This window comes from Microcebus murinus, chromosome 8 (genome assembly GCF_040939455.1).
Source record: "Microcebus murinus isolate Inina chromosome 8, M.murinus_Inina_mat1.0, whole genome shotgun sequence".
Classification (NCBI taxonomy): Eukaryota; Metazoa; Chordata; class Mammalia; order Primates; family Cheirogaleidae; genus Microcebus; species Microcebus murinus.
In genome coordinates, this window is record NC_134111.1 from 71,198,014 (window position 1) to 72,351,446 (window position 1,153,433).

At 37.1% G+C, this 1,153,433-nt stretch overlaps 8 protein-coding genes, 2 non-coding genes and 2 pseudogenes across 25 annotated transcripts; 7 read left to right on the top strand and 5 right to left on the bottom strand.

Annotated features, from left to right (window-relative positions):
* Positions 1 to 11,704: 11,704 nt before the first annotated feature.
* Positions 11,705 to 52,537, bottom strand: SF3B1 (splicing factor 3b subunit 1). Of its 4 annotated transcripts, XM_012776978.2 has the most exons (25): positions 52,416 to 52,537; positions 39,110 to 39,276; positions 37,120 to 37,224; positions 36,595 to 36,709; positions 34,679 to 34,758; positions 33,459 to 33,629; positions 27,128 to 27,365; positions 25,896 to 26,108; positions 25,528 to 25,649; positions 24,252 to 24,449; positions 24,052 to 24,153; positions 22,969 to 23,148; positions 22,254 to 22,340; positions 21,857 to 22,127; positions 21,280 to 21,425; positions 21,017 to 21,163; positions 20,665 to 20,790; positions 19,744 to 19,965; positions 19,252 to 19,434; positions 19,054 to 19,165; positions 17,455 to 17,575; positions 17,012 to 17,143; positions 14,465 to 14,737; positions 12,467 to 12,683; positions 11,705 to 12,192 (listed from the first exon to the last, which is right to left on the bottom strand). In XM_012776978.2, the coding sequence occupies exons 1-25, from the start codon at positions 52,441 to 52,443 to the stop codon at positions 12,034 to 12,036; spliced, it is 3,915 nt and encodes a 1,304-aa protein (XP_012632432.1). In that variant the 5' UTR covers positions 52,444 to 52,537; the 3' UTR covers positions 11,705 to 12,033. The 4 variants fall into 4 exon arrangements, 2 of the variants coding, with proteins under 2 accessions (XP_012632432.1, XP_012632434.1); XR_001157139.2 differs by lacking the exons at positions 11,705 to 12,192; positions 12,467 to 12,683; positions 14,465 to 14,737 and adding an exon at positions 17,963 to 18,032 and having other exon boundaries at positions 17,116 to 17,143; XR_012920595.1 differs by lacking the exons at positions 11,705 to 12,192; positions 12,467 to 12,683; positions 14,465 to 14,737; ... (14 more) ...; positions 25,896 to 26,108; positions 27,128 to 27,365 and adding an exon at positions 35,064 to 35,119 and having other exon boundaries at positions 33,534 to 33,629.
* Positions 52,538 to 52,682: 145 nt separating this feature from the next.
* On the top strand, positions 52,683 to 81,438 carry COQ10B (coenzyme Q10B). 4 transcript variants are annotated; one of them, XM_012776984.2, is made up of 5 exons: positions 52,683 to 52,702; positions 72,833 to 72,982; positions 77,737 to 77,929; positions 79,329 to 79,430; positions 80,350 to 81,438. In XM_012776984.2, exons 2-5 carry the CDS (start codon positions 72,858 to 72,860, stop codon positions 80,515 to 80,517), a joined length of 588 nt encoding a protein of 195 aa, XP_012632438.1. In that variant the 5' UTR covers positions 52,683 to 52,702; positions 72,833 to 72,857; the 3' UTR covers positions 80,518 to 81,438. The 4 variants fall into 4 exon arrangements, with proteins under 4 accessions (XP_012632438.1, XP_075861888.1, XP_012632437.1 ...); XM_012776983.3 differs by lacking the exon at positions 52,683 to 52,702 and adding an exon at positions 67,397 to 67,643; XM_012776985.3 differs by lacking the exon at positions 52,683 to 52,702 and adding an exon at positions 67,652 to 68,021.
* A 4,030-nt stretch (positions 81,439 to 85,468) lies between these two features.
* HSPD1 (heat shock protein family D (Hsp60) member 1) lies at positions 85,469 to 97,393 on the bottom strand. Of its 3 annotated transcripts, none has more exons than XM_012776990.2 (12): positions 97,305 to 97,393; positions 95,819 to 95,994; positions 94,280 to 94,532; positions 92,939 to 93,021; positions 92,417 to 92,512; positions 91,952 to 92,045; positions 91,217 to 91,385; positions 88,447 to 88,546; positions 87,142 to 87,387; positions 86,392 to 86,566; positions 85,991 to 86,169; positions 85,469 to 85,872 (listed from the first exon to the last, which is right to left on the bottom strand). In XM_012776990.2, the coding sequence occupies exons 2-12, from the start codon at positions 95,990 to 95,992 to the stop codon at positions 85,720 to 85,722; spliced, it is 1,722 nt and encodes a 573-aa protein (XP_012632444.1). In that variant the 5' UTR covers positions 95,993 to 95,994; positions 97,305 to 97,393; the 3' UTR covers positions 85,469 to 85,719. The 3 variants fall into 3 exon arrangements, with proteins under 3 accessions (XP_012632444.1, XP_012632443.1, XP_012632442.1); XM_012776989.3 differs by lacking the exon at positions 97,305 to 97,393 and adding an exon at positions 97,185 to 97,275; XM_012776988.2 differs by lacking the exon at positions 97,305 to 97,393 and adding an exon at positions 96,927 to 97,081.
* Positions 97,394 to 97,435: 42 nt separating this feature from the next.
* On the top strand, positions 97,436 to 142,472 carry HSPE1 (heat shock protein family E (Hsp10) member 1). 4 transcript variants are annotated; one of them, XM_012776993.3, is made up of 9 exons: positions 97,438 to 97,582; positions 98,264 to 98,428; positions 120,438 to 120,500; positions 127,798 to 127,898; positions 132,016 to 132,058; positions 132,256 to 132,342; positions 138,622 to 138,701; positions 140,190 to 140,301; positions 140,425 to 142,472. In XM_012776993.3, the coding sequence occupies exons 1-9, from the start codon at positions 97,580 to 97,582 to the stop codon at positions 140,554 to 140,556; spliced, it is 786 nt and encodes a 261-aa protein (XP_012632447.1). In that variant the 5' UTR covers positions 97,438 to 97,579; the 3' UTR covers positions 140,557 to 142,472. The 4 variants fall into 4 exon arrangements, with proteins under 4 accessions (XP_012632446.1, XP_012632447.1, XP_075861889.1 ...); XM_076005774.1 differs by lacking the exons at positions 97,438 to 97,582; positions 98,264 to 98,428 and adding an exon at positions 115,440 to 115,561; XM_012776994.3 differs by lacking the exons at positions 97,438 to 97,582; positions 98,264 to 98,428; positions 120,438 to 120,500 and adding an exon at positions 115,440 to 115,561.
* LOC142872796 (uncharacterized) lies at positions 108,831 to 108,913 on the bottom strand (annotated as a pseudogene).
* Positions 120,434 to 126,644, top strand: LOC142872372 (large ribosomal subunit protein eL39-like; annotated as a pseudogene).
* An 18,512-nt stretch (positions 142,473 to 160,984) lies between the features above and the next one.
* Positions 160,985 to 221,189, bottom strand: RFTN2 (raftlin family member 2). Its single transcript, XM_012777007.2, has 9 exons — positions 220,443 to 221,189; positions 202,438 to 202,621; positions 199,859 to 199,973; positions 194,356 to 194,635; positions 191,586 to 191,789; positions 182,161 to 182,282; positions 180,867 to 180,970; positions 170,417 to 170,495; positions 160,985 to 162,438 (listed from the first exon to the last, which is right to left on the bottom strand). Exons 1-9 carry the CDS (start codon positions 220,579 to 220,581, stop codon positions 162,166 to 162,168), a joined length of 1,500 nt encoding a protein of 499 aa, XP_012632461.1. The 5' UTR covers positions 220,582 to 221,189; the 3' UTR covers positions 160,985 to 162,165.
* Positions 221,190 to 232,834: 11,645 nt separating this feature from the next.
* On the top strand, positions 232,835 to 235,880 carry MARS2 (methionyl-tRNA synthetase 2, mitochondrial). The gene has a single exon (XM_012777004.3). It carries the CDS (start codon positions 232,874 to 232,876, stop codon positions 234,653 to 234,655), a length of 1,782 nt encoding a protein of 593 aa, XP_012632458.2. The 5' UTR covers positions 232,835 to 232,873; the 3' UTR covers positions 234,656 to 235,880.
* Positions 233,710 to 625,085, top strand: PLCL1 (phospholipase C like 1 (inactive)). Of its 2 annotated transcripts, XM_076005775.1 has the most exons (7): positions 233,710 to 233,798; positions 235,890 to 236,016; positions 569,836 to 572,310; positions 573,315 to 573,518; positions 585,064 to 585,139; positions 587,322 to 587,431; positions 623,572 to 625,085. In XM_076005775.1, the coding sequence occupies exons 2-7, from the start codon at positions 235,909 to 235,911 to the stop codon at positions 623,752 to 623,754; spliced, it is 3,156 nt and encodes a 1,051-aa protein (XP_075861890.1). In that variant the 5' UTR covers positions 233,710 to 233,798; positions 235,890 to 235,908; the 3' UTR covers positions 623,755 to 625,085. The 2 variants fall into 2 exon arrangements, with proteins under 2 accessions (XP_075861890.1, XP_012632453.1); XM_012776999.2 differs by lacking the exons at positions 233,710 to 233,798; positions 235,890 to 236,016 and adding an exon at positions 328,378 to 329,685.
* On the bottom strand, positions 245,486 to 309,248 carry BOLL (boule RNA binding protein). 4 transcript variants are annotated; one of them, XR_012920596.1, is made up of 12 exons: positions 308,864 to 308,952; positions 304,647 to 304,790; positions 302,025 to 302,116; positions 299,424 to 299,478; positions 298,054 to 298,129; positions 295,644 to 295,771; positions 289,124 to 289,195; positions 284,617 to 284,664; positions 283,680 to 283,808; positions 277,499 to 277,597; positions 256,003 to 256,138; positions 245,486 to 245,571 (listed from the first exon to the last, which is right to left on the bottom strand). XR_012920596.1 is itself a non-coding variant. In XM_012777009.3 (11 exons), the coding sequence occupies exons 1-11, from the start codon at positions 308,882 to 308,884 to the stop codon at positions 256,115 to 256,117; spliced, it is 888 nt and encodes a 295-aa protein (XP_012632463.1). In that variant the 5' UTR covers positions 308,885 to 309,248; the 3' UTR covers positions 254,483 to 256,114. The 4 variants fall into 4 exon arrangements, 3 of the variants coding, with proteins under 3 accessions (XP_012632463.1, XP_075861891.1, XP_075861892.1); XM_012777009.3 differs by lacking the exon at positions 245,486 to 245,571 and having other exon boundaries at positions 254,483 to 256,138; positions 308,864 to 309,248; XM_076005776.1 differs by lacking the exons at positions 245,486 to 245,571; positions 256,003 to 256,138 and adding an exon at positions 273,910 to 273,993.
* Positions 253,480 to 253,541, top strand: LOC142872409 (U7 small nuclear RNA). The gene has a single exon (XR_012920671.1). It is a non-coding gene; the product is annotated as a U7 small nuclear RNA (small nuclear RNA).
* Positions 625,086 to 933,776: 308,691 nt separating the features above from the next.
* On the top strand, positions 933,777 to 933,903 carry LOC142872452 (U6atac minor spliceosomal RNA). The gene has a single exon (XR_012920710.1). It is a non-coding gene; the product is annotated as a U6atac minor spliceosomal RNA (small nuclear RNA).
* The last annotated feature ends 219,530 nt before the right edge of the window (positions 933,904 to 1,153,433 follow it).

Below are 1,153,433 nucleotides of genomic sequence, written 5' to 3' on the forward strand. Positions count from 1 at the left end.
TTCCCTCAGGGCATGGCAGAGGAGAGGGAGGATTCCAAACAGGCTGTCTGACTCCCTCAGGGCAGCTCATACCAGCATCAAGAGTGAGCTTCTATCTCTTCCTGTCCAAGGTTCTCCAACGACCAATGTCAAGCAGGAAGCAGCAGAAGCAATGTGGATATACACCTACAAGGTTTATTAACTACATTAAGCTGTTTTATTTGAAAAAGCCGTTGCTTTTATTTTTAAAAAAAAAAGTTTCCTTGTTCCCTCCTTTTTTATTTCATCCAGGTTTCATTAAAGTACTTTCCTAGAGGTGTTCTGAGCACCACTTAGCTGTCTGTGTATACAAGCCTACTTGCTTCCACACCCAAAGGAGCATGTCTGTCCCTTTTATTACTATACCATCACTGCACTGGGAACGGAGTGGTGTCCTAGACTAGTGCTTCTCAAACTTTAATGTACATTGAGTCCCCTGGGGATCTTATTAAAATGCAGCTTTTCATTCAGAAGATCTGGTTTGGAGCCTAAGAGTGTGTGTTTCTAAAAAAAAAACAAAAACTCTTTGTGACATTGATGTTGATCTCCAGACCACACTTAGCAAGGACCTAGACATATGACGTGTGAACACTTCTTCCTTGGTGATCAACTTGGTGCTAAGTAATTTTCTTCCCAAATATATAAACTGTATTCTGCTTTGTAATCAAAACTATACAGAACATCCACTTACATATTACATATTATATGTTTCACATACTATAGACACCAGCATTAAACTTTACCAAGATTTGTTCTTTTAGTTTGAATTTTTTGCACAAGTCTGATTTTTGTTTATGTCTACTTGTTTCTAAAGTACCAATAAAACTATTTTTATATTTTGATTCTCTGACATGCCATGATGAACTTTTCATACCTACCTCCCACCATATCTTTTTCCTTATGGACTCAGGGAAAGATGTTGCTCATCCTGACCAAAGAAATTTTTTCCTCTGTGCCTGACTTCCATCTTCTCTCCACCTCATCAGACACTCACTCAAGCAGTCACCTGCTTTTTTAGTTCATCAGCCTCTGGTTCTATTTTCTCTAGTCCTATACTGATTAAAAATCCTCATGAATTTATACGATTTAAAAACATGTAAAAGCAAATGTAGCAAATTTTTAATTATTGAATTCAGGTTAAAGACATACAGGTCCTCATTGTACTATTCTCAACTTTTCTCAGTATTTGAAAATTTTTTTAGAGTTTGGGGCAAGTTTTTTTCCTAGCATAGATATTTCAGGATAACACTTCTGATTGAATCCCCCCAACCCTCTCAGCTTACTATTATAACTTGTTAAAAATTTCCTTCCAAAAACTCTTAGTATTTATCAGGCTGTAAAAAAAACAAAGTATCCAGGGACGGGCAAAATGACAGATGAGAAAAACCTCCAGCCAGAGTGTCTCTGCAAGAAAGATAGATTTTAGAAGAAAGTGAAGAAAAAAAAATAAACAGGCAGACAAACACAGATCACATGAGGGTTGGAAGGAAGGGTGCCTGAAACTACAGGAGACTCCACAGGAAGAAGTTGTGGAGAACTTGAAGGAGAAAGGCCCCCAAGAGGTTTGGAGACCAACGACAAGGATAGGTGGAGCAGTTAAATTTCCCCTCTCTTGCATTTCCAACAGCTGGTGGGCTCCTGAGCAACTAGAGAGACCTGGCAAAACCAGCCCAGAGACAGCCACCATAGTGAGCCTCTTGTGGACAGGCCACCACAGCTACCTCAGGGCACCTCCTGGCCCTCAGATCCCAGCTGATTAGCTGGCGCCATATTGCTTCATTCTCCCCTTCCCTACCCGTAGCTGCTGAGAGAGACAATTTAGCCACCACCAGGAGGCATCTTCAGGGAGTGGAACCTGTCCTTTTGGGGCTCTACAGAAAACTGAGGAATACTCAGACTGTGAGCTCTCTACCTGCCAGCCCTCCCAGGTGTTGCTTGCCTGGTGACTCCAAGAGAGTGGGGCAAATCCCAAGGCAGAGAGACATTGATCCAGCTTGGTCACCCCATGGGTGACTTGAGACCAGCACTCTTCTCCCTGTCAGGGTCAGAGATTGATCTCCAGAGCCCCTGGGACAGGGCTGCAGACCAGATTCCGTACACCCAGGTCTCAATCACATTGCCTAGGGGCACAGGACGAACATTTGTGAACCAGCCTACTGAGGTGTGTGTGCCCTCAGGGGCAGATCAGCATGCTTGAGGGGCAACCCTCCTCCCTTGGGCAGGGAACCTCCTGGCCAGGGGAGATCCACTGGCTTGAGGTCTTGCCTGCTGGCAGAGGCGAGGGAAAAACCGTGGAGAAACTGCAGAATAGGGGAGGGTGGAAAGGAGCAAGGCCTGCTCCAGACCGCAAGTCTCAGACAGCAGAGACCACACTGTGTGTGGGGTGCCACAAGCAGACTTTTTGGCTGAGTGGGGCCATTTCAGCCCCTCCCTGGCAGCTTTGCCCAGAAGTAGAGAATAGACCTTGATCCTTGCTAACAGCATTTGTGGAGCTTGAGGGCAGGCTCACCGAACCCAGCTCTGCTCAGTCTCACTCCCCCACCTGCCCCCACTGAGGTGGAGAATAAGGACACATCTGGAAATCTCAGAGCCCCACCCACCACCCAAGGCACTAAAGTGCCTCTCCAGAGGACTAAGAGCTGATTACAGCACCCAAACACAACACTGCAGCTTGCCCCTTCCAGCAAGCCCCACCTACTGACAGGGAGGTCAATTTGATCACCCTTTTACTGCATCTACTGACTCATCATACAGGGTGTGGTCAAATCTCACCCACAAACACCTACTGGCTCAGAGACTAAATAGGGTGTATTATTTCCTAAACAAAAATCTAAAGGTAAGAAGCAATAGCTGATCCAGATGGGAAGGAATCAGCAAAAGAACTCTGGAAGTATGAAGAATCAAACAGAAAGCACACTCCCAAAGGGGGACACCAGCTCTCTAGCAATGGATATCAACCAAATTCAGAACACTAAAATGACAGAAAAAGAATTTCAAATATGGATTGTAAGAAAACTCAATGATATGCAAGAGAAAATGGATAACCAACACAAACCACAAAAAAAAATCCAGGACTTGGAAGAACAATTCACTAAAGAAATTAAAATATTAAAGAAAAATCAAATAGAACTTCCGGAAATGAAGAATTTATTCAAGGAATTACAAAACACAGTGGAAAGCCTCAAGAATAGGGTAGATCAAACAGAAGAAAGAACTTCAGGGATTGAAGATAACACCTTTCAATTAAAGAAGTCAGTCACAGAGATACAGCAGAGAAATAAAAGAGCAAAGTCTATAAGAAATGTGGGATTATGTGAAGATGCGTAATGTGAGAATCATAGGCATCGCTGAGGGTGAAGAAGAAAATACACAAGGATTGGATAAGCTATTTGAGGATATAACAGAGGAAAATTTCCCAGACCTTGCTAAAAATCTAGATATCCAGGTACAAGAAGCTCAAAAGACTCCTGGAAGATTCATTGCAAACAGGAAGACAGCACGACACATGATCATGAGACTGATCCTGATCAAAATAACCACCAAAGAGCCCCTCCTACAAGCTGTAAGGCAAAAGAGGCAGGTAACCTATAAAGGAAAGCCCATAAGAATAATGTCAGACTTCTCAACTGAGACCTTACAAGCAAGAAGAGACTGGGGCCCGATTCTCACTCTTCTCAAACAGAATAATGCCCAGCCTAGAATCTTGTACCCTGCACAACTAAGTTTCATATACAAAGGATAAATAAAGACCTGCTCAGACAAGAAAAGACTGAGGGAATTCGTCAAGACAAGACCTGCCCTCCAGGAAGTATTCAAAACAGTGTTACACACAAATAAGCACAATAATTACTCATCATCCAAAAGCTACCGGTCAAAGGCCAGACACCACAATCGCTCAAGAGAGAAGATAATGCAACAAAGTTCAACTCAACAGGATGAACAAAAATCTGCCCCACTTACCAATTCTCTCAATGAATGGCTTGAACTGCCCACTAAAGAGACATATGCTAGCCAAATGAATAAATATACATAAGCCATGTATCTGCTGTCTTCAGGAAACACATCTAACGCACAAGGATACATTTGGACTCAAGGTGAAGGAGTGGAAAACAATATTTCAAGCAAATGGAAGCCAAAAGAAAGCTGGCTTGGCAGTTCTGATTTCAGATAACTTAGTCTTCAAATGAACAAAAGTAATGAAAGACAAAGATGGCCACTATATAATGGTGATGGGGACAATTCAATAAGAAGACATAAAAATTCTAAATATTTACACACTTAAATCAGCTGCACTCAGATTCATAAAGCAAATCCTATTTGATCTAAACAAAAGATAAACAGCAACACTGTAATGGCCGGAGACTTCAACACCCCTTTGACAGAACAGGACAGATCCTCCAAACAGAAAATAAACAAAGAAACAATAGACTTAAACAGAACTTTAGAACAAATGGGCCTGATTATCATTTACAGGACATTCTACCCCAAAACCACACATTTTTCTAATGGGACTTTTTCTCATGGGACTTTCTCTAAGATTGACCATATCCTTGGCCACAAGGCACATCTCAAAAAATTTTAAAAATAATAAAAATTATAACATGTATCTTCTCAGACTAAAGTGGAATAAAATTAGAAATCAACTCCAACAGAAACACTCATCTCAACACAGTCTTAGAAACTAAACCACCTTCTGCTGAATGATTATTGCATTGAGGAGGAAATCAAGATGGAAATCAAACGATTCTTTGAACTAAATGATAAAGGAGACACAAGTTATCAAAATCTGTGGGACACAACTAAGTAGTCCTGAGAGGAAAATTTATATCCACAAATGCCCATATCCAAAAGACAGAAAGAGCACAAATAAACAATGAAATGAATCGTCTCAAAGAACTGAAAAAGGATGAGCAGACTGACCCCAAACCCAGCAGAAGAAAATAACAAATATCAGAGCAGAACTAAATGAAATTGATGATGACAAAAAAAACAAACAAAAAACAAAAAAACAACCTCTACAGGCTGAGCGTGGTAGCTCACATCTGTAATCCTAGCACTCTGGGAGGCCAAGGCAGGCGGATCGGTTGAGATCAGGAGTTCAAAACCAGCTTAAGCAAGAGCAAGACCCCTTCTCTACTAAAAATAGAAAAAAATTAACTGGACAACTAAAAATATATATAGAAAAAATTAGCCTAGCATGGTGGCACATACCTGTAGTCCCAGCTACTTGGGAGGCTGAGACAGAAGGATTGCTTGAGCCCAGGAGTTTGAGACTGCTGTGAGCTAGGCTGACACCACAGCACTCTAGCCTGGGAAACACAGTGAGACTGTCTCAAAAAACAAACAAACAAAAAAAACACCTCTACAGAAGATTAATAAAAAAAAGTTCGTTCTTTTAAAAAATAAACAAAATTGACATGCCTCTTGCTAGAATAATGAGAAGCAGAAAAGAAAGGACTCTAAAAAGCTCCATCAGGGATGAAAAAGGAGAAATTACAACTGATGTCATGGAAATACAAAATATCATCTATGACTACTATAAATACCTCTATGCAGATAAACTTGAAAATGTGGAGAAAAAGGACAAATTCTTAGAAACACACAGCCTCCCTAGGCTCAATCAGGAAGAAATAGAATTCCTGAGCAGACCAATATCAAGTACCAAAATTGAAGTAACAACAAAAAATCTTCCTAAAAAGTCTCAGCCCAGATGGTTTCACACCTAAATTTTACCAGACCTACAAAGAACTGGTGCCTATCCTGCAGAAATTATTCCACAACATCGAAAAGGAAGGAATCCTCCCCAACACGTTTATTGATGCCAACATCACCCTGATACCAAAACTAGGAAAGGATGCAACAAAAAAAGAAAACTACAGACCAATATCCCTTATGAATATAGATGCAAAAAAATCTCAACAAAATCCTAGCAAACCGAATTCAGGTGCAACAATAATCCATCACGACCAAGTGGGCTTCATCCCAGGGATGCAGGGATGGTTCAACATATGCAAATCTATAAATGTAATTTACCACATAAATAGAAGCAAAAACAAAGATCATATAATCCTCTCAATAGATGCAGAAAAAGCATTCAACAAACTTCAACACCATTTTATGATAAGAACACTTAACAAAATAGGCATAGATAGGACTTATCTAAAAATGATAAAAGCCATATATGACAAACCCACAGCTAACATCATACTGAATGGGGAAAAATTGAAAGCATTCCCACTTAGAACTGGAACCAGACAAGGTTGCTCTCTGTCACCACTTCTATTCAACATAGTGCTGGAAGTCCTAGTCAGAGCAATCAGACAAGAGAAGCAAATCAAGGGCATCTAAATAGGGGCAGAGGAGGTCAAACTACCACTCTTTATTGACAATATGATCTTATATCTAGAAAACCTCTAAGATTCTCATGTGAGACTACTGGAATTGATAAATTCAACAAAGTCTCAGGTTAGAAAATCAATGTACAGAAATCAGTAGCATTCCTATATGCCAACAACAGTCAAACTGAGAATCAAATCAAAGACCCAATATCCTTCACAATAGAAACAAAGAAAATAAATACCCAGGGATATATTTAATTAACGAGGTAAAAGACCTCTACAAGGAGAACTATGAAACACTGAGGAAGGAAATAGCAGAGCATATAAACAGGTGGAAAACCATACCATGCTCATGGGTTGGCAGAATCAACATTGTTAAAATGTCTGTACTGCCAAAATGATCTACAAATTCAATGCAATCCCTATTAAAGTATCAACATCACTTTTTGCAGATCCAGAAAAAATAATTCTACATTTCATATAGAACCAGAGAAGACTCTGTATAGCAAAAGTAATGTTAAGCAAAAAGAACAAATTGGGAAGCATTAATTTACCAATTTATCAATTTACCAGAAAAGCTATACTTCAAGGATATAGTAACTAAAATAGCATGATACTGGTACAAGAACAGAGACATAGACAAATGGAACAGAACTGAAAACACAGATATAAAACCAGCCTCATATAGTCATCTAATCTTTGACAAAGCAGACAAAAACATACACTGGGGAAAAGAATCCTTATTCAATAAATGGTGCTGAGAACATTGAATAGCCACATGTAGAAGACTAAAACAGGATCTACACCACTCATCTCTCACAAAAATCAACTCACAGTGGATAACCGACTTAAACCTAAGGCATGAAATTGTAAGAATTCTAGAAAAAAATGTTGGAAAAACTCTTATAGACATTAGATGAGGCAAAGAATATATGAAGACGACCCCAAAGGCAATCACAGCAATAACAAAAACAAATAAATAGGACATGATCAAATTAAAAAGCTTCTGCACAGCCAGGGAAACCATCACAAGAGCAAACAGACAACCTACAGAATGGGAGAAAATATTTGCATGTTACACATCCAATAAAGGGCTGATAACTAGAATCTATATAGAACTCAGGAAAATCAGCAAGAAAAAATCAAACAACCCTATCAAAAAGTGGGCAAAGGACATGAACAGAAACTTTTCAAAAGATAGACTAATAGCTAACAAACATGAAAAAATGCTCAACACCTCTAATCATCAGGGAAATGCAAATCAAAACTACAATGACATATCACTTATCTCCAGTGAAAATGGCCTTTATCAAAAAGTCCCAAAACAATAAATGTTGGCATGGATGCAGAGAGATAGGAACACTCCTACATTGCTGGTGGAACTGCAAACTAGTACCTCTGTGAAAAGTAATATAGAGATACCTCAAAGAGTTACAAGGAGAACTACCATTTGATCCAGCAATCCCATTACTGGGCATCTACCCAAAAGAACAAAAGATATTCCTATAAAAAAGACATCTGCACTAGAATGTTTGTAGCAGCACAATTCACAATTGCAAAGATGTGGAAACAACCTAAGTGTTCATCAATACATGAGTGGATTAAGAAAATGTGGTATATGTATACCATGGGATTCTACTCAGCCACAAAAAACAATGGTGATCTAGCACCTCTTATATTACCCTGGATAGAAATGGAACCCATTTTACTAAGGGAAGTATCACAAGAATGGAAAAACAAGCACCACATGTACTCACCACCAAATTGGTTTTAACTGATCAACACTTAAGTGCACATATAGTAAGAACATTCACTGGGTGTCGGGCAGATGGGAGTGGGGAAGAGGGGACGGGTATATACACACCTAATAGGTGTGGTGCACACCATCTGGGGGATGGATACGGTTGAAGCTCTGACTTGGGTCAAAGACAACATACATAACCTAAATATTTGTACCCCCATAATTTGCTGGGGAAAAAAAAAAAAAAAAGCAGAAAGAGGACATTATTGAAAGCAGGTGAAACCCCCAAAAATCTGGGGTTTAGCTAATAGAAATGTATTAATGTTGGCTTCTTAGTTTTGACAAATGTACCATGGTGATATGTTAACAATAGGAGAATCTGGGTAAGAGGTATATAGAAACACTTGTTATTATCTTTGTAACTTTTCTGTAAATTTAAAATTATTCCAAAATTTTAAAACAAAAAGTAAAAAATTCTGTAACTCTGAAGAGAATCTTTATACTAGTTGAACATCAAAAATGTAATTAATCTTTTTTGTTTCTAAGCCAGTCAAATTTAGCAGTGGGGGAATGAATACCAACTTTAGTGACACTAATGTTAATAAGTTCTGATAAACCACTACCATCAGATCAGCCAAAAATGTAGTTCTTTATATGCAAAATAAACAAAGTATCCAACCTGATGTCCAAGTATGTCCTTGTTTTACAAAGATCTTTTTAGAATCTACAAAATGCATTAAGAATGAATTTTAAAAATTAGTTCTTGCATAAACCCTAGAGATGTCACTGACTACACTCTCTAGTTTACTCACTTTCCTGCCTACAACTCTTGACTGCCTTGCTAACCTAAATTGTCTACAAAGTCACCTTAAACTCTTATGGTTTCCTCTCCAAATTTCTTAGATGAGGAGAAAAGGGTCTCTGCCCTGTGGGGCCTCCTCTTCCAGCTGTATCTTACAGCCCACCTATATTGCCAGCTCACAGTTCATTCCAAGGGCAGCACCAACTGAGCCACCTTTAGTGCTCCTCAAGCTGTGCACCTGGCCACAAGATGCTCGAGAACCAGTGAGGAGTCCACATCTTACACATTTTCACAGCTTGCTTTCCCCAGGAAAAGGTGGAGCTTTACACAAGGTAGATCTTTAAATATTTGCTAAATAGTATTTCTAGTTACTTCCTAGGCAATTGCTGCCTAAAATTAAAGTTTTTACATCATACTTTATTAGACATGTGAGTCTTGCTTAAACAAGCCTGAGGCTATCTCAGTGGTTCTCAAGGTTTTGCCCTTCAAGGGGCATGAGACAATATCTGGAGGCCTTTTGTTGTTTCCACAGCTGGGTTGGGAGTATGCTACTGGTATCTAGCAAACAGATGTCAAGGATGCAGCTGAACATCGTGCAATGCAAAGAACCACCCACCTGCCCCTAAAATACTTATCTGGCCTGAAATATCAACAATGTTGAGGTTGAGAAACCCTGAGGTAGCTGTAGTTTTTGCTTTAACATTATGGTTAAGAATCACTAGAAACCAAAAAACTAAACAACTGAACCCATGACTGCAATTGTCTTTTTCAGTTTCTTATTCAACAAAGTTTGCTGGTTTTTCAACATTCAGTTCTCGTTTGGAAAACAACCCAAAGAGCTTGATGTTATTAAAATGGCACAACCACAACAGAGTGTAGTGTGATAACAATACAGAGCCAACTAGGATTAAAAATTGGTCTACTAAGACTTTAGATATAATATGTTTTATTCATCTGGTGGTACTTGATGCTCACAGGGCACCGTACAACAAATTTTAAAAATACAATATGAAAAAAATCAAACAGCCAAAGAGATCAATTCCATTAGGGGGCAATGGCCCACAGAGAAACCAATGAAAGCCCACAGAAAAACTCACCCTTTGTCCCCTTAAGAACATTAATTTCTTCTTAAGTTTGGCTCTAAGAAATACCAAAAGAAAAGGTCTTTGATAAAACTTCACATAGCGTCTTTCACGTAAATATATCACAAAATGCTTTCCTTATTTAATAATAAGCACATAAAATAATCCAAACATCTGTGAGTCTCTATTTGGTCCCATTTTTTTTAGATCGCAGCCTGCAGTACACCTCTCTCCTATCTTCACATCATTTGCATCAGGAAAGTCACTTAAGGTGTAGTAGTCTCCTTTGCTCTATACTGCCACTAAAAAGCACATTTTCCATAAATAGCCAGGAGCTAAGCAAACTGAAGCTATGTAAGTACTTGAATTGAAAATATAATTAAATTTCCGCTTTGAAATCTAATTGTATTTAATTCTTATTAGTAATTACTGAAGGTCATTTGATATCAATTACAGAGAACAGCAAGATTTAATGCTGCATATGAGGTACTGCTAGAAAACTTTAAGAAAGGTGGGTTTGGAATTTGTGTTTTTTACCACAGTGACATGTTTTTAGAAAGTTACGTCATGCAAATAATGACTTACAAATTCTACTTGGAAAATCAGTTAATGCACAATATCAATTTGTTAAAAGTCATACAATTACAAGCACTTTCTCATCTAAGATTCCAAAGTAGGAGCCCCCTCAATGTTAACAGAAGGCACAAACCTAATTCCCAAATAACAGTTTTACAGTAAGAGTCACCATATGCTAATACTGCTTGCAGAACTTTCGTTTCCCTTTACAGTGAGTGCACTGAAGTACTAACACAGGGAGACAAAACAGTAAAAATACTATGGGAAATTTGGGCTATAAAATTTTATAGGGCTGAAAATATTCTTAAAACATTTGCCAAAAAATAGTACAGTGTTGCTTTAATGCTTAGTTCCTCTAGAAGTAAATGGCATTTCAGTTTATGCTGGACACTTAGATCTCCTTATCTAATTACTAAAAACAAAGCTATCCAAGCCTGGACATTTCAGCTACTGCCACTATGTATTATCACGGCATATAAGGAATCCATAACGAGACATGTCTCCCCCTTCTCTGTTATACTGCATATTAGGGTAATGGGCAGGTCATATGCACCTTTGTATTCCCTGCATCTCAGCAGCGAATAGCACAGTGGCCAGCATACAGTAGGTGCTCATCACATATTTACTGAATACATTGCTGAGCAGTGGTTTATGACATGGGAAAAACTCCCAAGATTGTCTTTTTCTATTACTATTACTTAGGCAGCCTCACTCCCAACAGGCAGAAAGCAGTACTGAAGTTATCTTCTCCACTTTCTAAACACAGCAGACCTTTCAAGAGTTGGACCTGACTTAAATCACTTCCTTGAAACATGTTCATAAAGCATTTTGAGAAATCAAGAGATGAAAGGCGCTATGTAAGTACAAAATAATATTATTCAAGACAGTTCAGCAAAAGTGCTATTTTTCTATGGTGAAGGAATGGTTGTGCTAGTTTGAGGGGAACACCCCCAAAGCTATTCTTCTCACCGTCATCAACAGAACAATGGAATTTTTGACAAAGATGCCATCACTTTATATAGTTTGTATTCTGCTACTTTCTATAAACCAGGTGACAGAAAATGAAATTAAGCCACTTATTCCACACAAACCAATACTTTATCAAAGTTCCGCATTTTACAAGTCATGTTCAAAAAACACACACAAATTATCATTTTGTACACAAATGTTTATTTCTCAATTAAACATTCCCTTTAAACACAAGGAATGATTTCTAAATCTTCATAAAGATGAATTAAAAATGAAATCCCTCCAGTATAGTGTGTGTAATCACTGTGTTCTTGGTCACTACTGGCATTTACTGTTTAACATCAAAAACAAAGACAGGTTATTTAAAAATCATGCTACTGGATTTCTAGCTCTTCCTCTATGACCAGTTCTATACTGATCTGCAATGTTTAAAAGTTTACATCACCAAATCGAAGCAAGTTTAAGGTGTGAAATAGCTGTGCATTAAACACAAAATAAACAATAAAATTATAAGATATAGTCAAGTTCATAACGAATATAGGTGTTCTTATCATCATTGTAGATTCTTGGGTAATGTGCTATGAGAGCGTCCTGGGAACCAATGTAGATGGAGTTGTAAATTTTCCAGTACACATCTCTGACTTTCCGGGCTGGGTGAAACAAACCCTAGAATAATCGAAAGGTTACATTATTTCAATTGTTAAGAACATAAACTAACCATAACATAAAAGTTCAAAACATTTCCCTTGGGGGCAAGGGGGAACTTGGCAATTGCACAAAACTGTAATGAGCACAGACAAAATCTAATTTCCCCCTCACCACACAACTCTTCTCCTATATGGCACAATATACTATTGATAATTAGGAAAAGGTGACTTATATTAATTCAATAAACTAAATGACTTCTCTTACTGAGTAATCATAAAAATCTTTAACCTACCTGTAAACAATACTGCAACATTCTACATGGTCCAATAGCAACTCTCAGGCCCTCCAGGGCTCCCATAACTGCCTGAATTACATGAGGCGATGTCTCAAACACATTGGGCCACACATAGTTCAACAAGTGATTCAGTGAATCTTCACAACCAAATCCATAAACCCCAAGTGACATGTGCTGTACCACCGCACTAGCTGTCTGTCTGTGTACAAGGTCCCTGGAATGGAGGAGAAAAGAATGCTTTATTAAGATACAGCCTTAATGTTACAGGAAATATTCACTTGACCACTGGAAGCTAAATTACTATTCAGTGCACTGAGTGGATGCACAGTCATCCTAACACTTAATGAATCCACCATAGATCTTTTAATACAACTAATGATTCCAGTTGAGAATTTTTGATGACTTAATGACACAAAGACTATGACATAATGACACTCACTATGACTCAAAAATTAAGCCATATTTTCTAATCAACTTTTACAAGGAATATGAGCAAGAGAGTTCTATGCAACCTCGGTTTTAGTATTCTACTAAAAAGGAGACAGACATGTGATTCATACGAATGATTAACAGTAATATTTCATTTGAAACTCTATACACTTAAAATCTTTGACAGTAATTCAGATACATATATATAATAGATAACTAAACTAAAATTAGATTGCTTCTCATGTAAATTTTAAGTTTTATTCAAGAACTCTATTTAGGGAGAGGAACAGATCAGCAATTTTTTCAAACCTACAGAAATAACTATCATCTCCCACGTTAACTGAAGTTATGTTTATGACAAATCGGTGAGTTACTCATTCCACAATTATTCAACTGAGCATGAGCAGTGAGTTCCCACGCTTCACCCCAAAGATGGTCTGAACATCTCAAAAATATAAGAAAAAAAGACTGGTACTTACTAACATCTTTATTTTTCTTATTTACTGTAATAATGTCTAATTTATTTAGCATAACAGTGAGCAGTATTCTCCATTAATAAATTTTCCAATTAAAGCATTGGTTCATTTAGTAATTTTCGATGGAGTTACTACCTCAACATGGGACATAATTTTTAACTGCAGGTCACATACATTATTGACTATACTATGATGCTCAGGTACTTCTCACTGAGGACTATGGAGCGAAGGTGATTTACCCTACTCTGCTGGGCCCCAGGTGGCCAAGCTGTTACAGAGTACAATTCTTATTGTGTCTTCAAGTCTTGCTTATACACCTTCTGGTGGTAATGTTGAATCCGGTAAGTCTCCCTTTTAGAAGGTCATAAATGAGTAACTTTAATCTGTACATAAAAGTAATTGAATGGACTCTAACTTGAGTAATTTATCTCTCCTGAAAAATAAAAATCCAGTAAAAATAGTTCTTTCCCTTACTACTTGGACCTTGCACTTTCCTTTCCATTTGTTGTTAATTTTGTGTGTAAGGCTATCTATCAGTCTAGATGGTAAAAAGTATCAGGAATATGTGAAATGACTGGAGCAGTACTGTATTGGTGGCCACCACCTGAACCACTGGGAACCTGCAATGGGAATAGTATAGCCCTGGCAGGCTGTGTTCAGTAATTTAATGGAGAAACCTATGCTTCACCTTTAATAAAAAGCTAAAAAGATCAGGTCTTTCGCCATGCTAATTAGCTCAAGTTCATCATTTCCTCTAATCACATTAATTTTTAAAACAAAAGCTGATCCTGCCAACTATGCCAAAAGAAAAAAATTAATAAATACAAGTTGATCAATCACTGCTTTTCTTATTATTTAGTCTAATAGATACGAAAGATGATTGGGAGGGTACTTGAAAGAAAACTTTGGGAACCATTATAGCATTCAGACTATTTTAAGATACCATATTTTACAGTGTCCTAAGTTTCCAGGCAAGTATTTCATCTTTAACTACATCACAACAAACAGGTCATCTATTAATTATTCCAGTAAGTTCTAAAATGAAGGAAGAATTATAATTATTTTCTTGTATTTAGTTTAAGTCACTTACCTATCCATCAAAGCATCTTCAAGTAAAGGTGTTACAGCATAAATGTAGTCCTTTCCCATTTCACCAATATATTCAAACAAGAATGAAAGTGATTTCAACACTCCATTTTGAACATTCAGTTCAGGAACTCTGTATTCATTCATTAAGGCAGGGAGTACTGTGAAAGGTGAACATGTTTCTGCAACAATAGCTATTGCTACAGTGGTACAAACTCTGTTCTGCCTTTCCTGAACTTTGAGGTTGTTTAAAAGTGTAGCCAATACATCATGAGGGCTGGAAAAAAAAAATCACATATGTCAACAAACTGTTAAATAACAAATCAAAATGTTTTTGGAGGTACAGAAAAAATGTAGAAGAATGGAATTTTATAAGGGACGTTAGTAATTTTATGATAAAATATAATACTTTCAAGTCACTGACACTGTTGTTTCCACTTAAGAATTTCATATAAATTATAAAAAGTCAATTTTTTAAAAAGCTAATCTGAATAAATTCATTTTGAAATGTAATTTTCAGTCTCTTCAATAAAATGTTAGTACTTCTTTGAGATATCAAAATGGGCACTAGAACTAGGCAACCTTACAGTGAGAGGAGTATCCAAACTGTGGTCTCCTATGCTGAAACATACAAAAGCTATTTTCCTTTTCTTATCTTCACTCCTACACACTTTTACTACATCTACTTGTCCATTCCTTAAGCACTTATCTTTGCTATAAGCTTAGAGGAACATGGGGCTAAAAAGTTTGCTCAACATCTATTCATTGCAAATTTCTTCACTCCATCACCACTGAAATAAATATTATTGCTACCAAAGAAAGAGAAGAATGATGTGTTGGGGGGGGGGAGGTCTGATTAATTCTACCTTATATGTCTCTTGAAAATATTTTCTTAATAAGCCACTGTGGGCTGGGCGCTGTGGCTCACGCCTGTAATCCTAGCTCTTGGGAGGCCGAGGCGGGCGGATTGCTCAAGGTCAGGAGTTCAAAACCAGCCTGAGCAAGAGCGAGACCCCGTCTCTACTATAAATAGAAAGAAATTAATTGGCCAACTGATATATATATATATAAAAAAAAAAATTAGCCGGGCATGGTGGCGCATGCCTGTAGTCCCAGCTACTCGGGAGGCTGAGGCAGAAGGATCACTGGAGCCCAGGAGTTTGAGGTTGCTGTGAGCTAGGCTGACGCCCCGGCACTCACTCTAGCCTGGACAACAAAGCGAGACTCTGTCTCAAAAAAAAAAAAAAAAAAAAAGCCACTTGTGCATGCAATGTCTCATTTCCTGTTACTGTTTTTCCTAGTTTAGTTCTGACAGAATGAAGGCAAATAACTATAAATTATCTCATAAAGCAGCTATCATTATGGTTAAGTCTGTGGATTAACAGAGTACCTTTTTTTTTTTTTTTTTTTTTTGTGAGACAGGGTCTTACTCTGTCACCCAGGCTGATGTGCAGTGGCATGATCATAGCCTTCTACTCACTGCAGCCTTGTCCTGGGCTCAAGGGATGCTCTCATCTCAGCCTCCCCAGTAGCTAGACTACACTACAGGCATGTGCCACCACGCCTAGCTAATTTAAAAAAATATACATATTTATAGGACAGGGTCTTGCTATGTTCCCCAGGCTAGTCTCCCAATTCCTCAGCCTCCCAAAGTGCTGGGATCACAGGCATGAGCCCCTGCACTCAGCTAGAATAACATCTGAAAAACATAAAGCATTAACATGAGACTTGAATGATATGAGATTAACAACTTGCCTTAACATTTTAAGCAATACCTGAAAAAAGACCAACAAAAATCTGAAATTAGCTGGGCGCAGTAGCTCACACCTGCAATCCTAGCACTCTGGGAGGCCGAAGCTGGAGGATGGCTTGAGCTCAGAAGTTTAAGGTTACTGTGAGCTAGGCTGATGCCATGGCACTCTACCCCAGGAAACAGAGCAAGATTCTGCTCACCTCCTACCCTCCCCCCAAAATCAGAAATTGTTCTGAAAATGATATTGTGTCCTTCCCTGAAAATATCTAAATTCTTAAAGGAAAATTCAAACCCATCAATTTTAATTCATTTAAAAATTTAAGAAAATTGTAATCCTAGCACTTTGGGAGGCCGAGGCGGGCGGATTGCTCGAGGTCAGGAGTTCGAAACCAGCCTGAGCAAGAGCAAGACCCCGTCTCTACTATAAATAGAAAGAAATTAATTGGCCAACTAATATATATATATAAAAATTAGCCGGGCATGGTGGCACATGCCTGTAGTCCCAGCTACTCGGGAGGCTGAGGCAGCAGGATTGCTTGAGCCCAGGAGTTGGAGGTTGCTGTGAGCGAGGCTGACGCCACGGCACTCACTCTAGCCTGGGCAGGAAAGCGAGACTCTGTCTCAAAAAAAAAAAAAAAAAAAAAATTTAAGAAAATGTTCCCAAAATCAGAAAGTCAGTGGTCAAATGGAGTGCTTTCTCAACTACATTACCCATACTATGCCACGAGATTTTGAAGCATTTTTCAACACGAGTTTCTTATCAAGTAATTTTTTAAAATGGAAATAAAGAATACTCACCCAATGGCCTTTGCAATATAACCAAATGTGTTGACTGTAGCTCTACGAATAGCTTTTTTGTGAGCTTTTAAGAGCTCTAAAAGCTCAAAGCAAATCCTCATCCATTCTCTTGCAGATACATATTCAGCTCCCCTAATTTAAAACAATTTAACTTTTGTGACATTAAGTTTAAAAAGTAAATTTATAAATTCAATTCTCAAAATACAATTAACTCATCCTGAGCATTAAAAAAGTTAATACTCTTCAGAAAAGTTGGTTTAATGTTAAAACTAAACTGCCACGCCTCCCATTACTACCCAAACAGAAACCTAACAGAGTTTTAATACTGGATAGCCTGACCACAAACACATTAGTAACATTAAGCAAATTTTGCTAACATAATCCAAAGTGGCTAAATTTGAAAACTGATACTGCTTATAAAAATGTTTAGGTAATCTGCTTACCTGTCAGCGATACGTCCAACAAGATCAATACAATTCTCTTGTACTTTTTCATGCCTATTCTTTAAGATGGGGGTGAGTCTAGGCAGCAGATCTTTAATTGGTGGGGTCATCTTATGCATACCTATTTAATAGAATTCAACAAACTGTCAATGTTTGAACTGTGACCTTTGTTTGTTTTCCTTTTACACAGCAATGTCATATACATGACTACACATAAATATAAACTTACAGCTGCCTATGGAAAAAGAAAGCCCCAGATTCTGACTAGACTCAGAATTGTTTTTAATTTTTTAACAATTTCTAATTATGCACAGAAATGAAAGAAATCAGTGAAGTGATTTAAATGATGGATATTCAGTAACAGAAAAAAGTTTCATTTGGTTCTGAAATGTATTTGTGCACTGACATTTAAATATGGGGACAGCTTATGTTCCGGCCATACACAACAATATAAGCCAGAGGTAAACATGTAAATTAAAGCAAAATTTTCCAGAAAGGGCCCCCTTACCCTTTAACTGCAAAACAAACAGATCTCCAGTCTCCCTGCAATGCAGGGCATACTTGGATGGTATTTACACCTATGAAGAGAGAAAAAAGGAGGCAGCTGGCAGGGGCTCTTGCTCTAACTAGAACTGCTTGCTCTGATTCTCTCTCCATTGCTTTTCCCATGTTTCCTTGACAAACAATATGGTTTACACTCCCTGCAAACCAAAGCCCTACAAGTGGCCAAGTAACTATTTTTGCAAAGTAGCTATCTTCAAGCATAGAGGACTGGGCTGAACTGGAGATTATATGTAAATACAATAGTTCAAAGATCTATAATGCATAAAAAACCCTTTATTAAAATGAGAAAAACAGTGGCTATCACAGCTAGCTATTTTGACTTCCTGCTAGGTTATTTCAGACCCTCTGAACCCTGGAAAGAGTTATTTTTGGCAAAAGTTCAATTACAATGAAGGATACAAGAAACCATTTGTTTGCTGTATCCTACTGCCCTAAAAGAATAAAAGCTTTGCTCTACATACCCAAGATAATTTGTAAAACGTAACTATGTTTTCATTTTGGGTTAAGAAAACTGAATGGACAGTTTTTAAAGACTTGGGTATATAAATAAAAACAAGATAGTAACGATCAATTCACTTTTCTCTCTGGCTATATACTTTGACAGCAAGCAAAAAACTTGTCATAATCACTTATTAATTCAAGGTTGAATATGCATATTTTTTGTTCTACAACTGAATTAAAACATCAGGGCTGTCTTTTTACCCCCTGCAGAAGATGGCAGAATGTATCTCAGCTGACACTATTTCTACTAAGGTACTTATTCTGTGACTAAAAAGCTTTTTGAATTGTGACAACGCCCATCTTTCTTGTATGTCCCAAACTTGCCTTTTTCTCTTTGAAGTAAAATACAAATGAGTTTTGGGAATCAAGACTATTGTGACACCCCTTGACTTAACTACGATCTTGCAATGCTTAAAAAAGAATAACAAAAAGCTCCCAACTCCTAAATATTATTCTACATTTTACTTTCAAAAAAACCAAAGTAAGTTAAACACAATAAAACAAAAAATCTTATATGACCAGCAAATTCCATACCTATTACATTTACAATGGCCTTCAGTGCTCCAAGAATGCTGCCCAATACTTCAGGATACTCTTCACCCAAATACTCATACAATACAACACCCAAGTGCCCCATCAATTTTTCCTATAATAAAAAAAGATGATGTTAAAATGTTACTATTTACATTAAACTATTTGCTGAAGAAATAAGAATCTGGAGAAAATGTTTACCTCTTGACAAGTCTTCATGACAACAGCAGTTCGAGAAATCAAATCAGCTGCCTGCTGCCTAACTTTCGCTGATTTGTTATTTAAACGCCACAAAACTGTACCACAGATCTGAGGCAAATATGGTTTGACTCGTTTGCCAAGAGCATTAACCACTGTGCCAAAGCCATTCAACATAACTGAGTCCTAAAAAAGAAAAGCTAAGTTAAATAAAAAACCACATTCATTTAGCTTCTTTGTAACTGAACAGCTGAAATATACTAATATTCGGCCCTTTCAAAACACTCAAACATCTAGGTCTTTGTTTTTTTGTTTTTTATATCAAATCTAAAAACCTGGGATAAAAGAATATTTCTTGGTAACCAACTAAGAACACAAGCCTTTTAAAAATTACTTCAAATTCAATTATTTAGGAAAATTTGCTTGAAAAATAATATGTTTTTCTATAGATATGAAAGTCAGTAGCAACTGTACCTAATAATTAGTTATCATTACCTCTGTAGTCTGTTCTTGGAAAGCATAAAGAATACCATCAATCAGTTGTTCTTCAAGTTTATGGTCAATATCTGCTGCTCCCAAGTTGCCCATAATTTTCTCAATTGTCTCCATCACCATTTTCCTGTACTGTTCAGCTTCATCTTTCAGATCATCCACAATTCTGGATATAATTTCTGCTGCACCTACTTTGTTTGCCAACTCCACAGTAGTATCAACTAACTAAAAAGAAGAGGAAAAAAGCCTATGTAGTCTATTGTTTGTCCAAGGAAATAAAGCAACATCATGAAAACCAAATATTCTAAATATACTATTTATTTAGCTAATAAGCATGGAAGAACGGTTAACTCCTATTTATTAAACACTGAAAAAGGTGACCAAAAAATTGAAATGAGTCTAAATGAAGGTGATTCAAAGTAACATTGTATCCACGTTTTACGCAGCCAGATTAATAATTGAATTTACTCAGCAAAAACATCAATTCAGTTAAGTATTTAAGCTTGAATGAAAAAAAACAAAATGGAAGGCCGGGTGTGGTGGCTCATGCCTGTAATCCCAGAATTTGGGGAGGCTAGGGCAGGATTACTTGAGACCAGAAGTTCAATACTACTCTAGGCAACATAGTGAGACCTCATCTCTACAAAAAAAATTTTTTATTTTTCCCCAGCTACTCATGAGGCAGAGTAAGCTATGATCATGCCACTGCACTTTAGGCAAGAGCCTATCTCTTTAATTAAAAAAAAAAAAAGTTAGTTGGCTGACTAAAACAGATCTTTTATAATCCTTTCACAATCAAGCACATATGAACTGTTAGATAAAAAAGGCAAAAAATATGTAAAATAATATGTAACATGTATTCAAATTGGCTACACAATGAGTCAAAAGTATTTCTGAAAATAGTCTTTTATAATAAAAGCTTACCTGTCGGTAATTTCTTCTATCCAAAGCCATTCTGTGCTGCCAGAAGTGTTTAAAAAAAGGAGGAAGAATCTCTGTTTTAATATAGTTTGCTTCTACACCATCTGTCCCACAACATTGTTTTACCACCTGAAAAGTTAAAAAATGATAACAATAAATCAACTGACCTAAATCAAGAGAATACCCATTGATAATCACTTCATTTAAAAAAACAATAAAATCTAAAAATAAATCAAGTATTTTTGATTCTACTATATTTCACTGGTATAACATAAAGTTTTTAAAAAAAATACTTTAAAATTCTCCTAAACCATGAAACAAATCCAATTTAAATTAACAAATCTAGACCAATTACCTTCAGCACAATTTTCTTCATTTCTTCATCAGGAGATTGGAATTCTCGAATAAGGATTAACATCACTTCTCTCGTATAGTAGTTGGCATATTCTGCATCCATGAGAGGAATAAGATATCCAATAGCCTTTAAGAAAGCAGCCAAACCCTATTTTGAAATAAAAAAATATATGTACTTTTAGTCATTTAGATTTGCATTATTGCCTTAACTTTATTTGATGAGTAGAAATAAAAAGAAAAACAAAATGTAATTGGTAGACTTACCTTTCCTCTGTGTTGACGGATACCCTTCCACAGAGGCTTTAACACAGAATCAAAAGATTCAATACCATAAGGAGTTGCTGCTTCAGCTAAGGCAGCAATGGCCAAAGCACTAATGGTCCGAACTTTCTGCTGCTCATCTACAAGACCTACAAAACCAAACAGGTTTTAACTATGCACCAACATCACCTAATTTCCACAATATCATCCAAATTCTACTAATGTATCTAACGATTTAACCAAACTGTTCACATCACAAAAAATCAGGCAAAAGTCAATATGAAACAAAGACTGTCAACAGATAATATCACAAAACCCATCATAAGACATAGTGTTTATACAGTTCATCCATTTATCTCTTCAAATCAGTAGCCCCATTTCAGGACAGCTGTCCTACTAAATATAAACAGGCCAGGTCTGGTGACATGGTTGTATTTCCAGCTACTAAAGAGGATCATTTGAGGCCAGGAGTTCCAGTCCAGCCTGGGCAACACTGCAAGACCTTGTCTCTTTAAAAACAAACAAACAAAAAGTTGATGTGTATATGTATGTATACATATAAAGTTATATTACAACTTACCATGTTCAATAATTTCAACTAAACTTCTCAGATGTGGCAAGATGGCACAGCCCATAAGAATAGCTATCTGCTGTACAATCTTAATACCAGTGTGTCTCGCTTGCCAGGACTTCTTGCTTTTGCACACAGCTTTTAGGAAGGGCAATAAAGAAGGAATGCCCAAGGCAGAGGCTACAACAGCAAAAGCTCTAGCTGTTGTGTTACGGACATATTCATCCATGTTATCTATATCAGGTCTCATGGTAGAGATCATAGTAGCCAGACCAGCAGCCTAAAAAGAAAAGAAAAAAGAACAGTCATGGAGTTGGTAACATTAATCCTCAACCATTTCCTTCTACAATCAAATAATTCCTTCAACAGATATAAACTTTCTTCTCTAGAAATTTAATGTAAATACCTTTGCCAAATTAGAAATAATCTCTCGGCCTTCCACTCTAGCATAGTAATCTTCATCAATCAACAGCGGTTCAATTACCACAAGGATCTGAAAAAAAAAAAAAAAAAGAGAAAGGCTATATTTTCTCAACAATTTCTGACACAAAATTCATGGAACAGAATTAAACACATATAGGAAATTTCTAATTATCAGGATTTTGTTAATCAAGGGACAAACTGTTTAAAAATTTTAATTACACAATTTCAAACCCCAGATGTAGATGTAAATTTAAGAGAACTGTTAGCAACGTAGACTAACAAATATTCAATTTTTTATTGACATTTTGCACAATTACCATCAGAGCAAAGATGGTTCTTAACACTAAGTGGCATGACATAGAATCATACATGTTCTCTTCCTAATCTAGTATCAGTAAAAGTAAATGAAAAAATATGAATATAAACTCATATGGTAAAGATGACAAAGTTACACACATATACCTATATTTGCATATGTGTAACATACGCTTGTGCAAAGAAAAAGGTCTTTGAGTATACGTAAATTTAACATTGATTAACTGTGAGTGTCTTGCAAGGGAATAAACATTCCCTATCTACTGTGAATGAACAGCATTAACTACTACTTTTTTAGAATTTTTAAATTTCATAAATACACAGGCTTAAGCTGTCTTAAAAAAAAACCATGAATTCCTTTATATATTAAAAAATTAGAATACCTTGTGCACATACGGTCGAACTAAGTCATCAAGTTTGTACAGTATTCTATCAATCACTTTCACAAGTAAATGACGTTCTTGATCCTCAAGTGTAGGAGACATCAGTAGAGGAAGAATCTGATTAAACAAAGGACCAGCTCCAAATTCACGAGCTTTATCAGTAATCTGACGCAATGCAGCCTGGAGGAAAAAAAGCAGAGTAAAAGGTGTGTCTTATTTACAACTAAGCATTTGGAATAAGAAAATTACTCCAGGAAGATTTTCTGTAATATTTTAGTGCACACTTTTACAGACATTTGACCTAAACAGCATGCATTCGTTTCCATCAAAATTACTCTGAAATTTGAACTCCTATGAAAAAAAAATTCAATGTCTTCTGTTAAAAGGGCAATTTGTAGACAATGGATCCATTCAGGTATATAAAATGGTTTAATTCCCCCTAAAGTATGTTTCACCTTCAAACCAAATAGTGTTAACACAATTCTGTACATAATTCCACTAACTACCCTTCAAGCCTTAAGCGTGTTTTAAGGGCCATGTAGATACAAAAAGGAGAATTTCATCTGTCAACATCCTTATTAGTATAAAATTCTTTGATTAAAAAAGCTAAATCCTTTACACTCCATATATTTCTTTCTCTCATGCTATGCCCTTGGATGAAGATGAAGAGAATAATTATAAATCCTTTTTTTTTTTTTGGAGACAGAGTCTCGCTTTATTGCCTAGGCTAGAGTGAATGCTTGTGGCGTCAGCCTAGCTCACAGCAACCTCAAACTCCTGGGCTCAAGCAATCCTCCTGCCACAGCCTCCCGAGTAACTGGGACTACAGGCATGTGCCACCATGCCCAGCTAATTTTTTCTATATATTTTTAGTTGGCCAATTAATTTCTTTCTATTTATAGTAGAGATGGTGTCTCGCTCTTGCTCGGGCTGGTTTTGAACTCCTGACCTCGAGCGATCCTCCCGCCTCGGCCTCCCAGAGTGCTAGGATTACAGGCGTGAGCCACTGCGCCCAGCCGAAAATAATCATAAATTCTTAAACATAAAAGTACAATGAATATAATTTAACGAACTGGCACTTACCTTTCTCATTGGTGGTGTTCCATTCTTAATTTTTAAAAGCAACTTCATTATTTTTCTCTCTTTCTGTTCTTCTGGGCTAAGTGTTGATTCATCAACATCAACCTATAGTAAAAAGAAAAAAATTTAAAGGTAGGCTGAAATGTTATGATTTATAACTCACAAACAAAATATAATAATTTATTTCCGCTAGTATCACTTACCAATAGTTTATCAAAGTACTGAATATCATCAGGTTTTAAAAATGGAAGATTTCCGGATGGCTGGTCATTAATGCTTTTCATAGTTCTATCTTCAGTTTGCATGTGGAAACCAGTCATACCACCCAAAGGCGTTGGAGTAGCTGTCAGTTTTCGAGCTGGAGTTCGAATAGGAACATAACCAGCTGGAGGAGGAAGGACCTAATAGAGTTATAAGACAGTTTAGGATTTTCTTGACTTTATGATAACATATACACAAAGTATTTTACAGTTTATTAGCTAAGGAAGCTTTTTATTTGCTTAGTGACAAGAATTAACACCTGTCCTGATTTTCTATCTTAATTAGAACTTGAAAATACATATTTCTCACCTGCTAATTAAGTATATCAAGAGAGTGATGAAATACATGAGGTAGGATTATGAAATTCTGATCATTTTCAAACATTTATTTATATAAACATGTTGGTGAGTCAACATGTCAAATTATTAAGAACCTGAAAATTATAAAATCTGAGCCAGCAATTCCAAAAAAAGTTATATTAGAACACATAATATCTCGTGTTAAGTATTTATATGAGAAATAAGCTTGGGCCAAGTATGGGTGGCTCATGCCTATAATCCTAGCACTTTGGGAGGTCAAAGAGGGAGGATTGCTTGAAATGGCAATGAACTATGATGATGAGACCACTGCACTCCAGCCTGGGTGACAAAGCAAAACCCTACATCAAAAAATAAGTAATAGGCCGGGCAAGGTGGCTCACGCCTGTAATCCTAGCACTCTGGGAGGCCGAGGCGGGCGGATTGCTCGAGGTCAGGAGTTCGAAACCAGCCTGAGCAAGAGATCCCATCTCTATTATAAATAGAAAGAAATTAATTGGCCAACTAATATATATGGAAAAAATTAGCTGGGCATGGTGGCGCATGCCTGTAGTCCCAGCTACTCGGGAGGCTGAGGCAGGAGGATCGCTTGAGCCCAGGAGTTTGAGGTTGCTGTGAGCGAGGCTGACGCCGTGGCACTCACTCTAGCCTGGGCAACAAAGTGAGACTATGTCTCAAAAAAATAAAAATAAAAAAAATAAGTAATAGACGCTCCCATCAATCATTTCTTTTCATCTCTATTACTTTTTGGAATTGAAACATACTTGGAAAAAGTTAAAAGAATGGACTGGTAATAGTAAATTTGGGCAAGGCCAATGCAAACTTGATTGCTTTTTTAATGAGTATTTAAAATACAATTCATGTCCTAAATACCACTTCATTCATATTCACACTGCACTACCTTATATCCTTCTGGGAACATAGCATCCAATTCTTCATCAGAAAGTGGGCGATTTCTCTCATCAATTTCTCTTTCCCAACGCCAAGCCTGAAGTTGTTCAGGAGTCATGCTCATTATGTGACCTACCAAAAAAAGCAAATTTTTATAATCACTTACAGTGTAAAACTGTGTATCATTACACAGGTCCTTAAGATATAAAACAGTTAAGATCAACCCTGATATTTAACTGCTCTTATATTATAAATGCAAACCAAGACATTCCCTTATTCTTGCTAAAAGTTGACACTAATAGCACACAGAATACCACAAAGAAAAAATTAAAATATTTCCAGGAGAAAAGCAATTATTTCCAATGAGAGAGTTTCTACCTGGAGTGGGGGTAGCCATGTTCATGGCTGGTGTGCCAATTGGTGTTTTTCCAGGGGTCAGAACAGGAGTGCTTCCACCCATCTGACTAGCTGGTGTTTCATCCCAACGTGACTTTCTTTTACTGGCTCCAGGAGTCGGTGTTTCACCAATTGAATCTCCACCTCTATCTGTTCGAGGAGTCTCAGCCCATCCACTTCCATGTCCAGGAGTATCTTTAAAGAGAAAGAGTTAAATAGGACCACAATTTTAACCATTGTTAAAATACTGTTTATCCTTAAATAGCTGACATATTAAAATGATCTAGTTCTGACATAGGACATTTTTAAAATGAAGACCCATCAAAGATTTTAAAGCTCCATTTCACATTTTAAAGCTCCATTTCACATTTATCTATTCCTTTCATTATTTTGTTTCTCTTCCACTGGTTATAAAATATATATTAACTATTGAGGAGCAGGGAAACTGAGCAAAGTAATTTTTTACCATCCATAACATCACTATGCAGACACATTCACATGTTTATCTCAAGCCATTTCCTTCATTTCTCCATGCAGTTCAGATTATTCTGCATGTACAATTCTATGCCACTTCTTTCACATGTAACATGTTAAGTACTCTACACATCATTAAAAATTCTTTACAAAATTATTTGAATACAGTAGATGTACTACTGCATCTTAATTTGTCACAGCTAGTCTCATAAACAGTTAATTAAATACAGCTTTAGATTATCTACACATACACACAAAAAGAGGTTTAGGTAAATTCACAGGATAGCAGAAGAGAGGTTACAGAGGATAGGAGGAGGAGGGAAATGGGGAGTTACTGTTTAATGAGGCCAGAGTTTTTGTCTGTGATGATGAAAAAATCCTAGAAATGAGTAGTAGTGATGACTGCACAACCCTGCAAATATACTTAATGCCACTGAATTATACACTTAAAGATGGTTAAAATAGTAAACCTGATGTTAAGTGTATTTTGCCATAATAAAAAACAAAGAGTTATGGCCTACAAACTTTACTTTCTCTTCTTTAAATAAATCTTAAACTTCTTCAAGAAGGGAAAAGAATGAGGCATACAATCTGCTCAGTTCTTTTATCTATCCTCAAAGCAGCTGTTTCTTTATATGTGTTCACCCAGGACTAAAAAGAACAGTTCTCAGTCTGTAAACATACCACTCATCAAAGTAGACATTTCACCCAAACACACACCCATATTCCACTAGAAGTACCTCTCTCTGTTTTCGGGGTCTCATCCCATCTGTTTTTACGAGCACTGGAAGTTGCACCTCCATGGCCTGGTGTCGCATGACCTGGTGTATCGCCTCGTCCAGGAGTAGCAGCTCCCGCTGGTGTGTGGCTAGGTGTAGGGTCCCATATTTTTGAGCCTGGAGTTGCTCCAGGAGTCTCACTTCCCTTTGCACGACCCGGTGTCTCATCCCATCTTAAGGAAGGGGTATGCCCAGGAGTCTTCAAAAAGCAAAAAGATTTTATTTCACATATCTACACATCCACATAGAAATAACTAGAAAATTTCTATTAAAAAGTTGACTATCCTTGTGCTTAAAGGAAAAGATACATACACATCCTAGCAAATGTTTACGACCAAAAACAATTTAAATTTTTATTTGAAGTACTGAAAAAAGTCCTAGCTTAAAAAACACAATACTTTGGGTATGAATCTTAGACATGCTACTAATAGCTCTGTGACTCTGGGAAAGAAAATGACTAAGGTTTCTCTGTCTAGATCAGCAACCAAAGACTTTTGGCTCTAATTATATCAGTACTCAAAGTGGGGCTTAGAGATGCATAAATTCTTTTCTTAGGAATCTGTAAGTTCTGAGAAATACTGTTGTTGTGCTTTTTTTCAATTATATATGTGTGTTTAATTAATATAAGCATATTTTGAATTACCTAGGTAATTATCTTATAACCAGATACTGCCACATGACTTCAATCCTTGAGATGAGTTTACAATTACAAACATATTTATATCAAATATTATCCTAACTTATGCTGGCAACATTAGTGAAAAAGACTGGATTTAAAGAATATCACAGGCCGGGCGCTGTGGCTCACGCCTGTAATCCTAGCTCTTGGGAGGCTGAGGCGGGCGGATTGCTCAAGGTCAGGAGTTCAAAACCAGCCTGAGCAAGAGCGAGACCCCGTCTCTACTATAAATAGAAAGAAATTAATTGGCCAACTGATATATATATATAAAAAATTAGCCGGGCATGGTGGCGCATGCCTGTAGTCCCAGCTACTCGGGAGGCTGAGGCAGGAGGATCGCTTGAGCCCAGGAGTTTGAGGTTGCTGTGAGCTAGGCTGACGCCACGGCACTCACTCTGGCCTGGACAACAAAGCGAGACTCTGTCTCAAAAAAAAAAAAAAAAAAAAAAAAAAAGAATATCACAACTCTACAGTAGTTCAAATAAAGACTAGCAGTAGGTGATAAAGGACAATTAGATAGCATATATCAAAAGAACTACTGATAAAGATAGTATCATATCAAAGCAGCAGGTGATTTGGTAGAAGCAAAACAAAATTTTTACTTAAATACTACCTTGTAAGTATTCAAAAGGATTTCTAATATACTTTATAAAGTTGAAAGCTCTTGCAAACACAACTCCATCTAGCTTTATGTTTGCCAATTTGCAAAAGACCATTAAAAAATTTTAAGATTCAGTATTTTTTCCTTTAAAAAGATGCTATAGCCGGGCGTGGTGGCTCACGCCTGTAATCCTAGCACTTTGGGAGGCCGAGGAGGGCGGATTGCTCAAGGTCAGGAGTTCGAAACCAGCCTGAGCGAGACCCCGTCTCTACCAAAAATAGAAATAAATTAATTGACCAACTAAAAATATATATACAAAAAATTAGCCGGGCATGGTGGCGCATGCCTGTAGTCCCAGCTACTCGGGAGGCTGAGGCAGTAGGATCGCTGAGCCCCGGAGATTGAGGTTGCTGTGAGCCAGGCTGACGCCACGGCACTCACTCTAGCCTGGGCAACAAAATGAGACTCTGTCTCAAAAAAAAAAAAAAAAAAAAGATTCTATATATTACTCAGAGTTGAAAAATTCTGGATTAGGTAAAGAAAGCACATAAACTGTTCAAAATCTCAATTTTGGTGGCCGGGCGCGGTGGCTCACGCCTGTAATCCTAGCTCTCTGGGAGGCCGAGGCGGGCGGATTGCTCGAGGTCAGGAGTTCGAAACCAGCCTGAGCAAGAGCGAGACCCCGTCTCTACTATAAATAGAAAGAAATTAATTGGCCAACTAATATATATACAAAAAATTAGCCGGGCATGGTGGCGAATGCCTGTAGTCCCAGCTACTTGGGAGGCTGAGGCAGGAGGATTGCTTGAGCCCAGGAGTTTGAGGTTGCTGTGAGCTAGGCTGACGCCATGGCACTCACTCTAGCCTGGGCAACAAAGCGAGACTCTGTCTCAAAAAAAAAAAATCTCAATTTTGGCATCTGCCCCTCCTGCTAAATTACAAGAAAATGTAGGAAATAAATTCTTCCTATCATTTATTGCAATTCCCACAGTCATGATTCCGGTAAAGATGTGTTAGGTGCACACAGTTACCAGTGGGACAAGTTTCTCTTTCTCTGTTTTTAAAATGCTGGCACTGAATGCCAACACAGAATTAAAATGAGCGATTACGTATATTCAGCAGAATAAAATCCTCTCATATACCAGTAAGCAAACTGTAGTCCTCAGGATCTATCTTAAACTGAATTGTTAAGCTATTGTTAATTGTTAACAATAACTGTTATCGTTAATTAATAATTGTTATTGTTAATTGTTAATTATATACTAGGTTTAGTATATCCCAATTTTGGATTTAGGAAAATACTGCAGGTTTTTTTCCTGAGATGTAGGTAAATCTATAGTAGTCTAGGCTGGAGCTAATAGCGACTAGACAAGGGTAGTAAAAACAAGTCATGAAAAATGGCTAAATCCGAAAGACATTTTAAAAGTGGAGCCAACAAAATTTGTTTACAGATAAGATATGGGGTAAGAGAGTAAGAAAAGAATATAAGGTGACTTGTTAGTGTTTAGACTGAGCCAGAAAGACCAGGAAAGCAGGCTGGAGGGAGGAAGTAAAGAAAATCAATGATTTTATTTTAGAAATACTGATTCTGAAATGTCTATTGCACTATCCAAGTAAATACATCAGGTTGGATAAATATATAAGTGTGAGGAGAGCAACGGATAGATTTATACATTTGGGAGCTGTCTTACACAGATGGTATTTAAAGATTTTAAAGACAGGAATGAGATCCTAGGGATTGATAGTAAATGGAGAATTCAAAAGACTGAGCAATAGAGCACCTCAAAGTTCTGCAGTAAGGATGATGAGGAGAATCCAGCAAACAAGACTGAGTTTTCCTTCGCTGTTTACTTTCAAAAAAAAAAGACTGAGGAGTAGCAGCCAACGAGGAGAACCAAGAGACTAAAGCCCAGAGACTAAGAAAGAAAAGGGTATCAAGGGATATTAAACGTTATTGATGTGCCAAGTAACGCGGAATGAGAAGACTTTGGATTTAGCAACAAGGAGGTCAGATGGCCTTCACAAGAGATGGGTAGGCAGAGTGGTGCAGACAAAAGACTAGGACTAAACAAGTAGGGACAGCAAATAGAAGACAACTCATCCAAAGCATTCTGCTGTAAGAAGAGACAGAAATAGGATGGTAGCTGGAAGAGGATGTGAGTGAGGGTCAAAGGGATGGTTTTCTGCAGGTTTGTGGTGTTGTTACTACTGTTGTTACAACAAAGAATGGTAAGGCAGGTTTGCTGCTAATGATAACCTAGTACTGAGGGGGAAAAAAGTTACATGAGAGTCCCCAAGAGAGGACAGGAAATGGTTCATAAGCAGAAGGTTTGGCTTTATATATATATTTTTTTAGCACTAATTAAATACTTTATTGAATAAACACAGTATCAAATAAAATACATTCAAATGCTTCCTAAAAAATCAATTTTCAAGGCCAATGATAACTCAACAAAGGCAGACAGACTAGTTTAACATAATTGGCCAATTTTATACAGCATATGTATCTTTTATTCTATAAGTATTTTATTAAATGATAGAAAACACATTTAATAATAATACAACCATTTCTACAGAACCAGGAAATTTCTAAGAAAGATCTTACACACTCCAATCTTTTTTTTTTTTTTTTTGAGACAGAGTCTCACTTTGTTGCCCAGGCTAGAGTGAGTGCCGTGGCGTCAGCCTAGCTCACAGCAACCTCACTCTCCGGGACTCAGCGATCCTACTGCCTCAGCCTCCAGAGTAGCTGGGACTACAGGCATGCGCCACCATGCCCGGCTAATTTTTTGTATATATATTTTTAGTTGGTCAATTAATTTTTATTTCTATTTTTTGGTAGAGACGGGGTCTCGCTCAGGCTGGTTTCGAACTCCTGACCTTGAGCAATCCGCCCGCCTCGGCCTCCCAAAGTGCTAGGATTACAGGCATGAGCCACCACACCCGGCCTCCAATCTTTTATATACCCACCCAAAAGTCTAAAAAAGATAAAGCCAATGACTTTCCTTATCTGCTGTCAAAAGTTGTATTTCTCATCTGTTATGAGCACTGAGACAAGAGTCAAATATTCTCAAAGAAAGTAGTACCATGCACGTTGTGATCTATTCAGCAACAGCAAGCACTGCATTCAAAACTATTTCATGTCGGGAATTAAATAAGGCCAGCCACATTCATGGCATTTCCTCCATGGTAGTATTATTAAAAGTCTCATTATCACAAAGAATCTTCTTGTCTTTTTCAGTAACAAAGTTTATAGCCACATCTTTCCTACTGGAACAACCAGAACAACGCCCTGGTGCCAATTCTGTGAATATAGTTTTTATGATAGGTAGGTACATCATACTTTATAATCAAAGACACCTGTTGCACAAGTCAGTGGTGATCAGAACATAATTGACCCTGATGAGAATTCCCTCATATTATCTCTTTCCTTCTGGTCTGTGTCAACACGCTGCCAATTAACAAATCTTAATTCAAGAATCACCAATCAGGTCAACATTTAACTTTATCTGGATGTATAAGTCCAAGCATCCCTGGCTGGTACAAGAGTATAATGGATAGGTATAATTAAGAAACAACTTTATTGTAAGCAGCAGAAATGTCATTTATATAGCATCTGACAGGTATATTCTAATCTGAATCTTGCTTTCAGAGGGGTTAGCTTTAGAAGGTCAACTTGCATAAATAGTTCATATAAACAGGAGGGAAAGCAGAGTACTAGAGAAAAGATACAGGCATACTGGTAGATACCATGTTGGGAACACATACAAGTTTTGCTTCTATTTTGGGAGAAAAATAGGAAACAAAGTGGTCTAACTAAAAATGAAGATGCTAAGGAGTTATTGTAGGTTTGACATAGTGTGTAAAGAAGTCCTCTAGAGGGAGAGGAGAACAGAAAGTTATTACTTAATGATTACAGAGTTTCTGTTTGGGGCGATGAAAAAATTTTGGGAAATAGTAGTGATGGTTTATACAACACTGAGAGTGTAATTAATGCCACTGAATTTTACTCTTAAAAATGGTTAAAATGGGCCGGGCGCGGTGGCTCACGCCTGTAATCCTAGCTCTTGGGAGGCCAAGGCGGGCGGATTGCTCAAGGTCAGGAGTTCAAAACCAGCCTGAGCAAGAGCGAGACCCCGTCTCTACTATAAATAGAAAGAAATTAATTGGCCAACTGATATATATATATAAAAAATTAGCCAGGCATGGTGGCGCATGCCTGTAGTCCCAGCTACTCGGGAGGGTGAGGCAGAAGGATCGCTCGAGCCCAGGAGATGGAGGTTGCTGTGAGCTAGGCTGATGCCATGGCACTCACTCTAGCCTGGACAACAAAGCGAGAGTCTGTCTCAAAAAAAAAAAAAAAAAAAAAAAAAAAAAGGTTAAAATGGCAAATTTTATGCTATGTATTTTACCACAATAGAAAAATTTTCTAAAAAGAAAGTCCTCTAGAGATTAAGCTGCCTGTAGTCAGAGGCTTAAATTAGCCATTTAGAAAATAAGACCACTGTATTGTACTCACTCAATCGCCATAATGAAACATACCTATATGTCTATATTTAATATGTCAAAAGGGAACATTCCTTTACTCCATGATATGGACTGAATTGGATCCTGCCCTCCACTCCCTTCCTATGTTAAAGGACAATGTTACTGTATTTGGAGACTGGGTCTTTAGGGAGATAATTAAGATCAAATTAGGTCATAAGGGTAGGGTCCTAATCTGATAAGACTGGTGTCTTTATAGGAAGAGAAGAGACAACACAGCTCGCTGACACAGAGAAAAGGCCATGTGAAGACAGATTGAGAAAGGAGTATCTACAAGCCAAGAAGAGCCCTCAGGAAACACCAACCCTGCCTCTGATCTTAGATTTCAAACCGCCAGAACTGTTAGAAAACACCTGTTTGACATTTAAGCTGTCCATTCTGTGGTATGGACATTGTCATCTCAGTCGAAGTAGACTAATACACTCTTAACAAGAGAAAAAATGTTAAATATAATAAAAAGAAATTACCTCTGCTTGATCCCAACTTGACAGCTTTTTGGGAGTGGCACCAGGAGTCTGATCAGCTGTTTGATCCCAACGCCGTTTTCTTTTTGACGGAGGCTGGGATGCTGCTGCTCCATTGACGACTTTTAGTTCTCCAGCTTTAGCTTTCTCTGCTAGCTGCTGCCTAATTTCTCGCTGAAAAATATTTGAAAAAGCATTTAGTATTTAGCTTGAAAATGTTTTCAAAATATTTTTGTTATGTGCACAGTCATTTGTATTTAATATCCTATTTTATACTTTGCTCAGTCTCCTTTCAATGCTACTGGTAGTCATATTCCTTATTCTCCCTCGTTTTTATGTTTCCAGTTTTACATGTCTTTCTTTCCAAAGAAGAGACAAGGCAAGTACAGAATTTATAACACAACACACTCTACTTTACACGTAGTAGGTGAAGTAAAATCTTCAGTCAATGGTACAAGGCAGGTCTGATGGTCATGGATTATCAGAATTTAACATTAGCATCACTAAAGTTGGTACACAACCCCCCACTGCTAAATTTGACTGACTTTTCAAAAAGTATAGAACCAAAATGCTTCCACTGAAAAATAGTTTCTTTTAATAGTCATAAAAATAGCAACTATATAACATAACAAGATACAAAAATGGCAAAAAAAATAAAATTGTTTTGTATTTAAAACTATATAAATTATGATTTAGTGATAACAAATACACATTTAATTTACTGATTTTTAAGTGAGATTCCATTACCCCATTTAATTCATGCAACTAATAAATCTATTATTCATCATAAAGTTATGATGGAGGCTAACTATTAAAACAAAATGGCATAGTCTCTGAAGGCAAAAGGAATTATTCTCCATCCATACTGAAGCGGAATCTTACAGAATTTCAAGGAATTATTGAACTATCTGACTTTTCCCTGACACACTGGCTTCAGACACATCCCATCAACCCTCTCCCCACAGATATATCTACTATAAGATATATACATGCAATATGGCCAAGGAGCCAGGGACTAGAAAAGGATATGGAAATGAAGTCATATCTGGGAGGTGGTATAATTTGGGGGTAACATTCTTTTGCAACTCAATTTTTATTAATACCATTAAAATATTACTTATGCAGCAAATAGCACAAAAAATAAAAAAACAAAAATAGTCTCTCAATTTCAACTCTCTCTACATTCTTTCACAACCATTAAAATAAGCAGCAGGTTCACATACTTCTTCTTTAGTCAAATGCTGTTCTCGCATTACATCCATGTAAGTCCTAGCATTCATTTTAGGATCAGGGGTCTTCCCTCCTGCAGAAAAGAACAGCAACAGGACAAGAGTACAATAAATAAATGATAATTAAGTTCAACTGATTTATCTGCCCTGCTCTAACATTATGTTATTCCATAATCATTTAATTTATTTTTTGATGGAAAACTTTAATAATTATACATCTTACTTTTTATTGAGTTTGCTGATCAATTTAACCTGTTTGAACACAAACATATCTACAGCAGTTTAAAACAAATATTTTAATGCATATAAAAACAAAATGACAGCACAGTTTAGTCTTCAGAAGTGATGGGTTCCTGGGTTGCTAATCCGGAATACGTACACTTTCGTGCCTTTGTCTCCATCAGCAGTTCTGACTTCAAGCAGCAGAATAGAAGCCTAGAAAATTATCTCTTTACCATTAGTAACACTTTGGAAAGATATTTATATTCAAAACATTACCTGTCGCAAGCTGTTAAAATCTTGACTACAGATAACTATTACTAGATAAGTTCTTCATACAGTGTTCTAAAACAGTTGTAGTTTAGACAATTTGATTTTTAAAAATATACCTATACTCTTATTCTGATGTCACGTTACTAAAAAGGGCTTCATGCTTTTTGTTTAAAAGTTTTGTTGACCCAGAAAACATAATTTCTTAGAAAGTATAAATTACAACTCAAAACATATTACTTGAAATATATTACTTCTACTAATTATGATGAACACAGAAGAAAAGTGGTGTACAAAGAGATGTGTTAGTCTCTTGATTAAAGTTTCAGCGTTTGCTTTTCAAACTTCAAATTATCTTAAAGAAGCCCAAACAGTATATAATAAGATTCACAGAGGCACACTATGCTTTAGAAATGTGATAATTAGCTATACAAGCGGTATAGCATCACAATTTAGAAAAAATAATAAAATTCTAAGACATTCCTATGCTGAAGATCATGCCCAATTGATAGTGTCATTCTTTCTGACACTAGCTCTGATAAGACTTCCTTTGGAATACTTTTTCACCATAATCTAGAGAGGATGTGTTGAACTGCACCCTTAAGAATGCAGACAGGACTGGCATATAGCAGTACTGCTGTAGGAAAGAAATTAAGGACAGTTAGTATGGGCCTGTGAATTCTGACATACATGTTTAAATCAATTACAATTATGCAAGTAAAAAAAGAATATCCCTACTAATTCATGCAGGCTGAAAGTCTAGTATGTAAAAACCTGCAGCAGAATCTAATTTTAAGAAACAGGCACCTAATTTTGATTGTGAAACTCACTCACCTGAGGAAAGCTTCCATCAGGCTCACTATGCCCCTTGTGCTGACTTGCACACTAAAATTAGCAAAACAGACTCCAACTATTAAAAATATCAAAGTCTTTGTATACATACTTTTGTTTTAACTTTAAGTATGCTTAGAGCAAAGTAGGTGCATTTACTAAGCTATATTTAGAGCAATATGGGGGGAGCTCTAGTGTGAGAAACAGTTTCTCAAAAGTAACAATCCTAAAAATCTAAGATTTGGAATGAAAACTTTCAATAATTTGAAAGTATTTGGAGCAGAAAAACACATTTGTTCAAAGTATAGAAAGCGTACCCAAAACAAAAGTAAAAGAAAAACCTTTAACCCTTTGCGTTTCTATGGCATTGGCTCATTATTTTCTTGTCCTTCTACCTGGAAAGAAAACTTGCATTATAAAGATGAAGAATATGGCATCTGTGACTTCAACCAAATCTATACAAATCTATATAAGGGGGATTTTAAAAAAGAAAAGCAAATTCATAAGCATGCCAAAAAAAATCAAAGGGCTAAAGACAACTTAATACAAATAAATTTTTGAATACTTATAGAAAAGTGGGAAAGAATTACCATCTGCAAAAGGATCAAGACGCTCTGGGGAAATTATCATGGTCCGCCTATGCTTTTTGTACTCATCTTCCCGGTCTGCAATCTTTGGAGGTCGGTGCTCAGCAAATGGATCATACTAAAAAGAGATATGTCTCACTTAATATCCACTTTATTAAATAACCATGGAGAATATAAAAAAATCAGATTATAAAACACATACAAATGTTTAACACAGGCCTACTAATAAAATATTTTGTATTATTTTGTGGATGTTAAAATGAAAAAAATAAAGCATATTAAAATGAGGCAATATACAAGTCAACATTTCCACAGTTTAATGCTTCATGACATGATGGCTTTTCCAAATTAAACTAAGTATTATTCCTAATATCCCAAATCAACTCTATTCAAAACATTCTAAGAAATTACTTTTAAAATTTATGGGCTTCAACAGAAAGAAACTCAGACATTTACCTTTTTTTTCAGCTGAATTAACTATGGTTTAAAATAACTTCACTTATGTGTATATAAAAGAAAAAAAGTCACCTGTTCTGTTGACTGTGGTATATCATTAAGCAATGCCACAGGGGCATGATATCCTGGCTTCTTCTGACCAAGCAAACTTGTAGATGATGAGTAGTCATCGTCATCCTGCAATGATACCCCCCAAAAGGCATAAAATGTCAAAACTTAAAATCAGAAAGAATACACAAAGACTCAACATGAAATCAAAAGATTTATCGGCAGTGTGATGTCTAAGCCCTAGTTCACAGAACTTGTAAACACTATTAGGTTTTTGTTCACTTCAAAAAGCTATTAAAGCAGCCAGGCATGGTGGTGTGTGCCAGCTACTCCGGGGGCTAAGGCAGGAGGATTGGTGTAGTCCCAGCTACTCCGGGGGCTAAGGAAGGAGGATTGCTTGAGCCCAGGAGTTCCAAGATACAGTGAGCTACAATCAGGCCACTGTGCTGTAGCCTGGGCAACAGAGAGAGACCTCCATCTCTTGAAAGAAAGAAAAAAAACCTATTAAAAATTTAAATTTAGCTCTCTTTACTCTTAAAATTACTAAACAAGGAAAGCTTTCTGCAGAAGTCAATTGAAATAAAATAGGTATGGATTAAAAAAACCTGACCATTGTTCTTACAGAAGATGTGATGAAATGATTTGCAAATTTGGCAACTATAAACAGCTTTTTTTAGAACTTTCAAATTTCCGTTTTCCCACTCATGCTTTTTTAACATGACGTAACAGTCACAGAAACAAGTAAAAAGGAATTAATGTAAATGTATTTGTTCCTACTAATATGTTTAAACAAAACAATGTTACACTGTTACTTTTCCAGTATAAAAAGTACACCATTGGGTAAACCTCAAGATCTTAATACCTCATATATTTTATTTAAAAACAAAATGACAATTTCACCTCCAAGCTTCTGGAATATACAGCCATTGCTGTCTTTTACCATTACGGTATGAGAACCCAAAATACAGAACATTAACTAGTCCATGACTGGTTTGTAGAAAGTTCACCTTAGGGCTTTTAAATTTTTCTCTAAAGAAAAATTTAAAAAGTGCCAACTATAACATATGATTTGAACTTCATAAAAATAACCAGTTTGATTATATATGTAAAATAAAGTTTATATGTAACTGAATCAAACAAAAACAAATATTTCAAGAAATTTAGATGTTTGGGACAGTCTGATAAAACATAAGCATTTGGGCCGAGGCGGGCGGATGGCTCAAGGTCAGGAGTTCAAAACCAGCCTGAGCAAGAGCGAGACCCCATCTCTACTAAGAATAGAAAGAAATTAATTGGCCAACTAAGAACATATGGAAAAAATTAGCTGGGCATGGTGGCGCATGCCTATAAGCCCAGCTACTCAGGAGGCTAAGGCAGAAGGATTGCGTGAGCCCAGGAGTTTGAGGTTGCTGTGAGCTGGGCTGATGCCATGGCACTCTAGCCAGAGCAACAGAGTGAGATTCTGTCTCAAAAAATATATATATATATATACATATAATATATATGTGCATTTGGAATACATGAAAAATACTGAGAAATTTGGCACATAAAAAACACTGAGAAATTTCAGTCACCTTCCATAGTAAGTAAAATAAACATGAAAAGCTCATAAATATCAGCAACAATAAAAATTCGATTCATATTAAGATGCCAAGGGGAGAAAAACAAATAGTATCAAGTACAAATCAGAAATCAAGTCACAAGGACAGATGACTATTTACAATCAAGTCACTTCTCGCATGAGCTAGTCTAGATACAGCCAGTAGGGATTAACTTTACAACTGTTTGCTTTACAGCAGTTAATAATTTGCAGGTGCTATGCTGGATAAACAAACTAGTCTTTAAAGATTTCTGAACCTTGGAGAGGAAAAACAGCTTCACAGTTTTATCCTCTAAAAGATCCCCAAAATGTCTCTCCTGATTATAAAGTAGATGACTCAAACAAAAGAGTCCTTTACATTTCTCACTCTCTTTCAAAAAAATGCTTGCCTCTTATATGCAATTTGTAACTTACATCTTCAAGTTCAGTTGCAGCAATTGATGTCACATATCCAGCAAATCTGCTGTCACTTCCACCATAAATTTCCTGGTCATAATAACCTGTAGAATCAAGGCCCACTCCTTGAGCTTCATCAAGAGCTGCCTTCTTGCCTTGAATTTCTCGAATCTGTGCTTCAATATCTGTTAAAAAAGAAAAAGAAAAAGACAATACAGACTTTCTTAATTTCATTTTCCAATGAGCTCTCAACACAATGTCTTTCTCTACTAGGCATTATCAAAACACTTTTTAAATACAGAAAATTTGTGGGAAAATAAACTGAATGGCAAAAAAAAAATTTTCTTAAAAATACAGAAAATTGGCCAGGCATGTGGCTCACGCCTGTAATCCCAGCCTTCTGGGAGGCTGAGTTGGGAGTTCGAGACCAACCTGAGCAAGAGTGAGACCCTGTTTCTACTAAAAATAGAAAGAAATTAGCTGGACAACTAAAAATATATAGAAAAAATTAGCCGGGCATGGTGGCCCATGCCTGTAGTCCCAGCTATTCGGGAGGCTGAGGCAGAAGGATTGCTTGAGCCCAGGAGTGTGAGGTTGCTGTGAGCTAGGCTGATGCCATGGCACTCCAGCCCGGCCAAGAATGAGACTCAGTCTCAGAAAAAATAAATAAATAAAAATACATGCCAGCGGGGTGGCTCCCACCCACTCTGGGAGACAGAGGCAGGAGGATGGCTCAACGTCAGGAGTTAGAGACAAACCTGAGCAAGAGTGAGATCTCATCTCTATTAAAAATAGAAAGAAATTAATTGGCCAACTAAAAATATATAGAAAAAATTAGCCTGGCATGGTGGTGCATGCATGTAGTCCCAGATACTTGGGAGGCTAAAGCAGAAGGATTGCTTGAGCCCAGGAGTTTGAGGTTGCTGTGAGCTAGGCTGACTCCACAGCATTCTAGCCCGGGGCAATAGAGTGAGATGCTGTCTCAAAAAAACAAACAAAAAAACCCCAGAAAATTTGAAATAATTATGGCCTAACAGGCCAGGCACAATGGCTCACGCCTGTAATCCTAGCACTCTGGGAGGCCGAGGCAGGCGGATTGCTCGAGGTCAGGAGTTTGAGACCAGCCTGAGCAAGAGCGAGACCCAGTCTCTACTATAAATAGAAAGAAATTAATTGGCCAACTAATATATAGAGAAAAAATTGGCTGGGCATGGCGGCACATGCCTGTAGTCCCAGCTACTCGGGAGGCTGAGGCAGTAGGATTGCTTGAGCCCAGGAGTCTGAGGTTGCTGTGAGCTAGGCTGAAGCCATGGCACTCACTCTAGCCTGGGCAACAAAGCGAGACTCTGTCTAAAAAAAAAATTATGGCCTAACAAATAGCTGTTTTAATTCTTGCCAGTTCATAGCCTTTGTGCAACTGAAGTAAGCCCTTTGACACCAAGCACTTATTTAGTAGCTGCATGGATCAAAAGATAAGTATTCAAATAGCATCATGCAATTGCCCAACCTTCCTCCCAACTCCCCAGCTAAGGGAGGAAAAAAAACCCTCTGTAGTTACTCAAGATGGAAGTGGTTTAAAGCAGAAAACATAAAGTCCTCATCTAGTCTAAGGCACAGCTGGGCCACATTTTCCTATAAGAAAGGAAAAGAGCAGGAGCAGGTCTAAAGAACTCAAAATGATAGAATGGATTTAAGGCTGAACCTAGCAACCTCAGTTTGCTAATTTTTGTTTTCTTTCTTTCTTTTTTTTCCCTTGAGTCTCACTCTGTTTGCTGGGCTAGAGTGCAGTGGTGTCACCATAGCTAACTGCAACCTCAAACTCCTGGGCTCAAGCCATCCTCCTGCCTCAGCCTTCCAAGTGGGACTACAGGTGCGCACCACCAGCATGTCAGGCTAATCTTTTTCTATTTTATAGTAGATGGGATCTTGCTCTTGCTCAGGTTGGTCTTGATCCTCCCACCTCAGCCTCCCAAAGTGCTAAGATTATAGGCAAGAGCCACTGCGCCCAGGCTCATTATCTGCCAATTCGTACAGTGTATCATCACAGCACCAACATCTCCAGATACTACTTTTTCCCCTCACTCTTCTCTCAAAACCATTACAGTAGCCCAGGCAGCCAGAATTATCCTCACTCGTGGTACTTTTTACTATTATCTCTACAGTTTTGGTTTAAATCCACATTCCCCCATCCTCACCCCTTTTCAGGTACTTTCTCATTCTTGAGGCAATACAGAAGAAAACTCTCAGTAGTTAGAAAAGCTGACTAAAAGGTGAGTGGAGATTTACTCTTCCTTTTTTCCTTTCTGAAATGTTTGAAGCTTTAAAAACAAACGCTCAGATGCAAAACTAGGTGTTGTTTTTTTTTTAATTAAAGAACTACAGCCTGTAATCCTAGCTCTCTGGGAGGCCGAGGCGGGCGGATCGCTCGAGGTCAGGAGTTCAAAACCAGCCTGAGCAAGAGCGAGACCCTGTCTCTACTATAAATAGAAAGAAATTAATTGGCCAACTAATATATATAGAAAAAATTAGCCAGGCATGGTGGCGCATGCCTGTAGTCCCAGCTACTTGGGAGGCTGAGGCAGAAGGATTGCTTGAGCCCAGGAGTTTGAGGTTGCTGTGAGCTAGGCTGACGCCATGGCACTCACTCTAGCCTGGGCAACAAAGCGAGACTGTCTCAAAAAAAAAAAAAAAAAGAACTACAAATGCTACTTCCATCAGGATTTAGGCAAGAAACAAATGAGTGAATCAAGGCCAGCCAAATAGTCTACAATCTCTTCTTTACACCAGTGTGATCTGATGACCACTTACATAGCAATCATCTGGTGTACCAGTTATAACAGTGGAATCCTAGGCCTCAGAGACACTAACTCAGAAAGAACCTCCAATTTAAAAAGCCCAAGATTCCACATTATTATAAAATGCCCCAGGAAACTATTTCACATGGCCTTCATCGCTTTGCATCCAATCCCACCCCACCCCTACCAAATTTTTCCATTTAGAACATCACTTTATACTTTACCTCACACAACTAAAAAATAGGAAGGGAATATTGTTTTACAAACTCTGCATCATTCTACACATAATGTGCAACATGCTTTTTCTCCCCCTCACTAGATACAGACAGCATTCTTATTTTCCTACTGAAGTTTTCCATTCTAAGTTTTCAGCAACTAGTCCCTCATTTGAATAACATGACTTATTCAGGAACTACTTTCATGTACTGAATTTTACTTACGGATTTTATGTACTTGCTGATTAGCAACAGAGTTTTCTAATTACAAAGATTCATAAATACTGAATTAGTTTGTATAAAATCTCTGTAAATCATGACTGGATTACTATTAAATCAAAATGTAATAACAAAATTACCCAGCCTAAGGGCTTCTGAGGCTAGGCAGCTGTTTATAGTTAATTAATTCTGAGGGGAGTTCATTACTAAATTTCTACAAGCTGTACAGTTAAATATTGATATGCAAATCAGGCATTGTTTTCTGTCTCTGCTTGAAGCTACAGATAAAAAGTCCAAAAAGCTAATAGGTTTTATTAATACATTTTAAACTGTACTACTTTTACATAAATATTATGTTATCCACAAATAAGATACCAAATTCCATACAACTCAGCAGCTTGTGTGAGTTATGAAACTCACACAATTAAAAACTAGATTACTCAATTATTTCTTAACACATTAACTGCCATGAGTTGTATTTAACCCAGCTAGTCTTGGGGCGGGGGATCCCCGTGAAGCACATGTAACTGACATATGCTTCACATATGCTTCACGAGGGTTTCTTTACCTATATGTCTCTTTACCTTGAGGACCAGCGTGAACTATTTTTCAAGTTGCATATAACTCACACATAGAGAACAATAAAAAATAACAAATATTTCATTAAATTATAAAGGATTGTTTTGTTTTCAAAGTTTTTATTCTGTTTTCATAATAAAATATCGTGGCCCCAAGAAAAAATTTTTTTCCTAGTGTGGCAGTCAATGTGTTAATAAACTATTTGCCAAACATAATACCCTCAATATTTATGAGCAAATATTTTTATCATTACATTCATAAACAAAGTAATTTTGTGTCTGAGGTTTCATTTCTATTTTTTTTGAGACAGAGTCTCACTATGTCACCCAGGCTAGAGTGCCATGGCATCAGCCTAACTCACAGTAACCTCAAACTCCTGGGCTCAGAATCAGGCGATCCTCCTGCCTCAGCCTCCCAAATAGCTGGGACTACAGGCATGCGCCACCATGCCCAGCTAATTTTTTTCTATATATTTTAGTTGCCCAATTAATTTCTTTCTATTTTTAGTACAGATGGGGTCTCACTCTTGCTCAGGCTGGTTTCGAACTCCTGATGTTGAGATTCTCCCGCCTCAGCCTCCCAGAGTGCTAGGATTACAGGCGTGAGCCACCGTGCCCGGCCTCATTTCTAAAATTACAAAAATGAGCAGAGCAAATACAACAGAATATTAAGAACTGATAAAGCTGAGCAATGTTCATTATATTTTGTCCTATACTTTTCTGGATGCTAAAATATTTCATAATAAAAAGGTAATCTGTAGAAATTATTAAAAGTAATTTTCCAAATTTTTCTCTCCCCCATCAATGCCAGCAAAGGTTTGTAAAATTCCACTTCAAATTTTATAAATATTTTAGATCTCTGGGAAAGAAAAAAGTTGTCTCCAGCTCCATATTTTCAAAGATAACACCAAATTATAGCTACTGGTGTATAGGTATTCCTATAGTTTCTTAGATATAAACTGACTAAAAATGTGCAAATACATCATTTCTGACAATAAATGAACAATGCATAAAATTGGTTGCCAAGTAGGAAAAAGAAATGAGGGAAGATACCAAGATAAATAATCAGAAGTCTAAAATATTAAAGACTTGACGAGGCAGAAAAAGAAATGTTTATGCTAATCTCTCCCAACTTCAATTATTACCAACATGAACAAATCCTCTATTTCAGCCTAATCCCTTCCCAATTTGGCTCCCTATATCAAGACATTCAGATGTGAGGACAAAGAAAAATAGAACTGTGCTAGTGACTGGGCAAAAAGAGACTAGGACCTCTTAGTGGCCACACACACACAACTGCCAATAGCTGGCACTCTTTAACCCACTGGAACCCATAAATATTCCAAGATCCACATCATTGTGTATATTAATAGTTTGTGTCTTTTTATCAATAGGTAGCATTACCTTTTACTACAATTTTTTCTCTAGTTGAGGTGCATCAGAGTTGTTTGCAGTTTGTAGTGATTACAAATAATGATGCTGTAAACATTTGTGTACAGGTTTTTGTGTGAACATAGGTTTTAATATCACTTGGGTAAATACCTGTACCTAGAAATGGGATTGCTGGGTCTTCTTTTTTTCTTTTATTTAGTTTATTTTTGGAGACACAGTCTCACTCTGTCACCCAGGCTAGAGTGCCATGGCATTAGCCTAACTCACAGCAACTTCAAACTCCTGGGCTCAAGTGATCCTCTTGCCTCAGCCCCTATAGTAGCTGGACTATAGGTGTGCACCACCACACCTGGCTAATTTTTACAATTTTTAGTAAAGATGGGATTTCACTCTTGCTTAGGTTGGTCTCGAACTCCTGAGCTCAAGTGATCCTCCCACTTTGGCCTCCCAGAGTGCTAGGAGTACATGCATGAGCCTGTACTCATGTATTCCACCGTGCCCAGCCAGACTGATGGGTCTTTAAGTAAAGGTTTAACTTTATAAGAAACTCAGAAAGCCCTTTTGATGGGTTTACTTACGCAAGTTTAAGAGCAGAGAGCAGAAGGACTCTGTTTACTAGAGGAAAAAGAATTTTGAGAGATGAAATGGAGGTGAGAAATTAAATGAACAAGATAAAAAGAAGCTAGAACAAGTGAGATTATTAAAATTCTAGTTATATGGTGTTAGAAAAAGGGGTATCAGGAGTAGAAATATCTAATGTGGACTATTAAACCACATGATTTTCATGATTTTAATGAAAACCTCATTTCTGTTCCCTGCCCAACCATGCCCCGCCCCCATCTTCAGCAAAACTTACTAATGGGGGTAGGTATGAATATATGGTAGGACTCATAAACTACTGATTATGAAATCTTAAGGAAACAGAGTCTTGACAGATTTAGAATCCTAAAAGTTATGGGTGGTCCTTCAAATTCTGAGTTGCCATAGTCTAAGTGTGATTTAAAAAAAAAGAAAAAAGTCTTAGGGCAGGGTACAGTAGCTCAAACCTGTAATCCAAGCACGTCAGGAGGATGAGGTGGGAGGACTGGCTTGAGCTCGGGATTTTTGAAACCAGCCTAAGCAAGACCAAAACCCTGTCTCTATTTAAAAAATAAATAAATAAATAGAAAAATTGGCCAGGTGTGGTGGTGCACACTTGTAGTCCCAGCTACTCAGGAGGCTGAGGCAGGAGGATGGCTTAAGCCCAGGAGTTTGAGGTTGCACTGAGCTAGGATGATGCCATTGCACTCTAGCCAGGGTACAGAGCAAGACTCTGTCTTTTAAAAAAAAAAAAAAGTCTTAAGACAACAGATCAAAGTACTAGTTAACTGTATTTGACTTGTATTTAGCAGTTAAGGTTGTTATTTATTGCCACTAAAATTGTGGTGGGATGGGAACTAGAACGCACAAACCCTTTTGTTAGATGTTATTCAAGAGAACTTGAAATATGGTTTCAGAACTGTGCACATTCATAGAGTAAAAAATGTTCTTTTTGCTTCCCTTGCTTGTGGGCCTCCTAACATCTTGACTGCAGCAGTAGTGACGGGAATCTAACAGAAAATCATGGGTGTTTTTAATGCCATCATACCTGTTTCCTCCAGACCAGGAAACTACAGGACAAGGTGCTGTGACAAATGAATTGTAAAGAAAAAGAGAAATGGAGGAGGAACCTATGAACTGAGAAAGATCTAAGAGATAATCAATCACAATGTATGGGGTTTATTTGGAGCCCGATTAAAACTGGAAAAACAAAAATGTTGGAAGCACAATAGGCAAAACTGAACATTGACTATATAGTTTAATTTTAGGTGTTATAATGATATTACTTTTTAAAGTCCTTACATTTTAGAAATGCACTGAAATATTTATGGATAAAATGGTATGTCAAGGATTTGTTTCAAAATAATGGGAAGGCCAGTAGGGATCAGTGTGCAAATTAAACAAAATTGGCCTAAGTTTATAACTGCTGAAGCTAGGTGATAAGACATGGGGATTCATTCACTATTCTACTTTTTTAATATGTTTGCAGTTTTCAAGAACATAGTTTTCTTTTAGGTTCCACCTTTCTCTTATTCTTGGTTCTTCCTTCTTCTAGTTCCTCGAAACTAAAGCACCTGGCCCCATGCAACAAAAAGTAAAAGTTCAATGGGCATGGTAGGACACGCCTGTAGTCCCACTTACTAGGGAAACTGAAGGAGGATCACTTGAACCTAGGAGTTGGAGACTGTCATCATGCACCATAATCATGCCTGTGAATAGCCACTGCACTCCAGCCTGGGCAGTGTAGCAGAGACATAAACCTGTCTCTTAAAAAAAAACCCCCCCACACACCCAAAATAGAGTCCTCCATTAAACACTAATAGAATATTTTTAGCTCTTTTACTTATTATCTTACACCTCAAATGTTCCAAATCTTTTTTCTTTTCTGGCTTTATTGGTCTTGCTAATTAATGGTAACATAAAAATCTTCTAAATGTTAAGACATGATTTAAAAACTAAATTTGCTCCAATGATCTAAAGAAAAAGAAATATCATTATTCTAATGAAATCCCCACAAAATGATTTTTCTTTCTGGAGGGGGATTCTGATCCCTGCCACACTTTCAACTATCAGAGAACAAATCTTTCCCTAAAAGGTACAGTAGATAGATGTTAATTAATAGTGTTAAATAGGCCGGGCGCAGTGGCTCACGCCTGTAATCCTAGCACTCTGGGAGGCCGAGGCGGGCGGATTGCTCGAGGTCAGGAGTTCGAAACCAGCCTGAGCAAGAGTGAGACCTCGTCTCTACTATAAATAAAAAAGGAAATTAATTGGCCAACTAATATACATAGAAAAAATTAGCCGGGCATGGTGGCACATGCCTGTAGTCCCAGCTACTCGGGAGGCTGAGGCAGGAGGATCACTTGAGCCCAGGAGTTTGAGGTTGCTGTGAGCTATGCTGACGCCATGGCACTCACTCTAGCCTGGGGAACAGAGAGAGACCCTGGCTGAAAAAAAAAGCTACAAACTTATTTTGTGACATAAACACATTAAATATTTTATATGGAAATTGAGTTTGACTTTTAAAAGGTAGTACTGCAAAACTGAGTATTTTAAAAGATGAGGAACACCAAACTTATTGTTTGTACTATAATCTAAGACTTAAATATCAAACTTTTGAGATAAATTACACATACTACTGATAACAAAATGTCGCATCTGCTACAGCTATTTAACTGTTCCCCACCAATTCTGTCCCTCTCCTGGTTTCCCCTCCCGTATCTTTTCTTCTTTCTTTGCCTCACGTATTGCTAAGCCTGGCTTTGCAGCACTTCTTCCTCCTTGAAGTCCTTGAAGCTTCTTTTTTCTTCATTTTTCAATGTTGTAATCAGTTTATTACATGTTACAGAGATAACACCCTCAGATGTTAATCTCTCACTGACACCTTTTAGTCTGGTCCATAGGTGACATCTATTCTCCTCCAGCCAGAAATAACTGGTGATAAAGTATTTCTCAAATATGAGACTTCTATAAGACAGCCAAAAAAAACAAGAAGTATATTTTGCATCCCAACTCTCAACCTTTTCATTAAGTTTTCCCCAACAGGAAAACTAACTTTGGTGTAAATTATTTGACTGAACACTACGGAGAATACTGATAAATCAATTCCTAAATAAGTAATTCTAAGTTAAAAAAAAACAAAAAACTTCCAATATCTTTCAGAAGGTTTAACTTTTTTCCCTTTTATTTTTACTAGTCAGCCTTCACACCAGAAGTCTGTCAAACCAAAACAGTAACTATTCTAAACACAAGAAAACAAAAACCTCAGCCGATACAAAATAACAAAACTATACCTATTCCAGCCATATTTCAAATTAGGAAAAACAACTTTTCCAGCTTTGAAATGTCCAAACAATATCTGATTCACGAGAAAAGTGGCAAAACAAGCCAATGTACGGCATTTCTGGCTAGTCCACTTTCCCCCTTCCAAAACAGAAAAGTGCATGTGTGTTCCCTCCTTATTCACCAAAGTCAAGTAGTATCTGAAGAACTGGATGGTAAGATTATGTTTATTCATTAACTATATACACCTGACACAACAAGCAGAAAGATCCAAAAGATTGTATTTGATTTGAATTCCAGATCTTTTTATATTTCAGTCCTGGGAAGCATAAGCCACACTGACCAGGGTAAATATAATCTGGTAAACTGAAGAGGATGTGAGGGCTGATCCTAATAGAATATTTAGGCTGGGCGTTATGGCTCACGCCTGTAATCCTAGCACTCTGGGAGGCCAAGGCGGGCAGATTGCTTGAGGTCAGGAGTTCAAAACCAGCTTGAGCAAGAGCGAGAACCTTTCTCTACTATAAATAGAAAGAAATTAATTGGCCAGCTAATATATAGAGAAAAAATTAGCCGGGCATAATGGTGCATGCCTGTAGTCTCAACTACTTGGGAGGCTGAGGCAGGAGGATTGCTTGAGCCCAGGAGTTTGAGGTTGCTGTGAGCTAGGCTGATGCCAGGGCACTCACTCTAGCCTGGGCAACAAAGCAAGACACTGTCTCAAAAAAGAAAAAAAGTTGTCAGTTTGGCTCAATGATAGGAAGTAACAGCCTATGAAAAGAACCATGTAAGAAGGTACAACAATAAACTACCTCACTCTGAATCAATATTACTTACCTCTCAAGACTTAATTACGAATTACTGATGCAGTCATTACTTTAAAAATAAACTATAAATATCTTTACCAGCAACATTATTCAGGAAAATTTAATTCTTAAAAAAGTGACATGATGATCATGGACAACTATCAAATAAAAACTAAACAAGTATGACACATGTTTAAAAGTTGCTCCAGTGAGATTCCAAATCCAAGTCTTTCTCTAAACTACTTCTATAGCCTAATAATGGTTACTCAGACTTCCTCTAAATCATCCTTCACAATGCAACTAGTGACTTTGCTAAAACACAGAACTTGTCACCTGGTGGAAGGAAGACACTTTGTTCTGTAGTCATTGGGAAGCCAAACTCAAACCTTTTACAGCGTTCAAAGCCTTACATAATGTGATACTAACCTAACATTTCTTCTTAGTTCAGGAGTTTCCCAAATATTACATGAATAGTCCTGCTTCCCACCTAAATCAGCTAAATAGATGTATCCAAGCCTATCCAATCCTCTAAAGGTCAACTGAAGTGTCCTCTACCTGTGAAGCTTTTTTTTAATACTTCCAGTATAGGACCAGGTGTGGTAGCTCATGCCTATAATCCTAGCACTTTGGGAGGCCAAGGATTACGAGCCCAGGCGTTTAAGACCAGCATGAGCAACAGAGCAAGACACTGTCTCTACAAAGAATAGAAAAATTAGCTGGGGGCAGTGGCGTGCACCTGTAGTCCTAGCTACTTGAAAGGCTGAGGCAAGAGGATTGTTTCAGGCCAGAAGATCATGGCTGCAGTAAGCTATGATCATGCCACTACACTCCAGCCTGGGCAACAGTGTTAGACCCTATCTCAAAAAAATAAAACTTTCAGTATATATTAATCTCTTAATAAATGTTGGTTAAATCTGAACATCCATCACGTACCAGGTGTTGGGCAAACCAAAGTATAATTCCTGTATACAACAATCTCAGAGTTAAGGAGAGAAAAATCTTAACACAATGGAGTATTCTAAGCAATAGAATAAAGATTTATACTGAGTGCTACAGTAGCATCCCTCCCCCCCACAAAAAGCAAGCAAGTAATTATGCTCCAAGTTATCAAAAACGGCTTAACAAGTGAAAACAGAGATGGACCATGAAGAACTAGAGTTCTTCAGCAAAAAGTCATGAGGAAGAGTGTGAGAAGCTATATAAATACTATGCATACTTCTAAACATGTATCACTCTCTAATATCGCATAATGATGGACACAAATAGTACTCAGACATTAAAATGAATGTTCCAGTATTTTCTTTATGGCACCACTAATTCACACTGACAGAATAATCTCAAATAAGAATTGTGGCCAATGAGTTGCAACCAACCAAAGCTTTTAGCTAAACTTCTAAAAATGCAGACCAAATCCTTGATTTTCCTGTCCAAGAGCTTATATCAAAGATACCAATACAACCATGCGCAGCAGCTCATGCCTGTAATCCCAACACTTTGGGAGGTGAGGAAGGATCGTTTGTGGCCAGGAGTTCAAGAGAAGCCGGGGCAACATATCGAGACCCGTCTATACAAAAAATAGAAAAATTAGCCAGGCATGGTGGTACCCGCCTGTAGACCCAGCTGCTTGGGAGGCTGTGGCAGGAGGATTGCTTAAGCCCAGGTGTTCAAGGCTGCAGAGAGCTATGACTGTGCCACTGTACTCCAGCCTGGGCAACAGAGCAAGACGCTGTCTCAAAAAACGTATAAATAAATAAAATAAGCAAATATAAAAGCCACACACTGCCCTCAAATGAATAATCTACCCCTGAATGAAAAAGAATAGCAACAATCTTTGTATTTTCTAATTATTTTGCAAAAGGTACCTCTGAGATAGTCTAATGACAAAAGAATAAAGGCCTAAGAACATTTCTGCATTTAAAAAGCATTTAAATACTAAATATCTAAAAGAATACTAATATTAAAGTCATTGCCAATTCATTAGCATGTTTTATAAGTTGTAAAAAACTGGACTTTTGGGATAGTGGCCCAACTATTCAAAGCTATCCACACTCTGGTCATTACCAACCCTTCCAAATTCATCTATTTATTTCTCTCTTTGTACTCTCTTTTCCTGCCATAGCAGACTATTCAAATACAACTTTCACGATTCACTGCCTAGTTACAAGATGTTCTCTCAGGCTCAGATGTCCTCCTCTAATTTAAAACAGATTGGCTCCTTCAGACCAAGGACATGTCACTTCCTCAAGTGAAATAACCCTAAGCATAAATTAACCATTCCAATACCCAGGTGCCCAGAATATGTTGCTTATACTTCTACTTAAACATTCACTTATCCCCACGAGAGAATGAAGATAATATTCATATCAGTTTTTCCCATCAGACTAAAATTTTTGATGGCTTTAATCTGCTACCTCTCACAGACAGATACAGAGTCACACACCTAGAAAGGACGTGTGAAATAAATATGACACTCTCGGAAGCTTCGTGTCCAACGAAAATTTCAGATTCCAAGTCGGAAATCAAGGAGTGCAGTTCCAACTTCCCATGCCTCATCTTTTCTGAAAAGTGAACCCATTTCCTGTAATTTCTGGATACTCCCTAATGAACTCTAGTCTACTCTCAACATTTTTCCTAATGTTGTATTCACTCTGTATTCCACAAAACCATCAATTATCTTGAAACCTTAGGCTATTAATGAAAGTAACGTGTCTTTCCCTCTTCCAAATGCACCTCCAATAATCTCCAAAGAAAAAGATTAACAGTACACTAACAGTGATTAAGGGAAGAAAAAAACTGTTAAAGAACCCCTTACAAGAGAGGGTTTATGTTGTCTGTCGCACAGAAAGTCAATTATTATTGTCTCAATAACTTTCTGCGCGACAAACAGCACTAACCCACCCTTGTGAGTTCATTAACAAAATTACTAGATTTTATCCCCAAATCATTTCGTGCAACAAAAATAAACAACAGACGTCTGAAGACACACCTATTACCCAAAGTTAGGAGTAACAGACCTCGGTTTAAGCAAACTCGATTTAGTACTGCCGGAAAAGCGGCTGCCGTATTTCACTGCTTTTCTGTCTCTTATGTACAAACTGTGCGGACGACAGTGCTGAGAGGCGAGTAAGACTTTCTTCCCACGCCTGTTTCCCCGACCCCTTATCCTGAAATTCCACCTAGCAAGCCGCTTAAACAAGGCCCTCTGGTCAGAAAAGAGAAGCAACTCTGAAGTAGCAGCACCCAAACACTGAACAAAGCGCCTGTCGGGGGTGTACGAGTAGGACGCCATTACGCGGGGCAGTGGCCTGCGCTGTTGCCGCCGAGGAGACGACCTAGGCCTGAAGCGTGGGCGCGGCCCCCTACAAAAAGAAACCACAGGGAGCGGCAGAAACCTAGAAAGACAAAGTCTCAGCAGCCTAGCAGCGGAGAAGGCAGGACAGCAGGGAAAGACCGCTTACCTTCGTGAGTCTTGGCGATCTTCGCCATTTTGTCCACTCGAACACACAGACGGAACTGGCGCTTCCAAGAACTTCCGCTCGTCGCCGCCGCCACGGAGAAAAATAGCTAGAGCTGCTCTCTACGCATGCGCAAAGCGGGTGCGCGCGCCTTCGGGTGACACGTGATAGAGCCGCCACCTAGGTGGAACTGCGAGGTGCATTGTGGGCGTGGGAGGAGCCAGGGCGGGTCCCTGAGCCGGCTTTCGTGGGGCCAGTGGGAAGCACCGGGTGAGCCGTAACGTCGTTAAGTGAGTAACTTTGCCCCGGAAGAAAGTGTTTTCCACAAGGGCAGTTAAGAACAGACCTTATACGAAGCGCTACCATTTCAGGTCTGGAGAGACCTCAGACCTATCCCATTTCTCCAAATTAACCGGAAGGCGGCTTGGAGCTCAAGAAAAGCTCTCCTTAGCATCTGTCTCAGCTGTTGCAGTGCTTAGTTACAGAGACAGTCAACAGTCTCACCCTTTGCCCTATAGCTCAAGGTCATTTTTCTTTGTTTGTATTTAATAATTGCCCTATCATTTGGGTGGGAGTTTGTTTTACATCGTACGCTCTCAGACACTGTTGAACTTCACAAATAATCCAGTAAGTTAGGCAAGTTGTTGCCAAGCCCGTGTAAGAAATGTGAAGAAAAACTAGGGCAGAAGGATATCTAAATTGTACAAGATCACACAGTTACTACGTTGCACTGTGAGAATTTAAAGCCTTTTAATTTTATAGGCTCTTAGAACACCATTGATCATCAATTGATCATCATTGTTAACATTGATGAAATACCGCTCTTAAATCCTAAACGGTACTCCTAAATCAGGAATTTTAATAGATCAGGATACGGCAGTCTTTTTTTTCGTAGGCATCAATTATACTATCATAGCCTAGTACTTGCACGCTAGTCTCGGACTCCAAGGGTGTGAAAGAACAGAAAAACTCAAAAGGAAAGTTGGGTTCAGGAAGCAACCTAGAAAAAACGGTAGTGATCAAGATTAGAGCCATCATAAAGGAAACAGTTCACCTCTTATATGTTAAAGTCATAACCAAAATATTTAGTAGAAACTTTAGTAATAAAAAGCAAATTTTTTTGTGTTTGTTGAGACAGTCTTACTCTGTTGCCTGGGCTAGAGTGCAATGGCCTCATCGTAGCTCACTGCAACCTTAAACTCCTGCTCTAAAGCCATCCTCCTGGGCCTCAGTCTCCCCAATAGCTGGGACAGCAGGTATGAATCACTACACTTGGTGGTTCTAATTTTTTTAATTTTTTGTAGAGATGGAGTCTTGAACTCCCGGCCTCAAGCAATCATCCTGCCTCAGCCTCCCAAAGTGAATAGTACAATTTTTATTAGCATCAGTGAAAGAATCAATTTGATAAAAATTTAGGCTGGACATGGTGGCTCACGCCTGTAATCCTAGCACTCTGGGAGGCGAAGGGGGGAGGATCATTTGAGTTCAGGAGTTTGAGACCAGCCTGAGAAAGAGCGAGACCCTGTCTCTATAAAAATAGAAAGAAATTAGTCGGACAGCTAAAAAGATATAGAAAAAGGTAGCTGAGCATGGTGGCACATGCCTGTAGTCCCAGCTACTCAGGAGGCTGAGGCAGAAGGATTGCTTGAGCCCAGGAGTTTGAGGTTGCTGTGAGCTAGGCTGATGCCACAGCACTCTAGCCTGGGCAACATAGACTCTGTCTCAAAAAAAAATTTTTTTTGATAAAAATTTAAATTCTTTAATTTGGGTTTCTTTGATTTTTAGGTTAAATGGTAGTTGGGGGAGGAGGGACATGACATAAGAGAAAAACAGGAGATTATTATGTGAATTACTGATAAATTCTAGTTCTTGGGTTCACAGAAGGGCCCGTGTATGTTCACTATATGTTTTATAATCTATGCATAGGATATATATATTTTTTTTTTTTTTTTTTGAAACAGAATCTCACTCTGTTGCCCAAGCTAGAGTGCCGTGGTGTCAGCCTAGCTCATAGCAACTGCAAACTCCTGGACTCAAGCAGTCCTTCTGCCTCAGCCTCCCTAGTAGCTGGGACTACTGGCATGCGCCACCATGCCCCGCTAATTTTTTCTATATATTTTTAGCTGTCCAGCTAATTTATTTCTATTTTTAGTAGAGACAGGGTCTCGTTCTTGCTCAGGCTGGTCTCAAACTACTGAACTCAAATGATCCTCCTGCCTCAGCCTCCCAGAGTGTGAGGATTAAAAGTGTGAGCTGCTACACCTGGCCTATAGTCTTTTATGTATACAAAACAGCACATTTTAAAATAATAAAAGGGGAAAAAAGCAAGAAATAAGGAATTAGAGAAATGTTATTACTAATCATCAAACTGAAAGGAATCATGTTGACAAGAAGAATCACAAGGACATTGCATTTCTTGGCTCATATTTTTAAAAAAGACAAATCCTTAGAGACCCCGTCTCTACTAAAAATAGAAAAATTACCCAGGCATGGTGGCATGCACCTGTAGTCACAGCTACTTGGGAGGCTGAGGCAGGAGGATCGCTTGAGCCCAGGAGTTTGTGGTTGCTGTGAGCTAGGCTGACACCACAGCACTCTAGCCCAGGCAACAGAGTAAGACTCTGTCTCAAAAAGACAAGTTCTTTATATAATGTGAGATTCTCATATATAAAGTGTGATAATTAATTTTAGTTGTTTACTTGACTGGATTAAGGAATACCTAGAAACCTGGTAAACCATTATTTTGGGGTGTGGCTGTGAGTGTGTTTGCAGAAGAGATTAGCATGTGAGTCTGGGTGTACTGAGGGAGGATCCACCCTCAGTGTGGGCTGATACCATCCAATCTTCTGGGGATGCAGAGAGAACAAAAACAGAGAAAAGGCCAATATGTTGCACTATTTGTTGAAGCTTGGATACCTTCTTCATCTCCTGTCCTTTGGAAAACTCCAAACTCCCAGGTCTTTGGACTCTAGGACTTACACCAGCAGCTCCCCAGTTTCTCAGACCTTTGGCCCTGGACTTAGAGTTACACCACTGGCTTCCCTGGTTCTGAACCTTCAGATTTGGACTGAGCCACTCTACAGCATCCCAGGGTCCCCAGCTTGCAGATTGCCTGTTATGGGCCTTCTCAGCCTCCTTAATGACATCAGCCAATGACCCTAATAAATCTCCTCTCATATACAGATACACACACACACACACACACACATATATATACACACACACACACACACACACACACACACATTGTATTATTCTGTCTCTCTGGAGAACCTTGACTAATATACACCCACTATATTTGTTATTTCACAGGACAAAAAATCAATACAGGAGTTTGGCTAACTTCTAAGTACATACATTTTGAGTACACACATTTGAGGACTTGGAAAGAATATGTGGTGGTTCCCTGGTACTATGAGCCAGACCTGGGCCATAACTTTATGGCCTGGCCCCTGTATATGCCCATTGTAACAGAATATTATGACACTTGGGGTATTGGTATCAATTTGGACCCTGTCCAACTGTCCTCAATATATTTAGTTTTTCCCCTTTTCCTGGTGTATAGTTACCAGAGCAAATAATAGATCCCTTTGGAGAAATACTAAGGGAGTCATTAAACATATTTACTGAGGTGGTACATAGCCCTTTTTCCTGGGGACCTAGCTTCTCTTTCAGTCACCATAGTCTGAAGTCTAATGATTCTAGATCTGAAAACTACATTAAGTCTGGAAACTAGCTAAAGGATCACTATCTTTTTTTTTTTTATCAAGGTAGGTGCCATCAGCCTCCTCATCATTCATCTTTGGTTTCTCTTAGGTATATAGAGTGAGCAATACCCTGTAGGCTGCCCATCAATCTTGCCTCAAAGGATACCCTATTGCATTAATTGTCTCCATATATTTCTGTAGGTCAGAACCCCCTGGCAGCCATTCTGACCTTCTACTGGTTATGATCATTGTGCCCACCTTGCTTTTGACAGTTAAGCATCACTACTTGTCCTCTATCATTTTAGGATTCCATCATCCCCATTGCTGTCATGGAACTCATCTCTAACTGCATCTGCTGCTTTTGCCTAAGGGCTGTAAAGGACAGTCACCATCAATCAGTAACAGTGCAAAGTTGAGCCATATCAGAGAAGTCGGAGGCAAAAGGAAAAATCAATAATATTGATTCTGTCTGTATTTAAATTTTTGTTTTATCTTGTACATCATGAAATTTATTTTGATTATTTTAAATGTCACATTAAAATATTTATCTAGGTTACTAAGCTTCTGGGCACTCCCTTCAATTTTGTGCCTGGGGCATGTACCTCATTCACTTCACCCTAGTCTCAGCCCTGTTCAGTGATGCTGGTGTGTCTTTCACATTCCTTATTGCTTGGGGCAGTGGAGTGTTCTATGTGTTTTCCTATGGAACAAATCATCTGGTAAGTTCTCTGGCCCTAGCATGCCCACTTCTCTGAGCCTTCTGATTTCTTCCACCATCTTCCATGGTAGTTACGCCATTTCTATCCCACTTAATGTGGGCCAATGCTTTCTCTTGAGTTTCTAAGAGCAATCCTAGTAGAGTGTTAGCAATTTCTCCCTGGGTCCTTGTCAGGATATTCTATATCATGGGATAGTGTTCTCGTATCAATAAACCCTCTCTATCCAACGTTATGTTCTGTTACCTAGCCCTGCCAGGTAGGTAACAGATCCAGGATCCTTGGAATTTAGTTCTTTATATTCTCTTCCAAGTCTTGATAGTACATGTTAGCTAGATCCTTCAGCTTCTTTGAGTTGTCCCTTACCTCCCTCAGCAGTCCAAGGACTTCTTGGCTAGGTAATGACTAAACTGAAGTTCCCAAGTTAGGTACATGCTGTTTGTTTTTTGAGACAGAGTCTCGCTTTGTTGCCCAGGCTAGAGGGAGTGCCATGGCGTCAGCCTAGCTCACAGCAACCTCAAACTCCTGCCTCAGGCTCCCGAGTAGCTGAGACTACAGGCATGCGCCACCATGCCCGGCTAATTTTATATATATATATATATATATATATATATATATATATATATATATATATATATATGTTGGCCAATTAATTTTTTTCTATTTATAGTAGAGACGGGGTCTCGCTCTTGCTCAGGCTGGTTTCGAACTCCTGACCTCGAGCCTCCCAGAGGGCTAGGATTACAGGCATAAACCACCGCGCCCGGCCAGGTACATGTTGTCTTAAAAGGCAAGGTCTCTGCATCTTCTTCAAGCAAAGGAGGAATGCTAGCATTTTTTTTTTTTTAGATGAGATCTCACTGTCACCCAGACTGGAGTGCAGCAGCACTATCATAGCTTACTGCAGCCTCAGACTGCTTAGTAGCTGGAACTGCAGGCATGTACCACTATGCCCAGCTATTTTTTTTTTCATTATTTTGGAGATGGAATATCTCATTATATTGCTGAGGCTGGTCTCAAACTCCTAGCCTCAAGTGATCCTCCTACCTCAGCCTCATGAGTTGCTGGGATTACAAGCGTGAGCCACCACACTCAGCCTAAAAACTCCATTTTAGAATTTGCTTTCTTGGATAACTCTTGGATCCTAACTGTCACAGGTTGGGTTCCCTGTGATATAGACTCTGAGATGGAGTTTTCAGTGCATCCCCAGAGCTCCTAACAACTCTGGTCATGAGGGAGGAGGGGAAGGAATCTGGGCAGCTCACCATAGCATCTACTACAGGTATCCCAAAGTGTCTTCCAGCCAGGCACGGTGGCTCACGCCTATAATCCTAGCACTCTGGGAGGCCGAGGTGGGCGGATTGCTCGAGGTCAGGAGTTTGAAACCAGCCTGAGCAAGAGTGAGACCCCGTCTCTACTATAAATAGAAAGAAATTAATTGGCCAACTAATATATATAGAAAAAATTAGCTGGGCATTGTGGGGCATGCCTGTAATCTCAGCTGCTCGGGAGGCTGAGGCAGGAGGATTGCTTGAGCCCAGGAGTTTGAGGTTGCTGTGAACTAGGCTGACGCCACAGCACTCACTCTAGCCTGAGCAAAAAAGTGAAACTCTGTCTCAAAAAAAAAAAAAACAGTGTCTTCCATGAGATGACAGTGATACAGCCAAATAAAGTAGAGGGTGACACTATACCTTAAGGATATGAACCTCAAAGAAGTTTGGGTTTTCACAAAAAAGATCAGTATATAATGGTCTGAAAGCAGTAATGAAGAGTAAGCGAGGGAAGACATCAGTCTTGTTCTCTTGGCCTTGAAGTACCTGGGTAGCAAGGGTTGTCAAAAATGTTCCTTCCCCAAATTCTCAAAAAACCATTGTCTTTCTTGGAATGGTGATTAATTGAAAATAATTTTTAGTGTCTCTTTTCCTTCATGGCAACTTATCAATGGGTGCCTCTATAGGAGTCTCAGTGTGTGAAAGTGGGGTTGGGGATGTGTGTGAGTGTGTGTGTATTTCTGAAACCTTCTTTCCCTCCCACTAGTGCAGTGATTCTCAGATTCAAAGGGCACCCCTGAAGAGCTTCTTAAAATTGTAGGTTGTGGGCCCAGACTTCAGAGATTGCTTCTGTAGGTTTGAGATGGAGCCCAACAGCCAATAATTCTTTACAGGTGGCCATGCTTTGAGAAACATAGCATATCAAGTCCTCTTTCCTCATCTATATCTGAATTCTGGGAAAAGACAGTTCTCCACTATTCCATGGTCAGAAGAAATAAACATACCCAAGTGTTCAACAGTATACATGATCTGTCATCCTCCCCATCACTCACCCCCACTGTTAGAAAAAATGTTTCCGTGGTTGAGAAATAATTAACATCCTCCATATCAGAGAGGAAGCACAGGGGAGCTTCACAGGGTACCAAGATTCAGCCAAGACAATTGTTCTCAACTCTCTAAGACACATAATTCCCTTTACTCCCCCAAAATAAAATTCATAGAAAATATAATCTGATCACACAGATAATATTTAAAAGTAATGGCCCACCTGAAATATAAAAGAAGAAATCAAAGAAAAAATGCTTATAACAAATTGAAGAGTTGAGAAGTTTATGAATCATGCAGGGATGGGGAACCTGTGGCCTTGGCACCACATGTAGTCTTCAGGATCCTTGACTTCAGCCTTTTCACTGAATCTAAATTTTATGGAACAAATCCTTTTATTAAAAGGGGAGAAAAATGAAGCTTTTCTTAACCTCCTTTGGTGCTGAGAAAAAGAAAAATCTTGAAATCAAAAGGCCTGCAGATTACCCACCCCTGGCAGGGTTCCAGAAGTCACAAAGAAAACGTTCGAGAGAGAAAATCAGTGGAGAGGAAGCAATGAGCTCCATAGTAATGGGAATATAGTAGATTAATTATTGGAGGGGCTTTTAGACAGTGAACAAGAATAACAAGTTGGAGGTATCTGGCTATTAGATTATCAATACAAATGGTCTCAGGAATCCTCAGTGGAGAAAGCAGGATGAGTACTCAAGCCATAATCTTGTATGGTAGGACAGCAATCCCAAACCCAAGGGCTATATCTGGCCACCACCCCCTCTTTTTTGTGTGTGGTAAATATATACAATGTAAAATATGCCATTTTAAGCATTATAAGTGTGCAATTTGGTGGCATTAATTACATTCAAACTTTTGTGCATCTATCACCACTACCTATATCCAGACTTTTTTATCATGTCAAGTTCAAACCATGACCATTAAGTAGTAACCCCATATCCTCCTTTGCTCAACTCCTGGTAACCGCTAATCTACTGCTAGAGTGAGATTTCCTGGGCAGGGTAACACCAGTTTTATAGATTGAGAATGAGTTAGCCAGGTACAAGTGATGGAGGAGATGGGGATGCAATAGGAAGCAGCACTCTCTGAGAAAAGAGACAACGTAGGCAATAAACACCATAGTACTTATAAGGGATCTAGAAGCAGTTCTGTGTGCCTAGATGCCATAGTATGTGGCAGAAGATAGCAAAAGGGGAATTCTAGGATTGAAAAGGAAGCTGGTTATATAACCAGGTAGAACTATTTCCTTGATCTACTCTGAGTTGCCTGAAATAAGAATTTCTAGACCTGAAAAACTAGGAACAACCCCTAAGCTATGTTGTCATCCTTTGTGGCCCTGCCTGGGTAGTTCATTATCTTGCTCAATTTCTAGTTTTGACTTACTTGAATTGTTTTTTAAAAAATAGTTCCAGGCCGGGCGCTGTGGCTCACGCCTGTAATCCTAGCTCTTGGGAGGCCGAGGCGGGCGGATTGCTCAAGATCAGGAGTTCAAAACCAGCCTGAGCAAGAGTGAGACCCCGTCTCTACTATAAACAGAAAGAAATTAATTGGCCAACTGATATATATATAAAAAAAAAAATTAGCCGGGCATGGTGGCACATGCCTGTAGTCCCAGCTACTCGGGAGGCTGAGGCAGAAGGATCGCTTGAGCCCAGGAGTTTGAGGTTGCTGTGAGCTAGGCTGACGCCAGGGCACTCACTCTAGCCTGGACAACAAAAGTGAGACTCTGTCTCAAAAAAAAAAAAAAAAAAATAGTTCCAATATGGTAGTATTACAAGGTTGCTGCTACATTTTTCAAGAAGTCATATAAAATAAGTTATAAAAGACCATTCTGAGTCAGAAGACATGGATTTTCTTGCTGGCGCTGCACTTTCTAGTTTGTTGTGCAAGTTACTTTACAATACTAAGCCTTAGTAAATGTGTACTGAAGTATTGAATCAAAAAGCTCTCCTACTTTGTCAGATGCACCAGTATCAGCCAGCACTTCCTCCTCAGAGATCTGAGTACCAGCTCTGTGGTATTTGGTGATAGGGGGTGTGTCTCTTCTGTGCTTTCTAGGCACTAACACCAGCTAAGTAATGATCTCCCCTCAGAGATCTGGGTTCCAGCATTGTGAGAACCCTCCACCAAGTTTCTAATAGTAACTCCAAAGTCTTCATTTTGTTCCCCTAGCTCTAGAGGTGTGTGCAGAAAAGAGTTAGGTCTGACTGCTGTCATTTGAAAGACCTGCTTTCAAGGTGTGCCCTTGGCTGGCACCTGGTACCTTGGTTTTCAGAGGGGTTCTTATCATTCCCAGAACTGATGTGATGTGAGTGTCTCACTGTGTCTAAACTATGTAAACAATATGGTTTATGCTGAGCATCAACTTTCCTTATGGAGTCTGGAATTTGGGTATGTATGAGGCACAGGGTGCCTATGTGGTCAGCCTCCACCCGCCATAAAAACCTTAAGTACTAAATCTCTCAAGAGCTGCTGTGGTTGGCATCATTTTATATGTGTTGTCACAACTTGTTGCTGGAAGAATTAAGCATTTCCTTTATGTCTCCACGACTTCACTGGGAGAAGACCCTTGAAAGTTTGCACCTGGCCCGCTCCATACTCTCTCCCCATAGGCTTTTTCCTTTTGCTGGTTTTGCTTTGTATTATTTTCCTATAATAAATCATAGATGTGAGTACAACACTGTGCTGAGTCCTGTGAGTCCTTTTAGCCAATTATTGTACCTGGCAATGTCTTGGGGACACAGGGTGATACTTGCTTCTTGCAGTTACTGTTTTCTTATCTCAGTATACCATTGTCACCTTAGTTCTCCAAACCCTTTAAACAATGTCCCTATGTTAAATTTTTTTGTTTAAAATAACTCATGTAATTTCTGTTTTACTGACTGATCCTTAACTGACATAGCCAGTAAGGAAGGGCAAACTGTCCACTTAATCTCCTTTGCTATTCATCTTTTTATCAGAAACTAACATTTGCAATGGTGCTAATCTCTTTTAACTCAGTTCCATGAGAAGTTGTTCAAGGGAGTTGTTCTTTAACAAAGCGTTCGTTAAACCAAACATTTCCCAAAGATAATCTGTATAAGATCATTGAGCATGTTGGGAAGATTTTTCTATTGATCAAAAAAGTGCCAGTAATGAGATTATGTTAACCTTAAAAGCTTGCTTTATTTCAGGAAAAAAGTATGTGATATTTAGGTAAGGGTCTTATTCTGTGGCTAAAATTCATCCTATATCTGTTTGGACTGGAAGGTTGATGAAAAACAGTATTACTGGCCAGGTGCAGTGGCTCATGCCTATAATTCCCAGCAGTCTGGGAGGCTGAGTCAGGAGGGTCACTTTGGGACAGGAGTTCAAGACCAGCCTAGGCAACATAGCAAGAGCCCATCTATTAAAAAAAAAAAAAAAGAAGAAGAAGAAGAAGAAAAATCAGAAAGGCATGGTGGTACCTACCTGTAGTCCCAGCTACTTGAAAGGCTGAGGCAGGAAGATGGCTTGCAACCAGGAGTTTGAGGCTGTCGTAGGCTATGATTAGGCCAATGCACTCCACCCTGGGTGACAGAGTGAGCCCCTGTCTCAAAAAAAACCCCAAAAGTATTACTACTAAAAGCCATTGCCATCTCCATTTACTTGAAGACTTTCTGGTTCTCTTCAATATGTATTTAGGATTCTGAAGAGTCAACAAAAGGTAAAACAAGGTGTGATTCTCAGTGGATGTTAATCAGGAGGATTTCATTTGGAAGGATCACATGAAGTCAGAAATAAAAAGATATATAGATATAGATAAAATGTTTTATGGAAGACTTCAAACACCCATAAATATTAGAGAACACTATGAAGAACCCCTGATATACCCATCATCCAGTTCATTATTAGGGCATTAAATATGAAATGTCCAATTTCAAATCAAAGGTTTAGTTTCTTATATCTCAAACAAGCAGAACAATTAATCAAATTATGTGACAAAATTATTGACACAGTTTTGTCACCTTAACAGTAGCTTGTTTATGCCAGCAGCAAAGCCTGGAGAGGGAGTGGCAATGAAATCGAGAAAGACATTTTTCACAGTTTGTAAGAATTGAATATTTTTTCTTGTAAGTGGTCCAAAGTCTAGAAGAAGTGGTAGTCAGTTTGTGTAAGGTCTGGTGAATACAATGGATGACAAGAATTTCTAAGTCCAGTCTCTATATAGTTTGAGCAGCTTTGTGCCACGTGATCAAGCATTTCTTATAAAAGGATTGGCCTGTCTCTATTGACCAATCTCGGCTGTTTAATTGCAAGTGTCCTCATCCTTTCATCCAGTTGGTTGCAGTAGTAATCGATTGACTATAATCGATTGACTAAGTTTTATGAAGCTGTAGTGGATAATACCAGTGCTGGATCACCAAACAGACACCATTAGCTTTTTTTGATGGATATTTGGGTTTGGACTGTGTTCAAGCACTTTATCTTTATCCAGTCATTATGCTGAACACTTGTGATGGTCAAAAAGAATCTATTTTTTTAATCACATGTAACAGTACAGTGTAGAAATGGTTTGTCTTTATGTCGTGACAGCAGAGAAAGGCAAGCTTTTTTTTTTCATGATTTATTTCTCAAATCACAGAAAGGCAAGCTTCGAGACTTTTCTTTAGACGTTTGTTTCTGTAGTAGCCATCTGTCCAGCTTCTTTACCTTGTCAATTTGTTTTAAATGGTCTAATATTGTTGGAATAGTAACAACAAACCTTGTTGTGAATTTAGGCGAAGGTTGAGATGAATTCACTTCCACTAGTTTTTAGTTTATCATTAAGGACGTCCTTGGTCTTAGGACATCCATGTGGCTCATTTTTAAGATTAAAATACCAGAACTTTTTTTTTTTTTTGTAACAACTTGGATGGAACTTACCAGAACTTTTTAAACCATTGACATACTGTGTGTTCATTAGCCTTTCCAAACACTTTATTGATATTTTGAGCTGTCTGTGTTGTATTTGTTTTATGACAGAACTCATATTTGAAAATAATATGAATTTTGGCCTATCTATGGTTGTACAAAAATTGTTCTAAAAAATTTAAAAGATAATCACAAGTCAAAATGTGCATTTGAAAGAATAAGGCTGTACCTTTATACAATAAAAATAAAATAAGTAGCAAAGTGAAATGTCACAGATAGTAACTGTCAAGGAAATCGGACATTTCATACTGAATAACCTAATATCAACACATGACTGGTTTTCTTTCATCAACTCTATCCCCCAACTCCACTGGATTACTTTAAGGGAAATCACAGACATCATATTTCATCTATAAATACTTCCATATGAATCTCTGAGGTAAAGACTCATTTAAATAAGTATACCTAAAATTTTAATAATTTCTTAAAATCATCTAATATCCACTCATTTTTCAAATTTCCCAGTCTAAAATATATATTTGTCATGTTATATTTAGTTTGTTCAAAACAAAATCCAAATAATTTTACATCTTTTAAATCTATAGTCCTCCTTGCCCTACCTCCTTTTTTTACTTGATATTTACTTGTTGAAGAAACTGGGTCATTTATCCATAGCATTTTCCATATTCTGGGTTTGACAGACAGTATCTCTTGTATATGTCTTTTAACACATTCTTCTATCTCCCGTGTAAACTGGCAAATCTAGAAGCTTGACCAGATTCAGAGTTAATTATTTTGGCAAGAGTATTTCATACATATCAATATCATGTCAAATATATATATTTTTAATTTTTAATTTTTTTTTGAGACAGAGTATCACTTTGTTGCCCAGGCTAGAGTGAGTGCTGTGGAGTCAGCCTAGCTCACAGCAATCCTACTGCCTCAGCCTCCCGAGTAGCTGGGACTACAGGCATGCACCACCATGCCCGGCTAATTTTTTCTATATATATTAGTTGGCCAATTAATTTCTTTCTATTTATAGTAGAGACGGGGTCTTGCTCTTGCTCAGGCTGGTTTCGAACTGACCTCGAGCAATATGCCCGCGTCGGCCTCCTAGAGTGCTAGCGTACAGGTGTGAGCTACCGAGTCGGGCCTCAAATATATTTTTAACAGCCTAATGAGTTTGGAAACTATGACACTGCTTCCCACAAGTCTCCGTTGAGTTTTAATTTATAACCAGTATTGTAATATTGTAGAGACAACCCTTATAACCTACAATTTATGGAAGTACTACCATCTACTGAACCTGGAGCAGAGTATACTATCTTTATGATTTCACGTTAATTTCCTTTGCTGAGAAGTCAAAGTATTGTGCTGAAAACTGTTTGACAGACTTTCTAGTTAAGGTTACCATTTGTTGAAATATGGAGTAGCAATGTAGTAGCCTATATTTTTAGGCAACTGGTAACCACTGGTGTTTGAGCAGGGAACTAATATGATGAAAATGTGCTTTAAAGGAAGACATTACTATAAATACTTAAGATTTAAAGAAGGGCAGGGATTGTGTGTTTGAAAGTGATCTTATATAGAATTATTTGCAGCGACAGAACCACCCCAATTGACAAGTACTTCATGTGTTGTACTGCAGAGTGCTTGGCAAGGTTTGTAGATGGTGATTTTAATTGACTCCACAAAGTATCTAGAAAGAGGTGACTGCAATGAACTAAGAAAGAGCATAAAATAATAATCATATTATTATTTCAGCAGCTTAAATGATTATTTAAATGTAAATCAGATCAAGTCAGTATTCCACCCTCAATTTCCAATGGCTTCTTTTCACACTTAGAATGACATCCAAAATTGGTACTATGGCTGCCCCAGCACTATGATAAAGCCCTCTCTAGCCCTCTAATCTTATTTCCTACCACTTTCCTCCTCTCACTGTGCTCCAAACTCCTTGCTATTCCTAAAACATGGCAAGGCTGTGCCTGTCTGGGGCCTTTGCACTTGCTCTTCTCTACACCTGAAGATAATTTCTCCCCAAGTAGTCATAGTTCTCTTCTGTACTTCATTTTTAGGCCTTTGTTCAGTGTCACCTTCTCAGAGGCCCACCTGATTACTCTATATACAATAACACCCCATCTTTCTCTTCCCTCTCCATCTCCCTCCCCTGCTTTATTTTTTATTCTACAGGACATACAATTAATTATCCGATTGTTTTTCTCCCACTAGACTGTAAGCTCTATGACAGTAAAGACATTTGTTCACTTCTCCAGCATCTAGTACATGTCCCCAAAATATCTGACTACATTCAATCAAGGTCATTTACTCCTGAAAGTTGTATTAGGCCAGCAGGTGGCTCACACCTGTAATCTCCTTAAGGCCAGGAGTTAGAGACAGCCTGGGCAACTGTGAGACCCCTTCTCTACAAAAAAAAGAGAAAAATTAGCCGGTATGGTATGTGCCTGTAGCCCCAGGTACTTGGAGGCTGAGGCAGGAGGATCACTTGAGCCCAAGAGGTTGAGGTTGCAGTGAGCTATGACAACGCCACTGCACTGTAGCCTGGGCGGTAGAGCAAAGACACTGGCTCTAAAAAGCAAAACAAACAAAACTCCTCTATTAACCTCTATTAAATAGGTAGTATTGCTATTCTCACTTCAGTTTACAGGAAACTATGGCGTACAAAGGTTAAACAAGGACGTGGGAACAAACGGAGGGAACACGAAGTCCGGACGTGAGGAATGATTCCCGAAATTCTTGACTCAAAGCAGTTGTCTGCTTTGTATGAAATGGGAAACCCAAACCATACGCGAACACCAATTAAAATGTTGGCCACGCAGGAAAAAGGCAGATAGAACCGGTGGCAGATAACTGAGTCACTCCCCTAATGTCATGACCTTATGTTACCCTCATTAACGACCCTATGGGATAGGCACCGCAGGTGCGAGCAGGACTCTGACAGCCAAGCTTCGTAGCCAGGAGCCATGGCGTGTCCGGCTCAGCACTCACAGGTTCGGACAGTTACATAATCAACACCCAGACCCCAGGGCTTCCTCCCGCCCAGGACGGGGCTCACGTGCCTGGCCTCGCGACCGGAAGCAGCCCCAGAGAACCGCAGCGGTTGGCGAATCCAGGGAAGACTTCCAGCGCGGGAGGTGGGGTGAGCGGTCACCGTGAGTATTACGTAACGTGTGCGAGCGCACGGTGGGAGCGATAGGCCCGTCAGAGCAAAGGGGTGTGTCCTGGCGGCCCGGCATCCCCTCTGATTGGCCGGCGGGATGACGTACCCGTTTACAGTGGGCCCTACGGCAGTGGGACCGTGCGTCACCTCTGCGCAATTTGGGAGGGAAGAAGGGGCGTGTCTGGCTGCTCAGGGGGCCAGCCCATTGGCTGGAAGGCGCCGAAGCCGGGCTGCCCGGCCCGGCGCGGCCTCAGGAAGGCGGCGCCGCAGAACTGGTCCCGGGGGTAGCGACCGGCTTCTCTGAGACGGATCATGGCAGCTCGGACTGGTCAGAAGGCTCTGGGAAGGGTAGCCTCAGGATTCTTTCCGAAGTCGGCGACAGCGGCCAGAGCCCGAGCTCCGGCGCAGGAGTCTGCGCGGAAAGTCAGGTAATTAACAAAGGGTGCGCCCAGAGGAGAGTAGTTTTCCACCCGGGCCTGCTGAGTTGGGGGACAGGAAGGATTTGGGGTGAGGCGAGTTCGGACTCGGTGCGTTTCCGCGTATCTGGAGAAGGGTTTTGTGCGTTCGATATTTGAAGAACTAAGATGCCTCGCGCATTACCCTGGGCCCAAAGCTGTGTTCACGACTCGCTGACCTCGAGAAAGGCAGTGAATCATCGGCGAAGTGACTTTGGAAGCAACTCGGCCCCTGGTGCCTCTGGGCTCTTCCGGTCTCCTCCCCTACGGCCTGTTGCTGCTGTTGGAATGTTTTAACTTTGCGCGGAAGGGTTGCCGGCTGCTGGGAGTACGGGAGTTTGTGGCCTGGCGGTGAGCCCCCCTTGTCTGTTCCTCCTGCGTGCCAGATGGTCAGATGCGCTTTCCTAACTTCCGATAAAGAGTTTTTTGCCCCCGCCATTTGGTGCTTGCAAAACTGTACCCAACGTAGGAGACCTGGATTTCTCTTTCTTTTTGCTTTCTTTTCTCTTTCTCTTTCTTTCCTTCCTCTTCCTTCCTTCCTTTCCTTTCTTTCTTTTACTTCATTGTATTTAGAGGTTCTGTAACCTTGAACCAGTGGCTGCCTTCTATTTTCCGGATTGGCTCCTTTTTTGTAGGTGGGGGTGGACATGGAGGTGGAAATATGAAAGTAACAACCCTGCCAATTCCAGATCCTTTTAGACAAACATTGGGTGAAACTGCAAAAAAGTCATGTATCGTTTACTCCTGCTTTAGCAAATAACCTCAAAAAGTAGTTTAAAGCAGAACATAGCCTCATCTAACTTTGCATCTGCTTTATATTACTTTTATAAAACGTTAGCTTGCAACAAAACTGTTAACAAACTTATAACAAAACTGTTACTTTTGAGAAAAATACACTTTAGTGATCAAATTAAGGCTTAAATTCCAAGAAAATATCTACTGTTTATGATAATGAAGGAGTTTATGAGTTCACAGCATTAACATAGATTCTGGCCTTTATTGAGTATATGAGAGAATAGTATTGAAAGATTAGTGATAAAAAAACTCTCCTCCATGTGGTCCAGTATTCGTTCCATGGTTTAATGTTCATGTATATGAGCATTATGGCTCCTCATATTGCAGTTGAAGACAGTATTTTTATTTTTTTATTTTTTATTTTTTTGAGACAGTCTTGCTCTGTCACCGGGGCTTGAGTGCTGTGGTGTCAGCATAGCTCACAGCAATCTTAAATTCCTGGGCTTAAGAGATCCTCCTGCCATTTTTAGTAGAAACAGACAGGGTCTCACTTTTGCTTAGGCTGGTCTTGAATTTGTGACCTCAAGCAGTCCCCCTGCCTGGGCCTCTCAGAGTGCTGGGATTACAGGCATAAGCCACCATACTCCACCAAAGACAGTATTCTTGATAGTGTGTGAAAATAGATGTGCTGTCCAGGCTCTGTAACCATAGCATGCAAATTGATCAGGAAATCTATTAGTTTGCTTTAAACACAGATGTTTCCCTTAGGATTGTAGTAATTAAATTGTGTAAGGCTATCTTTTGGAGATTGGGCAACAATGTGAACCCAGTACAAAACCATATACAGGGAAAAGTCAACAGATCCTGAATTCATCTCTTCAGAACCAAGGGTCTTATATTTTTTAAAGATTGCCCTCAGAGAAGCTGCCTTTTCTGATACTGAGTTATCACAAAATTATAGATAATGACACATAGTATCTACCACATAGATGGCTTCCAATAATTGATAATGTATCTATGGAATACAAAAGTGGAAAAAATAAAACTGTTATAATAAAGATATCTAAAGAATGTTTTAGAAGGGAAATACATGATTAGGCATTTTGTACACCATATTTAGTTTTTGTAATCAATCTAGCTAACAGAGATCCTAAATTATTTCTTCGTGGCTTTTTTTTTAAAGGGGGAAGCTAAATTAACTGAGTATTTTATTTCCACCGTTTGGCTTAATTTAGCAGAGACACTGAGGTTCACTTTTTTTTTTTTTTTTTTTTTTTTTGAGACAGAGTCTCGCTTTGTTGCCCAGGCTAGAGTGAGTGCCGTGGCATCAGCCTAGCTCACAGCAACCTCAAACTCCTGGGCTCGAGTGATCCTTCTGCCTCAGCCTCCCGGGTAACTGGGACTACAGGCATGCGCCACCATGCCCGGCTAATTTTTTATATATATATCAGTTGGCCAATTAATTTCTTTCTATTTATAGTAGAGACGGGGTCTCGCTCTTGCTCAGGCTGGTTTTGAACTCCTGACCTTGAGCAATCCGCCCGCCTCGGCCTCCCAAGAGCTAGGATTACAGGCGTGAGCCACAGCGCCCGGCCTGAGGTTCACTTTTGTTGGTATAATCCTACTTTTCAGCAAATTCTATAGGTATACTCTTTTTTTTTTTTTTTTTCAGAGGACTATAGGTATACTCTTAAAAAAATTACATAGGCTTCTTTCACATAACAGAAATCATATTTTTTTTTTTTTGTTTTTTTAACAGACTGATACAAGCTTGAAGAAATCATATTTTTGAAGATTATCAAGAACACATTTCCTTCTCCCTAGGAAATGATTCAATCTAAAATCTCTTTTGACTGAAAAGAATATGTTCTTATCAACATGTTAAAATCAACTTGTGTCCTAGAAAATTTAAAATTCACAAAGCCATCTTGCTTTTCCATATTTTCATTCTTTTTTTTTTTTTTTTTTTTGAGACAGAGTCTTGCTTTGTTGCCCAGGCTAGAGTGAGTGCCAGGGCGTCAGCCTAGCTCACAGCAACCTCAAACTCCTGGGCTCAAGCAATCCTTCTGCCTCAGCCTCCCGAGTAGCTGGGACTACAGGCATGTGCCACCATGCCCGGCTGATTTTTCCTATATATATATTAGTTGGCCAATTAATCAATTAATTTCTTTTTATTTATAGTAGAGATGGGGTCTTCCTCTTGCTCAGAGCTTGTTTCGAACTCCTGACCTTGAGCAATCCGCCCGCCTCAGCCTCCCAGAGTGCTAGGATTACAGGCGAGAGCCACCGCGCCTGGCCCATATTTTCATTCTTGAAGTGTTATTTATAACTGAATATATAAGAATCCTATAGTCTTAAAAGCCAATTAATTCATCCATACAGGGTTTTTTTTGTTTGTATTTCTGGGGTTCAGATAGAAGGAGCATATCCATATAGTTTATATGTTTCTTTTCCATTATATGTTAACAAATAGTCATGTGGTATTTGTATGTAGCTTAACCATTTTCACTGACCTCTATTTTACTGCCTCGGGAATAAACCCATTCAATTTTTATAAACAGCTCTAAAGTTCTTGCCCAAATTTGTCTACCTCTAATTGAGCCTTTTTTTTTTTTTTTGAGACAGAGTCTTGCTTTGTTGCCCAGGTTAGAGTGAGTGCCGGGGCGTCAGCCTAGCTCACAGCAACCTCAAACTCCTGGGCTCAAGCAATCCTGCAGCCTCAGCCTCCCGAGTAGCTGGGACTACAGGCATGTGCCACCATGACCGGCTAATTTTTTCTATATATATTAGTGGGCCAATTAATTTCTTCCTATTTATAGTAGAGATGGGGTCTCGCTTTGCTCAGGCTGGTTTCGAACTCTTGACCTCAAACAATCCTCCCTCCTCGGCCTCCCAGAGTGCTAGGATTATAGGCGTGAGCCACTGTGCCTGGCCTAATTGAGTCTTTATTTACATGTTGGAGCCATATTCTCAAATATTATTCTTTATCTCTGACTAAATATTCCCAATTTCTTCAACCATTCTTTCTTTCTTTCTTTTTTTTTTTTTTTTTGAGACAGAGTCTCGCTTGTTGCCCAGGCTAGGGTGAGTGCTGTAACGACAGCCTAACTCACAGCAACCTCAAACTCCTGGGCTCAAGCAATCCTCCTGCCTCAGGCTCCCAAGTGGCTGGGACTACAGGCATGTACCACCATGCCCGGCTAATTTTTTTTATATATATTAGCTGGCCAATTAATTTCTTTCTCTTTATAGTAGAGACGGGATCTCGCTCTTGCTTGGGCTGGTTTCGAACTCCTGACCTCGAGCAATCCACCCATCTCGGCCTCCCAGAGAGCTAGGATTATAGACATGGGCCACCGCGCCTGGCCCATTTTTTTTTTTTTGAATCTTCAACTGGAATATAATCTTCATAAGGCTCATGTTCTATTTACCATTATGTGCTTACTGCCTAGCACAGTCCAACACAGAATAGGAGCTCAGTAACTATGTGAACTAATGAATGAGTAGTAGTGTAAAATAGCTAGCTATGTAACTAGGGAAAAGTTAAAAATATTTAGGTGAACAAGAGCATATCAGGCATCTGTACATAGAGGTACCTCAAACAGTAATATTCTAATTAAGTAGGCATATTTTTATATATATGCTTTGAAATGGAGACTGAAAGGTAAAGAACAGAGCAACAGTTCGGACAATGCCACCACATCTCCTACCTGAGAGTGATACCCAGTTTCAAGTCTCATTAGAGTGTTTCAAGAATTAAGGAACCCTTATGGATCCAGCTGGGAAAACAACCTGGGTAGATAACATGATTTGAAAAATGGACAATGGGCCAGTGCAGTGGCTCACGCTTGTAATCCTAATACTGTGGGAGGCCGAGGCAGGAGGATCGCTTGAGCACAGGAATTCAAGACCAGCCTGAGCAAGAGTGATACCCCATCTCTACTAAAAAATAGAAGAAAAAAAATTAGCTAGGCGTGGTAGCACACACCTGTTGTAGTCCCAGCTACTTGGAAGGCTGGGAACATCGCTTGAGCCCAGGAGTTCAAGGTTGCTGTGAGGTAAGCTGATCATATGGAATTCTAGCTTGGGCAACAGAGCGAGACTGTGTCTCAAAAACAACAGCAAAAATAAATGTTGAATGTTCTGGCAAGCTTATGACAAAAGTAGGTTGTAACACGTGACTACAGACTGAAAGCCAACTTTTTGGGAGAGATGCCTTTTGTGCCAGAAGCTTTTAACCCAAGTATAAACTGTTATTTATGGTGCTTAGGAAGCTTTATTTTTTCTCTGTATGTGTGTGTATTTTTTCAGGAATATTCTCAAGTTGCAGAACCTTCTAAATGTGATAATTACTTTATAATCTCTGTAATTTGTGCCCCGTCTAATTTTCACTGTCACTCTAAATCAGGTAATTTTTGTCTTTTTAGATATTTAGCTTCCTGTGGTATACTGATGAGCAGAACTCTTCCGATACATACCTCAATTTTGCCTAAGGAGATATATGCAAGAAGTTTGTTCAAAATCGCTGCACCATTAATAAACAAAAGGAAAGAATATTCAGAAAGGAGAATTTTAGGGTTTGTATCTAATATGAATTCTACTAAAAGAACACGTTCACAATTTCCTATTGAGTATCATGCCTCTTTCTGGATTATCTTCTTACAGACTAAACTCTGGTTTTTCTAGATTGACCGTTTCATAGCCATTCTTGTTTTATAAATATTTGTTGGATGAATATAATCATATGGTAACTTTATAGTATAGATTTAAACTTTGATACAGAAGGGAAATAATAATAATTATTATTTTATTTATTTGAGACAGAGTGTCACTGTGTTTCCTGGGCTAGAGTGCCATGGCATCAGCATAGCTAGCTCATAGCGACCTCAAACTCCTGGGCTCAAGCGATCCTTCTGTCTCAGCCTCCCAAGTAGCTGGGACTATAGGCATGTGCCACCATTCCCAGCTAATTTTTTCTGTATATATTTTTAGTTGGCCAATTAATTTCTTTCTCTTTATAGTAGAGACGGGGTCTCACTCTTGCTCAGGCTAGTTTTGAACTCTTGACTTTGAGCGATCCTCAACCTCCCAGAGTGCTAGGATTACAGGCGTGAGCCACCACGTCCGGCCTAGGAAATTATTTATGACCTGTATTTTTGTATACTGTTCTTTTCTATCGTGGCAAGATTACTGATATATTAGGCCATAGTTTACATAGCTCCCCCACATACACACACACATAAATAAGTACGTACAGACATACTAAGATTCTTAATCTCCAACCAGGGGTTGGTAAATTTTTTCTGTAAAGGGCCAGATAGTAAATATGTTAGGCTTTGTGGATCATAAGGACTACTCAGCTCTGTCATTGTAGCCCAAAGACAGACAGAAATAACGTGTAAATAAATGAGCATGGCTATGTTCCAATAAAACTTTATTTATCAAATTTGGCCCCTGATCTGAGGTATGTACAACAAAGGATAAAAACACTGTAGTTCTGCTAAACTAGAAATACACCATCCCACAATATGGGAGTTTCTACGAGGGGGTCTTAATTCCCAGCAGGCCATTAAACATTATATAAAATTTTGTAAAAGTACATTTCATTTATTTTATTCATTTGCTTTTATTCTTCTTATTTTTCTGTAGTAAAAGACTTACAGCTTTGGTCACTATGTTTACCTTTATTACTGGCTAGTCACTATATTAATTAAGGTAATGCTAATAGCTCTACAGATAATACCTGAAAGTTTATTTCTTTCTTGTGTAAAGTACAAATTGGTATTCCCTCTCAGTGGGCATTTCTCTTATAAATAGTGATTCAGGAACCCAGGCTCCATCCAACTTTTAACTTTTGCAATTTCTTAGTCTTCAGAGTGTTAAAATATGGTACACCTTGTTAATCATATTGGTCTGGAAGTGAAACACAATGCATCCTCCCAGATATTACTGATAAGAACTAGTCATGTGACCCCGTCTAAATGCAAGGAGGCAAGGACTGGGATTGTAGCCCCTGGTAGCCAGGTGCTTCCTAGCAGCAACACTCTGTAAAGCAAATCCACATCTTTGGATAGGTAGACATCTTTGCTATAGCTGGTATCTATAACAGATACCCGAGAGATGGCAACTAAAGAGCTAAATAGTAAATTAGTCTGCTTTACTTAGAATCACTAATAATATATAACTTTTACTATGTACCTGCCATTTGACAGGTACTCCTGGGTGATTTATATTTAGTATTTCATTTTATCTTCACAATAACTATGTGAAATAAGTATTAGTCTCATTTTAGAGATAAGGGAACTGAAGCTCAGTGAGATAATGTGCATTGTTATGATTCCAATCCTTATTTTTTTCTCCACCATATTTGCTTTGCTTACTACTACTTTCTTATGCCCAAATTCTCTTTTTATTACAAATTGGTCTTATTCCATGATCTTCATCTTATCTTCCCTACCCATATTTGGCATAAACACATAATAATAGTTACCATTTATCAAGTGCTTATTAAGCATTGTGCCCTTTGCTGAAACTATATCTTTTAACTCTCAAAAGAACTTGTAGAAGTATTTTTCAATTATGGATCAAGAAAATGAAGTCGAGAGTTTCATTAACCTGCCTAGGATCACATGGCTTACTATCTTTAGAGCTTACTGTATTTGAACACCAAACTTGCTGACTACAAAGTCCATCCCCTTTACCATTATGGTATACTACTTTGTTAGTCTTTGTAGACTACTTTTACAGCAATTAACTTTCAGGCTACTATAAGGTTTTATACTTCTTTATGGGATTTGCCATTTATTTCAAAGGACCTGAAAACCTGAGGAAGGTAGGTTTCTTCCCTCTCCCTCTGCTGTGTACCTCGTTTCATGTTTATAGATTAGATTAGTTTAAACATCCATAAAGACTCAAATTCTGTCATAATCCAAAAATAATTATTGTGATTTAGGTTGTGATTGTTTAAATTACTTTATCATTTTAAGGTAAATTATATTTTAACTGTATTGAGTCTTTATAACCAAGAATAATATATTCTGGCTCTCATTATTCAGGTTGTTTTTGACATATCCATAGAGTTGTTGTCATTGCTTGTTTTTCATTTAATCCTTCAAGTTTTTTTTTTTTTTTGAGACAGAGTCTCGCTTTGTTGCCCAGGCTAGAGTGAGTGCCGTGGCGTCAGCCTAGCTCACAGCAACCTCAAACTCCTGGGCTCGAGTGATCCTTCTGCCTCAGCCTCCCGGGTAGCTGGGACTACAGGCATGCGCCACCATGCCCGGCTAATTTTTTTTATATATATATCAGTTGGCCAATTAATTTCTTTCTATTTATAGTAGAGACGGGGTCTCACTCTTGCTCAGGCTGGTTTTGAACTCCTGACCTTGAGCGATCTGCCTGCCTCGGCCTTCCAGAGTGCTGGGATTACAGGCATGAGCCACTGTGCCTGGCCTATTTTTGTTTTTTTTTTTTTTTAAATTTATTTACCGAACTATATTATCTACAGGAAATGATTTTTATATATTTCATAATCTACCTTACTGAATTATGAATCAATTCTTCTGAGTTGATAGTCATATCACCTGCCAATTGATAATTTTGCCCAATTCTTTATAACACATGTGTCTCATATTTCATGGTCTGAATTAATTACTTAGGCTAATACTTTCAGAAGAGTGTTACATAACAATGCACTTGTGTGTGTGTATATATAACAGGGCCACATCTTTGTGTTATTTCTTATTCTAATGGGAATGCTTTTATATTTTACCATCTTTAGAGGTAATTATGTAGTTTTTCCTTTTTTAGCCGATTAACATGGTTAAAGTAATAGAATTCAAGCCTGGCACTACAGTGACATGCAACTGTAGTCCCAGGTACTTGAGAGGCTGAGACAGGAGGATCTCTTGATCCCAGGAGTTTGAGGCTACAGAGTGCTGTGATCACACCTGTGAATAGCCACTGCACACCAGACTGGGCAACATAGGGAGACCTGGTCTCTTTTGAAAAAAAAAAAAAATGAATTATTAGTATTAAACTATCCATATATCCCTAAATGAATTGCATTTGCTTGTTATATATATGTTTTTTAATGTATTACTGGATTCTATTTGGTGATATTTTACTTAGAATTTGTGCCTTAGTACTTACAAATGATTTGGGTATACAGCTTTGTTTTTTATGTTCGTTATCAAGTTTTGGTTGTTAGGATTTTATGCTGGCTCATAAAAAGAATGGGAGGTTTCATTTGTTTTCTGTGTTTTAGAATAATTTATTTTCCCCTTGTTTAGGCTAATTTAAAAAGTTTTTTAGAGATAGGATCTCACTGTGTTGCCCAGGCTGGTCTTGAACTCCTGGCCTCAGCATTCCTTCTACCTCAGCCTACCAAGTAGCTAGAATTATAGGCACCAGCCACCAAACCCAGCTATTTTATTTAATTATCATAGCACTACATGCTATATAAAAATCTTAGCAGTATGGAAGCATATTAACTAAATAGTCTATCTTTACCCTTACTTTTCCCTAAATTAACAACTGTTAATTGTTTAATCCATATCCTTTCAGGATTTTTCAAATGTGTTTTCTTTTTCTTTTCTTTTTTCAAGACAAAGTCTCATTCCGTCACCCAGGCTGGAGTGCAGTGGCATAATCATAGCTCACTGCAGCCTTGAACTCCTGGGCTCAAGCGATCCTCCCACCTCGGCCTTCCAAAGTGCTGGGATTCCAGGCATGAGCCACTAAGCCTGTCCTATTTTTTAAATAGAATCGTACACATCCTGCTTTGTAGTGTGCTTTTTTCATTAACAATATGCTATAAACTTGTCTGCCTTAAAGTATATTTGGCCTAATTCTTTTAAATAATTGATATAGAGTTTCACAGTATGGGTGTACCATAATTTATTAATCCTTTATTATGATGTATTAAACATTTATTAATGTCACCTACTGATAGACATTTAGGTTGCTTCCCCTTTTTTGTCTCACAATTAATATTGAAGTAAACATAATTTTTAAGTGCTGGCAACTAATTAAAAATTTAAAAACCACATCTACAAAAAAAAACCAACAACAACAAAACCAAAAACCACATCTATAGGCCAGATTCAACCTGTGGGTTGCTAAATTATGATCTCTGCTATATATATCTATTTAGAGTTTTTTTTTTATCTATGTTGCTTTGAAGTGATTGTAGAGTGTGGTTCTTTGTGTTGTAGAATGTGTGCTAACTACCTTATTGCCTCATACACAATAAGTTTTATTCATATTTAATTTAAAGTATGCGTATACCATATAACTAGATGCAGTTAATACCAATTGTCTTTTTTTTTTAAAGATATTCAATGCAGGAAATGTATGCTGTAGTATCAGGAATGGAGGAGTATAAGCATTTTGTTCCTTGGTGCAAAAAATCAGAAATAATATCAAAGAGATCTGGATATTGTAAAACACGATTAGAAATTGGGTTTCCACCTGTGTTGGAGCGATATACATCAGTAGTAACCTTGGTGAAACCACATTTAGTACAGGTAATAATTTTGGTTTTTGATGTTTTTAAATATTCCTTAAATATTAATTATATCAAATGGGTTAAAGTATAATAGCTTTAAAAGATTTCTTTAAATAATAGGAAGAGGGAAAAAAATAAACCATTGGTTGTATATTCTGATTGTATTATTCCATACACTATTAGCATTATTGTTTCCAAATAGAAGTTTTAGTAGAATATGGAAATGGAAAACTTTTTTTTTCCCTTTTGTTGAGACTTTGACCCACAGGAAAGATCACTTGGGCCACCCAAATTAGAGATGTTTTAATTAAATCTTTGTACTATTTTTTTAATTTTTAATGATTGTGGTACATAATAGTTGTAAATATTTATAATAGAGTTTGTTTTTTTTTTTAATAGATATGGGGGTCTCACTCTTGCTCAGGCTGTTCTCGAACTCCTGAGCTCAAGTAATCCTCCTGCCTCGGCCTCATAGAGTGCTAGGATTACAGGCATGAGTCATCATGCCCAGGCTGTTTATAGGGTTCTTTGCACTGTTATTTAAAAATATAGTAAATGCTTTATCACTGGAGGAAGCATAAATTTGTTCACTAAATATAGTTTTTAAAAGTTAGAAAGTGGTGAGTAGGGCCAGGTGCTGTGGCTCATGCCTGTAATCCTAACACTCTGGGAGGTCGAGGCGGCCAGATCGTTTTAGCTCAGGAAGTTTGAGACCAGCCTGAGCAAGAGCAGGACCCATCTCTACCAAAAATAGAAAAAATTAGCCGGGCATGGTGATGCCAGCCTGTAGTCCCAGCTACTCAGGAGGCTGAGGCAGGAGGATCTCTTTACCCCAGGAGTTTGAGGTTGCTATGAGCTAGGCTGACTACATGGCACTCATTCTAGTCTGGGCAACAAAGTGAGACTCTGTCTCAAAACAAAAACAAAAACAAAACAAGAGAAATAACTTTGGGTAGGAGAGAATTATAGAATTGTGCCAGAGATCTGTGCCAGGTACCTTATAAACATTTCAGCCATCTCATTATGGTATAAAGTAGGTGTTATTTTACAGATTAAGGAAATACGGCATAGGGATTTAACTTGTTCAGGATCCCTTGTAAGTGGCAGAGCTGGAAATAAGCTTCTAAAAAAATCACTCCCTGTGGTGCTGCTGGAAGGAGAGAAATCTAAGTAGCACAATGGGTGATAGAAATGGAAGGAAAAACAACTGGCAGTCTTGGGGAATCCCAAAATAAAACAGCTAATATTGGCAAGAGGTTGTTACCTCCTAGTACCAAACTAAAAATTAGATTTCTTCATCTGCTGTGGTCTGACCTATAAAAGTATTTACTTTTCAAAGAAATTAGTCTCAGTCATGGTACATTCTAACCAATATCGAAGGTATTTAATTGTGGTTTTATATTTTCATTTTGTTCTAGGCATCCTGTACTGATGGGAAACTTTTCAACCATTTGGAGACTAGTTGGCGTTTTAGCCCAGGTCTTCCTGGCTACCCAAGAACTTGTACCCTAGATTTTTCAGTAAGTCTCTCATGAAGCCCTTGATTTGTTCCATATATGAGGTGAACTTGGTAAAGAAGTAGTAATCCATTTTTTAGAACCCAAATGCCATAATTATTTTATACGCATTAAGATTATAAAATCTTTTTTAAAAGATTTTTTAAACACTTTAAATTTGAATATTGATACCTTTTCTGTAGCAGTGCTAGTGAACATTTTATTTTCTATTCTGTTTCTTGCAACCTTGAATATTCATTCCTTCTCTATTAGATTATGAGACATGATTTTATTACTAACTTAATAATGGTTTTAAACTTAATAACAGTTTAAAATTAACACCAAATTAAACTACCGATTGTGTATAAGGTACAGAAATAAAGTGCAAAGGGGAAACATACATTTTTAGAATCACTTATAACTTTCTTGTTCACATCACCTTAGCCACTCGTGGCCTTTTCTTTGCCAACAGGTAATATATGAATTGTTCTCTCAAACTTTTTTGTTTTTGTTTTTATTTTTTGAGACAGAGTCTCACTCTGTTGCCCAGGCTAGAGTGCCGTGGCATCAGCCTAGTTCACAGCAACCTCAAACTCCTGGGCTCAAGCAATCCTCCCACCTTGGCCTCTGAAAGTGCTAGGATTATAGGTGTGAGCCACCAAGCCCAGCCCTCACCAGAGTTTTTTTCCAGCCTTCTCTAACTTATTAAGAGGCAGACTCTCCCTTGAAATGAGATTCACTGGGCTTGTTGACTTAAGCTTATTGTGCCAGTAGTTATGCTTACTGCAGTAAAGATTGTTTTCAAAGGGGTGCTAAAAATCTCACCAAGGTATACCCACACAGCTCTACCTTAAATACTTAGTTCATAGTGTGAACACTACTGTTTTAAGTGGAAATTTCATTTTAAAAAATCTTTCTAAAAATTATAACATTTTTCCTACAGATTTCTTTTGAATTTCGCTCACTTCTGCACTCTCAGCTTGCCACATTGTTTTTTGATGAAGTTGTAAAGCAGATGGTGGCTGCCTTTGAAAGAAGAGCACGTAAGCTGTATGGTCCAGAAACAAATATACCTCGGGAGTTAATGCTTCATGAAGTTCATCACACGTAAAGGCAAGAAAGAACTGGTGTCATCTACTTGTAACTTTAGTTTATTCACTTTTAATATGTGTTTTCATGATTTCTTTTCAGAAGTCAAAAAGCATTTGTTAAACCCAGCTCTGATTATAAACTTGTACCACTGAAAATTTGCACATAGAGCATGGACCCACCTGTACATAGAATTACGTCTTCAATCAAGTGTAATTCAGAGTAGTATCTTCATTATCATGTTCTGCATTACAGTAATGGGATGTCATCACCATTGCTAGAATACTGACATCACTCCCCTGAGCAGAAATTGAAACTGTAGATTTAAACCTTTTAATTATCACCTCACCTGAAAGAGGCTAGTTGAGATACTCACACAGCATGTATTATATTAACCATATCACGCTTAAGTTATTAAATTCAGACTATTTGTAACTTATTGTTATAGGGCCTGCCGTGTGGCCTAGGATATTTTGAATAATCACCATATATTTAAAGTAAAAACTTTGATTTAAAAATACTGTTAATGAAGGTTCCCTGGCACTTGTAGGTATTTTTAAATTGTTCTTGTAGGAGTAGATAATTCAGTGCCATCATGAGGTTAGCTCCCAGATAAACAGTGAATTTTATTTTTTTTTTCATTTTTGGTAAGTAGTCCAGAGATTTAAGCTACTGATTTCCAATAGTTTGCAGCCTTCTCCCAGGTACTTTGGCTGTTCTTTCAATAATGCTAATTTCATTTCAAATTTTGTCTACACCAGTAGGCAACAGATGAAAATAAGTTGGTTTGTATATCTCCAGTACTATGCACCCCTATTTTCTATTTATTGTGTGTACTCATTTTCAATAATGTATTTCAAACTGCTATTTTTTTAAACGAATCAATGTAAAGACCCAAGCAGTAATTTAATAAAGTTAATTTGTTTAATTTTTTGTACTGTTACTTTGGTTATTGAAATCTATTGTTTTAATGTGTGTTTACATAGACATAGTAAAATGTTATTATAGCATTTCATGTCTTAAAAATACTTTCATAAAAACAGACTGAAAAATCTGGGCAAAATTCAGTCTTTAATCAATATTGATCCTCACTCCAACAACCTCTGGCATTAAACTTCCAATGATAGTGCTATTAATTTAATTTCCTCAGATCAGCAAGGGATATTAGCAAGGGATATCAGTAATTAATTGTCTATATAAATGTGCATGTATATGAATTTGTTCAGTAAATCTTTTTCAGTACCTGGTTTCTCAGACACTGGGTATACAGTGGTGAAGAACTCACATGGAGCTTGGTTGTGCTTTCACAAAAATGAAGTACTGTTTTTCCACTACAGATGATTTATCTGCCCAGAGCATAAGTAGTTTGAATATAATTATCTGCCATTAAATAACAAAGCACAGATATGTCTTCCGAAATGGGATAAAAAGAAAAAGAAAAATTAAAATAATATTAAAAAATAAAAAAAAAATAAAGCACTTTAAAAATCAGTCATTTAAATTCTTCTCAAAATAAGACTAAGATTTTATATTCTTTCCCTGTACTGGATTACTTCTCTTTTGAGGGATGTGAACCCATACTTTTCATAAATGGCTTAGGCAAACTTTTATTAATAGGTTCAGAATTTAAGTTAGTCACTGGGATGTAACCGAGCTGGTATTGTAAGAATATGAAGTTAGCATTTTGGTCAGGGAGCTCAGGAATCCACAAACATTGCTTTGATCTGGCCATCCCTTAGACTTGTGAGATTCCCCAAGCACAGTAAGGATAGGCAAAGAAAAAGAGAAAAAAAAAGATTGGTTTTAGCTTTGCCAGGGTACTTAATAGTTAATGCTGAATTTTATTCCGTATTTTATTTTTTACACCAAATATGAAAGCCAAATGTTTATGTTAAATTCTAAGGAACTTCTAAAGTTGGGACTGTACTGAGTTGCTTAATCTAGTATATCAAGTTTTTGAAATTAGTTCTAGTAGTTATATTAACTCCAATGCTCCCTTTATACAGCAACTACAATGGCTGTTTATTTATTTTTGGAGACATAGTCTCACTCTGTTGCCCAGGCTAAGGTGAGTGCATGGCATCAGCCTAGCTCACAGCAACCTCAAACTCCTGGGCTCAAGTGATCCTCCTGCCTCAGCCTCCCAAGTAGCTGGGACTATAGGCATGCACCACCATGCCCGGCTGATTTTTTTCTATATATATTAGTTGGCCAATTTCTTATTATTTATAGTAAGAGACGGGGTCTCACTCTTGCTCAGGCTGGTTTCGAACTCCTGACCTTGAGCAATCTGCCTGCCTCGGCCTCCCAGATTACAGGCGTGAGCCATTGTGCCCGGCCTTACAATGGCTGTTTAAATGGGATGTAACAGAGGGATCCTGGGACTTTGTAGCTTCTTAAGCATTTTGCAGGGGTCCTCAAACTTTTTAAACAGGGGGCTGGTTCACTGTCCCTCAGACCTTTGGGAGGGCCGTTGGAGAGGAGAATGTGGCGCACATTCCACACATGCATACTGTGGGCCCAGGACAAATCAGCTGCTAAGTAGGGCAGGCCGCATGTGGCCCTGGGGCCCGCAGTTTGAGGACCCCTGATTTAGAGTATCAGAGTTTATATATCTTCCTGGATTTCATGATTCTATATAGCATTTTATGGTCATTCCCTGAGGAGCCAGACTTAGCCAGGTGTTTTTCTGAGGATAATTTTATAATACTCTCCTTTTATTTCTCTTCCCTTGTCTGAGTTCATAAGACCATAATTATATAGATCTCTGGGATTTCATGGGGCTGACCACGTAAATTTAAAGCTCAAGTTGTTAGGCATTTAAAAATTTTGTTTTGCATGCTTATACAGAACTATGTGCCAGGCACTGTTTTAAGTGCCTTGTAAACATTTAATCCTAACAACTTTTTCCACTTTACATACGAAGATAAAGAGAGGTTAAGTAACTTTACCAAGGTCACAGTAAATGATAGAACCTGGATAAAAACCCACATATTCTGACTCCAATATCCATGCTGTTATATTTGCTTTATCTAGTCCAACAGTCTTGAGGCCATGACCTGAGGACTTAAAATTTGGATTCTATGCTTTCTGTATGGTAAAGGGGGAAACCGCTGACCAACTTTACCCTCATTTTCAGTCCCACACTTGGCCCTACCTGATCTCCTACTCAGAAAGTTCTGTGGGATAATTAGCTTGCTTCTTGTATGCTTTCCTCCAGGCTCTTAGGGTGTAACCTTCCCTATTAAGTTAGTTACCACTTTTCTACTTTCTAACAACTTAAAGACTCATTGATATCCTTCTTTAGCAGTTGTCTCCTCTCCTTTTCTTTGTAATTTATTTCATTACTGTCCATTAGGTGGGATTTTGAGAGTAACAGGTAATAAGGATAGTGAATACACTATTTTTTATAGCATTCCCATTCACTTTTTTTGAGTCTCACTGTGTCACCCAGGCTGGAGTGTAGTGCAATCATACCTCACTACCTGAAACTCCTAGGCTCAGGTGATCCTCCCACCTCAGCCTCCCAAAGTACTGGGATCATACGCATGAGCCACATTTCCCAGCCTGCTATTTAAGATCTTGTGCCTTCAATTTATAACCTAGTAAAATCTAGAAAGCAACACATTTACATCTTACAAATCAACATATGCTCCCAACATGCACACAGATCACTATTTTAAAAGTAATCTAAGTCAGACACAATGGCTCAGGACCATCCTGAGAAAGAGAGGCTCTACCAAAAAAAAAAAAAACTAGCTGGGCATAATGGCACACACCTGTAGTCCCAGCTACTCAGGAAGCTAAGCCCAGAACATGGCCTGAGCCTAAGGGTTTGAGGTTGCAGTGAGCTATGATGGATGACACACTGTACTCTAGTCTGGGCAACAGCAAGACCATCTCAAGAACAAAAAGTATATTGTGTTATTTAATAAAGATCAAGTGCATTGAGCCAGAAACCTATTTTCGTTTAAGTTATTGAAAGTAATGGTGACCTATCCAGTCATGGATGTCCTTCACCATCCATTATGCTTTAATGGTACACCTCTCTTTCTTCCACTGAATCACACTCATTCTACAAGATCTGCTTTCCACATTTGCAGGCACATATCAGCAACCCATAGTTTGTGTGTAGAATGAGGGTTTAGAGCAATGCCCATGGCTCCCATAATAAATGACAGGTGCCTTTTCTATATGACCAGGCCTCATCATACCCAAATTATTTACACAGGCTTCACCAGGATGATGCCGACTTTAAAAATTTCATCCAGGCCGGGCATGGTGGCTCACACCTATAATCCTAGCACTCTGGGAGGCCTAGGTAGGCGGATCGCTCAAGGTCAGGAGTTTGAAACTAGCCCTGAGCAAGAATAAGACCCTGTTAAAAAAAATAAATAAAAATTAAAAAAAAGACCTTGTTAAATTGGCCAACTAAAAATATATATAGAAAAAATTAGCCAGGCACGATGGCGCATGCCTGCAGTCCCAGCTACTTGGGAGGCTGAGGCAAGAGGATCACCTGAGCCCAAGAGATTGAGGTTACTGTGAGCTAGGCTGCCGCCACAGCACTCTAGCCAGAGCAATATCATCCAGTTACCAATGTAATAATGTAATTCAGTCTGCAACAAAGAGGAATATGAAAATACTATATAGGTAGAATAATGTTTTACACACAAGTCAGCCCCTGCCCCCCCTCTTAAATTGGCTTTCATTTGTCATATCTTCTGGATCATGGAAATGCTAACACAATTATTAACTTTAAACAAATTTTTATTACACAAAGGTTGTCACATAATTGGATAGTTCTCTACTTTGTACACAATTATTCTTACTCTCCACAGAAAGGCTGCTTCTTAACTTCTCATCTGGTGATGGCAAGCACTAAAATCCTGATTTGAACAGAATAGTAGTAAAAATGCCTCAGTGATTTAAGTTGAAAGCAGTACACTGGTACATGGCTCTTGCACCCAATATCAGGAATGTACAAATGTCTTTTTATTCAAAAATACAAAATAAATTATCTGTAGGCATGGACAATGACAGCAGTAAACCATTATATACTGTCAACTGAAACCAGTAATTGATGGTTATAGTGATATTCTTAAACATTAGCCAGCCTTTTCTTCATTTTCTCCAACTGACTTCTCTGAAGTTATTGGTGAGGAACACTGCCTTCAGCTTCCTGTCACAGTTCATTAATAATAGTGAAGCACTATTCTAGGAATTAGAACATGCCACCTCCCATACCACCTCCCATGCCACCCATTGCACCCATTCCAGGGTCCTTCTCTTCTTTAGGAATTTCTGTGACTACAACTTCTGCTGTAGTTAACAGAGAAGCCACCCCAGCAGCATCCAGTAAAGCAGTTCTTACAACCTAGAAAAAAATTTAATGAAATATTACTTTTCCCTTAGTAAATATGAACACTTATTGCAAATTTCATTACTTAGAGAAAGTTGTTGAAAGAAGATTTAGAAAGTGTCCAACTATTTACCTTTGTTGGATCAATGATTCCTTTTTCCACCATATTCACAAAATCTCCAATCATAGCATCATAACCAACTTCTGAGGAACTTTGCATAATTTTCTCAACTATCAAAGATCCTTCAACACCTGCATTCTTAGCAATGGTCATTGCAGGAATTTTGAGTGTTCTTTTAATAATTTCTATACCTACAAAAGAAAATAAATTTCAGCAAATTTTAGTACTCTCATTTGTAAATATTACAATAACACCTGAAAGATGTGATGCATTATTGGCTCTGACATCAGCACTATTGTACTTTTCTTATTCAGGAGATTGTGATTTGTTCCATTGAGGAAGCAGCAATATTATTCTAAGTGAAAGATTAAAATCAGGCCACAAATAAAATCATTTTAAAGGTAACTGTTTACCAATTTTTTGATCTTCATTAGCTGGAGTTAATGAGTCCAAGGCTGGAATGCACCGAAGCAGGGCACAACCCCCTCCCAGAACAATGCCTTCTTCAACAGCAGCTCTTGTAGCATTAAGGGCATCTGTAACTCTATCTTTCTTTTCATTTACTTCAACGTCGCTTGTCCCACCAACCTAAAGATTAAAACAACTCCAGTTAATATGGCCCTCTCATTCAAGATACTGATTGCCAAAAGTTATTTTAAAGTTGTCTACTTTACTGAAAAAGCAATCCTGTAAAAAAAAAAAGGTTGCTTTTCCCAACACAAAGATAAATATTTGAGGTGACAGATATCCCAATTACCCTGATTTGATTACACATTGTATACAGGCATCAAAATCACATATACCCCCAAAATATGTACAATTATTAAAAGCCTTATAAAAAAGGTTGCTTATTTGTACTGATTCCATGATTAAACAACTGAGAGGGTGAGTGCAGTGCCCTACATAAGGGAGGCTCCACACTGTCCAGACTGACCGACCTTCTTTCTAGTCCCATTAACAAAACATTGCTTTTTCCACAGCACTCTCCTTTAGTACAAGTTCAACTCTGATTAAGGACTGTTTTAGCAAAAAATTTATATAATAAAATATTTCCACAATGAAGTTTAACTCCTCAAATATTTGTTTAGTTCCATGGTACTACAGAAGCAAAATTGTTCTTGGGCTCAGAACCCAAGAAGCTTATTCACAATAATGAATTTTACCTTCAGCACAGCTACTCCATCTGAAAGTTTTGCCAGACGTTCATTTAGTTTTTCCTTTTCATATTCACTAGTTGTAACATCTAACTGCTCAATGATTTCTTGAATACGTTTTTCAATTTGAGCCTTGTCACCTTTTCCTTTCAAGAGCATGGCATCATCTTTGGTCACAATGACCTCTCCAACTTTTCCTAAGTCATGCGGCTGAACATCTTCAATGTTTAGGGTCAACCCCTCTTCTCCAAACACCTACAAAAACATTTAAAAGTGAACTAGTTGTGGGTTACAGTTTCTTTCATTATGCCAAGTTTATTAATATATCATGCAGGTGTTTTGACAAGAGAAACATCATGAAGTACTACATTTCTTTAAAATGAGTGATTTTAGACCACTATTAGTCTAGACCAGTCTTTCATTGCATCTCCAACTTCTCATCAATCCTAACAACTCCAGTAATGAGTATTAACCTTACTTAAGAAAACAACTAGAGTCACACTTATAGGTAGAATCAGGACTAGACCAAAGGCCTAAACCAGGCATCCTCAAACTATGGCCCGCGCGCCGGCCACATTTTTGCCCATTTGTTTTTTTACATCAAAATAAGATATGTGGAGTGTGCACAGGAATTGTTCATAGTTTTTAAACTACAGTCCGGCCCTCCAATGGTCTGAGGGACAGTGAACTGGCCCCCTGTTTAAAAAGTTTGAGGACCTCTGGCCTAAACTTTTAAGTCCTAACTTCTTTCTTGTATATTCTTTCAAAATTGAAAATAGATTTAATCAGTAAATGTATTCCTAGACCAGACTCATGGCAAGTTAGACATGAGAAGGACCTTAATCTAACCATTTCCCAAATATCCAACAGAAACACATAGCAGTAGTATCTAATTGTAAAAAATGTAAATTCTAGCCGGGCGGTGGCTCACGCCTGTAATCCTAGCACTCTGGGAGGCTGAGGCGGGCGGATAGCTCGAGGTCAGGAGTTCGAAACCAGCCTAAGCAAGAGCAAGACCCCGTCTCTACTATAAATAGAAAGAAATTAATTGGCCAACTAATATATATATAAAATTAGCCGGGCATGGTGGCGCATGCCTGTAGTCCCAGCTACTCGGGAGGCTGAGGCAGAAGGACTGCTTGAGCCCAGGAGTTTGAGGTTGCTGTGAGCTAGGCTGACGCCACGGCACTCACTCTAGCCCGGTCAACAAGCGAGACTCTGTCTCAAAAAAAAAGTAAATTCTACCTATAAATTTCAGACCTGGAAGTATAAATAACATTCAGTAAGCCAATATCACACATTTATTTTACTTACTGCACCACCAGTAGCAATAGCCATGTCTTTAAGCTGGTTCTTTCTATTATCACCAAAACCTGGAGCTTTGACTGCTACGACTTGAAGACCAACTTTTAACCTGTTAAGAACATTGATAAGATTTACATTGAATAAAAATGTCTTAGTTCCGGTACATTAAGATTACTTAGGACCCCTCCCTTTTTCTCTTTTGCTTCCTAGCAACTTTTGATCAAATTTTGACAGAAAAGATCTATTAGGCTATTTTCTATACTTCATCTATACTTGTCCATATCAGATTACATTCTTAATAAACTTTTGGCCTCATATTCCATTTCAACAGCCAGACCGGGGAGCAAAAAAAATCACATCACTAAGTTAACCACTTCGGAATGGTGCTCATCGGCCGTGAAACCTTGCCCACAGTCAGCTCTCATAGTCCACACGATAGTTTGTGCTGTGCATTGACAACGAATCTGTTTTTGCTCTTGTATGATGAGGAAAGCTTTAAAGCATTGAAAGCTTGTTTTACTTTACAGGCAGCTTTATTTGTAATGTAAATCAAAATAGGTAACATATACATGTATGTTTTCATTACATTATTTTTAAATGTTCACAATTTTATTTTGATAAATGAAAAATTAGAAAAGTCACATCATGGCTGTCAGCCAAAGTCATTGCTTGGCTGTGAACCTTCATCGGCTAAAGTTGCTATGCGCATTCATCTATGGCTATCGACTATAGTCAACGCTGGTACCGAAGTGGTTAAAGGACACAGCAATAACTATTATGAATGGTAGAAAAGTAATTACTAAACATTCATTGGAGGTCATCTGATAACATTTACCCCATAGGTTCCACTTAATATTGTTACCAAAGCAATGTTCTGAATTCAGTTCCTTTATAAATGTTATACAAAGTTGACAATAATATTAAGTTCACCTGAAATTTCATCAGATAAGCTCATACTTGAAATATACAACTAAATGTCAATTTGAGAGCAGACTGTGAAGAAGGAATACTTAAACTTCAAGATAGAGCTGGTCTATATTATTAAGGAGCCAAACAAAAAACAGGAGTTAGCTATGACAATATGCCAAGTAAATCAGACACGTAACTTTACAGCTACCAGTAAAATGTTTCAAAAATTCTGTAGGCCAATAGTTTTTTGGCTGGGATTTTTTGTTTTTGGCTTCAAATCTTCAAGACTTTTCTTAACTCCCTCCAAAAAGCATATCCAAGGTAAGAAAAATATTTTAAGGTAAGCAAATTCATTTAGAGCTTTTGGGTCAAGGTATGCAGTGTCTAAAAACAGATTATATAAAATACCTGATTGCTAAATACACTTAGATCTGAGATTTTTATTTATTTATTTTTATTTGATACACAGTCTTTGTCACTCCAGCAGAGTGCAGCTATGTGATCCTAGCTCACTGTAACCTCAAACTCCTGGGCTCATGCCATCCTCCTGCCTCAGCCTCCAGAGTAGTTGGGACTACAGGCACACATCAATGCACCCAGTTAATTTATCTTTTTTTTTTTTTTTTGCAGAGACTGGGTCTTGCTCTTGCTCAGGCTGGTCTTGAACTCCTGAGTTCAATCCTTTCTCCTCGGCCTCTCAGAGTGCTACAATTACAGGTGTGAACCCTCACCGCCTGGCCAGATCTTTAAGATTTTTAGAATGACAGTTGCTTATTCATCTGTTCCATGCAAAATTACATTCTGAAATTTTTTTTACCAGAAACATCTTTAAAAAAAAAAAAAAAACCAAACCATCAAGACCATAATTAAGTCACGTACCCTTAAAACACTACAAGCACTTAAAAAAAATAAAGGTACCCACATATTACTAATAAATAGCCTATCTGGCCGGGCGCTGTGGCTCACGCCTGTAATCCTAGCTCTTGGGAGGCCGAGGCGGGCGGATTGCTCAAGGTCAGGAGTTCAAAACCAGCCTGAGCAAGAGCGAGACCCTGTCTCTACTATAAATAGAAAGAAATTAATTGGCCAACTGATATATATATAAAAAATTAGCCGGGCATGGTGGCGCATGCCTGTAGTCCCAGCTACTTGGGAGGCTGAGGCAGAAGGATCACTCAAGCCCAGGAGTTTGAGGTTGCTGTGAGCTAGGCTGACGCCACGGCACTCACTCTAGCCTGGACAACAAAGCGAGACTCTGTCTCAAAAAAAAAAAATAAATAAATAAATAAATAAATAAATAGCCTATCTATGAGAAAGATGCACAAAACAGGACTCTGGGGTTCCTTTCAAAAAGCCCGAGAACCAGCTGGGCGAGGTGGCTCACGCCTGTAAACCTAGCACTCTGGGAGGCCGAGGTGGGCGGATTGCTCGAGGTCAGGAGTTCGAAACCAGACTGAGCAAGAGTGAGACCCCATCTCTACTATAAATAGAAAGAAATTAATTGGCCAACTAATATATATATAGGAAAAATTAGCCGGGTATGGTGGCGCATGCCTGTAGTCCCAGCTACTCGGAAGGCTGAGGCAGAAGGATTGCTTGAGCCCAGGAGTTTGAGGTTGCTGTGAGCTAGGCTGACGCCATGGCACTCACTCTAGCCTGGGCAACAAAGCGAGACTCTGCCTCAAAAAAAAAAAAAAAGCCTGAGAACCACGAGGATGTGAGGAGCACACCTGTATTATGAAATTCTAGATACAGCACAATACAACGTAAGTGGATCAAATGTGAAGGTACATAATGTAGACTGAAAATAGCAATACAAATTATCTTTTTCACTCAGAAATATAAACCATCAAATACCACCGCCCATTACCTATTCAAAACAAGTGTACTTAGCGCTTCTCCATCAACATCTTCAGCAATTATGACCAAGGGCTTACGGTGAGCATTGGCAATTTCAAGAGCAGGTACAATTGACTGGACACTAGAAATTTTCTTTTCACTCAATAGAACATAGGCATCCTGGAATTCACATTTCTGACCTGCAAAAACAATGACGATTTCAAACCAAACTTTAATAAGAAAATGACCGTAATTTACTTACATACTGACTTTTGAAAAGTATAAATTTATTTTTTAGAAGACACCAACTAATGCCTATAGAGACTGATACATACTAGCAAAGTACATTTTTTTTTTTTTTTTTGAGACAGAGTCTCGCTTTCTTGCCTAGGCTAGAGTGAGTGCCGTGGCGTCAGCCTAGCTCACAGCAACCTCAGACTCCTGGGCTCAAGCAATCCTCCTGCCTCAGCCTCCCGAGTAGCTGGGACTACAGGCACGAGCCACCATGCCCGGCTGATTTTTTTTTATATTATATATATTAGTTGGCCAATTAAATTCTTTCTATTTTTATGGTAGAGACGGGGTCTCGCTCAGGCTGGTTTTGAACTCCTGACCTTGAGCAATCCGCCCGCCTCGGCCTCCCAGAGTGCTAGGATTACAGGCGTGAGCCACCGCGCCCGGCCAGCAAAGTACATTTTTAAAATTTCAGTTAATCATACTTCTCAGACAAAAAAAAAAAAAATTTCAGTTACTGATTTCCTCTTACCTTTTGACGTGTTAATAAAGTATGGAGAAATATAACCTCGATCAAATTTCATGCCTTCAATAATTTCTAATTCATCATTCAGTGTTTTTCCATCCTATGAAAAATCAAAGAATTAGGTGTATGAATTTCAATGAAGAAACACAAAACTCAGAATTGCAGGCCAGATTTATAAAATCCTGTCCATAAAAGATTTAGTTAGACCAGAGTATGCAAGCTCAACTCCTACAAAAATCCCAAAAATGGCCATCTGGATAACCTTAAGGCTAGATGACAATATCATTTAAAATGGATACATTCCAGGAAGCAAAGGCTACTTAATTCACACAAAATACAGTAAGCACTCCACTCTAAGATTACAGAAAGTAATGAAATAGTGTATTGTATTTGAAACACATATAGATTGGATTTTTCTATTTAGAAAATTCAGTTTTGATATTCAGATATGTCATTCAAGCTAACACTTGCCTTTACTGTGATGACGCCCTTTCTTCCAACCTTTTTCATTGCATCAGAAATGATGTTGCCAATTTCTTTGTCTCCATTTGCAGAAATCGTAGCAACCTAAAAAAAATCAAGTTACTCTTTAAAATTAAAAGGTAAAGCTATTGCCCTCAACCAATTCCCTTCCTTTCTCCTAGTAACTTTCAAACTGATACTTCCATCCAGGGGAGGAAGGAATTAATCGTATAAAAGTTCTAATGAAGTAATGGTTCTTTATTCAATTCTTCTTCAATTTATTATTGGCTACATTATTTTAAAGAATATGAAATAATACAATTATGCTTTTAAACAAAACAGTAAAAGAACGCTGACCCCACTGTATTTTCCCTTAGTAAATGTGGTGACACTACAGATTGACAAAAAAAAAAAAAAAAAGTTTCTAATGTTGGTGATTGGGTAGTATTATTTTTCTGATATTGGTATGATTATGGGGGGGGATCATGTTAGTTATTTTTAAAATACAACAATATTATGAGAAGTCCTTACCTGAGCAATTTCTTCAGGGGTTGTCACAGGTTTAGACTGCTTCTTTAGTTCAGCAATTACGGCATCAACAGCTAACATCACACCTAGTTCAAGAATATATGTTATTATAATGCTTATGCTCTGATAGCTTTCATGTTGAGCAGAAATTGGTATTTATTATAAATATTTTAATGCCTTAATAGTAAATCTATACACAGTTTTTGTGCCAGTGTGCCATTCCTAATCACATGGAATTGGATGGCATACAGTGAAACAATTAACTTTAAATTTACACAGTAAATAAAGTCCTGCAACACCAAAATTATTTTGAAAATCAGACCAAGAAAAGGCAGATGTGTATAGTTTTAAGGATCCCACCATTGAACTCATCCTATAGAAGTTATTCTTAATCTTAATCATGTTGCCTATTTCCAAAAGGGTCACCCAACACTCCATTAAATGATGCAAAAAAGGACTAAAATGGGTAACACTTCCTTATTTTCAACACTTAATTTTTTTTTTTTTTTTATAGTCTCACTCTGTGGCCCAGGCTAGAGTGTCATGGCATTAGCCCGGCTCACAGCAACCTCAAACTCCTGGGCTCAAGTGATCCTTCTGCCTCAGCCTCCTGAGTAGCTGGGACTACAGGCATGCACCACCATGCCCAGCTAATTTTTTTTCCATATATTTCTAGTTGTCCAGCTAATTTTTCTTTCTTTTTTTCTTAGTAGAGACAGGGCTCATTCTTGCTCAGGCTGGTCTGGAACTCCTGAGCTCAAACGATCTGCCCACCTCGGCCTCCCTGAGTACTAGGATTACAGGAGTGAGCCACTGCGCCTGGCCTATGTATAATTCTTAGTGATAGGAATTTCATGTGCCTAGGCCCTTGCAGGTGTTAATTATCTGAAATTCCCTTAATTTACTATATAGTTATTAACTTAAACACTGAAATAGATGGAGTGATGATATATCAGTACGCCGGGGACACCAAAATTATTAATAGTACCCTCTCATTACTCTCAAGTATCCTAGTTTGGACAATATCCTGCCCTATAGATATATAGCAATTCTACTGATAAGAAAATCAAGTCTTATCTATTTCTTCTAATAAATTGCTGGCTTCTTGAGCCAGGAATGTTTCAGTCATATTCTTCTCCTTTTAACAGGCAGTACCCACCCCAGTTAGGCATTCAATCACTATTTGCTGAAGGAAAAACCCAGTTTAAGATATTTTTAGGAGGAATGAGAAAAAACAACTTCGTAAAATAATAGACACTTTCCTTAGGTGCAAGGAGTCAATGCCTTGTTATGGAACATTGAAGATTATAGTACACTGTAATGACAACAAAGGCACATTCCTACCTCTCCTGATTTCCACTGGATTAGCACCTTTGCTAATCTTCTCAAAGCCTTCCTTGGCAATAGACCGTGCCAGTACAGTAGCAGTGGTGGTACCATCCCCAGCCTCTTCATTTGTGTTATTGGCAACATCTTGAACAAGTTTAGCTCCAATATTTTTATATTTATCCTTCAAGTCAATTGACTTTGCAACAGTCACACCATCTTTTGTTACTTTGGGACTTCCCCAACTCTGTTCAATAATCACTGTTCTTCCCTATAATTGCAGAGGAAGAAAAATGACAGGATCACACAGCCTAAAGATTATTTACATTTTTAAAAATCTTCACAATATGGTAACTACTTAAAAGCATCAACAAATTGTTATCATTTTTATCACTCTTGCAGCATGAATCTCAAGGGCAAGTTCATCAACATTCTTAGTCTACAGACAAAACAACCTCTCTACATCTCTGTAAAGACTTTAATTTTGAATGAGTTAATATGGGAGGTGAAAATCCCAGGGACTAAAATTTGTCGTCTCATATAAAATGGACAAGAACATAAGACAAACCATGAAATTTCAGAACATTCTTCAGATTACTTAAATTCTGGTTAGTGCCTGTCATCTTTAAAAAGTAAGATGACTTGCTTTAAAATTCACTTACTAAAATACTAACTAGCAAGGCAAGTGGTTGTGCTTTTCCAGGTTCACTCAACATATTATAAAACCTTAAACATGGCATAAATAGTACTGGCAGCTTTTGGATTTGAACCAAAGCTGCTACTTTCTATTCTTGAGGTGTGTAAATATCATATTTTATGCAGTTTGGATCACTTTGGCAAACTGTCTTCAATTTTAAGTGAACCCTCACTGGACTATGCAACACCTTCAAAAACTTCCTCAAAATATTATCCCTCATTACTAAATGAGACTTACAATAAAAGTAGCATGGGGCAGGGGAGGGGATGGGAAACTATTGTTTAATGGGTACAGAGCTAAAATTTTCCAAGATGAAAAAAGTTCTGGAGATGGATGGTGGTGATAGTAGAACAACAATGCAATTGTATATTTAATGCTCCTGAACTGTACACTTCAAAGTAGTAAATTCTACATTATGCATATTTTACTACAATCAAAGCACACACACAAAAATAGCACCTACCAGCACAGACTTGACGTATTATAAGAGGTAAGTTATACTCTTCCCTCTGGCACTACTACTGGGGAAAGGATCCAAAATTTAAGCTAAGCAGGCAAGCAAGATTAATTCTACCTCCAGCTCAAGAGTCCACCTTGAGCTATGAATTACTAACTGATTACATCATACATTGTACAAAATAACGTTACAAAAATCAGGCTGAAGCAGTTTTTAAGTTTTAAGGACATTATGTCTAAGCGCAAAGAAAGTTAACCAACAATGTGGAACTCTTAAATGTAAATTGTGTTCCCTTGTAAATGGATACAAAAGTATTGTCCAACTAGAGTTCAGTGGGTCTATGGGCATAAGTAAAATATTATTCCTTAATACTGTAATTACGATAAAACAAAAATACTGGTACCTTTGGCCCCATTGTAACAGCTACAGCATCGGCTAAAAGGTCTACACCTTGAAGCATTAAGGCTCGGGCATCTGCACCAAATTTTACATCTTTGGCATAAGCCCGAGTGAGATGAGGAGCCAGTGCCCTGGACACAGGTCTTATCTGGCGAAGCACTGTGGGTAATCGAAGCATTTCTAGGGGAGAAAACAAGTAGATGATCAGTTCTAGCACTAGCCCTGGTGCGCTGCAGCACAAATAATATGTCCACCTGTGCAACAAATAAAGCAATGTTAGACCTGAGCCTGGCTCACCTCAAACAATCACTACGCCCGGGCGACCGAACGCAGACACAGCTTCAGAACACGCGCTTCTAGCGCAAGCTTAAAGGAAAAGGCCGCCCTCGCGCCTGACTTACTGGCACTAACAACAATCGCACCAACTCATTCCCCATGATCACCTACCCCTGCCGCCAAAAACGAGTTAATCTTTCACCGCTAAAATGGCCTTCAGAGCAGACCCATTCCAAATGTGCCCCCTTAGAAACCCAGCAAACGGGAGGGAGGCACGTTACAAATCCGAGTGATCAGGGAAGTAAAAGTATTCCTGACGGTGCAAAAAGCCGTACAGTAAAGTGTCTCCATGTATCCACCCGTGGCTACTGTATCAGAGCAGCCAGCAAGGCCGCGATGCTGGGGGCGACGGCCCGGCCCACTCCGCGCGACCCCACGTGTCTTTCCTTCAGGGCGCCCCCAACAAGGTCAAGAAAGGAGGCGCAGTATCCCGCTGTCTGCGGGGCAAAAAACGCGGTTCCCTAGCGGATTCGACCACCCTCTCCGGTGCCCTGAAGTCAGCCAGGAGCGGGTTGCAGCGAAGGGCCTACGAGGTACGGCTCCCCAGATTCCATCTCGCGGGCAAGCCCTCACTCCCGCGCCAGGCCCCCGATCCGCGCCGCACGTGATGGGAACCGCATGGCCCCGCGAGGCCTGGGCCAGCGGGCCTGGGCCTGCAGCGCCGTGCAAAAGCCCCGGCTCTCGCCCGCCGGCCCGCTCTGACCCGACCGCAGCAGAGGAAAGCTCGCCCCGGGGTCGCAGGCGCCAGGCTGAGGCGGCGCGGGGCGGCCGCGTACCTGCGGGGCGGCGACAGGGCGTGCGCGCGGCGCGGCAGGTCGTCGGCGGCGAGTGAGGGACAGAGTGCAGGGCGCACACGGCAATGAACCCCTGTCCCCTCCCTCCGCTTCCTCCCCCGCCCCGCCGCACCGCGTGTGCGGGCGGCTCCCACCCCCTTCCCGTCGGCCCGGGCCCCGCAATCAGCACGCGCCGCGCACCGGCCCCGCCCTCCCCACCCGCGCTGGGCTGAGCCCACTGGCCCAGCCCGCTCTGGCCACCTTAGGCTAGTTCCCGGGCCGCGCACACTTCCAGAACTTTCCGGACTGCGCCGCGCTCTCCGCGAGTCAAGGGTCAAATCGCGTCATTTCCGGGAGGGGACGAACAGAGAGTAATTTCACCTCTGCCAGCCGCCTAGAAAAGCCTAGAAGGAGCTCCTTTTTTCTCCCGCCTCCCGGCTCCCGCGTCAGGGGCTTGCGCAGAACTCTCGGGCGAATCGCGGCGCGCGCTGGTGTAGCCGCCCTCCCTCGCGGGGTGGGGCCGGGGCCGAGGCGCGGGGGCGGCAGCGAGCGCGCCTGCGCGGCCCCTGGGTTTTTCACGTGGCCCGAGGGCCGGACTTGCGGGTCTCCTTGCAGCGGTGCACGAGAGCAGAGTACTTGCTGCGGCGGCGGGAGTCATGGTGAGTGTGAGTCCAGGGTGGGCCCGAGGCATGCGGGCCCCGGTCGGTCTGAGGCGCACAGGGACCCCAGACCTCCCTTTAATGGGTCTGGAGGCATGGGTTAGGGGGTCAGTCGGCGACCAGCGCCCGTCCGTACACTTGGAGAGGCAAGGCCCGTCCGTCCGACCCTTTCCTCCGCCGAGGGCTCTTTGCGCGCGTGTGCGCGGCAGGCGTGTGGGGCAGGGGGCGGGAACCCGGACGCACGCGGGGTGTCCCTCCTGCTTCTGCAGGGCCTGAATGGGTGATATCTTGGAGAGAAAGCATGGCCCCAGGCTGAGAGAGTGACCCCAACGTTTCCTGAAAATTTCTAGAAAAAAATCGAGGAAGGAAAATATTTGACCTTGTAATAAACTAAGGTTGCCCTTAAAGCTGGTTCGTGGGTTATTTTGAAATATAATCGAAAAAAGAAAATTGGTCTGGTAGCTAACCAGAGAAGCAACAACGACCCCTAACAGACATAGGGAATGGGACAATTAAAACTTGAATATAAGGTGGAACGTTCAAATACGTTTCCTGAAAGAATAAGCTACGGTTTGGTGTTTTCAAAGCCCAAACGTGTTTGCAATATACCACTTACTATCTCATAAGAATATAATCGCATATTGTTTTTGTTTTTGCTATTAACATTTCTCTTTTCTGCAGGCAGGACAAGCATTTAGAAAGTTTCTTCCGCTTTTTGACCGGGTATTGGTTGAAAGGAGTGCAGCCGAAACTGTAACCAAAGGAGGCATTATGCTTCCAGAAAAATCTCAAGGAAAAGTGTTGCAAGCAACAGTAGTGGCTGTTGGATCGGGCTCTAAAGGAAAGGTGAATGGGGGCTACAGTGGAACTATTTTTATTGTGTGAAGTGGAAGAAGAATAATAAGAAACCCTGAGTTACTGAAAGTAGCCTGTCATCTTCAGGTGCATTCCTTAGTTCACCTGTAATCTCCCTTTTAGGAAAATGATTGTAAAACAGAATTGCTTATTTTATATGATCAATGCAATATGCTTATTTTATGTGATGGTTTCAGAGTATTAAAATTGCCCTCAATGGACATTTGGTAGCCTAGTATGACTAGCGTTTTCTTTAAATTCTAAACTTGTGATAAAGACAAAACACTATACTTTAAGATAAACTTTGGGGGCTTTTAAGAATTGAGGAACTTGGACTGTGGGTTTAACCTCTAACACACTGAAATTGCCTTAATCTTATAACCATTTGGGGCCTTAGTTTGCATACCTAAGAGAAACAGGTTGGACTATTCTTCCAGGTGTCCTCCAGTAAACTGGTTAGACCTCAGGTCTCTAGAAGTGTCAATGAAAATACACAATAAATTTCTTTGGGATGAAATATGTTAACTCCATTGCTCCATTTGCCTCAAAAAAGACAGTTCTAAGGAACTCTTCCTGGAGTTAGGTATAGGAAGGCTTTGGGGAATGGGCACAGTCCCACTCACCAAATCTGTACTTTGTAGGAAAGAAAATTGAATCACAAAAGAAGTGTTTGCTCTAATTACAGAAAAATCTCAAATTTTTGTATGTTGGAAGAAGCAAAATAAATGGCCATTTGTATGTGGTTTAAAAACTGGTTTACTTCCTATAGTTGATAGGTTGTTAGGTTAATAAGTTGATAGGTTGTTAATATTTAACAATTACAAAGTTAGCTTTAAACTTAGCTTTTCCAGTATAACTCCCTTGAACCTTTACACTGAAATCAGGTTTTCGTTTAAACCACTGTGTGTTCATTATTTCAAAGTGTAATTCTACAGTGATGTGTTTGAGTGAAGAACTGCAATTCTAAAATAAACTGTATCACGTTGCCACCAACTGCATTTTAAACATGTTGGATTTGAGTGAGCACATTTTATTAATTGTAATAATGTGAAAGTTGACTTATATATTTGGTGAACTAGATGTCTTTGTTAATAAATATCCTTATTTTCTTAAGGGTGGAGAGATTCAACCAGTTAGTGTGAAAGTTGGAGACAAAGTCCTTCTCCCAGAATATGGAGGCACCAAAGTAGTTCTAGATGACAAGGTGTGTAAAACTAATAATTCTAAAAAGAAGTAAATATTTGTGATTAGCTGTCTTAACTGTGGTTTCTTTGTTTGCAGGATTATTTCTTATTTAGAGATGGTGACATTCTTGGAAAGTATGTGGACTGAAATAAATCACTATTGAAATGGCATTGACATGAAGCTCATTCCACTGAAGTTCTGAAATCTTTCATCATGTAAATAATTTCCATGTCTCTCTTTTATAATAAACTAATGATCACTAAACTGCTGACATCCCGTGTCTAAAATCTAGTTTCACTGTAGTGATACAAACATTTCTAAATAAAAATATGTAAATGAGTGGTTAATCTTTATTTAGTGACGTAAAGTGGTTTTAGGGTTCTCTAGTTTATACTTTTCAAGTAATCGGCAGCAAATTCTGGGTGACAAAGTTTTCTAGGTAGATGCATTTTCACACTGAATTTAGTTTTATTAAATGATTGATACTGAAGCAAAGCCATGTATTTACATTTAAAGAAAACTAGCAATATTATGACTTCAAATTTAAACTTCTATGTGTCTTTATTTTTTTGAGATAGAGTTTTGCTCTGTCGCCCAGGCTAAACTGCAGTGGCATCATCATAGCTCACTGCAACCTCAAACTCCTGGGCTCAAATGATCCTCCATTCCCAGCCTCCTGTGTAGCTGGGACTACAGGTATGCACCACCATGCTCAGCTAACTTTTTCTGTTTTTAGTAGAGAGGGAGGTCTCACTCTTGCTCAGGCTGGTCTTGAACACATGACTTCAAGTGATGATTCTGCCTTGGCCTCCCAGAGTGTTAGGTTTACCGGCATGATCCACTGCACCTGGCCTGTGTCTTGTTTCTTAAGGCTTGTATTTAGGAAAATTTACTTCCTGAATGAACATTTCCAGCTTTTAAAACTTAACACTACTACATAATTTACTTGGTAAAAAGTCTAAGGTAAGATATAATAGCTAACACTGTTTTCCAGGGTAGGCACTCTGATGGTAATAGCTAACACTTCAGGAGCATTTTCCAGGTGCTGGCTACCATTGTAGATGCTTTACATATATTGATTGTTTTAATCTTTTTATTTTGAGACAGACTCTCTGTTGCCCAGGCTAGAGTGCCATGGCATCAGCCTAGCTCACAGCAACCTCAAACTGTTGGGCTCAAGCAATCCTACTGCCTCAGCCTCCTGTGTAGCTAGTCCTACAGGCATGCGCCACCATGCCTGCCTAATATTTTTATCTATATTAGTTGGCCAATTAATTTATATTTATAGTAGAGACGGGGTCTCACTCTTGTTCAGGCTGGTTTCAGACCCCCTGACCTCGAGCAATCTGCCCACCTCAGCCTCCCAGAGTGCTGGGATTACAGTTGTGAGCCACCATGCCCAGCCTGTTTTAATCTTTTAACCCTATGAAATGGGTACTGTTATCATCTTATAGCTGAGAAAACAGATACAAAAGGGTTGAGTAATAACCAAGGTCACTCAGAAGCAGCAAAGCCAAGATTTGGACATAGTTCATCTGCAGATGGTGCTGTCTAAAACGTGATCTTTATGTCCTCTGCAACCTTGTTAGGTACTTCTAAGCGCTTAAAACACACCTCAGTTGATCCTGGTGATACCACTATGGTCAGGGGAGTGGGTACAACCAGTGTATGGCACTTAAGTGCCTAGTATACTGTTATTTTTAATAAATAAGGAAAGTGAGAAGGGGAAAAATAGATCTAGCTGTAGCAGCTAAGGAAAAAAGAATTAACATTTGGACCCAAGTAATCCTGTATCCAACCCCTAAACTAAATTATCAATTACTAGCTATTTGTCTTAATAGTCAAACTTATTTTCTAGTTGTAGTTGCTATAAGCTAGACTGATGATGGTCTTTTAAAGGTTGTGTGTCCTATATTTTGAGTTGGAGTCTAAATGAAGTTCTAAATGGTATGGAATAATGGTCTCAACTTTTTTTTTTTTTTTTTTTTTTTTGAGACAGAGTCTCACTTTGTTGCCCAGGCTAGAGTGAGTGCCGTGGCGTCAGCCTAGCTCACAGCAACCTCAAACTCCTGGGCTCGAGTGATCCTTCTGCCTCAGCCTCCCGGGTAGCTGGGACTACAGGCATGCGCCACCATGCCCGGCTAATTTTTTTTTTATATATATATCAGTTGGCCAATTAATTTCTTTCTATTTATAGTAGAGACGGGGTCTCGCTCTTGCTCAGGCTGGTTTCGAACTCCTGACCTTGAGCAATCCGCCCGCCTCGGCCTCCCAAGAGCTAGGATTACAGGCGTGAGCCACAGCGCCCGGCCTGGTCTCAACTTTTGATCATGTTCTTCATCAGTAAAATATGCTTCCCATATGTGTATTTGCATTTATACATGTGTTAGTACATTTGTTATACTAAGGCTTAATTTTTGTTGAATTTAGATACTAGAATTATGCCTCGAAGGTCTTTCTTACGTTATCTAAGTGGGTGATGAGTTTCATACTCTGCCTCATGAACAGCTAGATAATAGGCTTTGCACATTGTAACCTTGTGAGCATAGATTTTTCTGTTTTACCAATGAGAAACCTTGACTCAAGACGTGAGGAAACCATTCTGAGGCCATGTGTACTTTTAGAATTAGGAATTTGTCCAAAAGCTATGGCTTTCCCATTATTCGCCAGTGCTGTTTTCCAGAGACCCAAGCAAATTACTTTTGAAATCTAAAACCATAGTTCCCAAACCTTGGTTCATCCTTGGAATTACCTGGTATAGTTAAAATCTCAGGGCCTCATCCAAAGCTAAATCAGAACAATGAGAATTTTTGTACCACAGCAGTAGACCTACTGTGATGCTTGCCTAGCACAATTGGTAAACAAGTAATTATAGATTGTGAGGTTGTATTAAAGTAGAAAAAATAAGCCGGGCGCGGTGGATTACAGGATTACAGCCTCCTGTAATCCTAGCACTCTGGGAGGCTGAGGCAGGCGGATTGCGAAGGTCAGGAGTTCGAAACCAGCCTGAGCAAGAGCGAGACCCCGTCTCTACTATAAATAGAAAGAAATTAATTGGCCAACTAATATATATATATAAAATTAGCTGGGCATGGTGGCGCATGCCTGTAGTCCCAGCTACTCGGGAGGCTGAGGCAGAAGGATTGCTTGAGCCCAGGAGTTTGAGGTTGCTGTGAGCTAGGCTAACGCCATGGCACTCACTCTAGCCTGGGCAACAAGTGAGACTCTGTCTCAAAAAAAAAAAAAAAAAAAAAGTAGAAAAAATAATTTTGCCTTAAGAAATTTAGGTTCACTGGGAGTGTGAAACCATGTGTTTAAGATTAGTATGTGTTCCATAGAGGTGGTACGAGTTAAAAAAAAAAAAAAAAAAAAAAAGAAGATTAGTATGTGGCCTTTTACCTTTTATTCATCAGAATAATTGTGGACAAAGGTAAACAAAATAGGAAAAAATTTAAGTGAAATTTCTGTGATAATTATTTTTAAGCATTTGCCAGCCACTGTTCTAGGGACTTTATATGTAATCTTGTGTACTTGCATGTAGTCATAATAGCCTTGCAGTGTTCATGTTTCACAGGTGAAAGAAGGTGCACAAGGCCAGGCGCGGTGGCTCACGCCTGTAATCCTAGCACTCTGGGAGCCCCAGGCAGGTGGATTGCTCGAGGTCAGGAGTTCGAAACCAGCCTGAGCAACAGCGAGACCCCGTCTCTACTATAAATAAAAATAAATTAATTGGCCAACTAATATATATAAAAAAATTGGCCGGGCATGGTGGCACATGCCTGTAGTCCCAGCTACTCAAGAGGCTGAGGCAGGAAGATCTCTTGAGCCCAGGAGTTAGGTTGCTGTGAGCTAGGCTGACACCACGGCACTCACTCTAGGCTGGGCAACAAAGTGAGACTCTGTCTCAAAAAAAAAAGAAAAAAAAGAAGAAGATGCACAGTAACCTGCTCAAAGTGACACAAATTGTTACTAATAAGAGTTCAGTTGAATTCAGTTTGTCTGACTTCCAAGTCTGCTTTCCATTACTACACACAAAAGATTTTGGAAATTGAGAAGAACAAAATTAAAGTTACCAGGGAGCTATTCTGTTGTACAGGTATTACCATTATTAATATTATGGGTTTTTCTTTTTATTGTTTCAGAAAGTATGTATGCTTTCCAAAAAGCTCTTTTAAAGTTGGGACCATAAAGTTATTTGGTTTTTGGTTTTTGTTTTTTTGAAAAAGGGTTTCACTCTTTCACCCTAGGCTAAAGTGCAGTGGCACAATCATAGCTCACCATAGCTTCAAAGTCCTGGGCTCAAGTGATCCTCCATCCTCAATCTCCACGAGTAGCTAGGACTACAGGCACAAACTACCATGCCTGGCTAATTTTCTAAAGAGATGGGATCTCACTGTGTTGCTCAGGCTGGTCTCGAACTTCTAGCCTCAAGCCATCCTCCCACCCAGGCCTCCAAAACTGTTGAGATTATAGGCATGAGCCACAACCCCCAGCCTATATACAGTTATTAGAGGTACTAATTTGTTACATTTGTTTCCTAATTTGATGTGGTTCTTTATAGCTAGTCAAATATCACAGTACTTTTTTCTTCTGAACATATAATTGTTTTTTGTTTGTTTGTTTGTTTGTTTGTTTTTGAGACAGAGTCTCACTTTGTTGCCCAGGCTAGAGTGAGTGCTGTGGCATCAGCCTAGCTCACAGCAACCTCAATCTCCTGGGCTCAGCGATCCTACTGCCTCAGCCTCCCAAGTAGCTGGGACTACAGGCATGCACCACCATGCCCGGCTAATTTTTTGTATATATATTTTTAGTTGGTCAATTAATTTCTTTCTATTTTTAGTAGAGACAAGGGTCTCACTCTTGCTCAGGCTGGTTTCGAACTCCTGACCTCGAGCAATCTGCCCACCTTGGCCTCCCAGAGTGTTAGGATTACAGGCGTGAGCCACCGGCCTTGAACATATAATTGTTTCATAATTTATTTTAGTGAATGGTATATGTGCCTGACTTAGCATTTTTTAGAGATGAGGTCTTGTTATGCTGTCCGGATTGGCCTTGAACTCCTGGTCTCAAGCAATCCTCCTGCCTCAGCCTCCCAAGTAGCTGGGACTACAGGTGCATCACTGTGCCTGGCTAACTTTATCATTTTTTAAGCAATGAGTGGGCCAGGTGTGGTGGCTCATGCCTGTAATCCTAGCACTCTAGGAGGCCTAGGTGGGTGGATCACTCAAGGTCAGGAGTTCAAAACTAGCCTGAGCAAGAGTGAGACCCCGTCTCTATTAAAAATAGAAAGAAATTAATTGACTAAGTAAAAATATATAGAAAAAATTAGCTGGGCATGGTGGCACGTGCCTGTAATCCCAGCTACTCTGGAGGCTGAGGCAGTAGGACCTCCTGAGTCCAGGAGTTTGAGGTTGCTGTGAGCTAGGTTGATGCCACGGCACTCTAGCCCGGGCAACAGAGTAAGACTCAGTCTCAAAAAAAAAAGGAAGTAAGCAATGAGTGACTTGTCCCAGATTTATTTATTGGATTATTCATTCTTTCCCACCCCACCCCTTTCTTCCCCCTCTCTATATCTTGAAATGTGACCTTGAGATGTGACCTTTATTGTAAATTACATTTTTAAATATGTCTATTCCTGGGTTTTATAGTCTCTTGACCTCCCCATTCCACCACATTACTTTCAATATAAACAGTTTTATATTTAAGTTTAATATCTGTTAAGGCAAGCTCTCCCTGTATGCACTTACCTGGCTGAGAGCATTTTTTAGGTTCTCAGTAAGAATAGCCAGATTATTTTCCAGAGTGATACCAAGTCATGCTTCCTCCAGCAAGTTAATTACTGTTTTCACTGCACCTACACCAAAATGGAGTTTTGAACTTTTGATTTATTTGTGTGAAGAACATTTAAATTTGTTTTCCTTTATTCTTAGGCAACCTGAATAAGAGCCCAGTCAACTCTAGTCTCTGGTCCTGCATTTCCATTTTTTTTTTTTTTTTTTTTTTTTTTTGAGACAGAGTCTCACTATGTTGTCCTAGATAGAGTGCCATGGCGTCAGCCTTGCTCACAGCAACCTCAAACTCCTGGGCCCAAGTGATCCTCCTGCCTCAGCCTCCTGAGCAGCTGGGACTATAGGCATGTGCCACCATGCCCGGCTAATTTTTTCTATATATTTTTAGTTGGCCAATTAATTTCTTTCTTTTTTTTTTTTTGAGATAGAATCTCACTTTGTTGCCCAGGCTAGAGTAAGTGCTGTGGCATCAGCTTTGCTCACAGCAACCTAAAACTCCTGGGCCCAAGGGATCCTCCTGCCTCAGCCTCCCGAGTAGCTGGAACTATAGGCATGTGCCACCATGCCTGGCTAATTTTTTCTATATATATTTTTAGTTGGCCAATTAATTTCTTTCTATTTTTAGTAGAGACTAGGTCTGGCTCTTGCTCAGGCTGGTCTCGAACTCCTGACCTTGAGCGATCCACACACCTCAGCCTCCCAGAGTGCTAGGATTAAGGGCATGAGCCACCATGCCCAGCCAAGGTCATGCATTTCTTATATACTAGTTTTATTACATGTCACAAATTACCTAACCCTTTAGCTTAAGAATAAACTGTAAAAGGAGGGCATTAGATTTGTCCCTTAATGTTTGAGTCAAGCTTGTTTTTCCCTTAAACTTTATTTATTTTAGACTACTCAAGTGCAGTAGTTAATTTTATTTATTTTAAAATAGGTGGCCAGGCATAACGGTTCATACCTGTAATCCTAGCATTTTAGGAGGACAGGGTGGTAGGATGGCTTGAGGCCAGGAGTTCGAGACTAGCCTGGGCAACCTGGAGAGATCCTGTCTCTATAAAAAATAGAAAAATCAGCCATTGTGATGGCATGCATCTGTAGTCCCAGCTACTCGGGAGGCTGAGGCAGGAGGATTGCTTGAGCCCAGGAGTTCGAGGCTGCAATGATCTGTGATGAGGCCACTGCGCTCCTGGGCAACAGAGCAAGACTGCTTCAAAAAAATCTGTATAATGTTCCATTATATGGATGAACCATAATTTATTTTAGCATTCCCCAATGATGAATATTTAAATTGTTCTAATGTTTTGCAATTAGAAACACTTCTGCAATGAATAAATGTATGCATAATTTTTCACATGTGAACAAGTATATCTGACAAATAAATTCTTAGATATCTAATTTCTATGTCAAAGCGTATATGGATTTCAATAATACATGTATGCATATACATGCATATATCTCCCAGTTGTCCCTCATAAAAGTTCTATCAGTTAACAGTTCTACTAGCAATGTATAAGGCTGTTTATTTCTTCTTACTCTTAATAATACAGGATGTTATAAAGTTTTATTTTGCCAATCTGATAATTTTACTTTTCATTTATGATAAGAATGAGGGTAAGGATTCATGTGTTTAAGAGTCATTTCTGTTTTCTTTACTGTTAACTGTTCCTATTGACCTAATTAATATCTTCTGCCCATTTTTCTGAGTGCTTGATCTTTTATGATTTTTGTGAGATCTTTATTAGGGAAATTGGTTCTCTGTGATAAATGTTTTCCTCCACTTTGTCATTTTGGCTTTGATTTTATTTATGGTTTGCACTTGTAGGAAGCCACTTAAGTGTATTTAAATTAGTAAATGTTTTCGTTTATGGCTTCTGGGTATCATATCAACCTCTGAAAAACATTCTCCGATATTTAGATGTTCTTTCGTGGTTTCTTTAGGTAGTTTTATAGTTTGCATTTTTTAAAAGATATTTTGATCTTGGCTGTATATGAAGATTTTGCTGTTGAAAGATATAAGGAATGGATCCAATCCTCCTACCTTCTTACAAATTAAGTCTCTCTTTTTTTTGTTTTGTTTTTTTTTTTTTGAGACAGAGTCTCACTTTGTTGCCCAGGCTAGAGTGAGTGCCGTGGCGTCAGCCTAGCTCACAGCAACCTCAAACTCCTGGGCTCAAGCAATCCTTCTGCCTCAGCCTTCCGAGTAGCTGGGACTACAGGCATGTGCCACCATGTCCGGCTAATTTTTTCTATATATATCAGTTGGCCAATTAATTTCTTTCTATTTATAGTAGAGATGGGGTCTCACTCTTGCTCAGTCTGGTTTAGAACTCCTGACCTTGAGCAATCCACCCGCCTCGGCCTCCCAGAGTGCTAGGATTATAGGTGTGAGCCACCGTACTGGGCCAAGTCTCTAGTTCTTTAAGACATTGAAAACTTAGCCTCAAGACTTGCAAAATGCTCTTTCAGTCTCATTTAGCCTGAAAACATGACATAGAAAAACATCAATGGTTATTTACTTATCTGGCATGAATGTCATTTCAGAAAGGCCAGTTTATTATAGTATTTTTTTTTTTTTTTTTGAGACAGAGTCTCACTTTGTTGCCCAGGCTAGAGTGCCATGATGTCAGCCTAGCTCACAGCAACCTCAAACTCCCGGGCTCAAGCAATCCTGCTGCCTCAGCCTCCCGAGTAGCTGGGACCACAGGCATGTACCACCATGCCCAGCTAATTTTTTCTGTATATATTAGTTGGCCAATTAATTTCTTTCTATTTATAGTAGAGACCGGGTCTCACTCTTGCTCAGGCTGGTTTTGAACTCCTGATCTCGAGCAATCCACCTGCCTCGGCCTCCCAGAGAGCTAGGATTACAGGCGTGAGCCACCGCGCCCGGCCTATTATAGTATTTTTAAGTTCATTCATTTTTTGAACATGTGCCAGACACTGTTCTAGGCACTGGAGATACAGGGATGAATAAGATAAGGGAGGCACACAGTAAACAACTAAGTTAATAGCATAATTTTAGATAGAGATTAGTCATCAAGAAAATATAGAAAAGCTGCTAACTTCATGAGCAACATTAGGTACCCTATTGAAAAGAGGAAACAGACCTGGTTCAGTGGCTCACTCCTGTAATCTCAGCATTTTGGGAGGTCATGACAGGAGGATTGCTTGGGGCCAGGAGTTTGAGACCAGCCCAAGCCACAGCAAGACCTCTATCTCTACAAAAAATAGAAAAATTAGCTGGGCTTGCTGAGGCATGCTTGAGCCCAGGAGTCTGAGGTTGCATTGAGCTATGATGATGCTGCTGCACTTTAGCCCAGGCAGCAGAACGTCTCAAAAAAAGAAAACAGGAAATGGTTATATTCTGTTGTGACTTGTCTCTTCTGATCACATTCTCCCTCCGTGAAAGTTCATGAACTATTTTTTAAAAATGTATTTCAATTAGCAATAATCTCGCCTCAGATAAACCTCATTGGCTGTGATACTGCCACTTCGAAAAGCTCATGAACTATTATATTAGTTATTTATTGTTGCATAACAAGTTACCCCAAACTTAGTGGCTAGAACAACAATAAACATCTCACATAGTATCTTAAGTAGGAAACTGGGAGCAGCTTAGGTACTGTGTTTCCCTGAAAATAAGACAGGGTCTTATATTTGTTTTTCCTTAAGAAGATACCCTAGGGCTTATTTTCAGGGGATGTGTTTTTTTTTTTTTTAAGTATGGTACAACAATCTACATTTATTCAAATATAGTTAAGTTGTCTTCTTCTGGAGCATCATCATAACTCTCCAAACCCCAAATCCATCCTGAATTTCTTTCGACTCTATTTCCTTTAGAACCATTGGCCCCAATCTCTCATGTCGAGCAATAGAGCTCTCAGGGGCAGATGAGAAGGGCTGCTTGTCTTCTTTACTACTTCACGACGAAATGCATGGGCTGTGCAGATATGCTGCATAGCCACGCCCATCACTAGGTCTTATTTTCAGGGTAGGGCTTATATTGTGCAAATGCTTAGAAATCCTGCTAGGCCTTATTTTATGGGTAGGTCTTATTTTTGGGGAAACACGATAGGTGATCCTAGTTTGGGAGTCTCTCATGAGGCTGCTATCATTCAATGGGCTGGAGGATACACTTCCAGGATGGTTCACTCTTACGCTGGCAAGTTGATGCTTACCTTTGACAGAAGCCCTCAGTTCCTCATCACATGGACCCCCTCATAAGGCTGCTTGCTTGTCCTCACATATGGCAGCTTTTTGTCCCAGAGCAAGTGATCTAAGAGAACAAGTCAGAAGCCACACTGTTTTTTATAACCTACATCAGAAGTTGCACACTAACATTGCTACAGTATCCTATTGGTTACACAGGTCAGCCCTATTCAATGGGAAAGGGAACCACACAGGGTGTAAATACCAGGAGAGGATAATCCCTGGGGCCAACTTGGTGGATGACTACCACAACCACTAATTTGATCAAATATTGTAGAATGTTGCTAAGTGTCATAAAAGAGAAAAATGAAGTGCCATGGGAGTTCAGTATCTCATTGATAGTCATAGTTGTCTAAGTTTGAACTCTATAAATCAAAAATATTATGTCTATAATAACTTTCATAAAGAGAAAATAATGTTCAAATAATACGTTGGAGATGTATAAAACCATATATATGCACTAATGTGTTCAACTATGAACATACATTCCCATGCTTCCCTGCTGCTTCAACTTTTCTTGGCCTGCAATGAAATTTCCTGCATCTCTGTATATAAATGCTATCCATACTTTAAGGCACATTTCAACTACATCCATCGTTCACAGTGTGTCAACTTTGCTTTTAGGCTGGCTCCCTGCAAGCCAAGATGACTGCTGCAGTTCCAGATGTGGCCATGTCCAGTGGCTGAAAAAAAGGGACCACCTCTTTTACTGTCTTCTTAAGAGCAAATAAACTGTTTCCCAAAGTGCTTTATCAGATACTTTTACATTCTTCTAGGCTAAACTGGAGTCAGAGGTCTACCCCATAATCAAACATTGGCTTAGGCCAATAGGGATTTATCCCTCAGCTGAAGATGGGTTTTTTCCCGGATCATAGAGAGATGGACACTGAACAAGATCAGAATCTGTTTGCATAGAGCATGTGAAAGGTAACAGTGAATAGGCAACCAACATGGGCTGCTTCAACACTTAAGGCATCTAGTTTTATAATATAGTTCTCTAGGCTGGGCATGGTGGCTCACGCTTGTAATCCTAGCACTCTGGGAGGCCGAGGCTGGTGGATCGCTCAAGGTCAGGAGTTCGAAACCAGCCTAAGCAAGAGCAAGACCCTGTCTCTACTAAAAATAGAAAGAAATTAATTGGCCAACTAAAAATATATAGAAAAAATTAGCCGAGCATGGTGTTGCATGCCTGTAGTCTCAGCTGCTTGGGAGGCTGAGGTAGGAGGATAGCTTGAGCCCAGGAGTTTGAGGTTGCTGTGAGCTAGGCTGACGCCATGGCACTCTAGCCCAGGCAACAAAGTGAGACTGTCTCTAAAAGAAAAAAAAAAAAAAAATATATATATATATATATATATATATAGTTCTTTATATACTGCCCTTTCCCATTTATTTCTAAGCTCTTTAAGAAAAGCTTATACATCCTATACATCTTCCTATTTCTCAGCACTTACCCCAGTGCCTTCCATATAATGTGACTTCATTTTTTACTTAGATTTTTAAATTTCCCAAAGTGAATTTCATATTGAATAGGTGTTTTTTTGTTTTGTTTTGTTTTTGTTTTTAGATAGAGTCTCACTCTTTTGCCCTGGCTAAAGTGCCATGGAGTCACAGCAACCTCAAACTCTTGGGCTTAAGAGATCCTTCTGCCTCAGCCTCCTGAGCAGCTGTGACTACAGGCATGCGCTACCATGCCCACCTAATTTTTTCTCTATATATTTGTAGTTGGCCAATTAATTTCTTTCTATTTATAGTAGAGACGGGGTCTCGCTCTTGCTCAGGCTGGTTTTGAACTCCTGACTTTGATCAATCTGCCCGCCTCGGCCTCTCAGAGTGCTAGGATTACAGGCGTGAGCCACTGCACCCAGCCTGGATAGGTATTTTTGAAAGTACTTATGATACTTTGGATTTATAAAATATTTTCTTTATGGCCAGGTACAGTTGCTCAGCCTGTAATTCTAGCACTCTGGGAGGCTGAGGTGGGAGGATTGTTTGAGGTCAGGGGATTGGGACCAGCCTGAGCAAGAGCAAGACCCTGTCTCTACCAAAAATAGAAAAATTAGCTGGGTGTTGTTACACATGCCTGTACTCCCAGCTACTTGGGAAGCTGAGGCAGGAGGATCACTTGAGCCCAGGAGTGTGAGATTGCAGTGAACTAGGATGATGCCATGGCACTCTAGCCTGGGCAACAGAAAGACTCTGTCTCAAAAATAAAGAAAATAAAATAAATTAAAATAAAATAAAATATTTTCTTCTAAAACTTGATGAGATTTTCATAAATATTTAATTTCATGCTTATTTTCACACTCTAGAGGGAATGTATACAATCTTCACTACAAATGAAGAAACGTATTCAATGGTTTGTTCCAAGTCTTATAGTCAACAGGCGCAAGAAAATCTAGATTTTCTGAATCCCAGCCCAGAGCTATTTTCACATGTCCACATTGCCTTTAAATAGACCCCTCCTCTCCTTTACCTGGAATATTTAGCCCATCACTACATTTTTATTACTGATCATACTTTTTTTCCTTTTCTCCCCCTCTCTCCCACCAAATTAACCTTGATTATAAAACTGTTCGTGTTTGGAGGTCATAATCTGCAGGCTGACGTAGGAATGAAAATGTGAAGGTTTTAAGTTCGAAACATTCCAGTCCTAAAGAACAAGGTTATTCCTGTGAACAAGGACAGGGTTGACATCACAATGCAATTTTACTGGCCTTTTCAAAGAAAATTGATGGGTATTTTGTTCCTGAATTTAACACCTACTCACCCGCTTTTTCTCTTGTTTTTTTCAGATGAATTGAAACAGTATGATAAATCTGGAATTAAAAGAACATGAAAATGATCCCCTTCGGCCGGGCGTGGTGGCTCACGCCTGTAATCCTAGCACTTTGGGAGGCTGAGGCGGGCGGATTGCTCAAGGTCAGGAGTTCGAAACCAGCCTGAGCGAGACCCCGTCTCTACCAAAAATAGAAATAAATTAATTGACCAACTAAAAATATATATACAAAAAAAATTAGCCGGGCATGGTGGCGCATGCCTGTAGTCCCAGCTCCTCGGGAGGCTGAGGCAGTAGAATCGCTGAGCCCCGGAGATTGAGGTTGCTGTGAGCCAGGCTGACGCCACGGCACTCACTCTAGCCTGGGCAACAAAGTGAGACTCTGTCTCAAAAAAAAAAAAAAAAAAAAAAAAAAAAAAAAAAAAAGATTCCCTTCAACTACAGGTAAGTGTTATTTACAGCTCAGGGAAACTACCATACAAACTGGGAAATTTAAACTTAGTCCTTGCAGTAAGTCAGGTGTGGTTGTCTATTCACTGAGAGGCCCACCTAGGACCCTGCTATCTCACAGACTCAACCTGTCTGTTGTGTTTTTTTTTTTTTTTTCCTGAGACAGTCTCACTCTCTCACTCTGTTACCCTGAGTGCAGTGGCATCATTGTAGCTCACAGCAGCCTCCTGGGCTCAAGTGATTCTCTTGCCTCAGCCTCTCAAGTAGCTGGGACTACAGGCACACAGCACCACGCCCAACTAATTTTTCTATATTTAGTAGAGATAGGGTCTCACTCTTGCTCAGGCTAGTCTCAAACTCCTGAGCTCAAGCAATCCTCCCACCTCAGCCTCCCAGCATGTGAGGAGTGAGCCACTGTGCCTGGCCCCAACCTTTCTTGGGGAGGTATCATTTGTCTTAGGGACTCACAGTATGTAGTACAGCTTGAGTATCCACACTCTGAAAATCCAGAATCTGAAATGCTCCAAAATACAAAACTTTTTGAGCACTCAGATCATGCCACAGTGGAAAATTCTACACCTGAACTCATGTGATGGGTCACAGTCAAAACTGTTTCATGCACAAAATTATTAAAAATATTGAATAAAATTAATTTCAGACTGTGTGTATAAGGTATATATGAAACATAAATTAATTTCATGTTTAATCTTGGGTCCCATACCCAAGATATCTCATTATGTATATGCAAATATTCTAATATTAAAAAAAAAATTTAAATCTGAAACACTTCTGGTCCCAAGAATTTCAGATAAGGGATTTGCAACCTGTGTAAGAATTGGTGATCTACACATCTGTCTCCATTGCTAGACTTTAAGCAACTTATGGTGAAGGACTGGGCCTTGTCATAGTTGTATGTCAGTGCCTACCATATAGTGGGGCTTTATGAGTATTTGTTGAATGAATAAATCTTTTGATTTATAGGAGCTAGTGCTGGGAGGATAGAATTAAGTCCTTACTCTTGAAGAGTTACCAATCTATACATCTTCCAGAAAGGATTCTTACTTAAATGCAAACCAACTCCCTGTTGTCAAATCCCTGTATGCCTAGTTCTATGTCACTGAATTATTCAACTACAGAGCCACTCAACCAATCTCCTCTCTGTTCTCAGCATCCATCTTTGGAGGCTGTATGTGACATAGCCCTTCTCTCAGCATTCTCAATACACCTTTATCTAGAGACATCTGATGTCTTCTTTTGGATCATGCTACTGTACGAAATCTTTACTCTCTGAACTGTCTTCCCATTTGGTATCCCAAGACCTCCCTCATTCCAGATCAAAGATTTAAGGTTTCTAAGTAGGAAACAAAGTTTGCCAAAATTGCTGTGATTTCTTGACTTAAGAGAACACTTAAAACTTGCAACAAAGGAAATTTGGAATACTAGGAAACGTAAAACTCCCACCATCTATGGAGAACTATTAATTTCCCCCTCCTGCTTCTGACTTGCAAAAATATGAGCTACTTCAGTTTGCCTAAGGTCCACTCTCTGTCTTAGATGATTAACATCTGCACCTTTCATCTATGCATACTTGTCTTTGAAAAGGTCCTTGGCTTTGAAGTCCTGGATGGCTTAAATAACATTTGACACTCAAACTCCCAGTCTGACTTCAGATTACGTCTATTTCATGCAGGTTCTGTGGACTGCCTCATCATGCCCCCCTCTCTTCTAGGGGACATTCTTTGCAACCCACTAACAGGCCTAAGGGTATGCAAGACAAACCTGCAAGTCCTTAATTTACACAACAAATATATGTGTGGTGGCTTATCTCAGATAAAGTGCTCCTTATGTTAGAACATTCCAAGCCTTTAGACAAAGCTTCATGTCTTCAACCAATTACAAGCCAAAGAATCTTTAAACTCACCTATAACCTGTAAGCCCCGGCTTCTGGATGGCCCACCTTTTCGGGCCAAACCAATGTATGCCTCCCACGTATTGATTTATGACTTTACCTATAACCCATGTCTTCCTGAAATGTATAAAACCAAACTGTAACCCAGCCTTAGCGAGTCCACTTGCTCAGGTCTTCTTGAGCGTGGCTCCAGGTCATTGTCCTCAAATTTGGCTCAAAATAAATCTTTTTAAAATTATTTTACAGAGTTTAACTTTTTTTCCCCATTGACAGCTTCTCCAGGAGGATTTTGGGACAGAATTAGGGATTTGCTTGCACATAGGTTTACTGAAAAGGTTGCACAGACTGTCCTTCCACTGTTAACCAAGGAGAGACCAAGGAAGGGCACCAACGTGTTAGCAGGCCATGCACAATGCCGCAGCAGTCACACCCAATCACAACCTTCCGCACCGGCCTGCAGACTTCCTGAAGACGCTCGTGCCTTCCCGTGCCTCCTTCCCTCCAAGTCGCCGCCAGAGCCTACTCGGATGCAGCCCAACAGCCCCTTTCCCTCCGCCTAGCCGAGCCTTCCCTGGACTGCTTGCTGCCTGTCCTCCCATCCTGCCCCGCGCGGGCTGCGGCAGTTCCGCCGGCGGCCGCCCCTCCCCGACGCCCAGACCCACAGCGCCGCTCCGCCCCGCCCCCTGCGCAGGCAGCCGTCCCCCTTACATCCGGGTATCGACTCCAGCCGCCCAGACGCTGGCACTATGGTCATGGCGGAGGGGACGGCAGTGCTGAGGCGGAACAGGCCGGGCACCAAGGCACAGGTACCATCTCCCCACCTTTTCTGCCGGACAACTCTCATTGCCGAGCCGTGCTGCGCCGGGAAGCTGGCCGCCACTGAGTGGCGGTCGGGCCGGGGCTGCAGGCGGGCGGGGGCACTGGTGCCCGGCCTGCTCTTCCGGAGCCGCAGCCCCTCAGTTTGGTTGAGGCGGCCGCCGCCGCGAGGCCTGCGGAGCTCTGACCTGAGGATGGGCGAGAGGGGCGGGTGGTGGCTGCGGGAAATCTCCGCTGAGGCCCAGGGCTGGGAGCCTGTCAGCAGCGACTGCTTGTTCTCGCCCTGCCCCAGAGCCCCAGCTGACCAGCTTTAGAGGGGCGCGGCCAGCCAGGTGGAGACCCCTGGGGTTTCCTGAGGGTCGGGGCCGCCGGGGTGGGAGGGGGTGTAAACACTGCCTACCTTGTCCCGGCTTCCAGTTCCTACCTGGCCTGTGAAGTACTGCCCGGGTCCTGCCAACTAGCTTGTCTAGCCGGATCCGGGTGGGGATAATTTACTTTATCCTCCACCTCCTGTTTGCTTTTGACCACCTCTCCCTGCTGTGTCCCTGCAGCTGTTCTCTGGTCCAGCAAGTTTTCATCACCAGGTTGCGACTTGTTAGATGTCATTCCTTGCGAATTTCCTTGTTATTATGTGTGAAACATAGGGAATGAACAGATTATAATTTTGTAAACTTTATGTAGGGCAGTATTTCGGATACGTTGGTGGTGGTTTAGGTATGTGTTGTTAGAATTTGAAAAAGATGGGATGCCTCACATTTAAAAAAATCAACTTGGCATTCAGATTTGAACTGAGTTATCTGCCAGCTGAAGTGGCTTGCTATGGAGTAGATGCTCTAAAATCAGAAGAGATGTAAAATGTAATTTTAAAGGAAAGTGATATAAGTGAAAAAGGACACAAAACAACCATGGAGCTAAGATCGTATGTCTGAGAATAAATTTTACGTTCTTGTACAGAACTATGGAAAGGAGACCTTTCAAAGGGAGCTTGTAGGTCTAGACAGTTTCCCAGATCCATGTTACAAATAAAGAAACAAGCTCAGAGAATGGACTGGATTTGCTCAAGGTTACATAGTCTTTTGATTCTTAGTTTACTGGCGACCTTTTTCTCTTTAACAAGTTGCTTCTAGTACTGAATTGTAGAGAAATTATTTTGAAAGTTTCATTATAGAGTCACATTAAGATGACTTTTGTCTTCATACTACTGGAAATGTATGTAGTATATATCCTTTCTTTTTACCTTTTCCAAACTTCTGAATGCTTGTTTTTCTCAGATACCTTCTTATTCTGCAGAAACATTGTTTCTGAATATGTTTTTATATACAAAAGTCTATTTTGACTTTTGTATTCACATTGAGAGAGTCATCTCATTTTTTTTCTTTTTTCTTCTCACCTCCTCATTTTTTATTTATTCAAAAGTTCTTAATTTTGAAAGGTCAGAAAATAATATATTTTAAACTAATATTGTAACATATCTGTTTGCTATGTTATGAGTAAGTCACATATGTTAGTCACCCATAAAGCTTCTTTGCTTTTTTTTCTACATTGTTATGGATCAGGGTTGTTAGATAAAATATAACAAAAGGTTAGGAATTAAAAAAAAAAAAACCTGCTTAAGCAGCAGTCTGTGCTATCTCTTGCTTATCACCTGAATTTCCTTCAGTGAAATCTGTCTATTCTAAAATGATATATTTCGAACTATAACAGAGTGAGGAGAATACCTTGCTACTTTTTAAAGTTGGTTAGACTGGAATATAAGCACATAGTTGGTTTTCAATAAATATTTGTTGACTGAAATTAGATGAGAATGTTTATTAAGCTGGATTTTTGGCTTGTCTCATAGGTGTTGCTGTTATGATAAGACAGAACATTTCATTCCCAGTTAACTTTTCTACATCTTTTCTATATACAGTTGTCCCTTGGTATCCTTTGAGGAATGGTTCCAGGACACCTCTGCACCCCCCACCCCACTCCCTGCAATACCAAAATTCGAGCATGCTCAAGTCTCTTATGTACAATGGGGTAGTATTTGCATATAACCTATGCACATCTGCCTGTATACTTTAAATCATCTCTAGATTACTTATAATGCCTAATACAATATAAATGATATATAAATAATTATTATACTATATTTATTGTTTAGGGAATAATGACAAGAAAAAAGTCTGTACATTTTTGGTACAGATGCAACTATGGTCAGCCTAACTATATACAATAGTACATGTCAGCAACAATGTAACATTTTCTGGATTTCCCCTTCCATCAATATTTTCAATTTGAGGTTGGTTGATTCCAGATGTGGAACCTGTGGATGTGGAAGTTCAACTGCATTACTATGTGTGTTTTCTAATATTTTTAAAACAAAATATTCTACAGACTTTCTTAATTTTTTTAAAGGAAAGAATAGGCAAAGTGTATTGATAGAAATATTTTTAGTGTAAATCATATAGAATATAGAAAGAATTTTTTATTTTAGATGCAGGTCTCACTCTTTCGCCCAGGCTAGAGAGTATAGTGGCTAGTCACATATTCCACCATAGAGCACTACAGCCTTGAACTTCTGCACTCCGGTGATTTTCCCACCTCAGCCTCTCTAGTAGCTGGGACTACGGGTGTGTGCCACCATGCCTGGCTTATATAGGAAAACTATTAAAACTGTTCTTTAATATTTCCTAGATAATGTCTAAGAAAAGGCATTCTGGAACAATTTCCGGAAGATTGTTTTATTTCTTGACATTTTCCCTTAATAAAGTTAGTGCATTTTCATTTAGATAGGGCAACTATGAAAAAAAAGACATGAAATGTTTAAGACATTTAAAAAGGTATAACCGGCTCACGCTTATAATCCTAGCACTTTAGGAGGCCAGGAGTTCAAGACCAACCTGGGTAATACCAAGACCCAATTTCTACAAAAAATAAAAAAGCCAGGTGTGGTGGCGTGCACCTGTAATCCTAACACTCTGGGAGGCTGAGGCAGGAGGATTGCTTGAGCTCAGGAGTTCTAGACCCACTTGAGCAAGAATGAGACCCCATCTCTACTAAAAAAGTAGAAAAATTAGCCAGGTGTGGTGGTGCCATGTCTGTAGTCCAGTTACTTGGGAAGCTGAGGCAGGAGGATTACTTGAGCTAGGAGTTGGAGGCACCAGTGAGCTATGTTGGTGCCACTGCACTCTATCCTGGGCAACAGACAATAACTACAGAAAAAAAGATATACCTATTAGGTAACTACCCTCAGAACTAAGACATTGCTTATGTAGTTGACTCTTTCTGGATCACATTCTCCTGTCTTCTAGCCACCTATCCCTTCCCCGCCCCCAAACCAATAATGGTGATTATCTTTCCTTTCTTTTTTCTTTTCTGGTTTTCTAGAGATAAGGTCTTGCTCTATCACCCAGGCTGGAGTGCAGTGGCACGATCATAGCTCACTGCAGCCTCAAACTTCTGGGTTCAAGGAATCCTTCTGCCTCACCCTACCCAGTAGCTGGGACTGTAGGTTTGCACCACCATGTTCAGCTAATTTTCTTTTTTTCAGTAGAAATGGAGTGTTGCTGTGTTGCTAAGGCTGGTCTTGAACTCCTGGCCTCAAGTGATCCTTTCACCTGGACCTCCCAAAATGCTTGGATTATAGGCATGAACCACTGCATACAGCCCTTTTTCTTTTCTTTATACTTTTACTGTATATGTATTATATCCATAAGTATGCTTTATATTTTCTTAAACTTTTATTCATGTGCTATCATATACTGGGTTTCCTTCCTGTTTGCTTATGGTTTTGAAGACTTATCTGTGTTGATTGATACAGGTTTATAGATTATTAATTTACTATTCCCCCCACTCCAAGTTTTACCCCAGAGACAACTGAGCACCAGCTGTGTTTCAGGCATTGTGCTACCTACTAAGGACACATAGGTAAACCTTGCCGAAAAATCTGTCAAATGGAAAGGTTCTTAATCACTTAGGGAAATGTTCTGTGAACTGTACTGTCTATACAAAGATTCAGAACCAGTATAAGTTGCTCCATAAAAATATCCCCTACTGTGCCCGGCCTGGATGATAGCTTTTTGATGGAGCTCTTACTTTTGTTTAGATTTAAAATACTATTTGGTAATCCTAGCACTCTGGGAGGCTGAGGCGGGCGGATTGCTCGAGGTCAGGAGTTCGAAACCAGCCTGAGCAAGAGCAAGATCCCGTCTCTACTATAAATAGAAAGAAATTAATTGGCCAACTAATATATATAGAAAATTAGCTGGGCATGGTGGCGCATGCCTGTAGTCCCAGTTACTCGGGAGGCTGAGGCAGAAGGATTGCTTGAGCCCAGGAGTTTGAGGTTGCTGTGAGCTAGGCTGACGCCACGGCACTCACTCTAGCCTGGTCAACAAGCGAGACTCTGTCTCAAAAAAATAAAATAAAATAAAATAAAAATAAAATACTATTTGGAATTAGAATAATAATTTATAATGTCTAAAATAATACTGGGCATAAATTAGCTACTAATACTAGCTGTTCTCTTTAGGTAAAAAAATAATTCACTTTTTGGTATCTGGAGGGTTTTTTTCAATATAAATTTTTGAGAGATATTTAACCATTGTAAACAAAAAGTGATAGACTTATCTCTCTCAGTAACACATTGAAGTTTTATGGGAGCCATATATGAGGGATTTGTAGTTGAAAAAAATCATTTGTAGTTCAATTAAATAAAATTTTGTTGTTCATTTAAAAACATTGAGTAAGATTCCTTTAATTTATTTCACTTATAATCACATTGTAAAGGCTTTTGCCTTCTAGTGTGAGTGGTGGGTCTTTATTAAGAATTGAAATTAATTATAATATTTTATATGTGCTTTAACCATGAATTTATTTTTACAGGATTTCTATAATTGGCCTGATGAATCCTTTGATGAAATGGACAGTACACTAGCTGTTCAGCAGGTAATAAAAATAGTTTCTCTTACAACTCCAATAACCTAAGCATTTTAGCTCTTTGGCATAGTTAAGTATCTTTTAGTACAAAGTAAGTTCCACTGAATTAATGAAATGCCTGTTTAAAACGTTAATCAACCCTCATTTTGTTTTAAGATAGCATATTAAACTATAATAAAACCTAAATACATTTTATTATCTATTATATGTACTAAATTAGGATACCAAATTTGATTTTACAGTGAATTTAATTCAAAATTAATTGAGTGATAAAGTAGAATAACAGATAAATAGAAATAGCAAACTTATTTGATAACTAAGCCTTGATAACATGTTTCTAAGCTTTACATTTTCATTTAATTATCATTAGTTCTTAACTTTTGTCTACCTCCAACATAGTTGAGGGCTGAGATTCTTCCCTTTAGCTTGTTGCCACTATCAGGTAGCTCACTAAGGCAATGATTCTCAAAGAGGTGGGCTTCTGTAGCATGTTTGGTTTGGAAAGCCCCTCAGGATATCCTTTTTTTTTTTTGGAGACAGAGTCTCCATCTGCTGCCTGGGCTAGAGTGCCGTGGTGTCAGCCTAGCTCACAGCGACTTCATACTCCTGGGCTCTAGCGATCCTCCTGCCTCAGCCTCCCGAGTAGCTGGAACTACAGGCATGCACCACCAGGCCCGGCTAATTTTTTCTATATATTTTTAGTTGGCCAATTAATTTCTTTCTATTTTTAGTAGAGACACGGGGTCTTGCTCTTGATTAGGCTGGTTTCAAGCTCCTGACCTTGAGCGATCCACCCGCCTTAGCCTCCCAGAGTGCTAGGATTATAGGCGTGAGCCACGATGACGCCCAGCCTGGGTGTGGATTTCCTTAGTTTATCCTGTTTGGTGTTCACTCAGCTTTTATTGTGGTAAAATATAGATAACATAAAATTTACTATTTTAAGTATTTTTAAGTGTACAAGTCTGTGGCATTAAGTACATTCACATTGTTGTGCAACCATCACCAATCTCCATCTCCAGAACTTTTTTATCTTCCCCAACTGAAATTCTATACTCATTAAACAATAATTCCCTATTACCACTTCTTCCAAGTTTACTCAGCTTCTTGAAGTTGTAAGTTTACGTCTTTTCACAAACTTGGAGACTGTTCAGCCATTATTTCTTCAAATATTTTAATTAATTAATTATTTAATTAGAGACAGAGTCTTGCCCTGTTGCCCAGGCTGGACTTGAATTCCTGGGCTTAAGCAATCCTTCCACCTCAGCTTCCTGAGTAGCTGGGACTACAGGAACATGCCACCATGCTTGACTTCAAATATATTTTTTAATACCACATTATTTTCTTCTTTCTCTGGGACTCTGGTGATACAACTTTTAAACCTTTTGTTGTCCCACAAGTTCCTGAGGCTCTATTGTTATAATGTTTTTTATTTCTTTTGTTCAGATTGAATAATTCCTGTTTTTCTTTGAGTTTATTGATTCTTTGCTTTGTCCTCTCTATTCTACAATTGAGTGTCTAGTGAGTATATTTTATTTTGGGATTGTGTTTTTCAGTTCTAAAATATCCATTTGATTCCTCTTTATATCTGTTTTTGTGCTCATACTTTCTATTTTAATTTTTGTTTCAAGAGTGTGATTTCTCAAGTATTTTTATAATATCTGTTTTAAAGTCTTTGTCAGATAATTTCAACATCTGTATCATCTTGTCATTGGTACCTGTTGATTGTTTTTTTCATTGCAAATTGAGATTTTTATCTATTCTTTGAATGTTATGTAATTTTGGATTGTATCCTGGACATTTTGAATATTCTGTTGAGATTCTGGTCTAATTAAATCCTGTGGATAATGTTGATATTTTTGTTTTAGCAGGCATTTGACCAAGTTAAATATAGGTTGCAAGTTCCATCTCACCTGTGGTTCCAATGTCAGTTTTCAAAGCCTTTGCATTGCTACTGGAATCTGTCCTGTGTATGCGCCAGCCAGTGGTTAGTCTGAGTAGAAGACTGTCTGTTAGCTCAGTTCTCAGTCTATCATATGCTGTTTAGGACCAGATCCATCATGGGTGAGCCCAAGAGTTCATAAACAGCTTTATGGGATCACTTGTCTCAGCTCTTTCCTCTTCACTATCTCTCTGATACTTTCTGGTTCCCTCCAGCCCACCTCTTTGGTCCTCTGGCCAGAAACCACTTACTGGCATCATGTTGCAATTGTGAGAAGACAGAAAGAGAGAAAAAAACAGTTTGGTCCTGCTCTTTTGGGGCCACAGCATCACCAAATGGAGAGGAAAAGGCTCATTTCCTCAGAGTTTTGTCTCCTACATTTTTCTTCTGTCAGCTGTTCCTGTTGCCATTGTGGAATTGTCTCTGGCCTAGGCTATGAAAGAATGGAGAATAAAGAGGAGGGAAAAACCTCCTGAGGGATTTCTTTCACTTTCTTTGAGCTTCAAGAGTGCTTTTTTGGCCGGGCGCGCGCGGTGGCTCACGCCTGTAATCCTAGCTCTTGGGAGGCCGAGGCGGGCGGATTGCTCAAGGTCAGGAGTTCAAAACCAGCCTGAGCAAGAGCGAGACCCCGTCTCTACTATAAATAGAAAGAAATTAATTGGCCAACTGATATATATATAAAAAAAAAAAATTAGCCGGGCATGGTGGCACATGCCTGTAGTCCCAGCTACTCGGGAGGCTGAGGCAGAAGGATCGCTGGAGCCCAGGAGTTTGAGGTTGCTGTGAGCTAGGCTGACGCCATGGCACTCACTCTAGCCTGGACAACAAAGCGAGACTCTGTCTCAAAAAAAAAAAAAAAAAAGAGTGCTTTTTTTCTACTCTGAGAGCTAGAACTAGAGGGTTTCTCTTTGATCTCTTTCTTTTATAACCATAGTCCTGATTTCTGGATTTCATCCTGCATTGAGTTTAGGCCAGCAGATACTAGAGGGGAAAAGAAACTTGGCAAACTAACTGCCAGTTCAGTGGTACCTACTTTGAATTCTGGTGTTCTTTCCTGCTTCTATTGTTATTTACTTTTCAGAGACCTCAAATAGCTGAACCATCCTTTCTGTCCAGATTTTATAGTTTCATTTAGTGAGAGAGAAAGGTTGGTATGTGTTTATTATATCTTACCCCAAACTAGAAACAATAAAATGCTTTTGCATAGTGTTTTATTGCCGTGTACTTTACTTGCCCCAAATGATCTCTAGAAACTGCTTTAGGAAAAGTATTCTATAAAATATACTCAGTGTTAGGTCATTATGTTAATAATTATAGACCGCAGAATTAAATCGCCTTTTCATAATAGAAGAAAGATTTCCTGCCTTCATTTTGACTTAATGTAAAATTGGGTATATTGTTAATATATTGCTACTGAGGAGACTCGAAAGACCTGGGAAGTGAATATATACTGATATTGACTCTGAAGTGTTCATAGAGCTTGATCTGGTAAGGTGGTATTGACTTTTCGAAGCTTACTGGAAAAAACTTTTCAAGAAATGGTATAATAGTAAGTTAGGATTTTATAGTACTTGAAAGCGTAAAAGACCATTATTCTTATGAAGTTGTCTTCTGGATTTTTTTGTAAAATCTCTTAAAGATTTCAAAACCAGTTCCTTAAATAATAGTTATTCAGTTTACTCAGTTTCAAACTCTTAGCATTAAAACTCATCAGCAAAAGTTGTATTTAATTAATTAATTTATTTTTAGAGACAAAGTCTTGCACTGTTGCCTAGGAGTGCAGTGGTACAATCATAGCTCGCTGTAACATCAGCCTCATGGCCTTGAGCAATCTTCCTGCCTCAGCCTTCAAAGTAGCTAGGACTATAGGCAGGTGCCACCACGCCTGACTAATTTTTCTTATTTTTTGTAGAGACGGAGGTCTTGCTATGTTGTCCAGGTTGGTTTTGAACTCCTGGCCTCAGGCAGTCCTCCTGCTTCTCAGAGTGCTGGGATTACAGGCATGAGCCACTGTAGCCACTGGCTAAAGTTTTAAGAGGTTATGGTACTACTTTCTATTTAACTGAATTACTAAATAAGCATTATATTAAAGATAATGTTGAAGAGGTACTTAAGAATATTCCACATTTTCACTGTAGAGCTAATTCTTGTTTTTTTTCTTATTTCATATTTGTCTATATTCTGCTGAACATGAAAACATTAATCCTAGTTTACAATTATATCACATTATGATGTGCGACATGATAGATAGACATCTTTCAGTTTGTAAACCTTTAGTTATCAGATGTTTGTGAGGATGATTAAAATATCAGAAAGATGTTATTGATAACTCAGAAACAATGTAACTTTTTACATTGTTTCATATGGCAAAAGATATTCAGTAAGCATTGGGAAATTTATTTTTCTTAGCTCATTTTATAAAAATGATAGTTGCCTCTTTGTATAAAAGTGTGGAGGATTCAGTTCAGAAAACAAAATGACATTTTATGTTTCTAAGTTAAGGATTTCTGTTTTTTGTTTTACATAAATTGGCATTAATAAAAGGATTCTAGATTTGTTAAAGATTGACAACTTGTAATTCCACTTAATAACAAAATTTAGTAATTATAAGTAAATTCAATTGCTAAATATGTGGTTAAAGAATTAACATTGATTTTGAGCAAACCATTTTGCAGAGAATATACTTTTGTGTGCCTGACAAACTCATTTTGGGATCACCAAAGAATGCGAAAGAATTAGGATTTACATTCCAGTTTTGGTAACTTTTGTCATCCCTACCCTTCAGTGACTTTGACATTTCAGGCCATTGTTCATGTTTATCCTTGATTTCAAGTCAATAAACATTTATTGAAAACCTCTTATGTTCCAGGTGCTAATAACGAAAATTCAAAACAAAACTAAATCTTTGTGTTCAAAGACTCTCTATATGAGGGAAACATGAAAATAAGTGCTATTAAATGTGAAATAAATGTTAAGAATTCTATAGGAGGTATAGTGGGAGAAGGAAAAATAAGAATGACTAGACAAATTGCTAATTTAGATTATGCAAAGGACAAATGTGGTAGGAAATCAGATGGAGTTCTGTGTAGACTGGAATAATCACGAATGACTTGAGTGTATTGGGGGAAGGGAGATTTGGAAAGAATTGTTATGTGGAATTTGAGGTGGCCTAAGGAAAAGGTATAGAATTTAGTTGTATCTGCTCAAGGAGAGAGAGAACAAAATTTTGGAACATTAGGATGGAATAAAAAAATCAGGGAGAGTGGTTTAAATAGGAATTAGGGAGTCATTAAAAATGTTTGAGCCCTTTCTCTGCCACTGCGGTGTGCTCAGTAGACTCCATTCTTCACCATGTCTTCTCATAAGACTTTAAGGATTGGGCTATTCCTGGTCAAGAAATAAAAGCAAATGCATCACATTCCCCAGTGGATTTAGTGGATTCAAGTGAAAAGTAGTGTTAAAATCAGGTACAACTCCAAGAGGAGACATTGGAGAAGAACCAAGCTGAGTCTGTGAGGAATTGCACATGAGATGGCACACATATTTATGCTGTATCAAGGTCACTTTCATTTTATCATATCAAGCTGAATATGTCACCACTATCTGGATAGTTGAACATGTTTTATTGGAAAAATGTTTTTTTCTTTTTGTTTCTATGTTCTACACTAGTAGACTGATTCAGTAATAATTATGTGTGACCTTTTGTTTAAAAAAAAGTTTTTGTTTTTTTTTGACTAGTCAAGTGCAGTAGTGAGGAGGGGGGAAAGTAGTAGAACAAGGAGTTCAATCTGTAACTGACTGTGAACAATCACGTGAGATAACTCACTACCTTCGGACCAGCCTAAAAAAAAGTTTTTGAGTAAGCTAGTGATACTTGGGAAAGATTGTCTGAAATGGCCAAAATCGATTAAGAAGGTCTCGTCCTTAGTAAGTTTTTGTAACTTGGCATTTTAATCTACTCTAACCTGTTCAGATTTCACAGTATGAAAATCATAGATTGAATGAAGCATTAAAGAGATCTGAAGTTTAAAGTTTTATGTTGGCCAGGTGCGTTGGCTCACGCCTGTAATCCTAGCACTCTGGGAGGCCGAGGCGGGAGGATTGCTCGAGGTCAGGAGTTCGAAACCAGCCTGAGCAAGAGTGAGACCCCGTCTCTACTATATATAGAAAGAAATTAATTGGCCAACTAATATATAGAGAAAAAATTAGGTGGGCATGGTGGCACATGCCTGTAGTCCCAGCTACTTCGGGAGGCTGAGGCAGCAGGATTGCTTGAGGCCAGGAGTTTGAGGTTGCTGTGAGCTAGGCTGACACCACAGCACTCACTCTAGCCTGGGCAACAAAGCGAGACTCTATTTTAAATAAATAAATAAAGTTTTGTGTTATTTAATATTTTTAAAATTGAAAGTGATCCTCCTTGCCTTCTTTTTTTTAACTTTGTTTTTCTGCTTGTCATTTAAAACAACTTTTTATTGGATATAATTAACATATCATGCAAATCACAGCTTTAAAATGTACAATTCAGTAATTATATTCACAAGTTTGCATAACTGTCACCGCTACATTAATTTTTTTTTTTTTTTTTTTTTTTGAGACAGTCTTGCTTTGTTGCCCTGGCTAGAGTGAGTGCCGTGGCATCAGCCTAGCTCACAGCAACCTCAATCTCCTGGGCTCAAGCAATCCTGCTGCCTCAGCCTCCCAAGTAGCTGGGACTACAGGCATGTGCCACCATGCCCGGCTAATTTTTTGTATATATATTTTTAGTTGATCAATTAATTTATTTCTATTTTTGGTAGAGACGGGGTCTCGCTCAGGCTGGTTTCGAACTCCTGACCTTGAGCAATCCGCCCGCCTCGGCCTCCCATACATTAATGTTTTAAAACATTTTCATCTGTCTTTAAACAAAACCGTATCCCCCTTAGTAGTATATTCATTTTCCTCTGTCTTCATCTCTACTCCTAGGCTCTTAAGCAACTGATAGTCTATTATGTCTCTGTAGATTTGCTTATTCTACATAAATGGAATCATATACTATGTACCACAGTTATATTTACATTGTATTTTATGTTCATATGAAAATTATGGTTTGCAATTTTGATCCCAGATCAAATCCTGATAAATACAGTATCTTCATTTATGTAGTAGATCCTGTCCCAGTGAAGTTGAATTGGAGAACAGGTAAAATAAGGGTTATCTGCTTTCTTCTGAGTTACAGATTATGATTTTATACTTGATTTTCTATTTAGTGTATAGCTCAAAAGTTGAACCACAAGAGCAGTTATATATTCAAAAATTGCATGTATTTAACATAAGATTTAACATGTAGTATAATATTTTAATTAACCATAAGAACTTCTTTTTTTTTAGTATATTCAACAGAACATAAGAGCAGATTGCTCCAATATTGACAAAATTCTTGAACCACCTGAAGGCCAAGATGAAGGCGTATGGAAGTATGAACATTTAAGGTAAGTCCCTATGGTATATCAAAATAGTAATACGGTTGTGCATGGTGGCTCATGCTTGTAATCTTAGCACTTTGTGAGGCCAAGGCAGGAGGATTGCTTGAGGTCAGGAGTTGTAGACCAACCTGAGCAACATAGTAAAATGTTGGTACAAAAAAATGGAAAAAATAGCTGGGTATGGTGGCATGCCTTTAGTCCCAGCTTCTGGGGAGGCTGAAGTGGAAGGATCACCTAAGCCCAGGAGTTTGAGGTTGCAGTGAGCTATGATGACACCACTGCATTCTAGCCTGGGCAACAGAGCAAGACTCTGTCTAAAAAAAAAATAGTAATAATACTTCTATTAATACTAGAAAAAATTACCTTTAGTATTAACGATAATTATGACACCAGATTCTAAAGTTTTGTCTTTTCAGTGTTAAGGTTCTCAGCTTTGTTCACTGATTGTTACCAGATCAAATTATGCTGCAAGGCACTTGTTTTGATACCTGCATGTGCACCTTTCTACATTTATGGATTTGGACCCTGTTATCTTTTTACATGGTTTTCCTTAATTGTATCTCTTAACTACTGATACATTATTTCCATGTCTCTACTCATGGGATACTTTATATGTCTTTATAGAGTATTACCTCTAGGTCCTAGTCTAGGCTTGGTATCTGATGAGTTACCTATGAACTATTGAGAATGTCCACGTCTTCCTTTTGTAAATAGAGATTAATTGTAATCATGAAGTAAAGAGTTTTGGTGCATTTTATAATATTCTTTGAAATAGAAAAAAATAGCCAGGCCTGGTGTTATGCACCTATATCCCCAGCTATTTTGGAGGCTGAGCCAGGAGGATTGCTTGAGCCCAGGAGTTTGAGGATGCTGTGAACTAGGCTGACTCCATGGCACTTTAATCCCGTGACAAAGCAGGACTCTGTCTCAAAAAAAAAAAAGATCCTTTTGATAAAATTGATAACTTGTGAGTAAGTAGAGTTAACTTTAGAAGTAGCTATAACCTGAAGTTATTAGGTGTTTCTTGATGTTATAAACTTTCTAGTATATACTGGAGCTGATTTGGCAGATTAAATATAGAGAATGCAATATGGATATGATTTCATTGAGGTTTATTACTTTTGAGTTGATTTTTTAGGTAATAAGTAGAGTAGAAATATAACTTCCTCAGTAAGACCACATTTCGTGTGATGAGTGCTTCAACTTGTAGACAAGGAATTTTTTTTTATATAACTACTTGATGATGCATGATTGTTTAGATATTGCTAATACGTAATGTCTTGTCATAACAGTTAAGCATTTTCAGTATACTAAGACTTCTTTGTACCCTTTGTCAGTTTCTTGGACAAATCACTTGACTATTTGATCTAATTGTTTTATACAATCTGAATGCATGATAATTGAAAATTTGAGTATAGTTATTTTCCCTTTTTTTTTGAGACAGAGTCTCACTCTGTTGCCTGGGCTAGAGTGCTGTGGTATTATCAGTCTAGCTCACAGCAACCACAAACTCCTGGACTCAAGCAGTCCTTCTGCCTCAGCCTCCCGAGTAGCTGGGACCATAGGCATGCACCACCATGCTTGGCTAATTTTTTCTATATATTTTTTTATTTTTTCATTTCATTTTTTTGAGACAGAGTCTCACTGTGTTGCTAGAGTGCCATGGCATCAGCCTAGCCCACAGCAACCTCAAATTCCTGGGTTCAGGTAATCCTCCTGCCTCCGCCTCCCGAGTAGCTGGGACTATAGGCATGTTCCACCATGCTCAGCTAATTTTTTTTTATATATGTATTTTTAGTTGGCCAATTAATTTCTTTCTATTTTTAGTAGAGATGGGGTCTCACTCTTGTCCAGGCTGGTCTCGAACTCCTCCTGAGCTCAAATGATCCACCCACCTCAGCCTTCGAGAGTGCTAGGATTACAGGCGTGAGCCACCGCCCCCAGCCTTATGTACCTCAGCCTCCCAGAGTGCTAGAATTACAGGCATGAGCCACCACCCCCAGCCTTGTATATTTTCTTAGTTGTCCAGCTAATTTGTTTCTATTTTTAATACAGACAGGGTCTCACTCTTGCTCAGGCTGGCTTCGAACTCCTGAGCTCAAAGGATCCTCCCGCTTCGGCTTCCCAGAGTGCTAGGATTACAGGCATGAGCCACCACACCCGGCCCTATTTTCCCATTCTTATAACTCAAGATAGAGAACACTTTAGTATATGTAATATATTGTTTTCCTTATTTTAGTCAGCCTTGAAAATAACTACTTTTCTTTTGGCAGTAATTATGAAAATAAGTGAGCATTTTTTTTACTATAAGCATAATTCCTAACAAGGCTAATTTAGTGTACAAGGTTTTTATTTCAGGTCTAAGAAAACATTTTTCTTACTATTTAACTTGTTCTATGAAGTATGCAGTATACAAGGAATACAAAAACTTTATATAGAATTTTATATAAAATCTTTCTCATGCATATTGCATTTGTCCTGGTGCTATTTATTGTTTTTTTCTGTTGGCCACTTTTTTTGTGGGGTTGTATTGATGTATTATAATCTTACATATGTATTCTTTTTTATCATATTTACATTGTTACAGTTGATCAAGAAGAGTTATTTTGCATACATCAGTTACTGCTTTGCAGCTGTATACTTTTTGTTTTTGCTTAAGGAAGTTGATTATATTATGATGTTAATTTGAATTGGGTCTTGACTTTAGTCAAATCTGCCATTAGCTCCTACTGAGTCTTTGTGATTAGGAAAAGATACCTCTTCTTTATGTCAGGATGTATGCATGGTGACTGGAATGTAGGCCGGATTTCAGCTCTGGCTTTTCTCTTTGGCTACACAACTGTATGTGGTAGCCTTGTATTAGATTAACTTGAAACTGTAAATTTGCATTATTAGCTAAAGATTATACCCACAACATGGCTAAATCAGTTAGCTTAATTTTGCTGTTGGCCATAAGAAAGATGGACTAAGTAGGAAACTTGCTTCTCACCACCAGTCTGTATTACCACTGAGTGGAAAACAACTCAAAAACACATAACATATAGCCTACTGGATATGGGACAGTAGAAGGTGATGTGGTGGTTCAGAAATAGGGTTATTTTTATAATCTAAGAACAGCATTATTATTAGTTACCTGGAAAGGAAATATGGTTATAGACAACTGAAAATTTGACCTTATCTTTTTATTTGTTTTATTCAATCAGTCAGTCAATAAAGTTTTTCCTACCAAATTTATTTCATATATGTCCCCTTTTCCTTTTTCTTTTGGTACTCTCTTTTGTCTGTTAAATACATAGGTTTTAGTTTTGCATTTTGGGGACCAAAGTGTTTTCATTTGTTTGATGGGGAAACACAGTATTGAATTATCTAACCTGATACATTGAAGTAAATATTACTAGTTAGGGTTTTTAGAGGGAACACACATTCAGTATCTTGACTGCTATAAAACGAAATATTGTAACTTAGTTGTATTGTTTTATTTTGTTTTGTTTTTGTTTTTGAGACAGGGTTTTACCATGTGGCCTTGGATAGAGTATAGTGGCATCATGGTAGCTCACTGCAACCTCAAACTCCTGGGCACTTACATTATTTTTTATATAACTGGAGTCTTATTTTTACATAACTTAATCTATATGCATATATAGACATCCTTTGTATGTTTATGTGTACCAACATTTTACTACCCTCCAATTGCAAATCATTTAGGATATCTCAACAATTTTCTCACATGTATATATAGTTTCTGTGAACATCTTTGTACATATAACTGCATGCAATTCTGATTATTTCATTACAATAGATTCTTTAGTCAAAAGTATACACTTCCTAAAGATCTTGATAAATATTTCCAAATTCTCAGAAAAATTGTACTGATTTTCCACATACAAGAGAGTGATCAGCTCATTGAACTAATAATGGTATTGACCATTATTAGAGTCCTTGGTTTTTGATTTTTTAATCTATAAGTCTTTGGAAGAAATGTGCCATTGTCATTTCAGGTGGTTTTAATAATGATGATGAAGGTGGAAGGATGATACTGATGGGATTGTCTTTTTATAATTAATATTCTAAAAATAACCCTGGAGAATGATGTGACTTTTCATTTATATATTTGCATTTTCAGGCAATTCTGCCTTGAGCTAAATGGACTTGCTGTCAAACTTCAGGTAATATTTTAAGTTAAAATTATAATTGAAAGTTTTGATATTTTTCTCTGTTTTTGTAACTAAATTATGTTTACAAAAACTTATCCAAAATTTCTAATTTATTTTTTTATAGAATTTTACATGGAAATGTGGTAGCACAAGTGATAAGGTTTTTCATTATTATTTTATATATTAAGAAATTTAATTATTTTTAACAGAGTGAATGCCATCCAGATACTTGCACTCAAATGACAGCAACTGAACAATGGATTTTTCTTTGTGCAGCTCATAAAACTCCAAAAGAGGTGAGGATTTATGAAATAGAGTGACTAATGAAATCATATCCTAGATCTAAGACAATGGTAGACAGGTTTTTAAAGATTTTAGTTTACTTTGCCATTTAGTTTTGAGTTCCTTGCTGCAAGGTTGTCACCACAGTGCTATTTTAGGATTTCTTATGATTAGCATCATTTTTTTTTTCTATTCACTTTTCTTTTTATTTTATTTATTTATTTTTTTGAGACAGAGTCTCACTTTGTTGCCCAGGCTAGAGTGCGTGCCGTGGCATCAGCCTAGCACACAGCAACCTCAAATTCCTGGGTTCAGGCAATCCTGCCTCAGCCTCCTGAGTAGCTGGGACTACAGGCATGCGCCACCATGCTCAGCTAATTTTTTCCATATATATTAGTTGGCCAATTAGTTTCTTTCTATTTATAGTAGAGATGGGGTCTCACTCTTGCTCAGGCTGGTTTCGAACTCCTGAGCTCAAGCAGTCTGCCCACCTCGGCCTCCCAGAGTGCTAGGATTACAGGTGTGAATCACCGCGCCTGGCCTGTAAGTCTTAAATATATTGTTATTCTTACATCCACTTTTTTTCTTGATATGTATTAAATATTAGATGGGATAATCATGAATATTTGGACCTGTAAATGCAACATGGCTTGCTGAAGTCCAGCTCTATTGAATTGGCCATATATCAAAGGAGGATGATAGGTTTTTCTAAATGGTGGTTACATGGAATAGGGTTACTATAAATGTACAAACAAAAGAAAAACTCGAAAGGATACTTTCTGAAGTCTTTTGGAATAACTGTGCCTTGTTAGGAAATCATAGGAATGGACAGACTAGGAGCTAAAACAGATTGTTCACATTGATTAAAAGCATTGAGCAGAATCTGAAGTGGAAGAGGCAGGATACTTAGCACTAGTGATAATTTATTCAGTGTTCTTGAAAATTAAAGAGAGGCTTTGCAGCAAGTACAGTTAATTATACAAATAGTAATTATAGGTGACAAAAGATTATAACTTGTTATTATCTACAAGCCCATCTAGTCACATGCAGATTGTGATCCACTTGCAGTAGCATTATGATTATATATTTGGCAAAATGAAATTTATAAAAGTTTGTGGACACATTACATACTACTTTGTAACGTGGTATATTTTGCCAACTTTTTACTGTTGTAACTGGTGCAAAGTAGGAATAGTTACCTGATAATTAACTTGTGAAAGGAGAAGGAAAGGGAGCTGAAACAAGGCAAAACTTCACCCACCTCCCTAAAAAAGAAAAAGCCAAAAAAGCCAATTAAAGGTCTGAAGCAACGCTGTCTGATATGGTAACCATGAGCCACATGTGGCTGTGGTGCATTTGAAATATGCTGTAAGTGCAACAACCTACTGGATATCAAAGACTTACTACAAGAAGACACTATGAAATATCTCACTGAGGGACAACTGGATATCTACATACAAAAGAATGAAGTTGGACCTCTACCTCACACAGTGTACAAAAATGCACTCAAAATAAATCAAAGACTTAATGTAAGAGCTAAAATTTTAAAATTTTTGGAAAAAGCATAGCTGTAAATCTTCATGACCTGGGAATAGGCAATAATTTGTTAGGTATGACAGCAAAAGCTCAAACAGTGGAAGAAAATACAGGTAAATTGGATTTCATCAAATGTAAAAATTTTTGTGCTTCAAAGAACACTGTTAAGAAAGTAAAGTGCGGCCCAGCGTGGTGACTCACACCTGTAATCCTAGCACTCTGGGAGGCTGAGGTGTGAGGATCACTCAAGGTCAGGAGTTCAAGACCAGCCCGAGGAAGAGACCCCATCTCTACTAAAAATGGAAAGAAATTAATTAGCCAACTAAAAATATATAGAAAAAATTAGCTGGGCATGGTGGCACATGCCTGTAGTCCCAGCTATTTGGGATGCTGAGGCAGAAGGATTCCTTGAGCCCAGGTGTTTGAGGTTGCTGTGAGCTAGGCTGATGCCATGGCACTCTAGCCCAGGCAACAGAGTGAGACTCTGACTCAGAAAAAAAAAAAGAAAGTAAAGTGCATTTCTATCTGAAATCATTAAAAAAGAAAGTAAAGTGCAAAGATAACCTACAGAATGGGAGACAATATTTTTGAAAGTCCTATTTCTGATAAGGGCCTGGTATCCAGAATATATAAACAATTATCACAACTCAACAATTGAAAGACAAATAACTCAATTTAGAAATGAGCAAAGGATTTGAATAGACATTTTGCCAAAGATGACACAGAAATGACCAATAAACACATGAAAAGATGCTGTATTATTAGGTAAATGCAGATCAAGATCACAATGAAAATTAGTCCAGGGTTGTTGGTTATCGTTAAGCTGATTAACATTGTCTCCCCCACAACTGCTTGATTAGAAAAAGAAAAAAGAAGAAAAAAACACAATGAGAATGGATAAACAAAAGGTGGTATAGACATACAATGAAATATTACATAGCCATGAAAGGAAATGAAGTTCTGATACATGCTACAATGTAGATGAACCTTTGAAATCTAGCATGTATTATGCTGAGTGAAATAAGCCAGACACAAAAGATACTGTATGATTCCACTTATATGAAATATCTAGTGTGAGTAAATTCATAGAGACAGTAAGTAGAGGTTGCTCAGGGGTTAGGGGTGTAGGGAATTAGTGCTTAATGGTTATGTAGCTTCTGTTTGGGAATTGGAAACAGTGGTGATGGTTGCACAATAGTGTGATTAATTAATTAATGCCACTGATTAAGTAATTAATGCCACTGAACTCTACATTTAAAAAATGGCAAATTTTATATTATATATATATTTACCACAGTTTTAAAAAATGTGTAAAACATTAATTGCCTTGTGAGTTGTAGTTAACTCATACTAGTTTTGAGCCCAGGGCCTTGTGAAGCAAAACCTAGACAAAACCCTGCAGTTGGTTTGTGAAAATCTTACTTGTTGATGTTCTTATTGTTATAATTTATATTCAAAATTTAATTCTAAAAACGTGGATTAAATGAATAGAGGTCAGTAACAAATTTTCATTAAATTAGAGTGGATCATTTGATTTTCAAAGTTTTTATTCTATTTTTGTAATAAAACACCATGGCCCTAAGGAAAAAAATTCTTTTTTCTAGCAAGGCAATGTATTAAATAAAACCTCCAAACCCCACAATGGCATATATACTTCACACTCACTATAATGGCTAAAATATAAAAGAGAGACCAATAACAGGTATTGGCCAGGATGTGGAAAATTAGAACCCTCTTACAATGCTGATGGGATTGTAAATTGCTGTGGCTACTTGGGAATAGTTTTGAAGTTCCTTAAAATGATAAACAAAGAGTTACCATATGACCTAGCAATTCCACTCTTTGATATATACCCCAAAATGAAAACACGTCTACACAAAGACTTGTACATGAATATTCACAGTCACATTATTTATGATAGTCAAAAAATGGAAACAATTAAATGTCCATTAACTGAAAATGGATAAACAAAATGTGTTACAATCATCCTTCAGTATCCTCAGGATACTGGTTCCAGGACCCCCATAAATACAGAGGTCCACGGATGCTAAAGTCCCTTATATAAAATGGTGTTACATATAACCTATGCATATCTTCCTATATACTTTATCTTTTTTTTTTTTTTATTTAAAATGTTTTTTTTTTGTAGAGATGAGGTCTCACCATGTTGCCTGGGTTGGCCTTGAACTCCTGGCCTCAAGCATCCCTCCTTCCTCAGCCTCCCAGAGTTCTGGGATTACAGGAGTGCCTGGCCACTCCTGTATACTTTAAATCATCTCTAGATTACTTATAATACTTAGTAAAATGTAAATGCTTCATAAATAGTTGGAATACTGTATTTTAAAATTTGTATGTTTTTAATTATAGTTACTGTTATGTTTTTTTTTTAAATATTTGTGATCTGTGATTGGTTGAATCTGTAGATGTAGAGGGTTCACTGTATATGCATAGTATAGGCTATTATTCAGCTATGAAAAGGAATGAAATATGTAAAGGGAGAGACATATATAGCATTTTGTAGATATTGAAAACATTAAAAAGTTTTTGAGGCCAGGCGTGGTGGCTCACGCCTGTAATCCTAGCTCTCTGGGAGGCTGAGGCGGGCAGATCGTTTGAGTTCAGGAGTTCGAAACCAACCTGAGCAAGAGCGAGACCCTGTCTCTACTATAAATAGAAAGAAATGAAAAGACTCTGTCTCAAAATAAATAGATAGAATAGATAGTTTTTGAGTTAAGAAAAGGTATGGACTGGGCGTGGTGGCTCACGCCTGTAATCCTAGCACTCTGGGAGGCCTAGGCGGGCAGATTGCTCGAGGTCAGGAGTTCGAACCAGCCTGAGCAAGAGCAAGACCTTGTCTCTACTATAAATAGAAAGAAATTAATTGGCCAACTAATATATATAGAAAAAATTAGCCGGGCATGGTGGCACACGCCTGTAGTCCCAGCTACTCAGGAGACTGAGGCAGTAGGATTGCTTGAGCCACGGAGTTCGAGGTTGCTGTGAGCTAGGCTGACGCCATGGCACTCACTCTAGCCTGGGCAACAAAGCGAGACTCTGTCTCAAAAAAAAAAAAAAGAAAAGGTATGAAGTACTGATTCATGCTACTCCATGGATGAGCTTTGATAACATAAATGACACAAAGCAGACATAAAATGCCACATATTATCTTATTCCATTTTAATGAAATATCCAGAATAGGCAAATCCTGTGAGGCAGAAAGTAGATTGATTTGTTGTTGCTTAGGGCTAGGGGTAAGAAAGAATGGAAAGTGACTGCTAATTGGTTCAGGGTTTCTTTTTGAGGTGATGAAAGTGTTCTGGAATTGGTGATGATTGCATAATTTTGTGAATGTACTAAAAACTACTGAATTTAATAAAAGATTAATTTTATGGCATATGAATTATATCTTAATTTAAAAAGACAAAAAAAAATAGCCCACTAATAATTTTGTGTGAATTACTGGTTTAAATAGTAATATTTTTTATATAGTGGGATATATAAATTATTAAAATTAATTTCACCTGTTTATTTTTACTTTTTAAATGTATCTGCTAGAATTAAGTGTGTGGCTTACATTATATAGTTGATCCTTGAACAATGTGGGGTGGGGAGGTTAGGGGTGCCAGCCTTCCTCACAGTCAAAACTTTGCATTTAACTTTGACTCCCTCAGAACTTAACTACTAAAAACCTACTGTTGATAAGAAGTCCTGCTAGTGACATAATAGTCGATAAACACGTACTTTGTATGTTACATGTATTATATCAATGAAGGAAGCTAAGGAAAAAAATGTTATTAAGAAAATTATAAGGGGCCAGGTGTGGTGGCTCACACCTGTAATCCTAGCACTCTGGGAGGCTGAGGTAGAAGGATTGTTTGAGCTCAGGAGTTCAGGACCATCCTGATCAAGAGCAAGACCCTATCTCTACTAAAAATAGAAAAATTAACCAGGCACAGTGACATGCACCTGTGGACCCAGCTACTCGGGAGGCTGAGGTGGGAGGATCGCAGAGCCCATGAGTTTGAGGTTGCAGTGAGCTATTATAATGCCACTGCATTCTAGTCAGGGAGACAGAGCAAGACTGTTTACTGGTTTTGCAATGATACAATAAGTTTCATTATTTCTGATAAATGGAATAGGATAAGACAGATTTATTAAAATATAAAAAAACTCTGAAAATTCATGTTAAAATTCAAAGTTGATTGAGGAGAAAGTTCTTTAGAAAGCTGCTAGATTGGTAATAGAGTGCCAGGAACATAATGAGGGATATTTTCTAGGATGGAAGAAGGTACTAATCCCTAGAGATATTTGTGAAGGGAAGGAGGCTTTTGAACTGCTTGGTAAAGTATAAATCATTAGATAGGAATCAGTATATCTGTGTTACTATTTTTGAATCCTTCTTCTTACCTGTGTGATCTTGCATAAGTCATTGACCATTCAAAGCCTCAGTTTCCTCATTTGTAAAGTCAGACAGGTTCTTTCCATCTCTAAGCAGTGTTTTTTCTAGGTACAATTTTGGGAATAAAAATGGGAGACTGATTCATGTATCATCTAGAATCTTGATATTATAGGTCATGGGGATAATAAGGCCTTATTTATTGATCTAACATTGTATTTTACAGTTATTCGGAAGTTTTGAGGGACTTTTTCCTTAGCAGATGCTCGTGTCTTTGGAATAAAGCACCCATATAATAAATATACATAATCTAAGAGGTAGAGCATTTTGTTGCTACCTTTTCATATTCTTTCTTTTGCAGTGTCCTGCTATAGACTATACAAGACACACACTTGATGGTGCTGCATGTCTTCTGAATAGCAATAAATATTTTCCCAGCAGGTAAACAAAACTTTTAAACATGGTATTAAATTTTTTAGATGTAATTTAAAAGATTGTTTTTGTTTGTTTGAACAAACAGCTCAGATTGTAAAAAGATTGATGTTTTAAAACTAAAATTAAGTTGGCTGGTTAATGTATTCTTTAATTTTTTTCTTTTCAGCTGATGTATATTTGGCTTGTTCATATTATTAGGGTTGTGATTAAACAATATGACTTTGATCCCAGAACTCACAGGCCAGTTCAATTTAAGGCTAGTCCCTGCTGCTATGTGTCACTCTGCAGGGCTTTCCCTCTCCTGTTTAGAGTTTGAATATTTACATGATTGCTCACTTGAATCTCGTGATAGTCAGATTCAGTCTCCCTATATATAGCATGTGTAAAGAGCAGACTTGCCTAAGTTAGACTACTTGTTTTTGAAGAATTCTTTATCCTTGCCTATAGAATTTAAAGACCTGGAAAGAAACTGTGCATGTAATGTATTATTGGTGAAGTTTGTGACTGACTTGTATTCTATATTTGTTGCCAGGTAGACGGATTTGGAAATGTTTTCTTCAAATATGATTAGCTCCAAAGAGCTCATATAAAATATGTTTTTAAAAATTGGTTTTTGCCTCAATGTTCTATATTTACATATTTAAAAAATCACAAATATGCAATTTGATTTCTAAAAGTAAAAATCTAGTTCTGTAGAATAAAACATTCTTTTCAGTAGTTTTAATCACCTCTAGTAGACAGAGTATTAATGTTATAAACATATGTTTTAGTAAGTTTTGATTGTTAGGGATTCCTTTTAACTGCATTAAATAAGCTAAGTGCAGCAGTTCAACCTGTAATTCCAGCTACTCAGCAGGCTATGGCAAGAGACTTGCTTGATGTGCCACTGTACTCCAGCCTTGGTGACAGAGGAATACCCCATCTCTTAAAAAAGAAAAAAAAAACTTTAACAAAGTTTCAAAACTGTAATGTTCAGCTGGTCATGGTAGCCCATGCCTGTAATCCCAGTACTTTGGGAGGCCAAGAAAGGAAGATTGCTTGATGCCAGGAGTTCAAGATCAGCCTAGGCAACAGAGACCCTGAATCTACAAAAAATAAAAAATATAAAAAGTTAGACATGGTGGCCCACCTGTAGTCCTAGCTACTCAGGAAGCTGAGGCAGGAGTATCCCTTGAGCCCAGGAGTTTGAGGTTGCTGTGAGCTATGATCATGCCACAGTACTCCAGCCTAAGTGACAGTCAACAGACCCTTTCTCAAAAAAAAAAAAAAAAAAAATCTGTAATGTCAAATTTTATGTAGTCACTGTGGTTAGGTAAAAAGAACACTGGCACAGGAATGTGAAGCAGGAGTTCCAGGCACTTACTGTGAACTTAGACTAGTCACTTATTTTCCCTAGGTGTCAATTACCACACTTGTGAATTGAGAAGATTGGACTATATTGTGCCTAAGAGTCTATCCAGTTCCTTGAATCTATGGTTTCTTTTCTAATTTTAGGGTTAGCATAAAGGAATCATCTGTAGCAAAACTAGGATCAGTATGCCGTAGGATTTACAGAATATTTTCACATGCTTATTTTCATCACCGGCAGATATTTGATGAATATGAAGTAAGTATATATCACTAATTGTCTTCATGTATTCTTATCAGAATGACAATAATATATGTTGATATTATTTTTAGTTTTTAAATTTGGATAGTAAAATAACATATTTTTTCTTCCTTTCTGCAGAATGAAACATTTTTGTGTCATCGGTTTACTAAGTTTGTGATGAAATATAATTTGATGTCCAAGGATAACCTGATTGTACCAATTTTAGAAGAGGAAGTTCAGAATTCAGTTTCTGGGGAAAGTGAAGCATGAAGGGAATCATATAGAAAAATGTACTGATCACATAATTAACATTAATTATGTACTGTATATATATCATTTTAGACACATCAATCATGTATCCATATTATAGCTTCTTCGTTTAGTATAGGATTTTGTATGCTGTGTTTGCCTTTTAAAATGGGAAATACTTTTTAAGTTATTCATAAGCTGTATATTCACTGGTGTGGCACTCATGGTTTTTAAATAAGATTAGTATTATCTGTTTATAATGCCTGTTAATAAAAGAATTTACAGTTTGGTAAAATTGCTGCTAAACAATCATTGGATCACAATCCTCATCAAATAAACCCATCTATAAAAAGATGAGTGAGCTTGAGGTTTCACACAAGCCATTTACTAAAGAGATAGTAATGTTTTCCTTTGATTTTACCCCTGAGTTTAGATATTCTAGAAAATTCTGTAGTACATACTTCCATCTTAACTATTAACTTTCCCAAAATGAGGTAAAAGTGTTTTAAAAATCTGTTTATAGTTTTTGGTATGCATATATGATTATGTGTATATCCGAATATAAAATGCAAATGAAGCATTAGTAATACTTAATCTTACTATGCTACAATAAAGTATATTCCAGGCCAGCATACTTGGAAAGGATTTACCTTTCTGCAACAGTGAACTTTTACATACAAGATGATGATAAGGCACGTAAATAATGTTCCCACTGGAAACCTGCTCTGTCTTCCCTTTCCCATTTCCCTTAACCTTTTCAAACTATGTTAGCTGAGAAGCTTTTCACCAGACTGTGATTTAGTGGTGGCTTATACCTATTTATATTTGTATTAATTGCTTACAGATTATACCTCATATTAGCAATTATATTACACTACAGGAAAAATGTATTGGCATAGGCTCTTGCTTATCTTTGTTTTCAAAATTGTTCTAACTACTTAGAAAACAGTCCTTAAGATAGTTTGACTCTTCCTGTTAGTAATATTAATCTTTTCATCTAACCATCTAGGCAGCATTAGAATTGAAGAAATATTGTAGTATTTATTTTATACCCCCTCCCCACCAAGTTTGTTTGAATTATATGCACATGTGAGATTATTTGCAGTAATACACAGGTTCCCAAGGGTATTGATTAATGTTCATATATTTTTTGGACTTTGTTATAATTCTATGTTTTAAGAAGGATTCAAGTGCAGATTTAACAATCTTATCATCTATTGAAGGCAGTTTTTGATAAAGCACTGGAAGTCTTATTGCCAAACTGTAATGAGGCACTAAGATGGGGTGAAAAAATTGTACATGTCATGAAGAAAATATTTAAGCCATCTCTTGACTAGATCTAATAAATATGAGGAACTTTTTTTTTCATTTATAAGGTGTTATTTTGAAGATGAAAATGAATTCATCTTATTTTTCAAATTTGAGGGAATAATTTATACCATATTATGAGACAAGTATGTACAGCAAAAATGTGGGAAATAGTAGCATAATGAGAGTGTGTATATATAGTTTATGCCTTTCCAAACTTGCCAGTCTTTTGGGCTTTGAAAAATGGTATCGCAGCAGTCATAGTCATTACTGTACCCCAACCCACAACTATCTTTTAAGAGGTTTTATGTTCACAGTGAAAGGAATGTTGGCTTTGAAATTATGCATTCATATTAATGTTACTATAAACCAATGGGAATGGTAATTTTTAAATGAACTTGCTAAATATTGGGAGACTAAACTACTAAGTTAATAAATTATATTTAGCAATGTAGCTATCTTTCTAGACAGTGTCTCATAATGGATTTCTGTTGCTTGACTATATTAGTGAACATTTGAACTAAGGTAGTGACTGGCATTGGTGAACTGGCTGATTATTTTGAAACACAGTTTGAATAATATGGTTTAGTGTTAATGGGGAAATAAAATATGACTTTTTTCCTTACTCATTCCATCTTCCCTGTACTGTGTGTTTGGAATTGATCATAAAAATATTTCCGAAAGAAAACATCAGTTTGTATTCTTGCATTTGTATTCATATTGACATCTCACTAATATTCATTGCACTATGAAGTTGATTCACTGTGTTAAGACCTAAATGAAACAGTTCCTGTTTTTCCTAATACTGTTTATAGAGTTTTTAAAATGTACATGTATATACATAAGTGGTATTTAAAAAATTAATGAGCTTGGCAAACTATTGCTTTATAAAAGTTAAGTATTCTAAGAAGAGGAAATGGAAAATTATCAGTTCTGTGTGAGAGGCAAGTTAGGTTCTTTTTGTTTATTATCCTATATAGATCCAAAAATTAAAATTAGACTTTTCTTTCTGCAAGAAAATATAGTTAACTCTTTTTCTCCTATCATTTCTGGGAAAATAGTTAGCTTTAATCATTTATGTTAACATAGTTCTTTTGTGTGTATACATTTTCTTTTCTCTGACTTGAGTGTTAAATTTGCATTCCTTCCTTCCTTCCTTCCCTTCCTTCCCTTCCTTCCCTTCCTTCTCTTTCTTTCTTCTTCTTTTTTTTTTCTTCTTTTTTTTTTGGAGACAGAGTCTCACTTTGTTGCCCAGGGTAGAGTGAGTGTGGTGGCATCAGCCCTAGCTCACAGCAACCTCAAACTCCTGGGCTCAAGCGATCCTTCTGCCTCAGCCTCCTGAGTAGCTGGGACTACAGGCATGTGCCAGTATGTCCGGCTAATTTTTATATATATATTAGTTGGCCAATTAATTTCTTTCTATTTATAGTAGAGATGGGGGTCTCACTCTTGCTCAGGCTGGTTTGGAACTCTGATATTTAAGCAATCCGCCCGCCTTGGTCTCCCAGAGTGTTAGGATTACAGGTGTGAGCCACCACACCCAGCCTTAAATTTGCATTTCTAAAACAGTTTCTCAGTTCAATTCTTTTTTTTTCTTTTTTATTTTGAGACAGAGTCTCACTCTTTTGTCCAGGCTAGAGTACCTTGGCATCAGCTCAAGGGATCCTTCTGTGTCAGCCTCCAGAGTAGCTGGGACTACAAGGCATGTGCCACCATGCCCAGCTAATTTTTTTCTATATATTTTTAGTTGTCCAGCTAATTTCTTTCTATTTATAGTAGAGACAGGGTCTTGCTCTTGCTCAGGCTGGTTTCCAACTCCTGAGATCAAACGATCCTCCCGCCTTGGCCTCCCAGAGTGCTAGGAGTACAGGTGTGAGCCACCACGCCTGGCCTCAGTTAAATTCTTGATTACTTAACACCTTTTAATAACAGTGAAGTTAGAAATCTTTGATTACATTTTTATAAAGGCAGTGTTACGGTTATAAACACAGTTACTGATTGATGTCACATTCATGCCCTACTTCCTATATGATATCTTTTTGCTTCAAGGGTTCCTGTAATTTTATTTGAGCATTTAAATTCTAAATTTTGTAGACTTTATTTTGTGAATACTTCTTGAACATGCTGAAGGTTTATAAAAAAAACTTTGTACCGTTTTTCCCACGAAAATAAGACCCACCCATAAGGTAAGCCCTAGCAGGATTTCTAAGCATTTGCACAATATAAGCCCTACCCTGAAAATAAGACCTAGTGATGGGCGTGGCTACCCACGGTATCTGCACAACCCATGCATTTTGTTGTGGAGTGATAAAGAAGATGAGCAGCCCTTCTCATCTGCCCCATGAGAGCTCTATTGCTCGGCATGAGAGATTGGGGCCAATGGTTCTAAAGGAAATGGAGTTGCAAGAAATTCAGGATGGAATTTGGGGTTTGGAGAGTATGTTCCAGAAGAAGACAACTATATTTGAATAAATGTACATTGTTGTACCGTATTAAAAAAACACATCCCCTGAAAATAAGCCCTAAGGTGTCTTCTTGAGGAAAAATAAATATAAGACCCTGTCTTATTTTGGGGGAAACATGGTAGTTGTAAAGCACTGTGAAGTTCTTCCATGCTATGCCAATGTTTTATTAAAAGTAGTTGATTTTCATTTCTTGAAGCAGCTAATTGTTAATTGAGACAATACAGATATATTTGTGCAATAGATTTAGGAGTTTGAGATGATCAAAACATTCAAATCTGTTTCCTGAAAAAATATGCATGTGTGCAGTACATTACAAAACTGGAAAACTACCAAGTGAATCCCCTAGAGAGTTTGATTACTTATCTAACAGGTTTAATAAGGAGCCTCACTCTTCCTTTGTGTGATTTTTCTAGTATTTACATTTCTTTTTATAGAACACAAAGCTTCATGTCAAGTACAAGAACCTAGTGTAATTAAATAGAATACTAAATTTTCATATTAACTTAAATTTCCAAAAGATAAATACCTTGACATCCTGAACTTAATTAACATCTGCAAAGGTAGTATGTCAATTAAGTGATAATGATTCTAGGATTAATTATGACACCAATATTGAAAACTAGTAAGCTATTCATTTTCTAATGATTTCTCCTATAAACTTTGTTAAAAGCAGCTTATAATTCCATAAATAGTGTATTTATCACTATTTTGTATGGACCTCATGAGAGCCACCTGTATTTTGTGTAACAATTATAGTTTAACATTTTATAAAACAAATGCAGATCTAGGATCCTCCCCCCCTCCCCCACCGCCACCCGTGGGACAGGGCTTCATTCTGTCACCCAGGCTGGAGAGCGGCAGCATAATCACAGCTCACTGCAGCCTTGATGTCCTGGGCTCAAGTGATCCTCTTGCCTCAGCCTCCCAAGTAGCTAGGACTACAGGTGTACACCACTGTACCTGGTCCAGATTTTGGATTCTGATTGTTGAGTTACAATGTTAGTGATTATAATAGTTTCCTATGGCTGCTATAGTAAACTACCACAAATTTAGTGGATTAAAGCAATATATTCTCTCACAGTTCTCAAAGTCAGAAGCCCCAAATCAGTTTTACTGGCTAGAATCAGGTTCCTAGTTCCTTCTAGAACTCCAGGGAAGAATTCTTTCATTGTCTCTTCCATCTTCTGGTGGTTACCAGCATTAAAGAATGCTTGTGGCTGCTTCATTCCAGTCCTTCTGTTATCAGGTTGTTTTTCTTCTGTAGTATCTACCCCCTGATTCCTTCTCATAATGACACTTCCGATTACATCACTGGGCCCACCTGGATAATCCAGGATACTCTCCCAATCTCAAAATCCTTAATCACATTTGTAAAGTCCCTTTTGCCATAAGAAGTAACACATAGGTTCAGGGATTAGGTTCCAGGGATCAGGCTGTGGACATTTTCGGGGCCTTTATTCGCCTACCACAGTAATCCTCTCAAATTCACATTGTTAATCTCAAAAAGTTCATGCTATGGATTTAATATTCACTCTGATAGTGGTGCTTTTTATTTCCTTCCTGTTACCCACTTCTTCATATCTCCCAATCACACATGCTTCATTTAAGTCTCTGATTCAAAACGTTGAACTTGAGATCATTTTCTACAGATTACCATTTACTACATCCTCCTTGTATTGATCCATTTATAACAAGTTCTTAGTATGATAAATAATTTTAAATTTTATTGTTGTAAGAACCCTTAACATGAGATCTACTCTCAACAAATGTTTAAGTGTACAATACATTATTGTTGACTATAGATAGTGTTGTGCAGCAGATCTCTAGAGTTTATTCATCTTGCTTGATTGAAACATTGTGCCTGTTGATTAGTAATTTCTGATTCTACGAACATGTGTGAAATCATGTGGTATGTGCCTTTCTGTGACTGGATTGTTTCACTTAGCATAATGTTTTCAAGGTTCATCTATGTTGTAGCATATTGAAGAATTTCCTTTTCTAAGGCTGAATAATATTCCATCATATATATATATATATATATATATATATATAATCACATTTTCTTTATTCATCTGCCAATAGACATTTAGGTTGTTTCTATACCTTGGCTATTGTGAATACTGTTGTAATAAACACAGGAATGCTAATATCTCTTCAAGATCCTGACTTCTTTTGTACAAATGCCTGGAAGTGAGATGGTTGGATCATATGATAGTTCTATATTTAATTTTTTTTTCTTTTTTTTTTTTGAGACAGAGTCTCACTCTGTTCCCTGGGCTAAAGTGCCATGGCATCAACCTCTCTCACAGCAACCTCAAACTCCTGGGCTTCAAGTGATTCTTCTGCCTCAGCCTCCCGAGTAGCTGGGACTACAGATGTGTACCACCATGCCCAGCTAATTTTTTCTATATATTTTTAGTTGGCCAATTAATTTCTTTCCATTTTTAGTAGAGATAGGGTCTCACTCTTGCTCAGGCTGGTCTCGAACTCCTGAGCGCAAAGGATCCACCTGCCTTGGCCTTCCAGAGTGCTAGGATTATAGGCGTGAGCCACTGCGCCTGGCCTAATTTTTTGAGGAACCTCTATACTGTTTTCCATAGTGGCTGGACCATTTTGCATTCCCACCAACAGTGTGTAAGGGTTCCAATTTGTCCACATCCTCACCAACACTTGTCTTTGGATTTTTGATGTCTGTTATAAAAAATAATAGTCATGTGAGGTGATACTTTTTTTGTGGTTTTTTTTTTTTTTTTTTTTTTTTTTTTTTTTTTGAGACAGAGTCTCGCTTTGTTGTCCAGGCTAGAGTGAGTGCCGTGGCGTCAGCCTAGCTCACAGCAACCTCAAACTCCTGGGCTTGAGTGATCCTTCTGCCTCAGCCTCCCGAGTAGCTGGGACTACAGGCATGCGCCACCATGCCCGGCTAATTTTTTATATATATATCAGTTGGCCAATTAATTTCTTTCTATTTATAGTAGAGACGGGGTCTCGCTCTTGCTCAGGCTGGTTTTGAACTCCTGACCTCGAGCGATCCGCCCGCCTCGGCCTCCCAAGAGCTAGGATTACAGGCGTGAGCCACAGCGCCCGGCCTTTTTTGTGGTTTTGATTTACATTTCCCTGATGACTAAACATTGAACATTTTTCATATACTTTTTGGCTATTTGTATATCTTCTTTGGATAAATGTTTATTCAAGTCCTTAGCCCAGGTTTTAATTGGGCTATTAGTTATTTTATAATACTATTGAGTTGTAGAAATTCCTTACATATATATATTTTTTTTTTTTTCTCCCTCCCTCCCTCCCTCCCTCCCTCCCTCACTTCCTTCCTTCCTTCCTTCCTTTTTTGAGACAGAGTCTTGCTCTGTCATCCTGGCTAGAGTGCAGTGGTGTCATCATAGCTCACTGAAGCCTCAAACTCCTGGGCTCAAGCAATCCTCCTACTTCAGTCCCCCAAGTAGCTGGGACTACAGGCACGTGCCACCACACCCGGCTAATGTTTCTATTTTTTATAGAGACTGGGATCTCGCTCTTGCTCAGGCTAGTCTCAAACCCTTGGCCTCAAGCCGTCCTCCTGCCTCAGCTTCTCAGAGGTTTAGGATTACAGGTATGAGGCACCAAGCCTGAAGATTTATGTATTTTAGAGATTAACTCCTTATCAAGTATAGGTTTGCAAATATTTTCTCCCATTCCTAGGTTGTTTTTTCACTGTTGATTGTCTCCTTCACTGTGCAGAGCTTTTTAGTTTGATATTTTTAGGGTTTTATTTTTTTGAGATAGGGTCTCACTATATTTCCCAAGCTGGTCTTGAACTCCAGGTTCAAATGATCTTCCTGCCTCAGGCTCGTGAATATCTGGAATTACAGGCTTGAGCCACTGTACCCTGCAGTGTCTTTTAAGTCTTTAATCCATTTTGAGTTGATTTTTGTGTATGGTGTAAGATAGGGGTTCAATTTCATGCGGCTGCATATGGATACCCAGTTTTCCCAGCACTTTGTATTCATGAGACTATCCTTTCCCCATTGTGTATTCTTGGCACTCTTGTCAAAGATCAGTTAACTGTATACGCATGGATTTATTTCTGGACGATATGATCATTTAGTTGATGCATAAAACTTATTTAAGTGACATTGCTTACCAGTTTGTGAAAGAGAGAGTAGGAGAGATGGAAGAAAAGGGGGTGGAAGAATGTTTTCTAAGCCTCTTTTTATATCAGAAAACAAAGGGAGAGTTGAAAACTATAGATTTCTGGGCTCCATCCTTGGAAACTGATTGAAGCATGGGAGGGTCTGAATCTGGGTTTTATTATAAAAACTTCCCAGGTGACTCTGATATGTTCTAGAAATCACTGGGAAATTTAGAATATAAGATAAAAGGTACACTTTCTTCAAACCAGGAAAAAATAATTATAGCCAGTGTTTTCCCTGGGGGAGATAAATCTAGCAGTAGTAAAAAATTCACCATGAAGGAAGGTTCCTAAGGGAAGGAATGCGTTTGTCATCATCTCCCTCTCCCACTGTTGCAGGGGTTGCTGGAGGAAACAGAACAAAATGGAGAGAGTAGCTTTTCAGCTGACCTGCTGCCCCTAACCAGAGTTGTTGCCAGAATTGGAAGAAATTATCTTATTTTGTTTTTTGAATGTGGGAGCTTTTTGAGACATGTCGAACACCACTTGATGGAATCAAAAGCCGTGTTTTACAATGAGACTAATACTGTTTGTGAGGACCTTTAACCAAAGCATTAACATTGAAGGTAACCCTTTTGTGTTTTGGTTTGATTCAATTGAGGGAAATCAGGTAAGTGCTAATAGGTCTGTAATGTTTTAACAGCTTACAAAGTGAGGAGGCTGCCATGTCAGAATTCCAAACACATCTCCAGTGGATATGGGTGGGTAGAGAGGAGATTGGTTTTTCTTTTCTCAAGAAGTAAGTCCCATACTAGCTGGTCTGGGGGCTTTAGGGCAGCGGTCCCCAACCTTTATGGCACCAGGGATCAGTTTCATGGAAGACAATTTTTCCACAGACCGAGAGTGGGGGAGCGGGCTGCTGTGTGTGTGTGGGGGGTTGGGCACTCAGGTGATGATAAGCGGCCATTTCCTAACAGGCCTCTCAGAATGGTGGCCTGGGGGGTTGGGGACCCAAGCTTTAGGGCACTGAAGGATAGTAATTTTTTTGCCATCAGGTTTGTACAGTCTTGTTTAGCATATTCTAGACTGAAGAGGATATTTATCTGTTTGGGGCAGTCTAGGGTTTGTTTTATTTTGGGACTGAATCTAAAATAAGTGTTGGCAACTTCTTCTTAGCACAACTATTATAAAAGGGCTTAAGCCGGGCGCGGTGGCTCACGCCTGTAATCCTAGCACTCTGGGAGGCTGAGGCGGGCGGATTGCTCGAGGTCAGGAGTTCAAAACCAGCCTGAGCAAGAGCGAGACCCCGTCTCTACTATAAAATAGAAAGAAATTAATTGGCCAACTAATATATATAGAAAAAATCAGCCGGGCATGGTGGCGCATGCCTGTAGTCCCAGCTACTTGGGAGGCTGAGGCAGGAGGATTGCTTGAGCCCAGGAGTGTGAGGTTGCTGTGAGCTATGCTGACGCCACGGCACTCACTTTAGCCTGGGCAACAAAGCGAGACTCTGTCTCAAAAAAAAAAAAAAAAGGGCTTAGTTGTGCTGCTATTATTTAGCAAATCTAAAGGAGAGAATAAGAAAACATGTTTAGGAGCTAGAAAAGAAACTTTAAAGATTATTGAGTCTCCCTCTTCTTGTCTTCTTGTTTGGCAGATTTAAAAATAAAACAAAAACACCAGCAAACAAAGGCCACGGGAATTAATGACTCTTCAGAATTCCCACAGTTAGATAGCTGTAGAGTTGGGGCCTCAACTCCCCGAAAAGCATGGAAGTTAATGTAGAGGAGATACAGCCAGGAGAAAAGATCATCTGATGGTCCTGAGAAACCAGCATCCCCTCCCTGTGACTTCTCAGTATACCAGCATTATAAACATGCACCATCAGGTAATCTCAATTTTTAAAACACCCAAGTTGCATTTTAGCCAGATCCTGTGATCTCAACAGTAAAAGATGAGATTATTTAGTTGGACCCAGAAGTATTTCTTGGGGCCAGAGCTTAACATTGTAGTCATTGTCTGAGTCTCTGGGAGCAAGTTAGAATTTGAGAGTTGTGTAGAATCATTTCCTCTATTAGAGTATTTGGTACAGCAGCATGTAGTACACTAACTACTCGGGATGTCTGGGGACTTCCACAACCCTTGATTTATTCCCAGGGCATATCTTAATGACTATTGTGATTTTGGCTGATTATAAAAGAGCCCCTTTTCCTGCTTACAATTCTAAATTAAAAATAGGCCAGCCGTCAACTGGCTAAAATCCCATCTGCCTTTAGCTTTCACTAGCTAATTCACAAGTATGCCAGAAGCTTCACAATGTACCCATTATTCCCCAAGGACTTCCTATACAGTCTAGCACTAACCTGATGACGTCTTAAGTTGGACCCAGGTGTGCTTGGTTGAGTCAGAATTCCACATTGCAGTTGTTACTACTTGGCCTTTGCCTTCTCTTTTTTTGCATCAAGTGATTTGATATGAAATATGAAATTTCAAATCATTACTCTACAAAAATTTATCTTTGATAATCTAGATCCAGCTGAGTGAATAAAGCAAGAAATTATAAACAACTCAGATGACATATTGCATGAATGTTTTCTTACAAGGAACTTTTTGGCCAGGTATGGTGGCTCACACCTGCAATCCCAACACTTTGGGAGGCTAAGGTGGGAGGATCGAGAGTTGAGGCCAGGAGTTCAAGACCAACCTGAGCAACATAGCAAGACCCCCCATCTCTACAAAAAACAGAAAAATTAGCCAGGCATGGTGATGTGTACCTGTAGTCCCAGCTACTCATGAGGCTAAAGCAGGATTACTTGAGCACAGGAGTTTGAGGTTGCTGTGAGCTATGATGTCACTGTTCTCTAGCTCAGGCAACAGAGGGACACCCTGTCTCAAAAAAAAAAAAAAGAAAAAAAAGCAGCTTTTCCCTTAATAGAAATATATATATTTAGGAATATATTTATATCTGTCTACATGGGTAAGTAAATGAACCATTTTAAACACTGTATTTATGATCTTGGGAGCAAATTATAATAGAAAATAAATTTTAGATAATAGCTATGTAAACAGCACAGCTTTTTGAAAGCTAGAACTGAGACTACTGGAGAAGAAATAAAATGTGATATATGTGACTTCAAAAAGAAAATAAGTTATGAATGTGCATCCTTATATGTTTTTAATTTTTGTCTGTAAATTTAGAATATCTTAAAATTTATAGTTTTCAATTCTTCATTTTAAAGTTGCTTTATGAAAATTCTATTCCTATAAAGTTATAAAATTTCACTGAATAACACACAAGGTATATTTTATGATATAATAATGGCTTATATTAATATCATGACTAGTTAGAGATAAAGAGGCTATGAGTCTTGGCAACAACTTCTATTAAAACATCCCTTTTACTTATTTATGTTAACAAGAAGTTTTTTTCTAAGCTGTATTCACAACCTTTCCATTTAGCAATCAATGAAGATTTTCTTTTTAGTGCTGTATTTGTGTACAGTTGTCCCTTAGTAACTGTGGGAGATTGGTTCCAGGACCCTCTAAGGATACCAGCGTCCACGGATGCTCAAGTTGTTATATTAACATAAAATGGTGTAATATTTGCATATAACCTATGCACATCCTCCTATATACTTTAAGTCATCTCTAGATTGCTTATAACACCTAATACAATGTAAATACTATGAAAATGTTACCAAAAGTTCAGCACTTGTCCCTGAGGCCACATCAAAAGAATGAGGACAAGTTGCTTGAGGAGAAGGAAAGGGAAGTTTATTAATTTGCCAGCAAATGAGGAAGATGGCAGACTCTCATCTTAAAGTACCACATCCTCCCTATAAGCAGAAATACAGAGCTTTTAAAGGAAGTTTTCAGCTTGGGGATTATTGCTGTTTAACCCCATTGACTCCATCTCCAGTGAAAAAAACTGTGTGACCTCTGCAGGGACAATTCCACTGAGCTATCTCCTGTGGTACAAAAGATACTCCCCCGACCCTCTGAATGACTGGCCTTGGGCAGTGTTTAATTCCCAGAGAGTTGGGGGGCGTTAAAGAGACAACTTGTAAAACATTTTTACCCTATTTCAGGCCATTCACTCTGTCACATAAATAGTTGTTGTACTGTTTTGTGTAGGGAATAATGAAAAGGAAAAAAGTCTGTACATGTTCTGTACAGATGGAACCATCCATTTTTTTCCTGAATGTTTTTGATCCACACCTGGTTGAATTCATGGATGCAGCACCCATGGATACAGAGGGCCAACTGTTATTTTGAACATCTGAACATAGTTAAATGTGTTAATGCAACAGGATTTAAAATAACTAATGATAATTTGGGGGAATTGGGAGGAGAGAGATTTTTCAAGCATTTCTTTGGGCAGGGGGAATGTAGTATGGTGCATGGCAAAATGAGCTTGTTGGTTGTGTAGGAATTATGGATGGAATGAAAGGGATTTTCTATTCCTGAATATACTGTCAGCGGCATGATCACAGCTCACTCACTGCAGCCTTGAACTCCTTCCTGGGCTCACGTGATCCTCCTGCCTCAGCCTCCTGAGTTGCTGGGACCACAGGTGCATGACACCATGCCTGGCTAATTTTACAATTTTTTGTAGAGATGAGGTCTCAAGGTCTGGCTATGTTGTCCAGGCTAGTCTGTTTTTATCACCAGATAATACGGCTGTATTTGTACTAGGAAAGGAGGGTCTAGAGAGACTATAGGAATTCAATCAACTTGAGCAATCAACCTGTTCTGCAGCCTTTGTTCTACGAGGAGACCCTGTAGCTAAAACTAGCCCCTGACACACCCTTGGCAGCCTCTACCCTGGGAGGAGATATAGCTTCATTACCATAGCATGCTTCCTGTGTACTAGCATGTGGAACTAACCACACATGCATAAGGGAAACTACACCCCCCTACAGGTGATGACATAGCCTGTTCTTTCTCTACTACCCCATAGAAACCCCAGGTCACTTTCCATCAGGGAGACATGCTTTGGAAAATATTCCCAGTGCTCTCCTCACTTGCTGCAAGTGATTAAAACTCCTACTCATCAAGGCCTGCATTCTTGTTCTCATTCTCGTGGGATGTTGTTTGTTACTCACTACGTGAATGAACCTCCATCTTTTGAGTAACAGATCTACTGTTAACCCCAGTTTTGCACAACCCACCTCTATCAGACCCTTAGGAATTTTAAGTATAAGGTTTTTTTTTTGTTTGTTTTGTTTTTGAGACAGAGTCTCACTCTGTTGCCCAGGCTAGAATGAGTGCCATGGCGTCAGCCTAGCTCACAGCAACCTCAATCTCCTGGCTCAAGCAATCCTTCTGCCTCAGCCTCCCAAGTAGCTGGGACTACAGGCATGCGCCACCATGCCCAGCTAATTTTATATATATATATATATATATATATATATATTAGTTAGCCAATTAATTTCTTTCTATTTATAGTAGAGACGGGGTCTCGCTCTTGCTCAGGCTGGTTTCGAACTCCTGACCTCGAGTAATCTGCCCGCCTCGGCCTCCCAGAGAGCTAGGATTACAGGCGTGAGCCACCACGCCCAGCCTAAGTATAAGGTTTTTAGAATGTGCCTTTTTGGCCCACCAAATCCAAGGCACCATTTCTTCTGCCAATCCTCAGATTTCACTGATTTGCAAGTAAAGATTCAAGGGCTCCCCAGTACCCTAGAGCTCATTATATATAATACTCATGTTGAAATAAAAATCATTCCTCAGGTAGAATCAGAATGGAGCATGAAAAAGAGTGATGGTGAAAGGCAGAGCTTCAGAGGCAAGATCTCTCTGAACTTCTGCCCCCCTTCTTTCTCCCCTGAGGTGAGACATGTCCTAGAAACCAGAACTCCTTTCCCTCAAAGCAACCCATAAAAACGGTAGAAAAGTCGCACTCTAACCTATCTCCCCTGAAGGAAGATCATAAGACCCTCATTCCAGAGGGGTTCTGCTCCATACTAAGGTGAATGAATGATACACAGGGAGGCCCAGAATAATCTGAACAGGCAATTCTTGCTAAATTCCTCTCAGTTTATTACTATCGGATCATATCCTTTTGTCCAATCATGTTGCTGCACAACTATGCACTTTCATCAGACTTAGCATAAAATTATAATACAATTTTCCCTGGGTCTTTGGTTCTTTATTTCTGAAGCTCCTGTGTCATTGAAACCAAGCAGGGACTCCTCTGAGGGACCTACTGCCCTCCCCGCCCCCAAGCATGGAAATAAAGGAAAACCTTGAGTCCCTTCAGGGGATGTTGTGACACCTGGCTAGCCTTGACAAGTGAATGGGCAACCTGGTGGGTACAGTGGCCCTCCAAGCAAGCCAGAGTCATGAGGTATTTGGGTTTCCTCTGGAAACTAAAAGGTGATATCCTAGTATATGCTCTTGAGTTGTTTTACAGAAACCCAACAAGATGGAAAATGCAGATAAGGGGGAACTGAGGAACTGAACTCTGACCTGCTATTCTTTGTTCCAATTTCTCCCAAGGGGCCTGTCACACCCATCTTAACCTTCCTTTCTTCTCTGAATCCATCTATGCCCCTCCCCACTTCAGGATATTCCCACCTTTTTGGGCCAGGCCTGCCTGAAATTATCCCTGCCTTTAAGATCCCCTGACTTCTAAGACACCCAGGAGTGAGAGATCTGGGGCCCTGGGAGTAAAGCCCCTTTCTGCTTCCGCAACTCTGGGCTTCAGTGTTTGGCTTGGCTGTACCGGGCAAGTGGACCCCAGTTTGGTTTGGTAACATCATGTAAAACTTTGTTAAATAAATCCGTGAAGCTTTTTTCTTGCTAATCTGCTTGTTGCAGAGGTGTCAGCCTTGACACTTGCGCTGGGTGAAGAAAAGGTACTGTCTTTTCTCCCCAACACCACAAACACATGCTATTATCAGAAGCTGTATTTTATCAGATATCATTTGCTCAGGGAAGTCTTCTTTGACCTTGAGTATCTTAGGTTCTTCTGTTATACGCTCTCCTAGAAAATTTTCCTTCACTGTAAGAGTATTTCCATCAATTGCAATGTCAAACTTATTTGTATAATTACTCACTCACTATTTTTCTCCTCTGCTGGCCTGTTGATTCCATAAGAGCAAGACTGTGTCTGGCAGAGTCAGTAACTATTTGTTCAATAAGTGAATGGATGAGAGAGTGAACTGCATCCTGTCACAGGGATTCCGTTTCCGGGTGAGGCCTTTATCCCTGACAAGAGCCTGAGCATTAAAAACTAAAAAGCATTCTTTTTTATTTTTTTTCCTGTTGCCTGGGCTAGAGTACCGTGGCATCAGCCTAGCTCACAGCAACCTCAGACTTCTGGGCTCAAGCAATCCTCCTGCCTCAGCCTCCTGAGTAGCTGGGACTACAGCATGTGGCACCATGCCCGGCTAATGTTTTCTATATATTTTTAGTTGTCCAGCTAATTCCTTTCTATTTTTTTAGTAGAGACAAGGTCTTGCTCTTGCTCAGGCTGGTTTTGAACTCCTGACCTTGAGTGATCTGCCTGCCTAGGCCTCCCAGAGTGCTAGGATTACAGGTGTGAGCCACCGAGCCTGGCCCTAAAAAGTGTTCTTAAAACAGTATCTTCCCTCCTCTATCTTTTGTTAAGAATCTCTGCCATCAGTGGATCTCTGCGTGACAGCAGCAGGACCTTTTCCAGACACTTTCCCAGCTTGATTTGTTGTCGGCTGCTTGGCACCCAGTCTCTCATCTCTGCAGATCCTGCGAGCTACCTAATATACTCAGCAAAATGTCATCCAAATCACAAGGGGGTTTTGTTACTTTGAAGTAAACCTCATAGAAGGCCACTATTTGCCGTAAACCTGTGTCTTGTCTTCTGGCTGACTACCATCTTTTAAATGTGTGTGCTGTGATTGGGGAATCATGAGCCTGGTGTGCTCTGCCTGCCCAGAACCCAGAGTACTCATATTCTGCATATTCTGCAGAACCAGGATACTCCCAAGCTAGAGCACAGGCTCAACTGTGCAAGGTTTGGATTCACAAGTAAGTCATAAGTAGAAGAAAGCTGCACAAAAGACAACCATTTTCCTGGCAAGGGTGTCAGCAGAAACATTTGGGTTTTGGGTGGTGGGGGGTGCAGGGTCCTGCAAAAAATTGCAGTCGTAGACTAGAAAGTTGGACTCCTGGCAGCAATGGTTGGTGCAGCCAATAGGCTTCTTGTCTTGTGTAGGTTTGCACATTGTTCCTAGAAGCTTGGCATTGAGTTTGGTCATCTAGCCCTGCCAATAATTCTGTGAATTCCCTAATATATATTTTAAAATTAAGATACCCTTTACAATGTAGTAATATGTACCTATCTTGATGTATAGTTCAGTAAGTTTTAACAATTGTATATACCCGTGTTACTTTCAACCAGATAAAGAAAACATTTCTATCATCCCAGAAAGTTCCCTTGTCTGCCTTTACAATCAACCAACCTCCCACAGGCAATCACTATTCTGATTCCCATCACTTTAGATGAGTTTTACCTCTCAAATGTCATTGGTTCTTTGAATACTTTTTCAGCCCCATTCTCTTTCTCTAATTCTTCCACCATAGCTCTAATGACATGAATATTAGATCTTTTTTTTATCTTGTTATCTTGTCCAAGGTCCTGAAGGTCTAGGGTGTGTGTGTGTGTGTGTGTGTGTGTGTGTGTGTATTTTCTCTTTGTTGTTCAGATTGGGTAATTTCTATATTGTTTTCTTTCAGTTCATGGTTTCTTTTGTTCCCTCCATTCTGCTGTTGAGTTTATCCATGGAGCTTTTTATTTTGGTTATTGTATTTCTTAGTTCTAAAAGTTCTATTTATCTCCAAGAAATCCTGAACTTGTCTCTAAAAAAACCCAAAAAACAAAAAAAATATATAAAAGTTCTATTCTATTTGGTTCTTCTTTAAATCTTTTATTTCTTTGCTGAGTTTTTCTATTTTTTCATTAGTTTCATAATTGCTTGTTTAAGTGTTTTTTATCATGAGTGCTATAAAATCTTTTAAAGATAATTCTAACGTCCCTGTCATCTCAGTGTTGGCACACTTTATTGTTTTTATTCATTTAGTTTGGCATCTTTCTGGTTCTTGGTATGATGAATAATTTTCTATTGAAACCTGGGCATTTTCATATCATGAGACTCTGGATCTTACTTATACCTTCTGTGTTAGTTGGTTTTTTGTGACACCACTCCAGCTGGGATATGGGATGTACATCTAGTTATTGCCACGTGGAGGTAGAAGACCAGGCTTCTCGTTCAGCGACCTCTGTTGACAGCAAAGGGGGTGGCTCCTTACTGCTGCTGGGCGCAGGCGGGAATGCTAGCTGTCTGTGTGGGCTCCATTGGCGCCGCTGTGGCAGTGGCAGTAGTAAAGTCCTGACTCTCCACTAAGCTTCCTCTGACATCACCCGAGTTGGGAGAGGAGAGATGGCTCATTCCTGCTGGTGGAGGAGGAGGTGCAAGCGCCCTATGTGGTCTCCTTCCAACACAGCAGAGTGAGAGTCGGAGGACTTGGTACTGTCCAGCAGGAATGAAAGTCCCAGCTCCTTACTCATTTCTCTCTGTCACCACCCTGGCTAGGGTGTTGGGGCCCCTTGTTACAGCCTCTTGAAGGTGGAAATCTAGGCTACCCACTTGGCTTTTGCTGGTGTAGGTGGGGATGGGGCCACAGGTTTTTCTGTGGTGTTCATGGCTGGAGTAGAGGGATTATTGTCTATTTGTTGTCTTATCAGGCTTTTGTTAGAGCTTTATTTTGTCCACAACACTGGCATTTCTGGGTTGCTGGCTTTTTCAGGTCCAAGTCTGAGATATATGACGCCAAAATAAAACCAAGGAACTCACCACTGGGGGTCTTCTAAACAGAAGGGTTTTTAGTTATACGTTATGGGAGGAATATACTCCATCTTTCTTTGTGAAGTATCTGTCCAAGCCTTTTGCCCATTTATAATAAGGTGCTATGTCTTTTTATTATTAATTTATAGGGGTCATTTATATCTTCATAATATGAATACTTTGTCAGATATGTTTTGCAAATACATTCTCCCAGTCTGTGGCCTACGTTTTCATTTCTTAAAGTGTGAGTATTGACCAACAGAAATTTTAAACTTTGATGAAGTCCAATTCTGGAATATCTTTTGAAATAAACTTCTTTACTGCCAAATGAGTCAGCTCTCTTGCTTACAGGTAAGAATACTGGCATATATAAGCCTTCCAGGAATCACCTCCACACTCACACCTTTATCTTATACATACACCAATTTTACTTACTTGATACAATGATTTCAATGCTTGAAACATTTTTGAAACTCATTTTTGCAATGGTCTCCGCAAAAACTTTACAAGCCTTGCCAGAAATGAGGCTCATTATATTTTATAATTTTGCCTAATTTTCCACCTCAGATACCATCTTAGAACTTAATTAACTGTCAGACCTGGTTCTACAAACTTTGTGCTATTGCACAAATAAAATTCATTCCTGAGGACTGATAAATTGCCAACAAATGTTATTTAAATGGATGTGCTACAAGTTCTGATGGTTAGCATTTAGCCAGTTTTTCTACGTATCCACCAGTAAATTTTTATTTAACATGCTTAGTTATAGACTCTCCCCATTGTTAGCAACTACTTCATCTCAGTTCTCACTCAGCATTTAGTCTTTCCATACAGGGTACTCTGGGGCCCTGAGGAACGAAGAGAAGGAAATCCTCTTCAGCCTTACGGCGAGGGCAATAGCCCCAGTCCCCCAGCCCAGAAGGAATGGTAGTGAGGAATCAATAATAGGAAAGGCTAGGAAAATAAGACTGCTGCTCGGCTATTCAGGAATGAAAGAAATGAAAATGCATCTGGTACATTTATATTCAATTATCGAAACACCTGCTCCTGATAAAAGAAATGATTTGGAGATAGCTGTGATCTGGATTGACTGTAGCTCTGTCTCCTGCTTCTATGGGTGACTGAAGATGCCTAAAAGCCCTAGAATCTATCCTAGAGGGTGACCCTCCATTAATCTTTCACTGAAGGGAATTGTGACATCGACAGAGCTCTCCTCAGCCCTGCAACGATTTCCCTGGTGATAAGGTGTTAAATGTCCATGAAAGATCCTAGGGTGATATTCCATCCAAAGGGGATGGGATTAACAAGTGGTTCTTGAAAACTAGGATGAAAGTGCCATAGATACTATACTAAAGGCAATGGCTGAACTTCACACCCATGTCTGACCTTGATACTTTTTCATCATAACTTACAGGTATTAAAAATTCACATGCTCGGGCCCCTAAGGAATTACATGGTGTTATGAAAAGAACTTAATATACAAGTGGCAGATAATGATCAGATTAGTCACATTTAACTCCTTAAGCATATAGAGTGCAAGTTTTGTACTTTTTTTTTTTTTAACAAGAGCTACTTATGTATATTTAAAATGCTGTAGAACCACCTGGTCATAAATTTTTTACTATTATAAAAATTTATTACATAACAAAGTTAATTGTTGGAGTAAATGCTTATAAAATAAGTTTTGAGGATATGACAGACTCCTAAGTTTTTTTAGTAAAAGGCTTTTTAATAAGAAGAAATAATCCATGGATTAAAAATAGAGAAAGGACTGGGTACAATGCCTCACACCTGTAATCCTAGCACTCTGGGAGGATCCCTTGCGGTCAGGAGTTCCAGACCAGCCTGAGCAAGAGACTCTATCTCTACTAAAAATAGAAAAAAAAAGTGACTGATATCTTCCTGAATTTTTCCTTAGTCAAATGCCAATTTCTATCTCTAATACTTTAAATCTCCTATATATATACTTACTGATGATGAAAGAGTCTTTTTTTTTTTTTTTTTTTTTGAGACAGAGTCTCACTTTGTTGCCCAGGCTAGAGTGAGTGCTGTGGCGTCAGCCTGGCTCACAGCAACCTCAATGTCCGGGGCTCAGCGATCCTACTGCCTCAGCCTCCCGAGTAGCTGGGACTACAGGCATGCACCACCATGCCCGGCTAATTTTTTGTATATATATTTTTAGTTGGTCAATTAATTTATTTCTATTTTTGGTAGAGACGGGGTCTAGCTCAGGCTGGTTTCGAACTCCTGACCTTGAGCAATCCGCCCGCCTCGGCCTCCCAAAGTGCTAGGATTACAGGCGTGAGCCACCACGCCCGGCTTTACCTCTTGTAGATCCTGGCATTGGGAAAAACTGTCTGACCTGAGTACAATTCGTGTGTTTCATAACTTCATAACATTTTGTGGACTCCAGAAGTAAAGATTGCTTCTACCAAAAATCCACCAACTCTTGAATACACAACTCAGGTTCATCTAAAAGTCAAAACAAAAAACATTTCTGCAAATATTGTTGATAGCTATTTCCACAGAATAAGGCTGAGCACAATAATCTTTAATTCCATAAGTAATGCTTCTGGATGATAGAATTGGAATAATTCCTGTTAATCTGATCAACAATTGATGGAGATTGGCTTACTTTAGTTATACTATATATTTGATAATATGTAATACACATGTTATATGTATAAAACATATTAAAAGGGTATTTGTGTTCAATAAAACAATAGCCCAATGACAAATGACACTTTATTATTAAAATGACCTTACAATGTCAACATCAATGTTAATAAAAATATGTAATAGACTGAATTTATCAACAGCAAAGTTGGTTGTAATTCACTTGAAGGTGCCCACTTTTCAAAGTAAGCCTTTCCTAGATAAGTGAAAATCCTCTATTTTGTAGAATTTTAATCTTTACCTGTTCAAGACTGGGCCAAGGCAAAGGCATCCCAATCAGCAGGAGTAAGAGGAGCAGAGATGGGACAAATACATCAGCATACACATCTCAGGTGCTGTGAGCACTTTCTACTCCTTCAGGACTGAAAATTCTGGGTTTCAACCTTCTTCAGGATTTAGCAAGTCAAAATAAAAACATAATTCAAATCTAAACACAGATTTAAAAACTTCAGTTTCCATCTGAAGTTGATGTTTTCCCTCCTCATAGTATTTGCAATTTAAGGGAAAGAATATTAAATCTTTCTATTAAAATTTTTACATGTTGAGATTTTGGGTTCTTTTCATATTGAATTTTAAGAGATGCTGCTTTGTTTTCTGTATTTCTAGGCTATTAGGAGCAAGAATGTTCAAGCTCCATGAAAAGCAAAGACATACAATAAAGATTTTTTTCAAAGAACATTTTAACATATATGGTAGTTTGCTTTGCATATGCTATAGTTAAAGACAAAATATGGATTAATTCTTATATTCAGAAAAATAGATATTTACTTTCACTAATCAGCTGTGTGTGTATGTGTGTGTGTGTGTGTGTGTGTGTGTGAAAGATAGAGAGAGAAAGATTATTTTTCAGTTTAAGTAATACTAACTTCCTGAGAACTCTCTAATTGGGTGAAATACTGGCATGCAGTCTTCTTACCAGGAATTGTAAGAAAAGCATACTTTGTACATTCATGAGAAACTGAAGTAGATTATTGCTTAATAACCCAATGGAACATCTGCTTAAACGGATGTTTTAGTTGAGAGAAGTGTAAACATGATTCTAAACGTATAAATATATTGGTTATTCTTCCTTGTCTGGGAGGTTGCACCAAAGTTTTTATATAGATTAGAGGAAAAGCTGCATCTAGAAAAATTAAAACATATTACATAAATGCAGATAAAGTAATACAATAAAGTCAGTTGGCAATTATTTTAATAATTATTTATAGGGCCTTCCATTGTGTCGCCTTGTGACTCACATGCAAGTGACCTGAGTCACTCCATCTTCCTGATCAAACTGTCCATCGTCTAATTCCCGGAGGACACTGTCGCTGCTGCTGAACCCAGAGAAGCTGCTGTGCTGTGCTGGCCTCTCCTCCTTTGTCCAGCATTCTCTGGAAGGAGAGAGGAGGCACTCCTCAGGCGGGTGTCTGCTTTCTGCAGGTTGTGACGCTGCCGTGTCTAATCCGATGCTCCTGCTGGTGACTTTGTTCCTGTCTTCACCTTTTACATGCTGGCTGGCTTTCCTCTGAAACACAAGACATTGGCAACCAGGATTTTAAAAGATAGGTGTTTCCTGTCCCTCCGTTCTAGCACATGCTGCTTCTCTACCTCCTGGACTGTTCTTTCCACACTCTTCAAAATCCTGCTTATCTTCAAGGGCCGGTTGGGAGCCCCTCCACATCTCCCTCTCCCCCTAAGTACAAACGAGCTCCCCTCTCCTCCTGGCACATGGTTCTCATTGGCAGGTAGGCTGTGTACACATCTGGGCCCTCAATGACATCTCTGAGCAGAGAAACGTGTTGAAATCATACTTTGGGGGAACAAAACAAGGTAGAATTACAAATGCAGTTTTCTTCTTGGTGTTAATTGGGATCTAAAGGCAGAAAAAGTGCTTCAGTAGCCACCTTAGATCCATTTCACTTAGGCACAGGCTGCACAGGACAGGTCATGTGTAATTTACACAGAGTTTATTTTGAACGAGTGCCTGGAATGCCTTCCTGGGTCAAGCGGATACTTCCTTTGTTGTGCTGCAAACTGCTTCTGCCTGACACTGTTAATGCTCAGCAATCTGGTGCAGCTCATTCAGACTATCTGATAAACTGTGGATGTTTTCGCTAATAAATATTTACTGAGGGCAGAGAATGTCCTTGGTGCCGTTCAGAAAAGAGGACATGATGTCTGCCAAGGAAATTTAAGTCGAATTAAGATATCTAGCCAGGCACAGTGGCTCATGCCTGTAATATCAGCTACTTAGTTGGGAGGCTGAGGGGGAGGATCGCCTGAGCACAGGAGTTTGAGGCCAGCCTGGGCAACATAGTGAGACTTGTCTCTTGAAAAACAAATCTAAGAAAAAATAAGATAAGCTAAGTCAATGAAGGGAAAGTTCAACAGGGAGAATTAGCAGCTGAACATGTGGATGTTCAGACTCCTGATGAGATTTCATTGTAAGGGCTTATTTAATACTGATAACACGATAGATTATATTCATATGTTCTTAGGCATGTAGAACTGAACATGGATTTTTTTTGTTTGTTTTTCTTCAACAATTTCAAAAGTCCATGAATGAGCATAGATTTAAAGACAAATTTAAAAATCATAGTAATTTCCTAGTTTACAAAAAGTTTATTCACTGAAAATTCATTTATATATTAGTTGGGAACTAAGATTAGATTTTCCTAAAAATATAATCAAAATATAAAAATAGAATCTATAATATAATTTTAGTAAGAGCAAAAAGTATCGCAAAAATCATAAAACTCTTAGAAAAAACATAGAGGTCAGATACCCAGGCTGGTCTCGCTAAAGTTTGTGAATCCAAATGTTTGTTGAACTATAGTATATAAAATGCAAAAGTATCTTCTACTGGTTTTTATGGCAAATACACAAAGCAAACAAACAGCTTTATTAAATTGGATTTCGTGGGCTACCGTGGAACGTGCTCTTTATGATACCATAAAGGAGGGAGGATCGCTTGAGCCCAGGGATCTGTATAGGATTATACAGTCCTGCAGTGTTGCACAGGAAGCAGTATGCTGACTGCTCTTGGCCAAGTTACTGGAGTCCTTGTACAAGTTTAAGGGAGAAAGTCTACAGTGGGTCCTTCCTCAACAAAAGCCCAAGTGGTCGGTCCCAAGTCAGACACAGTTTGGTGGTGGTGATGTTTTCCCTTGGTTCCCTCTTATTCATCAAACACAGATATCAGATCTTTAATCCTTTTCCTGTTTATTCAGTCACTAAACTTATTGAAGTTAGCATAGCAGTGGAAGCTGACAGGTTTACTCTCAGATAAGGTACAGGATTTGAGGATGGCACCTTCTTCCTTGCAGTGGGACGCTGGCCAGTGAGGACCAGTCTTTTGGCTTCAGATGGGGCTGGTAAGCGCAGCCAGACCGAGCTCCTTCCTCAAGCCTGGCCAGCGGCTTCCTTTCCCACACGCGTAAGGAACATGTTCCCTCCTGAATGGCACTCTCAGTGCTCTCAACACGGACTGAGTCAAAATGGGAAGGCAACGGAGCCTGGGTGCACTTGGCTGCTTGGATCTTTCCTCACCAGCACTAGGGCCAAAGGTAAATTTTGCAAAAAATTCCTTACTGTATACTACCTAACAGACAACAGCTCTCACATACTCAATGAGGATTTTCTTACTAAAATTGGATACTATTCAGAATAATAAGATATAGTAATTCAGTTTTACATAAACATTAATAAGTAAACAGCCACCAAATATAAATCTCACATGTTAGAAGATGACAAATCCTTAACTCTATACCTCTAAGATTTCAGAACACACACTTGTTTCTGTTTTACCATATGACTGTTCAGTTTAATAAATATAATTTCAGCAATGACATCATCTCTCCTACCACACGCTCACCTCACATGAAATAATAAACTTTTCTAACAAACCAAATGGAAATGTTCTTATAACTTAGAGTGTAGGAGTGTAGAGTCTAACTAGTCCTTAGACATCATCTATTTCAATCCCCTGTTCTACAAAGGTGAGACTCAGTCCTAGCAAGAAGCTAGGATTTGTCCAAGGTCATGGAAAAGTACCCCGAGTCTCTTACCTTATTCTTTTCACATTATATTACTCACACTTGCAAAAATATAAGTAGATTTGTGGTAAAAAGATTTGTGTGTTTTCTAAATAACATTTTCCTTCAATTATAAAAATAATACACATTCAGTGTAAAACAGTGGTCTCCAACATTTTTGGCACCAGGGACTGGTTTCATGGAAGACAATTTTTCCATGGACTAGTGGGGAGGATGGTTTGGGGATCATTCAAGTGCATTACATTTATTGTGTACTTTATTTCTATTATTATTACATTGTAACATATAATGAAATAATTATACAACTCACTATAATACAGAATCAGTGGAGCCCTGAGCTTGTCTTCCTGCAACTAGATGGTCCTATCTGGGGGTGATGGGAGACAGTGATACCCAAAGTGTGTTGCTTATGTCCTGTCTACTCATTTTGGTTACTGTCACTGCAGAAACCCTGCTTCACAAAGACAGGATGTTGAAAATGGAAGTAGGCTTTTCAGTGCTTTTGTGGCAATCTCAGGATATTCCACTTTGATTTCAATCCAGAACGTATGGAGATTTGAAATTGTCTCAAACATACTTTTAAGGCCACCGTCATTTGCCATCTCAAGCATCTGATCCTCTTCTAGCATGGACAAAGCTGATTCACCTGGCTTATTCACAAATGGGTCACGGATCCATTCCTTCCCAGTTTGAGGGGCTTTCATGGCTGGGAAGTAATGCTCAAACTCTTTTGCAAGCTGAGATAGATGATCATGCACCAGCTGGGAGAAAAAAGGCCCTGGCTCAGTCTCTTTCAAAATCTCTGCTAATGTTTGACATATCAAAAATCCCAGCATTCATTCTTCACCCCCATAATTCTAGATTGTCTTTGAATGCAGCCATTTTATCTGCTGTTTTGAACACAGTTCTCATTCTCCCCTGAAGTGACAGATTGAGTTCATTGAGCAGGGTGAGTATGTTACACAAATAAGCAAGTTTTGTGACTCATTCTGTGTCACTGAAATGTGCTGCCAATGGTGACTGTTTTTCTAAAAGAAATTTCTGGAGCTGCTCTCAGAACTACCTTTAGAAAGCCATCTCACTTCTGTGTATAAAAGAAGACATGTGTGCTCTGTGTTCATCTCCTCACAGAGCTGCGTAAACAGATGTGAGTTAAGGGCATGGACTTTAATGTGGTTGATAATTTTAATCACATCCTACAAAACATTGTTTCACTGAGGTGACATTTTTTTGGCTAGCCAGCAATTCTCTATGGATGACACAGTCCATAGACTCACATTCAGAAGTGACCTTTTTGACCCAAGTAGTGAAACCAGAAAGCCTTCCAGTCATGGCAGCCTCTCCCTCCGCCCGTGCATATGCCAACACAAAATGACCTATTCAGTTTTCCTGATATGTAATCTTTCAAAGACTTGGATAGTTTTGTAGCTGTGGTGTTGGTTGGCAACAAAAGTGCACATAACATATCCTCATGTACATCCTCTTGAAAAATAAATCCCACAAAAATAACCACTGTTGCCTTGTTCACATCAGTAGATTTGTCAACCTAGACTGCATACCATGGTGACTCATTAATCCTAACAATTGTGCCTCAATATCTTGTGCTATTTCATCAATGTGTCTAGCTACGGTGCTAGCTGAAAGAGGAACATGTGCCACGTTTCGAACTGCAGCCTCTTCTAACAGTTCGTAGCAAATGTCCTTAGCAACAGGCAGGATCAACTCTTTACCAATGGTAAAGGGCCTCTTAGCTTTAGCAATGCGGTTAGCCACTAAGAATGATGCTCTCAGTGCAGACACATTTGATGAAGTGGAGGCCTTTAATAATTGCATCTGTTCTTCATGTTTTTTTCTTTTGAAAACTCCAAAGGCTTGTCTTTTAATGCAGGGTGCTTGGTCTCCATGTGGTGAAGCAGTTTTGAAGGTTTCATGGCTTCGTTGGCTAGCTGGTTGCCACATATTACACAAAGTGGGCTTGGAGAATCTGAATCACCTGTTGCAATGAACCTGTAATTTAAGTAGGATTCTTGGTATTTTCTTTTAAATGCAGCTTTCATTTTGTTGGCAGTCTCAGAGTCTTCTGCTGTCTCATCATTGGGTCTTTCCCCCTTTTCAAAGAATCTCTCCAGCGACATCTGTTTTTTACTCATTTTCGCTGGGGTTAGCTTGTGGATTTAACCAACACTGACTGAGACAAGTGTGCAGTACAGAAAAGAGGTGCAGATGGAAGTGGTAAATAAAATAATGGGTGGGCCACGTCAGGACTAAAATGAAAATTATTTCCTCAAGAGAAAAATTAAAGAATTTGCAAATAGGTTTTCTGTTATAGCTGTTAGATACTTCAGCTCCAGACTTACTCATGTACATATTTTACCCTGAAATAATCTCAAAATTTGAGATTTGCTGCTAGAAAAATTAAACATTTGTCAAATGAAAAAACAGTAAATCCATTTAGAAGCAGAATTCTAAACCATTAAACACATTATTCCTGGGTTTGTCATTGATACAAGCCAACTATATATATATATATTTTTTTCTTCCCTTTATATAAATGAACCAGCAATTTTATATTATAATGAATGTAAGTATAAAGATTATACAAAGAAAAGCTACCACTAGAGACTACTGGATAATATTTAAAGTTAAACAAAAGGTACCTAAATATTTTCAGGGAATGAAAAAGATATATAATATCTAATATTAAGTAAAAAAGACTGTAAAGTAGCTAAATTTGGGTCTTATATCTTCACAAACACAACTTCATGGCCCTCAGTTCATCAAAATTCCATGAGGCTGTCAATTCTGGTGATCTTTCCTAAAAATAATGGCCATTTGTAGAATATTAAAACATTTAAAAAAAGAAAAGGTTGTGACATGGTGAGAAATTTGCTTTGGGGAAGAAAAAAGAAGAATGAAAGCTTTTTCTGGCCATTCTCTACATATACCCACCCTTGCTTCTTCTTAACAGAGTATTTCTTAATGAACGGATGAACTTGAGTCGTACTCACTGGGGCGGAGGGGTGCATGCTCACCTGTGGGCTCTAATGTAGTCTTTCTAATGTCTATGTACTTGATCCGTCTGTTCTCCTGCCTCCCCACCTTCCTATCCACCTTTCTCCCTCTCTACCTGTTTATCTACTAAGCTGGCCAGCCTCTTTTCAAAATTAATGTGAGACAATTTAGCATGGCTGTATTATATACATTGTCAGTCTAGATTTGCTAGTTTAGACAACTTCAAAGTTTTATTCTTTTTCTTTTTTCAGAGACAGGGTCTTGCTGTGTCACCCAGGTTGGAGTGCAGTGGTGTGATCATAGCTCATTGTAACCTTGAACTCCTGGACCCAATCAATCCTCCTGCCTTAACCTTCTGAGTACCTGGGACTATAGGTTTGTGCCACCATACCCAGGTAATTTTAAAGAAATTTTTGTAGAGATAGTGGTCTCACTATGTTGCCTAAGTTGGTCTCAAACTCCTGGCCTCAAATGATCCTCCTGCCTTGGCCTCCAAAACGCTGAGATTACAGGCATAAATCACTATACCCAGCTGTGGCATAATGTTTTCTTTCTTTCTTTTTCTTTTTTTTTTTTGAGACAGAGTCTCCCTTTGTTGCCCAGGCTAGGGTGACAGCCTAGCTCACAGCAACCTCAAACTCCTGGGCTCAAGCAATCCTACTGCCTCAGCCTCCCGAGTACCTGGGACTACAGGTATGTACCACCATGCCCGGCTAATTTTTTCTATATATATTAGTTGGCCAATTAATTTCTTTCTATTTATAGTAGAGACGGGGTCTCACTCTTGCTTAGGCTAGTTTCGAACTCCTGACGTCGAGCAATCCACCTGCCTCGGCCTCCCAGAGTGCTAGGATTACAGGCATGAGCCACCACACCTGGCCCTTTCTTTCTTTTTTTAATCTCTGTAGCTGTGTCAGGAATAAAAAAATGTTTTCTTGATACAGATACAGAAAAGAATCACTAAACAATTTCTGATTCATTTGAAAATTTCTTGTTTTAAAAGTCATGCTTTATTGATGCACAGATTGCCTTATTCAATGATACTATTCTAGTTGTGCATCCAGTAAGAAAAGGGTGACTTGATGGTTAGCATAGCCCTTCATCAGAGAGCTGAAGAAATATGAACTTGAGAAGACAATATAAAAGAAAAATGTTGTCAAAGGTCAAGATAGCCAAGATTGCACAGAGGTATTGCAAGATCAGGCATATTCACTCATGGGCTTAGAAATCTGGGGAAGGAAAAGACTTTGCCTCTATCCTCCTAGATTCAGTAGCTGAGGCCTACTAATTAAACTGAAAAAAGACAGGTTAACAAGAAAAAAGGTTTATTTTGTATGCAGGCAGGCTCTTCCCAGAAAAGCAGTGAAAACCCAGACAGGTGGTTTTGTATAGAAGAACTGGGAGCTTATATATCATTTTAACAAAGGGTGACAAACTGTGACTAGACAAGGGAAAGGGAGTTTGGAATTCTGGGGAAGTAAATTGTGGGAAGGTAAATATATGAGGTAAATTAATGGAAGATCAGGGTTATTTATTTTAGTAAGGTCTGTTTTTGCAGACTCAAGTCAGTGCGAATTGTCTCTGGTGACTGAGAATCTTCTCTTCTTTGTGGTATGGGAGAGGGAGACCCCCTTACAAATAGAAATTTATGTTACTGTTATAAAGTGAAATTTATGCCCTGTTTGTTGGCAAAAAAGTAGAAGGCAGAGAGTTCTTCCTGTGTCTGCTATTTCTCTCTTCCTTCCTTCCTTCCTTCCTTCCTTCCTTCCTTCCTTCCTTCCTTCCTTCCTTCCTTCCTTCCTTCCTTCCTTCCTTCCTTCCTTCCTTCCTCCCTCCCTCCCTCCCTCCCTCCCTCCCTCCCTCCCTCCCTCCTTTTCTTTTCTTCCTTCCTTACTTCTGAGTCTCACTCTGTTGCCCTGGCTAGAGTGAGTGCCATGGCGTCAGCCTAGCTCACAGCAACCTCACACTCCTGGGCTCAAGCGATCCTTCTGCCTCAGCCTCCCAAGTAGCTGGTACTACAGGCACGCGCTACCAAGCCTGGCTAATTTTTCTATTTTTTATAGAGACAGGGTCTTACTCTTGCTCAGGCTGGTCTTGAAATCCTGACCTCAAGCGATCCTCCTGCCTCCCCTTCCCAGAGTGCCAGGGTTAACAGGCATGAGCCACTGCACCTAGACTTGCTGTTTCTTAATTGCCTTCAGCTCAAAATAATCCTCATGCCAAAATGGCAAATTTGGGGGTGGCATAATCTAATCCCCTCCTCTCATGTTGCCTGATTACTAGTACATTTCCTTCATTACATGTTGGTTCAGAAAACTATTTCCACATCAAGTCCACCTTTCCTCATCTGTATTCACCATTTGGAATTACGACAAATGTTTAAGGATTAAATGCTTCAGCATAACATTCAGTTCAGAAAGCATGGATTTTACTCACATCTGGTGTCTGAGCAGCTGAATTCCACATAACCGGCCTCTGAAGGAACACGACCTGCTTGGTAGCCAAGTTCCCTTCACTGCAAATTAAAACAATATCGTTTAGTATTTGTGAATTAGTAATTCTCTGTATTTCACACTTGGCTAGAATGCTCCACATGTATCCTTTGTAAAATAATCTGAACAAAAATCACTTATAGAATATAATTTTATATAAGTAACGGCTGGAAAAACAAGAAAAAGCCCTTAAAAATTGAATATGGTCATTACAAAAGAAAACAATTTTAATGTTTAAAATGCTTGTAATTCCACCGAGCTACCCATTTTCATCTCTTTGCTTCCCTTCCTGGTCTTGACCAAGTTGTGTATTTTTGCATATTTATATTTCTGTGTCTGTGCTTTTTACTCAACATCCTTTTCTTTGTATTTACATTGTAATCATATTTTTAATGACTGCATAATGGCTCAAAGAATTAAGATACCAAATGTACTAAGCCTTTCCTTTATTATTGGAAAACTAGGTTGTTTCCAGTTTCTTGCTAATTATAAATGATGCTATTAATAAAAATACGTGTAGTCTTCCTTTTATGAATTATTTTTTTGACAGAAATTCTCAGGAGTGGGATTATTAAGTCAAGGGAATATGATTTAAGCTTCTTAGTATGCATGGTAAAATTTCCCTTATAAAAAGAAGAGACCAATTTGAACTGTCACATGTGACAAATGTTACATACATTTTCAATTGAGGGACTTCAACCACAGCTAGTTTTATTTTCAGATGCTTCTTTGTAGTCAGCTACTCAGTATTCTCCTTATTTAACCATCATCATGGCAAATTACCCCTTGCCAAAGACTACTTGGGGTTTGTATTTCTCTGAAATGCTTTTCACAGAGTCTCCATGGATTTATGGGGAGGAGTGTCTGTAGCTAATGTTGCTGAGTTACGACTTTTATTATGCAAAAAACCCCAACAAAACCTTACTATTAGCTGCATTTTATGCTGAGCTCTTTTTCTGGAAAATGAATGCAACACTGCAACTCTGGCTGTAGAGGTATATGTCAACTGCACACCACTGAAAATCTCAAACTTACTGATAGCACTGAATTTTGAGAAATATCAAATCTTTCCCAAAGTGGTAATAGGAGACTGCTTCTTTTTTTATTTGAAAAGGCTATTTCTAGTCTAATCTCATTTTAGTTTGGCCTTGTCTTTGATTAGACCAAAAGACTTGGTATGAAATATGTAGTAACAACTTAATTCATCATGAGACATCAGTTGGTACAGGATGGGGTTAGCATGCATACAGAACAGGCTGGTCATATGTTTGGGAGGCATGGAGTACAGTGGAAAAAGCAGTGGCCTTGGAACCAAAAAGTGCAAATATGAACTCTATCATAATACCTAACAGCTGATGACTTTAGTCAAAGTCCTTAAATTCTCAGACTCAGTTTCCTATCAGGGACCTTGTGAAGGATAAATAAGTCAATGTGCAGGAAGAGCCTCCCACTGTGTCTGCCTCTAGAAGGGGCACAACAAATGCAATCCCACTTTCTCCACGAGTTTAATGACATGTGGGGTAGAATTAAGGGGAAGAGAAATGTCTCAGAATCAAAAATATCTTCCAAAGAGCAAATTCAAGAAAATGGGTATATGAGAATAGAGATTTCTGGGTAATGTTCAAGGCATGTGATCCAGGTCTAGAACTATCCAAAGATGAGAAGTAGGGATCAGGGTACAGTTATTCTCTTGAATAGAAAGCAGGAGCATGTCAGGGTAGGGCTTGTGGGTGACCCTGTAGGGAGTTCTTTCCCTGATTATTAGGACGGGGCAAGTCTGAATGCACTAGGATGCAAGGTTTGGCCTAGAGTGGGCCTCTGGAACTTTAGTGTGCCTCCCAAACACTGAGGTGCTTGTTGGTTCCAGGGTCCACTCCAGATCTGTGGAGTCTCCATTTCACCATGCTCCCCAGGTGGCCCTGATGCACAGTAAATTTGGGAACCACTGCTGGAAGAGACGGACTTTGAAGTGTAGAATTCTTGGGCCCTGAGGATTACTTGGTGATGCTTCCTATTATCAGAAGGCATTCAGTGTTGATGTTCCTTGAATAATAAAAGCCATCAATGCTTCCTCTTCATATGGAATGCAAAAATAAAAAGGACTCATTCTCTGGAGCATCCTTGATGTCCATTTTTTATTTTTATTTTTTTTACCATATTCTTCTAATGTGACATGTGTTCTTAAATGTTTTGGATGATTTTAGCCAGACAGGCTACCTACAGCCATGCTGAGGACACATATATTTTGCTAGCTTTAGTTTTTTAATTCATTCTGAAGTACAGTACCCAGTTCTGGGTTGAGAACCATTGCCTGCAGGTTTGAAATAGGATTGTCTCTACCAACATTCTGTTTGGGATTTAACACAACAGGCAGAGGTGCAATACACCTGCCAGGCAAAGGGGAGGGCAAACCACTTCAGTGGAACTGTGGCACAGACAAACCTATCACTCCTGTGGTGTGAAAGGGATTCACCTCTGTAAGGACAGATGCAAGCTCATCTGCCTGCTTGCCTTATTTATTTATTTTTAGAGACAGGGTCTTGCTCTGTCACCCAGGCTACAGTGTGGTGGCCAATCATAGCTCACTGCAGCCTCAAATTCCTGAGCTCAGCCATCCTTCTGCCTCAGCCTCCCAAGTAGCTGGGACTATACGCACGTGCCACCACACCTGGCTAATTTTTCTATTTTTTTGTAGATAGGTCTCAAACTCCTGACCTCAAGCAATCGTCCTATCTTGGCCTCCCAGAGTGCTAGGATTATGGGTGTGAGCTACCATGCCCGGCCTAAAAATACTCTTATAGAAACCTTTTGTTTACAGTTCCAAAATTCATTATAGTAAATAGAATTATTAGATTAATTTGTATTTTCTGATTAATTTTGCTTCATCTTATACATTTATTTATTGCCATGGTTTAACATTTGCAACTAAAAACTAAATGAGTAAAAACAAACAAAAGTAAATGAGTGAACTCTTGCTTTTAGAAACTGAAATAAAATTGTGTTTTTTAAAGGCAAAATCATAAAATTAAATTTTAGCTTGCAATTTTGTAGCTATGTTTTTAGCCACAAAGTTCCTTTGCCTTATGACCCTGATTTGTTTCCCAGGTATTAGTATGTGTCTATTAAAAACAAAAAACAAAGAGCATTACCACAATTTAACTCTCTCAACCTTCCCCACCACACAAAATGTCAAAAATTTGAGTTCAGATGAAGAAGACTAATGATAATTGGAAGTATATATAATAGACAAATGGACTATTTTTTTTTTTATTTTTTTCTCAGCTCTGTACACATCAGTAAATGGACTATTTTAACAATGTGGCCTTATCGAAATCCTGCTCACAGTCACAGCAAGATTACTGTGAGCTTAACTCATGATGGAATTACATGACATTGTTTCTACAGAATTTAAATCAGAAATAGAAGAGAACCGCATTAAAATGGATCAAATCCTAACTTATCCCTTGATTGTATATAAATATGCAACCCCTGCTTTGTCTGCCACATGAGGATTTAGAGGAAATTATTGGGATACTTAAGAGTCTTAAACAACTCTAGAGACTTCTAATGTTTCTGAGCTGTGTAGCCCACAAGGTTGCTGGGATTTTCTGTTGTGGCTGCAGAAAATGGAAGAAGTGGGCAGGGCTTGGACATCACAGGGAGAAGACAATTTTCTCTTGTTATTCACATCTTGTCCTTCGGGATCAGGCTTTTTAATATTCTCTGTACAGTATAACTTGATTCAATTGTATTAAAAAAAACCCCTTGTTTAAATTCTGTCTTCTGAGATATAAATGAGGATGTACACTTTCCTTCTATCCTGTGTGCTAAAATTCTCTCCCTTTCCCTCCTTCTCCCCTTTCTTCTCCCTCCATCTCTCCCTCCTACTTTCTTCCTATTTCTATTTCTTTCTCTCTGTCTACCTTTCTCTTTATCTCTCTATCTCTCTCCCTTTCTCTGTCTTTCTCTCTCCCAGTGTAAGGTTATAATTCAGTGTTTCTGAAAGTGCATCAGAATCACCTTGGGATTCCTGTTACAATGTATGTTGCTGCCCCCACCCCCAAGATGACTATGGATCAGAAGTGGGGGAGAGGAGAGCAACCCTGCTGTCTTGAGGTAGCCAAATAGAAGGAACTTGGTCTTTTCATTCCCTTTTATTCTGGTAATTTTGTGTGTGTGTGAGACAGGGTCTCACTCTATCATCTGGGCTAGAAAGCAGTGGCACCATCATAGCTCACTGCAACCTCAAACTCCTGGGCTCAAGCGATTCTCTTGGCTCAGCCTCCCAAGTGGCAGGGACTACAGGTGTGCACCACCATGCCCGGCTTGTCCTTCTATTTCTGTAGAGATGGGGTCTTGCTCTTGCTCAGGCTAGTCTTGAACTCCTGACCTCAAGCAATCCTCCCACCTTACCCTCCCAGAGTGTTAGGATTACAGACATGAGCCATCATGCTTGGCTTGATTTTTTAAGTTCAACAATATTAGCTCAATATTGTTAACAATAAATTAGCTCAGCTAATTTTGTTCTCCACCAAATTTGCCCTGAAGAGTTGAACATCGATATTCACCTTGAATTTTTTTTCCTACTTCTTGAAATTAGGTGAAATCTTTTTTTTTTCTTTCTTTGAGGTCATCATAAAACAGCATCACCTTAAATTCTTTAAGAGAAAAAGGACTGGGCCCATTGGTATTATTATATAGCAATAATGATTAAGAAGGGATTCTGGCACGTTTTAGGGCTGACAACAATAACCCTGGAATAATGCAGTAATATCAGATTACAACATTATGATGTTTCCATGGTAATGTGGCTTTAAATCTGGGTGTGTGGCCGGGCGGGGTGGCTCACGCCTGTAATCCTAGCACTCTGGGAGGCAGAGGCAGGCGGATTGCTCAAGGTCAGGAGTTCGAAACCAGCCTGAGCAAGAGCGAGACCCCGTCTCTACTATAAATAGAAAGAAATTAATTGGCTAACTAATATATATAGAAAAAATTAGCCGGGCATGGTGGCGCATGCCTGTAGTCCCAGCTACTCGGGAGGCTGAGGCAGGAGGATTGCTTGAGCCCAGGAGTTTGAGGTTGCTGTGAGCGAGCCTGATGCCATGGCACTCACTCTAGCCTGGGCAACAAAGCGAGACTCTGTCTCAAAAAAAAAAAAAAAAATCTAGGTGTGTGATATTGCCTAGGATAATGAAGCAACAACTTCAGCCGAGGGACACACTGGAAAAATATCTTTATGTAATCCAATAACAGGATATATCTGAGTGATGAAGGAAATGAGGGGAAAATACTTTATGTATATAGGACATTCAAGTGTGGCTTAGGTGATAGAAGGGTAGGAAAAAATTGAAATTGCCTAAGACACTATTGTTGTATTTAATACAAACACATTTAAGGAAGAAAGTTTTCACTGGCAGTAGTTCTGTTTTCAGACATGTGGGCCCCAAAATAAAGATCATGATAGGAATTTGTTTTTCTGGGTGTGAGCATAAGTGTAAGAATACATCTTTATAATATTGTTATTTATTTCTGTTGTTTTTATTGTCTTGAAACCTTCAGGGCTGAATTTGTATATAGCAAACTACAGTATTTACATTTTCTGATCCTGATTTAGGAAAGGCTAAGCTATTATGCTTGAACAATTGGTTTCATCTTATTAGGGATTTCGGTTCTACCAAGGACTAGGTCTCAAGGTAATAGCTCTAATTTATTAGCCCTGAATAGGTGCTTTGAATATATTATCTTTCTTAATTATTACGACAATCTACTAAAGTTGATGTTATTGTACCATTTTCCAGATAAGGAAACTGATACTTAAAGAGGTTAGGTGACTTGCCTGAAGTCATATAGCTAGTCAATGGTGAAGCCATAATTGAAATGAGATCTGGGCTGGATGGAGTGGTTCATGTCTGTAATCACAGTGCTTTGGAAAGCTGAGGCAAGAGGATCAGTTGAGGCCAGGAGTTTGAGACCAGTCTGGGCAACATAGTGAGACATAGTACACACACACACACACACACACACACACACACACACAAATTAGCCAGGGGTGGTGTTGTGGGCCTGTAGTCCCAGCTACTAGTTGAGACAAGAGGATTGCTTGAGCCCAAGAGTTGGAGGTTACAGTAAGCTATGATTGCAACACTGCACTTCAGCTTGGGTGACAGAATGAGACTCTGTCTCAAAAAAAAAACAAAAAAAAAAAAAAAAAGAGAGAGAGAGAGAGAGAGAAAGACTGTTTAGCTCCAAAGCCTGGGTTCTTTACCTGTTGGGAATTAGCTATTCTCCCAACAAGGAGGGTACCAGGCAGGATCATTGTATGAGATCTGGAAATAATAGAGACAGAGATAAAGTGTGGTTTAAAGTGATGGGGAAGTCAGGAGTCCTCCAGCATTCTTGTGAGCCAGGAGGCACTGAGTGAAATCCTGCATCAGTGCATCAGTATTTATTTATTTATTACAGCAATCAGTTGTTAGTGGTTATACATTTATGTGTACAGATCATTTGTTTAGGTTTTAAGGCTCCCCAAAGGTTTCAAGAGATCCCTTAATTAATTCTATCTATGTGAGCAAACAGTTATAACATTTTTCAAAGATAAACCTTTTAAGTTCTAAGTAAGGAGTAGACCTAGTTCAGTATATAAGTTAAAAATAGAATTGTCAATTAGTAGTGAAGTTAAAACAGAAACATAGAGACCATATATTTTTTTTACCTAGTTTCTCATAGCTGAGACATGTGGTCAGGAGTGAAGCAGGAACAGTCTTGAGGCTAATTGGTTTTAGCTGTAGATGTCTGTTGGGCTGACATCCTTTGATCAGTCCCCAGGCCGAGCTCCGCCTTGTACAAGCTCTGGGCGCTGGCCTGCAGGCCTTGAGATAGGCATTGCCTTACAGTTGCCCATGATCAGTGGAATGCCCCCCTTGTTGGTAAGTAGCTTCTGGTCTGTGAACTAACACACCCACAGGTTCCTTCAAGGCAAAGCCCTGCAAAACTCCTGAAACTTTCCATGCCTCTTAGCCCGATTTCCCAACATTAACCATTCCTCTACTTCGGAGACTAAAAAGCCTCAGGCTCTACCCTCTACCTTGACCAAGATCAACTGTCCATGACAATTTTCTTTATATTTAAAGATAACATGGTTGATAGTGATTACTATCTCTGTGTGTACTAAAGCAGCTACAACCAACATGTGACTGTCATAGGACAGTATATTTGGACAAGAATAAAAGGCAGAGGATTAATGGGTTTTACCAATAATCTCTGTTACCAGAAAACAATGAACCTTTGTATTCATCCTATATTTTCTCTGTTGCAGGCACTTGGAAAGACCCAAGTTACAAAATGTAACAAAATAAAGAACAATATTGCACAAGGCTCCTTGGCATACAAAAGAAGGGTAGACATTGTGTGTTGTAATGTGCCTTGTTGCATAAAGACAACTACTGTTAAAATATATTTTTCTACTATTTTCTATCCAGGGTCAGTAGCAGACTCCTAAATGGGGATCTGCTAAATGGCTTTTAAACACATTAATATTCGAAGATCCCATCTAACTTTGACAGTCTAAAATCTCTTCCTTTTTAATACTTCTACAGAGCCTATAGACTAAAGTACTTCATCTAGCCCTTGATTAGTTACTGTGTATTACACAACACACAAGCTTGATCTGCCCCAACAAGAATGCAAGCCCCTGGTTATGTTCTGTACCAATTGTACCCCGCCCACGGCTCCTCCAGGGCCAGACACTATGCACAGCTTCCACATGCTTTTGCTGATTAACTTTTTGCTTTTTAAATTTGCTTTTTAAAAAATTATGGAATAATTATTCCATATTTACATCCAATAAATATATGGAATAAAATGAATCTTTCTTATAAAAATCAAATAATACAAAATATATAAAGACAAAATAGAAGTCCCCACTCTCTTATTCCCCACCCATAATTCCAAGAGCTAACCACTCACTAGAATTTGTTATGTAGCCTTTCAGAGTTTTGTTAGATATATTAAAAATGTATTAACTTTAAAAATTGGGATTGTACTCTAATAATGTCTTGGTTTGTAAAATAAAACCTCAATAATTATCACAGAAAAAAAACCTATGATAATACACATGTGAATCTATTTATTCTTTTTTGATCAGCTTCATATTTATCATATAAATAGTCCATAACTTATTTAAGCAGTTCATAATGATAGACATTGTCTCCAATTTTTCACCATTATGAACAATAGTTTAATGATCATCCAAGCAACTAGCCCCTTTGCTATTTTAATTACACATAAAGATAAGCCTTCAGCCAAGCCTGGTGGCTCATGACTGTAGTCCCAGCTACTTGGGAGGCTGAGGTTGGAGGATTACTTGAGCCCAGGAATTCAGGACCAGCATGGACAACAAAGCTAGATCCCATCTCAAAAAATAAAAAAAGATAAGCCTTCACAAGGAGGGCATGAAAGGACCACTTCTGTGACCCCACAATGCCTTGGTGGATACTAGGGGTGCAGGGGAAGTTTGAATGATGGTGAGGTACTGGTGCCTCCCTCCCTACTTCTGCTCCAGAAATAATATACAGCCACTCCTCAGCCCAGTGGGTCTCCCAATCACTTGGTACAGGTTGTGACCTTCTGGGGTTTGGCATGCAGGACAAGGTGGTCAAGTCAAGTATGGCTCCAGACTCTACCACCCTCCCCTTTCATAGTATACTTGGGGCCTCTTTAGTCCCACCTCTGAGCTCAGTCACATCCTCATTCCCAAACCAACCCCAACTGATGCAGGAGAAGCTGAAGGAGCTCCAGCCCCGGGTTCTATGGCTCAGCACCCAGCCCGGTGGGCTTGCTGTCTCATCTAGTGCCCAGTTGTTCACATCACTTTATGAGATATTTAGACTCCTGACAGCAGAAGCCCTGGGTGAATGGGAGGGAATGATAAATGAATTTTTCATTGGGGAAAAAGGAACAGGAAATGCTCAGAACTCATACTTTTTTGGGAAGGTCTCCTTGTAATGGGCTAAGTGACACCTTAAAACAGGCACCCAAGAGAAAAACAAAAAAGAGAAGGGTCCCAATACACAAGTTGTTCCGAGGAGGGTGGGGTGTAGGATATATGAATGGCTTGGTGGAGCCATGGCGAGGGGTAGGAAGGCAGGGAAGAGGAGTTCCTTTCTCTTTCACTATTCCCTACAAAGTTTCTCAAATGTTAGTATGTTTTTGGTGCTTCTGAAAATGCAGATTCATGGGTCCCACACTCAAAGCTTTTGACTCTGTCCAACTGAGGGGCAGCCTCTAGCACCTGTATTTTCATAGGCTTTCCAGGTGACTCATATTGCCTGGACTAAGACTGAATCTTGAGAATGACTACTGTACTGTTATTTGACAAGTATGTCACAGATTAGAAAAAGTTAGGAAATAGTGCTTCAGGGGGTTGCCCCTCAATTTGAGAACAGTTACTACAGATCTCTGAGAAGAAAAGTAGATGAATTGCTTTGCTTACTTCTAACACCTCTTTTTTGTTTTTTAAGCTTGAGTATCTTCACTTTATATTCACCTTAACTCCTTTCTCTACCTGGAGAAGGTGTGGCTTTATTATAAAGCCATGTCAATGAATTGGTTTTAAGTTTTGTGGGGGACCCTGGGATACTGGACAGGGCTAAGTTGCTAAACTGGGAAGACCAGAGAAGGGCAGAGAGGGTAGGGCTAAGGAAGGAGGATCTACCTTCTCAGCCACACCTGGCAACCACTCAGAATGTGGAACCTATGGTTGACTCTGCTGAAATGGAAGGCCCAGGGGGTACTGTGCTGTCCTCTGTAGGTAGTCACCAGCCGGGGAAGGACAGCCGTGGCAGTCAATCACTTTCTGGATGCCAGAAAGGGCAGAGGAAACATCTCCAGCCCATTTTACACAGAAGACTTAATTGGTTTCTTTCTCTTGCAATAAAAATAGGACTCAATTTTTCCTTCCCAGGAAAGTTAGTAAAAGGAGAAAAGGAAAAGGAAAGGTTAGTACTTGAGAAACGTTGGCATTTGGTTCTAAAGTAGGTATTTATTTTAATGAAACAGCTAGCAAGTCCATGCTCCAGGGCAAAACTAACCCACGACACTGGAGGGGAGGAGGCAGAAGCGATCCTGTATCCTGGCTCACCTGAGCCCCTGCTACAGTCCTGAACCTGGCTATGTGCTGGACAGTTTTGTGTGTGTGGTGCAGAGACCTAACAGCTTGAACATCTATAACATGAGGAGATTGGATTTGCTAATCTCCAAGGTCCATGAAATCAAATTAGAAGTTCTGTAAACATTTTCTGTAGGCATTAGATAACCATTTGTTAAACTGAATTATCTAAAAAATGAAGCTATATTTTAGAATTAAATGAGAGTATGTAAGGATACTTTTGCATTACCTGTCATGTCTTAATATAGGTGTAGGCAACACGCTTGTCAGGAGCCATCCAAATTCAGCTAGAGTGTGTAGCAGAGGGCCATAGTCCGTTTTGATTTCACAGCCCTGCATGAATAAGCATAAGAGCTCATAGTCTAATTGCAAAGACAACCAGCTACACAATTACAATAAAGGGAGATGGGTGTTATGACAAGGGGAATTCACTTTCCATTAAGTACAATTTCCATTGGTACTGCAACTTTGTAGCCATCGAGCCAACTTAGAAACACTGGAAGTAAAGAGAGGTTTATGTCTGGTTCTCCAAAGTCTGGGCCTTCCTTTGATCTCGTTAGAGCAGTGGTTCTCAAACGTTACTGTTACTGTTTGGGTGGCTGGGAATCTGCATTTTAAAAAGAGCTCCCTAGGAGATTTGGATCCAAGTAGTTTACAGAGCACACTTTCAGAAACACTGGTCTAGGGATTGAGAAGTGAGGACAAGAGTGGGAAGTGAGGAGGGGGTTGTGAAGGGGAGAGAAGGAGCTTGGATATTGGAGTCTTTTCACTGCTTTTTATTCATTTGGAATTAATTCTTACTTGGAGCTTTACCTCTTCCCCCAAATCCTTTTTCCCCCTCAATGGGACTTCTAGTTTCTTTGAAAATGGGCTGTGTCTCTCTAACCTTTATAAGGCCAGAAAGGCAAAAGTGTTCCTAAGAGAGGCTGTCAGTGAGGGCCTCATACACACAACAGGATATACCTGAATTCAGTGTGTACACTTCAAGGGCAGCCCATTCGGTGCCATCTGAATTCAGAGTGCACAATGTCAGCAGCAGTGCCACCTCTGATTATGAAGGACAATGCTGTGTGTACGTACTTGGCCTGGTGAAAGAGAGAACACTTTTTGGATATTTTTGCTTTCTAAGGTCAATTCATAAGGTTAAAGTCAGTCACACTGGTTGCTTGGAGATAGAACACTAGTTGAGTGACTGAATTTTTTTTCACTTTCAACCAGTTGTCATGGAGTTGTGTGAAGAGGATCTCGGTGCCAGGGGACTTGGTTTAGGGTTAGAATGTCAAATATTTGGGAACCTACTGCTACTTATGTATAGATAATTATTTTGCTACCTTATACAAAAGTTTAATATTGGGTAAAGCAAATTTACTTTTCACAAATTTGGAAGAAGTTTGTTCCTGCCTTTGGGATGAAATTGCAAACAACGAACAAATATATATTTAAGGGCACTGCAGGTACCAGGCAATATCTTTAACATATAAAACGAAATACAAAAATAAAGTTGTCAGAAAACTGCAACTCACCTCAATAACGGTCCATTGTTCCACTACAATGGCATCATTTCCTTTCCTACTAGAACCTGGAACTCCAGAACCTTCTTCCTCATAGATAAAAAATCCTTCCAAAGATTTAGGCAAATGGTCACCTGTGAGGAAAAGGATACAATTAAGAAGAGTTGTAAATACTAAGTGTCTCTTAAGATTATCTAAATCCTTACATAACCCTCGTAGGAAGCTGAAAGAAAAACATATCAATAAAAAAATTTGTTTTGGCTCAATCGATAACATCCTCCTCCTCTTTGAAAGTTTTGTTTTCTCTCCAAAGATCAAGACAGTTTTATACTTTACTGAATTAAAATCAAACCATACATGCAAAAACGACAATAGCAAAAACAAGACACAATAATGTGATACAGTGAGAAGTGAGTAAAAAAATCAACCTGAAAACATCTGGAAATGATCTTCACCTTGAAATCAAATTTGGTTTCTGATCTATATGTTGTATGTATATCAATTCTACCAGTAAGAGAAATAAAATAAAAAATGTTAATCCTTGAAATTAAAGATGTGATATTAAAATTAACGTGAGGTAGGAGTACTTCAAAAAATCTAAACACAGAACAATTCTTTACCTCAATTATGCATTAACCCCCCCCCACACACACACAGAGTGACAGGAAGACCCCAAACAGAAATCATTGTCAAAAGAATTCCTGCTGGGAAGGAAGTTTTAAGGGAGGGCCTCTTTGACTTTTTCTTGAGTAGTTGACAATAACCAGCTGGCCTAAACTAAACTGATTTTATGGGAGTTCTTTTGTCTCCCATTCTGCAATAGGAGACATTTTTCCCATGGTTATGTGCTGATTTAACATTTTGTTTTTTATGCAGCACAATGTCACATCAAAGTTTCCCTGGTTGACAGTTCACTAAATAATATAGGCCTACAAAGTTTTCAAATGCTCTTTTAAGCTTCAAGATAAAAAAAGACAAAAGTAATTTCAAAGTAATTTTCAGTTTTAATTTTATCAACAGGCTATAAACTTTAAGAGAAAATCATTATTATCATTATTTTTTTGACATCATTCATAGTTAGGGCAGAACATCATGAAGAATTTACATTATTCAGAGTGGTTTCCAAGTACCTGCCTTTGTGAAGTTTAATTTATTAATTGTTAAGTTAATTTTAATTTAAGTAAAGTTTAATTAATTAATTGGAATTGGTTTTCTATTACAGTATATATTTCACTTCCTTTAAATATCTTATCCACTGTCACACCGAAGTGATCAGTGGAATCAAATCTGTTTCTGATTGAAAGTTTAGGGAATCATTAGACCATCAAATTATATCCCAAGTCTTTTTTTAGAATGGGGGTACGAGTTTTAAAAATAATTTTATACTGTGATAATTACACAGTCAATTATAATCTGCCTCTTATTTACTTTGGGATTATATAATGTGAAAACCATGGGCTTTGTGGCTTTGTTTTCTTGCTCTCAATATTAGGCTATACTAGTACAATCATATTCATTTTACTGTGCTTTGCTTTATTGTGCTTCAGAGATATTGCATTTTTTTTTTTTTTTTTTTTTACAAATGGAAGGTTTGTGGCAATGCTGAGTTGAGCAAGTCTATCAGTGTCATTTTGCCAACAGCATGTATTCACTTGGTGGCTCTGTGTCACATTTTGGTAATTCTCACAATATTTTAAACTTTTTCATTATTATTTTGTCTGATATGGTGATCTGAGGTCAGTGATTTTTAATGATACTACTGTAATTGTTTTGGGGTGCCATGAACCATGCCAATATAAAATGGTGAATTTAATTGATAAATGTGGATGTTCTGACAGCTCCACTGGCCAGCCCTTCCCCTGTCTCTCTCCTCTCCTCAGGCTTCCCTATTCCCTGAGACATAACAATATTGAAATTAGGCCAATTAATAACCTTACAATGCCCTCTAAGTGTTCAAGTGAAAGGAAGAGTCACACTTCTCTCACTTTATTTTTTATTTTTTTATTTTTTTTTTTTTGAGACAGAGTCTCACTTTGTTGCCCAGGCTAGAGTGAGTGCCGTGGCATCAGCCTAGCTCACAGCAACCTCAATCTCCTGGGCTCAGCGATCCTACTGCCTCAGCCTCCCGAGTAGCTGAGACTACAGGCATGCACCACCATGCCCGGCTAATTTTTTGTATATATATTTTTAGTTGGTCAATTAATTTATTTCTATTTTTGGTAGAGACGGGGTCTCGCTCAGGCTGGTTTCGAACTCCTGACCTTGAGCGATCCGCCCGCCTCGGCCTCCCAAAGTGCTAGGATTACAGGCGTGAGCCACCGCGCCCGGCCTCTTCTCTCACTTTAAATAAAAAACTAGAAAAGATTATTAAGCTTAGTAGAGAAGGCATGTTGAAAACTGACATAGGCTAAAAGTGAGGCCTCTTGTGCCAAAGAGTTAGCCAAGCTGTGAATGCAAAGGAAAAGTTCTTGAAGGAAATTAAAAGTGCTACTCCAGTGAACCTAAGAATGGTAAAAAAAATGAAACTGCCTTATTGCTGATATAGAGAAAGTGTAGTGGTCTGGAGAGAAGATCAAACCAACTATAACATTTCTTTAAACCAAAGGCTAATCCAGAGCAAGGCCCTAACTTTCTTCAATTCTATACAGGCTGAAAGAGGTAAGGAAGCTGCAGAAGAAAAGTTTGAAGCTAGCAGAGGTTGATTCATGAGGTTTAAAGGAAAGAAACCGGCTGGGCGCAGTGGCTCACGCCTCTAATCCTAGCACTCTGGGAGGCCAGGGTGGGCGGATTGCTCAAGGTCAGGAGTTCGAAACCAGCCTGAGCAAGAGCAGGACCCCGTCTCTACTATAAATAGAAAGAAATTAATTGGCCAACTAATATATATAGAGGAAAAAAATTAGCCGGGCATGGTGGCACATGCCTGTAGTCCCAGCTACTCGGGAGGCTGAGGCAATAAGACTGCTTGAGCCTAGGAGTTTGAGGTTGCTGTGAGCTAGGCTGACGCCATGGCACTCACTCTAGCCTGGGCAACAAAGTGAGACTCTGTCTCAAAAAAATAAATAAATAAAAGATAAAGGAAAGAAACTATCTCCATAACATAAAAATGCAAAGTGATGCAGCAAGTACTGATGGAGAAGCAGCAGCAAGTTATCCAGAAGATCTAGCTAAGATCATTAATGGTGGCTAAAATAAATAACAGATTTTTAATGTAGACAAAACAGCTTTTTATTAGAAGAAGATGCCATCTAGGACTTCCGTAGCTAGAGAGGAGAAGTCAATGCTTAGCTTCAAAGGACAGGCTGACTCTCTTGCCAGGGGCTAATGCAGCTGGTGACTTTACGTTGAAGCCAATGCTCATTTACCATTCCCAAAATCCTAGGGCCCTTAAGATTTATGCTAAATCTACTCTGCCTGTGCTCTAGAAATGAAACAACAATGTGCTGATGACAGCACACCTGTTTATAGCATGGTTTACTTAATGTTTTAAGCCCACTGTTGAGACTTACTGCTCAGAAAAAAGATTCCTTTCAAAATATTTCTGCTCACTGACAATGCACCTGGTCATTCAAGAACTCTGATGAAGATACAGAAGGAGATTAAGGTTGTTTTCATGCCTGATAGCACAACATCCACATGGATCAAGGAGTGATTTAGACTTTTAAGTCTTATTATTTAAAAAAAATGCACATTGTAAGGCTATAGATACTATAGATAGTGATTCCTCTGGTGGATCTGGGCAAAGTAAATTGAAAACTTTCTGGAAAGGATTCACCATTCTAGATGCCATTAAGAACATTCATGATTCTTTTTTTTTGTTTGCTTGTTTTTTGAGACAGAGTCTCACTTTGTTGCCCAGGCTAGAGTGAGTGCCATGGCGGCAGCCTAGCTCACGGCAACCTCAGACTCCTGGGCTCAAGCGATCCTCCTGCCTCAGCCTCCCGAGTAGCTGGGACTACAGGCATGCGCCACCATACCCGGCTAATTTTTTCTGTATGTATCAGTTGGCCAATTAATTTTCTTTCTATTTATAGTAGAGACGGGGGTCTCGCTCTTGCTCAGGCTGGTTTCGAACTCCTGACCTCAAGCAATCCACCCGCCTCGGCCTCCCAGAGTGCTAGGATTACAGGCGTGAGCCACCGCGCCCAGCCATTCATGATTCTTGGGAGGAGGTCAACATATCAACAAGAACAAGAGTTTGAAAGAAGTTGAGTCCAACCTTCATGGATGGCTTTTAGGGGTTCAAGACTTTGGTGGAGGAAGTCACTGCGCATGTAGTAGAAACAGAACTAGAATTAGAAGTGGAGCCTGACGATGTGGCTGAATTGCTGCCATCTCACGATAAAACGTAAAAGGATGAGGAGTAGCTTCTTACGGATGAGCAAAGAAAGTGGTGTCTTGCGATGGAAATTATTTCTGGTGAAGATGCTTTGAACATTGTTGAAATGATAACAAAGGATTTAGACTATACATTAACTTACTTGAGAAAGCAGTGGCAGGGTTTGAGAGGATTGACTCCAATTTTGAAAGAAGTTCTACTGTGGGTAAAAACCTATCAAACAGCATCACTTGCTACAGAGAAATCTTTTGTGAAAGGAATAGTCAATTGATGTGGCAAGCTTCGTTGTTGCCTTATTTTAAGAAATTTCCACAGTCACCGCAGCCTTCAGCAACTACCACCCTTATGAGTCAGCAGCCACCAACATTGAGACAAGACCCACCACCAGCAAAAAGATTACAACTCACTGAAGGCTCAGGTGACTTTTAGCATTTTTTAGCAATAAAGTATTTTAAAATTAATGCATGTACATTTTTTAGACATAATGCTATTACACACCACTAGACCAGTGGTCCCCAACCTTTTTGGCACCAGGGACCAGTTTCATGGAAGAGAATTTTTCCATGGACAGGGGTGAGGGGGTGGGGGGGATGGGGGCAATGGTTTGGGGATGATTCAAGCTCATTACATTTATTATGCAGTTGACCTTTCTGCTAATGATAATCTGTATTTGTAGTCGCTCCCTAGTGCTAGCATCACCGCCTCAGCTCCACCTCAGACCATCAGGCATTAGAGTTTCATAAGGAGTGAGCAACCTGGATCCCTTGCACGAGCAGTTTACAGTAGGGTTCATGCTCCTATGAGAATCTAATGCTGCTGCTGATCTGACAGGAGGAGGAACTTATGCGGTGATATGAGTGATGGGGAGCGGCTGTAAATACAGATGTAGCTTTGCTCACTTGCCCACTGCTCACCGCCTGCTGTGTGGTCTGGTTCCTAACAGGCCATCAACTGGTACCACTCTTCAGCCCAGGAACTGGGGACTGCAGATTTAACCTATGTGAAGTTCAAGAATAGGCAAAACTAATCTATTGTGATGGAAGTCATAATAATGTTTATCTTAGGGTTGGAGGATATTGATTGGGACAGGTCATGGGGAGGCCTTTTGGGATGCTAGAAATGTTCTATATTTGAACATTTATGTTCCTTTCAGCTGTACACATAAGATTAACTTTACTATATGTATGTTATATTTTAGTTAAAAACAGAAGTCTTTTTTTCTCATTTTAGAGCTCCCTACGGTCCCTGGTTGGCTTTCTTAGGGCCCACAGAGCCAATGAAGTCTGACACTTCCACAGGAGGGAGTTCTTACATCTCTTGAGACATTTCTCCCTAACAGAAGAGGCAGCAAGGGAGGGTGGCAGGGAAGGCCTCTTTGGGAATTGATCATTTGATTGTTCAGTTTGTTAAATCTTCCAGGTAATGGGGTGAGGTGATAATTATGAATAATTACTTAATAACTGCCTCCCATCTGAGTCACCTCTTAACATTACATAACCCAGAGTTTCCCAACCAATGTGCCTTGGCCCACTGGTGTGCTAACAGGTCACAGGTGTGCCAAGGCACAGGTTGCCTCGTCCTGGCCAGAGCAGCTTTATCCACTTATACCCGTGTGCCCAACAATAGTATCATTTTCTACGGGTGGGTGATATGAAAAAGTTAGAAAGCACTGGCCTGACCCACTCCTTCTCAAAATATTTTCTTAGCCAAATACCACCAACAGCAAAGGAAAGTGCACTTGTAGCCTTGAAGTATACAAACTGTCTCCAGGTAGAGTTTGAAATGATTTATGGCAAGCATACATTTCTTTAAACTCTAATGTTCTATTTTAAAAACCCATGCAAACTTTGCATTCTTTTTTTTTTTTTTTTTTTTTTTGAGACAGAGTCTCGCTTTGTTATCCAGGCTAGAGTGAGTGCCGTGGCGTCAGCCTGGCTCACAGCAACCTCACACTCCTGGGCTCAAGCAATCCTCCTGCCTCAGCCTCCCACGTAGCTGGGACTACAGGCATGTGCCACCATGCCCGGCTAATTTTTTATATATATATCAGTTGGCCAATTAATTTCTTTCTATTTATAGTAGAGACGGGGTCTCGCTCTTGCTCAGGCTGGTTTTGAACTCCTGACCTTGAGCAATCCGCCCGCCTCGGCCTCCCAAGAGCTAGGATTACAGGCGTGAGCCACAGCGCCCGGCCAAAACTTTGCATTCTTTTCAAAGATATTCATTCATCTTATGTAAAAAAGCAATGTTCTCTTCCATCTTCCAGCCACTCAATCTTAAAGTAATACTGACATTTTGGTAAGAGTTTCGTTTTGCACCTTTGTGAACTTGTGTACTCCCTGGCACAAGGCTGCATACCCCAAAGATACTTGAACCTGGTTTGGAAGCACATGTTTGAAGCATTCCCAGGGAATGGTTTACTTGTCCAGACATGTGATCTTTTTTTTTTTTTTTTGAGATAGAGTCTCACTTTGTTGCCCAGGCTAGAGTGAGTGCCGTGGTGTCAGCCTACCTCACAGCAACCTCAAACTCCTGGGCTCAAGCAATCCTCCTGCCTCAGCCTCCCGAGTAGCTGGGACTACAGGCATGTGCCACCATGCCCGGCTAATTTTTTCTATATATGTATTAGTTGGCCAATTAATTTCTTTCTATTTACAGTAGAGACAGTGGTCTTGCTCTTGCTCAGGCTGGTTTCGAACTCCTGACCTTGAGCAATCCACCCGCCTCGGCCTCCCAGAGTGCTAGGATTACAGACATGAGCCACCTCGCCCGGCCAGACATGTGATCTTATACATTCATTTTTAACTGGATATAACATTGATATTCCTGTAAATTTAAGGAGAGGTAATATTCCACTTTAGCATTTTTGGTTCACATGTCATTTGTGGCATTAAACTGCCCAGAGGTGGGCCCAGGACCATCTCTGAAATAGAAGGCAGGCAGGTATGGTAACTAATTCTGTGTCTCCATCACACACATTCTATCTCTGAAGCAAATCTCAGCCTGTCTACTTGTCTCCATCTCCACTGTCATCTCTGTAGGCACCACTGCAACAGCCTCTCAGCAGCCTCCCTTCTTCCACACTAGCCCTCTATGATCCATTTCCCAAAATGATGCCAAAGAGGTTGTTTTAAAAATGTAAAAATCAGATCATGACTCCCTCTTTACATGTTCAATGAATCAACTGGAATAAATACCCTGGCAAGAGTGTGTATGGAAGGCCACTGAAGAGGAATTTCACAGATCCCTCCCAACCCCGTTTCTGGAAGAAGGTATTTTATTCAATGTGATTTTGAGGTAATATATTTAAATTTCTGAGTACTGTTTGGTTTTGTGCATCCATTCCCTGTGGTGGGCTGACTTTTGACAATATTTTAGAAGACGCCAAAAGCAAGACAAAGATAAAAATATGCATTGTCTCCCCACCCCCCCACATGCTTTAGATGTCAGGCATTAAGCATCCCATAACAAAGTGACCAATTCAGCCTTGCTTCCTGAGTTGTTTCTCACAGTGACACAGACATTCGTCACAATTTCTCTTCTGCAGCTACCCTGTGTACTCCCAAGAAAGCCCCAAACGACACACCCGATTGCTAGACCCCACACACTGACGCAGCTTGTTAGGGGCTTGGCATAGCCTGAAATGTAAAATGTATAATGAGACATTCCAGAGTGGCTGAAAGGGAGAGATTCCCCACTACCACCCAGGAGCTGCAGGGAGGGGCAGAGTCTCCCTAGGGCTTTCTAAATGGCTTCTGAGGCATTAAGAACAAAAGCCCCACAGTCTCCAGCTGGCAACTGCCATGGCTAATTTTATTTTTATCAGCGAAGCCCAAGGCAAGGATGCCTGAGAGAGACTGTGTAAAGAATATTTTTCATTTTTTCCTCTGGCAGTTAGTCACAAACCAGAATTTGAAATGGCTCCAACTCACACACTTTGAAAGGAAGAGAAAGGAGGGAGGGAGGGAGGGAGAGAGAGAGAGAGAGAGAGAGAGAGAGAGATAGAGAGAGAGAGAGAGAGAAGCATAAACTAACATAACAAGTGGCAGGAAAGAAAAGTCACAGCAGTACTGTGGGCTAGATAGTGCAGGAGTCGTTTTACAATGTTCTATCTTATTAAATTCTCACAACAATAAAGTAGAAGTATTTTTATGTCCTTTTTTTAGGAGCTCCACTAACTTCTCACAATCACACAGCTAATAAGTAGAAGACAGGATTTAAACCCTGATCTATCTGATTCTAAAGCCTATGCTCTTCCTATTAAACGTTGCTGTTAACCATAAAAGACCAAGTTGGAAGAAGTTTCTAATAACTGAAAAATACTAAGAAATATTTACTGAGCACCTGCCATGTACCAAGCACTATGCAAGGTGCTGTATTTCTGGGTGCTCCAATGGGCCTGATCCCTAATATTGTTGCTAGTTATAAGGACCTACTAGAACATGACTCCTGATCATTTTAAGTATTCATCCTGTCTTCAATTGCATTAGTTAAGGTATTACAAGGCTGATTTAACAATAGCAAGGTGTATTGAAAACTTATCTCATTTGCTCTTTCATTCTTTCTTCTAATCTCATTGAGTTAGGGTCTCTAATTATACTGGCTTTCATAACCTCCTTACTACCCTTTTTCCTTTTCTTTTAAAACAAAAAAACCTCCCTAGAAAGCCATTTTTGAGAAATATTTTGGTGTTTGTTTTTTGTTTTTGTGATAGACACAAATGATTCAATACTCCATTGTAACTAAATGAGCAAGGCTAGAGAGAGATGAAAGACAAAGAGAAGACAGAAATAGGAATAGGGTCAACATAATTTTCTGAACCAAAGATTACTTTTGTATACAAATTATAGAAAGAGTCAAGTATAGACTGACTATATAATCACGTTACAATTCTACCACATACACTGGGTGTCCATTTGCTCTCAACTGTGGTTAAACTTTTAAATTAAAGCTACGTAGCTGTGTAATGATTGGAATCTATTTCTTCAAAAATAATATCTATCCTTTCAGGCATAGAACTTGAGAGGTAAAAACATTTTCACCAACTTTGACATAAATTCAAATTCCTTAGATATAAATATATCATTAATATAAAACTTACCTTTAGATGTTTCCCAGCATACAAAAGAATCAATCAAAGACAAGCCTTGCTTATAATAAAATGTAGTTAATTCGAGCCAATCAGCATCAAGTGTGCTAATGATGGATCCTTTTCTTGTTACTTTCATTGACAGGATGCCTTCCTGATAGGTCCAGCAGGTTGAATCATCATCAAAAGCATTGAAGACTATATACAATTTGTTATCTGAGGATAGGCATTCAGAAAAAGAAAAAAGGGGAAAATTATAATTCTATTGATCAAAGATTCTTAAAATCTTTTTTCTTATTAATCAAGATACTTCAGGCTTACAAATGAGTACAGACAATTAATAAAAGTACCCACCACTCAGCTTAACCAAATGTCAGCATTATGCCATGTTTGCTTCAGACTATTTTTTCAAAGAAATGAGAAATGAATATAATTGAGGCTACTCTGTAGCACTCCCTATTTCCATTTTCCATAAATAACTACTACAATGAATTTGGTGTTTGTCATTCTCATGCAAGCTTTTATTCTTTTAATATACATTTATATACCCATAAATTATATGCAACCATTTTACACATCATTTATGTAATAGTTTAATTACTTTATTTAAATGGTATCATACTGTATATATCGATATATAAATTGATTTTTTTTTTTTTTTTGAGACAGAGTCTCACTTTGTTGCCCAGGCTAGAGTGAGTGCCGTGGCGTCAGCCTGGCTCACAGCAACCTCAATCTCCGGGGCTCAGCGATCCTACTGCCTCAGCCTCCCGAGTAGCTGGGACTACAAGCATGCGCCACCATGCCCGGCTAATTTTTTGTATATATATTTTTAGTTGGTCAATTAATTTATTTCTATTTTTGGTAGAGACGGGGTCTCGCTCAGGCTGGTTTCGAACTCCTGACCTTGAGCAATCCACCCGCCTCGGCCTCCCAAAGTGCTAGGATTACAGGTGTGAGCCACCGCGCCCGGCCTTATAAATTGATTTTTATTCAACATTGTGCCTTTAAAATGTAAATAACCATTCAGATCTTATTCACTTATTTTAACTGCTACATAGTATTCAAGTTTACTATTCTCCTTTTGATGGACATATATGTTATTTCCAATTTTTTGTTATTAGAAACATTTTTCATGTCTCCCTAGACACATGTGAGTGAGTCTAGAATACATACTTAGACATGGAAATGCTGGGCCATAGCTTCTGCTTTACCAGAAACTGGCAAATTCTTAATCTGGGGTCTATGGACCCACACCCAGCGTTGTATTTTAGGAAGTTTAACATCACCTGCGTTACAGACAAAAGTATTTGGATTCTATGGATTTCACCAGATACTCCAAGAGCCTTTTTGTGCACTACCACTAGCCCACTACCACCTCTTCCAATTAAGAACCACTGCCATAGAAAAGTTATTGAGAAGTATATAATTTAAAAATATTTAGAGAGCAGAATTTAAAGATTGATAGATAATTCAATTGAGTAGCACATTGGATTTTGAATGTAAGGACTAGAAATAGACTCCTGATTTGATCAAAGTTAGGGTGGGAACCAGCATAGAGTTTAAAGGTAGCAGTGGGTGGGAGATAGTGAATAGCCTCTCACTGTAGCTCCAACAACTCTTGTTCATGCTTACAGTCCTATAATTTTTATGCTGCAGGAAAATCAGGGTGGTTATTAGCTTAGAGAACTGGTGAGAAAAGGGGAGGGAGGGAGATGGTGTTGGGGGGATTGGTGAGATGATACATTGGGGAAATGCTTCCAGTTCTTTCTTCAGGAGATGGTGCTCATGTGGTCAAATGGTCAAATCTCTCATGTGGTCAAATCTCTGCCATGCACAGGATGCTGAGCATATCTCATCATAACGCAGAGAGCCTATGACATCAATGTGCACTCCTCTAGTGCCAACACTGATCAAAAGATCAATTAACATGGGCTAACTTAAAATAGAGTCTATTCTGTGCTAGGCATTAGGCTAAGCACTTTGTAGACATTTCCTGTTTACTTCTCCAAACAACCCAAAGAGTGAGTCCCTACTATCAACCCCTTTTTATAAAGAAATTGAGGCATGTGACTCCAGAGACTGCTGTTAACTCTAGGATATAATATATGTAGTCTTTGATTTTTCTCTGATAGAAAAAAATCATGCATTTTTAAATGCATGCCCATAAAGGTATCAGAAAATTTTGAACAGTCCAACATATATGCATTGAATACTCACAATTTCTTGGGAAGATCTGCTAGTTGGCACACAAGAATAAAACTATTGTTCAAAGTTATTTTAGGTTGCAGGCACTATTGTTATATCACAATGTGCCATTTTCATATTCTAGTAGATGATCGAAGAAAGCCAATTAATTTCAAAAGTGAAAACCATTCATGAAATAGGAAAGTCCAAACCTAAAATTCTCACACATTGTTTATAAAGACAAATTTTAAGTCAGAACAGCTTTCTTTAGAGACTGGATTTTTTGGTACACATGTACAGCCTCCATTTTACAATGGAGTTTTGAATGATTAAATGGGAACCTAATCTTCAACAAAAAGTTTCATCATGTGGATGGCATTGTATGACCTGCCAGGGACACCTGTCTGGAAAACCTGCCCTGTCTTACTTCTGGTTGTAATAATTAAAAAAAATCATGACAAATTTATATTAGATCACTTAGTCTTTATAATCTTTAGAAATTTACATTGCCAAATATTTCTACAAAAAGCTTTAAAACTTGTTGGGCTACATTTAAACTCGTAATATATTCTCTTTCTACTCATCTTGTCAATACCTTCTCCCTTTCTTGATTTAGGGGAACTGGGGCTGCCATTTTGTTCCATTTGATACTGTCCGCTTTCATGATGAAGTTCTTCCTCAATTCCACTTTCAGATGATTGCCCACTTAATGTTCCTTCATTCCAACTTTTACAGTTTTCATCTGAACTGTGTCTCATATGTAGCATTGATTCTATATCTCCATCATGGTTGGTTCCATTGCAGAATTTAGATGGTGAATAATGCTGTGATATGAATCCAACAAATTTCATTCCTCTTTTAGCAGCGACATTAATCTGAGATGTAAAAAGAGATGGCAGAACAAAATATAAACTCCATTTACATGCATTACCTTATCAATTAACCTTCAGGCTCATTGAGGAGATCCACTAGAAGACAGAATAAACTGCCTGGTAACTAAAGACTCATTCATAAACTAACCTCTAAAATAGCACTGCTCCTAAAATTATATTACACTATCATCGTGATCTTCAAACAGAACTAATACACTTTGGATATTATGAAAATAGGAATCATATTTTTATGACAGTAAAGTATATATTTTATATATTTTTTATGATAGCCTTTTTTCTGAAAGGATACGATTTGGGAAGAACTAATAATTCTAAAGAATGATTTTTGCAGACCATATAACAATGGTCTCTCCACTTGGAGTAAAATTAAAAACTACCCCAAGAAATCCCTAAATATAATTACTAAATACATCTTCATTAATAAAGAAGATATTTATTAATTTAAGCAAAAAACACCCAGCGTTGTTTGTTTGATGTTAATAAAAGACTAGTTCTTGACAAACGTGTACATATAAAGCATACCACAACTCTTATGAAGCTTTCTGATTGGCTTATATCTTCACGCTATTGTCTCCTATCTGGAGCAAATACACGAGTAGATTCAATCCTATCAGTTAAAAAACAGGATTCTGAAGCATAAGACATAATACCAGTGAAATAATTTGAGACCTTAAGAGTAGTTATTTTCATATTCAGCACCTTTCCCCTTGACACATCTTTAAGATTTAGCTTTTACTTAAATGCATACAGCAAAACAAAACAAAATAAAACAAACAAACAAAAAAAACCCAAAACCTAAGGCATTTTCCTCTCTGCTTTTGCTTCATTTCTTTGTTCTCTTTCTGCTGTGTTGAACTGGCAATTCCTTTGAGGGCAGGGACTGTGTCTTGTTCATCTTTGTATCGCACGCAGTGTTTTATACTTACAGATGCTCCATACGTACTCATTAAATTAGTTAAAATGAAATAGCAATGTCTTTTATATGGTCACTGTTGTAAACATTTAAATTGAATGCCTTAAATTTTACTTGGGAGGAAAAGAAAGAGTTATGATGGAGGTGCAAGTGCAAACATCCACAGTTAGAATGAAATGGAATGGAAAAAGGCCACAAAGAACTGGGGCAAAATCAGAGAGCAATGCCCAAAGCGGGCAACTGTAACTCAGCTGCAGCCTATGGTGGGGAGAATTCTAAGAAAGGGAGAGGCTGTGGGTGTGTGGAGCTAGGACAAAGGACTATGGCTGATGCAGTATCATTCCCGCCTACAAATTAACATATTGAGATTATAACAATGTATGAGGACTTAAAAATAGCTACAGATTTTCCTTTATATCAGGTATCGTAGGAGATAAAAGGGAGGGGTAAGGAGGCATGCATGGCATTCTGTAGGGAGAAATGGGTGAATTTATTGTCAGTGCTTTCTCTAGGTCTTATTAATTGATCTGAGTGAAAAAATGCAGAAAGGTTTTTCTATTACTAGAAAATTTTATCTGGAGAGGTCTGGTAACAGATATAGTATTAATGTCCTTTCCATTTTTTAAGTTGGAAGACTGGCACTTTTTAAATGTTATTTTCATTTTGAAATCCCGAGAAACATTTGTAAACCTAATTTTAAAATTAGAGTGAACATTAATTAGCATAATGTTAAAACTTGCTTTAAGGCGGTGGCTCCCGCCTGTAATCCTAGCACTCTGGGAGGCCGAGGCACGTGGATCACTGAAGGTCAGGAGTTCGAAACCAGCCTGAGCAAGAGCCAGACCCCATCTCTACTGACAATAGAAAGAAATTAATTGGCCAACTAAAAATATATAGAAAAAATTAGCTGGGCATGGTGGTGCATGCCTGTAGTTCCAGCTACTCAGGAGGCTGAGGCAGAAGGATTGCTTGAGCTCAGGAGTTGAGGTTGCTGTGAGCTAGGCTGACACCATGGCACTCTGGCCCGGGGAACAGAGTGAGACTCTGTCTCAAAAAAAAACAACAAAAAACAAACTTGCTTTAAGGGCTGAGTGCTGGGGCTGTCGATTGTAATTCCAGCACTTTGGGCTCTGGCAGCTGAGGCTATAAGTTTGAGACCGGCCTGGACAATATACTGAGACACTGTCTTGAAAAAAAAAATGTTTAAAAAAAAATTAGTTGTGGTGTTACACACCTGTCCCAGTTATTTGGGAGGCTTAGGTAGGAGGACTGCTTGAGCCCAGGTATTCAAGGTTACAGTGAGCTATGATCGTGCCACTGCAATCCAGCCTGGGTGACAGAGCAAGCCTCTGTTTCTAAAAAAATAAAAAAATAAAGTTGCGATTTGAAATTTAGCTGTTCAACAACCAACTCTTTATACAAGGCAGCTGTTCAAAAATAATATTTGGCAGTCATCTATTGCTCTTGTTCATACTCAGAGCAGTGTTCAAATATTTCATGTTATGTTTCCTGAAGCTTTTCTCTTCATGAAATAACCCCATTATTCTAATTACTGAAATAACAGTACTTTCCTGTTTAAATAGATCTTTAACTGTGTCCAGGAAGTCAAATGCAAAACAAGGGCTCTGATGGTGATCTACTAAGATTAAATTAGTAGCTACATTTTTGTTTTCAAAAGACACTTTCTGGAGTGGATTTAGTCTCAGAAAAAAAAAATTAAATTTCCCAGAATGGCAGTAGTAAACAGTATGTGTACTTTGTTTATAAAAATCTAATCTCAAAGACTGCTCCTAAAAGCCTTTACTGAATGGTGACTTTATAGTGAAATGGGAAATATCATTAGCAGCTATAACTAACTACATAAACCACAGATAATCTTATACATGGTTATTTAAAGCTTGGAAACAACCATAGAAAGAAGTGAACAAGTTTCACAGTTTCTTACCGAAAAGGAAACACCTTAGATATTGTCTGTATGCATTTAAATAAAAGCTTAAACATTATAAATATGTCAATGCAATAATAACAAAACCTTTTCACCACAGGATCTCATCAATTTAGAATATTTATGAATGTACAATTTTTTTCTTCGTTTTAATCAATATACATACAGTGTTCAACCTTTATGTTTCAATCAAGTTATATCATGTAGACTCTTTTTTTTTTTTTGAGACAGAGTCTCACTCTGTTGTCTGGGCTAGAGTGCCGTGGCATCAGCCTAGCTCATAGCAACCTCAAACTCCTGGGCTCAAGCAATCCTCCTGCCTCAGCTTCCCGAGTAGTTGGGACTACAGGCATGTGCTATCATGCCTGGCTAATATATATATATATATATATATATATATATATATAATTTTTTTTTTTAGTTGTCCAGCTAATTTCTCTCTATTTTTTTAGTAGAGATGGGGTCTGGCTCTTGCTCAGGCTAGTCTTGAACTCCTGAGCTCAAATGATCCTCCCACCTGGACCTTCCAGAGTGCTAGGATTACAGGTGTGAGCCACCATGCCTGGCCTTTCTTTTGTTTTTTGAGACAGAGTCTTGCTTTGTTGCCACAGCTAGAGTGCAATGGCATGACTATAGCTCACAGCAATTTCAAACTCCTGGGATCAAGCAATCCTCCTGCCTCGGCCTCCCAGAGTTCTAGGATTACAAGAGTGACCCACTGCATCCAGCCTGAGTTTTCTATCTTGACAATCAATATAGTTGTCATGTTTAAAGCTCACAAAATATTCTATTGTATTGATACATCATTGTCTACTTTGAAACCTTTCAGTTACTGATAATTTGGCCACTTATTCACTGTTGATTAAATATCTTTGTATAAAAATGATTTGCCCCTTTTAAATTATTTTCTTTAAAATTTTTTTTAAAAAACTAAGGTAAGGCCGGGCACTCTGGGAGGCCAAGGCGGGCAGATTGCTTGAGGTCAGGAGTTCGAAACCAGCCTGAGCAAGAGCGAGACCCCATCCCCACTATAAATAGAAAGAAATTAATTGGCCAACTAATATATATAGAAAAAACTAGGCGTGCATGGTGGTGCATGCCTGTAGTCCTAGCTACTCAGGAGGCTGAGGCAGAAGGATTGCTTGAGCCCAGGAGTTTGAGGTTGCTGTGAGCTAGGCTGACACCATGGCACTCACTCTAGCCTGGGCAACAGAGTGAGACTCTGTCTCAAAAAAAAAAAACTAAGGTAAAATATACGTATATAATTTATCATATTTATCATTTTTTAGCATACAGGTCAATGGTAATAAATACATTTACTTCTTTCTTTTCTTTTCTTTTCTTTTCTTTCCTTTCTTCTTTCTTTCTTTCTTTCCCCATCCTCTCCCTCTCCTCTCTCCCCTTTCAATTATTTTCTTGGAATAGATTCCTAAAGAGGAGATTACTAGGTAATAAAATAAAACAGGATTTACAATTCTTCTTACCAAATAGATATTCAGGAACACTGTACTAATTTATTTATATTGCCAGTTGCAATATAAATGTTAACTTTTCTTAAAGTTTTGCCAATACTGGATTTAATGATTTTGATTTAGTTTCTCAGTTTAATTATGGTGAAGTATTAATTCTTGGTTTTTATTTACATTATGTAGCCTCTTCAGCCAAAAAACCCCCAAAACCAATTATTAGGTTAAAGCTGTTGCTAACTGTCCCCTGTTAATAATTATTTATATTTCCTTTTGTATTTGCTGTCCATGGACTCTGTCCATGTAAGAATGGCCATCACTTTAATGTATTTGTAGTCATTTCCTATACTGTATATTCTGAAAATGAATCTCCTATAGGCCACACTGGTTGCAGATTTCCCCTTGATGTTTTTTTAAGCTCAGTTTTCCTAGTACATGTTATATTTATATATTCAAACTCCTCAATCTATTCATAATTGAATATGTTTACTCTTCTGTTTTCATTTGTATTTTTTATATTTAAAAAATTACCTCTTTTTCTCACCTGAAATGTGTGGAATCTATTTTCTACAGAACAACTGCCCACTTTCCCAACAGCATTCATTAAGTAATGGTTATTCCTCCATTTTATTTCATCAGGTTTGTTACTAAACTTCTTAGATATGTTTAAATTTACTTCTGGGCATCTTCATTCTGTTTCATTGCCCTGTATTTCTATTTTTAACCTTGAATAATTTGGTACCAGTGCTATAATATGTTTTAAATTCTGGCAGAAAAAGTCACCTATCATTTCCCTGTTCTTTTTAAAGTAAAAAAGGAAATTGATGAAGAAATACCAAATGTTTCTCAACATCCTATGAAAAAATGCATACATTTAGTACCTTTTCTATCAGCTCTTTTGCTATGTCATTTGTTTGTGTCTCATAAATTAGAGGACATTCCTCAATCAGAAGCCTTGGGCGTCTTTGTCCACTGGGTACTGCTGAATGTTTCGGGCTGTAACAGAGAGAATATGTTCATGGTTGAGGCCAATTGCTGATTTTCACCCAATCTGCTCATGTGAAAATGAGTGAGCAACTTACAAATAAGGTCAAGGCAATCATTTTTTGTTATTTCAAGCCTGACGGCTATCTTTTTATATAAAAATATATGAAACACACATTAACTTCTATTAACTTAAATTTCCTAAATTTAAACTTTTATTAACTTAATTTCTAATTTAAAAAGAAAGAACAGCTTCATGTCTGTTTTAATGAAAATTATGAGAAATAGTTTTAGATCCTTGTTATCGCAATAAACACAAGTAAAAATCCTATTTAAATGCAGATAAATATTCTCCTTTTTCCTTTTTCTTCTTTTCTGATCTTTTTTCCTTGCTTATTCTTAGCCTTGTCAAGGCACTGCTAAGTCTATTTGAAGTAATTCTCAAAGCAGAAAAGATAATTTACACATGGTTGATAAGATTTGTATTAATAATTAGGACATAAGCATTGCTACTGTGCAAAAATGTCATATTTGTTTAGTAATGCTTGAACTAGTAAGTATCTGATGAAGCTTCCTAGTCTAGTGAAAGCTGAAGCCTGTATACACCCTGCCACAAATGTAGCAGACAGTGTCCTTTTAAAACCACACCTGGAATTGTTTAATGCCCTTTTCTTTTTCAATTTTCCTATTTTCTCAGTTTTCCTCTTATTTCATTTTTCCTTCTCTGCTTAGCTCTTTCAGTTAAAGTGATTATTGTTGTAACCAAAATGTCAAAAAAAAAAAATCAAAACAAAACTTTTTATCGGGTGGTGGGCAGGCGGGAGGGGGGAGGAGGAAAGGGGTGTATGCTTCCATAACGTGTGTGATGCACACCACCGGGGGATTGGACACGTGCGGGGAGGGAGGAGGGGCAGGGGCAATATTTGTAACCCTAAAAATATTTGTACCTCCATAATATGATGAAATAAAAAAAAGATATAAATATGATTCAAATAAAACCTCTAAGAGTAAAAAAAAATTTAAAAAAATACAGTGATTATTGTTGATCTATCACTATAAAGAGAAAACATAATTTTTACCTTGGTCTTTGAGATAGTTTTGATATACAGTCATGCGCTGCATAATAATGTTTTCATCAAAGATGGACCACATATATGATGGTGGTCCCATAAGATTATAATACTGTAATTTTACTGCACCTTTTCTATGTTTAGGTATGTTTTAATGAATGAATACTTACCATTGTGTTACTATTGCCTACAGTATTCAGTACAGGTTTGTAGCCTAGGAGCACTAGTAGTAGTCTACAGTATCTAGATTTGTGTAAATAGGCTCTATGTGTTCAGACAATGATAAAATCTCCTAAGGATGCATTTCTCTGACCGTATCCTCATCATTAAGTAATGTATTTTTATAGTTGAAGAGTTGTATAAAAAAATTTAACGTGTTAAGGCCGGACTTGGTGGTTCACTCCTGTAATCCTAGCACTTTAGGAAGCCAAGATGGGAGAACTGCTTGAGGGTGGGAGTTTGAGACCAGCCTGAGTAAGAGCAAGACCTTGTCTCTATAAAAAATAGAAAAATTAGGGGGGCATAGTGGCATGTGCCTGTAGTCCTAGCTACATGGGAGCTGAGGCAGGAGGATCACTCAAGTCCAGGAGTTTGAGGTTGCAGTGAGCTATGATGATACCACTGCACTCTAGCCCAGACAACAGAGCAAGACCTTGTCTCAAAAAACAACAACAACAACAAAAACAACCCCAAAAACCCACACACAAATTTAATGTGTTAATATAAGACATTGGTCTAGTTATTTTCATCCTTCCCTTGGAAAACAGCAACAGTATTTTACCATGAAACCTATAAATTTACAATCTAGGTTGGCAAAAATGGCTGTAGTACTGTTTGGAAAAGTAGCTATTAAAATGAAAAAAACCCACAATAGTTGGCTTTTAAATCCTATTTGGGGGAAAAAGCTGACAAGAGATCTATCCATTTGGAGAACTTGGTGTAGTAGGTGTTTCTGCTGTCAAAAGTTTTAGAATGTAGAGATAATTTCTGTTGCCACTATTAATAAAACAATATAGGACAGTGAGAGTGGACCTCATGGGTCTGGTCAGCACTTTCAGCCCAGTGACAGTACCTGTAGGTAACTGCTACTCTTTCATCTGCTAAAGCTGCTATAGGAGCTTCCAGGTGCCTCTTGAGTCTATTTTGCTTTCCCTTTGTTACTGACATCCTCACCTCGTACCTATTTGTCTGCAAGAAGCTAAAATCAATTAGCAGTTTTAAGGAAGGGGGTGTAAATTTTTGTACGTCAATCCAGGTTAAACTGCTGGAAAATTGCCTTAAACTAAAACCCTCAATTATTCTTTATTCTCCATCCTTTTGTTGAAATTTTCTTTTCTTTCAGACAAAGAAAACTGTCATTCACAACTCCCTTTTAGTATGACTGTTCTCTTGAGCACCATGCTTACCTTAATTTCACACGTGACAGCACCACCCTATATAGGTAACTTGCAGGGAGGTGTTTTCGCTGCACCACAGGTTGTATAACAGGATGAATAGCTCCAACGATATATCCTTTCAGATAATAATCCTCCACTTTTGTTACTATATCCAGAATTGAGTTTATCTTGATGACTTCTGGGTTTGATGAAGCTGAATTATCAAAAGTAAAGAGACATTTGCACATTCATAAGATTGAATTACACATTATTTCTATGTGTGATCATACTAATAGAAAAAATTCTCCATGAGTTAATCTCTAATAAAGTTATATTAACATGCATTACATATATTTTTAAACTCATTTCAGAGAAAAGGAAAAATGATCTTATAAACTGGTAGGTATATAACATTACCAATATGTCTTAAAGCAGAAATACAATGTCTTATACGTTTTTCTCAATTGTCAGGTTTATTTTTTAGGATTTGATTTGAGTGACTATTATTTCCATTAATAGATATTGAAGGCATATATAAGAGAAGCAATAATTTGAAGAGCCAATCATTTTTTTTATGACTGAACAAGATGAGGTGAATAATTTATTTTCTTTCTTTTTTTTTTTTTTTTTGAAACAAGAGTCTCACTTTGTTGCCCAGGCTAGAGTGAGTGCCATGGCGTCAGCCTAGCTCACAGCAACTTCAAACTCCCGGGCTCAAGCAATCCTCCAGCCTCAGCCTCCTGAGTAGCTGGGACTACAGGCATGCGCCACCATGCCAGGCTAATTTTTTTTTTATATATATATATTAGTTGGCCAATGAATTTCTTTCTATTTATAGTAGAGACAGGGTCTCACTCTTGCTCAGGTTGGTTTCAAACTCCTGACCCTCCCAGAGAGCTAGGATTACAGGCGTGAGCCACAGTGCCCAGCCGAATAATTTCTTAAAAATAAAATTCATACCAACCTAAAAATTAAATATGGGAGAATTGGCATTTGTTAAGCAGGAATTATCACGTGCTTTCTTATTTCCAACTACTTTTTTAGGAGCACTGTGTTTTAAGTTTATCTGGGAAGCTAAAAATACAATTTCTTATGGCACTGATATAAACACTTGAGTGAAGGTAATTGAAAAAGTGAAAGTATACAGAAGTTCTTTTTACTAAGTAAAAATTCTAAACGTAGATGAATTTTAAATCCAAAATTGACATTCAACTGAACCATCCCTCGAAAGAGGGCTAATCTGTAGAAACTATAGAATAGCACTATTTGTACAGACTTAAAATAGTAAAAGAGTATGTTATTTGGAAAAATATTCTTAATGTTCTAAGGGTATTGATTTAAATATCAACTTTGTTTTCTGTAATAATATTCTCATTTTATGGAAAACAATCAAGAATTGATATCTAAATACTAGACCTGCAATTTGATTACCTCTTAAGTAACAAAACATATGAAATTAATTCCAGGTTGGGGCATAGTTGACTGTTGGCCTTTTATGAGTGTGGTGAGTGGTGTCCAGCAAAGAACTGCTGTTGATTGTCTGAACAGGAAGGAGGTTAAGAAGCAGACGAGGAAGACGGGTCAGAGGATATCCCCTCCTCCCCTTACATTGACACCCACGTGATGGAACAGAAATCCACCATCAGTGGCTATTCACATCAACTTCTCAAACTAAAATAAAGCACTCAACAGAAAAGCTATATAAGCCAGGATGAATCCATTTCCTCCAATTTTCAACCTATTTTGGATTTAAACTAATATTTTACTTACAATATATTTTCTTCATCATTATGAATAGGAATGGAAACAAAGAGAATGATCCTGGACTTGGAAGAAACAGCTGGGCTTCCTTGTAAACAGCCCTGCTTGGTTGTGTGATTCATTTGGTTTTACTCTTCAGTATTTTGACTACCAACTCCGATTTCTAAGCAAACAAACTGAAAAGCTACGAAATAAAATGGAACAAACTCTTAAGACTAAGGAATTAAACATAATCTAAACCTATTGTTAGAACTATAATATAATCCTACAAAATTTTAAAGAAAATTGCAGTCTTTTAATGGATCTTGCATTGCTTACTGCAGAAAGTGGAAATGCTTTAGCATGATACAAAAGAATCATCATACTTTGGACCCTGCCTGTTGATTCAGCCTACAGTCTTGTCAGCTTTTAACTGGTATGTCATGCTTTAGCAAACTTGCAGTTTCTGAACCTGTCAGTCTTGTTTCATGTCACCAGGCTTTTATTTCCTTTCCTGTTCCCCCAGCCTGAGTGCTGAGTCCTTCTTCTGTGCTGCACACACTTCTACTAGTGCCCTTATCAGATATTATGGTCATCTGTTTATATGTCTGTCTTGGCTGTTAGACTGAGAATTCCTGAAGGGTGAGGAACCTCCCTCATTCATGTCTATGCCTAGCATGTTCCTTGGGTCACTTACGTTAAACTGGAAATACTGATCATAAGGGAATTAAGGGTGAAATTACTGCATAAAAGAGAGCAAGCAATCAAGGCTAGCTAGTAGAAATAAAGCAAGTTAGGTTCGTAAGTTCAGGAACAACTGTGTGGGTTATCCAGGCCTTGTACAAGAGAGATAAAACAAGGAAAAAACACAGGCAGTGATGTGGAACTAATTTTTAATTTTTTTGATCATAACAGTGAGGGTGGTCAAGAACATAGTGAGAATCTAAGCAAGTAGAGTTAAAGGTCATATTCACTTCAGAAGCCTCTACCATAAGGCTCCACCTTATGTTCCTTATGCCTTAAGTCTTGTCATGGAGTCATGGTGACACCACTGCTCTTTAGCCTGGGCAACAGAATGAGACCCTGTCTCAAAAAACAAAAGACAACAACGATGAAATCCAAAAACACAAAGTGTGAGAGAAGTATGATTTAATATATGTTCATTTATGGAGGAGAGGGAAGCCCGGGGGACTTTAGCTGACCACAAACTAACATAAGCTAATAGTTAATCTAATGTAATCACTGGCCACCTGAAAGAAAACTGCCTCCACAAGAAGGAGGCTCACTGAATTCTGTGCTGAGCAGACCATTATTGGTATATTCCTTGCTTTAGTATCCATCACTAGATAAATAATAATAATTAGAATATACTAGTATATTCATTTAAATATCTTGCTTAATATATGCCTCCCCCACCAGAATGAAAGCTCTATGAAGGAAGGGGGATATTCACTGCCATATCCCTATACCTTAGAACACTGCCTAGCACATAGATGTTCAATTACTGTCTGTTGAATGAGTAAGTGAATTGTGCTCAATTTAGTGGCCAAATTAGACACAGACAATAACAAACTGGAGTACATTCAAAAGAAAGTGCTCAGGATAGTGAGGGGTCTGGAAATCCTGCCAGATGTCTTCAACTCTCTGCAAAATAATACACGAGGAACAGGACACTATCTGGATATATCTGAGGGCTGTCACACGGAAGAGGCTGGCAGGTGTGACACTGACTAAGCAATGGAAGAGTCAGTTATACAGAGGAATATTCACCCAAACTGCAGGTTGGCAGGACAGAGTTGGGCTCTGACATGATCATTTAAAAAATATCTATTTGTATGGTAAACAAAAATGGCAAAAAAAAAAAAAAGAGGGGAAAGAAATTTTTGTTCTACTTAACTAGAAGGCAGACTGCCAGCAACCTCAAAAATCTAGTACAAATAACCCCTCACCTTACAAAAAAGAAGTTCTTTTTCCATCCACTTTTTCCTTAAGAAAGGCATGGAGTCACCTACCCTCACCCCTCTTAACGAAGTGCTTGTTGAACTGGGGTCGTGTTTTCCAAACTTCAGTCATTTGAGTACATTTTCACACTTTCGGTTTTATCTAAATACCACCTGTACTTCCATATCCTTACATTTTTCTTTTAATTTCTTTTTAGGCAAAATAAATTTATTTCTAAAAGAATTTATTAAAGCCAGAATCCTTTACCATAAATAAAAAGCTGTCATATAAATAAATACAATGAAAAGAAAATTTATTGAATTGCCAAAAACTCGGAGCCACAAGTCTACTCTTTTTTGTTTGTTTATTTTTGAGACAGAGTCTCGCTTTGTTGCCCAGGCTAGAGTGAGTGCCATGGCGTCAGCCTAGCTCACAGCAACCTCAAACTCCTGGGCTCAAGCAATCCTGCTGTCTCAGCCTCCCGAGTAGCTGGGACTACAGGCATGCGCCACCATGCTCGGCTAATTTTTTCTATATATTTTTAGTTGTCCAGCTAATTTCTTTCTATTTTTAGTAGAGATGGGGTCTTGCTCTTGCTCAGGCTGGTTTCAAACTTCTGACCTAAATCAATCTGCCCGCCTCGGCCTCCCAGAGTGCTAGGATTACAGGCGTGAGCTACTGGTGCACGGCCTACTCTTTTTTTGTTGAAAAGGAAAATTAGACATTAGAAAGGAGTTGAAGCCATATTGACTCCAAACTGATTGGAAGGCTTAAAAGGAATTGAAAGGAGTATACCACTTTCTGTCTATAAGATCCAATATTATTTAATTCTGTGTCTGTGTATACAACCTAAGAGCATCACATATCTGATGCCAAGTCATTTGGTAGAAGCTTCGAGACCCACTGGATTCAAAGTAGCAAGTACACAATGATAATAGCAAAAGAGACAGATGACATTAGAAGGAATAAATGAATTACAAAACTAGATAAAAGAACTATAAAAACATTACAGTCTGGCCGGGCGTGGTGGCTCACGCCTGTAATCCTAGCACTCTGGGAGGCCTAGGTGGGTGGATCGCTCAAGGTCAAGAGTTCGAAACCAGCCTGAGCGAGACCCCGTCTCTACCAAAAATAGAAAGAAATCAATTGACTAACTAAAAATATATATACAAAAAATTAGCCGGGTATGGTGGCACATGCCTGTAGTCCCAGCTGAGCAACAAAGTGGGCAAAAAAGTGAGACTCTGTCTCAAAAATAAATAAATAAATAATAAAACAAAACAAACATTACAGTCTGAGGCCACTTAAAGGGCTTTACATATGTCATTAGTCCAAATTGATAATGATAATGAATTCCCACTTCATTCTATGATTTCAGAACATGGTTTTCTAAGGAAGAGTTATGTAACATGTTAAATAATCACCATGAAGATAGCTATAATAGAATGAAATTGATGCTTAAGGAGGTTTCCATTCAGGTAGAGAATGTATTTCTAAGGAACCCCTCGTCTCTGGTGATGTCAGAGAAATTTTGTGTCAATGGACTTAATATTGCTTTTCTGGTCTAATTCACATTCTTTTGCACTCTCAATAAAGTAAGGGTATTGTCTTACAGCTCTACTAAAAAGAAATTTTGTTTTGTTTTGTTTTGTTTTGTCTTGTTTTTTTGAGACAGAGTCTCGCTGTGTTGCCTGGGCTAGAGTGCCGTGGCGTAGGCCTAGCTCACAGCAACCTCAAACTCCTGGGCTCAAGCAATCCTCCTGCTTCAGCCTCCTGAGTAGCTGGGACTATAGGCATGTGCCACCATGCCCGGCTAATTTTTTCTATATATTTTTAGTTAGCCAATTAATTTCTTTCTATTTTTAGTAGAGACGGGGTCTCACTCTTGCTCAGGCTGGTTTCGAACTCCTGACATTGAGTGATCCACCTGCCTCAGCCTCCCAGAGTGCTAGGATTATGAGAGTGCTAGTATTACAGGCGTGAGCCACCGCACCCGGCCTCTAAAGAAATGTTAATGCAAGAAACATACACACATATATAGACACACACAGTAGTTTCAGAAGAAATTATGAACTGAGAAATCCAGAAAAGTTATAAAGGAAGAAAAATATACTGTACATCAGTACCAATACACATATTTTAACATAAACTTATATAAAGATCATATTTGTTTTGAGCCTACTGCTTTACATTAATTATTCAAGTGTTTCAAGTGTGCATGCTCTACTATCTGGAGATCTGTGTCTTTTGATAAATACTTAGCACCCAGTATAGAGATGACAGTTATTATGGTAAATACAAGTACTTTTAAAAGACCAACTGAATGAAAATTTGGATGTAACATTAACACATTCAATTAACAGAGCTCCAGGGTGCTCATGGAGCACTGCTTTAGGAAATAGATTCTAGGACCAGACTGTCTGGATCCCAATTCCAGCTATGCTATTTACTAGCCTGGGAAGATAATTCATTCCATATCCCTTGGTTTCCTCATCTGCAAAATGAGAATAATAATAAAATCTACCTTATATGGTTAGGATGATTAAATAAATTAATATTTGTTCCTAGAAATTATCTGGCATCTAGTAAGCGCTGTAACAACTGTTGGTTACTTTGTTAAGTAAGGTCCTTCTCTGTGGAAAGAGAGGGAGCACTCTATTCTAAGAGCATGAGGCTCTGGAAGCAAATTGCCTGGGTTCAAATCCTGGTTATGGTGTTTACTAGGTATGTGATCTGGAACAAGTTACTTTACCTCTCTGAAACAGGGATAAATAATAGTACTACTATTAACTTCACAGAGTTGCTGTGATAGCAACTGTAAAACATAAGCCCAGGACCTGGCACAAAGTAAACACTCAAATAAACATCAGCGATTTGTCCATTTGTTGCTGGTCCAGCTCTGAGGGGATCATTTCAAATGAAGTTGTCCTTAGAGATAAGTCATTGTTGGTTTAAATAATCTACAGGAAGAAGATCATTGTAGGGATATGGATATATTCTAAAAACAAGGGCTGGCTTCCAAACTGCAGAAGTCTATATTAGAGGCCCTTAACTCACCCTGTAGATCATGAGTCCCTTGTTCACACTCCAGAGCAGGGATCTCTAACTCACATTGACTTATTACACTGAGTCCCTGACTCAAATGCCTATAGGTACCAGGCTGATAAAGCAAAAAAGGGAAACTGCAGGACCTGGAGAACACGCAAAGGCTCATCCAAAGAGTGCAGCAGCCTCAGGCCCAGTGCTGCCATGTGGAGATGTGGGCCCAGGTCATTGGATCTTCTAATTTTTAAGAAACTCCTCCAGAACTATATTCTTATGTAATATCTCCCAGGTTTAAAAAGCAACATTCAAGTAAAACCTATCTGAAGGCTGAATATGGCCCATGTCTCACTGGTTTGTAACTTCTGCTCTAGGTCACCCCAGAGAGTCTGTAGACCAGAGACTGCCCAGGTCTGGGTCAGGCCACCTAGATCATCTTAGACCATGTTCAGCATCTTAGGATGCAGAAAAAGTGATCCAATTCTTCCTTATTACTAGGGATGGGAGAATGAGGATGATAGAAGTTGTCCTGCTTATTGAGACACTTCTGTGAATAATAGACACTGGGACTTGCTCTAAGCATGCCATCATTCAAGAAAGGTAAACCCAGGAGCAAAAAGAGGAACAACAAATGTGGGAATTTTGTTGAGAACTTCCTTTCAAGTAATTCCCCCAACTCTTAACAATGTTAAATTTAAACTGTGCTGAAATGAGACTGGAAGGCTGTTAGGAACTTGTTATGTATTCAAACCTGATACACAGAGATGTGAGGGGGAGAGCTGGGCATATAGAGTGAAGAATTTTCATCAGTGCTCACAGAGTGAATACTTATTTCTCCATGATAGGCTCAGTGTTTCAGGCTAAGTTTTTGATTTGATATTCTTATACTGGGGCAGTAATATCAGAGGCTCTATTACTTTTTTTTTTTTTTTTTTTTTTTTTTTGAGACAGAGTCTCGCTTTGTTATCCAGGCTAGAGTGAGTGCCGTGGCGTCAGCCTGGCTCACAGCAACCTCAAACTCCTGGGCTCAAGCAATCCTCCTGCCTCAGCCTCCCACGTAGCTGGGACTACAGGCATGTGCCACCATGCCCGGCTAATTTTTTATATATATATCAGTTGGCCAATTAATTTCTTTCTATTTATAGTAGAGACGGGGTCTCGCTCTTGCTCAGGCTGGTTTTGAACTCCTGACCTTGAGCAATCCGCCCGCCTCGGCCTCCCAAGAGCTAGGATTACAGGCGTGAGCCACAGCACCCGGCCTCTATTACTTTTTAAACACAGGAAATTAATGGGGAGGTGGTGGTTGTTTTGGCTAGAATTTGAGCAGCACAGGCGGATAGCGGCAGCTGCAAGCCGCCTTAGCTCCCCGACCACCAGCAGTTCTTTCTCAGTTCTTTGGGGGAAGGAACAAATGGTGTTGTTTACAGCTTTAATGGGTGTGGTTGGTTACTGTTAAATTGATACTACATAATTTGTAAAAAGCTTTATTATACCTTAGAAGGCTATTGTGAGAAATTCATGAAAGAAAGCATTTTGCAATTACTTTGAAAACTGTGCAAAGTGGATCTTATTATTAAAATTAATGGACAGCTTATTTTGAATAAAGACCTGATCAAAGAGGCAGTGAGAAACACGAAAAAAAAATTAAATTAAATTAAAACATGCTGAAGGTTAAGCAACCTTCTTTTATTTATTCTTATAGTTTCTAAAATAAAATATCACAGACTTTTTAATGCCCTTTTGCTTAAAAGCTTCATAGACAAAAATTTTAAAAATGGAAAAAGTCACATATCAGTATAAAGCTAAGAATTTGTTCAATGTTAAAAATTTTCCTCTGATGATGTAACTCTATGAAAATAGTTCAAGATGTACATATGTTTTTCCACCAATTTACCTCTGAAGATTGGTATATATTTTTGAAATGTTTATGAAACAGTGTTTCCTCAGATAAAAATACAACCTTCAAACATTAGCAATTAATTTTACCACATTTTCAAAGGGGAATAGACTGTCAATCTTCATATTATATCTGGCAATTATAGTAAAAAGTAATAATATATACCAAGCATGTACTTTATGCCAGGCACTATGCGAAGTGCTTTACATGCCAATTTGTAATTAATCCTTATGAAAATCCTATAAGGTAGATATTAACATTATTCTCAGATGAAGAAACTCAGAAAGAGAGTATTAGGTAACTTGCCCAAATTGCTAGTAAGTGTTGAGGCTGTGATTGAACCCTGAAAGAATGACTCCAGAGCCAGTACACTCTAGTACCTATAGGAAAGTAAAACTTCATTGATTTGGATCAAATCAATTCAGAATTTGTGAAAAATTCAGACATGAGCTTGATTAAAGCTTTTAGACTATGATAAATTATTAAGCAATTTAATGTATGGATATTAAAAGGAGTACATGATTTACTTATCAAAATGTTTTCAATAACTTTGAAATATAAACTACTATATAAATAATATCTGAATTGTGTTATCTTTTGTGTTCAATGAAAGCTGCCATCTTCGTGGTCACTCAATATATTTAATTGAAGTAATACGGCTGCAGTTTTTAAATACAGTAAAACTCTACTGAGCTATATAGTTCATTATTACCAGTAGAAAGATCAAATTATGACCATTTCAAACTCCTGCAGTCTTACGTTTCACTGCTGTCTCCTTCATATGCTACACTCCTGCTATTCTATTTTATTCATAGTTTCCAGACAGATCATAGAATTTTTTCTCACTTCTGAGTATTTGTATATTTTGTCTTTCAGCCTGGTTTGCCTTATCCTTACTCACTTTCTACTGGGTCTGCTTTCTTAAAAAATCTTTTTTCGGGGTGTGGGGATGGGGATAGAAAGGTAACATACAAAAGAAAAAAAGCACAAAACATACTTAAAGCTACCAACACTAGGGTGACCACCTTCACTCAAAAACTAGAAAATGCCCAGTCTGGTAGAAGTCATAACTTCTCCTTCCCCTTTGTACTACCTTGACTTTTGTGATAATCACTTTCTTGCTCTTATTTGCAGTTTACTACCCAAGAATGCAGCCCTAAAACACTATAGTTCAGTTTGCTTTTTCGAGCTATATAAAGGGTATCTATCATATGGCATATACTTTTGTGTGTGTCTTCCCTGAACATTAAGCTATAAGATTCATCTTGAGCAGCTCCTCCACTTTCACTGCAGTGTAGTAGGGATTGGCAAACTATGGCTTGGGGCCTGTTTTGTCACATGGATTTTAACATGCATATTTCTGATTACTAATGAGGTTTCATGCAGTTTCATACATCTATTGGCCATTTGGATTTTCCATTTTGTGAACAGCCTGTCCAAGTTCCTTGTCCATTTTTCTGTTGGGTTGTCTTTTCCTTATTGATTTGTAGTTGTATTTTATATATTCTGGATTCAAGCCTTTGCGTAGGCCCCATTATTTTTTTCTTTTGAGATAGTGTCTTCCTCTGTTGCCCTGGCTAGGGTGCAGTGGTGTCATCACAGCTCACTGCAACTTCAAACTCCAGGGCTCACGTGATCCTCCTGCGTCAGCCTCCTGAGTAGCTGGGACTACAGGCACGTGCCACCATGCCTGGCTAATTTTTCCTTTTTTTAGAGACAGGGTCTCATTCTTGCTCAGGCTGGTCTCCAACTCCTGAGCTCAAGCAATCCTCCCCTCTCAGCTTCCCAGAGTGCTAGGATTACAAGAGTGAGCCACCGTGCCAGCCCCATTCATTCTTTAGATCTCAGATGAGGAGGCACTTCTTCTAAGGTGCCTTTCTGGATCCCATCAGGGTGAGAGGCTTTTCTTTCTGTTTCTATAACTCCTATACAACCATCACAGTGTGTAGTGAACAAATTGTAACTACATGTTTACTTATCAGTTTCCCTCACTAGGATGCTCAGTAGAATCCTCCCAGAGTGCTAGGATTATAGCCATGAGCCACCATGCTTAGCCTGATTTTTTAATGCATTCTTTGCAGTGCTGCATCCTCATTCTTCTTGAAAATTCTCATTTAAAATTATTCACTTCTTGGCTTGGCAAGGTGACTCATGCTTATAATCATAGCACTCTGGAAGACCAACGCGGGAAGACCACTTGAGGTCTGGAGTTGGAGACCATCCTGAGCAAGAGTGAGACCCTGTCTCTACAAAAAATAGAAAAAAATCAGCTGGGTGTGGTGCGTGCCTGTAGTCCCAGCTACTTGGAAGGCTGAGGCAGGAGGATCACTTGAGCCCAGGAGTTTGAGGTTGCAATTAGCTATGATGACACCACTGCACTCTAGCTGGGAGACAGAGCAAGACCCTGTCTCAAAATATAAAATAAAATAAAATAAAATAATTCACTTTTTGCTTTTTGAAACCCTCCCCTTCCTTGTGTTCTCTCTACTACACAGTCCTGATTGCTTTCGGTCTCTGTCATTTTTATTGAGTTGTCCTTATTATGGTTATACCCAAGAACTCAGCACAGGATACTTGTGCTCTGCCTCTATTCCCTTTCTTAAAGACTCTATCTCTTTCAATTCCTCCTTGAAATCACTAGAACTATGCATCTATAACTGCCTCTACTAGGATATGCCACTGCCACTTTAAATGCAACAGGCCTGTAATGGGATTGCTTTTTAACCACACACCGACTCCCTTTGGGATGCCCCTGCATCTGTAAAAGGCATCATTATTTCCATAGTCACTCAGGCTCAGAACTGGGAAGTCATCCTGGATTCCTCATTCTTTCTGTGCCTTCATATTCAGCCAGTCACAGCTAATAAGTTCCTCTGTTGTAACATCTGTTATATCTACCCCTTGCATCCCATTCTTGCTGCCTGTCACCTGTAGGTCCTTGTCATCATTAGCCTTGACCATTACAAGCAGTCTTCCAACTTTGCTCCTTGCCTCCATCTCTCCTCACTGCAATCCCACATTACTCTTCTTAAAACACTTCTTTGCACCTATCAACTATTCATTCAAAAGCTTTTGTTTTTTTAGAGAAAAGGTGAATTATGGTATATTCATATCATAAATGTAAGGAGCAGTTAGAAGAACAAGGCACATTTGTAAGAACTGATATAAAAGGATTTTGCAAAGTATGTATAAAAAATCCCATTGCTGGGCATCTACCCAAATGATCCAGTGACACTCTACAAAAAAGACACCTGCACTCGAATGTTTATAGCAGCACAATTCATAATTGCAAGGCTGTGGAAACAGCCCAAGTGCCCATCAATCCAAGAATGGATTAATAAAATGTGGTATATGTATACCATGGAGTACTATTCAGCTCTAAGAAACAATGGTGATATAGCACATCTTATATTTTCCTGGTTAGAGCTGGAACCCATACTACTAAGTGAAGTATCCCAAGAATGGAAAAACAAGCACCAGATATATTCTCCAGAAAACTGGTATTAACTGAGTAGCACCTAAGCGGACACATAGGTACTACAGTAATAGGGTATTGGGCAGGTGGGAGGGGGGAGGGGGGCGGGTATATACATACATAATGAGTGAGATGTGCACCATCTGGGGGATGGTCATGAAGGAGACTCAGACTTTTGGGGGGAGGGGGGGAAATGGGCATTTATTGAAACCTTAAAATCTGTACCCCCATAATATGCCAAAATAAAAAAAAAAAAAAAAAGGTACAGAGCAATATTTGTACTATTATCCCATTTGTGGGCACATTAGGGAGGAAGCAGACGCATACGTATAAAACAGAATTGTCAAATTCAAACACCTTTGGAAGTAAACTAGAAGCTTCAGGACAGGTAAAAGAGCCTGAGAAGGATGACATGGCCTCACTTTAAAGTATTAAATTGCAGAAAATTTTAAGAGGAATCTAATGTTAAATCTCTATGGGTGTGGAGGGGTAAGGAATATGGGAATCTGCAAGGCCAAAGGCCTTTAAATCTATCAATCCTACATAGAATTGAGCATTAACTCTCTAAGTAAGCCAGGACCTTCCTGTACTCCATTTATTCCCAGCCTTATTTTCTGCTTCTCCCCTACAAAACCTTCTTTAGCTCACTGCTCTGTGCATTAGCCTCTGCAGATGCCTCAACCTCGTAATCTTTTTCTGTTTATCTAAGTCCTACTTTTTCTTCAAGGGTTAATTAAAGTCCTAACTCAAGTTCCAACTGATCCTACTCAAAATTGATTTCTCCTTTTTCTGATACTTCTTGTAGCACACCATTTCCTTGTATTGTAATTTTTCATTCACTCATTCAACAAAATATATTGACCATGGCTCATATGCCAAATACTGTGCTAGGCACAGGGCATACAAAGATGTATTAGATATAGTTCCTGACCTTGAAAAGTTTAATGATCTTGTGAAGTTTGACCAAGTAGTATATAAGATATTTGAGGGCAGAAACTGTCTTATTCCTCTTTATATTTCTAGTACTAATCAGCATCTTCTACTGAATGCACATATATTCTATATCTATTGCTATTAATAGTGATGATCAAAGACAAAAAGAGTTTGTTCTTCTAACAACAGTGAAGCAATCTAGAGGCTAGCAAAATTTTACTCAATATGTAATTCTACTAGGAATTCAAATAAGGAAGCTATCATCTATCCTTTTTTTTTTTTTTTTTTTTTTTTTTTGAGACAGAGTCTCGCTTTGTTGCCTAGGCTAGAGTGAGTGCCATGGCGTCAACCTAGCTCACAGCAACCTCAAACTCCTGGGCTCAAGCAATCCTTCTGTCTCAGCCTCCCAAGTAGCTGGGACTACAGGCATGAGCCACCATGCCCAGCTAATTTTTTTTTTATATATATTAGTTGGCCAATTAGTTTCTTTCTATTTATAGTAGAGACGGGGTCTCGCTCTTGCTCAGGCTGGTTTCAAACTCCCGACCTCGAGCAATCCACCCGCCTCAGCCTCCCAGAGAGCTAGGATTACAGGCGTGAGCCACCGCGCCCGGCTATCATCTATCCTTTTGGTGGGTTTTTAGTCTTTTTACTCATAAAGTCTTTTTACTCATAAAGCTATAAATGCTCTAAAAATCCCTAAGGCTATTATTATTCAGATTGTTTTCTGGGATTGAACAAGGAGGTAAACTAACCCTTTTGCATCATTTGCAGAGTTAATTTAACTTTTCCTTAAGAAATTCTATAATAACCACTCATACATATGCCATATACTCTCATAAACATGCATATACATAGACAGTCTATAAGAAATCTCTAGACAATTTCAGATTTTCACTGATAAGCAAGAGTCAAAAGCTGCAATTTGGACTCTTGTGTTAGAAAAAAGCTGTTAATGAGTTGTCACTTTATCATAATATGGCTATATAGAAATCATTGCTATATAATAACCCAGAAAAACATATCACAAAAATTGTACTGAAACCTCACTAGCGCAGTTGATAGACTTGTAACAAGGCTCCAGAAAAATTCAACTTACATGGATGAGACTTTAAGTTTCTTGAAAGAAAGAGTTATATTTTTTATTTCTTTTACAGTCCCTAAGATACCCAGCATAGCAGTGTACACAGGAACTACTACAAAAACATATGTCAAGTTATAGTTGAACTCTTGAAGTGAACATATAAATAACCAATAATTAATTACTATCTACTAGAGGGGAAAAGAAGGAATTATTTTAATGACCTCAACAGGTTTGGTCAAAAGTTTCCTGCAAAAGCTGGGTTTAAAGGAGGAAAGATGGCCGGGCATAGTGGCTCACGCCTGTAATCCTAGCACTCTGGGAGGCTGAGGCGGGCAGACTGCTCGAGGTCAGGAGTTTGAAACCAGCCTGAGCAAGAGTGAGACCCCGTTTCTATTATAAATAGAAAGAAATTAATTGGCCAACTAATATATATATAGAAAAAATCAGCTGGGCATGGTGGCGCATGGCTGTAGTCCCAGGTACTCGGGAAGCTGAGGCAGCAGGATTGCTTGAGCCCAGGAGTTTGAGGTTGCTGTGAGCTAGGGTGATGCCACTGCACTCACTCTAGCCAGGGCAACAAAGCTAGACTCTGTCTCAAAAGATAAAAAAATAAAAAATAAATAAAGGAGGAAAGATACTCAGTCTGACCCCAGCTGTGGAGACAGATGATGTTCTTACAGGAGGGATAATAACAGTTAACTTTTATCAAGTATATCAAGTGCTTACTAAGTGCTTTTTTGTTTTTTGTAAGAGACAAGGTCTCACTCTGTCACTGAGGTTGGAGTGCAGTGGCATGATGATAGCTCACTGTAACCTTGAACTCTGAGGTTCAAGCATTCTTTCTGCCTCAGCTTCTCAAGTAGTTGGGACTACAGGCATGTGCCACCATGCCCAGCTAATTTTTTTTTTTTACTTTTTGTAGTAGATGGTGTCTCACTGTGTTGCCCAGGCTGGTCTTGAATTGATGCTCCTGCCTTGGTTTCCCAAAGCGTTGGGATTACAGGCATGAGCCACTGTACCTAGCCCCAAGTAGGTCACCTTGTATTATCTCCTTTGATCCTTAAAACAACTCTATGATGTAAGCACTATTAGAATTCCCATTTTACAGGTGAGGAAACTGAAATATAGCAATGTTTACAAATTTGCCACAGTTAGTGAAAGAGCCTAGATTCAGGACCCAGGAACTATGACTCCGGAGACTTGAATGCTTAAAGGCTATGCTATCATTTCTCCTATGTAGATATAAATAATGACTCACAGGTCAAAAAGAAAAAAAAAGTGTGGGGAACATGGTGGGGGGAGAAGGAGAAAGTGGAGAAGGGAGGTATAAGTTGTTTTGTGTTTTGGGCGGAGCTTTGAGAGTGAAGGCAGAGAGTAGAAGGTGACAAGTGAGTTCACTCATAATAAAGGGGATAACTTTGAGACATTCTACATTGAGATAAAAATAACATTTCATTTTCCTCAAGTAAGTACCATGGCAACTTTGGGTGACCTTATTTGAAATGTACTTGTAAGACTGTACAACTGGGGGTAGGGAGAGACAGAGAGAGATGGAATTGAATGGAAAATAAATAAGTTGTTCAAGATCATTATAACCACCACAACACAGGGCAGGGCAGTTGGAATTTTCAAAGGGTCTCCTGCTCCTGCCCCCAATGGAACTTTACTCTTTGTCTCATGACCTCTATTTGGAAAAACTGAGGAAAATGATGTAAGAGACAGACTCATGATGAGCCATGAGCACACACAGCTGTCACTGGGCCATTTTGTTTCCGCAAAGGCTGCTCATTCCATGGTGACCCCTGGCAGGAGGCAGGAGGTGTGACTCTTCGATACTCCTTTCAGCAATCCCAGGACAGAATTTCTAGTGCCAAACAGAAGGCTGGCATGTTTTAAACTACCCTTGATTCACCCCTATGTACACTGGAGCGGCTGGTGGAGATCAGAGACAACAGAAGAAGAGCACGGAATCTACATCTGGAAAGTGGTTTGTGGAGCTGGGCTGATGTTGAGAGTCCTGGCTTCTGAAGCAAAGGCAAAGGCAAAGACAAAGACAAACAAAGAAGAAACCAAAACAAAAGCATGTGGAAGAACTGGAGTGCAAATGGGGCACCAGGAGACTAGGTGCCTGTACCAAATAGGAACTAGGTGCAACTTTAAAAGATGTACCTGTTTTATGTGCTAACATTTGCACACTATGCCCATACTTACACTCTATTACCTCCTCCAAACACCTGGAGTGGAAGGTAGAAATTATACCACTTTTACAGAAAGAAGGATGTCTGATAATAACAAAACCAAAATGACTTTTGAATAAAGCTGTAGATCTTTCTGACTCAAGGATGATTACATTTATACAAATTTGTTTGAGACATTAACATTGTTGGAAGGAAACAAATCAGAACAATTTTTCAAGTTACTTTAAGCCCTATGATCCTACGGCGGATTGTTCAGTAAATATTAAAGTATAGATCAACATGGCTGTGATCTAAATTTTATGACTAGACATGGTTTCATGGTTAAGGAGTGTATGTGTGTGTGTCCTGTGGATTTAAAGAAACTAGTCCTAAAAAATAATTGACAAGGAAAATCAATGGAGTGAATACAGTATCACACCACAAATATTTTCTTAAATGATTTTTGAAATAGTATAGAAAAAATTCACATGATTGCTTACTTCTCTGATTGTCATCATTACCTTAACCCATTTTTAACTTTCATAATTAAAAAGAAGATTAAGAATACTAATTCTTTTTGCCTTAGCCTTAGATGAAAATAGGAATGTGAACATGTTAAAAGTACATGTACAGATTTTGAGTATGTCCCTGGAATAATTTGTTTGCTGGCCAGCTTAATTTTTGACAAAGAAAAATGGGCTGTTCTTGCTTCTTGCACAAAGATGCACTGTTTCCAGAGCAAAACCAAAAAAAAAAAAAATAAAATAAAAAAATAAAGGAGAATTGGTGTTAACAAAAAAGTTGAAGAAAAATTAAGATAATATCAAACACATGATAATTTAGTTAAACTTTCTATGAACTGATAAAATATGTGGCTTACTAGAATTGAAAAATATAACTTTGTAGTAAAAAGAACTTAAAATACTAATATCTGGATAACTTTAACAGCAAGCAAGGCACTCTAAATTTCATTTTTAGTACTCCATAATTAAAGATGTCATTCTTTTTAAAGGCTGTTTTGTCTATGCAGTTGTACAGTACTCTAAAGTTTCTAAAAGAAATGAGGCAAAGTGTTTGTGAAGTCAGGCCGCCTCCATTCCTTCCACAGAGCTGCCATCTGGGCTTGTTTATTTGTGTTTCCAACTTTCTGGAACAGAGAGTTTCGCTGTTAGGGACAGAGCACGGAGCAAAGGAAGTGTCTTACAGAAGGCTACCGTTTTTTTTTTCTATTTTTTTTTTTAATTTTCAAACTTCTAGCTTAGTTTGGTCAAAAACATCAAATGACTAACACAATTACAAAATTTAACACAGTTGGAAACCTCAGAATTGTCTTAGCAAACAATCTTCCACAATATGATGCAAGTAATATTTCCTACCTATTACCTTCTTATGCTTTTCAAATCTTTCTCAAAACACAAATTGTCATTAAGGCTATAGCTCTTTGTCCTGGAAATCAAACATTTTTCATAAATCCTTCTACATAAATATTTGATTTAAAAATGAAAGGAGTATTTCCCAGCAGTTTCCCTAATTTTAGAAAGTACCTATGAGCCATGTTACCAACAAAATGAAGCAAACAAAACAAAAATCTTTTAAAATGCAATTAAGAAACAAAGCATTACTGTCAGATTGATTATATAATCTAATTATGAAGAACAGTTTCAAAATTCACAAGCCAACACTTTGAAAAATTAATAGTCTCTTATCTTTGAAACATTTAACAAATAAAATAGAAGCAAAAAGTACCTTGTAGTGTAAAATCCAGCAATACATATTCGTAAGCAAATTCTGTCTTTGTTTCCACTTGCGGTCTCTTCAGGGTAGAAAATATTTTTCCCGGGCTGCTATCATCAGGGTCTTCTAGCTTTCTAAGTCCGCACCCCATGGCAAAATCTGTAAGGAATTAAATTGCAGGAAAGAGGAGGGAGAGCAGCAAATTCTGTTGTTTAAGCTGCAAAAAGAAAGTTGCAGACTTAACTGCTTTGATTTTGTTTTCAGCTAAATCATAGATACCCAAAAAGAAAACATTTGGGTCCAAAGAAAGGAGGAGAAGACTTTTTCTATCCATTTTTCTGTAAAGTCATTGAACCCATGATTAAGCTTCAGCTCCAGGAGGCTGAGCTTGATCTTAGAGAAACACGCAAGCTGCTACAACTTAGCGGAGAATTTCCATGCCACGTCAATTTACAGCCAGCCCCCTACCAGAGTTCTGTCGCTCAGGGCACCAACAGTGCTTTGTCTACCCAGTTGGCTGGATGATAAAAGAGGTGTCCAAAAACGGAAATAAAAAGGCAAAAGTGCAACTTGGATGTAATTATCGGCAAGTAGAAGACAGATTCAGACACAGTGGCATACAATTCTTTTTCTGTTTTCTCCCTTCTCTCTGTCCTATGCCCACTCTCCTTCCTCCCAGCTACTACCAAGAAAGCAAAAGGAGAGAGGGGTGGGGAGAGAGAGGAGGAGGAGGAGGAGGAGGAGGAGGAGGAGGAGAGAGAGAGAGAGAGAAGAGGAATGGAAAAAAATGAATTTTCAACATGGTTGGAAACAAAAATCATTCCCGGAAAGGAAGTCAGCTTTATAAGGAAATTGTTTCTGGAGTCCAAAAGGGAAAAAGAAAAGTTAAAAAAAAAAAGCCCTTTGAGGATTTCTTTCCACATGAAGTGTCGTTTTGCTGGAAAAATTATACACTAACTAAAACTGCCAAATATAAAAAATTTATATTAAAATATTTTCATAAAAAGACTTTACTTAATCGTAAAGGAGAGACAGTTATGTGGATAATTAGTTTCCCCAACTTCTTTAAATAGTTTGAAAAACTGCTACTACTAAAAAGCTTATGACAGTTAACTAACATAATACTTCTATAGGCTTCAATGTGTCCTTAACTAAAAAAAAACAAGCGACAAAACACTGACAACTTGATTCAGTCTTATAAATTGCCATTTACCTAAGGTCAAGAATAATTTATAATGGACCAATTGTAATGAATGTTTATTTACTGTATTTTACTATTTATAGGTCAGGTAGTATGGTGCACTCATCAAAACTGCAAGCCCTGGAAGCAGATTGCCTGGGTTCAAATCTGACTTCTAAGGCCTACTAGAGATGTGAACTTGGACAAGTTACTTGACCTCTTCAAGTCTCAATTTCCTCCCCTATAAAATGGAGTTAATATTAGTACTTACTTCATAGGCTTGTTATGAAGTCTGAATGAGATAATCTTATCTCCTATCTTAACACTATGCCTGGCACAAAATACATTTGTTGATGTGTATGACTTATAAAATAGGGTGGGAGTAGGAATCGGAAGGAAGTGATTCTGCCACCACTCCCATTATTTACAAAATAAATTCTGATCACATTTGAGATTCTAAAGAACACAAACTTGAAAAAGTTTTAAATCACATTGAAGAATTCTCATGAAAACTCAAAAGGGGGATAGATTATTTAGTTTGTAGATGACTATTACCATTTATCTTTTCCTACTGCCTACGTGTCTTCAAGTGTTTTGCTTCTCAAGAAGTGTTTTTTTTTTTTATTTTATTTTCTTTTTTTGAGACAGAATCTCACTCTGTTGCCGAGGCTAGAGTGAGTGCCGTGGTGTCAGCCTACCTCACAGCAACCTCAAATTCCTGGGCTCAACCAATCCTGCTGCTTCAGCCTCCCAAGTAGCTGGGACTACAGGCATGCACCACCATGCCCGGCTAATTTTTTCTATATATATTAGTTGGCCAATTAATTTCTTTCTATTTATAGTAGAGACGGGTCTCGCTCTTGCTCAGGCTGGTTTCGAACTCCTAACCTCGAGCAATCCGCCAGCCTGGGCCTCCCAGAGTGCTAGGATTACAGACATGAGCCACCGTGCCCGGCCTTCAAGAAGTGTTTTTAACAGAGGAAGATTCCATAGTCCTTCATGCTCAAGGATGAGCATGGTTGGTGGTAAGCAATTTGGGGTAAATCTGGCTAAAAAAGACAGCAGACTCTGACCCAGTATGACTTATTTGACTTTTTTTTTTTCTTTTTGAGACAAGGTCTCATTCTGTCACCAGGGATAGAGTGCAGTGGCATCATCATTGCTCACAGCAACTTCAAACTCCTGGGCTCAAGTGATCCTCCTGCCCCAGCCTGCTGAGTAGCTGGGATTACCGGTGCACGCCACCATACCCGGCTAACTTTTCTTATTTTTTGTAGAGACAGGTCTCACTCTTGCTCAGACTGGTCTTGAACTCCCAGCCTCAAATAATTCTCCTCCTAGGTCTCCCAAAGTGCAAGGATTACAGGTGTGTGCCACCATGCCTCACCTCATTTGACTGTTGACAATGCTCTTATATCTGTCATTTTTCATGTCCTCTTTTGTATGATGGTCTATGAGGTCCCGTATGGCAGAAATAGAATCTTTGAAGGTCATCAGTATCTACTGCAGTGACTGGAAGATTATTTATTGAGTACCCATTATATTTATTGAATGCCTGCTATATTCCAGGCACTGAACTAGATGCTGGTACACAAGATGATTAAACATGGCCTCTGCCCTAAAGAAATTTATGGTTTAAAAGGGAAGACAGACTTACAAACAATTTCAATATAATTGTGTAGCTGCTGAGATACAAGTATGCATAGGATGCCACAGAAGCCCAAGAAAGGGCTTCTAACTCAACCTGGAGGATATCTGAGCTGTCTACAAGGATGAATATGTTGTAAGATAGATAAAGAAAGGTGGGGAGCAAATGCCAGGAGGAGGGAAAAGCATGAACAAAGTCATGGAATCATGAAGTAGTATGGCATTTCAAAGGAACATGAAGCAGTTGACAATTACTAGAACATAAAATGTGAAAAAAGACTAAGCTGTGAGGGAGGGAAGGGCTAAGCTGTAATGGGCTTTGTATGCCATACAAAGAGAATTTGGACTTTATTTTGTAGGCAACAAAGGGCAAATAATCAAATGGAATAATCAAGTGAGGAGTCTGAAGCAGGCAAGCAAGATCAGTTTGCATTTTAGATTGGTCACTGTGGCTGCTTTGAGGAAGATGGTTTTAATTGGAGCAAGAATGGAAGAAGACCAGTCAGGAAGGTAATGCAATAGTCCAGTTGAGAGCTGATGACTGACCGAATGAATGAATGTGGTACATCAGTAGGGTCTTAAAGAATTTCTTTTACTTTTAGTAAAAGAAACTGCTAGTTCCTTAAATTCACAACAGAGTAATCATTTAGGTAATTTTTTCTCCAAAATTCTAACAAAATAAACTTTTATTTGACCTTTAATGATATTTCAAAAACATTTTCATGTATCAGTAGGGCACACATTCCTGATATTTTAACAGTTATACGGGATTTCATAGTACTTAATACAGTGCTTAAGAAGTAACATTTTAGTTATTTTCAAATTTTTACTGTGAAGATTTTTATAAAGATTACTTTTTTCCCCACTTTGGATTATTTCCTAAATACTCTGATTGTATTTCATAAATGGTCAAATAGTTTACATACACAGAAATTGGAAAGTAATAAGCAGAGAAAATGCATTCTAAGGACTAAATAATTCATTTATATTACTTACATAAATATGTGGCTGGTCATAAAACTGTTTAAGATATTAACCTTATATATTTTAAGCTTTTGTCAGCAATCATATATTTTGCCCCATACCTCTTCACTGCTTGTACATTTTTATATACTTCCATTTAAAAATTTTTCACCTCTCCTTTTTGTCCTTAACAAATCACATTTCTTGAATAGTATATTTCTCCTTTTGGAACAAATATTGTTTTTTTTTCTTAGTTTTAAAAAAATTAATAAAGTTTATATTTTAAATTGAACATAAAGTAGAGAATTCCCACATACCCTGTTTCTATCCATGCATAGCCTCCCTCACTAGAGTGGTAGATTTGTTAAAATTGATGAATCTACATTGATGCATTATTATCCAAAGTCCATTGTTTACACTGATTCACTCTTAGTGTTGTATATTCTATGGGTTTCGATAAACGTATAATGACATATATCTATCATTATAGTGTCATACGGAGCTGTTTCACTGCCCCCAAATCCTCCGTGGTCCATCTATTCATCCTTCCCTTACTTCTTTAACTCTGATCCATCTGGCAATTGTAATACAAAGGGTAAGCTATAGATCTAAGTCAGTTCTCTTCCAGCCTGATGGCCAACTATCACAACCACAACCACATTTGTTTTCATAGAGAATCTTTTTTTTTTTTTTTTTTTTTTTTTTTTTACAGCTTCTCAGCAGAACATAGAGAATCTTTTTTTTTTGAGACAGAGTCTCACTCTGTTGCCCAGGCTAGAGTGCTGTGGCATCAGCCTAGCTCACAGCAACCTCAAACTCCTGGGCTCAAGCAATCCTCCTGTCTCACTCAGCCTCCCGAGTAGCTGGGACTACAGGCATGTGCCAACATGCCCGGCTAATTTTTTCTATATATGTTTTTAGCTGGACAGTTAATTTCCTTATATTTTTAGTAGAGACAGGGTCTCGCTCTTGCTCAGGCTGGTTTTGAACTCTTGACCTTGAGTGATCCACCTGCCTCTGGTTCCCAGAGTGCTAGGATTACAGGCATGAGCCTGGCCTCATAGAGAATCTTTTATCAAGATTGAAGAAGTATTATCAATTCTTGTCTATGGTGTAGTACGGGCTCACTTAGTCCTTGAATGAATGAATGAACCTTACGAAAATGTTCTCCATAATTGGTAGCAAAGTATTCTGATAGCTACTAGGCAAGTTTGGATCACCTAAGTTTATCAAAGACTTAAAACTTTTAAGAGTTAATCATGAGATTAAAAGAAGTAAATTGGCTCTGGGTACTCTGTTTCGTGGGCTGGCCGGTGCACTGCAGGGTCATCTGAAAAAAAAAAAAGAACAAAGAAAAAAAAGTAAAACTGCATATGTCCTGAACATTGCTGGCTTTGCCTTCTCCTAGGTGTTGCTGAAAATGTCAGACTCAAATCATGAAACCAGCAAGAAGAATTTCTCTGAGGAGGAAATAGATGATGAGGAAAGTGTGACTTTGACATTGGTTCCAGTTAGAGACAATCAAATATAGAACAATTGGAATCAACTGTTTCTTCAACTTCTGATGTCAAACCGAACAAGGCTGGGAAATACTATGAAGTTCATTTACCTCCAACAAATGAACAATTCAAAGCTCCCCCAAAAGCTAGACGTAAAGCACCAGTTCTTCCCTTGCCAAACACGTTGCCTCCCATCAGTAATGTGTGTCGAGACATTTGGCGGAACTGGTGCCAGCAAGTCAATTTGAGTACTGATGGCAAGAAAATAGAAGTTTTTCATAGGCTTCAGCAGCATGCTTATCCTGAACAGAAATATTATATTCCTAAAACATCAAAGGAGTCCAGATTACGGCCATATTCAAGGAAACACAAGACAGGGACCAAGAGAGCAAAGGTTCAGGAAAGTTGCAAGATGAATGTGAAAGCAGAAGAGACTAAATTGTTGAAGTGATATCGTCACCTGGGCAATCTTCGTTGGCATCGTGGGGAAGGATTGCCGCAAAAGTTGTTCAGCCGAAGGCTGCAAATTCATGTTCTATTCCTGCTTCTGCTGAGGCCTTTTTGACACAAGCGTCTGGCGTAGTCAGGTGGTGTGTGCTCCAAGGCGAAGCTCTCCCAGCAGACACAAAGGGTTAGGTTCGCTTGCAGTTTTGTGAGGGTCAGGCCTGGGTGCCTGCCACTCCCAGGAGGATGATTTCTCTCTTCCTGTTACCAGCCTGCCATTTCCCATCCCCGGGCCTGTAAGATAATATGTTATGCTCTGACTGTGCTAAGAGGAATAAGAGGATAATGAAAGCATTAATAACAACGGAGAAGAAGAAACAACCTGGTTCAAACACATGTGGGAACCAGAATATGCCACCTCAAAGAATTAGAGAAAGACGGATGTACTTTCAGAACATGTCACCTAATATGAAGGAATGGAAAAGAGATCATTTGAAGGAAACTTTGTGATCTACAAAACGGAATCAAGCAATTAGGACTCCACAGTGAAGATGGTTGACTGGGTGATGGCCTCATCAAAAGAGACTCCTTTTGGGGGCCTGAAAAGCCACTAACATAAAGTCACTGCAATTGAAAAAAAAAGAGTTAGTCATGTACCATCCAACCCCTTCCCTACAAAGAAAAGTTTTGAATAATAACTTAAATCCAATCTATTTTATGTGGCCCTTCTCAAAGAAGCAAATTCGACAATAATTCAAGTATTTATAGAGTGTCTACTATATATGTAAGGCACTATGGACACAAAGATGAAAAAAACCATATTTTATAATTTCCAGAATTCACAAGCTAGCAGACCAACGTTGAGTTTTTTTTTTTTTTTTTGAGACAGAGTCTCGCTTTCTTGCCTAGGCTAGAGTGAGTGCCGTGGTGTCAGCCTAGCTCACAGCAACCTCAAACTCCTGGGCTCAAGTGATCCTCCTGCCTCAGCCTCCCGAGTAGCTGGGACTACAGGCACAAGCCACCATGCCCGGCTGATTTTTATATATATATATATATTAGTTGGCCAATTAATTTCTTTCTATTTTTATGGTAGAGACGGGGTCTCGCTCAGGCTGGTTTTGAACTCCTGACCTTGAGCAATCCGCCCGCCTCGGCCTCCCAGAGTGCTAGGATTACAGGCGTGAGCCACCGCGCCCGGCCCAACGTTGAGTTTTAACTACTTAATGTACTGTTAGTTTCATAATGCGGTCAAATTCCCCAAGAAGTTAATGACTTCTTAAAAGCATTACTTATTGAAAAAGCCATTCTTCTCTAATGATTAGAAATGCTACACTCATCACATACTTAATAGATTAAGATTTGTGTTTCGACTTTTTATTGCATTATAGTCTTGCTTCACAGCATCACACACTTAAAAATTTTTATGGCTTTCTAATTTTTCAATGTCCAGCAGTTACAATATCTTCTTTTCTAAAAAATATTAACTATTCTTAACTATTTATTCTTCTAGAGCAGTAGTTCTTAAACTGTGTAAGGAAGAGCCCTCTGGTTTCAAAGAAGTGCCAACTTTGAAGAGGAGGGGCTTTGATCACGAAGGGAGGCCAAGCAGTCACGGCTCTGGGTTCCCCTCCACCCTTTCTTCAAACAGAATTCCTTAGCTTTTATCAGTTCCATACATCAGTAACAAACAATTAAAAACTCGTGGCGGGGCGCGGTGGCTCACGCCTGTAATCCTAGCACTCTGGGAGGCCGAGGCGGGCGGATTGCTCGAGGTCAGGAGTTCGAAACCAGCCTGAGCGAGACCCCGTCTCTACTAAAAATAGAAAGAAATTAATTGACCAACTAAAAATATATATACAAAAAATTAGCCGGGCATGGTGGCACATGCCTGTAGTCCCAGCTACTTGGGAGGCTGAGGCAGGAGGATCACTTGAGCCCAGGAGTTTGAGGTTGCTGTGAGCTAGGCTGACGCCACGGCACTCACTCTAGCCTGGGCAACAAAAGTGAGACTCTCTCTCAAAAAAAAAAAAAAAAACTCGTAACTTTCAGAAAATGACACCATTTACATTATAAATCAACTATGCAAAGTTTCTAGGAATAAATCTATCAAAATATTAAGCCAGATTTCTATGTAGAAAGTCATAAAATCTTCCTGGACAGCATTAAAGGAGATTTAAGTAAATGGAGAGTCATTTTTAGGAATACTTACTATTGTAAATATGTCACTCTCCCCTAGCCCTTGATAGCTATCATTGAGCTATAGATTTAACACAATGATGAGCTAAACCCAACAGGTCTTTTGCATGGAACTTGTCAAGTTGACTTTAATATTTATGTGAAAATAAAAGGGCCAAGGATGGCTAAGATTCTTCTGAAGAAGAATATGGAAAACAGATTAGTTCTCTCTATATTAAGATTTAGTATAAAGCTCCAGTAATTAAAATCACGTTTTTAGCAAGGCATAAACAAATTAACCAATGCAATAGATAAAGAGCCTAGAATTTAATATATGATGAAAGTGGCTTGCAGATCAGTGGAGAAATGGTCATCCATATGGGGAAAAAATTGGATCCATACCTCTTATCATACACAAAAATATCAACTCTACATAAAGAACTCTACATAAAGAACTTACACATCAAATGCAAAAATTTTAAACTTTCATATGAAAATATGGATATTTATTCTTAGAGTACAAGAGGCAAAAATAATAATCATAAGTTAACTTTTGATAAATTCTACTATATTATAATTAAGAACTTTGTTAAGACTCCTTAATGTGAAAAGGCAAGGTATAAATCAGTAGATGATATTTGCAAAACAGCAAGTAATAAAGGAACAGTATGATAAATATATAAAGTACTTTTACAAATAAGTAAAGAAAAAGACAAGCCAACATAAAAAGACACAAAATGTACACAAGTATTTCACATGCAAAGAAACACATACGAAGAGATTCTCAACTTCACTTGTATTTGAAGAAATGCAAATCAAGACTGTAGTGAGATAACAATTAAAAATTGTGGTAAATATACATAATATGCTATAAAATTTGTCATTTGGGGCATTTTATTTTATTTTATTTATTTTTAAGAAAGGGTCTCGCTCTGTTGCTGGGGCAGGAGTGCAGTGACGCCATCACAGCTCACTACAACCTCAACTCTTAGGCTCAAGTGATCTTTTGCCCTCAGCCTCCCTGAGTATCTGGAACTATAGGCACATGCCACCAAAACCAACTAACATTTTGTAGAAATTGGGGTCTCGCTGTGTTGCTCAAGCTGGTTTTGAACTCTTAGCCTCAAGCAATCCTCCCACCATGGCCTCCCAAAGTGGTAGGATTACAGGCATAAGCCACTGAGCTTGGCCCATTTGGGATATTTTAATGTGTACAATCCAGGGGCATTAAGTGCACTCTCAATGTTGTACAATGATCACCACTATCTATAATAGCTCCAGAACTTTTTCATCACCCCAAGAGGAAACTCTATACCCATTCAGCATTCCTTCTTCATTCCAACTTTCCCTCAGACCCTGGCAACCATTTATCTGCTTTCTGTCTCTATGTATTTTCCTATTCTGGATATTTTACATAATGGAATCATACAATATGTGGCCTTTTGTGTCTGGCTTATTTCACTTAGCATAATGTTTTAAAGGTTCATTTATGTGTTAACATATCAGTACTTCATTTCTTTTTCTTGCTGAATAATATTCCACTGTCTAGATAGACCACATTTGTTTATCCAGTCATCAGATGATGGAAATTTGGGTTGCCTTCATCTTTTGGATACTGTGAATAGTGCTACTGTATACATTCATGAGATAACACTTTATACCCAGTTGACTGGCAAAAATTAAGAAAACAGACAATACCAAGTGTTGGGGAGACCTCTTTAAGGTAATGTTGCTATGGGAATATAAATTATTTTGGAAAATAACTTGGCATTATCATGTGAAATTGAATGTTCACATCCTCTATGATCCAGCAATTTCATTTCTAGGTATACACTCAAAAGACACTTTAGCATATAGGAACCAAGAGACATATATGAGTGTTAATAGCAGTATTATTCCTAAGAGCAAAAACTTGAACCACTCGAATGTGTATCATGTATCAGCAGCCATTTCTTTCAAGGAGTTCTGCTTTAAAAGAAAGGAAAGAAGTGGAGCAGAAATGGAGTAGTAGTTGAGTTTTTTTTTTAGGATGGCAGAAAAAATAACACATTCGAATGCTGAAGCATTGATTCAATGGAAAAGGAAAAAAAATAGTAAGAATTGCTGGAGAACCTGATTTCTCAGACACTTAGACTCAATTTGGCTCCTAGTTCTGGAGGATGTTGTACATACCCTGCAGTTTTTTTTTTTTTTTTTTTTTTTTTTGAGACAGAGTCTCACTTTGTTGCCCAGGCTAGAGTGCCGTGGCGTCAGCCTAGCTCACAGCAACCTCAAACTCCTGTGCTCAAGCAATCCTCCTGCCTGAGCCTCCAAAGTAGCTGGGACTACAGGCATGTGTTAACATGCCCGGCTAATTTTTTCTATATATGTTTTTAGCTGGACAGTTAATTTCCTTATATTTTTAGTAGAGATGGGGTCTCGCTCTTGCTCAAGCTGGTTTTGAACTCCTGACCTTGAGTGATCCCCCCCCCTTGGCCTCCTACACTGCTAGGATTACAGGTGTGAGCTACCCCGCCCCGCCTACCCTGCAGTTTTAAGTTTTACCTGTCCTTCACGTGCCCTTCTTAAAGTGCTGGATCAAATAGAGCACATCAACTGAGTATCCAAAGGATGTTTGTTTTACTTTTTGTACCTCCTATAGAAAATTTGATTAGTTCATCTTTCATCATACCACCACTGAAATCAGATCCAATTTACCACATGGCTTCATTCATAGATTATTATACAGCAGTCAAAATGAATGAACTACAGTTATTTGCAACAACATGGATGAAGCTAAGTAACAAAATATTGAATGGAAAAGGCAAGTTGAAGACTACGTGTAGTAATATATCCTTTTTTAGAGTGTTTAGATAGAACCCAAATTAAACAATGTTACTTTGACACACTATATATGGGATAAATGTAGAAGTACATTCAAGACAATGATTCAAGACAATGATTCAAGACAATGATTACCTCTGGGAGGAAGAAAGGAGGACAAGAAGAAAATCAGCATACAGATCTAAATCACTGTTAATCTTCTAGTTCAGTGGTTCTCAAACTTTTGTGTACATCAGAATTACCTGGAGAGCTCCTTAAAACCTAGATTGTTGGGGCCCACATCCAGAGTTTCTGATTCAGTAGGTGGAGAATAGGGCCTAAGAATATACATTTCTCTTTTTTTTTTTTTTTTTTTTGAGACAGAGTCTCACTCTGTTGCCCAGGCTAGAGTGAGTGCCGTGGCGTTAGCCTAGCTCACAGCAACCTCAAACTCTTGGGCTCAAGCGATCCTTCTGCCTCAGCCTCCTGAGTAGCTGGGACTACAGGCATGCGCCACCATGCCCCGCTAATTTTTTCTATGTACATTAGTTGGCCAATTAATTTCTTTCTATCTTTATAGTAGACACGGGGTCTCGCTCTTGCTCAGGCTGGTTTTGGAACTCCTGACCTAGAGCAATCCGCCGGCCTTGGCCTCCCAGAGTGCTAGGATTACAGGCATGAGAGAATATACATTTCTAACAAAGTTCCAGGTGCTGCTAGTGCTGCTGTTCTGGAAACCAGAGACTACTGTTCGTTCTTAGGTGTGCCATTCCATTTTAGTATTAAATCTATATACTATTTAAATTCAATGAAAAGAAAAAGCCAGTATTAGACTAAAGATGAGTGTGTTATGAACCAGGGATTAGTATTATTCCAATTCTGGGCTCCTGAGGTCTTCCCGCACCCCACCCCCCCATCTATGGTTCCATTACAAAAACAAACTTGAAAAACACCGTTCTAGAAGAACTTCAATACCGTTTTAAAAGAAAATGACTTTTGATAAATAAATTTGAAAATTCTTATTTGCAGTAATACTGCATTCCATCTCCCTGGATCTCAATAATCTTTGGCAAGGACTTGGTAGATCACGAATCTACCTCTTTTTGTTGATTCAACAAAAATTGTTTAAAGATGTCCCCTACTTTTTCAGTTCCGATCCTGCTCTCAAGTACTCTTAGTAATTATTTTTCTTCTTTTCTCCCTCATTCCCTTCCAGATTTCTTTAGGCTCTAAGGTAAAATTTATGTGACATTCCAGACGTTGACTAGGCATTTGTATAAGCCATACTCTGTCCAGCAGAGCGCCAGCCACTGACAGGGGTTTTGAGAAACGCCAGAATACAAAATTCTTGTCACAAGCGGCTCAGCCCAGAGAGAAAAACGGACCCATAAGTATAACATTAGAACCCAAAGCAGGAAACACAGGACGTTATTTATACAAAGGTAAATACTGATAGCTTTTCATAACCTCCCCTAAGCCTTCGCTTTCAAAACCTTCCCTAAGCCCAGCTCCTCTAGCTGTTTTTCCGGCTAGACGCGGTCGCACGAGACCCACTGGCGCCGCTGGGCGGAGACCGCGGAGGGAAGAGGCCCGGGCGGAGCGGCAGAGGGCCGGCGCTCCGGCTGGATTTCATTGGCTTTCCGGCCGGAAGCCGCAGCACGGCCATGCTGCGCATGCGCCCATCACACGTGCTGCCAGGATCCCGCCCCCACCGCTTGGGCCCGGCCAGCACCATGCTGCGAATTCCTGTCTTCCGGCTGCTAGGACGCGCGGGGGTCAGTAGGGTTTCTCTCCTGGAGGGATCTGGCTCACGCCACTACAGTTCGGGCCTTCTCGATGCCCGCGACGATGTTTGCGACGCGCGCGCCTACTTCACTACACCCATTTTCTACGTGAACGCGGCGCCACACATCGGGCACCTGTATTCGGCGCTACTGGCGGACGCCCTGTACCGCCACCGTCGCCTACGAGTTCCCAGCGCCTCCGCTACGCGATTCTCCACTGGTACCGACGAGCATGGTCTGAAGATTCAGCAGGCGGCGGCTACTGCGGGCCTGGCTCCGACTGAGCTCTGCGACCGAGTCTCTGCTCAGTTCCAGCAGCTTTTCCAGGAGGCTGGTATCTCCTCCACTGACTTCATCCGCACCACGGAGGCCCGGCACCGGGCGACTGTACAGCACTTCTGGGGGGTGCTGAAGGCCCGGGGTCTGCTGTACAAGGGACTCTATGAAGGTTGGTATTGCGCCTCCGATGAGTGCTTCTTGCCTGAGGCCAAGGTCACCTGGCAGCCGGGCCCATCAGGGGATTCCTGTCCCGTATCTCTCGAGAGTGGACATCCAGTCTCCTGGACAAAGGAAGAAAACTACATTTTCAGGCTTTCCCAGTTTCGGGAGCCACTCCAGCGGTGGCTGCGGGACAATCCTCAGGCAATCACCCCCGAGCCGTTCCATCACGCAGTCCTTCAGTGGCTAGAGGACGAGCTGCCTGACCTGTCCGTGTCTCGCAGGAGTAGCCACTTGCACTGGGGCATTCCGGTGCCCGGGGACGATTCGCAGACCATCTACGTATGGCTAGATGCCTTGGTCAACTACCTCACTGTAATTGGCTACCCAGATGCTGAGTTCAAATCTTGGTGGTCAGCCACCTCTCATATCATAGGTAAGGACATTCTCAAATTCCATGCCATCTATTGGCCTGCCTTCCTGTTAGGGGCCGGCATGAGCCCACCACACCGCATCTATGTCCACTCCCACTGGACGGTGTGTGGCCAAAAGATGTCTAAGAGCCTGGGAAACGTGGTGGATCCTAGGACTTGCCTTGATCGCTATACTGTGGATGGTTTCCGCTACTTTCTTCTTCGGCAGGGCGTCCCCAACTGGGACTGTGACTACTACGATGAAAAGGTGGTTAAATTGCTGGACTCCGAGCTGGCAGATGCCTTGGGAGGTCTTTTGAACCGATGCACTGCCAACAGGATAAACCCTTCTGGGACCTACCCGTCCTTTTGCACTACCTGCTTCCCCAGTGAGCCAGGGTTGCTGGAGCCACCAGTTCGTGCTCAGGCAGAGGACTATGCTCTGGTGAGCGCAGTGGCCACTTTGCCCAAGCAAGTAGCAGACCACTATGATAACTTTCAGATATATAAAGCTCTAGAGGCAGTGTCCAGCTGTGTCCGGCAAACTAATGGTTTTGTCCAAAGGCATGCACCGTGGAAGTTGAACTGGGAGAGCCCAGTGGATGCCCCCTGGCTGAGTACTGTGCTTCATGTGGCCTTCGAATGTTTGCGAGTCTTTGGAACTTTGCTGCAGCCTGTCACCCCGAGCCTAGCTGATAAGCTGCTGTCCAGGCTGGGGGTCTCTGCCACAGAGAGGAGCCTTGCAGAGCTCTATTTCTTGCCTCGGTTCTATGGACATCCATGCCCTTTTGAAGGGAGGAGGCTGGGACCTGAAACCGGGCTTTTGTTTCCAAGACTGGACCAGTCCAAGGCTTGGCTGGTGAAAGCCCACAGGACCTAGAAACCAAGTGTTTAATTGGTGTATGGTTAAAAAGCAAATGTTATTTTCTTGTTTTTCATTTTCAGGAAAGTTATACTAGTGTTTTCTAAAGTGTTGCATCAAATGAGCACATAAACTGTGCTCCTGTGAAAAGAGGTTTAGCCTTTCAGGTGCTTGTCCCCCCCTTTTCTTCATTTATCTGTGCCCAATAACCACTGTCCTTTGTGCACTGTGTGTCTAAGATGTCTCCAGGGAAAGATGGGTAAGAGACAATGTTGCCAATAGCATCTCTTCTCATTGTACCTCCTTCCAAACCACAGTTATGTATTTTTGTCCAAACTACCTCTCATGGCTTGTTTTTCATTAGTCTGGTGTCTGCTTCTCTGGCTAATTAGTGCAGTGATTCCTTTTATTGAGAGTGAGGGTTGGAGGCCCCCTACTTCAGGCTTTATGGGGTAGCCTTACTTTGTTATATATGTTGGGTCTCCTGTTAAGAGATTCTTTTATTAAAACTTTAAAAACCAGTGTCTTAGACCAGGTGATTTTTGCCCATGTTTATCATCCCTGTTCTTTAAATTCCTACAACTAGGACTCCCTACTTGGCTAATAGTCTTTTAACAGTTGTGTTTTGTAACATTATGCTTCAACCAGCAGATGGCTCCTCTTATACATTTAATTAAGATTGAGGTTTCAGAATATTGAGAATAAATTAGCTTTCTGCTTTCTAATTCTTCAGATCTTTAAATTTTTACTGCTTTTCTTAGGGATAACTGAACTGACTGCAACCACTGCTGTTTTAACAAAAAGAAATTAAAAAAACTCAGAATCCTCAGTTTTTTTTCAGACTACTAAAAAATGACACTCTATTAACGATTAGTAAGCAAATAATCAAATGTATCAGGTTGTTTATATGATAAACTATAAAGCTCTCTTAAGGTACTTGGTATGTTAAAAATTTTAAACTTTAATAACATTAGGTTACAGGTATGATTAAAACTAATTCAAAGGGACAATATTTTTTTATATTTCTGAATTGTCTTAATTTTGTTATCCACATACATAATTTACCTCATGATTTCTTTTGGTTAGTCAGGATCTCTAATACAATATAGAAATTGTGAAATAGTTATTATAAATGTTAATGTATTTATTTTCAAGTAGTTTTAACTGATTTTTTGCTCTTTTAACTTAAGTTATTAAAGCTTAAAAGTTTGCAAGTACCTTATTCAGATCTGTTCTGTTTCATTTGTTGAAGGTGATGGTGAAGGGAGGAAATGATCAATGCTCCGGGAATCTCAAACTGGATTTGGGAATCTCTCCAAGGCTCCATAAGAAAACATCATAGACAAGCTGTTATCAATTTATACAATGACTACAACATAGTAAGCCAGCATTATATCTCATAGGTGATTGGACTGCTAGGCCAAAGTTTAACATGAGAACTTGCCTTGGAATATTCATTCTAAGTACAGTAGCAAGTAGAAAGGGCTCACTATAAAGTAAACTATTCTGCTGGTAGTTCCCCTAGATTTATTTTAGGTGCCACTATTCAGCTCCAGTTTCTGTTTCTTAATCAGTGAAGTAAAAAATACACTGCTTGGAAAAGAATGCTTGAAGGCATTCTAAAGGTGGAAGGCTATTTGTACATATGTTCCTTCAGACCCTCTTTATTCGTAATTCTGGGCTTTCCATATGACATATTCAGGTTATCTGCTGGGATTACTAGGGCAGACTACTGGCATAGGATGGAGTATAGTATGTTGTGGCTTGGATAGAGCAGAGAGTGGTAAAAGACAGCATGTGTTTATATGGATGAAGGAAAACAGATGTGGAAAACCAGTGGGATGAAAACTTCTGTCTTTGAAGTGCCCTTAATAGCAGTGTTACAGTTCTACAGTATCTTCCCCTTGAGTGATCTTTTCTATGGCTTAATGTTGGTCAATACAATGGACCTTGGCTTGCTGGAAGTTGTTAATGGAGTTCTTTTTGTGCAGCTTGTCATTTGTACAGGCACCTGAGTGGCTACTTGGATATTTGTGGTACCACGAGGGCACAAGAAAATAGGTAAATTAGATAGGGCATAATTATTACAGAAGACAGGATATTTTGAGTGGAGATAAGTTTGGTTTGACTTCTGCGATATGGAAGGTGAACCACTTGGATTCTCTGTAGGAGGCACACCAGGTAAAGCAAATATCCTTTGAGTACTCAGTTGGTATGTTCAAGTTGATCCAGCAGCTTAAGAATGGCAAGTGGAGGGTAGATGGAATTTAAAACTGGAGGGCATGCACTTCCAAGAGGGGGCATCCTAACCACTTCTGGGAGAATATGATGAATTTGTAGAATTCTTCTACTCCAGAACTGCTAATATCGTATCTGGCATCTTGTGGATCCCTTGACTAGAAAGTAAGTTTCTTCTAATACTATCCTTTAAGTTCTTAAATATTCATTTTGGTATATTTCTGGAAGTAGTATTGCAGGAGGTGATAAGAGTACTGCCTAGATCAGGTGTTCATGGGATGTCACATTAGGAAGGTAATAAAAGGATGTCAGCTCATTAGACTACAATCCTGTGTGTGAAGTTATGTAAGAAGTAGTGGGAAATGTATATTTTAAGTGGCACCATTGTATATTAGAGGACTGTTCCATAAAGGAACTCATAAATTAGATACCTTAGAAGTCAGAAGACCTGTGGCTAATAGGCAGGAGCATGAAAAAAAAAAATACAATCTTTGATTTCACTGAAACCTCACAGTTATTCTGCATGTAGACCTCATTTTTCTTCAGGACCTATGGACTCTGTAGGGGCTGTGAAGAGCCTAATAAATTCAATATGAAGTTGATGCCAAAGTACTTAAGAAAGGTGTAGGCTAGAATATGGGCCCTGGGGCACAGGTTTTTTTTTTTCCAAGTTGTACTTGTGACTGGGACATAGCTCCTTAGATCTGGGAAGTTTCAAAACTGAGTGAAGCCAGTAGTTAGTCAGGTTGTGAGCCTTTAACAAGGATGACTTATAATCATGAAGTACCAAGCATTTAGCAAGTTCTGCCTTGGGTGTATGGTAGGGATAGTTTCCTGGATCTCTGACTGCCCTACCGGTACCAAGTAAGTAGAGTATGTAGTGGCATTGTTGGCCATGATTAGTGTAACCTTGAGTTATGGGGAAGGCTAGGTCTCCTGGCTAAGACTTGGTCTTTAAGGTTGTTATATGATCAAATCTGTAATTGCCTCTTAGAGGCAATACCCCACTATCCATAGTTCTACCACATAACAGAATAACTCTTCTTATTAGTGAGGTCTGGGGTGCTGTAAACCTTGGTGGGTCCTTGGCTTATCTTTTGCCAGAGTCAGTATCAGCAGACCTAGAAAGGTGTGGACATATTGATAGCCATGTATCTATTTTTGCAGCAAAGGTTTACTAATTCATAGAGCTTGTGGGGAGCTAGGTTACAAGGGTAACCAAGATCACAAGCTCTAGAAGCCCTTGAATCCCTTACAAAACTAAGACAGTATAAAATATGTCATTTTAGCACAACACAACTGGCCCTGTCCCATCCTCTTTCAGGAGATCTGGATAGGATTCTTTTTATCCAGATCTCCTTATGAAGAGGAACACACCGATATTTTGAGGTTAATAATACGAGAAGGGCCAGAACAGTGACAACCAAGTTAACTAAGGTTAATTAATGGGGATTTTAGCCTTTCAAGAGGAGTCTTTCAAGAAAGTCTTATTCTTTTTGGAGAGAGAGGATAGGAGAAGCCCAGTCTAAGATGCCTTCCTGTATCACCAATGACTACTTTGAGCAGAGGGGAAGGGATTAACCAATTTAGAGATGAAATTGGCTTCCTCTCCTTAGTAGGTAGTCTTGGGTTACCTAGAGTAGAAGTATATCCTCTGAATTAAGGTACCACCTACCAGTAATAGTTGACCATTTAAAATACTCTGCTTATGATTGCATCACGTTCGTCAGTTTCTATATTTTGAGGAGGGAGGGAACTGAGAGGCACTGTACACCAAGAGGATCTTCCTATGGCCCTGACAACTAGAAATAATATCCCCTCTACTATGCCTCTTGCTATTGGGAGGTTCAGTCATACCTGGGTCTTCACCAAAGTAAGCAAGGGCTATAGTATAGAAGTTTCATCCTTGGCCATGAACTGAATTATGCCGCCTTTTAGCTTATGGTACAATTTACTCACCATGGATTTTAAAGTCCACAGCTCCTCACTTAAGAACAGGATGGTGTGAGGATGTCAGGATGTTTCAGGAAACCAAGTGTGCCATTTGCAAGAAGAAAATTATAGCTCCAAGGAGAGATGAGCCCTGCCCTTGAATCATTAAGCATTTCTAGATGAAACATCTGCAGAAGACCTGAAAGACTCACTGGGTAAGCTGGAGGGAGAGCTCTAGGAATAACTGGAAATGGAGATGCCATCTTTCTCCATGTATGGTGTGGGAAAAATGTACTAATCTCCCTATGCTACCACTCTAAAGGCCATGCCATGTGCATGTACCCCTCATTAATTGAGAATCACTGGTTTATGGGATTTAACATGAAGATGAACCTTCAAAAACTAGACTATGAGTATTACAGATTCGAATAATTGTATTCTCTTAATTCAATATATTCCATAAAAATATGATTTATTATGCATTCTTTTTCCTGATTAAAATATTTAAAAAATGGTAATAAACTTTTACTTTGGAGCAAATTAAATAAAACAGTTTTAGTAGTTTGGCTTCCTTTGAACCAGTCTAGAAGCTTTTCATTGGTTAAAAAGCTATAGATATTAAAAATATAAAGTTAATAAGCATGTCACACATTTTAGGTTTTTCAATAAAATAATACTAATAGAATGTATTTCTTTCAAGCCAGATGAAAAGAAAGGTTAAAGAAGAGAATCTAACTGAAGACACAAAGGAGAAAAAAAGGGCAAATAAAAAGGAAAAATATGGTAAAAAGAAAACCCCCACAGTAAGATGGCAGATGTAAATACAAATATATCAGTAAAATTTTGTGTGATGAACCTTCTGTCAAAAGACAACAATGTTCAAGATTAAGTTTAAAAAGCTAGATAGATATGTAGTTAAAAGAGATATAAACATAGCAGAAAGAAGACATAAGAAGAAAGAAATACTAGGCATATATTGACCAAAAGAAAGCTGATACAGCAATATTAATATTAGACAATCTTTACTGAGGGGAAAACCATTACTAAAGATAAAGTGGGACTTAATATAAAAGGAATAGTATACTGACAAGTTATAACAGCTATGAATTTGTATGATCTAATAGCCTCAAAATTTAAAAAGCTAAAATTGAAAATAAGAAATGTTCAAGTCTGTGAAAAGAAAATGAAACCATTACTCATGAGTTGAGAGAAACCGTGCATTGAGAAAGTAAAAAATAACAACTCATCCTAGACGTTAGGATTTCAGTCTTTAATGCTTATTGCCAAGTGAATCATCACTCTAAGTGTAGAAAAAAATTTATAGTAGGCAAGGTTTTGTGACTCTAAAACTGTCTTTTTCCATGTATACTTCTGTGAAAATAATAATGTGCTTTCTGAATACAATTGTCAACTGCTCAGGAAATCCTTTCAATGGGTTAAAAAAGGGAAGAATCCATGGCTATAATTTTGTCAAATTTTCTAATTTTTAGTTCAGTAATAAGTGAAATTAAAGGGAGAAAACCAACATTTCTCTATTCCTTATTTGTGTTCTCTCATTTTTTCCATCAGCCCTATGAGGTATTATTCTGTTTCACTGATGAGAAACTGAGGCACAGAGAGAGATTAAGCAACTTGGCTAGGGTTTATACAGCTTATAAAACAGAGCCTAGGCTCAAACTTGTCTTGATGCCAGAGCCTCAGCAGCACCTTTAGTAGGAACACCACAATCAATGAATGTATACTGAGGGCATTGTTTTAAGTATTGTGGGAAAGAGGAAGTAGTATAATTATATCCAAACACCTGAAGATGTAAAGTCCAAATAAGAACCTTTAATTGTAATACATCAACTAGTGTTTCAAGATGAGGAATTGGTTTCTTGATAGCTAGATTATGAAACAGATGAGTACCAAAATAGAAATTTAGAAAAACATACTTACTTTATCTTGACATATTGTATACTTTACTATTATTTTCAGTAATTTCTTTTATATCCTAAACCTGCTTATGTGTGGTAGTGTAGATTGGTAAAATTTTTAATAACTTTATAGACCCTATTTTTCTTTTTCCTTAAGGTTATTCTGTTTTTTATTTTCAGAATGGTGTTCCAAATTCTAGAATCTAACAGTACTCTAAATGAAAGTATGTTGTCATAAATTCATGAATCTATATATTTTAAAATGACATTTTACTAATAGTTTAAATACACATTTATCTCTAAACATGAAAACATATCAATATTGAAAAGTTTTATTTGAATTAACTACTATAGTAACAAAGCCAGAGAATTTTATTAGAGGCCACAAACACTGAAACTTTTTCATACATACAGTTTTAATACAAATGAACTTATTAAGACTCATCTATTTACTAACAATTTAAGTTCTATAAATTTATTTAACATTTATTAATGTATTTGTATGACATCTTTCCTAACAAGCCTGCAGAAACCAGATTAAATATTCTTGACTGCAGTTATTACCAAAGCAAATACCACCCTGTTAGCATTTTAAAATGCCACATATTGGATAATTCGTGGTAAATTATACCTCATATCACAGTCAAGACATGCTCTTACCTCCCAAAACTAAGAGACTTTATTATGAATTGCATAAAGAATACTCAGTGCTATATTTTGCATTTTTTTCTGAAATGTAGCTATTTTGTTGGACATGGGCTACACCTTGAAGAAGTATGACAAAAGCCAAGTCTCTTAGCTATCATCTAAAGTGTATTTTAAAAAAATATATAAAAAGATATTAAAATCCTTGCTAACTTGGAAAGCGATATTATATACCTATATTTTTATTCTATGTTTTAAATTCTTCAGGATTCTCTTAATGTAGGCAATACAGTCCCAAGGTTAGCAAGGCATGATAGGTGCTTTTTCAGTTTTTTTTCCCAGTTTTTTTTTTACAGCAGATTATGACTTGTCGATAGAATCAGACTGATCATTAAAAATGTCCTATATAGTAAGCATATTTTAGTTTACCTTTAGAAATCACTTATTAAAGGAATTTATAAAGGCTTTCATAAAGAATCTTCAAACTTTTTATATTTAAATTTCTATAAAACTTATTTTATAGAAATTCCCTATATTTTATATAAAAACAAAACTTAGTATTGAGTTCTGTTTGATTTTAAACTCCTCACTGGAATATAATTAAATAAATCGAGGTACAATGTGTAAGAAGCCTATTTTAGCATTATAGAATAAGTACTAACATAAGTTACTGAAATATGTATGGTTCATTTCATGAATGCTGATGGTTGGATTTTCATGCTATTTTAAGAGCTGAAAGGATTATTTTTTGCTTGGACGTAAAGGAAATATTTTAAACATTCATTATGACATTGTCTGACTTAATATCAAAAAATAATGATTAGTTAATCCTCAAAGTAGGAAGTTTCTTTAAATGTTTACATGAAAATCAGCCTCTTGAAGGTGGTTAATTTATAACAAATTTTACATAAAACATTTTTGGATGTAACTGATGTTATAAGATTAGTTCTTGTCTGAGGAGACTATATAGCACTTCATTCTTTTTTCATAATCTATGGAGACTATCAAAAAGTGAGCTGTCAGCTTTGGGGCATAAAAACCAATATTAATGTATAACTGTGTAGCTAAGTATAAAAATTAGGAAATGAACGTGATCTCAGAAAAACATGAAAAATAGTGAAATCTTACTGCTTAACATTTAAAGTAGTGAGAAGGGGACTAGCCAAGTTAAACCAAGTTATCAAAATTCATCATTGGTAACTCTTTTAAGGTAGATGTTTAAATATTCAATATGTGAAAGTAGGCAAGTCTGAACTCAAGATTTTAAACAAATTCTCTAAAGATAGACACATGGCTAGGGCATAGGCATAAAAATCTACTTGGTAAACACAGGATTGTTGCTGAACTTATTTTCATTTTTCCTTTGGCCCTGACAACATTAGGATATTAAATGTGTTATTTTAATTGAAAGCTATTCTTACAAACAATTGGAAATAACCTTAAAATAATGCTAATGTTAACTTTACTAGTCTATTTGGGTACCTATTTAGGACAGGAAAAATTTACATGTATTAGTATCTTTTAAAAATATTTTGCATAATAGGTAATACTAATAAGGATTTTAGGAAATTTCTTTTACATTTTGCTAAAAATATGTTATATAAGTGGATATTGGGTAGCTTGCTAACCAAAGTTAGACATGTTAAAAGCAATTTGGTCTTGAATATGATTAGCAGGAAAACACATTGTATTGAAGTCATCAGAAATTGTTAATTAATACTTAAAAATTATTATCTTTGAGATTTTTTTCTCCAAAACACCAAAGGGGAAAAAGATACATTTTTTTAGGCAATACTTTTTATATTAATTAAACATTTCTTGTTTATACTATATTGGTTGTTTCAGAATTATATGAGGCTAAATATGAGAGTTTAGTCTATCTTTGTTCATTTTTATATCATGACTTATAAAAAGGACTTTGATAACTAAAAGCTAAAACACTGATCTTTTATAGTTATTAAAGCTGTTTTTGCTATCATGGATATGTTACATTGTAAAATAAGAGCAACACATCACAATTTGAGCAAAATAAGTTTTTTTAGGGGGGTATATTAATAAATTTTCATACCACCTCTGCTCTTCTGTACAAAGAAGGTAATATATAATCTTTATAAAATTGAATGAAAGTAATGTAGAAGTACATCAAGACATTTTAGTAAAGAATATAATTTGTCTAAAATAAGTTAGCTAAGAAAAACACTTCAGTGTCAATCTTTTTTGAAGCAAAATACAGTTTCTCTCAGACTCTTAAAATTTACAAAAGTTTTAGAACAAAAATGCTTTGATACACACTGAATAAGCCTGAATAATAAATACAGGATTAAAATGTATGCTAAAAACACCAGACAAGCTGAGTATTAGGAAATTATTTCATGATAATTTGACTAGGGCTCTAGCAACACTATACTGGGCCATAGCACACAGCATGTTACTTTCAAAATAATTGTAGCAAATTATTAAATAGATGGAGTAGCCTTAGGATGTGCCAGAATATTCTTTAATATAACTATGCTATTATATTTTATTCCTCAACCTATTAAATATTTTAGCTCAGAAACATTAGGATGATATACATCAATGGATAGTTCGTTATCTTTTATGAGACAGGATAAAAATTATTTGAAGTTATTGGCTTATTCTAATAAGAATGTTTTTATGTATAATTCTTATTCTTGCCTGATAGCAGTGCAAAACCAGCTTTAGTTCTTGGAGTGGGCATGAAGCTATTCCCTATTAACATAGGGAAATCCTAGTATTTTCTAGTGTTGTGTAGTCAAATTTCATGAAATGCTAAGAGTAACCGTCAATGTAGTCAATGTAAATATTGCTTATTTAGCTTATATTTATTTTATTATTAATCTAATCTTCTATAAAAGGAATATTATGTCTTTACTGAAGAAAGTTAGGATATATATTAAACAGGAAGCATTTAAAGAAGTTAGTTTAGCTATTTTTAAATTTTAAAAAGTTCTAGTTGGTGTGGCAATTTTTATTTGTAAAAAACTTCTCCAATTCTGTAAGAGCAGGTAATCATAGCTTCTTTTTATTAAAAATGAAATATGAATAAATTTTATTCAGTTAAGGTTAATGTTTTAGAAACCTAGAAACGTCACAGACTAAGACTTGAGTGAAAGATAAGGAATATTGATAGTGTCACTGTGTTAAAGAAAAAAATATGTATCAAATCTGACATACTAAATGCAGTGTATACTTCGTGTATGAATGACAAAATAGGGCCGGGAAATAGATATGGATCTAGTCATTAAATATATTTAAGAATAGTGTCAACTTTGGCCATAATAATTGGTATAAAGTAAATGGTCATAATCTGACAGATTTCTTGATATTAATATATACAGATTACATTTTATAGCTATTAGTATCTGCCAGAATTTCTAAGACAAACCTAGAGTTTGAAATGTTTTATCAAAAACATTTAAAGGAGATAAAATACACACAAATCTAAATACAGTAAAACCAAAATAATGTGGAAACTCGAATCTACTTTACATATCTCCCCAACAAGCTAGTTTTTTTTTTTTTTTTCTATACCATATTACAACAAATGGCCTATTGCTTCACATATTCTGTATATGCCATGGCTATGTCTATAAATATGAAACATCTGGAATAAAACTGAAAAAATCCAACCACCAAAGATGTTTTTGGTTACATATGTTTTGGTTATATATGAGATTATCATGTTGATAAGATAGCCAGATGATGACCAAATTTTTCAAACTGATAAAGTTAAATATCTTGATAAAAGGTATTAACAAATACCTTATAGATATGACTTATAGATATGACTTTTTGTTCTATTTGTTACAGATTGTAAGTCTACATTACTTTAGTGTGTGAATTAATAAAGGAAACCATGATTTTATCCTGTACTTCCAATGTTCTTCTGGCTATTTAAGATTTCTTTAATTCCCTTAAGAAAGCAAAAACATTTAAACTTAAGCACATCCAAACCCTCTTGTTATTAGACCACGTATGAGGATAGTTGTTTTCTATTATTGGACAAAATAGTTATCCAAGATTCTACTTAACAGAATCAGTAGAGGAAGGTGGAGTAAGAATTGAATCCTCTGCTCTGAAATCTTTTCTAGGATGAAAGTGTGGACTTCGAGAATATCGAGGTTTCAAACCTACAGATGAAGGTTGAGAAAAGCTTCTTCTCACAGAATGTAACCTTGGTTCCTATTAAGAGATTTAAAGAAAATTAGGGTTTTAATGCATTTTAAATGGCTCTATAATTACTTAAGGGAAAGATTTTAAAAAATAAGATTAACTGGGCCTGGATTCTGTGGAGAAAAGGTGTGCTTTATGAAATTCCTTCCCACTAGAAAGAGTAGGTTACCTTATAAATTTACTGCTGGACAGGGAGGCATCCTATAAAAAGAGACTCATTTCAAGGGAGCTAAGAAAAGCCATATCCAGTGGTATTTCTAAATTATCAGGTTATGCTTCCTTTGTGTCATCCATGAACTTTGGTAAAGCTTTGTTTAAAAGCTTTATGTACTTATGATATACAAAATTAGAGTCATATCCTGCAGGTGACAAAGGAACTATCCAGAGAAAATTATTAATATACTATTCAATGTTAATATTTTATCCTGTTAAGTAAAATATCCAAATGAATAGACTCTGTATTACAACAAATGAATTTTATTTGATCCACTGCTGAATATAAGGATACTGGAGATACTGCTTTGCTCAAGACACTCAGAATAGGAAATTTCAGCTAAGGCATCTATTAATATAATGACTAAATGCCTACTTCAGAGCATCAAGGTATAACCAAATCCTTTTACCTAAAAATTTCATTTGCTCTACCTACTGTAAATGATTTGAGTTTGAATATTATGATTCAAGAAGAATGTAAGCATCAAGGAGGTGAGGTTTATCTCATAAAGCTGAATAAAACTTTTGAAGTAGTACTTAGGCCAAATCAACTGCCCAGCCTGCATCGAACAACAGAAATTTAATACTAAGTGTTTTAATAATTCTTCCAAAAACTTAACTAGCAACTGATACATGGTTAAGGGAAATGAACTAACGTTCATTTGATGAAAGGCAAAATTTCTCTAGTGAGGTATGTTTGATTACAAACAGTTGTAATTTCCATGATTTGACCTATGAAGACTTTGAGCATTGTCTATCAACAATGAAACAATTTGCCACTTGCTAGAAAAGGTGACTATCAGGAGAAAGTCATAAAAACAATGGGTAATTTTTTATGGCATATCAGACCCAGGTTCTTCTAGGGTTCAAGATGTTTTAAATTGTGCAATTAAGCAGACAGTTTATTCATATCACTTCAAGATACTTTGTGAAGTTACAAAATAGCATTCCATCCAGAAATGTAACACATTTATGAAGCACTGTAATAATAAATTAAAGATAGCTTATCAAAATCAGTATTGTGAGAAAATTCACTCCAGTGACATCAGCCTACATTCAGCTTTAGGCACTGTTACAATTTTTGAGTTAAGGAGACTTCAGTGGACAATTATGATAATGATTCATTTATCTTAGAACCGTATCAAATTTTATCAGTATAAAAAGTGGCACTAGTCTGGTACCTGTCACTAGGATATAAAAAAGAAAACGACACTACAATAACTCTTCCCACAAATAGCAAATACTACATAGGGTCTATACAAAGACTGATAAATGCTTACTTTGTAGCTATTAGCAAGAATAATGAAAAGGAAGAAAGAAGAAAAATATTTGTTTTTGTTGGTGGGCTTTCTGCTTTCAAAACCTTGGGAGCCCTTTCTTCTCACTTTTGTTCCTTCTTATATTTCCCAGAATACTGACCTGCACAATACTTTTAAAGAACATTTTCAATGAACAATCTTAAATAATATTTTAATCTAAAAAATTAAATTCTAGTGTAATTGTACTATTTGGCTAGGAAACTGGTTCATACTTAGGTTACTTGATAAACGCATGATTAAACAGTTTCATGTTTATCACAATTTGTTTTTTTCAGAACTGAAATACTTTCAGATCCTCAGCTGCTTAAGAAATTAGAGATTTAATTTGAGTTGGATCGAATTTTAGTGATTCAATGAAAGATGATCAGTGACTCTTGGATGGGACAAAAATTATTTCTGAAAAGTACTGTGTTCTTTAAGGATCTTCCCTTTTGCCTCACTTTTCCCCTTCCCCTCCACAGAAATCATTTGCCTCCTTATAGGTGACCATTTATTATAATAGTAAGTAAAAGTTCTGAGTTCTACCACTTGACAGTAGTGTCATTTGGGGTAACTGTCTTAACCTTATTCTAAGCCTCATTTCTTTTATTACAAACTGCCTGATTATCTCACAAAAATATTGAGTGGATAAAAATGAGATAATACATGTGAAATGCTTATAAATTTTAAGTTGCTATATAAATATAAGGTATTACTCTTGCCTCGAAATAATATAGTAGGCAAAGTTGGCATTTTAAGCATGATTTTATAGCACATCATCAACACAAAATTAATACAATTTTTACAAGGACTTTAAACAACTGTCAATGATTTAACCAAAGCTTTTCTGTAAAACAGTTAACACAGGTTAAATTACCAAGATTTTAAGACTAATTAGTATCTTAAGACTATTCCACAGTTATAGACTCTTGCTTTTTCATGTACAAAATAAGGGATAATAGGATCTCTGGGATTCATATGAGTCCTTAAGTTATATGATTCCTATTTCATGTTTATAACATAGGGAAACAGGCTTATATCTAAACATAATCCAATCTGTTTATATAGCTGTATCAATGGTTAACCTGGAAACCATAAAAGCTTCAAGGGTTAAAGTAATAGAGAAGTCTAGACCTAGCACTTATGGCTTAATCTCTTTTTAGACTACATTTTTTGATTCCAGTTTAATGTTACGTTTATTTTATAACTTATTAATAGGGTTAGTTACATTTCAATTTCCCTGGGACAGTCTAGGTTTATGCTTGTTGTAGTATTAGAATTTTAGTTTTGAAAAGTAGTTTTTTTGTTTTTTTTTTGAGATAAAGTCTCACTTTGTTGCCCGGGTAGAGTGCTGTGGTGTCAGCCCAGCTCACAGCAACCTCAAACTCTTGGGCTCAAGCAATCTTCCTGCCTCAGCCTCCAAGTAGCTGGGACTACAGGCATGTGCCACCATGCTCAGCTAATTTTTTCTATATATTTTTAGTTGGCCAATTAATTTCTTTCTATTTTTAGTAGAGACGGGGTCTCACTCTTGCTCATGCTGGTTTCAAACTCCTAACCTTGAGTGATCCTCCTGCCTTGGCCTCCCAGAGTGCTAGGATTACAGGCGTGAGCCACTGCGCCCTGGCTGAAAAGTAGTTTTTGAATAGATGATTTTATAGGCTTATTAATATGGAAAACTTTGTTGATCAATAAACACATTTCAAAAATTGTATAATTTTAATTATTTTTGGTGCCCCCTTTCACTCTCAGTATCTGTATTTGGATGATAAACAGATGATTACCCATATAACAAGAAGTTGGAGCAGAGATCAGCAAAATCAAGAACTGTTTGATTACCTACCACAAGGAACAGAAGTGAAAGCCGAATTTCATATGACTGATAAAACATCAGAGGACCTTGTCTATAGACAAATAGGTTGATTTCTATAAAGATAATAAAAATCAAATCAAATCTGCTACTCATGAATGAAGATGGGAATGAGATTCAAGAGAAAATATGTGCTGGAGAACAAGGACTCCTAATTCTGAGTCCATATAATGATCTTTCAGAGAAGGTTAAGCTAATAATAATCACATTGAGACTTGGCAAATCTCTAGGAATGTGATTATTTCTGAGAAAAGATGGAGTTATGTTATACATAACCCTATTCAGACAGATTATAATTACAAGTCTGTCTTACTATAATAGAACAAATTGTATTAACAATTCTTTAGAAACTGCATGACCTGAGATTGAATCATGTTAGTAAAACCGTATTACCTTGACATTAGGAGTGTATGAAGTTGTTTGGCTTGAAGGATGTTTGATAAAGAAAGACCAACTGGATGGTTTATATATGAAGAAATGACTGTTAGAATGAATTTTGGATATTTCTCCAAACAATTCACCATTTAGAAGAAAATTAGGGAAGTTGAATTCTCTGTAATGGGTATGCGAACTTTAAACAAAGATGACAATGATTTAGAAAGTAATTTTCAAGCAGCAAGTGAATAAATTACATGAGTGTATAGTGTTAGGTTTACATCTCAAATCAAAGTTTGAATCTTTAAGTTTTTAACTTCCAAAAATCCTGTCCAAAAACCAAACACATCATCCTTTCTTCAGTTTTCCAGCCTTTTTTCATATCATTGCATACCTAGACAATGATAATATTCACATGGTACACTGGGGCTAACAAAGGAGCCTGTATTTCCTGGATGTGACATAAGATTTCCTGAATTCTCCATTGCTATTTTTAATATAGTTACTAAGGTAACAAAGTTATTTATTTCCTGAGGAATGGGGGGAAGAATTTAAATAGATAATGCTTTAAATACCACCAATACAGACAGAAATTATATCTACTCCAGTTCTGTAGAAAAGCAGTGAACATTTGATGCAGGAAGAGCTATATCTTAACAAGGAATTCAGAATTTTATATTTCTCACAAATCAGATGTTGGTCAGTTTACCCCAAGTAGAAATAGGTCCACAAGACTTTTGATCTGTTAATTACATGTGAGGATTTATCAGTTGCTTGCTTGATACCTTCCACAAAGGAATGGAATCATATCTGTTAGATAAAGATACAAAAACTCACTTGTTAAAAAATTAGAACCTGTCATCAGTCTCAGATTCCCAGGCCAGATACCTAGAATTAGTGTCACACTGCTTGTTAGTAAGTAATAGTGCAATGATGTACGTTCTAATATATATTATCTGTGTTATCCTGTTTTTTTATATATATATACACATACATCCAGATGTGTATGTATATGTAATTATATAAAAGAAAGCTGTAATTACCAAGACATTTCTTTTTTTTTTTTTCTTTTTGCCATAAAAGTGAGAAATGAACCAAGACATTTCTATAAAAGGATTTTACTTATGGATTATCACAAAGTCTCAAGTTTCAGATGATCCACATTATATTCAATTAGATTTTAAAAAAACAGAATGAATGATGATACAAGTAACTGTATCCCAAAGAGCATCTGAAATTAGAAACATTTTTATTTCAAATGCTTCATAAGTGAAAATAAAATTACTATTACTGTAAATACCACAAGTCCCATCTGACGGAGAAGATACTTTACTGAGATAACTCACAGATCATGATAGACTCAGCCTTCACAAATCTGCTAAAGTGTAGTACAAAATGTGAGTATTTCATTATTATCTAGGATTATACCTATGAAATTCTTTAAGGAAAGAGGATAGCTTTTCTGAAATAAAGAATAGATATATGTGTTGCTTAATTTTCCCCTTTACATCTTCAACAACTCAGAGATGCTAGCATGCTATTTACTGAATTTGAAGTTTCTGCAGTGTATGTTGTAATTACCAATTTATTTGACAGGCAGCTGGGTAATGAATTAATGATGGCATTTCGCCCTGCACTGAGACTAAACAGAAATGCATCAGCTTGCCTCCCTGACTTGCAGACATTCAATGCCCTGGTCTCAAGCTACTCAGTTTTGTGGCCACAAAGGGGTAACTCCATGTTCAGCCAAAAGCTATCCTGGTTCTCTCTCCAAAATGCTTACTCTGTTAATTATTAGGAATCACTGTGAAAAAGTTGGAGCTTTAAAAGTTCCAAGGGGTTCAGAAATGGAAGTAGGAAAGAAAACTAAGAATGACATTCTTAAGTGTGAAGTAGCTACATAAAGCTGGATTCCTTAACATAAAACCTTTTCCCCCATATTGCTTGAATTTTTTTTGTGCTATAGTATACTATTGGAAATTCTACCAAACTGGATTAAATCTTTTGGGTTAACAGGTATTCTCTTTAATCCTATTCTTAAGGAAGTAGTAGCTGGGACAGATACTTTTATCTCTCCTGCTTTTATTTTCCAAATCTAGAATTCCAGTTAGCATTATTACATTATATATTTAGCACAATATAGATTTTTTTTGTGTGTGGAAATGTCCTTTGGATTTAAAAACCATTATTTAGTAATAGTCATTTGTAATTTGGTAGGAATTGGGCAAAGCTCTTAGAAAATTAAGTATTCTTAATTGCATTTCTTTAATCTTAGAGTTTTATTTGAAAATGTAAGCAGAGATGACAGTACATAAATGACATCTATGTAATAATATCCTTAAGCCCTATCATTTTTAGTCAAGAAGGTTAATTGAATTGGGTAGATAAGAAAATACTCAGGGTCTACAAAAATTTGGAAAAATTCTATTCAAAATAGAAAACAGAGGTCCTTCAGAATGCTAGTGGGCAGAAGAGGGAAAAGTGAATATAAAGAGAGGCCTTTCTCATTGTCAGCACAGTTTTTTAAATTGATCTAAACAAGGATATGGCATTTGGAGAACAAGTTAGAAAGGGGATATTCAAGTGAGTAGACAGAAAATTCTTCCCAGATTGAAAGAGGACAACTAGTAAGCTTAGGGAGTTCATAGGATAGGAAGAATATAGTTTGCTTTCTAGTTTGGAATTTTCCAAGGGGAAAACTGCTTTTTTAAGCAATAAAATCAATCAAAGACAAGGATCTAGAGAGAATGCCACAAAACTTGTCAGTGGTAATGCAAGAAAATAACTGCCAAGAAGTTTGGGGCAGTTAGTTTGAAGACTTTATATCTCAGGTAAGAAACTTGATTTTCGTTATAAAATAAAATAACAACACAAAAACTACCAACTCCCTAAAACTGTTGTTTTTCCCAGGAAAGAAAAACTCTTACAGATGGGTTTTATTTTCACTATCTCATGAAGGAAGAAATGGAAAAGAAACAAGAAAGAGTCTAACCGAAGAACTTTCTGATTAGACATTCTCTCTTTAGGCCTAAGGACAAACCAGAATCCTATAGATATATCCCAAAGATGTGAGAGGATCTATGGTCCCCCAAATTTTCTCTGATAAGTAACCAATTATTGTTCATCTCCTGAAGTAAGGAAAAGACTCTTAGCAGGGGAGGAAAGGAAGGGCTTTAGTTGCCAAGTGTAGAGAGGCTGCTTCTCACATCCCTGTTTTCCAAAGGGAGGAAGTGTACCAAGGAGATGTTTATGACCCATATTTCATTTAGAGAAATACTAAATGACAATTACTCTGTGAGTACACTTCTTGATAGAAATGCAAAAATCAGGTTAACATTCTAGCTTCACTGAGAAAATTATCACAAAATATTACTAAATAATCAAGTATTGGCTTCTATTAACTGAAAAAATACATTATCAAATGAAAACTCACAAATCAATAAATGGAAAATTTATAGGTCACACGTTTTAAAAATAAATCAGATGTCAATATGGTATCACTACCTTAAATAAAATGTCTTAACTATTTGGCCTGTTACTGTGTATTTTCACTTAATCGTAATCAGGCTTGGCATTACATTGCTAAGCCTGATGCTATTTTAAAGCAGCATGTCTAAAAAGAATGATAAAACTAGAAATCCTTACTTGGTTAGTTCACTAGTTTGAAATTTATGCCTGCTATTTTATATCTGTGGATCCTAACAGGTCAGAAAATAGGTAACATCAAGATAACCATGAAACTAGTATATGGAAAACTGAAGGATTATGTCACATAGAAAGGACAAATTAAAAAAAATGACAATATGGAATAAAATAAGTTTCTTGAATGGCACTCATTTCTGAAGAGAAGCAGCAGAATGCAAAAAGTATTAGCGAATTTATGCAATACATAAAAGCAAAGAGACAGAAACACATAGCAGGTCCAACAAGTGGCAGCTGTTATAGCTGCTAATCAGAGAGTGGTATATTCAACACAAAAGGACAAAAGCAAATGCCATATTTTTGGGAATTTATGCACAGGGATTAAAACACTGAATAGAGTTGAAAGAAACAGCACCAATTATGAGTATTACTTATATTCATCTTTTGGGTAAAATTTTGCCCTTTGCCCCTTTTAAGCCTACGGAGATTTCAGAATAAACTTTAGCCAAAGTATAGGTTTAGTGTTACAGATCTTTTAGAATTTGTCTAGCAGGTTTTCTGGTCCTCGCTGGATGACCTTAAATAAAAAAGTTTAGGTCTCGGGACCAGTGATTTATTATATAATAACAGTAGAGCAAGATGAAGCATAATATCAAAGTTGGATTGGATGCAACTGAAGTCTGTATTTTAATACTATTCAAGCACAATTTCTAGGAAAGATAAAAAGAATTTTTGTGTATGACCCCAATTCATTATTTTGTAGTTAAGTATAGCATAAATCCAGTCCTACAAATGGGAATTATCATGTATAATTTGTCTAAAAATATTGTACTGCTCTTGTTGGTAGAAATTTATAAAGCAATCTGTTATAAACTAAATCATACCTCTTTCCAAGCCATCCTTCAGAAATCTGCTGACAGAAGAAGTCTTAATTTTCCAAGATCCTTTATCTTTGGAAATGTTACCATCTTTCTATCTATGATTGTATTAGAGATTTTGGAAAACAGGTTGCAAAGTGATTGCCTTGTGATTTTGGTACATGTACTAGTATCTGTATTAGCCATTTTACTTACAGAGTGGATTTCAGATAATTTCTTCAGACTGGCCTTTCAAAATGGGTCCTAAGTGAGTAAAACCTTACTTTCCACAATTATCTATTGAGGGTATGCTACAAAATAGAAAAAAATAAAACGGGCTTCACTTAGTATAAATAAGGAGAATTTTTATCTTCTCAGTCTGTCTGTTTTTAAAAGTAACATGTTTGGGCTCTCAGGTTAGGCCATGAAGAAGGTTGGATGATATCCTTCCTCCATATATTCAGATTGTCAGTAAACTCCAAAGTTTTTATTAGCTTCTCAAAATAAAGCTAAGTTCTAAGAAAGTATATATGTATGAAATATATTTGTGTATATAAATAATGTATATATGTATGTATACATATTATATATGTGTATATGCATATGATCTATATAGCTCTGTGGAAGAAACACACTTGGGTATCAATTATTATCAAAATTCCTTATCCAGTAATACATCATTAATTTTTATTAACAGTCCAGGATTTGTTTAGCATCTTGTTTAACATTTTGAAAATGAAACCATTAACTTTTCAGTTTTCAAGGATACTGCTATTAAAAGATCTCTGACATCAGTGGTTAATAATTTTTTACTTACAGAACAAAAACTTTTGAAATTTCATTGTGGGACTTAAGTCTATTTACATTTCTAAAACTGAGAATAATTAATGTACATGAGATCCTTGTATGCTAGTAAACATTTTTGGGTCCTACTGTTCTCATGAAACCATCTGCCTGGCAAATATATTCATTATGGTTTCAAGAGAAAACATCCTATTTGAATCACCAGGAAAAACTTTGGTGTCTATATCCTATTATTTCTGCTGCTGCTGAGTGTGGAATACATTTGGGGTTGGAATAGGAAAGGGAAGGGATAGATTTATTAGAGTAATGCCAGTTTTTATGGCTTCTTCCCCTCTTCTAAAATTAGGAAGTCAGTGAAAGAACTGCAAATGAATGTAAAGAGGAATATTTCTTGTACTACTACAGAAATTTTAGAGATTAAAAACCCTTATGATTTGTTCTGTAACGTTTGAACAATGACTTTCCTGCCATTTCCAAATTTTATAGTAAAAATTGGCTTTAGAGTCAGAATCTGAAGTTTTCCTTTGGTATAAGAAATAGTTTTGCATTTTATGAGGGCAATTAATTGTCTTTTAAAAAATTAATCACACATATAATTGAATATACTGGTAGCATATAAGAAGAAAAGGTTTAAAGATTAAAACGTTCAAAGAACACTAATACAGTGGAATGTCGGTCAATGTTATGGGATCATGTCAGAGGTGAACCTTCTTTTATCAAAATTCTCTAGGTGGATTCATATTTTATAAAATTTGGTAACAAATGAATTATGCTATAGGAGGGTTGCAATATTATCTCAAAGATTAGAAAAAAATTTTAATATAGTCAAATTAATCACATACCAATCATACTGATGGTATTCTAATATTTGGAAAATGCTATAAAAAAGGGAGTATAAGTACCATTCAAATTCTGAAAACCATGGCAGAAGCAAAATTAAATAAGGAATAGTAGTAACAAATAAATAAAAAATTATACAAAAGCATATTACATGACAAAATAGCAAAATAATAGAACTAAATCAATAAAATTAAATAATATATGTTTTAAAAGTATGAAAGTACTAAAAATTCTATTAGAATTAGAAATGATTCTTATCCTAAATATTAAAATAAATATCAAAGAATGAGACATAACATCTAATACTCTGAGAAGAAAAAATATAACACAAACAGAGAAAATGAAAGACACCTCACTATTCCCAATTGGTTATTATTTATGGAATGGATAAAACATGTTGTAAAAAAGTTAGATTAACACATAAAAATCCCAACATGCCACATCTATCTAAATACTTTTGTAGAACAGCTGAAAAAGCAAATTTCATCAAATTTAGACAGCTTATAGTGGAATAAATAAGTATGGTGAGGTATTAACTAACCCTAAGTTTCACAACGGGCAGCTTCTAGCCGGTTTGTTGAAGCTGGATCTCAGCCACACGAGGATCATTGGACAAGGAATCAGTTGAGTTGGACTAGAGCTGCCCAAGTGTCTTAATAATGAATGCTCCACACTGTCTGTTAAGTAAAGAGAAAATATAGATAAAGTTAGAGTAGATGAGTGTAGACCATCAATCAACACTAAATACTCCCAGAATGTGTGGTACTAATTACATTAGAGTGTTAAGAAGTGAGAAGCTAGTAATTAGGAGGGGCCCAGAACTCAGGAAAGACTTGGGCTCCCTGCTCTCTGAGAGCTTACAGTCTGTATTCAACAATCTCTAGTGTCACAGGATGAATGTTGAGTATATAAATAATGAGGAAGGCCGAGCGCGGTGGCTCACGCCTGTAATCCTAGCTCTTGGGAGGCCAAGGCGGGCGGATTGCTCAAGGTCAGGAGTTCAAAACCAGCCTGAGCAAGAGCGAGACCCCGTCTCTACTATAAATAGAAAGAAATTAATTGGCCAACTGATATATATATATATATATAAAATTAGCCGGGCATGGTGGCTCATGCCTGTAGTCCCAGCTACTCGGGAGGCTGAGGCAGAAGGATCGCTCGAGCCCAGGAGTTTGAGGTTGCTGTGAGCTAGGCTGATGCCACTGCACTCACTCTAGCCTGGACAACAAAGCGAGACTCTGTCTCAAAAAAAAAAAAAAAAAAAAAATAATGAGGAAAAGGTCAGCACAGAATACAAGTCACAACATTTCCTTCTATTAGGCTGGGCGTGGTGGCTCATGCCTGTAATCCTAGCACTCTGGGAGGCCGAGGTGGGCGGATTGCTTGAGGTCAGGAGTTCAAAAGCAGCCTGAGCAAGAGCGAGACCCCGTCTCTACTAAAAATAGAATTAATTGGCCAAGTAATATATATGTAGAAAAAATTAGCCGGGTATGGTGGCGCATGCCTGTAGTCCCAGCTACTCGGGAGGCTGAGGCGGTAGGATCAGTTGAGCCCAGGAGTTTGAGGTTGCTGTGAGCTAAGCTGACGCCACGGCACTCACTCTAGCCTGGGCAATACAGTGAGACTCTGTCTCAAAAAAAAAAACAAAAACAAAAAAACCCCACAAAAAAACATTTCCTTCTATTAGATGGGTCTCAAAAACTTATTTTTAAAAGAGGAGTAGTGTTTAGCAGGAGGTTATTTAGAAAGTTGTCCAAAACCCAAAATGTACCCTTCAGTTGGACAGGCATATAAGTACATCTATGCTCTATAATCCAAAATAAGTCCATATACCTCCTATGTCATCCTGAGGTTTTTTATTTTTTATTTTTTATTTTTATTTTATTTTTTTTTTTTTTGAGACAGAGTCTCGCTTTGTTGCCCAGGCTACAGTGAGTGCCGTGGCATCAGCCTAGCTCACAGCAACCTCAAACTCCTGGGCTCAAGCAATCCTCTTGCCTCAGCCTCCCGAATAGCTGGGACTACAGGCATGCGCCACCATGCCCGGCTAATTTTTTCTATATATATTAGTTGGCCAATTAATTTTTCTATTTATAGTAGAGACGGGGTCTCGCTCTTGCTCAGGTTGGTTTCGAACTCCTGAACTCAAACGATCCGCCCGGCTTGGCCTCCCAGAGAGCTAGGATTACAGGCGTGAGCCACCGCGCCCGGCCTATTTTTTATTTTTTTTTGGTTAAGAATAGTTTGGGTCCAAGAAACAATCTAGTTGCTACTACCATTTTGGCACTTCGGGCCTAGGCCAGCTCCTAATTTAGGCGACCAAACTATATCCTTACACATAGTTTTAATTTTGGCAAGGCTCAAAATTTTCCTTATCTATTGTACTCTCTCTAGAGTAATGCTGTCCAAGAAAACTTTCTATAGTGATGGAAATGTTCTATATCTATACTGTCAAATACAGTGGCCATTAGTCACATGTGGCTATTTAACACTTGAAATATGGCTAGTTGCAATTGAGGAACTAAATTTTTAATTTCATTGAATTTCAATTAGTTTAAAATTGAAATTAAATAGCCTCATATGGCTAGTGGGTACTACACTGGAGACAACATGGCTCTAGGAGTTCACACTTAACTAGTTTACTAAAACCAAACTCTATAGTCTAGCTTGGAGTTCCCTGTTCCATTTAATACTGTCCAGTACCACTTAATATTGTTCACTGCTATGTTCTCAGTGTCTAGAATACTGGCAAACACAAGGTAGGTGCTCAATAAGTATCTGTGGAAGGACTAAAATCTACTGTAATAATATACAGCCATTCATGTCTAGTCAACTACTCATAGCTTATTGGCTGTAACTCAATATACTTTGGTTCTCTCGGGAGAAATAAAGACGTGAAATCAAACTGTTTTATGTATGTGAAATTACTTGGTTAAAGGCTCAATATGCTAGAGAGAACAGGGAGAAGTGCTAGCTTTGTTATATTCATATGTGAATAATTTAGGTTGATAAATATGGGAAAACTAGAGAAAATGTAATATTTATTGGTAAGGATGTAGATAAAAGTTGATGAGGGTAATAAGAGGGAAAAAAACTAATTTCAGATTTAAACAAACTAAATTCAGATTCTATGCATGACTAAAAGATGGAAACTGAAGATGGAGAAGTCTTAAATAAATATACAGTAATCCCATTAGGCTGTAATAAAGCTTTGTAAAAGAATCTGGCAGTGGAGAGAGAAATTAATATAGTTGACCCTGAAACAACACAGGTTTGAACTGCATAGGTCTACTCATACACAGATTTTTCTCAATAAATATATTGGAACATTTTTAGAGATTTGAAACAATTTGAAAAAACATGAAGATGAACCATGTAGCTTAGAAATATCAAAAAAATTAAGGAAAATTTAGGTATGTGATGAATGCACAAAATATATGTAGATACTAGTCTATTTTATCATTTATTACTACTATATATATATACAAATCTATTATAAAAAAAGTTAAAATTTATCAAAACTTACAAACACAGACAGTATATGGCACCATTCGCAGTTGAGAAAAATGTGAACAAATGTAAAGATGCAGTATTAAATCATAAATGCATAAAATTAACGGTAGTACACATATTGTACCACTGTCATAATTCATAGCCACCTCTTGTTGCTATGGTGGCAAGCTACAGTGTTGCAAGTATCAGCTTAAAATGTCCGAGGATGATAATCATCTCTGGGTGAGCAGTTCATCTCTCCAGTAAATTGTGTATCACAGTAAAAAGTGATCTCTCTTGGTTCTCACATATTTTTCATTATCGGTGCATGCAATACTGTATACCTTGAATAATACCATGGGTCCCATATGAAGTGCCACTAGTGATGCTGGCAGTGCTCCCAAGAAGCAGACAACAGTCAGGACATTACAAGAAAAAGTTGAATTGCTTGATATGCACTGTAGATTGAGGTCTGTAGCTGTGGTTGTCTACCATTTCAAGAAATGAATCCAGCATTAAGGATGATTATAAAAAAAGAAAATGAAATTCATAAAGTCATCACTACAGCTATGCCAGCAGGCATGATGAAGACCTTGTACATTTTGCAAAATACCTTTTTATCTTGTATGGACAATGCAGCTTTCATGTGGGGCAGGAATGCTATATGAAAGGCATACCATCAACTCTAATATAACTTGAAAAAAGTTAAGTCATTAAATGACAAAGCAAAAGGAAGGTAAAGGATCTAAAGCTGGAGAATTTGATGCCGGCAAAGGATGGTTTGATAATTTTAGAAAGAGGTTTGGATTATAATATGTCAAGATAACAGGAGAAGCAGCTTCTGCTGACCAAGAGGCAGCAGATAAGTTCCCAGACATTGTTAAGAAAATCATTGAGGAGAAAGGATATCTGTCTGAATAGATTTTTTTTTAAGAGATAGGGTCTTGCTATGTTGCCCAAACTGGAGTGCAATGGCTATTCACAGGCTTCACAGGTGTGATCATGGTGCACTGTGGCCTTGAACTCCTGAGCTCAGGCAATCCTCCTGCCTCAGCCTCCCAAGTAGGCTAATAGGCACGTGCCTCTGTGCCCCACTGAGCAGATTTTTCATACAGACAAAAGTGCCCTATTCCGTAAAACAATGCCACAAAAGGCATACATTAGTAAGGAAGAGAAACTAGCATCAAGATTTAAGGCAGGAATGGATAGGCTAACTCTACTATTTTGTGCAAATGCAGTGAATTTATGATAAGGATTTCTCTTATCTATAAAGCTGCTAACCTCTAAGCCTTGAAGAGAAAAGATAAACATCAGCCACAGTCTTTTGGATGTACAACAAGAAGACCTGGACAACGAGAACCCAATTTTTGTACTGGTTCCATCAATGCTTTGCTCCTAAAGTCAGGAAGTACTTTTCCGAAAAGGGACTGTTTTTTTTCCCCCTTAAAATGACAGTTGATAAAGAAAGGGACTGCTTCTGATATTGGACAATACCCCTGATCACCCAGAACCCCACGAATTCAACACTGAAATCATTGAAGTAGGCTAACTGCCCCAAACACAATGCCTCTAATTTAGCCTCTTGACCAGAGGGGTCCCTAATTCAGCCTCTTGACCAGAGGGTCACAAGGACCTTTAAGGCTCATTACACATGGTACTCTATGGAAATGTTTGTCAATGTACAGAAGAGAACCCTGATAGAGAGAACATCATGTAAGTCTAGAAGGATTACACCATTGAAGATGGCATCGTAATAGAAAAAGCTGTGAAAGCAATTAAGACTAAAATGATAAATTCCTGCTGAAGAAAACTGTCCAGATGTTGTGCATGACTTCACAGGACTTAGGACAGAGACAACCAAAGAAATCATGAAAAAGATGTGGATATGGTAAAAAAAGGTGGAGAGTGAAAAGTTTCAAAATATGGATCTTGGAGAAATTCAAGGGCTTTAATAGGCACCACACCACAGGAATTAATAGAAGACAACTTGATGGAGATGAATGCTTCTGAATCAGTGCCAAACAATGAGGAAGAAGTCATAGAAGAAGGAACAATTGTGTATGAATTAAAAAAGAGACCCCATACTCCTCCCTCATGCCTTTCAATGACAGGTAAATTTACAATATTGCTAATGGGCCAGGCATGGTGGCTCACGCATGTAAGCCTAACATTCTGGGAGGCCGAGGTAGGAGGATTGGTTGAGTTCAGGAGTTTGAGAGCAGTCTGAGCAAGAGCGAGACACCATCTCTACTAAAAATAGAAAAATAAGCCAGGCATTGTGGAATATGTCTGTAGTCCCAGCTACTTGGGAGGTCGAGGCAGGAGGATCGCTTGAGCCCAGGAGTTTGAGGTTGCAGTTAGCTATGATAATACTACTGTACTCTAGCTGGGATAACAGAGTGAGACTCTGCCTCAAAACAACAACAAAAAACAACAACAACATATTGTTAATGAAGTGTGAAATACAAAATCCTACTGCCTGCTTTTATCACATGTCCTCAAAGTGGAGAAAGATGTTTTCCCAAAAAAGTTTAGCAAACCATTCTGTAAGGATTTTTTTTTTTTTGGCCAGTCAAATTTAGCAGTGTGTGTGGGGGGGTTGTAACCAAGTGTAGTGACACTAATGTTAATAAGTTCTGATAACCCACTGTGATTAAGGTTTGATGAGTTGAATTTTATGTCATGAAAAGTAAGGTGCCTATACAAGTAGTCTGCAGTCTAAGGGGAAAGAAAAAAGATTGAGTAAAAGGAGAAAAGAATGTTTAGTTAGAAGGAATGATAGACTCAGAATGCAAGGAAAGTAAAAGCTCAAACAAAGATTAGAAAACACATAATTGGATATGAAAATAAAATGTGCTACACAATAAGATAGATTTCCCCCATAAAAGAAGTATAAAATTTATGCATTACTGTATCAACTAATACCTATCCTTACATAGTAATTAATAAATATCTCAAATTACCTTTTACCCATACTTCATAACTGATTAAATATTTTGGCTGGTAAGAACTTATGACAAATGTATACATTAAAACAGTCCAGAGGCTCAGGGTCAAATAATTCATGTTAAGCTAAAGAACAGATTTAAAATAAATAATTAAAAATGGAAATATAACCAAAGCATTTATACTATATTTCATATTATACTTTAAGAGGATACATTAACCTTATAATATATTAACTCAAGGGTCATCAAACTATGGCCTGCATGCCAAATCTGGCCCATCCTCTGTTTTGTAAATAGTTTTACACGAAGACAGGCTTTCTCATTGTTTTTGTTTTGTCTATGGCTGTTTTTATGGTACAATGGCACGGTGAGTAGTACTGATAGAAACCATGTAGCTTAAAATATTTACTATTGTGCCCTTTTGTTGATCCCTAGTTTTTAACCTTCTCAGGCTGGAAAGAAATTTTCAGGCTAAGAACTTCTGAAATCCTATGAAAGAAAATCTTAATAAGATGGTTTAAATGCACAGGGTAAGTATACTGTTGCTATGGACTGAACTGTTTGTTTCCCCAAAACTCATATGTTGAATCTAATCTCCAATATGACGGTATTTGGAGATAGGACCTTTGGGAGATATTAGGTCATTAAATATGAATTGCCCAATTTCAAATCAAAAGTGTTGTTTATTATATCTCAAACAAGAAGCAGTACAATTAAGTATGCGACTAAACTACTGACACAGTTATGCCATCTTCACAGTAGCTTGTTTATGCCAGTAATGAAAAAGCCTGGAGAGCGAGTAACAATGAAATTATGAATGGCATTTTCCACAGCTTGTTGAGATTTGAATATTTTTCCTTGCAAGAAGTGTTCCAAAGCCTGGGAAAAGCGGTAGGCAGTTGGCACAAGGTCTGGTAAATATGGTGGAAGACAGAGAGTTACGGTGGAAGACAGCCAGCTTCTATAGTTTGAGCAGCGTTGTTTGTGCAACATATGGTTGAGTGTTGTCTTGCAAGAGGATTGGCCTGTTTCTACTGACGAATCTCAGCTGCTTAATCACAAGCATCCTCATCATTTCGTCCAATTGGTCTCAACAGACATCTGCTGTAATCGATTGACCAAGTTTCATCAAGCTGTGGTGGATAATACCAGTGCTGGACCACCAAACAGACACTATTAGCTTTTTTTTTTTTTTTTTTTGAGACAGAGTCTCGCTTTCTTGCCTAGGCTAGAGTGAGTGCCGTGGCGTCAGCCTAGCTCACAGCAACCTCACACTCCTGGGCTCGAGCGATCCTTCTGCCTCAGCCTCCCGAGTAGCTGGGACTACAGGCATGCGCCACCATGTCCGGCTAATTTTTTTTTTATATATATATATATATCAGTTGGCCAATTAATTTCTTTCTATTTATAGTAGAGACGGGGTCTCGCTCTTGCTCAGGCTGGTTTTGAACTCCTGACCTTGAGCAATCCGCCCGCCTCGGCCTCCCAGAGAGCTAGGATTACAGGCGTGAGCCACCTCGCCCGGCCTCAGAATAATATTTTTAATCACATAAAATTAAATACATAAGATTGTGAAGGAAACAAATCATATTGTAATACACTTCTATCCAGACTCCTTGAAGGAATAGAGTATCTTTGGACCAGATTAGCTTTAAAATTAACTGCAGAATCTTAGTATCTATTTTTCTTGAACTTCAGTATCTCTTTTCCTTGAATTTTGATCTTCTTTGAAGATTAAATATAAATTATTGGAACAATGATTATTATATAGTACCATCAAGACTCACTATATCACTCTTTTTGCTGCAAAAGTACTCAGGACAGCATGTGGGCCTCATCTTTTATGCTAGCATCATTAACATTTCAAGTACAAAAAGTGACATAATAGTCAGCTTGGCTACCTTAAAGCAATCTTAGGTTTGATTTCACCATCTCAGGAATATCAAAGGCAACAAGATGCAGGTGTACATATTTTCTTAAGATCAGCAACTAAATTCTGACCTGCTTTAAAATTTAACTTCCTAATTCTTTTAGACAATTTGGTTGAGCTGGGCTATATTATTACTTACGATGTTAAGAAGATAAAAAGAAAAGTATGGTGATATGAATTGTCATTTATGTGGAAAACAAACAAACAAGTAACTTTCAACAATGTATTATATTCCCTTTCTAGAAGACAGGAATATAAAGAAAAGATTGTCATAATTATAAATGCTGTGATAGACTAATGGGAAACAATTATTGACACTATTTCAATATGATATATATATATCTGCAACTAATTATGATACTAAACATAAGAAAGCAATATGTTAAAGCTTCTCGGCTTTAACCTGAGTACCTTAATAATTAAAAAAAACAACAGATTTTAGTTTTTAAAGCAGTAGCAGACTGACAGCAAAACTGAGCAGAAAGTATAGAGGTTGCATAGACTCTCTTCCCCACACATGCACAGTCTCCCCACTATCAACATCTTGCACCAGAGTGGCACATTTGTTGTAACTGATGAACCTACATTGACACATCATTATCACCCCAAATGCGTAGTTTACATTAGGGTTCACTCTTGGTGTTGTACATTCTATTACAGTATCAAATACAATAGTTTCACTGTTCTAAATATCCTATGTGATCTGCTTTTCATCCCTCCCTCCACCATAACAACTGATCTTTTGACTGTATAGTTTTGTCTTTTTCACAATGTCACATAGTTAGATTCATACTGTATGTAACCTTTTCAGATTGGCTTCTTTCACTTAATATAATAACATGCATGTAAGGTTCCTCCATGTCTCTTCAGCTCATTTCTTTTTAGTGCTGAGCAATATTCCATTGTCTGGATATACTACAGTTTAATCATTCACCTATTGAAGGACATCCTTCCTGGTTGCTTCCAAGTTTTGGAAATTATGAATAAGGCTTCTGTAAACACCTATGTGTAGGTTTTGTGTGGACATAGTTTTCAACTCATTTGGGTAAAATAATAAGGAGTATGATTGCTGGATGGTATGGTAAGAATATGTTTAGTTTTGTAAGGAAACTGCCAAACTGTCTTTCAAAGGGACTGTGTACCACTTGGCATTCCCACCAGCAAGGAATGAGAGTTCCTGTTGTCCCACAGCCTTACCAGAATTTGGTGGTGTCAGAATTCTGGATTTTGGCCATTCTAATAGGTGTATACAACAGGTTTCTGAAGAAATTGCAAAGGACAGTTTAGACACTTTGAACACCACTATATTTCCACTGTAGCTTTTCCTCTTTTCTTCCATATTTATATAACTTTATTTATATAGCTTTTATTTGCACAATTACTCTGTCTCGCTCAGTTCATTAGCCTCTCCTCTCAGTGAAAGATTTTAAAATTTGATGTGAATACAAAGGGAAAGGGATGATATGCAGACATGGTGGATATGGAATGGAGAGGCTTTGGAAGTCCCCGGTCTAACTTGGAGTCTCTCAGCCTTGGTACTATTGACATTCTGAGCTGGATAATTCTTGGTTGTGGGAGGCTGTCCTACAAATTTGTAGGATTTTTAGCACTATCTCTGGATTCAAACCACTAGATGATCAGTAGTAGCACCTGCCATCCCCGGTTGTGACAACCAAAAATGTCTGCATACCACTGCCAAATGTCTCCTAGAGGACAGAATTACCCACAGTTTGAACTATTGGTCTCACTATAAAATTTTTTTCTCACATACTTTCTATAACCTCTACCACAGCAGTTAAATGGTTAAGCATTAAAAAAATCCTAGAAAAAAATAGTAGATGGTAGTAGTATCTTACTGTTTTAATATGCAATTCCCTAATGATATGATATTAAGTATTTTTTGATATCCTTATTTGTTCACATAAGAATTTTTAAAAATGTTACATTAAAAAAATGTTACATTAAAGTATATATATAACTTAACTTGATATCCTAGAGAAGATTCATTGATATTTTCCTCATTGATTCCTTTTACTTCTTTCTAAAACAAGACAATTTAACTTAGGTCCTGCTAGTTTCTTTTTTTATTTTCTTTTTATGATAGGGCCTTTGCAGAGGTAAATTTTTTTTTTATAGACGTGATCTCACTATGTTGCCCAGGCTGGATTTAAACTCCTGGGTTCAAGTGATCCCCCTGACTCAGCTTCCTGGGTAGCTGGGACTACAAGTGTACAACCATGCCTGGCCCCTGCTAGTTACAGTGAAAAATATTTGCCATGCTTAAAGGAAATAGCCACTGATAGTTCTAAAGTAACAGTTAAAATTACAAAAAACTAAGGGTTTAGGTCACGAAGAGAGCTGAATGTAATCATGAGGTTGAGGTCTTATTAAATGTATTTATAGCATTGTAAATATTATTTTGCATGCTATGTTCAATGGATGTTTGATGAATTGAATATCTGAGAATGAGCTTTTACTTAAGGCTTGTCATATGATAGAAGTCCATATGTTATTTCTATGCAAGGTGCAACTTATTTATGTGATTTATACAATTAACTAATGGCCCATAATTCATTTAGATTCTGCCAGATTTGACAGTATATAGTAGTAAGTGACAGAAATAGCAATAACAACTTAAATCCATGAATAAAGTTTTACTTTAGCTATAGTTTTTTTTTTTTTTTTTTTTTTTTTTGAGACAGAGTCTCACTGTGTTGCCCGGGCTAGAGTGCCGTGGTGTCAGCCTAGCTCACAGCAACCTCAAACTCCTGGGCTCAAGCAATCCTTCTGCCTCAGCCTCCCAAGTAGCTGGGACTACAGGCATGCACCACCATGCCCGGCTAATTTTTTCTATGTATTTTTAGTTGGCCAATTAATTTCTCTCTATTTTTAGTAGAGATGGGGGTCTCGCTCTTGCTCAGGCTGGTTTCGAACTGCTGACCTTGAGCGATCCTCCCACCTCGGCCTCCCAGAGTGTTAGGATTACAGGCGTTAGCCACCGCACCCGGCCTAGCTATAGTTTTAATATTATCCTCAAATTAAATCTTTTTTTTTTGCCAGATTAGAAGGATAAACAAATTAATTTGATTTTTACTCCCTTTCCTTATTTTTAAGAAATCTTTTAAAAAAGCATTCAGCTGGGAAAACTGGATAGCCCCGTGTAGAAGACTAAAACAGGACCCACATCTTTCACCTCTCACAAAAATCAACTCACGCTGGGTAACAGACTTGAACCTTAGGTGTGAAATTATTAGAATTCTAGAGGAAAACGTTGGAAATACTCTTCTAGACATTGGCCTAGGCAAAGAATTTATGAAGAAGACCCCAAAGGCAATCACAGCAGCAACAAAAATAAATAAATGGGACCTGATGAAATTAAAAAGCTTCTGCACAGCCAAAGAAACTGTCAAGAGAGCAAACAGACAACCCACAGAATGGGAGAAAATTTTTGCAAGCTACACATCCGATAAAGGGCTGATAACTAGAATTTATTTAGAACTCAGGAAATCCACAAGGAAAAATCAAACAACCCTAGCAAAAAGTGGGCAAAGGACATGAACAGAAATTTTTCAAAAGAAGACACAATGGCCAACAAACATGAAGAACGCTCAACATCTCTAATCATCAAGGAAATGCAAATCAAAACTGCAATGAGATATCACTTATCTCCAGTAAGAATAGCCTTTATCAAAAAGTCCCCAAACAATGAATGTTGGCATGCATGCGGAGCACAGGAACACTCCTACACCACTGGTGGGACTGCAAACTGGTTCAGCCTCTGTGGGAAGCAATATGGAGATACCTTAAAGCAATACAAGTAGATCTACCATTTGATCCAGCAATTCCACTACTGGGCATCTAACCAAAAGATCAAATGACACTCTACAAAAAAGACACCTGCACTCGAATGTTTATAGAAGCACAATTCACAATTGCAAAGGTGTGGAAACAACCCAAGTGCCCATCAGTTCATGAGTGGATTAATAAAATGTGGTATATGCATACCATGGAGTACTATTCAGCTTTAAGAAACAATGGTGATATAGCACCTCTTGTATTTTCCTGGATAGAGCTGGAACCCATTCTACTAAGTGAAGTATCTCAAGAATGGAAAAACAAGCACCACATGTACTCACCAGCAAATTGGTATTAATGGATCAACACCTAAGTGGACATATAGGAATAACATTTATTGGGTGTCGGGCGGGTGGGAGTGGGTAGGAGGGGATGGGTATATACAAACATAATGAGTGAGATGTGCAACGTTTGGGGGATGGTCATGCTTGAAGCTCTGACTCGAGGAGGGAGTGGGGGCATGGGCAATATATGTAACCTTAACATTTGTACCCCCATAATATGCTGAAATAAAAACAAAAAAGAAGAAGCATTCAAAAAAGAGAACAAACTTACTAAAAGTCAAGGTAATCTCCAGATGTTATAAGCATTATATGAAAAAGACAAAATTGACAGCATGGAATAAAAACATATCCTATAAATATTTTTCACTTAAAAATTATTTGGCCAAACTTTGAAGTTGAGTGAGGAGGCTTTTAGATCAACTTTGGTTAAAATTTCCAGGATGACATGTAGAACTCTTCCTTAAAGGTTTACAAAATGAAGTAGGCAGCTATTTTCACATTGCAGTGAAGAGTTAATACAGTTGGGTTGAGAACATTTCATTGTAGAAAGAATGAAGAAAGATGAGGTGTTTGTGATTTATAAATACTTTAAAATCTGTTATTCATGTGTTCATTCTGAAATTTTAAATATAAGCAAAAAATACAACACTCTTAACACTGTTTCATGAATGGTGTACCTGAGGTCTAACATATTGAAGAAAGAATGGCTAAGAGAATGTATAAAAATTTTCAATATATTTCATCTAATTTAGTATTCTTTAGAAAAACTAACTCAAATTGATAGAATCCTATCTTAAGTCTGAGTAATTAAAGAATAATCAAAAAATTCCTGCTTTAGTAATACAAAGATAAACTAGACATTCTTCCAAAGTCGAATTACTGAGACATAATTATTTCCAGGTTACATGATAAGTCTGAGGTAAAAGTTATCTTTAAAATTTATTTGAAAAAATAGATAAGATCAAGAGAAAGAGAAAAAAAGTTATGCATAAGTGTGAAGTCGAGATATCCTCTCAAAGACGCATAAAGCTGATGATTTTATTATTTATTTAAAAAAATTGCTTCTTTAAGCTACCTACGTAAGGAATAGCTATGGCTTAAGGAATGGATGTTGCCATGGCCCAGAGGGCATAGAACCCCTGACACTGTCCTCTAGGCTGTATCAACCCATTATTGCCATCTCTCTAGGCAGCCTTGCCTGCCAGGGAGTCAGTCTCTCAATACTTCTGCTTTTTACAATGCTCTCTTTGACTATACCTAAGACTCATTATAGTCAGATAATATTGCCAATCCAACTTATTTATTATAGAGGTTTACTGTGTGACTGGAATAGAATACACTTTTGGAACTGTTCTACGGATGCCAGAAAAGAAATAGCTTCCTTTTTGTAAGGCACAAAATCCAAGTTGTTTTATTCATAAATAATATTTTTTAGACCTTATTTATTCAAGCCTCAGTAATGATCATGATGTTAAAGTCCTCCATCACAGTTATGTTTCTTCTACTGGGTATTTGTAGCAGTGTTCATTTTATATATATTTTTTTCTTTTTTTTTTTTTTTCTTAGATACCCCTTACATGTCAATTCACAGAATCTTTTTTTCTTTTCTTTTCTTTTTTTTTTTTTTTGAGACAGGGTCTTTCTCTGTCACCCAGGCTGGAGTACAGTGCCACAATCATAGCTCACTGCAGTCTCAAACTCCTGGGCTCAAGAGATCCTCCCTCTTCAGCCTCCCAAGTAGCTGAGACTCCAGGCATGCACCACTATGCCGACTTTATATTTTTGATACTACATTATTAGACTTATTTATTCATTATAGATTTAACCTTTTATCATTATAAACTGGCCTTTTCTGTCTTGTTTAATGCTTTTTACCTTAAAATTTACTTTTTTGTATTAATGTTATTCTGTTTTTTCCCTGTTCTTTATATTTGCCTGATATATCTTTGTTGAAAGCACTCAATCTGGTATTCTTTGTGTTTTTAGAATTAATTTTTATTTTTATTAAAGTAACCCATAGTTTTAAAAGTCAAATATTGGTAAAAAGGTGACAAAAAAGGCCTTTACTACCCACCCCCACCTCTACTCCTGTCTTACACTTCGCTGCCTCAGAGTTGGTCACATTCATCTTTTTGAGTTGTTTCTTCTGGTATTTACTTCCATATTTCTATCTCTATTAACTAAACAATTTTATTCCTTATCTAATGGAATTCTTCTAAATTAAATGAAGATTTTAACTCTCTTGTATACCTCTTTTAACTCCTCACCCATCCTCCAAATTAACTTTTCCCCTAAGAGACAGGGGTCTTGCTCTGTTGCCTAGGCTGGAATGCAATGATGTGATCATAGCTCACTGTAACCTCAAACTCATAGGCTCAAGGGATCCTCACACTTCAGCCTTCTGAATAGCTGGGACTACAGGTGTGCCCCACTGCATCTGGCTAATTAAAAACATTTTTTTTTATAGAGACAAGGTGTTGCTGTTGCCCAGGCTGGGTCTTGAACTCCTGGCCTCAAGTGATCCGATCCTCCTGCCTTGGCTTTCCAAGGTTCTAGGATTATAGGTGTGAACCACCGCATCCAGCCTGTATCATCATTTTTGCTTAAATCTATGTCATCATTTTTATTATTATGCCTATATATATACTGTTCACTAATGGGCCAAGTGGTATATTATAATTATTTTGTTTCTTGAACAACTTTTTGTTTTTCATTAATTGTCTCATTTTCCCCCATTCATTTAATTTTCTTAAACTTATGGCTAAATCCCTCTATACCTTTCAACAACTCTGTAAAATACCTAATGCAATATTCTATAGTAATGAAAACTCTTTCCCACTTCTCTCCTGAAGAGAAACTTCCTGGAATCTTGCTCTAATATGGACTGGTTGCTGTCTAAATTAGCTAAATAGACATCATTCTGAGACTTCCCTTTTTGTCGCCCTGGGAATTTCCTTTGCCCTGCCCTGTGTTGGATCCCCTTTTCTTGGATTTTATATCTTTTCTTGGGTAATTCTCATTTTTATAAAATAAGTGCTCAGTAGCATCCTTAGAAAAGCATGTGAGGTAAATTTTTTGAGAATCTACTGTATTTAAATGTCTTTTTGATTTATAGTTGTCTATTGTAGGAGTCTAGATTGAAATTATGCTTCAGAAATTTCAAAGCTTTGTTATATTGTTTCCTAGCTTCCAGTGTTGCTAATGCTTTGTATGTAATTTATTTGCCCTCTTTAGAAGATTTTAGGATTTTTTTATTCCTGTCATTCTGAAATTTCACAATTAATTTGCCTTACTGTGAATCTTTTGCTGTAATTATGTCAAGTAGTTGGTAGGCCTTTTCTATTTAGAGACACTTATCCTTAAGTTTCTAGGAAATTTTCTTGTTTTATTGATAATTTCCTCCAAACCATTTTGTCTATTTCTCTTTCTGCAATTGTTAATAATAGAATATCTGATTTCTTGGATTAATTGTCAATTTTATCTTTTTCTCTATTATGCACCCCAGTCTTCTTTGGTTCTATTTTCTGAAAGCTTTTGCCTTTAATGTCTACCCCTTCACATGAAATTTATTTTGGTTATCATATAAGTGGAAAAACTAGTGAAATTTTAGAATAAGGTATATTCTAAAATCTATAAGGTATATTCTAAAATATATAGTTTAGTTGAGAGGATTATATTATACTAATGTTCATTTTCTGTGCCAGTGTTCTCCAGCCAAAGAACAGTGGGGTGAAGAATATATAGAAACTCTGTTATTTCTAACTTTTCTCTAAATCTGAAATTATTTCAAAATACAAGGGTAAAAATGTTAAAAAGACTAAGATGTTTGAGAAAAAAGTGTCAGGCTGTCTACGCACGAACCACTTCTTAATTTTCACTTATGTCTGAGAGGACATTAATTGCAGTTTCTTTGATATTTTCGTCAGCTCCCTGCATTACGTTTCTTCTGAATTCTTGTTTGTTTTGTTCACTCACTCTTGAGGCTTTCTTCTCATGTAATTCCATGTCCATACTTAAGAGGGAGGCGCTAAAATCCTAATGGAAGTTCTTGTGTGCATGGGTGGGTTTGTCAATAAGCTTCACTGTAGGGAATTCAGAGGGCCACCTAACGTTTTATTTTGTAGAAGGCATGCTTGGGTTAGACTCCTGGATCTGCCACTTAATCAGCTATGCTATTGTGGGCAAGTTATTTTTCATGTTTAAAGTGTTCAAAGTTAACGTTGCCAGTAATTAGACATTACTGGCATCTCATATCCCCTGATATAACACACTAATAGGGGCATATCACTTCTGTGATATTCATGCCCCAAATGCATAACCTCTATCTAATCAAGAGAAAACATTAGCCAAACTGAAATTTAGGAACATTCTACAAAATAACTAACCAGAACTCTACAAGTATCAAGGTTATGAAAGACAAACAAGACTGTGTCAGTGTCACAAATTGGTGTAAAGAGATGACAAATAAATATAATGTAGAATGTTATATTAGATTCTAGGATAGAAAAAGAACATTAGTGAAAAAACTGGTGAAGTCTAGATGGGGCCTATAGTTTACTTAGTAGTATTGTACCAATGTTAATTTCTTGGTTTTGCTAATTGTTCTATATGTAAGTTGTTAAAGTTAGGAGAAATTGGATGAAGTGATACAGGAACTCTGCATTATATTCTGCAACTTTCTAATGTTAGAAAAGGTTAAAAGGATCAGGATGTTTGGTCGGGGCAGAGGGTGGGGAGAATATAATTGCCAGTATATCTAAGCATGGATTGCTTCTCATTAATTTTTCTTGAAGCATGGTGAATCCATTTTTGGTTTGTAAATTCAGGTCAGGGTATTTCTTGTTTTACTATTAAAATTTCTGTTTCTTCTTTCTGTTCCATCTGTTCTGTATTCTTTTCTTGAGAATTACCATTTTTTGGTTGTACTTCTGTCTTTATGTTAGCACTTTGACTTTCATCATTTCATCTTTCATGTCATTCTCTTTTGTATTCTGGGAGAATTAAAAAATTTTATCAAGGATTTGATTTTCTATACTGACAACTGGCCCTTTCTAGCAAAGATAAATTTAACTCTTTCCATTATATCAATAATTTTTGTGCAGTGTTTTCTTATACTAGCCAAAAACCATTTTATTTTTCTTGTTTTTCAGTTTGCAATTGTTTTTTCAAAGATATGCTACTGAGAACATGGAATATATTTAAAAAATTTTAATTTCCTCTTATACATATGTTCTTATACATTTATACATAGATATGCTATTCATCCTTTCCTTCAATGTAGTGCCAATGTGCAAAACTTTTTTCACAGAACCCATACAGTATATACATTTCTGTTTACTTATCCTTGAATGGAGATCTATCCATGACAATTCTAATAGAGTAGATTAGTTTCATAAGCCCTTGGTTCTCCTGACTGTTCTGTCTTCTCTCTTAAATTTACAACAAGGAGGTTTGATACACACAGAACCTATATAATTTCCATTGTCTAACTAGGTGAGCTTTTTTTGTTCCTGCTGCCTAGTTCTCTGGCTGTCAGTAAGGAATTTATTCTAGAGAATCTTAGGTTGTCTACTGTTTGACTATATACAGCACATGAAAATCTATACCCTCCTGGTATTCTCAGAACTGCAAAGCATGGGCTTTTCCTGTCTCTGCATTCTAGAATACAATGCTTTATACTTGTCCTCCTTAGGTCTTGCTGAATACAAGGAAATTTTAGTTTCTAAACTGATTTAGAAGAAGTATTCATTGGCCAGGTGCAGTGGCTCATGCCTGCAATCCCAACAATTTAGGAGGCTGAGGTGGGAGGATCACTTGAGACCAGGAGTTTGAGACCAGCCTGGGCAACACAGAGAGACCGTGTGTCTACAAAAAATGTAAAATGTTGCTAGGCATGGTGGTGTATGCTTGTAGTCCTAGCTACTTGGGAGGCTGAGGCGGGAAGATCACTTGAACCCAGGAGTTCAAGGTTACATTGAGAGATGATCACGCCACTGCATTCCAGCCTGGGCAACAGAGGGACCCTGTCTCAAAACAAACAAACAAAAAAGAAAGTATTAATGATATTGAAATGAGGAAATGGTTAGGAAGAAGATAGTGGTGGTGGAATCTTTTTGTAAAGTAGCTAATTTTTAGGTGTGTGCACATTCTGAGTCTCTGAGCTAGAAGTAGACAGTGGTGATAGTTCAGATCTCTTTCCAATTTACTTCTGAATTGTACTTTCTTTCCAAAGGGTAAGATGTACATAGGACACTAGTTGTGTTTTCAAGTCCAATCACTACTTAAATTAGAAGAAATCCCTCACAGCCTGGCAAGTGGTTAAATATTATCCTTAATATCCACATTTTCATGGATAGCTAAGTACACATGGGAATTAATTAAAATACACATTCAATTTAAAGGTGAACTCAAATTATAATTTCTTCTGTTTCCAATATCTCAATCCTTGCAAGAACAATTTTATTAGATACTTGTATTAATGCAAAAATGGAACCAACACTGTAAGAAAACATAAAAACACTTTAGAATTCATCACTCATACACTTCATACCTCGGGATTTGATATTTATCCTAAAAGCCTAATAGTTCATATGCCCATATACATAAAGATTTTCCTTTTGTTCCTTCCTATAGTTTAGTTCAGTGGGATAATTTTGATACTATGTGGTTTTGTATTATTGACTTTAAAACTTAATTCTGTATAAGATGTAACTGCTGAATTAGGGAATGCTAGCCCTAATTAATACCATATTAATCTAGTAGCCTCTATATTGGTCTGCTTTGTGTTGTTTTTGTATTTGATTTGACAGATTATGAGGCTGGTGGCTTATAGTAAATGAATAGTTTCTGTAAACAGTACTTTATAATGGTTAGACTTGTGCTCTGAGTTCTGCTTAAGGTCTTTATTTTATTGATTAGAATTGTTGCTTCAGGATAGTTTTGACATTTGAAATTCCTATGTTGGGATATACCCAATTAACATTAACATTCATGAATTAGAGTTTTAAAAATGACTTACATTTATAAAAACAATATGCTCACATTATTCCAAAGAATATTTCTACCTTTCTATTTTAAAAGTTACCAAAGTTTTTGGCACCAGAGAAAATTTGCATTGGAAATAAAAAAGGCTAATGTTTCAAATGTTCTTCATTAATATTTTAATATAGTAATACATTTTAGAAAAAGAATGCTTCCTAATATATCTTTAAAAACAAGTGCAAACTGAAAAACAGGAAAAATAAAATGGTTGCTGCCTAGTATAAGAAAACACTGCACAAAAACTACTGGTATGATGGAAAGAGTTAAATCTGTTTTTGCCATGAAGAGCCAGTAGTCACTATAGAAAATCAAATCCTCACTAAAGAATTTTTTTAATTCACCCAGAATACAAAATAAGATAATGTGAAAGGTGAGATGATGAAAGATAAAGTGCTGGAATGGAGAGGACAGAGAGACAAGTCCAATCAACATATGTGTATTAAGATTTGCATATTATAGCCGGGCATGGTGGCTCATGCCTGTAATCCTAGCACTCTGGGAGGCCGAGGCAGAAGGAGTTCGAGACAGCCTGAGCAAGAGCGAGACCCTGTCTCTACTAAAAATAGAAAGAAATTAATTGGTCAACTAAAAATATATAGAAAAAATTAGCTGGGCATGGTGGCACATGCCTGTAGTCCCAGCTACTTGGGAGGCTGAGGCAGGAGGATCGCTTGAGCCCAGGAGTTTGAGGTTGCTGTAAGCCAGGCTGATGCCACGGCACTCTAGCCCAGGCAACAGAGCGAGACTCTGTCTAAAAAAAAACACAAAAATTTCCATGTTATAATACAAATGCACTACAAACAAAAGTAGATAACTTGCCACACAGTAAAACTTGCACAGCAAAGCATTTCTATAGGATTGTACAGTTCTAGAAAACTATAGAAGTGGTTTTAGAGTTTCTGTCTCTGGGTAGGGCATCATTTTCTATTGAGGGCTACTAAATCTCTTAAAGAAAAATATTGAGTATAAAATGTATAGAACACTTAACTTTGAAAAATAAAAAGAAATAAAACATTCTATACAATTGCTTTGTGTTCCAGTTTTGACTTTGGAAGTTTATTAAATTTTTTCATCTATAACAAAAGGAGAATTGTTAGTTTTTATATGATTAAATTAAAGAGTAAGACACCAGTTCCTCTGTATAATTTCTATTGTTACCTACTTACAGATGCAAGAAGATTTAGAGACATGTACTTATTTAAACTAGAAGAATTAAACTTTAAATTAAGAATTTAAGCAATACAATTTCTATGATCTGTGATATATTATCTATCTCACTAACTGTAAATAACTAGCCATTATCTAATAAGGCACAGCAATATCAGCTATCTCTATAGACATATAATTGGAGAAAGTGTTAACATCAGAGGGAGTCTGTTTTAGATTTTTTAATAATAATAAAAATGAAGTCTCAATAAAGTTTAATATCACTTTGGGTTTTTGACACTATATCAAAATTAATTATGGTTTTATTTCATGTCTGTAGTACAGTGGTAAACACAGTGAGGGAATGCAGTGAGTGGTAATGGCAGCAAGTGGGGAGGCTCCTTAAGGTAGACTATCTTGATATTGAGTTCAACTCATAGGATGGGTCAGAAGCATAAACATGAGTATGAAATAGCTAATCTCCATCATTTTATTGCAAAGAATATGCCTACTTTCCTCACCAAAGTACACTGTACACAAGATTTGTATTACCATCTCAACACTTAATCAATCTGTAGTTCTTCACAGGAGATAAAGTTCATTTCCCTTAAGTGATGATGTAAGAGTTTCACTAAGAAACTTGGTCATAAGAGAATAGGAAGATTTCCCTGCTACATAGTAGACAGTCAAAATGTATTGCATATATACATACATCTAACTAGATTATCATTCTTTGGGCCTGAATCTGATTTAGGAAGCATGAATATGATTCCCAAAATGGAAGAGAAGATCATTAACTGTTTTTATCTCTCCATAAATGGCATATGGCATCGAGACAGATAATCAAAATCTCAGCATTGTATATGAAATATCTAGAATAGGCAAATTCATAGAAAAAGAATAGAGTAGAGGTTAGCAGGGACCAGGGGCAAAGGGGAAGGAGAAAGAAGGAGTTATTGCTTAAAGGGTACAAAGTTTCTATTTGTGGTGATGAAAAAGTTCATAAATAGTGGTGATGGTTATACAGCATTGTAAATGTAATTAATACCACTGAATATACACTTAAAAATGGTTAAAATGGTAAATTTTAAGTTATATATATTTTACCACAATAAATAAAAATTTTGAGCATGTCTGATTTATAAATTCTACAAAATTAATTCCTAGGAATTATAGTTAATTTATAGTTTTATTTCCTTCACATGACAGAATTCACTAGTTCTGTACTTCTGATCACAAATGTGATATAAATATGCAAAGTTGTTCCTTTCTGGAAGAGATTTTAGAAAATTTGAAATATAACTGAAGAAAAACAGAAAAAAATTAAGAGAAATTTCTTACTTTAATTGGTTCAGGCTGCATCACAGGTGCAGGCATAGCAATGGCACTTGGAGCATAAACCTGGTGATATGTTGCTTGAACTCCATGATCAGAATAAGGCTATTAGAAAAAAAATGAGAGGAAAAAAAGGATCACCTTTCATTTATTAATTCAAAACATTTATTCAGCATTTACAATGTACTAAACATTCACTACACAATAGAGAAACACAGATTAAAAAACATATTCCCTATGTTTAAGTATTAGGTCATTAAACATGAAACGTCCGATTTTGAATCAAAAGTTTAAGTTTATTATATCTTAAACAAGCAGCAGGACAATTAATCAAAGTGTGCAACTAAAATATCGACACAGTTTTGCCATCTTAAGGGTAGCTTGTTTATGCCAGCAGCAAAGAAGCCTGGACAGTGAGTAACAATGAAATTGCAAAAGGTGTTTTTCATAGCTTGTTGAAAACTGAATATTTTTCCTTGCAAGAAATGTTCCAAAGCCTGGAAGAAGTGGTAGTTGGTGCAAGGTCTGGTGAATACAGTGGATGACAGAGAGTTTCCAGGTCTGGCTGCTGTAGTTTGAGCAGCACTGTCTATGCAACATGTGTCAAGTGCTGTCTTGCAAGAGGATCAGTCTGTCTCTATTGACCAATTGATTGATTAATTGCAAGCATCCTCATCATTTTGTCCAATTGGTTGCAGCAGACATCCGCTGTAATGGATTGACCAGGTTTTATGAAGCTGTGGTGGATAATACCAGCAATGGACCACCAAACAGACACCATTAGCTGTTTTTGATGAATATTTGGTTTTAGACAGTTTTGGCACTTCATCTTTATCCAACTATTGTGCTGATTGCTTGCAATTGTCAAAAAGAATCTATTTTTCATCACATGTAACAATACGGTGTAGAAATGGTTCACCTTTATGTTGTGACAGCAAAGAAAGATGAGCTTCAAGACGATTTCTCTTCTGAAGCTTGTTTAATTCACATGGAACCCATCTGTCCAGCTGCTTTACCTTGCCAATTTGTTTCAAATGGTCCACTATTGTTGGAATAGTAATATCAAACCTTGCTGCTAATTCATGTATAGGCTGAGATGAATTTGCTTCCACTATAGCTTTCAGTTGATCATTATCCACCTTGGTCTCAGGTCACCCACATGGCTCACTTTCACAATTAAAATCAGCAGACTGGAACTTCTCAAACCATAGATGTATTGTTTGTTCATTAGCCACATCCTTCCCAAACACTTTGATGACATTTTGAGCTATCTGTACTGTATTGGTTCCATGATGGAACACATATTAAAAAATAACAGATTTTTTGATTTATCCATGGTTTCACAAAAATTGTTCTTAAAAATGTGAAAGGTAATCACAAGCCGAAATGTGCATTTGAAAAACTGAGGATGTACCTTCACAATAGGAAAAAAAAAACCCATTAAGTATCAAAGTGAAATGTCAGAGAGCTCAATTGTCAAACTTAGTACTTAAGGAAACTGGACATTTCATACTTAATAACCTATATCTTATAGTTTGATCAGGGAAATAGTAATCAAAATTGCCACAAGTCCTCTGAGACATGTATAGGAATACACAGGAAAAAAGAAAACAAAAGAAAACAACTATTTGATTTAGCTTAAGAAAGTTGGGGAGGGCGGTCAGGGAAAGTTTCCTAGTGGAGTTGATGTTCAAGTTTGAAGAATTAAGGAAAGAATGATAGAATAGTATGAGTAAAGGCATAGAGGTAGATAAGAACATACTTCATTTGGGAGATTTGCCCAGGTTTTTGGTATGGCTGGAAGGAAGATTATACACTAAAGCATAGCTGAAAGATGAGGTAGTAGAGCAATAGGCAGAGGAAGAGATTATGTAAAAGCAGATTTATGGCTTGTCCAACAGATGGTGGCACCATTAATTGAGATATGAAATACAAGGAAAGCCTAATGTTTATGTAATTGTGTGTGAGTGGGTTGGAGAAGAGTTAGGTTTGTGACATATAACAAAATTTGTGATAGCTGTGGGAATTCTAGGAGAGGTGTACTCTTGATAGAAAGAGAGGCTGGGTGCAGTGGCTCATGCCTGTAATCCTAGCACTTTAGGAGGTAGAGGCAAGAGGATCGCTTGAGGCCAGGAGTTCAAGACCAGCCTGAGCAACAAAGCAATAACCCATCTTTAAAAAAAATTTAAAAATCTGTCGGGTGTGGTGACACATACTGGTAGTTACAGTGATGTCACTGTACTCTAGCCTGGGTGACAGGAAGACCCTGGCTCAAAAAAAAAAAAAAAAGATAGATGGCTTAGAGTAGACCATCAGAAATAAATATAATGTGAAGCCAGGCACAGTGGCTCACACCTGTAGTCCCAGCACTTGGAGAAGCTGAGCCAGGAGGACTGCTTGAAGCCAGGAGGTTAAGATCAGCCTGGGCAACATAGTGAGAGCCTATCTCTATAAAAAAATAAGAAAAATTAGCTGGGTGGCAGTCCCAGCTACTCAGGAAGCTGAGACAGGAGGATCACTTGAGCCCACAAGTTTGAGGTTATACTGAGCTATGATCCTGCCACTGCAACTCGAGCCTGGGTGAAGAGCAAGACCCTATATAAAAAAAAAAGAAAAAGAAAAATATGAGCTACATATATTATTTAAAATTTTCCAGTAGTCACATTAGAAAAAAAGAGGTGAAATTAATTTTTAGTATTTTATTTAAACCAATATATGCAAAATATTATCACACAAAAGTATAATAAATATAAAAATTATCAAGATGTTTTATAATATTTTTTTCATGCTATGTCTCCAAAACCTAGTATGTATTTTACAGTACATCTCAACTCTGTCTTGCCACATTTTAAGTGCTTAATCATCACATGTGCCTTATGGCTACTGTATTGGATAGTACAGTCTCAAACTCAGGAGTGAGGTGGGGACTAGAGACATGGATATGGATGGTAACATGAGAGTAAGCATACAGGATGAGGGAATGGAGAACCAAATATGAAATGATGAGAAGCAAAACATCAGCTTACAAAGAAAAAGAAAAGGAGGTAAAAGGATTGCCAGAAAGAGCAGAATTATGGAAACCAAGGGTAGGAAGAGTTTTAAGGAGTATGTGCAATGTCTCTGAGAGGTCAAACAAGATTAAAAAGGAAGGAAAATATTTGGCAATTAGTATGTCACTGAGGACTTTTATTAAAGGCAGCTTCAGCAGAAAGATAAGGAAGCAGGTGAGGAGTGAATGGGTAGTGAAGGCAGTAGAAATACTAAATGTACACTACTTTTTCAGGAAGCTTGGCTTTGAAAGGCAGACAAAAATTAGGGTATTGGTGGCAGTATGTGTCACAGGATAATATTAATAATTGCCTCTTACAATGTGCTAGGCACTATGCAAAGAACTCTGTATATATCTCTACTTTTTACATCAATCCTGCAAAATAGATTTTCCTGATGTCCTCATTTTACAAATATAGAAATTATTAAAGCCAGACTGAATGTTAAACAATTTCTCAAAATAATATAATTAGTAAGTGGTGAAGCTGTGAACCAATGAAGAGAAAATGACTTACAACACAGGAGAAAAAAAGAATAATAGATGGAATGAGGACAATGAGCAGGGTGAAATTGATGGTATCCAAACCACAATAGGCAGAAATAACCTTGGATAAGAATGAAAGTCACTAAATATAAATATAAGAAGCTAAGGATGAGTTAGGATTCAGGTAAGTTTGTACATTGAGGGCTGAAGCCTGAGTTAGTTTCTACAAACTGGTTTCTACTTGCTCTGTGAAAAGAAGGCAAAACTATATTTAAGAGTGAAAGGGGGGAACTGGTAGTACTGAAGGCATGGCAAATGTTTAAAATAATCACTGAAATAAGTGAGTGAAGATGCTAACCAAAAAACCTCTTAAACTATAAACCACTCCATTCTATTAAGTTATATATTAGACTATATCTTCTACTAGAAATGATATTGAAATCATACACAGTAAAAGTTTAAGATAATAATAAGCAATATTTTCAGAAAAATCTTAGATTTCACTAGTGACTATACTCTGATAATAACTATCTGATGATTTTAGGAATTAAGAATATGGTTGAATGCCAAGAGTAGATTCTAGCTAAAAATCTAATGTAAAAGCATTCTTACCCTCATTATCTGCTCCTTGATAATCAGAAAACAATAAAAATAACAAAAGATAGATTTGTAAAATGCCATCATTAATTGTATAAAAAAATACTCATGAGTCCTAAACCACAAACAACACAGAATGTCTACCCAGTGCTGTACAATTTGGACCAATATGAGGGATTCCGAAGCCTCCTCAGGCATCAGGAAGGATAAAGATTTCCCTAGAGGTTGATGTTCTGGAAGACCTATTAAAAACTTCTTTAGAGACTTCAGTGAAGGGGTATATATGATAAGAACAAGGTGGAAGCAGGGAATAGCTCCACAGAGATCCAATTTTATGCTGCTTTGTAATAGGGGAGGTAGAATTGAAGGAACAATTATGTTTACACCATTTTTGTCATGTACCATCTAGCTTTTAGCTGAGAAACACTACTGGAGGTAAATAAAGCAGGGTAAAGCTAGGAAAGGAAGTAGCAATTACTACATCCCAATACAGAAAACCTGTGATTAAAAAGGAACTATACTAGGAACCAAAATGATCTTCAGTGAGGATGTGGAGAAAAGGGAACTTTTGTACACTGTTGACAGAAATGTGAATTAGTACAGCCATTTTGGAAAACAGTATAGAGGTTTCTCAAAAAATTAAAAATACTACTATATAATCCAGTAATCCCACTACTGGGTGTATATATATATATATATATATATATATATATATATATATATATAAAGATGAAATCAGTATATCAAAGAGTTATCTGTACCCCCATGTTCATTGCAGCATTATTCACAATAGCCACTAAATAATCAACCTTAGTGTCCATCAACAGATAAATGGATAAAGAAAATGTGATATCTATATACACAATGAAATACTATATAGCCTTAAAAAGAAGAAAATCCTGTTATTTATGACAACATGGATGAACCCAGAGGACATAATTCTTAGTGAAATAAGCCAGGCACAGAAAGACAAATATAGCATGTTCTCACTTATATGTAGAATCTGAAAAAGTTGTATTCATAGAAGCAGAGAGTAGAATGATGACTGCCAGGGGTTGGGGTGGGGGATAGGAGATGTTGGTACAGAGTTTCAGTTAGACAGAATGAATATGTCCTGGAGCTCTATTGTACAGCATGATGACTAAAGTTAATAATGATATATACTTGAAAATTGCCAAGAGAATATATTTTAAATGTTCTCTCCACAAATAAAAACAGATAACCATGTGAGGTGATGGATTAGCTTGATTGGGGTAATCATTTCACAATGTATACGTATATCAAAACATGTTGTACACTGTATATACCATTTTTGTCAACTATACTTTAGTAAAGCTGGGGGTCAAAGAGCAACCACAAAAAAATAAATGGGGGGTGAGACAAAGAATGGAGAAATCCTAGTAAAAGTGTTGATGGTAAACATTAAGATCCAACTGTTGAAATTATTGTTTCAGAAGAAAATTACAATATTATAAACCTTTGCAATAGAAAAACAAATAATGCATTCAAATTGGGAGGTGAGTACTAATTTCCTAATCTTTTCATAACACTGATTTTAAACAAACTATGCACAGTTCCTGGCACACAGATGGTGAAGTATTTGTAATGGATCAGGAATATAATTTAAAGACCCTTAAGATGATATTTAAAATTTGTAGTTATAAATTTAATTTGCATTTTTAAAGGAAGAATTTTTTAAAGATGTTTTTCTTTTTTGGCTTAATTATTATGCTTTTAACTGACAGAATGTAAGTAACAATACAGACTGACAGACAAAAAGAGAGGGCAAAACATTTGGTGTTTTACTATTTCAAAGAGCCTGAGTCAAAGATTAGCCTAGTGGAGTGAACAGTTGATTTGGGGAATGGTTCAGAACTAGTTTGTGAAGAAGACTTAAGATGAAGCATTCTTAGATATAAAAAAGGAGAAAAGATGTGAATAAATCAAACTAAACATAAGATGAAGTAGTTTCAATGAGAGTCTTAAAACAAATTTTAAAAAGAGATAAATGTTAAGATGAGGTAGTTATAGATTAATTACTTTAAGATCAATACATACCTCTGGAACTGAGGCTTCCATAAAAGACAGTGGAGGAGGAACATATCCACCATCTTGTGCAATTTCCACTGGTTGATAAATAACCTCAGAAGGTTGCAGGTATAAGAATGGAGCAGAAGAGGCAGGAGACTAAAACACAAAACCATATTTCTACTTTAAATATGATTAGTTATTTCTGTTAAACCAAATGACTTACCAAACAAATGAGAGAAATATTTGTTACATATTTTCCTAAAATTCTTTTTCAGGGATAGCCTAGAAGTATCTTAGCAACAGAGTAGGAACTTTGGGTTGATATAAATTCCAACTGTATAGATATCATTAAAGAACTTTATCACTGGTAAGTACTAAAAGTTCTTAGTGCCTTGGGATCTCACAAATAAATTCAGATAATAATTATGGATATATCAATATCACCATTAAAGATTGTAACAATATGACCTATGGTATTTAAATTGGCATAAATGTTTACTCTCACTTTTGTGACTTCCCATAGAAGTGGGAAGATGTCTTTTTGGTGGTATACTATTTGTTATCAAAAGTTGGAAAACAAAATACTTACTTAGGAGCATAAGTCAAACTTAAGCAAAATCTGAAGTAAAGCTACACAAATGCTAAATTTTCAAATAATACTAATAGTAAAAATTAATTTTACATATTTATACAGTACTCATTTATAAAATGTTTTCAGTTATATAATCTCATTTGATCTTCACAAAAATCATGTAAGGAAACTTACAAAGGTGTAGTATCATTATATCCATTTTGCAAATGAAGAAACTGAGGATATTGTGATTACATGAACTGCCAAAGGGATCACAATTAATAAACAGAAGAGGAAGGTCTCAAACCAATTTTTCCTTTCATATTCATGCAATCTTCACAAGAATACAATGAAAAAAGGATTTTAAATTAGATACTGAAAGTTAATATTTACCTGAGGAACACCCCACTGCCACTGTCCTGGTAGACACTGTGCAGGGGCCTAAAATGAAAAAAAAAAGAAAACCAAGAAACAAAAACCACCCCGATTATAAACAAAGGTTAAAACTGGATATTCACATGCAAAAAAATGAAGTTGGACCCTCAACTATAGATAAAAATTAACTCAAACCATATACAGAAATTAAGTGAAAATGGATCAGAGACTTAAATGTAAGAGCTAAAGCTATAAAACTCTTAGAATGAAACATAGGTGTAAATCTTTGTGATCCTGAATTACAAAATGGTTTTAAAATTATGACAACAAAAGCACAAACAAAAAAGCAACAAGAGAAAAAATAAGATTGGACTTCATCAAAACTTTTGTGCAAGTTAAAAAAATATAACTGACAGTATGGGAGAAAAATAAGGAACTTATATCAAGAATATATAAATAATTCTTACAACTCAATAATAAAAAGATAAGCAACCCAATTTAAAAATGGGTAAATGATATTAATAGACTTTTCTCCAAAGAAGATATAAATATGGGCAATAAGCACATGAAAAGCTGCTTGACAACATTAGTCTTCAGAGAAATACAAATCAAAACCACCATGTGATACCACTTCATACCCACTAGGGGAGCTATACTAAAAAAGGTAGGTTCTAAGTGTCAACAAGCATGTGAAGAAATTAGAACCTTCATACTCTGCTGGTAGGAATATAAAATGGTGCAGCCCTTTTGGAAAATAGTCTGACACTTCCTTAAAAAGTTAAATGTAGAATTACTGTGACCCAGCAATTGCACTTTAGGTATAAGACTTAAGAGAATGAAAACATGCTCACATAAAAACTTGTGTACAAATGTTCATCATAGCATTACTCATAACAGTCAAAAAGTAGAAACAACCCAAATGGCCATTATCTGATGAATGGATAAACAAAATATGGTATAGTATATCCGTACAATGGGATGTTATTAAGGTATGAATTACTGATAAATGCCATCACATAAATAATTCTTGAAAACATTACACTAACTGAAAGAAGTCAGTGACAAAAGACCATACACTGTATGATTTTTTTACATGAAATATCCAGAATAGGCAAATCTATAAAAACAAAGAAATGGATTACCGATTGCACAGGGCTGTGATGGGGAGGAAAGAGAAATAATTGCTAACAGGTAAGATTTTTTTTCTGTGGGGGAGATGTGATTTAAATGGTCTAAAATCAATTCTGGTATGGTTGCACAACTCTGAATTTGACAAAAACCACTCAATTATATAATTTTAGTTGGTGAATTGTACAGTATGTGAATTATATCTAAATCAAGCTATTATTAAAACGGTCAACTTATTTAAGGTGCTTATGGTAAGATGACAATATAAAAGATAGACTCTTTATTTCTTAAGATAATTGTATTATTATTTCCTAATAATGAATGTCTTATTCTTGTTATTCATTTTTAATAAAGTCTTTTTTCATTATTAAAGTCAAAAAACAGAAAAAAGGAATAAGATAATCCCATGAGTCTACTGTCTAAACCAAATCACTGTAAATTTAGTGCTGACCACTTCAGCTGCTAAGGAATGATATCATTATATTGAAATAACGATCAAGATAGTGCAAAGTCTATGTTCTAAATACTATATTCAAAAAAGTCAGGATAATGTATAATATCTTAAGAAAATACTTTAATAAAGAACTTGAGGCCGGGCGCGGTGGCTCACGCCTGTAATCCTAGCTCTCTGGGAGGCCGAGGCGGGTGGATTGCTCGAGGTCAGGAGTTCGAAACCAGCCTGAGCAAGAGCGAGACCCCGTCTCTACTATAAATAGAAAGAAATTAATTGGCCAACTAATATATACAAAAAATTAGCCGGGCATGGTGGCGAATGCCTGTAGTCCCAGCTACTTGGGAGGCTGAGGCAGGAGGATTGCTTGAGCCAGGAGTTTGAGGTTGCTGTGAGCTAGGCTGACACCACGGCACTCACTCTAGCCTGGGCAACAAAGCAAGACTCTGTCTCAAAAAAAAAAAAAAAAAAAAAAAAAAAAAAAAGAAAAGAACTTGAAATAGAATGATATGTGAATTTGTTAGATAAATGAAAGCACTATCTACTATGAACTGTGAAATAATACGAAGGCAGTAAATATCAATTAAACTATGCATTATCTGCTTTTACTAACAAACACTGATGAAAGCATCAATCTTAGAATTTGTAAAAAGAAAGAGCAAAGAAAGATTCTTATCAAAGTGGCAATTTTAAGGGTAGAATAATGAATATGTAACTGAAAAGAAATACATAAAGTAAAATGAGTTTTTCTTTTTTGAGACAGAGTCTTACTCTGTTGCCTGGGCTGGAGTGCCGTGACATCAGCCTAGCTCACAGCAACCTCAAACTCCTGGGCTAAAGCGATCCTCCGGCCTTAGCCTCCTGAGTAGCTGGGACTACAGGCATGTGCCACCATGCCCAGCTAATTTTTTTATATATATAAAATTTTTAGTTGTCCAGCTAATTTCTTTCTATTTTTTTAGTAGTGACAGGGTATCACTTTGCTCAGGCTGGTCTCAAACTCCTGAGCTCAAATGATCCTCCCATTTCAGCCTCCCAGAGTGCTAGGATTACAGGCGTCAGCCACCATGCCTGGCCAAAATGACTTTTTATATTACAAAATGTTATCATGTTACAAATTGGTATCAAAATCTTTCTTGAGTATATCTAGGCAACACACCTTCAATTTTATAATTTGTGTCAAGCAGAAAATCAGAGTCAAAATATAAAATTAAAGTGTATTAGAAACTTTTCAGAATACAGATGTGTCAAGTGAGCTACTGCCCTATGTAATGAATTCATTGGTTGGGGAGGAGAGAAAATGCCAAAGCATTCTAACAACTCTCTTGTTAAAGAAAGCCTTGTTACCAATTTCCCATATCAATCTCCATCACCTCTCATATGTGCTGACAGTGGACAATGAACTAAAAGTCTCAAAACTGGTTTCACAATTTTTTGGCCTGTCATATCAAATGATTTGGTACTTAGTGATCTGTCTCTCTGCTGAAATTTGAGATAGCTGAGGAAAAAGTACACTACATATATTTTAAATAAATGCCATTGCTAGTTTCATTTTTAGTAAGTGAAGGAAACATTTTATTTTTATATTTAGCATGGTAATAGAATTAAAAAAATAACTGATCTCCCCTAAACCAAATCTAATAGTAAAAAGGATTTTAGTAACCTTAACTTAACATTTCATACGGGTCTATTTTAAAAGTTCAAAAAGAAAAAATAACAGAAATAAAAAGCACATCTACTATTCCAAAGGTATGAAAGAATGATTTTATATGTGAATGCTATAGACTAGAGGTTGGCGATTTTCTTCTATAAAGGACTAGAGAGTAAATATTTTAAGCTTTGCAGGCCATAAGATCTCTCTTGAAACTACTCAATTCTTCCACTGTAGCACAAAAGCAGCCATAGACAATATGTAAACAAATGGCTGTGCTCCAATAATGCTTTATTTACAAAAACAGGCTGCTGGCTGTGTTTGGTCTGCAAGCCATAGTTTGATGCCCCTGCTATAGACCAAAAGGGTCTGGTATTATACTGTGTTTCCCTGAAAATAAGACCTACCCATAAAATAAGCCCTAGCAGGATTTCTAAGTATTTGCGCAATATAAGCCCTACCCCGAAAACAAGACCTAGTGATGGGCATGGCTACACAGGATATCTGCACAACCCATGCATTTTGTCGTGGAATGGTAAAGAAGATGAGCAGCCCTTCTCATCTGCCCCATGAGAGCTCTATTGCTTGACACGAGAGATTGGGGCCAATGGTTCTAAAGGAAATAGAGTCGCAAGAAATTCAGGATGGAATTTGGGGTTTGGAGAGTTATGATGATGTTCCAGAAGAATACGACTTAACTATATTTGAATAAATGTAGATTGTTGTACTGTACTTAAAAAAAATAACACATCCCCTGAAAATAAGCCCTAGGGTGTCTTTTTGAGGAAAAATAAATATAAGACCCTGTCTTATTTTTGGGGAAACACAGTTGTTCACTTATCCCCAGTCTCCTACTAGAACGGATGAAGGGTGCTATTTAACTAAAAAAGGCTGTCATAATATATAATAAACCACAATGTTTTACTAATTTTAATATATGTTAAGTATAACACAGCAATAAACTGACATAATGTTAACAGTACATTAAAAAATCAGATTATAGTCTAATACCTGTATCTTACTTTGGGAGTTATTGCTAAAGACTTTTTAGATTAAATGTTAGCCAGGGGGAGCAAAACTGACTTCATTACATTTGGTAAAAGGCAGCAAACAGTTCATCTTCTTGTATGACATTGTTTAGTTTTCTCATTAAAAAAGGAAAAAAAACTATGATCAAGGTTTAATTATCTCTTTTAAATTAGTAGAAAAGTTACATGAGAAAGAAATAAATGAAAGTTCCCTGAAAAAGGACTTAAAAGTATCAGAAAGGATTTAAGTTGTAATTTCATATTTACCTGGTAGTGATATGCAGGTTGCTGATAAACAGGCTGAGCTACCATCACAGGTGAGCTAGATATAGAACGTGACTATATATGACGAAAGAAAAATAGAAAAAATTCTTTTAGGCTAAATTTAAAAAAAATAGCTCATAATAAAATTTATCTCAAATTATTACCTAAACCCAGTCAACTTATGGCTTATGATTAGAAATGTATTTTCTACCTCTTATTTATTATCAACTCTACTAAGTCTACTTATTAAAATAATCACTGTATTTCTATTACACTTCTGTGTGGTTTCATTTCCACAGTAATGCTAAAGTAACCACTAGAAAAGTTGCTTTTAGTCCGGAATGTATCAGCTCCAAAGATTATGAGAATATAGTTCTAAGAGAATATTTAGAGGAAAATGGCAGCTAGATTTGTGTGTGTGACACTGCCTATTCCCATTGTGGGGACCAGCATCAGATAGTTAATGCTTACAAAAGCATTTAGAATTGAATGAATAATCATATCTGATTTTCCCACTACTTACAAATAATCAACATTCAATTCCCTTGTTATACATTTAACTAAATAAAATACATTTTTATTGAAGCATCTGTCAAATTCTGTTATATCAGTAATTTGACACTTAAATGTGTTAATCATCTAACAACTTTATGAGTGATTTATCTATGTCTGAAGACAGTATAAGTAACACTTGATTATTCAAAGTTAAAGAATAAACCCCAAAAGAGATTACTGAAAACCAGATCATTAATAAAACAGGCAAGTTGTATAGTAATATAGGTAAAATCAGCACTAATATAGTAATTAAAATTCAATTTCCAACATGGGATCTAACTTACGTTGTTTTGTTTTAATGTTCAACTTCCCCAAACTGTAGAAAAGTATCATAGTTTTGTACAATTCACAGACTATGATATGCTGAGAAAAACTGTACCAAAGATTAACATTAGAAACTAATCATGTAATTTACTATATTAATAGGTTAAAGGAGAAAAATTATAATTTCAACAGATATAGAAATAGCATTTGTTAAAATTAAATATTTTTATGATAAAATCTCTTAGCAAACAGAATAGAAAATAACTTATTTAATTGATTTAAGGCAGTATTTCTCAACCATGGGTGATTTTGCCCCCTAGGGAACATCTGGCACCGTTAGGAAACATTTTTGGTTGCCATAACTACAGGGAGGTTAGGGGCACTTCTAAACATCCTACAGTGCACAGAACTACCTTCCACAACACAGAAACCATCTGGCCCAAAATGAGAAGGTTGAGAAACTCTTGTTAAGAGTATCTTCTAAAGCTTATAAAGTGTCTCAAAATTTTAAGAGCCATATATAACAAACCCACAGCCAACACCATACTGAATGGGGAAAAGTTGAAAGGATTCCCCCTAAGAATTGGAACAAGACAAGAGTGCCCACTGTCACCACTTCTATTCAACTAGTGCTGGAAGGCCTAGCCAGAGCAATCAGGCAAGAGAAAGAAATAAAGAGTATTCAAATCGGGAAAGAGCAGGTCAAATTATCGCTTTTTGCTGACAATAAAGTATTTTATCTAAAAAAACACAAAGACTCCACCAAGAAACTCTTGGAATTGATAAATATTCAGCAAAGTCTCAGGTTACAAAATCAATGTACACAAATCAGTGGCGTTTGTATACATCAGTAGCAGTAAAGCTGAGAAATCAAAGACTCAATACCATTCACAATAGCTATAAATAAAAATACCTAGGAAAATAAAATACCTAGGAATATACTTAACCAAGGAGGTGAAAGGTCTCTACAGAACTACAAAAGACCAAGGAAAGAAATCACAGATGACACAAATAAATGGAAAAATATATCATGCTCATGGATTGGTAGAATCAATACTGTTAAAACGTCTATACCACCCAAAGTGATTTACAGATTCAATGTAATCCCCATCAAAATACCAGCGTCATATTTCACAGAGCTAGAAAAAATAATTCTATGCTTTGTTTGGAACCAGAAAAGAGCCCAAATAACCTGAATAGATTTCTTTAAATCTTAAGCAAAAAGAATAAATCTGGAGGCATCACATTACCAGATTTCAAACTGTATTACAAGGTTATAGTAACCAAAAAAGCATGTTATTTGCCCAAAATAGAGACACAGGCCAATGGAACAGAACAGAGAACCCAGATATAAAACCATCTACAAACAGCCAACTGATCTTTGACAAAGCAGACAACAATATACACTAGGGAAAAGAAGCCCTATTCAATTAATGGTGCTGGAAAAATTGGATAGCCACATGTAGAAGAATGAAACAATACCCCTATCTCTCACCACTCACAAAAATTAATTCAATATAGATAAAGGATTTAAATGTCAGGCATGAAACCATGAGAGTTCTAGAAGAAAATGTAGAAAAAAACTCTTCTAGATATTGGCCTAGGCAAAGAATTTATGACTAAGATCCCAAAGGCAACTACAACAACAGCAAACATAAATAAATGGGACTTGATTAAATCGAAAAGCTTCTGTACAACTAAGGAAATAATCAGCAGAGCAAACAGACAACCTACAAAATGGGAGAAAATATTCACAAACTATACATCTGAAAAGGGCGAATATCCGGAATCTACAAAGAACTCAAACAAATCAGCTAGGAAAAAACAATTCACCCCATTAAAAATCGGGCAAAAGACATGAACAGAAGTTTTTCAAAAGAAGATAGGCAAATGGCTAACAAACACATGAAAAAATGCTCAAGTCACTAATCATCAGGGAAATGCAAATTAAAATCACGAGATATCATCTTTTCCCTGTTTGAATGGCTTTTATTAAAAAGTCTGAAAACAATAGATGCTGGCATGGATGTGGAGAGAAAGGAACTTATACATTGTTGGTGGGACTGCAAATTGGTATAACCTCTATGAAAAACAATGTGGAGATTTTTCAAAGAATTAAATGTAGACCTACCATTTGATCCAGCAATCCCACTACTGGGTATTTACCCAAAGGGAAATAAGTCATTTTATCAAGAGACACCTGCACTTGAATGATTATGGTAGCACAATTCACAACTGCAAAGATGTGGAATCAACCCAAGTGCCCATGAATTCATGAATGGATTATCAAAATGTGGTATATGTATATCATGGAGTACTACTAAGCCATAAAAGGAGGAATTAATGCCTTTTATAGCAATCTGGATGGAACTGGAGACTATTATCCTAAGTGAAGTATCTCAAGAATGGAAAACAAACACCACATATATTTCCTAATAAATTGGAACTAACCAAGGGGCACACATGTGCACAGAGGGAAGTAAAAGTATTGGAAATCAAACATGGAGGAAAGGGAAGCAGGGAGGGGTAAAAACTTACCTAACGGGTACTGTGAACACTAACACTATTCAAGTAATGGTTTGAGCACACTTGTAGCCCTCACTCAAACATTACAAAAGTTATCCATGTAACAAAACCATTTGTATCCCCTTAATATTTTGAAATTAAAAAAGAATAAAATCCAGATTTATGGCTTAGAAAAAAATAATAAAGCCTACAAAGTGTGTGTGTGTGCATGTATGTATGTAAGTATATATATGTGTATATTTTAAGTTTAATGGTGAATCAATTAACTTATTCCCTTTTTCAAGAACAAGGTCATAATATCATCACTGTTATACCACTGTTACATATTAATACTGTGGCAGAGACACTGTCAGTACAATAGCTTGAGGGAAAAAAATGAGAAACAAAAGAATAAAAAGAAATAGAAGTACACTGAATCATAAATGATTGTCTGAATGAGAGTTTGGCAGAATTACTGATACAATATCAACAATGAAAAATCAAAAGTATTACTATACATCAGCTACAACCTATTAGGAAATGTGATTTGACAATAATATTCATGGCTGGGCACAGTGGCTCACACCTGTAATCCTAGCACTCTGGGAGGCCGAGGTGGGAAGATTGTTTGAGCTCAGGAGTTTGAGATCAGCCTGAGCAAGAGTGAGACCCCATCTCTACTAAAAATACAAAGAAATTGGCTGGACAACTAAAAATATATAGAAAAAATAGTATTCATAAAAACAAAAATTTGTGCTAAGAATAAATTTAACAAAAGATGTCAAGTTTTTTTATGGAGAAAGAAAACTTTTTTTTGATGGATGGAAATAAAAGAAGATCTAAGTAAATGGAGAGATATATCATGTTCATGCATGGTAAGATTCAATATTATAAAATACCAAAATGTTCCCAGTTAATATGCATATATAATGCAATTCTAATAAAAACCTAATAAGGGCTTTTCATAGAACTGAACAAGCTGTATTACAAAATTTTTACTTTTATAAAAGTAAAGACTCAAGGATAGATGAGAGACTCCTGAAGAAGAACAAAGTGAGAGGATCTGTCCTATCTGATTTTAAGACTCATTATAAAGTCATAGTAATTAAAACAGAATTTGGCAGAGCAAACAAATATCCAAATAGAACAGAAACAGGGAGCCCAGGAAGAGACCCCCACACATGGAAACTTGGTTTAATATTTGACAGCGGATTCATTTCAAAATTCTAGGAAAAGAATGGGTTAGACAATACATAAATTCAAGCTTTAAAATCTAGATATGAAAAGTAGCAACACTAGAGAGCTTTTAAAAATAAAACATAGAATATCTATATTCTTGTTATAATAAAGAATTCTTTTTAAAACAAGACACTAGAAGCTGAAACTATAAAGAAAAACATTAATACATTTGTCAACATTAAAACAAAGAACACAAATCATAAATTTTTTATGAGAAAAAATCATAAAGTTAATGGAAAAGACACAAAGATATTCACAACCTACAAAAGAATAAGAAGATATTCACGACCTACAAAATGGAAAATGGATGATGGATATGAACAGGTAGTTCACAGAAGAAACGAATGGCCAATAAATATTAATATATGAAAATATGTTCAATCTTACCAGTAATTAGGCAAATGGAAAGTAAAATACAATTATATAATATAAGCATAAATGTAAAAAGTCTAGTAATTTTAAACATAGGTTATGGAAAGATTAAAACTCTCATAAGGTTATGGAAAGATTAAAACTCTCATAAACTGTTGACTAGAGAGTAAACTTTAAAAAACTATTTGCCAACATCTAGTGAAAGATGTGCATATTTCATGAATGTGAAATTCTAATTCTATCCATATATCCTAGCCTAGACCAAGGTACACTAGGGGAGCACAAAAATTTTCCAGTGATCCAGGGGCATGCATAACTTTAAGAGTACCAATTTTCAGATTGTAAACTTTGTATGTATTTCTTCCTGATTTGATCTGCCAGTGAACATGTCTGTGTAGTATGGATTCTTCTTTTAAAAACTCCCCTTTCACTATCACCCTTTTCCTTCTCTAAAGAAAGGCATATTTCTCACTTCTTCTGCATCTTGTTACAATGCTTTCTTCTGGAATATAAACATCAACAGGGCATCAAAGAAATATACAATTTAAGAAGGCAATGCCCTGAGAAATGGGAGAAAGCAAAGCAAAAGGAGTTTGTATAAGAAATGTTAAAGGAGAGATGGCACCTTATTTCATCCCAGCAACAAACTTAAATTAGCTGATGCTCACATGGATACATATGAACTCATTTACTTGAGTCTAAAAATAAAGTCAGAATTTTCTAATATAAAGTAAGTTTTACTCAGTTGACTAATTTTATCTGGTTGACTAGTTTTGTTACCTGAATTATAGAGTAGATACTTTTCATTATTAAAATCAGCTAAATCTATAGGAAAAAGTTTTGATAAAATATACTTAAAGCAAATCTACAATATACAATATGCCTAAACCATTTAAACATGATATATTTCAGATATCAACTTAAAAAATGAGTGAGTGTATTCATAATTTTTAAAAAACAATTTTAGAGGACATACAAGCAAAACCTTAGAAAACCACTGCTCTAGAACTCTCATATAATATATACAAGATCTAGATGTTCAATGGAGCCTTGTTTGTAGAAGAAACTTAACATTTCCATCACTAAAGGAATCTAAAAAATTGTAGTACACTCATATAATGGAATATTATAAAATAGTAAAATAAGTGAACTAGATATAGAAGGTTCAAGGTATAATTTAAAAAGGATCAACGTGGTTTGATCTCAAAAACATAATGTAGAATTGAAAAACCAGATTATTTATGTAGTGTTTAAAAACCAGCAAAGCAATACTATGTATCAGTTGAGAATATATACATTTGTGGTAAAAACACAAAGTGTATAGGAAAGATACTCTGGTTGCTTCCGAAGAGGAAAAGAGGGTAAGGGAATGGGGGGTAAGGAGACCTGAATGTCTTATTTTACTCCCTTCATTAAGAAGAACTTAAGTAAATACATCAAAATGTTCGTCTCTGTTAAATTTGGGTGGTAGGGACATGAGCATCATATTATTATTTGTAATTGTGGTTGAAATATTTCAGAAATAAAACAAATATTTAAAAACTCTGACAGTAACAGATGGACATCCTTCTTAAGTGAAATTACTTACAGGCCAAGGTGGTGGGACAGAAGTTACCTCTGGAGTATGAAAATAAGCAACACCATTATGATAAGTGTAAGGATATCCAGTTGAAGTTGTTAAATACATTGTTCCAGCTGCTGGCATTAGACTAGAACCTAAAGCAAAGATTAAATAATAATAATTGAAATGTTAAATTTAACTTTAAAAAATGTCTTTTCTGAACACTTAAAATATTTATCTCAACACACACCTACATAGCTATAGTAAAAATTGAATGTCACAAGTATTTTTTTAAAATTCCTTGTAGTAAAGTATTTTTGAAGTATGTATTTTCAAACTTACTATATTAGAGCTTTCAAACTCACTATATTAAAGTGATTAAAAGAAAAAGAAACAATGTTAATAAGAAATACTAAAAATTCACCAATTCAGAGTCTAATACCAGTATAATGAAACATGAAACACAGAGCTTAACAATTTAAATTATTATCAGCTAACTCATTATTTTTACAAATATAAATTATATATAATTTAGAGTTACTTGAAAACTACAGACACTGTAGAAAAGTTCGTAAGACCTGGGCTAGATTTTTTAATTGTAAAAATTCAAAGATGATGGAGGCAGTGAAATTGGAGATTTTTCTTTCCTGAAGACGTTTTGGTTCTGCCAATTCTACTAATTCTTTGGGTCTACTACCAGCAAGCATTCATTTATACTACAATTCTCTTTTATCTCTCTTTTCTATTATCTGTTCCCTATTTAGTCTCCTTTTGCTAATACTGCTGCTGTTGCAAACTTGACTACAAGTCTTCATGTGGCTAGTCTGGGGTTCCCATCTCTTTTCCCAGGCCAACTTATGTCCAAGAAACCCCACCCCAAACCAACAAATTATATATGTATATATTTATTATTATTTTTGTAAAAGTTACATAAGCCAAGTTAGATTAACTACTTGGCCAGAGAGGTTATATAAATTACTGAAACTGACAATTCTCCTGCGACTACACTAGTGCTTCTCAAAATTTTACATTAGAATCATCTAGGTAGCTGATTAAAATACAAATTCCAGGGACCCATCTTCATAGATTTTGAATTATCAGTAAGTCTGGGAATTTGGCAGCTCCCAAGTGAACTGATGCTGTCTGCAAATCATACTAAGTCGCACTTGCCTACCATTTTAAATAGCACTACTACTCCCTAGATTTTACTCTCACAAATAATAACGGTAGTCTAAAAATATTACACATTATGCCATATTTATATTTAGTGCATTCCATTTTATATCAATCTACTGGGGACACTTTGGTTATCTCCTAAATTAGCAAATATTAAGTCCAAATTAAACTGCCCAATGTTTTAAACATCCCACTAGACACTATGATGTAGTTAAGAAAAAAAAAAGTTAGTTTCTAATTTTATGTCAAGTTTCTCCATCTAGCCAAAGACTCTGTTAGAGATTTTAACCAATATTACAGGCAAAAAGTTAACTATAAAGATGCCTGATTTAATAAATGGGAAGAGTTAAAAAAAGAGTAGAGTTGAAAGTACTACTGAAATTTGAGGAAGGTACATACATAACTTAGCTAATTCCTAATTCTTTAGGGATTGTTCCCTCTGATAATTATAACATTTGTTTGGGTTACAGTATATATCATATTTCTGAATTGATTCTACATTTTCACTTTCAGTATTTTTACTGATTAATTTTAAATTATTTTTCTAATTAGAAAAATTTCTCATTAGTAATTCTAAATTCTAATTACTTTTATTATTATTTTTTTGAGACAGTGTCTCATTCTGTAGCCCAGGCCAGAGTGCCTTGGCATCAGCCTAGCTCACAGCAACCTCAAACTCCTGGGCTCACGCAATCCTGCTGCCTCAGCCTCCCGAGTAGCTAGGACTACAGGCATGTGCCACCATGCCCGGCTAATTTTTTCTATATATTTTTAGTTGGCCAATTAATTTCTTCTATTTTTAGTAGAGAAGGGGTCTTGCTCTTGCTCAGGCTGGTTTTAAACTCTGGATCTTGAGCAATCTGCCTGCCTTGGCCTCCCAGAGTGGTAGGATTACAGGCGTGAGCACCTGGCCTAATTACTTTTATTATTTTAAATATTGTCATCATAAGATATTTTTCCTTTAAAGAAGTAACTGTATAGAATATATGTAAGCATCATTATTTATCTAACTTTTTCCCTAGACAAAAAAACTAAGATATATTAATTTGTGATACGAAATATTCATTGGACCACCAACTCTGCTACAATAACTTTATTAAATGAAAAACCATTAAGAAACAAAGTTCTATAAAAAGCCTAATATTTCAAAAAAGAACCATTGCTTTTCCCCTTCCCAAAAAACAAAACAACAAAAACCAACCAAACAACAAAAAAGAACCATGTAAAAATATTGAAAAATACATTAGTTCTCAATACATACGAGGGATCCCTACTTGTTGTTTTCTTATCGCTGGACCAATGTTCAGTTTCTTATCCTTATAATTAAGTTTTTCAGCCTAAAATAAAGAAAGAATAAATTATTTGGAATTATTATTTGTAAAACCAATAAGGAAAAACTAATGAGAAAGAATTTTAAAAATTCAGACTATAATATTCTTCCAAAGCAGCAAGGTATAGTGGAAAGGGTAGTTTGAATTCAAATAGATCTGAGTCTGAATCTTGGTTCCAATGCTCTGACCCTAATTCCTTATTTGTAATACAGTTAATCCGCATTTTCGTGGATTCTCTATGTATGAGTTTTTCCATTTGCTAAAATTCATTTGTAACACCGAAATCAATACTCATGGCAATTTTGAGGTTATAAGTGGACATGCGCAAGCAGCGAAAAATTTGAGGAGCCTGACACACACTTTCTCAGCTAAGGTCAGTCAAGGCAATGCTTTCTTCTTGTTTCACTTACACTGTAAAAGAGAGCTTTCTATTTAGTGCCATGCTTTCTGCATTTTTGTTCTTTTTTTTGGTGATTTTGTTATTTAAAATGGCCCCCAAATGTAGGGCTGAAGTTCTGGCTAGTGTTCCTAAGCACAAGAAGACTGTCATATTCTTTATGGAGAAAACATATATTAGATGTGCTTAATTGAGGCATGAATTATATTGCTGCTGGCTGTGAGTTCAATGTTAATGAATTAGTAATCTATTACATATGGTCTTTAAATAGAAACACACATAAAATACAGTTATATATTGATTGGTTGATGGCAATATTGTGACCAGAGGTTCCTCATCCTGTATTTCCCCTAGGAACAGTAGTCTAGTATTCACTAAATCAGTGGCAACTTTATAGAGCCTAACTCCCACAAATAACAAGAAACAACTGTATATGATTTTAATAATATATAATTCAAAGCGCACTTTTTCCTAAAAAAGTTAAATGTTACATTTGCTATAGCTTAAAACTTATTAACTAAGCTGCAGGCTATAGACTTCCTTAGTTTATATAAACTTCCTCATAGGAGAGAAATAACCTCAAATAATCTCACTCTAGGAACCCATGTTTGTAGTGTTTTACAGGAATTCAAAATGCTATTAATACTTTGCATTAATATCCATATTCTTAGTTTAAGCAAATAAAGTGAAAAATTATTTTACAACTTCACAACCATACTCATGTAATGATTTTAGAATTTGTTCTTATTCAAATAGTTCTTTGGGGACTAATGCCCATCTTAAGATACAAATAAGTTAAGTATTTATAGCAATTGATCACTTGTACTGGAACGCTACTACTAAAATTAAAGGTTTAGTTTCAAAGAAAGACATTCTAAAAATGAAATTAAATGAAAATCATACCTCTTGTAAAATTTTTTGTGCATCTTCTTGTGTTTCAAAAGTGATGAAACCATACCTAAGTAAATGCATTAATTATTACTAATTATTTTCTTAGAACATTACATTAATTATAATAAAATATAAAAATTTATTCTATAAGACTCAGCCACTGTAGGAATAAGCATTATTCTATGCTGTAATAGGATGCAAATCTTAGAAGAATCATTCATAGCTTAACATTGTTACCTCTTCTTACAGTCAGGGGACTAAAAGAAAAAATGGAAAACCTGGAATATTGAAACAGTTTCAGCCCTCAGCTGTATGTAAAGAAGAAAAGCATGAGAGATTAATGTTCTGGCTAAAAAATTGGGATGCCATGAATTTCAGTTCAGAGCAATAGATAATCTTTTAAAATAAAAGAAGTTTGGCTTATTTAGAAGAATCAAAGTAGAAAAAAAACTTTAAAAAATTAAAACTTTCAACACCGTGTTTCTCCAAAAATAAGACCTACCCATAAAATAATCCTAGCAGGATTTCTAAGCATTTGCGCAATATAAACCCTATCCGTAAAATAAGACCTAGTGATGGGCGTGGCTACGCAGCGTATCTTTACAAGCCCTTCTCATCTGCCCCATTGTGACAGCTACTATCCCAGAGGTGACGGGGAAGGTACCAGGAGCCCCACCAACAAGGTCGGCTCCCCTTGTCAGGTCCTGGCCATCCTGTGTGTGCTGCAAGCTGAGGCTTTGAGAGGAAAACACAGCCTCTGAAAATAAGCCCTAGGGTGTCTTCTTGAGGAAAAATAAATATAAGACCCTGTCTTATTAACTCCCTATATTGGTAAATGACTATTTAAATGTGTTATTTAATTATTATTAGCATATATAAACTGGTAATACAATTATTAGTATATTTTCCAAATAATATCAGTTAAAAATATGTACAACCCAAATTTTATGTCTAATTTTCATATATGATTACCTTCAAGCACAATTCATATAATGTTCAAGATACAAATACATATACATGATGTGTGCTATGTCCAAAAAGCCAAAATAGATAGAGAAAAAAAGGAAACAAATGAAATAAAAAGTATATCTCCCAAAGCCTAATTTCTATTCAGATAATTTAAGGAAACTCAGTAATGTTAAATATCTTGACTACTATTTTCTTCAATTCATAATTGCATTATACATAAAGTTTCTTTTTTTTTTAAAAAAAGGAATTTCTCTTTTTCTGTTTGCCCAAATATTAAATAAGAATTTTTTTTGCATTAATTTCTCTGGTAGAACACATATACCACCCAGTGGAAAAGGCATAAAATACAGTTTTTATTTTCATGTGTGTTTTTCAATGATAAGAAGTGGATATTACCAAAATGTTGCAAATTCTATTAGCCAAACAAAAGAGGAACAATCATCTTCATTTTAATATTGATTGGTAGCTTGAAGAAATATTTCATTTGTTTAAAAAATAACTTCTCTGTAGATCCCATCTCTTCCAGAGTATCCATCTGTCATATTTAAATATTGTTTCTCAGTAATACTGTTTTCTATTCAACACATTGGTCCCTTCTCTTAAGCCTATAAATATGTATGACTCGACTCTCAAGAAAACAAATCCAGTCCTTCACTGCCTTACCTATTTTCTTTTAACTTTGCAGTCAAACTCTTTAAGTGAGCACACTATGTGAACTACCTTTTACATAGTGCTGAAATTTGGCTTTTGTACATGTGGCAATCTACTGAAATAGCTCTACACACTTCAAGACACAATCTACTGCTTTCTTCTCAAATTTCATTGTTGTTGATATGGCAATTAAAAATTATTCTTCACCCAGCACAGTCGCTCACGCCTGTAATCTTAGCACTTTAGGATGCTGAGGTGGAAGGATCTCTTGAGGTCAACAGTTCGAGACCAGCCTGAGCAAGGGAGAGGCCCCGGCTCTAGAAAAAATAGAAAAATTAGCTGGGTGTAGTAATGTGTGCCTGTAGTGCCAGCTATTTGGGAGGCTGGGGCTGGAGGATTGCTTGAGCCCAGGAGTTTGAGGCTGCAGTGAGCTATGATAAGCCACCGTACTCTAGCTGGGGCAAAGAGTGAGATTCTGTCTCAAAAACCAAACCAAAAACAAACAAACATAAACAGTTTTAAAAATCATTCTCATTAGAGTTATATTTCTCATATTATTAATGGTTTCCTAATTAGGTCTCTGAAGTACAACCTACAGACATTTCTTGGGATCAGCTATTTCCAAATAAAGCTCTCTATAGTCTAAAGCAGGGATACTATTTCAAAAGTATCTGATTCCTTTAGCTTCTGGTTCCTCAGCCAATATACATTTGCTACTCAACATCAAGTGCTTTCTGTCTAACAACGAATGGTTCCTCAGCCTTTGCAAGAATAACTTCACAATTAAGGAATATTATAGTGTCCCTTCTCTCCAAAATACACACACATGCATGCACACGCAAAATAAATAGGAAACCAAAGTTGGGGCAGAAAGGAAGAGGGCATGATATTCTCTGTTGAAAAAATAGAATGAAAGTAAATTAGCATACAAAACCTAGTAATCCAATAAAAATACAGTTGTTAACTCTATATACCATCTATAGTAATACTAACCCTTTGGATACTCCAGCTCTGTCATTTACAATCTTCACTTCTTTTACAGACCCATACTGGGAAAAGAATTTTCTTAAATCATTTTCATTTGTCTAATGGCATAAAAAAGAAAACATTAAAAACATTTTTTAATTGATAAAAGATGAGCAATTCTTATGCTTGTTTTGGAAAGAGAGAAAGTTATAGACAGTAATATGGATGAAGAATGCCTCTCATCATCAAAACAGTGCATGAAACCACTAGGTTATTAAAATCAATATAAATACCTTGCTATATTCGCTATAGCTATGTTGTTAAACTACCATATACCAATCAAAAATTTTTAAGCTGAATTATTTTAAAACTACAAAGAAAGATCAATATTTAAAGGAATCTTTAAATGATTCTTATTTTCTAGTTAGCCAGTTTTAAAAACCAATTTGGATTAGGCATGCTATCTCTACAGTAAAGACATTTTACTGTTGGCTCTCATAGCTTAGAAGCTGACAGTCATGGCAGTAGCATTATGTTATGTTGGCCTACACTAGTCACTCTATTTTAATCAGCCTCATCTCCAAGAAGAGTCAGGTCTTAAGGAAGTGATATATTTCACTTTTAGAAAAAGTATTGAATTCAACTTGTGATAACAATGGAGTGATTATAAGATTTAAAGTTATTAGATACTTTATCTGTACTCAATATTCATTTCAGCTAAATTCAGACATTATGATATTCAAAATAAATATTGAAACCATAATTAGACGTAAAATGTACAAGATGGCTATGAAGATGGTTTTGGCATATCTGGTTTCAATTGAAATAGTCTGATAATAAGCTCCTATCATCTTTTCCTGGAATATTGACATTAAATTCATTGCAATTTTATTTTATGGTTTAGCTGTAACTATTTGCCTCCATGAGTAACTTTAAATGTCCCTAGGAAAAAAAAAATTTCTTCATATAAGTGGGAAAAAGGTATACCTTAGAGCAGAGGTATGCCTTTTCAGTTCAACAGCTACTTATATACACTATTGGCTTTTAGCTGATAACATAAAGCCTGCTAAACTGGATAATGACAAATACTGATTTAATCTAAGAATAACTGAATGCCTTTTATTTCAGTTAATAGAATATAATATCAATGCCAGAATAAGGACTGCTATTAGAGATTTGAAAACAAATTAATTCAAACTATCACTGGTAGAAGAATCACCAGCTCAATTTTGCAGTTATAATTCTTTGTTGAAAAGGAGACAGAAAGTCAAGATAATTAAACATTAAGAGGATTGTCAGTGGCTTATAAAAAATAAAAGGTTAAAAAGAGACTACCTGCTACTACAGTAAATTATTTTCTTGCTAGCATTTATCTATGATTTTAAAAAAGGTTGTAAATATAAGGGAGGGAATCCTAGCAGTTACCTTAAACCTATGGCTGTATTCTAACAAGAGCCTCCAAAGTTCATACTGCAGCTGATGAGTTTTAGTAAGTTAGAATAATCTGGGCATATAAATACATTTACTGATAATTTAGTTTTAAAAATATGCTAAGCTAATAATAATATAAATGAATTCTGAATAAGAATATCCGAATTGAATATTTCTGATCAGCCATTAATATTTTACACAGGTACAGAAAATCTTTTTAAAAATAAATATTTTATAATAAATAATTTTTCTTACCTTATTTTTAAACAATCTTATACTTGCTTAAGATTCATTATTTTTGCAAATATACTAAATATAAAATTTCTCCTTGTGCAGGAAAAAGTAATTACACCCAAATTGTGACAGATTGATTATACAGAAATAATGAGTTATAAATGTCAAATATCACATCTAATGGCACAGGAAAGTTTTTTTTGTTGTTGTTAAAAAAGATAACTCTCCTTATAATTTCTAATATGTAATATTGGAAGCTTAGAAATTATTCTACATATCTATTTGGAAGAAGGGTATTCTGCTTAAAATGTCTATGCACGCCTTTCTTGGAGGTGTTTACTACTACCTCCTACATGGGGGTGCCACAAATCATCTCACAAACTTAAGCTTCTTTGAAAGAGTGAAATGACTGATTAAATGATTTAAATATATTACTGCTAAAATACTTTATTCTGATAAGGACACAGGCCTTTTCTTGGGATCAAATTCTATCACACAAAGTAATTTACAAAAGATCAAAGTCTAGGAGGTTATTCAGGACCCTCAGATAAAGGTTGAGATAAAGAAATAGGATTTCATATGTATAAGGTTTTTTTAAAATTGAGTCTTCTTTTGAAAGTTATAATCACCCATTATTTTGGCTTTGGAGTATTAGGCTAGAAAGTATAATTAGTTTAGTATGGTGACATGAAGATTATGGAGCTATGAATCAGAAAACTAGAATTCTAGTCTCACTCTGCCACAAAGTAGCTAGGAGCCTACAGCAAATCAATGAGACTCAATTTCCTTCCATTTGAAACTGGACAACTGCATATACTCTATTTAGCTTACATAATTGTTGAAAAGATTTTTTTATATTAAGACAATTTGAAACCTATTAATCATTATTCAAATGTTATTTTATAGTTGCATAAAGAAACAATTTCTGAGAAATAAAAACTTCTACAAACAATACACTATGTTTGCATGCATAAAAATAGGTACCTTGAAGTCAATTCCTCCTACAAAGATGCGATTAGGGATCACTGTTCCGTATCTTGGGGCACTTGTTGGGTTATTCAGAGGCACAGGTGACACAGGATTAGGGGATGGAGATAATGAATCTGTTTGCGTCTGATTTGATGTTTGCTGTAAAATAAAATCCTTTTAAACTTTTAGTACTGGGTGTAAGTTTTGATGCAGGCTGAAAATACATAACCTTCAAAAAAGATGAGTCATTTAGGCAAAATGTAATATTTTAGACTTTAATGTTAGGAAGATTATAATTAGAGCTAATAGCTTTGTGGGACAACGAAAAATATAGGAAACAGAATCTACTCCACAATAAAGAAGATCTTAAATATTAAATATATTATTTAAATATACTTGTATTAATTATTATTAAATATATTATTTAATTATTAAGGAGGAACATTAAATTCATAAAGATGTTTGTGAAAGAAAAATGCCGCCCTACAAAGCTGGCAGCTCGGCTGGCACAACCTAACTAGTCCCTGGTGTTAAGAGTTGGCCTGGTACTCATGGCTAGGCTGTGGTGTTCTCTTGCTAACAAAACACCAACGTCAGATAAGGTCACTTTGTGACTGATGGATCAAGATAAAAACAAGGCATTCCATAATCATGTCTGAACACTGACAAAAGCAAAAGCATTGCCCAAATACAAGAATGACCAAACATCTCTGATTACTCCTTCTTTATCAATCACAGCTTTAACCTTGATCCACTTTTCCTGCATTTTAGGTAAGAATTAACACATTCAATCACAGAATTACTCCCTGACAACATATATTCCTGAGTAAAGCCCTTCTTCTTTAAAATCCTCTCTAAAAATCACTTAACACAAGCTTAAATCCTGTAAGTTCTTTCTAAAACCCCCTGAGAGTTCCCATGGTGTATGTTCTTCCTTATTCCAGTACGTCAACAGACTCAACTTTACTAAACAATATGTGTCCATGGTGGTCTTTGGCTAAAGGGCATTAATAAGTTAATAAACTCTGACATTCATGTTCACCATTTTCAGCCTGAAAGTCAAATTTTTAAGTGTACTTGTCAATCTGAAGATTGGATTTGTTTTGTTTTGTTTTCCCGGCTAGAGTGTTGTAGTGTCATCATAGTTCATTGCAACCTCAAACTCCTGGGCTCAAGTGATTTCTCCTGCCTGAGCCTCCCAGGTAGCTGGGATTACAGGTGTGTGCCATCATGCCTGGCTAATTTTTCTGTGTTTTGTAGAGCTAGGGTCTTGCTCTTGCTCAGGCTGGTCTTGAACTCCTGGCCTCAAGCAATCCTCCTGCCTAGGCCTCCCAAAGTGCTAGGATTATAGATGTGAGCCACCATGCCCGACCCATAGGTATAAATTTTTATTCCAAAGAATTGAGCTCAGCACATATCCACATGTTCACAAGTCTAAGTCAGAGGACCTAAATTTTGATTTTAATAAACATATATTAATGTATACATCACACAATGGCAAGATAAAAACTCTTAAGGTATTATTGGAAAAAACAAGACTTGAGAATAGAGTTTTAAAGAGAAACTGATCCCAGAACTTGCTAATTATTTTCCTTCTGTAAACACTAAACAGATTTCTAACATACTAAGTTACTGCATCAAAAAGCTTAAAGTTCATAATTTAATTATCTGAGAAACAAACCCATGAAAATGAATTTCCAAGTTAGATAATAAAATTGTTATTTTTCATATTTGATCTGTTGTCCCACTTCATTGGCCAATAAAACCATGATGCCTAAATTAAGCTCTGCAAGAAATACAAAGAAATGACTAGGCCAGTGGTGACAAGTGAGCTATAGGCTAGTCCTCATGGGCTCTCTTCCCCATCCAATATTAAGGTGGGAAAAATATACTTCCTAATAAGGGAGTTCATAAATACTTCTTTTTAAAACACAGAAAAGTCATCACATTTAATAATTACTATGTTGTAGTTTCCAATTAAAGAAACTGAGTGACCTGAGCAATGTAGCTTATGCCTATAATTTGGGAGGCTGAGATGTGTGGATTGCTTGAGCCCAGGAGTTCCAGGCTGAAGTGAGCTATCATCTACCACTGCCCTCATCCTGGGCAACAGAGCCAGACCCTGTCTCCTAAAAAAAACCAAAAAAACAAAAAAATTGGGAATCCAATCTTACAGCTTCCTCTCTGGGCACTTGGAGGTTATTTGTAACTTCAGTCACTCTGCTACTCAGTAGGATATAATGCTCATAATAGATGATTCTGGGATGCTTAGTGCTTTTTAGCTGTGGATTTGTATTGTTAGAGATAATGTTTCAGCTCTAGTAGGTATTTGTCTCTCTACCCATTTGTATATAGAGTATAAAAATTACCTATTTGCCAAATTAAAAAAAAATCAGTCTTCACAAAATTCTCTTCTTAAAAACAAGAGTTCAATGGATGAACTCATTTGTTCTCAAGTAAAAGACAAACTCCATTCTTTTTCATTGAGAGAGGTATGAAATGAATGGAAGTGAACACAGTTCTTTATTTCCAAGACTTTTTTTTCTTCTTTTTGTTTTTTTCATCTTGAAAAACTAAAGAATAGTCACTGAGAAAAGAGAAACATCAACTTTTTATGCTCAATTCACTTATTTCTCCAGTATCTAAGGCTCCTGCTCTGTTGTGGGTTCAAATTGCTTAATTTTCTCCTTACCACTTACATTTTCTAACATTCTATATAATTTAATTATTATGTTTATTATTTCTTTCCACTATAATGTAATGTACGGAGGCGGAGGTTTTGCTTTTTTTCACAGCAGCATCTAAAGGAGTGACAGACATAGAAGGTGCTCAATGAATATTTGTTGAACGAATAAATAAACGAATACGTCATTTTTGGAGGATAGACCTGTTCACGATAGGCCAAACAAGCCGAGAGCTGAAAAACACAGTACGAAAAACAGCCTAGAAAATATTTTAATGTTAGCAATATCAAGGCTCCGGGAGAAGCAACATCTAACTTTCCTACAGATGGTTAAGCGATGCATTGAGTTAAACAACAAAGACAGTCTCAAATTCCGCTGGCAATAATTTTACAAGTGTATTAAAGCACCTAGATAGGGGCTGCTACTTGGTTAGAAATAAGGGTCCTCCGCTTGATAAAATGTCCAGCACTAAAGAGTTTATTACAATTCTGCTCCAAAGTAATGGGCCCTCGCTGCCACCTCCCCTCGAGAATTAACCTCGAAATCTATCAACTACTTTGCAAACGAAGACAGCAAACAGCAAGAGGGCGAGCTAACCGTCGCAGTTACGGCCTCGGCGCTCCTTCCCCTCCGAGGCCAGCAAGTTGAGGTGCCTGGGGAAATGGCCGCGGCGACAACTTCCTCGGGTTCTCTCGGGTCATCATGAACTTGGGCACTGACACGGGGATCCACCCCCTCCCCACCAAAGTGCGGGAGGGAAAAAAAAGCTAGCCAGCGAGAAATTTTGCCCCACAAACCCGCCAGCAGCTGTGGCGGGAACCCTCAACGGCACCGACCCCGCCGTCAGCCTCCAGCGCAGGTGGCCCCTCAGCCCTCGCGTGGCGCGCGTTGATTGGCTGCCGGCGGGGCGTCGGGCGGGCGCGGTGGCACGATGCCGCTGCCCCTCGGGCCTGTCCGCCGCCCTCCCAAGCCCCAGTCCGCCAGCCCGGCCCTGCCCCGACTCGCTCTGGCTAGCTCCAGGTGATAGTGAGCGGTGCGACCTGGGCCACAGGACGCTCGCCCACCCCCGCCCAGGTCTCGCAGACCTTCCGGTCCCCAGTGACTAGTCGGGGAGTGGAGGTTTTCCACGGCCCGGCCACTCCTTGCCACGGGCGGCTGGGCCTAGCTCGGCAAGAGCGAGCGTCAAAGACGCGGCCGAGCCCAGTTTCGGCGGGAAAGCGGTTTATTTGCCGGGACCCAGCCAGATGCACTGGGGCAGCCACCCGTCGCCTCCAAAATCTCCCAGCCCTTTCTGAGGTCCCCCTAGCCCGTCTCCGCCCAGTACAGGCCCGGTCGCCGCACCTTCCCGACCCCACGACTCAACCAGACGGACGTACAGGCTGGCGGCCCTTCGTCGCGCTCGATGGGCCACCCTGGCCACGTTTCTTCCCAACAAAGTAGCGAGCGTTTGGGCTCTACACGTCGCCCTTCCAGCCCCTCATGGACAGGGTCCACATTGCTCCTTCTCTCCGTTACCCTGGGCCTCAGGGCCCTGATCGCCATACTCACCGCCCCGGACTCGGTTTCCATCTTCTTCTCCGCTCTTCAAAAACGGGGGGAAAGGAACAGAAACCTATAGTTTGAAAGCACCCTCACACCAAGGCAGCAACACCACTTTTCCCAACTGGGACTCTCTCCCCCTGGCGGCGACGGCGGCGGTGGCAGCTGCAGAGGCGCAGGCTCGGACCCGGGGCCTGAACCTGCCACCCGGGGGGGTGGGGAGGGGCAGCCGGCGTCGCCTCGGGCGGCTGGCTGCAGCGCGGGCGGGCGCCGCAAGCCAGAGAGGGGCGCGGGCGGGCGGGTTTTGTCTGTGGCCGGTGGTTTCCGAGCCCGGACGTGGCAGGGCAGAGCGCACAGCAAGTCGGGGCAGGCGTGGCGTGTGCGGGTCGAGGGCTCGGTTGGGGACTCTCGCCTGCTTTCGGACGGCTGAGGAGGAGAGAGCGAACCGTAATGCAAAGCTCCATGCACAGCACGCCTTTCCCTCTCCTCGACTTTGAAGGAGAAAAGTTGGCCTCTGGGCCTGGTGGGTTTCGAGAGGTTGAGGTGACCTCAAGACTTTACTACCGTGCAAGAAGCCGGTTGAGGGGCGACTTCGAAGGCTGGTGTGAGGTAGAAGAACGTAGTTTTCAGGGCCAAACTATGACCCCCCACGCATCAAAGTCGGGGCTACAGAGAAGCCGCGGACGCCGCTCTGCACCTGTTGTCGCCGTCACTCATCCCGCCGGGCGGGCGGGGCGGCTTGGTCAGGACCAGCCACGCAGCCGGAGCTCCGGTGACCGCCCCACTCCCGCGCCCCGAGCCACTCCCGCAGACTTGACCCGCTGAGCTCCGCCGGCAGCCGCACAGCCTCTGGAGCCGGTCGGCGACCAAGGAGACCGCGCGCTGGAGGGGGCGAGGATCCTGCGACTTTGCTGGAGCGGCCCTAGCTTCCCACAGCCTCGGGATCTCCTTTGAAAGAAGCCTGCTTTGTAAAGAATACGTGTTTCTGAAAGGTAGCTGAAATAATTACAACTAGGTAAACTTACGTAGTAATGATTATCATTATTATAAATACTATTTATCAAGGACTCACTTCTTTCACAGCGCCTTAGGATCAGTATCAATCATTTCATCATTTTTATTCTCATAGCAACTCTTCTGATAGATGCTGCTATTATTGTCATATTACAGGTGATAAAGCAAGGGTGTGGGAGGATAAGTAAGCGGATCAAAGTCTAAACCTATGGAATATTTAACCTTGGGTCTCTCTACCACAGTTCTTGATTTTAACCATTTTGCCATAAACTTTTAAGGAATCATAAGCAGCAACTGTTAAAACTTACATCAGTAATAACTTTTGTACACTCTATTGTAAAAATTTGACTTTGAGTTGTTTTACTTTAAAGATAAAGGTTTAAAAAATAAGCAGAGTGACTATATTAATTTTTAATTTGTTCAAAGATTAGCTCGTCGTATTATTTACCAAAAATAAAGTTGGAAACAATTTTTGTTTATCTTAGCTGAAGCATCCTAAAAGTCACTATACATTCCTGTATGCAATTTAAGCTCATTTTGTCAGGTTTTCGTCTCTGTGGAAATAGTGAATACAAACATAATTAGATTAAAAGTCATATTCTAGAGCATAATTTTACTGTTCAGTAGCATTAGGACTGATCATCTTTGGGCATTTTTCTTTCTAATAGTAATGATGGATTTGGGTAGATCCTCTCTTGCCCAAGTCTTTTTCAACTAAAAACACTTGTTTTTGAAGACTGCATTCTCTAAAAAATTTTATTCACCACAATAGGTGTTTAATCTGACACAAATTAACAACATTTAGGGAACACTAACTGTATTTCAAGGCCTGTGTTGGGTACTAGGGGATATATCGTATTTTCAGTATGGTAATTCCCTGTCCTGCTTCTAACTCTTAATTCTTACACCAAAAGGAATTTTTGATTATAAAATAGGATAATTTAATAGACATTTATAGAGTTCCTATTATGTGCAGTATATAATGGAATGTGATATAGGAGATATGAAATGAAGATCAAACCTCTGTCCGCAAGGCATTTTAAATCTAGAAGTGTAGAAAAAGCTAATTACTAACAATAGCAACTATATGTAAATATGAATAAAAAAATACAAACAGAATAGGGTAAGTGATAAATGAACTACGATCACAGGTTTGTGGGAGCACACTGTCCAGGGCTGGATAAGGGCACCATCAAGGCTGGAACGCTGGTCTGGGTGGAAAAATGGGAGGAAAGATATTGAGCCCGTATCAGGAACTCAATACTAGGCTAGACATATTCTTTTTTGATCTTCTTAGTTAACATTCTTTCTCTCTCTCTCTTTCCCCAACTCCCCCACCCCCATTGGAAACCTGAACCTTAGGTAAAAATGACTCTTGTTGTGTTGCTAGTAAGTGGTGGATGCAATTTTCAAAACTTAGTTCTATTTGACTTCATTGCCCAAGCACAGTACACTCTGCCATGTTATTTATACCATGACAATAAAGAGTTAGAATTTTATTCTGGAGAACTTTGCAAATAGGGGGCAATGGAATATTGTGACAGGAGTGAGAATAAAACACTGGAAAAGGGTTAGAAAGATACCAGAAAGGAATTGAGACTGTTGGGCATGGATGGAGAGGGATTGGTGAGGGTCATTCTGAAGTCTCAGTTTCAGATATTGAAGATGTCATTTATATAGATAACTATAAAGATAACTTACAACAAACTGCAAATCTAAATATCTCATTTTCTTAAGTTTTCTACTAGCATCCAATGTTTCTTAGCTTTTTCCTTCACACAGTCCATTCAGAGCATAGTTCTTGTTTCAGGGATTTACTCAAACCTGCCTGCCTTCTCTTGCTGGTAGTTCTTCCCTTCCTTCTTCAGTTTTCTAGCTTCAGATTCTAACTCCTAGTATCTACGTCAGGGTCTCATTTTCTTGATAACTCTTTGGTTGCATTCTCCATCTTATAGACCTAAGGCCTCCTATGGGCCCCACTTTATGCTATAGTATAGGATATGGCAATGATTAAGGCCTGGTTCTTGCCCTGGTAGCAAGACCTGGTAGCAGCCTGTGATCTAGTGGGAGAAGCAGCTATGTAAGTAGAAAGTTTATACATTCACTGTGCTGATTACAGCAGTGAAAGACTTTCCAGGTGCAGAGATAACCCACACGAGGGAGTGATTTACTTTGGTAGATAAAACAACATAAAAAGACATGTTTAGAGGATGCCTTTGATTTCATTTTATTTCTTTCTTGTTTCCAGGTCTGTTAACCTGTTGTTTTACTTTGGAGGATTATTAAGTGCTTTTTCTCTATAATGGTTGGATGTTTGAAATAGAAGAGGCGAGGGACAGGTTTTTTAAAAAGAGGTAGTAAAAAAAGAAAATAAATAAATAAAATAAAAAAGAAATTCAAATGCAAAAAAAATTCAATATATATCAATGGTGAAAATGTCAATTATGTAGCAAAAAATAAAGTCTGTCTTAAGGAAGCAAAGAGGGTAGCTCAGATCTCCTTTTCCTCTATAGGGAACATAATATTTACACGTAGAGAGGGTGTTATTAATACAAAGATGGTCCAGAGTAGAACAATATCTGATTTACTAGAAAATTTCTTGTAAAAATTTATTTATTTGATTATGGTGTTTATTGTGAGCAACTACTTAGATACAAGAATATACAATGTAGAACTTACTGCATAGTATAAGGTAGGAACTCAATAAATATTTGTAGAATAAAGAAATAAATGAACAGATAACCTTTACCCTGCCCTCTGCTTTATCTCAACCCATACCATTTGATTCTCACTTTAGACATTGGACCATTAAGGAGCTCACCAGCTGCACTATTGCTTAATTCTTCTTGTCAGTAGAGTAAGATGAGATACCTACTGCCTTGTCCCTAACTGGCAGAAGTTAATTAAGGGCATATTTAACTGTAAAGGAAAGTTTTAGTTGTGAGTTTTAATAAAAGGTGGATTTTTTTTCCCTAAGAGAAAAACTAGGAGATTTCTTGGGACTTCAGACAGGTTAGTGTATGGCTAGACCACAGCTGTCCTTCTAAACCACTGTGATATCCTTCTGGATTGAGAATGAAGAGCAATTAATCATTCCTTGCCAGAGAACCTTTTTCTTTCCTCTTTTTCCCCCAATGGATATGTGGATTTTAAATTTAAATTGATTTCTCCAGATTGTTTTTTCCATCAACAGTTTATGAGAGTACAGATTCCTGATCATTCTTGCACTGTAAGTTCTCACTGTTTGAAACTTTCTGCCAACCTGATGGTGGTGAATTTAAAAAGCTCACTGGTTAGTCCTTTAACAGCTCTGATGTTAAGTGATTCTTTTTTTTTTTTTTTTTTTTTTGAGACAGAGTCTCGCTTTGTTGCCCAGGCTAGAGTGAGTGCCGTCAGCCTAGCTCACAGCAACCTCAAACTCCTGGGCTCGAGTGATCCTTCTGCCTCAGCCTCCCGAGTAGCTGGGACTACAGGCATGTGCCACCATGCCCGGCTAATTTTTTTATATATATATCAGTTGGCCAATTAATTTCTTTCTATTTATAGTAGAGACGGGGTCTCGCTCTTGCTCAGGCTGGGTTTGAACTCCTGACCTTGAGCAATCCGCCCGCCTCGGCCTCCCAAGAGCTAGGATTACAGGCGTGAGCCACAGCGCCCGGCCGATTCTTTTTTTTTTTTTTTTTAATTGACAAATAATAATTGTATGTATTTATCGGGGTACTATGTGATATTTTGATACATAATACACACGAATACATTGTGGAATGATTAAGTCAAGTTAATTAGCATACCCATCATCTCACTTACTTGTCAGTTTTCTTGTGGTGAAAACTTCTTTGCAATCTACTCTTTTAGCAATTTTGAAATACACAATGCATTATTATTAACTATGATTGCTATGCTGTGCAATAGATCAGCAAAACTTATTTCTCTTGTCTAACTAAAATTTGTACCCTTTGACCAGTATCTCCCCTTTTCTCATTCCTCCCTGTCTGCCCCCCCCCCCAACCTCTGATAACCACCATTCTACTTTCTGTTTCTGTGATGGACACTTAGGTTGCTTCCATATCTTGGCTATTGTGAATAATGCTGCAGTGAACATGGCAGTGCAGATAACTCTTCAACATACTGATTTCAGTTCCTTTGGATATATAATCAGAAGTAGGATTGCTGGATCATATGGTAATTCTATTTTTAGTTTTTTGAGAAAACTCCACACTGTTTTCTAAAATGACTATATGAATTTACATACTTACCCATCAGGGTTCCCTTTCCTCCACATCCTTGCCAACACTTGTTATCTTTCAGCCAACACTTGTTATCTTTCATTGTTTTGTTGACAGCCATTCTGACAGCTGTGAGGTGATATCTTATTGTGGTTTTAATTTGCCTTTACCCATGATTTTTTTCATACATCTGTTGGACATTTGTATGTCTTCTTTTGAGAAATACCTATTTGCATTCTTTGCCGAATTTTAAATTGGGTTATTTGTTTTCTTGTTGTTTAGTTGTTGGAGTTCTTTATATATTTTTGATATTAGCCCCTTATTAGATGTCTGGTTTGCACGTCTTTTCTCCCAATCTATGGGCTGTCTCTTCACCCTGTTAATTTTTTAATTGTTTCCTTTGCTGTGCAGAAGCATGTAGTTTGACACAATATCATTTGTCTATTTTAGCTTTTGTTGCCTGTGCTTTTGAGATCATATCCAAGAAATCATTTCCCAGACCAGTATTATGGAGCTTTCCCTCTATGCTTTCTTCTAGTGGTTTTATAGTTGCAGGTCTTATATTTAAATCTTCAATCCAGTTTGAGTCGATTTTTGTATATGGTGTGAGATAAGGGTCAAATTTCATTCTCATTCTTCAGTTTTCCCAATATCACTTTTTGAAGAGACTGTCCTTTCTCTATTGTGTGTTCTTGGCATCTTTGTTGAAAATCAGTTGACCACAAAATGTTGGAAAAAAAAATGTGGTTTTTTTTCTGGGCTTTCTATTCTATTCCATTGGTCAATGTGTCTGTTTTTATGCCATTACCATGCTGGCTTGATTACATATATTTGGGCTCAGGGCTCAGTACTGACGGAGAGATCTGGGTGGCACACCACAGTATTTTTTTTTGAGACAGAGTCTCTCTCTGTTGTCCGGGCTAGAGTGCAGTGGCATCATTGCTCAATGAGACTTCAGACGTGTGGGCTCAAATGATCCCCCTGCCTCAGCTTCCCAAGTAGCTGGGACTACAGTGTGTGCCACCACACCTGGCTAATATTTCTATTTTAATTTTGTAGAGACAGTGTCTCACTATGTTGTTCAGGTTGGTCTCAAACTCCTGGGCTCAAACGATCCTTCTGCTTCAGCCTCCCAAAGTGCTAGGATTATAGGTGTGAGCCACTGAGCCCAGCCATATGCTAAAGTGAATTCATAGCCATCTGAATGACTTTTTCTCTACAATGGATTAACCAGGTCACTACTTTTAAATTAAGTTTAGCCTAGAGCTACCTCCTTACATATTTTAAGTTTGGCCTAAAGGCTTCTCTGTGCATAGTGAACTATAACCTAACTGGATGTGTAAACAGACTGTGTAACCTACTCTTGTAACAAACCCAGCCTCAGCCAATCACAGAAGCCATACTTCCAACCACTCACAGGTAGCCAACTATTCAGTGTTCAAATAAGGAAAATGCCAAGCTGTAAGTAACTCAGATGTTTCTTTACCTCACTTTCATTTTCTGTAGGTCACGTGCTTTTTGTGTTCATAAATTCTCTCTGACCACATGGCAGCACCTGAGTCTCTCTGAACTTATTGTGGTTGGGGTTGAGGGGAGCTGCCCAATTTGAGAATCATTCTTTGCTTCCTTAAATTTTGTCATATTTAATTTGCCTACAGTTTTTTTTTTTCTTTTTTTTGTTTTTTCTGTTGTGTAGAGACAGGGCTCACTGTGCTCAGGCCTGTGTGGAACCCCTGAGCTCCAGCTATCTTCCTGCTCGGCCACCCGGAGAGCTAGGATTATAGGCGTTAGCCACCACACCCAGCCTTAAGTTTTTCTTTTAATCCTACTACTTGCTTTTGGTCAAAGAACAACATGATAAAAATGGAATAACTCCTTTTTTTATCCTTAGGGTACCTCAGAAATTACAGGTGTGGTGAAAACCAGGCACACAGATCTGTTAGCCTAAGACTATGACACTGAAAGTCCAAATAGCACATTGTACTTAATGATTACAGGCTTCAAAATATCTTTCCATGAGTTTGTCCTCTATTGGTTCCATGCTCAAAAATATATCCTTATTGGATATTGTTAGGGAAATATAACTTAAAAAAGTCTTCTCCTGACCCAGAAAACCTTTCCACAAAGGTAGCTGAGACAGAAACATGTTATTATTGAATTAAAATTAAACCAGAATGTGTTGTGCATCACAGGCAATCCACTGAAAGATTACAAAGACAGAAAGGAATCTTACCCCCTTATATAGACAAGCAGATATAATCCATTACATCACACATAGTTCGTCCTAACTTTAGTCGGTAATTGGAGTGACTATCTGTGTTAGTTTATTGGCTTTATCCAGAGGAAAAACAAACTTCTCATATCTTTATGAAAAGAGAGAGTTTTGCAAATCAAAGCAGAGTATCCACTGAAGTTAGGCCTTTACCCTCCTACTGGAATTGGGAGATAGGGAAACTGTCTCCCTTGGTGTTTGCATTTCAAAAGGATGGCTCCCAGGTCCTTCTGGAAATATTCTGAGTTGTGAGACTGATAAGAGTTTTATTTAGCCTTTGTAAAAATCTACATACATTTGAAAAGGACAAAGAAATTCTGAAAAAAAGGAAGAGGAGGTGGCTGGGTGCAGTGGCTCCTGCCTATAATCCCAGTACTTTGGGAAGCTGAGGTGGCAAGATTGTTTGAGGACAGGAGTTTGAGACCAGCCTGGGCAAGATAGAGGGACCCGTTCTCCATACAAAATTAGCTGGACATGGTGGAGTGAATCCCCATCTCTTAAAAAAAGGGGGGTAGAGTGGGGGAGAATCAAGCCTCTTATTTTTATTTGCCCTTACATTATATATATATCTGGACTTGTTTAGGATTGGGTCTCTTTGAAGCACTGAAAAATTTTAGAAGCAATCAAAATTCAAAGCAATCATTTAAGCACATGAAATAGCTTCATTGACTATCACCTATTAATAAGCTTAGATAATGCCAAGTTTTTTTTTTTTTTTTTTTTTTTTATTTTCTGGCTAGCCAGGGTCCAAGCCCCAGAGCACCAACACAGTGGCCACTCTCGCAGGCAAGGACCGATAATGCCAAGTTTTAAGTGGCATTGTAATATAGTGTGTGTGGGGGGCTGGATTCTGACTCTGCTGTGTGCTCTTGAAGCAGTTGTGTAACCTATGTTTTCCATTCTCCAAATAAGGATGATAGCATCTACTACATGAGGCTATTGTCAGGATTAAATGAGATAATACATCTAAAGTGCACAAAGCCCACATTTAGTAAGTGCTCATCAATTCTTTCTTTGCTAAAATCTATTTCCCCATAAAAATAGTAAAACTACCTACAGTCAACAATACTGTATTGTACACTTAAAAATTTGTTCAGAGGGTAGATCTCATGTTAAAAGTGCTCTTAACCATTAAATAAATAAAATTAATAAATTAAATAAAATTTTTAAAAGAATAGTAAAAAGTTGATTGACTAACCAAGGTATCACCTAAGTACTTTGTTTACAATACAGATATATCACACAAAAATCTCAACTTAACCTAGAGTTCCTTATGGTAATGGTTAATTTGGCCCACTGGGTTTGGGTTATTTTTATTTATTTAAAATTTTATTTGAGTTATTTTTTATTTTATTTGGGTTATTTAGTAACTTATTTGATTATGAATCCAAATTGCAAGCTTATCTTTAGCTTGCTCTTTTTTCCCTTGGAGAAAATGGACATGAGCAATGGCTGTCCAGTATAGGAGAATGTCTTGGGAAATACATAGACAAATGTGAGCTGTTCTGATGGCCTGAATGTCTTGACTACTGTGCTGATTCCCAGCGAGATGGACCAATTCCTCTTTATGAGGTTTTTGCTTCTCCTGTCTACTTTCCTGGACTTTTCGTAATGCTTTCTTTCCCAAATGAGAAAGATTCTTCTTTTCACCATTAAGTTCCCTCTTGTCTTTTCTCTGTGGCTTAATTCATTGTAAAGAAATTCTTTTTATCCTCAATATGTTCAGTGAATATTTGCTTTCCCTTCTTGACCTAATAAAATATGGGTAGAGCTTGAGGACCATGGTCTTCTGCAGGTGTCTCCACACATTTTGTTTGCAAATTTTTATTGGTTTTTGAGGATGCCTACCATTTATATTTATTTATTTATCTATTATATACCTACATCTCTATATTAGTATTTATGTACATTATAAAACATACACAAAAGATCTCTAAGAAGATGAAGCAAACTTTACTTTAAAATGTCTTGCTAATGGTGATGGATTCACACTACTATTAGCTAATACCTTAAGAGACAATATCCACTTAGGACCTTCTGTTGTTTTCAGAAATGGGTATACATTCACATATCAGAAGGTCAATTTTGGGCAGCAGACTTCCTTTTTTTTTTGTCTGCATCCTGTATATTTTTTTTGAATTTTTTTTTATTTCAGCATATTATGGGGGTACAAATGTTAAGGTTACGTATATTGCTCATGCCCCCCTTCTCCCTCGAGTCAGAGCTTCAAGTGTGACTATCCCCCAAACGTTGTACATCTCACTCATTGTGTTTGTATATAGCCATCCCCTCCTACCTTCCCACTCCTACCTGCCCGACACCCGATAAATGTTATTCCTATATGTCTACTTAGGTGTTGATCCATTAATACCAATTTGCTGGTGAGTACATGTGGTGCTTGTTTTTCCATTCTTGAGATACTTCACTTAGTAGAATGGGTTCCAGCTCTATCCAGGAAAATACAAGAGGTGCTATATCACCATTGTTTCTTAAAGCTGAATAGTACTCCATGGTATACATATACCACATTTTATTAATCCACTCATGAATTGATGGGCACTTGGGTTGTTTCCACAACTTTGCAATTGTGAATTGTGCTGCTATAAACATTTAAATGCAGGTGTCTTTTTCATAAAGTGACTTTGGATCTTTTGGTTAGATGCCCAGTAGTGGAATTGCTGGATCAAATGGTAGATCTACTTGTATCCCTTTAAGATATCTCCATATTGCTTTCCACAGAGGTCGAACTAGTTTGCAGTCCCACCAGCAGTGTAGGAGTGTTCCTATCTCTCTGCATCCACGGAGGGCAGACTTCTTATTAGAAATATTGTCATTGTTTTTAGTTCATGATTTGGCTGATGATGTGCTCATAGTAGGAACAGGATTTTTGAAATGTTCACTAGAATTATCTTTGATTCATGATGTTTCCGAGAATATTTAAGCCATTCAGCTATTTTTGGTTAGTTTAAACTATACAATGTAATTTTAAAATTCATTTAACTGGGCTCATAGTTGCCATGAGTTGGGGCTGTCTACTTCTCTATGTCTGGAACTCCCCATCTCCCTCAAAATACCTTTTTTATCCACATGTGAACCAAGTGAGAGTACCATGGAATCTGCATAGTAAACATGGGCAAAGCTTGATTTACTTCTTATTCAATTTAGATGAATATAACTATGAGTCCTAATATTTTCTTCCCACAGCCATGGAGTATTACTGCACTAGTTCAATAGTTTGTTTTTATTTTTTTCATCACCATTGGAGATTAATAGTTCTATTAAGAACATTTACTAAATGCCTGTTACGTGTCATTACAAGGTTAAGTTCACAGTTTACTAAAATGAATAAGACCTGAATTTTGCAGTCTAAAGCAGAGGAAGACACACTTAAAAAGATGTAAATATAGTATAGTAGGTACAAAAGTTATTAATGGAAGGTGAAAGGTAATTGTGGGTTTTGGAAAGACTTTCTGGAAAAATGTCTGAACTGAATTTTGAAGAAAGAATAATGGTTAGCTCAGTGAAGAAAGGTGGGAAAAAAACATTTTATGTAACTAAGATGTGAAAGCATGGCATTCAGTATTTACTGGACTTCAAATAGCCTGGTAGTCCTGAAGGAAGAGGAGTAGCCAGAGAGGAAGCCAAGGATGTAGATAGGAGCCATGGCAACATGTGCCAAAGAGCCTGGACTCTATTCAGCTGGCACTGGGAAGCCAATAAAGCTTAATAGTGAGGAGTCAGATTTGTACTTTGCATAAATCCCTCCAGCTACAATGTGGAGGGGGGATGGATATCAGAACATAATATAATAATCAGAATAAATTGGTCACTATAATCAAATTGATTGGTACTGGATGGGAATCAGAGTAGACAGTCTAGAAGTAGATTGAAGTACATGTGAGAATTTAATATACAACAAGAAGGATAATTCTATTCAATGAGGAAACAATAGATTATCTAATAAATAATATTGGCACAAAGGGCCATTCATCTGAAAGAAAACAACAGTAGATCCCCATCTTATTTTTGAAAATTTACTTAACACTTATACACACTCATAACACTTATGTTTATATATAAACCAAATTTAAAAATAAATTATAGATAGACCAAATACTTAAATATTTTTAAAAAGCAATACAAATTTTGCAAGAAAAAAATAAAAATTATATCTACAATACTAGGGGTGGAAAAGTGCTTCTTAAGCAATGCTGGAGACCCAAAAAGTGTAAAAGAACAGGTAAACATATTTGATTATATGAAAATTAATATAATGTGTAGGCAAACATTCCCATAAACAAAGTCAATAAACTATAGTTCTAGAAAAAAATATTAATGTAGATGACATAATAAGGATCATATTTACAATGTGTTTGGTTCTCTGGCAAGCATGTGGAGTTAGGGGTGCCAAAGGTTTATTGGGGAATAACACATGTAGGGAAAAAGGGGAGGAGAAAGAAGAATTATCACCCCAGACACAACCTGACTCAACCAGCCATGGGGAAGTTGTGGAGCAAGGATTGTCTCTAAGAGGAGTCCTGTGATGGTGGAAATGGAGAAGAGCCTGCCCTCAGCTATCAATGCCTTGCTCATTCATTGGCTATAGGCTGTCCCAAGAAAAATGTGATCTTGGTTCAAAAGTTGAGGTGTACCCTGAATAAGCAAATAGCTGAAGGTTGTCAGTGAACCATACTCCTCACAGCTGAGGACTGAGTCCTTTACTGAGGCAGGATCTGAGTCTCGCAACTCCATGTTTGCCATAGAACTCTTACAAACTTACAAACTGACAAGAAAAAGGCGTTTGATCTAATAGGAAATTGGGCAAAGCACAGATGTAGACAATTTATTGAAAACCAACACCAAATGATCAAGAAACATTTGAAGCAATGCTTAGTAATCTTGAAAGTGAAAATTAAAATAACAATGGAATATAACTTTATACCTATAATATTTGCAGAAATTAATGAGCGGCTACAATACCCATTAAGGTGGAAATGTGAAGTGTTGTATTAATAGCATTTTGGGAAAGCTATCTAGCATTATCTATTAAAAAGAGATATACACTTAGACACAAAAATTCTTCTGGGAATCTATATTACAGAAATCAAACCACTAGCTCATACAGATGTGTACAAAAATGATTTTTACAACACTGTAGTTGTAAAAAACTGGAAATAAGTTCAGTACCTCAAATAGGGCAGTGCCTGAGTTAATTATGATATATTCACACCATGGAATATTAGGCATATATTTAAAAGAATGAATTAGCTTTTGCAGATGAGATGATGGGATCTTTAGTAGCCATGTTGAGTGAGAAAAGAAAGATGCAAAAGAATATGTATAAAATTATCTCTTCCTCTTTTTTTTGGTAAATCAAACAGTGACAAAAGTATTCTTTGTTTATATAGTTGAGTATATAAGGAGAGATATGCGCAAGACAGGCAAAGGAAGAATAGGAAAAAATTATACCAAAAAAGCATGCATATGATCACATTTATGCTATAGTTTCTAAACTTAATAAGAAAGGCAGAATCAGGGGCTTACATAGCTCACATGAAAGAAGTGAGAAAAATGGGTCACAGAAATGGAGATAACTATTAATATATACACTTTTATTGGATATATAGAAAGTTTTAGTTTTCACTAGGTTAGTTGATGCCAGGAGTATTTATTGGCTATATATCAATCAAACAGTATCTGGTCATGTGAACGGATGGCATAGTTGTAGAAATCATAGCACTTTCAGTAAACTTACATATCTATGTTGCTCAGAAGAGGCTAGGTTATATTATATTACAGCAACAAATAACCCTCAAATCCAAGGGGCTTACAACAAAGGTTGCTTTCTCGCTTGTGCTACATGTCCATTGGAGATTGGCTTCAGCTCTGCTCCATGCTACTTTCACTCAGGATTCAGCTCCTCTCTGGTGAACAATTAATCTCATGGCAGAGAAAATGAGACCATAGTTAAATTTATGCTGGCTCTTAAAGCTTCTGCTCAGAAGGGGGCTCTTCCACTCATCGTTCATTGGTCAAAGCAAGTCACATGGCTTAGCCTACTGTCACTGGTATGAGGATCCTCCCCCAGGGAGGATCAGTGAATATCGCCCAGAGTAAGAAGAACTGCTTTGTGACAAAGAGTGTTAATGAAGTGTTTGTGATCACACTAGTGACTGTTATCAATGATTGGTGAGTGAGGAGAATTAAAATGAGAAAAAAGAGAAAATACAGTGTGTATGCTACTTTTTATAATTAAATAAATGCTATTTTTCTCATCCACTGGTTATAGGTATAAAAGACACTCATTTTGACTTTTGGTTTCAATCACAGATCACATATCACTTCACATTTTCAGAAAACAAACTAAAACCCTTTTAATTCCCATTTTGAAGATAGGAAAAATTAAGATGGATAGAAGGGTAAAATTCTATTTTAACCACATATTTTATTTTTCTAAAGTTTAGAATTCACAGAAGTGTGTTGATAAGAAAGGTATGATACCACGAATCAGAAAACATATTCCTTCCTTTAGAAATGAGAATCTAAAATAAGAGTATTTTGTGCTTTTTGCCCAAAGTTTTAAGTATTTGCTTATCAAAGAATCTCCCAATTAAATTATACCTGCAGTTATCAGTTCATTTATTAAAATTTTATTTTGGTTAGGATAAAATTTGAAGGATGCTCTATTACCTCTTTTTATACTAAATATTGTGCAATTCTTGTTACTTGTTATCCTACTTCACAAGTTAAATTATAGTGCTTTACTACTGCTTAATATTTCAGATGTTTCCTGCAACATGCTTTTTAAAAAAAATTTTCAAAAACAATTGTGACATTATCTGAACTATTTCAAACCAGTGCAATTTATATAGAACAGAGAATGGCAAAAGTCCCAAATGTGGTTCAACAGCTGTTGCCCCTCTACCAGGGGCTAAGAGTAGAGGCAGTTATATCCATGGTGACCTATATGACTCAGTGAGGGTGGGAACTACAGGATTCTCACAAGGGTTGATGACAGCAAATGCTGGCAATCCAGCTTTCACCAGACATTTGGCCTCAAATGGTTTTTTTTTTTTTCTTTAAAGAAAGGGCTCATTTTTATAGTTCCTCATTTTGTAAAGCAGACAAACTTGTATTGTGCTTAACAAAAGAGCTATATACACCTGAAAACTTACTCAGAACAAAAAAGGGCTTATAAAAGAAACCATACTTTACTCTTGTCTTATATTTTAATTTAAAACATGCGTTACAATTTTATGTTTATTTAAATATTGCATTTAAATATTGCACTCTGCATTTTCCTCCCGAAAGATTTGAGGTAGAATGTAACAAAGGCATATCAGTAAGATTTACCAAATGAGTGTAACAGTATACGTTATGACCAAAGAAAAGGAGTGCATTAGAGAAACAAATATGACTGTATGTTTTCTTCCAGGGGGCCCTGTGATTCTAAAAAGCATTAATAAATTTTATGTCTTAGCATAAATTGGAGGAAAAAAGCCCCACCACCACGCACCAAGATTAGATTAGGGGAATATACCTGGGATTGAGGGGAGGGAAGGAGGAACCTACTGTATCTTTACTCCTACATTAAAAGTGTCAAGCATCAGGTATATGCCTGGTTTAAAAAGGTTTCTATTATAACTTGTACCTGGAAAAGATCTCAGTCATCAAATAAAAGAGAAACAAGTCTCATGGGGACCTCATTGATGCCATTTCAGTGGTACTTTTCATAAATGCCTTAGGCTTCTGCATCAGTGGGGCACATAGCCATGATGTGTGTTCCAACTCTGAGGATCTATGTCAAAGTAAGTTAATACATAGAAAATAAATCAACACTGTCTATTTTAAAAAGACATTTGCCCTGCACTTACAGACTGTTCCCAAATGATTGACCTGGGGCTCCCAATAGTGTATCTTAACCCCAGGGGTCTACATGGGACAATTCTTTAGGAAGACAGAGTCTTGGGCATGGCATTTTGTTCTCTTGCAGGTAGTAGAGGTTTCTCAGCATCTTAAAGCAGCAGCAGTTACCAGACATTGAAGAACATTGGCTGTAATTAAAGACTTCTTAAACGTATAGTATCACCTTTCAGTACTTTGAAGATTTATTAAACTGGGGAATCAGGACCTATTATAAGCAATTTGTACTTCTCATTTTTGAAGGACTGTTATTATGGAGTGGAGTTGATTTTTATATTTTAGTGATTGAAATTTCTTAATTCTTAATATAAGTAACAAATGAGTAGCTTTCAAGAAAAAAACTTGTATTTTTTAAAGAGGACATATTTAAGTTTTGCTTATCTGTTATTGACTTTGTATGTATTTACTCTACTATAATATTTACATTACAGATTATCCTACAAATTTTGTTTTCTTTTTCTTGCTTTTTTTTTTTTTTTGAGATAGAGTCTTGCTCTGTTGCCCGGGCATGAGGGCAGTGGCATCCTCATAGCTCACTGCAACCTAAAACTCTTGAGCACAAGCGATCCTCCTGCCTCACCCTCCTGAGTAGCTGGGACTTTGTGCAAGTACCACTACATCTGACTAATTTTTCTATTTTTGGTAGAGACAGGAATCTCACTGTTGCTTAGTCTGGTCTTGAACTCTTGACCTCGAGCAATTCTCCCACCTGGACCTCCCAAAGTGCTAGGATTACAGGGGTGAGCTACCCGAGCCTGGCCAAATTTTGTTTTCTCCAACAGCAAATTGAAATGATTACAATATGTATTGGGGAGGGCTATGACTGAAAATAAAATACATGTGACTCAACTGAAAATGTTGTATGTAATGTTCTCTGATCATATTCAATGAATCTTTGAACTTACCAGGAGAACTGGCTCTTAATATGAAAATATTTTTTCTTACACATGTCAGTGAAATGATAAATGTGTTTCCCCACACACTCTTGAGTCATACTCATAGTCTGTGTTTATGACACAGAGGTAATGCTAACGTTAAGAGAAGAGATCATCATGGCTAATGTGAGTGTTCCCAGATCTGAGGGAGTGGTTCTTCAGTCTCCGGGACAGCCACTAGATTTGCATCTTATGAGAGCTTCATGTAGCAGGAAGAAAGCAGGCTTTGAAGTCACTGACTTGGACTCAAATCCTGGTTTCCTCACTTCCTAGTTGGCTCTAACTTCGAGCAAGCTACTTGACCCTTTTGATCCTTAGTTTCCTTATCTGTGAAGTGGAGATCAGAATACTTCATAGAGGATTATCTAGTACATAGAAAGGAGTTATCAAAAAGATAGTTCTCTTCTCCCACTGTGATTTCCTGGTAGCATATGGAAAGTCTTAATATTCTTACTGGATTTTTCTCAGGCTCAGAGTTCTGAGGTGACTTCACTTGGCTGGAAGGACTACATTGACATATCTGGTCTTTGAGTCTGGGCGAGGTATTTTCAGGTTTGCTAGAACTCACTTATTTCCTATCAGTTGTCTTTTAGTCTAATTCTAGATTTCAAGTTACTCCAATATATAAGTGCCCTTTTTCTGGTTTTGCAACTGCTTGCTATGGATCTGCTCTGATTTATACTCTAAGATGAAATTCTAGGGGATCTGAGGATGAGAAGTCCTATTGTGTGGGCAGTGACAGAGCCATTCTTCTTTATCAGAGAGATTATTTTATTTAATTGCAGGACTTCAAAGGTCCTTTATCCACAAATATTTATTGAGCACCTACTCTGTGCCAGCCATGGTTCTGGGAACTAGAGATAGAGCAATGAATAAAATCAACAAAGTCTTTATGCACCTGGAGATTACATTCTACATTTCAGTGAGTCGGAGATAGGGGGTCAGTAAGACATAATTATAATAAACAGTTCCATGGACAGGATAGCTTATTCACAGTAATAAAATCCTGTGAGAAAACAAAACAGAACAATATGAGTGTCACATGGCATGTGTGGGGGGTTTGTAGGGGCAACTTGAGATTTGTGGTTCGAGAAGGCTATTGATTACTCTTATTCACATCCCACCTTCCCCAACCCCACTCGTCTCCAGATTCCAATCTGCCAATCTTGTGATTGCCACTGTGACTTGGTGAAAGGATGGGAGATAGGAATTATAGGTGATAGTTATTTGGAAAGAGGGACTGTTAATGGAGGGGTAGGAATGTTCCCATGGTTGCTGACTTAACCACATCTGGTTAGTCTCTTTTTTCAGTCTTTGAAGGTAGGCCACAGAGCAGAATCTGTCCTTGGATGGGAGCAGGTATACAGGAGTAATAGGAAAAGCCTTCTGAGCTTATGCTAGAAGACAATAGTATGAAAGACTTGCTAGATTTGGATCCAACTATTTTCTCAAAGCAGAATGAATTAGACAACAACCTTTATGAATACATACTCAGAGCAAAGGATTCAGAGGGTTGGGGGGGGCTCTGTGTGTGTGTGTGTGTGTGTGTGTGTGTGTGTGTGTGAGAGAGAGAGAGAGAGAGAGAGAGAAAGAGAGAGAGATACAGAGAGAATGTGTGTGTTTGTTTTCACATGAGGATGAGAGGGAAGGATGAAAAGGAAAAAAAAGATGAGAGTTCACCTGGACATTGTCTAGCTGAAACATAAAACATTTTTCAAATTATATGCTGTACCTTCTGGTCTCTTTTTTTGAAGACCACTGTGAACAAGGTCATGCCAATTTTATTACTTTTAAAATAAGTTATCACAATGGTATACAAACATGTAGGATGGGAAATCTTTATAAATTATATTCATATCATAGAACAAGACAATGAGTGAGATAAAGGCAGTTTTATATTTCTCAAAGGACAACCCAAGGATGGAATTTTTATTAGAGTAACAAAGAAAAATGAAGCACTTACAGCAACTAAAAGAAAGTCAAATGTAGTAATAATTGAATAGCAAAGAAAAAAAAGGTAGCCTAAAATAGGTTGTATTTGTGAGGAAGGCAAGTAAAAACATTTCCCTATATGGGAATTCCCTGAATTAATAGAGATGAAAGACATGTGTGGTTGTTTCAAGTCTGGACATGCTTTTATATCCTTCCTCTAGTCTGTGGGTTATAAAGGCAGATGGATTGAAAAGGAAACTTTCATTGAGTTACCCCTCCTGTCTTTTATATATATATCAGGGGGAAAAAAAAAAGCTTTTGCTGTTGTTATATAGATGCAGTTCTCAGAATCTCACTAGAGGGTGGTGTTGGTTCTAAAACCGAAGGTCTCCACTAACCACAGTACATTCATTATTGGGCTGCATTTATATTTAAAGAGAAGGTAAAGTCAAGCCTTCTCTATCTTCCCTAGTAGTTAGTAAAGGTCAAATCTGACACCTGCCAACGGCCCCATCCAGTTCTGGTTGGTGGCAGCCCCAGAGGAACCAGGTAAAGTAGCGAAGAGATTACTGGAGGAGCTGGGTGGCAGATTCTAATTTCAGTTCCTGCACTAACTAGTAGACAAGGTTCCCCAGGCCTTCATCTTACCTGCCAAATAAAAGAGCTGTCCTAGATGATCCCTGAATCCCCATGCATCTCTAAAATTCTGAGATTCTAACAAAATTCTTGATCTAAAAGGCTGAAGAATTTCTCATACTCATGCCTAGACTAAGGAATAAGTAAAATGTCAAATTATTAAATTATTAATAATTAAGATACAAAATTTAATGTTATAAATGAGGTTTAATATATGAATAGATTCTAGTATCGAAAAAGCCTTTAAATTAAAACATAAAGTTTTTGTCCTATCAGGGAATCTTTAGAGCCGTCATTTGCATCTGAACACTCTGTGCTAATTTCAGTGACTTAATGCATCATCCAAAGATATCTCTCCTCTTGTTCACCAGCTTACTGGAAATGAACAAAATCTGTTTGTTTATATAGAATTATCTAGAGATAGGACGTTGAACTATTGTCAAATAGGCATTATTTAGGATAGAGACTAAACTCCCCATCCCACCTGCACTTATCTGACTTGTATCATATCTGGGCTTTGTTAGGAGTCACTCTCCAGAGAAATTTGGTTGGTTCAATTTCCTTTTACCCTCACCTCCTCTATCTCACTTCTCTTCCTTGTCATCTTTATTCCCATTGCAGAGTGAATGTAGAATCCTTTCCTGGAACCTGAAGCAAATTATGGAACTCCAGCCTCCCAGTAAGCCCTAGTCTATCTCTGCATGGACCTGACTTCTAAGGAGTGGCCTGAGAACCTGCAATGAACACCTCACCTTGTGAAGCTTCACTCTGTCACCCCAAACGCTTTGACGTTAATACTCAACACCCTCTTTTCTTCCAGTTGCTTTGTTTTGCAGACGGTTTCCTTTCCCCGCCCCCCTCCCACCACCTCGGGTTTTGTTGCATCTTCGGACTTCGCAAATCTAAACTTCCCAAAATATACACGGAGCGCGTGCGGGTGCGCACACGCGCGCGTACACCCTCGCTCGAGTACACAAGCCGCCGGGCCGGCTCCCAGCTACGGAACACATTCCATTCTTCGCGCTCGGGCACACCCCTCCGCAGTGAGGATTGGTCGGGCAGACCCCCCAGTCGGCGAGGCAGGCTCCTAAGAGGCCCAGACGCCTGCCAATCCCCACGGGCTGTCAAAACAAGTCTCCCTCCCTGTCACAACAGAGCGGAGTGGAGGCCGCCGCCGCCGCACTTCCTGGGGCCGCGGCGCTGCAGTCTGCGGGCAGGTGGCGGGTGCGCCCGGCTGCAGCCGCCCAGCTCCGGCCCCGCTCGGGCCACGCGCGTCCGGGCTCCCGAGGCCGCCTGGCTGGGCGCCCGGTGCCTTTTGTCTGGCGTAGAGCGGGCGTTTGCATCACATTTCGGATACCTCCTCCTCTTTTTCGCCTCTCCTTCTCCCTCCGGCTCACATCTTCCTCCCCACTCCCGCCACCGGACCCGCCGGAGTGCTAGCCTCCTGGACCAAAGCCTGAGGACGTCTCTGCCCGAGCGATGCCTCCTCTCCAGAAAGTTGCCGCCGCCGCCGCTGCTGCCACCGCCGCCGCCGAGCGGTGAAACAAAGTCTGGCGGGGCTGTCTCCCGGTGCACGAGCGCACCCGTGCCCAGCAGCTGGGCTCTGCCCCCGGGCGTCCCGTCTCTCCCGGGGAGCCCGAAACACGCCGGGCCATGGCCGAGGGCGCGGCCGGCAGGGAGGCTCCGGCGCCGACCGATGCGGCGGGGGGCGAAGACGACCCCCGAGTGGGCCCAGACGCCGCGGGGGACTGCGCGGCGCCCGCCGCTGGGGGCAGGATGAGAGACCGTCGCAGCGGGGTCGCACTGCCGAGCGCCGTGGGGGCCCCAGCGGACAGCGAGGCTGGCCTCCTGGAGGCTGCAAGGGCGACCCCCCGGCGCAGCAGCATCATCAAGGTAAGGGAAGCTGCGCCGCTCCAGGAGCGTGGGTGTGGGTGGTGGATGGATTGGGGACCCGGGCAGGATGTAGTGTGTCCGGAGGCATCGCAAGCGCGGCATTGTTTTCTTCCATCTCCTTCATTGCCAAACCTTCCTTCCTCATCCGGCGGTTCCCAGACTCAGCTCTCAGCCACGAAAAGCAGAAGTGACTTTTCCCCCCCAGACAGCAGAGGAAAAGTTCCGCTCTGCGTCTTTGCGTTTTGATGGATACTTTCCCTCATTTTCTCTGCAAGCTTCACTAAACCGCTGATGGAACGAGGACAGGAGGACTCAGGATAAATGCAGACCCACGAATGGTTGTGCACCATTCTCCAGAGAAGGGTTAGCTTTTCCCATACAGTAAAGGAAATGGCCACATTACTCTCAAGTGAAAAAAAAAAAAATCCTCTCTAGACCGTAAACGCTCCCGAAATACCAAGACGCGTCAACTTTCTGGGTAGGCAGACAGAGTTTTCAATGGTCCTTGCGGCACAGCAAAGAGGATGGAAGAGCCCCCGGGTTTTTGCGCTGCAGGAAGCACAGCTGGAAAGCAATCAATTTCCCAAGCATTATCCCTAGTCCTTGTGATTACCACCACATCAGGGAAAATGCTTCCTGACCCCCTAACCACTCCACAGGATTTCTATCCATCGATTTAGGAAGGAATTTGCAAACCTCTCAACCCCTTTCTCTTTCTGTCTTCCACTTGGGGCTTGTTTCCTCTGAGATTTCATTCTTTGGGTGCATGACTTTGGAATGAGATTCTTTGGCGTAAGAGCCCTTGCACAAGCTCTGGAAAAGGGCCTCAGCATAAATATATGTGAGTGATCATGTGCATGTGAGATTAAAATTGATTTTGATGGAGCAGTCAGTATGAAACTGTATACACACACACACACACACACACACACACACACACACACACACACACACACACCCCAGTAGTGACAGTGAAAGATAGACTTGGAACTACTTACTGTTCAATTTACTGAATGTGCTAATACATTCAAAACCAGTGCTCAGGGTTAAGCTGTGTACCACTACATAATGCACGTCTTTCCTCAAGCTTCCAGCGCCAGTCTAGGTACACTGCATCCATAGTACATCCACCTAGTTCCAAGTATGGTCTTTTTACTAAACTCTGACACATGGAAGTTTCAAATTGATGCAGAGATTTCAATATTAAAAGAAGAGTGAATGTTAATTGCATATGACTTGTAGTTGTTTTAATTATTTTGTGGCTTTTTGATTATGCCAAAGGGAGTGTTCTATTCCAGGTGTGAATTTGGATAAACGGGAAATTATCACTTTTTTTTTAACCCACAGGTCAGAAAGCATTTTGTTTTGAACCTTAAAAATCATCACAAGTAGGAAACATTGATACTACCTGTGGGCCTGTGTGTATAAAACAGGCTCTGCAAGGTAGTTTAAAGTGTATGATGATAAAGAGCTGTGGGCTCTATAATGCTGTAAAAAAAAAAGTAATATACAAATTCTTGCAACTAAGTTTGCTACTTTTGAATTGTGCAGGCTGACATATTCTCGGAAGAATTGTTGCTGAGTAATAGTGCCTCTTATTTTGAAGTTTCTTTTTGTGACAAAAAAGGAGGGAGACTATAGACTGTCAATTTGACCTTTCCCTTATTTAATAGTAAATTAAACAAACACTTAGTTAATGGCCTTTAAAATTAAAGATATGAGAAAATAAAGGGAATTATTATTTTACATTAGGTTTTATCAAAAAAGCAAAAAATCAGATGTTATGAGGAGTATGAAGGGAAGACTCCCCAGCCATCCACACTCCCACTTCCATAGGCTACCCCAATTCTGTTAACACTTATGTACCTTTAAAATGTTGCATGCACATGTAAGCATATGTATTTTTATGTATCTATGATCGACTATTGAAGCTCCTGATTTATATATAAAATCTGGCTAGTTATACAGGCCTCATAGCTTCAAATTTGCTTTGAACATTTTTGATACTTAGAGGTTTGTCTGAGGTCATTGTAATGAACAAATTAATCTTTAAGGATATCCTGGCATTTGGCAGCAGTCATTGGGGTCTGTCCCCAGAGATCTTCATTCCCTTCAGGGGGGCAAAAAGGCAGGTGGTGAGCTCTGTTCCACTCCCTCTCTGAGATCAAGAACCTTTCTGTTGACATCTTGAATCTGCTGCCCCATCATTTGTTTACTTTAATGTAGCAAGAATGAGAGTTTCTAAAAAAGGTCTAGATCATATAAGAAGTGCATAGAACATGTTCTATATTTAGAGAAAATGCATTTTTCGTAGTTTTGCCAAGAGTTTTTTTAATTTGGCATTTAAACATACCCAAAAAAATAAAGGCTTTAGTACATTTTATATTAGTCAAAATATTAAATGCTATTCCAAATATCCATAGTGCAGCAATAATTGATATTCATGATCATAACTCTGAGCCACTGAAAGATTGTGAATCATCAAATATTAAATTCTTTTCAGCTCAATTTAGGGTATTGTTTCAGAATAGTACATTCCTTTATCCTGCCAAAAACAGACTGTCTTGTATATTAATAAAGGAATGTTTTCAGTAAATTTACCCTCCCTAATTTGTGAAAACATGTGTTTAGTTGAGAAAACAATTTCCTTCAGAGCTGATGAAAACAATGACAACATTTATCTGTACATATCTTCAGAAATTCTTTCTACTGTCATTGTGTTTCTTCCCCTATATCGCCAGTCCTAGGCTTTAAAAGATTTGATGTGAGAACTGAACTGATTCTCTTTAATCTGTCTTTTTTCTCTTTTTCTATATGATTATTTGAACAGAATTGACATTGATAAATTATGCATATTTTTTGGTAAGTGCATTGTTATATACCCCAATAATGCAATAGAGTCCATCTTAATTTCTTTTTGATAACTTTTGGTTTGAAATGACAAGTTAGGTACATGCAGGATTGATAGATCTGACAGTTATTTACAATTCTGTATTTGATATATTTCTAATTAAGAAATTGGAATATTTTTATATCTAGTATTTAATATCATACTTATAATATTTAAAATATTTAACATTTTAGATTATAGTTTATAGCTCTATAACTCTATAATATTCTGGAAATAGGAAGTAGCATAGCTTATTCCCTGTATTAGATGGTGGGAACTAAAATACATACAAGTTTTAAACATAGCAGTTGATTTTTCTTCCATTATATGTAACATATTGACAAGTTATACTTTCTTCCATTTCCTTTTGATTCTACTTAAGTATGACTTCTCTGGACAAAGAAGAATAGGAATTGTCACTTGGATCTCATGGACGTGGGTATGTGGGATGAAGATAGGAGTTGGGAATGAGGAGCTGAGACCTGTACTGAAGCAGCTAAAGTAATGATTACCTTGGGTGTTCATGTTTCATTTTATATCATGGCCAGTCTCATGTTCATTGTGGGCTAGTGTAGTGGATTTCTGAGCTGTAGCCTCAAAGATGTACCTTGGGTACCAGCTGACCCATATCAAAATTATGGCTCTTTTCAGAGGTGCAAGGGAATGAAATTCACATTAAGTGCCTACTACTATGAGTCAGATACTAAACTAGGAGCTTTCATACATTTTATCACTTAATCCTCAGAGGAAACCCTCCAAAGCAGGGAAGGGAAGCACAGAGAGCTACTGTTAAAATGTGGAGTAAGAATTCAAAGCCACATCTTCCTTAACTCCAGACAGTGGCAGAAGAATATGCATCTTGGATCCCAAGGCTTGTGGGGTAAATTATCCTTTCTCTGTCCTTCTCCCCCCAATTCAGAACATCTAGAGCAAGATAACTCTAGAAAGGGATTGCAACCTCTCCTGTCTTTGGCCATTTTATTAGGCCTGTGCTGTATTTGAATAGGCAGAAAAATTTGGCAGATATTCTGCTTGGTGTCAATATAGGAAGCTCACACCTGTTGTTTCATACCAGGCTTACTTCCCCTATGCCTGAGCAGACAGTAAAGTTTGTGAAGGGTTATATTCTCTTTTTAGGCTGATATTCAGAGGGATCAAATACCTGGGGCATAGGAATATGTATTATTCTAGGGGAGTGAGAAAATAGGAGATCTTCATTTAGGGCATTGAAAGCATTTTTTTAAAATAGTTATGAAGGGAAATCAAATGTGATTGAAAAATTACTTAAAAATATTAGGCACACTATGAATTATACAGGTTATGTAGACTGACCTGGGAATTACTCGGCATTTATAGTCTTCTTTTCCCTCTACAAATACCGTGTTAAAAGTTCCAAAGAAGCAACTTATGGATGAATTTTGGAAAAACACCTGATTGTGCAGAGGAGCTGGCCAGCCTTTACTATAAGTGGTGCCATGAGTGTACCCTGGCAGTTTCAGTTGGGGTTCTTTTCCTGAAGTGTGATTCAGCTGTGTAAATAGCATTGAACCACTTAGGTGGATTTGGTTTATTATCCCAGCAACTTTGGTTAGAATGTTTACTTTCTCCAAAATTACCATAGAAACATGGTGGCATTTCAACTTAGAAGTGGGTGCTTCCAATTGCGGTGCCTTCTAATGTGAGATCTTATAGCATTTCTAAAACGAATTAGAAGTAAACTTCAGGTAAAGAGCCTTGTCATACTTTGATAAAAGGTTTTAGAAGTGCCTGTTGATTATTGTTTGCTAATACTATTAGAAGTCACACTATTTGTTTTCCCTTTTGAAAAATATATTAAGGTTAAAAAAGTATAAGTTAATTGCACAGCCATTGAGGAGTTGAACACACATTGTGATTAAGACTGAATAGTTGTTTTCCCAGGCTTTTTCTTTTTACGATGGAGAACATAGGTAATTAAATTTTGTACAGTAAAATGTCAATTGAACATTTATTGCCAAGTAACACTTCAGGCACAGGAGGGTGTTATGAAAAGACATCAGGAGACACGGCTGACTTTACCTTGGTGCTGCTGAACGAACAGTTCATTAGCTGGTTCTAGGCAATGCCAGGGCAACTGATCAGGCAGCAGCCCAGGAGTCGCTCAATGAAAGAATCGCAGCAGTCTTTCCTGCTCTCTCATTCATTTCTGCTCAGCTTTAATGACCATGAATATTAAAAACAATTCCATGTTCAGGAGCAATGTCCAAACTGAGATATGCACAGCATTGTATATTTATAAAAACTATCCAACTTTAAATGAATAAAAAGAAGTAAGAAGCAGAAGTAAAGTCACTTTTTGAGTTTTCCATTGAGCTCTCAGCACCTGTAAATGAACCACTGGTTATAAGTTAAAGAGAATCATTTGATTGACTTTAAATCTAAGGTAATAAATCAGTAAACTTTATTATAGTGAAACCTGTCAGTTCTGTACAATCTCATATTTTGACAAGTGTTTTAATAATGTAAAGGTTTATTTTCTCAAATCTTATTCACCTCTGTGTACTAGTTCATCTCTATACTCTAGTTTCTATAATAGGGTACGATAGATAGAGTTTATTATAATTAATGATTATATTAAACTGATAATAAGAGGACCAAATGGCCAACTTCTATAAACAGTAATCGGTCTTGTTTTAAGTATTGGCCAATGTATTGTGTATTTCATCTAGCATTGATGGCAACAAAATCATAGTATTACAAAATACTGGAATAGTCCCTTTCATTTAAAATTGGATTTAATTTGTTGATTTATTTGTAACATCTTATATGGATGTGTTTAAGAGAGATATAATCTGGTTTATTTCCAACAGTGCCATTTTAACTTACCTTATTAATAATCAATCTAGCATTATTTTGAGAAAAGTAAGATTTTACATGGTAAGTAGAAAAGAACCATTATTTAAATTATCATTATCACTCTAGAAAGAAAAAAGGCAAGTTAATTTTGAAAATACTACAATCCACCCAAAAACAACATAAAACTAAACTACTTTAGTAAATGTGTTTGGTTTCCAAATATTTGTTAATTTGTATTTGTAAATTTATGATAGTATATAGCTATTATAGGCAAAGGTTTTGGTTTGCCTATAACCATACAATTTTGTATTCAAAAGTTTAAAATATCTTTGAAAGATAATATCTTCTTTGTTAATTCTTTCATGCTGACCTTTTTCAAGGGCCTTTTGAAAGATGCTAAGTCTGTACTAAGACTAACTCCAGGCTATATGTATAAGTAGGCAAACTTGCACTATTTGTATGGTACAAAATCATGGTCAGAAATGTTGAGATTGTGATGCTACTGAGTATTTAGAAAATCAGAGACACTCAAATTCAGAACACCTTCCCTGTGAGACATTGAGAGAGATGAATACTTGAAGAAGACCAAAAGAGACAAAAGGCAAAACAAACCTTTTTACTTTATTAAAACACTTGTCAATGTTTTGTTTAATGTTAGGTAGGACCAAAACTACAGCATAGAACTCTGGAAAGCTGGACCTGACCATAGTATATAGATACTTTTCCCTAAGGCTCAGATGACTTCAAACCAAAGCAGGCCAAATAGACTGTGTGTCCTACCTCCTAGATCTGACAGCTGGTGATGGCCATGTGCTAATCAGTGCACACCCACCAGGGCCAGAGAATAAGGAGTCAGGGACACTGCAGCAGGAGGAGAATGTGTTTCCCCTCGAAGCCTCCCTTGGCTCAGGCTGGGATAAGATCTGGCTCAGGAAAAGGGAAACTGTCAGAATAGTGACGTGCCCTGCTCCCTTTCCAGGTCAGCCCTGATCATTGGGTCAAAGAGGAGAGAGAGAAGAGACTACAGTAGTGCACTCTGACCACTCTCTCATTTGAAAGAGTCACCCCATAAAACATAGCCCAGTCAATGTCCTTGAACTTGCAGTTTTTTAATCATTGATAATCACTAATTTTTGGAGGTGGCAGTGGGGATGGACGGGAGGGAATGGAGCCTTGTGCTCCCCCTAGAGACTGACATACAAGATGCAAAGTCATCTTCAGCATTTGGTGAATTCCAATTTTGAATACTTTGGAATTATTGATTTCATACCATAATTAAATATTATATATTTAGAAATGTTATTAATAATTAAATAGCTTTCTTTTTATGTTTAATCTAATAGATAAAACACACAGTAACATCTTGAAGAGATTTTCCTACTGAGCAATTTTCTTTATGATAATAGCAAATGCTCATGTAATATGTACTGAGTCTGACATTGTTCTGAGCACTTCATGTGTATTAAATAATTTAATCCTCACAGTAACCATATAAGATACGTATTATTATTACCTCAATTTTTACAGATGGTGAGATGTTAAGTGACTTGCCCAAGGTCACATAGCTAGTAAATACAAAGCCAGAAACTGAGTCCAAATAGTCTAGCTCCAGAGGTTGCTTTTTAATCTTTATGCTATACATCCTCTCAAATAGTATTGATTTGCACCTAAGCTGGTGTAGATTAAATAGCATATTTTTTTTGTTACCTTAAACATGTAAGTTCAGCTGACAAATCAAAAAGAGACGATTTTGAAAACAGTTTTGGGAAATTCTGTGAAAGATTATTGAATATACTTTCCCTCCCACAGTTTCATAGCCTTTCACATAAAATACCCATGACTTTACATTAATATTGTATTCCATTTTCCTTTGAGAGGACTGGGACTTCTGTTAGTATTAGCATACCTAGTGTTATTGTGCTTTGCTTTATTGTATTTTGCAGACATTGCATTTTTTACAAATTGAAGGTTTGTGGCAACCCTGTGTCGAACAAGTCTCTTGGCATCATTTTTCCAACAGCATGTGCTCTTTGTATTTCTGTGTTACATTTCAATAATTCTCATAATATTTCAAACTTTTTCATTATTGTTATCTGTTATGGTGATCTATTATCAGTGATCTTTTTTCTTTTCTTTTTCTTTGTTTTTTTTTTTTGAGACAGAGTCTTACTCTCTTGCCTCAGATAGAGTACAGTGGTCTTATCATATAGCTCACTGCAACCTCAAATTCCTGGGCTTAAGCAATCCTCCTGTCTTAAACCCTCCTGAGTAGTTGGGACTACAGGTTTGCACCATCAAGCCTGGATGATTTTTCTATTTTTTGTAGAGAATGGGGTATCACTCTTGCTCAAACTGGTCTTGAACTTCTGAGCTCAAACAATTAGGCCTCATAGACTGCTAGGAGTACAGGTACGAGCCACCACACCCAGCCTATCAGTGATTTTTGATGTTACTATTGTAATTGTTTTGCATCATGACAAACCATGCCCATATAAAGTCTGCAAACTTAATTGATAAATATGTATATTCTGACTGTTCCACTGACCTGTCCTTGCACTGTCTCTCTCCCTTTCCTCAGGCTTCTTTATTCCCTGAGACAGAACAATATTGAAATTAGTTCAGTTAATAATCCTATGGTGCCCTCAAAGTGTGCGAGTGAAAGGAAGAGTCATACATCTCTCATTTTAAATCAAAGCTAGAAATGATTAAGTTTAGTGAGGAAGGCATGTCAAAAGTTGAGATAGGCTGAAAGCAAGGGCTTTTGTGCCAAAGTTAGCCAAGTTGTAAATGCAAAGGAAAAATTCTTGAAGGAAATTAAAAGTGCTACTCCTTTCTTGCTGAAGAGAAGGCAGGAAAAATTAATAAATAAGCAGAAAAAAAAACAGTGCTACTCCAGGGAACACACAAAGGATAACAGAGTAAAACAGCCTTATAGAGAGAAAGTTTTTAGTGCTATGGATAGAAGATGAAACCAGCCACAACATTCCTTTAAGCCAAAGCCTAATCCCAAGTAAGGCCCTAACTCTTTTCAATTCTATGAAGGCTTAGAGAGGTGAGAAAGCTTCAGAAGAAAAGTTTGAAGCTAACGGAGGTTGGTTCATGAGGTTTAAGGAAAGAAACAATCTCTATAATATAAAAATGCGAAGTGATATAGCAAGTGCTGATGGAGAAGCAATAGCAAGTTGTCCAGAAGATCTAGCTAAGATCATTAACTGTGGCTAAATGAAATGACAGATTTTTAATGTAGACAAAACAGCCTGCTATTGGAAGAAGAAGCCATCTAGGACTTTCATAGATAGAGAGGAGAAGTCAATGCCTAGCTTTAAAGAACAGGCTGACTCTCTTGTTAGTGGCTAATGCAGCTGGTGACTTTACGTTGAAGCCAATGCTCATTTACCATTCCCAAAATCCTAGGGCCCTTCAGATTTATGCTAAATCTACTCTGCCTGTGCTCTAGAAATGAAACAACAAAGCCTGATGACAGCACATCTGTTTATAGCATGGTATACTAAATGTTTTAGACATACTGCTCAGAAAAAAGATTCCTTTCAAAATATTACTGCTCATTGACAATGCACCTGGTCACTCAAAAACTTTGATGCAGATGTATAGGAAGATTAATGTTGTTTTCATGCCTGCTAACAAAACAGTGATTTTGCAGCCCATGGATCAAGGAGTGATTTCGGCTTTCAAGCCTTATTTAAAAAGATACACATTATAAGGCTATGGCTGCTATAGATAGTGATTCCTCTGGTGCATCTGGGCAAAGTAAATCGAAAACTTTCTAGAAAGGATTCACCATTCTCGATGCCATTAAGAACATTGTGATTTATGAGAGGAGGTCAAAATATCAATATGAACAGGAGTTTGAAAGAAGTTGATTCCAAACCTCATAGATGAATTAGAGGGACTCAAGACTTCAGTGGAGGAAGTCACTGCAGATGTGGTGGAAACAACAGAACTAGTATTAGCAGTGGAGCCTGAAGATGTGACTGAATTGCTTCCATCTCATAATAAAATTTGAATGGATGAGGAGTTTCTTCCTATGAATAAGCAAAGAAAGTAGTTTCTTGAGATGGGAGCTACTGGTGAAGATGCTGTGAGCATTGTTGAAATGACAACAAAGGACTTAGAATGTTATATAAACCTAGCTGATAAAGAAGTAGTGGCAGGGTTTGAGAGGATTGACTGCAATTTTGAGAGAAGTTCTACTGTAGGTAAAATGCTATCAAACGTCATCACATGCTGTAGATTAATGTCAATTAATGGGGCAAACTTCATTGTATTATTTTAATAAATTACCTCAGCCACCCCAACTTTTAGCAACCACCATCCTGATCAGTCAGCAGCCACTGACATCGAGGCAAGACCCCCCACCAGCAAAGAGATTATGACTTGCTGAAGCCTCAGATGATTGGTAGCACTTTTTAGCAATAAAATATTTATAAATTAAGGTGTACACATTATGTTTTTATACATCATACTATTGTATACTTAACTGGATTACAATATGGTATAAACATAACTTTTATAGGTACGCCTATATATTTTTATTCTTTGACTAAAGTTAGCATCTTTACCATGAAGCAAGAGTTTATGATCCAACTTTGGTATAAATTATAGAGGCTAAGGATGGACTATTACTTAATTATTGAAACCTGATATGATTTATTATATAGTTTGATAGTTTTGTCTCCCAGCATCAATAAATCAAAAAGGAGTATTTGAGTTTCCAATTCAAGGAAGTTGCAATTTTGTTAAGTGGTAGTGGATATGATGTTGTATGATGCAGATTTCTTTCCAATTAGTTCTGCAGTAAGTATAGTGCCTAACACATAGCAGGAGTTCAATAAATATTTGCCAAATTCCATTAAACTGTAAGTCTGTCTGATCACAAGGAAACAAACTCCTTGATTTTGGTAGATCTTTTGAAGTCAATATATAGGAAGTCCAAATATATGATTATGTCATGAAAATATTGTCCTTGTGGCTGTTTTATCATGTTAAAGGTAATGAGTCTGTTCTGCTGTGCAAAGATTCATTATCATACAGTATCAAATGGTACCCAGAGGTTTGTCCCAGTCATGTGGAGGCTGGCCAAGTGTTAAAGATACAGTCAGCTCTCTTGTTGAGACCCTTGTACATCAGTTTTAATCTGTAGTTATGTTAAATTAGTAAAAGGATATAGGTCTTTGGCCTTCTCTCTTCTTCTTTCTCCCCTATTGCAGCATTTGCACAATAAAGTATTTGGTCACATTCTCTTATAGTGAATTTTTTTTTGGAAAAAAAAGTGGCTTCTCCCAAACATCTGAAACTTAAAAATATTTTTTCCCTAATACTTTTTCATGTTCAGCTAGTGTGGGATTAAACTAGTTTTATGATAAATATATGGTGTGTGTGTGTACACTTATGCTAGGCACATTGGAAGTCATAAGCCTCAGTAGCAGGTAACCTTTTGATCCCCAGCTTTCTGTGCTACAGCTGGCATGATGGTCTTTATCCAAAGACATGTTCAGCAGAAAAATAACTGCACAGTCAGTGAGAAGCTGCACTCAGAAGTGTTAGCAGTTAAATTTGACCAGAAGTTGAGGTTTCTGGAAGGAAGGGAGAAGAGAAAGAGAAGGATCAAGGTGTGCTAGAAGGGAATGGAGTCAGATGAGACCATATTTGTAAACGGGCTGAATAAATGGCTTCACAGATGTTCTTTACCTCCATTATTCTGCCAGAAGTAGTACATTTTGGAATTATTTTGGGGGAGGGATTTTGATTGCTTTTGGTTCATCTGGAGAGGCTTTTAACTAATGGGCACCTCACATCTTAACACACTTACCAGTAATTGCTGCACACAAAGCTTTTTGAGTCTACAGATTCCTGGGAAGAATCAGGGGAGCATTGGTCTGCGTTGTTGGTGGGACAACTTGGCATTAAAGATGAACTGTCTACTTTGCTAGTCCCAGCCCTAGGAGAGTTCAGGGAGAGTCTTCATGGTGCACCCTCAGCATGATAGATTCACCAACACAGAGAAATGGCTTCTGACAAACACGTCATCATAGAAGTTGGTGTAATGGGATAGAAATGGTTGTGAGTGCTGGAATTAGCCACCACAGCTTAAAACAAAAGGCTCTAAGTATCCACGTAGTCATGAAACCATCCCTTTCATCTTACTTAGAAATAGCTTCCATTGCCTTCACTGCTGCTCTTGCCCACAGCCCTTCCCCCAGCCTGAATAAGGGGAGGATTGGGAGAGAAAAGGTGGCCTTGGAGGGGGAATTATGGTTCCTAAAGAGAGCCTATCTCTTCCACTTACCTCATTGTGACGGGAAAGAGACCGTGACTCTTTCTGAGGTTGAGAGAGAAAGGACTCAAGAGATGAGTTTTTTAGCATGTAAGGTTGGGCAGTTAATGGTGTGGCATGCATCATGTCTCTCTGTAAGGTAGTTGAGACTGATTCTCATTTCTTCTCTGGAAGATACTAAGTTATTGGACCATCACAGCCTCTGATGCTATCCTGTTGGTGGAAAAAAGGGACACTGTAGAAGATGGTCTGACCAGGCCTTTTGCTACTGCCCCCCCACCCCCCAAAAGAGGCCACTTGGGTAAAGGGACTCCAGTAACAAAGGCTGGGGCAGGGGCTGGTGAGGGGTGGGAGGAAGAAGTCAGTGTCTACAGAAAATCTCTAACACCAGAATAATGAACTTGTAGGGAAGAAAGGCCCTGCAGGGAACAAGCAGCCCCATAGCGAGTTAGCATTTGGACGCCTGCTCACAGAGGGAACCAATGGTCAGTTCAGTGTTAACCTGAGGAGCAGAGAAAACTAACCTAGTGGGGCGTGCAGCATCCCTGTGCATCCATCTTATGGGGAGACCTTGGCCTTTCCTATCCTTACACCAGCCCCAGCCCAAAAGGGAAGTGCAGGGGGGAAGAGAAAGGGAGAAGTGGGAGAAGTGGTAGACCCACCCCCATCTCCAGCCAGGAAATCCACCATTCTCTCCACCACTCTCGTTTGCCTTGGGGGCTGTGAAGTGGTGAAGAGGACCTTGAATCAAACATGAAGTTTTAACATGAACAGCACTGAATATTTAAGGACTTGAGAGAATCCTTTTAATAATCTAAAGAGAATGAAGCATGGAATCTGAGTGAGCCATTGGTAATAACTGGAGTGCACTGGAAAAAAGCCTGTTTTTTTCCTGGGTGATGCCTGTATCAAAGTACAATTTCCATGTAAGCTCACATCATAGAGAATCAGTTGCAATCTGGTTTCGTAGGTAATCAGACAAGTTTACAGAATGTCTTCCATTATATAAAGCCTGTTAAAAGCCGGGGAAGAAAAACAGTACTTTGCACTGACATTGGGATCAACCGAGAATGTAGTGGGCTTAGTGGCATTAAATACAATAAAAAAGTTGAAGTCATAATTTAAAAATTCCTGGATGTAGATATTAAATATTTATTTATATAAAATGAAAACTCTGCAGAGGCTATTTTTGCTGTTCTGAACTTTTCTTTAGGAAAAATCTGGAGAAAGCCAAACTGTGATTTAAGTTCTTTAACTACTGTGCCTAATATCTTATTATCTTTTAAAAAGCTGCTTTCTTACAAGGCACAAAAACATTGCTCTGAGGCTTCTTATGGACATAAAAGCTTTACCATGTTTATCTTATTATGCTTTAAATATTTCTGTATTCTTATTAATGGTTTTAATTTTGCTACTTAGGTTTTACAGTTGAAAATGGTTTAAGCATTTTAAAGGTCAGATAGATGATTAAGGTAGATTATTTGTCTTATTCCTATAAGGACAGACCTTGGTGCTATGACTTGTGAGGGACTGTCTTTGTAGTTTTCTTCAAATACTCTTTTTTTTTTTTTCCGTTTCCTATCATTTAGGTATTTTCCTTCAAAACTATCCTGTTTTTGGTTTCAGGCACCCAGCCTTCCAAAATATCGTTTGCTTTAGATGATTGGCTTACTCTCCATCTGAATTTAAAAATTCACTATAAAAATCTTTGTTAAAGGTGGAATTTAGCTGAGAATATTTACACATGAATCTTCTTCATATTTAGAAATACTTGCATTTGGTAGGAGGGTATGTTTGTTGCTTTAACAAAGAGATACCAACATATAGTGGCTCAAACAAGATAGTTTATGTCTTCAAATAAGTAACAGTAAGCAGGTTATTCCCAATTAGGTGGGTGGCTCTGTTTCACAAAGTAATTCAGGGATGCAGGGTTCTTTTGTTTTGTTTTTTGGGCCATCTCTTAAGATGTTGATTTGTCCCTTTGGTGAAATAGGCCAACCACCTCTACATCCTACCTCATAGGAAGAGGGAAAAGGAAAGTGGAGGGTGATTAGCGTCTTTTAAAGGAAGCGATCTGTAAGTTGCACATACCACTTTGCTCACTGCTCATTACTTATGGCCATGCCCAGCTGCACAGTAGGCTGGGAAATGTAGTCCCCACCTGGATGGCCATGTGCTCAATAATGATTAGGAGATTCTTGTTAGTAAAATGAAGAAGAGGAGACTGTAAGTTTTTGTTAAGGTTAAAAGAATTAGTCATGGGGTATATTCTTGACTTGGAGAATGAGTCAAAGTGGTTGTTTTTCTTGGGGTGGGGTAATATGGGGGAGGCAAACATTACTCTGTTATGTTTTGGGGCTCACATTTTTTTTTATCTGGTTAGGGCATATAAGCTTATATGCTACCAGGTACTATTTCAATACCTGTATGAGCCAGTTGGCTTCAAAATTATTTCTCACATACATGGACTGCACAAAAATCCTGACATACATGAGAAGCCCCAAATAAGATCAAATAGGATATCTTGAGTAACTACTGTGTGCTATACACTATGTGAGAGAACCTGTGGAGAACTTTCTTAGGAGAGCCTTTGGAGATCATTTTGCAGTTAGCCACATTAGGGCAGGAACCCTCCCCTTAGACGTGTGGAATTGGCTTCCAGTCAGCAGGGAGCTCCCTCTCTCACAAGGGAGCCAATTTCATTTTCAGTCTGTTTTTGTTGTTTGAAAAAATTCTTATGTTGAGCCCAAATCCAGTTCTTCTCTGACACATTTCCTAGTCAGTTCTATTTCTACCTTCAGGAGCTATAAAGAATAAGTTTAAGTTCTCATATGGCAGCTCTTGACATATTTGAAGGGAGTTATGTGGGTGCTTCCTCCCACGTTCCCACCATAATAATAACCCCTGACATTTATTGAGTGCTTCCTATGTTCCAGACACTGTTCTAAGCATTATCCATGTATCAACTCATATAATTCTCACTAGTCTTATGAAGTAGGGAATCTCAACCCCGTTTCATAGATGAGGAAATTGAGGCACAGACAGGTTAAGTAACTTGCCCCAGGTTCACACAGTAGGTTGCCAGTCTTTCATTTGAAATGTGGTTCCTAGACTACAACATAGGTTGCTATGCTAGATGCACATGTAGTCTACTGTAGTGAACTGGTTTACCTCCCGTTTTCTGGATCTTTTATTTCTATGAATGTAACCATCAGGAGAATTTTCCTGCTGGGAAAAAAAATACATATTCCATTGACAGCAGTTCAGCAAAGTTGTCTTTGTATTCAAGGGACTATGCTCTTGAATCCGAGAAGGTATGATGGGTTGACTGAAGGCAGGCTTGATATGGCAGTTGGTTTCAATTTAATATGATGTGTAAAGCCATTGTAGTTTTCTTAAATAAGGAAGTAATTGATAAAAAATTTGGTAAAAGATTTTTTTTTTTGGGGGGGGAGATAGAGTCTTACTTTGTTGCCCAGGCTAGAGTGCAGTGGTATCATGATAGCTTCCTTGCAACCTCAAACTTCTGTGCTGAAGTGATCCTACCCCTTCAGCCTCCCTAGTAGCTGGGACCACAGGAATGTGCCACCACAACCAGCTGATTTTTTAAAATAATTTTTTGTAGAGATGGGGTCTCTCTATATTGCTCAGGCTGGTCTTGAATTCCTGGCCTCATGTGATCTTCCACCTTTGCCTCCCAAAGTACTAGGATTAAAGTGTGAGCCACTGTACCAGGCCTAAAAAAGATTTTCATAATAACTATGTGAAACAGTAGAAATAAATTAGAGATTAAAAGAATGTCTAGAAGTTCCTAGAATTAAGTGCTAGATCTAAGAGGTGGTATAAAACTACCATTAAGGCCCTAGAATTGGACTACCAGAATTGGAATCCTGATTCTCTGTTAGCTGTGTGATGTTGGGCAGATTACTTAATCTCTTTGACCCTAAACACACACACACACACACACACACACACACACACACACACACACGGTTGTTGGGAAGATTAAATGAGAAAATTCACATACAGTGGTTAGCTAAGTGGTTGGCACATGGTAGGTAGTCAATAAATGTTAATTATTATTATTTGGAAATAGAAAAGATAAAATCTGAGACTGATTTTGAAGAAAGAATTGTTAGGACTTTTCAGAAACATGAGAAATCAAAAACTGAAAATAATTCTTAAAATTTTGATCATGGAGGGCTTTGAATAAAAATGTATCTTTGAGTTGTGAAACAAAACCTATCTTTTGGCTGCCATGTATAACCAGGTTGGGCTTGTGGTGGTCACCTTTCTGATAGGTGGGGGAGCTCCAAGGTCTTTTCTCATGGTCTTTGGAATTATAGGGATTGGTCATCATTGGTTTTTCTCTAATTTTTTTGCAGCGTTACAAAGAAAAATGCCCAGACACTTGGATGTGAGTTGATACAGTCAGTAGTTATTTTTAAAAAAAGCTTTCCATTTTTCCAAAAAAAGTTTTGTAAATGACCTAATAGTATTTGTAATTGTTTTCCTCTCTGCTCCTTCTTGACAAACAATTGTATAATTTTTACTAGAGGGTAAAGTTATTCAAAGAGGATTTCCAATGTCCTCAAATTCCAGAGTGAAAGAATGAGCTATATCTGAATTTAGTGTATTTACATTTAGTTTAGCAAGTGATTTTTTTTTTTTTTTGAGACAGAGTCTCGCTTTGTTGTCCAGGCTAGAGTGAGTGCCGTAGCGTCAGCCTAGCTCACAGCAACCTCAAACTCCTGGGCTCAAGTGATCCTTCTGCCTCAGCCTCCCGAGTGGCTGGGACTACAGGCATGCGCCACCATGCCCGGCTAATTTTTTATATATATATATCAGTTGGCCAATTAATTTCTTTCTATTTATAGTAGAGACGGGGTCTCGCTCTTGCTCAGGCTGGTTTTGAACTCCTGACCTTGAGCAATCCGCCCGCCTCGGCCTCCCAAGAGCTAGGATTACAGGCGTGAGCCACAGCGCCCGGCCTAGCAAGTGATTTTTAAGTACTTGTTGAATTTGGCACTGTGCTGTGTCCTTGGCTTTGATCATTCTCTTGTCTAAAATGTCATCTTAATGAACAGTATATAATGAGGTTTTTTTCCTTGCTTCAAGTTGATTGAAATTTTAGAAAAGTCCCTATAATCCCTACCCTGGCACTAACTCAGCCTTAAGAAACACCTAAAACTTAGTAAAGGCATCTATGAGAATAGTCTCCCTTTAATTTATTTGAACTGATTTCACCTTAAAATTTAACTACATCTTCGAATTTTGCTTTTTACAGAGTAACATTCTTCTCACAGCTAATGACCTCACAGTCTTTTTTTTCTTCCTAGAATTATGCTCACTTCAGTAAAATTTGTGACTATATACAAGAAGTGAATGAAAACATAAGTATTAAAAAAATCATGTCTGAGTCAAATTCAGGTATTTAGCTTGTTTGTTTAAGATTATGTTTTCCTTGTTAGATTGTAAATTCCTTAAAAGCCAGAACTCTTCCAAACGGTTTGGTTTTGTGGTCCTTCCAAGAATGGAGTATGATGCTGTGTAAAGACAGATGCCTTAAATAAATAATGACCGATTGTAAAATAAACCCTTAAAATTAAAGAAAAGAGTGAACCATAAAATTGGCAGCTATTACTTGTTTTATTATAAGTAACAATATGGTTAAAGGGGCAATGCTCTTTATTTTTTCTGCAGCTTTTTCAACCAAGAATCAGAGCTGCTAAGAATCAGAGGTGCCTCCTGTTTTTTTGTCTTAGGTGCTTGCCATCTGCCATGTTCTTATGGATTAGGTGCAAGTCAGTGGGTGGAAGAGGATATAGAGAATGTACCATTTTTCTGCCTATTTTTTTTATGCCCATTAGATTTAAACACAGCTTCCTTCACAAAAGCATCCTGGAAGAATTGGAATTTTGGCTGGAATCCTTGTGCAAACCAATCATGGATTGAATCTGAAACATTATAATAAGAACTTGAGATAATGTATTGCTGTCGAATGACACTAGACCCAATCCTAGCACCCCTGTGGTAAATTTAGTTGAGCAGCCAGTGTTCCTAGAAGTTTTTTTGTTTTTTTCTTTTTGAGAGACAGAGTCTTGCTCTGTTGCCTAAGCTCAAGTGCAAATGGTGTGATCATAGCTCACTGCAACCTTGAACTCCTGGCTGCCATTTCAGCCTCCTGAGTAGCTGGTACTAGGCATGTGCCACCATGCCTGGCTAATTTTTTGTTTGTTTGTTTGTAGAGACAGGGTCTCGCTATATTGCCCAGGCTGGCTTAAACTCCTGGTCTCAAGTGATCCCCTGGCCTTCGAAGTGCTGGGATTACAGGAATGAGCCACCATGCCTAGCCGTTCCTGGAAATTTTCTGGCTATAAGCCCTTTCAGTAGAGCATATAGACAGTATCCTCTAAGCTTATCACTATAATATTGATTTTGACAATAACAAAATAAATTAGAAACTATCCTGTAGACACTGGGAAATTACAGTGTCCTTTGTTTATTCTTTATTGGTCTTATCTCACCAACTCTGTGAAGAAAAGGACCACATTTTAGAATTTTTTTGTATCTTCTATAGCTCCTACTAAATTTTAAGCACACATGTGATTTATTTTTTCCCCCCAAATTGAACCAAGATAACGTATTCTCTTCTACCTTCCTTAAGGGAATCTTGCCCTGATTTAATGTGATCTACCATTACTAGGTTCACTTTACTTAAAAGGAACTTAAATCTTTGGGAAACAACTTGGCAGGTAAGAGGACACAGAATTGAGAACTTGATCTGGGATCCTGGAATCTTTATCATTGCTACTAACTGTGTGATCATGAATAAGCATAAAAATTTTTCTAAGCTTCAGTTTCTTCATTGGTAAAATGGGAATTTTCATGCCTGTCCCACACATTTGCTAGAAGGCCTGGAGATGAAGAATACAATATATCTGTTCAGATATATTTTAGGCTGTACCTAAAAAAGAGGACTAAACAATCCACTTATGTAGCAGCAACTCTAATAAAAATACTGCCCATTGGCTAGTAATGGAAAGTCTATAATTCTATAAACATTTTTACAACAGGGTTTATATACTTTCCCAGCAGTTGTGGCCAGTATTTCCTTCTGAGTGGCTTCTTGCCCAACCCCACAACAGCAGTGTACTAGAGAGGCAGTCTTATTGGCTGCCACTATCTCTTAATCAAACCATGTATGACATATATTCAGTCAAATTACCTCTCAGTTATCTTAAAATGCTTTGCTCATAATAGCTTAAGTTAATGAGTATGACTATGGACCGTGTCTGACGTGGGTGCCCTGTCACCTACCTATACTTCATCATGTGAGATACAAATAAAATGAAAACAATGTTAATTCTTTAGGTAATTATATATGAAGGAATTTTTTGGTTGTGATAGTTTTTGACTCTTTCATTCAAATATTGAAAATTGAGTTGACATATAATTAATATATATGTCAGAGTGAGAATGTGGCCTTATCTCTCATAATTCAATGTTTTATGTTAAATCTTTAAATATATGCTTAATATCTGTATTGCAGAGCCAAAACTATTGGAATTTGACTCTACTAACAGCCTTTTTGGCAATGCTGATCGATTTTTTTATGCTATATTACATTTGGCAAAGTTACTTTTAGTGACTGATTCGTTTATTCATCTGTTCATTGAATTTTAGTATTTGTGACAAGACTATATTTTGCAATATAGAGATTTAAAGGTGAAGCAGACACGCACTATGCCCAGTGTTTTAAAACTATGATCCCAAATAGAAAATCGGTGCTGAAACAGAGGTACTGTATAGATCTAAGCTCAAAGCCAGATGCTTAAACAAGTTTGCTGAATGAATGAATACACCCAGGCCTGTGTATCTGTTTGCTGGATATTTCCAAGTCCCAGAATAGTAGCTAGAGTATTATTTCTGAAAGGCAAATGGAATTGCATGATTTCCTGCTTAAAACTTTTGATGACTTCTCACTGTTCTGGGAATAAAGCACAAATCCCTTTACATGGTTCAAGAGGCTCTGTACAGTGTGGACTTTGCTTATTTTTCCAGCTCCAGCTCCTACCACCTCCTACCTCTCATAGTCCATTCTGTAAGATGACACTGTGTGTGTGTGTGTGTGTGTGTGTGTGTGTGTGTGTGTGTGTGTGTATATATATATATATATATATATATATATATATATATATATATATATAGCATAGTATCCTGCCCATTGCTGCTCAGTATTGACTGTTCTTATTTTTCTCTGTGCACCTACTTGGAAAGTGGACAGCTGGGGAAAAAAACCATTTTTTTAGGAACATTAAACAAGGGTGATTGGAAGGAAAGAAGATCAGAGTCGACAAGAGAATGTAATATAACCTAGGTGCTGGTGACTAAGTAGATATCTTGATAGAGGTAAAAAAAATTATTAAATCTACTAAACTTTAGGAAAACAATTTTTAGGGTTGGTTTTGAAAAATAATTCAGTTTAGCATTAGAAATGCACTCTGTTGGATCTGAAGTTATTGTTTCCTGAGATTATGATCTAGTTTAGAAAAGTCTCCAGATATTCACTTCTCAAGATGTACATTGTTTTCCAAAGTCCCCCAAATGGTCATAGCACTGTTGTTAAGTGTTCAGTTGACTACAGAATTTCCTTAAATTGTGATTTTTAGTCAATGGAATATGATGACTCACAGGGAATGTCACTGTTTTCTGTTTTAGCTTACTGATCTTTATCTTTACCTGTCAAATGTCTATGTTGCTATTACTTTCACAGATTAGCAAATATGTTTCTTATAAGAGAATAAATAAAATTTAATTTTGCTAACTTTTTGTGTCTAGCATGTCAAATTTATTAATAACTTGAGGTTGAATCATTTAGATCATGCTTTGGAGATGAATAGAGAAAAGTTTGTCAACAGTTTTCCTGTTGTGTTGTTACAATTTGGGTTGGAAGATCCATTTTCATTAGTTTGGGGTAAATAGAGCTTTTGAAAATATCAATATTTCACTGATGTTTATATTAACTGTGTTTTATTTAATGAAACTATTTGCAAGAGATTTGTTGGTTCATCTGGTAATTCTTATCAAATTGCGTTAGAATAGTATAAATACTACACTGAGGACATTCTTATATTATGGAGATATTTTGATGGTCAAAATTACCTTTGAGTTCAAAACTTAAGTTTTACTAATGGTAACAAAAGCACAAAACATTTTATTTAATGCCTTTGTGATTTTAAATAGGATTCAAAGTTTTGATTTTTTGCTCATTCAATATATATGTTCAATTAAGTAGAATTGTTATCTAACATAGGATTTAAAAATTCTTATGGATGGATGATTATAATTTAACAATCAAATATGGATTTTGAAAAAACATTCAGTAATGCTGGTTTGGAAGTTTAGAATAAATCTTTTAAAACTCATAGCTTTGTAATATCAAGGGAACTTTTGTAAAAACATCCACATAGTCATGTGAAATGTGGTCTTATGGACAGAAAATTGATTGCTGTGATCAATTTTATAATTATATATATAAATCCATAATTGGACATCCTAATCATTGCCATTTGGGTAAAAGCAAATACTAAAAAGCTGTTAGTCCTCTTAAGAAGCATTTCAAGAACAGATGGAAACAGAGTGTCTCTAACTGTCCTAAAACCATTCCATAAATGGTTATCACTTTCTTCCAAAAGTTAGGAATCCTATTGAATCCATTATAGTTCTTCACATGGGCTGCCAGCTGATTGTGTAATTACATGCCTTATAGCACAAAGCATGATTTATGATGCTATTGTTATGGTGTGCTTACTAAATAGAAGAATGAAAAATAGTAAGCATAGTATTATTAGCAGCGGTGCTGTAGGTAGGGTTGCCAGGTAAAATACAGGGTGCACAGTTAAATTCATGTTCCAGATAAACAGCACATAAATTTTGGAATAAGTATATCCTATGCAAAAATTATTCATTGTTTATCTCAAATTGAAATTTAATTGGGCATCTTGGATTTTTATTTGTTAAATTTGGCAACCCCAGCCATAGATAATTAGGTAGAATATAGGTAACAGTAAAGAAACAGATTTTTCTGATGGAACAAAATTTTTCCTTAAAGTTCCTCCAGAATCAAATAAAGAATATATTGGTCATCCAGCTGGTAAGAGTCATATCTGGGGCTGGGATCTGAACCCAGGGAATTAGCCTCAAGGACCATGCTTGAGCCCGGTGTACTATCTCACGCTGGTAATCCCAGCTACTTTGGAGGCTGAGGCAGGAGGATCACTTGAACCCAGGAGTGCTAGGCTGCAGTGAGCTGTGATCATGCCACTGCACTCCAGCCTGGGTGACAGAGCAAGACCTTATCTCTAAAAAAATTCAAATTCAAATGAGTCATGTTCTATTACCACCTCTCATACATTGGTGTTTGTGTTAATGAAATTAAAAGGAATTCTGATATTCCATATTTCTTCATTCTGTATTATATTGAAGTTTTGCATCATTAAAATGTATTTTTTATTTTACATTAAGAAATTAACTTATTTAATAAATTAAATTTTTTTCTTTTCTAAAGTTAGATATTTTTGACTTGAGGATTTAAAAATTGCAGAGTTTGCTATTCTATTTTAAGTGGTATTCATTAGTTTAACCAAATGTTTTTGTTTGCTGCATGATTAATAGTCATTTGCTTTTAATTTTCTTGTTAAGAGTAAATTACTGTATTTGTGCCATGCAACTGGGAGGCAGCCATGGTTTGGAGCTACACACTGTTCCGCTTGTTTCTTTAGCTTTGCTGGCCCCTGTTTCTTCTGCTGCAGCCATCAATCATCCAGAGCTCTTTGCATGCTATGGGACATATTTTTTCCCATGAGTGAAACTGGTTACCTTTTGTGATTTAGCCTTCATTAATAATTAGGCAGACATTACATATGAAATCATGAATTATACTAATTCATGATCTGTATTCATTCATTTCTAAATATAAATGTATAAAATCTAACAATCACAAAAATAACTTGAAATTGGACCTTCTTAAATATAAAGATGAAATATCACAAGCTCCATTAGTTAAAAATATGGTTTTGAGAATGGTTGAAATGACTTAGGTTGATTTTTTAAAATATACCTCCATTTTATCTGCTTTAATGGAAACTTTCCTCATAGGAACACCCAAAAGTAATACCAATGTAGAACATTCAAGAGTAAAGAAGGAACACTTTGATTAAATAATAGAAAAATGGACTAGGAACTATTTAGAAAGATGATAAGGGCTTATTAACTAATTAATTATTTAGTTAAACATATTGATATTAGACTATGGCAATAAATGGACTAATGTCTTTCAGAGTTTTTTCTCTTTAATCTACATTTTTTGTTTAAAAAAACCTGTGAAAAAGTCTAATGAGATTATAAATGGTATAAAAAAGTATGAGTTACAGTGATACTTTAATATATTTAAAAATGTTTATCATTATTTTAATCTACAGCTTCAAATTTTCTTGAAATTTCCTACTATGACAGCTGTACAACTGAAATGTCTATGATTTTAAAGCCTTCTAAATTATAAATTAAAATGATAGAATTTGTAGGAAACCAGCTAAATGAGTGTGACATTGAAGTGTCACACTCAATGTGGTAAAATATACATAACATAAAATTTACCATTTTAATCATTTCTTTTTTTTTTTTTTTTTTGAGACAGAGTCTCGCTTTGTTGCCCAGGCTAGAGTGAGTGCCGTGGCGTCAGCCTAGCTCACAGCAACCTCAAACTCCTGGGCTCGAGCAATCCTCCTGCCTCAGCCTCCCTGGTAGCTGGGACTACAGGCATGTGCCACCATGCCCGGCTAATTTTATATATATATATCAGTTGGCCAATTGATTTCTTTCTATTTATAGTAGAGACGGGGTCTCGCTCTTGCTCAGGCTGGTTTTGAACTCCTGACCTCGAGCAATCCGCCCGCCTCGGCCTCCCAAGAGCTAGGATTACAGGCGTGAGCCACAGCGCCCGGCCCATTTTAATCATTTCTAAGTACACAGTTTAGTGGCATTAAGTACATTCAATGGTTGTTGTATAATCATTCTCACTATATATGTCCAGAACTTTGTCATCATCCTAACTGAGCCTCTGTATCCATTAGAAAATAACTCCTCAAATCCCTCCTTTTCACTTCCCTGGCAACAACCATTCTGTTACACGTTCTGTTTCTATGAATTTTGTGAAGGCCATTTTAAATAGTGTGAAAACTTGGTATCCTCTGTTAATAGGGGTAACACGATAAGGTGGGGAAAATTTGGTACTGGAGTCAAACACTTTTTGTCATTTTCCAGTTGCAATCTGGACCAAATTTGTTTCATTTCTCTGAGTTTCAGTTTCCTCAACTTTAAAATGGAACTAGTAATTTATTGTGCAGTTGGATAATATGAGATAATGTATGTATATCATCTGGCTCATAATAAGCATTTAATAAATAATAACATTAATACAAATATAGAATGTTTTCAAAATGTTAACTCATTTTTTTTTCCTGTTAGACAATTTTTTAATGACTTCTGCAGGAGCCAGTAAACCCACTATAGTATAATCGTAGTTCATTGTGAATTCAAATCTACCTGTTTCCCAGGATGGTCCACAATGTGTTACAGATGAATTTATTTTTTTACCTTGGATGTAGAAAATGCAATTTGTTACATTTCATTAACTGAAGTTTTAAACCATATTTTGATATATCTACAGAAATAAAATTTTTTGCTATTGCCAATAGAAAACTAAATAGTGATTTAAGTCATGAATTTTATTTTTGGTCTGTGTTTTTTAATCATTCTCTAATTTTTCTATTCAGATTATCCTGTTTGTCAACAATCCATGTTCTTTTGTCCAATTCACTGTTTTCACTTTCATATTAGAGTATAATAGAGGAAATAAAAGGAGATTTGACTTAGGTTTGTCAAATTTTTGTTAGCTTTGATAAAACAGGTTTTTTGTATCCAGGAATCAAAGCATATGTTAAGCCACCCAAATAATCAAGTTGTGCAAATTAGTGAAATTTCTTTATTGTTAACTTATATGTTTTATCATTTTTGACTTATCCATTGAAAAATATTTACTGAGCACTTTCTTATTGTAAAGTATTAGGGCTTAATTTATGTGCGGAATTTTAAAAAATCTAAATCATTGTCTCTTCCTTGAAAGAATTTACAGTCCCTTTAGAAAGGGAGTTCGCCTGTGCATTAAAGTTTAAGGCTACAGTTCAGTAAGGTTAGGGGCATGGTTTACCAATAGTTTTCAGTTGCTGCTGCATTCTGTGCTCTCCACCTGCTTAGCCATTTTCTCAAAATCGCTGGCTTCTTAAAGGTATGAGGCCATCAGGAATGTTATTAGGGTTGCACCTCAAACTTAGGTGACTTCAGGCCACATAGTTTCACCACTCTCTTCAGAGAAGATAGATGCCAAAAACCCAAATTGGCTAAGGTAAGGATGGGAACTGAAGTATGGGAGATGTAGAGCTGGCATTGGATGGGGCCTGTGGAAAGGCATCTAGTAATGTCTAGGGGATGAACCACCTAATCAACTAAGTGAGTGGATGGTTTCGATACACAAAGTTGCTGTGTGACATTGTTAGCTAAACGTAGGTTTCTGGAAAAATTTTGGGACTTTATTACAAAAGCTATGGCTGTCTTTAATTATCATAGGAATCATTCGGTCCATATTGAAAGTGGAAGAAGACATGCATCTAATTAGAATATTATGCAATTTAACATCACAGGGAAGGGAAACAACAGCATTTCTGTTTGAAATTGGGGGCTTCTTTTTCCAATTACGTTTTTCAAAGATTGCTATAATCCATGATTTTTTCCCAAAGAACAAATAGTCATTCCTACATTGAATTCAGCTTTATACTTAATAATTCTTGTATTCTCAAATTTGTATGTGATGCATAAGCTTTCTTTCCTCGCTGGCTGAAATTGACAGGTTGAATTGAGTTAAAAATGAAAATATCTAGCATCTACACTGGGCTAGAAGGAAGTAGCATGTTTCTGAGAAACCCACATCTAGGAGCTGAGAGTTTGTTTGAGTTCTGTTGTTACTGATGATGCTAGACAATCTTTTTTTAGGGTTTTAGTTTCCCTTTGGCTATCTCAAGTGGTCAAATATGATAAACTGCTTTCTGCTTTTCTCACTTGGATGGGAGTGCCCATGTGATTCTACTTTTAAAGAGCTTTTAGCTTCTACAAAGAAAAGCACTTAACCAATTAATGAATCATAAGAGTTCTAAATGCTTTTCATTGTTAATGTTAAAGTTTTACTCTATAGTGGCAGAAAAACCTAGACAGTTATTATTTCGTCAGTTTTAGCATTGGGGAAGTGTAAAGCTGGGATTTTCAGCAAATGGATGACTTTCTAACTTGAAAAGTATTGAATCACAAAGAACATGCAGCATATTTTCAGTTTCTTTCAGGAAAAAAAATCATGAATTGAAAAAGTCTTAAAAACCTTCCATTTATGTTAGGTACTTCTATACCATTAGGGTATAAGTCTGGAGACCCTATTCGAAGGAAATTTGATGATTTGCTTTGAATCACAGATGATTGAAATTTGACTTTAAGGTGGTGAGCAGCAATGAAGATTCTTGGTACCTTTCCTGTTTAACAGGAGAGGATGGAAGTTGGCTTTAGAACCACATGGATATGTCAAGACTGAAAGCCAGAGTTGGTCACCATCCTGACCCATGGTAGAACCAATGAATGGTTCAGGTATGATTCGATCCACAAATGATTTTCTCTTCCTGATTCATCTAAAGAGACCGCTTTGAGAATTCTGTTAGGAACCTGCTTTATCTTGGAAATATGACTAGTAAAATTGTAAAGATGAACAATCCACTATTCTAGTGCATATGAATTTAAGTTGAAGACTATTCAGTGGAAGAGTATTGCCTTACATACCGACTCTATTCAGTTTTTGAATCCCTAATGCTGTTGTCAAGTTTCATAAAAGCAGAATTTAATGTCATATTATTTCTTCTTACGTCTGTTTTTGAAAAGCAGTTGTTCTTGACGCTACCCTAAATACTTAAAAAGAAAAGCATTTCACTAACACAAGATTTATTATTTGATATCTCCCTGTCAACTGTGTACAGAGTAGCTTTATAAAACAATCTTTGAAAACAACATTTAGAAATAGTCCAGACTCATAGTTTATGTCAAACAAACTTATACTCTAAATAATAATTCTAACAAGCCATCTTAGTATGCAATGCGAGAATGCAGTGCAGGATGGAGTAAAGTGTTTAAAAAACAGGTGTTATATTTCATGTTTCTAGGGAGTCCTTAAAGCCAGTTAGATCATTCAGAAAAATTACTCATCTATTATTTTTTGAAAACTGCATTAGTATGTTCTAAAGCTGCATTTTCTTTCTTTTTTTTTTGTGGTTCTAGCCTTTGGAGAGTACAACTAGAAATACCTATTAGAGATGAATTCCAGGAAAATAAATAGAAATTCAGGCTGAATTTATTTTTCTTTTCTACAGGAACTGTTTAAAACCTGGCAGTGGAAGACTGTTTTTTTGTCTACAAAGTATTATAATAGAAAATGCAAGGTCATCGCTAAATACAAAAGACTAGGTTTCTCAGGAAGAAATGTATCTTAAGAAGGGTAAATGAAATAGTTGGCTAGAGGGAAAGGGAAATTTCCTTATTTCACCCTGAACTTGGCAGCATTTGTGAAACACAGCTTGAAACTTTAAGAGGAATTAAAGACGGTTTATTTCACCTTCATCAGAAGCTCTTTTGCACCCAATTTGCTTTCCCCATTTTAGGTCGGTCAGGGACTTCATCTTCAGAGATTTTTGTAAAAATTATAATGCAGATAGCACCCCTTTTGGTGAGATGATAATTGGAATTTTGTCAGTTTTAGAGATCTGTCTACATAAACCATAGGTGAGATTAAATATGTTTTAAAATCTGAATTTTTATGTTATTTAATTTCTCCATTTTGCAATCCGAAGCTTACCCTTTCAAGCTACTTTGCTTTGTGTGTTGCGGGAAAACTGAGGTTGGTAAGAGATTCTGGCACAGCTTAAGCCTCTCCATTTTATTCCAAACAAGTCCTGATGAAAGGGCAAGTCCACTCTCAGCACTACCTTCTATAGAAATAGGATGAACAAACTCTGCTAAAATGTATGCAAAGTAAAGAAGGATGGGGCAGAGGCCATGGTCTGGGCCCAATGAACATCATATGTGGTGCTTAAAAGGAACCGTAACACTCTACCTTCTTTTACAGTCTCATTTGTTTGGTTTCATAAGTTGAAGGAGATGTCCTACTTCTTTGCCACTTGAATAAACAGCAGGTGCTGCTAATCCAGTGGAAGATCATGGTAAAAGCTGCCATATATGACCATAGAAGTATATTTCAAAATTTGATACAAGTTAGAAATAAAGTCTTGGAAAATAGTTAAATTTTGTCAACATCTCAGGGCTATTTTTTTTAAATTAATAGACTTCATTTTTTAGAATAGTTTTAGGTTTATAGAAAATTTGACCAGAAAGTACAGAGAATTCCCATATGCCCCTCACACCCCACCCACTCACCCTGGTTTCCCCTACAATCAACATCTTGCATTAGTGTGGTAAATTTGTTGCAATTGATGAGCCAGTATCAATACATTACTAATTGAGATCCATAGTTTACATTGGGGCTCACTTTTTGTGTTGTCCATTTTATTAGTTTTGTCAAATGCATAATGACATGTATCCATCACTGTAGTACCATATATAGTAGATTCATTGCCCTGAAAATATCCTGTGCTTTACTTGTCATCCTCTTTCCCTTCTCTAAACCCCTGGAAACTACTGATCTTTTTACTGTCTCCATGGTTTTGCCTTTTCTAGAATGTAAATATAATTGGGATCATACAGTGTAGCTTTTTCAGAATGAATTCATTCACTTAGCAATATGCATTTAAGGTTCCTCCATGTCTTTCTGTGGCTTGACAGCTCATTTATTATTATCACTTAATAATATTCCATTATGTAGATGTACCACAGTTTGTTTATCCATTCACCTATTGATGAACATCTTGGTTGCTTCCAAGTTTTGACAATTATGAATAAAACAGGTAGAAACATTTGTGCATAGGTTCCTGTGTGGATGTACTTTTTTAAAAAAATTATTTAGGTCAATACCAAGGAGTATAATTGCTGGATCAAATGGTAAGAGCATGTTTAGTTTTATAAGACATTTCAAGCTAACTTTTGATGTTCTATAAATACTTGTTGATTTGAAGAAAAAAAATGAAGCAGAAATGATGTGATACCATTAAGAGCTGTGAATCTTCCAAGTGATTGGAAATATGTGGTTTGTTGCTAAGTGTATTAGCTCAGTCTTATTAAAGGTATGTGGGGAATATCTTCCCCTTCTTATTCTTCTCCTAGGTAAAAACTGCTCAGAATGTTTTAGCCTATGTTTATTAAAATAGTAGGGGGAAAAGGAAGACCTCAGTGAATTCAGGAGACAGTGTTTGGCCTCCTAGGAGTTGAGACTGCCTATTTGGAATGCTTGTTAACTTTTGTAGGTATAGCATGTATAAATTCTCCTACATCCTTGTTTTTTTCTTTATAATTCCTTCTATCTTTTACCATAACCATAGCCTACCTGTTTCCTTACATGATGCTACAATTGTTTTTTAATTCCCCACCCTTCAATCTAGTTTAGGGGAGGAGGGGTGAGCACACTTCTTGATGCCTCCATCTAAAGCTTTGAACTCTTGTTCCAGTGCCATCTCTCAGAACCCTGCGCCTCTCTGGAGGCCAGGGCACAGCTGGCACTCTGGCCTTTCTTATCCATATTACTATTTTCATTGACCTCCAGGACTCTCACACTCTTTAGTTTTACTATTCTTGCTCTCTATCTCATTCTTCAAAATTGTCATCAGGCATCAGACATCCTCTAAACACTGACTTTCTGTGGGTCTTAAAATCTCTGGGAACTAATGTTCCAGCTTCAAAATTACAAACTTTGAACGTCTTTTATCAGTCCATCATTCAATTTTATCCTCTCTCACTCTTAATGAAGCTATACTTCACCTTTTATGTGGTTTCTGATTTCTCAATGCCTCTGTCTTCTGCCAGCCATTAGCTCCCTTCCCTTTTTGATTCCTTTCCTAGACCCACAATCAACCTTGTCAACAAGGTTGTCATGTGTCACCAGCACCTAATTTTTTTTTTTTTTTAAGAGACAGGGTCTCACTCTGTCACCCAGGTTGGATTGCAGAGGTGTGATCATTGCTCACAGCAGCCTCAAACTCCTGCGCTCAAGCAATCCTGCCTCAGGCTCCCACGTAGCTGGGACAATAGGCATGTAGCGCCACACCTGGATATTTTTTCTTATTTATTGTAGAGATGGGATTTCACCATGTTGCTCAGGCTGGTCTCCAACTCCTGGCCTCAAGCGATCCTCCTACCTCCACCTCCCAAAGTGCTGGGATTACAGGTGTGAGCCACCACATCCGGCCCACCAACAACTAAAATTGTTCTCCCCTCTCATCCTTGTGCCATACCTGCCTTGTCAAACTTCACCAGGTGCTTTCTCTAGTTCTCTCCCTTGCTGGAGAAAGTTATAAAGTGGAACCTTTTCATCCCCCCTCCACAACACACGGGATGATATTTAACACTGAGCCTCATTTGCTAAACAGTAAGGAGTAGGAAAGAATTCAAATTTGTTAATCCTAGCATTCAGGTCGCTCTATCACTTTATGATCTGGCTTTAACACAAATTTGCATATTTTTATCTTATTACTTTATTGGTTTTCTATGCTCCTGCCAAACTTTAATGCTTACTTTTCTCATGTTTCTTTATTCATCTATGTGCTTTATCTTATACCAGGGATGGCAAATAGATTTCATCTTACATAACTATTCTGACTGGTTGGTAATGAGGAGGTCTATGTTGAGGAGGATTCTGAGGCTCAGAATGAGCTCAGCAAGAGAGATTGCAGTGATCAACTAGTGATGTCTGCTATGAGTGTGGGAGATGGAAGGACCACACATTAGCTGGGCATTGCCCAGCATTTGCCACATATTTTCCCTTTCTGCTTTACATTCTTTGTGTATGATTCTATACATTCCTCAGGTTCAGGTTAATTGCTAAATAAAGGAAAACTTTTTTTTAAAATTCTGTGTATTTTCTTTCTGTAGACTACTTTAGGCATTTCTCCTATGAGAAGACATGTATTATTGAGTGCATGTATTCTTTTTCCTAATATATTGTTAGCTCCTCCAAGGTAGAGACAATTCTTTGTTGGTCACAATAGAAGCCTGTTGAGAATCCAATAGGAGAATTTCAAACAATTGGTGTGAACACAAAATGGAATATCCTGTACTGACTTTTGTGGACACTGGGCTTGTTGGGTATACTTAAAGTAAAGGTCAGGATGGACAATGGAAAGAAGTATCCATTCTAGGCTTTGTTACTGCCCTACTTCTATTTGGTGTTTCCCAAAACTTTGCATATTGCAAGGTTGAAAATTTCCTAGTTCTGGAGGGAGAAGGACAATGTAAGTAGGTCTATCAAAGACTATAGAAATTTACTCTTACTACAAATAGTTGAAATAGAACCAAGGAACATTTGTGACTTGTCCAATTTCACAGATAATGCTAATGTTAACCTTGGATTTCTGAGTTGAGTTTGTCATCTTTTTGCTAGGCAATGCAGCATCCTATCTAGTAATTATATTACTTATTTTGGGGAACATGTATTGCTTGTGCTATTATTTTTGATACATATTAAGTTTCATGCAGTTAGAAACTTACCCATGAGTTTGGTTGAAGAAGTACCCATTTTCTGTAAAATAACATTTCATTAGGATGAAGTTTATGGACATTGTTATTATTATTTGGTGAGTAAACTTTTATTTGAAATATAATGTATCTACAGAGAAGTGGTACAAATCCCAAGTGGACAGTTTGATGGATTTTTAAAAAGTGAACACATGTGTAACCAATACTGAGATCAAGAAGCAAAACAGTGCCACCCTCATGCCTTCTCCCAGCTGCCATTGCCTCACTCTAAAGGTGACCATTCTTGACTTCTGGCTCCACAGGTTAGTTTTGACCTTTGTATAAATGGAATCATATAGTATGCATTCTTTGTCTCTGGCCTCCCCCTCCCTGTAATATTTGTGAGATTTATCCACATTTTTGTGGGAAGCAATAGTATGTTTATTTTTATGGCTGTTTAGAATTCCATTGAATAAATATACCATATTCTGCATTTTAAATTATTCATTAACAATGTTACTGTCACTCTTAAAATGGAGTTTGGAAAACTAAGTATAAAAATGTTTAAGATGGCAAAAATCCTTGTGTTAAACTATTCATCATTTCCATTATTTTAATCTACTTCATGAAAATTATGCCTAAGGATTTCTTAATATAAGGTCTAAAATTTTAGGATTATATTCGAGCTTTCTGAATAGAATGATTTCAATACAGAAGTCCTTTGAAAAGATTTTTAATGTAAATATTGTCTGAACATATTGGTTTGTTATAAGATTAGACCATCTTTATTCTTTTCTTATAACTTCATGTGTGAGTATTTCTTGAAATGACTGAAGGAACTCTTGGATTTAATAGCCCACTCCAATTCCCTTGGGAAGTCATTTAGACATTATCAACTATAGTTCATTAAGAAGAATGAAAATGAAGGATGGAGATTTCCTGTCAGTACAAGGATATTAGCAGTCAGTCTTCGACATATTATCTCTCTCTATATCTTATCCAGTTCAGCTCAAGGCAGATATTAGGTGAGTGTTTTGGTACTGTGTCTATAGGTTCTAGTAGAGTAACAAGATATGCAGTCTTATTGCTGTGTTGTCAGATTTGAATCAATTAATATTTTTAGAACATCCATGAGGTGAAAAAAATCAAGATGTAGGGGAAAAAGTGACACAAGAGCTCTGAATTCCCACCGTTGAGGAGTGGCACATAGTTTATTCAGAATTACAAATTGAAGATTCTACAAGTTTAATAATTAGAAACTAAAATAAATATTTTGCGTTCACATGCTAAGTGTGTGTTTGGGGAGGAATAAGGGCGAAAGAATATAAAGTGCTTCTTTTAAGTAGATTGGGAAGAAATACAGAAATGCTGAGCAAGATTTTGAAAGTATGAGAAATGAGAGAAATGAACAAGAAAGAAATGTTTTTTTGGACATAAAGCCATTGATATGGAAAAAGAGAGCAGCAAGGGAGCCTGTCAAGAAGAGATATATCCATTGGTGTATGGAGGGAAAGGAATGAGGACATGGTCAGTCTTTCCTTAGAAATTTGAATTAGTATTCCTGGCAATAGAATGCCAACACAGTGCTTCTTTTTTTTTTTTTTTTTGAGATAGGGTCTCACTCTGTTGCCTGGGCTAGAGTGCCATGGCGTCATCCTAGCTCACAGCAACCTCAAACTCCTGGGCTCAAGCAATCCTTCTGCCTCAGCCTTCCAAGTAGCTGGGACTACAGGAATGTGCCACAATGCCTGGATAAATTTTTTTATATATTTTTAGTTGGACAATGAATTTCTTTCTATTTTTAGTAGAGATGAGGTCTCGCTCTTGCTCGCTCCTGACCTTGAGCGATCCTCCTGCCTCGGCCTCCCAGAGAGCTAGGATTACAGGCATGAGCCACCACGCCTGGCCACAGTGCTTCTTAATCTTTTTTAAACCCATTCCTTCTTTAGATAAGCATATGTCTTTACCACTCCATCCTAAAACTCTGATTATCCCACTTCTCATAATATATAGGTGATTATACATATCTCCAGCCAAGATAATTGTGTTGAGCTTCACTCTTTATAATTTGTATTGCAGAAAAAGGATTCCCCCGAATGTAAGTTCGAGTAGAATATTGAATTAAGATAATAACTATATACATCCCTCTGGACATTCTAGCGTGCCTCTGCGTGCATGTACTTTCTCACTTTTCTTCCTTCTCTTGAAAATCACCGAGGCTAAATGGCATAGTAAAAAGAATAAATGAGGAAGATGAGGTTACCTTCCCAGTGTGTTTGGGACTAACTGAAATTAGGGTTTACAGACTGGGCAATTCAGTGAAATAGGAGCATTAAAAAAGCAAAGATCTGGTTCAACTTATCTACTCTGGGAGGAAGATGGGGGTAAAAGAATATGAAGGAAAAAAATATGTGAAGATACTGTACTTCTATACTAACTTCTAGGTTCTGAACTAAACTGTTAAAAATGTTAATAGGTTTTATATATATATATACACACACACACACACCTTTTCCAGGTTTTTTGACTTTGGATGGAAAATGAAGTGTTTTGTGTTAGCCATGTGAAGAAGGTGTGTCTGCATGGCATTTGGTGTAGGCATTTGTTCAGTACAGGAAATAAAAGATTCGTAAATAAGAAAAAACAATCAGGGCTGGAGAATTAGATTTAGAGATGATTGGTAAGGAGATTGTTACAATTATGAAGGCAAATTATGTTTAAGGGACTCTGTGTAGAGTAGGGAATGGCTGACTAAACCCAGGAGGAATATTGTTGATAGTGAGAGACAAGCAAATATTGGGTTTCTGTCTGAATATTCAGATGACCGGAAGGCAAATCACCAGGAGAATGTATTTTGAAAGCTAAAATTAGGAACCATTTTGAGAATGAATTTATTTCTATTTCAAAACATATTTATTGAGGATCTACTATGCTAAGTACTGGGGCTGCAAATATGAAAAAGATGGAGTCCCCTAGAACTCAAGAAGCAGACAGTTAAGTTCAGTAAAGAGCAAAAAACTTAAGAAAATTGGGATGAAAGAGTAATAGTTTATTTTATTTGTATATAAAAGGTGATAGATGAGTGTCTAGTAATTTACAAAATAATTATTTTCTAACTTAACTTGACCTAGGTAAGAAAAAGTAGTGCAAATATTTAAGGTAAGAGGGCAAGAAAGCAAAGAATTTGCACAAGTATAGTGGTTCGATAGTAAATGCTGTCAAGGCAGAGCCATAGATAGATGATAGATCCTCAAGGATGTTTTGGGGGTTTAATATTTATGATGAAAAATAGACCCTTTCCTTTAAGGAAGGATCTGCGGAGTTGCACAGCTGTACTGCTGACATGAGACTTAAAGTTTCTTTTCCACATTTCATAACTATGAAGCAGTGGGGTGGGCCATTGAGCAAGTGTGTGTTCTTTGGTTTGCATGAATGGTATGTACTTTGAATTCTCAAAATAGAACTCCAGTTTATTTTCTCAGTAGTCCCAGTGAGAAAAGCTATATTTCTTAAAATATGGTCAGAAAGCACTTGGGGGAGGAGTGTTTACTGTAGGAGCCTGTGATTGTCTGCAGGCACCAGCATAAATATATTTCCATTCCTGAGCCCAGGGGGATAACCTCCTTATTAAACCTGTACGACTTCAAGTCAGTGTATTTCTTAATGCTTATTTCAGTATTGTAGAAGTAACAAGTGAACATGGAAAAAAGGTAAACAATATAAAACAGTATGTAATGAATAGTAAGCCCTGGATCCTCAGCATCCCAGAGGCAAATATTGTTAACAGTTTCTAGTGGGCTTTTCACACAATGGATGTTTTGATTTTCATGGTGAGAATGGCTTTTGTTTTACCTCTGGAAGGCATAAAGGTAACTGTATTTTCCCTACAATGCAGACAGCAAATGATCTGTAACTTCTTTCTCCAAACAGACTCTGAAGCATGAGTTGCGAGGAGCAGGATTAAGTACTCTGACCTCAGAGACACAGATATTCGGATTTTTGTGCAGACATGTCCTGGAAGTGTAGTGCTTTGGCTCTAACTGTGCATTTATGTTATATTCTGAATAATGCAAGGGAGAATATTCAAATATTTTAAACCATCAGAATGCTTTTCCCACTCTCAAGCTGTCTCCCTGTTGTATTTGTGCTGAAATGTCAAGCTGCATATGACAGTGGAATAGTTGGCAGTATCTCTCTTAGAATAAGCTTTCACTGCAGCTTCAAACACCTTTGTGGTTTGGGTTGTATTTTGACAGTTGCTAGGTGCCTTGAGTCACAGAGTACAGCTGTGCAATTTAAGATGTTTCTTCCTATTCCAGCCTCTAAAGAGAGCTAAATAAAATAAAATTATAATCAGACTTCTAAAATGTTAAAAGTTGACCAAACTATTTACAACCCATGCAGTTGAATGAAATGGATGAATTCTGACTAAAGCACATATAGGCAGAAATATACCAGAGAATTTAAGTCAGATAAAACTATGTGGGCTCATTGTAAACAGATGAACTTCTCAAATTTCTGAACTGTTCCATTGAAAAGGAAAACATTGGGTTTGGGAGCGCCCAGATTTCCTGGTTCAGGTGAGTGGGTAGCATTTGTTAACCACGAATTCTGACATGATGAAGAGTTAAGGTGAGAAACTAGGATTTCTGAAAAGAAAGAGAAGAAAACATAGAAATTTAGTTTACCTGGTAAAATGGAAACTCTTCAGGATTATAAGCAGATTCTTATAAAAGGAGAAATAAAGATAGCTTATTCATAGGTTTCCTATTCTGAGAGTTTTTCTTGTTGATTTATAAAGTATAAATGTAGCTCCTACTGGAGACCAGGACTTGGCTGAGGTATGTTTGATGTTAATGTGGACACTAGATTGTTACGGACCCATAACAGACTGCTGTGAGACAGCACTGTGCACGAAAGAGATGGAGTTGGAAAATAAACTAAAAACTCTGTGGAAAGTTATTCAAGGAAGATCCCGGAGAAGAGCAGATTGAGAAGATAAACTAGAATAAATAGCTTTGGAAATAGACAAGGTCCAGATTTTTCTGGGCAAGAGGGACAGTCAAACCAGCCAGAGGTGTTATGTTGCTGCCTGTAGATTAATTTGGCCTGATTTAAGTCGGGTGTCTGGAGCCAGACCTTTCCCAGGAGAATTGCAGGGCACAGGGATGAGAGAAGTGCCACCAACCCTGGGGAAATAAAGAGAAGGAAAATTCCTTTCCTTAACTGGAGGGGATGGTCCTTGCAGCCAATCTGTGTTTTTGTAGGTACATATGTCTCTGGTATCCTGTTATATTTCACAAAAGTATGTTTTATGCCCTAGGTGCTAAGTGAGTTGATGCTGAAGACTTGGTATTGAGGGAATTAAAGAGCAGGCAGGGCTCTGTTCCCAAGGCCACAACTCATAGAGTATAACCTTCCTTCCTGCCTCCTTTAGTCCATGGGTGGTGATAGCAGGCAAGAGAGTAGCAAATGCAGGGAATTACAGGGTCTGCAGAACCCATTGGCATTCTGTCACATGTGTAATTAAAACCCACTACAAAATGCCAATAGAAGAGAAAATAGGCTTTCTTTTGGTGAGGGGAGGGGCCTTTTAAAATTTTTGCCTTGAGTTTTAAAGGAACATTTACTAATCTATATGATTAAACTAATTATGAGATGTTCAGTTGACAGAAAAATGGAAATTTAAAAATATGTAAGTATTACCTTTTTTCATCTGATTACAAAAGTAATAAAGACTCAAAGCAAGAAATCTGGAGAAATATAAAAGCAGAAGACTGGCATTTAAAAATAACCTTAAAATATTAATTTATTGAAGTATTTCACAGTGGGGGTCAGCAGAGGGTGAGGGTAAGGGGAAGAAACTCTTCATAGACTTTGAGGAAAATAAGAGAGTTTAAAGAGTAATAAGGAAGATTGGACACATCTCCTTTAAGATGTGTGAAACTGTCCCTAAATCAGTGCGGCAACATCTACCAAGAGGCAGTCTCTCTGGGGAGATCATTAAAATGAGAGTAGATTAGCATTTGAGTGACTACTTCAAGTTCGCTCAGGTGCTCCTGAAGTGTCACAGACTGTTGAAGCAGGCATCTGAAATTGCGTTTTAACTCAAATTTTCAGTGCTTCCATTAGGATTTACACACACACACACACACACACACACACACACACACACACACACACACACACACACACACGCAGAGACACACACACAACTGGCAGCCAGGATGCCTGGCTCAGTCATCAGAGCAAGTAACTTAACCTTTCTGAGGTTTAGCAATTCATTCGTTAGTATTATGTCAGATTTTCTCCAAGATTCCATCCAGCTCTAACCCTTTTGTTCTAAGTCATTGATCTGATTCCCTCTTTCTCTCTCTCTCACCCCACCATTTTCCCTTGTCCCAAGGTAATTAAACTATTTCCAGTTCAGACAGTGAGCTAAGTGCTTTTCTGAATATATGAACTCAAGGAATGCAGGAATTATTTGAGAAACTATGAATCCTGCCTGGAATCCAGAATATGTGGTTGCCAGAATTGTCTCAATAAATAGGATGTGTGTGTTTGTGTGAGATAGAGAACACATACAGGAACAAATGAGCAAGCTTATAATTTTTAGTAATATTTGGAATGAGAGAAATTATGTAGTACTTGAGGAGAAGGTAGGTTTTTCATAAAGAGAATAAACCAAAAGGCCATTTTCTTTCTGCTGGGTCTGGGGGAAAAAACCCAACCCCCTAAAGGCCATTTACATGTCAGGAGAATTCCTTTATTGCTTATACTTTTTTCTCTCTTCCAATATGGTAGAAGACAGGTCATATTGTCTACACAACAACTAAACCTACTTACTCAAGGTCTTCATCTTCTGAGTGGGGACCTACTGGGAACCTCAGAGTTGCTATAAAGATTATTTTGAGCTGAAGACATTTGAGATTCAACAAATGTGGAAAGAGCTTTCCTTATCTGACTAAAAGCAGCAACATGTGGGAAATGAGGCTACCAAAAATTGCTCTCTGGGAGAGTTTCATGGCCAAGAAGAAGACAGAAAGACCACTTGCACCTGCATAAAAAAAACATTGTCACAAGCTTTCTTATCTACTGTTTGCTTTCCTAGAAACTCATTTGTCTTTCCTAGAGAAACCTCTTTACTCTTCTAATAGGAGTCTTTTCTTCTCCTTCCTCAAAATATTAGGTATATGAGTCCCAAATTCTAACCACCCTTTTGAGTTAGTTGTCACTGAGCTTTCCCATGTGTATGTGCATTGCACCTGTAAATAAACTCCTTTTCTCTCGCTAATCTGCTTTTTTTGTCAGTTTAATTCACACTGTCCCAGAAAATGAACCTAAGAGAGCAAAGGAAAAGTTTTTTCCCTTCCTGACATCCGTGTTATGTGAATGCAATTTTTTTACATGAAAATAGGATTTCTGGAAACTTCAGACTTTGGGAGTGGTTCTATATACAGAAACACATGAAAAAAAAAAAAGAAACAAAAAACTCAGTACAGATGTTTTTGGTAATGAAATAGCTTATGAATATCAAGTAATAACCAATTTTTCTATTGCACAGTGATGGAGGTGTTGATTAGCTATTAATAGCTGCCTGGAAGAAAAGCAGTGTTCTGATTGGCTGCAGTAATCTTTATTTGAAAAAGCATGTGAAATAATTGGTATTTATGGGAAGGCATGGTGCCTGAAACACCATGTTTGACGTTACTGCTCTCAGAAATGTTTCCCATGATCCAAGTAATAACAAGAAAGACTTTTCCAGTGACACCTAAAATCTGGGTATAACTGATAGAAGAGAGATGAGACAATAACTGGAAGTGGTGAAAAGCAGCAGAGACAGTGGGGGAGAAAAGACTGGCTCCAGGGGGAGCAATTTCACTTTTCTCACCCCTCACCTGGAGGTCTTGGTGTGGAAATAGGTGTGGCAGAGACCAGGAGGGCAGGAGGTTACAGCTTTGGATTGGATGAAGTTCAAGGGACCTTTAAACCCTCACAAGGTGAAATAGAAGGAGAACTGGCACCTGGGTCCATTCACCTGACTCCACCTTGCCCAAGCCCTGATGATTATATATTAAAAGATTGAGTCTCTGTGCCAGCGTGAGGCCACATGATATGGCTCGTGGCCTGGCATTTGGATTTGCCATTAGCAGTAAAAGGTGAATGGAGTACAATTTCTAAATGACTGTTACTTCATATATAAATAAGGACGGTTGGCATTTGATTTTGCTGTGTATTTGAAAGCTGCAGCAAATACAGTGAGTGAATTCAATGACAGGCTTTGGTCATGTTTTTGATGTACCAGGTGGTGATAGTTGGAGGTAGGAAGAACATGACAACATGTGAAATGAGGGCAAAAATGTCATTCAAGGCAACTGTGCCTCTCAACTCCTGGCACCCCCTGCTGCACAGCTGCAATGTGGCAGGGTAGGGGAGGGAGCAGGGAGGATGTGGGGAGATGGCACCACTGTGTGCAGCAGCCTGCCCTGGCCTGCCAAACTCTGGCACATCAGCTGGAGGGTACCAATCCCAGCTCTAGACTGTCATCCTATTACATATTATTTTCCTGCCTTTGTAACTGTTATCTGTTTGCTATGCCTTTTTAAAAAATCTGTATGCCTGGAATGGTATGGTGGTGACTAAAAAGAGGTAGGAAGCACTTAATAGGCTTATTCATTTGCATTTATTGTAGATTAAAGGAGGGGATGAAAGCCTGCAACTATCCTTTTAAAAATTACCTTCCTTTCAGGATTAATGCACCACATTGCTTCTTTCATTTAAAATTTTTATACTGATAGATTTTTCTTCAGTGTTCAGATATGTTCAGAGGTATTGATAGATGCCTGTCACTGGTAATTAATATTATGATTCCAAAGGTGGTGGTCAGCGGTCGGTAGCTTTAACCAAGGCCCTTTCTTTAAACCTCTCCTATTTTAGGCCTGAAAGTGAAACTAGTTTCTCACTTTAGGAAGCAGGGCTGCTCCCTTTAGCTTTTTGGTTTAGAACTTAAGCTGCATATCATTCTGAATGTTATGAATGTTTAAAATAGAGACAGAGTTTTTGCAACTAGTCCTGTGGTTATTGTGAATATTCTTTTTATAGAATTTTTTTTTTTTTTTTGAGACAGAGTCTCGCTTTGTTGCACAGGCTAGAGTGAGTGCCGTGGCGTCAGCCTAGCTCACAGCAACCTCAAACTCCTGGGCTCAAGCGATCCTCCTGCCTCAGCCTTCCGAGTAGCTGGGACTACAGGCATGCGCCACCATGCCCGGCTAATTTTATATATATATTAGTTGGCCAATTAATTTCTTTCTATTTATAGTAGAGACGGGGTCTCGCTCTTGCTCAGGCTGGTTTCGAACTCCTGACCTTGAGCAATCCGCCCGCCTCAGCCTCCCAGAGTGCTAGGATTACAGGCGTGAGCCACCGCGCCCGCCTTGAATATTCTTTTTGATAACTGAGTTTGTCACTAGGATAAATATCCATCCCTGTCTTAGTTGAAGCCCTCTTTTGGCTAATATTCTGGGAGCAAGTGACTTAATAAAGCTCATAAATATTCAGGTCAGTAAACTAACTTCTTTATTTAGTTTAAGGAAAATGAAAGAATTTTGATAAACCAAGCATTGGGCCAATGGACTAAGACGTTTTCTTGCATCTTTGTGACTGGCACTGGGTGGTAGTTTTCTCTCATCTGAAATGCTTATTCATTTTACTCCATTTAACTAAATCCCACTCTTCTTTTTAGCTTTGCCCTCTTTCCTGACACTCTGCTATTCTTTCAGAGCTGAAGCCACTTAATTCCCACACGTGGGTTCTTCCCTGCTTTAGATTTTTGGGACCAATCCTGTTCTTAGTGACTTAGTGGTCATTCTCAACAAATCAGCCTTTGGTTGATTTTGCTATGCTTTAGTCTGATTCTGATAATAGACCTTTTTCTTGTTCCTTGTGACCAGACTTCTGCATTATCACTTTCTTTCTGCCTTGTCTGGTAGCTCAATTATTCTGGTGCTGGGCTCCTACCTGGCTTCTATGGATTTCTCTGGAGCAGCCTAGTTAGCTGGATTTTAACTTACCTGTTACCACATCATCCTAATGCCAAGAGCTTAGTTACTTAGACCTCTGTTTAACTTGACTCATTGCCTAACATAGGTTTGCCCACTTGATGTTCTTCACTTGTGCCAAATCACCTCCCCCGCTTGGGTTAGTCTCTGTGTCCCAGCCTTCCTTAATAGGGCCCATCCTGCTTCAGCTGAATCTTGATTTGATAACCAAGTGAAATGGACAGTTTAACTATTCAGTGGCTAAATTACCAATATCTGCTTTTTTTTTTGGAGATAGTCTTGCTCTGTCACCTGGGCTAGAGTGCAGTGGTGTCATCATAACTCAGTGCAACCTCAAACTCCTGGGCTTGAGTGATCCTCCTGCCTCAGCCTCCTGAGTAGCTGGGATTACAGGCATATGCCACAACTAATTTTTTTTTTTTTTTTTTTTTTGGTAGAGATAGGGTATCACTCTGGCTCAGGCTGGTCTCGAACTCCTGACCTCAAGTAATCCTCCCTCCTTGGTCTCCCAGAGTGCTAGGATTACAGATGTGAGCCACTGCACCAGGCCTATGTGTGCTTTTGATCCACTAAAATATAAATATCCTGGTTAACCTGTGCCTCTTAACCCGTTGTTCAAATGTGTCATTTGAACACTATAAAATATGTCACTTCAGAATGTTACTCATTCTGTAAGGGCAGAATGAGTAAGGGCATCTATTTTTGCTTGGCCAGCTCTTTTGACGTAAAACAGAATTCGGCTATATCTATGGCAAGGGTCACCACCAAGTTGTCTCCCATCCCATAAGCCTTATTTTCTAAGGTGATTTTTGAACTGAATTTGAGAACACAACAGGCCATTTTGATTTACTTGTTTAGTTGTGCTTTTTGTATTGATCATGGTGAAAGCACACATATCTGTAACATTTTGTTTACAAATTCAGGGAGCTTATGGGCTACTTAAAGGTCCATAGGCCTAGCCCTATAGGCCACAGTGACCCGGTCATGGAACTTTTACCTTTCTTTTATGGTCGTCATATACAACCATGTCTATCGTAAAGATAATTGATAAATGAGATAGAGACTGAAATAAGATAGCATCATAGGTTCTTAGATTTATGCTATTTGGCTTGCTATTACTACAGGGATAGTTTTATAAATGTTACTTATGAAAAACAATCTATCAAATACTACATATGCATGAAATGAACTTAAAAAAATAAGAAGAAAACCATTTATTCTTAACAGAATGTTATTGTCAAAAGATTTTTCATTTATTGCATATATAGAGTTATAAATTATATAAAAATGAGTTTTGGCTGGTAACCAAACACCATATTTTATTCTAGTATGGGTGAATAATTTGTAATTTTATTAAAATTCAAACTGGGACTATTTTACTTGGAAATTGAAGAATTATATCTAGGCCAGTGGCTTATATAATGTATAATATATGAAAACCACATTAAAGGACATTTTATTGATGTGCTGCTAAGTTTCTATAACCAATATATAGATAAAAATTAAATGAACCATTATTTTGCCATTATTTATAATATTTGTGACTTACCATTTATTATCTACATTATTCTCCATTATCATTACTCTGTTGTTTTAAACTACTTTTTGACATACATTTTAATGAGATTTTTGAAGTTTTTTTTAAAGTGGTTCACCTTTGGGAAGATTATATTTAGAATTTTCATACTTTAAAAATATTTATTGAAAATTGAATACTTTTTTTTTTAACAAAGGATCACTTTGATAAGGATAAAGGAGAAAGTCAGTAGATTCATAGAATTTTACAGCTGGGCCAGGTGCGGTGGTTTATGCCTGTAATTCCAGCACTTTAGGAGGCTGAGGCAGGAGTATTGCTTGAGGCCAGGAGTTCAAGATCAGCCTGGGCAACATAGAGAGATCTTGTCTCTATAAAAATTTTAAAAATTATAGCCTGGGCAATAGCAAGATCTTGTCTCTACAAAAATATTAAAAAATTAGGCAGATGTGGTGTGCTCCTGTTCCAGCTACTCTGGAGGCTGCAGGGGGAGGATTGCTTGAGCCCAGGAGTTTGAGGCCTGCAGTAAACTATGATCATGGCACTGCACTCTAGCCTTTGCAACAGAGCAAGACCCTGCCTCTTAAAAAAAGAAGAAGAAGAAGAAGAAGAAGAAGTAGAAAATAATTTTATAGCTCAAGCTACCAGAAACATCACCCATGCCAACTGTCTTACATGAAGGCCCAGAGATCTCATGTGGCTGGTTGAGGTCTCTGAACCTTACTACATTCTTTCTGCTATACCAGGCTTCGTGGCATGCTTTCAAATTACCACCAGTACAACCTCTGCAGAGAACTTCAGCTATTTTCCCCAGTGGCTTAATTTTTCTCCCAAGGTTAAACCTTACACAGAAAGTTTGTTCTCTGATAGAAATAGGTACATTAAATAAACTACTGCGGTACTGCTAATCAGGCCCTCTGACCTTGAAAACAAGCTGCAAAACAAATATGATCAGCTGATTGGATCAGCTTAGTGAGGTGAAATCTAGAAATTCCTTGCAAACAAACAGCCTACGTAAATGTTAAGAGACAAGAAATCTGGTTTTCATGTTTGGTAATGATTCTCCAGTTTTCCTGTGAAGGTCATTTCAAAGGAGAATGTGTAGTCATGGATATAACTGAACATAGACGGATTAATTAGAAATTATTAAAATCTGACTTCACTTTGGGCATATTGTTCATAGGTAAGATTATATGTGCACTCAAAGGAACTTGATATAAATAGAACAGGCATGAAGAGACCCTGCTAGGGAATGAATAAAAAAATGCAAAGGCAAGGGCATGTAGTAGGTAGGAGAGCAAGATAGCTGGACTCAGTGTTTTTGGTATTATATAAACTTGCCCTTGAGGAAGTTGGTATATGGTAAAAATGATCCTGAAAAAAAGGGAGCTAAAAGGGCTCCCTGATTGAGGGCATTGCCCTACAGTTTCTTCGCCTTATCAGAGACACGGGACAGAAGGCCAGATCTTCTTGTTCCTGCTTCATAGGGCTGTAGAGCAAACCTCAGGAGAGAGAAATGTTTAGGTGGGCTCTTCAGTGAACTTGCATTTCCATGGGGGTACATTTTGAGATGTTGGAAGTAGAATTGTTTTCAATTGATAGAAAACTTAGTGTGGAGTAGATGACAAGGTCAAAATGGAAATGTAACCCATTGGCTGGGAGGTAGCAACAGTGGTGCAAAGAGCACATGTTTTGGAAACAAAGGGATCCGGGCTCAAATCCTGGCTCTTCAGCTCATCATCCATATAACCTATGACAAGTGACAACCACTCAGAGTTGTAGCTCCTCTCTGTAAAATGGGGCTAGTAATGCTAACTATTGAAGTGAGTTTCCAATGAAGTTAATGAGGCTTGGTTGATGAAGCCCTCCGGAGATCCGGAGTGTTTCTCTCTAGCTACTGTGTTTCCCTGAAAATAAGACCTACCCATAAAATAAGCCCTAGCAGGATTTCAAAGCATTTGCACAATATAAGCCCTACCCCCAAAATAAGAGAAAATAAGACCTAATGGTGTGTGTGGCTACGCAGGATATCTGCACAACCCATGTATTTCGTCGCAGAGTGGTAAAGAAGACGAGCAGCCCTTCTCATCTGCCCCATGAGAGCTCTATTGGTCAACATGAGAGATTGGGGCCAATGGTTCTAAAGGAAATAGAGTTGCAAGAAATTCAGGATGGAATTCAGGGTTTGAAGAGTTATGATGATGTTACAGAAGAAGACTACTTAAACTATATTTTAATAAATGTAGATTATTGTACCATACTTAAAAAAAATAACACATCCCCTGAAAGTAAGCCCTAGGGTGTCTTCTTGAGGAAAAATAAATATAAGGCCCTGTATTGTTTTCAGGGAAACACAGTACATGTTCACATGGCCATATGTTTTTATTAAGCCTATGATCTCTTTCTATTCTGACTTCTTTATCACACTTTCCCTTGTGTGGGTTGACAATGGAGTGGCTGTGGATATTTTGGAGTTTAGTATTTACTTCCTTTGTATGTGTAATTCTGTATTATTTTCTCATTTTTGTATTATGTATACTATTTTCCCTAAAGAAAGCTCCCCAAATTGTGTAAATTTCATTCCTCACACCCTTAAAAGGATCTACCATTCTTACTAAGGTTAAATGAAATAACCATATAAAGCACCATATCAGTTATTTATTGTCAAATAATAACCCATCCCAAAATGTAGTGGCTTAGAACAATAGCTATTTTATTTGTTCATGCTTCTGTGGATCAGTATGTCAGCCTGGGCTCAGTTTTGTGGTTCTTCTGCTGGTCCGGCCTGGGCACACTCCTGTGGTAGCAGTCAGTTGGTGGCTTGGCAGAGACAGCATGGTCTAGGATGGCCTCACTCAACTGTCTGGTAGTCATCGGGCTGTCAGCTGGGTTACCTTATTTCTCCTCTATGTGGTCTCTCCAGTGGACAAGCTCGGAGCTATTCACAGGGCACAGCATTTCAAGTGGGAGAGAGTGAAACTGCAAGGCCTCTAAAGGCCTATGCTTAGAACTTTCATGATGTCACTTGTGCTACATTCTGTTTATCAAAGCAAGTCACAAGTTAGCCCAGATTTAAGAGGTAGAGAAGTAGATTCTACTTCTTGATGGAATGATCAGCACAGAATTGTGGCTCTTTATAATCTACCACAAGCTCTGTGCCTGAAATAGAAGATCCTGAAATATGTTAGCTTTCTCTTTTTTCTGTCTTCTTCCTACCTTGCTTCTTATTTCTGCTGAGGTTAAATAAACAAGAAGTAAAGAGAAGCTTCCATGGAAGAAGAGAGAAAGTTGACATAAATAAGGCTTCCAAAGATGTACCTGATATTTAATTTTGTAAACTCTTTTTTTTTTTTTTTTTTTTTTTAAGACAGAGTCTCACTTTGTTGTCCAGGCTAGAGTGAGTGCCGTGGCGTCAGCCTAGCTCACAGCAACCTCAAACTCCTGGGCTCGAGTGATCCTTCTGCCTCAGCCTCCCGAGTAGCTGGGACTACAGGCATGTGCCACTATGCCCGGCTAATTTTTTATATATATATATCAGTTGGCCAATTAATTTCTTTCTGTTTATAGTAGAGACGGGGTCTCGCTCTTGCTCAGGCTGGTTTTGAACTCCTGACCTTGAGCAATCCGCCCGCCTCGGCCTCCCAAGAGCTAGGATTACAGGCGTGAGCCACAGCGCCCGGCCTAATTTTGTAAACTCTTAATCTTTCATTTAAGTTAGATGGAATTTTAAACCCAGTTATACCTTTTTATAATTATATGCGTAAAACTTTTATGGTATTTTCATTAAAAAGTTTATATATGAGACATTAAAATATGTTGCCATTATTCAGTTTATATCTGTGAATATATATATGACTATATATATTCACAGATATATATATCTGTGTTTATATCTGTGAAATATATAGTCATGTGTCATATAATGACAATTTGGTCAATGACAGACTGCATACATGATGGCGGTCCCATAAGATTACAATGGAGCTGAAAAATTCCTATCACCAAGTGACATCATAGTGGTCTTAACATCGTAGAGCTGTGCATTACCTTTTCTATGTTTATGTATATATAGATACAAAAATACTTACCATTGTGGTACAATTGCCAACAGTATTCAGTACAGTAACATGCTGTACAGGTCTGTAGCCTAGGAGCAATAGACTACCTCATCTAGCCTATGTATGTGGTAGGCTATACTATCAAGGTTTGTGTAAGTAAATTATGATGTCCATACAAAGATGAAGTTGCCTAACAATGCATCTCTCAGACTACATTACTGTATTCAGTGTTCATCATTGTTTCCTGGTACACAACTCCTAAAATCGTTAAAATATCCACCAAATTGATAAGTGTCTTTTTTATGCTAATGAGATGACTGTTGTCTGGTGACCCCTAGGTGGCTTCAGGATGGCGGCTGGTCACAAGAAAGATCTAAACATGATTATAGGATTGGGACTTTTCAGCCCTAATCAATCACCATCCTCTAGGGAGGGTAGAGGTGTTGAAGGTTAAGTTGATCACCAGTGGCCAATGATTTGCTCAATCATGCCCCATATAATGAAGCCTCCATAAAAGTCCAAAAGGACAGAGTTTGCATGAGCTTCCAGATAGCTAAACAGGTGGAGGTTTCTGGAGGGTGCCATGCCCAGAGATGGCATGGAAGCTCCATGCCCCTTCCTTCATACTTTTCCTATTCATCTCTTCACCTGGTGTTTGTCAGTATTGTTTGTAAATCCTTTTTAATAACATAGCAAATGAGTTTCCCTGAGTTCTGTGAGCTGCTCCAGCAAATTAATCAAACCCCAAGGACGGGGTTATGGGACTCCCAATTTATAGCTGCTTGGTCAGAAGTACAGATAAAACAATGTGGGGCTTGTGATTGGCATCAGAAATGTGTAGAGAGGAAGTCTTGGGGACTGAGCTCTCAACCTGTGGGATCTGAGCTATCTCCAGGTAGGTAGTGTCAGAATTGAATTGAATTAAAGGACACTGAGCTTGCTTGGTGTGTGTGGCGAACTCCCCCGAACCCCGTTGGTCACAGAAGTCTTCTGTGTTGATTTTTGGGTAAGAGTATAGGAGAAACTGATTCCCCCCCCATATCCTCAGTATTAAATACAGAATTTTCTGAAGAAAGATAGGTTTGGCATGAAAGTGAGTAATAATTTAAAATACAGAAAGAGAATATGTTTGACAGTTTATTAATAAAGGCACTCCTCTTTTTAGTTTAATGGAATCATATATATGCAATTAAAGAAACCAATAAAGCAGGCTTCTAGGATTTTTCCCTTTAAGTGATAATTGTCTGCTTGTTGAGTAATTAATCAGAAACTAAAGATAGACAAGTTACATGCCATATTTAATAATTTAGATAGCATCTATAATTTGTAAAAGCCTGTTAAGTAGTTGTGAGAGTCAACCAGGTCCTCCTGGTGATACTACGATTATTATAATCAGCATCATAACTAAAAATCATTTGGAAAATTAATTTGAAACACTTGTTCTTTATAGAGTTTACAATAATGAATGTTTTCCTTATGAATACTAATGACAGTTTGACTATTTGAAGAGATGAGAATAATGAGTGCAAAGAGACAAGAAAAAGGAAAGACAAGCTGCTAGTTGTCTTTAGTTTTTCTCTACTAAAGCCAGATCCATTAGTCAAGACTTTTAATTGCAAAGGGCAGAAAATGCAAAATGGGAAATTATTGACCCATATAAAGGGAGAGTCAAGAGGAAGACATATCAGCAAAGCTGGATATAGGGTCCCAAGTAGGTAATGAAGACTCAGTTTTCTCTCTCTGTTTTTCCGCTCTCATCTTGCTCTGTGTCCGGGCTGCTGGAGTGCAGTGGTGTCATCATAGCTCACTGCAACCTCAAACCCTTGGGCTTAAGTGATCCTCCTGCCTCAGCCAAGGCAGCTACCTTAGTAGCTGGAACTACAGGCATGTGTCACCATACCAGCTAATTCTTATATTTTTTTTTTTGTAGAGACAGGGGTCTTGATGTTGCCCAGGCTGGCCCTAAACTCCTGGCCTCAAGAGATCCTCCTGCCTTGGCTTCCCAAAGTGTCAGGATTACAGGAATGAGCCACCGTGTTAACCACCACACCTGGCTCTCTCTATGTTTTGTGTCTCCATCTATGTTGGTACCAGTCTCAGGTTTGATATGGGAACAATTTGGTTGTAATTGTTTAAATCCCTGTACCCTCTTAGGTTTAAGTACAGTGGAAAAGAATAGTTGAAGAGTGGATTCCAGCTAGCAATAGAAGGCTCAATAAGTGATGGCAAGCCAAACACAGCTAAGATCTATTATAAATATAACATACATATTCCTGGCATATAGTAGATTCTCAATAGTACATCTTGAATTAGAGGTGGTTGTGAGAAAAAGATATTTTAGATACTTTTTCTGTGGAGTCATTTGAGTTTTTGTATAGTTATTTTGTTCTCAGGCCTCTGCTGAGTAAAGACAGTTAAGAATTTGCACTCTAGTCATTTCTCAAAGCATATGTTAATGATTATGTTTCTTTCATACAGTTATTTGGCAATAATAATATCCCCATTTTACAGAAGGAAGACATTGAATATGATGAAGAGGCTTGCTGCTATTTATAAAATGTAGTGTTGACCACAATTAAAAGAAAATGTTTTGTTGAAAATTTATAGTGTTTAAAAAGTACTCAAAACAGATAATATATTATTATTAATGTATTTGCCCCCATAAGTTATTAAAAGTAGTCTTGTGACTATTGGCCTAAAATATGGCCATACCACCCTGAACACGCCCAATCTCATCTAATAAATGTGATATATTATTGCATGTTTTGGGGTAGTTTGTCATATGATAACTATTTGTAAAATTTTTGGACAAAATTGATATATTACTTTAAAAACTAGAGTGGATATTCTAATTTGTTCTGCCTATTGATAAAATTCAAGTCAGAGATGACTTAGCTATTTAAGAAGTTTAGGGGCTTTATACCATAAGGTATCAGAAAATTTTCTTTTAATATCACAATTACTGTATCATATAATCATATGAACCAGGACATTATTGAGAGTGACAGAGAAAAAAATGACATTGGGAGACCAGGTGGAATCTGACAAACCAGGACTTAAAGTCATCCTATATATGTATAAATAATACAACTTTTATTAACTGTAGGCTTAATATTAAATTTTTTGAGGGACAGTGTTAGAATGTTTCTTTATTCCAAAAGGAACTCTGATAAGTGAGCTTATAGTCCTCTGACTTTTTTGGCATGGACTATTTTTCCTTTAAGAGCTAATCACATTTTAAACACTTATAGATGTATAGCATTTAGAAAGTCCTACTGCTTATTTCTGCATTTTCTAACAGAATATTTAGTAGGAGAAAGAATTAATTTGAGTGACAGATTTAGCTCTCCAACCATGTCTCTGGTCACTTCTTAGACTAAATTAGAACACCCAAGGTAAACTATGAGAACAGTGCTGATAAAGAAATATTGCTGGGTGTGGTGGTTCAAGCTTGTAACCAATCTCAGCATTTTGGGAGGCCAAGGTGGGAGGATCACTTGAGCTCAGGAGTTTGAGACCAGCCTGAGCAACAATGAGACCCCATCTATACCGAAAAATTAGCTGGGCATAGTGGCATGCACCTGTAGTCCCAGCTACTCAGGAGGCCAAGGCAGGATCGCTTGAGCTCAGGAGTTTGAGGTTGCAGTGAGCTATGATGATGTCACCCTACTATAGCCTGGGTGACAGAACAAGATCCTGTCTTAAAAAAAAATAGATATTTTGATGATATAATTGACAATATCTTAATAAGGCATTGGAAGTTAGAAGAGGTCTGCTATTGTTTCCCACCTTTGCCCTGCCAATTTCAACATATCACACAAAAGTTATCTTTCCCTTATTCTTGCTCTTCTGGGTGGCATTTAAGATTTGAGTATCATGGTAATAGAATGCCAAAGAATGAAGACAACAAATCTCATCCATTAACTCTTCCATTTTTTTGTGTTGCTCTATTTCTGTTGTTTATTTTTATATTTTGAGAAACAGTCTTTTTGTTAAGTATAATTTCTGTTCTATAATAATAATTTAACGAATATGTAATAATGTGAATTCATATGGCAATAGCATTTTTAAAAGCCACAAAAACATGTTAAAAAGTAGTAATTACAGAAAACAGTTGAGATCTTCTTTGTGAAAGCACTAAACACCCAGTACTTATCTTACAAGTCATTTGAGTGCTCTTCATACTAATTGCACCTTGATCTAAGCCACTTTACATTAAGCCATTTTATTTAAAGTTAGTTGATCTTGAGCCCACTGCATAGAGACCCTCTAATTCTGTATACTGACTTGTACTTTAGTGCCCAGTGTTTGAGTCAAGGTAATAAGCAACAATACCTGTTTTTATAATTGAAGAATCTAAGGTAGAACAAGATAAGTGACTTATTGAAGGACAGAGTTCAGAATGAAATCAAACGTTGCAGTCACCCCAAGCAGTGTTCTGTTGAGAGATCTCCTCTCCACTCCCAGCCCATCCTGCCATCCTTTAGTGAAACTGGGGAAACCAGCAAGAGAGGCAGGTCAGGCAATTATTAAGGTGAGTTATAGACTGTGTATTATAAGGGGTATTTTGCAGCACTGGAGAAATTTCACCAGAGTCTAATTTCCCTTTCCAAACTATTAAAAACAAAACCGAACTGGTTTTAAACAATTGGAAAATAAACCTTATTTCTTGTTAGAAATTTGAAAAATATTGAGTTTTGGTCCCCTTTACGCTCAAGGAGAAGATCACAATCCAGTAGATGGAAGGGGCAGGAGAAACCAGGACTCAAAACCATGCATATGGCCTTAAGAGCATAGAGGCTTAGGATCACTTCTTGAATTTAACTCTAAAAAAATTCTTAAAAACAATTTTGACTTAAAAAAAAAAAACTGACCAAATATAAGTCGAAAATGTGAATTAGCAAATTAAAATAGATGAAACATACCAATGGAGTCAAACTTCATGCTTCAAATGATGCATTTTAATATTTTAAATATTATAGGTTAAGAAATGAGCAAAAATGAATAGCTAGGCAGAAATTTATGATAGCTTACCTTAAATTAAACACTAAAAATATCTTGAACATTTGCATTGGCTAAAAATGTTCTTCATAAACAGTAAGAAAAAAGCTACAGTTTTTATTTTACTTCATTTTTTAAAAAGAATTAGTTTTATTTCCCAGTAGTTTCACATTGAATTAATTTGTCACTTCTAGTGGACAGGCAAGAATAGAGCTAATTACCTGAACATCGATAGGCAGATGCTTCTAGTGCCCTCCCTTACCCCCAAGACTTTTCACACTGCTCTTGCATCTCTACATCTCAGGGCTGCTACTCAAAGGCTGCTTTGGCCAGGGACAGCAGGTCAGTTCTGGGGAATTATTAGTATTTCCTCTTCCCCAGCAGCTCTCATGCGATAACTCTCTAGAGTTGACATATAAGATACCCCAGCTCCTTTATCCTAGATTAGATAATTCTGAAGCTGATGTTTTCCACAATTTCCCAAGGTTTCCCCAGGAAATTCAGCTCCAGGCAGCCTCTCTGGCAACTAACTTATGAGATACCTTGTCTTCCTTGTCTCCCTTTTCCACTTCCCTACCACTGTTCTCTACTTAGGGTCTGCTTCTGGAGAACCCAAATGAAATCCTAAGGTTAGGCATTATTGTTTTTTTTTTTTTTTTTTTGAAACAGAGTCTCGCTTTGTTGCCCAGGCTAGAGTGAGTGCCCTGGCGTCAGCCTAGCTCACAGCAACCTCAAACTCCTGGGCTCAAGTAATTCTGCTGCCTCAGCCTCCCGAGTAGCTGGGACTACAGGCATGCGCCACCATGCCCAGCTAATTTTTTCCATATATATTAGTTGGCCAATTAATTTTGTTTCTCTTTATAGTAGAGACGGGGTCTCGCTCTTGCTCAGGCTGGTTTCGAACTCCTGATCTCAAGCAATCCGCCCGCCTCGGCCTCCCAGAGTGCTAGAATTACAGGCGTGAGCCACCACGCCCTGCCTCAGGCATTATTGTTATTATACTTCTGTGCCCCACTGGGTTAATCCTGTGGAGATCATGGTTTAGGAGTTTTCAAGTGTACTTTACAAAAGACATCGTTCATAAAGCTAAAGAATGCCTGGCAGGATCAATAGTGCACACTAATGGATTGGAAGAGTTATCTGGCATGACCCGAGATGCATTAGCAAACACAGGAAATCTGACCTTTGGAGGAAGCCTGTGATCTGAGCCTGGAGAGTGAGATTGAAGTTAGAATTATGAGCCTTCCTTGCGCTTTGTCAACATTGCTTTGGATTTGCTGTGGAGCTAGAGGTTCAGGGAGGAGGATTTCTGTGGTGACACCTTTTACTCTTGCACGTCCTTCCTGGCCTGACTGATATGGGCAGTGATCTCATCTTATTCTTTATTCCTGTCTTTCACAGCACTATGCACAGAGATAGTGAATATGTGTTGATTAATGGGCCACTGTATGCGGAACATTGTGCTATCAGGTACTATGTCAAATTCTGTTCTATCTGTTACTCTTAGCATCTGTGGGTCTGTTTTGGACTATAAAGCCCCTGGTCTTTGTTGCTGTTACATCACACAGCATTGTCAGATATTCCTTTTTCTCTTCAAGGAGTCCTTGGCAAAATTAGCATCTAATGATTTATTTTTGAAACTTAGTGATAAAATGGTGGTGAAATAAATACAACTTCTGGCCTTTTGCTTCATCTCTCATTCATTCTGTGTGTGATCTGTGAATGGGAACTCTCATATATTAGGGAAATCTGGCTTTAACTGGTAGCAATTCAGACAGTTGTTGCTAGTACCCTGCTCTGTACCTCGCTTCTCTGCCTGTGGTTTGCTGGCATCCCCAGGGCAGTAAACTACAAACCTCTTCCCCGCTCTGCTCAGGAATTTCCAGAATGGCTCACCATCCCCAACCAGACATCTTATCAGCACTTCCTTTGGGATGCCACTCTGACTATTGTGGTGATCTCTTGAAATACTCATAAAAATTCGAGAATTGCTGTATGCCATGAATTGTCTTTCTCAATTTGGAGTCACACCTCCTTATCTGCTCTTATTCATTTCTGTGACAACTGTATGAGTGTACCGTGTACTTTAAACATGACAATGATTGATCCTGTAGGTGAAATAACAAATGACTGAAAACAAAGAGCAAGAATTTATATAATTGAAACGCCTGCTCACCCCATTACTACTGCATTATTCATGAGAAATGGGTATAGTCTTAGCTATTATAACACCTTCTGGAAGTTCTATGAACCTTTTGTGTCCAGTCAAAACTGCATACTCTGCATATGTCTGTTTATGAATATTGCTTCTAGCTAAACAAGTGTTCATATAATTTTTCTGTTTAAATACATGATTAGGCATTTACTGGCAAGTGAGCTGTTTACTAACAGTAAATTACTGTGGCATTTTTCCTATCAGCTGTTGGTTATCTCACAGTCTCAAGTAGGTGGAAGCTGGCCAAGAAACAGGTAGGAAGTAGAATTGGCTCATGAGATAACCTAAGAGATATTCCAGTGTCTGTGTGGTACCTATTGTTGTATACTTTACTCATTGGAGGGCCCCTCTATGACTCCCGTGCAAAATCTGTTCTTTTTTATTTTACACTTGATTTTAACAGGCTTGATACAGTTATGGGATTTCTTGGTTAGTAGCAAGCAAGAAGGGGGAACACAATAGACTACCAGAGAAAAACACTACGAAACTGTATTTTATTAATAATTAAATTATGAAACTTACTGGAAGAGTGGGTTTTAGCCACATTTTGATTAAAAAACTGATAACAATTGTGTTAGAAGGCTTCAGCTGTTTATTGAAGCGGTACCAAGCAATGCAATGCAATCTTTACCAATGTTCTCTCTACTCCTTATATCCCACCTTTGGGATAGACATTATTATTGCCATTTTAAAAATAAGAAAACTGAGGCTAATATGAGCAAAATGATGTTCTCAAGATCAAGTAGTTAAGTAAGTAACTGAATCAGCATTAAACCTAGGACTGTGATTTACAAGGCCCTGTTGTATCATATCAAGTTGCTTCCATATGGGCCATTCTAAAGTATTTAATGAAATTATTATTTTAAGAGCAATACACTCCTTAGAGGAACGTAGTAATAACCTCCTCTGATGCCCTTGAATTTACATCTTTTCTTTTTTGCCTAAATGGGAGTGTAGAAATATTGATTATTTTGGTTTATATTTGTATAATAACTTTTCCACTTTGCATACATTCGGTTTGTCACTTATGTAATAATACTGTTTCTGGTCTGAGGCCTGTTGATGTCTGACTCACATAGTTATATACTTCTTCTTTAAATGTTTGTGGTGAAGGATCGTGTGAAGGAGGAAGCAGCTAGAAAAACATCAAGATCAGAACCCTTTTCAAGATAATTGTGTTAACTGTCACCAGTGGTACAGTGATTAAAGAGAGCAGACAGTTACATAAAAGTAATTTCTTTGCTGAGCCATCACTGACGCAGAGAGCAAAATAATGGGGACAGATGTGACTGGTGGAAGTTTTGATGTTATCCTAGTTTTTGGTTTTAATCCTTCCCCAGCTCTTGATACTATTGATTTTCATCTGTCATGTAAAAACACAGGCATCAACCCTGTTAGTAGAAAGTGTGCTGTGACCAGTAGGTTTCCTGGTGAGACTTCTTACATAATTCAGGGATCACGTGAAAGAAAGCCACGTTATCTTCTTATGAAATTTAGTAAAAAGCTTTTGAGCTTTTTACATTTTTTCATAGGTGTTATTTATCAGAAATCGCAAATGGTAGAAACCAGACTTTGTCTAACATGAACGGTAACAAAAATTCCAGCTTCGCTGGGAGGCTGTGAAGGAACCATCATGTGGTTTTTGTTTTGTGTATCTCTCTGGTGTTAACTGGTTTTAGTAGTTCTGCTGAACTTTAGCTAAAGTGAGTTACAAAGCAAAACAAAACAAAACTGATTAGAATTGGTGTATGCCAGAATTAGAATCAGTAAAGCACGCAGAAATTGGAAGGAACTCTGAGGAGATGTCTTGGTGTTTTTAGGGTGTTTGATCTGATGTGAACTCTGATTTGGTCACTTACTACTATCAATCCCTTTGATTCCAGAGGAACATAGCAAAAGGGACACTTAGGCACATGTGGGCTCCAAACCCCTATCTAGTCATATCTTTGTAAGTCAGACTAACCTTTTTAAAAAACATTTTAACATAGAATATAGGTTGGAGGCCTATCTAACCTATCCATCCTGTATTTCTTTTTCTTGCAGTTAGACTCCCATGCCAGACCCATTGAATCAGAATTTTTTGGTGTAGGGTGTAGCAATGGGCATTTTAAATATTTTTCCTCAAGTGAGTCTTATGCATGTTTGGGAACTCCTCTGGGTGGGCCTCCTAAGTAGGATAACACCTTCTAAATATGTGGTACTGCTAAGCCTCGGAGAACGTTACCGTATTTGTAGGAGAGAGGGAAGAGAAAAATGTGTCAATGGAGAATTTTGAGTATTTATTCAGAGTAGAAAACTCTGAACCTGTTTATTCTATTACCAAAATCTCCAAGTCCAGCTACCTGGTCTAATTATGTTTCTTGAAGGTCAATATTTTCCCTTGGGCTCTAACAGAGCTCCTTCTCCTCAGATGTGGAATTGCGGTCGGGTAGGTGGGAGTGACGCTCTTCCTAGCAGAGATTCTTAAACAGTGTTGGGTGGTGGTTGGGGGAGACCAGGCTTCTCTAATCCCCTCACACCCCTCATCCTGATCATTCTGATTCACTGTATCTTCAGATGTTCACACCTGGGGAAGAGCAGCTTTTCTAGAGATTGGAGGGTGTGACCAAGAGTGAACATTTTGTATTTGAGTAAAATTCCATGTTTGCGCTGACGTTAGAGTTGGGGATACTTTCCTGGGCCTAGTACTAAACAGGGAGGCTGGACACTTACCTTCAAGTAGAAACGAAGAGACGCTTTTAAATTATGCTAGACTGTAATTTAGACTCCTGATGAGTTAGTTGAGGGGTGTGAGGGCCTGTAGAGCTGCAGACTTGTTGCTTTGACCCAAACACATCCTGTGCTGAGTCTGGAAAGAAGCCCCTGGTCTTCTCCACAGCCCTGGATTCAGAGTTCTCTTGGACCTGTTTCCAGGATGAAGGTTATAAGATAAGGGGCAGCATGGCCCCCCTGAGGCCAGTGGGAGTAGGATGGGACAGATGTTGTCAGGTGTGGAGCACCAGATCACCTTGGGGCCGTGGAAACATTCACCAACCTGGATCTACTGAGGGGGAGTGTGTTAGTTTCCTAGGGCTATCATAACAAATTACCACACACTTGGTGGCTTAAAACAGAGATTTATTATGTCACTATCTTGGAAGTCAGAAGTGTGAAATGATGGTATCAGCAAGGGTGGTTTCTCTTGGAGGCTCTTAGGGAGAATTCATTCCATGCTTCTCTCTTGGTTTCTGGTGGCTGTTGGAAATCCTTGGCGTTCCTTGGCTTGCAGGCACATTACTCCAGTCTCTGCATACATCTTTGTGTCCCCTTCTCCTCTGTGTGTCATGTCTTTCTCTTCTCTTACAAGGATGCTAGTTATTGGAGTTAGGGCCCACCTAGATCCAGGATGATCTCATCTTGAGATCCTTAATTTAATTGCATCTGTAAAGATCCTTTTCCCAATTAAGGTCACGTTCACAGGTTCTGGGTGGACATATTTTTGGAGGTGATTATTCAACCCACTACAGGTAGTGTCTGGGGACCTGCTTTTAAACATCTCCCCCTCCCCCTGCTATGATTGTGATGAAAGTGATCTTAGGAATGTACTTTGAGAAACACTGAGATAGGCTGTGCTAGTCTCTGGGGCAGCTCAGGATAGATTCTTTTGGATGGATTCAGTATAAACAGTTGCAAAAGCAAATCATTGTTAGAATTTCCTATAATAGTAGCCACCAATTATTGAGTACTGTGTTAAATGCACATGATTTTGCTTAGTATTCACAATAGTCCCGAGGGAGATATTATGGTCTCATTTTGAAAAGTTAAGGAACTGCCAGTGTTACACAATGAACCCAACGCCTCTCTGATAGCCAAGCCAGAACCTTGAACCACTTAGTTATACACTCGGCAAATACTTGATTTACCTCAAGCATCACCTCCTCTGGAAGCTGCCTTTGATTTTCAACCCCCAACCCAAACTATACAAAACAAAGGTTAACAAAATCTACAACCTAAATTGAGTTAACTGGCCTTCTTAGTAGTTCTCCCTTCCCCAGTGCTCTGCATAGATCTGTAATTTAGTGTTGATTGGTTTGGTTTGTTAACACCTTCCAGATAAGACAACCAGGACTGCAAAACTGCCCTGATAAGGCAATTGGTGCTTCCCCTTCTACACCACATCCCACACTCTATTAAGGGCCTTGGAAGCTGTTTAACAAATCAATCCTCTTGACTCTTCTAAGTGACTTGCCCAAGGTGAGACACTGAGCTGGGACCAGGGAATCCTTGTTAATGGCTAGTTTGCTCAGCTGTGCTGAGTCTTATTGCTGCAGGCACTAAATTCCAGTCTTAGTTAAAAACATTTTGTGAGCTACTCTTTGTCTAATATTTACAATGCAGGAAGATGTAAAGTAAAAAAAAAAAAAAAAATCAGTTGACCTGAAGTAATTTGTTAAGTTTTTTCCCTGGCCTAATCCAAGAGCTTTCTGCTTAGTTCATCATGTCCTGTGGTGATACTTATTTAGTTTTAGGTAGTAGATTTCCTGCTCCGTGCAAATAGAGGAAGTTCTGAATTCAATACAGCAACATCAGCATAATATCAATCATCTATTTTATTAATTCCTTTATACCAAGTCTGGAAGGCATTTAGGGTCTTGAATCTCTTTGCTTACCTGTTTCCTTCCCTCCTTTTCATTTATATTTTCTTGATCTGTTTTCGCCATTTAACTGTTGGTGGACATCAATGCCCACCATAAGTTTTATTCCGGATATGTGATTGGTATTGCTTGCTGGGAGGCATTGTACACTAATGGTTAAGCGCTATGTTGCAGACACAGGTTTGTATTCCAGCTCTAACTTTTACTAGCTTGTGGCCTTGGGCAAATTATTGAATTTCTCTAACCTTCAGTTTTTCCATCTGAAAAACGGGGACACTAACAACGACAATGATGATGATGATGATGATGATGATGATGATGATGATGATGATGATACCAACTTCATAGGATGATTGAGAGGATTAGATTAGGTAATCTTTATAAAGTAGCACATAAATTCTCAGTTATCTGCTTTTGTGATTACTGTTATTACAATAATTATTATTGTTGCTGTTGTCTAAACTGTACTTTCTATATTGTTTTATTTAAAATGCATACAAAATAGACATGAATAGAAGATCTCTCACAATAGAAATGAAACCAATGACTACAGGATGCAAGGCTGTGTACAATTATTTGAGTAATAACCGACATGGATTAGGCTCTTCATAGGTGTTAGCACCATTCCAAAGTGTCTCACAATTTGTGATGTCATTTAATCATCATGATATGCTAAGAACTATTACCATTACCCCATTTTCCTGATGAGAAAATAGAAACAGACGTTAAGTAAATTGTTCAAAGTTTGTCAGAGTTAACAAGGGTCTAAGATCTATCATGTACCATGTCACTCCACTGATTTCCAAAGATTATTGGAGGTATGGTTTCCAAATTACTTATTTTTATTATAGAATTATTCAACATGATGTTTATATTTCTTTAATAAAAATTGTTCACCAAAATGATTCAAAAACTTTCTTGTTAATACACACATCACAAACATATGTTCCTTTGGGATTGGGGTAGAAAGCCCCAGTATCTCACCCTCTCGGTGGGAGCCTGCAGGCATGGTGTGCCCTTTTTCTTTTTGGTGGCTGCCTAGGTCTCCGAGGCAGCAGGAAGTCCAGTGACTGCAGCCAGCAGAGGAGTAGCATGGACTCTGCACAGAGACAGTGTCATCAAGCCGTGCGGGTCAGGTTCTTACACTTTGTCGTGGGGAACTTCCTTACGGGGTAGAGGTTCTTCTGGGCTGTGGTTGCCCACAACCATGCTATAATTGACATAGCAAGCACATCGACTTTGCTACTCCCACCCATCTGGCTGTGAGTTTGAGGCATATGCAAATAACGGAACCCTTATTTGTGGCTATCTCTGGGACGTATTAGTCACAACACATGAATCCATACGGTGTACAATGTCATATAGCTGAAGCTGGGACAGCGGTGGGGAGGGGATTAGAACGTTCAGATTCAGGCAGTCTGACTTCCTCGCCTCTGCATCTTGCCACTGTATCAGACTACCCTCCTCGAATAGGAAAATCTTAAAAAAAAAAAAAAAGGGCCTCACAGTGGTGTCTCAATCTTTACCAGATTCTTGGCACACCACAATCAGGGTTTAAATTGCAATGCAAAACATTCTGGACAGGACTTTAGTAGATTTAAAAAAAATCATAATGAGCCTTCAAGTTCAATGGCTTAGCATTGCTAGTCGTTTGTTTACTTTTTGTTGATATCTCAATGTAGCTCATTTCATCTCCACACTCAGCTGTTGACCGATAGCTTTTTCTTTGCAGAGGACATGACTTTTGTACTTGCTAATGTTGACTTCGGTATAACACAATAGTATCAATAGTATCTAGAATGGTTCTTTAACCAAAAAGTAAGCATAATTTTAAAGCAAGCTTCTGAAATTTTACTTATAATTTTCCCATTTTATAACACTTGCTCTGGAAAATGGTTGTCAAAATAATGACTGATTCAAATTTCAGTGGTTTATATTATAGCAACATTTCCATAGTCATTATGCAGGCACAAGTCCTTTCTGGTATTTCAAATTTTCCCACTTTGTTAATTAACTTACTTGATATAAACTTTCTCTCTCTCTCTTTTTTTTTTTTTTTGCCTGTTTTTGAAAGTAAAAATAAAGGGATAAACCATTTATTTTATTCATTGGGTGAAAGAAACTAGATTATTTTTAAATTTTTGAATATTGCAATTTGAAGGCTAATGAAATGATTTTTGTTAAAGAAAAAAGTAACTTTAAAAATTATAATAGTTATAGTTTAGAAGTTTTAGACTATCTAGATAATGAAAAAGTAGAAAATAAAAATAATAATCTCACTATCCAGAGATAACCATTGTTAAAATTTGGTTTTTATAATGAGATGATTTTTAAAACTTTACTGTTTATTACAGGAAAATATATTAACAGAAAATTAAATTATTTGTTTAGACTAATCTTGGCAGATTTTTAAAAAGAAGTCTAAGTCCTCCAAACTATTAAAAAAGCAAGCAAATAAACACTTTACCTGAAATTATAAAAGGTAAAAAAGAGCACAAATTAAATATTTGATGGTTCTTACACAGATGTTTTAAGTTTACATTGTTTCTGATTCAATAGTTATATTTTTGTATTATGTAGCATAATTTTGTATTGGAAGTCAATTTGCATATGGTACACTTATGCATTGATAGCATATAGTGTATTTGTGCCGGTTTTCTAGGATTCGGAGGGTAATTCTGTGAATTTAAATTTGTAATAGTGAGAACAACCAAAATGTTCTTTAATAGTAAGGTAGAGAAACTATGTTTTACGTGACAAAGCACTATGCAGCAGTGAAAATGAGTGAACTACAGCCTTGTTCAACAACATGGATAAATAGGCACAAAATAACACATGTACTGTGTGATTGTTCTTATGTAAAATTCAAAAATAGGTATAACTATAGATGGGATAATCAGGACAGTGAGGAAGTTATAGTACTGTTACAAAGTTAGGATACATGTTACTTTTGGAATGAGGAAGGGGTAGTGATGGGGAAGACACGAGGAAACATCTGGGGTGCTCAAATTGATTTATTGTTGACTTGGGTTATGGATACAAAGGTATATTCGCTTTTTTTGAGACATCACTTTTTTTTTTTTTAAGACAGAGTCTCACTCTGTTACCCAGGCTAGAGTGCAGTGGCATCATCATAGCTCACTGCAACCTCAAACTCCTGAGCTCAAGTGATCCTCCTGCTTCAGCCTCCACAGTAGCTGGGACTACATGCATGTGCTCCCATGCTCAGCTAATTTTTTCTATTTTAAGGAGAGGTGGTGGGCAGTGGGGAGTCTTGCTCTTGCTCAGACTGATCTCGAACTCCTGACCTGAAGTGATTCTCCTTCCCTGGCCTCTGAGAGTGCTAGGGCTACAGGAGTGAGCCACTGTGCCCGGCTGCCTGCCATTTTAAAAAATAATTCATTAAGCTTCATTTATGTTTTGCATCCGTTGCTGTATGTGTGAAGTACTTCAATATAAAAAAATTAAACAGTTATTACAGAAGTCATATTTATTTGATATGTACTCATTGCTCTTGACATAACATCCAGTCTTCCTATTGTTTCCTCAGGAAAATATGATCTGCTTTACTTTCATTCATTCGTGGTTTCCAAGAATGCATTAGGCTTTAAAAAAAGGTAGAACTGCTATCGTTTGTTTTGTTTCTATTGTGATAAAATTTCCAAGACATTTAAATTTATTTTCTAGATGGCTGATAAACTTTATTAGTTCTTGTGCACAGCAGATGTGCGAGACAGGCTGGTATTGCTGTCTCCATTGTTCAGATAAGAAAAGTAGACACAGGGAAAGTAAATGTTTAGCTGAGCCTGGAATTGGAATGCAGTTCTTCTGACATTCTTCTGTGCTATCTGATTATAGAACACTGCTACAGTCATAGACATCTTAGAATTTCCAAAAACTTTGCACTCTCAGAGAAAAAAAGATTTCCAGAGAAAAAAAAGATTTCCGTGAACAGGAACCTAACTATAAAAATATTTTTTGTAGATTACATTTACATTTTTATCTAAGAACTACAGTTGAGCACATTGAGGGGAGTTACTCACTGATTCAGCAAACATTTCTGAGCACTGGGTATTGTGCCAGGCTCTGGAGGAGCTGGAGCCAGGAATATGACTATCATACGATATGGTAAGAGAAATGATGGAGATTTGCATAGGATTTTGTGGGACCACAGCTTCATAGGAAAGAAGCATTTGGAAGGTCTTCTGAAGGAGGGGATGCCCGAATCTAATCTGATCTATACAAAGATGCATTTTAGTCTATTTAAAACTAGGTAGGTCAGTTAGATTTTCTACCTTTTCCCCTTATGATATTTTGGCCTCCCAATTTTAGGAAGCTTTAGATTCTTAGAGAAGATACATTTTTTTCTGAAATGTAAACAACTGACTGAATTTCCAGAGATGACAACTGGATGGTAAACTCCTTGAAGACAGGGTGTCTTGTATGATTTTGGTTTTTTCTACAGCGTCCAGCAGCATTGTAGCCTGTTCATTAAGATGATTGTGGGACGGTTTTGGGGAAGGGGATATTTTTGGTAGGAGTGAGTTCTTAATTTTTATACCACATTTGCTTTGTCAGTGAATCTAAAAGTACTGAGCTGTTAGGTTCAAGGTTGTTCAGATATTTTATTTCAACTGACTTCTAACACCAAGTCATGCATATCAAAATCCAATTACAGATAAATTCAATTGAGCTGTGTAGAGCCTCCTGATGGTATTAATTTTTAAAAATAGGCTATGCTATAGATTTTATTTATGGGCCTTTAAATGAGCTTAAATCTCTAAGGAAGCAAAATCCCATGTACAATACTAATGCCAACACAGGTGACTTCCCAAGGTTGACATTTTTGTTTCTCAGATGTGATGTCTGTAGCATCTTAGTTTTTGCATTAGGTTCAGTACATGATCTCTTGTTTGTAAACAGAGGTCAAGCCTAACCAAATTTCAGCAGTGAAATTCAGTTACAGAAGGAGAATATAATAGCAGTAAAACCTTTCTGTAGAAACAATATTTTGCATTTCCCAATAGACATATCCTGGCATCTCTAATGATAGGCACTCAATTGGTTCTCTAAGATATTTTATAATTGCTGATAAAGTAGTTAGATAATATACAGATCATTCCTTAAATCCCTTCTTTTCTTTTTAGGAGGAATACCTTGGAAAATAAATGAAGGTTCAGTGGGAGAGAGCAGAATGTTAGTGATAAAACAAAGGAAGAAACTTGAGGGGTCTGCGTTTATTCATGGGCTTTGAAAGTTGACTATACCATTAAAAATTTGTAAAATGGAAAGTATTGTCCCATCTTACATGGTAGTTGTGGGAAATATTTCTTGGAAGTGATACTCTCACACTTTGTTGCTTTTCCACATCATCTAAATATTTGTAGCAACCTAATGATGGAAAGGAAAAAGCACTCATGGTCCAGAAATAAAAAAGGCATACATTTTAGCAAGTGAATGGTAACTAATTCTTTGCCAATACGGTAGCCTAATGATCTGCCCAGGCCTGACTGGTTTAAAAACAATTGTAATTCTAAAACATGAACAATTTATTTAACTATATGTAAACAAGAGAGGAAATGCATACAGGTGCACTGCCTTAATTTCTTAGGGCATATCCTGAAATAAATACTTTTTGGGGAAATAGAAATTACAGTGGTTTTTGTAGTGGGGTTCTTTTTTTCTTTTTCTTTTTTTTGAGACAGGGTCTCACTCTGTTGCCTGGCCTAGAGTGCTGTGGCATCAGCCTGGCTCACAGCAACCTCAAACTCCTGGGCTCAAGCAATCCTCCAGCCTCAGTTTCCCGAGTAGGCACCCACCACCATGCCTGACTAATTATTTATATTTTTAGTTACCTGGTTAATTTTTTCTATTTTTAGTAGAGATGAGGTTTTGCTCTTGTTCAGATTGGTCTCAAACTCCTGAGCTTTATCAATCCTCCTGCCTTATGTGGTGGAGTTCTTAAACTTCACTTTGGGTCTTTGGATGGATTTCTTTGAGGACACTTAAAATTGTGTGCACAATGTGGTCAATCAAAGCATTTTTTCAAGGGAGAGTGGGTCCCCCACTTTGTGAGGTTCTTAAAAGAGTTAAGAACCAATGATTAAACCTACGTGACCAGCATGTGTGTGTTAGAGATAGTGGGTAAATAGGAAATATAACAGGCCTGTAAAACACATCCATGTATATATTAACAAACATGAAAGGAGCTTGTATTTCTGGGAATGATATCTATGGTATTAAAATGTTTGCATAGAGAACTTTATTCTTTTGGTTGAGATGTAAAACTTTTACTTTCCTCTGCTATGGTTGCCTTGCTGTGCAAACGGACAGTGAGAAATAACATTCTCCATTATCAGAACTATGTGTAAATCAGAAGTTTGGACTTTCTGTTTATTCTTCTGCGGTTACCACACTTTGCTTGTACCACATCACAGACTGAATGATGAATAAAGCAAGGGTGGCCTGGTAGCGGCAAGTGTCTTGACTTGTCACTGAGAATGAGCTTACTGATTTTGAATTGTTACTTCATATCCCCAAGAACAATTTGCAGCTGTCAAGTGCATTTTGCTTTTTGTTAAGAACAAAGACTCTGTGACTAAGGTCAGCCTATCTTTTGGGATATAAATGTGTTTTAAATGGCGGTCCATTTTCTGGGGTACATAGGCAAGATATGCATCAACTCAAAGATGGAAACGCTGCAGAAATTATTTGTGGAACAAAGTGTGTGTGTGTGTGTGTGTGTGTGTGTGTGTGTATAAAGTTCATTGAAAAAGGTAGGGTAGAGTCTCCCTTAGGATCAAGCTGAAGTCTCTACGCTATTTTTTTTAACCCTCCGTTGATCGGACTCTCACAGCGATCTCCAAACTTGTGCATTACCAGGTTTGGGGGAGGGAGAGTCAAAGAAATAATTCTACTCCTTTCTTTCTCCACGGTTTCCCTGAGATTTCAAATTGGTAGCCAGCTGCCTGAAGCCTGCCCACAGACATGTTTTATTTGGCCCATGCTGTGCTTTTAAAATGTTTGTGCCAACATTTTAATAGGAAGATTGCACATACTAATCTGCATTTCTGGGTTGTCTTGAGAAATCAGAAGATACAGGAACAATTGGCTGGAGTGGAGAGGCAGTTATTCCCTCCCTCCTGGCTGCAGCTTGGTTCTGCAGCTCTCTCAGGTGCCCTGCTCTGGATAACTGTGCCTCATCTCATACCCAGTTTGAGCAGTTACTTACCTGCTTCCCTGCTGGAGGCCTCTGAGCCTGACACAGGCTTAAGGCTGCCTTTGAGATTGCCTTAGTCTTCCGATTAATAGCCAGGTTTTGCATAACAGCTATCTTCTTGATTGTTGAGAGCCTTATTATTTATTATTACATAGACATCTGGCCATGAAATCTAATAACTTTCAGGTTCAAAGATTTAGAATTCCTAATTAAAGTTCGGGGTTAGCAAGGAGTACAGATAAAGAGAACATAAATGCCTAAAATGCCTATCTTTCCTCGCAAACATTCAATTTTTGTTGTTGTCTATCAAAGCTGGTCTGAAGCTGTAATTATAGTGATGCTTTAACTAGATTGTGCATGCTGGTTCTGGAATTTGATGATGAAAAATTGATTTTTTTTTTTTTTTTTTGCCTGAAGAAAAATAGTTGATTGATTTAAAAGGCATTGATATATATAGACTTTCAGGACATTGTGAATTCTTTATGCTTTGAAGCATAATGGAGCAAATCCTGAGGAAAGTTTGATAGATTTTGCATTGTCTCTTTAATTCATGAGCCTGCAAATTTCTAATTTTTAAACATTTAACTATTTTGGTTAGGAGGAAGGGCTGTGCAAATTTAGGTAGGCTTGCTTTCCAGTTCTTCCAAACAACCCTTTCTGGTGAAGATGGAGAAATCTAACCAAAACTCATATTCAACTTGTTGAAGGACTAGCCTTTATATTGCTTCCTAAAGTCTATGCAAACCATTTGTAATACCACTAAGTTCTGCAATTTAATTATGATAGAGGGGCTGAAACACGAGGTGTTTAGTAATATCATAACTGTAAAGGTAGTTAGCATTTAACTTCTAAAAGAAAAAAATAAAAAAACTTTCCAGTGTGCTAACTTGGAGCAATTACATTTTTTTCAAAACAATTTAGTTTTCACACACTGCTAGACTAGCAATGCAATAGAATGCATAAAAGCTCAGGGGATTTGAATGTGGGAATGGATAAATGTTTTATAATGAGGGAGAGAATTATTGCCCAACCTTAGGAATAAAAGCTTCACAAAATTATGAATGTCCAAATCAATAGCATTTTTAATATTATAAATCATTTTTGGCAATGCTTATTTATGAGCAGAGAAGTGATCTAATGATTGTGAAATTAGTGTCAGGTTTTTTCGCTTTCTATCTTTCTTTCTTTTCTTGTAGAGGCAGTCAAGGAGCTTTGAGTAAACCACTATAACTTGCTGGTTTTCCCAACAGTGAAATTTTTGGAAATATATTTGAATGTTCTCAGTACAGATTATATTATTTCTGTGATTTTTCAGAGGAGACATCTATTTTTATGTAAGAAGTAAAAATAAAATACCTTAAAAGAGCTAATTTTTATTGCTGCTTTTCCACTTTTTAAATTAATTTTATTATTTTACTTGTCTTCAGATATTCAACGGAAAACACAAGAAAAAATTGAATTCCTTCTCTAGTCTATAAGGGAAAAGACAATCCACTCCAAAAGAACTAGAAGTGAGACCAACCAATCTTATGCTTGGTTAAGATTTTATGTAGAACATCTAGGGTTTAGGATGAAAAACATTTATGTATAAAAGAAAAATGGAACATTTAGAGTTTTTAGGAGCTGAAATGTCATTGAAAGTTATTTATATAGCTCCATTATGGGAAGAATTACCTGGGAAAATATTCAAAATATAGGTATCATGGTCAAAAGCAAACATTTATCAACACCTGACAGGTTTTGTCTTCCTTTAGGCAGTTGCCTTCCCTTTACTGGTGCTTGATGATTTACTAGTTAGAACCATATCTCATGCTGGTTTATCACTTTAAAGTTATACATATCTGAAAATGTCTAAATGTGTAGAAATATACATTTTAAAGGCTAGTCAATCTGAATCTAGACCTCTAGGGAATTAAGGTTGCTGGAGCATCCTGTGGTTTCCCTTTCAGAATTATTTGTTTAATAATTCTCTGCCAGCCTGTGAGCTCCCTGAGGGCAGGGACTGTGCTTATCTCTGCAGTATCTCCAACTGCTAACACAATTCTTGGCATGCAGTAAGTGCTCATTGTATCTTATCAGACTGACAAGTGACTGGGTGATCAGCTGCTGGTGTTTCTGTTGCTAAGAAGTGTAGGTCTCAGCACCCTCTGAGGAAACTGTGACTTTGGGACTAACAGAGGTTAGCCAAACAATCATGCAAGTAAATGGAAAATTCTTTTCTCACGAATCAGATTTTTCTAGTTTCTTTCTCTATTAAAGGGGGATAGCATTCTTAGATTTGTGGGCAGAAGCACAATTCATGAAATAGCCCATGGTTTTCAGGTCCTGGTGGTGTCTCCTTTGAATTCTTACCCATCCAGTTTGAACTAGTTTCATGGCTTTTGCCTTGTACCATTCTGTACTGGAACAATTTGTTTGGAAGAAAGAACAGCGCCTCTGTGTGTGTATGTATGTGTGTGGGTGAAGTGGCCCAGTTTTCAGTATCACCTCTGCCACTACCATGTGACCTTGGCACCTCAACTTCTAGGCCTCAGAGTCACTCCTTTCATGGTATTGTCCTGACCTTAAAATGCCAAGGTTGGGATTCATAACTGCTATGGCCCTTTTAAACACCAATAGGCTATTTGAATTCATGTTTTAGTGTTTCTGTTAGTCTGTCTGTTCCTGGAGGTCAGAGGCTGTCTTGTGTATTTTTTATGTGTTTTAAAATGTTTTTATTATAGAGAATTTAGAACATATAAAAGCAGACAAATCAACAATATGAACCCCAAAGTATTCATCACCGAGCCAGCTCCAACAGTCAATCCATCAACTCAGGGCCAATCCTGCCCCATTGTGCCTCATCCTCTTACCTTCCTTATTATCTGGAAGCAAATTTTAGATACATGTCATTTCATCTGTAAATATTTTGTATTTATATGTTTTTCACTTCTCAGGCACCTAACACAGGTGTATACATTAGGCAACAAGAAGGTAGATTTTGAGGGGGGAGAATGTGGGGGTGAGGGATAAAAACTTGCCTATTGGTTATAATGAACACCATCCTGGTGGCAGGCACACTGAAAGCCCTGACTTCAGCATTATGGAATGTATCCATGTAACAAAAACTTTTGTACTTCCTTGATATTTTGAAATTAAAAAACAGAAACAGAAACCAAAAAACCCCAACTCTGGATAAAAAGAGATAAAGATAAACTTTGAATAAACGAATGCAAGTGGATTGGGAAAGGTAAGAGAGGAAAGGTATGGGGCACTCCAACCACCACTCAAAATTATAAATATTTTAAACATTTAATAAAAGTTGTTAACATTTAATTTCTTAGGGTGGAGGAGGAAGAGGAGCCAAGGCTTCCAGTCACTGGGAATCCTAATGTGGTGTGGAATATTAAAGGATAATTTTATTATTATTATTATTTTATTTGTATAAATGTATTGGGGATGGTGCAATTTTGTTACATAAACAGACTGCATAGTGGCCAAGTCGAGACTTTAGGGTATTCATCACCCAGGTAGCATTTATTGTATCCATTGAGTAATTTCTCATCATCCATCCCCCTCTCACTCCTGCACCTAAAGGGCTACTCTACCTATTATTACATGTAATCACCTTATCATTAGGAATCTCCAGCATGTTCCAAGAAGTTAAGATACATGCCAAAGATCAATAAGAAAATCTCCAACCTTTTGGGTATATCTTGAGGAAATATCTTAGTAGCAGTAGATGGTACAACCCAAAGGCCAAACTGTGGTCATCTAACTCATTGGGAACTTGAAAATTCATAGGAAGGACTTGACCTATTTTATATTCTCTATTACCTGTTTCCTAAAATTTCTTTTTATTTATTTATTTATTTTTAGAGACAGGGTCTCTCTCTGTCACCCAGGCTGGAGTACAGTGGGGCAATCATGACTTACTAAAACCTTGAACTCCTGGGCTCAAGTGAAGCGATCTTCCTACCTCAGCCTACTGAGTAGCTGGGACTACAGGCATGCACCACAACACCAGGTTAATTAAAAATAAATTTTGTAGAGATGGGGTCTTGCTATGTTGTACATGCTTGCCTCAAGTGATCATCCTGTTTCAGCCTCCCAAAGTGCTGGGTTTATTTGTGTAAGCCACTGTGCTTGGCTCTAAACTTCCTCTATCCTTTACAGTAGTCTCTTTTCCTCCTTTCTTTTCATTATTTTCCTAACAATACTCAAGTACTCAAGTTAGTTTTGTTCAGAGTATTGAGTTAAGTATAATACACTTTAGCTAAAGTACGCATGCTTACTTTGGAAGTATTACCCCCAAAGGTATAGATAGTGTAATTTGTACACAGCCACAAATAAAATAAAAACAAGAATAAAAAACTCAAAATGAAACATTTTCCTTAATATGCATTAAAAGCATTGAATAAGAATCTCCATAGGAGCATTATACATAGTAGCTAAAAGTATAGTTAATGCACTTATCTCTTAACAGAATGGATAAATAGAATTCTATGCAGTAATGAAAAAGAATAAACTATGTAACTATAGATACATCTCACAGACATAAAGCTAAGTGAGAGATTATATATTGCACTATTGTATTTACATCAGGTTCCAAAGCAGCCAAAATGAACCTGTGGAATCAGAAGTCAGGATAATGGTTAACCTTATGGGGGGATGGGGGATGTCCAGAAGGGGCATGAGGGTGGATTCTGTATGCTGCAGATGTTCTATATCTTGATCTGGGTACCTAGCTGTGCTCATTTTGTAAAATTTAACGAAACTGTCCACTTAAGATCTGTGTATTTCACAGCATATATGTATGTTATGCTTTCATGAAAAAGTGAAAGAAAAAAACCCTTCATTTCTGACTACTTAGGAACTTAATCATATAAAAAACAGTATTTGTAGGGGGGAGGGGGGCATGGGCAATATACATAACCTTAACACTTGTACCCCCATAATTTGCTAAAATAAAAAAAATACCTGAAAAAAATAAAATAAAAATAAAAAACAGTATTTGCTTTACTAATACTGTTTTTACTATACAAAGCATTTGTTTCTCTGCCTCTTGAGATAATCATCAATAAACTGTGAAATTGTTGTCAAGATGAACTGATAGTCAGATCTGTCAGTGTTGGGAGCTATGGAAAACTGTTCATTATAATCCTACAGGGTGCATAATTAATAAGTCATGTAAGGTAAGGTCCTGGCTCAGGGTTGGAGTATGTATTAGAATCCAAAATTACCTTAGTATGGAAATAGAACTTCAGAATGCATTTCAGCATATTTTTAGTTGCAGTAGCAACTATTAACATAAATGTAAATGTAAATAGCATTTTAATACAATAGAAATAAACCTAGGGCTGAATGGATCAGATGAACATAGTTAAAAATACACTGCCTTTTAAAAAGGGGTAAGGTTTCTGTAACACAAACTACTGAAAAAAAAAAAAGGGGGTAAGGCAAGTGATACAAAACTGACATCATATAAATAGTAACACTTTTATATAGGAAATGATTCTTCCTTATATCAAGTTGAGTGGGGCTATTTTGGAGTGTCATGGGCAGGGCTGGTCCTAGACGTGATTGTGCTACTAGAAACACTTGACTTAGTTGTCCTTCTTCTTTTCTTTTTCAGTACAAGATGGCATACTGTAAAAATATGAACTTTGGAGATAGACTGCCTTCATTTTAAATCTTGCCTGTATCTTAAGCTGGTATTTGACTTTGGGCAAGTAAATTTTCTGACACTCAGTTTTCTCATGCTTAAAATGGGGATTCTACCTAACTGGGATATTTAATAAACATGTCACATCTATCTTTAAATCTCTGTATCAGTTAGGACTTATCAGTTAGTTCGTCTGCAGAAGAACACTCAAAATAAGTGTAAACACGTAAGAATTTATTCCACTGAAAAGAAGTCCAGAGATAGTCTCGCATTGGTATGTCTGCTTCCTGAAATCACTGGCAATTTAGGCTCCATTTAAACTCTTTATTCTGCCATTTGCAGCATGTGAGTCCCACCCTCAAAGTGGATGCTGGAGCTCCAGCCATCTTCCTCATTCAAGGCAGCAGGAAGGAAGATGGGGCATAGTGCAAAAAAGGTTCAACTGAGTTCTCTCTTTCAGTTGTCGTAGAAGTCCTGTACAATACTTCTACTTCTTTCTTATTGGCTGGAACTTAGCTACATAACCTCACTTAGCAGTAGAAGGAGGCTGGGAAATGTAGTCTTTCAGCTGGAATAAAATTGGGGTTTGGTTAATCAGAAAAAAGTAGAAAGTACATTTTGGGTGACAGCTAGGGGTGTCAGCCAGTGTTCTCAACAGAACTCCCCCTTATTTTAGTGAGTGGTACCCAATATCCACCAGATGGCTCAGTCTGAGGAACTTGGATTCATTCACCAATCTTTTCTTTTCCTCATTCCCCATATCCAAATTATCACCAATATCACAGTTCTAAAATATATCCTGAATCTGAATCTTCTCTCTGTCTTCACTATTAAATCCACAATTCAGGGCACCATCACCTCTGGATTATTTCAGTTGCTTCCTGGCTGATCTCTGTGTTCCTTGTGTTACCTCCCTACAGATCATTGCCTTCATAGCAAACAGAATGATTTTCTCAAAAAAGAAGTCAGATTGTACTATACCCCTGCTTAAAGCCCTCCAATAGTTTCTCATTGCAACAAAAATAAATGTTGCCTTGGCCTATAAGGCCTGATATGGTTTGGCTCCTGCATCTCTCAACCCATCTACCTCTCATCCTGGGTCCTCATGTTCCAACCACTGTGGCTACCTGTGAATGTACCAAGTATGCGCTGACTCAGACATTTGCCCTGGAACATTCTTCCTCATTTGTGTTTGGATAACTCCTTCTATATTAGTCAAGGTTTCCAGAGAAATAGAATATGAATATATATATATAATTATATATATATAATTATGGGAGATTAGTTCATGTGATCATGGAGACCCACAATCTGCTGTCTATAAGCTGGAGACCCAGGAAAGCTGGTGGTGTCAGTCAGTCCGAGTCTGAAGGCCTGGGAACCAGGGGAGCTGATGTAAATCCTGGGGTGAAGGCAGGAGAAGATGAGATGAGATCTCCAGCTCAAGCAGTGAGGCAGGAAAAAAAAAGGACACATTCTTCTTTCTTCTGCTTTTTTTTTCTATTCAGGCCCTGAATGGATGGGATGATGCCCATCCACATTGAGGAGGGGAACCTATTTTACTTTGTCCACTGATTCAAATGCTAATCTCACCTGAAAACACACTCAGATACACACCCACATGTTTAATCTGGGAATTCCAAGGTCTAGTCAATTTGACACATAAAATTAAAATTAATGATCACACCTTCCACAGTTTGGGTCTCAGCTCAAACATCCCTCCCTCAGATAGGCCTTTGCTGACCACCTTGGGTAAAGTAGTTCTTTCCAACTTCATGTCCAAGACATCCTCTGTCTCACAATCTATATTTGATTCAGTGTTGAAATGTGCTTCCACCCTACTCCCTTAGCTAGGTAAAACATTTGGTCATGTGCTGAATTGACCATTGTGTGAACAAAGAAGTACTCCTGCACCATCAGTGGGGAATTCTTTGGCTAAAACCTCTTTGGAGGGCAATTGTATGGTATCTATTAGAACTAAAAACTGTGGCTTCGTGAGGCAAAGGGACTATAGCTATAGTAGGAGTTCAATAACTTATTGAAAGAATGGTGACTTTGAGGATTAAATCACAAAGTGCCTGACTCCAGTTCTTTTTCCCTCCTTGTTTCCCCCATGTCTTTCATCTCATATTTAAAGTCTCCTCTGCTAAGATGTTAACACAGAGCCTTTAAAGTAAAATTTCTCAAACTGGTGCATTCATGTTCCTGGGGGCAAGGTCTCAGAATATACCTAGTGTATTTTCCTAGATTGTCAATTTTATTTGAAGGTCTATGAGAAAAATCATTTCTATCAGAAAAAGTATGGGTATATTAAAAATGTGAGGGTCTTTTCATATACTTTCTAGGTCTCTGAGGGAACAAACTCAGTGTCTTTGACATTAGGGACAATTTGGTGGACAAGTTTGAGAAGCACCACTTAAATATGCTGGCTCTTGCGTGGATATTTGCATTTTAATAGAGAATTTTTCAATCCATCATGAAGTATTTACTGAGGAATTGTGCTTACTGGGTTTAGCTCAAGGCAGTAGGTGCTGCATCAATAAATAGTCTTCCTGAAATGTTAGTGATAAAGCAATGTCCAGAAAGCCTTACGTTTGGGTATTTTCCTCAGGGTTTGCAAAATGCTTTAGCATACATTATTTTATTTAATTGGATCATCGTATCAACCAAGTCGAGTATAGGCATGCGAAGAATGACACATTTCAAGCAGTGTTAAATTTAAAAATAACTGAAATGTAAGTCCTTAGATTCCTAAATCCTCAGTTCTTCTCTCTAAAAGGGAATTTCTTGGGTATGTTTCCAGGAGTATTTTACTAAGCATATACCAGCTCTTAGGGTGCAATCTCCATGTACTTTCTTTTCATATGCAAACGAGGAGTATACCACACTATTATTTTGCCGTTTTTTTGGGGGGAGGGGGGTCTGGGTTTTTTTTCTTTTTAATACAATTTTAATAGATTTAGGGGGTTCAAGTTGAATTTAGATACATGTATGTATTGTACAGTGGTGAAGTCCGGGCTTTTAGCGTAGCAATCACTGAATAGTGATGAACTGGCAGAATGGCATGAGAAAGAGCAAGATTTCAGAGAGAAAGATCAGATGTTGAGTCACGGATCTGGTACTTTATAGCTTTGTGACCTTGGACATCACTTAATGTCAGGGAATCTCAGTTTCCTCAACTACAGAGTGGGGATTATTACAATACTTCCTCATAGAGTCATGGAGATTTTGTGACACCATGTACTTGAAAGTGCTCTATAAATAGTACTAAGTGAATATTAGTTTTTATTATTGATTTGATAACTGAGCTATCTTGCACATCGTAGTATAATACTTTGGGAAAGTGGAATTTCTGTCTTTAGTTAGTTTTTCAGAAGACAAAATTAATTATCATATCTCACATATTTTTCTGCTTTTAGCATATCTCATGATTTCTGCTGATTCCATGATTAGGGAAGACTAGTTTCTTTCTAACCGTGAGACCAGGAAAAAAAGATACGGTTTAATACTGCTAATGAGTAATAAAGGCTAATACTAAAATGGAAAAGTAAAATAATTATGTTAAAATGCTTAGACTATATCTTATTTCCTTTTTTAAAATTTCAGTGGAAAAAATTTGCCAAAATGCAGTTGTATTTGCAGTTTTTGTAGATTATAAAGATAGGATGTTTTCAGTTTTATGTATCTGTAGAGAGAATGTGTAGAATTAGAGCTTTAAAATTTTTGATCTGGAAAGAACCTAGACATCATCTAGCCCAAGGCCTGTTTTTACAGATGAGGAAGTGAGAAATTCTGAGAAGCAAAGCAACTAGCTTGAGTCATGTGGCCATTGCAGAACAAAAGGGAAGACTCTTCTGTCTCCTGTCTCTCAGCTTCTCTTTCACCATCCTATGACATTTTGGATGCATCGGTTGCATGTCTACATATTTGGGGTTTATCACACTAGCTATACTCCTAAACTTGTCAGATAAGCAGTCATGTTTCTTGAACCTAGGGGGAGTAATAAGTTGCACTCAAATTTTGCTTTTTTGGAGAGTTGATTTTGAGCTAGATTTTAAAAAAACAGGCTTTAAAAACTCTTTCTATACTTTATTTTACACTAAGTTTTAATATTCTACTAAGCATTTTAAGTATTTTTCCCCCTATTTCTTCAGGTTTTTATGTAGTAAGGACATTTTAGGAGAATCTAAGTAGGAAATATGTTCAAGTTATTATGCTATAACAATACATGTTTTTCTGTTGATTTTCAAGCATAATATATACTTAACACATTCGGAATTGAACCAAACTGTAATAACATTTTAGCATGACTAAATTATTTCTCTTTTTTCCTCCTTGCAAATGTTAGTTTTGTTTTTGTTTTAGGTTGAATGTTGAGATTAAAGAAATAAATACCAGATTAATTGGCATGTTTTTCCTGTTGTTGGTGTGATTTTAATTTTAATTTATTTTGGTTATTTTTCTTCAAACTATGTTGAGTTCATGTAAAATATTAATTGAAATGAAATTTGCTTTCAAGTTTCCTTATATTAAAAGAAAAGAGGCTGCAGGTCATTCCTCTATCTCCCCATCCACCCTTCTCATAGCAGAAGCGATGCCCCAATTTGGTGATAGTAACTGAAAACCATTGACATCAGGTAGCAATGCAATTTTGCTATCATGCTAGATAGAGTAATACACAGTAAACATAGTAAAGCAAATTCATCTTGGACAGTGAACATTTTGAAAAGTGAGTGATGAGCCAACAGAGGAGGCAAGATAATGTTGGAAGCTGAGTGTCACAAATGAAAAGTTTGACAGCAGATAGTTTCTTGATGCTGAAACTAATTGATATTGTCAAAATTGAGCTATATCATTTCCACCGAAAGCCACAGTTTCTATTAGAAAAGTGCTGTGAAATAAGGTATTAAAGGCTATTTAAGTATTTTTCTGAACCTCAGACAATAGGAGGAACAGTTGTAAGAGCCAGTTGCTAAGGACTACCCATTTCCTACTTTCCCCTTCCTCTTAGCAACAACATCGCCAACTTTTGGACCATTGCCAACCTTCAGAAATGTCTGTCCTTGGAAGCAGAATGAGTGAAGCCAGCATTTATTCCCTAAGCATTTAAAATGAGAAAAGCTTTAAAATGAAAAAAGTTATACATGCTTATTTTAAAATGCAGATAATAGATGTAAAGAAGAGAATAAAGGTTATTCATAATCCCACCACCCATAGATAACCACTATTAACAGCTTGGTGTACATTCTTTGAAAGTATCATTTTATACTTAAGTTGCAGGTTTTTTTTTTTTTTTTGCTATATCTATCCTGAGTATCCTTTAAATCAATAAATAGTCAATGTTATCATTTTTTCATGAATGCATAGAGTTCCACTGGAAGCTTGTACTGTAATTAAATTTAGGTAGTTTCCAAATGATGGAGCTTTAGGTTGCTTCAATTTCTTTTTCCTTATATAAACAATGCTGCAGTAAATCAGCAAACACTGAACACCAACTCGGTCAAGAATGCGCTGGATGTTCAGGACAGAAGGATATGAAGTACACATCTCCTGCATTTAGGGACTCAAAGAGGAAACAGGCATGGAAATGTGTAACTGCAATATTGTGTGAGGTGGACAACAACGGAGCTACATATAGAGGCCAGTGTTGGCACTAGGATGGGGTGACCCCTTCTGCTTGGGTGCACTGTGAGGAACTTGACCAAGGATGACTGACTTAGTCCTAAAGCATGAGCAATTGTTTCACAAAAATCACGCGGGAGAGCTGGTTGAGGTTGCTCCTTCCCAGTTATATCCCCTACAGAGCATGATTCAGAAGGTCAAGGCTGGGGCCCCTGGACATCTTGGTGCAGGTGATGCACCACTTTGAAAAATAGACACAGGGCACATGAAGGGACCAGAGTGGAGCACTGAATTGAAAAGGGGGTTGCTGCCAGATGGTAGAGGACCTTGATTATTGAACTCAGGGCTTTAGACTTTATTTGGTAGGTGATGGGAACTCATTGGAGGGTTTGAGTGTCATCATTAGAACTGTGTTTTAGGCAAGCTAATCTGACACGCAGAATATCATGGAAATGTTTCCCCAGCTTCTTGTGCGGAGGTAATCAACTCTTCTTGGTTTGCTGGTCATTTTTATCAATAATAAATCAGAACTAAGTGCTTGCTGGACAGGGAACAGTGCTTCTCAAATTTGAATGTGCTATGGATCACCTGGAATCTTGTGAAAATGTAGATTCCTATTTCTATTTAGTAGGTCAGGGGTAGGGCCTGAGGTTCTGCTTTTCTACAGGTTCCCTGGTGATATCAGTGGTCCAGATCTGTGCACTACACCATCATAGAAGATGTGTTAGGAGAGGGTTTTTGATTAAGTGGGAATTTCTACTTTATTCTTTACATATGAGTGTGCCTATGATCTTAGGATTTTAGTAAGCTTACTTTGCAATCTGTTATGAGAATATCCCCAACAAAGTTATATTTCAGTTGACCCCTTTCTCTGTACATATAACATCCTGTTTACTCATGATTTACTATGTGAAAGCTTCAATGCAGAGCCAACCAATATGTATGTAACTCAGAGCCAACTTTCTAGTTAAGTCTTAAGCCTTTTCAAAGAACCGAAAAACACTATTGAGTAGGAGGAACTTTCACGGAATAAGAGGTTTGAAGTTGGTTAACTGTAGTGAGTCACAAAGCTACTACTGCTTATTTCTTGGTATAGTTGTTCCTTAATCAAGTTCCTCGATCAGATACAAGCAACAGATGAATTAAAAAGTAGAATTTAGAATATTTTAACTTTACAATACCTTTTTTGTTTGCCTTATCCCTTCTTTCATGGAATTTGAAATCCATTTGGCTCAAAATAGATTCTGTACGTTGGCTAGAGAACATAAATACCCTATAGGAAAGAACAGTTAAAAACCCCATGAAGTCGTATCTTGTCCAGTGTTCTTCAGTAAACTCAGTGCCATAGTATATTTTTTGTAGGATTTAGGAGTGGGATAGGTGGCAACTAAGTATGCACAGGGAACATAATGTATACAAGGAGCATGTACCTTTTACATTCATATAACACTGCAGGGTTTATTCAAAGTCGGTTCCTTCATCTGACCCTCATAACAAGCATGTGAGATAGGCAAAGCAGGCATTAGTATTTCCCCTATTTAACAAACGTGAGAAGACTGAGACTCAAGAAAGAGAAAATGATTTGTCTAAGGTCAAAAGCCAGTCATCATCAATGCCTGTTCTACAGTCCAGTGTACCTTTCGTCTCAGCGTGCGAAATTCAAACTCAAAGTAAGTTAGGTGTTTAAATGCTTTTAAGTTAGCTGGGCTTTACAAGGCTACTTACCAGAGCCTTTCTATGTGTCTGTTAGAGAAACAGCTTCAAGCAATAAAAAGCTTGACTTAAAGTGGTTTAAACAAATAGGGTTTAATGTTTTTTTATAATTGGAAGCTGGAGGTAGGCAGTTGCTGGTTCTGCTGCTCAATGACCCAGGCTCTTTCTGACTTTTTGCTCTGCTGTTCTTGCAGGCATTGACTTTCTTTCTCAGGTTTGTCTCCTCATAGTTGCAAGATGTCTGCCCTAGCTCAGGCAGAAAGGTGATGGAATGTGTGTGCTGTGAGAAGGGTGGGTGCCGGTCTCATTCCTCCCTTTTATCAGGAAAACAAAAAGCTGCCCAGAAATTCCACCAGCTGACTTCTGTGTAGGTCATATTGGCCAGAGAGTTGTCACACGTCCCCGTGTCCATCCCTTGTCCTGCCCAACCCCAGTGAAAAGGCAGGGAAAGTGAATATTTAACTGTGTCAGCCTTAAAAGTAGAGGTAGGCAAGAGAGAAAGAAAAGTGGCTGGCCATAGTGTTGAGGGAACCAGCCTGCAGTGCCTGTCATAGTCTATTGCAATTCTCTTTGGAGCAAACAGCATTGGATGAACATTGAGTGAATATCCCTATAGTTTCCTGCCCCTGTATAAATTTCGTGATTATTGCTTTATGAGTGCTAGGCAGCTTTTTTCTGATCATTTCCTGAGAAAGTCCAATTTAAATAATTCCCATTGCCTTTATTTTTATGTAATTACATGGGGGAGGGGAGGAGTGTTGGGTTGTTTTTTGCTTGATAGGTCTTTGCCAGAATATCTATTCCATGAGATTATTTGTGCAATAGTTACACATCCACTTTGTCATTCTTTGTAAATGTTTTATGTAGGCTCGTAACTTAGTAAAGGACAGGAATTAAAATGTGGCTGCTTGTCTTTAAGAATTGTGTAGGATTCACAGGACTTGGATTGTGTGAGTGTTTGCCTGGAGCTGAGTGTTTTTATGAAGAAACACAGGCCTACTCATGAGGCTACTTTAAGCTGTAGCAAAGCAATGCTGCATATTAGGTTTCCCAGGTAAGTAGAGTAGGAGGAGAAGTGCTGGAGTCAGATGGTCTTGTGCTATAATCCTGGGTCATCTCCTAAACAACGGTCCCTCCTTTTTCAAGGGAGATTAAGGGATTCATGACATGGCCTGTGACTGGCAACACCACAGAGCCGGTTTTAAAAAGGTGTTCACGGTATTTTAGCTCCCCTTTCTCTTTATAGCTCCTTGCTTCCCTTATGACACCCTGGCTTGTTGAAGTTGGAAGCGGTTTATCTATTTCCCTTGACAAAAAGCTTTAGTTTTTGTTTCTTACAGAAAGGGGAAGTAATTTAGAAAATTTGGCCCAGTGAACTTCCCTTCTGATTAAATCCACAGCACTTCTGTCTAATGAGAGAAATGCAAGTACTGGATAAAATTCTCATCACTTTGGAGAGAAGATGCTCTCTATCCAGGGTGAAAGTGTTCCCTCCAAATGGAAGGCATTGCCGCCTACCCCCCTTCATCTCCATCCCCCCACAGTATGTTGTCTTGAGTAAGAGAAAGTAAAAAGTGCCATTCTAGAGCTAGTTTGAAAGGAAAATAGAAATTAGGGTGTGTGCATCTACTGCAAGACTATAGGTAAATTAAAGATCAATCATTTTAATTTTTCTTTTTGTATATTTTTCACAAATTTTCATGTATAAAAATTCATGTAATTCTTTTTTTTTTTTTTTTTTTTTTTTTTTTGAGACAGAGTCTCGCTTTCTTGCCTAGGCTAGAGTGAGTGCCGTGGCGTCAGCCTAGCTCACAGCAACCTCAAACTCCTGGGCTCAAGCGATCCTCCTGCCTCAGCCTCCCGAGTAGCTAGGACTACAGGCACGAGCCACCATGCCCGGCTGATTTTTATATTATATATATTAGTTGGCCAATTAATTTCTTTCTATTTTTATGGTAGAGACGGGGTCTCGCTCAGGCTGGTTTTGAACTCCTGACCTTGAGCAATCCGCCCGCCTCGGCCTCCCAGAGTGCTAGGATTACAGGCGTGAGCCACCGCGCCCGGCCATGTAATTCTTAATGAAGCTAGTGAGGACTACTTTCTGATTCAGTTGCTTTTGTGATATTTATAATGCAGCTTATAAACTATAACTAAATGCTACCATCCCTTTGGTTTGCTAGTTCCAAAGAGGAATTCAGAAAATTTCATTATATGTGTGTACTTAGAAAACTTTTTTTTTGCACAAATTTGGTAAGCAACCAAGAAGCACTTCAGTGATAAGTTGGATCTCACCCTACAAGGCCCATTTGTGTTTAGTAGAAGTGACATGTGGAACTTCACAGTTTTGTGTCTATAGTGATCATGAGAACCAAAATTAACATGTGAAATATGGGCCTTGAGTGAGAAGACTTGAGGGAGAATGAAACACATCAGTGAAGCTCTACAGCTTGGTGGTTTCAAAGTTTATCAGAACCATACCCTGCAATTCCTGTTGAACTGATCATTTTTTGGTGATACTGTCACATAGAATGATGTATTTTTTGGTAATTGCCATCCTCATACAAGATTATATATAATCCTTTGTTTTACAGGCTGAAAAGCATTTTTGGAATGCCTAGCTGAGATTATAAATCTGAGTAACAGAAGAAAGTAAATTATGTCTTAACAAAATTGGACCTATAACTTTGACCTAGTTGTCCCAGGCTGTCCCTGAACTAAGTGAGGCAGATTATAAACTGTACACTATTTAGTGGAGGCATTTGTATTCTACTTATACTCTGAATTTTAAATTGTTGCCACTGGTATACAAATATATACCAAAATTCCATAGTAGCTCAAGTGTAATGGTTACTTAGTTTAAAAACTCTTAAACAGCTTAAAAAAAACCAACTTCTGATTGTGGGACATGTTAGACATATACATAAATAAGTGGAGAAGAATGTATGTGTGTGTGCATGTGTGTGTGTGTGTGTGTGTGTGTGTGTGTGTGTATATAAAAGACTCAGAGAAAACCCCAGTTACCCATCTCCCAGCTTCAACAATTCACAGCTCATGGTTTACCTTGTTTCATCTGCTCCTCCTTCCCCTGCCTGCTTTCCCCATCTGGATGACTTTGAAGCATATCGTATAATTTTACCCATAAATATTTCAGTATATGACTCTAAAAGATAAAGACAATTTTGCAATATTAAAGAGTTTAGAATGGCTTTTTTTCTATGGTAGATGTGTAAAATGTGAGCAAGTTGCTTAACATCAGGCATAATAAGTTGCAGATCCACATGATTTTCACACATCTGTCTGTGTTCAAGCTCATTTTCTAAAAACCGCCACTTTTAATGCTTAAAGTTTGGCTGTCTTTGTTTACATGAAATTTAGTTAAAATGCTAAAACAGCTTTGTGTTTGTTTTCCTTTCATTGGTGACTTTTTTTCTGGACAGAAATTGGCGTGTCCACAGAGTATTTGATCTCTGTTTTACATGGAAATATTATCTCTTAGAGCGATTCCACATGACCTCTGATGACTCTCCAACTGTGCTTTTCTATCTTAAAACCATCCTTTGCATTTTATAGAAGATGGAGAGAAGATAAAAACCCCTAAATTTAAGACTTGGGGTTTAAGACAGACATGCCATTTTCATTGGAAAACTATGTATTGCTTTTAGTATTTTCTGATTAAGGTACAAAGTATAAACAGTTTCATAATGATGCTTTTGGGGACAGGATTATGACCTTCTTCTTCTTCTTTTTTTTTTTGTTAACCTTGTTATGTTTAGTATCTACTTATGCTGGATTAGAGGATTTGATTTGACCTGGATGGATTTGCAGATTAATGTGTAAAGATGTACATTATAATGAATTTTTATTTTTGTGGAAGGGAAGGGAGGCAATTGAGAGTGTGTGTGGGTCAGAGTGTGGTTTCTGGGCTTTGAGTATCTGCTCCATGTAGGCTAGGCTAAGTCATATAACTTCATAAGCCTCAGTTTCTTGCTATATCTATAGTATCAGGATAATAAGAATACCTGATTTTTTTTTGCTATGGATTAAATGAGATTTAAAAACAAAAATTATCATTAATTTTGGCTTAAATTCTATACAATATTTGTTACTGAACATTTTTTAATGCTGTAATAACTGGTTTAGTGACCCAAAACATAAAGATTGTTGGTTTCTGGATGTCAGATGAATATGCATTAAAGGATTATAAATTTTAAAATATTAAGGGGCAAATTTGTTATTCTGAGGCCTGGTAGCTACTAAGCATTTTATATGAGAAGTTTTGTGTATGTCCGACCTGTGATCCATTCAGCTCTAATACTACGTATTCCATGTTGCCTTAAGAAGCATGTGATGGGGGCTGAAGCTGATGTTTACCATCTCAGAAGTAGCCTTAGTTTACCTTAAATCCTATTTAGATTCATGATTGTGAGTTTATTTAAGAAAGTCTTAAACATGTTCATATCTTCAGTTTGTGCCATATGTCACAATAAGATGTTCAACAGGTTCATCATCCCTGTGTACAGCAGCCAGGAATTTTGGCTAAAAGGCTTCTGTCCACTTTGAGAAGGTCCATCTTAGTTGTGTTCTGGCATTTGTTTCCTTGAGGACTGGGCCTTGCTGGCTCTTTTTGGCCCACTGGGCTTGGCATCCTGATTTGAACACCAAGGCTGTGGTTAGGTCAAATTTCAGGTCTCGCTTGGCTCTGTGAGTTCTTGTAGTCTTAGCTTTGCCATGGGATAGGTTACCAGGCCCAAAGGCCTTCATAGATCATAGAACAGTGGAACACACTGAACCAGGGAAGCAAGTATGAAAATGGAAATTGGAGAGACACCTACCTGCTTCATGGAGTTGCCAGATCCCATTCTTGGGTTCTGTGAACTTATAGCTTGTCATTCTGTAAGTGTACTTTGTTTTATTTTTATCAGGTTGGCATTTCACACCCCGGAGATGCTTAATGTGTCATTTGCAAAATTTGAAACATAAGATTACTCAGTCTCTTCTAGTCCTTTTATAAAATGTACAGCGAGGCTGATCTTGGCATCACTCCCAAGAGAATCCTCTTGTTTTGCCCTTCTATCTGAGAAGTACCTGTTTGTCCCTAACTTTGTGCTTTGTTTCTGAGTTTCATGTTCACAATAGAATATTTCTTATAATATTTATAATTTATTAACATAAGAATGGGTATGTATGTATTTTGCATGTGTATTTCCTTGTTTCCTTGTTCCTTGGCTCAAACACCATGTGTTCAGATCTGAGCTCTGATGCTTACAGATTGGTTATATTCACTTTTTTCAGCCTGCATGTCCTCAACTGTAACATAAGGATAACAATAGTACTTAGTTCATCAAGTTGCTGTATGCACTTCATATTGTACGGTAGAGCATTTGGTACAGTACCTTCCATCCTACACGGCACAAAATATTACTAGTTTTGTTACAGTCATCATCATACCAACATATACTCTCTTTGACCAAAATAACAGCATGTTTCTGTCTCCTTTTGGTCATATTTCTATTCGATCTTCAGTATTTATTGAGTGTCTAGTAGCCAGCTCAAGTACTGTTTTCTATACACTGGGGATAGAGTGTTAAGCAAAACAGAACCTTTGCTCTCATGGAACTTACATTCCAGAAGAGGAGAAAGACAGTACTTACATAAGTATGATGATAGTAGTGATAAGTATGATGAGGAGTTTTTAGACACATATATAGTAATCTATATACATTTAGGTTGTCATTTCATTTACTTAGACTAAGGCTAAGAATAAGAACAAGACTTTGGAGGAACTGAATTGCTTTACGGAGAGTCATTTTCATATCTTGGTACTTTAGAGCCAGGAAATGGTTTTGTCCATCTGTACCAGTCTGAATACCTACAGGTACTCAACAATAATTATTAATATTTCAAGGGAATAGTGTGGTTTAGATTATTTTATGTTTCTATTTCTATTGGGAAAGTAATTTTAAAAATAGTTTATGAGCCTTAATGAAATGAAGTCTTCAGCTGGTGTAATCTGATGGGCTACAAAGCTTCCTAATTATCTGTTGCTATTCCTTGACCAGACCAAGCAAGCTTCTGCCTCATGCCTTGGCATATGAATTCTCTCTACCAGGAATGTTCTTCTTCTAGGTTTTTGTAAGGTTTTCTCTCCAACTTTACCCTTCACTGCCCTATTTAAAATAGTACTCTCCCCTTAGCACTTTCTAGTCCCATACCCTGCTTCACTTTTCTTTATATTATAGCACTTAACACTTCCTGACATATGTGTGTTTATTATCTGTCTGCTCCACTAAAATGTAAGATCCTTGAGAACAGGAATTTATCTTTTGATCACTGTATTCCCATCACTTGGAATAGTGAATGTCATAAATGGTCACTAAGTATTCACTAAATGAATAAATTACTCAAAAAGAGTTTACCAACTTTACAGAGGAAATCCTTTAGAATGAATGTATTAAGTAGGCTAGATTAAATTCTAAGTTTAGGTGAAATGGAGCTAAAAATCATAATTGTTTTCATAAGAGGAGTAAGGCGAATAACGATTAATATCAAATGGAATGGATTCTTGGAGGAAATAAATCTTAGTTACAAAAATGAAGAAAAAAATAAGAAAAAATAATGGGGCAGGCAATTTAATGTTATTTATTTGAATATGTTGTCCAAGAGTGTAAGTATTCAGAAATATTTAATTTAAGTGGAGAAGATGCTGTGGCTCTCACCAGTATGTGAAGAAATTGTGCCTTGGACTCAGGATCATTGTCTTTCTTAGCCCTGGTGAAAAATCCATGAAGAGTCTGGGCAAAATAAATTGAGCAATTGGCCTCTCATGTCAGTTTTTATTACTACTTCTTAGTCTTTTGTGCTCTTATTGCTAAGTTATTTTTTACTCAACTAATATTTATTGGTTGTTTACAAAGTGAAAGAGTTGTCATAAATAATGTTTTTTATAAAATAAGAAAAAAGTTTAATTTCTGACAACCACTAAAACCTGAGGGCTTTTCTGGAGGGTTTTTCTTTGGAAAGTGCAAGAGAAAGTTAGTTGAAGGAGGGATCTTGTCCCTATCCCCAAGGTTTCCATGTCTACAATGATTTTTCTCCAAAGATTGGTAAATATTTTTTTAACCCCTTGTTGCCAATCTCCTTCTTACTCAACTTTTTTAGCTGGGATTTTGAAAAAAATCTCTAAACTGGCCGGGCGCTGTGGCTCACGCCTGTAATCCTAGCTCTTGGGAGGCCGAGGCGGGCGGATTGCTCAAGGTCAGGAGTTCGAAACCAGCCTGAGCAAGAGCGAGACCCCGTCTCTACTATAAATAGAAAGAAATTAATTGGCCAACTGATATATATATATAAAAAATTAGCCGGGCATGGTGGCGCATGCCTGTAGTCCCAGCTACCCGGGAGGCTGAGGCAGAAGGATCACTCGAGCCCAGGAGTTTGAGGTTGCTGTGAGCTAGGCTGACGCCACGGCACTCACTCTAGCCTGGGCAACAAAGCGAGACTCTGTCTCAAAAAAAAAAAAAAAAAAAAAAAAAATCTCTAAACTGGAGAAACAGAAAAATGAATTAGATACATATACATTGAAAAGTGATGTCTTTTAGGATTGAATCTGTGACTAGCTGGTAATTTACCCAATAATAAAGACATGTGTTTCTAAAGTATACCCTTTTCATGATGGGAACTACAGACAATAGAAGTTAAGCTTTTACTAATCATAATCTGGAATCAGCATATGAGGAGATTTTTCAATCTATTTTACTCATTATTACTCAGTACAGTTTGAGTGCTTATTATATGTAAGATTTTGAGTGCTTATTATATGTAAGACATTACAAGGCATGCAAAGTTGAGTAAGAAATGAGTTGATAATCTAGCAGAAAGGATATAATCTCTATGATACAGGTTAGTCCTATAATAAATGAATAAAATAAAAGCTGGTGAGATGCACAAGACAAAGGGATCACTCCTAGTGAATATTCAGAAAAAGTAGGAGACAGTAAGTGGCATTTCTGTTGGATCTTGAATAAGAATATTCTGATGAAATAGGGTGACAATCCAGCATGAGCAGAGACATGGAGGTAGAAACTTATGGGTCATGTTCAGGCAACAGCAAAGTTCCAGAAGAGGCAAAAGGGGATGAAGTCAAGAGCCAGGGTGGAAAACTACCTTAAGAAGAAAGAATACTTCCAATTAAGAGAGAACAAAGACCCAGAGGATAAAGATTCAGAGCAATTTGAGGTGGAGAGGTAGAGGAGATTCTTTTATAGCTTCAAGCTCATTAGAATAGGGGGCAAGGTAATCTGTTGAAAGGAGGGGATAAAAGATATCTTCAGATCACTTATTCCAAGAACTTTACTTCAGAATTATATGTCTTGAGAGGTTAAGAGCCTTTCCAAGGAGACAGTTTGATATAGGAAACTAGAACCCAGGTATTCTGATTTTGACTCCAAGTGTTTCTTGCCAAAAGTAAAAATCCCCCAAAGACCTATATACCAAAATAATTTTCCAAGTTAAGCACTTCTCATCAAATAAGTAACTTTGATCTATGCACATGATAATTCAGGCTATAAAAGAAATCAGATGAACCCTTGTAAACATCTCTTTTTAGAGGGAAAAAAGGAGATTTATTGCTTCCAATGGAAAGAGCACAACAGAAGTACTATGCATCAAACAAGGGCAGTGTCCTGACAATGGCTCAAGAGACTATTGGGGCACTGAGTGGCCCCCTTTTCTTTATACCACACTGTTCTTGTGGGCTGGGTACCCAACTACCTTGGTACAGCCAAGGAAGGGACCTTTGGGTCTGTTGCTCTTGTGAATCTACAGACCCTGAATGGATAGTTCTACCCAATGTCTTAGTTTTGGTTTAATTTCATGGGTTTCGCAGAACTGGAAGATAGACACTCAAAATGGCTCTGGTCATCCATGCCACTTGGTCATCCGAGGATGGAGTGATAACATCAGTAATTGTTGGACTTCAGGCAGCATGGCAAGTTTGGGGTTGGCAGTTGTCAGTCTCAAGTGTGAATGCAGTGTTGCATCATTGGCATCACATGAGGGCATCGAGGAGAGCAAGGAGTTAAGGTTTCGCAGGAACAAATTTGAGGAGACAATATTTTCCTGTTCTTTATCTATGGAAGAGGCAGCACCCTGGTAGTTTGCAGGCTGAAGTATTGTTTGCATAGTTATCAAAGTGAACATACTGGAATGAAGAGCAGGATGGGCTTACTACCCTTGGCATTTAAAAATGGCAAATGCCAAACTTTTCCATGTGCACACACAAGTGTGCTAAGAGACTGAAACTGTCCTTGAGATAACCCTTGGGCAGCATATGGGGAGTCCTGGGAATGAACCTCTCTGATTCTAGGTGAGCTGAGACCCTTCACAAGACAGGATGTTTTAGGTTTCAGAGATTTCCCAGCCAGGTTTTCAGTTATGAGAATCCAGGGCAGGAAATTGTCAATTCTGCACTCGTGTTATGATTGATACACTGCTACCTAAAATCTGTTTAGGTGTTGGCATGTTTTGGTACTGTCATTTTTCCCCTTAATATCAGTCTTTGTTACCTAGGAGAAACCATCATTCCCTAGTCCAGGGTTGGGAGACTTTTCTTACAGGATCAGATTGTAAATATTTTAGGATTTTCAGGCTATATGGCCTTTATTGAAACTATTTACCACTAGCTACTGTTGTAGCACAAAACCAGCCACAAATAATATGCAAATGAATGGGCTTGCTTATGTTCCAATAAAACTTTATTTATAAAAGGCAGGCAGTGAGCCAGTTTGCAGACCCTGGCTCTAGTCCAGTGCCTGTATTTTACTAAATCTCAGAGAAGTGTCTAGCTAAAGGTTACACAGTGGCAGGCTTGGGTTAGAAATGTAGATATCTTCCTTTTTTTACTCCATTTAAAAATAGTCTTTTAAAATTGTTTTAATTACTAAATAATTATAAAAATATTCATTAGATATGTGGAAAGTATAAAGAATAACAATAAAACAAACATCTGTGTAACCATATGCAGTCAGTTTAAGAAGCCGAATGTTACCATTTCCTTTGAAGTTCTTTTGTTTGCCCCACCCCAGGCCCTTTCTTTCCCTCTCCCACCCCAGAGATACTCCCTTACCTGAATTTCAGGTTGTTTATCCTCTTGTTTTTCTTCATGGTTTCACCTCATGTACTTGTATGCTTTTTGTAGGATTAAAAAAGTTATTCTGTTAGATGGTTTTATTTCATTTCCCTGGTATTAGAAAATTTAGGGAAAAAGGTTGAATTATGCTTAGTGAATAGTTAAAGATTTCCTTTTTGGTTTGTTCTTGGCAATATGCTGAGAAGGTCTGAGAAGCCAGAGTCAGAGTGCCTACAGTGTCTGACTTTAATTCATTTCATGGCCTATTCTTGGGTTTCTTGTGCCATTGCAGAGGTCGTCTTGGCTGACAGACAAGTGTAGGAGTTTAGTGGTTTTCTACTCCCACCCCTCTTCCTGAGGAAATTGCTGTGGTAAATCAGGGCTGTTTCTAGGAATGGCAAAGTATATTGGTCTGATGGTGATTTTTTCTTTGAACTAAATGCATACAATAATACCATAACTTTTCCAAGTTACATTAGAGAAATTTTTTTAAAGAAAAGTTTTGTTTGTGGCATATGATAAACAAAAAAGGTCAATCTCAAGGATAATATTTGGTCAATAAGCAAAAGCATTGTTCTAATATTTGTGAATATTATATGTGTATTAGATCTTAGAATGTGATTTAGCCCGGAGTGGTGGCAAGCACTTGGGCCCCAGTGACTCAGGAGGCTAAGGGGTGGGAGGACGGCTTGAGCCCAGGAGTTCAAGACCAGTCTGGGCAATGTAGTGAGACACCATCTCTGAAAACTGAACAAAACAAAAAAGCCCTCGGATTCTTTTTAAGGAGGAAGTTGGTGCATTAAACTTGGATTCTGTTACCTTGAGGATGACATTATTTCCTGATAAATTGCAATGTTTTGTTTTGTTTTTAAAAAAGCCTTGAGTATCCTGTCCACATCCCTTTGACTCCACCATTTCAGTAAACTCCAAGATTTCCAAAAAAAGAAAGTGATTTAGATAGACACATTTCCTTGCTTTTTAGGTACCCAAAACTTTTTTAGAATCTAATTTTTCAGGGATACCTTTGTTGGCTCTTAGAAAGTATTTTGCCATCTACTTATACAAATGCTTCATTTTCTTCCCCTTACATCTGTATATAATTTATCAAACTCACTGTTGGTTGTTTCTCATGGATAGAGAAAAGTTTGAGCTTGATACATCCAAATGCCTTCACTAAGTTTCTTCTGTGAAGTGTGTGGTTGGCAGGTTATCTCTGACCACAGTCTGAGAAGAAAAGAGTTGGTGTTTTGCCATGAGAGGTTGGCATCATGATCCAATATCTCTCTCGGTTATCTCAGCATATTTTTCAAATTTCCATCACAACTGTAACTGCCCTAGTTCATCATTTTGTATTTTCATTACTTCAATTCAGTACCTTCCTGCCTAGCCTGCTTTCCTCTTTTTCAATGGTTCTCAATTCTGGCTGTACATTGAAATTGCCTAAGAGCTTTAAAAAATACTAACGTCTCGTCTATCCCACAGAGATTTTTATTTAATTGGTCTGGGGTACAGCTTGGGCATATTAAAATCATATTAGAGTTTTAAAAACTCTCTAGATGATTCTAATGAACAGCTAAGGTTGAGAGCCACTGCTCTGGTACCAGAGGGTCATCTGCTTTAACCTATCACCCTCATGGAAGGAAATACCTTTGAGCAGGAGAATGGATAGGACTTGGAGATTGATCACGTATTTGGCATGAGAAGGACGAATGTGTATAGGATATTGCCTGGGTTTTTGGTCTTGTGCAGTGGATGGATGAAGTTGCTATTTACTGATACAGCAAAAGCAGACACTTTGCTTAAGAGTGAAAATAATGATTCAGTTTTGGATATGAGAATTTGCACAACCCATGGGACATCCATTTGGAGATAAGAAGTATTAGGAAATACTAGAGCTGACCAAAACTCAAATAGGGATTTATTCTCTGTTGCTGAAAGTATTTTTAAAAAATCCCTGCTGAGTGCTTACCAACTTTTGCTTAAATATTTCTAGCAAAAGAGAATGAATCACCCATTCTGTCTTTGGACAGCTAAAATATTAATAGTTCAGAGGTTCTTCCTCTGCTTTGCTCCTATCCTCTGTCCAGTGATCTTTTTTCTGCCATTGGAGCTATTTACAAGTCCACTCTCTTTTCCATAAAATGGTCTTCAAGTCTCAGAAGAAATTTATTCTCAATTGTTCTCTTCCTTGGGACCAAGGTCACCAGTTCCTCATTTAATATGCTTGCAATAGCCATAGTTTCTAACATATCTTCTTACCAAATCAGGTAAACATAAATGTTAAATATTAACAAATACCTTAGACCTGGATAAGAGAATAAGCATTTCCTAATCATGTCTTTACTTAATGACATTAAATATCCTGACTTAAAAAAAGGAACCTCTCTATGTATTTGCACTGTAGAAGAGGTGATTGTCTTATCTGAAATAATATTTCTCTTTCATTATATACCCTTCTATATTTAAAAAAATAATTAGATTTGAAAATAGAAAAAATTACATAAAAATACACTACATGTCATTGAATAAAATATCCTTATAATAATTTTAAGAATTATCTCATTATGGACAAATACTTGACTTCTTTATTTCTAGAGTGAAGATAATGGTCATTTAAAAGTCATGGATAATAACTCAAAACAAAGACCACACATGAGACTTTTGCTATTCCTTGTGTTGAAGATTTAATCTTTAAGGACAGATGTGGCAGTTTCTCATTGCTTCTATTCCAGAAGGTATGCGCACATTTGGATTACTAAGCTCCCTGTTCTTCCCTCAGAAACCGTTTTGAGCTCGGAATTTGTTGTTTAGATCATGATTCATACATCAGAGAAGAATTGGAGAGTCTCCTTTAGGTACTTGGCAGAGCTAGGACATATTTCCATATATAGCTGGAGAAACCTTTGTTGCTTATTCTGGCTTGAGAGGATGTTATTAAAAGTTCATTCCTGAGTTCTTTTTTGCCAAGGAATAGCAGTGGGCACTAACAGTTCGTCGTGCCTGGAGGCACTAGGCTTGCTCCCACATAGAGGACTGGCCGTGTGTACTGAGAACGTCCCTAGGTGTTCTCAGTCGCTCCCTTTATAGCCCTTGTGCGCACATCTGTGGGTGGCAGTTGTTGATTCTTTCCTGGCCCACTTCCTACTCCTGGCTCTGGGAAGCCCCATGGGCAGCCTTTGCAGAGATGAGTCAAGGCAGTGCCTAATCTCCTGAGTCAGGGCCAGAGTGCTCCTCAGAGCCAGAGACTCCTCAGTTACTCTCTGAGGATGGGATCTGTTTACCTCAGAGTTCCCTCTCTGAGGGTATTTGGAATTTTGGATGGTGGCCTGGAATTTAGAGGAGTGGAGTTCTCTGGGGAAAAGTTGTGCTGGTAGCAGCGAGCTTATAAAGTTTATACTGTCTGCCCTTTGATAAGGGTCATATGATGTAGTAAATATTCTTCGGGAAAACGAAAAGTCCAATAGACCCTCAATTCTGGCTTTGCACGTACTGTGACCTCCAGGCATGAGTTCAGGGAAATGGGAAAGGATCTCTCTTTGTACCTTTCCTTCCGTCTCCACCTATTGCGGTTCTACTCAGCTTTCAAGCTCATCTTCAAGTGAGAAGGCGACAGACTCATGTTTGATTCTTGGACTTCAAAGTGTGGAGCCTTGGTCAAATTAATTTGCTTCTTTGGACTTGTTTTCCACATCCATAAAATGAGTTTAACAATGCCTATTGCACAGGGTTTTAGGTGGCGATTAAATGAGAGTAGATGGGTTAATCTATATAACTCATTTTAGTAGATCTTCTCAGGAAAGCAAGGGTTTTTAGTTAGAAGAACATGGACTTCGGACCCATTCACATTTAGGTTCACCCTGGATCTGTTCTCTGACTGGCATGATTGCTAACTAAGACACCCATGCATTCACGTTCTGTAATCCTTGGCTTCATCTTCTGTAAAACTGTACCATCCTGAGAGGATTGTTTTAAGATTTTAAGTGGACCAGCCTGTCCTACTTGGGCAGTAATTAGTAGACACTCAACAAATGTTAGTTCCCCTCCTGAAAAGGCTCTTCCCAGGCACACCTTCCGCCTCACCACCTCCTTAGAGACAATTGCTCCTTTTCTTGTCCTTTTATCTAACAATTTTTTAAAAAAATTTTTGTCTGTTTATTTTGTTAATAACTTCCCTTTATAACTTATTTCACTGTTTCTTTCTGTAGATCGGTATCTTTTGTACTTGATGGTCAATTACTTAGAAGCAGAGTCTTCATCTTGTTCATCTTTATTCTCATAGGACCACACCCTTTTGTTCCCAGAAACCTGGAAAAACCTCCTTTCCCCCAATTCCCTTAAATTTGAATTCCAGTTTAATTCAGAGTTAATTTCTTAACCTTTTCTGCCCAACTTAAATATCTTGCAATAAAAATGACTAGAGAAGTAAATAGCTTTGTGCTTAGTGTAATGCAATTGCATTTGGTATTAATTCAAAGCCCTTGTGTTTCTATTGTTGTTCTGCAAAGTTGTAAGAGGGAAGCTAGAATAAAGACTATCTAGAAATAGAAGCTTTACATTTTGATTAAAAATTAATGGCCATGGTGTTCACTTAAAATAAACTAAACCTGAAGTAAATCCAGAATGTTGATATCTTGGGCACAGTACACCTTATTCAGAAGCTCCAAAGGGCACATAGTTGTAGTATTGATTCAACCATCTTTTAATAATAGTTTAGCAATTTAGAAAAGAGAAGAATTTTAAAGAATACCCAAAATTCAGGTTTTCATTAAGGACAGAAAAAGCAGTGAGGTTTGCTTTAGAAATATTGATGGTTTAAATATGAATCATACTACAGTAATAGGATATTGGGCAGGTGGGAGGGGGGAGGGGGGAATGGGCATTTATTGAAACCTTAAAATCTGTACCCCCAGATTTTATTTCTGTATGGCGAAATAAAAAAAAAATACAAAAGTGAAAAAAAAATATGAATCAGAACCGCATAACATATTCTATTTTATTTACCTTTGGAAGATCATCCATCACTTTGAGATATGAAGAGTATTAGGTAGGCAGGATTTGGTAGTTCCTCATACTGTTCATTATTCCCCTCTTTTCCTTCTCTTCTTTCTTTAGCTTGCTGCTCAATTTGTGTGAAATGCCTAAGATCCTGCGTCTGGTGCCTGAACACTTTTAGAATATAATGTTGTCTGGAATAACAGATAAAAGAGTTTTCAGTAAAACACTGGGCATTTGTTCAATGACCTGTAACGTAGCCTGTGCCTTTGCCCCAGGTTCCAGTATATGCTGCCCCTAAGTTCCTGTCAGAACACACAGAGAAGCATTCCAGCCCCCGGGATGCATTCCTTGCATGCACAGGAATCTCTGGGAAGTTTTACTTTTCAAGAAAATGGACAGAGGTGCTACCACTTTGTACACTTAACACCTCCAGGGTTATTTCCTAATGCCAATCCCTTTAGATTGCATTAAAAATACATTTGAGTCACAGCACTGGACACTACTACAGGGAACACTGGAGCTGTATTAACCGCCTTAGCTATCACATGAAGCGATGGTTGGGAAGAGCGTGCTGTCTCAGATCTGTCAAGTTGGTTTTCTGACTAGGCTGGGAATATTGAAACATTTCTCTTTTGCTGGACCTATAGATTTTGGTTTGGGAAAAGTCCTTTGACTTTGACAATGTAAGCTGAAACGCGTGGAGATAAAATTATGGGAGCAAAGCAGAAACTGCATTTTAGCTTAAAGGATAGGAAGTGAATAGCTTTCCCTGTCATGTGACTAAACGGATGGATGTTCCTTCTGGAGTCAGAGGTGGCTTTTACTTACCAGGCAAAATAAACATATTTGGAAGACCAAGGACCCGTTTGCCAAGTTAGAGTCCCATATCCTAATGAGGTTGGTAATTCTATTCTCCATCAATGATATTCAGCTGCAGAAAAGGCTGCTTCATCGTTAAAGCTTTCTTAGGAAAAAGTACAAATAAAATAAAAGCATCAACGAAAAGCAACCAGTTGGCAAGTGTGTTGCAAACTGACCTAAGGCAACGTGTTATGCAGAAATGTTAGGTTCTTTTGGAGAGATAACATTTACCAATGCTTGGAGGCAGGCAAAGTTTAGCTACTCCACTACATTCCCCTACCAGGTTACAATAAAAGCGAGATTGACCAAATTCCATCATACAAACAATGTTTAGATGTTTTTAGGTAAACATTTATCAGATGACTTGTTTTATAAACTTGAGGAAGTCTCAAGTGATTAGGGAAGCAATGCTTTGTCCACACATTGCATGAAAGGTTTACTCAAGGCAGATAAGACAGTATTCTAGGGGCAGAATTAACTCTTTACCAGTTAACTCTTTTTTTTTTTTTTTTTTTTTTTTGAGACAGAGTCTCGCTTTGTTGTCCAGGCTAGAGTGAGTGCCGTGGCGTCAGCCTAGCTCACAGCAACCTCAAACTCCTGGGCTCGAGTGATCCTACTGCCTCAGCCTCCCAGGTAGCTGGGACTACAGGCATGCGCCACCATGCCCGGCTAATTTTTTATATACATATCAGTTGGCCAATTAATTTCTTTCTATTTATAGTAGAGACGGGGTCTCGCTCTTGCTCAGGCTGGTTTTGAACTCCTGACCTTGAGCAATCCGCCCGCCTCGGCCTCCCAAGAGCTAGGATTACAGGCGTGAGCCACAGCGCCTGGCCTTTACCAGTTAACTCTTTACCAGAATCCTCCAAACCTGTGGCTGGACATAGGATTGTTTAGGGATTAGCCTTGGACCTCCTGGTGTAGGTAAAATTTCCTGTTCCCTTTTCCTATACCAGTGGCAAATATCTCAGTTATATATATATATATATATATATATATATATTTTTTTTTTTTACCAATTCACCTATCTTATATACCACCAATTTTGCCAGTAACAATTTTTAACATCCATTATACTAGTTAATAAGTTATTATTTTCACCAAGGAAAATGCATTTCTAACACTCATTATGCTAAGTAGTAAAGTATCTGGTCATGACCAGAGATAAAGAGAGTTGAAGCATTTGTAGTAGCCTCTGATAGTGTGGCCTTTCTGGTTAAATGTTAGCTGACCTTCCCAGGAATGTGGATCCCCAATTAGGGGATCCACAACACTTTTGTGTAGCTTAAGTTAATGTACACATTCGTAATGTTGACCTGTTTAAGAGTAAATCACAGACGTTGTCATGACATGGACGTAAAGGAAAAGCAAAAAGCAAATAAAAATGAATATATCTGATTTATGTTTCAGTGAAAATACATGGATCCTATTTGCTTTGACATAATATTTTTATGTTAAAACTCTCAGCACATGAAAGAGATACTGTTAAACAGTTTTATCAAATAAGAATCCTGTGTCTCAGGGGGATTTATTAAATCAGTTAATTCAATGAGCATTTATTGAGTAACTGCTGTGTGTGGGCAATACAGAGAAGAAAGGGTGTAATTCTTGCCCTCAGCTCATTTTTACTGATACACTTCACTAATGAATATACACAGATTGCAAATGAGCATATGGAAAGATGCTCAACATCATTTGTTGTTAGGGAATATTGCAAATTAAAATGAGATTACAACTACATGTCTATTAGAATGGTGAAAATAAAAAAAAAACAACCCAGAAAATACCAATTACTGGTGAAGATGCAGAGCAACAGGAACTCTCATTCACTGCTGGTGGGAATACAAAATGATGCAGCCATTTTGGAAGACAGTTTGGCAGTTTCTTACAAAGCTGAATATGGTCCTATTCTCCAATCCAGCAATTATACTCCTAGGTATTTTCCAAATGGATTTGAAAACTTATGTCCACATAAAAACCTACATGCAAATATTTTGGCAACTTTATGCATAATCACCAAAAACTGGAATCATGAGGGGATGGGTATATACAAACACAATGAGTGAGATGTGCAATGTTTGGAGGATGGTCATGCTTGAAGTTCTGACTCGAGGGGGTAGAGGGGCATGGGCAATATACGTAACCTTAACATTTTTATCCCCATAATATGCTAAAATAAAAAAAAAACTGGAATCAACCAAGATGTCCTTTAATAGATGTATAAACAAATTATATTCATATATTAAAATTACATCTATATAATAAAATATTCAGTGAAAAAAAGGAATGATCAAGTTACAAAAAGACATGGATGAATCTTAATTGCATATTGCTGAGTGAAAGGCTATGTACTGTATGATTCCAATTATACAACATTCTTGAAAAGTGACTATAATGACAGTAAAACCACAGTGGTTGCTGGGGGTAGGAGTAGTGTTGAATAGGTGAAGCACAGGGTTTTTTTAGGTTAGTGAAACTATTTTATATGATAATTGTGGATACATGCCACTATGTGTTTTTAAAAACCCATAGAATTTTATAGCACAAAGAGTGAAACTTAATGTATGCAAATTAAAAAATCCTATAGTCCAGGTGTGGTGGCTCATGCCTATGATTCCAGCACTTTGGGAGGTTGAGGGAGGAGGATTGCTTGAAGTCAGGAGTTCAAGACCAGCTGGGCAACCTAGTGAGACCCTGTTTCTACAAAAAATAAAAAAAATTAACTGGGCATGGTGGTGAGTGCCTGTAGTCCCAGCTACTTGGGAGGCTGAGGCTGAAGGATCACTTAAGCTCAGGAATTAGAGGTTATAGTGAGCTATGATTGGGCCACTGCACTCCAGCCTGGATGACAGAGTGAGACCCTGTCTCAAAAAAAAAGAGAAATCATTTAGAAGGTGTGTGGATCCTAGGATTGAATGTAGGATGTGAAAAAATAACACTTCCCTTATCCTTGGGGGACACATTCCAAGACCTCCAGTGGTTGCCTAAAACCATGGATAGGACCGAACCCTGTGTATACCATGTTTATTCATCTGATAACCAAGATGGCTACCAAGTGACTAATGGGTGGGTGATATGTACAGCGGGAATGTGCTGGACAAAGGGATGATTCACATTCCAGGCAGGGGGGTGGGAAGGTGCAAGGTTTCATCATTCTTCTCAGAATGGGGTGCAATTTAAAACTTTTGAATTATTTATTTCTGGAATTTCCCATGTAATATTTTCTGACTGAACTTGACCACAGTAACTGAAACCTAGGACAGTAAAACTGCAGATAAGGGGGGACTACTGTATATTACAAATGTCTGAAACATTCTTACCGGAGGGAGGGGGGAAAATATGTTGACCTAAATAACTCTGGAAATGAGTGGAGTCCATAAGACTAAAGGCAAAAGAAGAAGCTGTAAGCACTATAGTCTAGTTGAAGAAGTTGTTTCTCAGGGGGGTGTGGGTTAACTATTCTGATGCTGCCATGCACATGTATTGGAATTGAACAACAGTAAATGAATGGTGGAAGGTGGGGCCAGGTTTCTTACTGTTGGAGTGAGAGTTTACAGATAATACACTGAAGGAGGCAGAACGATTCATGTGGTAATGGATTAGAGTTGGGGACATCAGTATGAACTCATATTTAGCTTAGTATAGACAAAGATGGATATATATAGAAATATTTATAGATATGTGAGGGTTAGTCTACACACATATGTTTCTTGGCCTAGAAACAACTATGCTCCAGTAGCGATAAGCACACCTATGGCCCAGGTCTTGGTTTCTAATATCATTCTTTAGTGAAAGGAAGCAGGGCTCCTTGGAGAAGCAGATGATTCTAGGACCTGGCAGGAAATATACAGGATGAGACTATAGTATCTTGCAGTGCCAGAAGGTAAGGAAGTGCTAAAAATAAACAAAACCAGAAAAAACAACAATAACCAAAAACAAACCCACAATGATGGGTTGTGCAAAGAGACATAAGAACCAACTGAAAGTTCCAGTGTTGGCTTCCAATGGCCAGCACTGGAACTTGTTTGAGTAATAAAATAAAGTAGAACTGGATTGAACCTCCCCCCCAATAAAATATGCCTATGAGTCTGTACTGATATAAGAGCATAGTGTAGAAATGGGGGTTAATGTAACTTTACAGTGGAGAAACCTGACAGAAACTGCCTAGGTGTTCAAAGTTAACCTCGACAGTGAGAAATCATTTGATAGTACGTATTCTTGATATGATGTGATAAAAATGGCACTTTACCTCTGCTGTCTTCCTCCTCAGAACCCCAAACTCAAAACCCCAAACTTCAGTCTAATCATGAGAAAAATATCAGACAAATTTCAGTTGAGGAACATTCTGCAAAATATTTGGCTAGTACTTCTCAAAACTATCAAGGTCATCAAAAACAATGAAAACATGAGAAACCATCATAGCAAAAAGGAGCCTAAGGAGAAGATATGTCCACCCACTATAGCCTGGATGGACTCCTGGAACAGAGAAAAAGATATGAGGAAAAATTAAGGAAATCTGAATAGAATATGGATTTTAGTTAATAATTATGTATCTGTAATGGTTCATTAACTGTAAAAAATGTACTATATATGTGAAATTTAAATAGGGGAAACTGAGTGTGAAGTATATAGGAACTCTCTGTACTATCTTCATAATTTTTTTATGGTCTAAAACTGTTTAAAAATTAAAGTTTATTATAAAAATAATGATCCAGTTAAAAGATAATTTAAAAACAAGGATAAAATAATGACTCACATACAGATATAAAAATGATTATAGTGTTGAAGATTTTACTTAATTCATAATCAAAGAACCAGGCAGATGCTATAACCAATTTAAAGAAGAATCCAAAGATCAGACACACTCATAGATTAAGAATATTGAAATAAATATGCATATGGTGGCAAAATTAGCTTCTTTCACTGTGAGGAAAACAAGTCAGTATGGAGCAGGACAGTATTTGCTCTATATACAAGAACGATTAATACTTTGCTTTGCAGTCATCTACAATTTATGGAGTTGTAAGATAACACCCATAGAATCAGAATTAGATACCCAAAGGGGGGTGTTTTCTAACAATGCATAGTTTTCTACTGAAGTACATAAGTTTCCATATAGGGCATTTACCCATATAACATTTGCTATAATGACATTTTAACATAACTAAAAAATATTGAGGTAGTTCTTGGAAGCTCCACTTGCCAATTCTAATGATGTTCCCTTTGAAACTCCCATTCATTTACTTCCTTTATGGTTGTCATTAGTTCTGTTCCAAAATATTTTGGCTCTCTGCCTTCCTGGCAAATGGTAAGATTACATTTCTTACCTCCTTTCAAGTTGGGCATGTGACTTGTCATGACCAATAAAATAAGAGAGGAAATGACTTATATTCCTTCCAGGAGGAAATTTTAAGGGCTGGTACAAGATTTACTACATTTCCCTTTCCTGCCTTCGTGACTGAGGAAATATGTGTCCAAATGGGGCTTCGGTATCCCTGATTCTCTGAGTGACAATGGAGAGCAGAGTCCACTTGACCTGTGTTGCACTTGTATCATGAATGAGAAATAAACTTTCATTGTGTTAAGTTGCTGGAAGGAAAAATGACAAGTTATTAAATCAGATTGAGGTTGAATCCTGGCTACACAGTTTACTAGTTTTGTGATCTTGGGCAAGTCCCTTAATCTGTCTGTGCTTTGATTTCCTTATCTGGAAAATGAGGATAATAATAATAATGATGTCTATGTAAGGATTAAAAAAGACAATCCTTTGGGACAAAATCAATAACAATGGTTTTTTTGTTTATCCATTGGTCTTTTGGCTATGTAATGCAAAATGTATCAGTGATCCCTCAAATTAAACTTTTGAACATAATATGTTGAGCACAGTGCTATTCAGAATAGTACAGCTAGTCCTACAGGAGAATGTCAAAGGCACAGCTGTTCCACAGAGTGTCTCAGAATGCTCTCTGTAAGACTCACTTGTATCATCTTTCTCTCCAGTGCTTTTGACAGTTAAGTGGTTTGTGAAACATGAAGGCACTGGACACTACAATGTAGCATGAGATGCTGTATCAGTGACAGGCAGAAGGTAGAGTGTCTGAAGAAGACAGATTTCTTTTTTGGAATTGGAAATTGCTACTATTTTTCTAGCTTTTTTGAAATGGTAATGTCATCTTTTCTTTATTATTAACCAAATACCAATTCATTTTATTATAACATTTCTAAGTGAAACAATTGAAATTGAGGAATTGACTGTAAAATGAGGAATTGACTGTAAAATGAGCAAATGTGCAAGAAAGTATACAAAAGTACCTAAGTATACTCACGTAGGTTTATACTTACTCAAATTATTATAATTATTACAGACAGTGTGTAGAGCAAAAAGATACAACTGCTGTGGTGTTATGCCCTCTAAAAGAGTATATATAGAACTAAGGGTGAAATGAGTTGGCATATTTTCTATAATTTATTGCAGCTGTTTTCCAAAAATGGGCAAATATCCAGCATTATTTGCCAGCCAATTTAATGTTCTTTGCAAACCAAAGCATGAAAGCCTTTCATATTTTGATATATGAGCAGTTAAATTTCCCAGCTCAATGACAAAGGCTTATGAAGATGAAATTGAAGGTGTATTTATGCTTTTAGTATCTAGTGATTGTACATTCATGTGTTGCTTAATGACAGGGATATATTTTGAGAAATGTGTCGTTAGGCAATTTTGTCATTTTGTGATCATCATAGAGTATACTCACACAAACCTAGGTGGTAGAGCCCACTACACACCTAGGCTATATGGTATATTCTATTGCTCCTAGGCTACAAACCTGTACAGAATGTTACTGTATTGAATACTGTAGGCAATGATAGGTATTTGTATATATAAACATAGAAAAGGCACAGTAAAAATATAATATTATAATCTTATTGGACCACTGTTGTATATGCAGTCCATCATTGACCACAACATTGTTAAATACAGAGATAACTGTATTTCTTCTGAAAATTTGGTTTTTATTGAATGATCTTGGACCACTCAGCTTATGTTAGTCATCTTTCAGTTGCTGAATTTTAGTTATAATGGTATGTGTTATTGGAGGAAAGCATCCTATCTGGCAGAATTCTGGGCACAGATGGAGACAAGTGCAGGTTGATTGATGAATTCTTAATTGCTGGGTGATTGAAAGCAGTCATCTCACAATACACAAACATCTTTTCAGGTGAGCCTACCATTGGTATTGACAATGGAGGAAGCTCTGATAGATTCCCTTCTAGATTTGAGTTCATTTAAGTTGTGGTAATTCCTAATAACAACAATAACAGTAGTAGCTAAAATTTATATAGTGCTTATTACTCTGCTATAAATTACACTAAGTATTTTACACGTATCACTCTATTTAATCCTCATAATAACCCTATGAGCGATACTATGATTATCTATGCAGTACTTTACAGGCCAGGAAGCTGAAGCATTGAGGGCTAAGCTGGTTTAATGAAGGTCTCACAGAGCTGGGGCTGGCTCCAGAGCCCCACCGCCAGGCATTACGCAGGCTGGACTGCTAGCACGGGGCAGGCACCAGCTCAATTCAACATCTTCTCAGTTTTGGGGCCATGAGTAGAAAAGTATTCATTACATCCTGAGGACTTAAAATCTGAGACTTTATAGGTTATAATATTTAGAGTTTTCATAATCATTGGGAGTGATCTAGAACTGGACATAGAATATAGTGAAAGGAAACAAATTTCTAGTTCTTGGTCTCACTACCAATTTGTCGAATAAATGAGGGCGGAAAGACCATCCTAAAATGTAGTATAATATTATGGCTTTTTTAAGATGGAAAAAGTAGCTTATAAATCAAAAGATTAAGAATCCTTTTTGACTTTTTTTGGTGGACTTTTGTAAATAGTGATATAGTTTGTATAATCTCTAATTTGTGAATGTACTGGATAGGAAATTATCAGCACATACAGTTTTCCACCCTGAAAACTTTTAAGTATTAAGAAAAAAAATCTGCATTTATATAGGTGTTAAGGTAAATTATTTAAAATAAATTCTTCAGAGTTGCGGAGGATTTGTTCATATGCTATAGAGGTATATTGGGCAAATTTTAAAAATTGATCAGCTAAAAAAAAATCAGCTTGGATTTTGGGTGGGGTGGTTCAGTTTTAGTGAGTGGATTGCTTAATTAGTCATCAACATTCAGCTTCTGGGAAAAAATTTCTTCCCAAGTGAATACAGTAGACCCTTGGCCTTCTCAGAGTTAACATTTTCAGTTTTTAGTATTTGGAAATGAACTTTTAAGCTTTTGATGTGGTGATTTTAATTCTTTCAAGTCATAAATATGACATTGAGAATGCAAGGCTGGTCTCTTGGAGCCACTCACAGCCAAGGAGAAAGCCTGTCCCCAAACCTTCTCCAGTATGTATTTTATAGAGGAAATTATATGCTGCTGTGGTATTTACATCCATCACAAATGTCAGTGGTCTGCTATCTGTACTTACAGCCTTTCTCCATTCACTCACTCACTTACCAACACTTACTCACATTCAGTCCTTTCTCGGCAAAGCCTCCTGCCAAACCTTCCCACACCTCTTCTCATTTTGATCTCTCTTCTACCTGATGGCCTGATTTTTCTAACGTTTCAAATGCTCTTAAGTATAATATTTAAAGTCACTCTTTTTATGATACATCTGTCTTCTCTTCTATATCTCACATTCTGAATGAAATTCATTCAGTCTTTTTTTTTGAGACAGGTTCCCCCTCCTGTTGCCCAGGCTGGAGTGCAGCAGTGTGATCACAGTTCACTGCTGCCTCGGACTCTCAAACTGCTGGGCTCAAGTGGTCCTCCCACCTTTGCCTCTGGAGTAGCTAGGACTATAGGTGCCAGCCACCATGCCTGGCTGATTTTTCTATTTTTTGTAGAGATGGGGTCTCGCCACATTACCTAGGCCGGTCTTGAGCTCCTGGGCTCAAGTGGTCCTACCACCTTGGCCTCCCAAAGTGCTGGCGCTACAGACATGAGCCACTGTGCCTGGCCTTGTTCTTGTTTTGAAGGTCATCTCTCCTTCTACTCAAACTATGCCGTCTGTCAGTTATGGCTTTTGATTTGTCTTTTAGGGGTTCCATTTTCTGTCTCATCTTTATGAATCCTTACTTGGCTGCTCTACAACATGTGTAAACTTTCTGTTCACAGCATGTCGACAAATAACTTGTCAAACCTCGGTAGACTCATTGTGATTTTTTAAAAACTTTCTAAAAGAGTATATGAGTAGATTCAATAATGGGGCAGTAATGCTGCAGAACTCTGAAACCATCCCTGTGGGAGAGGTCAGAGTTGCCCTCAAATCCTGCAGTGGAGACTAGGGAATAAGTGGTGGCAGATGGACAGAGAGCAACAGAATATGTCAAGCATGGGCTGAACCCACTTGTGGATTTTGCACTGCCATTCTACCTCTCCTAAGTAAACTAAGAGATTTCTGTTTCTTGATCCTAGCCTATTGTCCTATAGCCTTTACATGTTTTTTTCTATCTTTGTTGAAATGTTTCCCATGTGTCAGCCATTCACAGCAGTTTACCATCACAGTTTTTGTTATAAGCTTTCACACTCAAATTATAATTTACTCAATATTTTAAAAATTTACCTATAAGTATATTCATTTGACGTTTCCCTTTCTGAGATTGTTTCCTTCCAAATAGTCCTTCCAAGTAAGGCAGAGAAGTTTCTAAATCTGGACACTAGCATAGCCATTTTTTCAAAATTTTTGTAAAGATGCCCTGTGAGTTGACTTATATAATACCTGGCTGTTTGCCTTGAAAAATTAATTTTGTTTATTACAGTACTCCAATACTACTTTCTAATCATTACCATAAATAAAAACCCACTATCACATGCCATAATCATAAGATTACAAGTAAAGTCTTTTTATTGTTTATCTAGTATTGGCCTGTGTGCTTGCTGAATCTGAAGGCTATTCTTTTTTTCTTGAAAGGGAGGAGCAGGAAGTCTTCCGGTTATCAGCTGCTGCAAAACAAGCCACCCAAAACTTAGTGGCTTACAGTAACATTTTATTACTGTCTCTCATGATTTTGTGGGTTGACTTGTCTCATCTGGTGGTTCTTACTTGGGGTCTGGCATGTGGTTTCACTTGACAGCCAGGGCAGGGATTATCTGAAGGCTTGATTGGGCTGGATGTCCATGATGGTTCTCTTATTTGGCTGGACAATGGATGCTGGGTGTTAGCTGGGACTACCTGAGGCTGTCTACTGTAGTGCCTACACATTGCTTCTTCGTGTTGTTTGTCCTCACACGTGGCAGCTGGTTCCATGAATGAGCATTCAAAGGGGTCTCTATGAACACTGTGAGCCTTCTTATGACCTAGCCTCTGAAGTCCCAGAACATCTTAACTGCTTGCTATTGATTAAGAAGTCACTAAGTCCTATCCAGATTCAAGAAAAAGAGTAGCAAAGAATTTGTGGCCATTTTTAGTTTACTACAGTTACTGTCATAGGGATGTTAAAGACCAGCAAACTTAGGTATTCTGTGTGATGCAATCAGAAGGACTCAAAGAGAACCGAAAGGGAAAATGGCTTTCTTACCATGTAATTCAATGTTATTTCATTCTTTGTCTCCATTCATCACTTCAACTCATCTTGGCAGTGAGCCTCTCCTCAGTGTACTTACCCTCTTCTGTGATACTTCATGTCTCTTGCCTTTGGGATTTCAAGCATGAATTTGACTGATATGTTCTTATATCAGTTCTCATATCAGAGGGTTACCTTCTGTCTTTGCTAATGCTAAAAATCCAAAGAAGAAAGGTAGAAAGCCAAAAGTAGTATTGTAATAAACAAAATTAGCTTTCTCAAGGCAAACAGCCAGGTATTATTTAAGTCAACTCACAGGGCATCTTTACAAAAATTCTGGAAAAATGACTATGCTAGTGTCCATATTTAGAAACTTCTCTGCCTTGCTTGGAAGGACTATTTAGAAGAAAGGATTCTCAGCAGACACCTTTCTTTGTGGGTCAGACTTATGATTCATCTGCATGGGTGAGATATTAATATTTTTTCAAAAATGAAATAATTTGAGTATCAAAATCTATGTGTATTATGGAAAATTTTAAGGTTATGTAGTTTCTCAGGAAAAACCCAACAGGTACTTATAACTAGCATTAGTGAAATTATAGTCAGATCATATGAAAATTGACAAATAGTGTATGTTTTTTTTCCTCTTTCAGGAAAAATGCAAAGAAGGGCCTATTTTGTGAGAAACGCACAAATTCTTAAGCTTATTATTTAGAACCAAGGGCCTTTTTAAATTGAAATTTGACTTATGAACTTTTTTGATTGATATATTGCTTTATATCTGCATCTAGTCATTATATGCATATATTTCAATCAAAGTTATATAGTTTCAGAAACTTCCTTTCATACAAGTGTCAATTTTTCATTTAGCATTGCCCAATACATCATGTTTTTGAGTAAACATGCAGGATGATAGGTATTAGCTCTTCACTTTGAACAAGAAATTTATTCTATTATTATTTATATTATCACTAACATAAATGACTTAACTGTCAAGATTATATATCCTTGGCTTTGTACTCAGTGGTATTAAGCAAGCAAATATTTTATTTTTTACTAACTGTGAAGAGCCATTAGGAGCTTTCAGGCAGTTTCTTATACAAAAATTCTGTCTTGACCCCATTATATTTTTAAAGAAGTTAGATATGAGTCAATACTCAGAGTACGTTTTAGATAAATATTCAAGATCTTCTGAGTCTAATCCATGCTAACATTATTGCCACTGGTATAGTTTTTAGCTAAGAAAGTGTTGTTAAGCACTGTTAGGGACTTCTCTTTTAACTTATACTAGATCCCATGATTTGAAAAGTATTTATGGGAATAATATGATGAAATGTTAATGATGGAAGTGTATCTTTCAACTTTTTTTTAAGTGTTAAATCCTTGATAAGTCCTTGTCTTTCTTTTTGCTTAATTTCAAGATTAAGCAAAAAGAATAACCTTTTTAAAGGTATTGTCCAAGAATAACCTTTTAAAAATTTTTTCCATTTGGTTGTACTTCATCTTCCTCATTTAAAATTTCACGTGTATATGACTCATTTAAAATTTCAGTCATATACATGATATTTATAGAGTTTCTAATTTAGATGGTACAATAAATAGTAAATGAAACAATTATGTACACATATGGGCACAACAATATAAAAATAAATATACCTGGAAAAATATCTGGAAAAAATATACCAACACATCAGTAGTCATTCATTGTCTTAATGTGTTTGGATGATACTTTTTTCCCTTGGTGATTTTTTTTCTTTCTACTTTAAATTTTACAACTTTTCTATAATGAGTGCATTTTAGCATGGGCATGTGCCAAATAACTCAATGAAATCCTGTGATTGCTAATGTGTAGGCTTCAGTGAATTGTTTAAATTATGTTAATGAATAAACAATTACAGTTTTTAGGCCAGCCATTTCTTTTAGCCTTATTTGTGCCACCGTGCCATTTTATATAAGGGACTTGAGGGTCCTTGGATTTGGTATCCAAGGGGGTTCCTGGAATCAATCCCCCATGGATACCAAAGGCCAACTGTATATATCTTCTTTCTATTTTGGTTTTATACATTTATATTAGCAGTTTTATAAATCCTCCAGAAGGAAGCTCCACCATCCAGGCGATGAGGCAGCATGCTCCTTAACTGGTGAATGAGGACCCGCCCCCTTTATTAGTGGGCAGGAAGGCTGCTGTTCTTTACTTGGGAGTGACTGCCACTCTGTTGTTAGCAGATCAGCATGGCAGCCTGCCCCATTTCTGTGACTCACAGTGATTCACTGGGATCCTCAGCAAAATTCCTTCTCCTCTTGTCAGCTTTCCGGTGCTTCAGGGGGTTGGTAGAAGGGATGTGAGTGATTAAAGGTTATTTGAAAGGAATAATTGAAAGTTGGGCATTTTTGATATTAATATTTGGATTTTAGAACAGAGGACTGAACAGCTTCACATTGGGATTTCAGGCAGGTATAAATTGTAATGAGGGAAGGAAAAACAGCACTATGTAGCTAGCAAAGTGAATGAGACAGAAGACTTTCTTCTTGTTCCTCTCCTTCCATTGTTATTTCTCATTCTTTGATTTGCATCATCTCATCCTTTCTCTACTCTGTCGGTGTGAGGTTATAGAATAATGGAAAGAAAAAAAAAGAGTAATGGAAATAAAAAGAAAGCAAAACAATAAATTTAATATTAACTCATTTATTGAATCCAGTGTATTGCCTGAGGTTGTTCTGTTGCCATTTTTTTCTCCTGTGGCAGGCACACAGATAGCTCATTGAGTGTCAAATAGTGAGAGGGAAAGGGAAGTCATTCCCATGGGGTGAAACTGCATGGAAAAGAGTGCTGTAATTTGTATAAATGACTACTCATCACAGAACTTCTGAAGTAAAGAAAAATCTATTACTAATGCTCTTTATAAATATGAACAACCTAAAAGTGATTGAAGTGTGGCACATAATGGAATATGTGCCATTTGGAATCTTTTCACTAGATCATGCTTTTATAAGAGAAGATAGTAGTGTTTTAGCATGTAAGATTTACCACATGATCCAATCTCCCATTTCCCAACTCCCAAGAGTTGCTTTTGAAAATATCAGTCAAGGAGAATCTTCAGTCTCTACATTGCTTAAAGAGACCATACAATTTTAGTCATATGAAACACTACTTAAACAGATTTGTTATTCATAAGATAGAATGCAAGCAAATGATAGGACTGAACTCAACCTCAGATGTTTGGCAGTCAAGCTATTTGGTGACGTGTCTTGAGAGAAAGATGTTTGGGTTCTTTTTATTTGATGACTTTAAATATGTGAAAATTAAGGGGTTAAAAATAAAATGAAATAACTAGGTCTTTCATTTTCCTTTTAATAGTTTATGGTGTAAAGAGATCTCATTTTCCTACTGTGTCTTATTCTTTGATACTCTTCCTCTTGTCAATTTAGAAAAAGTGATGTATGTTCATGGATCTCTATTGATTTGTTATCAGACAGCTGCAGGCCTGCTGAACTGCGACAAACTGCAAATGTTGAGGGGGAATTGTAATCCAGTAGGTCATCTGCCTCTAAAATTTTCAGGGAGCTATCTTGTTCCTACTGAGACACATCTTGTGGGGTATGTCTGTAATTTTATTAATTGCCATTTGTAACTCACAAAAGTTCCTATGTAAGGAGAAAGAGACCAGAGTGGTCAAAGTTCTTCTTTCTCTCTGGGAAAAAGTCCTGGGAAGGGCTTCTTCAGTTTTTTGCACTTTCTATTATCTCCTTGTTTTCTATAAAGACAGATTACTGAAAGATCTAGAAGGCTATTCTTTATGATATTCCTGCTCTATTCTGTATCAAAGCCCTGGTGAGTAGGGGCTGTGGACAGCAAGGTCATGAGGAAAGGTCAGCTGGAGGTTGGCAGGGGGGGGTAAGTGAGGGGTGTGGGCCACATTCACATTCTGTGCTCATTCTCTTAAAATTCCAATGGGTAAATTTTTGCTGGGATGAAAATGAAAGCCACCTTGACAAGAAAAAGAAAGTGGGAAGTGTTTCAGAAGGGAGGACAGAAGCTAAGCAGTGTCTATTGCCAGCAGCCACACCCAGGCTCCCTTTGTCCCTATAAAAATGTTTAGATCTGGCTTGTGGAAGTCACACTTAAACTTCCCTGTTGCCTCACCCACCTCATAGCAGCATTCTGGAATAGTTACTGTAGTTTATAGTACTCTGAGGGTATTCCAGGGTTTTGTTTCTTTTTCAAAGGATAAAGTCATTGACCTTCATTAGAATTATGGGAAGTTTCAGCTGTGATAGCAACAATACATAAAGCAGCTCCACACTGGCTTGTCTTTTCTCCATCTGAATTCCACTCATGCTTTTTCTTCTCATGGCAGAAGCTACCAGTACTTTTATACAAATGTTCTACTGGAGTTTCTGTCTTCCTGTTTGAAGATAGCCTTGTCAAATATGACTTGAGGAACATTTGCAAGAACCTCTTGCCTTCCTCCAACCAACCTACCAACCATTCAACCAACCCACCAACCAACCACCTGAGCTTTTCGCCATAGGACAGAGACCTTTATTCCCAGGTTTAAATTCAGTGTGAAGTGTAAGGGACTATGATGAAATTCTTTCTTGAGCGTTTTTTTTTTTTTTACTACATAGGTCAGTTGACCATGAAAGGGGAAATGGAGAGGTTAAAATTGTTGGGGCAGGGCTGTGGCCATTTTACACAGTTTACATACGTACACTCAATTTCTAAAGGCTAGATTATCAAATATCCTGCATAGATTAGAAGTGGGCTATTTTAGAAGAAATTCTTTTGAATGGGGAATGAGTAAGTCGTGGTGTGACTAAAGGACCCGAAGAACTGCCAGTTTCTCAGCATTAGATTTCTGCGATCCTCCTTTCTCTAGTGGGTGATTGCTATTCATATTGATTGCATGGCCTTCCTGTACTCGCTTGTTCCACAGAGTTGCCATCTCATGAGATGTGGGTAGTTTCAGCGCTCTGAATCTGCGGAATGAAGTTATGCTAGGAATGTGAGTATTTTCTTCAGCTTGTGATGGTTTAGGAACTGCCATCCTTCGACTGCTTGCCATACTATACTGGGCACGGTTATTCCCCATTTCTAGGAACTTATGCTTTTTTGCATGTGTGTAGAAAGGTGTTTTCAATTGACTTCAATTCCAGAGCTATTACTTTGTCACCTACTGTGAAAAAGACATTATTCCAGGTATTGCAGGTGTTCAAAGGTGAATGATACATGGGCTGTGGCTGTAAATTAATATTAGAGTGGGGTTGGGAGAGAGCATTAAGAAGGTGAAGAAATATAAGAGCATTTTAAGTACTTCACTGTGAGTGTTAAAAGGTAAGGGAGATCACATTAAATTGGGACGCATCCCGACTTGCTTAGGTCTACTGATTTTGTTTTGTTTTCTCCTTCTACTTCTTTGTGAGGTTTAGAGCCAACTATATGTTTGAAAGTATCTACTCCTAGAAACAAAGCAAGTGTGAGTGGAGCAGTTACTGGCTCTCTGCTTTTTAAAAGGCTTACCCTTGACTTAAGGTTATGGAAAAAGAACTTTTTGAAATATCAGTGAATGGAGTGGGCATCATTTCTTAGTTCATTCTTAATTATTCAGGAGCTAATTATCCAGTTAGAAAATTATCTAGTTGTCCTCTTTTTCTCCTCCTTTTCTTCCTGCCTCCCATGTGATCTTTGTGTCATTTCTATGTACTAATTCATTCCTCCATAACTAGTAAAAAGGAAAAGGACAAGATTAATAGATTAATTGGAAATCTTTAGTAAGATTGGTTGAGGAAAAGGCCTTGATGTTTGGGTAAAATGAGGGTAATTGGTGAATTAGCTATTTGTTCTGGTCCATTATCATTATGGATAATTGACAGCTGATGGGAGTCACTGGAATGGGGCCTGCTGGGTGATTTAAAATCAGGATGTGTCTTCTGAGTAGGAAGAAGGCTCTTGATGTGATACAGTTCAGCGTTTTTCATTACTTTATATTATCCTGAGCTATGGCCTCTATTGTGTAATGATTATGTCAAGTCTTGCTTTACACTTTTCCATATTTTTTTTGAGTACATTATTTAAATTTCTCAACCTAAAATAAACTTCCTGGAAGAGTAATCGGTTAAAAGTGGTTATAGCTGCAGAGATACATGTTGGGAACTGTTTCCAGAAATCTGTAAGGCAAATGTAAGAGCATTTTGGCTCCATACACTGAACTCTAATGCAGCTCAGCCAATTAGAGTTTATGGCAACTGTCATTCAATATTAGCAGCTGTAGTTAAAAGATGAGTACTTTAAAATAATGTGTTTATGGCTTCTTGTCTTAGCTCTGGAAAAATGGTTGGTTTGCCAGCAAGTGTTTTTTTTTTGTTAGGATCCCTCCTAGGCTGTAAATGGACAGGAAGCTGTCTTCCATGGGATTTCTTTTTTCAACTATTTTATAGGCAGTGTGAGCTGGGGATAATATATGATAAAATGTCTAGTGGGTGGATCCACTTTGACTGAGTTTGTGGAAGTTTATAAATGTGTAGCTGTGGTGGTGGAGTGTTCATTAATGCTGAGAGGGAGATTACTGTTCATGCTTTTGACTTTGTGAAGGCAACATAGCCACATCCACAACGCCTTTCTCGTAACCATAGCAACCAAGTCAGAAGGTTTCTCTTTTTCTTTCTCATATTCAAAAGCACTATTAAGATGATTGATTCAATTCAAATGAGATGCTTTCAGATAAAGGAGGCATACGCTTAAATTCCGACATCTGGGTAAAATTTTATTAAGGTAGAATTTACAAATAAGATTTGTAGGCCGGGCGCGGTGGCTCACGCCTGTAATCCTAGCTCTCTGGGAGGCCGAGGCAGGCGGATTGCTCGAGGTCGGGAGTTCGAAACCAGCCTGAGCAAGAGCGAGACCCCGTCTCTACTAAAAATAGAAAGAAACTAATTGGCCAACTAATATATATAGAAAAAATTGCCGGGCATGGTGGCCCATGCCTGTAGTCCCAGCTACTTGGGAGGCTGAGACAGAAGGATCGCTTGAGCCCAGGAGTTTGAGGTTGCTGTGAGCTAGGCTGACGCCACAGCACTCACTCTAGCCTAGGCAACAAAGCGAGACTCTGTCTCAAAAAAAAAAAAAAAAAAGATTTGTATATATTTATGGTGTACAAAGTAATGTTTTGATGTATGCATACATCGTAAAATGATTAAATCAAGCTAATTAACATATCCATCACCTCACATACTTATTTTTTTTGTGTGTGAAAACATTTAAGATCTCTCTTAGCAATTTTCAAGTATACCATACTTTATACTATAGTCACCATGTTGTACTATAGATCTCCCAAACTTATTCATTTTATTTAACTGAAACTTTGTACCCTTTGATAAACTTCTCCCTACTCCTCTATGCCTATTCCCAATCCCTGGCAATCACCATTCTACTCTCTGCTCCTTATAAGTTTCATTTTTTTACATTCCACATATAAGTGAGATCATGCAGCATTTGTTTTTTTGTGCCTGGCTTATTTCACTTAACATAATGTCCTCCAGGTTCATCCAAGTTGTCACAACTGACATGATTTCCTTTTTTTTTTTCAGGCTAGGTAGTATTCACACATACCCCCCTCATTTTCTTTATCCATTCACCTGTTGCTGGACGCTTAGGTAAATTCTACCTCTTGGCTATTGTGAATAGTGCTGCAGTGAATGTGGGGGTGCAGACATCTCTTTGACATACTGACTTCATTTCCTTTGGATATATGCCAAGAAGTGGGATTGCTGGATCATATGGTAATTCTATTTTTAATTTTTTATAAGCCTCTACAATGTTTTCCACAATGACTGCAATAATTTCTATTCCCACCAATAGTGTACAAGTCTTTCCTTTTGTCCACATTCTTGCCAACAGTTATTTTTTATCATTTTTATAATAACCATTCTAACAGGTGTGAGGTCATATAGTGGCTTCATTTATATTTCCTTGATGATTAGTGATGTTGATTTTGTTGCCGTGGGTAGAGTGCAGTGGCATCATCATAGCTCACATAGCTACAATCTCCAACTCCTGGGCTCAAGTGATCCTCCTGCCTCAGCCTCCCAAGTAGCTGGGACTACAGGTGCACGCCACTGTGCCCAGCTAATTTTTTTATATTTTTGGTATAGACCAGGTCTTGCTGTTGCTCAGACTGGTCCCAAACTCCTGAGCTCAAGTGATCCTCCTGCCTTGGTCTCTGGGAATGCTAGATGTTGAATACTTTTTCATATACCTATTGGCCATTTGTATGTCTTTTGATAAATGGCTATTCAGATCTTTTACCCATTTTTAAATTGAGTTATTTGTTTTCTTGCTGTACTAAGTTTCTGATATATTTTGGATGTTAACCCCTTATCAGATGTATGGTTTGGAAATATTTTCTTTCATTCTATAGGTTGTCTCTTTATTCTGTTGATATTTCTTTTGCAGTACAGAAGTTTTCTAGTTTGATGTAATTCCATTTGTCTACTTTTGCTTTTGTTTGTGCTTTTAAGGTCCTAACCAAAATATCATTTCCCAGACTAATGTCATGGAGCTTTCCGTTATGTTTTTTTCTAGTTGTTTTATAGTTTCAGGTCTTACATTTAAGTCTTAAATCTACTTTGAGTTGATTTTTGTATTTGTTGTAAGATAAGGGTCCAATATTATTATTCTGCATGTGGATATCTAGTTTTTCCAGCAACATTTATTGAAAAGACTGTCCTTTCCTCATTGTGTGGTCTTGGCACCTTTGCTGAAGATCAGTTGAATGTAAATGCACGGATTTATTTCTAGGCTCTCCATTCTGTTCTGTTGGTTTATATATACTATTTTATGCCAGGACTACACCATCTTAACTACTGTTTCTCTTAGTATGTTTTGAAATCAGGAGATATGAGGCCTCCTGCTTTGTTCTTTTTGTACAGAATTGCTTTGGCTATATGGGATCTTTTGTAGTTTCACATGAATTTTAGGATTTTTTCTATTTTTGTGAAAAATGTCATTGGAATTTTATTAGGGATTGCATTGAATCTGTAGATCATTTTGGGTAGTATGGACATATTACCAGCATTAATTTTTTCAATCCTTGAACATGGATACCTTTCCATTTATTTGTGTCTTCTTCAATTTCTTTCATCAGTGTTTTGTAGTTTTTACTATGTATATATTTCACCTCCTTGGTTAAAATTTATTCCCAAATATTTTATTTTTTTGAAGGTATTGTAAGTGGGATGGATAAAATTTTGTAGAGCCTTTTTGTCTTATCTCCCCCACTAGCTACGTCTATAGATTTCGGTTCCTAAGCAGTCTATGCTGCTTTCTGCTCTATCCTCCTCTAACTATTGCAGAGATTGTTTGGACAAAGACATTTTAGAAATAAACTTTAGACACAGGATTTTGAAAACAAACGTAAATTACACGCAGTTACAATGGATTAAGTAGAAATCAATCAGATGCTTTATAAAAGGATTAAAGAACTTAAAGCCAATTAGTCCCACAGAGAAAAGGCTATAAAATAAAACCAAGAAAGATCAAAAGAATTATGATTTTTTTCCATGTAGAGGAATGACTGTCTTCGGGCTTTATAATGTTTCCTAAATATTTAAGTTGGTATTTGGGAGGCTGTGCTTGCCTTGTGCTTTGTACTTGGGATTGGTTGGGCAAAGATCCGAAGGCTAGAGACGAATAGTGAAGTTGTTTCCAAGCTGCTTCTGGCACACACTTGTTTGGACTTCAGACTCATACTTTCAGCTCTGATGTGATTGCATTTATGTCTCACAGATATCTGAAGTTTTACATATTTAAATTTCTTGATCTTACCCTAGAATTAGCCTTCTCTTCTAGTCTTCATAAATAAATATAATGCCTCTCTCTCCTTAAGACCTTGGGAACCATCTTTGACACCTCCCTTTTCATTCAGTGCATTATCAGTTTATATTGATTGTACTTCCAAGGTTTATATTTACTCTACCAACTTCCCAAGTCCACCTCCATTGCCACTTTCTAGTCTAAGCCACCAAATCTTGTATCTGAACTTCTGCAGTAACCTCCTGACTGATCTTGTATTGTCTACATTTTCCTTTCTTCAAACTTTTCTTCATCTAGAAATCAGAATATGATACCTTTGCTGCTATAGTGAGTGTCCCCTAAATAGAGTGTTTCAGACAAGACAAATGTTTAATTCTCTTTCAAGTACTAGGCAAGGGTGGTCAGCTGCTTGGTCAAGCTAGGCAAAGGGTGGTCAGCTGCTTGGGCTGTTCTGCCATCCTCAAACCATGGTGTTTTATTTTGGGCCCTACTCCCACTTGTTACCATCTTCCACCAGCAGGTAGCAGGGAAAGGGACAGGGGAACACATACCCAGTTCTTATAAGGGGAATATCTGGAAGCTTGGAGCGTCTATATAACTTCCTGAGGGTCACACAACTATTGAGAGGTAGGGCTGATTGGATCTGACATTTGTGTGATTCAGAAGCCCTTAGACCACTCTTATGGGGAAAGAAAGAAAATACATAGCTGTTACATTCCAGAGTTTGAAAATAATTATGTAAAGTTTTTATCAATCTCAAGTAGAGAAAAGAAAATGGCAGTATTAAGAGTGAAAAGATAAACAGAAATAAGAACATTTGAGTTCTATGTGAACACAAATGATAGGAATGATCCTATTTGTGAATTGTGAATGATAGGAAACAAATATGTGTCCACCATAAGAAAGAGGCTTACCTCCCACTGGTGGGGGTGGGAACAGAGGTGCGAAAGAGGGTGAATTGCACTGTCTCCTGTGGGAGTTCTTAACAGGGGTTGAGCAAAGTCCTCAATAAAATAAAACACTGAATTTTTTATTCAATTTCCTGGCTATATCTATTTAATAGCTTTGGTGGAGACATGTTACCAAAGGTAAGTAGCTGCCCTGAAGTTAATATCAAGTAGAAAACAGGTGAAATTAGACTTTAGGGCAGCTAAAGCAGTGGCTCTTAACCCTAGATTCACATTAGAATCACCCGGGAGCATTTAAAAAGCCCAGACCCAGGCTGCGTCCATCCATACTTATGAAATCAGAATTCTGGGGATGGAAGGTGTATCAGTCTGCTAGGGCTGCCATAACAAAGTACCACAGTCTGGGTGTCTTAAACAACAGAAGTTAATTTTCTCATGATTTTGGAGGGTAGGAGTCTGAGATCTAGATGTTGGTAGGTTTGATTTCTTCTGGGCTTCTCTTCTTGGCCATCTTCTTCCTTCTCCTCCCTGTTTCTTCACTTCATCTCCTCTCTGTACCCATCTGTGTCCTAATGTCCTCTTTTTATAAGAACACCAGTCATATCAGAGTAGGGCCCACCCTAATGATCTCATTTTACCTCTTTAAATAACCCATCTCCAAATACAGTCACATTCTAAGGTACTGGGGATTAGGGCTTCAACATACAAATCTTAAGGGCAGACAATTCAGCCCACAATAGGGCAAAAGTATCAGTGTTTTTAACCCTCAACTCTCTGTCTCCAAGTGACTGCAACATGCAGCCAAATTTGAGAGTCAGTGCCCTATGTAGGATTTGCAAAGCTGGCTGCAGTAGAACCACCTGGGTACCTTAAACAAAACATAACAAAAAAACCAACAAACACACACCAACACTTAGGTATCACTATCAGAGATTTGATTTGATCATCGTGGAGTAAGATAGTATTAGTTTACAAAGTCTTTTGGGTAATTTTAATGTATAGCCAGGCTTGAACACCAGTGCCTTAATGTATGAGTTTCTTAACTGTATAAATGAAAGCATATTTTCTTATCATGACCCAGATTTTTTTCTTTGAAAATTTAAGAAACACAGCTTTTTTTAAAAAATGAAAGATGTATATCTAGTGATATAGTATTCAGGTTTACAAAATGAGCTAAATACTTCTAAGGTGGTATAGTTTCAAATATCAAACATGGGTTTTATGATATAATTTTGTATGTGACCAACAGTTTTTTCCTGTTAAATGAAAATAAATCAAAGGAACTTGGGCATATCACTCAGAAGGCAAATGAAACTGATACTTTAATGATTAAGTTGACTAAAATGTCATAACTTTTAGTAAGGAAATTTCATGATTAAAGAAATGATGTTTCTCAGCTTTCAGAAGGAGGCTAGACTTTTCTTTCCAGATGATATCAAAATCTGATAGAAATTCCTTGATTTAATAAGGCCAGTTGCTGTGTTTTGAAGTAAAGCCACTTATCTGGCATTTTTCATTACGGCTTGACAACAGCTGGCTGCCTCCCAGAATGCAGTACTGTGACAGAGATTATTTTATAAAGCCATGGATCAGCTGCCTTTGTAATTTGCTTAAATTGATTATGTGTACATTTCTTCACTCCCTGGGCTTAAAAGAAGTCTGCACTTGGGTGAGGAAACAGTACTGTTGTTTCAATGACAGAGACCTTGTCCTACATGCCGTGTTACACATAGGCACACTGTCTTTTCCATTGTGCCCTGATAGTATTTTTAGTTTCAATCTTTTTCAGAAAGTTAGTTTTAAATACTATGATTTCTATTTTGACTGAATTTTATAGCCTTAATCAAATGATTTAGAAGCAGTATTTAAGATCAGAAAGGCATCATTTAAACTAAGTATGCAGTTTCAGGAGAGTAGTTGATTTTTATTTGTCCTTTCTGTTGATTTCTGACATAGAGATTTGCTAATATGAGCTTTTAACTTAAAAAAAAAAAAACCCTAATAAGTAAGTAATCACTTTGTAAAGTTGTGGAGTACCCACACCTTGCTGAAAGAGCTACCAGAATCCCAAGGGTTAAGCTTAAACTAGACTTAACTATATCAATAAGTATAGATGTCTTATTTAAAAACACTTATGAACGACAGCCCTAGAAATCCACTAGCAAAGTACCCAAAGAGAAAAACCAAATTACATGTTTTCCTTTTCTTCAAACTAAGGACTGGCCTGGGGCACGAGTGCCCACAGGGACTGAGGTAATGATTTTATCAACAAAGGGAGCTACTTTTGGTTGAAGTGGATTGAATAAATAAGAATAAGAAATGTGGTTTTGTGTTTGGTTGCAAACTCTTTACAGTGAAACCAGAAGGTGAGATGTGGTCGGCAGCTCAGTGCAGTGCATTCCCACTCACCGTGTGGATCGGCCCTCGCTGTTCTACTTTCTCTGTAACAAAAGTTACTAGATATGGCTCATTACAAACATTTACATTTAAGCTTCATTGGTGCCTTTAGTATAGCTTCGAATTATTTTATTCATATTTTGGAAATCCCTATCCAGTGGCCTCCAGAGAGGTTCCCTGGGAGCCTGTTAAAAATCGACCCCTCAGTTTTTCCTGGGCCGACTGACTCAGAGTTTCTGAGGATGGAACTGGAGAACTGGGGAATCTTTCTGGGTGATGGTGGTGCAATCAGCCTTGCACTGGTCCAGGGGACCACCTTCATGGACTCCTGGTAGTCCACTCTTGGAGCACGGCCGTTGTCGATTCTTTCCAGTCTCACACGGTTCCAGGCCTAACTTCTCCCTTAGAAGATTACTGGGGCTTTTGCTGCACTAAAAAACTAAGGCAATCCAGCAGACGTTCTTCATTCTTCCTTTTGTTGACTTTAGAAACATGTCTCTGAAAGGTCATCATCTTTGAACTTCACAGGAAAGGGCTCCCTGGTCACAAGGCAAACAAATCCCTCCTCATTTGCTTTTCAATTAATCTATCTCCAACTTTAGTTTCCTTCCTTACTACCATTTAACTTTTTTTTTTTTTTAATTGCATCTTGTCCCTTGTCTCTAGTGCCTTACCACTAAATTTTGTGCCCCTTGTTCTTATTACTAAACTTGCCCCCATCGATAACTTCCTCCTGTAATTATGAAATCAGTTTTTTCCCGTGGCAGTTACATTGGCATTTCAAAGCAGGAAATAGAAAGTATGAAGAGAATTATGAAAAGAAAAGATTTTTCTTGATTTTCTTTAGAAAGTGAAATTAGATATATACAAGGGACATATGAATTTGATGTTCATAATAGGTAATAATAGTGTGGTTGCCCCAGTAAAGATTCTGGCCTGTACCAAAACAGCATGGTACTGGCACAAGAACAGAGACCTAGACCAATGGATCAGAACTGAGAACCCAGATATAAAACCTCCTCATATAGCCATGTGATCTTTGACAAAGCATACAAAAACATACACTGGGGAAAAGAATCCCTATTTAATAAATGGTGCTGGGAAAATTGGATGGCCACATGTAGAAGACTGAAACAGGCATACTTGTCCTGCATCTCTCCAACAGGGTGAGTCTGTGCCACTGGCTCTGGGCAGCTTCAATCTATTACCACCACCCCTCCCCCGCCCCCCGGCTTAAACACTATCCAATTCTGGTGCTACTAACCTACCCTCAGTGGGGAAGGTTGATGTGGCAGAGAGAGAGAAGAGACACGTGTAGATTATATACCCAGGACCAGTAGGGTGATTCTTTTACCCTGCCTCTGTCTTTTTTAAGTGTTAACTTACAAGATTGCTTTCCCTCGGCTTATTGTCTTTATGCATTATGTTTCAATTGATTCAATAAACCATGTGATCTGCAAAAAAACCAAAAAAGATTCTGGCCTCTTGCAAAATATAAAGGCAAAAGAAATATTGTCCCAATTTATCTTTGACATGTTCAACACAGGTTTTCTTAGCTAATGGCCCATAACTAAGTAAGGCTTTGATTATGGGGTCTGATGATGGATATTTAAATAGTTTATTCCATGATGTTTCAAGCAGATCTCTCCTGATTTGGAATTTTTTTCTGTTGCTACAATGTGGCAATTCCTTTATTATTAGAATATCAGAATAATTCCCACATTCTCTGCAGTTGCCCATAATTTAGACACTTTTAATTTTTCAATATTTCATAATCATTTGAATTAAAAATTATAGTGAAAGTATTACATGAAAATAATTGTCAACTACTTCTATACAGTGTATAACAAAAAATAATATTCTTTTTTTTTCTTTTCTCATTGTCTTGTCTCACTTACTAGAAAAATCACTTCAATGTTTTTTGGCTGTCTGTTCTGATATTTACCTCCATAAAGAAATCATATTCTTCTTTATTAATCAATTTACTTCTGGCTGGGCTAGGTGGCTCATGCCTGTTATCCCAGCACTTTGGGAAGCTGAGGTGGGAGGATTGCTTGAGGTCAGCAGTTCAAGACCAGCCTGAGCAAAAAGCAAGACCCTGTCTCTACTAAAAATAGAAATATTAGCTGAGTGTGGTGGCATGCACCTATGGTCCCAGCTACTTGGGGGGCTGAGGCAGGAGGATCACTTGAGCCCAGGAGTCTGAGGTTGCAGTGAGCTATGATGATGCCATTGCACTCTAGCCTAGGCAACAGAGTGAGACTCTGTCCCCTCCCCCCCAAAAAAATTACTCCCTATTAGGGTATATTAGGATTTTTTTCTCATTTATATGATATACTTCCTTTCCTCACTTCTTCCTTATATAATTAATTATGTCTAAATTTTGTTACGTCTTTTTTCATTATTTTATTATGACTATATAAGTGCTTTCCTCTGTTGAATGATCTACTATATGATTGCCTTTTGTGTCTTATTTTTGTTGTTGTCATTTTTACCTAGATTAGTAGTTGCCTCATTTTTTCCCTCTGTTTAATTTTCTTTGGATGTCAAAGTCTCCTAACATCCTCCAACAGTTCTGTAAAAAATCTCCTACTACAGTGTTCCATGTGGTCAACCAGTCAGATAATTTACCAGTTCCTTTTTTATTCCTGCTTCTCAGAGCCCGGTGCCTCCTGCCCCAGTGTGCACTGTGTTCTCTGGGCCAGAGGCACAGCGACACTCTGGGAATGCCATTGCCTCTCTCCTGTGTTTCCTAAATCCATATCCTCTTCTTTATTGGTTTATTCCTTTGATTTGGTGGGGTATATCCTGTAGTGACTTCTTGAAAAATGGTGTTTAGAAAATGCATTGTTTTAGACTTTGCATACCTGGATGGATAGGTCTCATGGACTAATTCACTGTAGGGTGATCAGACAAGTCAGCTGGATTTTTCATTGAGGACCCCTCAGCATATTACCCTATATAAATCTTTTTTCTTGGGCAGTTTTAGTTTCTTCAGAGAATAATTTTCAGTTTCCTGCCAAGTGAATGCAACCTGCATGCAGATGTTCTGGGGTTGAAGGAACTTAGTGATCAATATACAGATTTTCACATACTATCCCTGTCTTCAGCATTGACAGGGATACTTGTCCTCCTTTGTGACTTGCTGTTCCTGAGTCTGAAACACCCATGGTTCACTTTCTCTGGAGAATAAACCTGAGATTTTTAGTGGGTAGTGAAGTGGTAGACTTCGGAGAAGTGTTATGCCAGTAAATATTTAATAACTATTGTTCTGGGGGAAAAAAAGCGCCAAACAAAATTGATTTGTAGCATGTTCTATTCATGTAGAGTAAATGCTTTCACTAGCATTGATTTCAAGCTAACAATGTGAGGTCACTGCGAAGTTGGGAAGAAATGTTAACAATTAGCTCTTGTAAGCCAGTACAAGCCAGCTGCAGTGCACCAGTTGATTGAGACCCTAAACACTCCTTCGTTTTAGCAACTTCGCTTACCTGTACCTTCCAAAGTATTTTCATTTCCTAAACACTCCTAGGGACAAATTGGCTGTAGTCTTTGTTTGACTCTTCTCTACCTTGATTTGTTTCTTCCTTCTGTTTTCCACCTTCAAATGTTAAATTACAGTCACTTCTTTATTTCACTGAAGTTGGAGTTTGTGTTTTTGTTTCCTGTCATCTTTGTGGTTTTGGAATTTTGACAGAAGGGAGCAAAGAATGTCTTTCCTTTGCCATCATGAAACTGAACGTTCTGCTCATTCTTTAAATAAAAACTAGAGTTGTACAATGATACCTCTTACTGTTAACAGTGTTTTGAATAATCTTGTCTAAATTTTTAAAATTGAGTTTATGGTATAAGATCCTGAGAAGTAATTTTTGACTTCACTATGTAGACCCATTTATTCAGTGCAGCTTTCTAATATACACATATCTGATCAGGTTATGCTTGGAAATCACAGCAGTTTATGGTGGGATTTTGAACTTAAAAGATGTGGAGGAATGTGGGTTAGTCGGAGGATCATAGCAAGTTTTGAGTTGCCCGTGTTGTACCCTCATGGGTTCTTTATCAGACATTGTAGCCAAAGGCATTATTGAGCTACGAGGTAGGTATGTTTTTTAGGAGGTGAGTGAGGATGGGGATGGGAACATTTTGATTAAATTTTCAGATTAGAAATACAAAATTAGAAATACATAATGTCCCAATAAAATGTATACACCTTTTACATGTTAATAGCACAAGCAACCTGTTGTTTGTTCTATTTTGTCGTCAATGTGTCCTTTGAGACAGGCTAACAGTGGTAAAGGCACAGGATCCCTGGTGCTTTGGTCCCAGAGTGTTAATCTGCTAATTGCCAATCGTGGGACCTTGAGCAAGTTTCTTCATCTCTTGGTGCCTCAGTATTCTTATCTGTAAAATTAAGACAGGACTGGGAACTCTATTTTGAGGATTAAATGAGTTAATATATTTAAAGCTCTTATAGTGTGAAAGGCATAAGAAGTGCTCACTAAGCAGTAGTTACTGTTTCTGTCGTTGGCACAAGTGATAACCAAATTGGCACTGGTTAACACCTGCCCAACACAGGTTAGATATTAAAATTTTCATGACTGTACATTAATATCATATTAAAGTCATACATGTACTCACATTTTATTGGAATATGTTATTAAGTGTGATCCACAGCCATTTTGAAGCTTTGTCACTCTTCTGATAATTTAACAAACATAAATTGAGTGTCAGCCCTGTACAATTTTAATGCTAAATGCTGAGGTTAAAGAATTTTCCAAATGAATGTGTTATTTGGAAAAAAAATAAAACTAGAGCATTTGCTCAACCTTTACACCAAAAGGAACTCTAAATAGATCAAAGATTTAAACCTAATAAAAAAGAGATAGACATAGAATTATTGGTAGGAGATATGGGTGAATATTTTTATATATTTGGAGATGAGGCTTTTCTATTTATTGACATGAAAAATCAAACCCTAAAGTAAAAGATTGATATATTTGACTAAATAAAATTTTAACTTCTGACTGTTTTAACCACAACAAATTCAAGAGTGAAAAACAAACTGGAAAAAATGACAGACAAGAGTAAATTTAATTACCAATCAATTGGAAAGTGGTGAACAGCCTAAAAGAAAACAACACAAAAAGGCCATTCACAGAAAAAGAAGTTACAAATGACAAGAGAAGCAAAAGGCCTCACTGTAATTTAAAGAGATTTAAAACAGTGATATGTTTCATTTGTTGGAAATGGGAGTGCTAGTGGAAGGTGGGAAGATATATAAACAGATAACTGCCATTTCCTGAGCGAAGGGAAAATATCCTTTGGGTGTAGAATTTTCCTGGCCCCTGACCTGAGTACCTAACCTCCTCCTTATCTCTGCTTTCAAGATACTCTGTTGAGTACAACTCTCCTGCAGATTTGTTTCTTTGGAAAAATTCCTTGGCAGGTACCTGTGATTTAATGAGGCCTTCCAGCTGTGCATTAGGCAGGTAGCAATTACTTCCCATTCCCAAGAGCCAAGCATATTCAACCTTTAAGAAGCCTCTCTTCTGAAAGAACCAGAGTTGGCTGGTGTGTGGCCAGCTGGCTGGGTTTTGATATTGCTTTACTGAGACCTTCGACTGTAGATCCTTGTGCACATTTTCCTCAGGGGCTCTGACTCTAGAGGAAAACAAAATAAAACAAAATGAATTCTAAGGGCTTCTGGAAGAAAAGAGGACTGGATTGGTTTGTTCATGGGTTCATTTATTCAATAAATACTTCTTGAGTACTTACTGGGTATCAGATACCATTCTAATCATTGGGCATATGGGGTGAACTTAAGTTTTCATGGAGCTTATCTTTTAGGGGAGGGAGGACAAATAATTTTAAAAGCAAATAGATTTGTTAAGGGATACAAAATTAGCTAGATAGGAGGAATAAGTTCTAGTGTTTTATAGTACCATAGGATGACTACAGTTAACAGTTATATAAATATAATAGGGAGAATTATAAGATAGGAATGTGGCTTATATGTGGATACTAACCTTTCGACTTCACTATAACAGTTGCTTAATATTCTCCTATAATGAAGTTGTTTCCAGTAATAAAACTGCATTGCAAAACCTTCTTAGGTTATCTGAGGCTAAAGTTAGACACGTAGAATAGCAAGAAAATAATTCACGCCTGAGGGCTGTTCTAGACTGGAGAAGCATGGTTGCGAAATCATTGTAATGTATTCCCTCCTGTAAAGTTGCTACTTTCAGCTTCATTGTGTTCCAGCTAAGAGTCTGGAGGTGGGCTTGGTGGACTGAGAAGGTCAGGGATACAATAGGTTACATGAGTTGAACGGCTATAAAATTTACGATCCGTGGTTAAGTTTGGTTGAAGGTATAGTTACAAAATGAACAAACTTATGTGATTTTATACCACACTGATCTTTGAAATAAAAATTGTGTATAAATACCTATAATGGTCTGCTATTTTTTGCCTATCCATCCCTTCCTTTCTCCTGGAGACAGTGCTCCCTTTCCTCTGGGAGCCGCTGGAGCTTCTGGTGGGCGCTGCCTTGTTCTTTGCGGGACACTGCCCCTTTCCTGCTCCCATCTGCTGTCTCACCAGGGCCACGGCAGACTGGTCAGGAGTGGGTACCTGACTCGGTCTGGTGCTTCCCCTGAAATTGTCAAGCATACTGGGGAAAGAGGCAGTTCCTTTTGGCTGTGGAATTTATGAGATATGAAACCCAGGAGCTTCTGACAGCCAGGTTCTGCCCAGAGGATGAAGCCAGGCTGCAGTGAGAAGGTCAGACCATGGAGAGAGGCACACTGCCTGTAGTTTGAGTGTTTGATCCCTTAGTAACATAGGATCCTTTAGCGTTCTTCCCATATGTTTTCTTTTTGCTTAAACTAATCTGAGCTGGGTTTCTGTCACTTAACTACAGCAACAAAATCCTGATGGACACATAGGCACTGTGTGTAGAAAAGATGTTTTATTAAAAGCTAGAAGCCTGTTGGCATCAAAGTATAATAAGTCTGAGGTTAATAACACTCTGAACTGGTTGGCTGTGGGACATGAACATGTGTTGGCAGAAATCTCATTCATTGAGTGATTGTCTTCTGATGAATATTTAATGGTTTACAAGGCCAATCAAGAAACCTAATCAGTCTTTTTTGATTAGTCAGGACAGTTGTCTGAACTCATTGCAATGAGTATTCATGATTAATTTACGAGGACTGGCAGGACCCCCTTACTGTGTCCCCGCCTGAGCAAACAGGTCCTTTCTCAAACCTGAGTCAGGACAGTCTCAGAGTAGACACTTGAGACAATTTATTGGCCACGTAATCCAGTGGTGAACATTTTCTTTATAATCCTTTTGTCTCTCAATAACCTCTCTTCCTCTCTGTGGGATTCCCTGGGTGTCCCAGAAAGTGCTCTTTCAGGAAATCAAGGGACACACTGTAGGCTTTTTACTTTATTTATGTCCTGTCTTAAACCTTCCCAGCCCTGGGTCTGTACTCTGCTGGTGATCAGCTGAAGCATTTGATAAACTCCTCTGTGTTGAAGTGAAATTCACGAATAATGGTTTATTTTGTTGGCCTTTTCAGTTAGTACTTACCTTTTAATTCACTGGAGTGAGTTAGCTGTAGATTTAAGGTGCATAGTAAGAAGAGGAGGGAAATGTTTTTTATGAAGGCAGCACCCAAATACCAGCAGTAGAAGCCATTATATTTGTTGATGTTGAAATTATTTTCTTAGTGGGGAGCCTCTTGGAGAATAACCATACCTGGTAAATAATATGTAATTATTTAACAGTGAAAATAGTATTTTATGTCATATCTATATTCTGGTGTGAATCCTACGTCATTCATTGCTCTGTGTGGATGAATCATGCCTTCACGTGGTATAACAGGCAGCATTTGTGGAGACCTGCCCTGTGCCAGATACAGCTGGTGCTTTCACACGTTATTTCATTGAATTCAGTCTTCAGAACAATGTTGTGAAGTAGGTTTTGTTATCCTCCATTTTCAGTGGGGAAAACCAAGCACAGAGAAGTTAAGCAGCTTGGTTAAGGTCATATGGCTAATGGAGGGACATAAATCAGGTTCACTGCCTCTGAAACTTCTTTTATCTGCTACATAATCTTCTAAATTTGGTTTTCCATACCATTCTGATAAACCCAGAAGACACTCACTGTACTGCTTCCTTTGAATTGAACTGATTACCTGCCTTTAGGTAAGGAGTGGGCAGTGGTTGTCATGGTAATCCCAAGGGAGCAGAAAACCTCTGGAAGCTCACCATGGACCATGACTTAACCCAACTGTGGAAGAGTCTTAATATCAACCAAGAATCACTAAATAATGATACATAGACTGAATGCAGGTTGCTTGTCAGTCATTTTGATCAGAGGGTAATTCCTTGGGGTAACTGGGAATTATTATGTGTTACCTTAAGGTGGTTGAGTTACTGATTGAGAACCTATGAGTCTCTTAGTAATTTCTTATGATTCTGATTCCTAGAGGCATGTCAGAGATAGTTCAGACCTGAAAGTTCTAAGTGGACCAGAATCATGCTCTTGCTTATGTACTAATGTATCAGTAATGGTAATCATCTACTCAATTTTAGAGGCATTTGGATTGATTAATATACTAATATTCTACTAAATTAAATTATATTTATAAGGATCAAAATCTTTTATATGTTTTTTTATCTTTTGTTAAGTGTTTTAAAAAATGTTTTGTGTATTCTAGAGTGTTAGAAAAAATATTGCCCTATTTTTGATAGTTTTCTAAGGAAATACTGATGCCATAGTAGAATAAATCTGCAGGAATTTATATTGCTCCACAATGTGGATACAATACACATCTACATGTGTACTGAAGTAATTTTTTCCCTGTGTATATGTGGCTGTTTTCTTATTTTTCTGCCTTCACGGTAACCCAGTATGTAATACTGGGGCTGACATCCTATCGTTTGGATACATGGATTTTTAGAACTGAAGGCTTATGAAAGACAGTATGGAGGGCAATGCAAAGAACCTTAAACTGGCAGTGAAAAGACTTACATTTCTCCATACCAGCTGCAGGTCCTTGACCCTCATTTTTCTTGGCCTTAGAATGAGGTGACTGAGAGTGAAATGATCTGCAGGTTTCCTTTCAACTTTAAAAGCTGGAATTTTCTAGTGCCAGATAATTGGATATTTGCTTTTTGGTGTTTGATCACAAAACATTTTGGCAATAGAAGAAAACTGACCATACATTATGTTGTTCATTGTCTTGGGATAGAAATTAAAGACAGGAAGACCTGCAGAGAGGCTCAGCTGAGTTTCTCAGATGGCTTGCCTCCTGTTTCCTTCAAAATGATGAGGAGAGATTTTAATCTCTATCGTGTTTCAGCTTCTGTGGTTTCTTTCATGAGCAAGCATTATAACGGGTGTCAAGAACTCTAACCTTTGGTAGGGAGAGGCAAAGATATAAAATGCAACCAAAATGTTCATACTTTCATATTATCTTGAAATAAAATAAAAATGAAAAAAAGAGAACTATATGGTAATTTATAATAAGATGGTATGAAATGTGTGTGCATTTGAGAATAGGTTTAGAGGTGCTTGTTTGCTGAGGTATGACTATATTCAGAAAAGAGGAGCTTTGTAAGCAATAGTAGCTACAGACTTCTATAAATTTTATATTATAGAAGCAGGGATTGTTTTTGGCATTCTGGGATGTGCACTATTTCTAACCATCTTTGTTCTTCCTCTACATGTCAGTTAGGGAAGAACCTCTGACAGAACCCAGGAACTAACAATCAGTGACAGTGGTGATTTATTTTAATTTAGAAGCTATAAGTATTAAAAGAACTTTTCTTTTTGATCGGAAACATTTGAAGAGTTTTAAGAATTTGAAGATTGGAATGTGGAGAATTACCATGTCAGAATTAGAAACATTTTCTAATTCCAGTAGGCATGATATGTATTCATTTTCTGAGCAGTGTATATACTAATTAGTACTAGAACATGCCAATTTTAGGAAGAGGTGTTACTTACATTAATCTTTTCTTTCCCATTCCTATACCTGTTACTTAGTTTAGGCATTTATTACCACTATGCTGGATGATTGTAGGAGTCCGCTAGCTTTTCTCCTAGCTCTCACTGTTTTCTAAATAAGGCTTTGCAGACACTAATCAAATAGATCAAACTCAGATATGATCGGGTCAAAGCCTCCAGTGGCTTCCTACTGCCTAGCAAATAAAACCCAAATGCTTTAGCTTTGCAGTGAAGGTCCTTGACAGTCTGATGGGATTTTTGCCTTGTCTTAGGAAGTCTCTAGCTAGAACTCTATGTCTTGGTCAATTTGAATGCTCGCTTTACTTGATTATCCTCTGTTCTTCCCTTCATAGGCATTTGCTTGTGCCACTTCTTTATATATTGCTCTCCTTCCATCTTATAATAAAGGCAAGCCCAACTGTTCAGGGCTTTTTAAAAGCTTTTAACTTCATTCATTCTTTGCAATTCACTTCTGTTAAGAGTTATCTTTCCTTCCTTTAACTCTGCTAGAATACTGAAACTTACTTAAAGCATTATGATTGTTCCCTTGTGTTATTATTATTTCTTGTGTATATATGTTTTTTATGTTATATCCTTTTACTAGATTATAACTTTTGGAGGCAGGAGCTATGTCTTTTTGTTTTGTTTTTTCCTTTGAACAGTAGGTTCAAAGGATTGACCTCTATAACTGCCAGCTGAGTAGCTCAGTGGATGAAGGGTTTTGCTGAAATACCCTCTCTTTCAGCTTCTTTATTCTTACTTCTTTCTTTGATCTAGAAACACTGAGCTAAGGTAAAGTTGGTGGGTTTTGTGTGGTATTGGGCACATGTGCATGTGTTAGTCTGCCTTTAGGCTGTTAAGTTTTAACTGCTGGTATTCTAGTCTTGGGTGTAGTTCTCAGGTTGCTGATTCTCTCGGATATTCTCAGACCATCTCCTCTATAAGAAACAGCCACCCCATGCTTGGCCCTTGTGCAGCCTCTGTTCAACTAGGACAGTCCCTCCTGGAGAGCCCCTTATCCTGCTTCAAGCTCTAAATCTAAGAATGCTACTTTTTATGCCAAAAATCTTATTTTGCCTGTATACTTGTTTTCTTGGGCATATTCCCTCTGTCCCAAGTCCAATTCTATGATAATTGTTGGTTTCCATTATTTTTATTTTTCACCTTCAATTATTTAATTTTATCACATAGGCTGCACAAAATATTTCTTATGCTTAAGTTGTCCAGTTAATGCAGTTCAGTTGTCCTGTTAATGCAGATCTACTACATTAAAAGACTAATTTTCTAATTTCAATCTTTTAAAATTCAAATGCAAATGGATCCCAAGTTTATATCCAGTTCTAGAATGATCAAAAAGACCATCATATTTCTGACCTCTCTCAATTTTCTCTCATGTGGCTTCCCTTGTCTGTAGCTTCTATATTTGTTCAGTTTCAGTTTATTGGCTGATAACAACTCTGGTTAAGAGTTTGTTAGGATAAAAGGTTGAAAAATGAGCAAATTAGAATTTTTTTGGTGGTTGGGGAGATTTAAATATTCCATGTATCCATATTATTTCTAGCCTCCTTTTTATAGCCAGTTACCAAGTTACAAAGAATTTGTGTAACATAAATCACACAGTATCTAACCATAGTGCTCTTTGCTGTAGAATGTGTTTCAGAATCTTAAAGTGCCATTGTGATTGTCACTATAAATGTCAGCACAATCCTGAAAATATGCCAGAACACCTGTGACAGAAGGGTTTAGTAATAATAGTTACTGTTTATTAAATGCTAATTATGTGTGTTTACGCCCTGACCTCATTCAATCCTCACATCACAGAGATGCTGTAAGGTGTGAAGTGTACTCTATTCTCAAGCACAGGAGCTATTTAACTTTCCCAAGGTCACTCACAAAGCTGGTAAGTGGTGGAGTTGGGCCTTAAATCCAGGCAAATTGACTGGAGAGTCTATGCTCTTAACCAATCATCTCTATTGTCTCTTAATTACTACAGAATTTTCAAACTTTGGTGTGCATTAAAATCATTTGAGGGAGCTTCCAAGATACCGATTTCTGAGCCCTAATCCTAGAAAGCTGCATTCAATTGATCTGGATTAGGCCTAGGAATCTGCATACAAATAAGCTTCTACACATTCTGCAGTCCTGCCACTACATTCTGAGAATTATCATGTTGTATGTGCTGTCTCAGGTTTTTATCATTATATACATGCACATAGACATATTCATAATATCATCTCTCACTCTACCTGGATTACTGTTCCACTACAATATCCTATTCCTATAGTACTAGAGTACTATAGAATGTACTGTAGACAAAGAATTAGAATAATTCTTTTTTATTTTTGCCCCAGACTAGCTATATGACTTAGGCCAAGTCACTAGTCAGGGTGTGTGTGTGTGTGTGTGTGTGTGTGTGTGTGTGTGTGTGTGTGTATACAAAAGGAGATTCATTATAAGGAACTGGCTCATGTGATATGGATATTGGTGGGTTCAAAATCTGCAGTGTGGCTGGCAGGCAGGAGACCTAGGAGAGCTGATGGTACAGATGATGTCTGAAATCGATCTTCTTGAGAATTCCCTTTTGCTTGGGGAGGCTGGTCCTTTTGTTCTATTTAGGTCTTCCACTGATTGGCTAAGACCCACCCATATTATAGAGGGCAATCTGCTTTACTCAAAGTTCACTGATTTAACTGTTATTATAACCCAAAAATACCCTACAAGTTGACACATAAAATTACCTATCACATTATTCAACTCCTCTGGGTCCCTGAAGTCAAATCCCTAATCACCAGGGATTAGGCCAGCTGATCATAACTTTATAACAGAGACACCAAATGGTATACCCTGAAAACTGATGGCTTTAGTTTGGCTTACCTAGAGTTGTCCCACCCAGTATTTTTTTAAATTTGCATTACTGGTATTTGCTAGTAAGTTCTACGTTAAAATCTTTATTTCTGGTTTCTTAAAAAACAAAACAAAACAACTGGTGATCTGGCAACATTGCATGGTCACAGTGTAGCTGAGTCACAGATGTCACCCGTAGGAGGGCTTTGCAACCTCCCAGTTCCCCACCGCCCTTCCTGCCTCATTCACTGGGTCCACTGCATTTAATTTCTATGAGCTTCAGAGTCCCTGTAGGTGTTGGAGTTTTTGACCCTTGTCTTGCTAGCTACTAAACATCTGTGGCGGGTCCACCTTCCTGATTAAAACTGACAAGGGGAGAACTAGGACTTCTGAAACACAATGAATGTCTGGGCTTAGACTGGAAAACAGAGCTATCTCTTCTTTGTGTGTGTGCAGTTTATCACCTTCCCCAGAGCTGCCTTCTCGGGGCTCCTCAGATAACTACCTTCTTTTGAATTTATAAAAAGGATGCTTTTGTATTCCTGCATACTATTTTTTTTTTTTTTTGATAGGAGGTGATGGAAATTGTGAACTGGGTTCTTTAGAGTCACTGAATGGGTTGACCAGGTGAAAAGACAGAGGAACATTGATGTAAGAATAGAACCTGCTAATTTTGCATAGTGCTGAATTCGTTCATGAAGCTGTTTCAGATGCTACAGTTACCTTTCCTGTTGCAAGGCTGGCTTCGTAGGAAAACAGAATGGGCAGTTTAATAGTACGATTTTAATTTGTGTAGCCTCATTACTTCCTCAGTTGTTCCCTGAATGCTGAAATTAATTCAACCAGGACAAAGACTTTTATTTCATGATAGGAAAGGGAGTTCATATAGCAAAGATTGAGAATAGCAATACAAGGTATAAATTGACACAGGAAAAAAGTGGTGATATTAGAGTCATACTGCAAATACATTTTGATGGGGAGACTGGTGGAAAAGATGAAACCCAGGGGTCTTGTATGTCTGAAAATAGTAGAGTGGAAAAGGGTACGGTAATGGAGAGGCTTAGAGGCCCAAGACTTGCTTTACAAACTGCTGCAGAATGGCTGGTATAGCAACATCCTTTCTTTTCATGTTAACATGTCTATGGCCACTTTTTTTTTGACAAAATGTATATAAATTGCCTTTAGGGCCTTGAAAATTAATTCCATCGGGTATATGGTTTGCAAACATGCTCTGCTTTTCTGTGTTTAAAAAATGTATTTCAGATGTATAGCATTATTATGATTTCTCTAGAAGTAATTCAGGAATGTTGGAATCACTGTCAGTTTCTTGGCAAACAATATTTGATTATAAATTTATGCTCCATAGGACACACAATTTTAGAAGTATTCTGGAATGTTTCCAAATTTTATTTTGGAACCCAGCATTTGGTTGCTCTTTAATAATCTCAATCAATAATGGTTTATAATAGTCATAAATGTGTTAGCTTTAAATATCTGCTGTATTATATTTCAGCAAGAACGTTTTTGCTGTTCCTTTTCCCAGAGTGTATATTTGAATGTTGACTTTTTTGTGTGTAAAGTTTGTTTTATTGATACTTGGATTCCTGCAGATAAATTGTATGAAGAGTATCCAGAGAGGGGTAGGAGGAGAGGGGAGGGAGAAGAGAAAGAATAGGTTTTAATGTCTAATGTTAGATTTCCTGCCTGGGAGGCATAGGCTTGCCTCTAGATTTTTCATTCTTAGAACATTTCCTATTACTTTCTCTTAATCTATTAATTTTAAACATATGAGGGTCATCATTATCTCTAGCCAGTTGCTTATTTTCATCTAGAATAGATTTGTAGCTTTCTTATTTTTAAATCTCCTTAATACTTTATTTATATATGCCCTTTAAATCACAGGAAGAGAAATATTATACTTAGTAAAGTTTTGTGCTTCCTATGCTGTCTTTTGGAGTAATTTTAGTAAATGATTGACTATAACTTTTGAAAGATTGCTTATTATGTCATTCTGTAAGTAACTATAGTCTTATTTGACTCAGAGACAAAATAAGCTTAGGTTCCAAGGCTGTGACAGTTAACATCTTTTTCCTGCACCAGATACTAGACTCTACTTGGAGGTAGTTTTGGAAATGAAACTATAGACCTCAGGGGTTATTTTTGATCTACAAGGCTAGGCTGATAATGGTGCTTTCTTTTGGAACAAAAGCTGAGATAATTCCTGCTTCTTCATTTCAGGCAAAGGGTGGAAAGTAACAAGAAATGTGCTTTAGGAAATAAATAAATAGACTTGGAAAAAGGCTGTATCTATTTGAAGTAGTTAGTCTGTTATAATTAGAAACATGAATAATTTGTATTTGAATAATAGAAGTGATCCAACTATCCTTGGAACCTATCTGGCATAGTATATAGTACATTTTTTTTAAATGAGAGAAAAATCTATTGTAAAATGACTCTATGTCCTCAAAATAGCTTGCAAATTTTGTTCATAACCCTTTTATCTTCATTCTTATCCCCCCCTTTCCTTTAAATATATGTAAATGCAAAGGGAAAGGTGGTATATGTATTAACAGGTCATTGAGGGTGTCAGTGGCATACCCATGAGCTGGGATCACCACAGTTTGGGACATTTAAAGTGGAGTAAAATACAAGTGGCTCATGTGTGTGTGTCCACTTGATTACAGGTGGCTTATCCATGGTGATTTTAGAATCTCTAGTTAGTTTTTTCCTTCAACTCAGAGTTCTTCTCAACCACCCATCATGTGTGCTGACTAATGCCAACTAACTTCTTATACCAGCCTAGGCCCTAGAGGTGGAGTAAGGTCAGAGTGTGGGGCAGAACCAGATGTGGAAGCAGAGGTTGCTGCTCCAGCTTAGAGACCAGAGGGGCAGGTTGTTGAGCAGGTGCTGACATTGTGGAACCACAGGTAGGAGTCGTCCCTGCTTTTTTTTCTGTGTGGGACAATCGCCATGTTTTGTTCTTATGTTGCCCTAATAACGAAGTGACTTGGTATCATTAGATATATAGAGACAACTGGAAAATATTCTAAACAGACGATTTAGAACTGATATAATTAGTCTACTCAAAGATGGGAGCACAGCTTTCCACTTTCCATTTGCTTATTTACTTTGAGGGTTTCTTCAGTGACTCTCCGGTGACTTGTATGTGTATTCATCATCTACTTGACAGTTAACAAGTTGGTCAGAAAAGTTTCATCTGCCTCATGGTCCTAAATGAAAAGGTAAGAAACCCAGAGGAAAGATTACATCTTCTCCCTTGGTTTGTTTTTAATATTAATAAAATGTCAGTGCTCTTTAAATGTAGAATTCTATAATGCATATGTATTATACTTTGAATTATTTTGTTCAAAAGAGAGAAGCATGGAGAGAAATCATATGCTTCCTCATATAACTCAAAGGTCTAATCTATCAAGGCTAGAAAAGTTATAGTCATCATGGGTGACTTTTGGTTTTTCCCTTATTCTTGTAAGGCCTATTCTCTTTCACACACTGATATTCTCTAACAGCTTCCCCCTTGTGACATGTGTTTGGCTGAGTAGTTTCTTGTGAACGTAGCCATTATTGAGTTTAAATGTCTTTTGCTTATTATTCCAGTGACATTCTATTACCTCAAGATAACTTACAAGTCTAATTTACTTAAGTGGATATTGCTTTTGTACATTATGTTATGCTTTAAATTTCAAGGTTCTGAAATTATTTTCTGCCTTTTAGAGGTCCAAAAATCAAGCTATTTTTTTGTTATTTTCTTTAATCTTCACAAGTAAATTAGATTAATTCAGATAGACTCTGGCCTTGGGAGAGCTAAGCTCAAGTGGTCACAGAAAACCCAGAAGCTGTGGAGGCCCTAAAAGGCCAATTCAGAATTCTCAGAAAGCTGAATGCACCACACAGAATGATCAGAAACTCTCCTACAAAATGACAATAACAAGAATAGCTGTCATTTTGTGGGTACTTTGTAACTTTCAGACTCTTTTAGATACATTATCCCAAGGCAATCAACTGGGAGGATAGAAATACAGTTCAAAATCCTTTTCTTTGCATTGAAGGGCTTTCAACACCATGGTGCTTTGCTTTCCAGTTTTAGTTTCCATTCCTCTATTATCACAATTATTTTATCTAATCAGAATGGTCTGTTTCTCAACAAAGCTGTCTCTCAATAGCAACACAGGATGCTGTTTAGGAAATTGAAATTGTTCTTCTGGATACTATGTCTGGTTTTTCACTGCACTTCTTGTTCCACTGGAGGTTTTCGGAACACAGTGCAGGAGTTAGTCACCGCGGATTACTTCCACTACCCCTTTTCTGAGATCTTAGAATGGTCTGGATCATCCAATAAGTGGTTCAGAAATGGCTGTCTTATAAATTCAGAGTGAGTAGTCTAAAAGGACAATTTACACAGAATTATCCTCAAAGTGTGTGAGCGAGTCTAGTACATATTGTACTGTACATTTTTAATAGGGTGTGTGCAGTGGCAATTTGTTCTCTGTAATAGAGATGATATATCTGGTTTCTCAAGGATAGCCTCTGAGTTAATCAGAGGCTCCAGACACGTAAGACAGTTCCAGGCGAGTGCTATTTATGGATGCTTCTCCATTGGTGCCAGAAGTGACTTTGCTCTCCCCACAACTCCTTCAGCCTTTCATCACCTCCACCCTATAACCTGTGTCCTAGCTGTAGCTAGCTACCTCTTCATCGCCCTTCTTGCTTTTCACATTGCTTGGCTTACAGTGTTTACTTAATACATATGGTAATCATTGGTGTTGCATAGCAAATATTTCCAGCTCTCAGCTTTCTGGGCAGAAAGCTGATTGTATTTTGCACCACCTTTGGGTAAAGGACTCGCTTTGACCAATGAAATGAGAACAGAAGTGATGCATGTGATTTTCAGGTGGATTCATTTAATAGCCAGTGCTTAACTCCTCCTTTTCCTTCCTGTTAATTGTGATGGTGTGTTGAAATGAAGCCTGAGCTCCTGAATGACTGCAATGACCAGAGTTTCCTGTTGACCCACCAACTACATGCAGTTTAAGTGAGACGTATTAATATATTTTTGATGCTTTAAGCCACTGGGATTCTGAGATTGTTTGTACACAGCATAACCTATCTTATTCTGACAAATACGCTGAATCTGTGCTTTCCAGTATGATAGTCACCAGCCACATGTGGCTCTTGGGTCCTTGAAGTATGGCATCTTAGTTAATTTTCTGTTGCTAGAACAGAATACCTGAGACTAGGTAATTTATAGAGAAAAGAAGCTTATATCTCGCAGTTCTAGAGGCTGGAAAGTCTAAGAGCACGGTGTTGGCATCTGATGAGGGCCTTCTTGCTGTGTTATCCCATGGTAGGAAGTGAGAGTGCAAGTGAGTTTATGTGAAAAAAGAAAGTATGAGGGCTCAGGCTCACTTTATAACCACCCACTCTTTCAATAACTAATACACTCATGTGATAACAGCATTATTCCATTCATGAGGGTGAAGCCCCATGACCTAATCACCTCTTAAAGGTCCCACCTCTTAATACTGTCACAATGACAATTACATTTCAATATGAGTTTCAGAGGGGACAAACATTCAAGCATAGTATTTGGCTAGTCCAAATGGAGATGTGCTATAAGTGTAGAGCACACACTGGGTTTTGAAGATTTAGTATGACAAAAAGTATGTAAAATAGCTCATTAGTAATTTTTGAATATCGGTTACATTGAAATAATATTTTGGATATGCTGGGTTAAATAAAATATAGCATTAAAATTACTTTCATCTGTTTCTTTTTAGTTTTAAAAAAATTATACACGGCTTGCATTATCTTTCTGTCAGATAATACACGGCTTGCATTATCTTTCTGTCGGATAATGCTACACTGAACTACAAGCTCACTGAAGACAGGAGCTCTATCTGTTTCAGGCTTGTTTACTCATAATATCTAACAGTGTCTGGGATATTCGATATGTTAAATGAATGTAAGTTTCATGAGTAAACTATATCACCATTATATTTAGTTTAACATTTAAAAAATAATGCAGTTTTCAACATGAAGCTTATTTGTATTTTTGTTTAATAATCCCTTTTTCTTTAGTTCCTTTAGCCAAAGAACTCCTCAAATCTTTTTAAACCATCAGATAATTGGATGTTATATTTTATGTTATGTTTATATTATATTCATGTTTTAAAAATGTTATACACTGCAAAAATGCTGGGGTTATGCCCATTAAATACTTGCCCCGGTCAAATTTTTTAAATAAGCTCACTCCTTATGGCTAGCATTTTCTTATCTTTGTAAAAATAATGAAGAAACCCCTGTTTGTTCAGTCATAATCATGGCCTTTATTTATTTTCCAATATCTACCGCTTAGGCACTTTATTAAATGGTCTTGCCCTTTGCATGAGGCCTTGTGCTACAAATCAGAGGAAATGGAGAAGGAGAAATGGAATGACCATGAGGTCCTTTTGGAACATCAGGTGTGGGGACCCCACATGTGAAGAAGCAGTGCCTGCTGTTTTCAGATGAGTCAGACAGAAGTAAAATAGGTGGTGAAAGGAGCCTTTGAAAGGAGCAACACATCTTCAAAAAAAATAAAGGGTGGGGGAAACTCAAAGTACCAAATAGGCTGGAAAAACATGGTAAGCACTTAATATATTATAACTACTGGCATGAATGAGTATGAACCCACAGAGAGTTATGGAAGGATACATACTAGGATATTCTGTTGCCTGAGGAGGGGAGGGGGTGGTGGCACAGGGAAGGGGGAGATAGATACCCCCATCAAAAGGCTATAGAATTAACAAGGACTTGGCCACAAACCAACTGTTATATACTATTCTGTGTGCAAAAAATCACATTTTATGTGTATGTGTATAGAAAGCTATTACAACAGAGTGGTTACCAAACAGTAGTGATTCTCTCTCTGAGTGGTGGCTGAATCTCAGATGATTTTTATTTTCTTTGTTATAATTTTTGAATTTTTATCCAAGTGAGCATTTACCATTTGTATACTTAGTAAATAATCTGATCTGGGATTTTTGCATGTATGCGTAACGTCAGGACAAAGTTTAAGAACCCAACCCAAAGTTGTCTATATTGTTTATATTCTACTCAATACAAATTATTTTATATAAAACCATCAAATTATTATAGGTAAAAAGTAATCAGAAACATACTGCAAATACATTCATTTAAGTTATTAGGGACTGTTTTAAATGTACATATTTGTAGGATTGGTCTCCTCCTCCCTGAGTTAGACTCCATTTGATTTTCTAACTGACAAAGGGAAATAGTGGTTCAGATCACAGAAACATCTTATCTAAAAGTGAACATTTCTTCAGAAAGAAAAAATGCTTTTGTAAGATTATAGAGGATTTGGGAATTATGCCATGAGGGCACATGCTGAGTAATATGTTTTTGAGGCAGGCTGCCAAGTTTTGTCAAAGAAAGGCAAGTACTGGGTTTGTTTTGCAATGTCTGGAAAACTTGGAACTCTAATTTCTTGGAAAAATCTTTCCAAGATAAACTCAGTGTGAAGGAATTCTACCTCAAAAAATTACATATAGCAAGAGGCAAGGAAAAACAAGGTGTAATAAGATGTGAGATGAGAAAAGGAGGGTTCTCCCCTCCCTCCCTCCCTCCCTCCAAGAGATTGTGACCTTGTTGAATTCAATTACATGTCTGACAGGCTCAGAGGAAACATCCTCGTAAGGTTAATTTTCCTGAAACTCCTGAGCAAGGGCAAAGTAAATAAATTATCCTTCATTATCAGTTCTCTTTTATCAATCTTTAAAAATGTACAAAAGATAAGGCATAAGCATCTAAAAACATTCTGAATTGCTTGGGTATCTTGAGCAAGTCATTTAAATTTCCTGGATCTCATTTTTCTAATCTGGAGGGTTTGGATGGTAAAACTGCTATGGTCTCTCCTAGGTTTTATTTATTTTTTAAATAAAATAGAAACTATATATTATTTTTGACATATTGATATACTCTTTGTATATATCAGCAAAAAGTTTTTTTTTTTAATCAAGGACTTTTATTGCTCTTAATATAAAAATCCAAACTTTCTCCCATAGCCTACAAGGACCACCTGACCTCGTGCCTGCCCACCTTCTGATCTCAATTCTGGTCACGCTCCCCTGTGTTCACGCACTCTGGCCACACGGATCTTGCTTGTGTTCCTGGAACACGTGAAGCTCATATGCTATGAACAGCATTGTGGTGACTTTATAGCATGACCTAGAACTATGATCTTTCCCAAAGTCCCTTCAAGTTCTCTGAATACCTTGAAGCCTTTGCGTGGTTGTCACAAGGGTTGTGGTGATTGAAAGGAAGAATCCAACTGATCCGGGTTCATGTCTGTATCAATGAGATAGATGGCTGTACAGAGCAGGAGACAGAGCAATATTCTCCTCTTTGCAGGGGTAAGCTTCCCTTGCCCCCAAGTCTTCAAGAAACACCATCTGGGTCTTTGCCAGGTGGGTCCCAGCTGCTCTGGGAAGTTCCCAAACACATCAGTGCTTGCCGGTGTAAGCTGTGAAGTTATAGAAGAAAACAAGTGGATTTTGCTTGGGGACTGCTACCACCATCTCTGTCAGCTTGAGAGCTGGTGGGAGCCAATCCAGCAGATTTTTGAATTGAAGGTGAGTTCCGGGTGACCTTGAGACCAACTGTCCCAAGTAGGATGATATTTTAAGCCTGCCTGATGTGTTTACCGTACTCCAATTGAAGAAAAATTGTATATATTTTATAGCTTATTCATTACTTCTGCATTTATTGAGTGCCTAATATATGCCATTTGGTGACAACGAGTATGAAAAAAATAAAACAGGGTAATGCAATAGGGAAGGATAGGTACAATTAAGATTGGGATGGCCTCTTTGAGGAGGTAACGTTTCCTCCTTAGTAAAAGGAGGGAGCCAGCCATGAAAAAGCCTGGTGTTAGGATATGCCAGGAGAGGGACTAGCAAGGGAAAGATGGGGATGAGCTTCACGAGTTCCAGGAACAGAAGCAAGGCCCATGTGGCCAGAGTGCATGAGCGCAGAGGAGTATGACTAGAATTGAGATCAGAAGGTGGGCAAGCACAAGGTCAGGGAGTCCTTGTAGGCTATGGGGAAAAGTTTGGCTTTTTATTGTGAGAGCAATTAACCATTGGAGGGTTTACAAGAGAATGATATGGTATGATTTGTGCTTTTCATTGTTCCTCTGGCTGCTAGGTGGAGTACGGATGGGGGAGGACTTGGGAGAATAGGGAGTTAGTAATCTAGTGATTCAGATAAGAGATGATGGTGACCCAGACAAGATTAGTGGCAATTGAGAAGGGAGAGAAGTGTCATGGTTTGGGGACATATTTTAGAGTAGAGCCCACAGGACTTGCTGATGGATTATTGTAGGAGAATAAGAAAAAGCATAAATGAAGGACGATTCCTATATTTGGGGCTTAAATAACTGGGTGGATGGTGGGGCTATTTATGAGGAACAGGTGACTTTGGGAAAAACTGGTTGGAGGCATACCGGGAGTTCTTTCTGATCTTGCCATATCAAGTTTGAGCTGCCTAATAGGTATCGACGGGGAGATGTCAGAGAGGTAGCTTGGACTTCAGTGGAAAGGCTGGGGCTGGAGATTTAAATTTGGGAATGATTGGCATGGATCTACTATGAACTGTGAAAAGCTAAATAAAAATTTAAACCAGTCCTATAATGTATTTTGAGCATGTGCTACTTTCAGTCAGAAAAAAAAAAGATCTCTTTTATGAAATTAAAGGAGATAATTATTACTTACTATTTAGACTTTTTGTAGTAGTTGATTTTCAGGCAATTAGAATAACCAAATCACTGTTATCTGATAATGAGAACTAATTTGGGAGTGCTGATGGTAGGCTTGCTCACTGAGTAAACAGAACACAGCACAGAGCTTGTCTCTACAACTGAATATGTAAAGTTCCTCTTCCCGTCTTTTTAGACTCAGGGCTGCAGAATTAGGGCAGAGTTTGATTCAGAACGTTCAGTCTTCTTCATCGCTAAGGCAGTGTCTTGATTCTCTAATAGCAGTGTGTCCCCTGGGCGGGATGCTGTTGGGGGAAACTCTTGTCCCCACGCATCCTCGTCTGCGCTGTGCCGTCAGAGGTGTCTGTGCTGACAGCGACGTTTCACACCATCGAGTGTCCACTAAATGCTCATTACGGTGCCAGTTGTTTTGCATAGATAATCTCTTCATCTTATTAAAATCCTCGCAAGGTAGGTATTTTAAATTCTGTTTTAATGATAAAATTGAAGCTTAGGATTACATGGCTAGGAAATGGCAGAGTCAGGACTCAGGTCTAGGTCTGCCTATTTTCTAAACTCATCTACAATTTTTATTCCTTCTTCTAGCCTGGTAAACTACCCAAATCCCCCTTAGTTTATTCTCCCAGCCCTGTTTTTCTCATCAACCTTTTTTTGTTTTTCCAGCCAGATTGCAATTTCCTGCCATCTACTGTGCTCTCTTTAAAAGTGGTCCCTGAGGTGCACATGCCCACCCTCTGATGCCTCTGCTCCCTGTCTGTAGATTTCAGTCCCATCCTCCCCTCCAGTCTCTTCCTTCTCTCTCACCCTGCCTTCCAAATACACTCGAATTTTCTATTAGTCACACAAACCTCACATTCTTTAACTTCTCCCTTAGCATTTCCCTACACTCTTGCCAAGACTCAATCTTGGCTTTGCTCTAAGTTACAAGTTCCCGAGCCAAATTCGTCACTCACGGTCACTTCTTCCACTTTCTCTGGCTCTCAGCGTGAGGAGCAGGGGCCAGCACATTTCCTGCTTCCCACCATCACACTCAGGCTCTTGCTTGTTCATCGTCTCTCAAAAACTTGTGTTTTGAAACTCCGCTCTGTTTTTGTATTCTCCACCTTTTCCAGCTTATATTTAACTCGCATCTTCTGCTCACTTCTCACCCCATTAAGAATCTACTTTTGCTGACTCCCTCTCTTTCTTCTGTCATCTTCAGGAACCTGAACACTTTATCTGATGTTCTAATTCCTGTCCTCAGAGATCTCTGGCCTCTGGACCTTAAGGACCTTTAGTTCTAGGATGCTCTTGCTCAGTATGGGCACAGCCACACCTCAGACCTGCTCACCATTGGAACTGCCCCTATCTGCGCTGATCTTAGATGATACTCAGTTATGGTTTCATCTGCTCTCTCTCTCCTCTCCTACTGGATCTTGGCTTTATCCTCACTACAATGCTCCTTGCCCTGGCACTGCCTCGACATACCACATTGGCCTCCCCTACCTCCCTCCCCATGTGGACCTTTTGTTTTGCCATTTAAGCCCAGTTCTTGATGGCTCCACAGACTTCAGGCTCTGGTCTCCATGTCCTATTTTACTTGCTCTGCAAATCTCCAATTCTGGGGATGGACCATTTGATTTCTTTACTGCTGCTCCCATATTACTGAGTACACCAAAAAGTCATAAACCCTGATTTAAAAAAAATAATGAAAATACATTATAACATTTTAGCATTTAGCCCAATTCCCATGATTGGTTAATTCAGTGATCCAGTCACATCACCATAGACCTGGGATCTTTCCATTTCTCCAGCCTCCATGCCCTGTTGCCCTTATGAGGCCAGCGCCACTCTGTGGCTAGCTACCTTTTCCGTTGCAAGACAGCTGCTGCATTTCCAGGGGCCTCACAGAGATGAGACTCAGCAGAAAAATTGGTCTGGTTGGCTTTACCATAAATACCAACCTACAATTAGAACCTTTGACGGCTCCATTGAAATCTCATTCTAAATTAGCTCCCAGTTGTGTTCCTGAGTATTTCCCAATTCCAATCGTATCGAGCTCCACCTACTTCTTTCTTTTTTTGCCTCAAATGTTTCTTCCCTATCTGTCCCTATTGCCTCTACCCTAACTTTACCCAGCAATTGTTTACCTTGCTCCCATCTATTTACTATACTTTATCTGCCCCTGCCAGGTTGCCCTTCTGGAAGCACAGGGCTGAGCATGTCACTTTCTTGTTCAAGCCACCTCTAGTGGGTCCCTAAAGTTCAGATTGCTTAGTGTGGCATTTGGGGTCTATCTTGACCTGGCTCTGTACTACATTTTCAGTTTTAATTTCTATTCTTTCTGTTCATATGCCCAATAAGCCAATCAAACTGGAAATCTCTGGATATTCCTTTACTGCTCCCTGGATTTCCCCACTTCTGTCTTTGTTCCCTTTTTCTGAAGAGGACTTCCCCTCAGCTCTGCAAATGAAATTAACACAGACTTTAAGGTCCAACTCCGTGTCACTTCTTTTAAATTTCCTAATCTTTCTCATTCTCAGCAAGACATTATAGTCTTCTGAATTTTCTAATAGATTATTTCAGGTCTTTTTTACTTTGTATAATTATTTTTTATGTATAGCAAGTCCTCACTTAATGTCATTGACATGTTGTTGGAACTGCAACTTTAAGTGAAATGGTATATAAGGAAACCAGTTTTACCAGAGGCTAATTGATAAACAAAAGTTAAGTTCCTATGGCATATTTCTGGTCACAAAAACATTACCAAAATTCTAAATAAAGGCCAAAACATTTCTAATATTAAACACTGAAATGTGAGCTATACATACATTTAAGAAAGTTTGATAAAAACGAGTAAGGTAATTATTTACCCTCTAATTCCAGTTCAGGGTCACAGGTGGCTAGAGTCTCTCCCAGCAGCTCAGGGCATGAGGCATGCCCCCCCCCCCCCCCCCCCCCGACAGTGAGCCATCCTGTCGCAGTGTGCACTCACACACAAACCCACACTCACTCAGTCTGGGACCATGTGGACACAACAATTCGCCAAACACGCACATCTTTGGGATGTGGGAGAAAACCCACGCAGACATGGGGAGAACATGCAAACTCCACACAGACAGTGGCCCCCCACTGGAAATCGATTTGTTTTTTTCTCATCAATGTTATAACAAAAGGATGTTATTCAAGGAACTGCTGTGCATCCACTATTGATTGCTCTGTTGCCCCAGTTTTCATATTTTCCACTAGTATAATTTGAACAATTCTCCAATTGCTTGGTGTTTGGTCATTTTAGTTGTTGTTTAGACTCTTTTTCCTTTTCCTGACCTATGATCCTACCAAAGCTAATGGTATCTGCTATGTGCTTAGAGGACATCCGGCTTCTGGGGCCCTCTGGGATTGTACATAATTTTGCCTGGAAAAAGTCCAAATACTGTAACTAAAATTGTTCCCTTGGGTATTTGTTCAATGGATATAGAGTTGTTTGTGTTTTTGAGTTTTAATGTGTATTTTAATTAAGAAACATAGCAAAAATTTTTTACTAGTCTTACCAAATTAACTTTGAGGCCCCCACTTTTTGTTAATGTAATCCATCTCTACATCACCAAAAATTATTGATCCTACTTTTAAAATACCTCAGAATCTATCCCCTTCTCTCCATTCCCCCTGTTGAGGCCTCATTTTTCTGACCCTCACACCCTGTCTGCCACTAGTTTCATCCACTGCTGTCTGTCTGAAGGAGAATTGTGTGTCCTGAAAATAAATCTGGTGCCGCTACTCCTCTGCTTATACACATTTTCTGATTCCCCGTTGCTTCCATAGTTAAGTCCAAGTCCACTGGTGGGACCTCCAGTTCCTTAGATTTGGATTCCAGTTGCCTTCCCAGGTTCATCTCTTGCCACTTGCTCAGCTGTCACCAGTGCTCACCGCACTGAGAATTTCACCACTCCCGGAAAAGGCCACACTCTTCTGAGGCCTGAAATATCCTCCTCATTTCTTACCCTGGCCTTTTCCCATTGATCATCTAAGACCAGCTCAAGTATGACACCTCGTCTGTGATGCCTTTCCTTACCTCCTCAGTAAGCGGCCCCTTTTCTGTGTTCCTATGCCATTAATTCACTCATTCACTCATTCATTCATTCACGTATTGAAATCCAGGTAGTAAACAACACTGGGGATACAGTGACATATAAGTTGTAGCTCCTGGACTGTGAGGGGCTGTAAAAGGGACATGTATAAGAAAACGATAATATTGAGGGGATGGAAGAAATTTGAGAGACCCCATGCATTAGAACAAACACTAGCACTTAGGGCCCGATTGATTCTATGTAGGGAAATGCAGACTATAGAAGAGAAGAGAATAACACCCAGATTTCTGTCTTGAGTGACACAGTACGTATGTGGACATCCACAGAGATAGAAATTAAAGGAAGGAGCAGGCAAGGTGGAAAATTTGTGGGGCCTCCAGGAGATCTGAGTGATACAGCCAGTGCACAAGGAGACATATGGATCAAGAGCTCTGGAGAGGAGGCCAAGATTAACATAAATTTCTGGGAGATTCCAAAAAACAAATAGCAGGTGGCATCAGGGAGGGTCTGAGTTTATTAGGTACTCTATGCCTGTCTTTTGTTTATACCATATTGTAATGTAATTATCTGTTGCTATGCCTTGCTTCTCCATAAGGACACTCATTTATTAATTCACCTTGTATCCTCAGTGCCTATCGCACTGCTTTGCACATAAAAATTTCATTTCAAACAAGAGAATGAATATATGAGTTCACTCAGCCATGTCTTAATTGTGGGTGAGAGAAGAATGAAATTAATTCATTTAATAAATAATTTATTGAGCATCTTCTATGTATTGGGCAGTGTCCTCGACACTGGAAATACAGCAGTGAAAATGATAGTGGGGAAACAATAATAAAATAAGTAAACAAGATAATATCAGATAATAAAAATGATTATAGCTAACACTATGAAGTTCTTATGTGTCATGCCCTGTTTGCAGCATTTAACATGGATTTTAAAATTTAATCCTCACAAATCTTATAAAGTAGGTTGTAATAAGCTCCATGAAGGAAATTAAACAGAGTAATATGGTGGCAAGTGACTCAGGGTCAGTCTTTGGCTAGAACAGAGGAGGCTATTTGTGGTTACAGTGGAGCCGAACTATGAAGGAGCCAGCCACAAGGAGATCTGGAGGAGGAATGTTCCATGCACAGTCCAAGTAAATTTAAACCCTTCTTCTTCTTCTTTTTTAAATGCTAAAGGAATACAGATTTTTCTTAAGCATTGCAAGTTCCATTCACTAGCATTCAAATACTCCACACTTCAGTGTACCTGCAATCAGTCAAAACAGCAGTAGTTCGTTGTAGAATCTCAGGTTAGGGCAAAAGACCTTTCCATGTACATTAAGACACCCACTTAGGCTGGTCCAATGGTAGTGGGCTATCAGAATTTATTATTAATTATTAGTGTCACTAAAGTGGGTATATAACCCCCTACTACTAAATTTGACTAACTTGAAAAAAAAGGTACCCACTTAGCTCTTGGTAAGTAGGGATTGGGGAATTCTACCTCATTTATAATCACTAATGTATGGTAAAGATTATCAAGAAAAGTATATGAAAATAGAAAGAAATGATTCAGATTCTAAGGTAGAGTATTAAGTTTAGAAACACTAATAAAAATAGCAAAATCATAAAGGTGCACCTGCTTTACCTGCTTAGACTAAATTCTTAACAGGAAAGTTTTCAAGAACAAGCAATTATAAGCCCTTCCTTTTTCATTCATTTCCCCCTCATCTATCTAGGTAATTTGCATGTAGATGATGTTGAGGCATAGCTTTACTTGTTTGCCAATCATTCAGGGCAACAATGAGGACTAGTATGGTAGTTGGATTTTTACTTTTGATTTTCCTTCTTGTTCTTAGATGGAGTTTTTGATGAGACTCTGTAATGGCTAAAGGGAGGGAGGAAGTTCATCAAGGGCCCAAAATGTCTGTCTGTTCTAGAAAGGAGATTTTGTCTTTTAGAATGAATTTATCCTTAGCAATCAATGAAAGCAATCTGTGTAGAAAGACCACTCAAACTGGGGGCATGACAAAAGTTAGGGCCATGCTCCAGGAAAGAAATTTAGGAGGGGTCTGCTAATCCAATGGCCTTAGTTTACAAATAAGGAAAGACCATATGTCTTATCCAAAGTCACAACCTTGAAGTGATATGGTTCTGAATAGCATTTCTTGGTAAACTTGCATATTTGCTTAGAACTATGCATTTACAATCCTATCTATAAATATAAACAATTGTTATTGGCCAATTAAAAATAAGTTTTTAAAATTTTAGAAAGGGAAAAATAATCTTATCTATAGATTTTGATCATTTTAATTTAGAAGAAAGGCTTTATAATATAGGATTATTTTTAATTGTATTCTATTGTCTTAAGAAGCAATGGTTTAATTTATATGGGCAGTTTGTATTTTACCATGAGGAAATAAAAACTATTGTGATTCAATTTGATTTACTGAAATAGTGAATAAATTGTATCCATCCTTAGCCACAAGTCAACTAACTTGTTTTTTTTTTCATTTTTATTTCAGCATATTATGAGGGTACAAATGTTTAAGTTATGTATATTGTCTTTGCCACACCTGAATCAGAGCTTCAAGCATGTCCATTCCCCAGACAGTATGCATTGCACCCATTAGGTATGAATATACCCATCTTCTCCCCTCCCGACCTGCCCGACACACAATGAATGTTACTACTAAATGTGCACTTTAAATGTTGATAAGTTAAACCAGTTTGCTGGTGAGTACATGTGGTGCTTGTTTTTCCATTCTTGTGATACTTCACTTAGTAGAGTGGGCTCCAGCTCTATCCAGGGTAATACAAGAAGTGCTACATCACCATTGTTTTTTGTGGCTCAGTAGCACTCCCTGGTATACATATACCACATTTTATTAATCCACTCATCATGAGCACTTGGATTGTTTCCACAACTTTGCAAGTGTGAATTGTGCTGCTATAAACATTCTACTTTTAAGAAAAAAAGAGCCTCAACAATTTGTTGAGTCAGGCCTTTTAGATATCAGTATTTTTACATATTAATAGTTTTACTTATATAACATTTAAGTTTAGATCTTTTTCTTATCTAAATGGCTATTTGCTTAATTTTAAAGTGGAAATAATGAAAAAAATTAGCTTACAAGTTAATCTTTTGGATAGAATGGATGTTAGTTCATCATTTGTAACATATATATTTTCCTTCTCCTTTCTTTACACCTCTGTTCAACTGAGGAGTTAGGAGAGTGATTATTTGCATTGCAAAGCTTCTCTTGGGTTTATAAATAGGCTTGCTGAGAGCTTTTTGTAACAATGAACCCCTTATTTCATTTAATGTGTGATTTACAAATAAATGATTTCATATATTTGTTCCTTCATTTAAAATTCACTAAGCACTTAGTAGTATCAGATTGATTTGAGTATTAAATAAGCATTTTCTGTAAAAGGTTTATTGGCACAGTACGTGGCATATAGGAAGGACAGAATTAATGTTAGTTGTTGTTGTTATTTCTATTATTATTGCCAGACCCTGTGCTAGGCACCGAAGAAAGAAAGAAAATAAAAGGATACTATCTCAAAGGGATCAAAGCCTAACCATGAGGCCCGTAGGGATGGAGTTAGAATTACATTGTTCTCTGAAGATAGTATTTTGTCTATTTTTAAATTGGATCCAGAGCCTTCTGACAGCTTACACTCTGGGTCTATGTGTCTGTTCTTTAATGTAACCCATAGACCTATGAAAATGCACAAGGGATTACAGAGGTGAATAAAGGGTAGTATTTTCATTACGACTGGCACTGAACCCCAGCAGCCTCTAGTTAAAAAGTTTTACCGTGCTTCTTAGGTTTTTGATTGAAATTTATTAGTTTCATCTTCCATATCCCTTCAAGGGAAGCAAAACTGGAATACAACAACCAGTTGTATTTATACTAAGCTTCAGCTAGTTTGTTATCAAAGCACAAATCTTGCTTTGCTGAAGAATTTTTTAGATTTGATTTGATTAGTCAGTGTAGTGATTAGGCAGATCTGTGGAAAATGGGTACTTTCCAATTTCTTGAAAATCCAAACATGTTTTAATGGTTTGTTTTAACATGTTTTGCTTTCTATGTTTCAGTAGCTAAAGGCATATTACTGATTATGAGACAAAGAAACTCTTTTGAGTTACTTTGCTAATTTTACATCTATTCCTTATGGTAATTTATAATTACTAGAGAACTTTGGTTATCTTAAAAACATTTGAAACTAATTTTTCTTAGCACCATAGAGGGTAATGTTCATATGGGGAACAAGGCCTTCAATAGTAACTGGCTCTGCTTTCCAAGGAAGTTGAAGGTAGATTAAAGAACATTTTCAATGTTAAGAAAATACATCTAAAAGAACACATTTAAATGTGCTCTACCAGATCCTCAATATGAATAGTATCATGTTCACAATTTCTTCCTGTTAAATATTTAGATTTTTAAATAATGGGGGTTTTTCTTTTAATAGTTGTCTCCCGGGTGGTCCATAACACCAACTTTGTTAAATTTGGAAGAGAGATTTGTATTTCAAATTCAAGTGAAAGGAAAAAGCTTAATGTTTCTACTGACAATATTTGTAGTGAGAGAATGAGAAGTCTCAGTGAAACTGCCAGAAGAATTATTTATTTTACTTAAAAAAGCCTATCGCTTTAGAAATGGGCCTGTTATTACTTCCTTGGCTTCTTCTACAAAAGAGTTTATAAATAAAATTTTATAGGTCTAATCAAAAATAAAAGGATGGTGAATAGAATTTAGTCCTATTCCTCCTTTTGTTTTTAAGCATGATTCATTTCAGCCAAATTTTTTAAATACTCACTTTCATTATGGACATTCATTGGTGAAAGTTTAATGAGTATCTGTATCTCAGATTAGCACAGGGATTTCTTGAGACATTTAGAAATTCCTGAGTTAATCACTGAATAATTTGGTGGAAGGATCAGAGAAACCTAAGGTAAAATCCTGGCTCCATCACATTGTAGCTGTGTAACTTTGAGCCAGTTGAGCTTGCTAAATCTCAGTTTCCTCACTTGTCAAATGGAGAACAAATCAATTACCACCTCATAGGGTACCTTTGAGAAGAAAGTGAAATACATTATGTCAAGCATCTAGCAGTGTTTTGGTAGTTTTACTTGGCATCCTTTTTCATAAAAATAATCCTTCTTCAACAGTTAAATATCATCTGATATTGAATACAGTTCACTTTATGTAGAGTGAAATGAATAAATAGGCTCAGCCAAGGGTTGGCAAACTATGGCCGTCTGCCTGTTTCTGTAAATAAAGTTTTGTTGTTAATTGCCCTGATTTGATCATTATATAATATATACATGCATTAAAATGACACACTGTACTTCATAAATGTGTACAATTATTATGCATCAATTATAAATAAAAAAATGTTTTATTACAGCAAACTAGGCTTATTCATTTAGATATTGTCTGTGGCTGCTTTGTGCCATCATGGCAGAGTCATTGTGCCATAGACCCTGTGACCCATAAAGCCTACAATATTTACTGGTCTGGCTTGCTTATAGAATAAGTTTGCCAACTCCTGGTCTAACCTGTTGTTAGGGGATTGCTTATTTACATGTCATACTTTGCACAAATGGGAGGATCCATTTTAAGTGAAGCACTATAGGAGTAGACTACAGCATTACTTAGCTGCTCCTGGTAGGTTAACCAAAGACATCTAAGCATCATCTGTGATTAGTGTTGAGATTTCCCTGGAACAGTTGGGCGTAACATTCTAGGATCAGCAGAAGGACATTTGGACAGGACCAAAACTGCCTGTGGTTCAACTTCAGAGTGGGCAGGAGCTAGAGACTGGTATCAGATCTCCCCTATAAGGCATTCTTTATCAGCCTATAGCTATGGATGTTGTTCCAAGCTTCCATTACAAAGTAAGGATTCAGTTATTCTTAAAAGGTCTTTGTGAATCATCCTAAATCCTGAGTTAAAAGTTTGCAACCAGATATTACTATCTAGGGACCCTGGATTGAGTGCATTTCGCCTGGTTATTAGAGTGGATGCTTCAGGTGCCAGAGTGGGCTGGGCAAAACTAGATAAGGCTGTTGTATATGCTACAAATTACTGAAAGTTTGAAACTGCATTTCACTTAATTTAATAATTTTGATAGATTTTAACATCAGAACAATTGTTAGCTTCTACTGGAAGTTCTGAGAAATCTCTCTTTCAGTTTTTATAATCTCTATCTCAAAGTCTGTTTTTCTCCTTAATTGATCTTTCAGGAATTAGTCAATACTGTCACCATTCCTGAGAGCTGTTTGGTGATTTAGAATTTACAAAGTGCTTCCATTTACACAATATTGTTCAAATAATGCAATTACCTTACAAGTTAGAAAGGTTGGAATTATTCCTGTTTTATAGATGATGAAAACTTCAGGTTCTAAAAAGTTAAGCCACTTGCCTAAGGCAATGCAGCTGTAAAGGGTGAAGGAGGGAATTGAATTTGCCTTCTAACTTCATATCCTATGTTTTCTTTACCATGTCATTTTGCCTGATGTTCCTTCTCAACCAAGTTTGTTGAAAATGGCTAAGATATAAAATCTCATTACTTTATAAAGCAAGCATCTAGGGTAGAGGACATAGAGAATTTTACATCGGAAAGAAGCATAAATATCATCTATACCAGAGGCTGCAAACTGTTGCCCACTGGTCAGAAGATCTGGCCACATTGGGCTCATATTCCTGCATGGCAGTAGGCTGCATGTAAACAATAGCTGTCTCCTTTGAGGGGGCATTTGCTTTCCATTTTTTATAAGTTTCTATGATTCCCTGTTGTCTTCTCAGCCAGACCCCACTTCAGTCACTTACTGTACCTGTCTGGCTCCTGTAAGCATTTGAATTTGTGACCCCGATTCAGGCGAGGACACTTAACTTTGTGAATGAGAACACGAGATTCAAAGTAGTAAGGCAATTTGGCAGCACCAAGATTAGAACTTGTTTTCCTGAGACAAAGCCCTTTTTTTGGGCTCTGACATCGTGGTCAGGTTATTCATCATTACTGAAGAATAATGGAACAGCAAGGGAATAGTAATTAGAAATGCAAAACATGATGAACACTTTTTCATAAATGGATACTGTTTTAATGATGGTCTATTATATATTTCATATTTATGCCATATGGGTCAGATCTCAAATATTTTATTACCAGACTAAGCATCAGGCCATGTATTGTAGGTTTCAGTTAGGAAAACATGGGGCACTGTAAACAGAATGAATGAAGTTTATTTTCTTATATTGGAGAAGTTGGTTGGAGGGCGCATTTTTGAATGACTTTCAATGCTGAGACTGAGGTTCAGTTATAGAAGCAGAAGTTGCCTCATGTTAGGCAGGAGCACATGTCAAAGAGAAACTGAGGGAACGTGAGGTGATGGTAGGTAATTGTACGTGTGTACTGAGAGACTGGAGGAAGAGTCAAGGCAGCGTGGATGGTACTGTCTGTCGTACAGAGGAGGGTGCAGAGGCCGAGTGAGCATAGGTGGTTTAAAAAATGGATGGTGGGCTGTACGCAGTGATAAAAAGGGTATACAAATGGGCTGAGTGAACACAGTGTTTATCAGTTATTTTTTCTGAAGTGTAATTTCTAGGATGCATTATATAGTTCAAACCCAGGAAGATAAATTACATCCTATGAGTAAAGAAACTAAGTGGGGGAACTTGCAAAAAAATAACTATAATAAACAATGAATAGTGGAGATTCTTATTTTGAATAAAACTTAAAAATTCATGAAACAATATTTGATGAAAACATTTCATCAAATAATTATTATTGCTATTTTTATTATTATTAATTCATTCAATAATTATTTATGGCAGTTTGTTATATGTAGGGTACCATACTGAGCAGTGGGGAAGATCCAAAGGTAAACTGCTTTTGACCTAGTTAGGGAGATGAAAAAGGAAGATATGAAACATTCTGTAATATGCAAGACAAGCCCATGTAAGTCAATGTTTTGGTGGTTTAGGAAAAGAGATACCACTTCTTATACCTTGATATGGAGAAAGACTTTCTGAGGGATGAAGACCAGGGATTTGAACTAGACCTTGAGGATGGGTGGAATTTGAAACACCAATGAGATGGATTATAGAAGTTTATTTAGGGAGGGCTAGTGGCAGAACAAAGGCACAGTGACAGTGAGCTGTAAGGAGACAAATTTGTCTGAAATGCATGAACTCCCTGGCAGGGATGGAGAGAGAGCTGGATGGGTCAGTGGGTGCTTAATTGTGAAGGCCTGACTCCCAGGACAGAGAATTTATATTTAAAGGTATGGTTTTCATAGTTGGCCAAGGGAGCTTGGTGTCAAGATTATGATATACATATAAAAGTGTTTGGGAATGAGTAATTCTCAGTGGAGTTTATAAAATGCGTTTGTGAATAGTTGCAATTTAGAAAAGAATTTGCTCATGAGAGAACCAAAATCTTCCTAAGTAGAAATAACTCCTCAGATTCTCATCTGGGGTCCACTTGGAGACTCTCCAAGGCATAACATAGGATATGTAGAGACCGATATACCACACGAAGGACAAGTGTACAGATGAGTGCCTGCCAGTTACAGATTACAGTTAGAAAATTCCATTTTGCTAAAGATAGCATTGAGTCTGGAATGTTGTTTTATTTTCAGTTTCTGTATATGCCCATGGGAGTCACCTCATATTGGAGTCCTATTAAGTCTCTCATGTTTCAGGGCACTCACTTAGTTACCTTGTTTTGAGCAGCACAGTATTATTTGGGGGAGACACGTTAGACTTAAATGACCTCAAGCAGTGCTATTTTTATTTGCTCACAGAGGTGTGTTGACATGATGCGTAAAAAAAGGAGGCAAAGAAATCAAAGGCAGTTTCTGTCATTATTCCTAGAGGTTAAACATGCCTTTTAAAGCAATACATTAGGTATTTGTATTGTAGATATCATGAATATACACCCCAGAACAAGAGGTTAACAACTTTCCTAATCTAACATGACTGGAAACTCATGCCCTATAATAAAATTTCCAGTGAGAGTAGATTCAGAAAATGTTGTTTCTCTTACAATTTAGATAGGTGTGAAGATGTGCTTTTTGGAAAATTGTTTGATGACTTAAAGTTTAAGTATAAATAGAGAGTCTGGATAAAACTGTTTCATGGAATTTACAATATTCAAAAATTAATCTATAATAATAATTATTATTTTTTTAAAGACAGAGTCTCACTCTGTCACCCAAGCTAGAGTACAGTGGTACAATCATAGCTCCCTGCAGCCTCAAACTCCTGGGTTCAATTCTCCTGAGTAGCTAGGACTATAGACACATGCCATCATGCTGTCTAGCTAATGTTTTTTTATTTTTGTAGAAATGGGGTCTTGCTATGTTGCCCAGGCTGGTCTCAAGCTCCCAGCCTCAGATTATCTTCCTCTCTCCCCAAGCACTGGGATTATAGGTGTGAGCCACTGCACCTGGCCTATAATTTTATAGGATATGTGCTGTAAAATATGGACAATTAAATTAATTCTATAACCATTAGGTGTGAACAAGTATTAATCATGGAAAGAGTGAAGGTTAATTTTATATGTCAATTTGAGTGGGCCATGGGGTGCCCAGATTAAACATTATTTCTGGGTGTGGCTGTGAGGGTTTTCTAGATGAGATTAACATTTGGATTGGTGGCCTTAGTAAAGTAATTTGCCCTCCCCAATGTGGATGGGCATCATCCAGTCCTTTGAGAGCCTGCATAGAACAAAAAGCATAGGAAAGAGAAATTCACCCCTTTTGCTTCCTGTTTTCCTCCCTGAGCAGGGACATCTCATCTTTCCCCGTCCTTGGACTGGTATTTAAGCCATTGGCTCTCCTGGTTCTCAAGCCTTCAGACTTGGGCTGAACTATACCACTGGCTTTCCAGCTTACAGGGGCAAATCATGGGACTTCTTGGCCTCTATAATGGCATGAACCAATTACTTATAACCAATCTCTCTCTCTCTCTCTCTCTCTCTCTCTCTCTCTCTCTCTCTCTCTCTCTCTCTCTCTCTCTCTCTCATTTTTTCTCTGTACATATAATTTCCTATTGGTTCTGTTTCTCTGAACAACCCTGATGAATACAGAAGGTCATAATAAAGCAACTTTTTTTTTGTCACCCAGTTTTGTTTTTTTAAATTTATTCTGCGCTCCTACTTATTCTTGTTGTTGTTTGAAATTTAGATACAGCCTCATGACTCTTCTAGTCACTTCTACTTCCTTAGGAAGGTTGTGAAACACAATCTGCTTGGTAATTAATATGTCTAGTACAGGATACTTACCCCAAACTTCAAAGTTTAAGTTCAAGCTTCCCCTTTCTCCTAGTATGGGGCTGCTGCACACCGGCCCTCAGTAGTGGGAGATGTGCCCAGAAGCTTCTCTCTTCCTACTCGGTGCTGCTTCTTCCCAGCTTGCTAACCTGAGGCATGGTGGGGTATGCAATCAGAGAGAGGAAGTTTGGAGCAGAAAGTACTCCCTGCCTTCTGCCTTCTGTGTGTTCTGGAAATCTCCCCATCAGTGGGATCTCTCATCTATCATTTTCTTATATGAGTGAAAGCGTTTCTCCTGGTCTGTCCCTGGAGGCCTTCGTTGTTCAGCTCTGCACACACCTCCAGTCTCCTTTTGTTGAGGCCCCTCACCTGCTTATCAGCATTCATTTCTTAAAATTGTGATAAAATTTATCATAACATAAAATAACATAAAAATCTGCTATTTTAACCGTTTTAAAGTGCATAGGTCTAAGCCCATCTATAGTGTAGTGCAGTCATCACTGTCATACATCTTCAGTACTTTTTCATTTCCCCAACCTGAAACTCTGTACCCATTAAACACTCACTCCTCATTTCTGCCTCCCCTAGCTCCTGGCAGCCACCGTTCTACTTTATGTCTCTGTGAATTTGACTACTCTAGAACCTCACATAAGAGGAATCATACAGTATTTGTGTTTTTGTGCATGGCTCATTTCACCCATGTAGTAGCATGTGTCAAAAATTCCTTCTTTTTAGAGTCTGAATCATATTCCATTGTATGTATATACCACATTTTGTTTGTCCAATCATCTGCTGAAGGACAGTTGGGTTGCTTCCACCTTTTGGGTGTTGTGAATAATGATGCTATGAACATGAAATTATCTGTTTGAGATCTTGCTTTCACTTTTTTTGGGTTCATACCCAGGAGTGAATTTGTTGGATTATGTGGTATTTAATCCCATGTTTAATTTTTTGAGTAACTGCTGCACTGTCTTCCATAGTGGCTATACCATGTTACATTTCTATTAGTTCCAATTTCTCCATGACCTTGCCAACACTTTTTCTTTTTTCTGTTTTTTGTTTTTGAATAATAGCTGTCCTAATGGGTGTGAAGTATATCTCTTTGGGTTTTGATTTGCATTTCCTTAATGACTAGTGATGTTGAGTATTTTTTCATTTGCTTATTGGACATTTATATACATTTTTGGAGAAATGTCTACTCAAGCCCTTTGCCTACCTTCTAATTGGATCGTCTGTTTTGTTGTTGTTGAGCATTTGCATTCTTGGGGAGGATCTCAGGTGGTCCTGTGCTGGCCCACTATGTTCTATCTTCAGGATCTGGCAAGCACTCAGATGGCACACTCCCCAAGAGGAACTGAGGAGAGTTTGGTGGAGGGACTATTCTCAGAAGTGTGGGCAGGGTTAAGGGACACCAACAAGGGCTATTGAAACCCACTGTGTTAACAGTGTAGACCCCTTATTGCTCCTGGGCCTGAGGGGACAAGGAGTGAGGACAGAGAGCCCAGAAAGAGCTATAGCTGCAGGAGAGGACTGCCCAGTGAGAACTGTGGACTTCACTAGAAGCTGTGCTAACACTCAGCCAGCAGGAAGAGAACTGGGGAAGAGACACCACATTCTCTGTCTCCTCTCTTGTTCTGATCTGCAGGTGCTTCTCATTGGCCAAACTTAGCTGGAAGCCTATGATACAGTCCAACGAGATCAGCCTCTAGGGCAGAGAGCAGGATGGTAGCAAGTGGAAGCTGGGTCTAGATTGATAGATGGGATATGCAGCATGTGAGTGGAGTTCCTCTTTGGTCAGCAGAATTGTCTACCCATGGCTGGGAGAGCTGTTACTTCCCAAACCACAGCCCATCCCTGCTGCCCCAGGCTACTGCCCCAGGCTACTGCAGCCAGTGGCTTGTCTTTTAGGGTTCTGAGGGGTGTGTGGGTTGCTATTCTGCCAAATCTAAGCACATGTTAGCTCTAAGTAATCCCACTGAAGCCCCTTGCCCTTGGCTTGAGGTAAGGGACAAGTCCTTCCCCAGTCCCTCCCTCTTGCAGGGGGGATGAGACTGGCAGCACGCCAATAGCTTTCTCCAAATAGTCTCCCTTAATCTCCAACTACCTGCCCTTTTATGCCCTCTGTATGGGTGAGGAGAAAAGGTAAAAGCCTCGGAAGTGCAAGTCTAACACCGCGCTCTGTGGTCTAGGAACTTCAGCAAAAGCTGCGGCCAAATTAGTTCTGTTTTAACATCCTGTTACAGACATCATATGCAGTCTATATCCCTTAAAGTTTGACTATTTGGGTTAATGCAAACAGATTGTTTAAGTCATCTGAGTGAGAAATGAGGAAGATTGCTTTATATTTGGGTTCGCTTTATATTTGCAAATATAAGATATGTTTTCTTTGGCAGTTTTTTTAATGTAGAAATACAGGCCACTTAGGATAACTCATGATTTCCATGAAATTTATCCAAGTGTTACTTAGCTTTAAATAGCTGAAATTAGGTAAATAAAATATTTCAACATTCAGTAAGGTGTGCTTACATTAAAGATACAGTTCATACTAGAAATATTCTTATTTATTTCCAGGTAAGTTCAATACAGTACTTTCCTTAGAATAAATAATTTCACATCTAATTTGTTTATACTTCTTAATATGTTCTAATTGTGAAGGCCTAATTTCTGAATCTATTTTAGAATGATCTTCAAGTCATTTTCCTTCTCCTGTATGTGATCCCTTAAACAGATGTGTTCTGGGAACTGGTTTCCTTATCTGGTCAGAGTACCAGAGGGGAGAGAGAATCATTTGCATTCAGAAAAATGAGGTGAAGCTGTTTTGTCAGCCTTTCCCCAAGGCTTGCCCTATCATTTTCAGTATCTAAGTGGGTTTAGTGTAATTCTGAAACCTTAACCTGTGACACATATTCATGACTTTAATAAATTCTAGATATTACCTTTTGTCCTTTCTGGTGCAGATGTGTTATCATTTTTCTCTGTATTCTCTTAGAATATTAGCCTTCTCTGTGTTATTGATGTAGTTTCATGTGCCACCTTTTCAGGTAAAGCCTTTCCTGTTGTCTCTTGTGAATCTAAGAATGGACCCATTTGGAGAATCAACTGTTCATTCTTTCCTTTCCCCCATTTTCTCTTCTTTATATCATCTAGAAGTATGGACTGAGATGTCGTGCTATGTGCCACATGTTGTTTCAGGAACCTCAAATGAAAGGCAAAGTCTCCCTGCATAAGGAGTTGCTGTCTAATGGAGGAGAGAGTAACAAGTAAATCAAAACTGCCACATCGTGAACACATGTGACAGGAGATACAGGGTATACAGAGAACACCATGGGGAGCACCTCCTGGGGTGACTCAAGCTGGGTCTAGAGGGTTTACTGGGCAGTAGCTCCACGACCAAGGAAAAGAAGCACAGCCCTGGGCAGAGTACAGCATGGGAGGGCTGGGACGGGGGAATCCCTGGCATTTGAGGAGCAGTGCCAGCCGTGTCCATGGCATGGAACAATGCTGCTTTTGCTGAAGCACAAATTTGAAAGCCATATCCTGTGTGGCTAGTGTGTAGGAGCAATTCAGTTGCCTGACATGTGAGCCCAGCTGGCTACCTGATACCTGCTTCCCTGCTGGGCTCTGTCTTTTGTTTGCCACCCTTTTGTATGCAACAACTCCAGTGAAATGAACAAGAGCTTTGTGTCTTAGAGACAAGTAGTCATCATATGAGAGTCGAAAAGGTTAAATTGTCACATGAGTATATGCATAGGAAATGAGACTTGGGGGAGAAACAAGCGCCTATGCAAACATTTTTATATTTGGGGAATGGGGAAGATGGCAAGGTTTCTTTCTGCCTGTGGGTGTGGCATGTATGAGGAGACAGGGACAGGGGAGGAGGGAAAGGTTTGTGCAGGGTGAGGGTGAAGCGGGGAGGGAAAGGGGGGAGAGGGCAGATGGAAGGAGATGCCGAATTCTGCCGGGTTTGAGGGGCGTGTCAGTAGGATATATGAGTTTCGAGTCAGAGGACAGATCCAGGCCAGGAACGTGGGAATGGACGAGGTCATTTGGGAAAATGCACTGAGAGACTAGAGGGCCAGGGACAAAACTGAGAAGAGGCCAAGAAGGAATGGCCAGAGAGGTAAGCAAAGAATGGGGAGAGAGCGGGACATAGGAGCCAAGAGAAGTTCAAGTCAAAACCACAAATTGTGGCTGAGGAATTAAATACAATAAATAACAAAATGTGTCAGTTAGGTTTGGAAGCTAAAAGGTCTTTGGTGTCCTTGGTGAAAGTATTTGCATTGAAATCATGGGGGAGAGAACCTAATTTCAATGGGGAAATGAGTGAATGGGAAATATAGGCTGTGAACTACTCTTTTAAAGACTTGGTATGAAGGGAAGATGAAAAAAGAGGAAAATTGGAAGAGAGTTAAATGGTAGATGAAGACTAGGGTAAGATTGGGAGATATTTTTTTCTTTTTAAAGTTTGAGAAACTTGACTTTGACCAATTAAGAGCCTGTGAATTTGTAGTAATGATTTTATATGAATACTTTGGTTATAATAACAGCTACCATTTATACTATATAATAACAGCTGCCATTCACTATGTGTCAGACTTTGTGCTGCTGTGCACTTTCATGTACATTCTCACGCTTAAACCACACCACTCTCCCCATTTTGCAGGTAAGGAAACTGAGCTCTGGTTATTTGCTGAAGGTCATATAGCAAGGAAGTTGCAGAGGGTATGCTCTTTTTACTGTGCCATACAGCCTATTGATATACCAGTGCTGAATACTTTATTTTACCTGTGAATATAGGCTTACCATATGATTCAGCAGTTATGTTCCCAGGAATTTATCCAGATAAGTTGAAAACTTATGTCCATACAAAAACCTGCACACAGATGTTTTTAGAAGCTGTATTCATAATTGCCCCAAATTGGAAGCAACCAAAGTGTCCTTCAATAGGTGAATGGATAAACAAACTGTAGCACATCATACAGTGAGATATTATGCTACAGTAAAAAGGACTGGAACGCTCAAGCTACAAAAAGACATAGAGGAATTGAAAATGCTTATTGCTGAGTGAAAGAAGCCAGTCTGAAAAGCCTACCTCCTGTATGATTCCAAATATACGACATTCTGGAAAAGGCACAACTATAGAGACAGAAAGATTAGTGTTTGCCAGTAGCTTGTGGGCATTTTTAGGGCAGTTACTCTGTTCTAGATGATACTATAGATAGGGCAGACAAACGACATTATGTATTTGCAAAACTGAAGGAACTGTATAACACAAAGAGAGTCCTAACATAACCTAAAGACTTTAGTTAATAATAATAATAATGTATCAATATTGGTCCATTATTGTAACAAATGTACCACCCTCATGCAAGTTGTTAATAATCAGGGAAACTGTGCAGGGTGGGGAGAGGAAGTATATAGGGACTCTGTTCGTTCTGCACAATTTTTCTGCAAACATAAAACTGCTCTAAAAAATAGTCTATTAATTTAAAAAAATTGCCCATGACTATCAATTATGTGCATAGCTACTTTACATCTTCAGAATCTTCTTGGTAATCATGCTTTTTAAAGGCTTACATAATATAGTTAAAAGAAAGAAAAAGAAAAGGAAAATAACTCCCCTCAGGGAGAAGTAATCAGTTGAACAAATCGGTAGTTATCAGAATGCAGACTGTAGTACATCCTGTTTTTCTAACTCCTCTAATTTACTAGTAGAACAGCCCAAATGGCGTGGAGGTGGGGAGGACATTGCTTGCTTTTAAGGCTGCATTAATGCTGTTAGGGTCCCATTAAGCACCAGAGAGTTCTCATTACACCAGATTTTGAGAGAGTCTTGCCTGGCCATGGGTGGGATGTGGGGTGGGGAAGAGAAGGAAGGAGAGAGCGAGACTGTGCTTTATTCTATTACCTGAACCAGACTCAACTGTAAAGAATTTTTAGTGTAGCTTTCTTGTGCCCACTGAATCCTGCCACTCTGTGCCAGGCATTGTAGTATTACAGTAGGGAGGGAGGGAACCAACAGGTAGAGCTGGCTCATCCCAGCATTTCTCCTCCTCTCATTGGTGCAGGATGCGAGCTGCACAGTTCAGGAAGGCCACTCCCGCTTCCTCTCTTTTCTGGTCTTGGTGTTGGTTGAAGCTCAAGTGGCAGCTGAGTGGTTTCTTGTGGTCTGCTGAGGTCAGCCTTTAATAATTAGAAGTGGCAGGTCATGACTTTCTCACCGTAACCAGAAACCACATGACGTCCTTTTATACACCACCCTCCTGCAGGTCTGAGACCATGTGTAGTAGAAAAGTGCAGCAGTGCAAGAACTTGAATCTCTTCCATTCTGTATGTGAAGGGGATGCCTGGTTTCTGAAATTTAACTAGATTAGAACCTTAAAAGGTGTGTTATAGGTTTAAGGAAGCATGCCAATCATGACCATTATCTTCAATTTCACGGACCCTTGGTGTGGAGCCATTAGAAAGAAAACAGAAGAGAGAAGGCCTTGTATTATTAGTCTGATCCACATGTGGCCATGCAGTGACATTTCAGGAGCTGTAAGAAGGGTCCCTTTGCTCCTCCAAAAAGTACATTGAAGGCTGGTTCCTTTAATTCTATACTTAATATTTCATTTAGTAACACTTTAGATTAAGGGTTATGGTTTTATGTTAAAATATAAATACCTTCTGGGTACTACTCTTTTAGTCATAGCCTTTATTATAAATGAGTTGCTCAGAGCTTAGACTTTGTAAAACAAATGGAAGAGAAAGCATAAGGGTTTGGTGGCCTGATTTGGGTGGGAGTAGTGGAGAGTTATATTGAGGGATACAGAGGGTGAAAACTGAGGCCAATGGAAAGGAAGCTATGCATATTTATTCAGTTTTCCCTGGGAGTTTCCATGAGAGGAGTTGAACAGGGTGTGTGTGTGTGTTATATGAAATTGCTTGTGTGCACATATGTCTGTGTTGAAGGTTGTGGTGGGAAAGTTGGGATAGGAAATGATAGCTGGGAAGGGGCAGACATCTAATCCACCCTTCTTAACTAACATTCATCATCTTAGCATGAAGCTAAATTCCTTGGAGACTTTATGATAGTGGGCGCCCAGTCAATGAGGTATGTGTGTGTGTGCATTTGTGTGTGTGTGTTTGTGTAAGGAGGCAGACAATATACAGTGACACTTTCATAAATGTCTAAGTTGCTACCTTTGTAAAATCACTATTTGCCTTTTCATGATCTGTAGCCTGTTACATGGCAATGTATTTATTGCCCACCCAAACCACTTCCTCCCATCGTGGGAGCCTCCTGTTTATGAGGCAACATAGTAAATCAGAACTGTGGATGATGCTGCATCACAAAAGCTTTTTATCTCCACTTGGTTGAAGCCCAACAGAGAAGTTATTAATAGCTGCATAGCACTTCCTTAGATAGTTGATCCAATGACTTGAAATGAATCCACCCCTACACCCCAACTCTCCACAACTAGCAAGTGCTCATTTACCCAATCCAAGGTGTACCTTACTTCTATCTACTCACTCTCTTACAACCCTTATTAAACGGATGACACATTCAGCAAAGGTGTGGGTGGGAAAGGAACCAACAAATGATGGTGAGTCACTCAGGGACCAGCAACAGAAGGAAACCATGGCCACCTCAAGCCTGAAGTGGCCAGAGAAGGGAGAGGCATTCCTTCTTAGAACAAGTGAGAGCTGCAGCTCTGGTAAGGGGGCTCCCAACAGGAGTTGTGGCTGTAGGTAGAAGACTGCAACTACTTCAAGACCATGATCTGGCAGGGAGAGATCAGAGAAAGAATCAATATCTGATCTTTCTCTATGCAGCCAATCCCTCCTATTGGTGGAACCCCAAGAGAAATGCAAGGACTGGGGTCTGTAAAGATCAGCTTCCTGAGACACAGAACAGGGCAAAGAAAGTTGTCACATAGCTTGGAAGGGCAAATTAAAAGTAACTGGCACTATCTCAGTTTCTCCATGTATAAAGATGATGTAAACTTTCAGGATTAAATATGATCTATATAAGCATTTAGCATAGCATCTGGACCATAATAAGTACCCTATAAATGTAGTCTAGCAGTAGTAGTGATAGTGAGATTCAGCCCTTTTTACTACATTTTAGCCATACCATACCTAAATGGCTCCCTCTACCCTCATAATTAACATCCCTTGTCATATATTCCAAGATTTTTAGTGGATAGGCTTAAGTAAGACTTGTTTGTTTGTCACATTCATACCTGTAGGTGTGAATTTATAGCCATATGCCTCTTTAAGATGGAAAAGACAGATGGAAAAATGCAGAGTTGTAATTTAATTATTTCAACTGTACAGGATTTTATAGATTAGATGTATAGGTTGCAGCCCTAATGGTTACTGTAACAAAGAAATTCCCAGTCTGTTCCCTTTCCATGCCTTAGAATCTGCCTTATTGCAGATTCTGGAAAAGGGGATAGAACTGAGCTTTAAGCTGTTATGGCTATGGAAATAATATAGAAGCAACATTTCTCCTTTTCTTCCCCCTTTATTTATACATTTGCTTGTATATGTGCATGCGCATATCTACACAATGTGTGAGTCTGAGAAAGGAAACCGAGATATAGATTCCTAAGATAGTACAGCTGCACATAGCTGGAAAATCTTATGAATTTTAAATTCTGTTTTTACAAATCATTAAATGTACAAATTGTCATTTTCATTGTTAAATTAACCAAAATATTATCTCCAATAACCTTTGACTTCTCGGATTTGATGATAATTTTGTGCTGAAAATGGAATATTGTTTTTTTGTATATCCATAGTGAATCTTAAATTACCTAAAGGAAAGATGATGCCAGAGTAGTTAAGGAGGGAGGCTTCAGGTCTGTCCCAGTTTGGTATATTTTAATTGTGATGCTTTACACCCCACAGATACTTGTGAGTGCAGAGACAAATGAGCAAGATTCAGTTTAACATTATAGCAATATTCCTTTCTTCTTCAGGCCAATTCAGTGAATCCAAAGTTGCAAAAGTAATGCTGTAATAGCATTATTCACTTTTCAAAAGTATTTTGATGTTTAATATCCATTTTTAGGGTCTTCTGTGTGGTTATAGGGCCTACTGTATTACACTGTGAAGGGATCAGAGAAGTTGTATGGTTTAAATCCTCAGTTTATGAATGAGTAAACTGATACCCAGAGAGGGCAAGTGACCCGTTCAAGGTCACAGCATTGGTGAGCTGGAGAACAAGCAGCTATCGCCTTATTTATTTTCTCTTATTATTTTGGCTACTTTTATTAAAAGGAACTATTCAAATTTTTAAGGCCAGTATTTATGAGTTCTGAGTATTCTAATTTGGTTATTCATTAGAAAATATTTATTAAGCTTCTGTTATGGGCTAGGCACCGAGCTAGGTACACAATCTGCATACAGTTGTGAAAAAGTACATGTGGTTACTGTTCTTATGGAGCCTAGAGCTGATTTATGAATATGTATCCTGTTATAGGAATCATTGTGATAAATTATTTATTGATAGCTTAGTATATTGATAACCAAGCAATGTATTATTCAAATGTAAAAGGAGAAGCTAAATTCTCCACATAATCCTCTCATTTGATTAACACCAAGGAAACCGTGCGATGAAGACGTCTCTAACAGCAACCCCAAGGAGTCACTGAGACCAGGCTCTGCAGGCATGATGTGTGGTACATGAGACTCCGTCAATTTTGTTCTCCAAAAGCCATTGGATTGAAAGTTAGAAGACTGGGATGGTAATAATTTAGCTAGGTAGGCAAGTTATTCACTTAGTTAAGCAAGTTAGTTTTTCAGCGCCTTAAGTTTCTTATAGGCCCAGCAAGTTTTATTTTTTTAAAAAGGCTTTGAAGGCAGAGAGGTGTGATATTTTTCTGGTTTTTCTGTTTCCTAGCTGTATAAGTAACTCATAGAGGAATAATAGCCTCCTCATGTGGCTGTGTAGAGGGTAAAATGAGGTGACCTACATAAAATATGTGGTGTTTATTCCCTTCCTACAGCATCTTTGAGTTGGAGATGATACTGTACAACCTGTCTACCACACGGGTTGTGATTACCATGGAGACAATAGATGGAAAAGGGCACCGTGAACAGCGAAGCATTACTGTTGCACCACTTCTTGAGGGATCTTTTAGTTTATTTGGTTATTTTAATCTAAGCTTTCCACTGAAGTACAACATGCCTGCAGAAAACTACACGCATTGTTGGTGTATAACTCTATGAATTTTCACAAAATGAATGCACCTGTGTAACCAGAACCCAGAAAATAAAATGGAACATCATAGAAGGCCCTGAGGTATCCTTTCCCAGTCACTACCTCACCTCAGAGATAATTATCCTGACTTCTAATGCCAGAGATTAATTTCTCCCATTTTGGAACTTTTTATAAATGGAATCCTACAGAATGTTCTCTTTCATTTCTAGCTTCTTTGACTTCCATTATGTTTGAGAGATTGATCCATTTTGTTCCATGTCGTTGTAGTTCATTCATTCTCATGGCTCTAGGGTATTCTGTTGTTTGAATACACCACAGTTTATGTATCCATTCTTTAGTTAATTGGCATGTGAGTTATTTTGAATTTTTGGCTTTTATGAATAGTGCTGCCATGAGCATTCTCATATGTATCTTTTGAAAACATATGTATGGGTTTTTGTTGTGTGTATATCTTGAAGTAAAATAGCTAGGTGATAGAGTAGGTATACATATGTTTGATTTTCACTGATACCGACAGGTCATTTTTGAAAGTGTTTGTACCAATTTACATGTCCACAAATAGAGTATTTTTAACATCTATAAAATTCTGTTCATCCATATTAGGGTTATATAAAAATACAGCTTGAATTATTGAAAAATGAGTATGTACTTTTCTCTTTTATTGATTGTTTTAATTATGTTCTTAGTCTGCATGGAATAGAGCCTCATTTCCATTAATACTTGTGGAGAAGAAGGTTGTTATTATAAGGATTCATATGCATATGAACTTAGAAAAGAGCTGGACTATGTAGTTCTAGAAAGGTCAGAAAAATGTAGAGGTGCCGGGGTGTGGGACCTTGAGTGTTCTGCCCTTTAGGCTTGATTTCAGTATCCTGAGGGTCCATCTACTCTTGCCAGGCCTGTGTTCCGCAGGCAGACACAAGGTACTGCTGTGGGCCAGCATCCCTTCTGACTGAGCATCTGTTCCGATTGGTTGCTCCTCTACCCTGTGCTTTGTTAAACATTTGATTATCACCCTGCTTAGAGAGCCATTCTTTGCTGACACTTGCCAGGATTTCCAGCCTTATGTCTGACCTGTGTGCCCTGCCATACCCAAGCCAATCAGCCTGTGGGAGCTACCTGCTCCATCAGTTGTGAGGGAGCAGATGCATGTACTGGCTAGCCTGCTAGGGTTAGGGGTTGTTGGATACCCTTTGTTTATGCTAGATGCTAAACGAATTACATAGCATCATAAAAAAATCATAAGAAAATTTTAGCAACCACAATTTTTAACTAATAATGTGAGGGTTTTTTCGTGTGTGTTTTTTATAATAGACATCTAATGATTAGTGCAAACCTCTACCAAGACTAAGACTACTTACGAATGTTTTTGTGGTTCTTTTTATCTTAAACAATAAGGAGCATGGCTTGCCATTTTGTGCTAACTTAGTCTATGTTAGCTCAACTAGTGTTGGACAAGGAAGGGGGTTACTGTGGAGAGCAGGGAAGACAGTAACAGTTCTGCACTTATGGACAAAGGAATGGGTAATAGAGGTGTTCCTTATAGAACTCAGGCATGAAAACCATTCTTGGAACTGCTGCATCTTGGAGTTACTTACTGGAATCTTTTATCAGTTCAATGGGTTTAGTTGTAATTTAGGAAGTGACAGCCAGAAACTTGTACTCTCGCTTCTAGCTTTTAGACCTATGTTTCACCTCATCCACCTTCTAGTTTTACAGATAATTTCCTCATGGCACCTATTGAGCTCAACCTATGCTTAATGTTTTTAGCTAGTACTCTGTCATCATCTAAGTGGTTTGCAGAAGAATATATGGCCTATGGAAATATCTTCTCACTGTTCATTTTCTATACAGACCTTTATGAAAATACAGAAATATTTTCATAAAACTTCTGAGCTGGGGATGGAGCCGTTACAAAGTGTTGTGGTTGGAAAAGATTAGGCTTCTGATAAGTTGAGGTTATTCTTTGAGACCTCTTTCTACCACAAGTACAGAACTGAAGATCTGATTCGAGAATCCTTTAGAAGGAACTTGACCTAGTATGTAGCGTAATTTATGTCTGAAAGTGATGTGATTAATATTAGTTAATGCATGCATAGGGTCAGAAATTCTTGTTTTAATAAGTTATTCAACTTGAAGGGTAATTAAAAACTGAAGCTAAACTGTCATTTCACTGCTGTATTCATGTAAATTAAATTAAACTGTAAGCGTTATTTAAGGCTTCAATGTAATATATTTAGCATTTTTTTTTAAAGCAAGTCTGGAAGCTGGGCCTGTTTCTATAAATGTTCTTCTCAGCAGCTAGCCTTTTGTGGAAACTCAATAGATTTTAAACACTTGGTTCATTTAAATTACTCCTCTTTTTGCTTTCAAGAAAGATTGAGAAGAGTTACAGGGAAGTTTAGTGGATTAGTCATTCAATTCCTTGATGGATCATTCAGATGTACCAATGCCAGGGAACATTTAACTGATTAAAATGTTCTGAATGAATTTGTCATTTGAGGGTACTCTTTGAATGAATGTCTTTATTATATTGACTGTATGCTACTGATATTGTTTAGGCTTGCTTCCAATAGTGATTCAAAAGAGGCTCTGGCTAACTTATCCATAGAATGTGTGTTCAAGTCAATTCCATGATGTATTTGGTTGAAAAATCCTTGTGGCTCTTGAAAGAAATACAAGGATTTAGTAGTTAGCATTGTTTATAAACTCTAGGGTGGTCGTGTTTAAATGATAAATCTAAGAATGAGATTATTACAGTTATAACTTCTTTTTTTGGTAATAAGCCTAACTGGAAAGAATAGATTTTAAAACAATACCCTCACATTTAAAACCCAAGTATCTAAATGTATTTCAGTCTCATATCGAAAAACTAGTATTGTTGGTCAGCGTAAATACCTTCTGCATCCTTTTGTCAAGAGGTTTCCCGAATGAGAATAGATTTGCTATGTCAGACTGATCATTCGAAATTTAAATTCTGTTTTCAATTTCAGGTTCTTAAAAAGGTCCAACTTAGCCAACGAACATAAAAGTGCTTACTGCTAATTTAGCTGCTGCTGCAGAACGTGAAAGGAAATCATGAGGCCATTAACACGTCTGGAAATAGTCATTTTCTAGCTTTCGGTTCCTAAGATAGCTTGGTGAAAATAAAATATTCAGACAAGGGAGGGTAGGGAGGTTAGTTTTTAAAGGACTTTCTTTTTAAACTTTCCTTCCTTCTACTCTCCAACCCTCACTTCCACCCCTTCTTTATTTCTCCTTCTTCGAGTGTGTTAACTTAAAACTTCACCCCAAGATCTTCCTAGTGCTAAGTGAGGAGGGCAGCGGAGAATATATATCCTTGTATATGCAATATATATCCTTGTATATATATATATATATCCTTGTATATGCAATGAGTAAAAAGATGAGAAATTATAGCAAAATCACCATCAGATTTCAAAGGTGAAAATGTCCTTCTGTACGAGGGTTTAATGTTACCTCCAGCCACGCAAATGCAGCAGACCAAGTCCACTGTATTGATGGCAAAGGAAAGTTCTCCTTGAGGGGTTGAAATGGAAACTGCACTTGACGCTCTGGGAGTCCCTCTAGGCTAGTGCTGGAGAAAGATCTTTCTTTCATAGTTATATTTCTTCATTACATAACATTTATTGACTGCCCAGACTATGTCAGACACTGTGCTAGGTCCTGTGGTCCTGCCCACAAGGAGAGGATAGTCTGGAGGGGGAGGCAGACATTAATTAAAGACTCTCCCAAATATTGACAAACTGGGACAAAAAAAGTATGTGGAACCAAGAATGTGTAACAGGTGTGGGAGATGGTCTGTGAAACCTGAGACTGGTAACTGGGCAAAGGGGCAGACGCAGATGGTTCCAGGCAAATCTGGATTTTTCCGACAGTCTGGAACCTTTGAGTGTACAGTAATATGATGAAGGATTCCCTTCCCGGGGAGCCTGCTGATTTATAGCCGAGACTCTGTCTTCGTGCTCTGGGCTCCAGTCTCTCTATTGTTAATATTCAAAGAATGAGACTGGAGCATTTTGCTGCCTTTGTGCCCTTTGGAGCAATGAAACGGAGAGCTGTCTTCACTGCAGAGGACTCATAGAATGATTGTTGATCTGCCTTCTAGAAACTGAGCTGTGCCCCCCTGCCTCTTACCAGTTTCAAAAAGCACCTGCTTCCTCTTCTTAGGAATATTCTTTACGTGAGCGACAGGAACCCTTATAGCTCCATAATACTGAGTAAACAGCTTGCTGTGTATAGATACCATGAAGTAGAAAAAGATTCATGAAGATAAGGATTAGAAGGTAATCTATGTCAATGAAAACAATTATTGCCTTGGATGGCAGGATTTTAAAATGTCCCTCAATATTGATGATGTGTAGTATTTTAATTTAAAAATAGAATGAGATCGGGACACATAGAAGCAGCTATAATATGCACAATGATCTACTCTTCTAAAGAGGAATGTAGAAATGTAAAAACTGGGATGTTAATATGAGGATTGATGTGTCAGATCAAACACTACTATAACATAACTAATGCCTTGTAAACCATGAAGTACTCATGCCCGTACAATTTAAATGCAACACACTATTAGAAATAAAGGCCCCAAAGTGGGTAAAATGTTTGCTGTACATCTTAGAGCATTTCGAATGAAAACTGTAGACTGTTAAAGCTGGCAGCTGGGCTCTCTTATTTCACTAGTGAGGCTCAGAGAAGGAAAGTGACTTGCCCAAGGTCCCCCGGCTGATTCAAACTTGGCTGGAATCCAGATATCCAGATAAACTCTCTAGTGGTTTTCCTACTTTACTCAGCAACTTCGATTTTGAAGTGTTTATGGGACTCAGATTTGTGTTTTTGAAACTTTCATACAAGGAACTGGTCATTTAGCACATTTCACGTACAGTTGCAGGTTATATATAGTCCAAAGGAATTCCTGAGGCTGCTGTAACAAATTACTACAAGCTTGGTGACTTAAAACAACAGAATTTTATTTTCTCACAGCTCTGGAGGCCAGAAGTGTGAAATCAAGGTGTCAGAAGGCTGTGCTCTCTTGAGGGCCCTCGGGCAGAATCCTCTGCCTGCCTCTTCCAGCTTCAAGTGCTTGCTGGCCTTCCTGGGCTGCGGCTGCTCACTCCTGTCCCTGCCTCTGTGGTCACACCGCCTGTTCCTCTGTGTGTGTGTGTGTGTGTTTGTCTTACCTGCCTCTGCCTTTCTCTTATAAGGATACCTGAGGGCATTTAGGGTAATTTCAAAATCTTTGCCTTGTTAACATGTGCAAAAACTACCATATAAGGTAACATTCACAAGTCCCAGGAAACTGATATCTCTGGAAATCACCATTCAGCCCACTACACATAGTAAAGAAATGAAACTCCTTGGAAATCTAGAAATGGAAAACCTAGAAATTGAATGAAAAAGTGTTCTAACCACCCTTACCTCCCTCATGTTTGTTTGGATTCCCTTTTGATAACCTAGTGGCTGTTTAGTTATAATATAAATTTGTTTTGGCTGTCAATAACCCATGCAGAATAGCTGGAATTATCAGTCTCAACAGCGGCAATGAACATGCATATGTGTAATTCAGTACATGTATTAAAAATAGCAATAGCAAATTTACAATATTAGAGACACAAAGGAGCCTACTGATGTGATGTTTCAGTGAAACAGTGCAAAGAAAAGATGTTAATTAAATATCACTGTTTCTCTCAGAGTAAAAGCTGTCATTGTATTAGTGGAATGTTAATGTTCTCTTTTATGAGCCAGTTATGCCAACTTTATCAAAAATCTAAAAAAAGGCATTTTAGAATCTGTATATACCCGGGTCTGTGTTTCATAAATCAGTTATTTAAAGTTCAGATTCCATCCCTCATGCTCTACAACCATTGATAGTACCTAATTTATTTATAATATATACTCTGAGTGCCTGCAGAAAAGCTATGTAATGTGGTTTTTAATGAAAGATATATGCAATTAGAAATATTAATAGTAATCTGGACTCTTGCAGAGGGAGAGGGAAGTAAACAGGCCTCCCAAACCTAGGCTAATATGTTCATTGAGAATGAGTTCTAATACTTATTTCTAAGTTTCCTGGTGGCCAAAGCAAAAGAGGACTATAGTAACATAACATAATGCTGGGGATTTCATTGTTTACATGCCAAGTTGAGATTATTATAGATATGTTCATGATCATCTACAGTCTTAGTTATTATCTCCAGAAATGTAGTTAAATTTTGAATTACAATCACAGTGACATCTTCCAATTTTTAAAATACTATATTACATTTACTTGTGTAACTCTTTAGGCCTGGTTTTGGATTTTTAAAAATTGTGATAAAAAACCCATAACATTAAATTAACCATCTTATCTGTTTTTAAGTATACAGTTCAGTATTGTTAAGTATAGTCACATTGTTGTACAACAGAACTTTAGAACTTTTTTTATCTTGCAATGCTGAAACTTTATACTCATTAAACAACAACCCACCATTTTCCCCCCTCCTCAGCCACTGGTAGCTACCATTCTACTTTCTGTTTCTATGAACTTGACCAGATTAGATACCTCATATAAGTGGAATCATATAGTATTTGTCTTTTTGTGACTGGCTTATTTCACTTAGCATAATGTCCTCGAGGTTCATTCATAATGTAGGATGAGACAGGATTTTCTTATTTTTTTAAGGCTGCATAGTATTCTATTGTATGTATCAACTACATTTGCCTTATTCATTCATCTGTTGATGGACATTTAGATTGCTAATACCTCTTGCCTATTGTGAATTATGCCACAATGAACATGGGTATGCAAGTACCTCTTCAAGATCCTGTTCTGAATTTTTTGATATATACCCAGAAGTGGGGTTGTTGGATTATAGAGTAATTCTATTTTTAATTTTTTGAGGAACCTCTATGCTATTTTCCATAAGGACTGCACTGTGTTACTTTTCTACCAACAGGGCACAGGCATTCCAACTTCTCTGTGTCCTCATCAACACTTGTTATTTTCTGTTCTTTTTATAATGGCCATCATGATGGGTGTGAGGTGATATTTCATTGTGTTTTTTATTTGCATTCCCCTAATGACTAGTGATGTTGAGCATCTTTTCATACACTTATTGGCCATTTGTATATCTTCTTTGGAGAAATGTCTGTTCAAGCTCTTTGCCTATTTTCTTTTAAATTAAATTAAATTTTTAAAAATTTCAGAAAATATTACAGGGGTACAAACGTTTAGGTTACATGTATTGCCTTTGCACCCCTGGAGTCAGAGCTACAAACCTGTCCATCCCCCAGACAGCGTGCACCACACCCATTAGATGTGAAAATACCCATCCCCTCCACCGCCCTCTCACCTACCTGACAACCGATGAACGTTACTTCCATATATATGTGCACCACATATACTCTTTGGCTATTTTTAAATCTGGTTATTTGTTTTTTGTTATTGAGTTGTAGAAGTTTCTCATATATATTCTGAATATTAGCCCCTTTTCAGATATGATTGCCAATTATTTTCTCCCATTCCATAGATTACTCTTTTACTCTGTTGATTATTTCCTTTGACATGCAGAGTTTATGTCATTCCATTTGTTTATTTTTGATTTTGTTGCCTGTGCTTTTGGTTTCATATCCAAGAAATCATTTGCTAAATCCAATGCCCTGAAGCTTCTCCCCTATGTCTTCTTCTAGGTTTTAGGTCTTATGTTCGAGTCTTTGAGTTAATTTTTGTATATGGTGCAAATTAAAGGTCCAACTTCATTCTTTTGCATTTGGATATCCTGTTTCTCCAACACCATTTGTTGAAGAAACTGTCTTTTCTCATCTGTGTAGTCTTGGCATTCTTGTTGAAAATCATTTAGCCATATATGCAATAGTTTATTTCTGGGCTCTCTATTCCATTGGTTTATATATCTTGGTTTATGCCAGTACTGCATTGTCTTAATTAGTGTTGCTTTGCAGTAGGTTTTGAAATCAGGAAGTGTGAGACCACCAAATTTTTCTTTTTCAAGATTATTTTGGCTCATCTGGGTACCTTAAAATTTTTTATGAATTTTAGCATGCTTTTTCTATTTTTGCAAAATATGCCATTGAGATTTTGATAGAGACTGCATTGAATCTATAGATCACTTTGGGTTTTATGAACATTTTAGCAATATTAAGTCTTTCAACCCATGGGCAAGGGAGATCTTTCCATTTATTTGTATCTTCTTTGATTTCTTTTAGCAATATTTTGTAGTTTTCAGTGTACAAGTATTTCACCTCCTTAGTTAGGTTTATTCCTAAGTATTTAGTCCCTTTTAATGCTATAGTAAATGGGATTGTTTTCTTAATTTCCTTTCCAGATTGGTCTTTATTAATGTATAGAAAATGTAACTGATTTTTAATAGTTGGTTTTGTATCCTGCAACTTTGCTAAATTCATTTATTAACTCTAACAGGGTTTTTTTTGCATGGAATCTGTAGGATTTTCTACTTATTAAGATCATGATATTTGTGAATAGAGATAATTTTGCTGCTTCTTTTCTGTTTTTTAGGTCTTTTATTTCTTTTTCTTTGTCTAATTTATCTGATTAGGACTTCTAGTATTATGTTAAATAGTATTGGTAAGAGTTGGCATCTTTGCCTTATTCTTGATCTTAGAGGAAAAACTTCCAGTCCTTTACTTTGAGTATAATGATACCTGTGGTCTTTTCATATATGACTTTTATTATTAATATGTTATGGTAGTTTCCTTCTATTCCTAGTTTGTTGAGTGTATTTATCACGAGAGGGTGTTGAATTGAGTCAAATGCTTTTTCATTGTTAGTCGAGGTGATCATGTAGTTTTTGTCCTTTTGTTAATGTGGTATATCCCATTGATTGTTTTTTGTATTTTGAACCATTCTTGCTTTCGATGTATAAATCCCACTTGGTGGTGTTGTATGATCCTTTTAATGTGCTGTTGAATTTTGTTTGCTAGTATTTTCTTTAGGGTTTTTATATCAATATTCATCAGAGATATTGGTCTATAGTTTTTTTTTCTTGTTGTATCTTTGTCTAGTTTTGATTTCAGGGTAATCTTAGCCTTGTCAAATAAGTTAGGGGTTGTTCCCTCCTCTTCAACTTTTTTTGAAGAGTTTAAGAAGGATTGGAAATGACTCTTCTTTAAATATTTGGTAGAATTCTCCAGAGAAGCCATGTGGTCCTGGGCTTTTCTTTCTTGGTGTGTTTTTGAGTACAGCTTCTATCTCTTTGCTAGTTATAGGTCTATTCAGATTTGTTTATTTCTGCATGATTTTGTCTTGGTTGTCTGTGTTTCTAGAAATTTATCCTTTTTAAAAAAAGATTATCCAATATATTGGCATATAATTGTTGATAGTAGTTTATTATAATCCTTTTTACTTCTATGACATTAGTTGTAATGTCTCCTCTTTCACTTCTAATTTTAGTTATAGAGTCTCCTCTCTTTTTGTTTGTTAGTCTAGCTAAGTGTTTGTCAATTTTGTTGATCTTTTAAAAAACCCAACTCTTGGTTTCATTGATTATTTGTATTCTTGCATTTATTTTTACTCTAATTTTTTCTTTTCCCTTGTTCTGCTAACTTTAAGTTTAGTTTGTTTTACTTTTTCTAGTTCCTTGCGGTATAAAGTTAGGTTGTTAATTTGAGGTCTTTCTTCTTTTTTAATGTAGATGTTTATTCCTATAAACTTTCCTTTTACTAATGTTTCCACTGTATTACACAAGTTTTGGTATGTTATATTTTTATTTTCATTTGTCTCTAGATGTTTTTTCTAGATTCACTTTTGATTCCTTCTTAAACTCATTGGTTATTTATATGTACATTGTTTTATTTCTACATATTAATGAATTTTCTGATTTTCCTTCTGTTAGTTTCTAGTTTCATTTCATTATTGTCATAGAAGATATTTTGTATGATTTCAATTCTCATAAATTTTTTAAGATTCATTTTGTGGCCTAACATGTATTCTGTTTTGGAGAATGTTCCATGTATGCTTGAGAAGAATGTATGTTCTGCTGTTGTTGGGTGGAGTGTTCTGTCTATATATGTTATGTGTAATTGGTCTATTGTACTGATCAGGCCTTCTTTTTTCTTATTGATCTTCTGTCTGCTTCTATCATTAACCATAAGTGAGGTATTGAAGTCTCCTACTATTGTTGTATTGCTTTCTATTTCTCTTCTCAGTTCTGTCAGTTTTGCTTCATTTGGGTGCCCTAATGTTAAGTGAATATATATTATAATTGTTATATCTTCCTGGTGAATTTACCCTTTATTATTATATAGTGTTTTCTTTGTCTCTCATGATAGATTTTGTCTTAAAGTCTAATTTTGTCTGATATAGGTATGACCACCCCATTCTGTTTAGGGTTCCCATTTACATAGAAATATCTTTTTCCATCCTTTCACTTATAGCCTATTTGTGTCTGTGAAGCAGGTTCACTGGTTATCAATCTGTAATTTCTATCAATTGCATGAGTCTGGTGAGACAGAACATCCAAACAAGTTAAGCAAAGCAACTTTATTACTCACAGATAGGCAGCAAAAGACAACAGCAGCCTAGCATTCATAGTAGGCCAATCCTTCAAAGCTCAGGAAACCTTCCCGGGGTGTCTGCGTGTGCCCTACTTCACAGTGCAGGTGAAGGACTCCAAAAGCATCCATCCACGCTGGATTTTATACTTGGGGGCAATGTGATCTGTTGGGTTAAAGTGTTGCAGGGCATCCTGCTCTAGGAGGGACAGAAACATAGTCCAAGATGTTCCAGATAGTTCCTCCTTAACTTAGGATGCTGCATTCCTAGCATATTCTACAGTTATTTTTGAGAACTACAATCAATAATAGGGGGAAGAGCTGGGTCAGCTGAGGCCATCTGGGATTTGTTCTGCAGTGTCCTCAGATCTAATGTGAGTCTCTTGCTGGATGTGGTGGCATGTGCCTGCAATGACAGCTACTTGAAAGGCTGAGGCAGGAGGATTTCTTGAGCCCAGGAGTTCAAGGCTACCCTGGGCAATATAGTGAAACCCTGTCTCTTAAAAAAAAGTGAATCTTATAGAAGGTATATAGTTGTATCTTGTTTTTCTTTTTTATCCATTTAGTAGATCTATGTCTTTTAATTGGTACATTTAATTCATTTACATTTAGGGTAATTACTGATAGGGGAGGACTTACTATTGCCATTTTATTGTTTTCTTTTTTCCCTTTTTGTTAATTGCAAAATATTAAGGGGGTACAAATGTTTTTCATTACATGGGTCACTTTTGTAATGCTTGAGTATGGCTATAAGTGTGCCCATCACCCAGATAGTGTTCATTGTACCTGTTATGTATTAATAGGTTTTTGTCCATTCCATTAATAGGTTTTTATTCATTCCCTCCTCCCACTGCTTGATTTCCACTGAGTTTTACTTACCTCTGTGCACATGTATGCTCATCAGCTAGTTACAATTTAATAGTGAGTACATGTCGTGTTTATTTTTCTATTCTTTAGATACTTCAGTTAGGATAATGGTCTCCAGCTCCATCCAGATTGCTGCAAAAGCTGACCATTACTCCATGGTATACATGTACTACATTTGGCTGATGGTATACATGGTATACATATACTACATTTTGTTAATCCACTTCTGAATTGATGGGCACTTGGGTTGATTCCACATTTTTGCAATTGTGACTCATGCTGCAATAAACATTCGAGTGCAGGTGTCTTTTTGATAAAATGACTTCTTTTCCTTTGGGTAGAAACCCAGTAGTGGGATTGCTGGATCAAATAGTAGGTCTACTTTTAGTTCTTGGAGGAATCTCCATACTCTTTTCCATAGAGGTTGTACTAATTTTGGGTCCCACCAACAGTTTATAAGCATTCCTTTCTCTCTGCATCTATGCCAGCATCTATTGTTTTTGGGCCTTTTAATAAAAGCCCATTTTATTGTTTTCAATATTGTTTTTTGTTTTTTTGTCCCCCTTTCCTCTTTTCCTGTTCTCCTTTGTATGTCATTGGTTTTTTTGTTTGTTTGTAGTGACATATATTGATTCCCTTTTCATTTTCCTTTAACGAGTTTGAGTTAAAAGCAATTCATGAATTGGAAAACACCAAACCAAAATGTTCCTTTGTGATTATTCTATAGATTTTTTCTTTGTGGTTATCATGGCAATTACATAAAACATCTTAATGTTATAACAATCTATTTTAAACTGGTAACTACAATTGTGCATAAAAACTATTCCATTACATCTCTGCCCTCTCTCACTTTGTTATTGATGACACAAACTATCGGGTTTTTTTTTTTTTTTATTGTATTTAACAAATTTTTTTTTTTTGGCATATTATGGGGGTACAGATTTTAAGGTTTCAATAAATGCCCATTTCCCCCCCTCCCCCCAAAAGTCTGAGTCTCCATCATGACCATCCCCCAGATGGTGCACATCTCATCGGTTTTTATATTGCATATCAATTGACATAGATTTATACTTACTTTTTATGCTTTAAAAAATCTATGCCAGATTTATAAGTGTAAATTTTTGTACCAGGTTTTGGTATGGTTGGCTTTGCACATGCCTGGGGTGCAGGATCCTTTTAACTGCTTTCTGGATTTTTTCACAGAGGCATCTGGCCCATTTGTCATTTTAAAATCTGCGTCTCTGTGGGGGAAGGTATGTCCAGGGCTTCCTATTCTGCCATCTCACTGACACCCCTCCTGGTTTAGATTTATATGGTGATATTGAAGATCAATCTGTGATAGTAATTGCTATGACTAAACGAGACTGTCATCATCATGCTTTAATTGTGACTACTTCATTAGGACTGCTGGTTTTCCCTCAGTTTTTCTTTCTTTGTTTCCAGCTGAATCCCATTAATTGACTTTTGGGATTTGCCTTTTGAGTAAATCTTACCTGGAGACTCTAACTGTGTCTATGTACCATGCTAATTAATATTACACTGGAAAGGGGTTTGCTGTTTTATTCAACTACAGCCTAACTGAAAATCTTTTGACTTTCACTAAGAAAATCTGAGAAAGCATTCCCTAGGTGGTCTGAACCTAAGGCAAATACAGGTGGTGATTAGACCACTTTTAACAAATAGGTAAGGACGTGCGTGAGATGAATTATTATTAAACACCAGTGAACCAGTGCAGTGGGGGATTTAAGCATCTAAGTGGACTTAATAGATCTTTTTATACAGCCAAAGCAAATTAAAAAAAATATTCTGTGTAAGCATTAAACTTTTCTTTATTCAGCATGAATACTAGGGGATTTAGAATAGCATGATTATTATTTTTCAACCCAAGTAATTCACACTTCTTTTAAGATCTTAATTTTTTGTGGCCACTTGAACATTTGATATAAAGCAGTGAAGTTTGCTTTCTTTGTGGCCACAGCTTTTGCCTCTAATTTCTCTTGGCCTATTTTAACCTGTGTATCACCCCTCCCAACCTGAGATAGGTAAAAGAATGTGGATGAATCATCATTTCTAGAAAAGCATCTCAGGGTATATTTCATATCAAAAATTGGTTAACAAAGTAGTCCTTTTATTTCATAGGAAGCAGCACAATCTAATGATCTAATGCAGTGAACTAGTGTGCTGCATATGAGGACATTTCTGGCTTAATGATTCTTTGGCTGCCTTAGGTAGAAAAGTTTGGTTTTGAAAGAAAAGTGACATCTGTTTTAGAGGAATGAAAATTCTTAGAGTATAACAATAGTTTATTAGTTAAGCTCTTAGCTCTGGTTTCAGTGTCAGGCTACTTGAGGTCAAATACAAATTTCTCTACTTACCATCTGTGTGAACCTGTTCAAGTTACTCCTCTAGTTGTCAGTTTCCTCATCTGTAAAATGGGCATTGTGGTAAGACCACAATGTAGTGGGTTCTGATTAGAATTAAATGTACTACTCTGTGTAATAGAATGATTAGCATAGTGCCTGGTACATGATAAGTTCTCAATAGGTATTAGCTTTTTTATTATTTTTATTATTATTATTATTTTTATTGTTGATATTGTTATCTTTATTATAACCATGTGGGCAGTTTTATGCCAAAAAAGAAATAATACTGGATTTTTTTTTGTAGAGAATATGTGAGAGCATCTGTAAAAAGTGCATAAACAATTCTTGCATTTGCCTTACGTACTTAATTCATTTTAAATGAATTATTCATGGCTCAGTTCAAATATACACATAGATTAGTCTTTGCAAATAAGTCACTTAATACCATCTACAATATGTGGTAGTTGTTTTAAGGTCTTTGATCTCTGGGAGGTGTACATTGATGTTCTACCTGGGAAAATTGCTTTTTATTTCATCAATTCTGAAAACATAGGTTTATTACAGGAATTCTGCCCCCAAAGATTTTTGAGCCTCATTCAAGTTTGTAAAGCTGTAGCCAGTAAAGTTATCTGTATAGCTTTCTCTGGTATAGTTTCTGAATCCGTTTGTTTTAATGTTTAAAAACATATCATCTGTTTTACCCTTGGTGCTTACTTGTTCAGAGATTCAGAAGAAAATAAAGTTAAGAAACTCTGATTCCCACCCCACTAGAAAGAGGCTGTTGTCCTTTTATTTCATCTAACCTAAACATTCGGGGGACTATAGTTGCATGTTGGTCATTTTACTGCTCTTGCCTATCAGTCAATCAATCAATCATGTATCTATCTATTATCTTGTTCATTTTAGAGAACACAAAGAGGAATTTAGTAGGACCCCAAAAGCATAGTAAAACATGTCATTGGAAGATATATTTTTAAGAGTAAATATAAAACATTACCTCATAGTCATAACTTTTCACAAATTATTCCACAATTTAGTCACCTGACAATTCAGAAAGCAGAAGTTATTTGGCCTGCATTTAGTTGGCTTGTAGTAAATCTTGTTGGTTATAGTAGTGATCAGTTAATACTTATTAAGCTAATAACTTACTAGGTAAGAGATATTGACTGTGTTGCTTGGTGTGGAAATGATTTATTCATTCAACAGATATTTATTAAATGAGCTAGGTACCATCTGGTAATACAAATGGTGAATAAAGTCATCTACAATCTAAAGGGAGAGACAGAGTTCCAAGTTAACAAATGGATAAAAATGTACTCACATATGTCATATGGGTAGCGCAAGGCAATGAGGGTGATAACAGTAGTGGTATAAACCTACCTTAAATAGTGGACTCAGAGCATTGTGCTTGATAAATAAAGACGTTGCAGTTTAAAACATTAGAGACAAAATTTTGACCCCTCATCTGAAAACACTGTTTATGGTAAAGCAGTGGTGCTTAGAGTGATGCATTTTATATATATATATGCTATATATATATATATGGCTATCTTACTGAAGGTGAACTTATTTTACAACTTACCTGACATGATCTTTCTAAATTACAATAGATTGTATGTGTTGCAAAACATTTATGTAAAATGTACAAGTCTGACATGTGAATAATAAAAAAAAATACCTTTTTATTTTTCCTTTCAAAAGTGCTAATATGCCCTGTGTAATCTCATGTCAAATAGTGACACTAATGGCTCACTTAGTGGGGAGGCAGGTGCTGCTGGGGAGGGACAGAAGAATGGATGTAGTTCGTGGCAATACATTTGAAACCCTGGCTGATCAATAGAGTCTTTCACATCTAGGGGTAAGGGAGTAAAAGCCAATTAATAGGAGAGCAGGCTGGAAGAAGAGTGAAACATCCACGTGCTCAAGTTCCTGTGCTGTTAACAAAAAAGCAAACAAGTTTTGTGTGAGAAAATTGTTTTCCCCAACTTGAAAGCACTGAGTTTGCTCACCCTGGAACTTTCTTTGCTACTTCTTCCTTCAAGTCCCATGTGGGTGTCTTCCTTCTAAAAAAGCTATTTATAAACTACAATGCTCTGTGCAGCTGTAAGCACGGTGGCTGCAGCCTAGTGGGAATGTTTTGAGGTCATAGGTGGTTCTGAATTCAAATCCCAACTGCGACTCTTCTTAGTTGTGCGACTTGAACAAGTTATTTAACTTCCTGATCTATAGTTTCCTTGACTCCCAAATGGAGGGACTAAAACTTCCTTATGGGATAGGGGGAGGATTAATGAGACGGCCACGGTAAGGTTGTCTTGTACAGTGCCTGGCACTTATCAGTCCTGCTTATTACTTAAGGTTCAACTCTGAAGGCACTTGAAGTTACAAAGCTCAGTGTCAGGTTTTTCTCATATTATTTCTTCTATTATATAAGTCTCATTTCCCCCATAGTGTGGTAAGAGTCTTGAAAGCAGAGAACATTTCATGCTTCTTTTTTATTAATACCTTTCATTGCACTTTGCAGAGTCCTCAGCACCAAGTCAGCACTTAATGCTTATAGTGCCACTTCTGGACTGTCTTTCATTAAGTTTCTCAAAGTTAGGGACCATGAAGGGCATGGAGACTGGTGATTTCCACACTGTGTTCGCACAGATTTTTGTGGGAAAGTGGCAATGGGGGGAACAAAGGCACCATATGAAATCAACTCTTAAAATCATGATAGTGATTAGGAAAATAATATGTGCCATGTCGTTTGACAATACATATGCATCGCCAAAATTGCCTGATGTATTTTAGTATGATTAAAACCACGGTAACATGTGTGATGCCCATTTAGCATGCCCCCAAATACAATGGGAATTCACCTTCATAAAGAACAATGGACATGGGGTCAAGACCTTGGATTCTGGCCAATTTAAACATCTGCTTCCTCCTGAGACAATCTAGATTCTCTTACAGGATTCGGCCTTAGAACTGGGCTCAGGCACAGAAGGCCTGGTTTAAACTGTAATCTCTCAGGAGTCCAGTTTGGGTGAACATGTAGGGTGACAGTGCCTTTGTCCCACTAAGTGTGCAGAGGTTGCGTTCTATCTGATGGTGGAGTGTGGCCAGGTTCTCTGTCAGCTGGGCAGTTACCTACCGTTACAGAGGCATCTTGGAAAAATCTTCCACATAGCAGGCACTCAATACTTAATGAATGACAGGAGGGAAAAACAAAAAAGATATTCTCTTTGGAAATCTTTATGTAAGATTTCCAAGCCAATTTTTGGCATTTTTCTAGCATTGCATAAAGCTCAGTACAGACCCGCTTATCATGTTGTAGTGATATTTGACTTGTTGATTTCCCAACTCCAAGGGAATCTTTGCTTATCTGGCAATAGGGACAGATAATAGTATTCTTAATGCTTTGGGGATAAGTGTTGTCCCAAATGCTAAACTTTATTCTGCAAAATTATAATCTGAAAAAGATTGTTAAGCAATTTCTATGTATTCCCTGAGCAACCTTAGCCAAACATTCATTCAACAGTAAACATTTCTTTAAGAGTACACTTTATACTGTTATAGATTGTGTGGGAGTTTCAAAGATAAGTAGGATTCTATCTTTGCCACTTAAGTCTTAAAATTATTTATTAGATAGACACCATCATTTATGTCTTAAAGCAATTGATGGTTAAGAATTACTACAATGAGTGATCGAATATTTTTAAACTAGTATCTTCTTTATGTGGCATCATAAGAATTTCTGAGTAAGTGAATTTCCCTAATTAACTTAATCCCATTATTCCTAGTGATTTTAACGTAATTCCTAATGATAGTATCATAAATAACAGGACCATCAAATCCAGTTTTTAAGATTTCTTTAGTGGTTCTTTTCCTCTTTATAATATTTCCCACCAGAATAGGTAGGCAAAAATTGGTGTTTTAAATTCAACTTAATGTATAATTAGGTTCATTTGTTTCAGTTCATTTTTTATTTTTAGAGATTTCTTTGATTTTTTCCTTTTTATTTAACTGTAGTTTTTAATGATCTAAAACTTGTATATAGTTTCAAAATCAAAACTATAAAACAAGGTACATTTGAAGAATTCACTCCTGTCTACTCTCTATCCCTAAGTTTTTAGTTTATTTTACATTTATTTAATTTTTTGTTTCTTTTAATAAGTATAAGCAAATACATAAACTCATGCATATGTAAATAAAATATAAATATATTAATATTTGTGTACATAACTATTCATAAATCTCTTCCCCTTCTTACACGAATGTAATATACTAGACACACTTTTCTGGACCTTGTTCTTTTCATGTAAGAGTAGATCCTGAAGCTCATTCCATTTCTTTTTACAGCTGCACAGTACTATCCTACATGGTTACATAATATTTTATTCATGAGGTTGTCCATCGATAGACATATGGGTTGTCATATCAGACTTTAAATGCTATTTCCCATGTGGAAAAGAAATGGGCTGATCAGCTAACCTGAATGTCTATCCCGTTGGTGGTTATATTTCTCATTGCACACTAATATCTAACACAGTTTTTTGTGTGGGCTTGAATGTCACTGTTTTTCAGTTTGGGCACATTTCTGGGGAAAGCAAAGGAGTCCCAGACCTTTGCATCCAGTGTGACTGTTGCTGCCAAGGTGCAATCCTGGCCCCACCCCCTGTGGAGAATGAAACGCCTATGTAAACATTAAGAATCTAAATAAAGGAGTGTTTGGGGAATAGTAATTGTCACTTAGGACTTTCCTTTTATGAAAATCTTAAAAATGTTAGGTTGTGAATTTTTGAAATAGTGATTAATGAGCTGTTTAGGTGACTTGTTCTCAAACCACTGGACCAAAGGTTTTGTTCAAATTGAAAATAAGGTGTAGTTAATCATTTGTGGTGGGTCATTTGTTGTCTCTTTATAGATTTAGTTTTAAGGCTGGCATTAAAGAGTCTTTACAATTCTTTACTTATTTTTTTAACTTCCTAGGCATTGTGTCTGCAATCTTGGAAGAGGACATCAGTTAGGTGGTAGCGTATACGTTGGTTTCATGGACCTATGCAGTAATGATCATAGTGTTCTCTTGAGAACAAAGTATATTCTTGGGAACAAAGATTTCCATCATCAAATAAATTTGAAAAATTCTGACAACTTTATTTAGTGCAAGATTTCTCATGGCCTTTAATAACTAGTATGCAACTAGTATCTCAAGATAGGGATATAAAATGCTAGTTTTCACAGACATTTTTCTTTATGGAGTCTATTTTTCATGGAGCACATGGGAAAGTTGGATGTAGTGGTTAAGTTTATTATAGTTGTGAATGATTTAGGGAGTGAATGGGAAGAAGGGAGAGAATTAATCAAACAAGGTAGTTTTCACCATTTCTATGTTATAGGAGGGGAAACTAAGACTCAGGTTAGTGACTTGCCTATCATGGTAAATTGAAGGTAAATTTTCAGATTGCAAATTTTTATCAGCACCATGCTCAAAGATTTGAAGAAATAAAGATATCTGGAGTTTAGTTGTTTTCTTAAAAACATCCAAGTTATATATGGAACTCAAATAATTCAGTAGCAAGGAAACAAATAACCTGATTTAAAAAATGGGCAAAGTACCTGAACAGATATTTCTCAGAAGAAAATATACAACTGGCCAACAGGCTATTTAAAACAGGCTATATGAAAAAATGCTAAATATCACTAATCATCAGAGAAATGCAAATTAAATTCACAATGAGCTATCACCTTATACTTATTGGCATGGCTATTATCAAAAAGACTGAAGATAACAAGTATTGGCTAGGGTGTGGAGAAAAGACAATACTTACACACTGTGGGTGGGAATGTAAATCAGTGAAGCTTTTATAGAAAATAGTATATTTTTGTTTCTGAAAAAATTTTGAAAGTAGAACTACTATGTGATCCAGCAATCTTACTATTAGGTATGTATTCAAAGGAAGTAAAACCATTTATGTCAAAGAGATATATACATTCCCATATTCATTGCAGTATTATTTACAAGAGCCAAGATATGGAATCAACTTAGTTGTTCATCAATGGTGAAAATGTAGTATATATATATATATATATATATATATATATATATATATATACACAATGGAATACTATTTAGCCTTAAAAAGAAGGAAATCCTGTCATTTGCAACAACATGGATGAATCAAGAGAACATTATGCTTACTGAGATAAACCAGGCACAGAAAGACAAATACCACATGATCTCTCTTATATGTGGAATCTATAAAAGTCTAACTCATAGAAGCAGAGGGTAGAATGGTGGTTACCAGAGGTTAGGGGTGTTGGGATGATGTTAGTCAAAAGATAAAAAATTTTAGTTAGACAGTGGGAATGAGTTCAAGAGATTTATTTTACAACATAGTGACTATAGTTAACAATGTATTGTATACTTGAAAATCTCCAGGAGAGTAGATCTTAACTATTCTTACCACAAAAAAATAAGTAACACATAGTTAATTAGCTCAAATTTAGCCATTCCACAATATATATTTGAAATATATATTTCAAAACATCACATTGTACACCACAAATATATGCAATTTTGTCAATTAAAAAATTCTAGAAAGGGAAGAAAATGAATATTGGTGGAAAACTGATCAATCCAAATAATATCTGTGGTTTAGTTAATAGTACTATACTTATGTTAATATCCTAGTTTTGATAACTTTAGTATGGTTATATAAAATGTAAACACTAGGGAAAGCTGAGGGAAGGGTAATTGGGAATTTTGAATTATTTTTCCAATTTTCCTATAAATCTAAAATATTCTCAAAATAAAAAGTTAAAAATAAAAATTATACATACATGAAATAAATTAAATAAAATGCATATATTACATGGAAAATATCCATTGCTATAATATATTTAATGCAAAATTTTCCTAGCCTCATTAGGACTTTTTTTAAGAGCAAATTATTTTCTAGGCCATGTATAATTTCAGCAGGAATGGGGTTGAGATTGCCGCTGGTCTTTCATTTCCTAAAGGGATGAACCTTTAGATAAATGTATATACTATACTCCTTTGCTTCAGATTTCTTGCCATCAAAACCCTGATAGGAGGTTTATCCTGTTTTCACATTAATAGAAAGAAGGAATTCTTTTTATCCTTTGAACAGATCCTCTTTTCAGTAATTCATATTTCCTGAAAAATTTCTCCCCCTAGCCAAAGTAAAAGTAGTTATCCTTCATGTGACATGGAAAGAGAGAAGTCATCATAGTCATTATTTTGCACCCAAAACTTCTGTACTTCACATCACTGTTGACCTTTCCCTGTTCAGGCAGAAGGGTAATTCATTGTTTTCTCACCAAGCTTTTGATGTTCAGAGTTGTTATAAATGCAACTTTGAAATTTTATGGAATTATTTTCTTTGCCTGAGACTTTTAATATGGCTCTGTCTGGCTCATTCAGACAAGCTATTCCATCTTGGAATTCCCTTTTTCTTTTTGCAAAACATATATGTTAAATCTATTTAAAGAGAAGAGATTTCAAACACACAATGATTTTCAAACATTTTGAACTTGAATATGGTTGAAGTCCAATGAGTAAATAAATGGACAAATGAGTGACAATTCTTAACTCAGTTTATTCACAGCATATCAATTAAGGAGTTAAGAAGACTGACGTCATTATTCACAGCATGATAATGATCTTCAGCAGGTGCTTGAGAACTCTCTGATGCTGAGACTAAGAGTAATTCATCCTCCTAAAGATTTTCTGTCTTTAGGAAGGTGATACTTCCCGTCTGGCTTTTCTGATGATTCTCACAACTTAATTATTTTTGGCATGCCCAATTGCTTGCTTTACTTCTTTACAATGAAGTTCAACACTTGAACCTCAGATTTATTTTTGTCTGTTTTATTAAGCTCAGAGAACACAATTGCTCTAGAGAATAATTTTAAGATTTTCATAAACACATAGCAAATTTTCTACTAGATTGCATTTTAAGGTTCACTTGTTAGAAGTTATATTTTTCCTATTGTGAAGATGAGAATTGCATTCTGTTTGGAATCTAAATTGCTTCTGTGGCAGGCACTTTTGTGTATTTTTATCGCTGTACCTCTGGGGAACAACCAGAGTACAGGAAAAGCAGTATATTAGACAAATGATAGTGGCATATACTGTCTGGGCTGACAGCATTACCAAATGAAGACTTAGGAACCCTTTGAGAACAGGCTAGTGGAAGCCCTCTACAGCCCCCACTGGGGAGTGGCTGGTCATTCTTCCAGCCACGTCTCTTTTTTGCTTGTTGTTGTTGAGCCTGGGGTAGGGAACATTGCCTAGAGATAGTGTTGTCTCCTCACCCTGTCATTCCAAAGATTTGGATCCCAGAATAACTAATAAGTAAAAGGTTTTCCTCAAAATGGAGAAAGGAAGATGAAAGAAGTTTAGCAAGCAGAGAAGATGATGATGGAATTTTTAATAGCCTTCCCCTCTGTGAATGGGACCAGTATAGGAATTGAATGTGTATGTACATATACCACATACTAACAGTAGTATGATGATGATAGTAGTAGTTATCATTTATTGAGCACTTACTATGTGCCTGATGCAGTATAACTTGCTATACTACTCCAGTGTAGACAAGGAGGGATGGTAGGCGCCTCAGCTAGCGAGCGTTATAACATAGTAGACTTTCCATGTTCATAAGGTACAGGGGTCTGCCAAAGATGTCCTTTTTTGCTTCATATAATATTTTATTCAAAGGTTCAAAATCGATAAGCTTAATTAAAATATCAGTTCCTTAATAAGGTGCCCTAAAACATGTTCAAACAAAATTCCATACATCATGCCTTAGTTGCTTTTATAAGATAATGTTAAATAAATAAATATGTAGTTGCGTCATTACTGAATTTTTAAAAATATAATTTGGTTTCAACGTGATAAAACAATGTAGTGATTTTGGGGTTGTCTCCTCTCCTGGGATGCTGGTATCAGAATCTTTCGTGGAAGTGGGCATTTTAGTTTAAAACAACATTTCAGTATTATAATTGGTTGGCTTTTAATTATAATGTCCACTTTATTTAGAAAGATCAGCAACATTAAAACAGGGGTGAAATTTTTATTTATCAATTATATGGATTAACCATTCAGTGGTACTTTTTCTTTATCTCTCTTCTTACACATCACTTTTGGTTTTATTTTATTGTTATTCATTCGTATGTCTTATTGCCCCTATTGAATCAGAATCTCTTTGAATGTTTTTCATTTCATAGGCTCTCAATAAATATTTGTGCCACAAATGACTGAATATTACTTGTTACTACAAAACCTGTGCCTCTAAATATGTTGGGTGACAATTAGAAAGCTGATGACATTACATCCCAAATCATTTGAGAGCACAAATCCTATAGCATTGGTATGAAAGATTGGTACCTACAGATTTAGGTTATTTTTCATTTATTGGGCATGTAGAATTAATCTACAATAAATCCAGTGAGAGTAAAGCTTATTTCTGCATGTATGTTTAGAGAAACACACAATATTGATTCTCCCTTTTGGAAAGAAAGCAAAGTTAATGACAAATTTCTTTGTGGTCTCTACGACAGTTTTATCACATGTGTCTCAAAAAACTAATCATTTTCTAAGACCAAATGGTGTGCTAACAGACTGTGAAGACCTATTGGTTTCTTTTCTTTTTTAAAACCAAAAGCCCAAAGAAGTCAGCCTTTAAATATTTGGTCGTTTTTCTCTGAGATACGGCTGCACAAGGCAAACACACTGGCATTAACATTTCTAAAGGAGGCTCAAAATAAATGAGAATTTTTTTTTTAAGAAAACCTTCCAATTTCTAATTGCCATTTTAATTAAAGCTTCTGTGTGTCATCAGTGACAAGAGATTGCCTCAGAAAGATAAAATAAGGTTGTGTCAGTCTTTGGCTTTCATGAAGACAAAAGGAGAGTGCAAGAGACTGAACAGCCAGATTATTTTGCTATCACTTTTTAAATTAAACAATTTGCTAAACATCAGGTGAGCCAAATTATTAGTTAATTAACATTGTTTTCTTTAGTTTTTTACATTTCCAAATCCAGTTTATGGATGGACTTTTTGGTCTGGGGGCTTAATCTAGTGTGTGCTAGAATCTTATATCATACACTGTTCTATAGAGAAAAAGGAATCTGGAAATGGAAATCACTTTTTTCAATGGTTTTTTATTTGAAATTTTATTTATTCATGTTACTTCAAGGTTATCAGATCAAATAAGAACTTATTTGAAAGAGCTTTGTAAAATGTAAAGTATTACTTGTTATCATCTTAATTATTATTATCTGGACAACAAACGCATGTGTTTATTCGACCCCTTCTCTGACCCAAATGATTATACTAGGAAATTGGGAATTTGCTTTGGTGCATCTGTTTAAAAGCTAAGAACTGGGACTTAGGATTTGCTGCTCAAGGATCCCCAGCCCGGCTTCCTAAACTTTACAAAGTTAAATAAAAACAGGATCATCGGGTAACATGTAAAGAACAGTGTTATCTTTCCTCTCAGCTTCGGTACCAAGTTGAAAATGTGTTTTGACATATTATAGAATAGGTAAAATTTGATTCTTGTAAATGGAGAACAAAAGAGTAATTTTAGTGATGACAAACCTGGAATCTGAACCACAAAGATAAAATACAATCAGAGAAGCAATGAGGACTATTCAGTACATTTTGCACAGAAAATACTAGGAGCAGTATTAGCATTTTTCTGAGGCCTTATCTTAATTAAACCTGGTCAGATGAAGTTTCTTTGGTGAATGCAGGTTCTTCTCACAAAGGCTTTCATTCCTTGCTGCAGAGAGAGCCACATTTTCCAAAGAATTGTCGAGTCAATGGAAGGAACCTAGACAGAGGGCCGCAGAACTTCCTGGCTTCAAGAATGCTCCATGTGATAATACCTTGAAGATGGAGATTTGGAGATATCAGTGTCCTCAAATGCGACAGATTTTACCGAGTGTTTTCTGTGGGACCAGTACAATGCAAGCCCCTTGAGGACAGCCGAGTTTCTGTATTTCCATCACACATGCCCACTATTCAAGTATTCAAAACATACATGTGGTGGAATGAATACTCTTCTGCCCAAACTGCTAAGTATAACCCTTTAGCCAACCTCATCTTGTTTACCTTTGTGCAACATTGGAAATAGCCCATCCTTCTTTCCGGTCTGAAACTTTCTTTAACTTTCCTGATTCTCCTTTTGCATGATTTATTGCTATTGCTTCTTTTTGTTCCTCTGAGTTCCTCTCTCCACCCCCTCAAGCTGGCTATTTCCTAAAATGCTGTTTCTAGCCCTCTTCTTTATTTTCATTAACTGGCTGGCTCTGCAGTAGACTTTCTTGAGAAATAATCTCTCCCCACCCCACCTCACCTCATGTATGTGTGTCTGTGTGGGGGGCACACTTTTTTCTCCCTGAAATGTTTATAAGTTACAGACTCACTGTCCCTTTATACCACAGAGTACATTTCGAAAGACAAGGACATTCTCTTATATATCCACAGCACAATGATCAAAACCAGAAAATTAACAGCAATATACTATTATCTAAACTTCATTCAAATTCTGCCAATTGTCTCATGAATATCCTTTATAACAAAGGGCAAAAACCAATTTTGTGGTCTAGGAAATCAATCCAGGATCACATGTTGCATTTTGCTGTCATTTTTAAAGTGTCTTTTAATTTGGAGCAGTTCTTCGATATTTCCTTGTTTTTCATGACCTTGACATTTTTGAAGTGTACTGGCCAGTTATTTTGGGTTTGTCTGATGTTTTCTGATGATTAGATTCAGATTATATATTTTTGGCAAGAACACCACAGCAAGGATGTTGTGTCTTTTTTAATGTCTCATGTCAAGGGACTCATGGTATCTGTTTCTTCCATTATTTGTGCTCACTTGATACGGTGTCTGCCATATTTCTATACCATAAAATTACTTTTTTCCCTTGTAATGAACAACTATCTTGTGGGAAGACACATTGAGACTCTGAAAATAAATATGTCTATTATAATGATAGTCAGGATAATGAAGGTCATATTTCTCATTGTTGGAGAGGGGAAAAGATGGAAGGCTAGAGTGAACCCATGTGGCATTGGATTGGGATTGGAGATACCAGTATGAACTCATGGTTTTATAACCATACAGATATGGATATGTGTCTATCTAATCTTCTAGCTCTATCCTCTGAGAGGAAAGAAGCAATAACTCAGTAGCAATGAGCATAACTAGACTATTATGTTGGTTTCTAAATACTGCTCTCCAATAAAAATCACACAAATCTTCTTTGCTGGGGCAGGAAAAGGACAAGACAAGCCTGGAACAGCTTGTGTTACCAGAAAGTAAGGAAGTCAGCAAAGAATGATGGGGACATGGCAACAGGACATGAGTCAGGCTTGAAGTGGCTCCTACTAGCCAAATATAAGAAAATTTGAACATAAAAATAGATGGTAGGAACACATAGAATAAAATAAACATCTGAGTCCATACTGACATAAATGAATACATGAATAAGTACATAAAAAGGAAAGTTATATTCCAACAAGTAAATGTAGAAGGAATGATTGAATGAAAATCATCATTTTTCAATGAACATATTAATGGTTGTTTCAGGCAAGAATCATCAATGAATTCTCTTTACTTTTAATTATATCAGATTTGCTCTTCATGATTCCTTTCCATTGATTTAGTCCATAGCTTTCAGCACACAGTTATGTCAGTCAAATCTATGTTTAAGGTGGCCTTCCCTTGCCCATCCTGCATGTACACAAATGTGTAAGACCATGAAATACCCTGCATTCCCACTGTTGGAATAATATCTTATCCCATCAGTTCAGATTCTTCAGGCTTTCCAAGGAAACACTTGGCTAATTTTCCATTAGTCTGTACCAAGATGAGAAGCTGAAGTTCACTGGAAGCATTTTTCATCGCCAACATGAGAGCATTTTCAAACATGCTAGTGGTAAAATATGTATAAATCAGAGGGAGTTATCTGCCTGGAAGCAGATAAACAGGAGTTTCTTAGGGGCAAATAAGACTTTGGGGGCTCCTTCTGTATCATAGAATAGATCAGCAGATAATTTCTTCTTCTGCCTTGCCAATGGGAGTTGAAAATTAACCTAAGCTGATTTGGTCATGCATAGCCGTTAGCATTTTTCTCTTTGCTTTTTTCCCCCTTGGTTCATAATTCAGAAGAGATTTGAGGTGAGTGAGTGTTAGCTACTACACAAAACTTTGCTACTAGGTTATAATGGATGCAAGCCAGACTAAATTCTGCTACACAAAGAGACATTGATTAAATAAACACTTAATAGCAAGCAAGGCAAAAACCAGCTTATACAGCTTGTTATACAGCTTCTTAGGAAGTCGCAATGCCACTACCTGGCATAAAGTTTCTTTCAAGGCCGACAGGGCAACATTCCAATGCTGGATTCTGTTACCCTTATCACAGCCATCAGGCAACCCCAAGTCTTCTTATATCTACGAGTGGACACAGGGCCACTTAGGAAACAAACTTCAGGTTCGCCTTCAAGGGCAGTGTCCTCTGGATGCTTATACTCTGTCATGAGAGTGGAGGGTATCTCCAAAATATTTTTGCTACTCCATATGTTCTTGACCATCTTTAATTTTACTCATGAGAGTCTGTTTATAGATTCTTCTTATCAATAAGGCATTAGTTTTACCAGTTAAAATCCAGCACTAGCATACATTATGCCAGTTATCAAAGTCTTAGGTCTTAATAAAAATATGAATAATAGAAGTATGTATAGTGGTTGTTTCTGGAGCATTGCCTTTCTGATAAAATACTGGCTGAGTACGCAATCTTGATTAAGGAGACCTACTGCCCTCAGTGTTAAAACTTGAACTGACTAGCATGCACATAAAATCGCACTGTCCATGCTAAACAGAAGTTTTTTTATAAGTAAATTAAAAAGTTGTAATGGAATTGGGGGAGGAAGGGAGGATCTAAGTACTGGGATGTACCTAGGAATCCCAGTCCAATGAAGTTCTTCATGAAGACAAAGTCCTTGATCAAATACATACACATCAAAATATCACATACTATAGTGCCATCTTGGAAATTAAAAATGCACATTAGTTATTTAAAGATTAATGTTCTATAATAATGGAAACCTGTTTAGCTTTGTTGAACCCTACATTTCCCAACCTTAGTTGCCCATAGAGTCCTTTTATTTCATTGCACTCTTAAAATTAGTTTTCCCTAGGGCATGCTTTAGAAAACACTGCTTTAGAGGTTACAGAAGCAGCTTCCTTAATCAACATCCACTTAGCTGATACTCAGCATTCCTTTAGTAAAACTTGAGGTTAATAGGCACCTCTCTAAAATGCTCTTTATCAGTTGAGTTGTGTGCTTACAAAGAGTCAATTGAGATTTTTCCAGAACCTGTTTATTTCATTTGTATTTGTAATTACAATTACATAACTTAATTAAATATTACATAATCCTGTGACTTGAGTGTAAATATAAAGAGTTATTGTTTCTTTGAAAAATAAGTTGAATGCTTTGGAAAGAATCAGTAAGGAGAATTGCTGAAAGTATTATTAAATTGGGTGAGGGCAGAACAACTATCAAAAGATTTGGGGAAAAAAATAATAAAAAAGAATTTGCTACATAAATTTCTTTGCAAAAGTCTTTTAAGTTATTGATGGATTTTTAACAAAACTGAAATGCATTATTATTCTAAAAAGAGTTCAAGTGGAGAGCTGTAATTAGTGGAGCCATACTCAAAAACCTTATATTTAAATAGAACATTGAAGGTACATATATTATAATTTTTATTATTTCTTGTTTTTACTGATTATTTTAATTAAGCGACTAATTACAGACACTGTAGTGTCAGAAAAAGGACTTTTGTTCTAGAGAGAGAAAGAGAATTAAAGAAGAGACTTCACAAAGGAAAGTGTATGTGTGTGTATGTATGTGTGTGTAAAATCTCTATATACTTATTTTAAAATATCCAACACAGATTTTGTTCATGTTTCATCAAGCCAGACTCGGATGTCTTTAAAAACTTTGCCAATCTTACCTTGCTGCTTTCATTTTTTTCCAGCTTTACTGTAAGTTCATGGGATTCTTAGTGCCCTGTTAAAAAATGAGGGTTGAAATCTTAATTTCCCTCTGGTAGAGGTCCATACATATGCACATGTGCATCCTTTGGAGTCTAGTCCTCTGTATTTTGTTTCATGGCTGGGAATGAATTTTATTTATTACTAGGGTATTTTTTCAGTGTTATTATATAGTGAAAGTTCTTAAAAGGATGTGCAATAAATAATGTTTGATTTCTATCTGGGTTCTCTTAGGCTTGTCCCATAGCAACCTACAATTTAAGGTTAAGGCTATGTTGTTATTTAAGAATTTTTAGCATCCATCCTCTTATGTGCTGCAAAAACAAAACAATTATTGTATTGTGGACCAATTTTTCCTTTTGAAGTGTATAATGTAATAATCATTTCTCACGTTTAATTACGACTGTGTTTGTACATAGATCTGCAGTTTATGAAAGCAGTGAAGCAAAGAAATGTTTTTGTTATGCACAAAACAGAACAAAAAGAGAATATACTGCCCCAATCCTTTCATTAAAGGGAAGAATAAGAAACTCTTAGACAAATTTAAATCTCAGTAGATTTTTTTATCTTGTGTCTTTTCACAAATATCAGAAACAGAGCCATAAGATAGTAATTTGTCAAACTTATTAAGCTAGTATTTGAATATGAAAAGGGTATTTCCACCCAGTACAATATTGCTTTTTGGAAACATTAGAAGTCCTTATGTTAGGGTGGTACTTGAATGAATGCTTTAAAAAACCTTGTATGCTTCATTTTCACAGGTTCTTTGTACATGTTTTGGAGGGTAAGCGTGTCTGGATGTAGTGGGACTGAGGATGGAGGTGGTGTGGGACAGAGCCATAGAGACATCTCTTTGCTTTTGAGAAGAGCAGTTGGCACAAGTGTTTCGGGATCTGCATGTAGTTTTTCTAGATTCAACATGAAGAAAATTATTCTAAACTCTAGTGATCTATCTGCCCATACTTTATGCTGAGCAGCATGGACTATTTATCTTTGATACCTGTAGGCTTTTAAGGAGATTTCTTGATGTCATGTTGAAATCTTATTCCTGTAGTTACGCACATAATTTTTTACCAAATCACCTAGTGGAATTGATGCATAGTTACTTCTCAGGATTTGTTTATTATTGTAGTGATGAAATCTTTTCCCATCTCTTGGTATACCCATGTGTACTGTTTTCTTTATTTTATAAGCCCCACGAAGGAGGAAGGACTTCCATTTTTGTTCTATTATAGTTGAACTTTTCTTGAACCTTCTTCTTGGGGATTCTAATGTTTCTTATCATTCTTGCTATAGTTACCTGATTTTTTTTCCTCTTTAGATCAATTTAGAGAGTCATAATCAGCACTTTCAGAACCTTGGGGGAGCTATTATTATGTTAGGAAGAGTAGAGATTTTAAATGTGCAACCACATCACTCATTCACTCACTCATTCAATGAATATCTATGGATCAGATAGCTGCTAACAACTAGAGATATTGAGATAGACGAGATAATTCTCTGAAATGTTCAATATTTCTTTTTCAGCTGCTACTTTCTAGAAAATGTATGATACAACATGAAAATATAATTGAAATGGAGAATATAAGCTATTTGCTAGAATGGGGCAAACATATTTCTTGACCTACATGAAAAATATGGCAGTGGCATTGAGATTGGAGTGGGGAGGGGGTAAGGACCAGATGTGGACATTGTGTCCTAAACAGGGCAATAAATTATGTCTTAAACACTACTCAATATCGAAATCCAGGAGTAAAATGGTTGCAATAATATTTCTGTCAGGTGTACTTCCTTTTCTGACTCTTATTTTATAATTGAGGTCACAACATGCTGATATTCCCAGCATAGAGGAAGAATTGAGGAAAGTAGAGGAAAATATAGGCAAAAAACAACAGGATTTTCATCAGATGGGCATTAGCTTATTTGAAAAATTGGCTCTTGGACTTCATATTTTGGACAGTCAGTACAGAGGTCTCACAGTGGGTGTTATTTGCAGCTTTTGCTCTTTTCGAGAAGGTAGCCATCCTGACTACCATGTGGTTCTGAGAGAAATGAAGGTGGGGAAAAGAGGGCTTTTTTTTTTTTTTTTTTTTTTTTTTTTTTTGGCTTTTCCTCAAGTCCTATCATTGAGTATTCTTTTTCCTGGTGGAGACAGGGGAGGAGACACAGAGAGGAACCTCAGGCCAGCAGTAGTGCAGTGGGGCTGCCGCCTCCAGGGGGTGGAATTTCAGCTCTCCACCAGGACCTGAGGAGGCTTATGAGCTTTCCTGTGAAAGCTTTCTTTTTCTAACTTCTAAAAGGTTCTCCATATTCAGCCTCAAGAGGAATGAGGCAAATGCTACAAAGCTTTCTATTCTATGGGCTCTGTGAGCTGAGTGATGAAGCTGCAGGTTTTCTAATTGGAGAAACTATGTTCCCATACATTTTAAGTTAACTAAGAAGAAATGTCTGAGGTACATGAACTGAAGTGTACCTTCATTTGATTTTCTAGAGTTTCACATAGAAACTGGTAGATGGAACAACAAATTTATGCAAAATATGTGGATTATAGGGCTGTGTGAATAGAAGGAGATTGAATGTGGTTACTCAGTAAATAGGACAAAGAAAGGGCAACGAGCAAATCACAGGACTATTGAAAACCCTGGTCACTAGGGGGTTGGAGAAATTATGTCTCTTGCATAAGTTGCTCCCAGTTTGAAATCTTCTTAGTACACTCCTAAAGCTGCTCCATGGTTGACAGCAGTGTTAGGCTGAGATCTCTTAATCCCTGTATAGATCAGCATCTCTCTAAAATAAATCACTTGACTTTTTCTGCCTGACATTGCAGGAGAAGGCTTAGGAGACTAACACTTAGATTTGAAATGTCTGAAAACTGCTTCTCTATGTGACAAGTTTGAATTTTACTTAGCTCTGCCGGTCTTTTTAGCATTCCCAAAGGAAATGGATTATGTTTTGCTACCTTTGCCACCAAAGTGCAAATATAATCATTGTTATTTTCTTGTCTTATGGAATATATTTTGATCAAAGTAAGTAGATAATATGCTGTTTTCAAAGTCCCAACTACAGTGTGTATTTTTTCTTCTAACATTCAATAATTCACATATTGTTCTTTCTAGGCAATTATAGGTTTTTTCAGTGAGTCAGTAATTTACTAAGCACTTATTTTTTCAGTGCTGTTCAAGGAACTGAGGCATACAAATGAAATCTGAGGCACAGTTTGTATTTTCATGTAGGTTACAGTGTTTGTAGACAAATGAAACCAAATCAGAGGAAACAAAGAACAATTAAATGTTCAGCTGTGTAGTATTCATTATAGGAACCTCTTAGAAGTAAATACAGAATACAGATGAATGAATGAATGAAAAAAGTGTTCATTTAAGGAAAAAATCATTATGGAGTGGAATGGGTCATTGGACAGATGGGATATGAGTAGAGCCATGAAAGATAAATAGGATTTGGTAAGTACAGGGGAGTGGAGGAGAGAATGTTGCAGGTGAAGAGAGCAATGGTGACAAGATGGCGTCGAGCATGGTGTGTGTTCGGGATAGTGAGAGAAGGGATTAGATGAAAATCTTGGTATACAGTAGGAATAAAAAAATGAAATTGGGCAATCCCCTTTCTTGATAAGTGGACCTCCATTTTGTGCCTATCACCAAGTGATGGATAATGATTGGTCTGATCCACTCAGGACAATTCTATCTCCTACTTTCTCAGCCTTCTTTGCACCTCGGGCAGCTCTGTGATGTCATTCTGGCCAAACTGAAGATTGCTGATGGCATTTCTGAAAATGTTTTTGTTCTCTTGATAAAATTTTGGTGTCCCTTTTCCCCCTGCTCCCTGCCTTGAATGAAGATGCAAAGTCTATAGTTGTACAACAACTTTTCTATCATGAGGAAAAGGCTGAGAGGTATTGTTTCTTTTACTGCTGAACTGCTAAGCAGAAGCAGACACAAACAGCTGTCTGCTTCTGGACTTCCTGTTATATGAAGAAAACAACGTCTGTTTATGTAAAACACTGTAAGTCATGGTTTTAGTCATTTGAAGTGTTTTAGCATTAATTTTAGGAAGGTTAATCTGCATAGTGTACCAGATGGACTGAAAGTGGGTGAGAATTGAGCTGGCTGTCATAGAAGTACAGGCCTGAGGTGAAGAGTTTCTGGGCAAGACCTGTGGCAAGGTGAATAGGGAAGGGGCAGACATTTCAAATAGGCAGCAAAAAGAATTCAGTACAGATTCAGTAAAGGATAGAAGAAGCCAAACTTCAAAGTTTCCAAATAGGAAATAAGTGGGGTTGCCAAACAGCTTTGGGGATAGATGGATGATGGTGGAAATGAGTTATATTTTAAAGTATGTTTAGTTTGAGATGATGATGGGACATCCAAGTGGAAATGTTCTGCAAATAGTTGGAAATATAACATTTGAATTCAGTGAATCTATTTAGTGCCTATGACCTTGGGCATGGAAAGACAGAAAAGCATTAAATGATGCCTTCAGTTATGAGTTGAGAGGAAGAATAAAGGTCATTTGCATAAATATGGAGACAGAAAGGAGATAATACAGGGCTGAAAATTAAACGTGGTACAATGTCATCATAGCACAGAGCACTGAATAGGACATCAATAAATGCACATTGCAGGGATGAATAAGGTTATTGTCAGTATCCAGTACTCATCTAGAAAGATGAGGAACGAGGAGAAAATTTGGTAAATCTGATAAAAAGTGAAGCTGGAAAAAGCAGAACTCCAATGATTTCTAAAAGAGAAATTTCTATAGACTTGAGAGCCATATATCAGCTGCCCAGATCTGAGAAGAGGATGGAGTTGTGAAAAGTGAAGGGAGTGGAAGCTGAAAGTGATAGTGACAGATCATTCATCGAGGAGTTGGGAATTGAGAAGAAGGGCTGATTCTTGCAGGGGTGGTAGACACAGCAAAAGATAGTTTTAAAAAACTTAAATCTAGGAGGAAAGAAGTTCTTGGAAAGGTTCAACCTTTAGGTGGGAAGAAAAATACAAACACACAGAGAAAGTAAAGGAATTGGGTGGTGTTGGAGAAAGACTTTAGTTTTAGGGCAGTTCAGACATTCCTCTGCAGTTGGAGGCAAGGATTGCAAGGGGGCTCTGGAAACTAGTAAGTGTAAGCAAATATACATGAGATCATCTGTCTCCACAGGGCAGTGAAGTCCTGTGTTAGGAGCTGTGCTGGTGATGGGAGAAGTGAAAGGGGAGCTTTGGCAGGATTAACTCTGGAGCTAATGGTTAGGATGTGTTAAAGAGGCCTCTGTGCAAAGAACAGCAGGTCTAAGTTGAGTTAGATGGCAAGAATCTGTCAAGGGCAAGGCTGTATGATTTCGTGTCTTTCTCAGGCAAGACCACAGCAGAGAACCAGGAGCTTGAGGAGAAGACCCAGCATCAGGTGGAGGTTTCATGGGGAGTTACAAAGGTCAGGGAGTCTAGAACAATGTTCCTGGAGAGGGTAAAGGAGGAAAAGTCCAGTGTGCCCAGGAAGAGGTGAAAGTCCAAGGGCAGATTGTCCAGAGTACAGGTTTGGAGGGTATGGTCAGGGGAGGTGGTAGAGAAAGCAGCAGTGGCCTGAGCAGTTAAATCCAAATCTCAGATGTGGAGCAGGACCTTGAGACGATGAGGCCTAAGCATTACCTGTTAGTACCAGGACACAGTGACTTCTTACAAGTAGAGATTTAATTCTTGTTCTAACTTCTTTTTTTTGAGAAAAAAAACTTTGGGAAAATTACATGGCATATATTCAAAATATACTGGTGTATTATTTACTTAGAAATAAAATTTAGGCCAAGTATAAATAAGGCACAAATCTAATGAGTTTTATCTCACTTTGGTAGACTTTCTAAATATGAAATAAAAGCCATCGATGTTCCAATTATGGTAATATTTTGACCTTCCACATATTCAACTACCCTTTTGCTAAGCTCAGCCTTGGGTTTCCTACAGTGTTGCTGAAACCGACCATCCATTCACAGTGTCTTCTAGTGATCTCTGTGAAGCACAGTGTTTAAAATGTTCTTTAACAAAGCATACTACTTTAATGAGAAGGCAGATGGCATGTTGCATGATTTCCTAACTTATGTTACTTCCACACTGTAATTGAACTATGTAAAAAATTTTGCTCTCAACTCAGGAGGAAGCCTGTGAAACTCAAATTTATGTTAACTTATAGAGGAACAATTCCCATATATTGGGAGCAATTTAATATATGTTACAGTACCCGTGTTATTATATAAGAACAACACATAAATCATAAGAGTTAAAAATGACAGATGCAAATTATAATGACTTTAGTAGGACTTTAAATTCTTATTTTTTCTGTTTTCTAATAGCAAGACATTATTGTAGAAAATTAGAAAAATAGAAAAAAGTGGACATGAAATAAAAATTGCTTTTAATCCCAACTTCCTGGAGATAAGCACTATTAGCTTATTTTTTAGTGAGAGAGAGAATTTTTTTTTTCTTTTGAAACTAGAATCATATTAAGCAAACCTTTGTTTTCTACTTCACTAGGTCAGTTAACTTCTAATTCTAGTTTCATTTCTGAAAACTTTGCAAGATCAGCAAGAAAAGGTGTTAGAAGGAGGTAGCACATAATGTAAGAGTTAGCAGAAAGCTTAATTTCTGTGGGAGATAGAAAGGCTGACTAATTTGCAAACTCTACTAACTTTTTACTTAGAAAATGTGGTTGCAATGAGTAAAGTCTCCCTCATTGCTAATCTGTAGAAGAAAAAGAATGGCTTAGCTTTATTATGATTTATATATTGGAGTTAAACCTGAAAAGGTAGAAATTTATTTTGGTTGATAATTCCTTTTGTGTTGTCAGCTTATTTTCTTTTTAACATTTGTATATGGGTTTCTTGTGTTATGTTTTCTAATGGAACTCACATGTCCATTAGAGTCAACTCACTAGGCAAGGCAAATTTGCTTTGATCTTCCAGTGTTTATTCAGTTTTATTTAATACTGCAGTTTTATGAGGGTTATGAATCTTAGGAATGTAGATAATATGAAACATTTTGCATTATTTTAGGTGGAAAGTTAAACTGTTTATAATTTGGATATGTTGTCCTAATTTTTATTACATAGAGTATTTTCACTGTTATTTTATTAATAATTATAGAAATATTTGACAGAAAGTTTAAACTTGCTTTATTGAATTTCCAAATAGACAATGAGAAGGAATAATTGTTTTGCTTTAATTTATATTTAATATAAGCATTTGAGAAGTAACCAGGAGGGAAGGGAAGGAGGAAATTATTCGTGGATATACATTCTACAATAATGGATTTTAATTGCCAGAAATCAATGGATCAGCCAAAGATTCAAATGTTAATTTTTAATGAATGGACATTTACTTAGGAATTGATTACTTTGGACTCAGATAAAACATTGAAACAACTGAAAATTGTCAATAATGGCATATAATTGCCTATTTGAGTTTATTTGTGATTATTTTTGAAATGAAATCATCAGGGATGAGGTAGGGCATAAGGGGGCACAAAAATCTTAGGAGTGAGCCCTCAGGACACAAATGTACATGTGAATTTGACAGAGATATTTATTGTATATATCTCACCACTCAATTCCAATTTAATGGGCCATCAAAAAATGCTTGTTGAGTGTGAATTAAAGGAGTGATTGGAGGAGTGGTAGTATAATGTATTAATTTTGTCTTTTGATGTTTTCATAGTTTAAGTTCAAGATCTCCAAACTGTGGCCTACTGGTCTAGTCCAGCCTTCCATCTGTTTTTGTAAATAAAGCTTTATTGGAACACAGACACATTCATTTGTTTATGTGTGTTACAATGGCAGAGTTGGGTAGTTGCAACAGAGGCTATATAGACTGCAAAGCTTAAAATATTGACTCTCTAGCTCTTAAAAGTTCATCAACTTTGTTTAGTTAAACTTTTCCTTTATAATGTCATATTTTTTAAGCCTGACAGCATACTATTGTTTAACATGTCAATGTGGAATCAAATTACCAAGATGTTAAGGGAGATAGAAACCTGTTCTATCTCGGAAACCTTAGAGAACTTTTCAGATAAGTCATACATAAATAAATGAAATAACCAGAGGAAAATATGTCATTTTATCATCAAGGGCTAAGTTACATGATAGTATCAAAAAATACTCCTGCATTCTATATCATAAACATATGTGAATTGAAAGTCACTTTAGTCTGATCATAGCCAGAGTCCTCAAAGTTACAATTAAGCACACTAATATATTCAGGTATTTTTTGATGTTATGATGCAGAAAATGGGAACATCAACTTTGTCCTCTATGGTTATATGGTTATGTCTAGGTTAACCAGAGTTATAAAGGAATCTGGAGCTTTTCTAGCAATTGTGGGGTCAGAAAGAATGATGTACAAGGCTTTCTTGAGTATGAGCTAGGACAGAGGCAGTTATTTCAGGACAATTTTGTGATCAGTGTATAGGTACACTAGCACACTGTTTCTGAAGGACACATTTTAATAGGACCTAAGTAGGGAGGCTTGGGATTAAAACATAGTGGAATTCTATCTTTAAGGACTAACATGGTACATAACTGAACACGGGTGGGGAAAAGGGTGAACTTGGAATAGGCACAAAAAGCAGTTATAAATTGGTCTGAACTTACATGCAAACATAAGTGATACAAGATGATGAATCTATAATTTGTTTCACCTACATTTGGTTTTGTATTTTGAGTTTCTTGCATTATAATAAAGAGGATGCCACCTTTAAATAGTGGAGTGCTTCTTTTCTATATTGAAATGGCTGTCACAGGGCAGGGAGGTTAAAATCAGATAGTAGGGTATCTATGCTTTTCATGTAACTCTTCCATGTGAATGGTGGCAGATTAAGAGCCTTCTATAGTATAATCATTTTGTCATACTTTACCAGCTACAAAATTCCATAGACTCAAAAGAAAAGAGAGGTTAATTTGGTGGTCTGGATTAGCTGGGATAAGGCTTTGTGGGAAGTATTGGATTTGATCGCAGTTTCTGAGTAAAGTGTGAAGTTGGCTTTATAAAGAAACAAGATGGGGACTCCGGGATTTGAATGAGTGTCTTAGTCCTTTCTGGCTGCTATAATAAAAATACCTTAGCCTGGGTAATTTGTAGACAACAGAAATTGATTGCTCACAGTTCCAGAGGCTGGAAAGTCCACAATCAAGGCACTGGCAAGTTTGGTGTCTGATTAGGGCCTGTTTCCCTTGATGATGCCTTTTATATATGCCAAAGGGCAAACAAGCTCTCTTGGGCCTCTTTTATAAAGGCATTAATGCCATTCACCTCCTAGATGCCACACCTCCCGACACCACTGCACTGGGAATTTGGCTTCAACACATGAATTTTGGGAGAACACAAGTGTTCAGACCATAGCAATGAGCATGGTTTGTTTGGAAGAAGAGCTCAGGTAAAATGAACAATTTGCCTCAGATTTAATAGATTAGTTGAGAAGCACGAAAAGTGTGGAGAGATGGGGTGGGAGGGTGGTGGAATATGAAGGACTTAAGGCACCGTTTTAGTCAGCCTGGTTTGCATGATTCCATTACCTTAGGGGGTTAAGTGTTTAATGCTTAGAACCATTTCCAGAGTAGATCATACAGAGGTTAAGTGGTGTGTGCATGTCTGCTTGGGTTGAGAATCACTGGGTTTATTTTGCTGTGCTCCTATTTGTAACTGATGACAAATCACATTCCTGGAGGGAAGGAACAGTAAGTGACTAAAATGCAACAGCATAAATCCTCTGTCTTAATAGGCAGCACCTACTGTAGCCTTTTGACCATCTGTTCCAAATCTTTTATAGACGAATATAGGGTGTAAATAGGAAATAAATAAAATTGCCTCATGATTTTATTTTACTATACAGCTTGCTGGGAATCTCTTTCCTTTTGAGAGCATTCATAGAGAGAAAGAAACAAAAAGTAAAGGTAGGACCCCTTCTCTCACGTATCCCAATCGACTTTCCTAATAAGTGTTGCTTTTGAGTGAAAGTGGATGGCAGAGCAAGATTTTCAATGTAGTTAAACTATAGATTTTTCTATGGGGGTTAGGGGGTGCTGTCCAACACCCCAGGGAGTGGTGGGGGAGCTGGCAGAGGCTGCAGAAGCAGCAGGTGCCTATAGGTTTAGAAATTCCCAACTCATTAGGACTACTGTAAATCACAGCATCCTTCACGCTTTTTGAGTGAAACTTGGCACCTCCAACTTACTGCTCTGTGGTGGTCACACCGTCCCTGACTTCAATAGATGGCACCTTCCATTGAATGGAGAAACTGGGCGGGCCTGTGCCAGTAATGATGGATTGGGAGGCTGAAAGATTCTGCAGGGAGGAGAGCAAGAGGATGCCAAGGAAGCCTGTCTTTGTGTAATTTAAAAGACTGGTAAACACGAAGGGTTGATGGCACATCTATCACCCGTGGGTCACTGCGTCCTGGAAGAGCTTGTATGAATGCTGTGAGAAAGCCCTTGGCAAAGATGAATGCCCTGGCACTTAGGTGGGGGAGGGCGAGGAGGTGAGGTTTTGTGAGTTGAACCTTGGCCTCCTGTAGTGCTCAGTCTGACACAGAAAGGGTTCTAGCTCATGCCTGGTTGGAGCATGGAAAGTGCTCTGGCTTAATATTCAGGACATCTGCCTGCCATGACCTATTGTATTTTTTTTTTTTTTTCATGGTTGTTACTGTTTGTAGACAGTGGTAGGTGAGATTTGGAAGAAATAAGAGATTTGAGGAAAATAGACTTTACCAAAAAAGTAAAAGTTACTCTTTTCAGTATCCAATAATATCACTAATACATGGATGCTTGAAGATCCTTTATCCCTCATGGGTCTCAGGGAGGTAGGAGGTGGAGGGAGCAGAGGAGGAGAAAGAAAAAAAAGGAAAAGAAAAAAGATGTTTTCTATCCAAGTATAGAAAAATGGAGATGGAGTAAAGGTATCATTTGGGGAACCTTGGGAATAATAAAAATAGAAGAAAACAGTAGAACTCTTTCAGTTCGAAGCTGAATGCTTTAAAAGGTTGCTTTGTCTGATGTATGACAGGAGAAGATTTTAAAATATAAGTCTCATAGCATTTCTTTAGCTTACGTGGTAGTGTTTTAAGTTAAGACTCACATACATCAGTTGGCCAGTTTGAATTATAGGAAATTATTTGGAATTAAAAATTCCTCCTTCTGCCTTTTCCTCTAAAAAGTTCCTGTCTTCTTATATGAATTTTCTCTCCTTTGCCTCTACTTTTCTAATTCTCTATTTTTTCTCATTTGCTAAAGAACTGGCAAGTATCTTTTTAGAGGCTTCTGTGATCCTGGATTAAGCAGTTTGTTATCCAGTCAACACCTTTATGAGCTGTGTTTGATTTTCCGAAATTGGTTTTCTGCAAATAGTCATATTTGAAAGTGCTATGCAGTGTAATTATTTGAAGGAGAAACATTTTAACATGGTGCAACCACAATGTGGAGAATGGAAAGTAAGATGAGTGAGTTCTGTTTCTTTGAAGTTCAATTGCTAGATTTTTCCTGGCTAGAACACAAAATGAAATCAAATTAAAAGATCAGAGATACAGGAAAGTTATGAGGAGAACATAGCCATTAGAAAGGGGACTGAAAAATGAAGTTCCTCTTGTCCAAGAGGAACAAACACAGGGGTCATTCCATAGGTTCGATAGGGACTTTAAACATACAGTGGATTTTAAAAAATAAACTTTGTTTTTTGCAACAATTTTAGATTGATAGAAAATTTGTAAAGATAGCATAAATAGTTCCTGTGTACCTTTATCCAGCTTCCCCTAATGTTAACATCTTATTTTTAGCAGTCATGATAAACATGGCTCTGTGGTTTATAGATATCGCTACTTTCGTATGTTATTAGAAGAAAATTAGAAATAGTGAATTTTCTACTTGAAACTTTATATTTTTAGTTATACTTTAAGAATATGTCATATCTTCTGAGAGTCCTCATGCCTATACAGCGAGACCTGTGCTATCTGGGGAGGGAAAATTGCCTTTTTCACTGTACCAAAAATTCTGTCCTCCAGCCTTTCTATGAGAAAAAAGTGAGTAAGGTTTGTTTTGGGGCCCTGACCCTCTGTTTTGTACCCTTTCTGTCTGGTAATGCTAACTCTTCCTCAGCTCCATAGTAAACTGAGGGTCTCAACCTCTCTCTTTTCTCTACTACTAAAACCAAGGCTTAGGAAAGATTCACAGCTGTGTTCACAATCAAAAAAAACAAAAACAAAAAAACAAAAACACCCCTGAACACATCTTAAAGAAACTGTTCTCCAGCATTATTTACATTTTACCAGGGATGCAAAACTTTATGCCCAAGCTTCACAAATTTAGGTGTGTTACCATGGTACTTTATCCTGGAAAACTGCTTTGACTGGAAAAATTTTGGCAAATATCACTATTTTTATATTAAGATGAAATTACTTTAGGGTATAACGTGAAATGTATGCATTTTTTAAAGGCAAGATTTATCTTAAAATGGGACTCTTTGGTGGTCTCAGGCAGTGTGAAAACCCCAGTGTTATGCCTTTCTGGCTACTTAGGTTGAGAAAAAGTGATAAACCGTTGCCTTACACTAGCTGACATAAATTTTGGAAGTGTAATTTTAGCACCAACTGATATAAGTTCTTTATACTTTTATAACTCATTCTCCCTTTTGGTGAATATAAAATTGCATTCACAAAGTCTGATTAACCCTCCCTTATTGAATATGTACATTTCAGCATTTGATGAATATTTATAAAATGAACAAATGAATGAAAATATGGAATATTATTATTATGTCAGGCCTTTCTTGTGTCTCCCAAAATCCCCCCTGGGGAGTGCACACTTATTCCAGGTAAACCAGGCTCTGCTAACTAATCCCTCAAATCCTGGGCCTTGAGAGACCTTGAGGTTCAAATGGTGCCTTGGCTGCACCATTTGACCCCATGTCTGGTTCTTATCCTCTTGAGCCTATTATTTCTTGGTATGTAAATGGGAATGTCAGTGATCTTTTGTGAGAACCACATATAAGAGTGCATTTTAGCTTATGAGCTAGTGGTTGGCCTTTTTGCTACCAGATCTACTCCTTGTCTCCCACTCCCCTTGTCTGCATGGCTGAGGGTTCAGCCCCTGTAGGCTGATTCCCAACTCTTCATTCCAGCTGGGTTTAGCCAGTGAGAGGAACTGGTAGGAGATGGGACAGTGCAGCAACTATGTTTGCTTTGTGGCTCCAGCTTGTGTAAGACAGGCCCACTGTGGTTCCAGCTTCTTCCATGACTCTGGCCCTTTTGTGCTGATACCACCACCTTCTTTTGTCCCTCCAGCCCAGGAGTGGTTGTAGCTACCTGCTGTTGCTAATCTCTAGGCTGCTTTCTTGTTCTCTCTTCCAGCATTTATATTAAATTTCCTCTCTTTTGAACACTTGGAGTGGTTTCTGTTTCCCTCATTGGACCCTTGTTGATACAGTCCATTTCAGTAATCTTGCTATGAGCTGAGAAGACCTTCAGCTAGGTTTCTTGTGATAGAAATAGAAGGGCAGGAGAGACTTGCCCAAGGAGGAAGGAACAGAGCAGTAGCCTATTGGATAGAGGGGCAAAGATCAAGACAAATCAGGCAGTTGAGGTAATGGTGACTGCCACGGGCACAGACAGGCTGTTGGAAGGGGAGCTGATCTGAGTGTAGAAGCTATGGCTTTGGTGTAGAGCATGTCAGACAAGATAAACTTCATGATTTCACTGCTTCTAAACCCGTTGCCTTTCCCACTTATGGGTATTGCAGCTGCAAGAGTATTTATGGAGTAGCATTTCTCTCTTGGGAAAGGGTAAAAGAAGTTCAGAGGAAAGAGAGCAGGGGTAGCTATACTTACATCAGACAAAAATAGATTTTAAGCCAAAAACTATAAAAAGAGACAAACAAGGTCATTACATAATGGTAAAGGGGTTAATTCACCAAGAAAACATAATAACTGTAAATATATATGCACCCAATATTGGAGTACCTAAATACATAAATCATTTATTCAGTGATCTGAAGGGAGAGATAGGTTGCAATACTATAATAGTAGGAGACCTCAACACCCACTTTCAACAATGGACAGATCATCTAAACAGAAAATTAATAAAAAGAACATTGGACTTGAATTATACTTTAAACCAAATAGACCTAACTGATACATAGAGCATGTTCCATCCAAGAGCAGCAGAATGAATACACATTCTTCTCAAGCACACAGGAAACGTTCTCCAGGATAGATCATCTGTTAGGCTACAAAACAAACCCTAACAAAATTAAGAGAAGAGCAGTGTGTGGACAGGAGGGAATGCCCTCTGGTGGCTTGCTGAGCCTGAAACATCTCTCTCCAGAGCCATTGACTCCAGCCCCGTCTCTGTAACCTTTTCAGCGAGTGGAAACGGAGGCTGGCTGCTCAGAAACCATTCGTTGCCAGTTGGGCAGCATCTCTTCACCAAAGGGACCGAGATGAGCAGGCTGTTCCTCTTGCCAGTGGAACATTTGCAAGAGGAGTGCTGTGGGAGGAGATAAAAATTGACTTCCAAATGGCCTGCAGAAATCCAGAGACATTTTTAGGACCAACTTTTAGGTTCAGACTTAATAAGCAAAACAGCAAATACTTAAGGTTTTGTTTTCCCCTTGGGTTAAGATAGTTCATAGTGGGGATGGTCAACATTGCTACAGCAGCTGAAATCCACTTCCTCCAAGGACTGGGGCATTATGGAAAGTAATGATCTCTGAGGCAGAGAAATGATTCCACATCTTTGGGAACAATATGTAGATAAATTAAGAAATGACCTCAGATTAAAAACATAAAAACATTTTGGCAAGTCAGAGAGGGCATCTTATATGGCATTCATGATGTTTTATATAGTATATGCGTGATGGGAAAGAGGAGAAGAGTCTAATAAATGAAGACAAACAGGAAGCCCTTCCCAAAGTCCCTTCCCAAATACTCTTCAGTCACGTTGTACAGGTCGAAGGTTCTGGGAAGAAACAGCTAGTGCTTTGACCTGCTTTCTGCAAATATAATGTTTCCTGTTTGTAGGAACTTGAGGCTGAAAAATGTACAAACCAATTGATTTAAAGCTCTTAAACTCATAATAGTCACAAATCTCTAGGACTAGTTGTCAAAGCCTTTGCTTTGTGCGTGCGTGTGTGTGTGTGTGTGTGTGTGTGAGAGAGAGAGAGAGAGAGAGAGAGAGAGAGAGAGAGAGAGAGAGAGAGAGAGACAGATTCTAGATGTCCTTGGAGGGTCACATTATATCTAATTTCCAGATAGTCTTTAGTTAATTGAATAATTGATTCATGTGAATCTTAAATGCATCAATATTCTATAGTTTCCCAAACGTTTTATTTTCTGTGATTTTTTTTTTTCAACTCTGAGTGAATTAGGTTTGGTTGGAGAAAACCATTTATGTTATATCCTCTAAAATATGGTGAGGTGAAGCATGATTCTCCTTGGAGTGGTGTTTACATTAATAAAGCTTTTTTTCTTTAATCTCACAACAACCTAGATAATACAAAATTAAAATCAACTGCTGACCTCAGGGAGCAAGCAGATTTTTTTGATAAGGGTTGTATAGTCACATTTACATCTTTTTCTTTCCTCTTTAATAAATGATGAAAGCTCCAGTGCTGTCATAAAATCACATTTATTTGTAGTGATAGGGATGAAGCTAATCCCTATTTCATCACCGCGATCAGCAGTCATACAAACACAATAGAACCTGACATGCTGGCAGCCTCTGCTCAGTGCAGCTTTCCAAGCAACCTCCAAGCTGATGGCTAGAAGTCAAATGGGGTGGGCTAGATCCAAGTAGTAAAGAAAAATAATTAGTTTTGGAGAGAAAGAGATTATTAAAATTTCCATATGAGATTTCCACCATTTCTTGGCTTCTTTTGAAATTAAAAGCATTTAAGGAAGTGGAGAAAATTATTATAGACAACAACAACTATTTCAATAACATTTCCCTGCCTTTGGGTTATTTATTGCATTATTAATTATTTGCTAAATAAAAATGAAACAATTGAAAAATATCTAGCAACAAAAATTTTTCATCGGGGAAGTCTTTTGGTTAAAGAATTCTTTCCTGTCATTTCAATATCAAGATGTTTTCCTACCCAAAAAGAATTGATTAGTTTTAAAAATTGTCATATACATCAGGGAAAAAGCATAATGCTTTGTATGCAAGCATCAGTGGGGACAAAGGCAACTTTTCTGGCCATATGGTTTTTAAAAACAGTTGCTTCAAAGTCAAACAGACCCAGGTTTAAATTTAAGACCTCTCTCCTTTGATCTAGATATGGATCTCAATTTATCTTTCCACTGTGTGATCTTGGGCAGGTTACTTAATCTCTCAGCCTCAATTTCTTCATCTGCAAAATGGGATTAACGAAACCACCACAAAGACCTGCTGTGAGGGGAAAATAAGATAAAGTGTGTAAAGAGCTTACAAAGCAGAGAGCCTGACACATGGATTCACAGTAGCTGTTTTTTAAAAAGTAATTTTTTGTGCTATTTGTTTTTGTGAATATCAGCATTTGGCAGACTGCTTACTGCATACTAAATGTTGTTTTCATAGGGTAGTCCCTGAGTGATGTTTGAGACCTCACAGCTTAGACAGATTCGTTAAAATGTTGGGTGTTATTGTCTCTCACTGGGACTCCTGGATACCACACTCAGCACCTGCAGAGCTTCAGCAGCAATGGCAACAAATAAATTCCATTTCAATCCGTGCTAGCCACAATCCTTGATTTTGGCTTTTTAAATAAAACTAAGGTTTTATGCTTGAGGATATAGCACATGTTGAGCTGCTGAGCGAGACTACACCTGGCATGTGTGGGTGCCCTGGTAAAAACCCAGGGAACTTTGCGTTTCATTATATTTTTAATAGTACTTAGAAAGTAGCAGAGTTAAACTTGTGAATCATTCTAACTGCTTTTCTTAATGGAAACTGCTTTTCTTTATCTTGTAGTAGTTAATACTTTGTGGTTCTAAATTAGGTTCCTTGATGTGATTGTATTCCTCTCAAACATCATTAAAAACTCATTTTATAATGGAGAGGTTCCTAATGCAAGCAGTCTGGGGAACAAGGCGTTCCAGGCTCTTGGTGCTGCTGGGTGGAAGGGGAGGGGCCTGGTTGTGATTTGGTCAGGACGTGCTCCATGGTGTGTGTGTGTGGAGGGGGGGGGATAGGAGGAGACCAGCATTTGTTTACTGTGTACTCGGTGCTTTGTATACATTGCTTCACTTAATCTTCTCAGTACACCTGTAAGGCTGGTATTATCATGCCCATTTCGGAGGCTCAGAGGGATGATTTGTCCGATACATAGTGAATAGAAAAGCAGAAATAAAGGGAGAAGTAAAATACCGGTTTTGGTTACACAATGTATTTTGTGAAAATCCATCAATGTGTATATTTATAATTTGTGCACTTTTTTGCATATATGCTGCCCTTCAATAAAGAGATACTTATAAAAGCAAACAGTTCTGCCTTACTCAAAGTCTGTGCCCTTTTCTCTTCTTTCATGCTGCTTCCAAACCAGCGCATGGTGGACAGAACTCTAAGTGCTTTATAGGGAATTTCCTCCAGCAGTCACAGCGGGGTGTGGACAGAAATAGTGGCACCTTTATTAACTAGACCTAATTTGAAAGACTTGACTATTTTCCAGGAAAGATACATTCAGAGAAGTATAGTTTCCTAAAACTGCAAATGCATATGTGTTAGACTTAGAAATAATTCAAGAACGGTGTTCTGAAAATGCATTAAGCTTGTGGCAGAGTTGTTCATAATAATGAAAAATTGGGAAAAAAGGAAATATCCATCAAAGAGGAATTCAATAAATACTATGTGGCTTAAAAATATACCTATTTTGAATGATACCTGTGATATAGTGTGGAGAGAAAAATGGTATGGAACTGTATATATAGCATGATGACATTTTTTTAGTTGTTTTTTTAATATAATATGTTTGCTTAAATAAATGGCTGGAAAGATATTTGCTAAAATATCAATAATGGTATCTCTGCATTTCATGACATTGGTTGAATTTTGCTTGCCTTTTATATGTCTTTCTATATTGTTTTACATTATTTTCCTACAATTCTATACACAGAAATTTTAATTTTTTAATAAAATAATACTTTTAAGCAAAGGCTGTATCCTGAATTAAGTATATCCTTTCTCAAGGTATCTACTGTAAAGGAGGAAAGATTCAGTTTATGAGTTTTGACACATCAAAATGATATTACTTTATAGTCAAATGACAGGAAAGTATTTTCAGGGATGAAAAGAGCCATTTTATTAGATCAAATACATGCCATTAGCAGACTGGTTGGCTTTTTTAAGCATTTTTAAAAAATCCTTTTGAGGGATATAGTTTATAGTATTAAATATAATAAACTATTTTCATTATATCCTATTTACCTTTAGCAGATATCATAGCAATCTGAAAAATAGCTGTTTTACTTATCCAAATATATGTACTTTATGGTTCAGTTTAAAAACTTCTCCATACTTTTTAGATCTTAGTATAATGATCAAGACTTATGATTGCATTATTTTATTTTATTTTATTATTTTATGGACTCTAATCAGGTTGAATAAAGACAGAATAGAAATCATACATTAAATATTCATACAAAAACATGTAACGGAGCAGGATATGACTTTTGTTTCTGTCTTTTTCTCAAAGATTTCCAAGAAACTAACATAAGAGAATCCTGAGTACATCTTGCTGTTTGTGTCATTAATATATGCTGTTTCATTATCTATAACCCCTAACACAAGTCATGAGCTCTGGCTGAGTTCATATAATTACTACTACTACCCCCTGAACAATTAGCAGTCCTGACAACATTTGCCCCTTTGGAATACATAGGTCACCTAATTTGGAATACTCTCTCCCACCCTTACCTGAGTTTATCCTCTATCCATCGGAAATCAGCTTAAGCTTTCAGGCCACAGCAAACTCTCTACTTTGAACATATATACCTATGAAAATGGACAACATGGCTGACAAAATTCTCTTTCTGATTTGTGAATTGATATGTATGAAATATCTTAGGATATATAAAAAAGAAAATCAAAGATTTATATTTACCCAATCTCATTTATTTAAAAGACTATATGAGGAATAGGAATATTTTTGTTCTGCTAAATCTAGCTGTTTGGTCTGTATAGTACCACTAAAGTTGATTTTTATATCCTATGTTTTACATAGTATGAGTTAGGAAAATGTCTTTAAATTAACCATGTGAGACAGGCATCATCTATTTCACTTAGGCAAGGCATTTCATTTTGGAGGAAAGGAGTACTTCCCTTGCCACAGAAAGAAGAGACCCCGAGGAGTATGGTGCAGTTAGAAGGTTTTAACCTTGAGAAAGGAGGAAGTTGAGTGAGGAGAGGAGAGTGTGTTTGGAGCCATGAAATAGCTGTCAGCAAGACCCTTGCCTCCTCCACCTGGGACACACACACTCAGAATCTCAAGTAAAATCAGGAAGTTTATTTATGCATGGATTTCTGAGGAAATTGGGAAAGGTTCTGAATACTGTTTTGCATACAGGGACCTTTTAAAATAGAGGTAGCCCAGGCAAGCAGAGCAGGAGAGAGGTCAGCGTGGGGGGTATTGCTGTTGCAGGAACTCTGGCTGTGCACGTGGTCCGGGGAGCTTTGGGCTGTCATGGGCTGCAGAATTGGAGCCGGATTGTGCTGAACCCAATCTCTGAAGGTGTCAGGGTTGGCGGGGCCAGGCAAGGGTGTCTGGCTGTACGTACTGTTATGGACACGGGATATCCCTTCTCTGTGTACACATGTGGGGTGACGTGCGGTGCTGGCAGCTCACACTGTCTTGATACTCTCTTTAAAAAGGCCCACTAGTCTGCTTTTCTAACCTCTAATTCCAAAAAAAAAATGAAGAAACCAGAAACTATCATTTCACCTAAAATGCACAGAAATAAAACCTTTGATGTTCTGTCTGTTCATTTCCCACCATCTTCATTACAGAAAAATGCACTAATTTTAAGGTAAGGGCAGTGGATCCCAATTTAACATTCAGCAGAAAATTCGTTGGCTAATTTTCATAAAGTTACACGAGTGAGTCAGTGAGTTGAAGCTGTTTCTGTGTTAAGTCATTACAGATGTTAAATTTAGCATAGACATATAAACTCCAGAGTCTGGAGACTGCTGAATATTGTAATGTTAAACACACTCCCACCCAAATGAACTGCTTGTTGAATTGGTCTCAGATGAATTTGCCTGCTGAGCTGCCACTGTAGTTCTGGATAAGTCAGACATTTCAATCCTACTGTCACCATCAGGTCTCCTTGCCTGTGGAGGAAGTTTATGGGCTGAATGGGCAATGTACATGCTCTTGAAACATTGGTGGATTCTTTTCTTTCCTTCCTGTACCCCCACCCCAAACTTTCGTACGTAAGTTTTCTATTAATATATTCAAGTTTATGTTTTGAAAATAATGAGTTCAATAGATCTGAGCTTTCTACCTTTGCATTACTATTTGTTTTTTAAAAAACAATGTTGAATTCTTTGCTGTAAGATATTGGTAGATTTAGTTTCTGTAGGTGATTTGAAAAATGTCACCTTCCTTAAAATACAATGAAGTAAAATGAACATGAGGAATGTTAATAGGATTGTCTCAGGATCCGTGCACTGATACTGATATAGGAAATACTGTGGTTACTTAGCAGAGAGTATTTAGCAACCCTAATGAGTTAGCAACTCTCTGGGACTTTCTACGGAACTTTCTTACTAAGCTACTTTGAGGGTAAACAAGTCCCAATTGGAAGTAAGGACTGCAAATTCAACCCAGCCAACTGTAATGATTAGCATTGGAAATGTCCCACTGTGGAACTCTAGTTCCATCTGCTCATGAAAAAAAGATTACAGGTAATTATGTCTAGGAATTCAGTGTGTGGGAGTGGATTAGATGTGAAAGGAATGATTGCTGAGAACCACTGATAATGGTGGGGGGATGTTGTAAGGTTGTGAAAATTTTATCTAAAACCTGTACTTGTTATTTAGTAACTTTCAATACATTTATATCCTGCAGGTAGTGTTTCAATTGTTTCTTGAATGCTAAAAAATGCTTGTGTTGGGAATAATGTTTTCTAGTATGATATGTACTACCTACACATTGTAAAGGGATATTAACCATTTGACTCCTCAGTAATGGCCCTTAGCAGTGAAGGAGGGTAGGCAGGGGAGGAGCAGCTGGTTCTGAGGAAGGGGGGAAGGGGAGGGTGAGAAAGGAGTTAGGGGCAGTGGTGAAACTGGCTTCACTGTGTAGGGTCTGGGAGAGTAGGAAACACTGATTTAGGAATTTTCAAATCATTCTTCCCTTGTGAGTACGTTATTAAGGTCAATAGACATGTTGATTCTTATTTTTTCCACTCTATCCGTATTGCATGATACTGAGAAGGAAGGTATTTTACCCTGTGTAGCATGGCAGTGGTTAGACTTTAATAAATGATAGCTCCCTTCCTCTTCATCTGAGTACAGTGAACAGCTATAATTCATTAACCAGAAATTTGAATCATCTAGGAGTGGAAGTCTTTTCATGTTGGAAGACCTCATTAATTTAGCTATAATCAAGTAAGTCTGCATTCAAGAAACTTTAATTATATATACTTAAAATGTACATTATTTTATAAAAATCTAACTACTATGTACTTAATTTCAAGAAATTGTAGAAGATGTAAACAGATGGAAAAATCTACCGTGTTCATGGATTGGTAGAATCGATATTGTTAAATCAATATTACCTAAAGTGATCTACAGAATAAATGCAATCCCCATCAAAATACCATCATCATTCTTTACAGCTCTAGAAAAAATAATTCCTCACTTTGTATGGAATCAGAAAAGACCTCCTATAGCCAAAGCAATCTTAAGTAAAAAGAACAAACTGGGAGGCATCAGTCTTCCAGACTTAAAGCTGTACTACAAAGCAATAATAATTAAATCAGGATGGTATTGACACAAGAACAGAGACATTGATCTTTGGAACAGGACTGAGATTCCAGAGATAAAACTATCTGCATATGGTAATCTAATCTTTGATAAAGCAGACAAAAATATACATTGGGGAAAAGAATCTTTTCAATAAATGGTGCTGGGAATACTGGATAGCTACATGCAGAAGGAGGAAACTGGATCCCTACCTTTCACCTCTCACAAAAATCCACTCAAGATGGATAACAGACTTAAACCTAAGGCATGAAACCTTAAGAATCCTAGAAGACGATGTTGGGAAGACCTTTTTCGACATCGGCCTAGGCAAAGAATTTTTGAAGAAGACCCCCAAAACAATCACCACAGCAACAACAATAAACAAATGGGATCTGATCAAATTAAAAAGCTTCTGCACAGCCAAGGAAACTATCATCAGAGCGAATAGACAACTTACAGAATGGGAGAAAACTTTGCTCCCTACACATCCAATAAAGGTCTGATAATAAGAATCTATCTAGAACTTAAAAGAATCAGCAAGAAAAAAAATCAAACAACCCAATCAATAAATGGGCAATGGAAATGAATAGAAAAATTTCCAAAGAAGACAGAATAATGGCCAGCAAACATATAAAAAAATGCTTAACATCGCTAATCATTAGAGAAATGCAAATCAAAACCACAATGAGATATCACCTAACCCCAGTGAGATTGGCTTCTATCAAAAAATCCCAAAACAACAAATGCTGGTGAGAATGTGGAGAGACAGGAACACTCTTACACTGCTGGTGGAACTGCAAATTAGTGCAACCTTTGTGAAAAAGAATTTGGAGATACCTCAAAGAGCTAAAAATAGAAACACCATTTGATTTAGCAATAGCATTACTAGGCATCTACCCAAAAGAGCAAAAGACATTCTATTCTATAATAAAGACATCTGCACCCAAATGTTTATGGCAGCACAATTCACTATTGCAAGGACGTGGAAACAACCAAAGTACCCATCAATTCATGAGTGGATTATTAAAATGTGCTATATGTATACAATAGAATATTACTCAATTATAAGAAATCACAGTGATCTAGCACTGCTTATATTTTCCTGGGTTGAGCTTGAGCCCATTATCAGAAGTGAGGTGATACAAGATCAGAAGAATGGGGTCCACATGTACTCGCCATCAAATTAGTACTGACTGATTAACACTATGGTACTCACATAGTGGTGGTGTTCTCTAGGGATTAGGGGGTTGGGGAGTAGACTCACAAATGAGGGATGTGGTGAGCATTGTGGCATTGTGGAGGGGAGGGGCATACCTCTAACCCTTGCTAGGGAAAGGCAAATATATAAAATGTAACCAAAATGTTTGTACTCCCATAATTTCCTGAAATAGTAAAAAAAAGCATAAAAAATAAAAACCATTTGCTAATTTTAAAGTTAAATAACCTTTTAATAACTTTATTTTGTCTGCTTTTTGTTGGAAAGCATTTGAATATTTGGTTGCAGCATGGAGATCTGAAGTTTCAGTTGATCCTCTAGATGGGTATCAGTCATTTGTGACCTAAGGGAATCTTGATTTGGGTTAGGTAGGAGAATATAGATTTGCAACAATAAGAGTTTGAAAAGCAAAAGAGCACTTTTCAGGCATGTTGCCAAAGGCATGGGTATTCTACTTCATTTTTCCATATTTCAATTAGATCTTTCTTAGCACCAAACAATGACTTTAAAATGTCATCTACTGAAAGCTCAATCAATTCTATCTGTAGTTCTTTATTTAGGTGCCTTGTTGATATCAATTAGGTGAGGCTGAAATGCCAATTTGAGTGTGATGTCATGATTCTCAAATTCAGTGAACCTTGCATTTTATTCTCCAATTAATAGGTCTATAACCGCTGCATATTCTTTAAATGATTTACATGTATCATCCTGCTCATCAATGACCTTTGTTAACTGGGGAAAAAGTTCATCTGAAATTTCACTTTGAAGAAGTGTTTCTAAGAAAGATAGCTTTTTTAGAAATGCTTGGATTTTTTTGCCACATATCATATATAGACTTAGTTTTACTTCTCAAGAGAATATTCAAGTCATTTTGATTTGACATGATATCACACAGAAATGCTGTATTCCTATAGAAATCTTCTTTTAATAATTCACATTGCTTATTCTGTTCTTCATAAAATTTAACCATCTGTTCTCTCAGAGATAAAATTGTGACTAACACCTGTCCTTGTGATAGCCAATGCACATTAGAATGATATGGCAAATCCATACTGAGTATCTCATCGTTCAACTTTAGCATGTTATGAAACTGATGATGCCATGTGGCATTTGCAGGAATATAGTTACCAATACTTAAAACTTGTCACTTAAAATAGCAAAGAGATTTTACTGATACAAGATACAAAGAAGACAAATGAGAGCATCTGAATCTGTTAATACTTTTTTTTATCTGTGCCATAAACCCTTCATGTTTTCCTGTCATTGAAGGTGCACTGTCTGTACGTACACCTGCTAAATTTACCAAATTCAGTCCAACTTCATGATATTTATCTTGAAAGTTACATGCATCCTAAATCTTTGACAATGCATTCTTGCACAATTTCTATGTCACTGAATCAATTCCCCTTTTTCCCCGAGTATATAAGCTACTTTATAAGTTGATTCGGTGCCATTATTTCCAGGTCTTATTGCTGCTTGAAAGAATTGTTTTTGTTTTTGCTTTTCATTTTTTAATTTCTGCAACACAACCTTCTGTGCCTCTCCCTCTAACTTAAAATATTTGTGGTCCTTATGAGTGTAATAATGCTGATGAGCATTGAATTTCTTTAATGGTGATATTGCGATATCACAAAGCAAGGAGATCATCTTATCTTTAGCAGAAACAAGATAATGTAATTCCCATTACTTATTAAAAAATCTGTTTTCTTCCTTCAGCATTCTCTTGGTCTTCTTTGACATGATGGGATGTTAAGCAGACAGAATAAAAAAAAAATACTATTGAGCTGTGCAACTATTCACAAATTCCACTTCAAACAGAAACACAGTGCACAGCTGTCAAAAGCTTGTAACAGACTGGCGTACTTGACCCCCATAAACTCTTGCCAACCAGCCTTGTGCAGTAGTGGCACCAGTCAGGTAGGGGAAGTTAGAACTAAATTATGATCCTAGCAGCTGTCAATTTAGCCCTTATGGCTTACTAATGTTTTAATTGTGCCAGTCGATCTGAGAGGATTATTTCATTGAAATTTATTGTATCCTTTGGCATTTTAAATGCTTTCATGTTAAAAATAGAATAAAAATATAAAAGGATTTGTTCTGTAAAATTTGGATTCAATCAAAAAGCTGCACTTAAGGACTTAGAAGGCCACATGCGGCTTTAAAGCTGCAGGTTCCCCACTCATGGCCTAGAACATAGTAAGACTCTAGAACCTACTACTAGGGAAATAAAAGTGAAGATTTTAAAAAAGCCCAACTGCTCCAAACCTGCCACTCAAATTACTTATTTGCCTCATTTACATGTTATTGTTTTTGAAATGGCAGATTATCCTTTCTGATAAATTTTCTGCCTTTAAAAACAAGTTTTAGCTACTCTAGGAGAACTCCAGATTTATATAAGATTGTTGTGATGCATTTTTTCTTAAAACATGAAATCCCTTATAATGCAAATAGAACTCCTTTATTAATTTCTCTATATTTGAATGGATATTGGACTTTTCTCAAAGTTGTCTACAATTATATATAACTCAATTATGTGTATTTCCCTAGAACTACTTATATAAAGCAATATTCTTGACACTTTGAAAGTAGTGAATCCCTATTATTTTTCTTGATTTTGTGATACCCTCCCTCTTTTTCCTGAGCTAACAATAGAATTAGATTAAAATGCTGAAAAAAATATGGTTTCAATATTCATGTATTCTTTTTTATTTTTTTGAGACAGAGTCTCACTTTGTTGCCCAGGCTAGAGTGAGTGCTGTGGCGTCAGCCTAGCTCACAGCAACCTCAATCTCCTGGGCTTAAGTGATCCTCCTGCCTCTGCCTCCCGAGTAGCTGGGACTACAGGCATGTGTCACCATGCCTGGCTAATTTTTTCTCTATATATATTAGTTGGCCAATTAGTTTCTTTCTATTTATAGTAGAGACGGGGTCTCACTCTTGCTCAGGCTGGTTTCAAATTCCTGACTTCGAGCAATCTGCCCACCTTGGCCTCCCAGAGTGCTAGGGTTACAGGCAGGAGCCACCGCACCCAGCCTCAATATTCATATATTCTTAACAGGGAATGATCACATCATTAAATGCAATGTCTACTCTTTTTTGATAAGTGTACAAAGTTGAATATTCTGATTTGGTGCAATGTTCTCAAATTTTCCTGACCGTAAGAATCATGTGGGATGGGCGTAGGGTATCATTTGTTAAAAATGTATATTCCTGGGCCCCACCTCCTACCTATCAAATTAGATCTGTTGGACTTGGGAATATATTATTTTATGAGCTATTGCAGGTGATTCTTTGATCAGGTAAGATTGGGACCAGTGACATAAGGCAATAAAGCTTTTGAGTGGGTCAGAATCACCCTTGTCTTAATTAAAACCCAAATTTCTGAACTCTACCTCCAGATTCAATGGGTCTGGGGTAGAGTCTGAAAATCTGCATTTTTAACAAGGTCTCTGGTGATGCTGTTGCTGCCAGTCCAAAGATCACACTTTGTGAACCATTGACTTAGTGGAAAGAATGTAGTCTTGAGATCAGACACATCTGGGTTCCAATCCCATTTATTAGCTGGAAAGTTTTAAAATTTTAATAGTTACTTAATAACTCTTAGATTTTTTTTCTCTTCTTTCTCTAGTTTCATTTTTTTGCATATACTTAAATAAATTCATATACATATACTCATACATTGTGCTTGGGAATAAAAGCTACACTGGATAAATATGGAGTACAGATGGAAGCTGAGGAGGAGGCAGAAATGAGAGCAAGGAGGAGGCTGATGAGTGGGTAGAAGGGAGAGCAAGTGGTCTGTACAGTAATAACTGTGTCCTGGAATAACCAGATCCCAGCAAAACAACAGAATCTGAAGCCAACTCAAGGATGCAAAGTGAATTTATTAAAAGTCAAGTTCACTGTTAACTTTGCAGGGAGAAGAGAAAGGTCACTTGGCTGTATAAGTATGATATCATTGATTAATTTGAATGCTTCGAATCATTACTGTTGAGATTCTGAAAGTTCAGATACTGAAAAAAAGAGAATAATGTTGAAATGGAGAAAGCAATCATCTGAGAGCAGTTTCTCATGACAGTTGAGGATAAAATCATTACTACCTGCTCTTCTTATACACATGACTAATGACATATTTATAAATTTAGTTGAGCTCAAAGAAAGAAATATAACCATCACCTTTAGGATTCAAACCCATTATTTAAGTATGTATGCTTTGTTCTATTAGCTTTTCATGGAAGTCAAACATTTAAGAAGTATTTTTTATCTCTCATACTTTGAAAAATACAAGCCAATTTGGGTGTAAAAATCCAACGTTCATGTAGAAGCCCTATATGGACATAGTGTTCCTATGGAATTTAACTCCTGTAGTAGTAATTAAGAGCAAGAGCCCATGATTCAGATGCCTGGATTCAAATCTTGCTTCCACCACCTAGGCAGAGCCCTTAGCACAGTCACCTATGCCATAGTAATGCTCATTAAGTTAATAATAATCATGGCACGGAGCTATGGGATAGCTACAAACTTTTATTCAACAAATATTTACTGAGTGCCTATGAGGTGCCAGACATGATCACAGGTGCTGGGGACATCTGCTGTGAGGGAGCCCTGGGAGACAGGCAATAAACCTGTGAATAGAAAGTTAATATAATAATGCTAGATGCTAAGGATGGAGCAATTAGCAAAACAAAGTCTCTACCTTCTCTAAGTTACACTACGGTGCTTTGTGTTCAAATTTATGTACATTATGCAGGCTCATCACAAGTGGCATATGACTTAGATTTCCAGACTAGAGTTTTCTGCTTTACTCATCAGACTGAACTCTTGAATTCAATGATCTAACAGAAAGTAGTCTGCAACTTTAAAAAAATTTGTTCATTTCAGTCCTCTCTTAGGCATTAATAGATTTTTTCCATATTAAAAATAAAAATAATAGTGAACTTTCTATGTTTTTGTTCTCTGTTTAAAGTGCTTGTAATTTAAGACTTAGTCACAATATCAAATATAGTTATGTTCGCTTATGATTTCTTAGGAATTTTATTATTGATAATTTAGTAATTTTTATTTCGTTGAGGATAGATTTAATTACACAATCTAAGAAGCTATTGATTCCTACTAACCTCACCATTTTATAGTCTTATTATGTTTGAAAGGTTTAAATAAAATGTATTTCTTGGGCCAAAAGGAGAGTACTCTTTTAGTTTTGCCAAAATTTGCCAAAATTGTATTAAGTGTGACTCATTTGTGACTGTGCTTCCTTCTATAAAATCATAACTAATTTAAAGAAAAGACTGAATGAAAAATTTGATGTTTTTCAGACAGGTGAGTTCACATTTGTCCTCAGCAGGTTAACTGTTAGAACAAATAATTTCAGTGGACCATTTGGTATAAGGAAGATTTATAGGGGTAGAACCGTTAATGGGCTGGGCAGATTTCTTTCCCACCTAAAGATGAAAAGCAAAGGTCCAAAGAAGATATTATAACATTTCTCCTCCGGAGTCTACCCACTTGGAAGGATTTTTAGCATGATCAGTAGCATTCTAATCAGTCCTCTCTCCCATGGTCTCTGTATTTATCAGGATGCCTTTGCTTACAAGTGTCAGCAATCCAACTCGTACTCAATCAAGCAGAAAGGACTATTGACTCGATAACTAACTGGTACGTCTGAGAGTATCTAGCTGAATGCGAGGCAACAAAAGTCATCAGGACCCCCTTTTCTTCCATCTCCCAGCTCTGCGTTTCTTGGCTCTGCTTCCAGATGAGATAAAAATGGGTACTGGATGGGTACCAGACTTACATCCTACCATTTTAGCAACCCCAGAGGAAAAAGAATGCCCCTTTTCCAGGGTCATCTTTTTCCCCAGTGGTTTCATCAAAGTTTCTGGGATTGGGTTTCACTGGGTTGAAGCAGTGGTTAATGCAAGGGTAGCAAATGCTTTGGTTGACCTGTTCTGGACATGCCTACTACAGGATCTAGATCGGTGGTGGGAGTGATAGGACTAGGAAGGGGAGGGGAGACCAGACAGGGGAGGGGAGACCAGGGGCTCAAGACCATAGATGGAGAATGGGGAATGGTGATTCTCTGAGGGAAACACTTAATAGGAGTAGAATGGAGGCTGAACCAGCAAAAACCACAGAAGACCATTTCCTCTCTACTCTCATCAAACCTCTGATTTTCTCTGCCTTCTTCTTCACCCTCAACAAATGACTTTACTTATTCTGTAGAGATAAGACAGAAGTCCCCAGATGTGAATTCCCCTGTTCTACCACCAGTCATTCCTGTCACCTACTTACTTCTGCACTCATCCCCTTCTTCCTTCCTATTACAATGAAGGAAGAATTTTTATTATCAAAGCCATTACCTCCACAAGAACCCTGGATCTCCTCTTGTCTTTTTTCTCAGTTATCCCCTCTGTGTCCTTATCTTCAATTGCACTTTTTCACCCCTTAGTGCATCAGCAAAAACAAACAAAAAACATCTGTTGATTTATATCCTTCTCTATCCCTTGCCCTATCTCTTAATACCCTCCTCAATACCAAGCTTTTGTAGAACATTCTGTACACATTCATTCCTCAATCTACTACTTTCTCCTCTGTACAGCCACCACTCCCTCACTCCACTGATACTGTTCTTTCTCAGATCACCAATAGCATTCATATGATCCAGCCTAGTGGACAGCGTTCTCCATCCTAGTGGACCTCTCACTAGCATTCACACAGTTGACCACCCTTTCTCTCTTGTAGTGTTCTCTTCTCTTGGCTGTCATGACAACATACTCTTTTGGTTTCCTCCTATAGCTTCGGCCTTTATTTCCCATCTCCTTTGTTAGCTTTTCTTCTTCTAACTAAATTTGAAATGTACTTTCCCAAAGGTCAGTGCTATGCACTCTTCTCTTTTTAGTCTGCCTTCTCTCCTTAAGTTATCTCATGCAGTCCCATGGGTTCAGATGCCACTAATAACCCGACAGTCTGTAACTCTCAAATTTATATCCAGACCCCAGATGTCTATCCTGAGATCTAGTTCCTTATTTGCAATACTCCAGAGCCACTCAGAGATCTGCTCCTTCTCTATTTTTTTTTTTAATTTTATTTCTACCAGTGGCTCCTGTAGCCTCTCAGTGCTCAAACCAGAGATCTGAGGGTCCTTGTCCCTCTCCCCATTGCCATACTCTGATTCACCAGCAGCTCCTCAAATAAGCCCACTTCTGTTCTTACCCTAGTTCAGTATACTCTGATTGCTCTTTCAATCAGCATCTACGTGGTCTCCCCTTTAATAGTTTTATATTCTCAAATCCAGCAGCCAGACATATTTTTTTTTTTTGAGACAGAGCCTCGCTTTCTTGCCCAGGCTAGAGTGAGTGCCGTGGCATCAGCCTAGCTCACAGCAACCTCAAACTCCTGGGCTCAAGTGTTCCTGCTGCCTCAGTCTCCTGAGTAGCTGGGACTACAGGCATGCGCCACCATGCCCGGCTAATTTTTCTCTATATGTTAGTTGGCTAATTAATTTCTTGCTATTTATAGTAGAGACGGGGTCTCGCTCTTGCTCAGGCTGGTTTCGAACTCCTGACCTCAAGCAATCCTCCCGCCTTGGCCTCCCAGAGTGCTAGGATTACAGGTGTGAGCCACCACGCCCGGCCCAGACATATATATATATATATATTTTTTTTAAATATAAGAACTTTGACCTCTCTGCCTTAAAAACTCCATAGAAAAAAATTCCGTTTAAAAAATTGTTTTTACAGCCCTCCGCCCCAGCTTCATTTAATTCCCTAACCGCCCCCTTCCCCATGCATTCTCCATAGTGGCTGCTGTCAGTGTAGTTACCTCGGGATCTTGCCGTGTTGTTCCTCCTGCATGGGACACTGGTCTCTGTCAATTTGCCTAGTTAACATGTTTGTTCTTCAGGGGACCCATAGGAACCCTTTCAAATCTAAATTAATTCCCCTCTACATAAAATACCCTGTATTTCCTTTCAGAGCAGTTCTTATAATTTTTAATTACATATTTATATGATTATTCTTCAATACATCTTTCTTCTAGAGATGCCATTACAGTATATACACTATAGAGGCAGGTCAGTGCCTGGCACTGAACTGGGGATCCATAAATGTATTGTTGAAAGAATTTCAAATATTCAAAATTAAGAAGAGTTTTCCATATCATGTCCTTTTTTATTTTGCCAAGCAATGTCACACTGTTGGGAAGAGATAACTATTAATAATTGTATGAAGGCCGGGCGCTGTGGCTCACGCCTGTAATCCTAGCTCTTGGGAGGCCGAGGCGGGCGGATTGCTCAAGGTCAGGAGTTCAAAACCAGCCTGAGCGAGACCCCGTCTCTACTATAAATAGAAAGAAATTAATTGGCCAACTGATATATATATAAAAAATTAGCCGGGCATGGTGGCGCATGCCTGTAGTCCCAGCTACCCGGGAGGCTGAGGCAGAAGGATCACTCGAGCCCAGGAGTTTGAGGTTGCTGTGAGCTAGGCTGACGCCACGGCACTCACTCTAGCCCGGGCAACAAAGTGAGACTCTGTCTCAAAAAAAAAAAAAAAAAAAAAAAAAAAAAAAAAAAAAAAAAAATTGTATGAAGTGACACTTCTTTTTATTTGACATTCAGTGAGGGAAATAGCCATAACTGACACACTAGGAACTGGAAGAGTATAGTATAAAATGCAGAGGTATTATAAACTTAGAGAAAGATGTTCAACCAGGAATAGGAATATCTGGGTTTGGCATCCAACTCTGGCTCTGATTTCTATGTTTTGGGAATGTTGTTCAGTCTCCTAGTGTTTTGGATTTTCTCATCTCTCAAACCTTCCATTTGAGAAAATAAATGTGGAAGCCCTTTGAAAGGTTTAAAACTTCTTAGAAGCGTGAGATGCTCTTCGTCTCTTATTTTGATTGTCATTTGTGAGCAAAAAGTGATTTCACTTGGAGGTTCTTAAAGTGATAATGCACATAGTCACTCTTGTAGATAGTACTAGCTGTCACTTTTCTCTTAGTTCATACAAGTTATTATTAAGAAACCACCTAAGGATGATAATATGAAAGTAAGTAAGTACAGTGAATTCATTATGGATTTCCCGCTTAGTTTTTTACAAGCTTTCTTGATAGCAATGCTAATAAAGTTTAAATATGTTGAGGTGTCAAGTCTTTTTTTCTAAGAGATTAATTAGAGATTAGTCCCTAAGCTATTTGTAAATTACGGTCCTTTTTCATTGTAAAGTATTTAGTGGAAATGCTGTTTTAGGAAAATGATTATAGATTATAAATGGTTTCATTAAGTACTTTATTTCCCTGTCATTCTACCAGTTCGATAGTAACAAATGACTTTAATGTTCTTTTTACCGATAATTTAAATGAGATCTAAAAGATGAAACATTATTTTGAAACAAATTCAATTTAATTGACCCAACGTGGCTTGGAATCCTTGCTGCCAGTGATCCTTTTATGATTTAGTACTGAAGAAAAATATGTAATGTGAACATTTTTCTTTTATTTCTGCACCATGGGATTCACACTCCATGGGATAATGTATCTTATCTTTCCTAGAGAACTTTAGTAGATGTGTTAGAAATTTATCCTTTCAGACTTTGTGCTAGTCGGTTTCATCAACAAATGGGAATTTAAAGTCCTTTGGTAAAACTAATGACCTTGTATAACCAAAAACCCCACCCCACACAATTCAAATTGTGTATTAAATATCTTTGCATTCAGATAATTTCATAGTTTAGAAACCAGTATGTTAATTTACAGTCCTACAAACAACTATGATGTTCACCCCTATTTAAAAACTGCTAAAATGAGCAAGCATAACTATTTCAAATTTTATAGGATTTTGTAAACTTCTCTCAGTAAGAAAGCAAGAAAGCAAACCCCCTGGCAGTTTTTTTAAAAAGTGAGCCAACACTTAGGAATATGCACCAGAATTGAGTGTTAATATTTCAACTGAATTTGGCTCAGATTTACATGGGATATGAGAGAATTTTCATTTTAGTTGCCATTTCTTATTATTTCTTATGCTTACATTCTTGCGCTATAGATATTCTTATGAGGCAACAATCCTGGTGGTAACTGAGCAGATTTAGTTTTTTTTTAATACATTGACAACCGTTACTTTTCCTGAAAGTGTAAAAATAATTCAGAAAATATTTGCTATTTTAAGTAACACTCTAGGTGGAATATTGGATTCATTAGTTGACTTTCCTGAGATTCATGAATTAAATGCAGTTGGTAGAAGAGTGTTTTAAGTGGCAGGAAAGGGCAGAGATTATTTTGTGGGTTGAGATTAGTTGAGATTAGATAATGAACCTCTATTAAAGAAGGGAATTTATACCTCTAATTAAAGAAATAAAGAAATGCAGGTTAGGAGACAATGAAAGACATTTGTGTGTGTGTGTGTGTGTATACACTATAATATATTTTCTGAAGACTTGAAAGTGTGTTGGGGAGGACAATGCAAAGGCAAATTTGGAGTCACATATTTAGACATGAAAATAGAGGGATAGGCTAAGGCTACAGGATGGAGAACTTTTAAGGCTACACTCTGTATTTGGTGATTATGGTTGAATTTTATAGTTAGGATGTATGCCCTGAAGCTTAAAATTCTTGTAACCTGTATACAATTCTCAGTCTAATTCTATAAAATCCTAATTTAATACAGTAGATTTGAGTCTCATTATCAATGGAATGCACTTAATTGAAATCAAATTGATTTAGTCAACTAGTGAGGAAATCTCAGTTTAATCTGCTTTTCCCCTTCTGGGAATATTCATTGACTTATATCTACCCTCAAAGCTTAGAGGTAGAAAAAATTTGATTTAAGAGGAAATATACTATACATTTTCATTCAATTTGATTGTTTAAATACTTAGGAGACTAATTTTACAGATACATTATAAAATTGATTTGTGCTTTGGACATTCTTTTCACTAACGCTAACTTCAAGTCAGTAGTTCTAAAGTGTAAGATTCTAAAATAATTTCCACATAGAAGGTCTGTCATAATATTTAAGGGATTTTTTCTATATTGTATTAGGGGTGCATCGACCATTCCCATGAACAATAAATATTTTAAAAATCGCATTTAACTAAAATAACATCAGTGAAATTATTTTAATAAAAATTAGCCCATGGACTTTGAAATTTTAACCATGCCAAAGTTTTAAAAAGAAAATTATTAACTATCTCTACTAAGTGCATCTTTCTGATAACTAATGAGGTAATTATAGGACTAATGCTTTTTAATTGTCTTTAATGTGGAAATATCTTTAATGTGATATTGCAGTTTGTCAAATGTCTTTGGCAAAGTTTTAGTTATGATCAATTGTTTTTCTCTTTTAACCTATTTACGTATTGAATTACATTGATGGATTGCTTAATGTTGGCTCATTCTTATGTTCCTGGAATAAACCTGACTTTTTGAAGAATTTATTGCTTTTTTAATACATTGGCATATTTTACTTATATTCATGAGAGAGAGATCTATAATTCACTGTTTTGAAATTTTATCAGATTGTGGTCTGTGCTCTGCACAGTGCTTCAGCATTCCTTTTTTTCTTTTATTCTTGACATAGTCTTATGAATTAGGCCAGAAATTATTATACTTTTTTGAAAAAAAATGATAGACATTGATCTTTGCTTGGCACAAAGTCATGCAAGTAGGCAGTGATGGTGAGTAAAATTCATTAGTTTCTAATCCAATACTTTTGGGAGAAGAAATTTAATTATTTCGGCAATTTCTATCAGTATGGTTTTATAGACCTTGAGTTTTATTATTGCAAATAAAAACTATCCTTACGTAGTTTTCTTTCACATTTTTCTAAATTAAGAGAATGGATTTGTTTGCACTTTGACCATAGAGCCTTCACTGGGTATGAATTGGGGGTAGAGGGAGAGTTCTCCCTAAAGGAGTCTCTGTGCTGAGAATACTCATTCTCTGAGATCCGCCATCTGTTCCTTGCATGTGAACAGATGCTGATATTCAGTTAATCAGAGATAATGCAATAAGGATTAAAGTGTTAGTTCTAACCCATTCCGGAAGTTACGGGTAAAACTTGAAACCTTTAATTAGATTCATCTTGATGTTCAAGTCAAGTTGGCTATTTGAGCCAAAGCTTTTATATCTCTATGGTAACTATTCACAAAGGGCATATTCTATTGTCATCATAAGAGAAAAAAATATTAAGGATGTGTTTGCACATAGCATTGGGTCAAGAGAAATGGCATTCTATTTCATAGTGGTTCAGGGATCTATCTTATAGAAAGCTCAGAAATTGCTTTTAGGGATTTATCACAGAAGAAATACTCAATTGAGAGGTTTTAAAATAATTTAAATGTAAGTTTCAGAATCCATACAGACTTAATACAAATGCAAGAAAGGGTCCATTTCCCAAGATATACACCTATTTATTAAATAGTAGACTAGACTTCTCAAAATCTAGAGAAAAATGAATTTAGACTATCAATGAATTATTTATTATTTAATAGAATTAAGTTTTTATAAAATTAAAATTGAAATTTAATCTCCTTGTCCCAAGTCACATATATTTATAAAATGTTTTTAAAAATTAAATTCATGGTTTTAAAATCTTCTGTAAGATTTTTTTCTTAGTGAGAAACCTGCATGTGTTTATAGTATAATAGTATAGTATAATAGAACTGATTCCATCTCTATGAAATATTACTAATAATTATATGTTTTATGTGCCCCTGACTGGAATTTTTAAGTGATGAATATAACCTAGAATCTTGTCCTTACCAAATATTGCACAGAAAACCATAAATTCTGGACATTGACTATTCAACTCTATTTCATTAATGAAAACTTTATGTTCTGAAGAAAAGCTGATTATAAAAATCTCCTATTTCCATGTAAGCTAGTATAACTGTAAATTATTTTCTTGTTTTTATAAATCACATCTATTTCTGAAGCTCATCTCCACTAATTCCCTAGATTAACAAATGATGGAACTCATATAGTATTGAAACATATCTGGCATTTCCTTTTAAGTTTTAAATATGTTTTATTCAAATGTAGTTGACTAGAGAATATGTTTAAACTCCAAAATGACTAAAAATCAATGTAAACAATATGTCGGTATGTCATATTTGAGAGTAAATATTACCATGAAAAATGGAAAAGTCACAGTGAAAGAAGAACTCTTCTGTGAATTGACTGTATACTACACAACAAAAACAGGAAGTTTTGTCGGGAACATTTGTGAAATGAACTCTGTTTAATGATGTTCCATTCCTGTTGATATTTTGATTTTTCAGATAAAGTATTTTAAGTAAATGTGCAAGATTAGTTAGAATAAAAAAATAAAACATGCATAGATTTGAATGCCTACCTAATTACATGTCAATTTCTGATGAATGTCCTAATTAAACATCAAGTTATATGTTTATACCTATGAAATAATTGGAGCATTACATTTACTCTCTATAACACAACATTGAAAGAAATGTATTAGCAATGTAGGTATTAAAAGTATATATTTATATCTTCATCATGGACCTTTTTTTGTTTTCTTTTTTCATCTTTACCAGCTGAATTTAAGATGCAATCATGGATTTTCTTTTTAAAGGGACATGACATTCTGTTTTCCATAAAAAGCACTTCCAATTAATCCTCACACCAGAAACAACAAAGTTGGCACTGGCATAAGCTCAGCCAGGATTCCTGGGCCCTGCTGTGCAGGGGGTCTCCCGAGGAAGGACGGAATCATATCTCAGTCTCCAAGCCCACTTGGTTCTTGGCATCTCTGCTAAGTGTTGCACAGGCTACCTATTAATTTTAAATGTTGTGTTTTTGAGTGTGAGGCAGACATCTGTCTTGGAGCGACAGGACTGATAGATAGCAGCAAGTCATTCCTCAGAGACCACAGAATAATTGTCAGATGACCTTTATTGGTGTCACCTTCATTTTGTTCATGTTGGCACAACTAAGGTGCAGTACTAACATAACTATGCATTGTATGCAGCAGCAGGATTAGTGCAAAAGGTTATGTTGTTGCCTGGAAAAGTGGGAGAGTTAATGTACCTTGCAACTGTACACAAAGCAATGGCCTGTGAAGGATGCAAGAGGAGATTGGTCAGATTATATTGAGAAACAGGGCCTTTCCCGTGAAAGCAGTCGATGCTATATAGGAGTATCTACATAATACTATACCACTACTTTTTCATATGCCCCCTCAGCTCTTTGTGCTCCTCTGTGGTCTTGTTCACAAACATCTTTAATGTTGTTTAAAAATGTTTTTATTGTTTATTTAAAAACATTCTTTATATACTTTGCTTTAATTATTAAATTTGATGATGTTTATCATTATTCCATTAAATATTTACTAATTTCATCAGCTACAAAAAATTTATACATTAAAAGAATGATGGAGAGAAGGCATTTATTCCAGGCAACATTAGCATTGGGATTATGATTTTTTAAAAAAGTTACTCATATGATGCATACATAGCACAGAATAGGGGCTCAATCTTCATACAAATGTTGTATTTGAAATAATACATGAGATATGTATAAAAATAGTTATTCTTGCAGAAAAACCTTAACTGGATAGAAACTATGCAGAATAAGAGCTTTAGATAATCACTTTTATTTAGAGTGTCATTTCTTAATGAGTTCTAATGAGTGAATGATTGCAGTGAAGTATAGCACAAGGGAAGCTTCTTCTGTTCAGGGTGGTACTAAGTAACCACTCTGATATGGACTCTTTCTGCACTCTATCCCCAACTTTGCTTTTAGGACATCAATTATTTTTGCTTTCAAGTGAGAAGAGTCATTTAAGTGAAGATGTGCAAAATTTTGAGGGTCACTGACTGACTATATTTTAATTATTATATTATCCTACTCCTGATCATATTGATCACATGGTATTATATTATCCTACTCCTGAGCATATATATTAGAGTGGGTTTCCTAAAGGAGATGGCTTGAGTGAATTTATTAAATGAATCACCTTTTATAAATGAAATGTAATTTTAAATATGAACATAGAACTGAATTTGGTGAGAGAGATATACGTGCATACACTTAGCATTGACTTTAATAAATTCTGTTGACTTATAAGATGGTATAGAGAAGGAATGTTTTCTTTCTCCATCCTAAAATAGCTGTTCAGGTTTTTACCAGTCAGGGAGCCACTAGGGAGAGCTAATGGTCTACAAAGCTCAGGGCTTCAGCTACTTCCCAGTGGTGACTACAAGGACCTCCACTCTCACTGTATCACACGGTGACATTGGGTAGATCACATGGTGTTAACCATAAATAAGCGTGTCACTGGTTTGTGACCCTGCATTAAGTAATTTGGGCTGACCATGGGAAAATAACTTTAGAAATTTTAATGTGTAATTAATGATATAATTCTCCAGTTGCAACCTTCCCTTACCTTGAAGGCAAGTTTCAGCCTTCGTACTTCCTTGAGTTTTATGTAAAGAATTATTAGGCCTTGTGTACAGAGATGGGTTTTCTCTAGACCACCTAACTGCCAAACGTGGATGTGTATTTGGGCATAGGTCCACTGGACACGGAAAGTATATGCATCCGACTGAATTCCAATCTTTGATCACCAGTCCAAGTTAGTACAGCATTTTTGGGAATAGTCTTCTGGATTCATCACTCTCTGCCTGTTGCTCTAGTCTCATCTGGGGCCACTCTATCCCTCACTTATTAACTGTAGCCATCCTGGCTTTTTTCCTTCCAAAGGACCTTCTCCTCCTCTTCTGGAACTCTTTCCCCTCAGCTCTTCTCAGGGCTGCAGTTTGGCTCTCACTCCTATCTCTCTCTTCAGCATCTTGAAGGGAACATAAGACATTCTCTTGTCAAAGTTAGCAGTAATGTCCTAACTGCCGAATTCAATAAGCTGTCTTCAGATCTTATTTTCCAGCACTCTTTCCTGCAAGTATTGGCTACTATGAAAGCTCATACTCCTGGCTTTCTTACCCCTCAGCCTTTTTCTCCTTTAAGTCTTCTTTCCTGTCCATCCTCTAAATACTTTTGTCCCTCTGGGTTTATCCTATTTCTAACTGCTCTTATTTCATGGTGACTTTATCATGCTTAAAGTTCAGTTTATCCCTGTACAGTTACAACTCCCAACTCTGAAACTCCAGCCCAGATTCTCCCTGGAGGTTTGACTCATATATCCAACTTTCCACTGGATATTTTCACCTAGATGGCCAATAGTCATCTGAAATACTCCATGCCCCAAGGTAAACTTAGTTTCCCCTTCAACTTTATCTCCCCTGATATTTCATATCTCATTTAAGGATATTGCCATTCACCTCTCACTCAAACCAAAAACCTAGAAGCCATCCTATACACAGTCAAGAACTTCTTGTTTTGTCTCATGTTTCTTGATATTGCTCACTCCTCTTCATCCCTTTTATTAGTAAAATACCTCATGCCATCACCATCTCTTCATTTTAACACTGCAATAGTTAACTACTACATCATCTTCAGTTTTGCCCATATTAAATCTTTCTAGCATGTATTCAAAGTGATAATATCTAAGGCAAAAATCAGACCTTACCAATTTTCTCAAAACTCTATAATATACTAGTCCCTAGAACAAAGTAAGTACCCCTTACTGTTTGTCAAATGAATGAAGATTAAGACCAGAGGCCTCTCAATATCCAGGATTGGAACTCATTTGGATTCTAGACTCTATTGTCCATATCGTTTTGCTTGGAACTTCATAGAACCAGAATGAATAGTATAGTTTTATAGTTTATAGGTTGTATATAAGAACGGATAGGGTCCCTGTGGTGAAAATAAAACTTATGTGCCTTTATTTTTGTATTTTAGTTATAATCTATTACATTTTTTATTAAGACTTTCTAAAGAGAACTCTTCAAACATGAGTCTTTGCCCACCCTTTACTCTAAGAGAATGTCACTTTAGTGTGCTGCATTTAAGCTGGGTTTCTGTGTTCTGAAACAAAGATTCCTTCTAATCACAGTTTGACAACTGCTGTTTTGATTTTTATTCTTTAGGATTTTGTAAATCTGTTCTGCTTTAACAAAGAATCATCTTAGAACTGTTTGCCTAAAAACAATTTGCCAAAAGCCAAAAAGTATATGTGGTGATAAAATTAGATGTTTAAACATGCTCACTAGATCACAGGGAAGGAAAATTGAACATGATATTTTCTTTACTCACTTTTAAATTTTATACAATGCTTCAGTATACTTTTTTCCCTGTGTGTTAAAATATGCGTAACATAAAAATTACCACTTTAATTATATTTTTCCTGATTCTTGTTCTTCTGTATACCATTTTAACCATTTTTAAGTGTACAGTTTATATAGCATTAAGCACATTCACATTTTTGTGCTATTTCAGTACACTTTTCCCTGAAATTATTATATTGAAATAATTTGATATTTTTATGATTAAGACCCCATGCTGTGTTTGCATTGAAAAAATAGAGTTTCTTTGGAGCTTATCAATGTGTTGTGAGGGAAAATGATTTTGTTTGTTTTATTTTTAAGGAACTTGCAGTATATTTAATCTTGGGCTCAGAGAGCAAATATCAATGGGAATTTATGGAAATATGTTTATTAATTTGGCTTATGTGAACTTTTTTCAATATTAGTTTAAAATAAAATATGTTTAAGGAGCTGAAAATATTTTACTGTTGTCTAGAAAATAATGAAAAAATTAAAATAATATTTGCCCATTTCCTCCTAGTGTTTTGAAATGATTTCTAAGGTTAGAAATCAGCCCTTACCACTTAAGATTAGATAGAAATTATCTTCATGATATGAATATATTGCAAACAATGCTCATAGATAAATCAGTTTCTTATGTTATTTAACAAGAATAAAATATTTGTCTGTTGCTTTTGTAGTTTATGAGACTTCTTGATTTTGATGATCAAATCCTTTATAAAGTACTGATTAATTTTAAAAGACCATAGATCTAAAATGTAAAGTATTAATTGGATATGTTCCAGGACCATATAAACCTAATTTGGTTTATTCGCTTTATTATTTAACTTATTTAAATTTGATACCTTCTTGGGAAATCATAACTTGGAAACTTATGCATAGAATGTTAGGAAATTGAAAGGATTGAACTCAATGCTTGACTGATTCTTGTACTTCACTAGAATATGGGCCCACGCTTTAGGGGACAGAGGCATCTCAATGTGCTATTTACCCTAACAAATTTAAAGTTTTTTTGTTGTAAGTTGCTCTAAGAGAAACTTTGGTGGTGGTGGGGGTGGAGATTGGTACTTCAACCTCTTACTTTCATTCCCAAGTGAGGAAAGTGGGCTTTGAAATAAATGAAAAGTCCTTGTACTTTATAAAAATCTTCTGGAAGGATGTTATGGTCATTGGCGTCAATTCAATCATCTAATGAGCTGGAAGCTGATGAGAGCATACCTGAACTGATAATAAACTTGGTTGGAAAGTGCCAAAAGTATGTGTCTTCCCAATATATAGATGACTGCAATGGATTCACAGTTATTTCAGAGTAATTTCTTTTTTGTGTGTGTTTACGAACAAGGGAAACCTATAACTAGCATTTTAACTTTCTTAGTCTGTTTATCTTAATAGTCCTCCTTTCCCACCTCCAGTTTGCTAAAATCTTATTGAAGGGAATACAGACATAGGGGCATAGGACTCTTGTCAAGGAGGCTGTGATGGTGAAGTAGCTCAGAAGGGGATTGGAGTCTTCCATTCTTCCTGTGCACTGAAACACCATTTCCATCTCCCCTCCTCCCCACCTGTCAGAGCCAATGCATAGCTCGACCATTGAAAGAACAGTTTGTTGGCACTCTGCTTCCAGATATTATCTTTTTCTGTAGTAGAATTAGAGAAATATCAGAGTCTTGAACCCTTTCCAGCATATTTTGAATATAAATAATCTTGGCTGTAGTTATCAGCAAAGCTAATTATTTGTTCATACATGCTCTGGCCAATTTTTAGCTCATTTGGGGACTTGTAATGACTTTGGTTTTTTGTCTTTTGTGAGATGGGAACCTAAGAATCAGATTTTTAAACTGGTTCCAAGTTTTAGGGATTGCAGGTCAAAGCAAGAAATAAGCATTATTGGGCAGGTGGATTTCTTTGAGGCTAGATAGAAAACATTTATCTCTTGAAGGCCTGTCTTATTAGGAAGGAAAGTCTTGAATGAAGGCAATATCATCACAAAGAAGTGAGGCTTATAAGAGAAAGCTATTTTGTTCTCATAAATAAACAGTGGCTCACTTGAGCTGACCAGAATGTTCAACTGTGGAGAAGGCTAGTGCAATACCATGTGGGGCATAGCAACCAGATACATGCATTTAGAGGAACACTGATTTCCCATTTAAGGTTTGCTAGGAACTATGAGAGGTTTTATAACTCTGCTGACAACAATTCTGTTTGGAACATGATCTGCTTATGTAAAAATAATTTTTAATGTGAAAGCTCTCATTAGCTTAAAAGTCAAATCAAACAGTTGGCATTAAAAGCTGAGTCACAGTCTCACCATCACAATTCACAGTTTCCATGTCTATTTTACTTGGTAGATTAGTCCCGTCTCAGCAGTGCCATTAGGTGCCTGCCTTGATGCTGCGGAAAAATACCAACAAACATCTGATATGACGATCTTAAATGTGTTCTATTAGAGCATCTGCGTACAAACGGCTGAAGATTTATAGTTGTTTTTTAACTTAAGGATGAGGAAATTGACCACTATGGGATAATTAAAAATAGCAACTCTCTGGAAAAGCAGGCGCAAAGCTGTTAAATGCCAGGGCACCGAGAGACAACATTTTGTAATCTAAACTGGGTAATTTATATCTTTGTCACTTGAAGATCTGATACATAGTTGAGTCAGTGAATCATCCCACCAACATCTCATGACTAAAGCAAATTTTGTTCTTTTCACAGGCATGGTTTTAGTCAATTGAATAATAAATTAACCTGTCTTTTCTGTATTGTAGGATAGGCAGGCTCATGCAGGCAGGGTCAATTAAATGAGGACTCAGAAAAGAGATTCTACTCTGTTTTAAAAGAATTCCAGTGAAGGAGATGGCCCAGACAATTTGGTTATTCTTTTTGTGTTTGAAATAGTAACACCATGTGGTTGTTTTCAAAATATTTTCAGTTTATCACTGAAGACTTATGTGAAATCTTCAGAAGTCAGGAATGAATTAGCTTCTGGATAACCCCACAATATTCTGGTCAGTACCTACCAATGGTCCTGTGGTGACCGGACACATGAGGAAATGCTCCTCTTCTTTTGGAAGGAATAACCTTACAAGTGCTCACAGTTTATAAAGAACAGTCAGGTGCATTTTCGCTTTTGAGTCTCACAATAACACTATATTATAGATAAAGATTACTAATTCCTATCAGAAATTAAGATTCAGAAAGGTTAAGTGACTTACTCAAGGTCATATATCTAGTGGGTGGAATAATCACAACTCACAAATAGTTATTTTTGCTCTGAGGACAATGCCCTTTTTTTTACTGACCCTACATTTTACTGACTCTTTAGTATGCTTGTAAAATTGGGCATGGTAAACATGCATTAAGATGCTTCTGGGAAATTTGTTCTTGGGACAATTTTTTGAGTTGATGATGTGGTTGGGAACATTATTAACTTGAGTCTATGGTCAGAACAGAGGAGATGATAAAGAAATATCCAGTTTAATGGCATTGGTCAGATGTTTAATGTACGTGAATTGGGAGTGATAGACTCAGTGGACAGTTCAAGACTAAGATGAAATCCATCATCTCATGAGTATTCAGCGGACTAGAGCTGTATCTTAGGAAGGACAGCAAGTGAAAAGGCCTAAATACAATCAAGAAGGAAACAGCCACAAGAAATAATGAACCTGCTTAAGATACACTAATCTGAATGAATGAAGTTCCATGCCCGGATGGCACTGTTGATCAGAGAGGGGGAAATAGGCTGAAGAGACTGGGATTCTGTGAGACTAAGACCCAAGGACACTTCCAGAAATGGAGGCATTTGCAAAGTGCAAGTGTTCCCTGTGAAATCTGGCAAAAGGTTTTGAAATTTAAATGACATCAGAAAAACCTTAAAAGTTAGTGGAGCCATTCACATTTCTGTTTAGTTGTAAGCTGTGTTTGCTAATGGCATTAGACTCATATGCTGGCATGAATTCCTATAACGTTCATTTAAATTGTTTACGTGAAAATGAGTTGGAAAATTTGCTCAGCTGAGAGCCATTGGCTATTAGCTCTCAATCTGACTTTCAGGACACCTCAAAACACTTTGAGGAAAAAGAGTGATTTTTGGTTAAGCTGTTTAGTTAAGCCCTTTGTGATATAAAGTATGTTACAGTAAAAGCTTTTTATTTAAACTAGCTTTAAGAGAGAACTTTTTAAACTGTTGCAAAATATAAGTGAAGAATACTTAAAGAAATCCAGCTTTATTTCTTTCACATATCAATTGGGAGTTGAGCGAGGTAGTCAATGCACCAGCAGGAAGAGGTTCTTAAGAAATTTGCTTTAATGAACAAATAAGAGTGATTTATACTTAATGTTTAATTTTATTTCAAAGAACAAACAGGCATTTGAAAAATAAGTTTTTTTTCTGAACCGAGTGTCAATTTTCTTAGCAATTTTTCTTTTCTGAAGCACCATGAAGGTAAATTTTAGGCTAGCTTCTGTTGAAATAATCACAATATCTCACAAAAATTTGAGGAGATCATAGAGTGTTACTGAATCTGTGTATTTTTCTAAAGGAAATTGATTCACTCTTTTCAAATTATTTTACAGGATCCTTCAAACCAAAAATGTGGTGGAAGAAAGAAAACCGTGTCTTTCAGCAGCATGCCATCAGAAAAGAAAATTAGCAGTGCAAACGACTGCATCAGCTTCATGCAAGCGGGCTGTGAGCTGAAGAAAGTCCGGCCAAATTCTCGCATTTACAACCGTTTTTTCACTCTGGACACAGACCTCCAGGCTCTTCGCTGGGAACCTTCCAAGAAGGACCTTGAGAAAGCTAAACTCGATATTTCTGCCATAAAAGAGATCAGACTGGGGAAAAACACAGAAACATTTAGAAACAATGGCCTTGCTGACCAGATTTGTGAGGACTGTGCCTTTTCTGTACTCCATGGGGAAAACTACGAGTCCCTGGACCTAGTTGCCAATTCAGCAGACGTAGCAAATATCTGGGTGTCTGGGTTACGCTACCTGGTTTCTCGAAGTAAGCAGCCCCTTGATTTTATGGAGGGCAACCAGAATACACCAAGGTTCATGTGGTTGAAAACAGTGTTTGAAGCAGCAGATATTGATGGGAATGGGATTATGTTGGAAGATACCTCTGTAGAGTTAATAAAACAACTCAATCCTACCCTGAAGGAATCCAAGATCAGGTTAAAGTTTAAAGAAATCCAGAAGAGCAAAGAAAAACTAACCACCCGAGTGACAGAAGAGGAATTTTGCGAAGCATTTTGTGAACTTTGCACCAGGCCAGAAGTGTATTTCTTACTTGTACAGATATCTAAAAACAAAGAATATTTGGATGCCAATGATCTCATGCTCTTTTTAGAAGCTGAGCAAGGAGTCACCCATATCACCGAGGATATGTGCTTAAACATCATTAGGAGATACGAACTTTCTGAAGAGGGACGTCAAAAAGGGTTTCTTGCAATTGATGGCTTTACTCAGTATTTATTGTCACCAGAATGTGACATTTTTGATCCTGAGCAAAAGAAGGTTGCTCAAGATATGACCCAGCCATTATCTCACTACTACATCAATGCCTCTCATAATACCTATCTGGTAGAAGACCAGTTCAGGGGACCAGCTGACATCAATGGGTATGTTAGAGCCTTAAAAATGGGCTGTCGAAGCATTGAACTTGATGTAAGCGATGGTTCGGATAACGAACCCATCCTTTGTAATAGAAATAACATGACAACACATGTTTCCTTTCGAAGTGTCATAGAAGTGATAAATAAATTTGCCTTTGTGGCTTCTGAATACCCACTCATTCTTTGCTTGGGGAATCACTGCTCCCTCCCTCAGCAGAAGGTAATGGTTCAGCAGATGAAAAAGGTCTTTGGCAATAAACTGTATACTGAAGCACCTTTGCCCTCAGAATCCTACCTCCCATCACCAGAAAAATTAAAAAGGATGATCATTGTGAAAGGAAAGAAATTGCCCTCTGATGCAGATGTGTTAGAAGGAGAAGTAACAGATGAAGATGAAGAAGCTGAAATGTCTCGGAGGATGTCTGTAGATTACAATGGTGAGCAGAAACAGATCTGGCTCTGTAGGGAGCTCTCTGATCTGGTATCTATTTGTAAGTCTGTTCAGTACAGGGATTTTGAACTGTCTATGAAAAGCCAAAACTATTGGGAAATTTGTTCCTTTAGTGAAACAGAGGCCAGCCGAATTGCAAATGAATACCCAGAGGATTTTGTGAATTATAATAAGAAGTTCTTATCAAGAATCTATCCAAGTGCTGTGAGGATCGATTCCAGTAACTTGAATCCACAGGACTTTTGGAATTGTGGCTGTCAGATCGTGGCGATGAATTTTCAGACTCCGGGTCCAATGATGGACCTTCATACGGGCTGGTTTCTTCAAAATGGAGGATGTGGTTATGTTCTAAGACCGTCTATCATGCGAGATGAGGTTTCTTACTTCAGTGCAAATACGAAGGGCATCGTACCTGGGGTGTCTCCTCTAGTTCTTCATATCAAGATCATCAGTGGTCAGAATTTCCCAAAGCCCAAGGGAGCTTGTGCCAAAGGGGATGTCATCGATCCGTATGTTTGTATAGAGATACATGGAATTCCAGCGGACTGTTCGGAACAAAGAACTAAAACTGTACAACAAAACAGTGATAATCCCATTTTTGATGAAACTTTTGAGTTTCAAGTAAACCTACCTGAGCTGGCCATGATCCGTTTTGTTGTTCTGGATGATGACTACATCGGGGATGAGTTTATAGGGCAGTACACGATACCCTTTGAATGTTTGCAGCCTGGGTATCGGCATGTTCCCCTGCGCTCTTTTGTGGGTGATGTCATGGAGCATGTAACCCTTTTTGTCCACATAGCAATAACTAATCGAAGTGGAGGAGGAAAGGCACAGAAACGCAGCCTTTCAGTGAGGATGGGGAAGAAAGTTCGGGAATATAACATGCTCAGGAATATTGGTCTTAAAACCATAGATGACATCTTTAAAATAGCAGTTCATCCTTTACGAGAAGCCATAGACATGAGAGAAAATATGCAGGTAGGAAAAAAATCTCACATTCTCCTCCTCTACCCTGACATGATTGCAATATTATTGTAAATCTCCATATTAGATTAGTTATAAATCATTTCTATACCTAACTTTATATATTTATTAGAAGATTTCATATAACTTAATATAATTCTTGAAATATATCTTTGATATATTTTATATTATGTATATAATGTATTTTATATTATGTATATATGTATCTTATATTATGTATTTAAAATACATATTAAGGAGGGTTATTATAAAGTTTTTGCAAGTAGTGCTGATAAACTATATTAACATAAAGTGTTTTGGGTTAAGGATTATTTGGAGTCTAATTAGTAGAAAAATGAAGACCATCATTGTCATTGAATCTATGAAACACATACTAGGTGAGGCATAGTTCACTGTTAATAAAATGTAAAATTGTCATAATTCTAATTTCAAATGAATTTGTTAAAAAGATCGTAGCATGGACAAAAGTAGCGCTACATGAAATGCATTTTCAGTATGTTTGTCTGTCAGGTGCCTTTCTGATGGGATGACAAAAGCATCCCATTGATGATATCACATGGAGAGTGGTGCGATATTGCAGACTGCTCCTCTACAGAGAAAAGTCCAATGGAGGTGCATTTCAATAAACAGCCACTGGCATTATGTTTTTCTGATCATCATGACACAAAATCAAATAAGATATTCATGGCCAGTACTCACTTATGTGAATCTTCCAGTGCTCTGCTTTGAAAAGCACTGTATAGCCTTGTGCCACGTGCTACTTTGGTTTTGTGGCATACTTTTGGTGGCTGCTAAAAATTGAGAAAGATGAAGTGTAACAGTGAAGTAGCTCTCTGTGTACATCACAACATTTGTGGTTGGTTATAATCCATTTTCCTCCAATGATAGATGTCTCTAAAGGTAAGCTTTTAATGAACATACTTTTGTGTAAACCTGGGAGTGCTGGGGCTGATGTGTCATGTGGTCGGAAGTGTGATTCCATGTTTTCTTCCTCGCAGAATGCGATAGTGTCTGTTAAGGAGCTGTGTGGACTCCCTCCAATTGCCAGTCTGAAGCAGTGCCTATTGACCCTGTCCTCTCGGCTCATCACCAGTGACAATGCTCCCTCAGTCTCTCTCGTGATGAAAGACAGCTTTCCTTACCTGGAGCCTCTGGGTGCAGTTCCAGATGTGCAGAAAAAGATGTTGGCTGCTTATGATCTGGTAGGAAGTTGTGACTCCACAGCTCTTATCTGTTTGTGTGGAAAATCACTAGTGGCAGGGACCCTTTTGTGGAACTCCAAAGAATAACACAGAGAGGCTGCTTTTGAAACATGGATTGGAGGTAGCAGGCAGAGCCAGCCCACTGAGCTTCCACTGAGTTCCAGTGGAGACCTCTGAAAATGCCTTGCACAAATGGAAAATCTCTTCTTTAGCAAAAAATGAATTATTGAACAAACTCTCAAACATATATATACATTCATCATCTAAATGACTTTAGATTGCAGTACAACCATTTAATTGTATACCTATAGGAAGTACACTTATGTCTCAGTGCTTCCTTATGATGATTGAGACAAAAGATCTCTGTGGAATCTAGATTTCTAAGCTAATACTATAATCTAATTTTTCTGAATATGTAATGGAATTTATGTAGTAATTAGATTTAAGAATAACTATATTTTTGCATTTCCTGATTCTATAAGCAAAATTAAGGAGCAGATGACAAACTGGGAATATTTGTAGCATATAAGTCAGATAAAATATAAATATCCTTAAAATAGAAAAAGCACTTAAAAGAATGATGGGAAAAATTGTATATCAATCAAGATTAAGTTCAGCTGCATATACCAAAAAATGTAACCCAATCATGGCTTAAAAATAAAAAGTTTTATTCTTTCACCTAAAAATTTGGAGATCAGCCATTGAGGGTGACACTTGTACAAAGTTCTTAAGAACCCAGGCTCCCTCTATTTTTCTCTTCCACCATCCCTAGGGCGTAGCCCAAATACTCATGGTCTAAAATGGCTGCTGAAGCTCCAACCATAACATCTGCATTTCAACCATCCTGAATGATGAAGAGAAGAAAGAGGGTATATCTTCTTCCCTGAAGGACATTTCTCTGAAATAACATAGATCAATTTTGCTTATATTTCATCAGCTTGGAGTTAGACACATAACCATACTTAGTTACACAGGAGAATGGAAGATGTCATTTCAAGGGGCTATATGCTAAAAGTTGGCTCTTCTGTTATTAAGAAATAGAGGGAGAATGGATGTTAGGAGAAAACTGCTACAGAGGTGAATGGGCAATTCATGTGTTGCCCCTTATAAAACAATGGAAATTGTAAAAATATATTTAACCTTAAAATAAGTTCTTAATTTGAAATTAAAGAATGTAATCAGATACTCCCTTCATCAAATTGGCATGTTTTTCTTTTTAAAAATAGTAGCTTTGATCAAGATTTTAAGAAAATGGACACTCTCATACATCAACCTGTAGTGGGAAAATAAATTAATATATTTTTTGGAGAAAAATTTGGCAAGATAATTTAAGATGTTATTCATTTGATCTATATATTTCATTTTGGGGGTTTATTCTAAGCTAAATAGAGGTGTGTGTAAACATTATGTTTAATGATGTCAACATAGAGGGATTAGTTAAGTAAAATATAGTCCATATTATAGATTCCTTTGAAGATATTAAAATCATGTGTTAGAAGAATATTTAATGATATGGAGAACTCCTCACAATCTGTTTTATAAAATATTTGGTTACAAAAAATATACACAATAGTATTTAAATTGTATTTGTATGTATGTGCACCTAAAATGCTAGCAGGTTATTACAGTGATTATTTTTATGTGAGAGTGAATTTTATTTTCTTCTTTATATTTTTCTATTTTATTCTGTATTTGCCAAACTCTTTATAATGAACTCCACTAATTTTATAATTGAGTAAAAATAAATGTTAAGGAAAAAAGAATAATATTTTCTCATTAAAAAACAATGAGAGGAAAGATATTTGGGTAAACATCCTGCAGCTGAAAAAGAAGCAGCCCCACAGAGCACATTCTGCTTATGAATGACTGTACCTGTTATAAAGTATACTTCATGGTTGCTAGGGGAAAAGTTCACCTATTACCTGTATCTCATTTTTCATGAAATCAATTTTTTCATCATAACAGTGGGATTGAAAGCTATTCGGTGAATAGGTATAATTGTCATTTAAGAGGTGAGATTAGGATACTAGTTGCCATAGAGACAGACAGTAGAAATCACTTATTCCTCCACTTCCCTTTTAAGCTAAAAAAGAAAAATCATTCATGGAGAGGGCAATCTCTGGAGCTGGGCTTGTGATAAACAGAAAGGTACCTGCTCTGTGGATGGACACTTTCCATTTCACATCCCCAAGTGTCAGATAGTGTTTTGTTATTTCAGTTTTATCTGCTGAACCCAAATCTGAAATACTAGCCTTTTCTCATCTGTATTTTTAAAATGCAAATTGTGATCGTAGGCAAAGCATGGTTTTCCAAAGGTTAAAATAGGCTACAGCGGAAAGCAGAGATACTTATGACAAAGTCTTCATTTACTGTTTCCTATGGAAATGATTTTTCATTTTGGTAAGGCACTGAGTGTAGATCTCCCTACACAAAATAGTAAACTCGGTAGAACACAGAAGTGATTGAAACACTATTGAAGTCTCTGTTGAGTATTTTTTTGGGGGGTGAGGTGGGTAGGGACAGACACATATAATGATGATGTTGGCCTCAAAATTAAAGACACCATTTTTACTTTCTAGGATTTACATTGCATTGGTTGGCATCTTTAATGCTCTTTAGTGTTAGTATTTTTTAGGAGGTTTGAGATAAGATACTCTGTAGATCCAGGGTGATCATTGAAAAGCATAGATCAGATCATGTCACTTTCCTGCTTAAAATCCTCCAGTGGCTTCTAGTTACAATAAAACGAAATCTCCTTACTGTGGCTTTACATGACTGCCCTGCCTGCCTACTTCACCTGTGTCTGCAGCCCTACCTACCTCTCCAGCCTCCCCTGCCTCTCCAATCCCACCTGCCTCTCCCAGCCTCACCCCTGCACCCTCTCTTTTGTTTCCTCTCCTCTAGCCACATCGGCTTACTCTCTTTTTTCAATCAGACCAAGCTTATTCCCATCTCCAGGCCATTGCATTTGCTCTTCCCTCTGCCTGGAGTGTTCTTTTGCATGGATAGTTGCTTCTTTTCTCTTATTTTTTTAAGTTTTATTTTTAATAGATACATAATAATTATATTTACGTATGTGTGTTTATGAGGTACAGTGTGATTTTCCATACATGTATACATTATATAATGATCAAATTAGGGTAATAGCATATCCATCACCTCAAATATTTATCACTTCTTTGTGGCAAGAACATTAGGAATCCTCTCTTCTAGCTATTTGGAAATATACAATGTATTATTGTTAACTATAGTCAGCCGACTGTGCAAGGGAACACTAGAATTTATTCCTCCTTACCTCTAAATTCTTAGCTCAAGTGTCATTTCCTCAGAGAAGCCTTCCCTAACCGCTGTCTCCATCTGTCCCTCTATCACATGGCCATGTCTTATTTCTATTATTTTACTTAGCCATATTGAAAAATATTTTGCCTGTCCTTGTGTTTAGTTTCTGCCATTCTCTTTTATGCTCCCCCCTCCACATGCCTCATGTATATTCCATGAGGGCAGAGGCCCTATCTGTCTGCTTACTACTGTTATCTCTAGCACCTAAAACAGTGCTGGGCATAGTGTGTTATCCATTAATGTCAAGTGAATAAAAAAATAAATAGTAGCATTGTTGGTGAAAGTGTAGTTTCCATCCTGTACTTGAATGTGTTTTATGAAAAATCATTAAATCTCCTTAGTTTCACTTCTCTGACACTACTCTCACTGAATTGCTCCTTGTCTTATACATTAACTTAAAAACTCACAGAGTAAGGCAAAACTATGGAGACAGTAAAAAGATTAGTAGTTGCCAAGGGCTCAGAGGGGAAGGATGGAGGGATGAATAGGTGGAGCTCAGAGGATTTCTAAGGCAGTGAAAGTATTCTACATGATACTGCGATGGTGGAAACATGTCATTAGACACTTGTCAAAACCCATAAAATGTACAACATAAAGAATGAACCCTAATGTAAACTATGATCATTAATAATAATGTATCAATATTGGCTTAGCAATTGTAGTAGATATATCATACTAACACGAAATGTAAACAGCAGTGGGAACTGAGGATGGGGATGAGGTGAGGGGGTTATGGGAATTTCCACTCAATTTTTATGTAAGCTTAGAACTTCTCATAAAAGTAAAGTCTAAATAACCCCCCTATGGACTATTGATAAGAACTTATTTGGATGAATAAGGCAGAAAAACAAATCCAGGGTTTATTGCCTGGTTGGGGTAGGTATTCAAAAATGAACAGCTTAAGTTCAACTTAGATTCAAGTTGCTTAAATGTTTGGATGTTTCAAAAATAGTAATGAACTGTATAAATGCTGTCCAAGAGGAAAATTGTAACCACAAAAATACGGAATAGGTTAAGAATAAAAAGCAACCTGAAATTTTTCCTGAACAGATACAAATGCTTGGCTTATTACAGTATCAAAAGAAACAAATCAGGCAACCCAGTAGACCTACATTTATTAAAAGCCAACTTGGGTGCATTAAATTATGCTATTTATCTAGGGGAAATAAAATGAAAATATTCTAGAAAACACTGACCCTGAGTTCATCTGTACAGATATTTTTCTAAACTTAGCTTTCTCTAATGACCCGAAATGGCCACTATTCATTACCAAACACTCGCTCATTTAATATTCAGAACTATTTCCCCCTGAGGGTTTTAAAAATTCAGTCTGAAAAGCCATTTTAATATTAGTTTTGTAATTATAATTCTATTATAGCAACTGTGTTGATATCAAGAAATCAAAAACCAAATCTGTTTGTAGTAGAATGGGCCTATTTATGTGGCATAGTTTCAGAAGACCAGGGAGCTCACACTCCCCCTGCATCTTAACACATCTTATTTAAAACATATGTTTTCTGTCAGCTTCCTGGTACTTGAAATTTCAAAATTACAACTAATTCCTTAGGGTTAAGACTTTTTATCTCTTAAAATGGAAAACCGTCTCTGCGAGTAATAACACATTGGGTTATCAGTCATTCATTCATGCTGTTGAATGAATTTAACAGGTCCTGTTCTATGAGCAGGTTTTTACCTGGGAAAAGATCTTAGTGACAGAGGGTTCCCCAAGTCTAGGTGAGGGGAGGATGCAGTTGTCCAAAGAATAGCAATTTTGCCTCTGAGCAGCCCTGTCTACTGTCACCATCCCTATACTCTGAATAGGGATTAGCTGTGTCAATGCCTATCTGATATTTTGGGCAAGTGAAGCAGAGATGACTTTCCTGATATTGAACACGGTCACGGCTGGAGGTGGGACGGGTACAGCTTCTATAAAAGCACTAGAGGGAACTAGGAACATTGTCAATCAATAACTCTGGCAAGTAGAAAAGGCCCTAAAAGTTGAAAGTGGAATTGATGCCTCCCTCCCAGGCTAAAGCCACAAAGAGAAGAGCTGCCGGCATTAGACTGCTCGCCAGGGTGCCATATCGGTGGCTCTGTCATCAGGACAGCTTTTCAGAAACTGAACCTGGAACTTAATTCGAAGTCAGAAGACAATTTCTAGGTGATTTGTCCCTTTATAGCACTGTGAATTGTTTTTTTTTTTGCTCAGTTCTCTGAACGAGCAAGCATCACTTCCCCACTCTGGATTTTCCCTTTTTCTAGGAAATTATCCCACTGAAGTAGGTAATAGACTCACTGTCTAATTACATTTTGCAAATAAAATCAATGTGATGTATTTTTTTCCCATTTCAGATTAACATTAATTTGGGGCTGTTAAAAATGAAAATTGGTTACTGAAAGAGTTGCCTAGTATTAGAGCCAGAAAATGGAAATGTTAATTTGATAAACACCTACTGAGCTCCCTTTATGCACAAGCCACTGTGTTAAATGCTGTAAAAGGTCTGGCAAACCCTGTGATCTGGTAACACACCCGCGGTAAGGTCCTGCTCAGCCCTAGGAGTCCACAATCAGTGATGTGAGTATGTCACTCATCGTGTAACAGGGAGTTGTAATAGTGGGTTATTACATTGGAAAACACTCTATGTTTTCAGTAGGACACTATCAGAATCAGTTTCTTGGAACAGGTTTGACTTTTTTCATTCTACAACAGTGTTTTTATGCATGTAAAATTAGCATGATTTTTGAAACCCATGTTTAGCCCCAGCCCTTCTTCTAAGTCACATTTCTATATTTGATTCTGTGTGACACAGAGATGCAAAAACAGGGACAGGGACAGCACAGACAGCCATGATGTGAAGCACCACAGCACTGCAACTCAACAGAAACTGGAAAATGCGGTGGCAGCACATATATTTGCCATTGTAAAATAATAGTTTTCTTTTGACATATTATTTTGTGTATGTCTTTAGGCTTTTAATTACTCACTGGACTTCCACCTAAAACTGGAAGGGACAGTGATATGCACTGTCCAGAGAGGAGACAGATGCTTTTTTATGTCCTCAGTTGCAGTCTAAGGACCTTGAGTCCTAGGATGGACTTTTCACAGTGACTTGTAACACACATCTCCTACCCAGTACTCAGCAGAATTTTACTTCCCCTGGTACTCAGCAGAATTTTATTTGCAAGTAATTTTGGAAGAAAAATATTATCTGAACTTTATATAATTTTTTTCTTTGGATAGTTGAGTTTTTACTCCTTTTAAAGTCCTTCCTTAGATAGTTCAGTTTTAATCCTTTAAAAAAACATTTTAAGTATTTTAAATTAATGTGAAAGCTTTTGGGTAGTTAGTGTTTTAAATATATCATTCAGAGATGGAATAATTACAGGAGATTGCAACCATAAAAATAAATATGTAAATAGATAGATAAACCTAAAGCATTCCCCAAAGGTGACTTCTGTTCAGAATTATCTAACATTAACATAAAAGTTAAGACTTTACTATGGTAAGGGAAACAAATTTTCTGTAGATAAAAAAAGAAATCAAACAATCAGGAGAACACAAGTCAAGGGTTATTTAATCTTTTACTAAGTCAGTCAGGGTGTGATTTAGAGAGTGGTTGTATGCTAACATGAGCAGGCATCTAACAAAAAAGAGTTAATTGCTGTCTAATCATGCTTGCAATGGAACCAGTACACTGGCAGATATCACAGTTAAGCCAAATATAATGGGTGGAATTAAATACATTCTCTTATGTAAGTGTTATCAGTACTTATTCAGCCTCAGGATGGGAAAAAGTAGGTATGTCTATAGTTCCTCAATTTAGTTTTGCTTACTAAAATCAATTTAAATTGAATTTAGATAAGTCAAAGATATTCTCCATCACTGTCCCTCACTGTGAAGTTTGTGTAGAGCTTTATATGAGTTGGCATCTCAAAGAGTTATGTTGGCTTGTATAGTAATGGAACCCCAAAAAAGAACTACCTACTGGCATGTAGCCAACCAGAGCTGGTTATTTAAAAACAAGATGTTACATACTTGGTGCTTGGAAACTTCCTTCAAATATTTCATTGGTATACTTGTGGGTATATCAATGTCTTTGGATACATTTTCTGTGTAAGGGGGGAATTGTCAGCATCTTGAGGGGTGACAAAATTTCCACTTGGTGTCTTAAGGACACCCTGTTACTAAGAGGAACCATGATCAGAGGCACATCAATAGGCAAGTATCTCAGGCTGGCTCCTTTGTGGAATTTTGTACATGCATCTTCAAAGTTGATCTTGCATTCCTGAATCCTCAAGTTTTTGTAACACTTTTTGTTAAAGACAGTAAGGTAGTCAAATTGGCCTGAAAATTCTGGAGAAAGTTTACAAACGCTAGTCACCTGGCAATTTTATGAAGGAGCTAAATTGTTATGATAGCTGCATAAAAACAAATATTTTCAATGATTACTCAAGGTATAGCTGACAACTGTTTGGGAGGCAGAACAACTGGAGAAAAGAAAAGGTAAAATGATCCCTTTGTGCGGAAAGCAGCTAACCGAAGTAGATCCTGTCACTAGCATGAACATGGAGACAAATGTCCTCCAGCCTGCTCTGTGCGAGCTTTCTTGTCCTGCACCATTATTCGTCAGGCCTGGAAATGTGATGCAGCACCAGTTCCAGGACAAAGGACACTCCATTGCTTACATCAAAGGCAGTGGACTTCCACTGAGCCTGCAAATATTCTGACTTAAATTTGTCTCTGCTTCACCAAGGGTTAACCATGTTGACAGGATTGATGGCTTAAAAACAAAAGATACCAATCTATTAATGATGCTCTCATCTGTTTCATTTAAAATATTTAAGGAATTTGAGAATTAAAGGAGATTATCTTCATTCTAGTCAGGAAATATATATGTAAAAGCAATCTGATTTATAAATGTACCAGGTTTAATAAAATTCTGCTCTTATTTTAAACAATCTGAAAAGATGAGCCACTGCGGAATCAAAGACCCAAACCTTGTGTTTTGTTGATCAGGAAAGAGATGGATGAATTATTGCAGTGTTCTTAAGGGGAAAGAACAAAAATAGGTCTACAGTTGATAGGCCTTTCATTGGCTCACATATTCTCAAGCAATTCCTAATGCCTTCCTGAAAAAGCAGTGGACCCATGTAAGCACATTTCTTTCTAGGTTTTCTAGGAAGGCCACTTATAATAGTGGCTATGTGTTGCAAATTAAACTTGGAAGGAAAAAAACAGTCATGGCAAAAATTTATTTTTGTGATTATTTACTTGATGAGTTTATTAAATGTTTATCACCAACTTGCCCTTGCAATGGGAATTCTATACTTAAATATAATATCAGTAACACAGAACAACTTATAAACTTAGGTCTGCTCCTCAACAATGCCTCCGTTTAATCTAAATTATTTTACTAACTATATGGCTTCAGGCAAGTCAACTTTTGCTCAGTTTTCTTAATCTATAAAATGGGGTTGTCTGTGATAAACTGTGACTTCTAAATAGGAAGTTCTGTGGTTCTAGGAATTTAGACATAATTTAGGAGGTAATTGGAATCTATGGAAGGTTTTTGAGTCCTAACATGATGAAAGTCTGTCTTTTCAGTACTATTAAATTGACTCTTACATTGTTACATTGACTCTGCAATGATTCCGAGCAATTAAACAAACTCCTTATTGGGAAGAGCTGGAAGAACCGTTTTTGTTCCACACAGGTTAGACAATTTAATCCACCTCTGAGTAAAAGCATTACTGTCCCCTTCAGTAAAGTTTTCTTTTTAAATAAATAGTTTTAATCTTAACTCACAACTTTGTACATCCTTGCTTAGGACACATCTAATGCATAAAGTAATGCCAGCCTTTATCTGGGTAAGTCCTCTATTCTTTTAGATACAAAGCCCTGGCAAGGAAATAAGATCCATTAGGAGATATTCATGTGACAGAACCAAAGAAAAGCTCTTTGTATTACTACAACAGGCAAAGGCAACTAGGAGCTCAGGCTGAGACATCAGATATGTAAATGAGGCCACTGCCAGATTCTATCGATTGAGTCACCCCAGCCTGTGCTGGCTGAGTGTACTGACGACCCAGCTGGGGATTATCTGAGGACATCTTCTCAGCTCCTCTCCATGGCTTTGCACTTCATATATCTTTTCCCTCGGTATCAGGAGAGACCTAGGAAGGAGATGAAACTCAAATTGACCATTTTTTCTCCCTAACAACTTAGATGAATTACTTAGTTGAGAATTTGGAATTGTTGACTTTAATTGTCGTTTGGAATTATTTGTACATATTAGCCATCTATTTGTTTTCTCTATAACTACTGATAATTGAAAGTTGCCTACAGAAAATAGAATAAAAGTGTTCTTCTAAATACAATGGAAGTGGAAGCTGTTTTCCTAGAGAAGATCAAATGGTCTTCTGGGAAAATTTCACATGAGCAATGATTTTAGTTTCTGAGAATATTAATGATGAGATATTTTAGGTACAATTTGGAACTTTTATTACTAAAGGATTTCAGGTTATCCACTGAGGAATCTCACAGAGATGTTCCTTTGTTTTGAAGTAAAGCACACTAGATTATCTCTTTATGAAGTAATCTATTAGTCAACGGGGAATACAGAAACTTCTTATGCTATGGGGTGATCAAATATTTATTTGGGGGCTTTTGAGGAGAGTATGAGTTATAGGGTTTGCAGTATGTTTTGACCCTGAATTTAATTTTCCTCAAATAAGTGTGTAATAAAATTTTAGTGCTTTATTTTCTGATGTTTGAGTATTATATTTTTACAGGAGTAATCCTGTTAAAAGCTTTGTACTTATTTTTCAGTATTTAATTTAAAAGGGAATTCAGAGCATGTAAAATTGTAGAAAAATGGAGAAGCCTTGAAAAAAAATAGAGTGGAGAAACTTACAAATAGATTAGAATTCAGAAAAACAATTGCAAGTTTGAGAAGTGATCAGTAATAACCAAAATATTTTATTGTGTATACATGTGTGGGAGAAGAAATAAGGCTCACAGAAGTAAAATAGGGAAAAGGTGAGTATATACAAATGGATGGATGAATCTGTGGTACAAAGGTGAACAAGACTGAGTCCCTGCTCTACTGGAATTACAATTTACTGGTGAAGTGAGAAGGTGGAAGATAATATAGGTAAATAACAAACTAGAATTTAAGATAGAAAATAAGAAACGCAATGAACAGAATAAAAGGTTAGAATGTTCTGGGAATTGGGGAAGTGAAAGGGAGAGAGAAGGGGAAATCAGGAAAGCAATAGAGGAGGGGGCATTGAAGTGAACTTTGAGGCCGGGTAGGATTTTGAATGGGGGAGATAGCTTAAGAAGGCTTCCCTAATGGAAAGAAATGTGTGGAAAGAGGAACATGTAGGGTGCGTTTAGGCACATATACTTCATCCAGGTCAACGGGGACCCAGGAGGACTGGAACACCGTGGAGGCAATGGCTGTTGAGGCAGATGGGCTGGAGCATGGGGAGACGTGAACTCTAGGGTAGAGCAATAACCCGCTTCAGTAAGCAAGGGGGAAAATGGCAAAGGTAGGCATTAACTCGTGCCGTGACTTTGGAAGATGATTCTGGAAGTAGTATTTAGGCAGGAGTGAGATGGGAAGGACCAAACCTGCCAGTGGCTGAGTGGAACTTCCAGTATCCCTCTGAGCACCGCAGAGGGAGTTTTGCCAGAATTCGGAGAAGATAGAAGCTACTTAATTTTTTGGTGGGGGAAGGGTGAGATAGAGGCAAGGAGGATGAAATAGAGCAGAAAATATTTTTAAAGGTGACATTTGACAGCCCCTGGAGGGATAAAGAACCTTCTTCTGCTTCTCACTGCTATTGTATTGCCTTGATGGTGCATTCATCTTTGGGGCAAGTGGGTAGAATCAGAGGTGTTTATGAACATGACCTGGGACTTAAAGAATTGCATTTATTCAGCAGCTATTTATTTGGCACCCACTGTATGCCAAGCATGTTACACAACTGGAGCAATCATGAAGAAGGTGACGTAGGCCTCAGTGTTGGAATGGAGGGGGGTTGGAACAGAGATTGTCCTTTCCTCTCCCTCGTCTTTTGGTTGAGACATGGCTCCCTGTTACTGGAAGTGTCTTGTGGGTCTGTCTGTATGTCATCTTCCCCATGAGCCAGTTTAAGGATTTCTCACAACCACCTTTTTTTGATGTTTATTTTGTGACAGATGATTCAAGAGAGCCGGTTTCTCATAGAAATGGCAGACACAGTCCAGGAAAAAATTGCACAGTGTCAGAAAGCAGGTAATTGTTTTCTGTTTTTTTGTGGGCTTTTTTTTTCTATTTGGTTTAGAAACCATAATAATTGTTGGCAGATTTTTTAAAAAGCTCTCTGTTCTTTCTCTTAAAATTAAAATATTTTATAGCATTGTTTAACTACGCTTTTAAGTTATACTTAAGTCTTTGTTTAGTCCGGAAGAAATCTAACTGATAATAGGTGGATTTTATGTGTGTATATGGGGTTGGGAGTGGTGTCTGAAGATGTCTAGAGGGCTGAGGGTTTCTGAATCTACTTTTGTGGTTTGGGACACTATCAAAACCTTTTACTGCTGGTAGGGAAGCTATGGTTCCACATGGCCCCTTAAAACCCACTTCATTTTTACAACGTGAACCATAATCCTACTAATCTTCTAGGCTTTTGCCTCATGTACTAGTCCTCATCTTAGGTTTTAGATATGTTCTTTCTTTAAGGGTGGGATGAGTCACGTATCTGTGAGTATACTGTTTATGTATGTTCACCTTCATCCACTCCTGTGCTTTTGCTCTTGGATGCACATGCTCCCCTGTCCACACACATGATGATGGTTATGACCAGGAAGATGACAACAATGACACTTCCTTGATACATATGCATATGATATACTAAGCACCTCCACTGTCCTACTTAGTCCCCACAATGACTCTGCAAAGTAATCATCATTATATCCAATTTGTGGATGAGGCACCTGAGGTTCTGAGAGACTGAGTGAATTCCCCGAGGTCCCATATCAACCTGTGGTAGAGCTGACCTTTGAACCCAGACAAGTCTAAATTGGCTCTCTTCACTGACTGCCCAACAGGCTTCGATGTTTCAGCCGAAAGGAAGCAGAGAAATAATAGTACCCAGTACTTAATGATGCCGGGCACTGCTCTGAGAGCTCTGTGTGTATTAACTCATTTAATCTTCACTTAACTCCCATGAGGAAACCCTCTTGTTACCACCATTTCACTAGCGAGGAAACTGAAGCCTGGAGAGTTTCAGGGACTTGCTCGGGCTCATGTGGCCAGTGAGTGGTGGAGCCAGGATGCAAGCCTGGGCTCCCCAGTGGTGCTCGTCACCAAGCTCGTCACCATTATTTTTGTGAAGTTAGCACCAGGAAAGTTAATGTGGTTTTAAGCTGCCTTAATAACGGTCCAATAACCAGAACCAGGAGAAGGGTGGTAAATTCCCACCTTTCGTGGGCTGCTTCAAGCGCACTTTGAGTACGGTGTTCACACCTGCATGCAGGTTCCCACACTGCTCAGCTCCAGGAAGCTGGGCAATGCAGTGGCCCTGCCTGGATGCTATCCTTAAAGAAGAGTCATTAGTAGCCGAAACCCATTAGAATGTTAAATCTGGAGAACAGAAGACTCGAGGAGGTTTTACCCAATATCTTTCTCTAAATGTCTAAAACCCTACACCGTGGAAAGGATATTAGACCTTGTTGGTCTGTGTCCAGCTAGTACCAAGGGCTAGAAGTTCCAGGGAAGGAGATTTAGGCTCAATATCAGTCAGAGCTTTCCAAAGATGGAATGAGTATTCATAAGAGAATGTGATTTTCATCCCTGAGGTGCTAAGACAAAGGCTGAAGAAACAGATGATGGGGATGGCTTTTATAGTATTCAAGCTTGGGTGAATAGTTGGGCTAAGGCTTTAAGGCCATTCCCAAATCTGAAGCACTTGGGTATTTCCAAGAATGCTATTTTGTTAAAAGTCTTTTTTGTTTTTAAGTCAGCATGACTAATTACGGATTGTGACTACGTGGGTCCCAGGGCCGACTGTTAAGCCACAGGGATGGTTCACAAAGAAGAGTAAGACATGTGCACCCCTCACATGCGGTTGCCGTTCACCCATGACACCATTTCATGCACAAATCAGGAAAAGGACAAACAAGTGGATATAACCTTTTGGGAGAATTTACTTCCTTTATTCTCGTGTTTTTATCTACAGCTCCTGGCTGTTTAAAATGTAATTTAGCCTAATGCATTGATTATTGTTAGTTTGCCCCTAAAGACAGCTGTTTGATGGGATGAGCAGAATGACAACGAGAATTCAATTTAGGGATTTAGGAATTATGAGAGGACAGGAATGTGAAATTATATTTTACTGATAATATTTTCATAATAAAACCTTTTTTTTTGTTTCTGAAATTTAAACTGAGATTCGTTATGCATTCTTTTTTCAAAGGGATGGAGTTCCATGAAGAGCTTCATAATTTGGGGGCGAAAGAAGGGTTGAAAGGAAGAAAACTCAACAAGGCGACTGAGAGCTTTGCTTGGAACATTACAGTATTGAAGGTAGAACAGACGCCAGCTGCTCTTTGCCTGTATTCTTCTCTTCCTCCTCTCCCCAATGTGTAGACAAGGATCCCTGGTTAAATATGGAGATTTAGATTTTTAAGTAACGTGTGGCGTGGTCACCAGGTTCCTGCTCTAAGTATTGGGGCAATGCATACTGGGATTGACACGCTTTTTCCCTTAATAGGGCAATGAAGTTTGTGGGGGAGATGGGGATGGCCCGTGTGTGAGACCTAATTCCATTGCCTGGTGTTTGTGCGCATGTGTGTTTTCACTCACACGAACGCTTCTACTCAAGTCAATATGGCTGTTCTTGTTTGTGGAGAGAATCATGCCAAATGTTGCTGGGGAAGTTTCCAACACAAGCGGTTTGGAAGAGACTTGTACTACAGAATATCAAGGGCCATTTCGGATTTTTATTTTAAGAACAGTGCCTATAAATACATTTCTTTTTGCAAATAGCTTTGGAAGTCAGTTTCTTGAGATTACGATTTGCTCTCTGCTGCAAATTAATCTTAGGATTTTGAAGTAAAGATGCCACTTTTTATATTTTCTTACATGAAAGGAGAGAATAATTTATTCTTGACACTGTGTTGGAAGAAAAACAGCCACAGACAAGTTTAATAATTGCTGGCATTTAAAGAACACTTATTATGTGCCAGGCACTGTTTTTACCAGGTTTATATACATTAACAATTGTGACTCCAGGTATTGTTATTTACAGGTGGGAGAGCAGAGGTGTTGAAAGCTTACATAGATTCCCCAGGGCCTCTCAGCTAGTAAATAGAGCTGGAGTTTGAACACAGGCAGTCTGGCTCTAGAGCCTGTGTTTTTAACAACAGAGATGTTAAAACAACATCTCTGTTTTAGCAGAGATGTTCCATATGTTTATGTGAGAGTGCTAGGTAAACTTTAAGAACATTACAAATATCTATTGAAAATTTAGTCCAGAGGTATTTGTTAAGCCTCTACTAAGTACTGGGCTCTGTAATAGACATTGGGCATGCATGGAGAACAAAAGAGACACAGACCCTGACCTCACAAAGTTAACATTCTAAAGGTGGCAGAGGGAGAAGTGGATGGAGGAAGATGAGGCCTCATTTGCTTAAGGGTGGAGATGAGATTAGCACCTAGAGTATAATGTGGCAGTCTGAACCCACAGATATCTACCCGCACCTGTCAATGCGCCGATCACTGAGAAAAGTGCGAGGGACAGATATCAAGAATGTCACCCAGGCTTCCGGGACAAGTCTACAAGGGGAGACAGACATGTAGCCAATAATGACCATTGATTATTTAGTACTTAATATGTGACCAGCACTCAAGGCTAGGTACTTTAGAAACCATTCCCCTTTCTTCCTGCAACAACATGTGCTCACCCTGATGTGACTTTCTCAATATCACAGATGAGGGAATTAAAGGAGGTTTAAATTCTTGCTGGGAGTCACACAGCTAATAAATGACAGAGCTGAGATTTTTAACTCATGCTGGTGGTTCTAACCACTACCCTGTCCTGCCGCCTGTAAACTTCAATCCATATGGCTCAGTCCCATTGAGTCCAGGCAGCCTAGTGCAAGTATACAGGCTCTGTGTGCAGATTGCCTGATAGTAGTGACATAATCTCCCTGAGGGTGGTAATAATACCTACATTCTGGCTTTCGTGAGAATTAAATGAGATAGTACATGCAAAAGATCTAAGTCACAGTGCACGAAACTAGACAGTATATACGTGAGCTACTGATTTTTGTTTGTTTGCCAGGTAAGGATGACCACTGGAGGAACAAGGTTTTTGTTGTTATTTTTGTTTGTTTCCTTGTTAACTTCCGATTTAAGCCCACTTAGTGTTTTCTGAAGTAGGTTTATATGTTTGTTTGGTTTAGTGACAGGAGAGAATTGTCACATGTGGCTGAGGAAATTAGTGACAGGAGCGGATTGTCACATGTGGCTGTTCAAATTATTCCAAGACAAAGCTTTTAGAACAGGATCGATCTTCTATTATTACAGCGTACGTACTAGCTGCTGGTATTTCAGCTTGAGCCCTAGGAACTTAGACAAGAGTAGTGGACTTTTCCAGACTTCCAATAACGCCTTTCTCTCCTCCATTGTGTTTGGTGGGCCTGTTAATTAGGTATCCTTTCCCCACGAGCTGGGCAGATGACCCCCTTGGCATTTGAATTATTAGTTGAGAGACAGAGACTGGGCTCAATGGGAGACTTTTTATTCCAGTGGCATTACTCTGAGATGTCTTCCTCTATAAGAATCTTCCTTTAGTTCTTGTATCTTGGATTTGGCGCACTTAGCTCCTACTTGGTTCTCCAGTCTTGTTATTAATTTTCAGAGCTCCTCAAAGTCTTTCAATAAATGCCTCCCCTCCTCATGAGTTCACTATAGTCAATTTGCCTTGGGTACAATTGGTCAAATTAGTAATAACCACCCTGGTAAGACGTAATCACTGAATTATTAGGATATGGCAGGGTTCACCTATTAAATTATGCCTGCCTTCTGAAAATTTTCTTTTTCTTTTTTTTTTATTTCGGCATATTATGGGGGTACAGATTTTAAGGTTTCAATAAATGCCCATTTCCCCCCCCCTCTGAAAATTTTCTTTATACATGATTTAGGCAAGTATTCCCCACTATGTGGCAAGAGGGAGTGAGAATCAAACAATACTGGTTAAATATGTGGGTTCACATTTATAAAAATGTTAATTCCAGTGTAATTTCCAACAAGTAATAGAGGAGCTGCGAAAAATGAGAAATATGGCCTCCCCAAAATGGTGAGTTGGCAGCAGGGAGTGGTAGAAAGGGGCAGTGGTCTTAGAGAAAATTGAGCTGAGACTACAAAATAAATCCTTTAGTTTGTGCTTTCTGCAGTTCAGTATTACATTGATTTGATATTAAAAATGACAGAGGGAGAAAAATTTTCAGAAAGATGAATAGCTCTACAGTATAATGAATATGAATTATAATTAGAGTACCCCCATTTTTCCAGAGGTTTTAGGTCTTTTTCTTTAGCATCTAGCAAGGAGAAATTAAGATGGTCCTGGAAGCTCCCATACATGTGTTTTTCTTTAATTCATAGTCTAGCATCGTACATGTGTCCATAGTAGGGACTTGCTGAGCACATCTTTTACATTTCCCCACACTTTTGCTGTATGTCTGCATACAACCATAACCGTCATTTTCCTCTCTATTTCATCCTTTTCACTGTTGTACACAAAATTGAGCTCCTTCAATAGCCACCATGTTTTTTGGGATGATATGATGATGAATGTCTCCATGACTCAGTCCTTAGTACTTTTCAAGACAATCATTGGACCAAGATAACTCTCACACATTAATAATCCCTTCCTTCTGTCTTTTCTCCTAGATGTCCTTCAAATTTGAGTTTTGTGTCTTAGCACGTTTTTGCTGCCATAACAAAATAATTGGTAATTTATAAACAACAGAAATTTATTTCTCACAGAAATTTCTTTCTGGAGGCTGGGAAGTCCTCTGTCGAGGTGAGGGCAGGTTGGTGTCTGGCGAGGGCCTGGTCTCTGCGTCCAAGATGGCGCCTTGTTGCTGTGAGGGGAGGAACACTGTGTCCTCACATGGTGAAAAGGGAAGGAAGGGCAAAACATGGCACAAGGGTCTAGATAGTTCTTTCCAGCTCTTTGATAAGGCACTAATCCCATCCATGAGACAGAGTCCACATGGCCTAATCACCTCCTAAAGGCCCCACCTCTTGATACTGTTTCATTGGGGATTAAGTTTGAACATGAATTTTGAATAACCACACCAGGCTCCACTAGAAATCCAGTGCGCTGTCCATTATACCACAGAGCCTGCTCCAACATGAATTTCGGAGGGGACACAAACGTTCAAACCATAGCAGTTTGGTTGTTAACATAATATTAAAATCTCATGATGGGAACTTTTCTTGTTCTTTAAGGCTTCTCGAAAGAGATACTACAATTTCACTTACATAGCCAACATATTATAGTAAATTGTTATTAATTTGGGGGAGTATTTCACTCATGAGAGTTTTGAAGATTTCTTGGGAGTGAGCTATGCACTTATGCTATATCACTGATAAAAATACTGTTTACTTTGACTCGGAATTCATTTGAAATCTTGGACTCCATCCAGAGTGACTTGACTTTTTAAATAGAAAAAAGAACTTCATTGTAAGGTTGTAACATCTATAAAACTGAAATTAGAACCCAAGAGTAGCATTTTAGTGAGTCTTCCATATATATATATATATATATATATATATATATATATATATATATATATATATATTTAACTTGGCCCATTGGCTATTTTAAGGAACTAAATTTCATTATCTTTACATTTTTAAAAGTTTTATGAAAAAATCAATTTTAGCAGGCTGGAGAAGTATCAAGTAGAGATATATAAAAATTAATATTGAATGAATACAATTAGTAAACATTTTATTACAAAGGAAAAGCCATGAAGTAGGTGATCACTAGAGCTTAAAGAAGAAATGAAAGGGTTAAGAAGTGGTTGCCTTCTTGTTCATGAATTTCATGGATTTCTAGTTGAATAACATGCAGTAAATGAAAGATGAATGAAACTATTACTTCTTCAATGGTCACTCCTATTACATATGTATTATGCTTTCCCTGGAAAGATTTCCAGCTTATAACTTACTGTATTCCAGTGTGTGCCATAAACCTGGGCTGCTTTTATAGATTTACGTTTAGTAGATATGACTGTTCTTTTTTCACCTAACTTTTTTGCTTTTTATCACTGCTTAAGCCTTTGCTCCTTCTGCTGTTAAACTAACCACATTTTCATTTTCCTTGGGAAGAGTAGAGGCTGAAGCTTCTCTCTTCTCCTTCCTGGGTTCTTTCTTGTGTTTCTAACCCAGGCAGAGTCCCTCACAAATTTCCCCAAATTTCAGGCCCTCACAGCTCTGAGGAATCTTGCCACATAAGGGAAGTTACAAGGATGCAGTAGAGTAATATGCTTCCTAATAGAGTCTGAAAACACCTTTGAAGTCTCTGTTCATTGTTGAGGGACAAGAGAAGAAGGGAGACAAGATGAAGAGCTAATGCAAAAAGAAGTATAAGATGAGGCATCCTTCTCTGAAAGACTAAATGAGAGTGAGAATGGGATACTCTCCACAGGCCATAGGTATTTTAAATCATTCTGAGATACTGTGAGGGGACAGTTGGTGGAGAGGAATAAATCAGGCTATTTCGGCAGCCATGGTGACCATGCCCTGGGGGCTGCGATGAGGGTATGAGACCATCCACACTATCCATTGAGAACTTTTCTATGGTGTCTCTGGCAGCTGCTGGCCTTTGATGCAGTAAAAGCTGGAGAAAGGCTAGGTTTCCTCCCTAGTCAACTTGTTCAGAAAAAACAGATATTTACAGTGACAACAATTCATTAATAATAAACTAGTCTTTCTTTCTTTCTTTTTGAGATAGAGTTACATTCCATTGCCCAGGCTGGAATTCAGTGGAGTGATCAGAGTTTTCTTTAGCCTTGAATTCCTGAGCTCAAGCAATCCTCCTGCCTCAGCCTCCCAAGTAGCTGGGACTATAGCTGTGTGCTACCACGCCCAGCTAATTGTTACAATTTTTGTAGAGATGAGGTCTGTCAGTGGTTACTCACGCTGGTCTCGAACTCCTGGCCTCAAGCAATTCTTCCCACCTTGGCCTCTCAAAGTGCAGGGATTGTAGGCATGAGCCACTACGCCTGGCTGATTCTTAATAGTGATACTACTATCCATTATTGAGAAACACAAAGTAAAGTGACTAAGAGTATAGACTGTGCAGCCAGATACTTCCTAACTGTGAGGCCTTGGGAAAATTTCCTTTTGTCTCTATGCTTCTGAACCAATTAGGATGTGCTAGGATGTGCTCTGGGAACATAAATCTGAAAATTTCAGTGGCTTAAAACAATGGCTTATTTCTTGCAAGTACTGCATGTCCGTCACAAGTCAGTCAGCGCCTCTCAGGAACACAGGCTAATGGGGACTCCATCTCAATGAATACTTCTACAATCCTAAAGGTAGGAAAGCACAAATTGGCTTTAAAAGCTTCTGCCCAGTAGCGTCACATGTCCTTTCCACTCCCATGTGACTGGCCAAAGCAAGTCCAACGGTCAAGTCTGATTTCAGTGGAGTAGGGCCAATGGAAGCCTCCTTAAGGAAGGGGAGCAGACATTGGTGAATACAATCTAACAGAGACAGGTTCTTCAACTATCCCCAACTCATAGGGTTATAGTGAGGGCTAAATGAGTTTATATAAAGTGGTATCTGACATATATTATACAAAGTTCTACATTGTCAGGATATTTATAGACCATAATCATAATAGCTTGTATTAACTGAGTGCTTTCCATGTGTCAAGCATTATACCAAGTACTTTATATTTATCATCTTAATCCAAGGGTGTGAGCATCCTGTCCAGCTAGCATGAGTATTCCAATCACCTTAACAGTATATTCCTAGAGTACAGAAAAATATAGTAAGAGAGTATAGTTTGAGAGCACCAATTACTCCTGCTCTGACACTATATTTACCAAGCAACTCTCTGTTCTCAACCTGGTTTCCCAAGTATTCTTTTCTAGTGAAAATAGAAAGGCTTGACCAAATGACATAACTAGTCCCCTCTGTCTGGTAGTCACATTTCTCTTTGTGAATCAGTTAACTTTCTTTTTTATTGGTCTATCTCCTATGAGCTTGGTTAGCATGGATCAGCTCCGCAGGGCCTGATCACCCCTGAGTGAATGGATACACTCGAGCCCTTGGACAGATACCACTGAGATCATGAAAGCAAAATAAAACAGCAACAAAAATACCAAAGCAGAGAGCCAGACCCTGGACCCCTGAGAACTCAGCCAGCCTCTTCTTGTTTTTCTGGGACTGCTTTGATGTTCTCTGGCTTTTAATCCAGACGTTGCCAGCCACCATTTCTTGATGAGACAGAGGAAATTTAAGAGCTGTTCCTCCAGCAAAAACTTTTCAAAAGCCATACTCCTTTTCATATTCCTTCCTCATGCCCCCTTCCCCACAGCCACAGTTCTGCTGCTCAGCCCCCCAATCTGTCCTTTATCAACTGAGGTCTTAGACCAGAATCTAGTCTGTGTCTTCTCTAGGAAATAATTTTTAAAAATTCATTTTATTCTGAAATTTATTTTAATTTTTTTGTCTGTTAAATGTTGAAAAAATAATGTTGGAATTTTGGCAAACATTTATGGTATCAGTCATGCTGGAAATGTTTGGTGAATGCAACTGGGAGAGGCAAAATAGGGATGAAACTAAAACTGAGGGTCTGAGTCCAGTAGCGACAGGTTTAGTCTTACTCAGACTTGCCCTAGACTCACCTGTGATCTTAGCCAGCGGTCTTACAATGCATGTCATTGATCACCAGGAAGAAGGTGGGTGGCAGGAAAGAGAGAATGGATGGATCACTTCTAGAAAAACAGCTTGAATTTCATGTGTCAGTATCATTATCTTTATATACAAAAGAAAATATCTTTAGGCCTTATTAAATAAGAAGTATACATTTAGAAGGCATAACATTTATTCTTGGGGCTTTCTAAGTTAAGTCTGATATATTCATCCCTAGACTTAGTGTTTGGAAAGGTACTTCTAGACACATTTTTAGAACCTTGTTATTGTTTGGCTTATTGGTATAGGAGGACCCTTATCTCCTACTTCAAGAAGTTGATTTAATTTAGTTCCACCTCAACATTGATAAATAAGGAGGTGCAAAGCATAAATGAGGCTTTTAATCCACAAATTAGCAAACAATAATATTAAAATATTTTATTTTATTTTCGGTGAAACCAAATTCATCTGTTCAACAAATACATCTATTAAGTCCTTCCTGGGTGCTAGGCATTGTGCTTGGGAATGTACTGATGAATAAAACATGACCCCTCTGGTCTTGTGGAGCTGTCAGTCTAGTAGGGGAGGCAGTCATTAAACAATCACGTAATGAGCGTAAAATTTGTCATTGTGATGAGTATCTTAAAGAAGCAGTTGCAGGAGCACTATGAGAACATGCAACAGGATTTGACCTAATGGAGAGGTCAGGGAAGTCTTCTAGGAGGAAGTACCAGTTCAGCAGAGAGTAAATATTTAAGCCTTTCATGCATTCCAAAACCCTGCCTTGTATCTTGATACTTGAGTGTGGTTGCCAAAACAATCTGAAAATGGTGAAAAGAAAACAAATCAAAATGAAGATGTGCTGAACTTCTGCATGGCCTGGGGAGTTCTAAAATTTCTGCCTTGTTCATTTAATTACCACTCATTAACATCCTAGCTAATTTGTTACTATATGAAATCTGGCCATGAGTCATATTGTTAATTACAAATGAATCTAATCACCTACCTTCTAAAAAAAATAATCTATGGCAACGTTTTATGTCCACGTGTATCCATAAAATTCATTTGACAACTTGTAGGTGCAGAGGAGAACATTATAAGGTTGGTTTTTCAGAGATGTTTACAATTTAAAGCTGAAAAGATGCAGAAGGAGAAAGAGATATAACATAGAATATTAGCATTAGGGTTAGAAAACAAAAGTATATTTAATTCATCTATACTAATAAAGCCACAAATTTAAAACTTTCTTTCAAACAACTTTTATCCAACAATGTAGGACAGTTCAAATAGAATGCTAATGCTTCTTAGCAATAAGCAGGCTGGTGACGTGGTGTCCAGATTTCTGCCTTGGGTGGCAGCATCCCAGCTGTGCTACCCAGGAGTTTAGTAGAGATAAAAGCCAGGATGTTGACATGATTATGGAAGCACACACCACTTTACTTTATCTCCAGTAGAACTAAATTTAGTGTCTCTTGGAGGTACATTTTTTTTTTTCGGATGAAAGCTGCATTTTATAATGATTCTGAATAATTCAAAAGTGGCAGGATTCTAATGAATACATGCATCATAGACCAGAGAGGACTTGGCTCCATTTTGTGAAGTTATTGCAAGTCTTACTTTTCTTGAAGGAAAATTTTCTTTAGAGAAAATTTTTTTTTACACACAGACTCTTAGTCTAAGTGAGTTTTAGCTAAGGTGAGTTTGATGTCTTAACTCTGTGTTAACTGTTTTCTACGATGATATAACAGGAAAGAAAACACTGATAACAAAATTGTTTCCTTCTAGTTTCTTATAACCCCTTTAGGTTTTACAGACACGAGGTCCTCTTCTACTCAACAAAGAATAAACTAGGATACATCTATCTAATTTCCTTATTTTTAACCCAAATCAGAGCAAAGTGAGCTTACTTCTCTGAATGTGTATGTATGTATACACACACACACACACACACACACACACACACACACACACACACGTTGTCAAATAAAACCATATCTGGATTTAGATAAAGAGGGAATCTATTTGAAAGAATTATTGCATTAAAGGGTCTATTATAACAGTAACAATGCTCCAACCATAAGTTCTGTAAACGCATGAAAGATCAGGCAGAAAGGATTTTTCTTGTATTATAGGGAGGGGCAAAAAAGGTTAGGAAGAACCACATGTGGGGGAACAATCCCACAGTTGATCCGCAGGTAGGGAAAGTCTTCCCTTGGGGTCAGTCCTTTCTTGGTAGAGGCCATTAAGGAGGGGCTGTGTGCCGAGGGTGGGTGAATGTTCAAGGACCTAAGGGGAAGAGAGAAGTTTAATTAAAGTTTGGCCAAGTCAAGGTAGCAGGTACTTTGTCCAGATTGGTTAGTGGATACAAACAGTCCAGCTAATCACCTATGAGGCAAGAAAGAAAATTTGGAGGATCTGTGTCTAGTCTTGTCATAGGTAGACACAAGGTCATCCAAGAATCTTAGCTAAGTCCTCTGGGGAAGGGGGGTTCTTTGCAGTAAGGTGTTTCCCACAACACAAAAGGATGGGGGGATTTCTTAACTGTCCCTGTTTTCCAGGAACACAGGGCTCAGGTAAAGTTTGACATTGTCAACATATGCACATATATAAAATATGTATACATAAGATGTTATATGTGTATATATGCACATGGATATACATATATGTAAATGTAAATACCTGAAGGATAATTTAGGTTAAGAATAATGAAATTTGATGTTATTCTTTTAAAGTCATATTGAAAAGATCAATTGCTACTTATTATGGCAGCAAGAAAATTCCCCTCAATTCAGAAACGATTATTTTCCAATTTAATTGGACTTTTCTTATTTCAAGTAGATCCAGTGTGCTCAAATATACATCATCTATGAGATTACATACTCACTGTAACAGGTCAGGGGGATAAAGATTTTCTTCCACTTATTTCCTACTTCTTATAAGATAATTTTGTATTATTAATCACTCTCTATATATTATTGATACTTTAAACGTTTGTGGTAAGTGAACATACCTATCTACCAAATCAGAATAATTAGGAACTGAATTTTCCCTTTAAGGAAAAATTTATGGCTTTATGAGAAGATTAATTATATAGATTCTTTGAAAAAGAAATCCCTTTGGAGTTTTAAAAATAAGTTCAGAGTCATAAAAATTAACATATAACTGTTCAGAAAGCTATTTGAGTAAGGCAAGAAACATGGATCATTATCATCATTGTCATTATAATAATCACATTAATGTTTTGAAAGAAGGTAACTTCTGTAAGGAAAAGACTCCCTATCACAGAACCATGACTTAGAATTGAGTCTTAGACTTTTTCATCATCACATGGTTTTATGGAAAGTTTATCAAGTCATTAGGTAGAAGCTTCCGGCTTTCAGAGACAAAGAAGAGTATAAAGGTTTTTTCCTAACTGAGGAAAATCCTTCGGGATACAGTGAAATACACTAACCACTCATGATTGGGTTCCTGAATCTTCCAGGAAAAGCTATATGTTTTAAAAATAGCTAAAGTCTTTGAGCATTTATTTAAAAGATACTATTCTCAATGGACTTTTGAGTCAATTGTATTGAGGAATGGAAAGTTCTTAAATTGCTTTATAATGTATTCCAGGAAAAAAAAGATTGCAACCCAAATCTCTCAGAGGTATTCCTTAATCAGCTGGAATATTCTGGATCTCTCAGTTGTCTGCTACTCAGCAGTTGACATCATGAAACAACTAGAATAAAATTGGTTCATGGATCCCATTGCCTGGGAATTATTAACTTCTTGGACCAAAAAACAAACAAAATTTCCTGATCAATTATGAATAAATCTAGTCTCCTGAGCTTTTCTTAAGCATGCCTTAAGAGATATATTTCTTATATACATTTAAAATATACTAGATGCCCTAAAAATATAACCTGGGCTTCAGCAACAAATTCTAATTGCTGTAGGTCAGAAATATAGGTCTGTTTCACTGTAATTTTCTGTTTTTCCAGGCTTAATTGGGCTTCACCTTTTTTTAAAAGCAAAAATATATAACAAAGGAAGATTAAATGTTTTAGAATTATTCATGTTCTCTGGTGGTACATTATTGAATCAGTAGTTTATTCCTTCAACTGCTTGGATGGGCATATTGAACATATGCTGGAATAGTCCTAAAGACACTTGAGAGCTACATACAGTTTATTTGCTGGTGAAATCATGGCTGGTTGCACACCAGTTCCTCATTGCCTTACCTTCCAGATGATTCTCCACACTCACTACACATGTTGCAGGAAACAGGCTCTTATGTATTATGGTTTTGATATCAGCTAAGAAACTGATATCTAAGACTGTTAAACATGAAACTTGAATGTAAATTCTTGTGTATGAAAAAATATGTTTTAGTAGTAACTATATCCTTGTATTAAATCTGAATAAGTGGGACTGAAGATCGTTAACAATGCGTATTGTGTATCCTCTGAGTCAGCCCACAGAGACTTCATACGTACTCTGAAACCAGAGAGGGAAAAAGCCAGCAACTTCCTTCCTGCTCTCCTTAGTCTATAGTGCATTTTAGCCTGGGAGAGGAAGAATGCCATTGAAAGGAACAATTATATGTATATATATAGTGTGTATGTATGTGTGTGTGTGTGTGTTATAATACAGGCTCCTGTTTCTTATATTAAAAACCCATTTATTAACCCTACTCATTATAAGCTCTGTAATAATACATGTAGATATGATAATAACAACAATAGAAGAATGAAATTTTCTTTGAGTTTTTGGTTATCTAAATCTATTCTCAGTTGTTCTCATGAAAACATAAAAATATATAAGCAATGTAATAATTACAAACACTATCAGGGTGGAAATTACAATTTTAAATTCTAGAAAATACATTTTTGGCTACTAAATCACAGTTATATCAACCAGATGGAATCATTTCTGTCATCCTCCACTCAATAACTACCCCTTTAAAAATTATTGAGTTAATCTCAGGAAGTATAGTTTTGTTCTAGAGATTCTTCTTTGCTTAGAGAGGGGGCTAGAGCAGAGCAAATAGTAAAGATATTACCATTGTCTTTGCTCTTGAAATCATGGCTCCTGGGAAGGGCAGATCCTTTGGTTCGTTTGTAAAGGATACTCAGGAAGAGTTTTCATAGGGATCTCTGAACGACAGCTAGCTTCGATAATTACCTGAGACTTGAGGAATTTCACTGAAGTTAAACATCGATACAACCAAAATTATCTTCTTGGAGCTTTTGATTGGACATTTCTACAGCAGTGCCATTTCTTTTTTGCAGCACAAGTTTTAACAATCTCATCCCTGAATTGGCCAGAGCTGCTGCACACTACTATGTAGGTGGTGCTCTGTGCAACTGCAGGGGGCGCCATTCACATTGTCTCTATGTGAATGGCACCTTCTGGATTTGTCACTTGGCTGCCACGAAGTTGTCATAAGCATTTTTCTATCTCTAGCCTTCCGTTTCCCAGGAAGTTTTGAGTGCCTTTAACTATTATTAATACTTATCTTAAGGGTAATTATTAGCTAATATAGTGAGCTTCCATACTGAAGTTTACATTTAGAAGAAATCTTCAGTAATTTCAAATGGATTCATCATCAGTGATGTTATCTTCTTGTGAACCCATCATTTATTTGTATATGGAAGCACAGTAGAGAAGCCCAATAATCTAGAATATTATATACATCAGATGAGGAAAGTTTCAATTGTAACTCAGCTAGATCTTACTTTGATGGGTTGTGACAACCACCCATACACAGATATTCTGAGTATATAGTATATACAATTTTTGGTGACCTTATTCTATATTTTATAATTTGAGTGCTCATATTTAGTTTTTTATTATTATAATAGAAGTATACAATATGTACTCAAGATGTGCTGATTCAATTGTATTATATGAATTTAATATTAAAAATTATCCCAGTACAAGAAGACTTTAGTCATTATTGCCTTTAGTTGCTCATAAGAGGATTGAAAAAAGATATTTTACTTCTCTTTAGGTTTATTGTCTTTTTCCAGCGTGGTTCAGATATCATTAACAATCCAAGTGGCTGAACTTTAGAATTTTTTATATGATCTTTTTAAAAATCTGAGTGCCTTTTATCTTTGAGTTCTTTCCTCCCTTTGTGAATCATCACCATCTTCATCACTGTCACTCTTCAAATATTTATTAAGAGCTCATCATATACCTAGTGCTATAAATATATGAAAATACCTTGAAAAAAGGCTCTCCTTCCTAGAATTCACTTATGGTGAATTCTCCTTCCTAGAATTCATTTTGGTCTCAGTTACACTTTTACAGTAATCCTCTCATCTTGAGATCATGATTATTTTTATCTAATAACTTATTGAAATGCAACTTGTATACACCAGCAAGAATCAGGACATTTCAGAACATTCACCAAAAAAAAAAAAAAAAAACTGGAATCAAGCATATGACTAATTGCACTGATGAATTTGATTCTCTTTTTGAATGTATTTTTAAAATACAGAATGCAATTTAACAACAAATAATAACTAATAGTTACAAAATATATATTTTCTCTAGACAATGTTCCAAGTGCCTTGTACTCATTAAATCATTTAATTTTAATGCAAACATATGATATATGTAGGTGCACTGAATATTTCTTTTATACATGAGAAAACTCAAGAGCAGAAAGGCTAGGTAATAGTTAACCTTTAACAATATTAACAGCTAGTAAGAGGCAGAGCTAGAATTGAAACACAGGTAGTCTGGACCTGGAGTCCTTGTCCACAATAAGACAAGACTCCCCCTCCCCACCCCCTACCCTGCTACATGGCTATTTCTTATACAATGGATGAACAAGCTCATTAACAATGGTAAATTTATAATAGTAATAAACTCCTAAACTTACAAATATATGAATGCAGAAGGATAAGTGCATTCCCTTCTTCAGATGAGCTTGGAAGTGTTTATTATTTACAGTACAATAGGCAAACTATCCCCAAGTTTTAAACACAAAGGTTTCTAGTGTGGTTGAATATAAATAATAAGTTTACTTGTGACAGAAATTGGAACATTGGAAGAGGAGTGACTATTATGGGCTGGATGGTGACCCCTCAAATTCATATATTGAAGTCCTAACCCCCAGGACATCAGAATGTGACTGCATTTGGAGATAGGGTCTTTAGAGAGGTAATTAAATTAAAACGAAGTAACTGGGGTGGGCCCTAATCCATTATGACTGGTGTCTTATAAGAAGAGGAACTTGAGACTTAGGTACAGAGGGAAGACCATGTGAAGATACAGACAGAAGACAGCTATCTGTATGCCAAGAAGTGAGGTCTCAGAAGAAACCAGCCCTGCCAGTACTTTGATATGGGACTTCTAGCTTCCAGAACTGTTAGAAAATAAATCTTTTTCTTAAGCCACCCAGTCTGTGGTGCTTTGTTATGGCAGCCCCAACAGACTAATTTAGGGACCCAGGAGGAGAAAGACTGAAAGCTAAAGTTTGAATTTCCTCATATAAAACTAATTAGGACAAAAATTTAAAACCTCACAATTTTCTCTTGATCATTGGAAGAAAACTATAATTTAATTAAAATACATTTTTATGTAAACTGGGGTGCCCCCAGCCACATGACTTGTTCTCCACGTGGGCAGATAGAACCATCTCCTTAGTGGTATGATTTGAAGAATTCCACTAGCTCACCTCCCAACAAATATACCCATTGTTACTCCACTGGCTCCTGCCTCCTGCCTCCCACAGATGTACTTGTTATTACTCCACCTGACCTTGAAATCACTAAATAGCATGAAGGCCAGCTATTTGATAATTGCCTCCAGAAGACTCTTATTAAAAAGGTCCTCCTGAGTAAAGAGGTAGGGGCCAAAATATTTGTTATTAAAGAATGGGCTAACTTCTGGGTGAGTTGGCTGTTCCTTGCCAGAATTAAGAAGTTGGAAAATAAGATTGTGCTGGGGCTGGGTGGCAGTGATCCTGGGAAATCCTAGGCTGAGGATAACATGTATTCAGTGGCATCCAATTTATTTGTTCATTCAACAAACACTTTGGGGCCTTGCTTTGGCAAGGCCCTGTGCTAACTGCTGGGATACCACCACAAATGTGATAGAAGCAGCCACTGCACGCATTGAGTTTATGTTCTTATGGGAGACACAGATGTTAAAAAGTGCAAGCCATAATTAGTTATTTAATTGTAGTTGGCACAAGTGCTATGTCAGGAAACAGGCTGGATATAGTGAAAAGTAATTTTACTTGAGTCTATTGCTCAAGGTTGGTGCCACATTTTAACCTGTGCTGTCCAGTGCAGGAAACACTAGCCGTGTGGGTGTCTATTTACATAGAAAATAACTACAGTTAACTAAAATTAGGTATTCGGTTCCTCAGTGGCACTGCTCATATTCCAAGTACTCAGTGGCCACATGTGGCTAGTGACTACCATATTGGACAACAGAGATGCAGAATATTTCTGTCATTGCAGAAAGTTTCATTGGCAAACTCTGTCTGGGCTATAGAGTAATGCCAGAATTGTCAAATAAGAGAGCCCTTAACTGTCAAGTCCCTAGGGCGGTGGTCCCCAACCTTTTTGCCACCATGGACTGGTTTTATGGAAGACAACTTTTCCCTGGACCAGTGGTGGGGTAGGTGGGGTGGGGTGGGATGGTTTCAGGATGACTAAAACACATTACATTTATTGTGCATCTGCTAATGATAATCTGTAATTGCAGCCGCTCCCCAGCACTAGCATCACCCCCTCAGCTCCTCCTCAGATCATCAGGCATTAGATTCTCATAAGGAGTCCGCAACCTAGATCTCTCGCATGTGCAGTTTACAGTAGGATTTTCGCCTGTGAGAATCTAATGCTGCCGCTGATCCGACAGGAGGAGGAGCTTATGCTGTGATGTGAGTGATGGGGAGTGGCTGTAAATACAGATGAAGCTTCCATAGCTTGCCTGCTGCTCACCTTGTGCTGTGCAGCCTGGTTCCTAACAGGCCATGGAGGGAGACCAGGGATTGGGGGCTGCAGCCTTACAAACAGAGGATGTATAGCTACCAAAATAGTCTACTTTTGGCTGCAGGCCATGGTACAAATTTCATCTTAGTCTGGCCTTCAAAGTGAGGAATGGGGCTTGATTTTAAACTAGAGACAGATTTCCTTTTCTCATAGTATTATGAGTGTTGAGGTTTTATATTTTGTGAGTGTTCATTTTTGTATGTATGAGTAATTTTCATAGTAACTAGGGGATTTTTATATTTTTTCTTTTATTTAAAATACCTGACTACATAAAATAAACATTGTGTGATTTACACATATAAGGAGTGTTGGAGACTGTTACTTTAACATAGTATAGCAATGTCTGTGCTTTCCACAGATGATAGAATTAAACTTAACTTCAGTACAACCAATCCCCATTTTTTTCAAGTACAAGACAAAAAAGAGGAAAATAATTAGTGGGTAGAGAATAAGGAAATCAGCTGTGTTGGTTTAATAGCCTTGAAGCTGATATTAGTGGCAGACTTTATTAAAATATGCAACCTGAAGCTGAGGATTATAAAAAAGAAAACTCATGGTAGGGACTATGCTTTTGTTACCACACCTAAAGGTCATTCTTTGAAGGGAGCTGAGGTGGCCACCAGGATCCATTGATTTCCTTTTAGAACTGAAACATGCTCTGGCAGGTGCCAGCCTGGCTGACAAATAAATATGGCTTCAACAAATAAATTTGGAAAGTTAAAGAATAAGGAAGAGTGTGGTGGAGAGGATCCTACTAGCCGACAGGGTAGAATGCTTCAGTGTTCTGAATAAACATATTCCAGTTTTTACTTTGGCAGCACAAACATGACTATATGAAATATACAAATATTAATAAACATTTTTAGAGGAATATAGCTTCTCAAGTCTCTAGATTAACAAAGTATTAAAATCCTGTCTAGGTGTATATAATTCCTTTAATTATTTCTAGTGATGTTGCTCTCTCTTGTTAAGTAGGTCATTTTCTTTAATGACCTGCCTTTGTTTTTCTTCTATTAGTTTCTTTCTACCCTATCTGCTGCAGCCAGTGGCCATCCCTCTGCAACTCTCCGAGTTTCCCCTGTTTATTCCTGCTTCTGTGTTTTTACATACACTAGTGTTCTTCTGCCCCTCCCCCGACTCCTCCACAATCTGACTCAGCCCAGACCTCTCTTTGAACAAGAATTACATTCGTGATTATAAATATCTGCCTGTCCCATAAAAAAAGACCTTATCTGCTTCTGAGGTGGTTTTTGCTCAGTGGCTATTCATTCAGAATTTTTTTTCCTCAAGGTTTTTAGACAATGAGGGAAGATGGAAAGACTAAGAGGTCACATGATACAAGGCCCTGGGCGATGGGGAACTGCCCCAGGCACTGTGTGGAGGGAGCCATCCTCACCTTAGTGCTGATCTCATTCCCATCTGGATTCCACATCTGAAGTGCTCACATTCATTTACAAGTTGGTAGGTGAGGGAAGCTGGTTTTAGCTAGTATGGTAAATGAGTGTGTGTGTGTGTATTCTTAGTCCCTTCGTACACTGACAGCTATAACTGACCTTTGCCCTTTTCTTACCCCTGTCATTTCTGGTGTTAGTAGGCATTTAGGGCACAACTAGATGGGAGAGGTCAAAGAGAGGTATCTAGGGTGTGGGCTTTACAAATTGCCCTACAGCTCTTACTGGGAATATTCATAAATGCATAATGATAACATTTTCAACATGCCAAATCATGCTAATGACCCTTATTGAGGAAAGATAGAACTTTGTCTTAATATCAACAAATTACTTAACCTGAGCACTTTCCATCATATTAGATTAAGTTGTATATGTTAAAATTCTCAAAACAGCAAACACAAAGTTACTGCCTTATACATATAAGAGGCATGGCTATTTTAACCTTGTTTAAAATTACATAAAGCAAAATTTATTGGACATATTTTTAAGTTACCATTTTTTGTCCTTTCACCGAATTGTGAAAGCAAGTAGCTAGATACGTTTTCTGCAGTTGAAAAGGCATGACAATTTTAGGTTTTGCTAAGAAAGATATTTTCCTAGCCGGGCATAGTGGCGCATGCCTGTAGTCCCAGCTACTCGGGAGGCTGAGGCAGGAGGATCGCTTGAGCCCAGGAGTTTGAGGTTGCTGTGAGCTAGGCTGACGCCACGGCACTCACTCTAGCCTGGACAACAAAGCGAGACTCTGTCTCAAAAAAAAAAAAAGAAAGATATTTTCCATCTGCAAATGTGTGTACACAGAGTTCACTTCTAATTTAAATGCTTCCTTACACAGGCTTTTGATACAACAATGTTTTTTGATGACTTTGTAAGTTTTCAGAATTTATTTGAGGTTCTTGTTTATAGTTAGAATGATAGAGGTGCAAATCTACATGGATGCAGAGGAATAAACCGAGTGGTTTCTGAAGGCCGTTTCTAATCATTGGAGCACAAGCTTTTTGTGGACAGACATAGGCTCCCTGCCTAAGCCCAAAACAGGGGAGCCACCTGCTGGGCAGTGTGAGAATTCTTTTATCTTCTGGAGGTAATCATTAACGCCTGGAATCTGAGACAGCTGGGCTTCTTTCTTTTACTTTTAAGTTTAGGTAGATTCGCTTGTATGTTTAAATTAATATCATTTACATTTTTATTTGCAAGTAAAGTTCCCACTTCACAGAAACAAAGGGGCTCTGAGTTAAGAAGGAAGAAGAACATTATGATACTGTGAAAATCAAGTTTGAAGATCAATCCTGGAAGTAGAGGCTTTTAGTTATTCCAGTTCATATTTTGTCTTCTTCCTTTCACAATTCATTATTCAGCCTAACTGCCTTTGTGGAGACATAAAAGGCTTTTATAAAGGACTTCCAGCCCTCAGCCAGCCTCCCCCCACCCTCTGTCCCTCTCCTTGCCTGCGCGGCCAGGCTGCTTAGCACGGTTGTTGGTACTTGCTGTATCCACTTCCTTCCCGCCCACTCACTTCTTAGCCAACTTTAATCTGTCTTCTTCCCCTGACACTCCATTAACTAGTTCTCACCAAGGTCACCAGTAACCTCCTTGTCACAAAATCTTATGGACATACTTTCAGATTTTATCTCATTTGACTACTTTGGGAACATTTCTCCATGGATAATCACTTACCCGCTTCCTGCAACACTGCTTTCCTCCATTTCTGGGGCATCACGCTCTCCTCTCCTCTCCTCTTACATCTCTGGCTCTTTCTGCCCAGGATCCTCTGCTCTTCTGTTATATGCTGGTATTTGTAGGGTCTCTTGTCACCTCTCCCTCTCTCCCTGGTCCCTGCCAGTGGTTTTCATTACCCTCGCTATGCTGTCGAATCCCAGGTGTATACCTTTGGCCCAGGTGCCTCTCCTTACCCCATATGACCCACACTCACTCCCCACCCCATAACCGTACAACCAGTTACCCGCAAGGCATCACACCTGGGAGTTCCCTCAGCCACTGCAAGGTCAGCGTGTCTCAAACTGTGCTCACATCTCTGCCTGCCCTCAGCCACACCTCTGAATCCCTCCTTAAAGGAATGAATGACAACCCAGAGTTAGCCAAGCCAGAATCCTGGGAGTTATCTTTGATCCTTTTGCTAACCCTCCACCTCTAATCAGTTACCAGGTACTATTGGGTCAACCCCTTTAATATCTCCCTAGGAAATCTCCATTCCCATAGCCATCACCTGGGATATCTTCATTTATCACCCGAGTTAGTAGAGAAAAGTCTTTTCTTTCTTCAATACTCTGCCCTCCTCCACGGCACAGCAGCTGGGGTGAACTTTCTAAGTGTAAGACTGGTCATGGCCATGCCTGCTGCTCTTCCTGCAATCTTCTTAACTTCCCCTATGAAGAGCTTTTTGCCCTGCCTTCCCTGCTCCCCTCCTTCCTCCCCACCGCCCTTCTCTTCCACTCACTACTTGAGCCACACTGAACTTCTCCAGCTCCTCGGTGGCACCAGGGTTGCTCTTCTGCTGGGCAGTCACATGGGCTGTCCTTTCTGCTTCGGAAGCTTGTCTTGTACCTCGGCTCCCTGGAGACCCGCACCCTGTTGGGGTGTTTGCTCAGGGACTAAGTCTTCAAGATGCCTTTACTGACACCGCTTCTCCCGCCACTCCACCCTTCTTCGCAGGGTTGGGTATCCCTGCATGTGTTCCCACAGGACCCTGTTCTTCCCCCATCATGACACTTTAATTGCTTCTTAAAATCTCTTTCCTGTGAGATAGTCTCTCTTATTTAAAGCAATTAAATGATGAATTTCAACACAACAATTTTAAACTGAGCCCTATATAAGGTGAACTCAAAGAACTCATTAAATCCTTATGTTTAGTAGAAAAGGAGACTGCAGCCCATTGGACTTAGGGACATTTCCAAGGTCACACAGCCAATTCATAATTGATTAACCATTCCCACTGCAGACACCCGCTTTATTCTTTCTATCCTTCTGACTGATGCTGGTTTTTGATACAAGAAGCTTAGAAAGCCTTAGCTGGGACAAAAGCATGATTTAAACTCTATTATGCTTTGGGTATCAACCAATCAAATGGTGTGATTAGAATTGTCACAGTCCTGTCATTTCTCATTTAAAATAAAACTTTTCTTTCCTTGGGCGAGTTACAGGGAACAGGGACTCACTTCCGAGGTGAGACTGTCCGTGCCAATGCAGGAAACACATCTCCTGGGAGGAAGAGGAACCACGCACGGGGCAGCCTCATGGCATCTCAGGCTAGAGGGTCACTCACAATTCATGCAGGCTTTAGGGGGCTGTGTTGTCTTTTCTTCTCCCTTGGGAGCAAGAATTTGTGGCTTTTCACACTAGTATCTGTGGCCTTAGAGGGGCTAGCTCTGCTGCTCTCTCTTTCTTTCCTCTCTGTATTTTCTAGCACTCCTTTCTGTGGGCAGTTGACTAAGGCTTTTGGGTTTTTCAGTTCCAGTCTCTGAAAGGGTTAATCTGATTGTTTTGTCTAATTACTGTCATGACTGCCTGTCATGAGACCCTCTCATAGGTCACTGGCCAGCTACTGATTGGCCACCCATGGGCCGTGTGTGAGTGCTCAGTAGGCTTCTTACAGTTTAGAGCAAGGCCACCCCAACTCAAGGTCAGCCTGGAGCTGTTTTCTCTAGTGGAGGTCTGTGGTCACACACAGCATCAAACAGGGCTTGTCAAATGGAGTTCTGGATTTTCTACATGGTGATAATTTAAAGTTCCTTTAACAATGTTTATTTTTCCAGTCTACATATCCAAGTTAGTTCTATGAAATATCAGCTACTGACATATTAAGGAATTGAATATAAATGTTCTTTCCGACTCATTGCTGAGAGTTTGATTTTCACAGTAATCTATTCTGGGAAGAAATCTGAGGCCTGGATGGGAAGAAGGATTAGGGAGGCATCAGCTTGACACTCACAAAAATTATATGGGTGTAGTGAATGTATGGTGAATTTTTCCAAGCATATATACTTATAAAGTTGATTTAAAAATAAGAATGTAAGAGTGATGGTATTTGACATTTAGAAGAAATGTTTTGACAAGTGTGTGTGATGATTTAATGGTGCATATTCCATAAAGTTGACGGGAAAGAAGCTGTGGAAACGTTTGTCTTCTGAGTGAGTGGTATTTACTGCTGTGAACTTGCTGCTGAATTTCCCAGTGCGCTCTCTGTCACACATGCTTTTACTTTATTCACATAACTGGGCCATTATTTTCAAAGATGCCAGTAATGCGTGATTGGATTCTGGATTTTAAAACAAGCAATGAAAGTTGTTTTGGGACTTTTGGGAAAACTTAATATGACTGTATATCAGATGAAATTACTGAAAGAATGTTAATTTATTTGATGTAATAATAGTACTGTGGTTATATAGAATGTTCTTATTTTCACAATATGCACACTGAAGCATTTAGGGTGAATTATACATAATTAGATAGATGAGCATAGATAAGTTGATCGAGCCAACATGGTCCAAAATGAACAATTGGAAAATATGGACGCTATTCATTCAACTTTTGTGTAAGATTGAAAAATTTTTAAGTAAACGCGAAGAAAATGTGTTGCTATTAGTTTGATGTTGTGGATGGCTTGAGTTTGAGATCTGAAACTTGAGCCAATCTCAGATTAGGGAAAACAGGTCTTAACATTTCTTTGGAGTAACATTCGTCTATTGTTCAAGCAAATGCTCCGCTGGATTTGGGGCACCAAGAGCGAATATCTCATTAAGGACCAAATCCCCAAGCCAGTCATAGTGGAGAAAGCTGAATTGGCCACATCCTCAATTTAACTATTTAAGAAGTAGCACATTTTATTTGATAGCTGGGACAGCTATCCCAGCTATCTTAGCCTTATTCATTAAAAAAAAAAAAAAGACTCATTGGGTGGAAGGTGGAGGGCAGTTGCCCCTTTGACAATGTCTTGCTATTTGGCCACTCCAACCGACACTGAACCTGGAACTAACTCATGCCAGCATAAATGGTGCCTACAAGCCCACTAGATGGGCCAGCCCTGCACATGCCATGATTCACTCTCAAAGGAGACAATTTCAGCCTCTTTAGAAGAATTATGATTTTGCCAAGAATAAAGAATAAACACACTTGGTCAAAAGACATGTCTAGACCAGAGGCAATGCAACCGTCGTTGGGCTGTGGGAAATGCCATGCACATAGATGGCAGTGTGACTTGTGCCCCTAGAGTTGTGCAACACAGGACCAGTTGTCACAGAAACCACTTATTTGCTGAAATTCACAGCACTGTGGAGGTGGTGAAGCAGCTGAAGCCATTTTGTGATCAGTTCATTCTAGTTGTGGACCTGTTATGCATTTGCACTTCTATTCTGCCATTTTGCAAAATTATTTTTTGGATGGATCAAATAACCAGTAATGTGAGCCATAATTAATCAGTAACTTCTTAAAGTGAAACTGTACCAAGCAAATATCAGAATGTATTTTTAAAATATTCTTCTAATATTAGTAACTATCTTTATATCCTTTGTCTTCTCCAGGATCTGGAGAATCCTATATCTTTCAAGCTGTTGTAAATGATCTTTTTGAAATGGAAATAGCGTGAGTTGGCTAAGTAGAAGTTTCTATAGAAGTCCCTTCTGTATTTGGCTAATGGCACTCAAGGTGGTAGTATGAATTTAGATTTCAGGGTCATTTATTATCCATGGAAAGTTAATTTGAGATATTAGAACTTTTAAACAGTGTTAAGTGTGCTGATGACCATCCATTACTAGAGTTTCATTTGCAATGTGATTAATTACCTTTGTCACCTTGCTAAAGATTGATATTAATTTTCTGTCCTTTCTTATTAGTTCTGTTGACATAGAGAGGCAGATGATCACAATAGTGGGAAGGAAAGAGCAGAGAACAGGGGAATCAACAAGCAGTGACTTCTATTGTTTTATTGAATGGTTCTTTTGTCAAAGAGACTTCAAGAGAATTTTCAGGATACCAGTATCATCACACAAACCTAAATTCATAAAGCTCCCTGCAGTTGAATCATATTTTTAAAGTTTAGCTTGGGGTTTTCTATTATTCAGCTCACTGGTGTTGAAGCAATTTTGTTGACATTTTCTGTAAGTGGATTAGGCTCGCAGTCATTTGCCCAAAGCAGACAGATGGCTTCTTAAACAGAGCACCCTCCTAGGAGCTTATCTTATGGTATCTTCAGAAATAAAACAGGTCTGTCACAAAAGATAATGTTTGTCATTAATTTCTTTTGGTGACAGATGATTTCAGTTCATTTTTACTTTCTCATCTGGCTTAAATGAAACAGCTGTTTTAAATTTTTTATTCCAATAGTGAGCAGTGCTTCGGTGTTTTACACTGAAAAATGTCGTAGCCTCTAAATTACAAAAAAGAAAACAAGCTTTAGGAGAAGGGAGGGTGACACTTTCTGGGGTCCGCCAAGGAAAGTTCCCACAGTGATGCAATTGTTATTCTTCTCATTTTAAACATTATGAGGTCTTTCATAGGATGAATGAGTGTCATAATCCTGTCTTTTATTCTCAGTAACAGTTTATTCTCCCCACTTTGTTAACTTTTCTTTTTAAGTTTCAAGGTGTTTTTGTTTCCTTACATTTTGTAAGGTAAAGTACAGTGGACTTGTCTATAACATTGTCACTTCTGCTTATAGAATAATAGTTGCTAACAATCTTGAGTTTGCCACGTATGCCAGACGTTATTCCAAATGATTTATATGCATGATCTCTCTTAATCACACAATACATTTATGAGATGGGTACAATTATGATAGCTATTTTATGGATGAGGATACTGAGGCACCGAATGGTCTTGCCTAAGGTAAAAAAACTATTAAGACGTGGAGCCAGGATTTGAACCCAGGTACAGTCTGAGTGAGCTCATACTGTAAACTCACCTGTAAGAATAGCAATATGGTTACAGTTCAAAGTCTCTAGGCCAGAATGTTATTGTATGAGAGAAATGTGGGATCCTTAAAATCAAATGTATTCCTTCATCACTCCTGGAGTTCTGGTTCTGCTCTTCAGCTTGTGTGTGCTGCTGTCTGGGGCAGCCAACTTTTGTGGGAGGTTTTTGGGCTCATGGGGACTGCAAAGAGAAATTGCTATCTCAGGGGTCTGAGAATTAATTGATGAGTCCTCAAATTAATAACATCCTTTAAAATGTTCAGCTGTGCCTGTCATGAATTTGCTTCTTCAATTATCTTCTTTTGGAATCTGATCTATCAGGGTGGTATCTTTAAATTGAAAACCAGTCAATTTTTTCTAGCACTTACCTCACTCATGAATTTTCCACCATTGCTTTTCTATTTTACTTTTCTGATAATTTGGCTCAGATTAAAATTATTAAATGGTTCTAATCCCTGTACTCACAGTGAAGACAAAAGCCAGAAATCAAAGTATCAGCACAAGGGTAGTATTTATTTCTGGGACATTCATAGGTTTCTGTCAAAGAATTTTTCTTTTATAAAGAAGGTCCTTGGGGGATGGTCATGATGGAGACTCAGACTTTTGGGGGGAGGAGGGGAAATGGGCATTTATTGAAACCTTAAAATCTGTACCCCCATAATATGCCAAAATAAAAAAAAATTAAAAGAAAAAAAAAAAGAAGGTCTTAAGCTATATATTTTCTTCTCTGCATTTCTAAGATCAGTTACATCAGCGGTCTCCAACCTTTTTGGCACCAGGGACCAGTTTCATGGAAGCCAATTATTCCACAGACTGGGGGTGGGGGCGGGGATGGATAATTTTGGGATGATTTGAGCACATTACATTTATGGTGCAGTCAAACCTCTCTGCTAATAATAATCTGTAATTGCAGCCGCTCCCCAGCGCTAGCATCACCCCCTCAGCTCCACCTCAGATCATCAGGCATTAGATTCTCATAAGGAGCTCACAACCTAGATCCCTCCCATGCGCAGTTTACAATAGGGGTTGTGCTCCTATGAGAATCTCATGCTGCTGCTGATCTGACAAGAGGCGGAACTTACGCAGAAATGTGAGTGACCAGGAGGGACTGTAAATACAGGTGAAGTTTCTCTCACTCACCTGCCACTCACCTCCTGCTGTGCAGCCTGGTTCCTAACAGGCCAAGTACCAGTCCATGGCCCAGGATTGGAGGTGACAATATTAGATATTAGATAACATGTGCAACATATCATGTAATATACATAATGAACAACAACAAAAAAAAAACCACAGTGATTAAAAAGCATCTGTTGGCCTGGGAAGCAGGCATTATTGTTATTTTCTTCACATTCCTGTCCTGTGTGAACCTCGGCAATATAATTCTTTAGCTTTCTTGAGTATATTTTTTCATCTGTAAAGTTATAAAAATAGTCCTTCAAATGTCTCAAAACTTTGAAATAATTACTAAGGACTCTTATTTAGCAGAACTAAATGATCCTGTCACTAGATGATACTCTGAGTATTTTCCACTTTCAGCGTTTTTTTCAGGTATACATTTCAAGGAAACAAAATAAATTCTAAATAGAGAAAATATAAAGAAAAATAGGATCCATTAGGCAACTTTGGTGCTGTGCCATAGAGGAAGTATCCTTCCAGAACACTCTTTCATAACATCTATATCTCAAGACCATCGGAGGACTGAAGACTAAAAGCATCAAAAATGCTTGTACCATGATTTCACTGATTGGAAGATGCCATGAAAGAAGAGGGGATGCCAGCTCATTTTTCACACTGTTTTCTGTTGTCCCTTTCTCAGAGAAGCCTTGTCTGATGCTCTAAACTACATGTGCTCACAGCAATACATTCCTTTCCCTCAAGTACTTGCACAACTTGTGATTAGATACAACTTCATTTCTGAGGCCATTTGTTATAGGCCTTTATCCTTTACTAGACTTAAGTGCTATGGGGGTAGGGATGGTGTCTGTGATCACTATTGTGCCCACCCCCTCCAGTCCAGCCCGGTGGTTCCCAGTGGGTACAGTATGGCCCCTGGGGGGGGGGGTTCTGGGAAAGTGTGGAGGTGATTTGGAAGATTCTCCTGGCATTTAGAATGAAGGGCCAGGAATGCTATAGGTCCTACACAGTGCAGGGCAGCAGGACACAATGCAAAATTGCCCTGTGTCCTGCAAGACTTCTGTTAAGTCCCGCCTGGCTAAACCCTCTAAAATACAAATTGGAGTACCTTAGTATATGATATTAATTATTATTTAATATTAATATTATTTAAAAATTAATTAATTTTTTACAAAGAATTTGGTGAAGGGCTCAATTCATGAGTAAAAGGTAGTTACTGAGAGGGAAATCTAAATGAAATAAAGACATTGTTCCAAATTATTGAATAATTTATTCACTCTGAGCATTCTCTATTATTGCTATACAGTAATATTGGAACAAACTGGAAAGTGAGATAATGGTCTTAATTTGGTGCTTTATTTGCAATTATTGACAATCCATGGTAGGCATCCCACTGGGTCCCATGAAGTAGAAGCTGATATTATCAATCACAAGAAAAATGTCCTTTGAGGTGCTTTTGAAGGTTTGGCAATTTTGGCATGTGTATGGACATTATTTACTACCTCATTTGCGGGATTATCAGATTTTTTTCTCTGTGGTGGAGTCTGTACTTGTCTTGGCATGTTATCTCTACCTTAATTAAGGTTATTTTCTTCATTCTTTTATTATATGCAAATAAGTCTGGCCTGTTGCCATTATTTTCATACTTGTGTCCATCTATATTTGTATGATCATTTCCTATATATTTTTGTGTGTGGACTGGCATGACCTTCGTAGTTCTTTTTTAAACCTAAATGCATTCATATTAAAGTAAGTGTAGGCATCTGGCTGCTCTGTTACTGTTTCTGTTGTGCCTGACTGAGCATTCACATATTGTAATACATGGTATTTTATTCTTATTTTAAATGGCCATTCTTTTATTTGTCCTTTATATTATAGCCAGGGTACTATATTTACTTATTTTTAATAATGTATAAATAGGTTATATTATTTATGAATTCAATTCTAGGATAATAAAGGAAACATTATGAAATATTTGTTTTAAAAGGCCTTGGTTTTGATAGGGTTCAGAACCACAGACCAAAGACAAAGACTGATATATAGTAAGTGTTTAATAAATAATTTGTGTGATGGATAGATAGATAAAGCAAAAATTCAGGCCCAAGTTCTCATTGATATGTAAGGGAGACCACCATTGCTCCTAAAGCAAAGGGAGGAGATTGGCATGTCTCAGTTCATATATACATAGCTTAGAACAAAGTAGAATAGGGACAGTTAAGTGGGAATTTGAGACCTGAAGTTTTTTCATACATCTTTTTAAAGCTCTGGTCAACAAGTGCATCTCAATGCAGAGGGTTTTATTGAGTAATGCAGGCATCACTCACCAGTTACATTAACTGTTGTCAGCACTGTTGCTACTGGATTATTATTAATTTTATTATTATATTATTAGTGACCATCGTGTAAATAATGATACACTACTTTATTTGTGTATGATATTCTGCATATACAAGGACATGAAAATGGTCTGCTATATATTAAAAAGTATTTTTTAAAAACATGGCCAATACAAAAGTTTTCTTCTTAAGATGCAGTTAATTATCATTTTAAGTAACTAAAGTCCTTCATTCCTTCAGCTGTCAGGTTAGTCAAGATTTCCTAATGAAAAGATAATTGTATAATGCAGGATGTTATTTGAAAAAGAAATGTGGGAAAAGAATATCTTTTAAATCTAACTTTCACATGTAATTTTCATTATGTTGAATTTTAGCAGACTATGACTTCAAATTTTTTAGAGCCTTTTGTATAGTTGTGCTTATTAAATATGTCATTTGCTGTATTTTACAATTTTGTGAGGACACTGGCATTAAATTATTCTTAAAATTTTTCTAAAGTATCTTCTATATTTTATAAATTATTTTCCTTGGGAACTAGATTCTCACATATTAAAAAGACTTATTTATGTTCTGTTTTCATAGTTTTCAGAAATACTCAATTAATTGGAGTTTATGACCAGTTCTGAAATGTATCAGTCACAAAACTAATTTAAAAGATATGCTTTATTTAAAATTATAAAATCTAATGGCTTAGGCAAGCATGTTCAATGTAATTACTTTATATTCCTATAAAAATTATATTTAATTATAGTATATACTAAAGATTTGAAAGGCAAAGTTTCATTTTTTTGAGTTTAGAGTTTTAGAAGACTAATAGACAAAGCTCCATCAAGCCAAGACTCTTAGACCTGAACTACTGTCTGGCTATTCATCCGTATTTCTTGAGTGCTCATAGTATAAAGTTCAACTTTTAAAATGGCCAGTAGACAGTTTCTTTAGCTGTGCAGAAGCTTTTTAATTTGATCAGGTCCCATTTATTTATTTTTGTTGCTGCTGTGATTGCCTTTGGGGTCTTCTTCATAAATTCTTTGCCTAGGCCAATGTCTAGAAGAGTACTTCCAACATTTTCCTCTAGGATTCTAATAGTTTCACACCTAATGTTCAAGTCTGTTACCCAGCGTGAGTTGATTTTTGTACATCTGTCATGACATCAAAACATTTTTGAGGTGAAAGGTGTGAAAGGTGTTTCAGTCTTCTGCATGTGGCTATCCAGTTTTCCCAGCACCATTTATTGAATAAGGATTCTTTTCCCCAGTGTATGTTTTTGTCTGGTTTGCCGAAGATTAGTTGGCTATATGAGGATGGTTTTATATCTAGGTTCTCTGTTCTGTTCCACTGGTCAATGTCCCTGTTCTTGTGCCAGTAATAAGCTGTTTTAATTACTATAGCCTTGTAGTATAGTTTGAAATCTGGTAGATTGATACCTCCTATTTTGTTTTTATTGCCTAGGATTATTTTGCTATACGGGGTCTTCTGTGGTTCCATACGAAGTATAAAATTATTTTTTCTATATCTGTGAAAAATGATGATGGTATTTTAATAGGGATTGCATTGACTCTGTAGGTCACTTTGAGCAGTATAGACATTTTAACAATGTTGATTCTGCCGACCCACGAGCATAGTATATTCTTCCACCTGTTTACATCCTCGCTGTTTCTTTCTTCAGTGTTTCATAGTTCTCCCTGTAGAGGTCTTTTGCCTCCTTAGTTAAATATATTCCTAGGAAACTCTCAAGAGAGCAAACAGACAACCCACAAAATGGGAGAAAATTTTCGCAAGCTACACATCCGATAAAGGGCTGATAACTAGAATCTATTTAAAACTCAGGAAAATCAGCAAGAAAAAATCAAACAACCCTATGAAAAAGTGGGCAAAGGACATGAACAGGAATTTTTCAAAAGAAGACAGAATAATGGCCAACAAATATATGAAAAAATGCTCAACATCTCGAATCATCAGGGAACTGCAAATCAAAACTGCAATGAGATATCACTTATCTCCAGTAAGAATGACCTTCATCAAAAAGTCCCCAAACAATAAATGTTGGCGTGGATGCTGAGAGATAGGAACACTCCTACACTGCTAGTGGGACTGCAAACTGGTTCAGCCTCTGTGGAAAACAATATGGAGATACCTTAAAGCGATACAAGTTGATCTACCATTTGATCCACCAATTCCACTACTGGGCATCTACCCAAAAGATCAAATGACACTCTATAAATGGGACACCTGCACTCGAATGTTTATAGCAGCACAGTTCACAATCGCAAAGGTGTGGAAACAACCCAGGTGCCCATCAATACACGAGTGGATTAATAAAATGTGGTATATATATACCATGGAATACTATTCAGCTTTAAGAAAAAATGGTGATATAGCACCTCATGTATATTCCTGGATAGAGCTGGAACCCATTCTACTAAGTGATATATCTCAAGAATGGAAAAACAAGCACCACCACATGTACTCACTAGCAAATTGGTATGAACGGATCAACACTTAAGTGGACATATAGGATAACATTTATCAGATGTTGGGCAGGTGGGAGGGGGGAGAGGGGCACGGGCAATATACGTAACCTTAACATTTGTACCCCCATAATATGCTGAAATAAAAAAAAAGAAAAAAAAAGAAAAGGCTACATTTCCTAAAAAATAAATAAATAAATAAAATGGCCAGTAGAATGTAGTTGAAATATTCGGTTGCCAAGGTGTTGAAAAATAATAATTCTGAGCATCAGTAACTCAATGCAGTAGAAACATCTATTTTTGTGCAGTTAAAGTATTTCATACATGATGGCTATGATTTTGTGCCTTGTAACTCTTGTTAACTTAAATCTTGTATACATTTCCTACACAGCTAGGCTTTCATCCTAGACAGCAAGAATCCCGGGCCGTCTTTGAATAGCTTTATCCAATATTCCCAACACAGCAACATAGCAGAAGTGTAACATCAAGAGAAGTACATCTGTCATGACATCAAAACATTTTTGATCTTCTGTTTTCTCAAATGCTCAAATGGAAAACATCGTAACAGTTTTTTTTTTTTTTCAACCTCTTTGGAGCAAAGCATTTAACTTCTTTAAATGATAAAGAGATTCCCCCAAAGCATGGTCTTTGAACTAGTAAGAAGCAGTGGTGCCACAGCCCACCACAGTATGGTCCACCAGTGGTAGCAGGAGCAAATCAAGAGCTGCTTATCTCCCCATGGTGTCTCTGGCTGACTTTTACTGCAGTGCAATCCATGGGTGATTCTAGATGTGGATGTGACTCTCCCAGAGAAAGAATGTCAGGGAAATCAGTCTGCCATTGAGTGTGTGCTCAAAGACACCCATGTGAGTCGGCCTGGAGATAGAGCTATTTGTTTATGTGTGTAGTTGTGTGTATGTGAGTGGCTTTCCATTCCCAGAGTCCCAATTAACTGCTTTAAATATTTGTGGTGTGGTCTGAAGCAACCCACGCATTTCCTTCACACGTGATGAGGACACTGGTTATTATGTTCTCCTGCTCTTTTGTGCACTGATATCACGCGGGATAGTGCAGTTCATGGGAAAAATGGGTGTGAAGGAGCCATGGGATGTCTTTTGTGAGGCACGCCAGATGTTAGCCAGAGCTATTTTCGAATGGGTTGGGGGACTGCGTTTCTTGGTAAGAACAGGAATAACACAAATCCCAAATGTCTTTTGATAGATTATAAAATATATAATGAATAGATAATTTACATTTAGGGTTCTAGTCTCTTTTACGGTTATGATATAATGAGATAATGTGTGCAAATTTGTTTATGCTTAGTATATTAAGTGTTCAATAAATGTTAGCTACTGTTTAGTGTTGTGATAGTATTTTATTGTCAGTAATACATTTATTAGTAGTAATCATAATTGTGGTGATATGGTACAGCAGCCTGCTTGCTATCTAAATTGCACAGATATTTCCTGATTTCTAGATAATGTGCTTGAATTGCAGTTTAATGCAGTGGGAAGCATTTGGTAAGGAATGCTTAGTGTTTGTTTTTTCAATATTCATTAATCATTTTACCAATTTTTGGATTCACAATTTCTCTAATGATTCCCATGGTTTTCCGTGACTACAAGTGTTACTTTCTAAATGTGTTGGAACTGCCATGGAATCATACGTTCAGAAGCTGAATAATTGTGAAGGCTGAACAGTGGCCGTTGCTGTGGGACTTCTGTTAGTCCTGTTATATCCCTTTAGCATCAGCCTGCCTGAGACGCTCTCTATTACCCTCACTTTCCTTTAGGGTAAGGCAGTCCTTCTCTTTTTTTTTTTTCCCTGAAGCATTCCTAGTACCAGAAGAGGGAAACTGCAAATCCCCATGGGATTGTTAGTGTGGAAAAGCTGTCAGCAGCTTGACATTTCTTTCAAGTTGAGTGTTCAGTGGTCAAATTATACGTTAATTTTGCATTCCATGCCATGACAATCCCAAACCTATTTTAGTATACAAGAGGTGTTTCAATTTATATACTACCAAGTAAAATGAATTCTGCTTGGCTTCTGCCTTTCCTCTTCCTCCCATAAGATCTCTGTTTGCAGAGAATAGCATTAAAGCATATTCTTAAGAATGCACTCTTAGAATACTACTTAAATATATATTATAGACTAATACCTTTAAATGGCTTAGCTGATCTAAATACTGCAGCTAATACATCTTGGAGGAAATGGTACACAGGACAAAGATGTTTGGAGGGAGTAAGCTAGCCAGTTAGGAGGAGCTTGGTTGCATTTGTGACAGAGTAGAGAAGTTGCTAGATGGTTAGGGGAAATTGCTGCACATAAAATGAGAAATTTGCAGCACAAAAAAGGAATGCTAGGATTGGGGTTGTTAATAATCAACTTCACCTTCTCTGCAATTTTGCCTACAATGGGTCTTTTCTGGTTCTTGTAACTTAATTGGGAAGACTCAAAGAAAGTATGAATTCCTTAAACCATAGAACAGAAAGATGATCTCTATTCCTTCTTCTTTAGAAATAGAAGATGTTACATAAATGTTTCAACGTACACTTTTCACAATTTAGCCTTTCATTTTTTCTTCCTTTATTAGAGAATAGTTTAACTTCTGGTCTTTCTTTCTTTCTTTCTTTTCCTGCTTGTATCATGCGACCAGTACGTGTTGTTTCCTGGGTTATCAGGAAATGATATAGTTGTGTTCTTGTGCACTGGTACAAACTGTTTTCTCCAATTGGTCATTGTTTTCTAGAGAGACTGACTTCTATACACCAGAACTGGCACTGTCTGGCATTTAGGCTTGGATGCCACCTCTCAGAACCAATGAGATGACTTTCTGGCTGATTAAAATATGTTTCACAATCTGCTATAGGAAAAATGGGATGTGAGAATAGTATGCATTAGTAGCATCAAACTTTTTATTTTTGCACATTTCATTGTTCTCTTGCAGTTAGGGAAGATGCCAGTTTTTCTTTTGTGATGCTTTTAAAATTCTTGAGGAAAAATTTAAAACTAAATGGAAAGGAAACACTTAGAAGTAATACCTGAAAATGAAAGTGGGTATAATCTCATTATTAATAGTTTGTCTTTAAAGGAATTTTCCATTTGCAAAAACAGTAGTGATATATATCTCTAAAACAGACTCTTGTAGATGCATTTTAAACAAGTTAGTCAAATTTATATTAAAGTTTACACAGTACAAAGGTATTTATTATAGCAATAGATAATGTTAGCTGCTTTCCAGATCACCTTATAGCATTGCAATTCCTATTCTTCTGATGATTTAAATCATAAACAGCTCTTCAACATATTTTCTTTAGTCTTAGAACTGTGAGGAAGACCAAAGGTTATTTTCATCTATTTTACAGAAGAGAAAGTAGCCCAGGGAGAAATTGGTAGAAGATGCTCTGACTTTTGACCCTGCCAGTGTGTTCTTGCTTCTTATCTTCCTGACTCTAGATCCATTTCTAAGTTCTGTCAGGCTGTGTCACACGGGCAGTGCTTTCCTTTTTATCTGTGTTGTTTCCATGGGTAACAATGCATAGGACGCTTTAATGTGCTTTGGGGAGAGTGCATACTTTGCCTTCAAAAGATGCCCTATAGTGGAGTGGTTAATCCCACAGACTCCGGAGCCAAATTATGGACTTTATGCTCCAGCTCTACCACTTAGCAGCGGTGTGACTTCAGGAAAGGGGGGATTGCTCTGAGCCTCAGTTTATTTCACCAGTAAATTGAGAATAATAAAAGTGCCTATCTCATTGGGATGCTGTGAAGACTAAATGAATGAACATAAAACATAAAAGTGCTCGCACCAAGTCAGCACTCTATACGTTCTTGTGTTATTATTATTGCTTAAGAGTTGCATTTTTTAAAGTTGATGTGACTTCACTTTCAATGTCCAGAGGTGACTCATTCATTATGCCTATACTGTTAAGAATAGACTCCCCAAATTCTGCTATTGAAGTGAATATTTTTTCCTTAGAAAATGTGTCTCTCTCTGACAGAGTCTTCAGTCTCTATTCTCCAGTGTTTAGTCTTAGACTAGATTACAAACATAGTGTGTGGAATAGAGTACTGATGCAGGAGGCGGAAGACCTGAACGTCAGTCCCAGCTGTGACCGTGGGCCAGTCATTTAACCTCATCGGGCTTAGCTCCATTTCTCTTCACGAGAAGGCTAAACAGTACAGCCTCCAAATCTTCTTCTAAAATCCCGTGCCATGACTGAGGTACTTGAAGGAAAGTTCACTTTAACACAAACATTAGGCAAAGCCCAACTGTTTATTCATCCTATATAGTTAAAGACTGTTATTAGAAGGATTTAGCTATTATTACATAAGCTAGAATTGGAAAGTGCCTGTTTAGATTTTGTGGAACGAAATATCCCAAGGCTTTTTAAAACACAAGCTTCCTCATACACCATAAGGAAGCATTCACTGAATTAAAAAGATATAATAGGGTATCATGGAGGATTTTGCATAAAGTAAGTGAATTCGCCCTTCCCTGAGCCTCCCTTTCTAGAAGAACGCTCCAGCAATCAGTGTAACCCACATATCCTCCCACGTCGTCCTTTAGTTTCAAGGTCATGCTCTCAGGCATTGCTGTGAGAATGAAGAGAAGAGAGAGAGAGAAGAAGCTGCTTCCTCTTTTGTCTATACACTTAGAAACATTCCTGCTTCCTCACACTTAGTCCTTCCGCCCCTGGGCCAGTATCAGCATGTGCACTTGATGATTGTAGCAATGAACCAAAATAAGAAATAAAAATTGCAGAAAAGATCTCTGTTGGGCACTGATGTAAATGACAGCTCATGTGTTGTGCTATCCTCGTTTACTTTTTGTTTTGATTGACATTTTGAGCCTTCAGAGACTTTTTCTCCATTAGCCAGATGGGAACATTGTCCTCAAGATGATGGAAAAGACAGAAGGAATGTGGGTAACTAACAATTTAACAACAGGCAGATTGCCAGGATAACCCAATATATTGAAAACCAGCTCACCAAGCAGAAGGGGATGTGATTTACTTTACAGAAGATACATTGCTGTGTAAGCTCTTGTACACTGAGGAGCTGATTTTATTTTCACTTATTTACGGAAGAGCATCTTTTCCTTGTTTTCTCCCAAGCCTAGAAATGCTGGGTCTAGGTGGGGTAGGAATGGCAGCAGTTTACAAAGTCACAAACCACAGTGATGGAAGAGTTGACTGTCCTCAGTAGATAAAGAGGAGGGGTCCCCGAGACAGGATTCTCAGGGGACTGCTAAAAGCCACAGAGCCAGGTCAGGTTCAGGTTGAGGTCCTTGGCTTAAAGAGCAAAGCCTTTCAAAAATTTTAGAAAAGAACCTTGGATTAAACCTTGGAAAAGTGAGCTTGTGGGTCTGGGTCTGTTTCCTTCCTCATTTAGCAATGACACTAAGGCCACAGAGCAGTATCACTCAGGATGTGCCTGGCCCATAACGTTCTTCTTTGGTGTCTATTTTTCCTGTTTGTAGGGCCAAGGGGATCTGTTGAAGAATGCCAAGCATGAAGCTCTAGAAAACATGAAGCAGATCCAGCTGGCGTGCTTGTCTTGTGGACTGAGCAAAGCCCCCAGCAGCAGTGCCGAGGCCAAGAGCAAGCGCAGCCTGGAAGCCATAGAGGAGAAGGAGAGTGGCGAGGAGAACGGGAAGCTGTGACCCCACGCAGCGTTGCCACGTGCTCACATCCTTCTTGTCAAGGACTCTGGTTCCTTGTTCTTGTCTCCTTTAAGTTTTTTAGAAGTTCACAAAAAGATGCCCTGTATGGGGTGTTGGACTTAAACATATATTTTCACAATGTCAGTATTTTAGTGTAGTTAATTTATCTAAGTTAAAGCCTTTAATAGCAGTGTTTTAAATTCTGACACGTGTCAACACCTATGTGTGGATGTGTATAGAAGTGCGTGTGTGTGTGCGCGCGTGCACCAGCAAGTGAGAGAAATTCTGTTAAAACCTATTCTGTGTTGCATTATTCATTGAGTAAGTTATTCCTTTATCTTTACCATTTTGGGACAAATGTGTTAATCTGAAAATCTAAAAGCACTTACTGTAACCTGTTGCTGTGTTTAATTTTACTCCTCTGGCTCTGTCATTTAATTTAGAGATCTTAGAATAGCTTATTATTGAAGGAAGCCAAATTTATCAAAGCATAGATGTTTTGATAGGTTGAATATAGATTAGAAAAATTCCTAAGAATCACAGTAGAAATAAAAGTGAATAAAACATTAAAGAGATGATCAGAATTTCTGGAAAGATCAGAAAAGTCATTTCTTCAGTTAGCGAACTCTTTAAAATATTTATTAAATAAAATCATTTTTTAGGATGTTTTCTGTAGTCATTTACTAAACATTCGATTTTAGTGGAAAGCTGATCGTTAGAGAATTTATGTCTCCCTATGTGGTACCCCGAAACACACAGAAAGCTCTGTTGTAATTCAAATTTTGATGTGACTATAATATTGTTATGGAATTTCAAGGTTTGTAGGAAGGTCTCACTTTTCCAAACTAGGAGTCTAGCATTCATTTTCTATGACAGACATGGGTAGCTAAGAAGTTGGCTTTGATTGGGGTGCTACATTTAAATTTAAAGATATTGTTCAAACAATATCATATCATCACATTGAGCTAATATAAATTCTGTGGGTCAGATAACATCTTTGTGATGATTTAAGAACTAACTGATTACAAAAGATCTATGATATAATTTTAACACATTTGGAAAAACATACACACAAAAAGAAGCAAATGACTAATTAGGGTACATTTGTAATTGCATCTAGATCATTTTTACCCCGATGTCTTCATAAAGTACTTGAGTGTATTGTTTGTTACCTCCAACAGAACTGAATGTTCTATGGTTATGAAAGAATATATTTATTTAAAACTGCTTTTATTTTGAAAAGCTTCTTAATTAATTTGATTAACAAATATGCTAATTTTGGGAATCTAGAGAAGATAATTGTTGAAATTTTGCAAATATAAACATCTTCTATAGCTTCTGTGTTAAGTTATTTCTGACTTCTTAACACTATTATGTTCATGTTGCACATTACTGAAAGAGTAAAGATATGAAAAAGCACTTTTATTGTTTTTTTTATTGTGAGCTAATTGAAAAAGGAAAGATAACAAAAATGTGTTATTGTACCAAAAATATCTTAGAGAGTACACTATTTCCATATACCAGAAATGATGAAATTACTCCCTCGTTTTAAAACTGGGCACTAGGGGAGGAGATACCTGAAGTCATTTTAAGGCAAACTTCCAATGGAATTACAATGGCCTGAAAAAAATGTCTCTACCCTCCATTATACGTAATCTGTTGGTAGAAAGAATAGTGGAATGCAGATGTCTAAGACCTTTATGACGAAAAAGAGGTGGAATAGAAACAAAACCCATCTTACATCAGCCAGGTTTTACTTGTAGACCACTTCACCTTCTTGAATTCCACTTGGGTAAATTCATGCTTTTCCAGGCGACGTGGATAGGTGGGAAGAAAAGAAAAAAGGGTGGCAAACTCTCAAAGAATATTTGTACATTTATTTCTTTGAGGCTGAAATCCAATCTTTGGAAATAGCTTCCCTAGTTTACTCCATGTGTTCTAGAGCTCCACTCACACTCAGGACTTACCTAAATATTCTTGACAGCACGACATGGATCCACCTCGTCTGATGCTACTTCTGGCAATGAGTTGTCCACCATTCTCTGCTCCATGCCTCTGGGTGTCCTTTCTTGATAGGGAGGGAATGTGAGCAGGGGGGCTTTGGGTTCTGAGAGTGGAGGAATTGCATGGGTAAAGGCCCTGTGATGCTCTTGCCTCCAGATAGAATAGCAAAAGCAAACAAGCAAAACCTTTTGTTTCTTATGGTTCCACTACATCGTTACATTCCACCAGTGTCTGTCTCCTTTCTAGACTTTATCTGCAGTAGAAAAAAGTCCCTTCTATCCATTTAGCTGTTATTGATTCCAGGAAGGTAGTGTGATAGATGTTAACCCTATGTTTATTTATTCATTTTCACATCATCAAGGGGATTTGAGGTAGAGATGGTAGGTGATTTCACTGACACTTTACAGGTGAGAAAACCCAAGGCCACTGAGGTCTTAAATGGAAGAATTGGCTTTGAATTCAGGTCTGACTGATTTTATGTGCAAAAGTATTTATTTAGTAATTTTGATTTTAAATTTATTCTCAAAAATTTATTAACTCTTTCCTTTAGAACCACAAATACAAAGAGCTATATCATTTTTTTCTGAAAATAAAACATTATTGATCAATATAAAAATGTAAAAGTAGAGAAATATATACAAAAGAAAATAAAAATCATCCACTATTAACATTTTAATTTATATCTCTTCAGACACTGTTTAGAGATTATATATATGTAAATATGCTTTTATTTTTAACAAAAGTGAGATCATATTACATAAACTGTTTGTAACAGGATTTTTAAAACTTTAACAGTATATCATGGATATCTATGTCAATAAATTTATATGTACATTAGAGCTCCTAGCCTTTGAACTGAATCTAGTGCACAAATGATGTGTTTTATGTGGCCACTGAATGTTTTTTAAAACATGTTTAAGCAATAGACAGCTTTTGAAAATCAGAAAATGTCACATAAAATTCAATTTCCTGCTTCTTTTAAAATATTGGCTATTCTGCCAACACAAGACAGACCTAAATCCCCACCTCACAACCACCACACACACTTCTTAATTGGCGTCAATTAATTGGAACTGCCTTCACTACAAGGGGCATAAGCTGTCCAGTTTTTTGGAGAGCCTCTTCACACATTTATGTTACACGTGGACCCTGTGGATCTCTTTGGTGGTGACCTTTGATGTAAATTATCATTTATAATAATTATATAGTGTCTTATTATGTGGCTTACCATAACACATTTAACAAATCCACTATTATTAGACTTTTCTCTCCCAATTCCCTGTTATATAAATATTGCAGTGATAAAATCCATTTTTGCAAATTTGTTCAACTTTTTCTTTAGGATAAATTTCTAGAAGTGGAATTGTTGAGTCAAAGGATACATAGGTTTAATTTAGGGATTTTAAGATACATTGCCAAATAGTATGCAGAAAATTTTTCAACTTAAATTCCCACCAGAACTTTATGAGAATGCTCACATTTTTATAATAATAAACAAATTTTTAATGAAAAAATACCAATTTATACATTACCAATCTGCCAATCTACTAGGTTAAAAATTCTTATTTCTGTTTATTTTTAATCTCTAGTGAGATTGAATGCATATAAATATGTTCATTGGCTATTAAATTAAAAACTTGTGCTCCAAAGGACACCATCAAGAAAATGAAAAGACAACCCATTGAATAGGTTTGCAAGTCATATACTTAATAAGAGACTGGCCTCCAGAATATATTAAAAACTATTACAACTCAATAAAAAGGTATTCAATTTAAAATAATGGACAAAGGATCTAAAGATGGAAAATAAGTATATGGAAAGTTAAGCACATGGAAAATTATTCAACACCACTAACCACTAAAAAACACAAAGCCACAATGAGATATGACCTTCCACCAAATAATTTGGTTATAATAAAAAAGAAAAATAATAAGTGTTATTGAGAATGCAGAGAACTTAGAACCATCCTACACTGGTGGTGGGAATGTAAAATGGTGCACCTGTTTTGGAAAACAGCTTGGCACTTTCTCAAAAGTTTAAACATAGAGTTACCATATGACCCAGCAATTCTACACCGAGGTTTATACCCAAGAGAAATGAAAACACAAAAGCTTGTGCACAAATGTTCACAGCAGCATTATTCATAATAGCCAAAAAGTGGGAACAATCCACATGTTCATTAACTGATGTAAGGATAAACAAAAATAATATATTCATACAATGGATTGCTCAACAATAAAAATACAGGAAATACTGATATATGATATACCATGAATCCTGAAAACATTATGGTGAGTGAAGGAAGTCTGACATAAAGGTCACATATTATATAATTCCATTTATATGAAATGTCCAGAATAGGCAAATCCACAGAGACAGAGAGTAGACTAATGGTTGCCAGGGGCCAGAAGGAGGGGAATATGGAGCGACTGCTAATGAGTGTGAGTTTTCTTATTGGTGTGATAAAAATGTCCCACAATTAGAAATAATGGTGATGGTTTCACAACTTTGTGAATGTACTAAAAGTTATTGAATTGTAAACTTTAAAAGGTGAATTTTATAGTATAGTAAATTATATCAGTAAAAGGGTTGTAAAAAAAAGAAACAAAAAAGAATGTACATAATGAACAGCATCAGTGAATAGTGAAATAACTTGAAGAAGTCTAATATATAAAATTGGAGAGAAGGGCAAGAAAGAAATAATATTTGAAGAAATAATGGCTAAAAATTCTCCTTTTCTAATAAAAACTAGAAACACATAGATCTAAGAATTTCAAAAAATCCCAAAGACAATAAATAGGAAGAAAACAACTATTAGTTCATTTTTCTGCTACTATAACAAAATACCACAGACTGGGGTAATTTATCAAGAAAAGTTTATTTGGCTCACAGTTCTGGAGGCTAGGAAGTCTAAGAGAATGGCTCCAGCATCTGGTGATGGTCATCCCATGGCAGAAGGGCAGAAGAAAGAAGAGCAGGATAGCCCATGTGAAAGAGACCTTGCTTTTTTAACAGAGCCACTCTAGAGGTGACTAACCCACTTCTGTGGTAACAAAATTAATACCTTCATGATAATGGAAGCATGATGACCCAATCACCTCTTCTTAGGCTCCATTTTACAACACTGTGGCACTGGGATTAAGTTTCCAACACATGGGTTTATTCAAACCATGGCAACAAGCAAGCCACATCGTAGACAGGTTGTTCAAAAGTAGCGATAATGAGACAATGTTAAAAGCAGAGAATGAAAAAAGACATGTCAGCGAAAATAAGAAAGATAGCAGATTTCTAATTGTAAATATTGTAAGTGAGATGACAGTAGAGCAACTTCTTTAAAGTACTGAAAGAGAAGCAAAAACTGTAATCCTAGAATTCTATACCCAGTAAAAATGAATTCTTGAATTCTATATCTACTCCAAAGGGAAGATTATACAAAACATTTCAAAAGCTGAATTCATCATCAATAGAATATTAAAGGAAATCCCTCTAGCTGAAGGAAAATTATGTCAGGTAAAAATATGGATCTACACAAAGGATTAAAGAGCACAAGAAATAGTAACTACAAGAGTAAATACAGTTGGCCCTCCTAGCCTTAGGTTCTGCAACTGTGAATTAGACCAACATTAGATTGAAAATATTAGGGGAAACAAAACAATAAAAATAATAATGCAACAATAAAAAATATAGTACAAAACTACTTACACAGCATTTACATTGCATTAGGTATTATAAGTAACACAGAGGTGATTTCAAGTTTCTGAGAGGATGTATGTAAGTTACATGCAAATACTATGCCATTATATATTAATACAAGGAGCTTGAGCATCTGCACACTTTGGTATCTTTAGGGGGTTCCTGAAACCAATCTTGCATGGATACTGAGATACTTTTCTATACTACACATAGAAAAATGTATTATTTAAATGTCTTAAAAAGATGATTGTTTAAACAAAAATAACAAGGTGATGTGGAATTTGTAACATACAAAAGGAAAATGTGGGCTAAGAATAACATCAAGTTGGTAGGAGAGAAAGATTTAATATTACATGTGAGGTATTATAGTATATCACTTGAAGGTACATTGTAATAAGTTAAAGAGTATTCTCTAAACTCTAAGTTAACCGCTGAAACAACAAAGCAAAGGGTAATAACTAATAAGTCAATAAAGGAGATAACATTGAATTATAAAAATATATTTAATTAATCTTAGAAAGGCAGAAATAGAAAACCAGGGAAAAAATAACAGATGGGGAAATAAAATCAAATAGCAAAATGATTACCTTAAAAATATAATCCTATTAATAATTGCATTAAATATAAATTATATAAATACCATAATTAAAAGGCAGAAATTGTCACATTGGATAAAATAAAAAGACCAAGTAATATGCTACTTACATGAAGCACACTTCAAATATAAAAACACAAACAGATTAAGAATAAAAGGATGGGAAAAGGTATACCATGATGACATAAATCAAAAGAAAGCTGTAGTGGCTACAGTAATATCAGATGAAGTAGATTTCAGAGCAATGAATATTACCAGGGATAAAGAAAGTTATTTCATAGTCATTAAGTGGTCAATTCTTCAAGGAGATGTAATAATCCTAAATATTTATGCAACTAATATCAGAAGTACATGAAGCAAACATGAGCTGCCAGAAGAAATACATAATTATAATCAGATTTTCCAATACCTCTTCCTCAATAACTGATAGAACAGCTAGACAGAAAATCATTAAGGATATAGAAGATTTAAATTATATGATCCATCACCTTAACATAATTAACATTTATAGAACATTCCAACTAACACCAGCAGAATACATATTTTTTTTAAGTGCACATGGAACAGTTACCAAGACAGACCATGTTCTGGGTCATAAAACAAGTCTCAATAAATTTAAAAGGATTGCAGTTATAAAAGCATGTTCTCTGATCATAAGGGAATTAAATTAGCAATCAGTAATACATCTTTGGAAAATCTTCAAATATTTGCAAAACACCTCACTTTTAAATAATTCATTAGTCAAAGAAGAAATCAAAAAGAAAATTATAAAGTATTTTGAATTTAAATGTCAGTATGTCAAAATTCATGGGATATGGCCATGCGTGGTGGCTCATAGCACTTTGTGAGGCTGAGGTGGGAGGATTGCTTGAGGCCAGGAATTTGAGACCAATATGAGCAAGAGTGAGGCATTGGTCTCTACAAAAAAAGGAAAAAAATTGGTTGGGTGTGGTGGCATGCACCTGTAGTCCCAGCCACTTGGGACTAAAGGATTGCTAGAGCCCAGAAGTTTGAAGTTACACTGAGTTATGATAAGGCCACTGCACTCCAGCCTGGGTGATAGAGTGAGACTCTGTCTCAAAAAAAAAAAAGAAAAAATTCACGAGATAATACTAAAGCTATACTTCAAGGAAATTGATAGTGGTTAAAACCTGTATTAGAAAAAAAAGAAATTTCTCAAACCAAATACCTCCGTTTCCATCTTGGGAAACTAGAAAAAGAATAGAAAATCAAATTCAAAGTAGAAAAAAAGGAGACAATATTAGAGCAGAAACTGATGAAATAGGAAACAATGGAGAAAATCAATGAAACCAAGTTGTTTTTTGGAGAAGATAAACAAAATTAATAAATCTGTAGTCAAACATGAGGAAAAAAAGAGAAGACACAAATTACCAGTAGCAAGAGTTGGAAAGGGACATCAATCCAGAATTTAAGGATAATTAGGAAAAATTATGAAGACTATGCTTATAAATTCTACAACTGCAATGAAATGGGAAAATTCTTTGAAAGATACCAAATGTTAAATCTCAAAATAATTATGATGGATAAAAGAAGTCAGACAAAAAGTACATACTGTATGTCCAGCAAGACAAATTTTTTGAAATGCAAGCTAGTGAACAGTGACAGAAAGCCTATCAGTGGTTGTCTGGGGGCAGTATGGAGTAGGAGGGTGAGATTACAAGGTGGCACAAGGACACTTTTGGGGATGATGTATTTGTTTATTATCTTAATTGTAGTGATGGTTTCATATATTATGCATAAGTCAAAACTCACACTGTATGTTTTGAATATGTGCAGTTTATTTTATGGAATTATACCTCTATAACGCTCTTAGAAATAAACAGTAGCATCTCTAAGTTAATAATATTGAGGCAGCTTTATTTTTTTATTTATAAGTAAAATTTCCTCTACCTGTGTGTTTGCAGTCTTCCTTCCTTCCTTTCTTCCTTCCTTTGCTTTCTTTCTCTTCCCCCCTCCCCTTTTTTTTTTTTTGATGTTCAAGACTTTGCTTTTACATATCTTTGGATAATTCAATATTTTAAAATATGGTAAATAGTGAATTTTAGAGTTAGGTGTTTCTTCACTTTCTAGATGTTTTCTTTTTTGTAGTTTTATATTCTTCACTGTGTGTATGTGTGTGCAGAGCCATATTTGCTTTTGTTGTAGCTTTCCTCCATCTTTTCTGTAATCATGTTTTGTTTTGTTTTCTACACTTTTCTTTGTATCTTGGGAGGTTTTCTTGTATCTTTGCTATGGAGCAAAAATTCGATTTTATACACTGTCAGTTTTGCTTTTCAAGATTTGATCACATTTTCATGTTAAAGCCTTTCTTCACCTCATCCAGTTATGTTTTCTTATGATCTATTGTCTGATTACATCTTTAACAGTTAACATTTATGATATCTTATATGTGCAAAATACTGTGCTAAGTGCTTGCATGCATAATCTTATTAGTTATCCAAACAATCTTAGAGATTGATATTATTATCTTCATTTTAGAAGAGGAAACTGAGGTTTAAAGAGTGTCTACTTTGATTATGAAGCTAGTTAAAAGAGAAGGAAAAAAAGAGTGGTCTACTTATCTACTGCTGCATAACAAATACCCCCAAGCCTCAAGCCTATTATTTTATTCACAAATCTGCAACTTAGATAAGGCTAAACAGGGGTACCCATCTCTGCTCCACTTGGCATCAGTAGGGGTGATTTGGAGGCTAAGGGCTGAATCATCTGGATATCTGTTTTTGCCTAAGGCTAGCAGTAGATGCTGGCTGCTGGCTGAAGACCTTAGTTGGGAGACCTTATAAGTAGCCTCTACATGTGGTCCCGGCTTCCTAACAACATGGTGGTTGGATCCCAAGAGTGAGTGTTCCTAGATAGAGCCAGACAGGAAGCAGCTGTATCACATTGTATGACCTACCTCACCTTATAAGTCACATAGCATTATTTCTACCACGTTGCATTCATTGGAGCAGTCAGAAAGGTATAGCCAATGTTAAGGAGGAGAGTAGAATAGACTTCATAAGTAGAATAGACTTCAACTCTTGGTGAGGTAGTGGTAAGGTTCTGGAATAGCATGAAAAGCCAGAAATGTTGCTGTTGCCATTTTTGAAAATCATAATCCTCCACAGAAAAATTAACCAATTTTCCTCTGGTCACATGATAATAATTGAGCCAGCATTTCATATTTCATGGAAATCAAGTCTTAAATTTTATTGGGTATAAAAGAGATACTATCTTGAATTTTATTAAAAATTTACAAGTATGACCTTCCATTACTCTTGTGTTTCTTTATGTTAAAAGGGTCTTGTATTACAGTCTCTTACTTTATAATACAAAATATTTTTGTTAGATCTAATCTGATTTTCTTTTCTGATTACTCTTGTAATGTTTTATCCAAAAAAAATGTATTTTTGTTAAGAAATGGTATGAGTTTATTCTTGCCAGATTTCCTAACTTTTAGCTATATTTTGTTATTAAAACTCTTAAATTTTAAGTGAAAAACTACATCTTTGGTCCTAAAGTTTAGGATCTGATGTTATTTATTTAGTGATCTTGTTATCTTTTAGGGGCAAGGACTTGAAACTTAGCAAAGTCTCAAATGTTCCACTTCCTAATAAAAAGACAACTTTATTCTAATAAAAAGGAATGACTTTACATGGTTTTATAGATTTTATTCCTAAATGGTATATTGTTTTGTTTTGCATCATTCTTGTAATCCTATTTGACTATTGGGGAATCCAAAGCATATTTCTATGTCTATTGGATCTTACAGTTAGTTATACCTACTGGTTCTGAATTTAGTGGCATTTCATTCCGCCACAGAAATCTTAGCAGTATATTGCCAACAAAATAAAGGAATCCAGAAAGTAAGTCATTCAAAATATGTTTAGGTCATAGTTGATTTAAGTTTAAACTGAAGGGAGTTCTGAGGATACAATGATTGGCATGTTGACATTTTTTTTTGTCATGGTGAGCCTGTTAACTGGCATTCTGGTGCCATTAGGCATAAATAGACTTCCAAATGGACTTCTTGACTCTAAATTCTTTAAATTTTCACAGGCTCCTCAGATTGGAAAAAAATGAACATATATGTATAGGAATTTATATGTTGGAAAATATGTACATATGTTGGAGTATGTGTACAGTCAATCCTCCATATCCATGGATTCAACCAACCATGATGGAAAATATTTGGGAAAAACATTGTGTCTATATTGAACATACACAGACTTAATTTTTTGTGTGTCTTTATTCCCTCACCAGGGGTCCCCCCAGACTGTGGTGAGTTGTATGATTATTTCATTACATATTACGATGTAATAATAATAGAAATAAAGTACACAATAAATGTAATGTGCTTGAATCATCCTGAAACCATCTCCCCCACCACCAGTCCATGGAAAAATTGTCTTCCATGAAAATGGTCCCTGGTGCCAAAAAGGCCAGGGACCGCTACATGTAGTATAACAACTATTGATGTAGAATTTACATGGAATCAGTAATCTAGAGATGATTTAAAGTGTACATGAGGATGTGCATATGTTATATGCAAATATTATGCCATTTTATAGCAAGGGCTTGCACATTTGTGGATTTTGGTATCAGGGGCAGGTCCTGGAATCAATTCCCCACAGATACCAAGGGATGACTGTAGTTTGTTCATTTGTTGTGTGTTGTTTTGTAGATTTGATGTGCTCTACTGACTTTTTGTCTGCATTTGTCTACTTCCAAATGTGCCACATAAGTATTATCTCTTCTGTACAATCTCTTCTGAAAATATAGCATATAAATGCTTAGATTTTAGAATTGCTAAAACAAACATACTAATAGCTCCTAGCACATTACTTAAAAGTTCTTTTATCTGTCTTTTATTTATGTAGCCACAAATTTCAGCATTTCACATTTCAGGAGTTCACAATTACTTGATGCGCAAAACAAACCATTGACATAGGAAAGGATAATAATAGCTTTCATATGAATATTGTACAGCACCTCTTATCTCTAAAGAAAGTAATGAGACACAACTGAATGGAATAGAATGTTATTCAAATAAAATCTCAAGGGCATTGTAACTGTTCAATGGTTAGAAGTTTAGCTCAGTAGCTAATATTAATGTTCTGTATTCTTAAAGTTCTCTTTATCTGTTTTACTTAGAAGATATAGCTGCTACCAGTCAGCACATACAGTATAAGTAATTTGACCTTGCAAACTGGAGAGTCCAGATTTTAGATTTTCTGCACAGTGTCTTTCATTAGTATATCCATGCTTAGGACAACATTTATTCTGATTTTTCCTTCATAAAATATAATCCAGTAAGGCATTTGGAGCCGGGAAAGTAAATAAATCACAGCACTTAAGTAAGAAGGCCTGAATAATATATTGGATTTACATTATTGCAACCTCCTTGTCACATTTGGGTTAAGTGTCAGTGGACAGTTCGCATGAGCCTTTATTCCTTTTGACAGAGCAGTAGGGAGACACATGGTAAAAGATTTAGGTTTACAGTCATAGCTGCTTATTCCGAATTTCTTCCCTCTCTTTTCATAGCAGTCCTCCTGTTGCAGCTCCACCACGCTTGAGATATTTTTCTTCGTTTCCCTGTTCATTGATTCCCTCCTCTGCTCAAATTTTCCATTAGCCTCTCAAGCAAGAGAAATACCAAGCTGTCTGGAAATATTTTTTAAAAAATCCCTCATAGGCCTCTACACAAAGATAATTAATACTTTATGTTTGCTCCTCCACCAAATCAAATCCAGCGCTACCCTTGTACCATCTTCATTGGATTTTGACTCCTCTGCACAATTCTCACTTTTAACTTCCAACTGGTTAATTCTTCTGCTTGCTCAGTGAAGATATGCTTCTGAGCTTGATGTATGGGTAGACATTCCAGGGTAGACCACACCCCACCGTGAAAACACAGGCTTTCACAATGAAGCTGTGTGTTGAAGCAATCACCAAATTCGGAGGTTTTCTTTTTGGGTTGAAATGTCACAATGGATTTCTTTACTATCAATTAATTTCTCTGTGTCATCAATTAAATTTGGTTGTGAAAGAATTTAACATGACAATTTAAGGAGTTATAATTCTGCTATTTAAAGAATCAAATTGCAAGAGAAAATGCTATTAACATTGGTTTCTATATTTGTTCATTTGTTAATAGTGTCAGATTTTACCCTATTTTTTTGTAGAGAACATTTTGACATCTCTGAGATTTCAAATAAGTTTCTGAGTAAGAAAATATTCATTCATTAATTCTGTCCTTCTTGAACAGTTTCTAAATAATCATGAAAAGTATATTCCACAGATAGAATAAAGCTTTATGGATTATGAGCTCATTTTTCAGTCAGTGATAAATATAATAGATTGTGCTCTTTCTTCAAGGTATGTTCAAGGAATCATAATACGGCAATACCTCTTTGTTGCAATTTACAAAATAATACTTTCTCTCTTAAGTCATAAACACACCTCCAGTATTCTCTGCCATTATAACTAGGAGAGAGGTTTAAAGTCAAAGGATCATGTAAAGAAGTCTTGATTTCTCACCCCCAACATTCTCCCTTAACCACCTGCTCTTTCCAGAATCTTCCCCCTCCTGTTAAACAGCATCACTCTCTCCCCAGCAGTTCAGGCCAAAATCCCAGGAGGCATCTCCACTCCACTCTTTCCCTCACACTCGCATGTCCAATCTATGACAAATCCTGTTAGCATGTCTTCCCAAATAAATCCGTAATCTTCCTGCTTCTTTCTAACTCTATCACCTTCCTCTATTACCTGCCATCTATCATTGTCTTGTTGAGATTATTGAAATAGCTTCCAATTAAAAACCCTTTAGTCTATTTTTCTCCAGTCATCAGAATGATTGAAAAAAAAAGATTTGTATATATATGTGTATTTCTGTCTACCTACATATGCGTGTGCATATAGTTGTGTCATGCTTCTACTTAAAACTCTCAAATGGCCCCTGATCACATTTAAAACCCAAATTCCCAGGCATGCTCCTCATGACCTTGGAACTCTGGCCCCATCTACTCTCTGCCCTCACTGTCTAGACTAAACTCAAACACCAAGCTTATTCCTGCCACTGCATGAGGTCTTTTCTCTTCCAGTGACTGGTTTGTGTCATTCTGGTCTCAGATTCCATCTTTGCAGAAAGACCTTTCCTGACTACTTAGTGTGAAGTAGTGTCCCCAAATACTCTCCAACTCATCACTGTTTTATTTCTTTGGAGAACTGCGTTTATTTGTTAACTTCCTTGTTTATTATCAGCCTTTTCCAAGTAAAATATGAACATCATGAGAGCAGAGACCTCATCTGTCTTATTCACCACCCTACCCCTGGCTTCTAGCACAGTGCCTAGCACACAGGAAACACCCTGCAAATATCCGTTTCATGAATATTAGAAAGCAACTGGCATAACAATAAATTCGCTAATAGAAGTTGCAAAGTGAAGATCATATATACTTTGCTACAGGAAAATCTTTGACTTTTATTAAAGGATTTATTCTGGAATTTATTCTTTCATCTCCACTGGAATATTTTTCTAGGTACAGTAATTCTACATTGTAAAACTGAACTTCTTCCCAAACATATCTACATATTTTCTGTTACTGTGTGTTCTATCTCCGTGAAAAGAGTGCTATTATGATCCAAGTTCAATACAGTGGGCTGCTCCTTCCTTTTCTTTCTTCTTTTTTTTTTTTTTTTTCTTTTTTTTGTTTAGGGACAGAGTCCTTCTCTGTTGCCCAGGCTGGAATGCAGTGGGACTATCATAGCTCACTGCAGCCTTCTAGGCTTAAGCGATCCTCCTGCCTTAACCTCTCAAAGTGATGGGATTACAGGTGTAAGCCACCATGCCCAGTCCGCTGCCCTTTTTATAGCAAGGGTAGCTGATGTTTTTCAAATTTATTTAATCAAGATAATATAATTTCCTTTCCCTTGTTTCCAGACTTGGTGCCTTGGAATAATGGCTAACATAAGCGAGTAAATTTATCATAATTGGCTGTAAGAGTTAGCTCTGAGCTTCCAGAAAACTTTGACAAAAAGTGTGACATAGTGAATAATGAAACTTTCTGTCTCTAGTCCTCCCAGGGTTCAAATTTGGGAGGAATTTTCTATGCTGCTCAGGAGGTCCTGGTGAAATTGAGCCCTTGTTGTCACAGTTGGAATGTCAGTAATTCGCCTATATTCTTGTTGTTTTCCCCTTGTCTCACTCTTCTTGGTGTTTCACTCCTCCACTCTGGAATCAGCTCTTAAATAAACTACCTACTCATGAGTCATGTCTCAGGCACTGATGGGGGGGGGGGGGAACTAAGATAAACCAGCTGGTATCAGGAATAGCTCTAGAAAGCACACTTTAGAATGGGATTCTAGAACAATCACCCGTCAAATAGTAACAAGGACCTATTGCTGATGGAAAGTGGATGATTCCTGCTGGTAACCTGTGGCCTGCTGAAGCAGCCCCAAAACAAAGACTCACCTGGAGTAGATTCAACAGAGGTACAGGTAGGAGGCGAAGAGTTTACTTTCACAACAGTCCGTGTACCTGAATAACATGGGGATAATGGTGACTTAGGGATTTTGGCATTGGGTATGGAAGTCTTCAGGAAAGAAAACCACAGGCTCAGTTTGGCCAACTATCAACTCAGAGTGAACCATAAAAGCTGAAAACCCTTCAAGGCAGCATTTAAAGGCATTCTGTCAGGCCTATATGGTGGGGATAAGGGGACACTGAATGCACAGGTGTGACAGGTCTCCCGTGCAAAATAGGAGAGCCCTGATAAGGCAGAGTTCGGATTGGAACATTTGGAAGGATGAATAAAAAAAAAAAAAAAAAAAAGATTAAACGTTCAGATTCTTCTGAACTCTCTGGAGCAGCAGAAGCAACCTCTGTCTCCTTGTCTTAGGGTGGAGAAAGCAGCTTCCCCCCTTGCCTGGAGACCATTCCAAGACCTGACGTGAGAAAGATGCCCTGAAAGGTGAGGCTTGCCCTCCCCACCTGTCCTTATCCCTTCAGACCTGTAACTGAACAGTCTCAGCATAAGGGGGAAGTCCCTGCACCACGAGAACATGCACTCACTGAAAGAACCGGCTAATGTGCACTGGTGAACCAGGAGAACCGTGTGGGTTTGGATCTTGAAAGTATCGAATTGGGGACTAGGATATAAGACTTGATGGGAGGGGATATATTGACATGGGAAATTCTCCCATAAAACAGGTTTCTTGGGAATATCAAGGACCTAGAGCTGGTCACAATGTGCTGCTGGATGACACCTTGAAGCATGGACACAACAATGGCCTGCGATTTTAAAAAGGTGACAATGCCTAGCGGGGTCAGAAGTCTCAGGGAATGCCCTGCTTTCTGCAAGCAGACCAAAGCAGCTCTGTCTCCACTGCTTTGTTACTGGGATCTCCACATAAAGTTTTACTTGCTAAGAGGATTCTGCTACTGTAAAAAAAAAAAAAAAAAACAAAAGAAAAAATAAAAAAGAAAAAAAAGAGAAAAAAAAGACCTAGATTAGATGCTTCATAAGGCCCTTTCCAGCCCCAGTGCACCACAGGACCCTGATTGGTTAAGTTCTGGAGTCTGACTGCTCAAGTCAGAGTCAGGCTTCACCTCTTCTGGGCCATAATACCTAGGACAAAATATTTCACCTGCTTTAGCCTCAATTTGATCTATAAAACTGGGTAATAATTGTGTCTACCTCATAGAGTTATTATCTTAAAATATAAAAAAAAATGCATGGTACTTAGCATAGTGCCTAGTGTATAGTAAATGTTCAATACTTATTATACAAATATAGGAACGTCAAAAAAATAAATTCCGGCCGGGCGCTGTGGCTCACGCCTGTAATCCTAGCTCTTGGGAGGCCGAGGCGGGCGGATTGCTCAAGGTCAGGAGTTCGAAACCAGCCTGAGCAAGAGCGAGACCCCGTCTCTACTATAAATAGAAAGAAATTAATTGGCCAACTGATATATATATAAAAAGAATTAGCTGGGCATGGTGGTGCATGCCTGTAGTCCCAGCTACCCGGGAGGCTGAGGCAGAAGGATCACTCGAGCCCAGGAGTTTGAGGTTGCTGTGAGCTAGGCTGACGCCACGGCACTCACTCTAGCCTGGGCAACAAAGCGAGACTCTGTCTCAAAAAAAAAAAAATAATAAAAATAAATTCCTTTAGCCAGGTTAAATCATAAATGATGTAGTTACATCTCTACATATTTATATAGATTTTAAACAATACAGGATTCTATAAATATTTATAGAATATTTAATTATTTAATTATTTATTATTTATTTAATATTTAATTATTTATTAAAATATTCTATAATTATTTATTCTATAAGTAATATCTGCATTCTAAGTAGAGCCTAGTAAAATAACAATATATTAGGTAAACTTGCCATTTTTATAGGTCAAAATGATTGAAGGTTGGCAAATGTATTATTATTTTTTGCCACATATCCTGAAAGCAGCAACTTCTGGAAAAGGGTGGAACTTCCTAAAGTGCAGGATGGCAAGAGGAATTAACCCGTGCCCACCCACTCCCGTGAATTCAGGACTAAGCTCTCTGCTCCTTGGTAATGATCTGTCATAGCGTTTATGGGCTGCTGAGCAGGCCAACTTTCACCTCGACTTCTGAACATGAATTCCATGAAAAAGAATGGAGACATCCAGTTGGAATGGCTTGGCTTTCTGGTTCAATTTCTGTTGCAGCAGAACCAGCCAGGTAAGTCCTCAGTATGCTTACTGGGAACCCAGATTAAGACAAAATGAGCATGAAGGTGGGCAATGGAGTGGCTACACGTGTACCTACAGGCTCCATGATTGCGTGGACAGCAAAGATTAGTACTACTTGTCTTGGGTAGAGTTAGAGACATGAACATGAGAAGTCTACTGGAATCTTCAGTGAGTTCTGTTGTTGTCCCATACATTATACTTCAGGATTTCATGGGATTGATATTTAGGTGATCTGTTATCATTTTCTGTCATTTTGATTTTTCACAGTTTGTATACCAGCAAAAAAATAACAATTTTTAAGATAGAAATCTTGCAATACCTGAGTCACATAACAAGACAACTTACATTCCTTTCATCTTCATTTTTCTCTCCGCAGAGTATTACCAGGTAAATACATGAGCGTGGCGTTGGTGTCTAAGAGGCCTCCTTTCCACTTAGCTCATTCCCATGGCAACAGACAACTCTATCACCAAGGACACTGCCAGCTTTTCTCTTTAAGAAGGTTTGCTCTGTATTTGAGATTCAAAGCTATCATCTTTACTAATATTTATTTTTGGATGCGTTGTGATACACTGTGACTAGAGAAATGACTTATGTGTTACATATGCTTGAGATGGGAAGACAATCAATGCCTCTTCACTGAGGAAGCAAAATATGGATTATGTTAGGGAGCTTTGCAATGCTGCATTATTGGAAGTGTTTGTGTGGTCAGGCACAGGACTACCTAAATGCAGGGGGATAGACAGAAAATAACGTCAGGCGCTGCTAATGGGAATACACGCACTGACACGGACCCGCACATGGGCACGCACTCACATGCACAACAGCAACTACACAACAGTGCACGCCATAGTGTGATAGTAAATAAATGGCCACTCTACAAACCTGGGCACTGAAGTAGAAGGATTTATTTTCAGCCAATTTAACTGTGAAATCTCTCACGGAGATGAAAGCCACATTCAGCGGCGTCTTGTCCACCAAGTGTCTGTGCTACCAGGGATATTAGCAAAGGTCACTAGGGCATGACTGTTTTTCTGTGTTTGAAGCCTTTTATCACATTGTCTATGATGTGACATGAGGGAAGGAAATTATTGGAGACAACAGTAGATTTCATCTATTGAAAGAAGCACATCTTGTAAAATGGAAACAAATTTGAAAGGCTACATAGCAGAGACTTCTAAAAAAATTCCCCAATGGCTCTCCTTTCCCCAGAACCTAGCCTGGGGCAGGACTCACAGGTTTAAAAAGATCTCCAGGTGATTTCAATATGTGACTAAGCGTGATTAGCCTAATCACCTTTGAGATTATTAGCATTTGACTTGATAAATGTTTCTTTTTGCATCATATCACCCTGACATGGGCCTACATTCCAGGTTTTTTTTTAATGTATTCTCTTTGATTTTCTTTTCTTACATTCCAGTATTCATTGAAATATACTAGGTAGTTTTCAAATATTTCAAGGTACCCTTATACATATTATCTCACTGAATTCTCAGAATCATCTCATTATTAGGGAATGTATTGCATTTGTTTGATGTTAAAGGAATCGAGGCACTGTGTAACTCAATGACAAGGTCATTTTTGTGTCACGCAGTCTGATTCTAAAGCTGATCCTTTTCACTATTCTACACAACCTTCACCAACATCTATCAAGCACATTATATTCCAGGAACCTGAGGTTAGGTAAAAGGGGATGGTGGAATGTGAAGGGCAGGTTTGGGCATATTAAGGTTTATAATTTTTCTCTATGTCTTAGTTTCTTAAGGCTGTTGTAACATAGTACCCCAAATGGAATGGCTTAAAATAACACATATTCTTTCAAAGTTCTGAGGGTAAGAAGTTTGAAATGGAATATCCCAGGAATCCCTGGCATTGCTTGGCCTGTGGCTGCATCACTCTGATCTCTGCCTCTGTTCCCACAGAGCCCTCTTCTCTGTGCCTCCTCCACATCTGTTCCAAATCTCCATTGCGTTTTCCTTACAGAGACGCTGATTATTGGATTCAGGCCCCACCATAATCTGGGATGGTTTCACCTTGAGGTTCTAAACTGATTACACCTGAAAAGACCCTATTTCCAAGTAAGGTCACATTTTGAGGTTCCAGATGGACCTGAATTTGGGGGGACACTATTCAAATTGTTATACTCTGCAATTGCCATGTGGAGATACTAGTCATTCCTCATTGAGAAAATGAGGGCTCCTGTGTCTTGTGAGGTTTACACAGAATGGGAGGAATGGGTGAGAACAGGTGGCTGAGAGGTGGCCTTTCAGGGATCCCTGGAAAAACACAGGCAGCTCCTAAGGAACACTTCTAGGGGACCTTCTGAAGGATTAAGAAACAAAAGCTATGGAAATCCTTTGCTCTCCAGGCAGTCAGTCACTCATATATAGTAGCATAAGGCTTACCTTGCTATTTGTACTTGTTGGTTCAACAGGAATTAATGGATATGGTATTTGACTTTTGTAGGCATTTAATAAGGTTTGGGGGCATAAATAAAAAGCTGCGGGCTCTGATATGGAGAAGTTGACCGCTTCAAGTGTGAGGTAACTTTGTCTCCTGCCTGAGGAGTGGTTGTACCAGCTTCCTCGTCTGGGCCGTGTGGAGAGGAAGCGATGTCCTTTGACCTCTGGAGCATAAGAGGGTTTCATAGGTGTTGGTGGTGGAAATAAATCTGTTACTATCCCCAGGAGGATAAGCTGCTCCTTCCAGACAGGTGTTTGCTGAGAGGTGGTGGAGGTGGAGATGGTGGAAAGTCTTGGCTAGTTAGAAAGTCTGACTTTCTTATGGGACTGAGTGTCTACCAGAACTTATAAACTCTACAAGGCATAGTTTCACCATCATCAACCAAGTTCCAGTAACCCACTGAAGCAATGTTTCCTAGAGAGTTCTAGGAGCTTAGAGGTAGTCTTGTGGAGCTTGGATGTGTACCAGTTGTGTCTATGGCCAGTGATATTTCTCCACTCTGCACTTGGAGAGAAATGTGTGTGTAAACCATTATTCCTCCTACTCAGAGCCTCTTGCTTCCTCAAGTTAAGCTAAAATTTTGCTTTTAAGAGTTTTTAGAAAGAAAAAAATATAACTTAAGAATACAATTTCTTCTAGAAAAAGTCGTGTTCTTTTATTTCCCTATCTGCAAGTAAAGCAAATACAGATTGTTTCTGTATATCTATCAGATTCTCATGAATTTTAAGTCACTTGCAGTTAAGGAAATACACTAACCAAGCCATGTCTACCATTTTTCCCAAGATATCTCTCTTTGCCCTCCCATGCCCTCGTATCTCTCTACCTGGACTACACTCTATGGGTATCCATGTGCCAATTCCTTCGTACATGTGTGCCCATTTGCCTATAATGGTGTCCTGTTTTAGGGTCCTTGTAGAGACTGAGACTAAATCAAATGAAACAGCTTGAGATAATGTGTTCGAACAGTACAGGTTGTTCCACAGGTGCATTTAATTACCATATCAGGATTCAGAGCTGGTGGTGAATATATTTTCTTCCTAATTAAAATACATTCAGGGAAAGTGGCATTGAAAGGATTTGACCCAATTCACTTTGGAAGTCCTCTGTTGAGGAACTTCAGAAGACTTCCTCCACACTGCATATGCAGGGAGGGGGGGTGTGCTTTATCAGTATTTTGTTTCTTCATATTCTTGATGTGAGGAAGTGGTATAGGTGTCAGGGTGTTTCTCCAGCATCCACAGCTTGTGAATACAGATGGGGCTCACATTAAGCAAAAGAATCCATATTTTTCTACCTTTTACCCTCACAGTTGACACAGGTCTTGTCCCACTAAGATGAAAACCTCACACAGTTATTTCCTGAAGTCCTCAGGGAACTTCTTACATGCTCACAAATACCTTCCTCATATTGCCTTCCATTTTGACACCTCTCCATAAATTTGGGAGCTTAAGATGACATGGTGATTGGAACAAACAACAGCACTGTCAGAATAGCATATACAGCATTGGTTGCATCATTCGGTATGGACTTCCTTCTGAAAATCAAAACTTAGTTTGAGCTATATAGGATATAGTACAGCTTTCTTCAGCCAAAAGTATTTTGATTAATCCAAGAAATGTGTTATGGGTTGTAAGGTGCTAGGTTCATGTATACATTTCTTAACCCTAGAAAATTATTCAGTATTTGATATTTCCATATTTAGAACATTATCAAAACGAGAATTTTGCTTTCTTTAACTGAAATAAAAACTGAAAATAAAAAGAATATATTTAACTGTGTAGATGTTGGTAGTATCTGAAGCTGGGTTGAATTTTGTAACAGAGGAAATTATGATAGCTGGAACATCCAGTTCTTCTTTTAAACTTGTTAACAATATTTTCTATGCTACTTAAGGGATTTCTAGAACTGTGATGGTACATTTGTATAATTTAAAAGCCATTTTATTTATATTGATCTATGTTCCCCTGGAATAGAAAGAGCCCTGGGAGTTATTCTCCTCTTACATTTGAAGACCTGGAGTGTCAGGAAGGCACTTAAGTGTCCAAGATCATGAAGCTTGCAGGTGGCATGTGGTCTCCTGGCTCCAATCCTGGGACTGTCCCTTATGTGGCCTTTGCTGGCGTGAGTACAAGTGTTCCTGTTCCTATGTGCTCAATATTTGGGGGTTCTTTCTATGGGGATGGGTAGGCTGGCATGCAAAGGAGAACACATGGTAGAGAGCTCAGGGCTCATGGCTCTCTGGCTTAGAGAAAGGAAATTCACTTTTGTGAGTCTCACATGTGCCGAACATCAAACAGTTATCCTCACAGCTACCTTATAAAGCAGATATAATCACCAATTTTAGATTCAAAGAGGTTTAACTTGCCCATGGACTCATTCAGGTGATAAGAAAGTAAAAATTTAGATCCAAGCTATCTTGTTTTTATTGCTACGTCAGTTGCCTCCTCATTGTGTTTAGAGAGAAATGAACACTGAAAGGAGGCAGGAACAGAATCATGGGGGAAAAATGTGCTCAAATTGAGAGGAAATGAGAGGTTCCTCCTGCTTATATGATCTGTATTTAGCAAAAGTTAGATTCTGGGCCAGCCTGACTCCCAGGCAGCAATGTCACTACTTATGCCATGTGACTTCAGAACCCCTGGAAGAATCCTACATAACATAAAATATTTCCCCTCCAATATCTGGGAAACTGTCTTGGGGTCTTTTTTAAAAATTCAGATCTGGAAGGATCAGATACATCAGGGATAATTTGACTAGAGATTGATAAAAAGACACAGGGGCTCTGTGCTGTGCATTCTTATTAAGGGCTGAGGACAGACACATAGCAGATGTGCCGTAGGGGTTGGTGAACCGGGCTGGTCAGGGCAGGGTAGGCGGAAGAGGGCCCTCATGGAGGAAGAGGAGCCACAAGGTGCCAGGGACCAAGGCCCGTAGGAGGCTATGGAAGGGCCGAATGGAGAGAAGAATCTAGAGGCCCATTTTTGGCTATTTTTACCATGTATTCCATTAGCACCACTATTTACAATGGTCCTCTAACTTAATTTTCATGGAAATTCTAGTTACCATTTCATGGAAATCATTAAAAACAAGGCACTTTTTTTTTTCATAGACAGGCCTTTCAAATAATTTGTGAATGCAGATTCATTATTTTTTCACACTCTGCGAATAGTCTCACTCAACAGCAAAACATTATCACTTGATTAATAAACCCTTACTCCTGATAGTTCATTTTTGAGAATGACTAATTCCTCGTCACTTGTTTCTATTCTTGATCCTGTAGCATGCTAACTTTTTGCTCTCAGTATTTGGCAAAATCTTACCACTGTGGCAACTGTTCGCTGAAACTCTCCCGTTGTTAATCACAGACCTGACAGCCCATGTTCCTCCTGCTGTTTCTGCCGATGCCCATTCTAAGCAAGGTGCGCTGTAAATGGGATTCGCAGCCCCAGCCGGCTGCCTCACTATCTTCATCCAGTTTCTTCTGTATTATATTAATACCAATCTGCTTTCCTGCAACCAGTTAAGCATACCCATAATTAATGTCTACTTTTCTGCTCTCTTTCTGAATACAATATGTAGTTTTCCCCTAATAGGTCAGGTATATGATTTTGCTTTTTAATTTTTCCTTTTCAGCTAACTCTGAGATCCACCATCTAACATCTCTCATGTTGTGACACGTCTTAGAAACCTTGAACAGCACATGAAAGCCACAAAAGATAAACTAGAGAAGTTGACTTGCTTATAATTAGGAGACCCAATTTCTTTTTCAATGCCTTGGGTTTCCCACTTAGCAAAATGGTCAACAGACCACATTTATATTTTGCATGCTGTTTATTCTTGCATGTGTTTTTTTAATGACAAGTAAACAAGTTATTTATCTGAAGTCATCCTGATTCTACAAGGGCCAGGTGATCCACGTGACAGCATACTGCATTAGCCCTTTCAGGGCCCACCTCAGGGGCATAAGGGCCCTTGGCCAAGGCTGATCTTTCCCTGGTCGGCCACCACTAGTGAGTGGGTGTGGCAGGGGCATAAAACACCAACCACCTGGATCTGACCCGGGACACACTGGATGGGGATTCTCCAGGGCTCCCCTCCAAGTTGACCAAGGCTTTGCTGACCACGGTCACAGTCTCATTATCCCTCTGCCCAGTCATCTTTCTGTTCCTTTCCTTTCACAGGCAGATTCCGAATAAATGTCTTGCAGTCAACTCAGTGTCAGGGTCTGCTTCCAGAGAACACAACCTGTGACAGTGAAAGGTGACAGGCATTAATTATTTTAAATAAATCTACATTTCTCTTGCTTCCTGGAGTTTCAAAAGTAGAGGTGCCCAGGCTTCTCTTAGGGGCTCCACCTGGGCCAGGTGAGGCAGTCAGGGCTAAAGGGGAGGGGCAGGCACAGCGCCTCCTTCCCGGGAGCCTGGGCCCCAGCTCTGATGACTGCAGAGGGACAGGCTGCTTGTGTTTTCCTAACTAGCTTCACCCCAGTGTCAGAGCCTTTGGGATTAAAAGACTGCAGGCTGTTATTTACAGCTCCTTCCTGTCATGTGAGGGAAGGTAGAGCATTGCAGCAAAATGTGTAGGTGCTGAACTCACACAGGTCTGGGTTTTTACTGACAAATAATAAATTACACATTTAAAGGGTTTGACATACATATACGCCCCAAAACCATCATCACAATCAAGGTAACAAGCATACCCTTCACCCCTGGAATGTCCTCTTGACAGTTCACAATCCCTCTCCTGTGCCTCCTCTATACCCATCCCCCGCCAGGCAACAACTGAGTGGTGCTTTGTCATTACAGATTTTCCATTTTCTAGAACTTTGTATAATTGGAATCATTCAACATGTACTTTTTATTTTTGTCTGCTTTCTTTCACTCAGGATAATTATTTTGACATTCATTTGTGTTGTATGTATCAGTTATTTGTTCCTTTTTATTGTTGAGTAAAATTCCATTGTATGCGTTTACCACAATTTGTTTATCTAGTAACTCATTGAAGGACATTTAGATTGTTTCAGGCTTTTATTTTTTTTGACAATTATGAATAAAATTACTACAAATATTTGTGTTCATTTCTCTAGGGAGAGATCCCTTGTAGGGGCAGAGGATAACTATTTTAGGTTTTGTCGGTGCTGTGGTTTCTGTTGAAACTCTTCAGCACTACCACTGAAGTATGAAAAGAGCCTCTCTTATTACATACATGAACAAGTATGGCTGTGCTCTAATAAAATTTTATTTACAAAAACATGAGAGTTTTGCTTTAGGGTAAATACTTAAAAGTAGAAAGTATACATTTAATTTTATAAGAAACTGTCAAATAGTTTTCAAGATCAGCTCTATTTTGCAATCTCACTGGCAACAATGAGAGTTCCAGTTGCTCCTCATCCTTGTCAACACTTGGTATGGATGGATAGATTGTTGTTATTTATTTATTTATTTTTACAATTAGCTATTCGAATAGGTATACCTTGGTCTTTCTTTGTGGTTTTAATTTCCATGTTTTTCTAATGGCTGATGTTTTATGTGCTTATCTGCCATTACTATACTATTGCTGAAGTGCCTGTTCAAATTTTTCGTCCATTCTTTAAAACTTGGGCTATTTGTTCCCTATTTGTTGAATTTTGAGAGTTCTTTGGCCTGGATACAAGTTGTATGTCAGATATGTGATTTGGAAGTATTTTCTCCCAGTTACTAGCTTGTCTTCTCATTTCTTCACAACATTTTGCAGGGCAAAAGTCCTAAATTTTTATGGTTTATTTGTCAATTCTTTTTCTATCACCAACTGTGCTTTCATTGTTATATCTATGAACTCTTTGCCTAGCCAAGGATCACAAAGATTTTCTCCTATATTTTTTCTAAATTCATAATATAATTTTATTAACTATGGTCCTCATGTTATATGTTAGATCTCTAGACTTGTTTATCCTATACATCCGGTACTTTGTATTCTTTGACCTAAATCTTCTGTTTCCTCTTTCCTCCCACTCTCTGCCTATGGTAGCCATTATTTCATTTTCCATTCATGTTTGACTTTTTTTAATATTACATATATAAGTCAGATCATGCAATATTTTTCTTTCTGTGTTTGTCTTATTCTGCTTAGCTTGATGTCCTCCAGGTCCATACACGTCGTGACAAATGGCAGAATCTTTTTTAAGGCTATATAACATTCCATTGTACATGTATGCCACATTTTCTTCATCTACTTATCTGCCAATGGGTGGGCAATTGTTATTTCTACATCTTGGCCATTGTGAATAATGCTGCAGTGAACATGGGAGTGAAAATATCTTTATGAGGTAGTGATTTCTTTTCCTTTACCATACCCAGAAGGACTGTGGGGTCATGTGGTAATTGTTATTTTTTTAATTTCTTTAGGAACCTCAGTACTCTTTTCCATAATGGCTGTACCAATCTACATTTCTACCCGCAGTGTGCTAGGGTTCCCTTTTCTCCACTCCTTGCCAACATTTATCTCTTATCTTTTTGATAATAGTCATCCTAACAGGTATGAGGTGACATCTCATAGTGGTTCTGATTTGCATTTTTCTGATTTATGATATTCTTGTTGCATGTTCAACACACATGCATATACCCCACGCCATGTATGTCACTGTAGTCTTAAGCACTGTGAGTTCTTGGGGCACAGGCTTTTCTATCCTATCCAGAACCATATCTCAACTGCTGCCAAGACTGGCTTTGGCAACAATCATAACCATGGTAGTTAGCATTTTTATAGGGTTTTGAAGAGAGATTACACATATTTTTCACACATTTCCCACTGGAGCCCCTGGTAGGCAGGCAGTGTGGATGACATTATCCCCAAGGCAGAGGTGAAGAAAGGAGCTTTTGGGTCTAAGACCCGCCTCAGCTCCCCCAGGGGATGTTTACAATGCCACGAAGTGCCAGGGCTTCTGATTCCAGCTGCAATAAACTTCCCTGCAGATATATGTTCTGCATGATGGAAAGAGGAGTCTCAAGTCTCATGTTATTTTTGCTCTCTCCATAGTGCAAGAAACTGTGGTTGAATGACGATACCTCTGGAAATGACCCCTTTTAAATTGCTGCCAGTTTTGTCAAATGTTACTGCTGCCAACTGGCACTTTCATCTATCAATATCAAGACCTACTTTCATATTTAGCTGATTATGTTTAATTTCCTAAGTGCCGAGCCTGATGATGTTTTTATCTTTTGGGGAAGATGGAATTTATGAAATGGACACACAGGACAACTTTATGCTGTGTAGTATATTTTGCTTTTTAATGAAATAGCCGCTTTTAAGTATCACCTTTGTTGGCAATACTGCTTTCTCAGGTCTATTAATTGTCTCGATACGAACTGAAGTACTGTTCATTTCAAGGGAAGGCTGGGCTATAAATAAAGAAAATCTTTTCCATGAACTTTTTACCTTCAGATTTTTCCTCTGAAATATCCTTTCATCATTTTAGTTCAAGAAACAATTTAAATATACTGCAAGAATTTAGCATAATTTTTTTCTCCCAGGGACTAGAATGCCAAATTCTCCTTTCTCAAATACCATGTGCAATAGGCTAAACTATTAGAAAAAAAGAAAATAACAACTGTTATTCCCCTTCTCGTGAACTCACCATGTCCTTTCACACCCCACCCCCATCCCAGAAAGGAGAGAGTGACCTGTGACCTCGGTCCCTGGAGGCGGAACTCCTTTCCTGCTGCCTCCTGCTATTCTCACCGCCAGCCCTTTGAGTGGAGCAAACAGTTTAAGGAGTTCTAGACCATTGATTTAGATTAGCTTGCATTATCCCAAAGGTAGATGGGCTTGGGGATTAGATGAGGCAGGAGTAGACAGAGCCAAGAGAAAATGGGGGAAAATGGAGGGTTTGCTTGAACGGCAACACCAGGCCCAACTTGCATGCAGTGCACAGATCAGGGAAGGCTGGACAGTGGCTGTGGCCCTGGACACCAGGTGCCGAGGCCCTGAGAGCAGCAGTGACAGTCTCTATGGCCAAGAGCCATCGGAAGGGGTGCCTATGCGTGCACTGGACAGCACGGCTTGGCAGCAAAGCAGTGTGGGGTAGAAAGGGAGGGACAGGAGAAATGACAACCAGCAGGGACTGCCTGTTCCCTGCTCTGTTCACATCATACTCATCTACTCATACATTGTGTGTCTCCCTCCTCCAGGAAATCTCTCGATATTTGTTGACTGCATAATGAATGATTCAGCAAGTTTTCTGGCTATTATTTAAAGCTCCCAGATTCCTGTATGATAACATAGAGACTCCAAAACATGTGTAGTTCTTTCTTGCAGCCTGTGGTTCCTGTTTACGTGTCAAACCTCAGCAGCACCCTCCTTCCTGCTGCAGCAGTACAGGTCCTTTGGGTGGCCCTGGCCTTCGTTCTATTACATCAGTTCAACACTTGAATTCCTCAGGTCCTCACATGCAAAGATATTTTGCCCATAGCTTCTAGATCTTTATATTATTTGGAATGCTTTTGGCTGTGCTTTGGTTGTCGATTGCTGCTTAACAAAACTGTTAAACTTAGTGTTTTAAAACAATTTCTTATTATTTCTCATGGCTCTTTTACTTGACGGGGCTCAGCTGGGTGGTTCTTGTTAATGATCTTGCATGCGGTTGCAGTGAGATGACAGCTTGACTGGAGACCTAACATACACTACAGTGACTATAGTTAATAAATAATGTACTATGTTCTTAAAATTTGCAAAGAGAGTAGATCTCAAGTGTTCTCACCCTCCAAAAAACTATATGAGGTGCTGCATATATTAATTACCTTGATTGTGGTATTCATTTCACAATGTGTACATATATTAAAACATTACATTGTGTACCTTAAATATATGCAATTTTTATTTGTCAATCATACATCAATAAAGCTAGAAAAAAAGAACAAAATAAGGAAATGTAGTAGGCTGAATAATGTTCCTTTCACCACCAAGATGTCCATGTCCTAAGCCTGAAACCTGTGAATATTGTTACCTCATATGGCAAAGAGAATTTTGCAGATGTGATTCAGGATCTTGAAAAGGGGAGATTATCTGGGTGGGTCCCCCAAAATTATAAGAGTCTTTATAAGTGAAAGAGGAAGAGGAGAGTCAGATTTGGAGGTGATGATGAGATGATGGAGGCTGAGGTGATAGTCAGAGGTATGAAGATGCTCTGCTGCTGGCTTTGACCATGGAGCAAGGGATGTGAGCCAACAAATGCAAATTTAAATTTAAGTTTAAAAGGCGAGGAAACAATTCTCTTCTAGAACCTCCCGAAGGAATGTAGCCCTGTTGATCCCTTGATTTTATCCAAGTGAAATCCATTTTAGACTTCTGAGTACCAAAACTGTAAGATAATAAATTGGTGTTGTTTTAAATCACTAAGTTTATGATCATTTGTTATAGCAGCAATAAGAAACTGATACTAGAAAGAAGCCAAATAATTATAATACTAAGTAAAGAAAAGAAAGTGATAGAATATATTTGAAAGTTGTAGGGCACTTTATATACAGTTTAATGTTCTTTCCGTATTTGTTATCTCATGGAGCAATACATTAACTATATTATGAGTTTTAAATAGACAACTAGGCAAATTTAAAAGGTGAAAATTTAAAAGGTGACTAGATCAAGAAAGACATTTATAGGAGGGGTTATTAGAGCACAGCCTTGAAAGATCAATAGCATTTCTGTGACTGTAGAAGATGGGAGGAAGGGCTTTCGTGTACCCTGAGAAGACATCATAGATAAAGATTCTGGAATATGAGAATGTATGATAAGGGTCTAAGGGCTAGAGTAATGGGTGCCTGGGATACTGCCTGAGGGAGATGGGTTATGAAGTGGAAATGAAACTTTGCAAGACTTACTAATTGAATGGAGAGGCAGTACTCATTTCTTCATAATTCAGAAGTTCTGACTAACTCTAACATGTTTGGAGCAACACACATGACTACAAACCATGTCATATCATACATGTACCTATAATCGTATTACTAAATTAGCTAACTTACTTCTTGTTCAAATGTTGGGACTTACTCTCTGGCTAGAAAAAGTTGCTTTTTCTCAATTCATCAGGAGCAGGTCCCTGAGCTGCATGTCACCTGGGTTTAGATACTAAGCCCAGCACATGAGGTGAAAATCGTAAAGTGTGAAACCTTTGAAGATCCCTTAAGAAGGTGTCATAGTGTAGAATCACTTACCATCTCTTACAAGACCAACAAACTATTAGAATGGATTTCTGTTTCTGTAATTGAGTACCAGATAAAGTACCTATGCTTAGATGTCTTACTCTGCAAAAAAATTAACTGTTTGAAGAGGCTAGTTCAGCAAGATATTCATATTGTGAGAAGCACGTGGGTACTAAGTGGCTAGGGAACAATGCATAAACTCCTCCCACCTAGAAACGCTCAGTGCATGGAAAACAGAGTGACTGTTTCTCATTCATTCCCTCTCTCTCCCTCACCCTCCTCTCTCCCCTCCTGATTCCCTCCTATTAAATCCCACCCCCATTCCCTCGTGCTCTCTGTATGGAGCAGAAATATGAGCAGATGACCATCACGTGGTCATCTTTCCCTCCCGGAGAGCCTGGCTAACTGTGCTTGAGGAAAACTTTGGAAGCCCCCTTGTCTCTCTGCCTCTTGAGTCTGGCAAGCCCCAGCTTTCTTTCTTCTCTGCCTACTCCGGTTCCTCTTGGCTCTCCAGAACCAAAAAGGACGTGCACACTGAGGGCATCTCCAGCACCCAAGTGGACCTCCAACTGCCAAAGTGGCCACTAGAGACCGTAAAACAGCTTCCCACTCAACAAGCATTTACTGGACTTTTTATAGTTCCAGGCTCTATGCTAGGTGGCAAGGACACGCTGGTAAACAAAACTTAGTCATAAATCACATTTCTTCTAAAAAACAAACGGGTTTAACCTAGCACCACCAGTCTTTGCACATAATGGCACATAGAAGATCATATTCGTATGACATGTCTGCACTTGTGCTACATAGTAGCCCTCACAGAGGGCTGTCTGTAGACTGCCACTCATCCAAAATAAGAATTTATGAGTTCAGGAACATACAGAAGAATCATTACAAAAATGCTTATCAAGTATATATAATTTCAACTGTTGTAAATTTGGAAATGATTGTCTTAAAAAAATCACTCAATTTTTGTCAACACCTAAAAATACTACAGCCAGCACTATCTTGTGCACACCTGTTATCTATTTGCAGAAGCTCTGGTTTAAGTAATTCTTTCACTTTTCTTCCAAATCTTACCCACAGCCCTGCAAACTTTAGGGAAGGAGAAAGAAAGAAAATTCATGCCACCCACAGCATCCAGGCTGGGTACTGTCCTGAAGCCCCCTGTCGCCCTTCTCTATGGTGACCTTTTGTGCTTGCCTTCATGATGGGTTGTTTGCTTTTGGTTCTTTTAGTCCTCTCAAGGTAGAGCCAATGAGGTCAACTGGTCCACACCGCAGACCACAGGCCTTTCTTGTCCCTTACTATTGTCTGCATACCACCTTCACCTCTGTCCCCTTCTCCGTTGCCAGGATGTCAGCCCTCACTTGTTTCTGCTGCCTGCAGGAGCCAGCCTCGCTGCATCCGCGGGGAGTGCCAGCAACCGTGGTGGTGGCACATTCGCTGGTAGGGGGTGAGCTCAGGAGGCTCACTCTCTGTCTGTGGGAGTGGGAAGGAATTAGGAGCCAGTAGAATCTTTCCCTCCTATTTTCATCCATGACAGTAACAACAGCAGATGATACCACTGTTGCAAACGAACACAACTTCAAGGTTTCCTTCCTTCCTCCTTGCAGCACTTGCTTTTGGAAGTGAGGAAAAGATCCAGATTCTCTTTTCAGTCATTCATTATTGCTGCAGGCTGAGCAATAAATAACTCTCAGGTTCTCTCCTTGCCAGCTTTCCCGACAGCCTCTGGCTTTCACATGTTTACGAGTTGTCTCTGGTCCAAGTTACTGAAAAGAGACTTCCTCAGCATTCTAGGCCCCACTCACAGCTTATTCTTGTTTTAAAATTCCACACCTACTGCGCTGCAGTCTAGTCTATCATACTTTCTCATAGTTATTGAGATACAATAGTTACAGTAGTTTTCTAAGTGGTCCTCTATCTTTCCTCAGTCTCAACTCTCTCACCACCTCAAGATAACAGCCCAAACTGGCTTCTAGAAAAGGAAACCTTATCAAATCACATCCCTACTTAAAATCCTTCATGGCTTTCCCTGCTTGTAAGATGCAGGCTTCCTTGCTCTGCATTCTCTGTGCAAATGCCTCATCAGAAAGTCCTCCCTAAACCTGGTCTCAAACAGCACCCACCCCCTCCCTCCGCCTCCCCTTGTATTGGCTTATTTTCCTCCTGGGCACTTACCACATGCCATGTTACATACTATTTGTGACCCTCACTACGATATCAGCCCCATAAAGGTTTCTATTTTATGCACTGCAGCATGCAGTCATGTAGTACATGTTTAATGAAAATGAGATAAAACATATTTCACAATTAGTTCCCAGCCCACACTGAGAGTCTCTAGCCCTGCTTCCCTGCCACACCCCTCACTCACTACCTTCTTCACACGTGGAGTAGAGTATGCCGTGTGCTTCTAGATCTCTGTAATTTGGGGTAAATTTTTCCCTTTGCCTGGGCTCATCTTCTTTCCCACTTGGGGAAAGCACCCCTTCTCTGTTCCTTTGGCACTTGGAGCAGCATTCCCTTTTGGCATGTAACACCATAATTACCTGCTTCTTTGGAAGGCAGTAGGAAGTCCTGGATATGAATATGGGGTCCAGACTCAGGCTGCAAAGGTTTAAATGACAGCTTCATCATTTGCTGTGACTTTGGGCTTGCTGCATTGTCTCTGTTCCTTACTGTGCTCATATAGAACAACGAGAGGGGTCATGGTAGAATGGAGCCTGGCATATAGTAAGTGCTTATTTAATGTTGCCGGGGTAACAGGGCTGTAGCTCTCCTTCGAGACTGTGAGTGCATGTGGACAACGACTTTCCTTCTTGGTATCCAGCAAAGTCCCTGTCCTCAAGCAAATCAATCAGTAGTCCTTATCTCTTTTTTTCTTTATTTATATCTCCCTCCCTCCCTCTGTCCCTCCCATCCATCCACTGTTATCCACTCAGGCATCATGTTAGATGCTATTCATAGATGTATAAAAACAATTCCAGAACAATGTAAAAAGTATGTTAACAGAAGCAGAAACAGTTTGGTGCTTTGGAATTGTCTTTGTGGATGAGACACCATGTGAGCTAAATCTTGAAGGACAAGCAGAATGTAGATTGAAGTCATTTAGGAAGCAATAACTGTATTATTTTATAATAATAATTTAAAGCACATATTTAACACAAGAGAGTAAAAATATCATATATAAATAAAAATTCCTTTTTTATCTTTAGCCTCTAAAGAAATTGATTATAATTTAAGACTCACTGACTTTGAGTACGTATCAGAATTTATTTTTGAAGTTAAGGTTAACTTCAGACAAACTTTTCAGCTGCCAGAGGATAAATGGAGCTTCTGTTTCTCCCTCTTCCTTTCCTTTTCTCTGTCCCTGCACCCATTTTTTACCCTCCAAACTACTGTTTAATTTACCCAAATAGTTTTGGGATCTTTAGAAAATATATTCTGAAGTTAGTCAGTCTCATTATTTACTAAAATATTTAATGATTCATATCATTTCATTCATTTCATATCATTTCATTCACTCATATCATTCATTCATTTATTTTTCACATTTTTTAATAAGTAAAAATCATTGTTTTAAAACTCATCCTGAGGCTGGATGCAGTGGCTCATGCCTGTAATCCTAGCACTCTGGGAGGCCAAGGCAGGAAGATCGTTCGAACTCAGGAGTTCCAGACCAGCTCTGAGCAAGAGCGAGACCCTGTCTCTACTAAAAAAAAAAATAGAAAGAAATTAGCTGGACAACTAAAAATATATATATAAAAAATTATCCATGTATGGTGACGTGTGCCTGTAGTCCCAGCTACTCAGGAGGCTGAGACAGAAGGATCGCTTGAGCCCAAGAGTTTGAGGTTGCTGTGAGCTAGGCTGATGCCATGGCACTCTAGGCCAGGCAACAGAGTGAGATTCTATCTCAATAAATAAATAAAAATCATGCTATAGGCTGTTTGTGCCCCATCCCCCCCCATTCATATGTTGAAATTCTCACCCCCAATATTGTGATATTAGGAGGTGGGGCCTTTGGGAGGTAATTAGGACATGAGGGTAGAACCTTGTAAATGGGATTGGTGCCCATATAAAAAGACAGGAGTTAACATTTCTCTCTCTTCTCTCTCTTTCTCTCTGCCATGTGAGGATACAATGAGAATATGAACATTTGCAAACCAAGGAGCGGGTCCTCCCACGACACTGGGTCTGCTGACACCTTGATCTTGGACCAGCCTTTAGAACTGTGAGAAATAAGTTTCTGTTGTTTAAACCACCCAGTCTATGGTATTTTTGCTACAGCAGCCTGAACTAAGACACCAGCAGAGACTCTTCCTTATAACTCAGTATCTTATGTGTGTGTGTGTGTGTGGTAGAAAAAGCACAGATAAGGTAATGTGCTTGCTATATATTGGCAATTTGATCCTGGGCAGATTAATCAAACTCAATGTTTGATCTCTCTAAATACTGAGTTCCTTGTTTGAAAATTGGGGTGAATCATATTAATACTTACCTCACAGAAGTAGCTTTTTGGAGAAGTGAATCTAGTCATAAATATGAAGTGCTTAACACAGTACCTGACTCAAAGGCAAGCAGTTCACAAAAGTGGGCACCTTCATTGTCTATACAGAACTTGCTAGAATAGTTCAGAAAGGTGGTATCAGCTGTTTATTTTTCCCAGAATAACCAAGTTAACTGTTTCTTGTCCTAACATCATCCCAACTATTCCCCTTTCCAGCTGGCTTCAGTAATATTTTCAGAAAAATCTGGAGAGAGACCTATAGGGAAGAAGGGAAGCATGTTCACAAAAGCCCAAAGGTTCTTTCACTAAGGGATGGGCCCGAATTTTGATCTGCTCTCATCTGTGATGTCCCTTATTGGTAAATTTTTGGAGAATAGGCACCATATCCTAATTGGATTCCTCATTACCATTCACCTCATTTGGGAGTGGGACATATATTAAAATAGTAACTGCAGTACTTGGCCACACATAATTTTTTAGGGACCCTGGAGTGAGAGGAGTGTACTGATAACAGTATCTCACCAGCATGGGAGTCAATTAAACCTCTTAACTCTGGCAATGTTGGGAATGCACGTGGAAAAATCAGAAATGAAAGGAAGGCAAAAATAGTGCAGTTTTAGGCTGTCTCCTTCTATTTCTTCCTTCATTGCTTACTAATTAGATTTTAGGAAGACTGGGAGTAAGAAGGAAATAAGTGGAAAGTTGCCAGTGGAAAGGTTATTTTGGGGTTATATCTATAGATTCATAAAAGAGTGAATGGGTGAAATGAAATAAAGCTGCTAAGAGCACTGAAACACGTCCCCATCTCTAGTACCAGGGTTATCTCATTCTCTTGGACATGTGCCAAAGGCAGGATTCTTGCTGTTCTGTGAGCAAATCTTTCTGGTTTAAACAGCCAAAATATTTCCATGTTTATCATTGCCTATTGGTTAATTACTAGGATCAGAAGTTCTCAATCATTTATTCTAAAGTAGGTGGTAGAATGTCATTGATATTTTACTGACTCAATATATTTAGCAGGGTTATAAATGATGGAAGTTTGCACAAGTAATTACCAAAGTTTGATCAGAGCTCTTACCATTGCTGTAAAAACAGAAGCTGCACAAGCAATGCCAAGGAGAGAGAGCCTTGTGTTGTCTGTTCTGCACATAAGTCAATTTGTATCAGCAATGCTTTCAGGTTTTTAGGTGTTAGTAAAACTTGATTTGGGAAGAGAAAAATGAAATCTTAGTTCTGTAGCATGAGGAGCAAACAGGTGCAACCAAAGAATTGAGATTCACTTTATCAAAATTGATCATAGCTATGGTGAAGATTATTTAGTTGTCCACTAGAACTTTTTGTTTTCATGCTGAGCACATGGATGGACTACATTTCCCAGCTGTCCTTGAAGTTAGATGCATCCACATGACTAAGAGCTCACAAGGGAAGGTGAGTGGAAGTGAACATGCCTCCCTCACCTGGGACTCCACGTCGTGGGTGGTTCTTCTCCACGTGATCTTCTGCTCGACATGTTCCTCCACGTTCCCCTTTCCACGATGGTGGGTTCCATGTGTCAACTTGTCTAGGCTATAGTTCCCAGTTATTCAATGAATCACTAATAGAGTATTGCTGCAAAGTATTTTGTGGATGTAATTGATATCTGTGTTGACTTTAGGTCAACTCAATACATCATCCTTGGACTGGGACTCACCCATTTAGTTGAAAATCCTTAAGAGCAGAAGTAAGATTTCCTTGAGGAAGAAGAAATTCTGTCTATGAACTTCAGCTTCTGCCTGAGAGTTTTCAGCCTGCGTTTCTTGAGAGGACTGTCCTATAGATTTTGGATTTTCCTAGACAACTTAAAGTAATAAATGAGGAAGAGACTTCCTATGTAAAATGTGTAGAATGAGAAGAGGATTAGGATAACAATGTTGAGAAATACTAACCTAAGGAACAAAGAAAGAGAATGCACAGTAAACTGAAAGGGAGAGCCAGAGAGGTAGGAGTGTAGTCACAGAATCTAAGGAAAGAAAGTATTTCTAGAAGGAGGAAATGGTCATCAATGTCAAAGTATAAAGTATGGATAAGGAGGATATTTCTGCTCTTCGCACGAGCTATTAGAGGTGGAAATTATCTTTCAGTAGATAAAGGAATTTGGGGGATTATAGGGTATAAACAGTAAGATTTATTGAACTCTTTCTAGAAGATACAAGCAGAAAACCCAGAATTGTTTAAAAGTATACCATTTATATTAAATAGTAATAAATCTAACAAAATATTTTAGATTTTATAACAGAAAAATATTTTTCTACCATAGAGGCAATATGTAGTCATTGCACCAAAACTCAGAATATTAAAAATAATATAGTATGTGTATATGTTTATAAATATATAATATAGATTATATGCAATCTACATATAATTACACAAGTGTAATATATGCATATGTTCGCATATATGTGAACATATATGTATATGATTACATATAATTATATGTAATCTACGTTACATATATTTTTAACACCATAGAAATTACATTATACAATTTTTTTGCAACTCACTTCTACTCTCAACTTTGCAGACATCTACAGCAGGCACTGCTTATGGCATAGTGAAAGGCCCTTTCACCTCTTTACTCTTAGTATAGAATCCTGATTTGGTTCAGTTACTCCTTCCTCTACCACAGGACCACATGCTTCACCAAGCTGTTAATATTTATGGCAACTTCATTTCTTTTTCACATGACTGATTTAAGAATGAGTTTATAATGCTAATGAGACATGAAGGGAAGTCAATTATAAAATGAGGAAAAGGTTTTCTTACTCTTAAAAAAGTGACACAAGGGCTAGGCACAGTGGTGTGTATCCCAACTACTTGGGAGGCCGAGGTGGGAGTTTCGCTTCAGGCCAGGAGTTCAAGACCAGCCTGGGCAACATAGTGAAACTTTCACTTCTAAAAAAATAAAAATGTTTTTTTTAAAAGTGACACAAGGAAGAAGCAGCTCCTCTTTTGTTGGACATAGCATATCTCTATGTGACAACTGGAACTTTAGCAGCTATCTTGTGAGGCTGACAGGGACAACACAGAACAACCAAGTGTATGCTCCACAGACTGTGGGTTTATGTCACAATTGAGAAACTCTGAGATTGAGAAACATGGACCTTGTATAGTGGGCTTCAGGAAAACCTGATTAAACTTTGCACCTGAGGAGACTATTATGTCTATCATGCTAAACAAGCCTGCTCTCTCTTAAAGAGGGAGATATTATTATCTAAGACTATTCTCTATATAAATAACTTTGAATAAATAATTCAGAACAAAAACATCTCTGTTCCTGAGCTCATAAGATATGTGGAAATGCTAGCAACCCATGGAGAATTGTTTTACAACGACCAAAAATAAACAAAAATACAGAGAAAATTCTAAATGTGTTCACAAGGAAAAAGCAGGTCTGTTCAGACTTTTAACTACCAACCCTAGAAACTAAAATACAATGACACAATGACAAAAGTGGTGTCTTCTACTTTGTCCTTATATGGTGGACATAGCTATTTGGCTCTCTGGGACCTCTTTTGTAAAGGCACTAATTCCATTCATGAGGCCCCTGCCCTCATGACCTAATGTTACAACTGAGAAACTCTGAGGTTGAGAAACACAAACTTTTCATAGTGGGCTTCAAGAAAACCTGACTAAACTTTGTACCTGAAATTAGATGGAACTATTATCTTGTTAGTATCTATATTTGGAAGTTAAGTATTGTTTAAGGAGATGTATATGGATGCCAAGTTGACAAGGGGTGAACTTGTGGACATAATTTTAGGTGTTGCCAGGTGTAGTGGCTCACAGCTGTAATCCTAGCACTTTGGGAGGCTGAGGCAGGAGGATCACTTGAGCCCAGGAGTTGGAGGCTGCAGTGAGCTAGGATGACACCACTGTACTCTAGCCTAGGTGATAGAGCAAGACACTGTCTCAAAAAAAAAAAAAAAAAAAAAAAAGTTTAGGTGTTAACTTACTGGATTAAATACCTAGAAACCTTGTAAAGCATTATTTTTGATGTGTCTGTGCAGGTGTTTCCAGAGGCTATTAGTGTGAGTCTGAGTGGACCAGGCGGGAAGATCTGCCCTCAGTATTGGCTGGCACCGTCCAAGTGGCTGGGGCCCAGAGAGAACACATAGAGGAGGTGAACTGGTCTCTCTCTGAGATCTGGACCAAACTTTTTTCTGCTGCCTTGGACATCAGAACTTTAGCCTCATTGACTTAATTATTATTGGTGTTACAAAAGGGCAAAATCACTTAATTGCAACAGCTGAGCAACAATCAGACTTTCAAATGGACAGCATATACTTGCAGGATTTATAGACCACAAATAGAAGTGCAGGCAGTGTTTTTAAGATCAAAGTGAAAACACAGGCAAAAATTACAAAAAAAATCTCCCCTGCCAAATTATTCAATTGTGTCCCTTCCTACATAGCATCATTTTCACCTCCAGAAGACACCCTTCATCAGAGAATAAAAAGAATTAAATAAGCTCAACGACCTTCTGAACCAGAGACACTTGCTGATAAAGAGGTTCCTCAGTGTTACAAAACACGTTAAATGATGAAATATTTTTGGTTAGCAATTTGACTGTTGAAGAAGACAGACTTCTTATGTTTACCTCTAAATCTAACATGGAAAAGCTAGCACATGTTTCCCTTTGGCTAATGGATGACATTTTCAAAACTGTCCCCACTGTTCTTTTACTAACTATATACAATTTGTGTCCCAGTTGGATCAAAAAATTCCAGAACTTATCTGCCCATTCAAGTACTAATAATTGGAGAAAAAGAAGCACTTTATAAATGCTTATTTGAAGATTTGATAAACTTTGCAGAAGCAAATGAATTTCAGCTGGTTCCCCAAACCATGATGACAGATTTGGAATTAGATGTGATCAAGGCTTCTAAAAGAAAATTTCAAGGTGTTATCAATAAAGTTTGTTTTCTCCATTCACCTCAATTCATTCGGTGGAAAAATTCAAATGAGTGGATTGGCCACACGATACAGCAACTGTTAGAGGCAAGGACCCTCAAAGACCCTCAACTCCCCTATGATTCGTCCTACCCACGGACTTCGCCCTGGAAAATTCCAGCTATAGCTCCGAGAAAAATGCAGTCCATGACGTGCTGACCACGGGATGCTCCAGGGTGTGCTGACTGCAATTGTTCCCGACCACCTGCCAGGTTGGAGATGAGTAACCAGTCAAAAACAGGATACTGATAAGACGCTGATTGGGGCTGATTAACCCAGACCCAATCCTCATCGTCGCCTCACTCTATTTTTTTTGTTTCTACTTCCTTGTTTCTGTATGCTTATAAAACCTACTAAGAATCTAAGTAAAGCAGACCTTGACAACCATTTGCTTGGTCTCGTTTCTTTCTCTCACCCGTCTCTTTCAGGCACGGTCCCCCTCGCCCCCGCGAGTAACAGAAGGTCCCGCGGGTCGGGACAAGCAACAACAAAAACTTTGGTTTAAAAATGCGCCATTTGTCTGCATTGGGATTCCTTCTAGCTGATGACATTCCAAGAGCTTTTAATAAATTAAAGCCACATTTGCCTGAAGAAGCCAGCAAAGTTACTGGTTTGACAATAATTATGTGTAAGGTAGGATAACAAGACATTTATGCAATGATATTGCTGTTTGATCATTGATATTATTTCTGCCAAATTTGTGGTGTGTATAAGAGTGCATGTAGAATGGATTTCTGCATACCCAAGATAACATAGAAACATGGTACAGAAGATGAAAAAATTGTATAGGGAATGCTAATGTTAGTGCATACTGAATTGTAGAAGAATTAAAAAAAACAACAACAGTGCCAGGTAGAAAATGAATGTGAATGTATTCTGTAAGTAGAGTCATGCCCTTAAAAAAAAAAAGCAGCTCTTCATTGTAATTCAAGACTTCAAAATAGTTAATGATCATGAAAGTTGGCCAGCTCTTATGGACTACATCTGTGCAATTGCCCATAATCTATCCCTGTAATATGCTTCCTCATATGTCAAATTTTCTTGTTAATTTTTTGGTGTTTTTTCTTTTTTTGTTAGCTTTTTCCCCCTCACTATTTTAAATTATAATCATTACTTTTTACAATTTACTATGCTATGTATTTCATCTTTGCATCGTTTCCAATGCTGGAAATATAAATTGTTTAAAGACTTTTACAAAGTTCTAATTCTTTTTATGCACCCTTCGCAAATGTCACCTCACAAAAGTGCATTATCAGCATGTTGACTTTGTATGTCAGCGTTGTGTGTGTGTGTAAAAATGTTGAGGCATTTCAATAACTGAAGAAATGTCCTTTTTTGTACATCTACATTTTTGAAAGAAATTTTCTTAAGATCTTGTCTCTTTGGTGACTGCATATGCTTTGGTGACCCACTGTGGTTTTTGATCGAACTTGTCAAAAGACTTAGGTTGTCTGTCATGATATTTCAGATAAGTGCAGTTGTAAAGCTGCATGCACACAAGTACCAAATGTTGCGATATGCATTTATACATTTTGCTTTTTGACCTATTTCTTTTTAAATATGGTTCATCTGCTCATAACTGTTATACCCATGTGACTGTCATTAGAATACCTGAGTGTTTATGCTTGCAAAAATATATATGTTGTTATATCCTATTTTATTGTGCAAAGTGGCCTATGAAATGTCCTGTTGTATTTTTATGTTTCTTAAATAAATCCTCTTTTACAAATGTAAATAAATGTCTTTTTTCCCCCAAGAAACATTTATGTATTTATTGAAAGTCTAGCACATTTCTAAAGAAAGTCCTCAAGCTGCTAAGATACACTTGGCCACTCTGTTAAAATGCCAAGATGGTAAGGATGTTTCAGATAAGAACTTTAATCTCCACCTCCTGTGACAGAGACAGAGAGACTGGAGCTCTGTATTTCCATGAGAACGTTTCCTAGGGAATTTCACTATCCACAATACAAAAGGAAAGACCATTTTTTTTTTCTCTGAAAGTGTTTGAAACTGTTAACTAAAATAAAATTTTAAGGCTCACCCCGCTACTGGCTGACTAAATGGAACCCCTGTAGCCAAAGGAATATCCTAAAACTAAATTGCCTGCCAGGAGGAAGGAGGTCAGACATGCCTTATCATGCCCCCCTCCCTTCTTGGGGACATCCTTTGTAACCCATTAACAGGCCTAAGGGTATGCAAGACAAACCTGCAGGTCCTCAATTTACACATCAAATCTATGTCCCTTGGTTTATCTCTGATAACAGCTCCTTATGTTAAAATATTTCAAGCCTTTAGACAAAGCTTCATGTCTTTAACCAATTATAAGCCAAAGAATCTTTAAACTTGCTTGGAGATGTCCCACTTTTTTGGGCCAAACCAATGTATGCCTCCCACATATTGATTGATGACTTTACCTGTAACCCCTGTTTCCCTGAAATGTATAAAACCAAACTGTAACCTAACCACATCGAGTCCACTAGCTCAAGGCCTCTTGGCAGTGGCTCCAGGTCATGGTCCTCAAATTTGGCTCAGAATAAATCTCTTTAAGATTATTTTACAGAGTTTAGCTTTTTTTCCGTTGACAAAACTCTGATATTATTTTATTTTTTTCCCAGAATATTATGGGGGTACAAATACTTTGGTCTGGGCAGACACCCCAAAAGATGTCAGCTACTCGAATGTAAGTGGAATAGGTATCCTACATTACAAGAAGTTATTAGCACCTTATCAGAGCTCTCTCCTTAGGACAGGGGATAAAATGATTCATTTTAGACACTGTCGACTAAGGGTCAGGAATAAAAGAAAGTACTAAGTGCGTGCTGAGTAAGGGCCGCAGGCTGTGCACAGCACAACTCCAGACGGCCTTGTTCGGCAATAAGTGAATCATGCTCCCATGAAATTTTGCAAAGTGGCATCCTTGTTCTCAACTTTGCTTAAAGATTTATTCTACCATGAAATCATTTCCGTGACATTTAACAATTTTGTCCCATGAGGCTGAAGTATTCTGGAACCAAGTGATGGAGCCAAGCAGAGGTTTCCGTAGCTTCACAGGTGTGTCCGTAAAGAGACACCAAAGGGCAACAGAACATAGAGGTTTCAAATGCCAGCCATTTGGGGAAAGCACAATACTATTGGAAATATCAGTTGGAAGCTTTCTTGGGGTAAGATAAAATGCATTTTTTACTCCTATCTACTCATTACACACTATCTCTGAAAGAAAGAAAACCCACAAAGAGATTTTTTAATGACTGATAATTTTAGTCAAATTACTTGGGAAGGCGTTGGCTAACTTTTGGCTTGTCTGACTCTTATGGTGATAATAGGATTTTAAAAATACTGTAGGGAAGTGGTCCCCAGACCAGCAAGATCACCTGGAAATGTCTTTGACATGCAAATTCTCAGGCTGCTAACGTTTGAGAAAGTTAGAGAACCTCTTCATCAGAATCACTTTATGTACTTGTTTAAACAAAGATCATTGTCTCTCCCTGAGAGTTGCTGATTTAGTAGGCGTGGGGTGGGGCTTGGGAATATGCCATTATTGGAGAAAAAGGTTTCTTTTCTTTTTTTTTGAGACAGAGTCTCACCCTATTGCCTGGGCTAGAGTGCCGTGACGTCAGCCTACCTCATAACAACCTCAAACTCCTGGGCTCAAGCAATCCTTCTGCCTCAGCCTCCTGAGTAGCTGGGACTACAGGCATGTGTCACCATGCCCGGCTATTTTCTATGTATATTTTTAGCTGTCCAGCTAATTTCTTTCTCTTTTTAGTACAGACGGAGTTTCACTCTTGCTCAGGCTGGTCTCGAACTCCTGAGCTCAAAGGATTCACCTGCTTCAGCCTCCCATAGTGCTGGGATTACAGGCGTGAGCCAACGTGTCTGGCCGAGAAAAAGTTTTCTTAACAAATAGTTTCCACCTAAAGATTGGTAAATGGATTAGGAGAAGTTTTTCTGGACTAGTGAAAGAGAGTATGTTTCATATAATCCTTAGGAGGACACTGTCCAGACAGTTGGATTGTCTGTGTCAAAATACAAAGATTCTGAATTTGGCAAGATTTCTCATTTCTAATGTTGTTTGCTTTGGGATGGTAAAGTCTTCAGAAATCTTTTATAAATTAGTCCAGAAATAACTTCAAGAGCTTAGAGTTTGTTTCAAATTTTAAAAGAAAAATCAAGTAAGTCCGTGTAGTTTACACATGTAAATAGTCATTACTGCACTCAACGGAATCAGAAAAAGTCATTTGTGATGAGTATAAAGTCAACAATTGAGTTCACATTTCAGTGTTATTTGAGAATCTTCTACCTTTAAAGTCAAACATAGCAGTATCCCTAGACAAAGATGGAGTTAAATGGAAAATGCTCGGTATACATTTTACGAGATTATTTCCCAGTTCTGTAGAGTTTCTGTGCTGCTCACAGGCCCAGTGACTGCTGTCCATGTGCATTTACTAGCACAGATGCACCATGCTGCTGAAATGACTCTTTGGAAAAAACATCAGTGAATCTGTTAGGACGTTGGATATCACCATAGAACCCGTTACTGAATTGCTCTAACATCAGTGTAGATGCAAGATTTATGTTTTCGAGTCCTTGAGAGCAGCCATGACACACACTTTCCTCCCTTTCCTAATTTAATTACTGTCACCACATATCATGATCAGCCATTACCACAGATTCCACAATGTGGAAAGTCGTTGGAGCTAGAGCACAGGAGCCAAGGAAAACACCTGCAAGGGATTTCAAAAGCGATTACAGTTTAGTTGCTGTATTTTCAGTGAGAGACACAGAAGATGAGGCAAGGAAGCATCTGCCTTCGGTTCTTCCAGCTCTGTGCAACATGGTGCCACGCATCTGCTGCTTGACTGCAATCAGTCACACTTCCTCAGAGCACAACTGTAGTCATGCACCCATACATTCATTCAACAAACACTCATGCCTGACAAATATTTACTCAAGAAGTAAGGTCAATGTCTGTTAGCAACAGTTTTTGGAGCAGATGTTGTTTTCCGAACTTAGTAGTCATTGCATGGAAGACAAGAATATACAGTATTTTTACTCTAACACCTGACAATTGTATGATTTTCCTTCAATTCTTAAGGAGGTTTCATGCACAGTATTTTATGTTCCCAGCTCCAGTTCTTGAATTAGGCCAGAAAGAAATTATCCCCACAGTGAAGCAATGGAAATCTGCCTTGAGTGATTTGTCCAGCATCTAGAGCTAGTGAGTAGCAAGGTGGGTGCTGATATGCAGGTTTTTAATTCTCAAGTTCAGTATGTAGCAAATAAATAACAAAAGCAATGCTGTTGGGGTTCATTATTATCACTTTCCTTTTCTAGAATATTAAGAGTCAAACTTTTCCATTTTTCCAGATCTAATCTTAGCAAATGAGAACAGGTTTTTGTTTTTTCTAATTCCTTCCCCAAGGTACAGTGGGCTATAGCTTTAAGAATGGAGGTGAGAGAAGCCCAGCTGTGGTGCCCAAAGTTCAGGTACATTACACATGTTCTGGCCTGTGGCTGTGGGTGGTTGGAGAACTGTTGCCATTCAATGGATGCTTCCTTTCATGGGCCCACCAGTGGTCTCTACTGGCCTAGGTAGCCTAATGCGAATGTGCTGTTTCTATAAAACTATGTGGCCTTTTGTAAAACTAGCCATAAATGCTGTTCCCTCCTGTGAAAATGGCTGTTTCTAGCTGGAAAGGGAAAGAAAATGCCTTGTAAGAATAGGGGCACAATTTATATCCCGTACAGCAGTATGGCTGTCAGTTTTGCTGCAGGGGACTCTGAGAAGCTGCCTTCAGATTCCTTAAATTCCATAGTTAGCTTCACGTAAGCTAAAGTAAAACTAGACAAACAAAGAAAGTGTATTCAATTTTAGCTAGGACTATAAAGTAAAAGAAAAATAAACAGAATATGATTGAAGGTTTCCCTTGAGGTGCCTGCAAGTCTTGCACCAAGCCTGCTGGTATAAATAAAAGTTATATTTGTGCCTGGTGATGTAGCTAGGTTGTATTTCTAAACATTTTGTGTATACAGCTGGTAGGAGATGTCATTGAATATTTATTTTTAAGAAGTTTTATTTTTCACACTAAATGTACTGACCATGAAACCTGCTAGACACTGAAGTCTTATTTTTAGCAAAAGAAAAAAAATAGCCAAAAAAGTGTTTATTGTGCTGCAGAAATGCAGATTGCTCTTCTCAGATCTTGGCAAGTTATGCTCAAAGCTTCCTTTTCCAGATAGACAATGATGTGGTGTTCTTGGTTAGGGCATAAAATACAAATTCTTCTACTTAGTTTGAGCAGAAATGGATTTATTAGGGGGTCATAAGTGGCTTACAGAATCATTGGGAAGGTTGAAGATTGAGTTTTCAAGAATTACCTTAAGGGCCCAAAGGCCACCAAGACGCTACTGAATTGGGAAGCTGCTGGTGCCAAAGTCAAATGGCCTTTCCACAACCAGGAGGCCAGTGTGACCAGGAAGACCTAGGGCAACATCAATACATCTGATAGAGTAGCCTTGGCCAAAGCCAGAGCCCAAGCTATGAGGGAGTCTGGGAAGTGTGATTGTTTAGTTTTGCAGCATAGAACTCAGTAACATGCATCCATCACATTATACTTATGTACTTCCGTAGTATGCACACTCAGAATGCTCATTCTCTGCTACCATAAAGCTGCAATGAAGATTCTTCTGGACGGTGTGGTATTTCCTTTGGGTTATATACCCAGGGGTGGGATCGTAGGGTAATAGGGTATACAAACACTTTCTTTTTTTGACCAAGTGCTGCCTGAATGTTGCTCTCTAGAATGGCTCCATTAGTAGAACTCCCAAAAGTTTAAAGTAAAGATAATTTTATAGTTTTATATACTATCATCATAAAATAGGAATAGTTTAGTTCTACTTTTAAGGAACAGTTCATTTGTATTTAAAAGCCAACAGCAGATTTTTTATTTCTTAAGTATTATGTCTGAAACAGTATAATTAAACAGAAGATAAATCAGTAGACTAACCGAATACTTTCTTAAAATGGTTTTCTTTTATAAAAATGGGCAGTAGCAGCGTGAGTAGAGAGAGCACTGCAGGCTCCTGTGTCAGAAAGCAGTTCACCTCCTGCACGCGTGAGGCTGGGCGAGCTGGCTTGGACTCTCCCTTTGAGCCATATTTCTTTGTGTATCTGTAAAATGGGAATAATGATAATAATGACTGGTGCAAAACTGAAGTTAATTAAGTAATCAGGACGATGCCCGACACAGAGCCCTTCTGCAGGAAATGTTAGTGGTTATTCTGATGAGCACCTGTGGATTTATCCCTACGACAGCTCGTAGGCGCCACCCATGTGAATGAATTTTGTGGCGGAGACCTACAGTCTACTAACAATAACCAAGTTTCCTCTGGCTTGGGCCCTCCTAAGGGCTAGAAGAGATACAGAGTTAAAGACAAGAATTTCCCTTATTGCTCTCCTGAGGAGCTCAGAATGTGAAAGAGATAGAACACACACACTTTTTTTTTTTAACTTCAAAGATGGCCGTAGAGAAACACGCAGGGCGGAGAGCAGAGTGTCGCCGCAGCCGTGTCGCTACAGCGCGGCCTCGCGTCCCGGGGTGGGCTTGCAGGCCTGAACATGCACCGGCCCTTCCCCACCGCGGTTCACGCGTAGCCATGTTGTGACCTTCTTCAGTCCTCCCTCTCCGGGTCAGCTGCCGGTTCCCATAGCAACCTACGTTTCCTTTGAACAAAGCTTAGCGTACCGTACCGTAATCTTCATTTTTATCTTATGAATGACTAAGCAGATTTGTTCAGTTATTGGGCCACACCCATGCTTGTTCATGCTTTCTGGAAGGTTTTGAGAATTTATGATGGCATTTTGTGCGTGATTTCTACATCACTTTGGGTGCAGTCAAGAGGCAGAAAGAAACCCAGACTAGCTACTTGAACAGAGTGAGTTTAATATAGAGATTTGTTAACCAGCTCACTGGAAAGGCAAGAAGAGAACACTGCTCTATCTCAGAGATAATAACCGCAGGATGCCGCCACCATCCTTACCTAAGGCTCAGGGCAAAAGGCAGAGGTTGAAATTACTAAAAGGCAGAAGCTTGGAAGAGGAGCCCGTGTAGGTGGCAGTCAGGCACCTGGAAGGGGCTGTCCAGCTGGTGTTGGTATTCCCGAGGAGGGTGCAGTACGGCTGTTTCTGCGGGTGTTAGAAAAACTGCAAACTGCGTTCAGCTCCTGCCATAGCGCTGTAGGGAGCTGCCCTGCCAGGTGAAGAACGCTACAGGGGTGACACAGGAACAGCAAGTGTACAAAATGCAATAATGATCAAGAAGGAGCAAGCAAGTTCCTTCCTCTTCCTCCCGCCTAGCACTCTCCCACTAGCGCCCCCTATTGATAGACCTCAATAGCAGAAATTGGATTACAGAGCCTCAGTCCGTATCCTGAAACAGTGTATAAAAGGGTGGGTTTGAAGCTGAGAAACGATAACTAACACATTTTAAAAATACTGTGTGTTACATTTTAAAAATTAAGATCCATATCCAAATGCCCGTCAACATATTTTTAAGAATTAGGATCCATAGACATGGATCCTGGCTATTTCTAAGACATTTTAGGTCTCTTCACCAACTTCTTGGCCTAATTTCCATAGATTTCTCCATATTGCTTAGTGGAGAATCTTTGACACTCCTCCTACCTTATGCTTGACTATCCCATCCTTATATTATACTATGGAATGAGCCACAATCTCTTCTTCATTGTTACTTTATGGCAAGTGTTGACTTAATGCCTAATATTCCGCATTCAAATGATAAAAGCAAGAACTACTTACAGAATATAGTTGTAAGCTAAGACACAGCCATCTTGCAAAAAGGCTTTGCTTGAAGGCCACTTTTAAGACTCTGCATCAATAGAATGGTCCAAAGTAAAATGTTTAGAGAACCAGCAAAAACATTTTAATTAGGTTTACAGGACACAATGAAATCTCTTTGTTGAAATCTGTGTGTAGTGGAGCCAGGTTTATGCTGTTCCATAGTCCATTCTCTCTGTTAAATTGCCTGCTGGAGCCAATCTTTGCCATGTTGCCTCATAAACTTTCACAGTAAATATCCTACTATTGGGACACTGGGGTGGAGAGTGATGGAAGGGAATGTAATTGTTTCAGTTTTAAATTTACTCTTGTCTAAATTTGCCTTTGACATACGGCACAAGGAGAGGCTGTAAGTCACGGAGGTATTCACCCCACTCGAGGCTGGACTGCATTTAAACCATTCCAGACAGATGAAGGAAGCGCCCCTTAGGAAGGGGAAGCGGTAATCCCACAACCTCTCTTAGTAACTCATGCCGTGTTTGACAAGTCTTGCCACCAGTGTCTTTGTAGTTAGTCCATGTCTCATCTGCAGCCATTTCCTCCTCCCCTCATCCTCTCGCTGGTTACATCATTAATGGAGATTGGAACCAGCTGCCTCCCCCTTTCTGCCTAAGAGTCTTTTATAGATATGAAAATGATTATTCCCTTTCTCAACTACTTTGCTGAACAATACTTTACTCTAGATTTGCCCCATAAATTTTATTTTTCATGCCCTTTAATTGTCTTTTTGATACTTCTCTGAATCCTTAGTAAGCTTACCACACTGCTATGAAATTGTGGGATTCCAGTTTTCATGAAACCCAAATACATTTCTAAACATATTTGAGAGTAGTAGAAGCATTACTCATTCTTATGCAATATTCATTACAAAAATCATCATTAAATCACCTCCTAAATCTTCATGGTTTTGCTGACAGGAAGCAAAAACCATCACCCTCACTTCTTTCTGCAGAGCTATAAGCTTTCAGAAAATCAGCTTCTCTTTGAGAGGTTTTTAATCTACATGGAAAATAAGATAGTGATAATAAAATATATAAATAGATATTGGTATAAATGAGAATCAGTTAGAATGAGTATGCATCACAGTGAGAGGATTTCCTCATATCATAAAGGTTTTCTTAAATCCTATTTTCTTTTTTAAAAATAAAGAAGAAATTTAAAAATACCTGAAATCACATCATTTTGAGGTATCAGGATTTAACATTTTAATGATCATCATTTTGTGTTTATATTTATTTTCCCACTTTTATAATTTACCTTAAATGTGATTATATCATTATTTTTATTGGCCATTTTTTTGCATGTATCCTTATCTTTACCTACTCTTCTTTCTCTCCCAAGTAACTAACAAATTATCCTTCTAGTCCTTTTCCCTGGAGTATAATCATATTCAAGTATGTATTTAAAGGCTTGCTATTGCTTGTTTTAGAGAAAATAATCTAGTCTTCTGTGCATCTTGCTTTTTCACTAAACAAGTCTTTATAGAAATTTCTGCTAGGCAACCTGTATAGATTTAACTTATTTATTTTCATGGCCACATAATGGTATGGATGTAAAGCTATTAATTTAACTAGTTCCCCATGTGTATTTGTAGTTTTCTTAGTTTCTATATCAGGTTAACTCTTCACAATGTGATTCTACTGTCATTACTGACATTCTGACATTACTGTCAGAAAGGTAGTGTAGAGGGCATTAACTAGCTATGCCAACAAAATGAAAGTAAATGAATTATACATCTTGGGCAAAAATCAAAGGAAACAAAATAAAGAAGGAGTTAATAAAGATAAAAACAGAAAATAATCAATTAGCAAATGAAAGAAAAATGGAATACTAATAAATAAGTTCAAAATCTGGTTCTTTGGGAAAAATCAATAAAACAGACAAACCACTGACCAAATTAATAAGAAATAAAAGAGGAAGCTCAAATACACGAATTAAAAATAAGTTCAGAAGAGATAAACCTTTAAAAATAAGAGACTACTTTACACAACTCTCTGCAAATAAATTGGAAATGGATAATTTTATGGTTAATAAAATTTACCAGTACATAATGGAGAGCCTGTGTGGACCAATCAAGAGATAAGAAATAGAAAAATCAAACAACATTCTACTATGAGGTCCAAATGGTTTCACACAGGAGTTTACTAAATCTTTAAAAATTAGTTAATCCTAAAAGCCTTTAAACTATGCCGAAAAATGCTTTAAAAAGAAATTTTCTATAAAGTAAATTGATCCTCAAGCCTGACAAAATTTGCTCCAAATAATAAAACAACAGGTCAATCTCATCGTCTTACTCCATTTGCATTGCTATAACAAAATATCTTAGTTTGAGTAATTAATAGACAGCAGAATTTATTGCTTACAGTTTGGAGACTGGGAAGTCCAAGATCAAGGCACCATAGATTTGGTTTCTGGTGAAGGCCAATTCTTCATAGATGACACCTTCTTACTATTGTCACATGTCGGAAAGGGCAAGCAGGTAACCTTAGTCCCTTTTATTAATAAAAGGGCACTAATCCCATTCATGAGGGCTCCACCCTCTTGACTCAATAACCTCCCAAATGCCCCACCTCTTAATACTTCACCTTGGGGTTTAGGTTTCATCATTTGAATTTTGGGGATAAACTTATATTCAGACCATAGCACTCATTATGGCCATCCATTAAAATATTCTCTATAAAATATTAGCAAAAAGAGTCCAACAGCCATTGATAAAATAATTCATTATGACCAAATGAGTTATTTCTTGCAATGCAAAGGCTCAACATTAGAAAATCAGCTAATATTAATATAATCTATCATTTTAATAGAAATGAGGAGAAAAAAATCATATGATCATCTCTAGAGATGCAGAAAAAGAATTGGAATGAAGAAGCAAAGCTATGTCTATTTGTAGATGATATGATTTATGTATCTGGACAGCCCTAAAGAAATCAATGAGAAAACTACTGTAAACAAAAAGAGAATTTAGTAAAGTAGCAATGTGTAAAATTACCATGTAAAAATTTTAAAAAAAGTTTTACAGGTAAATATGTATCCAGTGCTCCCAAACATTCATTTTGCCAGTGTTTCTTCAGATTCTAGAAAAGCTCATTTCTAGAAGAGTTCACAGGAAGCGTTGATGGAAACAATAGTCACTCAATTCCTATATGTTTACAACAGGTTTTCTGTGGCCTTTAAAGGTCAGCTTGACTAGATATAAAATACTTGGCTCACATTTTCTATTCTTGAGCCACTTGGATACATTATTGAATTTTCTTCTGGCATAAAATGTTGCTGTTGTTAAGTGCGATGGCAATCTGACTTATTTCCCCTTATAAGTGACTTGATTTGTTTGCTTGGATCCTCACAGCCTTTTCTTTTTCATTTAATTTTGTGATCGTTCTACTAGACAATGCTTTGATGTTTGATTGTCTGGTTTAATTTTTTCTAGCTTCAAGTTTTGTTTTATTTTAGGGAATTTTATTGAGTTATAGATCTTTTGGTGACTTCTATTGTATGTATGCTGAGGCATCTTTGCTGGTCTTCAGTATTTATCATCTTCTCTCATATCCTTTTAATCTTTTTTACTTTATTTATATTTGGATTTTAAAGCTTTCTTTTCATCTCCTATGTTGCTTAGGGCATAATTATTTGCTCTTATGTTCCTTCTAGTTTGGCTTAATTTCCAACATACCTTACTATTAGTTCTAATTTTTCTGTTTTGTCAGCTCTTTTTTTTCCCATTCATCTCATATCTGGGATTTGAAAAATTATGACTTATAGGTATGCTGAACTGATATAGCTTCTATAAGTCTCTTAAATTATTTTAGTTTGCTTTAAAATATTATATGTTTATATTTGGACATGAATTTCTGGATGCCTTTGTTGTTTATAGTAATATTGTTCTGCTTTTAATTTACTTTTTGCTTATAATAACTTTATAGGGAATTCAATTATGGTCCTTTTTATTGCAGTGTTTAAGTGAGATGTGTTTTCCTGAAATCCTCAGGAGGGTGGACAAAAAGTCGGTATAGTTTGCCTGGTTTCATTAACTCCAGGGTTCTCTCTTTTGTTATCATGATATGCTTAGAAAACTAGAACTGGCTGCTTTCTAAGATCTGTCTTCTCCACTGCCCCCCTTTTCCCTCTCCCCATTCTGCTTCTGCTGCATCCACTGCTGGGGTATCCATCGCTGCAGTAGCTCATTCATTCTTTTAGGATGTTCTGTGGACAGAGAGCTCATCCTGCTGACTCAGCCAACTCAGGCTCTTGGTGGAGCTGGTAGTTTCGTTCAAGGTCTAGCTGTGACTTTCATTTGAAACTGAGTTTGAACGGTCAATCCTCTAGCTCTCTGCTACAGGGTCATGTGTAGCAGAGAGGGCCTACAGGGCCCTCTGTAGCCCTACAGGGCCCTTTGCCTGCTGTGACCTGTTCTTATTGCTTTTGGGATCGGGGAGTTTCTCTTGATGTCCCCCCACCCCCATCTCCGTGTTTTAACTCTGGCTGGAGTTAAGGATAGAGCCCTTTTAGAAATAACTTCCTGTCTCTAACTCACTCACTCTATTCTGATCATTTTGGTATTTTTGGTTTTTGTTCTGTTTGGGGGGTTTTTGGTGGGAATATTGCATCTTTTTCTATTCTCAATGCTCCATATTCTCAAACTTTGAGCTCCACACTTACTTGGTTTTTCAAAAGGCCTGGTTCTTTCCCTAGAAGGTCTAGTTTTTATACTTTAACTTTCCCGTAAATGCTCCTGCTAGGCATTTCATAATAATGTTTAGAAATCCATCCGTCTCATTTTCTTCATGCTGTATCTCCCTAACCTCAACAGCAGCGCGTATGAAAAGCTGTCGTTGTTACTGCCTAAGTGCTTGGGGAGAGGGTAATGAATGCAAAGAAGTGTGTCCATGGAAGTTATAAAAGAAAATTGCCCCAAACCTGATCTGGGACAGTACTTTTGTATGATGTAATTCACAACTCCTTTCCAGGGGGGAAATAGCATTCCTGATAAAATATTTAAGCAATTTCCTGAGAAACTTTAATGGGCTTAAGACTTGTTCTGGGAATCCAGTCACCTAACCACTCAGCTGATGTCTCTCAAGAATTTAATATCCTTTAACAAACCACTCTTTTCTTTTTTATTTGACTCTAACAATGATAATCTAACCAGAGGCAGTTCCCCAGGGAACATTTGCCAATGTCTGGGGGTGAATTTTGTTTGTCACAACTGGGGGTGGTGGTTCTACTGTTACCTAGTGGGCAGAGGCCAGAGATGCTGCTATTCATCCTGAAATGCACAGGGCAGCCCCCAACAATAAAGAATTACCAGGTCCAAGCCGGGCCTGGTGGCTCACGCCTGTAATCCTAACATTCTGGGAGGCCGAGGCCAGAGGATCATTGAAGCTCAGGAATACGAGATCAGCCTGAGCAAGAGCAAGACCCCATCTCAATTAAATTTTAAAGTAATAAAATTTTTAAAAAATTACCAGGTCCAAAATGTCAACAGTGCCGAGGGTGACAGACATTCTTTTTTCCTATAAAATATTCTCCAGCAAACTGGTATTAACTGAGTAGCACCTAAGTGGACACATAGGTGCTACAGTAATAGGGTATTGGGCAGGTGGGAGGGGGGAGGGGGGCGGGTATATACATACATAATGAGTGAGATGTGCACCATCTGGGGGATGGTCATGATGGAGACTCAGACTTTTGGGGGGAGGGGGGGAAATGGGCATTTATTGAAACCTTAAAATCTGTACCCCCATAATATGCCAAAATAAAAAAAAATTAAAAAAAAAACAAAAACTCTATAGGTTGAGAGTAGTTTACCCTGAAGCATTCTTTCAGCAAGGCCAAATGGGGAGTCAAAAGATAAGATGTTGATTAATTCTGGGACTTGGAAGACAGGCCCTCCCAGAAACCTTAGATAATGGCACCAGCTCATCCTGAATTCATCTACAGTTCTTAAGGATGACAAGGATGACATTTTTCTGGTTCCCAAAAGGCATCAACTGAACTGAGAAGAAGCCCATTTGTTTTATTACTTGGGCCCTATAGAGTAGAGAAGGGTAGAGAACTAACATTAGCTGAGCACCTGCTACATGTGAGATATCATTGAGCAATTAGTAACGTACTTTTGGTCCCCAAAAGAGCCCAGGATTTGAAGATTATTTATATGGTTATTGTCTGGCCTCTCCACTTCCACCCTATTACTAAAGTGTAATGTTTATGGGAGCGTGCAGCCTGTCAGTCTGTTGCTGAATGCCCAGAGCCTAACATAGCCCCTGACACATAGGAAAAACTCAATAAAAAATGCGTTGAATAAATGAACAAATGAATGAAAAAAAAAATACCTTTCTGAATCATTGAATTGGTCTGCTATAGGCCTTTTTTCTTGAAGCAAGATTTAGTAAAATTTTGATATATTCCCATAACTAATTTGTTTAAAGATTTTTGTTTGTTTTTTAAAGAGGGGATTGGGGGAGGAATCTCATTTAATTCCTAAACATATTATCACACTGTAGAGAGTATCTGTCAGGCAGCTGAGACCCGATCTGCTGTACATGTGTGCAAAATTCCCAGGCCAGGCAGGAAACTTTTGCCTTACACAAGGACTTCTGGTGTCAGAGCTGATAATGAACTGGTACTGACCTGATTCACCACACCAGTGCTGACTGCTGAGGTTAGACCCAACAGCATGTTGTTTACTACTGTCTCCTAATTCTCTAGTTCTTAATTCAACTTGGCCCACAACCCATGAACTCGTCTCCTGTTTGTTGGAATGCTTAAATTTATTTTTTTATTCTGCTGGAACTGTTTCCACCAGCATTTCTCAGTTGCCCACTACTTCCCGTATCACCAAGGGGAGTCTGCGTTGCTTACATTACATTTCTTTCTGATCAAATGTTGTACTTGTAGAAATTAGCCTTCTTTCCCTCTTCTGCCAGCACGAAGGGGGAATGGGAAGATCTGCTGCATAGATCTGTCAGGGAGTGGAGGGGAAGTACCAGTGTGCTCCCATCCTGCCCATGGGAGAATGCAGAGCACAGAAAAGGTGGATTGTGGAAAGGAAAAAAGGATAGCCTTCTCTCTGGATTTTGCCAGGTACCTAGGAGACGAGGGTGTGTACCAGAGCTCATTTTTGCAAGACAGATGGAGGTATTGGTAGTAATGTATGTGTTCGCAACATGGAGAAGGCAAGGAGAAAAAGAAAATTCTACAGGATTGTGTGAAATAGATTTCGTTGGCTTTCCCCCAACCCCCGTATTTTCATGTGAAAGAGGAAATGTTTTTTAAAGACACAATTCACTTAGTAGAGACCCTTACTGCCTGAAAACACAATATAGTTGAATTTCTAAAAATAAAATAAAATAAAAAATAAAGTAAAACAACAGCCAAACATTCATATATTCAAGGTTATATGAAGTTGATGTGGACTGAGAAAGAACATATTTTCAGAATGTTTTTCTTTAAAATGATGGCTTATATCTATCTTTGTTTTGCTTGAGGAAAATTGAGAACATTAGCGAGAGTATGATATTCTGAAAATATACATTCCATTAGATATCTTCTTCTACAATATTTTTAACAGAAAATTTTAGGCAGATTTCTAGGTATGTGAGATCTGTATATCTTATAGTTTTATTTTTTTTAGTAATACAGACTGCTGGTTATTTCCCAAGCACTCCCAAAGCAGTAAGTGTGTAAATCCCAGCCAAAATGGCATGTAATCATCTAAAAATTCTCCTGCATCCCAGCCAGCAGGCTCCCCTTCAAGTCGCCTCTGATGCTTGCACTTGCTTTTGGACTTACTTCCCTACACATTTCATTTGATTTTTTTTTCTTTTCTGGAAACAAAAACCTTGGAATTTCTGTCCAATTTGGGCTATATTCTTAAATCTTACTCAGTTATCTGTTAGGATTTTTTTTTTTTTAAGTTAGTAGCCCCGGTCCAAACTCCAAGTCAATTTTGAAGGTGTTATTATGTATGATGACAGTGACATAGATTTCAAGGAGTTCATGTTCCTTAACGTGGAATGTGCTTTTACAAAAGGGAAATTAGAATATTTGATTCCATGCATGCAAGCAATGATAGTCACTTGATAAAAATGGAAGAATCGCTATCTCCTCTGAAATGTGGTATGATACCTGGCACTAGGGATACAAGGATGAATAAAAGAATAGAATCCCTGCTCCTCGAGGATTCCAGTCTAGTGGGTAAGATTTCATAAGAGAGTGTGATATTATAAGGTAGTAAAATGTGGTCTGATAGGGAAGGAGAGGGGGTGGTAGGCTTTCACTTGGGGGCACTGGGACTCTTTCCTGAGAGAAGAGGCATTTAAGCTGGAAAGCAAATAACTGCCTTTCCAGCTTCTCCATCAGTGAAAATGAGGGAAGGGATGTGCCTAAGGGTCTATGGTTCAAAGCAGGACTTGGACTAAAACCAGCAGATGTGTCTGTGCTTTTTGCCTGTGGGTGTGCACCTAGATTTTAATATGGGCTTGTCTTATCTGGGAACTAAAAATGAACAAAGCTTCAATATGTCAAAACACCGGTGGAAAAGTGGGTAAGTGGTTTACCCTTTTTGAACGTTACACTCCACCCTGTGCCGTGTGAGTGCGGGGGCAGGTCTTAGGCTTCCCTCCTTTATTTACTTAGCTCAGCAGCAAGCTAAAGAGACCTGCCCTCCTTCAACCCCCCTTTGAAGTAGGGGTGAGAGTTAAGCAAAATGGCTTTTTTAAAGGGTCTAAAGTTAATGACTAGAAAACTCCATTTAGTCTTGGCTTTGAGGAAAAGAAGTAGAGCAGCCGTGATACTATTCCCAGTAGGAGATCCATGTACTTATATTAAGAAACACTTTCAGAAGTAATCCCTTGGTAGACTTGGGCATGGCTCTCTCCAGGTGATGGTCTTCAGCCCTGGCTGCACTTGACAAGTATTCGAAACTGTAGGTGCTCCGGGTCCACACAAGCCTCATTCGCTCACAAACTCTAGGCATGAGGTTCTGGTATTGGTATTTATAATACCAATAAAATAATAAAATAATAATAATAATATAAATATATTTATATTATATAATATATTATATATACTATAATAATATATAATATAATATATATTATATAATAAATATAATATATAATAAAATAATAATAATAATAAAATATTACCAATAAAATAACCAGCTCCCTGGTTATTTTAATGGGCAGCCAAGATTGAGATACACTGTACCAGAAAGTAGTATGCCAGGAAAGTAGATTTTCAGTTCATCTAGTTGCTCAAACTCTCAAGAGGCATTTGGGACTGCGTTGGCGCTGTTAGCAGTTACTGTTATCTGTTGGTCAGGCAAGTAGGGGGCAGCATCTGCAGACGGTAGGCAGGGCCACGTGGTTATAAAAACTCTGTGAGAATGACCAAGGAAGGCTTCCTCAATGGGCCCACTGGATTCCACTCTGTCTCTGCTCCCCCCAGCACCATGGTGTATTCATGGAGATTTGGAAGGTGGCCATGCTGCCGTATGATCTTCACTATCCATGCATTCATGTGCATTAAACTTTCTCCTTTACATACGTTAAATGAAGCTTTGTCCATGAGCACCTTTCTGTCAAATGCTTACTGCCAGCCTTGTGATAATCCTGCAATTATACTTTACTCTTACAGAGAGAGCAAATATTTGAACAATTAGAACTGTGGCAGAATGAAATTGTCTTCCCTCCAACCATTATTTTATTTCTACTCCCCATCCCTGGAAGAGATGAGATCTTTTTAGAGAGTAAAAAATCAATTCTGTTAACACAATAATGTATTAATATTTTATTTTGAGAGGTAGCTAACAATAGCAAGAGGAAGACATGATTGTCCTTGAAAATTCTCCACCCTGAAGAATCGACTTCATTTCTCATGAGGGAGTACACCTGCATGCCTCCTGACAACGTGGGCATGAATGACAATACAGAAGATTTTATGAAAGCAGCAGTGATTTGTTGACCAAATGTTTGCAATAATTACTTCCTTTTTTTTATTAACATAAGTCTTAAATACAATTTGTAATCTTTAAAAAGTCACTTTAGCAATATATACTCATTGAGGAAAAACCAGAAAATACAAACAATTAAATATAAGAAAATAAAAAAAAACTATGATAACCTAGAAAAAGAATGGCTAACATTCCTCTGTGGGCTTCTAGGAGTGCCTCTGTAAGTGTGAATTTACACACACCCCTCCATGGCCTTCTGTACCAGGCCTTGCCCTATTGGGGATGAGCTCTGCTCCTTCTCTGTCCTATGGGCAAAGGATGGGGCTGGAGAGACCACCCCAGACAGTGCTTCCTGTTTTTCCCCATTACCCTGTTATCTGGGTCTCATCGAGGTTTGAGTGGGAGGTCTTGATGAGAGATTGGAGGACTAGAGGAAGGGAGAAGCCAGGGTATTGCAATTTGAGGGACATCTCCAGCTGCCCTGTGACAGGACCATCCTCATTTCCAACAGCTGACTCAGCCTTTGGGCTCCACTGTCACCAACTTTCCCTTTGTCCCTCCAGCCTTTTCACTCTTACTAATTTCTCATCTCATCTTCCTCTGATTTCTGAACTTTTCGTCTCCTGCACATCCAATTTTCTGATTTAAATTCTTTCTATTTAAATGCTAGCATAGATCCCATGTTTCTGGCTGGACTTTGATTGATGCAGGTTCATAGTGATATACAAAGAAAGTTTTTGTTATTTTATTATTATTATTTTTAGAGATGGGGTCTCACTGTGTTGCTCAGGCTTGAGTGCAGTTGCTATACACAACCATAATCATAGCACACTGCAGCCTCCAACTCCTGGACTCAAGTGATCCTCCCGCTTCAGCCTTTGGAGTAGCTAGGACTATAGGCACATGTTACTGTGCCTAGCAAAAGGAAATTTTATATTTACTTAGGAGATATCAAAACTGAATGTTGCATTTCTTTACAACTAGCTCTATCTGATTGAAGTTGATTAAAGACCATGAACTTTGACACTTACTGGAACTAACTGAAGCTCTAATCAATGAACTGTGAGGATTTTGCACAGACAAATGGAGTCATTCCATCATATCCAGAGAGGTAGCTCAACTACCATGAAGCCCTACTGGTTAGCAATCTTAATTGAGATTCAAGCTGCAGAGAAAATAAGGACAGGAGAGGTAAATAAAAAATAAATAATAGTGGATGTCTTCAGTGGCCTTTTCATCATCTATATCCCACTCCTGTTCAGGTGTCCAACCCTGCATGACTCAGCCCACATGTCTCAGGGTAAGCTGATCCAACCCAAACTCCAGGGGCTGGGCAGCCTAAGGGTAAGCCTAGCATCCTTGTCAGGGATTGGTTCAGGAATTGTCATATGACCTATTCGGTGCCAATAAACATTAAGGAGTGGTTTGCTAGAGATTATGAGAAAAGTGCATCCTTCATTTTCTGGGAGAGTTTTGTCATCTTTCTCTTGATGTTGTTGACAGCCAATTTGTGGCCCAGAAGTGCTACAGTCATTTCTTTCTCTTCTTTCCTTCCACCTTTTCTTTCTTTCTTTCTTTCTTTCTTTCTTTCTTTCTTTCTTTCTTTCTTTCTTTCTTTCTTTCTTTCTTTCTTTCTTTCTTTCTTTCTTTCTTTCTCTCTCTCTCTTTTCTTTCTTTCTTTCTTTTCTCTCTCTTTCTCACTTCCTGCCTTGCCTTGCCTTGCCTTTCTTTCACAGGATCTTGCAGTCTCCCTGTGTTGCCTAGGCTGCTAGTATGCAGTGGCATCATCATAGTTCACTAAAACCGCAAACTCCTAGGCTCAAGTGATCCTCCTACCTCAGCCTCCCAAGTAGTTGGGAATATAAGCATATGCCTGGCTAGGTTTTGTATTTTTTGTAGAGATCAGGTCTTGCTATGTTTCTCAGGCTGGTTTTCAACTCCTGGCCTGAAGGGATCCTCCAACCTCGGCCTCCCAAAATTCTGGGATGACAGGCATGAGCCACCACTCCTTGCCAACTGCAGTCATTTCATATCAGGCATAAGAAGGAATACACACTCACCATGGGTAAGACCAGCAGGGAACTGGAGCCAGAGCCACAGATGATATTAACTCTGAAACCTGCTCAATCCTCTAGACTTCCAGCCAGGGAAATTCCTTATTTTTGAAGGCAGGTTGAGTTGGGTTTTCTGTTACTTCTAGCACAAACCATCCTAATGTGTACAGCAAATTGGCAAAATAAGTACTGTAAGTGTTCTGAGTCTAATGGGTTTTTTTTTAAAAAAGGAAGAAAAGAAAAACGAAGAAGGAAAAAACACCTATGTGATTGTATGGCAGCCATTTTCAAAAGATTATTTTTACATCTGACCGATCACCTGACAAAACAGCTAGAGACACATCAATTATTTTGGAAAGAATTTTTTTAAGTAGTTCTGATTGTAAATATTTATTGATATTTTTATAATAACAAGATGAAAGTGAAATAGCTGTGATATGTATTAGAATTTCACTGGTTCATCAATGAGATGAGAGACTTATTTGCTGAATTAGAAACTATTAATAGTATTAGAATACTGAAAGAATATTTCCTCAACTTTTTGTTCTCTTCCTGATATAATGGCTATAATATATTACAACATGCTTTTAAATGTGAGATGCATTAATATTTTCTCCATCACTTTGCTAAGTCTAGACCACAAGTCACATAGCCTGAGGGTTAAATCTGGCTGCCATCTCTTTTTGTAAATAAAGTTTTATTGAATACCTATGCTGTTCATTTACATATTATCTATGGCTGCTTTTTCACTACAACAGTAACAGTGAGTAGTTATGATGGAGACTATGGCCTGCAAAGCCTAAAATATTTACTATCTGATCTCTATAGATATTGGCCAACCCCTGGTCTAGATGGTCAATAAAAAACAGTACATCAAGCCTGATATGTAGGATTTGCTGGTTTCTGTGGTAAATAGAATCACTATAGCTGATTTCAAGCTCCCAACATGATGTCTCTGAATTCGAGGCTAGAAAAAGATGTACATTATTTTATAATATTTTTACCATATAGACAGAATGCATATAAATAACCCCAAGAGTATAGATAATAGTAAATTGCAGTAAAATATTAGGAAGTGATGAGTTTTGGATATTTATAGTCATTAATTTATTATAGTCATAATTTATAGTCATAAATTTATTAAAATTTTAAAATTTAATATAACTGAGTTTATATAATCTAATTCTTAATTATGGCTGTGTTTAACAACTGGTTTGCAAAATTCCTGAAAATTTAACAATCAGATCTTACAAGCTGATGTGATCTTACATCTGATATGATCTTACAGCCCCAGCACAGCACTCTTTATGATACGTATTGTAGTGAATGTAGTAGACTCTGCTGGCTGCCTTTCGGCATCCATTTCCCACTCTAGTCGGATATTTCGAAGGCTGTAGGAGGTTGACTGTCCTATAGCACAGAGGTTTGCAGCTAGTACTTGCTCAGTGAATGATGGCAGAACAGCTCCAGTGATTCTGGGGCATAGAACACTTGCCCTTGTGTCTAAGGGATTCTATAAGCTGACACTTCTGATTTATTGCACGTGTTACTTTGGCCATTACAATTTCATGTAAGCCTAAGCACCAGATGCTCTCTCACAAGTAGCAGTTGTAATGACTGCACTTATTTTTTCCTCAAAAAGTGAGGATAAATGGCTGAATTCATTCATGAATTTACAAACAAGTTAAGTGCATGTAGAAGAAAAAAATCTAGGTGCAAATGATCCAACATCCAGCTTTTTCATGTCTTGAATTGTCTTCAAGAGAACCTCTACTTAGGATGTGCAGATGGATGATTTAAGAATCAACATATCCATTCCACAATGTCTTTATGGTTCCAAACATCAGGTTATATGCCATCAAAGCATACAATATTATCTGTTAATCAAAAAAAATTAGAAAAAGAATCAACCTATCAAAAGGAGAATTGGTGAACAATTTCTAAGATAAATTTATGTAACTACACGGGTCATTCACAGTGTTTAGCATACTGAGTGTAGGATTCCTAGCTGACCAGAAGGCATCTTCCAAAGCACATCACCTCTCAACCAAGCCAGTGCCCTCAGACTGGGAGTGTGAGGCAAGTGCCCCTCACTCATGTCTTTCCCACCCTCCCTCCAGGTTGGGCTCTGGAGGAATCTCTGAACATTGAAGTGGAACTGAGTTGCCGTGGAACCCACGGGTTCCCCAAATCTCTTCGCACGTGGGGAGGGAGAGCTACTAAGCTGATATCTCTGTGGGTACTGCCGAAGAATCCCAGGTGACTCTCAGGAGCTGTCAGATTGGAAGCCGCTACAGTCTTATTTCTTTATAGACAGGAAACCAAGATTCAATAGTCTTAGTGACTTAACGGAGGCCGCCTCTCTAGTTAGCAGAAGGCAGCAGGTACACCCCCTGACTCCCAGGTTAGTGTCCTTCCACTGTCACATGCCAGGAGCCCCTCCCTGCCCTGTTGTCCCTTCCAATGAGGACTGGCTGACACTGGTTAAATCTGGAACTCTGTAGGAAAGGATGTTACATTTCTTTTCAATTCCAGCTTTGTCTTTTAAAAGGCAGTCACTTTAACATCGGCCTTTCAATTTTCCAAATGCTATTATTTTACTAGTTCATGTCTACAATTTAATACTTCTCTAGACAAAAGTTTAATATAAATATTCCTTTGCTGCTTTCTGAATAAATAGACACTCTTTAGCTGTCTATGAGCCATGATGGAGCAGACGTAGTCCAACATGAGTTCCAGATATTTGTTTATGATTTGAGACAAGAATCTTATTGTGAACCTATACAGGTAGCTTGCTATTACTGGAGAGAGATCATCCCAGTATTTCTCGCCTGCATTAGAATCTTGGGGTGAGGGTGGGAGGAGTGCTTGTTAAATTTCAGATTCCCAGGCCCTGGCCCAGGCTCACTCAATCAGACCTGTGGTATGTAGGGCATGTGAACTTTTAGCAATTTCTTTGATTAAGAAAACACAGTGACCTTCTGCATGACATTGAGCAAGGTCTTCTTTGGATCTCATTGATAAAGTGATGGGCTTCAGTCTTCATGAAACACATTAAGACTGATTTTCTTCTTGTAGTGCAGGGGACTAATGTGGAGGAGGCATGAGCAATAATTTTGCCTTTAACTGTGCTGTTTGTTTAAAAATACATGCACGCACCCCTTTGCGCTGCAAGCATTCTAACACATGCTCTTCTCTTGCCATGTGTTTTTGGCAATGGCAGGCATTCGTGGCAGGACTACTGTTTATACACAGCCTCTTGGGCGTCAAATGGAGCATCATTGAATCCAGATATGTTCTGGATGAGCGCGTTTACCCTGCACTTGCTGCATTAGCTGGGGGAATAGCAGGGAGGCCCCGTCGGCTGAGTTAAAGATGGAGTGTGCTACCTGGTGGGTGCTGTGAAGGTTGCTCTCAAAGTAGTCACGTTGGACTGCTCCTTTCTGTGCAGGTGGCCTGCTTCACTTGAGGACACCAGGTGTAGATTTTTACAAAGGCTTCTGCTGCCAAGGATGAGTCAGATTGGTGACATGGGAAATAAACAACACCAAGACTCTCACCCAGCTTGTGTTTGCTGACCCATTTCCGCTCTTTTTTTTTCCTACAGGAACTCCACAGAACACTTGGTGGCCAAGAGTTTGGTGGTTTCTATAAATACTTTAAGATCAGAAAGAGTAGAAAGCAATCCATAAATTAATGTCATAGTGGCTGAAAAACAAGAATTGGATGGCACAAGGACACAACATTACGTTCCCATTGTAACATTTCTGAATAAATACATTTGCCTTTTTAATATCTTTTGTAGTAGAATGTGGGTCATCTTGCCAAACTATCCTTCACAAGGCACTTAATTTTTATGTTTCACTACTTGCTTGCTTAGGACTGTACATTCTATTCTCCTCCTCCTGCTGTTCCCTGGATGTGTTAGCAAAACACCTTAACTCAAACATGACAAAACCTCTTTGTCTGCCTGTCAATGGAAAATCAGTTGCAACAAGGAAAGCATGTGGTGGAGGAAGGCGGGAAAGAACTTGGAGTCTTAGGTTGCTCTTAAATTACTGCCAGCTTGCACTCAAACTTTCCTAGGCACGGTCCGGGGGAAGGACGTGGTTGTGGGTCTTTGCTGATGAGCGTTGCACAACCGTCTCCACGCACCCAGGCGGCCTCCGCACAGAGGGAAGTCGAGTCCAGCTGTGGTAGGAACCCCCCTCTCTGCTCACTTTAATACTTCTCAAGTCCCCTTTCACTGAGAGTTTGAGACCTCGAGATTAAGTAAGATGGAATGAATTCTGAGATCCTAAAGAAAAAGAACTTTCCAAGTAATATTAAAATTAGAAATGATTTCAAACAATAATCTCTAAAACAAACGAGGTGCTTTAGTTCCCAAGGGCTGCCATCACAAAATACCACAGACTGGAAGGCTAAAACAACATTTATTTTCTAGCAGTTTGCAGGCTAGAAGTTAAACATCAAGGTGTCAGCTTTGGCTTCTCCTGAGGCCTCTCTCCTTGCCTTCAGACAGCCACCCTCTCACGTGTCCTCACGTGGTCCCTCCTCTGGGCACCCATCTGCGGTGTCTGTGTGTGTGTGTGTGTGTCCTAATCTCCTCCTCTTATAAGGACACCAGTCAGACCCATTATAGCCCACCCTATTACACCCTTATTTTAATTTATTCACCTTTTTAAGGGTCCTATTTCCAAATACCTTCACATTCCAAAGTACTGGGGCTTAGAGCTTCAACATAGGAATCTTGGGGGACACAAGTCAGCCCATAACACTAAGTAAAACCAACCCAGATTACTAGAAGTCCACCAAAAAGATTAGCCCAGGAATTATTTTAATTTTTTAATCATAGTCATAAATTGTTTTTTGGTTTGCTAATGAGCTACAGGATTACCTGTAATGAGCCTATTAAAAAAAATGTTTTGCTCTAGTCTTGTCAGCTGGGCTGTATCTATTGACAAATATCAACCCAACCACCTTTTTTCAGTTGTTTTCCTTTTTCCAGCTGTCTTAACCAGAGCAACTGCTGAGTGACTCCTTGAATCCAGTAAGTGTCCTTTCCCTTCAACTCAGCCTTCCTTTCTCGTGATCACATCTTTGACCTCATGATTTCATGTCCAAAACCTTGACTCCTAGCATCCATCAGTCTCCTTGAGGCATTCCATTTGGCAATTCTTTGACCCTATGGAGACCTTTAGCTCATTGGCCTGACTACTGTCTCATTGTTAACTACCCCCATCCCCACTGTGTCCTCTCTTCCTGTCTCACCCAACTTCGATGGTCAGGTCCATCACTGTAATTACCTTGAGCTTGTTGAGGCCCCTCCCTCTCTCTCTTCCTCTCTTCCTCAAGGGTTGGCAGAGTTACAATCTAGGTAAAACCAAGCTGTCTACTTCCTTCATGCCCCCCCTCATCAGCTATAGGAAAATACACCTCTTTTGACTATTCTCACTTCAGAGTCATAGTATGTGGCACACATATTTGTCCAGACACCCTGCGTCAAAGATGCCTGTGTCCTGATCCTTTGAACTCATGAATGTGAGGCTTTGCAGATGTGATTCTCCTGGATTATGTGGCAAACTCAATGTAATCACAGAGCCTTGATAAGAGGGAAGTAGGAGGTTCAAATTCAGGCTTTGAAGAAGAAGAAAGAGATTATGATCAAGGAATGTAGGTGGCCTCTAGAAGCTGGAAAAGCATTTCCTTGATTTTCTTTATAGTTTTACCACCTATGCAAAATGTGATGTTGTATCAAATTCACCTGAGACATCCCAATTTAAGCCTGTTGTTCCCAAATAATTATTAGAAGTGCTCCTTTTCACTGGTAAACATCATCTTATTTTGGGTGATCTAAATTAAATGGGCACAGAACCTAGGCATGGATCCCTACACAGCATGTTATTTAGTTTTGAAACTGACTGGCAAAGAAGAAACCTAGTTTTATAAGAAAAGGGCATTATTGAGATACTTACATGAAGGCTCCCAGAAAGATTCTGGTTTATGATCTGGCTTCAGGGTGTCTGAAAGTTTATAAGAGCTTCTTTTGGAAAAGTCAGTGGGCAAAGAAGTGAATTAGTCCTGAGAAACATGGGCTCACCACATACAGTCTAGGCATTTGTTTGGCCACACTGTGGGGCAGGTTTTTATCTTTAAATCCTCTTTTAGAATAATGTTTAATATTTATTGAGGAGTAATATGCATATCTTAAAAGGCAAAGGTCTTAAATGTACAACTTAAGGAATTTTAACATTCAACATACTGATGTGTCCATTACCCAGATTAAGACAGAGAACTGTTCTAGCCCCCCAAAACTCCCTCCATATCTCCTCCCACTCAATAAACCTTTCCACAAATAACTACTATTCTGATCTTATCAGCAGCAATTTATTTTACCTGTTCTTGAAATTCAGATGAATGAAATCAATATGCACTTTTCTGTCTGGCATCTGTTGGTCATGGATTATGTCTGTGAGATTCATCTAATTTGCCAAATGTATCATCAGTTCATTCTTTTTCTTGTTGTGCAGTAATCCGTTGTATGACTACACCATAACATATTGATCCATTCTACTATTGATGGACTTTTGTTTTTAGTGTCTCCCAGTTGTTTACTCTTATAAATGAATTGAGAACATTCAATTACAGTATCATGAGCAAATCTATAAAACATCCAGTTTATTTACAGCTTCATTTCCACTTTGTATTATCATTTTTAAAATTCCAACCATTCTGGTAGCTGTGAAACTATTATTTTTTTAACAGTGAAATTTCAAAAAGTTCAGGTAAATTAAAATGAAATTCACAAAAACAATGCTTGACAATAAAATGAATCCATGAAATGTTATCATTAGTCTTATTGTCAATTATTTTAAAATTCTAACATTTCAGAAATTGTGATAAAATGTTATTGAGAATTATGAAGACGTACATAGATGATTTAATGGAAAAATGAATTGGCTGAGTTTTATCTATAACTTATTCTCTTTTATAGAGTTATGTAAGTGCTAAGGACTGAATTGTGTTCACACAAAATTAATATGTTGTTGCCCTACCTCACCATGGGATAGTATTTGGAGATGGGGCCTTTGGGATATAATTAGGTTTAGGTGAGGTCATAGGGTGAAGGCTTCATGATGGGATTAGTGTCCTTAGAAGAGACACCAGAGAGCTTCACTTCCTCTCTGTCCCATGTAAGGACAAAATGATAAAGGAGGCAGTTGTCTACAGACCAGAAAAGGAGCCTTTACCAAGAACTGAATCTGCCAATACTTTGATCTTGAACTCCCCAGCCTCCAGAACTGTGTGGGAAATAAATATCTGTGGTTAAAGCCAACCAATCTATATACTTTTTTATAGAAGCCTGAGAAGTCTAGTACAGTTAGAAACTAATATTTTACCAACATGAATTCATATAAGATACTCCATAGAGAAATATATTTAGAATTATTTCTCATTTAACAGGCATGAGTCTCTCCAAATGACACATCCTTTAGAGAAGTGTGAAGAAGCACAGAGTTTTCCAATTTCTTGTTTACAGTGAAATCTATTTGGTCACAGACAAAAGGGTGACTCTGTAGTATTTGAAAGTAGGACAAGAGGAGGTAACATTATTGAGACTGATCTTTAGACCAAGGAGTGGGTCCCAGGGAAAGAAATGTAAATGACAGTTGACTGTTGAAGAAGAAATACTAAAGGTTTTAGAAAAGAAAAAGTTGGAGAAAAATTGGGAGATAAATTTTATTATTGTCCTGCAGAAAAATAATTTGAAAAAGTATTGAGAATGAACTTAAGAAAGTTCACAAAAGCTGTGAGTTTAATGAAAAGAGACTATTTCTGTGTGATCAAATTACACTTGTTACTATTTCAGTGAAAATTCTGAGATGGGAAAATACGAAAGCAATCCTATTTGGGACATCAAGTGTTGGAGGCTGAATTGATCTCAAGAGAAATAACTATAGAAACTCATTCTGAAAAAGAATTTATTTTCTCAGTCGTTAGGTGTACTGGGAGAGAGGGCCATTCCTTTGACTAAGAATAGAACCAGGGGTAAATATAGGGAAAAGATACAGGAAATAATTATATTATTTAATTCAAGATAATTGTATTTAATTAATTGACTCAATGCACATTTGTAATGTATTGCATGCTAAGCATTGAGCTAGGAAATAGAGTATAAAGATGAGTAATTCAGATTCTTTAAGTTACTTGGCTATATCCATTGTATTCCCTGACAAAACCTGCATTTCTCCTTAGAATTAGACATACCCAGGCATATTTGAAATACTTGTGAAGAGAGCTGATCAGGCATAGATTTGTATGAGTGATCAAATTGCTGACGTTAACATTGATTGATTCTCAAGGGTACTGCTTCATGTGTTCAAATAAATAAAACATACATAAAGTATCCTAGTGCACTGGCTACTTATATCTCTCTATATTGATATAAGTCATGAAGGAGCAGAGAATTTTCTTTACATTGGTGAATTATCAGAGAGTATGTTATTAGCACATTGCTGGTGCTAGACACTGTTATGTTAAGGATCCCCAATTATTCCACCATAAGTTTTTATATCTGTATTCATTGGAGAAATTTAGTTACCTATTTCAAATAATTCATTAAACTAATCCTCACTGAGTCACTTCTTTTTTCTGGTTACTGGGTTGAGTGTCAGGGTACAAAGATCCATGAGAAGTGCCGTTTCTGGAGGAGATTGGAGTCTAGTGGTAGTGGATCCATGTGGGCAGATAACTACTGTATGATATGACAGGTCCTTTGTAGTAATAAAGTACAAGTGGGACTTCCAAGGAGGGAGTGACCAGTTTTCAGAATATCAGAAAAGGATTTACAGAGGAAGAGGTATTTTGGTTCTAAATGAAAGTAATCTGGACAGGATAATGGAACCACAGAGTTAGAAAGAGAATGATACATCCAAAGAGCCCCATGGCATGGATTTCTAGGGATAAGGAAGGAGGCTGTTTTAAAAACAGTTGTCAAAGATATTTGGACTGAGGTTAGCACATCCAGTTGGGCAGGTAGAATATAATACTTAATTTTTATTTTTTAGTGTCTTTGCTAAAGATGAGCAAAATCTCTACTCAGAGCTATCAACATTTTTCAAGTGCCTAACCAACTATAGGAATTACTGAAAGTTTGATGTGATTTTTGGGAAAATGGCTATATTTAGTGACTTATTTTCCCCTTTCTAGTGACCTTATTTGATTCTTACATGCTAGATACATAAATAAACTTATGGGAAGAATATGAATTATGTTATGGACACATGCCTCAGACAGGCAGAATTGCATCCATATTTCAATTCAAAATAGTAGAAAGTATACTTTTAAATCTGCTGTTTGGTTACATTAAATTTAATAAGTATTTATCAATTCCCACTTATGTATAAAATACATTCTATACAAATTCACAGAGACAGTCTCAGTTTAGTTGGAATAAAAAGTCAGGACTAAGTGTTTCATGTCTAAGAAAAGAAGATCAATAATGAAAACATAAATTTCTCATTAGGCCACAAGGGATAAGTAATTTAAGATGGGTTAGTGTTGGTTATGAATTAACTGCTAATGACTCAATTTTTTTTGTTTGTTTTAACCCGAGAATGTCTTAATTTCTCCTTCATTTTTGAAGAATAGTTTTGTTGCATACAAATTCTCAGTTGACAGATTTTTTTTCTTTCATCATTTGAATATATCATCCCACTGCCTTCTGGCCTCAATGATTTTTGATTAAAAATCAGTTGTAAATCTTATTGAGAATCCCTTGTGTAAAATGGTCGCTTTTCTCTTGCTGCTTTCAATATTCTCTTTTTGTTTTTGTCTTCTGACAGTTTGAGTATTGTTGGAAGAAAAACTTCAGACGAATTAAAAGAATTTAATTGAGCAAGGAATGATTTGTGAACCAGGCAGCTGATCAGAACCAGAAGAGGCTCGGAGAGCTCTGCTCTGCCTTGTAAGCAGTAGTATTTATAGATAGGAAGGAGAAGTACAGAAACAGCTTGATTAGTTAGAGCTTGGCATTTGACTTATATGGACATGGTCTGATCAGTTGGTGGTTTGTGATTGGTTAAAGCTTGGCTGCTGTTATTGCCTGAGACTCAGATAGTTGTTGTTACAAAAAATATACTCCTAAGTTAGGGTTTCAGTTTGTTTAAGTACTAAATTAGGATGTGGTTTATTATGTAGGGCCCCATGGTATGGAGGCAGCCTCAGGCCAAATTTAGTTTAATTTGACAGTGTTATGTGTCTAGGTGTGGCTCTTTTTGAGTTTATTCTACTTGGAAGTTGTTAAGCTTCTTGGATGTGAAGATTAATAGCTTTCATCCAATTTGAGAAGTTTCAACCACTATTTCTTCAAAGATTCTTTGTGCCTCTTTCTCCTCTGGGTATCCATTATGCATATATTATTAGCACATATGATGGTGCCCCACAGATCTGTACATTTTTCTTTATCCTTTGTCTTTTATGTTCTTCAGACTGCATAATCTTAATTATCCTGTTATTAGTTCTTTCTTCTGCCAATTCAAATGTGCTACTGAGCCCTTCTAGTGAATTTTTAATTTTAGTTACCATTTTATTGTATTTACTGTTATTTTGCTGTAAGTTTGGACATAATCTGATAGAAGTTTAGCACCAACAAAAGGCACAATTGCTACTGGATAGGGTGACTTTCAGAATCCACAGATACAGACTCCTCCTCCTGGGAAATCGTATGGGGACTACCATGCTTAGCGGCAGTGTGAGGGCTGCTCCCTAGTCAATTTCCATGCAGCTGACAATAGATTGGTCCTCATTACCGGGAAAGCAACAGAATTTGTTTACTTGTAGGCTTATTACAAATAGCCATGGGACAAAAAAATAAGTAAAAAGTTTTTTCCCTCACCAAAGTCTAAGGGGTTTCTCCTCTGTGTCTGGAACTACCTCTTCTCAGGTAGCTGACAGTGGGATATCCACTGCCATCAAGGAAAGTCCCAACTTGCAGGTGTGACCTTAACACTCTCACCTCAATAAATTAATACCGCAGAACACAATGGTCTAAAATTAGCCTAGTCTGGGTTCAAAGTCTGGGTTGTTGCATATGAAGCAGCACAAGGGTAACATCGGCAGCCTGCTCCTACTTGAAAGTCATTAGGTTTTGTCCAGTTTCTTTTGGGTCTTCCAATTTGATTTGAAGGAGCCTATACACATGTTTTTCCCAGGTTGTTTGGTTTCAGCTTCTCATCTTGTCTAAGAGTTTCTGCTCAAACAAGGATGTAATTTCTTCACACAAACCAGGGACAATTTTTAGGCAGAGTACACACTAAGTTCCAAAGGAAAAAAGAAACATTCTTCTGTGCCCAACTGGCTGCCCAACAAAAAAGCAACAGTGTCTGTAGAGACTCCATCCAGTTTATATCTGCTCAACGAGCTGAGAGTTTCTCATTCGTAATGCCAGCATAAGGGTTTATGGGGCTTCAGAATTGTCCCCAAAGATGGTGGATTAATATTTGTTTTTTTTATTTTTTAGCTAGGGTGCCCATTTACTCATAATCAAGAACAAAGAAATAGCAAGTCTAGAAGAGAACTAAAGTTACTATATCTTGCAAGATGGAATATTTTTGCAAGTTTTAATGTCAGTTTTCAGTTTCACTTTCTTTACAGCTTCCACCCATAAGAATTTCAAAATTCTTAAGGATCTTATTTTAAAGAGGTCATCCTGTTGCAAATGCACTATTTTCAAAAAGTCAGTCTAAACACACACTCACACAAACACAAGAAGCAGGGTGACCCTTGGTTGAAAATAAAATATTGAGTTTGGGTTCTCCAAAATCGCAAAGACAAATATTTGCGAAACAGTGATTTAAAGAGAGAAAGGGTATTGCCATCTCTCCTATTTCTGTTTGGAGGAAATTCAGCATCCCCACAATCATAAATTCCAGGTCGAGTGTTGATATTGCAAGGACTTAAAGACCTGACGGATGGAGACAGAAGTATGAACTCCTGCAATGCAAGTTGGAGTCTCAGTATCCAGGAAACAGTCATCTCAGTTTCCCTTTAAAAAGAACAGAGAGAACCTGAAGTTGAACTTAGCAGAGAACACTGTGACAGTGAACTTGGATGTCGAGTTGGGGATAGCATGCCTGTGGGTAAACAGGTGATGGCTCCTTTTATGGCAATATGCAGGGCACAGACCTATCTGCTGTGGCTCCATCTTCTCCCTGTCACTGTGGGACTTCTTGTCCTGAGTAGTTACAAGCTCCAACAAAGGCATTTAGTAAAAACACAAAAATCCTAATTTTAGAATTGAGAGAGCCTGGTTACATTTTTGCTTTACTCTGTAACCTACTTCACATAAACGGAATGGAAAGTTTTGTTCCGATTCTATCATAGTGATGGAGTGCTTTGACTCTGGACTCATCTTCAAAATTTCTGCTGCCCCATCTATCATTTCTGTGACCGTCACTATAATTACTTATGGCATGGTAATGTCCTCAATCCCAAAGTAGAAATTAATATCTGATATTTCTACATATGAAGATCAAGTGGATGAAACAGACATGTAAGTCTTATAGATGTTGCTTTGTTTTCTATTATACATCAGTTTTCTGAGTCAAGGAAATAAAATACATAGATCATAAATATTTGTGACCACAATTGTCATAGCGATGAGCCCGAATTAGGTAAGTACTTAAATAAATATCTATTGAATAACTGGAATAAAAGTGAAATCCTTGCATGTTCTAGCTATAATTGTAATGCACATAGAATCAAATATAAAATTATCTTTCTTTTAAAAAACCACAGAGAATTCACCACCCAGGAAAAGTATCTTGTTTTTGTAATGAACCCTGAAAAATCAAATGTCTCCCTTATTTTCACTATGAAAAGGCTCTAGCAAATGAATCTCTTGAGGAATTTTTGCAAGTATTTACTTTCAGAACAATACACTCAATTTTCTGAGATCAATGATACTGGAAATCTTGTGAAGAATGTAACCTGGAATAAACCTGGGCTGCTGATTTCCTCAACAATTAGCTTATTTGCCCTCTGCAGGATTTATTGGGAGGTTGGGGAGGGGGTTGTACTTGCAGCGGAAGTCAGCAGAAGGGTGTTGACTTACTCCTGCCAGTAAAAACAAGCTGTTACCTTATTTTCTGAAGTGACAACTCCTAGTGCTGGGCACAGCTTTTGTAACTGATGAACAGCCTGTTAGGAGCAATATGTAAAGAACTGAAAAGAATAAAATGGAAACATTTCATTTATGAATGCTGGAAGTAGTTTTTAGGAGATGGTTTTCAATATTAAATAGGATATTGAAAAATCTAACAATTGTATATTAAATTTCTTAAAATCCCACATTATCTTCCTCTAGATGACAGAGAGGATTGATTAACTGTAGTAGATTAAGGTTTGAGAAGAGATACTGTTGTGTGATTCTCCAGGGTCAACCAACTACAGATTCCACGATAATCTTTCATCCCAGCCTCTTTAGCCTTCCAGCCCTTGCACAGTGATGCTCTTTCCTGCCACAGGGCCTTTGCACATAGTATTCTTTTTTTATCAGAATATTTTTCCTGCCCCTCTTTACCTGGTATACTACTATGCTTCAGATTTTTTAGGAAAGCCATTTCAAAATTTCTAAATTATTATATATCACCATGTTTCTCTTCTTATCCTAATTTTAATTTATGTTTGGGATATTAATTAATTAATATCTGACTCCTCATTAGACTGTATGCTCCACAAAGGCAGGGATGATGTCTGTTTTGATATCCTATTGTATCTCCAGCACACTACTTCAAATGAGACCTTTTGGAGGACAAGATTGGAGGAAAAAAGAATTTTGCCTGGAAGCCAGTGAGAGATGAAATGAGCATGAAGCATATCAGTTGAGTTTGATGGGAGATAATATGCCAGAAAAGGAGAAGGTATTCTAATCACAGGAACTGCGTGAGTAAAAGAATAGAAGGTAAGTGCAAGATGCATTCAGAAATCAGAGCATGGATATAGAGGAGGGAATGAGTGGAGATGAGCTTACAGTGGCAGATTGGGACCAGACTGTCTCAAGCCTTGGGCTTGTTAAGGTGTTTGGACATTTTCTAGGCAATGGGGCGCTATTGGAAGACTATTAAGCAGTAGAATAACAATCCCATCTGTGTTTCAGATATAACTCTGGCAGCAGTGTGGAAGGCAGTGGAACTAAAAATAGGATAATAAGAAATGTGCTCATCACTTTTCCCCTATTTGCACAGTAACCCAATTTTTAGCCTTGACATACATCCTGTTTGTGCAGCTCCTTATACTATCTTAAGGATCGAGTTTTGTTATAAAGCAAAAGAGAAAAGTGGCCATCAGCCCTTGTATTATGTCGTGTGCCAGTAAGTGTCTAACAGTGAAATCATTTAACAAAAGTAATTGACCTAATACACAGAACTATAAAATTCAGGTATTGTTCAGACATTCTTAGGAAATGGACCTTTAGGCAATATTTTCAGAAAAGTAGCCTAGGGAATCAGTGTTATGAATCTTCTAGGTTATCAGGAGAAGTCAAGTAATTCTAAGGCTGATCAGCAGTTTCCTAGAAACTACAGACTATGGGAACCCATAACATAACTTGATATTACTAGACATTTTGCAAAATGATGACATTTAGGTGCCAGAGACAAAGTAATATTTATTGAGACCCTCTTAGGCACCAGATGCTGTTCTGTTTTTAACATAATGAGCCCATGTAATCCTTACAATTTTATCAGACACTATTATCAGCTCTATTTTATTTAATACGTATGAAAAATGGAGGTATAAAGAAGGTAAGTAACTTGTCCAAGGCTCCATAGATAGTAAGTGAAAAGAGATGGGTTCAAATCAGACAGCAAAACTCCTAGTTAACGCTCTCAACTAGTATCGCTTTACCTCGTCATGATTGGAAAGTTCTTTCTTTTTTTTTACTTTGGGACACCTTGTCCCATTTTTTATCTTTTTCAACTAAAGAGAAAATATCAATAAAATTGAGATCACGTTTGCCTGTCTTTCACTGTCTTTTACATAAAATCACATGGATTTTTGCTTGGTAAGATTTTGTAAACACCTGATTTTGATGGTGATCATTTTACAACTTAGTTCCAGCTGGCCTGGCTAGGGAGGCAAGAAGTTCTGGAAACACAGGCTTTTAGAGATTCTGACTCATGGTGTGTCTGCAGAGGCTACAACTTTCGAGTTGGAACCCTAATTGTTCCACCTTTTGGGAATTATCATCTCAGAGTTTATTCTATTACCCTGGAAAAATTAATTTTTGGGGGAGTGCACAATTAAGTTTTCTTTTTCTAGTGTTCTCGTTCTAGAATTTATGCTGTCAAATAAGAAATGCAAACAAATCTACATGTCCTTGTGTCTCACTTTCACATACCATTTGTCTTGCAAAACCTCTCTAGTAACATATACATCTGAACTGGGTTTTATATTGTATTATTTTTTGGTGTGATATTTGAAAGTATTCTTATAAAGGTACTGATATCTCTTGGTGGGTTTGACATAGTAATGTTCAAAGTTGTTGTAAGAAAGAGAAAAAATATCAGAATGCGAAGTGGCATGAGCTATTTTGATAGAGCCCATGTAAGTTCAATAATGTCAATACTTGAAAGAGTTAAATTTGAATAACTTAAAAAATATTGTCACATGGTGATATTCTCTTGATCATGATAGCCACCTAATTTTATACATGCCTTAGTTGACTTAAATGACTACACGTAGTCTAAAGAAATCAAGGGGAGCTATTAGAATAGACTGTATTTTTAAGTTATAGACTCCTAAGACATGAGGGATACTGTAGTTCAACTCCCCATCCCTTCCTCACTCTCCCTCTCCGCCTGGAGTCAGTTGTGCAGCTACTCTGGGATTTGTAAACTCAAATGTCTGTATGGATCAGACCACTAATGTAAATGAGTAAAGCAGGCCCAGAGATCCTTCTCTCTGCTTTCTTGAAGCCAGATGTTGACCCTTCTATCTTTGGTTTTTCTATTTTTTATATAGACATGGGTTCAGGGAAACGTTTCTTTACCATGAGGAAAATCACAGTGCAATTTCAGGCGATGCACAGCAGTTACGTTGCCTTTGGAAGAATCCACCACCTCTGTGTGGGCACACTGGCCTCCACACTGCCCTCTGCTGGTCTTCCTCCTCTCGGCCACGGCTATAATTGAGAGGTTTATTTTCTCATTCTTTGCACTTGATCCAGTATCAGTTTGAGTACTTTGAGTTGCAAGTAATAGAAAATGTAATTAAACTGGCTTAAATAATGAAATAGTTACATGGTTTATAAAACTAGAGGTTGCATAGCAGAGGTTTGATCAGGGTTCTCTCTCCCTGTCTCTGTGTTTCTTTTGCTCCTCTCCTTCATTATTCTTGTGCTGCTTTCTCTCAAGTAGTCACATGGCTGTAGCAGCTTTGGGTGTCATATTGGTGCACCATATTGTTCAGGACAAGAGAGGAGTTCCCTTATACCCCAGCCATCCAAGAAAATTCCTGCATGTTCCACTGATGGAACTGGTTACTGTGGCCAGGCAGATGAGAATATATTAATATTTATGAAACTTTGGGCCCATCCTCCTAGCCTAGGATTGCTACTTAGTTGGGAATGAATGAAAAGACTGCTAAGGAGCTCTAAGCTTCAAGTTCTCCCAGTTGAAAATCCCAGAAAGAAGAGAGTCACCCAGGATCCATACATTAACTATCCTGGGGGAATCCCCTACTTGGGGATTTGATCATGTTTGATCCTTGGACCGATCACAGTATGGAATATCACAGTTGGGAAGGCTTGGGTCATTTCCTCTCTCCTGTGCCCAGATGTCAGGAAAGATTCGATAATTGACATTTCCTCCCGTATCACATGGATCAGGAAAGAACATTTTCCCAATGGGAAAAGAGAGGCTGATGGGTAAAAACAACAGATGATCATACTACTTTATATTCGGTTTTTCTGCTCTTTGACAAGGAGCTGTATTAATTTTAAGGACAGAATCATAATGAGACACCAATGTACTTTTAAAACACAGTGGCTCACACCTATAATCCCAGTACTCTGAGAGTCTGAGGCAGGAAGATGACTTGAGTCCAGGAGTTCTACACCAGCCTGAGCAAGAGTGAGACCTTGTCTCTACAAAAAATAGAAAAGTTAGCTGGGCATGGTGGCATGCACCTGTAGTTCCAGCTACTTGGGAGCTGAGGCAGGAAGACTAGATCATTTGGGAGCAGGAGGTGAGGGTTCAGTGAGCTATGATGACGACACTGCACTGTAGCCAGGGTGACAAAGTGAGACTCTGTCTCAAAACAAACAAACAAAACAAAACACTATGAAAGCAACACATAGAATTTCCATCTAAGTGTATCTAACAATATTGTTTGGTATGTTATATACTATAAGCTTACTGAGTATAATTCATAAATCATTTTGTGGTTTACATATTCCTTAACATATGTCCAAATTTTAGTCCTTAGCACAATGTTCCACCTCACATTTTTCTTCCTCCACAGAATCTAAACTCATCACAGAATTGAGAGACAGAAGCTGCCCTTTGATTTCATTCCTGTAAGAGTTTCTCCCTGCCTAGAAAGAAGGGTAGGCATCATGCAGGCTCTGATAATCAGGATAATTAGCTCCTCCAGGTAATCCTCCTCCAGGTAATCAGGATAATTAGCTATTTTTGTAAACCTTCTAAGATGGATGCACTGTTTTCTCCTCAGCAACATATTTAGAGCCCAGTTTACAAATGATAGAGCACTAGCCTCTTCAGCCTAAGTCAGTGAACCTTTTATGGAAGACGCTTAGAAAAACCCTTTTTGATGGGGGCCTGAGTTTCCCTACAGCACGATGTGACTGTTTCTATTTGCGGTAGAAATGGGAACCACGACCTGACAGTGGAGATGGTTTCTTCTTCTCTGGCTGGGTTTACTCACATCTGTGTCAGTTTCTAATACACAGGTTAGATCTATGTCAAGGTGGAACACATGTGACTTTGGCAAAGTTCCTACCTGTGCCTCCCTCTTTGTTTAGTGATTATGCTTATTTGCTTTTTATATTTCTAAGAAAGAAGCCTGCCCCTCTCCTCCATGTCCCCACTGATGTAGTAGAGTGATGGGATGCATAATGGGGCCAGAGTTTCTGCCCTGTGGAAAGTAATAAAAGGGGTCAGAGCAATTCCTATCTCTACATTTCAAACATCGCCCAGGGGGTTTTGTGTTTGTACTGCTTTGTCTACATGTTGGGGCAACTCCTCTTCCCTCTGCCCAACAACAGAGTAACAAGGCCAGTTCTAAAGCTCAGGGCTCTTTAGACGGTTCAAAGAATTCCACCTCCCAGGACAGGGCAGGGAAGAGGCAGGATAAGTTAGCATTTAGATCAACACTATCCAGTAGGAAATACAATGCAAGCCACAGATGTGAGCCACATTGGTAATTTCACATTGTCTAATAACCACATTAGGAAAGTAAAAACCTTACTTGGTATTGAATTTCGTAGGGATTAAAGGTACAATTTTTTGACCGATCTGTTTTTGATGACTTACAATTTTTGCTTCACTTTGGTTAAATAAAGGAAAAGTAATCAAGAAAGTTCTGGGCTGGAGGAAGGAGGCAAATCCTTATCTGGAAAATGCTAAGACAGAGCCTCAGTACCCGCCACACGGAACGCAGAGCAGAACTGCAGAGAGGGAAATGGACCGTACATTGTTCCCGTTGCTTGCAATGAGGGGCACTGCAGGATGATTCACTAGTGAACTGGAAACCTAAAGGGAAGAAAGCAGTTACATAGATCTGAAAGTTAAGATCCACAAAACTTCGTCTTATAAGTTTGTCTGAACTGTAGGAGATTAAAAAGTATTCAGAATGTTATGTATTTGAATTATCAGGAAATAGTAAGATAAAAACACTTGTTGTCAACTCAAAGTGACATTGAAGATTATTTATTAAGGATTTAAATCAACATACACAAGGAGAAGCCGCACAGTTATGAGAAAAAATATAACAATCTCTTCTGTGATATTGCTCTTGTCATTCTTATTTTGGTGATAAATTGAATGTCTAGGTTTGTATGAACTAGTGTGATCAACAGAGATTTGCATGAATTGGATAGCCAACCTCAACTAAAATTGAATTATTGAGCTTGATATTGATTCAAATATCTAGAAATTACAGTACACTTAGTTTAGCAATGATGGCTATATTCCCAAGTGTAACTGAAAATAAACATAAACAATGTACCTCTATCTTCACAAAAGATAGGCTGGCAAAAAAAAAAAATTAGGTATTTCCTAAATCAAACAAAAATTGCCAAAACCTATCTGCCTGTTCAGGGAGAATATGCAAATAGATTACATTCAAGATTTATTGTTAAAGGTACTATGGTATGAAAAGAAATTGAATGCAGAGACCTTCACATGATTAATTTTCCTAAACCTCTTTTGGCTGTTGATTTATAAGATTATGTAGTCTCGGAAATTTTGAGGACCAATAGATTTGTAATAAATAATAGTAAAGTTAAGGAAATGGTACATCATTACTTTAAATTTTCCCTGTGTTCAATGATTAGAGTGCTAGCTTAATGTGAATGACATTTTTCTTTAAATAAACGCCCCTACGGTACTAACTAAACAACATCGTCTTTCAATAGCTATCATTCAACTGCTCGGTTCCTGACAGGCGCAGACGCTCTGAGGCACCCCTCCATTCCTGCCACAGCCTAGGTTTGCCGTGGCTGAGGTTTCTGTGATCAGAAGGTGCATGCTCCTTTCTGATTCTATTCCAAGCTCTGGTACAGATTGGTGTGCGAGTGATATACGGCACTAGCTTTCATCAGTGGAAAACATTTCACTCATTCTTCTCACTCAAAATATTTATTGAGCACCTACTATGGGGTCAAGAACCATGCTAGGTGCTAGAGGACACAAAGATGAAGTCCTACACTTGAGAAGCTCACAGTCTAGCTGAGGGTAAAACACAGACATGCCATAACGCCAGTGTGATGTGAGAAGGGTCACAGCAAAGGACTTTGGAAACATTTTATACCAGTCAGCACCAACTACTACTCTTACAGGAATATTAAGTTGATAATGTCACATTCCTTCAATACTCCATTCTAAAACCCCATTGTGCATTACTTTGTGTGAGTTGACAACTGAAAGAAGGAGATGGGACTCACGGAAGTTTGTACCCAAATGGGGAGAGGAATAGTTTGGAGGCCTCACATGGTGGAGCAGGCTTAGAATGGCCCTGGGCAGCCAGGTGGTGTTTTATTCATAAGACAGCCGAGACTTAGGGCAGATGACCAGGCACGGCGTTGAACAGGGGAAGCAGGGAAGCACATGTTTCACAGTTTTAACTGAGATTAGCTCTGATTTGGTCCTTTTGCTTTGTTTTCTTCCCACATACTCCTTGAACATAAAGAAAAATTTAATAGAGTTGGAGAACAGGTCTTGTAGAGAGCAACGGCTGAACACTTATTAATATGCATGGCCAATGCAATGATGAATAAGCTGTATGTGTGATTTTTTAGCTTAATTAAGAATAAGAGGAGTCTGGGCACAGCTCATTACTCTGAAAATTGATAATTAAAGGAAAATAGGCACTCATCTTGGCTTTCTGGTATAAACTATTTTTCAGGATAAACAAACAACAACATTGGTGGGAGGGGGAAAAGTTTTTTTTAACAGAAAAATTTTGGCTAATAAATGCAGGAGGAATAATAGAATTGGAAAAAAATTACCATTTTGCAAGCTCTAATGAAATACCTGATGCAGGTAATAGTCATTGAAATTTTGGTGGAGGACTGAACTCTCTGATCAATCTTAGCATCACTAGAAGTGAGAAAAGCAGACAAGAGGTGGCTTTGTAGATGATGCAGGACAAAGTCCACGGTACCATGTGTGGAGTGTGCACAAAAAAATCAAACCTGAATCTGATCAACATTAATCTAAATTCCAAATCATGGGGCACGTTAGGGATAGAACCAGGCACACAGCACCTGGCAAAGGTCATCAGCCAGAGCCAGGGTGGGGACCTTTTCTATGTTAACTGACCAAGTTTCAAGTTTTTTTTTTTTTTTTTTTTTTTTTTTTTTTTTTTTGAGACAGAGTCTCGCTTTGTTGCCTAGGCTAGAGTGAGTGCCGTGGCGTCAGCCTAGCTCACAGCAACCTCAATCTCCTGGGCTCAAGCGATCCTTCTGTCTCAGCCTCCCATGTAGCTGGGACTACAGGCACGCGCCACCATGCCCAGCTAATTTTTATATATATATATTAGTTGGCCAATTAATTTCTTCCTATTTTTATAGTAGAGACGGGGTCTCGCTCTTGCTCAGGCTGGTTTTGAACTCCTGACCTTGAGCAATCCGCCCGCCTCGGCCTCCCAAGAGCTAGGATTACAGGCGTGAGCCACCGCGCCCGGCCAAGTTTCAAGTTTTAAATAGACTTTTCTCGAAGGAACATTGGAACATTTTGAGTAAATTGATTTTCGAAAAATGGACTATGCTCCTGTAAGTCTGTATATTTAAAAAATTGTTATTGGTGGTATAGCAAGGTAAATTCCAAATGTTGTAACCCTACAATTTTACAAAATTGCAGAGTCTAAATTTGAAAGATCTGTAGGCAGACTCATCAGCTAATGGAAGAACTCGTAGAGATTCTGCTCACAGACTTTTCTGATTCCTGTTTTTTTTTTTTTTTTTTTTGTCAGAAATCAATGCAGTGACAAAGAAGAAGCTTGACGCGTGTCTTGAGGAAGAAGTTGGTTATTCTGTCTAGTCTGCCAAATTTGTCTCCTGTCCATTTGCTAAACTAGTATTTATGGTGAGATTTTCAGCAAGGAAAGAGATGGGAATGAACTACTCTAAAAACAGTCCCCCCAAAAAAAGTTAAATAAGTATTCAAAGTTATATTTGATTTTGATACTGGAGCTTATGGTCCAATGGGGTCTATCAGTGAGGATATGGTTTAGCTGTAGTGATTGAGAAATAAAAGTAGATTGAACAGTAAGGTCTGTTTCTCACTCAGAAATATGAACAGTAGAGTCAGGGAATTCAGGGCTGCTATAGCAGCTCCCTGGTCATAATCATACTGGTCTCCTTCCTTTCTGCCCCACCATCCTCGCTGCACCTCTGTCCATTCTGTTTGGGATCCAGCCAGCTAGAAGGAGGAAGGGAGAAAGACCCCAAATGTTCCTCCTGCCTACTAAGTCTATTCCCTTTAAACAACCTTCCCAGGAGCTCCATGCAGTTCAACTTACACCTCTGGCCACGGAGCTGCATGGCCAAACCTAGAGGCAAGGAAAGCTGAAACTGCAGCCTTTCAGCTGGATGCATTGCTGAACCGAATAAAACTGGAGTTGTAATGCCAAGAAGGAAGGGCCATGTGGATTAGGGGTCTCTGCCATGAAGAAAACAGACATTTAAGAGAGGATTAAAACTAATGCTTAAATAATTTCATTTCTGAAAAATGCTACCAATTGGAACATTCTATTAGACCTAATTTTGTAAGACATTTGTGTTATTTTTAATAGTATGCCAGATTCTGTGATGAAAAGAGTATAAATCTGTTGCATGTACTATTTTAAATGCTTCTGGGGAAAGACCATTAGCCCTTGTTGATATGTACAATTTTATCTGGGGGTTATACCCATTTTGATGACTTTATAGTTTCATTCATTATTTTATTTTGCTACAAACTCGTGTATGATTTACTGAAAACTGTGTTGAGATTCCATTAACTTTATAATTTTTTCTCTCTCATTTTCTTCCATTTATGGTCTAGTAGCCCAGAACAATGACTTTTGTAAATCAGAGGTTGTTTAGTAGTTGAGTAGCATTGTTACACTTTCTTGTCTGAGAAATCGTAATTAAGGTGGGCAAACTGGCAATGGTTCGGTACTATAGCCCGAGTTATGGTGCATCCATTTCTGTCATAGGTCAGTTGACTGGGGAAAGTGTGTGCAGATGAGGAAGTCTGCATAAACTTGTAACCTTTGAACTCTTGTGGGTATGACTTCTTAGCCTTATTTTGCAAAACTTCATTCCTGATTGAGATAGCTCAGGGTTTTAAGTTATCTGAGACAGAGCTATGTAGAATTCTCCTGGCCCAAAATGCCATATGTTACAGCAATGTATTTTGTAAAGTTTAATTTATCATGTCAAAAACTGAGTTATTCTTCTAAGTCAATCTCTTTTTTTATTTATATATCACAGCTTTATTTGAAATAACTGGCTGAGCCTATAAACATGAAGAGTGAAACATCATCTACACATCATGTTTCAGTGAGCAAAACAAGGGTCTTGGAGTTTGAGGATAAGGAGCCCTGAGTCTACCCCCTTCTGACTTTAATACTGTTGTCAAAACCACAAGGCGGTTTGGGTCTAGGTCTAGCTGCTTGTCACACAAAAATCCAATTATTGAGACAACGAGGATTGCCAAGGAAGAAAGGAATCTTTAAGATGACAGATAATCTCTTGTTGGGAGAACAGGAGAAGCTGCCTCAAATCCATCTCTCCAACTAAAGGATATCATGGGCTTTTAAGGGGGGACCATGTGCGTGCCTTGGGGCAAGCCATGGTGTATCTCAAAGGGGGTACATGTGCTGGGGGCAGGTTGTGTGGGGTGGTGGGTCTTGGTGACAGGAAGTCTGCCCTGGGACCTTCAGAATCTCAGTGCCTTTGCTTTGTAGAAAATCCATCATTTCAGGCCAGGTGTGGTGACTCATGCCTAATCCTTGGGAGGCCAAGGCCGGGGGATCACTTGGGGCCAGAAGTTCAAGAACATCATTTTTGGAAAAGAACTCCAAGGGTTATGTAGTTGTTAAGGGAGAGGATTATAAAAACTATACAAGTGTTCATGGAGCTGGTTATGATACTGGACAACTATACTTGCTCTGAGTCTCAGTTTGCTCATTGTCACTTCTCAGTAGATCGTACTTGGTTAGCCAGATATTACTCTGTGCCAATCACTGTATTAAGCACAGGGAAATGACTGTGAATAAGAAAAAGTTCATTGTGGCTTTTATCTAAGGTTGAAGCTGAGGTTACAAATTCCATTGCTTTCTTAGCTCAGTCAGGTAACATAAATGCCTGAAGAGGAGGGGAAGTGAAACAGTCAAGGAGAGATAGGAACTGTGGCTGAATTTGAGGCAAAAGGTATTCAGATTCAACAAAGGTTTGGAATCCCTGCTACGTCTACTGCCCTGCATTAAGTACAGTGGGAATACTGGCAATTTCCGTACACTCCACAGGTAACTTCTCTGTCTGGGTCCTTTGGCCCAGCAGTTTAAGAGGGCTCTGGAGGCCAGTGTGTTTGGATCCTCACTCAACTCAATGACTTTGGGAAAGCGTTTTAACCTCCATATGCCTCAGTTTTCTCCTCTCCAAAATGAGAAAAATAGTAGGTTTAGTGTCCTTGCAGTGAGTTGGCTTAATAGAACAGTGTCTGTCACAGAATACACATTTGTCAACCTTAAGGAAATTCAGAAAATATGATCCATTATAGAGTTTATTCCAGCTCAATGCTTGAGGATAGCCACCCCAGCACAGAATCACATTGTCCTGAATATATACTCTGATTAGCAGCAGTTACAAGTGGGTTTTTAAAGATAAAAAAGAAAAGGCACCTCACAAGTTGTTTACCAAGAAGTTACATTAAAATAATACAAGTTGTTGATTGGCTATACCTTACTCTTTTTATTACAAATTCCAGGAATATGAAAATAATGGATAAGGCTGCTTGTTAGGAGCAAAATGCCTTTAAGCAATTGCCCCCACCCATGAGGAGGTGGGGGAAGACTGAAGCCCCGAACTCAGGTACTCAGGTCTCTCTGGGCCTGATAAATTTTTCATACCTTACATAGCTCAGACTGCTCTGAGATATTTTTCTTTTTTCACACTCAATAAATATTAGCTATTATTGTGGGAGTGCATACAAAAGGACTCCTCAAGAAAGTTTTAGAGGGTGAGTCAGAATGAAACAGTATGGTGGAAAGATTGGCAGCTAGAGAGAGAGTGTGCTTTGTGGCTGTACCAGAGAGGGCAAGTTTGATGAGTGTGGGTAGACATAAGTATAATGGATTACTGAGACATTTTTTACTCTTTGGTACAGTAACACTCTCCTCGTTAATTTTATGTGTCAACTGGCTGGTCCATGGTGCCCAGAGACTTGGTCAAATGTTATTCTGGATGTTTCTCTGATGGTGTGTTTGGATGAGATTTACATTTAAATTGGTGGACTTTGAGTAAAGAGGTTGCCTTCCACATGTCCTCCATATATCACCCTCCATATTGGGCCTCATCCAGTCAGTTGAAAAGTCTGAATAGCTCGTAGGCTGACCTTCTGCCAAGCACGAGGCAACTCTCCAGCAGTCTGCCTTTGAACTTCTGCAACGTTGGCTCTTTCTGGCTGTGCAGCAGACTGCCTCGACTCGAACTGCTACTCTTTTCTGATTCTCCAGCCTGCTAGCTTCCCCCATCAGATTTTGAACTCACCAAACCTCCATGATCATGTGAGCCAATTCCTTAAATATCTCTATATATCCTATCGGTTCTGTTGCTCTGGAGAACACTGACTAATACAAATGCTTTGGAAGGCACGATAATGCCCACCCCACCAAAGGTGTCCATGTCTTAATCTTTGAACATGTTACATTACATGGCAAAAGAGAATTAAGGCTGTGGATGGAATTAAGGTTGCTAATCAGCTAACCTTAAGATAGGGAGCTTGACCTGTATTATCAGGTGGAGTCCAATATAATCACAAGGGTTCTTCAAAGTAGAAGAGGAGGCAGGAGAGTTCAGGGTCACAGGGAGATGTGAACAGAGGTGCAAACTTGGCAGTGACTTCAGTCTTAAGGGATGGAAGGCAGGTGTAGTGGCTCTCACACCCTTCCTCCTCCTCCTCTTCCTACACTTCCCTCTGGTGTTGGGGCAGGGAAGATGGTGGACAGAGGCTGAGCTCTCATTGTCTGGTGACTCAGCTGGCCTCTCCTCTGGCTAATACTGACTTCCCATTGGATGCCTCTGTGAAGAAAGCATTGATCAAAGGTGTGCCTATGTGTGTGGTTGTTGGGTAGAACCTATGGAAGATCGATCTTTTTTTTTTTTTTTTTTTTTTTTTAATCTTGATCCTGCTAAAGAACCTATGGAAGATCTTGCTTGGGCTCTGACCTCTTCCTCCTTACTCCCTAATCCCCACCTTGTGTGGTACATTCCATGACCTCTTGCTGTTGGGTTTTACTTAACCTGCAGTGAGACATCTTAGGTACTAGCAAGACTACTCATATCTAGCCACCTTCCTCTGGCCTACTTGCCCCTAGGAAATGAGTGGATTCTTGCCCCCAACTCCCCAAGGTGGCAATTTCAGCAGCATCAGAGGCTTTAGGATTTAGTGACCAGTTGCATTTCAGACAAGAGAGGAAACTTTCATTAGTACTTGACATATGGGGTAAAGACACCCCCATTATTTGAGAGTTATCCTTTTGGACCTTCTTGAATTGGGGGATAGTAATAACTCCCTGTACTTCCCTCACAGTTAGTTTAGGGAAGGATAGTCTATTTCACAATGTCACACTTTTCTAAAATGCAACCTTTCTCTTTCCTCAGTTCTTCTATTACTTGGGGCTAGGCACATTACTGCTGCCCTGAGCAAACTCATGTTCATCAGTAAGGCAGGAGGATGGAGAAAGGGCATTAGCAGGAAACTCACCATGCCTATTTTGGATCTTCAATAGATCCAATTCACACGAGGAGGAAGGCAGGTGGGAATTAATGAGAATACTTGATGGGAATTTGTATTTCTTTTAACTCCTGCTTGAACTAAGGGAGCCTGTAAGTTCCTTGAAGTTGGAGATTATATCAGTTTTATTCATTTTTCCTTTCTTTTTTTCCCAGCACTTAGCATAATATATGGCACATAGTAGCTCTAGCAAAAAGTAGCTGCTCAGTAAATATTGCTTAATTGGATGATTATTACATTTCTTCTAAAGAGAAATTTGAAGGGTGCCATTATCTGCTGGTTTTGTAATTAACTTTGTAATAGAACTTTACAACTAGCAGTAGCCACTTAGTCATACTCTGACAATGATGATATTGAGATACAGACAGGTAAAGGATTGCCTAGGGTAATTCAGGTAATCAGAGCCATGACTAGTACTATGATCCCTCCTAAAAACTATTTCTGTAAAAACAAGCAAACCAAAAACAACAAAGGAAGGTGAATCTGTGTCCGACAGCCTTCTCTCAAGCATCTCACCTGTAGACTTGAAGATCCTTGATGTAGACAGCTATTCATTTGGGGTGGGCTAACCCCCCTGTTGACATAATGCATACTCAAGTTTAATTCATTTCTTTAGGGTTTCTCTTATACCTTTTATTATTTCGTACCAGCAAAATCTCACCCCATTGCCATTTGATCAAAAGCCTGGCTGCCCTCTTCCTTGAGTGATGGAGCTTTGTTCTTCCTTGTAGCATTGCCATGGCACCCAGGGTTAGAGGTCTAGCTCCTTGCTTTCCATCATTACTTCTGGGCCATTCCACTTTCCACTCTGCGAAAAACCAGCCTTCTCTTTCTAGATATCTGTAGCTAGCGTTGTCATTGTCATCTACTGACTTCTTGGTGACCTTCTTATGTTTGTAGCACGTTTTGACACTGGACTCATTCCCTTCATTACCTCAGCCCCTGACATCACTTTAGGTGTTCATGGAACTAAATCATCTGACAACTTAGCCTCATAATTCCTGGACTACTCAAGCTTCCTGACTTTTATTCCCACTCACCTTGAATCACCTACTGCCATGGTCACTAGTTGAATATTATCACCTGCTATGGATCCACTCCAGAAATATTAAGCATCATCATTCAGTTCTTTGATCATAACTCATTCTAGGCCTCTCATTCTCTTGTTCCCTTCTCCAGCCTCTTCATAATGTCTAGTTCCTAGATTCCTTCATATTTTCCCAGTCCATCACCACCTTCTCTTTCTGGTCTTCACTTCTTTCTTTATTCCATCCCACATTCCATGGTTCATTGCAACACTCTTAGCAGCATGGGGAAGTAGAAATGACATGGACTTTATTTATTTTTTTATTTTTATTTTTTGGAAACAGGGTCTTGCCCTGTTGCCTTGGCATGAATGCAGTGGTGTCATCATAGCTCACAGCAACCTAAAACTCTGGGCTCAAGCAATCCTTCTCCCTCAGCCTCCTGAGTAGCTGGGCCTACAGGTGCATGCCACCATGCCTGGCTAATTTTTAAATTTTTTTATAGAGATGGGAGGGGTCTCACTGTGTTGCCCAGACTGGTCTCAAACTCCTGACCTCAGTGACTCTCCTGCCTTGGCCTCCCAAAGTGCTAGTATTACAGTGCCTGGCTAGACATGGATTTTAAAGTCAATAATTGGCTCAGTTATTTAACACATGATCCATGGTAGGTCCAGTGCTAGGGCCAGGGCTAGTGCCTTGCTTTTAAGTTCAGGAAGATTTTAACTCCAGTGCTGGCCCTCACTAGTTGTGTGACTTTGGGCAGTTTCTGTATCAGCCCAGGTCCCATTTTGAGAGTGATGGCACTAAAATTAGGATACTCCAAGGAGGGTTGAATAAAGGGATTGTTTGCAAAGGTGAGGGCAGGTGCTGAGTAAACCACAAGGCTATTGGCTTAGCTTAGACTAATGGGGCAAGAGGACGGAGGCCTACGGAGAAGGCCTTGTCTTGAGAGGAGCTGTGGCGATCCTGCAGGTAGGACCCTGCAGAGCTGCTTGGATATCCTTCCAGGACTCCTCACTGGTCAAACTCTACTAAAATTCAGATGGCAAAGCAGCCATGGATGTCCTGCACACAGGACAGCCGGGCCACAGAGCAGCATGGGAGAGAGGGAGAGTACACAAGGAAGATACTCTGCAGGGCTTTATCGATTGGCATCAGTTTCTTCATTTCAAAAGTATATCATTTCTGGTGCAGAAAACCCAATCCAGTCACCTTCAGGCAAACTCTGTCCCTTCAGCGATTTTTCTTATTCAAATTCAAGAATGTTTTCAGTCAGTTTGGGTTTCTGCTCTCTACTCTTCTCTTTTTCTTTCACTTCTGCAGTGGAGGGGACGTCAATATTGTGCCATGTTGGTAGAAAGAACTTCTGGACTTGGATGGTCTGTTTGGTGTTCCTGGCATCTTCTGCAGTGCCAGGAGTCCATTGGTCATGGTGATCAGCAATGACCCCGGTGGTACCTTTTAAGGCAGCTGAGTTGCACTTTGCCTGACTCACACAGTCCACATGCCATTTGGGCTGTGTTCTCTCACTGGGGTGTGTGATCCCGTCGCCAGCAATGCCAGACCCACCAGTGCCTGCTGCTCTCAGTATCCCATTCACATTGCCCTTTGCTGCCAGGGGAGACAATTGATTGCCTCGTCACCCCATCTGCAACACCTGGCCTTCCCAGGTAGCTTACCAAGTTCCCAGCACTTCATGTTGTCCTGTCTGTCCCATGCAGGGCAGCAGGGAAATCCTGTGGGGTTTGTTGTCTCTGGAAAGGCCCAGACAGAGGTGTTCTGTTTCCAGCCCTTGCTGCTGTAGGGGTCTTTCCCCTGGGAAGCTCACTATTCCCTGGATTTCACCCAGAAAGCCAGGCACAGGTGCTTTGGCTCCGATCCTCATGAGGAAAGGGAACTCTGTGGTGCTGCTCTTCCTCTGGACTCAGCCAGGGCTGGGCAGCACCCAGCCTCCACTGTCTGAAAGTCTGGCTCATAAGCATGAACAGACTGTATCTGTGGAGGTGGGAGGGTCTGGCTTTTCTCTAGTCTCCTTCCAATCTCTTGTTATGGCAGAACTCTGGACCTAATTTCCTTTATGGCTTAGCCTTTTAAGTTCCAACATACTGGATCTTGCAAGTCTCAAGTCTTGGCTTGCAAGATCATTACACCTCTGTCCAAGAGGAGGATCCACAGAGAGGAGGAAGGCGACATGGAAATAGTGGAGGTGGGAGCCACAATGAGATCTTCATAGTGTACCCAGTTAACTTAGGTCCTCTAGACCCAAACCCACAATAGATGAAATGCATAGTAGACACTATAATTATTTACATAAATTAAAAGATTAATAAATCAATAAATCAAGGAATTAGCCAAAATCCAGAAGAAGAGTTGCAAATCTGGCTGCCAGCTGTCTGTCTTACCCTGAGCTGCTGTGCAGTCTGCTGGAACAGTCTGAGCAGCCAGTGCTCCTGCCGCTGATTAAAGCGCTGCATTTCATAGCCTTGCATTCTGCTCAGGAGGAGGATTCCTAGGGGAGAGAATGGGGCCAAATCTGTTTCTAGGGAAAACATTTGGTTAATATAACCCCGAGGAAATAAGCGATCAGCCCCACTCCCCCCACTGAAGAGTGTTTTGGGATTGTTACGAAGCTAGAACAAAAGCCAAGTTACTGGGAGTTTTCTTACAAGTGTGCGTTGCAGCTGCTAACCAAGTGAGAAGTGAGTCGTTTGAGGCTGTCCTACCCTATTTGCTTTTGTCTTTAACAAAATTCTGACTTGCTTACTGTGGAGTGTCTGTTTCAATTTTTTCCCCATATGTTTCTGAAGCATTAGGAAGTGAAAGTGGAAAGTACTTTAATGGAATGAGTCTGCAGATGGTAAAAATTTGGGAGGAATTACAGACAGTTTAGGAGATGTTCTTAAAATGCAACTTGATCTTGAAAAATGGGAGACATGGGCTGCAATCAGTAAAAGGAAATTTGATAAAGTAGCTCTTGAAAGGAGAAATGAAAACATAGTATTCAACTGGGCAAAGTCTAGCTTCAATAATACTGCTCAGCAAGCTTTTGGAAATTTGGCTATTAATGTAAAAGTTATGAATCACATGAGTGTGTAAAGCTGACAGTAGGTATATTGTTTTACATCAATAAAAAAATCACTAATAAAATTACCTTAGAAAGACCATTTCACCATACATGAGTCAATTAAGTGGCTGCTGTAATTGAAGATAGAAGAATAGCATATCTGGCAAATAAAATAGCCCAAACAACTCATATTGGTGGATTAAATACTCTCTGATGCCCAGAAAAGAGAAAAGAAGAAATATCAGAATTGAGGATAGCACATTTTCTATAACAAATGCCTTGAGCTGCCTTACTTATAAAAGACAGAAGGATTGTTCTCTTTAGCTTTTGGTTCTGTCTTTGTAGGAGTCTTCTTCTCCCTTAATCAACTGTTGTGTTGGAGATAGCTGTATGATCAATAGACGTATTCGGTGACTATCTTAACATCAGTATAGAACTGATCAACTGAATTCTCTCCTACATTCCCATGCTTGCCATTGGGCCTCAGGTGCAAAGAACTAGATTAATCATAAGCATGATTCATAACATACTCCCAACATAGATATATTCATGGCTATTTTATTTTTATTTTTTACAATGTAGTAATCATCTGTAAATTCATCACTTGAAGCACAAACTGGGTACTTGCAATAATCTCCATCTTAATCCCAGGTTCTAGGTTCCACTCCATCTTCCAATCACCCTGCATCTCAGATGACATGAGGTGACCATCATCCAAAATTCCATGTTCATCATTCCTTCTTTCTATTTTATGTGGTTTTATTGCATCTATTTAGAATCTTGAAAGGTATATTTTTAAATTTATAAAGAACATACTATATGTAATTGTTTGGGACTTATTTCTGTTTCCCAGATCCACCCACATTTTTGTGTGCTACTGTAGTTTATTCATCTTTACTTCTGTATAATATCACATTGCATGAACATACCAGAGTGTATTCAATCTCCTCTCCTGTTGATGTATACTTGGGTTGTTTCCAGGTTTTTGTTACGGTGAACAATACTTCCATGAACATTCTAGGAGACCTATGCTACTGGAAGAAAGAATTTGTCCTGGATCATTTTGATCATCATTCAAACATGCTCTAGTGTTTCTTATGTTAAAGTCACCTATCCCCACCCTTGCCTCATATTCTTTTGCTACTACTGTCAGATATCTATATTCTCCTTGCCAGCCAAGACTCTTCTAAGAGTTTATATGCACTGTCTTTATGTCCTCAAATTCTATTCACCCTTCAACTCAATCTCTTCTGGCTTCTGTTCTCACCACTCCACCCAAACTACTTTTTCTAAAGTTATCAATGACTTCTATGTTGTCACATCCAATGAACAATTTTTTAGCAATCTTATTGGAGCTGTTAGCCATCTTTGACTTAGTTGAGCATTCCTTCTGTCTTAGTCCGTTTTGTGTTGCTACAACAAAATACACTAGACTGGGTAATTTATAAAGAAAAGAAACTTATTTTTCACAATTCTGGAAGCTGGGAAGTCTAATATCAAGGTGCCAGCATCTGGGAAGGGCCTTCTTGCTGCATCATCCCATGGTGGAAGGTGGAAGGACGAGAGAACATGCACATAAGAGAGAGAGGAGAATGGAGCCAAACTCATTCTTTTATCAGGAGCCCACACCCTAGATAATGGCTTTAATCCATTCATGAGGGCAGAACGTTCATGACTTAATCGCCTCTTATGGGACCCACCTCTCAACACTTGCACTGGGGATTCAGTTTCCAACATGTAAACATCAGAGGACACATTCAAACCATAGTCCCTTCCTTCTTAAAACGCTTTCTCCTTTTGGCTTTCATGTTAGTATATTCTCTTGGATTTCTTCTTTCTATCTGTATTATGGCTCATTCTCTTCCACTTACTACTTAAATATTGGAATTTATGAGAGGTTCGTTCTAGGTCTCTTTTTCTTCTCCTTCAACACTCTCCCATGGGTGGCCCTGTGTATGTCAGCTGTCTCAGCAAAATTCTTAATAGCATCCCTTTCACTCTCAGAAGCATCTCAGTTTGGATGGTAGATTATATATGCTCCCTACTTAGATACCAATGACTCCCAGTTCATCCATGACATCTTATTTATCAAATCTACAAATTATCTTTCCTTAGATATTTTATAGACACTTCAAATTTAAAATTTCTAAAACTGGACTTTTCCTTTTCCTTCTGAAACCCATTTCTCCCCAGTCTGTATCTCAGAAAATGATACCTCCACCCACTTATTTGGTTAAGCTCTAAACTGTGTGTGTGTGTGTGTGTTGTGTTTTGCTTGTTGGTTTGTTTTGTAATTCCCTATTCCTTAGCACATCCTTCTCCAAGACCTATGTCAATTCTAATTCCATTACTGGCACATAAAGTCAAAAGCCACTATCTCATCTTGCCTAGGAGCTGCAAAGGGCTCTTAACCAACTCCTGGTTTCTAGTCTTGCCTGCCTCTCTCTCCCCCATCCATATCCTGTTATTTTAAAAATATGAATCAGATCACTGCCTGCTGAAAACCTTTCAATGGCTTGTCATTGAACTAGAGTAAAATCACACTGCTTTCTCTGGCCTCTGAAGGTCTCTGTGCTCTCTCCCATGCCTACTGACATATTCTCAGCTGGGGACATATGCTCCTTTTCTCTCCAATTTACTCAAACCATCTCTGAGCTCTTTCAGTGCAGTGAGCGCTTCCCTGTCCCAGGGCCTTAGCATGTGGAATGGTCTCCCATCCACTTCCACTCTGAACCTGGTTAACACCTATTCATTCTCCAGGTCTCAGCTTGAACATCACTTATGCTGGAATGTGGCATCATTTGGCAGTGGTAGGGGGTAGAATTTAAAAAGTATTTTATTCAATTCTGAAGTTACACATTTTATTTCTTAAGTTAGAATACATAGTTAAGTCAAAAAAATAAATAAATAGAATCATCCACAATCCCAACACTCAAAGGAAAAAAGATAGTTGACATTTTGCTGTGTATTTTTCCAAACCTTTTCTCTGTTTACATAGCATAAATACCAGTTGCTTAGATGGACTCAAGTCCTGAAATTGGTAAGAGCCATTCTCTTCTGTAAATTTTACATGCAATTCACACCAAGACTTTTCCTTTACATTGGAAAACTTTTTATCCCTTGTAATATCTCTAGGGATTCTAGGGGGTCAGGCAAGCAGTTGTCCTGGTCACATCTTGCTTCAATTTCCTGCTTCCAGTGGTGTCTTGATCTCCCTTGTGTCTAGTCTCTTGTGTAGACTCTGATATGGGACACAGCCCCTTATCCTTATCCTAGGTTCTCCTTACTGGGAGTAGGAGTGAGGGCTGGAAAATGTTATGGAAGAGCATGGAGCCCTTAACACATCTCCATTTTCAAAAACCCTTTTGCTGCTTCATCCTGAGAATGCCTTGTTATCCAAGACTGCAAGCTGCCTGCTACATTGATAGATGGGGCATTTCTCTCTCTCTCTCTCTCTCTGTCTCTTTCATATGCTTCTACCTCAGTCCTCAGCCTGCCTCAAATCCTGGAACTTTCCTTATAGGTAGCAATTTAATGTTTGATCTGTTTTGATAGTTCTTTCCAGACCATTTTCTGGAGGGTCTCACATTCTGCACTCAAGCTTACTCAGGCATCTTTCCTAAACAATGAGCATTTTAGGCTGGAGAGATATCATGCCATTCCTCTGGTGGACAGAAACAGTTCTTTCTCACCAGCTGTTGTTTTAGGTTTCTTTCCCCTCTTTTTGGAATACAGAAACGCTTTTTTTTTCTCCCCCCAAACTGTATCATTTAATATATACTGGTTAGAAATATGCTTTCTTCAGTTAACAATCAAGGGTGAACATCATCTATATGAAAACATGTGCAAGGCTTAGGCAGTGAATAAAGGACAGCACTTAATAGACTGTGGTGGACAGCAGGCCCTGAAGGGATTCTCAAGCCTAATCCATTCATATCTACAAGTTGATTCCCAGGACATTCATATGCACATAAAAATTGGAGACACACTGGAGTACAGCATTTATATGGCTTTAATAAGAACCAAATAGCAATTTCGTTTCATTGGAAAACCTATAAAAGACAATTTTGGACATTTATATGGCCATTTCATTTGTAATTTGAAACAATTAGCTTTACTTATTAAATGTGACATTGCTGCCAAAATGCAAAATGCTTTCCTAAAATACGACATCTTCAATATCTCCCCCGTACCTTGGCTAAAGTAAGCCATAGAGTCTGTGATTTTCACATTACATTTTTATAGAAAGTTAAAATAACAATTTAGTGGTTTTAAAATTAATATAGAATCTCTTATCTTTCCAAATATTTGGTATTAAATTCTAAGTTAGACTTTTAAAAAAAGCAATTTACATATTATATATATATATTTAAGACTAAAATACCTTTTGCTTTTGACTCACTAAAAGCAAAGTGAGTCATTTTGCTAGTTACTTTACTAGCAAAATGGACTACTTTACATACTAGTTACTTTAGTATGAGCTCTTTGAATCTATTACCCATATTAAGGGTGGAATATACTTAATGGGCCAGGTCAAGTTGAAAACTGTGATTATGGTTTAGTTTGGAATCCCAAGGAAATATAGGAAAAATAAAATTCCACTGTTGGTTCTCACGTTGCAGAAGATTATAATGAAGTGAATTGTCTTTTCCTTAAAAACAAATCAGAAATTAACTCCCCAACAACATTACTTCTAACTTGTTTTGTTTTAGAGTTCTTGGCAACTATTAATTTAACCCATGAGCTATTTACTGTGCGGGAGCAGCTGTGTGAAAATATCAGCTTTTAAAATCCCTCGACTGAAAAGTCATCGAGCACATTTTTTTTGCTCACATTTGAAAAGTTTCAGTTTCCCAGCTGGCAAAAGCATTAAGTGTGTGTATGCTTCCAATTAGAAGCAAGATTTTCCCGATGCACGGTCCAAGGTTACACAGTGGTCCACAGAGGATTTGTGGAGACCTTTCCCTCTTTGTCTTCTCATTTTCTGCTGCTGCCATTACATGGACAGTTTGCAGAACTCTGGCTGCTGAACAAGATCCAAAAAATTCTTGAACATTAATTCATTGGGAAGTAGTAACTCCATCTGAACAAAGAGAATGCAGTATTTCAGATTTGTTTCTTTAGAAATAAATTTCAGGAAGTCAGAGAGTTAAAAACCAGAAAGCTATTGTTTCACAAATGGAAGCTATTTGTTCATGTGCCAGTGGGAATTGTTTTATGATGTTCCTTTCAGAACAGAACAGAATTAAATAATACACTCTGAAATATTTCACCAAGTAATATACTTACAAGTTTTTATAAGTTGTAAAGGGAGCAGAGAAAAGCCAAAGTAAAGACTAAAAGTATTCAAGTCAAGCCTTCATTTATAACATAAAAAAAAAAGACTATGCTGAGAATAGAAAGAAGATATTCAAATACTGCATATAAGTGTCAGAAAAAGGTAGTCATTTCACACCTAGGCCCTAGTCTGTCAAACATAACACTTGAAAAAAATCTTGTGTTTTTGTTATGATATGTCAATACCACTTTGAAATACAGACCTGAGGTCTAAGTATCTAAGCTGCTCTCACATTGTAACAAGATATCCAGGGGCAGTCTGTACTGCAGAAATCAAAGGAACTTAAACTGAAATTAAAAGGAAGCATGTTAATATCTAGAAAGACATTAGTATATTTCCAATGTCCAGCACAGAGAAAAGACCTTTTGCACAAATAATATTTAAAATGATAGTAATCACTATTTTTTTTTCTATATGTGTATGTCATGTAGGTTGATAAGAAGTCTATCCACTTACACAGTAAAAAGTTTATTGGGTAAAATTCATAGAGACTAGTTCATATTGTTGTTATTTGTTGAAATAAAAAGAATCAAATCTTTAGAAATATTCCAGTGTTTGTCATATTAAAGTTTAGAATTGGTAGGACCTGTATTTTTTATCTAATTTCTTTGTGATTTAAAGTATCATTTATATAAAAAAATAGCTGGAAATCTGAGCTAATACCACATGTGGACTTACATGACGACTTTCCCATATTTTTAGAGTGTGGTACTGTGGTCCTCCTCTGCAGAATAGCTGCTTGCATGCACCCACGTGTACCCATACGCAGAACACTGACCCAGAGGCGTTGGTTTTGTTTGCTCTTTGTTAATTAAATGGACTCAAAGTGGGACTCACTGGAATAGGAACGTAAGTATCCTTAGTCAACCTACTTGTTGTGGTGGATGTAGAAGGCACTCGTTTCGTGTCATCACTGCAGAATCGGTTATTAAAATGGCCTCTGCAGGGGGAAGGGTGACTGCTGTCTCTAGCCCAAGCCCCCATTTTCCTTTCACCTTGACTACTGCCACCTTTTTCCAATTAGTCTTTCCGCTTCCATTGTTGTCCCCCTCCATCCATTCTTCACACAACAGCTAGAGTGATATGTTATTTTTTAAGGTTACTATCATTTTTTGCATTGTACTAAAATATATTTAAAATTTACCACTTTAACCATTTTAAGTGTACAGTTCAGTGGCATGAAGTACATCCACCTGGTTGTGTGACCATCATCACTATCCATGTCTATAACTTTTTCACCTTTCCAAACAGAAACTCTACCCATTAAGCAATTACTCCCCATTTCCTTCTTTTCCTCAGCCCCTGGTGGCCACTATTCTACTTTCTATCTCTGAATTTGACTACTCCAGGTACCTCATGTAAGTAGAATCATCCCATATTTATCCTTTTATGTCTGGCTTATTTCACTTTGAATGATATGTTTGAAGTTCATCCTTGTTGTAGCGTGTGTCAGAATTTCCTTTCTTTTTTAAGGCTGAATAATGTCCCATTTATGTATGTACCACATTTTGTTTATCCCTTCATCTGTTGATGGACATTTGGGTTGTTTCCACCTCTGGCTATTATGAATAATGCTGCTCTGGACAATTGTGTTCAAATATCCGTTTGAGTCCCTGCTTTCACTCATTTTGAGTATATACCCAGAAGTGGAGCTGCTGGATCATACAGTAATTCTATTTTTAATATTTGAGGAATTGCCATGCTGTTCTCTGCAACAGCGATACCATTTTGCATTCCCACCAGCAGTGCATAAGGGTTCCAATTTCCCCACATTCTTGCCAACACATACTACTTTCTGTTTTTGTTTTGATTTTTAAATAATAGCCATTCTAATGGGTGTGCAGAATATTTTTAGAACACACATAATGTCTCTCCCTGCTTAAAACCCTCCATGGCTTTTTATTACTCTTTGCCACAGTCATCAGGCCTGAACGTATCTGGTCCCTGCTTATTTTTCTAACTTCATCTGGTGCCTCTCCCCTGCCTACTTAGTATGTCTTCCAGCCACACGGATATCCTTTGGCTTCCTAGGATGCTGAACTCTCTCTCCTCTTAGAACTTTTGAATTTGTTTTCCCCATGCCAGGATTTGCCTCCTTCGCCCTGCACGGATGGCTGTTCATCATCCTTTGAGCCCCTCCCTCAGCAAGCGTTGCTAAACCGCACTTTGTAAGAATGCCCTTTTCATTCTCCCCGGCTTCTTGTTCATTTCCTGTGAGGCCCCTGTCACCGTCCGTAAAGAGTCTGTTCCTTTGCTTGATTCCTACTTGCCTTCATCAGTAGAATGTAAGCCTCATGAGGGCAAAAACAGTGTCTCTATTTGCTGCTGCCTCCTCAGAGCCTGGTAGACTCATCATAAAAGGAATTTGTTAGAAATGCAATTTCTCAGGCCCCACCTGAAAACTACTAAGCTAGATTCTGAATTTTAACAAGGTGACCAGTACCCAAAATGAAGTTGAGAAGCCCTGTTTTAGATCACCCAGTCTTCACTATTATGCCAATTCTATTGTACAGCCCATCCATGCAATTTATATTTCAGATAAGATTTAAAATTTTTAGGTACTCTTTTAAAATTGTTGATTACTCATTTTTATCGCAGTCCAGTCTGATTATGGATGTGATATCTCAAAATATTTTGTGGCTACTTGTTATAAATTTGGGTTCTCTTTTTCTGTTTCTCAGCTTATTTCCGTTCCTTCCATGTTTCCTTCTTCTGCCTGTTAACCTTGTTGCTTGCATTTGTCAGCTTTCTTGTGGTAACAAATGATCCCAAACCTCCATTGGCTCGGAAGAACAAAAGTGGGTTTCTTGTTTCTCTTTTATGTTGGCTACAGGTCAATGCTGGTTCTTCTCCTGCTCCACATGTCTTTTCATCCCAGGAGGCTGAAGGAGGGGCCTTAATACAGACTATGCCTTTCTTGAGGCAGAAGGAAAAGACCAAGAGGATTGAGGGAAACACACATAAGGGCTCTTAAAAATTTTGCTTGGATAGGAGGTCCATCAAATCTGCCTTCATGTTATTGCCAAAGCCAGTTGCAAGGATAAATCCAGATAGAGTGGGAAATATGCTTCTCCCACAAAAACACTACAAGGCATAGGTCAATCAATAGAGTTACATAATCCTGTCACAAGAAGGGGGAGTATATAATTGCAAACAATAATACAGTTTACTGAAGTCTTCTTCTATGATGTTGATTTTCTTCAAAGATCTGATATGTATGTGTGTATCTGAGATATATATATCTCATAATGTATAATGAAGCTTATATATGTATATATAGTGCACATATATATATATATTAGGTTACTAAGTATGAAGTGTCCAATTTCCATAAGTATTAAGTTTGAAAGTTGACATCTCTGACATTTCACTTTGACACTTCTTGTTTTATTTTTATTATGAAGGTACATCCTCAATTTTTTAAATGCACATTCTGGCTTGTTGATTATCTTTCACAATTTTTAGAGCAATTTTTGTGAAAACATGGATAAGTCAAAAATTTGTGTTATTTTCGAATATGAGTTCCATTGTGGAACCAGTGCAGCAGAGACAGCTTGAAACATCAACGAAGTGTTTGGGAAGGATGTGGCTAATGAACACACAGTAGTGGAGGCTTCGAGAAGTTCTGTTCTGGTGATTTTAATCTTGAAAATGAGCCACATGGGCGTCCTGAGACGAAGGTGGATAATGATGAACTGAAAGCTGTAGTGGAAGCGAATCCATCTATGTGTGAATTAGCAGCAAGGTTTGACGTTACTATTCCAACAATATTGGAGCATTTGAAACAAATTGGCAAGGTAAAGAAGCTGGACAGATGAGTACCACATGAATTGCATGAGCATCAGAAGAGAAATTGTCTCAAAGCTTGCCTTTCTTTGCTGTCACAGCATAAAGGTGAACAATTTCTATACCATATTGTTACATATGATGAAAAATGGATTCTTTTTGACAATTGCAAGCATTTGGCACAATGGTTGGATAAAGATGAAGTGCTGAAATACAGTCCAAAACTGAATATTCATCAAAAATGGCTAATGGTGTCTGTTTGGTGGTCCAGCACTGGTATTATCCACTACAGCTTCATGAAACTTGGTCAGTCAATTACAGCGGATGTCCACTGCCACCAATTGGATGGCATGATGAGGATGCCTGCAATTAAGCAGCCGAGATTGGTCTATAGAGACAGGCCAATCTCTTGCAAGACAACACTCAACCACATGTCACACAAATAACGCTGCTCAAACTATAACAGCTGGATTGGAAACTCTCTGTCATCCACCATATTTACCAGACCTTTGCACCAGCAGACTACCACTTCTTCCAGGCTTTGGACCACTTCATGGAAGGAAAAATATTCAATTCTCAACAAGCTGTGGAAAATGCCTTTTGTGATTTCATTGCCACTCACTCTCCAGGCTTCTTTGCTGCTGGCATAAACAAACTACTGTAAGATGGTAAAACTATGTCGATAGTTTAGGCACATGCTTTGATTCATTGTACTGCTTCTTGTTTGAGATATAATAAAATACACTTTTTTTATTAGAAATTGAACATTTCACATTTAATGACCTAATACATAAAAATTTGTACACACACATACCTTTCATATATATATATATATATAAAATCACCTATGTTGGCTTGGATAGGCAATTGGCATGGATTTTCTCTGAAATTGTATAGGTCTGGTTTCCCTACAAATTTCTCCCTAGAATGAGAGGGGTGGACAGTAGTTATTGCTATGGAAATGGGTGGTGTGTTCTGATCAGCACCATCTTCTCTAAAGGATTCTGAGTAGGAAGCAGGCAGGTAGCACTTGCCACCAGCTGCTGGAGCGGTTCAGGTTTACGTGCATTATTCCAGCTGGCATTTCTCACTGAATTCAGAGGAGGCATATCGGAGGTAGAGTAGAAGAAGAACAGGACATCTTTAGATCAAAGAATATTGCTTGAAAGGTTCATAAAAGGTGATCAAACTTTGCTGCGATCAAACTTTGTCATGGAAGTAGTGGTGAGGGCTTTTCAGCCCAGGCTTGAGGTTTGGATATTTTTCCCAGCTCAGTAGGAGGCCACTGGAGGTTCTAATTAAGGAAGTAATGTGATCTGATGTGTAGACCATTTCATTTTGGAAATGATAAAATATTTGATAGAAAAGAATATTTGTTATGTTCATAAAGTATTGAGATTATTAATGAAATGAACACTCACAGGCTATTCCAACCCAATGCAAGCAATATTTTATCACTCAGTGTCCTAAAGCCAAACTCATTATTTGAACAAGGTGAATTTAATACAAAGAATTGTTAAGTACCTGTGAAGTTGTTAACTGGGTAACTGGAGAGTGAAGAGAAAGCACTAAGGTGTCATAAATGTAGCAACCGCAGGAAGCAGCTACCACCCCTGGAGCTAGAACAAAGGGAAGAAGTTGAAATTATTAAACTCAGAGGTTTAGAGAAGGGGCCCGCAGAGCTGAAATCTAGACCCCTGAGGAGGGGGCACTGCTTGGCTGGTGATGTTACTAGTGCCTTGGACTTCCCAGGGAGCCTCTTCCCAGTGTTATTTCTTGCTGTACCCACAGGATTAACCACTTAGGTAGGAGCCTCAACCATAGTCCAGCAGCCACAGATGAACGTGCACAGTGACTTTAGCCGGCAGCCGTGATATGACTTTTCTAATTTTTCATTTATCCAAATAAAATTGTGAACATTTAAAAATAACGTAATGAAAACATATATGTATATGTTACCTATTCTGATTTACATTACAAGTAAAGCTGCCTGTCAAGTAAAGCAAGCTTTCAGTGCTTTAAAGCTTTCCTCATCACAGGAGAGCAAAGCGAGTTCGTCGTCAATGCACAGCACAAGCTATCGTGCGGACTGTGAGTGCCGGCTGTGGGCAAGGTTTCACGGCCGGTGAGCGCCGCACCGAAGTGGTTAAACACGGTCCTGAATCTATTCCTGAGCATTTCTTTAGAATTTTACATGTTTGTTCCCAACATTATATTATTTAATACTCTCTGTTTTTAAATATTAAGAATAGTATCTTCTAAATGTTTTCTTCTAAAGGTTTTAGAGTTTTGGCTTTTCTTTTCTTTTCTTTTTTAGTGTATTATGGGGGTACAAGTGTTAAGGTTACATATATTGCCCATGCCCCCCTCCCCCCTCGAGTAAGAGCTTCAAGGGTCTCCATCCCCCAAACATTGCACATCTTACTCGTTTGGTTGTATATACCCATCCCCTCCTCCTTCCTCCCACCCTCCTGACACCCAATAAATGTTACTCCTATATGTCCACTTAGGTGCTGATTCGTTAATACCAATTTGCTGGTGAGTACATGTGATGCTGGTTTTTCCATTCTTGAGATACTTCACTTGGTAGAATGGGTTCCAGCTGTATCCAGGAATATACAAGAGGTGCTCTATCACCATTGTTTCTTAAAGCTGAGTAGTACTCCATCTTATACATATACCACATTTTGGTACTGGGACAAGAACAGGGACATTGACCAGTGGAACAGAACAGAGAACCCAGATATAAAACCATCCTCATATAGCCAACTAATCTTTGACAAAGCAGACAAAAACACACACTGGGGAAAAGAATCCTTATTCAATAAATGGTGCTGGGAAAACTGGACAGTCACATGTAGAAGACTGAAACAAGACCCACACCTTTCATCTCTCACAAAAATCAACTTATGCTGGGTAACAGACTTGAACCTTAGGTGTGAAACTATTAGAATCCTAGAGGAAAACGTTGGAAATACTCTTCTAGACATTGGCCTAGGCAAAGAATTTATGAAGAAGACCCCAAAGGCAATCACAACAGCAACAAAAATAAACAAATGGGACCTGATCAAATAAAAAGCTTCTGCACAGCCAAAGAAACTGTCAAGAGAGTTTTAGCTTTTCTTTTAGGTGTATGATCTATTTTGAGTTAATTGTGTTAATTTGCATATGTGTGTTGAGGCTCATGTTTTCCCATACAGAGACTCCGGCCTGGGCAGGGTCTCACACAGACACTCAGAACTAAGCACCTGTCCGCAACCACAGAGGGCGGGTGCTCCGGGGCAGCAAGGGGGACAATGAAGCCCTCACTGGCCCCACATGGCCCCTAACACTGAATGGACAGTGTGTATCCTGGCATAAGTGTAAATTTCCTTATATTTTCTCATAAGTATTTGTGTTTGGTGGTTAGTGATGGTTAATTTTGTGTATCAACTTGGCTAGGCCATTGTATCCAGATATCTGGTTGAAGACTATTCTAGATTTTATTGTGGAGACATTTTTCAGGTAAGATTAACATTTAACTCAGTAGACTTTTCTATGTGTTTACTTTTAAATTTTTTCATTTTCTTTGTTTAGAGACAGGGTCTTCCTATGTTGCCCAGGCTGGAATGCAGTGGTTTAGTCATAGCTCATTGCAGCTTTGAATTCCTGGGCTCAAGTGATCCTCCTGCATCAGCCTCCAGAGTTGCTGGAACTATAGGCATACACCACCATGCCTGGCTAATTTTTCTTATTTTCTGTAGAGACATAAATCAGTAGACTTTGAGAAGAGCAGATTACTCTATATAATGTGGGTGAGCCTCATCTAATCAACTGAAGGCCTTAAGACAAGAAAAGACAGATCTCCCCTGAGGAAGAGGGAATTCAGCCAGCAGCCTGCCTTCGGATTTGAGCTGCAACTTCAATTCTCCTGGACCTGTTGCCTGCTGGCCCACCCTACAGATTTTGGACTTGTCAGCCTCCATAATCATGTAAGCCAAGTCTTTAAAATTAATCTCTCTCTGTATATATACATATCCTATTGGTTCTGTTTTTCTGGAGAACTTGACGAATGCCTGGTCTTTTTATTGGATTTTTGGAAATAGGACAACTTTATCTGCAAAGCTGTATCAGAATCTCTCTGTCTGCATTTCAACTCATGGATTGAGCTTTTGTGTTTAGTTCCACAGTAGATGATTGTGTCTAATTTTGTCAGTAGAGAGGATGGTGGGGCACTGTCTACTGGGCAGCTGGTTCAGGGTTCTGTGGCCAAGAAAGAATGGGGGGCAGATATTGGGGAGGCAATCAGCAGTGTGCTGTAGATGACAATGGTCTGCTTAGCAGGCCTTTCCCTTCTCTGAATTCTTTACCCAAAACAGGTCCAAGCAATAGGTGCATTTCTTCAATGCACCTATTGGCATCGCACCATTCAATGCACCAAGGTGGCAAATTCTCTTCAAGGTTTAGTGTGCTTTTCTAATGAGGCAGGCTCTGGTGAGGCCAATCTTCCCACTCCCTCTTCCTTTCTCTTTATGGACACATGCTGCATTAGCATCTGGCTTCAGTGGGCTGTGGCTGCGTGTCCCCCTGTGTGGTGGGAGGGGAGGCCAAGCCCTGGGCACGGGAACCCCCCTAGCCAGGAGGCCCACAGTCATGCTGAGCCCTGCTGCCCTGGGCTCTGGAAGATTAAAAGAAATGTCTTCTCATATTCATCAAACATCCTGCAATGGATTACTTAGATGGCAAGCATCAGTAATTTATTATTTGAGGGTTGGCCAAATCCTTGGACTTAGTAAACAAATAATGGGATATGTAAAGTCCATGCTCTAAGGTCTGACCAATGAGGTTCCGGCCCAGAAAATGCGTGGCATTCATAATATGCCTTGGGGAACTCAGGCTGAGCCACTTTTGTGGTCTGTAGTCTGGACAATCAGTGGAGGGAGGAGAAGAACAGGGACGATTAGTCATTCCGTGGTTTAGCATTGCTACCACTGGACGATCATTTAAAGTCCTAGACCCTGACTTTTCAAGTGCTCCGTAGAGCTGGAAAGCAAAACCAAAAAGACCTTAGGACATTGTTCATAGCTGAGAAAAAAGTAATTTAAAGCACATAATGAGGTAAATATTTACTTTTGGCTGTTACAGACTTCAAAATGCATTCTCCAAAGATGTTGACCAAACTAACTCTCCTTTTGAAGTTAATGCCTGACAAGAGTAGATACATTTTTCCCAGAGCTAATTCAGACTCCCAAGGTTTGTCTTCTGATGTGTATTATAAAACAACCTCCAAATTCTAGTGGAGGAGGCAGGCTGGCTGTGTAGCAGAGAGTAACTAGATAAGTGCACTTGATTATAAATGACAATATCGAATCACAAGATTTCTACAAAATATATCTGTTTATGACATAACTTATTTCCTTTCTAAGGGTGCTGTGAAAGAAGGAGTATTTGCAATGTTTTAATAATTTAACCACAGGCCAGCTTTATAACACAGTGCTATAAAGATATAAAATAACATTTAGGCACATTATAATAGCTAGCAAGATAAGAAAATAAGGGGCTTGCCTTAATAATATTCAAAAACAGACTTATTTCAAGGAGAAAAATATTGTGCATTCTTCTTTTCTATAAATTTATAAGTCATTGCACAAAGAAAATGATTAATCCCCCTTTATTGCTATTACTTTTTAATGAACTTATGCCTCAGGTAGGTGGGGCTTGAGGCATTTTCACTTGCACTGTTGAAGATGAAAGCCGTAAGGCCAGTGAGCTGAGCAGGTCTCCCCTCGATTTTGGTAACATTTGGGAACAGAAGACCCTCTGCCTGTGTGAGATGTGGCCGGGGGAAGCCTCCTTAGGGAGATCAAAGGAAAGACACAGCTGGTCAAAGGGAGCATTCCTGATTTCTTCTCTCCAAGATTAAAAGTGACTTCATAGACTACGATTATGGGTATGGGGATTTTTTGAACTAGAAGAAATACCATTGAGTCCCAGAAGCCTAGAATTAAGACAGACCAGAGAAAACAGATAATAGTATTAAGAAAGATGTAGTTTTTCTTTTTTGCTTTCTATTTTTCCTTTTCCTTCTCTTTCTCTCTCTCCTCCCTCCTCCCCTTTGTTCCCTTTCTTCTCTCTCTCCCTTTCTCTTCTTATGGTTTGCAGCCACATTAAAAAGTAAAATGAAACATTAATATTTAATAACAAATGTATTTAATCCAATATATACAAAATATTGTCATGTTAGTATGTGACTAACATAATATAAAAATTATTAATGAGATACATTGCAGTCTTTTGGTTTTTTGGTACTAGGTTTTTGCAATTGGTGTGTATTTCACATTTACAGCACATTGTGATTTGGACGAGCCACATTTCCAACACTCAGCTACTGCACGTGGCTCGTGCCTACTGTACTGGACAGTACAGGTCTGAGGAAAGGAAAGGGTGGCGTTAACAAATGTGTGGTTGATTCTGGTTTTGGGAGAAGTATTGATGAGGCTGTGATAAAAAATGCTGTTAAGTGCTAGTTCAAATGCCTCGATCTTCATTGCACATTTAGATATTTTTAATGGTCTCAACCCTACATGGCAATGATGTATCAAGCAAAATTCCCTTCCAGGAACTCACAAATGAGTTTGCCAGGCAGAATGTTCCCAAATTCTGTTGAAGGCTGTGGGGAGGCAGCGGGGAAACATGACTCTCAGCCTGGGTTCGCGGTCTGGAGCACGCCCGCGGTGCCGGTCCTCATCATGGTACGGGGAGACAGGCTGTCCAGGGGCTCCGAGGGAGCCATGCGATCTGGTGGAAAAAACCTGCTAACAAACACTGAGAGACACAACGCAATGTAAAGACAGCAGTGCGGTGAAGGTAAGAAAAGATTACCGAAATGTTTATGTGAGGAAATATCTTGGGGAAGATTTATACGGGATAAAACTACAGATGGCAAGTGAAGTTGTGAGCTTTTGCCTTTTAATTAAATGTGGCCAATTTGGGGCGTAGAAGACATACAAATCCCTGTTTTTAGAGTTTCCTTGATTTGAAAACTCCTCAAGATGCTCTTAGGGTTTACTGGGGCTGCAGAGATAAGAACTGGGCTTTGAGGAGGTGTGACAGGGAGGTGTGACCTGCCTACCTGCTCCTACCATACTCTCCCCACTATCTTCCCGGTAGCACAGCCAGCATGGATTTATGAAGACATCAGTCAGATCAATTTGTTCAAAAGCAAACAAAGAGAAACATTCAGAAGAAACAGATGCTGTCAGGGAGTAAATGGTCATTAAGGCCATAAAACAAGTAAGATAATTGCAGATATTGAGAAGTTCGATGACAAAAAGTGAACACGGTCATAGAACAGAAGGCACTACAGAGCAGGGAGCCACCAAGGTGGGATGTTCAGGTGCCTCTCCAAACAGGTGAACGGTAGGCGGTATACTCATATGGCAGCAAAATGTGCTTTGAACAGATATGAGGCTATTGGTGTGTATTTATATCTTTGTGATAAACACATGTTTTCTGCAGAGATATTGATAAGGTTGATTATGAGGTGCTGCCCAGATACTGCAGAGGGTGTCACATACAATCTTGTATGAAGCATAGTCTATTGCTAAACCCCTAAAATTCTAATTCTGAAACAGGTCCAAAAATTATACCTCCACTGAGGACCTCGCCCCCAAACTCCAGATCATATTTACAAATGACAACCTGACACCTCCATTTGAATGTCCAGAAGTTGGACTTCCGATACCTCTAACCCCCTCTTCCCACATGTTCCGAGTCCCCTGTCAAGGTTAAGGGCAGCTCCAGGCTTTCTGTTGTTTCAGCCAGAATCTCTTGAGTTTCCTGCTCTCCTGCCCTAACGTGTATTTCCCACCAAATACCATCAGCTTTGTCCTTAAAGTCTGTCTGAGGTCTGCCCACCCCTTGGTCCTTCTGTCATCTCTAGTCTGGTAGGAGTTGTCCTGGCCTTATCTGGATTCCTGCCAGGGCCCCGTTTGGATCTTCTGAGGGCCTCCTGCCCGTCTCCTGCTCCTTCCCCCCGACATACTGCCTCCTTGCTGTCCCCAGCCTTGCCACCACTCTCCCTGTCTAGACCATGTCTCCCATGACTCCCTGGTGTTGCAGATGTCCACAGCCCAAGCAAAGGTCTTACCTGGCAGCGCTACCAAGCTGTGAGTGCCGTCACCCTCATTCCCAGATCCCTTGCTGCTCAGCCTCCTGGTGACGTGGAACCACTCCTCTGGGACCAGTGTGTGCACCTGCTGGCATTTGCTGGGCAGTACTTCTCTGCTCAGTGACCCTCTGGGAAGATCACCTGGTACCTGCCACCTTCTGGTGGCTCAGGCAGAAGTGGACAGAGCTTTGCTTTGCTGAAGCTATAAGCCAGCGTGGTAACCCATCCCTTGTGTGTTTTCTCTCCCTTTTCCTGCCTCCTCATCTTTCCTCTGTTTCTGCTTCTCTGAAATTTCACTCTCAAAGAAATATTAACCATAAGTTTTTGCCTCAGGTTCTGTCTTCTAGGGAATTCAGTGTAAATCACACACTTATACACGTGGCTTTTACACTTTATCACCGATGTCCCTTTCCAGTATATAAGCTCCCTAGGGCAGTGTGTGTGTGTGTGTGTGTGTGTGTGTGTGTGTGTGCGCGTGCGCGTGTTTCATTCAGGGCTGTATCCTCAGAGGCTAGAACAGTGTCTGGCACATTGTTCAGTAGTTCATCAAAGTGCTCAGTAGACGACGTGAGTTGAATGAATGGATGTTCACCTGAATGTTATCTGTCTCTCTCACTAGAACTCAGCTTCCATGAGGGCAGGATCATTGCCATCTTTCTCAATATTGTTTCCCACTACAATAGTTTGTGGAACATGTCAGCTCTCAATAGATGTTAATGTTTTTAAATGAATATATAAATAAGGCCAAGAGAAAGCAATACATACAGAGAATATTGTTGAGAGAAGAATTGCAAACCAAGGATATATCCATGGAAGTTTTGAAAGGTCCAGGTGACATAGGAAAGTGACTCCCAATGGTGGGTCCTTGGCTTCTGCAAGAAAGAATTCAGGAGCGAGCCGACAGTATAAAGTAAGAGCAAAATTTATTCAGAAACTATAGAAAGTCTACTCTACAGAGCAGAGGTAAGTTCTCTCTGCAGAACAGAACTGGCCCCATGGTTCCTTGTTGCCTTTCTGTTTAAGCAACGGCTTAATTACGGGCTAAACAAGGATAGGAATATTCATGAAAGGGGCGGTGTTTTCTTAGAATGAGAGCGACACCTATTTCTCCACCATCTTGGTTCAAATCTGTTGGAAACTTGTCCTGCCTCCATCTTGTTTTCATCAGGGTAGTCTGAAACTTTGTTTTGAAACTTCCTGACTCAGGTAATGTTGCAGCAGTGCCCAAAGCAATGCCCAAAGCAGTACCTGTCAGTTCTCTGTCTCACAGGGACTGGGACAGCTTAGCCAGAAGGATCTACTCAAGACCATCACACTTGAAAGACGGCAGTTTCACTGGAACTTTCACTGGATCTTCAGTGTGTTACACAAACATTTTAAAATTGAATTTTAATGATCTTTGGAAAACAGGAACAAGATGTATTCCCCTGTGAGTACCTACCCTCAAGTGCAATAGTCCAGTGTGGCTGTTCTAGGTGTCCCATCCAAGAGGCTGGACATCTGTCCTCCATGCCCTTGGCAGCCTGTGTCTTACAGGAACACGTGTCCCTAAGATTATCACCTTGACCTAATCCACTCCTTTGCCTGATTTGAGTTGCCCCTTGGTGTTTAGTTTGTGTTAGTTTTATATGAGAGTTTGTTTCTCTCTCCCTTTTGTGAAAACATTTTCTTTAAAATTGAGAACCCACGTGAAGTACTGTTAGGCTTTTGTAATATCTATCAGTCAGGACACCAAGAGAAAACTCAAACACCAAGGGACCACTCAAACCGAGATCACTGTAGGTGAGTTTGCACACCAGGGGCTGCCTACAAGGTGTGAGTGTAGGGAACTCTGAAGGCAGGTGCAGGAGCTGGAGCCACTGTCAGGAGTCAGTGCTCCCTGACAGCCGCAGAGCCCGGGCGACAGTACAGAGGGAGGCTCACGTGCCACAAACCAGAATGTTGCAAAGATACCACTCAAGCTAACGTACTGTTGAGTACACTCTGCTCTATTCTCTACCTTAACAAATGGGGTCTTTACATAATGTCCTTGAAGGCCAGGTCTGCATATAGAGTTATCACACTTTTCTGAGTCATGGACCATGGTACCAGAACATGGTGGTGAGGGGCCGTGAGTCCGTGCCCCCCCATTCACCCTCCCCCAGGCTGTGTGCACAGCAACACCTTTGCAAGCGCATGAGCAGACACCTTAGCCCGTGCATCCAAACCTCGTTCACAGTTCTACAAGTAACTGCCCCTCCACCACCCTTTGGTCTAGAGGTGGGCACACTAGTGTCACAGCCCCCCACCCATCCTGAGGTAGAACTGAGGATAAGACACAGACAGACCCTGGAAGCTGGCTTGGGTTTGTTTGGGTGGGGAATCCTGAGTTCTGAGTATTCAGAGTATTCAGCATGTTCTACAAGTGGGGAGGTCAGAAAAGGCTGGTCAGGGCCCATGTGCCTGGACTTGAGGACATGCTTGGGCTGGATTCTGTGCTGCCTTTGAGCAAGAGTGACCTGCTTTCAAGAGACATAGTCACTTACAGATGACCTTGCAGGCAGGGAGCAAAGGGTCATAACCTCCCTCTGATACCAAAGCTCCCCATGGGCTACACCGAGCCAGAGTCTAGCAGCTGGGAGTTCTGAGCCCGCAGAGCGACTCTGGAGGGCGCAGCAAAGACACCAGGCACAGGATCATCAGCCAACAACACAGACCCAGATCCCTGACCTCCCCACAGCCAGTGCTTTGCCAACACCCGAAAAGAAGAAGGTGGCAGTACCCATGGCCTTGATGTGCCTCGGGAAAAGTCCCAAGGGAAGCCTGGAATCCGCTTACCCTTTGCCCTTCATGGTTTTCAAGAATTGGGCACTTGAAGCTACTGGGAGGAGGGGACAGGCACAAAAAATTTAGCGACAGTGCTAATGGATGTTGTGACTTGGTTAAGTCCTTGGAATGGTCGTTTATAGGGCATTGTCTCAAATTAGTTCACTTTATGACGTTTGTCATTATTCGTATGAATACACTGCTAATTAACACAAGTAATTACCCATAGCAACTAATATTTATTGTGCACCTGTTTTGTGCAAGGCTCTGTGCCAAGTCCAGTGGGGCGGTCTGTGCCCCAGGAGCTTCTGGTCAAGACGGGGAGACTTGGCTTCCAGGCACCACTTTCTGACCCTTCCATTCTCTGAGTCTCTCCCCCTCTCCTCTTCCCATCCATCTCATCTTTTTATTTCTGCTGGGCTCTAAGAAAAAGTAAAATAGAACAGGAGAGAGAAGTAAGGAAAACTTCTCCGTGTAAAGTGGGTCAGCAGAGAGAGAATAGAAGGGAGATTTAAAAAAGGGGCGGGGGAGTGAAGTAGCTCAGAATATAGTACCCAGGGCAGCAGATGGAGCTCCGGAAGGAGGAGAGAGGCAACAAAAAAGACCATGAAGTAGGGAAAATTAACCAGGTCGGGGGAAACCAAGGGAGGTGTCATCTTTTGCTCAGGCATTTATTTTTTAGTACCCAGACACTAAATACCCTTGTCCTGGTCCATGCAAGAACTCTTATTAGTGCTGAGCTCCTGTGGTATGCGCCGGGGGTCTCTTGATGTGTGCTGACACCTTCTGTCTCCCACGCTGCTTACTCCTGGTCTTTCTGTAAGACTATTTTCTTGGCCACTGGGAGCAGTCTTGTTTTTTCAAGGGCAGGAGAGAGAGGTACTCTCACTTTGGGTGCCAAAAACTCAGTAACCAAGACAAAGAATATTTTAATGTAGCATTTTTAAAAAATCAAAATTAATGCAAAAATGCATGTATGAATATAAAACATTACATAGAGGCAGTATTAATATCTCAGGGCTGAAAGAACAGATCATTTGTCTTTATCAATAGTGAAGCTTATATAGATTCTTTATAGTCAAAGACAAAGGGAAGCGGTGTAGGGAAAGACACCAGCCAGAGCAGCTGTAATTACTCACATTGTGCTCAACTGTGGGGGCGCCTTGTAACAGCTGGTCTGAGGTCTCTGGGTGCTTTGGGAATAATTCTGAGATGGGTTTGTGCTGCCATCTAGTGGTTACATTGTGATATGAGCCATCTTCACTTCTAGAGTCTCTTTTGGGTGAAAAAACGTGATTAAACCTGAAAAGATCCAGAGCAAGGAGATAGACAAACATGAGAAAACTTTCTAGATTAACGGGTTTTGGAGTTTTGCTCAAGTTCAACCAATTATTGGATATTTTTTTTTCCTTATTAAATGCGGATTGAATTATTTTTACGTTGAAGCAGCTGTGCTGGGTGCTGGGTAGGAAATGCTGTACAAGCATGAGCATCTCTCTGAGCTGGGAGAGCTCTTTGAGAGTCTGAGCAGGAGGGACTGTACAACTCATCCACCAGCCCATTTTATTAAAAACTAAAACAAAGAACCCCAGAGAGGGTTGGAGAGAGTAAGCGATTTGTCTAAAGTTGCGTAATTACTTGATAGGAGAGTCAGTCTTAGAAGCCAGTTGTGCACATTTTTCATTATGTAATGTTGCCTTTCTAACCTTAGAGAAAACTTGTTCTTACAATGCTGAGACAAGTATTTTAAAGTTACTCGTCTTATATTCTTCCTGCAAGGAGTAGTTGCAGCGTATTCAGATAAGGATTAGGGAAAGAAGTCAGGGGCATTTCTGCCAGTAGCATCTCCAGCCTAACTTCCATGATCAGTTCTAACAGGAAACTTGCTCCAGGAGTATCTTGACTCTTTACAAGAATCATCTTTGTTAAAGGTAATTTATTTAACTGATACTAGAAAAAGAGAATCAGTAACTTACTCCCTTGTCCTTGTGCCAACAACGGTGTCATTCTTTTCTTTTTTAACTGAGCTGTTTCCCATTTCAAATCTCAAAGAGACCCTGGCTTCAGGGAATCACCGCTTGTCCCTCCTCCTCCTGCTGTCTTGAAAATACCTTCATTTTTCTACATGTAGGGCTCTAACTGTTCCTTAATAATACTTCTTATGTTGGAGTTTCTTGTTCAAGGTAAAATAATAAAATCAAAAAGATAAAGAAAAAAGGCTGATTTTTTAAGTGTTAAGTGGCATGTATATTTAATATAGACTTATTCAATTTTTATTATACAACTTTTCAAACATAAACAAACATAAAGTTTACAATGAAACTCAGTATATCCATTATCCAATTTACCAACATTAACATCACTTGTTTAACATGATCCTGCCATATTATTTCCTCTACCTTGTTTTCTTTCTTTTTTCTGAAAAATTTAAAGTCCCACACATTTCACCCTTATATATTATACTTTATTAGAATTCCTTGTGTGAGTATATATACACATATATTTGTTTGTATATATTTAATATATGTGTATATATTTATATGTATTTAATATATGTGTATGTATGTGTGTATACATATTCATATATATATTCTCACGTGCCACATGACATTTGAGTCAACAATGGACCACATATACAGCGGGGGTCCTATAAGATTGTGATGGAGTTGAAAAATTCCCATCACTAGTGATGTTGTAGCCATCATGATACCTTAGTTCGATGCGTTACTCACATGTTTGTGGTGATGCTGCTGTAAACAAACCTGCTGCACTGCCAGTTGTATAAAACTATAGCACTTACAATTATGTATAGCACATAATATTTGATAATGATAATTAATGACTATTTTACTGTCTAATGTATTTACTATATGACACTTTTTATTGTTATTTTAGAACATACTTCTTCTACTTATAAAAAAAAAGTTAACTGTAAAACAGCCCCCAGGCAGGTCCTTCAGGAGGTATTCCAGAAGAAGGCATTGTTGTCCCAGGAGATGACAGCCCCATGCACGTTATTGCCTCTGAAGACCTTCTAGTGGGGACGAAATGTTGAGGTGGAAGATGGTGCTATTGATGATCCTGACCTTGAGTAGTCCCAGGCGAGTGAAGGCAGAAGAAAACGGTGACCTAGTGCAAGCAGTCAGGCAGGTGGAGATCCCCTCTACTCTTGGGAGGTTCAGCCTTTTCGTGCTATTAGTTCTTCAACTGTTTGGATGAGGCCCACCCACATTGGGAAGGGTAATCTGCTTTACTCAGTCTTCTGATTCAAATGTTAATCTCATCCAAAACACCCTCACAAACGTACCCAGAATAATATTTGACCAAATGTCTGGGCGCCCTGTGGCCCAGTCAAGTTGACACATAAAATTAGCCATCACAGTGGTGTCCACCATAGTCACCAGGTAGAGCTGCATCTCCGCTGTGGGAATGAATGAGGACTCTGTGTAGTGATGCTCTGTGACCGTCTGAGCATCCTGCTCCCCAACATCTCACCCACTGGAATCATAGATTTTTAAACTTACAAAAGGTGGTAGAAAGTGCTGGGATAATTGAAAAGATGAAGATAACGTCCTTAAATGTTAAGAACTTCCTACAGGATTGGGATCAAGGTCAAGATCCAGATTAGGAAGCTAAGAGTCAGAGACTGATATGGATCTGTCAGAGGGTGACAGTCTAGAGCCAGGCCAGGGCAGGCAAGTGGCTCTCCTGACTGGCGGCACATGCTCATGTAGATTCAGAGTAAGGCAAAAATTGTGGGAACTCCCAGTTTGCTGTCCTGGCTCTCCCAAAGGCGTGGAAGCCAGGAATTCCTGAGAAGAAAGCAGGACAGGGTGGTTACTTGGCTCAGCAGGAGTCTGAGATGGTGAAAGTAGCTCTTGCTTTTGCTTGGAGAATTCTGGGACAATCCTTGGAGAAAAGACTGTCTCTCTCTGCCGCATGGGGACACCGTGTTTTGCCATAAGTGCATTGCAGGCTCTGTTTCTGGGCCTCCCATTTCTGTCTCCTGTGCTTGGAGCCTGGTGGGTAGGGCAGACCTGTGGCAGGAATACAGGGGCCAGGAACCGTCTCCTCATCCTAATTGTTCTTCAGGGTATACGGGGCCTCCAGTAGTGCAACCTGCCTTTGCTGACGAGAGAACCATCTTAGCAGCAGGAGCTTCTCATTTTATGGGCTAGAGGGTATCTTCCCTCCAATATTCCTCCCCTCAAAGCTTTGTTGATACTGTGATTATTTTAAAATACTATATAGCATCTTTAAGCGTCAATGTCACTCACATCACATTATGACCTTCCAAATACCTATTTCCTCTTAGGAGTTTTATGTACCCTTTTCCCCTCTTAATACCTCACCTCCACTGTTATTACTTCTAATTGCTTCAATTTTTATAGCATTTTTTACGTTTTACATAGAAATCACACAGTCTTTCATTTTATGCTTACCATAACAAGGAGATAGTGTTGCCAATTTATTTTCTGTAAACTGAGGCAAAGGCAAGTCAAATAACTCACTAAGAATTCCAGAGCAACCCCCGAGGTTTCCTGAACATTGGTCTAGCGAGGGGGACCCTTGAATAGAGGACTGGAGCCACCGAGGTGTTTTTGAGGGGCACTTTCACACTTTGTGCTGCATATATTGCAGACTGCACCTTTCATTAGTACCCTTCACTTAGGCTCAAGAGGTCTCAGTGACTTTTGTAAACAATGTCTTTTTTATGTTGACACTTCGATGAGTTTGCTCACCTTTTCATTCTACGAAAAGCAACAAAAGCCTTTGCTATGTCTGTCCCTATTTATTGTTCCAAAAGGTATTGATTTGAGAAATATTGGAGCGGGAATTAGTGGGGAGATCAATGCCAGGCTACCTTGCACATGAGCTCTGATGTACAAGAGGTTCAAGCTAATTTCCATGACACTTTACCTTGAAGAAGGGAGGGAAACTTCTAAAAAGATGTTATATTTAATATCATTGCAAGTCATGATTACAACTTTAGAACTTTAGATTTGGAATGAACAAAGAATGGATGGATTTTTCTCCATAAAGTGGCCTTCTGAGTACAGAAAGGTATAAAGATCACTTTGTGTGTAATACTTTATTAATCTTAATTATTTATCAAACTATTAGCATTTTAAAAAATAAACAATTGTACTAAATATTCACATACTACTTACAACATTTATTTTAAAAATAAATTTTCCCCATGGTTTAAGTAATACTTATGTATTTAATCACGCTAAACAATTAAAATCACAAGTTTAGCAGATCAGATTATCTTTGAGAGATTGAACCTTTGTAAAAACAGATTAAAACATAAACTTACCAGGGTTATAAATGTGCTTAACACACTTACCACTAAAACAGTAAAAGGGTTTATCCTTATCTTTACTTTTACTGCAATTTTATTCTCATTTTCATATATTCCTGAGGCTGTCTTCCTAGGATTTTGGATCTCAACAACCTTACTAGACCCAACATAGAAAGAGGTGCAGCCTCAGACCAGCAGAGGTTACACGATCTAGACTGTCCAGACCAAGAACTCCAGGGTGGCTGCGGGACCCGCTTAGTTAGTCCAGGCGCTTCAACTCTGCACTCTGATCCTTAGGCTGAATGTCTGCTAATAACCAAGTGTTCCATGTTATGTGTTCATTCCTAGTCTCCCATATAGATTTTAAATTTTTGAGACTTGGTGTCTTCCCCAGAAATAAGGTATTCTTCCAGTTTCACATGGTTGAGCACATAACCATTGTCCTAACATTACGATTTATTGACCTAATTTTTTTGAGCATCAGTAGAAAAGCGTGTTCCTTATTAGTATTGTTTAAGAATTTGGGGGTTATGTAATGATTTTAGCTCCTGGGAGATGAGGAATTCAGTCTGCTTAATGAGCCCTCTGCTTTGGGCCGTGTTTCTATTTTGTCACTTGCAGCACACTGTTTCCACTTGCTTATTTTGTGTGAGCAACAGAGGTGGGTAATGGAGGTCCCCCTGGTTATTATAAAAGACCAGCCTACTGACCAGCCCTTCTGAGTGGAGCTCCTTCTATTTCTACATTAGCTCAGCTCACTCCTGATTATTTTGTCTACTCTTCTTTTCTACTTACCCAGAACATATGTACAACACACACATGTATATTTATAAACTAATGTAGCAGCAAAATTTATGTGTGCATATATACATATGCATATATATGTACATTGATATCCATATAGGTGCACACACACACACACACACACATATATATACTTCTCTATTAAACTAATTAATGGTCTATATATAAATCCCGTTTTTATTCTTTTGTATTACAAGTTCCCTTTTGTACTGTTTAACTTTTCCTTTTTGATTCTGATTTTGAACTCATGGTCTTTTATAGATCAAATCATTCCAATTAACCATAGTACTACTAATAATTTTATCATTTAAATATAATTTAAATAATATAATTTAATAATTATTATTTAATATTTGAACTATCACAACTTTTCAATGAGAACCCCTTAAGCGGGATTCTGTGACCTTTTATCACTGTCTCTATTATTCATCACATTATTCTTACTTCCTGGTACCTATAGGATGTTCCCAACCCATCCCGACTGTTTTCCTTTAGCCCATCAGCTCTGAGTTCTCCCTTCCTCCTATCTCATGCTCAGCTATGGGCCACATTTGCACATTGTCTCCCTGGTCACCCTTGTGGCCGTGGGCAGTCCCCTCTGCTTGCTGTCTGTCCAGCCACCTTCCAGGGCAGGATGTGGAATGGCTTTGCCTGCAAATCCAGCAGCTCTCCAAAGTCACTTTCACTGGCTACGTGAAAGCCTGCGTCTTTTGCAAGACCGGCAATTTTCTTTGCAATCCATTTGCAGTATTTGGGGCTATATTGTGCAGCATTTATAACAGCAGACTATCCGGGGCAAAACTAATGAACAAAGACTTGACTTTATGTTCATGGATGGACTCAGCCAGGAGGGCTATGGGGACTACTTTCCGTGAGATGTTAGATGACTATAATAGTAAACACTTCATATTATGATGAGTTTTGCTTTCCTAAGCAATCTGGCATCTTCAGAAAATCACACAGTTAATGCTGGGGCAACAAAGAACTGTTATACTAAATAAATCTAGTGGACTAAATTTCAAGACTTCCAACCTAACCCATTACTCGAAATATAAAATGAATAATGGACCTGACGGGTCAGTGGAAGGGGCTGAGCAGCATCCTTTGCCTCTTCTGAGACTGGCTATTGTCCTGACCGTGAACCTGGAAGGCTCACGACCTTCTGGGGTTTTGCGTCTACACCTGGGCTCTTCCTGCTGGTGCTCACCCTGTACTGCAGAAGGTAACTCTTGACCTTTGCATCTTCTGAAGCACGTGACCCACCGAGTAAGATGTCAGCTATAGGAGCTATCAGGTTCTTTTTGCTTCCCGGTATTGAACCAGGCCTGATGCCAGTCATTCCATAGAGAATCTTACTTTTTTTTGCCTTGTAAAAGGGGAATTGGGAGGAAGGTTTCCATGAGAGGAGGAAGTGGAAACAGGCCACATTGCCCAAAAGACTTTCACCTTCAGAAGTTCCGATGGACCCTAGTGCAAACTTCCTACCTTCCCTGGCAGGAAGTTTGGGCTTTGACAACCCAAAGAGGAACTGAGTTTGGGCCCTGTGCTGGAGTTCCTGGAGGGAGAACGTTCCCTCTCTGGAGATATGTTTTTTCCCGTAGCTCAGGGCAAAGTGGTCCCTCCGTGGGTTTCTTCTTGGCAACCATCTCCAAACTCTGCATCCCATTGGTTTTGCTCTAATTGTTACTTACTTAAGATATAAGAAAATGTAATCCTTATGCACCATATTCCATAAATTTAACTAACAAAAATGTTGTTTTGTAAGAGTCTTTTGAAGTCCAAGTAAACTTTGGAATTATTTTTATGAGACTTTAAAAATCTTTCTTCTTAGGGGCAGGAAGTTACATCTTGCCAAGAATAAATGAATTCAAATAGCAAAGGGATTGGGTTTGACTTGAGATGCCAAACCCACAGTGTTTCAGTGGCTTCTTAGCTGGGCCAAGTGCATTTCCCCAGTCCTGAGAGCGAGGGCTGGTATCTAAAGTTTCAGACTAACGTGTTATTACTTATAAATAATTATTTTAGTATGCCAGTTGCTCTTAATATAACAGATTTGGCTTCCTTTTTGAACCAATTTGATTCTACAGGCAAGGAAGAAAGAGAATATTGATTTCACAAGTCATATCTTTATTAGCGTTTGTTGAAGTTACCTGATTAAATTAATTAATTGAATTGAATCTCCACTTTGGTATTTCCTTGAATATTCTTACCTTCTTCCTTCATATTAATTTAAAATAATATAATGGTATTTTTTTTCCATAACCACATTCTGAAACATTTTCTAGGCGTGTTTCCAAAAAGGAAAATTATGATAAGCAATATGATTAATGTTGGAAGCCATGAAAAATTCATGGAAACTTCAAAGAAAGCATCAAAATTATGTCATATGAGGGCTCATCATTCCCAAAGAAGTTTTTATAAAAGATGAATGTAAAATAAAATTAATAGCAAATTCTGTAACCATTTTAGGACAAGTTATTGATTTAAAAACAGAAAAACATTTCACCTGCCACCCTTTCCTCCACGTGCTGGCCCTTCATTGCCCAGCAATGGCAGCTTCTCTTATTTTATCTGCTTGTTCATCATCTCTTACTGCTACCCCTGAATTGCCACTATTCGTTCTGGTTCAGTCTCGGTTGCTGTCGCTGCAGTTGTCTTCACTGTTATTTTGTTACCACTGCCCAGGCTGTACGTTACCCAGGCCCTTGCTCTCAATGGCTTTGGCCCAATGGCCCATGTCTTTCTTGAGCCTCCTCCCTCCATCAGCCCATGCCACCCTGTCCTCTTCCACATCCCCTCATTCTAGCCCTACACACTCCTCAGGCATGGCCTTCCTCAGGTCCCACCTTGTCCCAGCCAAGTGGCCACTAGATCACTAGCTCCAGATTTCCTGACTACCCTCAAGGAAAGATGGGAGAGCTCACCTTTGGCTCCAGCTAGTGGTGTGCACAGATAGCTTCCCTCTGCCCTGCGGACCTCACACTGGTCAGTGGTCAGGATGGCAGCTGGAACCCAGGCTTCTGACGCATGAAAACCACTTCTCTCGAGTCATCACTCAGGGAGGTGCGTGGTAGGCAAAATGAATAAAATAGAGATTGATCATTATAATAGGGTGCAGTACGAAGAGGCCTCTTAGAAGAGTCAGCGATGGATACTGCTGCACGCGGTTGGCTGGGAGGCTTCCCAGAGGAGGTGATGCTTGCATTGGCTTTGCGTGAGAGCGACAGGGGAAGGCAACAGGAGAAGCTCACTCTAAGAAGAGGTAGCCCCTTATGCAAAGGTGTGCAGTAGGACACAACAAGGGTGTGGTTGAGGAAATAAAAGTAATTATGCCTTGAAAAAATGTTAATGATAAAGAGAAGGCACAGTGATGGCTACCCAAAGGTTTAAAGCAAGAGAGTGGTGTCATTCCTCTGGTCGGAGGATGCGGAGGGGGCTGGAATTAGGCCGACTGGAAAGGAGACTGCCATGGGCAGGCGTGGGTGCACAGGCTGGGGAGGGACAGTGAGGAGATAGAGCAGGGGCAAGTTCTGTGCAATTAGGGGTGAGTGGGGAGTGACCCACACTGACCTTGTACCTTGCAGTGAACAGAGGGTGAGTGTAAGCTCCTGTGAGATTAGATGATCCCAGGCATAGATTTATCCAAACCTGGAGATGGTTGTAACCTCTTAATCCTCATCTAACTGCTGCTTCCCCAGAACACCATATCCTGTCTCCTTGTCAAGGGTATTTTGACCTAACTCTATGAGAAATACACATATATATACACATAGCACATACCTATATATGTATACAGAATATTATGTATACAGAATATATGTGAGACATATATATATATAGAAAGAGAGAGAGAGAGAGAGAGAGAAAGAGAGAGAGAGAGAGAGAGAGAGATCAGTATGTCAGGTTTCTCCAGAGAAAGAGCACTAATAGCATATATATTAATATATATATATATATATAGAGAGAGAGAGAGAGAGAGAGATTTATAACTTATTTTAAGGAATTAGCTCATGCTATTATGGATATTGGCATGTTCAAAACAAGGTGTAGAATTCACTCTTGCTTGGGGGAGGTCTGTCTTTTTGTTCTATTCAGGCCTTCAACTGATTAGATGAGGCCCACCCATATTACAGAGGGTGATCTGCGTTATTCAAAGTCTACTGATGTAAATGTAAATCACATTTCAAAAATACCTTTACAGCTACATTTAGATTGGTGTTTGACCAAAGGACTGGGCACCTTAGCCTAACCAAGTTGACACATAAAATTAACCATTACAGACCATTTGCTTTATTCTTTCTGTGCTCCTCCACAAAAAGGTGGATTCTGAGTTTACCTTGGTAATTTTGCACTTACCTCCAATTTCAGACTCTCAGAGTCTAAAAGAATAAAGATGTTTTCCCAAGAATGAAGAGATTATTTGTGTATTTGCTTATAACCCTATATTAAATATCTGAACTGCACTGATTAATCACATGCATTTTTTTATCCACACCCTTTTCTTTATGTATTTATTATGTGCTATCCCATTAATAATTAATAAAATAAGAATTATCTCTGTTTTAGTGGTGGGGATATGACCAAGGTCCCTGGCTAGTCTGTGGCAGCATGCAATAGAGACACTGTTTCCCTGCCTTTCTGACAAATGTTCTTATTCTACCTCACAGCTGCTTCTGCTGCTTCTAGCTTCAAATTGCTTCTCTTTGTTCTCAACAGTTGTCAGTCTTTCTTATGACTTATAAGGTATTTATTTTGCCTTTGTGTCTTCTGGAAGCTTCTGAAATACCCCTTATTCGTCCGTTTGCCAGTTTTCTTGTCTTTGGAGTTAAGTTTAGTGAATTCACTTGGAGAATTTAATGATGCTTTTAGGAGAAATAAAGTCCATGCCCCAGATGAACATGGTGATTTATCTGAGTACAGTGTGAATATAAATTGAGTGGTTAGATTTTGATGTATGGTATTTGAAATAAATGTCAGTAATGCTAGATAGGGATAGGCTCAGATGGTTTGTGATATAGACGCCAATTCATATTTTATGATATCTACACCAAACAAGGAAATAATCAAGGTGGATGCCTTATTAGATCTGAATTGGGGAAATTAACTTTAATGTGCATTGTGACCTTTTGTACTGTAATTGCCAATATACTAAACTAGTCTGCATGAGGTCATGTTTTGGCAATTTGCTTATATTCATTCATCTTTTTGATAGAAATAGCAATGATGGTATTAACAATTGGTACATCAAAAAACTGTACAGATATAGTCATTGCAAATGGCATACTTTATGGTTTGATTTGTAAAAATATTTTATATGATTTTTTTCAGTAGAAATCTGCATAAAAATTTCTTAAAGGGTACTTGGGAAGAGAGACTTTTCAGAACTAAAATTTTGGTTAATATGAATAACTATTAATTATAAAAGCAAAACAAAAAACTTTGTCTATACTAATCTGCAGGGAAAATAGCTCAAATATTCAGGAAGTCAAATGGGTATAGGCATGTTTATTTAACATTTGAAATTTTATAACATAATATATATTTTAACCAAGTGGCATTTTTATAACCGGTATAATTTATGTAGCAAAGGGGAGTTTGATTTCTGTTGAGTGGTCTCTTGCAATTGTCAAGGATTGAATGAGGGATGCTGTGGGATGGATTTCTAAAAAATTCCTTGAACAAACCTATCCCAAAGTGGACACAAGAGGGCGCCAAGCATGCAGTAGCTGATGGAGATTTAATGGACGAAATAAACTCTGGCACTTAAAAATGAAGCCATGTTTATTTTATTCTGGATAATATATTATGCACCTGCTTGTTTTATTTTTTAGACTGATTCGTGTCAAATGACTTTCCAGAAATATGACATGTGTACTGGATCCAGGCAGAACTAATCTTTCAACGTAGAAGTAGGACTATTTTGTACAAATTATATTCCATGATATAATGAAGTTTTACTTTATTGTGCTCACTCTAAAGGGAATTAAGAGACTGTAACAAGATACAGCACATACTTTTTCATGCATTTTGTCTCTGTAACTCACTAAGAAATAGTTTTTTGGTCATGGGATATTTACTATATGTGTGTGTGTGTGTGTGTGTGTGTGTGTGTGCATCACATACTAAAATTCCTTTGTTAGAGGCAAAGAGTAGTGAATCTGTCCAGAGGGCCTGAGACTTCTAGAAAAAAGAGGACACAACACTGTACTTGAAGAAACTAGAGTTTGCAGTGGAAGAGAGAGAACTAAGGCATTTTTGTCTTACTAAGTGTTTGGCTTGTAGATTAGTTTGCTAGGGCCGCAATAATGAAGTACCACAGACTGGGTGGCTTAAACAACAGAATCCATTTGCCCACAGTTATGGAAACTAGAAGTCCAAAATCTGGGTGTTAGCAGGATTGATTTCTCTTGAGGCCTCTCTCCCTGGCTTGCAGATGGTCACCTTCTTCCTATGTCCTCCCAGGGTCTTTCCTCTGTGTGTAAGCAATCCTGGCATCTCTTTATATGTCCACACTCTCCCCTCTTACCAGGACACCAGGTAGATTGGATGAAGGCTCACTCTAAAGGCCTTAATTTAACTTAATCACCTCTTTGAAGGTCCTGTCTCCAAATACAGTCACATTCTGAGATAGTGAGGGTTATTTCTTCAACATAGGAATTTTTGGGAGACATGATCAAATCCTTAACTCCTTGGTCTCCCTTCTGAGTGTGTTTATTGACCCGTTTGCGGTGAAACAGCCCCAGCGCCCTGCACACATCAGGTATTCAATACACATTTGCCGAATGAGCCAATTTCTGCCTTGAGAGACGACACATTTTACTCTGCCTAGGCTTTCCTGCTATCTCCGACTGCCTGACAGGTAGTAATTAACTGCTGAAAAAAAAGGCATAAATACTTCCTTTTAAACATTGACGTTATGTCCATCTGGTGAAAGAAAAGGATAGAGGCAAATAAGGAGAGTTCAGGAAATGCTAAAATTTCTTTGAAATAATTTCATTGAAAATTAACAAGTTGATTATTGTGAACACAGATTCCAATTTACACATAATGGCCAATCATCTAGCTTTCCTGGCCTTTGATGAAACTCTTCCTACCCACAGCGATCTGCTTCTCACTCCTCCCGTAATGGTTATCGAGGGCTTCTTAGGTTAATTTGCCTTTCAGATTTCCACCGCTGAAAGATAATACGTTTAACTCAATTAGAAGCGCTCGCCTGGGTCCCGGTGCAATTTCTGCGGCCCGGGCAGCGCCGCCCCCGCGCGTCCGCTGCGGTGCCCACCCCGCACTTGGGGTGCAGTCGCCGAGCCCCCTGTTACCGCCCGTCACCTTGCACGGGGTCCCCGGAACTCGAGCCAGAGGCCAGCCGGGACGGTCAAAAACCGGGGACCCCGGTTCCCAGGAGTTGCTCTGCTGCGTCAGGAAGCATTTCTGGCCCGGGGAGACAGAGGGAGGCGCCCTGCGTGGACCCTGCAGGGCGCGGACAGCAGGCACGTGGCTCGCGCGCCCAGGGCCTGGCTGCAGGCACGGAGGGGATGAGGGACCCTCATCTCGCACACTCCTAATAATAGTGTTCCCTCCCTTGAAGCATATTTCCATTTTCTCCAAACAATTGGTGGATTATCTGTTGTTTTCTCAATCTCACCTTCTTCCTTTGGGGGGCTGTGAGCTACACCACAGAGGCATGGAGCTGCCTTTGGACACCTCATCCTTCACGCCTCTTTCAACTTCATCCCAACCTTTCAGAAAAGACCGTTTCTTCCTCTTGCCTCTTAGACCTCTCTTTTTCAGGCTGCTGTGATAAAGTTCTTGATACTTTCTTTTCTCAAAAGACTTTTTAAAAGATCCTTTATGTTGGCAGGGAATTAACTCATGAATAAATGGATAATAATAACGGCTGACATTTTTGGAGCGTTGACTATTTGGCAGGCGCGAAGCGGAGGGATTTGCTCGCATTATCTCGCTCGATCCTCCCGGCAGCTTTGTGAGGAAGCCCACTTCACAAACGGCGGAGCTGACGCTGCGGGAGCCACGTGGCTCGGCCCGGGTCATGGATTAGGGAGCAGCGATGCTCCAAGTGCAGGGGAGAGGAAGCGGGTTTGGAATGGAAGTCCCGGGCTGCAACACACACAAAGGTGGAGGGTCAAAAGCCGATGTTTATTACTTTCCCTTAACAAAGGTTAAGTACCCATTGTGTGCCTAATACCCCGAGGGTCATAAAAGGGGCCGAAGCTACAGCCCCTGCCCTTGGGGACAGTTTTAGTCTGTTCAGTGGCTCCCAAAGTCTGCCGCACATTGGAACGGTCTGGAGATCTGTAAATATGTATGTTACGAACGCCTGCTAGACCCCCAGAGATTCATATTTACACAGTGCATATGGGAGTGGGATGTGGACATCGGGGGTTTTAAAGCTCCCCAAATGACTCTAGCGTGCAAAGTTGGGAGTCGCTGGTCTGGCTGGAGCGTGAAGCTGTAATACATTGAGGGTGAAGCAGGAGGTAAGTCCATGTGGCATCGTGTGGCTGAGTTATAATTTCCACAGGAATTTTCATAATTCCTTTGAAGTCAGGTCAGCAAACCCTCCAATCTGCTCTTTTTTTGTTTTCCTCACTTTGGTCTGGAGAGCACATTACTTTGATTTACACCCTCCACCCCCCAACAGCAATCGGTGTTTTGGTTCCTTTTCTTCTAGCGCAAGGTTAAATACTGAGCTTCAGTTCACCTGGGTTTCTGGGGCCCCATCCTCTCTGCTCCCCATCCTTCCCCTGTCTCCCCTCACCACCAGCCTGCTTCCCTGTTCCAGCTTTTGTTCTCCATTTTCACTTCTTTTTTTGTTCACTTAAGTCTTCTAGTCATTTACTATCCCTAATCTGTCACTCATCTATCTCCCTGATTAAAATTTGACAAGCTCAGTACTTTAAAAAAAACAAAACTATTTTTTGAAGGAGAAAAAAAAGCTCCAATATGTTTTGTGCACTGATTTGGTTAGGAAATTTACACACACTCTGCCCTCCTTTCTACAAACCTCTATTCCATTCACCTGTGTCATTTCCTGTGCCTTTGTTCAGAGCTGATCACCAAATTATTTTTCAATCAGTATCTGTTGATCACCCACCCACTTGTCCAAAGCACTACCATTTCTCTTTCCATGGTAGTTTTTAAATCATTATGAAGATGCAGAATTCCCCTTGCATGTTACCATTACTCCATTTGGTGTTTAACTGTACTGAACATATTGAAAGGTTGAAAGAGACATTACTATTTTGGTTATTTATCTGTTGCCGAATGTACATGAAAAGATGTAGTTTTTCTTTCAACGTTCATCAACAGCAGATAGTATTTTATGGCTATAGAGATTTTTCAAGGCAATTATAGCTGTTCATTTCCATTTTACTAATTGTTAAATTTTACTAATTTGGACAATGTTAGAAATATATAATGGTGGCTTAAATGAGAAGCCATGAGGAGATGGTGAGGGAAAAAGAAATACTAGAAAGGTAGTATAGAATTAAAGTATGCAATGAGTTCCAAGTAAATGTCACCAATAGAGCTGGGAGCACAAATACAACAAAAGGAGCAGAGACACATACATAGAACTATGTACATATAGAGAACCAGTTCTTAGGATAAAACAAGTAGTTAGGCATAGGCTTATGTTAAGATAAAATTCCAGAAATTAAGATAGGAATGAAGAGTGGGAAAGAAAAATAACAGCTAGAAACAAAGAGTTTGCTACTTACAAAGGTGTATACATCAACGGAAAAGAAATATAGGAGTTAAGTTGCCTGATCTAGTTATAAAGCCACAATCTTTCACTTGTTAATAAAAACGATTGTAATTTGAAAACCTGGCTGAAGATTTTTCATTCTCCGTATTATGAACTTTGAGCAGTTTGACAAAAGTAGAATGTAGGAATTGCTTCATTGGAGCCAGAAGATGGCACTATTGTCAATGTTTGCAGGCAAAATACATTCTGCCTTGTTTTTCAGGCTGGTTTCTGTATGGTTCAGCCCAACAGAATGTACTTAAAGGAGAATTATGTGTAGATTTTTGTTATATGGGTTTTCATAAAATACAACAAAATATCCCAAACCAATCTGAAACTCAAGGAAGCTTATACATGGTCAATGTTTTGGATCCATATACCTGTTACTTATCTTATGGGCAATGTAGTTGACATTGGCCTTCTATTTTGGTTAGGTTTTTAGTTCATGTTTCCCTTAATGAGCAAAATCCATTTCTAGCTAATTAAGGGTAAGTGATAGACTAATTGTATTACATTTCTAAGTTAGTATTATTGGAAATCCATAGAAATAATTGTGTTGCTATTGTTTTGGGATGTTAAAAACCTCTGCTCTGATTGGACATCACCATGCTTTCCAGCTGTGGCTGCTTACCTTCCCATGGGAGGATGCATGCATGTATTGTCACCACGTTTTGGACAAAAAGCTGTACAGGGAAAAACAATTTGATTTCATTTAGAATAAATCTGAAATAAATACATTTCTTGGTTTGTTCTTTCCAAAATTTTGAAATAAATAAGTTATCAAGCAAGTTAGACTTGAAGAGTAATTCCTGGACCTAAAAAAGGACAACAGTGAAACTCTCACACTAAATCTTTTCTTTGTTTTAAGTGTGTGTGTGTGTGTGTGTGTGTGTGTGTGTATGTGTGTTGGGGATGCTTGTAAGGAAGAAAAGAGGAGTGAGGCCAAGGTCAGGAGTGGGAACGTGGAAAGACATTTTAGCTTTGGCTATTTTAATTTTATACCCAATCCTGAATTTAACCACATTCTTTGATTAAATGGCATTCAAAAGCTATATTCTTAAAAATCACATAGTACTTAAAAAGAATATATTTGAATATAACTTTAAAATTTAGCCAGTAACTAAAAAATAAAGGTATATTCTGCCATGTCTTTTAAAAAACTTCTTAAAAACTGAGTTTGGCATTCTGTAAAATTATTAATTCAGGTAAACTTCTTGCATTTAGTCACACAGGTGGGTACATTTCATCACAACCACATATGACTCAGACTTCTAAAAAGTAAAAACATGACATTTTTGGTTAATAATTATTTCAGCAACATTTCCCAAGCATCTTTTATATCATAAACAACGTGGATCCTGATTCAGCTCTTCTGGATTCCATAATAACAGATGGATTGCGAGACTGTTTACTGCTGCTTCCCACAAACTTCCTCTTTGTAAACTACTATATTATTTATGAATCAGAAAAGTTTCAAAGAAGCCTCCTATCTGATTACTGCTTACTGATGAACTTGCATTAGAGAAACTTTTAGTCCAATTATACAAGTTTGTTACAAAGAACTGTTATTATTTCAAAGTCTGAATTTGTTAACTGGTTGCTGTGCCTGCTTCTCTGTGCCATTGACTCACAAAGATCTTGTCAGACAGATTGCAGTGATCCTATCCTCAGAAAACAGGTAACGGTGAATATATCGGCACTAAAAGTGTTTCATAAATAGTATTACTACACCAGACACTTTGAGATATATTTAAAATGTCCTTTACAAAATATTTTAAATAATTTTGGTTTTGAGTAGTTTATATTTGTCTTCCTGGAAAGTTGTGTTTACTTTTCTGCAATAATGCAGTAATGGAGTTTATAGACTTTTTTGGTCACTGAACTTGACACTTAGAATTGTTGATTTGAGTGTCATGCAGGAATAAATATGGAAAAATGATGAAACTGAAATGTACCTCTTTAAAGTTTACCTGATCCTTCCTGATTTTACAATTTACTTTAGCAATAGAAGCAATTTTCTTTTCTGTTTGTGTGTGAAGTGGTCACAAAGATACCCACACCGATAGGCTTTTAATTAGATGCAAAAGAAGATGAGACAAAACTAAACCAAACAAAGCAAAAATGCCCCCTAAAATAAAGCCCTGTAGATAACCCTAACCTTGCCTTATGATTTCCACCCTCTGTGCTACATAACGCTGTGCAACATGATTATGATGAATTCATCATGACCTTGATAAGAAACATATTTACAGAAAAGTGTGGTCAATTACAATTGTTCTTGGGCTGAATCTGAGCTAGGGATTTGTGTGTGTGTGTATGAGAGAGAGAGAGTGAGTGAGTGACAGGGCCGGTTGGTTATGTCATCATCCTATCAAAAATATAATTGTAAATATGCCGATTGTGAACTGAGCAAGTTCTCGCCCTGCCCCTAGATGCCGTCCTCGCTGGGGACTCTCGCCGCCTGCTCGGGAGGCTAGTGCCGAAGCAGACCAGCTGCAGGATCCCTGGATGCCGAACTCAACCAGGAAGAAGCCTGTGACAGATGCTTTTGCATTTTATGCAAATAGCAACTTCATGGATCAGTTTTCCTTCCCTCTGTGGAATATAAGCATCTGGAAAATAGAATTCCAAAAGCCTTAGCACATTAACAATTGAACAGAAATGACCAAACAACACAGGTAACAGGACAGAACTAGATTGTCATGGAAGAATATGTTCATTACAGCCCTGGTTTTATTGTAATTTTTTCCTAGTCACACTATATGCTTTTATCACTTTCTAGTACTTTTCTTTCCATAAATCTATAGTAACTGAAAAGTATATTTGTTGTCTATAGCTACTTCCCAGCCACTGTATCATAGTTTTAGAGTACCATCGGGTATGTAGTAAGAATAAAGAAATCAACACGTTGGCTGAAGATATGTTTAAAACAATACTAAACAAAAGGAAAAACAAAACCAGAACATTCTTTCCCAGAAAAGTTTTTTTTTCCGAAGTAGAACTAAGTTTCAAAGCTTAAGCTGTAGATATATTTGCAGTTAAATAATTACTATATTTTTATATTACTGTGCCACTTAACATCTACTTATGAAAAATCATAAGCTTTATGATTTAAGATGTAGCAAACATTTATATATATTCTGACATTCAGCTTCAGCTTCTAAATGGAGATTACTACTATTTCAATAGATAAATAATTTTATAGTACTCATACATTTCTAAGAAGGCTTTCACATTATACCTAATTTTATGTAAATGTTATTCAGATTTCAATCCAAGAGTTTTGTAGGGGAGGTTAAAGGGTGTTTATCTTGATTTGTTAAAATGTACCATTAAAATTAAGCAGTGACAAATATTATGACTTTGTAAATTGTTCTAAATGGCTATATTTGTTTATTAGGTTTGTGTTTATACAAAATATTTTAACTCTTTAAATGTAACCTAATTTGAGGGATTGTTCGTACAGGAGCTGTAATCAGTAAATAGATCTGGTAACCTCACAAATTCAAAAATTAGCTTATATGCTTAATAAACTTCCCTTTATTGTTTAATGGAATAAAATAGTATGTATCACATTTAGAAAAATTAGTAAAGGTAAAAATTAATACAAAAGGGAAGTTTAAATTCTTTTATTTTCTAAAATGCTGTCCTTTATGTAATTATCATAAAGATATGCTTAAAATATATTTCTTGGATGCACAGTTTAATGTTTGGGAAAAACATTCTTTAGAATAATTATAATAAAAATACATGCAAATTGACAAAGAACATTTCATTCGTTTGTTTAAAAAATACTTCTGAAAATGATATTTTAAGGAGGAAAAGAAAGCAATCAAAAATGTCTTTTCATAAGAGTAGGACAGTTATATTCCTCTATGTTACTTATTAAAAGTAATCAGCTAAGATAGAGTATAGATAAGGCATGACTCTAAATGAAATCTTAACTGAAAATTCAAAAACATATTTCAAAATCAAGTATTAATAGAATAAACTTAATTTTAGTTTCTCATAAGTGCAGCTGCCTTTCTATTTAATTATAGGTTTTCAACAGTAGTGATTTTTCCTTGACCTACCTACTCATTCTCAAAAGTCAGAAAATTGCTTCTTTTTAAAAACTGACAATGGCACGGTATGTTTCCAAAGAAAAAAGACAAATTGCAGAAAACCATTAGTTTAAGCATATTTAAATAGCCAGGAAGAAGTTCTAATAGAAAACTTGGTGAAATATGAGAAAAAGTTATGAGTTGCTTTTATGGCGTGGTATAACACAAATGTTAAGGAATTATATTATTGTTTTCTTCTTTTCTAAAAGTAAAATAAAAATGTGTTGTATAATTATAAAAAGCCCAATGCATTAAAGATGACTTGTTTCTTGCTCTTTGGTAAAAGGAATTCTTTACAATTGTAAATTTATGGAGATTTCATCTGCAGCTTGTATAGTAGACAAACAGAACAAGGTATTTTAAAAGAGAAAAATTTAGCTTATTAAGAGATGTGAAATAGGATAGTAAGATAAGTAAGGAGCAGAGACTTGGCCTTTGAAAATGTAATGAGATTGACGCTGAAAAATTACTGACAAATAGATTAGGAAAACATATTTTTTTATTTAAATTGTTAAATCGCAGTGAAGAGTGTAAACACTCAGGTTTTCTCTGAGTGAAAAGATAATCTTTCTGATTTAATAAGTAGACTTCTCAATCACAGAAGAGAGGGGATGGGATTTTTTGTTTATTTGATACAGAGATTTTATATACTATGTTTTTAGCAAACTGTTTAGCCTCCTTTTGTGACCTGTGAATAATTTGTGAGTTAGAGGTCCAAGTCATTGATTGATTACAGAAAGAAATATTTAATAATCAATGGATAATTATTCACTACTCTATTTTCTTACTTTTTCATACTCAAAAACATTTTTATATGTATGTTTTGAGATTCCCCGTGATTCTTTAGATGGAATTAAGAGCAAATTACATAGAAATGAATTAAACCTGGGAAAAGAATATTCTTTCTAAATCTTGGTTATTAATAATTACCTTTTCACTATTCGTGGTATCAACACAGAATATGTCTTCACAGCCAAAACATGGTTTCAATACCCAGGTTAATTAAAAGGGCCGGGTTACAGAATCTGAACCACTGGTACCAACAGGGTCTGTTGAGAATAGTACATCCAGCCAGGAAGTCAAAGGAAACTTTCAATAAAAATCGGAGATGCCAAGACATTCCAGTGCTTTGATCTCTGCTGATTTTGATAGATTTGATACCAATTGAATGACCTAAAACCCCCTTCCAAATGCAAAAACTCGGGTTGCCCTGGAAGTCAGAGGCTCACATTACTGTAAACTTCTTGTGGGGATACCATTGAGGTTTAGCTTACTTTTTCCCCCTACAGTTTCAAATGATTGTTATATTTTGTAATTTACTTAGGAAAGTCTCTCTTTTACAATCTATTGTTGCCTGTGAGCAAGGTCCAAGTAAGGGTGGTATTCAGGTGTTCAACAGCTTCCTCATAGGCTATGAATTAAAAACAAAAACTTGTGGCTAAAAAAAAGAGGCTGCTTAACACTGAGGGAGAATTAGGATTTAGTCAGGTGAGCAGAGATGAGTCTGCCTGTGACAGGTCATCACAACATTCATTCTTGGGAAAAAGGATCCTTTGGAGTGAAAGATACCATGAAAATCTAAATTAAAAAAATATACATTTACACCCAAATTCTTGTAAATTATCGACTCATAAAAGGCTGACCCTATGTGTCATAGTCAGTGACTACAAATATTCTTACCAGTGGATGACAATATATTTTATTGTTCTTAGGAACAGTTGAGCCATAAAACAAAGGCATAATAATTTTATACACTTTTTATGATGTCAGGAATTTTATAAAGGAAGTCCTCACAAAGCAAGGTAACCACAGACTTAATGCAGTAATGTTTACTTAATTTGTCAAGCTATAATAAAATGAAAATGAAAGGTAAAAATAAGCCATAGGTCTACTAGACAGGGTATTAGAATGTATTTTAAGAGTCTCTGGAACCAGTTCTAGATCTGACAGAACTCTCTGTGTCTCAGTTTCCTCATGTGTAAAATGAGAATTTAGGGTTTAATGATCTCTTGGGTCTTGGAAAGCTCTAAAATTCTACAACTTTGAAAGTAAGGAATAAAGTGCCCTGTGATTTCCCTTTTTATTTAAAAAGTGTTGCTCATATTTTTCAGTTAATTGATACTATATTATCTTTCTGTGATATGTACCCAAATTTTTGTAAAACATTTTAGAGAATGCATTTTGCAATGCACAAAGGATGCAAATTAAATGTCACCCAGAGAATTAAGAGTAAAATCACTGTTGAGAGCAATGGCATTGCTGGAATGAGATTTATAGTTATCACAACAACAGATAAATGTTAAGAAGTCTTCACTTACTGAACAACAGGGAATCCAAAGGAAGGAAAACACTCCCTCCTTTTTCCTCTACTACCAAATAAAGGCCAAAAAACCAAGAAAAGAGAATGAAGAGGAAAGTGAGAGAGCAAGCAAGGTGGCCCTTTATCTCTGCATACGACATTGACCACAGGTGTTCCATTTAGGATCCAGGGGATTGTCATCCCTTGCATGCTATATTTTGTGGCCAAAAATATGTAAGCACATTATTAAAATGGCAAGGCAGTGAGGTAAGAGTTTGAGCAAGTATGCGCACAAGCAGTTAAGTCAGGGAAAGGTACAGGTTGCAGAGACTGAGAGTCCAAGCCAGAAGGTAAAGAGGAAGTTGGGTGGTAATGAAAAGGAAAAGGTGAGCCAAGCAAAAGGGCCATGCCATAGAAATTACTCAAGCAATAATTCATCACAGTAACACCTTAACTCTCCTTGCTTTTAATCTTCTTTAAAAAAATCATCCACAGTCACTAAAGAAATCCTTCATAATTTCACAGTTGTCGTCCTGCTGTGAAAGCCATAGTTGCTAAGGAATATCCGAATTGACTTCTGTGGCTGGTACTCTAAACTATTAAGCCCTGTGGTGTTACATCATTGGCCGTTGGTGTCTGGTGAGCTGCTAGACATTAGTAGATGTGCACCATCAGCTTTCATTACTGTCTTCTTTGTTTGCTGGGAAACACTGGCTGTCAACTGAGTGCTCTGGTGGACTATTGTAGCTGAAGTCTAGCTATGATGGATTGCCTTAAACCCTTTCCATTGGAGCAGATGTCTTACAACAAGGCTGTAGGCCTGGACTAGAATTCTTGGTAGCCAGTGTGTACTTTGCTGACTCATCCAATGAAAAATGCTCTAATGAAGAGCTCAGTTCAGCAGTGTTATAAAGGCACCATGCAAGGGTGAGATTCCAAAAATTTACTAATCAAGAAGTCAGGGGCCTTGATCAATAAGGAAGATGCGTTCTCTAGACTGGATAGTAGGCTTCAGCAGTATGGGCTAGCAGCCAACATAAAAATATATTTCTAAAGAATGTAACCTCAAAAATTAAATATGAGATCTCAGAAGAATCCTTTAATTTTTAGGAACAGCTATTGATGTTGTTAATATCATTATTGCTATTATTTAGGTTAGTATCTATCTTGATAAAGTAGGCTCACAGATGCTTTTCCTCCAAGAAAAGATCAGAATTTGGGGTTAATTTCTGAGCCATATAGGAATATTTCAATTTATAATTTTATTCTTCTGTTATTTATTTATTTGTTTAGACTTTATCATGCTTAGAAAAATTAGGAGCAAATGCTGCTGCCTCCTCTTTCTCTTCTGTGTAGCTGCTCTTGTCCTTCTCTTAGCCTCAAAGTCACTTGCTCACTACTGGCCACATATGATGTGTTTGCCAATTGGCTGTGTGCATCTAAAGATGTAGGTGTTTAACTTGCCTCATCTTTCCCAGTTATTCCCTTATTTGTCTAAGCTTTCATCAGTTTGGGGTTCAGAATATACTTTATTTTCAGGTGTCATTTAAAAGCAGGTGCAGAGGTTTGAAATAACTTTATAAAAGGAAAGAAAAGGATATTTTTTTGCTGGTTGTGAAATTTTTGTGAATTAGGTCTCATTTACCCCTTTGTTTGAATTACAATTTCAAAAAAGCTTTAGGTTCATTTCAATTTTTTTTTCAGATTGAAAAATTTCTGAACATTAGGCTTTTGCATTTTTCTCTCTAATCCGTAATCCTCACTCCTCTATTATTGACCTATAAACTAAACCAGCACTTACATGCAAAAGCACAGCAACTTTGTCTCATACAGTTGCCACCTTGGAGCCAAACAATTTAGTTTTTATTATATGAAATTTTATAAAGTTTAATACTTTATCATCACAACATAGTAGATTTATTTAATTTTTTACACACTTTATGATATTGGCTCAATTTTTAATTAAGAAATAAATATGAGAAAACCAATTTTGTTCTTTCATATTGTCCAAATGTTTGTAGAATCATAATTAGGACGTGAAAAAATAGTTTGTTAATTTTAAATTTCTTCATGAGTCATAGTGCCTTAAAAAATTAACTTATTCTTATATGTTACAATAACTATGAAAATGTGGCTTTGAGGACTGGACACAATGACTCTTTTCTAGATAGTAAAATTGTCATTAGGAAAATAATAAAATGCTTTTAACAGCATGAGCTATTTCTGGTTTTCTTTATTTGGCAAAGCTTCTTTAAATTCCAGGTTGCTTTGCTCATGATTGAGATCATTTTTAATGTCACTGAGATGACCTTTTAACAAACCTATAAAAAGCTGTTAAAAATAGCAACAAAATTTTGTGAAATTTAGTTGGCATTCTGTGATATTTGTATGCACATTATATGCTTTTATAAATATAAAAGAATGACATAATCAACACTTCTGGACTTTAATCATGATTTACAATATAATTTCCTTTTGTGGATAGAAAAAGCATTGGCAAACTTTAGTGTAGGAATTTGGGGAGGAGGCATAGGGTCTATGCAACTGGGATCTTGGATATAGGATTCTATTAAAATTGCCATTCTCGTATTAGTCAAGGGCTTGACTTTTTATTAAACTTGATGTACATTCTTATTTTCTGTGATATTAAACACTGCTAGATAAGATAAAAATGGTCCTCAAAATAAACTCCTAAGTGCAGTTGCCTTATACCTACATGATAAATCTTGAAAGAGAAAAGTGGCCCAGAGACCTCTTTGTGTGAAGTATCTCAACATATTGCTGCCTGTTATATTGTACCGAACACATGCACTTCTGTTTAGTAATATTTTGGGGAGCTGAGATTTAGGGAAGAAAAGACTGCAGCATCTTTACAACTAATTCTAAAGTTTTATGGGGTTATTTATTTATTGGTACTGTGATGAACATGCATTATTTGTAATAACATTTTCAGTTTAACATTCCTTTTTTATTTAACTCTGATTTTCAGACCTTCGAGTTTTTCTTTGCTTTAGCTTGGGAAAACCAAATAAGTGCAAGTTTCCTCCAAGACACCTCATGAAAACATTTTTTTTTTAAATAAAATCAAGAGTGAAACGAGTCTATATTTATTTGGAAGATCATCTGACTACTGCTAAATGGAGTATCTCAATCTGAAAGTGAAATCTGTTTCACTGCTAAAAATTGCCAAGAGTTTTTTGACTGAGATTTGGGAATCTGCAGAAAATGTAAAAGTTTTTTTTTTCTACAATAATCTGTTCAGTGAACAAGCTGTGAAAAATAGTTCTGTATTTTGTCCATGTGATGCAGCAGACGGTAAATTTCCATTTTAAAGAACGATATGAGTAGCTTCTGGCACCCATATCTATTGCCTTACTCGAATCTACTTACACTGAGTTACAACAATGCAGTTTATTATTTCTTTAAAGCAAAAAATAACAAGGGATCTTATATTCTTTTTTTTCAGTCATAGTGTAGCTCTATTCCTCTATCTGGGATCAGTAATGTGAGGGCACAATGAGGCCTTATCAAACATGCCTTAAAATACAACAATTATATTAAGAAGATACCATTTCCCTGCAACTAATGCTTTGCATTTGAAGACATTAGAAATAATTTACAATTTCTTTCTAAACATATTCCTTTGAAGTAGGTGGTCCCATAATGAACAGTTACTATAAACTGCTAAAGGATAATTTTTTTTAAAAAAAGGTATAATTATAATTTTCATACAAACAAAATGAACATATGTTAAAGATTTTATTTAATTCATTAATTAATGTGGAAAGCAGTAAGATATTACAACCTACTTCAAGGACAATTCAAATTTGAATTCACATACATAGATGCAGATAAAGAATGCTGAAATAAATTTACAAATAGATACAAAGCTAGCCAATAGTTACAAGACAATAATGAATTGAATTCTACAGGTCATACCTTATTTGTATTTACATGGATCAGAATGACTTGCATTATTATTAATTTTCTGTAAGTCATGGGATGCAAAATAGCTCAAAGACAATGAAAGGCAGAGATACCATGGTGGTCTGTGCCAGACAGGACACTGAATAATCTTTTTGGTTTATTTAAAAGTCTTACCTAATTTTTATTTTATTTTTAGATAAGAATATCTAAAAAATATTTTGCATATTTTAAACTCCAATCAATAAATTTTGTTTTCTGGTTCACATTCCCCTTTTATTTTATTTATTTATTTTTTTTGAGACAGAGTCTCGCTTTGTTGCCCAGGCTAGAGTGAGTGCCGTGGCGTCAGCCTAGCTCACAGCAACCTCAAACTCCTGGGCTCAAGTGATCCTTCTGCCTCAGCCTCCCGGGTAGCTGGGACTACAGGCATGCGCCACCATGCCCGGCTAATTTTTTTTTTTTTATATATATATATATCAGTTGGCCAATTAATTTCTTTCTATTTATAGTAGAGACGGGGTCTCGCTCTTGCTCAGGCTGGTTTTGAACTCCTGACCTTGAGCAATCCGCCCGCCTCGGCCTCCCAAGAGCTAGGATTACAGGCGTGAGCCACAGCGCCCGGCCTCACATTCCCCTTTTAAATCAAGTGTCTACAACAACGTCTAGCACATAGTAGGTAGTCTATACATATTTCTTGAATGGATGGAATTTTTGTCACATCTTTCTGCTGATCTTTGTCATATCTTTCCTAATAATCCAGTAGTGCAAATGAGTGTGTCATTTTGTCCCCAAATTTCAACGATGTCAGAAAGATTCTGAAAGAAACTTGGGGCATCATGGCTTTGGTACAGACCTTTCTCTTGCTTTTGATCTTTTTACAGTTAATGATGCATCATCTAAGAGAGCATGAGATAAATAAAGGAAACCATGAGTCAAATGCCCACTCTGTGTCCAGTCCCCCATGGCAAGGATGTGAACTCAGGTGGGCGAAATTAACATCAAACTGGCTGTGGTGTTAGTGGCCTCCCAGGGCCAAAAAGTCTTACCTTTGCTGGTTTCTGATCATTGCAAATCCTATGCTGGTCACTACTTGGATTTTGATAATATTAGATTGTTCCTGGAATTTGTTTTTGTTCAGCCTTAATTTATCCCAACTAGGCAATGACCCAAGGAGTATGATTTCAGGCATATCAGGAAGGCTCTGGACGCCCATGTGATCCTTTTCTTCCTTACTGGTCTGATGTTTAAAATTCTGCCATTGCTACCCTTCATGCTATTGTGACTTACCAACTGCAATGACCCCAAAGATGTACACACACATTCTTTTGGGAGAGGTAAAGTTTCTTTAATGTTTCCGCATTCCACACTTCTTTGGGAAGAAGAGTGAAAGGTCATGCTGTGATGTGCTATCCTGCTAAGGTTTTGATGGGAAAATGGGGGTGTAAGGCAAGGGGATGACAAGCACAGAGACAAGTCAGAGCAAGGCAAAGTGAGGGATGAGAAAGTGGTACAATACGGAGGCCAGTTTCTTCAACAACTTGATGGGCCTTATCCTCTTATTGCTGATGTTTCTAACATACTTTTTGAAAAATATTCTAGTGTCTTCAGCAGCATTACAAATGTGGAGGATGTTCAATTTCCTATGGAAAATGTTACCAAAGCTGAAAGATTTTCCATAACTGGCTCTTTTGAATCTTTGACCATTGGATTTCTTTGCTACTTATTAAAACGTTCATGAGCTGGTTCTTCTCATAGTTTATGACACTTATTGCAGGTCTAGGGCACATCTGAGTATTGTCTTAAGTTTACGAAGCATTCTCATACACATTATCTCATTTAATCTTTACAACAATCCAGTAGTCCTTAGCTGTGAAAAGTGAATTTTGACTCCAACAGGGCTTTTTTCCTCCCCACTCAAGGCAGGCTGTTCTGTGTGACATAAGTGATTGGAACACAATTAGTTTGTTCTCATCAACTGTGTGAATGCTGGATGTTGATTGCCACACATTATTTTGGTTGTGGTAGTCCATATCCTGCATGGAGATGACAAAAAAGACAAGGCTCTGGAGCCACAGCCTGATTCATCTGCCATTTATAGGTGTGGTTTCGTCTTTCCTTCCTCCCAGGCCTTGCTGTTACCACTGAAAAAATTAGTTCTATAAACACTTCAAGTCTTGACTCACTGTCACTTTGCACTTTGTCATCCAATATTTTCAGATACAATAAAATTTGAATGAGGAAAGCCTGGAACATAGGTTACCCACTAGTCTCATCTAAACCTCTATTAAATCAGTAGGAGTTTTGGAATTACAGTTGGACTTTGTAAAATAATGTAACTTTTAAAGATAAGCATAAATGATCTTCTGGTAATTCCTACTCCAAATAGCTAGTGTGACTTCAGACAAGTGACTTAATTTTCTAAAGTGAAAAGAATAATACTTTCACTTTAGGGCATAGAGGTATTGTGAGGAGTAAGGAGAGTGAAGTATCCTTAGTTAAAAGATGTTATTTAAATGCAAAGAGTTATTACTATGAAAAGGAATAAAGGACATGAGTTATGTTGTGATTAAATTTGCTTTTAAACTCTTGAACCTGACAGGCTGAGGAAGTCTGTACTTATATATCATTGTGTGTACGATAGCTGTCTATCTCAAAAGTGACTTTGGATGGATTTTTATTAAACAAATGAATAAATTTCATTAAAGGATTCCCAACTGGCTTTATACTTTCTAGATCGTAGATAGTTTTTATAAGTTTGAATGGCTCTGGCAAGGAGAGAAATACTTTAGGTAACAGCAGTGGATTGAAATTCTTAAGTACCAATTAAAATTCAACTTTGGAAAATCCTTAACTTTAATGTATTTCAAAACACCTTTCTCCACCCATTCTTTCTTTACAATAAATTTTTATTTTAGACTTTGTCTTAACCTACACTGATTCTAACATTTGTCAATTTTTGGCTATCCAGAATCTCTGCTATTTCTTTAAGCACTTTCCTTTCCTTTTAAGAAATTTCATCTCTTGTAGTACTCCTCCCTGCTAGGACTGTCAGGTGGTGACTGAGTGTCAGTTTTGGCCAATTAGACACCCTCTTTGGGGACGTTGTCTAGTCCTGAGGCAACGACAAGCCTGGAGCATGCCTGGAGGTTCTGATAGCAGCAGAAGTGGCCAACATGGTGGCTGTAACGGTGGTGGCATCCTGACCACCATTTCCAACTCCAAGCTGGGGCTTTGCTTTCTGGTTCCTCTTTCTTAGTCCTTGGGAACATCCTTGAATCCTGCCCATACCTAAATCCAGTCTTCAAGCTTCTTGTTTATTTTGTGAGCTGCATAAAAATCTTCCAATAAATTGAATTTTTACCTAAAGGAGTCAGAGTCAACTTCTGTTGCTTTCATCCAAGAATCCAGACTGAAGCAGTGCACTTGTGCTTCTGAGGAATAGCAAGTTAATACAAGAAAAGTACTGAGAACAGTACCAGTGAGTGTCGGCCACTATTATTACTATCACATGCTCTTCTTTTAGCACTGTCATATGATATTGTAATTGCCTGTTTACTTTATCAGTTTCACAAACTCAAATGCAAGCATTTTGCAAGAACTTTTGTTTTAGTTTTTTTTGCAGTCAGCTCAGTCTTTGGAATATAGTTGGTATTCAATAAATACTTATTGGTTGGACTAAAAACTATGACATTATTAAGTACACTATAGGCAATAAGTTATTAAGTTTAATTAAATTCACTATTAGGTTTATTTTATTCATTGAGCCCTATTGCGTCTAAGTTACTATAAGGAATGTAAAGATGAGTAAGTCATGCTGTCTGCCCATTGACCTTTAATAAACTTATAATTTCATAATGAAGAAATGATAAAATCAGAAACTCATATTTAGATTCGTTCCTCCACGTGCGAATTTCCTTTTCATGGATTTGACTATAGTATTGTACAATAAATTTGAATTCTGCCCTTGAGACTGGCTTCTTCCAATCATGGGTGACCTATTACTTCCATAATCAGGGATAATGGAAATTTTATTATATTTAATTGACATTCTGATATTAATTGATTTCACTGAAAGTATAAACAGTATTTTGTATAAGAAGCTTCTTGTTTTTTAGTAATTGATCATGCACAGTGTGATCATTCACAAAATATTGATAAAATCAACTGAATCTAGAAATTGGACTGAGTACCAGAAGTATTTAAACCTACATGTATACAGCTCTTATCAGAACACCCAGAAAGAATCTTAGCCATATTTCTGTATTATATTTTAGGAATCAGGAAGTAGGACAAGAGTGGGCATCATCCTCAGTGTCTTCGTTCTCAAGGGCCTGACTTTATAGTGACATAAAAGGGAAGTTTATTTTATAGGAACTGATAACCCCACAGCTCACTATTCTTAGATTTGAGTTTTTTAAAATATGGCTATCTACCAGTGATTCCCCAGAGCGTGGAAGGTGCATGAGTTCTGGTCTATCAGTTGTTGGTTTTATTTCCCTTGGTCAGAACAAGAAACTTGCTCCAGAATGTAAATCATCTTCATCACCAAACACACTGTTAAGTTAATATAACATTTTTATTTTTTGCAGCAAGACCTTTGCATGCAGTCTGACACGAGCTTCTTATTTCATTGCAGTCTGAAAACAAACACTTTGAAGCCTGGACACTTTTAGCTGCACTGGCTGATACAACGTCACTTGGATTGCTTTTGTTAAAAAGCAGTTTTAGGCCCAGATAGAACACCTCCTATATAAGGTATTTGCGGAAAAGTCACTAGGAATCTTCATTTTTAATAAGCTCTGAAAGTCATCTTTCTGTTCATTTAAAGCTTAAGAACTCTCGTTTTAAATAAATAGCAAAATATCCTCAGAGCATTCTCCAGACACAGGGCAAAACTGATTTTTTTTAATTTTACAAAAATGTGAAATAATACTATTTCATAGATTTCCATTAAAATAAGAGATCTAGTCGTCTCTCCAAAGTGAACACCAATATCTCTATGGTTTAAGCTGAATTTTTTTCAGGTTGGTGATTTTATACACACTGAATGTCAGTACAATAATCAAATTTTAGGGAAATTTTCCTGATCTCTCTCACACTTTGAATAATTCCCAATTAGACCTTTACTCACTAATTAACCTTGGGAAATAATATAGGAGTTTAAATGGGATTCTTCTAAAAGCCTTAGGTGAGCAGGATGAGGAACTTTCTATAACTTTGAGATGATGTTCAGGGGTAAATTTTTAACACAAAAGAACCCCACAAAACATATCTCAGTTTGTGATCTTTCAGAGTTGAATCCTCTTGGCTTCTCCTGACAGTAGATAAATATTTGATCAATGTCAGTTAACATGAACTGTGAAAGTCCTTTAATTTTGGGACAGTGTGAAGACAGGCCTATGGCCTGAGAGTCCCAGGTCAAGCTCTTCCCAGCTTGGAAAGGCAGGTAAATCATCCTCATTGTTATCATCTGGTTGGCCAGGTACAGACTAAGGAAGGAGGTAAAGCCTTTCCAACATGAAAACAGGCAACTTTTCCTTTGTCATGAGGGATTTAAAGTGCAGATTGGATGGCAGGATGTTGAGTAGACTTGACTGACACGACTGACACAGGTTTCTTAAAACAATTGATACAGGAAGTTGGAGCTATTATTATTTTTTAACAATTCAAACTATTACTTCTGTAAAGAGTAGGATTTAACAATTTTATTGATTTTTCTAGCCACCAATGTCTGATTCTTGTCTTCTGACATGTGGATGACTGTATGTTTTGGGCTCCTTGCAATTGTGGGTGATATGTGACTAGTGCTAGCCAATGGACTGTGAGTGTAAGTGATGTCACCTTCAGGCTGAAGCATGGAAGGATAGGTGTGACATCAACATGTGCTCTTTTCTTGTGCTTCAGCAACTTATAGGGCCTCTTACTGAGATGGTCAGAGCCATAAAATCAAAGTGGTCAGATTCTCCAAGTTACTGCACAGAAGATGTTTGCCCTGGAGTGCTGCCTGCACTCAGGACAGAATTTGCCTAAATAAGAAATAAACCTTGGTCATGCTGAGCCACTGAGGCTGTGGCACTATTTGTTACCACAGTATAATCTTAGTTGAACGTGCTAGCAAAATAATCTAATAATACTGCGTTGGATACCTTGATTTTATACTTGAAATAATTCAGATAATAAAATATCTGGTTAAGTCAGTAAAGTATTTCTTTGTATGCATCCATTAATTTGTTCAACTTCTCAGCAAAATATGGGGCATAGATTGTATGCCAATCCCTGTGCTATGCTGAGGGAAGCCTAATATTATGGTTTATATAGCATGTGCTCTGGAATCACTTCCTGAGTTCAAATAGTGTTTTACCACGTTTGAGCTGTGTGATGAATGTAGAGTTTTAAACCTTCTTTGCGTTAGTTTCTTTATTTCTTTACTTGTAAAACAGTGATTATAATAGTACCTGTCATCATGTCTTATAGAGTTTTGTGAAGATAAAAGGAGATACTATATGTAAAGCACTTAGCATTGTGTCCCACTAAATAAATGTTCAAAAATGTTAGTATTATTATTTGATAACATCCCTGTCTTCCAGCAGCTGTTATTCCAACTGAGACTATCACAATCTAGCAGTAAAACCCATTTATATTAGTAATTCTTTTATTAGTTTTTTCTTGCTGTCATAACAAATTACCACAAACTTAAAAGAACACAAATTTATTATTGCACTTTCTGTAGATCAGAAGCCTGGGTTGGCATGGATGCTTTCTCTGCTCCCAGTTTCACAAGGCTGAAATCAAGGTGCCGATCAGCGGACTGTCATTGGGAGTCTCTGGGAAGAACTGGTTTCCGAGCTCATTCAGGTTGTTGGCAGAATTTAGTTCCTTGCAGCTGTGGGGCTAAAATTCTTGTTTCCTTGCTGGGTGTCAGCCGGGACCATGCTTGGCTCCTGCAGGCCTCATTGTACATGTGGGCACCTACACCCCAGATCCAGGAACAGTGCGTCAAATCTTTTCTCTTGCTTACAATCTCTCTGACTCTTCCTTCCACCTCATCACTCTTCTGCTTCCAGCTGGAGAAAGTTCTCTGCTTTTAAGGGCTCCTGTGATCAGATCGGGTCCACTCAGATAACCCAGGATAATTTCGTGTTTTAAGGTTTTAACCTCAATTACATCTGCAAAGTCCCCTGTGCTATGGAATGTAACATCACAGGTTCCGGGGATTAAGACATGGACATTTGGGGGGGACCTACACAATTCCCCTGGGTCCATAATCTACCTCTTTCTGATTTTAGTAATTAATAGTACTACCTATTGAGTGCTTTCTGTTTGGTAGGAAATAAACCATATTTCTCTATCTACCTCTATAATCTTCTATCCAATTTTCCACAACATTGAAAACAAGTTATTATTAGTATTTTTCATTTCAAAGATAACAAACTGAAGCTTAGAAAGATTACAAACCAGGTCTGTCTGACTGCCCCAATTGGGACTTGTACCACACTTCATGTCCATAGTGGCCCCTGGGCCTCTCTTGACATCTCAGCTTAGTTCATTATGAAAGACCAATTGGGTTCCCCACTGCCAGTGGTTCAGTAAATAAAGCTATGCTCTATCCTCTAGCGTTATCTAAATAGTCATATGTGTCCAGAGACAAACATATTTTAGCAGTCTCTTGTGCTTTGGGTCAACATGAGGAGGTGAGGTGAGGTGGTGCTAGTGATCAGGGGATAGACATTGTCCATATCACAATAATGATAATAATAGCTGATATTTATAGAAAACTGGTTATGTGCTGGGTTTCTGCTAAGCACTTTACATGGAGCCCTGGCACTCAGTTAATTCTCAAAGCAAGTTTATGAGGTAGGTGCTGTCATCATACCCATTTTACAGAGTGTGAAATTGAAGTGTGGAGAGCTTATGTAACTTACTTAAGGTCTCACATTTAGAAAGCAGCAACATTAGGTTTGAACTCAGGTCATAGAGCTCCCTTATATTTTAATATTACCAAGAAATAGTAGTCTCTAGATGCTTCAGTGTACTATAATCATTTAGTACAGAGAAAAAGGATGTGTAGATATTTTAAAAAGAATGTCATATCATCTACAGCTTTTTCAAATTTTATTGAATCTGACATTCCATAATTTAGAAGGATATAAGTCATGAAGACAATGACAAGTTTGCTCATAATGACAGAAGTGACTTGATTTTATTTATGCCATAGATGAAATATGTAATGGTGATATTTGGGCTGACTTGAGACTTTGTTGTGATTTTTCTATGGTGATACCTGAAGAACTCAGTGGAAATGCAGGTGACTTCTCATCCTTATCAGGATTAACATTCCCTTGAAAAGATGTTTCAAGTTAACATTAAAAACAATGACAATTAAAATGTGTTCTTAATTATTGGGCTAGAGACATAAATATGTTATAATTGCATTTACTGTCTTTTTTCTTTAAGAGCTTTCAGATACCTTGAAGGATACATTTTTATAGGACTAAATTTTACTGCCTTTAATCTGAATTGCAGTACTTTTATTCTGAAAGTTTCCCATGGCTAGAACAGTTATTATTTAATTGAACATTATGCAGAAAAATATGAACTTCAAATTGATAGAAGATGATCTTGCAAGATTTTATTTGTTTTCATTAATTTAAAAGGGAACTCTTTATGATATAAAAATGTTTCTTAAGCTCCTGCCAATTAAAAAAACACACTAGAAAACTCATCTCAAATATAATCGAAATGTAACGCTCAACAGCTGAAGGCTGCCATTTGGAGAACTTTGATGAGGCTGTAGAGGTGGAGTCAATTTCACCTTTTGACAGCAATGGAAATGTGGCTCAGAAGTTTTCAAGTTGTAAGGTAAGCTCTGCTTGCATTCTGAAATGAAAAGCTGTCACCTTATTTAGAGCTGACTCATATTCAATTTAAAATTCTCCTTTTTCTAATAATTTCAAACTGTGATCCAGATGCTACATTTTTTTCCAACTTTTCTAGCTTTTATGATGAATTATTAGATCAGCAAAGGCTGGCCTAATAATTGCACAAAATCTTAAAGCACTACTTGGAAAAAAGCCTATTTGGGATTCTTAAGAGACTTTTGGGTTTTGACGAGCATTTGTTCAATCTTGCTGCATTCTTCATGAAATGAAAAGTTTGAATTTGCTGTTTATAAAATAATTACAGCCTGAGAACATTGTTTCAGTTTTCAGCAAAGCTTAATACCATTTTAGAACTTAGTAAGTTGATCACAGGGACTTTAAAGAGGTCCTAAAACTATCTAGCAAGTTATTTTGAGACAAAATCCTCCCATCTCACTTTTTTCATGTTTTTAGTTTCCATATTCAATAGGGCACTAGATGCTTAACAGTTATTGCATTACTAATTTATTAAAGACCAATGGTTGATAGAAATATCACCAACAGAAAACTAAATCATTCATCCATCCAACAAATAATAATTGTGTAAAATACTGGTTGAGATCTGTACAAGCAGCAATAAGCCAAACAGGATTTTTGATATCATGGAATTTATAGGCAAAGAAACCAAACCTCCTCTCCTTATGGGAAACACTTTCCACTGGGTTAATGGCGGTAATTTTGAAAAGAAAATGTCCTGTTAGAAGCTAAATTCTGTCAGCTGATTTCAAGCTGTGGTATATTTTTGACATGCCAAATACTGACTGATAATAGTCATATACTGCTATTTATTTCATTTACTCTACTGAAGTTTTTTGAAAATGACCTGATGATTATAAAACACTTTGTGTGTGCTTCCTGGTACATTATGTCTGAGATTACCTCTCCTTTGCTGCAATCTTTTTAGCATTACCTGTTTAACAAACAAAATCAAAACCATAAGCCTTGGTGTCCACGTATGTTCAGGGGGAAACGGTGAAATATTCTTAAATTCTGTCTTTCTGGCCTCTCCTAGTGTATGTGGGAAGGACTCCTGCCCTGATCAATGTTAACAGGCCCATAGTGAGTAGCATAATTGCTAGTACACACATAAAATTACATAAGACACAATTACATAACAATAAATTGCATTGGAATTTATTATGTGCTTTGCATTGTGCTAAGTGTTTTACATGCGTTATTACATTTAACTCTTACGACATTTCTATGAGGTAGTTATTCTCGCTCACATTTTACAGATGAGAAAACTGAGCACGGAGAGGTAACACAACCAAGATCACAAAGCTAGAAAAACTTGGAAAAAGACTTGAACTCCAGAGGTGATGCTCACAATCACCAAGATTAAAGATTTTTTGAAGAAAACCCTGCTTTTACAACTCTGGAATTTCTGGGATGCAGGAATATAGACAGAACACATGAAAGAAGAATAAATGAATGACTCTCAGCTGCGGCTTGGCATATTCTGTGGCCCTCCTCCTCTGGGGGGAGCAAGATTTAGGGAAGGCTCCTCTCATTATCTGTTGAACATACTCATTCCAGCATTCTCTAAAAAAGTCATTTTAAAGTTGTTTTCTTTCTCTCCTCTCTCATTATAGCTCCAACAGATTAAGCAAGGTTAAAATTCAACTCACTAAACTTTGAAATCAGCCATTTTTAAATAGGAAACTAATACAGCAGTAAGAGTTAAAGAATAAAAGCCTATCTAAATAAGTATAGGAGTAACAGTATAAAATTATATTGCAGGGATAACTAACATAACCACCTCAAATATTCATGAGATAGAAATAAAAACAAAGGAACTTTGAACATTTTTTTCTTTACTCCTCTGTCCCTCTCTAAGCTTTTAAGTGACTTCTGACTTTTTCTTGTGTGTGTGCAAATTGGTAGTTTTGTGCACAAAACATGAGTATTTAGGTCCTTGTGCTGGGAAAGTGGAAAGTTAGCTAGGATTTTCTTCCTAAGAATTTTACGATAGTATGAAAATGTAACAAACCTTGAAAACAATGTCTCTTCTTGATTTCAATAAGCTGTATTTGTGAGAAGCATAATAATGTCTTCATTTGCTGGAAAGATATGTTCAAATATAATGGCATAATGAATTGTGAATCTGGCTATAAAGATAGACAAATCTATTACAGTGGTGTCATGCCCTGATAATACAGCTCTGCCTCTAGACACACTCATTACCTGCACCTGTAGCCAAACTATTGTACAAAAGGAAATTTTTAGAAGTTTTAACTTGATATGTGGGTTAGTGGGATGGTGGGTATCCTCTCACTGATTTTTTTTTTTTTTTTTTTTTTTTTTTGGTGGGGAAGGCAGTGAATGATTCCCAGGGAAAGCTACTTCAGGTTCTTGGAGATGGGTATGTTACAAATTTACTGGCTTAGAAGGGTCCCTGGGGAATGAGCAAAGCAAGCAGGATGCTGCTCTGTTGTAAAGATAGGCTTGATTCAAATGGAGATAACCTATGAACTCATGCTAGGAGTGCCGAAGACTATGATTTTAAATTGTAGCTTGTCCTGGGAATAAGGAGCTCTGTGGCCAAAGGACTTTACAAATGCCAAGTATGGGTGCTGATCAATGCCAATACCTTTCCAGCGACAGTTTGTGCTTTCCCTTCTAGAGGACGGAGTTGCATTTGATTAGGTATTATCTGGTGGTAGGGAGGAGGAGGAGGCAGCTTTTTGACTAGGAGAACTTTTCAGGTAGATGCAGACAGAATTGGGATGAAACAATTAGGGTAAAACCTATAGTACTGCCCAGGGTTCAGGGTAAAAGACTATTTCTGAACACAAGCCCCACAGGTCTCCTGTGGCCCCACACAGAAGTTCTCGGGCTGGTGATACTATTCGCCCTTTTGTGGTGAAGCTTGAGCTTTATAGGAGTAAAACATAACTGCAGCTTCTTGTCTTGCTTTAGACCAAACTTTGGGACATATTAATATCAGAGACTGTTTAAATAGAGCAATAAAACGACAACACTATACTTTAACTAAACCCAGCTTGCAAGCTAATTTTAAGGCAGCCCAGTTGGAGGAAGCCCATGCATTAATTTACTCTAATAGCAAGGGGGAAGGGGAGGGGAAAGAGGTTGAAAAAGCATTGTTAAAAAAAAAAAGACTGAAGAACTCGTGCTCAATTTCTTTCTGTCTTTTTTTTTAGGTGTTTAACACTTGTACAATTTGGTCAAATTATGGGCAGGACAGCAAGAGAAGCTAGTCAGCTTTAAAAGACAGAGAGCGTTGGAGACAGGACATGATTACTTTGCTGTGTCCCCACTTTTTTTCTTCCAAAAGAGACAAAGGGAAATACTTAAGAACCAATAGTGACGGCAAGGAAGCAATCATTGAGTTGCAGGATATCTTTGTCTCTAGGGGCACGCAGTAATTTTTCCATGTCTGCCACTGAGTGTCAAACCTTTTCTTTTCTTCTTCTTTCCATTCTGGATGGCCAAACTGATTATCTAAAATAGAAAATTAGCACACAATGGGTTTACTCTGCGATACCCCTTATGCAACTAATGGCAAAGCTTGTTAATTGGTTGTAAATGCCAGCAGGTTGCCAGGATAATACTTCAGAAATAAGCGGGTATTCTGATAATTACAGCAATCTTCATCTATAAAAGCTTAAGTAGATGAAGTAGTGGCTGGCTTAAAACCAAGATTTATCCCGCTGCACTCACATTAAAAGAAAAAATAAGATGAAAACAATAATGTAACAAAACAATTATATAGCAGGAAGCTTTGTAGGTTTTAGAGATTGTGAAAACTCAGAAAGTAAAACAGTGCTGTAATAACCAGTTATGGAAAAATAGGCCATTTACATTTGTGTATAATTAAATAGTAGGCTATGCAATTTCACTTTTTAAAGTAAACTGCCTTTTCCTTTTTTTATAGGGCAACGTAGCCATAATTGCTGCATTAAAGCTTTAATGAAAGAAAAAAGCAGCAGATCAAGATGACATGTAACGTCTACATTTGTACCGTGGCGCTTTGCTTGTTTAGTAATGGGAAGCTACTGAGGAGATTAAAATTGCAGAATTCTTCATAGTTTGTTCTAAAATTGCTATAGGAAGATCATTCAGGGTCTAAAATATACACAATTTATTTTTCCACCTTCAATCTGCAAAAATTTAATGGCTTTCATAACTAGTAGGTGGTTGGAGATATGTTTTATATTAGAGACAAAACTACTTTGCATGATAAAAATTATCAAAATTGAGTAGATCAAAATTTAAACCTTAAGGGACTTCCTTAGCCCATTAGAATATTGCCCCAATATTATATTATAGTGAGTGTTTAACTTGGTGTGGTACAAGGAGCTTTCTTGTTCAAAATATCAACAGGTTGGTTTGTAATTCTGTTTCTTTATATTTTGCAGTTTCTTTATCACTCCCATTAACATCAGGAACTGCAACAAAAGGCAACTAATTCATATAAGGAGGGAACCTTCCAGAACTGTTAATTTGCACGTGGGATAATTCAGTTTTTTAGACAAAGCAATAGTCTCCCTGTGAGCTTCTTTTTCATAAGTTTGAAATATTCTTCAGATGTTATGCACCATATAGGTTGGCTATGTTTTCTGTAAGCCATCCCTGGCAGATAAGGTAGGCAGAGATTGGAAACCTTCATTATGTGTTACAGTACAGAGCAGAGGGTATGAAAACATGCTGAAACACGCCAGGCAAGACAGCTAGCAGAATACCAAGGATATTAGTGCCAATGGTCCTAAGAGAGGTGTTTGGGGTTTTTTTTTTTTGACATTTATATAAAATCTATCTTATCTTATTCCTCCTTTTGTAAAAAAGAAAAATGCAAAAGCAACTACTAGTAAAAGACACCCTAAGAATAGACACTATAGGCCTATAATTTTGGCTTTTTGCTTTCTCACTTTAAGCAAGGGACTCGATTGCTCCAGGGTTTTGTTTTGGTATTAGTTTCTCACAGGGCGGAGGAAATTCATCTTTATCTATGTGCAGTTCTTCTGCCATGGAAAAACTTTAAAAGCAGCCTCCTGGAGTCACTGGCTTCCTCACAGAAATGGGAATACGGTATTGGCACCGGGGCTGGAAGTAAGCTCTGCGGGTAAGCAGCGCTCCGGAAGGGCGGCGGTGCCCAGGAAGGAGCTGGTGCCAGGCAGAGCCGCCCCCTTGCGTGGCGCAGGGATGTCGCCCTCTCGCAGAGAGCCTCTGCAGCTGCGTTTGTGACGATGCTACCTGAAAGGGAGGCCAGGGGAAGGGAAAGGAACAAGAAGCGTTTTTAGAGTACACATGGAAGGTAGACAGGGTCCTCTACTACGCCCAAGTCCTGGGGGTGAAAGAAGTTAGTATGTCGCCTGCGCCCCGCTGCTTTCTTGTCCTTGCGCAGATCGGACGCGGGAGGACCGGCCTCCTTCACCCCCTGCCCAGTATTGCTCGTCTCTTCCAGGCTGGCAGTTGTGGCCGAGCTTAGGACGGGGCACACAAGGCACTTCGCTTTAGGCTGACTGATCTAAGTTGTCCTCTGTCATCTACGTCTTTGCATGTGATCCGAATGGGCAGGGAAAACAGCAGAGAGAAGAGAGAGGCCTTCTTCCCCACAAGCTTGAAACTGGCAGATTTTTGGGAGCTGCGTAGGTGGGAGGCAGGAGGTAAACTTTCAGGGGAAGAAAAAAACTAAACAAATACAGCAAACTATTCAGGATAAGTTATGGTGGGGATAGGGGATGGGGGTGGGCACATATCTAGGACTGTCTTTGACTACCTGAGACCTTGGGCTCCCCTCGTTCTGTGTTGAAACCTCTGTGTTGAGAGGTCTGGGCCAAAGGGTGTCCTCCTCAAATGGATCACATGTACACATTCACAGAGAGAAAAACTTTTTGAAAAGATAAAAAACATATTTTAAAGAAAATCAAATGATACAAGGGTGCATGAAATAATTTTTGCCAGTGTGAGAACTTGTGGAAATTACACATCTAATATATTTTTACTGTTTTTGAAAGAAGAAAATTGTTTCTTTTAAGTCTGCTGTGTGCTTGGCCTAAATTCTTTATTATTCTTAATGGCGAGACATAGTTTTCCACATGGGAGTTAAATACTCATGTGATTTTCTTGAAGAAAAAATAAAAATGAAATAGGTGGAGAATTCAGTGCTTTTCAGTTTTGTCTTTCAGATACACAATGAGTATTATCTTTTTCTGTAATGCTTTAATTCTACCTTGGTCTAAGTTACTCATTCTTTAAGGGTTGTCTGATATTCCTGACATTTTTTTGGACAACTTTGTGAATGGTTCAATATATAAGCAGTGTACATAATTTGATCAACTTGCATTTGAACTTCTTTATGCTACCAGTATATATCTTTTTCTGCTTTTTATGTTTTAGAGAAGTACACACTGCACAGAATAGATATTTGAGAAATAATTTGTGAATGAATTATTTTTAACTAAAAAGTGGAATGTTTTTGCTACTTTTCAAGGTTTTAATGATGAGCATATTAAATTGTTAAACATTCTTGAAGAAATATTTCCAAGTCAGTTTGAGTACTTGAACGGCAAAGTTCTGTGACTACAATTTTCTCCTAGAAGAGGAACATACTTTACGTACATACAAAAAGTGTAGTGTGCCATCCTGATAGCATTTCTTGTGAATCGTGTGTTCATCCTAACAGTGAACATTTTCTCTGTTTCTGTGTCAGTTGTCACTAATCAGTTATACATCTGATGTGCAGATCCATCAGGGAATAGAATTTAAGTCATTTTGGCTTTAGCACATATGATATGCTTGTACAGGAGTTTACCCAAGCCCCTTTTGATACATTTTCAGAAGAGGACGTGCATATGTTATGGTACCTCTACAGCAGCAGTGACTGAACTAGCTGACAAGTGACAGGAGGGTTTTTTCCCTCTTTGGTATTTCATGAAAGTGTGCACAAATCATAACAAGTTGCCTCTCTTTCATAAGACAGGGAACATTTCCCTTAAAGCACACATGGCTATATGGTGTGTTTGTGTACATGAAAATTCATGCTGCTATCAATTTTAATTTTGCCATTTTTGTTGTTTTTAAATTTCAGGTTTGAAGTTTTTGAAGAGGCTTAAATAATTGCCTTCAATTTTGTCTTAAATGATAGATATTTTATGAACTCTATCAATGTCTTCATGGAAAAGTAAAGTTCTTCACCATTGAGAGGAACTATGATATATAGGTGACCCACTTTCACTGGGCTGTTGCATTCTTTATTTGTCAAAAAAGCTTGATAAATAATCAACACCTACTGTATGCCAGGAAATCCTATGTTAGATGTCATGTAGCAGGCCACGATTCACAATAATCTGCCTGAATTTTCATCCATGCTTTAAAGCAGTATTAACAGCAACAACAATAAACAGAAAAGCTCTTGCTTTGATATTTCTTCATTGGGTGTGGCGTACTGAGCTCTGTGCTACAAGACATTTTGTGTAAAGCAGACTGATGGAGTGGAGAGAAAGTGGGTTTTGGAGTCAGCAGGATTGGGTTCAAATCCAGCCTTTAGCACTTAGGAACTGTTTCTGCTCTAGGTCTCAAAATCCTCACGTCTAAAGTAAGAATGCTTTAACACATATGATATGCTTGGTGAGGGACCAATCCTCAAATCTCTTACAGTATTACCTGCCACATAATAGATGTTTAATAAATTTTGTTCATTTGAGCTCCCTGTTTCTTTATAATCTGAGAATATAGCAAGAGACTCCATATAATTCTAAATAAACTGCAATCTAACTATTTTTTTTTTTTTTTTTTTTAGGTAAACTAAGATCTTTAGTAAATCAGTTCCTGGACATATAGAAGTTGACTCTGGCTGTGATATCCAAGATAAGTGCCAGTAAAATGATCCACTCCAAATAGCTAGTTAGCTACTATATATGTTGTATAGTTATGCACTGCATAATGATATTTTAGTCAATGATGGACTATGTATACAACGATGGTCCCGTAAGATTATAAGGGAGCTGAAAAAAAAATCACCTAGTGATGTCATAACCATCATAACATTGTAGAGCAAGGCATCACCTTTTCTATGTTCAGATATGTATAGATGCACAAATATTTACCATTGTGTTACAATTGCCTACAATATTCAGTACAGTAACATGCTGTACAGATTCATAGCCCAGGAGCAATAGGTCATAACATACAGCCTAGGTGTCTAATAGGCTACACCATTTAGGTTTGTGTAAGTATACTCTGTGATGTTCACACAATGATTAAATCACCTAATGATACATTTCTCAGAACGTATTTCCATTGTTAGGCCACTCATGATGAAAAAAGGAAAAAATGTATATACATATATACTCCTTTTTTTCTGGTCAGTAAATGTATTCTTTTTAAATAACTCAATCTCTCTATGAGACAGTAGACCTACCCCAAACACTGAATAATAGCCTTCGACTACTAGTGCATGAAGAGACCATCATTTGAAATCATGAATTCCATCTACAAAAGGAGGTGAAGCTGAAGGGAGAATTTGCATGAGTCCATTCTGAGTGAATTATGAATCTCATGGTTCTGACTTCAGATTTCAGTGCAGAATGGCACTTGTGTCTGTGACAGGGACCCACTGATCCTGCCACATGACAAGAGGGATGTAAGAGGTTGAGCTATTATTTCTGAAGAAAACCCTATTTACACCTGCGTCAGGAACATATAGCACGTGATGATTTCCTGTCCTGACTAAAATGAGAGCAGCCTCACTGGGCCTGTCAAATGCGCGTGTGTAGACTTCACCGTAGGGTCCCTACTGTGAAATCATCTGCAGTCTGTTCCCCTGTGAGTATTTCCTTTCTCTCTCCCTTCATACCGTCTCTGCTGCTCACCTCACTCTTCACTCTGAGGCCTAGAAGTGTGAATCTGAGCTTTCGAGATCTTGAGGAAGAGTGTTCTTCCTTTTTCTTTCGATATGAAGTGGCTTCTTTTTCTGTTTATATCTCCATGTGAACATTCTGGATGGTGAGAATGACAGATTATTGGCTCAGTCACAATTTGCCTTACACATAACCTCACTGCCAATTTTATTAAAAAAAAAAAAGATGTCTTCTTTCATGGAAGAAATAAGCATATCTTTGTTGTGGCAAAAAAAAAAAAAAAAAAAAAAAAGAAAGAAAGAAAAAAAAAACCACCCCCAAACTGTTTTGTGAACCAAAATCTTTCATAAAAGGAGATTTACCTGATTTCTATTGTGAGCCCCAGAAACCGGACACTGGAACATTATTTAACCAATGTCTTGCTTTACCCTCCCATGCTGTAATCCTCATTTGACATCATTTCAGGTTGGTCTCTAACCAAATGTGAGAGAACTTGTTAGAAGCAAAATGATATTAATAATAATCATCTTACATAGTGCCTTTCACTTTATCTTCCAGGCTGAGTGGTGTTAGAGGATGCGAGCAGAGATAATACTGCACACTTAATTTGTTCGTGCATTATTTCAACCTCAACAGGCTTAATTAACACACACTGGTCCCACCTTTTTTTTTTTTTAAAGACTCTGAATGAGGACAAATTATAATTTGCTAAGACCCCAGAGGAGAACATAGTAGAAAAATGAAGAATTTTAATTCAGGTGGTTTGGTCTCATTCTTATGCTTATTTAATGAAAATCTATTGAGAACCTTTTCAAACCACAAAATACAATTGAATAAAAAGGAAATGTCAATTAAATTTCTGTATTATTTTAGAAGTTTTAGGGAGAAAACCAAATAAATAGCTTATCCATGATTAATAGGGGACAAAGCGAATAGTAATTAGTTATTTTGTGGTATATATGTCTTCTTCCGAGATTAATTTGATCTAGACAGAAAGATTAAATGTTCTTTAATAGATTTCAGATTCCCTAGCGTAAATTTTACTTTATAACCCTATTGTGCTCTTAATAAGACTTTCACCACTGTGACAGTGTGCTATCCGTTAACAGACTGCGGCATTTAAGTATAAGTGACTGCTTTCCCCTATGATTTGGGATCTTCTTTTTCTCTTACATCTATGCAGAAAGTTGAACTAAAAATTTCATTCTCAAAGTTTTGAAGACATTTTACTATTCTAAAGGGGCAACCATCTTGAAAATAATAATAAAGAGAAGAAAAAATTTTTTTTAAAATAAAACATTATTACTCTGGTTCATATTGCACTAAAGAAAGCATATGTGATACTACAGAATTTGTGAAGTTTGTGTTTTCATGTAGTTTTAGGCCCCACTTTGTTAGGTCACTTTAGGAACAGAGGAAGAGGGTATTTAGGATGAAAGAGGCACTTAGCTTTAGATGGCAGTCATTGTACATACCTTGCAAATTACTGCACTTTTCATCTTGGGTATGCATTGAGAAGTTAATATGCTGCTGTCACTCATACAACCGTTAAAACCATTGTGTCATGGGAGATTTTTATGGCTTACTTATAAAATAAGAGGGGTTATTCTGGAGGACACACACCATGCAGTATGGGATGATATGCATTAGAAGGATGTGCAGAGGATCCGTGAAAACATAGTGATCTGCTCAAGGCTATAAAGAGTGTCAGGTATACAGTACTTAACTCTGGTGGGTGGTGTGTTTCTTTAAGCCACTTAAGCCTTTAAGAGGTTTGAGAGTTATGATGTCATTAATTAATAACTGACTCCATGTTAATCAATACAATAGGTACACACTGTAATGGCTTATAAGCATGATAGCTTTTTAATGGCTCATGTATAAATGTTAATTGATTTGAAACAAAGGGAAATTTCGGTCTATTGGGTCAATAGTTTATGGATTATGACTACCTTTTAGTTTGAGATTGCTAACAAATGCCTCTTCCTCACCCCTCCCACCATATAGCTTGTTTTTCTGTTTTTTAATCAAGAGTGCCTGTAAAGAAGATACATTAGACCTATTATTGGTACTGCAATCCAATAACACTTGCAAGGTTCAAAAGGTTTCTACAAGATCCACACTGGGGCTTCGTGGTATATGTCCTACATCATGAAATAAATAAGAGTCTATGGAAAGTTCCATGTTTACTTCTTTCATAATATTGCATTTTATGCAAAAGATATGTGTCACATAAACATGAACTCCTTGATATGATACATTATGTTATCAAGGATTTCATGTTTGGATTTTTTAATGCATAATGCATGTAAAGAGATATAGAGTGGATGTATTATCTGCCAGGATAAATGACCTAAAAGATAAGGTTATGTTATTTATTCTAACATCTAAATTAAAAATCAAATACATTTAGAATATATTTAATATCAGAAACAAGAATTGGCAGATAGAATTTTACCTAGGAGACTCCCATTGGCAAGTGCAAGAGTTGCTTAGAACAGAAATATGAGGACTGAGGAGTTGGTTATTGTAGTACAGTTTTGTGCTTAATAGAAGAGGATTATGCAGTTAATTCTTTATCATTCCATACGGCAGTTCTTGCTTCATCTCCTCCTTCAACTGCCATGCTAGCACTTTTTTTTTTCTGTTTTATTGCTCCATTCTTGGAGGTCTGCTTTGGAACGGTGCCAGTTATCTTTTTTCATTTAGGCAAATTTTACATCAAAATACTGATTTTATATTTGAAGAAACTGGCGTCTTTGGAATAGTATTCTTGTCAGCTTTTATATGAATGTGCATGAAGTTTAAAATGCCAAATGGTATTATAAGGGGTCTTGTGAAAAACAGCAGTCCTTTGCCCAACAGACCTTGAACTCTCCCACAATTCTCCCTGCTCAGAGAAACACTTTGAAGGTGTCTAGCTGACTTTTTGTTTTTCTGGTATTTACCTCCACATTTAAAATAAACTTCTTTTATTTACAGATGCCTCATCTTTCAGTTTCAGATATCATCTCTGATTTCTTTGTATGGAAGATAGGAACTTAACACCTTTGTACCTTCCTCTTCCCAAAAGCCTTATTAGAATGTTTCTTCAACTGCAACCTTCTAAGGAAAGTTCTAAGAAAGAACCTTCTTAAAAAGTTTCGGTGTTTACACTTCTCTCCTTATTATTAATCTATACCCAGACTTTGCATAGGAAATATAAATATCCTCTTGGTATGTTCAAACACTTCAGATAATCTTCCCAAGAATAGTGGAGAAAGTGAGGCAAGAAATTTCTTTTCCCAGGGTTGTGTGTATGTGTGTATGTGTGTGTGTGTGTGTATGTGTATGTGTGTGTGTGTGTATGTGTGGAGGGGGTGCTGGTTAGAGTGTGGGGTGGGAGGATAATCTTAAAAGGCAAACGGAACTAATGACGGAGACCGAGAAGGAATGGTCAAAGATGGGGGGGGGGCGCGGAAAGCCAGGAGAAAGAAAATGGAAGTCAAAAGAGAGAGTGTCAAGAAGAAGGAGGTGGTGAATACAGGTCAAAAGCCACAGACAAATCAACTAAGGGAAGATTAAAAAGCACCCATCCATGGCTGCCAGGGTACTGGTGTCCACTGGGGTACTGGCCTCAATGCAGTGGGGAATAGTAAAGAATTTTAGATTATTCACTTGAGAAACTTGGCTCTGAGGTAAGTGAGATAGAAGGCAATTCAAAAATAGCTAGATATCAGTGAAAGATTAAGTTCAAAAAAAATTTTAAGATGAAACAGATTTTAGCATATTTCTATATGAAGGTATACATTGGCAAATATATAGATGATCAGCAATCTTTTGCAACCATGCCTCTTTGATAATTGTATTATGATTTAATGATAATTTTCTATTGTACTATGTATTATGTATATGCACTATTTAGTAGTACAACAGTACTATGTAATATTGTACTATGTACTATGATAATTGTATTATACTAGAGCACTATGTAGTAATTTTGTATTGTACAATGTTTAAGTGGCTGTAGAAGAGTTATCTTATTTTGCACACACACACACACACACACACACACACACACACACACACACACACACTGGGAGCCAGCAGTTTAGAGGAGGGTATGCTCGTTTATAGACTGGAGCCAGGAAGCAAACATGCCCCTCACTCCTAGTCCAGAGCCCTTGCTACCATCCTGCAACTCTCCCCTGAATCACCTTCTATCTGCCTTTGCTTCTTGGTTGATCTTTGCTGTTAAGAATTTCCCTTGTTCTTACTTTTTTTTGGCCAGGCTTATCTGTCCGTCTGCCTGCTGCTTTTATTTCCTTCAAATCCACAGCTATATCATGTGTTGACTAACTTCATAACACCATAAAGCTGCTGTTACTATTCAAATCATACACAGATCCAGACACTTTGCAATGGAAAGAGATTCCCTCCAGTTTAGTAACCTATTTTGAGGACATCTTTCTGTGTGACTGTCACTAGAAACACCATTATCTTAAACAACATGTAGACTTACAGCCATACATCAGGGTAGATGACACAACCATTTTATGTATGTGGAGTTTAACCTGAATACCGATGGTGTTTTGGTGCTAAACTCTACCTGCAAATCTCACTAGGAATATATTTGCTTTTCCCTTCACTTTTTTAAAAGCAACTTTGGTCAACCAGAGGACCAAAGGTCGGTTTATTAAATGGGTGGTGAAAATCAGTGATGGTTTTCTTTCTTTCTTTCTTTCTTTCTTTCTTTCTTTCTTTCTTTCTTTCTTTCTTTCTTTCTTTCTTTCTTTCTTTCTTTCTTTCTTTCTTTCTTTCTTTCTTTCTTTCTTCTTTTCTTTCTTTCTTTCTTTCTGACACAGTCTTGCTCTGTTACTCAGGCTGGATGCTGTGGCATCATCATAGCTCACAGCAACTTCAAATTCCTGGGCTCAAGTGATCCTTCTGTCTCAGCCTCCTGAGTAGCTGGGCCTACAGGCATGTGCCACCATGCCCAGCTAATTTTTTCTATTTTTAGTAGAGACGGGGTCTTGCTATTGCTCAGGCTGGTCTTGAACTCCTTAGCTCAAGGGATCCTCCTATCACGGCCTCCCAGAACTAGGATTACAGGCGTGAGCCACTGCACCTGGCCAATGATGGTTTTCATTTCTGTATTATCAATGAAAATATTTGATCATGTGTAAGTTTCCAGGGTACAGGATGATGCATTCCTCAATGAAGCTCATTCATTCATTCATTCATTCATTCAGTCCACAAAAATTTCCTGAGAGATTTCTATGTGCCAAGAACTACACCAGACATATTTCTGCCTTCAAGGGGGTATGTGTGTGTGTCTCAGTCTTTTAAGAGAAACAAAAGAAAGTGAAGAAGCAGTTCAAAGAATGCTTTCTGCAAGAAATGACACTTGAGCTAGTAGACTTAGTAAGAAGAGTCCAACAGGCAGAAAGGAAAGGAAAGGAAGGCTGCCAGGCAGAAGGAACAAGGTGTGCAGGAGCAAGCATATACATTTTGGGAGGAGCAAGCCTGTGCTATGTCTGGAATTAGGGTGCATATGGAAAGGGTGGCAAGTGGCCATGCTGTGGAGGTAAGCAGGGTCTGATGCACAAGGCCTTGCTTTTTAAGGAAGTTGGATTTTAGGAGAGCTTGGGCATTCACAGATGGGTTTTGATCAAGGGAGTCACGTAATCTAATTAGTCTTCTAGAAATGGTTAGAAGTAAGGCTGGGGTCATGAGACTGGAAAGCCAGGTGAAGAATTGTTCTGGCCTGAGCTGACATTATGGATGTGGATGAATCGCAGGAAATAAGAGAGCGACATTAAGAAGGTAGACTCTCCCGAGCTTGATGACGAATTTGGTGTGTAACGTGGACGAGAGAGAGGCCTTGTTAGTTACTATGACTTTTTGGTAATTCTTATTGTGAATTCCTAGATTCCTAGAATTAATATGCTAGAACAGGCGTCCTCAAACTACAGCCTGTGGGCCACATGTGTGTGTTTTTGCCCATTTGTATTTTTACTTCAAAATAAGATATGTGCAGTGTGCATAGGAATTTGTTCATAATTTTTTTTAAACTATAGTCCGGCCCTCCGATGGTCTGAGTGACAGTGAACTGGCCCCATGTTGAAAAAGTTTGAGGACCCCTGTGCTAGAATGTACCCTATGGTGATCTAAACAGCTGTATTATACACAGGAAGCATAAATTAGATATATATGTATATAGATATCTCTCTACGTATCTATATGCATATAGATATCTCTATATATCTATATATCTAGGATCCAAGAGTTTCTGACTGTTAGTATCCAGTGAGCTAAAATATCTTAAATGCAGTATATACAAAATTCCCAAATCACTAAGTGTTATTTAATGATATCTTTAGCACTGCTGGATACCTGGATTAAAAATATCCTAGGCCTGCATCTATATTTGATGGCTAATGATGAGCCATATGCAAATGCTGATGTAATTCTGAAACGAATTTTCTTGCTGTTTTGTCTGAAGAAACAATGCTTTGAATGCTCAAGGACACTTTGCCCCATGTTTTGGAAAAAAATGTGAAGATATGTTAAAATATATGTTGCCATTTCCTTTCTTTTTCCAGGTATGATAGTTGATTCTAGGAATTTGAAAGTTTTCATAAGTTATGACAAAGTAAATACTTTAAACTCACCAAAAAGCCAAATAACCACATTTTCTAAACTCCAGAAAATTGACCTGGGCATCTTGGAAACTGAACCAATTATATTTAGTTTCTGTGTCTGTGGGAATAGAATGACTCACTAATTTTTTAAAAGCAAAAATATTTTTTGTTTGCAAAATTAATAAATGCTCATTACAAATAATAGAGAATTAAGAGAGAAATGTATAAAATGGAAAATGAAAAGTGTCTTACAATTTACCATAATCCCATCACTAGAAAAAAACAGTTAAAGTTTAGGATGTATCTTTCATATATAAACACATATATTTTTTAAATAGTATCACATTATGCATAGTTTTTCATAATCTGCCTTTCTTTGAAAATGTGTCATGGATATCTTTCCATGCAAATATATAGAGATTTGTCCTTCAGTTGTATTTTTATTTTATGGATGGATAATGTATTTAGCTAGTCCCTTATTAAGTTTTCCCCTAAGTTTTCAACTGACAAATGTTGCTGTGAATATCCTTGTATGTAAATCTGTATGCATTTTTTTCATTCTTTCTCTTTGATAAATTTATGAAGCAAAACTATTAAGCTAAAAGTTGCATATATTTTAAATTTTAATAAATGCTTTCAAATGAACACTCAAAAGTTGTACTACCAGCTAAGAATGAGAGTACATCTCTCTATATACTATTACCTACCTTGGTATAATCAATTTTTGATTTTTCTTTCTACCAAAAATTTTCTATGTTAATTAGGATTTATTTTATTTTTATTTTTAATAATGCTGTGTAGCTTATGTTTATTGTCCTTTTATATTTTCTCTTTTATAAATTACTTGTTAAAGTTCTTTGTTACTTTTTCCATTATGTTATTTATCATTTGATTATTGTTTACAAAAAGTTCTTCGCATATTCAAGTCAAACTTTTCCTCATAATTTGTGATTTGGAGATTTTCTAAGAGGCACTCCCCTCAAGATCATAAGCAGAGTAATTTTAGTTAAAAAAACTGGGGATAAAAGGGCAAGTGAAAAATTAAAAGCTACGGAGTTCATTGACAAAAAAACTTAACATAGGCAATTGGAACAGATTGTGGGATGGCCTCTAAAAAAGGAGAAACTTGTTTAATTTCACAACAAAATAAAATTAAGAACTAGAGTGCAAATTTCATGAGAGCAGTAACTTCTGTTTTCAGTGCTCTGTCCACTCTAGAGCACTTGGAGTGCAGAAGTTGTACAATTAGTGTTTTGGGGATGAATGAATGAATGCATGTGTCCAAGCTTGCATGGATGAACACATGAAAACTTGAATTAAGAAAGCTCTAAAACTCCGTATTATTTCTACAAGTACTGAGAAGATAGACAGCACTACCATTACAATGACAACTTTCATTTAGGCTTTCAAATTGCCTTGTGGTATTAGGACATTTTCTTAACTGAAGATCCCAAATCTTCCCATTTGTGAGGACATTAAATTTGTGCCCTTTATGAACTTAGAATAGTAGAAACTCCAAGGACAATTAGAGAACTAAAAAAGAATCAACACCATGCTACTATAGAGTTAAGAAAAACACAGAGCTGACTGTTAGAGTGTTTATTATTTAGTGATTTATCTCCAAATGAATGACAAAAGACATTTGGAATTGTCCTCCTTCAAGATTCCTGAACAGGTCTCAATGTCTGACAAAAATGTAAAGTGCACTAGGAAAAATGTAGGTGTTAATCTAAAGAACTAACTTCCTTTAAGAAAAGGCAGGTGAAAAAATGACTTAATTTAAAAAAAAATTTTAGCCAATTGTTTGATCATACGTACACTTATTGAAATTCTGAGTTCCAACTTATAGAAAAATATAATAACCTTCCTTTTCTTATAATTTTCTTGAATGATTGAAAATAGCTTTTTATAGGTGGTGTTCTCTAACATTTTTTCCCCCGGAAGAATAATCTTTTTTTATTAGTATAATAGCTAATTTTAATTCTATGTGACACAAACCTCCTTTACTTTATATGGTATTTTATATAGTAATGTTTATTTTCCATACAAACTCTCTAGGATGTTTTATCTGTTTTATATCCCATTGAATTCTCCCTGAAACTGCACTAGTTTACAATAATTTTATTACTTTATTAATTAAACGTTTTCCAACAAGCTAGCTATGGCATTTCTTATCATCAAGGGTTCCATTAGTTTTTAATGGTGTGAGACAAAATTACCATTTACCCACATGCAATTTAAGAAGCATCATTAACACAGGAAAAGCACCAGGTGGGATTTCTAATAGTTACTGTTTCTCATTTTTGTTTTTATTTAAAAGGAATAACTGGTTTTGAGATTTTTTTTGCTACTATATTGCCAAATCTTCACTTGGATTTTATGATCGAGATAATTTAAAATAATGTTCTCCTATTTCCTTAGGCACTATTCAACAATATTTTACTTATGTGCACACAGCTCCAGTCTAGCACTTTTTTCTACACAGTCGGGTGAGTGTTGTCTGCACAGACAACAGAACAAAGAGGGATCCTCGTGGACTCCGTTAGGGTACTCAGCCAAGGGGTTGGCAGGGCCAGTGGTTGGCCACAGAACTGTCTCTGTCATCACAGAGGCAGGTACACTGGGGCTAAAAAGATCCAGGGATCCTGAAAACCAAAAGAAATTTTAGGACTCTTGCAAAGTGAACAGTTTATTTTTTCCTGCAGATCATATGAACTCTTGCAAAGAGTTCACGTGCCATAGGTTAGATAATGCTTGCCCTCTTGTAGAGTGGGAAAGTACATATTCATTCCTGTAATATGAATGTGAGAGAATCAGGAATATTCAGGCAGTGAAGTTTGTAACAATATACTCTCAGAAGATTGGGAAAATACAGATATCTTGTAATTCAGTGTATTGTAGAACATAATACAAACCCCAATTCCCTATAAACCTTAACTAGAAGTAGAGATTTATTCATTTAAATGTTTAGCAAAGTGCTTATCAGCCATCAACAAAAGGCTAAACAAAACAAAAATTAGATATGCAAAAGGAGTGTCATATTATAAAACAATTTGGGGCAATTAATTCAGCTTTTGCTTTTATTGGACAGTTACTATTCTAGTATATAAAGGAATTAGAATATGAAAAGAAAATCAGTTTCACAAAGTCAGGGTTTGGGCAATACCTAAACTCTTTGACACAAATAAATAAAATGTAGTAGAATTAACTTATATGCAAGATAATTTTTCACCAAGGATAGGATGTATTAAACAATAGTGCACTCATTTGGCTCAGGAAAAGCAGATTAAAACATCTATAATAATCTCCTAGAAAATGTTCTATAAATTTTATTATACTTGAATAATCTTTTGAAAAAATTGAAGGAATTAAATTATTGGCCTAATGTCTAGTCTGAATGTCCTTTCTTTCAGGTGGCTTGTAAATGAATGGATGAATAGTTTGAACTTTAGCATGTTCCAGGCGGATACTGTTTAATCTATCTTCAAATAGAGTGGTGGTGGTGGGGGGGACTTTTATGTAAAAAATATTAAATGTAACCAATTCAATAAATATTCATTGATAATTTATTATAGGTTTATCATGTGATGCATATTATATCTTTGCTAGTATACCACATTCCATGGGAAATATTTATTTCATTGCAAAGGGAATTTTTATAATAAAGGAGTTTTAAGCAAAAAGTGGAGAGGAAAAAATGTGAATAAAATACAGTCTTCTAAATGTGGAAGTTTTTTTTCTTTTAATTTCAGGAAATGTGGAAGTTTTGACATCAGAAAAGAAATAATTTACTTTTTAAGATTAAAATATTTTAAATTAAGCCAAATATACACTTCCTTCTTATAACAATCTATGCTTTAAATTAATTTCCCAATAAATATGTGTCTCTATACAGAAAACACCCAAGCTTATTCACAACAATACTGTATATGTGTCTCTGTTTTTTTGTTTGCACAATGGTCATATGGTGGATCCTGTCAGTACGATATATCAATTCTATATTTGTGCTGCCTACAAAAGAAAAAGATCAACAAAGTGATCAGTGAGCTTCAGGGTTGTATTTGCTCTGTAATATTCCTCTATTTTGAATTTGACCTACATCATTTATTAAATTTAAATGTGTCACTTTATCTATCACTTTGAATGAGAAATGTTATTTGGATCGGTTTCTTTCACCATGGCTTTATAGGAAAAATCACTCTATAAATTCTTCTCTGGGGCAATGGACTCTTACAGAGTTTATTGGGGAAGTTGTATTTTATTTGGGCTGACACTTTATTAACACTAAATTTCCAGGGATCCAGTGAAACATTTTTGTTGTTGCTGGGTTCCTAGTGTTTGTTCTGTCTCCATTCAGTGTGCTTTTATTGTGCTTGAAGCTGACAGAAAATTGCTATAGCCAATCACCAAAAAGTGCTTATTTTTTTATGATGTTTTATTTTCATTGCTCAACATTAACATAATGAAACTTTAGATTTTTCTATTAAAACAATGCAGTACATGTGAAGTGTCATGATGAATGACAATTTCTTGTGATATACATTTTCATGCTTGTAAAATAAAGATTGACATTAGAACTTCCTGGATTAGATACTCTCCAGTTTTACTTAGAGGGTTTATAAAAAGCAAACACATACTAGATACATACATACATACACATGTATGTTTAAGTAGTATTCCTCACTACAATAAAAATTATTAGAGGCATTGTTAATTCTATCAATATTATTATTCAGCATCTACTAACATTCTAATGCTAGGAAAAAAATCCAGGCCTTATTGTTTTGAACTGACATTTTCCATAGATCGGGATGCCTACAATGTGTGATTATGTATCAGTGTAGATTCTCAAAGGCAGTACACAGGGTATGAGAGAGATTTTTGTGGAATCAGTAAGCCATTAAGAAAATGCTTTAATTTTGTTTTGTGTGGATATCATAAGGTTGGTGAACTTTAAAAAATAATTCTTGACTTTACTTATAATGGGCTTTAAATACTTTTGTTTTGAATCATTTTTAATAAAATGGCACATAGATTAGGATATAATAATGGTTATATGATTAGGCAGGAAGAGACATGTCATAAAAGTCTGAAATTAAAATCCAAACTTTGTGGATTTCACATGCTATGACAAACAAGAGGCAGACGGCAAAGGTCCAGTTCTCTGGCCACTGAGTGAGGAAAAGAGGCAGAAGAGTTAGAGGGATGTGGACCTTCAGTGTCTGCTGGTGTATAGCTTATCCCTTGTTCTCTGTGTGCATAGCTTGGGAACATGATTGCACACTCTGCAGGGCTGGGCACATTCTACAAAAGGAAAAACTAAAGTGGTTTAGATAGGAAAGGCTTTGAGATCAGACACCTCTTGTTTCCTGTCTTGTCTCCAGAATCTCGTCTCCAAGTGATCTTGGGAAAGTCACTTCATCTGTCTGACTTGATTAAGTTTTCTCATCTGCAAACGAAAAAATGGGGTTGGCACAGTGGAAAACAGTATGGAAGGTCCTCAGAAAACTAAAAACAGAACTACTATATGACCCAGCAATCCCACTGCTAGGTATATATCCAAAAATAAGAAATCAGTATATTGAAAAGATATTTTCACTCTATGTTTATTGCAGCACTATTTACAATAGCTAAGATTTGGAATCAACCTAACTGCCCCTCAATGGATTAATTAAAAAAGAAAATGTGGTACATATACACAATGGAATATTATATAGCCACCCAAAGAAGAAAATCCTGCCATTTGCAACAAAATGGATGGGATTAGAAATATGCTAAGTGAAATAAGTTAAGCACAGAATGGCAAATCTCACAGGTTTTCACTCATATGTGGGAGCTAAATACTAAAGCAATTGATCTCATAGAGACAGAGAGTAAAATGATGGTTACCGGAAGCTGGGAAGGGTAGTGGGGAGGAAGGAGGGATTGAGAGGAGTAGTTAATATGTACAAACATATAGTTAGATAGAAAGAACAATATTTGATAGCACAACAAAGTGACTACAGTAAACAGTAAGTTATACTTTAAAATAACTAAAAGAGTGGAATTGCAATATTCCTAAAACAAAGAAATTATAAATGCTTGAGATGATAGATACCCCAATTACCCTGATCTGATTATTACACATTGCATGCCTATGTCAAAATATCACATGTACTCTATAAAGATATACAACTATGATGTATCCATTATAATTAAAAATAAAAAATTAAAAAAAAAGAAAAATTGGAGTGGATTGTGGTAAGATGAAAATGGGACAAAAGAGCAGTAGTTCTTACTACAGGGCTTATCACAAAGCGCTAGTCAAAGAACAGTTACTATTCTACACATTATGTTTGTGTTGTTCCAACTCCCAGAAAAGGCATAGCAACCCACTAGGTGGGTTTAATTTGTGACTTATTTACTGAATTTAATTACATAACCAGGATTTTGATAATTAAATATACTATTCTTGGAAATAGAAGCTGGCATTTATTGAGCATATACCTGACATAGTGCTAAGAATGTATGCCTTGATGCTCGTGGTACACACACACTTACTCACAGGTGGAATCTCGCTTTATTCTCCAAATACCTATGAGGTAGTTACAACTGATATCACTATGTGAAAGATGAGGAAAGGAAGGCTAGAGAGATTAAGACCCCTGTTCAATATTTCTCTCTTATTAAGTGATGAAAATGGGATTCAAATCCAGGTAGTCCCAGAGCCCACGTATTGGACACTAAGAAGGAAGCTGCAGACAAAGTGTTAAATGAACACAAATAATTCACTTCAAGGTGGAGTCATGGAGAAAGAAGAGTCAACAACAGAAGGGAAAAAACAGAAAACAGAGAACATAGTACTTGGTGTATTAGAATGTAAGATAACCTGCAGCAGGTAAATTGGCAGGAGAGATTTTCATCATTTTTATGTACTCACAATTACCATGATGATTTATACTAAAGTGCCTTTTGATGCTCGGTTTTCTCAGCTGAAAAGGAGCTTGTTGGACAAAATGAATTCTAAGGTACCTCCTCTGGTTCTAGCCTACATTTCTTCATGAGTTCTTAGCTACAAATAACACTTTCCACACTTTCCACTTTTCTAAGCATGGCTCAGAGGTGGTCCCAAATAATGTTTGATCACCTGTAGTTAGAGCCCAGAGCTGTGAGTTGATAACTGACTCCACTACCTAGGTATCCATTTACCCAGACCTTACGGGAAGTGTGGTGATGGAGGAGAGGGAACAAGGATGGGGAACATGGAGGCCAAGGGGACCCCTCATTGTAGTGGAAGCAAATATCAACAAACGTTGTCAGAATTCTCTCACACCCATACCTTTCTGTGAAAATCTAAAAAGAAATCTGTGTAAATGGAATCTTATCACATTTAATATTTTTAAGCTAACTTTTCCTACTGAGAAATGATGGACAGACTAAAACAGTCTTTTACCTTCATCTGAATGGGCTGGTCCAGAAAGGTGAAGTAATTAAAACCTTGTCCATCGAAGTGGCCAGTTTTTTCCAGCTTTAACAGCAGCCTCAGAAATGGGGCATTTAATGTGGCCTGCATGAATGGGGCCATGTGAGATGGAGACACAGTGATGAACCTCGTGGATGTGGAGCCTGGGCTTAAGGAGCAAGAGCCACCAGGTGTATTCGCCACAGTTAGGTAGGCAATGTGGGATAACAGACCCAGAATCACACAACTTGGGTTCAAGGTCTGGTCTCAGCGCTCAAGAGCATCTCTAAGCCGAAGTTTCCCAACATGGTGAAAATTCCTGACACGTGCTATGAGGTAACACATGGTATCGCAGGACTGTCCTGAAGAGTGAGATGATGTCATGGAGGCGCTTTGTAAACTGTAAATCTCAGCTATGAAGTGGTTCTGCGGCTGGCTTCCTTGTGAAAGGGCTTAGTTGAAGGCACTCTTACACAATGATAGCAGCATCACCAAAACAAAATCTGCATAAAAGCAGGATAAGTGTTCACAGAGACCCACGGGCATAAATAACAAAACAAGTAATCAGAGTGGAGTGGAATTTAAGTGCTGGAGAAGTTATATGGTATTAAAGAGGAAAGTTAGCAATGAAGTCAGCAAGGGTAAATTTCTATACCTACCAAGTTATCTTAACATTTTAATAGCTTGTAACTGTGAAGAATGTACTGGCTAATGGAATTTTGAAAAATAGAAACTTAGAAAACACAATTACCCCAGAAAATGTTGGACATTTAAATACCTGAAATTCCAAATGCTTAACTACATACTTATCCAAATTGCCATGAATATTACTTTCAATTGTGGTAGAAATTACCCTAGAAAATTCTAGTGTCTTCTTTGTAGCTTGAATAACTGCCATAAGCACTCAAATGAAAGTCAGGTAATGTATTAGCTCATCTCATCATTGGGGAACTTTACTGGTCAAGTATCTTAGATAATATTAAGCAAAGAACTCAAGTAACTTTATAGCAAGGTTTCTCAGTCTTGCGAGCACTACTGCCATTTTGGACCACATAATTTTTTGTTGTAGAGCGATTTCCTGTACATTGTGGGATGTTTGGCAGTATCCCTGGCCTCTACTTACTAGATGCCAGTAGCACTTCTCAGTTGTGACAACTGAAAATGTCCCTAGATATTGATAATTGTCCCCTGGAAGACAAAACCATCCTCAATCCAAAGCCACTGCTGTATAGCAGTATCCTTTAGTTCCCATGATGCAGAATTCCGAACATTCTAAGACAGCAAAATTAATTAGAGGTAGGGTAGAGAATAAATGTGTACATATTTAAATGTTTTGTGTTACTAACACATTCTACATGTTAGTTCTTACTAACTCATACTAAAGTTCTGTGGTTTTTTTTTTTTTTTTGGTTTGTTATGAAGATGCATAATTCTCTCTCTGATTAGACAATGTGCTTCTAAGGGCAGGGGCTGCATTGTATGTCAAAGGATCTCTTTTTCTTTTCTAGCTCTGCAGTCTCCTGCGTTTGCATCTACTACCTATGTTTTGTTGTTATATCTTCTCTGATGACTCCCAAAGTGAGGCAGAATATGGCTGTGCTCGGCTGTCTCTCCAGCACTGAAATGGTTATGTCCCCACTGAGCTCATCTGCACTTGCAGGTTCTCTCTCTCTCTCTCTCTCTCTCTCTCTCTCTCTCTCTCTCTCTCTCTCTCTCTCCTCCTGTCTCTCTGTCTCTCTCTCTGTTGTTGCCAGCTCATTGTCTTTCAGGCATCCAGGCACCTCTCAGGGTCAACTTTTATCTTCTTTCCTTCTTTGCCTCCTTTGCTTAATCAATTACAAGTCTTATTGTTTTTAACCCTGTAACATCTCTCCTAATTCTCCATTTCAACCAACTGTCTCTCTTAAGACATGCACTCCACCACTCTAGCCTTTACTTGAATAATTACTACTTTTTTTCTAACTGTCCTTCCTGCCTCCAGTCTTTCAGTCTTTCTGCATAAGGTACATTTTATATAATTAAATTAATATCCGTGAAGCAGTCCCACCTAAACAAATTCTTTAGCCTTCTAAGGATAGACCCTAACTTATTTCTTCAACCCTATTTCTTACCACCGGAGCTAAGAATAATTTCTCCATATCCTGCATTTCTTTAGGACTTATCTATTAATTTCTTCAAATATTGTCATTTGCTCTAAACAATTTTTTCTTTTGTGTTTTTGATAACTTGGATTGACATTTAAGAAAGAAACACAAATTCCTTTTAATGTTTAAAATATGTACAGGAATTTGAGAATCTACTTCCAGTTAAGTACTCTAAAGTTACTTTAAAGATTTTAGAGAACTACAATATGCAGATGGTTATAAAATACTTTACATGGAATTCATGCATCCCTGATGTTGATACTGTTTATTTTGCTTCTTGGAATTTAACATACAGCAGGCCTTCTTTACCTCCTCATCTTATGGTGGGACATGAATATGTAAATTTAGTTTCCATATTTTAAAAAAATTGTGCATAAATCTTAATCTGCATTTCACTTCAATAGGTCTTAAAAATATTTGCTTAGGAGAGGCTGACTCTACAAAGTTCAAATATGGAGATAACAGAGAATGAGAGAGAGAGAGAGAGAGAGAGAGAGAGAGAGAGAGAGAAATGATTATTTAGTGGCACTTGTTTCCACAGTCACTGGTCCATTTATTGGAGTGGGGTGAGCACACATTGAACTTGCTGCTTGTTATCAAGAATGCTGGAGCAGTTCCATGGGAGAAGGCCTTGGCTTGAGCCCAGGTTGACAGTAAATATAGGCCATTACTAGTTGATGTTGTTTGATAGTCTGTGTGAAATGAATTGGTGGTCTCCGTCCAGTTATTAGAAGACAGGTGTCTACATCTCAAAGCATCATGACAATTGGCACTAATTGGCACCTTTGTTGGGAGTCTCAGCAGAGAAGCCAAGGAATTAATGGGGGGCAATGAGAAGTTATTGCTTCCTAAGATAAAGAAGTATTTGGGTATCTAAGCAGAATGTAATACTTACTGCTCAAAGAACAGCATTTTCAGAAGATTGAGACATTTGCAACATTGAAATGACTTTTTTCAGTTTTTTGTCCATCTCTCTCTTATTTTCTTTTCCATTCTCACATCCCCTTACATTTTAGAACTGGACACGTTGGTCCCATGTTCTCCTTTCTTAACTCAGGGAACACGTTTTGAGATGGAAAAACATCTGCTTGGGTATCCACTATATTCTTTCATCAATTCAGCTTTAGACTTTGTGTTCCTGGCTTTTTCATTAAGTTTATGATATCTCAGTTTTCATGTACATTAAAGAGCTGAACATATAGGTTCAATTACTCCTATTAATGGATTTTTTTTTCCCTATGACATACTTTACTTGGTGGTACTGGAGTGCATGCCTCTTACACTCCATTTCCCCAGTGTTCTGAGGTCCTTGAGGATAGGGCTCTTGCTTGATGCATTTTAGCATTCCTGCAGTGCACATATCAGGTACTCAGTGAATAAATAAAATAAAGAAACAATGAAGGAATGAATGAATGAATGCATTCTTAGGCTATTGGAGACATATATCCATACCTAGGAGTGAAATGGGAGTAAATATGAAAGAGACAGAGTCTAAGAAGCAAAGTGGCAGGAATTCATCATTCTATTCTACTTTGTGTCTTTGAAATTCTCCCACTCTCATTTTGAATGGTTGCTGAGTGTTCCAATCCATGCAAGCCATCTTATACAATTGCTTTGTAATCGGCATAATTTAGCTTTCTAACCGACGAGCGTGCTTCAATGTGTGCTTATAAGGGGAATTTCTGTGTTCTCTGTTAGAGTTTATAATCTTACCACTGCTAAATCCGATGTTTTTCATTTCATGTGAAGTAATAATTGAATGAATGTGGTTTTGATTATCTTAACCAATAATTATTTAACACAAAGGGGAGAATTTCATAAATATAAAAAATCATGACTATATTTTGGTACTGCAAATAAATATATTAGAATTATTTCACCCCCATATATTAGAACTGCATAAATGTTTTGGAGTGTTTTGCTATTTTTCTAAATATAAATTATCATTAAAATTAAAAAAATACTATACTATTTTTAAATTATAAAACTAAAAATAGCTGTCAAAATATGTCTAAAAGAAAGCTTAATTTGATTCTTATTTTGATTATTTAATTGAATAAATCACTGATGTTTAAAATAGGACTATTAAATGTAGCAAAGGGTGAATATAAATTAGTATATGTTGACAAAAATATGTGATAAAGCACATAGCACATAAATTTTAAAATTCTAAAATTATTTGTCAGGATTTTTGACTAGTATAATGCTTTTTCTATATCTAAATCTATATATGAATTTTGACTAGAGTACTTCCCTAGAGATTTTTTTTAAAAGAAAACATGTCACCTGAATATTAATTAGAAACAACTTCACAAATGTGACAATTTTAATGCTGCAATTTGTCAAGATATATTTCCTAAGTTCAACATTACATGTTTGTTTTAAAGGTTACACTGCCAAGTAAATAAACAGCCAATCTTTACAAATCCTTTTAGTACTAGAACCAAGTAACCCTTGTATTAGTTGTCAGGACTGTACTGAGTATTGCGTGGAATTACTACTGCAGGGTATTTTAAAAAGGCAAGGACAAAGCCAGATGCTCAGGTTTGTGACATAGGGTTATACACATTTGAAACCAAGGTAAAAAAATTCAGATATTGCAGTTTTTAATAGCAGATCAAGAAACAAAGATATATCATTGCACTCATTTATCCTTACATTTTATATTTAAAATAATATTTAAATTATATTTAAAATATCTTGATTTTTTAAAGTAGGAGCTAAATGTTACATGCTAGGTAAGGTTATTACTAAGATTATAGCTTAGCGCAGAGTTCACATGCATATTAGTGCTATTAGGTAATTCAAAGCAGTTTCAAGAAGCCAGTTTCTGCTAAGCACTTACCAAAAATTATTTCCAGTAAAGCACACGATGTTTCAGAGCCAACATAGAATTTCTATTAACAATAATCAATTTGTAAGCTGATCAATGTGGGATTCACTAAGGCCTCTCAATATGTTATGCTTTCATGCCTCTTGATATCATCACTAGAAAACTCTTTGGATTTATTTCCTTCATGTTCATTGCAACAGTCTCTAGAAAGCATAGCTCATAGAATGGTTTTAAATTTCATCCCTTAATTCAGTTTATGGGGCCATACCTTCAAAGTTTTCACGTTCCCTTAAGACATATTTGTGCTCACCTTTCTTTTTGATGGAGTTGTAATTAGTCCTGGGGAGCAGTTGTTTCCAATTAACCAGGAGGAGAAAAATCACAACTGAAGTTTTATAACAAATCATTAGGCTCTCTGATATCAGACCAGTATATTGTATTAAGAATTTCTGTGATAAAAATCTGTTATGTAATTTTTAAATAAGTCTAGCTATTTTTGTTTATTTGTGATCATTACATTTTGGTACCTACTGGCATTTCCTGAGGAGATAAATATTTTGTTTTTTTGAATTGCTCAGAGGGATAGGATTTCTATCCAGCATTTTGCTGTAACTCATTTTATATCACACAAACAATAAAATGCAAAATACCCATTCTGACACTGGTATGGAACGGTCACAGCATTAATTTATTTTCAGTGAATACATTTTTAAATGAAAGAAATAAAGGTTCTTTTTTAAAAAGACAAAGAAGGTGACTATTTTAATGAAATAAGTATCTGATTTTATCTCACAGTTGATGACTTCATGTAATAGTTTTGAATAGGGGTGGTCTCTGCCCCTGTTACTTAATTTAAAAAAAGTATTACAATGACAAAAGTTTTGGATCCTAACATTTAGAATTCAGAGGTTTAATTTTGTGTGTGTGTTTGTGATTCCTTTTCTATATGACATCTAGTTTATGTGGATAACAGCAAATGTACCCAGGTAGTAAAAATGTGCTAAAACTTATCTTTGTTAATTGTAGACTTTAAGGGGAAGAAAAATGAAGACTCCTATTATTAGTATAATAATATAGCTTTTGATAAGATACTGCAAAATACATAGACATTGCTTATAGGTCATTTTTCTTGTATAGTTAAAAATATACACACAGATGTAGAAAATATATATTTGATGTATAGCTCACATTGATAATAATGGAATATATGGAGGCATGTCTGGGTCTAAAAGGTGACTCCTAAGGATTTATTAAAATCCTGATAAATCTGGGGAGGGAAGATAATGTTTCCTTGACCTTAGTAGTCAGTTCTAATTTTTATAGTGCAAAAAAGACAGCATTATATGTAATGAAAATCTATCAGTAAATTCTATCAATAAGCAGGTATTTTTCATGTTCAGGCTCCAAGTAAAACTGAACCATGTTTGGTTGAAGAAAATGGGTTTAAACTGTAACTTTTGTAGAGCACTGTAAGATAGGATAAATAATTCCTTTGCTATTTGGAAACCAGATAAAAAAGTTTTTATAGAGCCCCCTCATTAAGTGTGTTTTTGTACATCTCCCTTTGTCTGTGTGTTTGTGTGTCTGGGGTAGGGGGTGAGAAATAGAGTTGAGGGAGTTGTTAATCAGCTGTTTTTACAATATGCGTATATGATTAAAAATTTATGTGGAATGTTACACTATTGTTTTTCAGATATATTTTCCCTCCAGATGTAGCCAAAAAAGTTTGCTTGATGTCTAATCATTCAATGCTGCTTCTTCAGAATTGAAGGAGAACTCAGAAAGTTAGTTTTTTTTTTATTCTTCTTCATTTAAGTATTATTTTTTAATTGCAGCGTATTAAACATAAAATCTGGTACAATCTTTAAAAATAAATAGGACCTAACTATAAATGGGCCCTGTTGTGTTTTTATCTTTGACAAGCAAGTAATTGCTTCTCAAATTTATCAGTTTGTTTATGCAAAAACCATTTACCAAGCCTAGCTCAAAAGCATCAATTTCATCATTATCATCTTATTAATTTAGCCAAGCTATAACACAGCTGATTATTCCTGAGTAATATCCTCTGCAGCACATCATGTGTGGCAAAACCATCTGTACAGTACCTATTTAATAAATAAACCCTCGGCTAAATGTCTCTGTTTATTGAGAACTAATGTTTATAGAAAATATAATGGAACTCAATAAATAACTCAGCTTCATCAACCTGCATATGAATCAGTGCGAAGAACGCTGACATCATCACCTTTCAAGTACCAGAGAAAGCAAAATTACCCAAAAGAGCTATAGAGTCAATATTAAGGCATTAAAACTGCAATGAAGGCATATTAATGCTTAAAACTTCATTGTTGGCAGTGGAATTGGCACAATGGACATATTTTATAACTCTAGGAATACTTAGGCTTTATGGCTGCTTCTTTGTTGACTGCCTTGCACTTAATGTAGTTTTCCACTTTAAATAAAAAAAACCCTCAAGATCTTTAAAAAAAAAAACCCCAAGAAAATTGCTGATTCTAAGCATTCATTTTTAAAATAATGCAAACTGCTGATTCCAATTGTTCAGATTTAAGGCAAAAAAAAAAAAAAAAAAAAGCCAACTTCTTTAACTCCATGCTTCCTGAATTCATATTAGTAGCAACTAGATATTATGAGGCAAAGGCTTTTTAAAAAAATAACAAGTATTTTTTTCTTTAAGGAGATTATTCTGAGTGACTTCATTAGTATTGAGAATGTGAGAATGATTTAGTCGTTTTGCAAAGAAAAGCCAACTTAGCAGGTTTTGAACCATTAGTACTATTCGTGCCCAATATTTAAAGGTGCACATCACATTAACTCTCATCACTAGGATAGTAAAAAAAATTCACATTAATAACTTGACTTTTTAAGCTAGCATGAATCCAGTAGAACAAAGTGGATTGTTTTGAAATAGATGAAGAAATTGGGTCCATTTCTACAACTTGTTTTAAAAGTCTGTCTGTCTGCATTTTGCTTTCTAGTAATAAAAGTTAATTGAGAAAAGAAAAACAATTGTCTTTATTCATATCCAAGGAATGGCCCTCACTGATTTTTGAATGCAGCTCTACTTTTGTGCATCAATATGGGCCACTTCAAATTATTTGTCATGTAACTTAAAATCTCTCCTCCTCATAGTGCCCACAGTATTTCAATTTTTTAAATGAGGTCCAACACTGATGTAATTTAGATCTTGGGAAGTAGTAGACACTGACCTGTTGCTAGGGACATGTGAGCTCGTTCTCCAGGTCTTGCTTCTAATTCTATTCATCCAGCTCTGAGACCCACCTGGCTCCCTGTTTTCCAGATGAAGACTTGTATGCGCATACTTCGAAGCTATTTTCCTAGGACCACAAGATCTCTGTAAAGTTTGAACCATCAGAGCACAGAGCTTTTTGATGTCAGTCGAAAAGCAGAATGTTTTTTGTTTTGTTTGCTGCTGTTGTTCAACAGATTATTTGTCCCCAGAGAAGGAGGCAAAGTGTGATAAGCCAAGAAGGGTAAGTTTCTGTCATCTGTAGACAACAGCTTTCTTTTCTAGATACTGGTTCCATTATGCTAGATGTATTTTTTTTAAAGTGTTTCAATTTATGCAGTGGGCTCTGTGGTTTGCAAAGACTACCCATTCCCCAAACCTAAGAGGACTTGGGGGGTAATCTTAACAGAATCCCTGTACCTCTTAAATTAGGCAAATGCCTCAAACAAAATGAATACCACATCAAAAGAGCAGAAAGATAGTGAAATGTTGCCAGTAATTGCCTTGTGGGGCAATTCAGCTTAAACAACTTAAAGCTTGCAAACACTGCACCCACACTACCCAGAAGAATACTTTTGTTCGAGGGTTTAAATTGCAAGCTAGGGAGCCAAAAACTCTTAACCTCCTGCTTGGGAGCCAGAGCATGCAGCGCGCCTCTGACATGTGTCTATAAGGAAACCTGCGTCTGGCACATCAGCAGTTTTGAATAGCTCGGGTTTGGTGACCAAAGTCAACTCCCCACATGTTTTTGTCACAATCACGCCCAGATCAGCAAAAAGGCTGTTGGGTTTACTAACTGGGTAGATCTACTTTAAGATGATCTGTAGTTTAAAGGATCAAAAATTGAAGAACCTCAGCAAACAAGCCGCGTATTGTCAAGTTGCTCATACCCAGAGGGCTCCTGAGATTAACCAAAGTAAATTTTTATCTATTTGTTCTGAGTCTACTTCAGTGTCTAGCCTCCCGTTGTGTAATCCATAAAGTCACTTTCATCCCATTTTAAGAAATCAATTTTAGATATTTTTGATGAGAAGTGATGTCAGGCCTTCCCATTTTGAGGCAAGAAATCAAAATACCAATTCCAGTCAACCATCCTGAGATGGGGAACAGTGAGGCAGGCGTTTCTCTGTTATGCGTGGAAGACAGGGAGAGGGTGCCTCCCACGAAGCACGAGCAATTGCAGTGTTTCTGAATGCGCTGGCATGACATAGCTCTTAAACAAATCCACCTTGGTCTGCTCTTTAGGACCCATTTTTAAAGCAGAAGTAATTTAGCTTATATTTATTAAGAACCAATAATGGGGATTACTGAATATGACAGACTACAATTCAAAGTTATAATGCCAAAGCCATAGATGAAAAGACAGGTCTTTCCCATGGACTAGACATATTCTTGGAAATCCGGGAATTGGTACCCTGATGTATATCTGTGGAAATTTCTTGGCTTGATAAAGGTGAAAAATTATGAAGTAGGTGGCACATTTTTGGTTTTCTTTTATTCTATGGTGGTAGCCTCTTTATAAAGAATAGAAACATTTATAGTTCCAAAGACAACGTTACAATAAATACCAGTAAGAAGATGATTGTTAAGTTGGGCAATTTTAGCCACAGTAAAATATATGCATTTTTTCAGTCATCCAGTCATGCGACAATATTTATCAGGTTGCCTACATTGTGCTAGGCCGTGGGATACCATAGGGAGCACAATGAGAGTTTGTCCTAGTTTTATGGATTGCACAATCTGGTGGAGAATTGAAAGGTTATAGAAATAAATGCAAAACTCAACTTTGAGAAGAAATGAAGGACAGACACAAGATGTTTCAACAAAATGTGTTGAGAACATTTTGAGCAAAGGAAATAGTCCCTTAAAACAGCAGTGGCAATAAAGGGATCCATGCTGCATGCAAAGAACTGAAAGAATAGGGTGATTGGATAGTAGACGGCAAGAGAAATCTGGTGTAAGGTGAACCTGGAAAAGTTGGTAGGGTTTGATGTTAAGAATTTTGATCTTTAAAGCTAATTTGTAGTTAATCTATATCATCTGTGGCCCTATTTTTCATTGTTTGGAGACCTTACTAGTCAGTCTCATGGCAGAAAATATTTGCCATCAGCTGGTACTAGAATATTTATTTACTTCTTCAACTGATATTTTACTAAACACCTACTTCATGCAAGGAACAGGCTTTGGAAACATAGTGCTGATCCACACAAACATGGTCCCTGCTCTCTTGAAACTTGCAACTTATCAGAAATGATAAACTTTGAATAAATGCAGGTATAACAAGTGTTATAAAAGACAAAGTGTAGGACTTATGACAGGGGAGTCATTTTGATGGTATGAGCTGGGGGTGCTTCCCTGCAGCAGTGATTTCAGCTGACGTGTGAAGGATGTAAGATGGTCGTGATGGACAGTGAGGAAGAAAGTGGTAGGAGGTGAAGTTAAAGAGAGAGAATGCAGGGCTTAAAGACTTAGTGACAATTTATAGCTGAAAATGAGAACTAATCTGATTCTGCTCAATACTGAATGTGGTAGTTGCCTTTTGCACACTTTCGCTCTGACCCAGAAAGAGCACATCCTCACTCCTCACTTTTGAGGAGACATCCTCACTTTTGAGGAGTGAGGATGTCTTTGTGAAATAGCTCGTCATGACACATATAGTGTAAACTGCATCGGATGAAGTCCCCCAAGCACACTGCCGTGCAAGGGCCACTCTTCTCCAGGACCCTGTGATAGGTACGCATACTGAAACTTGATACTGTGCTCTTTTTTGATGAGCCATCTCTTGTCCTTGGATCCTAGTCAGAGCAGTGTGCATCTTGCCTCTGGGATCTGGATGATCTTAGGTGGGGGTGGAATGGTGGGGCAGATGGTTATGACTACTTCCCATTTTCTCCTCTGTTCTTGTTATTTCTCTTTTGGGGAAACTCATATGGAAATACATAAGCCCTCTTTCTCCCATTATCCTCCCAGGAAAACAAGAAAAAGAAAGGAATTGGAAATCTTGTGCTGAAGTGGAGAGAAAGGTGGGCAGAGCTGAAATAGTACTCACTGGTTTATAGACTTCCAAAATTTTCCAGTTCTCTTCACTATTCTGACAGGGAGTAAATTGCTCTGAAGTTCTCTGCAATCCCCATCCCTCCTGGGCTGCAGCTTTATTTTATACCAGGGCTCAGACTAAAACAATAGCCATGGAAGGAGATATTGGAATAATTGAAAATCAATCCAACACTGCAGAATCATGAGCATTTTGTGTATGACATGACTCAGACACTACTATATAAAATGTAGGGGTTTGTCTTGTGTTCCATATCATCCTACTAAGGGGAATTACCCTGTATTTCATGCATGGACATGTTTATGGCCAAAAATGTCACACTGTACTTGGCCTATGTCTTAATATGTTGCATTCATTGTTTCTGCTTTCTACCTGTTGTATAGAGATAGTTATATTAATGCATATAGTAGATTGATTGTGGCTCAGGAAATCAAAACTCTTGAAAAAATAATTTTAAGAAAAAAACGCATTTTACATTACTTCTAAATTCAAGATCCCTTAGTTTAGTAAAAGCTATTTACTACTTTTAGGAAGTTTTCTAATTCATACAACTGTTCACACTGCTGAGCTAAGTAACCTAGATACTGCTTGTCTTGTGAAAAGGAAAATGTAAGATTTACAAATATTTTCTTACTTTTTTTTTTTTTTGTAAAATTTACAAAATAGTTTGGTCTAAGGAGGCCTTTCCTACTTAATGCATTTTAAATTATTTGAGTTTATTTTTACCTCTCTCCTATAAATCTGTAGTCATTTTGGCAGGCTCAGTAATCCTGATGGTTGTTGCTTATTAAATGAGGGACACAAGTCAGACTTGAGGGAGAGGGCTTAGGTGAGAAGGGCCGTTCCTTATACAGTGATGGTCTTCACACAGCATGGTGATAAAAAGCTGGCTGAAACTACACTGGGTCATTCCATCATCATCATCATCTGGTGTCGTTTTTGCCCCTTCCTTTGCTGATAGAACGTATCTTCTGATACCAAAGATTGGCTACTGCTGCTGTACCCGAATGTGCAAATATAGCAGCTATATCAGGTGCCATTGTTGCCCTGTCAATATATGTCAGAGTAAGATAACTATTTAAAGATTTTGCAGTCATGGTCATTCATATAAATAATGATTTATATGAATCATTAATGTCCCTGTGATTTAGAATTCCAATGAAGAAAAGAACTCCTAAGGTCTGGAAATATTACTGCTTTTTAATAGCATATGAGTAATTTTCATTTCTTGACTTTGTCCTTCGAGTGTCAGAAAAGATCAAGAACGTGACTACCTGTGGGATAAATCTCACCTACTTAATTTTTTTCTTATTTTTGCTTACTTCCTTTTGAATAAGCAGAGGCTAGATAATGTAACTACATTTATATGAGCAGTTTGATTCTTTGAAAAGTCATTTAGAGAATGGTCACCACCTAGTTGGGCAGAATGTCCTCAGGATGACAGAGTAAGTGCTAACCATAGCTAACTTAACTAAGCTGACTAACCAAGAAAACTGAAATTGGTCATCTACAGTCATGTAGACATAGTATTAAACTACAGACCACTAATGAATGTAGCTGAAAACTACATGGAAGCTTTTATTGACTAAAGGAAAGTTTATGGCAGGGTAAGGAGGTCATTGGTGAAATTATATTACTTTATTCATTAAGTTATATGATTTTTATTAAGCATTATTTAACATAATTATATGTTTTATGTTTATATGTTATATGTTTTAACATAATTATATGTTTTTTTATTACTTTTTAGATATTACTCTGGTTAGTGCTAAGGAAATCTTCAAGTTAATGTTAAAAAAAAATTCACCAAGTCAGTGGTTTTCAACCATATTAGAACGGATGCTTCATTTTGATAATGCAGATTTCATAATGCCTAATTTAGTCATCTTAACTGGAATTCATAGGTAATACCTCCCTACCTATGCACAACATTAAAAAATTAGTGATGTTGTAATTATAATACATAGAAAATGCAAAAGAAAAGTTTATAATAAAACACTATGTATGTAATCTGTAAATGCTCTGATATCATTATTCTAGTAGATTAAAACACCCACCCCCAAATCCCAGTCACTGACTGACTAGGAAGCGAAATAGTTATCCCTCATGAGAACTATTCCAGCAGTCAAGGAGTTTCCAGAAGTCCAGAAATATACCTGTTTTATTCATCCCTTTATATCCAATTCTAGACATGGTATTTGGAGTAAGTGCTCAATAAATATGCAATGAATGTGGAATGAGCAAAAGAAACAAAGCAAAACAAAACTTTCCTCTGTAGGAATTTATCATCTGGTTGGAATGGCAGGTCAGTTCAGTAACACACAAAGCAAAGTGTGGGTCCCCATGTGTCCCAAGAACTGTGTGCACGGCGTGTGCTGCAGGGACTTGAGGACACGGGCACCTGCCCTGCGCAGCTGTGAGTCTCAGGTCATCAGGGCAGTGGGCCGGTTATGCATTTCAACTGCACTCTGCTGGGATCACCTCTGTGCCTGGTGCAGGTCCAGTGCAGAGGACAGATACCCTGTGCTCCAGAGGCTGTCACCCTAAGACATTTCCAACACCCAGGAGAGTCAGAAGCCCTTTAGGAATGGTTAAATGCATATCCCCAGACCTGGCCTTACCAATTCCGATATGAACTTTAAACAAGTTTCAGGGATAAATTTTGATGTTAGTGGTTCATGGACCTCACTTAAGAAATCCCAGATGAACTGGATACAGAATCTAATATTTTCTTCATGAGAATTTTCAATATTTGGAAATGATAACCCTTGAGTAAAGTTTGAGAATGCCCTTGAAAGGACATTTTCTTAGATTCATTTTATAAATAAGGTGAATGCAAAAGATGAGAGTGTATATTTTTAAGGGCTTCATTTATAAGATTGGTGCTGTTCATAAAACATCATTCCTTTAACATGCATGGGGCAGTAAAAATGGTCTTGAGATTATAGGTGGTGCAATTGTGTTTATTTTCTTTTGCTAGTATTGCAAAGGGAAAGATATTAAAGATGGAAATATGTTGAGGAGAAAAAAAGTTGTTCTGCCATGGAAGATGTATTGTTTTGTGGTGGTGGAGGGGGAGGGAGATTCTTTAAATATCCAATAACCTCTTTTATTTTGTTTTGTCTTTGTTTCATACTCCTTGCTATCTTTATAAAAGCTATTTTGAAACAGTGATGTGAGGCATAATGGAATAAAAAATTAATTACAATTTACTTTTCATCAAAAACTTTAACAAAAAGATGGTGTCTTATAACACCATCTTTTTTACTTTTATTTTTACTTTTTAGAAATAAACACCATCTTATATTAAAATTATTTCTAGGAAATTTTTTGTATTGCTCTACAATTCCTTTTTAGGAAACAGCTTAGGAAAAACCAAAAGTGTTTACAGCTTGTCTCATTAGTTAATATTTTATTTTTATATGCCTTGTCTGAAGTTTTTAACCTTAGTTAAAATCACAGTATCCATTGACAATATATACCATTTCAGTACTATGTATCTGATGATATTTTAAATATAGAGTAGCTACCCTGGTTGCAGACAGAGCAGCTTACTTCTCAATATAGCAAAGACTAATACAATACATACATTTTGACTTTATATATTAGAATATAGTTTTTAAAAAGATAATTGGGTTAAAGCAGAATAAAAGACTTTCCAAGTTTTATTATAGTATATTACATAGCTCGATATGAAGGGGAGGATGGACAGGCATCGTGGTAAATGAAGACCTACAGCTGTGGATAATCCCATTACATCTGCCTCCGGGCGAGCGGGTGGTCCTCCTCCTAGTAATGCCTCCACACACCCCAAGCTTCATCCCCATGAAAAAAAAATCAGCCCACCAAAAGAATCCTAATTTTGAATCATAGATCAGCATTGTTTATAACCATATTCAAATTAATCACAAATGCACAGATTACAAAAAGCCACCAATCGATAGCTTGGTTAATAGCTTTGTCTGCGTGATGCCAAACAATGCATTTTATTAATTTTTCTGAACTGAATTTTTTCTTTTTGAAACTTGTTTTAGTGCTACAAATACCCAGCCTTTGTTTTTTAAAGAAAGAGAATTTACAGGGCTCTGAAAATTATATATTTTTAAAATTAGTAATTCCCTTTGCACATTTAAAATAAAAAGAATAATTGAAAAAACAAATGTTCAGTTTACTGTCTTAAGCTTGTGAATGATAAAAAACAGTTGCTGGTTTATTCTTTGGAGTACTACTGTAGATTATTAAGATAAACTTAGTAGACCTGATGCATTTCAGTGGGACATATTTTTATAGAGAGGTTTCCAAACATAATTTCTATGTGGGAAATCCTTTGCTTAGATTTGCTGTTTTGAGTGTATAAACTCAACTGGGTAGAGAGTATTCTGAACAATTCCTGATTGTCAGTTTTCTTTCCTCATTTTATTTTATATGTGACCACTGAAAAACTGCAAAATTCGATTTAATTTCTATTTAGACCCTTTCCAAGGAGCCTCAATTGCACAAGTGAGAAAAAGGTCACATTTTGAGAGGGCACTTTTCTTTCCTATGTATTCTCAAAGCTTCTATAACATTTATAAAAAGGACCAAACACTTGTTATATTCAAATAGAAAAATGATGATTAACACCAACATGGGTAGATTTCCACACATTTCTGATGTTCACATAATGGGTAAATACTGAAGAAATTAGGTGCAACCTCACACATACAGGCAGACACAAAGACTGAACCAGAGCAGAATCACGGGCATTAGACAGTTGCGTATGAGACCAACTCAAACTAAACTGGTAAGGTGGAAATGTGTGAGGCTATGCCTAGTGAGATCGGCCCATGGTTACACCAGATACAATACTAGGACATAGGCGAACATCTCTTCTGCCTTGTGTTTCACTGAGAGTCCAAGAAAGTTTGGCAAGTAGACCCTTAAGTCCTGTCCAGAGAATCCAAAATCATCACCCGTGGAGCTTAATTTTGAATTTCCGGCCCAGACAAAACTCCGATTAAATTCAATGAGTGTTTCTCATTTTAGAAAGTTGTGCATGTGCATGCCATATTCTTTTCTTAGATAAAAACATACCCACAGCTCCTTCCATACAAAACGAAACCAAACACATTTAGAACACATGTAAGCCATTTCTCTATGGGAAAGGCCATTTGTGGTTAACACAGAAAGTATTTATGGTTTCACTGTTAATTGTGGTTTCTTTGTATTAGCCAAAAAAGGTAGCATTTTTCATAGTAGGAACAGTATGAAAGCAATAGCCTTTCTAAAAAATGTCCACATTTTCTGGGGCATGAGGAAGTGACTGATTTTATATTATCTTCAAAACACCAAAGGAGTATATGCAACCTAAAATTGTTTTCAATTTGAATAAAAGTTTATTTAAAATTGTCTTAATTGTACTTTTGTACATTTCTACAAGTCAAGCCTGTATAATCAACATAATATTTAAAGCTTGGGCACATTTTATTTTTTATTCATATTTGTTATCTAGGGATAGTAGAATTTCTTTCTGGACCAGTGCTATATTTGGAAATTGTTAATTCCTTTTTTGGGAGGAAACTGTTAATTTTATAAATTGTTAATGTTGATTCATTTACCTAAAGCAGTGGGCTTTCTTGCCTAATTCCTTCCTTCTTTCATCCACCTTTTCTCCCTCCCTCTTTCTTTCCCTGCCTTCTTTCCTTCCTTCCTTTCTTCTTTCCTTCTTTGACCATTCATTCTTTCTTTCCTTTCTTTTTCTGGGATTAAATATTGAAGAATCATTATAGTATTGAAATATTTTATTTCATATCACTAAAAGTATAATTTCAATTTTGGAAAGGATTCTATAGTGTGGGTGAGTATAGAAGGTTAATTAAATATGACCACAGCTAGGTTCATTAATTTGAATGTACTGTACACTTGGGCCTATGCACAAATGTATTTTTTAGCAGGCATTTCCACAAGTGCTGCATCTGAATGCATCACATACATATTATTAGAAAATGGAAAGAAGAGACAATTGTGATTATTAGGTCAATAAGCAGAACACTTAGGAAGATTAACATATCAAGTAGCTTTTCTTAAATATGCTAGCTATTATTACCTACAAGAAAGAAGATATTTTATAATTTCATTATTATGTAATTTAAAAAATTTTAGAAGCCACATATATAAATCTTAGATTATATCATATTAAAATCTATAAGAAAAGAAGTCATCAAACCATGTCCCTAATTGCATGTTTCTGAGTGTGAAAAACATTCTTTATGAAAATGTTTGAAAGTATAATTTATCAATTTAATCACATACATTTATGTATATCTCATGAATTATATGTGAAATTGAGTCTAAATGAACATTTTATGATGTTAGATGCAGTTTTCCAAAGATCTGCATTTATTCAAAGATTATGTAAAAAAGACTATTAACTTAGATAAATATTATTGTGTCCATTGCTAAACATTTATATAATTCTGAATTTTAATTTAATAGTTAGACACCAAATACATTGATACATTTAAGTTGTGCTAATATTAATATTTAAAATCTTTCCCATCAAAATTTTAAAGGTTTGGTGTGTATTTTGTCTTTCCCTTCTCTTACAAATAGAAAAATTAAACTGAAATATTATATATGAAATTTATTAACTTTAATTAGCTGATATACTATAAAATTTTCTGCCTCTCAAATTATTGTAACATTTCATACAGTGTATAATATTGAATATCAGTGTAGTAATATATTTTGACATATTTATAAGTACATTTATATATTATTTTAAAATTCATTGATAATCATAGGATATGTTTTTCATGCCTTTTTGTGATTTTTATTGTGAAAATCATTAATATTTTAAGTGATAACATTCATAGAAACAAATATTTCTTTGTGGAGTCTTTACTAAAAGGAATAAAAGAACCCTTAAGTTAGAATTCATCTAACTTCATTTTAATATGTTACATTTTCTTTTTATGCTACTAACATCAGTGCAAATCATTTCTGCTCCCAGATAGTTTTTCTTTGCGTAGCAGAATAAAATGTATCTTTTTACTATTATTTTCATGTATATTCAAATACTTGTGTGAAGTAACCAAAGAATGAAAACAGACTTTACTAATACATTGTGTTTTCTTATTTGTAAGCAATAGATGGTGATAGTCAAATAGAAGAAAATCCATGCAAGAATTTTTCATTTCTTGCTGTTCACAAATATGTAAAAATAGCAATTCATAGTGTCCACATATTTCCTAGGCTTTAATGTCACATTTTTCAGCGAAGTTTTCTTACCTTTCTTTCTTCGATGCCTTATTGAGAATCCTGAAACTGCTGCTCAGTTCTTTCCTCGTCATCTGCTTGCGTTGCGCACGTCAGACTGTAGGGGGCACTCCTCAGCTACCACAGAGAGACTCTGGCGCTAAGTCCTTTCTGTGACTCTAAGATGTATTTAATATTCATTATTTTATCAAGGCACTTAGTTCCAAAAAGAATTCATAGTTTATCTTTAAAACACTTATAGCTAGAATTTACTTTAAAAAATTCTCTCAGGTATCAAGGTGGACATTTGATTCCTGAGGATGTGAATAAAAATGTACAAAACTGCATTGTACCTGGGTAAATTAGTACTTTTCAGACCTCTCTTCTTGTTAGCCTTTTCTTCTTGGAGCTCAGGGTGGATTTTATAATACCCAGACTTTTTTATTACCATACCTCGTGTCCTGTTGTCTCTTTGCCTCGAGGACTCCCAGAGAGCAGAGTGTAGGATGATCATGATTTATGATTTATGTTTGGGAAGAGGAACCACAGAGTTTTTACATAGAATTATATGCCCTACACTGAAGCTTATAAACAGCTTATCTTTAATGGGAGTGAAATATTGAATTTAAGATTGTGTGTGGCCTTCTCCTCTCCCTTCCCTTCCCTCCCCTTTCACTTTCCTTCCCTCACCCCATCCCCAACAGCATCTACTTGGGTGGCAATTTTAAGAGCCCCTTTCATAATAATGACGTGGTCCTCTCACATGGCTACACCTTCTAGGTTCACATCAGCTGCTCATGCTGCTGCTTTGGCTTTTTATAGCTTTTCACAGTTAACTCTCAGAGAGACCAGTAGCATTAACTCGTCTGACATGTTGGGGACTGGCTTTCTTTCCACATTCAACCTTTTACAAGCCTCTGAGTCAGTTCTTCTGCCTTCCTGCTGTCGCCATGACTGTACTCTCCTCACTGCATCTGAGACCAGCCCCTCCGTTTGGTTGGAGAACCCCTCATTCCTCCCGAGACAGAAGCTGGACGCCACTTCAGTGGTGGCTTCATCTCTCTCCTTAGCATCAAATGTTCCCTCCCTCTGTCATTATTTCTCTACCTCTCTTCACCCCACTTTTCCAACCTGTGATCTCTTATTGCTAAGTCCATGTTGTTTTTTAATTAATTTTTTTTTGAGATGGGGGTACACTATGCTGCCTGGATTGGTTTAGAACTCCTGGGCTCAATGGATCCTCCCACCTCAGTCTCCAGAATAGCTGGGACCACTTCTCAGTCCATTTTAGAACAAAGCCCCTCAGAGGGTTGCCCTTATTTGATGTCCCCGATTCCTCACTTCTCCTTTCTCCCCTCCTGCTCTGCTGACTCTTCATAAAGTCCTTAAGGACGTTCACATTGCTAAACCTAATATAGTCCTCAGCCCTCTTCTTGATTGATGGAGAAGGAGCATATTTTTTCCCCCACAGGGGATCACTCTCTCCTCCTTAAAATATTTTTTTCATGCCTTCTAGACTCTCTGGCTGTGTACCTACCTCTCTGGCAGCTCCTTTGCTAGTTCTAGGTCACCTTCCTGAACCCGGAGCAGCTCAGGCTTCTCCTCTCTCTACATTCACTCTCTAGGTTTGTCTCTTCTCCTCCTGGGCTTTAAATGCTATCTCTATTATGCAAAATCCCAGATTTATATTTCTAGCCAGGACAACTTCCCTGAACTCCTGACATGTGTATTTAACTTCTTCTTTTCCTGGACATTGCTACTTGGATGTCTAACAGGCTTCTCAAACTGATCTCCATCCCTGCCCTGCAAACCAACCAACCACCAACCAACCATTGCTTCACAGTCTTCCCTATCTTAGAAAAGGGAATTTTCTCTGGTTAAAACTTTAGTTTATAAGATAGTGGTTCAAGTCCCTTTCATCATTCCCCATTTTCCTGCCTCTCCCCATCCCAATGCATCCTGCCTTCAGTACCACAGAGGTTAAATGTCAGCTTTTTGCAGTCCTTTTCTCAAAGTCTGCAGTGGCTCTCTGCCCTGGTGCTGTTAATGGTCTGACCCTATTGGATCTGGCCCCTCAGATACCTCTTGGCTTCACCCCCTGCTCTTCTCCCAGGCTGGCTTAATGCCAGCCGCAGGCCGTCCCTTCTTTAATAATCCAGGTAAATCCCTGCCTCAGAGGGATTTGTTATCTTCTCTCCCTGGAGTGACCCTGCCTTTCACACTCCACCTTCCTGGCTTTATTCTTTTCCATAGCACTTGTCGGCATCTGACTTACCATGTCTCTCACCTTTGTGTCATTTTTTGTCCCCCGCAGGACGTGCTCCACAGGGAGCAGTTTTGTCTGTGGTGTCTGCCTTTGCCTCCCCAGCGCCTAGAGAGACGACTGCATGCAGCAGGCTCTCAGCAATAGTTACTGAATAATAAACCCATGTTAGCATATCATGTGTGAAAGGATCGATGTCCAAATTTGGAACTCAGCCAGGATTTGAACTGTGTTCTGTCTTTTCTGTTTTAAAGCTTGTTTTCTGGTTTAAACTAGTTCTTGCACTTTATCTTGTTTTTATATCTTTAGTTGTTCTCTTTAATTGACTTTGAATACATTGGTTTTTTTATCTTTAATAAATATCTGATGAAACACTTTGTCAGAGACTTCAAGATCCCCTGCTATTTGGGGGACATTTTGTTTTGGTGGAATTGGGAATTACTGGGGCTTAGGAAGGTCAAATCATATGAGGGACTTTGAGTATGGATAGGGTCAGGTATCCAAGGACTTCTCCACCTTTGGTAAAATGATAAAGCACTTCTGACTTGGAAAAACTTTCTTGACAAGAAAACTTTTTTTTTTTTTTAGTAGAATAATTCTGTAAAAGAGTTTTCCTTTTACAGATGTCCAGGGTATTTTTTAGAAGTAAAGTAGTTGGTCACAGGCTAACTACTTATTTTTCCTGCTCCTTCGTGTTTTCACCTAATACACCAATGACCTTAAGTTTATCCTGAGAGTATAGAATCATATTTTAAATATTTCATCTATGAAAAGTTATCTGTTTAATTCTGTGCATCAAATTATATGAACAAATGGTTCTACTTTATCTAAGTAAATGTACAGAAAGCTGTGAAAAAAGAAATGAGCATTTGTTTAGGTCAGGACTGTGCTAAGCCTTTTTTATATATGAAGTTATTTAATCCTTAACACAACCCATGATACAAAGAAACCAATATTTGGAGAAATAGTATAACTTTCCCAAGATCTTACATCCAGAAAGTTGGGGAAGTGGGGCTCGGAGATTTGTTGGTTTCTCCAGCTTGTATTCCTTTCAGTGCATTATGCTTCCTTTTGTATTATCAGCTTGACTTAATTTGCTGTAAACTCTGAAATGCTTTTTAGGCAGTTTTCATAAAGTAATATGGGTGCATCCCAAATTTTAACAGTCAACAAAGTTACATAGCTGTGTGAGATAATAATAACACTTATTTATTGCAGTATGCCCTTTTCTAATCTTCTACAGACACCTTTAATTTTTATGACAAGCCAAAAACAATGATATTATCTTTATTGACATTTTACAGAAAAGGAAACTGAGGCTTATAGAAGTTAGATAATTTTTCTGATGTAAAACATGCAGATACCTGGGCTGCTACCTAGAACAATAAATCAGATTTTTACATCTTTTATTCCCTCATTTATTCAGGTGTCTACTCAAATTTCATCATATCAAAAAGGCCTTTTCTAACCAAATTATTTAGATAGTGCCAACTCTAAATACTGCTTTCTTTACTCTGCTTAATTTTCCTTTAAAACCTATGATACCTATACTTTATATATATATATTTATTTGTTGTCTTCTTGCCTTTCTCAGCCAAAATATAGGCTGTGTGAGAGTAGGAATATTGTCTGTTTTTCTTCTGAATTCTGCATCTGCAATGTTAGGATGCACAATTATAGATACATAATAAATATTAGTCAAATGAATGTGACAAAGTATGGTACTGAAAGTGTAGGTAAAGTTGAAATAATGTGAGTGAATTGAATAAAGAAGATAAAGAATCTTTGAATAAGATAGAAGACTAGAATAGAATAGTCAGGTAAGAAAGACTGAAGAAATGTGAGGATTTAGGTATTCCTGAAAAGAGACCTCATAAACACACAGAGAGGATGATTATCCTTTTATATAAGGTGATAAGAGTTTCTAGAACAAGGTAGTATTTTTTTTTTTTTTTTTTTACATCAGAGAAGACTAATAAAATTCTCTGCATCTGTTTAGAAAAGTAAGATGTCAAAATAAAGGGGTCTTCAGAACCTGGGATAATATTTTGAGTATGGAATAAAGAAGAAAAACAACTATTTTTTGGTTACTTACAAGAAGTTTTGGTTGTAGAGTTCATCTGGAGATATGTAAGCTACTAAAGAGTTAAAGATATTTCCAATACTTTATACTCAAAAGAAAATGGGACATTTTTCTTAGTTTTTAAGTAGTTGCAGAAAATGAAGAGTTCATGGAAAAGAACAGCTTAGAAATTTGCCATTGACATTATTGTTTTGGGAGTTTTGGTGAACCATTTTGTTCATAATTTACTCTGTGTGTCGGCGGGGTGGGGAATAGATTTGAATTAAACACAACAGATAGCAGAAAGCACCTTTTGACTATCAAAAGCTGATGCCATATTTTCTTACTCCTCATTGTGAACTTTCCTATGTTCTTTTTTTTCTGTTTTTTCTTTTTGTTTTCCCTTCAAAAGTGATAACAATAATAATAGCAATAATAATGATGACAATAACTGTTAACTTTTCTTGAGTGCTTACTATATGCCAGGCACTATTCTAAGCACTTCACATGATTTAATGAATTTAATTCTCTCATTAACTCTAAGAGGTAGGTGCAATTATTATACCCATTTTACAGGGGAAATTAGGACACAGAGACAGTAAATAACTTGCTAAAGGTCACATGGCTAACGAGTGGCCCAGCCAGGATGACGAACCTTGGTGGATGGGTACCAGGGTCCATGCTCTTAACCACTGGGCAACCTGGTCTTCTCCAACAACATTCTATTTACGTTGAGATTTTAACTTTTTTGAAATAACTGTTACATACACCCATTTTCTATTTTCTCACTCCTCTGTGGCTTGTCACTGACATTGCTCAGCTCCTGGACAGCACCTGGATGACACTCTGCATGAACAAGCTTCCCTGCCTTGGCTCTGTGCGCTTGGATCGTCAGGAATTCTTTGAATGGTGAAGTGATTATTATTACTTGATCATTTGGCAGTGGAAAATCAATCAGAAGCCTTGGCAGACACAGCTTCTGGGAGAAGTATTTTAATTTTTGTTGATAGGACTTAAAAAGAGCTAATAGAAAGGAGATGTATGTGTTAGGGCAAAGTGTTAACATCCAGGTCCTCTATGAGAGAGGGAGGAGCAGTCAGTCCTCCATGTGGCCTTCTGCAAGCTGAGAAATCCCAAATGTGCCGGATACAATGGGAAAGAGTGGAAGAAATGGACCATTTGAAAATTAATAAAAGAGAAGAAAAAACTAAACCAAACTTCTTCAGAGATGTCAGAGAATATATTTCAGACAACAGAAAAAATTTGGAAATTTAAAAGAATAATTGTTAAGGGGAAAATATAATTAACCACAGCTGATCATCCATCTATCCATCCATATACAGTCACATTCTATACACTTGGGAAATGGAAATAAAAACGTAAACAACACATTGATCAGGAATGGCATTGCAGGCGTCCTGTGAGTCATTTACTTTAACAGAATTAAAAAGACATTTCTTTTATTGGAAATAAAATTTTCAATATATTTATAATTAAATATAAATGGATGCTATCCCACATGTATTGTCTTTGTCTAGTCCTGTAGTCTAACATCAAGTATGAGGCTCTTTCTATTTCTCCTGTTCAGTATTAAGAGCATGTTCTGGCTGCTAGAACTGACATGCACAGACTTGAGTCATTTTTATTAGGGGGCTGGATAATGACTCCAACCTTTATAAATACATATTTAGGACTGATAATAATGTATCTTTGCTCCTTGATTTTGTAAATTGTATACATGGTTTGGTCTATGTTGGGAACTCACCCATAAACGGGTAGATTTCTTTTCCTATGAGCCCTTCCTAGTTGTGGAGAACCATTTGGGAACATGTAAAGACAACTGTGAAATTAACACACTGTAAAAGGCATGTAATAGTGATACTAAAATCAAAGTTACCTCTGCCTGGTGCTGAAAGCAATTTATCAGCAGAGCTTTGTATGTCTTATAGATCCAGCATGTGGTATTAAATGAATATTTGTTGAAAGTTTGACTAAGGAAATGAAGAGGTCTTTCCCCATGTAAGAAGAAGCATCATGGGCTCTGTGCTTTTAGATTCACCTAGGAACATACTTGGAAGCCTGCATGTTGCTATTCTCGGCTTTACCTCTCTGTCCTACTACACCATTTCCTTTTGCTCATATACATCATTCTTTGCCTGCTGTGAGACAGATGTGTTTCTCAGCTCCTACTTCATGACTCTAAAGTTAGGCTATATTTCTTAAATTGGGCTTGAGTTTATCCCCAGCGAGTTGTTTCTTGTCCTGACTGCAGTTTTAACAGTAGAGTAAGATTTGGCAGGTACCTGGGAGTCCCAGAAGTCTGTGGCTTCCAGTACTGTGGCAAGCACCCATTGCCTTTGAAGGGGCACACCTGTGACCCGGGCTTTTGTGGTGTTGATCCTCATTTCATTTCCATTAATTTTTTTGTGTGTGTGAAGGGGAAGAATTTTTCTGTCCTCATTTGCCTAGAACTGCAGACTGCTTTTGGTTTTCTAGGCATCAGAGAACAATTATAGTGGCATGCTATCTATGACTCCAAAATGATAGGCTTTTTTTCCAGTGTCAACTACTCTGTGTTGCTCTTCAACAAATTCTGTTGAAGTTTGTTGTGTGACAGAACAGTGACTCCACTATGGAGCCAGTCTGTATTTGGTTGGATGCCAGGCCCCTAAGGGTTAAAGCAAAGAAAAGCTCATGAAGTAGATAGCCTTACCTAATATGATGTAACATCGGGATTTAGATGGAAGAAGAAAACAGCACAAGAGTATATAAGTAACATGGGGCAGGAGAGAGAGAAAGCTCTGTTCCCATTAGGAGACAATTAAGTGTTTGCTGTATACAGTGGGCCCAAATGAACTTTTGCCACTTTCCCAAGGGTGAAGGCAGAGGGGAGAATATGTATGGTTATGAAGGCTAGTGACTAGCTTTGGAATGGACATTGCTCATGGTATCCATTTAGAAACACTATAATAAACCATGAATGGATTCAAAGGCTTATACCTATGAACATTTTGGGGCCTTGGAGAAGTGAAACATAGAAATGCAGAACACTTTGGAAATAAAATCACCATTCATCCCAGGCATAGAGAGGTGCTAGTCTGACAGAGCCTGTATCTTTCAGTGATATCCAGACTGTGGGCTGAGGATGGGTTTGCCATGGTTAAAATCAGTACTCCAAGACTTGTGTGTTTAAAATGGAAAAAAGACTGGTGGTTGGAAACCTCATTTCTCTTTGTTACTGTTTTTGAAACATCAGGACATCAGCTTGTCTCTTGGGACGGTGCCCAGGAGGTCTAATTTTGCTGAAGGATCCAGTCAAGTCTTTGGAGTTAGTTTAGTATTCTAAATTAGTTATATTTTGATTTTACTTGGATTTGTGGAAAAACTAAAAAAGTCAACATCTAAGAGAGGCAACTGCAGGTTCTTCCTACCTCCCCTGAAATTGTATTTTGGTTGTTATGTTGAACACACAAAAGTAAAAAATATCTCTCTGAAAATGTTCATGTAACACAAGCAGTTCCTCTTTGAGAACTAACTCATATTCCTTTGGACTGAATGGCATAATTTTATTCCTAGAAGCATAATAGTGATTTGCTTCTCCTGCTTAGCGATTAGAATGTTGAGATAAATCCTTGCCTCATTGTCTGTCTAGAGTGTAGGCACCTGGAATGCTCTGGAGATATTTTTGCATCCTCAGAGGAATCAAAGGGAATGGGGCCTGGGGCAGAGAAAACAGAATTAGAGGTTCAAGCTACAGCACAATCAGTGAAGGATAGTGAATCAGAGAAAGTCAAGAGATTGTCTGGATCCAGGAAATAGTTGAAACTGGAAGTCAAAGTAGAGAAGTGAGTCAAAATAAAAATGGCAGTGAACGTGAACTGGAATTGGAGATTGGGTATTTATAAAAGCGAGTGAACAGATATATATCTAGCTTACTGGATAGATGCACATAGAACTTGGCCTTACCTCCTCTTTCAGACAGAGTGAGGACCAATGACTTTTCTGGCTGTGGTGTCAGGAGACTGAGGGCTCAAAGGTCATGTAGCTCACAGCTATACTCTCTGTTACCCCAGGGGTCAAGGTGAAGGGTTCTGGAATGTCCTAGAGGTTTGATTTTGGGAAGGATGACCGTGCTGCGAATCCTTATACTTTCTGTAAATTACATCAGCATTCCTTGGTCCACTCCACTCGGAAATACGTATTGCAAATTTAATTTGGTTAATTCACAAGTCTATTTTTTACCTGTTCAATTTAATACCGTTCAAATTTGCCAACAAGTGATACGCCAGTTTCCTGCCAGACTACTCAAGGCAAAATGTGAATCATCAGTGGCTAAATGGCTTTTCTTGACATTGAATAAATTTCCAATTTCCTATTTAGCAATGATGCATGTACATAACTGACCTAAATAGGAAAATAAGGTCTTTCTACACTTTATCTAACTCAGGTCATCACATAATTCTGCTCCATGGAGAACTTTTGTGTATTTCAGTATAGCTTGCTTTATATGGATATACATGTGCATAATATGATATGCACACATGTAGATTTACAAATAAAATACTCATGGATATGTAGAATAAAATGAAATTAACTTATTTTACTTGCTGTTTTATTTAATATTAATTTACTTTGTGTGTCTAAGGGATAAGCAGCTTTTCAAGCATATTTTATTTAATTATTTTAACAGATCTTTTAGGTAGATAATATATAGGGCAGGCGTCCTCAAACTATGGCCCGCGGGCCACAGGCAGGTGTTTTTGCTCATTTGTTTTATTACTTCAAAATAAGATATGTGCAGTGTGCATAGGAATTTGTTCATAGATTTTTTTAAAACTATAGTCCGTCCCTCCAACCGTCTGCGGGACAGTGAACTGGCCCCCTGTTTAAAAAGTTTGAGGACCCCTGACATAGGGTGTGCCAAAAGTCTCCATACAAAGAAAAATGTTTTATTGAACATTTTGTAAATAAAGGTACATTTAGCTACAGTTTGCCATTTTCCCCATGTATGGTGACTTTTGGGACACCCTGTAGTCTCATTTTCCAGTAGAAGAAATATTAGTAGATTGTAAGAAGTTAAATAACTTTCTATAAAACTGGTTCATATTGAGTCTGTTCATGCCAAAGTCCAGGCTCATTTCCACTGCCTCATATTGCTGCTTTCATTATTGTTTTTATTTATTTTAAAAAATTAAAATTAATTAATTAAATTTTAGAGACAGACTCTCTCTTGCTCTGTCACTGAGGCTGGAGCACAGTGGTGCAATTACAGCTTACTACAACCTTGAACTCCTGGACTCAAGCAATCCTCCCACCTCGGGCTACCAAGTGACTGGGTCTACAGATGTGTGCCACCATGCCTGGCTAATTTGTTTTCTTTCTTGTAGAGACGGGGTGTCACTGTATTGCCCAGGCTGGTCTCAAACTCCTAGGCTCAGGCAACCCCTCAGCCTCGGTCTCCCAAAGTGCTGGGATTACAGATATGAGCCAGTGTGCCTGGTTCACTGCTGTGTTTTTATTCTCACTGAAATCATAGATCATTTTGCTTCATTTTGGTAGCCCATAGATCCTGAATCTAAGTGCTAAATTTATTGCCATAATACATTCATTATAATTGCTGCCCTCTATTTCTAATACTTGAAACCAAATTGAGTGGAGGAAATTTCGAAGCTAAAATTTTCATGCCAGGCTTATCTTCCAAAAGAATTTTCAAAGTATCTGAAGAATACATATTAGAAATATATGCCTAAGAACACCAAAACTTTTGAATTCTTTCTTGATAACCACATCAAATGTAATTCTTGAGGTTTAGAAGGACAAAAATATTCCTTGGAAAAACAAAAGAAAATTAGCAAAAATTAGTCCAAACACAAACACCGCAAGAAAAGCTGTATAACTATACTCCCATAAGTATATGTTAATAAATTTAGCAACAAAAATATACAGTGCTTCATGATGTGACTCATTAAAAATGAATTTAACTAGATGGTGGCAGAATATGAATGCATGCACAATGGTTACAGTAAATGTGCAAGTGTAGCCTTTCTTTTAGACCAAGTATTAGGGAAGAAAATTGCATACTTGATGTCTGGTGGTTTCTAGAATGCTGTTTTTGTTTACGGGTTGGGCAAATGCCAGTGGTTTCAACAAAATAAGAATAGAAATCATACATTATTGTGAAGTTATTTTAAAACAACAGATGCAAGACAGGTCATAGAATGTTTTTGTGACTGTTGGGGACAGAAATGGAACCAGACTCTTCGAAATTCTTGAAGAATTGAAGGCATAATTTTTATTTGGGTATCCCCAGATTAATATTATGAATACCTTCCCTGATACCCACAGTATGGAGAAATATCAGATTATTGGAATATTTAATCTTAAGGGTAACTGAAAACTAAATAGGTTTTTCCCAGATGTAAATGGAGATTGTTTATTTCAATGAAGCTAGAATGATGTTAAAATCTATAAATTTTTCTTTTTTAAGCCTTTTTTCCCTTTAGTGCTATTCTTCCTGAATTTGTGGTTGACATTTTAACTTCCTAGAAGTAGCTCCTTAACTCTTTTTAACTATGTCTGGGTAAGATCTGAGTTTTTGGTAAGTGTACATTTCATCACTGTAAGAACTGAGCAAAAGTACTTGTAGCCCGTGGAAAGGGATAAGTCACAAAAATTATTGCCAAAGCCAGTTCTTTTGCTTTGCATCCCATAGTATACATTGAAAAGAACTACTCTATGGGAAAATTTATGGAATCTAAATGGACAAGAGTTGTTCAGAGGCTGAAGACTCTGGCCACCAGAAGGTCTCTCATGGAGTGCTGGATACCTTACATGTATCTTGTGGTACAAACAGGGTTACCGACCTGGTCATTCTTGAGAAGCCATTGCCTTGGTGTTTAATTCATTTCTAGAATAATCTACTTACTATACTGGTTAACTTCCAGTGGAGATATTTAAAAGTTAAAATGTAACATGCGATTTTTAATCTTTTGAATGAATTTCCCAAAATATGTGGTTATTGCAATCTCTCTCTTTTTCTTATTTGTAACATAATTTCTGAACCATTATGTTGTCTTCCTCAAATCCTCTCACAAGTACAACATTTAAAAGTTTATATGTCATGGTTTGATTGCTCAGTGCAACCCTTAACTGTTCTGTGTACTTTCTGGGTGGGTCATCCCTGGCCAAATGGCTGATTTCTTTCTCTCTGAAATCTGCTTGTGTCTTCTTGGCTTATCTGTGGTTAAGGCAGCAAAGGCAGGGCTGGGCTACATAGTTGGGCCAGGCCAGGCCAGGCCACGGTGTCCATGCCTTAATTCATTCCAGCCCATTCCCCAAACTACCAGACTGATTGTCCTGAAGACACAAATCCCATTAAATCATTGCCTTAATTAAAGTTCCTCAAAAGCCTTTAAGATTAAGTACAAATTATTTCCCATAGGATATAAAAACTTTATGATCTAGGTTCTTGCTCTAGACTCATCTCTCATGGTGTGAAGAACCAGCTTTGACTGCTCTGAGCTATCATGTTCACCAAAGCCATCTTTCTTGTGCCAGAGGGACCTGGGTTGGCTGCAACTGCTTGGCAGTTTCTACCATGGGAGCAGAGAACTCTCCTCTCTCTGGAGTTACTCTCAGAGGGAGGTACCCCAGGAGGTTTGCTTGGGCCCTGACATGCTACAGAGTGTAGGAAGTTCTTTCATTTGATCACATGATTCTTTCCTTCCCAAGGTGCACACATGCACACATTTGCTGAGTCTGGATGGGTTCAAGTACCAGCAATGATGCCTTACCTGGAGCCATTCCTCCCCTCTGACACTCACTCTCATTGGTGGAATCTGCTCACCCTTCCACACCCTTCCAGAATGTATCCATGGGATTCATTCTTTCTCAGAGATACTATAATCCATGCTCAGGATTTTGACTTCTCCTCAGGCAGTCAGATAAACACCAATTGTAAATGCAGTTGAAGTTGCTTTACCTACTTGGAAGTTTTTCAGCCACCATGTGCATCAACGGATGCAAAACAGTATCTTTGGAGAAAGGAGCATGCCTACTACACATGGCACTGCATAATTCCCTTATATCACACAACACATTGAATTAAAATTGCCTACTGTCTTTCTTTTCCACCAAGCTGTAAACTCTCTGAGGGCAGGAATTGTATCAGATTCATTTTTTATTTCTGTGCTTTAGCACAGTGCTTGGCAATAGTTGTATTTGGAAGTAACGGACATGGATAGAGACATCGAGATGCATCAGTATGTTAAAGACCAGAGCTCTTATGGGGAGGATTCAAGATGGAGCGAGAATACTCTGCCTCTGGGAGTGATTCTCCAAGGCACTTGTTTCCTAGTCCATTTTTCAGAACAAAATAAAGGAGTAATTTCTGTTGTACAGACCCATTCTTAGTAATCAGAATGTGCAAGAAGGTTTAGTATATTTGTTCCTACTCTTTAGACCAGACCTGCTCAGTGGCAATAAACATTGACATTCTTGGAAACAATGTTTGCCTAAGATTCTTCTGTCTTTGTTGCTTTGCTCATATTATGATAAGGAAATGGGCATGACTAGATTTACCAAATCTCCCGTCAGCTGAGAAATCTATGTTTGATGTATATTTGATTATGCAAGATTAACATGTTATGGAAGTGAATGTAAGCAAAGATCCTTTAAAAATATTAATAATGTTAATGTCTGAGTTGAGGAAACTAGAAACTTAATTAATATATATGCACTCTGTTCCTTTTGTCTTCATATAAGAATGAGTTTGTCAATAATTTTACCAAAAATAAAAGTACAGTAAATTAAAAACCAGTCGACCAAAATGTAAATAATAGCATAATTGAAAATAAATGCTAAAATAAATTTACCTTTTTAAACATATAGGTCAGGTTACACATGAAAAAAGCATAAACAAATAGACATCATTTCTTTATTGGCTATAATTATTTTCAGTCAATTAGTTTACAAATTCCAGACCCTTTTTATATCACAGCAAAATATGTGAATAAATACCTGTTTTTCAGAAGGAAAACAGTGCACTGTGGGTATTGGCCTAAAGATGTAAGCATCTCTCTATAATTTGTGTGCTGTATTTTGCTAGCCATATAATTTTGCTTTGATAAATAACACATGATACAGTTGGCCTCACTGGCTGACCACCCCAAAGAAGATGCCCGAGAAACTCTCTATAATATTTGCAAAGGAGTTGGCTCAGTAACCACAAGACAATGACTATTCCAAAGCAAATAAACAAGCAGAAGGCCAGTGGTGGTTGCAGCCTGTGGAGGATGTGCAAGTCGATCTACAGATGATAGAAAGTAGAGGACAGTGCGTTGTGAAGCCCATTCAATTCTAGAATAAATGCTTCAGAAGGGAGGCCATGCTCCACCTACTGTGCCTGCCTTCTTTCCCACCAGAAACCATTTTCCTTTATTTAAGATTTAAAGATACATTTAAAGTCAGCATGTAAAAAATTAAAAGAAATTAGATAACTCTCCACTCAAGTCCTTGTCTTCCCAATTCGTAGCTCTTTGGCTTTGGGTCAATTCTCTATATACCTCAATTTCCTCACTTGCAAAAATGAGATGATACCTAAATTTTAGATTTGAAAGATGAAGTCAGGTAACACAGGTGAAAGCCCCTAGCACAGCTCCTGTTATGTAGTAAGGAATCCACTGGTGTGAGTGAGTTTTCTTGCCTCCACCAATTCACCCATGCTTCTTTCCATCCCACATATTAATATTTTTATTGAGTGACAGCTTGTGCCAGGCCCTATTCTTGGTCCTGGCATTCCTAAATGTATGTCTCTATGGAAATATAGTTTCCACCCAGATATCCTAACTCTCATTGTTGTGAATACCAAGCTTCTAAGAGTCACATTATATTTAGCCAAACAAATGTGTGTGGCATCCCAAACATGATCACAGACTCTCACCATCTAAATCTTTGCATATGGCAACTGCTCCATTTCCATGGTCTTCCTTATCCTTCTCTTTGATGTCTTCTAGCTTCCTATTGAAACTCTTTCCTAAGTTCACTTCTTCTTCAATTCCACTTAAATCAGTGAGTGCAGTTGTTTTGACAGCTCACTAGGATGCTGCACATACTTGTGTGCAACTCTAATTAGCAATACATGTTCAATATGTTTTTGGCCATTTGAAATGTTTTCCATATTACATTGTATGCAGTGATGTAGAATACATTTCCTCTGGGCTCTCAAATGCTAATAGCAGCTCTCGAAGTCATAGATTTTTGAAAATGATGACTGCCCATTCCATTGATCTTCCTTTATTTCCAATCCTTACTTTCATCATGATAGAGAATGAGGTACTTCTTTATACTCTTAATTTGGAGTAGTTTCTGTGCTTTCACCTGCCCACAGAGCGTTCACCTCCGTTCATCAGCATACTTTGTCTCAATGCTATCTACAGTCTTTCCTGGCTTGAATTTAGCTTCCAGCAGTCTTCAGATGCCCTAGGTCATGTTGACAGTTGTGCTATTTATACAATAAATGGCCCAATACCAGCAGTTAATTTCTTGTCCATTTGAAATGTTTAGTGATAAATTTTAATTTAGAATGATGGCATAGAATGTTCTACTTATAAAGAAAATCCAATTCTCACAAGCCTCTAGCTTCACATGCCAAATGTATATATATATCATGAGTTCTACCTTGTGGTAGCTAACCAAAGGGTTTGGAAGAAAAGTCATAATTTAAAAAAGTAAAAACTCTGTATTGCTACATTTTAGGATTTATTAATTAAAAGTATCAAACATCCTTTTCTATTATCCACGTAAAAGTACATGGTCAGTATATTTTATCCAATAAGGAATAAAAGCCTTCATATGACCCACACTATTTTATTCATTAACCTTCTAGAGAAGCTACTCATATACCATCACTTCCTATATGATCTCCAAAGGAATTAAGGAGGATCCAGCAATCAATTGTGAGTGCTTAAGGTTTGCTGTGTTTTAAACATGGAGTCTGATGGAAACTACTGAAAATCTGATGGGCTACAACAAAAGCAATGTGGGTTTTCTAATACTTAAAGCTCGTGTAAAGGAGATGACATAGAAACAATAAGAGGAGCTTATGTAAATCCATGGAGCTAGTTGGTCAATAGAAGTGCAGTAAAAGTGGCAATGAACACAATGATGAGGGAGACACAAGGCCAATCCTGTCCTTGGAAACACACACATAGCCACCAAAAGACAGAATTTGCCTAATAAGCAAAGATGACAGCAGGCAAAACAGGCAAGAAACTGACAGCTGACTAAAGAACTTACTGTATATAGCTTTTTGAAATGTTCAGATAACTGAATTATTCTCTAAGAAAACCCACGAGAAATTTTGAGGCGAAAAATTAGGACTGAGGAAGGAAGGAAAAGTCAACTTATTTTTAACAATAAAGGACTAGTTAAAATGTTTCCTAAATTTCTGCTTTTTTATGTTTACATTACACATATATCTAGGTAATTTATCTATTTAGAAGCAAGTTTAATCTATTATTGTAATGAAACATTATATTATTAGATAATGTTATTTTAAAAACAAATATAGTGAATTACATTAGATTACATGCAGTAGCATCTGAAATTTAGTTCTCTAAAACCAACTGATTTTTTTCATACTGGTCAGAATATGCAGCAGTTGCAGTATGTGTTTCCTATTTATCATTCTTGGTTTGAACTTTTTACATAGCCGAGTTCACATTTGTGTGGCTTTGAAAGGATGCATAAGAGAGATGTGTAGCAGCCAGGGCCTCATTTTGTCCCCTTCAGTTTCCTTATGACTTGGAAGTTGTTGGTTGATTTAAGACCTGACATTGGTCCATGAGAGCCAATTTTGGCATGTTAATAGTCTGGGACATGACTTACCTTCTGACCCTTTTCCTTCCCTAGAGCCCAACATGTCTTAGTTCCCTAGACTTTTTGTGATTCAAACCAGACAACATGGGTATGAACATGTAACTCAGAAAATTGCTTAATTAACACAAAAATTCTGGTCAAATTGACCAATCCTGCTTTTCTGAGCGTTTTCAACATATTGAATTCATCTCGTACATGTTGGTTACAGTTTGAGCTTGGGGCAAACACAGTTCTCCATTATTCACTTCCATATTATTGCTTGAGCAGAACCTGTTTGGAACTATCTTTCATTTCTCCTTCTGAAGGAAAGTTGAAGTCATATGGAAGGTCTCTGGTTAGGGCTACTTACATGACCCTAACTTTTATACTCTCCTTTTGGAAATTAACTTATTATTAAGGGCGGAATGTTATCTACATAGCTTCTTTATTACTCCTTCTCTCTTTCTGATTTCTTGTTCTATGACTTCATTATTCTCTTTCTCCTCTGTTTACTACTTTATTAGCAAGTTTACTCCTTTAAACTCATGTTTACTTTATATGAGTCTACCCTATTTGTCAAGATTCGTTGGTACAATGACGAATGAGACACATCTGTTGCTCTCAAGGAGTTTGCAATCTAATAAGGGAGAGAGAAAGGGAGGTAGGGAATTATATATGTGGTAAGTGCCAAGACTGTTGTAAATACAGGGTTGGAACACATGTGCAGGGCTACAAAAATAAGCAGAGGCTGATGCCTTTTCTAGCTGTGAGAAAATAAACAGAGCCAATCAGATTCTTTCCGTCAGGAAACTGAACCAGGAATACAGAATTAGCCCATTAGCTGCTGGCATTTAATCAGAAAGTTCATGAAGGAAGATAAGAATTCAGGATTGTCATAAGCTAGCAAAGAATATAAGAAAACAAAGGACACTAACTGATGCATGAAGAAATATAGAACAGTCACCACAAAAAAAGAATCAGCACCATGAAGGGCTGAGCAGCTCCTCCTAAGAGGAGGGCTAGAAGGGCTAAGTGCATGTGGAAGGAAGAGCCTGACTACGCTTGCAAGTCATGCATCTTGGAGTTGTAATTTTTCAAGATCTACTTATTCAGTGTTTCAGAGGATGAGATAGGACATAATAGGTTGTAGCAATTATCAGCACTATGTCTAGAATGATAGGGCTGTATTGTGTGACTTTTGGCAAAATGACCATTCTAATATTCAAGTTTTCCTCTATACGCTGGAGAAAATAACACTAGTACTTAACTCTGGTGGAAATAATACTAGTACTTAACTTCTAATAATACTAGTACTTATGTTATCTCATCTAATCCTTAACTTATTTTGAGGATTAGATGAGACAATTCATGTAAGATTCTTAGCATAATTTCTTGTGCATAAATTCTAAACATGTTAGTATTATCATTTTATTATGCTGTAGTATACTAAAAAGCACAATAAATCCATGTGTTTTTTTTCACACTGTCAGTTGCAATCATGAGCATGTAATATAATAGATTAAGGAAGACTAACCAGCAATCTAAGAAAAGAAAGAGAGTATATAAGAAATATATTCTATAGTAAAGGTACTATTTTCAAAAACTTTTTCAAGTGTATGGGTGTATGGGGAGTAGTTTGTAAGGAACCAGGCTCATAATAATTTGAAGACCACTGCATTATGTGAATGCCAGATGGATAGTAGATTGTATTATGATATAGACTATTGGTTGGTTTTCCAACTCCAGCTCTGAGGACACTAATCTATTAGTGAGACCTAGATCACGAGCAGGCTTGCTCCAGACTTTCATGTTTGCATGTGTATATATGAATGCAAATTACAGTTATCCATAACTTTGCACCTCCTGGTGTAAGGGTTTTGGGTTCCAAAGATTGTACTCCTTTATATCTTGAAGAATTGTAATATTTCTGCTGGGATCCTTCCTGTGCCAGCTCTCTTCTATATCCATTAGATAAGAATGTTCGATGTATTGAAGAGTGTCTCTTCCTTATCCTTCTTTAATATGTGCACACAAAAATACAATGGACATCAGTAGTGCAACCCTAAAATCCTAAACCAAGCACGATATCAGTGATTCATCAGAGTGAAATATAGACAGGCACCTTTATGAAAAACTTAGAAAAAAGATTAAACAAGTACTTCATCTCAGGAAAATAGCGGAGAAGGCACTCTAGTCAAACAACATACCATGTTTCCCCAAAAATAAGACGGGGTCTTTTATTTATTTTTCCTCAAGAAGACACCCTAGGACTTATTTTCAGGAGATGTGTTATTTTTTTAAAGTACGGTACAACAATCTACATTTATTCAAATATATTTAAGTCGTCTTCTTCTGGAACATCATCATAACTCTCTAAACCCCAAATTCCATCTGAATTTCTTGAGACTCCTTTAGAACCATTGGCCCCAATCTCTCATGTCGAGCAATAGAGCTCTCATGGGGCAGATGAGATGGGCTGCTTGTCTTATTTATTGCTCTGTGACGAAATGCACGGGTTGTGCAGATATGCTGTGTGGCCACGCCCATCATTAGGTCTTATTTTTGGGGAATGGCTTATATTGTGCAAATGCTTAGAAATCCTGCTGGGGCTTATTTTATAGGTAGGTCTTATTTTCCGGGAAACATGGTATGCATAGATAAAAACAAAGACGCTGAGATAAGGTAAGATCAAAAGGCAATGTAAATTGTACAGAATATATACTGTATTTGGAGAGTACCTTAGAATGGATACTATAAAGGATAAATAAATTAAAAAAAATAAAACTGAATACTTCAAGAAGAAGTTTAATGACATTTTGGAATCATCTGTAATAAACAGCCTTGGCAAAATCTAGGAATGGAGGGTTTGGAGAGGGGAAGATAAAAGTATTATAGGAGTCTCTTTGTATTGGGTTGGAGTTGTGGTGAAACATCTTGATTGTTGGAAGTAAGACCCCTTTGCTGGAGATATAAAGTCAGATGTCATTAACATATGAATGGTAATTGAGCCAACAGGATTGGCTATACTCTTCCAGGTAGAACACACCTACTCTCCTAGTTTTTCTTCTACCTATTAGCAGTTCTTTGGATCTATTCTGTTAAAGGCAGCTCAATTTCACAGATATAAATAAATAATTCCTTAAAAACATGTCTAATTGAGAAATAAATATTTGACAAGGTGTTCTACCACTTTAGTATTCAGAAAAAAATGAAATTAAAGGAACAGAACATGTCACTTTATACTCATCACACTGGCAAAGATTAAAGCAAAATAGCACAAGATTAAGAATACCAGCTATGAAACCAGAGAGCCTATGTTTAAATGCCTGCCTTCCCATTTAAAAACTATGTATCCTTGGGAAAATTATCCCTGCTAGGAATCTATTAAATGAGCTTATATATATAGAAAATTTAGAATTATGCCTAGAATATAATATTTTAATTATTGCAGCAAGGGTTTCAGAGTATAGGACATTACCATACATTTCTGATAAATTATAGTCATTTGGGAAAACAGCTTGCTGATATCTTCTAAAAGTAAAAAAATCTATCTATCTATCTATCTATCTATCTATCTATCATATCCAAACTGGTATTCCCACTTCTGGAAGTATCCAATATTTAAGGATATATATACAAGGACAATTAGTTTATATCAGCATTTGAGGCAGCAAAACAAGTCTCCCACAAACTGGATATCAAATGAATGCTTATCACTTGAGAGTTGTTGAATAACTGCTGCTACATTTGTATAAAAATATATTATGTAGTATTAAAAAGAATCATTGCATGCATACCTAGCACCAGGGGCCAGCCCTGCCACAGGTTAGCAGCCTGATAACAAATACAGGGGCACAAGGAAGATGCAGCAAAGCAGCAGTGTAAAAGGCTCACAGGACATCCACCTCTCTCCCTGCCTGTTAAAGCTTCCAGAGTAGGCTCCAAGCATACCATCCAGGGACCCATCCCTATCTTCACTGGGAAATAGTGATCTCTGGAGAGGAAAACAGGTATACCATATCTGCTATATGTTTTGAGCTGATAAAAATGGCCCCAGATGAGAAGGCACTAGCATAAAATCTTCAGCAACATGAGCAAACAAGCTGTCTTGCCATCCCCAAAGGGTCACAATAGCTCTCCAGTAATGAGCTCCACCAAAAAGGAAATAGTAAAATGACAGATCTGGAATTCAGGTTATGGATGGCAAGTAAAATGAATGGAGTTGAGGAGATGGAAGACAACCATCTCAAAGAAACAAACAAACAAAGAGATTCAGTACACGAACAAAAAATTCACTAAAGATATAACATTAAAAATGAGATAATAGAACTTAAATCAATGAGTCATTTAGGGAATTTCAAAATACACCATAAAGCTTTAAAAACAGACTAGGTCAAGCAGAAGAAAGAATTTCAGAGTTTGAACATAAGGATTTTGAAGTAAACCAGTCAGTAAAAAAAGCAGAAAAAGAATAAAAAGGAACGACCAATCATGGAGAGAAATATGGGATTATGCAAACTAACATAAGAATTATAGGTATCCCTGAGGGAGAAAAAAAAGAAAACACAATAAGCATGGAAAACCTATTTGACAGAATAATAGAGGGCAACTTCCCTGATATTACTATAGGTTTAGATATCCAGATACAAGACGGTCATTGAACACCTAGCAGATTCATAACAAATAAGACATCACCAAGACATATAATCCTCAGCCTGATCAAAGTCAAAGTGAAGGAGAAAATCCTATAAGCTACAAGAGGAAAGCAACATGTTACTTACAAAGGAAAACCCATCAGACGAGCAGCAGACCTCTCAGCAGAGACCTTTCAACCCAAAGAATTTGGGGTCCCTTTTTAGTCTTCTTAAATGGAATAACTGCCAGCCAAGAATTTTTTTATCCTGCAAAACCACCCAAAACTGAAAGCTCACAACCCTTACAAAACAGTAACACAAAGGTGAAAACAAAGCAACTAGGTATCATTCAACAGAATCTTACATATCAATACTAATATTGAACATTAACATCTTAATGATCCTTTTAAAAGATATAGACTGAAACTAGTTTCTGCTGTCTCCAAGAAACCCATATAACTCACAAGGATACTCAGAGGCTCAAAGTAAAGGGATGGAAAACAAATATTCCATATGAATGCAAAGTGAAAGCAAACAGGAGTAGCTATTTTCATATCAGATAAACTGGACTTTAACAATAGTAAGAACAGACAAAGGCAGTAATTATATAATGATAAAAGGATCAATGATAAAAGGAGCAATCCTAAATATGTATACAGCTAACACAGGTGCTACCAGATTCATAAATAAAATACTACTACATCTAAGCAAAGAAATAAAAAGCAACACCATAATTGTTGGGAACTTCAACACTCCACTGACATAACTGGACAGAGCATCAAGACAGAAGATCAAGAAACACTGGATTAAACAGGACTCTAGAAAAAACAGACCTAACAGACATCTACAGAACAGTTTACCCAAAACTATAGAATATAGATTCTTCTCATCAGCACATGGGAAATTTTCTGAGATGGAGCATATGTTAGCCCACAAAACAGGTTTCAGAATATTCAGAAAAATCATAATCATTCCATGTACATTATTAGATCACAGTGGAATAAAACTAGAAATCAACTCCAGGAAGAACTCTCAAATCTGTACAAAATCATGGAACAACCAGTTGCTGAATGATCCTTAAGTCAATTATGAAATTAAGATGGAAATCAAAAGATATTTTGAATGGAATGACAATCATGACACAAGCATCTAAAATATAGCAAAAGCAATGTTGAGAGGGAAATTCATAGCCTTAAATGCTTACATAAAAAAGAATGATCTAGAAAAAATAATTCTATGCTTCATTTGGAACCAAAAGAGAGCCTGCATAGCCAAAGCAATCTTAAGCAAAAACAACAACAACAACAAAAACCAAACAAACAAACAAAAAATAAACAAATCTAGAGGCATCACATCATCTGACTTATACTATAAGGCTATAGTAATAAAAACAACATGGTATTTGTATAAAAGTAGAGACATAGACCAGTGGAATAGAATAGATAACCCAGAAATAAAATCATCTACCTACAACCAACTGATCTTCAGCAAAGGAGACAAAAACATACACTTGGGAAAGGAGGCCCCATTCAATAAACAATGCTGGGAAAACTGGATAGCCACAAGCAGAACAATTAAAAAGGATCTATATCTCTTGCCATATACAGAAATTGATTCAAAATGGATAAAAGACTTAAGTGTAAGACATGAAACCATAAGAATTCTAGAAGAAAATGTAGGAAAATCTCTTCCAGACATTAGCCTAGGCAAAGAATTTATAAATATGACCCCAAAGACAAAGTATAACAATAACAAAAATAAATAAATGGGATTTAATTAAATTAAAAAGCTTCTGCACAGCAAAGGAAATAACCAGCAGAGTAAATAAACAACCTACTGAGTGGGAAAAAATAGTCACAAACTGTACACCTTTACAAAGGGCTAATATCCAGAATCTATAAAGAACTCAAACAAATCACCAAGAAAAAAACAAACAACCCCATTAAAAAGTAAGGAAAGGTCATGAACAGAAGTTTTTCAAAAGAAGATAGACAAATGACCAACAAACATGAAGGAATGCTCAACATCACTAATCCTCAGTGAAATGTAAATTAAAACCACAGTGAAATACCACCTTACCCCAACAGAATGGTCATTACTAAAAAAGTCAAAAAACAATAAATGTTAGTGTGGATGAAGACAGAAAGGAATGATTATACACTCTTGGTAGACCTGTGAATTAGTATGACCTCTAGGGAAACAGTATGGAGATTAATCAAATAAATAAATGTAGACTTACCCTTTAATCCATTAGTAGATATCTACCCAAAATAAAAGCAGTCATTTTATCAAAAAGACATCTGCACTCAAATGTTTACTGTAGTACAATTCACAATTACAGAGATGTGGAATAGATTTAAAAGCCCATCAATTCATGAGTGGATAAAGAATATGTAGTATTTGTATACCAAGGAGTGGTACTCAGTCATAATAAGGAATGAAATAGTAAAGTAACTTGAATAGAACTGGAGTCCATTATCCTAAGTGAAGTAACTCAGGAATGGGAAACAAACAAACAAACAAAAAACAAACACCACCACATGTACTCTCTCTAATTATTGGAAGATAAATGATGTGAATGCATTGGCAGAAAGATGACATTGGAAAGGACATTGGAAACCAAGAAGGGGAGGAGGGTGAAAGGGGTGAGGAGTAAAAACTTACCTTTTGGGTACAATGAACACTATTCTGGTAATGGGCACACAAAAAGCCCCAGCTTAAGCATTATGCATGGGTATCCATGTAACAAACATTTGTACTCCCTAATATCTTGAAATAATAAAAAAGAATCAATTTGATGTGTCCTAGTTAACTTGGAGAAATCTCTGCTATCTGCTGTTATACAGGAGTAAGAAAGATTCAGAAAACCTGTACAAGGCACCTATGTATCTTTGCAAGCAATTATATGAACAGGAAAACTTGTAAGAAGAATTCAGACCAGGTAGTTAACACTGGCTACCACAAGTAGGGTGTATTGTCATTTTGGAAAAGCAAGACAGAAAAAACTCCTGCATTAAAAAAAGTGATAATAATGGAATATGATGTCATGTATGTAAAATTATAGATATGAGTGGGCTCAGACATATGAATTGAAGCATGCAAATGTGTTTCCAAAATGTTAATGGTGATTATCTCAGGGAGGTTATTTTTGCCTTCTTTCTTATTCTTTAACTTGTTTGCTTCTTTAAAATTTCTCTATGTTTTATATAATTCAAATAGTAGTTTTATTGTTGTGAAAGTAAAAAGAAAAGAGTGAAAAGAAAGGTAACTGAGACAGCTTAAGTAGTTTTGTTTTTGTTTTTTGAGATTCCTAGCTATAAAGAGAAACAAACGTGGCATAGAAGCTGGAAGTGAATACAGTTGTCAGCAGAAGTTTGGTTAAAATAGTAGTTATCAGGTGAGTTTGAATGCTCAAGAGTAATGATTTGATAGAGTGGGAGAAGTTGAAGATTCAGATGACAGACGGGATAACTGAAAGCGGGAAATCCTGGAAAAGGTGAGAAGATATGAGGAAATGTGGAACAACAAATGTGGAAGTCCTGGGCTTTGGCAAGAGGAAGGAATTATAAGAAGCTGGGGAGTGGTGGGGAGAGAGGAAGGAGGTGAGGATGAAGAGGATGCAGATGGAAGAGACGGGGAGATTTGGTGTCAGAAAGATGTGGAGGTTCCCAGCTGTTGGCTTCTATTTTTGCATAAAGTTTGAGGAGTCAAGAGCTTGTTGGAAAAAGCCTGGATGGAAATTTGACGAGAAAGCGTAAATAGTCATGGAGAGAATGAGAGAGGGTGCTCACTAGAGAAATGTAGAATTGCCTTCCAGAGAGTAATGTAATGTGTGCGTCCTCTGTTTCCTGGCCAGCTACCTTTATGTTCTGGGTATGATGGGCCATCAGGAAAAAGGTATCAGGGTCTGAGCCAAGGGGTGAGATGACTGACTCCATATTGGATGTGAGCCAATACAGGAATTCACCCATTGTGCAGAAGCATGGATGCCCTGTACACCATTTAATACCAACCCCTAACTGTGTGTGCTACAGTGGAAGCACCCAGAAAATAGAAGCAAAACATGGCTACTGTTACAGGGGGAAAATCCATAATTAATACTCATTTATTGAAAATCTTTTATATATGCAGGAAATTAAAAAGTGTAAGGTATAGCTTCTGCTCATCAAAAATCACATGAAACAATTAGGAAATGATCCATAGAGGAGGTGATGTGTGAGCCTGATTTCAAACTGGAAATCAGGAGACCCAGGTTTTAGTTCTAGGTCCACTTCAAACTGCATAGTCTTAGGAAAGTTGTTCAGAGTTCTGGAGTTCACCTATGTTTTCTCTTGAGGTGGTTAAACTAAATTATTTGAGTCTACTTCTGACGTTTACGTTCTACTACCTGTGAATGCTATACTTGGTAGGTTTTGTGTGGCTGAGGGTTTTTACAGGTGTCACCCACTCGGTAACTTCTCTGTTGTAAGTAAATGTTCCTGAAATATTCTCAAGCAATATGTACCGTTCAGTTCCCTTATAATATTTATCATGATATGTGATTAATTTTTTATTTGCTTCTTGATTTTTGGCTATTCATCTCAAGGAAGGGACTATGCCTTTTTTTTTTATTTCAACATATTATGGGGGTACAAATGTTAACGTTACGGACTATGCCTTTTTAAAATTCACCAATTATGTACTAGTGACCAGTGCAATGCTTGACACATCAAAGTAACTCAAAAAATGACTTAATAGTGGGATGTAGATGCAATGGACACTCAGACAAGAGGCCTATGGAGCTAAAGGAGTCATGAAAGGATTTGTGAGCTTGGCCTTGAAGGACTAGAGAGAAGAGAGATGCTATCCTATGTGTGCAGGAGAGCTTGGGCTGTGACACACAAAAGAATGGATGTGTGGCATACAGGGGACAAGGAGCAGGCATGATGGATTGGACTGTGCATAGTGACAGATTGACCAGGTTGGGCAATGGGAAAAGAAGGAATTGGGATATTAAATGGGAGGAACTTGGGTACCATTGGTTGTTCTTAAGATATGGAAGTAGCATGGCTCAAAGGTTGCAAGAGACATGAGTTAAGAAGGCGAGCCACACAATTTCCTTGTGATAAGATAAGTTCTTCCCTGGCTGACAGGGAAGGTCTGAACCTAGCTGGGATGTGGGATCCTGGGGGTCTTTTTAACATGTGTTTAACCCAGAAGCATTTTTATTCCCTCAGAAACCTACAACCTACCTCTTAGAATTCCAAACAACATGTAAGCCCGCTTAAATCCCTGGATGGCTTATCTGTGCTAATGGGTTACATGACTGGTATTCAGTTTTTCAGACTGTGTGCACCTTCTCTCATCATCTCATGGACTCCAGTGATCAACTCTCAGCAGGGCTCTCCTGACTGGGGGAGTCTTTTTCCTTCTAGTCTTGCCTTTATGTGGGAGTCACTTTTCCTTTTTCCATCTTCTTTATTTAAGAACATATTTTCAAGCAATAAATCAATGTATAATTTTTGAGTTTGTAGGCATTGCTGTGGTTATTCATGAACTGTGTTATATGCAACCAAGAATGGAAGGCTTGGGCTGCCTCCATGTAAATGTCCCTTTCACCCTCAGACTTCTGCTTGCTATTCCCAACACCTGCCTCAATAGCTTTGTTTATACAGATTTATTACAGACAAGAGTACTTTGGGGAGAGAAAGGGGACACTGTTAATAAAAAAGCTATACTAATAGTTGTAAACCAAGACCATACCGGGCAATTTGGGACATGGAGTATGCTACTGATATTATATTTTCTCCATCTACTCTAGTGGACTCATAGCTATTTTGTTAATTTCTTACTGTTGCTCTATTAAATTGTCACAAATTTTGTGACTTAAAGTCTGAAATGAAGTTTACAGGACTAAAATCAAGATGTGCCCAGGCTGGATCCTACTGGTGGCTCTAGGGGAGAATATATTTCCTTGCTTTTTAAAGTTTCTATTACTAGAAGCCACCTGACTCCTCAACTCACAGTACCTCATTGCATCACCTTTCCTCCCCATGCTTCTGTTGTCATATTGCCTTCTTCCTCCTTGGATCTTCCTGCCTTTCTCTTATAATGGCTCTTGTGATGACATTTAGGGCCGGCCCAGATAATCCAGGATAATCTAGCATAATCCCCATCTTAAAATCCCCTATTTAATCATACCTGCAAAGCTCTTTTTGCCATAAAAGTTAACATTCCCAGGTTCTAGGGGCTTGGGGAGGGACATCATTTAGGCTACCAAACCTATTATTCCAGGTAACAACTTCCAGAAAGCCTTAAACTATTCCCCTCTGCAAGTGACCTTTCCTCATGCCGAGTTTTGGTAGCATCCACTCATTCTCCCCTTAGGGCACTCTTGCCTTCTTATGCTGCCTTCTGCCTAGTTATAGCTTGCTTTATTCCCCTGGGAAGCACAGGGATGAAGTTAATATGGATCCTCTCCTCCAGAGACACATATCTGAGTCAGGGAATTGCTGGAGGTTTACCCAATGTTCACTTCCCTTAATCTCTCTCAGGCAAAGAGAAGCACCATGGTTAGCTGGCCATCTTTCATGGCTTCCCTTGCCTTCATAATAAAGTCCAAAGCTTTTATATTGACCTACAAGGTCCTGGATGATTTGACCTTGCTAGCTTCTCTGGTCTCACCTTATACTGCTCCTGAATCCCCACATCCAAGGAATGTTGGGCTTGTTTTATCTCCTTAGATGGTTTCAAGATCTTTCTTTTTCTCTTATCTGTCCTCCTTATGCTTTTTGCTCCCCTGTAGATGAATGTATATAAGTGCCTGTGTGAACACACACTTACACATACATTCCTCATCCTCCCACACACAACCTGCATCTCTCTTCTCCATCCTTGAGGTCTTAGCTTAGAAGGCACTCATTTACTCAAACTTTTCCTATTACTTCAATTCCTTTGGGTTTGCTTGTCACACATTGCCACTGCAATCTGTATACTTCCTTAACATCTCTTTGTATAATTGTAACTAATTTGTCATAATTTATTTATCTCTCTTCCTTTACTTCCCCACTAAACTGAAAGCTTGTCTAGAACACTTGTCTGTTTGGTTCACCTTGACCCCAAGCACAATGCTTGATATATGGAGGAAGGTACTCAGTAGGTATTTACCAATTAATATACTGTGATGAGGACCCTCATTTTGCTGATAATTATCTCAAGATCTGCTTATTCACTTGGCTCCAAGAGAAATTATATTTTTTTCTATTTTATTAAAAGATCCTAGAAAATTTTTATATCTTTTACTTGTTGTCATACCTCTAAATCCAAGGGGGAGGTAGTCATGGTTCAAGTGTAGAGTAGGAGTAATTTAAAGAAATCTAGCCATGGTCCAGGCTTATCCTAGAATTTAAGAGAATCATAGGATTTGCATCTTTGTTTTATGTGCTTTGATGATTCTCATTTACATAAACTTATAAAGACCTAGACCTAAGTTTATGAAGGGCTCTAACTGGGGTCTTTGACTTACTGAGGAGGGCTATTCATTCTAGGTGTGTACCGGGCTCATCCTATACCTCTGATGTATTACATCTTCAAAGAAAGCCAGGCTTTTTTCTTCCTAGTGATTGTCTACCTTGTTCTGCTACTAACCAGCTTTTCTTTTGTCTGTTCACACTGTACCATACCCAAAGTGTTTCCTATTTTATTACACAAATTTTATTCTTTCTCAGCGTTAAATATGTGTGCTTTTGCTATAGTTGCCAAAACCAGGCATGTACTAGTATCATATCTCTCTTTCTAGTAGATAGTCCTTTAATTGTAGAAAACTATTCATTTTCAGCTTCGCAGAGACGCTAACAAGGGTCTATTCTGCTTTCTGAACCTTTCTAGGTTGTAACAATGTGCGCCATATGGCCTCAACAAATACTCCTTTGCAATGCCTAATTTTTTTGCAGCCAGCTTTTCCTCTTGAATGTATGTACTTGATGTGATTTTGCATATGCTTCTTTTATATAATGATCCAGATTCTTTGCTCTTCTGTTATATTCTTTCACCATTGCTTCAAGGTCTTTAGCTTAAGCAAAAGATGGCAGTGTCATCTACATATTTGAGGGGTCTCCAGTCCTTGAGTCCTTCTCTTTATCTGTAGAAACCTTGAAAGTTTTCTCAAGGCAGAAGGTGAAGAGTCTTAGTGAGATACCACCTATTAATTCTACACTACAAACTAACCTTTATCACCCAATTTTCGAGTTAAATGTGACTGTATCTTTTGTAAAGATATGTTTGGGGCACTTACCATGTGGATTTTCTATTGCTTCTTTTGTTCTTCCAACAAAGCATCAGTTTCCATTAAGTCAAAATTCTTTTCAAGTCCCACAAAAGCCATACAAAACAACTTGTTTATCGTCTATTGTTTAGCCTGCTCTGCAGTTTGAAAGCAAATAAAAAATAATGCCCACTTTAACTACCCATACATGCTGGGTTACATCAGTTGTTACATGTTGTTTATTGTCTATAAAAAAGGTGTATCTCTAATTGAACTTCTGGGCCACAGATAATATTAACCATATGATTAATTAAGAAGCAGCAATATTGAATGAATAAATGTCAACTAAGTAAATGGCTGCACTTTCAAATTGATTCAGCCAACATTGTCACCCCATTCAAAGTGCAAGCATGAGAAAATAGAAAATAATAAACAGAAGCTATGTAAATGTCAGGATTACTATACATACCCACAAAAAGCAGATACAGCTCATATCCATAGACTCTGCGTACACACTGTCATACATTTAAGTTCAGAGTTTCTCTCTGGGTCAGGGAATGTGCTCAGAGATGCCTTTGCTGTAGCCTTTTTTTCTTCTCTCCCTTTGTCCCTTCCAACCTCTTTCTCTTTTCCTTCTTTCCTTCCTTCTAGCCTTCTTTTCTTGATGGAAAGTGTTGTTTATGAAATATGGTTCTATGATGGAAATTTGTGTATGGGTGGTTCAAAATGGAATATTACAGGGAGAGGCTGAGGTGCCGTAGAGAGATGTCTGCTTTGCTATGCACGGCTGAGGAACAGGTTACTCCCAAACAACAAATACTTATGACCTTAGTTTCTGGGGGTCAGAATCTGGGTGCAGCTTCACTGAGAGGTTTTGGCTCAATTCTCTCATGGGGTTGTAGTCAAATTGTCAGCTGGGGCTGGGGTCACATCTGAGGCTCGCTGGGGGCAGGAGGGCTGGCACAGAGTCACTCTTATGTTCACTCACCTGGTTGTTGGCAGGTCTCAGGCTTTCGCCACTTGGGCCTCTCCCCTGCCCGGGCTGTCTCCCGATGCAGCAGCTGCTTCCCCAGTGTGAGTGAGCCAGGAGACAGCAAGACAGAGAACCCCAAACGGAAGCCACACTCTTTTTATAACCCAATCTCAGAAGTGACACCATTTCAGTTCCTTCACATTCTAGTCATTAAAAGTGGGTCAGTCAGTCCAACCACGTTCGAAGAGAGGGCTGCACAAGGGCAAGAACATCAGGAGGACTATTTAGGGCTATTTTAGAGGCTGCCTCCCACAAGGTCCAAAGCCGTCTTCTGCCTCCTCTTCTTTCTTTGAAAGTAGAATTTAAATTTAATACATATATTTTTTGCATTTAAATTTAGAAACAATCCCTTCCTCTTATTTTGACAGAGTGATTTTCAAGGGGAAAATGTCTTTTTATTTCTAATCCCCACCCTGCTTCATGTCTTCTTATGGAAACACTACCTATCCATCAATTTGGCCTGCTTTAACACACTTCTGTTATTTATTTGCCAGTGTATCCCTGGTGTCTAGTATAGTGTCTTGTGCCCAACTGACACGGAATAATTATTTGCTAAATAAACAAAATATGCCAACTCCTTCAAGAGCCATTACCAATGGCTAGAGCTTCTCTAGCCATGGGCTCTGCTTCCCTACAACTCTGCATTTTTAGAGGTGTTAAACAGTTAAAAAGTCTCTGGAGACAGAATTTCTGCCTTCATATCCTGATCTGCTCCTTTCTTGGGGAATCTACTGAAACTTTCCTTGCCTCAGTTTCTTCACCTGTATGTGGAGGGAGGATTTCTCTGAGAGGTAGAAGAAGATAACACATGTAAAGCTTAGAGGAATATTTTCACATAGCTGACACTTGTTGATTATTTACTGTTGTTTCTCATTACTTGATTATTCTCAAGGCACTTCAGTTATGAAGTCTTGCATTATTGTTTATACATTTATTTTGTCCCAACCAGTAGAACATGTCAGACTGTTACAATGGAATTGCTCACCCATCTCCTTTTTCTACCCTATGATTTCCTTAAAAATGAGACCATGTCTGATTTGTCTTGGTCTTCCAGTGTAGAACTAACACAAAATTGCTTTTTAGCATGCATTTTTGGCCTTCAGGATAAGTATGGATAGAAAGGATGGCTGATATACTTTTAAATCCTTAAACTCTAGTAGCACAGTGCCTTTTGTAAAGATGCTTGATAGTTTTTTTTCAACTGATTGGAAATAAGTAGAAACATTGTCGTTTTACTTCTCCCTAACCCTAACTTGTTTCCCTCTGCACTTGTAGTGGATTAACATAGTAAATCTAGACCTTATGCCATATATTATTTTAAGCTGCCATGAATACTTTTCAGACTAAGGTGGACCATGCCCACATAAATGAAACTAGCTCATCATGTATATGTTTGGTTTCAATTCCTTATTTGTCTGGGAACATTTCCTATTTTTCTATAGTCTCAAGGACACATCATTAGGATTATGTTTTACTTTTTTATTAACCCAAAATAAATAATTATAGTTCCTTTTAGTATAGCTGATAATAGTTGAATATTAGTGAACATGGTAATAAACTATGGAAATATTGCTCCAAATAGATATAAACAAGGCTGAGAATGTATGGTGTATTAATATTTTCCACAACAGGTTTCTCTGAATCCATTTTATTTTCATGCAAAAATTATGCCAAACCTACAGTTGGAGAATGAGAGCCTCCAGGGGCTGGTACATGATGTTGAGCTTGATTATGTATATAATAAGATAAAACTTTAGGGAATTCAAAGATATAGCCAGGAAAAAAAAAAAAAAAAAAGAAACCCAGAAAACATTCAACTATTTATTTTCAATGTTTTAAAATGAAAAGAGAAAACTAAAACTATTCATTTTATTGTAAGTAAGTATACAAGCTACAGAGCCTGGTTACATGCTACATTTAGAAATTGTTTAGAAGTTGAATTCATTAAAATATTCCATAGTTCAGTTAGTGTTGTTTAAGAAGGGAGTTCCAATGGAAATTCAAACAAGAGATATGCCTAGGTGTTCAAGAAAATGTAGGACCAAATTTTAAAATAACTTATTTTACTAAAATGTAAAGTATAAATTTCTCATTTGGAGTCGGTTTCTACCAGCTGTCTTGTAAGTATTTATGATTATAGCATAAAGAAAGCTAGGGATGAATAAAGTAGCATGATTCACTTTCTATGAGATGTCTGAAGGATTATAGACTTCCATCTGAGGTTTGTATTAGAGACACATTTTACTGTTGATCATTGTGAACATGTGCAGACTTATAATTAAAATTGTGAAAAATGATGATACGTGAAAGTGTGGAAAAGGGTACAATGATACCTACTTTTTCACACTAGGAAAACCACATCCTTAACTGTTCTAATTTATACAAAGAGAGTTCTGAAGTTCTCCCATCAGAATCATTCCAAAACTATTTCAGGTCAGCACAGCAAGTGTCATCCAAGAGTGTTCTGATATCCTTGAGTCTATTGACATGACTTTGAATCCCAAAGCAGTTTAAGAAAAGGACACTTAAAGCATTCCAATGAAACATGGGTATAGAAGATTGATGCTAAATAAAATTCCCAAAAAGCTAATTATCTTTATAGAAAGATAAGGGCAAGAAAAAGAGAAAAATATTTAAGTGAAGCTCCTATAGTTTGGTCCTGAGCTATAACATCAAATGAGGAAGTGTGTTCATAATCTTTTACTCAGCAATTTAAAACTGCAGCTCCTTTATTCTGCCTATCCAAGGCTTCACTGTGGTACCACAATGTGCTTTTCCTACCAAAAACTCATTCATGCTATGCCCTGTTTCCTCGGGGATCATCACAGCATTAGGTAAGAAATTATTAAAATGAATCAATTTATTCCACAATATTAGCACCTTAGAGAAGTTAACATACTTGTTCTTTAAAAGGATGCTTTAGAGATGATGTTCATGCTGGAAATTTCTGATCCTGTCTCAGGATTGAGGGAGCCTTTCTTCATTTTTTTGGCAATTGAGCCTGAGCTACTGAAGACTTCTCTGTCTTACTGTACTATGGAAGGAGAGGGCCAGCAATAAAATACTGGGTTTTAAAAAACTGAAATATTTTTAATTCTTAAAATGGAGAATTTTAAGTTTCCTGTTGTTTTGGCGAGATAGGACGTTAGTGACAAACAAAACCCTGTTCCTTTTAATCAGTAGTTGTTGACTTTATGTAATTTAGTAGAATCACTATTAAATACTCCAATATTATTTGTTGGACTATCTTAAGTGGAATGATATATGAAATATAATCAAAATCACGATTAAAATATAATATGGGCCCTTAATTTGCTTAATTCTACATTGATTTTAGTTTGAATTTAATCTTTGAGTATAATAAACCAACGTTTAGATTGTACTAAGTATGCATAATCAGAAAGGATGATATTTTTGAAGATAAATTGTTTTCATTCAAGTTCCTAGGCTTATATTAGAAATGTTGAGAAACATAAAAGATATAATGAGTTGCAAATTGACAGTCTAATTAATAGGGTCTTTTCTGACAGCTGATGTTAAATTCTAGGCACTAGTATTTTTCTTTGCTTGTATTTGGCTTTTGGTTAAAATCTGGAACCAAGATGGTGTAGAAACATCAGTTTCTGTTGAGCTCTTGTTTCAGTTATTATAAAAATAGCCAATGTTTTCTGTAAGGTTCTTTGGGTTGACAAAATTTCATGTATTAGATATTTTAAGTATCAGATATAGATTAAACTATTTGAGGGGGAATGATTTGCACTCATCTAAGATTTCACCCCAATGAGCCCACAGGGGTTAATGAAGCATAGTGTGGCATTCTCCTGCAGGCAGTGGCTGCTTAAGGAACACACTTGAAAATACTCCTTTGGGGAGCCTGTAGCTGCCAGAAGCTGTTACTTTTCATTTTTACGTGCTCTTAGATGCCATTGCAAAAAGGAATAGCCTCATTTCCGATTAATTTATGTTTTGATCAGAATCTCAATTTGGATCCCGAGATACAAGAGTGTCCAAGTTATTGGTTGAAGCTGGGCATCACAGTCTTCCACTTCCGTGTGGAAGATAGGGAGGTATTAAGACAGGGCATGGATTATGGAGCCATGGGTTTGGATCACTAGATGTAAACTGGTTAACCACCTGAAGCTTCAGTGTTTTCATCTGTAAAATGGAAATTTGGGATAATAATATATACCTCATAGGGTCACAGAGGAGAGTGAATTAGGTGATAGATGAAAAACATCTAGTCTAGGCTTAGTTCATTGTAGACATTCAGTAATCCTTTATTCTCCTTTTCCTCTAAGACCTCCCGAGAGTCAGTTTAACTCACTGTGGGAGCCATATCCTGCTACCATGAGCCCTCGTGCCTTTCTGCCCAGGTAGCAATATATATATAGCACTTTAAACATTTAGCGCATTGGGGTAAACTGATACTAATCCCAAAACAAAATCTGGAAAATCCTTTTTGGAAAATATAAATATTTTTTTCCTGGCTCTAAAATGAATTCACGTTGGGTTAAAAATTTTAAAAATTCAAAAAATTATAAAAACTGAAGCATAATAATAATAAGCATAATACTCATAATTTCTCTAGTCAGAAATAATAACTGATAATATTTTGTTAGTTTTCCTTCAAATCTATGTTTTATGTCTATATGTATATGTGTGTAAATTTCTCTCTAAGCATGTGTATGTATACATGTGTATATATGTATATAGGCATGTATATTCACATACGAAATAAGGATTGATTATATATTGTTCTGTTTCATAGCTTTTTTACTTCATATTTTATTGTGAACATTTTCCATGTCATTAAATATTCTTCATAGTTAATGTTTTTAATTGGCTGATAATATTGCATTATATGGCTGGCCTATCATTTATTTGTTCTTTCTCCTATTGTTGTCACTTAGGTTGATTCCAGTATTTTGTGTGAACATTTTCCATGTCATTAAATATTCTTCATAGTTAATGTTTTTAATTGGCTGATAATATTGCATTATATGGCTGGCCTATCATTTATTTGTTCTTTCTCCTATTGTTGTCACTTAGGTTGATTCCAGTATTTTGTGTTATTATTAGTAATACTGTATTAGGCATGTTTTCATGTAAATCTTCATGCACTACTCTCATATTGTCTTAAAGTAAATTCTAAATGTAGACCTGTTGGGTCAGAAGCAATGGACAATTTAAGGCTGTAAAGCTGACAAGACAATTTGCCTCCAAGAGGCAAAGATTGTATCAACTTACATTACCATCAGCAGAGTATGAAAGTGCCTAGTTTTTGAAAATGCTCATTGACACAGGATATCTGAATAAATTTTAAAAATGTGATGGTGACAGTGGGGGAAGGTATAATTTTTTAGGTAAAAAAGTGATATCTTGTTACTATAGTTAGTATATATGAGAAGTATTGGTTTCTATACAGTTTTTGAATTCACTATTAGTTTGGAAAAGGTGTTTACTTTTATTATATTTAGATTCTTTTTATCACATCATATCCTTAGATTTCTGTGAGCAGATAGAATTGAGTTTTACTAAATATTTGTTTATCATCTATTAAGGTGTTTTCCCTCCCTTTACTTTTTAAAAGTAAATGTTAATTTCTTACAATTAGGTTTATGTCTACTGAGACTGGAGTACAGTCTCCATAATTTCTCTTGTTCCTTAAGTGTCCTGCACAGTTGGGTTCTTATGAAATAGAGTTTCTACTTATCAAATTTCAGCTCCATTCTCTGAATATTCAAATACATTTGTCAACTGCTTTCAGAGGAGAAACTGAGATTGTGAGAGGATGATGATAAATCTGGAAATCCAATTCTAATCTTTTTAAATATAAAATTGTGTTACAAAGAGCAGTTGTCCAGTGGTTCTAAAGCTAGGTCATGCTAAAATCACCAGGAAGACAGGAAGAAAAAGCCAAGGCTTGGCCCCACCTGACACCAACTAAGAATGCAGGGTGGGGCTGAGATGTTGGTTGTTTTTCTCAAAGATTCCCAGGTGATTCTAACAGATGACAAGGGTTGAAAACACATTAAGGTAACAAGATGCAGGTTCAAAGCCAAAATCTGCCCCTACTCAGCTGTGGCATCTCAGACAAATCACCTAAAATCCCTGGGCCTTCGGAGAGGTAAGAGGAGGGGAGGGAGCTACTGCTATCTAACTCTCTACCTATTCTATAATAAGCCGATGCTTCTATGACGCATGAATATCCCCAGCTCGATGGTATTAGGGAGAAATGTTAACATCACAGGTACATGTCGATATATTTGATAGAGCATATATGTGTGGTTTATATACAGAATATATCATTTGAAATTAAAATAGAGGAAGTTTTAAGTGATTTCACTTCAGGGTCCTTGCTAAAGGCCGGGTAACGCTGCCAGTTCTTCTGTGAGAATTACAGATTAGCAAAGTGAGAATTGTAGCAGTTTGGCTGTAAAGATATTAAAAAGTCTAGTAAGTTTAAGTTATTTTCACTCCAGGAAAACTATAATCATTTGAAAGATCGAAGAACAAGAATGAAATTTAAAATAAGCTTCTATATTCACATGCACTGTGTTGCTTTGTAAAGAGACATTGATGATTCTTTACCTGAATTTTTAAGGTATTAACAGGCCTATATCTTTGTGTTAAGAATGATTTGCAGTAGCTACTGTGAATGCTTTAAGCCTATAAGATTTAAAAAATTTCCTTAACAGACATTTTTGTTGTTGTTGTTGTAAGCAAATCATCTCATTTCATACAACTTTTGCTGTATTGAAATGTCAATGTATTGCTGGAATAAATGTTAAAATGTCACCAAGTACCTTCTCTGTCTAGCTCTCAAGATATAAGCAAATGCAATTATTCTTAATTGTTTGCATAGAAATTCTAGAATTGGGAGTTTGCTGACCAAAGAACTCAAAAGGAAACACATTATAACATAGCATTTCAAAGTGGAGCCTTAAAAAAAATACTAGCAGTTAAAAAGCGTCTGTATGTCTGAATTTATAAGTGTTGATGTGAGTTGATGTGAATTTCCATGGCCTTATTATTTAATCTTTGTAGATGTGCATCATTATTAACTTTTTATGCAACAACTGTTCCTGTGTTGAGTGCAAACAATGCAAGAGGTGGAGAAACCATACTTCGCAGGCATGGATTTCTTGAACCAACTCTTAAAGGGATGCTTGTGAGGAAAGTAGCATAAAAGATGGAAGAACCAAGCTTCCTCATGAAATTTAAATTGTATAAATTCATAAACTAAAATTTCTGCTTTTAGCTCCCCTGTTTTACCGGTATATTTTCTAAACTAGGGCAAGTAAACTAAAATTCATAATTTATAAACAATCTGTGGAAAAATTAGTGAATTATTTACAACACTTTTGAAAAATGTGTTCATATCTTATACAAAAATTAGCTACTCTGTTAATCAAAGTGGTACCACAAATATGCTGGAAATTAGGACTTGCAAAGTGAGTTTGGAAAAAATAGTCCTGTAACTCAATCTGTGATTGGAAAACCAAACTGATCCTGAATGGTCTATTTAAACAAGTGCCAATTATTGAATAATTCTCTGACCTAAACAGAAAGTTATTGTATATGGAAAGATTTTTTTTTTTTCCTTTAGAGTGCTTTATTCCAGATGCCCTTTTAAATTGTTTTTAATTCTCTGTGGGCAGTAGATAACTAAACCTACGGAATGTAGTAATGGCAAGGAGGAAGCAATCACGTTGGCCACTTCTAGTTAAGAGTCATGGAAAAGGCATCTGTTATATATGAATTGCAGACTATAAGGACTTTGACAGTTCATAGACCAGACCTAATTTATTAAACTAGGTTTCTAATATAAACAGTAATTTGTTTCAGGCACTGACACTGCAGGTCTGGATTATGTGAACCAGATATAAAGAACTGTATTTCCTTTTTGGAAAGTGTGTGCCTTTCGAACACTGAAAGAAAATAATCTAATCTGTCACAATACTAAATATGATGAACACCGCCCGCCTTCCTAAGCATGGGCTGGTTCACACTCTCTGCTTTTTAAGTTTTCCAGAAGTTATTTGAAAAGTACTGAGGCATGGTTTATAGGCACACCTGTGGGTGTTATTCCAAAGGATGAGAAAATGGTAAGAGTACTTGAAGAGGTTCAAGCTTTTGTGAGCTTTTAATCTGAAATATATTTTAGTTTAAGTTGTTGGTGAATACACTGTCTCTATAAAATCAACTGTTTGCTTAGAAAATTATGAAGATTCCATTACTCTTTTGTGTTATTTTATAGACAAAAGTTTGATGGAACAGGGATCTAATATTTACATATTAAAACATCCTGGATATTTGAAAAGGACTCTGTACTAAATATAGCTTTATTTCAAGATGTTCAAAGATATGTTTTAATTAGGCCACATAAGATGTAGCTAGATTATTTGTTGTTTGTAAAAGCAATTACACACATTCTCACATACACACAGTATCTATTATTAAACTATTTATATGATGCCAATTCCTATGTAAAGGAAGAATCTACAAATGTTTACTTTTTCTTTTGTTGTTGTTCTAAAGGACAGCATATTAGTTAGGATGACTTTGGCTACAGGTAATGAGCTCATTTTAAAATGTGGCTGAAATATAGAGTGCATTTTATTATTTTACATTCCAAGAAGCGAAGTGGATGGCAGGTGCTTCTGTGGCTGGTGAAGCCAATGGCTCAGTGTTTAATCAGTGGCTTTCTCCTTGTGTCTTTACTTAATGTTGTTCAAACATAATGGGGAGAGTATCTGTCACATGTCCCTCTGTATAGAACTGGTGAGAGAAAACTTTCTCTGAAATCTTAAATGTATCAACTATACCCCGTGACCCATTGGTCAGCAGTTGGGTAGTGCAGCTATGCTTATACTGACCATGCCAGGAGAAGGGAATTACCCTGATGGGCTTAAACTACTGGACGTATCACCTTCTATCATGAAGCACAGGACTTTCTGATACCCAAACAAACTCAGGGTACATTTAGCAAAAAAGAAGGGGGAACTGCCATAAGATAGCAACCAGCAATGTCTGCCAAAGGTAGGAATGAGGAATAGCACAAATTTATTGGTGACACCTGAACCATAGATGTTAGGCATAAAAGGAAAATCCATACAATATTATTTTGTTACCCACATGTATCTGGGAAGAACTGTTTAAGTACTTTTTTCCATGACCCATTTTATATAATGTAAATAAAAATTATTTGTAGCAAAATAGCTTTACAATAAAGTAAAATCCAGTAAAGGCAGTACAACATAAGAAGACTGAAACATTTAGGTCATTTTTGTTGAACTGACTACTCTAGTTAGTCACAATCACAATTGTGGTTAGTTTTCTCAAACCATTTTTGCTATGTAACCCTGAATTGACATTTATTAACTGAATGCAACCACCCAATAGATTGTTTTCATGTTTCAGAGAAGCAATCTGACTTTTCTCCTACCTAATCACTCACTTGTCAGAGGTAATATTACTTTTTTTAAGTGGGGAAAATAGGAAAAAGATGAGGAAGGATCAGGGTGGGGGAAGAGATAGTGAAAAAGATAAAGAGGGAACCAATTTTGGGGCACAGTGAATCACTTTTATTTGACTATATTGAGTAGCAGATATTTTTATTCTTGCTTTTAACATAATTTATTTAAATAACTGTATTTCATTTTTTGAAAGTTAGTCTTTTTAAGATACAACTTGAACTTAATATAACATATTGGATAGCCTTGAAAATATTTATATTATCATCTTAGTACATGGGCTCTCCTATTGATAATGGCGCTGATCTGTCTGAAGGGATTATTTGTTGCCACAATTTAGGGTCTTGAAATAAGGGCTTCACAAAATTGTCTTCTTCAGGCGATAAACGTTGAAGCCCTAGTAGAACTACAAGGAGCAGTACTAATCCTAGGTGTTCCTGTTCATAGCACAGAAATTATGTACTCCTTCTATGGTTTGGATGTTTGTCTACCCTGAAACTCATGTTGAAATTTAATCCCTAATGTGGCAGTATTGAGATGTGGCCTTTAAGAGGTGATTGGGTCATGGGGTCTCTGCCTTCATAAATGGATAAATGGATCAATGAATTAATGGATTAATGGGTTATCATGGGAGTGGAACTGGTAGCTTTATAAGAAGGGAAGATAGACCTGAGCTAGTAGTATGCTCAGTCCTCTCACCATCTGATACCTTCCACTGCCTTGGAGCTCTCCAGAGAGAGTCCCCACCAGTAACAAGGCACTCAGCCTTCGACTTCTCAGCCTCCATAAGTGTAAGAAATAAAATTCCTTTTCTTTATAAATTACCCATCTTCAGGTATTCTGTTATAAGCAACAGAAAACAGGCTAAGCCAACTCATCTTTGAAAACATTTTAAAGGGGTAATGAGATTCAGAAATTAAAGAAAAAACCAAACAACAAACAAACTTGCTATCATCAGGATCACTAAGTCAGGCTGTGTCTTTAAATAGATGATATCATGATGAATAACTAACTGCAACTGTTACCAGCTCTACCCCTAATAGCACATGGTTCTTCTGTGAGGTGTAGAAGAGTGGCTCACTTGGCTAGTGGTCTGACTTTGCCTGCAACAGGGCTGTGTCCATGAGGCATGGTGTACAAAGCAAGGAGACTGGAAAACATGCAAAGAAATGACAGCAAAAGCCAAACCCAGTGTTACTTTACAGCTGCATAGGTTTTGGGATTTACTTAGGACTAAAATTTGCTCTGTCAGAGTTAGTACTGCTTTTTGTTTATAATAACTTGTGGTTTTCTTTCAAATATAACTTTTTAATATTGTCTTTGGATTGAAAAAAATTAGCATAATAGCATCAATATATAGGAAGCTTAATCCAGGATTTAAGCAGTCATGAGTTCACATTAGAATGAGCTCATTTAAAATGCCAATTTGCTCAATTGTCGCTCTCTGACCCTCACCTCCTACCCCCAATATTCTCCTTCCCTTAATAATGGCAAAAAAAGTTGTTTAGAAGAAAGTATTTAGTTGGAGTGGGGATATTTCTTCTGGATCTCCCTGAATTTTACTTCCATTCATGCTTTGGTTGAGATAATATAATTCCTGCTTCTGACTCATTCACGCTCGTTGACACAGGACAGTGTGCTTCAGTTTCCTCATCTGTAGCAGCAAAACTCTGTGATGCTTAGATTTCTGTTTATTGACTAATGAGTTTTGTTTTGCACAATATGCCCAAGATCACTCAGGAGAATTTCTGACATTTTAATGGAAAGATTTCAATTACAGATTCATTTTTACACTAAATAGCTACATGGCTGCTCAATCCATGAAATGAGGTACACCAGTCCTGAATGTAAATTGCTAATTAGAAGAATAGCTTATTTCAAGTATGGATTCTCTGAGACCAAGAAATTGCAGATGTAGAATCACACCTGTGAAAACAAATTTGAATTTAAAAATTTTCTGTGCATGTGTTTAGCAGTGAATTTGGTTAAAAATAAAGTCAATTCTATAAATTCACTAGGGTTTTCTTATATTAGAATGTTTTTATTTGAGTCTGTCTTTGCTTCAGTGTTATTTCTGGTTTCAGTGTAAAACTTTAAAAGGAATTTTAAAAGTTTGGTGTTTGCATTGCTTACTTCCTTTGAGAAAGGCAAAAGCAAAATGAGCTGATTTTTTTTAGGGTTATAAAAAATCGTGTCTTTTCTAAGTTAAATAAACCTTTAATTTATACAAGTCTTTGAAAAGTATCCATTTAAGTATTATATTTAAAAGAATTTCTATTTCTTAATTTCTAGACATTATCTTTTTTAAAATAAAAGAATAAAATGTAGATATAAGTGTATTTTAAGCCAATTTTTTTGCTATATCTTATATAAAATGAGGAATACTTATTGCCCCTTATTTGTTGCTTAGAACATGGAATCCAGTCAAATACAATGTGACTTTTTATTTGTGATTGTGTTCAACCAAGGAGTATCTTGTTAGATTTTAATTGATTATTAACTTTTTGGTGGGGCATAGAAAGAAGATGTAAATGATAATAAGGCAGATTATTGAACAATTATATTTATAAAAGCTTTGGTATCAGTCACATCAAAGAAGCAGCTCATATATTCTAAACTAGAACAAAGCATTATTCCAAATGGTCTTTTAATGCAGTATTGAGGGTATTAAATCTGATGTATTAAATATCTTAAACAACTTTCTAAGATTTGACTTCAATAAAATTCTGACTTTATTTTCCCCTGGTTTTAATTTCCATTAATATCTGAGTTGGGATAATTTAACTGATGTATTTCTGATTCATTCTTTTAATAAACAATAGTCTTTTTCTTAAATCTATTCAACTTTTAAAAATTACTTTAGTAGCTATTTTTTCCTTAACTCTGTCTACATTTCATCAATTAGGAAAGTATCTAACTATCACAATGTGAAATTTAGTGTGATACCCTAAGTGTGGCAGAGTCTAGTCACTCCAGAGTCCAAGGGAGTAGAAAATGACAGTATTAGCTCACCAATGGAGGTTCTGCTTTTCCACCTAGGTGGTGGTGAAATACCAGGCACAGGTGTGAGTTTCAGTACCTCAGTCTGTCTCGATCTCACATGATCTTTAGAGTGAGCAGTCTGAGGTACTAAGCAGTTGCTTTGGGTCACCAGGAGAGGACCTAATAAAAGCAGGCCATGTTTTCCTTATGCATTCCCCAGCCAGCCCTCATACCACCTGTGCTACCCATCCATGCACCTGGGACGCTGAGTGATATATTTCTGATCCATTTTCACAATGAATCACTCCTTTACCCCATAGATTGTGCTTCCTGAACTCTGGGAATGCTATACCAGGGAATGCACTGAGTAAAACGTAGCTATGGAGAGGAAAGTAGGGTAGGGGCTGGTGAGATGTACTTCTTTGCATAAGATCAGATGTAGGAAGTGGATTATCTTTCTAATTTTTTAATGTTATTTCCAAGAGATATATCTTATAAAATGACATTAAATTTATGTATGTTAAAGAGACCAGGATAGGAAGAATAAAGGAAATATGGTCATTATTTATATGATAAACTATTTTGTTTCTAATTCTCTTTCCTTATGTATTAACATTTTGAAAATGCTGTCTTTGAAATAGGAATATATAATCATTCTTTTTAGCTTGGAATGAGAAGGGGTTGGGGGTGCTTCCAGATATCTGGTTTGGTTGCTACAAAGTAGGGAAGAGAAACTTAATTTTCTCCACTCATTCAATATAGGGAAGAGAGGAGTGGGAAACAGCTAGGTTATAATATAGATGGATCCTAACCCCTACTGTTCAAGAATGAATTTTCCTGGGCTGTGCTAAGACCATGCAAACATCGAATAGTGGTACAGTAGTCTCTAAACACTTGGATTCCAGCATCTCTCATGCTCCCAGCACTTCTACATCAAGTGCACCTAAAGTTGGGGGCAAATTCAAATGCACCCAAGGCCCCAGGCAGTTCTGAGTCACGTGTTCTAAGTGAGAGCTGTGGCTGCCTAGGGAACACAAGTCGTTTCTCAACTGGGTCCCGATGACAGCCTTTTGCTCCCAAGTGGGTATGCAAGCCCAGTGTTACTAGGTATTTCAGTTTTCAATAGAAACCGTAAGTTTGGCTTTTCATGCAAAAGATGGACTTTTAAATGTGAAATCTAACAATTTTTAAACGTTGGCAACTGAATAAAACTGAAAAATAAAAAGGACCCACCTCTCAGTCAGATTAGAGCAGTGAGTTTGATACCTCAGATACTGGTACCGTCTGGCTGCTAGGAGTGCTAGCAATAGTAGGAACCAATATTATCCTCTTAAAGCCATTTGTGCCCTGAGTAGAGGGAGAAATATAATCATAGACATAGTCACTAAAGCAACCTATGTGCTTGGAAACATGTGGACAGTTTTGATTATATCCATAAAAAGGGAGAATTTGAACAAATCTTTTTTTTAGATTTTTAATACTCAGTGTTAATATGTATTGTTTTTGGTATTCCAGTAATCTATTTTTATTCATTGAAGTACCAGTGTTTTGGTAGAATAGTACTATTATTTTGGTATTAAAAATCTAATATGTGAATCATTTACATTTTAAGGCATACCTAGAATGAAATTTTTTGAATCAAAGTTTATAAAGCATTTCTCTATACTTCCATAACACTCATAAGGAGGAAGAAATATGACAATTGATTTTAAGAAATCTACTTTTGCAATGAAAATATTATATAATCACACTCTCCTTCAGACTTCCTAAACAAGTAGAATATGTAACCATATTAAATTATACAAATAACACTGCATCAGAATCTCTACTAATATGATAAAATCATTGATGACAAAGTTAAGCTGGAAATGCCTTTTATTGAAGGTAAATTATATCTTGCAATCAATAAAATGTCTGCAGTAGTAGTATAGGTATTTAAGTATTATGTAAAATGCATTGTGACTATGGTACTGTCATTTTGTTCTGTATCGTAGCCACTATGTGCCCAGACCAAGTCTAGCCAATTTGAATGAAAGGGAACATAGTGTACAAGCAGGGTTTAACTGGATACATTAATAGTATGTTATTTTTCCTTATTTATCTTTTATTTCTAGTGATCTTATATATTCTTATAAGACATTATTTACTTCTTAAATAAGTTCACATACTTTCATCTAAATAATTATCCAATATCAAAACTCTAGTTTTCCTAAATCTTACATGACATTTTTGTAAATTCTATTTTCCTAGAAACATTTCCCCATGATCTATTACATGAATAATTGAAATATATCTAAAGTATATTTTTGTATTAATGTGCTTTTAATTTCCAGCAGTTTATCTTTTTCTAATTCACACAAAATTAATTGTGTCATTTTTTTCAAAACTGTTACTATTTTAGGTGATGAGAATAATAGAAATCAAAACAATGCTAATTTGCTTTGTAAAAATGAATACAATGAAGGATACTACTAAAAAGATAGTATTCATCAAGGAGACAATGCAGTTTCATTTGTGGAGGGAAAAAAGCTAAGTCTTGGTGCAGATAGATTCCAGACTTTCTGGCTGCCACTTGGGCGCTAAGCCACAAGGCTCTGTACCACAACCTTTGTCTTTGAACTACAGAGCTCACTCATAGCAACTCTTGCCCAACTCCAGGGATGTGTGTTAGCACTTACTGGAAGGGGACAGAATGTTTAATATTTTTGAATAGATTCCAGTGGTTGTGAGGGCTCCATTTGGTTTTTATAGAGGTTATTAAATTTTTAAATATACTTTTTGCACCTGCAATATATTCATTGTTTTGCTTAAAAAACAATGGCGTAGTTCACAGCTGAAGTAGAAAAACTGAGTTCAAAATAAACAGCTCTTATTAAGTAGGATATATAAAAGCAACTCCTACTGTGATTTTTTTCCCCAAACCTGAAAAACTCAAAGGGTTGCATCTAGATTTTCAGAGTAAAAAGTGATACTGAGCAAAAACTAGGAAGCTGCAAGAAATGTAATCTATCAGTGCATGAAAATGACATTAAATCTAATAGAAGTGTTTAAATAAAGAGAATACAATCTAAATATGTCAGGCTGAACTATCAATTATCATTTACTATTTTATATATGCAAATGAAACAATCTGAAACTAGTTTGACCTTATTGCTAATAAGGAAACAGTCAATGGATCTAATTATTTAACATTTACGATGATATTATAGGAGTAAATGTTTTCATAATTTTTATGAACTGCTTCCTTTGATCTAAGATCTTTAATGACATTGAAATAATCATTTATCATTGTTGGCTGGGCAGCAGCAAATTACTAGACTGTGTAGCTCACAAAGTATCTATGCCTGCTGGGAGTAAATCCATTTTAGTTTTGACATACATGAATGTTAAGTCTACATAACAGACACCTAAATTACTCCACATTGAAGACAATTCTCAAGGAGAAGATGGGTGTCTGTCTTATAAAAGGCAGAGATGAATGGTGGCTATTTTTACAAATATAAAGATCTTCCCATTTCCTCGATTGATAATTAGAATGCTTCTGAGCTTTGGTTTCTTTCATAAAAATGGGAATATTAATATTTACTTTTCCTGTGTCACAGAATTGCTATAGATACACCATGAGTATATAATGAGATACACACACACATACACATGAGATACTGTACAGTATACTGTATATAATACTGTATAATAGTATACAAAGAGGTACTGTATTGAAAATTCTCTGAAAACTTGAAAAATACTACATAGATATAAAAGTTATAATGAAGAAATGATAAATTTGTATCAATTTCTCTAGGCATTTTTGAATTTTTTTAAAGAAAACTAAATTCATAGGTTAAAAGGAAATTATCTTTTAGGATAATAAACCAATATGTTTTTTGAATAGGATAATCTGTAACCTCCAGTTGTGTTCTGCTGTTTGAAAATCAAGAGTTGAGCCTGGATAATCTGAGCATTGAGGTGATGATAAACCAGGTGCAGCTAAATCTAAGATTATGTCATGAGGGAGTCCCTACCATGTGGAGAGAGCAAAAATTCCATCCTTAGAGAGGAATATGGGAAGAATAAAGAAAGCTCAGGTAGGATGAAAAATCACATGGTGAAGTCCTCGTCCCCTGTCTGGAAGCCTAATCTTGAGTCAGGGCAGAAAGCTGTAGAATCATTTAGACATCCTACCTCTTGATATGGGAGCACCAAGATGTGCAAGAGAAGACATAAATGTCTAACAATCCATTTAAAAATATCTTCTGGAGGAGGTAATTTATATTTAAAAAGATGGAAATATAATTAGGGGCAAATTTTATATTGTCTCTGCCACCTCCTCATTTTATCTTCATCTAATAGGGCAAAGGTTTATGAAGAAGATAAATCTGTAATATAAAAAAAGAAATCTAAGAAGTAATATGAGAAAATGTGTTTCTCTTCTGCACACATATTTGTTTCATTCTCATACCATTTCTTGAAATGTTATCTTCTTGGATGTCACTTTTTTCCCCTGATTTCTTGCCTCCAACTTAATTTTCATGAGTATTTATCTAGTCTTTATTATGTGCTAGTTATTGCTTTATGTGCTTTGCAAATGCTAATTCATTTAATTCTCATAATAGCCCTATGAGTGTAATTATTGTGTCCCCTTTTCAGGTGATAAAACAGAGGCACAAAGTCGGTTTGGTAAAAAGTAGTAGAGCTAGCATTTTCAACTCACAAAATCTGGCTTCAAAATGCATATTTTCTACCAGAGGACCATGTGACCTTTTTTTTTTGTCTCTTTAAGCTTCTCAATCTCTTCACATTTAAAGTTCAGAGATAGATTAATATTAGTATTGGGCAATTTTGATTTGTACATACACTGGAATTATGTATGTTGTGGTCTTAAACTCACAACCCTGTGTTTGTTTGAGGGACTCAGGTAATACGTAATATTAGCCCTCAAATGCCAGACGTTAGTTAACAGGTGGTCGCCATAAAATCTACCTATTAAAAGCTAAAAAAGAGGATTTTAGATGTTCTTACCACAAAGAAATAATAAATATTTGAGGTGATGGCTATGCTAATTACTGTGATTTGATCATTCCATAATGTATACACTTATCAAAATATGTGTACCCCATAAATATAATTATTGTCAATTAAAAATAAAACCTAAAGCCACTTATTACATTCTAATAAAAATGCACATGGAGTAAGTAAGTGACTTTTAAGCAGTTGTTAGTTTTTATTTGGTTATTTTACTAAGGTTTTGTTTTGAATTTTATTGTTTACCTAGAAGCTCTCATGAGATATATAAAATGTATTTTCTTATGTTCCATAAATTAACACAGAATAGCAACAAAGGTTACTTCTTGTGGGGGAGACAAGGGGATAGGAAACTTCCTTGTTAGGAAAGATATATGATAAAAACACAAATGTCAAAGAAAGCTCACATATTACCTTACCCTTGTGATCATTTACACATAAGAATTTAAGTCAATTTGTGAACATAATTAGTTTTATCAGGTGGTATGAAAAATAATATACAATGATAAAAGAGTTAAAAATGTTTTTTAGAAAACACTTGTAAACTTGGTGCCTGTTTGCTTAGCCAGAAGAAAGCAATATTTGCTCACAAATGTAAAAAATTGAAGAATATTTTGTCAGCCACATAACTCTCTATATCTGTTTTTGTCAGAATTACCTGAATTGTCTGTTTAGGGAAAAGTCTGATTCTATAAGCTCTGTGGATGAATGGACAGCACCCACTACTGAAGTGGTCAAATCTTGAAGGAACATTTCTGTTTCTATAATGGTTATCTCCCCCAAATGTTGCCTATTGTAAAAACACAGCCATAAATAAGAGGTACACTATTTGAAATCACTTGTCAAATTTACACATTATGTTTGTACTTTTTTGAAGTATGATAAAGAATAATAAAATCATACCAATACATAATATTTAATAAATTTAAATCACTAGGATAAATTAATATGAATATATAATATTCATTATTTTCTTGTTAAACAGTACTTTCTTCTTTTTTAATCAGCTTTTATTAGCTTTTGTTAAGTAAAAGGCATTTGCTTGGTTGCTAATACCTGATGACAGTAATTATACCTTAGACTAACAGTAGGTAGAGAGGCTTGAGAATGTAATTTTCTCCCTTAACTTGTATTCTTGGGTATCAAAATAAAGGTTCAATAGTCACTTTAAGTGGGTTTAAAATGATAAAGTATGGTATGATATTTAATCTCTTTAAGGGTATGATTATTATAGAAAGACTCAGTGGTTCCAGTAGGATCAGGACATTTTTGCAGAAGCAGGATATTTCTTTACAAAGGAGTAACAGGCAGATGACGTTAGGTTTAAACAAGATTAAATTCCAAGACAGATAACGCAGCAGACATAGAGATGCACTTCACTGAGAGCAACCTCTGTAGGGCGACCGAATTGCTGGACTTTCATTTTCTTTCTGACTGAGGACACACACAGGCTCTGTAAACTCATTAACAAAATCCCCGTGTCCGAGTGACTGTGCAGCCACCTCCCAGCAGGGCCTTGCAGACCCCGTGCCTGTGTGCAAATCATTTGTAAGCATGAGCTGTAAAAATGGAATCTACTCTCTGAAGTTCACTCATTTTTTTCTCGTTTTCTAAAAAAGGGTTATAATATTTGACTCACATGAGAATTTGGAGTATGCTTTTCATACATACGTCAGGCACTGTGTAGGATTTGCAGGGACTCTGATGAGGACAAGATGCTGGCCTTATCTTCAGTATGCTTACGTCAGGAGGGATAATAAGGCAAGTGACCCATAGCCTAAGCTCATGATACCTTCCTTCCTTCCTTCCTTCCTTCCTTCCTTCCTTCCTTCCTTCCTTCCTTCCTTCCTTCCTTCCTTCCTTCCTCCCTTCCTCCCTTCCTCCCTTCCTCCCCTCCCTCCCTCCCTCAGCACTGTGGTTTGCTTGGTAGCATCCTAGGAGCTGGGATTTCAGTGGCTTTACAAGACCATGTTCTTGTTTGGAGGGCCAGCTTTGCAGAGGCTCTGAGCATGATCCTGATAAAGGGAAAGGGCTAGGATGAGTCAAGGCGCAGAGAGCGTGGAGCTGGCTGGAAGGCCAGGGACAATTTGGTGGATGGAGAATCATTCAAGTTAGACTAAGGGAATGGGTGAATGTGTTCTTTAAAAGGACCATTATGACCAAGTCAGGGAAGCCACCATTCTGCTGGGAGAGATGTAAGGCATGATGGGGGGAAATAGGCAATCCTCCTAGGAAGATAGGTTGGAACCATGTTGATGAATTCTACATTGAAGACTTTAGTAGACAATAAGCAGCTATTGAAGAATTTTAAACAGAGTCACAAAATAAGAACACTTAGGAAGGTTATTATGGCAATAGTTACGATAGAGTGAGATGAGGAAACTGAGGGCAGGGTGGTCACGGACGGAATCACTGCAGTATTGGAGATGAGTGAGCAGCCAGCCTGAATCTGTGGAGGCTGAGTAGACAGAAATAAGGAGAAAAGGCTAGAAACTGCATTTAAAGAACTAATTAACCCTTATTATAAATTACTCACTGTTTTTGACTTTTTTCTTGTTTCCTTTGCAATGGAAACTGTGGCCTTGTGCTCATTCCTGTGGCATGAAGAAAAATGAGTATATATAAGAATTTTCCTGTGGATGGTGTGAGGTGGGCAAGGCTGGTGAAGGGAAAGAGGAGGAAGAGGCCAAAAGAGGACCAGATGCACCTCTGCGCTGCAGGCATTTCCTGAGTTCCAGCGAGGGTCAGTGGGCGCAGGAGCAGCCGTCTACCTCTTGGAGGGGGCAGTGCTTGCTGCTTTTTCCACCTTTTTGTCTCTCGGTGCATCTTTCCTTCTGTCTGTCCTTCCTTCTGCCCTTTCCTTCTGTCTGTCTTGTCATGTTTTTCTTCCTATCTGCCTTTTTGTCTTTCCTTCTTTCTGTCTTGTTTTCTTTCTTTCTTTCTGTCATGCTTTCTGTTTGTTTTTCTGTCTTTCTGTCTGCCTGTCTTTTTTAAATTCTGCCCTCCCTTCCTTCTTTAGCATACAACTGGGGTACAGCTGCCTCAGCCATGAAAATAAATTTTCTGCTCTGAATAGATCAATGAAACCAGTTTAATGAGGTTCAGGAAGCAGCATCACAGGCACTGTACTAACTGCTACTCTCTGTTTTTTGTTTGGTTGGTTTTCATAAGAGTATGAATTCACAGAGATTTCTATTATATATTGGAATAAACCATGAGCTGCTTTAGTTGGTTATATAGTAGATACCATACATTTTTTGATCAAGGACCATTTTCAGTAAAAATATTTACAGCAACAATATTCAATAAATTCCTGTGTTTTTATATATTTTATGTTATCTTAAATATGAAACATATAATATAAATATTAAAATAATTTGATAATTAAATTTTAAATAATAAAAAATCATAATAGTACTATAAGGCAAATGTATTACCTTCAAGGCAAAGTATATACTTAAAATGTGGTTTATCATAATCAATAGTAGACATACATTTAAACTTCAAACAGTCTTTTTGAAAATTGCAAAAAATTGGCTCTACATCTTCTCAGATATTGTTCATCTTTGTTTTTCTTGAGCCCACCACGTGGCTGGTGAGCTCATGATAGGAAGAAGAGAAATGGTGACATTGTCTTTCTTCTGTTGTTTGCTTCTGCTTCGTGGAATCTCCTTTAGTGCATGGTTTCTTTGCAATGATCTTTTAAGGACTTTACCCTTTGTTTAGTTGAATTTAAATTTGATAATAAAATCTGTAAATTCACTTTCTTGGGCCCACATGTTCTGCGGTCCATTACAGTCCGCTGAAAGCTGATGAAAGGCTCTGAGATCCTATGTTGCCCATACTGGGTTTTCCATAGGGTTTCACGAGTACCTTATGGCACCACCACCCAATGAAAGAGACCAAACAAGGGCACTGAAGTTGACCTCACTTTAAATATTAATAAGCTTTCTTTCTTGTTTTGTATGAATAGTAAACATAAATAAAAGTTCTAATAATAATTTTTCTGTGCTATGTGATTTGTTTTGCTCATATCCTTCAGGGTTCATGCATCTTTGCTCTGAAGGCTTCTGCTTGGAAAGCCAACAAACCCCTCTTTAACCCACCATTCCTTACTTGCACATACGTCTGCTATAGGAACACACTAATTCATTGGTTGTTTAAATGTATTTCATACATGGCTAGACATTATCTAGATGACTTAGTCTTCTTGGGATTTTATTCCATTTTATAGTCAGATTGGTTTTCTAAACTTCATTAAAAAAATACAAACACACCCCTTTTCTTTGCTGGTGTTCCTGTCAACAGTCTACAATGGATAGCACTCAACTTCTACTTTCCTAAAGTTGTCTTTTTTATGTTGATTTATCTCCTGGATTTATCCTTTTAAAGACCACCAATTCGTATTTTTAATATATTTAAAAATCTAGATTAATGTTGATATGTTATGAGTTAGTATATTTTCATTTCTTTCCAAATGAAAGAATTTTGGTTTGTATCTGTAAAAATAAACTCAATTTGGTAAAATGTAAGGACTATAGTAGCAGGGGCTCATAAAAATAAACAAATTAACCAAACAAATGTATAATTATCTTTGATTCATCAATGTTTATGTCATAGAAGTGGGTATAATGGAAACATTTACAGATTCAGATTTCACATGCCATTCACCTTTGTAATCAGAGGAGGGAAAAATTTGGAATGCAAATATTGCACTGACCTAGGTTTTCATAAAGACACGAGCCTGGTCTCTACATAAAGGTTCAGAAATTTATTTTCAGGGACAGATAAACTTTCACACTAATTCATATCCAGAATGAGAAAATTCATTTACTTGAACATACTATGAAGTGTTTAAAATAGTCTCAAGATCTAAGTGGGTGGATGGATTAAATATTTAGTTTCTGGAAGATGCAGTGTGACTTTTGGAGAAAAATAAGTTTTAGGGTTCTCTTCTTTCCTCTTTCAGTTATTTACTGTGTAACTGAAAAAAAGTGATTTTAATTCATGAATGATTTATTTTCCCACTTTCAAGATAGGAATGTTAATTACTCTCACAGTTATAAGAGAAAAACAACCCCACATTCTCATATTTGACTTGTTTTAGTACTGAGGAGGAATATCTGCCTACATATAAGCAATTTTCTCCAGAGAAAAAAATTGAAACTGCAAAATTAGATGAGTAACCCTTAGTTTTATCAAAGAAATTTGGTTTCATGCACACTACAGATTTAAGACTTTTGAAAAAAAGTTTTATGTGAAATTGAGAAAAGACAAACAATACCCTACATTCAGTATTTAACCAGATTTAAAACGAGGTGATTTTGAGACTACAGCATCACTACATCTTGTCATACTGCCCTAGTTCCAAAGGTGTTTCATGCCATCTCCCCATCCATTAGGCGGAGACTATTCAATGCTCCATTATAAAGAATGACCATTTTTAACAGCTTTTACTTAAATTACCATGACAGGTACTACAGTGCAATGTTGTTAATCTTTTCCTAAAAGCTTAATGTTGCTATTTAGTTGTTTACTAATAAATCAAAGAAAACATGTCTTGTCATTTTAACTTAGACATAGATGGATGAATCTTCAGTGTTTTGGAGATGGAGAGAAGGTCCTAGAAGAAAAGAAATGATTATTTGCCTTGAAAAAGTATACAGAAACAATCTCTCTCTCTCTCTCTCTCTCTCTCTCTCTCTCTCTCTCTCTCTCTCTCTGTCACACACACACACACACACACACACACACACACACACACACACACACACACACACTTTGCCATAAGTACCATTCCTAAAGAAGTAGAAATTCAAATAAATCATGTATGTGAAAACACTTTGTAAGCTATAAAGAAGCAATATAAATATTGCTCGATTACTATCATCTATCTTTGCATTCATTTTTTATTTGATCTTCTTGTAGGCAACCGTAATGGAATAATTCTTGGTAGTTTTTCATCTAGGTAGTTTTCTAACCCCATTTTAGGCTCTGGACATTTGTTTATTACAAATTTTGAAACAGGATTATACTAAATTTTCTGATAGATTTTTTTAAAATCTTAGTTTTTAAAGAAATTATTCTATTTGGTGCTGATAATTTGGTATTGCAGACTACTAGGAAATAAGATAATACATACATTTTGGCTAGTGATTTTATTTTTATTTCTGTATTTCCTCTCAGTACTTTGTGGTAATAAATGCTAAGTAAATATTTAATGAATTTTTGAGTGAGTGAGTGAATGAAGCAAAGAAAGAATAAGCAACTTTGGAGGGTTGAATTGTGAAGTGTCATGGAATATCTAAACCTAGATATTTTGTAACAGCACCTGAGTTCTCAGTAAAAATTATTCTTTTATTTCCAAGGATAATGACAGGATTAAATATATAATATCTTTATCATGTCGCCATAATTTTGTGCAAAGTTTTGCATCGGTTTTAGTATTTCAGCTGTTATTCCACAAAGAGCAATATAAATTTGAAAAGATGGTTAAATGAAGAAATTTTGTCTAGAAGCTTATGTATAACTCTGCTTTTTTTCCCTCTAAGAAGGAGTGAATCTTTGAATGAGTCCTGTAGAGTTATAGGCTGATAAAGTTTTGGCCTAATAATTACATAATAAGCTGGTGCCTTCCCAAGTTATTAAGTTTTTAGAATCATTTTCTGTGTTTATTGGCTTTCATAAAATGTTAATGTTAGTTATGAACTATTCAAAACCTCCAGGAATTTCAGCATTTCTCTGGTGTTTGAGAATCAAGAAGATTTAAAAGTAAACATATTGAGTAGAATAAATAATAACAAATTAAGTATTTTCATCACTTCAAGGTCTGTTGTCATCATCATTAAAAATTTATGGATAGTCTTTTTGACATAATTAGATAATTGGCAAGATTTAATTATAGAAACAAGTTTTTTTTTTTAAGTGGAACTGCATAAATTCATTTAAGAAACAAAACTGTATGGATAATGCTGAATAATTGATTCAAGTTCATCAGTAAGAAAGTCACAATTAAAAATATTTTGGACATTGTGAAATGCGATGATGTATGTTTTAAAATGTCCTGCATTCAGCGCCAGCAAGCCTTGGGTGACCTAGATCAGATTGCAGGTGAAAGGGCTTACCCCTCCCATTCCCTGATTCTGGAACTCTGGTAATGGGGTTGAGGTTGGGTTGGGGGATAATGTTTCTTTTTGGGACACCAAAGAATCCATTCCCTACATCAAAGAAGTGGTTTTGTCCTCTCCTTTAGAAACATGTAGTCTGATTTAAGTTTCTGAAGGCTAGGGAGGAGAGTTCAAATGTAGGAGGAATGGGTTGTCATGCTACAAAAATGCTGCAAGGGGTAAGGGGGAGGGTCAGTGTGAACACCAGAGCAGTTGGTAGTGAGTGTTAGGAAGAAGATACATTTAGCATGATTTCGAGAGTGGCTAGGAATACCATTTTAAGCCAAGAAACTCATTTTGGATCACTATAGAAAAGCATTTCAAGGAAAATTCCTTTCATTTTTTCTTAAATCTGAGCTATTATCTCCTTTTCACCTTATGGTACCCCCAGTCTTGTCTTTATCTGCTGGCTAGAAACGTCACAGTTTTTCTGGTCTCTTACCTTCTAACCCATCACCATAGCCAGATATTTGCCAAGACCTGAAGATCTAATACGATGCATCTGTTCCTTAGCCACTCCTTGCTCAGTCTTTCTGTCCGGTGCTTCTTCATATTCCTAAAATCTAGCCTCTAAAATGTTTCCAGATGAATCTCTTATAGCACAACCCTGCTGGTGGCTCTCCTTTGATGACAGAACAAAGAATGGAATGGCTCAAGCCATATTTAGCCTGACGTCCAAGACTCTCTGTGGTTGCTTGATCATAATCAACCATTCTCAGTTATTTCCTACTACTCCTTCCTGCCACTTTCAACCACTAAGCTGGAACCATTGACCAAACAATCCCAACATTCTCCACTTTATTCGGAGAATTTCTTTAGCCTGGAATCTGATTTTGGTAGTTGTTTGAAATACTACACATTATTCAGGGTCCATTTTAAATACTTTTCCTTCATAGTGCTTATCTGACTTCTCTACCAGGAGTGCTCTTTCCCACTCTTTGAATTACCACGCCACAATTTTTATGACATTTATAAGATTCCATTTTTTTTTTTTTTTTTTTTTGAGACAGAGTCTCGCTTTGTTGCCCAGGCTAGAGTGAGTGCCGTGGCGTCCTAGCTCACAGCAACCTCAAACTCCTGGGCTCGAGTGATCCTTCTGCCTCAGCCTCCCGGGTAGCTGGGACTACAGGCACGCGCCACCATGCCCGGCTAATTTTTTATATATATATCAGTTGGCCAATTAATTTCTTTCTATTTATAGTAGAGACGGGGTCTCGCTCTTGCTCAGGCTGGTTTTGAACTCCTGACCTTGAGCAATCCGCCCGCCTCGGCCTCCCAAGAGCTAGGATTACAGGCGTGAGCCACAGCGCCCGGCCAAGATTCCATTTTTTACTATTGCTATTTTTTTCATTTTTTCTATTTGACTTTAAACTGAAGAACTGTCGAACTTGGCATTTGAAAAGTAATATTTAATATGCATCAAATAAACAAATGGATGATGTATCCATGAATGTATTTCCTAGTGAGATCATTTTAATGTGACTGACAAAAAGGGAATTATTTTGTTTAAATTTTCATAATTACTTTTTAAGGCCATAGGAACATAGTCAATCAATAGAAAAGTACTTAACAGTACATAATGTCAGAAAACTCACCTGAGACATTGTCTCTCTTTGTTCATTTCACCATTTTGAAGGCCCTCCTAAGATTGGTGTGTTAAAGACGATTTGTGATGTTTTTGCATTTACAATATTGCCACTGACTTACTACATTTAAAAAACATTGATACTTTACTTTTTTTGTTAGATTTACCTTGGTTTAGGTTTGTATTTTGGTTATTTAAATGTAAATTTTGTCCACGTACTGCCCTTTCTTGTCTAAGTAGGTCACAAAACATTTGGGCTTTGTTTATTAAAAGTTTTATTCTAAATATGATTTCAAAGGATAGAGATGAGGAAATGGCATTCAAGGCTGATAGAACAGTTTGAGCAAAGATAGACAAGGTAAAAAATGTTAGTGTCACATAGAAGTTCAGTTTATGTTTGCTGGCTACACATAAGATGGCAAAATTATGGGGATTCAAGACCACGACATTGAGAATTTCACATTAAAAAGTGCAGACTTGTAGGTGCCTAAGACCCTTGGAAGGTTTATCAGCTGGAAAATGAATTAGTAAAAATAACTCTGTTTTCAGGCATATACATGAATATAGGATGAAGAGTGGACTGGAAACACGAAAAACTGAAGATGAAAAAATACAAGTCTGTGGAGGAGGGCTGGGTTTTGGAGATTTGGTGGAGGTACACCAATATGAGTATTTGATCATCAAAGTGGTGGCACATCCTTCTGATATTTTTAGATGGGTGATAGAAAAAGCAAGGAATAGCAGAGATGGGGCACACATGAAGGTGAGAAAATGGGAAGTATGAGAATGAATTCAGTTTCTGGACCATTGGATTTGAAGTATTATGGATATCAGTATGTAGAGAATTGGAGATTTAGATATGGAATACATCAGGTAAGGGGCTATAAACATGAATTTAAAAGTCATAGCATAAATCTGAACATTGAAACCCAGAGAATGTATAGAAGTGGCCATACAGAAAATTTATAGCAATAGGACAGGGGTGGAACAAAAAATCCTCTAAAAACTGGTAAAGGAAGAGGATTCTATGACGGTGACTAAGAAGAAACACACGGGACAGTGTAAGGTGTGGGAGCAGCATGTTTTCCTGTGGAAATGTGTAAGGATCAAATTTGAAACACACTTGCTTAGGGAATTGAAGCCAGGAGAACAGCAAAGGAAGTTAATGTAGAATGAGGACTGAAAAAAATCATTTAATTTTGTAATAATGAGGACATTATGGGAAATTATGAATGAATGATTGCCTTTGCAAGGTATGGCTAGAAGCCAGGTTGTAAGGTAAGTGGTCAGTAGGAATTCATACTCTTGCTCTTACCTATGAATGACTCATGATTAAGCATTCAACCTTTTTCATGTATTTAAAATTTTTTTAGTGTTCTCTTTCAGCTGTTTTAGTTTTAGGCAAAAAAATTGAGTCAGTTTCCTTTTGTTTAACCTCATAAAGCATAGTCTTGAAAACTTTTACTGGTTTTTTTTTTTGTGGCTATTTAAATCTTCCATACTCCATTTTACCTGTGAGCCATTGTACATTAAAGAGGATCTGATTAACTACAGAAGATCATGAGGTCATTTTTCCTTATCTGCCACTAGTTACAAAATTCTGGTAAGGCATTTGCTTTAGAACCTGCTGCTCTGCATGGCTGGTTCATGTCTGGTGTTCAACTAACTTTCTTTTGACCTTTGCTCATGTTATAATACCTTTTACAGGTTCTCTAAGTGCACATCAAGCATAAAAATTGTTTGCAATGGATCCTGAAAATGAGTTTAGTCTTAATCAACTTAATAGCTATTTTTAATGTGGCATGGTATAACCTAAATGTGTACCTATAAAACCATCCAATTTAGAGATGGATTAGTCATCAAACTGGTCCAGTTAATGAAAACACAATTAAGGCTAACTTAGTCTCTCCTATGTATTCAGATCTTCCATACATGGACTTATGAATCATAAAAGAAAAGGCCAGCCGAGCTTGAATTCTTTTTTTACTTTTTTACTCAGCCATTTAGAACAGCTCATTCTTTCCTGGTGGGTGTGCGTGTGTTTTGCCATCTATGCGCTTGGGTTCTAGAGCACTTTTTGCACATTTCCTTCTGATTATCATTCTACCCCAAATTATATTTAGTTATGTGCATATCATCTTCTCTTCTTCATTGTAAACTGTCTTAGAGGCTAGGTCAGTGTTGCACTTTCTCTGTGTCCTCTACAACTGCGGTCCCCAAACCCCAGGCCATAGCCCAGCACCAGTTTGTGGCCCGTTAGGAAATGGGCCATGTATCACCACCTGAGCTCTGCACTGCCTTTTCCCCAAGCCTGGACACCCACTCCCCATCCTCAGTCTCTGGAAAAATTGTCTTCCGTGAAACCAGTCCCTGGTGCCAAAAAGGTTGGGGACCACTTCTCTACAACATTCTACTTCATGCTTTGTTCCAATAACACACTTGAAAAAGAGTTGTTAAAAGAATTAACCCAAATAACATCTTAACAGGGCAGAATTATTGTCTGTATTTTGTGTGTCTGATTGAGATTGATTAATCCATGAGGATGTTTCTGAGTTGTCTGTTATCTTTTCACCTGCATCTAATATATTGCCTTGCGTACAGTGGCTGTAGTCATTCGTGAAACAACAAATAACTGCAACATGTGAGGCACTGTGTGCTGAACATTGAGATGCACAAAATGAAAAGATGTGATTACTCCTGGGTTAGTGCAAGGAGTAGGGCCAGCACCTTTTCCCGAGGAGATGTCTGGGTGTGGTGGGAGCTGAAGGATTATGGGGCATGCAGCGGAGGCACAGTTGTAAAATGCCAAGATGTCAGGGATCTGGAAAGCTAGCCTAAGTATAGACCCAATTCTATAGACAAACTACCCCTAGCTTTTGGTAGGTAAAGGCAAAGTTATAAAATCTAACCAAAATGTTAAAAAAAAAAAAACCAAAAAAACAAAAACATTTATCAGGTGTCAAGCAGGTGGAGGGGGGAGAGGGATGGGTTTATATCTATATATTATAAGTGCAATGTGCATTGTTGGGGGGATAGACATGCTTGAAGCTCTGACTCGAGGGGGGAGGGAAGGCAATAATAATGTATGTAAGCTTAACATTTGTACCCCCATATTATGCTGAAATTTAAAAAAAGGGAAAAAACATACTTGATTGGATCATTACATGTTTTAAAACATTGCATGTATGTTGATTTCCAAATACCTTTGAGTATAGAGACTGTATTAGAGACTGGGATATTTGCTCATCCCAACAACCATTTCTTCTTACCTTTTTAGCAGCAGAACCCTGACTTTTAGCTGGACAATTTGTTGTCTGAAATAAAAATCTGTATTGCCAGTCTCCTGCATTTAGGTGAGACATGTGGCATAGTTCTGACCAATAAGACATAAATGGAGGTAGTTGATGAAACTTCTGGGAAGGCTAATGAAAGAGAACTGTCCCCGTTGAAAGGGCTCAATCTTTGGCCCTTCTGTCTTTCTCTTATTCTGCTTATAACACAGATGTGATTGTTGGAGGTTCAGAAGCCATATTGGACCATGAGGCATTTGGATGATATAATTCATACTAGAATGCTGAATAAGATAGGAGTCTGGATCCCTGATTGAGCTGTCTTACCAGCCTTTGGTTGCTAATCTCTGGACTTCCTTATAAGAGAGAGAAAGAAACTTGTATCTGATATAAGTTTCACTTATTTTAGGATTCGTAAATTTGCCTAAATCTAACTCATTAGCACAATGGCTATTTGAAACACTTTATATTAATCCCTTATGGAACATAGAAAAATATTTTAGACATAACTAGGTCCTAAGGCATTAGCATACTCCTTTTTTTTTTTTTTTTTGAGACAAAGTCTCACTTTGTTGCCCAGGCTAGAGTGAGTGCTGCGGTGTCAGCCTAGCTCACAGCAACCTCAATCTCCTGGGCTCAAGCGATCCTTCTGCCTCAGCCTCCCGAGTAGCTGGGACTACAGGCATGCGTCACCATGCCTGGATAATTTTTTCTATATATATTAGTTGGCCAATTAATTTCTTTCTATTTATAGTAGAGACGGGGTCTCGCTCTTTCTCAGGCTGATTTCGAACTCCTGACCTTGAGCAATCCGCCCACCTTGGCCTCCCAGAGAGCTAGGATTACAGGCGTGAGCCACCGCGCCCGGCCTAAAATACTCTTTATTAAATAATTCCTTGGCAGTTAAAACAAGCTGAGTGAGAATGTTATCCCTAAGATTGTTGACTCTGGCTACAGAAAAAGGACTCAAAATGAAATACCATTTTTTTAGTTTTTGAACTTAAGCAGTATGTTGTGAGGAAGGGCTATACATGCAGTAAAGAGTGGATCTGAGTTTGATTCCTTTACCAGTGGTGTGACATGGGCAAGTCGTCATCTCTTTTGTGGAAAGGGAGTTGTATCTACTGTGTGGCTGATTGTGAATATTAAATGATTCAATGAGGTAACATAAGAAGTAACATATGTTAGTTCTTATTTTCTCCTTTCCTTTCTCTAAGAACAAGAAATTGGAAAATTATGAAATAAGCCAGGCTGATTCAGATAATTAAAAGAGGCATTTTGCTTAAGCATTGCTCTTGACGTCTTTCTTGGCATTAGTGTTGCACTTACTGTCAAAAGTCAGATATTTGAACCCTCAAAATACCTCTCATTGATTCCTTGCCTTCTGTGTTATAATAGAAAATGATTGTTTTGAAAATTATTATCAAATATATATGCCTTCGTTATGATGCATACAGAAACTGATCGTTTTCCTTTTTTTTCTGAAAATTCAAAATGATTCAATGTCAGTACTATAAGGTTCTTCCTAACATACTGCCATTAATACTGATTACTAAGGCGTTTCTTTAAACAAGCTTTCTCATCTGATTCCATATGGAATAGTAAATGGTATAGCTGTTTTATTGGTATTTAACTTTTAAATTATATATATTATGTTCTTGTGAAATTTTAATTTTCATCTTATAATAGTTCCAATTTTATGATTTTAAAATAAACATAAACAGTGTCTTAGATTTATTTCAAGAAGTGTTCAGAAGTATATATTTTTTCTTAAGATTTTAAGCTCATATGACTGTCCAATATGTAACAGGTGGCAATAGAGAAGACAGCCATCCTAAATTTATTATTTTCATCATATATTTAATATTTTGGAATTAATTAATTTTTATAAATAAGAGAAGTAGAACAGAGTCTGGTACAGACTAGAAAAATAGAGGATGATATGAATAATTAACATATGGGTTTCAGAAGAGATATTCATTAATCATTAGCAACTGTTATAAATATTTTAGATTTTTATTAAAAATCTGATGCCAAATATTTTTTAATTTGCATGCTGAGGAGTAAGAGAGTGATGCTTGGGAAATGTTTCATAAAACAAATTCAGAATCAGCTAGAATTTCAGAATTGAACCTACAAATTTAGTTCTATTCATTCAATCCATAGTGCAATGTATCATATAAATAATTGCCATAAGTAAGCATGAACATCATTTCTGAAACCTTGGTTTGATTTTTGTTCTAGATATGATGTAAACTTTGTGCAAAATATAGATTATTGAAGTATGTGAATTTTTCTTTAAAAAGTCATAAAAATATTTATAACTTTTATTTATTAAACTATTTTGTTGTGAACCATATGTATCATAAAGTGATTATAAAGAAACTCTTTGGGGGATGAATGCTGTCAGGAAAAAGTGAAATCTCAATATGGCTTGCACAACTCTTCATGATTGCTGGTTTCTACTACCTTCTCTGGCTTTTCCTCATACTATATGCAATGGTGCTTTCTCTTTCCTCTGCTTTGCAAATAAGTGGTGTTCCCTCTGGACACAATTGTCCCTTGCCCCTCTTCTTCCATCTCTCACTCTGCCTGCCTTTGCCTTGTTGAATTCTGTTCTCCTTTAATGTCAGCTAAGAGGTTCCTTCATCTTATAAGACTTTCCTGATGCCCCATTAGGGTCCCTATTGTAGCAACTACCGTGCATTTCTCTACTGCACTGTCTCTGGAAATCCACCTCTAGCCTGTAAGCTCCTGAGCGAGGGATTGCAGCTTCACTATCATAGAGCTGTGGTCCAAATGTTCGTGTACCCCCCAAATTCATATGTTGAAATCCTCACCCCCAAGGTGATGGCATGAGGAGGTGGGGCCTTTGGGCAGTGATTAGGTTATGAGGGCTCTGCCCTTGTCAATGGGATTAGTGCCCTTATAAAAAGTTGCCTGAGAAAGCTCTTTTGTCCATTCCACCATGTGAAGTTACAGAGGAAAAATAACATTTATGTACCAGGAAGTGGACCCTCACCAGACACCAAAACTGTTGGTGCCTTTATCTTGGACTTCCCAGCCTTCAGAATTGTAAGAAATAAATTTCTGTTGTTTGTAAGCCACCCAGTCTGTGAGACTTTTTATAGCTGCCTGAATAGGCTAAGAAACACAGTAAACCTACATTGACCAGGATGCTGGCACACAGTAGGCAATTAATACATATATTGAACAAATGAAAGTGAATACAATGAGATGACCTCAGCTTAGATCTATGCGTGCGTGTAAAACACTAGCTCTGACCACATTTGTTCCCTGTTATTGAGCTAGACTGCAGCATAGCCAATTTGATTATAACCACCTTTAAGAATAAATACAGGCTGTTGCTTGATTTTATTTAGTCACAGTTTTGGTGCCAGTTGTGAAGATGACTGTGATGGTCAGAATGTCATCCACATAGCATTATGTTTTGGCTATTTACATTTAGATAGATCAAAATCAAGATATATTAACAAAAATTTATAATTTATTAAAGTTAAAGGTAACAATACTATTTAAATTAAAAACATTAATTCTAGTGGCTTTTAAGGCACAGCAGGAATTTTTAAAAAGACTTAAATAGAGGAAGTTGTCGGCAGAATCATTTACATGGTTTAAACATTTTATTGAAAAGAACACCTTATCTCAGCATTACCTCCATCTTTTATATCAGATTTACAGATGTTAATTGCATTTAAACTTAACATTGGAGCAAATGCAGGAGACTAAACAGACTACAAAGAAATTGCTAGATTTTCTTTTCAAAGTTTGGAGTGGCTTTCTCTCCTTTCTATATTTATCCTTCAACAGTAATAATAAAATAAGTCGGAGGAGGTAAACCATGTAATCACTCCTCCATGGCTCCATTTAACAACCCTGTCATCTAGGCCTGTCTTCATCCCAGAGGCAGGCTGGGCACATTTTCAGGCTGCCAGGCCACCAGGTGGGACACTGAGGTGGCAAGACCACCAGAGGTGATGCCCACGTCCAGCGTATAAAGTCTGCAGCTGGGAACCCACTCATGTCCTCAGGACCCTGTGTGTTTGTAGAACAATCTAGAGATGACATCTCATCTCACTATAAAAAAATTTATTTTCCTCACTCTTTGTGCTTCCTCCACCCTACTCTGTCCATGTTTATTTCCTTGGCATTGTATTTTACTCCGTCTTTGCTTCTATTCCCCTAAAGTCCGCCTCATCCATACTGCTTCATTGCTCCACAGTCAGTCATGTTTCACTACTGCCTTAAAGAAAAGGTGAACGAAGAGGCCTATTGTACATCATGGTAACTATAGATAATAACAATGTCTCGTATACTGGAAAATTGTTAAGAGTGTAGATTTTAAATATTCTCATCACAGGAAATAGATATATGAGATAATGCATATGCTAATTAGCTTAGCCATACTACAATATATGCAAATATCCAAACATCATGTTGTATACATAAATATACATAATTTTTATTAACTTAATTTTTTTTTAAAAAATAATGAACAACCTGCCATCTATAGGTTGCAAAGTATAGATGACAGAGCCCACAGCCAGGAAGTTTCAGAATTTCAGAAAAAAGAAATAAGCCTATGCAAATAGAGAAGCAATTCTGCTGATTACTCCTTCACACTAGCTCGCTCTGTATATTTTGTTCTGAAAAACTGTCTCTTGGGTCAAGAGAGCCTAGAGCCCGGCCAGGCCAGCTGCTACAAACCTTGAGTGGAGGCAACAGTAGTGCTCTTGTAGGGAACAGGCTGTGAGACCATGCATCCTAGGCTTGTGACAGAGTGTAAGGTGAGGAATTGGAGACAGAGACCAGGAAGAGGGATTTCCAGCCTGTATTAACACCAGTCCTCACATGGGGAAGTGCTGTAGTGAGAATTGACCCCTCCAACTATTTCATGGGTCAGGAGTTGGGAAGGAAAGCCATGGAGAGTGTCTTTCTGCCAATGCATTACTTTCTCGGTTTTGACATGCTCTACCCCCACCCCAGGAATAGCTTCTGCTCCCATGTGCCTGGGAATCTTAAGGGAATTGCCTAATGGGGCTAAATATTCCGTCCCTGTCTGTGGTATAACAAAGGTGCCAACCAATTGTCCTTCCCTAAAGTCCTCAAACCAGTGGTATAAGGCTCATTTATTATTGTATGTTATGATACATTGTTTTAGTTATGTAGATTCTGACATTTGAGCTCCAAGCAGAGAATGGTGGTGGAGAGAGAGACAAAAAGAGAGAAGGGGGAATGAGAAGGAAGAAGAGGGAAGGGTGAAGAGAAAGCTTAATGTCAGGGAAAAAACAAAGAACACATTTTATATTTCCTCATTTAAAAAAGAACTAAGTATATGAAGTATAGATATAATCCTTTTTAAATAGTTCATAAACATTTTAACTCTTCTTGAAGCTTTCTTTTTCCCCTTAAAGAACAAAAATCTTTTATTACTTTGATGAAAAGTTTATAATTTGAACAGATGGCTGTTGAAAAAAAATAACTTCCTATTCCTACAAGAGGGCATATACAGTCAGAAAAATTCAAGTGGCACAATTTTTGCTTGTAAGCATTAATTCTCTATCTTCTCAGTGAGTCTGATTCTGAGCCTGATTCTAGTATTCTTTGTCAGAGAGAAATTACTTCTTTTTTTCCTATAGAAGAACCATTAATTTGTTACTCAAAAAATAGAATGGTGTGGCTGCCTTGGTGTATTTGTTATTTTCTATGGTGCTTGAAAGCCCTTTTCTCCTTATGGCTCTTAAGCTCAGAGAAGCTCAGAGAGCTTTTCATTGCCACTGTGTTCCTTCCTTCTGTTTCCCTCTGGCTTCTTGGGGATTGGGGTGTGAGAGGGTAGAGGGGGGCAGTGACATAGGGAAGGATTGCTCTGGCTGGTCCTGTACCAGTGCTATAGTTTGTTTCTGGTTCTTCCAATTGGGGTGTGAACATGATTGAGATTGTGTGTGACAAACGAAAGAGCTATGCATTTCCACTGAAAACCACCAGATAGGACAAAGTTGAGGAATTCCAGGGTCCTTGGTCCTCTTCGCTCTTCTCCAACACCCCTGATAACAAAACTGTTTTAGAGACACAGATCGTCTGCTGGGACTTTCCCTTTGTGGATGGTCACCAAGGTGCGTTCCTTATGAAAGCACTGCCAAGCCCATCTGTGACTGTTATCGTAAACCCGTGAGAAGCATGGCCATGAGCTGCAAATTCAGGAAAGACACAGAGAGGTAAGATCCTATTTTTAAAACACCCTCTAAGACTGAGCTAAGTACAGTCATGGAACACATAATGATGTTTTGATCAACAGTGGACTGCATATATTAATATCATGGTGGTCCCATACGAATATCATGGAACTGAAACGTTGCTATCACCTAGTGATGCTGTGGCCATCGTAACATTGTAGCTCAACATATTTGCTCATGTGTTTGGGGTGATGGTGTAAACAAACCTGCTGCACTGCTGGTTGTATAGAAGGATAGCACAAACAATTACATATGGCAAGTAATACTTGATAATAAATGAATTACTGATTTATGTATTTGCTGAAATTTTTTTGTTACTTTTGAGTTTACTCTTTCTACTTATTAAATAAAAAGAACTGAAAAACAGTCTCAGATCCTTCAGGAGGTATTGTAGAAGAAGGCATTGTTATCATAGGAAATGACAGCTCCAAGTGGGTTATTGCCCCTGAAGACCTTGCAGTGGGACAGGATGTGGAGGTGGAAGACAGTGATATTGATGATCCTGATTTTGCACAGGTCTAGACTAATGTGTGTATTTGTGTCTTAGTTTTTAACAAACAAATTTAAAAGGTCAAAAAAAAAAGTTAAAAATAGAAACTAGCTTATAGAATAAGGATGTAAAAATATTTTTGTATACCTGTACAATGTATTTGTGTTTTAAGCTATTATTACAAAAAAGTCAAAAAGTTAAAAAATTTAAAAGTTGACACAATAAAAAAGTTACATTTGTGCTAAGTGTACAGTGTTTATAAAGTAACAGTAGTCTGCAGTAATGTCCTAGGGCTTCACATTCACTCACCACTCACTGATTTACCCAGAGAAACTTCCAGTCCTGCAAACTCCACTTGTGATTAAGTTCCCTATGCAGGTGTACCATTTTAAAAAATTTTCATACCATATTTTTACTGTACCTTTTCTGTGTTTATGTATGTTTAGATACACACATACTTACCTTTGTGTTACAATTGCCCACACTGTTCAGTACAGTAATATGCTGTGCAGGATTATAGCCTGGGAGCAATAGGGTGTACATACAGCCTAGGTGTGTGGTAGGTTACACCATCTAGGCTTGTGTGAGTGCACTCTATGATGTTCACACAACTGTGAAATCACCTAATGATGCATTTCTCAGAACGTATGCTGTCATTAAGTGATGCATGACTGTAAATGAAAATGGAAAAGGCAGTGTCTTTTGAATAATAAAGTGTAGAGTAACATATTGCCATACAGTGGCATTTGGCGATGCCGTCATCACTGCCATTCCAGTGGCCAAAAAGAGCGGTTGCTGTATCATCTGATATAGGACCAAGCACATTCTGGAATTCCTCTTGATCTAGTTACAGAACTAAAATTAAGGCCATCTTTCTTGTCTGAGAGACCAAGAGTGCTAACACCATTGTCACATGTCTGTCCTGCTCTCAGTGACCACTTTCCAGTCCGCTCTCTGCCATCACTGCGGGTGCCGACTTCACACTACTGTGCACATTCCTCCTCTGACTCGCCCACGCTCATCCCCACAGGCTTCTGGTTTGTCTGCTGAACATGCCATCTGTGTCCAGTAACCTCCTATCTTCCTCAACTCTTCTCTGAAGAGAACCTCATCTTCTTGTCTTAACTAGAAACTGGATGTCCCCCAAGAATACCACTTTCCTACAGTCCCTTCCAAGCGTGTCTTCAGGTCACTGGTAAAGTAGGTATTCACTTTTCTCTTACTGGCCTTTATTCATGTTTAATCTACCTCACTCCTGCACAGCCCGCTGCTACTCTGAACATCATGTCCTAGTGCTGTATACTACATCCCACCCCTTCCTCCCAAAATACACCAACATTTTTGGTATTTCCCCTTTTTTACTGAAGATTAATGTTATCTCCTGACATTTAAGCATGTTGGGCTGTTAAAACATGTATGCGGGAGCCATGAAAGCTTCTCACAACTTGCTTCCTATGGCTCCTTGCTAAAGAGGAGGCCAGTTTCTGGCCTTTGGCTTCTTGACAGCCTCCTTTGGCCTCTTGACATCTCCTGTGGTTTTTCCTCCTCGGCCAAGTGCTCCTGTTGTTGTTTCATGGACTTCATCATCAATTCTGCAGCATCTCCTAGTTATTGGTTTTTAAATTTTGCTCCAGTACCAACTCGCCTCCTTCTCTCACTTGCTGGATCATGCATTCTGCAAAAATCCTTCATTCTCCTCGAAACTCCCAATGCATTGTCCCTGTATCTCTGTTTAGTAAACCTATTTCCACTTCTCTCTTTTTCCATGGCCCAACATTTAAATCATTCTGGACATGTCCTCATTTCCTTATTCATCTCTTTCTCCATAACATTTATCTGGAAAAGCTCCAGGCATGAACAAACCCATTCATTTGATTTCTTTATGCATGACTGTAAGCAGTAGGATGAGATGGAAAATTAAAAATCACTCAACTGGGATGACAAATTTTTACCTTAAATTCATGATCACAACTATCAACATTTTCCCCAATCCTATTTTGTTTCCCACACCACAAGTAGACTCTTTTAAAGCTTCTTCCTTTCCTCGAACTTTTCATACTCCTCTCTCCAGACATTCAAATGTTTTCCTAACTCCATTCCTTTTTAGTGAGGAAAAAGCCATCTTATAGAAATGCCCATCCTCTTTGCAGTAAATTTACAAGTCGTCTTACATCTGCTTCTATTCTTTCTCTTTTTTTTCTTGTGAAACTGGAGAAAGTGTCCCTCCACCTATCAAAAATAAGCTGTTCCACTGGTCCTTAGGACATGCCTCCTCTCACCTTTCTAATATTTCTCTTCCTGTTATCCTATCTCTGTCCCACATCAATCATTTTCCCATATGTCAAGAATCATTCCTACTGGTATCCAAGCATGCCCTGCTGGTTTTCCTCCAGTCCCGCTGAAACAAACCAGTGAAGGCTTTCTTTGATCCTCACATTCCATGAAGCTACTCCCTTATCTCTTGAACATAGATAAACTTCTAAGAAATTCTATACCAGCTCTCTCCCTAGTCCTACCCCAATTCCTTTTTTAATTCAATATGGCTTTTGCCTCCACCACTCAACTGAAAACTGATTTTGTCAAAGTCAAGGTAAATTTTGTGTTATCAAATCCACCAAAAATCAGATAATTTTCTATCATCTCCTTACTCAGCCTTTCAGCAGTATTATTGGAGTTGACTGACCTACCCCCATTGAAATTCACTTTTCTTGGTTTCAATGACCTTGTAATCTCTGGGTCTTTCTCTTGGTTTCCCTGGTTTCTCCCTCTCAGTTTCCTCTACTGGCTCCTCCTCTAACTGACTAGTACACTTTAGAGCTCTGTTGGGCTGTTTGTCTCCTCTCTTTATGTCCTCTTGGGAAGCTCATCCCTTTCAAGACTTTAAATACATCCATATGACAACACCTTCTAAGATCCTATCTCCAGCCTGGATTCTCCTTAACTCCAGACTCATTTATTTTTCTCACATCTACTCGTATACCTTATAGACATCTTAAACTAAACCTATTCTATTCCAAACTGAACTCTCGATCTTCCTAACCCAGTCACCTGCCTACCGTGCTCCTTCTCCTGTCATCTTCATTTAAGACAAGAGAATCATGCTTGATTTTTTGCTTTTCCACACTTCCACCTCTGACCCATCAGTAAGCCCTGCTGATTTTACTTTCAAACTATATTCTTGAATCCCTCTGCTTTTTTCTACATTTCTACCTCTTTCCTGCTAGTCCAAACCATGGTCACTTTCACCTGGACACCTGAACAACAAAGGCAACCAAATTTCCCTTTTGCTTCTTCTCCATTTTCCATTTAATCAATCAGAGTGATCTTTTAAATATGCCACTCTGATTATGGGGCTTTGCTATTTAAAATCCTTTAATATTTTCCTACTTCTCTGCAATAAAATCCAGACTTCTTTTGGCTGATAAGACCCTGCGTGATCTGACTTCTGCCAATTTCATGTCAGTCAGTAGTTCTTCTCCTTGGTCACTTTGACTTTTTAATTTTTAAATTCCATGAACACACTTGCTGTTTCTCACCTCGGGGCCTCTATATGCTTATCCTTATACCTAAACTGCCTGATCTTTTCCTGATCTTTCAGAACTGACCCTACATTCTCGAGGTCTCAGTTTAAATGTCAACCCCCTTAGAGAAATCTTTCCCGACTACATTATGTAACACAAATATACCCTTGTTAATCTTTAACACATCATCCTGGTGGATTGCTTCCTGTATGGGAATTATGATAATTTATACTTACTTTTGTTTTTTTCATTTATATATTTGCCAAGTTCCCCACTAAATTTTAAGTTCTGTGAGGTCAGAGAAACATGTCTTTCTTGCTTACTGCTGAATCTCCAGTGTCTAGCACAGTTTCTGGCATTTAGTAGTTGCTAAATGAAGTCTATACTAAACTCATCTTGAAACAAGTGGGATTTTTTTTTTGTTACATTTCCTCTCTCTACTATATTATACCATATTCAGTAAAAATCTTTCCTTTTTAAAAATATGTATGCTCAAAAGAGATTCCATGCATTTTTCTTTGGATAATGGTAATTTCTAGTTATATATGCTTATGTAATAATACTCTATAATTATGTAGTATCTTCTATTTCAGGAGCTCAAAACTATTTAGAAATCATAATTAACAAGCAAGCAGATGTGGTTGTACTGGGTTATTGAAATGATTTCACATATAGACCTGAGCTTGCTTCTTTAAGGCCCCGCTAAATGCTGGGTACTCACAGTCATATAGTGGTGTGAGGACATTGGAAACTAGGGTCAGAGGGGATTGAGGGATAAAATCTTACCTACTGGGTACAATGTACACTACCCTGGTGGCAGGCACACTGCAATCCCTGGCTTCAGCATTATGCAATTCATCCATGTAACAAAAACACTTGTACCCCCTTAATACTTTGAAATTAAAAAAAAATTTCTGATTCAACTTATAGTTTCCGAGTCAGCCTCTAGGGGACCACTTTGATAAAAATAAATAAATAAATAAATAAACAAAGCTCCATATTAAAGATTCATGAGATACTTTTACTGGTATACATGAAAAGAAAAAAATTCATAGTTATGGGAGAAATATTGAGAGGGAATAAGAATAGTAATCCAATCCAGTAATTATAGCCCTTTTACCTGACACTTACTGAGCACCCACTGTATTCCAGAAAGTTTTCTGGACTCTGTAACCATAAAGCTGAATGTGACATGGTCTCTATTTCATGGCAGTGGGGAGACATGCATATCAATAGGTAGTCATAATACAATATGGTAAGTGCCACAGAAGGTTAATGTATAAAGTGCTTTACTATGTAAAGAAGGAAGCTACTAACTTTGCCTGAAGAGGACTAGAAAAGGCTCCACAGATAGGACTCGTGGACTGCTCCTTAAGGATGAGTAAGAGTCGGCCAGGTAGTAAAGGTGGAAGAGAAAAAGGAAAGCATTCTTAGAAGAGGAGAGAAGGATGGAGATGCGAAAGTATGTAGCATGTTACAAGAATGATCACTGGGGTTGGAACAGAGGGTACAGGGAGGAAAGTGGCAAGGAATGATATCCAAACTCTGGCTATCCTGATATTTCTGTAAAAAATGATGGGGGCTTTGTATGCTCTATCAGTAACTGAGAAGGTTGCAAAACATGAAAATGTCCTTCTGTGCAGGTTATCTCCATGGCATTTTAGGTTAATATCCTGATTTAAGAGTTCATAGTCTTGGTCTGGCACAGTGGCTCAAGCCTATAATCCTAGTACTCTGGGAGGTCAAGGCAGGAGGAATGCTTGAGCTCAGGAATTAGAGATCAGCCTGAGCAAGAGTAAGACCCCATCGCTACTAAAAATAGAAAAATTAGCTGGGCAAGCATCATGGCTTGTAGTCCCAGATACTTGGAAGGCTGAAGCAGGAGGGTTGCTTGAGTCCAGAAGTCAGGTTTGAGGCTGCAGTGAGCTATGATGACGCCACTACACTCTACCCAGGGAAATAGAATAAGACTCTGTAACGAAAAAAAAAGAAAAAGAGTTTATAGTCTTGATAATGTTATTATAAAACTGTTTAAATAACCAGGCTGAATGTTTCCTGTCATTTTTCTTTAAGAACAGAGGTCATTAAGTCCATTCAAACATGCTGCTCTTTTATTTATATATTTCTGCAGCGTTAGATGATTTAGGGCCTAAGTTTTAGGTTATCAATTTCAGAATCACTTAAAGATTAAATTTAAAAAGTTTGGCTCATTAGAATTCCTGCCCGTGACTTGTTTTTCACATATGTAGAGTGGGTGGTCATCTGTGTTACAAGATGGGAGGATTCCAGGGATGCCTTCCTGCTCAAATTTTTTCATAACTCATGAGTCACAGTGATAGACATGGCATGTTAGAAATTCCTTAGGGTTAAAATAATGTCCCCCAAACCCAGTTTCTTTATCTTTCTTTTCCTTTCTTTTTATTTTTAAGGTGCAAATGGCTTTCTGTCACATTTAGAGGATATTCTTAAATCATCATCTTCCGTGACTTCTTCTGCCAAATTTGAGACTCTTAGTACATCTTTTTTTTCTTGAGTTTTTGTGTTCTCTGAATATTCTTGGTTTCTCTAACCTTTCAAGCTCATGCTTAGAAGATATAAGCCATGGCTTAGAAATAGATTTTTATTTAATCTCACTTGTTCTAGTATGTTGCCTCACTTATAGCCTTCTGCATGCCTGGGGTCTCCAAGACAGGAGTTGTTCTATTTTCTTTTTGCCAAGGAGTCAATCTTCTCTCTTCTGCCTGGGTGTGAGACACTTGTCTTTTTTTTTTTTTTTCTTTTTAATCCTGGCTGAATGAGATGATAAATAGGGAACTGGGATTTCAATTTCTCCTTCTTCCAAGTTTCAACCAATCCTCTAATTTTTGCTTACAGTCTCCATTCCTATTTCTAGAGGTAGTAGGTTGCTCTTCTTCATGGCCTATCCAGGGTCTATAGTGCAGGTCCATTTTTGCCTTGTTGGCTGCTGCTGCTTTTACATTTAAATCCCTTTCAGGTTTGTTAAGCCAGGAGCCACTTGATGAACCGCTTTCCATCTTTCATAATTTAGTTGTCACCTGCTGTCATTGCCTCTCTAATTCTTTTGATCTTCTGCAACAATAACAGTTTTATTACTTTCAGTAGGGTTTTAGGAAGGAACTAGGATAAATGTCTAGTTTTAGGTTGTCATGTTTAATTAGAGATCTTCAGGACTATGTTTCTAGAATACGAATATGATCCTATAAATCCACTGTTTCATCCTTTCAGTGGCTTTGCCTATAGATAGAGTACAATGTGAATTGCTATTGGGTGTTTTTCAAAGTGTTTCCTGATCTGGTCCTTATCTACCTGTCTTCTAGAAATGTCCTTTGCTTCCTTCAATTCTGGTTCTCCTATAAGGGTCAGCTCAGGTGTAACTGCTGCCTAATCTTCCCTGGTTGAATAGTACAGAGAAGTAGGAAATCATCAATGAGTAAGATTTCAGCTCCCATTGAGGAATAGGAAAAAACTTTGGAAACCTCCTGGCATGTCAGATAAGCAAGAAGCAATGCAGAACATGTAGAAGATGGTTTTAAACAGAGAAGAGAGGCCTAAGATCTCACCAGAACCTTAAAGAGTCTCCAGGTTCAGGTATAGCAGGTACAAGGTGATCAAGAGAAAGAGCTGGTGTAAAACAGAAGCCTCAACTGAAAGCCTGTTTACCTGCAAGTGTACATTAGTTGGCCCCTCACACTTCCCCTCCCCTTATTTCCCTCCCTTCCTTCCCCTTCTCTAGCCCCACTTTCTCCTTCCAACCAACCCCTCTCTACTTCTTTCCTTATACTCCCCTTCCCCTGCTTTCCTTGTAATGCATAAAATTATTGTTCTTAAATTTCCACTCCACTGTAATAATATCATGTGTCACTTTGGTCTAGTCTGCATGGTGGGTAAATTATACTTTACTACTCCTTGAATTTGAACTTTGTCATGTGATTTGCTTTGGCCCTTGGATGGATGTTAAGGGACCAATATGAACAGAGGTTTGAATTATCTGACTGCAGTTGGGTTTGCTCTCTTGTACTTTTGATACAGCCATGAGAATAATATTCCCTGGATACCCATTGCCTCTAGTCTGGATGCCAGAATGAGACATGTGAGGCAGAGCCATCCAAACCTACCCATAAACCTGCTTCTGGAAGTAGAGCTGCAGCCACCTGCAGATGCATGGGCCAGAAATAACTTTTATTGCCAAATACTGCTAAAATGTTTTGGTATTTTTCATTCAGAAAAAGATGGCTAATGCAGAAACTGATATGAAGAGGTAGGGTACTGTCATAAAAACACTGAAATATAGGACATTTGAGTTAGGACTATATGCAAGGATGGTGGGGAAACTTTCATATAAGGTTGGAAAAATAGCAATGCATATTCTGCAGTGGCGAAAATTTTAGTGAAACTATTGCCTGTGGCATGAAGAAAATGTAAAAAAAAAATGAATCTACAAAAATTTGGCTAGGAGATTTCAGGAGAAATGTTGAAAGTATCAGTTAGCTGCTGCTAGCTGAATAAAATACTACAAGAAAGAAATGAGCCTAGAAAAAGACCGGTCAATTTACATGCAGAATTTGGAGGGAATTTCAAGATTAAAATATAAAATATAAAACCATTTTTTTATCAAACAAAATTGGACATTATAACACAATCTCAGGTTAAAGACTAAATCTGGGGTTTTGCCAGAAAGACATATACAGTAAGATATGACCAAACCAAGAGTGTGGCTGAAACACCTTTGTTGTAAAGATAGACAAAATAATTGCAATGATATATTAACAGATACAGAGAGATAGTAAATCTCTCACAGGACAAAAAGAATCTAAGAAAGCCCAGGGGAATGATCTCACAAATGTCTGACTCACACTCCAAGTGTCCATAAATCGAGAGTATGTGTAAAAAAGAATTGTGGGTGTGATTTTAGTAAATGGAGTTGACAGGAATCAAATACCTAAAAATCCACAAAGGTTTTTAAGAGGGATGTACTAGCAAAATTGCTGCCCGATTCTAACACAAAAAAAAAGACTGGCTATTTGAAATGTAAAAAGACTTGGGTCTCCAACTTTCAACAGCCAAAAAATATACATTTAATTAATGCTACAAATTTCTCTGTAAGTACTGCTTTTGTGGTTTCCCATGGATTTTGACATGTTGTGTTTTCATTTTCATTTGGTTCAAAAAATTTTATAATTTTCCTTTATTATTTTTTCTTTGACTCATGGGTTGTAGAAAAGTGTATTATTTGGTTCCCAAATATTTGAGGTTTTTCTAGATAGCTTTCTGTTTTTTATTTTTAATTTAAGTCCACTGTGGTTGGAGCATATACTTTGTATAACGTGAATGATTTAAATTTATTGAGGTGGTATTTTTATGCCCAGAATATGGTCTACCTTGACAAATATTCCACATGCACTTGAGAAGAATATGTATTTTGCTGCTTTTAGGTGGAGTGTTCTTTATGAGTCAGTAAGGTCAAATTAGTTATTATATTGTTTCCATCTTCTATATCCATAATAATTTTTTATTTGTTTTACCAGTTATTGAGAAGGAGTATTAAAATATTTGACTATAATTGTAGCTTTATTTATTCTGTTTTCAGTTCTATCAGGTTTTGCTTCAGGTATTTTGAAGCTCTGATATTAGGTACATAAATGTTTAGGATTGTTAAATTACTTTAATGAAGTGACTCTCTGTCATTATGAAATGATCTTCTTTGTCCCTGGCAGTATTGTTTGTTCGGATATACTATTTATCTAATATTAAGTTAGATACTACAGCTTTCTTTTGATTATTGTACTGATGTTTTTATTTTTAACCTGTTTGTGTCTTAATATTTAAAGTATATTTCTTGTAGGGAGCATGCAACTGATTTTTAGAATCTAATCTGATAACTTCTAATAGAGTATTTTAATCATTTATTAATATATTTGAGATGATATTTAGGTTTGAGTCTATGATCTAGTGATTTGTTTTCTATTTGTCCCTTCTGTTGTGTCTTCCCTTTTTCTTTTCTTCTGCTGTCTTTTGGATTATTTGAATACTTTTTGATTGAATTTTATCTTTTTAGTCGCTTATTAGCCATGACTGTTGTATTCTTTTATTGTTTTCTTTAGGTTTTGTAGTATTTAATTTTAACATCACAGTCTACCTTTAAGCGATGCTATCCATTTCATGTACAGTTTACAAATCTTCTTTATAGTATATTTCCATTTCTCTCTTCCTGCTTTATTTGTGCTATTTGCACACATTTAGCTTTTATATATGGTATAAACTACACACTGGATTCATATTGGTTTCATTTAAGAAGTCAATTATTGGCGACGTCCTGTAATCCCAGCACTCTGGGAGGCCGAGGTGGGAGGATCTCTAGAGGTCAGGAGTTCCAGACCAGCCTGAGCAAGAGCAAGACCCCTGTCTCTACTAAAAATAGAAAGAAATTAGCTGGCCAACTAAAAATATATAGAAAAAATTAGCCAGGCATGGTGGCACATGCCTGTAGTCCCAGCTACTTGGGAGGCTGAAGCAGGAGGATTGCTTGAGCTAAGGAGTTTGAGGTTGCTATGAGCTAGGCTGATGCCATGGCACTCTAGCCTGGGCAACAGAAAGAGACCCTGTCTCAAAAAAAAAAAAAGTCAATTATCTTTTAAATGCATTGATATATTTATCCATATTTCTATCCAGGTTTTTTTCCTTTTATTTGGAAGACTTCCATTAACGTTTCTTGTTGGGTGGATTTATTGTTGATGAATTATTACAGCTTTTGTATTTTTTAAGAAGTCTTTATTTCATCTTGATTTTGAAAGATATGTTTACTGGGTATAGAATTCTAAGTTGATATCTTCTTTTAATGATTTTACAGAGGTTGTTTACTCTCTTCTCACTTGCATTGTTTCTGACATAAAAGTCTGCTCTCTTATCTATTTTCTCAGTACATAACAATTCTTTTTTGTTAAGTGACCCAACAAATTGGGTCCACTTAAGATTTTCTCTTTATCACTAGGTGTGAGCAACTTGATTATGCTATAGCTCAGTACAGTTTTCTTCATGTACTTTATGATTGGGTTTTATTGAGCTCTTAGATTTGTGGGTTTATAATTTTCATCAAATTTGAAAATTTTTCTATCTTTATTTCATTAAATATTTTTCCTCTCTTCACCTTTCTTATTTCTGGGACTCTAATTACATGTATTGTCTTTCAGCTCATTTATATTCTTTTTTATTGTTATTTTTTATTTTATTTTCATTTTGTATAGCTTCCAAAGCTAAATCTTCAAGTTCACTAATCTCTTCTGCAATGTCTAGCCTACTGTCTATCCTATCCAGTGTATTTTTTATTTCAGACATTATAGTTTTTATCTCTGAAAGTTTGATTTGAGTCATTTTTATATTTTCTCTATATTTATATAACTTTTTGACCCTATTGAATATAGCTATAATAAACACTTTTTTTATCTTTGGTGATTCTACTCTTTGTGTCAGTTCTAGGGTGGTTTTGATTGATAGATATTCTTCTCATTATGGTTTGAGATTTTCTGCTTCTTTTATCAACTGATAATTTTTTACAGGATGCCAGACATTGTGACTTTTACCTTGTGGGTACTGAATATTTTTATATTCCTTCAAATATACTTGAGCCTTCTTCTGGTATACACTTATTATTTGGAAACACTTGATCCTTTTAGGTCTGGGTCTTTCTTTTTAGACTTGTTAAATAGTCCCTGATCAGTGCTTAGTCTATTATTAATTGCTACTGCTGAGGCAGAATCCTTTTGTATTCCCTATGAAATGTTCATGAACCATGAGAGTTTCAAATCTGGCTGTTAGGAACAGAAACTGTTCCTGGTCTTGCAGGAGTCTGTGCACTATTTCTCTAATCCTTTCTAATAGTTCTTTCCCCATACTTTGATATTTTCCTCACATATGGGTCATGATTCATACTAAACTGAATATTCAAAGGCTATCTTCAGATTGATAAATAGTTTATTTTTAGATAATTAGATTATAGATACTTTTATTTATATTTATATAGTTGTCTGTACTTTCTTGTTTTAATAGGAAGTGAAAATTTTATGGACAAAAAATAAGCCACTTCCTTTCTGAAAAAAATGAAAAATTAAATGCCTCGATATAATTAGAAAAAATGGGCTAGTTGTCACCTCTCAGAATAGTACAGTATTTTATTGCATGACAGAAAGGATTAAAACCATAATTAAAGTAATCAATAAATTTCAGACAATTTTGAATCTCATGTGTTTCATATAATACTATTATCTTCAGAGGCAAATGACAAATTGTATATATTCATAAAATGTTTAATATTCTTTACATATAAAAACTATTTACTCAATAGAAGACAAACACTCTAATGGAACAATGTGCAGCAATATAGATTAGACAATTTACAAAATAAGGACACAAATGTCCAATAAATATGATACATGGTCATCACCAAAAATAATAAAAAATGCTAAGAAAGTTATGCAACAATGTATGCCCTTTAAAGATGATGTATCTTTAATAGCCTCTTTATGATATATTTTATGATATAGAACTTCTGGGGAACATTATATAAAACATTTTTGGGCTTTTGATACACTGTGTGTTCTTTGCAGTACAGAAAAGAGTGTCAGACACAAGGACACATCAGGAGATGTGCTTCGAGTGTATGTGTGTGTGTGCATGTGTGTGTGCATGTGTGTTTAAAGTAGACTGAAGAAGCAGCAAATTAGTATAATAGTAAAAATAATAGTCTTTGGAAACAGACTCCCGGGTTGAGTCCTACTTTTTATACTTCACTTACTAGGTATTATTAGCTATTATTGTTAGTTATGAACTTCTTAGCCTTGGTCAAGTCACATCATTTCTCTGTGCCCTTTTTTATTTATCTATAAAATAAGGATGTTAATGTTATTTCCATTACAGGGTACTGTTTTTGTTTTATTAGTTGTTTGTTTGTTGGTTTAGAAATAATAATTTAGTATATGTAAAACACTAGAAAATTTCCAGGCATGCTGTAAATACTCCATATATTTACTTATTATTACAGAAATTGACTTATATTGTAAACCATCCTGTAGAATAATATTTAATTACATAAAATTTTTGAAAAAGATAGTCTCAAGAGGAAAGGCAAATTATAAAATAGATATGTCAAATTCATTTTTCTAAAATAGATTTTATCCAAACAAAATGTTTAGATATTTCTGGGTGGCATGTTTGCTGTTTTTGTGGTTTTTTGGAAAAGCGTTTATAATCAGAAAAATCACTTCAATTAAATTAAAAACACAAAGATTACTTAAATGCCCCTCTTAAATGCCCCTCTTAAGGTGCCTTCCTTGGTTTCTTAAAGTTAATTGGTCCCTTCTTAGTTCTCCCCATAGCTTCTATTAGGGAATTGTGTTCTAATGACTTGTTTACATTTCTGTCTCCATCATTCTACTTTGAGCTCCTTGAAAGTAGGTACCAAGGTTTGTTTATGTCCCCAGTGTCTGACACACAGCAGAATTGTTGGGTATTAAAATCACCATTAATAAGGTAAAACCCAGAACCCCCTATAGCAGCAACTTTCAATAGGCGATAGACTAGTGTTTATGATATTTAAAAAGCATATTCTATGTTGTTTTATATATATATTTGGGAAAATGAAATAGATACCAATTATAGAAGGTAAAGTTTGAGAAGTCATCTTGGGTGGTAGTGATAGACTAATGTGTCTTCACTAGGGTAGGCCCCATGCGACAGGTTACAGAATTGAGGCCAGAGGGGAGGCAGGGTGTGTGTACTTGTGTGTGTGCATGCGTGTGTGCGTGTGAATGCACGCACACACGTGTGAATATAGTGTTTACATTTAGGAAAAGGAGGCCTGGCTTTGAAAAATACTATTCTTAAATATCTTTTGCAGGGCAAAGCTCCAGCTGGAAAGCTCCAGTTCAGGACAACTGAACCTCCTCAGTTCTCTAGGTTTCTTGCCCAGGGTCATCTCTATAATAGTCTCATAATGGTGTGCTACTCTTTTCTAAGTAAGTTATGGTCCAAATGGGATAAAAATTCTTTCCCTTGGAGCTGAGGGACCTCATGCCTCCCATGTGGTTTCACTAAATACTTAGAGGAAGAAAAAAACACACAGGAGTTGTCTATATGGAGTGTAAATCATCTTGATTACAAAATGTATTAGTTTCTTATTCTTTCACAGCTAACTGGCTCCAAATCAATCCCACCTGAGATTTTATGAATGGAAAAAAGCCCACTAGAGAACCCCATTTACTCTATATCCTGTCCTAACACCTTCTCCTACCCCATTCTACCCTTAGGGTTCAAGTTCTTTCTCCCAGGCTTGGCCTCTGATCAGAGAGACAGTATCCTCCTCTCCAACCGACACCAGGAGAAACCTTACCTTTACATGAGACCCTGCTTCTCAGCTTTAGGGGTGTGGACTTATTTTGACACAAGTTCAATAATAGACTAAAGGATAATGAAGAATGTTTGAGGTCTAGAGTTATGAAATAAGAACCGAGCGAATATTAACAGAGTGATTGTATAAAGGAGAGAAACCATATTCTTGTATTCACGGTCTCAAGAAAATATTTTTGAGGAAGTAACTAATGTGTTTTTATTCCTGGCATTTCTTTCTACTCCCTAATATTTCTCAGGGAGACTTTAAAAAATCTCCATTGTTTCAGAAATGCAGAGAGAGAAGAGTGGCAATTCTTCACTTTTAAGTCTCAAAGCATAGGCATCACTGAGCTAGAGTATAAAAGAATATGGCCTCAGTTGAAGTCGGCTTCTACGTGTCCAGGTGACAGACCTTGAGGAACCAAGAGGACACCAGTTTCTCTGCTCCCATAATGACAATGAAGCAAGAGTGTGTATATGTGGTACAGCTGGTCACCTGGGGCTGGCCCGCCTCTGAGTTCCCTATGACATATTGCGGTGCAGGAGGGGTGAAGGTGCCTTTTCCTGATGCCCAGAGCAGCTCCAGAATGGGAAGAGCATTTCTCCCAAGGCTCAAGGGTTGCATATTTATGGGACATGAACAAGCCTTGAGGCTGAGAATGAAAATCCCTACACATTTCTGGGTTCTCTGCCTTTGAATTATATAAGTCCAATGCTTGGTCTCTGCAATCATATCTGACTATGGTTATAAAAAGAAACTATAGTTCCAGTAGAACAAATTTGCTATTCTGATTTGAAAGGTGCATTTGAAACACAGTGCAACATGTACAACAAAGAATATGATTGGGAAGTGGGCATTTATTGAAAATAGCTTTTCTCGTTTATAATAGTGGTCGGGTAATTAGCCCAACACACAAATGCAGCATAATTAATGCTATTAACCAAAACGTATGTTTTCAAAACATCTAGGAAAATTGTACAATTATAATGTAATTGAAGCCACTTAAACTGCAACTTTGCCCTGTTGGTCTTAGATATTCTTTTAGTTGTCATGCTTATGTTTTCTGATTTTAAAGAATAAAATATATTAAGGTATTCCATATTTCTAGACTTCTTTTCTTCTGATAAACTGCCTTACATGTAGCTTGTTATTATATAGATGTTATATAATCCAATGTCATAAAAAAATCACACTAACACAATACCTATGTGTCACTTTGATGAAATATATAACTAATATTACCATTATATGAAAATTTCAAATATAGTTACAAAATAGATACTAGTATGGGTACTATACAAAATCAGCATTTCCATGGTTAAAAACTATGTCAGCATTTTTATAATGAGTCCTATTTCAAAAATTATAACTTGACCAAAGGATTTTATATTAAGATTTAATGTGGTTTTTAAGCTCTCAACCAGAGAAATTTTTAAAAAGTGATTTTTCCCAGACAGATTTACCATTTCTCAGTATTAGACAAGCACAGAAGAAGGGCTGATTTCCTTACTGCAACCATCGCTTTAAATGTCTATTGTTACTGAAACGCACTTGCATGCAAAAATAAAAGGATAAGCAACAAAGGGCTGACTTGTGTCCTTGGATCTATGTCATGGCTGTCTTACAGGGGAAACAACTTATCCAATTATGAAACTCTTGACTCTGCTCCAAAACAGAGTAAGCATATTTCCTTTGTTGCTAAATTCCTCTCTGTATCTACACTTTCTACAGACTATTTTCTTATTTCTTTCCATAAAGCTTGTTCCCCCTTTAATCCTCTGAAGTGAATGGGGTCACCTCCCTAAAATCATAAGGCTCTTTCTATTATTGATATTCTTTTTATTTGTTTATTTATGACAGATATTTTCTTACTTATTCTTGCTTTTAAAGATATGGGCTTGATTGAGTTTCCCCAAACTTTAAATTCTTAATGAAATAATTCATTTTCCTATGTACACACAAATTTAACACCTCCTGGGCCCCTAGGCCCCTAGACACCATTAGTTGGAATTGAATTTTTTGTCTTTTCTTTTTCCTCCAATAGCACTTTGTTCAGATCACTGTTATATTAATAGCACCTGACCACTTATAGAACTCTCAGCACTAGGAACTTTTGGAAGGGAGGATATGTCTGACCTAATTTTGTGCTTTGCCATTGGTCCACTTCACCTATGAACTAGAGGCTAATATAAAACAAGACTCCATGACTTTGACCTAATCCTAGCAACTACTTGGACTCTCTCAATTAGCTCTAGCCAAGTTGTTGCTACAGGAGACTCAGCTTGAGCTCACTGATATAACATTTCACACCTGACCACAGGAGGTGTCTGTACTACTTACCATGCACCACTTTGTCTCCCTCAAGGGGGAAATTGAGCAGGGACCATCGCTTATTCTTCTCTGTATTCTCAGAAGGAAGGACATAGTGAGTGCTCACTGAATATTTCCCTTGTAAGTGGAATTATCCATCCATCAATCAACTGAGATTTGTTTGTCTGGTCTTCCTATTAATTAATATAATGAATAGTTAGAATGAAGGACTGTCTATCCATGGGGCAAAATAAATGATAATTATGTGCATGATTCTGTCTGTATTAGCTCCATTCGCCAACCAAATGAACTTACCATGTACAGACTGTTCCGCAGAAGGTGTTAATTCACAATGATTCAAATTAACATTAATATTTGCAGACACTGCCTTTCATTTATCTTAGCTCATTTACTTTATCATAAAATAAAGCTGAGTTAAACATTACTATATGTGTAAGAAATTTAAAGTGATTATGTATTACAGCAAACCTTATAAGGCATTAATCTTCATTACTGAGGAGACATTTGATAATTCCCTTAAGGATATACCACTTGAGTTCCAAGATTCCCCAAGGGAAAAGATATATACTTTGGGAAATAAGCATCTTACATGTTACTCATTAAATAAAGGATTTGCTGTATTACGTTTCAGGGTGGAGTCCAGGAAAAATGAGGAATGCATATGTGTTAGATTGATTGAGTTGACCCCAATTTTTCATATGCCCTTTGGCCTCACTCTCACACTGATCTGAGACTTGACACATAACTTTCTTTGGCCAATGAGACAGAGAAAATTTGACATACGTTGCTTGAAAATTGCATGTACATTTCCACTTATTTACTTGGCCACTTATCACTATCAGGAGAACACATCTAGGCTAGCCAACTAAAGGAACATGAGAAGGTAGAAAAATCAGAGTTGTCCTCGCTGAGGCCATCCCAGACCAGCCAATGCCAGTCTACACCAACTGACTAGACACAAGAGTGAGCCCTGCCCAGGTCAGTTGAACTCAGCCCTGATCGGCAGAACTGCTCAGTAGAGCCGTAGCTTTGTGAGAAATAATTACTGGTTGTTGTTTTAAGCCATTAACCTTTGAGTGGCTTATTATATAGTATTACTGTGGCAATAGATGATTGCTATCAGTGGCTTTTCTACAAGACTATGTGAAGTCTACAATTTATTTGAGAAGACATAATGAATTTAGATTTTTTTGGAATATTACTCAATTATAAAAAATGACAGTGATCTATCACCGCTTATGTTTTCCTGGATAGAGTTGAGCCCATTATCCAAAGTAAGGTATCACAAGAATGGAAAAATAGGCTCCACATGTACTCGCCTTCAAATTGGCACTAACTGATCAATGCTATGGTGCTCATACAGTAGTAATATTCTCCAGGGATTAGAGGGTTGGAAGGGGTAGAATCACAACTAATGGATGCGGTGAGCATTGTAGAGGGGAAGGGCATATCTCTAATCCTCGCTTGGGTGAAGAAAAGTCATAAAGTGTAAACAAAATGTTTGTGCACTCATAATATCCTGAAATAAAAATAAATTAAAAAATATATTTTTAAAACTGTTCAGTAATTTTAAGTAGAGGGAAGACATAATGAAAGAGTTGAACTGAAAATTAAAAACAAATTTGTTTTTAGAAGGAATGAAATCTGAGAAAATGAGAATTTTCAGAGTCAGAGGCTCTGGAGGCAAACTGAGTAAGCTAGAGTTCTGGCTCTAAAATAAACAGTTGTGTGACCTTCACCAAGTTACTTAATCTCTTTATACTTCCCTTTTTTCCTCTATAAAATTGGAATACCTACTGAGGGTTGATGGCCATGAAAATTATATGATATATATGTATATCATATATAATTTACTGATCATATAAATTACTGATTATATATATAGTACTTAGAAAAGTTTTACACATAATAAGCAGTCAATAGCGTTAGCTATTGTTGTACAACAGGTGAGGCATAAAATTAAGTGGCATCAAATCATTACTATGTAGTAAGTTGCAAGACACAATGTAGGACTTAAAGTGGGAGAATTTTCTGTCCATTATCAATTGTTTCTTTCTTTTCTGGATATTTTTAAAGGCTATTATCAGTTGCAAAACCATTAAATAGAGGAGTAGTGTGTTACAGGGAACAGCAGACTTGGATTCAAATTGTGTAATGATAGGTAAGCCATGGAGCCTTCCTGGAATTCAATTTCTTCATCAGTAAGTAAGGGCTTGGTTGGACAAAAGGATATCCTAGGAATTGCACACTTTGAAAATTCATTATGTCTAAGCCTATACCTTAGTTTCAGTACTTTAAATATGCAATTGATCTCTTGTCACAATTGTGGACGAGTGATTTTATTAATGTATTAATAGTATAAATGAAAGAAATACAGAAGAGCAGTGATAACATTTTAAGTAAATCTATGCTGTTTTTTTTTTTTTTTTTTTTGAGACAGAGTCTCGCTTTGTTGCCCAGGCTAGAGTGAGTGCCGTGGCGTCAGCCTAGCTCACAGCAACCTCAAACTCCTGGGCTCGAGTGATCCTTCTGCCTCAGCCTCCCGAGTAGCTGGGACTACAGGCATGCGCCACCATGCCCGGCTAATTTTTTATATATATATCAGTTGGCCAATTAATTTCTTTCTATTTATAGTAGAGACGGGGTCTCGCTCAGGCTGGTTTTGAACTCCTGACCTTGAGCAATCCGCCCGCCTCGGCCTCCCAAGAGCTAGGATTACAGGCGTGAGCCACAGCGCCCGGCCATCTATGCTGTTTTATATGAAGATACAGAATGTAATAGGTATGGGTAATGTTTCCTAAAGATCTGCATTATGCCAGATACTGTGGGAGATGCTGAGGACTAACAGATGAAAGCTCATTCCCATGTAGTGCCGCTGGTGTATCCGCATGGCTGGAAGACAAAGAAGTAAAGACCAGGGTAACAAAGCACACAGACCAGCAAGGGCAGCAGAGAAAGAGAAAAAAAATCCATCCTATTTTTAAAAATTATCTTTTATCAACCAGCAAAACCAATATTTCCTGAAGAACAAAATATTATATTTTATAACATATTTATAATTTTATATTTATTACAACAAAATATTATATTTTGTTCTTCAGAAAAGATTGGTTTTGCTGGTTGATAAAAGATAAAAATTCAGAATTCCTGTGTTTATGGCCACTAGAATGTAGACTGTCCTATAATTTTCACTTGTTTTAAAATTTTTCATAAACTGTAAAAATGGAAAATTTTATATCCAAGCAAAAAATTGTTTACTCCTAAACAAACATTAATGAGTGTGATGTGTACCAACTGGGGGATGTACATGCTTGAGCTCTGACTTGAGTGGGGGGGGAGAGGGGCAAGGGCGATATATGTAACCTTAACATTTGTACCCCCATAATATGCTGAAAAAAATAAATTAAAAAATAAAAAATAAAAAAAAGAGCTCTTGGATACCATAAAAGAAAAGAAAAAACTAAGTTACTGTGTTTTACCTCTATACTCACTGTAAGACTGTGTATAGAGGGTGCTAGAGAAAGACTAGAGAACTGGAGGGGAGAGAGGGGCTTGCTCCTTCCCATTCCTTGCTAGCTTCCAGCTCTAGTAACATCTTAATCCAGTTTGTAGTTTTTCCAAAACATGTAGATCCAGCTTTATGATGTCCCAATGCAGAGACACTAGCTCAGTTGAGTAGCACCCCCTAACAGAAGTCTGAGTTTCAGCCCCACTTAGTCCTTCCTCTATGATTTTGATAATCTCAAGCTATATCTTCTGTCCTCCAGCCCCTAGACTGGTAGCTGCTTTCTATGGTTGCTATTTCTGAGCTATCTCATAGCTATCTTGTTACTCTTTCAAATTACATAGTTAACAACTTTATACCTAGTTATCAATTCTTTATATTCAATTTTCTATGTACAAAAACTGATGTGGTTTCTGTCTCTTGACAGGACCCTACTGAAACCAGGAACAAAATAAAGTATTTTAATACATTTTTAGAAATGTTTTTAATTAAAATACAACTTATATACATTAAGTATGTGAACCTGAAATGCACATATTGATGAGTTTTGCATATATATAAACAATCATCTGAACCAAGATATAGAACATTTTTAGCACTCAGAAGCTTTTTTGTATCTCTTCTGGTCAATAATTTTTAAAAAGGTAACCAATAATAAATTTTATATTAATGGAATCATATGAAATACAATTTTTGTGTGTCTAGCTTCTTCAGCTGAACATATTTTTGAAATTTATTCATTTTTTTACTGTGATGTTTTTCCATTATACACATATTATTTATCCATTTTCTCATTAATAGACATTTAATATGTTTCTAGTTTTAAGTTATATTGAATAAAGCTATTATAAGACATTTTGCACAAGTCTTTGGGGAGCATAAGCACTCATTTTGCAACATAAATCCATGAATGTAATCATTAGGCCATGGAATATATATATTTGTTTAATTTTAGTAACTACTGCCAGTTTTCCAAAGAGATGGTACTGATCTATAATCCTGCCTGCAACAAGAAAGAGTTCCATTTGATTCACATCTTTGCCATTATCTCTTTAAATATTACTTTTATTCCAGTATCTCCCTCTTCATTTCCTAAGACTGGATAAATAGAGACTAGAGTTTGTGTCCTATATGTTACTTATAGGATTTTTTGTTAATAAAACTTTCTTTCTCTGTGTGCTTCAATTTGGATATTTTTTATATACCTGTCTTTGAGGTCACTTCTTCAATCTTCCGTTGTGTCCAGTGTGCTGTTAAATTCATTCAATGCTTTCTAAATTTCAGATATTATATTATTATAGAATTTCCACTTTGTTTTGCAATTATCTGTTAAAATTCTGCATGTTTTCACCTATATTGTATATGAATATATCAATCTTAGCTATTTGAAAATCTCATCTTATATCTCCTGTATCTGAAATATCTGTGGTTCTATTCTGATTTTCTGTTTCAATTGAGTTATGTGCATTGTTGAAACTATGCATTGATTTAAATCATCATTAAAAATATCTTCCAAAAGATATTCCTATGATTTAGTGTTGAATTGCAAAGTTATTGTGTATTTAGCATGACATAGAAGCTGGGATAAATATAACATTCATTTCTTACAAAGAACCAGCTTTGATTTTATAGATTATTCCCTATTTTTATTGTATTTTCATTTTCATGGATTTTCACTTTTACCTTAATTGTTTCCTTTCTTCTGCTTAATTTGAAGTTAATTTGCTTTTCTTTTTCTAGTTTCTTATAATAGATGATTTGAAACCTTTCTTCTTTTCTAATAGAAACACTTCATCCTACAAATTTTCCCCTAAGTAATATATTAGCTGCATACCACAAATTTTGATATGTTGTATTTTCATTTTAATTCAGTTAAAAATATTTTAAAATTTTCCTTGAAATTTCATTTTGACCAATGGATTATTTAGAAGTATGTAAGTTAATCTTCAAATATTTGAAAAATATTTTTTTTCTCTTAATACTTTTTAGCTCAATTACATTATAGACCAAGAACATACTTTGTATTGTTTGTATTCTTTTAAACTTGTCAAATTTTCCTTTTTGTCCTAGAATATGGTTTACCTTAGTGATTGTTTCATGTGCACTTAAAAAGATTGTATACTTTGATGCTTTTGGGTAGATTATTCCATAATTGTCAACCAGATCAAGTTAATTGGTAGTGTTCAAATCATCTGTAAACTTGCTGATTCTCTTTTTGTTTGCTCTGCCATTTGCTTAGAGTGGATTGTTGAAGCCTTAACTTTAATTGTAGATTTGTCTATTTCTCTTTTCAGTTCTATCAGTTTTTTCTTCACATATTTTAGAGCTCTGTTAGAGCTCTATTGTGCAGAGATTATTTAGGATTCTTTTGTCTTCTCAGAGAATTGACCACTTTGTCTTTATGTAGTGTTCCTTTTTATCCCTGATAATACTCCTTGTTCGGAAGTCAACTTTATTTGCTATTAATATAGCTACTCCAGCTTTCTTTTGATTAGTATTTATATTATATATATATATATATACACACACACACACATACACACCATTATGTATGTATGTATCTGTCCACATGTCTTTTACTTTTAACCCATCTTTATGTTAATATTTAAAATAGCTTTCTTTTAGACAGCATATAGTTGGGTCTTGCATTTTTATTTAATCTGACAATAATCTCTATCTTTAAACTGGCAGTGTAGCCCATTCATATATAATATAATTATTGATCTAATTAGATTAAATCAATCATCTCGCTATTTTGTATTTTCCTCATCTATTCTTTTATTCTTTTAAACCTTTTCTGCTTTAATTGAACATTTTTGTGACTAACTTAATCTCCTCTATTGACTTATTATTTACCTCTTTAAAAAAATAAATGGTTTCCTGCAGCTATAATAAGCATATTTAATCAATCAGAGTCTAACTTCAAATATGATACTTCATATATATTGTGAGGACTTTATAAAATATACTCATAATGTCTGTCTCCTATTCTTTGTGTTACCATTGTCATACATTTTTAGCTGTGTATTTGCTATAAACACACAATAAATTGCAATGTTATATTCTTTCTATCTGAAAAAGTCCATTGTGTAATTCTTATAGGGTCAGCCTTCAGCATTGACGTTCCTCAGTACTTATTTACCTGAAAGAGTCTTTACTATTTTTTGGAAATATATTTATGTTTGTTATAGAATTATATGTTGATAATTTTTTTTAAAACATTATTTCAACATTTTAAAGATATCACTTACTGTCTTCTAATTTATATGATTTCTAATAAGTCTGTAATTCTTTGTTTCTTTGTTCTTCTGTAGGTAATATGTCTATTTTCTTCTGGTTGCCTTCGAATTTTTCTCTTGACCTTTTAATTTCAGTATTTTGAATATCATGTGATTATGTATTTTGTTTATAGTTATCTTATGGATGTTTTCTGAGCTTATTCAGATGAGATTGGGTGTTCAGGGTAGTATGGCCATAGACTCTGAGCTTATTCTCTCTGTGATTTGGTATCTGTCATTAATATTGGAAAATTCTTGGCTGTTATTTCCTCAAATATTTCTTTTGCCTTGTTCTCTCAATCTCTTCTCTCCTTCTGGGATTAGAATTATGAATTCTAATTAATGTGTTTGTTAGATTGATTGATATATTAATATTGTTACACAGCTTTTGGATGTTGTAGTTTTTAAATTTTGTTTTATTTTGTTTTTACTTTTCCATTCCTTTGTTTGTTTGTTTCAGTTTAGGTAATTTCTATTGATTTATCATAAAACTATGTTCAAGTTCACTTGTTCTTTCCTTGTATGTGTCAAGTCTGATAAGCCTATAAAAGAAATTTTTCATTTCTGTTATTGCATTTTTAATTTCTAGCATTTGTAATTGTTTCTTATAGTTTGCATCTTTTTCCTGATATTACCTAACTGATCATGCATGTTGTCTTCCTCTTCCATTAAAGACTTTACATATTAATCACCATTATTTTAAATTTCCTGTCTGGTAATTTACTCTCTGTGTGATATCTGTGTCTGGTTCTGATGACTGTTTTGTCTCTCGGGAGTGTGTTTTTACTTGCCTTTTTATGGTTACCATTACAGCACCATTGGCTTTAAATTTCCCCAGCAATATCTTGTATTAAGTTGGTATGCCATAGGGTTTTTCTTTTCCTTAGTGGGTGATCCTGTACCAACTCTGGATCTTTTTTTGTGCTGTGCCACAGGAGGGTTTCTTTTCATGCTTTTGTTCCTCTCCTATGCCATTCCCAGCCATATTCCAATGTAATTTGTTACTTGATGCTTTATAGCCTGTCAGTGGGGGTGGTAGTGGGGCATTCTCTCTCACTCACATTAAACCTTAGTCTTAGGCTAGCATGGTATTGTGTCCAAAGGTCCTGGAGTGTGGACTCCTCAATGGTCTCCATTCCTAGGCTATACCCTTGGACCCTGCATGCAATCCTGTCCCTCTCTCAGGGGTAGGATGTTTTTGTTGTTGTTGTTCCCTTCTCCCATTGGTAATTGGTTTTCTATGGTGTACTAAGAGCATTTTTTGCATTTGCCTCTGCAGTTTAAGACTTTGTTCCATAGGATAGATAGAGTAGAAGGATCCAGGCTGGGTTCTGTGTCCCTCTAGCAGTGGCTGATCTGCACCATAAGGAGCACTTTCTTAAAAACTTTCTTCATTATTTCTGTGATTGTCCTTGGTTCATGGAGAAACACCCTAGAGAGAGTGTGAAATACCTTAATTTTTTCATCTCCTAGAAATTTCCCACATTCTCTGGGCTATACTGAGCCTCCACCAACTTGCCAACTACCTTCACTAAAAAACTGGTGTTCAGTTGCATCTGTTTTAGATAAGCCATTGCTTAAGTCTTATCACTCCCTGTAGGCACCTGTCTTTTGTTAGATTTTGGTCTAATTGGTTGCCTTACAATTTCAACTTTCAATGGTTTGAAGAGAACATGTGAGTTTGTTTGGCTCCGTTTCATTATATGGGTGGAAATGACACTTTTCCAGCCCTCTCTATCCATGGATGTAAACTAAATTTGATATTAATAAAGCATCATTGTAGGAATGATCAGAATTTCATATTTTCTTGCAAATTAACAACCAAGGGTTTTATGGGACCTAAAAAAGGAAGATATCCACAAGTAGATGAAGATGTGTTATATTTTGTTCCTAAAATACATGCAACGAGCTTACTCTCACACTCCAAGCACTGCAACTGAAGGTAGGATAGATTGCCAAATTCTTTGGAATAGATGAAATCTTTTCAAAGCAATGAGGGGCTGATGTTCTCAATTCATGTGTTGCATAGGATTATCATTAAGACATCATGTCATGGCTTAAATAGCAGCATTTTTAATTTCTTAGTGGTTCTTAAAATAATGGTGTGACAATTGATGGTATTTTAGTACTGTTAGTAGTACGATGAGGCTTTGTGTAGGTGACTTTCAGATTAGGCATTGAGACTTCAGTGCCTAGAAAAATTAAAAAAAAAATATATATATTTATGGAAGGATTACATATTAAGCTTTTCTCATTTGTGATTGCCTTAAAATAAATTTATTCATGAGATTACTAACTGTTATACTAGTAATGGGCAAAAAGGTTTCTGATGGCTTGGAATGTAGATCAGATATATTTTCAATGGATGCAAACACAGACTAAAAACCCATGGGAGGTATTTAAAAAGTAAGCAATATTGTATTATTATTATTGCATTATTAATATTTAAGAAATACAGCATGGAACATGGGTAAATTGGGGTTAAAAGGAAGGAAAAAGATGGAAGGATAAACAAAAAGGTCAGTGAATAGAAACAGAAGAACATCAATAATTTTGTTGAACCAGCTTCTCAATTATTATTTTGGTAAGTTTTTTCTTCACATATTGGTTTAAAAATAATAAAGTGAATGTAAATTTATGAAACTGAACCGTTTGCTATGTATACAAAGGAAATCAAACTCCTTTGACAACCATATCACATACACCTAGGGAGAATTCTTAATCAGTAAGTTGACCCTGTTCAATCTGCTTTGTCAGAGAGTCATAGTATATCATGGAATTCTATACATTGACTTCCTGGAATAAACTGATTCATGGTTAGGGAAAATATTTACTCACAGAATAGCATTTTGTCAAATCTTTATGGTTCTTAACATTTTGTTTGTGTGTACATTACTCTCTCAAAAACTCTGTAATGATTTTCATGGCTTTTTGTGAAATAAAAATTAAGAGTGGTATAAAACCGAGGCTCCATTCTTCAAGAAACACTTGCTATCTTTATATTAGGATGTTGTTTTTAGTCATTGATTCTAAATAAAACATAAGATTTGTACATGGCACATGTTAGGAAATAAAGTAGAGTTGGGACCAGATAAATATTTGGTTTCCTTGTGTATAGTTAGTTTTATCATTCATAGAAATTCTAAGTGAAGAGATATGCCACATGCTAGTGTAATTTTTTGTAATGTATTTCTTTGGTAGTATTTTAAATAACAGGGAGTACCAAAAAACTGATCATTATGTAGGGATTTAACCTCAGCTAGCTATTTTATAACCAATGCTTTATTCCAGCTCTATAATTAACATCTAAAATTAACATTTTCAACATGACTTTAAACATTAGAGAATCTAAGTAGATATAAATACTTAAAGTACTATTGCTTTGCACTTTTTAGGCCTTTCAAGACAGAACTAAAGGCAGTCTCTCTCCACGTGAAATATGGCATAGTACATGCTTTGGAACTGTTTTATAGTTTTAAATATTTTGTATGCAATTGAGTATAACTATTTCCATATGTTTATAAAGAGTAAAAGGGAGGTAGCCACAGAGATGCTGAAATGTTCTATATCCCTTTGCATTACCAGCCACAGAGGAGAACTTGCTCCTTCTTATCTCTAGTCTATTGGTAAATAGAGTTTATTCACTTTCCTTAATACTAACCTGAAGATGCTGTTTAATGCACCATAAACAAATCTTATGAATTTTTTACATGATTAAAATGGTCATAACTATCCAATGTTTCTTGCTGATTGAATCTGCCACTTCTGTTTACTAGAAAAATAAATAACACATGTTTGCTTTCTTTCTAAAAGGTTCCTATTTATTCTGTGGTCATTTCCCACTTATAATATTTCCAGCTTAATTTCATAAAACAGCTTATATGACTTGAAAAAAAGCTTTTATTGTACATTGTCTTCAAATATTTTGCCTTTGAGCTCTGGACTTTTATTTGAAGAATTATTCAGTTTTTCTTTTCTCTTTTCTTTTTTTCTTTTGAGGCCTGAATTAGAGATGGAATTTAAAAAGTGAAACAGCTGCATGCCTTGCTTATACACACAGATCAGAAAGTATTCAGCTGTTTGAGATTTGTTTTCCTCCACCATATTAGCAATGCTTGTGCCTAATTTATAGTTGTCAAACAAAGAAAAACAAGGTTTATGGGGTATTTGTCTGTCAAAGGGCTCATTAAGATGAACAAGCATGTAGAGAAAACTGTCTAGTGAGGAAACTCCCATTGTTATCATTTCTTAAGACATGGATGCCATAAGTAACGGTATTTATGGCTGCCTTCTGGTGATTTAAGGCCTGTATAAAGTTCAATGAACATGGTTAAATCACATCTCCAATAGATAAATTTCTAGTATGCCATACACTCCATGTCATTTGTTTGACATACATTCAAATTGAGAGTCAAAGCCTGTTTCTACGTCATCACATTTGTGTTAAAACATAAAGCATCTTTGTTACATGCTTTAAGGCTTATCTCAAATTTCACCTCCTCTAAGGAGCTTTCTTGTTATCTGTGTTGGATATTACCTCAACCTCTGCATGCTATGGCATGTTCTGCCTTTTATTATAATTATTTGTGAAGTTGTCTTATTTCCTCCATATGAGTTTCTACTCTTTAAATTCCTACTACCCTTATAGGAATGCATCTCTCTTGATAATAGTTCTATAATCTATAGCAAGGATTAAGAGTGGATGTTCTTCACCCATGGAATTGAAGTAGCTAGTCCCGTGTTTCCTCCACTTGGTAGAGTGGGAGCCAAACTCAGCTTGAATCCATGTCATGCACTTACTTCAAAGCCGCTGCCTGTGTAAGCAACATATGCAGTAATGGGCCAAAAATCTTCTGGAACATTTTACCTCCTTTGTCAGGTCCTAAACCACGAGGTCCACAGTTTTAAGTTAGGCTTGCTATAAATGAGTTTTTCCCATTGCCAAAAGTGAGAATATTCTTACATAATAATTTTCCAACCATCCTCTTAGGGTAAATTCATGTAGCCAAAACATTTGTACCCCTGTAATATTCTGAAATTAAAAAAAGAAAAAAGAAAAAATTTCCAGCTGGGTATATAGGCTTCTGATGTCAAAGTGGTCTCAATTATATGAGATTCTAACCAAAACATACATACATATGTGTGTGTATGCATGTGTGTGTGTGCTTGTATACGGTGCTGGTGAGTGGTGCTAGTATTGATTATATCAGATACTGTCATAAATACTTTATGTGTGTTGACTAATTTGACTATTGTAAACAATCCTATGAGTTAGTATCATTCCCATTTTATACACTAGGTACCTGAGGCTCAGTCATATAAATTAGTGAATAATTGTGTTGGACTTCAAATCTAGGTTTGTCTTACTTGAAAATACATACTTTTCATTACGTCAAGCTGAATTCATCCTAAATTTAGTTGTAGATCTCTCATTTTTAGAAATCTAAACTTGGTTCAAATTCATTTGTGTGAAGGAAGAGGCTGAGTTAGCTTTATTTGTAAATGGGGTTGGCAATTTAAATTATATTCCATAATTGAAATAATCTGTAGCAACAGCCATTGCATTTCCAGATGGGGCAAAAGAGGATTATGTGAATTATGTGGACTTGAATTATTTAATAATTAGCAATTGTCACATTGTGAATACTCTGTAGTACGCACAGAAAAAAATGGAAATTTAAGGTGTTTTTACTCTTTTAGGAACTAATTTTAAAAAGCTTGTGGAAGAAAACAAGACAACTGTATAAGCAGGATTTAGGGAGGGCTGAAGGAAGGAATGCCCTTTATGCAAGAGTGAGGGAACATTTTCAGGACAAAGTCAACAAGATTAAATTGCCTGAAGGGCCCTGGTGAAGTGTCATAATATTGCCCTTGATGGTAGGGTGAGATGGTTTTGACTGTACCAGCTGAATAGGTAACGTAGATTGTGTTGCCAGCTGATAAAAGCCAACTTGGTCATACACAACTATTTTGTTTCTATAGTTAGTATGTGCCACCAACAGTTAGTTCAAGGGTTAGATACTCCTTTACAATCTCTAACATTCTATTCTTTATTCCTATACTCCACCTTTCTGTCTACTACACATGAACTTTTCCTGCTCCTTTCTAAACCAATCCTCCTTTAGTGCAGTAGGTTACATCACTTCTCCCTGCTCAAAGACATTGCTCCAGAAATTCTTCCAGCTACTTACAGAGCAGCTACTATGTGCTTATTAATATTCTAGGCATCTTTCCTAGAATTATCTCATTTAATTCTTACAACAATCCTAAAATTCTGGTATTAGTATGTACCTTAATTTTTGTAGAAAGAAGTCAAGTAACTTATTCAAAGTTAGACAATCTTGCATTTATCAAGTTTCAAAGGAAAAAGTGTTCGCTCCAAACTGGGATTGTCAAAGATTTAAGTCTCATACTGGGCAGTGGAGAATGAGATAAGTAGGCAAGAGAAGTAGAAAGATACTAGAGACCAGGGTATGTAAGGAATTTTGAAGGCCATGAATAGACAAGCCTGGTTGGAAGAGAACTTATGTGTAAAATCAGATTAAGAATATATTTGGAAAGGGAAGTTTTGCCTAAATTACAATGTGTCTGTGCATTCTTAAACATCTCCCTCTTACTTATCTCTCATCTGTCTAGTTTTTCAATGCCATTGGGAGGAAGGTGATTTTAGTTCCATATTATCTATTTTATAGCTCCATATTATCTATTTGGTTGATGAAAGATCAAAGATGAAAAGAAGAGGATTTTAGTTTCCCATTCTATATCTTGTAGCAATTTGATTTTATAAAAAGATGCCCAAGCTACATTATTTGGATCTAGCTCATAATTTGTGCCTAATATAGTCTACACCTCAGATATGTATGCACATAAAGCCAATTCCAAGCAACTTAAAAGTAACACAGGAAATTCAGGTTAACATTTGTCACAGTTTCCAATGGAAACAGCCTCTTCTATTTAACTTGTGATGAAATGAAAATGCTACACCTCATTTTCTCTCTTAGTGTAATGCCTTCTTCTATCCTAGCCAAAAATCTCACAAACTTGGACATTGCAAAGAATACTCTCTTCCTGGCCTTTATTGTGAGACACTGAGGACTGTTTTCTGTAAAGGACTTAAAAAATATGCATTTAAGAGATGATGAATGTTGCTCAGTGGTAAATCTTTGTGTAAAAATGTGTTAAATTTTAGTCATTTTCTGTGGGATTGTAGCATCAGCAACTGGCATGAGATGAATCAGACTGATGATTCCAGTCCTTTGCAAAGCAGACAGCATGATATAATGGCACTGAAAAAAATCTCCCTTGGCAACTTTTGTAGCCACGAAGTGCAAAAGAGGTGTTAGATATTACTATACTTGGAAAGAGCAGGAGTCCTCATTTCAACTATTGAAATTATTTGAAGGTATCTTTTACTATTTCTTTTAATGCTGATAATGTAGATATCATCAGCATTTGATCTCTGTAGCAAGGTAGCCTTAACTTGGTTTTCTGTGGAGTCCTGGAACCCTTCAGAAGCCTAAGAACCTTTTCCATAAAGGGCCGTTAGAGCAATATATGTCCAGATATATTTCTTTCTTTGCACACATTCAACCCTGCCAAGTATCATTTCAGGAATTGAATGTTTAGGTTTTTTTTTTTTTACAACTGCCGTAATCTTGCTTGGAAGGTCACCTTCTGTGACAGCTGAATGGATGCAATTCTTTCAAGAAAAATTTTAAGGTGGGTTATAAAGTCGCAATTTTAAAGGAGGCATACATGTTACAGCAATCACATCAAGCAATTTTCTGTAAACAAGAAGTTGTAAATGCTGTTATGGTATGTGAATGTAGGAGTTTGAGGGATTAATTGACCACCAGGAACTTTCAGTCTATACATGGATCTAACTGTGGATCTCCAAAGTGAAAAATGCTAGCATGGAGCAGTGAACTTAGTTCTATTGGAGCATAGACTAGAAAGAGACTAATTCCAACCAACCTCACATAATTGTCTTTCGCCTTATTGTATGAAGCTATTGACTATTATAAAAGCGGGGAGATCTGTGCTTAGCCACAGTTTTCCTTCAGCAGCCAAGTAGACTTTTTCCAATCCTAACCAGGCTAAATTGTCGGAAACAAGTTTCAGGAGCCATGTGGTTTAGATTCCTGGCAAATAGCACCTACATCAGGTCACTCCAACAGCCATCTGCTTGATGGTAGCCTTTTTCTAGGGGACAGAAACACCTCTGTGCCAGTTATGAGAACTTCAGTGTTCTCTCCAGCTGCTATTCTAGTTTACGATTCTGTCTTCCACAAAGCTTTCCTTCTATTGTTCATATTTCTGTAACTATGGAATACACAATTTCAAAAGATTCCTCATTTGGTTCCTCACTGATACTCTATAATATATCAAGCCACACCATGTGGGCCTTTTAACATTTTTCAACAACTTTAAGCTTGCTGGCTGACAGATGCTACAAAAACACAGTGTTTTTGTGACATTGATGTTCTAGATGCAAACAGATATTTCATTGTAATGATTAATAAATATTATTTCATAATCAAAAGGGGTTTTCAAAGTAAAATGCTTTGTGTATTTGTTGTAATAACTTCAAAGGCCCAATTCTTGAGGCAAACTGAAAGGTACTATATGACACTCGTTAATCTTTGGGCATTCTATGAGTTGGGGGTAGTCTAATGGCCTCAACATGCACCAAATCTCAATTACTTAAGATCATGCAATTTTATTTCTTGCTCATATAATGGTTCAATGTAAGTCACTTTTTTTTAAAGGGGGGGAAGCCTTTCATATATTGATCCAGAGACTCAATTTCCTCCCATTCTTTCTACTACTCAGTTTCACAGGCCTCTACTGATATTTTTTATCTCCAGCCAGTGAATGGGTGAAGAGAGAGTGTATGATCCTATGAGGGGGTATTTATGGACCAACTCAACAGGAGCTGCTTATCACTTCCACCCACATTCGATTGGTGAAGAACTCAGACTTACATATTCACCTACTTACAAGGGAGGCTTGGAAATGTCTAGTTGTATTCTGAGAAGGAAGGCAAACAGAAAAACTAGAGTTTCTAATATAGGCACTCTGCCTGGATTTGTAAACTGCTTGTATTTCTGATAATGATTTTTTTCATAATATTTTGCTTTTATATAGTAGTATTTTTACATTGCACTGTGTCAAATGAAATAACTTCTGAATACGATCTTTAAAAATGTTTTAACGAAAGCCCTCTTACCTAGCAGATACACTCTCAACATCTGATAAAAATGAGAGCTTTTCTTTCAAAGGATAGTGAGTGTTCCTTATGTGTAAGTAGTTGTGCTATTTCTGAGAAAGATCGTGAACTTGCTGACCATCTTCTTTGACAATTCCATCTTCAACTTCTTTGTAAAGGTGTTTACAATTTGCTGAACCTTCTGTCTGAACCAGATGCCCATTGTCTTAGTGCTTCCTCCTGGTTCTCTAAGGAGCTACATCTGGGCTTTCATGCTCGTTGCACCCATTAAGGATGTTGACAATAAAAGACGTTTACTTCTTTTCTTGTTTTAAAGGTGGCTTTTTTGAGTTACAATGACTTAAGCTGTTCCTCTAGTGCCTCCCCCAAAGTACTGATTTCACACAGATGCACAAAACACCCATGCCTAGACATACATATGCATACACTCACACAGATTCCATGATCCTCTAAATTTGGGAAGCATTGATGTAAATACAGTTAAACAGATTTTTTTAAAAGCTATTTCTTAAAGCCTGTATTATATTAATGTGCATTCGGACTCTCCAAGAATAAGTAATACCTGCTGTTTCTCAAATTTATTTGACCGTGATATTTTTTATCCCCCAATTTTTTAACCCCAAGGGACTAGTCTGCAGCAAAACACTATTTGGGAACCACTGCCTTAACCCATAGGAACAGTCCTTATATCAAATATGTAGGTGCTGCAGCAAGCCTGTGCAGGTGAGAATTGGAGGCACAAAGCTTTTTGTAAAAGGAAGAGTACCTGCAGTGGGATAGCTATCATTTTTCTTTGGTCCAGAAAAAATTACTTCATTTGAGGCATACTTTGTTCCCAGTGACACTATAGTTGGGAGATATGTTATTGTGATTTACAAATTAAATTTATATTAAAAGAAATTTAAAGTTTTTTTGTGTGAACTCTATAAACAACAGTTATTTAATACTTTAACAAGAACCAAGAAGCTCTGACTCTCATTTTTTAATAACTTAATATTGTCCACATTTTATTTATACACAGAAGGGCAATACTAGTGTATTTGAAGAAGCAGCATTTTGGTCTAAAGAAGGAACTCTAATGACTAGTTGGGAAGGGAACAAAATGTTGGTATTCTTTTGAATCTAAGCAGTAAGGTTTTGGTGAAGGATTTCAAACCATATGCTATTTGTAACCAAAATTATGGGAAATGACATTAAAATACTTTCTGACCCACAGTGTGATTTTAAGTTCCAATCCTGTTGGCTATATATCTTCTGTTGGGATAGAATTATTTAAATTATTAATTTGCTGCCCATTCTCCTCATACATAAAATCACTGTAAATCAAATTTATTTGGTTTTTTTTGGTCAATAACAGGGTTATTAATATTAGGCAACCAGTTAAATGAAATTCAATTTGAAAATAAATTGAATTAGAAATCTTTTAATTTTTTTTTTGTGTGTGAAAATGTTGAGAACAGTCTCTTTAATGCACTTTCCTAAATCTTCTCTGGCTGAAGATTATATATATGTTTGAATAAAGATAAACATTCAGAGATTTCTTTGAAACCACATACTGTAATTTCACCAGCGGGCTAAACAGAGCACACTGGAGAAAACTGACCCAGGGGCAGTAGATCTTGCCTCCCATCTTAACGAGAGAGACTAAACAGTGAAAACCACTCCTTTGATAATGGTTGGGCAGAAAAGAGAATAAATGATAAACAGTGAAAAAGTGTAATTGCATCTGCTCCTTGGCCATCAATTGACATGCTAGCCAAACTGAGGCATTTTAAAATGACATGCTTGTCGATGTCAGAGTCTAGGCAAAGGTTAATATCTATGTGATAGGAGAATCTTTAGCTTTGTACTGACCACTGAAACTTCCCTTTAGTCACCAGAAGAGAAAACATTGTTGATTTATTCACTTAGTTAACAGGACAAATATGTACATACAAATAGCATACATGTTTTTTTCCACAAATAATCTACACTGTTTTCCATTAGTGGTTTTACTTATAGATGTCTCACAAGTGTTGATAGTTTCCTTTAGATACATAGACAATTGATAAATTTTGTTTGTGGATAACTTCCTTGACTAGATATTAAAATCCTGACAGTCATTATGTGTCTGTACTAGAGTAAGAATGGCTCAATAAAGTGATTAAGCTTTAAATTATAAGAACTCATTGGAAATACATAAGAAACCATCATGCTATCATAGCTCCTTATTAGCCAAATATTATGTGCATTTCTATTTGGTCACTGGAAATCAGATTTGCTTCTTATCTAGTGCTTTGATTATACTAGATTCAGTTTTTCAGAAATTTTATCATTTTGAGGATTTAGTATTTCATATCCTCATGAGAAACTATGTAACCTACCGTGTTATATTCTGACTTTCAAGTTGGAGCTAATTCCTCTGAAAATGAGGCCATCCATATTTCCTTGTAGAAAGACAACATTCAGCTTTATAAAATAGAATGTTGTAGAAATAGCTAAAAAATTTTTGCAGGCATGAAAAACATTTTTCCTCAATGACAACAAATGCTCTTTATGAAAAAAGGTCACGATATAGCTCTATGTGAAAATCTTGAAGGTATCAATACATAGAAAATTTAATTTTTAAAAAATATTGATGTGTTAAAAATATATATACACACATACATACAAGTGAATTATTCACAAGTATACTGCTCAATAATAAAGTGAACACACTAGTGTAACCACCACCCAGATCAAAAAACAGAGTACTAGTACCTTACAAAATACAAAATGCTAGTACCTTAGGTATCATGAGCTCTAAGACTATGTCTCCAGGTAAATACTCTCTTGATTTCTAATACTATGTATAAATCTATTTCCGTAATTAGATAAATATCATATGTTATCCATTCTGGCCTTTTAAATCTTTCATTCAACAATGTATTTGTGGGTTTCATTCCTATTGGTGCATGTAGCTTTAATCCACTCATTTTTAGCAAACTTTCAACTTCAGAACAGTTTCATATTTATAGAAAAGTTACAAAGATCATACAGAGAGTTCCCATATATCCAGTACCTAGATTCCCCTATTAACTTACATTCTTAGAATACATTGGTCACTATTAATGAACCAGTATTTATGCATCATTATTAACTAAAGCCTATCATTATTTATATTTTCTTAATTTTGTTAATACCTAATGTCCTTTTTCTGTCTTAGGATCCCATGCATGACCCCACATTGAATTTAGTCATCCTGTCTCCTTAGGCTGCTCTTGTCTGTGACAGTTTCTTAGACTTTCCTTGTTTTTGATGACCTTGAAATTTTTGCAGAGTAATAGTAAGGTGTTTTGTAGAAAAGCCTTCTATTCGGATTTGTTTGATATTTTTCTCATGATTAGACTAAGGTTATGAATTTTGGGGAGGAAAACCACAGAGGCAAAGTTCCATTCTCATCACATCATACCAAGGGTACATATTATCAATATGACTGATCACTATTGATGTTAATTTTGATCACCTTGCTGTGGTAGCGTTTGCCAGGTTTCCCTACTGTGAAGTTATACTTCCCTTCCCCACCTTTTCATATAGTACTCTTTGGAGGGAAGTCACTATGTACAGCCAATATTTAAGAAGTAGGGAGTTATATTCTGCCTCCTTGAGGGCAAAATATTGTCACAAATCTTTTGGAATTCTTCTATATCAGAGCTTAGTCTATTCTCTCTTATTGAATTTATTCACTTATTTAGTTACATAAGTATGGATCCAATAATTTTTATTTATTTTGGATTATAATCTAATGCTACTTTATTTACTTTGTTGTTGAAATTGTTCCATCTTTGGCCCACTGAGAGTCTTTCAACTGGTGTCTGTGCCCCTTTGCCATATTCCCATTAATGTGTGTGTGTGTGCATGTGTGTGTGTTTGAATTCTTCTTGATTTTTGGCACTACAAGGTGCTTCAGGTTCATCTTGTATATTTCTTGCCATTTATCCTGGGTTCCTTGGTTTATTTATTATTATTTTTAATTATTATGGGTACATAATAGTTTCATATATTTATTGGGTACATGTGGTGGAGAATGGTATTAGAAACCAAGATCTGGGTGTTAGGTATGTTCATTGCTGTTGGGGTGTCATTGCTTCTAGAACTTGTCAGTTGATACAGCAAGGAAATATATGTAAGTGTATGAGCTTCTGTATATACAAATATCTATAAATGTAACTATCTATATCTATAGTAAGCTATACATGGGTTCATACTAATGTCTCCAACTCTAATCCAGTACAACATGGATCATTCTAACCTTTCCCCCATTACTTATCTGTAACCTTCTACTCCAAAAGTGAGAAACTTGGCTTGTACTATGCATCACCCAATTCCTTATTCAATTCCAGTACACATATGTAGTAGTTTGAGAATTATTACCCATATCCTTAATGAGAAACAATTTTATCAAGTAGAGTACAGTGTTTACATGCAGTGCTTTTTGCCTTAGTCTTACAGACTCCATTCACTTCCAAAATTTACTTTCCCACCACCATGTCGCTGGTTGTGTCATACATTTCCAGTGTAGTGGATCCTTTTGTCATAGTTCATATTACATCTTGGGTTACGCTGACTTCCAAAATGATTTTTTTAAAAATTTGCATACATTATGGTTCAATCTTTCCATTGTAAAATTCTGTGGATTTTGAAAAATGCATAGTGTCATGTATCCACAATTATAGTATTGTATGTAATATTTCCACCACTGTAAAAATATCTCCTGTGCTTCACCTATTCAGTCTTCCTACCCACTCACCTCCACCCACTGAAACCCTGGAAACCAATGATCTGCTTCTAGTTTCCAAATTTTGCTTTTCCCACAATGTTGTAGAGGTGGCATGGTAGAGTATGTACCCTTTCAAGACTGGTTTCTTTCAATATTCTCACCACTATGCATTTAAGATGAATCCCTGTCTTTACATGGCTTGCTAGCTCATTCCTTTTTGTTGCTGAGTAGCATGAGTAGTTGCTGAGTAGCGTGGATATACCACATTTTATCTATAAGACTGATTTTTAATTTTGTCCCATTCACCAACCTTTATGGAGTGGCTACTCTGAGCCCAGTGTTGTGTTAATGATTGCAGGGCATGCAGAGGATGAATAAAGACTTTACTCTTCAGGTGTATATGATCTTATTAGAGAAACAAATATTATTACAATATAAAAATTACATAACATAGGCAGTAGGTGAAAAGTGGCCAGATGAGGTACATATTCTAAATGCTAATGAGTGGAAGTAAAGAGAGGGAGGGTGTGCTATGACCTGCAATGCTCTGGGAAGAATTAATAAAGAAAAATGACTTTAGGCAAGCATGGTGGCTCATGTCTGTAATCCCATCACATTGGGAGGCTAAATTGGGAGGACTGCTTGAGGCCAGGAGTTTGAGACCAGCCTGAACTATGTAGCAAGACCCCCATTTCTACAAAAACCAGAAAAATTAACTGGCTGTGGTGGCACACGCTTGCAGTTCCAGTTACTTGGGAGGGGGAGGTGTACTGATGTTTGGCAGGGAGAGGTGTACTGATGTTTGCAACTTCGAAAAGTATGAAAATAATATGGATTGATAGATGGGTAGAGGCATGGACAGATGGATAAATACCTAAATTAAATTCAAGTATTTAAATATATTAATATGTATTTTAGATAAACTAAATTTTTATCAAATTTTAATTGCAGAATCTAGTGGTGAGAATATAGATATTCACTGTAAATTTTTTTCAAGATTTCTCGTTTGAAAATTCATATTAAAAATGTTAGAATAAAAATCCAAAACCTAACCAACTTCCTACTGCCTCTTTTGCTACCCCTTGAGCTGTGCTATAACCATCTCTCTCCAGGAATACTGCATTACTTTTGCCACATGTGTCCCTATTCTACCCCTCCTCCTCTGCACAGTCTCATCACAGTAGCCAGATGCTTTTGAGAATGTGAGATCATGTTAGACCAACTGCTTGCAGTGATGTACGAAGGCCTGTGTGCTTTCTACTCATGTCATCTCTTCGTCTTCCTCTTCTAATACTCTTCCCCAATGATGCTCCTCCAACCATGTCTTCCTTGCTGTTCCTCCAACAGGCTAGGTGTGCTCTCACCTTGGAACTGTTCATTCTACTTAGGATGCCCTTTCTTCATGAATCTTCCTTTACATCCTTCAATTCTTTGCTCATATCTCATCTTCTCAATGAGGTTTACTCTGACCTGTCTATTCAATAATGCAACCTGTGCCCTGACCCTGGTATTTCCAATTCCCTTTATGCTGTTCATCATTTTATTTTTCCATTGTACTTATCACTTTCTAACATATTACATAATTTATTATGATTATTATTATTATTCCCCATTATAATATAAACCCCACTATGGTGGGATCTTTGTTTACTTCTCTAATGTAGCCTAAGTACCTAGAGGAGTGCCTGATATGTAGTAGACTCTCAAGAATATTTGCTTATTGCCCTCATTATGTGTATATATACCCATCCTCACCAATCCCCTCCCATCTGCCTGACACCCGATGAATGTTATTACTATATGTGCACCATAATATGCTGAAATAAAAAAAACCCCAAACTGGGAAAAAGATATTTCAGAATATTAAAAAAGTAATATTTGCTTAAAAATGTATTAATGAATAAAGTTGAACTTGAAAGAAAGATGGGACATCTTTGTATATTTTTTAGAAAGAAAAACTACTTTTTTTAAAAAAAAAGTAAAAAATGCCAATTGCATAAAAAATAGAATATCAAGAAAGGCCAAAGAAAACAACCAAAAATATCACAAGCCAACCAAACAACCATAATCTTTGCTGATAACTTCATATATTTTCGATTTTTAGGAATGTTTATGTATATTACACACACATGATCAAACTGATGATGACTTGATGTATATTTTTCAGGACTATTTCTATATAATTATATCTATTAATCAAATCAAATTATCTCATATAAGTTGCTTTTTGCTTAATGCTACATACTTTAGTTAGCATTTTTCTCTATTGCTACACTTAAGCAACATCCTTTTAATGGCTTTGTGACTTTATCTCCTGTTGTTTCATTTAGGTATTTCCAATTTTGTAGCATTAAAAACAATATTTTGGTGAGCATTCACATAGCTTAATCTTTGTACATATTTTTAATACTTTCCTTAGGATGAATTCTAGGAAATGGAGCTGCTGTATCTGAGGGTATACATTTAAAGCTCTGAATAGATATCAAATTGCCTTCTTATAAGGTCTGTAAGAGCTTACATGTACCAGCTTACCAGTAGTGTAGGAGTTTCCCCAATTCCTGGAAAGAAGGTACGATTTGAGTATGTGAGGAAATGAAGGGAGGGTTTGCCTGCCGGTGTGAGCATCATGTGCAAGGGTCGGTAGACAGGGAAGGGATGCTCTGCTCCCAGAGCAAGAGGAAGCCCTGTCTGGCCCACAAGGCAGTTTCACCCTGGGAGTCTGCCTTAGTATGCCAGGGCTGCCTGAACGAAATACCACAAACTGGGTGGCTTAAACAGCAGAAGTTTATTTTCTCACAGTTCTGGAGACTAGAAGTCCCTGATCAAAGTGCCAGCAGGTTTGGTTCCCCTTGAGGCCTCTCTCCTTGGCTGACAGGGGACTGACTTCTCACAGTGTCTGCACATGGCTGTTACTCTGTGCATGCACATCCCTGCAGTCTTTTTTTTTTTTTTCCTTGCTTATTTTTAACTTAATCACTCTTTTGAAGGCCCATTCAATTTAATCCATAACAGAGAATCTGGGAGAAAGCATACAGAGGGCCTGAAAGGCTTTTCTTCAGCCTAAAAGAGTTGAGTTGCTTCATAAACAGGGTTTTTGTTTTGTTTTGTTTTGTTTTTTTCCCTTTTTGGGGATACATCTGTATGAGTAGGATCTGCATGCAGCCCACTGAGGGTATTTCCTATTTTGCCCCATCAACCTTCAGTTCCAGCTTCTTATGCTTAGTCCTCACTGTTGTTCATTAGGAATGAAGATAACTTGAGCCCCACAAATCCAGCATATTTAAAATTGGTGACTCTTAGAAATAAACACTAGTAAGAGCAGCATTGTTCCTTTAGGAAAATGAGGAACAACTTCACACAGTTGGTCAGTTTGGGGATGTACTTTGGGTTACCAACAAGGATAATTTCTATTACATGTTCAGGTTCTCTATGTTCTTCTTTTTCTCCTCCCCCTCCTCCTCCTCCTTTTCTTTTGCAGATATTTCTCTAATAAGGAGGCATTAGAGCCTGGGAGGATAAAAATCTATCCTGACAGTCCTGAGAAAAAGAAAAGTCAATTGGTTCCTTTAGGAAGCAAAAATATTTGGGGGCTTAGGGGAGGAGAATTATGAAAAAGACTTTTATGCTAGAGTCCAAAAATCAATGGGATTCATGACATCTATTGGATGTGCATCGTGCCGTAAGCCAAGTATGTAGGCATTGCAATATGTCATAGTTCAATTGAATAAATATTAACTTAAGGCTTATGCAATGCATCTCAGAATCACCCCTTCCTAAGGGCAGAAAAGAAGCAGCATTTATACATTGGTTCTCCTCTTTTATTGGTCAAAGGGTGTTCCATGGACTTCTGAGTTGCAAATGGATAAGTGTCAAAAGGTTCCCATCAGGGCATCAGTGAAATCCTAAGGAAATAGACAAGGAGGATCTGGTTAGGTGCTGTCACGTTGGATCTAAGTAAAAGGAGTCAAAGCAGATATAGAACTGCTTATCACTAGAGTGGCTGGGATAAGAATGTTGAGCCCAAAAGCATCTGAAGTAATGCACAGGTGTCCAATAAAGCAGATGAATAGAAAAAGTGAAATAATCATTAGTAAATTATATAAGAACAATGCAAAACATTATGATAAAGTTATTTTTGACTACTCTATTACCGTCAATAATATTTAACGTTTCTTTTGCTCATAATCAACTAGAAAACATATTTAGGCCCCAGGGTGCATGCTGTGAATGGGGTGCTTGAGCATATGTTCCCCTAGAAAATTCAACTTGCTTCCCATTGAAGCTATGGACTCAAGCCTGAGTCAGAGTACTTGTATAAGATGTATGACCTACCCTCCAATCCCTCCTCCCCTCCAAAAATCTGATCAATTTTTCCAGATGGGAAGCAAGCCTGGAATACTTGTAGGTTAAAAATGAGTTTTATGTTATATTGGCTTTATGTTACTGGACACATTTTTGAACTCAGCAAGTGACAGGGAATTAGTTAAGTGACAGTGATCTTAAAATAGCCCAATTATAATGAAAGATGTAAAGGGATTTTTAATACAGGACAGAAGTGTAAACAGTTCTTTTCCTGAAAAAGAAGATATCAAAAAAATTTTATTGAACCAAAAAAGTTTCAGTTACTGTCATGTTAATGTATCGAATGCCTAACATAAAATGACTGCAATTTAGAACAATATTAAATTTTACCTTATGTCACACAATACCATCTCTTCCATACTTCCAAAATCACTGGAGATTTCTTCAACTGTATCCTCCAAAGATAAATATTAACCCACTTTTGTATAGATTCTGCCCCCCTACCTCTGGAACTAGGAAGAACTAGGCTTCTCTCCTAGGCTGGTTGAAGTATTAGAGAAAATGAAAATCAGTTTTCTGTGTTTATATGGCTGATTTTTCTCTTCCACTCCCAAACCATTGAGCATTAACTAAAAGCCTTAAGATATATTTGTCCTGGTTTTCAGCTGTCTTGATTTTAGAGACAATGGAAGAATTTCTGTACTTTTTCAGTGCTCTTGGAAGTACTTTTGTGAATATTTGTTTCATTGAAGGTAGGTTGAAGATTAATACCTATTATCTCTCTATCATATGAAACGATAATGCATTTTAAACCAAGGTCATTTAGAGTTTGTCAAACTAAGAATTTATATTTGGAAGAGTATGAAATTTAAACTAGGACAATTATTTAATTACTTAATTTATTGTCTAATATAATGTAAACAATTTTTAATTGGTAACTAAAAGATTCTTGCATCTTATTATTTATAAAACTTGTTCAACATTAAAAACTGGACATCTAAGCTTCTTGTAAATGTTAATGTACTCAAAGACCTTTGTTATGTCCACTTCTCATTTGAATTTATACAAAAGATGATTATTAAAACTAATATTTTTCTTAGGAAAATGATTATAGTTATTGCCATTTGATAACTGGCTTCTCCACATTAACAATTGTGTGCATTCTCTGTATAATTTCTCATAACACAATTTGGCAAACCACAGTTAGCTTGAATTGAGCTTGGAGTACACTGGTATAATATCAGTTTCAAATCAAATTATGTGATTGAACAAAGTTTCAAAGAGCTCTTAGAATTTTAGAGATAATTTATTTTTAAAAAATCTTATACTCCTGGAAAGCTGGATTTTTGAAAGACATTTTTGTATGTCTTATTTTTTGTCTTATTATTCATATGTACAAATATTTTTATAAGTGTTTCTGAGGCATGACTTTAAAATATGTAAAGAGAAACTAAATGAAGTTTATTTTGTAAATTTATGGTTTAAAGAATAATATTTAAGAATCACTTTTTCTAGAATAAAACTTTTATGCTAGGCACAGAGGTGTGCACCTGTAGTCCCAGCTACTTGGGAGGCTGAGGTAGGAGGATCAGTTGAGCCCAGAAGTTTGATTCCACATGGGCAATATAGCAAGACCCCATATAATTGAAAAATTACATAAAAGAAGCCACTAGGAAAGGTTTTCTATTTTTTCTTGACCTTATACACTTTGGCTTGCCTATCAGAACTCTGCTAAGCATTTTAAAGACTTAAGAATCTTTCTCTGCATCTATTGAGAGAATCATATGGTCTTTGTTTTTGCTTCTGTTTATATGGTGAATTACATTTATAGATTTGAGTATGTTGAACCATCCCTGCATCACTGGGATGAAGCCCACTTGGTTGTGATGAATTATTTTCTTGACAAGCACCTGGATTCGATTGGCTAGGATTTTGTTGAGAAATTTTGCATCTATATTCATAAGGGATATTGATCTGTAGTTTTCTTTTTTTGTTGCATCCTTTCCTGGTTTTGGTATCAGGGTTATGTTCGCTTCATAAAATGTGTTGGGGAGAATTCCATCCTTCTTGATGTTGTGGAATAATTTCTGCAGGATAGGCTCCAGTTCTTTGTAGGTGTTGTAAAATTCGGGTGTGAAACCATCTGGTTCAGGACTTTTCTTTTTAGGAAGGTTTTTTTATTGCTGTTTCAATTTCAGTAATTGGTATTGGTCTATTCAGGAATTCTATTTCTTCCTGGTTGAGCCTAGGAAGGCTGTGTGTTTCTAAGAAATTGTCCATTTCCTCCACATTTTCCAGTTTATGTGCATAGAGGTTTTCGTCGTATTCAAAGGTTATATCTTGTATCTCTGTGACATCAGTTGTAATTTCTCCTTTATTGTTCCTGATGGAGCTTATTAGAGATTTTCCTTTTCTGCTTTTCATTAGTCTAGCCAATGGTGTATCAATTTTGTTTATTTTTTCAAAGAACTAACTTTTTGTTTTATTAATCTTCCATATAGTTTCCCTGTTGTCAATTTCATTTAGTTCTGATTGATCTTAATGATTTCACTTCTTCTAATGGGTTTGGGGTTGGTCTGTTCTTTTTCCAGCCCTTTGAGACGACTCATTAGGTTGTCTATTTGTGATCTTTTTGACTTTTGGATATAGGCATTAATGCTAATAAACTTTCCTCTCAGGAGTGCTTTAGCTGTGTCTCACAGGTTTTGGTAACTTGTGTCACCTTTGTTGTTTAGTTCAAAGAATCTTTTGATTTCCATCTTGATTTCCTCGTTTATGAAGTGATCATTCAGCAGAAGGTTGTTTAGTTTCCATGACTTTGTGTAGAAATGAGGACTCCTATTAGGATTGATTTCTACATTTATTCCATTATGGTCGGAAAAGATACATGGTATAATTTCTATTTTTTAAAATTGCTTGAGATGTGCTTTGTGTCCTAGGATAGCATTTGACAAAATTCAACACCCTTTTATGATAAGAACGCTCAACAAAATAGGTATAGACGGGGCTTACCTAAAAATGATACTGAATGGGGAAAAATTGAAAGCATTCGCACTTAGAACTGGAACAAGACAGGGTTGCCCACTATCTCCACTTCTGTTCAACATAGTACTGGAAGTCCTTGCTACAGCAATCAGACAAGAGAGCGGAATTAAGGGCGTCCAAATGGGAGCAGAAGAGATCAAACTCTCACTCTTTGATGATGACATGATATTATACCTAGAAAACCCCAAGGATTCAACCAAGAGACTCCTTGATCTGATAAATGAATTTGGTAATGTCTCAGGATACAAAATCAATACACAGAAATCAGAGGCATTCATATACGCCAACAACAGTAAAAGTGAGAACCAAATCAAAGACTCAATTCCCTTCAAAATAGCAACAAAGAAAATAAAGTACTTTGGAATATATTTAACTAAGGAGGCAAAAGACCTCTACAGGGAGAACTATGAAACACTGAAGAAGGGTATAGCAGAGGACGTAAACAGATGGAAGAATATACCATGCTCATGGGTCGGCAGAATCAACATTGTTAAAATGTCTATACTACCCAAAGTGACCTACAGAGTCACCGCAATCCCTATCAAAATACAATCACCTTATTCAGTAAATGGTGCTGGGAAAACTGGATAGCCACATGTAGAAGACTGAAACAAGACCCACACCTTTCACCTCTCACAAAAATCAACTCACGCTGGGTAACAGACTTGAACCTTAGGTGTGAAACTATTAGAATTCTAGAGGAAAATGTTGGAAATACTCTTCTAGACATTGACCTAGGCAAAGAATTTATGAAGAAGACCCCAAAGGCAATCACAGCAACAACAAAAATAAACAAATGGGACCTACTGAAATTAAAAAGCTCTGCAAAGCCAAAGAAACTGTTATGAGAGGAAATAGACGACCTACAGAATGGGAGAAAATTTTTGCAAGCTACACATCTGATAAAGGGCTGATAACTAGAATCTATTTAGAACTCAGGAAAATCAGCAAGAAAAAAGTCAAACAACCCTATCAAAAAATGGGCAAAGGACACGAACAGAAACTTCTCAAAAGAAGACAGAGTAATGGCCAACAAACATGAAAATATGTTCAACATCTCTAATCATCAGGGAAATGCAAATCAAAGCCACAATGAGATATCACTTAACTCCAGTGAGAATGTCCTTTATCAAAAAGTCCCCAAACAACAAATGCTGGTGTGGATTCGGAGAGAGAGGAACACTCCTACACTGCTGGTGGGACTGCAAACTAGTTCAACCTCTGTGGAAAGCAATATGGAGATACCTCAAAGTGATACAAGTAGATCTACCATTTAATCTGGCAATTCCACTACTGGGCATCTACCCAAAAGATCAAAAGTCACTTTATGAAAAAGACACCTGCACTCAAATGTTTATAGCAGCACAATTCACAATTGCAAAGCTATGGAAACAATCCAAGTGCCCATCAATTCATGAGTGGATTAATAAAATGTGCTATATGTATACCATGGAATACTACTCAGCTTTAAGAAACAATGGTGATATAGAAGCTCTTGTATATTCCTGGATAGAGCTGGAACCCATTCTACTAAGTGAAGTATCTCAAGAATGGAAAAACATGCACCACATGTACTCACCAGCAAATTGGTATTAACGGATCAACACCTAGGTGGACATATATGAGTAACATTTATCGGGTGTCGGGAGGGTGGGAGGGGAGGAGAGGGGTATATACAACCACAACGAGTAAGATATACAACGTTTGGGGGATGGACATGCTTGAAGCTCTTACTTGTGGGGGGAGGGGGGCATGGGCAATATAAGTAACCTTAACACTTGTACCCCCATAATACACTAAAATAAAAAAAGAATCTTTGAGGGAAGGTGTAACAGAGATGGGATTTATCTTCCTGTCTTAACTAAAAAACCAAAAAAAACCCCATACATCTTTAGATAATGGAAAGCAGGCAACTCTGGAGAGTGAACCCTGAGAGAAAGTTTCTTAAATTTCTCACTGCATAAGCAGTGCTGCAACCCAGGGAGGTGAACCCCCCCCCCCCAGTGCCAGTGGTATTTCTACACATTGAGGAGACAGTTTAAAGTGGCCAAAGCAGCTAGACTTTGGGCAGAATGCTAGAGTGGACCATGTCACATGCAGAGATATTGAGATTGTTATTGAGCAAATGGGCTCGCTGTCTGATGTGTACAGAAGCCACCAAGACTATGGCACTGGCTTTTGAGAAAAGACAGATGTCATTGTAAGGACAGCCAGCAAGAGGAGAAGGGTCATGTTCAAATCTGTCTCCCTGATTTGGGGCCTGGGGCAAGTTTTAAGGGATTGGAGGATAAAGGAAAGGATCTAGGGATGTTGACTTGGCAGAGTCTGATTGGAGGCCTTCAAATTTGACCATTTACAATAAAATATGAGGAAGCTGATTTTAGTTCCAATTCTTCCTGGCCAGTGAACCCCTCCCTCACTTCTGAAAAAGTTCCTGTGGACAGGTTATGTCATGTGGAGTCTTCTTGGTTCTGTTGGGAGAAATACTTGATTCCAGGTGTTGTTACAGGTCAAAGCTTTTTCTATTGTGCATGCCTGGGCTATATGGCTTGTAATTTTGGCTTTATTATACTTACGAGGTAACTGAACATTTTTTTTTTAATTATTTTTTTTATTTTGGTATATTATGGGGGTACAGATTTTAAGGTTTCAATAAATGCCCATTTCCCCCCCTCCCCCCAAAAGTCTGAGTCTCCATCATGACCATCCCCCAGATGGTGCACATCTCACTCACTATGTATGTATATACCCGCCCCCCTCCCCCCTCCCGTAACTGAACATTTTGTTAACAGCAGAGTAGGCTCAGTTTGGGTTGGTGCTGCAATTACAAGATCTGGAGTGTAGTCTACAGTGAGTATTGATCATGTGAAGATACTACATAAGGCTAGGAAAAGATCCAAGAGAAAGAAAAAGGATCACACAAACAAGCTCTGGTGCTCACATGTGGTTGGGAATCATTTGTGTTGCTATAGACAAAATGGGAAGAACTTCAAACACGTGACATACTGAGTAGAGTCCTAAATTGGCTATTACTTCAGCTGTAGAGCAAAGTGAGTTGTGGACTAGAGGTCAGCATGTTATAGCCACAGGTCAAATATGGCCTGAGGTCTGTTTTTGTGCAGCACTCTACCTAAGAATAATTCATGAATTATTAAAGGATTGCCCAAAAATAAGGAGAAGAAGAAGATAAAGGAGAACAAAAACAAGAAGAAAAAGAGCAAGCAGCAAAAGGAAGTAGAACAAGAAAAAGAACACTGGCTGACACCTTGACTGCAGCCTTGTGAGACCCCCCGTAGAGAACCCAGATAAGCCATGCTTATTTTAGCTACTAAGTTTATGTAGTTCACTATTCAGTAATATATAACTGATACAAAGAGGAAACACTTCTCAACTTATTCTAGGAGGCCAGCATTAACCTTATGCCAAAACCAAAGAAAGACATTATAAGCAAAAAATGTATAGGATAATATCCCTCATGAACATAGATGCAAAATATTAAATTTAATAATACATAAAAATAATAATACATTCTGAACAAGTAGGATATATACCAGAAATATAGGGCTGGACTAACATTTGAAAACCAATCAATATACTTCACTATACTATTATAATAGACTGAAAGAGAAAAATCATATGATCATTTCAATTGATGCAGAAGAATCTATTGACAGAACTCAATATCCATTCATGCTTTTTTAAAAAAAAAAAAAACAAATTCTCATTAAACTAGGAATAGGAGGGAATTTCCTCAACCTGATTAATGAGATCTACAAAAAACCTCCAGCTCCTATCATACATAATCATTTTAAATGCTTTCTGCCACTGCTTGGAGTAGGCAAGGATGTGTGCTCTGACTGTTTCTATTCAACATTGCAGTGAAGGTCCTTCGGGTGCTATAAGGCAACTAAAAGAATAGAAGGCATTTGGATGCAGAATATCAGCATTCTTAAAGAAATGAGCATAAGGATAGCAAGTACTTTTGTTTAATGAAACCCTAATTTGTTTCTAGTGAAGATGAATGTAGTTTTCCTTTTTATTTTTGCATGTTTAAATTTCCTCTTCCTCATTAGATAAAATAAAGAGATAAATGAACTTCATTGTGGTACTTTGCCAAATCAACCTTTTTTTCCCTTCTACCAGTAAGTGCTTTTGAAAGGCTGATGTCGAATAATGTCTATGTTATACAGATTGTTTCATAAAGCCTGTTAATATTGATCAAATAAGTATTTTCATATTCTTATATGGCACTTAGCCTACTAATTTTTTGGCCAGCTCTGTAATATCCTAGTATATTCTTATAGACATAATAACTGCCAGGAAAATGTTTGGCCAGACCTCATTCAAGTAAGGGAAAGGATATTCATGATTATGTGACATGTATATTTAGAATATAATATTTCAAGTTAGATTTGGCAAGCAAACAGTCATGCACTAAAACATGTGAGATATCTTGAATACTTTTGGAAAAACCCTCAAAGTAAAATAATTTAAGAGTTACTAACATTTGTCTTAGCTCTGACTTCTCAATAAACTTTTGGTATAACATTTGCATTTTACTTGACTGGCTTCCTTTCTATATGAACTTTCATTCAACTTTCCAAGTATTCCTTGTTGCATTAGATCAAGTGACTTATATTTTCAGATGAATTCATATACACGAACAATGATCATTTTATGTATTGATTATCATGTTGTTGGAGAACTTTCTCAAAATTGCATAAAAATAGTAGAGGCACATCCTGGATAGCAATGTATATGGAAGTGCATGTATAATTAGAACATCATAATAAATACAATTTCTTGTTTGGTTTACTATAATTAGAAACCTAGGCTATCAATTGTATTCTGTCCTACAGTCTTCTCCAAGCTACATACATGGAAGCAACATTAGGAAATGACTTTGCAATCTGACATGTCACTTACTGCTTGGGATAACTTCTCTAGTTGAATTAAAAGTAATTCTTTGTATAATATACTGGCCTTACCAAAAACAAAATTTAGCTGTGATTTCAGTTATTTTGACTCTTTCTTACTCTTATGGTATCTCATGTAAAAATCAATTCCAGTTGGTCTTTGTTAATAAAAAAAAGTACCAAAATTTATGGAGATATTACAATAGGATCATTAAAATGTTGGTGACTGTTGCAATTATGAGAGATTGTAAACTTGGTAGGGAGGGCTTAAAAAAGCTTGTGGAGATTGGATGATAAAGAGATCAAGCTCATTTATCTCTTCTCTGTATTGTATGTTTCTGGAGACGGATCTTTAGTTCCAGCATTATTACTCAAGAATATGCCTGGGGAGTCTATTCTTCCATGAGCCTCTGCCAAAACAGCTTGGGAAACAGCTGGTGATAATTCTGGCTTCATTCCCCCGCTCAGCAGCTGATGTTCAGGAGCAGGGAAGCAGAGTGGGTGTGTTCTGAGCCATCGCTGTCTCTGCTTCCCCTCAGCTGCTCCTACTCCCACACCACGGAGCAGAGTGGAAGGCTGACTTCCTAGAAGTGGCCTCAAAGGGAGGACAGTCCTACAGCTTTAGGTACTGGGGAAAATCATGAATGGTTTTGGCATGCAGAAGTCCAGGGGCAGGAGTAGAAAAGATCAAGTGCTTCTATTACCTATAGAGGAACCCTTATTTAAGATACACGGGTAAGCATTCTACTATTTTAAAATGGAACAAGGAAGTAAGTATGGAAGTTGGTGATTTATCACCTAGGGATAAAAATCTCTCAGTTAACATAGTTTTTTATTAATTATTTTAAATAAATTACCTTTTTTATTAACCCTGGGCACTGTTTACTAGGAAGTTCAAAGGTGTTGGTTTTAGATAAGGATACTACTGTTTAGTTTCCCTTTTAATAGTATAATGTAGTAGGAAACTATCCCCCAACTGGAATTTTTGAGATGTGAATTCTAGTCTTAGCTTTACCAATATTGAATATAACTGTGAACATATTATTTCTTACAGCCTCAATGCCTTTCTATAAAATGAGAGAGAATTAGGTTGAAATAGATTCTATCTGCAGTCCCTTGAGCTGAAGTCAGTACATTGTAATCACAATATTGAATCAATGTAGAATGAGTTTAATCTCTCTTTTACTTAATAGCCTCTTCCACATTTAAAGAATGTACCTGCGTCCATCCTATATATTAACATTTCCTCCTTTAAGTTTTTATTCTCTCTTCTTTTATCTTTTTTTCTAATGATCAGTTTCTAGTTAAATGAATATGAACATACTCATGGATATCAAATTGCTTCTTAAACCATAGCCTCAGAAATTACACATGACATTGCAGATGTGGTCTAGTCAATTCACAAATAGCATCAATTTTTTTGGCAGTTGCATAATTCTCTTGATTTTTGTTGAGCTCCAAGTCAAGCAAAATCGCTAAATCATTTTAACACTTTGTTACCTTTCAGCACTGTCTCCCCTAAGCCTCCCTTTTACCTGTATATTTCTCCTTTATTTTTGTTTTTTGTTTTTTTAATTTAAGTGCAGATATTTTATCTAGTTTACATACCTCATCTCCATTGTAAGAACACAAATTTTGATCATAGGACCTGTGTTTAAATCCTGACTCTAACATTTCTGTCCCTGGGACATTATTATTTATTCTCTTATCTATAAAGTAAGGATAATACCATCCAGCTAATATTTCTGTGTGAGATGAGTATTTACAGAGTTGATGTATGTCTAGTACCTGGTATAGCATCTGGAGTACGGTGAGTGGTCTGTGAGAAGTGGTCCATATTATTGCCCTAACTCCACCTTCCATTGTGCTGGCTATTCCATCAAAGAGGTTGATAAATAAGCCATCCATTTTTTCACCTAATCCTGTGATAAAAGTTTTTAATGGAAATGGGTTGAGGTGTGAATCCTAAAGTATAAAACTAGTGACATTTAGCCAGGAGGTGAATTTTTGTTGTTCCTTTTTTTTTTTTTTTGTATTCAGTACTCCATGGACCACATTGCTCAACTCTACAAACATTCATCTACTATTATTTTCTGGACCTCATATCCATCTTGTCCATGAGAAAAATGTAAAAGAATTAGAACCTAATTAATTCCTCTGGATGTTTTGTTGGCTTTAGGTGATCACCAGTTTCTTTCTAAGATTTTACAATCTTTAATAATTGTCTACAAATCTTGTCTATATCTATATTGCATTGACTTACATTGTACACTGCAGCCTTCTGTTTATTCATTATTTCTAGTCACTGGCATTGGCACCGTCGTTCCTGAAACACTATTGTGGGTGGTCAAATGACTTCTCCCTACTGTCTTCCCACTGTCCACCCATTCATCTGGGCAGTTACTGGCCAGGTCATGAGAGCTGCCTTTGAGAGAATTTAATGGATACGCTTGAAGCTCTGACTCGAGGGAGAAGGGGGGGCATGGGCAATATATATAACCTTAACACTTGTACCCCCATAATTTGCTAAAATAAAAAATAAAAAATAAATAAAGTATTTTCAATATCAGTGAGAGTACAGAACCAACTCAGAAAAAACAAACAAACAAACAAATAGTACTTTACATACACCCACTGATTTAGGTTTCAAATTTCCTTTACCTTTGTTTTTTAACACTATGCAGTCTGGAGATACTTCTCTTAACTTCCTTTCCTTTACATTCAGATAATTTTCTTTTGAGAAGCTTAGGAGCTTCTTCAGTAAAGCATTATGATTAGTCAAATTCTTTTGGATGCCTGTAATAGAAAATCCAATCCAGGGGAGTTTATTAGGAAAAACTGAACAGTCTAGGGAAAAAATGGCTCAGGCATTGTTGGAGATAGGAATTCAAACACTGTCTTAGGACCTGTCTTTGCTTTTCCTGTATGGACTCTTGTTTCCTGTTGAACTTTGACATCATTTGGAGATGCTGGTCCTCTTGTGTGTTGATGTCTGTGGCAGTTCCAGCCTGTGGGTCGTCTCAAGTCCAGTGGGAAGGAATACTTAGCTTTCTGGAAATCTCAGCAAAAATTTTTTGGCTTCTCATTGGCTCTGTTGGTGTCACATGCTCATCCCTGAACTGATCTCTGAGACCAGGGAAATTCCAAGTGCCGTTCCCCATGCTTGAGAGCCTGCTACACTGAGATGGTTGATGGGGTTGGGACATGCTACAACAAAATATGACACCTAGTATTTGAAGAAACAACAAAAGCAGGAAGATATTCTTACTTTCCCCTCACCCCTTCTCCTCTGAGCAGGCCATAGCTGACCTTCCCCTGAAGTAGGTCTTAAGATCCTTATTATGGAAGTGCCTTCCTTATAGCCAGAGGAAAGGAATATCCTTATCTCTGGAAACATAGAGACCAGAAGAAGAATCTGAGCAAATAGGCCTTGCTGGGGTCCTCTCAGTTTATTATCATTAGATCATAACCCTTTATCCAATCATACATCTATACGGCTGTCCACTCTTCATTAAACCTCAGCAAAATAATACACAGTTTTCCTTGATTCTTTGGGTCTTCATTTCTGGAGGCTCCTGTGTCATGTAAAACTTTTATAAAATAAATTTGTGTGTGTTTTTCCTGCCAATGTGTCTTTTATTATAGGTGCTTCAGTCACGGACCTTGCGATGGTTGAGGAAAAGATATAACTTTTTCTCCCCTGCACGAGGAAGGATCCAGCTCCTCTGGGATCACATAGAGTGTGAATAGGAACCAACATCTACTATAATTTCCTCCCTCTAAATTGATGTAGTAAGCCAGAGAGGGCAATGTATGATTGTGATCAAACACAAATCTTTTTTTATAATTGTAATCTCTTTTTCTCATAGGCACATGGGCATGCAAGCGCACATCACACATGAGTGTGCCAGCTACCTGTTAACTTATTTTACTCTTCTGAGTTCCCTGTGTATATGTTTGACTGTTTCTCTAATAACTAGACTTTTGCAAACAAAGAAATGCTGTGTTCTTGTTCCTACTTTAAAGTGATAATTCACATGTAAGTATAACAGCTTCCCAAACTGCATTAAAATTGCAGTAATGTAATAAACACACAAAGGCAAAAAGAACAGACTTTCACTGAAAGTACAGTAGAATGGATAACAATCATAATAATAAAAAAACCTATCACTGCACTGGTATACAGCAGGGTAGTGAATGATATCTTTCCATCTGACAGACTGGAAAATTGTATGATTCATGGAGCACTGGGTGCAGAAAATCTTGCCTCAGCTGTAGAACGAACCAGTCCTGGACTGAGCAAGGCATTAATCCTGAAGAATCTTAAAATCAAGAAAGGTTCAAACTGTTTCCAAGTCATTTAACTGCATCTCAGAACAAAGCTCAAAAATATTTATAAAAATACCAATAATCTACACCCAACAAGGTAATATTCACAATGTCTGATTTCCAATAAAAAATTGAAAGTTAACCAAGAAATAGAAAAACATGATCCATAATGGAGAGAAAATAAGTCAATTGACATTGACACGGAATTTATAGAGATGTTAAAATTAGCAGAGAGCAACATTAAAACAGTCATGCTTATATTTTACATGTTCATAAGTTAAGATAAAAAAGGTTCTAAATCGAGTCTGAGATGAAAATTATAATGGATAGGATTAATAGTGGATTATATACCATAAAAGGAAGGATTAGTATACTTGAATAGTTTTAGAAACTATACAAAATGGAAAATATAGGGAAAAGGGAATTTAAATGAACATAGCAGTGAGATGTGAAGCAACATTAAATAGTCAAATATGCATGTAATTGCAGTCCCTGAAGCACTGGAGAGCAGGAAAAAAAAGCCATTTTTGATAAACTAATTGTTGAAAAAATTCCAAATTTTATAAAAACTATAACCTTGGAGGTTCAAGGATCTCAATGAATTCAAGATATATGAAATATAAAAACAATTACACCAAGTCAAATTATAACCAAATTGCTCAAAACCAGTGATAAAGAGAAAATCTTGGAAGCATCCAGAGAAAAAACACACATTAAATATTGAAGAACAGATAAAAATGAGAATAAAATTTTTGTTAAAAATACTATGAGTTATAAGACAGTGGAGCAGCATGTTTAAGTTACTCAAAATAAAAAAATAAATCATGAAGCTATTAACCTAGAATTTTATACCTATCAAAAAATCTTTCAATAATGAAGGTGAAATAAGTATTTTGCAAAAGTATGAAATATAAAAAAGTATGAAATGACCAAACCCTCACAATGAGAAAGTCTGTCAGGCAAAAAGAAAATAATTCCAGGTGGAAATATGAATCCACAAAAAGTGAAGACCATTAGAAATAATAACTATGTGGATGAATAATTAATATTTTCTGTATGATATGATCTCTTTAAAACATAATTGATTAAAAATAATAATGTAACAAAGATCTTATATGTAAAATAAAATGTATAACCATTATAGCACAAGGGTCAGGAAGGAAATAAAGTGTACTATTATAAAGTTGTTACACTATACAAAAAGTGGTAATATGACTTAAAAGTAGACTGTGATAAAGATATATACTATAAACCATAAAGCAAATACTAAAATTATAAAACAACAAATTGTAGCTAATAAACCAATAAAAGATATAAAATGAAATCTAATACCACAAAAGGCAGAAAAATAAGAAAAAAGAAAAAAAAGTCAGACAAGAGAAACAGAAAATAAACAGCAAGATATTATATTTGGATCTAACTATAGCAATAATCCCATTAAGTATAAATGGTTCAAATATATAATTTAAAAGGAAATGAATTTCAATTTGGATAAAAAAGAAAGATTTAACTGTATGCTGTCTATAAGAAATCTTTTAAATGTAAGACACAAGTAGACTAAAGATGAAAATGGTATGCCATACTAACATTAAAGTAAACTTGAAAGACAATATTAATGTCAGATAAAGTATATTTCAGGGAAAAGAATATTACTAATAATAAACAGAATAATTTCCTAATGATTCCATGAGTCATCAAGAGATGTAACAATGTTAATTTTTTATGCACTTCATAATAGAGCTTCAATATATCTGAAGCAAAATGAATTGGAGTTAAGTAGATATAGTTTAATACACAAATATTTTTGGTGATTTTGATAATCTCTTTTCAACTATTGATAAAATAAGTAGACAAAGCCAATAAAGAGATAGAAAATTTGAACTGTGCTATCAATTAACTTGATCTATTTGACACCTATATAACACTCCACTTACCAACAGAATACACATCATTTTCAAGTGCACACAAAATATTTATTAAATTTGATCATGTTCTGGGCCATAAAGCAAGACTCATTAAATCTCAAGTCCTAAAAGTTATTTAATGCCTGTCGCTTTTCTATTCATTTCTTTTTTTTTGAGACAGGGCTTTGCTCTGTTGCCCCAGGCAAGAGTGCCATGGTAGAGCCATAGCTCGCTGCAGCCACCAACTATTGGGCTCAAACAATCTTCCATGTGCCACCATGTCCAGCTAATTTGTTTTTTTATTTATTTTTTCTCAAATTCCTGGCCTCCCAAACTTCTGGGATTGCAGGTGTGAGCCACTGGGCCTGGCAAACACCAGTTTTCTGAGAACAATAAAATGAACTTAAAGATTAGTAATGGAATAATCCTAAAAAATTCTGAAATATTTGGAAATTAACACAATTCTATATAGCCCATGGGTCAAATACAGAATTATTAGGGAAAGTAGAACAATCTTTGCACTTAATGAAAATAAAAATGCAGCATATCAAAATTCATAGGATGCACTCATTAAAGCACTACTAAGAGAAAACTTACAGCACTAAATGTACTTATTAGGAAATAAGAAATGTCTTAAATCAGTGAACTTCACTTCCATCTTAGGAAACTAAAAAATGGAGAGCAGTATTGTATGAAAGGAGGGAAGGTTAGCACTCCCCTTGACAAAGATGGAAGAGGCTCTCAGGCCTGTACAACATGCATATGGTTAAGGCATTGCCACCTACTTTGTGGCATCTAACCATCGTTTTTTGTGCCTATCCTACAGAAATTATTCCACAATATTGAGAAGGATGGAATCCTCCCCAACACATTTTATGAAGCTAACGTAACCCTGATACCAAAACCAGGAAAGGATGAAACAAGAAAAGAAAACTACAGACCAATATCCCTTATGAATATAGATGCAAAAATTCTCAAAAAAATCCTAGCTAACTGAATCCAGGTGCTTATCAAGAAAGTAATCCATCATGACCAAGTGGGCTTCATCCCGGAGATGCAGGGATGGTTCAACATACTCAAATCTATAAATGTAATTCACCATATAAACAGAAGCAAAAACAAAGACCATATGATCCTCTCAATAGATGCAGAAAAAGCATATGACAAAATTCAGCACCCTTTTATGATAAGAACGCTTAATAAAATAGGCATAGATGGGACTTAGCTAAAAATGATACAACTCATATATGACAAACCCAAAGCCAACATCATACTGAATGGGGAAAAATTGAAAGCATTCCTACTTAGAACTGGAACAAGGCAAGGTTGCCCACTATCTCCACTTCTATTCAACATAGTGCCAGAAGTCCTTGTTATAGCAATCAGACAAGAGAGCGGAATTAAGGGCATCCAAATGGGGGCAGAAGAGATTAAACTCTCACTCTTTGCTAATGATATTATATTATATCTAGAAAACCCCAAGGATTCAACCAAGAGACTCCTTGAATTGATAAATGAATTCATAAATGTCTCAGGATACAAAATCAATACACACAAATTAGACGCATTCATATATGCCAATAAGAGTCAAACTGAGAACCATATCAAAGACCCAATTCCTTTCACAATAGCAACAAAGAAAACAAAGTACCAAGGAGGTAAAAGACCTCTACAGGGAGAAATATGAAACACTGAGGAAAGAAATAGCAGAGGATGTAAACAGGTGGAAAACCATACCATGCTCATGGGTCAGCAGAATCAACATTGTTAAAATGTCTGTATTACCCAAAGTGATCTACAGAGTCACCGCAATCCCTATCAAAATACAATCATCATTTTTCACAGATACAGAAAAAATAATTTTATGCTTCGTATGGAACTAGAGAAGATCCTGTATAGCAAAAAATCCTAGGCAATGAAAACAATCCTAGGCAATAAAAACAATCCTAGGCAATAAAAACAAAATGGGAAGTATCAATTTATCAGACTTCAAACTATAGACTCCAAGTCTATAGTAATTAAAATAGCTTGGGACTGGCACAAGAACAGGGACATTGACCAGTGGAACAGACAGAGAACCCAGATATAAAACCATCCTCATATAGCCATCTGATCTTTGACAAAGCAGACAAAGACATACACTGGGGAAAAGAATCCTTATTCAATAAATGGTGCCGGAAAAACTGGATAGCCACATGTAGAAGACTGAAACAGGATCCACACCTTTCACCTCTCATAAAAATCAACTTGCGCTGTATAACAGACTTAAACCTAAGGTGTGAAACTATTAGAATTCTAGAGGAAAACATTGGAAATACTCTTCTATATATTGGCCTAGGCAAAGACTTTATGAAGAAGCCCCCAAAGGCAATCACAGCAACAGCAAACATAAATAAATGGGACCTGATCAAATTAAAAAGCTTCTGCACAGCCAAAGAAACTGTTATGAGAGGAAACAGATGACCTACAGAATGGGAGAAAATTTTTGCAAGCTACACATCTGATAAAGGGCTAATAACTAGAATCTATTTAGAACTCATGAAAATCAGCAAGAAAAAAGTCAAATAACCCTATCAAAAAGTGGGCAAAAGACATGAACAGAACTTTTCAAAAGACAGAATAATGGCCAACAGACATATGAAAAAATGCTCAACATCTCTAATCATCATGAAAATGCAAATCAAAACCACAATGAGATATCACTTATCTCCAGTGAGAATGGCCTTTACCAAAAAGTCCCCAAACAATAAATGTTGGTGTGGATGCGGACAGATAGGATCACTCTTACCCTGCTGGTGAGACTACAAACTAGTTCAACCTCTGTGGAAAACAATATGGAGATACTATAAAGTGATACAAGTAGATCTACCATTTGATCCAGCAATCCCATTATTGGGCATCTACCCAAAAGAAAAGACACTCTATAAAAAAGACACCTGCACTTGAATGTTTATAGCAGCACAATTCACAATTGCAAAGATGTGGAAACAACCCAAATGTCCATCAATACACGAGTGGATTATTAAAATATGGTGTGTATATATATATACCATGGAGTACTATTCAGCTATAAGAAACAAGCGTGATATAGCACCTCTTGTATTTTCTTGGATAGAGCTGGAACCCATACTACTAAGTGAAGTATCCCAAGAATGGAAAAATAAATACATGTACTCACCAGCAAATTGGTTTCAAGGATCAACATCTAGGTGAACATGTAGGAATAACATTTTTTGGGCATCGAGTAGACAGGAGGGGGAAGGAGGGGATGGGTATATACATACATAATGAGTGTGATGCGCACCATCTGGGGGATGGACACACTTGAAGCTCTGACTCCGAGGGACGAAGGGGGGAACGGATCACACATAACCTAAATATTTGTACCCCCATAATATGCTGAAATAAATAAATAAATATATAAATAAAAATGTAGAGCAAAATTATACCCAATGTAAGAAGAAAAGAAATAAATACCTGACCAGAACGCAACTGGAACTGAAAACAAGAAAAGCAACAGAGAAAATCAATGAATTCAAAAACTGGTTCTTTAAGATGATGCATAAAAGTGATTAACTTCTAGATTGACCAACTAAGAATAAAGGAGAAAAGCCACAAATTTCCAATATCCAAAAGAGAGAAACAACAGAATTGCAGTCTACAGACATTAAAAGATCATAAGAGAATATTATGAACATTATGGCAATAATTTGACAATTTTGATGAAATAAACAAACTCCATGAAAGCCATAAACTACCAAATTCACTTAAAAAGAAGTAGATAATATGAATATCTCTAGGTCTATTAAATAAATTAATTAGAATGTCCTTTGCTATCAGTTTGCTAGTGGTGAACTATTCAGTTTTTGTATATTCAAAAATATCTTTATTTTACTTTTAATTTCAATGAATATTTTTTGTTAATACACAGTTTTAGCTTTATAATTATTTATTTCAGCACATAGAAAATTTCATTCTAATATTATCTTGTTTCCATTATTGCTCTTGAAAAATCTATTGCCAATCTAACTGTTGCTCCTTTACATGTAATTATTTTTCATTTATAATGCTTGTGATCTGTGAGTTTTGTTTGTTTTTTGAGTCAATGAGTTGATATATTTCATCAATCTTTCTTAGAGAAAATCCTTAGGAAGTATCTGTTTAAATATTGCTTTTGTTCTATGCTTTTTCTCTTCTATTTCTGTGTCTCCAGTTACATATATGCTACAACTTCTCAGAGTGGCCTTTGTTTCTTCTGATCCTCATCATTTTCCATCCTTTTGTTATTTCTGTTACCATTTTAATAGCTATTTCTGTTGTGTTTTATGGTTTCTCTTCATATATATATATGTGTGTGTATATATAGTCTGTTAAAACTGTCCTCTGAAATCTTAATTTCATTCATTTTTCTATTCTAGAATTTCAAGTTTGTTCCTTTTCAAACTTGCTATAGCAATTTTTATAGTTTTAAGTCTCTGCCAAAATTTTGAGGTTGTACTTTATCTACTGAAACATAGTAAGCACAGTTATTTTATAGCCTGGGTTTGACAATTTCAATAGCTGGAGAGCCTGTGTACCTGTGCTGTGTGTTGTTTCTGTTGGTTTTACTTGTGTCTTATTGTAGTCTTGCACAGAATCCCACTGCTTATTTACCAAATGAAAAATATTTTACGTGAATTTTGTGACCCTTTATAATCTATTACTACCCAACTCATTCAATTCTATTTGTCACTATTAACCACCACATACTTTACAGTCCAATTAATTCAATATGCATTACCGCCTCTGTATTTTTCCTTAGGCTGTTCATCATCACTGAGAGTATCCACACACCTCCTCTAGAACCATGTAAGTCCTACTCATCTTCCAGAGTTTGCTCTTCATACTCCTTTCCTGTAAAGCCCAATGCAACTAACCTAACCCATATGGTTCTCATGCATGTCAGGACTGTTTTCATGGCAAGCCATGGAAACTCAACGGAAGCCAAATAGAGAATTTATTGGCATAGCTGGATTTCTCAGGCTCTGCTTGATCCATTGGCTCATTGTCACTAATTCATATTTATTCTTTTCCCATTTTTAAAAATCTTTCTTCCTCCTTCCATGTGATGACCTCTGGTAGCTCCAAGCTTATATTCTCTTTTTAAATTGCAATGCCACTGGAAAAAGAAATTTGCTGTCATTACAAAAAATAATTTTAGAATTGAGTTGCATTTACCTGTTCTGGGGTCATATTCCTGTCATTGTTGCCAGAGATATGGAATATAGTGACTGGTCAGTCCTGGGTCATGCACCCCTGACACGTGGGCTGAGATGATGCAAGTTATGATTCTGCAAAGGAAAATAAAGATGCTTTTACCAGAAAAGACTATGTGGTCCTCAGGAAAAAGCAGTGGGTTGCAATATATCTCCCTTCTTTGGGCATTTTGAAATGATAGTCACTAGAAGTATGCACTTACTTGTTTTTTAAAATTATTTTATTTATTTTTGTTTTATATTCCCAATTAAATATAATGTTTAAAATATATTAACATGTTTCATAAGTCTTTTCTGTCTTTCATGGTGTCTTTTCATAAGAGATTAAAAACTTCTCTATATTCACTTCTCTTCATTTTTGGACACATGCAAAGACTTTCTTCCTTGTAGCTAGATTGGGCTCATGTAGAAAATTTTGGCCAATGGGCTTTGAATGAAAGGGAACTATGTCCCCTTTGATCTCAAGCAATTAAGGGTGTGTGTACATTCCCCATGCACTTTCTGCTCCAATGATGCAGCAAATTCTGATGCTACTTATTGATATAGCAGCATCTCAAGATTATACAGATTTTGTTTGATTTTGGCCCTGAGTGACTATGCGGTGCAGTCTCCTGCCAACCTTCATTGGATATATAGCATGAGCAAGAAATATAACTTTGTTTTATTAAGCTACCACACATTTTTGGATTGCTTTGTTTCTATATCATGTTCTAGCCATTCATATGTAATTTATGAATAATAATGGCCATGTACTATGAACTCTTTATGAGAGAACTGCTATTTGAGTGTTATGATTTTAATCTTATGTTGTTATAGAGCTTTGAAATTTTAAAGTGCTTTCACATATATTATCATTTGGTTTTCAAAATAATCAGATGGGGTAGGTAGAAAAGGCTTTATATTCTCTGTTTTACAAATTAATAAAATGCATCTCAGATCTGTTAAGTGACACACTCAAGAGAATACTTGTGAGAGACAGAGCTAGGACCTAGACATTCTAAGTTCAAGTATGAAGTTCATTATTCTAAATTTATAGTAAGTCATACATTCTAGATTAGTTTTTCCTAACTGAACCTTCATATGTCTTGCCATCAAAAGTCTGTTTTATAATAAGAATTTATATTATATAATATAAATAGAAAGTTTATTTTCCATTATGTTTCCTAATATCCATATTCAGGAACTATACAGTCTCTGGGGGTATATATATTTATAATTAATGAATGCATTTCACTATTTGATAACCATGAGTACCTTATTTTTCTTCCAGATTTTTATGTGATCATGTATTTTAACAGATTTAAAATACTTCAATATATTCCTATGAAACTCAACTAGCTCATGAGTACCTATATTTTCTCCTTGGGATACAAAAAAAGTAAACTTGCCCACTCAAGATATCTCAGTCGTAGTCTGTTTTAAATGTAATTAATTCAGAATTTAAACTCAGTCCAGTGAACATTCTGACTTCTACTGCCTCTCTTTTTCCCCCTGCTGGAGTGATCTGTGCTGGGGTGGTGGTAATTGAGTTTACGTATCATCCTTCATCAGGACTTGGAGGGGGTAGGAGGGAGTTTGGTCTGAGCGGGGTGCTTGGGTCCAGCTGTGTGTCTGGTCTATGGGCATGCTGTGTTTGTCCCTGCTTTTGATTCCCTGCCTTGGTGCTGGTCACAACATAAACCTCTCTCATCCACCTTATTCCCACCTCGGCTGCCTCTGGTTTTGCAGCCTTCTCAGCACTTCTCTACTGAGCATGGGGGGAAATTACAGGAAGGAGGCCTTGGAGCAGCTTAGGCATTCTCTGCTGCTTTTCTAGCACTATACTGGACGTTCAGCTTCTCTAAGTGACTTAGACACTAAGTCACTAACCTAAGACACTAACCTAAGGCTGGACCTTAGGATTCCTTTTTAGTAAGCTCTTGTTTCCTGGATCTTAAAAATCAAAACTGCAGAGACTCTTTTGTCAGCAGCCAGTAACTGCTTTTCCCCTGAGGGGAATGTATATAGAAAACTAGTTTATTGGTAGGAGGAGGTTAAGGTTAAAAGGAATGGGAACAGTTTATGATCAAGCATTATTATTCTTCAATACGTCTAGGTTTTTTCTTGTCTTCAGTGTTTTTATATTCCCCCATTTAATTATTCCAATTTTTGGCCTTTATCCAAAGACTGTCTTGGACACCTCTGTTCCAAGGTCCTAGGAGAACAGATAGTAGTTACTTAGTTAATGTGTGCTGGATGGCAGTAGTTTGGATGAGTTTTACATTGTACCTTCGTGTACTGTGTCTAAACCTGATTCTTCCAAATGTCTTCAAAAGTGGGGAGCATCATATAAGCTGTCAGAAATGTTTATTGATTCATTGGTATGTTAATAATAATTCTTTTGAGTGCAAGGAATAGGAAGATGACTTGAACTATATTAGATAGAAGAGACTTGTTTGAAGGACGCTGGGGTATCTTAGGTAACTCTGAAAAGTGCAAGGGCCCAGCGAGCTCCCAGAGTTAATGGATGCAACACTGAATGTCTTCCAGATACTCTGTTCTCATCTCTACTCTAAATGCTGGCTTCAGTCTCTCAGTCCCTTTGGCAGGAAACTGACTATTGAATTCCCAAGCTTCATATATCACAATCTGACCACCAACTGTTCTCCATTCCATAGCTCATTTTTAAAGAATCTTAGGATCAAACTCCAGTTGACCTATCTTGGGTCAGGTGCTTGCCTCAGGACCAATTAATACTGAAAGTACATTATTATTACTGGCTTCATATAAGGCAAAAGTGTTGCTAGTTTTCTCTTAACTGAGGTGTCCCAGAATGAACAAATAATAACCGCACTGTATCCCTTGTGTGTTTAGCAAAGTGATGAATACATAATAGGCACTTGTAATTATTTGCTGATGGACTGAATAATTTGTTGATTGATTAATTAAAGAAGTGAGATATTTAAGTCTACATGACCGTGTCATTTAACGTTAGTGTTTTCTTTTAGTCATTCTATTTCTTCACATGAATCCAATTTCCTGTGCACTTTATGAAAAACCATTCTCCTTCTAATTCATGGAAACTATAACTGAAATTATTAATATATATAATATGGATTAACAAAGCAAATCTAAATTAAACCATAACAGTTGAATTTGAAATGCCTTCTGAATGATTTCCCCAGTTTTGAAGCTTTTGCAGTTCCCTGCCAGACCCTCCTTTTTTGGATACAAGCCCAAAAATCTATCTTTTGGGTTTACTTAAGTAAGTGATAGCAAATGACTATTTCATTGGCATATGTTGTAAAAACATCTTCCCCGCTGTTCATGGGCTTAATTTTCCCTCAATATACCTCAGCAATCTATTAATATATGCAGAACATTTCACAGGACACAGAGTTAAGTAGCTAGTCCTATTTAAATACTATGGCAATATCTTCCTCGAACTCTTAAAGCATTATGATGTATCGCCATTTTTCATGAGGTCCGTACATTTAAATTATTTAAAGTATTTAAAATAAGATTGTTATTGGTTAACAATTTCAATTAGGTTGACATTACCCTTGCTAGCAGCTAAAGAGACAGAGGGATAGAGAAAAGACTATCAATATGTTCAGGGAAAAGACGATCTGGAAACCAGGTATTAAATAAATCACTCCCATCACACAAGCGCCTGAACTATCTTTCTTTATGTATTTTGAATTAAAGTATTTATAATTATATTTCTATGAAAAATAAGATATCAAGAAATATTTTGTGCAGGATAGGTTTGAGTTTGTCATCCGATATTTTATTTCTCATTTTTACTGTGATATTTAATATAGGGTGTTAATAGATGGAATGCTTTAAAAATAGTTGCATGTATTGAAAGCTTATAAAACCTGATATCAATGAGTAAGTCATACTTCAAATACTTCCAAATAGTTCCATGCAATAGATAATTAAGCTGTTTAGAGATATACATTTTTGAATTTATCAATGTTTTAAAAATTAGCCATCAATGTCTGTGAGGTTATAAACTTTCAACCTCATTCAGGGATAAGGTTGTGCATGTTAATCCCCAAACAGGGTAGTTTCAACTAGGATATATGTCATGATCTTGTAAGTTGCTGAAGTTGCATATATGTATATGCACACACGTATACATATGTAGCATATATATTTTATATATGTATGCATACATACGAATATCTATATTCAATGTAAACTATGTCTCAGTACCCCTTAGGAGTCCACCAAAGCTATCAAAGCATTATCCATTTCTTGAAATACTAACAATTAGCCATTAAATGTGAAAAAAATAAGTAGGAAGGTTGAAATGAAGACTTTGCAAGTCACTTAAGGATTCCTTGAAAGGAATGGTAATAAAGTAAGGGTATCACTACTCAAAGAGTATTTCTTAAGATGAAGATGGTGGAATTGTATCAAGACTAGTATGCTGTTTTATTTTATCAAATTCATGATTATACCTGAAAAATTAGTCATATTTTCTATTACTTCTCTGATAGTGACAAGTGTTATATCAGAACCACATGTAATTGACATTGTCATATAATATTAGAATGATTCCCGGGGAAGAAATTGCTTTATTCCAAACAATTATCAGTGAAATCTTTTTAAATTATCTAGATATTTCTATATTTTCTAATAATCACTGGTCTCTAGAATACATAAACCTAAGAATCATGGATATTTACTTTACATTGTCTTAGAATTAAAGAATGATGACATAATGGAAAAAGAAAACTTGCCCTTCTGTTGGAATTAGACCATATTTCATTTTTCATTTCAGTGTATTTTTCATCAATATTCCTTTCCAAAAATTGTGTGCGATTGTTTTTCATACTTTATTTTAGTGAAATGCAAATTAGAAGTGTTATAGCTAATCAATGCCACCAAAATAGTTCTTTTAAATAACCAGGACATGAACTCTTTAACAAGATTCAGTCAGTTCTATTTATAGTTCCCCTAAGCTATGAACTATTTGTACACCCATGTTTCTGCATAATGACTTTTCAATGTGGTTTCAGTAATCATTCCAGAAGGCACAATCTCAAAATATCTATATGCATAAAGAATATATTTAAAATAAAGGCTAAATTGGCTGGCCATGCATTAAACCATTTGCCTGTGAAATCATTTTGTGAAATATCTCCAAACAGGAGATGTTCCAGCTGAGTGTAGGACATAGCAAACATTTTTTTGCTTACCATATTATATCACCATAACTTCTTTTGGAAACACTTCTTCCTCTAAGTGTCCTCTTAAACATTTCTTCTTTCTTTAAGATGGCAAGCCATTTTGAGAATTTGGACTTTATTTAGCCCACACAGGCTTAGTAGAAGTGATAGATTCATTCCCAAACTACTTGCCTTTAAATACTTAATAGCTGAAATGAGAGGCACTGGTGATTTTATGAAGAGAGTATGTTAGCACCAGACTCCCCCAATTTAGGAAATGAGGGGTGCAAAGAGTGAATAACATGGGCTTCCTTGGAAGAACACTTGTCTTCTATGTTTCTGAATGAGAAGCTGTTCTCTTTTTTTTTAAAGGCTTTGGAAAGAAAGGCATTTGAAAGAGCCATATTTTTAGTTTCAAAACAAAAATAATTCATTTCTTTTGAGCTTTTCTTTAATCAAGTACATGTGCAAAATTTTTTCACATAAATGAATAATGCTTTTATAATTAACCTGCTCTTTTACAAGGCAATCTCAAAATAAGTACATTGTATTACTAACTGCTATTTTTCTATCTTTAAGTTTGAAGAGAAACATCAGATCTGGACTTACTCATGATTTCAGACCTCTAGTAACAGAAAAATATTTGTGCATTTGTATCCTTAATTTTAAAATTTGCTCTTTTTTCTACATGCAAATATTATCTCTTTCTCAAATTATTACAGTCAGATTCACTGTGCTTATTGTATTACTCTATTTCTAAATTTTAGGGCAAACAGGTTCCCTGACATTAACCTCTAGCCAATGTTTACCAACAGAAAAGATAATTAGTAAATTAATTATAATTGTCTCTCAAAGCAATTTTTATTTGCTAGCTTTTGCTGTTAATGTGCCTTTAGAAAATAAAAATGTAATTCTACAAACCTGGCTGTTTTCTGAGGTCATATTTTTTTTTTTTTTTAAATCATGGGCTGAGGATCTCAGTCATCTATGTAACAGGGATCTCATTTCAAATACAGGAATATAAGTGAATACACATTCACAATTTTGTGTTTGGTAATTTTTCTTGCTGCCATGAAATAATTTTTATATGTCTGTTCCTACCTCTTCCGTCTATATGGACTTACATATTTTTAAGTGGTATATGAGGATAACAATTTTAAGGGTGTGGAAAAATATAATTTATTTTGGGATGTGGCATATTTACTGCCTCTAAAGGAAGGTACCTGCACACCATCTCTTCTAGATAAAAAGTGTTATGTACTCCGCCATCCCATAAGTACACCTATTTTACTTATATAAGTACATGACATCATCGTTTAAACCTAACTGATTTCTAAGCACCACAGCTGTTACTAGTTATTTAGAAGTCTAATTTGAGCAGAATGTGTCACGCCAACTTTGCACACACGCGCTCACACAGGCAGTATTCACATTAAAACTTTCACCTCTATTAAATAGCAACAGTTCTTCAAAAATTCCAACACTCCACTCTTAACAACTAAATAAAATATGTGTCTTTGAGGAGTAATGTGCCTATTTTATTTTTATTCCTTAAGGCAAAGCTTGTATTGAGTGGCGCAGTTTTGTTACCCTGCTGTCACTTTAATCAGTTCTCAAAGACGCATGTGACACTGGGTGGGTTTAGTCTTCCAACCTCATTGTTTTACTCCTCCTGAATGAGGGTAAATATCTGTGACTTTGTTTTCAATGGAGGTCACATAGATATAGCCATCAACATTGAAATAGCATTTTCTCTTGCAAACAGAAGCTTTAATAGCCTCTACAAGGGTTTGCTCCTTAGGGAGACTAAATTCAAAATGGCACAAGCCATCTGTTGTGGTGGGATTTTTAAAGTTTCCTTATGCAGGATATCTCTCCTCTCTCTCTCTCTCTCTCTCTCTCTCTCTGTCTCTGTCTCCCCCCTCTAAATCCCTCTCTTTCTGTCTTTATTTTTTGGTTGTACAAAGTGACATCTTTATAATCCATTCTTAAATTTCAGGTTGACTAACTCATAAAAATATAGCAGGTCCACAAACCTTTGTAGAGAGGCACATTTAAAAAATCAAATTTGCAACATTGAGTCCAACAGTCAATTCGGTGTCTATTGAGGAATCTCCATATTGCTCTGGCCATGGAGCATTTGGGGGCATAGGGAAGCTGTGAGTGGGCTCAGACAGGTTACTGTCCCATGAATAATTTATTCATATACACCTCTAAATCCTGATTTCAGAAGTCTTTTTGTTGAGCTGGAATTGATATTAAAAGCATTTTTTGAAAGAATAATGTTTTTTGGGTTGAACTTGGATATTTTCCAGAAATTCAGAGGGCAGAATTGATAAAAGGAGGTATTTAAATCCTCAAATCCACAGTACACTATTACTCCTTACAAAAGTAGAAAAAAATTATGTTAGTATCTGTTTTCACTAATAGATTGTAAGCTTAATGCAAGCAGATACTATCTCATTCATTCTACAGCCCTAGTCTCAAATAGGGTACCTGGCATATACTAAGTACTTAGTCAATATTTTGTGTAAGGAAGAAAAGAAGGTAGGAAGGAAGGAAAAAAGGGAGGGATGGTGGAATTAAAAAAATAAAATTTACAATGAATAGTGAAAACTCTTTAAAAAATATTAAACGTTATAGATTACCAACTCTAAACTACACTGAAAGAATGGTATAAAAATAAGATCTTCAAATTATGGAAAATGTTTTAAAAACTAAATAATACTAAATACCATATGGATTTGACCTTTGGATTTGACATTCTTACTTTGTTCTAAAATTGAGTTAGTTTTTTAGTAACTTATAACCTGAGCTGGTCTAAGAAGATCATGCCCACAATAGGACTGGGCAAAAGTATGATTCTTCCTATTTTAAAACTTTTTACACCATGATGAGAGATCCTCTAGTCACCAGTAGCTTTCAAACTTTATTCAAGAATGGATGCTGGACTATATCTAATTTAATTTTCTAGACTTTATTCTTTTATTCAAATTAATTTGTAGTGAAAAGATTTGTAGGATCACGACAAAGTATGTTAAGTAATACCATATGAACAATGGTATGCTTTTCTGTATGAAGGCAATATTTCCCCTGTGACATATGCCTTAATTTCCCCTGTTTTATTTCACTAGATGGGCATGAGACCTAGAAATCACAGGGTGTATAAGCATGCAGGATGTATAAAAGGATATTTTCATAAGTAATCATGGAAGGACAAAGGCCAATATTCAGGTGCTTCTGTTTGTGGCTCCTTAATCAATCTTCTACATTCTATCTATTTCCATCTGATTTAAGTCAGACTAGCATTCTAGATTCACCCTACCCCTACCTGGTGTTATTCCACATCTCTATACTAAAATAGTACAATATTAAAAGAATGAGAGAAATGGACAGGAAACAGTAGCAGAGCCTAGAACTCAGACCTCCAGACACCCAAGCCAGTAATCTTGGACACAGGGACACCATTTCTTGCCACTCGATCATCTTTTACCTTAGTTTTCTCATCAGCAAAATGTAAGTATAGGACCAAATTGCACCCAGTGTCACTTATGCTTTCCAGAGCTAGGATAAGATCAAATTGATGGATTGGTTCCATAGAAACATAAGGTTTTTCACTTGATATGGACTAGAAAATGATTCCAGTGTAATACCTGGAGATACTGTTACATAGGGCCGTTTAATGGAAATATGCAGGCATTACTTAAATGGAGGACTCCCATTCATATCTGAATTCTATTCACAAAAAAGGTAAGGGAACATTACCCTTTTGTTTTTGGTGGTTGTTGTTGTTTGTTTCAAATTATTTCCATATAGGTATGTTAGCTGCCCACTAAAATCTATTCTCTTCCTTCTTTTTTTTTCTTAACATATTTGACTGGGAACATGACTGCCCTACCATAGGCTGTATTTCCTAGTCTCTGTTGGAGCAAGATGGGTCCATGGTACTAAGTTCTTGCCAAGGTAATGTTAACTAAAGTGATGGGTACAAGCTACAGTGTCACATATTTAAAAGGAAATTGCTTGCATCCCATTTCATTTTTTTATTCCATCTTATGGGCTGGAATAAAGATGTGACCATGACCCAGCCTAAGCAGATGACAGTGCCCTGGAAGATTTGGGAGTAACAACAAGGAAGTGAACTGAGTCCTGAGTAACCTCCTGAAGCAGAGTTGTGCCACTTGCCATCTACCTCTAGGCTGACACTTGAGAGAGAAATAAAATTCCATCTCTCTCAATTCACTATTTGGGATCCATTTGTTACAGAGGCTTAGCCTGTAACCTGACTAATGGTGCCTGCCTCCCTGCAGGAGTGGGGCACTGTCACCGCCGCTATAGACGGAACACTGACTCGACTGCCCTCCCATAGCTGGTTGGCCTAGAGCAGCTGTCCCCTGTGAAAAACTCAGTTCCTAAAGACCATGTGTTGATTAAGTGCCAATAATATAACATAGGTCCTGAATTAAAAAAACAGACATTAATCAACACCCGTGTGTGCATATAGTAGTGAAACTCAACAGAAACCAAGCAGGTGGGAGAGGGGAGGAGAGGATGGGTAAATTCACGCCTCATGGGTACATTGCACACTATCTTGGTGATGGGCACACATATAACTTTGACTCATACTGCACAAAAGCAAATCATGTAACCAAAACGTTTGTATTCCCATAATATTCTGAAATAAAAACAAACAAAAATCCCCAGACATTATAGGGCAGTCAGACTGTGTGGAATTCAAGCAATAAGAATTATGCCAAGATATAAATGGGGCATAAAATATGCCTTAGTCCCAGTATTTGAGGGTTATTGTCTATTTCTCGGTGAGGAGAAACTTGAGAAGCCAAAACCTTTGCATACCCTTCACAGTTCATTGGATACATTAACTGTATCTATTTTTATTACTGATTGAATTTACTAATTCTTAAGAATTTCTTTTTTATTTCCATCTTTAAAGATTTGATTCTTCAAAGAACCCATAGGGAGTTGCAATATATAGATGCCTGGTCAAGTGGACCCCATCTGATTTGGGGAGTTGATATTTCACCATTCAGATTGGGTGAAACCCAGTAATCAGCATGTGGTTTATTTTTGTTCTGGGTGTGCTAGGTTCAAATTTCATGGGCTATGGTAACCCCACACTCACATTGATGGCAGAATGAAATCAATGTTCACTATTTTTTTTCATACGAAAAATCTTTTTACTGAACGCCTAGCATTTATCCTCCCTGTGTGTTATGGATAATGAGGATTCAGAGTAAAGTCCGGTCTTCACGGTTTAGAGAGGGAATTGGTAGCATTCTTTGATTCTGCGCTAATTACTCCCATAATATATCTGTACTTTTTTTCTCCTGGTTATTTTAGTTTTTTTACCTTTTTTTTTTTTTTTAATTCCATTCACTTCAGCGATGTGCTTTCCAAGTACTTAAGTATTAGGTTAAATGTGAGGATCATTTTTGACTCATTATCCAAATGTTCATAGCTTTGTATTTAAACTATATTGATGTTACAGTAGTATTGTGTTGATATACAGCAGTATATAATTATAATTATGTCAATTCTGTACTGATATTGCACACATTTGTTGTGTTTATATTGACATTAAGAATTTAACTAGGATCCTTACTGGCATTCCCCATATGTTAGTAGCTAATTGTAAGCAGTGGTCATCTTGGGAGATATTTCCATTTTTCAAAAATTCATTCACATATTGAAGTTGGTATATACAATATACATGTCAGATTTTAATGATTGATAACAGAATTCAAGGGTAAATATAGAAACTTATGTTGTCTTTTTGATGTCTCCAGCTCATGTATTACATTCCACTTTCTATATTGCATAGTGAAGGTAAATTAGGTATACTAGTGTTCTTATTATCTGTCTGTGACTCGTTGGTAGTTTGGGAAAAATAGATTATTTCTCAAGGTAAATTTTCCTCATCTGCATGCTCTGGGCATCCCAATAGTTAATACATAACATCTTATATTGGCTGAGTTCCTTCTTCCATTTGATAGCTCAACTGAAGCTTGATGTTTATGGTGGAAATTGTCTTGATTTCTTTAGATGAGATGAGCATCCAAGGAGTTTGAAAATGTGTTTTAATTAAGAATCTGCTAAATTTTACCAGACACCTACTTGGAAAACAAAGCAACTGAATAATTAACTCTGATGAGAGCAGATGCTGGTCTAATGACAACCTGTTACTGCTCAAGTGCATCATTAGTTGTTTTACTGTGCTCCTTTAATATGTCCAGAGCTCTCCTCTGTTAATGAATACATTGGTAGCTGTGTACTAAAAATAGTTCCTCATTCTGGACTGTTGTAAAAGATATTTCTAGCATCTGCAAAATTCTTCATTTAAATAATTTGGTCCCCACCCACCAATCCCCCACCCCCTTCATCTATTTGGCATGTGCTTGGAACCAAACACTTCTTTAGTTTCCTTGTGGGATTATTTTAGCCATATATCAAGCGAAGCTTACAAATTGATGAGAATCTAATGATGCATTTATTTACAGATGTGCGTTTCATTTCCCTGTTATGTTGTTGAAGGGTAGGAAGAGTTTAAATACTCCCCCTCTCCACCTCCTCCCCACCAGTGTTATGGGAATAGCCATGAATTTGACAAAATAAGAAATAGAAATAGTCTTATACTTGATTTTATGTATAGTTGTCAAACATGAATTGGTACAAATTCTCTTTAAGTGCAGGGTTAATCTTACAAAGTAGCAAAGTAGCAAATTATTTCTCTTTAATGATGCCATAACACTATAGTGTGGTTTTTCTACTACTGCATGCATTATTTGTTCATTAAAATCATAGATTTACAGTTTAAACCTTAGGCATAGCACCAAACAACCTGACCAACAACATCCGTTTTAAAACAAATGCAAAGTAAGGGAATATAGAATCTAATTTAGATTTCATGTTCAGAGCCACAACATGCGTATCCTTATCTTGAAAAGTTTAAATGTTTAATGGAAATTCATGAATAAATGAAAGATGAATATTAGAAAACTATCTTTTAAATTACCTTAAATAATATTCTAATAAAAGTAAATGCAAGGGCCACAGAAATATTTGTGAAGAGGAAAAACAATGATTTATACATAGTGTGCTATGCATCTTTTAAATCTGCAAGGCAATTCCTTTAAAATTGGTCAGATACTGTTCAGGTCTTCCAAGAGTATGCAATAGCATCTTTGGATCCTCCTCCTCACTCCTACTTCCAAAACCCAACTGCTTTCTTCCAACAGAAGTTCATTTTAGTATTCTTTAAATATTTTCTAAATGAAAAAAATTGTATATAAAAATGGTTAAAACACCATAGTGTATCAAGTCATATATAAAATATGATTCTTTTACTGTGGTGAGAGAAGTTTCATAATATTTTCTTTCCTTTCTATTGTGGAGGTCAGAGGGAAATGAAATATGACAGTAATTCATTTTATGAAGTTTGGGCTGGGCATGATGGCTTAAGCCTGTAATCCTAACACTCTGGGAGGCCAAGGTGGGAGGATGGTTTGAGCTCAGGAGTTTGAGACCAGCCTGAGCACGAGCGAGACCCCGTCTCTACTAAAAATATGAAAGATTAACTGGGCGTGGTGGCACATGCCTGTAGTCTCAGCTACTCAGGAGGCTGAGGCAGGAGGATCGCTTGAGGCCAGGAGTTTGAGGTTGCTGTGAGCTAGGCTGACTCCATAGCACTCTACTCAGGGCAACGGAGGGAGACTTGGTCTCATAAAAAAAAAAAAAATCTGGTTGATAGCCAAAAACTTTTAATATAGATAATGTAGAGAAAGCCGTGTTTGTTTTTGCCTTCAGTCTATCCCAAAGCTGTGTTCAGAATCCAACATCAAAGTGGCCTTGCAAAAGCTGTGCTTCCTCCTTGTGAAACAAGAGTCGCTTCACTGCTAGAACTGGACGCAGCCTGGAACAGAGGCCTGCTGTTCACTTACACTCCCAGTAGAGAGGAACCTGATGCATTGCACGTTCCAGTTTCATCCTTTCATACACAGGGTTTCATTGTTAACTTTGTTCTAGTAGATGCATGGAGTATGGACTATGGACTATGCACAGTGTTTACAGTTTTACTGTAAGTAATCAGAGATTACTTACAGGAAACAGGAATGCTATAGAACTGGTAATAATTCCTCAGCTTCAAAGAAGGGATGCAACATAGAGGAAGAACATACAACACTAAAGGAATTGCGTTATGGATTTAAAAGAAACATAGCACAGAATGTTGTGAAGTACTGTATGTATAAATTATTGTCCTTCCTATTCACAAATATTTCTGTGCCCTGGTGCCCCTTGCCTTTAGTTTGATTAGAACATTATTTAAGGTAATCTGAGATACCTTCTCATCTTTCATTCATTCATGAATGAGTGGATGTGAGTTTCTGTATTTGTCCTTGAATTCATTATTCAAATCCATTATTTTTTGTGGTACTTTATTATTTTTTTCTCCCACCTTCACCCTCTACACACCCAGGAAGTTGGATTCTTAGCAACAAAATGCAGTTGTAGCTCATGGAAGCAGCAGCTTACTCACTGTCTAGGTTCTAATAGGCTGAATAATCTGAGGCAGTTTTTCTCTGCTCTGCTCAGAGCTTTCCTCTTGCAATGTTCTCTGCAGAAAAAAAAACTCAAGGAATACTTTTTTGAAACTGAAGCGAAATGTGCAATTTGGCATCACAAAGACCTGGGTTTGAATCTTAACCTTGTGATCGTGCTCGCACTGTGTAATCTCTCCAAGCCTCACTCTCCCTATCTGTACATTAAAGCGTTAGCCCTACCCATAGCGCGAGCAGGGTGGGGTGTGTGCAGATACTCTGGCTTCGTTCTGACACAGGTCTTCGTACAACGGTGCCCAGGAGTTATTTTTGTTTTCCAGCTTTTCAAAAAATGAGTGATATGTCACCGTCACAGACATGTGACTTACATTCTATTTTATGTGACTGAGTTTATGCGTCATCCTGTTTCAGAAAGTTTTTGCTCTTCCCCTTCTGGGGACATGGGGAGATTGTATAAGGCCTGGAAGCTAAAGTCTTTCAGGTTGCAGACAATTCTATGTCTTTGGGGGATTGTGAGGAGTCAACGTGATCACATGAAAAGCACCAACCACATATTATAGAAGGCATATGTGAATGTACTTCACCCACTCGGCCTGATGCTTGGTGTTACGGGCTCTTTGAATTGCAGGTGGTGAAGGGGAACACCTGTCCCACACTCAGAAGCTGGGGACCTGCAGTTGGCTCAGACATTCACTCTTCTACAAATTTGGGCAAATTACTTGGCCTTTGGAAACTTTTATCCTCATTTATAAGATAGGGACAATATCATTTATTTCAACCAGCTCACTGACTTATATGCAAATATGCTTTATTTGCTGTAACTTACTTTATACATATGAAGTATCATCATCATGAATCACTGGAGCAGAAAAACACATTAGGCAGGTTTTCTACAATTACACAGAAGAAATAGTAAGAAACAGAACAAAATATCCACTTAATTTCTGAGAAAGAAATAAACTAAAAATATGTTTAGCCAATTATTATGGTTTATGGTGGTGGATATGGTTTTGAGACATATAATTAAACTATGCTTTACATATTATAAAAGTTCTAATATTTGAATGTAATTTTTCAGGGAAAGGAGAGCATTCTAAGTGATAGGACAGCATTTATACCTATGACTGAATGTTTTAGTCTGTGTTGCTATAAAAGAATACCCAAGGCTGGGTAATTTATAAAGAGGTTTAGGTGGTTCATGGTTCTGCAAGGCTGCACAGAAGCATGTTGCCAGCCTCTGTTTCTGGTGAGGGCCTCAGGCTGCTTCCACTCATGGTGGAAGGCAGAGGGGAGCAGGTATGTGCAGGGATCACATGGGGAGAGAGGAGCAAGAGAGAGGTGGGAGGCAGCAGGCTCTTTTAAACAACCAGCCTTTTGGGCACCAATAGAGTGAGAACTCACCCATTACTGCCAGGATGGCACCAAGCCATTCATGAGGGATCTGCCCCATGACCCAGACACCTCCCGTTAGGCCCTCACCTCCAACATTGGGGATAAAATTTCAACATGAGATTTGGAGGGGTCCAACAATCCATATCCAAACTATAGCACTAAAGGTATTCTTTATATCAATCATATAAAATTCCAGATTTGTTGCATCTGGGATTTTCATACTGTGTGAGGATGTCTTAGGGAAAAGACTCCTTTAGGATAAATTTTGCTAAGGAAACACCCAAAATGGCATTTCTGGGAGAAACTGGCCTGCCCTATGACTTTATTTCAGTAGGGAAGCTGCAAGGAAGGTTTAGAAGATGGATGAAGAGAGAGAGTAGTGATAAATGGAAGAATATAATTTGCTACTCCATAGAAGTCCTCTAATAGCATGTTTAATGAAAGTAAGTCAGTTTCCTCCTTTGGCACTTCCTACTTTTCTTGTTCACATGCAACCTAGTGGAGAGTCTTGAACAACCACTTAGCAGGGCCAGCTCAAGAGTGTGACAAGTACAGTAGCACAGGACCCTTGCTCAGAACGGCCCACCACTTGGGATTTAATGTTCCGCGGGGATGTCTTGAAATTCTTAATAATTTTTATCTTGGAATTTGTGTTTTGTAAATGAAGTTAAACAGGACACTGGAACCTTGCTGGGGGTTGGGAGGCTCAGCTCAGGTGTGGTCCAGTCCCTACTGCTGTTCCATGCACCCTCCCTGTCCCATCCCCAACAGGTTCTCAGCTGCCTGCTCCCTGCCCCTGGGGCCCAGGGCCCTGCCAGGCCACTCTCCACACCTCTGCCCTGCAACCTCTGCCACCCTCCAGAAGGCTATGGTTCCCACGAGATGGGAGTAGGATGGAGGCATCTGCATTCTCTCTCCACTCCCTGCTCTGAGGGGTCCTGGACACAAGAGAGGGTGGGGTGTCCCATGGTATCCTAGCAATTGAGTTGCTGGCTGGCACCACTGTGGCACATTTGGCTAGATACACATTTGAGGCCTCTTACCCACCCCTGATCTAGGTAGGTGTCAAGTGTGTTCCAGCACAGAGATGGCAATTCCTCAGGGTCTCCCATCCACTATGGGCAGGGACAGGGGCCTGTGATAAGGGGAGACTGACTTCCCAGTTGGCTGGGACATGTTATTTATTTATTTTGCATTGGGTACAGGTAAGTTTTATAGCTGGCCCAGCCATTTAGCAGTTTCTGAGACAAGATCTAAACTCCTCAAAAACAGTCAGTTATAATGACATGGTCATGTTGTAAAGGAATTGCCAACTAAATCTATACAGATCCTTCATGCATAATGGCTCATACACGTCCAAGAGACCTTATGATCAGAAAGATCATGCAGGAATTTCTTATCTGTCTTTCCCATTTTCTGGTAAATACTACTTGGTCTGAATCGATCAGTTGTTTTAACTTTGAATACACTAAGGAGACTTGGTAGTGGGGAAGTGTAGAAGTCCTTCTTTCTTTTTGTAGAAGACTCACCATCAGCAACAACAATAAAACAGGAAAAATAAGTTAAATGCCTAAAACATCCACTTTTGCCTGGCAGGTTTGCTCGCTTTGGGGGGCAATACAGTGCTGGGGTTAAAAGCAAGTGAGCACTCTCTTACCCTCACACTAGAGTGGGTGGAGGTGGAGAGATGTTAGCTGAGCATCATTTAACTTCTCATAACTCAGTTTTCTGCATGAAAATGGGGGTGACAAAAACCTCATGAGGGTTGCAAGGATACAAAAAGGATGTTCAGAAGGCAATTAATGCTGTGCTCTGCACAGGGTAAATACTTCATGCAAAAGTTAATTATCTTTAAAATATGAACACCACCATCCTCATCATCCATATGTATTTACTAAAGAGAAAACCATCAAGAGAAAGAAAAGGTATCAGCTCAGACTCTGGCCAAATTTTAAACAATCTAGATTTTGCATAACTCCTTGATGTGCCAAGAAAATAAACATAATTACTAGCAATTCAATAGAAAATTGATGCATACTGTAGATGATTACACACACACACATATACATATATATATATATATATGTCCCAGTGGATTTGCAATAGAATGAAACTGTCAGGAACCTTAGAGATTATCTAGTTGGTGTATGCAGTTTATAGAGAAGGAGAGAGGAGAGGGAGCTTATGTCTGATCACACAGCCCCTAATTGAAGAGAAGGACTAAACACACCAGGTCATGAATGTTGTGATCCCTCATTTACTCAGTGTGCAATGTGCACATAGGACCTGAAACATAAGTAAACCGTTTTCAGTTTTTACAGTGACTCATAACTGTTGCATTTTTATTTTATAGTCTATTTTTTGCCACAGATATGATTTATGCAATATGATTCTTGGTTAAGAATGCAAAACTCCAGTCATTACACCTTTCTTCTGCAAAAACATCATCTACTTTATGCTATCTGTTTCATGACAGTTTCCAGAAATCCCTTAGAAGCAAAAATGGGGACAGCTTGTGTCATTAAATCTCTGAGAAAATAGTTACAATTTCTGCAATTGATTGTTCTTCTAGTTCTTCTGAGGGTACTAATATACCTGCTTTTAAGTCTGATGCTGTGTGTTAGGGTGGCCCATACAGAACAATGTGTGATTAATGCAATGTGACTCAAATCATTTTAGCTTTCATTTGGCCAGGCTATACATCAAGAATCTGAAATCAGCAGCCTGATTCTCATTTCGCTCCTTCCCCTCACAGATCTCCTCTAGGTCCTGGGCTGCCATTTACTTCAAAGGGAATGCTCTACATAGAGGAGGTATCCAGGAAAGGAAGAAAAATGAGAATTAAACTCATTATTTTAAAGATGGTTAAAATAAACAAGTCAGCAATGCATGTTTTCTTTTATACTACTCCAGTCAGAATCTTTTTTGTCAAAGCAGAGCAGTTTGTAAGGCTTCTATTATCTGATCCCCATGTGAAGGGGATCAAATATATTTTTCATTTAATGAAGTTGGGTAGAAGTTGGACTGAACTGAATTACACTGATTGCTATTCCCCATAATTCCCAACAAACTCTTAAAATACGTTTACCTATTATACCCCTTCGTTTTCTATAGACAGTAGCTGCAGAAGAAAAAAGACTTGTACAAATACAAGGACTCAAAAAAGCAAGCCAGTCACTTGTTTTTATACAGAAACCAGCATACTGACATTTTAATGATGCTGGGATACTGCCATAGTGTGAAATTTTGTATTCAGAACATTTAGAAATGGAGTAGGGAAAGATAAGTAGGCATCCAGTGAAATGTATTCAATGAGCTCGTGCACAAGACAGGTACCATATAGTGATCCGACTCCATAGGTCACCTTTCCTCCTTAAAAAATAGAGGAGGCCTTTAAAATGATGGGATGCACAGCTGAATGCGGTGCCTTTTATGGAGACCTGTTTGGGTCTGATTAATTAGTAATTGGGGCGAGAGCTATGCACTTCAGTGACTCTTGCTGCCTTGATTGTAAATCGCAATCTGGTGTTAAATCTCAGCAGGTCACATTGCTGTTTTTGCTGTACCCCAGTGACACAACTGATTAAATCTGTGTAAACAGTATCATTATGAAAATATTTTTGTTATAGGCATGAGGCATTAACACATTTTTATTTTGGATGAAAATTAAAATTATTTGTGGGAGCTTGGTATGTTTTCATCAATTGTCAGTCATCCCAATAGAGCATGTAGCGAAGTAACTGTTTTAATTTTCACAAAGGAAAAAAAAAAAGCTCTCAGACAGAGAGGGCTTTTAAAACTGAGAATTATGATAATTATGTCATTCATAATACAGATAGCTACATTACAGGCAAGTATTATGTCACTTAATAGTTAGTTAAACAAGTAAAAAGAAAAATGGGAATTAGCCCACATATTCCCCTTACCATGGGGCACTATTGAATGAATAGATATGTTTTATTAATAGTAGATGTCAGTACACATGCAAACACACACACACTCTCCCAAATGCTTCCCTTTTTTATATTCTACATATCTCCTAAGTTAACTGTAACAGAACTTTAATTGAGTTAGTTACTTCTGGACAGGAGTAAGGGGCGCTGATGTGTAGCTACAGAATGCAGAGACACAGGTGATGACTCATGGGTCCCAGGGACCTGGAGAAAGTTTCAGTGGAGGGATCAAGGTGGGCCATTAGACAGCCTTGAACAGTTTGTGTAACATTGTTTACTCTTGATTCTGAAGCACACAAGCTTGGTTTTTACACTATCTCTATTTCACAGTTGGTCCACTGGCACCATTGAAAAATTTCTTTTGGAGTTGTAGTAAGGTTAAGCAAACGTGTGATTTTCTAGGATTATAAACTACACAAATCATAATGTTTCTTTTCTGAATGATAACTACCTAATTCTAGGTGGGCATTAAAATTGTATTTGATAAGCCCTAACGAGGCCTGATTTCACCTCTGTTTGCTGAGGCTGGTAAGTCATCCCCATCAAACGGATGCTCTCCTATTTGCTTCATTTCACAGAGCACTTATTGGAAAAGGCTTAAATGAACTTTAATCAAATGTGCCTATTAAGTTGCTGAGAGTTGAGTTGCTGATCATTTACTTGCTTGCAGCTAAAGCTCAGATAAAAGAAGAGTGATTATTCCCTCTTTCTGTGAGCCCACAAAAATCATTATTGAAATATCAAGGTGAAAAAGAGGGAGTGAACAAATCGGCAAATTTGCCATGTGCCAACTTTTAAACAAAGGGTGGGCTGTACACATTTCAAATGATTGCCTTCATAGTATCCAGGCTGATAAAACAAACATACAAACAAAAACCAAAACTGCCTTTGAAGAGAAGAGGAAGCATTTACTATACCCTTTAATACTATACAGATGTTCCACATGCTGTTGCCAAGGTGGGAGGAGCTATGTATGTAAAGAACTAGCTTCAAAATATTGACCGTCAGTAGAATATTCACAATGATGGAATTACATTCTATTATTTGGGGCACTTGTGCTTGCCTCATAAGTGAATTTGATTCAGGTTTCCAAAGATCTTTGGGCATAGGTCACTCTTGGAGAAATCTGATTTTTGCTAAGGACTCTGCCTTTTTATTTATATGCCATTTGCCACTGCAGTATTTGCCCTAACTGGGGACTCTGAGGATTGGTTATAAGATGATCTTAGTTATGCTTTTTGTATGTCAGATCTTACAGATATCTGTCCAAGTACTAAAGGGCAAGGATGTTTAAAAGTATAAAAATAGAGGAGAGTGAGTAGGAAAGAAAAAATTATTATTTATGGTTTTTTTTTTTATTATTCATTACCCTAGTGCAAAGCATACAGTAAAATGCTAGAAAGAAGAGATTCAGGAGAAATAAAGTGAAAACTTGAGTTGTTTAAATAGTAATGAAAAGTATGAAAATGTAAGGGTAATTTATTATTGAGTATAAATAAATTCAGTCATTACATTTTCTTGTCATTTTTTTGCTAATTCTAAAAGTTTACCTTGTATACAGCATAATTTAAGCAATGTCAATAAAATTTAACCCATTAAAATCTTTTGGAAATAACATTTTACAAAGTGTAAAATGCAACTTTTGGGCAGCATTATATGCAAGATAATTTTTGCTGGCCTATTAGTAAATCAAAAGTAATCTTGATTTCGAAAAGTAAACAAAATCATCACTCTTTCCTAGTAAATATTTGAAAAATAGTTTTTAGAATATAATATACAGAGAAACGAGAACACACACACATACACACAGAACTAAATGCATAGACACTATATACTTGCATATTTTCTTCTCTAGAAAAGCAGCCCCGTGCCTTGGAAAAAGAAAAAGTAGTTCATAATATTTCTGTCTAAAAGTATTATTTTCTGTTATAAGGATAATGCATGCTTATTATACAAATATTGGAAAAGAATAGTAAAATATAAACTAATAAATCACCCATGGCTCCAACTCCCACAAATAAACACTGTTAACTTCAGCTGTTTTCTGTGTATTGTGTGTGGATGTGTTGGTCACACTCTCTATAAAAATCTCAACACTTCTGTGGAGAATTCTTTAGTACTCTAAGTTCCTTTCATTATGGATAGTTGAACTTCTTTTGACATTTCCAGATAATCCTTTATGCTTTCTCGTTTCATGAAAGACAATGTAAACAGGCAGAAATATGATCATCTTCTCAAAAGTGTTTCACACTTAAAAATGACAAAACTGTTGTTGAAACCAGAAGTTACATGTAGGAAGGAGACTGATGTCAAGGAACAAGAAGGAACCCCTCTTGTGTATGTCTCCACTTTGCTGCTACTTCTAGTGTCATTCACAGTGTTCCACTCCTATCCCGACTAAAGACAATTCAGGAGGCAACTCTAAGATCTGACAAACACAAAGAAAGTTCTGAAGCCCCTGAAATCAATTAGCCACTTTGTATTTGTGGAAACTTGCAAAAATAGGGATATTTGTATGTAACAAAATTTAGAAGTGAAGAACAAATCAGTGATTTGGGGCTAAGGACCAGGGAGGGAAGGATATGAGTATGAAGAGCATATAAAAATGACATGAGGGACACTTGTAGTGGTAGGAGTTTCTGTATTTTGTCTCTATGTATTAATAAATAAATATTCTTGTTGCTATATTACACTATAATTTTGCAAGATGTTACTGTTGGCTAAAACTGAGTAAAAGGATATTTGAGATCTCTATTGTTTCTTACAACTACATGAGAATCTATAATCTCAAAATAAAACATTTAATAAAAAATAAGTTAAAAGGAATAAGATCTAATGTTTGGTAGCACAACAGGGCAACTGTAGTTAATAATTTATTGTATATTTCAAAGTAACTAGAAGAATGGAATTGGAATGTTCCTAATACAAAGAAATAATAAATGTTTAAGATGATGAATATCCCAATTACCCTAATTGGATCATTACACCTTGGAGGCTTGTATCAAAAACACTATCCCATAAATATGTACAACTGTTATGTAGTCATAAAAACTAAAAATTTAAAAATTAAAAAATATACATTTTTGGAGAAAACTCTAAAAATATAAATATACACATATCTACATGCATATGTACAGGTACCTCACCTAAATTCTTTTAGGACTATGCATTTTGATTATAGCCATACTTGCTTGTGTGGAGATTGTTTATGTTAAATATGTTTACTTTTATTTGATATTTCATTTACTTTTAATAATTATATATTATTTTCAAAAACATAGCAAGAACAGTTGCTTCTGAAATCGTGGTAGCATGCGGTGGTTAATACATGGGCATAGGAGTCAGATTGCCTGGTTTGAATCACCTTTGTCACTTATAAATGGTGTGAGTTTGGGGAAATTATTAATCGCTCCATGTTTCAGTTTGTTCATCTCTTAAAATGATAACAGTAGCTATCTCATAGCATTGTTGTAAAAATTAGGAAAATGAAAACATGTAAGACATATGGCATATAAAACATATTCTATAAATAGAATAGAGCCTGACACATAGTAAGAACTATGTATGTATTAGCTGTTCTGTGATGATAACGATGACAATGACCTATAAGCATAAGCTCACATAAAACTCATGTCAACCCTCATTGTAGGTAGTTATTAGCCTCATTACAGATGGCTAAGAGGGCTAAGTGCTTTGCCCAAGGTCACAAAGCTTATAATGTTTTAAATCACCCTAAGTTTGTTAGATAGTCTAGAATTTTGTTTTATTATAATAAAATAATGCTAATTTTTATTAGGCACATAAACATCTAATTTTCTAGTTAAACAATAGTGATTTAGAAATGACACTAGAAATAATAATAATAATAAAAAAACCCCAGCAGATATTCTTTCTAGATTTGCACTATTGCTTGACTTTACTGGGCCTGAAATGGCATCTTCCTTCTGGTATTTTGGTCATTCAGTTGTTCATCCTGGACAAACCCGAAGAGTGAAGAGGTGTATAAAAACAAAAGAAAGGAAGCCAACCCAAAGTTCATTCTCAAAGCTTCAGAAATGTTGAGGTTTTGGGTTCAGTCCAGTAAAGGGTGAAGATTCAGGTCAAATCTTATTTTATATAAAATGACTACCTTTGTTTTGAAACAGTCTACTAGTTAGGATTGTGGCAAGTTCTGGTTTTAGCTAGCCTTTGAGGAAAAATGCTGAAATTAATCTTTTGAATGAAGAGAGGACACAACAGTTTACCACAGCTACTAAAACAAGGACTTCCTGGAAAGGAATAACTATTTGTTAAACTGATTGTCACATCAAGTAAAGAGATTTTTTTTGGTTGTATTGAATATGTGGGAGTGGATATGTGTATTTGCTTGCTTGCCAATTATATGTGTATGTGAAAAATCATTGCTAAATTGGAAAATTAAAATTATTTGTCAAATGAGAGGTACTATAGCATGGTTAAGAGTACAGGGTCTGGAACCAGACTTATTCAGTTCAAATCTTGGCTTTGACTCTTAAAGATATATGACCTTGTACCTTCGTATTGTCATCTGTGAGAATGGAAACATAATAATAACAGCTGTCTTATAAAGTGGTTTTGAAAAGTAAATAATGAATATGTTTATGTGTGTGTGTGTGTGTATGGCGAATCAGAAATGCATTTGACTACAGATAACAAAACAGTCTATGGTTTTTTATTTGTTTATTTTTAAATAGGGATATACATTTCTTATGTAGAGTTTTGGGCTAGACTGTTGCTAATGTTAGATTATTGAATAGTACCAATACTTCTTCAGCTCTCTCATCATTTTTCTAATAGTTGCAAACCATTGCATTTTCCTTCAAGTCAGGAAGAAATGAGAAAGGCAGTGAGTGAATCTATTTAGGAAAGTTAAAGCTTTCCCAGAAGTCTCTAGCAGATTTTCCAAATGCTTTTCAAGATCCATAATATAAAAATTCAAATAATGTTTTTATTTATCTGAGTCACATTACCTCACCTAACTGAAAGGTAATCTAGAATAGTTGGAACAGTCTGTCCCAGGATTGCCATAATTGGCCTAACTCAATCATGATCCATTGTTTTGGGGCTGGGCAGATATTCATAAAAAACAAAATCAGAATTCTGTTAGAAATTATAGGAAAACACTACTGACTAGGCAACCAATGCTGTTTCCCATCCCTGGCCTAAAGCAAAAGAGAGACTATAGGTTAGTTAGGTGAAAGGATGGGAGGATGTTTTAAACAAAGTGATGATTGTGGATTAGCAGAGACTTCAAGATAAGACAGTGTCAGGGAATAGCTCAAGCAAAATCAGGCAGGAAAAAGTAAGATATGTAAAGGAAGTCAGGATAGAATAGAGAAGAAGCCCTAAGAATTGAGAATGTATAAATTTGGAGAGACATAGAGGAGTCAGTTGATGGGGAAAATAGCTTACTGCTTTCTTCGTTTTACTCTACCAAATTGAACAACCAATGAACTCTCCAGGCTTGGAAACCCCAACAAATTTGGAATATATACCCTCTTTTCAAGTATCCACAGAATATTTGTAAATATGAAAAAAACCTCAATAAATTCCAAAATTAAGCCATACTGTTTACCGCAATAAAATAAAACTAGAAATTAGTAACATGTATTAAAATACTCCAACTTAAATATCAAATATGTACATATATGCATACATATATTACATATAATACATATATATAAACATATGTTTGTAACAATTGAGTCAAAAGTGAATCAGACCTACAATTATAGATTATTTAGAGAATTAAAATAATTTAAAAGCCTATGTATCAAAGCACAGAGATATAGCTAAAAATTATTTTTAGGGATTATTCTTTAACCTAAGGGCTCTCGTTATTAATCAAGAAACCAAAAAGAATCATTATTAAATAAGAAACCAAAGAGAAAGAATGGAATTAACTAAACCTACCTGGAGATGTCAGAAAAAAATAACAAACAAACAAACAAAATAGCTGATGAAGGGAAAACAGGAATATTCCAAATACAACTTAAGAAGTTTGTATAATTAGAAATAAAGAAGAAATAAAGTTGATTTTAAGAGCACTTTTAACAAACTGATAAATATTAATGAATTTAATATTGACCAAATAGTATTAAAATTATAGTAAAATCTAAATAGATTAGTAACTATAGAGGATGCTAAGAAAATTATCAAAGGAATTTCCCTTTGTAAAGTTGTTAGTCTCACAGTTAAGCTAACAGTTTCTTGGAGAACTTCTTTCAATAAAATCTCAAGAGACAGACATTCTTAAACCATTTAACATCTTTTATAGAATAAAAAAAAAGAAAAAAAATTTCCCAATTATAAGAAAAGTCTAGAAATTCTGATATCAAAAATGCTATTTCCAGAAAAAAAGGATGAATAAAAGACATAAGAAAAAAGAAGAAAATAAAGAAACTATGGGTTTAGCTCACAAATATAGTACAAAATAATTTTAGTAAATTATCAGAGATGAAATTCAACTATTCATTCAAAGATAGTTCATTATTAGGAAATTTATTAATATAAATTATCATACATCTAGGACAAAATGGGAAAAAAATCAGGATGATTATTTCCTTAGTTGCTGTCAATATATTTCATAATATTGAAGAACATTTATATTTTAGTTAAAAAATACTTTTACTGTACTATAAATAGCATATTTTCTAACAAAGTGAATAAACTTTATAGCAAGCCAACAATCAGCATCACATTGGTGTAACAATAGAAGAACTGCCTTTTAAGTCAACTTAAGAAAAAGACCATCTTACTTGCTATCATCATTTTTATATCACTCTGCTAAGAAAGAGCCAGCCAGTAAAATCAATTAAAAACAACAATCGGTGTAAATATTGGAATGGAAAATTTGAATTATTTGAAGATCCATCTAGAATACCAAGAGAATAAACATAAAATAGTTGTAATAAACAACTTATAATAGCATAGATTATTATACAAAATGAAATTTATCATTGAATAAATGTGGAAATTTCTATAGGTATCCTGCATGTCAATAATCACCTTTAGAAAATGACATGGAAACAGATATAATTAACAATTATAGCAAAAAGAACTAAATGTCTGGTGACAAATTAATTAAGAAATATCCAAGTTTTATCCAAAGGAAACAATTTAATTTCCTAAAGAGATTTAATAAAAAAGACATAGGGCAAAATATATCTTGTGTAAGGCTATAAAATTTTAATGTTATAAATATATGAAATTTTCCCAAATTCAACTACAAATTTAATTCAACACTGATTAAAACTTATATAGAACTTATTTAAAAACTTGAAATATACCTAACATTTGTAGAATATATCTAGTCAGGAAAATTCTGGAAAAAAACATTAATGGAAAAGAACAAATTCTCTCTAATGCCCAGAGTTACTATATACTTTCATGGTATCCTGTTTCTTCCCTCTCAAAGACTTGCCATGTTTTGTGGATTTAAATTTACCTGTGAGATTATTTTATCATTCTCTACCTTCCTCATTAAAGTATAAGCCTCATAATGGCAACAGCTCTGTCTCTTCTGCTAATTCTGTTTAATATAAAGTCTTAAAAATAATAGATCTGCAATAAATGTGTTGACCAGATAAACAGATAAATATTTTCAAAATATTGAATTATAATAATAAAAGCTTTCTAATATTGCCATCACTATAGACCAGGTAAACCTATGGACCAGAACAAAATATACAGAAACTCACATAAATACATGGGGTTTTTTTTTGTTTTAATGTTTAAGGTTTTATTGATATCATGTGGATAAGATGAATTATTCAGTAAATGGTGTTAGGACACATGAGTAACAATCAGTTAACAAAATAAAGTTAGATCTTCACACATTACAGCAAAACAAATTCTAGAGTACTTAATTTTATAAATGTGAAAATAAATTAAAACTTTCAAGTACTGTGAGAAAATATAGGGATAGGGGAAGTCTCTCTAAATCTTGTTTTGCTTTATATTAACATTGCTGAGAAGCACTAACTTGTGTAAATACATATGCCACTGATTCAATTACTTTCTTAGGGTAACTTTCTGGAGGCAGGATTGCTAGTTTAAAGGATCAGCACATGGTTAGAAACCTGCAGATTTTCCTCCTTAAGGGCTGTAACAATTTGCACACCCATTGGAGCGCAAAAAAGTGTCCACGTCCCTGTTCTTCTAAAGACTCACATTCACATTGCTGTTTAAGGTGGTTAAACTTGTGGTTTTTTTCCCTCTCGTTGGATCGGTTGCTGTCTGATAGTTCTTTAAATCCAATCTTTTTTTTTTTTTTTGAGACAGAGTCTCGCTTTGTTGTCCAGGCTAGAGTGAGTGCCGTGGAGTTAGCCTAGCTCACAGCAACCTCAAACTCCTGGGCTCCAGCGATCCTTCTGCCTCAGCCTCCTGAGTAGCTGGGACTACAGGCATGTGCCACCAGGCCCGGCTAATTTTTTATGTATATATCAGTTGGCCAATTAATTTCTTTTTTTTTTTATTTTTATTTATTTATTTTTTTGCTGTGTGGTCGATATCTGATATTTTTAATTTTTTTTATTTTTATTTTTATTTTTTTTTTGCTGTGTAGCCAATTAATTTCTTTCTATTTATAGTAGAGACGGGATCTCGCTCTTGCTCAGGTTGGTTTTGAACTCCTGACCTTGAGCAATCCGCTGGCCTTGGCCTCCCAGAGAGCTAGGATTACAGGCGTGAGCCACCGTGCCCGGCCTTTTAAATCCAATCTTTAAAAAAACTTTTAGTGAGATGAACCAATTTCCTTTCAAATGACCAACAGTTAAATAGTCAACAATATAGAATTTGTAGATATAGATTTTACTTGTGAGATTGGTTTAAGTAGCGAAAGTATATCTATACAACTCAATACTATGCAATCCTCAAAAATCATGAGCCCTCTATATCAAGTGATAGGAAATATAATTTATAGTATTTTAAAGTATAATGTAAGTGATTTGATTCTAAATTTAAATAAAATATATATTTATAAGAATACATTTTCATTGAAAAAGTATAAGCAGATGTACAGCAAAATAGTAATAAAGGCTATCTTTGGTTGATAACGTTTCAAGTGATTTTAATATTAATTTCTTCATTTTGGTTATTTCTATGTTTAAATTTCTTCTTCAAATGATTACATACTACTTGTATAATGTTAAATTTTCTTTAAAAGGCATATCTTGTCTTTAAAAGGAGTACCTAATCTGTTTCCAATATTTTGATTTATTTATTTAATTAAATTTATTTATCATCACTAGTTTCATGTAGTTTTATCCTGTCATATTATATAAATATATATGTAATACTTCAACCAGAACCATATATATTGAGGGCTATTATTTTGTAGATAAATTATGTATATATTACTTTAACAAATTTGACATGGCTTCTACTAAAATCTCAAGTATAGCAGTTAATATCTGAAAGGGAGATTGAATATTTTATTAGTAGATTAAAGTGTGTGGTGGTGGGGAATCAATATCTGTTGACCATCTATTATACGCCAACTCCTTACGAGGTTCTTCAGCTAGCTATATTTCTATAATGATGGGAAAATCATGGTGAGAATAGATGAGAAACAATTCTACCAATTTGATTAATTATAAATTGTATTATACTTGGTTAATTTAATCATGAGATCCCTGGAAGCCACAATAAACAATATGATTATTTGTTAAAAGTTAAAAGTAAGCACACAAATATATTATGTTTTTCAGGAGTGACTTTTGATACCATGCATATTTAAGAGAAATTTTTATGTGTATCATGCATAGAGATAAGTAAATAGCATAATGGGTGTTTTTATCTAATAGTTTCCTGGCAATACAAAATATTTTTCACATAGGTATGTCTTTTATTGACTCTGAATCAAAACAAAATTTAGCCAAAATATTTTCATAGAAAGCTAACTGTCTTAACCCTTTTATCATTAATCAGAGACTAGCACTTAAAACACCTTGGGGAATGAGTGAGCACTCTATTTTGTTTCTCAAATGTACTTTTCCAGCTGAATGTTGGCAGGAATTGAATGGCTCTCTGTTCAGTCTGAGCTTTCTGACGTGGGACACCAGAATTCTGTGTTATTGGTTAAAACAGGACTCAAAACCCAATGCCAGATTTTCAGGTCCCAAGGTTGACGTTCTGTTATGACAATTAAAGATTTGACTTGCATTCTTTTCCCACAGAACAAATGATCCCTTCTCCACATGGAGAGATCATTTTTCTCAGTGAAGGTTTTCAATGTGATCAGAAACCAAATGAGGGCTAAATAATAGAACACTTATTTTTAATTGGGGATAGTCACATAGTAATAAGCTGCATCTATTAATAATAACCAACATTTATTGCATTAACATGCCAGGAAACATACTAAGTGCTTTACATACATTGTCTCATTTAGTCCTCACATCCATCAGTGAAGTCGGGATATTTTCCTCATTACTTCACAGATTGGAAAGTAAGACAAGTGCTTGAATTGCATAGTTAGCAGGGGTTGGCGCTGAGATGGAACCCAGGTTGTCTGTCGACAGTACTCAAGGCCTGACAATTTTGCTATCCCGCCTCTTATAACCATTTATCTCCAATCTCCTGCCACCACCTTAGTTCAAGTCCTCATCACCTCTTGCCAGAGTTCTGAGCCAGAGACACCCTTCATAGGTGTACTGCCAAAATTTGAAATGCAAATCAGTTTCACGAACATTATATTTAGTTAGAAGATATCATTTTTTTATTTTTGGGTCCACAGAATGTTCTTACAAATTTATCAGAGTTTCACATTTAAAAAATGTCATGGTTTTTATGTTTTTGTTTAACTATAAGGGAAAGGCCAGAAATAAGAAAATTAACATTATTGAGCCCCTAATAGGTACCAGACAATATTAGTTTGTTTATGAATACTCAAAACATTCCTTCTAAGGGAAATTGGGACTGTTACCTATTGATTGCCTCTTCTGGGACTCAGGCTATGGAATGCAGCGTATTTTCTATGTATGCTAATTTACACACAAAATAGGGTGGTATGCCATATCAACTAAGAGACCTTTGGTGTCTAGGCTGAGAAGTCAATGAAAAATGGAGTTGGTTACTGTTCCCAACTTTCTGGGATTGAGCAAGTAAATCATTAGAGAGCCTTGGGTTTCAACCATTTGATTTTTAAATTTATTGATTCTTTGCCTTTGAATATTCCATGGTGAACCCAAGCAATGACCAAAGTAGTGAGAAAATGCACCTTGCCTTGAGGGTCAAACTTTTGATATTCTTTTTCTGGACAGAGAGTGTATTTTGCTTTGTCCATGTTTTGTCAACATTGGGTGTGCTTATCTTCAGATTTTTGTCATCCTTTTTCGTTTTCTTTCATGTCCCCCATAGCACTTATGCACTAGTGAGCTCAGGATGGTGTCTGATGAGGAGCTGAGATTTGCTTTGAGAAGTTCTTAGATGATCTTTGGCTTTTAGAATTCACAGAACAATCCAGAGTCAATCTTTCCATCTTCCAACCAGATCTCATATTACAACAGTAACTGTTTGGTCACAGATATTAATAGCAGCTTATCTATTCTTGTTTTGAACTCTTCCTCTGAAATGACCAGTTTTGGGCAACCAAGGTTGAGGATGGGTAATGGGTATACAGTAAACACAATGGTTGATGTACGTGTTTCGGAGAATGCCAGTCATGAATTTCAGTTTTAAGGATTTAGGCCTCATTTTGGTGCTAGCTCTGTAAAGTGCCTATTGATTTGTCTCAGGATTAAATTTCAAGCATTTGGTTTTATTTTCATTGGTCTCTACTAGGTAAGACACACGCAATCTGGAAAAAAATGAATAACCTGTGATTTGTTCAAGTTTATTTTCTTATGATGGCACTCATCTCCATTATCATATTTAGAAATACTAAGAGAAAGTTCTGAGCAGAAGGTCCCTGACTATGGAAACTTCTACCTTTTTCTGAATTACAAGATTACATTAAATACCATCTTATTGCCTCACATGTTAAATGGGACTTCTTAAAAGTGTTATCTCTCAGTCATATGTAGAATCTAAAAAAGTTGGCCTCATAGAAGTCTAGAGTAGAATGGTGGTTACCAGAGTTTGTGAGGAGAGAGGGTTGCAGAGATGTTGGTCAAAGGATACATGTTTACATTTAGGTGGAATAAGTTCAAGAGATCTATTGTGCAGCATGGTGACTTTAGTTAAAAATGATATATTGTCTTGAAAACTGCTAAGAGAGTGGAATGTTGTGTTCTCACTGCAAAAATGATAACTATGTGAGGTAATGCATCTGATAATTAGCTAGATTTAATCATTTCACAATGTCTATATATTTTACAACATCATGTTGTACACAATCAGTACATATAATTTTAAGTGTCAATTTAAAAAATAAATAAAAATCTAAAAGTTCTCCTCTCTCTCTTTCTCTCTCTCCGCACACATACACAGGAGGGTAATTTTCTTCTGGTGCTGTGACATTTTTGCACCACATAGGATGCTCGTGGCCCCACATAAGGCTACTGCCAGGCAATACAGAATGGGGGCCAGAAGTTGGTTGGAAGTGAGGGGCCAGGGGGGTAAGGGATGTCAAACTAATTATTGATCAATTTACTGTGTCTATTTAGTAAGTCAGTCAGTCTCCAGATACTTTTGTAGTCTTTAAGGAAGACAAATGTTCACAGTTTAAATATCCCTAAATATATAACAGATGAACAAGCATGCTTTGGTGTGTAAATGCTGCATAGATTCAGAACCATCAAAAAGCCCCTCAAAAATGCTTTTCCATCTGCTGCTTCTAACTACATATCGCACATCCTGGCAGCGCACTTCACAGTGGTGTGAAAGATAGGTTCAAAGCCAACCTGGCAAAATCTATTTATCTTTTTTTTCTCCCCAAAATGTGTTTCTTTGTGCAGTAAAACTAGCAAACATATATAGGAACAAGGTGCCAGGGCTAAGAGGAGGCACTTGTCAGGCCTTAATCATTCAGTAGAAAACCTGCTTCGTATTATGTCCTGAAACACTGATGTCAAATGGCGTCTTCTTAGAAAGTAAGAGTTAGGGAAGGCTTGGATTCTGTGTTCTCAGTAAGATTTGCCTTTGAGTGATGCCTCAGTGCCCAGGGGGACAGTGTAAGTCACCCAAACAACCCCACAGGCAGAGTGGCCAGAGGAGCCCCCTGCAGGAAGTGTGGGATAGCTTCTCTCGCAAGAATATTCTCTAGTTTTCATGGAAGTGACTATAGGCAACTCAGAAAGTGAATTTGTGAGAGGAATGCTCTGTTTTTTATGAAACAGGGCTCTCAAGTATAATCTTTCTCACGCCCTGCTCAGAAGCATGAACTTGTGTAAACAGTGTGACGATCTATGTCAACACAGTGGTGGGAGTTAGCGATCTACTAGTAAGTTCATCCTATTTCTCTAGTCAGTGAGTAGTCTTATTTCATGGAGTAAAAACGTCTCCAGAAAGGTAATATTTACAGCTACCTGTCAGATTATGATATGTTGTCAGATTACGTCAACACAGCATATAGATGATCCCTTTCCCTGTCCTGATGTCTATTACTGATGCTCTAGTCGAGGGGAGGAGGATTAGTATTAGAGGGTATTAGAAGCTCACCCTAGTCATATTTTTCAAAATGGAATTAGTGTGTATACAGATGCTATATTTATTATTGCATGGATAGTTTCCAAATTTAATGTTAACCAGATAATCATGTATTCAAATAATACTTATTGGCAAATATATAATACAAACAAAAACAGATTGGGGGAGCCTCTGTAGGAAAGGTGAGGGGTGGCAGAGTCCCGGCATCTGTAGTCCCCAGTTGCCCTCACTCCCAGCTGCATAAGCACTGCTAGGATTTTAGGAAGTATGGTTTTAAAAGGGTTGCAAGCTAAAAGACTTATAGGGGTAGAGACAAGTAAATAAGTTAGGGAAGAAGACTAGGTATTTCTTATTAACTATATGGACATGTTTTTCATTTTCATATAGAAATACCCAGGCTCGTAGAAATATATATGGACTATATGTATTATATATAAAAATATAATATATGTATACTATACAGCAATATATATAATTAATATATAAAATTCTCTAATATAGAGAATATCAAGTCACATAGAAAACATAACCTCTGACTGCATTTCTTATTTTATAACTTTTGGTGGTGACCTGCCAGCCCAGATAATACTGTATAAGCTACTTCAAAAAGCAATCTGCAGCCTCAGTTTAGGGGAGGCATCAGGACAGGTTGAGAGTTATGGTAAATAGAGCATAGGCCCCACCTAATGAGGATAGCTGCTCCTTAGCTCCAGCCAAGTGTTGGTCTGTGAGAATGTGAGCACAGTGCTGCTAGAGCCTTCTGAAGGTTTAAAAGGAGTTTCAAATCTAGATTTTTCTAAAAAATCTCCTGATTTTTAAAAATTGGCGCAATATTTTAAAATATTTTGCTAGCTGAATTAAATTATATATATATATATATATATATATATATATATATGTAAAATTTAGCCTAGTCTGTGAGCTACTAGTTTGTAACTTGCTTTGAAAGAACCTATATTTGCCAGTGGGACATAAGAAAGCCACCTAGAAAACCCAATATTTAGTTTATTTGAGCTGAGTTTTTAATATAAGTTGTAGGAAAATCTGAGTAATAGTTTTGAATTATAAACCATGTAATGTAAACCACATAATAAAAGAAGAATGACTAATTCAGAAAGATGAGTTCAGTGCCTAGGCATGTCACCTAGGCCTGAAGGGAAACATTAAGTTGCTTGAGCCCATATCAAAGATTTCCTGTGAAAAATTCAAGGGTTCATTAGACGCTATTATGAACAACTATATGCCAACAAATTGGAAAACCTAGGGGAAATGGATAAATTCCGAGAGACATGTAACCTACTAAAGTTGAACCAGGAAGAAATAGAAAGTCTGAACAGACCAATAAAGGGGAAGAAGTTTGAATCAGTAACAAAATATCTCCCAACAAAGAAAAGCCTGCAAGCAGATGGATTCAGTGCTAAATTATACCAAAGTTTAAAGAAGAGCTAATACCAATGTTTCTCAAACTATTCCAAAGAAAATGAAGAGGAGGGAATTCTTCCCAATTCATTCTACAAGGCTAGCATTACTCTGGTACTAGAACCAGACAAGGACACAACAAAAAAAGAAAACTACAGGCCAATATACTGCATGAACATACATGCAAAGATTTTCAACAAAATCAAATCCAACAGCACATCAAAAAGGTAATATACCATGATCAAATTGGATCTATCCCAGAGATGCAAGGATGGTTCAATATATGCAAATGAATAAATGTGATACATCACATCAACACAATGCAGGAGAAAAATATGATCACTCCAATACGCACAATTAAAAGCATCTATTGACAAAATTCAACACCTCTTCATGATAAAAAAAAAAAACCTCTCAATAAACTAAGCATAAAAGATACATTTCTCAAAATAATAAAGGCCATGTATGACAAACTCACAGCTAATGTCATACTGAATATGGAAAAGTTTAAGGCTTTTCACCTACAAACTAGAAGAAGACAAGGATTCCCACTTTTGCCACCTATTCAATGTAGTACTAGGAGTCCTAGCCAGAGCTATTAGGCAAGAGAAAGAAATAAAAGGACATTGGAAAAGAGAAACTCAAATTGTTCCTATTTGCAGATGACATTATGTTACAAATAGAAAAACCTAAAGACTCCACCAAAAAGCTCTTAGAACTGATAAAACAATTCAGTAAAGTTACAGAATACATCAATATACAAAAATCAGTAGCATTTTGATATACCAAGAACAAACTAGCTAAAACATAAATCAAGAAAGCAATCCCATTTATAATAGCTACAAAAATTAAAATACTTAGGAATCAATTTAACCAAGGAGGTGAAAGATCTCTAGAAAGAAAACTGCAAACCATTGATGAAAGAAACTGAAGAGGACACAAAAAAATGGAAAGACATCTTATATTCATCATTTGAAAGAATTAATGTTAAAATGACCATACTATCCAAATCAATCTACAGATGCAATGCAATCCCTATCAAAACACCAATGACATTCTTCACAGAAATAGAAAAAACAATCCTAAGATTTGTATGGAATCACAAAAGATCCTGGATAGCCAAAGCCATGCTGAACAAAAAGAACAAATCTAAAACTTCTTACTACCTGACTTCAAAAGGTACTATAAGGCTATAGTAACCCAAATAGCATGGTGTTTGTGTAAAAACAAACACACAGACCAATGGAACAGAACAGACAACCCAGAAATAAATCCATGTACAGGCATATTTCATTTTATTGGCGATATTGCATCTTTTACAAATAGAGGGTTTGTGGTAACCCTGTGTTAAGCAAGTTTATCTGTGAAATTTTTCCAACAGTATGTACTCACTTTGTACTTTGTGTCTCTGTGTCACATTTTTTACTTCTTACAATATTTCAGACATTTTCATTATTATTATATCACTATGGTAATCTGTGGTCAGTGATCTTTGCTGTTACTATGGTAATTGTTTTGAGGTGCCATGAACCATGTCAATATAAGTTGGCAAAATTAATTGATAAATGTTCTGTGTTCTAACTGCTCCACTGACCAGCCATTTCCCCATCTCTCTGCCTCTCCTTGGGCCTCCCTGAGGCACGCCTACAGCTGAGTGTGTGAGTCCATTTTACATTGCTATAAATGAATACCTGAGACTGGGAAATTTACAAAGAAAAGAGTTTTATTTGGCTCACAGTTCTGCAGATTGTATGAGGAGCATGGTGCCAGCATCTACTTCTGGTGAGGGCTTCAAGAAGCTTCCAATCAAGGTGGAAGGTGAAGAGTAGCAGGCATGCCACATGGCAAGAGAGGAGAAGGTGGGGCCAGGCTCCTTTGAACAACAAGTTCTCCCAAGAAATAATAGAGAGAACTCACTCATCCCCCTCATTATGCCCCACCTCTGACACTGGGGATCAAATTTCAACATGAGATTTGGAGGGGCCAAATAGCCAAACTATATCACTGAGATAGGCCAGAAGTTAGGCCTCTTGTGCCAAACAATTAGCCAAATTGTGGAACTAAAAGAAAAGAAAATTGAAAGTGCTACTCCAGTGAACATATAAATGATAAGAAAGCAAAATGGCCTTATTGTTGATATGGAGAAAGCCTTAGTGATCTAGATAGAAGATCAAACCAGTCATAGCTTCCTTTAAGCCAACGTCAGCCCTAATTTTCTTCAATTCTATGGAGGCTAAAAGAGGTGAGGAAGCTGCAGGAAAAAAAAATGTTGTAAGCTATTAGAGTTCGTTTCATGAAGTTTAAGGAAAGAAGTCATCTCCATAACATACAAATGCAATGTGATGCAGCAAGTGCTGATGTAGAAGCTGTAACAAGTTATTCAGAAAGTGTAGCTAAGATAATTGAAGATGGCTACACTAACCAACAGATTTTCAATATAGATGAAATTGCCTTCTGTTGGAAGAAGGTGCCATCTAGGACTTTCATAGCTAGAGAGGAGAAGTCAAAGTCTGTCTTCAGTGCTTTAAAATAGAGGTCCCCAACATTTTTGGCACTGGTTTCATGGAAGACAATGTTTCCATGAACGGGGTGGAAGGGGTGTGCTATGGGTGGGAGGGGGTGTGATGTGGAACTCAGGCAGTGATGTGTGGCCCGTTTCTTAACAGGCCATGCACCAGTGCTAGGCCACAGCCCAGGGGTTGAGAACTGTAGCTTAAAAGGACAGGCTGAGTCTCTTATGTGGGGGTTCATTAAACTGCTAACTTTAAGTTGAAGCCAGTGCTCATTTACCATTCTGAAAATCCTAGGGCCCTTAAGAATCATGCTAAACCTACCCTGCCTGTGCTCTATAAGTAAAAAAAAAAAAGCCTGGATGGCAGCACATTTGTTTATATAGCATGGTTTACTGAGTATGTTAAGCCCACTGTTGAGATGTACTGCTCAGACAAAAAGATTCCTTTCAAAAATACTACTGTTCATTGACAATGCACCCAGTCAACTGAGAGCTCTTATGGAGATGATTACTGTTTTCATGCCTGCCAATACAACATCCATTCTATTGCCCATGGATCAAGGAGTAATTTCAATTTTCAAGTCTTATTCTTTAAGAAATACATTTCATAAGCCTATAGCTACCACATATAGTGATTCCTCTGATGGATCTGGGCAAAGTAAATTCAAAACCTTCTGGATAGGACTCACAACTCTAGATGTCATTAAGAAAGAACATTTGTGATTCATGGGAGGGGGTCAATATACCAATATTAACAGAAGTTTGGAAGAAGTTGATTCCAACCCTCTTGGATGTCATTGAGGGGTTCAAGATTTTAGTGGAGGAAGTATTTGTAGATGTGGTGGAAATAACAAGAGAACTAGAATTAGAAGTGGAGCCTGAAGATGTTCCTGAATTGCTGCTATCTCATGATAAAACTTGAAAGGATGAAGAGTTGCTTCTTATGGATGAGCAGATCAAGTGGTTTCTTGAGATGGAAACTACTCCTGGTGAAGATGCTGTAAACATTGTTGAAATGAAAACAAAGGATTTAGAATGTTACAAAAACTTAGTTGATAAAGCAGTGGCAAGGTTTGAGAGGACTGATTCCAAGTTTGAAAGTTCTACTGTAGGTAAAATATTATCAAACAGCATGGCATGCTACAGAGAAATCTTTTGTGAAAGAGTCACTCCATGTGGCAAGCTTCACCGTTGTCTTATTTTAAGAAATTGCCATAGCCATTCCAACCATCAGCAACCACCATCCTGATCATTAGCAGACATCAATGTCAAGGCAAGACTCTCCACCAATGAAAAGACTATGACTCACCAAAGACTCAGATGATCATCAGCATTTTATAGCAATAAAGTATTTTTTAAATTAATGTACTTTTTAAAAAAGACATAATGCTATTATTGCACGCTAGGTAGACTATAGCATGGTGTAAACATATCTTTTAAATGCAGAAGCCATAAGTTTTGTGTGATTTGCTTTGCTGTGATATTTGCTTTATTGCAGTGGTCTGGAACTGAATCCACAGTATCTCTGAGGTTTGCCTGTATTTACACCCAACTGATTTTTGACAAGGGCACCAAGAACATACATTGGAGAAATGACACCCTCTTCAATAAATGGTGCTGAGAAAACTGAATATCCATACTCAGAAGAATGAAACTCGACCTCTATCTCTCACCATATACAAAAATCAACTCAAAATGGGTAAAGGACTTAAACGTAAGACCTGAAGCTATAAAAATACCAGAAGAAAATATAAGGGAAATGCTTCAGAACATTGTTCTACACAAAGCTTTTATGGGTAAGACTTCTAAAGCACAGACAGAAAAAACAAAAATAGACAAGTGGGACTCTATCAAACTAAAGAGCTTCTGCACAGCAAAAGAAACAATTAACAGAGGAAAGAGACAACCTGTTACATCAGAGAAAACAGTTGTAAGCTACACTCTGACAAGGGACTAATATCCAGAATATATAAAAAACTCAACAGAAAAAAAAACACCTAATAATCCAATTTTCAAAACAGGCAAAGTATCTGAATAGATATTGTTTAAAAAAATACAATGGCCAACAAGTGTATGAAAAAATGATTAACATCACTAATCACCAGGAAAATGCAAATCAAAACCACAATGAGGCATCATCACACTCCAGTTAGAATGGCCATTATAAATAAGACAAATAATAACAAATGATGGTGAGAAAGTGGAGAAAAGGGAGCTCTTATGCACAGTTGGTAGAAATGTAAATTACAGCCATTATGGAAAACAGTATGAAGGTTTCCCAAAAAACTAAAAATAAAACTATCATATGATCCAGCAATCCCACTACTGGTTATCCATTCAAAGGAAAGGAAATCAGTATATTAAAGAGATATCTGCACCCCCACATTTGTTGCAGCACTATTCAAAATAGCCAAGATATCGAATCAACCTAAATGTTCAATAGATGAATGCATAAAGAAACTGTGGTGTATATACACCACAGAATACTATTCAGTCATAAAAAAGGTGAAATCCTGTCATTTGTGGTATGATTGAGCCTGGAGAACATTGTGTTAAATAAAATAAGTCAGGCACAGAAGGATAAATACTCTATATTCTCACTCATATGTGGGAACAAAAATAAGTTGAGTTCATGGATGTAGAGAGTGGAATTGTGGTTATCAGAGGCTGGGAAGGGTAGTGGGAAGGGTTGGATAGGAAGAGGTTGGTTAATGGATACACAATTACAGCTGGATAGAAGGAATACGTTCTAGTGCTCTATACCACTGTAGGGTGACTATAGTTAACAATAATTTGTTGTATATTTTCAAAAAGCTAGATGATAAGTTCGAATGTTTGCCACACAAACGAATGATAAATGTTTGAGGTGATGGATATACTAATTACCCTGATTTGATCGTTACACAATTGTATACACATATCAAAATATTACTCTGCATCTCATAAATATGCACAATTATTATGTGTCAACTAAAAATAAGAGAAAAAAATTCCCTGTGAAAGCCGAAAATTTAATGTCTTGTTATTTTGGAAAGAACACTTATTTTGGTAATTGAACATGAGTTTTAATCCTAGATCTTCTACGTGACTTTGGCAAATTTACTTAACCTTGATCTCAACTATAAACATATGATAATTATATCTTTATAATGAGTATGTAAAGATTAAAATAGGTAATAAATGTTAATATCTGACATTTAATAAATTTCCACTAAATGGTAGATAATTATCACAGATTATATCTTTATATGCATTGCTCTCTCACAACCTAACACAATCACAAATTTTTCTAAGGGTTAGTAAATTACGTAATCTATAGGCACATTAAATACAATGCCTGCTAAACCTTCACTCAATGTTAGCTAGCTATCATTATTATCATATGTAACAAGAGATGCATGTTTCCCAGAGGTGTGCAGTGAGTGCTGTATACAAAGCACAGTATTATATCTCTGGTCAGTGGAGTCCCAGTTGTGATTAACCCTTACAGTACTTAGTGTATCTATTCTTATGACTTGCATAGTTAGTAATCATGCACTTTTTCTAAAATCAGGGATGATTTAATTGTTTGCTTGTTTTTGTTTTTCATTCAGTATAGTTCTCCAAGGATGGACTTGCTAAAAGCTTTTAGGAGACTCCAATTTCTCAGGAATATTCCCTGTATCGAGAGCTATTTTAGAAAAATTCAAAATACTACACAAACAATGGAAAACAATCCTTTTAGAAGTTTCCACACAGAATGACCAAATCTGTTATTTTGTCGCTCATTTTACAACCATTACAAGACGTGCTGAAAAGGCTCTTTTCCATTCTGTCTAGACACCTTTTCCTAGACAACATCCTGAAACATAAGAATAAGCACAAAAATGAACATATTACATCAAACGTGCCACTGAGAGGAATGAAAAGTTTAACAGTTTCCCATGTGGGAGGTATATTGATGGTAATTATCTTTCCTCCTCCTTCACTCAGCTTTATGGACTCGTCTGTCGTGGTTGGGAGGGTCCAGCTATGCTTCACCACATACTCGAAGCATGTTTTAATTGGCTGGAAGAGTACTGCGGCTTGAGGGGAGAGGAGTTAAAGGGAATTGGTATTTTTTTCTTTCAGTGGGTAGGCTCTGTGCTGCTCATAGCTAGTATTCATGGGAAATGTATTCTCACAAGGACCTAGTGACTGATCAGCATGTTTAAAATAATGTTATTAATTAGCAAGATTTTTTTCAATAATATGAAATTTTTTTCAAGGACACCCAACTACCTATGGGAAATTATTTATTCTTCATGGCAGGTTATGTTTTTCTAGATACAGATTACAATTTTAAGTCAGCAGAACACCAGCTGACATAGAAACCCTCTCCTCTTTGAATTCTTTCTTTGGATGACAGACATGAGATGTTAGCTGTCTAGGAAGACCTTCACACCAACATCTTAACACAGAGAACAGTCCTTGAGTGGAACCTGAAGTCCTTCTAAAAGCTGTGTGCAGGAAAACAAGAGGCAGTTAGCACAACCATGTAACACCTCTTCTTGAAAGCAAATCCTTGCAGGACTGGCATTCACATCTTTAAGCAGATTAGATACTTTATACACACCACATCTAATATGCTAAATACTACTATTTAGTAGTAATACTACTATTTAGAAAATTTCAAATTTTCGCAAATTTTAGTGATTACTGCTGCACAATCACATTTTCCTATACAATTAAAGGGATGCAAACACGCTAGCATTGGGAAAAAGAACACCATCATTACTTCAAATTTTTAAATATTTTTGTTTTTATGTCACTGAGAGAAAAATTAAGATAACTTAAAAATTAACTGTGACACTCCATTTATTTTTAGGAAAAGATACCTCCTCACATGGAGACTTGTACATGTTGTAATGTTCATAAACAGCTCATCTTTAAACTTGCCACTATTCTGAAGCCTTTTTTTCCTCTACTTTCTCTCATGTATTTATGTATTCACATACATATATAGACCTATATATTTATATTTAGCAGGTATAATCTATTATGTGCAAATCCAAATGTGTATCAGATATAGTAAATTAGAATCTAGCATGATACTAGCCATATATTAGGCATTCAATAAAAATGGTGGCTATTTATATATTATATATATATATGTATATATATATATATCACATTAGTGAAAAGAAAAACCTGCATATGTGTGACTTTCCTTTGATTAAAATAATGATTAAGAAATGTCACCAGGATGGGTGGCAGGGTGTAATTTATGACATTCACTGACATCATACTGTAAGGTTTTCCATGCACACAATTTTCTGCCACCTCCTCACTGCCTTTGGGGGTTGAAATACAATATTATATTTCTTGCTACAGATACCACACCTCATGATTATGGCTCTATGGAAATAATTCTCTTTAAATAAACCGGGAAACATATTTTTAAGGTTATATTTTCTTTTGAGACTGGAAAATGCTCTAGCTTATCTCATTGCTTTATTTCATCCAATGGATTTTTGCCAGGAGTGGATCTAATTGAACTCACTGCCTGAATCAGGCTCTTATGAATCATTACATCTTCCCTGAAAATGTAGAATACATGAACTAAGTTGGAAGTTACTAATGGACAGCCTTGGTGAATTAAGTTTCTCATCAGCTCCCTTGAATTTGATTCCAGTATAAGGGAAAAATCACATCTGCTCATTGTACACTTGGAATCTGATTTCAGGGCAGATTCCACAGCTTTTCCCAAAGAGGTACATCAAACTCTAAAAGACGGCATTTATTAGGAAACTATATTTTTATTATCCTATATCTGGTCATCTTAAAGTCAGATGAAAAACATTTTACTTTCTTCCTGTTTTTTTATTTGTAGGCAGGTAAAATCTCTGAGTCATTTTTTTTTTTGTTTGGTCCATCAATATCTCTCATATACAAAAAGCGATTATAGAATTGCTTGACAAATAAAATATGAAAGAATTAAAGAATTAACAGTGGTCATATAATTCAATAGTCATGTAGCCTCAGATTTAATGTTTCAATTAAAACTTAATAAGCATGCATGAGATGTATTTACAGTGTATGTTGAGTAGTGATAAAAAAAACTTGTTTTGCCCACTTTTGCAAACTGGTAGATAGAACATATTTGTTTACTTGTAACATGATAATTCCTCGAGGTGTGAACACTGGGGTATGGAAGAGGTGAAGAGACAAACATTATAACAGGTATTCTGCAGAAGTGTCAAGAGATGCAGAATGTTGCAACACAAACAAAAGATGGTGAATTGAAAATGATCTGTCCAGGGGTTGAACTAAAATTCTAAAAATGGCAAATAATCACATTATGTTGCTAGATTCATGCATCTTTAGAAAAATTCAAGATGGAACATTGAATTGTAATCGTAAATAGATATTATTTCATTATTAATGATTAGTATATATTAAGAGAAAACAAGAGTTAATGTGTCTGTCCTATTACTTAAAGCAAAAACAATAGCTATATTCCATTGCTTTAATTTAAAACATAATTGTGTTTACACAGTATGTAAAATTATCACCTATTTAACTGAAGTCACCAATACAGACTTCTGTGTGCTACCCTTTAAAAAAGTTAAATGATGATAAATATGAGTATAAATAAAATTTATAACATATCAAATCTTTTACCGTTATTCCTGATTTCCAATATTTAAGAGGGAACTATTTTATTTATCTTAAGTGAATTATCATGCACTATATTTTTTTCATTTTGAAATGTTATGGCTAGTATCAGCTATTTTAACATATTTAATAAAATAGAATCATGACACATTGCTTGATGTTACTCAAACCCTTCTTTCCTTCAGTCCTTTCAGCATCCTAAAGTCACTTTTAAAATAAAGCCAACTAATTTTTGTAAAGTTATTATTTTCCTCAATAATTGCTCAAATTTTGTTTTATTTTCTTCTCATCTTTTGATGTATATAAGACATTTAATTTTGAAAAGAGAACATATGCTTAGGAAAAAGGACAAAATCCTACTATTCATTAAGTATGTTTCAAAGAGAAAAATGATGTCTCAATATGTCAAGGAAGTAACTTCATTTAGAAAGCAAATGCCATTATTTTCTTCTACTAATTCAGTCTTTAAACAACATTTTTGAAAAGTCTAATCCTTCAAATTAAAGAAAATCTATACAATTGAGTAATACAAACTCTTAATCTCTTCAATCCACACTGTGTATATACATTTTTCCATAATGCCAAAACATTTCAGTGAAAAAGTGAAACTAGCAACTTGTAGCCAAAGCAACCAGGCAAGTTAATGATTTTTTTCTCTCTCTCTACCAGGTTGATTTGGCACTTTGTAGACACTGCTAAGCCAGCTTATGTTAGTGCTTAAAGTGTTTTAGAGTTTTGCTTAGTTGTTTTTTCTCATTTTGATATAACTTTTGTTTTCTGGAACTCTTTGAGAAATTTGTTATCCAACACTACTAAAACAACCTGTTGCATTTAAAAAATTAAATATTATAACAAAAAAGAATAAATCAAATGTGAGAACAGCTAAGCTTTTTAAGAACATTTCAATCTTTTGCTACAACATAAGATTAGTTGCAATGATGACAATGAAAACTGAAAAAGATTTGTAAATTCTGACATAAGAAAAATATGTCTCTACAGTTTAACTTTAAGACATAACTTCATGTGAAATAAAAGATTATTTGCTGTGATAATAAAGGCATAAAGTATTTTCTAATGAAAATCCTTTGTTAATTTGTAATCAATTTTAAACAAAAAATCACCTGCAACTATTTTTAAATAAATAAATTCTAAACATGAAAGTAATGGATCCTTTAGTTTTTACATAAAGTTAGAATCCATTATTAAAATATTTATCTTGATAACTATTTGCTTTTAACCCTTTAGCAATTTTATGTGATTCTCTTTGGTCTCTTAAGAACATGAACATTTGACCACACATATTCACACACAAACACACACATTCTGACACATACACAGAACCTCATATAGTAAAACATCAGACTCAGACATGCACGTATTTATTAGCACACACAATCTTACACACGTGTAGTGCTGACAGACCAATTACAATGAAATCAAGGGAAATACTGACAAGGATAGGTGTAAATTTGTTGGTGATGATATACTACTTAATCTTACATCCAAAATAGAATGTCATATTTGGGAGAAATCTATGACTCATTTGAATGTAACTAGATTCAGAGTTTTAAAAAAAATTAAAAATGTAACTGGAAAATAATAGGTATAGTCATGTAGTAAATTAAGTAAATTCTCAATAAAGTTTCACTAGTATTAAAATGAAAGAGCATGCATCCTGGAAGAAACTTAGGAATGTATCCACCATGCTTTAATGGTGACAAACATTCAGATGATGCCTTCTATATTCCACTGATTTTGACAATTGCTAGGTTGGGGCATCTTAACAATAACCTGCAATTGAATTTCTGTTCCGATCAGTGCCACAGACAAAGTGATCTGGCTCTGCTAATGATGACCAAATTTTTCAGCATATTCTTCCATATTTCCAAGTATTCTTTGGCAGTAAAAGAAAGTTTGAAGATTTTCCCTTTAAGCCATTGAAATTTTTGAATTCCCCATTCAACATTTTGTCAATGCACTCACATTTCTAACATCACCAACTGCTTACCAGCTCAGGATATTTCTTTGAAAACCTAGCTCTTAGTTCTGAGTAAGAATTACATCGTTATTCCTAGAGTTTCCTTAAGCCAGCAATAATGGATATGGATCACTAGGCATTAATTAATTCCATCATAATATTAAATGTATTTCAACTTTTGAACTAATCTTTTAATAATAATATCAGATTATTTAAATCCTGAAGTATAATCTCCTTGTCTTATATTATTTTCTGTGATAACTGAGAGTAACAGTGGATTTGGGGTGTTTTCTGGTTTCCTCGGCTGTGCGCCCCCTTTTGAACAGGATCCAGACTTCCACGTTACGTACATCTCCTCCTCATGATGTTGTCTGTAGTAACCGAGGCATACAACCCGAGACAAGCCACCTGATGCTCCTTCCTTGATGTTTGAGATCCTTGGGAGCATGAAAAGTAGATGCTGGAGGATTTTTTTTCCTTCTAGTTTCTATTTCCTACATAATAAATAATAAGTATATTCATTGCGAAAAAAGTTTTGGTATTTTGAGAACGACATTGATCTAGAAGGGAGGCAAGTAGTTTCTGCAGTCTGATGAAGGTAGCGGGGGAGGCGGTGGGGGCAGCTGTGGGTACCTCAGCTGCATTTCTCTATCATGGTGTTGCTACAGAATTACCCACGGTGCTGATTCAAACTGACCCATAGAAGTGTATTCTATGAGTTGGAGTCAGAGATCTGTATTTATTGCATCCTGTACTGGATGGAGTATTGGAGCTTATACACACAATGGCATTTGAGAACCACTGCAGATTTACCTAATGGTGAAAGGCATGGGTTCTGAGGTAAATTCAGTGTGGATGGTCCTACTGGGTGGGTGGTTTTCCTTTCTGCAGGGGTACAAGGATCCGGGTTCCTCCCGTTTGTGATTGCTGTATCCTGGGGGGCCCAGATGGTGAATAAGTACAGGGCTAAAGGAGAATGCAGACCTACTTCTTAAAAACCTTACTTTGAAAGTGACATTCGTCATTTCTCACAATCTATTGAGAAAATCTTGTCTCATGGTTGTACCTGAAGGCATAAGAGCCTGGGAAATGCAGTCTTTGTCTGGACAGCTGACTTTTTGCAGCAACAAATACACGCTAAGGAGGGCCAAGCCCAGCTATTTCATGTATTGTTTATCTCCAAACACAGCAGCCACTTTGTCTATCTGAGCCTTAAATGTTTTAGCTGTAAAACAATATAAATAATAAATACCCTTGTGATGGTTAATTTCAGATGTCAAGTTGACTGGGTTAAGGGATATCCAGTTAGCTAGTCAAGCATTGTTTCTGGGTATGACTATAAGAGTGTTTTCAGAAGAGATTGGCATTTCAATCAGTGGACTGAGGAAGGAAGATCTACACTCATCCAACGTGGATGGGCATTATCCCACTCCATCGAGGGCCTGGATAGAACAAAAAGGTAAAGGAAATGTAAATTCACTCTCTTTTCCATAGTTGGAACACCCATCTTCTCCTGCTCTTGTACATCAGAACCAGCTTCCCTGGTTCTTGCACTTACAGGTGGTATATTGTGGCACTTATAATGTCATAAGCTAATTCCCATAATAAACCCCCTCATCTATATTTTTATCTATAGGTACATCTATATCTATGTTCTTTTGGTTCTGTTTCTCTGGAGTATTCTTACCACTACAACTCTGAATGATTGCTATATGATTAAATGATATAAGACTCAGAACCATTTGTAATTCTCATGTCACTAGATAATTGCATAATATTTTGTTTGATCTGTTAGAATAGATCCTATGTATACCCTTAAGAAATAGTCCTTTATGTATTTGCTATAACTAGTTATATTCTAACTATTAGTGATACGTTTCCAATATAGTATAAATACCTCTTCAGGAATATTTTGCCATAGCATAGATGGCAGAAGATGAATTATTAACATGTTGCCACGTTACTTATTTTTAGAAAGAAGATGAACAGAAAGTTTTAAAGACTTGAATCTCATCCCTACAGTGAAAGCAACACAAACAAAAGAATCTATCACAGAATTTATGAAAGGAATCTTGAACAAGGAAATAAACTCATGTTTGACCTTGATAAACCCATGGATTATTCATGACATACAAATAATTGTTGTGCTTTCCTAAAGATAATTAATAGGACTAAATCTTCTTTTTCATTACCTTGTTGAAAACAAAGGAGTAAAATATATTCCACTTAATGAAAATCTTCCTTCCAGGGATAAAACATTTGATCTGAACTATGGGAAAATATAGCTTTTCAGAGATGTTAGATACCATCCTTCTCTGAGATACATTTTAATAATATCAGGTAATATTAGGACACCAGAATTGATTAACATCAGTTTGTATTTATTTATTTAGTGGATAATAGGAACCACTAACTCAAACTAAGTTTGTCTTAGAATGTTATAGATAAAGAGGCAGAATGTACCCTTAATCTCAAAGTCCTCAAAAAAAGCCCTCTTAAAATAGGGAAAAATACATTGAAACAATAACAAAGTTTAAAAATTTGATACAAAACACTCACTGATTGGTTGTCATGTGCAGCAGCTGACCCTAGAAATTTGGGGTGGTGAATAGCTTTTAAAACAACCACCACCACCATGGTGACAATTGACATTAATTGAGTGTCTCTTATTTTTCAGATATTTTTCTACATGATACTCCCATGTTTTTTTCTAAGAAGTTTAGAGTTTTAGTTCTAACATTTAGGTCTTTGATCCATTTTATGTTAGTTTTTATGTATAGTAAGGGGCCGACTTCATTCTTTTGCATGTGGAATATGTTAATAAAATCTCATTCATCTAAACAGTAGTTGTACTGCTTTGTCTTGGGTCAGGTTTCTTGGAGCAGACCCTGAGGTGAGGATTTGTGTCCAAGTATGTTGTGCCCCAAGAGAAGACAGGAATTGGGGGGAGGGCAGTGGGAAAGGAGGACAATGGAAGGGAAGAAGCCAAACAGGGTGCAACTTCCAATGAAGTTCTAGGCCCAGCCTCATTCTCCAGGAGAACTTTGGAGGGCAGATTCCAGCTTGGAGCTTGTCCCCATAAGGTAAAGGCTTCTGTACTCCTGCATGGAAGGGTTACCCTGGGGGTGATGTAAACTCCCAAGCTTGTCCTTTGAAGAGTTATTGGACATATGTCAAGAATATGGTAGATGGAATGTGGCAGTGATGGGAAGCTTAAATGGGGCAGGCATGTACTGATGACTAGAACATCATTAGGAATCCTTTCTCTCACACCCCCAAAAGCTTGGTGTGGAGTGTTATAAAGACAACGCATTAGAAAAGGCATGAAAGTTAAAGGGAGTGGTAATTTTTTAAATGTCCAGGCTCTTTCAAAATGGTGTTGGCACAACTGGATATCCGCATGCAGAAAGAAAGAGGAAGGAAGGAAGGAAGGAAGGAAGGAAGGAAGGAAGGAAGGAAGGAAGGAAGGAAGGAAGGAAGGAAGGAAGGAAGGAAGGAAGGAAGGAAGGAGGGAAGGAAGAAAGGAAGGAAGGAAGGGAGAGAGGGAGGGAGGGAGGGAGGGAGATGGATTTACTACTTTGTAACATATATGAAAATTAACTCTAAATGATTCAAGGCTTAAATGTAAGCACTAAAACTATAAAACTCTTAGAAGAAAACATAGGGGTAAATATTTGTGGCTTTGAATTTGGCAATGGTTTCTTAGTTATGACATCAAAAGCACATACAGCAAAAGAAAAACATTGATAAACTGGATTTCATCAAAATAAAACTTTTGTGCTTAAAAGGACATTAGTAAAAAAGTAAAAAGAAATTTCAAAGAATGGGAGAAAATTACTTCTATCTAGAATATATTGTATATATAATATATATATGCACACACACATACACCCATATATATTATAATTCTTACAACTCAGTAATGAAAAGATAAATAATAATTACAAAATGAGAAAAGAGCCTGAATGGACGTTTCTTCAAAGAAGTTAAAAATATGACCAATAAGCACATGAATAGATGCTCAACATCAATAGCTATCAGGGAAACACAAGTCAAAACTACAATAAGATATCAGTTCACACTCTCTAGAATGACTTTAATAATAATATTCTAATAAAAAGATATGTAATAAGTGTTTGAAAGGATGTGGAGAAATCAGAACCCTTATCCACTGCTGGTAGCAATGTAAAATGACGCAGGTACAGTCTGGCAGTTTCTCAAAAAGCTAAACATAGAGTTACCTTTTGACCCAGCCATTCTACTCCTAGGTATATACTCAAGAGAAATAAAAATGTATGTCCACACAAAACATATACATGAATGTTCATGTCAGCATTATTCATAATGATCAAAAGATAGAAACAAGTCCATTGATGATGAGTGGATAAACAAAATTTAGTATGTTCACAAGTGGAATATTATGCAGTCACTAAAAGGAATGAAGTACTAACACATGCTACAACATGGATGAACCCTGAAAACAGTATGCTTCGTGAAAGAAGACAGTCACTAAAGACCATGTATGTTATGGCTCAATGTATATGAAATATCCAGAATTCGTGAGTGTACAGGGAAAGTAAATTAGTACTTGCCTTGTGTTGGGGAAAGGGAGGTTTGGCCAATAGTAGCTAAGGGTATTGAGTCTTTTGTGGAGTGAGAAAAGATGCTCTAAAATTGATTGTGGTAATTGCTGCACAACATATACTAAAAACCCTTGAATTATATACTTTAAATGGATGAATTATATATGAGTTATAGCTCAATAAAATTGAGGAACAGTAAAAAAGCCCATGCTGTAGTATTAATTGAAATACTTCTTGTGTATTAAATATCCAGGCTGATCAACCTGAAATTTGCAAAGCAGAGTATTTACATAGGGCCATGCTGGCAGGTATTTTATGGTCCTTAAAGGCTACCTCTCAGCTTCCAGTGTGAACTTTCTAAACAGAGCTGGTGAGTTGTGGAAATGCTCATTGGGAACAGTTAAGTGCAGCAATTTCAGCGCAGCCCCTGCCTCACCTGTAATGACTGCACGCCCCGTCCACTAAATGGGACAAAGTGAATCCTGGAAGAGTGTTTGCAAGAACCTAGGGGCTCTCTCTGCTCCTACGCCCAGTGCACGGGTTGGGGGTGGCAGGGGGCCTTGGCTGAGCCACTCCCAGAGTTGTGTGAGACACAGCGCACATCACTCCCACAGCGGCCTCCAGATTGAAGGCGATTTCTTGTGAAATCAGCAGGGTGGGCAGCTGAAGAGCGTGCAAATATTGTGCATTTGTAAATATTTGAGCACATCTGCTTAGCTCCCTCCCAAAAAACCACTGGGAAAACCCGCCTCGCATTGTGCCATGCAGTGCTGTTACCCTGCTCTAATTGTCAAATCTGTTGAGTGTTTTTCTCATGCACACAAAAATTAAACATTGCTCTCCTCATTCATGATTAATTCAGCTGCAGTGCTGCACTGTGTCACAATGCATTTTTTAAAGTAATTGTTAAATTCTACCTCATAATCAGAGCAGTTTTAATTAACTTTTTGTCAGTTAATCTTTTTTTCTCATACATTTTCCATATCTAGTGTGTATATGGTGAGTCTCTGCCCAGGGGTTTGCAGCCCCTCGATATGAATACTTAAGCCCTGTTAGTGCCAGTGAGTGTGCCACGTGCCGGTGCAGAGCACGGGGCCTCCCAGGCTCCTTCTGCTCAGCTTTCCTGGGCTTGCCGGTCATGTCATTTGCATTAACTAGCTTCTCCACAGCAAGCTCATTTACAAGCTTCAAAGTTCAGGCTTTCTTTTCCCTTTCTCCTAGATTGTGTCTTCTATGTCTAGTAGAGCGATGGCACATAATAAAAGTGAAAAAGGTCGACATATGGGGCAGGAGGGCTGAGATCCAACTGGAATGTAGAACAAACCCATGGCCAGGGTTGGTCAGGCTAGAGGCATCTCCGGGTGACCCCTGTCTGCAGGCCTATTCTTCACTCAGCACACTTTCTTCAGCATCTCTGACCTTGGCAATATTGCCAAAGTCTCATTTGCACATATTTGAACTTTTTTTTTTTTTTTGGCATAGTTCATTCATCAATTCTATGTGCCCTGTCAACTTAACAGTTCTATTCACCCACATCTTTTACTCCTCCAATAATATTTTTCATGTGTACAAAGCAAAGAGAATCCAATTTCATATTAAATTGTGCATATGCATATTATTTTCTTTCTCACAAGGTGTCTTGTATCAAAGCAATAACGTGTATCTTTCCTAAAAGTTTAAAAATGGTCACATCTGTCTAATAGTGCCATTACTCCTGCTACTTTTAGCAAAAGCAGCCACTTTGGGATATTTATAGGATATATTTTTCAGGATATCGCATCAGTTTTCCAGTGTTAAAAAGCATAAGATTGAGGAAGTAGGAACCGATAATTCCCTATTTTAGAATCTGATGCTAAAATGCTGAGAGATTAAATAAACACACCAGATGCTCAAATTGCCAGTTAAGTTATTTAAACACAGTGTGGCCAAACCCTAGAAAAGGGAATACATTCACTCTATGAACATTTGTGCTGAGGTGTCGCCATATTGAATTTGTTAATTAACCTGTTCTGTCCAGAGTTTATTTTAAGGATTGCATACAATCCAGATAAAAATTTTGCCAAAGAGGTACCTACTAAAGAAGTACATTAGAAAGTACTTCTAAAACAAACTGTTTTTTAATGAAATGTTTTGACCTCAGAAAGATTCATAGTGTGTGGGATTTGGAGTCTGCATTCAAATCTTGAATGTGCCATTTGCATAAGGTAACTGGACAGGCAAGTAACTAGCCCCTCTAAGTCCCATTTTCCTCATCTGTAAAATGGGGATGATAATATCTCCTACATCTTACAGCTTTTCTGGTGATGAAAAGAAATGGGTTTGGCCGGGCGCGGTGACTCACGCCTGTAATCCTAGCACTCTGGGAAGCTGAGGCAGGTGGATTGCTCTAGGTCAGGAGTTCGAAACCAGCCTGAGCAAGAGCGAGACCCTGTCTCTACTATAAATAGAAAGTAATTAATTGGCCAACTAATGTATATATAGAAAAAATTAGCCGGGCATGGTGGCACATGCCTGTAGTCCCAGCTGTTTGGGAGGCTGAGGCAGGAGTATCGCTTGAGCCCAGGAGTCTGAGGTTGCTGTGAGCTAGGCTGACTCCACGGCACTCACTCTAGCCTGGGCAACAAAATGAGACTCTGTCTCAAAAAAAAAGAAAAGAAAAGAAATGGGTTTACTGTGCATAACACAGTGTAAGTTCCCTCCTGGTGATGACATGATGGCTTGTACTTTTCTCTGTGCCTTATGTAAGAGCAATTACATCACTGAACACAGACAGCACAGGGGGCCAAGTACCTGCTGTAGCATTTATCATGGGCTGTCCTGCCTGGGTCTTCCAGGAGGAAGCTCCTTCCTGTGAGCTCCAGGAGGACTAGTTTTATGTCTTGTTTGACTCATGCCGCCTATAGCCCTAAAACAATATCTGTGTTATGCGAGTGTTCAAAAGATCTTTGCTGAATCACAATTGAATCCTGGTTTTTGTTCTTTTACCTATTCAGCAATATTTAGAACACCACATTGCTGAAAGATTAATAAAGTATGATTCCTGTCCTCAAAGCATTCAAAATCGAGTGAGGAATGATCTATGTAAACAGGGTGATTATCAAACTTCAGGGAATATATAGTTGTTTGGCTCCCTGCAGCTGGGACATGCTTTAATGAGAAAGCAACATGTATCTGGGCCTTCAATAAGAGTAGTTTTCCCCAGTTTGAGTCTGAGGGAATATCATTCAAGATAACCTGAGTACAGTATGTATGCCAAGGGACAGAATCATGGATCACAGCATGTCAGGAAATTGTGAGTACCCTGTGGTTGGATTCTAGCACACAGAGGAGTCAGTGCCAGAGGTTTGTGGCAAACATCACACTCTTGTCCTATCAGCCCATTCCTATCATTTACATGCTAAAAATCTACAGAATCCTTGGACTTGGGTGATGTTTGTGACATAGTCAACTGTGGTGGTTACACAAGACAGGAAGGAGGGAAAAACACAAAGTAGGCACAAAAGTTCTTGGTGAATGCCTCAGAGGTGAGAAGAGTAGGAAGTAGTGAGAAGAGAAATGGGGGGAAGTTAAAGAGTCAGGGGTAACTGAGACAGGCTATGGGACAACCCAGAGATAACTTTGTAATTTGTTATCTATAAATAACTAATTTATATTTTCCTTATTTAATCCTTTTGCTGTGTGTATGTGGGTGAAAATGAACCTTAATTCTGCTCCCAATGTAATTGGGGAATTCAGCTCTCTGTGCTTTTCCAGAATTCTCTTATTTCCTCTTTGTATTCAAATACAAGGCAGAATGGCTCTAGTACAATTTTGACTTGGAAATCAAAGTATGATGAGAGTGTAGATGTCACAGCATTGTGTCCAAATTTACTTTGTTTTTGAAATGTCATTTAGAATTATTCACCAATGGCATTCATTTTTCTACATAAAAGTATTTTATGCTTCCTTTCCTTCTTATGATTAGAATTTTCCTAATTTGTGAGTCCTCATATAAAATGTGCTGCTGTATCAATGTTATTATATTAATATGTAATTCCTTGGATCTAAATACTTTAATTAATAAATATTTCTAAATTTATAATTTAAAATATATATGTTAAAAGAGACTACATAAAACCATCAAAGCCATTAAATCAATACTCAAGAATATTTGAATTTCCAGAAATTCCCCATGGTAATAAGAGCATTTATTTCCTGTTGATAGAGACAGGGAAAATATGTTAAAGCTTTACTTTTCACAATATTTAATTTCAAATAAATGTAACTGTGTCATAAAAATATCAAATAATTTTCCAGTTGGATTTGTAGCCAGTAATAAATGACCAGTAACTCTTAGACTGCTGAATTTATAAAGTATTTTGGCATGATCATTTTTCATATTTCAGGTACTATAAGCTAAAGATAAACAGAAATAAAATAGAATTCACTGCTATTTATTTTTTACTGTTTGCAAGCAATTATATTGAGCCCATTTAAAATCAGGTTTTCAATGTTAGAACTTTATGACCTGTCTTAATTTCAATTTTCTCAGCTTATTAAACAAATCATTTTAATTATAATTTAAAAATGAATAAAATTTTGCTAGGTTTTGTGGAGGACTTTGGATCGTGGACATATGTGATTTGACCACAAACTCAATAAAATTACTAATTACAAAAAAGAGATCCCTAATGGCTTCCTATTAGAATTGAAAGCCCATGGTGTTAGAATGTATTTAGTAATTGGGTATTTCTAAACTAATATCAAATGACAAGTTTTTAATTAGTGTGCATAAAATTGAAATTTACTTACAGAGAATTAAACTAGAATTTGAATTTCTCATAATCCAAACCAATATGAATCTGAGAAATTCAATTTCACAGTCTTTTTTGTTTCATAAACGTATAATGACTTTTGTTTTTCATTGTTATTTCACTTAGCAGATCTTTTTAATGAAAAGTTTGTGAAGAATCCTGAAAGTATGTAATCATCTTTTACATGAAAATGTTTGGAGTGAAGAGATCTCAGTTTAGAATCTGAGCCTTATACATTCAAAGTGGCTGAGTTTGAGGCAATACATGGCACTTTTAATATCTACTAAACTTCAGAATCTAAACTCCATTTACCCTGTAGACACATATAACAATTGAAAAGATGCCAGATTTCCAAAATAAAATCTTTTAGCATTAATTAAAAGTGCGTGAGCCATTACTATCTAAAAGTGTCAGCTGAGATTAGAACAAACAGCCAACATAAAGAAAGCAGCTATTGTAAGGATAAAAATAGATTTCAGAATCAACAGTAAATAAATAAATAAATAAATAAATAAATAAAATGTGCTGCCTTAGTTTATACTGCACTAAAGATATAGTTTGCAGAATTTTTATTGGCACCCTGCCATACTTATTTTCATTTATCTGCCTCAAAGCACCATTTCAAAAAGTGCAAAACCATGTCGTTGATAAAGTAGATTGTTTATAGCTGAATTGAAAATTTCAGCACAACACATATTGTAATAAAGTGGGGGAAGGCGGTCCAGGAAGAGACTGCAGCTGCAGCTTTTTGAAACCTATGTCAACATCACTGTTAGAAATGGGAAGATGTGTTATTTTGCCCTACAAAATAAGCACATTTAATAAGCAAATTTTTATAAAATGTATTAAGTGGCAAGTATTACCAAAAGCCATAAAATCTACTGAGTCTTTATTTACTGAAACGCTTTCCTAGCACATTGTTCCCATATTGCAGGCTCCTTTATAGTGTTGTGTTTTGTAATGTACTCAGCTACTCAGGGGTGATTTCAGTGATAGTAAATCCTGTGCCTGTGAGTCCCCATGTGTACCATAGTAATTTTAATACTTCTACAGTTAAGTACTGTCGGGTATAAATTTCAGCACCAACTTTAGTTGCTTCACTGTTTTTTTGTTTTTTTTTTTCTCATGACTGGTTTTGCAAAAGCACAGCCAATTACTATTAAATAAGAAAAATGCTTAAACAAATGACAAAAAGAAGAGAAGTTGTACATTTTCTTTATTTATATGCTTGAATGTCATTGTTGAAAAATATAATATGATCCACTCAATAAGAAACTTATGAGTCATTATTTCTTTTTTAAACAAAAACACTGATTTTCCCAAACTGGGTTCCCTAGACCGCTGGGGTTCCTAGAAATGTTACTTGTTATTCTTGAAAAAGAAAAGCATTTTGTGGTCAATTGTGTTGAATATGAAGTGCTGGTTAAACAAAGTTGAATTTCTTTTTAGATTTTTTTAGTCTTTTCTATGTAACATGCAATATTAATCTCTAAGAAGATGTGTCATTTCCCAACCTAAGTGTCCTTTTTTTTTTCTTTTAACAAACTTATTCAGCACTTGTGAAACACCAGTATTATCGGAATACAGACTGATGCAATTCCTTTAGTACACTGGGATTTAAGCAAAGCTCTTGCATGTAAACTTTCAGGATCTACAGAGACCAATGCCTAGCTGAGAACACATTGTAAAACCTTACTAAATATTTGTTGAATAAATTAATGAATTTTTGAATGAAGGCTGTCTTACTAGTAAGTGAGTATCTGGCGAGATACCTGGTGGTGCTACTTTGCTCCTGAAGCCAGTGGCTTTTGTATTGATCTTAAGGATTATGTTGAATTATCTTCTTGTCCCAATTGCCTGATGGAATTCTGGTTCTTTTGCTTTTGTGTATGATCTAAAATTTCCCCCTCCATTTGAGGACTTCTTAGAATTTATTTTAGAATTTTTCTTAGAATTTAGTTTTAGAATTAGATATTAGCCCTTAGAATATCTTTCTCTTTGCTGTTCTTCAATTTTACTATTATATGTCTTTACTAATCTATGATTCCTCTTCTTCTGAGGTCTTTCTTTTCTATTATGTGATGTTTCCATCATCATTTATGCAAATATTTTTCTCCTTTTCAATTATTGTTTTCTTATGAGTGTATTATCTGTTTATTTACAATATTACTTCTATACTCCATTATCATTTAAGTTTATTTTAACATTTGTTTTCCTTTTTATTTTTCCAGTATCTTTTAATTCAACCTGAATTTTTCAGTAAAAGAATTTGTGTCTTAATTATATTCATTCTGATTAGAGTTTCCAGATAAAAGGTAGAACACCCAGTTAAATTTGAATTTAAGAAAAATGATGTAAATTTTTTTAGTATAAGTGTGTCCCACTTTATCTCTTATGCCATCTTGGACATACTATGCTAAAAAAATGTAGTTGTTCATCTGAAATTTAAATTTTACTGGGAATTTTCTATTTTTTATTTGCTAAGTCTATTTCATCTGCTTGTATAATCTAAACACCAATTTCTTGATTTTTTTGCTTCCATGGTCAATAAACTTATTTCTAGAAATCTTATCTTATCTCTAGAAATCCTGTTTCTCAGTGGCAATAATATTCTTCTGTTCAAAAAATGAACAGATATAAACATTAATATGAACTTTTAAGGACAATCTTAATAGAGATTCCTGATATATTGAAAATAAATGGAGAATATCTTGGGTCAATTAATCATTATCCTACTCAAATATACAGCAAATTGATTTTCAAACATTTCAGGACTGCTATCTGTATTATATAGGATAACACTAACTTCTATAACAATGAATTCCCGTTTGTATAATGTCTCAAAAACAGTAGACTTTTTTTTCTCAGAAAAAACCCTGAGTGGGTAAAAAGTCTAGCATTTCAGCAGTCACACTATTGGTTTCTTCTATACCTATATTTCATGGCCACCATGGTCACTTCCATTCTGGTCAGTCAGAAAAGGAGCAATGCATGGAAGAACACGCATGGAAGTTTCTAGTGGATGAGAGGTGAAAGTGATGCACATCATGACTGCTCACATTCCATTGGTTGAAATTCAGTCACAGAGCCATGCCTAATTGCAAGGGAGTCTGCAAAATGTAATGCAGCTCTTCCCAGGAAGAAGAGAAAATGATAGATTTCAGTGAGTAGCCAGAATTTGCTGTCAACAGACATTGCTTAAAGTGAGGCATAGTTATGCTAAAGAAGTATGAGAGCACCTTCATGGATCATGGTTGAAGGACATTTTATTTTCTTGGAACTCATGATTGGATTTTTTGCTTCATTTGTAATTATTTGTTGAAGTGATTAAATAGCACAGGTGCCTCCAGGAGAAAAATAAAATCAAATAAAATGTTTTGACATTAAATTGGCATCTCCCATGATTCAAGGAATGAACAATTATTTCACCTTTACTCTAATATTTAATAGATTGATTATTGGGGTAGATATCCAAGATGGCTTGGGAAAGACAAAGTAGTTATATGTGGAATATGGGCAAACCATTCAACAAAGCAGAGTGAGGAAGCCTGCCAAGGTATGTGAGTACCTCTTTAGCAGATGAATCGGAAACTTCTGTTTGCAGAGCTGTCAACGTAGCCCCTCTCCTAAATACTAATTGCTTAACAAACAAGATATTAAGATCTTTAAAATAAGTGTTTCTTTGTCATATATGTGTATTTATAAACATAGAACGGAAATCTCTACATGCAAAATATTTAGAGTTAGATGCTGTTGTAGGTAATTAGTGAGAAAGGCTGTATGTTTTTCTCATCCACCTGCTGGTAGAAGCAGATGGTAGTTTATTTCTGCCCATGTGACCTACAGATTCTTCAGGTTTACCACAACACTATGACTATGGTAATATCATTGTTTCCTTCACAGGTATGGTTAAGACTATGGTGTATATCAATAATTTGCTTTTCCTTCTTTGCTTCACCAACTTTTTAGGAAGAAATACAAGTGTATGGGTATAGCCACCTTAATTTTTTTTAAATAAAATTAAAAATATATTTAAATAATGCTTTTAGAAGCATATTTTTCTCCCACAAGAACAGAGAAAATGCTATTATTTTCAATTACAATGACAGGGAACCCTTTGGAGTTTATATTTTGTTTCATTTTTACAAAAAACAAAACAAAACAAAAAACAAAAAATGCAATGCTGTGCAAAGTCTCACTGTCAACCCACAGCTATTACACCCTTTCTCTAAACTCTGTGGTGTGCCTAGACATTTAGCTTTTCATTCTTTTACTACAAGCCCTTGTGTACTTTATAATTTTATTAGCATCTTACAGAAAACAAAATACCTTCTGTTGATTCAGCACATTTTATTTGAGTATGCTAAATTCAAATAGAGTTAATTTTTACTTCTTTCTTTTAATTATTCTTACCTAGTTCTAAACATGTGCACCAAAAGATAAAATGGAATAAAAAAGACATTCTATGCAGCATCTGCTTAATATTGGAACTAAAATGTGTTTATGAAACTAATAAGATAAAAATAATTCATGAAAAGATGCTAGACTATGGTTGTAAAATCAGTACCTGATAGTCTTTTTCTTTGGCAAAACTATTACAGTGGGAAATACAACCATTTGAAACCTGCTATACCTCAGATAATTGTCCAGTTGTTATTAGAGAAGCTTATTTTTTCTTAAAAGACTATTGCAAGTGATTTTTCATGCTAACCCTCAGCATCACTTAATGTTAGTTTGTTTTTGAAGGCTTTTTTTTTGTCTTTTCATTTTTGTGGAATTAGGGGCTACAAGTTGAATTCTGCTATATGTACATATCGTGCGGTGGTGAAGTCTGCGCTGTTGTACCCATCACCTTAATAGTGTACATTGTAACCCATAGGTAATTTTCCATCCTCCTCTCCTCCCACTGCCAAGGCTCTTGCGTGAAGTCTTCTAAAGAGTTTATTTACGTGTGGTTGGCAGAATTTAAAATGTTTTTTCACTAAGCTCTTTCCGATGTCTAGAAATGTGGTTATTTCAAAATCAGACTTTTTAGGCACTGTAAACAAGTTTCAATTTTTTTAAATAAAGCTTTTGGTTCCCTTTGTTTTATTAAGTTGAGGGCTGCATGGTCAGCTGAAAAGATGAAAAAATCAAGAAATTCTAGTCAGGAGTATTGAAGACCCAGTGAATGATTCTTACAAGGCTAGGTCTCCCCTTTATTTGAGACCAGGGACACATCCATTCATTGCAATGTGTCTGCGCTTCCTTTTGGGATAGTATTGCCTCTCCTCTTTTTTTCCCAAGGGTTATTTTACAAGCCCCAAAAGAGTAATGTAGAAATATTAAAGAAAAAATTCATGGAAAAAGAGAAAACGTTATTATTAAAATTAAGTGTCAGTATAGTTAAGTGCACACTAACTGCTTTGAGAATTCAAAGCCTCACACTTGACATGTGTCACCTGGGAGGTTGTGAGAAACTCAGAATCGGAACCCTACTCCAGACTTACAGAATTGGCTTTTCATTTTATTAAGATTCTCCACATGTTTAATATGCACATTGAACTTTAAGAAGCACTAAAGAGCAATCTTGAGAAATGTATGGGTTGATCTCAGTTCTACAGATAAGGAATTTGAGGATCAGAGAGGCTAACTTGTGCAACTTGAGAATTTAAGCTCAGGTCTGTTTGAAGCTCACATTCACACATTTCTAGCACACTTCACTGCTTTCAGTGCACTGTAGCCAGTTTTTAAAGACAAGTGCAAAATTGTCACCTATTTTTTTTTCTATTTTTACTAGCTTTGACTATGTTGGCAACATTCTCTAAAAGGACTAACACAAATTCTGATGACAGTGAAGTCATGCATTGCTGAAGGAGAACAAGTTTGGTGGGAAGATCAATAGCATGGATTTTTGTGGCTTTGCACAGTTCTATTTTTGAGTGCTTGGAGGATCTTATTTATTAGAGTGTGTTTGCAGAAACTGTCAGTAAACATCTTTTCTTTGTTAATATTTAACCCACCAACTCTTTCAAGCTTCCATTTTTTTCCAGCCTCACGGTCCCACATGCTTTTTAATCCACTAATAGCACCAAACTGTCTCCATGGTGCAATAAAAGTCTTCTATTTTATGACTTCCTTGAATTACTACCCTAACTTATAATTTGCCAGATTTGTTTTTGCCTTCAAATCCCTTACTTCATTGTAGCCACATGAAAAATGTTATACCCTGTGCATTTTCTTCCCCAAACTCTAATGCTTATTTTTAATATACTAATAGTTCTTGCCCAGAGTAATGTAGTCTTGCTGCCATTCAGAATGTTTTATTCACCATTCAAAAAAACTTTTATAAAGTTTCTCTATAAAATATTGGGAAATATTTGAAGTAGCTCTAATGATTATTGAAACCTAATAAACTCTAATTAGATTGCATAATTGACAAAAATCCCCCAAAGAGTTTAGGGAAACCAAAAAAAAAAAAAGGAAAATTATTAGATTAGCCATTTAGATGCTTCTTATACTTACTTTTTAATATCACAGTGTTTCAAGAGGAAATGTGGGCTGTGTTTTTAGGAACCAAGGAAGTTTCTTTTCAAGTGGCAACTATAAATACCTTGATTTTATCTGAAACAAGTGAAAGAGTAGGATTTGAGTTGGAGATAATTTTATTTTTATTGTATTTATTTAAGAGCCATAAGGTGGAGATGGGTTTAGTTTATAGCTTCCTGTCCTAAGGAAGAGGATATAAACTAGTAAATATGAAAAGTAACTAACTAATTGTCATTCTCCTTTCTTTTACCATAGCTCCAAGTATTGACACCGTGTGTGTGTGTGTGTGTGTATGTGCGCGCGCGAGTGTGTGAGCTAAAAGACCATGCAGAAAGGAAGGACAGTACAGAAGTGACAGTGATGGGTATCCCCCCATTTACCATAGAGACTGTAATTTATATAATAATTGATGAACTTCCCAGTAGGTCTATGTCTAATAAGCCTTGGTCTCTGAATCAGAATTTGATTAATACCTTTGTATCTTTCTTCTCTTGCATCACCAACAATGCAGGTTTTTCCAAAGTAGAATAGCTGGGCAGGTCGTGAGTTGGTTTCAAGCTGTGTATCTCTCAACTTAGAACTTTTGCTCAGGATGCTGGGGGACTATGCCAGGTTGTACACAGCCGAACTCTGGAGTTCTAACTCAGAAGTTTCAGAGCATGTAAGGCAGTGACTAGATGGGGCAGGGTCAAATACTCTTCACCACATGTAAAGCTGCTGAGTTAGGCTATTGAATGTAACAATGTGCAGACTGAATTACTACAGAAAATATGTCTGTGGCATCATAGCTGGATATACCAATCAGGAAATACATTAAGTTGTATCTTTTCTAACTCATTTTACCTCTGAAATAGTAAAAGAAGGCTTGAAACATTGATTTGACAACATCACTCTGGTGACTTGCCACTGATATAATTTCAAAAAACCTCTTTTTTTTAGTTGATTTTGCTAAGGACTGATCATGTATCTTCCATAGTTTCTAGTATGTAACAAACCCTTTGGAAATATTAACTATTTTAGTTTAAATAATAGTAATAAAAACATTAGTACCAATGTAGGATTTTTCAACATAAAATTGATCCCAATTATTGGGGCAAATATTGCTATAGTGTATTAAGTAATTTCCTATCTCCTAAGCCTGATAAAATATAACTTTTTGCTGAAAAACACAGCCTATTTTTTAATGAAAAATGTTATAATGCATTAAGATATTTTTCCTTATATTGTAACATTTGAGACTTCTGCAACTTGCTTAACTGAATTTAGCATTATAATATTTATTCTTTCTAGAAAAAAAATAAAAATATAAAATGAAACCTACACTTCTGCTTCCAGATATGAGTAACTAGATTAGGCCAGAACAACCATTCCACTGAAGACTAGTAGAAAATCTCTTTGAAAGAGAAGTTATAAGGCACCAAGAACTTGACTTGACAAGATAGCAGAGAGAAAGGAAGGACAGAGAAGTGATTTTCACATTCAGCTCTGCTTTTACATTGGAGGTATTTGTTGATTATCAAGTAATGGCAAACAGGCTCTAAAAATAAATGGAGCTTTCAGCATTTTCAGTGTACTAACAAAAAAAATGATTGGAGTTCAGGGCCCACTAAACCTTTTTATTGAGACCCCCTAAAGAGCTATACCTTAATTGAGAGAGGAAAAAAATGAAATAGACAAGTCCTTGCAATGACTGAAACTAGGGATCAAAGCTCAGCTTAATCCCAGATTGAATTAAAGTGATATGCCCACCAGAAGCAAAATTAAATCTTCTCCAGAGATAGATCATATCCCTCAGACCCTCAAATAGCCTGTTATTTTTTATATAAACTAACCTACAGTCAAAAATAAAAACATTCTGAGAGATAAGATTAAATGACCAGAAATTAAGATAAAAATGGACAATAAAAGCAATTTACCAGAAATCTGTATATCGGAGTCACTAGTTAGGAATAAACAAAATATTTAAAACAATGAATATTAAGATACAAATTTTATGAGATGATTTTACTATACTAAGGAATCAAGTGAATATACTATTCCCAAACCATTAGCTAACTAAAATGAGAAACCCCATAGATGTCTTTAATAGTAGAGCAGATAAGCGGAAGGAAAGAAGAGTGCACTAGATGATAGCTCAGTAAAACATATTCAGACTGAAGCACAGGGAGAAAAAAATGTGTTTTCAGGAAAGAAGTTAGGAGATATTTATGACATAAAGAAAGAGGGTAACATATGTGTAATTAGAGTCCCAGAAAAAGAATAGGAAAATAATAAATATCATTTGAAGAGCAAATAGCTGAGATATAACATAGAGAAACAAATTTAACAAATACTATAAGCACCAAGCAGTATACCTATAATAAATTCATATCTAGAAGCACCATGATGAAATTGCTGAAAATTAAAGACAAAGAGAAAATCTTAAAAGCTGCTGGATGTAACAGTAAGAATGGGGAAGAAGACCCGAATGTTATGCACCAAAAACCTGGAAGTAAGTTTCCTGCATACCCGACCTCGGCCATATTCCCAACTCTGGACTAGAGGCATCTTTAAACTTAGAAGCTTTAAAAACCATGGCCCTCAACCTGAATATCTTCCAGTTTAGTGGTAACAGTGAACATATAAAAATAACTGTAATATAGTGGGACTAACACAATAGTAAAAGTATGGATATTTTACTATGACACAAAAATGGCAGATCAGAAGTACTTCCTCCAAGTCAAGATCTCAGCATTAAGGTACTTAATACTCTTAAGTACTTAATACTTACAGCTTTTTCCCCCATGCTTCACAATAGTATTTTCAAAACCTCACCATGCTCTTCAAGCCTCTTATACTATATTCTCCTCCCTTATTGAGACTATACTGTCTCAGCAGCAAAAACCAAAACCAAAAACAAAATGCTTTAATAATCTGCTAAATAAAGCATAGTAAATAGTTCTGTAGAAGCAATTGTGTCACTAAAGTCTGAGAACTGCATTTTTCTTGATGAAGAGGAAGAGAGACTTATATGTATGACAATTCAAGCAAAGCATTTGACACAAAATTTATCAAACCTTGAATGAATTAAGATGAATTTTTGGTTTATTAGTCAGACTTATAAATTTAAAACTCCATCATTCCAAAAATAATAATAATAATAAAACATGACAGTGGCAGATGAAGAAGGAATTTATAAATTTCTACTGGACTTGGCATTAAGTTCTATTTTGTTTTGCATTGATTTGGGAACTTAAAATTGCTAGATAAAATCCAATAGACTCTATCAACACATGTCTAGAATTAATAAGGGAATTCAAGCCTTGTGCTGTGGCTCATGCCTGTAGTCTCAGCTACTTTGGAGGCTGAGGTGGGAGGATCACCTGAGGCCATGAATTCAAGACCAGAAAACCATCTTGCAACATAGCAAAACCTTGTCTCTAAAATAAATAAATAAATATTTGAAAAGGAATTAATAGAATTTAGCAGGACTGTTGTAAATGCATTTATTTATAAAATTAATTATATTCTATACCAAAAGCCAAAGTTAGCAAATGACATTTGACTACGTGTATAATATTAAAATAAAATTTTTAAAACTACAGTATCTTAGAAATAAATCTGGCAAATATATTTATCATTTTTAGGAAAAAATAATATAAAATTTTATTAAAAGGCTAATAAATAACAAAATTGACAACTATTTGATGGTCAAAAATGTTAATTCTCTCAAGTTAACCTATAAATCCAATAACATTTGATGTTCTAATTCTAAACTTTATATGGAAGAACAAACAACAAATGCCAAAATATTTCTAGAAAGAAGAGCAAGATAATAACTCATCATATATCAAGAGTTAGCATAAAGTTGTAGTCATTCGCACAATATGTTATTTGCACAGATATGGACAAGTAGAATAAAGAACCCAGAAACAAACACTCACACATGTAGAGACTTGATGTAAAGCAAAGATGGCATTGCAGATCAGTGGGAAAATATGAACTACTGGCTAAATATTTCTAAAACAATTAGTTATCCCTATAGGGAAAAATATAATTGGATGCCTGCATCACACCATACAACAAGAATAAATTTATCTAGATTAAAGACTTAAATATGAAACACAAACTCTAAAATGTAAAGAGAATATATTTGTATCCACATGATACTATTTCGTAAATAACATAAAAAACTCAAAGCCTAAATGAGAAGATTGATAGATTTGAATATATTACATTTTAAAAAAAATTTTCACTTAAAGATAATATTAAAAAGTGAAAAAATGAGCTACAAACTGGGGAAGATATTATATAATACATATCACTATAAAGGATACAATACTGATAAAAGACTCCTAGAAATAAAAGTAAAGGAAGAAAAGAAGGAAGAAATAAAACAAATAAAGAAAGACCAAGCCAATAAAAAAGATATAAATTTGCACAAAAGAAAACCATAATGACTAATAAAAATGTGAAAATATTCTTGATCTCATTAGAAATAAAGAAATATAATTAATTCCACAGTAAGGAACTCTTCCCTGTCATATTTCATCCATATTAAACTGCACAACAATACCAGATATGGGTAAGGATGAGGAGTGACAGAATCTTATTAAATATATTCTGCTTGTGGGAATTGAAAACTCACTTTGGAGACAAATTTGGCAATATTTTGTAAAGATGCATATACCCTAAGCTAAGCAATTCCACTCTTAGAATATTATCTTAAGAAACTCCTTCCATGCAAAAGGAGAAATGTACAATCACGTACAAGTATGAAGTGTTTATACTAGAGAACCATTAGAAACAATTTAAATGCCAATCAACTAAAGAATAGACAAACGAATTCTGATATCACGCAGAGGCCTATAGAATAGTAAAAAATGAATGAACTGAATCTATCCCTATCTACATGGATGAATCTCACAAATAAACTCAACAAATAATGTTGAGGAAGAGTAAAAGCAAGTTACAGAATACACTATTATGTCATCCATTTAGATTTAAAAGCATACAAAACTACATATTGCTTAAGGATAGAGGCAAATGTATAAGTCATACAAAAATCCATGGACTGATAAGGAACAAATAATGGTTATCCCCCAGGAAAAGGGTCAGGTATGAGATCTGAGAGGGTCCATGGGGGCCTTATCTGAATTGATAATGTTTTATTTATTAGGCTGGACAGTCCATGGATGGATATATAGATTGCTTATGCCTAGTTATTGTGTCTTTAATAAGAACATAAATATAGTTTCAAATTAATGAAGATTATGTTATAAAAGACAAGTATTTGGAAATATATACAGTATAGGTGCATGTATATACCTACACACATGCACACACAGAGAAAATTGGTTAAAAGTTGATAACAATATCTGGAGGGCAAATAAACAGGAAAGAATTTTGGATTTCATAGAACACTTGTTCATGTACCAAATACCATGACTTACATTTCCAGAGAAATTTGTTGGAGTTAGACCCATCTTTCTTGTAAATCAATTGTCTGATGTTCTCAGGGAAGATGATGTGATGTCTTTAGCATAACATTTATGAGTAGGTACAATGACTAACTTGTTTAGCTCTATTTCCTTAGTGTTTAGCAATTAATAGGTTTTACATGAAAATGTGCTAAATCAATAAGTTCCTGTTTGCACACTACAAAATATTCTCAAATCCCCTCCCATTTAAATTACCTCCATCACTATAACATCATATCTCATAAGAAAGTATAAGACTTATGGAGGGAATGGGGATGGGATTTTGTTTTTTGTTTTGTTTTGTTTTCAGAGATATCTTCCAGAACTCTTTGCAGGGTCTACATTTGGCCTCTCAATTGAAGTAATTGGGGAATGGCATTCCAACTGTTCTAAATCAGTGTTCTCCAATGCCAGGGAGCATAAAAACCTTGTAGAGGGCTTTTCTTTTAATTTTTTTTTTATTTCAGCATATTAGGGGGTACAGATGTTTAGGTTACATGTATTGCCTTTGCCCACCCGAGTCAGAGCTTCAAGTGTGCCATCTCCTAGACTGTGCATACCATACCCATTAGGAGTGATATACCCATCCCCTCTCCCCACTTCCATGTGCCCAACACCTGATGAATGTTATTACTATATGTGCACTTAAGTGTTGATCAGTTAATAGCAATTTAATGATGAGTACATATGGTGCTTGTGTTTCCATTCTTGGGATACTTTACTTAGTAGAATGGGCTCCAGCCCTATCCAGGATAATACAAGAGGTGCTATATCACCATTGTTTTTTGTGGCTGAGTAGAACTCCATGGTATACATACACCACATTTTGTTGATCGACTCATGTATTAATGGGCACTTGGGTTGTTTCCACATTTTGCAATTGTGAATTGTGCTGCTATAAACATTCGAGTGCAGATGTCTTTTTTATAGAATGTCTTTTATTCTTTTGGGTAGATGCCCAGTAATGGGATTGCTGGATCAAATGGTAGATCTACTTGTATCTCTTTGAGGTATCTCCATATTGCTTTCCACAGAGGTTGTAGGGTGTCTCTTTTTACAGACCAGGATATGAGAAGGCAGAGCATTTAACAATTTTAGTCCAGAGAATGAAGAGGAGAGAAACTCAATTAGGTGTGGCAGCAGACCTTGCCTCAGAGGGACAGGTAGGGGTGGGCTCAAACAGTTCTACATAAATCTTCTGTGGAGCATTTAGCACTGTCAATGGATAATTTCATCTTATAACTCTCTCAAACTTTAGTCCCTCTGATTTCTAAATATCAAACTTTCCTGGTTTAATTTTTATGCCTCAGTTTCTTTTATGAGCTTCCCTGACTGTCCTTTAAAAAGTGATATTCCATATGTTTCCATCTTCAGACATTTTCTCATAATTTCATTATAAAAATGATCTTCTCTATAGTTATGTCTTCATTTACCAAGTATGTGGAAATTACCTTTTAAATCTATCTTTCTAAGCTAGCCCTCTCTGTATACACATATTTTCGAACTCCTATAGGTCTCAAACTCAACATAATTAAAATTAAACTCATTTTTCTCCCGTATTCCTACTACCCTGGTCTACTTCCTGTCTCCCACCCAAACTCTAATTTATTTTCCTTGCATCTCTTATCCGGTATGCTGGGAGGCAGTGTGCATAGTGTTTACATGCATAGACATAGGAGTGAAACTGTTGTTTGATATTAGACAAATTAATTAATATCTATCTCTTAAATGTTGATTTTTCTCTTCTCTAACATGGAGCTAATAATAAATCCTGCTTCATAGGCTTTTAAATGATATATCAGCAGCACCAGGGAACTTGTTGTAAATGCAAATTCTAGGGCCCTATTCCAGACCTACTGTACCAGCAACTCTGGTAGGGCCTTGCAATCTGTGTTTTGACAAGCCCCCAGGTGATTCTGTTGCATGCTAGAGTATAAGAACCATTGATCTAAGGGAATGATCTATCCAGGCACCTAAGCCAGAAATCTGGAAATCTGCTTTTCTTTCCCACATGTACCAAATTCTATTGGTCATCAAGTCTCCACAAACTCATCTAAATTTCTCATTTCATCTACTCTCCATTTCCATGTTCACTGTTGCTATAAATGCTCAAATAGATGGATGTGATAGCTTTCTGAAATCACTGCCACTAGCTTTGCCATCATCAAATTCCTTCTTTAAAAGGCCATGAGAATAGCATTTAAAGAAAAATCTAATTGTATATTTCCCTCTTTTACAATTTTTTCCTACACCCTTATCCATTACTGGAAAGAGCCCAGACTCCTTAGCATAAAGTAAGCAGTCCTTCATGACTGGCTGGAGAATAAAATTACAGACATCTTCCTCCACTCCTGCCAAGTTCCCTCTCAGTTATTCTTTCTCCCCTCCAGACAGCCCTTCTTGCAGAGCTGGTATCTCTGAGGCTTGGTATAAAGTAGCAATTCCTGCATGCAGGGCAGAGCCCTGACTCTGACATAGGCACGTGTATTAGCGTGGGAAGAGTGTTGGCTTTAGAATCTGGCACAAATTCACCCTTCGGTTTCACCTTTTAATATTTGCGTGCTTATTTAATCTTCCTGTGTTTCTGTCTTCTTATCTCTAAAATGGGCAAATTGATAGGACCCATTTAATTATGTCATCGTGAATATCGAATGAGTGAATGCATGTACTACACCTACCCACCTACCGTAATGTCTTCTTTAAAGCAAATGACCAACATATGAAATTTCCCTTTCCCCTCCCACACTTATCTTTCTAGGGTTTTGCACACTTTCTAGGCTGTGTAATTACTGCCATAGATGTAGGTTTCTTTTTCTGATGCTTGAGGTATACCATGTTGGATGATAAGTACTTTATTTTGGTCTTGGACACTGTTGGGTGTTTGGTTGCCAGCATCCTATCCTCTTCCTTATGGCACTCTAGCTGCTCAGAAAATTATCTGTCACCCATTATGTGTGGTTTTGGTAAGAAGGTAATTCCAGATTCTGGCATCCCACTAAGAAAGCCAAGTGAGCCAGGTCCATTTTCTCCTCTCCCTCTGCTAAGGAGAGCCTAGTTCTAGGGCAGAGAGACAACTAAGTTCAGCCACCCTGAAGTCTCTCCAAGGGGCTTTGACTCCAACTGGAGAGATGCAAGAACTGGGAGCCCATAGTCCTTTATCCCAGCAGAGGTATCCACACTAGGATGTTTCCAGCTCCAGGGTGTTTGCTGCGTTTCCCTCTTTGGGGACATGCAGGATTCCCTTCTTATCGAATTTTCCAAGCAGGGCCCTCTATGTTCCAGTCAATGTTGACTACTCAGAGACTCTCCCAATAAAACCATAGTCAGTTTCTGCTGATTATCTCCAGGAGGACTGCTATGGTATCTTTTTCTTGGATGTATTCTTTTATCTCATTGAACTCAAAAGACAAGACCCTAAAAGCTTTTATGATTGGAGGAAAGGTTGTCATTTAAGAAGAGCTCCTGTGAGCCTGCAGCCTGCTTGTGACAATGCCAGTGCTTTCAGCATTAGAATGGCATGTATAATTTTGTAGGCAGTGCATGACCTTGATTCTCTCTTTCCAGCTCCTGTTGATTAGAATTTTTTTTTAAATCCAGATTTTCATTGCAAATGAAGAGGGAAGCATCATAACTATATTTATCACTAACAGTCCTTACTTGCCAGCGATTATCAATTAGTAAAAACAGATTTTAAGGATTAAAACAATAACATACAGTATTTATCCTCCAAACCATACTTCTCATTAAAAAGTCTTTCCAATTGGCCTGTAAAGGGCAATGTTGTCTTTTCTCTATGTAGAAAGAGAAGGCTTTCAATTTTGTACCATATTTGTGTCTCTCTTCATAATTATCCATGTGTAAAATGTTTCATTTCATACTCATTTTTTTTTGTAGTATTCAACAACCGAAAAGAAAGATCATTTACACTCCTAATCTACAGATTTAATACTTGATTATCAAATCTTGTTATTCCACCTCTGTGGTGGCTGCTAGTATAGATAACTTCTTGTGATTTTTGTTTTTAAAGGTACTTAAGTATATGGGCTTCAAAAGCTTCTTTCAATGTCTTGTGTGTTAAATGAAACTATTTTCTCTGCAGTAAGAGTGTGCCTTACCACTTGAAGAAACAAAGGAGATACAATCACTCTAATAACAAAACTACAACTGATTTTAATAATTCCAAGGAGTACACCTAATATAACTTTTTAAATTTTGTTTACATTGCTGAAACTCAAGCTGTCCACTTCCATTTGGAGCACTGGTCTCCAAAAATGCCAGCATAAATTTGCTTCAATTAATTTATTCGATCAATATATATTGTACTCCTGTTGGGTGACAAGCTCTGTGTTAGGTCACAGAAATTAAGACAATGTTTCTGGGATATGCCTTAGTTTAGAATGAGGGGAGAATACCTCATTCCTTGAGGAGGTTTTATGTGTTCCTTGGTACAGACAATAGAGATGTGGCTAAACACTGAAGCTGGTCCTCAGACCTGTTTCTAATACATGCCTGGGATCTGATCTCAGGTGTGGTTCCCCCTCTCCCTTCATGTGTACATGCAACAAGTTTAATGCTGCTAACATTGTCTAGAAATTCAAGGTGACAGAACCGGAGGTACTGCAATCTGGAACTTTTAACTTTTGTAAACTGGTGAGAATAGCAGAATGGCCAAGGTCTCTAGTTAACGACTTCTCCATCTTCTCTTATAGACTCTTCTGCTCAGCCATTCAGGACTAGGATACATATTAGACAACTAACATCTGGTCTGAATATCTATTAGGACCATATGCTTTCCTCTGCTATATTCTCATCCTAGAATAAATTAAGGGAAATCCAAACCAAATGGGGATTTGGGGGAATTTTCAAGGGTCACTTAATAAAGCAATTTTGGTTTTCCCTTTGAGAAGAACACAGCATACTCTAGAGACGATGTAGAAAACTAAGAAAGTCTTATGGCAGAAATAACCTGAGTAAATACTCATCATAATCATCACCATCTACCTCATAATTTTCAAATTGGAAATAGAAACTGTTAATTGTCACAGTTACAAATGGATATATCCTGCTGGGATTTTACTTGAAAGATGACATTCTATGGAACAGCCCTGTGTTCTAAATGAAAATCAGTAGCTTTGGATCTAGTTTTGCTTTCCCCCAAAACTTCTTGCTGATAATATTTCTAATGCCTTGGGAACTGGCTCTGTTTCTGTCCTATACACAATTCTTGATTTACAATTATGAGATCTTCATGCCAAATGACAAAGGGCTAAAAGTTGTTTGCATAAAAGCAAGCATTAACTATTGTTTCCAAGATCAGGTGTTGGGGGAGTAAAGGTCAGTTCATTGGTATTGATTTTACTATTAGAACATAAGATATTTGGCATTGAGAATGTGTTTCACATCAAATTCTATTGAGGAAATAGTCATTGTCTCTGATTTTAAGACTGGTTATCTCTATTTTTTAAGAAATTAGATATATACACAATTAATAGCTGAAGCAGTGAATGTGAGTTATGACAGTAACTGGAATTATAAAATTAAATTAATACTTTTGTCTCAGCATTCTTAACTAATCAAGAATAATTTGAAATTTTACTATTAATACTAAAAGGGTTTAAAGTGGATTAGAAGCATATTTTACTAAGATAATTATAAATTAAGTTTAAATACACTCTAGGTGTCAGGCAGGGGTAATATCTAAGGACATGGTCTATATTTTATTATTCTTTGAGTTTACACATATGTAGCGAAACTTTTGACATGGTGCAAACATCAGCACAGGGGCAGGTGGAAGAGATTTTGATTCTGTCTCTGCCTTAAGTTTACTGGATAAAACTGGGAGAATTAATTCCCAAGGCTGGAGTTACTGGTCCTGGAGTATCTGGTCCAGTTGCCCTTGGTAGCCTCATTTGTGTGATCTAGAATTCTGTCTAAGTATCATCATTTACTATTTCTTTTTTTCTTTCTTTTTGACATCACCTATTTTTTTATTTTTTAATTCAGGATATTACGGGGGTACACACATTTTGGTTACATGAAATGCATTTGCCTCGCTCAAGCCAGGGCTACAAGCATGTTCTTCCCCCATACAGTGGACCCTGTTTCCATTAGCTGTGGGTTTACCACCCAACCCCTCTACCCTGCACCTGACCTACCTGACTGGCACCCAGTGAGTATTACTACTCCCACCCTCCTATCTGATTGGCACCCGGTGAGTATTACTACCATGTGAGCACCTAAGTGTTGATCAGTTAGTACCAGTTTGATGGCAAGTACATGTGGTGCATGTTTTTTCATCCATGTGATACCACACTTCGGAGGATGGGCTCAATCTCTATCCGGAATAATATAAGAGATGCTAGATCACCATTGTTTTTTGTAGTTGAGTAGAACTCCATGGTATATAAATACTACACTTTATTAATCCACTCATGTATTGATGGGCATTTGGGTTGTTTCCATATGAAAAATTTTCTGCTTTCCTTGCTATGAGCCAGGGCCCTACTGATGAGCATCCAATAATTAATACTTTTAACCAGCTCTCCAACCATCTGTACAATTTTAAGTTAAATACAGGCTGCTGGTGATATTCACCTATTCTTTTATTCTCCTTTGTTGCTCATACCTCTTTCTTCTCCTTCCTTCCAATTTTCATTAAGTTATACTATCCTCCCACAAATACATTTTTAAAAATTTAGATTCAAAGATGACTAGAAGAAAATTTATTTGGGAATTTGTTGCTGTTAATATCTAATATGTTCCTTTTATTTAAAAAAATGATAGTAGCATCACCTTTACAAATAAAATATGCATAACTTCCAACTGAGAGAATAAGTGTATTTCATCCATAGAAAAAAAAACTCAAAGTATTTTGATAGTTTATTTTTAAAACACCAATTGAGGTCTGTATAAATATACAGGGACAAAAGGAATAGGAAAGTTAATCATCTAGGGCCACTGATGAAATTGGAAGTCATGGGTTCAAGTTAGGAAATGATTTCTAGTACATCTTTTTAATGCCTGTAAAAAAATCCCAAACATGGATTTTTTTCATGTATGTAAAAACTCCAAAATATTTCATTTGGATAAAGATAGACCTAGATGTTATCATTAACAATGAAGATAAGGAACCTAAAATTTCAAAGTCCATTTGTTTCTAGTTGCTGGACTAGATAAATATATAAAATATGCCTATAGCCTAAATAAATATATAAATTTTCATATGTAAGATTATGCTTTTCTGATTAGGTACCCAAAAATGCAGTAGTTGTCTCAGTCACTGTAATAGGTCAGAGATAGGTCAGTTAAGCTTATGCCGATCATGCATAATGTATTTGATTAATATGGATCCAAATCTGCCAAGAAGTTTTACAGATAATAGAAATCATCTTTGATTACAGGAAAAAGTGGTTACTTTAAACAAAGAAGTCAGTATTTTTCAAACCATGGTGGCAACCCATTATGGGTTTTAAAATCAATTAAATTAGTCATAACCAACTTTTTAAAATTTTAATAAAATATAATAATGTGGAACAGAGAGGAATTGAAATTACTAGAGTGAATTGCAGTCAGTAAAGTGAAGCAGTGTTAAGTTTCAGGATATATGTTATCTTCACATACATAAAAACAGATGCTTGTATAGAATCACAAAATAAAATATATCTTACTGTGAGCCATAATGAAAATGCTTAGATGCTACTGCATTAAGTAGTTGATGAGCCTTGCCCTGTCTTTCAAAGTTGAAAGCTTTAAAAGTATTGTAAGAGACTTCAGACAGTGATTGTGGGTGAAATACTTTCACTGAGTAAAAAAAAACTGTTCCAGGCATTTTTTAAAAAAAGTAAACAGCAATCAAGAAGAATATGCTTCAGCCATATCCTTAATGATACAATGAGTGTCATTTATCTAAATATGGAAAATGACAACAGATATTCTTGTCCATTAATATTATAATCAACTCTAAGCCAAAAGTTGAATCTGTTTTCTATTTCCAGCTAAAGTCAAACAAGCCACAGTAGATAAGATAGTCTATATTTGATAATTAAGAGCTAAACTTCCACGATACTGAGAATATTAAAAACCCACATAACCTTTTACTTATTGCATATTCTGACTTTTATTTACTGTTCTGTCCCATAGCAATGAGTGGCATATTGTTTCAGAAAAGGAATGAAAAATAGCTATTAGGGGTTTTGTTTCAAAATAGATACAAATGTCAAAATTGTAAAAATATTTAGCTTTCTTTATCTTTCTAAATATTTATTTCACATATATATGTATACATACACATATGTAATATGTGTATACACACATATATGTTGGTTTTAGATTTGCTTGATGTCAGATTATCTTTTAGCTAGTATCATATATATTAAAAAATTCAAAAATTTTTCTTTACTGATCGGTTCAGGATTATACATATGAAGGGCTTTCCTATAATTTTAAATTACATTTAATTTTAGCCTCAATTAGGTTGATTATATAGTCTAATGCATAGCATGTGATCCTCAAAATTTTTGTTATACCCCTGTGATATATAATAATGACTTGAATTGGAATTATAATACATCTTGCTTCTATATCTGCTATGCTGAACACAGTCTGTCTTGTGCCATAGAGTTCTAATTGTTTAAATAAAGACTGTCCTAGAAATCTTACTACATGTAAAATATGAGTCAGTTTTCACTTTGGGAAAACACTGGAAGTGAAATGGAAAACATTTAGGTTATTTTTATAAAATAAAAAATAGTGTACTATTGCTTAAAATGTGATGTCTGAAAGTAAATATATAGCTTTTAGCTTTATTATTAGTTTTGAGTCAGTAACATGCTGAATTATGTTCCTGAAATTCATGAAAAGTGACATTTAGGCTAATATATAACTGGTGTAATAGTAGAGAAGGTTGAGAAATAACTAATGTTCTTCAAGAGCATGTAGTCACCACACAGAAGAGTCATTCTTAACTTTGCATTTGCAGCCTGTGAATGAAATTAACTATTAAAAATACATATTGGTTTTGATTTTTAGGAAGGGACAGCATCTTGTAAATTCTGTATAGAGTATACACATCCCTAAAATGATGGGGGACGACTTACAAAGAACACGAGACCACATAGCTAATAGGTGAAATTCCTCTTGCGTTTAATGAAAATAAAATTTGGCATAAATGTAGAGGAATGGAGAGAGCATTAGAACTTTTACAGGAATTAATGTACTCTTCTGAGGTTTAACCATGTATTCTCAAATTTCCATCATCTTATTTTTATTAAGGGAGTCAGTGCTTTCCAAGGTTAAAATTACAGGCTCTTGAGTTACAATGATTGGGTGCAGCCTTAGCTTTTCCACTATTAAACTATATCAATTGGTATATTGGAATACCTTTCTAATCCTCATTTTCCTCACCTGCACTATGAGGCTAATATAAGATCTAACATGAATGGCTGTTTTAAGAACTTAATGAGATAATCTTGACAAAGTATTACAAAGATTTAGCATAGTGCCTCGCTCATTAATATCATCATTATTATTAATATTGCTATAGGCTGAGTATACCTTATCTGGTATGCTTAGGACCAGAAGTGTTTCAGATTTAGTATTTTTTTAGAGTTTTGGATATTTGCATATATGTAATGAGATATGTGGGGCTGGGCCCCAAGTCTAAACATGAAATTCATTTATGTTTCATATATATTTTATACACATAGCCTGAAGGTACCTTTATACAGCATTTTAAATAATTTTGTGCATGAAACAAAGTTTTGATTCTGTTTTGACTGTAACATGAGGTCGGGTGTGGAAGTTTTCACTTGTGGCGTCATGTCACTGCTCGAAACGTTTGGTTGCACATACTGCCTTTGCACCACCCAAGCCAGAGCTACACATGTGCCCATCCCCCAGCCAAAAAAAAAGTTTTGGATTTTAGAGTATTTAACACTTAAAATTTTTGGATTAGTGATGCTCAGAATATATATATATATATATATAATATATATTAAATATATATATTATATATATGATATATATATTTAATGATTAAAATATAAAATGATATATATTTAATGATTAAATAATGATAAATTATGAAAAATTGAGGTACATATAAAGAGTAAAATAAAAATATGCCCATCACTTGTATTCATAATTCAAATACTCCAGAATAACAATGCGGTATTTCTTTCTAATATATACATACTAGACATCCACACACACATATGCAGTAAACATGTTTAGGTGAATCTTCACATTTATTTCCATATATATACATATATATGTATATATATATATTTGGAAATGAATAGTATATGTGATTTTATATGTAGCTTTTATTGTATTGTCTTGTTTTGATGCAGGGTTTGAAGAGAATTCTTTATGCTATCAGACAAAGATGCTTTACAGTTTAGACTTGAAAAACCAGGCCAGTTCTGTGCTTTCATGTGTGTGTGTGTGTGTGTGTGAGAGAGAGAGAGAGAGAGAGAGGAGAGAGAGAGAGAGAGAGAGAGAGAATGGGTCCTTATTTTTGGACAGGATCCTGAATCCCAAACAGCATTCTTACTCTATGAAAAATAATGACATACCCTGTAATTATCTCAATCAAATAAAAACAGTAGTATATGATTACACACACACACACACACACAAACACACACACAGCGCCCTCAGCCTCATCTCATGATACATGAACACTGATTTCTATTTTTGGCCCATGTACCTACAGAGTTTCCAATATGGCTCTTCTGTCAGTATTTTATATTCACTCCATTCCACATTTTTTTTTTTTTTTTGAGACAGAGTCTCGCTTTGTTGCTCAGGCTAGAGTGAGTGCCGTGGCATCAGCCTAGCTCACATCAACCTCAAACTCTTGGGCTCATGCAATCCTTCTGCCTCAGCCTCCTGAGTAGCTGGGACTACAGGCATGCGCCACCATGCCCGGCTATATTTTTTCTATATATATTAGTTGGCCAATTAATGTCTTTCTATTTATAGTAGAGACGGGGTCTCGCTCTTGCTCAGGCTGGTCTCGAACTCCTGACCTCCAGCAATCCTCCCACCTCGGCCTCCCAGAGTGCTAGGATTACAGGCGTGAGCCACCGCGCCCGGCCCCATTCCACAGTTTTAAACCTGGTTTAATCCGGCAGTGTTCATCCTGCTTTAATACAGTCTGTACATGTGTAATCTTTCTGAAGACTCTTCTAAAGCAGCAATTCACCCCCGTGCTTTCTCTCTCTCGCTCTTTCTCTGTCCTCCTCGACATTATCTACTCTTCTGTTGCCATTAGAGTTCCTCATCTTTCTAAACTCGTATAAGATTTAATTTTTCTATAAAAACCAGATAAATTCCCGGATCTTCTGTGAAGTCTCCATCTGCCTTTTACCCTTAATGAGAGCTTCCTTTATTGAATTGCAGTACAAACTACTGCATTCCCCACTCACTGAGCATTTAGAGTAAATCCCTTGTTTCCAGGGTCTTAATTTAAAATTGGGAAATATTTGGAACTCCCCCTTAACATCTAGGATTTCAGAATGAAAGTTGCTCTAACTCATATACCTTTCCCACTGTTCTTAACTATTTTTTTAATGTTTCTTTCTTTATTAAATGCATATATTTATAGTAGATTATATTATCTTACCTTTCTCCTAGTTGGTATATGATTAATACAATTTCAACAATTGTCATATTGATTGAATTATAGTGGCAAGAAATGTAAAGATCCAAGTAAGGCCACTGGGGCTCAGGTTTTCAGTCAAGCCACTATCCACAATTGCTTTTGGGGAGAAAAATTCAAAGTGTCAATAATTCATAAGATAGATGATTACTAAGGTAAGGATAAATGACAGCAATAAGCTAATTTCTTCTACCTCTAATATCTTCTAAACCCACATGGTGGGGCATGGGTTGTTCAAGTCTGAGGCGACATGAAAATGAAGAAAGAATTGAATCAATAGAATCTCCTAGGAATGTGGCAAGTTTTGTCTTTGTTTACTTATATACAACTCCAGGATGACAAAGGGCATTTGAAAGAGGGTTCTAGTACTAGCACTTAGTGTTGCTGTTACCTTTTTTCCTTACATTTCCTGTCTTCCTTGCTACCCTACACCCTACAATGATAAGAACAGAGTCTCCTTCATGTTAGATGCTTTAAACGTTTATAGTAATATTGATATAACAGTGTATGGCCCAATTTGACAAGAACGAACATTTTGCCACAGTTTTGAGAACAGATATTTAATACTCCAGATATTTAATTTCAAAATGAGTATGACAGCATGTGGGCACATATCGATGCTCCAATAGTAATGATCCTGATAAAAACATTTTCATCTAGGTATAAAATTACATTATATGCTCAGAACAGTGTTTCTCACTGGGGACAATTTTGTCCCTGTGAAGGTATTTAGCATTGTTTAGAGACATTTTTGGTTTTATAACTGGAGGGCTGCAGCTGGCATCTAGTGGGTAGGAACCAGGGATGCAGCTAAGCATCCTACATGCACAAGACAGCCTTCCTAACAAAGACTTATTTGGTCCAAAGGTGGCTAGTGATTCAGCCTGGCTTGTGGTTTCTAATGGAAGTGTACTTTGTTTGGGTGGGTTCTTTAGCGTTGGAGAATGGATTGCTCTTTAATTTTGGGAACAGAGCTTACTGAATGTCATTCAGGGTAAGATACTAGAATAAAAACCTCTCAAGGAACTAGATAAATACTGTATTCTTACAAAAGGTTGCAAAACACTCTCACCAACCTGTTGGATGCACGATAGGAGAGCTACCACTCTCTCCATAAATATTCATCACTATGGAAACCTTCCCACATCTATGCACTCCTGTAACCTTAAATGGTAAGCACATATTTTATAAAAATGTTGAGAAAAAAAGCCTTTATTGGCATCGTATTGAATGTTTGCTTATAGATTGTAGGCTGGGGTTTTTCAACCCAGGCTGTTTATTAAGATCACCTGAGGAAACTTGATAAATTCTGATGCTTAGGCACTTCCACCCCAGAACAATTAATCGAGAAATTGTGGTGACAGGGCCCAGGCATCACTGTTTTTTAAAAGCTTCTGGGTGATTCTAAGCTATGATAAAGTCTGAGAACCATCAGTCTAGTTTTTATCAATAATGCTGTGCTTCAAAAAAAAAAAAAAAAAAAGACTGACCGGAAACATTTATATATAGGGCCAAAGATGATATTCAAATCATTTAATGAGTTAAATAAATGGTCCAGAATTCAAGAGAGGGGTTTTAGACATCACTTTGTTAGTATCAAAGCACTGAATGCTCTCTAGGATTAAGTAAAAAGTTATTTAAAAGTTAGCAAACAGCTAGGAGGGGATAGCTATTTCCTCTGATTCCTGTCAAGTTTTACATATTAAAAGGAATGAAGGCAGAATAGTTTCTTACTCTGTTTCAAGGGCAAAGCAAGGTTTTGATGAGAATGGAATTATAAGACACATAATGTAATAAGAAGTAAAATTTGAATTCATCCCTAAAAATTTCTACGAGAAGGGGAAATGGTGTAAACAAGCCATCTGTGTTGTGATGTGAAACACATTCCCTTGTGGTGGCCCTTGCAGGGTGCCTTTATTATCTTCAAAAAAGGAGGGGAACTTGCTGTGAGACCAAAGGCAGCAGGAATTCTGATCAACTTGTTTTCTAAATATGCACAAAATCATTCCTGTAAGAAGATGAGATATTCAGAAGTCAGGCAATGGATGAATTAGTATAAATCTAAGAATTAAATAAAATACAGTATTGGCAAAGCAGAGCTTTGATGCTGCTCTACATAAACACAAAAATGAACCGTTAAATTTAGAAATGAACAGATTCAAATGCAGTTTGTCCTTTTTCTATCTATAGTATGAATCCTTCTGATCATGTACTGTACATTTGATGGAAGCATGTGGCTGTGGCAAATGTCCCCAGGAACAGATCCAAATCATAAGTTCAATTTGCTTCAAGATCTTTAAAGCGTTCCAGGGGTGCAAAGTGGATTGAGTTCCCTCAAATTCTTATATTATCTTTTAAAACAGTGAAACACTCAAAAGGGTGTAGGGGAGACATGAAACTTCCAAAAGCACAAGTTTGTTTTATTACAAACAAATATTTTATCTTGATTTTCAGTGAGAGACAAATTGTTAATAAAATTTCTAAGAATCATCTGCCCCATCTTCTAAACCTGCAGTCATTCCTTCTTTTTCTCCTTTTTGCTTTTTAATTACTTTTTCAGTATCTGAAGAATATGCAGTCCCTGGGATTTGAAGTTAAATAGGCCTGGCTTGAATCCCTGCTCTGGTTCCTATTGGCCACGGGTTTCAGGAAGCTCAATAACCTCTTGGATCTGCAGTTCTGTCATCAGTAAAGTGGAGATAATAGCATCTTCTTCAACAGTTGGTTGTGAGGATCGATTTTGATGATGGTGAAATTGTGGCACACCCATACAATGAAACAATACTCAGCAATAAATAGGATACGTTCTAAACATGGATGAATCTCAAAAGTATTACGTGAACTGAAAGAAGCCAGACTCAAAAAGCTATGTGCTATACGATTCCATTTATATTACACTCTGAAAATGGCAAAGCTATAGGGACAGAAAAAAGACCAGTGGATATCAGGAGTTTGCGGTATGGATGGGGACTTATTGCAAAGAAGCAGGAGAGAACCTTCTGGAGTCGTGAAAATGTTCTGTGTCTTGACTGTGGTCGTGTTTACAAGACTGTGTACTGTTGTTGATTCATAGAGCAGTGTAACTAAAATGAGTGAATTGTACTATTAAATTATATACCAATAAATGTATGTCTCCCCAAAATAATGCATGAAAATATTGCAAACAAAAATAAAGGTTAAGATCATTAATGGCACATGGAAGTGCCTAGCATGATTGCCTGAAAATGTGCTTTTGTCATCTCTTCTCTCCCCTTTGTTTCACAGCCAAATGTTTTAAATGTAGAGTTTACCTTTGAATGTAATTAACATCTATTTTTTCCTTTACCTTTTGTAATCTCATTTCCATTCTTTCACAAAACCCCAATGACCCATTTATTGTCAAATCCAGTATTTTCTTCAATCTCTCTGAAACTTTCATTTTTTTACAGTACCTCCTTCTTGATACCTTTTGCTTTCTAGACTTTGAGGACCCAGGTTCTCTTCACTGGCTCCTTTTCTTTTCCACCCATAAGTATAATAATTCCTCCAAGTTGTGTACTCAGTCTATTTCTTTCTCATCCTTTCCATTTGTACAGGCCCTCCTACAATTTCAATCTACAATTTCAATGACTCTCAAAGATTATGAATTTATGTATCTTCCCAATGTCTAACATCAGATTCATATTTCCATTTGCCTGTTGTATAACTCTGATTTTAAAAATAATAGTTAAATTCCTCCCTAAGTAAAAAAAGTCCCAGAATGATTTATTAATTCAGTACTTTCCTAATGAAAGTACTTTATGAGCAGCAGTTATCATTCACATGGAGTCTTATACTGTGTGTGTGTAAATATCTTGTTTCTAGAGTTTCCATTCTGTTCCAATGATGTCATTCCTCACTGTTATAATTTTTATTTCTGATAATGTAAGTTTCCCTCATGACTTGTTATTCATTTCTTCTTCTGACTAATTTAATACTGATGTATTCTTCCAGATAAAAATTAGAATTATTTTGTGAGGTTTCTCATAAAGGGATTATGATTGCATTACTTACGTAAATTAACCCTAGGGTAATTAATATGTTGACTATTAAGTCTTTCTAGTAATGTTTTTGTTTCTACATGTATTTGTAATTTTATGTTCTTCAGTAAAGTTGTGGACTTCTTTGCATGTAAGCCCATTATTTGGCTAAATATTCTAACATTTTATGTGTTTGCTGCTATTACAAATAGAATAACTCCCTAGAATGATTTTAGAAATTTTATAAGCAACAGAACTGATTACTGATACTATATAGGAGAGAAATTTCCCTTATTATTTCAATAATATTTTAACTGATTTTTAAAAATATCAATTGTTTTTAAATATCAATAATTTTAAATATCAATAATTGTTTTTTAAATATCAATTTTAATTTTAAATATCAATAATTTTATCAATTTCCAGAGAATTTATTTCACTTTTTTCTAGTCTTAGTTACTTGATCAGAACTTCCAAAACATTATTAAATAATAGTAGTGCTAGAATTTGAGTTCATCTTAGCTTGGGTTTTGAATGATAGTGTTTCTAGTAGTTACATATTAACCAATTAAGTGTTAGTTTGGGATTTAAAATAAAAATGTTTTTAAAGATTTATCTGTGTAGTTCCACTTTACATGATTTTTTTCTAATTAGGTATTTCTTTTTCTGTATACTAGTTTTTGTAACTTTGGAGATATGTATTTCCCCTACTTTCCCCTTTCACATGGTGAAATAAAGATTGATGATGTGTATAAGGGAGAAGATATGGGAAAATATGTGCACTCATCAAAGCATTTGTTATTCAGGCTCCCAGAGCTCATAAGATTACATAAGAGTGCAAAAGTCATTGAAATACAAATATATTTACTAGCAAACTGAACTCTTTTAAATTTAGTCCCTTTCTTATGAACATTACACTATTAAGTCCTTCATTGCTTTTAGACAGTAAGCATCAAACAATGCAAATAAATTGTAAACTGAAAGCAATTGTTGTGAAAATATACATACATGATTTCATGAAATTAACAAAAATAATGTTGGACAGTTACTAGAATCATACTTAAATCCATTGATACAAGGGGTCTAAGTGATTTAAACCAGTCAGTATTTGAAGAAAACACCAAAAAGTTCAATGACATTAAATACATTTGAGAGAAAATGCTTTGACTCTCAGTGGATCAAAAGACCCTTGGAAAAATGAGTGGAGCACTCTAGAAAATTTTCCAGAAGTACCTTTTTATGATAATTGTGAAAATATGGTCTTATAATTTTATTGAAGAAATATTTTTTAAATTTTTAGTATTTGATTCATTTTTATTTTATTCTAGAAATTAGCTCATAATTTCAATTCTAATTACATTTGTTACATAAAAACAAATACAATTCACAAATTTTAGTTTTATTTAAAGGTTAATTCCTAATAAAATTATTTATTTTAAAAATCTATTTAACATAAAAGTATGGTTCCTATTTTAAGTGAATTTACTTTTAAAGATCAGTTCCTATTGTATTGAGATAATGAAGACCTCCTAGACACTAATGAATTTTCTGATGTTCAGCAATTGATATTGACTGAAATGAACCCTGCTTGCTCTTGCTATATTATTCTCTTAATATTCCTTAGGGTACTAGTTGCTAAAATTTCATTTTAAAATTATTTTAGTTGTTATGATATGTATTATTTTGGTATTATAAAAAGCATGAGGAAAATTTTTTTAAAAGATTTGTCAGTATTTTGTGTAGAATAATTTGTGTCTTACAAATGAAATTAGTCTATAGTTTATGTGGTATCCTTGTCAAGTTTTGGCATCAAGATTACACTGACTTTATCAGTTGAGAAGCTGAAACCTTTTGTAACATTCACAACAGTATAAAATTATCTTTTATATGAAAATGTGAAATAATTTCTTCATAAAATTACCTAGAATTGTGACCTTGCATTTAATAGCAATTCTTTGATAACTATATTTTGTCTTGATTATTAGATTATTTGAATACCTATTTTCCTTAAATCAATTTTTAAAATTCCTATTTTACTAAAATTTTAAGCTTTATATGTATACGTAGTATTCTATTAAATTTTCAAAAATACATGCCATTAGTAAACTTTCTTATGGCAAGTTTTGTGTAATTGCACTTTTTATAATTTTTTATGACTAGACATATCAATATTTTGTTTCCTTGTGCTCATATAAGCTGTTGAATATATTAAGCATACAATTTATGTATTTTCTATTTCATTCCTTTAAGAAATACTTTTTAGCATCTGTATTTAGACTTGTGTTAGATTCGCAATTATTTTGATTTATTTCTCTGCTTAATTGACTTCAGCACTCACAGACTTTTAAAAGACAACTATATTATTAAACTTTAAAAAATACTTTTAATTATTATGAGTAAACAATAGTTGTATATATTTATAGGGTACATGTGATGTTTGATACAGGCATACAATGTGTATTAATCAAATCAGGATAATTGAGGTATCCATCACCTCAAGCATTCATCATTTCTTTGTGTTAGGAACATTCCAATTCCACTCTTTTAGCTATTTTAAAGTATACCATATCATATCATTGACTATAGTCACTTTGTTGTCCTATTAAATATTGTTCATTCTTATTATTAAACTTTTAATTTTCCTTTACCTTTCATTCTATTAAAATGGATCTTCAATTTTTTTTCAATAAGAAGACTGAATGTTGAATTTCTTAAGTGTCCATTGTGTTTCTGTGGCATTCTATTACTCCCTTTTTGTAAAATTTACTATAAGATATTATAATGCCTATTTATTTGGCCATATCTTCACCTAGAGTGAATCTGTATGAAGGTAGGAATTATGTATGTCTTATTTTTTATAGACCATCAGTGCCTGGATACTACCAGGCACCTAATACATATTTGTTGAATCAATTAACTGAATATAAACTATTCTTCTATTTTCCAAACATCTGTTTCACCCCTGAGTCTTCAGAATGATGTTTTCATTGTCCTGTTCTGCAGTAGTTTTTTCATACAACCCATTCTTGCCTCTTTATGAATCTACAGAGGAGGTAGGTCATAGCGAGATGCATCATAATACAAAACGCATAGCTGTCCCTTGCCCAGCCCACAGTCCACTTAGATGACCAGCTCTGCATCTGAAGAGAAGGTTGCTGGACACCAGTCCTAGCACAACTCTAGGTTTCTGTTTGAGATTCCTGCATGGTTCTGATTAGTCAAGGTAGGATCCTCACCTGCTCTCCTTTCCTGGTTCTCTGGGACCTTGAACCAGTAGATAATTCCCCCAATGTGTGACAGCCAGGGCCCTTCACCCTGATCACTACGACTCTCATCAGGCAGCCTGCCATTTCTTTGTGCTCGCTCTCACTTCTTGTCACCTTGTTTCCTGGTGGTTCTTATCGCTTGAAGGATATAGAAAAAAATCAGAGTTAAGAGGAAGGTACTTGTGGGCTGATAGCATCAATTTTCACAGGTTTGATAGGAAACATCTGTAGAATTTTTTTTTTTTTAATTAACAGGAACATAGTTCTCTGAAGCAAGAAGACAGACTACCTTGGCAATGGTGTTTGTTGTAAGTGGGCTGTTCTCTGCTGTTTTTTTATTTTTTTCAGATAAATTCTGTTCCTGCATCAAAGCTAAATTTGTTATACAACTAAATATGGACCATTTATCCCCCCTCAGTCCAGCTGCTTTAGGGTCAGATTTAGTAGAAATCCAGGCCTGATTCTGGCAGTTGCCTGCTGGCCTTCATTTTTGGTACTAAGGGAATTTATCTTTTTCGCTCTCTTATTTATTATTTGATCTTAAAGTTGGTGGCTCCTAGACATAAATTGTTTTAAGCTAAAGGACCGCTTTTTCTTTCTCTGATGTCAATACAGCATGGTTTCTTAGAACATTGGAAGGTAAGAATTGTATTTAATAACCTTAGTTTATTAATAAGGAGAGCATGAGTAATTTTGCTATGCTCAAGTCACTGCGAGTCTGGTGAATTGTAAATATTCAAAGCAGTGCTGCTCTACTTTTGTACTCCAGCCTCCAAAATCATACATTTACTGGGCATTCCTCATGTACATAAGCAGAGCATCTTCACACAGCTGCTCTGCTCAGTAGCGCACTGTTTTTCTTTTTCCTTTGCTGAGTGGCTGATTTATCAGCAAAAATAATAGTAGCAATTGACTCTGACTCTTCTGAGAATGAAACAGCTACTGGATAACTAAGATATTATTTTCTTATAGGAACAGACATTTATTATGGAGTCAGCTTTGATTTTCTTGCCTGCTATGTTTGTCATCTCCCAACCTACCATCTGTGAACTTTCTCAATGTCTTAGACACATGAGATATCTCACACAAGAATTCTTCTGACCAGGCCGGGCGCGGTGGCTCACGCCTGTAATCCTAGCTCTTGGGAGGCCGAGGCGGGCGGATTGCTCAAGGTCAGGAGTTCAAAACCAGCCTGAGCAAGAGCGAGACCCCGTCTCTACTATAAATAGAAAGAAATTAATTGGCCAACTGATATATATATATATATAAAAAAATTAGCCGGGCATGGTGGCACATGCCTGTAGTCCCAGCTACTCGGGAGGCTGAGGCAGAAGGATCACTCGAGCCCAGGAGTTTGAGGTTGCTGTGAGCTAGGCTGACGCCACGGCACTCACTCTAGCCTGGACAACAAAGCGAGACTCTGTCTCAAAAAAAAAAAAAGAATTCTTCTGACCAAGATACTTGCTTTCCAATAAAAAAAAAAAAGCTGTTGATCAATGTCAATGGGATTTATTGCATTTATGCACCCTATCTTCCCCAACAGGAGACCTTATAGATTAGTAAAATGGCCATTCAAGACTGTGTTGAGGTGTCAGATATACAATCGCTCTGTCACATTGGAACATTATCCTGTAGGATTCTATTCTCTGAGCAAATGTAGAACCAGAACTAATAGAAGTTTCTGTTTCTCCCCCAAAGCTCCAAGGAAATGGCAGCAGGGTAGCACCTCTCATAATTAAAACTATTACCCATTGGCAAAATGTTTGCTTCTTCACTCTGTAATTCTGTGCTCGGTTGTTTAGAGGTTTTATTATCTAAAGGAGTAATGCTTCCAATAGGAGACATAAAAATGGTTCTGTTGAATTAGAAATGGATTCGCCTTTTTGGAATCCTCATGTCAGAAAAAATATGAAAGAGACATGCTAAAAACAAGCAAACAAACAACAATGTAACAGGTAATCTTGTATGATGCTTCTTGGTACAAACAGATCCAGTGGTTCAATGTAACAGACCCCTATATGAATAGGAACATCAAGATACAGATCCCTCAAGAATAAAGGTTTGGTGTTATGCCACTGAGTAAAGAACCCCAACTGACTGAGAGGCAAGTTGAAGGTAAAAGAAACATGGAATAGTTAATGGAGGAGGAAAGTCATAAATGCTGTTGTGACCAACTGTTGAAAAAGTACTGTAACTTTACCTTGTCTAGCCTTCTTGCTGTGTCATGTGTGTATTTTAACTATTTTTTTTAATTCCTCTTCCTATCTCCCACTTTTGAATTTCAAGAGATTTAGTAATAAAGAACTCTACAATTTAATATTGTAAGTACCTGGATACAGTTAGACCTCTGTATCCAGGGGTTCTGCATCTGTGGATGCAACTCACAGCTGATCAAAAACATTCGGGGGGGGGAACTATAAAGAATAACAATACAATACAAAATAACTATTTTAAAAATACAGTATATCAACTATTTATATAGTATTTATATTGTATTAGGTAATCTAGAGATTATAAGTAATCTAGAGATGATTTAAAGTATACAGGAGTATGTGAGTAGGTTATATGCAAATACTATGCTATTTTATATAAGAACTTGAGGCTCCATGGGTTTCGGTATCTATGAGGCCCTGGAACCAATCCCTCGTGGATACTGAAGGATAAGTATATGCTGTAAGGATGGAAAGGATATTGTCCCAATGTTCTACACTTGAGCTTGAGACATTACCTAATGAAATTTTGGTTTGCCTTGTCTAAAGAGTAGGTGAGTGTTTTCAATTATATAAAGGAGTAGTTGCATTATATTTTTGGAACTGTACGTATGAGAAGAAGGGTGTATATAAATGTTAGAGAGCCCAAATGGATTGGGCTTAGAGAAATTTGTCAAATTTTGGTGATCCAGAAATTAAATATATTTCCTTTTTGAGAAAATTTCAAAATCATTGAGAGGAAGAGCCTCACATTCCATTGTGGAAGTTGACGTGAAGCAGTTGTTCTTGCTTTTCATAAGATAGGGCATGGATATTTGACTTAAGTTTCGCCAATCAGCACCTTGAATCTTTATGCATGAGTAAAAACAAAAACAAAAAATCAGTGGCTATAGTGGCAACAAAGTTGAGGGCCAGTGCAGGACGATGTCTACGTATAAGACTAGCAGAAGTCATTTGGTGAGTGTTTCAGTGGCTGCATTCCCTGCATTTCTTGTTGCATCATCCTTAACTAGGCAATTTCTATGGCTATAAGTCTTGCTCTCAAGTCTCTCTTTGTTCTCCAGTTTTCTTAGGCTAGTTCTCTAAACTTCTTGTTGATTCGGAGAGCTATCCAACATCCTTCCAATTAATTCTTTATTCCGCATAAACATGGCAGAGTCCATCTCTATTATTTGCAACTGAGGTTGTGGATTGGGACAAGTCCTAAGCACAAGGCCCAGAGAGGAAGAGAAAAAGGCTAGAGTCAGAGCAAGCTGGCCAACAGGAGCAAACTATGGTTCTCTGTTTGTAACCACAGTGCCTACCATAAAAATGCTTGTCACTTGAGGAAGACCCTATGGATTTTCCCATTCTTTTACATTATGGAAAAAGAAACATTTCAGTTCTCATTGTGAACTCTTTCCAAAGGCTTTGCTTAAATCTTTGTAAAAATTAAGACAAGTTTAATTTTGGTGAAGGAATTGTGCCTATAAGTCTTAATTGCCAAATAAGATCCACTTTTATGAAAGAACTTATGAGATGGGTATAACCTTGGCTTTCTAAAAGAGCAGACTTATTGTTGCTGTAAAAACATAAACTAGTAAGTAACTACACGACCAGGCAATTTCATCTCCCATAAATACAATACCCCAAACAAAGGAAGAGGTTTAGTGTTACAGAAATAGTCTGAATTTCTGTCTAAAGAAAATCATAACCTGTCTAACCTATAAAAATGCAGCAAACTTTGAAAAGAAGAGGGTAGTGAGGGGAATTTCCTGTTCTTATTTGTATTTGCTCTAGAGATAGAAATTTGTGAAAATCTGCAAGCTGAATTTTTATAGATAATACAAAAAGCTCTTCATGCAATTTTAATAGTTATAATTAGCTACTTAGAAAATTTTCTTTCATCTCCCAACTCATTAGAGAGACAGATTTCAAAGTGACAACGAAATATTTTTTTAATTTCTTAACCTAAAATGTTCAGTTCAATATTTTTTTCTAATTGCTGGTAGAACTTCACTTTGTTCCTTTTGTACAAACATACACATATAATCACATTCTTATATTCTAAGAAAGGTTAAAAAATTGATATTTTGTAAACTCAAATCATCCTGAATATTTTACAATTTTATCTTCCTTTTAATTATTTATAGTACAATATGCAGAATAAGATGTGTATGAATGAAGTTTGACTAAATATTCACAGTTTGGGAATATCTGAGTTCATTTGATAATGGTTTTTAAAAAATTCAAGCGCAAAAATACTTCTTCATTACAATTAAAGGGCTGTGGTACTCAGAAGCTCCCACATAAGTCTGCACTGTGGTGAATAAACCTGGAGGGCTTAGTCACACATAATATTAATACATATTTAAGTGTCAGGATACACCAGTGAGGGAAACAGGCACAATAGGAATTTGGTGGCAACTAACTATGTTATCTTAGCACTTGTAAATGTAAGTAGTCCTGGACCTGGTCAAATCAGTGGCTTAAGCCTTAGGAACACACATCCCATGACATTCAGAACAGAAGCAGGTGAGATCTCAAAAAAGACTGAGACAGAAGTGGCAAACGTGGGACCCATTGGCTGAATCTGGCTCTAGGTACATTTTGCCTGGACTATCCAGGGATTAAACATAAATTCGAAATGGTCGCTAACTTTGTAAAATCAGTAACTTGTGTGGATGGGTTGAATTGTATCTCCCCAAAATGTTGCAGTCCTAACCTCCAGTGCCTTGTTTAGAAATAGTTTTGTTGCAGATGCAATTAGTTAAAGATGAGTTCATGGCGGAATAGGGTGAACTTCCAATCCAGTATGACTGGTGTCCACATAGAAAGGAGAAATATAGACACACACTTTCCCATGGGGAGAACCAAGTGCAAAGATGAAGACAGAGATTGGAGTGATGCTTCTCCAAGCCAAGGATTCCAGTTTTTCAGCAAATCACTAGAAGCTAGGAGCAGTCCTCAGAAAGGACCAACAGTGCTGACACCTTGATCTTGGACTTGTAGCCTCCAAAACTGCAAGCAAAGAAATTTCTGTTGTTGAAATCACTCAGTTAAGTCATTAAGCCATACAGCCCTAGGAAATTAATGCAACTTGCATATAAAAATTCTGGGTTTTCAACTTCTCTGAAAAGTAGCCAACTTTGGTAACATTCAGCTGGAACAGAGCAGTGGCTGCCCCTTTTCCCTGGGAAGTTCTCCAGTTCACCAAAGCCCCAGCCAGTCCATTTTAATAATTTGACTTACCTGTTTGATGCCTGATATCCCCTCAAAGGAAAATGGATTGGGAAGTCTGGAAGAACCTCTATAAACATATTGTGACTGTACAATTTCCTGAGGTTTTTAGAAATAAAGTAGAAAGTATCTAAATGTAAAACAAAGATAATTAAAAGGAAACTTAAAAAGTTACCCAGGGAGTTTTCTGATAACAGTTTTGAAACATCTTTTACAAAGATAAAAGGAAAAACATAAAATCAGAAACAAATACAGAAAAGTCAAGTGCAACTGTGATTATGAGGCCAGAGAGGGCTCTCAGACCACCTAAATTGAACAAGAACTGACAAAAGGCATGTCTTACTACTTGAGGGAGTTGTTCAGCGCCAAGAGCAAGCTCTGGAAAAAGCAGTACGGACATGACAGAAAGGAGGACGCTTCTCCACTCAAGTTCCGCTTTGAGTAAGTCCAAGCCGTGAAGTTGAGACAAAGTACATCTGCAGATTCCCGGAAAGGTTGATCACAAAACCATTGCCGGTAGCCATTGCAGAATAGTAGGGGCTGGGAGAGGATCCAGAAGATTGGAAATGGAAAATAATAGTCCAGTTTTCAAAGAAAGAACCATGAAAATCTTTAGAAAATGCAGACTAATATAATGATTGATCACTCAAATGTGTTTGAAACATTTAAGAAAAAAGGTGATGATTAGGATTTGGAATTACTTTGGAAATAAGAAGGCAAGGGATAATAAAGGTGCCAGGGAGGTGACCCACCTCCTACTATTCCACGCTCCTCTCACTTCTTCAAGCCACACTGACCTCTTGCTGGTTTCAGTCTGGAATGCTCCTCCCAAAGGTATCTGCAAGCCTCGCACCCTCTTCCTTTAACGTTCTAATGTAGTGTCGCCTTCTCCTGGGGGTCTTTTCTGAGAACCCTGTATAATGTTGCAGCCCCCTCACTCACCTTCCCAATCCTCTATCCTAGCTTTATTTCTTCATAGCACTTATAGCTGTTTTTTCTTTATTTAATGAACACTACTTGCACTAACTTGTGCCAGTCACTTTTTTAGAGGCTTTTCAAATATTAATCCAGTTAATCCTCCTAATAACACTGCAAGGAAAATTCTAGCATTATCTCCATTTTGCAGGTGGGGAAACAGCGGCATAGAGAATTTGCCCTGATTTTGCAGGGGGTAAGTAGAGGAGTAGAGTTTGAGCACAAGAAGCCTGGCTCCAGAGTCCCTTCTTCACTCCCCTGCTCTGCTGCCACCAGCAAACAGAGCTTGTATTTAACTGACCTATTTAGGGCTTTGTTTCTATCTACCCCTATATGTATAAAAATGTAAGCTCCATGAGAGTAAGATTTTACTTTTTTCTCTATTTTACCCCAGACTTTAGACTGTGGGACATAGTAGATGCTCAGTAAATATTTTGTTAAATGAATAAAATATAATAAGATCTTGGATACGTAGGAATCTCCCTTTCTGGAGTAAGGTTCTTCTCTTAATGAGAATAGGTATTCAAAGATTATTAATATTTGAATTCCAGCATTTGCCAGAATGCCTGGCATGTGCAGCGAGAGTGTATAGAAAACAAAAGAGCTGGAAAGGAAACCGGAAATGTGAGATGCTTGGCAGAACATGAACTAGAATAGCTCAGCATCTCAAAAGCCCAGAGAAGAGAGGTTTGTAAAAACTGAGAGAGTGCTCCATTGTGTGAAAGCAATAAAGAGGTAATGTCATTGAATTTTGTGGTCTACTGCTCAGTTTCTGAGCCACAAATAAAGTTCTGTCATCACATAGGATAAAAAATTAATTATAAAATATGTATCAAGCATTACCCATATTTGAGTCACTTTGGTGAGTGCTATAAGTTCTACCAAGAAGTATAAGAAACCTCTTGGCTCTGAACAGGCTCGCAGTCTAGTACAGGAGGATTCAATACTCAACACGGTATCAAGGAGAAAACAAATAATAACAAAAAAGGGCAGCAGTGTGAGCAATGGCATCAAGTTCCATGTGACTATTGGCAAAAGGATAAATGCTTTCAGGAGGGGATTAGGGTCAGAGTAGGCTGGCAAAATACATGTCTGGAGAGCTCTATCTCTCAGTGGCATAAATGTGTGACTTCATGAGAACAATTAACTTCAGTCAATCACCAAAAAACAGGATTACTAAAATAAATGAGTGTAAGGAAAATATTAATAACCAAATATCATTAGACATCAACATAATCCTACCTAATGCTGTTAGCATTTGAAAGAAAAACATTCAGATTCCTAACCTATTGGGAAATATTAACATAATGTGGCTTTGAAAATTTTAAAAAGACCTCATAATTAATTTAATCATCACTTTGCATAGCATTCCCACTTGTAATCTGCATTTTTGCTTTAAAACTCCTACTATATAGCTGTCATTCTGATCTAATGAAATGCCTCTTACTTAGGAAGAGAGGAAATTTTCAAATGTTGAGGCTACACAGAAATGAAGAATGAAACATGTGTCTGTCGCTGCAATTTCACCATGGTAGACTAATTGCAGAGGCCTGTGGGTATGGATTGATGTTGCTGAGTAGTCAGCCTTTACTGCCGTCGCTTTCAGGGCAATTTGCATAGCATGGCTCATAGTGTTTTATGATTTTTCTTTTAAAAATAATCCTACTTGTTAGTCACTAAATCTGTTTAACTCTTCAAGCACTGGCTAGTTTCTAGGGCACGTCTGCAGAGCGTGTGCACATTATCTCTCACTTGGCGAGTGCCAAGAAGAACTGGAAGGGAGCTTGAAAAAGATATGCTAGCTGGTGAAGTTCACAGGCTCTTTTGTCCTCTGGAAAAATGACTGTTGTAGGTTGGGCTTCCTAAGCAGCAGACAATGATGGTTCATTTTATGTGTCAACTAGACTGGGTTAAGGGATGCCCAGATAGTTGCTAAAACATTATTTCTGGGTGCGTCTGTGAGGGTATTTCCAGAAGAGATTAGCATTGGAACCTGTAGACTGAGTAAAGAAGGTCACTCCCCACCCCCACCAATTCGGTGGGCATCATCCAATCCTTTTGATGGCCTGAATAGAACAAAAAGGTGGAGAAAGGGGGAGTTTCCTCCCTCTTTGTTTGAGCTGCAACATCCATCTTCTCCTGCCCTCGGACATCATGTTCCTGGGTCTCAGGTCTCTGGCTTTGGACTGGAGGTATGCCACCAGCTTTTCTGGGCCTCCAGTTTTAAAATGCAGATTGTGGGACTTCTAATCCTCCCTAATTGTGTGAGTGAATCTTTATGATAAATCAATCTCTCTCTCTCTCTCTCTCTCTCTCTCTCGCTATATATGTGTGTGTGTGTGTGTGTGTGTGTGTGTGTGTGTGTGTGTGTGTATATACATTATTTGTTCTGTTTCTCTGGAGAACACTAACACACAAATCTTGAGGCAGACATGCAGACATGAGTGTTCAGGAGGTTTGTTGGGGAATATTCTGGGATTAATGCCTAAGGAAGAGAATGAAGCAGATGAAGCAGGCTTAGGCAGAGGAAGGAGGTGGGCTACAGTGCAGTCAGAATGGAAGCCTGAAGGTGGGACAGCGCGTCAGAGTCAACCCAGGCTGTGGTGAGAGGGCTGTGCTTTATCCCCCTCACTGGTCAGTGTGGGGTGGCCCAGCAAGAGGCCATGACTCTGCAATCCCTGAAAATGTCCACCAGCTGACACTATCTACCAGAAACACTCCCAACAGCTGGAAATAAGTTTCCCATTCCTGAAGGGGGACCTGGTGGCACATCACAGTGTCCACCTTGGGCCTCACATTTCTCCTAATGACGGAGGCTCAGTCAGACACCGCAGAAGCAGTATGGAATGATCTGCTTCACTTTTGTGGAGGATCTTTCTGTGGAATATTCCTCAAGAATATATTCCCTATTGCCTGATAATTCCATACATCCATACATCATTAATCATCATAATAAATTCCATAACTAATTAACTATGAACAACTTAAAGGGAGTCATTGGATATTTTAGTCATTTGTATCACACCCAACAGAGAGAGAGCGAGTGAGCGAGGAATGTGTCAGCTGATTATATTACTGAAAGCCTAAATAAAACATTGATATTTTCTATTTCAATGAAGCTTGAGTCCTGAAGTTTAGTGTTTGCATGCTCATTTTGTATTGGAGATAATATTTTTCAAGGGACTGACTTGTATTTCAAGGGTCAGGTTTTCCTGGTTGTAAAATTTATTTCCTTGGACTTCACTGAAAGGATGTTTGTACAGCGTGAGGCATATTTCCTTCTACAATTTTATGAGTTCTTACCTTCTAAGTCAATTAAATTACTCTTTTAGGAGATTTCCAAAGAAAATAATGGAAGAGCAGTTTAGATATGTCACATCAATCATAGAGACACTGACTCTCTAGTCTGGTGTGATATACAGAGAAAATTTGCTTATCTCATGGAGTCTTTGCATTTGACTCAAGGGGAAACATCTAAAGCTAGCCTAGTTGAAGGCTTAGACCATGGCTCAGATTTAAACACAAACAAAGGGTAATCTGGCCTGGCACAGTCTGGCCACTGCAGCAGTGTATCTGAAGGTTATATTTTATGTTTATTAGCTCCATCCAGATGGCGTTTTATGTCCTTAATAACTTTGTCCCTGACTAAGCCATGAACCTACCATTTGACAAACACAGTAGGAAATGTCTATCAGCAGAAAAGTCATTTTATAATCAGAAACATCACTTGAATCATTTGGACAACATTTTAAAAGAGTTTGATTTGTTTATGTCAGTGCCTACAGTTATTTGTTGACAAATAGAGCTTTTCCCAACTGAACCTAAATTCAATGAGCTCCTGGAATGTCTTTAAAAGGAATGCATATTCCTGCTAATATTTTATATAAGTAATAACTTTCATTGTAAGAGATTACATTGTTTTGATGCACATGTATTCATCTTTATACATCCATACAAATTAGTATATAGCATATATTAATATTCCAGTATTACAAAATTACAAACAGAGACTGAAGAACAGAAGGTCTGAAGCCATCTAATGAATTTCCTGTAATCCTGGATTCTCCTACCTCTTGGCTCACAAATCTATGTCTACATCAGTCTACACATCAAGCCTCTGCTGCTTTTGGGGGAACTTCATAAATGGGTTTTTGGTGATGCTCATTTATGCATTTGACTAAATTCTGTTTCCAAATTTCAACCTCCTTGAGGGCAGCTATTATGTTTTGTTTACCTTTGTGTTCTCCAGATTACCAGTTTTAGACACTCATTATAAATTTATAGATTTTTATTAAAATAAGTAACTGCTTTTATGATTAAACTGTGGTCTTTAACTTCCTAGTAAAAGGTTAAGGAACTATTTTTAACCTATTACAAAAAGAGTTCTATATTACTGTTTTGTGGATTTCTCAGTGGGAGCAAAGATTCTTATCTGGAATTACTTTAGAAAGGAATTTAGACTAAAAAAGTAGAAAAAATAGTACCGATGTCTATTTTGTTTTTAATAACTTTAATTTAAAAACATTTAGTGTAATTAATACCATTTAGATTTTAATTTCAAATCCCATCTCCTCCCTTCCTTTCTTCTTTCCTACCTTCCTTCCTCCCTCCTTCTCCTTCCTTCCTTCTTCTTTTCCATCATTTTTTGATTCAACCAATATTTACTAAAGCATCTACTATGTATTAAAAGCCATGCTAGATCCTGTGTAGGCACATAATCATTTAAGAAAGTTGTCAGTGTTCAAATTTCTCTTAAAGCATTTTTTTCCAAAAACACTTATTACAAATCATGAACATCTATAGTATATCATGTACCATGATACCCATTTTCCTGCACTGTACCTCAGCCCTTTAAGTCTTAGAAAGCTTTTTTCCCTGTATTTTTATATTCCCTCAAAAAAAGAATCTGAAATGTACTTAAATACTATAATCATGAAATTCATGGGAGTTAGGCTTCAAATTATAATACCACATAATTTTTTAAATTGTGCTATAATAATAAAACACTATCTTTAAGATTATTCTATAGTTGTTGATATTTCAGAAAAATTTGCCTAGATCTTAAGGGACAGAATCCAAAATGATTTTACAGGGCATATCATGCCCCTTAGAACAGAGGAGATAACCATTCACACATTTGATCCGTCAACACTATCCAGGATGCGTTTTTAAATGATTGAATTTTAACTCTAAGGAATAGATTGACTATAAGGGAGCTTAAAAACATGGCATTATAGTAAGTAGTAAGTTTAAAATCTCCTTCATTAACATTGTCAGGAAAGACATAGGAAATGTGTCTTCCTTGCAACATTTTTACAATCTTCTGCCAAAGATTATTTCCTATTGTAGCCTCATAAATGGCATTACTGTTGAATGATGTTTAAGAACTTGTGGATAGCTGCTGTTTAACAAAGTTTAGGAAACTAACAACCTGAAAATATTTGGTGAGAGTGATATAAAATAAAGACCAACTATTTTTCTTTCTTTCAGTTAACAACAGAGTTTTTCCACCAAGATGGTAGAATAAAAAAAACTTGATTTATTCATTAAAAACCAGGAAGCAAACATGGTAGAGGACAAATTTGATATCCCAGACAGCTGTAGGCTTTAGACAAATTACTTAAACCCTCTATGCCTCAGACTCCATGTTTATTCATGAGGATAATAATAACTATAGATCATGAGGTATGGGGAATATTAAAGGAGATAAGATTTGTTCATCACCTGCTCAGTGTATGGCACAGAATGAGAACACAACTGTTAATGTTTTTCCTTTCCTTTGAAAAGAAAGTAGACTTTCTTCACATGATAAAACTCCTATTCAGGCTTTGGAAATGGCCAAGGTTGGATTTACCAGGTCGTTCCAATTCAAAAGCTACATTGGAGAATGATGCACATAGCACATCATGGACTATAAGAAAGGACCAGCAACTGAATTGCTGAACCACCTTTGTAAAGAAACCAGATTTGTATTAACAATATGAAACATTCAAGGAAACTGTAATGTTCCCAAGCTTATGGGAACCACAGGGGCCACACAGCCTATTCAAAATAGCACCCCTGTATCCCATGCCTGTTTTCAAATAATTTTGCAATTTTGTTTGTGTTTAGGGAAGCATTAAAAACAAAGAAACAAACACAAATTGATGGAATGTAAGCTGAGCACAAACTGAGCAGAATATTTTTGTTAGCTTGGATGCTAGAATTTCCAGGCAGAGGAAACAAAGTAAGGGCAGGCAAAGGCCCTCTGCCTTATCTGAAGTTTCTCCTGCCTAAGGAAACTGGAAAAATCTGGACCTTCAAAGTTGCCCACTTCCACCATTCTAGTCCACACCATGAACAACCATGAACTGGCAACTTGTCTAATATTCAACCTCTTATGCAGAGGTATTGAAACCATAAACTCCATTGGACTCAGCTTGGTGTACTTGTTTTCTGAGTAACAGTTTGGGAGATGGATGCAGCTCTTACAAACTGGGCTGTCTTTATACACAAAAACAAAACCAAAGAAACTGCTCTGAGTCCTGACTCAAGAAAGAAGTAAATGGACTAAAAAATGTGTTTGTATAATAACAGATTTGAACTCTAAGTACCTAATTTAGGCCAATGCACATTATATAGCATCATTATAAAGTGGTAGCAGAGCAACCAAATTATTTCAAAGGCATCTGAGGCAATGGGACAGAAAGATATGTCTTTCCCATCCAGTGGACCAAAACAGGAAGGATATGGTGACAACTCATCTGTGTTCTGCAAGGACATGCCATCCCCACAGTCCTTCAAGATAAAGCTTTGATGAACTTTGAAAACACCCTTGTTCAATGGAAAATGGAAAATCAGCCTTTTTCTTCTTACCTCTAAGTGCCTTTTGTTGAAAAGGTTAGGAAAAGGAAGGCTTAATGTTTAATCACTTGATGAAATAAAGTCTATTCACATTCAATATGTAATTTTAAATATGGAATGATCTGACATGTTGCTATTGCCTTGTTGTTATTTAGAACTAGTGTGTTAGCCACTTTCTTTTCATTTTATTATAATGCAGCTACTAGGAAAGCTATTTTACCCCAGGAACCAATTGTTGTTAGATTTCTTCTCCCCAGCCACCACTGGTTCCCAGCAATTTTTGTTTTCAAATAAAATGAAGACCAATGTGGTTTTTCTCCTACACCATTTCAGCACATTATATTTTAAAAAATAATTGATCATATCTCTGTAATTGTACACTTCTCTGTTAATACAGGATATGTATAGTCGTTGCTCAGCAAGTCCCTTGAATTATAGCTTATTTCGGATTTATTTTTAATACAAAGATCATGAAGAGAAAGCTGGTTAAAGCATTCCGAGTGAACTAAACTTAGTGTGTATGGTATGTGGCTAAATATATGGTTTTTTTGAAGTAATAAGGGGAGACTACTATTGAAACTGCAATTATCTTTCACAATAAATACTGCTTTTCTTGAAGGCTGCTATACAATAAAGTCTTAACAGTGCTTATAGACTTTCTACTTATAATGAACACAAATATACGAGAAAACATTCTTATGCTTTCTTTAAAATATTCTTTGTTCATGCTAAAATACAAAGTATAATTCTCCATGGGATAGTCAATAACTTCTAAAAAAACCACCTCACTGAGTGTGCAATGCATACACTTTGAGGCTTTCAAAAGTTAAATATTTAAATTGAAATATTGCTGTTATTAATTTATTGAGTTCTCTAACGCTGCTTAAGTGCTGTGGATTTTAAGGAAGAAACCATGAACATGAAATCAGTAAGTTTAAGAGGTGGATATATTGTTATTATTTCATTATTGCATAAATATATTATTCATGTATACACATATGTTATGTATGTATAGAATAATATAAGATATATTAGTATAATGCAGGTGGTATAATGTATGTTAATAAAATATATAACATACAGTGTAGTATGTACTATTTGATATATCATATAATTAAGTATAATTTATCATATAATTAACATTATGTAACCACATGCACTTGGAATATTTAGAAAGTGTGTTTCCAATATATTAAACCATGACTAACATTGTAGTAATTGTATCTAAAGTTATCATGGATTTCTTAATTCTCAAGTGGAAAATACTCTTTAAATGGCATTTTTCATTAAATGGGTAAGAAATATACACCAACTGATTTTAGGAGTCCTTAGCACTTTGGAGTGCCAGGAGCCCTTGGCTCTTTGCTAAACATCTATGATGGCAGAAAGACTAATAACCCTGAGTGATATTTACCCTTTTGTGTTTTGTGCAAAGAGTGAAGTCCCTAAAATTATTGCACTTCCCAGGATCATTTCTCTACCACCTTTTGCTGTGGGTTAGAGAGTTATGAGCTCTGAAGCCAGATTCTCTCCCTATAAATATTTCTCTTCTTTCTCAGAAATAATAGAAAGTAAAGTGACAGAGTACTGGCGTTTTGGCGTATCTGCCATCTAATACTAAAACAACAGTTTGACTCCATTTTGATGTTGTTGTTTCCTGGAAATGCAAAGCGCATCCCGTACCAGCACACATCCGACCACAAGCTCGAAAAGAACCAGATATGAATTAGCTAAACAATTTCACTGCACCAAAGCGTTTTTGCTCTGAGTCATAGAATAGCTGACATGAGCTGAAAAATGTACACCTTAATTAGTTGATGCAGTATAGCATACCCAAAAGATGGTTTGTGACATAAAGTAACCAGAAAGTTCGTCTGCCTCTCAGCCCCGCAGAGCTTGCGATGTGGCATGTCACAGAGTTTCTTTTAGCTTTTGCGATTGCTCGCTCCACATGCTGCCATTTACAGTGCACGGTATACAGTAAATCTATTTTTTGTCAAGATGGGCTGGGTTTTCACAGCTCTGCACATGACATCCAGTCACTCTTCTTGGCTCTTAATGCTTAACATGGTGTAGTCTTGATTTTTGGCTGATTGCCTCCAATATGTTCAATTTTGGATGGTTTTTAGAGTAGGTTTGTGAAATGATGCCCTAGAAATGTGAAAAATGTATAGGTTTCCTTAAAGGGCTTGCAAGAATCATTCTGCTTCTGTGGGCAACATTTTGAAACTATAATATTATCTCAAGCATTTGTGATGTGACCTCAGTGGGCACCGAGAACATTCAGAAGGCAGAGAAAAGAAGGAGATTGAAGGAAACACTAGTGGCTGCCTCTGGGGAGTGGAATCAGGGGTGAGGTGGATAGACACTTACTTTTCATTATGCAGTTTATTCATTGGCACTGTTATTTTATTTTACTTTTTTTACTTATTTATTTTTGGTAATTTGTTGGTTTCCCTGGCACATGTATCATTTTTACAATGAAAAAAGAAAGTGATATTTCCAATGCTATTGTCATTTTTAAAATCACCTCCTGTCAGTCACTCACATTTTCATAACACTATTAAGTTCTATACATACAAACTCTAGCCTATTATAATGTGCCTCTTCCTGAGCTTTAACTTGCCAATCTCATTTCTAAAGCTTTTTGTATATGGACACTATGTTTTGCATTCCCACTTCCAACCCCATGGCCTCCTCCAACCACAGGGCTATTTCTTTTTTTATGTAAAATGTGTTATCTGTGTATTATTGGTACAATCTTGGGTTATCTGAATTGCCTAGGATAATGTCCCAGGATGCATCCTCAATTGAAAGTCTTAATAAAATTACTCAACAGTTTAGGTCAAATTGTTATGCATCACCAGTATCCATGCTACCATGACACTAAAATACAGTAACCCACATTTTAGTCAAAGATGAAATAGGAGGAGGAAACTCAACTGATTAATAGCAAGCTTGTCCTATTTTTTTTTTAATATTTAAAGCTATCACATATAAAAACTGTCTGAAAGATATCAAGAATAGACCTGTAGGAAATCCAGTATTTAGTACTTGGTATCTCTTCTCCTTCATTTTTCTATTTTCATCTGATTTTCTTTGAATATTTATAAGGAAATTTTGCATACAATTTGTTTCTTTTTTCTTTTTTCTGAATCAGAGGATGTTAAAAAAGGTAAAGATTCAAGTGATGAGAAGATGGCACTGACACGTGTAGAACTTACGCAAATTATGTCCTTCAAGTTAACTATCTTTAATGGGTCTAAAGAGAATAAATCTTATTTTTTTTTTTTTTTTGAGACAGAGTCTCACTTTGTTGCCCAGGCTAGAGTGAGTGCCCTGGTGTCAGCCTAGCTCACAGCAACCTCAAACTCCTGGGCTCAAGCAATCCTTCTGCCTCAGCCTCCTGAGCAGCTGGGACTACAGGCACGCGCCACCAGGCTTGGCTAATCTTTTGTGTGTGTGTGTGTGTGTGTGTGTGTATATATATATATATATATATATATATATATATATTAGCTGGTTAATTTATTTCTTTCTATTTTTAGTAGAGACAGGGGTCTTGCTCAGGCTGGTTTCAAACTCCTGACCTCAAGCAATCCGCCTGCCTCAGCCTGCCAGAGTGCTAGGATTACAGGCATGAGCCACAGCGCCCGACCTGAGAATAAATCTTTTAACTTAAAAAAAGTAGATGGCAAATCACATTGCAGTATGTGTGGAATTACGTGTCTCACCAGTCGGTAAGAGTAAGTGAGATGGAGACAGAGTGGGAAGGGGACTGGAGACATTGTAGGTCCCAGCTCTGTCCTTAACTTTCTAGGGCAATCTCCTAAACTCTCATCTGCTGGTTAAGAGGATGGACTAGTTGATCTTTGATGTTTTCCCTAACTCTAAAGTTTATAAGAAAATCTGGTTCTACGTCTGGGGTGCTCTCCGGATGGTGTCAAAGCACATTGCCTGATACAGTGGTGCTTAATAAATGTACATTAGAAGAATAAACAAAGAAGAAGCCATCAGCTTTCAACTTTAAATAATAGATCCACAAGGTTATGAAAACTCCACTAAGCAGATTAAACAAAATCCCACTATGCCAAAGTCTCGAGCACAATTACACTGGCAACACTCTCTCATTCTCTTTCTCTCCCTCTCTCTTTCTCTCTCTCTGTAGTGATTCATCAAGGGCTTTTCTTTCTACAAAAATCAATGGCGAGTGCTCCAGGCAGAAGTACAAGCTGACTTTGAGATTTCATTAAAATCTGTGAAACTCGTGAAACTGTTTAGACCAATCCATTTGTCAATCACCCAGTAATTGAGAAGTAGGAACTGTGGTTGTGGATTATTATATTTGCAGCCATTCAATTAGCCAAATTCCCCGAGTCTAAGAAAAATGGATAATGAGACAGGCTAAAAAGCTCCTTCTTGGATCATCTGGATAATTAATCTAGACTTCTAATTTTCAGAGCTATTCTAGTAATCATAGCAATAAACATTTTATCTGTGTTTACCAAAAATGGGCCAGGCACCGTACTAAGTGTTTTACAAACATTTTTACTTAAAAGGTATGCACTGCGATTTGGGTCCATTTTATAGATGAGTAAACGGAGGTTTCACATTTATTCGTTCAATAGATCTTTGTTGAGTAACTGCTATGTGCAGGACCTGTGCTGAACACTGAATTGATGGTGATGAATCTAATAGGCTGAGAGAGATACCGGTCAGGGCTGCCCTGTTCAATCCCTCCTGGGTCAAGGTATGAAGCAGATAAGTCAGTTCACAGGCACCTGGACTGGCCAGTGTGAAGTCACTGCAGTGCACCGTGCATACATGAAGGGTAGGGGTTGTTAGTTAACTTGTGAATAATGTAACATAGTGAAATTATACTCGAAAGACAAAGCTTAGATTCACACATATAAAATTGGATGCAAACATGCGAGGTGATTTTGAGTGTTTCAGGGTGATGTGGCAGGGAGCACAGGAGTCTGATGAATGTCTTTGTGCAATGTGACAGTATCGATTTCATTTAGCTTAATTATCACAACCACCAAAGTACGTCTCATGAAGAAACTCAGATTTGAGAATCACACACACTCAACTTAGATTATCTCCTCTCCTTGTTTCTTTCACGCTTGCTGCTGTGCAGTGTAATTTTTCACCAAATCAATTTATCTGAGTAGTCTTTCTTATCAATTCTTAAATCCAGTCTCTCATTGACTAAGCCAATCCTTGATCTCAAGGAGTTTATAGTCCTGTTGGGGAGATAGACAGAAAAAAAAAAAGTGACCAAAATAAAAATCTAGAAAAGGCAAAACTGTAGTGATACAAAGTAGAGGGAGGGAATTGGGAATTGACTATAAATGGGCACAAGGAAACGGGATGGAAATGTTATATATCTTGATTGTCATGGTGTTTTTAAGACTGAATACATTTGTCAGAAATTATAAAAATGTAAACTTAAAATTGCTAAATTTTATTGTATATACATTAAATATCAATAAATCTGGCATAAATGTACCATAAACCTTTTTATTTTTAATACTAGTTTAAATCAAAAGATAATTAAGATATTTCTAGTTTGGTAAAAATTGTACATACATGTATGTCTATATATACATACAGACAAATATGTATACATAGTTTTAAACAAACATAACAGGAAAAATGTGTATGTATATATATACACATACATTTTAAGTCATTTATAATTTGTTAAAAATTATATATGTACATGTATATGTGTACTTACATATGTATGTGTATATACATATGTATATCACATTTTGAAAAAGTGAAACTAGAATTTAACAGGTCTTAAATAAAGGTCCTTCATCATATTTAATGCAAGTTATAAGCCCAAAATGTATTATTCTTGAAAAATAATCACAAAACTTACTAATACTTTTCTGCACTGAGTACAAAAACAATTTTAAAAAGAATTACTAGAATGACTTCTAAAACTGATGAGGATGAGCTGTCATCATATATTACTTATTAAAATGTTTACACATAGTTAAGAAAAAAACAAACAACATCATAGTTATAAATTTTCATATATGCGTTGAAAGAGAAAGACCAGAATGTTATGAGAGACACAGTCAAAAGGATTTGATCATTTTTTTAAAAAAAAATTTTATTATTAGTGTCTATTTACCTAGTAAAAAGTTCTGAAAAGGAGAAAAAAATGCTATAAAGCAAGGCTTTAAGAAGTAATCAACTTAGTATTCCTGTGGAAACTTCAGGAGATTTGGATGTTCTAAGCTTGCTTAGAGTTGATTTCCAATGAAGATGCTGCTCAGATTTTTTTCTAAATTAGCTTTGTTATATTCTAGATCGCTTTAACTGGGTTTCACCAGACCACCCAATAACTGAGCACTAATGCTAATACAGATGCATCATGAATATTTCTCACTAGTATCTTTGTTACTTTTTATAAAAGCAATCACACAAAATATTAAATTTATTTTAAAAGAGTTTCCATGTTTCGCAGAATGTGCTAATAACTATCACACGCTTGCCTGAACAAATGCTAATGACATGGAGACTCAGACTTCATTAGACAGTGACTATTATTATGGAGGGACACAGTGCCAGTGCCTCATAAAAGGGTTACAATGTACTGTGAAACAGAACAAGGTAATACTGTGTGATTTTACATAGAAAAACATAATAGGGTAAAAACATTGACATGTTCAGTTAAAAATAATCCTTCAAAAGGCCAAAGTTAACAGTTAAAACCATTTTTTATCTAGAAATTGGCAAAAGATTTATCTAAAATGTTTATATTTTTGCCACCCCATAAATCAAAATTAGTTTTCCATTAAAAAAATTGGATCAGAGATGATAATCTTCTTGCCAATTTTTTAGCTAAATGCAAATGGAAACATCTGAGATTTTAAACTGAAAACTGAAGTTTATAGATATATAGTAAAACTACTGCCTGTGAGTGTTACATTGTGAGATCTGACTAGCATATGAGGTTATGAATTAACAGTAATTTCAGATACATAATCCCTTAGCCTTTAATTTCCTTTTACTAACCCTATAAACCCAAAGCAAAAGCCTAGCTTTGTTATTAATGTGTCTGCCTCATTAGTTCTACCCTTTAATGTTGATGTCATGATAATCTAATCTCTACTTGTTCTTAAGTCTCTTTCAAAACTTTCGGGATGCCCAAGCAAGACCAGGTCCTTATTAGCTGACTTCATAGCACCATGTTATCTTCCCTTTATAGCATTTGAATTTATTTTTAATTTAAAAATAATTAACTGACAAAGACTGAATATATTCAAGGTGTACCACATGACAATTTAACATACATACACATTGTATAATGATTACAACAATCAAATTAATTAACACATACCTCACCACCCATGTGGCATATCAGATATGCAGAACTTGCTTGTCTTATAACTGAAAGTTTGCACACTGTAGTTGTGTTACTATATTATGAATACCTGTCTTATTCACAAATTATAAGCTACTCAAGAGACTGTGTGAGGTTTTTATTTACTATTTCATTCCTAGGCCTCAGTATAATGTCCAGTGCATAGTTAACACTTAACAAACATTTATTAAGGAATGAAATCTGATTATCTAGAGTAATTTCTATTTTTTTTCCGAATGTGACCATTGATTTATTAAATATTCTACCAATATTAGGTTTTCTTTTCTGTATTTTCCAATTTTATCTGTCTAAATGTGCCAAACCAGAAAATTGCACCCTGTTCCTCAGAGTAGTTGTTTTGTTTCTCCCTTTTTCTCTACTTTCCATCCTCTTTCCCCAGCCTATGAAACTTGCAGTACTTCCATGGGCCAGGAATACATGGGGAGTGTATTAGCTTTTCCTACCCTATTATATTGCATAGTGTTAATTATGAACTTGACTCCCTGTGTGAACCCTTCCCCTGTCTCTAGAGAGGTGTCAAAATTTCTGGAAGAGGAAACACAGCCTTTTCTCCCCAAAACAGTTTTGAGATTTTGGGATTCTATGAAATTACAAGAAAATATTATATAAAAATGTTTTTTGTTTCTTGAGAAACACTATACTGTCAAAATGAAAAATAGCTTCAGATCACCCTGGTCAAAATTCACTAATTATTGAGGGAAGCTACCAATTACTCTCAGAATATAAATGGTCTCATAGCTTTAAAGAGCTTGTCTCAGAACTCAACTGATACCTTTTCAATTAAAACCATTAAGTCAGTGGATGCAGCATGTGTTTACATGACAGGGTGTAACCAAACTGAGGATGTATAAAATAGATCACCAGGTACTAGTGTCTTAATGGCCAAACCATGTTTTATGAGGTGGAAAGTCAATGAACATAGAAGAGATTATTGGCAATAGTGTAAAAACAATGAGATTCTTCTCTCTTTACCCTGAGGACAGTAACATAATGCTAACATGGAAACCAAAATACAACTTTACCTTGGGCCATAAAGACAAAGCCCGCAATAGCAAAGCTTCCTTCTTCATGATCAATTTCATTTGCCCCATGTAGTTTCAGTGTGGTAAAAATGATGATTTTTACCAAAAGACAAACTATGAACAAACGAGCTCATTTCCATCATGTTTACAAGGTCTGAAGTCATGAGATATGCTAAAGTATGTATCTCAAAGCTTCATTATAAAATCATTAAGCTGATTCCCTCATCAAAATATATACTTTTTTTTTCCTCTTTAAATTTTAAGAGAGAAGACAGGTGGTTAAAGACTAATACATTTTAAAAGAACTGATGGTATCTAGCCAGCTCCCCCCTTGTCACACAACTCTTTGAATGATTGGGGGTACTGACTGCCAAATGTGTTTAAAAACTCATTTGAAATGAAGAAAAGACTCAGAAATAAACAAAAAGGGGAGGGAAGAAGAGGACATTTTATTTTTACATTTTTTCTTGCTTTTCTTGCTTTATTTTTAAGATGAGAAGTAGAACTGTTCTTTTATTAAAGAAATGACAAAAGTTGCATTCATGCAGGCTGAATATTCACATTTCAACTCTAAAGTCTGAAGGAATTTTATCTTTATTGATCCACACACTAGAAGTTATCAGGAGAATTAATTGTGTGATTTTAACATTTATAACACTACAGAACTACTCTCCTGTAGATTAAGATTTTTTTACCTGGATGTCTGCAAAAACAACAGCTGTGTAATTAAAATATGTATGATAGCACTGAGGTATCAAGAAAACAATGCTTTTTATATGCTTAAATATATAAATTACATGCATCAAATATGTGTCTGTGTTGAAATGCACAATATAAATATACCAATGCAAAGGTTCATTGACACAAGTATAAAATATTTTAAAAATCATTGTAGGTGTGTCCTAAAACACATAAAATGCCACTCATGTCTTTTCCAGAATTTTAGCTATATACAATTCAATAGCTGTTTCTGTAGTCCAGAAGAAAGGGGAATATTTTTGAAGACAAGTTATAAAATATTTAAAAATGAACAGAACATAACAAGGGAGAAAGCACTGTAGAATGTATTTGAGTAACTACTACTGCCGTAAGTGTAGGGAGACAAGTGCCCATGGGTTCGAGTCAAATGTTATTAGTGCCCCAATGCGTAAGACCAAAATCTGTCATGGCTGATTTGGACTGTGGCACCTCGTAAAAAAAAATAAAGAACATGCTCTGCGATTACCAATCTGCCTGGGCATGTACATAAAGAGAGCTGACAAATGATAAAGGAAATTGGAAAGGTTGAGAGGATGAAGTCAATAATAGATTTATCTCCAGACATTTAGCACTTGAAGTGCATCTGTTATACAATATGTAGACATATTTTACAGCAAATTTGGAGATACTGTGAGCCCACTGGGCAGGGACAATATCTAATTTTATATTCTATATAATTCTGAGCATAACTTTGGTGCTTAATCAGTAAGAGGAGGAGGTAGCCCCTGTGCTTACAAAAGGAGAAATACGTGAAAAGGACATGGGCACATAACCTAGGGCTTTGTGTGCAGCAGCACTGTAAAGGAACAGTGCAACAAAGAGCAAAGCCAAATCCAAAATAAGAGAACTAATTTCATGTACAACACGAGGCGACTGTACTCAGAAAGTTCTTTTGACCTTTAAAAGTCAAAATTTCTATTTTTTCCTCAAACTCAAGGAAAGTTATTGCAAGTTTTTATTCTGAAAGCATGCAAAAGTTCTGTAATAAATTGAAAAAAAAAATTTAAACAGATCTCATTAAAAAGCATTTTAGGAAACAATTTCTTGCCAACTTAAACGGTATTTCCCCCCAAAGAATTCATCTGGTTTTTTAAAGAATTTATTTTATTTCATGAACACTGTAAATGCTACTAGCCATAGCTATCATAAAGTACTAGCTTTTATAATCCTAGTATTTAAGATAACATGGCCTCATTTATAATATCCATGCAGAAAAAAACAAATCATGCCTATTTGTTTAGTTATATAAATTGATATATATGTATAAGTGAGAAATTTCTATTTTACTATCTATGTATTTTTTCTGCATCTATCTGTTTTCTTTCCTCAACCACACACGTACGGAAAACCAGACATATCTTCAGGCTTTAATTTTGCTTAATTTTGTGTACATTCCTCTGTTATACGTAAAAATCATATGAAAAGATTAAAAGGAGAAATAGTGCTTTTAAATTAAATTTTAGTATTATATCATGGCTTATTGCCCTACAAAAGGAAACATATACTTAGCCCTATTGTTACTTGTTCTATTATATATAAGGCTAAAGTAATCAGTCAATTCAGCTAAAAAATGTTTATCCAAAGGAGTTACCTATGGCCCTTTAACTGAAACAGGCACTTAGCTAACTTTTGCCCTACCATCTCTACACACATTTTATTTTTTAAATTTCAGAATATTACAGGGGTACAAATGTTTAGGTTACATATATTGCCTTTGCACCACCCGAATCAGAGCTACAAGTGCGGCCATCATTTAGTTTTGTGGTCACTGTGTGAATTTCGAAAGTCTCTGTTCTGTTTTCAATTAAAATGAATTTTATCTCTCAGTTTTTGAAGAAAGTTATTTGATCAGTATGAACAAGACCTGGTACATAGACTTTTGGTATAGAAGGGTTTTATGCTTTTACTGTGGAGCCAATTGCTTAAATCATTCTTTATATACACCACAAGATTCTGTCCTTTCTTTCAAGTTCTTGGGTATACATTTTTTGAGGCATTTCACACCAGAACGAATTGTCTTAGGTGGTGAGTAACCCCAGGATGGAGTGTGGATAAACATAGCTTACAATCTTTTCATTTACCATATTGCTACATACAAAATGACAATCTCACCAAAATTTAATGCATACATTTAAAAAGATTCACCAAGCTTGTTCTTACTTATTTTTTAGTGTCTTTTACAATTATATCAAATCATTTGCTTCCTTATATACTCTTCCTCTGAAAAATCAAATATATGAACATTGTTCATTGCATAAACAGCAATGAAAAAGCTTAAGAATAACTTTAATATCTAAGCTTTACATTTGGGGAAAAACCCCTCAATTTTTATGATTTTAATATCTATAGTAGGTATCACAATCAGCATTTTGGCTAAAATAAATAGCCTCTCTTAAAAAAAATTTAAAAGGAAAACCAGATTCTGGCATTATCTCAGCAAAGGTTAATCTAACATCCAGGAAAGATGGAGAAAACAGGAAGAGTTGTCTCAATTTTTAAAGATACATTGCAGCAACCCCTTTGGAACTTTTATGCTAATAAAATACAGCTACATTACTGGACAGTTGTCTGAAAGAGATGGACGACATTGTTTCAATGGAACAGTTTTCTACCAGATTCCAGGGCATTCTCTTCTCTGTAAGGAAAGGATTCCAGACAACAGTTCTACCATAGTTTAACTGTATTTTATTTTAGTTTTCAATAGTCATGTGAATTAACGTAACCTTCAGACTCATAATTCCCAGTAAGTCATGCTTTTAAAATAGTATGAAAAAGAATAATAATGTAGTCAAATGTTCAATAAAGAAAATATAATAACCAATGGAATCCCTTTTACATATTCCTTTTTAAGACAAAGAGATCTCTAAACTTGCTTTTAAAGAAATCTACATGATTTAAGAGACCAAGATAACAGCAGGGAACTAAGGAAGATATAACGTTTAATTGTGTACTAAATACTAACCATATTTGCAGCTGTATACTATTATTTTTAAATAAAACATGAGGTAAAAGAGCCAAATATGACTTTCTGAAAGAAATAAAGAGAGAACTGAATAAATCTTCAATAAGCTGAGATTTTAGTGTGTTTGACATAAAAAAAAAAAAAAAAAACAGAAAAAAACACCACAACTGTGATTTAGAAAATGGCTAGGCAAAAGATTATTATGTGCTCCTGTATATTTAGAACACTGTGTTCAGGTTCATCCTATGTTATAGGTCCCTAAAGTCCTGTGTGTGCTTTCTCATGTGAGCATGAAGAATTCTGAACTAGACACTGCAATGCACCAAGATGGAATGCATTTGGAGTTATTTTATAAACAAAATTTCAGACAGAAAAAGAAGCAACGTGAATTTTTGTCTTGGAATTGTGCAAGTAGATAAGGAAGAATGAGCCAAAATAGTCACTTCCAGCCTTTTTCATTGATCAATTTATGGTTGCAAAATAAAAAATCTTTCTTTAGATTCTCATAATGAAAAAATATGGATATATGTGTATGTATGTTTTTCTGCATATTTCCAATATTAGCAATTACAAAATTTTTTAGCAATTGCTTCTCCTAAGATGGACTCTACTCCTTCCATGAGTAAATATAGATCTACAGGAATTTTCTCTGACCTTTATAAAATGTATGGCAGATTATATTACAGCATTTTATTCTTCTATATACAATGTGAAGGTCACTTATGTTCTGTAATGAGGGAAGGCTCTATTTTACTAATGTTTTCCATATCATATTTCCAACTTGATCTCTAACTTTATCCTTGTAGTCTGGAAGTCATTGGGCAGACCAATTTATTGTCTAGAGTTAAATTAAAACAATTCTAAGAAAAAGTTGTCAATATTCTAAAATATTCTGTAGTGCCTTTTTCTATGTTCACAACTCTTACACTTCTTCCAGAAAATCCTAACCAGCACTTCATTTTACTCTGTGTATTTCCTTCAATCTTTTTATTGAGTTGCTGTCTTTGATCCCTCCTCCCTCATTTAGAAACTTGCTTTGATTCTTCAGACTCTGGATGAATCAAAGAGGACCTCCATGGATGTATGGTCCTCCCAAGTTTAGAAATGCTAAATGATATGGCTTGAGTTTCTCAGCAAATAACATCCTGTTCTTTCACAAACTCTATTGTGACATTTGCAAAAAAATAATTAGGAAAAAATTTAAAGGCTAAATAATTACGCATGCTAAATATTAAATTACATAAGAGAAGTTTATTATTGATGGTGTGGCAGGTTATTCTAGTATGGATTTTTTCCCCACAGGTTCAGTGAGGAAAGGATGAAATAAGAATCTATATCATTGCTACCATCCTATCTTTTCCAAATACAGCAACTTCCTTGTGGTTTGGAATGAAGAAAATCAGGTATTCGTTGGAAAATATGAGAAGACTATATGCTAAAAATTCTTTTAAGCTTTTGATTTGAGTGCCAAAAATATTTCAAAATTGGTCAAAATTCAGGAAAAAACATTTTTATTTTTTATTTTGGTCATTTTTCATTTCTAACCGGAAACCCAGGATGGCAAAAGCATAAGATCAGACTCTGAGGGAACACCAATTCCTGTGCACATATATGCATAAAATGGTATTTAACCATATACACCCCAAGACGTACAACTTTCACAACAAAAAGAGGAGGCTTGTGCAATTTTGAAGGGTACTACAGAAAAAAATGTGGCCTAGGGTGTCCAAGGCAGTTGCCACCAGAGGGCGATTATTATGGGAAAGCTTCATTCTACACAACTGCTATTTTTGGTTGTTGGCTTTTTTTTTTAATCCAGTTATCAGAAAGTATAATATACTCACAATGGAACCATAAAGTTTATACAGCATAAATGGTTGCAGGTTCTTTTTCAACTTGAAAAAGAAAGCAAATATTGTTGGTGTTAGTGAACAAAGGAAGGCAGAAGAAAAATGAAATTTCTTAAGTTAGTAGATTAACTAGTGATATGTATATATAGCATATTAGCTAGTTATATACATTAGCTAGTTTATATGACCAATTGAAAGAAAAAAGTAGTGCCTTAGTAGATGTTTTAAAATCCAATGTACTTCTTCCCAAAAGATATTTACTCTGTTTTACTCCTTTGTTTTCCTTAAGAGTGACAGAGCAAGTTGATGTCTATTGCCAGCGGTTTTTGAAGTCATTAATTTTTAAAGGACTTTTTTCTTCTCCTTGCCAAGAGACATCTTAGTAAGATATTTTGGATTTGGTCCTAAACATCCTTTATAGTTTTGTATACATTTTATTTTGATCTGAGCATCAGACTACATAAGGGATAGAGTGATACATTTAAAAGCATGAAGTGCAACATAATGTAAGCCTTAATACCTGAAATATAGTAAACCAGTAGATTTGAGTTATATTACCCATCATAAACTTTTTTAACCTGTGGCTCATTTTCAAAATAATAAACGTAACTATTCCATAAAAATATCTCAACACAGAAGAGCCAGAAAAGTGAAGGACATGAACAGATGGTACATCAATCTTCTGCATTTATACAATTTGTTTTTTAATGCAAATAGTGTGGGTTGCCTGCTCATGCCTTGGATATTTGTTCCAAAGATGAGCACATTTTCTTATCTTTTTGGATCAATGTGACATTTGCAGTTATCATAAAGTGGGAGCCCATTTAATGATGTTAATGCTTCCTTAATGTAAAAATAAAATCACCTTCTTTATAAAAGCAAACAGATTAAAAGTCCCAAAGAGACCATTGAAATCTGTGACATTTGCAGTTACTGGTAACTAGATGGCTTGATTATACACAGGTAAAAAAAAATCTTAAAAGCATTGTTTATGCTCATTAATCAGAACATTAAATATGAATTCTAGATTCCCCTATGAGCAAGATAGTAAGAATATATTTGTATAATGAAACCTGTAAGTTAAAGATTTTTTTAAAAGTTACTGTAGTTAAATGTTAAATTAATAAGCATCTCTAAATTTTCTGGGAACTTGAATATTTTTTTACCCTTTGTGGTTCCTTAAAAACAAATAACAGTATTTCTAAGATGCAATTTTTTCTAAAACAGAAAACATACTTAAAAATAGTGAAGTGGCTTAAAAGGTGTGGCACCTACTATTTGTTTATCATAATGGTTCCAGTGTATACATGCCCCCCCCCCTCCATACATTTAAACTCTCACGGAGAAGAGATATTTATAGAGAAGAAGAGAGATGTTTCTATGATTCATTCAGTTCCATTGGTAGAGCCCACTTGGCTACTTCATGGGGAGCCAGCTCTAGGGATTTATTTCTTTTTCTTGTGTATTGTTGTATCTGTTTTCCATGTTTCATACACATGCCCAGAGGCCTTTTGGCAGCAGATACATTTTTGAAAGCCAATTTGAAAAAGCAAATCATTTTTCCTTCCTGCTAAGACAGCTGGCTGTTGCATGCAGCCTTTTCCACTAGAAATGAGTTATGGTCACTGACTATTTCCAGAGGGTCCAAAGAGTTGGCATTTGATGAGAGCAAATTTTGATCACTATCAAATTGGCATCAACTCCAACAATAGGCTCACTCGTGAAATGCAGGGCAAAAGAGTGTCATGCAAGTGACCTAAGCCACTCTGTGTAGCTTCCCTGAAGAGCTTGTGGAGATAAAAGAAGAAGACGACACCTCAATAATGTTCTCTAAAGCAGATGGAGATATGTCTTAGGTATTTGTGACATTTTATAGATCTCATTTTATGTGGAATCATAATCTAACGTCCACTAGTGGGTGGGGCTAAGTTGGCAGGTGTTGTTTAGATAATTGCCATAAGATACACACACTCAATTTAATACATAAAGCTGATGGAGTGAGGCAAACTTAAATTTGTGAAACAGGACCTTTATTGCAGCAATGAAATATTTTCAGGCTCAGGCCTATGTGCCCAGGTTTAAAATGAAATCATGGCAACTGAAAATAACTGAATCATATTTTTGAAAAACAAAATGATACTAGATGGAACTTCAGTCCATTAGAAAGGTTGTCCATCCATTTACTTATTCAATCATCCATATACCAACAAATATTTATTTACCATCTATTATGAGAGCCAAGCACACTTAATGGTAAGTTTGAAGGATACAGCAGCAAATAAAATAGGCACAGTCTCTATCTTCACAGCATTTATAATCCATCAGGGAAAACATATTAGATCAGTAAGTATAATACTAATAATAATACTAAAGAAAATAACAGAGGCTATATAAGATGTTATGGAATATGGGGTTATAATCTAGCCTAGAAGTCAGGGAGGAGAGGAAGGAGAAGAATGTTTCTAGCAGAAGAAACCTAAGTGTAGAGTCTCAGTGACCAGAGAGTGGGTGATGTATTGGAGGAATTGAAAGTAGTTCAGGAAGACCTGAATGGGTATAATGGGAAAGAAAGAGCGATAAACAATGAGGATGGAGCTTAGGTAGTCCAAGTAGTAGAGGATCTTGAGGTAAGGGGCCAGTAAAGCGTTTTATGATGTGACAATCAGCATCGAAGGAATGGAAAACTAATCACCAGGATTTTCTGGAAGCATCTAGAAGCTGTGGTAAAGGAAAGACCATATAATGCTTGGCATGTCTACAAAAGAAGCTTAGATGGTAAGTCTTTATTTTCAGTAGCTAAAGAACATTCGAGAGCCTCTTACATTTCCACAGAACTGGTTAAAGACATATTCACCTTCACATACTCTTAAACCCATTCCCAGCTCCGACTTTATGATTTGCAAATAGCTGCTCAATAAAATGTTGTGAAATAAACCGAGAGGAAGTATTAGTATTCATATTAGTTTTCTGTGACTGCTGTACCAAAGTACCACAAATTTGGTGGCTTTAAGCAACTGAAATGTATTCTCTCACAGTTCTGGAGGCCAGACACCTTAAATCAGTATCAGTGCTGCACTCCCTCCAGAGCTTCTGGGGGGAGAACCCTCTCCTTGCTCCTTCCAGCTTCTTGTGGCTACTAGAGTTCCTAAGTTTTTGGTTGCAGCACTCCACTCTTCATTCAATCTTTATGTTATCTTCGGTATAGGTTTGTCTAATCTCCCTCTATCTCTCTCTCTCTATTTATAAGGACATTTGTGATGACATTTAGGGCCTGTCTTCATCATCCAGGGTACTCTTCCCATCTCAAGATCCTTACATTAATCACATTTCCAAAGACTCTGCCATGTGAGGTAATATTTAAAGATTCCAGGAATTAAGACCTAATCTCTTTGGTGGGTGGTGGAGTGGGGCATGCATTTTTCAGCCTGCTGTAGTACTTTTTCATAGTTCTTAACATGTTCAATATTGAGGGAAGGGGTAGAATAGATTTGTATGCAACTATTCTAGGGTTTAAGTATTGGACTCCAACATAGAAGGAACCATTTGACCTTGGTCTAGCTATCAGTCTGCAGTGCTGACAGTTCTGTACTGTAATCATGTGGGCAACAGAAGAGTCCCTAACAACAAAGTATCACAAAGATGCTTTGAGTAATTTAGGGCTTACTTGCAGTGTTAAGTTGATTATAAGAAACTTGAGGGCAAAGTCATGTCATTTCATAGTTCTCATGGGGATTAAATCCAAAAGACATTTCTCTATGGTCTCTGGAAGGCCCTAAAATAAAGGAAGTTCTTTCAGAGTTTTATTGAGATAGATTAAAACTTCCAAATTAGGGTATTCATTTGAACCATATGCCCAATGATAGGAATGTTTTTCTACATATGTGTGTGTGCACATATATATACATATATGATATTGATATATGATATACATAAAAATACCTTCTATGTACCAGCCACTGTCCTAAATTCCAGTTCACAATTACTATCTAGACCTCTTAGGGAAGTTCCACCTAGAAATAAATGGATGAAGTAGAATAAGTTCTAGATATTCTTTGGTCCAGCACTTTATCACATGCAAATTATGCCACTGATCTTGGAATCAGTCCTAGCCCAGAATGTGCTAGAAGGGAAATTCAAAAGTATTCTAAGCACATCATATGAGCCATAATACTCAATTCTCACAGCTCTGTGAGATAATATTATTATCCCCATTCAGCAAGTAATAAATCATAGCTCTAAAAGTTCAATAAATGTATGAAACCAAGAAGCTAATTTGGAGTGATCTGTGGTTAGAGCTCAGGTCTGCCTGGCCCCAGTGCTCATGATTATTCCATACCAATCCTATTGCTCAGAAGCAGAACTGGAGGTTAGATGTCCTTGGATCCAGTTTTGAGTTTTGCTGTTATGCTACACACCACAGGATACATCCTTGAAAGAGGTCATTTCAGGATAAACAGGGGAACATATCATCTTACCACTACATTTAAGGAGTTCATTTTTTTAAAAAAATAGAGCATAGGTCATCAAAACGAGTTAAGTTCAGTGCAAGTAAAGTTTAGCTAAATCAATGGGTCACAGGGTCATAAAGATCAAGAAAGCGATCTTCGTGGAATAGTGCTCACCTTAGAGGGTGCTCTCATGGAGAGTGGTCATGGCCTTGCACACAATATCCTCGGGGGCGCTGATAGTGACAGCCATCTTTTTTATTTATTTTGTTTTGGATGAGAGATGAGAAAATTGTGCCATCTTGTCCCTTCTAAGTTTAATGATATGGCTTGCTAATATTATCAGGACTCTGAGAACATATTTTTCTGATTTTATATGGCTTTTAAGTGAGTCAGAAGTACAACTACAAATAGTCAAATTCTCTTATTAAGTCATGGTAGAATAAGCGCTCTGGGCATGCCAACGCCATGGCTACTGCTTTCTCTTCTCCAACAATCCTTGGCATCCTAAGGATGTCACACAATTTCTTCCTACAGTGAAGGACAGATTCATGCTGTTACTTTTTTTTTTTCCTTGAGAAATCTTGGTTGAAAGCACCAACAGTGATACAACTTGGTTCATTTTGTCATTTTTTACTCCCTTGAATTACTACATAAATATTAATAGCTAAACACATTGCAAACAGGTGGAGCTCATTCTGTCTCTGGAGCGCTGCCACCGTTATGTGATATCTCAGATGGGTGACGAGATTTTCCATGTGGGGAGGGCGGTCTGTCATTCCATGCCAACCCCATTGGACACACCCTTGGCTTGGAGTCCTTTATTTCCTGTGATATCTCTATGACAGCCTTCTTGGTCTTTTAACAGTTCATTCAGTAGAGTGGGAAGGAGTAACACATTCCATTTAAGAACCACATTCACTCCACTATGTATCTGGTTACTTTTTTTCAGACAGTGGCTGTTACTGATAAAAACATGGAAGAGATCCCCCAATATTTAAAGGTGCACATCAACTATGCATGAAATATTTGTTTGTAACACATCCAAATTTGTGTAAGCTTGGTGAACTATTCAAACTAAGAAAGTCACTGAGTTATTATGGTAGATAATATCATGGTAAAATCTGCCCTTTGTCCCCTGATTTGCAAATGCAGAGCTGGAACTATAGATTCATTCAAAGTCATAATTTATTATCTTACAGTTCATCAATGTGTAAGTGGCATAATTGTTTTCAAGGGCCTTAGGTATGTAGGCATAATATTTTCTACCTTTTATGCTGAATGGTTTTCTTTATATCTATTTACCTTCAATGCAACAAACATATTTCAAAATAAAATTCAGAAATCTGGCTGACTTCCATTTTGCTAGGCATAATGGCTAGTATATTCTTCCTGTGTCAGTAAATGATCCACTTAAATATAATTGTTTTCATAGGAAGCAAGCACATTTAGAACTGTCCTGGAGTGTGTTGAATGTATGTGATTGTATGTGATTCTTTAGGGGCCGGAAAATGCATGAGGCTCAGGGTACTTTAATTCCTCTACTGCTTTATAACAGATTCACTAGTAAATTTTATTATGAAATTTAAAAACCTCATTTATGGCCTGGTGCAGTGGCTCATGCCTATAATCCTAGCACTCTGGGAGGCCAAGGAGGGAGGATTGCTTAAGCTCAGGAGATTGAGACCAACCTGACCAAGAGTGAGACCCAGTATCTACTCAAAATAGGAAAAATTAGACAGATGTGGTGGTGTACATCTATGTTCCTAGCTCCTCAGGAGGCTGAGGCAGCAGGATCACTTGAGCCCAGGAGTTTGAGGTTGCTGTGAGCTAGGCTGATGCCACTGCATCAGGTAAGTTCTTGATTTACCCCTGTAATGAGAGAAAATTTAGATTCTATTACTTTATGGAAGATATTTGATTTGTTCCAAATCATGAAGAAAAACTGTAATTCTACTGTCATTGGTTAGTTATCATAGGTTAATGAAAAGCAAAATATTGAGGTAAAATTATAGCTTAAAAGAATGAATTTCATTGAGGTAGTTGCAATAAACATCTTCTTTGACACTAATACTTTTAGTACCCATTTAATAATCTGCACTAAAATGGTTTAGTTTTCTGTTAAATTTAAAATGGCTTGATAAGTTTTTATGATCTTTTTTCCTTGTCTACTTGTAGCTTAAACTCGGTGCCTTCCCCATGTTCTCTCCCTATCATGTCACTGCCTGGGACACTTGGGCCCTCTTTAGGGTAGTTTCCTTACACCCTCTGCTCGGAGAAAGAGCCCATAACTTCCATCAGTTTGTACAGAAATCTGTGACAATAAAGTATAGGAACATATATACGTAAATGGTTTAAACTAAAGTAGAAAGTGTCCAGAGAGATGAAAAATAGCAAGTTATAGGAGGAGGGAGACACAGCTTCATTTTCAGCAGGCTTAATACATGCAGACAGTGTCACAGGGAAGGTGAGCAGCACCAGTGGGACATGACTCACAATGCTAAACATGGCCTTTTGCTCAGAGGGTCGCACAGACGTGTGATTGTATCATAGGTCTTCTTCCCATTTACTGATGTCTCATAAGAACTGAGTTTTAAGTTTAAATCCAAGGCCTTGAGTTGCAATAATTATACATGAATGTAACAACAGACTTCAGAGAGGTCCCATGTTGTGAACTATTTTTCCCAACTGGAGGGGGAAAAATAACAGTGGAGAAGAATAGGTGGCTTCCTAATATGATAATTTGAAATTCCCCTCCAAGGCTTTCCTATTCATCTATTCAAATATGAGATATAATTTAAATAGCTAATAAGAATAAACTATTCATCCTCCAATTACTTGTGTTTTTTTTCTGAAGCAAGTTTAGTTTTTCAGTTGCTACTTGTTGGTTTTCCCTTATTTGCATGTGAGTTCATAGAATACTGGAGTGGTGTCCTGTTTGTCTTTCAAGTTCTAGTTTAGGACAAATCATGAAGACAAGATGGTAACTGTCAAATATTAGCTGAATGCTGAATGAAAAAATGTCTGTACTTATCATAGTGTGTAAGTGTGTGTGTCCAAAGTGATATTTTAAACAATTATAACAAAGTATTCCATTGAGAGTTTATGAATTTTATTTTCTAATTCACAGGACTGATAAAATATTGTGGAGTAAGCCTATTGTTAAACATTAAGAGACCATAAATCAAGTGTAGTTGTTGACATCCCTTTAGCTACCAAGATCAGACAGTAAAGAATAAAAAACTGTGAAGTTGGAAGAGATCTTAGAATGTGTACAGTGTGGACCTGTATATTCTAATTTGGAATGTGACACAGTTTAAATTGATTTGAAATAATAGTCCGTATGAACCAACTAATCATTTAGATCTCTCGCCTTCAAAAACAGCCCCCTCTGCCCTTTTGAACACTAAGGCGACAATCCATATACAGCAAACCCCACACCCTCAAGAGAGTTGAGGCAGGAGCTCAGGAAGCACCTTTTCCTTTCCACATGCCCCTGGAGACACACCCTAACCCTAACCCTAACCCTAACCCTAACCCTAACCCTAACCCTAACCCTAACCCTTTTGGAATGCGCCACAGTGCCACAGAATCAGAATCGACATCCTCTCCTGCTGCAAGCCACTTTCAGACTTCTTCAGAAAGTAAAACTGAGTGTCTGCGGATGTCACGGGGTGGAGAGTGGGTGGGATGGTCATATGTACAGGTATACTCATAAGCTCATTCACTCCTGTTCTTGAGGTTTTGCACCCCAAACACACACAGAAGCCTCCGTTACAGACCTCCATGCTTCCCAGACTTCAAGATGTCATACACCCTTCTTTGAGAATGACGACACTGACACGTTAACATTATCATCTTGACTTATTTGGCAAGAACAAGTCCACATGCCAACACAATGTGATGCTTTGACTGAAAAATATAAAATGTTTTATTGGCCTTTTCTGTGAAGAAAGTTTGAGAAGAGCAGTCTTTCGTTTCTTCCGTAGCAATATCCATTGACCAGCATGTACCATTCGATAAATATGTATTGAGTGTTTATGATGAGCCTGGCACTCTTCTTGGTTCTGGTAATGTTTTCGATATTAACAATAAAGAGGAGATAAAAGGAGAGAAAGGACATAAAGAGGAAGAAATGCCATCTTGATAAATTATAAGATGACTTTCCTAAACTGGCAGCTCCTGTTTTTCTCCTTGCCCTCCCCACCACCAAAAAACGATCTGGAGACCTAGGAAATGTCCTCATTGCTGCTAGAAATATTTGTAATCCCTTCTACACCTTGACAGACCTATTTGAAGATGATAAAGTCAAAACGCAAGAGAGATGTTAAGCCTTCTATGAGAAGAGTTTTGTAATGAGATTTCATCTGTGAAGTTTATAGAACACTAGCCAATCTGTTTCCGTGAATTTTGTTAGCATTAATAAAGCATCAGAGTTCTAGAAATATTCTATCAGATATTCAGGAGTATTTCAGTTTTCCTTATTCTCATGAATGCTATTAAACTTGTCTATTCCTAAACATGTGTTGAACCAACTTTCATAACCGTGATTTCTCATTTAATACTCGGCTGTGGCCCCATGAGCCCCCCCTCTCAGAAACAGTAGGTATAATACAGTACTGATCCATTCATCAGGGAGTCTGACTGTTGTTGATTAGTTGGTGTCTCTGAAGGTCACCTTTGGGGTCTTGGTTTCCTCATCTGTGCTATGAGGAAGATCCTGGATGGAGTTGGATACACCTAGAATCAAATTCCAGGCCAGTCACTCACTACTGTGTAACTCTGGGCAAGGAACTTATCTTTCTGCTGTTCATTTCCCCCATCTGTTGGAGAGTATATACATCATGAGGTTATTTCAGGAATAAAATGAAGGTACTATAGATAAGGGGTTAGCTCAGGGTCTGACACATCATAAGCATTGCAATTATTTGCCCTAAAGGATCATTTAATAACAGCTCTTAAGAATTGAAGTTTTGTTTCCAGAGTTATAATTCTCTTATTATTTTATTTTATTTTCTTCATGAGCTCAAAGAAGACAAAGAACAGAACATCACTTCCTGTGACAAATGATTAACCTTTTCTTCCACACATTGATTTTGCTTCTACTATGTACAAATCCCAAAAGGGTACTTTCTAGATAAAAATGTATCATGGTCAGAGAAGTGTAAGGAGAACTGTGAATGAAGGGAAACCATGTTACAGGACAAAAAACTGGTTGGCTGACCTGGAGATGTTTAGCTAGAGGAGGCAGCGGCTTGGAGCAAACATAAGACTATATCATCAGTATTTAAAAAGACGCTTCATGGAAGTCTGCGCGTACTGCCGTGATGCTCAGGGGTAGAGGAGTGACAAGGTAGTGGAAGCTACATGGAAAAAGAATTTGGCTCTCTATAAGCAAGATCACCTTTAATGTCTGAGCACACCCCAGAATGGAACAGACTATCTCAAGAGCATCAAATTACTCAGGGGCACACTATTGTTAAGTAGTCGTAAATTTTAGACCTGACCCAAGCATTGCCAAAAATATTTGCTATTGAAGAAAACTTTTTCTATATTCAAGCCAAAATCTTTCTTTTTATATTTTCTGCTTCTTCACTTTAAATCATTCATATTGATTTTCTAAAATAATCACTTAATTGATTTTTTGTGAGAATTTCTAGTTCCTGGATCTAATAAGAAAACTTTCATTATTTATTACATCTGGTTTTCAGTGGGCACCCAATAAATCCTGTGGTTACAATCCTATCTCATTTCTACAGCCTGAGACATTGCTGTAACTGATCTTATTTTGTGAAAATTTTCTTTCTTTGGTTTTCCCAAATCCATTTGTGAAATCCAGATTTTAAACATCTCTTCTAACATTTTTGGCTATTCTCTTCTTGGGTTCTTTTGTGAAGAACCTAAGAAATATAGGAAGATGCAGCTCCTAACTCTTTCCTCTTCTCCCTGGGTGAATTCATCCCATTTCAGCCAAGGATGATGGAGAGAATTAAACCTTAATGCTCTAATTCTCCATTCTATGGAATGAATTAATTTCTCTCATATGCATTCAGAAATGGTACCAGATATGTACCATCCTTAGGAGAATTGAGAAAATGGCCATTCATATCATTTTTTATAAAACTTAATTTTCTTGTGGAACTCAGATTGAGAATGACAACTCTCCAAAACTTCCCTGGTCCAGACCACTCAACATCCACGTTTCCATAGCTTCCGAGCCATCACCTTGGCAAACTAGGGCCCCTCAAGTCCATCATTTTCCTCTCATAAATTTCTCTTTATCCCCATTCCTAATGATACACAACTCTCTAATCATTTGTTCGAGAAGCTCAGGAGGAACTCTGAACTCTTTTATTTCTGAAACTTGGAGAGATTACATGCTAAAAATGTCATATATTAATCCCCTTCTTTTTATCCCACTGGCTAAGTGAAGCTCTTTAGTATATTTTATTTTGACTATTATTAGAGGAAAATAACTCATTGCCTGAATTTCTTCCTGCATGCAGCATCATTTAACCACCACCACCATCTTCAATCTATGCTTCACAATTGTCAAAATGATCATCTCTTCAGAATGTAAATAAAATCTTTTGTTTATTTGGTTCAATCTTGGTGACTGTCCCTCTTCCATTGCCATGCACACAAGATTTATTATTTTACAGCCCAGGTTAATTTTCCCAACCCCCTAATTCAATCTATCTTCTCCTCTTAGACCATTTGAACCTTGAATACACAACTTTCTTTTTCCCTCTGAGCATTTACCTTTCCTTTCCTTAATATCATTCTCCTCTTTATCTATCTGGTGAATTTTACCCTTCCTTCAGTATTCAAGTAAAAGTTGCTATTCTCATTAATGTTCTTTATCTTCAGTTGATTTGTATCTATCTAGTAGAGCATCTAGAACATGATAAACAGTTAATAGATGTTAAATTTTAAATATCATATCATTATTACACGGTATTTTACTATACTGCTATTGAAAATGGGATGTGGGCACTGGATGACAGGTTGTACCAATAAAACTGTAGATTTCTTTCAATTCTAAGATTATATAAGTTTATGATTTATTTTAAAACAAGTGTTTAGAAAATCTAATGTCAACCCTGTTTCTATGTTCTTTCTGTTAATATAACACCACCATATTAGGACCTCAACAATATTGTTTCAATTGAGTAGGCTTGAATTCCTGGAGTTAATTAATATTGCAATCCTAATTCCAAGTCCAAAATATTATATTGACATCTCAAAAAATACATCCTTTAGCTCACTAGTACTTCAATGGAATTTTTTCCCATGAAGGTTTCTCATTTATTTTGTGCCCAGTATAAGGCATATTTTATAGGATTTAAACATGAAATCATATCTTCTTATTTGTCTCACCTACCCCTAGGATCTCTTTTAGGTTTAAACAAGTCCAAGTCACTAGCCTCTCCACCTTACCTTATGGAGAGAAAAGCCTGGAAGGGAAAATCCTTAATTTTCTGAGCACAATGAGACTTTAAATCTCTCTGCCCTACCATAGTGCTCTGTGTTTTTACTTTCTCTTCCCTTTCCCTCTCCCTCTCTGCTGACATTAGCATAAAAATGTGCTACTCTAACTAAGCAGTCTGTTAACTGATAAGCTATCAAAAAATCATCTGTTATTTTTATAGCTCAAAGGCAGATGCCATTTCAAGAACTAGGGTTGAATGAGTAGGATTTGTTAATGCTTTTTATATTCATATTGTAAACTTGAGGTATTTTAAAAAATGGAATGATTGGAAGCTTAAAATATTATGCCATGAACAATCAACATATAGAATATTGGTTGCCTTAATTTTTGTCTGCATAAAATCATTTCATATCATATTTTATCATAACGAATATTGGTGGCTGTCTAATGCTTATATTGAAAATCTTTGCTACGTTAAATTCACACCAGTGTAGCATCAAACAAAACTCAGATCAGAACATCCCCTTATATTCCAGCAGGGGCCCCCTTTGCTGTAAGATACTTTTCAAAGGGTCCCAGAAGCAGCAGACTTGCTTTGTAAGCAATTATTTTCTCAGATTGCAGTTCTAAGTTACTTAGGGCACAATAAGGTGTCACTAAGGTTAGAAATGGGTCTGATCCAGGTCCCAGGACTTGAGACACCTGGGATTGCTCAGGGAGGCTTGGATTAGAAATCAATTTGAATAAAAGTATTATTTAAAAAACCAGGGGATTTAGGTTGTCAGGATTTTTTTTACTGTGATAAACTGTTATTGATTTGCAAGATCTAGTCACCTATTTAAAGATGACAAATGAAAAAGGAAACTGTAAATGATGAAAAGAAAGATGAACTGTTTAATAACACAACTATCAAAGCAGTGAACATGACATTAGATCAAGATATACATATTACTATGCTGCAATGCATTTTATATTGTATAATCATTCAATAGTGGCCTGACAGGTTGAAAATTTAAGATGGTTAATTCAATGATTCAACTATTCAAAGTAAATGATCTCATCAGTTCTTACATTTCAGGCCTTGTTGACATGGATCAATATATAATTTTTCACAAATAACCACCAACATCATACAGAGAGCAAACTGAGTAAATATACATATATTTGTGTGTACAATGGTTAGATGATTACTTTCAAACTAAATAATTATTTTTAATTTTACAAGTATTAAATGAATAATTTCTTGCTGTAAAACTTCGAACAACACAAAAGAATGAGTAATACAATGTCTCTCTTAAGTGTTAAGACCCCTGGCTGGGATCTTCCTGCTTTTATCTGGTAGTGTTTTTCTGTGAGGAGGGTTGGGCACGCTCCCAAATCGCTGATCCTTGGACTCCCGCAGCACACTCCCATCAGTTCAGTCCATGTGTACTCCCTCACCACTCAAGTCCAGCTCTAAAACCTCCCCAGGTCTGTGTGTCTCACCTACTAGCATACATTTCTGCAAAACACCAACAGGCAGGAAGTTTCCAGATTTTGTACTTCTGTTCCACTACAAGTCATCAAAGGAAGAGATCTGAGCCCCTCTATCTGTGGGGACCTCAACCAGGAACATGTGCCTACCAGAGAGAAGCAACCATTCACAAGCTTCTTGGTGCAAACTGCTCTCCCTATTGTACTGAGTGGGGACAGGGCCCACAACACCGGGTGAGCCAGTGTGCCTGAGTGGGAGGTGTTTGCTTGCCATGGAGCCAGGGGCTAGTCCATTCTTCTCTGAATGCCACACCTTTATCCAATGTGGCAGTTGTCCTATGGGGGGGAATGAGTGCACTCCCAGGTCTCCATTTCTCAGCACCCTACTGTGCTGTCTAGTCAGATATGTCTGTGCGGGCTTCCTTGCCACCCAAGTCCAGCTCCCAGACTTGTCCCCTGCATTCCCCTGCACTCCTCTCATGTCTGGGGGGTGGGAGGTCACTGGGACTGGCTTGCTTATGTGAGCTGCCAGCATGTGACCCTTAATTCCTAGAATTAAGTTGTTGGATCAAATAGTATAAAACTTATTTTTTTAGAAACTCCAAAATTGTCCTCCAAAGTGCTTTAGAAATTTACATTTGTACCAAAATTAAGTACAGGTGTCTTCATAACCTCCCCTCCATGCTGCACTCCAACAATTCTATACAACCTTTTAAAAGTTGTAATTAAAAAAAATTACAATTCTCTCAGTGATGCAACTGGGCATTACCAACCAAATTGAATATTATAACTTCTAAATTGTATGTAATCTGATGGGCAAAAAATAGTAAAGCCTTTTCTCTTTAATTTTGCATTTTTCTGATTAGTGTTAAGGTTGGGCATCTTCTCATGGATATGTATTTCTCTGTCTATTGTTGGGTTTTTATCTTTAAATTGATTATTTTCTAGATCTCACAGATATTAATCATTTGAATCATATATGTTAAATATTCTTATATTCTTATATTTTTCTTGCTTTTCAATTTTATTAATGTATCTCTTATTATTTTATTTATTTTTTTATTTCAAAATATTAAGAGGATACAAAAGTTTTTGTTGCATGGATACACTCTATAATGCTGATGTCAGGGCTTTCAATGTACTCACCACAAGGACAGAGTTCATTGTACCCAACAGGTAAGTTTTTTATCCCTCAGCCCCATCCCACCCCCCTCCCTTCTTAGTTTCTAATGTCCTTTTTGTATTTTTGTATACATGTGCACCCATCATTTAGTTCCCACTTATTAGTCAGAACATGTAGTGTTTGTTTTTCCATTCCTGAGATGCTTCACTTAGGATAATGGTCTCTAGTTCCATCCCAGTTGCTGAGAATGATATTATTTAGTTCCTTTTTATGGCCAAGTAGTATTCCATGGTATATACATATACCACATTTTCTTTATATACTCATGAATTGATGGACGCTTATGGTGATCCCATATCTTTGCAATTGTGAATTGTGCTGCAATAAACATTCAAATTCAGATGTCTTTTTGGTAAAATGGTTTCTTTTCCTTTGGGTAGATAACCAGCAGTGGGACTGCTGGATCAAATGGCAGGTCTACTTTTATCTCTCTGGAGAATTTCTGCACTGTTTTATTATTATTATTATTTTAAAAGCTATATATTTTAATGTAATAAGAAAGATAATATTCTTAATAACTTCTAAATTTTCTGTTCTGTATAATATGTATTAAGATTTCCTATTTTTGATAGTTTTTAAAAACATAAACCTTTAGTCCCCCTGGAATTTATGTTTCTATAAGATACAGTTTGAGAAGTATCTATCTTACTTTCTCCATATGACTAGCCATGCCCAACACCATTTTTCAAGTCGCCTATCTTTTCCCTAATTATTTGAAAAACCATCATATCACATACTAAATTCACATATATAATAAGTATAAATATTTGTTCTACATTCTGTTCCATTAATATGTTTGTCTATTCATGCACCAATACCACACAGTTTTAATTAAAATAGCTTTATAGTATATTTCAATATCTATTAAGATATTACCATTATTACTAGTTGTTTTTTTCAGTTTTTCCAGTTATGTCAATGCATGTTCTCTTCCAAATTAAAAACCAACTTGTCAAGTTATATAAAATCAAATTGGAATTTTTATCAGAATTTAATTAAATGTATAAATTAATTTAGTTTAACTCATTTGAATGATTGCATTCAGAAACATGTTATTTTTACTTCCATCTATTACATAAAAATTAATTCTCATCTTAGTTAATTTGAGTTTGAATTTGAATTTATCTATTCTGAAACATGGCTTTTATTTCTATTTTCATTTATTACATTGTATGTCCTTCATTACCATTTTATAATTTTCTTCCTGCAATAATAACAATAATAATGATAAATTAACCATATCATAGAATTTACTTGGTACCACACACTTTTCTCAATACTTTATACATATTCACTCTTCAATCCATACAACATCCCTATGAAATAGTTATCATTGTTATATATATTTTAACACAAGGAAATTGAGACACATTAAAAAGTTACTCAGCATCACACAGCAAGTAAGTTATGGAGGTGAGATTCACATCCAAGTAGCCTGTCTCCAGTGTGTGTGTCCTTAAGCACTATTTAGGTATTTTTTCATTATTTACATCTTTTATGTTATGATACTTTGTAATTTTTATTGCAATTATGACTGTGATCTTTTCTTGTATTAAAGTTTCTAATTGCCTGTTGATAATATGCAAAGATAAGGTTTTTAATTCTTACGGCCTGGTATTGTAAAAATAACTATTGGAGAAAGTTTTGAATATCAAATGTGCTGCTGCTTTAAGTTCAAAATCAAGCAAAGGCTCAACCAGTGAATATTTAGTTTTAGTTCCAACTTACTCATGGAGTAACCACATTATACCTTGCAGCTGGTATCTTTTAGAGCACATCAATAAAATGAGAAGAGAAAGAAGCCTGTTTCTTACTCTTCATTCTAAAAATGATGGGATTTTTCACTCATTTATCAAACATTTATTAAACACAAATTAAATCTATGCTCACTGTAGCATATGGACAATATGACTGTAAAATATAATTGCAAATTGGTAGTTTTGTGACTAATGAGGTTTTTAAAAATTCAGCATTGAAAATCATGATAGTATTTACATAGGTATTTTTTGCTCTTATATTTTAAAATCAACACTTTGTTTTTAACATTATAATGAGTAAAATTAGGTGGTCTGAAACATTATGACCTAGTATGGGAGAAGGAACATCCATGACTTTTACTCTCCTATGTCTATATATTATTCTTTCCTCTTAGCCCTATTTCTATTATTTTTCACAAGTTTTAACTTTCTTTTGGACACTTTTATGCCTAGTTGAAACCTCAAACAATGTGAATTCCAATAAAGAAGAAAAATCAACAGTAAGGGGGCTGATGTCAGAAGGTTGGTGGAATAGGAAGCCCCAGAACCTCCTTCCCCCAGCAGAAATGATGATTAAACAACAGTACATTGCCCAATTCCCTTTGTGAGAAATGAAATCTAGAAAACAGTTAAGTGGCTCTTGAACGATGGGCAAGTGTGAAAACAGACATATCAAAATTAACAAAAAATTTGTGGCATCCATTCACTGTAGTCTCTCCAGCTTCCTCAGTGTGGTATGATCAGAAGACTTCCAGCTTTAGCTTCTCCCTAGGGAGGGGAAGAGAACACTGAATCATATGTATAATGCACAGATTTTTTCCAGGCTACCCAAGGGATTAGTTTCTGTTTTATCTGAATTTCAATGCTAATAGGAAAGGGCACCAGGTTAGGGGCTACTGAAAACAACGAAGGAGATTTGTACCCATGCCTACTTACTGTACCTAGGCCCTCCCTTGGCTTAGCATGAAACAAAAGAATGCCCCCAACACCTAACTTCTCATCAAGGAGCGAAAGAATTGGAGCATACTCTATTATTCTGTCTTTTGGGAGAGCTGCCTGAAGGACTGGTTTCTGTCTCACCTGTCTTGGAGCATTGATGGGACCTGACATAACTCTAGATATCTGGGGACTGCTATGAATTAAAATAAATTGCTGCTTCAGATTACCTACAGCACATCAGACAGAGGCCAATACAGCTTGGTAGCCTCTCCCTTGATGGGGATGAAAAGAGTATAGCGTGTAGTCAATGTTCAAGGGGACTGTCCAATTGGCTGGTTTCTGTCTTACCCAACATGGAACACTGAAGGGACCAGCAAAAGTTTGAGAGGCCCTCAGAATCTCTAGCTAGGCTTATGGGTGAAGGTCTTTCCCTGGGAGAAGCCAGTCTGTAAAGACTAGGAGAAATGGCTCTTTTTCTCAAATGTGTAAATCCCAACCCAAAATTATAAGGTAGATGAATAAATAGGGAAAATCATCCAATTAAAGGAACAAAATAAATAACCAGAAGCTGAGCCTAAAAAATTGGAGGTATCTAAATTATCCGACAAAGAATTCAAACAACAATCAGAAAGATGCTTAATGATCTCAGAAAAATGATGCATGAACAAAATGACAATAAAAAAGAAATAGAGAACATAAAAAAGAAACACATAAAAATTTTGGAGCTAAAAATAGAATAAATTGAAAAAATCACTAGAGGAGTTCAAATGCAGACTTAATAAAGCAGAAGAAAGAATCAGTGAACCAAAAAGAAAAAAAAAATGGTCCTTTGAAATTATTAAGACAGAAGAGAAAAAAATTAAAAAAAGTGTAAAGAAAACCTAAGAGAATTATGGGACACATCAAGCCAATTGATATGTGCATTATGAGAGTATCAGAAGATGGAGAGAGAGAGAGAGAGAGAGACAGAGAGAGAGAAATGACAGAAAGCTTACTTGAAGAAATAATGGCTAAAACGTCCCAAACTGGGAAAGAAAGATCATCTAGATTGAAGAAGGTTAGAGATCTTTAAATCAAATGGACTCAAAGAAGTCCACACTCTCAGACACATTATAATCAAATTCAAAAGTCAAAGAAAGAAGATTATGAAAGCAACAAGAGAAAAGTGATTTGTCATGCAAAGCTAAGCCCCCATAAGATTACAAACAGATTTCTTAGTAGAAACCCTGCAGGCCAAAAGGAGTGGGATGATATATTGAAAATGCTGAAACAGAAACAAAAACAAAAAAGCCTGCCAATTAAAAATACTTTATTCAGTAAAACTGTCCTTCAAAAATGAAGGAGAAATATTTTCCCAAATAAATACAACCTGAGAGAGTACACCACCACTAGATCTGCCTTATAAGAAATGTTAAAGAGAGTCCTTAAAGTTGCAACAAAAAGATGCTATATGGCAACATGAAAGCATATAAAAAGCATAAAGCTCACTGACAAATATATAGACAAATACAGCTGGTTTGTACGATTTTAGTTCTTGTAGTGATGTTAAAAAGTAAAATTATAAAAATAACTATAACTATAAATTTCATTAATGGCTATACAATATAAAAAGACATAATTTATGACATCAAAACATTAAGTGAGGGGCAAAGTTAACACTATCACAAAAGACAAAGAAAGATATTATATAATAATAAAACCAGTCAATTCACCAGGAAGATATAACAATTATAAATTCACCAAACATCAGAGCACCCAAATATATAAAGCACCCAAATATATAAAGCAAACTAAAGGAAGAAATAGACAGCAACACAATAATAGTAGGAGATTTCAATACTCCACTTTTATAATGGATAGAACATTCAGAAAGAACATTAGTAAGGAAACAGAAGATTTGAACACTATAGACCAAGGGGACCTAAATGACATATAGACAATATTTCACCCAACAGCATAATACACTGTCTTCTCAAGTGCACATGGAACATTTTCTAAGAGAGATCACATGTTAAGCAACAAAAAATAGTTAATAAATTAAGGAACACTGAAATTATACCAACTATATTTCTGACCATAGTGGAATGAAGCTAGAAATCAATAGCATAAGGAAAACTAGAAATTCACAAATATGTGGAAATTAACAACACATTCTTGAACAACCAAGGGGTCAAAGAAGAAATCAAAAGGGAAATTAGAAAATATCTTATGACAAACAAATAACAAAAGAAACCCAAATCATACCCAAATGTGTGAGATGCCAACAAAGCAGCATTAAGAGGGAAGTTTATAGTGGCAGATGCAAATGTAAAAAACATAAAGATCTTAAATAAATAACTCAGCCACTATAGAAAGCAGTATAGATGTTCCTAAAAAATTAAATATAAAATACTATATGGCCAGCAATCCCACTGCTGGATATATCTCCAAATGAAAGGAAGTCAGTACATCAAAGAGATATCTGGATCCCATGTTACTGCAGCACTATTCAGAATAGCCAATATATGGAATCAACCTGAGTTTCCCTTCAGTGAATGAATGAATAAAGAATATGTGTTACATATACATAATGGAATATTGTTCAGCCATAAAAAGTATGAAATATTGTCATTTGCAACAACATGGATGGAATTGGAGGGCATTATGTTTACTGAAGTAAGCCGACACAGAAAGAAAAATATTGAATGTTCTCACTCATATGTTTAAGCTAAAAACAAACAAACAAACAAACAAACAAAAACTAAACAATCTCATCGAAGTGGAGAGTATAATGATGGTTGCCAGGGGCTGGGAAGAGTAGTGGGGAGGGGAGAATAAAGTAGCGTTGCTTAATGGGTATAACAAAATACAGTTAGATAAAAGGAATAAGAGCTGGTGTTCAGTAGCGCAATAGGGCAACTATATCTAACAAAACTTTATTGTACATTTAAAAATAACTAGAGGAGTGGATTTGGAATTTTCCCAACAAAAGCAATGATAAATGTTTGAGGTGATTCTTATCCCAATTACCCTGATTTGATCATTACACATTGTATGCTCATGTCAGAATATCACATGTACCCCATAAATATGTAAAATTATTATGTATCCATAAAAATTTTTAAAAACCAGAAAAAGAACACACTAACCCCAAAGTTAACAGAATGAAGAAAATAATAAACATGAGAGTAAAAATAAGCAAAATTGAGAATAGAAAAATAATATGAAAAATCAACAAAACTGAGTTGATTTTTAAAAAAATGTCAGCAAAGTTGGCAATCCTTTAGCTAGCTAAGAAAAAGATAGAAGACATGGATTTAATACATCAAAAATTAAAAAGAATACAACTGATGCTACAGAAATAAAAATAGAATGTAAAAGACTACTATAATCTTATGCCAACAAATTGGATAACCTAGAAGAAATGGATAAATTTCTTGAAACACACAATCTAACAAGACTGAATCATGAAGAAATAGAAAATATGAACAGATCTCCAGTAAGGAGATTGACTCAGTAATATAAAACCTCCTAATAAAGAAAAGCCCAAGATCATATGGTTTCAGTAGAGACTTACACAAACTGTAAAAAAAATGCCAATCCTTCTCAAAATCTTTTAAAAAACTGAATAGGTGAAATCACTTCTAAACTCATTTTATGAAACCAGCGTTACAGTGATGCTAAATTCAAACAAAAACTTTACAAGAAAAAAATTGTAAGTCAATATCCCTGATGAGTATCAATGCAACAATTCTCAATAACATACTTGCAAATCAAATTCAAAGTACATTACAAGGATCATAATACCTAGTGCAATTTATCCCTGGCATGCAAAGATCATTCATTATACAAAAACCAATGAATGTGATATAGCACATTAACAAAATAAAAGTTAAAAATCACTACGTCATCACAGTAGATGCAAAAATAATTAACAAAATTTAACAACATTTCATTTAAAAATATTCAACAAACTAGTAATCAAATGAAATTATCTCAAAATAATAAAGGCCATACATGAGAAGCCCACAGGTAACATATCCAATAATGAAAAACTGAAAGGTTTTCCTTTACTGTAAAGAACAAGGCAAGGATGCCCACTTTCACCACTTCTATTCAATATAGTACTGGATGTCTTAGCTAGAGAACTAGCCAATAAAAATAAATAAATTACATTTAAATCAGAAAAGATTATTAGAAGTAATCAAAAAAATTCAGCAAAGTTGCAGGACATAAAATCAACATACAAAAATAAGTTATTTCTATATACAAAGAGTGAACAATCTGAAAAATAATTAAGAACAATTCTATTTACAATAGCATCAAAAAGAATAAAATACTTTGGAATGAATTTAACCAAGTAGATGGATGATTTGTATACTAAATCTGCAGAACATTGCTGAAAGAAACCAAAGAACACACTAATAAATGGTAAGACATCCCATGTATACAGATTGTAAGACTTCTATTGTTAAAATGCCCACACTGCCCAAAACAATGCATGCATTTAAGGTAATCCCTATCAATACACCAATAATATATTTTTCAGAAGTAGAGACAACAATCCTAAAATTCATATGAAAGCACAAAGGACCCTAAATAGCCAAAATAATCTTCAGAAAGAACAAACCTGGAGGCCTCATCATTGCTGCCTTTGAAACCTATTACAAAGCAACTGTACTCATAACAGTGTGGTACTGACATAAAGACACATATATAGATCAATGGGACAAAATTAAACCCACATATGTATGGTCACATGATCTTTGACAAGGGTGTGAAGACTACACAATGGGGAAAGGATTAAACACAGTCCAGTTTGGAAAACTGGATATTCACAAGCAAAAGAATGAAATTGAACCCTTACGTTATACCATACATAAAAATCAACTCAAAATAGATTAAAGACTTAAATGTAAGAAACTGAAACTATAAAACTTCTGGAAGAAAACATAGGGGGAAAGCCTCATAACATTGTTCTTGGTAATGATTTCTTGGGTATGTCACCAAAACACATGCAATAAAAGCAAAAAACTAGAAGTGGGAGTACATCAAACTAACAAGCTTCTGCTCAACAAAGGAAATAAGCAACAAAATGAAAAGGCAACCTAAAGATTGAGAGAAAATCTTTGCAGAAAAATATCTTCTCAGGGTTAATATAAAAAATATATAACCCCTACAACTCGATGGCAAAAAAACCCCAAATAACCAGATTAAAAAATAGGCCAAGGACTTGAATAGACATTTCTCCAAAGAAGTTATACAAATGAATAACAAGTATACAAAAAGATGCTTAACATTACTAATCATCAGGGAAATGCAAATCAAAACCATAATTGGATATCACCTCACAGCAGTTAGTATGGCCATTTACATGTATATATGTGTGGTGTGTGTGTGTGTGTGTGTGTGTGTGTGTGTGTGTGTGTGTGCATGCACGTGTGTGTGTAAAATATACAAAATAACAACTGTTAGGATGTGGTGATTTTGGAACCCTTGTAAACTGTTGGTAGGAATGAAAAATGGTGCAACTGCTATTGAAAACAGTATGGAGTTTCCTCAAGAAGCTAAAAATAGAACTACCATATGATTCAACATTCCCACTTACTTCTGGGTATTTATTCCAAAGAACTGAAAACAGGATCTTGAACAGATATTTCCATTCCCATGTACATTGCACCATTATTCGGAATAGTCAAGATATGGAACAAATCTAAATGTCCATCAATGAATAAATGGATAAAAGAAATGTAGTATATACATACAATGGAATATTATCCAACCTTAAGAATGAAGGAAATCCTGTCATATTCTACAACACAGATGAACCTAGAGGACATTATGCTAAGTGGATAAAGCCAGTCATAGAAGTACCAATACTGCATGATTCCAGTTATATGAAATATCTAAAGTAGTCAAACTCATAGAGGCAGAAGGTAGAATGGTGGTTTCAGGGAATGGGGTAGTGGGAAATAAAGAGTTGTTGTTCAATAAGTATGAGTATCAGTTATGTAAGATGAAAAATTCTAGATATGTGCTATACAACAATGTGCATACAGTTAATAATACTATACTGTATACTTAAAATTTCCTTAAAAGAATAGATCTCATGTTTTTGTCACAGAAAAAAAGAAAAACAAATGAAATGCTTATGATGATTTGCTGCCAGGTATTGTTTCTTGTGTTACAATAGCAGAATTGTCTGGTTTTAGTGGTTTCTTGATCAAAGATCAGCAAACACTGCCAATGGAACAAATCCAGCCTGCCATCTCCTTTTGCAAATAATTTTTATGGAGACACGACCATGTCTTTTTGTTTACAAGTCGTCTATGGCCAATTATGAGCTATAAGGGCAGAGTTATGTAGATGTGGCAGAGACCATGTGACTCACAAAGCCTAAACTCATTGCTGTCTGGTCTTTACATAAAAAGTTGACCCTGTTCTGGATGGTGGGAATCTTTACTTTAATGAATCTTGCTTACTCCCATTTGAAAGGAAGCATATATATGTTTAATAAATATTTGTGGGTCATGGTGATAGCACTGCTGCTGCTAATATTGAGGTGCAAACTCTATAATTATTTGAAACATAAAATTAATATAAAGAATTAACATAGAATTTAAAACCTGAACTGAAATTTAATCTCATCTATTCCAATAGACAGGGAAAATAAGACACAGAGGGCAAAACAAAAGAGTAGCCTCTTATTATTTCTTGTGAGTCTATGGCTTGACTTAGCAGATCTGCTCTCTGGCTGGGCTCTGTTGATATCATCTGGGCTTGCTCAAACATTTGCAATGAGCTGATGAGTCGGCTAGGAGCTGGCTGGCCTGGGATGGCATCAGCTTGAGAATTAGCTCTGTTACGGATCCCTGCCCCACCCCTTCCTTCAGCAGGGCAGCCTGGACATATTTTCATGGTTATGGTAGGAGGGGTGGGGGCCTCATGAAACACAATGGAAGTGCATTTTTTTCAGGCCATTGTTTTCATCAACTTTGTTAATGTCTGTACCAAAGTTAGTCGTATGACCAAACCCAGAGTCTGTGCAGATGGGCACCAAGAGTGTGTATACTGAGAGGTATGAAAAAGTGGGACTGTTGGTCAATCAGTCCACCTGAGACACTAAATAACTTGTGCCAAACCACAGCACATTTTAGCATGTGGCATCCATCTCATAAGCTCTAGCACACCAAGTAAATATTACTGAAGTTTGTCATTATATAAGTTGACAGTAATCATTTTAGGTAAAAAAAATAGTAGAATTTAAATTGTCTGATCATAATTACATACCCCATGGTTCTAATAGATATATAATATAATTTAATATATTTCAAAAGTGAACTCATTCTTATAAGCCTCAATATAAGATAATTTAATATATTTCAAAAGTGAACTCATTCTTATAAGCCTCAAAGAAGCTATTTCTAATTGGCACTAAAAAGCAGATGCCATTTTTTATTCCTGTATACACTGGCATTTTCCATAAACAGTTGATGTGATGCTTACATAGTGAAGAATACCATTAATCAGTGAAGGACCTTTTTTTTCCTTCACATGTAAAAGAAGTAGGTGATGCTGAGACTACTTTTATCTTATGGATATTTGAGCTTTAATGATAAAAGAAAAGGAAAAATACTAAATATCTTTAATATTAAAATATTTGGCAACGTGGTATATAGAAGTGAGTCACAGAAGGAAATGCAACAGAGAACCTGTGCAGTATGTGCCCTAATTATTAGTTCACTTCAATACATCTTAACTGAGCAGTTGCTAAGTAGCACCACTTGGTGACATGAGCAGATGAAAGCACACACATGCACATACATGCACACAATATGTCATTGATATTTCTACTGAGACACTCACTTTTTTTTTCGTCCCTGATTTCATTAGTGTCAGCATAATAGAAAACATAGAACTTTAAAACACTATCGGACACACCACATTCAGATTCCATCTATGCAATGCTGTAACTTAGTTATGGTAGATGTGGATGATCAGTGTGTGTTTCAATACTAGCAATGTGTGAATTGATTCTGTGCTCACATTTTATAGTTAATTTCCCTGTTTTGGGATTCTTGCTCTACCACCTACTAACTGTGACTTTGAATGAGCACGTTAGCTTCACCAACCCTTGTTGGTGTAAAGCCCAGTTTGGTGTAAAGAGATCTGTAAGCAATCAATGAGCATTAGGTTTTTAAAGCAACAGCACTAGGATTGATTGAGCACCTATTTTGTGCCAGATACTGTTCTAGGTATCAGGGTGCAAATAATAACAATTATCACTAATAGATTTTGATTTCTTTCTGTGTCACTAAGCAAAAGTACTTATCTGAAACTTTTGGTGTCAGCTATCTTTCAGAAGTTAAGATTTTTAAGATGCTTGTAGAGTATATAACAATCTGAGGGGGTCTGGGGCAATACCCTTTAATCAAACATATTAACTTTTCTGCACTGAAACATGTGAATAGTCACAATAAATAGGATAAAGTCTCCAAAGAGCTTCACATTAGTTTAGGCCAGGTTTTGCCAAATGGGATTGCTATTAATATAAATTTATGAAAGAGTTTTCAGTATTCAGAACATTTTGCATCTGAGTATTTGAATAAGGGATTGTGTTTCAGTTTCACTAAATCATCATACCAAACCTATGAGGTTGGTACTATTATTAGTGCCACTTCAAGTTTAAGGAGACTGAGGCACAGTGAGGTTAAATAACTTGTCCAATTTTACTAAGCAAAGAAGAAGTAAACAAAGGCAATCTGGTTCCAGAATAACTGTCCAAACTAAATCATGTTGATGTTAGAGTAGACTAAGAGGAGCACAGGAGACTCACAGTCTGTTTGGGTGAGACAGATGAAGAGCTGCAGGTACAGCTGGGGGTGGAAGAGCAGGTGCCTGGTGTCCAGGGTGCCGTGGGAGCAAATGTAGGTGCAGAGGGCCTGCTGGGGTGGAGGGGAGGTGGCCCACAGCCATAGCACACAATTCAGACCACCACATCTCTCAAGTAAGTAGGAATCTAAGATTTAACTTAAAAGGTGCCATTTCTTGCGGTATTAGGTTTGCAGCGTCTGAATCTTGACTTCTAAAAGATATTCTATTTGTTTAAAACAAAACCTGAAATTCCATTGCTAAGGAAAGCAAGCCAGAAAACCGGAGGCTTTTGAGGGCAGCCAAGTTAAATATTGTATCTCTTTTTAAGAAGTTAATCCCCCTGGGTCTTCGACCTTTGTTCTTTGCTCCCAAAGGCAGCGACATATGATGTTTATCTTGCCAAAAATAGTTAAAAGTAATCTAGGCGCTCTCCGCTGAGTGGGCCAACCCACTGTGACCTTTTTGACTAGACCAACTCCTGTTACGTTAACCTCTGACTCCAGCCCTCTTAATGGCAATACTCCCCAGCACTGTAATTTCCCTCCCACTGTGTTCTCTCAGGCAAATATTTACTACTGAGGTTTCACAATTTATTTTTCAAACAAAGTGGCAGGGACCACCCCATGCCACCACATCCTCATTTCGTATTAGAACCCATCATTCCCGAGATATAATTTTACCAGAACAAATGTGCTTTAGGGACGTTTGACATGAGATGAAGGCTTGACTTCCTATCAAAACCAAACCCGACCCTTGTCAGCTTCGAGATGGATATAAACAAGAAATGCAAGCCTGTAATTGGTGATGGAAATCAGATAAGACCTTTTTAAATACAACCATTGATACAAAAATGTGAACTCGAATTACCTTTGATTAAGTCACTTAGAAAAATAAAGCCGGGGCGGGTTTAAAAGAAAGATTCTGAACACGCTTGTGAACAAGATCTTGCAGTTCTTCAGCCTCTCAAAAGCAAACCAAAGAAAATTAAAGTCAGAACCAAAGGCTTATGAAATGAAACAGAACTCGGAATAGAGCTCCCCTCAACCCTTAACATTTCTTAAGTCCCAGCAATAATGGGAGTCCAGTAATTATTCCTTCTCAAGCCGCAGCATGTTTTTCTGTGCAATAGAAATTGATGTAGTCTATGTTTGTTATTTATCTACCTTCTTTGTGGGCTGTGAGAAATTCAGCCCAACCAGTGACAAACAACCCTCTGCTTAACTGCTTAACATTAATTTTTCAATAATAATCTTTATCCCTAATAAGTTATTGTACAGAGAGACAGCCTTTTCTAACCCTGAGGTGGTTCATCATTGGACATTTTATACTCTTCTCTATAAGAATAAAATACAAAATAATGAAGCTCCCTTCTGCCTGTGTTTTTATTGTTTTAAACTTCACAATACACTATCCTCAAGCTCTTAAAAATAATTTTCCTATTTATTGGCGTGCACGAAATTATAATTCAAAATTATAAATTTTATTTGGTAAAAAATGTTCTAAGTTCTTTTCAAATGCCAAAGAGAATTTTGTAGCATTCTTTTAATAATTGCCTAAAATCTTTTTGTAAGGTGGCAGATACTAATGTAAATAAAATCTTTTTTCACATTGGAGTATAACAGCTAACAGATATGTAGACAAATATAATAAGAAAACAAATATACCATATGAAAACATGTTTTAAGCTCTTTGGATTTTTTTTGAGTATTGTTTTCCTATCGTTATGTTATAAGCCAAATCCTATTATCATATTTGGGCTCTGTGAAAAAATTGGGAACATTCTACAATGCATATGTAACTTTTCAAAGTCTGCTTAAGGCTTCATAGACAATACAAAATAGAAATATTACATATTTTAAAACAAAAAAAAAGAAAAAAAATGACAGTATCGGTTAACAGATGGCAATCTAATTAAGTTGAAATTTTGAAACTATATATTTAAAGTGTTATTTTGAAAATAGTAAATGCTCCATAACCTACTCTCACTATTTTTAACCCCTCCTGGTAGTCTACATTATTACATTTTTATAGTTATTATTAGAAAAGAATTATATGTTGTGCTTCAATATACACACCATATTCATGGAGTAATTTTCTACCGGGATAAAATTACATTTCCACAAAGCAGTGGTGTGAGGACAAGTTTTGTGGGGGAAGCCACAACATACCACGTGAGAATGTCCTCAGAATCACGGGAAAAGCATCACACAGGCTCATTTTTTTACACACAACTGTAAGCAATGGAGTAAGGAAACATACATCATATATAAGCAAAAGAAGATTCTCTAATTAAATAATGAAGTACATTTTTATATATATATATATTTTTTTTAATAGTTACCACAGGAAGGTTTTATTCTTCTCTCTCTTCCTGCTTCTCCTCCTCATCATCATCATCTTCTCTCTCTCTTCAATCAGAGACATCATTAGCCATTGTATCACAGCCTTCCACTTTGCTGCCAACACCCCTGAAAAGAGAAAGGATGGGGAGGAGAAACACCTAATTTGGTATTTATTTTTGAGATTCAGTGGAGCTAAGAAGCCACTCTATTGGCCTGTCACCCACATCCCACTGCCTCACACCTCCTGTGCTGAGGGGCCGGGCAAAGAAAATGTGGAACTATTGCTGGGCTGCCTGTCTGCCACCTTTTCCCTAAAAACTAGGGTTAGTTATGAACATGCAAAGGGCATCTCTTCCCCAGGATACAGTTAAAATAAGACATGGGGAAAACACAGGTGTTATGTTAAAAAGGTAAAGACCTTGTGAATGTCACATTAAAAATATATATGTTTATTTGTTCAAATAGTAAGCCTCAGATTTTAAAAATTAAACCTCTAATTTTTTGAGGAAAGTTTTCAAACAAAGAAAAATTTTTTTTAAACAAGAGAACCCTGGCTATAATCCTAGTGACCACAATAATGACTCTTGTCTGGAATATAGTTAGTGTCATGTGCTCCTTTATCACACAGTTCTGCAAATCTGTTCTGCATAGATAAATATAAAATCTCTAGGAATTATAATATTTCCAAACTACACAGTTAAGGAAAACAAGTTTCCTCTTATCTTTTTCTGAAAAGGGCCATTTACAATAGAAAAATGTCTTTAGAATACTCAATTAAAATACAACTATATGCACAACTGAACTCCAATTGGTCCCTTTGTGCAAATAAAACTAAGATTCCTTTTTTCTCTCTTTCCCAAAATTGTTATTGTATTTGTGCCCAAGGACTGATTGTGGGAAAAATTGCATTCTCTACCATAAAAATAAAAAGAAAATATAATAAAACAGTAATCGGTCAATGACAATTGAAGCGACAACTTTATAGTGCCAGTCAGACACGCATCATGACTGATCTTTGTACTCTGCACAAGGTACAGTGCTTTTCATAAAACAAATCCTACATTATAAAGTTCTTATTTTACACCAGGTCCCTTTATCCTTAGGTATGCAATACTAAGTTATACAGCTATTAAAGTTACTCTTTTGTTCTATAGTACTGCCATCAATAAAAGGTCACTGATAGTAAAGGTGAAAGTAGATTATCTTAGAAATAACAAAATAAGATGTTAATTCTATGGATTTCAATTTAAAGAATATGAAGGCATGTACATGATTAGTAAGAACTGGGTCACCATAGAAGGAAAAGCAGGACTGACTTTTGGTAAGTTATGTAGCCAACTTGGACAAAGATAGTTAATTTAAGTTAGCATCCAAGGATTTTGCCACCGAGTTCACCAAGAGCTTAAGTGACCACCATGATAGTTGCTGGCCTATTTTATTTACAAAGTATCCCTATAAATCTTTAAATATTATACTAGTAATTTCTTTACTGGATTTTCTTCTTCAAAAAGAACAGAACACACTTGTGTTAAAAGATGGGGTAAAAAATATGAAAATTTTCCAGTGGAGTTTGGGGAGCTGCTAATCACAAAAAATGTCTTTTGGGGGGCCACCAGCATTAAAACAGACATTATAAGTACGCAGAAAACATGTAACTAGTTTACTCATTTACCTTTGAGAAATGACCATAGGAGAAATGTGTCTTATGGTTACATTTTCAATACTTTCTAAAAAGACAAATTTTTAAAATAAGTTAATGTTAGGAAGATGAGCACCATGAATTAATTGTTCATGAATTGAGTGTTGTTATATTCTCTCAGAACTCACAGCATTGTTTTGCTCATAAGTATATAATAAATTTTTATTTAATAAATGTTGCTAAATAGTGATCATTGATTCTCATTTGTCTCATGTTCTTTTTTAGAAGTCCATTTGTTTTCATTTTGATCCTCCATGCACATACTTGACAAATATGTGCTGATAAAGTAGTGCTTAAAGGGGCAAGTTCTGTAGTTGGACTACCTAGGTTCAAATTCTGGCTCTTCTGCTTACTAGCTGTGAGTCCTTAGGTAAGTCATTTAACCTCTCTGTGCTTCATTTTAGTAATATTAGTGTTTACTCCATATGTTTGGCTTAAGGAATTAAATGAGGTAATATATGTGAAGCATATAACACAGCACAAGCACATAGTAAGCACTCAATTACAGTAGCATTTACCATCAAGATTCAGGTTGAGAGCAGTGTTGATGAGGGCAATTATCTGCCAGGCATTGTAATAGTTTCCTTATAAGCTATAAAGGAGAAATTACAGCCTTTAATTTCAAATAACTCAAAGTTACATAAACTCGGTTGCAATCGTGAGTCAACTGATAAAGCAGTTGACCCACACAGAGTACTCAAGGAAGGTATGCTGTTGAAGGCCTTTTGTGCATGACGAAGTCTATGCAAAGGTGAGTTGGAGAGGACTTTAAAGCACACTTCCACTGATGCTGTAGAATTATAATTCAGGCAGCAGTATAAAAAATATAATGAAGGGGAAAGAAAGATGGGGCTAGTAGAATATTAGAAACCTTTTAAACCATCTAAGAGAGAGAGTGGGGATCTGGTATACACAGACATTAAGCAATAGGACGGTCAGGAAGCAGACCAAGTGGATTTGAGGAATAATTTAAGATGATTCTGAGATTTCTAGCTGATTATATGATATTGCTCTTCACTAAACTAGAGTAAGCACAGGCGTAGGGGGAAAATGTGAATTTCATTTTATGCATAGGGGTACATATCCAATGAGCCGTGAAAAAGATAGAAAGCAGGAGAAGGAGAAAGGGGGGAGAAAGAGAGAGAGACTGTAAGTAGTATATGGTAAGTCTTTCACACATGGTATCTCATTTAACCTCACAATAATCACATAAGATGAGCATTAATATCCCCATTTTCTGATGATAAAATCCAAGGTATCTGTGAATCCAAGCTGTGGCCTCAACCATGATGTTATTATATTGCTCTTCAATAAACTAGAAGCAGCTAGAAAAATGAGTCTGAAGCTCAGGGAAAAGAATTAGATCTAGCAATATAAAGTTCTAAGTGTGTGAGGTCAATAGAAAAGTTTGTGGTATAAAGAGAAAAAGAGCTATTAGTAGTGGAAGCTTGAGGAACAATAGCATTCAGCAGATGGGTAAGATGATAGTTGCTGATAGAAAGAAGGAGATGAGGTCAGAGAGGTAGGAGAAGAGCTGGGGACTGGTGTTTGGGAAGCCCAAGAAGGAGAGGAAGGGAAGATGGGGCTTGTGGGAGCAAATAAGACAGGGACAAGGGAAAAAGCATGGTTGTTTGGCATGTAGTTCATCTGCAGAGGAAATGGGTGTGAAGCCAATCACAGTAGACTGAGGACTAGAAGAGGTTGAGGGGATCAGATGAGTGAATATAAAGTACTCTTCTGCCAGGTTTGGCAGGAGGAGATGGTGGAAAAGTGAGAGGGTTTGAGGGGTCACTGGGTATAGCACAAAATAAAAAGACCAGTTGACTTTATCCATGCCAGAGGCTGGTGGGGGAGGGATGGGGTCAGTCTGGTGGGTCCACTGGGCCAGGGCTGGACCATATATTGAGAAGTGGTGTGGTGGGCAGTGAATGTCACCCTAGAAAAGCCAGGTAATGTTTTAGAGGGGTAAAGAAAGAACATTAGGGCTACATTTTTAAAAAAAAATTAAAATTTTTTTATTTGAAAAACATGAGTAAAAAATTAAGCCATTAATAAAATTGAAACCTCTCATCTAAAATAATCTTTAAAACAAGAAAGCATATCAAACTGTAATTATAGAATATTAAGAAAATAATTTCAACAATAACATTGTGAATTAGGTTGATCCATATGAAATGATGGTCTTTATTATGTAAAAAATTGTCAACTATTGTAGTTAATTTTATTGGTTCATACTAATGTAGCAATAGGTAAGATTTCTTACAAGTTATAATCAAAGAAAATTTCACAGTTTTAAATGTTTTTATCATTAAATAAGAAATAATAAAAATAAAGTGGCTAAAAAATTCAAGAAGCTGAAATGATAGTAAACAGAACCTTAAGTATGAGGATAAAAACAAAATAAAAAATTTGTTTTAAATAGAATAATTTAAAAACTAGAATAATTTGTTAATAAATCCAGGAACTCGTTCTCTCTATATAAAATAGACAAATCTCTGACAAGACTAACATTAGAAAAATAGAAAAAAAATGCAAATACACATAAGTTAGGGGTTGGGAGGATGATTTCTGAAGTAAGACAGGCTGGGATTGAACTGACTGCTGCCACAGTGATCTATAATGAGCAAGGCTATCTCAATATTGGGAGATCTGCTATGATTTTTCATATATTAGTCCATCAAAGGAGAAATATATAGATATAGCCATTGTAATATATTCCTCAATTTTCTCATCCCCAAATGGGAAACTGACAGTATCTATCTCCTAGTGCTATGGTAAGGATTAAATAACACAATAGTTTTATTACTATAATTTTTATTATTATTTAGAAGAAGTAGGAAGATATAATCAGGAATAGCAAAATTTGAAAATTATAACTACCTTTCACATGAGGCTCTAAACTAATAAGTTTTAAATCTCAATAAAATGGATAGTATAAATAAAATTAAAATTGCCAAAGTATTAAGAATAGGGAACTTAAATATATCAGTCATTATAGAAGAAATTTCTAAGCTTATCAATGATTTTCAAAATTTTGTCAAGCCAAGATGATTTCATAAAACCACTAAAAATTTTTTGAAATCTTCAGGAGACAGACACTCATGGAACAATTAAGCCTTGTTCTATTTGAGCTATTTTAGGATGTAAATAAAGAATAAAAGCCTTCCAGATTTATTTTTCAAATTTAGCATAACTCAGGTCCCAAATCTGAAAGTGATAGTGTAAAAATGAACACTATGAACCAATTTCACCTATAATAGATGTAAAATTCCTAAATAAAAGTGCAATATAAGAATACTAAAAGGATTTTTTAGGAGAAAAAGGAGAAAAACAAAACAAAACAAAGCACACCTTGTGGCCAGATTAGCAACAACAAATCCATTTTTAAAATACTTCTGTTCCCTTCCTGCTTTCCTCTGGTTATTACAATACTTCTCTTTAGATATATGAAAACATTCATGTCCTTATTCCCCACAACATTCTCTCGCCAATTACTTTCTCACCCCTTTGCCTTTCTTTATTCTAGAGCTCTCTTTATGGTGCCACATATTTTAAAAGCTTTCAGGGGAGGAAATATGGTGGACTAGTGGGGGCCAGCCAGTTCCCTGCTCCCAGCGAGGGAGGTGAAGAGTGTAGGCAACTGCCTACGTGCAGATTGCTCATTCTGGAAGCAGCGTTGTGAATTCACAGAAACAACATGGGACACTCAGTGCTGAGGGAAAAAAGGTGACGGGGAGATACATATATGAAGATGAGAGAATGTGAGAACAATAGAGAATAGAGCGAGGGAGGGCCAAGCTTGCCTTGCCTGTGCAGTACGATAGACCAGCTAGAGGACACCCACCCACCCATGTACCTCCTACCCACTCAGATAAGCCTGGAGTGGCGCAGAGCCTTTGCACTAGGAAACAGGCTCTGTGGAGAAGAGGCAATAGCCAGGGCCATCCTTAACTTTGGGGTGCTCTGTGCTGAGACTACACTGGGCTAGCGACGGGCTGGTCTGATCTATGGCTTCCCTGACCCATACCCCACAACTCGGAGCCAAGCACCTCACCCCTAGAGAACAGCAGGACCTGGGTGTGGGACTTGAGCAGAGAGGGGCAGATGTTGACTTGAGGGGCTTTTGGCTACCGCTTAGGCGAGTTGTAGGTAGAGCGTGGAGGGCCCTCTGCATATCTGACCTCTGCACATCTGACTTGGCATCCATGGGTTCTTAGTGCCTGGGAGACAGCCTGCACCCTTCCTGGCCCTAAACCTGCCCTCCAGGTTAGGTCAGAATGCCACTTGCACAGCTCCAACTTCAGAGACTTCAGTGAGAGCCTTTGCTCCTGGCTTCCCTCCAGTTCCGGATTGGACACTCACCTGCCTGGGCGCAGTAGGCTCCTCGGGCAGCCACTGAGGCAGGTTCTGGGCCATGAGAAGAGATCTGCATCCTCTAGCGTCTAATCTGCGCGCCCAAGAAGCAGTCTCTGGCCTGTCCACCCAAGCCTGCCCTTTATGCCCTAACCTCTTCCTGCTTGCCTGGCCTTGACCTCGCCCAAAAAGCCAGGTTGAAATCAGAGACCGCTGCCGCCAGTGAGCTGGGAGCTGCTTGGGGACGAGGTATCAGGCTCTCAGCACCTCCCCACCCATGTGTGCCTCCTGAGCCACAGACCTGAGCCAATTAACAGGTGCCATATTGCTTCTCAACCCCCTGGGTCATTTTGTCCTCCCTAGGGGGCTTCAACTCCTAAGGTTCAGTCTTGCTCATCCCCACACAGACATTTCTCAACTCTGACCCAGAGTACAGGAGTTATAGGGGTCCAGTGGGTCCCAGAGTGTTCTATGTGACTGGAGAACCTGGTCATTCTGGGCAGACTGACTCCAAGAGAAAGGGTTGAAGAAGACCTGATTGCTGGCTTTCCTCCACCCAGTCCCTTTTCCTCCCCTGCCCCTACCACACCACAGCTACAGAGAGGAATAATTGAGCTGCCACATGGTGGCTCCAACAGGGAGTGGGGATCAGACCTCTCCTTTTGGGGTCCTGCAGTGGACTGGGGGATGCTCAGACTAGGAGCTCTCTGACCACCAGCCCTCCTTGATGCTCCTTACCTGGCAGCCACTAGCGGGGCTAATGAGCAAGATATGCCCTGAGGCAGAGGGATATAAAACCATCCTGGGCACCCTGTGGGTGACACAAGATCAGCATCCTATCCCTGGTATGGTCAAGGATTGATCTTCAGGCCCTGGGGACAGTCCCACAGATCAGATCCTGTATACCCAGGCTTCAAGTGCAGTACCCAGGAGCACAGCAGGGATATTTGTGACCTAGTTTGGGGAGGTGTGGATGCCTGCAGGGGCAGATGTGAGGGGAGAGTGCATTGTGGGTCCTAGCTGTAGTGTGCTGGTGGGGCATCCCCCCTCCCACAGGAGGGCTATGTTCCCAGCTAAGGACAGTATCCTGGGCAGGGAACCTCCCTGCCTGCATCACAGTTGTCAGGGAGCTTGGCTGGCTTGATGTGCTGCCTACTGGCAGAGGCCCAGGAGAAACTGAGGAAGAGGGGAGGATTGAAAGGAGCAAGGCCCACACAAGACTGCCAGATTGCAGATTTCAGACAGCCCTGCCTCTACACACAGACTTCTGGTTGAATGGGGCCACTTCAGCCCCTCCCTAGCAGCTTTTCCCAGGGGTGGGAAATGGACTTTTGACCCCAGCACATGCCTTGCTAGCATTTGTGGAGCTTGAAGGCAGGCTCACCCAAACTAACCCTGCCCTAACCCCACCCAGCTTCACTCTCCCAACTGCCTCTGCTTTGGTGGAGAATAAAGGACACACCTGGAAGCTCCAGGGCTCCACTCACCAACTGAGGCATTAGAGTGTTTCTCCTGAGGAACTGGAAACAGTCATAGGATCCAAAAACAACAGTGCAGCTTGTTCACTCCAGCAAACACAACCTACTGTCAGGGAGGTCAATTTGCATGCCCTTTCCAACATTTACCAACTCAGTCATAGAGGATGTGGTTGATTCTGACCCACAGGCATTACCTAATGACTCAGAGATTAAACTGGACATGACATTAACTAAACAAAAGAAAATCCAAAAGCTAGAAGTAACAGTTACTCCAGATGAGAAGGATTCAGCGAAAGAACTTTGGAAGTATGAAGAATCAGGGTGAAGGACACCTTCAAAAGGAAACATCATCAGCTCCCTAGCAATGGATACCAACCAAAAGCAGAATATTGAAATGACTGATGAAGAATTTTGAACATGGATTATAAGGAAGTTTAATGAAATATAAGATAAAATAGAAACCTAACACACAAAAAACCCACAAAAACAATGCAGGAAATGAAAGAAAAGTTCACTAAAGAAATTGAATTATTACAGAAAAATCAAACAAACTACTGGAATTGAAAAATTCATTCAAGGAACTATAAAACACACTGGAAATCATTAAGAACAGGTTAGACCAGGCAGACGAATCTCAGAGCTTGAAGATAACAACTTTCAATTTAAAAAGTCAGTCACAGAGGTAGAGCAAAGAAATAAAATGAATGAGCAAAGCCTACAACATACATCGGACTATGTAAAGAGACCAAACATAAGAATCACAGGCATCCCTGAAGGTGAATAAAAAAATACACAAGAGTTGGATATTTTATTTGAAGCAATAATTAAGGAAAATTTCCCTCGCCTTGCTGGAAATCTATATATTCAGATACAATAATGTCAAAGGACTCCTGAGAGATTCATCACTAAGAGGCAAACACCACAGAACATAGCCAGCAGGCTGACCAAATAAATATAAAAGAGATGCTCCCACAAGCCATAAGGTGAAAGCAGAAGGTAACTTATAAAGGAAAACCCATCAGATTAACTGCAGATTTCTCAACTGAGACCTTACAATCCAGAAGAGATTCAGATTCCATTTTCAGTTTTATCGAACAGAATAATGCTCAGCCTAGAATTCTGTATCCTGCAAAACTAACTTTCGTATATGGGGAAGGAGAGGTAGAGTGTTTCTCAGACAAGCAAACATGGGGGAAATTTGTCAAGACAAGACTTCCCTTGAAGGAGGTACTCAGAGCTGCATTATTCATGGACCAACACAATAAACACTCATCAGTGTAAAATCACCCCAAACCTAAAGATCAGAGTCCAGATACCACTATGGCACAAGAGATAAAACAAAGCAACAAACTTCTACTCAACAGGATGAACAGAAATATACCCCACATACCAATATCATCAATAAATGTGAATGGTTTGAACTGCCCACTGAAGAGACATAGGCTGGCTGAATGGATAAATATATACAAGCCAAGTATCTGCTGTCTTCAGGAAATATATGTAATCCACAAGGACTCATTCAGACTCAAGATGAAATGATGGAAAACAATGTCCCATGCTAACACAGACCACTAGAAAGCTGGAGCAGCAGTTGTCATATCAGATAACTTAGTCTTCAAATCAGCAAAAATAATAAAAGACTAAGATGGTCATTATATAATGGTAAATTGAATAATTCAACAAGAAGATACAACAATTCTAAATATTTATTCACCTAACACAGGTGTGCCAGATTCATAAAGCAAATCTTACTTGATCTATACAAAATGATAAATAGCAGCAGCACCATAATAGCTGGGCACTTCAACAACCCTTTGGCAGAACTAGATAGATCTGCCAAACAGAAAATAAACAAGAAGCAATGGATTTAAACAGAATTCTAGAAAAAACAATGGGCCTAACAGACATTTATAGAACATTCTACCTAAAAATCATGCATATACCTTCTTCTTATCAGATCATGGGACATTCTTTAAGACTGACCACATGCTAGGCCACAAAATATGTTTCAACAAGTTTAAAAACATACAAATTATTCCATGAATCTTCTCAGACAACAGTGGAATAAAATTAGAAATCAATTCCAACAGAAACACTCATCTCTTCACAAAGTCATGGAAACTAAACAACCTAATGCTGAATGATAGTCAGGTCAAGGAGAAAATTAAGATGGAAATCAAAATATTCTTTGAAATAAATGATAAAGGGGACACAAGTTAGCAAAATCTGTAGGATACAGTTAAAGCAGTCATGAGAGAAAAATTCATAGCCATAAATGCCCACATCCAAAAGATAGAAAGATCACAGGTCAATAATCTAATGAATCAACTCAAAGAACTAGAAAAGGAAGAGCAAACCAATCCCAAACCTAGCAGAAGAATATAAATAACCAAGATTAGTGCAGAACTAAAGGAAATCAATAACAAAAGAAATATATGGAAGATTAATAAGACAAAATGGTGTATCTTTGAAAAGATAAACAAAATTGACACATCTTTTGGCTGGGTGTGGTGGCTCATGCCTGCAATCCTAGCACTCTGGGAGGCTGAGGCGAGTGCATCACTCAAGGTCAGGAGTTCAAAACCAGCCTGAGCAAGAGCGAGACCCTGTCTCTACTAAAAATAGAAACAAATTAATTGGTCACCTAAAAATATATAGAAAAACTTAGCCGGGCATGATGATGCATGCCTGTAGTCCCAGCTACTTGGGAGGCTGAGGCAGGAGGATCACTTAAGCCTAGGAGTTTGAAGTTGCTATGAGCTAGGCTGATGCCATGGCAGTCTAGCCCAGGCAAGAGAATGAGACTCTGTCTCAAAAAAAAAAAAAAAAAATTGACACACTTTTTGCTAGATTAACCAGAAGCAGAAAAGAAAGAACTCCAATAAGCTCAATCAGGAATGAAAAAGGAGAAATTGCAACTGATACCACAACTGATACAAAATATCATCTCTGGATACTATAAAAATCTCTATGTAGATGAACTTGAAAATATGGAGAAAATGGACAAATTCTTAGAAACACACAGCCTCCCTAGGCTCAATCAGGAAGAAAATAATTCCTGAACAGACCAATATCAAATACAGAAATTGAAGTAGTAATTAAAAAAAAAATCTTTCTAAAAAAGAAGTCCCAGACCAGGTGGTTTCACATGTAACTTCTATCAGACCTACAAAGAAGAACTGGTAGCCACTCTGCAGAAATTATTCCACAACATTGAGAAGGAAGGAATCTCCCTCAACATGTTTTATGAAGCCAACATCATGCTGATAACATAGCCAGGAAAAGACCCCCCAAAAAAGAAAGCTGCAGACCTATATGCCATATGAATATAGATGCAAACATTTTCAGTAAAATCCTAGCAAATCAAATTCAGCTACTTATCAAAAAAATGATCCATCACGAACAAGTGGGCTTCATCCCAGAGATGCAGGGATAGTTTAACATACGCAAATATATAAATGTAATTCACCACATAAATAGAAGCAAAAACAAAGACCATGTGATCCTCTCAATAGATGCAGAAAAAGCATTTGACAAAATTCATCACCCTTTTATGATAAGAACACTTTATAAAATAGGCATAGACAGGGCTTACCTCAATATGATAAAAGCCATATATGAAAAACCCATAGCTAACATCATACTGAATGAGGAAAAATTGAAAATATTCCTGCTTAGAACTGTACAAGACAAGGTTGCCCTCTATAATCATTTCTATTCAACTTAGTGCTGGAAATCCTAGCCAGAGCAATCAGACAAGGGAAGAAAATGAAGGGCATCCAAATGGGGGGAGAAGAAGTCAAACTATTGCTCTTTGCTGACAATATGATCTTATATCTAGAAAACCCTAATGATTATGCCAAGAGACTCTTGGAATTGACAAATAAGTTCGGCAAAGTCTCAGATTCCAAAACCAATGTGCATAAATTAGTAGCATTCCTATACACCAGCAACAGTGTGAGAACCAAATCAAAGACTAAATATCTTTCACAATAGCAACAAAGAAAAAAGAATACCTAGGAATATGTTTAACTAAGGAGGTAAAAGACTTCTACAGGGAGAACTATGAAAAACTGAGGAAATAAATAGCAGAGGATGTAAACAGATGGAAAACTATATCATGCTCATGGTTTGGCAGAATCAACATTGTTAAAATGTCTATACTACCTACCCAAAGTGATCTACAGATTCAATGCAATCCTTATTAAAGTACCAACATCATTTTTCATAAATCCAGAAAAAATAATTCTACACTTTATATGGAATCAGAGAAGACACTATATAACTAAAGCAAACTTAAACAAAAAGAACAGATTGGGAGATTTCAATTTATACTACAAGGCTATAGCACCCAAAGCAGCATAGTATTGGCACAAGAACAGAGACATAGACCAACAGAACAGGACTGAGAACCCAGATATAAAACCATCCTCATATAGCCATCTGATAAAATGCAGAGAAAAACATACACTGGGGAAAAGAATCCCTATTCAATAAATGGTACTGGTAAAATTGGATAGCCACATGTGGAAGAATGAAACAAGATCCATACCTCTCACCTTTCACAAAAATCAAATCATAATGGATAACAAACTTAAACCTAAGGCAAGAAACCATAAGAATTTTATGGAAAAACACTTATAGAGATTGGCCTAGGCAAAGAATTTATGAAGAAGCACACAAAGGCAATCACAGTAACAACAAAAATATATAAATGAGACCTGATCAAATTAAAAAGCTTCTGCAAGAAAAAAATCAAACAATCCCATCAATACATGGGCAAAAGATATGAACAGAAACTTTTCAAAAGAAGATAGACTAGTAGCCAACGAACACATGAAAAAATACTCAATGTCTCTAATCTTCAAGGAAATGCAAATCAAAACCATGAGATATCACTTATCTACAGTGAGAATGGTTTTTATCAAAAAGTCCCAAAACAACAAATGTTGGCGTGGATGTGGTGAGATAGGTGGGACTGCAAATTAGTACAACCTCTAAAGAAAATAATATGAAGATAACTTGAAGGAAAAAAAAGACAATCTATAATAAAGAACATCTGCACTCAAATGTTTATAGAAGCACAATTCACAATTGCAAAGATCTAAAATCAACCCAAGTGCCTATGAATACATGGGCAGATTAATCAAATGTTTTATATGGAGTACTACTCACCCATAAAAAAACAGCGGTGAACTGTTACCTCTTATATTATCCTGGATGGAGCTCGAGCCCATTCTTCGAAGTGAAGTATCAAAAGAATGGAAAAATAAACACCACATGTACTCTCCATTAAGCTGGCATTAATTGATCAACACTTATGTGCACATAGGAAAGTAACATTCGTTAGGCCTTAGGCAGGTGGATTGGGGGAGGAGGAAATGGTTAAATTCACACCTAATGGGTGCAATGTGCACTTTCTGGAGGATGGACACACTTGTAGTTCTGACTTGGGAAGTACAAAGGTAATATATGTAACCAAAGTGTTTGTACCCCCATAATATTCTGTAATAAAAATTAATTAATTACTTAATACTATATGGGGGAAAATTTTTAGTCCTGTTAAGATTAAGAGTAGAAGCTTGGTCCAGCCAGATGGGATCATACTTACCCGCTCAGAGCAAATCATTCCTGTCTCAATTTTTTCTTATCATTCTATCAATTCTTATCATTCCTACAATAAGTGATAAGTGAAAGCAAGTTAAAACATTAGAGTCAATAGGAGAGGTGGGTGAGAGGGACGGTTTATTGGTCAGGATCCCAACAGGATACGAATAGCACAAGCATACTGGGTAATTGGAGGGACTTTAGCAAAGGGTTTACACATGGTGTGAGCAAGTTACAATTAGATGAACAAGATTAAGAAAATAAAGAACGAGTAACAACCCCAAACTTGAAGGAGTAAAGAAAGAGAGTTGATATGGTACTGGGTTGAATCATGTCCCCACTTACCAAATTGATGTCCACCCAGAACCTGTGAATGTGACTTCATTTGGAAATAGGGGTTTTTGCTGATGTAATCAAGTTAATATGAGTAATATTAACAAGTGTAATATTAACAATATTAATATTAACAAAAGTAATATTAACAATATGAGTGATATTAACAAGTAATATCATACTGGGTTAGGATGATTGGTGTCTACTCCAATGACTGGTGTCTTTGTATGAAGAGGGCAATTTGGTCACAGACACTCAGGGGAGAAGGCAATGTGAACACAGAGGCAGAGATTGGAGTGATGCACCTGCTAGCCAGGGAATGTCAAGAATTGCCAGGAAACTAGAACAGGCAGGAAGAATTCTACACCTAATCTCAGAGTAAACATCACTTTACTGTCACCTTTATTTTGTAAGTTGAGCCTCCAGAACTGTGAGAGAATTCATTTCTGTTGTAAACTACCCAGGTTTGTGGTACTTTGTTACTGCAGCCATAGCAAACTAATATATATATGGACAGAATGGAGGACAAACAGCACCTGCCCAGCATAGCAGAGGGGTAGTGGCAATAAGACGTATGCAGTGTGGATCTGGAGCCTTTGTCAGTGTTCATTGAGCCATCTGTCTCTCTGCTATCGACTGCCTTTTAGAAATGCTGTCCATTCAAATCAGGGCAACTCAAGACCTTCAGCTCCCTGCCGTAGTGCTGTCCCCTGACCATTGGGACAGCAATTGGAATAAGGCGAGTAATAAATCAGTCTGGAGGGTGCTCATATCTCTTCAAGGAAAGAACAGAAGTGCTCTAGGATGTAGATGATGTGCTGGCATTTAAAACAAACAAACAAACAAAATAAACAAAATGTACTGTTCCATAAATGAAGGGAGAGGGTACAAAATGGTGCTGGCCATTGAAAGAATAGGAAACTCAAGCACAGGATGTGGAGCCACAAATAGAGAGGGTGCCCAACAAATTTGCATTCAGTGTATTCATGGGTGGCTGGCTGGCTGGCTGAACAGATGGATGAATGAATGAAGTGCTTATCTACTTCTCCCCTTCAACACCAACTCTATTGCAAAGTTCTGAGTAGCAAATTCACATAATCTTATTTTACTCATAAAAGACTTTTGACTATGCTTTATTATGAATTTTATTCTTGTCCAGAACTAAAATGAACATGAACCAGAAATTTTATTCTAGTTCATAGCTAAAATGTCACAGAACAAATCCTCTTATTCACTTAGACAATTTAACCTTGAAACAATTTGAGATCTTTTCAACTACTTTACTTTATTTTAAAAAAATATTTTTTACTTTTCAAAAGCACCTTAGTTCTTAGGGGAAACAAATATTTACTTTCCAGAAGTGAATTATAATGAATAGAGCTGTATCACTTCCACTTAGTGTTTGCCAGAGGGAAAAAAAAAATGGCACTTGTATCAGATAATTTTTTAAATCATGCATGTGGCAATCTCCAAAGAAATGCTTAGGATCCTGGAATTGTTGCATCACTGCTGGCCTGACCTGTCTTTTGAGACCACCCAAAGGAATACAAAAGGTTTCCCTTGGGAAATACATTAGTCTCAAGAGCTCCTCGGTGGCATGCCACTTGCATTCCTTGTGTAAGGATCCCCACCATACCCTACACATGTCCTGGCACATAGTAGGTGCCTGATAAGTGTGCACTGAGTGGAATCAAGTTAATTTTATATGTGGATCTTCAGAGAAAGCTTCTTTCCTTTTACCACTGTCTCTGCTTCCAGCCTTTAAACTCAGAACTTAAAGGGCAAAACATATAAATATATGCAAAGCTACTTCTGTTTTCATTTTACTAAAGGTATTTATATCATAAGGCATTTAGAGTCATCTGCAATGCTTTGTGAGACATTTAACTAGTGCTGCCTTGGTTTCTCACTAATTAAAAATCAAGTTATTAGAATATAAATCTACTGGCTGCATATTTAGGCAAGCATATACAGACATAGTATAAAATATAGGGAGGGGTCAGTGCTAAGTTTTATGACTTTGACACACTGAAAATAACTTCCTCATTAAGGAAACATCTTGCCTGAAAGTTCAGAGGGTAGTCTCAGAGTCTCAAGACCCATACAGTAATTATCCTGATGACAATTTTTTTTCTGTACAAAAAATCTTCCATGTTCCTGAACATCCATGAAGTGAGGCAAAAAACTAACACAAAAAAATGTTTTATCGACATAACTGTTTATGTGTTGTGGTGGGCCATGAGGAGGAAATAGATGAATAATTAATAGAGATTTGCTCACTAACCAGAAAGAGCAAAGGTACTGTGGTCACTGGGGTAAGGTATAGGTTATCTTGGCCCATTCGATGAGCTATGATGCCCCTTATCAGGTAGTATTATTTCACCAGCAATTCCTAAAGACCTTCCTGCCTGGTCATGATACTATTGAAGACACTAACATGGATTCAGCTAAAATATAGGTATATATCCAGGTTGAGATTTCCTTTTCAGTTCATGCCCCTAAAAAACCAACATAAGCTGAAAATAAATCAAACAAACAATAGCTACAGACTAGGGTTTTTAAATGCCCTCTGTTCAGCTATCGGTCTATTTATGTAGGTGGAAGAATTGCATAGATAGACTGACAGCTGTTCTACAAGATGGTTTGTTAAATGTGCCTCAAGCATTCATTTCCTTAAGAAACAGTTATTTAGCAATGACCATGTGATTCCTGGACCCTGGGAGTACAAAGTTGGGTGAGACTCCATATTTACGACAAAGCTCATAGCCAGGGCATATCCCGTTGCTGCAATGTGATTGGCCCATGCACTGAAGCTGACTTGGGGAACTGTGGGAACACAGAGGAGTGCGTCATTCACCTGGCCTGGCAGGTAGGAGGTAACACCTGGGCTACATCTTGAAAGATAAGCAGTACAGTGCAGCGCAGAGCATGACGGTCAAGGACCTATTAGGCAGAAGAAACAGTGAACTTGGAAGCATGTAGATGCAAGAAAGTACAGCGTGTAGAGAAAAGAAGTAGGTAGCTCATTACAGATGCAGTTTCGGGTGCTTGGTGGGGGAGTGATGGGAAAGGAGCAGGGATAGGATGAGTTCAAGTGATTCTATGCATGTAACATAAAGCTTGGGTTTGACATGGGAAAGAATAGGAAACAATTGAAATATACTAAGTAAGCACAAAACATAACCAGAATTGAATTCAGAAAACTTACTCTCTATTTGTGGAGAACAGAAAGAAATATATTCCTTTTCCATTCTTACCCATCTCAATAAATAGTACAATTAGCCAACTAGATATGCAAGCCCCAACTCTAGGTGCCATTCTTTATTTCTCCTTTTGTCTGGTTCCCAATATCCAAAATACATCCTAAACCTATTTGTTTTCTTCATTTCACTTTCTATCACCATGGTGCAAGCCACCATCTTCTCCTAACTTGGAATGTTGCAATAGTCTCTTAAATAAGCTTTCTGATTCAGGCTTTGCTTGCCTACAATCATAAGCCTAATAAAAATTGAATTTATATGGTGCCACTTCCCTGATTAAAACTCTCTAGTTTCTTCCTATTGCTCCTATAATAAAATCCAGACTCCTTTTAATTTCCTCCAAAACCTTATGATTTGCTGCTGGTCCACTTTCTATCTCAGCCGCTGACACTTTCACCTTTCCTGTGCTCTGCCCATGTGGGCTTGCTTTTACCTGTGTCTGAAAGACTTTCTTCCAAGCTCTTCAGATGGCTGGCTTCTTTTTATTATTAAAAACTCAGCTAAATACTACAAACTCAAAATACCTTTTTAAAAAAGACTCTTCCTTTTCTAGCTGCCAGTCAATATCACATCAGTTTATTTACTTATTTTTTGTGGTACTTAAAACCACCTGAAATTATCCAGTTTATTTGTTTGTTTTCTTGATTATTATCTGTCTTTGAATATCATAATGGAAGCCCCATGACAACAGAAGCTGGTCTATATCCTCAGTACTTAGGAAGCACCAGGAATACAGTTGGTCCTCGATAAATATGTGTTGATTGAATAAAAAGCAGATGAAACAAAATCAATGTGGAAGTTCTTGAAACAATCCAGGTGAAAGATGTGAGGGTCTGAATTTGGACAGTAGCATTAAAGGTAGAGAGGAAAAAGTGGATCTGAGGGCTAGGTGGTATATGCACTTGATAAAACTTGATAATCAATTGATAAAACTTGATAACCAGTTGGATGTGATGGGAAGTGAAAAGTGCAGAGAGTAAGAGTTGCTCACTTAGCACAAGAATAAGCCAGAGAGAAAGTGCTCTTTGGATCTACCAGTTAAAAAGTATGAAGCATTTCATTTTCTAAATAAAAGGACAAACAGAATGTTCTGTTGAATGAATGAAAGGATCATTCTAACAAAAGAGTTACTGAATTATTCATGTTACCTAGGAGAACTTACAAAATATGTATTAAAATTGCACTAAATGCCAGCACTGTGTAGGATATTATAGGGCATATGAGAGAAGTAAAAGATGCTGCCCCTGCCCTTTTGTTAGTTGGGGATATAAAACAAAAAAAATCATATAACAATTAGAGAGTAATCCAAGATTATATCATCAGTTTTGAAAATGTGTGATACACTAGCGTTTCAGGAATCACCAATCAGGCACAACATCTTACTTCAGTGGCATTCTAGGGCAGAAAATATCATTCCAATTTTCCTTCAAATCCTTCTTCTGGCCAAGAATGTTCCTAGCTTAAGTGAGCTATCTTTTGGGGCTGCAAAATTATTAGTGTTTTGAAAATTGATTTGATAACTTTCAAAGGGGGAGTAGCACAATTCAATCTTTTGATCAGTAAGTGGATTTAGTATTTTTAGACAAGTACCAGATTGGCACAGATTGCTCTAATGCTCTATAGATAACACAGGTCCACTTTCTAACACAACAGGTCAAGAAAAGAAGAATAGATTGAAATTGCTTCAGGAAGTATCACCTTATAGGTTGCTTTGTTTTTGTCTGCAATATCTCACTTAGTTTCTCCCTATTAGACTGGAATCTCTCCCAGGATTAAGCATGGCAGTGCCGTCATTTCTTAAAAGATATTTCATAGCTCAGCACAGATCTTTGCTCAACCAGGATTTGATAGATGAGAAAAATACAGCCCATCAATCCTAAGGAGAGCAAACTGAGGATTTCTGTTTGTCATCTGTATGTTAAAATTGAAATGTCTGGAAGTAGAACAAAATAGTCAATGTGGTTTCTGAAGATACGTCTGAAGTTGATGGGTCTGAATACAATACAGGTTATTTTGCATCATCACATAACCTGTGCTGATGCAACTGGCTCACTTGAAAAACCACTGGATTCTTTAACAATAGTGCAGTGGACTTGGATGAAGGTCAATACAATTATACAGTTATGCTTTAGAACTTTAATATAATTTTCACATGTGTTATCTCATTTTTTTTTTTCTCCTAGTAACCCTGTAAGTTAACTTTCTACCAGAAATGGTCCAATTTTCTGTAAGACTGTTGGAAAGTTCATTTGGCTCATAGAGAATCATCATAAAGCTTGGGTGAGATTCTGGTCTCTTGGCTTGTTTCATGCCAAATCTCAAGGGCATTATTCTATATACAATAGTGATTGATAGGCATCAACAGCTTAGATTTGAAAAACCTGCAGCCACTTCAAAGCCTTACTGTCCTTCTAATACTTGGAATCATAAAAGCGTTCTATAGCCTTCTACTGACAGTCAGTATTATGAACACTTACTGTACTGATAAAAATTTATATTTACTCTGTGCACTTGGCAGTCTCAGCCGTAAACGCTTCTGTTACAGAGCAGTGCCAAAACACATAAAGTTTAAGGCTTGACCAAGCACTAAAGCAGAAGCTTTCACCCTTGAGACTGTTGCATGGGAGAATTAAGTAAACACTTTTATATTATATCAAAAGCATCTCTCACCCTGCTAATTAAAATCAAATTTAAATAATAAACAATTGCACTAGTGTATCTCCAATAACCAGTAGGTGTATTTTAGATCCAAATTTGGGTTAATTTACAGTTCTAAATGGCAAAATCCTGCACAGAAAGGATGTCATTTAAAGCCTAATATATAATTGATATTCTTTAGAATCACATAAGGAATTCAAAAGCAGAGAATAAAGAGTTCCACATGTCTGCAGTTTATGCTATACTAAATCCTTTACATGTGGTATCCCTTTTAATCCTTAAAACAGCCAGTAAGGTTGGTGTTATTATTATTTACATTTTAAAGATGAGAAAACTAAGGTTTAGAGAAGTTAAACAATTTCTCAAGAATTGAAATCAATGCTTTCCCAACTCTGATTTTTTAGCTCCGACATATGTGAGAAAGCCTATGCATCTAGAGTTTTCTATGGGGCACTGGAAGACCTACCAAGAGTCACATCCAAGGGCCTTGACTTTCAGGACAAAGACAAGGGAAGAGATCCCCTAAGCTGATGGGAAATCCAGAACTTGGAGGAATAAAGATAGCAATAGTGAGTGACCAAGGCCAATAGAGTCAGTTAACAGAAATAGAAGTGTTAGTGAGCAACCAATGAGTTTGAAGAAATCAACAGTGAGATACAGAGAAAGATACCTAAATACTAAGTTGGAAAATTTCACTCAAGTTTATGGGAATGTTGAAACCCATGCTTTGTATCTGTTGTTCTCAAACTTTCTGACTGAATGTTCTCCTTTTACAACAAATATTTTGTAAATCTCCTTTACTACCATGAAATGGAATTTGGAGATAATATAACAGAATTTTAAAAACTCACTGTAGTGCCCTAGCTGTAATGTAAGGAAGAAAACAGAAATATATAGCTAAACAATGTATTTTAATATGTAAATACATAGAAACACCTATTCTGGAAGACAAATGCACTCTCCACATTTCTAAACTGTCCCAAGGGGTAGGTACCCCAAATCCAATAAGTAAGATGAATTCAGGCATTTAGCATGGACTTTCTCAATAGAGATTGCTCTAAGCTAAATGGGAAGGGACATTATTGAGGGCTTTCTTCCCTGTCCCTTTACTTTCAAGGAAGTTACTGCTATAGCGGTATTGAAGTGGGACTCCGTAGAAACTGTGGTTTCTAATTTGCATGTCTCTAATGGGAAAAGACACATGGTTATTAAGTTAAAGGGAGAGGGGCTAGTTGACTCAAAGATATCCCACACTTATTCTTCAGGGAAACTTGGGATGCTTTTTTCAGAAGGCTGTAGGAGGAGATTTCAACTCTTAGCCCTTCTCTTGATGGAAGCAGAGTACCCGGATTCAGTGGGAAATTCAGAACCCAAATGGAGCAAAGGATCCCCTCTCCCCATAATTTCATCTTTGAACCAATGTGGCATATTTTCCTTCATTATAAAAAGAAGTTGTGATTAATCCACCTTAAGCTGTGTAGAGTAAAGAGGGTGAAAGATCCCCCTGATCCTAGCACAGGCTTTCAATAATCCCTAAAACACAAGATTTGGTAACTCTTAAATCACCTCCACTTCAACTGGCCAGATATATATCCAATTGAGGCCTGTCAAATTCCTTCTCAAAGCTGGCACTCTGTCAATGACCTCCTGGCAATGGTCTCAGTGGGGTGAAGTGTACAATGAAAGGAAGTATTTCCTTTTATTGGTTCTAAATTTACTAGCCTTTAGCTTCATTGAATTAAATTATGGCACAGGGTGAACATTATAGTTATAACTGACATTTATAAACTACATTCCATCCATTAATCTTGAAATGCTATGCAAACTGATTTAACAAAATTAAATGTACAGATGTGTGCTCCTTTAGGCTTCTTGACGACTCTCTGGATACTTTCAGGTCTTTTGCAGTTTGAGTGATGCAGAAGTTGCCTCTGTTACCTCAATTCTTACTCCCCCCCCCCTTCTTACCAGAAAGAACAGTTCTTGTCTAGAGTTGGCACAGTCTCCTAAAAGCTTCTAATTCTTTCCCTGACTTGGGCAGAGGAAAGCATTTATCAGCAAATGCTATGATTGGCCAGTGACCCTGTAGATTCTAGCAATATTCTGCTTCACCTGCACATACTGTCTTTTCCTCCCTCCTTCCCTACTTACCTTTTTCCCTCCTCCTTCCCTTTCCCCTTCCCTCCTTCCATTATTCCTTCTTTCCTTCTCTATTCCCTTCTTCTTTCCTTCCTCCTTTCTTTTCTCTTTCTCTACTGCTCTTCCTTCTCCTTTCTTCCCTCTCTTCCTCCCTCCCACTCTCCCTTCCTTCCTTTCTTACCCTCTTTTCTGCATGTCTGTCTATTTGTCTGTTATTTACTCATCACTTTACTCACTAGGAATTGATTCTTAGTCTTAAGGTTTCCATTTCCTTTTTCCTTACTTCTAGAAGATGAGAGAGTAAGGCAAGTGTGTGTACACATCTTCCCTCTGTGTAACCATCTGTGGAACAAAGAACAAGTCTCTGAAGTTAAGGCTGAAGCCTGAGCCCTGGATACTTTTCCAGTTTATCCCACCTTACGATGAGTCTGAGACTATCCTAATAGTATAGTATAAAGTATAAAGGAAAAGCCAAAGGGATTGGTGTTGGAAAGACTAGGGTTTATATGGAAGCTCTGACACTTACTTCCTTGTGGTCTTGGGTGAATCATTTAACCACTCTGATATGTCATTTTATCAGCTGTAAAATTAAGGATTTGGGTAATATGGCCTCTAAAGTTCCCTCAGTGAATTTCCTAAGTTCAGTGATGCTTTACCTCTTCTCAGATTGTGTGGCTTTTATGAATCCTGCTTCTCCTAAATCAAGCCTGGATGGATCCACGTCGAATGAAATCCTAAACTTAACAATACACATGATGCAGAACCAGGGAAGAGCTGAAAGCCTTTCCCCACTTGTGCATAACTAAGCAAACTGCAAGATTCTACTTGGGCTGAATAACTGTGGAGAATATGGACCAGGTTCAGACATCCATAGAGGGATGTCAACCTCTCCAAAATATTAGGTTTCAAAATTGTAATATACTTTGAGGAGAAGAGAGTTCGTTTTAGAGGAGACACAAGACAATCAATAAAGTAGGAAGTTATGTCATGATTGTCTGGGCAGACAGTTGCTCAAGAGTAGCTCTTGGATACTCACTAGATACACGTAAGGTACTAGGTGCTTTTTTGTTTTGTTTTGTTTTGTTTTGTTTACCAGCCAAAGAACACCACTGGGCCCTGACATGGCCAAGCTGAACTAAATGATGAGTTACGCCAAGAACCAGACTCCAGGTGCAAGTGCAGGCTGGCAGACATTAGTGGACAAAAGGGATTAATTTGCTAGCCAGCGAAGCCACAGGACATCATGACAGAGTCCCCGCTCTCATCTCTGTCGTCATAGAAGCCACACCTACACTCATATTGGGAGGGAGATAGGAGAGAGGCTATTTGAAAGATTGTACATATTTGTATGAGAGACTGATCTCTAAATGGACTATTTAAATCATTGGATGGAACCAGACTTTAAGCCATATTTGAGGTTTTTTTCTTTCTGCTAATTAATGTGTGGGAATTTAGAATGGGGGTGGTGGTGATTGGCGGAGGACAACTAAATTAAATTTAGGCAGAATTAAAAGTACTTTCATTTTTCTTCAAATCCAAATTATAGAGTGAGTTAAATTTTGTGACTCCATTAAAAAATAAATGGGAAAAGTAAAGATAATCCTAGTACACTGATCTCATAAAACATTTTCAGATGTCAGACACAAAAAAAAGAGAATGAAGACAGAACTTTGGTGGGTGGAAATGTGCAAATACATCATTAGTTTTAGTGTAGGCTGAATCCTAAAATCTAGAATAACAGCAATTATTATTTAAATTAATTCATTCATTCAGTTAATATAGTTTTTAATGGCTACCATGTGCCAGGTACTATGCTAGGCCCTGGGGATGCACTAATGAGCAAAAAGGCTCATTTCCCTGCCTTTAGGGAAATTAGTGTTGTGGGTGAGACACAGAGAAGTGAACGGCCACACAAAGGCATATAAAATGACAACGGTGACAAAGTGCTTCAATGGACAGATAGTGGTGACGTATAAGAAGGCATAATGGAACAGGCTAGGGAGAGGGCGGACTCTGCAGGGCTAACATGTCTGGGCAAGGCTGGGAGTGTCAGTCCAAGGGCAAAGCCAGGACGGAATGACAAGTACGCACGAAGAGCAGCCACACAGGAGAGGTGAAAGGGAGGCCGGGCTCAGGTGGCCTAAACAAGGTGGGTGCTAAGAAAGCAACTGCCCCTTATTCTAAGAGGAAAGCCATCGAAATGTTTTAAAGGGGTGTGTGTGTCTTGAAAATATAAATAAGTCATTTCCACTTTTAAAACTTACTCCCATCCACTCGTACTTTGTTTTAGGTGGGGGTCAGGCAACATTGTGGAGATAAGCTATGTGTAACTAGGAGTTTTATGTTTATTATTATTAATTACTCAAAAAGTGCCACCCAGCATCCCAAAGAAAGGAAAAGGTTTGCAAATTCTCTGAGAATTTACTTGTATATTGAATGGTCTGTACATGTGATTATTTCTCTTAAGGTTACAATGGTCATTATCATTTTCTTTCAAGTGACAGATTTGTCTAATTTAGTAATGGGCTTGATTAAGAGACTGGATCTGCAATCTAGAGAATTCATTAGGTTTACTAAAATGTTACCTTATTTAATTGGGTGTATATTAAATACTTCTCTGTGTGTGTGCATTTGTGCGCATGTGTGTGTCTATATGTGTTTGGGCATTAGATTAAGTAGACAAGGATCATTGAGCAGTGATATAATCTCTTATCCCTAGCTCTCAACTACATAGAAAAGCCTCAATTGCATTTCTAAGAGTTCCACTGGCACTAAGCAATATGCACACATTATATTGCTAAATATAATATTACTAAACCTCTTTTAATTATAATTTTACAAACAGGTAACTAACCCTTAAAGGCAACTGTAGTTCTACCATAACACATGCGTATATGTGCACTATTTTTATTGCTATACCAGATTATAAAAGGAATGAATATTTATAAATAGGCACACATCACATAAGTGAATAAGCAAAACAAAACATGCCAAAAAGTATGTCTTCTCTACTGATGGAGCTGGATAGGGGTGGGAGGGTAGGCATGAAGTACAGGCCACCACGGCTACTTGTTCATAGTAGTCAGTAATAAACAATGTAATAAACAATGATGCCTTTCCATTTTTAAGGCACTTCTTTTTTTTTTGCATAGATGCATTAAAATGGTCACATCTAAACAGCCAAATGTTAAGTTCCTTTGTCAAAAGAACTTCCTTTGAGATAATCTAACAAATATATCCAATGGTAAACTATTTTCTTGCTTTTTAAAAAAGTTTTTTTTTCCTTTTTGTTATGTTTCTGATTGTTTGATATTTGTTGTTTATTTATACTGTATTGTCTGTCTCAAAACAGGAGATTCATAAACTTAAAACAATTCTGTTCCTGGCTCAATAATGCCAAGTGTTGGTCAATGTGGTATAGGAGTTGAAGTGTTTTTACTTCTCCACTGTCCGACTTGGGGAATTTGGAAGGCTTGCTATCCAGAAATTGGTTTCTGGAAGACAAGTTCTACGTGTGGTAGTAGAGTAGACTCTATTCTCTGTGATGTATGCAGACATCTCTCTACCACCTGTTTTATGTGGGTACCATAACCATCACACACACACGCTACTAATTTTCTCCAACCATGGAAAAAATTATAAACCATTATATATAGTAAACCAACTTTATCTGTTGTTGGTGGTTCCTGTGTCCATATCAATTATATTTATTTTCCGGGTAACTCGTGTCTTGTTTTGAAAATTAAAAAAAATAAAAAATTCAACAAAATTCAAAAAGTAACAAACAAAACCCCAAAACTGTTGCTATTGTTGTTTTATTTACTTTTGTTTTAATGTCTAGAAGAGTATATAGGTGACTATATTGAAATATTAATTATAATTCCTTTAAAGATACTTATTTGTAAACACCAACATAAATATCTAAGTCCTCTAATATTTTTGATAGTAAAGAAAAAATAGAACAAAGGAAAGCGTCATAATATACAGTACCGTCAAGATTTTTATTGTCAAGGTTAAGTAGGTACTCATTCATGAAAGGCAATAATCTTAAACTATTTTTTAAAATAAATGTGATTTTCTAATAATTATTTAAAAGACTTGTGGAAGAAAAATACAACACTTTAAAAAATTTTAAAAATCCTCATTTGTATCATAAAGGTCTTTTTGAAGATCACATATTCCTCCTTTTAAGTCCGTGCCTTCCAGGTACCAGTTTCCTGACACAGTCGTGTCCACGGCTGCATGGATGACAAGATGATAGTATATCCAGGACCGCCCCTGGACAAAATGGCTGTACGGTTTTATCTTCTTTTTAGGAAATTCTAATGCTCCTAACACACTAAGATGACAGCTTCTAAAATACACTGTGTTCTCTGCTCAGGTCATAACTTACTCTTGTACCTTCTCCAGTCCTGAAGAGAGAAATTAATGTGGCCGTGTCTTTGAGTGGCCGAGTCTTCGCTACCACTCCTCCCTCTACTGGTGACAGATACTGCTTCCTGGCCCCAAAGAGAGTGCAGCGGGTGACCCAGGCTGGACCCCACTGTATCTGCTTCAGATGTCTACTTCTGCACAACAAACTGCTCCATAACTCAGTGACTTAAAACTACAACTGCAACTTCTATGATTTGGTCTGGGACAGCTTGTCTCTGCGCCAGGTGGTATAGGTGGAGTTGAGTAAGTCAGTCAAGCAGCAGCATTCAGCTGGGAGCTTAATGGGAGATGAAATGTCCGAAATGGCTTCAGTCGCACACCTGATGCCTCAGCTGGGATGGATGGAAAGGCGGTGTGCCTTGGTTTCCCTCTAGATACTACAGCACTCACCACTCACTCCTTGCCCAAGCTGCTTCACAGGGCAGTTGGCCTCAATAAGACAAAAGCAGAAACACTGAGCCTCTTAAGACTTAGGTGTGCAACTGGCAAAGCATCATTTCTGTCACATTCTAGTGGCCATAACAAGACACGGTGTCACTACAGATTCAAGGAGCGGGGATAGATAGATGCTTCCTCCTGATGAGGGGCATGCCGTGCGATGCACAGGGACGGACGGAATTGCTGGTAGCCGTGTCTGCAAACAGTCTACAGTTTTACTTTAGATGGTCTGTCATCCTTGTCACTCTCCCTAAGGGTAGATATGATGAGAACTAGGCCAAAGTACCTCCCTGGAATTCCAAATGGAGAGTGGGAGAGATTTTAAAAAAAAAGAGCAGAAAGCAAAAATAAGAATAAAACTTTTTTCTCTCAGGTTACTAATCTGGAAGGATACAAGGTGAGTGCTCTTAGTGTTATTTGGACACTAGTGGAACACGCCTTCCACTCCAAACCTGAGTTCTGAATAAAATATGAGATTGAAGATTTAAAATGATCAGAAAGGAGTCTCATATGCTTATATGAATACTATTCTGATATACTGAAAATATGCTATTCTGTAATCAAAAATAACTTTAAAGTCAGGGAATGTGACTATCATGTTATCAAAGGAACCACCACAATTTAGAGAAAGATAATTATGGAAGAAAGGGTGAAATTGATTCATGTTTATATACCAGTGAGTTGAGATGCAATAAATTTTATATACACACCATCTCGGTTAGTCTCACGAGGTAAATATTATTAAATCCATTTGACAGATGAAGAAACAAAGACTCAGAGAGGTGAACTAAATAAACAAATTCAGGTGGCAAAGCTGGAATGTGAACTTAGATCTGTAGGATGCCGAATGCCTGAATTTTTAAGTCACGAACTACACTGGCAAATTTTGCCAGTTGGTTTTGTTACTAATATTGTATTTTGAATTTACACTCTCTTCCCTAAAGATTTCATTTTACTTTCTATATAAATATATAAAGATTCAAAGGATCATCTCAGGACTCTGAGGTGGCAGTTGAGAGGGCAGGAGCAATCTTAGGTCGGGGCAGATTTGAACCCAGGATTCCAGGCTCCTTAGAAGCATCTGTTCTAGTTTGTCTCATCATGTCTTTAATGTTAGTCATCACTATCATCTGCTAATCTCAACCAGTCATTTTTACAGATAGGAAATAGGTTTGTGAGTACCACCTTTGTTAATAAAACTCAAGCCAGGAACCAAGAAGGCAGAGTTTTAACCTCAGTTCTGCCCCTAAACAGTTTGAGCAGCCTGGGGCAATTTCCTTAACCACGGTTACTTCTAGTTTTTTATGTATAAAATGAAAAGATTTGACTGAATGAGTCCTGCAGTTCCCTTTAGTTTTAACTTTTCAAATTGATGTGACAAAGTCCAATCTTCTTTCTGCAAATAAATTTTTCTTACATTGCACACTTTTATTCCACATAAAAATAATCTTGAAGGAAACAAAATGAGGAGAGATTGCCAAGTCTCTGACTCCTTTTGAACCATTTGAGAGTTGAAAAATCTGAAGCCCAGAGAGGACTGTAAACTTACTTTTAGATGTATATTTTAAAAAATACTTCTCAAATAGAATTAGAGCTTGGCTTTTTTATGTACTTTTCTTTGTTTCCTGCCATCGATAGGGCTAATATTTGAAAAAAACATAATATCAGGTAGAAAGTGTGTAAACTGCTAAAATTTAATTTTGTTTGAAAGACTATTTCATTGAAACGATTAAATCACTTTTTTTTTTCTAAAAAATGACAGGATGCATCATCTGTCATGGAAGGAAGTGTGTTTTGGTTACCACTTCAGAACTTCTGTTAAGATTGTCCAAGGCATGTGTTATGAGAGGAAGAAGCACTTCCTAGGTCACTGAGCATTTGCTGCTGAACATATGCTATCTCACAGTGGCATACATCCACAGCTTTTTATTACATAGTGATCTGAATATTTTATGGATATTCTGAATGGTGAGATAATTGATGATAGAACACTGGAGGAAAGAGCTGATAGCTTTTTTTTGTTGGTAGCATTTATCAGATTGTCAATTAAATGCTTGTCATGTGGTAAAGGAAAAATATTTATTGCTGAAGCAGACATCTAGACAGACCTTAAACCGAAAGTGTGGTACATGTGAGAAGGCACAAAGATATGCACCTTTTGGAATGACGGATTGCTCTTTTTTGTTAGCTGAAGGACTAGAGGGCTGAAATCTAGCAGCAAAGATCGGGGTGGCTTGTCTTGTTTAAAGTTTATTAATAAGAGAAAGGAAAGTATGTGCGTTTGTTTTATAGATATGTAAGACTAATTTGCTAACTGAAATATTAACTGCCTCAAATAATTTTGGGGAGAAGGCAGTGTACAGCAATTTTAAAGCCTTGAAATATTTATGTGCAACATGCTGAAGAAAACTATGCACTAATCCAGGAAAATCAGTTTTAAGGTTTTTCACGTCTACATGTATTACCTGTTTTTATTTCCTGGGAATTGGTTAATTCCCTGGTATGGGCTCCCATGGTGCTCTGTACTCAATGTTTGGTAAGATGCTCAATTGTCTTGTAATTACTCACATTTTGCACACCCTCCTCTGTAGACCACAAACTCCCTGGGAGCAGGAACCATGCCTATCTTATTTATGTCCGTATCTGCCAATGCCAAGTACTGGGCTAGACACAGAGTAGGAGTCTATAAATATTTGATGATTAATTGGTAGTTGCCTAAAAGGGAGTTTTCCAAAATATAAGTAATGCATATTTACCATTCACTTCTGATAAAATACTGCCTCAGAATCCTTTAACAGTGGGAAATAGCTATATTATTTTTCAGTGCAACAATGTTGATACTAAATCAAAGACCTATTCAGTGTATGAAAAGAATTGTTTTGCTTTCTTCAGAGGAGGCTGCTCTGAAAACTCTATTTTGTAATGATGAGCCTCGCTAGTGTTAAAAGTAATCGTTAAGTAAGTAACATTTCCGCCTGAAAACTGTGTTCTATGTCAATGGACGATGGATTTTTTTTTCTTATTTTTTAACATTATCTGCCCAGTTGTTTTGATAATATTCACATATAATCATATTTGTGTTTTGGGACTATGACTAATTTTATTATAAAAGGTACATGTACTCCGTTCTCTAAATTTCAGGATCTATCACTCTAATCTCTGTATGTACTTGTACTTTACTCGTTACTTTTTTGTTGATATTTTTGTAAATTTTGTGCTCTCTCTAGAAAATCTGATAGTAATTCAAATTTTTATTGCTTTCTGAATGCCAGGCACTGAAATAGGCTTAAAATTATAGTTTGCTAAATAACTTTTGAAAATAATCCATAGATAGAAGTAATCCACTAATGATATCCTGATACGTAGCAGCTTTGCCATTCATGTTGGCAGCCTGTAGGGCACGTTCCGTGAGGCAAGGCTCTTGTGAATGCTTAATATGGTTCTGAGAGCTGAGGCTGTGGTGGGTTTAATAAGTCCCAGTCTCTTTACAGAAACCAAATTCAAAGACATTGTCACGATTTCTGGAGCAGCAACTGACAGTCACTTAATATTAGAGAGAACTGGTTCCAGGGGACCAGATTCATCCCCTGAAGTCAACTAACAATTTTTAGTTTGCTTATTCTTTCCCAACTCACTCACCCTAAATTACAGAGCTTTCATTTTTTTGGCAACCACCAAAAAAATGACATCAAACCAGGCAGAGGTCATCCAGTTCATACCTTCAATATGTTCTTACTAAACATATTTAAAAAGGAAAAACAGGCTCAGCATCCTCAATTCTGTAGACTGTTACTATCTGAGAAACTCTGAACTATTCAATATCATTTTCCAGATTTTTTAACATATCAGAAACTGTTTGTCTTCACTTCATACCACAGCCAATTCCAAAAGCAATGCAAAATTGAAAAGTAAGCTTTCCTTTTAAGTCATAATAGCATTATGATTTTTCTACTACTAACTTGCTTGTTTGTTGAATGCTCTGTTTGCCAGCACCACTTACATTTTTCGGTAACTTCATGAGCTGGTACTAGTCTCATCTCCACTTTACAGATGAGAAACTGAGGCTTAGAGTGTCATGCTTAAACTTACACAACTGGAAAGTGATGGACCAGCATTCAAACACAGCCAGCCTGATGCCAGGGATTAACTACTATGCTACTCTACAGGAGAGTTTGTTCTGAATCATGTTAAACACAACTCATCCCAGTTTCAAAAACTTATTGAGATCTTAAATGGATATTATAAAACCACAAAGGCACAAGATGGAATATTGAGAACAGGGTGTTTTAAAATATTCATAGACAATATTTTATTGCTGCCATCAAAATCACTAAGGGCAACTTTGTATTTTGAGACATCAATATTACAGTAACGGAAAGTCAGTGTGTGACATTTAGCATGTGTTGGGGACAGATAGGGGCAGATAGATTTGTTATTGTTTGTGCCAATAGATGTGAGCCAGAAAGACTTTGAACAACAACAAATAAAAAGGTGTCTGGATTAAGTGCCGAGTTCTTTCTACAAACCAGGTTTGGGAAACAGAGGATGCTTTGGAAATAGGAACAAATAGAAGATTGGGCAGTTTATCTTTATCAGTCATGAGCACTGCCTTTTTACTTGTTTTCCAGCCCTAGAGCTGTGATAATATTGTGGAGCTGCCCAGACAACAGTAAATCCACAATACATTTCCCAGGTGATCGCTCCTCGGTTATTGCCATGCTCAAGCACATTTCCTGATGCAGGTGTTTCCAGCTCACCATTTTGCAGAAATCCTGTCCCTTGCCTTGTGAAGGCCTTTATCTTTCTCCTCTCCTCTCCACTTAACTCTCAATTTCTGTCTACAGTCATTATCCCATCCTTTCTTCCAGGATACCCCATCCTTTCTTCCAGGATATCCCATCCTTTCTTCCAGCCTACCAGTGACACTGATTTTCTAGTACCAAGACCATTTTCTAGTCCCCAAGAACCCTTCTGCTCTTTAGCAGCTCCTTCTTAGTCTACCCTCCATTGCTGGTTCTCCCCAGGCAGGCCTATGTCCACACATTTGCGTGACCTACTGACGCTTCTAGTTCAGCGACTAACTTGGACTTCTTAACTAGAACCAATTACGTGATGCCTCCATTTTCCGCTTAGCCCTCAGTGCTCAGACAACACTCCCCATCGAACACGCCCAAACCTAAATGCCCAGAGCCCACCACCAACTGCTTCATTGCTTTGTTGTTTTTGTTTTGTTTTAAGACTACTCAAAACTTTCTTATTTTTTTGCCTAGGCAAAGGGGAAAGTAATTACAAAGTCAAAGTTACGCAGCAGTGGGAGAAGGTAGCAAGCACCTCATTGTGTTTGGCAGATAGGCTGGGTGGGTGGCAGTCACAAGAGATGGAGCTGACTGGAGGTACCATCAGAACATAAATAGCATTTTGTGGCAGGCTGTAGAGTTTGGAAATCACCCTGAAGCTATGCAGCGTTTTGACCAGTGAAAGTGAGATTATCAATTTTGTGTTTTAGAAATATTACTCTGGCATCGATGTGAAGAATAAATTGGAGGACAAGAGGTCCTTTGTTTAACTTCTTCATTTTTCCCTCTTAAGGAAATTCAAAGGCTAATTCTCTATGCTGGTTATTTTATACTCTTCCCTGGGAGAATGTATCCACTATTGTATAACCAATTATCATAATAATGAGATGTCTCTCAATATTAATATTAATTTCTACCTCACTTTGCTCCTAATAAGGCCAATTCTCCTTCTGCTTGCTTTTGTGTCATCTCCTCTCTAGCTTGGCTTTCTTGCAGCATTGACTTAGCCCTCACTGCACAGGGGCATCTAAGATGTCCTCCCTCCTCTTATGTCCATTGTCCAGGAACCAACAGGTTTGATTACTCTATATTTTCTATTGTCTTTTTGCATTTTTTCTTCTCCATTCCCATTCTTGCCATTATAACCCAGATCTGTGTTGTTTATCAAGATTATTGGTAAATATTCCTAAGTCTATCTACTATTTCTTTTTTATTCAGTTGTTCACTTTTATTATATATACAGTGAAAAACACATGAACACAAAACAACATATAAAATATTTTAGAGTTTAAAAATCATAAAATAAATTTTTTCAAGTTTTGCCAATCTGGTGGGTGTGAAACTGTGTCTCATTGTTCTAATTTGTATTTCTCTGATTACTAATTAGATTGAACATCTTTTCACATGTTTATAGGCCTTCTTAGCTTCCTGTCCTGTCCCTATCTAGTTACCTTTTTCTTATTGATTTCGAGAGATTCTTTATATATTCTGGGTTCTAAAACTTTGTACATTATATATACAGTTATATTCTGTTTTGTTTATTCCTATTATTGAATTTTTTATATAAAAACACATGCTACCAGAAGAATTTTAAAAAGTTATTTAGCAATGAAGGTACAAAATGGGGGTTTTTATGTATATGGGCATTAGTTGCACACTTCAGTGTGTGTTCTCTTTTAGCACTAACACACCCAGGACAAGAAAAGGAGATAACAACCTCAGTACTTTGCACAAATATCAGTAAATAAATAGATTTCAAGTATATATGTCCAAGGCTAAACATAGAGGTTAAATTTTCCTCTTTGAAACCTTGAAAATATATAAAGATAATTTAATAATTCTAGTTAGAAAAGTGCTCTACCAAATATTAAATCCATAAATGGCAAGGCCTTGTAACTAACTCCAAAGACATAATTTTATAACAAGATATTACATACAGTTATAATATATCTTAAAATTAATAAGTTATTTTTACTTTATTGCATGTATATTTTTAATATAATTTTATTGGTAATATTTTATCCACACCACTTTTCTTTTGCTTGCAAAAGCCAATTGTAGACATCATTTTCTAATTCTGTACTTAGTAAGGTCATGTCAGTAGCTTGAAATAAGCCATGATGGGAGTTTGTACACCAGAGAAATTTGAAAATGTTTCAAATCACAGCTTTCTTCCACCAGATTGTTAGTTTTGAAAATTTACCAATGCACCATTGCCCACTTACCATTCCACAGAAATTGCCCTTGTTAAGGTCATTAGTGAACATAAAGTTGCCAAATCCAATAGGCATTTTTGTGTACTTATTATTTGATCTCTCAGCCACATCTGATACAGTTGAATACTTTTTCAGTTTTGAAATGCTTTCTCCAATTGGACTCCAGGACTCTTCTCTCTCTTGCTCTCCAGCCACTCTACTGATCCAGTCTTCCTTAGTCCCTCAACCTATTTTATCTCTCTAGCCTCTAAATGTTGGATGCTTCAAGGCTCAACCCTCAGAGATCTTCTTTTTCTATCCATACTCACTCCCTAGGTGAGTTCACCCATGCCCATGTTTTTAAATACCCACCAAAAACAGGTTAGTCTCAAATGAGCCTCTCCAGCCTTTACAGTTCCTCCAAGTAGTAGACCTGTAATATTCACTGCCAGCTTAACATCACCTCATGGATGTCAACTCACAGTTAACATGTTTGAAACCCAACTCTCAATTGCTCCCTCTGAATTTGTTATCTAGTCTTCCCATCTCAATATATTACAGTTATATTTTACCAGTTACTCACCTCCAGACCTGGAAGTCATTCTAGGCTCCTCTTTTCTACATGTGACCTTTGCCAAAAGGCCAAGAAGTGATAGGCTCCTCTCTTCTATCACTCCCTACCTTGGTCTAAGCCACAATCCTATGCCTCTGGATCCCTTTCTCTTAGCTTCCACATTTATCCTTCTATAGTTATTCTCCCCATAATAGACAAATCAAGCCTTTCAAATCACAAGTTGGAGTTTGTCATTCCACTGCTGAACACTGCAGGTGTTTCCATCCACCCCTGGTAACATCCAAAGTCCTTATCACAATTTACAATCCCCTCTATACTATGACTACCCATGACCTCTTTGACTTGGGCTACCACCCTCTACTCCATACATATCCTTCCTCCAGCTACATGGGTAGTTTTTCATACAAGTTGAGCCCATTTCTGGCACACGATCTTTGTAAGTGGCTAGTCCCACCATCTGGAATATTCTTTCCTCTAAGAGCTGTAAGACTTGCTCCCTCACTTGACAGCTTATCAAACAGGCCATGCTGAGCATTTGTTGGTCATTCTCTACCATACTCTTCCCACTTACTCTTTATTCTTCTTGTTCAGGACACTTCTTACAACCTGGCATGTTATTTGTTTCTTTATCGTATTAATATGTCTTCCCATTATCACCTAAGCTAACTAAGAAAAAATATCCAGTTTTTCTTACAGCTATATTTTAATAATCTAAAAAAATGCTTGCTCTATAATAGGTACTAAGTAAATACTTATTACATAAAATGTTTAAAATGAAATTTGATTTTATTTAAAGCAGACTAGTTTTCATATGTAAAGTAATTACAGAAAAAAGGAATTGACTGTCAAGTCTCTTCTGTCCATTTTCTAAGAAGTATATCAAGTATAAGAAAGGTATTTTGTGTAGTAAGAAGTGATCTGCCATTTTCTGAGGTCTCTGACACATAAATCAAATGTGGAAAAAATATATCGTTAATAAAGCTTACATGAATGCCAGAGGTATTTCTGCCCATTTAGCTGCATAGAGGACAATTCTGGAGAACTATAATTTTTCTAGGTGCAGAAGAGTGGTATGATCAGGCACATATTGGCTTTAATCTTGTTATTCACACTGGTTACAAAAGTTTGCTCTTCACCAGAGAAAAATACCATACAGACGTCCCATCAGTTCTGTGAAAAATTTCTGAAACCCTCTACTTGATATCCTCCTGCCAAATTCCTGCTGACTGCAAATGAGCACAAAATGTCAGCTTTTGTTATTTGAAGCACTAATGATGGATTTGAAATATTACTCAAACTTTGATTCCAGGACCCACTATTATGATTTAACTAATGCAGTATCCCAAGTCCTGTTAACAGAAGAATCTGATTTTAATGATTTTAATAGGGAGCATGATCAAACCCAAATAGATAAAATTTGAGGGTATTATTTTGAGAGACTTTTTTTCAGATTCTAATCAAATTTTTAAAGTCATGTCTATTTCAAACATGTAGTTTCCTGAGGAATGAGGTGTATACTTCCATTGCTAAAGAATATTCTATTTTTTTATTTCATGATTTTAATTGTACTTATTGACATGACCATAATTAATCAAGTATTTAATGTTAGATCATTTAAAGAAAAAAATTTTAATTTTAAAATTAAGGAAATAATTATTTTAATTGTTCTTACTATTTGACAAACAACTTTTTAAGTGAGAATTGGGTGCTTAACAGCAAAGACACTAATAAAGTAAAAAGTATAATGCCAATTCTTTCTTCAATTCACCTGTCCATTTGCTTCCCTGAAGTATAATTTTAACTCATCTAAGTGTTCATTGTATCTTGTTAAGTTATACATCTAATTCATTTCTAGAACAAAGAAAAACTGAACTGAGATGTGAAGTGATATCCATGACTGATCTCAAAACAAAAGCCTATTCTCCACAACCCTAGCTCAGTTTTGAACATACTGAGTATTGTGACCAATACTTTTACTCTTATGTGAATTATCCATTTAGTTAGTTGTTACACATACCCATCTGGCATACTTATAACTTTTTAATTTTTCTAACATTGCTTAATTGCTTTGGAAAATAATTCTGGTACATATTTCAGCTACAACCAAGAATGATAAAAAAAAATTCCTTAAGTCCATAGTGCAAATCTATGGCAATAAAAGAGTGAAGTATACAAGTGATTTTTCCCATTATACAATAAGCATCCAGACAGAGAGCCAACTCAATACATTTTTAAACATTTAATTTAATCATTTAAGAAGAAAAAAATGTAGAAATTGTTTTAAAGTGGTTACTTTTTAATTCTAGGAATGAACATTTGAAATAGGAGGCAAAATGGATATTAATAACAGGTAAAATCTGGATTCTGACACTAAACACTAATAAATAACTCTTATACAGTAGATAACTTACCCAAAAGTAACATTTTCACATTCTAAATTTCCTTATCTGATATAAATCATTATGCATTTATTATATATAAACATATTAAAATAAATATTAGTATATGTTACATGCTAAATATGTACTTTATGTATGCATATACTACCTACCATGTGCAGAGCACTGTACTTGATGGTAGTGATCTGAAATGAATATAATACAGTACCTGCTCTTAAGGAGTTCATAGTTGAGTGGGAGAGAGGGATTATCACAGCAATTATATCCCAGGTCATCAGTACTAAAAAACCTCTCAAGAAAAAAAAAAATAAAAGCCCTAGACCAGATGGATTTACAGCCAAATTCTATCAGACCCCAAAAAAGACTTGGTACCCATAACACAGAAATTATTCCATATTATTGAGAAGGAGGGAATCCTATCAACTAATTCAATGAAGCCAGTATTACCTTGATATCAAATCCAGAAAAGGACACAACAAAAAAAGGAAACTACAGACCAATATCCCTTATGAATGTAGATGCAAAAATTCTTGATAAAATACTAGCAAACCAAATTCAATAGTATATCAAAAAAATGATAATAATTCACCAGGACCAAGTAGTCTTTATCCCAGAGATGGAAAGATAGTTCAACATACATAAATCAACAAATATGATTCATCACATACACAAATGCAAAAAGAAAGATCATATGATCATCTCACTAGATGCAAAAAAAGCATTTAACAAAATTCAGCATCTTTTCATGATAGAAACCCTCAAAAAACTAGAGAGAGAGGGAAAATATCTCAGAATTATAAAAACCATATATGACAAACCCATAGCCAGCATCATACTGAATGGAGAAAACTTGAAAGCATTTCCCCTAAAAGCTGGAATAAGATAATAATGCCCACTGTCACCACTCCTATTCAATATAGTGCTGGAAGTCCTAACCAGGGCCATCAGGCAAGAGAAGAATATTAAGGATATCCAAACTGGGAAAGAGGAAGTCCAATTATCGCTCTTCACTGATGATATGGTGCATCTAGAAAAACCCAAGATTTCAGCAAGAGTCTCCTGGAATTGATAAATAAATTCAGAAAAGTCTCAGGATACAAAATCAATGTAAGAGAGTAGCATTTATATATACTAATAACAGTCAAGCTGAGAGTCAAATCCAAGAGTCAGTATCATTCACACTAGCTACAATGTAAATAAAATACCCAGGAGTATACTTAACCAAGGAAGTGAAAGATCTCTACAAGGAAAACTATGAAACTCCGAGGAAATAAATTGCAGAGGATAAACACAAATGGAAAATCATATCATGCTCATGGATAAGCAGAATCAACATTGTTAAAATGTCCACACTACCCAAAGTGATTTCCAAATTCAACACAGATCTACAAAAAATAACTCTACACTTTGTTTGAAACCAGAAAAGAGCTCAAATAGCCAAAGAAATCTTAGGTATAAAGAACAAAACTGGAGGTATCACATTATCAGATTTCAAACTATACTACAGGGCTATAGTAACTAAAACAGCATGGAATTGATACAAAATAGAGGCATGCAACAATGGAACAGGACAGAGAACCCAGACATAAAACCATTTTCTTACACCCAGCTAATCTTTGACAAAGCAGACAAAAATGGGGCAAAGAAGCCTATTCAATAAATGGTGCTGGGAAAATTGGATAGCCACGTGCAAAAGAATGAAACGAGACCCCTACCTCTTACCATTCACAAAAATTAATTCAAGATGGATAAAAGATTTAGGTCTAAGGTATGAAACCATAAGAATTATTTTTTTAATTTTTTTTTTATTTCAGCATATTATGGGGGTACAAATATTTAGGTTCTATAATTGCCTTTGCCCCAAGTGCCCATCAATACATGAATGGATTAATAAAATGCGGTATATGTATACCATGGAGTTCTACTCAACCACATAAAAAAAATTGGTGATCTAGTACCTCTTGTATTATCCTGGATAGAGCTGGAGCCCATTCTACTAAGTAAAGTATCACAAGAATGGAAAAACAAGCACCACATGCACTCACCATCAAATAGGTATTAATTAATCAACACTTATGTGCACATATAGAAATCATAAGAATTCTTGAGGAAAATGTAGGAAAAACTTTTCTAAATATCAACCTAGGCAAAGAATTTATGAAAAAGACCCCAATGGCTATCTATCATGGCAACAACAAAAATTAATAAACGGTATTTGATTAAACTAAAAACCTTCCGCACAGCTAACGAAACAATCAATGGCACAAATAGACAACCTATAGTATGGGAGAGAATATTTGCAAGCTACATAACTGGTAAAGGGCTAACAACTAGAATTTACAATGAATTTAAGAAAATAAGCAATAAATAAACAAACAAAACTATTAAAAAGTGGGCAAAGGACATCAACAAATGTTTCTCAAAAGAAGAAAGACAAATAGCCAAGAAACATAAGAAACATATGAAAAAATGCTTAATGTCACTAATCATCAGAGAAATGCAAATAAAAAACACAACGAGATATCAACTTACCCCAATTAGAATGCCTTTTATTAAAAAGTCCAAAAACAATAGATATATAGAGAAAGGAATGCTTATACACTGTTGGTGGGACTGTAAATTAATACAACCTCTATGGAAAATAGTATGGAGATTCCTCAAAGAAATAAAAGTAAACCTACCATTCGATCCAACAATGCCACTACTGAGTATTTACCAAAAGAAAAATAAGTCATTTTATCAAAAAGAAATCTGTACTCAAATGTTTAGTGCTGCACAATTCACAATTACAAATATGTCAAATCAACCCAAGTGCCCATCAGTACATGAGTGGATGAATAAAATGTGGTATATGTACACCATGGAGTACTACTCAGCCATAAAAAAGATGATTTAATACCTTTTGCAACAATCTGTGTGGAACTGGAGACCATTCTCATAAATGAAGTAACACAAGGATGTAAAAACAAACACCACATGTACTCACTATGAAACTGGAACTAACCAATGAGCACACAAGTGCACAGAGGGAAGTAAAACTCAGTGGAAAGCAACCAGGGGGAAGTGGGGAGGTTGGAAAGGGAATAAATCAACCTAATGGGTATTATGAACACTATTTGGGTGATGAGCACACCTATAGCCAGGACTCAAGCATTACAAAAATGATCCACATAACTTAAAATATTTGTGTCCCCTTAATATTTTGAAATAGATTAGTTAATTAAAAAGAATTTTAAGAGGTGAGCTACAACGTCCCGGTCTTAGATTGGGTTCCTTCAAAAGCACAGACTGAGACAAGGACCTGGATGTAGTTAGTTTATTTTGGAGGTAATCCCAGGAAGGATGAGTGAGGGAGTAGAGAGAGTGAGGCAGGAAGGTGGAAAAACCAATAGAAGAGTGGATTGGATAAACTGCTGCTGTGGACAACAGGGCTTGACTCCATTGGGATCTCTGAGTAGAGTACAAGATGCATTGCATCCTTAAGAAGAATAGAAACTGGGACACTTATTAGATGGTTCCTATTTCCCATTGGTTAAGGGGGTGGTGAGGGTTCAGATGGTAACTCCCCTAAACCTCTAGGCCTAGCATGTGTGCAGATTAAGGAGGCTCCAGTGGCATTCTTGGCTTGGCAGGCAGACAGCAAAGGCGGGACATTTGCTTGAGGTCCACTGCATGAATTTGAGATTATGGCTAAAATTAGAACTAGCCCAGGGAATGAGATGCAGGGCACCAACAGTGTCTGTTACAATCAGAAATTCATCTACAATTTACACTGTAAACATAATTTCCTAAAATATAATCGAACTATAGCAATTAAGAGGGAATCATTCACAAGAAAACTGAGTAGAAAAAAATATTAATTAATGCATAAATGTAATGATTTATTATTTAGAATTAAAATATTTTACACAAACAATTCTTATCTGCTAGGAACTTGTTAAGTATAAATCACAGTACTAGGTACTAGTAATGCCTTCCAAAAATATGAAATCAGCCAAAAGATGCATAGAAAGAATGTAAACATTATAAATCTATATGAAGAGCAAACTCCTTTTTAAAAATAGAGTAATATATTTGTCAGTACGGTTTATATGTAATTTTCAAAATTGCGAATGGATATTCAAACAGAAATAAGTTGTCTTTAACTTAATTAGTTAAATTGGTGAAATAAAAGGAGATGGGGGAATGAAGAAGTAATATTTATTGAGTATCCACTCTGTGAAGCTTTTAATATATGTAATTCTGTATACTTCACAACCAATCTGGGTAGTAAGTATTATTGCTTATAACTAAAAAGAAACTGAGGATCAAGGTGGTTAAAGGTTTATTCAAAGTCAAAGTCACATAGCTAGTAAATGGTAAGGTCAGGACTCAAGTCCAAATATACTTTATTGTGCTATCTTATAAGCTAGTTACTTTACAAGGTAAAGCATTGAAATACTTGTAATTCTTTTAAAAATAAGGTTGCAATAGTCACAGATACTAAAGCATATATTGAATGCAGTATTATATGCTTGTAAAATATGTACTTTGATGTTTTTATAATCACAATAATATCTATAATAGAATATATCCAGGCCACATGAAAGGAATCTCTGAAATTATTAAAATTGTTAAAATGTGGAGTAGGTTCTTTTGACCATGGGCAAAAGTTTAGTGAAAATAAAAATGTATCAGCATATTTAGTAAAGAGAGGAAAAAAATGTTTTCTGTGGTCATGTTTTCCAACTATAAGTATATTTGCCTATCATTTAAATATAAACAGGGTGTATTTATATAGCCTAAAGCAATAGGAACCAGATTCCTTGTTTCAGGATGCCAAAAAATATATCTTCAAGGATGATAAGTAATAACAGAGAAGACTGAATCAAAAATATCAAGCTTCTATCTGATTCCTGACCAAGATTTTAATTTTATTGCACAAATATGCCATGATTACAGATATATACAGTAGTACCACCCACCCAACCCTGATACAGGGAAGGGTCTGCCAGCATTCCCAATATAATCTTTAAAGGGAATTCTGATGTTTTAATGCTCATGAAATTGGCATCTAGGTTCTCAGCAAGATGTGTTTTTGTTTAACAAAAAATTAAAAGAAAAAACACTAAATAGTGTCAGCTGGCTTTGATTAGAAGGTTCATAGCATGCGTACTCTGGTGAACCATTAGACCTAATGATGTCAATGAAATGACTGCACAGCACTTGTCTCTGTGACAATGAAGTGCATCCAAAGGATAATGCCAAGAGAGAGGTTTTTATTTCTGGGGTTACTGAGAAAGGTGCAGCATCCAAATTCTTCAAACTATTGCAGAAATGACTCATGTAATAAATAATCACCAAATCTTAATTTATATCACCCTGCCTTTTATTTTACAAAGCTAAAAACTGTCATCAATGGGAAGGAGTATTGCATAATGGTAGATGCAGCGTCTCTGGAAATAGACTGCCCGGGTTTGAAGCCCAGGTGCATTTACTTCTTGGCTATGTGACCACGGGCAAGTTACTTAACCTCTTAATACCTCCATTACCCTCTCCATAAAATGAGAATAGTAATAGAACCTATCTTACAGTGTCACCTATTTAATGAATTAATACAAGTGAGTGCTTGGAACAAATGCCACACAGAGAGCACTCATTAAATGTTGAAAATAAAGCCAAAAAAAAATCAATTATATTTGTACCCATTTTGGATAAGTAAATCTACTCTTCAACTGTATAGGAAGGAGGAAAGTATGAAATTCTTGTGTGTGTGTGTATGTGTGTATGAAAGTATTTTGCTCTAAATACAGGTTCTGCAGATATTTTCTTATTATAAATTAAAATTTTTATGAAGATAATAAATATATATATTTATATTTCTTACAGTTTGTGATATTATAGTGATATAAATCTACTATAGGCCAAAATGTATGGTGCTTTCAGGGTGGGGATGAGGACAAATGGACCAGGAAGTGCATTAGGCCTTATGACCCATGTCACAAGCAGCATTATCTACTAGAAATCCAATGCTAACCACCTATGCAATGATTTCATAAAGTGTATGTCACAAGCTCATAGCAGCTTGAATTCCTTTGTGGATGGAAAGTGGGTATGGATACATATATTTATACGGACATTATTGTGGAGAAAAATACCAAAGGCCTGTAAAGTTAGAATTTGTTTTTTACTAATAATTATTTTGTAGGTAGAAGAGCATTTGCTTCCGGAAGTAGCCTGACGGGCACAATGCAGTTCCTCAACACATCAACCTTCAGGATTCCTTTTAAACACACTTCAACGTAAGAATGCCCCACCAATTCAGATGAGGACTGGGACCAGAGGAAATCTGGAGTCCTAAGTTATCAAACTTCAGAAGACAACTTGTAAGAAGTGATGGTAACATACCTATGAAGAGATTCTCAGTGTTTTGTCCAATGAAACATGAAAGTGGTTTTTTTGTTTTTGTTTTTGTTTTTTGTGGTTTTTTTTTTGCTAAGACTTTCACATTTTCTCTAACTGGCATTTTTCACGACATTAAATTCTGTCAGTTGTGACAGCCAGGAATAGGATTGGGGACATGAGCTAGGGTTGCAAGGGGTGGGGTGGGGGAGATGTGGATGGTGAGACATATGGGGGACCCATACATCCTGCAGTTGTTTGTCCTGCATCTCCTGGTTGTTCTTCTAGGCTTCTCTGTGGCCTTCTTTCTACTCCCTGTGGGTGCCAAAGGGAAGTCAAAGCATACATAAGGGCTCCTTTCTTATAAATAGTATTATTCTAAGTCTCACATGTTAATAAATATTTTAGGGAAATTTAAGTAATAGTTGGTTCTTTACACAAACTTAATTTACCATGTATGTTAAAATATTTTAAACTGCATTTATTAAACTGATTTCCTGTGTAGGTACTTCAGTTAAATTTTTAAGTAATTCAAATAAACTCTTCCTGATGAGTAAATATTATAACACTAAGAAGTTAGATTTGTAAATAGGGCAGACCTTAAATTCTTTTGAAAGGATTCAACACCGCACATAAACTTAAAATTCCAACTTAAAATCCTAAGTCTAAATTAATTATTAAACTACTTATTTCTCTAAGATTTACCCTAAGAAGATAACTTTTTTATGGTTTATAATTATATAAAATATCAAATATAGACAGACTATTTCATGATTAAGAATACTAATAGTATGGTTTTAAGTCTTTTGAAAGTTTCTTTATGTTAAATATAAATACTCTAAGAGTTGATAGATACTTGACAGAAAGAAAAGAATTATCCTGGTAGTTAATTAAGGTAGTTAAGTACTGCTATTCGGACTAAGATGTTGGAGAGATTCTTATGCATGACTCTGATGAGATACACTGACCTCTATTTACAATTTTTATGTCAGTGGTTCCATTACTCATCAAGGAAGTGACCCCTTTGCCCACTTTTCTGGGTTCTAGTTAAATACATTACCTCATTCTCCTATCTACTCACGGAATTCTGAAATACTTGTTCTATATGATCATTTGATGACATCTAGTATTTTGATTTCTAATTAGGCAAATAAATTTTCTTTTGACTTTAAATAATTTTAGATAATTTTCAAATTACTTAAAAAATTTTGACCTTAGTGGATTCTCCCATGTTTTTATATTCTTTGGACTATATTGATAAGGATATTTGAATATTTGGTTAAATTTTAATTTAATAGCTTTGTCTTGCTGGTGATCACTACTTATGACGTGTTTCTAATGACGTTTCCTTTAATCTTAAGTGCCTTCTCACAGACTTATTTGGCATTCTTCAATTTCTATATTATTCATTGATGCAATAAATAAGTTAAAAATACCAATATGATAGAGAAACAAGATTCAACAAGGGTATGTTTTATTTTCATTAAAATATTTTAGATTAGCTTTTCTCTTTTTTGTGTAACATGGTAAATTTATGGCTTTTTATACATTGTATGTTTTTCAGTCAACCTAGTTCAGATTCTCCTGTTGACACTTACAGCAATTTTGGCTAGTGGGAAACCTTATAAGGTTGGCACTTATGCCAATTTGATATGGCCCCAGTAATCTTTCAAAAATATCTTGCTTTCTTGCGCTAGTTGTTCTAGGTTCATTTTGTTCTTTCTCCAGATTTGAAATTAGCCATTTTTCAGATTAAGCTCAAGTTTCAGTAGGAAAAATATAGCATCAGAGATAATAATCTAATAATGTAAGGACAAAGAGAAATCATGGTAAAACATTACTTCTGGGCAAGCTCAAGAAATATATGCATATTGATGTTTACTACTTAGTTGTAACTACAGAGCATTTCTACACTTTAAACTCTAAAATTATCTCTCTACCCTCTTTAAATGAAAATCTTAGTTTTTTAGGATAATAAGCAACAGTACATATTTCTGACAATCTTTAACAAAAAAATTCAAAATAATAGTGGCAGTAATAATATAAACAGTAATATTCCTGAATGAAATTCAAGATTTTCTATGTAGTCCTTAAAATACACACTACTACATAGAGGTGTATCAAAGTGAGGGAGGACAGTGGGAACCATCTGCCTGGTGGAAGGAGCATATTTTCACTAGCATTGTTAGACCTGCTGATGCAGATTGGTGATAAAAAGCAGACCAACTTTTAGTTGTTATTATTTGTAAATTCTTTTCAGGCAGTGAACCTTCATTGCCCTGACCCAAGTTCTCCTATTTCCAAAGCCCTGCCCTATCCCCCCATGCATGACTGCCCTCAGGTATGCACAGTCAAATCTCTTTAATCTAGAGTCACTCATACATTCTCATTCACTTTTGCTATGTAAAAGCTTCCCTGGTAGTTGCTTCAATTGTTTCAGATCCAGATGGTTTTCAATTTAAAATCATTGGCACTTGTATAGCTGACAGTTTAGAGTTCTTAGAAGGTGACTGCTTTAAGCTACTAGTCTTTTCTTGGTGGCAGAGCTCACCTCATGGAAGGGGGTGAAGTCTCACTCCCATTCCACCTGGAGAAGATGGAAAAACTTGAGCAGCTCAGTATTCAAAATTTGGTACATGAGTTTTATTTCACCACCATCTGGTTAATCTACAAAGAGATAATGTATATTTATAAGTGCAAGATTTATATATTTCAGTTCTGGCTAGCACACAAAAGAAGAAAAATCTGCTTCCTACTATTTAATTTCTAGTGATATTAGAATCTTCATATTTTCATGTATTCAAATATATAGCAACTTTTTCTAAATCCTGTTTTGATATTAATGTTTTTAAATTTATCTTGTTCCCTTTTCAAAATCATAAACTCTTCATTTTATACTATGCAACATTCCCTTATTGACACAATTTTCATGATATATATTGTTATAACAAAGTTTGCAGAATAAAGATCCAAATGACTTCATAGGAAGAGTTATATCAGCAAAGAAATAAATGAAAATATTGATTCTTTAGATTTTATCCAAAATATTGTTTTGACTTTTATCATGAAAGAATATATAAACAATTTTAATTTCAGTTTATAACATACACACAACATATAAAATTATGTAACTATATATAAACATGTGTACATGTGTGTTATATGTATATATACTAATTTTAATTAAAAGTAGCCCTAGGAAAAAAACCTGAAAATTTTCAGTGGATTTATCCTAATGCTTCTTAAATTCTTACTTCTAAAATCTAATTTAAAAAAAGAAAAACTGGAGTTTATCAAGATAAACGATATATAAATAAATAAAACATGCATCACTAAAATTTTAAACAGATCATATAAATTCGTGGCTTCTTCTATAGAACTCATTCATTAAAAAATCAGTTTTCTATTTACAAACACTGTAATTGGGTATGAGTCTATGCAAAATATTAATATAAAACTTTAGACAGTTTTTAAATAGAAGTTCAACTCCTTCATGAAATCAAAATTTGCCCTGCACAACATTTTCAATTCTGCTTTTTGTAGTAATTGCATTAAACTCTACAGAGAAAAAACACAAGACAATGTTATTTAAATTTAGGGGACACAATTGATTTTTGCAATTTTTGTGTACAGTATATTTTAATCAATTTGTAATATTTAAAAGACACAGATTCATTAATCAAGAAGGGAGGGATAGTTGATTGGATTTCTAACTTTTTAGAATCACAGGTTTGCTAATGGTGAAAACATAAAGCTGCCACATTTTTTCTTTATGTTTGCCTTAGTTTTCTATTTATTCCTTAGCCTGGGAACTTCTGCTCATTCCAAAGTTAATTTCTCCTTTCAACTTTAAATCTATGAGGATCAGGTGAAAGAATTATTGATTTAAATGTAGTTTTTAGCCTCATACATATATATTCACAATGCCAACCTGTTTTGCTGGCTAAAAACACATTAGCACCTGCTAGCAAACAATCAAACACAAGCTCTTTACACTTCCTAAGGTTACCAGTTGAAACTTCATAATTTCAATTGGATGTTTCTAACAGTTTCATTCCATCATTCTTGAGACCCTGAAATCTCAAGAGATCATTTTAAATTCAATAAATTTATAAGGTTTGTATCAAACTCAGCACTCCAAACTCTTTTTGGAGAGAATTGCTTTTTGTAACACATATTTAAATTTTAGCATATACTCAAGCCTTCTTCTGGAAAAGGATCCTCACATACAAGCAACTCTTCCACTCCTGTCCTCTTGTAATCTAGGCTTATTGTGAGAAAAGAATTACTCTAAGTTGATTTATTTCTAATTATTCAAAATTTAAGGTTCAGCTCTGGAGATATAAATTTCAGTTATAATAGACTTCCTCTAGGGAGGTATCATAGGTTTTCTAAGTCCATTGTTTGTGGGTTATGTCCTTTCAAGGGTCAAAAACCTGGATGATAATACCTCAAGGACAAGATTATCTGCAAGAAGGTTTCTGCTTTTATACAGGCTTTTTTTATAGGAATCTAGAAAGATTTCTCTTTGGTTTTCTTTTCTTTTCCTCTCCCTTCCTCCCTCGTCTCCCATGCTCTCTCCTTCATCCCTCCCTTCCTTCCTTCTTTCCTTCCAGTTCTTCCCCCATTACCATAATCCTTGCAACCTCTGCTGATCTCTGATGGAGGCAATGAAAGGTATGTTTTATAAGTCTCAGTTTCTTCCAATAGATGCAGAAACTTCAGGATTGAGAGTTCAAATTTTTTCTTGGACGTTTGATAAATCCAATTAGCCATGAGGCCTAATTTTGGGCATCCCCAGTGTTTAATTTCAATTTTGAGAGATCTGAAACCACAAAGGTTCAATACGATTTAAGCAGATAACATGTTCCTCTTCTAATCCTTAAAATGAGGAGAGCCCATGGTATTGTTGATCACAGAATACCCATTTTTTATGGGATCATAAGAGAAAAATCTGAAATGTAAATATGGATGATACAGAGGCTAGATAGACAAATAGGCAAACTACATTTATTTCCTACCTAAAGTAACAATGTGTTTCTGAATTGAAATGAGCTCAGGGATAGAGTCAATCCATAAGTGAAAGGATATAAGTGAAATTATATTCTTACATCCCTTCTCAGCTAAAAGGATATATGAGAGAAAAATAAGAGAGCAGTGGGTCTTGTGGATTTCATTTGTCTCTGTGTGTGTGCATCAGAGAGGGACTGATACACACACCCACAGTGACCTCTTTGCAAAGACTAAACTTGAAAATATGAACTAAAGTTTTTAGAACATCACTGGATTCAAACCCCCTATGATACTCTTGATTGCCCAGAGAGTATAGGAGAATGACATTTGAGTCCATGAGACTTTTCACTTTGTGTTTCAAAGTTAATAAAACATATGTAGTGGGTGGTGAAGATATTGATTGAGGTTAGGTGGCAGAAAAGTCCCAGAGGAGCCCACGAAAGGAAAATGATGATAAGGGCAGAAAGTGATGGTGGTGGTGGTGGTGGTGGGGTTTCCTCAGATGATCTGGACTCCACACCAAAGCCAAGGACTTTGTCATTTTGGTACATTGGGGGAAAAGCCTGCTTGTGAGTTAGAGAGCAGGGCCTCCTAGATTAGTAAATGTGGAGCCCAGATAGTCATGTTATAGGGCCTCTGACTGAACATTACTCATGCCAAGAGTATCTTCCTTTCTACCTTTAGAATATATTCAAATTTGGCAAATGGCAGAGACCCACACCAAGGACAATAGGGCAGGGGCATAGAGAAAACTGGAGCTAGCAGCCTACTCTGGTCTTTAGCAAGAGGGCAATGCAATTCTGTCTTTAGGAAAAGTGGTGCCAACAGTTGCCATCTCTACAGGGTCTACAGAGATTTGGCATGACCAGCAATTACTCTAGCCCGCCAGCAATCCACCTCCAGCAGCCCCCAGCATCCACAGGTAGTGCTGTTATCAGTGGAAAACTGCAGAGACACATGTCTCTAGGTGACAGCTTTCAGAGCCTGATGTCTATGATGGTCTGTGGGTGGCAGTGGGTGAAGGACATGGAAATGCAGACATAAGGAAACTTGTGGGACTTCATAAACTGTCAAGGGGGGACCAAGGAAAGGGACTGGACTTCTACTGATTTGGCATGGGGGCCTAAAGTTGTACAACTGCAACCTTTTGTTGACCATATCAGTTAGTAAAGTTTGTGATATTGTAGTACACATACAACATTTTGGTAACTTGACGTTTTTGCTGAATGAATTACAACTTAATGTAAATATTTACCATAATTTACAAGTATTTCATGAAATGATTTTTGGCTGCAGTGTGGTGTTCTATCATATGGATATACAACATAATTCATTTAACTAATCTTCCAGATTTAAAACTTTAAGATTGTTTCTATTTTTTTCATATTTTAAATAGTTCCTCCATAAAAACATTTGTAGATATATATTTGTAGATAAAATTTTGTGTAAATTCCCAATAATTTACCAGTTGAAATTTTTGTAGCTTTTTCCATTTTTGGAAGTTTCTATAGGTCATGAATAATGTTTATTTTTTTTCTATTTTCTGGATTTAAAGAAAACCTTTTTGTTTAGTAAGTAGCGTATTTTTAAAAAACGTACAAAGTAAAAAAGATTTAAAAACCAGAAATTGTATTGATTTGATGATTGGTTGCACTAGGCCATTCATATTATATCTATGGCACTAAAATCAATTTTTGCATTGGCATTTGACACTGATAATTAAGCCAATTTTAACAAACTTGAGGAAATATTTTCCTCTGAAAAATTCTGCCTTATTTTTACTTGTCAAACTGCGTCACTTCCCCAAGATATGTGAATATCACATTGAAATCACAACTATTCAAATCACATGAACAACGAGAATTTTGAATCGTCTCTTTGCCCAGTGACAATGTCCAGATATTTCAATACATTGACATTCTTATTCACTGCTATAGAGACAAACTTATTTACTACATGAATTGGTACTCATACCATAATATGAATGTAACTTTCCTACAAAAAATTCATTTTTTCTAAAGCATTTTGGAAGTAAATTAAATATTAAAATTCATGCCCAGATTTTTTTCATAAAGCTGTCAACTTCTCCTTACCTTAAAAGTAAACTATGTGAGACAAGAAAAATAAAAGCTGGACAAAGAAAAACCCAGCCAAGAATTCTGCATTGGAAGAACAACATTAAGCTCCTCTATATGGCTGCAAATTGCCTAGCTGGTAGTGAGAGTAACAACAGCTACAGAAAGAGTTCTATGTACTGGCCATTTAATATGCATTAATTAGTTCTCCTAACAACCTTGTGAGGGAGGTTATTATTTACAGATAAGGGAACTGAGGCTTAGAAATCTCTAGAACTTTGCTCGAAGTCATGTAAGCAGTAAGTCATCCAGGTCTATAGAACTCTAAAACATGTGAATATCCAACCATATCTCACTGCTTTCCAATACAACATTGGCATGACTGGCTACCTTATCTCTTGTGCCTTATTATATTAAAAGACTTTCTCTTTGTTAGCCTTGAATTACATTGCAAAAGGAAAAGTCCCCTTTTGTTACTTAAACTAAACCTTCATTTGGTGTGGAGGGGGTAGTCTGGTGGGGTAGGAGAGAGATCCAGAAAGGTTTCTGGAGGTATAGGGGTTGGGGAATGCATCACACTAACTGCTTTAAAGACACACACCTGGCAAGCATTCCCCAGACCATAACGGGAATGGTTAGGGTGAGAATGTTCACTTTTTCTCAAAGTGGTTGGTGAGTTGACTATAGGCTTTCAGTCTTACGCTCATTTGCAAGTGGAACTAACTATTGCTTTGGGAAAGGAAGGATTAAAGAGGGGTGATGTACCAACCCAAAGCCTTGGGGTGGGAGATAGGGCATTTCAACTCCTTTGCTCTGGACATTTCTTTCTAAATGGGTCTACAATGATTTTTAACAATACAGTTCAAGTCAATCCATCTTTATAATTTCCATTTCTCATTCTAATTATTCAGTAAAACCAACCAACCTATCCCTATATACACCTGATATTGTGCGAGGCGTGAGACTCTAAAGATAACTCAGATATGACTCTTGTCCTAGAGGACGGTGCCATCTAAAGAGAAAGGGAGAGAGAGAAAGAAAATGGAAATATTAGTAATATTTTTTAAATATTGATGAATGTGCTTTTATTTTCCAAACATTCCCATAGGTGGCCTTCCTCGTATTTGAACAGCTTTCGGTTTTTATGACAAAGAAACACAGTCAATGTTCAGCTTTTGGCCTCCCGAATAGACTAGAGAAGCCCATGTGAGAAAGCCGAAGCTTTTGTCTGCAGGAGTTAGGCTGTGAGATGGGACAGCGTTGAGAATCAAAAGGCAACACCGTAAGTAATAAGGCATACGGGATATCCACCAATGATACTCCAGAAACCAACCTTATCCCAGGGAGAGAGGGGAGTTTGAGGGGTAAGGAGAGAGGTCGTGGAGGTCTCCAGTGCCTGGGATGACCTGGCAGACAGGAGCAGTGAGCAGAGGAGAGTTCTCAGTCTCTAGACCAGCACTGCCCTTTGCTAACACCAAGGTCAGTGTAGGAGCTGAGCCAGCACCCACCCACCTCCTGTATCATTCAGCACACCGTGGGCCACCAACTGCTCAGGCTTAAGCTGGAAACTCAGCTCGTTGCTATCTGAACAAGGCCTGCCAAGATGCTTCCGGATTGTCCTCCCCTGTGGACACCTATCGATGCCGTAACAGGCCACACTTCTGAATTATCCCACGCGGTTCAACACTTTTCAAAGGCCCAGGGGTGGTCAGTCCCCTGACACTGAGAGAGGCAATGGTGTTGCAAAAGGCACGGGCCAATGGCAGCACTGCTCACTGTGGTTCCACCGCAGGCGGGGGGAGAGCTGTGCAACCCAGCCCCCACAGCTCCTTCCTGCCTTCTTTCCTGCTCACAGAGCACCCCGGTTTTTTTCCCCTGTAACAAAAGGGGACTTTTCCTTTTGCAATGTAATTCAAGGCTGAAGAAGAGAAAGTCTTTTAATATAAAAAGGCACAGGAGATAAGGTGACCAGTCATACCAATGTTGTATTGGAAAGCAGTGAGATATGGTTGGATATTCACTCGTTTTAGAGTTCAATAGACCTGGATGACTTACTGCTTATATGACTTCGAGCAAAGTTCTAGAGATTTCTAATGAATGTTACAGGGGTACAAATGTTTAGGTTACATATATTGCAATTGCCCCACCCAAATCAGAGCTTCAAATGTGTCCATCCCCCAGATGGTGCGCACTGCACCCATTAGGTGTGAATATACTCATCCCCCTCCCACCTGCCCAGTACCCGATGAATGTTACTACTGTATGTGCACATAAGTGTTGATCAATTAACACATGGTGACTACGTGGAGGTGGCATTTCTGAGCTTGGCACTGGCCCTCTGCTCTGTTCTCCTGCTCTTTTCTAAGTACCAGGCATTTCATGACTTCTTGGTTTCATTGTTTCTGTCTTGCTTTCATTGTAGAATACACACGTGGCCAGACATCTTTTCCAGAAAATCTAATTTTTATCTTAGAAATCCATGTTGATTCACTTTCCCCCCCAAAAGTAGTCCAGCTTCACCCTTCTCCTAGGTGAACCAGCTTGAGATCCTGATTCATTAAATTCTACACAGGTGGAGATATAAGCTGTTTATTAAATAGAAATGTGAATGCATCAAATTAAAGATTTACCATATTACTAATTTCATAAGGTTAGTAAAAATTACTACATTACTCAAATGATATAACAAATTATTTAATTTCTACCAAATTACTTAGCTGGATCTTACACATGCTTAACTCTAGCAAGTTTGCTGGACACTTTACCTTACTAAAGAGATCTGTCTCAAGGAAATAAATTATGTCAGAAACTGAACTTATAAAGCTCATGCTACTAATAACATAATTTGAACCACATTACTAAATGTGACAGATCTGACATCAGCTGACAGATACAAATTGACTTAATTAAGTATTAATAGTAATAAATTGAGGCAAGATTTAAATATGTAGTCTAATGTGACTTTCCTATCAATAAAAAACTGTGAAGTTGCTGCCCTCAAAGGAGATAAATTTCTATTGCTTATGTCAGTGTAGTAACTACTTCATAATAAGACTTACCTGTCATCAGTCAGCAGTGGTACCTTCAAACATGTGTGATGGCTCATTAACATAGTTAAGTGGTTTGGTCACATACTTAGCATTGGACTATTTATTTTAAGAATACAGACAATACTCACAGAACTCATATAGAAAGTGAGAAGGCCTTTTCAACTCTCAAGAAACAACAGTGAATTACAAATATGTGAGTGTGTGTGTGTGTACATACTTTATCATATAATACAGAATATAATTGTTCTATATCCAAGGACCATAAGTTGGTGGTCTTATAGTCAAAACCAGCCTACAGACATGAAGACATACTTTGTTGGGCCGATAGTGTTTTAAACACAGGACAAGTTCAGCCAAAAAGTCTGGATTTTTAAATATCGTTTTGGAAAACCAGGCAACAGTGGTCACTCTCACACAGCAACAGCTGGTTAGATCTGAGTAGGAGAGGTCCTATTTAGGTACAGTACGCACATTCAGGTTTGCCATGATCTTCCCTCCATGCTACTCTGTTCTAGCCCACTACAATCATTTGTATAACCTACCAAGCCCCTGGCATCTGTAGGTATTTGAGTTTTTCACCTCTGTACTAGATGTTCAAAAACAGGCTCAACCAGTAGAGAGGGCAATGAAGACTAGAGAATTTAAAGAATGTTTCATGCATTAAGGGTTTTAATCTGGGAATTTAAGGCAAATCTAAATGGACTTGGGATAGTCAAAGCTGGAAAGGAATGTTCTTAGGAAGGGAAAATAGGATGAGTGAAGGCATCAAGGCATGAGTGATAATGGTATCTGAACTTTAAAGATTTAGGTAGATAAATAAGACTAACATTCAAAGATAAGCAAGACTAACACACAAAAAGAATTGAAAGTATTTATGTTTAGTCTAATTTTGTCAGAAATGAGGATGCATTAAGGGAATTTTAGGAGGTAAGTAACACAATGAAAGTGGTGTTTTATTGGTAGCTGTATGTAAATGGATTTGTTGAGAGACACGGGTCTCAGAGGGACCAGGTAGGAAGTGGTAGAGTGGTCAGGTGTAAAACGAGGGGAATGTCCTAGCTGTAGGTGAGAAATGCAGGGAAGGCTACAGATGAGATGTTTGGAAAAAAAAGCAACTGGCCTTGAAAAACACTTTGTCACAGTGGGTATGTTCTTAGATAAATTGTAATCCTGACATTAAAATATTAGCTGTAAGTCTTAGGTTAAACAGTGGTCCCGATTCAAGGTCTGGTTCAACCACCTGTTGCATCTGTTGCCCGGCTCAGATGCACCTAGCTAAGGAATGGATTTCATGTTCATTAAGATTTAAAGGTGTTTTAATCCACATATTAATTAAAATGCCTTCTATCAGAATTGAAATATTGCAGTATCAACACATTATCTAATAAAATAATTTATACACAAAGAAGATTTTATCCTCTCATTTTAGGAGATTTGCCTCTAAATTTTAGTGACTAAAAATATTAAATATATGTTTCATAAATTAGCTAATATTTAGTCTATCTTGAAATTGTATTTATGTTTTGTATTTTGTTATTCATTTAATTAAAAGCTATTTCTATGACCAATTATTTCTCTGTTAAGGACTCCGTACCCTTGGCCTTTACCAGATCCCTTTCCCCAACATCAAAAATTATCTTTCCTGTGTCTGAGTACCTTAGTAACTCATTTATATTGTAATAGATGATGATTTTTTAAATGTAGTTGTTTAAGGAACAAGGGACATTATGGTAGCACTTAGAAAAATAAAATCTGATCTTTTGAGTTAATAAAATATCAACTAGTCAAAATAGCCTGAGAGATATTTTGAGTTGTAAAAGACCTTAGTGATTAATCCAAGCCCCTTATTTTCTAACCTGCTTGTCAGAAAACTGAGGCCCAGTCGATGCAAGTGATGGAATGAACCAACACAATTGGCTACTTGTGAACAATGCAAAGCTGCTTCCTTCCAGTCCCAGGAATTTGGGCAAATTAGCTTCTACTCAAGACCTATTCAGATTCTTTGCATGCTCATACGTGTACTACTCAGCCACGTAATACTCAGAATTTCTGAGAATTAGTATCTCTCAGATGGCATAGTTAGTAGAAGGCAGAAAAAAACCATCTTCAGTGTAATGGTACAGGATGTATTTATGAGACATCCAATGCATTGTTTAATGCCCAGATCATCAAGGCTTCCTTAGGGACAGATGTATCTACCATATTTCAGATTTGGTGGCATGAAGTCTTAATTTCAGGCATATTAAATTTTATTTTACTTTACCGAGATTACTTTACCAAAGGCCTGAAGCATAAAGTTTAAAAAAATCTATGCCTTTGAGCAAGTCTTAGGTTAAACATTGGTCCTTATTCAAGGTCTGGTTCAAGGACCTGCTCTGTCGCTGCCTGGCTCACATGCATCTAGCTAAGGAATAGATTTCATCTTCATTTAGATTTATAGGTATTTTAATCCACATATTAATTAAAATGCCTTCTACCTGAATTGAAATATTACAGTATCAACACATTATCTAATAAAACAATTTATACACAAAGAAGATTTTATTCTCTCATTTTAGAAGATCCGCCTCTAAATTTTAATGAGTTGACTGGATGTTGGCCAGTGTAACTCTCACTCTACAGATACCATAAATCCAGATCTCTTAAAGATGATTTCACTAGATGTTGATGGTAGATTGAGCCCTAGCTAAAACAAAGTACCAATTCATGATGATTCTCCTTAAAGGAAAGCAGATTTATATATAATTTATGACATAATATATTCATGAGTCTAGAATAATATGTATATACAATGAACTAATTAAAATTAAAATAAATTATATTATCCATCTACTAGGAAATCTCTTAAATTTAACATTTACAGTAGTTTCTCAATCAAAAGAGAAAACATGCAATGTGCAAATAATACACATATCTACATTTTAAAAATATATGTACATTATATGACATGAAATATGTTCCTATTAGCAATAACTTCCAGAAAAAATATGAATTAGTTGTACTCAGTGATATATTTAATGCCTTTTTAAATTCTTTTCAAAGTGAGTTGTTCATCTCATTTTAAAAACTGATGCTCACTTTAAGAAACTGAAAGTTAAATATCATTCTTGGCTTACATTAAAAATGACATACTAATGTATAACTCTTGTTTAGTAGATAGGAAAGAGTGAAGGTATTCAATGCACAGAGAGGCCTTTTCAGAATGGCAACTTTCCCATCATGAAAACTGGCAGACCTTTGGTTTCTGAAGTCATCATTGCCACCTGGGATTAGGTGGAGCATATCAGCACTATCTTTTGACCCTTTTTCTAATACTATGTTATTTCTTAGTATCAAAATGCCAGTTATTTCAGCACTTACAAAAATCTGAGATCGGAATCCTTTAGGAGTACACACTGGAAGGTTTGAAGTTGCACACATGTTGTTGCAACTTCATGTGTAGCATATATCAGTACTTTATTATTTTTATGGCCCAATAATATTACATTGTGTGGATATTTCACATTTTGTTTACTTATTTATCAGTTGATGAACATTTGGCTTTTTTCCACTTTTTGGCTATTGTAAATAATATAGCTACAAACATTTGTGTACAAGTACTTGTTGGAATACCTGTTTACACTTATCTTGGATATATGCCTGGAAGTGGAATTGCTTGTTCAGATGGTATCTCTCTGTTTAATCTTTTTGAGAAACTATCGGACTATTTTCCAACATGGCTGAGGATTTCACATTCCCACCACCATGCCACAACATGAATGAACCTCGAAAACCTTGTGAAAGAAGTAATGCTTCATGTTAACCTGCTGAAAGAAGTAATGCTTCCTGTTCAGGGAAAGAAGATCATTACAAAGAACCACATACTATATGATTGTGTTTATAAGAAATGCCAAGAATAAGCAAATCTATAGAGATCAGAAATGGATTAATGGATTTTCCCACGGCTCAGTGAACTTGGAGGAAATGAGAAGTAACTGATAATAAGTACACAATTTCTTTTTGAGGTGATGAACATATTATAAAATTGATTATGGTGATGCCTAACACAAATCTGTGAATGTACTAAAAACCATTGAATTGCATATTCTAAATGGGTAAATTGTATAATATGCAAATTATATCTCGATAAAGCTGTTATGCTAAAAAGAAATTGCATTAAAATTTCTATTGGAACACAAGTGCTCGTCTTCAGAAAGCATTCTGATCACATCCCGTCCCTTATTGTTTTAATTTCAGTTTCTCCAGATATTAATAATATTTAGTACCTTTTATTATATCAGTGGTTTGTTTTTCCTAAACTAGCCTTGGCTCTAACTGTTTCAGAAATCTAAATTCTGACCAGACTACATAAAATAACATTTGACCCACTCACTTATTCTCTTTGTTCTTATGTACCTCAATTTTTTTAATAGCATGTGCTGCTGGCATCTTATGGCTATATTTGTAGTATTTATTTGTTGGCTTGCCGGTGCTACCACGTGAAGGTGAGGACAGAGACTTTGTATGCTTTGTTTGTTGCTGTGACCCATTGTCCACAGTGCCTGGCACATAGTAGGTGCTTGAATAAATTTGGTGACTTACTGAACTTTTAAAGAAAAATTTACTTTCAGGTCTATAACACTGATCCTGCCAATTATTTTCTTTCACATCAGGGAGGAGTGATATATATGTGAAAATAAAATATAAGCATTTTACAAAACCAATTCATCACACTATCATTTCTTTGAGATTTATCCCACTACATAGAGAGTTTCCATGGGCCAAGTAGAGGAGGATGAACGAATAGAAGTCAAAGTAGCCCATAAAAAGATGAGACCACCTATCTCAGTGCATCAGAGTGTCATCATAATGGCAATAAATCACTTATAGTAAATTCAAACAACATTTACTTTTGGCAGATAATTTTGTGCCAAGAATTTGTCCCGTATTCCCTTTATTTATGATAAAACAAAAGTGACATTACACTTTGTCATGAGGATGCTTTAAGTGATGCTTTTAAAAATATATATACTGTTCTTAAAACATCCCCATCTTGATTTATGTTTTTAGATGCTACTATGCTCATTCTGGGGTAGTTAATATATAAAGGAGTTGTGTTCAGCAACCATGTGAGGATTGATGCCTTCCTCTTTAGATTAGGAGTCTTAGTACCTTATCCACTCCTAATTTTTTTTCTCAACAAGAAGCAGATAATTTTTTTCATCTTCAGAGATGTTCATGCTAAACTTTCAGTGGAATAAAATTCAGTTGACTCAAGATTGGTGATGTAACATACTTTAGTTATATTTACTATGCTAGGAGACCACTCGACTGTGGGAACTCTTGAAGGGGTTTTCCTTTGTGTCCTATATTACTTGTCAGTATTTAAAATCACATAATTTCAGACTAACAGCACCTGGGCTTTATGTTTGTTACATTTTTATGTTTGACATAGAAAAACATTTACTATTATATGCACAAAACAAAAGCAGAAAAAAAATGAAGCAAATGTGTGTAATTTCAGGATGTATTAGATTCATACAAACTCACTCAGTCTTTGATGAGCACAAACGTTTTCAAAATGGTTATGTGTTCGATAACCTTCCCCCCAGTATATAAACTCTAACCCCACAAATGTTGATTTTTATCTGTCAGAAGCTAGATGAAAACTGGGAGAAAACAGCAAAAATATTTTGCGATTTTCAGGCCACACCTTTTATAAGACCAGTTATTGACCTGAAAGTTTTTGTTTTCTAATTAAATCAATCAGGCTGATCCTAATCACATTCCTTTGTGTTCCTATACCTCCATTTCTTTTCTATGTCATAGTATGTGCTCCACTCTCTGGCAATGCTCAGCCCTCCATACCTTTGTGGTGCTTTGAGAGTAAGGATCATATCTTAATCCAGTGCTTTGATGAATACGTGGCACACATCTGGCAGAGTTCTTCATTTTAATTTTATTAGCTGTGTTACCTTGGGCAAGTTTATAACCACTCTGGAAATAGTTTTTCTTATTGTAAAATAAGGAAACTGAGCTGGAAAGCTGACTTTAAACTGCTCTTCCAGGAAATAAGAAAAGAGAGGAGGGGATAGAATAAACAGATATGGCTCTGATTCCTCCTTAATTACGAGGGCAGATCCTCTTTAATTTGTTTTACATATTAAACTTTTATATAATAAAAGGATATCCAAATTAAAACAGGTTTGGAATTTTCTGGGGTAGGTGATCATTAAAGCTCTTTCTAGTTTTAACCCATTTTTATGGTATTATTTTACAACATCTTTCTGATCTATAGATTATACAAGTAGAAAAGTAAAGAGAATTAAAAGCACTCTAGGTGGTGAGATTATTCAGGGTTTGTTTCTTTTTCCCTCTCCTATATTTTCTACAGTGAAGAAACCTTGTCATTATTATCCAAAAATTAATACTTTTAAAACATGAAATAAACCAATATATATAACATAACAGTTAAGAAAGACCTATGGGTTTTTAAGAAACTTTTAATTGAAATATATTAAAAATATATAGAATATAGAGAGAAAAATAAGAGAGAGAGGGGCAGAAAGAGAAACAGAGACACAGAGAAAAGTGCATATAATTGTGGGTTGCTTTCAAAGTATGGTATCTTAAATTTATTTTATATAGAGTAGGATATAAATTACAACTCTTTTATGTAAACAAAATCAGCCCCAACTTACATGTGTTTCAGGTGCTTTCTGGTCTTAGAAATTATTTTACTAGATATAGTTTACATTTGTTGACTATATATTAATACATTAAACACTAAGATTTTTAAGACCAATTTATTTTTTTAATGGTTAGTCTTTAGAAAACTGAATGAAAGAAAAATTTCCATTGACATTGTTAAATAAAAATTTTACTACATACAGTTTAAAAAACCCTTCAGAACATAAAATCAAGGAAATTCTTTTTATAGTCCAGTCTTCTAACTCTTCACAAAACAATATATAATATACTCTTAATCATGTACTCAAATTCAACCTAATATTTTAAAATTATCTCTAATAAGCCATTTTTTTTCAGATCATTCTGGCTTTTAACATAATCACTATTCAAGCTCCGATGAGCAGTAGAGCCAAAAAGCATTGTTTTAGTTTTTGCTGCTTTTAAAACCAGTTTGTTTTCCTGGAACCAGTCTGCCAAAGTCTTTTTGCAGTTCAGTAGTTAAGTGAGAAACAGATTTGCCATTAAAATGCACAGTCGTGCCATCTGCATAAAGATGTATAGAGCAGTAATGACATATCCATGTTAAATCATTAATAAAAAGAGAAAAGAGGAACGGGCCCATGACTGACACTGTTGCTTAATAACTGGAAGGAGAAGGAGGGGAAGAGACAGGCCTGTGAACAGTAACAGATTGATGTCTGTCGGAGCCATTTCTTATCTTTTGACAGCGTTTGGGCTGGAGCCCATGCTCCCTACCTTCTGTAGTCAAAGCCCACGGTTCACTAGGCCAAAGCAGTTTGAGAAATTAATAAGAACCATCACTTAATTCAGAATTCCCCTTCAAGAATGTATTCATTAATATTAGGTTGTCATGAACTGACATATGAAGCCTTGGCAAATTCCTTAAAGGCTTTTCATATGTGGAACTCAACGTGCGTTTCCCTCATCCGCATCTTTGAACCTCTGAATACTCATTATTAGGATTAACCACTGATACGAATAGGCTTTACTGCATGATTTCTTACTTTATTTTACACTGGGGAGAGAGAGTTTCTGGAGAGGCTAAAGCAAATCATGAATTAAATAGTGGATACATAATATAAATTTCAAATTTAGAAAATCTCTTTGAGAAGCAAAGATAGAACAAATAAATGAATTCTACTCTTGGATAAAGTTATACCTTTTGATCTTCTCTTTTCTGGTGCCAAAGTTGGTCAACAATATTTATTTCAACATAGTGTATGAAGTTCCAGAATGAATTGATATGCCTCTGGCCCTTCGGAGCTAACAAGTTTAAAGGAACTCTTAACCCATAAGAAAAAATATATATAACTCAGGAATCAAAAATGTATAAAGGAGTTCATTCATTAATTTTTGCTGAATCACAATAGCGATATAAATCTATAGGAGTCCTGGATTGATGGGAGTAAACGGATTCAAGTGACATTAGCCTAGGAGGATTAAATAAAAGACATAAATTTGGAAAAATGCCGATTCTTTTTTCGATAGTCTAAAATCACCTAATGAACTAGTTATTAACCGTTGGTCACTGTTGTGTAGTTCACTATTCAGCAAGACCTGATGCAGGATAAAATATCCCTCTTGCTTGTATTTACAAACATTTCCTCTGAGATATAAACAGATATACCATGAAGAAGACTATTGGCTTCTGGGTCAAGGGATCTAAGTGTTAGTCCCCCTTGGAGACTAACTAGTTGGGTGATGTTAAGTCAGCCCCTCTCTGCCTCAGATGTACCTCCTGTAAACTTATGTCTCTTTTCACCCTTTCCTTTGAAAAGTCTCTTAGTTAATAACTTTCATACAGTTGTGAGGATAAAGCATATGCTAAAATCTTTCCCTGACCACGGTAAGAGCTTTATAAATGCTTGTAAAGGGGCTCCACACAAGTGCAAAGCACAACTAGAGGTAAAAGGAAACACCAGGCTTCCATTTCTCAACTGTTTACTCTGAAAGAGAGCCCAGTTGTGTGCCAGGAACCGTGATTGACCTGGCGAGCAAAATGACCCAAGTTCCCACCTTTATGGAGCTTTTAGTTCAGTGGTGGACATCAGACAAGGGAAGAACTAAATGTACAATTGCTAATTATGTTAACTGATTGGGAAAAAGGTAAAAGTTGCTAGCATGGGCTGAGAATTTTGGGGAGATTGATGCTTGAGCTTATATATGCAGTATAAGCAGGAGTTCATTGGGTGTTGAGTGTTAGAATTTGGAGTGGAGAGGGCCAAAAGTGTGCATGGCAAAGGCAACAGCAAGTGCAAAGACCTGGGTCACACTGGAGAAACCAAAAGAAGGCTATTGTCCTTCCTCTGGGAGGAGAGGAGTTGCAGAGGTTGGAGGGTGAGGCAGGAGCCACATCATGCAGCAGCTTGTAGGTGAAGCTATAAACATGGTTTTGATTAGTTGCTGAGAAGCAGTTCTAAGAAATATTCCTAGAGATTCATACAACACTTTCCCACTTCTTTGATGGAAAGCAGTAAGGTACATGATCTCAGCAATTGTGTTGGATTCATTGTCTGTAATTAAGGAGCTCTTGCTTACCAGCATAGCGAATGCTGAGAGCGTTTTCTGATTGCTATAAATATGGTAAGTAATAAGAGCAATAATTATTACTCAAGTAATAATTGACCCTCATGACAGCCTGAGGGTCAATTATACTTACCTGAATTTGCCATTTCTAGAGGATAATATTCAAATCAACAAAATTTGCTAATTGGCACAATTCTAAGTTAAAATAATTGCCTTTCCTTTATTATTTTATTTGGCTAAGGGGCAAACCCAAAACAAATTTCCTGAATTATCTGTAGATGGTACTTTCTGAAAAACTATTTCCTTGCTACTCAAAGAATGGTCTGCAGACCAGCAGCATCAACATCGCTGGCTGCATATTGGAATTGCAGAATTTAAGGTCCCGCCCCAGACCCACTGAATCTGAATCTGTATTTTATCAAGATCTCCAAGGGGATTTCTGTGCTCACTAGAGTTTAAGATGTGCTGCTGTAAGTCCTAGAAAATATAAATTTAAAATAATGTATAAATTGGGCACCTAGCGTAAATTTAAAATTAGCTTCCTTGTAGTTAATTATTGTTTTAATGTTAAAATGTCCTTAACACTTTCATAAATTCAAATTTAATTATTGTTATGGAAAATGTTTCACTAGGAAACAATTACTCTAGGCATGGTGCCAAAAGTTTCAAGGTTTAAAATTTACTCAAAACACAACAAAATATTTTGAGTGTATACATATTTCCTCGTAGGGCAGAAATAACCATGTTAAATATCAATTATCAATTACTGAAATTTCCTGTAAGCAAACAATGTTCACAATAGTTAAAGGCAAAGCAATAATTCAACGGTTTTCTTTTTATACTAAAATCATTGTTAAATGATTTTTAAGCCCTTAAGACCTTTAAAGTCAAAAAATCTAAAACTATTTATGGGATTCATGTTTGAAAGTTCCAAGAGTATTTGGACTTATTTGGAACTCAAGTTTATATAATAAAAACACATTCTTAACAATTTATTTAACTAAATTTGGAGCTAGAAGCTCTCAATGGATGTATGAATCATGAGAGCCTTGCCAGATGTTTTGGAGTGTGGAATTCAAAACGCATTAGCAGCATGGCATGTCATGAAGTTTGATGCAAAACATTTCTTCTTCCTTTCCAAAAGCCTTATTTAGTTTCTATTGTAAGGCATGAACTATGGTGACAGTTCATAGCTCTAGGGAAACATCTAAAATCCATAAGTAGTATCTACCCAGACAGTGGAAATATGAGGCAATTATCTACACAATCAATGTCATAAAAAAGCCTGCCCACCCAGCCATATCCAGATCATCAAGTCCAAAGTGGATATTTACCTGTTAGGTTTATTTCATTTTTTTATGCCTAATGTTCTGTAGAAGATCTCCTCTCCCTTGGTTCATTCCCACCTTCCTCAACCTCAACAGATGATCTTCTTTATTTTTTACAGAATAAATATGATTAGAAAAATCTTCTGAAACATTCCATAATTTCACTGCTACAGGGATCAGAATCCCTCTGCTTTCTCCAGGATGCTACAATGCTGTTACTTATACGTTCTTTTTCTTATCTCTTTCCCTGGCTCTTTCCTTTTACTTTTCAAATTTTACTCAGTATTTCATAGCATCAAATTTGATACAAGTAGTGGGCTTTAAATAAATATGTAAGAGGAAGGCTCTTTTCTCACTCATCTGAAAATAAAATACATCCAATTATCTTCTCTTGACCCTGTCCACAGGCTATTTGTCTTTTCCTCTTCTTTTAGAATTAGGCTTCTTGAAAGAGAAATTAACACTCTTTAACTCCTGTTTCCTCCTTAACCAGCTCTCCCAACTCAACTGCAACAGTTGGTGGCAACGCCACCAATTACATCCTTATTGTAAAGTTCAAGGGTTAGCTTTTTATTCCTCATTATACTCAACCTCTCTTCAGGATTACATGGTCTTTTATTTCCTTCCTGAATTCTCTGCTTCCTCCCTCCTCAAATTCCACAGCACCACCTTTTTAGTTTCCATTTCTAGACACATTTCCAGAATTGGGCTCCTCCCTTCTACTTTCTGTCCCACTCATTAACTCAGTCTCTGATTTCCTTTCACTTCCTAATTGCTCTTCTTGGCACTAACTTGTACCCAATATCAGAACAATTTTCAAACAGCTATTTAAAGTATCATTCTTTTAAAAAAATGATGTTTCTTTTCTACCTAAAAATGTCTCGATCACTTACGAACAAAGGTACCTCCTTGATTTCAAACATGAATGACCCTAAGTGATTTATAAATATTAAAATGCTTTTGTCAGTATAAGTCATGCCTAAGTAGAAAGTATCATAAGAAAAACAATATGTAATGGAAATACCTGGTGTTTATTGAGTTTATATATTTTAAGCATCGTGCTAATTGCTTTAAAAGCATATTTTTTATTTAGTGCTCATGATAATCCTATGATGTGTTCTCACCATTACGCTCATTTACTGACCACAAAATATATGGTAGTGATCTGCTCACAGTCACACAAAAAGTAAGTGGTAGACCTATGACATGAAACTAAGTAGGAATTATTTCAGATTCCATGCTTTTAGCCAGACTGTGCATGGCCTTCTCATATGGTATGTTAAGAAAATCGCCAGCATCTACTATTGCCATCAGTACCACCCTTAGACTAAAGGAAGTGGCACCTTCATCTGGACCCCACACCAGTCCTGTTCTGATCCTTCCTCACAGGGTCAGGAGCCTGAACTGAAAAGGGAACATGCCACTCAAAGCATATGTTCTGTCTTCCAAGAATTCTTAGAGTACCTGAAGCTGAAATTGCCTTCCTGAAAGACTGTGCCAACTTTTGGGGCACACACAGGCCTGTCCCCAGATCTGTTCTCCTGGATGAAGACCACGTTGTCAGAGTCCAAGCCCCTAGCTAAGCCTGGCTATTGCCAAGCTGTAGGTTGGGTGTCCACGAAAGTGCACTTGAGGCCTCCTGTGTGGGACAGAGTTGGGGCTGAAAAGAGAAAGGAAGCAGATTTTAACCAGGGTCAGGGATGGGCTCTCTCTACCACATGCTGGTACAGGAAGGAAGTCTAAGAATTTAAAAGTTGGACTTCTAGGTGATAGAAAGGTAAATTTTTCCAAGTAGGGAGGGCAGAAAATGTTTATTTTTATAGTTGTTTTGCTTTTTAAAAATCTTTTAAATACTTATACCTATGGAACCTGGGCCTCAACTGTTTGCTTGTCCCAATTGAGTTCATTTTTTCTTTCCTTTCTTTTTTTTCCATTTGAAGCTACCTGAGACTGAACATCACGAAGTTTGTTTGTTTGCTATTTCCCATGTGTAGAACAATATTGTGTAGTTTAGAAGTATTTTTTAAGTTTAATATATACAAGATTCACCTGGAGCAATAATTTTCAAAATGTAATGTGCATAGGAATCACCTGGGGTTCTTGTTAAACTGCAGGTACTGATTTGGCAGGTCAAAGGTGGGTCCTGAGAATCTGAATTTTCATCACGCTCCCAGGTAATGCTGATCCTCTCAGTCTTTTGGACCACATTTTAAGCATCAAAGACCTCTAGTGCTTGTTTAAAATGCAAATTCTTAGGCATCACCCTCAGAAATCCTGATTAAGGAGCTCTAAATGAGACCCAGATGGTGAGCAAAACAGGAATTTTTAAGAAGCAACCCAGGTGGTGCTGCTAAGGTGGTCTGTAGCCCACATTTTGAGAACAAATGCTTTAGAACACGCTTCTCAAACTATAATGTGCATATGGAAGACTGGAGGTTGCGTTGCAATGCAGATTCTGATTTAGTTCGATGCTCCATGTCCCAGGTAACCCATGCAACAGATCTGCCAAGCACACGCTGAGTAGTGAGGCTTCAGGAGGGCATCTTGGGTTCTTCATTGTTTGGCTATTCTGAATATAGATTATTTAAGTGAGAAACAAGAAGTAAGAAGGCGATTCGGGGTATAATGTCTATACACAACATCCTCAGCCCTTTGTCTCACAAGTTTCATACACACAATCTTCAAGGCCTCTGTGTGACACCAGGTTTGCTGATGGCATCTTTTGCGTTTCAGCTTAGGTTTGGCTCTGATTATATTTCTGAAGTCAGTGACAACTGGTCTGATAATTCTTGTAGATGTTTCCAAGAAGCACCTGTGGGTTGCCTGACAACTTGAAGAACACTAACCATGTCAGATATTTGGGCCAAAGAGGATACTTAACTTAACAACTGAGGACATGGAGTTTCCATCTTGGGAGCCCACTGATTAATACTGAATGCCTTGAGTGCTAAATCTGTGCTGTGAAGGGTTTTAAATCTCATAAATTGGGGGAGTACAGAGCAATAATCCAAATGCTTGGGTTTCTTTGACTAGCTAATTTTACAACCTGGATTATGATCTGTGGGTGGAAGATTTAGACCATGCCCATTCACAGAGTTAGTTCTAGTATTTGGGATCAAATCAATAACTGGCAACTTTCACAGGGCAGCTCATAAAGGTGAATGAAGGTAATTCAGGCGTTGTTAACAATGAAGAGCTTGACATTCTAAAGGGCGCAGAGATGCTGTTTTGCTAAAGTCTGGGGCATCCAGAGGAACTGCATTCAACATGCACATAGGAATAATGGAGGCAATATGCTTGACATTTAATGTAGTTTTTAAAAAATTTGTTAGGGTCAGTTTACTGTTTGGGACATCTAACATAGAAATAGTGTAACACCTTGAAAAGTGCTGCAAATTTTAATACTTTTTTCATCTGCCTGTTTTTAACTAGCGGAGAACACATAAAAGGCTTATTGAACCTTAAAACACACATATCCAAGGATGAAGGAATTGCATTAAAGAACTCCATAATTAAGCAAATTCTTCAAGCTATTGGAGTATTTAAAGTTTTCTTTTCTAGAATAATTCATAAAGTAGTCAGACCAACCTCTTCACCAGTAGGAGTATTAGTTTATTGAAATGGTAGAATAATGAACCAATAGAATATTCTTGATTCAAATACACTTAAATATAGTTTTTTGAGTATGCTCTTTCAAAACGTTTGAAGTACCTTTTACCATTCATTGGCAAAAGACAAGATTTCTTTTAATTTATATCATGAATATTTTGCTTATTTCTGTACATAGAGACAAGGAATTGAGAGCCATTGGAGGTTATCTAACCACCATCCTTTCCCTAATCTGGGTTCTATGGATGTGGCCACCAGACCAGCTGTACCAGCAAAATCTGGGATTTTGTTAGAAATGCAAATTCTCAGCCTCCACCCATGACCAAATGGATCCAACCCAGAAATCCATGTTTGTATAGCTCTCAAGGTGATTTTAGAACATGCTCAAATTTGAGAACCACTAATTTATACCACTCCTTTCCAATTCAAGTGAATCCAATAGGTATTTCTTGAGTACCTTAAGAGAAAGAAGAACATTTGGCCCAAAAGAGATTATAGTGGAGAAATTTGATCATGAGTAAAGAACATTAAGATAATGCTGGAACTCCTTTTGGCTCCATACAAAAACAACAATTTTAAATGTATTCATAATGAGAGATCTCTTTTTACTTTTTCACTAAATGCAAACAACAGGAAATAATTTAGCCATAAAAGTGGGATAAGAAGCAGAGTCTCTTTTGTCTCCATAAGGAGAGTGCTTTGACACTAGAAGGAGGATCAGGAATAGGATCTAGAAAGTTGGTAAGACAAATAACTTAAGAGTATAAAGGTAAAATGAGAATAGAATGTTATAAAAACATTTTAGAGCAGCCCATCCAGACAAGGAGATGGGAAGAGGGGGTTGGGTAATGAGAGGGGTGTGTTTTTACGTCCTTAACTTTTGGGATTTCTCCTCCTCATCATTTACCCCATACCATGCATGAGCTTTAAGACAGTCATTGTTCTCTTCTTAGGTGACAGCAAAAATAATGAATGGAGGTGAGAGTTGTTCCACAGCATTAATGATCTCAGTTGAACTGTCTGGCATTCATTATTTACAGTATTTCTCACATTTATTTTTGGCACAATAGTATGTTATAGATTACATACTATGGGCAGGAGAGGAGCTTTTGAATTGAATTTATTTCATGCAAGCTAAAAAGTTCACACTGATTTATAAATGTACAATGGAATAAGATTCAATGAGCCTTGATGACACAAAGCTGAAATAATTCAGAATCAGAAGCCTGAAATATTATAGGCAGTTTGTTCATCTCTGAAATCTCATACTGTTATTTAAATTCCTCTAAGTTCATTAATCTCATTTAATAGCAGCTGATGCAAATTCACTTGGACTTTTGGGAGGAAAAAAAATAATGGGCCATAATGCCCTAGTACCACAGAAAATAATACAATTATTTTTACTTTGCAAGAGGTCACAATTGAAGAGTTTGAGATTTTGAGCTGCCATAACTACAAATTTAGCAAAAAGTAGGCATTTAATGATAGAGTTCACTTTGGTGGTTTAGGTTTTATTTTGAATGTTTGTTTTGTCTTAAAAACACTAATGCTGAAATGTTGTCTCAAATCTTTATTTTCAAATCACTTATTATATTACCATAAATTATATGGTGCAGTAAAGGCCAGATTTAAAAGAAAGCACACTTTACTGTCTCATTTTTCTATAAATAACATGACACTTTATGAAATAAGAATTATCATAAAAGTTTCTCTCTTTTTTTTTTCTTTCTTATAACTCCAGTTACAAGAACTGAGCTAATGGCCTTCCTCCAAGTAGCTCAGTGGACTGCTCCAAATATAGGAGTATAATGGGTAGAGGTTAACTGTAGGAAGTCTGAAAAAAAGGGTAATCTATAATTTCACCACAATTATAATGTTTCCCTTAAATAATAGTTAAGTCCATGGGGTGAGTGCTAACAAATACCTTTTAAAGATGCTCTTATTACTTTCATTGTTTTGATGCTTTGGCACTGTCCACACATGCCATTAGACACAGTAGAAGACCTGGGCCATGACCCATGCGGTTTAGAGGCTGTGGGTGACAATCAGGCGAGGGCGAGGGCCTCTGTCCATCGTGCAGGGTGGAGCACATTGTTATCTCAAAGGCCAGCTGTGCCACATTGACAGGAAGCAAAACTAGCAAAGTTAAGAGACTCCTTGTCAAGATTAACTAGGCCTCCTTCAAAGCCCCACAGAAGAGAGAATAATGTTTGATTCAGTTGAGATGACTCAGAGAAAACCTTCCTTTTTCCCAATAAAGAAGTAAGATCACTAAAAAAGCTCCAACTTAGTGGGTTTAGGTGGAAATCCTGTTTTGTCTGCTTTACACCCTGCTTTTGCAAAATTTTATAGGTAAAGCTATCTCTTGGGCAAATAACTCAATGGGTCATACAGACAGTGTGGACTGTCACAGATGGAATAAGCTCCAGGTCCCAAGAATCAAAGCAAGGCATGACATACACTGTTCACAGGCATCAGGATCTGTGTTTTATCTAATATCTTGGAGACAAAGGAGGGTCTGGCTGGAGGGATATCCCTCCCTGGGATCAGCTGACAAAGGGAACAGTGAAATAGACAACTGGTCAGGGGTGAATTTATTGGTATATTTCAGGAGAGTCCTTCTTCTGTCCCTACTGCCACACACTGTACTATTATGGATTGTGATTAGGGATGGAATCATGCATTTTGCCAAGTTTAAAACCCACATGAAATTGTAGGGTTAGAGTCTGGAACAAAACTCCAGCTTCTTGGTGTGGAGTTTTTCTACTTATGGCAAGATGTGGCTTCCGGGAGGGTGAGTTAAGATGCCTCAAAGGGAAAAAATTCTTCTGAGGGAACATTTTGATAATTCAAGTGTAAATAAATATAAATCCAAAACACATTTTTAATTAAAGGGAAATTGCTTAGAAAAACACATTTATATCCATTCCCCTTCCACACACACTCACTCACAATCCCCTCCAAATAAAGTTCAAAAGGGGCAGCTTTGGAAAGAGAGGGTTTGCAAACCCACACTGGATTGCCTCTTTCAGAGAATGTCCCCAAATCAGACTCTTTGAATACAAATAAGATTTATTAGAGTAATGCTAAAAAATGTGGTACTAAATCACGATAAGTCGTATTAAATGAAATAGAAGTAACTGATTATGAAACATTTCCTTACATTTTCATTTCTTTATTGCACCTACTGGAATTTTGCACTTTTATTTTAACAACATACTTAATGATCTTTCCATGAGCAGGTTTTCTATGTCTCAAAGAGTTCCTATCCTTTGACAGCCACAATCCTTCTACATTGTCACCTCTCCATCCCCACCCCATCACGCCTGAGCCACTTGAATTACTGTATGCGAAATATGAAAATTTAGTTGTGTCTTTTTTTTTTTTTTTAAGCTCTCTTCTTGTGGCTTTTGTGGTATTTTATAATTATACTTCATAAAATGCTTTCAGGCCTATCTTCTCCATATATAGATATATAAAAATATGTATAATAAGCAGCCATTCAGAGGGAAAGAAGACAGGAACAATGGGAAAGGGGAAATGTGAAAAGGAGTATTCAGTTACCCTCAAACATTTATAGTATCTACGTATGGTCTAGTATTTTTTGTTTAAACCTGGCTTCAAAAGGAAGCCTAAAGACACTGATACATAATCTCTTAGAGAGCTCTCACCAGCTGCCTACAAGGACAAGCAGAATTTAGTATTTGTTTCATTATTTATACAAAAAGGGCAGAGGAAGTTTCATTTGTAGAAATGAAGTAATTAAAAGAGCACATAGAAGTTAGCCTTGAATGTTTATTTTCAAGTGTGTTTTCACAATGTCTTTCTCCTACCCTTATATTGATATCTCTCCCACTAGACTGAGCTCAAGCAAAAGAGTGTGTCTTACTCATTTTGATTTTTCTCACTATATAGCACTGTGCTTGGAATATACAGAGGTCCCTAATAAATGTGTTTCAAAAATAATTTTTTTTTGTATATATACATGTGTGCTTGCATGTTCCTCCTTCAGACCCCACAGTGACAAAAGAAATCTATCCTTTGAAATCTTCCATGGCAGCTGGGGCTGTTGTGAGCAAAAATGCCAGAGTTATGTCTAAACCCCATTAGTCGGTCAGGTGTATATTAATATTTATACAGAATGTAACCAAAAAATGTGCCAAATATTTCAGGATCTAAAATTAAGAGCCTTATTATAATCACCTTTGCCACATAATTTGTGATTATTTTAATATTCATATTAATAAGAATATCATCTGCTTAAGACAAGGTAGGCTTGAGATCTGATTTTTTAATCATTAATGTCATGTACCAGTAATAATGAGTTTTTAAAATGCATTAAAAAACTATTTTAAAGGGAGCTAATACTTTTTTTTTCCAATTTGAAACTATGTGTAATCCAAAGGCAAAATTAATAAATATGTCTGATTCATTTATCTGGACTTTGAATATGTTACTTTCATTTATATTTGAATCCCAAGAAACACTGTAAAAGTACATTTTGGGCATCTCAAAACTGCACTGCCTAGCATTGAAAGAAAAACAATTAAGAAATCAAAGATTTATATAAAAAATTACAGCTAAATCTTTATTCTACATTTTTAATTTCAAGCTGCCCCTTATTTGTGATGGGGGAGCCTTTTCTAGTATTTTTTAAAGAAATACTTGGTATCTAATATCAATTTGCAGAGAAGACCTTAAACTTCTACCTTTCAGGAGAAAAAGAAATTGGCTTAGTTGGTTTCTCTATTCAATGCTTACCATCACACTAATGAGGGATAACTTAGCAATAGCAATGAAGCCTTATGATTCCTTTTTTTAACTGAATTTTGTCTTTTCAGGTTAATGATTAAATACACTGAGTAGCATAATTGGGGTAAAATGAGATTTCCCAGGCAATGAATGGCCTTCTGATAGGTTGTAAATTTATTCTGAACAGATAAGCTACTGTATTTTCAATTGGACAATCAAAATATTACTTTACTTCAAAGGAAAAGGAGCAATAATTGAATATCTAGACTGACTTCATATTTATGACTATCTTCCCCTTATAGAATACAATTGGACATAGTTTTATATTCCTATGAACTGAACACATTTATTCTGCACAAGGACTTCACTGCATGAAAAGGAGTATTACAGAGCAGACAAAACGAGAGGCATCTAAAAATCAGGTCAATGGCAATAAACCATTCTTGTTAAATATTTAGTTGTCCTCTCAACATAATAAAGGCTATCTTGTGTTATCTTTTCTTAGAGTCACCTCCTTTACCCCTGTAGTGTAGATATCCACATGTTTATATTTAAAGGCATCTTATTTTTCTTTAAGGGGCCTGAGGAATATGGGGATATATAGTCTCATAACACCAATTCTAAGGATACAAAACACAATCCAAGGTTGTGCAAAAAAAATAAATTTTAAAATGTTACTCAGAAATTAAGAACTTGGTAGTGCAATGAAATAGCAGCCAAATTTGTTACATTAGTGATTGCAGATGTTTGGGAGAGAACTTAGGGTGGTGAACAAGACCAGGTAGCCCTGCTGTGGAGGGCCCTTCCCTCACACATGTGTAGTAGCCAAGAATACTGAGAATACCCAACAGATGCTAGTGTAGACACAGGGGGTTAACTTTTACACTTAGCACAAACTTATATCTAAAACCAGACTTCAAATTCCACCTCATCATTATCACTATTTAACATTTATCAAATAGCAATAATATACTTTATGATAATAAATAAAACATCAACTGGTCTGGATGAATGCTACATATTTTTATGTAAAGGACAAACCCAGACTCCTAATTACTGAATTAAGAACCAAGTTGATCTTACTTTTCAAATATTATGCATGAGGGCCTCTTTTAGAGTTCTCCTTGATCTAGAATTAGATAAGCTAAATTAAACTGCTGCCAAATGTTAAGGTATGTATTGCAGGTACTATAACTTACTTAGGCTTGTTCTCGATTTTTAAGTCCTGGAGCTCAAGAAGTCTTATCTTTGGGGAACAGGCTAGTATTAATCCAAAGGAATAAGAAATCAGAAACTATGAATGTTCAGTTTGATATCCCAAAGGTAGGTTTAGAAGAACTTAACAGGAACAGTTCATTCTTTCAAGTAATATTGAGATTAGCCTGTCTGTGATAAACAAGACATTATTCATAGCCTTGAAAACTCACAATGAAATGGAGGAATTGAGGGCCCACAAACATGTCAACAGTGAACTGTGCTGCGGTTACACAGAGATAGGGAACAACTGGGTGCCCAATAGCTGGACAGGGATGGGAGGGAGTAAGAAGAAGATATTCTTCCCCAAGGAGGAATGTGGGTGGGCTAGATCTTAAAAGACTGATGGAAATTATCTGTCCAAGGGCTGGAGTTAGAGTGTTCAAAGAGGAAGAAACAGTACAAGTCAAGGTATAGAAGCAAAAGAGATGGCAGGCCATGAGGGAACTTGCCAATACTGTGGTAGGGTAGTGGTGAGGCAGGAGCAATGAGGTTAATTCCAGAGATTTTGTAAGATCTGTTGAGATTTATATGGAGAACACTGGGGACCTCTGGCATACTTTTAAGTAGGTGAGTCATCAGTATAACTTTTTAAAAAGATTTTACTGGTACCCTGTAAAAGATTTGTTGAGAAGATAAGACTGGAATGATTGAAGTGAAATGCTTAATGCTTTAACTTACTTTGAGATATCACAGTGATTTATCTGATCAGATCTAATGCTTCAACACAGCAGCACTCTTTGGAGACTTTGAGAAAATATGGACTACTGCCATGCCTTATTGGAGAGCTTATCAGAATCATGCCATTTATACACAAAAACAAATAATGTTTTCTTCTTCAGTGGATGACCCCA

Excerpts from the sequence above, each read along its gene's own strand:
- SF3B1 (XM_012776978.2), bottom strand. The coding sequence starts at position 52,443 with ATGGCGAAGATCGCCAAGACTCACGAAG. Across the intron at positions 12,684-14,464 it reads GAAGATGCTTTGATGGATAG|GGACCTTGTACACAGACAGA; the intron begins GTAAGTGACTTA and ends CCTCCATTCCAG. Across the intron at positions 12,193-12,466 it reads TGTTGCAGTATTGTTTACAG|GGTTTGTTTCACCCAGCCCG; the intron begins GTAGGTTAAAGA and ends CGATTATTCTAG.
- COQ10B (XM_012776983.3), top strand. The coding sequence starts at position 67,528 with ATGGCAGCTCGGACTGGTCAGAAGGCTCTGGGAAGGGTAGCCTCAGGA. Across the intron at positions 72,983-77,736 it reads TCAGAAAGGAGAATTTTAGG|ATATTCAATGCAGGAAATGT; the intron begins GTTTGTATCTAA and ends TTTTTTTTAAAG. Across the intron at positions 79,431-80,349 it reads CTTGTACCCTAGATTTTTCA|ATTTCTTTTGAATTTCGCTC; the intron begins GTAAGTCTCTCA and ends TTTTTCCTACAG.
- HSPD1 (XM_012776990.2), bottom strand. The coding sequence starts at position 95,992 with ATGCTTCGATTACCCACAGTGCTTCGCCAGATAAGACCTGTGTCCAGG. Across the intron at positions 92,046-92,416 it reads AGGGCGTCATCACAGTAAAG|GATGGAAAAACACTGAATGA; the intron begins GCAAGTGTTAGC and ends GATTTTTCATAG. Across the intron at positions 88,547-91,216 it reads AGTACACTTGTTTTGAATAG|GTTAAAAGTTGGTCTTCAAG; the intron begins GTAATGGGCGGT and ends TGTTCTTAACAG.
- HSPE1 (XM_012776993.3), top strand. Across the intron at positions 98,429-120,437 it reads GATCGGGCTCTAAAGGAAAG|GATTTCTATAATTGGCCTGA; the intron begins GTGAATGGGGGC and ends TTATTTTTACAG. Across the intron at positions 132,343-138,621 it reads CTCATAAAACTCCAAAAGAG|TGTCCTGCTATAGACTATAC; the intron begins GTGAGGATTTAT and ends TTTCTTTTGCAG.
- RFTN2 (XM_012777007.2), bottom strand. The coding sequence starts at position 220,581 with ATGGGGTGCGGACTTAGAAAGCTAGAAGACCCTGATGATAGCAGCCCG. Across the intron at positions 199,974-202,437 it reads CTGTCACGTGTGAAATTAAG|CCCGAAACATTCAGCAGTAC; the intron begins GTAAGCATGGTG and ends TCTCTGTTACAG. Across the intron at positions 182,283-191,585 it reads ATGCTGGGAAACATCTAAAG|GTGACCATTTGCCTAAATCT; the intron begins GTAAGTTTTATA and ends TTTTCCTCACAG.
- MARS2 (XM_012777004.3), top strand. The coding sequence starts at position 232,874 with ATGCTGCGAATTCCTGTCTTCCGGCTGCTAGGACGCGCGGGGGTCAGT.
- BOLL (XM_076005776.1), bottom strand. The coding sequence starts at position 308,884 with ATGGAAACCGAGTCCGGGGCG. Across the intron at positions 298,130-299,423 it reads CACAAAAAATTTTACAAGAG|GCTGAAAAACTTAATTATAA; the intron begins GTATGATTTTCA and ends TCTTTATTTTAG. Across the intron at positions 283,809-284,616 it reads GGCAGTGGGGTGTTCCTCAG|TCTCCTGCCTCTTCTGCTCC; the intron begins GTAAATATTAAC and ends TTTGTGTTTTAG.
- PLCL1 (XM_012776999.2), top strand. The coding sequence starts at position 329,446 with ATGGCCGAGGGCGCGGCCGGCAGGGAGGCTCCGGCGCCGACCGATGCG. Across the intron at positions 572,311-573,314 it reads ACATGAGAGAAAATATGCAG|AATGCGATAGTGTCTGTTAA; the intron begins GTAGGAAAAAAA and ends TCTTCCTCGCAG. Across the intron at positions 585,140-587,321 it reads TGCACAGTGTCAGAAAGCAG|GGATGGAGTTCCATGAAGAG; the intron begins GTAATTGTTTTC and ends CTTTTTTCAAAG.